Genomic DNA, 898,366 nt, shown 5'->3' on the forward strand with positions numbered 1-898,366 from the left:
ATACATGTATCTCCCCCTGTCTCTCTCTCTCTCCTATACATGTATCTCCCCCTGTCTCTCTCTCTCTATCCTATACATGTATCTCCCCCTGTCTCTCTCTCTCTCTATCCTATATATGTATCTCCCCCTGTCTCTCTCTATCCTATACAAGTATCTCCCCCTGTCTCTCTCTCTCTCTATCCTATACATGTATCTCCCCCTGTCTCTCTCTCTCCATCCTATACATGTATATCCCCGTCTCTCTCTCTATCCTATACATGTATCTCCCCCTGTCTCTCTCTATCCTATACAAGTATCTCCCCCTGTCTCTCTCTCTCTATCCTATACATGTATCTCCCCCTGTCTCTCTCTCTCCATCCTATACAAGTATCTCCCCCTGTCTCTCTCTCTATCCTATACATGTATCTCCCCGTCTCTCTCTCTATCCTATACATGTATCTCCCCCTCTCTCTATCCTATACATGTATCTCCCCCTGTCTCTCTCTCTCTCTATCCTATACATGTATCTCCCCCTGTTTCTCTCTCTCTCTATACTATACATGTATCTCCCCCTGTCTCTATCTCTATCCTATACATGTATCTCCCCCTGTCTCTCTCTCTCTATCCTATACATGTATATCCCCCCTCTCTCTCTATCCTATACATGTATCTCCCCCTGTCTCTCTCTATCCTATACATGTATCTCCCCCCCTCTCTCTCTATCCTATACATGTATCTCCCCCTGTCTCTCTCTATCCTATACATGTATCTCCCCCTGTCTCTCTCTCTCTATCCAATACATGTATCTCCCCTCTCTCTATCCTATACATGTATCCCCCCCTGTCTCTCTCTCTCTCTATCCTATACATGTATCTCCCCCTGTTTCTCTCTCTCTATCCTATACATGTATCTCCCCCTGTCTCTATCTCTATCCTATACATGTATCTCCCCCTGTCTCTCTCTCTATCCTATACATGTATCTCCCCCTGTCTCTATCTCTATCCTATACATGTATCTCCCCCTGTCTCTCTCTATCCTATTCATGTATCTCCCCCCCTCTCTCTCTATCCTATACATGTATCTCCCCCTGTCTCTCTCTATCCTATACATGTATCTCCCCCTGTCTCTGCTCTCTCTATCCTATACATGTATCTCCCCCTGTCTCCCCTCTCTCTATCCTATACATGTATCTCCCCCTGTCTCTCTCTCTCTCTATCCTATACATGTATCTCCCACTGTTTCTCTCTCTCTCTCTATCCTATACATGTATCTCCCACTGTCTCTTTCTCTATCCTATACATGTATCTCCCACTGTCTCTCCCTCTCTCTATCCTATACATGTATCTACCACTGTCTCTTTCTCTATCCTATACATGTATCTCCCCCTGTCTCCCCCTCTCTCTATCCTATACATGTATCTCCCCCTGTCTCTCTATCTATCCTATACATGTATCCCCCGTCTCTCTCTCTCTCTATCCTATACATGTATCTCCCCCTGTCTCTCTCTCTATCCTATACATGTATCTCCCCCTGTCTCCCCTCTCTCTATCCTATACATGTATCCCCCCCCTGTCTCCCCTCTCTCTATCCTATACATGTATCTCCCCCTGTCTCCCCTCTCTCTATCCTATACATGTATTTCCCCCCTGTCTCTCTCTCTCTCTATCCTATACATGTATCTCCCCCTGTCTCTCTCTCCCTCTCTCTATCCTATACATGTATCTCCCCCTGTCTCTCTCTCTATCCTATACATGTATCTCCCCCTGTCTCTCTCTCTCTCTATCCTATACATGTATCTCTCCCTGTCTCCCATCCCTCTATACTATACATGTATATCCCCCTGTCTCCACTCCCTCTATCCTATACATGTATCTCCCCCTGTCTCTATCCTATACATGTATCCCCCCTCTCTCTCTCCTATACATGTATCTACCCCTGTCTCTCTCTATCCTATACATGTATCTCCCCCTGTCTCTCTCTCTCTATCCTATACATGTATCTCCCTGCTCCCCTCTCTCTATCCTATACATGTATTTCCCCCCTGTCTCTCTCTCTCTCTATCCTATACATGTATCTCCCCCTGTCTCTCTCTCCCTCTCTCTATCCTATACATGTATCTCCCCCTGTCTCTCTCTCTATCCTATACATGTATCTCCCCCTGTCTCTCTCTCTCTCTATCCTATACATGTATCTCTCCCTGTCTCCCATCCCTCTATACTATACATGTATATCCCCCTGTCTCCACTCCCTCTATCCTATACATGTATCTCCCCCTGTCTCTATCCTATACATGTATCCCCCCTCTCTCTCTCCTATACATGTATCTACCCCTGTCTCTCTCTATCCTATACATGTATCTCCCCCTGTCTCTCTCTCTATCCTATACATGTATCTCCCTGCTCCCCACTCTCTATCCTATACATGTAACTCCCCCTGTCTCCCCTCTCTCTATCCTATACATGTATCTCCCCCTGTCTCCCCTCTCTCTATCCTATACATGTATTTCCCCCCTGTCTCTCTCTCTCTCTATCCTATACATGTATCTCCCCCTGTCTCTCTCTCCCTCTCTCTATCCTATACATGTATCTCCCCCTGTCTCTCTCTCTATCCTATACATGTATCTCCCCCTGTCTCTCTCTCTCTCTATCCTATACATGTATCTCTCCCTGTCTCCCATCCCTCTATACTATTCATGTATATCCCCCTGTCTCCACTCCCTCTATCCTATACATGTATCTCCCCCTGTCTCTATCCTATACATGTATCCCCCCTCTCTCTCTCCTATACATGTATCTCCCCCTGTCTCTCTCTCTCTATCCTATACATGTATCTCCCCCTGTCTCTCTCTCTCTATCCTATACATGTATCTCCCTGCTCCCCTCTCTCTATCCTATACATGTATTTCCCCCCTGTCTCTCTCTCTCTCTATCCTATACATGTATCTCCCCCTGTCTCTCTCTCCCTCTCTCTATCCTATACATGTATCTCCCCCTGTCTCTCTCTCTATCCTATACATGTATCTCCCCCTGTCTCTCTCTCTCTCTATCCTATACATGTATCTCTCCCTGTCTCCCATCCCTCTATACTATACATGTATATCCCCCTGTCTCCACTCCCTCTATCCTATACATGTATCTCCCCCTGTCTCTATCCTATACATGTATCCCCCCTCTCTCTCTCCTATACATGTATCTACCCCTGTCTCTCTCTATCCTATACATGTATCTCCCCCTGTCTCTCTCTCTATCCTATACATGTATCTCCCTGCTCCCCACTCTCTATCCTATACATGTAACTCCCCCTGTCTCCCCTCTCTCTATCCTATACATGTATCTCCCCCTGTCTCTCTCTCTCTATCCTATAAATGTATCTCCCCGTCTCTCCCTCTCTCTATCCTATACATGTATCTCCCCCTGTCTCTCTCTCTATCCTATACATGTATCTCCCCCTGTCTCTCTCTCTATCCTATACATGTATCTCCCCCTGTCTCTCTCTCTCTCTATCCTATACATGTATCTCCCCCTGTCTCTCTCTCTCTCTATCCTATAAATGTATCTCCCCGTCTCTCTCTTTATCCTATACATGTATCTCCCCCTGTCTCTCTCTCTATCCTATACATGTATCTCCCCCTGTCTCTCTATCCTATACATGTATCTCCCCCTGTCTCTCTCTATCCTATACATGTATCTCCCCCCTGTCTCTCTCTCTCTCTATCCTATACATGTATTCCCCCGTCTCTCTCTCTCTCTATCCTATACATGTATCTCCCCCTGTCTCCCCTCTCTCTATCCTATACATGTATCTCCCCCTGTATCCCCTCTCTCTATCCTATACATGTATCTCCCCCTGTATCCCCTCTCTCTATCCTATACATGTATCTCCCCCCTGTCTCTCTCTCTCTCCTATACATGTATCTCACCCTGTCTCTCTATCCTATACATATATCACCCCCTGTCTCTCTCTCTCTATCCTATACATGTATCTCCCCCTATCTCTCCCTCTCTCTATCCTATACATATATCTCCCCCTGTCTCTCTCTCTATCCTATACATGTATCTCCCCCTGTCTCTCAATACTATGCATGTATCTCCCCCTGTCTCTCTCTCTCTATCCTATACACGTATCTCTCCCTGTCTCCCATCCCTCTATCCTATAGATGTATCTCCCCCTGTCTCCCCTCCCTCTATCCTATACATGTATCTCCCCCTGTCTCTATCCTATACATGTATCCCCCCCCTCTCTCTCCTATACATGTATCCCCCCACTGTCTCTCTCTCTCTATCCTATACATGTATTTCCTGTCTCTCTGTCTATCCTATACATGTATCTCCCCCTGTCTCTCCCTCTCTCAATCCTATACATGTATCTCCCCCTGTCTCTCTCTCTCTATCCTATACACGTATCTCTCCCTGTCTCCCATCCCTCTATCCTATACATGTATCTCCCCCTGTCTCCCTTCCCTCTATCCTATACATGTATCTCCCCCTGTCTCTATCCTATACATGTATCCCCCCCCTCTCTCTCTCCTATACATGTATCTCCCCCTGTCTCTCTCTCTATCCTATACATGTATCCCCCCACTGTCTCTCTCTCTCTTTCCTATACATGTATCTCCTGTCTCTCTCTCTCTCTATCCTATACATGTATCTCCCCCTGTCTCTCCCTCTCTCTATCCTATACATGTATCTCCCCCTGTCTCTCTCCTATACATGTATCTCCCCCTGTCTCTCCCTTTCTCTATCCTATACATGTATCTCCCCCTTGCCTCTCTCCTATACACGTATCTCCCCCTGTCTCTCCCTCTCTCTATCCTATACATGTATTTCCCCCTCTCTATCCTATACATGTATCTCCTGTCTCTCTCTATCCTATACATGTATCTCCCCATGTCTCTCTCTCTATCATATACATGTATCTCCCCCTGTCTCTCTCTCTCTATCCTATACATGTATCTCCCCCTGTCTCCCCTCTCTCTATCCTATACATGTATCTCCCCCTGTCTCTCTCTATCCTATACATGGATCTCCTGTCTCTCTCTCTATCCTATACATGTATCTCCCCCTGTCTCTCTCTCTCTATCCTATACATGGATCTCCTGTCTCTCTCTCTATCCTATACATGTATCTCCCCCTGTCTCCCATCTCTCTATCCTATACATGTATCTCCCCCTGTCTCTCCCTCTCTCTATCCTATACATGGATTTCCTGTCTCTCTCTCTATCCTTTACATGTATCTCCTGTCTCTCTCTCTCTCTCTATCCTATACATGTATCTCCTGTCTCTCTCTCTCTATATATCCTATACATGTATCTCCTGTCTCTCTCTCTATCCTATACATGTATCTCCCCCTGTCTCTCCCTCTCTCTATCCTATACATGTATCTCCCCCCTGCCTCTCTCCTATACATGTATCTCCCCGTCTCTCCCTCCCTCTATCCTATACATCAGTGATGGCGAACCTTTTAGAGCCTGAGTGCCCAAACTTCAACCAAAAGCCACTTATTTATTGGAAAGTGCCAGCACAGCAATTTAAGCAGTAATTTATTTCTCCTTGTTCTTTGACAACTTTCAATTGTTTAGCCTCCTAAAGACACCAATGGAGTTGAAAGGAGGAGGGCAAATTCGCCTATTATTGTAGGAAGATTCTGCAGGAAGATTCTTTGAGTCCTGTCTGGTGAACTTCATGCTGGGTTGATGGCCTGGGTGCCCACAGAGAGCGCTCTGAGTGCCGCCTCTGGCACCAGTGCCATAGGTCCGCCACCACTGCTATACATGTATCTCCCCCTGTCTCTCCCTCTCTCTATCCTATACATGTATCTGCTGTCTCTCTCTATCCTATACATGTATCTCCCCCTGTCTCTATCTCTCTATCCTATACATGGATCTCCTGTCTCTCTCTCTATCCTATACATGTATCTCCCCGTCTCTCTCTCTATCCTATACATGTATCTCCCCCTGTCTCTCCCTCTCTCTCTCCTATACATGTATCTCCCCCCTGCCTCTCTCCTATACATGTATCTCCCCCTGTCTCTCCCTCTCTCTATCCTATACATGTATCTCCTGTCTCCCCTCTCTCTATCCTATACATGTATCTCCCCCTGTCTCTCCCTCTCTCTATCCTATACATGTATCTCCCCCTGTCTCCCCTCTCTCTATCCTATACATGTATCCCCCCTGTCTCTCCCTCTATCCTATACATGGATTTCCTGTCTCTCTCTCTATCCTATACATGTATCTCCTGTCTCTCTCTCTATATCCTATACATGTATCTCCTGTCTCTCTCTCTATCCTATACATGTATCTCCCCCTGTCTCTCTCTCTCTCCTATACATGTATCTCCCCCTGTCTCTCCCTCTCTCTCTCCTATACATGTATCTCCCCCCTGCCTCTCTCCTATACATGTATCTCCCCCTGTCTCTCCCTCTCTCTATCCTATACATGTATCTCCTGTCTCTCTCTCTCTATCCTATAGATGTATCTCCTGTCTCTCTCTATCCTATACATGTATCTCCTGTCCCTCTCTATCCTATACATGTATCTCCTGTCTCTCTCTCTATCCTATACATGTATCTCCTGTCTCTATCTCTATCCTATACATGTATCTCCTGTCTCTCTCTATCCTATACATGTATCTCCCCCTCTCTCTATCCTATACATGTATCTCCTGTCTCTCTCTCTATCCTATACATGTATCTCCCCCTGTCTCTCTCTCTATCCTATACATGTATCTCCCCCTGTCTCTCCCGCTCTCTATCCTATACATGTATCTCCCCCTGTCTCTCTATCCTATACATGTATCTTCCCCTGTCTCTCCCGCTCTCTATCCTATACATGTATCTTCCCCTGTCTCTCCCGCTCTCTATCCTATACATGTATCTCCCCCTGTCTCTCTCTCTATCCTATACATGTATCTCCCCCTGTGTCTCTCTCTCTCTCTCTATCCTATACATGTATCTCCCCCTGTCTCTCTCTCTATCCTATACATGTATCTCCCCCTGTCTCTCTCTCTATCCTATACATGTATCTCCCCCTGTCTCTCTCTATCCTATACATGTATCTCCCCCTGTCTCTCTCTCTCCTATACATGTATCTCCCCCTGTCTCTCTCTCTATCCTATACATGTATCTCCCCCTGTCTCTCCCGCTCTCTATTCTATACATGTATCTCCCCCTGTCTCTCCCGCTCTCTATCCTATACATGTACCTCCCCCTGTCTCTCTCTTTCTCTATCCTATACATGTATCTCCCCCTGTCTCTCCCGCTCTCTATCCTATACATGTATCTCCCCCTGTCTCTCCCGCTCTCTATCCTATACATGTATCTCCCCCTGTCTCTCTCTATATATCCTATACATGTATCTCCCCTCTCTGTCTCCCCTCACACAGTCTCCTGTCAGTAATAATGCCCTCTCTCTCCCGTGTGCACTGGCTGACAGGAGGGATGAGGGGAGATCCCGCCTCCCTGCTGCCCCCTAGCGGCGGCCTGCAGCCGGTGGCCCCGGAGCATGCTGGGAGTGTTGAGTCATGGGGGCTGTCAGCTCCCGGCTGGGGGAGACGGTGTGAAGAAGACAAGGGTACAAGCGCTGCCCTCCTCCCCTCAGACATGATCCGGGGCAGGCTGATAGCAGGGCAGAGGCTGGCATCTCATCCCGGGAGAGGTGAGTGGGGCGGGCGGGTGTGTGTGTCCTCCTCATCCTCCCTGCATGCTATCACATCATGGACATGACATGTAAATCCTATGTGCTGGCAGAGCTGTCATGTGCACGGAGCCTGCTGTGATTTATGTGCACGGATCATGTATTGTGTATGTGCAGATTATATACATCCTCTATCAGGGACAATCCCAAATATTGCAGCAGATTATTCTGCAGGCACTTGTCATCCATGTGCACATCATGTGTACTATGCATGATCCAGCCTCATCCATACATCCCATCACACAGTATATACATTGTATTTACTCATCACTCATACGTTTGTATCTACATCAGGATTAAAGTTTATGTGTGTTTTATGATTCTTGCTCCTATTACTCTTATTACTCCCTTGGTACTCCCACTGCTCATTCATATTTCCTTCTGTGTCTCCTCTGGACTGCATTTGGTTGCAAGATTTGACCATTTCTTATAGATTTTGGATTTTTTTGTCATTTTTTTTTGTAATATCCTGTTGGCTTTTGCCCTCTGAGTCTCAATTTACCCCTTACTGTACCCATGCTTCATGCCCAGGTATATATTTGTCTTCTCTTTTGAGATTTTTGAGTTGTTTTGCCTTTTTTGTGGTCTTCTATTGCATAGTAGATGTTTCCCAATTAGAATAGTGAATTTTGAGGTTTAGGGTTCATGTGCCACCTGTGACCTACCAACTCATCATGGCTGCCCATGGCATGCTGGGAGTCGTATTCTTCTTAAACCAAAGGTCCACATGTTGCAAACTACAGCACTATATAGTGACCGAATCCCTGTGACTAATAGGTGTAAATCTCCTGTGATATACATTGCTGTGCTCAGGTGAATGTGCCAGGGCTGCTGGATGGCATGGGAAGTGGCTGCTGATTTTGCTTCTGTGGTGATGTTAACCTCTTAGTAGATGACAGTACTAGACCAATGTGTGTGTGTGTGTGGCGTAGTGTCTGGTGTATCGGTACAAGCCCTGCCATAGTAGTGACTACATATTGGGAATTTCTGTATAAATATCATATGTATAACACTACATGTTTGCCTCCCAGTTTTTTAATTCATACTTTCTTGGTGGGTGATCCATTGACAGTGGATGTAATTTTTGTGCTGATGCTACTACAACTAGGTTTACAGTACTGTTTAGGCACTGCAGTGGGAAATGTCTGCAAGGTGGTACCATCGTGTAGTTCTAGTAAGGATGGATGTAGGTGGTAGCATTACGTAATTTTAGTAGGGATATATGTTTGTAGGTGGTACCAATTTGTGGTCCTAGTAAAGATGTGTGTATAAAGGTGGTACTATTGTGTAGTCCTAGTAATGATGTGTGTATATAAGTGGTACCATTGCGTAGTCCTAGTAAGGATGTATGTATGTAGGTGGTACCATTGTGTGGTCCTAGTAAGGATGTATGTATGCAGGTGGTACCATTGTGTGGTCCTAGTAAGGATGTATGTATGCAGGTGGTACCATTGTGTGGTCCTAGTAAGGATGTATGTATGTAGGTGGTACCATTGTGTAATCCTAGTATAGATGTATGTATGTAGGTGGTACCATTGTGTAATCCTAGTATAGATGTATGTATGTATGTAGGTGGTACCATTGTGTAATCCTAGTATAGATGTATGTATGTATGTAGGTGGTAGCATTGTGTGGTCCTAGTAAGAATGTATGTATGTAGGTGGTACCATTGTGTAATCCTAGTATAGATGTATGTATGTATGTAGGTGGTACCATTGTGTAATCCTAGTAAGAATGTATGTATGTAGGTGGTACCATTGTGTAATCCTAGTATAGATGTATGTATGTATGTAGGTGGTACCATTGTGTAATCCTAGTATAGATGTATGTATGTATGTAGGTGGTAGCATTGTGTGGTCCTAGTAAGAATGTATGTATGTAGGTGGTACCATTGTGTAATCCTAGTATAGATGTATGTATGTATGTAGGTGGTACCATTGTGTAATCCTAGTATAGATGTATGTATGTAGGTGGTACCATTGTGCAGACCTAGTAAGGATATATGTATGAAGGTGGCACCATTGGGCAGACCTAGTAAGGATGTACGTATGTAGGTGGTACCATTGTGTAGCCCTAGTAAGGATGTATGTATGTAGGTGGTACCATTGTGTGAACCTAGTAAGGATGTATGTATGTATGTAGGTGGTAGCATTGTGTAGTCCTAGAAAGGATGTATGTATGTAGGTGGTACCATTGTGTAGTCCTAGTATAGATGTATGTATGTAGGTGGTACCATTATGTAGTTCATTGTGTAGTCCTAGTAACAATGTATGTGGGGGGTATAATGTTGGAATTTAAAAGACATATCATTGTTTTGAGATTAGAATCAAGTTTGGCTTTTGAGGTGTGACCTACATCATAATATATGCGATAAGGGTGGGGCACAAAGGTAATTTCTATGATTGATGAAGTGTTTGGCTACCTCTGACAATGACATTGAATGGAGCGACATGATCCACCAGAGGAGTATTGGAGGGGTAATTTAACTTCTCCCATGGTGGTGCATCATGGATATTAAACTTGGGTTGTCCAAGTACCTGAAAGTGATTGATACTCATACAATCCTCTTCAGGCCCTGTGACAGCACTTCCCCGATCCCCCACCATACCCGGGGGTCATGTGATTGCTGGAACTTTAGAAGAGATGTGTCAGCACCAATGATGTCAGTTCATTGTCAGAGCACGGAGAAGTGATGGAACAGAAATAGAAGGGCTGTGATAGCTTTAGTACTATTCCATTTGGTATTTTATAGCAAGTATTATCCACCTAGTAAGATAGTTATTGCAGAAGATCTATCCTTAGGATTGGTTATCAGATGTCACATGACTACTCATCAGCTATTTCAAGGCACCATGTTCTTCAGATAAGTGCTCTTGTATTCCTATTATATACCTGGCACAGCATTCCAAATTTTATAGTGGCTGTTCTTGGTATTGCAGCTCTGTCTCATCCATTTGAATACAACTGATATACACCGTACATGTTACTCACGGACGTGACATGGGTGGGCCAAGAAGAGGACGTACTGCTTGCCCTGATACTGTTCTATATTGATACCTTAATTTAAAGGAGAGGGCATTAGCAGGGGTGGGTTAAGACTACCATGGGCCCTGGGCTGTATGAATATTAAAGTTCCTACAAGTCTGGAAATCACTTCCTACATCTGGTACTAGAATCAGCTTCTTGGGAAATGGAGGATGTGTCCCTTCTGCCTACTTTGAATCTTTGGGTTCAGGACCTTTAAAGGTCCTGAAATGACTCATGTGTACTTGTAACTAGAGAGCAGAAACAGATGTACTACTGCCTGCTTTCAATCTGCAGTTTCAGTACCTTTGGAGCTCCTAAAATGGCTCTTCTGTACATATGTGTTAAGTGTAGCAACAGAAGTATGAGGATTTCATGGGAGAAGGTCCTTTTCAGTACAAAATTTGGTGGGTGGTTTGGGTGGCCATGGGCCCTGGGCGGTGTTTTCTGATCCACTACTTGGTATTACTATCCTTGTCCTAGTGAACTTCTTTAAAGGTGATTTCTTAAAGAAATAGTAGTGATACTGCCACCTATGTAAAACCAAAGAGTGAAGCCATTGAATGTCCACCACGTGAGTTTAACATTTCTGGAAGTTTCTAAATTGTGTGGCTCACCACGGCTTCAGGCTTTCATATAAGACTCCACCTTGGAGCATTCATATGCCACATTTCTTTTTCTAGCATTTTGCATAAAATTAATTTTAATGGTGACGGCCGACGATTAAAGTAAATTAAAGCCCTTGCTTTAGGTCATTGACATCCAGCGATTAACGCTACAGGGTCTGCTGTTATTTGTATTGCAGGCGTGAAACTACCAGAGTGTATCATTCTAGTCCATTGGGAAACTGTCATCTGCTATTTTCTTCAAATTGAATGCAATTTGCCGACCTCAGCTGCTGCAGAACCTCTTAGGAACACTGTCAGTCAGAGGCGACAGACCATTGATGATGATGACTAAGTCATTAGGGGTTTTGTGGCATCAAAATGGCTTTGTTCTATATCATAAAACTGCAGAAGGCTCTGTCACCCCCCCCCCCCCCCCACGCCGAATGTAGAGAATTAGTGAAATTACATTTCTGTGGGTCACGTCAGCTTTTCCTGACTCATTCTCCATAATGCAGGGAATATTTCTTCCTAATCAGAGACACTTATCTCCCGGCTCTGCAAGAAATCACGTGGAGGTTTAAATAACATCGGGTGAGACGTGATGGTGCGTCGCTCAGCTTCGCTCACTTATGGGTGGTCGTATTCAAGAGGACAGGGATGGGGGTGCCATAAAATATATACATTGCTAAGTTAAAGGATTAGTCTTTTGTAGCCTATTTTCATGTGTCATTGATGCAGTTACCAAATCTAACGAGAATACGGATACCACTTATAGAAGGAGGATATAGATAATGGGATCATAGTGTATTATTTGTGAATAACCCTTCTTTGATGAATCATATTGCTAGAAAAATTAAGTTAAAGGTGTATTCTTAGCTTCTGTATTAAGTATTTATAACTAGCACCCATCTTGGGAACAGGGATCAGTTGAACCCCTTCCCGTAGCACGGCCAAACGGAGAGCTTTCCATGTAGCTCTCCATAGACATGAACGGAGAGTGGCTGCGCATGCGCCAAGCTGTAGGAAAGGGATCAGTGGATCCCAAGATTGTTGCAGATCTCACCACTGGGACACATCACAGAAGATGGGAATATTCCTTTAAAGAACATCTGATGGCAGACTTCATCTGCCAGGAACAGCTTTTAGAATGACCTAGAAGCCGCAATCTAGATGAAAAATAGAGTTTAATTTAGAGTTTAAATTAGGCTCAGGTGCTCAGGTTTACATCACCTGATTTCCTCTCGGATTCCGCCATCACTCCCGATCACTCACCGAGTCCCGTCTGTCCTGCCCAAGCCGGTGACGTCACAGATTCTCTGCAGTCTCAACCGGCGGGACATGGCGAGTGAAGGGGAGTGAAAATATTATAATTTGGTGGAAGCGCTCAGCCTAATTTGCATAATTTTGACCTCTGCTTTTCATCCAAATCACTGCTTTACAGGATATTGTAAATACTGTTGAAGATAGAGACAGAAGCAGAATGTGAGTAGGAATAGTCTACCGCGATGGTAGATGTCTCTTAATTTTTTGGAATTGCTTAGCTTTCCGCATTGATTACTAATGAAATGTGATCTACACAGTCACAACTATAAGCAAACCCATAGTAACTAATATCATAGTAAGTAAACAGACATACATTGCTTATAACTTTTACTAAGCACATGGAGTAAACATCCACATTGCAGATAAAGTAAGTGAACCTTTTTAAACCTTCTGCTGTGCTTTGTGCACCATATTTATAAAATGTTGGGGTCTCAATATTGGTCGTTTTCTGACACTCACACCTTTATCCCTCAATTTGGGAGTAGCTTGGTAATCCTGACACTTTTCTTGCGCTTCTAGGTTCCCAACACTTTTTTGTCGCACAATCTAACATCACAGCTTAAATTCGTTTGGCAAAAAAAACGGAGGTGGTTGAGGGGGTTGTCTTTTTCGGTAGCACAAGGATGCATTTGTTTTCCATTTCCTACCTTGGAAAACATATTTACATATTTCCCAGAATTCCTTAGTGGAGCATCAATGGCTATAAGTCTCCACGTGCCTAAAAGGCGGCCTTAATTGGCAAACTCTCCATAAGGAGAAGTATTATTTTCAGACACTAGTTAATAGCCAAACCAGTTCCCTCCACTGTACACAAGAGATGCAACAACATAGAAACAGCACTGTCTGTTCCTTCTGGAATAGATATATTGGTTTGGCTGAATCCCACATCATGGCATTAGGCTTCTTGTAAGCCATACTTGGTCTTGAAGGGGCAGCGTTTCAAGATAGCAAAAGGAGGCATTGTTTTCCATTTCCTACCTTGGAAAAACATATTTTCATATTTCCCAGAATTCCCAAGTGGAGCATCAATGACTATAACTCTCCACCTGCATATAAAGTGGCCTTAATTGACAACCTCTCCATAAGGAGAAGTATTACATACTGAACAGGGCTATGCATGCAAGGCATCCTAGAAATACTGAGGAACTGAGACCTGTTTAAAGGGAAGAAGAGTCCAATATTCCTCTTTAATGTTGTACTCATCTTATTTGTAGCTAAAGGAAACATTTGGTAGTGCTAAAGGGGGTCTACAAGTTATTAAATTCTTCCTGCATTGTGGATGATTACTGAGTAAGTCAATACAAGACAAGAGAAATGCAATTGTTTGTGTTATTATTATTTTACTTTCATTGTGTTTATTATTGTGACATAACAATTCGATCACATTACATAAGTAATCAATGCAGAAATCCCTTTAATTCCGTATTGGCGACTGTATGAACAGAGACTATTCTGGTGGGTCCACCGAACCTCTGTTACCTATTCACATTGTAATGTCTCTTCTAATGCTGAAAGCAGAGTCACAAATCTGGAATATTTAATTCCTATTCATATCACACCGATGATTTGACTTGCTATTATTGTCACAGTCAGACGTTCTCAGAAACATCTGCAGAAAGGAAAACAGATCTGTCAGTCAAAACCCGACGCATTTTGGCCGCCGCAGCTTGTGGTCTTCTGGGCATAAACAAATGATAAGGATCTATCTGCACCAGGATTCTCACAAGTCATCACACAATATAGCAATGACTGCTGCTCAGGAAAATAACGAGGATTCTTACTTCTTAGATATTTTGGACCTTCTGTGATCCCTTGTATTAATACATGGTGGGCTGTGGTAGATACTTGTGTATATGTATTCAGGTGTAGGTCTCTGTATTATTGCAGTAACCCTAAAACGTCTCTTATAAGACAGGGCAAATACTTTTAATTTCTCTCTATTTCTCACACTATGAGACACATTTTTCATATGCTAAATGTGCCAGCGTATGATGTGTTCCCCCCAAAATCCCTGCCGCACCCAATTTATCAGGAGGTTCCAGCACTATGTAAAGTGGGTACAGAAAGTATTCAGAACTCTTAAAATTTTTCACTATTTGTTTCATTGCAGCCAATTTTTTTGCTTGTTAATGTGCACTCTGCACCCCATCCTTCTGATCCTTCTTGAGATGGTTCTATTCTTTCAATGTCCAGCTGTGTGTAATTAAACTAAATGGACCTGACTAGGAAAGGAAAGCATCTTTCTATATAATGCCTCACAGCTCACAGTGCATGTCGAACACATGAGAATCAGGAGGTCTAAGGAACTGCCCGAGGAACTTGGAGACATAATTATGGCAAGGCACAGATCTGGCCAAGGTTACATAAGAATTTCTGCAGCACTCAAGGTTCCGAAGAGCACAGTGGCCTCCATAATCCTTAAATGAATGAAGTTTGCGTTTACCACAACTCTTCCTCGAAACCAGGTGGTGGCAGCATCATGGTAAGAGGGCAGGGACAGGACCATTTTTGCAACTGTAGGTAAAATGAATGGGGCCAAGTACAGAGATCTCCCATATGAAAACCTCTTCCAGAGCGATGCAGTTACTCCAGAACAACTCTGGGACCATTCCTGATTGGCCCAGCCAGAGCCCAGACCTGAACCCAATTGAGCATCTCTGGAGAGACTTGAAAATGGCTTCCACCAATGTTCACCATCCAACCTGAGGGAACTGGAGAGGATCTGCAAGGAAGAGGCAGAGGAAACCCAAATCCAGGGGTGAAAAACTTGTAGCATCTTCCCAAGAAGACTCCGGGCTGTACTAGCTCCAAAGCTGCTTCTACTCAACACTGAGCAAAGGGGCTGAATACTTATCACCATGTGAGATTTCAGTTTTTCTTGTTTAACAAATTAGCAAAAATATCTACATTTCAGTTTTATTTTTCTGTCAAGATGGGGCGCAGTGTGTACAATAATAAGCAAAAAAATAACTTTTTTTGATCTTGCCTATTGGCTGCAATGAAACAAAGAGTGAGTCTGAATACTTTCTGTCCCCACTGTAGTCTGAATGCAGTAGCATTTTTTCTTTCTGTTTCCTACACTGACCTTCACCTTGAAATCTCTATTAAATCAGTCATTTACTCGTATTTGTATAGGTTAGTACTTCCCTAGGGGCGGCATGGTGGCTTTGTGGTTATTATTACAGCCTTGCAGCGCTGGGGACCTGGGTTCAAGTCCCAGGGTCAACATCTGCAAAGAGTTTCTATGTTCTCTCCATTTTTAGTGGGTTTCCTCCAGGTCCTCTGGTTTCTTCCCACACTCCAAAACATACTTCTATGTTGATTAGATTGTGAACCCATTGTGGACATGGACCGGTTTTTGCAAGCTCTGTGTAATCTGTGTGCGCTATAAAGGAATAATTATTATGAAATAAAGGGATTCTTATTCTTTTTCTCTACACTTTCCTATATGACCCTGCTGATGGATCGGATTGAGAGAGCTATGGAGCAAATTCTTCTAATGTGTAGAATACAATATATCATCTAGTCTTCACAATCTTGACTGGGGGGTGACTGCTATGCAGCTGGTGAGCTCTGTGCATGCGCAGTAGCTTTTATTAATTTCTTGGGGATGTGCCGGCTATAAATACCCAACCCCTTTAAGACGCCTAATTTGGTGTGCTCAACTTCTGTGCAGACTTATGAGACTTTTAGACATTATAAATGGATTGGGACTAAAATGGTGCATTTTTGTGATCAGTAAATTTTTTTACTGTATGATATTGATGACGGGCGGATTGTTGCGTTGACAACTAGCATGATGGTTGATCAGTCTGCTGCCTTGAGCAAACGCTCTATATCCCGGCTCATCTGTAAATGACAATAAGGCAGCATTACTTCTTCTGAAAACGCCCTGCTGTGTTATAGAAATGAGAACAATGCCCGTATAGATGCTTATTTTTTTGTGTTATAAGCCAGTCTTGTCCATTACTGGTAGTTTTGGCCATTTTGGGGACATACCGCAGAGAAGGAGTTTATTTAGCAGCTGTTAGAGTTGCCTAAAAAGTCATATTTTTATTGTTATTTCATGAGTCATTATATATTTATTCAGCATTTAGCTAGCGGTAAAGATAATATGAATGCTGGCGTCTACAATATTCAAAATGTCAGAGCAATACAAAGACGTATGATCAGGTTGAGGATGTAAACGCGATAAAGGAAAGTATCAGAATAAGTGCTACTCTGTGGGAAACCACTAAGCGTCCGAGATTATTACTCATCTTTCCATAGAATGGATATCCATCATTATACATTATTAACGGGTTTCTTTGAGGATTCCTAGTGTTCCTAATATGGGATTGGTTGGCGTCTAGCAGTCGTTCAGATGAGTGGTGTAGCTTCTCCAAGGTCTACCAAGCACACCGCCATGCGTGGTTTAGTGGTTGTGCTTGATATTGCAGCTGGGCCAACTTCTCTTGAGCGGGACTGAGCTGCACACAGGTCATGTAACTGATGGAGGTGACATCATAGGCAATGGGGTGGCAGAACCGGCTGCTTGAAAAATGTGATTGTGGGGGCGGCCAATGTCAGACAGCCCTCATTTTTATATTTTTGACTTACTCTTAGGAAATCCGTCCAGGAATAACCCTTCAAATTGACTCTCTTTATGATCTGTCTCTGTAGGCTTTTTTTTACATTATGTCAATGGCCTCCATTTAAAGGAAATCTACCAAATGTTTTTATGCACTGTGAACCAAACATACCTTGAGAATGATGTAGCTACACTGATACAGAAACATTTCTTGTTTAATCCCTGATGCGAGTGGTTTTGCTGAAATAAACTATTATAAAATTATGATAATGAGGCTCTGTTGCTCCTGTGGCTGCCCCAGCGCATCTCCTCACCCTAATTATGCACTGCTCCAGCCATGTCCTGTCCCACATAAAATAAGAATACTTAATCACTGTGTTGTCCCTGACAGGCAGAAGTAATCAATCGCTGCACCACCCCCCTGCTGCTGTGAGTCATCCAGCTCGGGTTGATTAGTCCTGTCTGAACAGTTCAGAAATCTTACTGTAATGTGTTTATGTAGGTAGCCTGCATGCAACCCAGCTTTCCCTGAATTTTATAATTGTTTTTTGACCAAAGCCACTGGGTTCAGGGATTAAACAAGATATGTTTCTGCATCAGTGGATCTACTGCATTCTCAAGGTATGTTTGGTTCACAATGCATAGAAACAAATGTTAGATTTCTCTAATTCTCCTGACATGTATATATATACACGTTTAATGGAGGTCATACTAGATGTCATATAGCGATATACATCAACATCACAATAGGTGTTCATGGTAAATTCATGTACCAAACAGCATGAGCTTTCTCTCTGCAGACTGTGGAATGAAATTCACATCTGACCAGAAGGAAGACAACCCTTAGCTTCTTCTGATAATAGAAGGCTGTCTCTCTCCCAGAACTTCCCCCTCCCTCTGCCGGCTGTACTCTCACACAGTGGGAGATGGGAGTCGTCCAGCACAATATAAGAGCTTTTGAAGCTTCAGCACAGAGGGGCTCTGGTAACACCCCCAGAGCCCTTCTTGCTCAATGGCATTATTTTAAAAGTTCATTTTGGAAGGAAGGAGGCCATGGATAACAAATATAAGATTATTACCACAGTCACGGAGCCTGGATCTATGAGTAAGTGTCCTGATGGATTTTAATGGTAGATTTCCTATAATACCAGTATTCTTTAATATTATAATGTAGTTTTGCCCTTTTCTTCTTATGCTGTCACTGTGATCAATGTAATATTTAATAATAAGTGTATTTGAAGAAGAATATTCTGGTGCATTGGTTACCATGTATACAGGATACAGCTCGGACCTGAGTGTTGGATATGATCTATGGTAGGATTGCAGAATCGCTGGAGCGGAGAGCTGCTGTCATGTATTACTACTACAGTGAATATTCTCCTATGTGTTACACTTGTACCCACTGACTGTATGTGTGCTGCTGTCTCTTTTGTGTTATTTCTGGGATTTGCCTTGTTAGCTTTTTGCTCATGCAAATTGTATTGATTTGGTTAATGAACAGATGTTAGACCAGCGCGCCTCAATTGAAATCCTTTGTGCTGTATCAGTGTTGCAGGAAAGCAATTTTGGGGAAATGGTCTTTAATTTGACCTAAAAAATCACATCATGCAAAAATATATTTGGAATTTTCTTTCCTGTTGTAGAATTGCTGCCCTAAAAACAAATGTTGCATACAGTTATGGAGCAATTTTATGATAATAGTTAATCCTTTATTTATAGCGCACACAGATTCCCCAGCGCTGCACAGAGTTTGCCAAATCAGTCCCTGTCCCCAATGGGGCTCACAATCTAATCATCCTACCAGTATGTTTTGGAGTGTGGGAGGAAACCGGAGGACCCGGAGGAAACCCACGCAAACACAGAGAACATACAAATTCTTTGCAGATGTTGACCCTAGGACTTGAACCCAGGTCCCCAGCGCTGCAAGGCGGTAATGCTAACCACTAAGCAATGATATTGTAACCCAATAATGCTGGGATGTGTTGACTTACTATTACATCATTGTACATTGTAGGGTTATGTTTTCAGGGTCTTGTCCTTCAAGATAAAAATCTATTGCAAATGGCCCAGATAGCCCTATAAAAATAAAAAAGGCAATGTTGCACGGTCCGCCTCTGTTCTGTACTTTTTGATATACACAAGAGGTTAGTGAGGGCACTGCGTGTCATGGTATTACCACCAGGGACACTTACTCATAGGATTAAATCAAGGTTATGGTGGCACTTATCAATCTCTGTTGTGCCGAGTCTGAGTGCATCCACAGTAGGTCTCAACACCGAATGAGACCAGGGAAAATAGAGCAATCTTTTTAAATGGGTGTGGGCACAATCAAAAACGGTTTCAGATGTACAGAAGTTAAACGTTTTTTTAATTTATAATAGTTTCTAAAATATGACAGACATTGAGTAAAATTAAAATGAATAATGTAAACACATCTGCGTACAAATCATATAAAGATCTTAATATAGATATAGGAACTTAGTTCGACCTTAATTGTATGTGTATCTTGTTAACAGGATTCCTTTAGAGCTTTGTAAACAATTTTGTAAACAATTTTGTAAACAATTTTGTAAACAATTTCGTAAACAATTTCTATTCCTTCTGATAGCGGTTGATTCTCTAGATATAGTAATATTAGTAGTCCCGTACACAGTGGGGAGTCCTATGTCCCAATAGAAAGATTCATAAAGATGAAAAAATTCGTAGAGCTGAAAAATTCATGGGGATGAAAAAGTTCATAAAAAAGAAAATTGCATGCATTAAAAATAAAGATAAAAAATGAATAGTTAAAAACAAATTTGTTTAGGAGTAAATTGGTATCCAGGAGGTTTTTATGTTGCACAAAGTGTAGGGCCCTACACTTGTGTAGACTCTTACAGCTATTTGCCAAAAATATATAGGATGTTTAAAATCTAATCACTCACAGTTGGTTGATCGTATGCGTCTTTCTCTCTGTTCGAGCTGGAAGCGTTCACTATTGTGGAGGTTTTGGTAATCGTTTTTAATACAGGCAGTCCCCGGGTTACATACAAGATAGGGTCTGGAGGTTTGTTCTTAAGTTGAATTTGTATGTAAGTCGAAACTGTATATTTTATAATGGAAGTTCTAGACAATTTTTTTTCTTTTGCCCCAGTGACAATTGGAGTTTCAAAATTTTTGGTGTAATTGGACCAAGAATTATCAATAAAGCTTCATTACAGACACCTTACAGCTGATCAGTGCAGTCTGGGACTATAGTAACATCCAGAGAGCTTCACCAGAGGTCACAGTGGGCAGAGGGGTCCGTCTGTAACTATGGGTTGTCTGTAAGTCGGGTGTCCTTAAGTAGGGGACCGCCTGTATGTGATGGCGTCCTCCACGTGCAGCGGCATCTGTGTATGTCCTCCGGGAGCGCTTCCACGGGAAACAAGTTCGTACGTTTCACACTCCTCACTCTCCTCCTTTCACGGTGTGGATTCGATACAAATACAAGAAAACTTTCACCTACGAGTCGTGGGTGGGCTCGAGCCTATTGTCTGGAACGTTGCATATTCTCAAGTGCGACATCCTCCGCGGCATCTAACAGACACAGAATCCACACCGTGAAAGGAGGAGAGTGAGGAGTGTGAAACGTACGAACTTGTTTCCCGTGGAAGCGCTCCCGGAGGACATACACAGATGCCGCTGCACGTGGAGGACGCCATCACATATTAAAAACGATTACCAAAACCTCCACAATAGTGAACGCTTCCAGCTCGAACAGAGAGAAAGACGCATACGATCAACCAACTGTGAGTGATTAGATTTTAAACATCCTATATATTTTTGGCAAATAGCTGTAAGAGTCTACACAAGTGTAGGGCCCTACACTTTGTGCAACATAAAAACCTCCTGGATACCAATTTACTCCTAAACAAATTTGTTTTTAACTATTCATTTTTTATCTTTATTTTTAATGCATGCAATTTTCTTTTTTATGAACTTTTTCATCCCCATGAATTTTTCAGCTCTACGAATTTTTTCATCTTTATGAATCTTTCTATTGGGACATAGGACTCCCCACTGTGTACGGGACTACTAATATTACTATATCTAGAGAATCAACCGCTATCAGAAGGAATAGAAATTGTTTACGAAATTGTTTACAAAAGTGTTTACACAATGGTTAAAAAAATTGTTTACAAAACTGTTTACAAAGCTCTAAAGGAATCCTGTTAACAAGATACACATACAATTAAGGTCGAACTAAGTTCCTATATCTATATTAAGATCTTTATATGATTTGTACGCAGATGTGTTTACATTATTCATTTTAATTTTACTCAATGTCTGTCATATTTTAGAAACTATTATAAATTAAAAAAACGTTTAACTTCTGTACATCTGAAACCGTTTTTGATTGTGCCCACACCCATTTAAAAACACTTACTCATAGATCCAGGCACCGTGACTGTGGTCATCCCTCCTGCAGGATGTAAGGGGCGGGACATGAGAAAAGAGAGATTGTCCTGAAATCAACTTTTATAATTATGTTAATGAGCCTGTCGGGTTCTAAGGGGTGTTACTGGAGCTCCTTCACTCTGTAACTTCTGACTGTTACACTGTAATTTATAAGTTAGTTGGTTTAATCAAAATCATGTTTGATTTTGAAGGTGGATTTCCTTAAAAAAAATGTTCTAATTGAGATGGACATGAGCCCACAATTTCTTTGATAGGCGTCTCCTCCAAGGTACCAGAATCTACGCTGAAAAGTGGCCACCCTTCAATGCCTGCCTTAAAGAGGACCTGTCACCCAATTTATCGGCACTAGGAGCTGCTTACTAAAGTAAGCAGCTCCTAGTGCTTGATCAAACGCCGCAGTGTTAGAGTGACAGTGTTACCGGAAACCTCCGGTAACGCTATCAAACACTGCGGCGGGGTACAATGTAATTGTCGGACAGTTTGCAAAGCTGTCCGACGTATTCATGAGGGGGCGGGGTTGGGGAGTGGCTAGGGGCGGTCCGGGCTATGGAGCTAGCGGGGCGGTCCGGGGAAGAGGCAGCGCCTCACACCGCCCCCTCATGAATACATCGGGCAGCTTTGCAAGCTGTCCGATGAATACACTGTACCCCGCCGCAGTGTTTGATAGCGTTACCGGAGGTTTCCGGTAACGCTATCACTCTAACACTGCGGCGTTTGATCAAGCACTAGGAGCTGCTTACTTTAGTAAGCAGCTCCTAGTGCCGAAAATTTAGGTGACAGGTCCTCTTTAAGCAGCCCACTTTTTTTTTTGTTTATTTAGGTTAGGCACACAGCTTTCCCAAGCTCCTGGATTTTATAATTGTTTTTTGAGCAAAACAACTCGGTTCAGGGATTAAACAAGATATGTTTCTGCATCACTGTAGCTACAGAATCCTCAAGGTATGTTTAGTTCACAATGCATAAAAAGATGGTAGATTTCCTTTAAGCATCCATACAAGGTCCTTATAGCATATTAAAGGGGAGACGCCAGGGTTCAGGACATATAGGTGTTTGATGTGTGCCCCCCTCCAGCCTGTCAGCTGGAGGCAGAAAGCTGCAGAAAAGACTTTCACTTCGCAGAAATACATGCACCCTCTGCATCTGTAGCTGAACCTAGGAAAGGGGAATGGATATTGCAGCACATATTTACAACAGTTGGTAAAAGTTACTACTTATTTAAAAACTTTTATGGGAAAAATGACAAACTTATTTTTTCACTTTTGTAGTCAATAATTGGCAAAAATTTTCAACAATAAAGGATACCAACCCCAAAATGATAACACTGGAAAAAGCATCTCGTCCCGCAAAAAAAAAGTCACATCGCCCCAATAATGAATAAGCTAAAATTTTATAGCCTGCAAAAGGAGCCAATGAGAAAACTAGAATCCTGGCAGCTGCAGGGAGCGCCTTCCCTTCTGTGCCTCGCTGTGCCCCCATAAAATAAGTAACGGCTACATGTGGGGGGGTCTCTACTCGGGAGAAATTGCATAACAAATTGTAAGATGAGATTTCTCTTTTTATCTTTTGGAAATGTGTAAATTTTGGGGCTAAATGAACATATAACCGGCACAATTTGACCATTCCAAATTACACCTCCATTTTTACTTAATTACTATGAAGATCTCAAGGGCTTAACAATCTTCCTAAAAGCTGTTTCTGATAGTTTGATGGGTGCAGATTTGAAAATGGGTTGGTTATATAGGGGGTTTTAATGCTAAATATTTAAAATTTCATTCAAAACAGTATTTATCCCCCAAATAGTCAATTCTGAAAATATAGAAAACCATTGTCTATGTCCTAGGATACGGCCACCTCTGCTGGAGGGATTGCACAAATAAACAAACGGTTTTTGTATATAAAATGTCCGGAAGTACTGCAGGTCCCACAGCCGTCCTGTGGTAATGATCGCTGAATCCAGGTGGTCAGGCAGGACTCGATAGCGCATGTCTGGCCACTGCTGCCAGAGTGTGGGTGGTCGTATCCGAGGAAGCCATCTCGTTTCGAAGGTGTCTCAGGTCGGGATCCTCGATGTGCCCTAGAGCCCCTCGTCATGTCTTACCTCTCCTGATTCCCGTCTATCAGCTGTGCGCGCGGTTCTGTCTCCTAGGGCGCGCTCGCACACCGGTGTCTCCCAGCATTCCCTGCCGGATCATTGTGCTTATGCTTGTGAAAGTCTCCCAGCCATATTCCTGTGTGTTCCTGTTCCCGTGTTCCTGTGTTTTCCTGTGTCACTGTTTCCATCTGCCTGGACCTCCCTTTGGTGACCCTGGATTTGACTTGACCTTATATCTCTGCCGCCTGCCCTGACCCTGTGCTGCCACCGTGGGCTAGTCACACCTGTGGAATGACCTGGTGGCATCCCGTGTAGCAAGACCATCCAGCTTTACGACGGGCTCTGTTGAAGGCCAGGTGCCACTAAGATTCCGGTCCCAAGTGTCGGCTAGTACCACATCCCCTGGTGGTCCAGAGACTCCACAGATCCTGAATCCTGACATAAGGGACAACATGGCAACATTTATGAGAAATTATCTTCAAACAGGAACATTTTTTTTTAATAACATCCAAATGAAGAAATGTTTACGTATGGCAAATGAATTAAATTAAATGTAAATGCCCACATGGGAATACCCCTTTTAAGCATCTAAATGGCTGCGTCCTTAAGGAGTTAGATATCGAAGCACATAACAGAATGTCAAAAATTTACCTGGACATTCAGGCACCAATGGTCACGAAGAACCACGGCTGACTTTGATGGAATGTGTCCGTTTTATCTTTATTAACTTTTCGCCCATGTTTCAGTCCTCTTTTTCCTTTGTTGTATTTTGAGTTCATCTCCGTCACAATCCTAAATCTCTCTGGAATGATGTGATGTACAACCCCTCTCGTCTAATAAGCAACGCGCTAGAAGTGAATCCCCAAATACAACAGCACATCCTCCCTATAAATAGACTTAACAAAAGACTAGACCAGCCCTGAAAATCCAGTATCTTTATTTTGTTTTTGTACCTCTGATGGAGAGAGGAGCATTGAGCAGACAAGCTGGGAACATCATCACATCTGACAAGATGTATAGTAGAGGACAGGATTTGCTATGTGACGGGCCGTACCTGCCCGGTGACGGTTCTATCTGTTCTGCGGACCGGTGATTAAGATCATCGCAGGGTTGTATTGAGAGGGATTTGACTTTGTTCAACATCCAACCCCAAATGAGAGAATTTCGTATCTGCTTGGCAGACATGCGTTTTCCATTTCCCTTCGCCGGGCTCCTTATCACAAATAACCAGGTTGGTATCATTGTGATACAAAACACCGGTTGCCTAAAGGATTGAAAGTACTGCGCGTTCTCACATTACGTGTTATGTTGCTAATCCGTGGGTTTACCGCTGCCGACGTGCTGCAGGTTTAGCGTTGCCGACGTTATGTGAATTTATGGAAACTCTTTTAGGTCCCAAGAAGGTGCTTGAGCATTTTTAGTGTTTTTTTTTTTTTTGTGTCAATTTTAGTGGGACTAAAATTATGCAAATGAGCCTTACGGGCTCCAGGCTACATTAACATTTATGTAGCCCAGAGCCCCTCAAGCTCATTGGCATTATTTTTAAAGCCTTTTATTTTTTAAAACAAAAAAACAAGGGTATAAGGAACTAATAGAAGAGCGGATCCTGACAGAGGGGGCACACACCAGTATGTCAGTGTGCTTGGTTTACAATCCTTCATCCTGGTACTAGATGTCCTTTTAAAGAAGCTTTATGGCTCTGGAATGGGCAGTACAAGCGCATTACCAAGTACGCAAGTACCAAAGTCGGGTTACAGGATCCAAAATAATGTCTGTGTGCATAAATATAGATCTGCCTGAAAACCATTTTCTCTTTTTTTGTCTTCAGTTCAGAAACTTTTAATTCCTTTGGCAGAAAATGTTTTGCTCGGCAGCTGCAGCCACTTCTGAATCAGTGCAATCAGTAGGAGACTGTGAATTGGTGACTGATGGAAGTGACATTTCCATGTCATTCTACAAAATAAGCACTTAACCTAAGCAAAATCCACCGCTAATGTTCTCTGATGTTCTGGTTGGGAGAGAGCACAGTTTGTTGCTATTAATCCTACAGACCATGACACTTGGCATCAAACCCAACAGTTAAATCTTCCCCCCCACAGCATGGAAGCACAATTCCCGATACAAGTAGTTACATTAGGAATATTGGAAACAACTTAGAGGCCAAGTTCACACTTTCAGGTTTTTTAATACAGATTTAGAAGTCAGTAGCAGGAGTCCAGTAAAAAGAGTAGACATTCCATCTGTCCTTTATATGTTCTCTTCCTATATGGTCCACATTTGACTTTTAACTGGTTAAAGGGAATCCGTCACCAGGAGACCCCTTATATAGAACTCCCCCCCCCCCCCCCGTCCCCCGTAGAGTATTGGACATACACTGCTAAACATTTTTTGTATGAAAAATTGGTTTTACAGAACAAAAGATAACTTATACCTTATATACTCCAGTATAAGCCTAGTTTTTCAGCACAAAAAATGTGCTGAAAAACCCAAACTCGGCTTATACTCGAGTCAAAAAAATAAATAAATCAAAACTCGCCTTTCTGGTGGCACCCGTAGATCTTCTGTGCGATCCATCCGGTATTGTTGTGCTGCACAAAGGGGAAGGGGGGGGGGGCTATATACACTGGGGCAGGGGCTGGCAGGCTATATACACTGGGGCAGGGGCTGGCAGGCTATATACACTGGGGCAGGGGCTGGCAGGCTATATACACTGGGGCAGGGTCTGGCAGGCTATATACACTGGGGCAGGGGCTGGCAAGCTATATACACTGGGGCAGGGGCAGGCTGGCTACATACACTGGGGCAGGGGCAGGCTGGCTACATACACTGGGGCAGGGGCAGGCTGGCTACATACTGGAGAGGCTGTGACCAATGCATTTCCCACCCTCGGCTTATACTCAAGTCAAAAGGTTTTCACAGTTTTTTGTGGTAAAATTACGGGCCCCGGCTTATACTCGGGTCGGCTTATACTCGAGTATATACGGTATATTACCTTTTGAATTACATGTACTGTGTGACTGGTCTAGTCGCCCCCTTGGCGGGGCTGAAGAGGAGTAGTCCCCCCCCACCCTTGGGGGAAAACTGCGCGGTCAGCATGTCTCGTACTATGCGCACGGACATACACCACACTACGCTGCTGGCTCGGGTTGGCTACGAAGACAATGAGGCGCCGGGAGCTACGCAAACTACGTAGCTACCCAGAGTCGGCAGCGTAATGTGGCGCATGCGCCAACAAATGCAGGGACCTTGCGGCCAGCACCGCCTCATCTGCGCATGTCCGTGCGCATAGTACGAATTATGAAATAATTTGAAAATGCTAGCTTATTTTCTCCAATCTGCCATCTTCACACCAGTGGGGTGTGAAGGGGGGGCGTGGGAGTGGGCTGGCGTGTGAAAAGTCACCGAAAGCGTTTATTTCTAAGCCTGATGTGGAGATAGACGCTGTGCTCGACCCTGCCAGATAGATCAAGAGGCTTTTTTTTTTTTTAACAGAATTTGTTGCTCATTGCAGAAAATAAAATAATGATCATAATAGTTTTCTTGTGCGTTCTTGCGGTTTCTTGCATACTTATTTTTTTTTTTACATTGAAGTCTACAGTGAAAATCTGCATTTAAATTTTCGGGGTTGATGCAGATTTTGGCTTGGAATTAAATCAGATCAGGTGAAACAGAAGAGGTAAAAAAAAAAAAAAACCTGCATGCAAAAAATCTGCAAAAAAAAAAAACCCAACAAGACAAATCTGCATGAAATCTGCTGGAAAAACACACATAAAAACATGCCCATTGTATGCTGATCTACATAAAGATGAAGCTTTCATTAAATATATCATGCTGTGGGGCTTTGAAGTTTTGTGGATATCTTTCAGTGCTTTGTTTTCGACCTGTTGCAGTTTGTGTATTTTCTGCAGAATCGGCCCATTATGCGCTAATCTATGAATACGCTTATTCCATCTGCTTATCCTTCCACAGTTCTGTGAGTACAATACAATTGACATGCAGTATGAAGGGCAGATTGACACGACCATTGTTTCATGCCCATAACTGCGTGTAGTAAAGCTCCGCACTTAGTTTTAGCACTTAACACAATGTTACCCACAATTCCAGAGAATGACACATAATTGGTATAAATGTAATCTTTATTCTGTGTCACTTTGCATAAAACCCTTATGAATTCCTGGCTTTTTATTGTAAGTTTATTTACATCTACTAAGTGCTTTGTAGTAGCCAGGGAATGGAGTTGCAGAGTATTTTTGCTTTTATTCCCTTTTTTTTTTTTTTGCTTTCAAGAAATACGTTTTTAAAAAGGGAAGTTTCAGTGGGTAAAGAATGTTTGTGAAAAAAATTAGAACAATGCTGACTGATTCCCAGAAGCGTTGAAACTTGGATCCAAAATCCAGGATATCCAGAATATCGGATGGTTGGGAAGAATGAAATAAAAATGAACAGATACATTTCAAAGAATTTTAAACTTTTACAAAAAAAAAAATCTCCACCAAGTCCATATGTGGCCACTATTAAGAGAAAAACAATTAATACCAATGGTCCCTGTGCAGAGAGCACAAAAGATGGGTCTGATGCGTCTCATTGGACCCATTGCTAGGTAAGTACTAAACTCTGTTTTTAAAAAAAAGTTTTTTTTATAGCACCCTTGGAGGGACTTGGTAAAGTGAGATTTGGGACACTAAACCAGTGATTTTCAACCTGTGTGCCGCGGCACACTAGTGTGCCGCGACACAAGGTTGAGTGTGCCGCGGGGGAAAGTTGCCCGAACTAGGCTGCCCCGGTGTCGAGCTGCCGCCACGCCCCCGTATTTCTGCCCCATACTTACCTCCAAGTCCCACGTCGGCGATCCGCCCGTCTTCTGTAGCTCCTGTACCGCGCGGCCCATGTCACGTGACTGACGCGACCTGACGTCAGGTCGCGTAAGTCACGTGACCAGAGGCGCGCGGTGCAGGAGTTACAGAAGGTGAGCGGCTCGCCATTAGGAGTGAAGGAGACGTCAAGAAGACATCAAGGGTAAGTATATAGGGTTATTATTTGTATAAGGAAGGTAGCTAGGGTCTTTTTTTTTTATTAGTAAAGGTAGGCTGGGGCTTTTTATTTGTTAAGGGGGGCCTCTAGGGCCTTTTAATTAGTAAAGGGGGGGCTCTAGGGCCTTTTAATTAGTAAAGGGGGGCCTCTAGGGCCTTTTAATTAGTAAAGGGGGGCCTCTAGGGCCTTTTAATTAGTAAAGGGGGGCCTCTAGGACCTTTTAATTAGTAAAGGGGGGGCTCTAGGGTCTTTTAATTAGTAAAGGGGGGCTCTAGGGCCTTTTAAATAGTAAAGGGGGGGCTCTAGGGCCTATTAATTTGTAATGGGAGACCGCTAGGGCCTTTTTATTAGTAAAGGGAGGCTGCTAGGGGCTCTTGATTAGTAAAGGGAGGCCGCCAGGGGCTTTTTATTAGTAAAGGGAGGCATCTAGGGGCTTTTTATTAGTAAAGGGAGGCCGCCAGGGGCTTTTTATTAGTAAAGGGAGGCCGCCAGGGGCTTTTTATTAGTAAAGGGAGGCAGCTATGGCCTTTTTATTAGTAAAGGGAGGCAGCCAGGGGCTTTTTATTAGTAAAGGGAGGCCGCTTGGGTCCTTTTTATTAGTAAAGGGAGGCAGCCAGGGGCTTTTTATTAGTAAAGGGAGGCCGCTAGGGGCTTTTTATTTGTAAAGGGAGGCATCTAGGGGCTTTTTATTAGTAAAGGGAGGCAGCTAGGGCTTTTTTATTAGTAAAGGGAGGCATCTAGGGGCTTTTTATTAGTAAAGGGAGGCATCTAGGGGCTTTTTATTAGTAAAGGGAGGCAGCTAGGGGCTTTTTATTAGTAAAGGGAGGCAGCCAGGGGCTTTTTATTAGTAAAGGGAGGCAGCCAGGGGCTTTTTATTAGTAAAGGGAGGCAGCCAGGGGCTTTTTATTAGTAAAGGGAGGCAGCTAGGGCCTTTTTATTAGTAAAGGGAGGCAGCTAGGGCCTTTTTATTAGGCAGCTAGGGCCTTTTTATTAGTAAAGGGAGGCAGCTAGGGCCTTTTTATTAGTAAAGGGAGGCAGCTAGGGGCTTTTTATTAGTAAAGGGAGGCATCTAGGGCCTTTTTATTAGTAAAGGGAGGCATCTAGGGCCTTTTTATTAGTAAAGGGAGGCAGCTAGGGCCTTTTTATTAGTAAAGGGAGGCAGCTAGGGGCTTTTTATTAGTAAAGGGAGGCAGCTAGGGCCTTTTTATTAGTAAAGGGAGGCAGCTAGGGGCTTTTTATTAGTAAAGGGAGGCAACTAGGGCCTTTTTATTAGTAAAGGGAGGCCGCCAGGGGCTTTTTATTAGTAAAGGGAGGCCGCCAGGGGCTTTTTATTAGTAAAGGGAGGCCGCCAGGGGCTTTTTATTAGTAAAGGGAGGCCGCCAGGGGCTTTTTATTAGTAAAGGGAGGCAGCCAGGGGCTTTTTATTAGTAAAGGGAGGCAGCTAGGGCCTTTTTATTAGTAAAGGGAGGCCTTTTATGACTGTTTTAGTGTCATTTTGTGCTATTTTGGTTGGTGGTGTGCCCCAGGATTTTCTAAGTATAAAAAGTGTGCCGCGGCTCAAAAAAGGTTGAAAATCACTGCACTAAACCACCAGTCTATAAGAAGGGTGGATGGTTTAGTGTCTCAAATTGCCCTGACAGGTGCTCTTCAAAGGGGTTTGCCCATGAAAGAAAGTTTTTAAATTTCAATCCACTAGTGATGTTTACACAATAAAGGTCATTTTTATACTCCTTACTTTACAATTTTGCTCTTTTTATTCAGTTTTATTGCTGTTTTAGCTCCTATCACGCAGTGATGGTCAGTGTAATATTCCTGAGTGTGGGCGGGGACTCTCTAAGCAGACACTTCATGATCCCTCTATGCTATGAGATGCTGTGTTCTGACAATGAGCTTAGATTAGTTGGTTCAAGGTTTATCCACACTTTTACTTAGCTTCTGAAAATTGTACTTGTATCTGACACATAGAAAAAGAAAGATGAGACAGATCTGAGATCTGTTGAAAAGATGGATATAAAACACAATGACACTCTCAGCTCTGCTAAAAAACCTTTATCAATCAAACACATAGTTAGCTCTGCTATATGCCTCCCTCCCTCTCCCCTGGATAAATACCTTTTCTGGCTGTAGCTGGTAGTTCTAGTTTTTTCACACTGTTGCTTGCCTAAAGGAAGTGCCTGTTACTGACCTGGTCTCTTATTGGTCTCTTATTCCATCCTATGGACACTTATTCTTCATCCTGAGGATACTTTTCTCGTTAAGGGCCCAACTACCGGAATACCGAGCACATCGGTGTGCCACAATGGGTGGGGGCACTCAACATTTTTTTTGTAAGACCCAGTTCAAACCTCTGCTATGTCTTCAGTTACTTGCATCAGTTATTTTGAGCCAAAACCAGGACTGGTCGAACACTCAGAACAGGTACAAGTCTTTCCATTGTATCTTACTTCTGTATAGTTGCTAGAAAGACTTGCCACTGTTCTGTGTGCTTGACCACACTTGGTTTTGGCTCAGAATAACTGATGCAAATAACTGAAGACCTAGCAGAACTCGCCCTAATGTGGATTTTATTCTCTACCTTGATGCATTTAACCAAGTATTGTTGGGGGGGGGGGGATGTGCCATAAATGTCTACACAAATGGAGGTAACAAATATAACAACTCATAAATATGTTGGAAATGTCAATTTTCTCAGAGCCTGAACATTATTATTTGTAGGTAACTAATAAGCTCCCATTGCCTAGAATATTTTTTATATGTTTCATTAAAAGTAATTTCTCTAACTTGCCGGTCTTATATTTTATGCGTTTAGAGGTCGTAAGATCAAACATCTCGGCTGACGAAGTGGAACCATGCTGTTCTCCGTTTCGTCAAACTGTTCCTTTAGCTTGGCTAGTGTGGGAAGTTCTCATCTCATTGATACTCTGTGCTTTTCATTTACTTTTTGTACCACTGTTATCTGTAAAGATGTTTTTAGATCTTTTTTTTTCTCATCGTTGCCTTTTCAGTTTTCTTGGCGTTGATGGCGCAGCGTATAACCTTCAGACTTACAATGGAAACCCGGACAAATCCCTTTCAAAATGTATCTGGGTGAAGATCCTTATTAATCACCTTCTGCATAAATTGGATTTTAAGATACATATTTTGTTCATTATCTTCCTTTAAAATAGTTTGACCTAACCCATTAGTTAATCCTTGTTTAGAGGCCTAAATCAGGACCCTTGATGTAGAGAAAGTCCAAAGAGCACGTCTCCTTTCTCTTGCTCTTACATACTGCCCCATCTTCTTCACAAACTTGCATCTCATCTATGGAAAATCTGTTAAAATGGAACCAGTGTAATTCCTACTTTCTCCTCTGGGGATGCTGAAGAAGCTGATTTGAGGTTCATCAACAGATAACAGCTGATCACTGGCAGTACTAGCAGACTGATTAAAGGGCCAGTAGCATTTTAATTCTTCATTACAGTCTATGTCATCAGCATTTTCTGCTAACGGGAGCAAAATTTTAAATAACAACTAAATACATATAAGTTTATATTTTAAGAACCCATTTGTATATGAATTATGCTGATTCCTGGAATACCCCTTTAAGTCTCCTTAAAGGGCACCTACCACCACAAATCTACCTATAAAGGTAGATTGGGTGGTAGGTGGATCATTGGGACGTGAGGATAGCCCTTTTAAGGGCTAATCCTCACGTCCCTGCACTTTTTTGAGAACTTTAATTTGATATTTATTCAAATTTACTTATGTGGCTACCGGGGCGTGGAGTAGCCGCTTATGAGATTACACGAGGCGGCTACTCCACGCCCCGGTAGCCACTTTACCCCTCCTACTCACCCATCTTCGGCGCGCAGCTCCGCGTAGCTGCGCGCCCTCGTCCGGCGAGCCTGCCGTCTGCGCATGCGCAGAAGAGCAGGCCCGCGCCTGCGCGGTCATAACTCCGAAACAGGCGCGGGCCTGCTCTTCTGCGCATGCGCAGACGGCAGGCTCCCCGGACGAGGGCGCGCAGCTACGCGGAGCTGCGCGCCGAAGATGGGTGAGTAGGAGGGGTAAAGTGGCTACCGGGGCGTGGAGTAGCCGCCTCGTGTAATCTCATAAGCGGCTACTCCACGCCCCGGTAGCCACATAAGTAAATTTGAATAAATATCAAATTAAAGTTCTCAAAAAAGTGCAGGGACGTGAGGATTAGCCCTTAAAAGGGCTATCCTCACGTCCCAATGATCCACCTACCACCCAATCTACCTTTATAGGTAGATTTGTGGTGGTAGGTTCCCTTTAAGGCCACCCGAACCACCCACCAAGTATTATACTGAGAAAGACCTTCATCCTTGGAATCCGTGTATATCATTTCCGGCTCACTTATACACATGTACACAAGAGCCATTTAGGGACCTTTAAAGGTCCTCCAAAGGTTCTGAAACCACAGATTAAAAACAGGCAGAAGATACACATCCTCCATTCCCAAAGAATTCTAGTACCATATGTTGAAAGTAATTGCAGACTTGTAGGGGCTATAATATTCATACAGCCCAGGGCCCATGGCAGTCATAATCCGCCCCAGGCCATAGAGCTAAATGTGGGCCGTGATCTGGTTGCAAATTTGCGGAATTGGACTAATCCTGATTTTCGGGTCACTTTTGCAGTTCTGCGATGAGTGTAAGCATTCCCAGTACCCATTTACTTCCCTTCTGAGCATGAGCAAAAAAATGCATCCACATTCATCTCAACTTAAAAGGGTTTTCCCACGAAGGAAAGTTAGGCCCTATCCACAGTATAGGCCCTAACTTGCTGATCAGCGCTGAGACCCCCGCAGATCGCGAAAACAAGGTGTCCGATGGACCCCTCGTCGCTCCATCAGATTAATGGAGTAGACGGCCACGCATGACCGTTCTGCACCATTAATCTCTATGGAGCTGACGGAGATCGGTGAGCGGATAGGTCCTAACTTTCCTTCGTGGGAAAACCCCTTTAAAGCCTACATCTGAAATAGCACAGACGTTTATAAACCATTCCATAATATCCTCGAATTCTTGTGAAAAAAAATAATTTTGGGATTTAGTGCTTTGCTCTAATTGTAACAATTTATTTTATATTTTTGGAGTCGGTCTATTTCATTCCGACTCCATTATAATGGTCTCCCGACTCTACATCCCTGATTCCGACTCCTCAGCCCTGTGACACGTAAAGATATTTTAGAATATTTTGTAGTAACTCAGAGGCTCCTTTTTTTTAGTAGAGAATAGCTACTTGATTAATGAGTTAATCTTTTTGTTGTAATATTTTTATGTTGGTTTCGCCTTCTACACGAATAAGTGATCCCATTAATTTTCATTCTTGAATCCTGACCTTGCTGGTTTTATTTAATATTGCTTTTGTTTTTCCTACGTATCATAAGTCTTGTTTTGTTTCCTGCTCCTTAACTCCAATTTATTTGACTCTTAGATCGGGAGCTTTATATTTGAGCAGTGTTTACCCAGCAGACCGCGGGCTTAGCTGCGGTGTCCTGCGAATAAATCAAACCTGAGTTGCTGTTCAATGAATGTCTTTGTCAATACGATTTAGAAATAGTTTGTGTCTGTGCTGCTATTTCCCTTTTAAAGGTTTTGTTAATGTATTGTTATTCCCTAATCTGTTGCTTATGTTGATTTTTTATTTGACACCTGTTGATTTTGATCAGCACATTCATGTTATTCTATTAAAGGGGTTTTATAGAAATGACTCAAATTTTATAACTTCAGCACGGGAATAAGTTTCTGATCACTGTGAGTCTGACTGGCCGGACCCCCAATTATTAAGAAAATGGGAGTTTGCACTTTGTGAATGGAGTATTGGTGCGCATGCGCGGCCACTAATTCATTCAATTCTAAGTGACTGCAGTATCATAGGAAGATGTTGTAGTCATACATATGCATCACTGCTGAATTTATGTAGAACATATGCCAACCACTCTTTTTTGAGTTCCATGGGGTTCATGCAGCCCCCCTGTGATCTGGTGCATAGAGGATAATTTAATTTAATATGACAGTTAACAAAATTTCTACACTAAGTCTGAATACACCCTTACATGTCTGCAACGCACCAGAGAGTGGCAAGTATAGCTCTGAACATGTAGGTCTATACATAGTTTGGATTTTTTCAAGGCCATACAGGTCAACCAGAACACAATTGGGGTCTGTTGTCTTGGCAAGTCCAAATAGTAGAAAAAAATCCCACGTAAGAGTCAATCTAGTGACAATAGTGTCTTCTTCAATAATATGCCCTGTGTGCTGATTGTGGACAGTTATTGCAGTTAACAGTGCAAATAAAAGTGAACATGTGCAACATCTCCTCCTGAATGTGGACTATGGCCACGCAGTTGAATGGCGGTCCGGACAACCCTGTTCTGGAGATCGTTTCAGGTCATTGAGGTGGAATGGACACTTATCGACATGTTTGTCCTTATACTTTATAGATTTATTTCACCAATCCCCAAAACAGGGGGCCCCCCTGTGTTTTGGGGATTGGTGAAATAAATCTATAAAGTATAATGACGAACATGTCGATAAGTGTCGGTTCCACCTCAATGACCTGAAACGATCTCCAGAACAGGGTTGTCCGGTTGTGTGTTTTTTCCAGGACATTGTGGTTCATCCATTAGATGTGTTCAAGGAGTTGTGATTGTTTTTCATAGTATTTAAATGTTTAGGCTCAAGCAGAATCTCAAAGCAATGTCGAGAGCTTAACGCAATCAGTTATTTTTAATCATATTGAGAACAGTTAAAGCACTCACAAGTCTGGACATGAAATTGAACCCTTTAAATTCAGTCGTTTATTTTGTATGCATTCATAATATCTGCCATATGGAGGGGTTTTCCGAGTCAAAGATATTGAAGATCTGTCCTTAGGTTACATCATCAATATCAAGTCTTGTTAGATTAGACAATGAAAACGGAGAAAGAAACACAATTCAATTTTCATTTGAGTGGTTGCACCAAATCACTGCAGTTCTGCCCCCTTTCAATTTTATAACTTGCCACTACTGATTATCAACAGATGGTCCTGCTTGTTGGACCCACCATTTTCTTTTCAAAGGATGGTTCCTCAATACCTGTACCCCCCTGTAACTTTTAGATGACATTGAAATGAATTTACTTTTGAGTGTTCTTTTGGTTAACTTCAGTTTCTTTACTTTTTTGTTTCTAGGTCGCCATTTCTCGGAAGGTCTTCATAATGGAAAAAGAACAATGGAATCTCTAGGGAAACTCTAGAGTCTGAGATAGACAAATTTATCCTTATTTATTAGTGCTCATAATCTGTTTCTCCTGTTTTGGTACTACTATACAGCACAACTATGTATGGAAGTGCTCGTACAATCACTAATTTGGAAGGCAGCCCTTCCAGATCGCCTCGTTTGCCAAGATCACCTCGTTTGGGCCATAGACGAACAAGCAGCGGAGGAACAGGAGGAGGTAAAACCCTATCAATGGAAAATATCCAGTCCCTTAATGCAGCCTATGCAACATCTGGACCCATGTACTTGAGTGACCATGAAGGTGTCGCATCTACTACTTTTCCAAAAGGAACTATGACTCTCGGAAGGGCTACCAATAGAGCTGTCTATGGTGGAAGAGTCACAGCCATGGGAAGCAGCCCAAACATTGCCTCTGCTGGTCTTTCACACACCGATGTCCTGTCCTACACAGACCACGTAGGTTTGACCGGTTCTCATCATCACCATCACCATCATCACCAAGTTCCTTCTATGCTAAGACAGGTGAGAGACAACACCATGCTTGATCTTCAGGTTCAACTGAAGGACCTACAAAGGGAAAATGAGCTTTTACGAAAAGAGCTGGACATCAAGGATAGCAAACTCGGATCTTCCATGAACAGTATTAAAACCTTTTGGAGCCCAGAACTCAAGAAGGAAAGAGTCCTTCGAAAGGAGGAGGCTGCAAGGATGTCTGTTCTGAAGGAGCAAATGAGAGTATCTCACGAGGAAAATCAGGTACTTTAGTTGAACGCAGAGGTTGAAAAGTCAATATTAAAGGGGTTGTAATGGAAATACATTGATGGCCTCTCCATCCTGGTGTAAACATGGCTCTTGTTCACTTCTATAGTAACAGTGGGTGAAGTTACCCACTGCCCAAAGCAGGAACCCAACTGGTTCTGGCTCCGTGCCTTGCGTTTACACTGGGCCTAACAGACAAACGTATCCTAGGATAGGCCATTGACGTTAATTCCAGGTCAACCTCTTAGATTAACTCAGCAGATTTTCACATAGAGTGAAGACACGTTTATCTTTTTTATGCTAATGTCAGCACAGTGTAAAGGTGTTTGCTGTAAGTTGTGATACTTTTTAATTCATTTTACATAGAAAATAAATAGTTACAGCTCAGCTCTAACTTGAAGGAGCTGTTTGATGTTAAACTGCGTGAAATTAACTCCATGCATAATTATTATGGATACATCCACATTCCATAACAAAACCAGAAATAATACTTAGGAGGGGCTCTTAGTGGTAGCACAGAAGGACCTGTTTGTACTGTTTGCTTTGAGAATCCATATGATAAACTGAGGGGAGTATTTCACCCCTTTACCCCATACACCATATGGCTTTAAAGGTTCTAATTGTACATACCCCATTTATATAGATGTTACTTCAAAGGTTTATATCTTCTGAACTTTGGCACCCAGAAACGTAGTTCTGGTGTCATTTTAAAGCAGCTAATCTCCCTTTCTGCCACAGAAACCGAGAAATCCACTGTTAAAGTTGTAGTCAGGAGTGCAATTTTCATATCCAGCTCCCACAGAGACAGGATCCCCATAACTAAAACAGTCACGGACAAGGACTACGCAGGAGGCCTCTGACAGGGCCCGCATAACAGAAATGGGCGCAGACAAGTATTAGGTGGCAGGATACTAACAGGACCCCCCATAACAGAAACGGTCAGAGACAAGGGCTAGGCAGGAGGCCACTAACAGGACACCCATAACAGAAACGGTCAGAGGAAAAGGCTAGGCAGGACCCCCATGGAATGGTCAGAGACAAGGGCTAGGCAGCAGGATACTGACAGGACCCCCTAATAGAAACTGTCAGAGACGAGGGCTAGGCAGGAGGCCACATACAGGATACATACAAAGGCTAAAGCAATATCTGGGCCAGTATCTGTTCAGTGTGTCCCCAAATGAATTTTTTAGACCTTTTGGTGGAAAGTCTGAAGAATTATATTTTTACTATCTTGATTGACTGTCTGTAATTTTATTTATTTATTTTTTCTTTCTGTATCTCCTGCCTCATCATGTTTTAAGCATTTTTGTTTATGATAAAATATCGGCACAAATGAGAAATATTCCTTTATCCATATCTCAAATCAATCAGTTGCACCGACGCTGGTGTGTAATTCCCTTCCTGGAAATCAGGATAGAAAATAACAAAAGCATCTGTAACCTCCCAGTGTTACTTGCACCTTCTCGCTGTTCTTTTGCGGCATATGATGAATTAGGCACTTAGTCCTTAGCTTTGCTTCTTCTCTTCTTTGATGGGATATTTTTGGCACCAGGTTTATCAGGTTATGAAAAATAAATTAAATTGGAGCGCACACAATTTGGCACAACTATTTTTTTTTTTATGTTTTATTTTTTTGTAGCACATTAATTAGCTGCTTTAGTAATTCGTGATAATAAAGCATAAATCATTATACAGGGTAATATATCAATTCAAGGGAGTTATAATAATGTGAATATATTATTTTGCTATAAAGTTAAAATGGGTTATGATCATGCCATAAATTGCTTTTTGTATATTTGGGACGTGGTGAAGAGGAGGTTGTTAAATGATATACAATATTGTAATGTAATTTCAAGGAGATCAACCATGAAAATCCATCATGATAAACCAGAGACACTTACTCGTAGATCCAGGCACTGTGACTGTGGTTATCTTCTTATATTTGTTATCCATGGCCTCCTTCCTTCTAAAATCAAGCAAATGAGACAGAAAGGCTCTGTGGGACGTCACCAAAGCCCCTCTTTGCCTTAGATTCATTGGCTGTTACACTGTCTCCCCTCCTCTTTGCTCCCTCAGCACCCCCCCTGCCGGCTGTAATCTGTGCTCCTGCACAGTGTAACAGCCTGTGAAGCTAAAAATGTATCTACTGGTGGATAGGGGGTAGTAATTTGACAGGCGGGAGTCTGAATGCTAGGACTCACGAGAAAGGGATGCCATTCTCACTAATTGATGAAGCGGTAGATGGAGCCTCCTTCATTTAATTTCCAATGCTCCCATTGCAATGAATGTAGTGTCCGAATGCATGCTCGATGTTCTGCTTTATTCATTTAGTTAAAACGGGCACCTATTCTTGTGAAATACGGGTTTCCTTTCTTGTAACAATGAAATTTGGAACAAACCTTTTTACCAACAGAAGTTGAATTGACAAGTTCCAATAGCCTGTGCTATGCTGATTTTAAAAATGCCTTTGTCAGGAAATTTGAATAATTTCAGCACTTTATAAAACTTTATTTCGCTTTACCTGGCTCCCTGCCAGCAGCGTGTGGTGAGCCCCAGGGGAGGGGGCAGCTGCACCCTGTGTTTGTCTCCTCTCCTCCACCTCCATCCAGCTTCCTCCCCACTTTGTCATGTGCACTCAGCAGGTAAGTAGGGGGATGTGTGGAGCAGAGGAAGAATGCATGAGGAAACTGAGACATAGGGGCAGATTTACTTACCCGGTCCGGTCGCGATCCAGCAGCGCGGTCTCTGACGCTGATTCGGGTTCTGCCGGGATTCACTAAGGTCGTGCGCCCAATGTCCACTAGGTGTCGCTGCTGCGCTGAAGTCCGCTGAAGTTCACCTTCTCCGTCCCGGTGTATGTGAGTGGTATTCTTGCGACACAAATTTAAATTCCACGGGTTTTCCGAATCCGTCTGGTTTTCTGATGGCCACACCACCGTATTTCTGTCATGTGAAAGCCGGCGTCGATGCGCCACAATCCGATTGCGTGCGCCAAAATCCAGGGGGAATTTGGAGCAAATCGGAAAAATTCGGCATACCAGACGAAAATGCGTGATTCGGACCCTTTGTAAATGAGCCCCAGTGTCTAAATATACAAGATCTCTCCTGTTAGATGCACCAGAGCAAACAACCCCTGCTCCCACCCATCTGACTGTAGAGACCTGAAAATATTGTAGTAGTTTGCACAGGAAACATAGGGGGTGGAGGAAAAAATTACTTTACCAAAAATAGTGTAACAATACCTATTACAGGGGGCTACGGGTTGGAGAAGGTGGTGAAGGTCCTCCTTAAAGTAGACATTTCACCATCTCCACCACCTCCTACATTGCCCTTTTCTCTGCCATTCTCTGAGACACAACTTTATCTTCTTAATTACACAAATTTTTATGAAAGTTGTGTTTAGATCCTATGCAAGGGAAAGGTTTTTATGAAAAAAAAAAACAATGTGACTTGTTGAGCCTAGGATGTCATGGGGCAGAGGGATTTGGTGTAGATGGGGTTGTCATGACAAAGCAAGATGTGACACGAGGTTCCCATGTGTACGCCCCGTGCTAGGTTCACTGCAGCTGCTGCTAATAGACACTAAAGGCTACGTAGAGCAGTTATCGTGTAAAAACAGGAAAAAATAATCCATCATTTTTCAACATTCGTATGATAGAAGTCGATCACGTGAGCCAAAAATGTCCTCTAGTGCTTCATGGACGGTGAGTATGGACTTGATCGATAGAGAGGAGATGATTGATGTGATGATATAATGGATAATCTGATACAATGTTATAATATTTAGGAAAAGTACCATACGTCGCCATGTTAATCTGATCTTTAGCTACAACTTATTTCTAGCTGTCATTCCATGTGTCATTTCAAGGCTAATTACCATCAGATATCAATAGATCATATTTTACTATTCTCCATTTTTTGCTCTTTTTGTCTCTCTTTTCGACTTAGTATCTCTTAGCGTTTCTCTGATTTTCCCGGCTTGTCACAGGTCACCTGCAGAGCATCTCAGTCCACTGTCAGCATAGTTTACCCTTGTCTCTGACTGACGCTAATCTGTCAGTGACTCTTATGGGGTTGTGCGATAGCAAATGCTGCAAGCTTTATCATGTCCTGTAATACAAATAATATTAATAATAATTCTTTATTTATATAGCGCACACAGATTACGCAGCGCTGCACAAAGCATGACAAATTGGTCCCTGTCCTCATGGGACTCACAATCTAATCCACCTACCAGTATGTTTTGGAGTGTGGGAGGAAACCGGAGAACCCGGAGGAAACTCACACAAACACGGAGAGAACATACAAACTCTTTGCAGATGTTGACCTGGGTGGGACTAGAACCCAGGACTACAGCGCTGCAAGGCAGAAGTGCTAACAACTCCGCCACCGTGCTTCCCAAAGGCAGCGAGTCCATGTTTCATTATACAAGGTTTGTGCACGGAGCTCACTCTTTGGCCCTTTACCATTTGTTTTCATTCATTGTGAACTAAACATGCCTGTAATGACACTGATGCAGAAACATAAATTGTTTAATCCCTGATCCGAATCGTTTGGCTCAAAAAACAATCATAACATTCACGGCTTTGGAAAAGCTGGATTGCATTCAGCCTGCCACATTACACAGAGCTGCCTGAACTGTCCAGACAGGACTAATCAACCTGATGACTCATACACAGCAGCTGGGGGATGGTGCAGCGATGGACTACTTCTGCCTGTAAAGCACAACACAGCGATTACATCATTCTCTGGAGCAGTGCATCGTTAGAGTATGAGGAGAAGCACTGGAGCAGCCACTGGAACACCAGAGCCTCATTATCATAATTTTATAATAGTTTTTTCAGCGAAATCACTCAGTTCAGTTCACTCAGGGAGTAATGTTTTTGCATCAGTGTAGCTACAGCATTCTCAAGGTATGTTTGGTTCATAATACATAAAAACAAATGGTAGATTTTCTTTAAACCTGTTACCAGCTTGAACCCCACTAAATTACTAGACCCATAATGTAGGGTATTAAATTTCCTTTCTAGAATTCCCACTTTTATGTGAAATCTCCCCCAAATCATATTTAAAGACTTAAAGGGGGGGGGGGCGGGTTCACTTCAATACTATAATACTTAGAAACATGCTCCTGGTGTCATATTAAAGATGAGAATCTCATCTTTCTAGCTTGTGGCTCTGTGAACTGAGCTGAGCTGTGGGATTGGGCCCGTTATTATACTTGGTATTGACAGTATGCTCTGGTAATAATGACTTCCCCTTATTGCTTAGCTTCCTTCTTTTGTACTGCTTTTAGTACTCGTCTGTTATTCAGAAAATTGGAAGATAAAAAAAAAAAAAAATCTTATTCTGTAAGTAACTCTGCAGACTATGGATTTTATTTTTTACAAAATAGTTTTATCTTGTTTTATTATTATCATAACAGTTTTTATTTCTCAAATAGTTAAATGGGGTTTTAGCAGTTGGATCCTCACCAATTACATTGTCATCCCCTTTCCTGTACCTGAAAATTTTGGACAACTCCTTAAATGGGGAAGCTTGAGAATAGGCAAGACTGTGATGGCTAAACAATTGGATCTGTGGCAAGTACCGTACTTATTAAAAGTGGTCCAGGGAAGGACAAGTGCTGAACTGGTGACACACGTTCAGGGGTGCTCATGGGGGGGCTTAGTGATGTGAGCGAGGAGTGAAGGCTTACCTTTTGGACTGTAGCACAACTTCTGGAAATTTAAGTTCACTCTGTTGCACTCGAAGGCTTCTGTGCAGATAAATAAACCGGTTCTCGTCTCCGATTTTGGTTTTGCGCTCCTATCAACACATGTTCCAACCCCCTTGTGTGTCACTTTTTAATAGTTTTTGGACCTGATAGATTCTTTTTCTCAGAATTTAGTGCCAGATACTACAGGGTATCTTCAGAGGTTTGGCACAATCTTTGAGAACTGTTTTGGTGGCACAAGGGGAAGCCACAGTATATTGGGTTTTAACGTTACAGCTGGTTTATATACTGTACACAGGTTTGGAAATCGCATTTTACATAATGAAATCTCCTTATTTTGTGTAAGGAATATGCACGGCATTTTGCTGAATCTATTTAATCTGCTTTGTTACACTGTATTTGCTGCAGCCGGCGCTGTTATCTTCCTGAAAATTGCACTGGAGACAATGCTGTGGTACGGCAGAAAGATAATTTTAAATCTGCTTTATTATACTAAACGAGAGTCTTATCATGGCAATTATTTTTCTATAAGCCGCTAGCTGTGGCTCCAGAATATTACCATGCAAAACAGGACACGTTTTATTTCGGTTTTATCCTTGGGGTCGGTAGGGGTTGTTTTTGCTTTATCTCTTCCTGGTACATTATTATTATTATAAAAAAAACTAAATATGTGTTTGGCTTCTTTTTTTGTTTTGTTTGGTTTTAAGTATCTCTTCTTAAAGGGGTTTTACACTTATATACTTGCTGAAAGAACACTCAAAATGCATCCGTCTTGTAATGTGCACGCTCAGGCTGAGTCAGACGAACGTGGAAACGGACTTGTATGTTGGTCCCGCGGATAGCACACCTTGCACAGGGACGGGAGTCCTTGCGTTATGAAGAAATATGATGCAAGGACTTCTCGTCTGCCAGCTGAACTGCAGCACTGGTGATGTATTAACTGTTACATTGCCGGTGACGAAGTTCTGCCAAGACAGGGAGTCCTTGCCTCATATTTTTGTATAATGCAAGGATACCTGTCCTGTGCACGGTGTGGCAACTGTAGGATCAGGCCAACAAATAGGCCGCTTTCCACGGATTGCACACATGCATACGAGGGCCTTGAATCCTGAATCAAGATTCCAGGGACCCCTGAAGAAGCCAGGATTTGTGACGGTAAGAATGGGGCATTCATAGCCCTTTTCCCCTCCACTGTCGTTGGCACATGGTAATTATATACAGCGGGTATGCATATTATATTATATTATTATTATAGCATATACAGTATTATTATGTTTGTGCTTGGACCTGATTACATTTTAGAAGCTCTTGGTGGTCACGGTATTTGTGCAGCGACATGTGACCTATTGAAACGCGTGGCGATAGATTATTCTTTTTTTCTGGCCTACTGTTTGCATATATTATTGACTGTCTTATGCACATTTAGAATTTTGACATCTTATTGGCAGATCCATGTGGCGGCTATCTTTTAGCTGGGGGCTTCATACCTGCTTTTTCATATTGCTTTTTGTACAGATATTTGATTGACAGTGGTTGGGTAAGGGATATATAGGTGGACCTTTTGTGGGCATTATTAGGTGTCTAAGTCCTGCTTATGTTTGTTTTTTGGGGTATAATTTGCCTTTATCCCTTTTTAATAGTCTTTTAACCTTTTTGTCGGGTGTATATATTTTGTACACTATCGATTATGCTAGCATTTGTGATTATTTCAGGGCTGCTAGGCCACTTTTGTGGTATTGAAGTGCTGATAAATACCCCCCAAAGTGTTGCTACCTCCACCCATTTTGAACCTCAGTAATGAGGTACATATTTAATTTGGTCCCGAGCACAAAAAACATGTGATACACAGTGATCATTTTTATTTCTCACCCAAGACAGGTGCCACTCTTTGGCAGCCTTCAAACATAGTGAAACACAGTTCAATCGGTAACACGGAGTGGTAACCAGCACAACGGGGCACATTTACTAAGGCTTTACACCGATTTGCAGCGCATTTCTTTCAGACTGTGCCTGTTCTTTAATGTTAAAATGACTTGCACAGATATTTAAGTAGTGGGTGCGTTGTGATTGTGGCGCACACAATGCTTTTATTTTTTGCTTCCATTCGACACAAATTAGGGGACAGGCTGCCGGACGATCCGACTGATTTGGACTGAGCGCGGGATTTAACTTTCAAATTGTGTCACAAGCCCAAGCACTTAGATGCACCACTTGGTGGTGAACTCTGTCGGACCTGAGCGGGGAAGTGACACATGCAGGATATCGGGTGCAAGATCTTAGTGAATCGCAGCACGGTGCATTATAGTTGGACAATGCACTTTCTGTGAACTCTGGTGACCGGGTAAGTAAATGAGCCCCAATGTGTTTTTCATGTAAACAGTGTAAAATACGTGGGGCTCTTTACAAATCACATGCATTTTAGTTTCAACTCATATGCCATAAAGACAAGCCCTCCGCATTCCTACTGAACTACATCTCAAAACGTAATTCATCCAAAATCTGTAAACTCTGTCTAAAAAAAAAAAAAAAAGGAAAACAGTTAAACCCCAAACCCCCAATAACTTCTTATTTAAGTGAGAATGTAAATATTTGTCACTGGGGGGGGGGGGGAGTGCAGCATTGGATATCTTTACCCTATTGAATGGTTTGGTGGATACTTGACATAACTAAGTTCTTCTAGAAGAGATAATGAACATCTTTTGGAAACTCACAAAGTCTTTTCTGTACTAGAGTCCATCCGGATCCAGCCGCCTCTGCCCCTGGTGTACCCATCATTTAATATGTTTAATTACTCTCTACTTATTGACACATGAAGTGCCCTCCCGAGTAGTAAGTAAATGAGATAAGATCTAGAGTCTCGTGTCACGGAGGGAAAATCCCTTTATCAAGAAGACATTGTAATTGAAGACAGTTGCCAAGTTGGGGCCCTGAAGTATTGAGTAAAACACAAGAGTGTGATGAGTGTTAGACTTATCTTCCAAGGTTATTAGTTTTAAGTAAGTATGACAGGAACAAGGATGAGAGATAGTTACAAGTGAAGTTTTATAAAATCCCTCTAATGTGAAGTAATGGTGCATTCAGAGTATCGTGCAGTCACTTCTAGTCCAGGAAACCAAGGGAAGGGACATTTAAAAAATTACCGTATATACCTGTGTATAAGCCGAGTTTTTCAGCACAAAATATGTGCTGAAAAACGTCCCCTCAGCTTATACATGAGTCTATTACAAAACCTGCTTAAAAAAATAACCCACTTAAAAAATAAACTTATATACTCGCCCTCCGATGTCGGCGCGGCTCCCCAATGTCGGCGCGTCCCGTCTTCTTTCTTCCCCGCGGCTCTAATTCTTTCTTCTTTCTTCTGTCATGGACGCGCCCATGTTATCTTTCTGGCCGGCGCATCTATGACGTTAGCAGCGGCCGCATCATAGATGCGCCTGCTGGAGGAAAACATGGCCGCGTCCATGACAGAAGAAAGAATAAATTCAAAAGAAAGAAGATGAGCCGCGGGGAAGAAATTAGACGGGACGCGCCGACATCAGGGAACCACGCCTGCTGGGGGGGAGGGGCTGTATACTACTAGGGGCTGGCTGTATACTACTGGGGGCTGGCAGGCTGTATACTACTAGGGGCTGGCAGGCTGTATACTACATGGGGGCAGGCTGGCTGTATACTACATGGGGACTGGCAGGCTGTATACTACATGGGGGCTGGCAGGCTGTATACTACATGGGGGCTGGCAGGCTGTATACTACATGGGGACAGGCTGGCTGTATACTACATGGGGGCAGGTTGGCTGTATACTACATGGGGGCTGGCTGGCTGTATACTGGAAGGGGGCTGTGACAAATGCATTTCCCACCCTCGACTTATACTCGAGTCAATAGTTTTTCCCAGTTTTTGGTGGTAAAATTAGGGGTCTTAGCTTATACTCGGGTCGGCTTATACTCGAGTATATACGGTATTGCTAGATATTGAAGATTGCACCCCTAATACTTGATATTGATGACCCCTCTTGGAAATTTCCTAGAAATCCTGTTGTTGACCAATTTAAGGATACAATCTAATTAATACCTCAAATTCGTGTAAGATGGAAGAAAATTTTAGGTCACATTTGTAAATTAATGCAATTGTTCAGGAATCAAAATTAATTTTAAGAATTTGTTCTGATTGTGGGAACCATGACTAATTTCTGTCGCCGCAGGTTCCTGGGACTGGCTCAGCCTTTTAGAGTGCTTTGCACATTGTGTTGTGTCACTTTCTATGCAAGAGCCATGGGATTCTTGGAAAACCCCTTTAATTTATTACTTGGACTGAACACTGATTTAGTGTTCATACCGATGACTTCAATAACCATTGGTGGCTCCCCACTACAGCGTATTAATTCAAACCTAAGTAGGGTTCGACACTCCAAGATGTCCATTTTCCCAACTGCTGGATAAAAAAAATGGGAATGTCCTTAGACGGTACCTTAGAGGGTAGGCCTAATTCACATGAATGCATATTAAGGACAGCAAACACTGGACCCAATGATTGAAGCCCATGTCTTACCCATGTCTTACTGGGATGACCTACTAGTGTCGGCTCTAGGTTTCTGTAGGCCCCTGTACGACAGTCTCAGTAGGCCCCTTTGCAGTGAACTCACATGGCGGCATTAAAAATTCTGAAGCTTAAACAGTGTTCCCTAAATATTCCCTACTTTATCATCCCAAACAGCCCCATCATGGTTATTTTATATAAAGCCCCTCTCACCCCCAATGGATCCAGTATGTTGGACCCCCAGCAGCTCTGTGCCCCGTCACTTGCCCAGGTATGTCCAGTGCTGGCGCTCTGCTATAAACTGGGTTTGGAAAAGTACCATGAAATGAATGTCTAGCTTACAGTCCCTAAGATAAGAGTTGTTGTGCGTTGTTTCCTTAACAACCAGGCTGTCAAATATGAATCTATTGTTATGCTCAAACTTAGTTGACACCTTGCCGAAAACGGTGTTGGGGAAAGCGGGGAAGTAGCAGCAGGCAATCCATGCTGTCCCTAATGTTAGGCTGCTTTATTAGTCTGATATTACTAAGAATATATTCAGGTGAAAATTTTTTGTCGAACTAACAGCGGATGGTAACTAAGTGTATAATCTCATCATAGCAACAAAATGCAAATTACACACGACTAAGATTACTTAGAAAAGCAAGTCGAGTGAGTTGAGCGCGTGTGTAGGACTCTGAGACCTTTATAAAACCTCTATTATTTTTATGGCAACTCAGCGATAAAACTTCCTAGGGTGAAAGATGTTTGTGCTATGGAGACGGGAAGAAACTATAAGGGAAAAATCAATTCTCCTTGTGCCGTAACATATGGATGAATGAGCTTTTGCCCTGGAAGAATACTGGACTGTTCCTTTGAGGAGCACGATAGATAAATACATTATTGACAGATTCCCAGAATCATTTATTGTTTGCGGAGCATAAACCAGATGACATGATACTCTGGGGCGGCTAGTATTGGACTAGACTACAATCTACTTCCTTACTACATTGATGTAACGGATGTCCAACCTTCTAACTGCAGTGTATGAATATAATTAATAATTTGCCTAATAATTTCATTATTTGAAATGATCTTGTACAAGTAAATTGTTAATGTCCTTAAGTTCAGCATTGTGTAGTCAAATATTTTTCATTTGCCCGGTAGAGAAATCGGCAGACTTTCATCTATATGATATTAATATGTAAGGATAGATAACAGATCAAGGTGTACCATAAAAATAGCAAGAACATAAAACAACTGTATAATAATAACTGCAGATTTTGGTTTGCAGTATAATTCAAGGATTAAAGGAACTTTTTTTAAAAAAAAATTCTATCTAAAACCACCACCAATCACGGCCTTTTACTGTGACAGGTCTTGTCATTATTGTGACCAATCACTGGCTTTAATCTTGACTGGTCACGTCACCGCTGTGCCCAAACACTGGCTGTAACCCTGACCGTTCCTGTACCCACCAAACCCAATTACTGGCTCTAACATTGACCAGTCCTGTCAAGACTGCAACCAATCACTGGCTCTAATCGTAACCACTCTTGTCACCATTGCAACCTATCACTGGCTCTAGCCTTGACCGGTCCTTTCACCACTGCAACCAATCACTGGCTCTAACCTTAACCGGTTCTGTCACCACTGCAACCAATCACTGGCTCTAACCTAGACCGATCCTGTTACCACTGTAACCAATCACTGGCTCTAACCTTGACCGGTCCTGTTACCACTGCAACCAATCACTGGCTCTAACCTTGACCGGTCCTGTTACCACTGCAACCAATCACTGGCTCTAACCTTGACCGATCCTGTTACCACTGCAACCAATCACTGGCTCTAACCTTGACCGGTCCTGTTACCACTGCAATCAATCACTGACTTTATCCTAGACTTTATCCTAGACTGGTCCTGTTACCTCTGCACCCAATCACTGGCTCTAACCTTGACCGGTCCTGTTACCACTGCAATCAATCACTGACTTTATCCTAGACTGGTCCTGTTACCTCTGCACCCAATCACTGGCTCTAACCTTGACCGGTCCTGTTACCACTGCAACCAATCACTGACTTTATCCTAGACTGGTCCTGTTACCTCTGCACCCAATCACTGGCTCTAACCTTGACCGGTCCTGTTACCACTGCAACCAATCACTGGCTCTAACCTTGACCGATCCTGTTACCACTGCAACCAATCACTGGCTCTAACCTTGACCGATCCTGTTACCACTGCAATCAATCACTGACTTTATCCTAGACTTTATCCTAGACTGGTCCTGTTACCTCTGCACCCAATCACTGGCTCTAACCTTGACCGGTCCTGTTACCACTGCAATCAATCACTGACTTTATCCTAGACTGGTCCTGTTACCTCTGCACCCAATCACTGGCTCTAACCTTGACCGTTCCTGTCACCACTGAAACCAATCACTGGCTCTAACCTTGACCGTTCCTGTCACCACTGAAACCAATCACTGGCTCTTGCCTTGACCGGTCCTGTCACCACTGAAACCAATCACTGGCTCTTACCTTGACCTGTCCTGTCACCACTGCGCCCAATCACTGGTTCTGTGATTGGTTCTGACACAGGGGCTTGTCATGTCAATAGAAAGCCAATTAATAACTGTAACAAGGACACATAAATCAATACTTGTCCTCAGTAATTCCCCATTATAGGCAAATTATAATTGAAGATGTTTTTTTTTAAATTGTATGCCATTGGTTTGGTTGTTTACCCAAATGTTTTGACTTATAGATTCCCGATTAGCTTTAATAGGAGCTGAGTCTTAAGTACCTCCGAATGATTACTACACCAGGGATAGAGACATCTGGCTCCATCTACTGTATAGTAAACTGCCATTTTCTGTGGGGGCCCCACTCAGACCCCCACTATCAGGTATTGATAGGTGCGGCCTATCTAGGCGATTGTCCATAAATTGAAGGAAACCCCCTTTAAGGTAGCAGATGCATGACTTTTAATAAAGCAACCTTCAAAGTTTTATTTTTAGATTGTACAGAAAAATCGTCTCAAGTGACTAACCGTAACAATATAGTGTAATCATTTTCGTCACATGCAATGCGTTATAGATATGAAGTGAGCAACAGTGTGCGGCCATATGAAGGGCTGTCAGGCTGCCAAGAATCACAGATGTGAGATCTAGTCATGTGTATTGGGAGTTAGTTAAAATTATTGTTTTCCTATGTGTTCCCTTTCATTGTTGCTACCCCACCTCTTTGTTTAGTCTGTCAATCTGTCTGGGTCACAAAGAGTTAAAATAAATACCCCCTTCATAATAACACCCTGCAGTTTACACTGTCTAAATTTTAGCCAAGATTAGTAAATGTGGACCCATGTGTGTGTTTCCGTTATACACCTCTGGGAGCGCCATTCCTATTTTCATAAGAGACCCCTATGTCTGCTGTATTCTGTGGCTCTTCTTCACCCAGTCCTCAGTCTTCTTTCGGGTAGTTGTGTAATATTGAGGGAAGATACAACATTAGTGCCACCATCACAGAGAATACCCCTTAACACTTGTAATTTACAGAGACTTTGAAAGGGAGTTGACATTATGAAATCTCTATGGATGAGGTTATCTGTAGTAAAATAAAATGGGGGGGGGGGGGAATATTATAACTTTATGGAAACTCATATGTGCCGAGTGCACAGTGATGGGAAATATCGTATTGAACTGCCTCTTAGTATATCCGGTGTGCAGTACGTCAGTGGAGTGAAATCTCTGTCAGGTTGGACCTGGTGGACATATCAGCTGTAGTCAGCGTACACCCCCCTTCCTGCCCAGCTCTATGGATATTTTGGAGCTGTTTATACGCCTTGTCTGCCAGAAAACAGGCAGATAAGTCATGTTAAATTACCCACAGTGTATGTGGTAAGGGTACAGTGTATATTTTGAAAGTTCACAGGATGGTGTGACATTTAGGGGGAGCGCAGTGTGGTCAGTTGTATTGTTACAGGTATATATTATTTAGGAGCACAGTAGGTAGCATAGTTGTAATCCAGTTGACAGTGATTGTGGTAATTTGAGGGGTACAGTGTGGCACGGACGAGATATATGGGCAAATTGCTGCAAATACTCAATTAAATCTCTGGAAATCTCAAGTTGGAATGTGTGTGCTTTAGGACCCTGGAAGTAGTGGCCCAGAACCGGACAGCATGACAACAGAAAAATGAATGAGAAAGGATGTGGTTGGCTGTGCCTGTTGGTTATTGTAACGTGGCAGTGGGCAAAAACCATAATTGTTACTCCTTGTTGTGATTCAGCATTGCACGTTTTCAGTCCTTGGCATTCATACATGAAACCTTGGGATATTAACATGAGCTTATGAGAAGGGAATGCATTTCCTTGTCTTTGTGTGGGCTTCCGGTTCAGGAGTTGGGTGTAAATCTCCCGGCTGATGCTTTATTGCAAGTTGTTTAAGATGGTTGCAAAAATCGAATTCCTCTTTTTGAAGGTGTCAGATTATTTATTTATTTATTTATTTATTTATTTATTTATATACCTATCAGTAATGTTTGCGTAAAGCCGACAATATCGAAATTAATAATTTATTCTTTAAGAACTAGTCCGCATTGTAGTCTTGTTTTCTCATTTGCATGTCATCTAAGGTATATAGTATGTTAGAAGGGAAGTTATGTGTACATTGCATAATTAATTTACAAAGACACTTTGAAGATTCTAAAAATATAAGGATAAAAAGTAAAAATTTTAAATATGACAATAAGCCATACCTGTATTAAGGATTCACCAATGCTCTGTCATTGAAGCTGCCTGAATACAGGTACGTTGGGAAGATATATCAAGTGAAGTTACAGCAGTAAAGGGACAATGGAAGATAGAAAAGTAAAATTTGCTGACTACTTACGCTGTTTCAACTCCTGTGGTCAAAAGTTATTGAGAAATCACATAAAAGAGATCGGTGCATCGGTCACATGATCTCAGTCACTATCGGCATAGCCGTAACAAAGTTTATGGGCTTCACCACTAGAACTAAGAGCAGGGTTAGTTCATTCTAAAACATTAAAACCATAGTGAGAAAATATAGAAAGAAAAAAAAGGTAACCATTTAAAAGTAAAATTTAAATAAAAACATCTTGGAGAATTATGGTTGGTCCTGGTAGGTCTCAGTGGGTTGAGCACGGCATAACCATCAGTGGAATGGAAGAACTCGTGGATGCTTTGGCTGCTAAAATTTACCCCTAATGTGTAATAACGTGGCCACCTTGGATCAAGCTTCCATATTTTGGCCTTTGGTGGAGAGAGTCTTAGGATTTTGACTTTTGGTTACACACTTTGATGGATATGTGGGGATCATCTTTGACTGTTTCCCTTCCATTGTTTACAGACTAAGACAAATAGGAAGCTCCTTTCTTTGTTTATTTTCTGTAATACTAATACAGGCAGTCCCCGGGTTACGTACAAGATAGGGTCCGGAGGTTTGTTCTTAAGTTGAATTTGTATGTAAGTCAAAACTGTATATTTTATAATTGTAGCTCCAGACAAAAAAATATTTTGCCCCAGTGATAATTGGAATTTAAACATTTTTTGCTGTAATGGGACCAAGGATTATCAATAAATCTTCATTACAGACACCTTACAGCTGATCATTGCAGCCTGGGACTATAGTAGCATCCAGAAAGCTTCACCAAAGATCAGAGGGGGGTCTGTCTGTAACTATGGGTTGTCTGTAAGTCGGGTGCCCTTAAGCAGGGGACCGTCTGTAAAAATTTTACGTAACAGAAAATTTTATTGAGCAGAAATAAAAATGTTATGCCTCCATGAAGCTTGTAAAACAAATATATTTTTTCCCCCAAAATTAGTAGGAGGCCCCAATGTTAAGCAGGTTGCCACCACTCCTCTCCTTGGTCTTGGTCCTTAAATTGTGTGTTTAGACGCTGTTTCTGTTTTGCTTCTATAGCTTATTCCACAGGTCAACCGCAAAAACTTACATGATGTACAGGCTGTCCCCTACTTAAGGACACCCAAGTTACAGACAGACCCCTCTGCCCCCTGTGACCCCTGGTGTAGCTCTCTGAATGCTTTACTATGGTCCCAGGCTGCAATGATCAGCTGTAAGGTGTCTGTAATGAGGTTTTATTGATAATCCTTGGTCACATTAAAGCAAAAAATTTTGAAAATCCAATTTTCAGTGCATAACACATGGGACAGATTATCAGTACATTTTGAGTCTTTTTTATTTCATTCTGTTTGTCACCCCCTTTCCAAAACTGCTTCCTGTTTTTCATGTTTAATAGACCAATATGGCCTCTAAAGATGGCTTTCAGTGGGAGGACAGCTCATCATTGCTGTCCCGTGCTGCTTTCATAGGGATAATCCAGTTGCTGTAGGCTCATAAGGAGCGAGGGTAAAAAGGTCTCTAATGCTGGAGACTCTTGTCCTTGTGCCATCATCTGTGCCATCTGCTCTGAAATTCATGTGATCTGCATCCTAATCATGTCAGCAGATATACTGCTATATAAGGTTAATTGCCTATGAAGAGTGATAATACCTATATGATTTTTTACATAGACGTATGGAAATTTTTATTTAATTTCACTATAAGTTCATTATATATATAAACCTACATACTACAATCTCTGTATAGTGTATCGCTACTGTTAGGTGCAGAGCTGGATTGCAACCACCAGCAGATGGTTCAGAGTCACCAAAGGGACCACTCCAGATCAGTGGCAACCACCATTTACTGTAGCTCCAACAAATTGCAAAAACTATTTTACCACATAGTCCAGGGACAAAGGGTAAACGAGCAATGTGCATTGGGGTTGGTGTTCTACTTGGCTCTGTAAATATCTTGCAATGATTGTTATACTTACACATGTTGAAGGTTCAGAGTGCACAATCCTACAAAACATTTAACCTGACAACAGTTCGATGTACCGAATGACTATGCTGCGGTTCACAGTCTGTGGCTCACAAGATTCCCCACATAGAATGTATCTGTCTTGTATGGATTCTGCCGTCAAAGAATTCCTTGTTGGGAATTCTAAAACTTAACTGTATATAGTGCAAATCTCTAACACAATGGGGCACATTTACTTATCCAGTCCCTGCGTGATCCCCGATCTGGACTGTCCGACAAGGATGAACTCTGCTGCGATTCATGAAGATTGTGCGTCTCATTTCCTGCTTCGCTTCCCCGCTCAGGTCCGCCGGAGTTCACCTTCTTCTTCCCAGTGTGTGTAAGTGCTTGGCTTGCAACAGAAATTTAAATGTTAAATCCCGCACGTAGTCTGAATCCGTTGGATCGCCCGATGACCCGGCCCGGTCGCGTGAAAGCCGGCGCGATTGTGGCTCAATAATATTGTGTGCGACACAATCCCCGGCACGATCCCTGAAAAGTCAGGAAACCTGCCGAAAATGCGGCCGCGGGACCCTTAGTAAATAAGCCCCAATATCTATTATTGGTTTTATGTTACTTGTTCAGTGATAAGTTTCATCACTGACCTTAAACATGGGAGGCAGTAACATTACCAATGTGCCATAGACTCATCTGTTGTCTATGAGATGATTTTCTCTAACCAAAAACTTCTGTAGTCTTATAATTTATTACATCTTAATATTATAGTACATTCCATGAGTGGACCCGAATTTCACCTTTGGGTTCTGGGTCCGGGCATACCCCACGTGACTTGTACATATTGCCGAATTGACTGCTGAACAGCCAATTTGGCATAATAATACCCCTAGCAAGTAGCCATGGATCTGAAGAAGGAGGCAGAGCCTCTGAAATGCCTCCGTGTGCATTCATTTGTTCAGTGAACGCTATGGACTCGTCTGGATTATTCCAACCTTTGGTATGATGTTATAAAGGACTATTAAATGGGACCTTCGATTGGACTATCATGGCGATGTAAACATTTCTAATGCTCAAGCTGAAGTAAATGGCTTGCATTTTATTTCATGCTGCAGCATCACAGGCTGTTATACTGTGCAGGAGTACTCAGCTCTCCCACTGTGTGAGATTTCATCAGGCAGATGGAAGGGGGAAGTGGTGAAGGAGCTTTGTGGAGACACTGTAACAGCCTGTGAAGCTACTGCACAATGAAGGGGGCTCTGGTGAAACCCCCAGAGCCCTTCTGGCTCATTATCTTAATTTAAAAAGTAGATTTTTGAAAGAAGGAGACCTGAAATAACATATAGAAGAGGATTCCCCCTGTTCACTGTGCCTTGATCTATAATTAAATGCCCCTGACTTGTCATCTTTGATTTTTATTGCAGATTTTCTTTCAGTTTCAGTACAGTACATTTTCTAAATCTGCGCACAGTATCATGAATCTTCAGTTTCATTCCTTTTCAGTACTGCAGACATTTCTCATATTTGAAATGAGAACTATAAAGAAAGGCTGATACATTTATTCTTCCAACTTATAGAAGTAGAACTGTACATTATTATATATTACCGTTCCAGGAAAAAATTGTAGATTGCGACCTTGTAAAGTTCATTGTTAATGTTTTAAGCGTCCCCCCGGGGCACATATTAAACTGCAGCGCTGTAAATGCCGTGCGCAGAGTTATAATATCAGGGCACTCAATTGCGATGTCAAAAATATGAATCAAATATGCATCAACTGGAAAAATTCTGAGAATTATTTTCGAAAAAAACTAAAAATAAAGGTTTATAGCACATGAGGAAAAATGACATTTTGCACCTTATGTGTGCAGGCTGCAAATAATATAATTAGTGCTTGAAGGGTTTCTTTTTTGCAGGCTAAAATGAATTAATAATATATTAATATATTCATAGAATAGGCCCCCAGTATTAGGTTTGTGGGTGTCCAACAGCCAGCACCCACACAGATCAGCTGTTCTGATAACAACAATTTTCCCTGATGTGTATCATTTCTAAAAAGCCATACAATTTAGTTAGCGGCTGGTCAAATGCTTGCTAACCCCTTGCTGGTTGTCAGTGAATGGAAACAGAGGCTGGAAACCTATTCTGGTTAGATCTTGTACACAGTGATCATAACTCTCTACACATAGAGGCAATCAAAAAGTGTGATGATGTCCTGCATAGGTATTGCAGAGAATGACACATACCGGATACAGTTTGCATGTTGTCCTTTATGCACGGGGTTGGGGATAACAATCTGATTGGTGAAGATCCAACTGCATTGACCCCCATCGATCATGAGAATGGGACCCTAAACAATCTAAGAGAATGGTGGTCCTGTTACCAATAATGGGTGGATCACCAGGACTAGCCTTTGTCCTGCAGGTCTATTCAAAAGTGTGGAAGTATTGGAAATTGCCTAGCACAGCGCTCTGCTATCTCCAGCGCTCCCATTTACTGTCTATGTTAGTGCCAGAGATGTCACTGTGGGGTCTGTGCCATATCGACAATCCACTCCAATGACCAAGTGGTTGGCAATGCTGGAGCTATTTATCTAATGATAACCGGAGGTGACCCTACCGGAATGGACGAGGCAGCCTCCATGAGGTGAGCACAACACCTATATATTTTTGGATTATATCTTCCAAAAAACACATTTATTTGCACCAGGGGGCGCTTTTCTTTTTGCCTTTTCAGTACTTTTTTGAGTGCCAGAGTTTGCAGCCAAGCACTTCAATTCCTTCAATCCCATACTCCAGAATGGAGCACCAGAACGCATGCCCCTGAAGATGGGGGATAACATGCAAATGCAAACATGTTAAACGGCTTTTAATGTCTTGATGTGTGGGATACATGTCTGTGATCACTTCTTTTTAGCAATAGAAATACTGTATCTCAATGAAAGTCAATAAGAGATAAAAAAGAATTTTGCCGTGAACTGAATCCAAGAGAAACTCATCACAATCCTGGACCCCATTAATGTTTTTGCTGACAGTGACACATTGGGCCTCATTTTCTAAGGGTGGCAGAATGCACTTTTGTCAGACTGTTCACTTTTTTCAGGGATTGCAAGGCTTGGACAGGTATTTCTGCGCTGGGATTGTGTCGCACACAATCGTTTTTTTGCTGCAGCTGCGCTGACTTTTTTGCGGCACAAATTTGGGGGAGTGCTGTTGGGTTATCCGACTGATTCGGACTGAGCGCAGGATTCAACTTTCAAATTGTGCCGCAAGCCCCAGCGCTCAGATGCACCACTAAAAAGATGGTGAACTCCGTCGGACCTGAGCGGGGAAGCGACACATGCAGGATATCGGCCGCACGTTCTTCGTGAATCGCGGCACAGTGCATTATGGGCGGACAATGAACTTTCTGTGAACTCAAGCAGACGGGTAAGAAAATTAGCCCCTTAAGGTACAGACCATAGTTTCCAGAACAGACAGTGTCCATATTATGTTGCTTCTTAAAAAGTTTTTACAGATACGCAAAATTATGTTGAGTGGGCCATTGCTGTGGGTTAATAACAGAATCAAATTGCACTTTCCGGAAATAATTGATATGGTTTGTGTAAGGAAAAGTTATACACTTTTCCAATCTACTTCCTGTATCAAATCCTCACTGTTTTCAAGATCTCTGCTTGCTGTCCTTCTATGGCAAACTTCTGTTTACTTCCATTGAATAGAAACCTGACCATGGTCATGGGATATACTCTGTGATATATCGGCTTGCTCATCACAAGACCATGGAAAGATTTCAATCTATTGGAAGTAAAAATAGAAGCTTTCTATAGCATGACAGCAAGCAGAGATCTAGAAAACACAGAGGAATTGGTACAGAAAGTATATTTGAAAACTGTATAACTTTTCCTTACATAAACAATATCAATTATTTGCTGTAAGTAGACAACCCATTTAACTCCTGCTCTTGCAGCACTGCTTATGATGTACTACTCCACTGCCTATGTGTCTCCTGACATATCAGGAAACCCTAGGAGAGGTTGCTCAACCAATCTTCTACGTTTCTGGATACGTATATCTGTAAATGTAGTAATTTACTCTCTGCTGTAAATGAAACACAAAGCTTAGGGTGACATTTCCAGCAGCATTTACATTAGACTATAGATCAGTGATGGTGAACCTTTTAGAGACCGAGTGCCCAAACTACAACCAAAATCCACTTATTTACCGTGAGGTGAAGCCAACTTGGCATTTTAAGTAGTAACTTATGGCTACCAGTTCTTCCACATCTTAAAATCTTATCGGGCCCCCTGAAGCCACCAATGATGATCTCCAAAGGATGACCTCCAAAGGTATTGCAGTTCTGTCCACACCTTCTAACTTTACCCGCAGTTCCAAATAGACAATGAAGTGTCACTTTAAAATAGCGCTGAGAGCAGCATCTCTTAAGTTGCATGAGACAGCAGGAAGATTTGGTGGACTTGGTCCTGTTTGGTGAGCTCTGTCCTGGGGTATTGACCTGAGTGCCCACAGAAATGGCTCTGAGTGCCACCTCTGGCACCCGTGCCATAGGTTTGCCACCACCGCTATAGATGGACTGACTGCAGCATTTACATTTGACTTTGGATTGACTGAATGCATCAATTCCATTAGGCTATGGAGGGACTGACTGCAACATTTACATTAGGCTATGGATGGACTGACTGCAGATTTTACATAGACTATGGATGGACTGACTGCAGCATTTACATTAGGCTATGGATGGACTGACTGCAGCATTTACATTAGGCTATGGAGGGACTGACTGCAGCATTTACATTAGGCTATGGAGGGACTGACTGCAGCATTTACATTGGACTATGGATGGACTGACTGCAGCATTTACATTAGGCTATGGAGGGACTGACTGCAGCATTTACATTGGACTATGGATGGACTGACTGCAGCATTTATAATAGACTAGGATTGGACTAACAAATATTTAATTTTAAAAAATACAGTAAAGTTAAAAAAAACAAACATGTGACCTCTACGACTAGTGGAATATAAAATTCAGTTTGTATAGATTTACACTTCATTAGGTTGATTCCTATATGATCTGGAGACCTTTAAAATGAATTCAGAGGCAGAAGTGTCACATACTAGAGAATGAACCTCTATGCCTTATGATCATATTGATCATGAAGGTTCCCCTTAAGAGCATTACTATGGGAAATGACTGCAGAGGAACCTTGGATTACAAGAATTATTTGTTTCGGGAAATACAGATTGCTCTTATATCAAAGCACGTTTGCCATTAGAAAATCATTGAAACCCAGACAATCGGTTCCACAATGACCAAATACCTTGGATTACAAGCAAGTTTTCCCATAGGAAATCCACAACCCAAAAATATTTATAAAATATTTAGTTACTTGTAGTATAACATCAAGCCCCTTTATTTCTTCAGTGTTGTGAGCGAGGGAGGTGCAGTACAGGGGGGGGGGGGGGAGGTTGGAGCGGTGGTTTACTTAATGCTTGTATTATGGAATTTTGCTTGTAAACCAAGTTACAATTTCTGTAACATACAATGTTTATATTGTAAAACGCTTGCATACCAGGTTACTCGCAATCCAAGGTTGCATTGTACACGTATAGCAAAATAAAGCAAAATGTAGCATTGACGAAGACTAATATTATGTTAATCCAAAGTGACACATTTCTATTTGTGGAGATTTGTTCCGGTAATTATTTACTTTTACGGCCTGACAATGGCTGCCTGGCGGCTGGAGGAGATTTGTTGCTCTTTAATTAATGGCTCTAGGGCTCGGCAGATATTTCCAGTGATACAGAACGGTAATATGTCCTTTTCTGGGCTCGTCGGATCCTTTGTCGTCTATGAATTCTATCCTCTGCGTTAATGTGCAGTGTATGGAAAGGGGTTATGATTCCGGTTCCTGCATCGCTGATTAGCTAAGCTCCGACAGGACGCCATTGTATATATATGTGTAATGTATATTGATCGGAGACTTTATTGTTATAACAGAAATATTAATTTCACTGCAGAGTGCGCGGTGCAATACTGCTGGGAATAGTCGCTCTTAGTTTCACTATGATTGGCAATTGTTTATATGGATTGGATAGTATGTGGTACATACACAGAGGCGAGGGCGTGCGAGGATACAGTGTGTGGCAAAATGTCTAATAATAACGATGCTTTTACCCTGCTTTATCGACATGATAATTGTCAGTAGTCTGTTTCTGGGATGGGAAGGAATTAAACTGATATCATGAGATAATTGTTTATATTTTTCATACAATAATTATTTTTTGTCTAGTATTACAGTCTATTTTTGTCCATATTATAGTCTAGTATTAGCTCTAGTTGCCGTCGTTGCCCAGGATAGTAAATAACTGCTCTCCGCTAAAACGAAATAGAAAGGGTTAACAAAAAAATATTTTGCTCTGAAAAACCACCAACCAAAGACAGAAATTTGCTCTGCTCCTGTTGGCGGCGGTGCTATAGTGGTCATGTAGCCGGGCTGTTTCTCCTGGTGGGGGTGCTATAGTGATTGGGGTGATTAGAATGTGGCCCTGCAGTGGTTGTATGTGTATTCCACCATGTGTTCACATGTCAGCCCCTACCCAGGGTTATTCCAAAAATGTTTCCCAGGCCTGGGGGAGGAGTGTTTATGTACACGTTACCCTGCAGAGGGTTGCCGACTCTGTTTCTGACACCTATTGGTGCTAATAGCTCCCACTCCCCCACTAAATAGTCACTGTCTTCTTCTAATCCTGTAGAGCAAGAGAATGGGGTATAGAATTCAAGAAGTTCTTGTAGATATGAGACTGCAGCCCTGGATGTGACTGGAGTAACTGAGATGATATAATGTCAGATTGATACTCCAGAGCTGAAGTCTTCTGATATGATATAACAGTAGATGGATGATTGTAGCTTCGGATGCAACTGGAGTTTTAATCCATCAGGCCATACATTGTGCAGGGAAGAGGAAGATTTATGCTGTGACATAATCTATTGTCAGTAGTGATGTAATGATGGGTCAGAGTAATCTATATAGAGGTCATTGTACAGGGAGGGGGAGGAGATAAGCTGTGACATCATCTATTGTCAGTAGTGATGTAATGATGGGTCAGAGTAATCTATATAGAGGTCATTGTACAGGGAGGGGGAGGAGATAAGCTGTGACATCATCTATTGTCAGTAGTGATGTAATTATGGGTCAGTGTTATCTATATAGAGGTCATTGTATAGGGAGGAGGAGGAGATTAGCTGTGACATCATCTATTGTCAGTAGTGATGTAATGATGGGTCAGTGTTATCTATATAGAGGTCATTGTACAGGGAGGAGGAGATAAGCTGTTACATCATCTATTGTCAGTAGTGATGTAATGATGGGTCAGTGTTACCTATATATAGGTTATTGTACAGGAAGGGGGAGGAGATAAGCTGTGACATCATCTATTGTCAGTAGTGATGTAATGATGGGTCAGTGTTATCTATATTGAGGTCATTGTACAGGGAGGAGGGGATAAGCTGTGACATCATCTATTGTCAGTAGTGATGTAATGATGGGTCAGTGTTATCTATATAGAGGTCATTGTACAGGGAGGAGGGGATAAGCTGTGACATCATCTATTGTCAGTAGTGATGATGGTTTTTTATACAGGTGTAATGCTGACTGTGATGTAAATGAGGTGACTGCTACATAGAAACCTCTACACAAATAGCAGGTGTCGTTCTTACTATTAGGCCTAGTAGCCAGTGAGTGAGAATTGGAGGTTGAGGTACTTTTTGTCATTTCCTAAAAATCATCAAGAAAATCATGAAAACTAATTTAACATTAGTATTGGATTAAAATTAGGTGATTTTTGGTGACATGTTCCCTTTCAAGCAGAGGAAGTTCTCCCAGGATTCCTATGAGAAGCAGGGAGTCCTGATTGCTCTACCCACACAGAGTGATCGACAGCTGTCAATCATCCAGTATGAAGCTGGGGAATGAGGATTGTTACTAGGAGTCCTGTCAGGATTTACTATGATTTCTACACAAAGACTGTATTGTATAAATCTGTGTCATCCAGCTCAACATCTCTCCCTCAGTCCATATCCTGAGCACCTGTCAGGTTCACAGTAGGCACTTGTGCGCAGAGACTCGCATGCGCTGCAGTATATTCTCTATGTAGGAATGGAAATATTCTTCTCTAGAAGCAATGCTTGTAGTGCCTCCATACATGCCAGGCATGCTGTACTAATACACAAGAGAAAAGCCTGCCCGAGGCTTTTAGCCCTAGGAAATTGTTCTATATGGCTTGTAGTAATGTACTCCCAGGTTTTTTGTGTAATAATCCCACAGAAATTGTCTCTAAAATTACCAGAGCGTAAAAAATGTATTAAATTACAAAAATAGACTGCTAAAAGAGACAATTAGAATTCTTATAATAATTTTTTTTTAAGAATCTTTATTTAAAGGGAACCTGTCATCAGCAATTGGCCTAATAAACCACTCCCAGAATATTGTCAAACAGCGTAACACCTTCTAGTTTTTGTCTCTTTCATAGTCCGGTGTGGTGGCATCATCCAGAAAATCAACTTTGAAGTGAGGTATAAATTGGTTGTATAAAGTTAAGGAGGAGGAGATTTTAACAGTGCAGTCAAGGTGGGGAGCTCTTAATGTCTCCTCCTCTGTGATTGACATCATGCACTGGACTTCAGGAGATCTGGTTTGTGATGTTTCTGGATGTAGGACCATCAATTACAGTGAAGGGGACTTTCTTAAGAAGAGAGTTTGACTTTAGTATTAAAATCTCTGCCTCCTTGACTTTATACAACCAGTTTACAACTCACTTCAAAGCAGATTTTCTGGATGCTGCACACAGCTCACAAGGAAATCTAGCAGGGATATTTCCTATATTTGTTATCAATGCTCTACTTCCTTTTAGAATCAACTTTTAAAATCACGCTAATGAGCCAGAAGTGCTCTGGGAGGGGGATACCCCTCCCGACTTTGGGTTCTTAGGCTGTTACACTGTGTAGGAGTGCTTTCCTGACTCCCAGTGTGTGCTAAAACTCCCTGCTGCCTTGAGATTACAGAAGATAGAGGGAGGGGGCAAGTGCTGAGGGAACAGCGAGGGGAGTCACGGATCTAAGCCTGGCCTGGATCTAAGTGGCACTGGTGTATCGTGCTTTATTAGTTGGTAGATTTCCTTTAAAACTTATATTTTTTTATATTAGTCAGTGATGGTTTTGTGTTGGCACTTTTGGATTAGAGATTGTTGGATGGTGTAACACTGCAGAGGGTCCTCCGGAGTTCAGTGGAGATAAGGATCTTCTGACTTTGCCACAGTTCTTGTCATAACCATCATATGATTGGCTCTGAAGCTGGGAATTTTTATGAGTAATTGTGTAAAAGTTACTGTAATATCAAGACACTGGTTGTCTTTCCACCGCCCCCAGTCTGCCAGTATGTCCACGGAAAGGCCTTTCAAGGAAAACATCTTACGTGAGTGGCCATTTCTTTTATATTTCATGACAACCACATTTCTGTGGTCACACGAGTTACAGGCTGGTCCAACACAATCAAAGCTTTAGATGCATGTCCGACGAGGATGAAGTCCGGCGCGATTCACCAAGATAGTGCGCCCGATATCCTGCATGTGTCGCTTCCCCCGCTGAGGTCCGCCAGAGTTCACCTTCTTCTTCCCGGTGTATGTGAGTGCTTGCGACACAATTTGAATTTTAAATTCCGCACTTAGTCCGAACCAGTCGGGTTGTCCGCCGGCCACGGCCCCAATTTGTGTCGCATGAAATGAATAAATTACTTTGTTAATGCAGGTCATCCGAAATAACATGGTGGAAGGTTAAAACATCTTAAGTAGAGTGACGGAAAATTAACTATTCTACCAACTACCGATTTCTTAAGGCTAATAAACCTAGATCTATGAACCCTGGCTGAGCTAACCCTTGATTACTCATGTAGTATAAGCCTTGCTGTGGTCGAAGAAATGACTAGACTGACAAAAAATACATATACAAAACCACACACTGGTTGGATGCAGCCATTAAGACTAGAGTAGTCTTGGGTGGAGGCCTACCGGACATAACATTGCTTGAGGTCAAATCCATCCCTTTGCAGGCGGTTCTTCCAGTAAGTTCCTACTATTAAATGGGTAGAATGGTATTGTTTTGGGATTATTCATAATTGGTATAAATTACGTAAGCTTCTTAGTTTAGAAACAAAAAAATACCCAAGGCTGCATTCACATGGATGTGTTACCCGGCCATAACCCGGCTGAGCGCACATCAACGGATAGGAGTAAATAGGAGTAAAGATGAGCAGTGCTCTCCATACGAAATTGTGTTGCCTGTCCGTACACGGGGATAGAAAGAGCAGCTTTATCTTATCCACCTCTACGGAACGGGGCGGTGCCACACTTCAGTGGCTCCATAAAGCCGCCTTAGCCGTCTATGGGGACATTGCAAATTTGCATCTGGATATACGCCCCCCCCCCCCCCCCCCCCCATGACCGCTGTGTGAATGGGACTTAAGAAATAAACCATGATGGCTTTTGGGTTTGATTTTATTTAAAAACCTGATAATGATATCTCTGTCTTATCAGAACAACTACCTATATCTATATACATGGACACTGTTTGAGACTCGTTTTCCCACCTAGATACATAGGAATATAGTGTAGTGCCAAAAGTTTGATAAGAAATCAGCCTTAAACTTGGAAATCCTTTCTGAGAATTTGTCTGAAAGTCAAGCGTGTCCTGTTCCTCCCTGGTCTGCTGCCCTGTGGGACCGGCCAGACGTGGCGAGCCATGATTCAATAGTATCATTTTATCTGCTGGGCAGAGGAGGCTCGGAGGATCAGCTCTCCTGTTCTCTAATGCGCTGTGTGCGGCTTCACACTCCTTGTTAAAAATACACAGATGTGTGAATGAGATGGGGTTAGCAAGTACACACTTGTCTTGGCTTCTATATATTTTTTCTTTTCATGATTTAAAGGAAATCTACCATATACATACATCAATACATCAATACATCAAGTATGATAAACCAGGGGCACTTACTCATAGATCCAGGCACCGTAACTGCGGTAATCTTATAGTTATACATGTCCTCCTTCCTTCTAAAAAGAAAGGAAATCTACCACCAGGATGAAGGCTTGTAAACTAAGCACACTCACATGCAGGTGTGTGCCCTTTTTGGCAGGATCCACTCATCTTTTAGCTTCTTATGCCCTTGTTTTTACAAAAATAAAGGCAAAAATAAACAGATAATTATTTGCATAAGTTTTAAAGCTTTAATTTTTAAATACAAGGACATAAGAAGCTAAAATAAAAGCTGATCCTGCCAGAGGGGGCACACACCTGCATGTAAGTGTGCTTGGTTTACAAGTCTTCATCCTGGTGGTACATTTCTTCTAAGTTAAAATTGAGCATGCTCGTGCCGTTTTCCAAAAAGAGCGAGTGGCATTGGCAGGGCCACTTGCATCCGTCAAGCTTTATCATCATTTACTGTTGTATTTTTGGCATAAATCATGGCTGAAATCTTTGTTTATAGGTATATTTTAAGTACATGCACTGCAGGCTTTAATAATTACCCCCCTCCCCCCCCCCCCGCCCACCACTGACGGGGTTAGTTTCAAGTGACCAGAATGAAGACTGGTCACACTAATTTTGAACTGGCCAAAAAGCAGGACAGGCAGGTGCTGGTGATAGACATTATGGGGGAGATTTATCATAAGTCTCTCAGAGCAGAATAGTTCTAGTTGCCCATGGCAACCAATCAGACCTCAGCTTTCATTTTCCCACAGTTGTTTAAAGCTGAGCTCTGATTGGTTTCCATGGGCAACTAGACCAATTTTACCTCAGAAACTTAATGATTAATCTCCCCCTATCTGCTCTAATAGTACATGTTCCAGCACAACACCCCTATTTTGTTAGAGGTAGTCCAAAAGGCTACATCACCTTATGACATTAATACCATTCTACCTGCCTTACTTTGCTACATTGCGAATGTGGTAATGGGCTGAGTGTAGCCTGACATAATGGGACACAATTGCCCTGGGTTTTTGGCGCACGCGATCGGATTGTGGCGAATCGGCCCCCCTGCTTGCATGCGACACAAATCGGGGGGGGACGGGGGGGGGGGGACGTGCCATCGGACAACACGACTGATTCGGACAAACCGCAGAATTTAAAAACGAAATTGTGTTGCAAAATCAGCGCTCACATACACTGGGAAGAAGAAGGTGAACTCCGGCGGATCTCAGCGTGGAAGCAACACATGCAGGAAATTGGACGCATGACCTTAGTGAATTGCGGCAGCTCCGAATCCTCGTCGGACAATGCACAGCGGGGATCGCGACAGGACCGGGTAAGTAAATCTGCCCCAATATATAAATTTAATGTTACACTGGTCACTTTACAGGGTTGCAACAGGACTGATTTATTTGATTTACCGTATTTTTCACATATTCTTAGGACCCATCTTTAAGGGGATTAAAGGGGTTGTCCACTTTAAGCAAATAATAGGTATAGTTTGTGGAAGGAAAAGTTAAACATTTTTCAGCAATTCCTCGCCATTTTCTAGATCTCTGCTTGCTGTCCTTCTATAGAAAGCTTCTATGTTTACTTCCAGTGGACAGAAATCTGTCCATGGTCACACAGGTGCACGATTAAATAATATCACAGAGAGTAATAGGAGCTGTGTGATATAACAAGCCGTGCACCTGTGTGACCATGGACAGATTTCTATCTACTGGAAGTAAACATAAAAGCTTCCTATAGAATAATAGCAAATCTAGAAAACTGTCAGGAATTGAACAGAAAGTACCATATTTTTGGACTATAAGACGCACTTTTTAAGCAAGATAAAATCTTGCTAAAAAGTGCCTGCGTCTTATAGACCGGAGGTCAGGAGGATCCAGCACTGCCAGACCCTCCTGATCACTGTAAGGGAGATTGGGTGATGCCCTGATATAGAGCTGCACCCGATCTCCCAGAGAGGAGCATCCGTACTGCCCTCTCCCTCTGCCTACCGGTACAGGACCTGCGGTGATGTCAGAATCATGTGACTGATCACATGCTTCTTGCATCACCACATACTGCCGATATTAGGGACATGCTGCGCTGGGACAGGGTAAGAAGAAGGGGAAGGAAAATAGGGGAAGGGGGGAAGTGTGTGTGTGTGTGTGTGTGTGTGTGTGTGTGTGTGTGTGTGTGTGTGTGTGTGTGTGTGTGTGTGTGTGTGTGTGTGTGTGTGTGTGTGTGTGTGGGGGGGGGGTTCTGTGTGTATAGCTGTGCTGTGTGTGTAACTGCATGGATGATGCAGAGCTGTGTGTGTAACTGTATGGATGATGCAGACTGTGTGTGTAACTGTATGGATGATGCAGAGCTGTGTGTGTAACTGTATGGATGATGCAGAGCTGTGTGTGTAACTGTATGGATGATGCAGAGCTGTGTGTGTAACTGTATGGATGATGCAGAGCTGTGTGTGTAACTGTATGGATGATGCAGAGCTGTGTGTGTAACTGTTGGATGATGCAGAGCTCTGTGTATAACTGTATCAATAATGTAGATCTGTGTGTGCTGTGCTTGAGTGCAACCAACAGGGATATTTTAATTGGTGTAAAATATATTTTTCCTTTTTTGGAAGCCTAAATCTGGGGTGCGTCCTATAGTAGTCCGAAAAATACGGGTATATTGAAAAGTTGTATAACTTTTCCTTACACAAACCATATCAATTATTTGCTGAAAGTGGACAACCCCTTTAATATCAGATTTGTGGTTGGATGGGAGTATACTGTTTACATAATAGTTGTGATTTCTTTCACAGTCCACCGCCGCACACTGTATGGTGGCTTTGCTTGGTATTACACTTCCTTTTGAATTAAAAAAAAAAATTGGATAGAACACCCCTTTAAGTATAATCTACAATAATATTATTAGGTTTCTTTTTCTTTTCCCTGTGAAAACCTGTTACTTCTGTTTCCTTTTACGTTTATAGACCTTTACAACTTTTCAAGGTTGTGAGTAAGTTTAATTAGAAGGGATTGTATATTCCAGAACACTACCATTGAGGTTGGAATACGAGATGCTGATGTGAGAATGTGATAAGCAGGGCTTCTCGACATATCAGACAGAACGATCAAGAAAGATATATATTAAAAGCAGCATCACGGATGGCAGGAGACCTGAATTATAAAATGTATCCCAGAGGAGGCCAAGTGTCTCGGCCAAGCCGGGTAATGATAGTGAACATTACAATAATAGGACAGGACATAAATATGGCTGTGCTCATAATGTATGTAAAGCTTAGGTACAGGAAATCTGATTTATAATGGAGAAAGAAGTCGAGAGCGTTGGAGAACTGTGGTATACTTGGTGAGTTCCATAAGGATCTCTTTCTATCGATCATATGAGGGATCCATATTTGGCTTTTTTTATTTTTGTTATAAAACAGTCATATTTGGGTCATGGGTTAGCTGTTGTTTAAAGGGAACCTACCACCACAAATCTACCTATAAAGGTCGATCGGGTGGTAGGTGGATCAATGGGATGTGAGGAGAGCCCTTTTAAGGGTTAATCCTCACGTCCCCGCACTTTTTTAGTAACTTTTATTTGACTTTTATGCTAATTTTCTTATGCGGCTACTGGGGCGTGGAGTAGCCGCATCTGAGGTTACACGAGGCGGCTACTCCACGCCCCGGTAGCCACTTTACCCCTCCTCGTCCGACGATCCTGCAGTCTGCGCATGCGCAGAACAGCAGGCCCGCGCCTGCGCGGTCACTGCTCCGAAGCCGGGGCTGCACAGTAGTATTGCAGTATATGGCAGGAGCAATCAGACCATCTAGGGTTAATGTACCCTAGAGGGTCTAAGAAATAGTGGGGAAAAAAAGAAAAAAAAAGTTTAAAAAATGTAAAAAATAATAAAATATTAAAAGTTCAAATCACCCCCCTTTCCCTAGAACTGATATAAAATATAATAAATAGTAAAAATCACAGACACATTAGGTATCGCCGCGTCCCAAAATGCCCGATCTATCAAAATATAAAAACTGTTATTGACAGCGGTGACCTCCGGAACGGCAAATGGCGCCCAAATGTCCAAAACGCGACTTTTACACCTTTTAGATGACATAAAAAATGTAATAAAAAATTATCAAAATGTCGCACAGTCCTCAAAACGGTAGCAATGAGAACGTTGGCTCATTTCGCAAAAAATGACACCTCACACAGCTCCATGCGCCAAAGTATGAAAAAGTTATTCGTGTCAGAAGATGGCAAAAAAATGTTTTTCTTTTTTGTACACATTCGTTTAATTTTTGAAAATGTATTAAAACACAATAAAACCTGTATAAATTTGGTATCACCGCGATCGTACCGAACCAAAGAATAAAGTAGGTGTTATTTGGAGCGCAGAGTGAAAGTCGTAAAAACTGAGCCCACAAGAACATGACGCACATGCAGTTTTTTTCAATTTTTCCACATTTGGAATTTTTTTGCGGCTTCCCACTACATGGCATGGAATAATAAATAACATCATGGGAAAGTAAAATTTGGTACGCACAAAATAAGTCCTCACACAGCTCTGTACACGGAAAAATGAAAAAGTTATGGATTTTTGAAGATGGAGAGCGAGAAATCAGCGAAAATACCCTGCGTCCTTAAGGGGTTAAGTGTCCCATGTAAAACTCATAAAAATCCCTACAAAGCAATATATTGAAAATAATTCTTCTATTTGTGACTTATTCTGCTGTTTATAACCAATGTGTGTATATATATAGATATATAATCATCCTCTTGTGTCACATCTTCTCAATGGGCACTATAGTTATATGCCTATATATATTCCTACCAAAAATATGGGGCAGATGATTGTAATTGCAAGACCAGACTGCACAGAGCTTGTTTGTAGTCTGTAACCATGGACACATGTAGGCCTACATTGAAGCTGTATATACAAAATAATATGCACATAGTTGCTTCCTTAAATATTACTGATAGGAGCAAAAACATATTTGTTTATGGTAGTGTTAATTTCTTCTTCTCTCAATGGCAGGTGAATTTTCTTAGATTTTTCTATACAGGCAGTCCCCGGGTTACATACAAGATAGGGTCTGTAGGTTTGTTCTTAAGTTGAATTTGTATGTAAGTCGAAACTGTATATTTTATCATTGTAATCCCAGCCAGAACTTTTTTGGCCTCTGTGACAATTGGGTTTTAAAAATGTTGGCTTGTCATAAGAATCAATATTAACACTAAAGCTTCATTACAGACACCACTGATAACTGTTACAGCTGATCATTGTAGCCTAGGACTAAAGTACAATAAATTACCAATATCCAGAGGTCCGTTTGTAACTAGGGGTCGTCTGTAAGTCGAGTGTTCTTAAGTAGAGGACCGCCTGTATATACTTTGAGCTGTTGCTCTTCTGCCATAGTGTGCGCAGCCCCAGCCTCTTGCAGACAATGATGTCTTGTTGCTCCCTCAGTTTAATTACTGGTGGATGGGAACATCACATTTCACTTCCCGTTCTGTTATCGGCTTTTTGTGGTGTAATGGATGTCAAGTAAAGTCAGTGCTGTTATTTGGTCTATGTCTTTGAAGATATAACCGGACGGAATTGCTTAGGAGAGGATAAAACAGAAATGATATTACTTTTAACTTATTTTTTAATGGGAATGGCAAGGCAGATTAATAAGGTTGTGCACAGTGAGATATGATGGTTTTAATATGACTAATTAAGATTATGGGAGCGCTTGTTATAAGGATGGCGGGGGATAAATAGGATTTCTGTGCCCTATATCTGCATCGTGTACTGTAAGAAAGATACCCTACAGGTCCGTTGGGCTTCTCCGCTGAATGTTGTCTCTATAAAGTACTGTATTACCCCCCGAAAATAGTGTCCATAATAACACCTTTAAAGGGACTGTCAAATATAGGAAAAAAACATGGTTGCGTAATTTCACAGGTTGCGTCTGGTACTATGGGTCAGTTGCATTTAAGTGAATGGGATGAAAGGGTTTTTTTGAAAATTTGAAAAGCTTAGTGGGCTTAGCACCTCTACCGATGGACCAGCGATGTAAAGGCACTGGGACAGGAGATGGGTGGGCGCACCAGGCCACCGGAAGCTGTCAACAAATAAACAGGAGCACCGCTCCGATGGGCCCCCGGCACGAAACACTGGGAGCGCAGGAAGAGGTGAGCAAAAGTTTATTCATTTTAAAAGCCCTTCTCAGCACACTTGCTTAGATTTTCTAATTGTCAGACAACCCATTTTAAATACCAGAAAAGGGCTGTGGACACATGTGATGCTGTCGATATGAATCGAGAGGACTGATTATGGTGGCCATCTACCCATTCACAGCAGCCATGTCACCTTTCGAAGTAGGGTGCACTCCCTAGAGGTGGGACCACTTATGATTATAGGATTATAGGGTGGGTAATGAAATGCACAGCAGCCTCACCTCACTAATGAAATGCCCATTAGCCTCCACTCAATAATGAAATGCCCATTAGCCTCCCCTCACTAATGAAATCTCCAGCAGCCTCCGCTCACTAATGAAATCTCCAGCAGCCTCCGCTCACTAATGAAATGCTCAACAGCCTCCCCTCACTAATGAAATGCTCCTGCAGCCTCCCCTCACTACTGAAATGCTCAGCAGCCTCCCCACACTAAAGAAATGCTCAGCCGCCTCCCCCAAGTAATGTAATGCCCAGCATCCTCCCCTAACTAATTGAATCCCAACATCGTCCCCCCACTAATGAAATGCTCAGCAGCCTCCCCTCACTAATGAAATGCTAAGCATCCTCCCCTCACTAATGAAATGCTAAGCATCCTCCCCTCACTAATAATATACTAAGCATCCTCAACTCACTAATGAAATGCCCAGCATCCTGCCCCCACTAATGAATTGCCTTGCAGCATCCCCCCACAATAATTTACTGCCCTGCAACAATCGCCTCAAACTAATAAAAATATAAACTCAGTACATACCTCCAGCATTCCCTTCAGTTCATATTCCTTCTCCACTTCCTTTGTAACAGCATGGGTAAGATGGGCCCATGTGCTCTGCCTGCGCACGCACTGATGTCATAAGACAACAACACCTCAAGTACAACACAAGAGGGGCTTGTGCTGAAAACTCAGCTTATACACGAGTACATACAGTATGTTACCTTGTATACATCCTATGTATTCTTGCTGTTTCGCGCATAGGTTGTCACAAACCTTTTATAGAAATGAAAAGGAGAATTAACAGCAGGAAATATTTGTGGTAAAATTCTAAAAATGTAAAGGTCAGATTTCCATTTAGATCCAAAATCTGAGCTTTTATCTAACAGGGATCTTACACCAATAGCAATTTCTTCTGTGCCACCATCCATGCTGAGAGCCGGGCGTAATCTGCTATCATCATGTATTACGGTGAGGCCTGTGAATTCTTCATTTGAGCAAAATTTGCTGAAGACAGACTTGTCACAGCTGCCCTTTCTTATATATAAAGTTATTGCTGATCTACTTACTTTCCGGCCACAGATGCAGCGCTTATATAATACATAGGATGGACTTGAATAAGGGTTGTACTTATGGATATTATGTAAGAAAATTTCCAGAGCCTGAACAAAAATGGAGGGTGTACAAGAAAATTGATATATTTTTCACAAATAATCTTGCTGGATGAGTTTGTACTAAGCCACAGAATCGGCAATGCCGGTCTAGTACTGTGGCACAGCCATCCTTACCCCAGAAAAAGCAGGGGTATCGACAATGGCATTACTTGACTGCAGTACCTAGGGCCCACCTGTGAAATTGATTTTGTGGAGTCCACCCGAATTCTACATAGACATATTAGACTTCCTCATATATAATCCGGCACCTTGACTGTGATAATCTTCTCATCCATAGCTTTCTGCCTTCTAAAATCATCTGTTAAAATTATGCTAATGAGTTCGAAGAGCTCTGAGGGGTGTCGCAGGTTGTTTCACTGTCTCTCCCTCCCCCAGCACTTCCACCTCCCTCATATACAATCTCACACAATGATAGTGAGGGAATGCTCCTTTACAGTGTAAAAGCCTGTGAATCTGCAGCAGAGAGGGTAACACCCCCTGGGGCTGGGCTTTCGTAAGGGATCACCAATGCTGACACCCTTTAGAATTACTGATGACAATAACTGTGCAGCACATCTCCACACTGTGCCCCTTAAAATACCAGTCACTTACATAATAGTAATGCTAATGTGGTCCTTAATTATTATTTTTTATACATAATGCCCTCTCATAAATTATTATTATGCATATTGCCCTTTTAATCAATTGTTATATATAAATCGCCCCCAACCTTCATAAATTTTATCCAAATTAATTTATATTATAATGTATTATCCCTTCCATTTTTTTTTTTATTTACACATGAGGACCATTAAAGAGAACTTCTGCCTTTTCTAAGCATTTGGATTACAATATAATTGTGTTTTTAACTTACCTTACACCCTGACAAAATCTCCCATTTAGTTCCAGGGGTTGGGCTTTGGTTTGGATGCATTTTAAAAAAAACTCGTGAATTATCTGTGCTGCAAACTCTTCAGCTCTCAGCCCCCACCTTTGTGGTCCTGTACAGCTCCTCCCTTCTACACTGATATCAGCTCACCACTGCTGTGAGCACTGTTCCTGTGAAGAAGCACATAGGTGGGGGCAGAGAGCTGAGCAGGGAACAGCAAAGACAAGTCACACGTGGTTTTTTTAATATGCGTGCAAACCAAAGCCCAACCCCTGGGACTAAACAGAGGATTCTGTCAGGAAACCAGGTAAGTTATAACACACATTTATATTGTAATGCAGGTGTGATGGGCTTCTGTAACATGTGTTTAGTGAAAATTAGGTCCCTGGTGATAGGTTCCCTTTAAAATATAATTGATGTAACAGCTTTCGCTCTCAATGTTCCACATAACAGCATGTTCTGTAACAGTGAGAGCTGTCAATCAAGAACAAGGAGGCAGGGCAGTGCAATTAGTGTCATTGGACTCATCTGTTGATTTGCATGTAAGTTTAGGAACTGATTTTTTTAATATTGCAGCCATGGAAAGGAACCATTTAGGGATAAGGGAAATGATTTTTAATCAGAGTTTTCAATAAATTATTTATTTTAGGTGAATCAATTTGCATGGCAGGTTCTTTGTAACCATGTAAGAAAGGTCGACCATCGATAAATACAAAGTACTTACTGTATGTAAGAAAGCATACAATGTACTCAGAAATAGGTCAAGAAGTTTTAGGCTTTTGGCTTCATGCAATCCGCCGCGTGTGTTTTAGTCATATACTGGGGAAGGTGATCCCCCTGTTTGCGGCCTGTTTCAGTAGGCTGTAATTGGGCGTTGTTTACAATGTCCAAAGAGAGGCCACACCACAGGAATAGGAGCTGCTAGAATTCTCTCCGAGATTGCTGTACATCTCTGATGAAGGACTGCTTGATGTGTATGGCGGTACCCCAGATCTAGTGTAGAGGGTGTGAAAGAAAAGCTGCTGTATGAATGATTGTTTGACAACAGCTCGCTAAGGCTGTGTTCACATAATGTACCGTATCTAAAAAACAGAAGAGTAGGGATATTTCTTTGTAAATGACTCCACTGAGAGCAGAAGAAAGACCAGACCAAGGAGAAGTTAACCCAACGAGGGCTAAGATAGCCAACAAAAACCGTATATTTCTTCTCCCTTTTCCAGATATTGACTACACAAGAAATCTTCCAAGGAGCTAGACTATTTACATCCAGTAATGCAAAACCTATACAGACATATAGTGGGACATGTATTATCGTATCTGCGCCTAAAAAATGCTGGGATCTTTCGTTTTTTTGGGCGCAAGTGGGAGTGGCCTAACTTTTCCACATTATCCGTGTATTTTGTCATCATTTTTAGGCGCAATTTTGGCGCACAAAAGACCAGGAAAAATTAGATAGCAACATTAAGGCACAGTCCATGTAAAATTTTGGCGCACATCTCGTTGATGTCGGCATTTTTATGGCGCAATACTGATTATTTCTGTCTACCCATTATTTACTTACAGCCGTGCGGCACTTTAATACATCGGGTTGTGCTTTCTGGAGACTGATCTCCGATGCCGACAGTCGTGCTTGCTCCAGAATTAGTAAATCCCCTCCATAGACTCACAACTGAGGGTTTGCTACAGTAGCCACTTTAGGAAATTATCTGTAAACTGAGAAGCCTGGACTCTTGGAACAGAGCATTAAAGGGAACCTGTCAGTATACCTAATTGACCTAATAAACCACTACCAGTATGTTGCCAAGCAGATTAATACCTTCCAAATCGTGTTTCTTTCATGACCCTGTGTGGGGTGTGGCGTCCAGAAAATCAACTTTGAAGTGTGATGTAAATTGGTTGTATAAAGTCAAGGAGGCGGAGATTTTAAGACTGAAGTCAATCTCTCTCTCTTTCTCAGAAAGCTCTTTTCACTGTTTTTGGTGGTCCTGCATCCAGAGACATCACTAACCAGATCTCCAGAACTCCTGATGCATCATGTCAATCACAGAGGAGGAGGCGTTCAGAGCCCCCCATCTTGACTTTAGTGTTAAAATCTCTTCCTCCTTGACTTTAACCAACCAATTTACGTCAAAGTAGATTTTCTGGATGATGCCACCACACTGGACCATAAAAGAAACTAAAGGTGTTATGTTGTTTGTTAATTGCTGATGACAGGTTTCCTTTAAAATGTAGAGTTTTGTGAATTTCTTAGAAATGTGTTGAAATCTGCACCTGAGAAATATCATAGATTAAAAAAAACAAGCTGAGGCACGAATCTTCAGTGCATTTCTTTGTGTGCTAAAGATGGTGTCACCCTGGGACAATATTCTAGCACTGATACATTGTGGCAAGTCATGTCAGGAGAGAGAATCCTTGTCACTCTTGTTTTTATATTCACTGGTTACAATTGTAGCAAACGCTCAGCTTTTTGTGTTTGTCGCTATATGGTCGCACCCCCTGTAGGTTAATGCACACTTTAAGAAAGTGCTTTAGTAGTGAATAAACCCTTCAGTTTCCCCTACTGCTGAGTATGTCACGGCTGTATTGATGAATGTGCATATAATGAATATAAATGATGAAATATGGATGAGTCTTATATATAAACCAGGCTATTTAGCATTCCTTGACAAAGTGGTTTGGAGTTTGGGAAGCGGCTCGAATCTAGATAACAGCGGGATATTTTAAGAAGCCAGACAATGGGGGATACCTACTGACAGTGTCCTTAGGTGCTCGAATATTAGAATTTGGGAAAATGGTGTAACTTGTATCAAACTTATGAAAATGTTGCTACTTCTTGTGAATCAATATTGGCTTATTGGGCCTCATGTACCTTCTGTGATTCGTTTTTGGGCCTATGACAAAAAACTTGCCTCAAAACTTGCCATTGCCTAGTTATTTGCAGTGTTTTCAGAGTTATCGCCTGATGTTCAAGTTGCATACGCTTATCTGCTCTTGCCAGCTAGCTGTTTGTGACTTTTTGGGGCTTTTTTGTTGAAAAAGCGGCAAAATTCACTTAAAGGAAATCTACCATTTGATTTGATGAACCAAACATACCTTGAGAATGTTGTAGCTACTCTGATGCACAACTATATCTTATTTAATCACTAAGCTGAGTGGTTTTCCCTAAAAAAATAATTATAACATTATGATAATGAGGCTCTATCGCCTCTGTGCTTGGGCTCCTCGTTTTTCCTTTCACATTAGTTATGCACTACACCAGAGGATGATGTTATTATCACTGTTCTCCCTGACAGGCAGAATAATCAATTGCCGCTCCATCCCTCAGCTGATGTGTATGAGTGATCCAGCTCAGGTTGATTAGTCTTGTCTTGACTGTTTAATAAGCTTGTGTGTTATGTAAATCCAAGGTCCTGAATTTTAAACAAGATATGTTTCTGCATCAGTGTTGCTACAGCATTCTCAAGGTATGCTTGGGTTATAATGCCTGAAATCAAATAGTAGATTTTCTTTAACATCTTAGCAATTAAAGAAAAAAAAAGGCAGGAGCACAATGCCAAAAAACAAAGGTACATGTACTCTATTGTGTGTGAGTGCAATTCTTTTTTTTTTTTTTTTTTGCAGAATTTTTCAAATCAAATGTCAAATGACGGTTATTAAAGTTGTTGAATCTTACATGCGTATCTAGACCAACCATCTTATAGAAGAAGAGATAAAATCTGATTTGTTCACAGTGTGCTAATGCCAATTTATGTATAAATTAAGCAATGCCTCCCATGTCATACTTAGTATCCCATACAGTATAATGCCACCTGTAAAGTGTAAAACCTCCATAGTGGCCTCCTCATGGTAAAATGAGCAGCCCCCTCCACCGCCTGAAACCCCACAAATTGTATTCACAAAGTACTGTACATCCCTTAGCCTCCTTTACAATGTATTAGGCCCCCTTTTGGCCGTCACTGTGTTTAACGCTCCATTGTGATGCCCACTGGATCGCGACTGGACCGGGTAAGTAAATGTGCCCCTATAACTCTGCAGATGGGAGGTTTTTAATACTGTTTTAAAAAACTACTAAAGCCGCCTTAATAATCTGAGGATTGAATCCCTATATTTTTAGAATAGTGGTCCGTGAAAGACATTGGCTCACAGACCCATCTATAGACTGATTCTCTTACATAACAATAGTGACCAACCAGATCTCAGCTTTTATCTTTTAAACTGCTTTGAGAAAATAAAAGCAGTTCTGCTATTGGTTGCTATGGGCAGCAAGGCCCATATGAGGCCTGTTTTATGTTTTAAAGATAGCCAAGCAATTTTATTTTACCATACGGTTGCCCCTTGGTATTTTTGTGCTTTATGGGCTATAACTTAATACATTCCCCAGGATGTTACATTTATTTGTGGCCTATGCTTTTTTTTTATTCGTTTGCTTAATCACTGTCACACGAGTCCGTTTCCTCGAAGGCAGCAGTCATTTTTGTAACGAGAGAGCTTAATTTGGGCTGCCGAGCCATTTGGGTTTACGGTAATATCCTGTAGTGACCCAGACAGAATGGCTGATGTCAATTTAAATGCTCACCGCATGTCTGAGCAGATGGCATCCTCTCAGTGACCAGCCGAGCAATTTCCCCGGCCTCACAATGATGTCTTCATAATACCCAATAGTAAAAATTACAGACCAGTTATTATTGCATTGTACTCAGTATTAAATATTTTAACTGGCTCATCCTATTGACTTATTGAAAATCTTTATTACCAGTTTTTTCTTCCAGGGCTTTTTTTCCTACTTAATTAAGATGACATTATGATAAAGTGATAATAATATGGAAGCTTATTAAAGCTTATTAAAAGCGCTGCACACGTGAACATCACCTCACATCTCCCACCATCACATCTCCCACCATCACATCTCCCACCATCGCATCTCCCACCATCACATCTCCCACCATCACATCTCCCACCATCGCATCTCCCACCATCGCATCTCCCACAATCGCATCTCCCACCATCACATCTCCCACCATCACATCTCCCACCATCGCATCTCCCACCATCGCATCTCCCACCATCGCATCTCCCACCATCACGTCACCCACCATCACATCTCCCACCATCACATCTCCCACCATCACATCTCCCACCATCACGTCACCCACCATCACGTCACCCACCATCACATCTCCCACCATCACGTCACCCACCATCACATCTCCCACCATCACGTCTCCCACCATCACGTCTCCCACCATCACGTCACCCACCATCACGTCACCCACCATCCCATCTCCCACCATCACATCTCCCACCATCACATCTCCCACCATCACATCTCCCACCATCACATCTCCCACCATCACATCACCCACCATCACATCTCCCACCATCACATCACCCACCATCACATCACCCACCATCACATCACCCACCATCACATCACCCACCATCGCATCACCCACCATCACATCACCCACCATCACATCTCCCACCATCACATCTCCCACCATCACGTCTCCCACCATCACGTCTCCCACCATCACGTCTCCCACCATCACATCTCCCACCATCACGTCTCCCACCATCACGTCTCCCACCATCACGTCTCCCACCATCACATCACCCACCACAACATCGCCCATATCGGTTGTTGCAAGAGTTCTGCTAGATACCATCTCCATCATGTCTTGCAGTCTCTTCAGTATTCATTAAAGGGGTTTTCCCTCGAATTCAAGTCCGTGATGAGACCCCCACAGATCACAAAAACGAGGGGTCCGATGGGGTCCCATATACCTCAGTCGGACCCCTCTTCCCTCCATGAGAGCAATGGAGCAGACAGCCGCGCATGACCGTTCCACTCCACTCATCTATATGGAGCTGACGGAGATTGCCGAGCCCGGTGTTCGGCAATTTCCCTCAGCTCCATTGAGATGTGAGTAAAGGGTTATAAAGCGCTGTCACCGGATGATGTGACTACTTCAAACTGTTGTCTGTCAGACCCTAACTGATATGACTTTGATCACCCATCCTAAATAGTTGTGGTGGCAAACCTATGGCATAGTTGCCAGAGGTGACACTCAGCGTCCTCTCTATGGACACCCAGGCCATCGCCCCAGCACAGAGTTCATCAAACAGAACTTAAAGGGGGGCATTTATCATACACCTGCGCATGACAAAGTCACCGCCCTTTCACCGCCACTGGATGCATCATAGTAGAGGGTCCATCTTGGCATAGAATTAAGCAATTAATTGGCTAATTAATTGCTTAATTAGTCAATTAATAGTTTAGCTTGATTGGTCACTAATTGTGTCAAGTGCACAGGATCGGGGCTAACACACATCATGCTTGTTCACTCCGCCACCCACACTCCCCCTTCATGCCCCACCACGTCCCCTTGAAGCATTTGTTGGCGATTTGTCTAGCTATTGTGATTATTTCAGGGCTTCGATGCCAGTTTTCTGGTATAGAAGCTCGGGTAAATAACACTTGAAGAATCTTCCTGCAGACCCAGGCGATTTAAGAGATTCTGCTCTCAACCCTATTTCATACGACACATCCTTGGCTGCTTGGGACTACAGGAAGAATGTGAAGGTGTGGACAAGGCCGCATCATCTTTGGAGGTCCTCCTGCTGTCCCCTCAATTCTTCCTCTGCAGAGAGACCCTGGAAACAAAGCTATAATGATAGTCTGAATTTACCCTCCATCTTTACACTGTATTGGTGACCTCAGGAGGTCAATACGATTGAAAGTTGCGGAAGACCAGGGAGCAATAAGGTACTGCTGAAATTGCCATGTTGGCACTTTGCGATAAATTAGTGGTTATAGTAGTTTGACACTTGGGGGGAGATGTATACACTCCTGCATCGGCAAATCATAGTGGCCAGGCCCCCCCACGTCCGACCAGATACATCAAGAGGCTTAGAACAATGAAATATCAACTTTTGCACATGTGATTGCCAGAGCTCAGTGATTGACTGCCACCCTGCTGGAAGGGAGAACGCAAGATGGGAGGTATGCCAAGATTTTTTTTTTTTGATTCATTTTATTTTAAGCAAAGAATCCCTCATTCTGATGAGTAGGAAATAGATTATAAAATTATAAATGTAAACATTATATGCACTATCTATCTATCTATCTATCTATCTAAAATGGAAAAAGTTCAGGTCCGCACTGTAAAGTGACTCCTGAGAAGGAGGGGTGCAATGCCTCCAAGGATTTCAGCTTGATCCTGGTTTGTAGTCAACCAATGGAAAAGGCAGGCAGCACTCCAAGGTTCAAATCAAACGTGAGTGATTTTTATTGAAACGGGTAGCGACGTTTCGGTGTTGGACACCAGCTTGAAAAAGGTGTCCAACACCGAAACGTCGCTACCCATTTCAATAAAAATCTATCTATCTATCTAAAGTCCAAAGGCACTCAGAACCAGGCTTTAGGTCCTCCAGAGGTAGGTAATTGAAAATAGGCAGCACTCCAAGGTATTCAGTGAAAAAGCGGTGTTCTTTATTCCATGTTAGAGTACATTAAAGTACATAAGCAGCGACGTTTTGGCTCCAGGGAGCCTTTTTCAAGCTTCAAGCCTTTTTCTATCTATCTCTCATATCTATCTATCTATCTATCTATCTCATATCTATCTATCTATCATATATCTATCTATCTATCTCATATCTATCTCATATCTATCTATCTCTCATATCTATCTATCTCTCATATCTATCTATCTCTCATATCTATCTATCTCTCATATCTATCTATCTATCTATCTATCTATCTATCTATCTATCTATCTATCTATCTCTCATATCTATCATCTATCTCCTATCTATCTATCTAGCTATCTATACATATAATTCACTTTATATTTCTTCATCTATAAATCATCTTTCATAGTTATGTTCACTCATCAATCTCCCTATCATCTGTCTATCTTCTAGAAAATTCTCCTACAGTCCCATATTACAGGTACTTACCATACTACTGCTTGTAAACTACAAAGTGTTATTATGGTGCAGGACTAAAGGAGCCTCTTACTGACTGCGACTGTTCATAAAGGACATCACGGTGGCTTAGTGCAGCGCTGGGGACCTAAGTTCAAGTCCCAGGATCAACATCTGCAAAGAGTTTGTTTTCTGTGTGTTTTCGTGGGTTTCCTCTGGATCCTCCGGTTTCCTCCAACACTCCAAAACATACTGGTAGGTTGATTAGATTGTGAGCCCTATTGGGGACAGAGACCTATTTGGCAAGCTCTGTGCAGCGCTGGGGAATCTGTGTGCGCTTTATAAATAAAGGAGTTATTATTATTATAAAATAGTTTTATTTTGTGGCCCAATTTTGTCTAAAACAGGCCCTGAACATGGCTCATAAGTGTACTTGCACTTAGATTTCCCAACGGACTGTAGCTGGAGTGCTACAGTCTCTAACAACAATATGTGGTCAGACTAGCATAGACCTTTTTACTTTTATTTGGTGAGTCCCCTTAAGTTGACCTGATTTGCTTTCAGTCCTATTTTCACAAATCCCACGGGATCATCTGTTAAAATCACTGGGTGACTGTATAACACAAAAAAATAGTAAATCCTGAAGAGGGAAAGATGCACATTGTAACAGCTCTCTTTTTGTGGCCCTGAGCTAATATTGTGGATCAGACTATTTTGAAAAAGTGCACTGCCCTTTGCATTTACTCCACACCTTCAGGCCTTATGGGCAGGCGTGATAGGGGGCGTAGTGTTTAACACTATAAAAAAACTATTTTAAACTTTTAAAAAGTTTTGAACACTTAACTTGGCACAGTGTAATGTTAAAGGGGTTGGCAAACTAGGAATACAAACCTCTTAGCTGCTGGATGAAGGATTGTAAAACCAAGCACATTCACATACTGGTGTGGGGCCCCTCTGCTCTTCATTTAACTTCTTATGCCCTTGTTTTTTTTTTTTTAAATAAAGGCTTTAAAAATTATGCAAATGAGCCTCAGGGGCTCCAGGCTCAATTGACACCTATGTAGCCTGAAGCCCCTCAGGCTCATTTACTTAACTTTTAAAAACAAAAACATGAGTATAATAAACTAAAAGAAGATGAGGTCCTGCTTTCAGGAAGAAAACAATTTTTTTTAGCTCCTCTGCTCCAGTTTGATAACATTTTCTTATAAGGTTTCATATTGGTTCTGGTCTTTGGCCTCAGTGGTGACAGGCCTCTCTTCACTAATAATATGTCCAGCAATGACCTCCCCTCACTAATAACATATCCAGCAATGACCTCCCCTCACTAATAACATGTCCAGCAATGGCCTCCCCTCACTAATAACATGTCCAGCAGCGGCCTACCCTCACTAATAACATGTCCAGCAGCGGCCTTCTCTCACTAATAAGATGTCCAGTAGTGGCCTCCCCTCACTAATAACATGTCCAGCAGCGGCCTCCTCTCACTAATAAGATGTCCAGTAGTGGCCTCCCCTCACTAATAACATGTCCAGCAGTGGTCTCCCCTCACTAATAACATGACCATCAGCAGCCTCCCTTAACTAATAACATGTCCAGCAGTAGCCTCCCTTAACTAATAACATGTCCAGAAATGGCCTCCTCTCACTAATAACATGTCCAGCAGCGGCCTCTCTTTACTAATAACATGTCCAGCAGCAACCTCCCTTCACTAATAACATGTCCAGCAGCAGCCCCCCCTCACTAATAACATGTCCAGCAATGGCCTCCCCTCATTAAAAACATGTCCAGAAATGGCCTCCCCTCACTAATAACATGTACAGAAGTGGCCTCCCCTCACTAATAACATGTCCAGAAGCGGCCTCCCCTCTCTAATAACATGTCCAGAAGCGGCCTTCCCTCACTAATAACATGTCCAGCAATGGCCTCCCCTCACTAATAACATGTCCAGCAGCGGCCTCCCTTCACTAATAACATGTCCAGCAGCGGCCCCCCCTCACTAATAACATGCCCAGCAGCGGCCTCCCTTCACTAATAACATGTCCAGAAGCGGCCTCCCCTCACTAATAACATTTCCATCAATGGCCTCCCCTCACTAATAACATTTCCAGCAATGGCCTCCCCTCACTAATAACATTTCCAGCAATGGCCTCCCCTCACTAATAACATGTCCAGCAGCGGCTTCCCTTCACTAATAACATGTCCAGCAGCGGCCTCCCTTCACTAATAACATGTCCAGCAGCGGCCTCCCCTCACTAATGACATGTCCAGCAGCGGCCTCCCTTCATAATGACATGTCCAGCAGCGGCCTCCCTTCATAATGACATGTCCAGCAGCAGCCTCCCTTCATAATAACATGTCCAGAAATGGCCTCCCCTCACTAATAACATGTCCAGCTGTGGCCTCCCCTCACTAATAACATGTCCAGCAGCGGCCTCCCTTCACTAATAACATGTCCAGCAGCGGCCCCCCCTCACTAATAACATGCCCAGCAGCGGCCTCCCTTCACTAATAACATGTCCAGAAGCGGCCTCCCCTCACTAATAACATTTCCAGCAATGGCCTCCCCTCACTAATAACATTTCCAGCAATGGCCTCCCCTCACTAATAACATTTCCAGCAATGGCCTCCCCTCACTAATAACATGTCCAGCAGCGGCTTCCCTTCACTAATAACATGTCCAGCAGCGGCCTCCCTTCACTAATAACATGTCCAGCAGCGGCCTCCCCTCACTAATGACATGTTCAGCTGTGGCCTCCCCTCACTAATATGCAAGTGTCACCCCTCCTCCTCTCCTGCGCGCTGTAGCCTGGCGTGCATACGTTTGTGTGAATAAACTTTTAACCTGATGCCAGAATCAAGATCTAAGCATCTGAAATGACGCTCCGCTTTGGGTCTGTCAGCCTGGCAAAAGATTACTGTGTTCTTCTCATTGCACATGACTTTCGAGAAGATATTTTTATTGAGAAATGGGTGAGATTTCGCAAGAGGGAATTCTATAAAGGATATCTCATATCCCACCTGGGGGGCTGCTGGTTTAATGGGGTAAAATCTAGAAACACGTTCCCTTTAAACAGAAACAAAACATTGCAAGAAATTGTCAGGGTAGGGTGGCAGTGTTGTAGGGGAACAGAGAACAGTCAATTTTGTAGTCATTTTTAAGTTAATGTCTCCTATTTGTAAGTTAATGTCTCCTCCCAACAAGATATTTTCTATCTTCATAACGCAGCTGTCATTTTGCTCATTTGTGTCTTTCAAAATTATAGTCGTGGAAACATTTAATTTTTGCAACCTCAATGAAAACCTTTATGGTTTATTCAATTTTCTCTAATCAAAGATTTTTTTAAATAAATTTTATTTGCAGGTGTAAAAAGCTGCAGCTACAGCACTCATGAATTCTAGTTTGGGAGCATTTTAAATAATTACATGTAGGACTTTGGTGCCCTCTGGTGGATATTTTCGATTGATGCTTCTAATATAATGTTTACGGTAATATTAAGTGTATTACAATGAATTAATTTTTATCTATAATGATTATAGGAAGCGTTATACTATATGTGTTGTTTTTTGGGTGACTTATACCATACTGTACTATAGTAAGCCAGTCTATATACTTTGGGTGTACAGATGTCTTTGTCTGTGTTTCAGTTTATAGCACTGCAGTTTATAATTATACTTGTAGGCATGCTTTCATATCTGTCATATGGCACCAAAAGTGTGCTGTGACCCTTTCATAAAGGGGTTTCCAGGGGAAGGTGTCAACTTGTCCCTCCTGCAAATGAACAGTAATCTATGGAATCTACAATTACCTCTCCAGCACCACCCATACTGACTTTACTGTTGACATCAGCTTGGTAATTCACAATAAATACGGATCCGTGGAAAACAACTGAAATGTGAAAACACCCATTAAAGACAGTGGGGGTCATTTACTAAGGCGATTTTCCCTGAATTGCCCCGGGATTTTGGCGCACGTGATTGGATTGTAGCGCATCGGAAATCGGGGGGCGCGGCCGTACGGAAACCTGTCGGATTCGGAAAAACTGCCGCATTTAAAAAAAAAAAAAAAAAGCGCTTAACAGGCGCTTACCTGCACCCACGATAAGACGATGAACTCCAGTGCATTCCGATGAACTTCAGCGCATCAGCGACACCTGGTGGACGTCGGAGGAACTACCTTAGTGAATCCCGACCGGACCCGAATCCTCCGCAGAGAACGCGCTGCTGGATCGCGACTGGACCAGGTAAGTAAATCTGCCCCATTGGCTCAGTTAGATCTGCACACATTGAATATTCCGCGCAGGTTTTATGCACAGATTTTGGCACGGAAAACTTGCAGCATAATACAATAGCATTGAAGGAAATCTACCATTTCTTTTTATGCATTTTGAACCAAACATACCTTGAAAATGCTGTAGTGACACTAATGCAGAAACATATCTTGTTTAAATCCCTGAACTGAGTGGTTTTGCTCAAAAATGTATTATAAAATTCCGACTTTGGAAAAGTTGCAGAATGGCTGCCTTACATAAACACATTACCTCCATATACACAGGCCCTGCCTGAACTGTCCAGACAGAACTAATCGACCTGAGCTTTATGACTCATACACAGCAGCTGGGGGATGGTGCAGTGAGTGATTACTTCTGCCTGTCAGGGACAATGGTGCAGTGAGTGATTACTTCTGCCTGTCAGGGACAACACAGTGATGACATATTCTCAGTTTATGCTGGGCAGGACAAGGCTGGAGCAGTGCGTAATTAGGGTAAGAGGAGAAGCGCCAGAGCAGCCACAGGAGCGACAGAGCCTCATTATCATAATTTTATAGTTGTTTTTTCAGTAAAACCACTCAGTTCAGGGATTAAACAAGATATGTTTCTGCATCAGTGTAGCTACAGCATTCTCAACGGATTTTTGCTTCACAATGCATGAAAATAAAGTGTATGTGATTTCGAAAAAGCAACGAAGACAATGTTTTTTTTATTCGGTGCGAAAATTATTGCTCAGCGTGCAAAATGAAATAAGGATCATGCTACTTTGCTTGTGCGTCGTTGCAGATTTTTGCTTTTACATTAAAGTGAAAGTCTGCATCAAATCTGCATCAAATCCACATCAACATGTGGTTTCCATGCAAAATTCCTTCAACCTAATGGGGTAGGAAAAAAGAGGCATAAAAAGCATGTGGAGAACACTAAATCGACAAATCTACATGAAAATGGCACATAAAAGCCGATGCAACATGTGCAGATAACCTAAGGCATCTTTGGAAATCACTGGACATGAAAAACGGCTCTAAGACACGAGGGATGACCAAAGAGTCAGTAACTGGGGATTTAACAATGGAATAAAAATTATTTTATCACATGACTTTCTCGGAGCCAAATAAATAAAAATCCTGAACCTCCCCTTTAATTAAACTCTTGGTGCAGAATATACCGTATATAATCCCTAGTGTACAGCCCTCGCAGTAGTGCATGTCACAGAGATTGAAAGAATCCCGCTCTCTCTGCCCTTCCACACGGCACAACAAGCTGGATCGGTTACGCCTGGAGTGTCCCTTTAATTATAATACATTAGCAATGCTGTTGCTGTCCTTTAACTCTTCATTCCCTACTGTGCCCATCGTCCATGACTGCAGAATGCAAATGCATTTGTTGCCAACCGTTTAAGGAGGGAAGATGCTTAATCTGGTGGAAATCTTCACATACGCAAAGATAATGGAGATAATAGCAAATGGATCTCACTGTAGACAACACATTAAAGTGGATTGATAGTATGTAATATGTAGCTATCAGTGGCTATAAGAAATGTGCAAAATTCAGCTCCAAAGAGAGATCTTCTTAAAACATCTTAATTCTTTATTGAAAAAGTATAAAATCCATCATGAACATGCATCAGTGGCGGTGAAGAGGGGCGTAACTAGGAGAGACAGGGCCCCATTGCAGGCATTTAAATGGGGAGCCCCGCCTTCCCCCTTAAAAAAATGTACACATTTGTGTACATGCGAGTTTAAAATAACACACACATTTATACACTCATATATATACACTTTTGTATACTCATGTCCATACACACACACCATATACACACCAAATATATACACCATATAATACACATCACATATGCACACACATATAGACCATATACACGTATACAAACAATACCATATACAGGCATACAGCATATTCACTCTCAATACACAACCAATAACCCAGATGCCAGGGCCCCAGACACTGTGGGCCCCATAATGGCTGCTATGGCTGTTACCCATGTAGTTACGTACGAAAAAAGAGAGCTACAATCTAAAATGCTTTGAAACTGCTGAGATGTTTAATGCATTTATATTAGTTACGGCCAATAAATGTTGTTTCCCCATGAAACAAGTTAGGCACAATCCACAGGATAAGGCCTAACTTGCTGATCTGTGGGAGTCTCAGTGATGGGACCCCACAGATCACAAGAAGGGGGGTGGGGGTATCCGATGTACCCCTGTCAGACTCCTAGACTTCTCCAGTCAACTCAGGGGGCAACTGGGGTACTTCGGACCTTATCGGACCCCGTTCCCATGACCCTCATTGGACCCCCACAGTTCAGCAAGTTAGGTCCCATCCTGTTTTTTTTGCGATTAGTCTGTTGTAGAAGACTGGACCTATCAATATTTGAAAACATTTTGAAGCAAGTTGCTACACCCAGTTAGGATATTTTTTTTTTGCTAGTTTTTCACACACTCAAGATTTTTCTTTCTCGAATGTGAGATCATGAGAACAATTTTTTCTGGTGTAGATGAATTCTTCCAAAGGGAGGTTTTAAAGGAAATCAATGTCTCGGATCTATCTATTAAGGCAGATCCGGTGGCAGGTTCCTCTAATAAATGTCATTGGAGCCCTTTTTAGGGATAATCCTTCAGTGGCCGATAAGTTTGTAAATCATTTTATTGCCCTAATATGCAAATTAGTGAAAGATGCTACTGGGGCATGGAGTAGCCGGAGCTGAAGCTACACGGCGCTGCTACTCCACGCCCCAGTAGCCTCTTTTGGTCCTTCTACGTTATCTTCTGCGTGTGTTGGGTTCCCGAAGACAGAGCGACAGCACACGCACAGCTGCCGGCTCTGCATACATGCAGGGCGCAAAGGTGTATGCGCAGATATCAGGAGCTGAAAATTCCAGGGTAGGAGGATCACAAGAGGCTACTGTGGCGTGGAGTAGCCGCATCGTGTAACTTGAGCTCCCGTTACTCCACGCCCCAGTAGCCTCTTTCAGATTTACAAACTTATCGGCACTGAAAGATTAGCCCTTAAAAGGGCTCCAATTGCATTTATAAGAGGAACCTGCATAAGGAACCTTAAAGGGTAGGTTTCCTTTAAATAACGTGTTGAGGGTGACCTGAATGCGCCTGCAATATCGAATTGATGGTTGTTGGCCTGATATAGGGGGATACACTCCTCTTATTTGTGGCTGTAAGATAAATCCCTAAAACATTAATTTGGTGCTTTTATACATTAATCGCTGTAAATTCATTCCATTCAAATTATGAACTCCGCAAAATTATTGGATTCGTATTCTGTACCGTCCCCCCCCCCCACACACCAAAAAGAGGTTGTCAATATAACGGCCGTACCACCTGATGTGGGAAAGGTTCAGATTTTCTTTACAAAACAAAGAAAGCTCTTTCCATTTGGCCATATATAGATTGATCAATGAGGGGGAACATTTACACCCCCCCCCCCATTCATGCCCCACATTTTTGTTTATGTTTTAACAAATATTGCACAGCAATCAGAATAAACTCTACATTGTCTTCAGGCTTCCGCGCCCGTCTTCTTTCTTCTGCTGGGCGCCGCCATGTCTTTCCCCTGGGCGGCGCCTAGTATGACGTCAGCAGCGGAGCGTCATACTAGGCGCTGGCCGGGAGAGAGCAATGGTGGCGCCCAGCAGAAGAAAGAAGACGGACGTGGGGGCAGGCTCTATACCACTGGGGGCAAACTGTATACTACTGGGGGCAAACTGTATACCACTGGGGGCAAACTGTATACCACTGGGGGCAGGCTGTATACCACTGGGGGCAGGCTGTATACCACTGGGGGCAAACTGTATACCACTGGGGGCAGGCTGTATACTACTGGGGGCAAACTGTATACTACTGGGGGCAAACTGTATACTACTGGGGGCAAACTGTATACTACTGGGGGCAAACTGTATACTACTGGGGGCAAACTGTATACTACTGGGGGCAAACTGTATACTACTGGGGGCAGGCTGTATACTACTGGGGGCAAACTGTATACTACTGGGGGCAAACTGTATACTACTGGGGGCAGGCTGTATACTACTGGGGGCTGTGCTGTATACTACTGGGGGCTGTGCTGTATACCACTGGGGGCTGTGCTGTATACCACTGGGGGCAAACTGTATACCACTGGGGGAAAGCTGTATACCGCTGGGGGCAAACTGTATACCACTGGGGGCAGGCTGTATACTACTGGGGGCAAACTATACTACTGGGGGCAAACTGTATACCACTGGGGGCAGGCTGTATACTACTGGGGGCAAACTGTATACTACTGGGGGCAGGCTGTATACTACTGGGGACTGTGCTGTATACCACTGGGGGCAGGGTGTATACCACTGGGGGCACGCTGGGCTGGCTGTATACTATAGGGGGCTGGTTGGCTATATACTGGGGGGGGGGCTGTGGCCAATGCATTTCCCACCCTCAGCTTATACTCGAGTCAATAGTTTTTCCCAGTTTTGGTGGTAAAATTAGGGGTCTCGGCTTATACTCGGGTCGGCTTATACTCAAGTATATACGGTAATAGACAATGTAATATGATGTCATGGTTCAAGGAAGGGAATAAAACCTGCAACATCGCAAGATAACCAACAGACATTTGGATTCCAATTTTTAAGAAATTTCCCAAAACTGGGAGGAGACAACTAGAAGTCGTCCCGGTAACAATTGAAGGTAGTCAGGTGGAGATAGTTGACTCGTACAGGTAACTAGGAATTTAGATTGATAATAAATTGGATGGGCGGGTTAACTACAATCTTTTAATATATGCAGCAAACTGCTCTTAATGTTCTGTATCACAGCAGTAGCTAGTTGTATTTTCTATGGGATGGTGTGTTCTGTTGCCAGTCTGAAAATTGAAATAATCATAAAGCGCACAGGCCAGGTTATTGGTGTTGGTATGTAGAATATAATGCTATTTTTTGGATAGATTATTGGCAAAATCCTAAATACGCGCCATTGTTTACTCAATTCATTAAAGAGACAATGAATCCTACGGATATGCACGGCGTTCTCGGTTACCCGGGAACATGGAGATTCTCAGTTTGATACAAGCAAGTAGTTGTGATGGAGGATTACATTGCAGCGATGGGCACATTCTCCCTCATGAATATTTAATATCTGCCTGATAGTGACAGCACACAATTACACAGATGAGTTAAGAGCTTCTACATCAATCACCACACCCGTCTTATCAGATCTTCATTAGGGACACAAGAAAAAGTCTTTTACTCTCGTTGCAGACCCAAGACAATCGCTTTAAGTTTTGCCTAAATTCCAGGTTCATTTTTATATATATATAGTTTTTACCGTAAATTACTTGAATTTCCCCTTTCCCAGGGTCAATTGGACCCTGTTCCAGACAGATTCTGTAGAGTTGATCTCTATAGGTATTGGCTCTCCTTACAGAAATCTGTCTGGTACCAGTTCTGGTTCTCCAAGTGTAGATCTATCTGGTGTAAAGTTTCCTGGCAATGTTTTGCAGATGATATTTCCACCAAAATACTCTAGTGCAACCTATAGGTAGCTTGTCAACGTCCGGCCACTAAAAAGCCCAATATCCTCTAGTAATAAATTATTCCCATGCAGCGGCCTGGATGTTGTTGTGTTACAAACTTTAGAGGAAATCTACCATCAAAATCACTTACTCATAGATCCAGGCACCTGTTAAACAGGTATCTTCTTGAACGTGTTATTCATGCCCTCCTTCCTTTCAAAATCAATGTCCCTCCATGCTGCAGCTTCACAGGCTGTTATGCTGTGCAGGAGTACCTCCCCCCTCTCACTGTTGGCACAAATTTTCTGTGCTGCAGTGAGATTACATCAGGAAAGGGGAGTGCTGTGCAGGAGCAGAGGGATACTGAGAGACAGTCTAACAGCCTATAAAGCTCTGGGAACCGTCTCAGTAGCTTTTCAGGCTCTTCAGATGTTTGTTTATAAGGTAACACAACTTACAGCAAAGATTTCTATAATACACTGTGGAGATTGCTAAACCAAAAGAGGAAAATAGCTAAAGAAAAAGATTCAGTCAATCAAGTATAGATGGAGAGATAGGAGATGGCCAGAGATGGATAGATAGGCGTTGAACAGAGAGGGAGAGATAAGAGATGGCCAGAGAGGGAACAAAACAAGATGGCCAGAAATGGAGAGATACAAGATGCCCAGAGGTAGAGAGATACAAGATGGCCAGAGGGGGAGAGAGACGAGATGGCCAGAGATGGAGAGATACAAGATGCCCAGAGGTGGAGAGATAGGCGTTGACCAGAGAGCGAGAGATGGCCAAAGAGGAAGCGAAACAAGATAGCCAAGTAAGAGATACAAGATTGCCATAGAGGGAGAGATATGAGATGGCCAGAGACTGAGACATTCGAGATGGCCAGAGATGGAACGAAACAAGATGGCGAGATTTAGAGAGATGCAAGATGCCCAGAGATGGAGAAATACAAGATGCCCAGAGATGGAGAGATACAAGATGGCCAGAGATTGGGGGATATGAGAGGGATGGAAATAGAGGGATAAGAGAGGGATAGAGATGGAAAGATACAAGATGGCTTGAGATGGAGAGATGCAAGAGGGATAAAGATGAGATGGCTATAGATTGAGCAATATGGGAGGGCTAGAGATGAAGAGAGGTGCCAGGACTAGTTATGTAGAACTCTACTCCCTATAGCTATACCTCTAAATAGTAGTGTGTAGAGATCTGCCCATGTTTGTTATATTGTCTCGTCTGGTGGCAGGAATGTACAGGGAGGTAACGGTAGTGAAGAAGGCGTGCCACTGGTGGGGATGGGGATGCCTGTTACCGCCCATGAGGGGCTGCTTAATAGGGTGAAACCAGATATTTTGGGAAAAAACATCTCAAGACAACAGACTTCTTAGAAATGTAATCAGTTTTTCACAGATTTCTAATTTTTTATTATCTGAAATGTATTAAAATGGTTGTATGTATTTAGAGATGCCAATAATGACGGTGTGTGTCCACTAGTTACGGAATCCTAGAAATAAGATTTTTATTGTTCCAATTTTCCATTTTTCCAAGCTCTGTGTCACATCCTATTTAGTTGCTTGTCTCCTCATTTCAAATTTGCTGTCCAAAAACATTTACTAGACGTGTCTGCTTTGTACAGCTCCGCTCAGGATGTGGTGGGGGTGGATCTGACAATACTACTGTCCCTTTAGCTGTAATTCTTTTGCTCACATTTGATCTGCTTTTGTGTTGATTTTGCTTCATTTTTTTTTTATTTGCCATGCCTTTCAGCTTTTGGATTCCAGGAAAACAAAGGTTTGTCTATTCTTCCAAATGCTTCCACTGTTACATATGTCAGCCGTTTATATAGTAGCTTTCTTCTAGATGCAAATATATGTGTCTCTATAGATGTCACTAGAATTGTCTCTGCACGTATTGATAGACAGCAAGAAATCTTTACAGAATAATTGTGATTTTCGACCTGGAATAAAATGAATATTTTTTTAATGGAAGATTTCTTAAAGGGGCAATCGCGTAGTATTTTCATTACAATTTAATAAATTATAAGCAAACCTCACCTCCCAACTCCAATTAAGATGGTGGTACTAAAGCAGACAATACTTTTGTGTTTTATTTGTCACATTTCATTCTCAATCATCTTATGATCATCAGGTTGAATGTTTTTCATGCCTTTATCTAAAATACTGTTGCACACCCTGCATAGGACTGGCTTTGCTCAGTCTTACAGGATGAGGTGTCAAGTTCCCACCCCTGAGGTACTTAGTCATCTGAATAATGTTTAGAGAGGCCATGTACATGTCCAAGAGAGGCCTGGATGCCTTTCTAGAGAGCAAAAATTCGGGTTATGGGGATAAGAACATTTTTTCAATTCTTAAAAGTTGGACTTGATGGACATCTTTTTTTCTAGGCTTATGCACCAAAAGAAAGTCTAATACCTTGAGATAAACAGATGCTCAGATGATCAACAATACAAGTGGTATTTTTCATATGGAAGCTACCCCTACATACCATAAATCGGGCATTACATCAACACCATGAACAAAAACTATGCTAAAAGTTCAGTAGGTTAAAAAATATTTGTAAAAGCCACTAACTTAACTAAACTTTAGACAAATTGTTATAAGAAAATAGTGCAGATTTTAAATAAACCTTATAATATACCTTATTAAATAAATCTGTTCTTTTGTCCTTCATTTCCCCTTTCTTAATTCAGTAGTTTGTGTAACTCGGCTTTCTGTCCACTGATAGCTGAGAGATAAAGGAACCTTATAAAGTGTCATTACAGACAGTCCCTGGATAGTCTAATCTCCTTGAAGAGCTGAATTTTCAAAGGGGACATTCTCTAGGCATTGAAAGAGTTAATCATTAGCCTTCTTATCTACCTGTGGTGAATGGACTTCAGAAGCCTTTCATATACTGCTCACTGCAGGAGGAAGAGTAGAAGTAAGGCACAGAGAAGCTGCTTTACTTAAATGAAAAATGCCCTCAAAGTTTGATAAGATTGATAAACAAAGTGCATTTACCCAAATATTTAGGCAACATGACTAGGGTAATGTTTTTATATTTGTTATCCATGGCCTCCTTCCTTCTAAAATACATTTTTAAGAGCCAATATCCCTGAATGGGCTATAGGAATGAGAGGGGAGAACTTGGGTACAAAAATTAAAAATCTGTACTGGTGCAGGAATGGGAGGAGTTGTGAGAATGTTTGGCATAAATATATATTTTTAAAAATAAAAGGATTTACAGTAAATGCAAGAGTAGAAATGTTTTTTGAAAACAATGTATGGTATTTACTTGAGTATAATCCAAGGTACCTAATTTTAACACAAAAACATGGGAAAACCTATTGACTTGAGTACAAGCCTAGGATGGAAAATGCATTGGTCACAGCCTCCACCACAGTACATAGCCATCAAGTCCATTCCCTCTAGTATATAGCTAACCAGCCCCCTGTTCCCAGTAAATAGTCAGCATCCCCTGTTCCCAGTATACAGCCAGACAGCTCTTGCCCCCTAGTATATAGCCAACAGCCCCCTGTCACCAGTATATAGCCAGCCAGCCCTTGTCCCCACTATACAGTCAGCAGCGTTTGCCCCCAGTATATATCCAGAAGCCCCTATCCCCAGTATATAACCAGCAGCCCCCAGTATATAGCCAGCAGCCCCTGTCTGCTGAATATAACCAGAAGACTCTGCCCCCAGTATATAGCCTGTCAGCCCCAGTATATAGCCAGCAGCCCCTGCCCCATGTATATAGCCAGCAGCCGCCTGCCCCCAGTATATAGCCAGCAGCCGCCTGCCCCCAGTATATAGCCAGCAGCCGCCTGCCCCCAGTATATAGCCAGCAGCCGCCTGTCCCCAGTATATAGCCAGCAGCCGCCTGTCCCCAGTATATAGCCTGCCAGTCCATTGTCCCAGTGTATAGCCTGCCAGTCCCTTGTCCCAGTATATAGCCAGCCAGCACCCTCGCCCCAATATATAGCCAGCAGCCCCCTGGCTCAAGTATATAGCCTGCCAGCTCCCTGCCCAGGTATGCCCAGCCTATAAGAAAAAAACAAACCCTTTCCAATGCCCCACGTAGGTCCACTTCTTTCTTCGGCGATGCGCTGGCTCTGTGTCCCTTCGCAGTGCGTCACACGCACCATGACGTTGGCCGCTTGCTAACATCATAGTGTGTTGATGGCGCATAGGGACACGGAGCCAGAGCACTGCTGTTGAAAGAAGAAGACCTGCAGAGGTCGTCGGACAGGTGAGTACAGGGTTTGTTTTTTTATAGACTTGAGTATAAGCAGAGTTAGGTTTTTCAGCACAAAAAATGTTTTGTGCTGAAAAACTCGGCTTATACTCAAATATATACTGTAGGTCTTTTTATTGTAATTCTAAGAAACCCCCTTCATCAAGAGTCTTTCATAAAAAAAAATATCATTTTCATTTATTGCCTTGTTTTTTTTATTTTCTGCATGTTAAATGTCCTAATATTTCTTGTCCAAATCATCTCTGTGTTTTCTTTTCATGAAGTATGGAGTCAAGAAAATTGAGCACACATCACAGCCACCGAGCACCAAAAATGTAATTCATATTAATAGTGTGGCACCCGTTTTGGTCATGAGTAGTTGGCAGTATTTTTTATCGTGCTCAAATATAGTAATAGTTATATGGATGGATGTAGCTATAGGTTACGTAGAATGTTTAGTTTTTGTTGTTGTGCCTTTTTTCACTTCATTGATGACCCTTTTCACTGAACAATTGATTTGACCTTTCTATTTGCCTTCTAGCACTTGCAGTTGACCATCCAAGCCCTCCAAGATGAGCTACGGACTCAGAGGGACCTTAATCATCTTCTACAACAAGAAAGTGGGAACCGTGGGGCAGAACATTTCACAATCGAGCTCACGGAGGAGAACTTTAGAAGGCTTCAGGCGGAACATGACCGGCAGGCCAAAGAACTTTTCCTTCTCAGAAAAACTTTAGAAGAAATGGAATTGAGGATAGAAACACAAAAACAGACACTAAGTGCCCGTGATGAGTCCATCAAAAAGCTTCTTGAAATGCTTCAAAGTAAAGGGTTGCCTTCAAAGGGAATGGAAGAAGAAAATGAGAAAACAAGAAGAATGGTGGAGGCGGAATCTCAGCTGAACCATTTAGAAGTGCTTCTAGATCAAAAGGATAAAGAAAATATTCATCTCCGAGAGGTAAGGAAATGCTTATGCACTAATATCTTATATATTGGTGTTTGCCAGTTAGATGTTGATAGACATTAGGGCATAAAAACATCATTCTGGGTCCCACGCTCAACAACATCCTCTATGACAAACCACGGAAAGCTGATTGGATTAGTTTTTCACAATCTTTATGAAGCAGACAGGTATCAAAAAGTTCACTTCTTGAGGTTTTCAATAGAAATGTATTGTTTTCAGTTAACTTCAGTTAACAGTTGTCTGTACGTATATCACTGTTTCTACTATCTTTAATATGATCTATTTACAAAAAATCCTGGGTCTTATGTTGGTCAAATTTTGTCAGGGCATATGAACTTGTGGTTATGTCAGAGATGATGGACAATCTTGGTAACACTAGTAAAGAAAATGTGATTTTATAGTTTTTTGTAAGGGTGTTTTCTTTTGGAGGTGTCTTGTTTATGTGAATATGGAAACTATTGGCAATATAATCCATATAATCTAATCCAGTCAGTGATCTTCCATTGGGTGCTAAAAAAAAAAGACCTATGTAGCCGAAAACTGGAGTTCAAGGTGACCTTTCATTTCGTTGCTGCCTATAACTGGTGTCACTTCATTCACCCGAGCTGTAGTTTTTGACAAATGGGCAATCCCATAGTGGAGAAGGCTGACTAAGACCACCCACTTGACTGAAATGAAAGTAGAGAATCTTCTAAGCATATTGGTTGAAAAAACTAATGATTGCTAATATCTCAGGAACAGAGGGGGCTAACAAACTGCACTAGAATCAGTGGAGCGACCACTATTCAAGAACACGGGGGTGAAGATGGTTATTTTTATACAATGATAAGTTCCATATTCTTAAGAAACTGTTCATGAGTACCGATTTTTTTTTTCCTGGAAGAAAACTTGAACCCTCCACTAAGTGTGACTTGTGTTCGGAAATTCTGGGGAGAATCTGGAATCTTAAAGAATGGTCTACCGGCTGTTCATATGCCCCACTTTTTTGCATGAGGAAACCCTTTACTTTAATTTACAGGATTGATTATTTTTGAAGTATTCATTTATATATTTGTACAATTTTTTAAATATATATTTCTATGGTTCCATAAACAATCTATGAGCGGAAGCTGTTTAGGACTTTAGGTAACATATAACTGCTCAAGAAACACTTGTTCCTTTTTGCTGTGCAATTTGAGTGATGATCTGAAATATCGAAGTCGTTCGGAATTAAGGCCTGGAACGAAGAAAAAATGAACATTCTGTAAACTGAAACAGAAAACCAGGTTAACAATTTTTTCCACTTACAAAAATAGTAAATGACCGAGTTCTTTTTCTTTGTAGAAGTCGTTTTGTGCAGTTTCCAATGATAAATGAAATGAAATACCAATGATTTTGGCCTTGGTTCTTGCTCACGTGTAAACAGAGGTTTTTCGTTCCATATTTTCTCATTTTACATGTTTTTAAACGTGCGCTGTAATTAATATGTTTGTAAATCCAGTATGAAAGGTCATTCTTAAGCGCTCTCATGTAAAGTTATGTAAAAATGTTCTGCTATTCCACCCAAATATCCAAAGTCACTTATGAAGGTTGCTCTCCTCTTGGCCTACATAACGTTTCACTGCTTAGTGCAGCGGTTTGTGCTTCAATTTCAAATATATATTTTGGAGTTGATGGAATGTTTTTGGTTACTCAGTTTCTCTTACAGATTTCGCTAGGGTGATACTTTTTAACACACATTTACTGTCTTCAGCTTCACCTTAGCTTAAAGTCCGCTTGAAAAGAGGTCTTTTGGATTTCGCTAAATACCCCGTAGATACCCAGAAGAAAAAAATGATATATACTTACTGTACCCTTCTCTTGCTCCCCGTTCCCACAGTGTGACATTGAGAAACTCCATGCCATTTCAAAGGCCACTGATGACACAGCCTCGGGTAACAGCAATTGTCGGGGGCCGTAACCTGGAAATGGGGAACTAGAGAAAAGTGGATATGCAATTTTTTTCTTACCTTTGCCCTAACATTCTACATCCTTTCTCAGAAAGCCCTTTCTAGGATGCCCATTTCTCATTAAAAATTGCAATACAATACCACAACAAAATCACAACCACTTGATACCCACATAGAAAAGGATGGACACACAAAAACACCAACCTGATACATAGAGCATAATACAATCAATAAAACAGTACTGGAAATGTGCTATTTGGACATATATGGGCAGATTTACTTACCTGGTCCTGTAGCGATCCCCCGGTGTGTTGGCTGACGAGGATTCGGTTTTGCCGCAATTCACTAAGATCGTGCGCCCAAGTTCCTGCATCCGTCGCTTCTGTGCCGAGGTCCGCCGGAGTTCACCTTCTTCTTCCCGGTGCTTGTAAGTGCGTGTCTGTCGACGCAATTCTAAATGTGAAATACTGCGCATTGTCTGTATCTGTCGGGTTGTCCGACGGCGCGCCCCCCCCCCATTTCTGTCGCGTGCAAGCCGGCGCCGATGCCCCACAATCCGGGGGCAATTCGGCGTATAACGGAAATCGTCGGGAAACCCGACGAAAATTCGCTCTGTGGACCATTAGTAAATGAGCCCCATTTATCTTAGTTATGGCTGATGGAAGTTTCAGTTTTGCAACATAATTTCTTGAAGAGTACATGAAAAGTACTTATAAAGGCAGCAACTTTTGACGTGACATTTTTAAATAACTTGCTGAATCCCAGCAATCAAAATCCTTATAATTGAAAAGTTATTACCTAGCAATTTGCCGAAATGGGGAATATCTTTTTAAAGTAAACCTGTCAATCAAACTGACTCCACCCCCAAACTATATATAATCATATACTGCCATTTGAAATAATTGCCCCCATCTTAACTTTGTTCCTCTCTAAGTTGTATGCTGACAACCTGAGGCGAGTCCGATCAGCATATTCCCTGAAGTTGAGTCCGGCTTATTTAGGAGTCCCCCTGTGCAGCCACCGCACCTAGTCCTTTGAATGACAGCCCATATAATGACCCTACATGCAAAGCTGTGTGTGATATCTATAGTTCCTCCTGCTGAGAGGGACAGGAGATAACTGGCCACCCAACCCATCATCTCCATTCTACTCCTACTCACAGAACTTGTATGTAGCTTGTTAGAGGTGCAGAGATTCAGTGAAGATTCATCCAACCGTGAAGTCTAGAGGCTAGTTCAGCCATTATGCTGAGGGAAGATTACAGGAGGTGGCCCCTCTGTGTGGGGGAAGGGATCTAGTAGTGTAGATGGGGGAAGGAGGTTAAGTACTTTGTGTAGCTGCTGCCTTATGTGTGTCTCTCACAGACAGCAGCTAAAGCAAAATGACTACCAAGAATCCACAAGATAAAGGCTGGGATAGAATCCTTGGGATTTGCTTTAAAAGGTAAAAGGTGACAGGTTTCATTTGATTTGATGCATTATGAAGCAAACATACCTTGAGAATGCTGTAGCTACACTGATGCAGAATCATCTCTTGTTTAATCCCTGTGCTGAGTGGTTTTGCTGATAAAACAGATATAACATTATGATAATGAAGCTCTGCTCCTACTATGGCTCCTTCAGCATTTGCTTCTGCGCTTCTCCTAGCCTGTGAGTTTTTCTCTGCAGATGATGGAGATGATGATGCAATCACTTTTCTCTCTGCCAGACAGAATAATAATTTGCTGCACCATCCCTCAGCTGCTGTGTATGAGTGATGCAGCTCAGGTTGATTAGTCATGCTTGACCAACCACCATTTGTAATTCCAAGCTCCCTTGTGCAATGTGTTGGTCGAGGTAGCCATGCTGACCCAGCTTTCCCAAGGTCCTGAATGTTATAATAGTTTTTTCAGCAAAACCACTCAGCTCAGGGATTAACCAAAATATGATTCTGCATCAGTGTAACTACAGCATTTTCAAGGTATGTTTGCTTCATAATGCATCAAATCAAATGGTAGGTTTCCTTTAAGTCCTTTTAGTAATACTCACTTTGTATGCTTACGAGGGTATTTTACAAAGTGTGACAAACACAGCTGGACATTTGGAGTACAGTATTTTTCGGACTATATGGGGCATCGGGTTATAAGGCGCACCATCAATAAACGCCTACTAAAACGTCTAGGTTCATATATAAGGCTAACCTGATTATAAGGCGCACCTGATTGTAAGGATGAATGACCAGCAGGTGGCAGACCTGTGCACAGTTCAAGGCAGCTGTGGTCTGTAAGTACAGTTCATACATAAGGCGCACCGGATAATAAGGCGCACCTGATTGTAAGGATGAATGACCAGCAGGTGGCAGACCTGTGCTCAGTTCAAGGCAGCTGTGGTCTGTAATTACGGTTCATATATAAGGGGCACTGGACTATAGTCCGAAAAATACGGTATTAGCATAAGCTGCTCCTTCTTGCTTCTGGATATGTCTAAGAACTTCTGGCCTCTCGGATTTACAGCACATCTAATTTTGTCGCCGATATTTATGTTTTCTCAGAGGATGATCTTTTTTTTTTTTTTTTTACTTCCTACAACTTTTTAAAATAAACATATAAACATTAGCTCTTTCTGTATAATTGTGGGAGAAGTTAAGGGACTGCATAGTTTTTATCATGTGGAAATCTAGTACAGATGTTTGGTCATACAAAGTTTTTCTCTGACCACACATAGTTTGCCCAAAGAACCATCAAGTACTTTTATTATTTCTATCAAAGAGCCAGCCTTAGGCAACAACTGCTGAGTTTCCTCTTAAGATGAATTCAAAATTCTTGTAACTTTTCAAATTTTTTTCTTGTTCTTTTTTTTTTCTCTTAAGAAATTACACTGTGTAGGAGAAATTGTATTTTGATAGCCTTAGGAGTGGTGCAACCCAAGAGAAATGTGGGTGACCTATCCAGAGATGGTCAATAGCGCATAGAATATGGAATAATGGGGCTCATTTACTTACCTGGTCCATTCGCGCGTTGTCCGATGTGGATTCGGCTGGGATTCACTAAGGTCGTGTCCACTAGGTGTCGCTGCTGCGCTGAAGTCGGAGTTCACCTTCTTCGCCCCGGTGTATGTGAGTGCTATTCTTGCGACACAATTTTTTTTTATTCCGCATGTTTTTCCGAATCCGTCGGGTTTTCCGACGGCCACGCCCCCCATTTCTGTTGCGTGAAAGCCGGCGCCGATGTGCCACAATCCGATCACGTGTGCCAAAATCCTGGGGCAATTTGCCGCAAACCGGAAAAATTCGGGAAACCCGACGAAAATGCATGATTCGGACCCTTAGTAAATGAGCCCCAATATGTCTAGGAACAGTCTGGGTGAAATTTTTTTCAAGAATTTTCTTGTACGGTGTGCTGACGGAGTGGATCCACCTTCCCATGTTTATTGTAGGATTTGATAGCGGAGCCAGAACTAGGGAAACACTTTATCCTAATGTGAGGGAATCTGTAAGAAGCCCATATACATGTCTGATTGGTGATGTTTTTCTTGTGTTATATTCCTCTCTGTAGTATTTTTCCTGGCAGAGTAGATTTAATTAATTGCATTATTTGATACCAGATAAGGCCAAGCCAAATATTAATATGATTATTTTTAGTGTTCAGAATCATTCATTTTCTGCTTTCTAATATAAGCAGTTTGTGAGATCACTTTGATTTGCCGTGACCCTTTAAGTGTCATGTGACGATTGAAATATCATCTGGACTTCATATTACTGTTGCGGAGCGGGACTGGAATTTCTATTAACCCCTTGGTGACAAGACCTGGAACAAGACATATACATTAAAGAGACTGTGATGACATTGTTAATGTTTACGTATCACATATTGCCGTTATCCAAATTTCCAATATATATTCTGTATCAATTCCTCACAGTTTTCTAGATCAGTATATACATTGTTTTCTTCCTGTGGATAAAAAATGGTCCCTGGTCATGTGATGTCTCATAGGTGCACAGCTCGTTATATATCCCTGTTCATGTGATGTCACATAGCTGCATGGCTCGTTATATCCCTGGTCATGTGATGTCACATAGCTGCATGGCTCGTTATATCCCTGGTCATGTGATATCACACAGGTGCACGGCTCGTTATATCCCTGGTCATGTGATATCACACAGGTGCACGGCTTGTTATATCCCTGGTCATGTGATGTCACACAGGTGCACGGCTCGTTATATCCCTGGTCATGTGATGTCACACAGCTGCACGGCTCGTTATATCCCTGGTCATGTGATGTCACACAGGTGCACGGCTCGTTATATTCCTGGTTATATGATGTCACACAGCTGCACTGCTCCTTATATCCCTGGTCATGTGATGTCACACAGGTGCACGGCTCTTTATATCCCTGGTTATATGATGTCACACAGCTGCACGGCTCATTGTATCCCTGGTCATGCCATGTCACACAGGTGCACTGCTCGTTATATCCCTGGTTATATGATGTCACACAGCTGCACGGCTCCTTATATCCCTGGTCATGTGATGTCACAAAGGTGCACAGGTTGCTATATACTAAAGGTGGCTGGCTTATACTATAGGGTGATGGCTTTATGCTACAGGGTGATGGCTGTATACTAAAGGTGGCTGGCTAGCTCTATACCAAAGGGGGCTGGCTGTATACTACTGGTGGCTGACTGGCTGTATACTACTTGGGACTGGCTGGCTATATAGTAAAGGGGACTGGCGTTATGCTACTAGGGGCTTGCGGGCTATAAACTGGGAGCCTATGACCAATCCATTCGGCTTATACTCGAGTCAATAGGTTTACCCAGTTTTTGGTGGTAAAATTAGAGGCCTCGTCTTATACTCGGGTCGGCTTATACTCGAGTATATACGGTACTTAAATCAAAATGATTGTTCTGTCTAAGGACCAGTAATAGGCCCAGAGTGAACGCAGATTTATAGATACATATCTAGAAATGAGAAATGCTGCTGAATCTTTTCCCAAGAATTATAATATATCAACTCGATAGAATGTTTCAGGATAAAATAAGCAACCTAATCTCCATACCCCGCAAGTATCATAATTATCTAAGAAAATACTTATCTCAGCTTCATTGTGTGTTCTGCGGGTAATTGGCTACTTCATATTTACTTCACCTTTCAAAGAAATATTCAATTCCAGGTAATGACCGAAATATATAATGAAAGTAAAAGCAGTGGTCGCCTGAGAGGCTTTTTATGCTGCAATTATTGCATTACATGTAAGGCTTTAATCGATTTTATCCTGTAGTGGAACCTATTAATCCTCTTAGGAGAAGATTATTTACATATCTGACATTGGTAATTCACTGTTACAGAGCTGTTTGTTAGGGGCTTTTAGAGATGGAGCCATTGACAAATTTCCCTGTATAACCACTTTATTTGTAACTAGAATATTACTGCATTTTGGTTATACAACCCTGGATGTATTCCACCCTTTTTAAACATTTATTCACCACCCAAACAGAAATGGAGTCATCAGGGTCCTCACAGTTTAAAAACTATTCTCTTTCTTTATTAACGGGAACCTGTCAGGGCCATTTGGGACACTAAACCACCCACAGGTCCCAAATCTGCCTTTAGGTAGTCCCTCTGTGCTCTTTTACTTGCCATATATACTCGAGTATAAGCCGAGACCCCTAAGTTTAACACCAAAAGAAACGGAAAAACCTATTGACTCGAGTATAAGCCGAGGGTGGGAAATGCATTGTTCACAGCCTTCCCATTATGTAGCCAGCAAGCCCCCAGTAGTATATAGCCACCAGCCCCCAGTAATATATAGCCTTCCAGCCCCCTGTAGTATACAACCAGCCAGCTCCCTGTAGTATATAGCCACCACCCCCCAGTATTATATAGACTGCCATCCCCCTGTAGTATATATCCTGCCAGCCCCCTAGTATACGCCTATTTTCATGTGTTTTCATGGGGAGGGGCAGTGTTGGGTCCTGAACTTTTGGTCCACCAGATTTACTAGTTTACTGGTGAAGACTGCATCTTAACCTTAGTCAAGGTTTGACTTGGTCTAAACCAGTGAAACCTGGAGAACAGCTGAGGGCAGTGGACCACCTTTTGGATTTTCTAAGAAGCCAGAGTAATTCAGCGTGTGGTACACCAGTGCGGGACAATTAAGGCTGTCGTTTAAAACACCAGTCTTAATTATTACCCCCATTATGCAGTCTTCGAAGGAGCATGTTGTAGGAGCTTTGAAGATTGTACATGGGGCCCTATTTGTTGTAGAGCAGGAAGAGCTGAGCAGATTATTCATAGCCTCCAGAATTAAAAAATTACTGTATAGTTTACAAATTCAAGAGTTGGGGGGCGGGGTCCCAGAAAATTAAGCCCCCTTCTGATAGCCAGAACTCCAGTCAATAGAAGGGTGAAAAGAATAGAGTGACACACACAGATACTGCTGAAGGTATCTTATGCTATTGCTGGATTCTTAGCTACGCTGCTGCGTAATGTTCACCATGCTGTTGCTGTGTTTGAAGGTGTTCTGTGAAGAGACAGAAATTTGCTACGGTAATTATACATGTTGGTATACCTTATGCTCTGCTGTATGTAGTCTAGTTTTGTATTATGTTATATACAATATTTGTGTTTTTATCTTGTATGTAAAAGAATACAAATATAAAGTAAAAAAAAAAACTTAGCTGAATTCCACATCACCAGATGTTCAGATCTGCCACATATTTTTTATACTGGACATCTGCTTTAAGAAGGTCATTCCCCAAATTTTTTTTGAGGGGGTGTCTCAGAGTTTCACCGTACAGTGACTGTTCTAAAACATGTCCATAATTCTTCAGAAATTGGTGAACCCAGCTGTAATTTTGGCATTGCTTGGCTCTTAGCTGCACTAAGCTCCTGGTCGAGACTTTATGACTTGACCCGTGAATTCTCAGCACCTCCGTACCCTCATCTATCAAGGCAACAAGATTCCACATGCTGTCTGTCACTTTGCATCAGTGTAATGAGTGACATTGGAGTCTCTGCCTCCTCAGATCTGCCCTGCTCAACGTCAAACTTATCAGACTGTAATGTAATATGCGGACGCGGTAAACGTGTTTAGAAGACCCGGCACTTTCTTCCCTGCTCCCATATCCCATCATCTTAATTATGTTTTGACAAATGCTTTGCATATTTTCGTATCTTTTTTTCGTAGACCTCCAGAAGTACTTTTTAAAAACTTTTATTATTGTTTTTCTTATACTTTATCTCTCTGACACAGCAAGAAATATGTAAACTTTAATTCAATCTAGTGCATTAAGTTGGATGCAAACTTTGGCCAATAGTTGTTTCTCCAGATCCTCCCATACACTCTTATGCTTGGATGTAAAGGTATGTAAACTGCCACCAGACCCCTCTGCTGGTCGCTCATCTACCCAAGAACAGAAGAATGTAGTATTTCAACATGTGCAGAAATGGGATTGGGACGTTGGCTCGGAAATTCCCATAAATGGACCCCACCAATCCTTAGAATGGGGGTGGGGACTGTTCTTATTATTAAATAATGCGACATGATGAGCAAGTGTCCTGCTGCTGCATCAAATACTTATATACTCAGCGTATATATCTGAATCCCAATTCAATTGTGCGCCAGTATGATGAGCCCCCCAAACACTCAATCATATGCTCCTTGTGCCAGCCCTCCATGATTCCCACCCCAGTGGCCTGAGGGGGCAATGGAACACCAGAATTGACCCCAGAACACTGGTTTACACTGGTTTGTAAATGCCCCTTACTGCCTTTTGAGAGGATGGAGGGTCAAGGAAGGAGCAGCAGCACTCCATTGTGATCCAAAGACCGAGTGTCGAAACATTGCATGTATTTCTGGTGAACACATTGATCACATTCACTGAATCATCACAACAGAGTTTTGCTGCACCTTTTGTATCGTCCTGGACCCATGCAACTGCGATCTTTCTTCTGCGGGCACCCACCATTACTGGGTGGGCAGAGCTGCAGGCTGTATACTGGGTGGGTAAGGCTGCAGGCTTTATACTGGGGGGGGGGCTGCATCCTATATACTGGGGGGCAGGGGCTACAGCCTATATACTGGGGGGCAGGGGCTACAGCCTATATACTGGGGGGCAGGGGCTGCAGCCTATATACTGGGGGGCAGGGGCTGCAGCCTATATACTGGGGGGCAGGGGCTGCAGCCTATATACTGGGGGGCAGGTGCTGCAGCCTATATACTGGGGGGGCAGGGGCTGCAGCCAATATACTGGGGGGCAGGGGCTGCAGCCAATATGCTGGGGGGCAGGGGCTGCAGCCAATATACTGGGGGGCAGGGGCTGCAGCCAATATACTGGGGGGCAGGGGCTGCAGCCTATATGCTGGGGGGGGCAGGGGCTGCAGCCTATATACTGGGGGGGCAGGGGCTGCAGCCTATATACTGGGGGGCAGGGGCTGCAGCCTATATACTTGGGGGGAGGCAGGGTCTGCAAGCAATAAACTGGGGGGCAGGGTCTAGTGGCTATATACTGGGGGGGCAAGGGCTGCAGGCTATATACTACAGGTGCTGCAGGCTATATACTACAGGGGCTGGCAGGCTATATACTTCAGGGAGCTGGCTATATACTACAGGGGGCTTGCTGGCTATATACTGGGGGGGGGGGCTGTGACCAATGCATCTCCCACCCTTGACTTATACTCGAGTCAATAGGTTTTCCCAGGTTTTTTGTGTTAAAATTTGGGGTTTATACTCGGATCGGCTTATACTTGAATATATACGGTAAATATATGAATGAGAAAACAAGGTTAAATCCCCAGAGGCGACAGAACTGTGAATCTGTCTAATAGCTGAGCTCAGGCGCTGGTCACAGTAGGGACAGCAGAGAGATTCAAGAAGGGTCTAGATGCCTTTTTACACCTAAATAACTTTGACGGTTATGTTAAAATATAGAATTGTTTCCCCTAAATCCCTTCCTCATCCAATCCCTTCCCTTCCTTGGTTGAACTTGATGGACAAGTGTCTTTTGTCAACCGTATACATAACATATCTGGATATAAAGATGTCCAGGCAAGAGAAGAGGTAAGGAAGGTCTCCCCTTTTTAATACTTCTCTTCCATTATAAATATTAACAATTTTATGGCTCCGACAGATAAGGAAATATGTATCCCTGCAGATACTTATGTGGTTATTACTCATATAACCTCCAGATTCCTCTAGATCGCCTCTAACGTATTTATGTTGATGAGCAATAGTTTAATGGGGGAAGTCTCGGGGTGTGACACCTGCTGCGTACAGCACATTCTGATGAGAAGCGTCTGCTCACAGGTTGGGAATTTTGCTTCCGTTTCTAATTACTGGTTCATCTATTGTGTAGTCTTCCATGTAAATGACCACCATGTAAATGGAGAATCTCATCCATGTTGCTTTGTTCATGATATGAACTGGATAATGATTTTAAAAGGAGAATCTAATTTTATGGACATGTATAATTAGTTAATATCTGATTTAGAAGAAAGTGTCTACATTGTGACAATGAAGTCCCACGAAATGAGGGACCACTGTTCTCCAGATTGGGGAGGATCCCAGAGCAGGGACCGGTGCACATGCCATAAATGGGAATAAACCTTAAAGGGTTCAGCACCTAAAATTCAGCCTATTGATCTCAGCAGGATCCATAGCTCTTTCTAAGATGCTGGTTTTCCTCATCACGCTGGTGTAGAGAGTCTTGCATGCAAAGCACTCCCTGGGAAGGAGTATGCAAAAGAGAATGTGCCAAATAGAGGGGGTTCAGTTAGGTAGAAACCTTTTAGTTTTTCATGCTGAGAGTCTTCAATAATCTCCTGGGTATCCTCAGAAGACATGTAAGAAAAATCAGAGTAAGCAGGCAAGTTGTTTGTTTGGCTTTGCGACTTAAATAAGTACCGTAATTTTCAGACTATAAGGCACACCGGATTATAAGGCGCACCATCAATAAATGCCTGCTAAAACGTCTAGGTTCGTATATAAGGCGCATCAGATTATAAGGATGAATGACCAGCAGGTGGCAGACCTGTGCACAGTTCAAGGCAGCTGTTGTCTGGTTCTCCCAAACCTTCGATTTGGGAGAAAATCATAGGATTTTTTGTGCGCCAAAAATACAGTAGTCTGTATATCCTGAAGTATGGAAAGATTAATGACATCTGGCACCTCAATGCAGAAAATGGAGTCGGGAAAACTAGTGGTCGAGATGTGTTACTACAGCTTAGATTCTATTTACTGAACTGTAATTACCTGGACCAAACACAACATAAGGCATGGAGCTGTTCTTCTGGCTCCATTGTTTGTATGCAATAATAAGTGAATCGGTGGGAATTCCACATCTCGAACTCCCACTGATATTATATTGAAAGGATTGTCTGGAGGTTAAAAAACAGGGCTGCTTTATTCCAAGAACAGCTCCACGCCGGACCATCAGTAGTACACGGTATTGAAAATAAGTTCCATTCATCTCTATATAGCTAAGCTCATCCCTTGGTCAGATGTGGCACTGTGTTTGTAAGAAAGCAGCCATCTTTTTTAACCTTCGGACAACCCCTTTAATGACCCATCCAAAAGGTCATCGGTTGAGAAAGTGAGAAATCCTTCTAATAATCCCCCCATTAACTGTTTCTGTGACATATTTCTTTTATAACATACTCATGGGCACCAGTTTTCTGTCTGACTTTGCATTGAAAGAAATGAGCAAACTGCTTGCACATGTATTTATAAGGTGCCTGCGCCATTTTTGTGTTGCGGCTGCGCTGCGTCCGACAAGACAGAAAAAATGTGCACCTAAAGGAGCGAGTTAGTACGAATTTGCGCCACATTTATTACTAAATAAATTCATGAAGACCGGGCACCAGTTTTGATGTATCTGGCGCACCCTGCACACTCCACATAGTCCAGTTTACACTAGTTTTCATAAATGTGGGCCGTGGATTCAACATGAATGTAAGTTAAATCATTTTCCTTAACTTTTTATATTATTCCTGCAGATAAAAACTCTTAATATAACTTGTCAGAGTCGCAGTGGTCTTACATGAGATAATCTCTTCCCAGCACTAGATGGCGCTCTTGCATTCACATTCAAAAGTTTTTTGTAAAGTTTTCAAATTCCATTCCAAGTTTTACCAATTTATACATTTCACTTCACTGCGGGAGGAATTTTCGGCTCACACACACCTTTACCTCCCCCGTACATGGGCAGAGGGTGGAAGTAGAAGTGAAGAATTTTATGTCAAGTAGAAAATGTTCTTATTGTGTAACGGGGTCCAGTCTAACATCGGACTGGATTGTGATCAGACTTAATAACCTCAGGACCTGCTTTGCCGACTGTCAGTGGCTTTTAGTTTTTGGCTTCATTTAGGGAGATGTTTACTGGACTGATGCTTGTACGTGGAATTGGCAATCCTCCATTACCCTGCACATGTTGGGAAAACCTAGCTGTACACATTTACATTACATTGCAAGTCCATTGCCCTACTGTTGCTTGTCCAAGGTTGTGCCTTGTTCATATGCCATTATATGTTACTAGTCACTGATTTACATTGCTTTTTTTTACCTTGTGCTCAAGCTGCATTGTTACATCGTATCGACATGAAATACATACGGCAGGAGCTGTGGTCACATGACTCTATTGTGCAGGTCCTTCAAAGCTTTTGTGCTTTGCTGCTTGGATCATTTGGTGGTAGGTTGTAGTACTTTTTTTTTTCCACAAAAGTCGTGCCAAAAACCATGGCAGTCACACTCTCTATGGAAATTGGTGATTTAAAAATTTCCAACTTATCTCACATATACCCTGTAGCTTAGTTTTTGATGCTGCTCTATGTTACGTGCTGCAGTGAATATCCTCGTCCTTGACACCACTGCGTTCTATCAGTGACGGAGACCACCCCTTACAATTTGTATATTGCAAATTGCATATAATTTTGTTGAGTTTAGAAAACTCCCTTAAATCCTTGCACCAGTGATCCCTGCTGCTCTTGCAGCGATGAAACAAGGTTGATCAGACGATCACTGGTCGCAGTGAAGGAGGGTAACAACATATGCAGCATGTGAACAAGAGGCCAATGAATGACTGCAGCGATCCATTGAATGATAACCCTGATCATCATCTCTGTTGGACCTCCAAATAGTCCTGAAAGCTGGAACCAGGATTTTATAGGGACCTGTCAGCTGAAAGTTTCCTAATAGACCACTGCCAGCATGTTGTAAAATCAGCTTTATACCTTGCAGATTATTGAGAACCTGTCATCAGGGAGTTCATTTTCACTAAAGACAGGTTGCAGGAGCCCATTTTAACCTTGCACAATGACAAAATCCTCTCTTTAGTCCCAGGGATTGGTCTTTTGTTTGGATGCATTTCAAAAAAACACCACATACTTGTCTGTGCTGCAGACTCCTCAGCTCTCAGCCCCCAACTCCGTGCTCCTGTACAGCTCCTCCCTTCCCCACTGATGCCAGTTCACCAGGCTGTGATCTCTGTTAAGGAGCAGGAGGGAGGAGCTGTACAGGAGCACAAAGGTGGGGGCTGAAAGCGGAGTAGTGAGCACCACCGAGCAGAGGATTCTGTCAGGGTGCAAGGTAAGTTATAACATACAATTGTATTGTAATTTAAATGCTTGGAGAAAGCAGAAAGAGATATTTGCACTGCAGGTGTAATAGGCTTCTGTAACCAGTCTTTAGTGAAAATGAGGTCCCGGGTGACAGGTTCCCTTTAAGTTTTTTTGATGGCCCAGTGAAAATTATGAGCTTTAGATTAGCTGTATAACATCAAGGAGGCCAAGAGTTTAACACTGAAGTCTAGCTCTCCCTGCATAAGAATGCCCCTTTGCTGTAATTCATGCCCCCGCATCACTAACTGGCTCTCCTGAAGCGGTTAAGAGGTAGAAGGAGGTTGCAATAAAAACTACTCTTCAGAATCTAAAGGAGTGGGCCTGGGCATCAATTTCTCTAGAAGGATTGGGGTGGGTACCCAAGTTCAAATTGCACCCATGCACTTTAGAGGTGTCATTCTGAAATGGGGAGAGCTTGACTTCAACGCTGAGCTCTGCGACTTTATTCAACCAATTTACATCTCTCTTCAAAGTTGATTTTCTAGATGATGCCACCACACTAGACCATGGCAGAAACATGATCTGAACAGAGTTTATCTTCTTTACAACATACTGGTAGTGGTTTATTGAGTCAATTTCTGCTGACAGGTTCCCTTTAACGGTTAATGGTTATTATTTTATACCTTGCTTGTGCACTATTTTATTTAAATCCCAGAAACTCCTTGACCAGTTGACCCTTAACCAGAAAGCTGCGGGGGGCGTAGTACCCCTCTCCATACACACATGCTTATTTTTTGTCAGTCGGTTGTCCAGATTATATAACTAATGATCCTTGACCCAGGTGCATATTCCGGTTACATAGTAGTGTAGGGTTTTGGATGTGTTTCCTCATTGTGGATTCGGAGCAGGATTAAGTTACCACTTATGTCTCAAAAATCCTACATTTTTATTTGGCGTCTCTAATCAAAAAATATTTGTGGCTGAATTAATGGAATTTCTCGAAAAAAGGGGCCTATTGTGTTTTTTCTAAAAATATGCGGCGGCTGTATGATAAAGCGGCGCATGAATATCTTTTTGTGTCTCGAGCTGAGAATTATTAACCTTGTCAGAAGTCCTGTGGATGATTAATAGCAGGACATTAGCGGCGCAGGAATGAGCAGGTAACATGACATGAATATACATGGAATGTATGACGTAGCCTAGGTCCTTCTAGAAGAACCCAAAAGAGCCGTCAGGATGAGCCAAACTACAAACTGAACGCCGACGACTACGCCCAGTTTCCAAAACCGAAATATTTGGTTAAACCGTTCCATATCCACATTTGTTTGGCAGCTTTTGATGCTGGGGTATTTTACAGTGCGACTCTTTGTCCTGACTACAGGAAGGGCCTCTGGGCTTCTGTAATGTGCTAAAAAGATCTTGTCTACAGGCCTGCAAAGTAAATAGGACTCTGCTGTTCTGGCAGTAGTTTAGTCTATACTGAATAGAGTCGTGTTATTTTAGGGATTGATCTGGAAATACAACCTTTGTAACTCCGCGCCACCTGTATAGATGTATACCGGCGGCTCCGTAATTGCGAGCTGTGTCATTCCACATATCAAAAGTAGTCTAAATTTTTAAGGAATAGAGGCTGTACGTGAATATTTTCATCTTTCTGGTGTGGTTTATCCAATTCTCAGTCCTCTCTTATTTCTGTTAAATGGCCACCGGCTTCTTACCCTATTCTGTGCACGCTGTAGGGAAAACTGGAGTTTTGCAGGAGACCGCAATGACTACAAGACGTGCCAATTTTGTGAACAATTTAACAATGCTGGCAAATCTTTAGAGGGAACATGTCAGTTCCTTAGCGATTCCCACTTTGAAGCTTTAAAGTATACTTATGTAGAGTTGGGATATCCAAAAAAATGCAGCACTCCGGTAAGTATGAAGGTGATCTTTATTCACCCATGGCAATATAAGGTGCAACGTTTCAGCTCATCCATAGAGCCATTATCAAGCACATTATGTAGAGGTGAGTGCTGTGAGCTACATCGGACCCTTCTCTGGTGCTCTTGTGGTCTGGATAGTCCTTTAATGAAACTATGTTAGTGCACAAGGTCCAGTGTCTCTGGGTTCACCACACCTCCATGATGACACTGGGAGAAGTGGACCCAGGTAAGTTTAAAGAAGACCTGTCAGATCGAATTGGGATCCTAAACCAACTACATGTCCTTATGGACCTGTGGTTTATGGTCCCAAATCGACCTGTACGTGGGCAAAATTCTTAAAAATAAACTTTTATACTTGCCTAGATGTGAGTCCAATGTGCAACAAAGAAAGTGGGGACAAAGAAACTGATGTCACATGGTCCAAAGAGTCCATTCATTGGCTGAAATGGAAAAAAACTAGGTACTGCGGTGTTGTAGGAGTTGAAGCAGGGTAAGCACAGGCAGTCCTCTACTTAAGGACACCTGGCTTATAGATAACCCCTTGTTAAAGACGGACCCCTCTTCCCCCTGTGAACTTTGGTGAAGGTCTCTGGATGCTACTATAGTCCCAGACTGCGGTGATCAGCTGTAAGGTGTCTGTAATGATGTTTTATTGATAATCCTTGGTCCCATTAGAGCAAAACATTTTGAAACTCCAATTGTCCCAGGGGCAAAATTTTTTTTTATCTGGAACTACAATAATGAAATATACAGTTTGACTTGCATACAAATTCAACTTAAGAACAAACCTATGGAACCTATCTTGTACATAACCTGGGGACTGCCTATACAGTTTTTATGTCAAACCCTTGGCTCCTGCAAGCTTTTTCAGAATTCCTATAAAACCATTTTAAAAAGCGAACTCTGCCCATATACCCTCCAACATTTCTGGTATAAGTGGCAGAAATAAGACAAAAGTTGCAAATGTGACCCAGGAAAGTTCCAAATAATCCTGAATGCAAATGAATTCAGGATCCTTCCTTTCACTCCTATTACATTTTGGTAGTCTGAGACTGGCTCTTCTATTTGGGAGGAAGGGTCTGAGAGTTGATAGACGCAGATGTAATCCTGTAGATCACAGGAAGTGAGCGATACCGACATCCTGTCTACACGGGAGAGCACGCTTTGGACTGGTAGTTAGACTGCTGGTATTGCGATACTACTTTCCACATATATCAGATATATATATTTATATATATAATATATAATGTGATGAAGTTTTAGAGAATGTGAGTTGGTAAATCGCATCCAGTCGAGAATTGTGGAAGCAAACGTATGATCCGAGCTGACAAGTGGTGTTTACATTGCTGGATATGTTCACATCAACCCTAGGAGTGAACTTTCTCTATGTACCACAGCACCATAGTGTCATTTTCAGGGTCTGGGTGGGTGGACACGTCCTAAATGATCATAAATTGGTTTTGGTGCATTAGCTCCCACATCCGCAGTGAAAGATGGAAAAGCTGTTGAAAGACCCAGACCAGGGATGTCCTCGGTTATGGAGGTCCCAGCATGTACGAGCCTTTGTGCTATGACTTATCTACACAATTAATGTTTTCATCAGCAATGGGAACCTCCGATACATGACTAAACGTTCAATTTATTACAATAACTCTTCTATTCCCTGAAAATGTATAGTTATCCTGAAAAACTGAGTACCCAGCGCTGTGTATGCTACTACCTCCCTCATCCTCATAAAATGGAGACTAGCTGCCATGGTGTCTTCGATCGACCACACAAAGAAAAAACTCCTTATTCACTTCTTTAACTCATAGGAAATATAATATAGTAGTGATGACCAGTATTGATGTGAATAATCCATATGGGGTATGAAGAAAACTTATCACTAGCTGCTGCAGTCTCATTGCATGTGTTTGTCTTCTATCACTCAGTTCCTACTCACTCCTCCTTCCCCTCTCCATAAACTTATGTTCTTATTATCTGATACCTCTATGATCTATAGTTTGTGTTGGGAGCATACGATGAGTTCATGAAATACTTCACATTTAAAGGGAACCTAATTTTATCTCACTAAACGACTAGCACCCTCAGGTAGGGTATGAAATATCAATTCTGGATTTCCCTCTATTTTTAATATCACTGGTTTAACTATTAAAGGAAATCTACCATCAGGATCAAGGATTATAAACCAAATACACTTACATGCTTGTGTGTGCACCTTTATCAGGATATGCTCTTCTTTGAACTTCTTATGCCCTCAATTTTTAAGAAAAATATGCTTTAAAAGCTATGCAAATGAGCCTGAGGGGCTCCAGGCTCCATTAACTTTGATGGAGAGTGGAGCCCCACAGACTCATTTTGAAGCCTTTTTTCATAAAAACAAAGTCATAAAAAGCTAAAAGATGAGATGATCCTGACAAAGGGGGCACACACCAGCATGTAAGTGTACTTGGTTTATAATCAATTATCCTCATGGTAGATGTCCTTTAAAAATGTCCTTCAAAGCCATATGCAAATAAGCACAGAAGAGTCATAATTTGAGTCATTTGTAGAGACTGGAAGGGGAGCGTCATTTCAGATGTCCATATCTTCAGTTGGTACCTAGAAACATTTTTGTCGACAAATTGAAAATAAAAATGTCAAATCACAATGGGGCACATTTACTTACCCGTCCGGAGAAGTTAACAGAAAGTGCAGTGTCCGACGATCATGCACCGCGCCGTGATTCACTAAGATCGTGCGCCCGATATCCTGCATGTGTCACTTCACCACTGAGGTCCAACGGAGTTCACCTTCTTCTTCCTGGTGCATGTAAGTGCTTGATCTTGCGACAATTTTGAAAGTTAAATCCCGCGCTCAGTCGGAATCCGTCGAATCGTCCGACTGCACCCCCCCAATTTCTGTTGCATGAAAGCCGGTGCAGCTGCGCCAAAATCAGATTTGTGTGCAACACAATCCCATGTTAAATACCTGTCAAAGCCGTGCAATCCCCAAAAATGTCGGGGAAAACTGACGAAAGTGCGGCCGCGGACCCTTAGTAAATTAGCCCCAATGTTTTTCTGTGATCTACACAACAAGAGAACAGGCAGGTTAAAATGTAGTTAGAAATGCAAAATGTAGATCATTTCTTTAACTTCTGGTATATCTGTCTTTATAGCATGGCATTCCTGGTGTCATCTGAAAGAAGAGATTCTTATTTTTAATATGACACAAGACATGTTTATCTAGGTACTGACATACCCCTTGTCTCATCCTAAGCAAAATATGACTCTTCTCTGCTCATTTTCACATTACTTTGGAGGAGAATTTTATAGGGAATTGTATACATAAAATAGTGAATTGTAGAAAGTACATTTCACACCCTATCTAGTAGTTTAATGCGGTATAATCTGGGGTTAGGGTTATTAAGGGGAAGTAGGAGGAAATGAGGCATATAGCTGAAGAAAGTTATGTTTTTTTTCTTGGACACTGTTCTTTTTGTATTTTTTGTTCTTTTTGTATTTACTCAATCTATTGATTTATGCAAAGTTTTAAAAATAAAATTAGTGATCTTTTAGTTTTGTCCTGTAGTTTACCTGTAGTAAGAGCCTACAAACAAGTCAGTGTCTGCTTTTCTATATATAAGGTTTTTTTCCCCCCTTTTTCACTGTAAAGGTTGTGTCTCAGCCAAGTGGATTCCTGAAGGCTTGCACCTTGTGTCTGTAGCCGGCTCTCTTTCCGCAGGTGTCAAAGGGCGCTGCTTCTTCAGTCACAACATTTAATAAAACAACTATTATGAATCACGTTTTTACATTCCTGACCAAACAATGGTTTTATTTGTGCTCAATTTAAGGTCAGCAACTCTTAATAGGAAAAAGATCTGACAAGCCCCAAGGCTAAAGATTGGAAGCGTTTGACTAATACCCTAAATCCTGACAAAGATTAGTTACTCTGCATGTTTCGCTTAATGTTCCATTAAATAAACTGCACCTGATGTTGAAGACGTCTTTTTTAGCGTCTTGATGTACTTGGCTCTTTTCTTGGATTTCCTTTAGACCCGATGTGTCATGACTGAAGCTTCAGAAATGTCACTGTTCTCTCTAACAAGAGGAATTGCTGTTTTATCCTGACAGACAACATGTCCATTGCCGGGGGAACCTTTTGAGTTTCAATCAGTTGGATAGAAATATTTCATCTTTAAAGGGAACCTACACAATAAACCCCAAACAGTATCTTATACAAAATTGTGATTGTGTTTTCCATGGTTTTAGTGTGTCTCTTGTACATGGCAGCTTCGGCCCAAAAATGACTTTATTCTTCCTCTTTTTTTTTCGCAGATGTTCAGTCAAGGAGATGGGAGATCTCTTTGGACCAGTCAAGCTCCCCCGTCTTTCCATTGCCTCTCTGCTGGTACAAACGCTCCTGTGCACGTCCCTTGGCACTGTCCCCAGCTCCATGTCTTCTAGTTTGCGTGTTGTGTCTGTCACTTTGGCTCGGCTTGATCCACAGGTGCACTGTTAGCTTATCCGACGCTCGCCAGCAATGTGCACAGCTGTCTCGGTCTCACTCGCATCGGTACTGTGCACAGTACTGGCTGCACATGTGGTGCACCTGTGGAGTCGGCCGGGGACGAGCAGGCCTGCAATGAATTCATGTGCGCACTGCGCATGCGCAGGATTTTTTAACTGGATGGTATTGGCATGAAGCTAGGGGCAGTGCGGTTGAGGGGTTTACCAAGCAGAGCGTCCGCAATGAGGATCGGACTGGATCCAAAAGCTCTCCTGCCTTCTTATCTGGAACTTCAGAAAAAAAAGAGTATGAATCAAAGCTGCTTCGGCCCAAAAATCACAATTTACAGGAGCCACGTGCTGCAGGCATACACACTATGATGTCAGTCAGTTGATAACATCACTGTGTGTGCGACGCCGGCATCGCGCAGGGACCCAAAGACAGAGCCAGAGCGTCGGAAGACAGAAGAGGACTTGGGGGGCGTTTGAAAGGTAAGTACAGAGTGAATTTTTTAAACTCTGAGCGCAAGTCCCCTATTTACTTGGGGTCCCAGCAGTCGGAACCCTAGTGATTGGGAAAACCAGGAGCTTAAAGTTCCCCTTGCATTGCCTTCATATTTCCAAGATGGCAATTTCCCAAAGCCCCAAAGAAATGGAGTGCTGATCAAGCATGCTCTATTCCATATAGTAACTTTCAAACCCATGTGCCCGCGATCAATGGCAGTGGGACCACCCCTTCTAAAGAGGCTGAACTGCAAAACCATACATTGCCAGTGAAAAAGAAAGGGGGCGCTGATTCTTTTTCATAATAGACTTATTTCTTTTTTGCATTTTTTTAACCCTAATCCTGGCAATCCAAATTATTATACTTTAAAGTATTTTAGGCAACATGTGAAGTTTATCTTCGTCTTGATGTTATCTTTATCGGAACCTTTCAAAAATGAAAGGCTTACATGCAAAACTAACTCATAAATAGTGCCGGAGAGGGGAAAACAACATTTATGTAAACTATTGGAAAATAGATCTCCTTGATTATTTTTTCAACATCCCACTAACAGCTCCGACTTTTACAACCTGCAATTTTCTATCTCCGTTTAATGAAGGAATCTTTGTGGGGCTGTGTTGTCCTATGGGAATTGGGGTGTGAGCTCTGGGAGGAATCCGGTGGCTTGTGTGGTCAGCAGTGAAATATCTCGGTTTCAGAGGTCGTTTGGCAGATGCTCACCTGCTGTTAGTTCTGTGTGTAGGAAGCGACGCTGCCAACGTTCAATGTGCCAAGCGTGAGGTCTAAATGCGAGGCTGGCTCATTAGTGCTGGATGTGGCAGAAGTTGTCACGGTGGCCTGTCATAAAACAAAACTCTGCCATTATGAAGTCTTAATTCCACCCGAAATGAACCGTGACTCTAATCTGTTGTGCAGTGTTTACTAGAAAATATTATTTTGAGCTGTTGTTGTTGCTTCTTCCATCCTTTTATGTCGGGCCAGCCATTGTTGTTCTAGTCTTGCATGTAATTAATCATAATTTTAGCACAATGAGTGTAGCATGTTATGTTGTCTAATCCTCTTGTTAGCGGAGCCTTGCAGTTGTTTATTACACATGTTTGTATCCTTGGATTAATATCCTTTAATTGCCCAAGGGTGACATTGTACTTCAGTCCATTATTTGATTTTTGTGTAATTTAGACTACACTACTGTAGACTAAATCTGTGACCTATTTCAAGCAGCAGAATGTGTAATACTCCCATGGGAATGCAATAAAGAAGAAATTCCTATTGTTTACTATAATTTTTAGTCCTCCTCTGCACGACTGGTTGCGTTTTTGGATGCAGCCACTCTCATGACTCCCACACAGGCACATTATATTGAATGGGATCATCTTCATGGTCATTCTTTCCACATCCATGGGGATGGGCTGACTGCCCAGGCCACTAACGTAGGCAGGAGTTGGACCTGCTCTATCTTTCACGGGCAGCAGATCATTTTTGTGTCCGTGAAAAGAATCGGACACATTGGGGCACATTTACTAAGGGTCTGCCGCCGCGAATCCGTCGGGTTTTTCCCGAATATTTCCTCTTTGTGCTGTATTTCACGGGATTGTGGCGCACGCGATCGATTTTTGGCGCAATCGCGCCGACTTTCGCGTGACAGAAATCGGGGGCGTGGCCACCGGACAACCCGAAGGATTCGGAAAAACCGCAGAATTTAAAAAAGCCATTTGTGTCGCAAGATCAAGCACTCACATACACCAGAAAAAAGCAGGTGAACTCCAGCGGACCTCGGCGCAGCAGCGACACCTGGTGAATATCGGCGCACGGACCTTAGTGAATCCCGGCAGAACCCGAATCAGTGTTGGAGAACCCGCTGCTGGATCGCGACTGGACCGGGTAAGTAAATGTGCCCCATTGTCATTGGTGTGTGTGCGACACTCATTGATTGCAGCCAAGCTTCAAGCAACGGCCCAGAATTGTGCACTTACAGAAGACAATGGGGCAGATTTATCAAGTGTCTAAAAGTCAGAATATTTCCAATTGCCCATGGCAACCAATCACAGCTCCCCTTTAAAATATTAATGAGCACTGGTGAAATGAAAGCTGAGCTGTGATTGGTTGTCATGGGCAACTGGAAATATTCTGACTTTCAGACTGCTTGATAAATCTGCCCCAATGTGGCACATTTACTAACCCGTCCCATCGCGATCCCTGCTGTGCGTTGTCTGACGAGGATTATGGAGCTGCCACGATTCACTAAGATTGTGCGTCCAATTTCCTGCATCTGTCGCTTCCCCCACTGAGGTCCGCCAGAGTTCACCTTCTTCTTCCTGGTGCATGTGAGTGCTGATCTTGCGACACAATTTCGTTTTTTAAATTCCGTGGTTTGTCAGAAGCAGTTGGGTTTTCTGATGTCCACGCCCCCTGGTTTGTGTCGCATGCAAGGCAGCGCCAATGCGCCACAATCCGATTGCGTGCGCCAAAAACTTGGGGCAATTCAGGACAAAAATGTAAAAAGTCGGAAAACCTGATGGAAATGCGCTGTTCGGACCCTTAATAAATGTACCTCATTATTTGAGATTGGTAACGCTTAGTGATGATTCCAGTCCAACAGTCCACTTCCTGGTAACATCTGGATGCACGCGGATGCCCACTTATCCAATTGATACCAATAGCTGGCTCAGTAATTGGTAGCGTTTCTTACATGACAGCTACTCGGAGGGCACCAGGGACCTGGGAAGTTTTATAAAGGGAGAGGTGGGAAGCTGTGAGAGTTTTGCTCTTTTGACCTTGATGGGTAGGTTAAGTATACAAAAATCTTAGCTAGGATGTTGGTGGTATATGTTATATGAGGTAATCAAAATTGTCTCCTAGATATTATATGGGCTCCGCAGTCAATAGTCCCCAAATGCTTATCATATGGGCCAGAGAAAACAGTCCATACCTGCAGCCAAGGTCATCTGGACATTTATTTTTAGGCCAGTTGGTCACATAAGTATGGATGTTCCTAGAGACTCTAGTTGACCTTCAAAACTTTAACCCAACCAAGAGTGTCTAAAGACTGCTGGAGCTCCATGATGTAGGAACATGTCATCAGAAATTGGCCTAATACACCACTAGCCATATGTTGTCAAACAGCTTAGCATCTTCAGGATGATGTTTCTTTCATGGCCCAGTGTGGTGGCATCATCCAGAAAATCAACTTTGAAGTGAGATGTAAATTGAGTCAAGTATTCAGAGAGTTTAACACAGTAGTCAAGCTTTCTGTGGCTTAGAACTTCCCTCTTCAGTGTCCTGCATCCAGGGACATCACTATACAGATCTCCTAAAGTCCAGTACATGATGTCAATCACATAGGAGGTGGTGCAGAGGCAGGGAGAGCTTGACTTTAAAGGGAACCTGTGATCAGAAATTTTCCTAATAAACTCTTACCAGTATGTTGTCAAGAAGCTAAGCAGCTTCTAAATCATGTTTCTTTAATGACCCAGTGTGGTGGCATCACCCAGAAAATAAACTTTGAAGTGAGATATAAATTTGTTGTTTAAAGTCAAGAAGGTGGAGAGTTTAACACTGAAGTCAAGCTCTCCCTGCCTCTGAACACATCCTCCTCTGCTATTGACATCATGCGCCGGACTTGAGGATATCTGATCAATGATGCCCCGGGTTGCAGGACCATCAATTACTGTGAAGGGGGTGTTCTGAGACAGGTAAAGCTTGACTAGTGTAAAACTCTTCACCTCCTTGACTTAATAAAACCAGTTTACATCTCACCTAAAAGTTGATTTTGTGGATGATGCCACCAAACCAGGCCATGAAAGAAACATCATCTAGAAGTTGCTCAACTGCTTGACAATATACTGGTAGTGGTTTGTTAGGCTAATTTCTGATGACAGGCTCTCTTGTTGGTTTGCGGCAAGGAAATCTACCACCAGGATAGAGGATTGTAAACCAAGCACACTACATGCCGGTGTGCCCCCCTCTGTTTTTTTTTTTTATAAAGGCTGTAGAGATTATGCAAATGATGCCTGAGGTGCTCCGTACTCCCTAGCTGTTGATTTGGCCTTTTGAGCTTCCTTTTTGTTTAAATGAATATGTATAAATCAACATAAATATCAACCGGGCAGCTTATGCACCGGCAATGTTTCTGCTTTGATCAGTCCTTTCCCTATCTCTCTTGCCAGAGGTTTAGGCCACTGTGTAAATATGTTTTTTAAAAAAATATATTTTTATCCCGTTTCACTATCTATATACCATGTGTCAATAGTGGTAAGTGTTGACATGTGGCAGCTGTCAGCACATTTGTGTCAGATTGCCAAGGAAAAATATTTTCAATGGTTGGCAGCCTGACTCTATGTGTTTGCCAGTGCTCTATGTTTGCCCATGAAGTTCTCCCTTTGAGGTTTATAGCTGAAGTAAAAAGTAGATGTAAGGTAATAGCATCAATATTGTTATCTGTATTATACGTCTTCTAACCATTCCGATGTACCAATGTGTCCTCCCTCACCTTATCTCTTGGCTAGCCGTGATCTTGTATGAGGCTGCAATTCCGGCAGTTCTGTGGGTCAGTTCCATTCATGGCCCCTGCAGTTGCACATATTGAAGGTCTGGGACAGGTCAGTCTCCAATCTGGACCAGACAATTTGCCTCCCTCAGGAGGTTCGTTGCTCCCCCTGTTGCTGTCTAGTAGAAGAAAACCTTCAGAAAGGAGTGTCCCGGAGGCAAGAAAGGCCCTTGTTTTAAGTGACGGACACAAGTCAATGGGGAGCGCAACTAGGAAAACAGCTTTTCCAGGGTCCCTGGGAGCCGGAAATGGCAGAAAGCTCTTCACATTACAGGGAACTGAGAGTCCGTAAGATCAGCTTCACCACTCATTCACGGTACAGATCTAAAAGTCCTCTAAGACAATGTGACAACGGTAGCTTTTGTGAACCGGCAGGGATGCACTCAGAGTCCGTCTCTAATTCACCTAATTCGGATATTTTTTTTCTAACAGAAAATAATTTAATCTCTCTTTTAGCAGTTTATATCAGACAGAAAGAGAACCCGTAATACAGATGTTCTGAGTCTCCAACAGCTGAGACAAGGCGAATGGTGCCTCAAGAGAGAAGTATTCTAGATAGTGAGGTTGTGGGGCAGGGGTCAGGAACCTTTTTGGCTGAGAGAGCCATGAACGCCACACATTTTAATTTGTTATTCCGTAAGAGCCGTACAATATGCACATGCCCCACCCGTGCCCCTCTCCGTGGCAGTGCCTCTTTGCGAGCTCACTCAACTGTCCATGCGCCGGCAGTCGCAGATTTAGAGGGCCAGCACGCCGCTGATTGGTGCTACCCACTTCCCGGGTTCCTATAAAGACCCATCATTCGCTGCCGGATCTTAGTGCTTCATAGCTATAAGAAAGGTTTCCACAGTGTTTCCTCCGCTGCTAGCCCTGACCTCTTGCTCCGTCCCCGACCTCGCTTCATTGCCGCCTGCCTTGACTGTCTGCCTGTTTGTGACCACGAGACTGCTTAGTGATTCTGTACCTCGACCTTGGCTTCCACCGTGGACAAGTCGCGCCTGTGGAACGACCTGGTGGTACCACGCTGCACCAAGACCATCCTGCTTTACGACAGGCTCTGGTGAAGACTGGGTGCCACTTAAATTCCGCTTACATCATCGTCTGCGGTGGTCCAGGGGCATCACTACTCCAAATCCTGACACCCACCACATGCCTCCCAGTAGATAGGTAGTCACAGAACATGCCTCCCAGTAGATAGCTAGCCCCATCACATACCCCCAGTAGATAGGTATCCACAGCACATGCTCCCAAGTAAATTTGTAGCCACAACACATGCCCCCAAGTAAATAGGTAGCCACATCACATGCCCCCAAGTAGATAGGTAGCCACAGCACATGCCCCCAAGTAAATATGTAGCCACAGCACATGCCCCCCCAGTATATAGGTAGCCACTGCACACGCCCCCCAGTATATAGGTAGTCACTAGGTAATTAATATTCAATTGCCAGCGCTCCCTGCAGCCATCTCCTCATCGCTCCCACATTCTTCTCTTTGACCCAGGCTTTGACGATGGCGGCAATGGCACCTGGGTCGTACAAAGGATGTAGGCGGCGGTAACATCACTGCCTGTGTACAGTCAGCATTCTGCACTTAATGGCCTGGAATCTGGAAGGCTGATCTTAGTCAAGAAAGGCCTTTCTGAAAATGTTATCGCTACATTGCTGAAAAGTAGAAAGCCAGTTACCTCAAATATCTATTTTAGAGTGTGGAAGGCTCAATTTAGTCAGGAGCCAGATTTAGCCCCAGACCACCCAAATATGGCTAAGATCCTAGACTTTTTGCAAAGGAGATTAGAGAAAGGGTTGAAACCAGCCACTCTCTAGGTTTATGTTTCAGCCTGAGTGCGTTGTTTGAAATACCCCTGGCCTCCCATCCGTGGGTTCCGAGGTTTATTAGGGAAGCCTCTCATATTACTCCCGTTAAGAGATGTTTGATTCCTCCCTGGGACCTATCCTTAGTATTGAACTCAGGATATCTCAGTAAAATGGCTAACCCTTAAAACCGTGTTCTTAGTAGCTATCGGCTAGATGGGTTGGTGAGCACTATCCTGTAAGAGCCCCAACACCAAGTAATGGACAATAGGTTGGTCTTGGTGACCGATCCATCGTTCCCTCCTAAGGTTGCTTCCATGTTTCATAGAACTCCGGAAATTGTTTTGCCAACATTCTGTACAAATCCATTAGGGAGGGAGATTTTCACAAACCTGGCATGAAACAGGCAGGAGTCAAGTATATGGAGAGGACAGTTGAATGGATGAAGTCTAACAGCCTTTTTGTATTATTTAGAGGAAAGGAGAAGGGAAAGGAAGCTTTCCTAAATACAATTGCTAGATGGATTAAATTGGCCATCTCCACAGCTTACAAGCATGCAGATATCCCAGTTCCAGTAGAGTGGAGGGCTTACTCTACTAGGGCAGTGTCCTTGATCTATGCAAAGTTTAGAGAGGTCTCTGTCGCTCAGATCTATTAGGCCGCTACATGGTCATTCACACACACCTTTTTCAGGCATTACATGGTGGATGTGGCGGGTGCTCATGAACTATCCTTTGATCGAAGGGTCCTTTCTTCTGTAGTCCAACCCTAATAATTATCTATTTTATTCTCTCTATATTCTCTCTCTATTTTAACAATTAATTACTTACCGGTAATGTTGTTTCCAGGAACCACAACAGCACAGTGTATTACCCTCCCTCTTATTTCTGGTGACTTATTTTTATTCACCTCCCCTCACAGGGTGCAGCATATATAAAAAATTGGAATTGTATAATTCTTTTTGGTGGTGGTTCTCATAGACTGATTATCCATGAGTCCACAAAATCTAACCATATAAGTCTCATACAGTCTGTGGATCATGAGGCACGATCAGAAGGGGAAGATTTTAAAGGTCTCGGTTTCCTGTCCCGGGGGCAGGCCCCGCTCTCTCTGGTGGATGCTGTTGTGGTTCCAGGAAACAACATTACCAATAAATAATTACTGTTTTTCTAAAAATGTATTTTAAGGAGGATTTTGCTGTTAACTGTCAGAACATCACAAAATTATATATTCTACAAAAATAATCATTCTGTACTGTATATCTGGGAGACAGTGTGCTCTTCTTTTGAGAAGAAACAGACACAAAATATTTTGTTTTCGGGAGTAATATTTCAGCATAAAGTCCCTTTAATACAGTAAGGAAGAGATACTTGTTCCGGATTATAACATGATGTTTGGCTGCTTTGTGCATTTGGAGTCTAACTCCTCTCGGTACACTTGAATTCATATGGACTCGGGGACCTCAGCCCATCGGCGTAAATGTGGTTTTCTGCATCCATATATCAATGTATCTATCATTGAGTCTAACATGATTAATGGTGGCCAGATTTTTCACATATGGGGAAAACATTAGGAACATTGACTCTTTTTTTTTTTGGTGGGAATGCAGATGCCGAAACCTCAAAAACAAAACAGTTTGAAACAAAAAATTCTAAATCCTGTGTAAATTATAGCACTATATATGAGAAATAGATGTACTTGATGTTCTTATGACAAAACAATTAATATATGTACATAAAGACTTTACCATATAATTGATAATTATAGCTCTGGGAGGTATCTGGATAATCTGAGCCAAACCCCATCAACTAACAGCATTTTACACATTTATCTAATAGGTTGCCCAGGATTAAGCACTTTAAAAAAAAAATTATATATGTATATTTCTAAAAGCAACACAACGGCTATTTTTGGAGCTCTGCTGCCCATCAGACTCCTTAAAGTGGCTTTGGCCCATTAATAAATGTTCTTTCTGCCTGTGATTTATTTATTAATTTTTTTAAAGTCCCAAGAAAGTCTCAAAAATGTATAAATGTCCCAGCAAAAAGTAACTATGAGACTTTTTATGGGTCCCAAATTCATGGATCTGGCTTTGCACGCTGTTGCACTTGAAGTAGTTCTATGTTTACCCCAGATTAATGAAGTGGCGGAAATAGACCTGTGATACTTTTTAGCAGTGTAAAGACCCAAAAAACCTCAATGCCACTTTTTAAAAACGTTTTTACGTCAACAAAGCCCAGGAAAACCAATGATAAATAACTCCCATCATGTTTATGGATTGTGTCTAGTATTGTAACTCAGCTCCATTGAAGTAAATGAGGCAGAGGTTCAAAGCCACAGGCAACTTAGCTAAGTGTGACTCTACTTTAGAGAAGCCTTAGTGATTATATAAGTCTTAATTAAATGGTTCCACTCTTTTAGCCGTGTACTTGTTACTATAAATACTTTCCATATACCTGTTTTCTTTAGACCTGATGAAGCATCCAGGGCTTAAAAACCATTAAAAGATACAACCATAACAGAGGCCCTGGTAGCCGAGCTCAGACTTGGCCATTAATGTGTCTCAGCACAATGAGACTTGGTTTTTGTTTCCCCCCTTAATAATCCATTGCTACAATTGTAGAGGGGGGTCATGTACGTTTTCCCACAACTCAGTAGGAGAAGGACAAATCCCATGGCGCCCATTTTGCAGGGAAGGAGGGACTCTTTGTATCTTATATCACTATGATTCTTGGAGTCCCGTACCCCGTGATGTGGTCTTTTTTTGACATTCTCCCAGTCTGTAGACCAACCACAGTTGTCTACCACTGGCCGTAGTTCTTTAGTTTTTTTTATTTTACCCCTCCCTAAGGCAGTAATAAAAAAAAAAATCTGACGTGGAACAACCCCCACACTACTTTAATGTCTTTTGTTCCAGAGACTTTGCGGCTTTAGTCCATAGTGACCAGAGCCAGGCGGCTGCTGCTAAAGCAAATAAAATAATGGGATGTATCAAGAGAGGAATAGATTCTCATGATAAAGACATAGTTTTGCCCTTATACAAATCCCTGGTCAGACCACACATGGAATATTGTGTACAGTTTTAGGCACCAGTGTATAAAAAGGATATAGTAGAGCTGGAACGGGTGCAGAGGAGAGCAACCAGGATTATTAGGGGAATGGGGGAACTAGAATACACTGACAGATTACAAAATTTGGGATTATTCAGTTTAGAAAAAAGACGACTGAGGGGAGACCTCATTACAATGTACAAATACCTGAACGGACAGTACAAGGATCTCTCCAAAGATCTTTTTATACCTCGGCCTGTGACCAGGACAAGGGGGCATCCTCTATACCTAGAGGAGAGGCGATTTTACCATCAACATAGACAGGGGGCGTCCTCTGCACCTAGAGGAGAGGCGATTCTACCAGCGCCATAGACAGGGGGCATCATCTACACCTAGAGGAGAGGCGATTCTACCATCACCATAGACAGGGGACATCCTCTACACCTAGAGGAGAGGCAGTTCTACCATCACCATAGACAGGGGACATCCTCTACACCTAGAGGAGAGGCGATTCTACCATCACCATAGACAGAGGGCATCCTCTACACCTAGAGGAGAGGAGGTTCTACCATCACCATGGACAGGGGGCGTCCTCTACACCTAGAGGAGAGGCGATTCTACCATCACCATAGACAGGGGGCGTCCTCTACACCTAGAGGAGAGGCGATTCTACCATCACCATAGACAGGGGGCATCCTCTACACCTAGAGGAGAGGAGGTTCTACCATCACTATAGACAGGGGGCGTCCTCTACACCTAGAGGAGAGGCGATTCTACCATCACCATAGACAGGGGCATCCTCTACACCTAGAGGAGAGGAGGTTCTACCATCACTATAGACAGGGGGCGTCCTCTACACCTAGAGGAGAGGCGATTCTACCATCACTATAGACAGGGGGCGTCCTCTACACCTAGAGGAGAGGCGATTTTACCATCACCATAGACAAAGGTTCTTTACTGTAAGAGCAGTGAAACTGTGGAACTCTCTGCCGCAGGAGGTTGTTATGGCGGACTCTATGTACATGTTCAAGAGAGGCCTGGATGCCTTTCTGGAGAGAAAAAATATCACGGGTTATGGGGATAAAACATTTATTTAATTCTTAAAGGTTGGACTTGATGCCTTATATACTATGATACTATGATACTATGATAGCTCATATCTAATATTGCAACTACTCAATGAGCTGCAATACTCAACATGACCAGCAGACATGCGTGGCACTGTTTTTTTTTAGAAAAAAATTGCTTTACCATAATAATTTTTCATCCTTTGCCATTTCTCTAGAAAGCAGTTTCTTATATGTTAGATGTAATATACACTTGCCTACAGGATCTTGTTGAATCTTTGTGTATCTTTTACTTTTCGCACCTAAATGATTTTCTCTTAGCTACAGTATGTTACAACAGTGGAATAAAGTGGCTTCCTGCACCCTATGCCTCTACATTGTCTGGAGGTTTCTGTGGTTTTGCATCTGTTCTTTATAATGTTACTTCTAGCTGATTCCCAGTGGCGACTTCATGCTACTAAGTGTAAGAGCATGGACATAAATAAAGCCCTCCGGCCTTGTGTGCTTCTACCACTTAATATTGATGGGGCCTAGTTACATAACAATGTACGACCATCTTGTGGGAAAATAATTGTCAGACAATGTCTCAGTAATGTCCCAGCCATTACTGCTGACCTCATAAACACACATGTTGTGTAACGCGCAGTAAAGTCAGCATAGCCTGCAATATGCTAGCCAGCTGACAGATTACTGCCTCCTAATGAAAATGTGAGGCCATACTGGAACATGGGTCCATTTATCTATAGGACCTATGCAGGATTGGGACCATACCCTTAGGTTATGTACAGATGTGGTGGATTAGTCATGGATATTAAAAGTGGTATTTCCATCTGGACATTCACATTTCATTTAATTTTTTTGCCATACATTTACATTTAATTATTTGGATGTTATTAAAAAAAGTTACCAGCGTGAAGATGATTTACATAAATGTTTCCATGTTTTATTTTAGAAATGAGATGGCTGTCCTTGGATACGACCACCTAAACAACATGGCACCATTAGCCACACATGCACTTTTGAGGAGCATGACCATTTGGATTCAGTAATCATTACCACAGTGTGCAATCCCTCCAGAAGTGTTGGTCATATCCAAGGACAACAAGTTTCTAAGGGACCATATGACTACATCCAGTTAAATTATCACACAGGTACATGTTTTTAATAACATTCAATTGAAGCAATGTATGTATATGTCAGATGTATTAAATCAAATGTCAATACTCGGGCAAGAAAACCCTTTTAAGCTTCTTTGTGATAAGATGTATTCACCAGGCATAACGTAAAATCATTTACTTTCATAAAATTATTAACTGATATGTATGGATTTACCACAATAGGATATCATATCTCATGGACCCTTTTCATAATGGATATGATGACATGAAAAGAAATTGTTGTAATACTGAAGCTATGAACCCACACTGTCAATGAACTGATTTAAGTTTGGACAAGGGTGCGGAGGGTGCTATGTAACTATCCTCCAGGACTTTACCCTTTAACACTCTTGTAGGGATCTAGATACCCCCAAAGTCACAGAACAGGTTTGCTAGTGGTAGGACATGAAGATTTCTGCGCAGAAGGAACAGCCTTGTGAAGGTTTAACAGGGAGGTGTCCAAAATAGAGAAGATGGACAAACTTGACATTCCCCTTTGCTGAACTGTATAGAAATAGTATCCTTGTTACTCAGGCACCTAACCATGGGGGACGGTGCCTTTACTTATCATGGACCCTGTGTGTTTGGCAGCCTGAATTACAGGACAAGGACATTTAGACTTTAGAAAGCAGTCTGGATTCTCATTGCACATCCTGTTAGGACCCTCTTGCCATTGGCCAACGCAAGGAAAGTAGTATTACCATAGTTCATCCTTTTCATGCTTTGAACCTTCTACTAACCTTCTACTACTGGTTTTGTACTTACAACTATATCACCCTTTCTCGTAGGCACAGATTCTGCCATATTGCTGTAAATAGCAGAATATACAATTTGTGGAGTTATTTTGAATTGTCCTCTTAAAGCATCCACCGATCCACAAAGGATTTAAACATCCTATTTTTTTCATGTGATTCTGGGTCACATTGAGTGGCCTGACTCCCGGTGCCATCATAGTTCCCTGTACTTTGCTTGTACTGTAATGTAATATTTTATAGGACAATACATCAATTCCATTAAATATGCAGCATGTGCAGTCCACACCTAATGTGATGTGCCCTGGTTACAACCAAGATGCTGAAATATTGATGGAATCTTTTCCTCCGGCAGCAAGTCGTGTATTATGCTAAATGGACAATATATATATTCAGATATGTTTAAAAATGTTATTTTCTTTCTTAAGATAGAATTGTTTTTGTTTGTATGTTTGTAAAAGGAAACTTTTAGTTGTAGTCTAAATATAAGGCCCCGTATAGACGTAAACCTACTCTACCATTTTGTAACACTACAACTTATGGTAAAAGAGTGGTTCTAGTAGCCATAAAGTCACTTTGTGTTACACCTTGCTGCAACTTTCACCCTGAGGTGCTCTCCGTAGTGAGTTCCAGAGCTGCACCCATGTACTCTGAGTGAAAGCTGTAGCAAGCCTCTAATTGGTTATTGTGTTTTTTTTGCAAGGTTTATTGGAGGAGCGGTGGAGCCGCCTAATGCATTTTTTGTCCAGTAGGATAGAAAAAGACATCAAATGTTTAAACAAATATTGTTGTCTGCTTTCCTCTTGTCCACAAAAGTAAGATCATATTAAGTCTTTCGTTTCCAGAAAGTTTTTTCATTGATTCAAATTGGACTTTTGATTTGGCAATTTACGGTAGTCAAATAGTCATGATCTTTCAGGGGTTTTATACATGTGAAAGTTAGACTGAGGTCTTAAAGTTTTGCTGTAGAACATTGTCAACTCTGAAGTCCCAACGTCTTGAGATGTGACTAGCCGGTCTGATGCCGATGTTCCATCCACATGGTTATTTTCTTAGGGATTTCCCCATCACAGTTGCGGATCTCACTGATTACAGTGACATTTGGAGACTGGTAAGTGGATGGGGAGAAGCTGTTTATGTTACTTTAGCTTCCAGTCCCTCAGACAAGAGATCAGTGTCTGAGCTCGGACAATCAGAAATTCCACACATCATCGATGTGCTGAGAGCACGGAAATCCAATCTCGGGAGAGCCCTAAAGTATGTGCTGCTTCACCAGCTCAAACACAAGGTGGAGGACTCTGAGTCAGTAGCAGCTGGAACCAATAAGATGGACAGGAAAGTATTGGGTAGCAGGGGTGTACTTTGGGACACCTCTGGAGACCAATCCACTTAAATAGCCTGTAATCTTTGCTTTATATAAGGGCTTTTTCTATTTAAACTACAAGGTTTTTATTTTCAAGATACATCATTCTCATGGGGTTGGATAACCTTGCCTATCATTTGCATTAGTCATGTTTAAATGTCTACTTATCGGTTTCCCTAAAAGCCTTGGTGAAGTCATTGTTCACCTTTTTAGTGTCACTTCATTTGCCAGTGGTGTTCATAGAGGAGAGGGTCTTCATTACAGAACTTGTTAAGGTTATTACAGAACGGTCATTAGGGTTATGACATTTAGGACAAAAGGGTTGGTTCTCCGCTACACATCCTTTGTGTAACCGTGACATCCAACCAAACATTTTGTTAACATGTATGGGGATATGCTAATAGGTCCTAATTCAACTTATACTGCCAATGGGAGTACTCACAGGTTCCTAGCTGCCATTGTCCACATTGATGGGACTAACCAGATTTGGGCTACTGTTTTCAAGGGTTTCATTTTGTATTCCTGGTCTTATTTATTTATTAGTATTTTTTTGGCAAGGTGTATGCTTTCTCTTTGCTTTCATGCTATTAATTATATTACCAGTTTGCCATTGTGATCATAACCTATGCTTTTCTCCATCCAGTGACCACTACCTAGGCGATAGAAGAAGGTAGGACTTCCTAGTGAGGAGAACCTATTTCTACTAGACTGACTCTTCTAACGCATTGTAGCAACTAATCTAATCTTACAATTATGTTAACGTCATAACTTCCTACTATTAATTGTATTTGTACTTGTCTATAGGTATTAATTCAATAATACATTTTTCCATTTTGGTGCATTGAATACTAAATAAGAGCTTTTCTACTATAAAATAATAAACACCCGTCATTACAATATACATTATATGGAGGCACGGTGGCCCACCACATCTAACTTGCACACTAGAGTGAAAAAGTTATAGATATACAGTATATGTTGTAAAAATGGGGGAAAAAACAGCACAGCTATAGGAATGGTGGGTGCTATCCCAGGACGCGATCCAACAGGTCCACTTGTATTAAAACCAAAAAATAGGCAGCACTCCAAATTTAGGACAGTGAAAATGTGTAGGGCTATTCACCCATATATCAACGCTTCAGTGGTTTCGCTGGCACCAGTCCACAAATTCCTGGATCAAATCTTTGTACTCCCTGTCGTTCTCACCTGTAATGAGGCCTACTATAGAAGAGTCATCAGAGAACTTGTGGAGGTAGCAGCTAGTTGAATTGTACCCGAAGTCTGCTGTGTATAATGTGAAGAGGAAGGGAGCCAGAACTGTACCTTGAGGTCCACCTGTACTACTCATCACAGTATCTGACACACAGTCCTGGGCTTTCACATAGTATGGTCGGTTTGTGAGGTAGTTTAGGATCCAACTAGAGAGTTGGTGGTCCACTCCAGCCAGCTCCAGTTTGTCTCTTAGTAGCCCTGGCCGTATAGTATTGAAAGCACTAGAGAAATCACAGAACATTTTTTCTCACAGTGTTCCCCGGTTTTCCTAGTGAGAAAGAGTTTGATGTAGAAGGTGGATGATGGCGTCATCTACACCATTGCCTGGCTGATAAGCAAACTGTAGGGCGTCCATAGATGAGCTCAATAGAAGGCGAAGATGTGCGAGAACCAACCTCTCGGAGACCTTCATCACATGGGATGTTAATGCCACTGGTCTGTAGCTGTTGAGGTCCGATGGGTGAAGTGTTTTTGGAACTGATATCACACAAGATGTTTTCCACAGTTGTGGTACCCTTGAACATATGTGCAATGACACCACAAAGCTGATCACCACAGGTCTTGAGTAGTCTTGCACTGATACTATCTGGAAATGCAGCCTTGCCCACTTTGAGTCTTTTCAGTATATAAAGCACCGTGATCAATTGAGTGGTCACAACTCATTAGAACAAAAGATATATCATCGTTCCGAATACAGTATGGAAACATGGTTACATATAGCAAATCAGTATAAGTGATACAGTACAGCGTATAAAATGATGAACATTCAAATATTTGTGTGGTTATACAGTGTTAGGGTACATTCACACAGAAGTATGCCCTCCCAGCCGTAACCGGGGTAGCCATACACATGGCCGTAAAAATGGGTGCTCTATCTTTTCCCCGTGTATGGTGCGGATGTGCCACGTGTGTGGCACCGTACTGCTGCCGGGCCACCATTGCCGTCAAATTTGCAGTTAGATACACATCCTTCAGACGGCCTTGTAAATGAGGCCTAATATCCAGCAATCCTCGTTAGTACATAGTAGAAACACTTGTGTGTAAATTAACCCCTAGTAGGAAAGATAGGGCTCTGCCTGCAGTGCATAATTGGAACAAAGCTCTATCTGAGGTACATGGTATGAAGAGGGCTTTATGTGACGCCAAAGAAACACTTAAAGGAAACCTACAATCACAGATTTACCTAATTTATTGTACAGCTGCCCAAATTAGTTTTTTAGCTAATCCTCTAGTGCCCCCGAGGGATGCTCTGGGCTGCCTCTGGTGCTGGAACTAACATAAAGAACCGAGCCAGAACAGCTCCATCCTCTGTATAGTGGCTAAGCTTTGTTACTTCAGCTCCCTTCAGTTGGAGCTAAGCCTCATATACCCAGCGAAGAAAAGGGACTAGGGGCCCTCGGGCTCTCCCAGGCACTACTTTCAGCTTACCCCACATTACTATTTGTATAGTACACCTTTGCTTTATGCTAACACTATTGACCAAAGCTTTAAATATCTTGTTTCTGTTTTCTACATTATTCAAAGAAAAAATATGACATCAATAGGAGGACGGCGGCGGCGTGCTGTTATTATTAAGACGTAGCCTGCTACCTTGGCAATGGTGAACATTAATAATTGACGACGCTTCCAGCATTAATTCATGCATTGGCTGTAACACAAGACAGTGACTGCTGCAGACTCGAGTACCTGTAGACTCTTCTATACGCTTTAACAAATTAACTTCCAGCCTCGTTTTATTATATTTTTTTTTTTATACCTTCCATTTATTTTATGATCCTGATTAATAAAATGAAAGTATGAGTCGCCAGGCTTATTTCTATCGTGTTCCTCCGCAGGAGCTGCACAGACGGAATCAACTTCAGTCGGAATCGGCCAAGACCAAAGCTCTGCAGACCGTCATCGAGATGAAGGTAATTGTTGTCCTGGATACTGTGCTGTACTCGAGTTATCCCATCTTCTACACACGGCTGTATGCAAAGCCATCACATGTTTTTACGTTGCTTGTACTATGTGTAGTGGTCACATATCTATTGTGTATTCCATCATCTATCATCCCATAAAAGATTATATTCCCTGCCTTCCTATGTGACAAACATACAGTACATCATGTCATTACCTGCTTTTTATGTTCCCTAAATATCTAGTTCTGTGAACACTAATACACATATACTATATAGATACTATAGATACTACAAGTCTTTTTGTATTCCCAGCTATTTTGTGGGATTTAGATGACTTTTTATTGTACTCACTAACATTTTTGTTGCAATGCAACACCTTAAATTTATACTTTTATACAATTTTTATATTAATTTATGACCTGCCCTATCTACCCTATAATTTTAGAAGGTTGACTTGAAAATACGAGACAGGTCCTTGGGTGAAATTCCACATATTCTGCTGCGGAATCTTTATGGTAAATTGTTGTGTTGGCTGGGAAATTCTGCAGCATATATTTATACTGAAAAGATCAGTTAGAACAACAGGTTTCTAGGCTTAGTTTTGTTGTTGTCGTATTTTCTGTGCTACTACAAGTAATTAGATCCTGTAGGGACACAACCTAAAAAGTTGGGTGCCATGATGCAAGTTTGGATGTCCATGGAAGGGGAGGTGTCAACTATATCTTAAAGGAATGTTGCAATTGTTCCTAGAGAACCTGTTGGAAATTTCCATACACTGAACTGTAACTCAGATGATTTGGTTTGATGTAAACTTTTAACCATTGTCTTTATAAAGGGATAGGCCACTTATACTCACCCTGTTACTTTTTTAACACCCTAATAGGGTCAGCAATTTTATATTTACCCTGTTAAAGTTGTGACTGTACAGCCCCCTCTATATGCCGGAAGGCGGCTTCTTCTGCCCTTGTGTTTTATTTTTTTAAAATTTAAAAATAGGCTTTACAAATATTAGCCTCAGGGGCTCCGTGCTCCATAGCTGTTAACTAAGTTTTTTTTTTTTCCGTAAAAACAAGGGCATCAAAAGTTCGGAAGAGCACATCCTGCCAAAGGGAGCAGACATGTGCTTGGTTGATCCTGGTGGTAGATTTCCTTTAATAGGGACCCATATTACATTATATTAACCCTCATACTTGTTTTGATAAATTTTAGTATAAGTGGTCCACCCCTTTTTTAAGGGGGTGTTCCAAAATTGGAAATTTATGACATTTCCATATGTGGGACCTATCTCAGAATGTCTCGCGAACACTGGTCCCCCAACAATGGTCTAACAGCTTTATCTCTGGGGCTAAAGTTATTTTAGATGCTGCTGATACTATCCTCTCTTACCCATTACTATCAAGCATCAAGGTTCCCAATTTTTAAAGGTTGGTTTCTGGTGGATTGTCTGGTGAAGAAGTGATCACATATGCAAGGCTTTTTCAATTCACATTTGTGGGACTTCCGAGAATAGATTGATTAATGGAAAAAGAGAATACCTGCATGATCCGCTTGACAGTGACTTGGCCGTCTGGTAGTGGATATGTAGGACATTTACATGAGGGCTCATGTACACTGCTCTATTATTGGGTAGTTGGACACTTAGGGAGTTCTTTTGGGCTCCACAGTAGTATATATATATCAATATATCATTACATGCTATACCATGGAGCTATCTTCTAGAGAAGGAGAATAATCACATACTAGGTCCCCCTTACATGGACAAAAAAAAGAAACTAAGAAATCTGAGTACAGTGAGGTTTTAGGAACATCTGGGTTGTATAGCATCAGTCTAATATTTCAGGGTTTTTTTCAGATTTGCTTATTTATTTATTTTTTTTACACATAGTACATCCTCAATGTACAAGAGGTCCCCCCATCAGTTAGGCATCACTTCTATACTAGGACAGCTTTTGCAATATGCATTTGGCTCTCTGCAGACCCGTTAAATATATATGATTACACGTCTGTATGATTCTAGCTCGTTAGAGCGTAAAATCTCAATTTAACATGGGTCATAAAGCTGCTAGATTTCTTCACTTTTTTTAAGCAGCGCACACAGGATACAAAATAGGCATATTAATATAGTGATGACATGTATTTTCATCACTCGGGTGAGATTACTAAAGCACGAATGGCTTTTTTCAGAAACGGCGCCACTGTAGCCCACTGGTTGTGCCTGATATTGCAACTCAACCCAATACAAACTATTTATTCAGACTTTTATTGATTTCGAAAGCAGCCATCTTCTTTCACCACTTCAAGTACATATGAGAATTAGGCCTCGTACACACATCATTTTTCTACAGCTGCTAAATATGGGCCTCTTTTTGTGGTTTGTGTATTAACAGTATTTTACCTGATACCAAAAATGGTCCTTGTGTCAACATTACGTATGAGAATACACATAAAAAAAAAATTATGTCATTAGCTTGTCCCAACACATTGCATTGTCACATGATTGCGTTACCTGAGGCAAATGTGGATGGCACATGGCTGACACACTGTGCCATCTGTATTTTTCACAGCCCCATAGACTTCTGAGGGAGGGTAGAACCGTAAACATGGCCAAGAATAGGCCCTGCTCTGAGTTTTACCTCAGGGTACAAGGCTCGGGGCTGAGGAATCCTCAATTGTGTGTATGAGTCCATAGAAATACATGTAGTAATGAGCAAGCAGAAAAAACCATAACCACAACCATCACTTGAGGAAAAAATGTTTGTGTGCATGAGGGCATAAGCTCCATGAATAGGGCCATGTGCTTCACCATGTGAAGCACACGGCCGTGTGGAGTTGGGAAAGGGTACATGACTTAGTGTCATAGACCTCTATGGAGGCCGTAACCTGGTCGCTATTTGTGCGTTCAGATCACGGCACCCAATACGGTCGTGTGCTTAGAGCCTACACATGGGAAAACCATAATTAAAGGCAGAATATTAGCAATATAACATAATGGTCAGACATGGTATTATTATTAATACGGGCAACAAGGATTATATTGAAAAGTTTATAGGGTTAGGTGCACTTAACGCAATATAATTAGAAATTGTAGTATTAGTTTTTCTCTAATGTGCAGTACATCACTACACTATATCATATATCACTCTCTTTCTATTTAAGAAAGGGTTGACAATGACTATATTGGGGATATTTTCCCAGTTTTAGGCTACATTCACACGGATGTATGAAAACGGCCGTATACGTACCGTTTTTTTACGGGTTACATACGGCCACATTCATTTCAATGGACAATACGTCCAACCATTTATATTTCCGCTTTTGACACTGGAGTGTACGTACCGTATACTGGCCGTATAAAAATATAGAGCATGTCCTATTTTCTCCCGTATTTCAGTTCTGTATGCCCTAAAAGTCTATGGGCATGTATAAAATACGGGTTACATACTTGCTGCATATGGATGAAAAACGTCACATATATACGGGCTCATACGGCCCGTAAATACAGGACTGGAGAAATCATACGGTCGTGTGAATGTAGCCTTATTCCCTAATTTCGTACTTAAAGTAAATCCCAAGGTGGAAGTCCACTTTAGCAAATTACAGTCTGTGCGGAGAAATGTTTGCTGCTCTGCAGTTTTTACTTGGCAGCAGGGCATATTTCACGTCCCGTGTCCCCTCGTAATTAAATGGTGGAAGCCTCAAGTAAATCAGCTTTGTTTTTGGAGTGAACTTTACCTTTTAATTATGTGGAAATGCAGCCATTAAGGAAATGCATTCTGTGCACATGAAGGTCCAGGCAAATTATCCTTGAGATGCTTTTAGTGAGATGACACGGCACAGGGGGCATTTTAAAGGACAGCGGTCTAGTGAATCATAAGATAATGGGGTATAAAGGTGATGATTAAAAACTTTTTAATAAAATTCAAAATTGAAAAATATTAGAGCAATAAATACACAGATATATAAAAGTTGACGGGATTGTACTGTACTGTAGGATAATGAGCATGTAGGAAGAAGGTTAAAAAAGACTTTCATCTCTTTGCTTTTAATTTACTGGGGTCCCAAAATTCAGACTTATGCTGAATCTATGTGATATACTAATCATCTATAATAACCTTAGAAGATCCCTCCAAGGAACACTACTGACATCGACAGTAATTGTTCCAGAGTACCCTTTTTGGTTAAATGGGTTTTTTCGGTCAGGACAAGTTAGCCCTATCCACAGCATAGGGTCTAACTTGCTGATCAGTGGGGGTCTCACTCATACCACAAGAATGGGGTCTGTTCTACCCCAGTTGTACTCCAAAAGATAGAAGCAGCAGGACTGACATGGACGCTGCCGCTCCATTCATTGTCCATGGAACTGACGGAGATAGCCCAGGGTGGCAATTGGCTCCATCAGCGGCAGAGAGACGAATAAAGCAGCAGGGTGCATGTGCTGCTCTGTTCTTTGGGGGTGCAATGGACCCCCATTCTCATAATCAGGGGCTAACTTGGACAACCCTTTTAAATAACACTTCGTTGTAACATAATGTGAATATTTCCATATTTACTAACAATTTACATACACAACATGCAATACATATTATGTTAAGTATTGTCGATCCAGTAGATTTTTGCCATATTTCTAATTTCAGAGCTTAAATTTAATTTGAGAGACTTTATAAATACACCACTAACGTATAAAGCTATTTCAATTTCATGTCATGATCATTCCGCTGTCTTTTACCCCCAATCGCTGCTATCTCCCTTTCCATAACTACTGTAATTTAGCTTATGGTGTTCTTGAATTTGGGCCAATAGTCCGTCAGAGTTATGATTACGAGGTAGAACCAGTGACTTGAATGTGCTGTAACTGGAGAATCCAACTCAATATGAATCTGTGGTTTTACCTTACTCCTTGTAGAGATCTCCGTCTTTGTGCTTTGATCCAGATTTTATTTGGCAGGTAAGTTGAAAGGTTTGTGTGTGTTTGTTTTTTCTTATACTGCTCTGGTGTGTTTGATGAATCGTTTTCTCTCTAATTTACCTATTCAGTCTACCATCTGTATGAATAATAAGGAGAAAATAAACTTGTCCTGGTTGTCTACAGATGAAAGCATTATTTCTTCAGACACCACAAAGTCTTAGTTCTTCCTTAGACCATACCCAGGGCCATTTTAACACATTGGAGAGGGCCAGTGCAAAGGTTAAAATAGTGGACCCTCCAATTTACCCAAGGGTGTTCCAACAACTTTGTATAGATGAAAGCATTATTTCTTCAGACATCACATAGTCTTAGTTCTTCCTTAGACCATACCCACCACCATTTTAATACATTGGAGAGGGTCAGTGCAAAGATTACAATGGTGGGCCCTCCATTCTACCGAAGGGTGTTCCCACATCTTTGTTGGAAACAAAAAAAACGTGTCCCAGGTGTGCCAATTGTTTATCGTAGTTGGAAGTAGCCCACCACTGCACTAGGAGCTGCTTTTGATTTTGATATTTTGATATACAGATGCCTCTTATTTAGTATTGTACAAAACATAAAGTAGTGACCCACAATCCCTAGATTTTATGGAAAACCACATCATGCAAATGATACTAGACAGGATGGTATGAGAAAAACATGGGGACCAATGGGTAAAAATATAAGAAACTTTCTACCTCCTCTTACCAGCTCTCTGTTGGAGCATGGCACCGCCCATCACTGCCGATCTCTTGTGACACTTTTTGCAGCCGAACACGGGCCACAACTAGAAGCTGTAGAAGGCATGTTCTGTCAATGGGACGTCATGGCTGGGTCTCTGTATTGGTCGGTAGTGATGGGAGTAGCCACACACTAACACAGAAAGGTGAGTATAGGTAGTTTATATTTCCACCCTCTACCCCTCTCCCCCCCCCCAAAAAAAAAAAAACCTTTTAAGGGAAAGGAAATCAGACTTGTTGGAATGCAACCTACTCAATTCAATGTAAGTTGTCACCAGAGTTGTGTGGTAACAGCACACTTTGCCGACCTGAACGTGGCGTATTGGGATCCAAATGTTCAGCAGACAGCTACATGTGTACGACTGGAATTATAGGGGAGATAGGCAAGACCGAAGAGCCACTAGAGTGTCTCCCTAATACCTACATGAGTTGTGCATTTTTGCACTACACTGCCCTATTCCATGATGTATAGAGGTTAGACAAGACTAGCAGGGACCACCTATTGTCCAGACCTTTATGTCTTTAAGAGACAATCCCTTTAAACTTCCTTGTGCTGTGTAGACCTATATGTTCCTATTTATACCTCTACTTCTTCTTTTCAGCTAACCCAATGCCGTCTAACCAAAGACCTGTTTGCTGCATGTGGCACCATAATAACTTATATATTATTTGCTATTACTAATAATTGTTAAAAAGTTACAGGACTGCGTCCTCCTACAATTAGAGGCAAAATAAATTATTTTGCTACTAATAATTATTCCTTGGATTTGGGATCCTATTTTTTGGTGGGGATTACATATGGATCTTCTGCTTTGCACACTTAATGGGTGATTTGCCGCAGTGAATACATCATTGTGTTCAGTATCTGTTTCTAGTACCTCTCGGAGAAGAATTTCAAGGCCATGTTTTCTGCATGCAGCAAACAGCTCTGCCATTCAGCTCTTACTGGTATCTACCTTGTATTTTCCTGTACGGATGAATTAGATTTTCTTCTATTTATACAGCTGAATCTCTTGTTTGGTTGCTATGATTACTTTGATGTACTAATAGCTTACATTTTGAGTTTGTGGCATGTCTACTAAATGTCTCACCATAATTAACTGTGTACTAAAGCTTTCAGGAATTAGATCTTGCAAAGCAGTAATTGACATTAATAAAATACAATAATTAGATCTCAAAATCTTTCCAAAATTTTTATCCCATTGTTTTTCAAAGGGAGACAGTTGCAGAGCTTTCCACTTTAGGGGAAAACAATCAATTTGACCTATTTTACCCCTTAAGGGTATGTTCACACAAGGGTACATTTTCACCGGGAAATCCAGGTCAAATTAGGGGTGTAATTCACCGTTGGGCTTTCCAGCACGAAATTTGACTGACATGCCCTTGATTCCGAGCAGTGTCCACTCGGATTTCAAACCAAATATTGGGCTTGTCATTTCTTTTTGGCTGTTGGAAAGCTCAAAAGCAGAAAAAAAGACAAGGTGTAAGTGGTCTCCCATCAATGGGAGGGCGATTTTGCCGATAAAATCCATGGTAAGAACCTCTATCTGAACAAACCCTAAAGCTCAGTTCACACTAATGTTGCTTCTTTCCATTGTGCTGTATCCATCGAGGAACTGATCAATGAAAATAATGAAAGCGTAGCATGATGGACACCAAAGACCAAAAGATGTTTGGCTGTATGAAAATATATATTTTCCATATGCAATTTCATGAAGGAAGCACCTAAGAGAGCAGCCGACGCTAGTGTGAACTGAGTGCATTGGAATGTATATCCTTAGACTGTTGATGGACACATTTGGGTGGTAAGTGTCCTATAGGGAACAGTATATTCTACCAAAAAGGATACTGCATGGTAAAAAAATTGGATTCAACATTCGGTCAGAAGCATACCCCACTGTGGGAAAGAGAAATTGGTCTGAAGTGGTGGTGACTAGACAAAGCATTGCATGGCATGGATTGTGTGATATATACAATGGCCTGATATACTGACCAGGACTCACTGGCTCTTCACATATTGCTTGGATTAACCTATATTCCTACTAGCTGTTCTGTCCAAAATATTAACTGAGGTTTTTATTTATTTCATACAGGATACCAAAATAGCATCCCTTGAACGAAATATTAGAGATCTAGAAGATGAAATTCAAATCATAAAAACCAATGGTGTCCTCAACACAGAAGACCGAGAGGAAGAGATCAAACAGATGGAAGTCTATAAAAGTCATTCAAAGTTTATGAAGAGCAAAGTGAGTATATGAAGTGTAAAATGTGCTGTCTATAAATTGGCAAATTCAGTTGTGTACATCGGTACACCGAAATAGATATGCCTGAAAGGGCCCCAAAACAAGTTTAATGGGACCAACCTGGTCTGGGATTTTCTATGTCTTAGGCTTGGTACATACAATACTGCAGCAGAATGTCCACCTCACATCAGTTCCCCAATTGGGAGCATTCCTCCGCAAAAACTGTCCCAAGCGGCATATGGGGCAGGAAGTAAAAATTCTCCTTGCGGAGACTGCCTATTAAAGGCGCCATGTAGATGTGTGGAGTCTTATAGCCATAGATGCTAGGGGGTTTCTAGGAAAATATGCAAAATTTTCCAGGATGGGATAAGAAAAAAACACGCCTCTTTTAGCTACCTTGTAAAGCAGCTCCCTTGACATCAAGTACGTGGAAAGAAGACTGCTAGAAATGTGGAACCAGACAGCACAAGATGACTTAGATGACTTGGAGACAATTCTCACTACGCGTTTCGGACCGTAGCCTTCTTTAGGTGAATGATGTTTTTTTCCGAAGCCGAAATATGTAGTGTGAGTTATCTCCAAATAAAGTCTTCTTTCCAAGTCAAGTGCCGTGTAGATCCCCATTTCTTGCAGTTCCTCCAGTGTTTTGTAGAGCATTTATGTTATTGTTAACCCTCTTGTGAATATTGCAACCACTAACTGTGTGAGATGGCAACAAAAATATGCAGCACCATGCAACAGTAATGGAGAGCCAAAGAGCTCACCTTTCCTGCTCTACGGATTTGTTTTGGTTCTACTGAATCTTTCCGAGTAATTTTCGACAACTGATATATGAAAAGTGTTTCACATCTTATAGGTCCCTAATTTTCAGAAATGCTCCTTATTGAGGATTGTTGAGGAGTAGATGAGGGAACACTGTTTCCAATCTGAGAGTGAATTCTATTGATTTCTATTGCAATAGTGACATTAGTAATTCAGCAATTTCTTGGATGATGGTCCTTACGTCTGGTTACTGTAAGGTTCAAGCTTAATATTGATTACTGAGGGGGTTTTTTGTCGTCATTTTGCACTTTGGTCAGCAGCCTTCTTCTTCTGCTTTGTTAGAATTGCCGAATGATAAGGTAAGAAGTACATTTTATCTACCGTAATCTTTGGGCCAATTTTTAGCCTCTTGAATTTTTCTCCAGGTCTCAGTAATTCTTATACAATATTGTTGAGATATGATGAAGTGTGAGTGATGAGCATGTGGTGTTTGTATCATAGAAGTATGCGAGTCAATCATGATCCACGCTGACCTTCTTTATACTGACTTTATACTTTGAATAGAACATAGACAAAAGTTATTTATTGTGAGCCTCCTATACACACAGTTGTAAAACCTTGGATTGCCTATTATACACCTAAAGAACTAACGATTGGGCATCCAGAATTTGTGGATGGAGGGCAGTGCATTTCAGTACCCTCAAGTGAAATGTTAAAGAGGTATTTATTCAGAATTTTTATAGACTTTAAAGAGATTATACCGACTTTGCAAGTTATCACCTACCCACCGGATAGGGGTGAACAAGCTGATTGGTGAGGATCCAGCTGCCGGGACTCCCGACAATAGAGAGAACTGGACCTGGCTCCCGTACTAGCTAATGTGTGGAGCGGCAGGATAAGCATGCATCTTGTCCCAGGTTGTCCTCCAGCCATTACTGAGAACAGGACCCAGATTCTGCAGATTGCAGGGGTCCCCTTCTCGTGATTGGTGGTGTTACCAGTCGGACCCTCAATAATCAGCCTTTTATCTTGTGGATACGGGATAATGTGCAAAGTTGGAAGCAGACAGCTCCTTTCTAAGCCACTTCAGCTTAGCTCCCATTAGAATCAGTTGTAACCTGGCCTTACCACTACACATAGTATGGCGCTGTCTGCTTGCTGTTCTATTCTCTGTTGATGAACTACTGAGGACATCTGGGTTCTTGGTTGAGTACTAGTTGTTAGACCCCCACCAATCTGATATTAAATACCAAATTCTAGGGATATGTGTAGTATATTTTTAGTCCAGAAAACCCCTTTAAGGTTGAAATGAAGCAGCAACAACATGTTTAGAGAGTTGGTAGCCGACAGTAGTTATTCATCATAGCTGTTCTGATAACTCTATGTAGTTCTCACATCATTTTCCTCCCAAGTGTGGATGAAGGCCGACTCCAATGAAAATTTTTGGCTCTTACATTTAGTTACATTATGTCACCCTTTCACCCTCCCCCATCTTTTCACAGACTCTTAGGCCAAACACTTTGATTCTTTAATTGTAATGAAATGACTATAACAAATTGTTATCATTTTATAGATTGACCAGTTGAAGCTGGAGCTGTCAAAGAAGGAATCCGAACTTCTTGCCTTACAAACCAAGCTGGAGACTCTTGGCAATCAGAACTCAGACTGCAAGCAACACATTGAAGTACTTAAGGAATCTCTTACTGCCAAAGAACAGAGGGCTGCGATCCTTCAGACAGAGGTACGTTCATTCACTGACTACAGCGCTCTCATTAATCACGGCCTATATGGTGGATCCGCCATAACATATTCTGACAGATCAAGTAATTGTTTTTTTTTATTGGCCTCTACTATGAGAAAAATTCCGAAATGACTATTATGTTAAATAGAAGAACAATACAAGGTGGAACTTCAAGGAGTTACTGGCGCTTTTATATAACCGACTGTTTATTGCCCTAATTTACCAAATGTAGAAAGAATGTACATTGGATAAAGCAGATTTCGTCTTAAACAGGGCTATTAACTTGTACTAGAGGAACTGCAGCAAAAAATCTCCAACAACTGATCATATGGGTTTTTTGTACAATAAGTAAAAAGTTGAAAGCTATAGGGTGCAGCGTACTCCGCAATTCTAAAGCTAATAGCTGCAACATCGCCGGAAAACCGGCATAAAAGGGGTATTCCAAAATTTTAAAAAAATTTACCAATGTTTTTGGAATAACTTCTACTGATATCCTGAGTTCTCACCATTTGACTAGAGAACCACTCATGCATGTACGATGCATCATTCATCTATAATAATAATTCTTTATTTTTTATGTATGTAGCGCCTACAGATTGCGCAGCGCTGCACAAAGCTTGTCAAATTGGTCCCTGTCCCCATGGGGCTCACAATCTAAACAACCTAATAGTGTGTTTTGGTGTGTGGGAGGAAACCGGAGAGCCCGGAGGAAACCCACGCAAACACGGAGAGAACATACAAACTCTTTGCAGATGTTGACCTGGGTGGGATTCGAACCCAGGACCCCAGTGCTGCAGAAGTGCTACCCACTCGGCCACCGTGCCTCCCACTCTATGGGACTGCTGATAGGAAGTCTAGCTCTTGGCTGTCTCCGGCACTTGACCTTTCCCAGTGGATAACGAATATGTGTCAGACCACCCATTATCCACATCTTCTGTAGTCCAAGGTTCTTCATTCCTTAGCTATTTCTAAGTCTTAGGCTAGAGACACAAAATTGTGGTCGTTCTATAAATCATGTGTTGTGCGCTGGCCGGATTTCATGGACCGCCCACAGTGCTGAGGATGGGACTCTGAGCGTCATAGTGATAAATGGTACAAAGAGTCCCTGATTCCCTGTAGATAAGCAATGCTTAACACAGCACTGCTGTTCTGCAGGGAAGGAGGGACTCCTTGTATCATACACACAGTTCTCAGTGCTCTGTACGGCATGGTGCCTTATTCACGTACCGACCACATTTGTCTGAATGTGGAGTTTAGCCTACTTCTTGAACGCGCCTACACAAAATTTCTTTTATCTATCTACTCCCTTTGGGGACCATCTGGGACTGAAGAATTTATGAATACTATTATAGAATATTTAGTCAATTCTGGTGAGCCCCATAATAGTTTACCCAAAACATTTTTTAACCATTTTCCCACATAGCATTTGGTTTCTAGTGGAAAACCATTTTAGGCCCGAGACACATGTTACCAAATCAGCACATGCCACTGGTGGCAAACTCACAGCGATGTACAGTGCCGAGATTTATACTTAGGGTGGATTAAGACTTCCATGGGCCCTGGGCAGTATGAGTATTGCAGCCCTACAAATCTGGAATCACTGTCTACATCTGGTACTAGAATCAGATTCTTGGGGATTGGAGGATGTGTCCCTTCTGCTGCTTTCGATCTGTGTTGTCAAGACCTTTGGAGGATCTTCAAAGGTCTAGAAATGGTTCCTGTGTACATGTGTATTGAGAGCTAGTACAGGTGCATGAGGAGGTGAAGGTTATTCTCAGTATAAAATTTGGTGGCTGTTTTATGTTGCCAAGGGCCCCCCAGAAGGCTTGTGCCCCGGGCCACTGCCCCAACCGCCTCATATCACAATCCACTACTGGTTATACCACTCCAATTGAGGCTAGGTGCATAGATGGTTTCAGCAGGTTCCATGTATAACAGCAGAAAAAATAGCACAGCAGCCCGCGTCTTAAATCCCCGCTATTACTAACAAATGTAGAACAGAAGGTAGTTAAAGTCTATAGGGAACCGAAGAAGCTCGAAGCTGGCCCGACTGACTATTGCTAGTGGTGCAACTCCGAAATGTAATTTCCGAAAGTAATTTCTGAAGTTTGCATGAAAGTTCAAATTTTTAAAAATATAATATGCAGCACATGTTATTTAGTAGTAGAATGTCTATCTATATACATACTCATAGTACAAGTCCAGGGCTCCAGAATTCTGAACATATGAGGTGTCTGTGTGTGGGGACACTTTCAGGATGTTTGTTAGCAGCTCCCAGGCATTACTATGGTTATACACATTCTCCGCTGCCATTTGTAGCTCGCTTTTTTTTAAATTTTTATTAATGCTCCGTAAGTCCAAACCAAACACACTAACAGCTTTATGATTTATTAGTTTGCAGCTGTTCCAGCTCAATGAGCAAATAAGAAATAGTCCTTGCTATATTTATAATGAATTATTGACATTCACAAGGAAGCCTCAGATCGCTGCCATGAAAATGTGTTCCGCGAGTTCACCGGATGGAAACCACATCCTTTACCTGGATTACATTTAAGTTGAGGCACATTTGTGTATAATGCCATTATCGATGATAGGGAATTTACGTTGTATTTAGGCCGCAGCGACGTGTCGATTATCGCGGCAGAGTAAATGAACATTGATTGCTTTTCCACATTGTTAGATTATGATGAATGTAGAACCGTAAGATGGATATCCTGGGTGTAACATGTAATGTTACCTATAGCGGACTAGTAAAAGTGCGAGTATTTCATAGGGGATCTTTGTGATATGAAAAATTTAAAATGACATGACAAAGGCGTGCAAACATATTCATCCGGCCGGTATAGGGGTTATCATGGAAACCTAAACTTTACTGTAATATTAAGTGATTTTATTTCATAATTTAATAAAATGGCGCAGTTATGTCTAGTCGTACTAACAGATCTACAAAGCATCTGAACATGATGCAATGCAATGTTTTATTTTGGCATTTTTTGGTTTTGCCAGACAAGAGGCTGTAATGTTCATTGACTTTAAGGTGACAACAGATTTTACCCCATTGTACTACTACCCCATTATTTTGGGTATTACATGTCCTTTCTAGAATTCCCATTTATATCATCCATTTACCATTATAAAATGTCCTCCAAAGTCATGTGAAAATGGTCGAAGAACAGGGTGGGGGCTTAAATGCGGGTGCAGAGGGTGCAGTTGCAACCAGGCCTAGGAGGCCCACATGGAGTCACTTCCTACAGTATATGAGAAAATTAGAACTATGTGGCATCCCCTCACCCTCATAGACCGTAAGTTCTTGTGATCAGGGCCCTCACTCCTATTGATTCATTTAACTGTTATTACTCTGTAATGTAATATTTTATTTGTATATGTTCCCCATAATGTGGAGAGCGCTACGGAATTAGCTACGGATAGCGCTATAATATATATATATATATTATATATAAAGATTATTATCATAAACAATACATTATAATTGGGGGCATAACACACATTTTGCACTGAGGCTCGGCAGCTTCAAGTTATGTCACTGATCAGAGGAGTCATATTTTACTAGAGACAAGTCAGATTTAGAGGCTGAATTTGATATTAGGATATAGGTATCACTGTATAGTAATGTAAGGAGTGCTGTAGTTAGGATATAGGTATCACTGTATAGTAATGTAAGGAGTCCTATAGATAGGATATAGATATCACTGTATAGTAATGTGAGGAGTCCTGTAGTTAGGATATAGTAATGGCTGTATAGTAATGTAAGGAGTCCTATAGATAGGATATAGATATCACTGTATAGTAATGTGAGGAGTCCTGTAGTTAGAATATAGATATCACTGTATAGTAATGTGAGGAGTCCTGTAGTTAGGATATAGTAATGGCTGTATAGTAATGTGAGGAGTCCTGTAGTTAGGATATAGTGATTACTGTATAGTAATGTGAGGAGTCCTGTAGTTAGGATATAGTAATGGCTGTATAGTAATGTGAGGAGTCCTGTAGTTAGGATATAGGTATCACTGTATAGTAATGTGAGGAGTCCTGTAGTTAGGATATAGTTATGGCTGTATAGTAATGTGAGGAGTCCTATAGATAGGATATAGATATCACTGTATAGTAATGTGAGGAGTCCTGTAGTTAGGATATAGTTATGGCTGTATAGTAATGTGAGGAGTCCTATAGATAGGATATAGATATCACTGTATAGTAATGTGAGGAGTCCTGTAGTTAGGATATAGTTATGGCTGTATAGTAATGTGAGGAGTCCTGTAGTTAGGATATAGTTATGGCTGTATAGTAATGTGAGGTGTCCTGTAGTTAGGATATAGTGATTACTGTATAGTAATGTGAGGAGTCCTGTAGTTAGGATATAGATATCACTGTATAGTAATGTGAGGAGTCCTGTAGTTAGGATATAGTAATGGCTGTATAGTAATGTGAGGAGTCCTGTAGTTAGGATATAGGTATCACTGTATAGTAATGTGAGGAGTCCTGTAGTTAGGATATAGTTATGGCTGTATAGTAATGTGAGGAGTCCTATAGATAGGATATAGATATCACTGTATAGTAATGCGAGGAGTCCTGTAGTTAGGATATAGTTATGGCTGTATAGTAATGTGAGGAGTCCTATAGATAGGATATAGATATCACTGTATAGTAATGTGAGGAGTCCTGTAGTTAGGATATAGTTATGGCTGTATAGTAATGTGAGGAGTCCTGTAGTTAGGATATAGTTATGGCTGTATAGTAATGTGAGGTGTCCTGTAGTTAGGATATAGTGATTACTGTATAGTAATGTGAGGAGTCCTGTAGTTAGGATATAGATATCACTGTATAGTAATGTGAGGAGTCCTGTAGTTAGGATATAGTTATGGCTGTATAGTAATGTGAGGAGTCCTATAGATAGGATATAGTAATGGCTGTATAGTAATGTGAGGAGTCCTGTAGTTAGGATATAGTTATGGCTGTATAGTAATGGGAGGAGTCCTGTAGTTAGGATATAGTTATGGCTGTATAGTAATGTGAGGAGTCCTGTAGTTAGGATATAGTTATGGCTGTATAGTAATGTTGAGGAGTCCTGTAGTTAGGATATAGATATCACTGTATAGTAATGTTGAGGAGTCCTGTAGTTAGGATATAGTAATGGCTGTATAGTAATGTGAGGTGTCCTGTAGTTAGGATATAGTGATTACTGTATAGTAATGTGAGGAGTCCTGTAGTTAGGGTATAGTGATTACTGTATAGTAATGTGAGGAGTCCTTTAGTTAGCATATAGTAATGGCGGTATAGTAATGTGAGGAGTCCTGTAGTTAGGATATAGATATCACTGTATAGTAATGTGAGGAGTCCTGTAGTTAGGATATAGGTATCACTGTATAGTAATGTGAGGAGTCCTGTAGTTAGGATATAGTTATGGCTGTATAGTAATGTGAGGAGTCCTGTAGTTAGGATATAGTTATGGCTGTATAGTAATGTGAGGAGTCCTGTAGTTAGGATATAGGTATCACTGTATAGTAATGTGAGGAGTCCTGTAGTTAGGATATAGATATCACTGTATAGTAATGTGAGGAGTCCTGTAGTTAGGATATAGATATCACTGTATAGTAATGTGAGGAGTCCTGTAGTTAGTATATAGTTATGGCTGTATAGTAATGTGAGGAGTCCTGTAGTTAGGATATAGTTATGGCTGTGTAGTAATGTGAGGAGTCCTGTAGTTAGGATATAGTAATGGCTGTATAGTAATGTGAGGAGTCCTGTAGTTAGGATATAGTAATGGCTGTATAGTAATGTGAGGAGTCCTGTAGTTAGGATATAGTTATGGCTGTATAGTAATGTGAGGAGTCCTGTAGTTAGGATATAGTAATGGCTGTATAGTAATGTGAGGAGTCCTGTAGTTAGGATATAGTAATGGCTGTATAGTAATGGGAGGAGTCCTGTAGTTAGGATATAGTTATGGCTGTATAGTAATGGGAGGAGTCCTGTAGTTAGGATATAGTTATGGCTGTATAGTAATGTGAGGAGTCCTGTAGTTAGGATATAGTAATGGCTGTATAGTAATGTGAGGAGTCCTGTAGTTAGGATATAGTAACGGCGGTATATTAATGTGAGGAGTCCTGTAGTTAGGATATAGTTATGGCTGTGTAGTAATGTGAGGAGTCCTGTAGTTAGGATATAGGTATCACTGTATAGTAATGTGAGGAGTCCTGTAGTTAGGATATAGATATCACTGTATAGTAATGTGAGGAGTCCTGTAGTTAGGATATAGTTATGGCTGTGTAGTAATGTGAGGAGTCCTGTAGTTAGGATATAGGTATCACTGTATAGTAATGTGAGGAGTCCTGTAGTTAGGATATAGATATCACTGTATAGTAATGTGAGGAGTCCTGTAGTTAGGATATAGTTATTGCTGTATAGTAATGTGAGGAGTCCTGTAGTTAGGATATAGTTATGGCTGTATAGTAATGTGAGGAGTCCTGTAGTTAGGATATAGTTATGGCTGTATAGTAATGTGAGGAGTCCTGTAGTTAGGATATAGTAATGGCTGTATAGTAATGTGAGGAGTCCTGTAGTTAGGATATAGTAATGGCTGTATAGTAATGGGAGGAGTCCTGTAGTTAGGATATAGTTATGGCTGTATAGTAATGGGAGGAGTCCTGTAGTTAGGATATAGTTATGGCTGTATAGTAATGTGAGGAGTCCTGTAGTTAGGATATAGTAATGGCTGTATAGTAATGTGAGGAGTCCTGTAGTTAGGATATAGTAACGGCGGTATATTAATGTGAGGAGTCCTGTAGTTAGGATATAGTTATGGCTGTGTAGTAATGTGAGGAGTCCTGTAGTTAGGATATAGGTATCACTGTATAGTAATGTGAGGAGTCCTGTAGTTAGGATATAGATATCACTGTATAGTAATGTGAGGAGTCCTGTAGTTAGGATATAGTTATTGCTGTATAGTAATGTGAAGAGTCCTGGATAGAGAGTAGAAGCCCAGTGTACAGCTTTCTGCGTATAATTTTGCCTCCCGGGGACAATGTTAGAACCTACAATATAATAAAATCACCAATCTGTGTTCATTCTTTGTAAAATTTTCACTCAAAATAATATAAACTGTACACATGAATACACACATAATCCAGACAATTCAGGTTGACGTCATTTTTTCGATGGTTTTCCAGAGCTGTAACATTTCAGAAACAACATATTTTATTGGTGTGAAATCCTACGACTTGCACGGCTTTTAGCACTGTAGATATTTCTCATTCTTTGGCTCTAGTGTAATGGACCATCTCTATGTGAAACATGCCGAGTGTCTGAAGGTGACGCCCCCCCCCCCCCCTTATTCTACAGAGAGACGCAAAGTGCTAATGCTTTCAGCCTGTGAACTCCGAAAATGTTTTGCTTTATAAGCGTAGATTAATCAGCTTATTTCCATTACATTTGTTTGGCTGTGTTTGTTGCATTGCCGCTTTACTACTTATTAATTTATCTGTTTTTTTTTCTAGTTTGTAAACTTAAAGCAACTCTTCACCCTCAGACTATAATTTAAGCATCCATTACCTCTAGTAAAGGGGTTGTCTACCTTACATGACCAATATTGATTATGTTATACAAGTTAACAATTTACTTTTTACATCAATTCCTCCCAGTTTTCTAGATCTCTGCTTGCAACAGGAAGTTTCATTGTTTGCTTCCTGTGGATAAAGCTGGTCCATGGTCATGTGGTCCATGGACAAAGGTGTATGGCTCTTTATATATCTCTGGTCATGTGGTGTCACGCAGGTGCACGGCTCGTTATATCCCTGGTCACGTGATGTCACACAGGCGCATGCACATATTTATGGTCATGTTGTGTCACACAGGTGCATAGCTCGTTATATCCCTGGAGACGTGATGTCCCACAGGTGTATGACTCGTTATATCCCTGGCCATGTGATGTCACACAAGTGCACGGCTCTTTATATCCCTGGTCATGTGATCACGTGTGCACATCTGAATTGTTTCCATTGTGTTTTTTGGTTCTCTGGAGATATCAGTCGTGATCAGGGTTGTCTGTCAATGACGAATTGTCCTATTCTCTTTGAGGGATATATCCATATCTTATACTAAAGATAAATTTGGTACACATATTGGCATTCTCTTGGTAGTCTACATTGTCCCAAATTTCTCAATAAACTCCTTTCAGACCACTAATTTATTACATTTTTGAGAAAGAGTAACCCTACTTGTGCCTTATGAGCGCGTCCAGTCCACTCCCTTCGATCTCTTCACCTTCTCACGATACTCATTGAGAGAACCAACAAGACTTTCCTCTACATTCATTATTAAATGAGCTCATTCAAGAAGTAACCTACTACGATCACCCATTCATCCTCTTATTCTTCACCCATTGAGTTGTCTTGTCACAGTCTCCTGCCTTTACCCTTCACACACAAGTCATGACATTGTAGTATATCAATTTCACAGTCCTTTCATTGACCCTTTGCTTTCAACTTGTCTTTGTGTCCACCACGGTTCACATGGCCGCCTCACGTTTCTGTCAGTTCCTTCCTTCTCCTCTCAAAATTTTTTTACTATGTTCTTAAAAAATTAGCAAATGTTAACATAGCTTACATGCACCAGACATGTTCTATGAGCCAAGACATCTAAAAATATATGTAATACATGCCTATGCTCAATAATTTTGGTTGACCACAACTTGGTTGACTCCTTTAGGAAGACCTTGCAAGCATCCAGATGCACTAGAACAGACCCATCTCACTTGACTGATGTTAATGATTTCCTATACAGGCAGTTCCCGGGTTACATACAAGATAGGGTCTGGAGGTTTGTTCTTAAGTTGAATTTGTATGTAAGTCGAAACTGTATATTTTATAATGGAAGTTCTAGACAATTTTTTTTCTTTTGCCCCAGTGACAATTGGAGTTTCAAAATTTTTGGTGTAATTGGACCAAGAATTATCAATAAAGCTTCATTACAGACATCTTACAGCTGATCATTGCAGTCTGGGACTATAGTAAAGCATCCAGAGAGCTTCACCAGAGGTCACAGTGGGCAGAAGGGTCCGTCTGTAACTATGGGTTGTCTGTAAGTCGGGTGTCCTTAAGTAGGGGACCGCCTGTATATTGTCCACATACTTCTCAGTCTTGTGCACGCATAGTTTGTTCTCCTATTCTGGGCAGATGAACCCATTTTGTTCTGTGATCTTGAAGGTACCGATGGATTGTAACTTCTGAGACGTTCTTCAGGCATTACGTTTTTAAGCCTACAACAGAGTAAGTACCTGCTAAAGAATGGTAAAGAGCACCCTCTTTAAGGAATGCAAACCCAAACCCAGCAATGAGACAAATTATTTCTGCTCTTGCCAAAAGCCACTATACGACAAATTCCAAACAAACATTAGTTTTCAATGGTCAATAGCAGTTGCCTTTAGGTATTGCGTCTAGAACCACCCACATGCTTCTGTACATCCACATTTATCTTCCCTGTGATTTTCTCAGGATACCTGCTCTCACATGAATCAGAAAGATGACCATAAACCTGTTGAGAATTGGCTTGACCGTATCTCTAACCACCTACTGCCCTTGTCAGGGTTTTTCGATCTCTAACCACCTACTGCCCTTGTCAGGGTTTTTTCTCTTTAACTTGAAATCTTATCCTTCTGAATATTATTTGTTAAAGCTATTTGTTTCATCTTTTTATCCCACGGCTTCGATAAAATTACCATGGCCTCTTTTATGTCTGATGCCCGTTTGTGGAATTATTTTAAGAAATTATCACCTGTTATGTCAAGCTTTATTATCTTGCACCTCCGCAGTACGTATTAGATTCAGGTCTCAATCTGCAGATGTCCATTACTTATTCATGGTTATTAAAGAAGAACCCTCATGAAACTTTAACGGAATCCTATTGTGGACATTTGTTAACGGGATCAGTTGAACCGATAGACATCACATCATGGCTTCCAAAGTCTTGGATGTTTATATATTTTTCAAATATATTGTAATATATCCATATACCTAATTCTTTATCTATTCTTTATCTTGGTGCACTGGGAAATTATGACACTTTTGTTACTTTACAGAAGCACACAGTTTTCAATTCTTTATATTCTTTTTATCCACATTGTTGGAAATTTCAAGCTACTGTATTAAAGGGCATCTACCACCAGGATGAAAGACTCTATGTAAATAAGCCTTGGGGGCTCCATGCTCCATTAACTGAGCCCCTCTCAGGCTCAGTTGCATACAGTTCTTCATCCTGGTGGTAGATGCCCTTTAAGTTCTAGGTAACATTTTGAAATTTAAAGCGAACCTGCCAAACTTTATTTCACATTACCTAGCTCCCTGCCAGCAGCGTGCAGGGAGTGGGCAAGGGGGGTGGGTCTCTTATGCATTCTTCCTTTACTCCACACACCCCCTCCCTTCTCTGCCTGCTGAATGAACATGACAGGAAGTGGGGAGAGGTGAGGAAGCTGCATGAGGGTGGAGGAGAGGAAGAATGCATCGGAACTCACCATACACTGCTGACAGGGAGCCTCTTAATGTGAAATAAAGTTTTATAAAGTACTGAAATTATTTAGAATGCCGATAAAGGCATTTTTATAATCCGCATAGCATAGTCTAATGGACCCTGTCAGCATCTAAAAATGACATTCCTGGTGACAGGTTCACTTTTACATAAAGAACAAATAAAGATGCAATATTCACCGCACTGACTGACACATGAAGATTGCACAATGCTTTTTTAATATTGCTTGCACAGCTGTTACCTGTGGCCAGTACGTGGCACCTAGTATCATTCACTGATAGCAGGTGTACTTGGGACCATTCCATGTGAACTAAACTTTTATTTTATATATTACATTCTTAATATCACAATGTTCCTTCTCCATGAACTAAAAGCTTCTGCCAAGGAGTTAGACGTCTCAGTGTATCAGGTTTAGTACTGTACAGTAGATTTATCCTGTAACAGTTTTGGTGATGTGAAGGCTTAATACTTAGTGTTGTTACAGGAAATGCTGGAATAACATTATTAGGCAATTGGCGGCCATTGGACAGTTTATCCAGTTAAGTGCTTGATATCAAACTTGTTTGGGGATCGGAGGGATTCAGTTCTTTTGATAACTAAGACTAGTCCTTGTACTAAAAACATGTTTCGTGTGTGGTGCCAGGAAAGCCTCTGGAACTGCTGTGTGGCTCTTTATATAACTTTCTCAAAACCCCTAATATATCACATATCTGCTACGGGGAACAGTTTGCCTGCAGTAAAGGGAGTCTATGAGCTATAAAAAAATTCCCTTTTAAAGTAGTTATATTGGGGCTCATTTACTAAGGGTCCGCAGAGCGCATTTTCATCAGGTTTCCCGACGATTTCCGCTTTGTGCCGAATTGCCCCGGGACTTTGGCGGACTCAATAGGATTTTGGCGCATCGGCGCCGGCTTGTACGTGACAGAAATCAGGGGGGAAGCTGAAGATTTAAGATTTAGAATTGTGTCGCAAGACATACACTTACATGCACGGGGAAGAAGAAGGTGAACTCCAGCGGACCTCAGCACGGAAGCGACACATGCAGGAAATTGGACACACAACCTTAGTGAATCGCGGCAGACCCGAATCCTCGTCAGACAACGCACCGCAGGATCGCGACAGGACCAGGTAAGTAAATCTGCCCCATTGTGTTGTAGGGGTTGCACATAATTGACAGAGACTGCATCGAAGCATCTTTATGTCAGTCATTGACATGAGCTATCGTGTCATCGTAGGAGAGGTAATCAATATCAGGTCAATGGGGCTTAGCTCCGTGACCTTGGATGTACGCCCAATGAACCAAATGTATGTCTCCAATGTGTGTCATTGTATAGTGCACTCATTGGGGGGGGGGGGGTCATGGTTTTTTTCTCTGCTGAAGTCAAATGTCTTCAGCTAGGTGACATATGGAAATGCTTGCGCAACATAGGGGGAGTGCTTATATTAAAATACGGAGCTCCAAAAAAAGGCATATAACTGTTACATGAAGCCATTACATCCCATAACTCTATACAACATAGATAACACCGGGGAACACTAATTTTGGTGTATTTACATGTTCAGTTTTTCTGACGCAGTTTTTGAAGCCAAAAGCAAGTGTGGATCATAGTGGTAAGAACGTATTATTGAGAGATGCTATTACTCCTCTTTTCTGTTCACTCCACTCCTGGTTTGGACATCAAAAACTGCATGTGAAAAACTGAATGAGCCAGATTTACTTACCCAGTCTTGTCGCGATCCCCGCTGTGCGTTGTCCGACTAGAATTCGGGTCTGCCGCGATTCACTAAGGTTGTGCGTCCAATTTCCTTCACGTGTCGCAAATGTGCCCCAATGTGTACTGAATGCACCCTAAAGGTTTGAACTGTTTTTAAGTATGTTTAGGGCTCTGATTCTGGAAATGACGCCAGTTTCATCCCTCAGCTCCCCCAGACCAAAAGCCAAAGTTCATCAGATCTGGTTTCCCCTAAATAAGTATCCCATTTAGACATGCAGTGGTGTCTCTGTAGCTGATCAGGCGTTGGGTCAGTTAGGATAGCATATAGCGAGGAGATGAGTCCCGAGTTCGACGAGTTAAGCTTCATGGTACTTATTTCTTAATGGAAACAAACACCATCTCAAGAATTAAAGCTGCTAAAGAGAAATGGAAGGTATTTTCTTAAGAAGAAACTCAAAGATACCCAGAATCGGGCACCATAAAAAAACTATATTTATTTGTTCCCCTGTGTAATTTATGTGTCTCTCTGTAGAGAAAAGCAATGTAAATGAGATACTGTATGGATATAATACAAAACTAATGATCGCTAAGCAGATATGTTTTAGGTAAATTCTTGATATCTGTACCTCCAGATAGTTTAGAAAACCTAAGAGTTACAGTATCCTATAGAACTCCTTGGATCTCTATGACAAGACGAGGACCATACATCAACGTCCTTATATAAGCTACATGCAGTCATTTTGATGTTTGACAAATTGTCCGGTGGACAGACGAGATTGGCAGTGCAAGAACCAAAAATAGATCATCCCATCTTTGAGCTGTGCACAACATATTCAGCATTTATAATTTCCAGTCTTGTTCAGACTCAAATGGCAAAGTCTCCATGAGAAGAACTCTACCTTTCCGACCCCAGTCTTATTGTAAAGTCAGTTTTATTGTCACTTAAATTAACTTCCAGATATCAGACATTTTACTTGATGAATGACTCTATTAAACCCATTAGATAGTCGAACAGCGGGGGAGACTCTTACTTACATGACTCGGCGTCTATACATTTGTTATTAATGCAAGATGCCTGCTTTAGAAAACCTGGTAGGATTCAGAAGATGAAATACACAGTTGGGACGTGTTCGGCTCTTCTTTGTAAAATGTACATTCTGAAGTTTTTCGCAGCATGATTTTTCCGGTTCTTTATCCCTCGTCCGCGAAAAAAAGTTGAGATTGTTGCACACTGTGAAGAGGCTTTTGTATCTTTGAGTCCTTCTTGATGACAACATCTCCGCAAGGTTCTTGTATTTGACTTGTTTATTTGAGATCTACAAAATTAATAGGGCAGTCTAACTTTGAAAACTCAAATTATAAGGGGAAAAACTTGGCTGCAGCGATCACATAACCACACATGAAGCGACCAGCAAGGACTTCTCGCAAGTATTCCTAATTCTCCTCTTCCCCAATGCCTTAAACCCAACCAAAGCCTCATCCAAACGACCATGTGCTTAGGCCATGATCTAGCCACACAAGCTGCAGTTAACTCACGGCTCCATAGCCTTCTAAAAGGCGTATTGAGCACCATGCCTTATCGCATCGGGATTGTGTTGACCCACCGCAAATCATAGAGCAGGACCTATTCCTGTCTGGACTATGGCCTGTATGGAAATCGGTGGGCCGCAAGTAATAGCACATGGCCCATTGCTTGCAGGCGGGAAAATGCACACGTTCATGTACATGACGCCTGACCCTGATATGTAGGGCCATTTCGGGTACTGGAACAGAAAGTACAAATGAGGCGTGACCTTGTTGGCCACAAAAAACAAGGTTGCCGGCTGGCCTTGTTTTTGACACGTGTGCTGTAGACCCTGCTCCTGCTATTCCCTCGGAGAAGAAATCATTTGGTAACTTGGTGTCTCCATTCCCATTGTCTATAAGGTTTGTCTACGCATTGCGACACCCTATAGCCCCTGCTGATGTTGTAATAAATTTGAGGAACACACCTTATGACTGTGTGGCATACAACTTTACCGGCAGTATAATCAAATCCGTAAAGTTGTCAAGGAAAGCAAAAATCTGTACAAATGTCTGTTTTTATGTTCTGCTGAAATGTTCAGACTCATATGATTAGTTGGGGCGGAGGCACTTTTTAAGTGCACAAAAAAAAAAAAAAAAAAAAAGAGTTACTCATGTACTGGGCGGCCATGTTTCATTTATCTCCGAAGGATGGCAGCTGGAATCAAATTTGTTGATATTGGCAAGTTCTCAACCTTTACTTTGCTCTTTTTTTGATAAATCTCTCCCAATATATTCCATGTTCTTCCTATTTATAAGTAGAGGGTATATTTAGTGGCACTCTGAATTCCTGAATCGTTTGTAATTTATGTATGAGAATGAGTCATACGAGGTCAACAAATATCCTCGTGTCATAAAATATGAAAAAAATAATGTGCTTTTTTTGGTCAATGATTAGCAGACTGTAAGGGTGCTGGGTGATCTGTACTTGGGCGCTGCACATATATTTGCTATGGATTGGAGTATCTAGTACACTAGACGCTTGGAAATTGCCAGCTATTGTGGCTCGGAGCCTCTGTGTACACAATGCCCTAAAGCGTTTGCTTCACGATGATTAACTCAATAATTAACTTTTTATTTCTAAGAAAACTTAGCATTTTCCTGTTAAAACAATATACCCCTGAATTATTGGTGTGACCACATAAAGGAACAGCACACTGTTATGTGACAATTTTGGGATAAAGCATGCAGTGATATCACAGTACAGGGATAATACACACAGTGATGTCACAGCACAGGGATAATGCACACAGTGATGTCACAGTACAGGGATAATACACACAGTGATGTCACAGTACAGGGATAATACACACAGTGATGTCACAGTACAGGTATAATACACACAGTGATGTCACAGTACAGAAATAATACACACAGTGATGTCACAGTACATGAATAATACACACAGTGATGTCACAGTACAGAGATAATACCCACAGGGATGTTACAGGACAGGGATAATACACACAGTGATGTCACAGTACAGGGATAATACACACAGTAATGTCACAGTACAGGGATAATACAAACAGTGATGTCACAGTACAGGGATAATGCACACAGTGATGTCACAGTACAGGGATAATACACCCAGTGATGTCACAGTACAGGGATAATACACCCAGTGATGTCACAGCACATGGATAATACACATATGGATGTCACAGTACAAGGATAATACACACAGTGATGTCACAGTACAGGGATAATGCACACAGTGATGTCACAGTACAGGGATAATACACACAGTGATGTCACAGTACAGGGATAATACACACAGTGATGTCACAGTACAGGTATAATACACACAGTGATGTCACAGTACAGAAATAATACACACAGTGATGTCACAGTACATGAATAATACACACAGTGATGTCACAGTACAGAGATAATACCCACAGGGATGTTACAGGACAGGGATAATACACACAGTGATGTCACAGTACAGGGATAATACACACAGTAATGTCACAGTACAGGGATAATACAAACAGTGATGTCACAGTACAGGGATAATGCACACAGTGATGTCACAGTACAGGGATAATACACCCAGTGATGTCACAGTACAGGGATAATACACCCAGTGATGTCACAGCACATGGATAATACACATATGGATGTCACAGTACAAGGATAATACACACAGTGATGTCACAGTACAGGGATAATATACACAGTAATGTCACAGTACAGGGATAATACAAACAGTGATGTCACAGTACAGGGATAATGCACACAGTGATGTCACAGTACAGGGATAATACACCCAGTGATGTCACAGTACAGGGATAATACACCCAGTGATGTCACAGCACATGGATAATACACATATGGATGTCACAGTACAAGGATAATACACACAGTGATGTCACAGTACAGGGATAATATACACAGTGCTGTCACAGTACAGGGATAATATACACAGTGATGTCACAGTACAGGGATAATACACACAGTGATGTCACAGTACGGGGAAAATACACACAGTGATGTCACAATACAGGGATAACACAAACAGTGATGTCACAGTACAGGGATAATAGACACAGTGATGTCACAGTACAGGATAATACACACAGGGATGTCACAGTACAGGGATGATACACACAGTGATGTCACAGTACAGGGATAATAGACACAGTGATGTCACAGTACAGGGATAATACACACAGCGATGTCACAGTACAGGGATAATACACTCAGTGATGTCACAGTACAGGGATAATAGACACAGTGATGTCACAGTACAGGGATAATAGACACAGTGATGTCACAGTACAGGGATAATACAGACAGTGATGTCACAGTACAGGGATAATGCACACAGTGATGTCACAGTACAGAGATAATTCACACAGTGATGTCACAGTACAGAGATAATAGACACAGTGATGTCACAGTACAGAGCTAATAGGCACAGTGATGTCACAGTACAGAGATAATGGACACAGTGATGTCACAGTACAGGGATAATACAGACAGTGATGTCACAGTACAGGGATAATACACACAGTGATGTCACAGTACAGGGATAATACACACAGTGATGTCACAGTACAAGGATAATACACACAGTGATGTCACAGTACAGGGATAATACACTGGGATGTGGAATTGGGCTTGGATCTTATAACAGATACTCTTCTATCCTGGTAGTTATGTCCATGTAGATATACTGTATAGCTCTAGTCTCTCCTGGGTATTTTTGGGGTTGGAGTCCAAGATGCAGGACCACCTCCAGTAATGTTATGGCACATATTAGCAGGATAGTAAACAAAGAAATGTAATATTTCATCGAGGAACAAGTCTGGTAATATGAGTATATGGATCCTAGTGAAAACCTCTCCTTACACACAGACGATGATAGATCTGCTGTCTCTTTGCCTGCAGAATGTTACTGCCGGTTACATTGAATGTCTCTTATATGAAGTTTCATCACAAATGTTACATTTTGTGTTTTTTTTCATCTACTTTTAAACAAAACTTTAAAAAAATTAATGTTAAAGACCACCAGGTTCATCCGTCTGTCTGGGAATCCTTGAGTCAGTGTTACGTTAGGTGAATTACAGGGGGTCCGTCTCTCGTTACATGTTCTGTGCCCAAAACTTTTGATGGATCTCTTTTGGCTTTACTAGTACGGCCGCTTTCCAACACACAACAGTTTTATGTGGCACGGAGCTCGGGGATAAATCATTAGTTGAACAATAAAGCTATGTTAATTTGATTAAAAATCATATAGTTCCCGGTGATGTACAAGGATTTTGCATACGCTGCCAAAACATACAGACTCTCTGCGTCTGACTTGCAAAGTAAAAGTGAGTAGTGTTTCTCATATTTGCTGTTTTATGGAATTTTATACCATCAGAATGCATTAATAAATGTGAGCGCTTCTTTCACTTGTAATTTGTGAGCTTCATTCCACTTTTGGGAGTTTCTGCTGAGCTGTTTGGAAAATGTATAGATATTCTTACAAGATTTACAAGGGATACATTGTAATTATGAATACAAGCTCATGTGCGGGAAAAGATCTAGAATGTTCTTCGATCTTCTTAATTTATATAGCTGAAAGTGTTAAGGTAGGATTTAAGATTTCTTCTTTATAGGGTGTCAATTGTTGTGTTTCGAATCCGTTAAATGCATGTGTGCACGTCGTAAGGAATGATTCAGACTACTGCTGATTCAAGTCTCACTCATGCAATTGCCCGGGGCAAATAAGCACTGCGCAAGCTTTATTTGTTCTATCAGTCTATATAGAAAAATAGGAAAAAGTAGGAAAGGAGGAGCATATAAATCATAACAATTTCAGACATAGTTTTTTGATTGGAGAGATTCACTGCTGTCGCACGTTGACGTCACGTTCACATTCCTTAGCCTCAAAACTTTGAGGTGCGGTCTAAGATCTCGGCGCCATCTTGAGTTCATTGTTTCTATTACAGTATTTTTACAAAAATAAGCAAGTAGAAATGACAGGATTTGATCTATCACCTAGGTTTAACTTAACAACAGTATTACAATACTCATAGACTGTAAACACTATTTCTAATATGTGTAACATTCTGCTTTACATTGGACCCCGGAATACAGAGCAATACTTTTTGGAGGCTACATCTCTAAAAAGTGCATTACAGTAAGAAGGAGCGTGAAGTAAACTAATGTTGTAGTGATATGTGACCAAATTCTGTGCACCATCTTGCTTTTTAATAGTAATATTAAATGGGTTATAGATATTTTGTAAGGTCATCAATATCAGATCTTTAGGCTTCTGACATATATAATTTTGGAATAAATTCAACCTATCACCAGGAATGTCATTTTTAGGTGGTGACAGGTTCCATTAGCCTATGCAGATTTTAAAGATGCTTTTATTTGCATTCTGAATCATTTCAGTACTTTATAAAACTTTATTTCACATTACCTGGCTCCCTGCTAGCAGCATGGGGTGAGTGCAGGGGAATGGAGACAGCTGCAGAAGCCTGTCTTTCTGTGTCTAAGTCTCCTGTCCTGCACACTCATCCAGCGCCCTTTCCCCGTCCTACTTGTTGTTGTTCTTAAGAAATGCAGGGGATGCTGTGGAGGAATTGAAGAATGCATGAGTAGACTAAGATACAGGCACACAGCCTGTTGCAGCTGCCCCCCTTCCTCGGGACTCACCACACTCTGCTGAAGTGCTCTCTACTTGTCCACATAGAGAACACACGTTTGGTCAACCACATCAACCACATGGGAGATCCAAGGCTGTTTTTTTACATTTTTGCTGGTTTGCTTTGTAAATAGCAATAGTTCAGTTCCTTTCCATTGACTTCCAGCTTAGCGTTAAATATCACAATCACCTGAACCACTATTCTCTGGTAGTAAGAAATCAATACAATTTTGGATTTAACTTTAAAGCAGTAGTCTTACTTCATAGTAAATATAACTAGGAGATCCCTGCTTGATTGTTGGTGTCCAGAACCCTTGAGGACCCTCAAACTGAAAGGGACTAAGTTAAGCAATGCCTCTCCAGAACATCTTTACTGTATCCCGACCACCTGGTGTGCAGTAAAGTACAAACCAATTCCTTTCACTTGATCGGAGACGGGTTGCAGTTGCCTGCACAATGGGTGGCTAGGAGCACTGCTGTGCAGGGAACAAACTCAATGGCCTCGGTCCCTTCGTGAGTGTCTACAGAGGTCAGACTCCGACTGATCACAATTATCTATATAAAGTGGGATACCACTGAAAATGAAGTTGGTATTCAATTGAAATACCAGTGAACGAAGTATAAACTCAAAATGTACATGGAAATGCACTACAAATGATCAAAGGGTGTGAATCAATTGGTTACATTTCTTTTTTAAAGTGCACTGAAGACTGTTGTGGTTTTGTAGTGTTGTACTGTTGTGGACCAGCTCCCAAATGACTCCATAAGTAAAACCACCAACTAAAAGTAAACTTTTCAGACATAATTTTTCTGTTTTCCCAGTTCTGGTCATAACTACACAGAACACCTTGCAGGAAGAAGGTGTGGAAAGAAGAAAATGAGAGCATCGGCAGACATGGCCCTACCTTTGCTGCAAAACTAATTTGCATAATTATGAAAATTGGGTTTTCTTCAAAATGACTGGTCACTGGGAAACAGGAAAGTTGTGTCCAGAAAACTTATTAAGTGGGCTATACAATGCTGTTTTTTCTTGTGGGGTCATTCGGAAGCTGGTAGACTCCATTGATAGTAGTTGATCCTTAACTCAACTGGAAACACCCTCCCCCCCCCCCCCAAAAAAAAAAAAGTTGAATGTTATTGATGTGGAAAATAATTTCTGTAACAACAAAAATCTCTTTGCTATATATCGAGATTGTGCAGTGTGAATTTTACAGCATTGTACCCAAGATGGAGATGATTGCAGCAGCATAAATTTTAGATATTTTCATGATCCATTGGCCTTACGTGATCATTGTACAGTGCATTGCTGTGAACTTGTTGCTCTTCCTGGCAGGTTCCTGAATGATGAGCAGCGTTCCTGTCTGTTGTGAATCTGCCAGGAAGGAAGTAGACACATGATGACACATACCAACACCATAGCTGTGGTCTTATGTTCTAGTAACAGTCGACATTGAATGATCATAGCCTGAAGGGCGGTTAAGTCACTTAGTAATCGGAAGTGGCCTCCTACGTAGCGTGGGATTTTATGGAAATCAAAATACTTAGTAGTGAAGAAGTAATTGAGGTTTTATTCCAAACCCAAGACTTTATTACGGTAATATTGATTTATTTCATACTTAGAAATAATTTTGGTCCATGTGTGGATACGAAGAGTAGGTCAAGATGGTCCATGTAAGGATACCCAGAGAAGGTGGTTTATGTTCAGATACAACAGATTTAAAATGAGTGATTAAAAAATACTCAACTTACTAACCTATTCAGATCTGTTACTTGCTGTATGTTGTTACGACATGCACCATCTGAGGACAGGTCATCACTGGACAAATCCCTGGTCCCAACAATGACCTCTGTTCATAGAGAAACTCACGGAGTGGCCTCAGCAGTGACATGCCACTTGTGTGGAGGTCACCACTGAGGCCAGTGCTGTTCTTAAGTAGACCTTCTCAAAGTCAAAGAAGCTCTGTGTACTAGAGGAGTTGGCAGGTGAGCAGGTAGGTAAGTACTTTAGTCTTCTAAAGTTACACTAAGGCTACATTCACACGGACGTATGAAAACGGCCGTACCTGTACCGTACCGTACCGTTTTTTTGCGGATTACATACGGCCACATTAATTTCAATGGACAATACGTCTGACTATTTATATTGCCGTTGTTAACTCCGTTCCATACCGTACCATATATTAGCCGTATAAAAATATAGAGCATGTCCTATTTTCTCCCATATTTCAGTTCCGTATGCCCTAGAAGTCTACGGGGACGTATAAAATACGGGTTACATACGTGATGCATACGAATAAAAAACGTCACGTATGTACGGCCCGGGACTGGAGAAATCATATGGTCGTGTGAATGTAGCCTAAGGTTTTAAGTTTTGAACCAACATACATGTTTTGATCATCGTTTTGTGAAATTGGCCATTCACATTTTAGTCCAAAGGGTCTTTTTTCAAATGGACGTTTGGATCAGGAAACAAAGTGCATTTGTTGGCCTCATTTCACAGCCTGACCATGGCTCGGCTAAAGTGATCTCTAAGCATCAAAGATCTCCGTGACATGTTGAATTGTTGAATTTAATTTTATTGAACTACCATTGGGCTGAGGAGTGTGGCCCACACACTGACTTTGTCCTTACAGATTTCGTTTTGGCGTCTCTGGTCATTTTCCAAAACAGGTGCTATTGGTTTGCACACCAGATGTGTGATTTAATCTTTGTTAATCCTTTGGCTTTATTTTGTGTTCTTTACTGAGATCCAAAAGGACTGAAGCCATTAAAAAACTTCTGGGCATGTACACAGCGGATATGTTGTGGAGATGTTTTGTGAGACGCTTTAGAAAACTGATACACTGTTATTGTATTCTCTCGAAAATGTAGATAAATTAGACATGTTTATGCTGTTATACATCCCTGGTTTATTCATTGGGACACAACCTCCTCTGCCACTTTTGTAGGGGGTTTAGTTGTCATCATGCACAAGGGGCACACAATGACTTATACCCCTTCAATAGCCGTTGGCCCACTAATCATTTAGTAGGAAGCTATTCATCCTGACATGATCCTCATACAAATGAAAAATGCAATCAAGATAAAAATGTTTTGCATATCGGGAGAAGGGAAATAAGCCATTGCCATACATCTCTGGGGTTGGCTTTTCCCACTTAGGATATATAAGCAGTGTGATAAAATTTGGATTATGTTACTGGAGGGTCTACATAACTCCCAATAGTTCATCTCCAATGGCGCTTCTTCTAGGGGAATAATACCTTCATATATGGCTTTTGTTGGCCTCTATAAAAAGGTTGCCACTCAAACGTTAGAGTAGCCAATATTTTGGCAGGATGATCCATATACTTACTGCTCCTGTTTGAACATAGCCTTCAAAACATAGCAGCTAAAATGACTGTGGACTAGTCTGTTCTAATCTACAGTAACATGGTCTGATCACTACACAGGGAATAGCGCTGTCTTCCTCCAGTTCCATATTCCTCACCTCATCTATGATAAGTGTTGGACCCAACCAAACTGGTCATCGTATATATTTCTATCCCTGAAAATCAATTGTCAATGCTCACTCTTTGCCTTTCAATTTATTTTTTTTGTTCCATCTCTAATTAAATCCATCAATGTGTCTGAGAATATTTCACAATTCACCCGTCCCCTGTGATTCAATGATTACACATATTTTGCAGTGATTCAGTCACATGTTTGAGCCAACCGTGGGTAAAATTCAAGAAGAGTGTGAGAGTGTTTTTTTTTTTTCTCTTTTCCTGCAAAGAAATGTGGGATATTCCTGCATTCAACTGATTTAATTAGCCTGATTGCTTTTTATCAACTTCAGATGCCCTGCCTGGAAAAAAAAAATCCATGTTCAAAGTATTTGCCTCGCAGCAGAAGGCGAAACATGTTTTGTGTTACTTTGAAGATCGGCCCCGTTCTCGTGCCGGACAGACACTGCGTGGACGGATTGAGACCATATCCCATTACCCAGAGCTCAAGAAGATATTGTAAACCTTGCAAAAATTAATTAAGGGAATGTTTTCTAAACCAAATAATTTTGGGTTGGTACATTTCAGCTTCTGCCGCTTCAGAGTAAACAGCTGGAAAAAAAAAATTAGTTGGAGCTATGAAAAAAAAAAACATCATTAGGAAATTCTCTAAGGGATCAAACAGGTCTTTTATGCCATGGAGGGGCATTCAGGAATCAAAACCTAAGGGTGAGATGTTCCTGCTTCCAAGATTAGCGTACAAAGTCAATATTCCCCAAAGGATGTGAAATTGTAGCAAAACCAAGGAAAATAGAGTTGGAATTTTTCAGGCAGGCGGTGTATGTGCCCAGCGTAACCACAACGGTACTTGATTCAAAGGAATTAAAGAAATGTTTAGTGTGTTTAGACATTGGGCTATCCTGCAAGCGAAAGTTCATGAGAACGATCGCCAGGTCCTTAGCTGTTATGGTGGGCACATAGTGTACTTGTACAGTACTAGTAGCCATCTTTTATAATAACGGGTAGTATCTGCGCCTTTTGTCAAGGATTTCTAGGATAATCCTTTGTCAATACTGTTCTAGGAAATTTGCAAATTAGTTTTCTAGGACGGAACAAGGAAAACCATGCCTCTTTTGCTACCTTGTAAGGCAGCCTCCCTTACCATCAAGCATGACTTTCAGGAAGCCTAATAATATGATGTTGGATTAAAGCAAAGCCAGTATATCTATTGCAGAAGGAACAGATTCCAGACTGTAGACAGCACTGTTTCGACGTGGTTGCGTCTCTTCAGCACTGTTTCGACGTTGTTGCGTCCCTTCATTATAGCGTCAGGATTATTAGAGGCTTTTGACTAGGGTCGGGGAGTAGGAATTAGTAAGAGCCCTGTCCATATTCAAAATCCTATCATTTTTTGTTTGGATTCAATAATGTTATTAGGCTTCTTGGAAGCCATGCTTGATGGTAAGGGGGCTGCCTTACAAGGTAGCAAAAGAAGCATTGTTTTCCTTGTCCCATCCTGGAAAACATACTTCCCAGAAACTCCTAGTGGACCATCAATGGCTATAAGTCTCTACATGCGTGCTTCTGCCATGCGGCCTTAACTGTATTCTGTTGTTTTATAGGTTTAGATGAACAGTATATCCATAAAATTCACCTTTGAATGTGTATATAGATGTCTTCAACCTATTTGTTTTCATTTGAATCTGAATTTATTGAATCTTACAATTTTTCTGAAATAAACAAATATAACAGTACAACAAAGTATCAGGTACAAGAAAAGTACATAGAAAACAACCAATGTAGACATTACAGCATAGAAAAAAGATGGCACTTGCAAGTCCGCCAACGTAACAATGAGAATAGAAATCTCCAGATGTAGGCAGAGAGTATGGGAGTCCCAACATTGGAGTCCTAGAATCACAAAGGCCGAGGATTAGCAGCATCAACATAAGTTTGTAACTGAAAGGAAGGCCACATGTACCACTGTCAGGCTCCAGTACTTAAACCTATTTTTGTTGCCATTACTCAAGTACAGTGACGTCATTGTTACATGCATCAGATTCACTTTATCTTCACTCGAAGCGACGATGTCAGAAAAACTCATAGGTTTGTTCTCTCCAAATGCCAGTGGGTAACCATACCTGAGTAACACGTCTTTCCATACTGCTGTGTTGTTTGATATCTGTATTCAAACTCTACCCAGCTCCTCCCCAGTGCTGTAACTTCTAACCAGAAGCCTGCTACAACTATCACTCCGATGAGTGGTACTAGGGTGCTCACTGCACCAAGTCCAGCAACAATTTTGGAATATAAATGCATTTTTACAGTCCTGCAGAAGTTTACAATAAGAACAGAGCACGGCGTGATCCAATGATCAGTCAGAAGGTGTTTCTAAGAATACTTTAGCTGCTCAGTAGATAACTTGAGATTGATACCCTGCCCCAATATAGCAGAACCAAGAAGAAGCCAAGTCATGTACATCTGTTTTCAGGGCCTGCGCAGGCACTGGGCATACCTGGGCAAGTTCTAGGGCCCAGAGCTGCTGGGGGGGGCCTACATAAGGCTGTACATAAGGAATCCATCGGGATGAGTCAGCTATATCTAATGAATCCGTAGGGTGTGAGGGGGCTGTGTATAAAATAACTTTTTGGTATAATAAACTAAGGAATATTTTAGGGAACTGGAGACTGTTTTAGTTTCTGAATTTTTAATGCTGCCACATGAGTTCACTGCAAAGGGGCCTACTGAGCCTCTGTCGCCCAGGGGCCTAATGAAACCTGGAGCCGACCCTGTCTGTTCTCAATGGTTTGTTTACTATTCCAATTAAATAATCTATGGATAGGTTTGGTGCAGTTTCGATAAGAAAACGACTATGATTACTCGGTCATATACTCTATAAAGGCTCAGGTTGCCTATAATTATACATGTGGCCTTCTATTGTTGTTTTCCCAATCCCACTTGCACTTGAAACCAGATATCTACAACGCTTCACCCCTTAAAACAGAGACTCGTACCCATAGAAAATGAACTTTTTTTCTTCGTGAAACTCCACTTAAAGTGTGGCAATCTGCCTATAAACATGGTTTCCATTTAAAGGTCGTAAAAAAACGCGTGATCCGCCTCCCCAAATCTACTAGTACAAACGCAACCGCATCTCAGTGGTGTAATGGATATCCGCTGTCTCACGTCTTGTCTTGTGTTTCTGTCTAAACTCCCTTGAGGTATTTTTCCTTTTTGCCAACACATCTAAACCCCCTGGATACGTCTCCCTGCCTCATATGTTCTTCATGACTCCTTCTCTGTTCACTATCATTTGCAGACAGATTCCATGTTTAGAGTGGCGATTAAATAAGAGAGTCTGATATATTTGTTTTATCTGCCTTTAAAAGCTTTTAGTGCTTCTATAAATTGTATATTGCGGGTCTTTCATCAACCTCCATAGCCTGGTGCTCTTTGTGGTGATGTGACCCGTCACGAAAATCTAACATGTGTCTTCATGTCTAAGATGAACTGGATTAGTTATGTCTTATATGTAGATTTCGATAAGGCTGCTTCTCGAAGACGATATAAGGTTGGATAGGTTTTCATTGTCTTCCTCTGATGTTTGGTGAATTAATGGAGTCATTTTTGTGGACCCACGTGGTAGAGAGGTGGATGGGATACAAAGTCTTGTGATATATTCTGAAAACTTGAACCATTTGTCTGTAATCCACCATAACCATAGCTGACACAACCTATTATTCGGTGCATACTCTTTGGGAACATCATTCAACCATCTACACAACACTTTATTATCTATTAGCTTTCTGAATCACTTCCTATATGTCTGTCCTTCATTGTATTCAATTTGGAAAAGCAGTTAGGGGTGGACCGCGATCAGAAGTGGATTGTATAGGCGGTTTAGGCTGTATCCCGGGGTCCAAGCACATATACACATATACACAAGAGCCATTTCAGGACCTTTGAAGGTCCACATCCTACATTCCCCAAGAAGCTTGATGCTAGTACCATATGTAGCAAGTGACTTCAGACTTGTCGGGGCAATAATATTCATACAGCCCATTGGTGTGATTCTCTAAAGGACAATATCTATGAAAAAACTTTACATATCAAAACCATTTTACTGTTTTTTTCATGACATTTGAGACTTTAACGTGATAGGATAGATTTATTAATTATATATTTTTTTCATTATAAAATTTGCTAATACAGGCGGTCCCCTACTTAAGGGCACCCGACTTAGACGACCCCTATGCCCACTGTGATCTCTGGTGAAGCTCTCAGGATTAGTGATGAGCGAGTATACTCGTCCGAGCTTAATGCTCGGTCGAGTATTAGCATACTCGTACCGGCTCGTTGCTCGGACGAGTATTTGCCCTGCTCGATAACGAGCATTTAATTAAAAAAAAAAAAAGTAAAGAACAGTAAAAAAATACAATTAAAACATTTAATTTAATCATTTAATTGAAGAACACAGTGAAAGAACACTGTGCAGAATAGATTGCAGATGTTCGCGAACATCTGCGATCTGCTCCGGAGACACGCGTGCAGAACGGTGTTCTCCGCAATAGTATTCGAAGAACAATATGTGTAGAGAACAACTTGCAGATGTTGTCAAACAGATGTTCCGGAGACACGCTTGCACGGTGCAATAGTATTTGAAGAACAATATGTGTGAAGAACAACTTGCAGATGTTTGACAACATCTGCAAGTTGTTCTCTACACATATTGTTCTTCGAATACTATTGCGGAGAACACCGTGTCTCCGGAGCATATCGCAGATGTCCCGGACATACGCTTGCAGAACGGTGTTCTCCGCAATAGTATTTGAAGAACAATATGTGTGAAGAACAACTTGCAGATGTTTCCAAACATCTGCAAGTTGTTCTTCACACATATTGTTCTTCAAATACTATTGCAGAGAACATCGTTCTGCACGCGTGTCTCCGGAACAGATCGCAGATGTTCGCGAACATTTGCAATCTGTTCTGCAGTGTTCTTTCACTCTGTTCTTTTAGTGAAAACATCTGCACTGAACAGTGCTCGTTCAGTTTTTAATTTTACTAAAAAATGCTCGGGTCTCCCATTGATTTCAATGGGGCTCGTTACTCGAAACGAGCACTCGAGCATCAGGAAATGTTCGGCTCGAGTAATGAGTACCCGAGCATTTTAATGCTCGCTCATCTCTACTCAGGATGCTTTACTATGGTCCCAGACTGCAATAATCAGCCGGAAGCTTTATTGATAATCCTTGGTCCCATTACAGCAAAAAGATATTAAACCCCAATTGTCACTGGGGCAAAAAAAAAAATTGTATGGATCTGCAATTATAAAATATACAGTTTCGACTTACATACAAATTCAACATAAGAACCATTCTACGGAACCTATCTTGTACGTAACCCGGAGACTGCCTGTAATTGACTACAAATGTAACAAATAAGCTTTTTTTTATCATTTTTCTGTTAGTAGTAAAAAAAATATTTTTCCAAAATATCTTATAAATATATACAGAATTATCCATCATTATGGATAATTCTGTATATATTTATAAGATATTTTGGAAAAATATTTTCTTTACTACTAACAGAAAAATGATAAAAAAAAGCTTATTTGTTACATTTGTAGTCAATTACAGGCAGTCTCCGGGTGCACTTCAAACGCCTACATCTCCTGAACAGTTGCACCAATTCTGGTGTCATATTGAACAGAAGAGTCTCCCCTATTTTTTGGTCTGTATTTCAGGCCGTGTGGCATTATTTTCAATGGAAATATGAGGGGTCACCCCCTCCTCGGTCACCCCTTCTTCTTTTCCAGCGTGGCTCATGTATGCCAGTCCGGCTATGGCCAAGTGGACATACGTTTGTGCAAATGCAGCCTAAGGGAGAGTAATAGAATATTCTTCTCGGCACCTTTCACAAAAATAAATGTGCTAAATAAGAGTATCCATCTTTTATTTTGTACCCCTGATGCATCAGCAACCACAGTGCAGCACAATACGCCACCCCAGAAATTATAATACCACAATAAAGCAATAACCAAATAACCACCCCAGCAACCAAATACTGCATTGAGATCAGAGACTAATAGTGCAGACCTGAGAGCTGATAAAAAAAGTACTGGAGACCCCCAGAGCAGACAAATAATACTGGAGACCACATAGCAGACTTAAATATACCGTAGACCCCCAGAGCAGACAAGTACTAATACTGGAGACCCCCAGAGGAGACAAATAATACTGGAGACCCATAACAGATAATAACATTGGAAAACCTATAGCAGACTAACAATACTGCAGAACCCCAGAGCATAAAACCACTAGTTCTGGAGGCCCCCTTAGTAGATAATAATACTGGAGATTCCATAGCAGATACTAATACAAATACAGGAGACCCCATAGAAGACTAAAAATACTGGAGACCCCCAGAGCATAAAACTACTAATACTGGAGACACTCCGAGCCCCCATAGCAGATTGACAGTACTGGAGGAACTAGGAATGAATGCCTGCTAGAGTGACCAGGATAACAGGACTGTGGAGTCAGAGTTGATGACCATTTTGGTGGAGCTGGAGTAGGAGTCTGAAGTTTGGCTTACAGACTCCATAGCCCTATCACTACATTTACCTCCCTGGATGGAACGTCATATAGAAGTTAACATACATGGTACCACTATATTCAAATAATACTTTGGGACCACAGTTCTTGGGGATACTTGATGGGAACAACAGCTGGGTTGTCAATGATTAGGCATTCTCATACAGGAGAATCAGAAGAGGACATCATACAGGAGAATCAGAAGAAGACATCATATTGGAAAATTATATTGCATAGCTGTTACATAGTTTGTTTTTAAGTATAACTTAGCCCAGAGGTCGCACTAACATATTTCCAGAAGGGTAATAATACTCCTCTCACCATTTTTGAGGAGTATTTTTAGGCGAGGAGGAGTATGAAATTTTCAGTAATGCATATAAATAAATACTGCCTGCAATCATTCAATTATGCATGAATATGATTGCAGCCAGTGTTTTGTGTGCTTAAATAGCCAATTGAGACAAGTGTATTAATTTCACATCATGCATTAAATAATGGGGCAAAAGCTCTTTCCTTTTGTCTCCTTAAATTATTTCAACCTACCAGACCATGGCTGACACCCCAGCCCCTCATCCAGACCATGGCTGACACCCCAGCACCCCTGTCCAGACCTTGGCTGACACCCCAGATCCTCCCTCCTATCCAGACCTCATCTGACACCCCAGATACCCCATGTCTAGACCTCAGCAGACACCCCAGAAGCTCCTTGCAACTAGCTGTGACTGTGATTGGCCAGGGATGGCCATATCCTCCAAAAATCATTATGGTCTCAGAAACTGACTGAAAGTAGAAGGCCACTATCACCTAAAATGTAAGTCTGCTTTTACACATTGTATACATGATATATGCCCCTCCATGTATAACCCTGCCTGGGCATCAGGCTGCTGCAGGTGTTACACTGATGTGATTACTCACTATGGAGTCAGACCCCAGGTCCCTGGTTGATCTGTTGTCACCTTGTCCTCTGGTACAGCCCCAGCCTTTCATATCTGCCACAACTATCACACAGACATCGGCATGGGGGAGTGGGCGTGGCTTCCGGTAGCTCCGCCCACTGTGACCCGGCTACAGAGAAACAGCATCAGGTCAGGGAGGGGCTGTGTCCTGCTGCTGCACTGCTCGGGGTCACACACAGAACAGGTCACCTACACCTCCATAATAACTCCCCAATATTTCCACAGCAGCAGCTGTGCAGGGGCCGAGCTGTCAGGACGGCAGGACACAGCACAACTGCTGCTGCTCCGCTCCTTAGTCTCCCCAGTCACAGGGAAAAGTCAGTGCGTGTTTAGACGCATGGGGGGCTTTTCAAAGAGTAATACTGCATTTGGAAGCGTCTATGACGCTTGTGGAGGGGTTAATGCGATCTCTGACTTAGCCCAAACCCCAATAAGTAGTTACACGCATGTGACCCTGTTATGTAAATTCTTGGACCGCACGGTCTTCGAATGTCCTCAATAACCCTTTAAACCTTTTTTTTCTTGCTTTGACCAGATATATTACTAGGATGTGTTAGGAAAATGTGCCTGTTATTTGTGGGTGCGTGCCGGCCTTTTTATGGGTCTGAGTGTCAGGACAATGGCTTTTAGTCATTTTATTTGAATACCTATTAAGCTACGGGCACAACTGATCTCATATCACTCATGTAGTATATTTTCTGTCAGAAATATCAACACTCGTAAAATATACTAACTACTTCAATAGGAAACACATCCACACTTGCTGTTAAGAAAATCCTGGAAGCATTATGGCCCCGTTTTAAGCCAAATTACAGCATGTGCTGAGAGTGTGTTTACCAGACACCAGCCAAGACCGACCATTAACAATGATCATATGGAGGGGAACACTTCCTGCGGCTCGTGCTTCATCTCTTTCTGTAGTCTTGGATGTGATGATTTGCTCTATGAAATTTCTGGAAATATTTAAATCCTTCAAGCCAATACTATCACATATTTCTGATATATTTCAGACATGAACACACTACAAACCTTAGAAGGAAGGCTTAAAGCATATCCCATGACTCAATTCTTCTAATATGATAGCACGTCTCCGACCCCAACCGTCTACTCGTCAATTCCTTTAAATAAGTCCATTAGGTTCTATTTTTTTTATGAAATATCTATAAAGAAAGATAGAACCTCTACGACAAGGCTCCCACTTTGTTTTGTGAAGACGTTAAGGGTGCCAGGTATACACTAAATGTGTTCATAAGACCTGTTCTATCAGTTGGGGTCCAAAAGAGAATCCTTTTGAACTCCAGCAGAGTCACTGGTGGTAGACTTCCTTCAGTTACCACTTTGTTCCTTCTTTTAGTGCGTGGAACTGTGTTTCTTTTATCCAAGAACGCCACCAATTAGCCAAAAAAAGAACTTTTAAAAATGTGCTAATTAGAGGGGCTGTGGTTTACGTCACCTGAGCCTCAGGGCCTTGCTGTCTTTTTATTTCTTCACGCTCCAGTTCTTAGAAGCCCCCCTCGTTGTCACCCCCAAACCGGTAAGTGGAGGTAGTCTACCATTAGTGATGTTCATGGTAGATTTCTTTTAAATGTTGAGATACAGAAGGAAACACGGGATAAAATATGGTATTAGACTAAACCATTTTATTGAGATGGACACCTCTGAGACTTTAGGTGTTTGCCAGTGAAGTTTCCGTCCATATTTGGTAAGTTAGGTCTGAAGGGAGGTATCTGCTGCCCCAGTTCATACCTCCTCTGGGTAATAGAGGGTGTGGGGGAAGGGGCTGAACAAAATGTATCCCACCGTATTTTCATAGAATGTGATACATTACAGCCTTCTGTAGTAAGTATAGAACATGAATCATAATGATCTAACTAACTCATTATTGGGTTTTCTTATTCTTCCGTCTTTTTTGTCCCTTCATTCTCAATTGTCTTATCCCTTCTTTTGTACTCGACCATCTGGCTCCTTTTGCTGTATATTTGTATTTTTGTATTGAAGTTGGTTAGTACAATCCTCACTATGGATTGCTTATCCTGATCTAAGTTCTTTTGCTTCAAAAATTCATATAATAATAACAATACAAACAATAGAGGGGGTTCCTTATGCGTGAATTGATGTGATTTATTCAAAGTGGAGGGCTTATACAGCTTTAACAAGCAAAAATGTTATAGGGTGACCTAATATTCTTGTAATACTTAATTACACATTTGCCATTAGGTAACCTTTTAGATACCAGTTGATCACTAGTGGTCCAAGTAGTGCGATAACCTGGATTCAGTGGGGGCATTTACTATGCCTTCTCCGCCAGGCATGTAAATGCCCTAACCCTGCCAATTCTGAGGCGTCCTTCAGTCGGAAAACTAGTGGAGGTCTAGATCTCTGCCAGTTCAGACCTGGTCTAAAAAGGTCTGATATTGCGGAAAAGGCTTTGGGGTCTAGTAGAGAGCCGGGGCCTCTTAGTAGATCCGGGACGCCGGGGATAATATTAAGACTGGTGTTTTAAAACACCAGTCTTAATACATTTCCCACCAGTGTATTTTTTGGAGTTCATTTTTTAGGAAAAGGAATAATTGTTCATTGTATTTCCATGGTCCCCTAATACAATGCAAGGGCTGATGATCTATTATAGCTGCCTACTGCAGCGCTGTATACTTTACAGTAAAATTTCAGATTTCGTAGGTGTCAGACCTGGACGTACTATGTTTTGCAGAGTTGTTGGAGCAACTTACAGTGTTTTGGATTTGTTGTGGGCAACTGTTGGAGAAACTAACAGTTCGGTTATTGAAAGTAATAGAATCTGATTCCAAGTGGTAGGTCATCGATGCAGCTCGGCAACACGGTCTTTGGAAGGAAGGACCTACAATGACTGGATTTATTTCTTAATGCAGTTAAAAAAAAGTGAGATACAAAAGCCCGCAGTCCTGGCACCTCAACTTTTATTTCACGTTTTAATAATTTATCACTACCCCGTTGCTAAGGAGAATTTTTTCCTGGAATGTTCTGACTTCCTTGAGCAGTAAGTCAAAAATATTATGACAGCTATAATTTTATGGTGACCATAAAAGTTCCTGAGGTAAGTTTAGTGAGGTAATCTCAGTGTTGGAAGTTTTATTAACAAAAACTTTTAAGTATTAGCACATGAGTTACATTTCCCATGTGTTTTTAGAAATTTGCTGGATTTTAAACTACAGTAAATTGAGAATTTCAGAGTAGTCCACCTAAGCCTCTTACTTTTTAGCGGTTATAGTAGCCAACGTTGAAATATAAAAGACGGCTTTATAATATTGCTTTTCCAGTGGCCAGAGCCTTTTAACAGCAGATTTAGAAATTGTCACAAAGTCTGTGGATTGCACGCTTCAGCTCACGGTCATTCTGCAAATGGTTTCTTCCTAAGAATTATGGATGTTAAGGAATATCTTGGAAAACTCCAAAGAAAAATCATCTTTAGTGAATTAACTTTTATGCTGATTATGTGTAGTACAGGCGGTCCCCTACTTAAGGACACTCGACTTACAGATGGCCCCTAGTTACAGACAGACCCCTCTGCCCACTCTGACCTCTGGTGAAGCTCTCTGGATGTTACTATAGTCCGAGACAGCAATGATCAGCTGTAAGGAGTCTGTAATGAAACTTTATTGATAATCCTTGCTCCAATTACAGCAAAAAAATTTTAAACTCCAATTGTCACTAAGGCAAAAAAAAAAATTGTCTGGTACTACAATGATAAAATATACAGTTTCGACTTGCATACAAATTCAACTTAAGAACAAATCTATGGAACCAATCTTGTATGTAACCCGGGGATTTTCTTTACATCATCCTATTCTACTTAACATTACACCTCAATTCCCTATGTTCCTGGTTTTTGAAGTAGTTTAGTACAATCCTCACTAGGGTTTCCTTATCCTTGTTGTAAAATGTGATTTCGATTTTCTTTAATGTTTTGTGTCCTATTTGGATTATCAGGTTAATTTTAGAATATTTAGCCAATTGGAAATCCGATTTACGGTTAACACATATTACAGATAAATGTCATATCCGACAAATAATTTTAGGCTCCCATGTCGTCTCATGTAAGGGGGGGTGAAGAATCATGCATGTTCGATTTTATGTCTCAGTTGGGAGAGAATCGGCGGTAAAATGAATGTAGAGGTAGAAAAATCATGCAAACAGAGTTTACTGTACATCATAACATTTCGGCCATTTCGGCCTGTTATCTTGCAGTGTTCCCATGGAGATAGGTAAAACCAATTTTCTTATGTTGGGGTAAAAAAATCCTTACTAGCCCCAATCAGTCTATCAGAATAAATTCTGCATCTTGCACCAACGACCCATGGAATGGTATCCATTCCCTTTAATCTCCACCCTTGAGGCAAAATGTCCATCTACGGTTTTAGATTAATCTCGGGTGGGAAAAATGTAATTAATTTTGTATTGTCCGTTAAAAAAATTAGGCAATCCCACATCAGTTGCCCCCAGTAATGTGTATAAGATCTTCCCCATTTTTCATGGACCATCTATGTATTGCATGAATCTGTTAGTAAAGATAAATCTGTTCTTTGCTCCAGCGATTTTGGTCGAGCATCTCCTTCTTTTACAGCTGGACACCCTACGAGCTTATTTGAAGATGGGTATTCCTAACCAGATCAACCCTTTAATTTGCCAGAAAACAAGGATAAGTTGTACAGTAAAATCACATACATTTCTGACGTTGACAAATTGGCCAACTGGGACTCACACTAACAAGAGTATCTTGTAGCCTTCAACTATTATTTGTAAAATTTTAATGAGACCTTTTTTTTTTCCCGATGAAATCGAATTTCATCAAACCGGCTGCTTTCTCTCTCAGACAGAATTTGTTCTATAGCCGGTATCCTGCTATTTGTGAATAGCGGTAAGCTGCATTAAGAACACATTTCCTTCTTTTCCTAGAAGTCATGTGTGAAGTATCACATACTGTATCAAGTTAGGGAACTCGGTAACACAAGTCACTTTTGGAGCTGAGTATAAGCGGTTGGTTATGGCTTAGGGATTATTAAGATTAATCAAGATTTACAGTAAATTTGGCCATTTCTGTCACTTTTCACCAGCTGTCACTCTGGAATACTTCTTTTTCCGAGAGCGGAGGAAACGGATACTGTACAGTATGCAAATTAACCCCTTGTGGTTCCGGAGTAGTAAATACTTTGTGAAGGAAAACAGGCCGAGAGGAACGTTAAAAAAAAAACAATCCACGGGTCCTTGTTATAAACTAAAAGGGAGAGGGTACTTAGATCTAATTTTACTGTTTTCTGCAGTTGATTGCCAACTTTTATGACCAGCTGAGCTGCCAGATCTGGGGAAAGAGGCGCAGGCTTCCAAAATTATGTGGTGTTGAGTGAAAAGTCGGAGAGAGTGTTCTTGTGTACAAAGAAAGCACATATTTTATGAATGTACCTGAAGACGCGGTGTAAGCCAGCTCTCTGTACTTTCCTATTTTCTAGTGCCATATGCCATACTTTGAAATGTCTTCTACTTTCCCCTTCTTCTCCGTTAAAGAAAATTAATGAGCCATTTTAATATAAAATGTTTATACGGCCTCCAATCCAACAGCCTACATAGATTTCCGAAACGAGTCTACAGCTATGTTTTATGAATGCCGTTATAAATTTTGCTCCAACGTTTTTCATGCAAGCATGAGAAGAAGGGGAAAAATCTGCCCTGGAAGGTCAATATGGCATTCATGGTTTCCTCCATACCATAGAATTAGCTTCCATGGCGAGTTTATAAGGACCGCTAAAACAACAAGCATGTGAATTCTTCTCTGTATTCAAATACTGTGAAGTAATCGGAGCAGACGTCAGCCCGCCATCCAGTACGCTCCCAAAACCTTCTCCATGCTAGGCACAACCAGTATAAAACACCTGCCTTTTCACTTTTAATCCAAGCAAAACACTTCAATAAAAGCCAGCAAGTCTAATATATCAGCGCTCGTCCAGGGTGCAGTCTCCTTTTTTTGTGTTAATGAAACTTTATCCCCTGCCTTTAACTTTCTACTCCTGTGAAATCATAAGAAACCGAACTTGTAAATGTCTAATTAACGTTGCTTTAATAATGGGAACAATAAAGGCCCATTGTGTGCGGTAGCGTCGTTTGACTTGTCTATTCTAAATTTTTCTATTCTTTATATTTGTCCTAAAACTGCACAGGTTAAAGGTGCACTCCACCAATTTTGCTTCCATCTCTTCACTCCTTTCTCCATTGCAGTATATATAATAAAATTGCAGAGTGCAGTTCCACCTTCCATCTCTTCTTAAGAGATACTAACTTTATCATTGCTGCATATATGCCATCATACTTAAAGGAAATCTATAGTCAAAATCAAGAACGGATAAACCAGGGACACTTACTTATAGATCCAGGCACCACGACTGTGGGAATCTTTTTATATTTGTTATACATGGCCTCCTGCCTTCTAAAACCAGCTTTAAAAATAATGCTAATGAGCCTGAAAGGCTATGGGGCGGTTCCCCGAGCTGCAGATTCATAGGCCTCCCCCCTGCTCCCTCAACGCCTCCCTATCCCTCTTCCTCTGCAGTACAGGAAGATCCAGCACACAGAGGGAGAAGTGAAGTTTTCCTTGCATACTGTAACAGCCTGTGAAATCTGCAGAACAGAAGGGCTCTGGGAACTACTCTCGTAGCCTTTCAGGCTCAGTAGTATCTGTCCCTTTAGCTACTGCCTCCGTAGCCTTTGAGGCTCAAAAGCCTTTGTATCTATGAGAATTTTTCCTTGGTTTATCCATACTTGCTTTTGATGGTAGATTCTCTTTAAGCACATCACATGGGCAGCTAGAACAAGTATGTTTCTTCCTTCTAGGTTGAGTGTTATAGGCAGCAAGTGCTTTAGCTTTTGCTAAGGCTGCATGACCCTGCTCAAAGGCTGTTGATGTTGATCATGACTAATTTGCAGGCTCTGACCCGCCCAATTGTCTAGCGGGCCAATTTAACATGTATGTACATAAAGTCATCTTTCTCAGAAATGCTTTATTGCCATGGGACAAAAAGGACTGTTTCTAATTGTATTCATTGGTTCCGCAGAACTTTGTAGGAGTTTCCTTCTGCTGAATTACTGATCGCATTGATTTGTGACCCATTCTTTTTGGTTATTTAATAGAACCAAGTGTTCTTCCGTGATAGCATTGTAGCAATATTCACTACATTGTATGGTATAACTTGCCAAAATGTTAGCCACTCTGAAATGTGTCAATTGTTTTTTGTCTCAGGTTGACGCATTACGACTGAGACTAGAAGAAAAGGAATCATTTCTAAACAAGAAGACCAAGCAGCTTCAGGACCTCACAGAAGAGAAGGGCACTCTGGCTGGTGAGATCAGAGATATGAAGGATATGCTGGAAGTCAAAGAGAGAAAGATTAACGTCCTTCAGAAAAAGGTAATGGTGTTTATTGCAAATCAGTTATTTATTTTGCATTTATCGCATTTTAGGGCATTTTGCTTCAGTGTGATTAAAAATAAATAAAAATTCCTTGGTGATCACACAAACATATTGGCAACATACTATCAAGCACAGCATTGCTACATACATACATTCACACACTCACTCACTCACTCACAAATCCTTACTATATTCCCATTCACACACACAGCTTTGCAACATTAATTTGCTCACAGACAGCTCTACTACATTCACTCACACACACAGATTTTCTTGATAAAAATGGCATCTTATGGTTAAAAAAATAAAGTATAATCCAGTATTATACATTTTAATAATCTGGCACAGTTTTAGACTGTCTAGTCCAACTTTGCAAGTTTTAGATCCAGATGAAATCTACCCCGTTTTATGGCCATCAAAACGGTTGTGTGTTTCCCATATTCCAGCTGAATGTCACTGTAGTCCATTAAACAAAATGGTGGGCTGGCAAATGATGTCACTAGCTTGTCCCAACCCCAAACATTGTCCTTTGAACGGCTCCAAAGCCATTTTCTCTTTACTGGGAGTGTGGTTAGACTCTGCTGGTTCTTGCTGTGGATTGAGGCTCTTACTTTGGTATACAATCCTGTTGACAATCTGCTCCTGAACTCACTTTTTCAAAAACTTCTGGAAACCCCTTCCAGGTTATTCCTCCTACAAGTGTGGGTCTCCTGGGCAACTCCACTGAAAAATGGCACATATATAGTGGACAGCAGAATGCCAATGTATACATCCTGTATTTTTTAAAAGTCCCATAGACTTCTATGGAGACAATGGGGCAGATTTACTTACCCGGTCCTCTCGCGATCCCTGCTATGCATTGCCCGATGAGGGTCTGCTGCGATTCACTAAGATTATGCGTCCAATTTCCTGCATGTGTCGCTTCCCCGCTGAGATCCGCCGGAGTTCACGTTTTTCTTCCTGGTGCATGTAAGTGCTTGATCTTGCGACACAATTTCGTTCTTAAATTCCGCAGTTTGTCTGATGGCCCGCCCCCCCCCCCATTTCTGTCGCATGCAAACCGGCGCAGATGCAACACAATCTGATCGCGTGTGCCAAAAACCCGGGGCAATTCGGTGCACAAAAGAAAATACTCGGGAAACCCAACAGAATCGCGGTCCGAGGACCCTTAGTAAATGAGCCCCAATGTGCCGTAAAAATGTCAAAAAATGGGACATGTTCTATTCTTTACCTTGCAGTCTCAAGTCACTTTCATGATACTGTGAGAAATACGGCAATGATATAGTTTGCCATATTTCCCATTGTAGTCCATGGGGATGGTTTTGGGACGTATGAAAAAACTTTATGGTGCCCGTTTTAAGTGGACAAAAACGGTCCTGTGCATTAGGCCTCTTCCCAAACACTGTAAACACAAATGAGAAGGGATCAATCCTATTGACACGAGGAGAGGCAGCAGCTATTTGTCATTTTTCCCCTGATAAATTTGCAGTAGCTACAGAAGTGAGCAGAGTTTTAAAGAAAGACTTCTTAAGCAGAATAGTTAAATTTTTTTTGGCTGGTTCCGAAGAAAATAAAAGTCCAAAAAATGTGTTTAGTTTCATTACACAAATTACCTGGCAGGGCCACATACTTAGCGGCAGGAAGGGTCTACCTTGAGCCGATTGCACACTTTTAGACTTGACTCATCATAGAGAGTACAATAGACAATAACATTAATTCACTCCTTTTTCTATCCATGCTCCATCCATCATGGAACACAGAAGATAGGCGGATAATGACTTCCTATTCTAATATGAGTAATAATTGAAATACTCTCATTTAATTTCTGTATCTCGTTGCTTGTCGGAGCCGGCTCTGAATGTTTTGCCGTATTGATTTACAGCGTCGGGAATCTTTCCTTTCATGAACATAGAGAATAATAATTGCTGCTTTTGTTGTGCGCTCCAGCTGAGCCGTTTAATGGTTCATTACAGCTGAATGTGGTGATGCCATTTCTGAGGCGAAGCATATTCCCAATGTGTTTCATCTATAATACAACATCATAAAAATAGGCCCGGAGTGTAGGAGCCAACGAAACCATAGGACGGGCCCCCGCCAAACGTTGCTGCTTCAGCACATGTTTAATTATTACAAAAGTTTCCCAAAGAGGCAGTCTTGAAAGTTTTTGGTTGTTTAACCTTTGAAGAGTTGATCTTAGTTATTTTGGCTTGGAAATGGTTAGGAGATTAATTACAAGCAAATTGCTCCCCCTGTTTTTCCTTGTACCCATAAATCTTCACTCTTTTCATTGTTAAGAATGGATCTCAGATTTTTTTTGAAAGTAGATTTTATTTTTATCACTTTAGGAATGAAAATGTCTGTTTTATGTTTTTTTTTTTTTACTTCTTTTGACACATACTGTATATTACAGAAACCTTCTGAGGCCAAGCTTCTATATAAAACCAAGCAGTGTAGATGAGGGAATTATCTGTAGGAATTCGTCTTATGGAAATATCTTTCTTTCTGTTTTGTAACAGAAAGCAATTTGCTACCTAAGCTATAACGATTTATGATGGTTGTTGTCCATTGTGCATAAGTTATTCCCTTTATATAAATCCTAACTCTAAAGTGAAAAAGACATATAATTCTATATTGTGTAGTCGATCACTTGTCCTAAATGTGTGTAAAACATTAAGGAACCTTATTTAATTTCTGCAATTTTTTTTTACTAATTTTCATGCAGTTCACATCTGCTCTCATCAGACTCCTAATTTGAATTTCTCTTCTGTGTGACACAAGAGCTTACAATCTATGAGGATGAGGGGGTGACACAAGAGCTTACAGTCTATAAGGATGAGGAGGTGACACAATAGCTTACAGTCTATGAGGATGAGGGGTGACACAAGAGCTTACAGTCTATGAGGATGAGGGGGTGACACAAGAGCTTACAGTCTATGAGGATGAGAGGAGTGTCACAATAGCTTACAGTCTATGAGGATGAGGGGGTGATACAAGAGCTTACAGTCTATGAGAATGAAGGAATGACACAAGAGCTTACAGTCTATGAGGATGAAGGGCTTAAGCATAAGCACTTCCAGCCTATGATAATGAGGGTGTGACAGTCTATGAGGATGAGGGGGTGATACAAGAGCTTACAATCTATGAGGATGTGGGGGTCACAAGAGCTTACTGTCTATGAGGATGAGGGGTGACACAAGAGCTTGTATTCCATGAGGATGAGGGGGTGACACAAGAGCTTGCAGTCAATGAGGATGAGGGTGTGACACAAGAACTTACAGTCTATGAGGATGAGGGGGTGACACAAGAGCTTACAGTCTATGAGGATAAGGGTGTGACACAAGAGCTTACAGTCTATGAGGATGAGGGGGTGACACAAGAGCTTACAGTCTATGAGGATGAAAGGGGGAAGCATAAGCACTTACAGTCTATGAAAATGAGGGTGTGACACAAGAGCTTACAGTCTATGAGAATCAGGGGTTGACATAAGAGGTAAAAGAGCTTGTATAATGCTCCAGCCATTCTTTATAAGGGAACACTAAAAAATAATTAAATAAAAATTCTCCTTGAACCAGCCATCAGCCGCATCTTATCTACAAAGTCTACAGTGAAAGTGACTGCAGAGAAGCCTGGAGCTTGGTATATATCTAGATAGATATATAGATAAATAGATGTTGTTTTATCATCATCGTAGTCAGGATTAGTTATTGTAAGAGTAGTAAGACTATGGAGCTTACTGCCACAGATATTTTGTGAAAGTGGACAAGTTTCAGAGGGGCCTAAAAAATATTACATGTTATAAGAACTGGATACTTGAAATGGGACATTGATGCAGAGATTTGTTCCAGGAATTATTTCCCAATCATTGGCATGAGACCTTCTACATGCAAGGTTGACACTATAGGACTTGGTCTTGCATCTTTTTCAGAACTACTACCTACAAGCGAGTTTGATGTGTCCACTGGAACATCTGGCCCCAATACTGAGCAACCGGTACTGAGTTCAGTATATCAGTTAAGTTTAATTTGCTAACCATTCAGGCTGGACGTTCCAACAAGTACACAATGCGAGTTTCATGAAAGTTAGACGCATCAAAATAGTTTGTCGGCAATAGGCCTTAAACCTGATCTACCACCATGCAAAGATTTAGGTAGGGAAAGTTATATTTTTGAGATGGTGAAGGCCCAACTCTGCTATTCAGTTGGGGCGATGAACCCCCTGAACCTTTAATCACTAGGAGAATTAAAAATGATTTTTGTAGTAGTATCAGTACCTCTTTTGGATAAGGCCATTGTCCAAATGCACCAACAGCACGTATGATGGAATAGACCTCCAGAATTGTTTCCTTCTTCATGAAGGTCGTATCTTTTGGTATCCATGTGAAATGGAAACCAGGATTAAGGGATCAGCAAAAGTCTTGAACCAGGGAGAAAGGATTTGTTAGTTTTAGAGTTCAGGTGCTAAACACGAGCGTTCATGGGGCCCATAGGCATAACCCTCCTTTTTTAGTTTTTTTTTTTGTAGCAATGCATAAAACACCTGTTAACTGGAGATGACTCTTGTGAGATACTGCTATGTCTTGATCCAAGCTTTTAAAATGCCTCTTGAGTTGGATAAACTCCTTCGATTTACAAGAAATGCTACAGCCACAAATCAACATACAGAAAAAGGATACAGACTTTTTACTGTCCTTTTCCCCATGCTGAGAATTCCAACCTGTTCTTCTTTCTACGGGGACTGCAATAGAATAACTTTTACATCTGGAAAGGAAGGTGTAGGGCCAGACAAGACGAGTACTACGGACCATCCCTGATGATTTCCATATGGGTCGGGGTAGTGGGCCGGTAATGGGAGATGTCTTAGAGAAGAAGGAGATAAACAAAGAAGACAAATGTATTCGGTCATATCTGTACGGAATTCTTGGAATAGCTGACACATTTGTATGGACCAGATCTTATCCTTTACTACTGATGGGCCCATTAGACTTACATAATGGCACATTTAAACTGTAAAAGACCTCATTACAATTAGACTTATTTGGGGGTTTAAGATGTATTTCATTTGTTACCCTTTTTTTTTAACTTTGTAGCTAAGCTATCAGTTTTTGGACACCTTCTGACTGGATTACAGAGCATTAGATGTCTAAATTACATTAGGTGACTTTTTGGCCTTGATTTATCTGCAATTGCCAGGGTCTTAATCTCCTTCATTCCAGCTCTTCTGAGAATGAGATATTGGGTGCTGCAAACCTCAACCTCTCTTGACAAATCGAGACCTTGATGTGTTCAGACAAACTGCTCAGAAAGGCAAAGGCCCTTATAATACGAAACACATGTGAGTTAATGTTGGGTAACATCCTCGGTTAATGGAGCAGATTGTATTTTCTGTACATATCGATCTGTCTGACTTGGTTTTGCTATTCCATATCACCAAATATTTTTCCTCAAGTAGTTCCCATGACAAGTTGAGGTTTTACAGAGAAAGCCATATTGTTCAGACAAATCTGGACAGGATTACCTAATTATTACAACCCTTCTTGGTTATTTAGTTCAATTTACTGTGATTTTTATGTGGAAACAAGTATTCATTCTGCCACAATGTTACTTCCCTGGATATAGCTCCTTATTTATCTATATATCTATATCCGGGTGCCAGTTCATGACCTATATGTGGTCCATCCAATGAATGAAAAGAAAAAAAAACTTAGCAGCGCCCCGAGGATTACATTAAACAAAAGTTAAGGTGCTTTATACCATATGTCGATAGGCAACATTTTGGCTGGCAAACACATCAGCCTTTTCTTCACTGGGTATCAGAATTCAACTTCTATCTCTTTCTAGTATAGTTATTGTATTTAGCATGTAATATGCATGTTTTGGTATGATAATGACCCACAAAATACAGCAAACAAACTTCATGTAGTTGTATTCTTCAATTATACTGCTATATCCATTTTCTTATTGACATAAAAGTATTTGACTTTGTTTATAGTTCCTACGGAGACATATGTGTCTCCATGGTAACAGACTGCAAACAAACTTCATGTAACGAAATGAAAGTATAAAACATTCCACCAGCACATTCACAGAGCAGTGTGTACAATTCTTTTATTTCAATTTCCTTATAAGATCACATAAGGCCAACTAAATACTGAGAATTGTGGAGGAACATCTAAGATACCATATAAAGGCGGTCCCCTACTTAAGGACGTCTGACTTATAGACGACCCCTAGTTAGAGACGGACCCCTCTGCCCACTGTGATCTCTGGTGAAGCTCTCTGGATGTTACTATAGTCCCAGGCTGCAATGATCAGCTGTAAGGTGTCTGTAATGAAGCTTTATTGATAATCCTTGGTCCCATCACAGCAACAAAAATTTTAAACTCCAATTGGGTAAAAAAAATTTTGATCTAGATCTACACTTACAAAATATACAGTTTCAACTTTACACACAAATTCAACTTAAGAACAAACCTGTGCAACCTATCTTGTACGTGACCCAGGGACTGCCTGTATAATATACTAAATGTTCAGATGGCCATCTGACTGCTGGCCATATACATTTATATGTTTGTTATGAGGAGGTGTCAGGGACAGTGGACCACCGCGGGAAATGACACCTGGGCCCGGGATCTAAGTGGCACCCAGTCTTCACCAGAGCATGCCGCAAAGCGTGATGCCACCAGGTCGCTCCACAGGTACGACTAGCCCGTGGTGACAGCCAAGGTTGAAAGTACAGATGCAGGCTCGGAGTCAGGAACAGCCAGATAGTCAGGGCTGGTGGCAATGGAGCGAAGTCAGAGGTCAGGTCCGGGTTCACAACTGGAGATCAAAGCAGAACGGGAACAAGAACAATCGCGAGGAAAGCTTTCCTTAAGGCTGTGAGCTCAAGGGAATGTTGGGAACAGCCGGCTTAAATAGGAAACCCAGAAGTGCCAGCGGCAATCAGAGGCACGTTGGCCCTTTAAATCTTCGAGAGCCAGCGCGCGCCCTAGGTAGCGGGAATGCGCCTGCCGACCAGCCAGCCCGGAAGCAGGAGCGCGAAGAGGTAATTGAGGGATGGGGCACCGTGGATAAGGGCATGGGTGTCCCTGGATCGCAGGGACACCTGTGACGGGGAGAATAATATGCCATTGCTAGACACTTTTGGCAGAAGCTTATCTCCAAGGGGACGAAAGAAAAAAAATATTTTATATAACCTGTGGGAGAGCAGAACTGTTCAAGTTGCTCATTGCAACCAGTCAGAGCTTAGCTTTCACTTTATAAACTACTTTGGTAAAATAAAAGCTGATCATTGATTGGTTGCTTTGAGCAACTGAAACAATTTTTGCTTTTAGAGACATTTCTCCCCACTGCCCTTTGTTCTTTATAGTGTGCTGAAACGGTTTGGTCAAACTTTTTAATGCCCTCAGAAGCTTCAGACTACACAAGATTTGTTTGTAGTCTGTTACCATGGATGCAAATTGGAATTGTAGAAACAAAGCATTACATTTTTAAAGGAAACCTACCACTTCTGAAGGTAGGTATGAGATACAAACACCGGGCACCAGCTCAGGGTGAGCTGGTGCCGGTGCTTAGTCTCGTTAGTGTTAAAACCGCGGTATCGCGGTTTTAACACTTTTGAAACTTTCTAGCAGAAACTGCTTCGGCGCTTCGTGCACACGATCGTGCGCGCGCCTACATTGGAAACGCCGCAGGCGTTGCGCGCGCACGGTCGCGCGCAGCGCCGAAGCAGTTTCTGCTAGAAAGTTTCAAAAGTGTTAAAACCGCGATACCGCGGTTTTAACACTAACGAGACTAAGCACCGGCACCAGCTCACCCTGAGCTGGTGCCCGGTGTTTGTATCTCATACCTACCTTCAGAAGTGGTAGGTTTCCTTTAATTAAGATGCTGTACAAAGTGGGACACTTAAAAATAATGGAAAAGTTGACTCTCTTCATTTTGATCCTCTGTTTTATGAACAATATTGCAGGTGATATGAAAGTGATATTTTTTCTACACATCTGGTCAATTGTTAGTGCTGTGTTTATTTATTAAAGAACATACATTTTTATAACCCCCTAGCCCCTTGTGTACCATAAGTAGACAATGGTATTAAAAATTGCACATGGTTTTATATGCAGTTCCTGGAACTTCTAGTCATACACTTGTATATAGCTCCTATTCAGGTCAGTTGAATATAGATTAGACCTCCTGGTGGAGAAACCAGGACAAATAGCTGGGTGAGAATGATGGATCATTAGTGCATGCTAAGAAGGCAAAGCACCTGTTATTTTATGAATATTTTTGTATTGCTTTCCCACCTTTTCATCAGAAGGTACCCATCTAGATAAATGGTGGGCAACACATACATCATTCATAATGAGTTGGGAATACACAAAGACATCTCGTTAGACATCTCCATTAGTCTACTGAAAAAAAGTCAATGTGAACTACTGTTAGAGCTGGTTGATGAAACTACAGAATACCAAACATCCTCCAAAGAGTCAGTCAAACAGAGAAGTTCAAAGACGGTGTTCACACCAATCCGGAAAAACCGCCAGGCACAACCAGACCAATAATCAGCATAGATGACAAAGGCACTATTGTCTGTCCCGGGTGCATCTAGAACTCACTGGTGGTGCTCAGCTGACTGTAGTGTGCATATCAGTGCAAGGAAAAAGACAAAAGTTGTGGCACTCACCCAAAAATTCTTCCTTTATTCAGTGAAAATCATTGGACAGGGAGGTATTGCAAGGCATAACCTTCGGCGACGGAGCGTTTTGCGCACTCCTGCGCTTCATCTAGCCGTATCCTCCAAAGAGTTTAGGCATTATTGCTGTGAAAGTTGACATTTTGAATCAACTTTGTTCATCTTTGTCCAACTTTGTTCTTAAAAGGATTTTCGCATGAAAGAAAATTCTCACATCTCAATTCCCTGGTGATGTTAACACAATAAAGATCATTTTAACCCCTTACTTAACAATTTACTCAGTTTTATTGCTGTTTTAGTCCATAGCACTCTCTAGGGTGTTCAGTGTAAGATTTCAGGGTATGGGTTGGGCCTCTCTAAGCAGACACATTACTGTATTATCTATCTCTTTCTTTTGGGTGATAATGTGGTTACATTATCAGGGTACAGGGTATATACGCTTTCATCTGGCTTCTGACATTGTACTAACACACTGATACGTAGGGGGAGATTTATCATAATCTTTTAGAGCTGAACTTTTCTAGATGCTCATGGCAATCAATCAGTGCACAGCTTTCATTTTTTCCACAGCGGTTTTTAAAATTAAAGCTAATCTTTGATTGTTTTCCATGGGCAACTAGATAGTTTTACCTCGGAAACTGGATGATAAATCTCCCCCATACAAAGAGAAATGAGACAGATCAGAGATGCATGAGATGATTACACAGAGGCTGACAGACCATTACACTGTTACACTGTGAGCTCGGCTACATCTCACAGCCATGTGCCTGCCTCCTCCTTCCCCTGGATCACTTATCTCCTTGCAGCTTGTTGTTTGTGGCCTCTCTCTCTCCTCATGATCTCCTGGCAGGAAGTGTCTGTGTCTCAGTGTGAGCTCTGTGCAGGGGGCGTGGCTACTAATCTCACACAAAAATCCAAGATGGCTACTGGATCGTGTCTAGGGGAAAATGAAATTGTGTACACCAGGACTGATAGAGACAGGTTGGACTTATATCTGTGCAATGCTACATTTTTGTTAATAACAGTGAATTAGAGAATGTGTTATTTTGTTATCCTGATTACAAGAAACTTGTCTTTGTGGAAATACCCCTTTAAGAACCAAAGCATTTTGGGAAGGAAGATGAAATTCTTTACTGTCAGTCATCTCTCACCCAGGTGGCTGGCAGCTGCTAGATCTGGTTATGGTTCAGTACCTCTGTCTGCATACATTGTAACACACCTGTTCGCTTACGCATTTAAAATATCATCACTGACTCGTGTATAAAGATCTAACAAACACTTTCTAGTTTTGTTTGCACATTTATGAACATGGAAGTTATATTTACAGTCTGCCAATTTATAATCTGCCGTTGGAAAAATTATAAAATATTCTTGAAGATTTATTTTTATGCTTGTACTGTAGATGTCGGGTTTTCAACAGTCAAGATGATTAGAACTAATATCATTGTGTTTCTTTGTCATCGAAATTCTTTCATCCATGAAACTGGAAATTCATAGCACGTTAATCTCTTCAGATCAGAAATGTGTTAACTTGTTTTCCATACAAGATGTATGCATGAAGCATGAGCTGAGAAATTCAACAGAAATCCAGAGTTTTTCACATTTTCGGATGACCTCTTCCCAGATGTCTAGTTCCCCCACCACAGAGACATGAGTCCGTTTCTCAGAGATAGCAGCAGTGTTGGACTTGGGTACCTGGAATCCACTAGGGCTGGTGATTGGTCCCATAATAAAGGATGTTTGCATGTCGATGTAGGACGTATCATTAATAAGTTCTAATGATTATATAATACTTGTGAATCATCCCGTAAGACAATAGTCCTTACAACGTCTCAAATAGGCATCTTGCATAGACGTTACAATTTAGTACTCCAAAGACATTTTTAAATGGGTTAGTCTTTTGATGGACATTTGGGGTCCGGTAGTAAGTACTCCAGTAGGCCAATCCAACTCAGAGTCATAGTCAATGAGAAAACCAACAGGTAGCCTAACCATGAAATCTGCTGTCAGCTGTAGATCATAATGCACTGAACCAAAAATTGTCTCAGAAGAGGCAGTATAATTTTTTTGTTCATATATTTTTTGGCCGATCTGAAAAAATTGGCTACAATATGAAATATCCTAAAGACAGAAAACTAAAGCAGTGAGTAGGCACATTTTTTGCTCTTCCATGTGCACCTAAACTACCTTAGTAGTCCTTACTTTTTATTTGTCATTCAGTTGGAGCAGCACGGTGGCTCAATGGGTAGCACTACAGGTTTGTAGCGCTGGGGTCCTCGGTTCAAATCCCATCCAGGTAAACATCTGTAAAAGAGCTTGTATGTTCTCTCCGTGTTTGCAGGGGTTTTCTCCGGGTTCTCCGATTTCCTCCCATACTCCAATACATACTGGTAGGCTGAGTAGATTGTGAGCCTCATTGGGGACAGGGACTGATTTGGCAAACTCTGTGCAGCGCTGCGTAATCTGTGTGCGCTATATAAATAAGGGAATTATTATTAAAATTCTGTTAATCTTCAGTTCTGCTTGAGCTCTGACATAAGAATTGCCCAAGCTTGAATACATAAGAACTAAACATCATGGACCCAGATGTTTTATTTTTTATATTATAGTGTTTTTTTTATTTGGAAATGAATGCTTATTGCTTTCATGCCTAAACATGTAAAAAAAAAACTTAATAAACAAGTAGAAGCAGGATTCATATAATTTGAACATTTGTAGACTTATTAAAGTAAATCTAGCCTAGAAGTGTGAATAAGTAAAATAAGAAATCGTCTCAAATAGACGTTGTCATTCAGAATGCACCTTGAGTTCTACTTCCAGAAATACCCAGAAAACAGCTAAAAGCCAAATATTTAGACAAATGACTACCAATGCAGCTTTAAAGTATGAGTCTCAAAGAGATAACACCCGTCTGTATAATATGCCACTGGTTTCAGCAGTGTGATGCCACTTCATTCTCCATATTTAAACAACCAACTAAAAAACTGAAAATGTTTCACTTTGGGAAGAATTATTCAACAAGTTTGTGCTGAAAGGGATATAAGTGAAATGAAAGCTTGAAATTTTGTAAACGTCTTATATATAGGATATATTTTGTTGATGCACACCTTGCCAATGCTTTGGACATACTTCCATGAAGAGAATCACAGAGGAATATCGGTAAAAATAACTTGACAAAATAAGTGTATCCATCAGACGTGAAGAAAATAGCAAAGAGGTCTAGTCTATGTAGGACACATCAGACAGGAGCAGACACATATCGTATTTGGTTGGAAGAACGTTCAGGGATAAACCAGGACAACCTGGAGAAGATTGACAATGGTTTAATGTTTGGGCCGGATGAGGTGATAACATGTCTACCATTCTGTAGACTCAACTTTTCTACAGTAAAAAGTATAGTCATGGGAACAATGATACTTTAGTGTTAATTGCAAAACAGTGCCAGAGGAAGCCATGTCTCATGACTCCAATAGTCACTTCCTAATGGACCCAACAGGATTAGCGGATCTGTAATAGTAACAGAAGACTGACACAAGTACACAAATTATGACTTGCATAATTAGAATAACAGGCGGAAAAATCTCCATCAGAATATTATTTACAAAGAGATGATGATCTAACCAGGAGGAGAGTGACCGGAAGAGGCATCCAAGAAAGTAGGATAGCAGGTTAACTAAGACCCAGTAGAAGCACATGAACAGGGTCAGAAGTCAATGTATAGAATCTTAGTAGCCCCAACTCAGTATATACTGGTCAATTTTGTTTCAAATTTTAGAAGTCTGTTCAATGGAACCTGGAAGAAAAATCCATGGGCTCAATTATTTACAATGGAAAAAACACTAAAGGTATATTCACACTAAGGTTCTTTGCATTTTCTGCTCCAAAATCCAATTAAAAAATTGTCTACTTAAAGTCCAGTTGTGGTACTTTCTGAAAAAAGAAGTTTCTTTCCTTTTTACGACACATAAGACAGCTCTGAAACTGCAGTGGATGTCCACATATTGATAAATACAATGGGGCACATTTACTTACCCGGTCCAATCGTGATCCCGCGGGGCGTTGTCCGACGAGGATTCGGGTCTACCAGGATTCACTAAAGCCGAGCGCCCGATATCCAGCGCGTGTCGCTGCTGCGCCGATGTCCGCCGGAGTTCACCTTCTTCTTCCCAGTGCATGTAAGTGCTAATCTGGCGTCACAATTCTTTCTTAGAAATTCTGCGGTCTGTCCAAATCCGTCGGGTTGTCCGACGGCCATGCCCAACTCCCCCCCCCCCATTTCTGTTGCGGCACCGATGGGCCACAATCTGATTGCATGCGGCAAAACCTGGGGCAATTCAGCGCCAAACTGGCGCAAATCGGAAATATTCGGGCAAACCCGACGGAATCGCGGCCGCAGGACCCTTAGTAAATGTGCCCCAGTGAATACACAGGGGAACAGGGACCGCTGCAAAAAAATGTATGTTATATTTTACCATGTGTTCCTACCCAAAATTAAAGGGATTTTCCAGAAATTATTTTTGATGGTCTATCTTCAGCTCTAAAACATCTTCACAAAAATTTTAAATCTAAGGTGTTTAATCATCCATGGAATCATCCCATGGAATCTAGATAGGTGGTTTGGCAATCAGGATCATGGCCACTGATGGGCCCAAGATTCCCTACTCTAACTATTCATAGACTCCATATTTTTGGTAATGCATAGACAAAACGGATGACTTTCCAGACACCGATATTATACAGTCCTGATTAAGAATGTTGGTCCCGTCACTGATGTCAACGCCACGTTTCCTTTCATGGAACAACATTGCACTTCTTAGCCATTAATCCTTAGCTACTCATATGCTTTCCCTTACATAAAATCCACATTCGTCTTTAATGTAGCTGCAGGGCATACGTCTCTCTTCTTCTGCAATGATTTCATGGTGACCTTTACTGGGCTTCACAAGACAAGAACGCATTATTTGGTCTATGTTTGGACTTTCGTGTCTGTTTCTAAAGTAACTAATGTATCAAATGAATAAGTGCTTTGTCTCTTTATTATCAGTATTATATTACACCCTGTCAGGAACTGAGCTTTTCGTAAAGTAACATTTGGAGAATATCAGGTTTTACGTTTAATTCTAATATAAAACTACATGCGTTGGCCATATGTTAATCCATGGAAGCCAAGCAGAGAACAAAACAGGACAGCTAACAATATGTCACATCGGGCTGGCTCTGGCGCATGGTGTTTTTATCCTCATAAATGGAAGAGTCTAGCAGTAAATGAAACCATCGGCTCAAGGCGGTCTTCCCAGTTCCCGGAATCCAGACTTAAGATTGTCTTTTTTGTTATTGTGTCCCTTCATTTTATGTGGTTGTCCCGTTTCCTACTCAAGGACTGACATAGCTGTTTACTGACATTTCTTATTTGCTTGGTAGGTGGGCCAAAAATTAATGAAAAACACAAAATACTCGATTGTGTCCTTCTTCGTTCAATTTACGGAAACAATTTTTGTCTAAAAAACATTATCCATTTTGTTGGTAGGATGATCATTGTTTTTTTTTTAATATTTCATTTTATGGACCTCATTCTATGAACCACATTTTATGAACTTGTTCTAACTACAGGTTACATATATTTCTTTTGGTGTCTGTCTATAATTAAAAATGTGGAATTTTCATCTAGTAATGACAGTTATCAGAAAGATTAGATGATGAATCCTGGTGTAGTCAGTAGGGGTCCCACAGTCTTCCTTGCTGTCCAATTTGCACAGATGAATGTTGAACTTGAATGATTTGCAAGCTCCCTTATTCTAGTGGCTGGTACCCTATGGTCCACCACCACTATCCCTCTCTGGTCATGAAGTAGCTGTCTCCTGGTCTCTTAAAGGGCCTTTGAATATCAGTTGTCCCTGACTGTACACATAACACAAGTTCCATTGTACAAACTTTTTAAGGACTCTCCACTTTCACTTGTCACCTTGGCAACAATGCCTTTTTATCTTCTGTTCCATTTGGCACGCCTTTAGTTTGTATAGTTATCCACGTCTTCTTGTGTACTCACTGTCCTAACCTATGCTTGTCTAAACCCTTCTTTATTTATAAAATCTTCCTACCTCATCTCATACTTTATCCAACTACTTCTCCTCCTTGTTACCCTTGTACCATGAACTCGATGTCTACAGACCATCTATGTACCAGCTGTTGTTTAGAGACTCATAGAGGTTGTGACATTGGGATTCCATCTGGAGAAGTCCAGAGGGAGAAACTCACAATACTTTAGATTCCCTTGACTCTGCTCCATGCAAATGTGAAACCAGCCATGGGACGAGTTGAGCCTCTTGCCTCAGGCAGGACCACCTGCAGTACCAACAAGGGGGCAGCATCAGGGGCACAGTCACCTACTACAAAGCAGGACCGGACACTTAAAAATAATGTCTCTTCTCATCCGTTGTCCACATGGAGAATCCATTTACTCAAAAAATAACCTGATATATAACTACACAATGGGGAAGAGGGGGTTCCATTATGTAGTTCACATCTGGCAGCAGAGAGTTTAGTTTAACCCTTGACTCCATGATAACACATAGTTAATTTGTTGTTGCTTTTACCTCTGTATAGTCTGCTATTATAGAATTTTCGTTTTACTATATTGTGGTAGCTTGCGTCATCATTATTCAGATAATCTTCTTGGTGCACTAGTCATGTCACACATTGGGGCTCATTTACTTAGGGTCTGCGGAGAGCATTTTCGTCGGGTTTCCTGACGATTTCTGTTTTGCAGCGAATTGCGCATGCAACAGAAATCGGGGGAATGCCGTGGGGCAACCCGACAGATTCGGACAACATGCAGGATTTAACAGTTAGAAATGTGTTGCAAGACACGCACTTACAAGCACCGGGAAGAATCAGGTGAACTCCGGCAGACCTCGGCACAGAAGCGACGGATGCCCACTTCACCTCTAGTGAGAAAGATTTTTGTCAAACATTTTCAGAACAGAAAATGCCAAAAAGAAAAGGACAAGCAGCACATAGTGTGCATCGTTCTGTTTGTTTTCAAAGGGGGAATCATAATAATTTGGTAAAATCACTACTAGCTTTACAGTTACATATTAAGTGCATAGCATTTTATCTAGTGAGACATTTCAAATGTTGCCACACAAATTTTTGCAAATACATCCTGCCCTGGATGGACCACTTCTCAACACCATCTCGTGTGCCATTTTGTCAAAATTTTACATAGTTTCATGCAGATAAGCAACGAATGTTGTCTCATTTTGTGTTTCAAGTTTGTAATGTGCACAAAAACAATAATTGTGTAACATTTAAAAACAAAAAGCCGGTAGACTCTCTCTCCTTTAGCCAAAATACCATGCACACTAACACTCTAAGTGACAGTTCTAGTCAATGGGATCTTTTGGTCTTCTTTATTGTCAGACTTAAAATCCTTCTGCAACATTAGTATAAATGTAGCCTAACTCAATACATTTTTCTGACAATTCATTTTATGCAGCATAATTCTGCACTCTGGAAGCCCCTAATATTCTTTGGGAGAGCACTATTTAAAGGAAACCTACCACTTGAAGTGGCAGGTTTCAGATGGAAATACCGAGCACCAGCTCAGGGTGAGGTGGTGCCGGAGCTTATTTTTGTTAGTGTTTTAAACCGTAGTGTTTTGTTAGTGTTTTAAACTCCCTGCGCCGGCTATAAAGTTTAAAAAGTGTTTTAAACCGCGATACCGCGGTTTAAAACACTAACAAAAATAAGTTCCGGCACCAGCTCACCCTGAGCTGGTGCTCGGTATTTCCATCTGAAACCTGCCACTTCAAGTGGTAGGGTTCCTTTAAGTCTATAAAATTATATAAGCCACGCAAAGCTCATTCGGGATAAAAGTATATAAGTTAATAATCTTTGCAAAAAAGAAAACTGTGCAACTAGTAACACATTTTTCATAGTATTAGCATATCCGTAAATGCTTGACCCTTTCACAGGCCTTACAACATAACCAGCATGTAAGTTTTACCAGTTGAATGTCTAAGATGTCTTATATCTAAGTTTCAAGCAAATTATTAGTTGGTCGGATGTAAATCTATAGGGAGGGTTCCTTTTTTTCCTATTAGGGTCGGTCATTGATTTAAACTATAACTTATTTCCAATAAGTGGTGCTAAACGCACAGTTTTTTTGCCATTGTGGGATGCCACAGTGGGCTGTAATGACCCAGGTATATGAATCAAATATATGCAAGTACAACACAATTTTGGCATAATAGTCTATAGGCACATAAATACTGAATGATGCTAAAGTGGTAACTTATTATTATTATTATTTTTTAGAATGGATATACTTATTACAGTAGTTGGTAGTCAATGTGCGACCCTATAGATGTCCTGTAAATGATATTCATTATGGTGAGAGATATTTAGTAGATCGCTTGTCTTGTCACTCATTCTGAGTGACGTTGCTCCTGTGGTTGTTCTTTCCTTTATTATATTGTATGCAGCTCCGACAAATTGTGGGTGGTTTGTGGTTGTGCAAGATCTTCTCATGACTTGGCAGCAGAGGGAGCCTCATGTATATCAAGTGATGTCTAACTAGTAGGTTTTCCAGTCCTGGGAGACTGTAACATAAACATCTGTGGAGAAGTGTAATTCTTCAGAGCTATTCAAGCAATAAACCTAGATGGATTTAACCTTTCAGAAGGGTTAGCTGTTGTCTCTGAAAGCATCTCTGCAGATTTCTTTTCATTTTAAGAACAGTTTTTCTCTCCCCCCGCCTTTTCCTCCATGTTATGCATTGGTTCTGATGGAGCAATTTGCAGATTCTTGAGTTTTTAGCTTAAGGACAGATAATGGAAGCAATTTTCCTTTTGAGAACTTAGGTTTCTGTTGAATTAGAGCGTCTGTCTGCAGGTGCGATCTCTTTTAATCCTCTAAATTCTTAAGAAACATTCCTGAGACAGACGCCAGAATAGTGACAAGATTAGCACTTTTCGGAGTTGGCAGAAGCAATGTAAGGTGGAAAAGCTCCTTCAGAAGCGGAGGTTTAATTGCTCTATGCCAGCTTGGACAGATGACAAATCTGTTGACCAGACTTACTCTGGCCCAAGTCTTTGACACTGTTCCTTTGTTAAGGTGTCAAAATTCAAGGCTTTATTCACACTATCCTTACAGCCTCAAAAGTCAGGACATTGTGAGAGATTTATAGTATAACAGATCCATATAGACCTTAATGATCATCTCCAAGAATGTCCTTGGCATCATTTTTTGAAGGCAAGAATAACGTTACTGATCGTACTCTTTATACTAATGACAAAACGTGGGTTAAACGTGGCATCCAACTTATTGGTTGCCTTAATGAAGAATTGTAGTCAGAGTGTTTTTTTTATGGTTGGGTTTAGGCTAGGTTTGGCTTTGGGTTTCTTTCCTGGCTTCCAACAAGGGGTTGCACGGTTTCATTAATTTTTTGTTAATATTTATTTGCCCCAGATGGAGTTACAATAATAAAGAAGAAAGCCTAACCTCCATCCTTGCAGGGCTTCCCGTTACCACCAACTGTTGGTATACAGTTGTTCAGTAGTGACATTGGGGGTCATTTACTAAGGGCCCGATTTGCGGTTTCCTGACGTGTTACTCGAATATTTCCGAGTTGCGCCTATTTTCCCTGTATTGCCCCGGGTCTTTGGCGCACGTGATCGGATTTTGGCGCATCGGAGCTGGCATGCACGCGATGAAAATCGGTGGGCGTGGCCGAACGAAAACCCAACGGATTCAGAAAAACAGCCGCATTTAAAAAACCGAAAGTGTCGCGGAGCTTGCAGTTACCTTCATCCAGGATAGACCAGTGTATTTGAGTGCGTTCCAATGCTCTTCAGCGCAGCAGCTCCACCGGGTGGATGTCGGAGGAACTACCTTAATAAATCCCGGCCGGACCCGAATCCACCACAGAGAACGCGCCGCTGGATCGCGAACGGACCGGGTAAGTAAAACTGCCATCCTTGCGGGGCTTCCCTTTACCACCGACTGTTGATATACAGAGGTTCAGTAGTGACATTGCGTCTACAGTTGCGTCTAAATTCCATCCTTGTGGGGCTTCCCATTACCACCAACTGTTCATATACAGAGGTTCACTAGTTACGTTACGTCTACAGTGTACACCCACTGGAACCTAATACTGACAGCAACCAGAAGCCGTAGCACAAACGAGCAGTGGCATCACCACTGAGCCTCTACATATAAACAAAGACTAGACTGGACCAGAGAGATAGACGTAAGTACCTTATTACTTCTTTATTAATTTTATAACACTTGGGACCAAAGAACAAAACTTTACAAAAACCAAACAATAGAACATAAGTGGTGCAAGCATACATTAATGGAAGCCATTGAATTAATGGACAATTTAATTGGTTCTTTAGACATTAGACAATTTATTTTCACTTGAACACAAGTGTGAACTGGACCCAATTGACCAAGGCCTTTTTATACACCCCTCCATAATTTGCATACTTCTCTCTCAGCATCCATAGAGATTTCTGTAAAGATCTTATGGCACAACCACCAGGAGCTTGGTAGCTTGTTCAGAAAGTAAGTCAACCTCTCCCTGGATTATCCTATGTCATTTGTGAAAGGTGGAATCTGATGGGATAATGGTAATCCTGATGTATTGTGTCCTTTAAGCACTTCTTTGTAAAGGAGGTGTCGATTAGAAGAGAATGCTCTCTACGTTGAAGTGAACACAGGATGCAAGGCTGATCCTGTAACACAAGAGGATGGGAGTGGTGTCTGTATATTAAACAAGCGTTGAAAGTGTATCTTTGTAATATATGGAATAAACCCTGACAAAATACAGGAAACCTTCCCGAATAAAATAACCACTGCAGAAACCATATGGTAGATGTCACTCACCACTTTTGATAGTTAAACTATTAAATATTATTAAGTCCAGTAGAAATCAGACTCTTTGTTTCCATTCTTGTACAGAGAAGACAATGAATTACCATGGAAACGTTGTTTTTCCACGAAAACCTTGAATATTTTATGTATGATGACAAAGTCTTCTAGCTAAATGATGGTCTGGGCACACATTCACATATTTTCCTTCTCAATGTGTTAATTGTAAGGTAACTGGGTTTATAACATTTATTGCTGTGGACACCCAAAGTATGTAGACCGTGGGAAGTCATGATCTCAGTGCTATTTCTTAAGTAAAGTTTTCTTTTTTTTTTGTATACTAGAGTTTGCACTCTTTACATAGTTTGAGACATTGGCGCAAATTTACTTAACCGTCAGTTCATTAAAGTGCATTGTCCGACGATAATGTACTTTGCCGCGATTCACTAAGATCGTGGGCCCGATATCCTGCATCTGTCGCTTCCCCGCTCAGGTCTGTCGGAGTTCACGCTCTTCTTCCTGGTGCATGTAAGTGCTTGGGCTTGCAACACAATTTGAATTTTAAATCCTGCGCTCAGTCCGAAACAGTTGGATCATACGACAGCATGCCCCCTAATGTGTGCCACATGGAAGCCATCGCAGCTGCGCCAAAAACCGATGCGACACAATCCCAGTGCAGACCCCAGTTTAATTCTTGTCCAAGCCGTGAAATTCCCGAAAACAATGGAAAGCTCAATTAAAGTGCACTCCACAACACTGATGCCGCCGATCCGGAATGTCTGACGAGGATTCGGAGCTGCCCGATTCACTAAGATCGTGCGTCCAATTTCCTGCATGTGTCGCTTCCCCGCTCAGGTCCGCCGGAGTTCACCATCTTCCTCCCGATGCATGTGAGTGCTGATCTTGCGACACAATTTTGCGTCCGACGGACCCTTAGTAAATGTGCCCCCATGTGTGCTATTAACTATATTTAGTGTTGTGCCCAACTTTGAAAATTCCATTGATGATGATCTTAAGTTGTGATCCCAGTTGTGATGCAAGACTTACTTACCTGTAAATATAGATATGGCGTAGAAGAGGGGCGCCAGGGGTCATGAGGATAGTGGGTTGGTGTAAGGTTGTCAATTGAGAGCCAATCGATCATGACAACAGTGTCCTGTGTGTCCTTATCAAAAGGAAATAGACTCTAACATGAGTGTCACAGTCAAAACTCCTTTAAGGTGGATAGCTCTTGATACAGTTGAGTAAAGCAAGTAAGTTTGGTCCGACAAATTTGCTGCATGCGCTCTTGGGATTCACCGGACCGAACAGAGAACCACTGAACTGAACGGACATGCTGAGTTCTGTACAGTGATTCTACTTCCTGTCCGGTAAATTCTACAAGTGCATGTAGCGAATTTTTACTGTACATGCTAGCAACAGGCTTTACTCAACTGTTTCAAGAGCTGTCCACCTTAATAGAGTTTTGAATGTGACACTCATGTGTGGTCAGGGTGCTGAGTGGGTTTGTCTCATCAGGTTTGAGGGAACTTGTCCTTGAGAATCCATGTCATCTTCTCATGTTACAGAGGAACAACATGGAAGATCATTAAAAATTTCCACCAGGTTGTCTCAATGAAAAGTAGGTCTTCACAGGATTTCTGGTGTTCTCTAATCCAATCTAGCATTGAGCTTTCTGGCATTGTGAGTGCCGATCTATCTTATTTAGTGGATTCCTATGGTCTATTCTTCTTCTCAGCAGGTTTTTCTATTCTTTATTACAAGCTTGACCTCTGTTTTGTAGCGTTTCTTTGGAGCACAAACATTCAATTAAATAAAGTAGGAATAGTTGGCGTCCTTCCTACGTTGTAAAGCTTGCTAATACTTTTAAAGAAAGCAGGTATAATTCCATTTTAGTAATGAAACACATTGCTCGGACGGCTCTGAACTCTCAGCCTAAGCTTTTGTTCCAAAGCCTTGAAAGACAAGACTCAAGATGACTTTGATTTCATTGTATGAGCGGCAGCGGGGTCGGCAGCCTGGTTTGATTTCAATCTCATCCTCCTTTGTGTATTATGTATTTCATGTGTATGTTCATGTTGTACAGTAACCTAATTCTTTTCTGGTTAGTAATTCCTTGTTTTATCCACATTTAGTATCTGCTCCCTCCCCTGTGTTACACACATATCATGGTAAAATATCTGTCCATAGCTCAGTCACATTGGATCTTCTTACCACTCGTGTGTTTTGGCTTCATCATTCAGCAGAAACTTATTGCAATGCGTAAAAGGATTTTCTGTTACCTATTCTGATACTCTGAGCCCTATAATGTAAAGCGAAAGTGTAAGGGTTATGCTAAAAAGAAGACGTATAGGGCAAAACACTTGGTTATCCTCAGCAGTCCCATACAATTTGATGCAATGTTTGCTGAAGCTTCACAGGCTGTTAAACTGTGCAGGAGCACATCTCACTCTCTCCCCTGTTCCCTCAGCCCCCCCCCTCTGTGCTCTGCCTGCTGAATCTCATCACAGCAGGGAGTTTTAGTGCACAGTAGGAGGTAGAAGTGCTTACCTCATAAGAAACTACAGCATGGAGGGGTTCTGGATACACCCCACAGAGCCCTACTGCATAACTAGAATAATTCTAAAAGTTTACTTTAGAAGGAAGGAGGCCATGGGTAACAAATATAAGAATATTACCGGAGTCACAGTGCCTGGACAATGAGAAAGTGTCCCTTGATTTTGATTTCCTTTAAGTTAATGGGGTTCATTTACTAAGGGCCCGAATCGCGTTTTTCCATCGGGGTACCCAAATTTTACTGTTTTGCTCCGATTTTCCCTGAATTGGCCCGGGTTTTTGGCACACGTAATTGGATTGTGGCACATCGGCGCCGCCATGCGCGCGACAGAAATTGGGGGGTGTGGCCGTAAGAAAACCCGACGGATTCGGAAAAAAACGCAGTATTTTAAAAAAAAAAAAAAAAGTGCACCCACGCTTGCTTGGTGAACTTCAGTGAACTCCGACGGACTTCAGCGCAGCAGCGACACCTAGTGGACATCGGGCGCACTACCTTAGTGAATCGCCGGAAGACCCGAATCCTCCACAGAGAACGCGCCGCTGGATCGCGAATGGACCGGGTAAGTAAATCTGCCCCATTTTATTTTAACCTATTCTGCCCTTTTTGTGCAACATTTTATCCCACTGGACAACTCCTTTATTTATGTATGGTTGTTTCAAATTATAAACTGTTTGCATTGACAACGAAAAATTTGGTGAACCCATCCCTGTATCCCATGTTTAACAGGAAAAAAAATTAACTAAGTCAAAGGGAACCAGTCATCACGAACAGGCACTATAAACCTTGCTTACCTCCCCCTCCTAATTATGATTTTGTTGAAAAGTGCAGGGCGGGAGTCCCAGCTTAAATCCGCCTCCTCCCACTAGTAAAATTGTTTCCCAAACGTTTTCTGCCTTTGACTTTGTTGGCTCCGTCCATCGCTGCTTGGCTGCGAAGTTGGCCCAGCCCATCACATGAAATAGCGAACAGATCTACAGCTTCCCACAACGTGGTTACTGCTAAATTCACCACACAGACAGAGGGACAGCATTCTGGTAAGGACATGAAGGGGGCAGGGAGAGAACTTCCTGTCTGCTCAGGCTGAGATCTGATGACACACTGTGCTATCAGTCAAAAGGAGGCGTGGTTCACTGGCAGCTTGAAGGAAACATGACTCTTCTCTTCAGAATTGACTCATGTCTACTCATTTGCATGTTAGAAAAATGGCTGTAAGGTACAACGCTTCAGTGGCAGACAATTTTAAGTGATATGGGAAGGGCTTTTAACCCTTTACTAGCAGGTGTTATTGGTGTGAGGGGTAAAATTCTGGTGACAGGTCTTTTTTTAACAACCTCTTTGGTTTGCATTCAAATTATTTTTTCTTTTGTTCATTTGTTTTTTTTTAGATTTTATTACTTTTTTTTTCTAATTTTAATAACTTATCTTGGGTGATAGATTGAAAACCTTCAAGAACAGCTCAGAGACAAGGACAAGCAACTCGGGAACCTGAAAGATCGCGTGAAATCCCTTCAGACTGATTCCAGTAATACGGACACTGCACTTGCCACCTTGGAAGAAGCTCTGTCTGAAAAGGTAATTCCATATTAATATTGAATAATATTCCTAACATAACTTTACATCCCAGTGATGGAATCATTCCTGGTCCATGAATTCTGTGAAGTCCATATAAGAATTGCTGCTTCTTTTTACTCAACGTTTACTCAACTTTTCGGTTATTGGGTATCCCGTATGGTATAGAAGCAATTACATTTTAGAGCCTAAGTCACAATTAAAGTAAAATACAATTATTTCCAATTCTTTCCTTATTTTATTGTTTACCCGCCATTTCCAGCTATTTGTGTCACATGATCAATAGCTTTTCAAATTGAACAAGTTTTGACAATTTTATATCACACAAAAATAAGTTGTATGTGATTGTGTGGTGCTCCATTCTGTATCTAGTGGTCACAGCAGGTTACTGCAACTACAGACCTGGGCAGTATAATAGAAGACAGGGTTGTGTTTCCCGATTGGCTGTGTGTGTCATCTTCTTTTGCTGGGAATTGCAGCTTTGTGGCCCCATCTGATTGATGACCTGTCCTAAAATTCCATATCCACAGGATCGAGGATCAAAATATGATGGTTGGGGATCCTTGCTGTTGGACCGAATTTTTGGTACACAAGATTTTGGCTATGCTACATGCTGGTTTGGAAGTCCCATAGAAATCATAAAGGATAGAGCTCTGTCCTGTGCTCCAATGACTTTTATGGGACCTCCGACAAACAGGAAGGACCAAACCCGGAAGTTCAAAGTAGACTTGGGACTTGCGTTCTCCCATTGTGACAACTCTGAGGGCTCCAATATCCAGGGTCAGGAGATAATTATAGTTAGTGACACAGACCTCTAACTTAAGTTCCTTACTTATACAAATGTTGCTAATACTCCAGAACATTCCATAACAATGGACCATATGTCATAAGTTTGCCGGTTCCTGCTACCGAAATACCACAATTAAGCATGCAAAGAAAAAAAACTGTTTATTAAAAGGCCCGAAATACTGTCCAGTTTTCTGTTAAGGAAGGTTCATGAATGACACATGGTTTCTAAAACTCTAATAGATTATATGCAAAGTTACTTGTTTTATTGACAAAGTTTGACTTGTTGCATCTGGACAAATAAACAAAATAATTGAGAAAAGACCAACATGCCTATTTCTTATTAGATTGGGATTTATCACGTGTGCTAGTATACTCTCTTATATGGAGTTGAACTTTTTACATCTATTATCTTTGGTGTCAATGCAAAAAACACACTATAACACTGATATAATCTAGACACATATGAGTAACTTTGCCGTTCTTGCCAAAACTTGGCAAGACTTGAGTTACAGCCTGTCTGAAAGGAGTTTGCCCATATAAAAAAGTTCTAAAATTATATTCCTCTAGTGATGTTCACACAATAAAGATCATTTTTAATCCCCAACTTTGCAATTTGAGTAAGTTCTATTGCTTCTTTTGCGTATATCTGTGCTTGGATGGTCAGTGTAAGATTCAGCAATGTGGGCAGGCAGTGGTTGAGAATCCACTTCATGATCCCTCTTTGCTATGAGATGCTGTGTGCTGACAATGTGCTTAGATTATCAGGGTACAGGGTTTATCTACACTTTCATTTAGGTAAGATTCTACTAATATCTGACACATAGAAAAAGAGAGTTGAGACAGGTCATGAGATGGATATAAGACACAGTGACACACTCAAGTATGCTTCCTCACCCATAAAACACCCAGTCAGTACTGCTATGCCCCCCTTCCCTCAGATCAAGAGCTTATCTTGTCTGAAGAACTGCTTCTGTCTCCTTTGCTGTTGCCGGACAGGAAGTGCCTCTGTCTGTAGTGCTTTCTGCCTCCTGCCCCTCCCTCTACACTACAAGATAAGCCAGAGGATCTGCCCGAGCATAGTCAGGAGTTATGTGGTTGTTTCAAAATCTAAACACCAGGACTGATAGAGACAGGTTGGACTTCTGTGAAATGTATTTTTATTAGCACATTCTCTATTTCACTGTTATTATTTTGTTATCCTGAGTACATATAAGAATCTTGTCTTTGTGGGAATACCCTTATAAAGGATATCTCTACTACTAATCCATAACATAAATCATTATTAGTTGCTCAGTGGTGGTTTGGCAATGACTACCCCACTCATGAGCTGTCATTGATTTATCTGTGATCGGATGGACAATACACCATAGACAAAGCTGTGTGCTGTCGACTGTAGTGTATAACAGATGATTGGCAGGAGGAGTGTTGCTTGTCTCACCCCTACTGATTAACAACTAATTGTTATTAGTGGCTTAGTGGTCTGGAAATTCCATTTAAAGAGGCCAAACACATGAAAGGACTGTAGGGTAAATGTTCTGCCCCATTCGTTTTTAATGCGGCCTGGTATTGCCCGCCGATCGTGATGTCTGCAGTTTGGCAGGCGGGACTAGGCTGGACTGAACATGGAGGGTCGGCATACATTATCAGGGGTGGAGCCGAGAGGCACTCGGTAAAGTAGCCTGCATCGCCTCCGGCTCTTATTTTAAATAAGTCACAAAAAGTAAGGTGGTCCCCCAGACAAGTAAGGACGAGCAAGTAAGTTTGGGACAACTACCTTCAGAATATCTTTATGGTAGATGTCCTTTAAAGAAAACATCTATTTCTTGACTTGGTTGAGTGTATTTGTTTACTCGCTATCTGGACTAAAGTGCTTAGTAAAAAATAAAAAAAGCTGTGCAAGCCTCATATACAAAGCATTTGTAAGGTAAGAGGATGAGTGGAAACATTGTTGAGGAGTTTCTCTCTGTTAATGAAGAATTAGAACATTTTTCATATTTCCATGTGGGAAACCCCGAAGAATGTTTTTTGTCTTTCGACAACTGTCCAGTATATGTCTTGATTAGATCTGAGGGATCTACGTTCAGCATTGGCAGTATCTTCTATGAGCACTTAAAGCACAGCGATCAATCAAGTGCATGTTTTGTAAGTACCCATTATAATGTTTTATTACAACATTTTGGATTTGGGTCTGGTTCCCTGAAGGAGGAGTGCAAGACTGAACTGTTACATATAATGAACACCATTGGCTTTGATTGTTGAGGCTGATAATTCAGTTTTTTGGGGGATGATTTGTATAAAAATAAAATGTAAAGCCAAGAAAATGTTCTCTTATTGTTAGTGGTAACTTGGCCATTAGGAGCTCTCCCTGTTCCTGGAAACGTATTTTCGACCTAAGAAAAAGCAACGAGGAAGACAGCGAGCATTATCAATGCTAAATGGATGTATCCATGATATGTGCAACTGTTATGAGTTATTGTTACTATATATATTACTTCCACTATGTAGTATTAGTCGTGTGATACTTAGATCTTAGATGTACATTGCAGGAAAAAGGCCTAATGATGAATGGTTTGACAAGAACAGCCAGCCAGAGTGTCCTACTTAGGCTACATTTATGTACGTGATTGAACCAGTTTAGCAATTAGAGACTAGGGCCAATGTTGCAAAGTCATGGTAAAGTCCGTCAAATGGTTGTTTGAAAAACCTTTGCCAAATTTATAGTTTTGAGGTTGTTCTTCATGATACATTCCAAGTTTAACAGTCATTTGAGCTAATTTTTAATATTGAGTTGGGGGGGGGGGGGGGGTTGTTGTGAATATTTTTATACACATCTAATCTCCCTGTGTTTGTTTACACAAGTCTGAGGAGGATTAGTCCGCTCACTTTCATCACTTTTGTTCTCATAGCATACTACAGCCAGGAAGAGAGCAGAAAGGGTGAACAGTCACTGCTCAAAGCTGTGTTAAATATATAGGATAGAGAGAGCCACTTCTTCAGTCTCCTACTGGTAGACGGTAGATGGATCTGCCTTGTCAACAGGGGATTTTGCAGCCTGTTTCTTTAAAAGCTAAGCAGAATTTCTTAATGAAGTATTTTAGAAAAATGTTCACAACATTCCTCCCCAAACAAAATATTAAAAACCATCTCAAGTTATAGTAATTATTAAAAACCTATCACAGCCATGGACAAGTATGATATATGAGGGTGAATTTATCCGCCATTTCCGTAATGACCAATGACAATAAAATTTTTATAATTTACATCTTGTTTCCTTACAAGCTGACAATAGAACAAACATATGACATATAACTAGAGATGAGCGAGCACTAAAATGCTCGGGTGCTCGTTATTCGGTACGAACTTTTCCCGATGCTCGAGTGCTCGTACCGAATAACGAGCCCCATTAAAGTCAATGGGAGACCCGAGCATTTTTTCACTAACACAACACATTAAAAGAACAGTAAATAATAACACATTCCACATGTTTCCAGATGTTTTAATTGTAAGAATACATTAAAAAAACACTATTCTTCACTTTACAGGTGTTCGCGCGTGTCTCCCGCTAAGTTAGGAGATGTGCGCCGAACATCTGGATGTGAAGAATAGTGTTCTTTCAATGTGTTCTGCAATTAAATGGTCCTGTGTTCACTGTTTTAACTGTTTTTATTCTATTCTTCACTTTGCAGATGTTAGCACAAGTCTTCCGATAATGTCGGAGATGTGCGCGCACATCAACAATGTGAAGAATAGTGTTATTTGAATGTGTTCTGCACTTAAATGCTCTTGTTTTCACAGTTTGCACTATTTTTATTCTATTCTTCACTTTGCAGATGTTCGCGCATGTCTCCCGCTAAGTTTGGAGATACGCGCTAACATCAGCAATGTGAAGAATAGAATAAAAACAGTGAAAACACGAGCATTTAAGTGCACATTGCAGAACACATTCAAATAACACTATTCTTTACATTGCTGATGTTCGGCGCACATCTCCGAACTTAGCGGGAGACACGCGCGAACACCTGTAAAGTGAAGAATAGTGTTTTATTAATGTATTCTTACAATTACATCTGGAAACATGTGTTATGTGTTGAAGAACAGTGTAAACACTGTTCTTCTGTGTCTTTTATTAATTTAATGCTCGAACTCGAGCCGGCGAGATACTCGTCCGAGTAACGAGCCGGTCCGAGTATGCTAATACTCGACCGAGCAGTATACTCGGACGAGTATACTCGCTCATCTCTACATATAACCCCTTTACCCATACAGGCAATCCCCGGGTTATGCACGAGATAGGTTCTGTAAGTTTGTTTTTAAGTTGAATTTGTTTGTAAGTCGAAACTGTATATTTTATAATTGTCGCCCCAGCCAAAATTATTTTGCATGAAATCTTTTAGGAGAGAATTATTGAACGCTTAAAAGAACAAAGAGAGCGAGATGATAGAGAAAGACTGGAAGAGATCGAAAACTACAAGAAGGAGAACAAAGACCTTAAAGAAAAAGTGAACAGTTTGCAGGCGGAGCTGACAGAGAAAGAGGTGGGTCGCACTTGGCAGAGGGGGGTTATCAGTTATATAACAGTATGTCTGGTTTGCAAATGCCTCATTTTAGTAATAGATAAAGGTTTTTTTTAAAAAAAAGATTTTAAAAAAATTACTTATTGTTAAAATTATTGTTTTATCTGAAATGTATAAAAGTCTGTTTTTAAAGTTGACAGGATGATTGAGGTCCTGTTTTGCTTTATCCTTTTATGAAATGCATAACAATTGGAAGAAGCAAAGCAGAACGAGACGTGAAGACTATCTCATAACCTCAGATATGTTTTTCTCTTTGTGTGAAAATCTCTTTGTGATAGTATTTTTATCAAAATACATATTGTGAGCCTAGCCCATGGAAAGAATGTGAATCACTGCTATGAGAAGAGCGTTCACTTGGTGTCTAATCTTGTTTCCTTCTACTCTGCAGAGGGTAATTTGTCCCAAGTGCATTGGTATCTCTTTAGTGCCAAATGTCCAGGGGGCTCTGCCTTGGGTCAGGCTTATATATAACATTGCTTGACTGTGGGTGAAGGTCAGAAAAAGGTCTGCACTTATTATGTGAGCTCAATGCCAGGTTGTTCCTGCAACACGTACACTTTGCGGAGGCAAGTTCTAGTAGAAGGATTGTAGCTTTAAGACTTTACGTGAAACAATGGTCACCTTTTCACATTACAAACTCCATGGAAGAAATTCCTATATTTCCATTTGGGAATTGCATACTGGATCTCCCAATCAGCCAATAAGGTGACCAGGATTTACCTTATGAGTTATATCAGACCAGCGGTTTGGAACCAGACACAACTTGGGGGCATGGGATGCCCTCATCCAGTTAAAGTATATAGTTTTAACATATGTAACATTATATGATCAGGCTTCCACATAATAATAATGTAGGTCAGTGGTGTTGAACCTATGGCACGGGTGCCAGAGGTGGCACACAGAGCCCTCTCTATGGGCACCTGCATCATCACCCCAGCGCAGAGTTTGCCAGACAGGACACATACTTCTTGCCGTCTCAGGCAGCCGAGGACCCTGGAAGGAAGCTACAATGATGATCCAAACTTCTTCTCCTTCTTTCTACTGTATTGGTGTCCTCAGGTTCCTATACGATTTGAACCCGTGGCAGAGCAGGGAGTAATAAGTTACTGCTTAAATTGTCACATTGGCACTTTGCAAAAAATATGTGGGTTTTGGTTGTAGTTTGTGCACTCTGTGTCTAAAAGGTTTGCCATCATTGATGTAGGTCAGTAGGTTCCTTGGCACCAAAATAAAACTAAAGTTATCCAGTCTGGCTTTCCTTTTGGCACTGAACCAAAGATGGACATACAATTACGGTGAACTGACATATTCTCATATTTAAGTAGACTGAGTAGGAATACCAACACTATTTTATATACTATATAAGTACTGGGCTGTGCTAAGAAGAAAATTATTTTAGGTCTGAGGCCCTTTCATTCAGTAGAACAATTGGAGTGCCCAAATTTGACCCCCTCAATAATTTAATGGTATACGCTAAAGACCGGTCAACAATAATCTCATTCCTCTAAATTCTTCAAATTTTTCTCTGTAGACCAGTTTAATAGATTTGAAGGAGCATGCGTCTACATTGGCCTCATCGGGAATGAAGCGAGACTCCAAGTTGAAATCTCTTGAAATGGCCATCGAGCAGAAGAAGGAGGAATGTAGTAAGTTGGAAGCCCAGTTGAAAAAGGTACGTAGAGCATTGTTAGATGTAGTACGAGATGGCGTACAACCGGTCTGGAAATTCTCGGATAGTTCAATCAGGAACGACTGACTTTATCGTGCTCTGCAAAGCTGCAGCTGCATCAAAGCCTTCTTTGAACTCGGGGAAAACAACAGTCCTGTCAGTGGTGGTGATTGGAGCTTGGGAAATGTAAAACAATAGTCTATCACAGAAGTTGTATGTAAACCGCATGTTATTGGGCCAGAGAGGGCGATGACACTTATCTGAACCCAAACAGATTGTAATTACATATCAAAGACTTTGTGGTTTTTGTGATTGAATTTTGTCATCACGTTGCAAGGCTGAACGTTTGGATGATATTCATTTAGATGAATCGAAAAAAAAATTGGTGATTGAGGCAATTGTTTCTATAATGCTAACAAAGCTGTTGTGCGGAGCGGACAGATGCTTTCCACGGGGCCCGGAAGAAGAACAGGTACTGAGGATCCAGTTATATAGAAGGAGAGTTTGGGAGATGAGCAAAATTATTTACATTTTCATGATCTCTTGATGAGAATTCATCCAGCTTTAGGAACCATGTACATGATAGATATGTGTGCATGGACCTATTACAATCCGGGTGAGTCCACATTAGGTACCTGTATGCACTGTATGTAAAATATAAGAATAATTAGGGACCCTGCTATGGAACATTTATTGTACCATTTAATGGTTACATAACAGGTGGTGTAGAATAATGTGCATGAAGCTTAAAATGGGTTTTCCAATATTTTCAATGGGCCTAGCCATAAAGGTATAATATTCAGCAAAATTTCCATCCAGATTTGCGGGCCAATAATCTTGTATTAAAATACAATACAATTGGATAGGATTGAGGCAAATTACTGTACAGAGCAATCCCCAATTTGGAATCCTTTTTAAACGGGTTGTCTGAGACTGTATAAAAAAACAATGGTGGCCGTGAGGGGGCTTCTTAAAAAAATAAACATGTACTTACTGTACCTCCCGTTGCCATTGCTGCAGTTCGTGCCCCATGTAAAGACACAGGGGCATGGAAGCCGCTCTACACTTAGCTTCCAGCTGGCCGAGGTGGCCAGCCATGCCCACCCGTCCCTATTACAAGTATTGTATATGTGGGACAGGTGGACGTGACCGGTCTCCTCGGCCGCCTGAAAGTTGAACACAGCAGGCTTCTGTGCCCCTGTTTGTTAACTTAGGGAATTTACCAGAGCAATGGCATTGCAGGACGCCAGGAGGGCGCCAGGGGGTAACTACGTGTTTATTTTTTTTAAGCAGTCCCCTCCCATTGTTTTTCTATCCAGTCTCAGACAACTCCTTTTAAGTGAGTTACATTCAACTACGCCATAGCCACAATTCTGTTTGTTTGGATAAACAATTAAAGGGGAGTTTTGCAACCATAGTGATCATGACTAGCCTGCTCTAAGAAATATATTGAATAATTCCAAAAAAACTTCCTTAAACCAAGGCTTGGAAACTTTCCAGATGCCTTTCTCTGCCCCTGACTGGCATCGTGCTCACATTTTGAAACAGACAAACCTAGTTGAAAAGTCTCTTGAAAAAATATAGTAAGGCATAGTAAAGTATAGTAAAGGGATCTCCTGTTGGTGACCAAAAGGCAAAGAAAGAGTAATTCCTTTCCATCCTAAGAGGGAATGTTCCTAGTTGAACCTACTTGGAGTTACCACTTGCACTATGCATAAAAAGCCTTAAATCACCTCAATTCTAGTAATGATGTTCATTAATTACAAGGCTGTTTGCTTAGTTAGTCACCAGCTCTGCACATTTTTTTTTAACATATGGGGCAAACAGACCATATGAACTTGTAGCATCATTAATTTTCCCTGCCTATTTGTGGGTCAGTAAAATACAAAGTTCAATGTGAAGCACTTCCCTTCCCCATAGTACATAGCATTATCCTCCCACTTGATAAATAGCTATGAAAAAGCCCAGCAGAGGAAATTGAAGGTGAAAAGCTTCAGGGGTTCACACGTTAACATGAACGGTATATAAAAACACAAAACAGAAATGTTATTTTTTTTAATATAAAAAAAGTGCAAAAATAATTTAAAAACCGGTATAATTTTTTAACCAAAGTCAACTTAACTAATATTTAAGAGTACGGTATCAATATTAACTCATTATATTGCCCATCTAATTATTATTATTATTATTATTATTTATAATTTTATTATATAAAACACAAAAAATTGGAAACAGGTGTATAAAGGAATATCAGCCCGTGCTGGAGGGACAAATAAACATCCGAGGGACATGGGTGTTACCAGGGTAATATCTAGACATTAGCAGTTTTGCTAATACAGGCAGTTCCTAGGTTAAGTACAAGATAGGTGCTGTAAATTTATTCTTAAAGGGAACCTACCACCACGAATCTACCTATAAAGGTAGATCGGGTGGTAGGTGGATCAATAGGACGTGAGAATAGGCCTTTTAAGGGCTAATCCTCACGCCCCTGCACTGTTTCGATAACTTTTATTAGATTTATATGCAAATTTTCTTATGCGGCTACTGGGGCGTGGAGTAGCCGCATCTGAGGTTACACGAGGCGGCTACTCCACGCCCCGGTAGCCTCTTTTCTCCACCTACTAACAATCTTCGGCGCGCAGCTACGAGGAACCCTTGTCCGACGTTCTTGCCGTCTGCGATTGCGCAGAGCAGCAGGCCCGCGCCCGTAGCTGCACGCCGAAGATTGTGAGTAGGTACAGAAAAGAGGCTACCTGGGCGTGGAGTAGCCGCCCCGTGTAACCTCAGATGCGGCTACTCCACGCCCCAGTAGCCGCATAAGAAAATTTGCATATAAATCTAATAAAAGTTATCGAAACAGTGCGGGGACGTGAGGATTAGCCCTTAAAAGGGTTATCCTCACGTCCTATTAATCCACCTAACACCCGATCTACCTTAATAAGTAGATCTGTGGTGGTAGGTTCCCTTTAAGTTGAATTTGTATGTAAGTTGGAACTGTATATTTTATAATTGTAAGCCCAGACAAACTATTTTTTTTGCCTCTGTGACAATTGGATTTTAAAACTTTTTGGTTGTCATGAGAGCCAGGATTAACAATAAATCTTAATTTCAGACACCTTTCATAATTATTACAGCTGATCATTGTAGCTTGGGACTAAACTCCAGTAAATTACTTCCGTTTGTAAGTAGGGGTCCGCCTGTAAGTCGGGTGTTCTTAAGTCGGGGACCGCCTCTACTGACTTATGGCCAGGTACATATAGGGGTATATTTATCACAGTTTTGGCGTGTTTTTTTCTTTCATTTTTGAGACCTTTCATGGCCCTTGTGCTCATTTGCGACTATTTTTGCGCCTAAAACATTTCAAAATTCTGCAGTGTTCCCTCAGTTATCACCTTAATCCACATGGGAAAGTTTCGACTTTTTAAAAAGTTACATAAAAGTTGCAAATTTTGGCGCAAATCTATGGCTGCCCCTAATCAGGCGTAGAAATTGGCTGGAGACCATTTGCGACTTTTGGAGACTTTTTGTCGCAAATTCACTACAGACCAAACACCACATGTATCAATAAGGAAAAAAAACATGAAGATACATCTGACCAGCAGTAAAGCCAAGAAAAGTCTCAAAAAACTGAAAGAAGAAGCCAGACTTATGATACATGTGCCCCATAAAATTGCATAAAAAACAATCTCCATTTGAGTCACTTACTGCTATTTAGACATATTGGGCATCCCTGTGTATTAAGGTCATAAACCCAATATACATGCTGTCAATTAACGTCGGCACATACATACACATTAGTGTCAGTCATCTGGGAGGACGTGGGAAATTTCTATTCCAAGCAATAACTAACAAATTAATTAAGAACACTTAGGGGCACATTTACTTACCCGGTCCATTCGCGTTCCAGCGGCGGCTTCTCTGACGAGCGTTCGGGTCTTCCGGCAATTCATGAAGGTCCTGCGCCCGATGTCCACCAGGTGGCGCTGTTGCGCCAAAGTATGGCCCGTGGGACCAATTTTTTTTTTTTTAAATGCTACGGTTTTTCCGAATCCGTCGGGTTACCGTTCGACCAGGCCCCCCCGATTTCTGTCGCGTGCATGCCAGCGCCGATGCGCCACAATCCGATCGCGTGCGCCAAAATCCCGGGGCAATTCAGGGAAAATTGGCGCAAAACGGAAATATTCGGGTAGCAGGTCGGGAAAACGCGAATCGGGCCCTTAGTAAATGACCCCCTTAGTATGTAATATCACTACTGTGTATGTATGTGCCAACGTTAATTGCCAGCATGTATATTGGGTTTATGACCTTAAAGGAAACCTAGCACCACAGATCTTCCTATTAAGGTAGATCGGGTGGTAGGTGCCTCTATTGAATGTGAGGATAGTCCTTTTAATCCTCACGTCCCCTGTATCTTTTTAAAACTTTAATTGTGGTAATATGCAAATCTTCAAAAAAGAGGCTACTGGGGCGTGGAGTAGCCGGAGCTGAGGCTACACGGTGCGGCTACTCCATGCCCTAGTAGCCTCTTGCATTCCGTCTACTCTGACATCTTCAGTGCGCAGCTACAAGGAGTCCGCAAATCTCTGTTTTGCGCATGCGCAGTAGCTCCGGCTTCAGAGGCGAGACCGTGCAGCTGGCGACCTGTGTTCTGCGCATGCGCGGAACAAAGGTTCGCAGACGATTGCGCACAGCTACCAGGAGCTGCCTGCTGAAGATGTCAGGGTAGGAGGATCGAAGAAGCTACTGAGTTGTGGAGTAGCCGCGCCATGTAGCCTCAGCTCCGGCTACTCCACGACCCAGTAGTCTCTTTTCAAAATTTGCATATTACCACAGTTAAAGTTTTAAACTAGATACAGGGGATTTGAGGATTAGCCCTTAAAAGGACTATCCTCACGTACAATAGAGGCACCTACCACCCCATCTACCTTAATAGGAAGATTTGAGGTGCTAGGTTTCCTTTAATACACAGGAATGCGCAATATGTCCTAAATATAACTAAATAGCAGTAAGTCACTAAAATGACATTTTTATATGTACCTAGCCATAAGTCAGTATTAGTAAAACTACTAATGTCTGGATATTACCCTGGTTATACCCATGTCCCTTAGATGTTTGTTTTGTCCCTCCAGCACAGGCTGATATTCCTTTAAACGTCTGTTCCAAATTTTTATGTGTTTCAATAAAATTAGGAATTCTGGCTTTTTCTTTATAGGTTTGATTTCGATCTATGCCATTAATATAAAACAGTCCGACATAGAGGATTACTGAGATGTCATTTAATCTCCTCTAATATGCAGGTGTTCTACCATTGTTATTGATATTGCCCATCATGTAAATTAAAAAGGATTTGCATATTCACTGCTCTATAACATGCTGCCTGCATATAGGATACTATATACAATCTGCCCAGCTCCTCCTGCTCTATAACATGCTGCCTGCAAATAGGACACTGGGGCACATTTACTAAGGGTGCGAATTTTTTTTTTTTTGTCGGGTTCCCTGAAAATGACCGGTTTGCGCCAAATTGCCCCGGGATTTTGGCGCACGCGATCGGATTGTGGCGCATCGGCGCTGGCAGGCATGCGGTGGAAATCGGGGGCGTGGACGGATTCGGAAATACCGCGGTATTTAAAAAAAAAAAAATGTGTCGCTTGCTTACATGCACCAGGAATAGATTGGTGAACTCCGGCAAACCTCGGCGCAACAGCGACACCTGGTGGACATCGGGCGCAGGACCTTAGTGAATCACCAGAAGACCCGAATCCTCGACGGAGAACGTGACGCTGGAACGCAACAGGACCGGGTAAGCAAATGACTTACCCGTTCCATTCGCGATCCAGCGGCGCGTTCTCTGCGCTGGATTCGGGTCCGGCCGGGATTTATTAAGGAAGTTCCTCCGACGTCCACCAGGTGGCGCTGCTGCGCTGAAGTTCCCTGGAACACACTGGAATACACCGAGCCAGGCTGAGCGAAGGTAAGTGCAAGCTCCGCGACACATTTTTTAAAAAAAAATACGGCGGTTTTTCGTTCGGCCACGCCCCCCGATTTGCGTCGCGTGCATGCCCCGGGGCAATTCAGGGGAAATCAGCGCAAATAGGACATTTTTGGGTAACACGTCGGAATCGGGCCCTTAGTAAATGACCCCCAATGTTTTATCTAGTCAGCTTGTCCTGCTCTATAATATGCTGCCTGCAGATAGGACACTATGTACAATTTGCTCACCAAGACTCATTCCGAATTCTCATATGACCCAAACTTACAATGTCCTGAGGGCTGAAACTGAGGGCCTCTGCAGAGCTGAATATAGATTTTTTGTCTTTATATTTTTTTTAGGTATTAATAAAAATGTGTTACTTAATTTCTTGTTTTTTCAGCACTATACAGGTCGTTGTACCATCACCCACAGATGGGTGCTAATAATCTCTTACTTTCCAATGACTATAACATCTTTCCCTACCCAGCAGGCTTACTCCCTTGACCGTTCCTTTCCGTGACCTCAGAGATTGCTGAGATGCATTTTAGCTAAATGAATGACATGTTTTTAACAATGGGTCTTAATTAATCTTTTATTATTACAATCTTTGAACGTTTCTTGATAAATGGCTGTCTTCACTAAAAGCACTTGTGGTGATTCATTGCTGGAGTCCAGCACTTAATGTATCATCAGAAGTGGACAACCTTACTTGATTTCATGGGTTATTTAACTCGAGAAAAGGGAAAGTAACAGTAAACCGTACATTTCAGCTTCTAACCATTCTTTTGTAGCGGCCAAGGTAAACACGCGTGTGTCCCCCGTGACTCTCTCGCTCTCACCGTGGAATGTTGAGGAACTTGCATTGATACATATTTATGACAAGTTCTTCTCTGTAGATACACTCAGGTTGTCCTGTTAATTCTGTGTTCCTAAATCTTTCCTTCTTTTTTTTCCCTTTTGTGTGTGTGTCAATCCCGTCTCCCCTAACGTAGCAAGCTGAGCAGTTGTTCAATCAGATGTACAATCCTGTAAGTGGCTAATTTTTAAGAAACACGACACAGCATGCCTCCTCCATCGACATCGAGCTGCGCACCTCATGCCTCATAGCTTCGCTCCGGCTCTGCCTGAATCATATTTGTGTACCAGTGTTGGGGAACGACGCTCATATGGTAGCTTCTGTGTTTGGATAGCACCGCAACGTGCATGAAAGGTGGCGAATGGGTTAAGTTTCTTTTATACCGCCCGGGATCCTTCAGGCTTCTAACGTTGAGCAGTTTTACGCTAAGAATTTATGTATTATTAAATTACAATAATGACTTGTTAAGTCCAGATGGTTTTAGAGATGAAATCAATATGTAGATATTGTCGTTAAAATAATTACCTCGAAACTAACTCTCTTTCCATAAGTGTAATTGTGATCAAGCCTCCGCAATGTGGGATGTATTGCTCTACTGTACCGCAACACTGGGAAGATCAGCAACTTTACTGGCAGCAAATATGTGTAGTCTCAATGAGACTTACTGTAAATAATCCTCCGTAACTTGAAATATGCAACCGTTTTGTTTTTCCTTAAGGGGTATTCCCACCCTCCCACCATGGACGCATTTTCATGTCCAAGGAAGAATTGATCTTTGGGGTCCAATTACTACAGACTAGATGGAATAAAATAGGGGACCTTTATTCCAGTGTTCCCTATACAGTATTGGGAACCTAAGCAAACAGGTTTTTATCTATCTTACCAAAAAGTCAACCACTATTCCCTACACCACCTACTGGTCATAAACCATGGGGTCTAGTCATTAAATCTCTTATAACTAATTTCATTACCTAAACACCCAAAACTTTTTGTCGAAAAGAATAGCTCTGGAAGGAGCAACAAAATTCCATGGAGAGCTTTCACTTTTCTCTGTACCATAATGTCCAGAAACTAGTATGTGACATAGCTGCCATCTTCCGACCCTTCTCATTCAAGTAACTAAGGCATGTATAAAAATTTTCCAGAAGTTCTTATTCATTGTAGATCTTCTCAAGAGCACCAAGAGATGGTTGTAGATAGTCTGTCTGGCCACACCTCAAGTGATCAGTGCATTGTCCAGACCCCTCACCTTATACAGGAATGTACATTTGCTACCTCTTGTGTGAAATGAACTAACTTTTCCTGGAGTAGAGACCTTGATAACACATCTGTATGCCCGTTGGCATATTTAGTCAGCATTACCACAAGCTTTGCTTTGTTCTGTCAGCAGATGCCATCGGTTGTCTCACCAGGCCAAGTTCAGGTCAATGACTTGCATTGCACTCCTTGACTTTGCTCAGTCACTACTTTCCCGGTGCTGACGATAGTTTTCAATAATTAACATAAGCAGTTGCTTCACTTTAATCATTGTCTGAGTAACATGTGGTTTTTACAATAAAACCCCCAAGGACAGCTTTGCCAATTACACTCGCCCAAAATTACAGTCCTCGTTTTTTTTGGGCAGGCGATGCATGAATGTCCCTGTGTTGAAGTTTGCAACCTTTTTCTCATCACTGAGGCTCCAGTTTGACCCACTCATTGTTCTCATCTGCATTTTAGATTTATTAATACCAGTTCCTTTTTGTCTTTTAATCATAAAGAACGGAACCACACATCGTATCGGGGCATATTTTGTGGAAACTTGATTTTTGCAGAACCCAACTTATTCCAGCTGAAGAGCGGATACAAAGCAATGCGCAATACATTAAAAAATGGAAACAAGGATGTCGGAGATCAGATGTACATGGTGCGTCTCCACAAGGGAAATGGAATTTAATTTTGTTTTGCTTCACGGCTCAGCAAGTCTCCCCATTCAAAGTCTGTTTTCTGTAGATTGCTCTGCACAGCACGGCCCTAGGGGTTGTGTTGTGAGCCAGACCTCACTGTGAAACAGAGCAAGGAAAACTGGTTCCCATCCTTTATACGTGCAGGTACAAAACCATACAAGGTCCTGGTCTCCTGGAGTCAGCTGAAAATAGTTTTCTTTATGGTGCTTTAGTCGCACAATGTAGACCTGCTGGATGTTCATCCACTAATGGTTCTTAACAAGTGGGAGATCTCTTGTGAAGAATAGTTTGGACGTGAGATATTATGGGCATGGGGGTTTTCTAAATTCTAACTCTCAGCTTTCCACCAGTTCCCAAGTGATTGTGAAGGCATCACAATGCCAAAAAGTTATAGGAAACAATGTCGGTCTAATAATTAAAATTTTTGCCGTAACCGTAGGAACCTGCATAAAGGGCCACGGTGTTGCATCATCTCCTGTAAAAGTAATAATAATCTTTATATATTCTGCAGTGCTTTACAACTTATGGGGGGCATTTACGGATAAAATAAGACAATACAGAGTAAAAACATAGTCATATGGAACCAATAGGAGTGAGGGCCCCGCTTACAAGAGCTACATATATTTTTGTATTGAAGTGTATCTTAAGCTGAAGGATCCCGCACGGTATAATGTGCATGCATGTCTCTCTTATTTTAATGTACTGTAATGTTTTATTTTTAGTATGTGTGTGGAAGTGAGGATATGCTGTATATGTTGTGTTCTGGACTGTTTCACGTACTGTAAATTTGGGTTTTGATCGTAATTAAGAAAGGAAATTTGTGCTGGGAAATGTTGTAACAGTTGATATCAATTGACAGATATTTATAATCCGGTTGTTTTGTTAGGAGTGGGCTACCTAGAGGGCCTTAGGAGAATCGACAGTAAATATCTATTAGATCACTACTAGTTAATAACATTTGGAGTCTGAGTGTGACTTTGCGTGCACTCGTTTTATTCTTGAAGCCCATTCTATGTATGAAGGTTAATTTATACCCAAGGTTCTACCACTTACAGAACAGTTGGGTTTGATTGAACATTATTATGTTGCCCATAGTAAAGCATTTATTTAGCAGTACACCAACCAAAGGTCCTTTTTCCCTAAACTTGTTTATATAGGAATTTATGTAGTCCTCATTTTATTATAGTCCATATTAAAGACTTATCCATATAAAAGGTGGTTTTAAAAAATTGTGAAGAGGATCAGAAAGTGGCATATTTTATGATAAAGCGTAGCTCATTCTTTTGTAGATCCTCACGTAAAGTATACTTTTGAAGACACTTTAAGGCACAGCATTTGGGCAGGGTATTTTGGGGAACTAAGAGGCATCAGCTTGACCCTTATATATTTTTATTCTCTAAGTCTAAGTGGTTTCTCCTGGACTTTAAATGATTTGGTTCCTGGAGATCAGGCCCTACTTATCAAAGAATGATGTCCTAGCCTAACAGATCATAGCAATGAAGAATGCAGCTTGTCCCGTGGAAATTGACTCCTCATTAAGTTGTACCCACACTGATCAAGGGGGGTTGCTCAACCAAAATATTTGTTTTTAAAACTATTTAAATAGTGTACATAAAAGTAATACTATCCATCCCTCACCATACTGAAATTCAACAGTTTACTTTTGGTGTTTAAGAAGTTCCACACCGAGACATTGGAGAGCATTTACTATGCCTTGTCCAACAGTTTTCTGGATTTTTCCAAAAGTGGACAGGGAGTGCGACAGGTTCATGCCCAGACCCCGCATTTACTATAGTGTTCCAGATCTACTAAAAGACCGGAGCCTTAATATACCCGTCTTAAGAAAATTTCCCCCATTTTTCTTATCTCTATGTTTTTTGTTTTTATGCAAATAGTTCCATTACCCCTAGAGGCTAAATACAATAAAAACTGAAACATAAATTGCATATGATGAAGGGGCATTGTATATAAATACCAAATGTATGCTTATAATAAATTTTCTGTAAATTTTTGGTGCACCACATCTAGTACACATGAGTAACAACTGGAGATCACTGGGTCTCGTAAAGAAGTGAGGACCTGTTGACCCAGTGTCTTAAAGACTTCATCGCTCCCTTAGTCTTGTTTTAACTATGCAGCTGCTTTCCTATCACATCTCCGGCCATAACCAAGTCTCTCAATATGGATGAGAACTCCCAGGATTTGTTTGCAGTCTGAAACTGTTGAAATTTCTTGTTTTTATTTATTTAGCGCAGGAAGTTTAGTATCCAGTAAAATTAACATCCAGTTTGTACATCTGCCAGTTGCCTCACTCCTGTCTCGCAGAAGTCAGGACTATAAAAACTTATTTCCTTTAAGGATTTAGGTTGCCAAATAAATTCTAAAATGTTGATGTTTGCAGATTCCTCCTCATTTCAATATTAACTATGTGAAATTTGGACAACTAACAATTTACATTTGAAACGGAGAAATGATTGCCACCTGACAAATAGGAAGCAAAAATAAGTCAAATATTAATCCAAATAAAATACATTTCACATAAACGGATGCATATTTGAATGTTGAGGTCATACTAATGAGTAATATATATTATAACGAATATGTAAAGTCCATGTCCACCAACTTGTTTTTCTGTCCCAATGCATCTAAATTTAAAAATGAAGCAACTTTGCAACAAATGTTCAGAAAAATTGTTGTGCCTACAACTACTTACAGAACAAGTTTTCTCCATGGTAACAGACTACAAGCAAAATATTGGGGCTCATTTACTAAGGGTCCGAATCGTGCACTTTTGTCGGGTTTCCAAACGATTTCCGATTTGCCCTGAATTGCCCCGGGATTTTGGCGTATGCATCCGGATTTTGGCGCATAGGCGCCGGCTTTCACGCAACAGAAATCGGGGGGGGGGGGGCCTGGCCATAGGACAATCCAACGGATTCGGAAAAACCGCAGAATTGAAAAAATAATTTGTGTTGCAAGATCAGCACTCACATGCATCGGGAAGAAGCAGGTGAACTCCGGCGGACCTCAGGGCAGCAGTGACACCTATTGGATATCAGACGCACGGACCTTAGTGAATCCCGGCAGACACAAATCAGCGTCGGAGAATGTGCCGCTGGATCGCAACTGGACCGGGTAAGTAAATGTGCCCCATTGTGTAGTCATATCCTTTAGCCACATTTATTGCCATTAGTTCCCTGATTTTTGCTGTTGATTAAAAAAAGGAAAATAAAGAAAAGTAAGTTTAACTAAACTTTCAAAATACACAGAGTTTGTTTGTAGTCTGTTACCGTGGAGATTCATATAACTGAGCTGTGTACACAAAATATTAAAAACTGCAATTTTGTTTCAAATTGTTTCATTTTAGATGCATTATAAATAAAAATGCATTTACATTTTGATGCATTAAAAATAGTTTCAAAAGTAGGACTTTTGTCAAGTTGGTATGAATTTTTGTGTATCTGTTCCTTAGTCCTGCATGACTTGGGAGGTTAGAGCTACCATATGAATTGACAGAGGTTTCCTAATCCCATAAATCAAACAAGTTATGCAACAGGATGCAGAGGGATGTATTCCTGCAGGAAAGTCCAGTGACAATTACTGCCCAAGATGCCCTGGCAGCCATATTGGTTTTCCATCTTGTTACGCAATTCGCACAGAAGGACATATAACTCAGAATTGCTAAAAATACCAGGGATTGATAGCTGCTTTTTTTCCTTTTCTTTGTAGAAACTACACTGATAGTTTTCGAATAATTTCAAATTTACTCCACGCTCTTAACTAGGTGTTTCCTTTCCGTCTACTTTTCCATAATTTGTAATTTTCCTTCTATATAAATCCTGAATGCTGTTTAAAGACTGTTTTCCTTGAAAATATAGGATTAGATGCATTTTTTGACTTTTAACACTTATTACTCATTCAGAGTGTTTAAAGGAAAAGAGAGCGCTTCATGTGTAGGTCTTTCAATTAAATGGGTGTTAGCTAGGTGGTTGTGCTGACTGGCACAACTCATGATGAAAGCCACTCAAGTGTTGTTCACTGTCGGTATGGGTCGCTCCGTACCGGTAACCGAGGTCTCTTTGTTGCAAGGATAGGTTTCCCCTAGGATCTCCTCTAGGTGCTTGCTTCAGAGGCAACTGATAAAGTTTTATTATTATAAAAACTCAAAATCTTTATAAAGACTTCGAAACGCGTTTTGAGTCCGAAACTGACTCTTCCTCTTGTTCAAGCATTTTACAAACATTTTGTCAGGTCGCCATTTAAGCTGAAGTAGGCACAGTATAGGATTATTCTGTGTATATGGTGACCTGACAAAGTGTCTGCAGTACGCATAGACTGAGGAAGAGTCAGTTTCGAAAGAACAGAATATACATTTGCCTTAACAATTAGATTTTTCTTCAGCTTTTAGGGTGTGGAGATTAGTCTAAAATATATTACAAGGGTTATTTTCTTGTTAGGCAGCACTAGGGACAGATTGGGACTGTCATGGACAGTGTGAATATTATAGCCCCTACAAGTCTGGAATTCACTTCCTACATATGGTTCCAGGGTCGGCTCTAGGTTTCATTAGGGGCCTCGACAACAGAGCCAATGCAGTGAACTCACATGGCGGCATTAAAAATTCAGAAACTAAAATAGTCTCCTATTCCCTAAAATATTCCCTAGTTTATCATCCCAAACAGCCCCTCATGGTTATTTTGTATACGACCCCTCATGGTTACTTATATACAGCACTCCTCACCCCCTATGGATTTATTATATAAAGCCTTATGTGGGCCCCCCCACAGCAGCTCTGGGCCCTCGCACTTGCCTGGGTATTCTCATTGTTTGTGCCGGCCCTGTATGGTACTAGAATCAGCTTCTTGGGGAATGGAGGATGTGCCCCTTCTGCCTGCTAATGATCTGTCGTTTCAGGACCTTTTGAGGATCTGCAAAGGTCCTGAAATGGTTACTGTGTACATGTGTATTAAGAGCAGGAACAGATGTATGAGAATTTCATCGGTGAAGGCGCTTTACAGTATAAAATTTGATGGGTGGTTTGGGTGGCCATGGCCCCCCTAGAAGGCTTGGGCTTTAGGTCTAAACGGCCTATATTATAAACCACTACTAGGCAGGGCTGCTGCCGCTGAGTATTTGATCAGTCGCGTGACAATGGTTGTACGAAGTCCTGGCTGCAATGAGAGATCACCTCCTAGTCTCGTATTGCATTTACGGAATGCCTCATTATCTCTGTGCATCACATTATATAATAATGTACTCCTATCATTGTAATATAGTACAGACTAATGTCCTGGGATACAACATGGAGTGATGTTTCCTCTGTTTAAAATATTTTTTTTTCATTTTTATTGCAAAGAATTCCAATCTTCTGACTGCAGTTTTGGTATTTTTTATTTATTTTTTGGTTGCGTTGCTTTATTTTGCATTGCATGCACTTTACTGCCATATAGATTAGTCATTGCCTGCTCTCGCCTTGTTCTCCTTTTCTTTGCCTGCTCTTTATGAAGACACCCGTGGGGCGTAATGAGAAGCAGGGGGTATCTTTTCTTTGTGGTTATGTGAGTACACATCGGGCGAGGAATATTGTCATGCCTTGTAATGTATTAACTTTACATAATCATTGAGTCATGTCTGTTCTGGTGCATGGACTGTCTCTCTCATGCTATTGCCTGTTTTACCATGTTCTTTGTGCAGTGTTTGTTGTGGGTATTTTAAGTGTTGACGTCTTAACTTGATCATACGTCTTATTGAATAAGAGAAATTGTTTTGTCAAGACATACATATCAAATAAAAGTGCAATGCAACACAACACAAACCCCCATTAAGGCCAACATTACAGTAGCAACACATACAAGTTAGGGCATTTGCAATCTAAATATGAATATATATATAAAGAAAATTTGGTTTTTTAAACATAAATACTGGCGGTCCCCTACTTAAGGACACCCTACTTACAGACGACCCCTAGTTACAGACGGACCCCTCTGCCCACTGTGACCTCTGGTGAAGCTCTCTTGATGCCTTACTATAGTCCCCGGCTGCAGTGATCAGCTGTAAGGAGTCTGTAATGAAGCTTTATTGATCATCCTTGGTCCCATTACAGCAAAAAACTTTGAAATTCCAATTGTCACTGGGGCAAAAATTTTTTTGTCTCAAACTACAATTATAAAATATACAGTTTCGACTTACATACAAATGCAACTTAAGAACAAACCTATGGACCCTATCTTGTACGTAACCCGGGGACTGTCTGTATAGCAAAAAAGCTATATTTTTAGCCTCCGCTGTAAAATCTGGAGCAGAACATGTGCCAGTTATGTTACTGATCTTCTGGTTACTGTGCCAGTAACCAGATTCTCATGTGGCTGCTTCCTCTTCACTCCCTGAAGTTAGATTAGTAGCTTGGTAATATTTAGGATTATACTGGTTGCTTATTGGAAACTGACCACAGGATGTTGACAGACACACCTCCCAATAAGCTTATCTTAGCTATGTTATTGTGCTAATGCACTGCATTATGGGATATATAACTACACGACTAATAGTATCACAGCGTTTCCACTTATGCCCCACTCTACAGCATACACTGAAGGGTGACTGAAGTCCCATGAATTGCAGTGGAGGATAGGGCAGCTCTTTGTCTTCTTCTCTGTAGACTGCTATTGGACTTTCGACTTTGCATCAAAGGGCAGTTGAGAGGGATTTGGGGTCCACCATTATTCCCACGCCAATGGATCATAGCAGTCAAGCTCCTCAAATTGAAATATTTATCCCCAGTCACTTTTAGTTACTTTCTATAAGATACCACATAATCAGACATCACATATTAAGCACCACATTGAGATACTACATATTTGTTTTTTCTGTGATAATTTTCTACATGTATCCAAGACTTACACTCATTTTTTCCTTCAAGGCTCATGAAGCTGAAGAGGAGGCCAGGATGAACCCCGAGCTTGGCGATAGACTCAAACAACTGGATAAAGAAGTTTCCTACTACAGGGATGAGTGTGGCAAAGCCCAGGCTGAGGTGGACAGGCTCCTGCAGATCCTGAAAGAGGTTGAAAATGAGAAGAATGACAAGGACAAGCAGATAGCCGAGTTAGAAAGGTAATGTCTTTTTACTGCAGTTTTTTTTGTAATATGACTTCTTCATTTGTAACCGTCATTTATAAAAAACCTTTTGATATGTTGTAGGGCATGCGATTTAAAGCCCTTCTGCATTTGTATTCGTTACCTGAATCTTGTTCCTTGCTCCTCTATGCATCAGTCTCCCCCCTGCTATCATCACCTGTCAGTAATCCCTCAAATGGCTGTTGCAATGGTCTTTCCATATTCACTGTGTTGAAGACGGAATGAGAATTGACATGTTAGCCCCGCCCCCTCTCCTCTCTGCACTGCTCTGCTGACTCTCCTCATGGCTGCTCCTAGCACTCAGTTATGTGCTTTACCTAGTGTAATAATAAAACACCTATATTCTTATCTCTCCCTATAAACCCTTAGCTTTCCCTACATCAGATATAAGGAAATAATGGGAATTATTCTGAGGGACACCTGGAGCAGAATTATGTGTTTTGCTCATAATGACGTTTACCCTTTGAGGAGAATTGGAAGTCCCATTGTAGACTTTGCCTAATGTTGGCCATACACCATAGATAATAGTCATTCTAACTTTGGTTTAGTTAACAGCTACAGTTACTTTTCACCCTTCTTTCATGCTCAACTGAAAGTTCATATCTTCTCAATAAGGAGATCCACTCCCAGACACCCTTGTCATTGGCTTCCCTTAGAGGTCCAATAGTCCAAGCCTTTTTTTCCTGTTACTCTCATACATACAATTTAGCATAGTTGTCTGATCCTACCATGCAGCCAACATGAGTAAAATGTGAATGGCCAACAAAGGCCGATGTGTGAGACTTTTGCTTTGAGAAGGAAAGTAGAGAAGTCGCACACATCGTTGGCTCAGATAAGAGAGTCAAGCACAATACTGTCCACTCTTCAAAGAGTAGCAGGAGAATGTAAAAAACCCAAAAATGACATGTTAACCATCACAGTTATGTCTGCATTATATCTTATATCCATCTTCATTGGTCTATGGAGTGATTATGGATATTTTTGGAACCCTTTAGATTTGGGTTTTCTCCCTTATGTCATCCAAGTCAGATGAACTAATCATTTTTAATAACTGCAAGGCAGGTCAATAGGTAAGTTTCAGCCTGCAGTATGGAAACGTGAAAAAATAACACGCGAGCCTTAAAATAGTGAGTAATAAATACATTATTCATTGTATTATGATGTGACATGTCACCAGAGACCATGTAGAATCCATGTCTGGAAAATTACACATTACAACTTTCAGACAGGTCAAGTTGGAAGTGCGTCCTATAGCATCCCAGTCTATATGGAGTCACACACATGAGGTATAGATACAGCTGACGGCAGTCGTTCTGCTGCCAACTCAACAGATGACTTTTCTCTTAACTCTTCTTTCCCTTATTTTTATTTTATATTGCCATTTTTTTTCTTGCCCCTTTTGCACTTGACTTGTAAGGATCTCCCTTTGCAATAATAAGTTGAGGTCAAGGGGAAGTACATTACAAGCCTTGTCCCCATAGGTGTGAACGGTGTGAATTTAGCGCCTCGGTATATGATGTGTTAGCAGGGTAAACTTGGCTATCGGGTTCATTCTAATCTTCTGGTCCCTTCACATCTGCTGGGATACATTTTTTATGGCATCAACACAATTGAATGTGAGAATATCAAAGGCCACAAGAGACCATTCACACATAAAGTATTTTCAGATTTCAAAACTTATGGTTGTCACAAGGAAGGAATCTGAAACTATTATTTTTAGGTTGAAATCTTAAGCTTTCGCTCATGGCATTAAACTCTACAAGCGTCTGGATTATAGGTCATGGCTGCTTATGCTTATGGGTCCATAGACTCATACCGGTAGTAGAATATGGATATACACAGGACTGGGGTTTCTTGGGTCCAACAGATAAAATTATTCTGGGGGCCCACCCCTCATCTTCCACCTTCCCACCCCTCATCTTTTCTTATACCTTTAGCCTCCAAATTAAGTTGCCCTCTGTTGTTTCTTAAAGATCCAGTATTAGTTGGAAGCCTGGGCCCACAAGGGGAGGACAGTCCAACACTGGTAACATGGGTCTAAACATAAACTTTACAGCAGAATAGTGAATGTGTCCACCTTCTTGTAGTTCTTATTGAATTAGTAGATGGTCATGGTTAAAATTGAGGGTTCTAAATGTCTTCATTTGGGTGAAAAGTTGAAGGTAATTCCAAAAATAACTTTTCACCACCTCCTCCATTTCCAACTCTTTGCATCCAGTCTATTTTGGGGAGATTCATTAGTAGTGTCTGAAATCAGAAATGTTCTAGTTGTCTATGGCAGCCAATCAGAGCACAGATTTAATTTTCCCACAGCTGTTAATAAAATGAAAGCTGAGCTCTGATTGGTTTTCATGGGCAACTAGAAGAGTTCTACTCTTAGACAATTCCCCCTTTGAATCCAAAACAGTTGGGTTTTCTTCTCCATTCTCCATTGTATTGCTTCGATTGTCATCAGGATTCTCACCCTCTATGCCTATTAGTTCATTACGGTCAGGTGGGTGCTGACAGGCTTTTTCCGGGGACACCCTCTTGACTGTAGCCAAACTCATTATCCGAGCAAGTGGTGAAACTAATGGCATCATTAGGACTTAGGACTGGTGTAGTTGCTGATTTTATTTGTGCAGTTGGTGGAGGTGGTAAAGGGTCCTCGTAGAGCTCATTTACATGAACGTAATGAGGACAGATATGTGGCCGCACCATTTGCATATCAGTCCCCATTGACGCCTATGGTGCCCAGTCACTGTTCGTTGTCTCACCGCGCCGTAACCATGCACAGGGAGACATGTCCAAAATTTCGCCTAGTTACAATGCCGGGAGCTTACCTCTCTATGGAGAGGTAGCGGGTTGAGCAGCGCTCTCCATCATGCGGAACATAACCTGGACGAACACACGTTTTGTGAATGTACCCTTATAATAATTCAAAATGTTAATCAGATATTGTTGCAGATCTTTGTATCCTAATAATGTATCTCTGTTTATTTTATATGTGTGTTCTTTATAATGTGGATTTTTCAGCTATGGGTGAGTAGATCATCTGATGTGCCTCTTGGTTTCTATGCACGCCTGGGCTATGGCTATATAAATACATATTGAATGCTAGACGCATGGGGCTGTTTCGTTTTGCACCTGACAGCAGCTTTGAAAATTACTTTGTGCATTGTAAGGAAACATTTTACAAAATCCCTCGAAATTTTGGCCAAAATTTTGCTTCTCAAGTAAATAACTTATATTAATTTAGATTTGTTCCCATTCACGCAATACTCCAAGCTCTTACTGATGCTAATGCTCTTGTTCTATTATTATACTTATTATTGTATTGTGTTCAGACACCGCAGATAGTGGCGCCATATAAATACACTTATTAATATACACACACCCACTTATCCGGTACTTCCTTCAGGTTTCAGCACATGATACCTTCACCCATATTATTGCATTTCCGTATTTTCCTTATAATCTTATTACAGAAAATTCCCTTTTGTTGAGTATCTCTTGTCTTTACAATGATTTCCTGCAGTGTGTACATAGAGCTGATCCTCAAAAGCACAAAGGAATTGTATTATTCTTCACTTCTATTATCACATGCTTTGCGATTTTTTTTTTTACATTGCTTTAAAAAAATAAACTTTTATGGTGAATGCTTTCATTTTTATTATTTTTATAGACATGCATGCGATTGAAATGCCTAAAAATATAGAAAGCTACTAATGACTAGACCCCCTGTACAGGAATTAAAGGGTAAATACTGACCGGATTGCTGAGACAGGTCCCATTGGGGGAATCCAAAATAGTAGGTGACACTTTGGGTCCACAACTTGCTGCCTGTGTAAACTCAACCCAACAAACAGGTTATATTTAGAGTTTTAAGCAATTCTTATTTAAATGGAACCTGTTGTCAGCATTTTCTCTACTAAACAACACCCTCAGGTAGGGTTTAATATAGGCCTTTTTAGATTTCCTTCTTGTATGTTGAAAATACCCCATTTATGTCTCAGGCTGAGGCTGTATGGGGTAACATAACTTTAGACACCACAATCTTGCACTCTGTAACGTATGCGTTAATGTCACCTTTACATCGCATTTTGTAAACGCAAATATTAACAGTAATGAAATTAGGCAAATCACCTCTGTTGTAATAGGTTTCAAAATGCAACTTGTGACTGCACCCTTAGAAGTAACCAATAAATTAAAAAAAAAAAATGTAAATGCAAAAATTTATGAATTTGCAAAAAAACAGGTTACTATGCAAAAAGTTGGAAAAATAATAAAAAAAAGTGATACGTAAGTCGCACGAAACATCTGGACACTTAAGATACAGAAGGCCCTGCACAAAGTGCAGACGAAGGCGTACTTGAAAAACTACAGCAAAAGTTGCAGTGAAAAGTACAAAAGTCGCAAAAATGAGACAATTTGATTAGCAGAAATAAAGATACATGTCCCCCATAGAATGAGGCTTCTGGTTTGATTTTAAAAATGGGAATCTTTGCCTTCAAAAATGTTGTCTTGTCAGGACCCATATGGGCACTCTGTATATATTGCTAGAGATTCCTATCGGGTAACCAATACATATTACATTGATCGTAATTGGCCCCGTGATCTGCCTGCACAATATCACGGCCCCCATTGAGGTCTATGGTGCCTTGTTGCGGTGTGGGAAACACATAAGGGCACATTTAGTAAGGGTCCGAATGCCGCATTTTCGTCAGGTTTTGCAATTTTTTCCATTTGGGGTTAATTGCCCCGGGTTTTTGGTGCATGTGATCGGATTGTGTCACATTGGCGCCGGCTTGCATGAGGCACAAATTGGGGGGTGTGGACGTCGGACAAACCGCAGAATTTAAAAAGCAAATTGTGTCGCAAGATCAGCACTTCCATGCACCAGGAAGAAGAAGGTGAACTCCGGGGGACCTCAGCGGGGGAAGCGAAACGTGCAGGAAATTGGACGCATGATCTTAGTGAATCGCGGCAGACCTGAATCCTCTTCGGACAATGCACGGCGGGGATCGCAACGGGATGGGTAAGTAAATGTGCTCCATAGCGTCTTACCACACCGCGACCATGGCTCGGAAACAGGACCTGTCCTATATTTGCCTCTCACCTCCACTCCCTTCTCCACCTGGAACTTTGCTTTCTCCAGGGATCCACGGCGGGCGACCACACGGTTGTGTGAATAAGGCCTTATAGTACAGTAAAATTTGGTTAGGGTATTGTAAGCACTGCTTTGCCATACCTCTAGCTAATTGACTCCAACCCAGATCCTGTATTTAGTATTGCTGGCAGATATACCAGGTTTGTGTTTGTAGGATTATCACTAATTACTGTATTCCCCTCTACATACAACCCTGGATATATAAACTCATCTATCTTACGGCTGTGAGCTTACAAAGCGCACGTAATTATACCGTAAATATTTACCATTGTCTTTTCTTCATTATGATCATTGGCTTTATGCAGTCACAGTTCTTGAAGAATAGCTGCAGTCCATGTAATTTACTATATCCAGTCCTCTGCTGAGCATGATGGAGCATGTGGTGTATAAATGAATCCTACCTGGGAATAATTAATAGCCCCCTAACGTGTCGTGTGCAATCTGCCGTTACATTAGCTTTGATCTGCGGCTATTAAACAGGATACAAGTCCGCGCTATACAATCCTCCCATTTGTTTTTGTCTTGTTGTATTTAGATTCACATGAAAGTGGTGTTTATGTGCGGATTGCATTCTTGGTCTGATTAAACACCTCTCCTGACAGCAATCTGGAGGGGAGATGGATCATGTTATTTACTGCGTCTTTACACGGAAACCTGTAGACATGGCTGTTGTGTAAAACTTCCATTATAAGCCTTCCATAAACTTACTAGATCCTTCACATTTATCTTTTTTTTTATACTGTACAAATATTCACATATGAAGGTACCTTTGATGTCTTGTCAAAAAAAATAGGACGATTGTATAGGTTTCTGCACATATTCAGACAATCTAATTACACTAAATAACAGAAATTAGTTTAATTTGTTGCATATTTTTTATCCTTGAATTTTGGCTTTTTCCGAGAAGTTGCGATAGACTAAACTGTTCAAGATTTATGGATGTCTGTAGAAAATTCCCAGGTTAGATTTTCTAATCATAGATATTGGAAGTCTTAATTCTCTTAATTGTATTGGGTAATGGTTAATTGGATTTCGTGGTTGGGGTGAACACCATCATTGGTTGGAACGGTGGTGGCCATTCTGCCGTTTATAGAATCTGGATTCCCTGATATGCCAGTCACTGTGCATTTGGGTCCTTATGTGCCGTAAAACCAGCCCAATACAATATCAGAACATTCTGGTAAATTATTTGACCGTCTGTAATGGACAGCCATACCAGTGTGTGCAGCTAAAAAGGTTTCAAAGGCTCGGGGGGGAGGGGCTGGGGGGTCCACTGTCACTTTTCAGCAGACCCCTACTGTCTATTTGATTTTTTTTATAGCTCAAGCTAAGGAATTTCATGGCTGTCGTCGTATATGGTCATTATGATGAATACCCAACTTGGCCTACCAGTTTGGAATAGCAGAAGTGGAACTGGTTACTCTTCCTTAAAGGGGTTTTCCCATGAAGAAAATTTCGGCCCTATCCGGGCCTAACTTGCTGATCAGTGGGGGTCTCAGTACTAAGATCCCCACAGATCATGAAAACGTGATCAGCAGCACTTGGCAATCTCTGTCAGCTCCATAGAGATTAATGGAGCAGAATGTACGTGGGACCCCATCAGACCGCTCGTTTTTCTGATCCGTGGGGGCTCTCGGCACTGAGACCCCCACTGATCAGCAAACCACGGGATAGGGCCTAACTTTTCTTCGTGGGAAAACCCCTTTAAAACTCAATTTTATGTGTGTCAAGGATTTATGGGAAACTAAAAGGTAAAATTTGGATACAATTTTTAAATTTTCTCACTCTTTTGTCTAACAATAATAGTTCAGCAGACCCTCAAGACTTGGAGATTTGGGGGTTTTGCTGCAAATACCAATCAAATGGAGTAGACAAGCAATAATAGATATTATACGCGGCCTCTGGGAACCTGCATATTTGCTGACAAATCTTTTTCCTCGAACTTATATGGCATCTACCACCAGGAGGAAGGAGTGTATGCAAATGAGCATGAGGGGCTCCAGGCTCAATTAACACCTATGGGGCCTGGAGCCTCTCATTTAAGTCAACTTTTTAACCACAGTTACAATGATTGTAAGTTTTTTGTTTATTGTATCATTTGGGCTAAAACTCAAAACTTCTGTCTGAGAAGACCAGAAAGTGACTGATGATGGATAACTGGAGCGTGGCAAACCGATAGTTGTTTAGGTCATTGCTTTTGCCCATCCTTATACAATTTGGATTTCAAAATGTCCTTTGGCCAGGGTTGTGTGGCTTATTATTGAAATGGATTATTATAATACCTGATTTAGCGCGAAAAATACTAACTGTACACTAAATGTATGACTTCAGCCACATTGTTTTATATTGAAAGAAAAAAAACAGGTTTTACCCCACTAAACTACTATCCCCTCAGGCAGGATATGGAATGTCCTTTGTAGAATGGCCTTTTTAATGTGAAATCACACCAGTTTACCAATACAAATTCTCCCCCAAAGTCAGGCAAATATGACTCTGCTCTCCTCATTTGCACATGAGAAGTCAAATTTAGTGGTTGCAGGGGAAGTATAACTTCAGAAGCCCTTATTTTCTGTTCAATACTACATAGAAGCATGGTTTTTGTGTCATAGTAAATATAAGGATCCATTTTTTAAGATCACATCAGGTCTGTGGTTATATGAGCTACATAACCAGAGATACAGGGGCACATTTGCTTACCCGGTCCATTCGCGTTCCAGCGGCGGCTTCTCGGACGAGCGTTCGGGTCTTCCGGCGATTCATGAAGGTCCTGCGCCCGGTGTCGCTGCTGCGTCGAGGTCCGCCAAGTTGCGGACCAGTTCTTCCTGGTGCATGTGAGTATGGCCCGTGCGACCAATTTTTTGTTTTAAATGCGGCGAAATTCAAGCTGCAGATAAACATCAAGCTCCTGCCTATTTTTTAGCCGCCTCTATGTCCAGTACTGTAGCTCCCAGGATCTTAAAGTTGAGATTCTTATCTTTATTATGACACAGTAAGGTTGTTTCTAGGGATTATAGAAACTAAGATAGAGGCACTCCTCCTGCAACCACTAACCTTGCCAGAGGCTCTGCGCACATTGGTTGCAACTTTTCTAACCCAAACCATCAATTATAGCAATACAAGGTGAAGCATTAAACACTAAGGGGATTTCATGTTAATGACATTTGTTAACCAAAAAACTGAACATGCTATCATTTTAATCATGAAAATATTCATGATCATCTTTCCTTTTCAATCTTATCCACTGTTTTTTCCTTCCCCTGTTTCCCTTCTCCTTACAAGGGGGCTTCTTTACATGGTAGCAAAAGAGGGGCAATTTTTCTTATTGCATCCTGGAAAACTTAGTATTCAAATTTCCCTAAATCCCCAAGTGGAGCATCAATGGCTATAAGTCTCCACAGGCCTGCAAGGTGGCCTTAATTGGCAAAGTCTCTGTAAGGAGGACTCTTACTTCCTTTCCCTCCTCTCCACTAAGAGTGTTATATGGTTGATATAATAGCAGACCTGGTTTCCTGATTTCATCTGTGTGCTTTACTTCCAGGTTTGTTCTTGGACAGAAAGATAGAGAGGCCTTAAAAGTTGCCAACGGGCTGATAACTTAATATCTGCAAAGTTCAGCAAAAAACTTTGTGCCAGTAGCTTCATGGTATAGGGTTCTGTGGTTTAGCAGCTGAATGCAAATCTTACATCATCAAGCACGATGACAAGCGTTGGATGCAGAGCGTGGTATTGGGCACAATGCCACCATCAGACTGTGGAGCAGTGGAAACCCCTCCTGTGGAGTGACAAATATCTCTCTATCTGGCAGTCTAATAGAATAGTCTGACTTGTTGAGAAGGTTACCTTCCTGACAGTCCTATGCCAACTGTAAATTGGATAATACTACAGAGTTGTTTTCAGTGGTTGGCCTTGGTTCTGCATTTCTATTGAAGTGAGATCTCAAAGGGGTTGTCCACTGGCGGCAAATAGTTAATATTATTAGTGTAATAAAAAAATGATAGAATTTTCCAATATACTTTCCGTAAACTTTTCTGCCTTTCCCTGTTCTCACCATGCCTCCACCTGGATACACACACAGTTTCTTCTCTCTCACTGCTCTAAGCCACCCTTATGGCATCTCCGACTTTGTCTTTCTTCTCACAGTCCATCTTCACTGACAGAGAAAGCAACTGGGGAGGGGGTGAAGCAGGATTAATCATTACTCCCCTGCGACAGCTCCTCCTATTCAGCTGAGCTAAGACATGTAAACAAATTATCACAGAGGGTTTGTACACCGTACAAAAGTAAGGAGCAGGACTGCTGAATCACTTAATGAACATTCACCATCCACAAGGCAAGAAAAGCACATGATAAACCTATGTAAAAGTGTGGTCATCCCCTTTAAGATAAAAGATCTGTGCATGTCCATATTAATAACAGGCAAAAATCTTTGATAGACCAACTTCAACATCTAATGAAAATTATTAACCAAAAGAATGAAGATTGTTTTAGCTGCAAATGGAGGGAGCCGGCTTGTGCCAGCAGTGCTCGTCCAAAAAAGAAAAACCTATATCTGCGGCTTCATATTCAGTATAGTAAGATGATACCACGACACGTAGAGCAGACATTCCTATGTGTGCAGTGTAATATTCGGCTGTCTCCCCAGTAAACGCTATATGAAGTGATAAGATAATTCACTGAGAACCTTTACTGGTTATTCTTAACTTTGATAAACACCATTATCATTGCTATTTTTTAGGATTGCCCTATGAATAATTACCACCGCTGCCTGTCCATGAGGGACCTTTAAGATATGTTTCTCCGCTCTTCAAGGCCTTGCCTGATTAATAGAAGCAGGCAGGTCAGCATGATGTATCGCCCATTCTCACGTGCCTCCCACTCGTAGAGGCCACGTAACATGACAAATAGTGGCTCTTAATGAATTCTGTCTATTTATCTAGTGATAAGAGATGCTTTTTATGTTTCTGTGAAAAAGGAATATGTGGGCGTAGCCACTGGCTAATTTCCTTACTTCCAGGAAATTCTGAACTTCATTACGATTAAGGTGATATCACGGGACACTGTCCAGCTCTTTTTTGAGAATTTTGACATACGAAGAATCCTAGTTTCTGGAGTACTTATGTGATGTGTAGTTTAGTGTTATTTATCAACTCATTAACAAAAATAATAAAGAAATAAAAGTTCTTTAAAATGTTTTTCCAAATGTTCTACACTAGATACTCCACCAACAATGAGAAACAGGGGTGTATATTATTGAAAGAGAGAACACCCCAATTTTCCATATTTATGTAATGATGGGTCAGTGTTACCTATATAGAGGTCATTGTACAGGGAGGGGGAGGAGATAAGCTGTGACAGAATCTATTGTCAGTAGTGATGTAATGATGGGTCAGTGTTATCTATATAGAGGACATTGTACAGGGAGGGGGAGGAGATAAGCTGTGACATCATCTATTGTCAGTAGTGATGTAATGATGGGTCAGTGTTATCTTTATAGAGGTCATTGTACAGGGAGGAGGAGGGGATAAGCTGTGACATCATGTATTGTCAGTAGTGATGTAATGATGGGTCATTGTTATCTATATAGAGGTCATTGTACAGGGAGGGGGAGGGGGAGGAGATAAGCTGTGACATAATATATTATCAGTAGTGATGTAATGATGGGTCATTGTTATCTATATAGAGGTCATTGTACAGGGAGGGGGAGGGGGAGGAGATAAGCTGTGACATCATATATTGGCAGTAGTGATGTAATGATGGGTCAGTGTTATCTATATAGAGGTCATTGTACAGGGAGGAGGAGGAGATAAGCTGTGACATCATCTATTGTCAGTAGTGATGTAATAATAGGTCAGTGTGCACTGAGAGGAAGGAGAGAAGTTGTGGCATCATCTCATGTCAACAGTGATATACTATAATAATTCCTTTATTTGTAAAGTGCACACAGATTACGCAGTGTTCCACAGAGCTTGCCAAATCGGTCCCTGCCCCCAATGGCATCTTCAATGGTCCCCAAGATGAGTGGAGCAGCAGGACGAGAACATGGGATCTGAGGGAGATTGCTTAATAGAGCATTATGGAGAGGAATGAGGCAGCCGGGACATGCACAGCCGGCTTCTCCGCTCATCTCAGGGAGAAACAAGTGTCTGACTAGGGTACATGAGAGCCCTTCTTCTAATGATCTTTGAGGGTCCCATCACTGAGAACCCCAACCGATCAGCATGTTAGGCCCTATCCTATGAATAGGACCTAACTTGTTTCTTGGGAAAACACCTTTAACTACAGTGACATTGAAGCATTTATTTAAAATATACCCCAAAAAATTCCTAAAAATATTGAATCAATATTTTCCTGGTGACACATACACTTTAACGGTTTTGCTTTTTATTGCTTACACAATGACCCTTAGCGCCTTTCCGAAAAAATAATCTTATACCCAGGAGGAGGCATTAATCAATAGAGAGACAGTTTATGTAATGTGCTCAGCAGATGTTCGGTTTAAGTTGCCATTTTGCATCTTATTAAGTATGTAAAATGTTTACAACCCCAACCGTATCATATCATGCTCGGCCAATATTGATGACAATCATGTATTAGCCCGGAAAGATTGTCTCTGTGGAAAACGAGTTTCCTGTAATTTTTTCCAATATCCAAGTATTTTCCATTCGATACAATATATGTATGTAGACACAAAACATCACATCCATATGTGCTCTATGAACATCTCAAGATCTTGCACATTATTATGGACGTGGACCTCGCTTTGCTTACATTAAACTTTCCAGTCTTCTGGGAATGGTTTCTGCTAGAATATATAACTTGTCTGTAGGGGCTTCATGTCTATTTAGTTACAGTAGTTGTTCAGTTCCAAAAATGAGTGATAATCTCTGGACATCTGGCAGTCTACAGTGGAGAAATCATGGCAGTAGATGCTTTTCAGGAATTGCAGAAATAAATTTATATTTTTGTATGTGTATATATGTGAATATGGCCAATGTTTTGGTCGTTACAGACAATGATCACATATCGGGTCAAAATTTTGGTCAAAATTATCTTTCAGCCTGTCAATTTTACTATTAAGGTGGTTTCCAACATGATGATTCTTTTGGCCTACCATAGGCAAGGTCTTCAACATCAGGAAGCCTTGAAACCCTCACTGATCAGTTGTTTCTGGCTGTCTTCTGCACTGGAATCAACACAGAGAATGAGTTTAGAAGAACAACTTCATTCTTGGTCTAGAAACCAGCCTTGAAACTAGCTCTCCAGCTTTCCATCCAAATGATGGGGTGCTAAGTTGCAGTAACACCTATGAGCCACTATACAAAGATCAAAGCTGTTCTTCTGGTTGCACTGTGTTTAATCCAGAGAAAACAAGAATAATCTGATCAGTGTGGTCTTGCTGTGGTCCGAGATACCTCCTTGCCTTAGTAGACAATTACTTCTTGCATGACATTCAAGTAGCAGTGTAATATGACTTCGGAGACAAACCTTACTGGAAAGTGCCTTCAAGACTGAGAAGATGCCAAACTGTTGGCAGCACTGTCTCAAAGTTTTTGCTTCTCATCAATACAGTGTAGGGAAATGGTTTCGAAAGGCGAAGATGTGGGTCAGCCTGATACAGGATTTCATGCTAGAGGGCTGACAGTATCTAAGAGCATGGATGTCACATGAAAACCGTGTGACATTGATTTAGATGTCAATGTACAGGCCGTCCCTGGGTTACGTACAAGATAGGGTCCAGAGGTTTGTTCTTGAATTTGTATGTAAGTCGAAACTGTAAATTTTATAATTGTAGATCCCGACAAAAACAATTTTGGCCCCAGTGACAATTGGAGTTTAAACATTTTTTGCTGTAATGGGACCAAGGATGATCAATAAAGCTTCATTACAGACACCTTACAGCTGATCATTGCAGCCTGGGAGTATAGTAAAGCATCCAGAGAGCTTCATCAGAGGTCAGAGGGGTCTGTCTGTAACTATGGGTTGTCTGTATGTCGGGTGTCCTTAAGAAGGGGACCGCCTGTACTCTAAATGGGGCTTAACAGCATGTATATATGCAGCGCTTCACGCATAAAATCCATGGCAGAATCTTACATTGGAGAGTTTCGAAGGCGAGAAAAGGCCAATGTGAATATACCTAAAGAGGGCTGGGAACAGAGCAGTGGGCCATGATGGCTTCTAGTCAGTTCCTTTGCCTTCAAAATCCTTGGACCTTTCAAGTTTGAACTTTTAACCATGTAATACGTATAAGTCCATCTGCTTCACAGTAAGTCAACCTTCTTGTCAACCCTGAGATACATAAGTAAGTTTGTGAATAGGAATGAGGATACGTAGATCCAGTAGGACAGAATTCCGCTTAAACCCCCAATTGGGATGAGATGTTTCTGTTTCACTTCAGAAACACTGCACTTTTCCACTGAGCCAGATGGGAACCTGAGAAGCTTACTTTGGATCGGATTCGAGTGGTTTTCATATTTTATCATCGACACTAATATATACATTACCAGATGTTTGGCACAATGATTTTCCAATTCAGCACAGCCGGACTTGAAAGTGACTGTCGTTTAAGGGGTTTGGGGTATTTCCATAAAGAGATTACTTGGCTGTAGTGTAGTAAATGGGCTTATCATTTATGCTAATGATATCCCTTGATATTTAGCCTCAAGCATTAAATAATAAGTGGCAGGCTCCTTTCTACATCCATCAGCTGATGTATTCCCTCCTGAATATTTGTCATATTCTGTCCCACCTAAATCTCCTGCTTACACAAAGCTGGATGATGACCAGACACCGAATATTTTATATGCTGTATTGTGGAATATGTGTAAATCTCTTGAAAGGTAATATAGCATAGCAAAATCCAGCGTTGTAACAAGCGACGAGAGGTACCGGATCCCTCATGTAGCTCCTTGCCCAGATATCAAATGGTGTACCGGGTTTATTGGCCATGTGCTATTACAATCAATTACAGGAAAATCCAACACAACAGCCACATGAAATGGGTAAAGATTTTGTCAACATTTGTGTCAATTGATGTTATTTACTCTTAAAATGACTTTTATGACATAAACAGGATTTCCAGGATTCCCAGTAATGGCCTACCTACTAAATAGTAATCAGTAGGTGATTGTGGTGACCAAGTCATGGTCCCAGAACCTCATAAACAATTTGACACCAAGACTTAACTAAACACACAGAGCCAAAAGCAGTTGGCCCAGTGTCCTTGTACTGACCGGAAGTTGTAGCTCTCGTAATTCGGGAAAACTATCTCTAATTGAAACATTAGACCTCAGTAGTCTTCTACTGCCCTTTTATAATGATCTGTGTTGACTACTACAGGAATCTTTATATCTTCTGCTCATGGTTAGTAGTTTTTGTAGTTTTCCACTAGTGATTAATTGCTGTCTTTGCAGTTTATGAATTGTCTTCTTTGTCTCGTAATCTTGCCTATATTGTCTACTACTATTCACAGATACATTTCTGTGCAGTTGTTTACTGTAGACAGATAATACTTCATTGATTGAATAGTGGTCTATATTTTCTTCTATTGTTCTTGAATGGTTGTCTAAGAATTTTGGCTTATGTTGTCTTCTACTGCTCATAGATGTGGTTTTCATCTTTCTCTATTGCTTATGCTGGTTAGTCTATGTTGTGCAATTTTAAGGGTCAGCAGCGTGGCCCCCCCTCATCCTCTGGGCATAGTTCTTATTGCTTACCCTGTAACCACTATTGTGACCAGGGACTAAGTTTTCTGCTGTATAGTTTTTGGCTGTGGCTCATGACTCTTGTTTTCACCTTTTCATGAGTAGTGGTCTGTGTTCTCTACTAATGCTAATAGATATTCCTTTTAGGATGTCTACTGATACTTATAGATAATTGTTCATAAAACATGATAAGTGTTGCTTTCTGATGTTCATGAATATTGGTCTATGTTGGTGACTATGGTTCAGAGATGCGTGTCTATGTCATTGCCCTCAGTTCTTAAATAGTGTTCTACATTGTATTTTACTGTTCCTGGATGGTGATCTACATTGCCCAACATTCCTGGATGGGGGTCTACCTTTTCTTTTACTGTTCCTGGATACTGATCTACATTGGCTTCTACTTTCCATAGATGGGGATCTACGTTGTCTTCTACTGTTCATGGATTGTGGTCTAAGTTGTCCATGCCATTGCCCTCAGTTCTTAAATAGCGGTTTACATTGGCTTTTACTGTTACTGGATGGTGGTCTACATTGCCTGACGTTCCTGAATGGGGTCTACCTTTTCTTTTACTGTTCCTGGATGCTGATATACATTGGCTTCTACTTTCCATAGATGGGGATCTACGTTGTCTTCTACTGTTCATGGATTGTGGTCTAAGTTGTCCATGCCATTGCCCTCAGTTCTTAAATAGCGGTTTACATTGGCTTTTACTGTTACTGGATGGTGGTCTACATTGCCTGACGTTCCTGAATGGGGTCTACCTTTTCTTTTACTGTTCCTGGATGCTGATATACATTGCCTTCTACTGTTCATGGATTCTGATCTACATTGCCTTCTGCTGTTTATATATGGTGATCTACCTTGTTTTCTACTGTTAATGGATTGTGGTTTATGTTGTCTATGTTGTCCATGCCATTGCCTCAGTTCTTAAATAGTGGTCTACATTGTCTTCTACTGTTCCGGGATGTTGATCTACATTGCCTAGCGTTCCTGGATGGTGATCTACATTTTCTTCTACTGTTCCTGGATGCTGATCTACATTGCCTTCTACTGTTCATGGATTGTCGTCAATGGTGTCCATTACCTCTAAAGGATTGATGTGTTTGTCAGTGTTCTCAGTTCTCAGCCAGTGCTGTTTATTATCTAGTAATTCCTTGGTTGGTGGTCAACATTGTCTTCTCCTGATTATAGATATCAGTGTACATTGTCTAGTGTTCATAAATTCTTGTCTATGGCATATTTTACTGTGCATAAATGGTTATAGTTATCTTCTCCTGTTCATGGATGGTGAGCTACGCCTATTGCTGTCTCCGTAGAATATATCAATCTTTAATGTTTTCTAATGTTATGAGTAACAGTCTATGAGGTTTATAATAAAATAATAATGTTCTACTTATATTTGATTACAATTGATGTGGTTTGTCCTGAATCTTCCATCAAAAGAACATTAAGGCCTTAATTATTTTACCTCCTGGACCAGTGATGAGCCATACATATGAGCAGCTTGTGTGAAAGCTCAGATTTTTTTTACAATCTTTTTAGTCCATTGTAATTAGTTATTGTTATGTTCCACAAGGGTGTCTACCTGATCCCGGTGTCAGCTCTGATGACCTCTTACTTAACTGCCTGCTCTGTAATTCGGGAGGACAGCTCAGTGCTGTGGGTCTATGCAGTGGGTTGTGTGGGAGGTTAGACTTCACTAAGATGTGTGAGGTCTTTAGGAGTTTGACATGCAGCTAACAGCCATCTGCAGTTTTGTGAGTTGTCAGTTTGACAAAACCAAGAGCCTCTTGTTACTTATATGGAGATAATTTTTTAAGAAGCAGAAAATGAGATTGCTCTGGAGAGCTGTAGCCATGATCTCTGTAGGCCATGCCTCAATTTTCTTTCACACAGGCCAGGAGATTCAACCTCTGCCGGGCAAAGATCAAATACTTTAGTTAAAGGGAGACATAAATTATAGATTTATCTGTCTAAAATGGATCTTACCTAGCTCCTAATCTATTTTTTTGGAATACCTAGCTTCTGGCAAGTTTAAGTTTCAGTCAACCTCATCTAATATATTGCTTCTCATCCTTGCGAGAATGAAGAATTTCCCACCAAGGATAAAGGTCTTGGTTGAAAGTATTTTGGTAAATGAAGATAATACGTAATTTACACTATGCTAAAATGTTACGGGGACTACAAAGGGTAGAACACTTGCGGCTCTCAGGTCTGCCCCTAGTGCATGTACAGACACTTACAGGTCATACCCCCAGATCCCTTCCACTTCATTTACAAAAAAGTAAATTTTTAACCAAACTATAGAGCACAGATCCTAATAAAGTTATAGCTGTATTCATCTTGCAGAGAGCCAGTGATAGATTTCCGTTAAAGGCCCCGATAAGGAGACATTGGGGCACATTTACTTACCCGGTTCATTCACGTTCCAGCGGCGGCTTCTCTGACGAGCGTTCGGGTCTTCCGGCGATTCATGAAGGTCCTGCGCCCGATGTCCAGCATGTGCATGCCAGCGCCGATGCGCCACAATCCGATCGCGTGCGCCAAAATCCCGGGGCAATTCAGGGAAAATCGGTGCAAATCGGAAATATTCGGGTAACACGTCGGGAAAATGCGAATCGGGCCCTTAGTAAATGACCCTCATTATGTAGGACTATCACTTACTGGGCAGCAAAAAAAACCAAAAACATTTTAACTGTAAAAACTAACATTAATATTATACGTATACAATTATTATATGCATTATTTCATCAGCTTTCCTCTGTTTCTTGAAAGGCGCATTAACACATGGAAATGAAACACAGTGAACTGTTTTTGTAAGTTTGAATAGAAATATTACTAATTTTATTTATTTTGGGAAGAGATGACATATTTGGCATTAAAACGTTGAAAGCCTTATCTGGTGTCCTGTAGGTGCGAGTAATAGAACCGCCGAGGATATGGAAATCGCTCCGCTTGAACGGATTCCAAGAATATTCAGCCTGTCTTCAAAACTTCACTTGTACTTTTCACTTTATGGCCATATGCAGTTTACGTTTCAAGTCAATGCACAAAAGGCCATTTTCATTAAGACCTGATTGGTCATAAAAGGAAATTGGCAGCTGATATAAAATGTCTGTCGCTCGAGCTGTTTTTGCAAAGGGAATGGCTGGCAGGAATGCGTTTTACTAACTTGTCTTAAAAGTAGACGTTAAGTTGGACATTTCACGTCTCGATTTGAGTTCATGGACTACACTTTGACCATTTTTATTGTATTATTTTTTGGTATTATGGTTAGAATTTTTTGGTTTGTATCCATCTACATAATTTTTTACTTATGAGCCATTGGGAAACTTGTATTAATATCTTACTCTCTAAAGAGTGGTTATAAGTTATATGTAATATCCACAGCGAGAACATAATCAAGTTATATACCACATTTCCTTACACCAAATGAAAACATCAGACATCAAGGTCTTGTGCATGGCAGAACCAAAAGTCAAATATCATATACATGTCTCCATATGACACTTTCATTGTCTAATGCTCCTCCTTAATAGTTGTTGGCTTAAAGGAGTATTCTCGTCTGGGCACTCACATTCAGTTTCCCTAATCTGCCATATGTAAACATTTCTTCAATTAGATATTATTAAAAAAATGTTCCTATGTGAAGATAATTTCTCATAAATGTAGTGATATGGTCCCTTAGAAACGAGATGGCTTCCTCGGATACGGCCACCTCTGCTGGAGTGATTGCACAAAGAAACATATGTTTATTGTATATAAAATGTCCGGGAGTTACTACATGTCCCGCAGCCGTCCTGTGGTAATGATTGCTGAATCCTGGTGGTCCGGCAGGACTCTATAGCACATGTCTGGCCACCGCTGCCAGAGTGTGACGTGGTCGTATCCGAGGAAGCTATCTCGTTTCTAAGGAACAACATGACTACATTTATGAGAAATTATCTTCACACAGGAACATTTTATTAACATCCAACTGAAGAATTATTTTCGTAAGGCAAATGAATTTAATTAAATGTAAATGCCCAAATGGGGACACCTCTTTAAGTTTTTGCAGCTATTCTTCCCAACTCCCATTTATGCATGCATGTTTCCTTCAACAGAGAGTCCAAGCATGGGTCCATCTCTGATGATGCTCAATCTACTGTAACAACGATTCTCTCCTCTGTCATCTGCCAGGGAGAACCTGATCAACCAAAGAAAAAACTTCTGAGCCCTCTCCTTCCCGTTGACTGAAATTGATAATAACAGATCCATCATTTACAGTATGTGACTGCTAGGTCAATCACTGGCCTCAGTGGTCATGTGGCATTCATGTGTAAGCAACTGCTGAGATCAGTCATCGGCTGAATATAACTTTATGAGTAGCTCTCTTACTCTAATACTTGTTTCGTACAACATCATTTGCACCATATTTGACCTGTAAGGACATGGAGCACTCGGGGATTATATAGCTACAGCCAAATAGTGAGAATGATTAAAACATAACTTTTACTTTGTACTTATTACAAGACCAAATGACACTTCTGAGTTAAAGACCTAAATGTAGACAGATATATGAACAGCATATAGTGGAGACAGCAATGATCCTTCCCAGTTACGTTGTATGAACATGCCGAATTCCTATACTGAATGACCGTAGTGTGTTGTAAACATTAATACCTGGTAGGAAATTTGAATTGTCTTACCCAATATATGTCATTCAGAAAAAGCCAGATTCTGATGAGGTTGGTAGGAGTCATCATGAGTATTCACACTAGAAGTCCCTGGGGTACTCCTAACCCCAACAGAACCAATGAATTCTCCTCCTTAAAAGGGCAGCCCCGAGGAAATCACTCTACGTGTACTAATCTAGTAGTCCCTAGCAGCAGATGCTCTTTTTCCTGAGCTGGTAATTTGGGGTTTATAACACGATTAGTGAACATCTAAAATATAAGTCTGGCCTAGCAGATGGAATAATTGTAGCAGGCAGCATTGTTATAGAAAAAGAAAAAGACGTCTTTAGGTTTGTTCTTAAGTTGAAGTTGTATGTAAGTCGGAACAGGTATATTTTATAACTTTAGCCTTAGAAACAATTTTTTTTTTGTCCCTACGACAATTGGATTTTCTAAATTTTGTGGTGACATGGGAAGAATTGTTATCAATAAAGCCTTATTATAGACACCTCACAGCTGATCATTGTAGCCCAGGACTAATGTAACGTCCAGAGACCTTTCCCAGAAGTCACAGTGGGCAGAGTGGTCCGTCTGTAACTAGGGGTTGTCTGTAAGTAGGGGACCGCATGTACTCACCTCTCTCATGAAGATCCACTATGGTTCTTGCAAGAGCCAACTTCTAAGCCAAGTTTAAATGTGGCTAGGATTTGACATTAGGGCCACCATGGAGGTGACATCAACACTTTCATTCCGGCTGAAAGCTTTGGAGAGCGGAGGCACCATCACCGAAAGCGATTAATAGGTTAACATGTGTTTTGTTTTTTTTCCTATTTTTAAAAGGTTGCCTCCCCCTTTTAGATGTTTTTATGTTATAATAGCAGAAACCTCCTTATCCAAATTTTCCTTTCCGTACTCTATAGGTCTCTCCCAGGTTGAGACAAGTTCACATACTGATGAAATTGTAGAAGTAATGACTCCACCACTCGGAACTAGGTGGACATTTTTATAAGTTTTTCTGCCGGTTTAGTGAAATATCCACATTTCTTGTTTATTCAGCATAATCCGCCCATTCATCTTAGTTAAACAAGACCAGCATTGGGCAGAAAGTGTTTGAACTAAGAAATCCTTTATGATTTCGATATAAAAACTCAGCGCAGGTGCAGATGTTTAATAATAATAACCTATAGTAGTTTGCGGGTAGGAAGGAAGAAAATACCTCTCACTAGAAATCTATAGAAAGGTAATGCTGATAAAATTCAAGAGGATGTTTACTCAGTGCTCATTACAGCGCTACAATGGGAGAGGACAAAAAAAAGTCTTTCCAGGGAGAGGCCAGCGCTTTACAATGACCCCTGGAAGTATTCACATTGCTTTCAGCAGCACAGAAAGCAAACAAAGCACTGACGGGGGGAAAATTGCTAAACCTGGCCAAAAAAAGGCTTCTTGTGTTAAGTGCAACATGGGTTTCATTGGCAACTTGAAAGCTTATCGGCGGCTGTCAAAACGCTTGTCATGATAAAAAGTGACTAATCCTGGTTATTCCGTTTTTATGTAAGTCGAAACTGTATATTTTATAATTGTAGATCCCAAATTTTTTTTTTGCCCCAGTGACAATTGTAGTTTCAAATTTTTTTGCTGTAATGGGAGCAAGGATTATCAATAAAGCTTCATTACAGACACCGTACAGCTGATCATTGCAGTCTGGGACTATAGTAACATCCAGAGACCTTCACCAGAGGTCACAGCGGGCTGAGGGGTCTGTCTTAAACTAGGGGTCGTCTGTAAGTTGGTTGTTTTTAAGTAGGGGATCGCCCGTATTCTATTAGGATTTTTTACCTTTTGGAGACTGGTCAATAGGGACAAGATAGGTCATCAATATCTAAAGACTAGATAATCCCTTTAAAGAGGTTCTTTCATCACATGAACCAAGCCCAATTACTTGATTCTTCAATGGGTGTTGATTCATTGATTCAAGTAAACTTTTGTTTTTATCAAGTTCCACTGTTCCTCTCAATTGCACCCAATGGGAAGATTTACTTACCCGGTCCTGTCGCGATCCCATGGTGCGTTGTCCAACAAGGATTCGGGTCTGCTGCGATTCACTAATTGTGGTGCATGTGAGTGCTTGATCTTGCAACACATTTCCATTTTTAAATTCCGCAGTTTGTCTGAATCCGTCGGGTTGTCCGACGGCCACGCCCCCGATTTCTGTCGCATGCAAGCCGGCGCCAATGCGGCACAATCCGATCGCGTGCGCCAACAACCCGGGGCAATTCAGCACAAAATGGAATAATCGCGAAACCTGACGAATGTGCGGCGTTCGGACCCTTAGTAAATGGGCCCCAATATGGTTACTCTGAACTCCACTCACACATAGATGGATCAACAACCTAGAATTACCCAATTATTGGAACCCAATAATTAGAATATCACTGATTGCTTAGACGTGGCGGGAGCTATGGAAGAAACTCTAACTGTATTGAAAAGACACAGTTTGGATGATGAAAATAGTTGGATTTGGTGAAGGATTGTCTTTTCTTTTTATTATTTTCTACTACTTTTTCCTAATGTTTTCTGTGGAAATAGTCTAGAAAGCTTGAACATTCTCTTTCCTTATCTGACAGTATTTGGCTGCTGAACATGGTCATTTACACTGTCATTACATTTATCAGCCGTTATGTAATAATCCTCTTCACCACCCTTGCCTTATTCACGGCCAGCCACTAGGTTGTCCTGGGAAGATTCCTTTCCCGATCTCATTAGAGAATATTTTACTAATGACTGTATCTGTACGTGACAAGTGCTTCCTCCTATCTGCATTGCTTTTCAGATAATGTAAGAGGAAGGATAAGATACAGGAGATGTGATTGACAGACACTTATCTATTTCAGGAGATCCCATTGTTGAAGTGTTTCAGCTCATGCACGTCTTGTATGGCAATTCTGTACACGGTTTCTGTTCCGTCTTTTCTAACCTGCAGAATACTGCAGGTTAGAATCTTGTGTCATATTAGAATTTGTGATATTTGTACACTATTGTAGACTGTATTAACCCCCATAACCATTGAAGGCACCCAGTACTTTCACCCCCACAAATCCCCAAGACAGCATCCCAGTTCTTCCCCTTCCCCACTCCTATCCCTGCACTCTCCCTATAGTCTGCTGTCCTTAGTCTCATGTAGCAGGCTCTAGCAGGGCTCGTATGGGATCAGGGAACTGATGGGTCCCTTAATAACTGGGATTATTATCATAAATAATCTGATTAAGTGACATGATAGTTGTTGGTTGGATGTGATGTAGAATATTATTTATGTTGTCTTCCCATGTACCTGGCAAAGGTTTGAGATTTTATTTATTTAAGTTTATAAATATATTGTCTGTGCCATGGAGGCCACTTTACCTTTCACATCACCCCACCTACTTTTTGGAAAAGAGGCAATGGCAGTATAAATATTCCTACTGAATAATCTCAGTGACAGGCTTTTCGCTTCGTCTCCTAAAATCCCACGTGGACATTAAAGAATATGGCTCTACTTTGTTAAGATGGACAGACAGAACACTTTGGAGGACATTTATCATGCCTCTTAAGTCACTTCTATGGTATACAAGGTATGAGAAAGTTGCAAATTCTTGGCACACAGCAAGGAAATTGCCACTGTTCTCCCTCTCGCTGACCTCAAACCAATTTTTTTATTTATTTTTTTTAATTTTATTGAGTTTTCAAATAATAACAAAGATAATGACATAAGTTTACGACCCAATGGGCCACCATACATTTATAACAAATGAGCAACGATCAGAATACAGCGAGGATTTACAAGTCAAAGGTGTGATTGTTCATTTGTTTCAGTCCTAATAGGAACCCCTTCAGGTCAAACCAATTAGGTTATACTGGAGATGACAGACAGTGGTGGAGAATGTATTAAAGGAAATCTACCACTAGCTGGTCGACATATTAAACAACAAATACTCACCTATGCTCCTCTTGATGTGTCCTTCACTAAACTTGATGCGCCACGATCACCTAAAAGATAAACTTATAATTAGCAGCTCGGAGTACAGGGATGAGATGTCTGTGGCTCCGTGCTACTAATTATGCACGTCTCCTGCATGACATATCGTGGGGGCATATTTAGCACTGCCGGGATCAACATCAAGAGGAGCGTAGGTAAGTATTTGTAGTTTAATATGTCTACCACCTAGTGGTAGATTTCCTTTAAGAGTGACGCATCTTGTAACAGTCCTAAATCTGCCAGCACACAAACTGGAATTACTAAAATGTTTCTGCACCCAAATGAAATCTACGCAAGGTCCTGAGAATGTAGATTAATTGGCCAGTGGTAAAGATCTACTATGCTCCATCCTGCCCTTAGCTGGATTCCATCTGGCAACCATAAGTAGAGAGTTAAAGTAGAGGGGAAAAATACAGGGACTTGGAGCACTGTTAAGGAAGATATACCATGGGGCACATTTACTTAACCGGCCCTGTTGCGATCGCCGAGGTGCGTTGTCTGACGAGGATAAAGTCCGGCGCGATTCACTAAGATCGTGCGCCCAATATTCTGCATGTGTCGCTTCCCCACAGAGGTCTGCCGGAGTTCACCTTCTTCTTCCCGGTGTATGTGAGTGCATGTCTTGCGACATAATTTGAATTTTAAATCCTGCGCTTAGTCGAATCAGTCGTGTTGTCTTACGGCCACGCCGCCGGAATTGTATCGCATGAAAGTCGGTGCGATTGCGTCAAAATCCGATTGCGTGCGCCAAAAACCCCTGTTAAATTCGGCACTAATCGGAAATAGTCGTGAAACCCTACAGAAATGCGGTGTGCGGACCCTTAGTAAATATGCTCCCATGTGTCATATCGTTTGAAAGACCCTTATGCAAGATGTGCAGAAGTTGCATTATAACACTACATTAGAATCTTGATCAGACATTAATACTACAGGATATTGATTTGGAATCAATTCCAATTGGCCAATTCCACTGGCGGTTTGGTCGGGAGCCCAGAGCCCAACATTTGTATAGTCTCATGGCTACCCACCTAGCTTGACACTGTCCTGAAGAGATAATAGAGAAAAGGACCACCATACTATAAATCCTCATACTTGTATGGAGGTTTCAGGACCTTTGAAGGTTTGCTAAAGATTCTTATTCTGCAAACCATTAAAAAAATTTGAGTTGTTGGGGCATCCACTATTTTTGCGTAGCACATGGCGCAACCTGCCCCAGATTCTGTTGATTTCTGACCTGTCATTGAATTGTTGAAGTGCATCACCTACACCTCTTGAATAACAGTCCTTCAAATCCAGAGTGACTACGTCTGTCTGTCTTGACATCTTCCAGCTGCACTCCAGGTCCTATAGTTTATGCCCTTCCACAGTGTTAGGTTTTAATGAGGCCTAGTAAATGTAGTTTGGCAATATGACCTTGAATATAAATAAAACTAATGATTGCTTGATTCATGGGCAAAAGGCAATATTCCACATATTCGAGTATTTACGGTTAGTGCTGTTCCATCACAAAGTAGGAGGCCGTAGAGGGGAGTAACCATATGTTATAGGTACACTGGACGTATTCCATGTATTAGAGCCTAGTTAAGGGATAAGTTAATTACACACAGCATAACATAGCCGTCTAAAGCATCCTAAAAAAGCTCTCAGTGTTCCAGGGATGGCTCTCGGCCTTGTGTAAGTACATGAGTAAATAAAAGTGCGGAAAAGTAGTTTACACTGGCACCATGGTCGAAAATCTGCTATCCTATAAGGAATTGTGGGAAATACATAAAAGGGACCCTTCTGGCTTAAGTCAATGTAGCTGCTCCTTATGCAAGCAGCTGACACTGGATATAAATTGGAGCTTAGTATTATTACTGCAGCTACCGTGAAAACAGAGGAATGTGTGAATGACAGACATTTGCGTGGAGTTACTTTAGTAGAATATGTTAACTTTTGAGGAAAATGCTCAAAGACAAGATTATAGGAGTTAAATTGGGTCCTTGTAATCTCTTATCTATTCATAGATTTCCTGGAGGTAATAAACGGAACCTGTCACCAGATTTTACCCCGTTAAACTAAGACGTTACTACTATTCCCCACAAGTAGAGGTTTAAATCTCCTTTCTCGAATTTACTCTTTTATGTCAAATAAACATAAATGTCTCGTAGTTTAATGAGGTAGAGTTTAGAGATTACAAGGAGCTGAGTGGCTGCAGATTTAGTGGAGTAAAAGCTGGTGACTTTGGGGCAGATTTACTTACCCAGTCCTGTCGCGATCCCGCGGTGCGTTGTCCGACGAGGATTCGGGTCTGCCGCAATTCACTAAGCTTGTGCGCCCAAGTTCCTGCATCCGTCGCTTCTGCGCCAAGGTCCGTCGGAGTTCACCTGCTTCATCCTGGTGCATGTGAGTGCTTAATCTTGCGACACAATTCCGTTTTTAAATTCCGCGGTTTGTCCGAATCAGTCTGGTTGTCTGACGCTCACGATTTCTGTCGCATGCAAGCCGGCACTGATGCGCCACAATCCGATCGCGTGCGTCAAAAACCTGGGGCAATTCGTCTCAAAACTGAAATAATTGCGAAAGTGTGGAGTAAATGAGCCCCATAGTCTCTTTAAAATGTGATTAGGCGAAGATTTACCTACAAACCAACCCATGCTATTGCTTTGCATGGCTGGTGGGGTAATGCCCATTCTCCTGGACTTTTAGGTCCTAGAAATTATGCTGGGAATTATTTTATCAGTAGACCTGTAACTTAAAATTTCGAAAACGCTCTGCAAAATCTTTACCATATGCAGTTTTACCATTCTTCTCCAAAAATACGACCGGGTGTTATATTAATTTTTGTTCCTAAAGAGGCGCTAGGTCTTATTTATCAGGGGTAATTTTATTTTAACATGAACTAAAAGTTACATCTATTGGACAAAAATGTAATATTTTTATTAATGAGCATAAAAATCGGAATTCAATCAAGAAAGTCTTGTGACTCTACGTATTTCCATGTATAACAATCTACGGTACATTTTCCACTACCGGTATTTATAAACAAAGCAACATTTTTCATTTTTTACTTCTCTAACCTCCTTATAACTCTCCATTTTGACTCAATTTCTGTTACAATCATTAGCACCAATCTCTCATGTTTAGCAAAAGTACTTTCCTTACATGAGCCTTTCTCATCAGTACTTGATCAGGTAGCTGCTTGTAGCATTTTCAACGCAGCTGTCAGAGATTGTATCCCATGAATTCATCACCTGTGTCACAACCTATTGCAGTACCTAATGGATCTACTATCAGGGGGATAACTTGAGAGGGTGCGGTCACAACTGGGCCCGAGAGGCAAAGGGTGGAGGCACACGTGGTGTTTTGAACCCATTTTTAGTCTGTTTTTAGTCATGCATTTTCAGTCCGTTAAAAATGCATGCGTTTTTTTGAAAACGCATCCATTTTTGTCCAGTTTTCCCAATTATCTTAATTAAAAACGGACAAAAACTCATGCGTTTTTAACGGACTAAAAAAAATATAACTGAAAACAGACTAAAAATGGCTTCAAAACACCACGTGTGCCACCACCATTAGGGGGCCCATAAGACAAGACTAGTATAAACCATACATTATAGAAGGGGGCCTGGCACAGACTTTGCACCAGGGTCCATCAGCTTCAATTTACACCACTGTCTACTATTTCTTATGTATGGCAATGACTGCTGCTAGGTCTTATGTTCAGGGGAGACCTTATATTTCTAATGAAAGAAAGAAATTCCACTAGGTCTTATTTTTGGGAGTTTTTTTTATTTTGGGGGAAAAAGGGGATGTATCTTCTTGGTGTCCCAGTTTCTGTTCATTGTATGTCGTTGCACTATACATGATATAGTTGTTATATAAAAAGGCTATGCTTTCCTATACTGACCTTTTTAGCCTTCACCAGGTAGGTTGGCATATGACCTGGGTGTTTTCTTGGACACACATAAAACCTTACAAACCTAACCTTAGTTGACAAAGTGGAATTTTGTGTTCATAGGGCTGACAAGCCCTAACTAAAATTTTAATAACTACGGTATGTCAAATTTTTATTTTTTTTTTAACTGTATACAGGGCATATTCTGGGGTATAAACTTGCTGTTATTTTAATATAGTTGGGTATAGTTACGAGAGCTCCTATAAACTAATAAAGTCTCCCCCGTGCTTGTTCTGTGTAGCCTCACCGTTTCTTCTCCGTTTGCTAATTAATGTCACAATATCGTAGAACATTAAAAAAAAAAAATAATTTATGAATCTCAAGATGTGCCCTTTAGTCTCATGACGTCATCCAACAATGAAAAACAGATTGACTTTTGGGGATTAGGAGAAAGAAATCTGTTGTTCTAAGAATCAGAAACTGAAAAGTGGCAAATGGCGTGTTCCACTAATAGGGCCCTGTCTACTCCGAGGCGAATTTACACATGCGTGACAAATGTTCTCCGAAGCTTTCATCGCCACATGGAGAGCGAGAGAGCGTGCTATTCATGGTTGACACGGACACACGAGAGGTTCTCCCATACATGGGTTCCACATCCACAGGCAGTTAACATAGAAAGTGTTTATTTAGGGAACATGGCATTATATAATTAGAATACACTGAGTCTTAGTTGTGTTTGTGCCAGCACCCCCCCCCCCCCATTCCAACTAGAGTGGGGAAGGGAGGCTATATCCCGTTACCCTGACACTTGGGGTTGGGGACGTTGTGGTTATATCCTCCTTACAGACTGCAAAGTCCAAAGTTAGGCAAGCAAGTCTCTAGTTATCAACCAGTGTTTACACACAGTAGGACCTAATGGTACAGCTTAAAACTCTGTGCTGGAATCATGCCCTATTACAGTGGTGGCGAACCTATGGCACGGGTGCCAGAGGTGGCACTCTGAGCCCTTTCTGTGGGCACTCAGACAATCGCTCCAGGACAGAGTTCACCAAATAAAGCGACACTTCATTGACTGTTTGGAACTGGGGGAAAAGGGAAAAGGTGTTGACAGAACTGCAGTATCTTTAGAGATTCTCATTATGGACTCACCATTCTTCCTCTGCAGAGAGACCCTGGAAAGAAGCTACAACGAGAGTCTGAATTTGCTCTCCTTCTTTCAACTGTATTGGTGGCCTCAAGGGGCCGATACGATTGAAAGATGTGGAAGAACAGGTAGTAATAAGTTACTGCTTAAAATGCCATGTTGGCACTTCATGGTACTTCAAGTGGATTTTGGTTGTAGTTTTGGCACTCTGTCTCCAAAAGGTTTGCCATCACTCCCCTGTTACGTGAATAAATTGGGATCAGGGACAAACAATATAAATCCCTTCCCTTCAGTGGTGACATGATAAAGATGTGTTGGTTCCTCTGAAGGAAATAAAAATCTCAAACCCTGGCTAAACACTGTCGATCATTGCTAGAGGTAACATTATTTCGGTTCTTCCAATAATTAAGGTCTACTTAATGATGTCAACCACTGACTGTTAATATTGAAAACAATCATGGATGGACAGCTATCCACCTGTATAAGTGATCACATTTTGATCCTTAAAATAGCTCATCCAGAGGTTGGGCAAGTTTCTTTCTGGCAGGGTTAAACACTCCTAATAGCATTTCTGCGGAGTATTCTTAGTCGATTTGTGGTCTAGAGATTTCTCTCTACCCACACTCTTAGGTGCAACATCATGAAAAAACTGGCTTAAGTCACAAGACGGAAGAGTCAAAAAAAAGGATGAGTGCCATCCGTTTTTTTTCAGCATATGGCAGACGGCTGAATTCAAATCAGTACATTTTAACAGATGGGTCCCCGGGGCCTTACTTTTACGGACCACTTATCCATTCCTTTAAGTAGAAGAGCGTGTCCTAGTCTGAACTGTTTTTCACGGATCACTCAGACTGTGGTTGATGATAATCTGTGAAAAACAGATGCCAGATAGATGCAGATTGGATGAGAGAAACGGACGTTAACATCAGTTTGTCACGGTTGACAGTTCAAAATGGTTGGCAGATTCCAAACTTGCAGCGGAACTCACTTTCCTCTGCTCCGCTCATCTGGAGCAGATGCACTGGACTTTGTAAGGCCTCACAAAGCACATTGAGCCAATTGAGGCCAAAAACATGTCACTTGTCCCTTTTGCACAATGCACTGGCCTGATGCATTTGTAATGCAAAAGTGTTAACACAACCTAAGGTGTGTGTGGACACAGTGGAGATTTTAATTCAAATTGATATTGAAAAATAATAGATATTTGCGCTAAAGTTCATACATTACTTGAACATTATTTTCTACATTGGCCAAAAAATTCTGGTTTCTTGTGCACTTTGTACACATTAGAGGTAGCCGAAGTGTGTTTTCATACATAGCCCTACCTGACTATAAACTTCTGACACATCTGTCATTCATGTGATTAGTTACTGTAGTGTCCACAACTTTCCCTAGCTTTGTTTTCTTGTCTCTGGTACAGGCCCAGCTTCTTACATATCTGTCACTGATGTGACTACTTACTGTAGTGTTCAGTCAGCCTGTATCAAGTCACTTGCCTGATCTCATGAGGCCACACTTTACTTTAGGACAGCCCCAGCCTCTGAGATTTGCATGTGCAGTCCAGGGGAATTGGCAATTACAGGGGGCATGGCTTTTGGTAGCTCCATCTGCTGAGACCCGACAGAGCCTTGGAGAAGTCAAGGAGGAGCTGTGCCCCTGCACTACTCTGGCATACAGTGAACATGGAGAGCGGTCAGCAACACCACAACTCCTCAGTCTCCTGTTCGGTCACCAGTGCACATGTGCGAGGAGCCATATGCATTATGGTGCAAACAGTGGAGAACTAGGAGAGGTTGGGCCCCATGGCAGACTTCCGAATGGGCCCCCATCCCCACCCACCTCAGAAAATATGAATATTTGTATACTCACACATTCATACACTCTTACACACAATTATGCACTGATATATACATTTATACACTTACACAGATCTGTTGCAGTAGCTGCTGACCACATGGGGGAAGTACACAGCAGGAATTAGAGATGAGAGATCCCTAGTCCTGTCGTTTTGCTGTCCGCTTCCTCATCATTTCTTACCTGAGCTGTCATTTCATGCTGTGTACTGTGGAAGATGTGCACTGTTATATGCATATTATACTGTACAATGTGCAGCATAACATGTATATAATGGCATACATCCTCCATTCTTCAGTGTGTCAGGTCCGATGCCGGAGCCCCCTGACATTTCAGGGCCCATAGCCGCTTCTATGGCTGCTACCATTGTAGTTACGCCCCTGCCTGCAAGTACAGATAAAAGTGTGTGCGTTTTTAGATGCATCTGTCATTTTAGAAGAAGTAACACTGACTGTACAAGCATCCATGACACTTGTACATGGGTTAATGCGACATCTGAGCTTATTTTTATTATATCAATGGGAATCTGACCTGGTACCCTCAAAAATCAGCTGAGCAAGAAAATTTGTAGCTTAGCTCCCATTCAATGGATTCTCTAGTAACAAGGTGCGGTCACTACACTGGGAACGGTGCTGTCTTCTTCCTTTCCCATGGTATGTTTCCTGACTGCTGAAAGCATAGATATATTTTTATTTCAGTAAACCTATTTAAAACTGGGCAAACTCTGAAGAAGCAGTACTTTGTATTCCCAGTACTTTGTATTCCCAGCTTCTCCTCCTGTCCATTTCTGGTCATCATAGATGGTGCAAGTTAAAAAGTTTTACAAATCTTAGTCCTTTTATGTCTGATGCATGCAGTCTTCTGTTTAAAATTTAGGAAATATTTTAAATTCATTTATTTTAAACTCTATTTGAACATTTTTTGTTTTGTGCACATTTCACAAACCAAAAAACAGGAGATACAAAAAAACATCTAACAAATTCGAACTACCATGCATGTATAGTAGGTCAAAATCTATAGAAAGTCATAAGTGTCAAAGGTCCACTCACATAATACTGAGTGATTGATAAGGCTAGGGCTACACAGAACAATTTTATTGCTAGCTATTAATTTTACCCAGTGAGTGGCAGTTGCTGTTTTAAATTTCAGTTGCTTATGGGCGGGCCGAATGATGTGCCCTGCCCACCTGCTGTAACCAATGGTTGATCTCTGTTTCATTTAACAACCTGTAGCCATTGGCTACTGCTCTTGAAGCGGTAACTTGTCTTCATTGTTATCCTCCTTAACTAACTCTACTATTTTGTTTATCCTCTTTGCATTGAAAGGTAATCTAATAGCTCTGTACAAGTTTCCCTTGGCCACTAGGGGCAGTATTTTTCTACAGATATGCTTCTCTTAATGTGGAATAATCTTTCTCATACTATATAATGTTTATAGAATTTGTTAGGAGAAAATAAACCCTTGCATTGCATCAGGCAAATGTTGCCTTTAATGGAGTGAATATGCCCCAAACCTGTGGCATACTTTACTCGCTATGTATTTGTTCCATCTCTCTGTGTATGTACACACCAGCCGTGGTCTTGACAAAGGCCGGCAGCGGCAAGAGGTCCTCGGAGAAAAATAAATACAGATAAAAGGCAGAAGATTGGAGGAAAAACAGACCCCAGCAGCAGAAGACAAACACTCTAATCAAGTAAAATAAACAGACTTTCCTATTCCGTATTCTGCTGGAATTATCCGCCAGCCCAGTAGATAAATTAGACAGATGGGAGTTCTATGGACAGGGCTTTTAAATGCTCCTTTCTTCAAGTGTGCTATGATGATTGCATATTCTTTCATTTGACACATCACAAGAAATCGCTCAGTTCTGAGTCTTTTAAAAGGACTGCACAGCGATGATGTAATGTTGATGCAGCGCAGGCCCTTTGTCACACGAGCAGCGCGGGGAAGAATGCGACATATGTCACCTGCTTCTAACCTTTTTTCTTTTCAGCCCCAGAACCATATCACCACTCACAAAATATTTATTTTTATGAGCATTAAAATTAACTTTTTTATGAACAGGTAGCTTAAAAGTGAGATTTCATGCTCCAAAAAGTTTCACAATTTTCCTCATATTTTTGAATGGTATCTTGTATTTTCCTACTTTGGAGATCCTTGCCTTATCGAGATTGATAGTCTTGAGTTTTTGAAAGTATAGCTTTGAAATAAAGCTTTTTATTTAGGACATTTTTATTTTTTAAAGGAAAACTACCATCTTGGATCTACCTATTAAGGTAGAGCCGTTGGCAGGTTCAACTAATAAATCCCATGAGAGCCCTCATTAGGGCTAATCCTTGCGTGGCCTGTAACTTTATAAATCTTTTCTCACCTAATATGCAAATGCCTGAAAGAGGCTACGGAGAGCCGGCGGCTGCGTGTACTTTTAAGCATGCGCAATAGCTCTGGCTCTGGCTTTTACCAACAGTAAAACTGATGGTAGACTAGTCCTACTCCCAAACACTAGTAATAGAAGACAGCGCTCGGCACAATCCAAGTTCACTGATCGCAGTGCGTACCAATCATAGGACAATATTATGTCACTGTAGTGGACTCCGGTTATACAATCCTTATCGTTACACTGCCGGTGGTGCTCTGCTATGCAGACAACAAGTCCAATAGATAATCAAGTGCGACAAGAAGAAAAAGCGGCACTCACCATTGCTGTGAAAAGGTAGATTTCTTTATTTCGGGTGCAAAGTACAGGGAGGAGCGGGACCGTGGCGACGAGCCGTTTCGCGCCTACTGGCGCATCATCAAGCCAATGACGTCACTCACCCGCGCCGCGCCTCGCCTCTTTTATGCGCGGTCGCTGGTAAGTGTCGCCATAGAAACAGTATACAAATATCAAAGGACACACGTGAGAATATGGTGATTATAAAAACAACAGTAGCAAAGTTTAAAAACATAACAGAATCGTATACATGTATATTCATGTTAGTAAAAAGCAGGGAAAATCGTAATCATCATTAATAGGCAGCATATAGCGTTTTTATGTGTCCCAAATCAGACAGTGGTCTGAATCAATCCACCAGACGGGATAAATTTAAATTTAAAAAATCACATTAACATTATAGAGGCACATTTATAGGAACACACTGTAGTCATTTTTTTCATTTAATCCTAAGACGCCAGTGGCGTTATAGGCAATAATTTGCCTACTTTCCTCTCTCAACAGACTTTGATTCCTATCTCCTCCAGAGGGATTAGTTTTAACTTGTGTAATACCTGCGAATTTTAGAATTTCAGGGTTACCATCATGGTATTTTCTGACATGCTCTATAAGTCGAGGACACCCATTCCCTGTGGTAATCGATTTAAAGTGCTCTCTGAATCTGATATACAATCTACGTGTGGTCTTGCCAATATAAAACCGTTTACACAGGCAAAAAATGAGGTACACGATATATGTTGATTTGCATGTAATGAAAGCGTCAACCCTACGGGATATGCCTCCAAATTCTATGGATTTTAGTTGACTATTGTACGTACAAAATTTGCATGAGCCACATCTATGATTACCTTTTGGAATACTTTTTTCTAACCATGTCGGTTGTGTGGTGGAAAACCTACTTTTGACTAATGCTTGCTTAAGTGTGGGACAACGTCTGAATGCTACCACAGGATGTGCAGATGTAATATCTTGGAGTTGGGGGTCTTGGCTTAAGATGTTCCAATTTTTACGGATCGCTTGTCGTATAATACCTTCACATGGGCTATATTCAAAAGAAAAGGCAAACTTTTTATCATTTTCTTGACCATTCTTGCTTCTCCGTCCCCTCCCGCCAGACAACACGGCTTCCTGGGATAAGGTGGTGACTTTATGATATGCTTCCTGGAGCACTTCACTGGGGTACCCTCTTTCTAACAAACGTTTAGTTAAGTCTTCAGCCTGCTTAATGAATTGTATATCCGTATTATTAATTCTTCTGAGGCGAAGGGACTGACTGTATGGGAGGCTAGTTTTAGTATGAATAGGGTGGAAACTATTAAAGTGTAACATGGAGTTGGTGGCCGTGGTTTTTCTAAAGGCAGAAGTACATAGCTCCTCTCCTATCTCTTTAACTTTGACGTCTAAAAAGTCTAGTTCTTTTTCTCCGTATACAGCTTTGAATCGCATATTCATTTGATTGGTGGTATTGAGATATTCGACAAAATTAAAAAATTGGGTGCGGGTGCCTTCCCAAACTATAAAGATGTTGTCCACATATCGTAAAAATACCTTCGTGTTCGCGACAAATGGATTGTCCAGAGAGAAGACACAGCGGTTTTCGAAATATGCCAAAAATAAGCTGTCAAAGGTACAGGCGACAGGGGTACCCATCGCTGTGCCCGTTCTCTGGACAAACCATCTGTCATCGAACACGAAGGCATTATGGGACAAAACAAATTGTAAACTGGAACAAACAAAATCAATGTATTGTGGGCTTTTATGAGCATTTGTGAGTATATCGTGAATACATTGTACTCCTAATTCTTGGGGAATGCGGGTGTACAAGCTTTCAACGTCAATGGACGCCAGTGTATATGTGTTGCTCCAGTGTATGTCCCTGATGGCCTTCAAAAAGGAGTTAGTATCCTTTAGATAGGAAGGTATGTCTGCGAGCAAGGGGCGGAGAAGCCAGTCGAGATATTGGGACAGTGGCTCAGTTAATGAACCAATCCCAGCTATGATAGGTCGTCCTGGAGGAGCCAACATAGATTTGTGTACTTTAGGTAGAAAGTACCACGCCGGGTGTTTTGGGTGTTCTGGCAATAATTTCTTGGCCATGTGTTCTGGGAGAATCCCATTCTCAACATTCCTTCTAAGGAGAGTCTGGAGTCGTGCTTGGTATTTGACGGTGGGATTGTTTCCAAGAGGGGTGTATGTTTCTACGTCTTCCAAATGTCTGAGGGCTTCAGACTTATAATATTCTGTGGTCATGATAACCACATTTCCCCCCTTGTCTGCCTGTTTGATTACGATCCCCTTAAGGGATTTGAGCCATTGTAGGGCTTTATTCTCATTAGCAGTTAAATTCTTTTGTGCGGTGGGGTATATGAGGGCTTTGACATCCTCTTTTACACGTTGGCAAAATATATCAAGGGGGGAACCGGCAGACAAGGGGGGACAAAACGTGGATTTTACACCTTTTTTGAATGTTTCCACCTTCAAGGTGGTATCCTCTGTAATTCTAGGAGAGAGGGTAGCATCTTCGAAATCAAGGAGACATTCAATGAGGGGAATATCTAATTGTGCGGGTATCCCCGGGGGGGAAAACCCCAGGGGGCCCACTGTAGCTGGTATTTCACCTTCTTTTCTAATGGGGTCATAATTCCCCCGATCATGAAAAAATTTATGAAGGTTCAACTTCCGTACACCTTTTTGTAGGTCAATATCGAATTGAATTGGATCAAAAGTATTCGTCATTGCAAAATTTAAGCCTTTAGACAATAATGATAAACATGCATCAGACAGTGTTAGGTCAGTAAGGTTAATAACATTGTTAGTGCAATCATTAGATGTTGAACAAACAGCCACAGATGGATCAAAATTGGGGACGCAAATATTAGGTACGGTTAGGGTGGTTAGTACTTCTAACCGATGAGAGTCAATGTCAGTGTTGTTAGTATCATCATGGCAGTCCTGTCTCAGGGAGTTAATGGGGTTACATATAGGGAGATAAGCACTTATCTGTCTCGACGCCAGGAGACCTGTTTCCTTTTGCGGTTTTGGTACCATGTTCTTCTTCCTCCGTCTCCCCCTCCTTATACGTTTCCTAAAGGGGCCGCAGTTGGTGGAGTTACTGAAGTATTCATTACATCCATACGTAAGGAGATGTGGACGACATCTTTATAGTTTGGGAAGGCACTCGCACCCAATTTTTTAATTTTGTCGAATATCTCAATACCACCAATCAAATGAATATGCGATTCACAGCTGTATACGGAGAAAAAGAACTAGACTTTTTAGACGTCAAAGTTGAAGAGATAGGAGAGGAGCTATGTACTTCTGCCTTTAGAAAAACCACGGCCACCAACTCCATGTTACACTTTAATAGTTTCCACCCTATTCATACTAAAACTAGCCTCCCATACAGTCAGTTCCTTCAGTTCATTAAGCAGGCTGAAGACTTAACTAAACGTTTGTTAGAAAGAGGGTACCCCAGTGAAGTGCTCCAGGAAGCATATCATAAAGTCACCACCTTATCCCAGGAAGCCGTGTTGTCTGGCGGGAGGGGACGGAGAAGCAAGAATGGTCAAGAAAATGATAAAAAGTTCGCCTTTTCTTTTGAATATAGCCCATGTGAAGGTATTATACGACAAGCGATCCGTAAAAATTGGAACATCTTAAGCCAAGACCCCCAACTCCAAGATATTACATCTGCACATCCTGTGGTAGCATTCAGACGTTGTCCCACAATTAAGCAAGCATTAGTCAAAAGTAGGTTTTCCACCACACAACCGACTTGGTTAGAAAAAAGTATTCCAAAAGGTAATCATAGATGTGGCTCATGCAAATTTTGAACGTACAATAGTCAACTAAAATCCATAGAATTTGGAGGCATATCCCGGAGGGTTGACGCTTTCATTACATGCAAATCAACATATATCGTCTACCTCATTTTTTGCCTGTGTAAACGGTTTTATATTGGCAAGACCACACGTAGATTGTATATCAGATTCAGAGAGCACTTTAAATCGATTACCACAGGGAATGGGTGTCCTCGACTTATAGAGCATGTCAGAAAATACCATGATGGTAACCCTGAAATTCAAAAATTCGCAGGTATTACACAAGTTAAAACTAATCCCTCCGGAGGAGATAGGAATCAAAGTCTATTGAGAGAGGAAAGTAGGCAAATTATTGCCTATAACGCCACTGGCGTCTTAGGATTAAATGAAAAAAATGACTAAAGTGTGTTCCTATAAATGTCCCTCTATAATGTTAATGTGATTTTTTAAATTTAAATTTATCCCGTCTGGTGGATTGATTCAGACCACTGTCTGATTTGGGACACATAAAAACGCTATATACTGCCTATTAATGATGATTACGATTTTCCCTGCTTTTTACTAACATGAATATACATGTATACGATTCTGTTATGTTTTTAAACTTTGCTACTGTTGTTTTTATAATCACCATATTCTCACGTGTGTCCTTTGATATTTGTATACTGTTTCTATGGCGACACTTACCAGCGACCGCGCATAAAAGAGGCGCGGCGCGGGTGAGTGACGTCATTGGCTTGATGATGCGCCAGTTGGGCGCGAAACGGCTCGTCGCCACGGTCCCGCTCCTCCCTGTACTTTGCACCCGAAATAAAGAAATCTACCTTTTCACAGCAATGGTGAGTGCCGCTTTTTCTTCTTGTCGCACTAGACTAGTCCTACTAACCAGTTCCTGAGGAACTAATCTTCTCAGGACTTCTTTTATTATAGCGAGTTATAAAATTAATAAATATGAATCCAATTATGCTAATCAGTCTGGAGTGCATCAGAGCACCTTGTCTTATAATTTATTCATAATAACTCTACAAGTCCTGCCTGGTCCCTGACATCAGCTGGTATATACAGGTGGGACTAATAAGGAGTAACGGGGAAGTCAATAAATGATAAGACAGGGTGCTCCTAAGGCGCTCCGGTGACATAGGTGGGCTGCCCCAGACTGATTAGCATAATAACGGTGTATAGAGTTATAATTAATGAAGTCCTGAGAAGAATAGTTCCTCAGGAACTGGTTAGTAGGACTTGTCTACCATCAGTACAACTGATTTAGATTTCCTTTAAATCAGTACTTAAGCATATGATTGGAAGATCCTGGCATTTCTTTAGATCCACCTGCCAGTACAAAATTACCCACTCAGGAACAGCAGCACTTTGTATCAGTTGCTTCCCATTTTGAACCCCCTTTCTTCTACTGAAGTTGGACCTTAATATATGGAAAAGAGGTAATTTATATTTGAGTTCTGGGAAATCTGGCCCATTTGGTCACAATTCGTTCTGAAAATTTTTTCTAAAGTAACTTGTGTTATTGAAGAAAAAATATTTCATTCTTTTTATATTTTAAAATTTCAAATAGAATAATATATTCTTGAAGGCAAGATCTCCTTGTTGTGGTTATTGGGCATAGAAGTGGATCCTATAAAGGATTATACATTCTTCACTCTGGAACCCCCAAGGTTCTGGAGTGAATCACCAGGGTAATCTGACTCAGAGAAGTAGTGGCATAGTTTAGGATGAGGCAGAGGTAGTAAGATGAAGTAGACAGAAGGATAGGACATTGAGGGTAGCTTACAAGTCCAGGAATGTCCACAACATTTGCAAAGCCAATCTATTTGATCACTACAACGCCATGGCTCATATTGTTAATATCTAGGGGAAGATCATGGCAAGTATTTTTAGGAGGACCTCAAGAGCATTTGGCTCAGTTTGTTGTATGACTAGAACAAGTGCATAGCTATTTTTTTTTTTGTCTACAACAACTTCATGGCTCATCTATTTAGTATGTCCATACCAGCATTATGGCCGAACTTCTTAATATGTCTATAACGGCATCATACCTGTTGCTGGTGGTACAGCACGTCCAAACAATACCATGGTTTTCCTTGTTAGTATGTCCCCAACAAAAATATTTTTGGTCATTTTTAGTATTTTAAGGACAACGTCATACCTGGTCTTGCTATCACAGGATGTCCAAAACAACATGGCTGATTAGTCTGTATACAACCACATCATATCTGGTATTTGTAGTACAGTATGTCCACATCAATATCATGGCCCTTTGTGATAGTATAGTTACCAAAGAAGTTGCTTTCATCTTTGTTGCTTTCATTATGACCCGTCTTCAGAGCAAACAAAAAGGAGTCTCATGAAATAGACAAGTGGGTGGTACTGAGTTTTCTTATGAGAGCGAGATATTTCGGATCGCTATCGTAGTTCTACTAGTTATGCTTACGTCCTAGGACAATATGGAGACTCTCCAGATCCAATGATTTTCTGCTTCTATCACAAAACCCTCCCTATAAGGAGAGTAGGTCTGTAGCTGATGGAGACTGTGGCTCTATCGGGCTGCTTTTCTATTTAAAACCACATGTATATTTTCATTTCAATAGAATGTATACATTCGGCTTCCTCGTTCTTAAAGGTTTGGAAGAATGGCCATTTTCACCCACAGCTTGTATGTGAGGTTTGTGATGAGATAGGATATATAATGGCATACATTTAGGCCCGAAAATTTCTGTGTTTTGTATGAAACACTTTGCTTCGATGTGTTCGTACCTTATCAGAAGTGTAATTTCAGTGCATATTCTATAGAAGTTATGCCGAGTGTACAACTCTTCTCATCTCATCTTTAAAAAGCGTTAGTTTGAAAATTCTAGTTATCTTTGAGAAAAATATACATTCTGTGAGGCACAAAAACTATTTGTTACTTCTTTACACTTTGTCCTATGAGAGAATTGAGTACCAGTTTGTTGTGCCCTCTTCTTTTTACAATAATTGGGCAACCTTTGGCCCCCCAAAACAGACTTATAATACTGGACACCACCCAGAGCAGACTATAATACAGGAGATCCCCGGAGCAGACTATAATACTGGAGATCCCAAGTGTAGACTCATAATACTGGAAACCCATAGAGCAGACCTAAAATACCGCAGACACACATATACAATATGGGGAACCTCAGAGCAAACATATAATATGCGGAACCTCAGAGCAAACATATAATTCTGGAGGACCCAATGCAGACCTAAAATACATGAAGTCCCCCATAGCAGCCTGTAGTACTGAAGAGCAAACCTTTAATATTGGAGACCACCCAGAGCAGGCACATAATACTGGAAACCCCCAGATCAGGCCTATAATACTGGGGAACACCGGAGCACATGGGGACCCTCAGAGATGATGTATAATAGTGGAGACCCCCCAGAGAAAAGAAAAGCACCTGTCCAGGCTACTGTTCTTATTGGAGCAGGATGTGAGCCAAGTGGTGCCGAGAGTACAGAGGAGTTGACATGTACTCAGCGCTTGGGACCCCTCTTGCTATGGCCGCTGCAATGCCCAGGGTTCTCACACTGGCACATACAGCCAGTGTCAGATGCCAGAGCAGAGTATGAGATACCCAGAACAGTGAGCCCTTGTCTTACGTGCTCACCGCGGCCCAGACTCTTGCATCATCGAGGGCAGTACATATTGACTTCAGTGTGCACAGTGTGCAGGCCGCAGCCTGAGGTTCTGCAGGCTGTGTGTTGTGCAGCACTGATATAAAGGGAAGCAAGAACTTCTGTCTGCAGCCAGTGTTAGGTAGTAGCTCCGGAGAGCTGTATAGCCATATATAGTTGTATCTTGTTAGTAGTGACAGGACTATGAAAATGTAGATATAATACAGTACAATACTCGTAAGGGCCCTTGGCAGGTCTTCCAGCTTGCAGAGCTCTCTGCATTGTGTTGCTCCGCAGCCCCTCCTCTTTGGGTATGAGCTGTATTAGGATTTTGGTTGGATACTAACAGCAGTCACTCAGAGCAGAAGGGAGGGGCAATGGAAAAGTTCATTGCGTAGAGTAGGAAGCTCCTCAGGCTGAAAGACACAAGGCATGAACATGGAAACCTTTACATTTCCACCATTTTTGACATTACACAAAACTATCCACTTATTGAAACTGTTGAAAAATCCCATGCTTTTTATATTATAGACCACTTTGTAGTGGTGTAGTGTGCTTTAACACTTTGATTTCAAAACTCTATATATTTATATGTATTTTTTTGGATTAGTTATTCTCCTGAAATAAAGAACAATGAAATATAATTAACCTTTCGTAATAGATGCTAAATGCACACCAAGCTTCTCTCTGCCTCTTCCGCACCAGTCTACTACTGCACGTCAACGCTTCTCGGTGACAGAGAACAGGGGGACATATTATCTCGCTGGCTGCTTTGTTTAGCTTGCTGGCTGACGGTTAGCATGCTAATTGCATAATATGGGCATCCTCTCCAAAGTCAACAGGACAAGGGTCCGAGATTGCTAAAAGCTATTTAAAACGTTAATACCTAAGTGGCGACAAATTCTCTTTACTTTAATAAATGAGATTATGACTTCTGAACATTTACTGAAAGACAAGTTGTGATTATCCTGAAAGAGTTTCAGAAGGACATTTTTGGAACATTGATGCCAGTAAGACACTGAATTTATATTTTGTGTCGAAATTTTCCCCATAATACTATATCAGTGTCAGACATGGCCACCGAATTACCCGAAGGTCCTTTGGTGGGCCCAAGCTGTAACCTTTACTGGACGCCGTTGACACCATAAGAAAGCCTAATTTGGTGGCTAGTATGGTTTATTTCCTTGAGGATGAGAAAGGGTGAGTCCCAAGAGTAACTTAATCCGGTGGGCCCAAAGTCCTACATTGTACAAGATGAAAGCTTTGTAGGTTTTTGTTTAGCTATTTCTGGAGTCTCATTGAAGAGCTCCAGTTGAAGTTTGGAGTCTTACAGGAGGAGCTCCATGGGAAACGTATGCAAATTAGCTCTACTCTAAAATGAAGAAGGCTGCTGAGTAATTTCCAATCAAAGAACATTAAAAACGTGTTTAGAAATGTTATCCAATAGTAGCATCAATAGGATATATTATTGGCAATCCCCTGAGCGTGTTCTTGGGTCTCCACATCCTGAATCCAACTTCATATGCAAATAAACGCTCCACAATGGTTTCTCTTTATCAATGATATGCAAAATATGACAAATGTTTTAATCAAATATAATCACCCATGTGTAGTATTCTCTATAGTCCATCTACTCCAGTGTGAACTCCGGGGATGTGGCTTAGATCGCCATGAGGACAGCATCAAGCACATCATGTGATGTTTCGGGCGTGGCCCCTTCTTCAGACAGGAGCGTTTATTTGCATATAAAGTTAGAAATGTTGTTATCCACCCGTCTGTGGGGTTCTTGGCAGGGCAGAGTACTTGTTGGTTTGATAAGATGCCTTTGATACAGTTATTGAAGTTATTTTGATTGTTTACGAAGATATCCTGCTGAGGTACAGAATCTCATGAATAATGCCCCTTGGGAAATAAGTATGCAAATTAGCTCTCCAGCAGAAAAGGAGGAAATTGGACAATAAAAGTATTTGATATAATACTATTTTCATATAATGCACCTTTGAAGTTAGATTGTTGTACATGCTTAAGTGTACTTGAACTTTTTTGCCTTTAAATCTTAGGATCATGAAAGATCAGAACAAGAAATCTGCCAATCTGAAGCACAATCAACAAATGGAGAAGAAAAAGAACCCAGATGATCCCCGCCGGAGAGAAGATATTATGCCGGATAACTCTCAGCATCTACAGGTGCGTGCAGTCAAGCTGTTTTTCTATTGTTTCTGTTTCTATTGTTACGGGTCACATAGCTTCATTTGACTGCCGAACCTGATTTGTGTTCCCAGTATAATAGGCACAGGTCCTACTGACCTAGTCTAATGACCCAACATGATAAATCTACATGATGCTCTTAATATGAGTCATTAGACCCACAAACTGCCGGGACTTTAGGGTACACTTGCCCTTACTCAAATATAGAGATAAGACATGATTATCTGTCAGAAATAAGAATTAAGCTGAAGAAGGGTCTGCTTGGGACCATTGACCAATTAAATTTTAATTAAAGGGGTATTCCCTTCTTAGCCTTCACATTTGAAAAAGTATCTTTGTCAAAAGTATCATTTTTCCATAAATGTAGCCATGTTGTCCCTTAGGAAAAAGATAGGTGTCCTTGGATGCGACCACCCTTGCACCCTGGCAGCAGTGGAAAGGCATATGCTATTTACCCTGCCCTGCCAACTGGATTCAGTGCTCATTCCCACAGGACTGTTGTGGGACATGCAGTAACTCCCAGCCATTGCAAATGCAAGAACAATTTGTTTGTTTCTGCAATCACTCTAGCAGTGGTGGTCATATCCAAGAACAATAATCTAGTTTCTGAGGGGCAACGTGGCTACATTTGTGAGAAATTATCTTCACACATGTAAATTTTTTTAAATAACATCCAATTGAAGAAATGTATTTATATGGCAGATGAAATAAATTAAATGTGAATGGCCAGATGAGAAAACCCAATTAATGGCCCCCCATTGCTCTAGCTTCTGGTCCACGCTTCAGGGGAGGACATTTAGAAAATTGGTGACTAAGGGAGTAAACTCCAAAACCAACAATTGGCTGAGCTGCCGTTTCTGGTGGATCACACAGGAAATGGTCTTGAGTGGGAGTCGATGCAAATAAAAAGAAAAGAAGAAAGAGGCATCAGGCAAAGAAAAAATTGTTCAGAAAGGCTAAAAAATAATTTCAAAGTTATTTATCTGTCCAGTAAATTTATTTATGATTTATCTTTGAGGAGAATAAAAAAAATTCCTTTATTCTTGCTAGTAATATTCTAGAATTAATCCTAAAAAAAATTGACAACTTCTTCAGCTCATTGTCGTAAAAATGATAACATGCATTAAGAAGGATATGTTGTATTAATAGTTTTTTACCTTGTAGGGTTGACTCATAGCATTTTTGCAAGTTTTTCTGCTCATTTTTCAAAATCTGTATCCCCTGTACATAATATTTCACTGTTTGTGCAGTGGAGCATCGTAAGTTATGTCTACCAGTGATACACGCGCTGTTAAAGGATGAGAATACATCACTGTTTCATCCAGGCATGACTGTTCAGCCACATAAATACAACATGATGATGGTAGATTGCGTTTATCATGCTAAACCGGTTTATATTTTGATTTCATACCTGTCATCAATGTCATTTCATCTGGATTGGACTCCACTATCTGTTCATAAAATCCAGTTTATATTGAGCTGCTGTACTGCCTTATGATTTCTAATGCTTCGAAACATAACAAGACTCAAGTTCTTTGATATTGTGGTACATGGGAATTTAAGGTGGGTTCCTCGACAGGGACCCATAACCGTTTCAAGAATGGAGGCCCGTGAATCCAAATTCCGATGTGCCGCTCTCTCTATTCACTTTACGGGCATGTAGGACTGTTTTCGGAACTCCTAAAGAACAGAATGGAGAGAGATTGGCACCACTGCTCAACTACTTCTCCAGTCTGGCGTTGCCCTAATGTGGTGACCTTCTCATGAAGTAGAATAGGGATTGGGTAACCCAACCCCCCATTTCTCGATAACGTTGCAATACAACTAGCATTGGTTACGTTCCCGGTGGATGTTCCATAAAGGTCACATAAGGGAATAACCTGTAGCAATCTGTGGACTTTGGCACGTTGGTGCCAGTTGTCTACAGCCTATCTAGATGAACTAATCTAGCAAAGGGTTTTATCGTTATGGGAAAGTGGAGTCCACCACCAAGGAGTGCCAACGATAATACTACCTGTAATATGGGTTCTTATCCTTCAGCCTCCTAACATATTTCTGGTCCTTTTCACCTTTTTCCTTAACCGATGAAAATATAATTACACCCCTAGACTGACACATTGACAGCCCGGACAGTCCATCTAGATAAATAGAACATTCTCTTCTTCTGCTGTGATAAATGGTCGGGTTGTTATCTTGCTACCTTCAGACTAAGATTCCCAGCCGAGAAAAGTCATTTCATTGACATGATGTTATTCTCCATGGACTTCACAAGCCCCTCATTACTAGTCATCCTGTAATTGTTACCAGAGGAACTGAACGACAGACAGGTAGCAGTAGCCAAATATCATAATATTTGGACGTGATTGTGTTCCAGCTGTGGAGATACGGGGCCTTGTTATTCTAGATATACCTTTATCTTTATTTCATACATACGTCGGGGGTTTTCCTGTCATTTTTTAGACTAATGGCACACTGACAACCAATGTATAGACATCTCAAGATCACAAGGCATTAGAAATTCTTGGGTTTTTTTTTTTTTGTATATTATGTTCCTACTTCTATTCTGGAGATAATAAAATAGGAAATGTTTATGGGAGATGTCGGAGCTCATAAACAAAAAATACTTTATTAAACAAAATAGTAGAGGGGTTGTCATTTATAAAGAATTTGGAGAGCCTACTTCTAACTGTGGTTTGCATGAGAATCCACTGCAGAGAATACAACAAATCCAGCTCTAGGAACGCCCTCAATATTAAAAGTATATCTTTTTTATTGATCCCCATCCTATGTTTCAATGTAACATAGGATGGGGATTGAGTGCACACAATGAATAGTGTTGGGTTTTTATTGACATGCATGAAAATGCAACATAGGACGGGGTTATATAGGGGCGCATATGACGAATAGCGTTTGACAATTGGGTTGGAGTATTAACTTTTTTTTCAGTCAGGGTGCAAAATGCATAGTTGGAGGTTCATGTGATTTTATCTGTCCATGAACAAGCACCCTGCCAGGACCTTATGAAATGTCCTAACAGGGGGCTTGTTCGAGGACAGATAGAGGTCACATGACCCTCCATCTGCGGCCATGTCATGGACAGGAATGTCTGGCTGATGAGGTAAAAAACAGGAGGCTTCACTTTACATATCAAGAAAGCAGAACTATTTCTAGATGTATATTGGTAAATTACCTAATATCCTGCCCCCCACACTTACACACACATTCCAAAATAACATGAGGTAAAGTGACCAACTCCTTTAAAGACATAAGCAGTGTTACAATTCATATACTGCTTAATGACATATGGACGATGACCGGTGCTCATAGACCCAAAGGTTAAGTTTGGTCACTATTGCACCTATCATGGCCGCACATATTAATAACAGTTGGGCGCTTTGTTTTCTGGTGGAAATTTGGTATTGCACTGTATGTTTGTGTTTATTATTTTGTACATCCTATGGAGAACATTAGAAGATAACGACCAGGGCACCATCTAGCCTCAGGGCAGCCATGTATACTTGTAAGTGCATTTGGTTCTACAGAGTATTTTCCAGCCATTTATCATGTATTATATCCAGACAAGCGCACGCATTGAATTGAACCCATCTCCATTAGTGTCGGAAAATCATTTCAAGAGCTTAACTCTCATACACATACCTGTTTGATCAGTTAATGGACTCAAAGTTAGACACTATTTGACTTTTTTCTTTTTTTTTTTTTAGATCTTGAAAAATGGTGTTTTTGGGGCCTCTATTTGATTAATTTGTCAATGTTTTCTCTCCCTAACACTTTCATTAATTATAATAGTACGTTCTGACCTCTTGGTGTTTTACACGCTACAAGACCTTTCATACATTATGTGGAGACATTATTTGTTTAATGGAAAAATGTGGAACATGTTTGATTAGTGAGTTTACATTTGTTTAGTGAGGGCCAGGAATAGTTTTGTGAAGTTTGACAGGTCTGAATACTTGACTGTATAACCAGCAAACACTTGTCATTTACAGTATTTGCATATACAGTTCTTGTACATGATGTATAGTACATGCAGGTAAATGCTCAGGGTCAACATAGGTTTTGCATCATTCATCACATATGACTTAGCAATTATCGTTACTTGTCCCATTCCGTTCACAGCTTAACGTGCTTCCGCTATGTAGTAAAAGTCTATAGAGAAGTAAGGGGAATACTTGGACTTAATTTTTCAGAAAACCAGAACAAATATTTTCATCTAGGAAGTACTAGTTGATCCACATGCAATACTTCTGGAGTTGTGTTTCATTCTTTTTGCTGCTTTGGTGCCCCGTTACAGGCAGCTCCAGGGTTCCGAAGAAGATGGGTTCTGTAGGTTTGTTCCTAAGTGAAATTTGTATGTACGGTGAGTCAGAACAGTTACATTTTATAAGTGTAACTCCAAACAAAGTTATATAGGATTTTCTTAATATTGGGTTGTCGTGGGAAAAAAGGATTAACAATAAAACTTCACTTTAGACACCTTTTAGATGATCATTGCAGCCTAGGGATTACAGTTCGGTAAAAAAACAGTATCTAGAGAGCTTCAATAGAGGTCACATTGGGCAGAGAGGTCCATTTGTATCTTGGGGTCGTCTATAAATAAGGTGTTTTTAAGAAGGGCAAAGCTTATAAAGTCAAAAGGGTCTATGCAGGGTCCAGTATTTTACATTATTAAGGGCTTCTATTTTACAGATGGAAGTTCCATGCTAGTATGACCCTAGAATAATTAAAAAAAAAAGTTATAGATCAAAGTTTAAAAAGACGTTTTTACCATGCTCTATAGAAGTGTTGGCGAACCTATGGCACGGGTGGCAGAGGTGTCACTCAGAGAACTTTCTGTGGGCACCTTATCCATCACCCCAGCAGAGCTTCCAGACATGACTCAAAACCTTCTCCTGCCGTCCCTGGCCACAGAGGATGTGCTGTGATCAGTGCTATTTTGAAGCTACATATCCTTAGCTGCCTGGGACTAAAGGAGAAGCAAGGAGGTGCACACAAGGCAGTTCTTCATGTTCAGGGGACCCTGGAAGGAAGCTACAATGATAATCTGAATTTCTCCTCTTTCTTTCATCTGTATTAGTGTCCTTAGGACACTGATACAATTAAAAGCCGTGACAAAACAGGTAGAAACACATTAATGCTTAAATTGTCATGTTTGCACTTTGCATTTAAATAAGTGGGTTTGGTTGTAGTTTGGGCACTCGGTCTCTAAAAGATTCGCCATCACTGCTCTACAGTCTTGTGTATATATACATTGTTTAATTTTCTATGTTTATTTTTACATAAAGATTTATAATGTCCACAGTAGCCCTGACCCCAGTGGTGTTCAGAATCAATTTTTTTTTTTATATCAGATGCACCAAAGTGCAAATTTTTTGTATGAAGCCAATAAAGCCATTCACATGTTTTTGGAGGATGGAAGGTAACTGGATTATCCTTAGAACAGTAAAACAAACTGAAGAAGAACATAATACCATAATCCTCAGGGATAGTTGTCCAGGTTTTAGGTCCTGTTCGGTGAATTCTGAATCCACCGTGTTAGTGTGGCAAGAAATTGGGTCATTAGTGCATGGTGGCAAATGATTACAGTAGGCTGGTTGCGGATGACAAGTTCAGTCCGAAAGACTCTATCCATGCATCTTCGGCACAAAACCTTGTATCATTGGACTGAACTCAGCACGTCAGTTCAGTTCAGTCCAGTAGTACAAGCTTCGGTCTGGGAAATCCCTCCAGCAAATGGAGGGAGTTTCTCGAACTGAAATCGGTCATGGGCAACCAACCTTAAACTACCTAAAGCAGGTCGCTGTTTCTTTATAAATGTTGTAGTAATACTACCTGCAAATGAGCATGTTTTTTTGATACCATCACACACTTAAGTTAGAGCAAAGTCAGACAGAAATAGGACGCGCTCTGAGTTTTGCGACTTGGCCATTCAGCTCACACATGGGGCTGTGGAAACAATGGCCCTGTATGTGATCCCGTAGAAATGTGAGGGGATGGGTTCTCGATATTGTGTCCCCAAAAAAAAAACCAATGCTGGCGTGAATGGATCCTTTACAAATGATATCTTAACAAATGCAAACATCAACATTTTCTTATGGCTGAAATAGGAAATTAGTAGCTTTTCTTTTTGAGCCTGAAACCTAAGCTCGACAGCGGAAATTGGGGAGTTCAGGTTTGGCAATAAAACCAGCAAAATGCAGCTTTTCTGAAGTCACACATATTGTTTAGATGACACTGTTATTTCATTATCTTGGAAACAGGCCATGTCTTGACTCTGTTAATGACAAGGGTTTGTAACGCAGCCTCGCCAAGCTGAAGACAGGCTAATCTTGACCTAGGTGAGAAGACTTCTATGGCCATGTAATACTACCTGCATGTAATCCATCCTGTTTAGAGTTACTGCCTAACTAACCCAAGCATGATACAGCTGACATGGACATCACACCAGCAATAACCTGGTTTTGATTGGAACCGGTGATTAAAGGATAAAGCGTGTAGGACCTCAGAGCTGTATGGTTAAGTGATCGGAGAAATGACTGGCAGATTTAGGACATAGTTTCTACATAACACCTCCTAATAGTTTCTTCCATAGAATAAAAAAAAATATGTATTGTGTGGGAGAGAGAAACCACCCTGGATTGTGGTTGAAGGAAAACCACACACAGTGAAACTGGCTGTTATATGGATAATATATTATATTAGTGACAAGATATTGGCGCATTGTTTTGGCACAATGAAATATGGAATTTCAGCATTCTTTTACATACTCGGCCATAATTGCAACTTTGTAATTGTTCATGGTTCATCCACTCACATCAAAAATTGTAAAACGTATACTGTGCTTCATTTACGATGGCCGGCCACACACAATTGTTTAGGAGAAACCTTTACACAGTTTCTTCATTTTAGGAAACAGATGTGCATTTGCCATTTTGCAGCTGTGGGGTTGGGTTAAAAAGCAGAACAATACTTTATCGATTCCTTTATTTAGCGTTTTATGGTTGGTGACCCTTATTTTTTTCATAATGGTGTTATTATATGAGGTAATTTGCTTTTAGGTCAAGGCTTCTTGACTACCTTTGGTCACATGGCACTGGTGGTAAAATCTTTTACCTTCTGTCATTGAATGCTAATATTTCTCTTTGGAGGAAAATGAGGTGGTAATCACTACCGTACTTGGATTTATTTAGGTCATTGTAATTCAAGTTAACCCACTATTTTACAGCAACCAAAGCCATATGTGAAATGATGAAGCTTTTGCCTTTGTCCAGTATCCAAACAGTAATTCCACTGACTTTAGCCTCTGTAATGAGGTTGTTTGTCAGATTGAGTTATTTTATGTAGTTGGTAACTGGACACAGAAGTTGCAGTAGCTCTTGAGCTCAAAAGTTCTAGGGGACCCGACAGCCAGTCTACCATCTACTATAGACGGTACAAAAGCCAAAGTAGCACCTGAGTTCTAGAGCCTTTTGTTGACTTGTGCCATCACTTTGGCATATACTCTTACCCAATGACACATTGACCATTATTGTTATTTTATTATTTTAACTGCCTCTTTGCCTCGTTTACTGCTCTTTACTGTGCCAGATTTTCCTTGCACTGGCATAATGGGGCACATTTACTTACGAGTCCCTGGCGCGTTCCCCGATCCGGAATGTCCGCCTGAAATGCATTGTGCCACTATTCACTTAGATCTTGTGCCCGATTTCCTGCATGCGTCGCTTCCCCGATCAGGTCCGCCGGAGTTCACCTTCTTCTTCCCGGTTTATGTAAGTGCATTGCTGACACAATTTTAAAATTAAATCCTGCGCTCAGTCCGAATTGGTCGGATCGTCCAACGCCCCAACCCCCTGAGTTTCTGTCACATAAAAGTCGACGCGATTGCACCAAAATCCAATTGCGTGCAACACAATCCCCTTCTAAATAGCTGTGACAGCGGCGCCAATCCTGAAAATGTCCAAAATCCGACAAAAGTGCGTTCCCCGGGACCCTTGGTAAATAAGCCACAATCTGTCAAAGGAAGAATTTGGCATTTGGATATAAATCAAAACTAAAGACTGAGATCATTTTACCCAAGCTAATGTGTATTTGGGTCTTTAAGTTTCTCTAGAAAATGATCCGTAAATTAAGATGTCTTTCATATACCCACATAATCAGAGTTCTATCATTGGGGCATGCATTGATCTCTGATCAAAGGGAGTGGTCGTTGAGCATGGCCTGGGGATGGTACAAATCATACTTGTGATTTGGAGGAACCCCAATGACCACAGATTTATTTCCTATCCTGTTATTAGAAGTGGAAATTCCTTTAGTGGAGATTTAAGCTGGTGCTTCTAATAATCCACCCACAAAATGTATGGTATGATGTATGTTATGAGAGGACATCCAGAACAGTTGGGTTGATTGACTTGTTATACTGTGCGCGGAGGAACGACTCAGTCTGCTCATATGTTTTGTGTTATATAAATATAGGCTAAATCTAGAAGCAGTGTAATGTATTGATATCATCTGCTTGATGTTGTGATTGGAAGTAAGTAACATTATATCTGCTCTCCAGATTCCATACTGTATTACTATACTCAGACACACTGAGGATAAGCAGCCCTAATACAACTGCCAAAGTCTGCAAATACCAAGACTTATGTGCCTTCTTTTTCATAAATCCTTGCTTGTAAACTATACATATATCTCTGGTGGTTTGGGGGGGGGGGGTTTGGGGGGAATCTGGAAGAACCCCAGGAGCACAAAATGTAAGCAGAAAATGCGAGGACATGGTCAGCTCGTGCCATGGCACATTACACTTGGTTGTAAATTGAGGGAAAACAGTCTGTTTTTATTGGTTTTCTAAATTAAAAAAAAAAAAATTAAAAAGGATGTGAACAACATTATTTTTTAGATATAAGATACCTATTGGTTAATATGGAATAATAAGGTCTTATTAAGAAGCATTCCCGGGCTGCGTTATATAAAATCTGATCCGCTCTCACAATATTAAGTCGAGACCAATATTGTGTTCTGTAAACAGTCATACAAAGGTTTAACATGGTGAAATGGTGGTTCTGGAAATATATATATAGCTAATATAAAAAGTGGAAAATATAGAAATAGAGTAGGTCCATCAAAGTTAATGGGGTTGTCCATTTAAGTAAACTTAACAGGGTAAGTGTGACCCTGCCAAGACCCTCATATGCTCACTCCTCCTTTACTTACCCTGAAAAAGTCTCCCGGGAGCCGCAGGTCGCATGATCCCCGAGCAGCAGGACTCGGGACTTACTGTGACGCCCCATGTCCTGCTGCTTTCTATCAGATGTAGGGGCCAGGGAATCATTACTTGTCATAAGTCGTGTAGGGGAATGTATTTGTATTTGAGCAAATCCACACGCTAATCCAATCCCTAACATGAGTGGTTATTACGGTGGCGGTTTTCCTTTAGTGATTATGGCCCCCTCCATCTCCTGGAAGCCATAAGTCACAGGAAGTCTCAAGAAGTTCTAAATCCCGCTGCCTGGCACTCACATGACAAATCACAAAAAACTTTATGTGGCTAAGTACAATATGGGTGACCCTATAAGGGCCTATTACTTACCCTGTTAATGTTTTTATAAGTGGCCAACCCCTTTAACTGTTCTTGACCAATAAAACATTATTAAAGTAACCTACCACGTGAAATAGCAGGTGTAGTTGCAAAAGTGTTTAAACCGCTATACAGCGGTTTATGAAAATAACGAAAATAAGCTCCGGCACCAGCTCACCCTGGGCTGGTGCTCGGTATTTGCAGCTTACACCTACTATTTCACATGGTGGGTTTCCTTTAATTTTGAAATATTACGATATGAAACAACTTTATCACTTCTCTAAGAATCTTTTAATTACACCCCCTTATACTTTGCATCCTTCAATAGGTTGCACTTCACAGATTCTAGCACAGTTGGAATTTTTTCTCTAGCCCCCACTGTTCCCGAGCACTTATTGCTTTAGTTTTGGTAACTAATATGGCAATGGTTCTCCACCATCTAGTGGGTGGTCCTGATTTGAAACCTACAGCCTGGCCTTGCCCACTGGACAGTATAGTTCCCCGTCTTGAGATTGGGTTACAAAACACACCACTGATTATTTGCTCTATACCACACAGTTCCAAAAAAATCTGGAATTGGTTTTTGGCTTTTAAAGGATTCAATGCGGGGGGGGGGGGGGGGGGGCAATCATTTATGTACCTGCACCAGATTTATGGCACATTTACTGCAAAAAATTAATTAGTTAAGACTTTCAGACCATTTCTTGGCTCTTTTGACTTGTCTAAGAAAGGGGGTGTGGTCCCAAGAAAGGGGTTGTGATCTCTGGTAAAGTGGTGTCGTTGTCCAGAAGGAGATGTATCAATCTGTCTACATCAGAATATTGGGGTAATTTTCACTTAAAATGTTTTGTACCCTATATACTTACTTAGAGCTATAGACGATTTTAAGGCCCAATGCTCACGAACTTGTGATGGGTCAAGATTTGACTGCATAATTTGCGGACAGATCTTGTTCCCCATAGACACCTATGGCACCCGGTCATGGCAACCGCCACACATTGTCTCACCACACCATGATCGAGCACGGAAAAATATGGGACAAGTCCTATACTTTTCAATGTTACGGTGCCGTTCGCTTGCTGCTCTATGATAAGTGAATTGGTGAGCAGCACCGGGTGAGCCATAGGTACGTGTGCAGGGGGCCTTATGCTGTTTTTCTTCATGTCCAAAAATGGGCATGTCTTTTGTAATAGGGGGCGTAGCCCGGTACAACATACCTCTTGCACCAGAAAATTCAATATTGTGGTACAGCAAACTAAACCAATTGGAGCAGAGTATTACTGCACCAGAAGTGCATTTTGGGAGCCTGCAGGGTGCACCGGATTCATGAAGACTGTGCACCGGTGTTTATGAATCGGGTACACTCTGCTTGCTAATGAGGCAAACTGCACGTAGTGATGCTACCCTGCAACAGTCTTAAGACTTAAACATTCATATGTTTAACCCAATTACGGGGACAGGGATGTTTCAGTGAAGAGGCGAGGCAGCGGCCGTTTCCCAGGTCTTAGTATTTCTTTACGACCTCTGTAAGAGATACACCACTACTGTGAGACTTCACAACGTGCTATTGGATGAAACCTATCATGTATGGCACCTGACTGTACTACAGGATGACCCACTACACAATAGAACTGGTCTTCTCTGTTTTGTGGGTCTTTGGAGAGGAAATAAAATTGTGAGACTGTGGAATTTTGTGATGTGCCGGTGGCTACACGTGCCTTGTACGTTAGTTGTTTGGGATATTTTGATGAAGAGAATGAAGAGAACTCTTAAATGATGTTTAATAGTTTCGTGATTGTATGGAGTGCACTCATTAGACTTCAGAATCTTATTTAGATCCCTAAACAAGTTATAGGGGTCTCATAATGTAAGTTCCTGTATATACTGCACACACTGAACTTCCCTGAGAGACACGGAAATAAAACTGGAAATGGCTTTTATAGTCAAGACTTAAACTACCTCTCTGAGGGAGGGGAGATTTCCTTCTAAGATTTACGGATAGAAATTATTTGCTGAAAATGGAGTGGAGAGGGGCTCTGCATCCCTCAAATGGAACATTATTTGGGTCAGAATCCTATAATCCATAGTGTGTGAAAGAACCAACATGAGCATGTTTTTCTTGGTTAACGGGATTGTCCGGAAGTAGGGATTTTTACATATAGGGCCCTGGGTATAAAATAATGCTCCATGGAAAACTCCTTTAAGTAAAATTTCACATGTTTACAGCAGCTAACAATCAGTATCAGATCTAACCAGGAGGTGTCAGTCTTTACTGTCTTTGCTTTGGACTGAATGTATACAGACAATTACATCAAGGAAATGGGAGTCGTACAGTAGACCATAAAGGGACAATACAGGAGGTTTCTACACATATAACTTACACAGTTACACTGATCTATATTACTGCGTATTCTTGTACCCCTCTATGGCTACAGATGATTTTTCCCTTCTATGGCTTCTTAAACTACTTCTAAGAACATGATGATCTCTCAGCTGTACAGTGGTTCCAGTCCCATTCATAAATTACAATCATTGCTCAGTTATTCTGTCAATCATCTTCAGCATAGAATAAATAATCAAAAACCGATTAAAAAATTGCCTCCTCCTAGCCTAACTGTAACCGCCAACTTTGAATATATGTCCATGATACATAAGATATGCACCTAATATAATTATCCTGCACTGTATAAATGTGATACACAAGGCTTAAAAAGCCCAAACTTTGCTAAAGCTGAATTTATAGCCCCCTGCTGTACATTGGGCCAATTCCTTATGTACCCTTACAATGATAGGCAACAACGTATCCCGTTGTTTCCGCAAATAGTGGGAAATGTCATCTGGTTCGGCTACCCCCTTAAAAGCAGGAGGGCCAGTGATGGTCGGGAGCCAGTGAGAGGTTTCTGACGATATTCCGGGTGACTCCCAAGTGATATGAGAACAGAACAGTGGCATAGCACTACAGCCTTGCAGCGCTGGGGTCCCATCCAGATCAACATCTGCAAAGAGTTTGTATGTTCTCTCTGTGTTTGTGTGGGTTTCCTCCCACACACCAAAACATACTGGTAGGTAGATTAGATTGTGACCCCCATTGGAGCCCCAGGCAAGCTCTATGTAGCGCTGCGGAATCTGTGTGTGATATGTAAATAAAGGAATTATTATATTATTATCATTATATTAATAATAATATTATTATATGCTCTTATATGGAAATTTTTATCACTGGGGAGAGACCCAGATGATACACTCAGCAGAGGCCAGGGATGGATGCCATACAGTTGCATCCGCCCCCAGAGAATAATATGGCCTCGGTTGAGCATATACTGTACCTCCTACATTTTTAAATCTAGTGTTTTCTGCTGAATGCGATGTATACTGAGTGAATGAAGGCAAAAAGAAGGCCTCTGTCTGCCAGTATAAGTCTGTAGGCACATTTAATGTACACGTTGGGAGCCTTCCTGGCATACTCTCTAAACATATGCATATAATGTAATATGAACCCAATATAGTTTTTGTCTTTGTGTAACCCAACTCACAAACATTTAAAACCGTGAAAAAAATTCCTGAAAAAAACAAAGTGGAAGGGATCACATTTTCCTATAATGCTGTAGACGTTCTTCAAGGTACTTGATGATGTAGCAGGAAAACTAGAGTGGGACATTATAGGAACTTCTCGGCTACATCCCAGAAAATGCCTCCTTTGTCAGACTTCACACCTTCATGTAAATGTGCCCTCAGCCTGACTAAACGCCGGGGCCACACACTGTTGATGTTAATGCATTAAATTACTGGTGTGCTGTCAAATGTAATTACACGTGCTGAGAGTGAAGCACAGTGCTCGGCTGTCTCATCCCCAGTCCCTGGGATCCAGGGTTTGTGTTTCTCCATGCTCATTTCACCTTAAGTGGCTCAACTCCTTTAAATAAGTGTGTTGGATTAAATACTCCGTTACCCCAGTACCGTGGCACAGTGTACGGTGAGCACTAGGTTACTTATGTGTTACGACACGGAACAGTCTCAGGTCTGGCTACACTTTCATATAGTCTTTTAAGCTGTTGGTTGCCTTTCATCTCTATGTATGCAATGTATCACAATTTTAGCCTTCACCCCACCGCAGCGTATCGAAATACATTTTTTGTCATGTGTCCGTAAACTACCACAAGACGGTTAGTTGAAGTTTTTCATTGAAGCATAAACTGTTATGACATCTGAAGATGGTGCGTGTTCTCAGGTGATGGAAAAGCTCATGCTTTATCCTCTTCCATGATCATAATTGGTGTCCTAACATCATGGTTGGTTGGAGAGAAATTGCTTGGTTCTAGTAAAAGAAAGTTATGTATATGTCTCAGGGAGGTGAAATAAGAGCTTCAAAGGGTTATTCACACCTCCATTCCAGCGCCACCACCCCCACCATGGGCTATGATGCCCCTCCTCAGGTTTCACAGTTGATTACAGTAGGTGTAGCAAACAGCACATGGAGATGAGGGTCTAATCTTTACTTGAAGGAAATGAGTCCTTAGCTTTACAGGCAGTGAAGATTCTCCGGGCATGATGTCTTTTAAGTACTGATATCAGTCTTATCTCCTGTTGTCTTATCTACTGCAATATCAATGTTAGAAAATATTAGAAAATGTTTCACAGGGTGTGAATCATGATGGGGGGGGGGGGGTAATTTGAGGACAGTGTAAGGATGCCATTTTCTGTTAAAGTCATATTTTATTAAAGCTGTCACTTCTAGAACAGACCTCGATTCAACTTTCTAGATCTCGAAATTCCAACTTTAGAACTGATTCCAAAATTTCAGCCACATAAATAGGACTCCAGACCAAACCCTAAAGCACAGACCTAAGACCAGATTCCAGAATGTAGGCCACATACCAGATAAAAAAAATTAAGACCTCTTCCAAATTTAGTACTCTCCAGTGTCTATATAGAACAGGCTGATAGAGACAACATAAAAAGGTGGGTTCTTTCCTCCGGACATCTCATAGTGAGAAGTTAGAAACTGTAGATCAGTATGTCTGTGGAGGCTTTTCATAGTATTGAGGCTCAACTAGTTCCCTCAAGAGTTCTCCTTATGGAGAGGTTGCCAATTAAGGGCCCCTTATAGGCATGTGGAGACTTAAAGCCATAGATGCTCCAGTAGGGAATTCTGGGAAGTATGCAAATAAGTTTTCCAAAGTGTTAAATGGAAAACAATGCCTCCTTTTGCTACCTTAAAAGGCAGACCCCTTACTTTTTTGCCTACTAATTCCCTCTCCATATTGAATGACTGTGTGTTGGATGTAACTTCAGGAATTGAAAACTATAAGAAGTTAAGACACCAAGAGATCCAGAGTAGAGTGGCACCAGATGACCACCCTGGTCAAAGATTGTTTAACGTCACTCCAAAAGCCCGGCATAGTAATGTCCAAGTACTTTTTATGTTAAATTAGTTGTCTAGCTCCAAGAGGAAAGAAGGAAGGGCACATTTGCATGTCCATTGATTCAATTCCAAATCTATTAGGACTTGACATATTCTTTCTACCTATTTTCTGTACTTTCTGAAGTCCAATTAGGAGTGTACACGGTCAAAGAACAAACTTAGAATGGTCCCCATTGAAACTAGTTGAAGCCCAAAGTAGATAATCGTTTAAAATTAAAAAAAATTTTGGTAAATTTTGTAAGTAATATTTTCTTCTAATTTTTCCTTCATCTTTGACAATATAACTAGAAAATCAATGTCATTTCTAACTAGGATTGTGTCTATTCTGGGGCATGCTACATGACTGGCCAACATGCGGAGTGTAATTCTAATTTGTATGTGGTAAACTATCCCAGGAAATGTAACAGCTGCTGTCTGGTTTCAGGATCCAGGTTCCCGGGTAGTTCCACGTGTTGTTACTTTACCCATTGCTCACCACTTAAGAAGAGAGGCCAGATTGAATAGATGAATGATGCTTTGCACAAGGGCTTGACAGGCTCTGGCAAGATACAGGAAAATGCAGGCATTCATAGAAGCATTTAGCTTTACACTGTGGAAATCTTCAAAGACGAAGGAAAAAGAAAGAGTTAGTCAAGTAGTTATGTTTTTGAAGTTAGTTTTTGGGCAGTGCCAACTGGAGAATAATTCTGGTTGCTGTGATGTATGGGTCACGGAGGCACTTACCCTTTGTAATGCACCATTTTACAGCCGAAAATTCCCTGCCAACCAGATATAGCACATGTTCCACATGCTGAGTGGTGCTGTAAATCTATTATTACAGCCTAGTTTGCTGTCCATTTGCTTCAGTGTTTGTACTTAGTGCTACTTTTCTATCTCTAGGTAAGCATATTTTTTGGAAATACACAAAGTCAACATGCACAGAACGTGTGCTGTTCTCAGGGTACAAACACAACGGATCTGTGGTCCCTTATTTGTGACTTCTGTGTCATGGATATGTGAAGTCCTCTCACAAACAGTGGACCACTCGCACATGGATCCTTGGAAACCCCAGGAGCCCCTTGCATGGAGCCTAAGAAGGAGGAGGTCATATATTGACTTCTCTGAAGCTTTGCTGTGCAAGAAGTGGCAGCCCTGCTAAGAATCATTAACATTTATAGTAAACTGGCTTCCAAGTACATCCTGGCTTTTTATCCGTGTAAGTGAAGTTTCCAGGTAGTGTATTCCATTAAAAAAGGAACATTTTAACTTTTTAGTTAAAAAAAAAAGCAAAAAATTCTACCCCAAAAAAAGTAATTTATTGCACCAATCCATGAAATAGTTCTTCACACCTCCTCACCTGTACCATGATTAGACCCAACATACAGGCCACTCCATTCTCTGTCCTCCAATCATCCATCAGATAAGATCTTGACGACATGACAATAACTCTCTAGAATGCAATACAGAATTATTTAGCCGTAAGAAATTGGAAATTTCCCACAGCAGTGCACAGTATAGAGCCATGACTTGTAGGATCTCTCATCTTCCGATAGATTTTACGGTATGAACAAATATTGATTCCCAGGTAATTCTCTAGTATTATGCTTTGGTGGCTATTACTGTCTCCCTCCATAGTCATGTTTTTGTCCCTTAAATATAAATATACTTAATATATAATTATTAATTACAGTGGGTTTTTTATATTACATTATGTAGAGATATGGCAAGTCTTACTAAATATTCCATGGAATATGTGTTCTCCTTAAGGAGATTCACCTGATGAAGTCTTACCGGTAATGCAGTGTGGGAAAAAGTATGCAAATGAACTCTTCTTTATAATAACAAAAGGGCAGCTACTTATTGCTGGTGTTAAAGAAACACTTTTTTCCTTCCGAAGGCAAGTTTTTTCCAAAGATGGTCAGGAGGAGGCCTCTCCATTTCAAACATTTGGACGTAGCTGTTGTGCCCATATGAGCTCTTGATCGTATATTTGTCTGAAGGGGCTTCTTACACAACATACACAATCCATATTTTAAAGGAAGGAGTTAAATCTGACCATATTAGGTTTCCCTGGGCTCCATGGCAGGTTTTAGTAGGGTAGTAAAAAGGTCATTTGCGATCTCAGCTTGTATTCTTCATTGTATTCTTTCTCTTAACATGGGGGCAGTATTTTATGTATTTAATGACCTTGAAATGTTCCAGTACTTAACCAGGCCAGGCTTTCTGTCATGTATTGTTGAACTCACTCCATCACCATGATAAGTGCAGCCCCTTCTGTACTTGGTTGTTTGCATATATTATAACAAACAGGTGGGAGGCTGGTGAGGAAAATGCATGAGTAGCCTCTGGCACTATGAGGTCATGCTTCTGTTTCAGACAGTCTAGTCAAGTGAGTACAGTTTGACCTATGACAAAATCTACAACCTGCATATGAAATAAATCTCAGGCGCTCTAATATAATAGACCCATTCAGTCAATGGGCAATTGCTTCTAACCCTTTCTTCTTGGAAAAGTTTGATAGCATGGCGTGGTTCCTTATTAATGTTGTTATTCATGAGGTGCCTTCAAGACAACTTCGACTTGTGACGTAAGTTGTGTTTTTCTGGATTGTCCTACTTTGTGTTTGTGTGGTCAAGCTTGTCATTGGACCATTCATATTATTTTTGATTGTACTGTTGCCACAGATGTTCTTTTTTTTGTGTCGAAATGTTGCATATCTCGAAATGTTGGGGGTAATAAATAAATGCCAATATGACTGATCAATACCTTAACCTCGACAAAGGTTTAAGTTGAATAGATCAGTAAGACACTATTTGTATTTCAAGACAGTTCCCAAAAAGGACTAATGTTGTCTTATAAATTTGTTTGAAGACTCCGTAGAGGTGAGGATATTGTCCAAGCGAGCAATTAGAATCTTCTTCCCTACAAATTCAAATCACAACAATACACAAAAGACAATTGGGCAGATTTATCAAGCTGCCTAAGAGTAAGAATGTTCTTAGTTGCCCATGGCTAGCAATTAGAGCTCAGCTTTCTTTTTACCAGTGCTCATGAATATTTTAAAGGGGAGCTGTGATTGGCTGCCATGGGCAACTAAGAACATTCTTACTCCCTACTATTGGTTAAAATCTAAGGTCCACCATAGGTTATCTGCTTTGCAATTTCTACTTTATTTGTATTATTTTTTTTATGACAAAAATTAACATTACACATTCATAATTTTAGATATAGTCCAGGATCGGTAACACTACACCATTAGTCCTAAGTAGGAACATCTCTTCCTTCGGAGGTTCTTGGTGACATCATGTTTCCTTTTTGGGAAATGACTGGGTGGTTTTGGAATAAAGGAAAACATTAGCTGGTTTCTCGTCATATTTTCTCTCTAAATGTTTTCATGGCTGTCTCACCCGGGCCAACTTGTAATGTTTTACACTAACGTTGTTTCAGAGTCCAAGTGCCTCCAGGTTACTGGAGACAGTATTACAAAGTCCAGTGTTTGTGTAGGTGTCTGTCACTGATTACTGGAGACACAATCATAGGGTTTTGTTTCCTCGGCAAACGCAGTGGTGGACCATTCAAGGTTCACTAATGAGCAGGGGAGGAAAAAGAGAGAGGCTTGTGCGATTTGGGTTCTACGTATTCTACGAATGGGATAAAAGCTGATATTTAGACATGGAAATTGGTGGTCTTCCAGGCAATATGGGATCTGAAAGTGCTAAATCCTTTTATAAACAAACCTTGATTCAGTCTGGAATGTCTTGGCCTGATCTTAAAGGTGATATTATATAGGGACCTCAAGTCGTGGACTAGCCTTAGATATAATTATCTCCACATTCCAGCCATCAGCTTGCCTAAGGACTAAATAAGCTACGTTTATTTCCACTGTAAACTTATTAAAGTTAACCCTTTCCTTGCCTGGATCGCGGGGAACAAAAAGACTGGGGTCTTTAGCTCTGTTAAAAATAAAGTGGTTAAAAGTCTAAATAGGCGTGACCCTGTTCATAATTGTGTAAGTCTCATGGAATTCGTGAACCAATTGCGTGCATTCTACCATAAGCCGTGGTGGTCCCAGGCCGTGTACCTACAACGGCTGTTTATTTCCGCAGTATAAACAGCCATTTACTGTCACCCAGCTGAATACTCAGGTGCACCAGGCTCTAAAGCTCTTCAAATATTTTTAGTTTGAGGCGTATAATCCCTTGACGTAAGGTCTTTTTTAAGGTTGATCACCTTAGACATTGCTCATTATACAGGAGAACATATAATTGGATTTGATAGAGAACATTATGCCAGAGCAGCAGAGACCAAAGGCTTTACAGTTATTTGGGAATGTTGAGCCTTACATATATACGATATGAAATCAACTACCGGCACCTGATAACTTGTGGATCTCATTATTAACTTTTGAACCTTATTAAATATCCACCTGCTTACTATCGGGGGGTTGGAGGTCCATCAGCGTACCATAAAATCCACTGGTAAAAATATATTTGAGGGTTTCAATCCCATGACGTGAAGCAGAGCAGCAGTACAGTAACTGAAACTGATTGTCTGTAACAAACCTCCAATTATTGTGCCATTTATTGTGCTGGGGTCTTCTCACATTGTAATATGGACCAACACAACTGATGCCTCTTCATCCCAAAGTTATAGAATTACTGCTTTAAAAACATTCCAAAACTTAGGGTACAGTGAATCCCTGGAATCCAGGAATAGTGGCCATTATATGCCACAATATGCTTCAATGTGGCTATAGTAAGAATGGGGAAGTGGCATAAGTTTAGTAGTAGGGGATTTTAGTGTTTGCCCTATTACAGAATAAGAAATTATTGGCATGTGGAGCAAAATTACTGTGTACACTGTACAATGGGTACACTGGTCGCAGTTCGTGTGTACTGTCTTTCTGCCCCTCCCAGTGTTCATACGAAACCCTCTCCAACTAATCCTATATGGTGTGTTCTGGATACCTATCCCTATATCCTCCCCATCAATCCCTGGCAATAAAGTCATTACCTAAACATTAAGGATCTAGATTGCTAGTGTCCTGATCCCAGAATGCGGATAATATTCCATGTTCCCGTCCTTAGCTTATGCTACGCTTCTAAATCTTGTTTCTGTTCTGGTGGTTTTGGTGACAATCCCGGCTAGTCCTGACTACTTGTACTACCAATCTGTTTTTTGGTAATCATTTTACTCTGCTTGCTCTGACCTCGACCTGCTCCTGACAACTCTCTACCTGAACCTTAGCCCTTTGTGTCTTGACCTGTTTGGGTCTGCAAACACCTACAGTGGGACTAGAAAAAGTTCACACATCCATTATTTAGGGAGGTTTCGGGCAAGCTTCATGTACATCCATTCTGCCACAAACTATGAAATCAGCCTGTTCACTGCAATGACAACTCTACAGTGTTCATGATGTTGTGTCTGGGTTTGTATCTCAGAACTATTCATGTTACCGTGAAGGAATCCTCCAGCACCGCATTCTTTGGGTTAAAACTTTTTTTATGGAGCATCGTAAAATCCACTGTAAGGTCATAGACTGACGCGGTTCGAGCTATAAGCTCTTAACCATAGTCACAGAAAAATATGATTAAGATCTTGTTGCTTGAAACGCATCAGTATCTGACCCTAATGGGGATTTTACTGTGATCCAATAAAATATTCAAGTTTTTACTCAGTGTTGGAGGATTTCCTTCATTGCCCCTCGCCTCTCCGATGAGCCTCTTCGGCCGTTCCTTGGTTCGTATCTATCTGTACTTAATTCAATGAAAATGACCATGTGGTCAAGCGTGGCCCTGCTTTGGATACTCAGTCTCTTCAGGACTTTCCACTTAGTAATCATAGGCAATCAATCTTGTATCCTATAAAACACTCCTTTGGCACAAATGCAAGTCACACAGACTTTTCAGTGCATGTGAACTTTATTATATTTATGGCTATAGAATTTTTGTTCTTGCCTAAAGTTTAGACAAACTTTTTATTAAATAACGGAAGACACGTGTAAATCACAGGCCTGTAAATAAATACCATATATAAGCGCGCCGGTGTGGACAGGATGGTTTATATTTGGGTATTTGTGTTTATCTCAGGGTTTTATTCTTCCAGATTGCATAAAACACAGCCATATGAGGGATCGCCTCCCTATGAATATTCAGGATCGTAGCCAATAAAGTCAATGCTCTGTCCAGAAGGCATTGTTGTCTGAATTAACATAATGAGATCAATGGTTCTAAGATGGGAAAACATCAAAGAGCAGATCCGGCCCAGCAGGAAAACAGTCTTCTAAATAGAACTTGCTGCTTCCGATAAACCTCGTATCTAGGATGTTATGTGTTATGGCTTCTATCATCACTTTTTCTAAATAAGACTTGTCTAACAGGAGTCAGATTTGAGTTTTATATGGGATTACCATAAACGCTTACAGTATGGAATGTCTTTGTTCCTGTTTCCACCAATCTGGTATATATTTTATTCCACTCAATCTAGATTTAGACATCCATCAAAATCAAGCCTGATAAACCAGGGACACTTGCTCATAGATCCAGATGCTGTTATTGTCCAGGGCATACTTCCTTTTAAAATCACGTTTTAAAATGATGCTATCGAGTCTGAAGGGCTCTGGTGACATTACCAGAGCCCCTCTGTGCTGAAACTTCACATGCAGTCTCACCATTCCCCCTGAAACCTCAGCACTTTCCCCTCCATCTGCCTGATGAAATCTCACACAGTGGAAGGGATAAGTGTTCCTACACAGTGCAACCACCTGTGAAGCATGGAAGGGATTCTGGTACCCGCCCCATAGCCCTTCTGGCTCATTAGCGTAATTTTGAAAGTTGATTTTTAGAAGGAAGGAGGCCATGGATAACAAATATTAGAAGATTTCCACAGTCCTGGTGCCTGGATCTATGAGCAAGTGTCCCTGGTTTATCATGATGGATTTTGATGGTAGATTTCTGTTAAAGAATGTTACACCTCCACAACTATTTGGATGCATTTAAAATAAGAATTAATGTCTTCAACTCCTGCGCAAAGTATTATGTTTCCATGGTAGCAGACTGCAAACAAATCCTCTGTAGACTGACTCTTTTTTTCAAGATGCCATGACTCCATGGTGCCATGCCATGATGCCATGACCCCCTGCCTTGGTAGACAAAAATATATAAATGCGGTCCCCTACTTAAGAACACCCGACATACAGATGACCCCCTAGTTACAAACAGACCTCTGGATGTTGGTAATTTACTGTATTTTAGTCCAAGGCTACAACGATCATCTGTCTAAGAGCTATCACAGGTGTCTGCAATTAAGATTTTTTATAAATCCTGGTTCTTATGACAATCCAAAAGTTTTAAAATCCAATTATCACAGAGACCAAAATAATTATGACTGGGGATACAATTATAAAATATAGAGTTTTGAATTAAGAACAAACCTACAGCATGTGTATTACCTAGATGGAAATCATGGAATAACCTATATCCTATATTTACCTGTCTCTATAATATTCACATACCTGCTGTAGCCAATAACCGGCCTCAGGGCTCATGTGCCATTCATGTGGAAGTGATGTCTGAGCCTATTGACTGGGCAACCAGGGCATCCAACAATAGGGCTTCCTTCTACTATATATCTGGGCATCCTGGAGGATGTTGTTCTAGTTCATTCATGTCATGATACTTTCAGTTGTCATCTAATGAAAGGAGGCTTAAGCTGTGTATATGAAATGGGAGAATTAGATTGTCACCTTGATGAAGACGGGAGCCATGAGCGTGAACAGAAGGAAATGTTGGTGCTCTACAACTGGTGGGAAATCAGTGGAATAGATCCTGTCAATGGCTCGGATAAGCAATTGATCCATCAGATACAGGATGTTTTTTTTGCTTGTTTACACAAAGCAACTTACATTTTAGGTAGCTCTCTTCTGCAAAAGGAAGGGGACGTTTAACAATGGAAGACTCATCTATCATTCCTTATGTTCCTCTCTTGGGAATCTGTCCTATCTTCAATTTCCATTTCCCATACATTTAGGAAAGATATTGTCGCCACTCTATTTAACCCAAGTGAAGTAGTACTTAGGGGCCTTAGGCCTTACTCATTTAGATTTTCAATAATATTTTATTATTACGATCACATTGAAAGGTGACTATACTGTAGCCCAGTCTTTCAGATGTCTCACGGCTAGGGTTTTGGCAATAATATGGAGAATTTGCCCTCTCTCCCCAGGGCTGACCCAGTGGATGAAATAGTAGATGTGTTCCTGACTGTAGGCACGCCTTCTACAAAGATCAACATTGGTACGCACTTTAGTCACCTTTTATACGCAGTGCTATTGACATTAACCAGAGAGGCCGGCCTGACAGCGCAGCACGTTACACCACTTGCTCTGCTTTCTCTGTATGGTTTATCTAAGGAGACTCGGCAGAAAATTACACAGCCTAATTGTTTTCAGTCCGGAGAAAAATTTTCTTCCAGATACTTTCATGGCTGCTGTGTAGTTGGACCTTTGTGCCAAGATGTGGCACTATTGTTGCAAACCGTATGATAAAGCAGTGTCACTTTAATAGAATTATTATAGGACGAGAAACCTGACGTTCAGCTTGCCAGCCATGATGGGGTTGTGTAGGTATCTCTAGTTCACACAGGATTTGGCCATTGTAGATTGGAATAGTTGGGGCGTAATTTGAGGGTGTAGTTTAACCCATGGCCAGAAGCCATGCAGTGTCTAAATAGTGGGGCACATTTATTTACCTGTCCCGTCCGGTGAGGATTCGGATCTGCCGCGATTCACTGAGATCGTGCGTCCAATTTCCTGCATGTGTCGCTTCCCCGCTGAGGTACGCCGGAGTACACTATCTACTTCCCGGTGCGTGTAAGTGCATGGCTTGCAACACAATTTGAATGTTAAATCCCGCACTTAGTTAGTCGGGTTGTCCGACGGCCACACTCTCGATTTGTGTTGCATCAAAGTCACAGCGATTGCTCCAAAATCCGATCGTGTGCGCCAAAAACCCAGTTAAATGTGACGCAAAGCAGAAAAAGTTTGAAAACCCGACGAAAATGCGGTCTGCAGACCCTTAGAAAATGTTCCTCAGTATGTTTAACCAGTGTAATGATACCAGTATTATGCATGATACATGTCTGTTGTTGACGTGATTCGTCAATGATTAGCCACATCGTCATTTATATGGACTTATCCACAGCATTTCCACATGGAATTTGTATTTATATTCTTATGGATGGCGAAGTGGACAAAAAATAACAATACAGGAGGATTAAGCATAAAATACACACCATGACCCCAGTCTTAAAGGGGGTTTCCATGAACCATACTTTTGCTCAAGTACAGTGTAAGTGGCAAGTATCTGTTTAGAGTCCAACTTTTGACAAGGGAGACCCCAGGCCCCGTGTGCAAGTGGAGCAGTAATCCAAATGAGTACCTACTGTTTCATTCACACAGAAGGATTTGCATCCGCAATGTAGTGATTAATTGAACCCCTGGTATTCACTTATGCCTGTCTTCAAGTTGTTGTTTGGGTGGGTTGGGAGTAGGAAACCCCCTTTAAACTATGTTATACGTTACCTCATGGCTGGTGTATCTACGATACTGCCCATTTATGTTGCAGGATTTAAGCTCCGTTTCCCTTCACAGTGGGCTCCATACCTATCTGAGAGCTTTAACACTCTATCATTTACATGAACGGGACTTAATTGACCCAGCGTTCTGCTATAGAGGAAAAACGTTTGTGAATGTGATCATGTAGTACGCTGGCGTCTTCGTTTGTATTATTGTTGGGTTGGGTTGGGCTCCAGCCATTGGGCCCTCTTTAGGGAAGGATCCATCACTAGTGTTGGAATTCATAGTAGAAAGGTAGTATAACCCCTGTTATAGATTTGTGATACTCTGTATGCTTCACATATTTTTTTTTTATATTGTACTATAAAAATATATATTTTTCTTGTGTTTCTCTATACGCGGCCCAGTTCTTGTGGAGATTAGGAGAAGCTTTTACAAACACTAATGTTGTAATGGATAATGCCGTAGTCTTCGTACATTAGGGTAAAGCTGCAGAGTACAGTGTTACATTGTATACCTCTCCAAACCCTTCCAGCCACAAAAGAACTGTCACACCCTTTAAGCTTTTAGAAGAGGCCAAGTAGAGGACAGTGGAAATAAAGATTAAAGGCACCAGATGAGGGGAGGTTAAGCACAAAGACTGCTGACTTTTTCCAGGTCATACAGAGAATAATTGCCACTTACAGGATTTACACAAGTCTCTATGTTTCACGGGACTCGTGTAATACCCAACAACTGACTAATATCATTCACCGCACAGCAGTCTGCTCGTAGATATGACTGTTTCTACAAGTCTCATTTGCAGGGAAATTCACAGGAGCATGGTGGTCTTTGCGCTCTACCACTTCTTATAGTGACCAGAAGTATCAGTACGAGCCTTGGGGTCAGTATAAAGAAGTAAAAATTTATGGGATATTTAAGTTGCTTAGGCGTCTTTGATGTCTTTATGTCCCATCTCCCATCACTTCATTTCTGGGTTTTAGTGAATTTTGGAACATTTTTGCCTGAGCTTCATTAAGCTGTTAACTTTTTTGTACACTATATATTATTGACATATTCATGGATAGTTTATGATCAAATATTACATTAATGAATTAAGAGAATACCATGGTTCTCGACTCCGGATAGAGAAAAAGAGTTGCTCTTACCTTGGAGGACTCAACATACCCATGCATTTTAATAAAACCCGTGTAACACTTCATTTTGCCTGTAGGGGAGCTGTTAATAAATGAAACAATTGCTATTTATTATACTTCATCACCATCAGAGTTAATCACTGGGCTTCCAGCAGTGGAATGGACACTTTCTCATCAAGTTTTTGTCAAGATTCTCCTTTTAAAATTAGAAAACCCTGACATGTTATCAATGTAATCCAATAAAAAAAATAGATCTCTTTTTATGCAAAAAAAAAAAAAGGCGAACCTTTTAGAGAGCGAGTGCCCGAACCACAACAAAAACCCACTTATTTATTTCAAAGTGCCAACACAGCAATTTAAGCAATAACTTATTGCTTACTGCTTTGTCAATGCTTTCATCATATTGGCGTCTTGAGGACATCAATACAGTAGAAAGGAGAAATTCAGATTATTATTGTAGCCTCCCTCCCTTGTCCCCTGTACAAGAAGAATGCAGGACACATGGCAGGAGATCAAATTATTATCCAGCTCTGTCCACATCTTCTCACTCCTCCTGTAGTCCTAGCCAACCAAGGATGTGTTGCTTTAAAATAGTCCTCAATGTCCTGTGTAGCCTGGGACTGCAGGAGGAGGACATGTGTCCTGTCTTATGAACTCTATGCTGAGGACCTGGGTGCCCACAGAGAGGGCTCTGAGTGCCACCTCTGGCACCCATGCCATAGGTTCGCCACCACTGGTATAGACCATAAAGTTTTGTGACTTTATGAATTCCAACATGTTGGAGCTTTGTTGAATTTGTAACTTTTTGTGCCGTTGGGGAAATGAGTTGACTGTTGCACAATTCCTGTTTAGGTAAAGGTTTGTCCTTACCTATGACTGACCCTAAATCAGACTTTAAAAATCTGTTCCCGTAAGGTTTCTCAAAAGTGTCCAGGTTTTCGTTTCTCCAATTTTTTAGTCATGTCCACACACTTACCTACTGTTTACTTGCTTACTTTTTCGGGATAATTTGCTGTCATGAACATAAGTGACCTAAGTGAATATTTGTTCCAGCCCTTTGACTGGGAATCATGGGATGCACAATAGGAAGTCATTCCGAGCTGAGGTTGTTTGTCAAAAAGTTTCAGGAAGTTGTGGAAATCGGACACCTGAGGATATACGGAAAGAGGGCAAACTCCACACAAGAGTCCGTCAGTCCTGTCAGATCAAGTCGGATTGCTTTGACAGGAAGGATTGAGACTTGAAGGAGAGATTCAGAGTGTAGATATATTGTTGATGTACAGAAAAGATTCCAGCATAACAAGAAGCTTTCACAGGCAAATTTTTTAGGCTTATAATTTTTTAGTTTTTGCTGTATTTGACAATAGTAGTGATAAAAGAAGTAATAATGATGCTGTAATGCAATAAATGATTAGTAGATCAAATTGAATTTATTCTACATATAGGCCGTATACACATATGAACAATAGAATACATATCTAAAGATATGTACAACTTTATATAACTTTGCATCAAATTTGTCAACCAAATTTGTAACAACCAATCCCTATCTTTTACTGTAAAGAAGTAAAAGGAGTTATTTGTGTCGCCTAAAGTGTTCTAAAAAACTCCAAATGAATTAAAATTTAAAAAAAAAAACCTAATAAAAATGCTAAAAGCTTCTGTTAGCATGGGCTGCAGCAATCATGTGCTGACCATCAGTAAAGAAATACAGGGGGAATTCCTCGAGTCAGTAAACATTGCAAAAATATGAAATTTTTTAAATAAAAAAAGTAACAGTCTTTGTGCTGGGAGAGCTTTGCAGTATGCTTTTGTTGCATGTACTGTAAAGATAAAAAACAAAAAAAGAGAAGATGAGGGCATTTCGTGGTGGAAAAAGATTTAGGAAATGGTAGATTTACGAGATGGTAGATTACATTTACTTACCCTGGAGTTCACCAAAAGTGCATTGTCGGATGATAATGCACTGTGCCGCGATTCACTAAGATTGTGCGCCCGATATCCTGCATGTGTCGCTTCTCCGGTCAGGTCCGACAGAGTTCACCTTCTTTTTCCCAGTGCATGTAAGTGCTTGGGCTTGCAACACAATTTGAAAGTTAAATCCTGCGCTCAGTCGGATTGTCCGATGGCACGCCCCCAGGGCAGACTCTTGTTAAATACCTGTCTAAGCTGTGCAATGCCCGAAAAAGGCGAACAGTCTGACAAAAGTGACCAGACTGTTCAGCGCGACCCTTAGTAAATGAGCCCCAATGTTAACAAAACGTTTGGACGCTGGGTTGGAGTCTTCATCACATCAGTCACTTAAGGGACCAAGGCAAATGTGTGAGAAGATTCATTCTCCGACTAGTGAACAACGTTGCCTCGGCCTTGTAAGTGACTGACCTGATAAAGACGCCGATCCGTCAAAATTCTCTTGCTAATGAAACTTTATGATAATCTTCCATCTCGTACATCCATGACCTTTTTTCCTTCCTCGACCTACACGCAAACAGCAGATAGATATAACAGTGTTATGGTCAGGTTTATTTCTATGTGGTTCTGGATTCTGATGACCTTTCTTGACATAAGTTGCACATTTCTATGTTTTTTGTGTCACAATTTACTAAATGTTCAATTAAACAGAAATTAAAAATCTCTAAAATGTATGCATATATAAACTAAATTTAATGAAGACCTTAATGTATACTTGTTTTTCCCTCCAAAATATCACAAAACTACAAAATAAGCTGTATATATTTTACAACAGATGCTGCAGTTCCTGCTTTTCTTCTGGTCTTTGTGATGCTGTGGGAGATAACCGCTGCATCCAATCAGTGTAGATTTGTACCGTGTTAGCCTTCTTCACTCTTCTTCTGCATCCAATCAGTGGCAGTGACTGGCACCACAACATAGATCCAGGACCGAGCATGAGCTGCACTGCTTGATGCTTTCATTTCAACAATAAGTGCTTTTCGACCAAAATTAATAGAAAAAGAAGCATGTCCGATCATATCTTCCCATGTCGGAATTACTAAACAATCTTTTTGTCTCTAGCTACTTTTATAATACCTTATATTTTGATTGATTTATTAGCGTGTTTTATGAATCCAGTGCTCAGTGAATATCCCTGGTGGTGTTCCCAGCAATCTCCAAGGCTGCAGGTCATATCAATAAAAAATACTCCACATCTAATGGCTGGAAAGAGGCCAATCCAACCTGTCACTCTCCAGCTGCAGCTCTATTATTCCAGTGCCGTCTGCAGTCAAAATCATTGTGGATAATAAATTCTGTGGAGTATGTTTTACCCAATGCTCTTTCAATCCCGGGATTTACCAGGGAAATTCTTGCCATGGAGACATCAAATGTGCCAACGGAATCATTAAATTCTAACGAGCATTGTAAACATTGTAGAACCGGTAGAGCATGTGCGATCTCTTCTGATAGGACCTCCATGAAACCAGTAATGATGACCTAAACCGAAGATTGGTCATGAGTAACCCGATCTTGCACAAACTCCTTTGAAACATGTTTAGGATGGTCCTTTTTCTATCTTCTTCACCCATTCTGCATGTATGTGGTTAGGAGTTGGTTGAGAGTGGTAGTTAACCATTTATTATTTTAGTGGCTCTCTTTCGGAGCCACTTCACCTGTAATTTTATGTGACCACCCAACGCACATAAAACACATTTACAGTATTTTTCGTACAATAAGGCGCACCGTATTATAAGGCGCACCATCAATAAATGCCTGCTAGAACATCTAGGATCATATATAAGGCGCACCGGATTATAAGGCGCACCTGATTGTAAGGATGAATGACCAGCAGGTGGCAGACCTGTGCACAGTTCAAGGCAGCTGTTGTCTGTAAGTACAGTTCATATATAAGGCGCACTGGACTATAAGGCGCACCTTTGATTTCGAGAAAATCAATGGATTTTTCGTGCGCCTTATAGTCCGAAAAATACAGTATTATTATTGATTTATATAGAACACAGTTCACATATATATGGGCGGCACATCTAGGGAAAATAATTCCTTGGTTCCCTTGAAGAATAACAGTTGCATTCTAGGGGTCACACTAAGAAGACTCCTGTGATTTCTTGATTCTTCATTCTTGTCCTTTGGGAGGAGATAAGCCACTGCAAGACACCACCGCTGCTGCTCATCTCCCCAAACAAAAGCAACCTATATTAATAATCTAATAAAATATCCCTTATATTATCACTGTGGATGACGTTCTCATCTCCCCCACAGACACGGAATTACTAATACAGGGGAACTTAAGAACACCCGATTTACAGACGGACCCCTCTGCCCACTGTGACCTCTGGTGAAGCTCTTTGGATGTAGTCCCAGGCTGCAATGATCAGCTGTAAGGTGTCTGTAATATAGTTTTATTGATAATCCTTGCAAAAAATGTTGAAAATCCAATTGTCACTGGAGCTACAATTATAATATATACAGTTCCAACTTACATACAAATTCAACTTAAGTACAAATCCAAGGAACCTATCTTGTACGTAACCCGGGACTGCCTGTAGATCCTTTTAAAATCAGTGATTCCCTTGTAGATGGATTGGACCGAGGCTCTTTGTTCCCCTTACACTTAATATGAATAACCTAGCCATGACGGGGTGGCACTGGTGGACATGACCAACACTAACCCCTTAGCCAAAATCCAAGGAATATAACAGGACAAATAATACAAAGTTCCATCTGGCTTCCAGGTTTAATTCTGCAGTTGTACGATTTCATCTGGCTCCAAAAGGTGTCACTGTAAGGCAAGAATTATCTGTGAATCCTCCACATAATCCGTACAGATCCCAGAACAGCGAGACGTAGCGCAGGGAACAGAAAAGGGGACGTTTATCTGACAGACACAGAGTCCGGTTGTGCCCAATTACAGTAGATGGGAGAGAGTGGCTCCTTATCATTGACCTGGACTGTAATGCTTTCTATAAGCCTACAGTGCACATAGTATAGACTGTATTTCATTAGATGTAGTAGAGAGATAAGTCATCCTGTGATTCTATGCATAAGGAGCTTTTATATCACAGTGCTATAATGTACACCATGCCTCCTATTCATCTAGGTAACTTCTAGGAAGTAGAGGTGACTTCTGCAGATACTAGTGACAGCAGACTGCGGGTCTTGTTTTTTGTATGTTGTAAGGTGTTTTTTCTGATGTGAGGATATGCACACAAGAATCTCAATGTTTCCTTACAACAGAAGGGAAGCAGTGTATCCCACTGGATACTCATACAGATCACTCCTCCCATCCATGAAAGCAAGGAGAGGTTTGAACATTGGCAGGAGACAATAATTTGCTGCCGGTAAACTTTTATGTGTCACCCCAGTGATGTAAATGTAAAATTATGGACAGTTACGTCACACAGGAAACACATGCAGTGTACACTCAGCGGAGGCTGGGGATGGATGCCATACAGTGGAACCCTTCTGGTGTATTTTGCTTTTCCAAAAGGAAGCAGGATGATATAGAGCAGTCTGCCGTACACTTTCATCCAGTAATTTCTGCTGGACGCAACATCTACTGACCAGACAATGGCAAAAAGGATGTGTCTGCCCACTAGTACCATATTCTTCGGACTATAAGGTGCACCGGATTATAAGGCGCACCATCAATAAATGCCTGCTAAAACATCTGGGTTCATATATAAGGCGCACCTGATTATAAGGATGAATGACCAGCAGGTGGCAGACCTGTGCACAGTGCAAGGCAGCTGTTGTCTGTAAGTACGGTTCATATATAAGGCGCACTGGACTATAAGACACACCTTTCTGAGAAAATCAAAGGATTTTTTGTGCGCCTTATAGTCTGAAAAATACGGTATAAGTCTAAAGACACATTTAGTGTGCTAGCACTTAAGGTGTGCCAACAATGATATATGAATGTTGCCTTTCACTGTCCACAATCAGTGTTGCCGAGGTTACATTGTGTGCACTTTTTTAATAACGATCGTAACGGTGACATCTAATAGTAAATTTATTTATGATGCACTGCACGTAGGGGATAAACGGGACAAAAATAAAAAAGGTGATCTGCTATATTATAAGGAATACAATTCATTATGAGGCTGATGTTCTGAGATAACAAAGAGATGCAAAGTGACTTGCATAATACGAGGCCATTTTCCCATGATAAAATTGTTGTTACTTTTTTTTATGGTTCAATAATTTTAGTGAGTTATGTACATTGACAAAGGTGATCAATGGTGACTGTCATATCAAACATAACAACTCGAGGAACTTATGCAATTGGGTTGGTAACCGTAAGTGCATTATGATAGTGTTACTATCCATAGTGTTGTTATCCATCCGCCTTTTCAAAAGAATCGGCAAAAAGAGATGCACATTTATATGTGAATTAGCATATTCTAGTTTAGGGGGGTATCTCTGTGCACGGCATTAAACAAAAAGGTTACCACCTCTTTGGTTAATAAGAGCTAATTCACTTGCGATTTTATTGACCACATCTTTTGAACGGATGGCGGCATTTGAAAAAAACAAGATCAATTTGGGATATCGGCAATAAGATGAGACACAACAATTTAGAATTTTGTTGTACACTTTAAGTCCCCTGGGTCATATGCATGGGACATATGCATTTACAGAGCCACATCACAACACTGTGAATACGTTTTAGTATGTCATAGACGCTCCATTACTACCATATGTTGACTCTTTATTCTTTATATATAGATTATTATCCACTTTATTTTACCCTATGGTCTGTAGGTTACAATAATTTTGTAATTACAGTAGATGTACAGGCAGTCCCCGGGTTACGTACAAGATAGGTTCTGTAGGTTTGTTCTCAAGTTGAGTTTGTATGTAAGTTGAAACTGTATACTTTATTATTGTAACCCCAGTCAAACTTTTCTGGTCTCTGTGACAATTGGATTTTAAAAATGTTGTACTGTCATAAGAAACAGGATTAACAATAAAGTTTCATTACAGACACCTGTGATAACTGTTACAGCTGATCATTGTAGCCTAGGACTAAAGTACAGCAAATTACCAAAATCCAGAGGTCCGTTTGTAACTAGGGGTTGTATGTAAGTTGGGTGTTCTTAAGTAAGGGACCGCCTGTACATGTTGTGGGGTTATTATTGCTTATAACTACTTTCAGGCCATATGGAGATGTAGTACAGTACTGTGTATCACCCTGTACAGGGCGCATTGACCTGTGACCACTTACCACCTTATGGATGTCTTCTACCATACTTATTACATATCACACTGTGTGGCCAATTAGTTTGGGTGAAACTGTTCTACTGCACCACTGAAGGAGGGAGGAAGGGGACTAAAACAAAAACCTTCTTGTAACCAAGTACAGATTCTCCAAGTAAAAAAGTGTGGAAGGTGAGATAACGCTTTCTGGTCCCTTCTCGTAAAGAGCCACAGCTGAGCTCTCCGGCATGTTGCAGCTGGCTTATAAACCCATCTCTTTGTTGGCTGTTCAAATAAAATATTTCTGGATGTGTCTGTAAAGTTGTGAAAGGAAAACCTGCAGAAAAAAAGATCCATAATTTCAAGGGCTCTTATCTCCGTTTTTTTAAAATAATCATTGAGTCGTCCCATGATTCTGAAAGAAAACATAATGATCGAAAAACCTCATTTTCCTAAGTGTGTTTACTTAGCACTTACACGGAGCATTTTACAGGGATGTGGGTTCTACAACAAAGCATTTGTGAAAGGCTTTACACTCCAAAGACTTTTCCATTATGTTTTTTTTTTTCCTTTTTTTTTTTTTTTTACCATCCTACAGTTCAGAAATGACTTTGCCATTAAAAAGGTATTTTTAAAGTTCTAACCATCTGGCAAGATGCTCTATTCTAATGAGTCTTTTTTTTTTTTAGAAGATAAACCTGAAAATTAGGCATTTAGGAATTTTTGTGGATTACATCATCTTTGTATACTTACCTATGCGTGGAACACGTTTTGAGAAAATTTTGACTGTTTAAAGAGGACCTGTCACCCAAATTTTCGGCACTAGGAAAATTTACTAGTAAGCAGCTCCTAGTGCTGAAAATTTGGATGACCGGTCCTCTTTAACCAGGGGGTGCAGAAAGTAATGTTAAAGTTTGATATATCATGAAATAAGACCTCCTGCAGATGGCTATGAGCTTCAGTCGGACTTCAAACTGGGCAAAGCACATGGCCGGGTAGAGAAGAAGAAAGGGTTGAGAGCTCCTTACCCCTCTCCATAGGAAGCCGGAAATAGGACCTGCTCTAACTTTCGCGTTGCTGCCCGCTTCTGTCACCATGTGACCACCGTACTGTAATCGAGTGTAATAGACCTCTACGGGGGTCGTGATCTGGGCCCCAATAATTCTTACCTTGAATATTGTGGCTGACAAGTTGACAGATTTTGATCAGTCACCGCTAGATTTCAACCATGGCAGAACTGACTAAATACAGGTAGTTATGAAAGTCTTTATGATTCCATTTTGGATTTGTATCATTTTATGGATGTAGGCAAAAAAATAACCATGAAGGCAGTGTTGGGGGCACAGCTTCATGCAGGCTCAGATGCTGTACCCATCCCCATCCGATGATGCCAGTCCTATAAATGAACAATATAGTTGGGGACCCTGGTACAGATTTTTCATGTTGGCTCCTCTAAATATAGATATAGTCTGGGGCTGACAATACCCATAAGTTGATCTAGCCGACAAAAGATCTTCACGTCTTTGTTAGAAACCCAAGTTAAATTACAGATCAAGGCAATGTGTCTACAGTGTTGGAAAAATCTGTGACTCTTTATTTTAGTTGCTTGGTGAATTGTCTTCTGTAGCAACAAGTTGTAAAAGACAACTGTGAACAAAAAATACTTCCTCAAATCTCTCAATATAATTTTTGATGCCAAGGAGTATATTTTTTTTAGAAAGCCAGTGAGGAGATAAGTATGATGGAAGCTCCTACTATATCATAATGAGAACAAACTCAAAACTCTGTTTAGTTATATTAAAACTTGTGGTCACTGGTAAGAAATTAAAGATAATCCAAGTTTTTAGAGTCTAATAAAAATTAACAAATTAATGGAAATCTACTGTCTGGAACCTACTTTCTAAAGCAGCTCCGAACAGTGATTTCTCCCCCCCCCCTTCATGCAATGATCATTCCACAAAATTCTCTTTCATGCAGCCATTTCAAAAAAATATATATGCAAATGAACCCCAAGCGCGGGGGGGGGGGGGGGGTGGTTCAACAGAGCCCATCTCCAGTCATCGGCTGCACTTTCTGCAGGCATTGGCTGGCTGGTTGTAACTCCTGCACCTGTGCAGTAGCTCCTTTGTTCTTTGAACACAGTGGGGCACATTTACTAAGAGTCTGTGGACCGCATTTTTGTTGGGTTTCCCGACTTTTTCCGTTTTGCGCCGCGTTTAACTGGGGTTTTTGGAGCACGTGACCGGTTCCTGGCGCAAATTTTCATGCAGCACAAATTGGGGGGTGGGCCGTCGGACAACTTGATTGATTCGGACTAAGCGCAGGATTTAACATTCAAAGTTGTGTCGCAAGCCATGCACTTACATGCATCGGGAAGAAGAAGGTGAACTCCGGGGGAACTCAGCGGGGAAGCGACTGGAAATTGGACGCACGATCTTAGTGAATCGCGGCAGCCCTGAATCCTCGTCGGACAACACACCTCGGGGATTGCGACGGGACGGGTAAGTAAATGTGCCCCAGTATCTTTGAGGCAGTCAGAACAAGGGAACTACTGCTCAGGGGCTCTAATTAAAACGAGCCAGCCGGTAACGTAGGCTGCTGGAGGGGGTGTGTATTCATTGCTATAGGGAGTGGGTAATTTCAAGTGCTGCCGGCGCCTGGAGAGGCTCTGTTGAGCATAAAAAAATGTAATGGACGGATACTGAATGAGGGGTGCCTGAGATATCTCTGCCTGGAGCTGCTATAGTAAGTGGGTGGGTAAGGAGGTAGATTTCACTTGATACAAAACTTGTATTTGTTGATGACGTTCAAAAGCCTTCAAAACAAAAAAATGTATAAAAATATATATACTTAACCTAGCCCTCCTTAGCTTTTCTGGGCTCTTAATAATAGTGTCCTGAGGAATGGTCAAGAGCAGAGTCTTCTCCTTTGAAGGTAATTCAAGGCGATTCTGCACAGCTCCCTTAGGTATGCTCTGATGTAGCAGGTTAATTGGAAATCTCTTTGGTAATTGCCAAAAGGAAAATCTAATTACTTTTTCTTTCTTTAGATGGATGATCTCATGAACGCTCTTGAAAAGACAAGACAGGAGCTGGATTCCACCAAAGCTCGTCTCTCCTCAACTCAACAATCACTTGCTGAAAAGGAAGCACACCTGAACAATTTGATGATAGACCGCCGAAAACAACTCGAAGAGATCCTGGAGATGAAGTAAGGATATCATTTATTTCAGCTTTATTGTACAGTATTACCCAATTTGAAAAGCGAATGCGTACAGGTGCGCATAGGTCCATCAAATGGCCCTTGTATTTTTTATTTACAGTGGGTAGACCGCCGTTTCTACCACATTGTATGTAAGAGAAGGTAAAAAGTAGAGTAATATTTGTGGGTGGTCGCTATTGGCAATACTTTAATTACTCAAGACGAAACAAGCTATGTTGTTTTGTGTTTTTTGCAGCAAAATATGGCACCAGATGTTAGCCTTACGGGCAAATTGCCCAGAAAAGCAGCCCAAGCAATTACTTGGTGCCTCAGAGATCATGGGGCTCCCACACAATCTCTTCTTCCAGATTAGTTGGTAAAATAAATGAGATGCTGACCTCAATTCTCCCTTAAAGGGTTTGTCTACTATAAGCAAATAATTGATAGTGTTTGCTTAATAAAAAGTCATATACTTTCCCAATATACCTTCTGTATCAATTCCTCACAGTTTTGTAGATTTCTGCTTGCTGTCATTCTATAGGGAGCTTCATTGTTTACTTCTTTTTAATAAAAACTGGTCCCTGGTCATGTGATGTCACACAGGAGCACGGCTCGTTATATCCCTGGTCATGTGATGCAACACAGGTGGACAGCTCATTAAATCCCTGGTCATGTGATGTCACACAGGTGCACGGCTCGTTATATTCCTGGTCATGTGATGCAACACAGATGCACGGCTCTTTATATTCTTGGTCATGTGATGTTACACAGGTGCACAGCTCGTTATATCCCTGGTCATGTGATGTCACACAGGTGCTCGGATCGTTATATCCCTGGTCATGTGATGTCACACAGTTGCACGGCTCGTTATATCCCTGGTCATGTGATGTCACACAGGTGCACAGCTCATTATGTTCCTGGTAATGTGATGTCACACAGATGCATGGCTTATTCATCACATGACCGAGCCTGATTTTTTCCTTTTTTTATCCACAGGAAGTAAACAGTGAATTTTCCTATTGAATAACAACAAGTGGAGCTCTAGAAAACAGTGAGGAATTGATTGATAAAGAACATACCATCCATACTGGACTATAAGCCGAGTTTTTCAGCAAAAAAAGATGTGCTGAAAAACTCAAACTGGGATTATACTTGAATCAAGAAAAAGAAAAAAAGTTGAAACTCACCCCTCCAGCACCCCCCAGGTATTCTCTTCTTCCGATGGAAGAAGAGAAGATCTGCGGGGGGCGCTGGAAAGGTGAGTCAACCTATGATTATATATCCATACTGTTTGTGCTATAGGTCCAGAATGTTAGACAATGTCAGAACAGCACAATACATTTCAAGAAATCTCTTTAAGCAGCCTATATTTGTCCATCTTAAAGCTAATCCTGGAATACCCCTTTGACAGTTTGCTTTTAGGCTACATCTACAATTCCACAATTGTACAATTTGAGGGCTTTGCCGCCGATTTTGCTGTAAGTTTAGAGAAAAATTGACAACAGCGAGATGTTTTTATTATGTTTTCATCAACCTTTTACAACTCAATTCCTTCACTCCAGCACCCTCTTTAGTAGGACTTGGGACATGTTGGGGGTCATTTATTAAGGGCCCGATTCGCGTTTTCCCGACGTGTTACCCGAATATTTCCGTTTTGCGCCGCTTGTACTTAAATTGCCCCGGGATTTTGGCGCACGCGATCGGATTGTGGCGCATCGGCGCTGGCATGCGCGCGACGGAAATCGGGGGGCGTGGCCGAACGAAAACCCGACGTATTCGGAAAAACCGCCGCATTTAAAAACCGAAAATGTGTCGCATAAGGACCGCTTACCTTCACCTGGTCCAGCTCGGTGCATTCCGGCGCGATGAGTTTACTTTCAGCGCAGCAGCGCCACCTGGTGGACGGCGGAAGAACTACCTTATTAAATCCCGGCCGGACCCGAATCCAGAGCGGAGAAGCCGCCGCTGGAACGCGAATGGACCGGGTAAGTAAATTTGCCCCGTTGTGTTGTGTATTGTGTAGGGTTGTCATCTTCCTACCAGGAAGCATTCTTAGCAGTAAAATGTATATAGATCTTCCCGTAACATTCATTGTCTCGGCTTGCATGAGTCTTATCTGTAAAACATGTCCTTGAAAGGTAAGTGTTCCACACAGTGTATATGTCTACGGGAAAGTTTATATTTCAGTATATAGCCCTTTAAAAACAGACCCCTGAGGACATCTCTAGGCTTGAGTCTTAATCTAATAATTTCTGGTAAATCGGAATATATGGAGCTGCCGGACGTGTGGAGACATTGAATTTTTTTGGGATCGTAAAGAAATGGTTCGTCTGTTTTGAAGTGTCTGTCACTTTGTTTTTATCCGGTCGGCTCCTCTCCTGGGGATACCGGGGCCTGCTCTTTCTCTGGTGTCAGAGCTTCTCTGTCATGTAATATCTAATATTATCACCCTTCCTGACTGCACACATAGATATTGTCATGAAATGTTTATCACTGACATACGAAAGGACTGGGAACAGTAACATGCCATAAAAATGCACGTCAACAGGCCAGATATAGGGACTCGTATTTTTATAGACTTTCCTTTAAAAGTCCCCTGTGTGAACATTATCCAGCATAATCAGTTTATGAAAGGATATTAAAAAATAAATTCATTTCAAAAAAGTTTTTTTTTCAACTTCTTGCTATGGTGGACCCAAAACATCATATTTCATTGGGTAACATGTAATGCTTCACATATCCTGTGGTGTCACTGCAGGAGAAATCTGCACTTGTTTCTTAATTGCCTCATTGATAGCAGTGGCGCGTTCACAGTGTTCACGGAAAAACCGACTGAGACTATAGCAACAAACTCCTTCGGTTCCGATTTGGTCTACAGATTGGAACTGGCAGAGTCTGTGCACATATTCACTAAGAGGCCAGAGGTACATGATACACCTAGTGGTCAACCTGACCCACCAAAACCAATGGTATCTGCAAATAATCTCATGTGTTTGGGGGCCTCCTCTACTGGATCTTGAGCAGGGAAAAAGTGGGAAGGTGCAGGTTCTATTTTGTCATGTGTATCCTTCGTAGATTCTATCCCTGCTCCAGGTCTTCCAACACATGTGATATGTAAGCCGGGGGATTTTAAGACAGTGGCCACAAGTTATATAACTGGAGGGTTGACTGCTGGGTCAATGGGATTCAGTAGTTCTATTTTTGTAGAGTATTTTCCACTTGCCATAGTTGTTCGACCTTGGCAATTTCTCTTCCACCCACAAGTGGATTTGGTGAAAAAGCAAAGGAGGGTAAATTGTCTGCTCATTGCAAGCTTCGATTTATAGGATAACTAACAAGGATGGGGACTGGGATGGAACAGATATACTCAGGTAATGACCAGAACACTTAGAATCCTGTCCAGACACGTCTGATTCTTGATCCTAAAGTTTTTTTCCGACATTAACAAAAACTTTACTGGCGTTGTTGGGGGCTGTGAAAAAAAATAAACCTATACTTGCCTCCTTCGCATTCCCAGTGTCTTGGCCCGCTGCTGTGCGGTACGTTCCGACAACGCGGCCCACTTGGCTTGCCCACCCGTCTTTTGTCCAACCGCTGTATCAGACGCTGTAACAGGCACTGGGAGAGGAGACCGGTGGGCATTGGAACTATGTCCACCTTTTTGGATCATGATTTAGGACAGGACAAGATTAAGGAGGAGATGAATCTCTTGGTAAGGATTTCTAACTTTCAAAAAGTGGTTGCCCAACTATATTAAAACATGAAGTAGGGGTATACCCTTACTGATCCCCCGCAACATCTATTTTGATCGGTTTCATTCTCTTGATGGCCTTTGTATCTTGGCCTCCAACAGTGATGTTCCAACATTGGACATTTGACTTCTGAAACCAGTCACTGGTTTTAGCAATGACCGGTCAATATCACCACCGATCGGTTGCAGTGGTTAAGTTTCCCCTTAGTTTCCTCTGAAGGCCAGAATTTTTCATGTCTGGTATTTAGTAAGGAAGTTAACATTTAAGCTATGTACATACAGTATGCCATCAGAATGTGATGAATCAACTCTCGTCAAGGGTCTGTAATTTTTTCTTTTGGATTAGCTTGTGTTGGGGATATCTCTGTTAACATTGGAATAATCGGTAAAGTACTGGAGACCTTTCATTTTATGAAGCCCTCGAAGAAGAAAGTTGTGTTACCCATTGACCTTGGTGCTATTCCAAAATGTAAAGTGTCCACTGATGGGGGATTGGAGTAGAAGACTTCATGGGATGTGGTCAGTAAGTTATAGCCGGCTGGTTGTCTCTGTATGTACGAACGTCGGGGATGATTTCCAATGCTTATATAATGTTTGCATTTCCAGCCGGCGCTGAGGGGTTCTGCTTCATTCCGGCCTGACATCTGATCCAGCTGAATTTACTGGTGGCCATTAATTGTTAGTGTTCAGGGATCTTGTGGAATATCGAGAAACTGAATCATTGAAAAGACGTTTACAGAAGGATGAATAAAGATTTAATAGGAGGATTTCTCAGTTAGTTATCACTTCATTTTCCCACAGACGCCGTTTATATGTTAGTAATTGCTGTCTCTCTATTGTGGGGGGTTTGGACATGAAAGCTCTGCCAGCGGATAATCTTATAGGATGAAACAATTATATCTTCTTTATAACTAATAATAATAATATAATAACTTGTGGTCAGCCTTATTCAACACTGTACCACCACAGTACAGAAATTATACACACAGTGATGTCTCAGTACAGGGGTAATACACATAGTGATGTCACAGTACAGAGATAATACACACAGTGATGTCACAGTACAGGGATAATACACACAGTGATGTCCCAGTACAGGGGTAATACACACAGTGATGTCACAGTACAGGGATAATACACACAGTGATGTCTCAGTACAGGGATAATACACAAAGTGATGTCACAGTACAGGGATAATACGCACAGTGATGTCACAGTACAGGATAATGCACACAATGATGTCACAGTAGAGGGATAATACACACAGTGATGTCACAGTACAGAGATAATTCACACAGTGATGTCTCAGTACAGGGATAATACACACAGTGATGTCACAGTACAGGATAATACACACAGTGATGTCACAGTACAGGAATAATACACACAGTGATGTCTCAGTACAAGGATAATATACGCAATGATGTCACAGTACAGGGATAATTCACACAGTGATGTCACAGTACAAGGATAATATACACAGTGATGTCACAGTACAAGGATAATTCACACAGTGGTGTCACAGTACAGGATAATACACCCAGTGATGTCACAGTACAGGGATAATACACACAGTGATGTCACAGTACAGGGATAATACACACAGTGATGTCACAGTACAGGGATAATACACACAGTGATGTCACAGTACAGGGATAATACACACAGTGATGTCACAGTACAGGGATAATACACACAGTGATGTCACAGTACAGGGATAATACACACAGTGATGTCACAGTACAGAGATAATACACACAGTGATGTCACAGTACAGAGATAATACACACAGTGATGTCACAGTACAGGGATAATACACACAGGCCCACATTAACTAAGGGCCACACTGCTTGCACAGGTATTTTAGAAGTGTTCCCTCCACATTTGTGTCACACATGAACGTTATGTGGCGTGGCTGCACTAATTCTTCATGCAACACAAATTTCTTGCACTGAACGGGATGTTCCATTGCTCAGTTGGAGCGTGCACCACGTTTATTCATATAATATTCATACAGACCAGGGCCCATGGCAGTCTTAATCCACCCCTGCAAAAGACCCAAAATAATTCTATATTCTAAATGTCTGCTTTAAACGGGTATTTATGTGACAAAGGATTGGTGGATCACTTACCGATCAGGGGGTGCAATATAACGTAAATGAATAGAGCAGCAGGTTTCACGTGCGTCCATCTGCTCTATTCGTCTTATGGAGGTGATGTGGATAACTAAGCGCAGTGCTCTGTACTCTCACCACACGTGCACAGCCTACTATTCAATTCATTTTGGGTGGTAATGGATCCCTATTTTTGTGATCTGTGGAAGAACCCCTTAGATTTGTTGTGACTAGAATTCCCCTTTACTGCAGCAAAACATATCTGCTAGTTGTATTATTTCTTGTGGAGGATATTGGAGAGGGTAGTCCTACATGTTGGTTCTTTAGCAATTGTAATGTCGATTTCTGGTTATTATCTATAAGTGATAAGTCATTTGTTGGGTTAGAATGCGAAAATCTACAAATATCTTCTTCAACTTTTGTCTGTCCCACGCTCTGCGCGAGTTTATAGGAAATCTTCAGTCGTCAGTAACGGATCCAAGTGTCGAAATGAAAAGAAAAGAAAAAACTAGTAGGGTCCTATTCTTGGTCAGAAGACAAACAAAGCGGCAGGATGTCAATAGAAGAAGGACTTCCGTGGGAAGTAGTTAGAGATCTAATATCTTCTTCAGAGAGATGGGCGGCCGCTCCGGGCCTCTAGTAGTCAGCGTCCTGTTCTCCAAGCCCCAGCTCGCATTTTGACACTTACTTGCAAACACCATAAACATTACAAGGACATTAAACGTCGTCTTTGTTCTCCAGAGCAGAAGCTCCCAGCATCACAACTGGAGCAAAATGGCTGCCGCCTATAAATACACATCTCTGAGAAAAAGCAGAGAACAGCGTGAGGGCCTGTTTATCTGGCAAATTGTCCGAGAGGCTTAATGATATTGTGTTACCGTCACCTAAATTGTTGTTTACACCTCGGAGGAGACCATAAAGTTTTATGTTGTCTTTTTTTTTTTTTTTGTATAGATGCCATTTTGTAATCCCACCTGAGCAGAGGAATGTCCAGACTGACGAATTCCACAAATGGTGCTCATTTAATTTGTGTGAAAGTGCTGGGGGCACAATGTACATCCACCGCCTACATGTAGACACGAGCAGCCTCTGTGGCATTTATGGAGGCTGAGGGTGACTAGAAAACACATGTAGTACAGTAAATTGTTGTCTACATTATCCTGGGAAAACATGGACGTTATACAGTAAAGCTGACCATACATCAGGAGAGTAAGAAGACACCATGAACCTTAGATTGTTGGCCATTCCTGCAGAAATTGACACACATAGCCAATATTTATCTAATGTGTATGGGCATTAGTCATTACAGGATTTTTCTGAATGTCTTGTCACACAAATTTAGATGAATCACCTATCGACCTCCCCTGTGGTCTTTGGCCTAGTCTACGTTTCCATTGATGACATCTGTCATTCAACCAGATTGATTTGATTGATGTCTGCTTTCTGTTTGCATTTGTCACTTGTTTCTTCCATGAAAAGGTCTTGATATTGAAAGGAAATGGATGACGTTTGTTTTGTACTAGATTTAAAGTGTATGGCTTCTGGGTATATGTCCGAGCATCATCATGGAAGCGGTAAACCAATTATATCAATTCAATACAAAGGGTCAAGAAGTAAGGGTTTTCCTTACAGAGACTTTGCCAATTGAGGCCGCCTTGCAGGCATGACTTATAGCCATTGATGCTCCACTAGCTAATTCAAGGAAATATGCAAATCTTTGTTAAGGCAGTTCCCTTAATATAAAGCACGGCTATCAGGAAGCCTAATGACATAACGCTTTGCATCTTGCATCATAATTCAATATGAATGAATTTATTTAGAAATAGTTTTTCTTGTGAATGGATAGATTATTGAAATGACCATCCAATTTTTTTGGATTCATACATACTCATAGTACACTGCCAAATTTGTATCTATGGGCTCATACACATGGCTGTGGTTTCCGTGAGTCCGCCTCACATCAGTTCTCATCGACCATCGTGGTTTATGGCCAGGTGGCCGCGCCGCAAAGGCTAGGATATGTTCTAGCTTTTGCCGGATTTCCACCCAGCTCTTATTTAGTGGGGAAGGTTAATAAGCTCCCCCTCCCTTCTCCACCTGCTAGTGTGCTATGCTTGGGTTATGTCCCCGGTTTGCATGGGGCCTCATTTCTATGCCTGCCCTTGTTTGTGTCTTTTGTAGTTTTTCCTTCTGTCACCGACATTTGAGCAGACTTCATGTGCCGATGAAATACAAGCCTAAAAACAATGAACCGTGGATTTGTTGTTTGCGGCCCAAGCAACCACACTTTTGTATACAAGTAGAGTTAGACTTGCATCTAAAAATCCAAATATCAGCTCGGGGGGGGGGGGGGGGGGGGTTATCCAGGCTAGTAAAGCTTTGAAGGCATAAATACTTTTCTTATTCAGTTTGGAAAATGGGATAAAGTTGCAGGAAGGCATAAGAAAAGACAAAATCACCTGAAGTTTAACATTTTCTCTGGAGCCTTGAAAAAAAATATATACTGATTTTTGTTGGATTCAGGGGTGTAATCCAGAATTCTATGTATGATTGCACAGTACCTATGTTACAGTAAGTATTCCCTGTCCGATCCTGCAGTCTGTGTTCACCAGCTGGATAATTCCCTTGTCGGATGCAGCTGGTTCCCAAGAGTAATGGTGACACCGAGGGCACATCTGATCTACTGCAGACTTCCATGTTGGTAGATTCAGCCAACAAACCTATTATGATTCTGCCAGATGTTGCAGACCCTGACAAAATAAGAAAAAGTGAGTTTTTTTCCAGGACTTCTGCAGTAAAATGAAGGCACAGAGAATCATAATTTAGAGAGGGATGAAAGGAAGGAAGGAAGAGGCTGACTGCTGTAAAATTGCAATTACCGAAATCCATGATTTTCCTTCATTTTGTTACTGCACTTCACAAAATGTATGTTGTGTTATTCTAACATTAGTGCTGCATGTGCTACTTTAATAGATTCATATTTGTAGAGTGAAGTCAGTGTTTTTGTGACATCACTAGATACATAGTATAAAATAGGATCCTAGTTGAATCAAATATAATTTTAAGTGTCTATAAAAGGGCCCAACAGATTATATGCATTGGAAATAATTCACTGCCTCTTGGCAGTACCACGCGGGTATGGTTATTGCTGAGGGGGGAAAGGTTTTAACAAAATTAAACCTTAAAAACACTTAATAAATGAATATATTTCCACTATAAATCAGCTTTGGGTACTTTGTGCCTTTCTTGAGGCCCTTCACCATGCATTATTCAACAGATTAGCTTTTACAGGAGTGTCCCTTTAAGGCCAGTTTACTTACCCGGTGCCCTCGTGATCCCCGAGGTGCATTGTTCAACGAGGATGAAGTCTGCCACAATTCATCAAGGTCGTGCGCCCGAGATCCTGCATGTGTCGCTTCCCCGATCAGGTCCGCCAGAGTTCACCTTTTTCATCCCGGTGTATGTGAGAGCATGTCTTGTGACACAATTTGACTTGTTAAATCCAGCGCCATCTAACAACCTAACCCCCGATTTTTGTCGCGTGAAAGCCGGCACGATTGCGACACAAAACGATCGCGTGCGACACAATTCCCGACGCGATCCCTGAAAAGTCGGGAAACCTGACGAAAATTAAATAAGCCCCACTATGTCCTGCAATTCGCACTCTGGCCACCAGGCTTAATAATAGACACTTGTTGAACTCTGCAGAGGATTTCTCTGCAGCAGTCACCTCCTTTACATCACAGGCAAGGCAGATAGGATTAGAATAGAAGATAACACAGTCATTGATGTCAGAGGTTATCTACACCTCCCATCCACACCGAACATGCCTAAAAAATGCTCCATAGATCTCAAGGCTACAGGCCTTTGCTTCCATGAGTTGTTGTAAATTATATCACTAAAAGCTGTTACTAGAGCTCAGGCAAGATGGCATGGTTTTATGTTATCCGAGTCTAAGTTAAAATTGGCAACACATTCCCTTTAAGAAACTGTATGGTTTGGAGGGGGCATAGAATAGGATACCTTGAATGTTTTATATTCTAGTACTGTCTGGTATACACCAACGTATGTTGGGGCGTATATTGGGCCACACAATTTGCAACTGGTTATCCGTCCCCATAGATGCCCTATAGGGAGGGGAGGGACAAGCATTGCTAATCCCTCTGCCTCTCCAGCTGAATTCGTGCTATGGCCGGATACCGGCCTCGGTGCAGCACACGTTTCTGTGAAAGAAGCCTTATTTTATCCAGACTAAGCCGTAAAAAGACTTAGGTCTCAGTTTGGTCTCCTGCTTTATAGGGAGACACTGGTTTTATAAGTAGGAACAATTTTGTATTGGGGCCCAAGGGCTTTAAGTTATGTATTTTTAGGGTCCACCATCTTTGTCTTTGTCGTAAACTGAGAGTTGTGTAGACGTGGTCTTTGACTTTGTAAATGGTGTTATATAAAATCAGTTTCATATAAAATATACATTTTTTAGAATGTAATAGAATAATAACATTCAAGTTATTGCATAAATGAAGAATGAAGACAAAACCCAACATAGAACATACAATCCAAAAGATCCTAAAAAAAAAATCACAATTCTAAAAATACCTTTAGGTTATATGATTCTTGTTACATGTTCCCACAATATACATCCCCCAAACAGAAGTCTTTATCGCTTGACTCCTTTGCCCTGTGTGTGTGGTCTCTAATAAATGGGAACTAGCTGTTTGAATGCCTTTGGGTTTGCAGAACCCATTGGTTGTTGTAAATTCAGTGTGATTCAGCGACTGTAAAGCAGACAACTACTGTACTTCCAGGCAGCCAGAACTTCTTTCGAGCATCTGCCACCTTACTTAGGAAAAAGGTCTCTTCGTTCTTCATCAGAAATGTGAAAAATTAATCCAAGATATCATGAGGGACCTAGAAGACGCGGTGGCTTTTGGGGTTAAACAAGGGTCACATCATTTATACGACCTCTGAGGTAATCTGAGTTAAACCGGGAGCAGACATCTCTGGTCGTATATGGTATTTGTCTGTTTATAAATCAGAAAGACACCATTAACATTTGGGAAACACAACATTATTCTTTGGCGGGCTAGAAGCAGATCCCTGAACTAGGCTGTCGTACAGTATTTATAGGTGTGGGAGCCGCCATACGGGAAGGAGTGGAGGACTAGATACATACACATGGATGACTACGCCGATGATGTCCCATACTCCCGTCTGAGGTTACTGTCGGAGTTTCGAATGGAAACTTTGAACGTACATCTTAGACGGATTCTTTAGCACAGAGATACAGTTACCACCATTTCCCATAGGGTAAATTATATACCGTATAAGGATACACACTTCTACTGAATGCATCTGAAGAGCCTTGAAGTCAAAATGACTGATCACCTTTGAGCTCTCCGACCACGTTCACGTCAGTCATGTGAACAAGTTGACATTTTTATTATCAGGCCGTGTTCATAATGTTTTTGCAGTACCATAATTGGAAGGTACATATTGGGAAATACTCCTTACACCTTCCGACATATTGCGTTGTGTATAAATCGGTCGGATGGAAAGCCATGCTCCAGATTTATCACAGCTGCATGATAAAACTGCCTAGACCGACATTGCATCTCCAATAATCCAATAATTGTTTCAGCCTGAAAAAAATTTGCCCAAATTCTGTCACATTTGTGGCAATTTTGGTGTACTCTTTTTTTTTTTTTTTTCCTCTTCCTCTGAAGACGCAGCCATTTCCTTTAGGACACATCTCAGTGTCGATCTTGACGTAAAAAAGGTTTAAAAACTGCCTTAAACCTTTCATTTATAGTGGACAAGCCATTCTAGAATTTATTTTATTAATTTACATACATAAATTTTAGAAAGTTGTATGATTTCCTCTTGTCCTCTAGAATATGCCTTTTTGAAGTTTTATGGCAGTAAAAAGGTTTTTTTGGGAAATTCTCTGGTGACCTAAGGCTTTAAAGAGAACCCGTCATGCAAAATAACCCCCCTAAACTAAATATATTTTCATAAACTGCCATTAGAGAGCATTGCCTCTATCCCTTCATTGTCCCTCTACATGCCTGTAAACCTAAGCAATGAGGTCCTAAAGCTGTATGCAAATGACCTGTGAAATGTCCAATGAAGCATTAGCATATTCAAGCTGTCCACTCTATTCATGAGTGGGAGGCACAGCCACACCCCCAGTGCTTGACTGACAGCCTGTATAATGATGTGAGGCTGTATAATGATGTGCTTCCTGGTGCTGGTGGCCACGCCCCCTGCAGCCTGTGTGTGCATGTGTGTGTGTTTAGGAGAGATACAGCAGCTCCAGGCAGCCATGTTACAGCAGAACATGTCAGATTCATGTGTAGCTGATGTCTGTGTCTCTCACCTGTATATTAGGAGGAAGCAGCATGTCAGCAGATGCAGCACACACTAGCCATGCTTTACTATACATTACACACAGACATGAGCAGGGGGAGGAGAGGGGGGAGGAGAGGGGAGGGGGAACAGGGGTGACATCACTGCCTCTGACCATGTGACCAGCCTCATTTACATGATAAAAAATAGATGATTTTACAATGATTAATGTATGAAATAACTAGATAAAGGCTGGGATGGGATCCTTGTGAGCTGCTCCAACAGGTAGAGGTGACAGGACAAGTGACACAGACCTGATGACAGGTGTCCTTTAAGAGGTTTAATTTTACATCCTGTGGTGGTCTACGAGGGGGAATTCAGGTTGATCCTGGAGATCTTGTCCTCATGGGCCGCTAGGAAACCGGCCATAACAACATGGCTCTGAAACGTGTTGCTCCAAAACACTATCTAGTAATAAAAATCTTCACTTCTCTACACGACCGCCCTGAGACTGATTTTACTGAAGACTGCCGCCCAAAGGTGATCATTCATTTTGTCTTTGAGCCTCTCTCTCGGTCCATCACATTGTCATCTGAACTCGACAGAGAAGACAAATTAAGCTGCTATCGGGGAGAAGATCCTTCCAGAACATGATCTTGCATAGTTTTGTTTAGTCTCTCCCCGCGTTTTACTAATGCAATAACCACAAGTAATCTAAATAGCAGACCATGCAAGGAAATCCCAACTGTAATTTGGCTGCAGAACATTTGGGGATATCACTCGCTAACAAGAAACATCTACTTAAGCCTAATGTAACTATTACCTCATTAGAAGTGCAAAGTTAGCCCGCGCACAAGACTCGTTTTGCTGTAGGTACAACACAGTGTCCATAATTTATAAATACTTGGACGGGCTTCGACTTTTCTGCAAGTCCGATTTTTTTTTTTTTTTTTTTTTTACTTTTACGTTCATAAAAACATATTGAAAGCTTGTCACGATAAATATGATTTTTTAATTCTCCATCATCGTATATTGCTTTCCGTTTCGAGAGAGCGAAATAGAGAGCAAAAAGAGGGGAGGGCAGCTCCTGGAAAAGTCTTAAGACAAGCGGCCTCAGAGCCAGCCATATGAATCCACTTACATGTAAATTGCTTGTCTCTATGAATTAAGGTGAAGGTTGAGAAAGAGCTGAGTTTTTGTGTTTACCATAGGATTTTTGACAGTCTCTTTCCTCTTTCAAGTAAATTTGGCCCAAATCCACTAGCAGTGCCGTTTTAAGTAAACCCTTCTTTTGTTACATTAACAAGGTTATATCATCACTGGGGCACATTCCCAGCTGGCTGGTCTAAGGCCTAGTTATTTGGGCGATGGACGATAATTAAAAACTTCGGAGTTGGGTAGAGAAATAGACTGTTAAAGGTAAATATACTTATATTTACCCAGGATTACAGTTACTGAGTACCTTGTGGAGGAAAATGGAGAAGTGGAAAAAAAATTGTTTCCAAAAAGTTTGAGTTTTTGTATCTTGTGTGACTAATGGTCCATAAAGTGACCCTTCTTGAGTAGAAAGGTTTTTAAATGTTTTTATAGTAATGCTGACAACTTTTGACAAGCTCTAGGTGTGGGTGAGCATGCATGTGTTCTCAATGTGTGGAAAGGTGTAATACACTGGCACTCACCTCTGGCATAAACCTATATCATATATGGAAATTAATTTAGCCAATGCTTTCCATATCCAACTTCATCTGTTGGGGGATATTTGGCACCTAAGATAGGGGAGTGGGCCCACCAAAATCAATGGGTGAAGCCAACTGTTATATATATGAACAACATGGGGGATGTGTATCAGGGTTTGTATGCCAATTTTTCAATTTACACCACCTTTACATGATGTCTGCATGGAGCAGAGTTAAAGGGGGAGCATGGTTGGCGGTGGAGTGAGTTGTAGCCTGGGACCTTTTAAGCTAAACAGTCTCTAGCTAGTAGTGTAAATCTATCAAGGAAGGGCCAGGCATACATTTGTGCACCTGTACAACTGCCCCACCGAATACGCCGGAGCCTCCTGATGTATCGTAGGGGCATGGTGTCATAAGCCGGTTCACGAATCTCATAACTCATACAACATAACTGTGTCAAGTGCTGGCCACACAACTACAAGAATATCCTGGATTCCAGAGTTTGACGAGGAGAGTGATGGAACAGCATTTCATGATACATTTTGAAATTCTGCCAATCCGAATATTTTGTCTTATCCCAGATTTTGGAGGGAGCAAGAAATGCATTGTGGGGTTTTTTTTTTCTTTTCATAATTTAAAGACCCCTCTACTTAGTCACAGAATTCTCCCCCAGCACATATAGTTGATGCTTCACTTCACTTAATTTTTTTTTTTTTTTTTACACAATGGTAAGAATGTTTGTGAGCAAATGTATATCGTTCTCGGGACATATGGTCGTTTGTCAACCATTCTGAGAAAACAGGAAGCGTTTCAGTTTAACAAGATTATGTCAGCTTCCAAATATGAGGCCTAACTTAGAAACCTTACGAGTACACACGGGTTATAGCTCTAGCAAGACATAGATACGTTATGAGTGCTTCATAAGTCCAACCAAGATGAGTTATGCTGAGGCACAAATTCTAAAATTAAACAAGTATTTTAGGACCAACTTTATTATTGCACAAGGTTCCATCTGTTTCTCATTAGGGTTAGACGCACACGCTTCGGCTCTTCACTGTCTTACGGCTGGAGTGCTCAGCCAGAATCACTGGCAGATTTGTCAAAACAAAAATTCTCCTCGAAAACCATGCTGGCTCATTATGAACTGTGTGGGAGCCGTTCCATGCCTTGCACAAAACTCGTGACATCACACGCTGTTCTTATACATTAGTGCCTAGCGGGTGCTGTCACAGAAGTGTATTGATGGAGTCTTCTCTGTGCAATGAATCTTTTTGAACCTTTAGAGTGTCACACATGGGGGTTCGGAGATAGATGTTGAGTTTCTGCTCCTCGGACAGCACCAGCAGGTTTGATCGTCTCTAGATAGCGATAAATCCAAGTATACTGGATGGCCTGTTTTAAGTTTTACGAATGTTAAGAAATCTATTATTTATGGCAGATGCAAATTAGATGCTAATTTTTTGCCTGTGGCCCAGATGTGTTCCACCAAATAATTTATTATGGCTCGAAATTTCTGCAAAGGATCTATAATAAATTGCATCCTTATTTTGGTTTTATCCACATGTGTGCCAACAGCAGTGATATCATCAAAGACTTCATGATGTGGCTTTTATTATAATTGTCTAAAAAAAAGTTGTTCACTTAGAGCGTAAGGACACAATTTGGATGTTTGGGAAAACTAGGTAATAATTATTTGAGAAAATATAAACTTGTCTCAGCAGTCACTACTTACTACTATACTCTAGAGTCTTCACAGCTACTCCCAAAGGTTCTGCTCCTTTCCTGACAAGCAGGGCAGAGAGCTGTTTCTATTGGATGTTGTATGAGTCATATAGGATCACTATGGAGCAATATGGTTGTGGCATGAGTGAGTGAGCTCTGTAGGTGGTGTGTAAATCGCTATACTTTGGTTTGGGCGACTCCATTTGAGGTAAGATCAAGCTTTTAAAGGAAACCTACCATGAGGAATCTACTTTCAGAAGTAGATCTGATGGTAGCTTCCTCCTCCCTGACTCTGCTCTTATTTGATCTAATCTAATTTAATAATCCTGAAACCTAACTTGTTAAAAAACATAATTTTAGTAATATGTAAATTAACTGCAGAGGCTACTGGGGTGTGTACTAGCCTGGCCGGGCACTGGGAGCTAAGGCTCGTACACGCCCCAGTAGCCTCTGCAGGTAATTTACATATTAATAAAAGTTTTTAACAAGTTAGGTTCCAGGATTATTAAATTACAGATTAGGGCAGAGACAGGAGGAACCTACCATCAGATCTACTTCTGATAGTAGATTAGGGCAGACTTCTGAGAGTCATTCCATTATCAGTAGGCAGGATTACAATGTATGTAAGGTGAAAGCAGATCACACAGAATCCACCACTGCCGATAGGTATTGGGGGGCGCTCTACCCTTCGAATTAAAGGATCAAACATGCTGAGACCTTAGAGCCTTCCATTCCTTAAGTCTGAACACCTACATAGGCATTGATGGTCGGTCAGTCCTAATAAGATCAAGTTGAGCCCGAAATTACATTAATACCTATGACAACCTTGTACATGACTATTATCCAGGACTTGTCCATGTTTAACTTTTATAAACACAATTTTCCTTAAAGTCCTTGAAATGGTCATGGTCACGTTGTGTACTTGCAGTTAGATCGTAGATAGCTCTTTCTATACATGGTTATCTTCTGCCCTACTTTGCACTATAGAAAATATAGATAAAGCAATATGGGTCTGGAGCTGAATGGTCACAAATAGTGATTTAATGAGTTTGGCACTTCTGACTTTTGTTCGGCTATTGACTTTCCTATTTCCTTACAGATAACAGCCCTATTATTGTATAAGGTGTTGGGTTTGTCTTCAGAATACATTTTAAATGATTGGCAAACACCTTTACAGAGTAGTAAGTTACTCATATGAGGTGTATGTTTTCATATGGAGGTCTTTATTGTAATCGGTTCTTTAAAGTGTGGGCCTTGTGTTTGCACTGTGTCTGCTGTGTGTATGTGTTTCAGCTAAGATAAGCTGTATCTACGCTTTTCATTCCATGAGTATCTTTTCATTAAATAATAGACATTATAGACACTAATATTTAAAGTAAAGTGTGATTTTGTAATACATTTTGTAATTTGTTTTTTAAGTAAATTAATAATTTAGGTGAATACCAGAATATCTGTAGTATAAGCTGCTCAAAAAAATAAACAACATACCGGAACACTTAAACAACATACCGTATATACTCGAGTATAAGCCGACCCGTGTATAAGCCGAGACCCCTAATTTTACCACAAAAAATGGGAAAACCTATTGACTCGAGTATAAGCCGAGTCTACAGCCAGCTAGCCCCCTGTAGTATACAGCCTGCCCCCAAAAAGTATACAGCCTGCCCCAAAAAGTATACAGCCTGCCCCCAAAAAGTATACAGCCTGCCCCCAAAAAGTATACAGCCTGCCCCCAAAAAGTATACAGCCTGCCCCAAAAAGTATACAGCCTGCCCTCAGTATGCCTAGCGAATAATAAAAAAATAAACTTAATACTCACCCTCGACGATACTCACCTTTGGTGCTAAGTGGCGGCTCCCGGTCCTCGACGGCGGCTCCCGGTCCTCGACGGCGGCTCCCGGTCCTCGGCGGCGGCTCCCGGTCCTCGACGCGGCTCCCGGTCCTCGGCGGCGGCTCCTGGTACTCGGCGGCAGCTCCCGATCCTCTGCGGCGGCTTCTCTCTTCTATCTTCACATGCCGGCAGTCACGTCCATGCGACTTGCCGGCGGACGCACAGTGTGATGCGGCGGTGTCGCCGCTGATGACGTCTTCAGCAGCGACACCGCTACATCATATTGTGCGCCCGCCGGCAAGTAGCATAGACGCGACTGCCGGCACGTGAAGATAGAAGAGAGAAGGCGCCGCAGAGGATCGGGAGCCGCCGCCGAGGACCGGGAGCCGGAGGGTGAGTATTAATTTTTTTTTTTATTAACTCGTGTATTTTTTTTTAAAATTAACTTGTGTATAAGCCGAGATTAGGTTTTTCAGCACATTTTTTGTGCTGAAAAACTCGGCTTATACACGAGTATATACGGTAATATAACTCCAAGTGAATCAAACTTCTCTGAAATCAAACTTTAAGTCAATTTCACAGGTAACTTAAAGGGGTATTCCAGGAATCGGCATAATTTATATACAAATGGGTCCTTAAAATATAAGCTACTATGTAATTAGTTGTTATTTAAAATTTTGCTCCTGTTAGCAGAAAATTCTGATGACATAGACTGTAACGAAGAATTAAAATGCTACTGGCCCTTTAATCAGTCCATTAATTTACTCTGTGCGGTCCGTTTCAGAGCATACACAGGACAGAAGATGGCCGCTGGTCACATGTCCACATCACATGTCCTGCACCTGCCTTGGCAGGTCATGTGATCACCACTTTTTTGGCTGTAGTCGGTTGGTTGCAGTGCATCCAGTATGATCAGTGTTTTGGTGATAGCAGTTACACATCATTACTATGGTAACAGTGCAAGAAAACCTGTTGCATCATCACTGGGAGCAGAGCATAAGAGGTAGGAGGAGTTACTGAGAACTAAAGGATCTTGGGACTTGTAGTTTCCAGTGTCGGCCATTTTGGTGATAACTTTAGAGAGGCCATAAAATTTTGTGAATCATAAAATCAAACTATTTAAGCTCCATTTTGTGACTAATGACATTAAGTTTTGTTACAAAAGTCCATAATGCTGTAAATAAATTAATGTATCAGACATTCATATTCCCGGAATACCCCTTTAAGACACTCAATAAAGGAGGGGTTCTACAGTCGGGGATTACCGTATATTCCGGCGTATAAGACAACTTTTGAAGACAGAAAAATCTTCTGTCTTCTCTGGGGTCGTTTTATACGCCGGTAATCCCGACCGCCCGCCGTGCATGGAGAGGGCTCACGGCAAGTCTTTTGTTGTTTTCACAGCGATGGCTGCCGGCAGCCTCAAAAAGACATCGGGGCGCATACTCACCCTCCGTTGGCCCCGATGTCTGCGCGGCTCGTCTTCAGTCTTCCGCGCCGTCTTCTTTCTTCTGCTGGGCGCCGCCATGTTTTTCCCAACAGCGGCGCGGCATACTAGGCGCCTGCAGGGGAAGATCAATGGCGGCGCCCAGCAGAAGAAAGAAGCCGGCGCGGAACACTGAAGACGAGCCGCGTGGACATCGGGGGAGCAGCGCAGCACATCGGGGCCACCGGAGGGTGAGTATATAAGTTTTTTTTTTTTTTTAATGCTGGGCAGGCTGTATACTACTGGGGGCTGTGCTGTATACTACTGGGGGCTGTGCTGTATACTACTGGGGGCAGTGCTGTATACTACTGGGGGCTGTGCTGTATACTACTGGGGGCTGTGCTGTATACTACTGCGGGCTGTGCTGTATACTACTGGGGGCTGTGCTGTATACTACTGCGGGCTGTGCTGTATACTACTGGGGGCTGTGCTGTATACTACTGGGGGCTGTGCTGTATACTACTGCGGGCTGTGCTGTATACTACTGCGGGCTGTGCTGTATACTACTGGGGGCAGTGCTGTATACTACTGGGGGCAGTGCTGTATACTACTGGGGGCAGTGCTGTATACTACTGGGGGCTGTGCTGTATACTACTGGGGGCTGTGCTGTAATGGTAATGTTGTTGTTGTATGCCTTATGTTTATGAGCGACAGTTTTCCTGCTATATACCTGCATGTCATAAGAATTTAAATTAAAAAAAGGACCATGTTAAATTCAAATCTGTTTTTTTTTTAATTTTTACCGGTGTTTTGTATGCGTTGGAAAAGGGATAGTCTTATACGGCGAATATATCTTAAACTCTATATTTTAAACAGGAAAGTAGGGGGGTCGTCTTATACACCAGGTCGTCTTATACGCCGGAATATACGGTACGGACCACCATTAGCTTTCTGGCTGATGTTTTGGTCAATTTTGAATGTTGGTGGTGCTTTTACACTCGTGCTACCATAAGAAGGACTCTACAACCCACACAAGTGGCTCAGGTAGTGTAGATTATCCAGGATGGCGCATCAATGTGAGCTGTGGCAAGAAGGTTTGCTTTGTCTGTTTGGTAGTGTCCGGAGGCTGGTGGCACTACCAGGAGACGGGTCAGTACTCCAGGAGATGTGGAGGGGGGTAATTACATATATCATAGTTACTAATAGATCAACATAAAGAAATAAGGGGGTATTGCATTATCAGGTTGAATCGAAATAAACTCAGTAAAAACTGGACTATCCCTTTAAAAATGTCCTCTGGTGGAAACACAACTTTATATCCCTGCACCTTCCATCTGTATCTCGCACTCTTCTCTTCTTTCTGCTTAAATATAGCTTGCATTTTAAATTTAGAATTCTCCTCTGGTGTGCTATCAATCCCATGATGCGTTAACTTTGTATCACATGATGCAAAAGTCAAAGTCACATGATGAAAGTCAAATATTTCCGCTAGCCGGGTTTGCAAGTTGATCATTTTACTGCATATATTTGCCTATGCAGTCTGCGATAGAAGTATACAGTCAGGGGGCTGAGCTGTCAGAACTTTTGTAATTCTTAGTAACTGTGATACAAGTTGCCTCCTATGGAGAGTCTGTGGGGTACAGGCCAAAAAGCTTTCAAAATACAGACATTGGGGCACGTTTACTTACCCATTCCTGCGGAGTTTACAAAAGTGCATTGTCCGACGATAATGCACTCTGGCGCGATTCACTGAGATCGTGCACCCAATATCCTGCATGTGTCGCTCCCCCACTCAGGTTCAAAGGAGTTCACCTTATTTTTTCTGTGGTATGTAAGTTCATTGTCTTGCGACACAATTTGAAAGTTAAATCCTGCGCTCAGTCCGAATCAGTCGGATCGTCCGACGGCCCAACCCCGGATTTCATCTCTGTCGCATGAAAGCTAGCGCAGCTGCGCCACAATCCCAGTGCAAATCCGTGTCAAAGCTGCGCAAATCCCAAAAACTCTGAACAGTCAGACGAAAGTGCGATCCACGACCCTTAGTAAATAAGCTCTATTGTGGTAACCTGGGACACAGATATAAAGAAATAACAAGAGAGAGCAAGAAACATGGAAAATTAGAGTGCATGGGAATTTTTTGGCTGGACTGTCCCTTTAATTAATTCTGTGCATTCTTATAGAAATATTTGGGGTATAGCAGAGGGTGTGGTGGGGATCTGGCATGTCATGATGCTGGAGAGACCTATCTGAACATGTTATATACTTGTGTGGCATCACCGACGGAAAATTGTAATTCTGTTTTTATGAATTCTATCCCGTAATTTTTCTAATATCCCTTGAAATTTGGAGAAATATTTGGTAATAACGCTGAGCGCGCCCCATCTGCACTGAATCTCTGCACCAAGTTTCAATCTCTTCAATGTGTGAATTCCCTTCTTCGCGGTATATGGGTGTGTTTAATAAGATTCGGCCGGTTTCCCCAGAAGACATAATAATATAGACCATTCCCCTTATTTATGATTCTCTAGTAATACACAGCCGCTGCCAAGATCTGACTTGTCCTGCATCTTGCTTCCATAAAGGGGGAGATACTAAATTAGATCCGACTGCCAGTACCGCTGTCCTCTCCTGCTAAAATTCTCTCGTACGGAGCGATCCAACTGCTGTGCTCAGAGCGCCAGATTGGATGAAGTTTTGGGAATTAGCCATCATCCTCTGATTTACGCTAAATCGTTATTTACTCTTATTTTCTTTGTTTCGTCTGCTTTATGTTTCACTTTTTGTGCAGCCGCTGTTTGGCTTTGTCAGTAAAAGTAAATTTGCTGAAAATCTCTGCTGAAATTAAACAATTTACAAGCCCCCCCCCCCCCCAAAAAAAATAGGTATCATTGCATTTTGACCCTTTCAACACCAAGATTTCCAGAAGCCTGAATATCCAAATTTAACCTACTGTATTTTACTCCATAGTGAAGATCTATTCTTCAATTAATATATTTGATTGTAGATTTTCTTTTTTTATGTGTTTCGTTATCCTTTGGCTAAGACATATAAAGGGGTTGTCCACTGTCAGCAAATAATTGATGGTTTTTGTAATGAAAAGTTAATGAAAAGTTGTACAGTTTTCCAATTAACTTTCTGTATCAATTCATTACTTTTTTCTAGACCTCTGCTTGCTGTCATTCAACATGAAGGCTCATTGTTTACTTCCTGTGGATAAATAATGGTCCCTGGTCATGTGATGTCACACAGGTGCAAGCAGTAGAGGTATTTAATATATGCAGTTTGGGGGGTAGCCCATGGCCTAAGTTTTCTAGGGGACCCATGGCTATCCAAACTAACCACCAAATTTTATGTGAAGAAAGACCTTCACCCATGAAATCGTACATACTGCTCTAAATACACAGGTGAACAAGAGCCATTTCTGGACCTCTGAAAGTCCTCCCATGGTCCTGAACCTACAGATTGAAATCAGGCAGAATGGACACATCCTCTAGTCCCCAAGAAGCTGATTCTGCTACCATATGTAGGAAGTGATTCCAGACTTGTAGAAGCTATAATATTCATACAGCCCAGGGCCCATGGCGGTCTTGAGCCACCATTGGGTGCGTGGCTCGTTATTATACACAGCTCTGATTTAGGTAATTTATGTAATATAACAAGCCGTGCACCTGTGTGATATCACATGACCAGGGATGTATAACGAGCTGTGCACCTGTGTAACATCACATGACCAGTGATATATTACGAGCCGTGCACCTTTGTGATGTCACATGACCAGGGATATAACGAGCCGTGCACCTGTGTGTACTCACATAACCAGGTATATATGACAAGCTGTGCACCTGTGTGACATCACTACCAGGGAGTAGTTCTTATCCACAGGAAGTAAATATTGAAAGCAGCAGGGAATTGGCACAGAAACTATATTGGAACATTGTATAACATTTCATTGCACAACTAATATCAGCTATTTGCTGAAAGTAGACAACTCCTTACTTATTGGTGTATTCTCTTATACTTTGTTGCTCCGATGGGGTTGTGATCCGTTCAGTTTTACTTTTTAAATGTAAGAAGGGGTAAATTTGTAAAAAAAAAAGGGCCATTTGCAAGGAAAATTGAAGAAATAGAAAATAATGTTATAGTTACACTATATTAACACTCCGATTGTTCTTTACACTTGTGACAAACCTGTATATATGGTTTCCTCTGCCGCCGGTCACTGGCCTCAGCCTCCACATGCCAGTGATTGGCTACAGGGTGATGTGGTACATATGGGCAGCCTTACAACAATGGTTTCCATCACTTCTTTTGTTACTTTATTGCATTTTTATAGTATTGGGAAACTCGGAAAACTCCATTCATAAAGTGAACTGGAAATTATGCGTAAAAATATATTTATCATATTCATACAACATGAACGTTATGGTGCCCCAGTACAGTAGCCCCATTTTTAATTTTTTTTGGTATTTTGCTCCCTTCCTGTTGGTGATGTATGGTGGTGGTGATGTATGGTGGTGGTGATGATGCAGATCATATGTGGATCAAATGTAAGCAACAATGTACAGGGTCATAGACTTTTCATAGTATTATAGTATTGAAGGCTGGAGAAAGACACAAAAGTCCATCAAGTCCAACCTTTAAGAATTAAACAAATATTTTTCCCCGTAACGCGTGGTATGTTTGCTCTCCAGAAAGGCATCCAGGCCTCTCTTGAACATGTCCACCATAACGACCTCCTATGGCAGGGACAACCTTTTGCTAAAGCAGCAGGCATGCTCCATAGTTACTTCCTTCGTATTCCTCCTTGCTTGGACCCCCTTGTCTAAGAATTGATGGGGGTCCCACCATTGGGGCAGACATTAGTCACCGTTACATAAGGGGCGTGGTTAGAATAGTTTGGAGCTTTATTCTCCAGCTGTATACCGTCGGAGAACATATTGTTGCATTTTTGTCTTTGAGCCTTTGAAGTCCTCGTTTCTGAACCACTTTAAAAGAAAAGCCTCAATTCCTCTAATAGCTAAAACTGGGAGGATTGCAATGATGAATACAAATGGATCAATTGAATGCTTCCATCTCCAAATCACTTAACAATGTCATTATTCCAAAGATCTGGTCAAACTCAAAACATCTGTGTGGACGCGCGTCATCGGTTATTAATATATATTCTTTCCAATATCTGAAGACATTGGTTTATATTTCACCCTCTCCGTGGATCACTACAACCAGAACTGATTATTTAATCTGGTAATAACCATGAAAATAAAATGTAATGTTCGGTATTGGCCTGGAATTCCTATGCATCTCTTTTAAGACTATGTAGGATTATGTCACCTCTGTAGTACAGACGGCTGAAACGACGTCCATATTTTTAGATGTAAGTTATAATGACTTCTTCTTCATATACACAAATTCTAAGGCAGCTGCTGTTTGTTATGGTGACGTCACTTGAAACTCATGATATCACTGCGGCACCTGGCAGAACACAAAGGAATCATGTAGGAAACGCTCCAGCCAGGTGTGGTCTCCAGATGACAGACCGAGGGACTTCACCTTACTGCCTTATACATATACTACTATACTGTACGGCTCACCATCTATATATCATGTATAGCACTATATGGTATGTATATATATATATATATATATATATATATATATATATCTATCATGTATGTACTTCATACTCTGTAATACTCACTACCTGTACTGTACTATTCTGTATTACATCTGCTGCACTGCTCTCTACCTGTACTACATGTACTGTACTGCTCTCTACCTGTACTACATGTATTGTACTGCCCTCTACCTGTACTACATGTACTGCACTGCTCTCTACCTGTACTACATGTACTGTACTGCTCTCTACCTGTACTACATGTTTTGTACTGCCCTCTACCTGTACTATATGTACTGTACTGCCCTCTACCTGTACTATATGTACTGTACTGATCTCTACCTGTACTACATGTACTGTACTACTCTCTACCTGTACTACATGTACTGTACTACTCTCTACCTGTACTACATGTACTGTACTGATCTCTACCTGTACTACTTGTCCTGTACTACTCTCTACCTGTACTGCCTGTACTGTACTGATCTCTACCTGTACTACATGTACTGTACTGCCCTCTACCCGTTCTACATGTATCTGTACTGACCTCTTCCTGTACTACATGTACTGTACTGCACTCTACCTGTACTGCATGTTCTCTACTGCTCTCTACCTGTACTACATGTACTGTACTGATCTCTACCTGCATTACATGTACTGTACTGCTCTCTACCTGTACTACATGTCCTGTACTGACCTCTACCTGTACTGCATGTTCTGTACTGCCCTCCACCTGTACTACATGTACTGGACTGTTCTCTACCTGTACTACATGTACTGTACTGCTCTCTACCTGTACTACATGTACTGTACTGCTCTCTACCTGTACTACATGTCCTGTACTGACCTCTACCTGTACTGCATGTTCTGTACTGCCCTCCACCTGTACTACATGTACTGGACTGTTCTCTACCTGTACTACATGTACTGTACTGCTCTCTACCTGTACTACATGTACTGTACTGCTCTCTACCTGCACTACATGTACTGGACTGCCCCCTACCTGTACTACATTAACTGCACGCCCCCTACCTGCACTACATGTACTGTACTTTCCTCTACCTGTACTACATGTACTGTACTTTCCTCTACCTGTACTACATGTACTGTACTTTCCTCTACCTGTACTACATGTACTGTACTGCCCTCTACCTGTACTACATGAACTGTACTGCCCTCTACCTGTACTACATGTACTGTACTGCTCTCTACCTGTACTGCATGTACTGTACTACTCTGTACCTGTACTACATGTACTGTACTGCTCTCTACCTATACTACATGTCCTATACTGCTCTCCACCTGTACTACATGTCCTGTACTGCTCTCCACCTGCACTACATCTACTGTACTGCTCTCTACCTGTACTACATCTACTGTACTGCTCTCTACATGTACTGTACTGCTCTGTACCTGTACTACATGTACCATACTGCTCTCTACCTGTACTACATGTACTGTACTGCTCTCTACCTGTACTACATGTCCTGTACTGCTCTATACCTGCACTGCATGTACTGTACTGCTCTCTACCTGTACTACATGTACTGCCCTCTACCTGTACTACATGTACTGTTCGGCTCTCTACCTGTACTACATGTACTGTATTGCTCTCTACCTGTACTACATGCACTGTACTGCTCTCTACCTGTACTACATGTACTATACTGATCCCTACCTACACTACATGTACTGTACTGCTCCCTACCTGTACTACATGTACTGCATTGCTCTCTACCTGTACTACATGCACTGTACTGCGCTCTGCATGCTTTACATTTGTTGTACTCTTTTCATCCTTACTTTACCTTTAACTTTACTTTACACTTTGTCCAGACAAGTTTTCCAATAATTCTAAGATACTGGAAAAAAGTAATGGGCTCCTGTTTTTTTTTAATGTTTCCCTAATTCTGTGAACTCAATCAATTCAACAATTTTATGGTCTTGGAGACAACATGGCTATATAAATCCAACCAATCATTTCTCCCGCCTTCTCAATTTCTTATCATAGTATACTTTGTATATTTTACACTTCCCAGAAGTCCTCAGAACAGATTTTTGGTTTTTAGATGTACAAAAAAAGAAAATTGTTTGTGATTGAATTCATGACCCCATGAAAAAATCCCACAGCATCATCTGATCCTGACACTACTTTACTGCCAATTGCTTCACGGCCTCCGGTAGCTTAGAAGAAGCAGGACTCAAAGATGGCGGCTGCCCCTGAGGTTACTTTTACTGAAACAATTGTTGCTTGAGCACGTCCTTCTTGTTTTCTTTGGTCACGAGTTCTGTTTGAGCAGATAAAACAGCAAAATTCGGCACCCAAAGTAAGCACTTTGACTGGAAACAGACTAAAAAAAAATATTGCAAGGGCAGGGAAGGCCAACAGCTGAGGCTGTATTGACACGTCTGAACACAGATGTGAGCTGCCAGCAAATTCTCCTTCCTATAGTATATATGTTATCGTAGGGTGCATAGTTTTCAAAGATCACAGATAGAATATAAACTTTGGGCAAAACCTTTGCCAGCTGAGTTACAAGAAGCAGAGATGCCACCTCTTGTAGAGGTGAACACCAGGCAGGATGTGCAGAGTCATTGCCAGGCACAGCGTGAAAACAACTTCACCTTCCTGTATTTTTGTGTTATTCTCACTTTTTAATTGACCTTGATTTATACATTTTCTTTTAGTTTAGAATTTTCACACTCGCCGGCCTGATATACTGCAGACTTCTGCAGGCCAACTTTCCCCTAAAGCATGTAGTTATTAGATGTTGGCCATTCTAATCAATTACTCTCACAAGATTGGGCTAATTCTACCAAAGCCAATAGGGCAATATCTATTTGACATATTTATGCCCTAATAGGGCACTTGGAAAGGTTTATTTAAAGGAAATCTACCATTTGTTTTCATGAATTGAAAATGTTGTAGCTACACTGATGCAGAAACATATCTTGTTTAATCCCTGATGCGTGTGGTTTTGCTCAAAAGACAATGATAAAATTCAGGACCTGGGGAAAGCTGTGTTGCATGATGACTACTGTTCATGAACACATTACACAGAGCTTCCTGAACTATCCAGACAGCACTCATCAACCTGAGCTGGATGACTCATACACTGCAGCTGGGGGTGGTGCAGCGATTGATTACTTCTGCCTGTCAGGGACAACACAGTGATTACATCATTCTCTGGAGCTGTGCATAATTAGCGTAAGAGGAGAAGCCCCGGGGCAGCCACAGGAGCGCCAGAGCCTTATTATCATAATTTTATCATCGTTTTTTCATCAAAACCACTCAGTTCAAGAACCAATGGTGTTCTAGAAGACTTGACCCAACCAGATCCAGCTTTTTAAAAAAGTTTGACCAGATGTAGAATAAAAACCATTCTACTCCGAGTCTACACTTTTAGGTCAAACCTTTCCTGATATATAACATAAATGAAGTGGGGTACTTTTATATTATTGCGATCAGGGTTTCTGAGTTAAAAATCCATACAGGACTCCTTGGAGGGAAAGGAAGAGTCCTAAATATTCCTTCCATACATGGAAATAGACAACTTTATGTTTACATAATACTTGTCTATCACTCATATATGGATACTTGTCAATCACTGTGTGTGTGCGGGACAATCCAGATTCTCACTGCAATCACTGTGTTTGTAGGCGGGGCAATCAGGATGCCAATCATGCACAATCATGTGGGTGGGGCAATCCGCTTTCTCAATGGGTGTTCATGGCTCGCTGTGTCTGCTAGAAGACCTGTTAGGATTTACTCTAGGTTTTTTTTTTAGGTATTTAGATTTAATTTGCGGTAGAATGACATAGGAGACAAAATTTTGGTTTATAGTAAATCATATCTTTACTGTTGTGGAAGGAGTGGAACACACAAGATAATGGGGCACATTTACTTACAAAGTCACTCGCGTTCACTAAAACTGCATTCAACAGTTCACTATCTTTTCTGTTGTGCACCTTTAGCATAGGGTATGCACAATTTGAAAGTTAAATATGGCGCTCGGTCTGAACTAGTCGGACCATCCCATGGCACGCCCCCTAATTGAGTCGCATGGAGGCCACAAATGGGTTGTGTGGATCACAATGGCAGCGCAGACAAGTCTTAAATACCTGTACAATACCTGTACAAGGTATTTTAGCCGTGAAGAGTGCCGACAAAAGTGCAGCGCGTGACCCACAGTAAATGTGCCCCAATATACCCTAAATTATGGTGGAAACAATGAATGCTGTATTGCTGAGTGGGTAGCACTTCTGCCTTGCAGCGCTGGAGTCCTGAGTTCGAGTCCCACCCAGGTCAACATCTACAAAGAGTTTGTATGTTCTCTCCGTGTTTGTGTGGGTTTAATCCGGGTCCTCCGGTTTCCTCCCACACTTCAAAACATACTGGTAAATTGTTTAGATTGTGAGCCCCATTGGGGACAGGGACCGATTTGGCTAGCAGTGTGCAGCGCTGCGTAATCTGTGTGCGCTATATACATAAAGAATTATTATTATTACTTAAATAATATTAGTGGACCTTAACTTGAAGTTGGGTTTGGGGTTTGGGTGCGTCCCGTGCGATTCAGACATATTGCCGGATTGGAGGCCAATCCAGCAAATTGATGTCCCTAGCTACTAGCCATGGTTGTTATTGCCCACCAAAGAAACCACCATAGACCTTCCAGATAAAAGTTAGAATTACAGAAATATAGAAGAATATAAAGGTCTCTTAAGCTAGAGGTAAACAAGATTGCAAGGTTTGCCAGCTGCCTGTGGGAGCAGGTAATTACGGCCTTGCTGCTGGTAAGAACATGGATTTTCACTGAACTTTATACATTTAAACTGAAATAGACAAGGAGTGCTTCATAGTGATTATGGAAAAGTTGTATTTGGCATGGGTTACAGATGTACCAGCAGACTGTCAGTAATCTCCCGGCACATGAAAGATGAAAGAATCCAGGGTTATTTGTGTTTTGTATTAGTGGTAGGCCGGTGGTACACCACACCATTAAGATTTGAGCGTTCTTGTAAATTGTGTCTAAACAGAAAAACTCTCCTCACAGACCGGCCCTTAATTCCCTATGAAAACTCTTAGCCCACTCAAGGCTTAGCCCTGATGAGGTGAGCGTTTCCACCTCCCAGCCCACTCAGGGCCGCTTTGCACATCTGAATTTTAAACATGCTTCACCCGTACGCAGAATTTGGAAAATTATCTCCTCTTCCCATGTGGTTTCTTCTATTCATCCCAGCTGTGTTTGGATAATGTACATTTTTCAGACTTGATGAAGAGAGTCAGCACAAAATCTGTCCGAGGCTGATTGCCGGTTCTGTTTTGCTTCTCTGCGAGTTCCACAGCAAACATGTTCTGATTACGCCGTGCGACATCTCAGTGTTTTCGTTCTGTCTCTATTGCATTCTATTAACATAGTTGGGTGATTAGATCCTTCTGACATTACATGCATCGTTTTTTGGAAAAGATACTTAGATACTACATGTTCTAATGTACTTTCGAGGGCTGGTGGTTCCTCTAGGATTGCAGCTAAAGGTGGCCATATTTACAGAAGCTCCTCGCAAGGTATTCCTGCTTGGCTAGAAGCATGCATGTGTTCCATGGTGGTAGACATCCAGCAGCTGACTTCGCTTGAGAACAAAGGATCTGTATATTTGAATTCAGCATACCCGATCCCCTGCTATTTTCCAAAGGATCTTTTGATATACACCTAGTCAGTGTTACATAATTTGCTTGTTCTGCCAAAATTGGCCGATTCTGCTAATGTTGGTCTACTGTGTGTGGCCACCCTCACATCCAGTTTTATATTATTCTCGCTGTTCAAGAAGCTTTGCAGATCATCTGTAGCATGTGCCTTTTACACATATGTATCACGCTGGAGATTGTGTCGCACGCGATCGGATTTTGTCGCACGTGACACAAATCGGGGGGAGGGCCGTCGGACAACCCGCCAGATTTGGACTACTTGCAGGATTTATCATTTCAAATTGTGTCGCAAGACACGCACTTACAAGCATCGGGAAAAAGAAGGTGAACTCCGGCGGACCTCGGCGGGGAAGCAACGGATGCAGGAACTCAGGCGCACAAGCTACGTGAATCGCGCCGGACTTCATCTTTGTCGGACACTCCAGATCAGGGATCGCGACAGGACCAGGTAAGTAAATCTTCCCCACCAAATCAAATGGATTTTGTTTCCAAAATCAAATAACACCACAAAAAATGGGAAACAAAAACCAAAATGTAGAATGCATAAAATTTTAGATCAATTATAATAAATCCATTTAAAAAGACAACAGAAAAGTCCAGCAATGGCCAAAATAGCTAAATATACATTACAAATAAATCGCAGTAAGCCTTCATCGAGCTATGGAAGGTCTAGTCCTCAGGATTAGTCAATGTATTTGCTTACAAACAGGAATTGAAAATTACCCAGAGGAATAACAAGGAGACAAGGAGCACAGTTACAGGTATATACAGACCAAAGGTGGACACCACCCAATACTGAACTGCCTTAATAGAAAGGAAGCATCACTGTAGGGTCAGACTACACATATCTTATTTGTAGTCTGTTACCATGGAGACAGATGGGTCTACATGAATGCTGCAGGCTCAAAGACCATTTTCAATTTCAGATAAAGAACTATAATTTTTTCTTCAAACAGACTACTTCTGACATAGTGGGGCACATTTACTCACCTGGTCCTGTCGCGATCCCGTGGTGCGTTGTCCGGCGAGGATTCAGGTCTGCCGCGATTCACTAACCTCGTGCTCCCGAGTTCCTGCATCCGTCGCTTCTGCCCTGAGGTCCACCGGAGTTCACCTGCTTTTTCCCGGTGCATGTGATTGCTTGATCTTGGGACACAAATCCTTTTTTTAAATTCCGTCGGTTTGTCCGACAGCCCGCCCCCCGATTTCTGTTGCGTGCAAGCCAGTGCTGATGCGCCAAAATCCAATCGCGTACGACAAAATTTGTCGCAAATCGGAAATCGTCGGGAAAAATGCGTCCGACGGACCCTTAGTAAATGAGCCCCAGTGTCGTAGTGACTGTTATTTTCACATTAAGTCACTGCTTGTTCCTCAGTGCCACTACTAGTGTTACAGCCGTTTTTTTGTCAGTAGACGACGGAAAGTTGAAAGATGTGTTTTTCCCCTGTAATGTCAGACCGAGCACCTAGACCAAGTGAAGGTGTTTCCTCGCCTGTCTCCATTCTACGGCAAACATGTTAGCTGTCACTTGTTCCTGCAGATTATTTACGTTCAGCGCAGTGGTGGGAGCCTGCTCTGTGTCATGCCCCGCTCATATTTGAATAACCATTCACGACGAGCCTTTGCGATCTTGACAAATTAGGCTGGTTTCCTATGTCATTCATGGATTAAGGGTCTTTTAACAAGTGGTACAGTGTGCGCTGCTGTATGTTACTTGTTAGGGGTTAGTGTAGTTCCCTGTCTATCTCTGTGTTGTGGTTCCTTCACATCAAGCTGGAAGTTTCATGTCAGTTCTATAGCACTGTATGTTCGGGGATGCCGAATGTGTTATTCCAGGAATACAGGGCATGAAGGTCCTTGAGAAAGCTTGAGATAATGATTTCTTTTCTTTTTCAACTTTTGTGGACAAGTGTGTCTAGAAGAGATGTAGATTGTTTTAACCATTATGGTGACGATACATGTTGGTATTGACTATAACGATGTCTTACACCTTCCGGTGATTTGGAAACGCATAGGAATAGAATTTGAGGCTCATCCAACCTTGTGATGGAGAGAGGAGCATCCTTTCATACATGTCTGTCTCCTCAACATCACAAACCCCTAAATTCTTCGTATGTATGAAGAGACTGTTGATATAGGTTGTGCAATCCAATATGAAGACATGAGGGAAGGTAGTTTTAGGGGTTTGTGATGTTGAGGACCACTTCATCATAGTATCATAGTTTATACGGTTGAAAAAGGACACATGTCCCGCAAGTTCAGCCAAGGAAGGGAAGGGATTGGATGAGGAAAAGATTTATGGTAAAAATTTCAATTTAACATAACCATCAATATTATTTAGGTGTAAAAAGGCCCTTCTTGAAGCTCTCTGCTGTCCCTGCTGTGACCACCGCCTGAGGCAGGCTATTCCACAGATTGACAGTTCTCATATTAAAAAAGCCCCGGTGCCTCTGGTGATTAAACCTTGATTTCTCCAGACGGAAACATTGCCACCTCGTCTTTTGATTTGATTTAATCTGAAACAACTTACCACTATATATTTTATATGGACCATTCATATATTTAGCTGAATTAATCATGTCCCCTCGTAGTCTAGACTAAATAAATCTAGTTGTTTTAATCTTTCCTCATAACTAAGACCCTCTATACCCCTTATCATTTGTGTGGCTCTTCATTGTACCCTGTCCAGCTCCAGGACATTCTTTCTATGGACCAGGGCCCGGATCTGGACAGCATATTCCAGGTTTGGCCGAACCAATGCCTTGTACAGTGGTAATATTTAATGCTGTTGTACGTATGCTTTGGTTCCTTATCCATTTAAAGAGGGTCTTTATTGATAGAATAGATCATCAAGGCATCTTGAGGGTTGGTCATTTGTACAGTTCAGTGACATCTACCGGTAGGGTTACAGGGAAGAGCAGGTGGAAGGTCTGTATAAATAAAAATTGGAACAAATCTACTGATCCAAACGCTGACACTTTAAAATGTCCATTTTTTGGTTAGCGACTGGCCATCACCTGATACTGGGGACTTTATGTTATAAGATGATTTACAAACATCATATATTTTTAGATTTATTGATAATTTTCCCTACATTGAGATGCACAAGCCCATAATAGATGGAAGGTGGCCAATTAGCATCATTTTCTCTGGTGGGTACATGGTGACCCAGCCCCGCGCTGGCTGTCTTTAGACTTCCATTATTTGAGTGCATTTTCCTTACTTAACCTTGTGTTGAAGACTTTGCTCCTCTTCTCTTTTGTCCTTGCGGAAAGCATGCACAGGATCATAAATGTGCGCAAATAACAGAGTGACAAGGGAGGTCATCATTCTAAATATCTACTGACAGTAACCACTGTGCACAATACATTCACGCAGATAGAAGCAGCACTGGTCTGTGTCTTCATCTCCACAAGTAATTGGAGATGAGTGCTTGCACAATGGTAAGAGTTGGTTATTTATACAATGTACAGAATCTGAGCGGAAAATTGGAGATAGGCGGCCGTCTTGGGAATGGGTGTGCATGGCACCAGTTATTAGAAAAATTTCTCTAATCTTTACACAACTTATTGCTTGTGATAGGAGATGATGCCAAGGGAACTTTGCAAGTGTAGTGTCAACTGGTAATTGAATTCACACTATGGTCTTAGGGGGCCTATGATTTTAGAGAAGTGTTTTCAGTGTATTTACTGTATTTTATGAATATTTTAATATTTCAGCAAAATAGCTGCTGTCATTTTGGAAGACCTCAGATTTCGAGGAATGATGTTGCCATTTGGTTTCTCCAAATAAGAACTGGGTGATTACTTAAGGATTCTTTACATGTTACTCTAAGGAGTAAGGTCGGTTATATCTGTTGGTGATGGATGTTTGGCCAACATTTTTAGCCATTTTCTAAAGGAAAAAGATTGCAGGTGACCCATAACATGCCCAATCCTTGCCTCACAAGGTGGATAATTTATGGAGGTATAGGAGGAAATAGCTGCTGACTGAGAAAGCCTACTGTCCATCAATTATTGAAATCAAAGAGGCCCCTGCAACTCCTACACAATGCATAGATGGCTCAGACTTTTGGCTCCACCAGTAGCACATTAGATTGAGAGGTGTTCCAACATGAACCACCAAGAAGTGAATTTATGGATGCATACTAACACTTACAGTGACTTTCCTAGATATGTAGAATGTACAGGGGGTCTCTCACTTAAGGACATCCGACTTACAGAGGACCCCTAATTACAGACAGACCTCTCTGCCCCCTGTGACCTCTGGCGAAGCTCTCTGGATGCTTTACTTTAGTCCCAGGCTGCAATGGTCAGCTTTAAGGTGTTTGTAACAAAGTTTTACTGAGAAACCTAGAGAATCTTTCTTATAGGTAACCAGGGGATAGTCTGCAGTATGTTTTTAATGTATTTGCTAGGATTACCTTACTCTGTCCCTGATTTATTTATTTTTTTGTAGCTCTTGGCCTCCCCCTATATTATGGTAAAAGAGTAATTGCAAATCCCAATCTCCTATCACGCACATACTGTAGCCTCACCCACACTCCAGTGACTTGAAATTTCGTTCTTTCAGTAAATTGATCTCAATTCAGAATAAATTATCTTCAAATAAAACCTCTTTCTATAATACCGTATGACAAGTCAGCCTTGAAAATCCAGTAATACTCTTAAAAAAAAATGTATGGCGCTGTCTATAACCTGGACATTCCAGAACAACTCCTTTTGTGGAAAGGGTTCTAGTGTGTAAACCATTGGAGACTGCCATTCATCTGACTTGACTTGCCTACTTGAATGTTGAGTATAATTGGCAGAAAGTACTAAAGTTGACGTAGCCTTATGACTTACTTGTCACTGCTAACCTACCGGCAGTCTCTCGTGCGTCAGGGTTTTGTGTTTTCATTAAAATGCATGGAGAGGCGCCAGTTTTTTTTGTCTATGGGAAAGCGTTTAAGACTTCTATATAGTTTTGAATATATTATAGGTACTTTTCCCTTCTGATACCTACATACAGAGGGCTAAGGTGGGAGTTAGTGTGCAACACTATAAGAAGTCAGAACGAGAAATGTTAACCTTTTCACGCCTAGTTTTTTGTTCCGATTACATCATGTTCATCTGGGGGGTGCCCATGTGCAGCCCTGTACAGCTGCAGATATCTCCCTGTATGGACAGGCTCAGCCTGTGACAGTGCTGTTCACATTCAGAGGGTCAGTTTCCATTCATTCAAAGCTGCAGTTACTCAATTTGTCCACTTCATGCTCCATTCTCTGTGGATCTATGTAGGTGCTGGTTGTTGAACCACCACAACCTAAAAAATTTGAACTTATTATTAGGATAAGCCATCAATATTTTAATACAGAAAATCCCTTTAAGCTTCCCTGTTCATACCAACAGGGAAGTCATATTTGTTAACTTTTGTGCTTCCATTAGTTGTACATTTTTTACATCCGTATGACAAAATTAAATAATTATAATTCTTTATTTATATAGTGCACACAGATTACACTGTGCTACACAGAGTTTGCCAAACCGGTCCCTGTCCCTATGGGGCTCACAATCTAATCAACCTACCAGTATATTTTGGAGTGTGGGAGGAAACTGGAGAACCCGGAGGAAACCCACGCAAAGACGGAGAGAACATACAAACTCTTTGCAGATGTTGACCTGGATGGGACTTGAACCCAGGACCCCAGTGCTGCAGGGGTGTAGTTCTAACCACTGAGCCATTGTGCTGCCTTGTAAAATGAAGATAACTTCTTTCGCTGGGGCTATGTTTTATTGCAAATTGAGGAAATTTGGAGTAACAACTAACCTCAAACTAATTTACTTGATCACTTTTTGGCTTACGAACCCCAAAATTGAGGAGAACGAGCACTAACCACAGATGCATTGCTTCCAACTAGTTCCAAATTTTAATATTAAAGAGTAACTAAACCTTTGGAGTGATAAGAAACTTTTTTTTATTTCAGAAATGAATAGAGCAGTATCCTTTGTCATACACTACATTAAAGGAAATCTACCACCTGTATTTACGATTTTTAACCTATGCACACTTACATGTAACCATGTGGTTGCTAAAAACTGGGGCTTAACAGTTTTTTTTTTAAATATGCAAATTAGGCTCAGGGGCTACTGTATACCTCACAGTAGCCCTTTCTTTCTCCATCTTCCTCTAATTACTTTCTTCTCCTCCCTCTCCTTCTTCTGCCCGAGAGCCGGTGATGTAAGGGAAGGGAGGAGGAGGAATTAATTGCTGCAAGAGACATGCACAATTATAGGCAGACGGAGCAAGAAGGGGCTATTGTGAGGTTACACACTTGTTTCTGCTCTTTCTCCTATAGTGAGCAATGTATCTGAGAGCACTCAGAGCTCTGTCTACCCCAATCAGATAAGAAAACTAGATTCTTCCACACCTAGAGCATATCTACCTCTGAGATGATTGGACTATCCAGGGACTGTCTGTAAATAGTTAAGTCATTAGGGACATTATCAGGTTCCTATCTAATGAGCTGTCAATTGTGTAAAACAGAGCGGAGTTACAGAAACTGCTTAAATAAGTCAAGAAAAGCAGGGGAAAAAGAAGGACACAGAAACACATTTCTTTACAGTAAATCTATCACCAGGATCAAGGATAGTAAACCAAGCACACTTACATGCTTTCTGGCTTTATCTGCTCTTCTTTTAGTCCCTTATGCCCTTGTGTTTACAAAAAAAGCAGAAAAAATTATACAAATGAGGCTACAAGGGCCTGTGCTCTATTGTTAAGCCTTTTTTCTAAAAATGAAGGTATAAGAAGCTAATAAAAAAAGGCGGATCCTGCCAGAGGGGGCACACATCAGTATATAAGTGTGCTTGGTTTACAATCCTTCATCCTGGTGGTGGATGTCCTTTAATAAAGTATATTACAAAGGTTACTATTACCATCTGCACTATTCATTTACCAGATTTTGTTTAGTTAGCACTTTGAATTGTCACGATTAGTCGGAAGATGTCATAATTTCTCTATTGTCTTTGTAATTAGCGTGTTACATATTCTTGAGATTCAGCTGGGCGTTAGTATTGAGTCTCCTTTGCTCTCAGATATGTAGGACTACTGGTATCCAAGTATGAAGCCGCTGTGATATACTACAGTGTAAAAGAATCCAAAAGGACAGTGGTGATTTCTGTTTTTCGTGAATTCTCCCATTGCAAAGACCTAGATCTGCTTGTGGTTAAGACATACTTGGCACTCGCTACATGGAACTGGGGTCTCTGCCATGTCAAGAGAATCTTTCACTCAAACCAATGACCCATATTGCAGTGAACAAACACATACGTTTTTAATTGAGAGCTATAGTTCAATAAAGCACTTCCCAGCTCTAGTGAAAGCAAAATATGTGCTTGTTACTTATTTGGCCCCACAGCCAAAGTTTACTCACATAGACTTTCTTAAGTCATTGATCCTGTATACAGAAAAGCCTTATGTGTCTTAGTGCTGTAACCCTAGCATAATGAATACAAGAACACGGCCATGTTGTGGTATGGAAGTCATTCACACTGGTGAGGGTCCCAGATGTACTTTGGACCCAATAAATACAAGGATATATATAACAAACTTGCCCTAGACCAGTGATGGCAAACCTTTTAAAGACCAAAGTGCCCAAACTACAACATAGACCCGCTTATTTATTGCAAAGTGCCAACACAGAAATGTAATTTGTGATTTATACTCCTTTCTCTGTCACAGTTTTCATTGATACCAGCACCTGAGGACACCAATAAAGCAGAGAATAGTCCCAGGTAGAGCTGTCCCTTTAAAATAGCTCTGTGCACAGCAAGTCCTGGGCTGTCTGGGACTGCAAGAAGATACCTGGAGTCATCTCTGGTGATGGCCTGAGTGCCCACAGAAAGGGCTCTGAGTGCCACCTCTGGCACCAGTGCCATAGGTTAGCCATCACTGCCCTAGACCATAATATAACTTCAAACCACAGACCAAAGAATAATTTCAGACTCCAAAGGGAACTGTGACTCTATAGCAGTGTTGGCGAACCTATGGCACGGGTGCCAGAGGTGGCACTCCGAGCCCTTTCTGTGGGCCTCAGGCCATCACCACAGGACAGAGTTCACCAAACTGGACCAAATCCACCAAATCTTTCTGCAGACCCAGGCAACTTATGAGATGCTGCACTCAGCACTATTTTAAAGCAACACTCTATTGGCTATTTGGAACTGTGGGAAAAGTGAGGTGGTGTTGACAGAACCGCATTATATTTGGAGGTCATCCTGCTAGACCCACCATTCTTTCTCTACAGAGAGAAACTCTTTCTTTCAACTATATTGGTGGCCTTAGGAGGCCGATACAATTGAAAGATGTGGAAGAACACGTAGCAATAAGTTACTGCTTAAAATGCCACGTTGGCACTTCACAGTTAATAAGTGGATTTTGGTCGTAGTTTGGGCACTCGGTCTCTAAAAAGTTCGCCATCACTGCTCTATAGCCTCACCCAACCTCCGTTCACCTACCTACTACAATCAGATCTAACTTGACAAAGGTCAGGATGACTGAAACGGTGTAATCTTTTGATCTGCTATATTCACTTCTATGTATTTTTACACTATAGTGAAGGCTATACTGTGTAAAATCATCACTAAAAAATATAGAAAATAACACATATGTGTGTGCCATGTCTTCTGATTGGATGGAATTGGATTGAGAATCCTACACTGAGCACCACTATTTTTAGAGTGTGGGGTTCATTTTGCCCTACGTCTAAAATAAATGAAGACCCCCGACTAGACTTCAAAATTAGATCATATTCTAGAATTAAGACACCATAACAGAGCTCAGTCCAGATGGTCCACTTCCATATCTTAGATACAGAGGGTAGAGGAAAAAAGGAAAACAACACCGGACGGCGCCTCGGGTGATATCGTCAGGAATCAGTAAATAGATGCAATACTTAGGGGTGCTCACCTTAGTTCTTCTTGGTGTCAAGGCATATAATAATGAAAGATAAAGGTCCAAGTCCACATAGGGTAGATCCCCAGGTCCAGACTGGTTGCGTCCTTAGGCGTAGGTAAAGTGGTAGGGTAGGCAACTATATTAAGCAGCTCACACAACTCCAAACAACCCGGACTCCCAGAAGGGCCGGTAAAACAATGTAGAAGAAAAGCAAAAGAGGAGTACACGAGGAGCGCTTGTAGTGGCGGTACCCAAAAAAATCCACAGTCCCAATGCGGTAGAAATCTTAAAGATAGCAATCTTTTAATGCTTTTTGAGTTACAAATAGAATACAATTAAAATGTCCAATATAACGCGTTTCGGGTTAAAACCCTTTTTCAAATAACGGACCAAGCAGTAATATATGAATACAATACAATACAAGTGTCTTATAAATAGTGAAAACTTGCATGTAGGCAGGTGTATTACCTCTCCGCTTAAACGCGCTCATCCACAGCGTTTCGGGAGAGCCGCGAGTGCCGGAGGGGTCATGCGCATGCGCAGTGGCTCCAATGGTGTCACGGGCATGCGCAGAAGGCACATTTGCCGATGCCGGCAATTTAGAATGAATGGGTATAGATCCTAAGGGATATAGAGATAATATCTTAAGGCCGGCGTTATAAATTATCTAAGGCCAAAACAATACCGGCGCTGTTAGATGATCCCATAGGCACAACCACATAATGTGCCGTAACATTAATAAAATAGATGAAAATTAGAAAATTGGAAATATTAAAATTAGAATAAATATAAATATATAAATATATAAAAAAATAAAAAAATAAATAAATAGATAATAAATACAACAATTAATCTGTAAAGTATACAAAAGTACACAATGCAAAATACATAATACGTAGGGGCTTAAATAGATTAGAACACATTCTCCAAGCTTTCATTCAAACCCAAGGGAGCCAGACATTGTAGTTTGAAGATCCAAAACACTTCTCTTCTTTTTAAATGGGTAAACCTTTGGGGTGTTGACTGAGGGATGCATTGCATGACCCCTCCGGCACTCGCGGCTCTCCCGAAACGCTGTGGATGCGCGCGTTTAAGCAGAGAGGTAATACACCTGCCTACATGTAAGTTTTTACTATTTATAAGACAGTTGTATTGTATTGTATTCATATATTACTGCTTGGTCCGTTATTTGAAAAAGGGTTTTAACCCGAAACGCGTTATATTGGACATTTTAATTGTATTCTATTTGTAACTCAAAAAGCATTAAAAGATTGCTATCTTTAAGATTTCTACCGCATTGGGACTGTGGATTTTTTTGGGTACCGCCACTACAAGCGCTCCTCGTGTACTCCTCTTTTGCTTTTCTTCTACACTTCCATATCTTGTCTTGCCTCTACTGCATGTGGCCTATATTATTTCTGAGTTTTGTGACTAGAAATGAGCAAATCACCCAAGTTTCACTTTGCCGAAGCTTCGAAGGTTCAAATCAAGGTTGCTTCAGTTGTCCTGGAGATTGATATATAAGCCCTGTTAGTCCTCTAAGACCAGATTTTTTTATGAAAAAGTTCCTATCTTGTTTCCTATTTTTATTTACTCATATTTTTTTAATCTTTCCGTGCTTATCCCCCTTCTCCTATTAGCTCTGGTATGAAGGAAAGCGGTAACTCACCTCAATTTTTCGTCTAGAGCAAAGCAGAAAAGATCCAGCTTTTTAGTTGGGAAAATGGTAGATTTGTCACAAATCTTTTGACCAAAGAGTAGATTTAGTCATCTCTAGCTGTCATAAACAACAGCTTGACACTAGGACAAAGGGAGAAGGTAGGTGTTTTCAATGAGGTTGTCTAGGAGGTCTCTATTGTTACCAGTAGCTCACCTCAATTTTACGTCTGAAGCAAAGCAGAAAAGATCCAGCGTTTTAGTTGGAAAAATGGTAGATTTGTGCCAAATCTACCGACCAAAGAGTATATTTACTCATCTCTAGCTGTCACAAACAACAGCTTGACTATCGGAGGTCGTCTTGGAGGTCTCGATTCTTAGTGGTTCTTCGCTCTAGTCTCCAGCTCAGTCCCTCCTTTACCGGTGGCCTCTGCCCGGTGATGAGACCTCATTGTTTAAGACTAAAAGCCTTGATGCCTTAGCCTTTTCTTGGCTATAAAAGTTACTTCAGTATCGGGAGACTTCTCCATCTCCATTTTCGATGTTACAAATGAATGGATTTTTGGTTTCAAGGCCACACACTACATAAGCACCACAGATGTTCCATTTCTTTCGGTTTTTGTTTTATGTCTGTTTACTCCTTGTGTAAAAAATAAATATAGACCTGTGTTCCGTTTTATTTCGCATTTATAGCAAAGCACAAATGCCATTTCATCCTCCATAGAACATGAGAAGCCAAAACTACTCGACGAAATTATTACCAGACTTATGGAGACATTTTTGGTAAAGACACTAAGCCGCGTAAAGTAGTATTTACAGTGTAAAACACATGTGCGAAGTGTTTGCTTTATATTACTCCTCTTGATTACTAGTAAAAAGTTATTTTAAACTCGCTTTGAGAGGCAGAAATTGGCTGAAAAATGTGTTTGACAAATGTAAGATCCTTAGATCCAACAATGTTATTCAATTGATCTTCCTAAATTAAAATGGTTGCCAATATACAAGTCAAGAAACACCATACAACATTCAAGTTATAACCGATCCGGACAAAACAAACATCAGGATGAAGAATTAGTTCAACACATTCTGTTTTCAACAAAACTGACCCTCTAAATAAGCCCTTTAAATGGTTCCCAAAAACCTCGCCGTAGAAAATCATGTTATAATCGTCACTTTTCGGACAACTATTATTGGTGGATAAGGATTTGAGGCAAATGCAGTTTGCCTGTGTAGGGTGCAGGGGCTGCCAGATTCAGGATATCTGGCGCACATTCTTTATGAATCTGGTGCCCCCTGCTTAGCTCCGACAGATTGCACCACTTTTTTTTTGGTGCACCTTTAGCATGGGGCATGCAATACATTTCTGTTGGACTTTTCATGTTATATCTGGCGCACAGTCTGACCGGAACACCCCCTAATTTGTGTGCCTAAAATAGGTAATTTGGGTAATATATTTTAGGTAATATACTTACAGGTAGTCCCCGGGTTACATACAAGATAGGGTCTGGAGGTTTGTTCTTAACTTGAATTTGTATGTAAGTCGAAATTGTATATTTTATAATTGTAGATCCAGACAAAAAAAAATTGTGGCACCAGTGAAAATTGGAGTTTAAACATTTTTTGCTGTAATGGGACCAAGGATTATCAATAAAGCTTCATTACAGACACTTTACAGCTGATTATTGCAATCTGTGACTATAGTAAAGCATTCAGAGAGGTTCACCAGAGGTCAGAAGGGTCTGTCTGTAACTTAGGGTTTTCTGTAAGTCAGGTGTCCTTAAGTAGGGGACCGCCTGTATATTTTGTTATTAGGACTATGCTGTCTATAATAGCCTTTATACTTGCTTCGTTTTATTTATTTACATTTTTTACCGATCAGAAAGTATTTCTTTTTCACTCGGGTGATTGATTGTATTGGTTGGTGTTGATTAACAACAGTGCTTGCAATTCTTCTTATTTTTGCGCTAATGAAAAGTAAAATCCAGAACGAATATCTTTAATTATGTTTTATATTTACATGTTCTTCTGTATGATAATACATGTCTTTATTGGGTGCGCTAATGTGGTGTTCATGTATTGAATACACCGTGTTATATACCTTTGATGCCTAGCGATGCACTCATGCTGTATATCTATACTGCCTGAAACACTCTCTTAAAAATGGGTTTGCGGAACAGACGTATGCGGAGGAGAAGGGTAGTATTTGACAGATCCGAATACACTTCTTAAAGCATGCACATTAACAACCAAGTCTTTGGAGCGTGCACAGCTAAGTCTTTGTTTGACCTTACCTTCTTTTCACTTACAGTTAAATAGCCGGACGGTCGATAATACATACACAAGTGAGGAGTGTTTGATGGGGACCCCCACCACATGTATATAAAATAGCCACACAGACTCTAACCTACACTCTTTTCCCCTGATGTAGTCACTATGTGTGACGGTACGCGTGGGGCGGATATTTGTAGCCTCTGGCTGCTTTAAGTGTTTGGTCCCTTGTCTACTACTCTATCTACATACAGATTTATATACCGATATATACTAAAGTAAGCAGCTCCTAGTGCTACAAGCGTTATTGTAAACCTCCGATAACGCTAGCAGACACTGCCGCGATGTACACTATAAACGCTGGACCGCCCTCAAAGCGGTCCGGCGTATGCATAAGGGGGCGGCGTATTTATGAGGGGGTGGGATAAGGGGCGGTGACTGTCACATGACGCTCGGCAGCCACCGCCCACCTATGGAGTGGGCGGTCCGGGGAAGAGCCAGCACCTAGGACCGCCCCCTCATGAATATGCCGACCGCTTTGAGCGCGGTCCGGCGTTTCTAATTTACATCGTGGAAGTGTCTGCTAGCGTTATCGTTAGGTTAGCTTTAGGTTTCCGATAACACTAGCACTGTAACACTGCTGCATCTGTTGTAGCGCTAGGAGCTTTTTTTTTATTTTTCCTTCCCATTGAAATTTTTGTTGCTTGGTATTTTGTGGGTGACTGTTTGGCTTGAACTCTCACATATATGCACATTAGGGAGCTCCAGATGTAAGGGAAGCACCGTATTCAAGGTGGGGGGGCTTCTGTTATCAGTCTGTACTCTCCCGCCCTCATTGTGCATTACAAGACCCCCAGTTAGCGTTCGTTAAGTTCGGGGGCTAGGAAATGTTAATGAGAACACTAGAGCATTGGCTGGAGAGCGGCTGCTTTATATCTGTCAGCAGCCCCTCTCCAGCGTTTACTACCAGCTGCATTACCAACATGAGTGACAAGGAAATCCGCAAACAAAGATCTGTGTAGGTCACCATCATAAACGCAGCGCTGCTCGCTGTACCTGCCCAATGGATCTTTAAATAGAGTGTTTTGACCCGTGAACTGCAACCTGCACATGTGGGGTTATAACAAGGGGCCTTGTGAACGGCCCCTGCATATTATGATTCCAGGTGCATGAGGAGCGCATGTCGTGTATCGGGCTACGTCATGTTGTTGTGATTGTAAGCTACTAATTTCTTGTCCTGCCCGTGTAGCAATCCAAGTTCCCAGATATTTCCATGGGGTATTTTTCAACCGAATGGGAATAGCTGATTTGAGATTTGTAAAATGTGGATACTTAAAAAGGTTGTTCACTTTCAGCAAATAATTGATATAGTTAGTGTAGCCATTCCTTAGTGTTTTCTAGATCTCTACTTGGTGTCATTCATCCGGAAGCTCCATTGTTTACTTCCTGTGGATAACAGAAGGTCCATAGTCATATGGGGGCAGATTTATCAAGCTGTCTGAAAGTCAGAATATTTCCAGTTGCCCATGGCAACCAATCACAGCTCTCCTTTAAAATATTAAATAGCACTGGTGAAATGAAATCTGAGCTGTGATTGGTTGCCATGGGCAACTAGAAATATTCTGACTTTCAGACAGCGTGATAAATCTGCCCCATGGTGTCACACAGGTGCATGGCTCATTATATCCCTGGTCATGTGATGTCACACAGGTGCACTGCTTGTTATATATCTGGTCATGTGATGTCACACAGGTGCATGCCTCATTATATATACCTGGCCATGTGATGTCACACAGGTGCATGGCTCATTATATCCCTGGCCATGTGATGTCACACAGGTGCATGGCTCATTATATCCCTGGTCATGTGATGTCACCCAGGCGCATGGCTCATTATATGCCTGGTCATGTGGTGTCACACAGGTGCATGGCTCGTTATATATATGGCCATGTGATGTCGCACAGGTGCATGGCTCATTTTATATCCCTAGTTGTGTGACGTCACACAGGTGCACGGCTCGTTGTATACCTGGTCATGTAATGTCACACAGGTGTATGGCTCGTTATATATCGCTTGTCATGTGATGCCACACAAGTGCATGGCTTGTTATATCCCTGGTCATGTGATGCCACACAGGTGCACGGCTCATTATATATTCTTGGTCATATAATGTCACACAGGTGCACGGTTCGTTGTATCCCTGGTCATGTGATGTCACACAGGTGCATGGCTCATTATATATCCCTAGTTGTGTGACGTCACACAGGTGCACGGCTCGTTGTATACCTGGTCATGTAATGTCACACAGGTGTATGGCTCGTTATATATCCCTTGTCATGTGATTCCACACAGGTGCACAGCTCACAATATACCTGGTCATGTGATGTCACACAGGTGCACGGCTCATTATATATCCCTGGTCATGTGATGTCACTCAGGTGCAGGGCTCGTTATATCCTTGGTCATATAATGTCACACAGGTGCACGGTTCGTTATATCCCTGGTCATGTGATGTCACACAGGTGCATGGCTCATTATTTCATACAGTTTTGATTGCTCTCTGGAATATATAGAGAACTGTTTGATATAACGAACCTGTGTGTCCACAAAAAGTAAACCATGCAGATTCCTACATGAAATCTAGGAATCCCAGGATAAACCTGGGACTCGTGGATCCAGGCACTGTGTCTGTAATAATCTTATTATATTTATCATTCATGGCCTCCTTTCTTCTAATATAAACTTTTAAAATTATGCTAATGAACATGAGGAGTTACCCTAGCACAGTGATGTCGATCCTTTTTGAGACCGAGTGCCTAGACTCTAACCAAAACCCACGCATTTATCACAGAGTGCCAATATAAGCAGTAATTTATGTATTTATTTGTTGGACTGTTCTCCTAACCTACCTGCCTCCTAAGGACACTGATACAAATGAAAGCAGGAGGGCAAATCCGGACTATCACTTTAGCTTCTCCCCAGGGTCCCGCTGTACAGGAAGAGTTTTGTGGCCAGCAGGAGGACCTTCAAAGATATTCCGGTCCTCTCCACACCTTCACGCTCTTCCTTCAGTCCCAAGCTGCCAAGAGATTCTAGGTGCCTAGGTATCTATAGCTATGGCTCCTATTTTCCAGGATGTATCTCATGCATGCTTGGCCACTGAGGTGCCACCCTGTGACGATATATGAGATACTTCCCTTGCGATTAAAGGGTTAAAATAGCATGGAGATTAGTAAATCTTGACTTATGTGAAACTGCAGTTAGATTCTTTGAGTCCTGGTGAACTCTGAGCTGAGCTTGAGTGCCAACAGAGAGCACTCTGAGTGCCATCTCTGGCACCAGTGCCATAGGTTCGCCACCACTGCCCTAGCACATCTGTGATCTGGCTTTACAGACCGGTACACTGCCCCCCCCCCCTCCACTTCATCAGCCCTTGTGTAGTGCACTTTCTGCTAGAATATCAGTACTGAGGGGACAAGGGGGAACAAGTAAAGCCAGCTCACAGCGGGGCTAGTATAGTACCTCAGACTCTTTAGCATAATTTTAAAAGTTGATAGATTGATTTTGATGGTAGATTCCCTTTAAACAATCGTTTTATGAATCGGTAGAGTATCAATAGTTGGCTCTAGTCACATATTCAATATTAAATAGCTCTTTATCATTGTGGGCGGACAGAAGATAAGCGAGGGAGAGAAAGGGTGGAGCAGGTGCTAAAGGACTACAATCCTTCATCCGGCCTCTTTCCAGATCAAAGATTCAAATGATTGTTCAGCCATTATCCTTCCTCTTTTACAATGTATAAGTCCATATTTGGCCACTAGGGTTTTCCTGTAGATATAATTGTATTTGGCCTTTTTTATACACAAGAGTTTATTCATTGAAAGATACTCACAATGCATTAGAGCTAAAAATGTATGAATAAAAATATTTTAAATTAATACCACCCCCGGAAAACGTAGTCCACTATCCATACAAATAAAAAATTTCTAACCAAAGAAATTTGTGTCGAATCAACTATATATCGGGCAGCGCGTGTGACAACAACCCGGTTTTTTCCTTTCTATGTTCATGTGATTTCCCTATCCGGCACAAACCAGTACCGGATCACGGGAAGACGCAGCAGTCCCCAGCTACGGAAAATAAAGACAAGACTGAACCTCTGATATCTGCTTTAACGCATAAGACACAAGGTCTCCCAAGGTGAGCAGATATCACAGTCACAACATAACACTTTTAAGTACCATATTACACTAGGGGGCACCGCCTGTGTTTCCTTTTATCTTTCAGAGACAAATATAGAGACATTCAGAGACAGACAGAGAAAACCGGAATCACAGACAGCCAAGAGACAGACAGAGATAGTCAGATAGTCCAAGACAGACATTGATAGTCAGGGACAGACAGAGATAGTCAGAGACAGAGATAGTCAGAGACAGAGATAGTCAGAGACAGAGATAGTCAGAGACAGAGATAGTCAGAGACAGACACAGTGAGAGGCAGAAATGGTCACAGAGGCAGAAACGGTCACAGAGGCAGAAACGGTCACAGAGGCAGAAACGGTCACAGAGGCAGAAACGGTCACAGAGGCAGAAGCGGTCACAGAGGCAGAAGCGGTCACAGAGGCAGAAGCGGTCACAGAGGCAGAAGCGGTCACAGAGGCAGAAGCGGTCACAGAGGCAGAAGCGGTCACAGAGGCAGAAGCGGTCACAGAGACAGTCAGGGATAGAGAGACAGTCAGGGATAGAGAGACAGTCAGGGATAGAGAGACAGTCAGAGAGAGAGAGAGATAGATACATATAAAATATTTTTTGTTAACCCATTCTATTTTGTTGCAGCTAAGAGCAGTTATTTACTATACCGGGCAACGCCGGGAGCTACAGCTAATATATATATTTATATAACAAATATTTAAATAACAATTACTTATTTTCATACTTAACATTACGATAAGGACTCCAATGAATCACAATACAAATTCAGTGGCGTCTTGAAAAAGCCGGGCCATTTTACTGATTATTTTTGAGTTTCTTTTAAGAGAACTTTAGAAACCTGTTGTGCCCGGACTTCAGTGATAACAATGTGTCATTTATCGCCTCTAAAAATGTGCTGAAACCTGGTGAACTATACATTTTTAGCTCTGATTTTTGTAGGATCAAGAACTTGGCCCGCAGTCCGTGCAGCTGCTAAGCTGTCAAAAGAAGCTTTTCTAAAATACTGATGCCAACCAACTTGTATGAATGATCAGGCAAAGTCTTTATCCCGGGCTTCAGGACATAGATGAATGGACTCTTGTTCAGCCACTGACGATTAAATGGTGATGTACGGAATATCACTCACAAAAGGTCTCCATAAGGTGGCCTTCTGGGGTAGTCGGCTTAGTTCAAAAAGAGAGACTTTGTAAAGCACAGTAAATTGTTCTTCTTTTCATCTCCCCTCCTTCCCCCTTTCACAATAAGGAGATAGCTTCAAGTTGTGGAAAACTACAAAAGCAAATATTTCAGGTCTTGATGTCTGTGTATTGTCCGCGCTATTTCCAAACTGCAGGGGTGAATCTTTAATCAACTTATTAAGATCTGGGGCAACTTCCGTTTATTCAGAGTCGGATGAAAGAGGATTTTGTCCGCTCCGCTGATCATGAGATTAGAGGTGTCTTTGCTGAAAGAGAGATTGCAAACAGAGATAAACAAGTTAAAAAATAAGATATTTTACGAACGTTGACTTAAAGGCATGGGAGACAACCCCTTTAAGATGAGAATCGCTACAGGGATCAGCTGAGGTGGGTCCAATTGGTTTTTCATTTGTAAAAGGAATTACATTATTGAGATATGAACATGCTTTTTTTTTATTGTTTTATAAGTTTGATGTGGTATAATGCTCAAGTGTTTTTTTTTTGTACAATTTCCAAAAATTTTACAATACTTAACATGTATATACATGACCACCTCCATTATTCCCATGATGCATCTTTACTCTTCCCCAGAATAGTGATCCCCGACCCCTCACTCATGCTTGCAGTGAGTAAAGTGGGGACCTATTTCACAATCTGATGAAAACCCACTTCTAACACAGGCATTTCTTAAAGACATCTGCCATCTGATCAGTGAAACTGATGGTAGATGTCCTTTAATAATTGCTCTCTCCAACCCCAGCAATTCTGAATGTAGAACATAATTGTATCCAACTTTTTCTTATAATTCTAAGTTCTGTTTCTTTGTTGTTCCTTCCCAAAATGTATTAAGTAAACTGGGTGATACCATTTTATTTGTCAAATGGGGGGTTCTCATTCATATTCTGGCAGCACTGATTGGACATTGTCAAATTGTGTAAGGACACCCCCCCTAATGGCAACACCCAAATGGCAATTTACTCCTAAATTTCCTATGATGAAATGTAACAGTTGTTTTTTGTAATAATGGGAACTAAGTTATGTACTAAAACAATAATGATCAAAGAGTTTGTATGTTCTCTCCGTGTTTGTGTGGGTTTCCTCCGGGTCATCCGGTTTCCTCCCACACTCCAAAACATACTGGTAGGTTGATTAGATTGTGACCCCATTGGGGACAGGGACTGATTTGGAAAGCTCTGTGCTATGTTGCATAATCTGTGTATATAATAATAATAATCATTTTTATTATTATATAATTACAGTTTTCAAACGTTATGGGCAACCCCTTTAACCAGAGGTTTAGGCATGACCGCAGTGTGAACATTTTTAGTTTTATTGCCCCATGAATAATTGGTATTGTTCTTAATGTCATGGCATTGCATTCTAATAAGGCGTCCTAGAACAGTCAGACATGGGACGGTCTCGAGAAGGACAGAATGACGCACCTTGTATTATAACAGATCCGCAGCTGTACATCTAATGTAAGCCATCAGCAGTGTTATTGTATAATGTGACACTGGAAATGTAAAGGCATTGTGGGGAATCTTGCTAAAGTGAATCATAAAAATTAGAAGATACCAACATTCTCTTTGATCTTTTCCATATCCAAGGATGTAAAAATGAACAGAGGCTGATTTACCGTTCCCTGCCATTTAGGTCTTTGTTTTACTATACATTTTATGACTAGACACAAAAATGTCCGTCCATATAGTGCATTAAGTTAAATACATTTAATCTTTACAGGCATTCCAAACACTAAGCATCCCGCTCCGCCATAGACAGTGTGCGCCTCCTGCTCCGGCCGTGGTCATTTGAAGGGTTTATTACTCCTAAATGATGGCTGCTCTTTTCATCTAAGTGGTCATTGATATTCCCATGGATTTGAGCAGCTATATCTAAAGCACATAATAAATGTTGGCATTGGGTAACCCCACGAACAGGTCAAGCTATGGAAATCTTTTGGTGAACTTTGGTGAACCTTCATTTTTTTTTCTGTTATTCCGCGATGTGTTTCTATTACCCCGTGGGCCTCTTCCAGTAGATTCCATTTCTAATGAAATGTCTTGTGGTCGCTTCACTGTTATTAGGGTCTGAATTCACTTAATTAATCCATTAAGGGGTTTTCTGGGAATTATTATTCATGGGCTAAATGATCAGCTGTTCTACCCAGTGCAAACATAAGGCGCGGAGCTGTAAGTACTTGTCGTGGCCGGAAACCATCAATGATAATTCGTGGACAATCCCTGTGATAATTTGTATTTAGTTTGGGCCCTAAACGTTTGATCGGTAGGGATCTGACCCAATAATGATTAGCATAGGGATCTATTACCATAGTCAGTTCATTGCTTATGGAGTCATAGAGATGTGTCTGATTACCCTTGAACTACCCTAAAGTATGAAACACATAAAGAAGAAAGTCTTTGGATCACGTCATGGGCATTTCCTTAGACGATCAGTGTTGGTATCATTCCACACTTTGATGGCTTATCACAAAAGTTGTTTTTGCACCAAAATTGGTGATGGCATGTCTAAAAATTTTAGAAAACGGCTAAATATTTTATATAGTTTATATAGTTTCTGAAGAAGTTATACATCTGTCCTGGTTCCACGCCTTCCCGATCCCTTATTGTTCTCTATTTCAGAACAATGACATCTACTGATTGGCTGCAGCAGTCACATGTCCATGTTGAGAGAAAATAGGATGTGAAGTGCATCAGGGAGCATGGGAAGTGTTAAAGGATTTATGATGCCAACATCAAGCATTGTATACCAAGCACATCTACATGTAGGTGTGTGCCCTCTCTGGCAGAATCAACTCCACATTAAGCTTCTCATGGCCTTGTTTTTTTTTTTTTTTTTTAAAAAGGCTTTAGAAATTATGCAAATGACCCTGAGGGGCTCCAGGCTCAATTAACCACTCTGGAGCCCCTGAGGTTCAGTTGCATAATTTTTAAAGTCTTAAAAAAAACTAAACAAGGGCATAAGAAGCTCAAAGAAGAGTGGATCGTGCCAGAGGGGGCACACACCAGAATGTCAGTGTGCTTGGTTTACAATCCTCCATCCTAGTAAAACTGGAATGGTGAAGGATTGTAAGATGTTTATGACTAAGATGTTCTGGCTGACTTGTGTTTATATATATATATATATATATATATATATATATATATTTTTTTTTTTTTTTTTTTTTTTTTTGCTTGAATGTTGTTTTTGACTTGGGATTTGTGTGTCACCCACCATTCGTTAGGAGGAAGACCTTGCAACCATTGTAGCATTTTTTTCTTTCCACAGCTCTGGAGTTGCAGTAAATGCAGAGCACAACACAATACAAAGGGGATGTTGCGCATTACTAATACTTTCTCCCCTTCTGACTAATGATTGAGTTTGGTTGGAGTGTGATCACTAGGACTCCCCATTGATTTGTGCCATAAAATCCTGGGCTGGGGAATTCCCTGCCCAAAGCACAGTCTCCGACGCGTTGTGTATCTTTCCTTCATATTTTTATGTTGCACAGTTATGTCATTTTTGGAATTCTGCAGTTTCTCTGTTGCCCGAACATAAGAAGCACATTCCATTACATTTATAGGGGGTCTGGGTTTCATTACTGTACTGTTGTCTGTCTTTTCCTGCAACATATTGCACAGCGGGGAATTGAGGACTGTTTTTCAGTGAAGCGTTTTACAGAAACTCCGAATTTGATTGTATGAAGATCTCTTCTGCCCCCCTACTCTAATCACTACTTTCTGGCTATTATTTATTTTCCTAAAATCCTTTGTGAAAAACATAATTTTTATTATAATTATAGTTCCCTCAATACATTTAATTGTAGAAGAAAGGGACATTGCCAGGATGACTGTAGATCAGTTTCCCACTGGCTTTAGTGGTCGTCAAAGCATTTGGAAAGTAAGGTCTCCTTTTTTCAAAAACAGAGGTGCGCTCTGCTGGGGGGGATAAAAACTCTGCCAGTTCGGACCTGGCGGAAATTTCAGCTTTAGTCTCCCGCCCCAGCCCCATCACACCCAAAATTTCAGCTGTAATCTCCCTGCTCCACCCTCATGCCAATCATGCCCACTTTCGGTGATGGTGGAGTGTGGGTTAGAAAATTATCAAAAATATGCAAAAAGTGCGACTTTTTTCATGTCTTGTCTGCCAGAACGCCGGAGGCTCCATGCTGCACTCACGGCCTCCTCGGACCACCCCCTCATGAATATCACTATGTATGTTTCCTAGCTTATCGGTATGTTCTGATAAAGCTAGAAATTTAACACGGTTATAACTGGGGTAGGGCTAGGGAGCTGCTTACTTTAGTAAGTGCTGCTAGAGGGTTTATTTTTCTTGACAGGGTCCCTCTAAAGGGCTTCCTTTTACCAAGAATATTTGTTGTCCATCATTCTCTTCCAGAGACACCAATAACAGTCATAGGAACTTAGACTAAAAGTGTGGTCACTCTTCTGTATGACAAATCATAACTAAACCCATTGACCATTAGGTTTCCTTAAAGGGGTATTCCAGGAATCAGCATAATTCATATACAAGTGGGCACTCAAAATATAAGCTAATATGTAATTAGTTGTTATTAAAAATTTTGCTCCCCTTAGCAGAAAATGCTGATGACATAGACTGTAATGAAGAAATAAAATGTTACCGGCCCTTTAATCAGTCCGTAGATTTCCTCCGCGCGGTCCGTTGCAGAGCATACACAGGACAGAAGATGGCCTCTGGTCACATGTCCACATCACATGTCCTGCACCTGCCTGGGCAGGTCATGTGATCACCACTACGTTTGGCTGTAGTCGGTTGGTTGCAGTGCAGCCAGTATGGCCAGTGTTGTGGTGATGGCAGTTGCACATCATTACCATGGTAACAGAGCAAGAAAACCTATTACATCAGCACTGGGAGCAGAGCATAAGAGGTAGGAGGAGTTACTGAGAACTAAAGGATCATGGAACTTGTAGTTTACAGTGACGGCCATCTTAATGATAACTCCACTTACTTTAGAGAGGCCATACATTTTGTAAATCATAAAATCAAACTATTGAAGCTCCATTTTGTGACTAATGACATTGAGTATTGTTGTATTCATTTATTTATATCATCACGGGTTTTTGTGTCAGACGTTCATATTCCCGGAATACCCCTTTAAGGGTTTCTCTATTTTATTACTTTGCATATTGTCAGAACCACCAAAGCCCTGCTGGAAGAGAAGGCACCACTGATCTTACCTGGTCTTAAGTTGACAACCGATATTTCTTAAATTGAAAGGCTTGTTCTAGGCCTTGTGTAGTCAAAAAGATTCTAAATATTCCTGCATATCCCTACTCTTATTGACTACTTCCATTAGAACTTGTTTTCATGGATGGAGACATCTCTGTTCTCTCTCACCTGGTTGTGATCATCGACCTTATGAGTTCAAGTTTTATCCTCATGAAATAAGGTAGAAATCGTTAGAAATCGGCAAAGAGAGCAAACCATGAAATCCTTTATTGAGAAAAGCCATGAATAGTTCTGTGTGCTATATTAACTTTTTTTTTATGTATACAGACAGTCCCCTACTTAGGAACGACCCCTAGTTAAAGACATCTGGTAATTGGTAATTTACTGTACTTTAGCCCTAGACTACAACAAACATCTATAACAGTTATTAAAGGTGTCTTTAATAAAACTTTATTGTTAATCCTGGTTCCTATGACAATCCAACATTTTTAAAAATCCAATTGTCACGGAGACCAAAAAAAATTTGGCTGGTGCTAAAATTATAAAATACACGGTTCCGACTTACATACAAATTCAACTTGAGAACAAACCTACAGAACCAGTCTTGTACGTAACCCGGGGACTGCCTGTACTGTATTTATATGTATTTTTCATTAACACTTCTGGCTCCATGGAGCTTTGGCTGAAGCCCATACATATAAACAGAGCAGATTTTTTTTTTCCCTTTCTATCTTTTGTCATTGTTATTAATGTGAGAACAGAAATCATAAGTGAACTAGGTGAGGATGTCACAGTTTTATGATGATTAATGGCAGTCCGAGTGCAGTTACTCCCCAGACGGCCGCTCACATGTGTACATCTTGTGTAAACATGCATATGGAAGATATAATATATATGTCAAACAAAACAAAGCTAGTTATAAAGTAGAAGTAACCTTTAAATCTCTGCAGGAGTCAACATATAAACACGGTAAATCAGTGCAGTAAAGTTCCATAAACAAGACATATGTCATTATCGCCGTATAATACTACAAGCTTCACATATGTACAAGCCATTGGGATCCATCTAGAAATCATCAACGTTTGCCGATATTCAATCTGCGTCTCCCCAAATGTTCAAAATCTTCAAATCTCGAATTGTCAGTAGAAGTCGGTCAGTGTACAATAGGAGTTATAGAGGACATTTAGTAAGGTAATGTTTGTATAACAATCTTAAAGGGAATCTCTCAGGTCAATTTGGGACATGGGACCTCCCAAAAGTCCCAAATCTCCCTATATCAGAGCTGCCAATTTACTTCCTGCTGGTTGCTGCTCCCAGCATGTGAGAATTCATTCAGGGAAGCCGGTATACACCCCATCCTCAGTGGCGGACCTAAAACTCATGCACTATAAAGCTAAAACATGCTAAAACGAAGTAACTGTGCGGCACTACTCAATATATTTGCTAATAGCATTTGCTTTTCTGCTAACACAATAAATCCGGTTTTTCATGCAAGTCCAAATTCATACAGGAAAAAACAGGAAACCGTCACTCACCAATGTCTTCTTCTTTAGTCCATTTTTATTGATGAATACTTACAAAAACAAAATCATGATGACGATTGTGTATAGGGAGGGAAAGGTGCAGGGACTCATTAAAATGCAAGTTGCCCGACAGCTGTTTCGCGCACACGGCGCTTCATCTGGCTTAACTTTGTGTTTCTGCTGGTCAGCGGATCTGGAATGGTCAGCAGATCTACACATTGGTTAGCTTTATTTAAGGTAGATCTGGTGGTAAGTGCATCTAACGTAACCCTTTTTAGGGCTAATCCTTTACTCCCCTCTATCTTTTCTAATCTTTAATCAGGGTAATATGCACATTTTCTAAAGAGGCTACTGGGGCGTGGAGTAGCCGGAGCTGAGACTACACGGCGGGGATAGTCAACGCACCAGTAGCCTCTTTGATCTGCAAGGAACTGCACGCACTCGTCCCCGAAGCTGGAGTTCTGTGCATGCACAGTAGCTCCGGCTTTGGAGCTGAGATTGCGCTCCTTGTGGCTGCACTGAAGATGTCTGGGTAGGAGGAACAAAGAGGATACTGGGGCGTGGAGTAGCCGTACCGTGCAGCCTCAGCTCCGGCTACTCCACGCCCCACCAGCCTCTTTAGAAAATAAGCATATTACGCTGATTAAAGATTAGAAAAGATAGAGGGAAGTAAAGGATTAGCCCTAAAAAGGGCTATCCTTACATATGATAGATGCTCCTACGAGCAGATCTACCTTAATAGGTAGATCCGTAGTGGTAGGTGTCCTTTAAAGAGGACCTGTCACCTCAATTTTCGGCACCAGGAGCTGCTTACTAAAGTAAGCAGCTCCTAGTGCTTGAACAAACGCCACAGTATTACAGTGATAGCGTTACCAGAAACCTCCGGTAACGCTATCAAACACTGCGGCGGGGTATAGTGTAATCATCGGACAGCTCGCAAAGCTGTCTGATATATTTATGAGGGGCGGTCCGAGGCGCTACGTCTTCACCGGACCGCCCCGCTCGCTCCATAGGCCGGCAGTGACTGCCACGCGCTAGGCGGCAGTCACCTCCTCTAGCCACGCTCCAACCCCACCCCCTCATGAATATGTCGGACAGCTTTGCGAGCTGTCCGACAATTACACTGTACCTCGCCGCAGTGTTAGATAGCATTACCGGAGGTTTCCGGTAACGCTATCACTGTAACACTGAGGCGTTTGATCAAGCACTAGGAGCTGCTTACTTTAGTAACATCTCCTAGTGCCGATAAATTGGGTGACAGTCGGTAGCACATTTATTGTTTGGCGTTGTTGTTTACATTTTATTGAAACTTCTAAGGAGAATCGGTGCCTAAATTTTGATGGAGTCCCAAAGACATGAGCAGTAAATTATTAAGAACATAATGAGGAGATCTAAAGGGACTCTCCGGAGGGAGCTTTCCCCTTTATGTAATTGTCCTTCGAGTAACTGGGACTCGGTCAACAATTTGTGTTCCTCTGGAAGTTGGGCGGATGGCTCTTGCCTCTGAGGCTGTTCTCCTTGTCCATGTAGTATCAAGCAGCACATTAACACTTCGCCGAGCGTGGACTCGGTAATGCTAATCATATTTATTATATTACAGGATCTCGTGTAGCCCGTGGGCTTCAGACATTCCTCAACTGTTTTGACAAATGCAGGAACTCATTATTCCTGAAAAGGCATTTGTTATCCCAAATATTGTTTTAATGCAGTAAAATATAAAAGTAAACTGGATTGTGAAGGCGAAAGCATTTAGACCTGGCCGGGGGCCAACCACCTGCAAATAATGGGAGAGACGTCGCGTGATACAATACATTACAATGGGCATAGTCACAGAGGTATGGGAGCACTGCAGATAGGATATACAGGCGCTCCCCGACTTAAGGACACCCGACGAACCCTAGTTACAGACCACTAATGAAGCTCTCTGGATGTTACTGTAGTCCCGGGCTGTAATGATCAGCTGTAAGGTGTCTGTAATGAAGTTTAATTAATCATTCTTCTTCCAAGTACAGCCAAAAATTTGAAAATCCAATTTTCCTAGGGACAAAAATTAATGATTTCTACAGATACGATTATAAAATATACCTGTTCTGACTTGCATACAAATTTAACTTAAGTACAAACCTAAAGAATAGAAAACTGTCCATTATGTCTAGTCCTCGAAGTGATGAAGAGCTACAGATCCTCTTGTAAATAATAATCCTCTGCTCTGAACCTTCATTTTTATGCATAGTATCCCCAACATTAAGGGCTCGTTCAGACAGCCAGAATTGTGGCCGTGATCTGACCGCACCAATTGTGACCAGTTCATAATAAATAAGGATATATAGTACTTTAAGTAAGTGTTGCAACCATACCAAATATAGATGAAGCTTCTTGCACCATCCTGTAGAGTATGAAATGTCCTTTCTAGAATGTCCTCTTTTATGTGAGATCTATAAATAAAGCTCTCCTACAATGGCATGTGAAAATGTGCAGAGAATAGTCATATTTTGCTTGAGATGTGTCAAGTTTAGAGGCTGCAGGTGGAGCCTCAATCTTCAGAAGCCTCACTCTTCAGTTCTCTAGTAAATAGAAACATGATTTTGGTATTGTATTAAAGGGGTTATCCGGGTTTAAAAAAATTTTTATGGCCGGGCAGCTGAGGGCTATTTAAACACAATAAACATGTACTTACCTCCTCCGGTGCTGCCGATGTCCCGCGCCGCGGCCGGTCTTCTCTGTGTGCCGATTTCATTACAGGGGCGCACAGGAAGCTTCCGGCCAGCCGGATGCTCCCATGCGCACCATCTCCCAGCGCTTGCAACGCTGAGAGATAGGGACAGATGGGAGGAGCCGTCCACATCACGGACCGGAAACCTCCTGTGCGCGGCTTCCGTGCCCCTGTAAACAAACAGGGGCACGGATCGAAGGGACCGCGGCGCGGGACATCGGCGGCTCTGGGGGAGGTAAGTACAGGTTTATTATGTTTAACTAGCCCTCCCCAGCCCGGCCATAAAAAAATTTTTAAACCCGGATAACCCCTTTAAATATAAGAATCACATCCATCAGATGCTTCAGGCTTGTGGGTATCTGATGTACAGAATTCACTCTTTCTTTTTTTTTTTTACTTTTAGGTTCTGTAGTTATATCTTTAATATGACCTGGAAAGCATTTTTATTGGTACTAAAGAACCCAATATACGGATGTTTCCTCTGCAGCTTCTAAACTTGACTCATCTCATGTAAAATATGACTCTTCTCTGCTTATTTTCACATGACTTTTTAGAATTTTATATAGGTAAACATAACCTTCTGGAGAAGGCTTCTAGTTTAGTAGGGTAGAATCTGGTGACAGGTTCCCTTTAATTTTTTTAGAGAATTTTTTTTATGTTTTTATATTGCAGTGGGGTAACCTGAGGCTCCAGTACACAGCTGGGAGTATGAAAATAAACAGTACCAAGTAATTAGTGTTTTTTTTTTTGCTGTACTTTGGCCAGGAGTGGCTGGACATGACATCCCGTTATCTGTACTACTCTATGCTGTAGCCTAACGCTGCCAGACGGTACCTACTTGTTAAACTCCAATCAGAAATTGCAGACACATCGTCTGCCGGCATTGTCCATGTTATCTGGATGATACATATGTATTTGTTCTGATTCAGATGTTACAAACCAGACATGTTCTCTGATAATAAAATTCTTGCTGTATCCTTAAGCCTCCCCTGTCATATGAGTTATGGCGCAATTAAACCCACATCTGCATGTAACAATTTTATTAATTCCAATATCATCTTCTTACAAGCGGTTTGTAAATATTTAGGAAACACGATCCTTAACTTTCCAACGACTCAACATCTCCCGGAATGGGCGGCTATCTCCCAAACAATATTCGTTGCTCTCTATTACACTCATATGTTAAATATTCTCACACCACGGCTTAATTTCCCTGAAGAGACCGCCGCATTAGCCGGGAATAACCGCAGGACCCCGTCGATGCTTTATAACAGAGATTTTATACCTTGTCCATGAAAATCATGAAATCCTCATGTTTTTAATCTCTATTGTTCAACCGTGTGTTGTGAAATTATTATAAAGTCATTTGTAAATTACCATTCCTTCATTATTTTCTCCTCCTGTCAAGAAGTGATCTTTTTCTTAGTGTATGGAAGAGTTAATTTTTTAAAATAATTTTTTAAATTAAAAAAAATAATAATAATTTTGTTATACACCACGCTGTGCCATAATGGTGGATAACAAAGTACCAAAAATGATTAACAATGAATCTTTTGATGTAAAATCCTTGCCAAAGTCTTCCTCCGTCCACAGAGTACAAAGTAGGTGGCGTTCATCTTATTTTGTGTTTTGTTTGTGTGAACTGTGGCTTTGGTTGCTGCTTTGTTTGGGATTAATTGAGCCACAACCAGCTCCCTGCTGCTCAGCCCTTTCCAGGAAGGGTTACTGGAGTGTTGGATGGCCGGTTTACTCAGCTTCTGGGGGCGGCGTTCAGGAGCTCCTTTATATATCTGCCCAGTCCCATTACCCCTTGCTGGTTCTACAAGTTTCCTCATACCTTTTCCCTGCAGATTGTTATTTTGCTTTTCTGTGCATCCGACCTCTGCTACGTTTACTCAACCTCTCACTAGTTATTCAATTCTGTGGCTTAGCCGCCGACTTGGTTTTGAGACTGGCTTGTTTTTCTGTATTTGTTGTTTTTCCCTCTGTGTCCTAATGTAAACACTCCTCTGTCTTTGACTTCTTGTTACCTGTTTGCTCTACCATCAAGAAGCTGCCAGACGAAGTAAGCTGTCACCTTGCAAGGTCTCTCAGGGTCTGTTAGTATGGCTCCTGATAGCAGGTTTGCCCTTATCAGGGTGGATTATCTGCTTTAGGCAGTTTGTAACCTGTAGGGACACCACATGTGAGTTTGCAACCGCTTACCCAGTAAGCTCGTGCCAAGTCTGGTTGTGGTTGCGTTGTTTCGCTGGACAGGTAGACCTTAAATTTAAATAGCTCAGATATTGGATCTAAAGATGACATCATAGTGAGGTTGAAACAAAAAAATCTGGATAAAATTTGCCAATAGTATAGGCTAAAAAATTCTTAGCCTAGGCCTCTTCTGATGCTGTACTTACTACCTAGTAATCAACTTGTACAGGCAGTCCCCTAGTTACGTACAAGATAGGTTCTGTAGGTTTGTTCTTAAGTTGAATTTTTATGTAAGTCGGAACTGTATATTTTATAATTGTAACCCCAGCCAAAATTATTTTGGTCTCTGTGACAATTGGATTTTAAAAATGTTGGGTTCTCAAAAGAACCAGATTAAAAAATAAAACTTACCGTAATTGCAGACACCTTTGATAACTGTTACAGTTGACCATTGGAGCCATTGGCTAAAGTACAGTAAATTACCAACATCCAGAGGTCTGTTTGTAAGTAGGGGTTGTCTGTAAGTTGGGTGTTCTTAAGTCGGGGAACACCTGTATACCTACTATCTTGCTAAACGTAGCCTATAATTAAAAAAAAAAAAAGTTTGGATTTCAAGAATAATTAACTCCTCCACTGATGTTAGTGTAGATGTCTCCTAAAAGTGAAAATGTTACATAGCTGGAAGATTTGCATCAAGACAATAGTGGTGGAAGTTTAGGGATGTCACAAGACAGGATTGTATGATGACCAGCCATGAATTTTGAGCAAATGGTGAGAAATGTGAAATCGTTGAAGGCTAGATGGGAAGCCTAACTTCCATGGACTCCGGTGAAGGAAAATCTCTCTTGGTTATTAAGTTTTCAGCATACCAGTTTTCATTTTGAAGAAAATCAAAGCAACAGCGTTATTGATACATTCCTAAACGTAACCCTAGTTAAACTGGTGGGACTGACCATCATTTTGGTGGGACTGACCATCATGTGTGTAATGGTATCCAACTCTACCTCAATGGTAGATAAGTTCTTAGTTCTCACGTGAGATAAGTCACCACAAGGTGTCTGCAGGTTCATGTTTCTCTTTCTCCATTGAGAACACATTCAACTATTGCAGGTCTACCAAGTTTAGCTCTAGAAGTATCGGAGCCGAGAGGATTAGTTGTCATCATAAAGATGTAAGATAATTATTGCCATCATCAAGCTCCACCACCCGGCTTTAGAAACAAGTGTAATAAAATGGATTTCACCTCCGACACATATATCATCAATGCGTCCCCTTTTTCTTAATGGCTTTGACATGAGTTCATCCTTTAGATTGACCGTGTTCTCCCTTCGCCTCATGAATTTCCAATGTACTGCAAAACAAAGTTCCTCCAGTGACCTACTGACCTTCTGGTCAGCTCCGGGATTGCAAGCTGTCAGTAGAACACGTCTTTAGATACAATGGAGAATTGAAAGCTCTCTTGCCTCCTGACACACCGAGGCTATAAAACACGATCGCTTGCAATCTAGGGAATATAGCTAGAGAGGGGCTAATGTTTAATCCGAGCCAGCTGCATCCATACTCAGGTGTTTGCAGCAGGTGTGGACAGCAGCTCTCCTCACATCTGCAGAGTGATATATGATATTTGCAGGGGATATAGGATCAGATCTTGTTTGGAGTCCCGTACAACTGATATATGTCCACCCCAGGTAAATTGTCTTTGTTTTGCAAAGATCTCATCATCTTTGGATTTCCATATGTCAGCTTACACCATTCATCTTGTCTTTGATGTTTTTTATTTTTGGTCATTTTTTCTTTGTACATGGTTAATCATCGAGGTGAACCTCTTCACACACTATACACAATGTTTACCGAGAAAATTTAGAGTATGTACTTAGGAGATGAATAGATCCAGACTTGCATAATCCTGTGTCTTCTCTCGGGAAAACAGTCCTGCCGGTGAAGTCATTAAAGTCAGCCCTGCACATTATTGCCGGAGCTCAAAATTTGGTCCAGGAGGGAATTCTGCCTATCAGTTGCACATCTCCCAGATAAGACAGGTATTTATGGCTCTCATTCAGTGATGCCTGCTGGAGATAAGGGCACTCTGTTTCTAGGAGCCAAGGACACAGTGAAGCAGAATTGCCCAAGTCTCAGGGGTGGGGGTAGAGATATGCTGGCAAGTTCATTGTGAAGTCAAGTTACTGTACACGAAGACAAAAGGCTTTGTCATTGTTGGGTTAGTAGCTTATAGTAACAACTTGTGTCTTCAAAATATATGGTTAATTTGAATGCATTTATTTAGAATACAAGCTGGAACATATGTGATCGCTTAAGGTCTACTGCTACAGGACAGGACAACATTGTCACCTCTACAATCAACTCAAGTTAAGATTCCTTTAATAGCAAGTCTCATAATAATAACATTTTTCAGGGACACTTTCCCTTCACACCCAGACGACGGAGACCACAGTTCAACAAGTTTGCTTGTTTTGTTTAAAGGGAATCTGTCCGAGAGAACTTGACTTTAGTGTTAAACTCTCCGCCTGCTTGACTTTATACAACCAATTTACATGTCACTACAAAGTTGATTTTGTGGATGATGGAACCATCCAGGCCCATCAGAGGATCGTGATCTGGAAGGTGTAAAGCTTGACAACAAGGCCTGGAAGAGCATTTATTTATGTGCATGAGGCCTTACATAGGTTTCAGGCATAAATGGGCCCACATGAGTGGTCATACGGAATTTATCATTTTATTTGGGAACCATAAAACAACTCAATAAAGCCACATTTGCAAGCTCATTAAAGTATTACATTGCATGTAACGTCCGTGCCAAAACGTCCCTCTATCCGCAGTTGGCAGAATAGGTGGCGTTAATTTGTTTTTCTTGTTTTTTTTTTTTTTTTTTTTTTCTTGTTTGGATTTATTGAGCCACGTACCAACTTTTTGTCTTACCTTTAATAATAGGGGTTTAACATTCAATCCTATATAATCTTCCATATCTTTACTAATATAGACACCCAAATATTTAATTACTGACACCCTTTGAAGCTGACCAAGGGACTGCACCTCGTCCGGCATTGCATCCAGTGGAAGATAAGATGATTTGCTCCAGTTGATTTTAAAACCCGACAATATGCCGTGGTTTTCTATCGTATTGAAAATTATTTCGCCTACTGACCATTCTATTTGCCATATGTCTATATCCGAACTCCTGTCTCGGTTCCCCTTCACCCTCCAGTAGCTGCCAGACAAAGTGGGGCACATTTACTTCCTCTGGCGTTCACTGAAAGTGTATTGTCCGATGATAATGCACTGTGCCGCAATTCACTAAGATGCACTAAGGTGCATGGGTCGCTTCCCCGCTCAGGTCAAATAGAGTTCATCTTCTTCTTCCTGGTGCATGTAAGTGCATTGTTTTGCGACGCAATTTGAAAGTTAAATCCTTCGCTCAGTCCAAATCAGTCGGATTGTCCAATTTATGTTGCATGGAAAATCAAAATCCGATCGCGTGCGACACAATCCCAGCGAAGTCACCTATTAAATACCCGTCCAAGCCGCGCAAATCCTGAAAACGTTTGAAAGTCTGACGAAAGTGCGCGCAGACCCTTAGTAAAATGGCCCTAGTAAGTCTTCCCTGTCACCTTGTAGGGTCACTCAGGGACCGTTAGTTAAGTTCATGATAACAGATTTGCCCTTGTCAGGGCGGCTTATCTGCTGCGGGCCGGGCCATAGCCCACAGGGATGTCGCAGGGTGAGTTTGGCACCACTTACCCAGTGTGACAGCTAGCGCCAAGTCAGGTTATGGCTGCGCTGTTGCTGGACAAATTCATTACATGCCATTGATAAAAATGGGCACTAGCAGACTACAAAATTGCCAAATTATGTAGTATGTATGTACCATGACCCCACTAATAAGGAATCACCCAGAACCCTGCCACAGCATAGTTTACCAAGACATCAATCAGTGATGCCCAAATGTATATTTTCCTTGCAACTTTCGATTTTTTTAGAGCTTTGTATTCTTTTTTTTTCTATTGATATCTGGATATAACTGCACTTAAGCCCGATGAAAGAGACGTTAGCATATTTATCAGCGTGACATGGTATTTCCTATTATTTATTCTTTATTACAACCGCAAAAAAAAAAAAAGAAATGATGAATGAGATTTTTGTGGCCAAATCAAATACTCTGCATTTTTATTTGCTATGTTGGATTGTTTTTATTATTTTTTTTTTTTAGGCGGTTTCGACTGCTCTCCAATCTGTGCCCAAAGTCTACTTCTACCCTCTGCCGTCCAGAGCCTGACAGATGAATAGTTCCTATTATTTGGCACAATGGTTGACATTCTAGATTTTGCTCAAATTGGGCTGATGATCCCCATTAAGGGGTCAAGTTTCTGCTCCAGGTATCTTTGCAGGGAAGATGGATGATTTCGAGGCTTTCTTTTCCGTTGTAGTTAGACTCTCATGGCAGCGAGATCATCAGGCTCGGCACAAGATTAATTGTCTCTCTGTGGAATCTGACTTCAGACAAGAACGCCTCAGTATCTACTCCCTTAAAACCATTTCTGTTTGGGGATTTTCTTACATGGAAAGTTACAGTAGCTTTTAGAATCAAACGGGGTCCTGACCCTTTGGTACGGAACATCTCATCTCACCTGTGCAATGCTGAAATGCCTGTTCTCTGCCCAAGGGGTTAACTTTGTGCACAGACTTTCTGCAATAGTTTTCAAAGATCATAATCTCGAACCAATTTTATATGTTATTAATAGGAATCCAATAGGTTACACTACACATTGACCTGGGAAGCGTAATTGTACTGCAGCTTGTTTGAAGTATGATATACTGTATTTTGTATTGCATACCTGTACTGTGACATCACTGTGTGTATTATCCCTGTACTGTGACATCACTGTGTGTATTATCCCTGTACTGTGACATCACTGTGTGTATTATCCCTGTACTGTGACATCACTGTGTGTATTATCCCTGTACTGTGACATCACTGTGTGTATTATCTCTGTACTGTGACATCACTGTGTGTATTATCCCTGTGCTGTGACATCACTGTGTGTATTACCCCTGTATTGTGACATCACTGTGTGTATTATCCCTGTACTGTGACATCACTGTGTGTATTATCCCTGTACTGTGACATCACTGTGTGTATTATCCCTGTACTGTGACATCACTGTGTGTATTATCCCTGTACTGTGACATCACTGTGTGTATTACCCCTGTACTGTGACATCACTATGTGTATTATCCCTGTACTGTGACATCACTGTGTGTATTATCCCTGTACTGTGACATCACTGTGTGTATTATCCCTGTACTGGGACATCACTGTGTGTATTATCCCTGTACTGTGACATCACTGTGTGTATTATCCCTGTACTGTGACATCACTATGTGTATTATCCCTGTACTGTGACATCACTGTGTGTATTATCCCTGTACTGTGACATCACTGTGTGTATTATCCCTGTACTGTGACATCACTGTGTGTATTATCCCTGTACTGTGACATCACTGTGTGTATTATCCCTGTACTGTGACATCACTGTGTGTATTATCCCTGTACTGTGACATCACTGTGTGTATTATCCCTGTACTGTGACATCACTGTGTTTATTATCCCTGTACTGTGACATCACTGTGATCATTGTCTCTGTACTTTGACATCACTGTGTGCATACATATGCATATATACTACATGTATAAGTCTAAAAAAACCCCAGATATTGATGGTCAATGGAATCCCTTCGGTTTCCATGAGTTCAACAAGTGCACATAGACTTCCATGCAGGAGGCCCCTTCCATCATGTTTCTGTTATGGCTATAAAAGTAACACTGACTGCTATGGAAGCTTGAAGGAAGGGGCCTCTGTGCATGCAAGTCAGTGGGGACCAGTTGTTGCTTTGTTTGATGGGAGACCTCTCAGAGATGCAGGTAGCACCTGTGATGTCTTCAGGTTTAATTATATAGGAAGTGACAAAGAGGAAGAAGCCAAGAATAACAGAGCGATGTGATCATCATGATGAGCATTTATCTATTAGGAGCCTACTAGACATTTGCTCCTTTTTATAACCATTGTAGACCGGGGGAATCTGTGATAGTTGACTTATTACACCATAAAAATGAGTCTTTGTTAACGATTTTCCAATTCAATAAATGCCTGAAATCTAAACAGATACTAAAATATTTCCCAAATTCCAGTAAATCTGCCCGCTGTACGTAATTCCTTGAATCATCTCCGTTCCTTCAAACAGCCAAATTTATGGCTGTATGAACAATTGTAAATGTCTGCGGTCTCTTATTTGCTTGTTACAAAGTTCAGCAGCCAGAGGTAGTTTTTTAAGGGGACTTTAACTTAAACATTACTGAAGGCTTAGCCCTTTGTCCATGAGAGATTTATGCACTAAGTTCAAAGACTTGTTTCCCAATTTTCTTAATGTTTCAATGCATAGGTCGCTTCTTTTAGGTTGTGCTAAACTGAACAGTAACACTGAACATGTGGCAGATGTCGTTACTTTTTTGGTTGGAATCTGTGTGTATGTAGCCTTGGACAACCCCAATCAATTACTTGGTAAAACTGGAGCTGAAAAAGAATTGGGGGTATTGGTGGATGGTAAACTTAATTTTAGTGACCAGAGCCAGGCGGCTGCTGCTAAAGCAAATAAGATTATGGGATGTATCAAGAGAGGAATAGATTCTCATGATAAAGACATAGGGGCACATTTACTTACCCGTCCCGTCACAATCCCCGCCGTGCGTTGTCCGACGAGGATTGGGGTCTGCCGCGATAAACTAAGATCATGCGTCCAATTTCCTGCATGTGTCGCTTCCCCGCTCAGGTCTGCCAGAGTTCACCCTCTTCTTCCTGGTGCATGTGAGTGCTGATCTTGCGACACAATTTACTTTTTAAATTCCGCGGTTTGACCGAATCAGTCGGGTTGTCCGACGGCCATGCTCCCTGATTTGTGTCATATGCAAGCCGACGCTGATGCGCCACAATGCGATCGCGTGCGCCAAAAACTTGGGGTAATTCAGGGCAAAACGGAAAAAAAATCACGAAAATGCGGCGGATCACACATGGAATATTGTGTACAGTTTTGGGCACCAGTGTATAAAAAGGACATAGTAGAGCTGGAACGGGTGCAGAGGAGAGCAACCAGGATTATTAGGGGAATGGAGGGATTAGAATACAATGACATATTACAAAATTTGGGATTATTCAGTTTAGAAAAAAGACGACTGAGGGGAGACCTCATTACAATGTACAAATACCTGAACGGACAGTACAAGGATCTCTCCAAAGATCTTTTTATACCTAGGCATGTGACCAGGACAAGGGGGCATCCTCTACGCCTAGAGGAGAGGCGATTCTGCCATAGCCATAGACAGGGGGCATCCTCTACACCTAGAGGAGAGGCAGTTCTACCATCACCATAGACAGGGGACATCCTCTACACCTAGAGGAGAGGAGGTTCTACCATCACCATAGACAGGGGGCATCCTCTACACCTAGAGGAGAGGCGATTCTACCATAGCCATAGACAGGGGGCATCCTCTATACCTAGAGGAGAGGAGGTTCTATCATCACCATAGACAGGGGGCATCCTCTACACCTAGAGGAGAGGAGGTTCTACCATCACCATAGACCGGGGCATCCTCTACACCTAGAGGAGAGGCGATTTTACCATCAACATAGACAAAGGTTCTTTACTGTAAGAGCAGTGAGACTATGGAACTCTCTGCCGCAGGAGGTTGTTATGGCGGACTCTATGTACATGTTCAAGAGAGGCCTGGATGCCTTTCTGGAGAGAAAAAATATCACGGGTTATAGGAAAAAAACATTTATTTAATTCTTAAAGGTTGGGCTTGATGGACTTGCGTCTTTTTACAGCCTTATATACTATTGCTATACTGCCCCACTAGACTACTAGAAGATCCTCCGATGTATACGGGCTCCAACTGAACAATAGATTCTCAAGCTCCAGCAGAAGACAACCCAAACTGGAGGTGATCATGTTCTTTTTCCAAGGCGTTCATCGGGGCTGTCCCCCAGAACAATTTTTTATGGTTGACCCAAGGAACCCCAGTCTCTTGTCAACCAAAATAAGAACTACACCTCGTTATGGGTTATGTCTAGTATTCCAACTTCATTCAAGTGCAAACAAAACTTACAAATGAGGTTCTGCAGTAGCAGGAACATTGAACAACCCAAGCCCCCCCCCCCATGTCTGTCATAGTCCCACCAAATGGTCATGTTCACTGTTTTTCCTCTCTCTCATGACAATGTCTTCCCTGGTAGTTTTAATGATGTCTGAGAAGGTTTCTGACCTCCTTAACATTGTTTGCTGGTGAAGTGCTATTATATTCATTCTTTCCTGGCACAAATGTGAAGTCTCATTAGGACGTGCTATTCAAAGTTCTGTCAAATTTCCCTTGTTTTAGTCTATACTAACAGGGTTAGTCTGTGTACGAAGGTTTTCTTAACCCATTGAATGTTACAAAATACAGAAATGCATTAAATTTAATAAAGGAGCCTCTATGGACTCCCATTATTATGGTGCATTGCCTACATGAAGTAATTTCTACTTGTCTAAGAGGTCCCTTGGCAATGAGCTATTTATCGAGAGTGACTCTATGATTGGCTAATATCTCTGAAGAACCCTTACAGAGAGTGTTCAGTTTCCCTGCAGCGCCACCCCAGGGGGTAACTAAGCATTACACTGGGTTGCTTGTATAAAGGTGAATAGTACAAGTCCTCCAGGAGGAGAAAGAGTCTTTATAACTGAATCCCCCAGAATTTATTAAACTTTATATAAAAATAGGATTTCTAATTTAAACAATCCCTTTAACCTTGTACATGTATGGTGTTATAGTGTGAAGCCTATACAGGGCTTATGTGCCCTCTCCATACAGGGTGACAGCTCCACTTAACCTATGGTACCTCCATCTATGCAGAAGCTTTCCACTTTTAACTGAGCACTTTTAAAGAGGTTTGCCAAGTTTCTTATAAATCTTTATTAGTTGTTTTCTGACTTTTTAGGCTCAACAAACTCAACCCCATTTGTCAAAATCTCACTCCAATAATGGGGGTGCAATTACAAAGTAGAGGAACATCTAAGTACAGAGTGAAGGGTCCATCCAATTTGTCAGGTCTTAAAAATTGTCATATCTTGACATCTACATGATGTCCTGCAAAACTGACTTCAAAAAGGTCCATTCTGATACTTCCCCCCTTTGTAATTCACAGTAGGTCCTCCGTTATTTTACCTGATCTCAAGATGATCGTCTTAAAAATTCTGCTGGAACTTCAGCCGTGATCGTAGAAGAGGAATAAGCAACCTACAGAGAGTTAATGTAGTAACGTAGAGTCCACATTGTAATTTGAACAGGTTCCTGCTTGGTGAAGCTTCTCTTCCATGTTCCGTATTTAAACTTGGCTTCCAACTTGAGGAGTTTTTGTACAGTTTTCCAAGTTGTATATAACAAAGAAGTATAATTATCTGCTAATGCTCCGTTTTGCACACAGTGCAAATAACTGGAACATTTCATCAGTTGGATGTATTTTTTGCCAGAACCTCATTCCTTTGTAATTAAAGGAAATGTGTTTAGGTTGGAGGATCTATTTTAAACATAAAACTGTGAAGTAATTTATCAGGGTGTGCTTCGGGGAAAGGAGAAGGAATTCTGTATGATCCTTGTCTCATAACATGGGCCCATAATGTAACATGAGGCTTAATGTACGGCCCTTCATAACAATAGTAAAAACAGCTGTGGTACAAGGGATCAGACCAAGACTTTTTCCCTTTTACAAAATGTAGAGAAGGATTTACAAGTTTGCTTCTCTCTTTATCGTGTGTGTAGCCTTCATCGGTCTCACCAACAAAAAAGTTTATGATAAAAGAATAATTTTCCAATGACATCTAATATGGTCTCCTGGTCACTTCTTGATCCTCAGCCTTTCTGAAGGTACATTTACATTTGGAGACAAAAAGGGCTAAACCTACCGATCACAATTGGACCAACCAACTTGTTATGTTTATGTGGTCTGTTGACCCTACTTATGCTTATGTTGGGGCAAAGGTGTCAATCCATTGAATTTGGTGAAGTTGGAATTTTTATTTCTTTCCCCAAAGTTCCTGAACAGTGATACAGGCAGTCCCCCGGTTGCGTACAATATAGGTTCTGTAAGTTTGTTCTTAAGTTGAATTTGTATGGAAGTCGGAACTGTATATTTTATAATTGTAACCCCAGCCAAAATTTTTTTATCTTTGTGACAATTGGGTTTTAAAAATGTTGGGTTGTCATAAGAATCAGGATTAATAATAAAGCTTAACTGCAGACACCTCTGATAACTGTTACAGCTAACATTGTAGCCCAAGGCTAAAGTACAGTAAATTACCAATTACCAGAGGGCAGTTTGTAACTAGGGGTAGTGTGTAAGTCGGGTGTTCTTAAGTCGGGGACCACCTGTGTTGGCAATTATGTTCAATCTCTTACTGTCTAAACCTCTACCTAACCTAACTCTACGGGGTTGTGTATATACAATAAAATACTAGGCTCCCTAAGGCGCTCAGGTGACGTAGCCTGAGCACCCCAGGGTAAGCTGCATACTAGGGCATATATACCATCACTAAACTGATGTTAGATGTCCTTCAATCAGGGTCCCAGATAGTTGGTCCTTGTCTGGCTCCTGCTTGAACAAAGGATTGGACATTTTAGAATCCGGCATTCCTGATCTCTGTATCACAGACAGCAATGAGAGAGAGAGAGTTTGGAACAAGTACATTAGATGTAACATGGAGCTCTGGAGTCGAATACAACAAGGGTAACATATTGGTCAAAGAAAAAAGGAAGACATTTTCTACAGCACTCAAATTTTGTTTGAAATTTCATTAATTTTATTGATCACAAATGATCTTAATCTCAAGGTTCTTAATAATTCCTTTATTTATATAGCTCACACAGATTCCCAAATCAGGCCCTCTCCCCATGGGGCTCACAATCTAATCAAACTACCAGTATGTTTTGGAGTGTGGGAGGAAACCGGAGGACCCGGAGGAAACCCACGAAAACACAGAGAGAACATACAAACTCTTTGCAGATGTTGACCTGGATGGGACTTGCACCCCAGGAACCAAGCGCTGCAAGGCTGTAGTGCTAACCACTGAGCCACCGCCCACTATATCATGGTCAATTCAAAGTTGAGCTGAATCTACCATTTTTTTCTTTGTTTTTTTTTTTCTTTTTATATAACATATTTTTATGCTCTCCCTGTTTTTGGATTGGTTTGCTGTATATGTGTTCACATGGACCTAATTTAGGATTGTTGGGTGCTTCAGAAAAAGTGTTGACAGTATGTAAGCAATGAGGAAGATACACACACACACACACACACACACACAGACACATGCACACATAGGGAGTACCTATGCTCTGTACTGTGCCTTTCCCTTTAAGTAATGACTACATTCAGGCATAGCATTTCTGGAGCTCCTCCCTAAATAAGCAGCTGCATTTACCTAATGAATACCCAATTAAGAAGAAAATGTAGACAATTGACCACAAAAAAAGATTGTAAACTGGAGAGTGTAGGTGACAGGCCGGCCAGCTCTTAGTTCCACCACATCAAGTTTTCCAAACATGTGTCATACTTCATTTTTCACCCATAATGAAGACACGTGAAAGAAGTTGGCTGCTGAAATAAATGTTTTATATTATGTAATTTTTCAGCATATGGTCAGAGCAAAATGAGTGAAATTTCTTTTTTGTATATTCTTTCGGAAAATGTGTGGGAATGAAGAGGAGTCGGTATAGTCTAGCGTCACCTGTTTGGATCCTGGGGTATGTCATGAAAATCTCAAAATGAGGAATCTCAGTAGTGTTTGTGCCACCATATTATTTATCCAGGGAAAGATAGCCCTTCTTTTTATCCCTTGTGGGACTTGACGCCTTGAGCTGTGTCTTCTGTCTTTCTATCCTATTATAGAGAAGAGGAGCCATTTTCATTTTCTCATTTATCATAGAGAGAGAGATATTGGATTAAAGTTGGCTCAACCACCCAATTTCGATGGGAATGACTGAAGTTCTCATGCATATGGGCACCACCTGATGGCAGAGTCGAGGATCGGTCACTTCTATATGAACATCCTAATGCTTTTACCCTTGGAAAATAAGGGCCTCAGGGGTAACATATTCCCCTCTCCCTATTGAAAACCTTTGTATTTATATTTTGGGGTTAAAGGACGCCTGTCATGTGAAATAACAGCCCACAACAATCCAGCCTTCTGAAATCATCTCATAAGTGTATGCATTATGTTGATGTGTGTTGTATAACTATTATAACTTTAGCTCCAACCTGGGACCCATTGTATGCTAATTAGCTACAATGGCCCTGATCAATGGAGCTGCAGCGTTCCACCATAGTCATGAGGAGGCGCTCCAGGCCCCTCTCCTCCTCTACCCTCCCCTTTCTCTCGTCCATGCGTTGGATGATGGGAATTCCGGCTTCCGGTTAGAGTCTCTCTATATGGCGGCACATGGTTTATATATAGAGTCTGCTGTGACATAGCTCACAAACCACAGGGGGCGGCGCATGCGCAGCCATAGACAGAGGAGATAGCTGGATGCCGGCAACATTAACTACCCTGTTTCCCCTAAAATAAGACATCCCCCGAAAATAAGACCTAGTACAATTTTGTTCAGGCTAAGAAATATAAGCCCCCCCCCCCTGAAAAAATAAGACCTAGTGGCAGCCATTGCAGCAGCTCCCCCCACACCGTATATGAGTATTAGTAAATATTTTAGATGCTGCAGAAGGTTGTAACATGGGGAAGAATTCATGGAAGTAAATCACTGGCTGTTGTGCTGCAAATGTGATACCGGCAGCTACCAGGGTAAGAAGGGTCATTTATGGAAAGTGCTTTTACTAAACATGAGGGATTGGGGCCAATGATTCTAATAGAAATGGAGTCACATGAAATACAGCATGAAATTCAGAGTTTGGAGAGTCATAAGGATGTTAGAGAAGTAGATTTTTTTGTTCAACGATAAATGTAAATTCTTGTTCATGGGAAAATAAGACGTCCCCTGAAAATAAGACCTAGTGCCTCTTTAGGAGCAAAAATTAATATAAGACGCTGTCTTATTTTCGGGGGAACAGGGTAGGATAAAATGTCATAGTAGGGGAGGAGAGACACAGTAGAAGAGGGACCCATAGTAGATAATTAGCATACTATTGGGCCCGGGTTGGAGCTAAGGTTATGAAAGCTACAGAACACACATATAAACATAATGCATATGCGGAGGAGGCTGAGGAGATGTTTTTGGAGGGCCGCTATGTTGTGGGGTGTTATTTCATGTGACAGGTGTCCTTAAAGTTGAATAGATTTCAGTAAAATGAATTAACTCTCTTAGGTGATGGCACCAACCTGAGCCTGACCAGAACCCCTAAGAGTCATTATAGCATCTGCAAAGGCCACTGAGGAATTTATATCCCATAATAAAAAAGCAAAATCCATAAAACACTAAACATGTTCTATAAACATAGATTTATTGCATCATTTTCATATATTTGTAGAGTCTTAAAATCAAGGACTCTTAGATTGGGGGTTTACACTCAACAACCTTGCAGCTAGATTAGAAAAGATTTTATTCTAAATAAACCAAGTTCTATGGGACCTTTTTATTGAAGTAATCCTGGTGGTGGAGAAAGACCTTCTTAAAAGTAGTTTATCACTGTAGTAAGTAGCTCTCCTCCAAAAGGAGGCAAACTCTTGTACCCAATAACCCTGGCATTGTTACCTTCTTCTAGAGGAGAGCCATTTTTCATACATTGGCCCACATTTACTAAGGTGCTTGCGCCAGTTTGATGTCGGAGTTTATACGTTCTTTCGTGTGCAAACTGCTTGCACGTGTATTTAAGAAGTGTCCATGGCACATGTGTGCCGCACACAACCCTTTTGTGTCGTGGTTGCACTATAACCGACGCAACACAAATTTCATCACTGAAATGGGTGTTCCGGTGCACAGTCGGAGCGTGCGCCACATTTATCATGCAGTGTCGGACAGAAATGTGTTGCTCGCCCCATGTTAAATGGTGCACCAAAAAAAGTTGGTGCACTCTGTCGGGGCAGTGCAGAGGGTGCCAGATTCATGATGTACCGGCGCCACAAATCCTGAATCTGGTGCCCTCAGCACACTAAACAGGCAAACTGCATATAGTACAGACCGCACTGTTCTTAGTATGTGCCCCATAGATTTCACAAGCTCTGAATAAATAGAATGTAGAATTTAGTAAATTAAGTAACTTTTTAGTATATTTTAACAGCCAAAAGGACTTCTCTCTTTACATATAATTCTCTTTTTTCCTACCCCCAACTGGTGGTAAAATTTGCCTCTTTGTTGCCCAAAGTGAACTATAAATAATCACTTCCCTTCAACTTTTCCTATACTACTATCCCCCATCCTTGCTGACATATTTGCAATGGTTCTATTTATAGGCCCGCTTTGTAGCCCTGATGGTGCCCCCACCCCCATTCTGTAGGTTCTCCCATCTTTATCCTAAACCAACTCTACAAAATTTTAACAAACAGCAGGTTGTGGGCCCACTGTGCCACCTAACTGGTTTGGTTTTGGGATACTTTTTATGGCCAAGTAAACCTGCAGATTTTTACCTCTAGGCACTGTGGGGAGAGGTGCCTAATAGCTAGGACACAGAGATTGGCCAGATCACTTTTACTGTAGACTCGCTGGCCCATAAAACTTACCCAAGTGGAATGCCATCACCTTGGGTATGGGAGACACCAGACATGTGTTTTCTTCCATAAGCAGAGGATGGTAGAGGAGGAAGGGAATTGGTGGCCAATGTGGTTAGTAATTATCAAATTCCAAATGTCCCTAGAGGGAGGTGAAAAAGGTGGGCGATAAAGAGCTGAGTGAGAGAAAAGCTGCGGCTGCTGCTGATAACAGTAAGTTTGTTTTCTTACCCCAACTGTTTTATTCATATGCTGTTCTTCATCATGCTGTTACTTATCAGGATGAACTGCAAATAGATGGAAGAGGAGAATCCCATCTTCTTTATAAGAACAGTATATGGGAGACTTAAAAGTCAGTATCATCTCTCCAGAAAAATAAGTCAATCGGAGGAGGTCCCTGATTATCCAGGCAGTCCCCGGGTTATATACAAGATAGTTTTTTTAAGGTTTGTTTTTAAGATGGATTTGTATGTAAGTGGGAACTGTATATTTTATAATTGTTGCTCTAGACAATTGTTTTTTTTTCTATATCCCTGTGACAGTTGAATTTTCAACATTTTTTGCTGTAGTGGGAAAAAAAACTTTAATACAGACACACTACATCTGATCATTGCAGCCTGGAACTAAAGTAAAGTATCCAGAGAGCTTCACCACAGGTCGCAGTGGGCAGAGAGGCCCTGTCTGTAACTAGGGGTCGTCTGTAAGTCGGGTGTCCTTAAGTAGTGGACCGCCTATATCAGTGATGGCGAACCTATGGCACGGGTGCCAGAGGTGGCACTCTGAGCCCTTTTTGTGGGCACCCAGGTTGTTGCCCCAGGACAGAGTTTAGCAGACAGGACTGGAATCTTCCTACTGCTCTCAATGCTCTTTTAAGATGACACATCCTTGACTGATTAGAACTGCAGAAAGAGTGAGAAGGTGTGAACAGGGCCAGATTTTCTTTTGTAGGCCACATGATTCTTCCAGTACAGAGAGACCTGGAGAGAAGCTATAATGATGCCTGAATTTGCCCTCCTGCTTTCAACTATCTTGATGTACTCAGGGGGCCAATACGATTGATTGTTGTGGAAGAACAGGGAGCAATAAGTTACTGTTTAAATTGTCAAGTTGGCACTTGATGGTAAATAAGTGGGTTTTCGTTTTAGTTTGGGCACCCAGCCTTTAAAAGGTTCGCCATCACTGGCCTATATAGTGATGTATCATGATCTGAACGCTCAGAAGCATCATGACTGCGGTTAATAATTACAAGTGCATTAAGGCCGCAGGTTCTAGTACTCGGCTTATGGGATGATTCCCTGATCATCGCTCTCACAACAGAACTTCTAGCTGAGAACAATTAAGACATAGGATGATATGACATACATTTATCTTTTAAAGGGCAGCTCCCTGCATTTGGCAAGGAATAAATCTCTTCTTTCAACGCGCTGAACCCTCAGACAATGTCAGCTCATACGATGGTATAAATTGTCTGTCAGTGACCGCCATGACATCACCTCGTTTATTAACATTCTTTCATATTAGCAGATCAAAGCGCGGCTCACCTTATTTACACAAAAACACGCCAAATGATTTTTGACTGAATGCACTTGTCATTGCTCCCAGACATCAATCACTGCAATGTTCTGCCTCAGCTTGTACATCCTCCAACTTTGTTGTAAACTTCCTCAACCTTTCTTTACCGAATGATCCTCAAAAACCACAGATCTGTCACTCGCTATTGATATTAACTATATGGATACACTTTGGAATCGCCTAAATAAGACCAGCTCCAAATTTTTGAAGAGAGCCTTTGCTGATGGAGTGAAAGTTCAGGTCCAAGCGAGTTGGACTTAGCCCTAGTTCAAAAAAATTCTGATATGAGTTTTCATACCTGCTATACTCATTTAATGGGCCTTAAAAGCATGTGAACCCCCCCAATCCTAGTTTCAGCAGGACTTTCTCAGAAGGATGAAAAAAGAGGCATCAGCCACTGCTTCACAATGAAAACAATGATAAGCATAATAATACCTCGTAAATATGCCTTAAAGGATTTTGCCAGAAAAGCTGGAAAACTAATTTGGCTAATAAGTGCCCTCAATGGTGCCAGGAATGCCGGGGCACCTGGATACAGCAATGCGGAAGAATTAGAACTATCCGTTATGTTGGAAATCTATCTTGGGGTTTATATGGTTTTCATTGATTCATGGAAGACCCCTTCAAGATTTTCTCCAAAAATCCTTTTTCAACCCTCAAGGAAAGCTACCTACACTGTTAAGCCACCGGTAAAAAGGAGATATGTCCATTATACCGACTGGTCATGGTCTCTTGGTCAAACCTCCACCCAGCTAAAAATTGGAGGTAGGTCTCATCAACAAAGATTTTAACTCTGTTGAGTTCCTATCGAGTTTCCAATTCGAGTCATTGCCCCCACAAAGGTGTCAACTTTCCTAAGGATAGATATAAAATAATCCTGGTCATTGACAAGCCAAGAGATATCCACATATATGTGATGGATCCTCCAGAGTGGCTGCTTTCCCTTACAGCCAATAGATAAGAGTCTTGATTGGAGGGTTCTCTCTTGGTTTATCAAACACAATGGGGCACATTTACTTACCCGGTCCAGTCGTGATCCAGCGCCGCATTCTCAGGTTTGCCGGGATTCACTAAGGTCTGTGCGCCCGATATACACCAGGTGTCGCTGCTGCGCAGAGGTCCACCGGAGTTCACCTTCTTCGTCCCGGTGCATTTAAGTGCTGATCTTGCGACACAAATTCTTTTTTAAATTCCGCGTGAAAGCCGGTGCCGATGTGCCAAAATCCGATCACGTGCGCCAAAATCCCGGGGCAATTCGGCGCAAACCGGAAATCGTCAGGAAACCCAACAAAAGTGCGGCGTTCGGACCCTTAGTAAATGAGCCCCAAAATATTTTATATACAGAAGAAAATGTAAAAATTGGTAATTTTTGTCTTGTTTTTTTCCTAAGTCTTTCAAGTAATGTGTACAATAACTAGAAAGATAAAAAGTTAAGCATCTCACATCTGCCACAAGGACCATGAAATGAAGCTTACCGAGTTCATTATTTACTTGGTGTTTACCCTGTGGTTAAGTATGTAGATAGAAACATATTTCTAAATTAGATGTCTGTACATCAAGGTGACATCTGCTTGTCCTGGTTTACGAGCCCTTTGGCTTCCATGTAAACGCAGTTTTATTACTTTAGGGATTTAAATAAACCAGATGCTACAATTTGCTGAGATTTTCAAAGATCTGGTGTCTTCTACATACCAAATAGTCCATTGTGACCTTGTGAATGTAATTAACTAGATCATAACAGTAAAATTCTGAATTTGTATGGTGATATTTGGAAATTTCAAATGTGTAGGGCTTGAAGACCACTTAGTACTGGGATTAAGGTGAAGCCAACCCACGCTCAGAGATTCTTGTAACTAGTCACTTGTTCTTACCAAGGCGACCAATCAAGACTCTTGTGCCAGAGATATCTGGTAATTTGGCTCTAAAACCTCTTTTACTCTCCCCTTAAACTTTGGTCTTGATCCTGACCGTATTCTTTGACCTCTAACTGGTAGTTCTTATTAGTGACCGGTCAGAGACAATTCTGGTGGCGGCCTATGTCCCCTGAGATCAAAAGGATCAAAGTGTTGAAGTCCAACAGCTCAAGCCACCTTATCCCAACAGCATCAAGAGTCTTAATAACGTCCAATACATAAAATGCTCCGCCCTACCATAAATTTGTTTTTATTTTATTAGATGAAAACATTGTCCATTTCACAGCTGTCGTAAAAATACAGGGCCCCTAATGGTCACCATAAATATGGGAGACTGGTAGCAAGTGTTTAGCTTGTATGCTGCACCTCAATCTGCCGAATAAAGTAGTACAGGTGGTCCCGGACTTAAGGACACCCGACTTACAGATGACCTCTAGTTACAGACTGACCTCTCTGCCCCCTGTGACCTCAAGTGAAGATCTCTGGATGCTTTTCTTTAGTCCCAGGCTGCAGTGATCAGCTGTAAGGTGTCTGTAATGAAGCTTGTCACAGGGACAAAAAAAACATTTTTTTGTCTGGAGCTACAATTATAAAATATGCCTGTTCCGACTTCCATACAAATTTAACTTAAGAACAAACCTAAAAAACTTTGTATGTAACCCGGGGGCTGCCTATATACAGTGTTTTTTTGTAATGAACCATCGATGGATCTGGTAGGTCCTCGTAAGTGGAAAATACTCTCTGGCCCAGCACTTCCCTTTGGTTCAGAGAATGGACCCTTAACCCCTTAGCGCTCTGCGCCGTAGCTGTACTGCGCTGAGTCCCGCGAATAGCGCTCAGCACAGTACAGCTACTGCGCAGAGACGATGCCGGTTCAGCGCTGTATAGCAGCCGAACCGGCATCGTTAGCCGCGGGATTTCAACGGTAATCTACCGTTGACATCCCCGGCTATCACCCGCGGTCGGAGTGGGCTCCGATCGCGGGTGTTTAACCCGTTAAATGCCGCGGTCAACGCGACCGCGGCATTTAACATGCCTTCTGGGGGTCTTTACCCCACGATCGGCCCCCCCGCACCGTTTTCGGGGGGGCTGATCGCTGTTTTGGCACCTCTGGGGTCCGATCGGGACCCCAGAGAAGCCTGGAGGGTTTACCTTTAAGATGGCGTCTGTGACGTCATCTTAAAGGCAAAGTGTCAGCCTATGCATCTGCATAGGCTGGCACTGATAATACCCTGCAATACATTAGTATTGCAGAGTATTATCAAGAACAAGCAATCAGATGATTGCTTGTTCATATCCCATGGTGGATCATGTAAAAAAAAGTAAAAAAAAATGTTTTTCAATAAAAAATTACTTTATAAATCACTAAAAATGCCCATAAGCCCCAAAACATATAAAGAGACATATAACGCTCAAAAAAGTCTAAATCATAACACAAACCCCACATATATAGTATCACCGCGTCCGTAACAATCCATAGAATAAAACTAAATAACTATTGAACCCATATGATGAACGCCGTAAAAAAAAAACGTTAAAAACCCGCCAAAAATTATGATTTTTACCTATTATATCCCACTAAAAATGCAATAAAAAGTGATCAACAAAACATATGTACTCCAGAATGATATTGTTGCAAAGAACAACATGTCCCGCAAAAAACAAGCCATCGACCAGCTCTGTAGCCAAAAACGTAACAATGTTATGCCACTTGGAAGACAGCGATGCAAAAATGATAGATTTTTCCCCACATTAGGGTTTTATTTGGCAAATTTAGTAAAACATAAGAAAAAATATTCATGTCTGGTATCCCCGTAATCGTATCGACCCATAGAATAAAGATAACAGGATTATTAGGATATACGGTGAACACGAAAAAAAAAAAAAAGTAAAAAATCCAGTACAGAATTGATGCTTTTCTACTCATGACCTCAAAAAAAGTTCGAAAATTTTCAACAATAGGTGATACCAACCCCAAAATGGCAACACTGGAAAAAGCATCTCGTCCCGCAAAAAAAATGCCGTCACATGGCCCAAATAACGGAAAAGCGAAAATTTTATAGCCTTCAAAAGGGGGCAACCAGAAAACTAAAATCCTGGCAGCTGCAGGGTGCTTCTTCCCTTCTGCGCCTTGCTGTGCCCCCATAACACAAGTAACGGCCACGTGTGGGGAGTTGCTGCACTCAGGAGAAATTGTAGAACAAATTTTATGGTGAGTTTTCTCTTTTTATCTTTTGGAAATGTGTAAATTTTAGGGCTAAATGAACGTATAACCGACAAAATTTGACCATTCTAAATTTCACCGCCATTTTGATTCAATTACTATGAAGATCTCAAGGGGTTAACAATCTTTGTAAATGCTGTTTCTGATAGTTTGAGGGGTGCAGATTTGAAAATGGGTTGGTTATATAGGGGGTTTTGTTGCTAAATATGTAAAATTTGATTTCAAACAGTATTTATCCCCAAAATAGTCAATTCCGAAAATACGGAAAATCGCTATTCGATTTGTAGGCCGCGTGACGTCAAAATAAATTATCCAAACATTTCAAAAATTATGAAAATGTAAAGTAGACAAATGGGAAATGTTATTCTGCAAGTTATTTAGGTGGTAAATCTATCTGCCTGAAAACGCGGTGATTTTGAATTTCGAAAATGGCAAATTTTTCTAAAAATTCATCATTTTTTCCCTTTTTTTGTAAATAAACGCAAAACTTATCAGCCAAAATTTACCACTAAAATGAAGTACAACATGTGGGGAAAAAACAATCTCAGAATCGCTTTGATAAGTAACAGCGTTCAAAAGTTATTACCACAGAAAGAGACACTGGTCAAATTTCAAAAAAAAGTTGCGAGCCTTAACCTGCAAACAGGCTGCGTCCTTAAGGGGTTAAATGTTAGAAATTCCAGCAATATGGGGTGAAAGTGTTTTTCTTTCTTTGTATTGTATTTCTTTCCGCTCCAGCACAGCATCGAACACTTAAAACTTAAAGGGGACACTTGTCATAAAAATATTTAAATGGCATCTACCACCAGGATGAAAGACTGTATACAAATGAGCATATAATTAACAAATGGAGTCTGGAGCCCCTCAGGCTCATTTGCATACAGTCCTTCATCCTGGTGGTAGATTCCCTTTAAATGTTTTTATATAAGTGTCCCCTTTAAGTTTTATAATATTATCTGTGCTGTGCGGGAGCGGAAAGAAATACAATACAAAGTTTCAACTCTTTGCCTCGTTCAAAACCATTTACAATCCCATTCAGTTTTACGGCGCATGAATTCCCAACGTTAGCCCCTCCTGGCACTTTTCACTAATGGATTTACCATTAGCTCTGCATTGAAAGTGAAAAGTATCATTACCAAGGTTTATATACAGGTTAAGCAAAGACTACGTCTCTTATTCTTTTATAGTCTCTAATTCTGGTGTTCTACCTATTGGCAGATTGTGGAAATTAGGGATTTCCCAGCAGAGCTCTGGTGCTCTTTAGTGATCCTTGGAGCGGCCTGATAACAGGCTGAGTAATAGCTGAGACGCTGTACCGTGGATTGAGGCAAACATGATCTGATGCAATGGGTAAATGCACTTTTGGCATGGACATTTAATAAGAGCACTGAAAATATAGAATTAGCTTCATTAACGTAAAAAAAAAATTCTCAGATGGGAAATAATTGTAATGGGGTTGATGGTCATAAAATGTAAAAATATGACGCACCGTGCAAACGTGAAACACGTTGCAAACCTTAAAAGTAAATTTTTTTTTTTTTGAGAAACTGCCTTCAAAAATTTGTAGTACAGGCAGTCCCGGGTTACGTACAAGATAGGGACTGTAGGTTTGTACTTAAGTTGAATTTGTATGTAAGTCGGATCTGGTAAGTTTTTTAAATGTACTGTAACTCCAGGAACTCCAGTCTGTATACCGGCTGTGTCCCACTGACAGAATGCAGCTTTTCCCACAGCCGGGTTTTCACGGGTAACTAAGGATGCATTAGCTGGTGAGTTTGCATCCTTAGTTACCCCGTCTTCTTTGATGTTCTATCTTTGATGTTCTATAGCCACCCTAATTTCACTGTGGTCCCGTTATATCAGCGGCATGTAAAGTGCTTCCGTACACCTAAAGTACAAGCCGCTGGTATCGTGCGACAGCGTCCTTAGTTACCTACCCCTCCGCTTGTATCACTAAGATCGCGGTCGCGTTATACCAGTGGCTTGTTCTTTATGCGCACTGAACACTTTACAAGCCGCTGGTATAACGCGACCGCAAGCTTAGTAATACAAGCGGAGGGGTAGGTAACTAAGGACGTCCATAGTTACCTCCCTTTACGCTTTTATCACTAAGGAGGCGGTGTTTGTCGCGTACTAGCGGCACACAGAAGAGCAGCACAAGTCTGGCATGGAATCTGGCATTTCTACAGAGCTACTGCGATCCAAGGAACAGGTCAACCGTAGATACAAACGGGTCCTGTTCGTATCTAGGGGTCATTCGTAACTCGAATTGTCGTAAGTCGGGGACTGCCTGTATATCTAATTAGAGATAAAAATGCCTCCTCCTTGATCATCCGGATCTTGATCATCCGGATCTTCTCTAGCTTCCATTTTCTTAAATTATATTTACTCTAAAGTTTCCAAATTATATTATAATTCTAGTTTATGGAGAGGGGAGGGGACTATGTTTACTATACACGCAGGTGTGACCGTTTCATTCAAATCAGAGAGACAGGAGGCACATTGCCAGGATCGGTGACCCGCCCATTAACAGGATCATTGGAACTTGACCATAGTGTAGAAGAAAGAATGAATTAGGTTAAGAGTGGGACGGTGCAAATGTGAGGCAAATCATTCAGAGCATCATAGCAGAAGTTTGGACCACTTTCTAGCTAAGTCGGATATTTTGGTAAAGTTCAAGCACATAGTACCTTCCAACTTCCATATTGGCAGTTGCCTTCATCACAGGCTGTAGTGACATCTTTATGTTAGGTGAGATAGTAGTGGCTAAGACCTTAACCTTTTATTTTCTTCCCTTTTGTCATCGTGATGCATTAGTTTTGCCATTGGGAAAGAGCCCTTACACTGGGTGATCAATTTATGTAATAAATATTAGCTAAGTCATAAAGTTATCCAAAGAGTTATCCTATATTTTACTAAAGGAATATTCCTCTGAGATGTGTTTCTATTTGGCTTTCCATTCTCCTCAGGCAAAAAAAAACTTCTTATAATTTCAGTAAAATGGAGAATGTACCAAAAATGTAATTTATGAGTGCAGCACATTTGTTGACATGAAGCAATAACATGGAGCGGAGGCCCATTAGCGCGCTTTCATTGTGTAAACTCCTTCTCCTAATTTATTTGTATTATCCTTGTAATGTGGCTTTTCACCAAGTCGTCATACATCGTAAACCGCTCCATTAAATTCCCATATTATTGTTTAATGTGTTATAGTTGTAAATTCTTTTTTTTTTTTTTTAAATCTGTGATTAATAATCTTTTGTTTGTACTTTAAGGCATAATGGCTTGTGTCGTATTATAGCCTCCAGCAATCATTGGTCCTTATATAGGAACAACGGCGGATGGATAAGTTCTGATTTTCAAGAATTGTGGGCTTCACAGATTCGCCACTTTTGGATTTGAGATTGTAAAAGTTCACTAAAGGCTGTCAAGGTCCTCATATACACCTCCCATTTTCATTGGGTTCGGAGGACCTTTAAATTTGTATGGGGCCTCCTGTCATATGTCTCCAGTCTCATATGTATTTGGTGTCAAAGTAATTTTGTCAGACTGGTTAACCATCTAAAGTGTAATGGGCATGCCCTGACTTTCTACTGATGGCAGATGTGGGGGAAAAGATAGGGAAGTTGTCTGATCTTTTTGTTTACAAAGAAGAAACTTCAAGTTTTTCTAGTGATGACTTATTCTTTGTTCCTCTCTTGGCCTTGTTCTACTCACCTCCCCTCTGCTTGGAATATAAGCTTTAGCAGGCTTCTGTTTTAATACTACAACAGTCAAGCAGAGTACACAACGTACTGCTAAGTCCAGCTACAATCCTGGAGTATAATTACATTTTTCACAGCCCTGCTGCTCCTACCAACAACACACATTTTCACACTGGCATTGTTTTTTAGTGTCGTTCAGTGATTTTCACGGACGCCTAACTGAGCGGATCACGGATCTCAATAGAAGTCTGTGGGTCCACAAAAAAATGTTAAACCTTCATTTTTCTTTTTTTTTTCTCTTTTTTTTTTGCGGACTTGGAGACAAAACACAATGGACATACAATACACACGCTAATGTGAATCTACCTTTATGGTTACACAGATCTCCAGTGTCTAAAAGGTTCCCTTTCCAGTTTTAGATATTTACAAGTCCTTCCTGCAAAAATATTAGCGTTTAGTTTATTGGTGGCTTTACTGAATATTACTTAGTAGGAATAAGGGAAAAGAAAAGGGGCTTTTTGTTGAAAAATAAATCAAAATCTGATTCATTAACATACACCTCACATCCACATGTGATCAAAGCGAGCGGATACCTTCAGCGGCTGAACTGCAGCCAGTATACTGCTTACACGTGTTTCTGGACCTGGCACGACGCCGTTGCCAATTAGTCACCTCCAAATACCAGTTTTCACTTACTGTACACATGAGGAGAAGTTGAGACTAAAACGTTAGTCTATCTCTACACTGCCAACTGCAACTATCTAATTAAAATAGGACTAAAAAAGTTTTGAATTCTAATGAATTTTGAAAAATGTGTCCCCCTTTATCTCCGGGCACTTTATACCAGTCATATACCTAGTATTATACTCTTTTCGAGAGCTGTCAGCACTTTTTCCTTTGTAAAATATAAGACGTGGAAGGCTTGCATTTGTCTTTTCGGGTGTTTGCATTGAGGTCGTGAAACAAAATACAGCAGATTAGGAAATATTGTATAGAGAATTCTAGAAAACAAAGACGACGCATTTAGTACGTAAGCTGGTAAATCGGTTAAAGGGCAGTTAATGCCTAAGAGATCTGGGCAGTATTGTGGGTAAGACTTCCAAATTGGGTGTGCGACCCTGTGCTGTGGATTTGCTGACAGACGTGAATGTGTGGCCATGCAAACGAGCCGTCTCTGGAAGTAGAAGTAGGTTTCCAGACTTCGCTCAGTGTAAGGTGAGAGTTTTGCAAATTTCCTTAGCACTCGAGACGTGGGCTATGTTTTTCCTTCTTGTTTTCATCGTCTGCAACATACAAATCTTTAAACCCAAAGGCAAACAAATAAACTGGGCCAGATGGAATGGTGGTGGTGGTGGGGTTCTTAATCCGAACACTGGAGTATGTATTCAAGAGGTCAATGCTGAACAAATGCACTTGCTGGAAATATCGGTATCGTTACTTGATTATTTTTGTTCAAAAACATCAGATGTTTTGAGAAACAAGTCGCACCCCTGTTGAGAGTATTGAGTAGATGGGGACATACAATGCTATAAGTGAAGGCTGTGCATTAAATTGTCCAAACATATTAGATTAGTGCCATCCAATCCCACTGATTTAAAGGACACTGGCCAACCATCAAGTGCTGCAACTTTTTGAACTTTCTAGATTATTATATAGTTGATTATATAACCATGATGTATTGTATTACTAGTGCCTTCTCAGACATGAGCCGGAGAAGACAACATACCTTCAAAACCAGCTAAGAATCGAATAATCTCAGTGGTACCTAAGTAGACAAACAATTGTTTATGGTAGTTCTGGTTGGACTATTGTTAAACAGGTCATCAATTATTGTTGGTCTCCCCACCACTGATCTATGTCTTGTAAACAATTACAAAACTAGAGTCCATTTACAAGACATCCTTCAGTAGGAGTCTACATGGAGTTTGGCCCAACTATGACTAAGCTGAAAGTTCTTAATGTCCACCATCTGTCCTTTAAAGGAATGTGTAGCAGACAAATAGATGAAACATCTGAGTTACCAGACAATATACATTTTCTCTCATCGCTACCTGCTGGCTTCCGGCATTTTCATGCTTCCAGTGTTTTCCATGTACTTGTCTGTCATGTTGTATGTCTTCTCCAAAGTTCATTTGTGGAGCACTAATGTATTTAGTAAGTTTTAATGTACATTTATAAGATGATCGCTCAAAATAATCGGGTAAAGGAATGCCACCTGACACCCTTCTTTCCATTACTCATCGATGAACTTGACATTAACTTTGCCCTCTTGTAGAAGGGTCTAAATTAGATTATACTATTCCAAAACCTTACGAATTAATAGAAAAAAAATAGCTTCATGTTTGTTTGGAGCAGGGATCGAGTCTAAAGAATTTGGGGCTATAAAGAAAGAAAAAACTTGGCAGCTCTGTAGAAGTTCAGATGGACTTACTGATGAAAAATGACCAAGAGAAAAACCACGCCAGCTGGCACGCCTTCCGATTTTTATAACAAATAGGACCCATCCTTTAAAGCGTATGGGATGAAAATACAACTAATCTCCTTACAAATAACCGTACATAGAAATCAATTTATTTGCATAATATTTACATGGACTATTTCATAGTTCTATTCATGGTTATGTAACATAAAATTCTAATTATGTAGCTTTAGACCTTGATTAGTAAACTGTTATTTTTTGCCCGACTTGTGATAGTTAGAAAATGGAATTCCCCTTCATCCGTGTAAAAGAATGGATACATTGGATGAGATCTTATGAAATAGACCATGAAAAGAGGTATTTGAATAGGAATAAACTTAGTAGAGTATGAAATATAATACTGTGGGATTTTTGTTTGTTTTTTTGTTGTTTTTTTGCTGTCAGAATGGGAAAGGGGGGGGTGAATTATGGAATCTAAGTTTTTTATGTATAATTGTGTAAATATCGTTGGACTTTGTATTATTTCTGTTTGTGATAATAATGTTGTTCTTATGGGGACAAAGGGGGAAAAAATGCACTGACTTGCAGTTTGAGGATGCTTGGAATTTATTGACTGATTTCAATAAAGTCTATTTAAAAAAAAACCTTAAAACTAGACATACAAGACCAATACTAACCTTCATTCTGAGTTTATGCCACATATATCAGCTTTATCCTAGATTTATAACATCACATCATCCCAGCACTTGATTTGTATCGGCCTTATACTAGATGTATATGGTACTCAAAATGTTGTAGCTTACTTACTTTTTGCGGTGGCACTTCTACCTTGCAGCGCTGGAGTCGCGGGTTCAAGTCCCATCCAGGTCAACATCTGCAAAGAGTTTGTATGTTCTCTGTGTTTGTGTCGGTTTCCTCCGGGTCCTCTGGTTTCCTCCCACACTCACACAGGTTGTTTAGATTGTGAGCCCCAGGGGGACAGGGACTGATTTGGCAAGCTCTGTGCAGTGCTGCGTAATCTGTAGGCGCTATATAAATAAAGAATTATTATTATTATAAATTTTACAATTTTATTTTTAAATAAATATTATATACTGTAACATGTATTATATTAAATTACAATAGTTTAATGGTAGTAGTTACAATAGTTTCCTTCATACTACAAAATATTGGTGTTATGTAAAATTTGTACAACAATTATATTTTTCTTTCCGCTAACTTCATAATTTATCAGATTTGTCCTACATTTTTGATGTTTGATAAGTTATATACTAGATTTATAGATTTATATTAGAATCACACACCTGGCCTCCGCAGGTTCCAATCCGCTTCTTTTATGAAATATCAGACAAAATAGCGTTGGCAAACAATAAAAAATGTATAAAGGTAGTTTTTTTTACTAGATTTGCCTATATGTTGATATTGTGGTAAATTTACAGCCTGTATCAGTCTTTTTTGATTTTTTAAATGGCAGCTTCATACTGTATACCGATCATACTGATACATGTATATCAGTATTATACAGGCAGTCCCCGGGTTACGTACTAGATAGGTTCTAGAGGTTTGTTCTTAAGTTGAATTTGTATTAAGTCGGAACTGTATATTTTATAATTGTAACTCCAGACGTTTTGTTTTTTTTTGGTCTTTGTGACAATTGGATTTTAAAAATGTTGGATTGTCATCAGAACCAGGATTACCAATAAAGCTTCGTTACAGACACCTGTGATAACTGTTATAGATGTTTATTGTAGCCCAAGGCTTAAGTACAGTAAATTGCCTCCGGACCCACGCTTTTGCTCTCACCTCTCCGTGATCCCACGCTGGTTCCGACGATGGCCGATAATTGGCGCTGGCCCGCTGCCAATTCTGATAAATTCCCTGTCCCTTCCTGTGTTCCCTGCCGGATCTTTGTGCCTTGTGCCTTAGAGAAAACTTTGTCTCATGTCCTGCGCTGTTATTGTGATTTCCCATTGTGACGCTGGTTCTGTTCCTGACTACGCTCCTCTGCTGCCTGCCTTGACATATTGCTACGCCACCGACTCTGATTCTGTGCTGCGTGTCTACGATTCTGCATAACATCTCTGTACTTCTCCTTGGCTGCCACCACGGACAAAGTCGCTATTGAACGACCTGGTGGTACCACGCTGCAACAAGTCCAACCCGCTTTGCGCCAGGCTCTGGTGAAAACCAGATACCACTTAGATTCTAGTCCCAGGTGTCGGCTTACGTCATGGTCCGCGGTGGTCCAGTGGGTCCACTACCCCTGCAGCCTGACACCAACATCCAGAGGTCCTTTTGTAACTAAGGGTCGTCTGTAAGTCGGGTTTTCTTTAGTAGGGGATTGCCTGTACTAGATTGATACTACATACAGTATCTTCTGTATACTAGATGTGTATTGTTATTTAGCTTTTTACAAATGTGAACCTTTTGTAGCTTTATACTACATTTGTACTGCAGTAGGTATTACATTTTTTAATAGATTTATGCTACAAATAAGCTTTATACCGATTATATATACCTATTACTAATAGCGTTTTACTATATTTGTACTAGATACTATACTTATACTAGATTCTTGGAGGATTTATAAATCTAAATATGTTTTGAAGTGTAAACTCCACTTAAAAATGTGAAATAACCGATCATCTTCTGACTTTATTTTTGTTGCTTCCTGCACACCTTGGTTTTCATCTCCTTGTTCATTCTCTGTATGATCATCATATAACCAAGACAACATTTTACCCACACAAAAGTAGATAATAAAGGTTTATATTCACTGACCACAAGCAGAGTTGTTTTAGAGACTAAGACCTAGAGAGTATTGGAAAATGTGTACAAGATTTAATCTTATTGTGTGTAATCTTTATTTGCTGATACGTAATATCCCTTTAAGAGGCTATAGGAAGCAGAGCTATCCATTTGCTGCAAGGTACACAATCCCCTGGTGTAATGTCACTTTTGTTAACTAAAGCAGATGTAACAATTGTAGCCATTCTGTGTGCCCTGTCCTGACAAATGTCTGTTTATGTTGTGACTTAGCATTTTCCCTGTATTCATTAGCGGTGAGTCGATAAATCTTACTCAAACATGGAGCAAATCCTTATGTTTAAAATGGGTTTACCACATTATATGTGTTGTGCAACAATAGTATGTGATCTATAGTAGGGGGAGGAGACCTTGGAGTTGTGGAGATCTACTGAAAGAATATGGAAGGTTCTTCCATCAGTTTCGCACTGTAGCTACTGATTGGCCGACGGTGCTTCCTGTGGTGCAAGAGCCAAACAGGAAGTGGAGTGTGTCGGGTACTAGGAGCTGTGCTAACTAACTCGTACAAAGTCTTCTTCTTAGGGAAGTTTTGAAGATTATTGTATGATCATGATAGATGCATTAGAACAAGGCATATCTACGGGCTATATCATAGTGCAGAGAAAAGTCTCTACTGTCAATAAAATTATGATACAAATGTCCATCAAGTCCATCCGGTAGTCTTACATCATTACTTCAAAGCATATAGCACTATATTTTGATATTCATATATTTTGTTGCAAAACTTTAGCAACACATTTGGTATCTTTAATATAGGATCCTTAGAGTGTAATTTAACAAAGTTGCAGGATGGCGCAAGTCACTTTACTATGTTTTCCATTACTATTTAGCAGCATTTCTCACAATCCAGTAGAAAGACTTAGATTTCCTAATGGAATAGTAGTGTGGTGGTTGTTTGGCTTGTGCTAATTTGAGATATGTCATGGTGCGCTAGTGAAGTCTAGGTGGTCCCGGAATGATGGAGACAAGACATAGTGTCATAAAGCAGCAGGAGCTCCAAGTTAACTCCCCTATAAAGATGTGATTGCTCATCTGCTTTAGTACTGTGGGACCCTTTTTTGGATGTACTCCGTGTGCTCATCCTTTTGGATATTGGACATATTCACTGAGTGCTTATATTTTCCTGGAAAGCTGCTCAGCTGATTATGGGATTTATCTCTTCTAATAAATCTTACCATGCAAGGAACAGTTTTATTGATTTTTTTAAATGTTTAGTGGGTGGAGATGATAATGAAATGGAATTCAAATTAATGGGGGCCAATGGCCAATACTCGACTGTAACGCGTACGGCTAAAGATAGGGCCATGATTCACTGTGTATTCTGTATTTCATACTTTTCACGATAACCACGTAGAAACTTAAAAGTGTCCATCATTCGCGTAATTGAAAACAGATCTTACAATTTCTGCAGCTGCAAAATTACTCTAGAAAGTCATAAAAACACAATCTGAAGGCCAAGATATCAACCTGTTGTCTTCCCAACCCCTTCATTCCGTGAGGTCTCTGTATTGTTTGCCTTGGTCTTTCATCTTCACCCAATGGGATCCAGGGCGGCCATGTTTATCATACTTCATTTTGATCTTTGACCTTTGTTTTTCTTGGATTTTTCTTAGAGTAGGATTGTAAATGTCTCAGCTGGTCTGCTCCCCCCACCCGACAGTAAAAAAAAAATGATATCTTGATCGGCTTTTCCTGTCCGGTATTCATGTTGCTTAGTATGAGAATCTACAGCACATGTTCCCTGAGATTTGGCAGTTCAAGATTACATCACTTTATCGACTTGTTATTGTAACACTTGATCTGAATTCGCTTTCGGGGTTACAGTAGTTAAAGTATGCACTAGCACTGGTAGAGGGCCCTGTAAAACTAGTCTAACTTGTGAAAAAACTATGTGCCCCCCACACCCATTGCCTACTTGCTAAAGTAAATGCTAGAATTAAAAAAAAAACGACTAAATCTGCATGCAGCCCACACAACACAATATAATTTCCTACCTACCTACAAGCTACTATCTTAGATCTTCTTGGCTTAAAGGGAGTCTAAAGGGAGTCTATAAAAAGTTTACAGACCTTCCTATTTTTTTTGCAGTTTGTCAAAATAAGTTGTTTGATATTCTAGAATGGAGAAAATTCTTACATACTTACAAGTCTCAAGTGGACCAACCGTAACATTCACTTGTCCTACCTGTAAGTAACTCATTGGGGCTCATTTACTTACCCTGTCCTGTCGCGATCCTGCGGCGCGTTATCTGATGTGGATTCGGGTTCTGCCGGGATTCACTAAGGTCGTGCGCCCAATATCCAGTAGCTGTCGCTGCTCGCCGAGGTCCGCCGGAGTTCACCTGCTTCTTCACATTGCATGTAAGTGCTTGATCTTGCAACACATTTTGTTTTTTAAATTCTGCGGTTTTTCCGAATCCGTCAGGATTTCTGTCGCGTGCGCCAAAATCCCAGTGGAATTCAGCGCAAAACGGAAAAATACTGGAAACCCGACGAAAGTGCGGCCGCTGAGCCCTTAGGAAATGAGCCCCATTGTTGTACTCATTTGGTACCCATAATAGAAAATTGACAACAAGGCCTTGTGGGTCACTAGAATTTTGATTGGACAGGGACAGACGGTGTAGGGCACACCCCTAACTGGTAGCAACAAGTTCTAGGAGGAACAAAAGTGGAACAGAATTATTATATTGTGTGGAAAACAATTATCTACTACATGAAATACATCAGGAAAAAAGGCCGTTCCTCTTTAAGAAAAAAAAAAAACCTGGACCAAAAAAAAAATATTTTTTTGCTGAAAGTCATTAGATTACAAATGTTGCTGGTGTGCTGAGTCTACATTGACCTGAGGACCAATATCAGTCTCCAGATGTTGCTTCTCTGACCTCCAGTGCAAGCCCTTAATGACTTTCGTCTTCCATCCTTCTCTTTTCTCATCAGACAATAACCACCCCTCCATCATCACCATCCGAGAGGTTTATTGAGATGCTATCAGATGGACTTTTTAAATGGTTCCACTGAATAGCCTTACATCATTATGTGGATGACCTGTGAACTGTCTCGTAATTGACAGCTGACCTCCAGCTGCTGAATATCACATATTGCTGACATTTCCCTCCAGAAATAGAAACATTCTTGAAGAACCTCACTTGTCCTGAGGACTTGGCTGTGGTGTTCTATTGCCGGTCACTAACATAGAGCTGCCAAAAAGTGAAAGTTTTTTTAAATTATTTTTTTCTATGGAAAGATTCTATATATAAATGAATTTTATAGAATGTTTTAGGATTCTATAATTTATTTTATATTTAACATTTATGCATTATTTACCGATCAGTGGAAAATATCCTAACAATTGTCACGACCGGAATGTTTTACACAATTTTCTGAGTAACCTATTGTGTGTACTAGTGAAATGGCACCCATTTATACCTGAGCTATGTCAAGGACCGATGTATCCTGCGTTGCCTTTTCTTCCACCAGCCAAAAATTTTGATGCCAAAATTTGGTGAGCAAGACAGAAAGACAAAAGTTTTATGTCTTCGGAAGATGTTGGGCCAATATTGATCCTTCGTTACTTACGCACAATAAATTAGTCTGAGAACTTGTGTGTGTTTTAAAAGAAGGAGGGCAGACACCACTTGTTGTGTTTTGTCTCCACTCTTAAAATTCAGCATACCAAATAGTAGTCTCATAGAAATTCTCTTTCAGAGAACGGGGAGCCGGAAGCAGTACAGTACAACTTACTCCTCTGGGTTCTCTCCTGCTCCTGGGGCCGCTTTGCTCTGTTGCCGAAGCATATACAAAGTTAGGACACTGAATGGTAGAGGCAGGAGAGGACCCAGGAGTGGTGGCATGTACTCACCACTATTCGGCCTCCTGGATCAATATTCACTTCAACAGTTGTGGAAGCAATTATTGGACTGTGACTGTTTGCAGGGAGCGGGCCACAACTCAAGGCGGGGGGGGGGATGTAATTCGTCAGCCACAGGTTGTGTATTCTCTTCTAGGCTTTTAGTTGAAATGAATGTGTCCTGCACTTTGTGTACATGCTCAGTAGCGAAGCTCCTCTGCTACAGATCAAATGAATATGGCATTGCGAATAAATGCCTGAATTTATCTCAGCGCTGCTAGAGTGACCAGGAAATCAGGGCTATGGATTCGGAGTCGCAGGCTATAGCGCAGCCCTACATAAGACAGGACCAGGTGTAGAACTGACCACTGGCGCAGCTTCCCGCCAGCAGATCGGGAGGGGTGCGAAGCTCCATCACATAATAAATTCCCCCCATTGGGGTTATATTTTTGATTTATTATATTCTTTAAGAGCATAAGTATCTGCTGAAGTTAGGTTGTGTTTACAGATTGTATTTTTCCTAATATAAAATGTAATTACATTTTTTAAATACTAGACGTCCTCATTACTGTCCTTAAAACATTTCCAATTTTCATCTTCACACGACAATCGGCTGAATGTGTTGATGTTTACAAATTGCATTGTCAACTGTAAACTTTATTAATGTCTTGATGGCTGCCAAATAGCGATTCTTGCCCAGGATATTGACATATATAAGTTGTACCCTCCTTTGCCGAAATCTGAGGGTTCAATACCTGTGCTCCCGGTTGGATTAAGTTTACATTGTGCAAAATGGAAAAAAGCTGTTTGTGAAATCACGTCGCTCTGGAACTTGCAGTTTCCTTTTTAGCATCCCCATTTTATTTATTTAGATTGGGCCCAGTTTCAAGAGATTGAAATTGGAAACAGAGAAAGTGACTGTGAATACCATTTGTCTGTGTATATGCGCACATTCAATTTACCAAAAATGTTGCTCGCTATGAGAAAGAGATATTTTTCACATTGTTAAAACATTTTAGGAGGTCACTAGGGGGTCACGTCACCATTAGGGAGTATTTGTTTGGCAGGCTGTGTAACATGGCTAACAATGCCTCCCAAGATCCCTCATTCTGAAGGATCTACATTGTGAGCTGCAGATACTTAGGACTTAAGTGGAATCCAGAGACAGTACTTCAAGAAGTATCCGAGTCACATCGGTATTTCAGAGGAAGAAAATTGCACTTAGGTTTATCTGATGAAATAATTATTCACTTTTTTGGCTCTACTTTGGAAAATGTATGGCCCTGTGCAGAACTTTTAGGCAGGTAAAATTCAGCAGAGAACGAATGCTTTCAAAAATAGAAATGTGAAGAGTAAATGTTTTATTATTTAACTAAATGCAAAAAGCTTCTTATTCCCTCTTTTGTTTGTTTTTTTAAAGGCTCTAAGAATTATGCAAATGATTGGTTTACAATCCTGGAAGTAGATTTCCTTTAATGAATAAAAGAGAAACCTAATCAACATTTTGGGCCACATTTATCAAAAGTAGTGCAAACTGTGCTGTGAACAGTTTGCAAGTTAAGTGCACAGAGAGCACCAGATTACTCAAAAGTGGTGCAGTTCTTCATGAATCTGGAGCACCCTGCACTGCTCCGGAAGTGCGCAGTAACCTTTTTTGGGTGCACCTTTAACATAGAACATACGCAACAATTCTGCGGAGTCACTGTATTCAATGTGATGTGCTGTGCGACTCGGCATCGGAACGCCTCTTTAGGTGCAGAATTTTATGGCGCGTTGGGAATAGTGCAGCCACAACACAAAACCTGTGAAAATACTTCATAAATACATGTGCAAGCTGCAAATACACTTGCAAACTGTCTTTGAGGGAACTCAACAGGGAGGTTGTTCCAAACATCCTGAAAAACTAACCATAGATCTTGTGGATTTAGGCCTGCTTAAATCCTTTTGCCTCTTAGTGTAATCCCTGATAGTCTGGATGATGTTCTATGATGTTCTATATCATCACCCTTAGGCTATTTTCACACTTCAATTTTACCCTCTGTGATAAAAATGTTGGGTGTGTTCCTACAATGAAGGGCAAAGGCGTATTCCACTTTTTGCACCCTGAAAGCAGGAGGAGTAGTAAACAACAGCATATACGTCGCTCATCAGGAGGGAGGATGATGGAAAGATGTGCAGGGTGTGACATGCACAGGTCATATGGAGATACCGCCTGCCAGTATATGTCTATGTATATATGACAGGTAGCCTTACCCCTCACTTTTTCATTGTTTATTTGGCAGATGATTATTCTCTATGGCATTGACAATTATCCATGCAGTATGTATGGATGTAAAATACCTTTGCCAGAGATTTTTCCTTAAGCATGTGAGCATGCTCTGAAAGTGGTTGTCTAGGTTTTGACTTGTGAGCTGACCACAGCAATTTTTGCTTGATATTCCAGCTTAGCCACATTCATTTAAAGGAAATTTAACACATGGATGCAGTATTTTACACCAAGCACACTTACACACAGATCAGTGTGTCCTGAAAGGTGATCTGTTATCTTCAAATGGCCTAGTTTTGGAGAAATCGACTTTTAGTTTTATGCAAATGAGCCACAGGGGCTCTGTCTACATCACTTCTTGCTCAGTCTTCTAATTATGCATGCCAATGTTCAGCGTTATTGCCCGCCTCCTCCCACCCATACCTTACCAGAGAGCCAAACATGTCAGCCAGGCCAATAGAGGCTCTTGTAACATAGACAGGAACCCCTGAGGCACATTTGCATTACTCTAATAGGTTATTTTCTTAAAAACTAGACTATTACAACATAAATGAAGAATGGATCTTGTTTCAGGGAACACACACCAGCCTGTAAGTGTGCTTGGTGTACAGTACTGCATCCATGTGGTAGTTTTCCTTTAAATGTGGATAAACTGGAACTTGGTGGAGAAATATCAACCGATCAACAACCGACAGATGTTGTGCCTCCACCAATGGAAATAGAACGTTCCTCTGTTGTCCATTTTAAAGAAATTTTTCATTGACTGCTCAAATAATTTACACCTAGGAGAGATGTCCTGCTGGTTGATGTAGAGTTCAGATGAGACATCCTTGTCTTCTCTTGGTGCTCCATCCTTTGTGTTGGTGTTTACATTTTCATAGACATTGCTACTTTATTTCCTTTTTCCCCCCCGATCAGAGAGCCGTGCCTCTTAGTGTCTTTTAGAAGAGTATATTGACTGAATGAGGTTTTTAAAAGCTTAACAAAACGATGATGGAGGACGTCTTATGGAAAGAGAAAACCTTCTGTGTGAAGGCCATTTGTTCTCTGGAGACATTCTGTGTTTAGTAATTTGTTATTGAGACTCCGGCTGAGAGCGGGTATCACTCCGTCATACACAACTCTTACTTGTGTTCTGCGTGCATCTGTGTTGTATAATTCCATTTTTTTGTTTCTTGTGACTCGGACAACAGGAATATTTAACCTTGGACCTTCTTAAAATTTTACAAAGGCTCGTCGTGTATCCCAACTGCTGCACAATGAAAGGAAAAATGGAATATAACCACAGAAAATTAGACAACACTATTAAGACATTTAACAAAATACCCTCCAAAGTTAAAGGAGTAAAACCAAGAAAACCTTTTTCAGAATAAATGAACTGTGACTTGAGGAGTCAAAGACAGGGAACCTCAGCACTTGAAAAAGTAGTCTCCAAAACCTTGAGTTTGACTACTGCAACTGTAGGTCCTCCCACTTTTACATGGAGTCAGATAGGCATACTACAGCTCCATCCTAGTCTTTGGAGCTGATGAGGATAATGATTATAATAATTATAATAATAATAATAATAATAATAATAATAATTCTTTATATATATATAGCAGAAACAGAACTTGCCAAACCAGTCCCTGTCCCCATGGGGCTCATAATCTAATCAACCTACCAGTATGATTTGAAGTGTGGAAGGAAACCGGAGGACCTGGAGGACACCCACGCAAACACGGAGAGAACATACCAACTCTTTGCAGATGTTGACCTGGATGGGACTTGAACCCAGGACCCCAGCACTGCAAGGCTGTCGTGCTAACCACTAAGCCACCATGCTGCCCTATAGCAGAATGCTGTACTATCTCTATCAGTCCCCATAGACTTTGAATGAATCAGAAGTGTAATTGTGTTAACACTGCTCCATCTAAATGGGTGCTGTTTAACCCCATAGATCATGTGTAATTGATGAAGAAAAGGTGAGGCCCAATCCTTTTTGAGATATTATGGGAAATATTTGAAAGTTGATTTTTATTTTGGAATACCTCATTTTAGAAAGTTCTCCAACCAAAAGCTTATTGGGTTTCCTACTGTTGAGACCAAACAATCAGATATCATCCATGGGTAGAAGTGGAAGCATAGTTCTCTTTTGTGACTGCATAACCAAGGATTTGACGTTACATTGAAGTCAGGGATCTCAGACTTTTCCCATGTGGACCCAAATAGGGCCACCCATATAGGAAAACATTTATCAGGGCTTATACACCAGGCATACAAACCCAGAAATAATCGCAATTATTATCTCCATCTAAATGGCACTTCCATGGCAAGTGGGCGAGGAGGTGCATGAAAGGGGGCGCAACTGGCATTTTTTTGCATAGATCTCATCAGTAAAATCCATTATTGAGGCCATTATTTGGTATGACCATGGCAACCATTTCCAAGTCATAGGACCAAGTTTACGTTTACATGCATCTTCCTCTTTCACATCCAGTCACACCTGACACTTCTTGGCTCCCGTTTCATAAAAGACTAACAGGGGATTTTATTCTTGTGCATGGCATCACCAGGTTAAATAAATAGCGGGAGATGACATAAGTGTTCAGGAGCAATTCTCCCTGCTTAATGGTCCAGACAGATTTATTTAGACAAGCGAACATAGGTGGCCAATGTCTCCTCAGCATCTGTTGTGCTTTTTTTTTTCCTTAAGTTGATCCATCATTGCTAGAAAGTGCAAAGAAAAGAAAATCCATCTGATACAATGTTAAAATCCAGGACCACCTTGTGCAAATGTGGACTGCTGTTTGTAAAAGAAGGTGGGGGAGTAGATGCCGACCTGAAGGTCACACATTGTCTAAAATGCCACCACAAAATTGTGAATCGGTAGTGTAGGAAACTAGGCAAGGGAGGAAAATATTATATTCCTTGACTTTTGTTGTCCTCAAAAAAGTCATGAAGTCTTTCGGTTAGTTGGTTCCACCAAACATCTTCCGCATTGATGTCAGCTTAAAACTCTGCCTCAGATATTGGATTACACTGCTGTAGTATAAGTTGCTATGAAAATATGTCTGAGAAATGGATGGATTGGTCTTTATCTGCTGTCGAGGATACTGAAGTAACACATGTATCTCCCCTGCCCTCGCTCATCTCTTCCCTCTACATCAAAACAGATAAACAGCATTGCTAACATACTTCCATTAACAAGATCTCTCCTCGAAATTCTGTGCCGTCACCTCCCACTAAACCTAACGTAGCATTTTCAAGGTCACGTTGGGAAAGAAAACACTAATTAACACAAAAAGTTGATGTTGCTGGTTTTGATGAGGAAGAAGCCGTGGGCTGGGTAGTCCCGAGTCGTAATAAGGTGGACAGTATTTGGATTGGCTTCATGCTTGGACATTGTTATCATCCTCTGCACGTTGTCCTCGGTGGTTCGCTCTATCGCAAGTTCTCTCCTCCAACATTCTGTGTTTGCGTGTAGATGTTCTGCAGCTGGCGGAGCAGATATTTATGATGAAAAATCACCACTTTTTCCTCCGTGTAGTTAGGAAAGACAGACTCTGTGAATAAAATTGCAATGTTTATAGAACCCCCTTTTAAAGTGACTGCTTTAAGTGACAGTTCAATTATGCATCGGAGGTTTATGAGAGAGGTTAACGGCACAGGCTCTGCAGAAAGGCATTTATCTAACATACCATCCCGCTCGCTCTCCTCCTCTCCTATGAAGTGTTCCCTGTTCTATATTAACAGATGAGGAAATGACACGGTATAATATCCTACTACAGGCTAATGCCATTGTAATGTACTATTGATTCATTATATACAACAATCCTAATGCATACTTAGGATTAAGCAAATTCCCCATTACATGTTTTGGCTACAGTCGTGTATACCGTGAATGGATGTTTAGTAGATTACTTTATATATAGTATATTCTGTTCAGTGATAAGAAGCGTTTTGTGGCTCAAATAAAACATTAAAGCATAAAAAAAAAAAATCACCATGGCTACTATGAACCACCGGAACGCCCCCTAATTTGTGTCATATGGTGGCTAGTGCAACTGTGCCACAAAACGGTTGTGTGGGACACATTTGTGGTGCAGACACTTCTTAAATATCTGTGCAAGCAGTTTCCACCTAAAACAAGGTGCAAAGTCTGCCAGAAAACTGTCGCAAAGCCCTTCGTAAATGTGCCCCATTGTAGAAATCAGTGCTGTATGTTTGAGGTATAACACTGTTTTGTAATTTTGATTTTCCAGAATCTCTCATCTCTTCAGTGTCGGCAAGTTTGCTGTTGTCTCAAAGCGGCTGGGAGGACCCTTCACTCCTCTGACTCACTGTTCCCCCTCCCCACTGCATAGAATTCTATGTAATCTGAAACCCCAGAAAGCTTCTGTCTTATTGCTAGCAAGACAGAATTCAATGGAAATTGAGAGTGGAAATGATATTAGTAGGCAGGATTGTACATATTAGTAGAAGGATGATAAGCATAAATCATAATTGTAAGTGAATATGAAAACTTAGTATTATATCTTATCAGAGCAAAGTTTGCTGAAGTTACATACTTTTTAAACTGAGCATCCACTGGACACCAATACACTGTGGGTGGTGCAAGAAGCAAGTGGACTCCTTGCTCCTTGCTATTATTATTTGAAAATAATAATAATAATAATTCCTTTATTTATATAGCGCACACAGATTACGCAGCGCTGCACAGAGTTTGCCAAATCGGTTCCTGTCCCCAATGGGGCTCACAATCAAATGAACCTACCAGTATGTTTTCCAGTGTGGGAGGAAACTGGAGGACCCAGAGGAAACCCACGCAAACAAAGAGAGAACATACAAACTCTTTGCAGATGTTGACCTTGATGGGACCTGAATCCAAGGCCTAGAGGTGCAAGGCTGTAGTGCTTACCGCTGAGCCACCATGCTGTCCAATATTGGGTATGAGCTGTATTTTAAAGGAACCAACAGCCACCCCATTGCCTGTGGTCACAGAAATGCCAATCTTATTTTCTAGTGTGACCCTGCTAAAAAGAGTTTTTCAGGATGGGTGCGAAGAAAAAAATCTTATATTCCCTGCTCTAACTCACAGTTTCCAGAGACTTTTCCAGAGGCTTTGAGCAGCCGGAACTTCTGAGGGAATCACATAATTTACTTCGACCAGCGACCACTTCAGACGGGGCAAGGGAATTTATATCCAGTGGTCTGGAAAGTCCACTCATTGGCCAATAAAAGGAAATACCGGAGGGTTTTGGGAACTGTGAGCTGAAGCAGGGTGAGTATGCCCCCATCCCCCTGCCCCTCAAAGGGATTTTCCCTGAGGAGCAAGTTAGGCTCTATTCACAGGAAGTGCCTAACTTGCTGACTGGTGATATTCTCAGTGAGAACGAGGGTCCGATGTACCCTAGTCGCACCCCGAGATGACCGGAGTAGCCCGTCCTTCATTGGCGAGTTGCACCATTCTTCCCAATGGAGCTGACGGAGATTGCCGAGTACGGTGTTCGGCAATCTATGTCAGCTCCATAGAGATGAACGGAGCAGACTGCAAATGTGTGATCGGCTGTTCCGGTCATCTCAGGATGCGTCAGGAACACATCGGACCCCATCAGAGCCCTGTTCACGTGATCTGTGGCGGGTCCAATCACTTTGTCATCACGAACAATACCAAATTCCAAATTTGGTAAACCTGGTGTCCCCTTACTATAGGGAACTACTAGTAGTGTTGTTGTCTCTTTACACATTTTTTTGGTAATACAGAGTCTTCTCCCAGCCAGATATGTACGGATGTGTACCTGTGCTGGCAGTAGAAGTAACTTTTTGGACCAGAGCTGCTTCTTCCAGACTGTGTTTGCTACAAGCAGATATTCCGTTGAGCTGTCCACCATGGCAGCTGTACTAACATTATAATTATTATTATTTTTTTTTTATTTGCTTGCCAGCCAAAGCTTTATGTTCAACACAGCAAATTGAGGAGGCTTAGAGAAAATCCATTCTACAGTCATATAATTAAGAAGAAGGTCTTTCTAAATTGCCTGCATAATATTCCTGAAATGTCTATACTGCAGTGGAACATCTCGATAGCGATATTATAATTTAAATGCCTTTGTGGTTGCGTCTGCTTCGAGAATCTCAACTTTCAAAATATATTTGTACAAATTTGTAGAATGGAAAGACGGGAAGTTAACTAAATAATAAAAAAAAAAGATTATGAACATAATGTTACCACGCAGACTTGTAACATACCGTGCCACATGCTTGGCACTAGGACCAAGTGCTGACAGCTCCCCCTGAGATGAACTGTCAGCTGCAAATACTGTGTAAGAATAAAAAATGTATAACAAAATTAATGAAAAATAAACATATAAAACCTTAAATACTTAAAAATTAAACACGAACACACATTGTGGCAGTTTATCATGCCTATTGTGTTACACACCAGCCTCGATCTGTACGATGCATTAAGATCAAGTAACTTGAAGCTGCTGGACCCCAACTGTAATGTATTGTGTATAGCACTACTCCTCATGGGTCCCAGGACCCATATATGATTGAATTCTCTACGCCCCCTCAAGTTATGCCCTGCCCTATTTCAGGGGCACCTCCAATTCTTTAGCTAAGTTTTAGACCATTTTCTGTTGCAGACTATTTTTGGGCAAGCATTTCTCAGTCCTTCACAGTTATTGGTAGAACGGCTTGTCTCGTGTATAACAGGCATGTAGAAAAATTCCCAACTATTTATACCAGAAAAGTGATGTAGGGGGCTTCTTCGCAGCTATAGTTAGCACTTACAATTCGTCAGATACCATAGACCAGGGTTGTCAAACTCGATAACTACGGGACACATTAGCTCAATGGTTAGCTCAAGGGCAAAGATTAAAAAAGGACATTCTCTTCTCAACCACGTAAGGAACCCCTTTTCCTCTACAGTGTGGCAGTAATGTTCTCCTCTTAACTATTCTCCAAATCTACTTACCCCACACCTTACACCCAACCTACCTCCACCACAATTGGCTGTAACAGTTGGAGCTTGGATGGGAACAGCTGACTTGTAAGGAGCTTGTGTCAAGTTTATGTTCTAGGGCCATTGCTGGAGCAGGAGTTCCATTGAAGATCCTGTCATGTCCTTGCGCCCACACATAAAAGCTGCATCTGGTTTTTACGTACAGCAGATCTTGTTGACCACATGTGAGCTTTAGACAACATAGGTAGTATAAATGGTGCATAAAACAACGGTTACTAGACTCAATCTGCCATGAGATTGCGAAGGGGGGAGCGGTGATGGAGTAGGTGGGCAAGGTATCAGTGTTTTGCTGTAGCATGTAACATCCAGAGACCCTGGAACTCTGAAGGTCTCTTGTAATGCCCCCCAAGGCACTTGTGTTTCTACTGATAGATTAACTTATATTAATTAGTTCTTTAACTTAGACAACTGTAACATTTTTTTGCACAGATCAATAGCTCTTGAGATGTAAAACAACTTTGCCTATTATATTTTTTACCTATATCTTGCAGTTTCTTTGCTATAGCCCTCAGATTATCTCAATGCTGAAGGAACTCCATCCTCTGCCTGTACTGACAAGACCTATAAATCTGTCTTAAAAACAAATCTACGGTCTCATAAGAGGGGAGGGGCTGCTGCTCCCTGCTCACAGAGGAGGTCATGTGACAGAGCTCTCTCTGTCTCTGTAGCAGAGCTGAATGTGTACTGGACTGTGGATAGAGATGTCTCCTTCACAGAACAGTGAGGTACAAGATCTTCCATCAAATGCAGTGATTCTACAGAACTTTCTCTGTATTTCTCTTCCTCTCATGCTGCAGCCCTTGCCCCACCTTGTACTCGGCACAATAAGCTTGGTGCAGATAAGCTATTAACTTTTAGTGCTCAGACAGCACAGATTATAAACGTCATGTAACTAGTTTATTTATGATTTCTTCCGCTTATTACATGTCTCCTGCTCCTCCATGTGATGGAAGCTGCCAGGCTGGTCACCATACACATCATGTATGTGCACTGTGCAGTGTTCAGTGGATTTACTTGTGGGAAACTATATTAATTTAATGATAAATTACTTTGAGAGAGAAAATAAGGCATCATGGGATCTATGGGCAGATTGAATTGGACTCAACTTCTGGACAAGTACAGAAAGATGGTAGTCTCCATCCACTTCAATTTTTGTCAAACACTTTCACAACAGAAAATGTCATAACTTCTGAAAGAAAAGGGCGAGAAGCATCATTTTGTTTGTTTTTAAAGGGGTGGATCACATATGAGAATTTGGTAAAATTATAACTTTACGGTTATTGACTTACAAGATAGCTTCCTTTAGGTGACCTTAGAGGGACAATATTCCTATTTCTGAAGAAAAGCAAATTTGCAGGCCTCTTCCCAAGACTGTGGGCAGTCTCTCCTGATTTTTCAAGTACAAATAGCACTCCCAAAAGTCCATTCATCTTGTATTAATCTGTTCCTGTTTTGTCTCCTTCATTAGTGCAATATAAGTAGTTGAAATTTAAAGCAATGCTACAAAATAGTCTGCAGGTCTTAAAAGAATTGCTGAGATCTTTCCAAACGTCCTTTATAATACAACTTAGATTTCAGGAATTCACCATCCTTTTTATATTGTCCTACAGATGGCGAATGGAATGTGAGAGGCCGTTTTATACATCTTACAATACGTAATTATCGTGTACGCAGGAAACATATCCATTCTTGCACCTTACCTTAAGTTACACTGCTCCCATCCTACTCATTTTTCATAAACTACAATAAATAGTCTGAAAGGTATTAAACCTTATAAAGATAAATTTCTTATAAAAAAACGTGAACTTGTCCAACATACATAATAGAGATATTTTACTATCTGCAGACCGGGGGAATGTTTATAAGTTAAAAATGGAAAGTAAAGCAGCACATTCCTGCCCGGTGCTGTAGATGTTTTCAATTTAGACTCAATTCTACGACTTTCCATTTATTCAATGGATACATTAGAGTTTGCTCAGAGTTTGGGAGAAATTGTAGCCGAGTGTTTATATAGCAGATTAGCTGGCCAAAATGAAAGGCAATCTTCTAACAGAGCAGCGGATTAGTATTTCTAAATATTAATGCAGAGATATTTTCAGAAATGTATTGCCGTAATAAATGGTTGAAAAATTTATTTTCATTGACTGCATTTATTAAACAAGGGTAAGAGATTAGCCTCTCCCCGACGAAGATGAAGACGTGTTAATGAACCTTTTGCTGAGCCGCTGCATATGGCACTGGATTAAATAAAGATGTAACTTTCGGTGACAGGTAGAAATTTTTATGGAGCGCCTTTTTAAAAAAAAAATATATATTTTTCGGGGAAACGTGCCTATTGAAGATATTGTTATGATTGTTATTATTATGAAAATGCCTCCTAGTCAAATGATTTTACCCATAGGTACAGTTGGCCTGCTTCTCCTATTGGCTGTTTCTTCCACTTCACAAGCCAATGAAGTCACAATGACTGATCACATGGCCAGTTTGTGGTTCAATCCCGTTCAAGTGAATGAGACTGAACTAGAATTCCACAAGCTATACTCTGTACAGTGATGTGCTTGATAGGTTGTCCAGAGGGTGTGGTCTCTTAAAACATCTGACAATATGATTGTCAGGCCCCTATCAATCTGATAAATAAAATAAAAATTTAGATAATCACATAAACATGCAATCAGACAGCTGTGAGAGGAAGACAACGAGGGGGAACAGAAGACTTCTCTCATTGGAAAGCATATGAGCATTTGAAAGCCTTACATACCTTCAATAGGAATCCTTATATGTTCAAGGCATGTCCATTATGGGTCACATTTACTTACCTGAAGTGCATTGTCTGACAATAATGCACTCTGCCGCGATTCACTAAGATCGTGCGCCCAATGTCCTGCATGTGTTGCTTCCCCGCTCAGGTCCGCCGGAGTTCACCTTCTTCTTCCCGGTGCATGTAAGTGCATTATCTTTCGACACAATTTGAATCTTAAATCTCGTGCTCAGTCCGAATCAGTCAGATCGTCCCACACCCCGATTTCTGTTGCATGAAAGCTAGCGCAGCTGTGCCACAATCCGATCGCGTGCGACACAAATCCAGCGCAAACCCATGTTAAATACCAGTCACAGCTGCGCAAATCCCGAAACCAGTGAACAGTCCATCGAAAGTGCGATTCGCGACACTTAGTAAATAAGCCCCTATATGTTTAAGACATGTCAGAAAGATGGGAAACCCGTCTCTGGGGATGCACTCAACTCCAGAATTGATTTTATGGGTCAGCACATGCACTGCCGCCTTAATATTAATAGATTATAGTAAACACTACTCTGAACATAAATTGGCATCCTTAGGTTCCTGTGAGTTTCTTTAGAGATGGAAACTTATACGGAATGAGAGTTCATCAATGTCAGACTGACCAACCAGACTCCCAAAGGATCCTCTGAAGGGCCAATAATAGATCATAAAAGTCTAGCACTAGACAGACCAACGTGTAGGCTACTAGGATCTTTTCCTGAGACTAGATTAACGATGTACCATCAGAATAATTTATTTGGTGGGCCCAAAGAACCCCAGAAATCGGGGGTGTGCCGCCGGACAACCCGACGGATTCAGGCAAGCCGCGGAATTTAAAAATGAAATTGTGTCGCAAGATCAAGCACTCGCATGCACCAGGATCTCAGCGCAGAAGCGACACCCGAATCCTCGTCGGACAACGCACCGTGGGATCGCAACAGGACCGGGTAAGTAAATCTTCCCCATTGACTTGTATTAAACTTTGGAGAAATAGAGCATCATAAAATTATATTTTGCCAAAAGAACTGATTGAGACTAAAAAGGATACATGAGTGTTGGGAAGTTCTCTAAACTTGCTGTGCTTTGGCTTGTTCCTTTTTCATAAGAACTGATCCATTTCCAGATGATTACGTTGATGAGAGCTAATCTATCTCTTTACACAATCTGCCTCCTGCAGACAGAACTCCTCTAAGAACTAAGAATATGAAGAGCTAGGTGTATGATGGACAATCTGTCATGTTCTTCTGGACATGGAGGAAGGGTTAGATTGACATACTTAATTTGTGTTTGGCCTTACTCCAGTGTAAATCTCTTCACTCCCACAAGTGATGACATCTTGTTCTTGAAACCCATGCTAGAAAATCAAATGAATCATTGCTACTTATACACGGCTTTGCTTGAGCACTCTGGAGAATACTCATACAAAGTTGTTCCATGGGTAATCGAAAACGAATTGTTTTATTTCCTATGGAAGCTGGTCATGTATCGGGGTCAACATCACCATACTGTCACCATCTCTCTGAGGAGAACAACTCAAAGTCCACAAGGGGCCCACTGAAGCTTCATTTACTGCTTGATCTGCATGTGTATTTACATATAAGTCCCACGCATAGGGATGTCTGCTTGTTGTACACTATCATATGTAGTTTTCATTGACGAGAGCAGTTCTCAAGCCCAATTCCCAACTGAGTCCCTCTGCAGCTTAACATTTAACATATGGTAGCAGAGGAGAGAACAGTAATGCAGTAAATTCCAACCTATGATTATAGTTTATGCTATGCGTCGTGCTTGTTTTCATATAAGGAATATTTTGTAGTCCCTCTTCATTGGCGCCATGGGTAATGATCTTGCCCTATGGCCCAGAAGGCATCGGCACCTTGACCTTGAACGTAGCGTGTTTGGTCCAGAAACATTTTGGAAAGCAATTACACTGGACTGGTCTATCTAAATTTTTTGATTTAGGAGAGTTATTTATACACTATATAACAATTTTATTTTAGCACTCTTCACCTTTGCAATATTTGGGGATTATATAGGACATGAGATCCAATAAGAGTTACAGTTAAAGGCCCCTTTAATGGCAAAGTTCATATCTGTGTTGGATACTTCTTTGCAGAGTCCATCTAAAATTAAATGCAAAAAGTCGTGTATGCAGGACTTTATCTTTAGGCAAAATTTTGGGCACCGTAATGGATACCAAACATACCCCATTATGGGCAAATATGATCCCATTGGGGGTCATTTACTAAGGGCCCGAATCGCTATTTGTCGTTGCGTTATCCGAAAATTACTGTTTTGCGACGAATTGCCCCGGGTTTTTGGCGCACGTGATCGGATTGTGGCGCATCGGTGCCGGCATACACGTGACGGAAATCGGGGGCGTGGCCGTCGGAAAAACTGCCGTATTTTGAAAAAAAATGTGTCGCTTGACACTTGCTTACCTGCACCCAGCAACGGATGGTGAACAACAGCGAACTCCGATGGACTTCAGCGCAGCAGCGACAGCTGGTGGACATCGGGCGCACTACCTTAGTGAATCGCTGGAAGACCCGAATCCTCAACGGAGAACGCGCCGCTGGATCGCGAATGGACTGGTTACGTAAATCTGCCCCATTGGGGCAGATTTACTTACCCGGCCCATTCGCGATCCAGCGGCGCGTTCTCTGCGCTGCATCCGGCCGGGATTTATTAAGGTAGTTCCTCCGACGTCCACCAGATGGCGCTGCTGCGCTGAAAAACATCGGAACACGCTGGAGTTCACCGAGCCAGGCTGAGTGAAGGTAAGTGCAAGCTCTGCGACAGATTATTTTTTTTAAATGTGGCGGTTTTTCCGAATCCATTGGGTTTTCGTTTGGCCACGCCCCCCGATTTCCGTCGCGTGCATGCCAGCGCCGATGCGCCACAATCCGTTCGCGTGCGCCAAAATCCTGGGGCAATTCAGGGGAAATCAGCGCAAATCGGAAATATTCGGGTAACACGTCGGGGAAACGTGAATCGGCCCCTTAGTAAATGACCCCCAATGTGTCAATTATTAAATGGATCGATTTATAGCATTAATTATTTTTCTATAGCTACAATACTGGAAGAATTAATGATAATAGGAACTTACAGTAGTATGCAGACATACAATAAAAATCTAGTTGCAGGTGTGAACTACGCTCATGTGACTAAGGCCATAGATTAATTTCCCAGGAAACTGTGCTACAATTACTGAAGTAAACTTGTTGTCTAGAACACAGCACGGAGGGTATGCTCTATGTTTATGTCATATCCATTATATGGACTTACAGAATTATAGATTGAGTTTGTACATTAAAATAACAACTATAATAAATGATGGTTCATGTGCATTCGGAGAGAAATTCGAGTGTTTATTTTAAATTAATCCTCGTCCTTTAATTTTCGAGTAGCCCAGACAGGCTGTTTTTTTTGGTTCTCCAAAGTACTAACCTTAAATATTTACATTTCATCCGATAGAAACTTTTTATCATTGTCATGCGCTCTTTTTGGAATGTTTACAATTATAGATGGGAGTGTTTGAAAAGCTATAAGAAAGGCATTTTGCACAAGATGTATATTTTTCAATGTCATGATATCTGTTATTAGGCATTTCGGCCCCACTTCAAAAACTGCCGTTGGTGCTTGTGTTCTATACTTTTGGCCAAATTATATAAAATACTAATTTATAATAACAGTATTTTATTATACATATATTTATGTTATTTTCATAATGACTTTCCTTATGAAATAATTATTTCAGTCCAGTCCAGTCTGCACTAACTTCTTCCTGCAGCTCAATAGGGAGCTTTGCTGTTAAGACTGGTGCACAATGAAATGTCTTTGATGTTAGAAGATGGTAGAATAAATAAGATAGCAGCTCTTTTATGATGGAGACATACTAACACTTTATACACAGAGTAGTCTCTGTATGCAGCTCAATTTATTGTAGCTTACCGTAAATACTTGAGTATAAGCCGACCCGAGTATAAGCTGAGACCCCTAATTTTACCACCAAAACTGGGAAAAATTATTGACTCGAGTAAATGCCTTGGTCAGCGCCCCCCCCAGTAGTATATAGCCAGTCAGCTCCCAGTAGTATATAGCTAGCCAGCCCCCATGTAGTATACAGCCAGCCAGCCCCAAGTAGTATACAGCCACCCCCTAGTAGTATACAGCCAGCCAGACCCCAAGTAGTATACAGCCAGCCTCTAGTAGTATACTGCCAGCCAGTCCCCATGTAGTATACAGCTAGCCCCATGTAGTATACAGCCAGCCCCCCTAGTAGTATACAGTCAGCCCCCATGTAGTATACAGCCAGCCCCTAGTAGTATACAGCCAGCCCCCAGTGGTATACAGCCAGCCAGCCCCCAGTAGCATGTAGCCAGCCAGCCCCTAGTAGTATACAGCCAGCCCCCATGTAGTATACAGACAGCCCCCATGTAGTATACAGACAGCCCCCATGTAGTATACAGACAGCCAGCCCCCATGCAGTATAGAGCCTGCCCCCCCCCCCAGCACTTAAAATAAATTAACTTAAATATACTCAGCCCCCGATGCTCAGCTCGGCTCACCTTCTTTCTTCTGTCTTCTTTAACTGCCGGCATTGATGCGGCCATGTTTTTTTCCAGCAAGCGCATACTATGACGTGGCCACTGCTGACGTCATAGTATGCGCCGACCGGAAGATAACATGGCGCGTCCATGCCGGTAGTTAGAGAAAATAGAAGAAAGAAGAGGAGCCACGGGGACATCGGGGAGCCGCGTGGAGCATCGAGACGCTGGAGGGTGAGTATGGTGTATAAGTCGAGGTGACGTTTTTCAGCATATTTTTTGTGCTGAAAAACTCGGCTTATACACGAGTATATACGGTATATAAAATAAACAAATTCTTCATATACACAGGGACCATCATCTAACTTTTACCATATGGTTGCACTTGAATGCAAGCTTATCTGCAATATGTAGTTTCAGCCACTACACTTAGAATAGGGCTACCTTGCTTTGTGGGAACTAAATGTTGGCCCCTCAGTTTTAGCCTGGCTGGACCCAAATTTTTACACCCTGTTTGGGTCCTGCTCCAATCATGAGCATTAAGAGCTGGGAAGGCTTTGAGCCAAAGCCGCACCTTTTCCTGAACTTCTAATGAAGTTCGGGGTTGGGTCCACTCATCACTAGTCATCAAGGTCATTAAAGGGAACCTTTCACCACAAACCTTGTTTTCACTAAAGACAGGTTGCATTACACATATGCCTTTCTACTTTCTCTAAGCATTTGCATTACAATATACTTCTGTGTTATAGCTTACCTGGCTTCTGGACAGAGTCCTCTGTGTAGTCCCAAGGGTTTCCATGCATTTCAAAAAACACGTGACTTGTCTGTGCAGCTCTCTCCTCAAATTTAGCCTCCTTCACAGGATCAGAGCTCACAGCCTGGCCAGCTGACATAAGTGGGGGAGGGAGGAGCTGTACAGGAGCACAAAGGTGAGGGCTGAGAGCTAAGGAGTGAGCAGCACAGACATGCATATCAAAGCCAACCCCTGAGACTAAACAGAGGATTTTGTCAGGAAGCCAATTAACTTAAAAAACACAATTACATTGTAATGCAAATGCTTAGAGAAAGCAGAAAAGCATATTTGCAATGCAGGTGTGAGGGGATTCTGCAACTTGTCTTTAGTGAAAATGAGGTCCTTGGTGACAGGTTTTCATTAAGCCAAACCATTTTTTATTGCTCTTTTAAATTACAGGCCTAGTGGAATATTTTGCCCAAATGTACAGTATGTAATTGCTAATTTGCATTCTCCAAAATGGTTTCTGCACTAATTAATGTAACTTTCACAATCTCCCTCAAGGGGGAACACCTGGTAGAACCAGGAATTTTTGGCAACCTGGAGTCCCATCCTCTGTTGGTGTAAATCCGGTGAAAGTTCTGATCAGAAGAAAATGGACTTATATGGTGCCATAAGTGGGCCAAATATTTAGCTTCTACATTTCTGGAATGAACTATGTCCTCCCTCGGAAAACAGATTTCCATCTTTCTTTAGCTGAAGCATTTCCTACTAGCATCTGAAGAAGGGGTCATCCTCCCCAGAAATGTGTAATATAAATAAATCCTGATGTCTGTAACCTACTGCTTTGAACATGTTTCCTTATGGCACTGGAAAAGTCCCCATTTCTACTTGGCCAGCAATGTGCGATTCATTTCATGACCTTTCATCTTAGGTGAACTGACTTAAAGGGGAATTGAAATTTTACCAACTTTCTGGAGTGTGTTCCCTTTGTAAGTATATTTATAAAGTTGGAGCAGGGTGTAATTATCAATAGGAATTTCATTACACAATATAATTCCTTTGATCCTGACAAAAAGCATAATTATGTGTTGTATTTTCTTCCAGAAGGAGATGTTGCTTGTGCAGGTTGTAATTAACCAACACGGTGAGACACCCACGCACATAATGACAATTAACACCACATTATTGGCCCAGAAAACTTCTCAGTGTTCTGTTCTTCTTTTTACTTTAATGTCAGAAAACCGGCATTTCCTACCCAGGATATGTGTCCTTTGGGTCATTTGTGGATCTGGTATCTGGGGGGATGAGTAATCATGGTATAACTACCAATGCCAAAGCAAGGTGTTGATTTCTATCATTTTTGGCATAGCTTTAAAGGGAACCTATCACCCGGAAGTCATTTTTACATGATGACAGGTTTTAATAGCCTCTGGCATGTTGGTTTCAAAAATGTCTTTGTGGGGCATCTGCATAATTCCAGTGCTTTTTAAATGTTTCTTTAACATTACCTGGCTCCCTGCCAGCAGTGTTTGGTGAGTCCTGGGGGAAGGGAAGTAAAAATAGCAAAAGTAATCTTTTTTCTATGCCTGCTTCCTCCTCCGCTTACATCAGCTCACCTCTGCAAGCAATTCTCTTTTAAACTGCCTCCTCCCCTCGGGACTCATCACACCGCTGGCAGGGAGCCAGGTTATGTTAAAGAAACAATTAAAAATCAGCGGATCAACAGGAGCGCTTTCCCCATCCCACTGTGTGACATTGCAGCAGACAGAGGTTTATCCTCCTTCATTTTGATGGTATATTTCCTTTAAACTTAATCCGGAACCCAAGAACATCCGTTTGGGGTGCCCCTGCATTCTGGGTACTTAATAAATTGTATAAGTTGCCTATCTACTTGCACATTCCTAAAAACTATAAATGAATAGTTCACAGTCCAGCTGCTACTAACAATACACACAAAGGTGTGGTTACAGAGCTCTCCATGGACAATGCCTTAAACTGTCTGCAGCTTTGTGTGGTCACAACTGCCGGTAGACTCCCTTTAAGTGTGTAGTGAAGAAAATACTCAAGATCTGGAGAAAGCAATTATAGAAACGTGACGGAAATAGGCTACAGGTGGATACAGGAAAAGTTTTGTGACTCTTATAATCACAATGACCTAATGATTGGACTTTTCCTCTTACAGGCAGCAGGCCTTATTGGCTGCCATCAGTGAGAAAGATGCCAACATCGCCTTGCTGGAACTATCTGCCTCAAAAAAGAAGAAAACCCAAGAAGAAGTGATCGCTCTGAAGAGAGAGAAGGACAGGCTCGTGCACCAGCTCAAACAGCAGGTATGTTCCAAGTCTATGTCCTACCATTGGGTCAAGCGATCTGTTATAAGATGTACTTCAACCTATGGGGTCTTAAAGAGATAAGAAGAGAGAATTAAGTGTGACCACTACACATTTCTGTCCCATTTTTGGGTGGTCTACACGCTGCTTTGCCTTGAAAATATGTAATACATCTTGGGTGTATCTATTTCCACATCTACCTTCCATTTCTACTGCTTGGCCTACCCCTGTAAACCATATTCCCTGGTTGGAAGACTGACATTTCACTGAAGACAACACAGTGACTCAAGTCCAGCTACAATCCTAGTATATAGTTTAATTTTTCACAGTCCTGCTTCTACTAAAACCACACACAAAGTCATGGTTACACAGGTCTCTAGGGCTGACACCTAACACCGGTGCCAGTAGTTGGCCAAGTGGTTGTCATCTCCAGCTGTGTGTACGTACAGCACCAGGATAAAGCTGTGTGACCATCTTGGAGTACACACTATTTTATATAAGTTATCGACTTATTTTATTTTATGAATTTTCCGTGCTCCGTTCTCCATGCACTGGGGATCCATATACTGTTATATACACCTACCGGGGTCACACGGGGTCCGGCTATCTATTGGGAGAGAAGAATATATTCGTGCCGACGTTTGCATCAGACATGTAATTACATTGCTGCAGGAGCCTATTAAGAACTTTCCATTACTTCTTTACAAGAAATTCAACCTCAATGGCGTTAACCCTTGGGATCATTGTATTCTGTTGTACAATTAGAATTTCATATATACATATAATATATATATATATATATATATATATATATATATATATATATATATATATATGTTCTCTCTCTCTATTTCTCTTTTAACCATCAAATTATGGAAATAACTATCTCTTCAGGTCATATATATTTCTCATATGTATCTATCTCACATCTATCTATCTATCTATCTATCTATCTATCTATCTATCTATCTATCTATCTCATATCTATATATCTAATATCTATGTATCTATATTCCATCTATCATCTATCTATTAATCTCTTTGTTTATCTATTGTATAAGAGTCATTTGTTGTCTCCATTCCATATCTATCTATCTATCTATCTATCTATCTATCTATCTATCTATATCATATCTATCTATCTATCTATATATCTAATATCTATGTATCTATATTCCATCTATCATCTATCTATTAATCTCTTTGTTTATCTATTGTATAAGAGTCATTTGTTGTCTCCATTCCATATCTATCTATCTATCTATCTATCTATCTATCTATCTATCTATCTATCTATATCATATCTATCTATCTATCTATCTATCTAATATCTATGTATCTATATTCCATCTATCATCTATCTATTAATCTCTTTGTTTATCTATTGTATAAGAGTCATTTGTTGTCTCCATCCCATTGAGCTGTAAGTTTGTTCGGATAATCTACATGAGGAGGGAGAAATACTGAGACAGAGGAGGAGAAAGTTCTCCCACGTGTCTCCATCCTTACACATCCCCCTGCTGACTATAAGGCCAGTGGTCTCACTGTTACTAGGAGTGAGGACATGTTTTGTATCTGTGCTTTACTTTACACATATGATAAAAGTTATTATAATAAAATACAAAAAAAACCCTAAGTGAGTAGGTTTCAAGCTCACAAAGTTAGAGATCGTGGATGGGGAGACGACCATTCCCGGTCTTGTGGGCACAACGGTCGGATGATATTGGTGACATAGTCATGGGCACCGGGAAGATTGGATGACATCAGTCTAGTACACATGTCCGGGGAGGGGGAATGTTTACTGACTTCCCAGCACTTGGTCTTCAGAGCAGATGTTCCCACCACCACAGTTAAAAGACCGGGAATTCACGCCTAACTGTTGCAGCTTTCTTTACAGGTCTATATAGATAGAAAAGAACAACAAAGCAAGAACCTTCCCAACATATGTGATGTTGACTTCATCACAGACGTTACGGCCAAGTACCTGGTTCACTGCCATGACGCTAACAAAGTCCAATCGCCTCAGGTCAGTCAGCTGTAGACGTATCTAGAGCCTAGAAAGCTCCTGAGTAGACCACCTTAGGCTTCTCATTCCCTTGCAGCTACAGGTTTAAAGGGGTATTCCCACGAAGACAAGATTCTTATATGTAGTCAGGATAACAAAAGCACACATTCTCTAATTCACTGTTATTAACAAAAATACAACATTTCACTGATATAATTCCACCCTGTCTCTATCAGTCCCGGTGTATACAACTTGGTTGCCCCGGGATTTGACCGTAAACCTTCTGATTGTTATTGTCGGGCAGGGCAGATTCTTCTCCTGCCTGTAGAATGCAGTGTGATCTCTGCCCCTCCCCCCTCCATTACAAGACAAGCTCACACATAGACACACACAGACTAGTGATGCAAAGTGTGGCTCTTCTTAGTAAACCGGATCATTAGGCAATGCTAAGAAAAACTAATTTTATTGACTAAAAAGTACATATCCATACATATTATATATGGTCAGGGCAAACAATGTATACAATTCAGGTATTACAGGTGGTACACAACAATCCAAGCAGTACACGTAAAGGCATGAAAGAATACACATTGCTGTCCAGACCAGGACTCTCTAAAAGATTGCATAGTTGTCTTATTCAAAACACATAATAAAACAATTAAACAAACAATGTGACTTGAGTGCGGTATGAACGGCTCCCTTTTAATTATATAATAGGGAGCCTAAGGCCAGTCAGTCACCCCACTCCACACCACTTTTAACCCGATTTTATCGGGTTAAAGGGAGAGTGGTGGGCCAAGACCATCTGTTCTATAGGGATGCTTGGTATATTGAAATGCCATATTTTTAGGCAGGAAAGCCCTTTAGGATCTCAAGGAGAGGCACATGCATTCCAATCCTGCGTACCCCAGCCTTGTAGTCCCCCCATCCTGTAGTGCTCTCAGTATGCTAGTGATACAGGTCCCTCCAGCTGCACATGAGGTGACATCGCCTGACACCCTGCTATACTACAGCCTTGTGTCTCCTCTATCTTCTTGCATTTACTTATCTCCACCAGCAGATGTCTCTGGTTTGATAGTTTTCCTGTGAAATTGTACAAATTCAAAATTATGTCAGTTACATTATGATTTGCTGAATTAGCCAAAAATCTCCATATTCAGTAGAAATCCAAGTTACGTTGCTTTTTTTTTTTTTTTGCATTTGCTTAAAGGGGTATTCCAGGAATAAGCATAATTCAAATAGAAATCGGTCATTAAAATATAAGCTAATGTGTAATTAGCTGTTATATAAAATTTTGCTCCCCTTAGCAGAAAATGCTGGTGACATACACTATGATGGAGAATTAAAATGATACTGGCCCTTTAATTAGTCCGTTAATTTCCTCCGCACGGTCCGTTGCAGAGCATACACAGGACAGAAGATGGCCGCTGGTCACATGTCCGCATCACATGTCCTGGACCTGCCTGGACAGGTCATGTGATCACCACTATGTTTGGCTGTAGTCGGTTGGTTGCAGTGCATCCAGTATGGCCAGTGTTGTGGTGATGGCAGTTACACATCATTACTATGGTAACAGAGCAAGAAAACCTGTTAGATCATCACTGGGAGCAGAGCATAAGTAGGAGGAGTTACTGAGAACTAAAGGATCATGGAACTTTCCAGTTTCCAGTGGCGGCCATCTTAGTGATAACTCCACCTACTTTAAAGAGGCCATACATTTTGTAAATCATAAAATCAAACTATTTAAGCTCCGTTTTGTGACTAATGAAATTGAGTTTTGTTACAGTCATTTATTTATATCATCATGGGTTTTTGAGTCCGACGTTCATATTCCCGGAATACCCCTTTAAATTTATTCTGGATTATATTTTACATTTTATGATTCTTTTAGAGATAAGGTTGACAACATTTTTTCAGGTTAAAATTAGGGATGAGTGTACCTGATTTGCAATGTTCGGGTCTGTTCTTAACATTCAGGGTCCCCCCAGCCAACGGGTAACACCCCCTATTGGTGCAGAGTGCTTCAGGAAAGACACTGTCATTTTTTCCTAGGAACGGTGTCACCTCCTTGTCGGTGGCATTTATAGGGTTTCACCTGTGATCGTTGCCAGCGCTGATCGTAGATGTAACAGGTTGGGGGGGAGGATTCCAGTTCGGGTATCGGAACCGAGCTATCAGTTTTGGGTTCGTCCGGACTCGGGTGGCAGTGGTGTAAGGAAATGTATAGATGTAGCAGATCTGATTTCATCATTGATCTGTTTCTTTAGCCTAGCAAAATTACTCACTATTTTGCAATTGCTAAGTGGATCTCCATGCAATGCCTTTGACACACTCTAAAGGGCTACTCAACCTGTCATTAGTCAGCTCCCATAAAACTGAGTGAACATATATTTTTGGGTAAAAAAAACATCTTTTTTAGAAAATGGGGCAGATTTATCAAGTGTCTGAAAGTCAGAATATTTCCAGTTGCCCATGGCAACCAATCACAGCTCCCCTTTAAAATATTCATGAACACTGGTAAAATGAAAGCTGAGCTGTGATTGGTTGCCGTGGGCAAATGGAAATATTCTGACTTTCAGACACTTGATAAATCTGCCCCAATGTATTCAAACATTGGATATAAGAAATTCAATTTAACCAGTAGACTATACAGATAAGTAGTTGACAGTGTATTGACTGCTGGTGGCTTTACATTGAACTGGTTGTTGGACCCCCCTCAATTTCATATTGACGTCATATCAATATTATGCAAAAAACAACTCTTATCTTTTTGCATGGCCAACATGAAAGGAGCTTTCCTGGAAGCCCGGGGAGGGTGACAAAATAAAATAATGGAAGTTTACTTACTCTAATCCAGCTTACCTGGTTCTGCACGTCATCGTTCTTCCGATCCCACAACAGATCCCGGGACATCACTTGTGATAAGAGGAAGTAAGGCCACTGATTTGCTGAAGCGGGTCACATGACCCCCAGCACTTTCAGATGTCCCTTTGTTGTCAAAAAACAGAAGGCTTCTGCTACATAGAGAAGGGTAAATACACTTTCTTTTTTTCCGTGTCCCTCCTTATGCCTTTAAAGGAAATTTACCATATGATTTGATGCAGTATGAACCAAACATATCTTGAGAATGCTTTAGCTACACTGATGCAGAAACATATCTTGTTTAATCCCTGAATTGCTAAAATTTTTTTATAAAATTATGATAATGAGGCTCTGTCACTCCTGTGACTGCCTCGGCATTTCTCCTCTTACCCTAATTATGCACTGCTCCAGCCTTATCCTGCTCAGCATTAGCCAAGAATACTTTGTCACTGTGTTGTCCCTGACAGACAGAAATAATCAATTGCTGCACCAACTCCCAGCTGCTGTGTATGAGTCATCCAGTTCAGGTTGATTAGTCCTGTCTGGACAGTTCAGGAAGCTCCATGTGTAATGTGTTTATGTTGGCACCCAGCTTTCCCAATGTCCTGAATTTTATAACAGTTTTTTCAGCAAAAGCACTCGGTTCAGGGATTAAGCAAGATATGTTTCTGCATCAGTGTAGCTACAGCATTCTCAAGGTAAGTTTGGTTCACAATGTATACACACAAATGGTAGATTTCCTTTAGGGTGAAGCCACACATTCAGTTTTTCAGATGCAGTTTTTAAAGCCAAAAGCAGGTGTGGATCATAATGGGTGATGATTGTCATTATGCTGCTCCTCCTATATTTTCACTACACTCATGGTTTGGACATCAAAAACTACATTGGAAAAATTGAGCGTGTGACTGCACCCTCAAGGTGCCCAAACACTAGACTAGTTGATAAAAAATGATAATTTCAGCCAAAGTGAATGTAGATCAATTTCATAAAATTCAGTAACAAATGAGAGGACACCATAATAATCTGTAAATAAGACGGCCATGTTAAAGGGAACCTGTCCTCAGGAAGGTCTTTTTTTACATGATGACAGGTTCCAATAAACTCTGGCCTGTTGATTTAAAAAAATGCCAGAGGCTATTGGAACCTGTCATCATGTAAAAACAATCTTCCTGATGACAGGTTTCCTTATACAAAAAATACAGGGAACAATTCTGATTTCTTGCATATCCACCAAAAAATGTTCTCCAAATACTTCCAAAAGGGATTTTTTTAATCACATGGTGGCACCGGATATGTATGACCAGTTCGATCACATGAAATGGCCTATTTGGACTAATATGTGGGAAGTGATCATTTATCAGACAATTGTATGTTCATGGAACAGTTGGAACAGGAGTCAATGAGTACGATTACTGTTTTCCAATTGGAAAAGGTAGAGCTTCCGATCACGGAAAGTTGTTGGAATCCCAACTTTTATGGCACATGTTCCGGTAGCCCGCCCTGTGACTTCCTCTTACTAGCAGAACTAAAGTGTAACACTACCATCACCATCGGTGGGTTATCATGTCATCCACCGCAGGTCACATTGGTCACATGTCAGGCCGCCTCACGTTCATCCTAGCGGTGAGACCTCATCAAGACAAATCCATCATCTACAAGACAGTGAGAAGAAATACACAGAACTGTAAGTTGAATGGAAGAATCCACCTGCAATAGTTTAACTGGAATATTTGATTTGGCAGGATGGCGTCCTCGGGTTTCGCAGTCTCTGCGAGTATCGGGTGGTCAGTAATGTTTTTCTCTAATTCATATAAATCTTTCCTGTCGCTCTTTGCACTTCTCCATAGAATAACACAATTAATGAGACATCACTTAACCTTTCCCCCCCTCCCCCCGCGCGCGATCGCATAACGCACGTGAGAGCCTTGTCGTCCAATGCGAGGCCTCTCTGTAGAACATGTGAGGATATGATCACATCTCATGTGTTAATAGCGCAGAATAGTATGTCTGCCGCACCTGAAAAAATATACAGGATAAATGGCTCCAGCCTATGATTAATGCATCGCCTTCAGAAAATGAAGCACTTGAAGGAATTTGTACAGCAGCATTCATGTTGAGACATGTAGGAAACGGTCTCGTTGAAGAAAACCTCTATGCAGATTAATAATTCCGAATCCACAGACAAAGAAAGCATTGTTATGTATTGTGTCTGATGTATAGATAATCCCAGGGGGGTCACACTCAGGGTCACAAATTCCTAATTGTACGTTCACATTGGTTGGCTTACAAGACCAGGGGGGTATTTTTTTTTCTCTTAATTTTGCTTAATGGATTTAAAGGGGAACACTACCAAAATTATTAATTTGTAAATGTGAGGCTGAAATAAGAAAAGGCTTTTGAGGGTCACACACCTAGGTGTGCAAAAGTGTTTGGAGGTTTTCAGAAATGGGGATATGTAAGACCCTAATGGGGCCACACATATTATATTCACCCAATAGACAGACATGAGATAAGCATCTTCACCCGGGCATTCAACCAAGGGGTATTAAAGGAGCAATACATCCTTTGTCCACAAAAGTCCACCTGCAGGGGGACCCTGGGCAAATGCCCAGTTTTCCGCCCCCTAACGCTGGACCTGGACGTGCATCCTTTTGGCTCCTGGAGGTTGAAGGAGGCAATGCAGTCATTACAGTCTGCGCCCTCCTCCATCATTACTACTCCCATATCAGGAGAGGACCCCCTCCACTGGTAGCCAGCAGAACATCAAAGGAAGTCTCCAGTCCAGCTGCCTGAGGGGTACAGCTCCCGGCGGTGAACGGGAAACTTTATAAGGGTAAGTATAATATTGGTGATCCTATTAGGGTCTGTTAAAGTTTCCGGTAAGTGGCCAACCCCTTTAATGTTAGAATCTTGATTGACAAGGATCTACCCCCTGGAAGCACCTCTTGTCCTTATGGCTATACGTAATGCGTTGGGAGGTCCCTATCAAGGTGTGTTTTCTCAACAGAGAAGCTTAGGTAAGAGAACAAAGAGAATCTTGGGAAATAGATTAACCACATCTTGAAAGGATAGGAATTAATGTTGTAACACCAGGGGGTTCACTAGGGCATGGATCCTTCTATTCCAACTCTCGTGAGACCAGGATTGAGAGGGCTTCCTGCTGCTCTACTCAATAGCTTTGAGACCAGTGGATGTAGGCAATTAAGGCGCTTGGTTGTTTCCACGGGCCCTAAACTAAATGCATTGCCTTGTAGGTGAGGTCCTCTGCGACAAAAGTTTGCTTTTCATAAGAGTGGTAAAACTGGCCAAGAGAGGGTGCACTTGACCTTGTGGCCATGCCCCTGGTTCACTGAAATGCTCATTTGACAAAATGCAAAGAAAAGAAAAAACTGCTTATAATTCTAGACACTTCATCTTCAAGATTATATGTGTTTAGTCCAAAAGTTGTGTCATTATTTTGTGAAACTAGGGACTTTTCACAAAATGTGGTTTTAAGGAGGGCAGTCATTAGCCAGACAACCTGAAGTCAATCCTTCAAGACCAAAGTTTAAAGCCTTTTTCGTTTGATGAACTTCTAAGCAAAGAACTTGACCCTGTCAGCAGCCTTTGCATGTGTCGTCTTGCTGAACTGCTCTGTACATCATAGTAGATGCCCTCTGGCTCTCTCCAGCCACCTACACTCACAATCCTTACTCACTGTCCTTATGGATTCCATACAACCGATTCTTGTTTAAGAGCGAGTTTCTAGTAGACCCGTGCATATTAGTAGCTGGTGATTCCTATGCACAACAGATCTGTCAAGCACATTTGCTTTCAATGCAAATAATAATTGGCTAAAGAACTCATTTTGCTAGATGGTTGAAGTTCTATTTGAAGATTGAAGATGAAAAACTTTCTTCTAAAAATTCACTACTCCTACAAGAAAGGTGCGGTGATCCAGCTCCTTACTGGTGGGTCAATAGCTTTTGATAAAATCATTTTGGAGTATGTTTATTAAATCAATGGTTATAATTTCGAGGTCCAGGGGGTTGAACAAACATAATGGACCTCTTTAAGAAGAACACCTAAAATGGCATTAAAAACTTGTGTTCTATCAGTGGTGATGTTCACAACCAAGCTAGTGTGCCATACATTTGGAAGATCCACAAATCTGTCTGATTAAATAATTGTATTGACAGAATAAAAATTATTTATTTATTTATTTTTTGACACTTTAGAAAAAAATTTTGACCACCTTTAGAATTTTTTTTGTACCCTTAAGGGCATTATTTCTTCTGCAATTATTTGTTTATAACAATGGGGAACAACTATTGAGCAGATCAATATTGTCATAACTGGACAAACCATGTACATTTTGTGTTAGTATGCTTACACAAACTTTTACAACCTCCAAATTATATATTTTATGATGTTTTTAAGTGACTCCACATTTAAAATGCTGTTACGGTTTATTTTCCAGACCACTCACAATCTCTGGTATAATTCCTTATACATAATATAATGTGTTATAATGACTCATAATTAATAATTACACAATGATGAAGTCTGGTGCCTATTATGATACAAATCCATCTTCCAATGACGTCAGACCTACCGGCCTGTAGTCATATGCCTTTCATTTTTTGGTTATTCATGTTTAAGCAGGCCTCTGGGATCGGTATTAGCCGGCTATACTCTACAGATGGTCATGACTCAAAGTTATGGTAAAGTGCAGGCTACACATATGAGTTACACAGTGATAAATGTGTGCTGTTATACAGTTACATTAACACTTTGCTTCTGTTAATGTACCGTATTCCCATTGACTAATGAAGAGGGTGTGATGTTTTTGTTGGTTCATTGTATGGCAATTAACGCGGTCGGCCTATAATTTATTCCTTGCTCTTGTTTTTTCACATTATAATTGTTCTCTACATACATCATATAAAGCAATTAGTTCATGTGTTTTCAATTGACTCGATGCTTTGGAAAAAAATTCTCGAAAGAACTTGACATTCGGCTATGGCTTTGTTTCCTCAATGGGAATAACAACACACATTACATGGCTTTCTATATTAGCACTACACCATGTGTGCCGTTACAGAGCCCAACCATGTGTGCTGTGTGACCTCAGTGATGAGATGTATATGTATACTGTACCGTGCGGCTCTTATATCCCTACGGTCTACTGACCCGTTCATGTGCTGAGCTCATGTTCACAATTATAATTGTGAATAAAAGAATTAGGCAATGCAGGGGCAATAAATACTTTGGTGGCGGCGTCAAAATTTCATAACGAGTAGTTTTATGAAGACATTCCCTGTTTATGTGACCTACAACAGCATGTGGAAGTAATAGGGGGTCATTTATCTTAGGTTTTTCTTTTTTTTCTTAGCAACTTTCTGGACGTATTTGCATATTCACACCAAAATTTATGACTTTTCCACTTGCCTAGCAAAGCTAGTGGCACCTGAATTTTTCTGTGTTGTGCCTAAGGTGGGGAATGAAAAATAAAAATGCAAAGAACAAAAATGGCTTGGTCGTTATTGGGTTAAGTATGGTTCATTTACAAGGATGTAACTTAAGGAAATGCACAGTGTTGCACCTTGACAAATGGTCTTTGGAGCCCCCTTAAGGTGCCTATAAAGTGATCAGCACCATAAAAAAAATCCATGAGGCATTGCTCCAAAAAAAAAACGGGTAGCTTGTATATCTAACTCTTACGATTACCCACCTGAATAGCTTTGTATAGGACAAAGGTCGTAGTCTGAAATGTATGTTGGAAAATTTAGGGATTAATCTCTCTTTTGGCCATCTTTAAAGATGAATGTCCGTTAAAATAGGAATGGTCACGCACAACATGTCATGCTAATTTTTTGGTCCCTAAGACTTAAGACACTCACCACCAACCTGCACTATAGGCAACCCCTTCTTCAAAACACGAAATGTGTATTGGAGTTAATACACACTCTCAGACCAGACCAAACGACAGACACCTTGCCCTTCATTAAAGGGTTTTTCCACTCTCAGCAAATAATTACAATTGTTTGTGTAATGAAAAGTTAGATAATTTTCCAATATACTTTTTGTATCAGTTCCTTGCTTGTTGTCATTCTATTGGAAGTTTCATTGTTTACTTCCTGTGGCGAAATAACTGTTGCTGGTCATGTGATGTCACACAGGTACACAGCTCTTTATATCCCTGGTCATGTGATGTCACACAGGTGCATGGCTCTTTATATCCCTGGTCATGTGATGTCACACAGGTGCACAGCTCATTATATCACATCTGTGTGATTAGAAGCCTTGCGCCTGTGTGACGTCACATGACCAGGAACAAGTTTATATCCACAGGAAGTGAACAATGAGTCTTCCCATAGAATGAAAGCCAACGGAGATCTAGAATATAACTTGGAGGAGACTTGTGTTGTCTTGGTTTTGTATTCATTAGATGGTCAGACAACAGTATTGCCACCTAGAGATGGCTTCAAAAGATTTTTTTTTTCTCGAGGAGAGATCATTTATTAATTTGGATTTTTATGCTTCATAGAACCTACAGAAGATGTAGGTGGGACACTTTTACACTACTCCAGTTTTATTTCCTTCTTGGGCAAAAAATGTAGTGTGAAGTAACCGAATGTTGGATTTAAAAATATGTTATTGGTGAAGGTCACTCTAGGGTATCCAGACAAGTAGAGTTATGTGGCCTTATGTCCCGAATGCTTTTACTAGTTAATCACCTACTAAATTTTCAGGTTTTTTTGCCAACTCTTCTCCGCCATATAATTATGGAGACAAGAGGTCTCATTCCATTAACTGCACTGCTATAATTAATAGCTAACCTTTCTAATTGTGGTCAGCCATGACCAAAGACAACACATTAACCTTCTAATCCCTGTCAATTTTATCCTGATGTCTTGTCACCTGTTTCCATTTGGTTCCCTGAGTGTCTACTTTAAGACTGATTGACCCTAAAATACACACCTCTCCTTTGCCCCTTAACCCTGTAATTTGCTATTACATTAATGATGACAATTTACGGAATGACACGTCTACAGACACACATAGAGCAGAAGAGGGGGTCGTCTTCTCTAGGTATCATTGTCACCTACTGATAAAGACACAGACTAATTGGCCCCATTGGTGGAATGTCGGGATCAAAGCAGCAATAAAATCATAAAAAGGTACAAAGAAAACATCAACAAGGAGGTTGTGTACCAACTATACAATTTTAGATATAAAATTGAAAGTTAAAGAAAGGAAGATGTATATGGATAGATAGTTAATTTGATATGAGATACATAGATGATATATATGAAAATATACATATAGAGCAGAAGAGGGGTCTTCTTCGTTAGGTATCATTGTCACCTACTGACGAAGACACAGATTGACTCCATTGGTTGAACATTGGGATCAAAGCAACAAAATAAAAAAATTACAATTAAAAAAACTCATAATAAAACATGAATAAGGAGACGGTCTACCGGCTATACTAGTTTACATAAGAAATTGAAAGGTTAAGAGTGGAAGATTTATAGAAGATATATATGGATATAGAGATAGATATGAGATAGATTGATGATATATATGTAAAGACACATATAGAGCAGAAGTGGGGGTCTTTTTCTTTAGGTATCATTGTCACCCACTGATAAAGACACGGATATCGACCCCCCCGGTTGAATGTTGGGATCAAAGCAACAAAGCTATAAAAAAAATTCGTATTGAGATTAAAGAAAACATGAATAAGGAAGAGACGTAACAGCTATTCAATTTTATACAAGAAAGGAAGGTAGATAGAAGATATATATATGTATAGATAGAGGATATATATGTAGACAGAGCAGAAGAAAGGGTCTTCTTCTTTAGCTGTCACCTACTGATAAAGACACGGATATTGACTCTTCGGCTCCATCGATTGAAAGTCAGGATCAAAGCAACATCAGAAAAACACACAAAATCATATAAAGGTATAAGAAAACACGAATAAGACACATAAGAAATTGAAAGGTTAAGGAAGGAAGACAGATAAAATATAGATAGATATATGTATAGAGCAGAAAACAGGGGCTTTTTTAGGTATCATTAATAAAGACAAAGATATTGACTTTTTGGCTTCATCGCAGGATCAAAGAAACAACAGAAAACGACAAAAAAATCATATAAAGGTAAAGGAAAACATGAATAAGGGGGCGGCGTACCGGCTATACAATTTTACATAATACAGGCAGCTTGTCTCGCTTTAAGGATTAAGGATCCTATAACTTCCGACCTTGTCTGTTTTCACAATAATTATTTTCTTTAACTGTCCCATATAATAAGATATTTCCTGAAGTTGTAGAAGAAAATAGAGGAAAAACAAAACCATCGCCACAGCGATTAAAAAAAAAAAAATCCTTGAAAAGGCTTGTGCTGGGATGCCCAAGGGAAATGTTGTTCTAAGCTTTAATTACATTTTTCAGCCCATTTCTTTGTGTGAATGATCCCACGTAGCACTGTATAATTACGCCGCTTGGCGTGCTGAGCATGGGGACGAATGGTTTTTGCATGACTAGCCTATATGTTACTGTCTGTAGTATTGTGTTATTATTGCAAGTTGTTTCCTGCGTCTTGGAGACAGACCATTATCTCACACGACTTGAAAGCTTCACACGCGGTGACCACAAAAGGAAAGAGCGTTCTCATCAAGATGTCTTGTCTGTCCTAGTGGAGAGCAGAACGGGGGGGACTTGGAGAAGATATATCTGATTGGAGATTGGTATGGCTGATAGGGCTCTATGCCGTGCGGGATGTAACCTTTAACCTCTATATTATTGGAATAAAGAGTATATGTCCGAAGTATGCAGCTGGGGGGGGGGGGGTATTCTTCACCTTAGCCAACGGATTCCTAGTGTATGTATCCTTGTTTCATACCGAATAAGTTGTATATGGCTGATATTGAGATGGGATATATTAATATTTGGTAGGAGAGATAGTTTATAGAAAGTAAGAGAGAAGATAAGGCAAATAGGTATGAAATAGATGGATAAATAGATAGATAGTGACAGATATGCAATAACGGTGGCACATCTCCGTGTTACATCTGTAGATAGGAAATAGACAATTGAAAGATTAAAGGGGTATTCTCATCTGGGCACTCACATTCACTTTCACTAATCTTCCATATATAAACATTTCTTCAATTGGATGTTATTAAAAAAAATGTTCCTGTGTAAAGATAATTTATCATAATTGTAGTGATTCTGTCCCCTAGAAACCAGATAGCTTCCTCGGATACGACCACGTCACACTCCGGCAACGGTGGCCAGACTTGCGCTATAGAGTCCTGCCGGACCTCCTGGATTCAGCGATCATTACCACAGGACGGCTGTGGGACATGCAGTTACTCACGGACATTTCATATACAAAACCTTTTTGTTTATTTGTGCAATCTCTCCAGCAGACGTGGCCGTATCCGAGGAAGCTATCTCGTTTCTAAGGGACAAAATGACTAAATTTATGAGAAATTATCTTCACACAGGAACATTTTTTTTAATAACATCTAATTGAAGAAATGTTTATATATGGCAGATTTATAAAACTGAATGTGAATGCCCAGACGAGAATACCCCTTTAAGAAAGAAAAATATATATATATATATATATATTGATAAATGAGATGGGTAGATCGATAGGAGAGGGAGTCCACAGCAGCACAATGTCCAGAGGACCCCTACAGGGGAGGGGGGGGGGGGGGTTGCAGAGGCCTCAGAGTTCGAGGTGAGAACCCATGTATGCATAAAATCCAAAAATGAAGCAGCACTCCAGATCCAAGTAGGTAAAAGGGAAGGAGAATTTATTCCAAAACTGGCTTTGGAATAAATTCTCCTTCCCTTTTACCTACTTGGATCTGGAGTGCTGCTTCATTTTTGGATTCTATAGAGATAGACCGACCGATAGACCGACAGATAGATAGATAGATATGAGATAGATAGATAGAGAGATGGATAAGATCCATAGATAGAAAAAAATGTGTGTATGTATATATATATATAGACATAAAGATAATAGATAGATAGATAATAGATAGATATATATTAGACAGATAGATAATAGATATATACATTAGACAGATAGATAATAGATGGATATTAGACAGACACATAGATGCTACATAGAAATAGAATGATTGTGTTTTTAATCTGGTTCTTTCTTGTGGTTGAACCATGCAGTTATTGTTGAGATAGTTTATTCTTCTCGTTCTGCAGGGGTTCCTCTGTTATGAGGACAACACTTGCGATCCTATAAAAGATTTCCAAGGCTTATGATCTCCTGATATTAAATACAAATGCAGATAATACAGAACATGCCATGTTACTGCTGCCAGTGCAGATTGTTGGGAACTCGCATGCGAGACGTGAAGATGCTTTATTGTAGACTTCTGGCATGTTCACGTTGTTGTGACTTAGCTGACATCTTTCATGTGCGTTCAGATCGATGTGGATTTTATTTACATCAAGAAAATTCTTGTTTTTTTAGGAGCATGAATAAATATTACTCAAGAGCAAGAAACAGATGTAGTGTACGGTGTAGGAAGGTCCACACCCTGGGTCAGAACAGTCAGCTATTGTCTGGCAGCTATTCCCCTTCTGGACTATGTTCTTGGTTGTCCTCAGGACTGGATCCACCTTAACTGGGGTGCCCAATGGCCCATGCACATTAGAGAATTTTCCATTAAGCCCCTCTCTTTAATGTTCTTTCTCTCCATAATGTAGACCAAGTCTTATTCTATTTCCCCCCATTTGGGAAATATGTCAGATCAGTCTCCTAAATACCAAAAATGCAAGTCTACCAAAAAAATGAAGACTATAAGGTCTTTTACATGCTCCCTTTTCATTTTCTTACAAGGGCATTGGCAATGACTATGAGAAAGAGGCTGTTTCGAGGTCAGGCAATGATCATTATGTGGGGAGAGTCTAATTTTGGAAAAAAAGGTGCCTACAAGTAAAAGCTGGTCACACGCGCTGATTTAAATGGGACCTTTTCTGTGTAGATTTCTGCCAATTTGTCACTGCCATATCATCTCAGGGGTAAAACTTGGACAAACTTGTTGATTAAGGTGGTACATATTGACATCTTTTGCATGAGGTTTTAATAACTCTTCATTGACAGTCTACTGGTACCTTCTATATCAGCAGGTTTCCCCGAGATTTGACACCTATCATCTGCATGAGGTTCTGCTATCTCTCCACCAAAAAATAAGCATGGACGTACTTGACGCTGATTTCCACAATAACAATTCTTTATAAGGTTAGGGTCAGGGAGTAAGAGTTCTCCTTATGGAGACTTTGCCAAATAAGGCCGCCTTGCAGTCATGTCGAGACTTGCAGCCATTGATGCTCCACTTGGGATTCATAGGAAATATGCAAATAAGTTCTCCAGAAAGGAAAACCACACCTCTTTTTCTACCTTGTAATGCTGCCCCTTACCACCAAGCATGACTTCCATTAAGCCAAACCAGTATATCAATTCAAGAAGTAAGATTCCCAGCTCTAGACAGCACTTTCAACATGGTTGTGTCTCTTCAGTACAGTGTAGCGAACTGGTTTAGCTGAGTGAGAGGCTTTTGACTGTACTGAGGAGACACAGGGTACGTATACTTTAATTTCTTTTGTTCCACAACCCTCACAGGTTTTCCCAGAATACCTGGAAATCCTTTAAAATGGCTCCCATAGACATCCCATATATTTCTGAAGTGTGTGGGTTTTACTCTAAAGTGGCCACACCTTAGATCGCTCCCAACTAATAGTTTAGTTGGCTGTAAGTTAGTGTTCTATGTTGCCTCGACTGAGCATTCATATGTTCTGCATAGGGAGAGAGGAGTATGTCATTAGCAAACTACTCTGGTGGGGCATTATCTTCCCCATAGAAATAAAATAGTTGTGGAAACCTTATCCTTCTGTCCTACAAAATCAGAGGAAAGTTGGTAGAACCCCATGTACATTAGGGGTTTGGATTATCAGGTGGGCTGGGGAGGGATTTTTTTTAAAATAAAATAAAGCTTTACTCACCTCCTCCAGTGCTCCTGGTGTCCTGCGTCACACTTTGTTGGAGCTGTGCCCCTGTTCACTGGGGCATGGCAGCTCCGTCCAACTGCTTCTGGGCGCCTAGAATTTGCAGGAGCGTAGCTGTAGTGCCCGTTTGTTTCCCTGACGGACTGTGGCGTGGGACACCAGGAGAGCTGAAGGAGTGTCACGTGTGCTCCCGTGACCCATATCGCAGGTCACCAGTGCACTTCTCTGCCCACGCTACTCACCCGTCCTTGTTCCTGCCCCGTCTCCCCGGGCGTGCGCGCCACCTTCAGAAGATTTAAAGAGCCAGCGCACTGTTAATAGCCGCTGGCCACTTCCCAGAATCCTTTGTATTCGAGCCTCTCCCTGCACACCCTGCCGGATCTTCGTGCCTAGTGCCGTTGAAAAGGCTTGTTCCCTGATGTCCTGTGTTCTTAGTGTGATTTCCAGTTGTGACCCGGGTTCCGTATTTGACTTTGATCCTGTTCTACCGTGTCTACCGTGACCTGTTGCTTCATCCCCGACTCTGTTTCCGTGCTGCCTGTCCTTACCACCTGCCTCTCCCCTACTGCGCTTCTGCTTAATGTCTGTGTACCTCACCTTGGTTGCCACTGCGGACACTGTGGAACGACCTGGTGGTACCACGCCGCAGCAAGTCCAACCTGCTTTGCACTTTGAAGTGTGACAAGGAGGTGAGTAGAGCTTTATTTAAAAAAAATAATTAGCTTCTGCTTATTTTTTCTTATAGTCGGGCAACCCCTTTAAATCAACTCAGAAGTGAAACCAACATTGTGTTAGGCACTTTCTATGCTTTGCGGTCTGTTTCTTACAGATTTGTGATCTTTGAGAAAATTCAGATTTTACATTTATCCAAGTTAGCTTCTTGGTGCACCAAGGAAGCGACCATAGTGTTCCTATTTTACTTATTTCTATGCTCCCTATTCAACTATTCTACACCTACCATGGTGCCTCCACACAATTATTGACATTCCTGCTGCTCCGAGATTCGAAGTTGCATAAAGAGAACAACAGATTTTATATGTAAAATAGTTTGGAAACAGGAAAGTTTTGTCTAGAAAGCAAAGGAAATTCTCCTGCACATTGTCGCTTTCAACTACGGGAGACTTTGTGGCGTTTTAATCCCTTTAAATATTCTTATATAAAGTAAAACATTTTTGCAAAAAAAACAACAAAAAAACATCCAATCAGAAGGCGCTGTTGGGAAGTCTGTAGAGGTGGTAAAGGCGGGAGGACAAGGCTTATTTTGTCTCTATCTCTTGGCAAGTTAGCCCATTGTTTTTGCTTATTTAAACTGCGTTCACGAATGCTTTAGTCTTAACATCATCCAGATGACTGATCAAAGCGCGGGGCCTTAATTCCACGTTGCTAAACTATTTTCAAAAAGACAGTTTAAATATTGGAATTTTACAGCTACAGATTGCTGCTAAGCTGCTCACCCTATTACCAGTCAATCAAGGGTTTTTATTTCACTTTACTTGATCCACACTAAACCTCCAGAATATTAGGGTTATATTAATACCTGACGGTCTCCACCAATGTCGCTGGAGAAGGCGGAAAAGTATCTACCCTTTTTATGTTTCAGTTTAAAAGTTTTCAAAGTAGACAATTTTATGCAAATTTTTTTCAAAATCTTGTCTTTTTTAGAAACTCTGTAGGCAAAGAGGAAGATCAATCAAAGAAGTTATATGGTCGTAGCAAGTAAAGCTTAAAGGGGTGTTCCAGGGTTGTTTTTTTTTCATGGAAACAAGTCATGTGACTGAAGGACGTGACATCACAGGCCTTGGAAGCAATAGTATCATTCACAGGAGTTTCGTGACCTTGTCAAACAGCTGATCGGTGGGGGTGCTAGGTGAAGGACCACTGTTTTTCTAATCTATTATGTTATGAGATAAGGAAAAAACCTGGAATATCCATCTAACCACGTTAAATGGGTTTTATTATTAAGAGCCAAGGTTCTCTGAAAGCCATTAATACAGACACTTGAAATATAAGTTGTTCCTGTAGTTACAGCTTCTAGGTGCTATAGAGAAATATGCAATTTCTTTTTGCTACCTTGTGAGGCAGCCCCCTTGACATCAAGCATGACTTTCAGGAAGCCTAATGACATGATGTGGGATAAAAGTCCAACCAGTATATCTATTCAAAACCGGTTCCATTTAGAATAGATTTACCGGTTTGGCTTTAATCATGTCATTAGGCTTCCTGAAAGACATGCTTGATGTTAAGGGGGCTGCCTTACAAGGTAGCCAAAAGAGGCAATGTTTTCCTTATTCCATCCTGGAAAACGTATTTGCATATTTCCCAGAATCCCCCAGGGGGCTTTAAGTTGGCATTAATTGGCAATGTCTCCATAAGGATAGTTCTTACTTCCCGACCCTAAGTGCTACAGAGACATGGAACCTTCTTGTTGCAGCTTTAGGTGGCCCTGAGCAGCTGATTATTATGGAGTGTTGGCTTTCTGCCAATCCACTATTGATGGGCTATGCTGAGGATAGGCTATCAATAGAAATTCCTTGACCACCCTTTTAAAAGTCTATAAGCCAATGAATACCCACTTGCGATATGTACCAGTAAAATTGACATACACATTAGACTAATATTCAAAGAGCCAGACAACTTTGGCAGGACTGGCCCACCATGTGTATTAGGTGTCATTAACTTTTTGATAAACTTTCAAAAACTATAAGAAACTCTGTAATATATCTGACGAGAGCAGATTGGATCTTTCTAATATGCTTTTCACTCTGAAATCTCTGTTGAATTCTGCCTTGTTAGCAGGAAGGACAGAAGCTCAGCGTTATGCCAGATTACATTGAATCTCAATGAATGGGGGGGGAGGCAGTGAGTCACAGCAGCTAGGTCTCCACCCACTATTTGAAAGTGGAAGAGCTGCTAGAAACAGACGAGTCTCATTATAATCAGATATTTTGGCCCCCTTATGTAGACATGCTAGGCTACGGATTCCTTCATAGTATGTTAAGTGATTGAACGCTTTGAGATCACATTTTTATAGAATTTTTTTATCGTTTTGCTCATTTGGCGATGTGAGGAGTTATGAAAGCAGCTGCCTTTCTCTTGCCTCTTGCCACACATTAATGTATCATGGCCCGCAGGGCTAAACTCGGCTTTCATTTGGAAGTATAAATCAGGGAGACCCGTGTAATGAGAAGGTTTATATGGATAACCCACATTTTGTTTTGCATCACTTACGTCTTTGGAATTTTAATTCCAATTCACTAATAAAAAAAACAATCTAAAGATGTTTAATATCCATATGAAGGATTTCCAGATGGGCCATGTTTGAAGGGTTCAGGAGCTGAAATCTTTGGATTAGAAAAATATTCAGGCTGTAACACTTGAAGCGCCTCACATTTACCAAGACTCCATTGCTGAACTCTGCGGTGCCCGGAGGGTGGGATGATGGTATTACTCCACCACCAGGAGTTCAGGTCCATGTTCTGTTAATTTCCACTAATGTCTTTCATGAGTAATTGATTTGACTTGATCCTATCTACATTCTTCATGGACAATGAAGTTCTGATTTACCTTTACTTTTACCTTTTATACTACAGCCAGATAGATGGATACATAGAGTTATAGAAATGTTACCGCATTCACAATCTCTCCTGACCTCTTTTGGTAGTGGTTTATCTCCCTCTAGAACAAACAAATGAGGCACCCTAAATTTCATCTGCCTTGTCATTCCGCCATCACATTATAAACTAACATTAAAAACACTACTAGGTGGACCCTACTAACAAACTGCTGCTGTCCCCTGTTGCCGGTGCCATTCCAGTCTCAACCTACCGGTACTTTTAATTAAAGGGAACCAGTCATCAGGAGCCCTTTTTCTGGCTCCTCCATATCTTCTCCCTCTGTCGTTTTCATTCTCAGGACGTCATACATGTCTGCCCCACTCCTCTCTGGCCACGCCCATGGGTCCAGGGACACTGCTCTGCATACAGAAAGATAAACTTTCATCTACCTTATCTCTTTTTTTTGGAAAAAGACAGTTTTACTAGAAAAAAAGCTCTTTGGCAATGTGAACACTCTACTCGATGGGGACACAGGGGAGCCAGAAAAAGGGCTCTCTTTAATTGAGTGTGTCTCGGCTGAGAAGACACGGTTGACTGTCGGCCAGCCACCTCGTGGGATATTCTTAAGGCTATCAATCAAAACTTTCTAAGGTACAACCTTATTACACTTGTGTACCTGTCTCGCTTTATTTTTCCCTTTAACTGAGGAAATTGGCCAACTGGAGTCCTATGAGTCATTAAAGGGAACCAATCACCTCCTTCCTCCCCCAAACACCACAAAGATTGCCTTGTCTTTGAGTGTTAAAAATGTATCTTTATAGCCGGCAAATGCTGCAGCATGTTTCCAAAATGTACCTTTATTCATCCTCCATGAGAGGCAGTCAAGAAGGTGGGGGAGCTCAGCCATCCAGTCAAACTGGCCCGCCTCCTGACGGCTGTTTCCACTGCCCACCCCCTCTCCTGTGTGTTATTTAGACTGCCCACCCTTCCTCATATCTTTGATGTCGTTCAGCAGCCATGCAGTGTGCCTATGATCTCTGCGCCGGCCCTATGTATGCCCGGGAGATTTCACAGCACATACTAGAGCAGTGCAGAAGTGACTTTCAGCTAGCCGGCTGTGCTACTTCATGTGTATACATGTTGCTGAAGAGAATCGGACAAGCTAGCAGAATTTGTGAATTAACTTCAGCAAGGCTGAAACCGTACACAGGAGTCTGGGTGGGCGATGAAAACGACCACCAGGAGGCGGGCCAGCTTGACTGGATGATCAAGTTCCACCACTTCTGACTGCATCTTTTTGCCCTGTGTAGAATCTGCTCAGCTCCTCCTGCTCTATAAAATGCTGCATGCTGATAGGACCCTGTGTAAAATCTACCCAGTTTCTCTTGCTCTATAACATGCTGCCTGCAGATATATCCCTATGTAGAATCTGCTTAGCTTCTCCTACATCCTGCCAACTGATAGGACCCTGTGTAAAATATACTCAGTTCCTCCTGCTCTATAACATGCTGCCTGCTGATAGGACACTCTGGGGCACATGTATCAAACTTTTGGCATGCCTTTTTCTTTCATTTTTGAGACTTTTCATGGCACATATGCTCATTTGCAACTTTTTCTGTGCCGAAAACAATCTCCATTCAAAGTTCGCCATTGTGTCGTTTTCTGCGATGTTCTCCGTAATCCAGATGTGAAACTTTTTTTAAAAGTCACAAAAAAAAGCCACAAATCTAGTCTAATCTACATTTTCCATATCACATTCACTTTAATTCTACGATAATATGCTGTAGAATTTCTCCTCGAAAATTGGTGTGGACACACATCCCATATATGCGAGTCCCTTCTTCAATTGATGGGTTTTCTTCAATTTTTCTCTCGATTAATTTCTAATGTCTGCAAATGTATCAGACGTAGAATCGTGATCTAGTCTCTACACAAATGGGATATACAGATCTTGTACTTGGTAGAAATTGTTAAGCGGGTAAGGGAGACACAAGTATGAAGTTTGAGAAGGTACAAGGTTAATAGATTCAATAAGAAGGCAATCGTCTCGTAACCTTGGTTTCTATGGATAGTCTTCCAGCAAGGAGCAATTCATACATCATGTCTGAATCCTGTGGAACAGTTTCCTGTGTGACGACCTCCTCTTTGATGTAAATGGAAATGAGGATCGCCTGCGATGGGCTTCTGGGTTCTACATCTGGATGTGACTTAGGTTGTGGAGATCTGTACAGGTGTCTGACATAGAACCTTCTGCTGTTACAGCAATGGAGCCTCGGAGGTGCTGATATTGAGTATAGACATATGGTAGATACTGGGAAACAAATCCTAGTATTTTTTTATGATTGATAGTTGGTTTAGTTGTTAGACAAGTAAAGCAGGTAATGGAAATTCAGAATCCTCTGTTCTATCAATTCTTAGAGCTAAAGAAAATTTTCACTAAAAACAAATCTATACGCACAGTATATGTGGTTACCTGGAATTGCAAAGTTTGTGGTTGGTTTCCTGAAGCATAATGGTTTTCACCACAACATCATGGGCATGGGTAGCTTATAAATGCCATTTTAGGGGTCGGGAAGGATTTTTTCTCCAAATTTGGGGGAATTGGCATCAGCCTTGAAGGATTTGTTTTGCCTTTCTCTAGGTAATCACTCTATGACTTGAAGCTTGGACTTGATGGACCATGATATATAAGCAACTTATGAAATAGCAACGGGGCCCACTTAAAGTTTTGCCCAAGGGGCTGTCACCCTGCATGGTCTTTGCACCCTTAACAGATAAGATACTATGAAATTTAACCAATGCATTAGAACCCTCCCTTGCACATTACAGAACTTGACTGAGAAGGGTATACAAGGAGGTATGTCCTGACCAGAATGGTAGGAGATACAGAAACAGACAAGTAGGTTCTTCGGTTTACTTATCTCCTGTATAAGTGAATGTGAGTTACTCAAACAGTGTAGCACAGAAAGGTATTCTCAATGTTGGACTAGGTACCCAGCACCCGCCTTGGACCTAGCACTTGCCTTGTTATGGTCTTGGGAGCTCTGTCAGTAACAGTCCACCTTAGCTCTGTGAGTGGGGCATACATGACCACACAGTAGCCACAGCAAGACGATTGGGGCACCAGGGCCCGATGAGGAATGATACTGGTTGGCTGGACTTTTCTTATAGATATGGTCACAGCCATCCAATACAGTATATTAATATATTCATTTTATGAATTCATATGCTGTTCAGATGCAGGGTCTGAGGGTCCAACTAGTTTAGGGGTCCACTGGTGGATCCACCTCTTCACCTGTCAGCCAGACCGGGCCTGGCTATGCTATCTCTATAACGCCTTTAAAGTATTATCTTACCCAGAATTGCCTGAGATTGGAACATTATTTTTAAGGACCTTCTGTTAAGGTCTTGGTGCCAGATTCCACAAGACACTTTCAGAGGTTTTATAAAATATATGCCTTTGGAGATCTTGTGGAGTCTTAAAGGAAATCTGCTATCAAAACCAGGCAAGATTAACCAGGAACACTTACTCATAGATCCAGGCACCATGACTGTGGTAAGGTTTTGTATTTGTTATCCATGGCATCCTTTCTTATAAAATCAACTTTTAAAATTATGTGAATGAGCCTGAAGGGCTCACAAGGGGTGACCAGAGACCCTCCATGATGCAGTTACACAGTCTCACCCTGCCACCTCAGCACCCATCTACCTCTGCCTGATGTAATCTAATTGCAGCAGAGGAAGTTATTGAGCACACAGTGTCACGAGGAAGTGCTCCTTGCACACTGTGAATCTGTAGCAAGGAGGGGCTCTTGTAACACCCCCAGGAACACATCAGGCTCATTAGCATAATTTTAGAAGGAAGGAGGTTCTGGATAACAAATGTAAGAAGATTACCACAGTCACAGAACCAGGATCTATGAGTAAGTGTCCCTGGTTTCTCATGATGGATTTTGATGGTAGATTTCCTTAAAGCAAGTGACGTTAATCCTATAACTGATCAACCTATATAAAATATATTCATCTGGGTTGCGGCTCTAGATTCTTCACTCTCCATCCCTTCTGTCATTGTTCAACTCTTAAAAAGAACTCTTCCATGAAATAAATGACTAAGAGTAATGCTTGGAATTTGTTCCAGAGCTTTCGTAGAAAGGGTCTTTTATATCTTAATCAAGTGAACTGCAAAGTCAGAAAATGTAACATCCAATTCATCATTGGGTCGTGACAAGTCAAATTAAGCGACTCTAATCCGTGGAAAATCAAGTCTTGACCTCTTGCATATGGAATCTGATTTATGTCATCCATCCACCTGTGTTCACCTTATGTTTTTCCATGAATGTTGAAGGACACCAGCCCAGTCCACATAGACAGTTCCTGACAGGGAGGTAGTGAGCATTTGGTCTCTTTCTTTTTAAAAATGTTTCTAATAATAGCATTATCATGTCCTTGGGTGAGTATTGAGTTCTCGTTCCTCGTAGCTCTCCCATCCTTATATTTCCCATTATTGCCTTAATAGTAATGGAAAGCTTAAAGGAAATCTACCATTTGATTTGATGCATTATGAAGCAAACATACCTTGAGAATGCTGTAGCTACACTGATGCAGAAACATATCTTGTTTAATCCCTGAGCTGAGTGGTTTTGCTGAAAAAACAATTAGAAAATTATGATAATGAACCTCTGTCGCTCCTGTGGCTGCTCAGGCACTTCTCCTCTTGCACTGCTCCAGAGAATGATGTAATCACTGTGTTGTCCCTGCCAGGTAGAAGTAATCAATCGCTGCAGCATTCCCCAGCTGCTGTGTATGAGTCATCCAGCTCAGGTTGATTAGTACTGTCTCGACAGTTCAGAAAGCTCAGTCTAATGTGTTTATGTAGGCAGCCTGCATGCAAACCAGCTTTCCCAAGGTCCTAAATGTTATAATTGTTTTTTGGGCAAAACCACTCAGTTCAGGGATTAAACAAGATATGTTTCTGCATCAGTGTAGCTACAGCATTCTCAAGGTATGTTTGGTTCACAATGCATAAAAACAGAGGTCCTAGCAAAGGTGCTAGTAAAATGGGGGCTTTCTTTCAGGCTTGTTATGCACAGAAGAAGAATCCTAACAACTTTTTGACTATGTTTTGTTTGGTTCTTTTTCAGACTCAAAACAGGATGAAGCTAATAGCAGACAACTATGAAGATGACCATCACCACCATCATCATCACCACCATCACCACCATCATCGTTCTCCTGGAAGAATGCTTTCTAGCCATAGACCCACTCCAGATCAGGTTAGATGCCCACAATTTGATATCTTCACTCACATAAAGTGGATTTTTACCTATTCCAGTTTTATCGGGAATTTTGGATATTTATGGGGAAGTGACGAAATAATTTTCTTGTATACTGTCAATCCATATGTGTTTTTCTTACTATACTTCTTCAGATTCTGGTGATAAGCACTTGGCATATATTCATAGATTCTAAAGCTATTATTCATTCCAGATTCGTTGTAGCTTCTGAAGACTAGAAGATGAGAAGGTCTTCAGCTATGGCCTGAATAGGGTTAAGCATTTTGAACAATTGGTTGTAGGGTCTGAGGAAGATTTATTTAAACCAGAAGGTGCCAAATAGTGGTCTGCATCATCTAACGCTGCCAATGCATGCAGTGATCATATGCAAGGGTGGGCAGCAGTTTTAGAACTCTGTCGACGCCCAGCTTTTTGTTGGCACTACCTATTCACGAAGGTGCCAACATTGCCAAGCTGCCAGAGCAGCCATGTGGTTTTACTGAACATACATAAGCCAGCGTGATTGATAACAGAAGGGAAGTTGGTGTTTATATTTCTTTTGGGAAGTTACATTATAGGTGCCTGACAATGACGGGAAACTAGAGTGATTAAAGGGGATGTCTGGGGAAATAAAAAGCCCAAATTAAAATTAATAAAACTCACTGCACTTTGAATTTCTTCCCCGTCGCCTCTACTCCTGAGCCCATCTTGAAACTTTAGTTTCCAAATGAATTTCATGTGTAATGTATATAATGTAAAGCTTCTTCCCGTATGTGTTGTGATATCGCGACGGTTGTCTATCTAGGCTCGTGCTCTTCTATGTCTCTGCAGCCATGACGGAGATGGAGATTAGCTAAAAGTAGAACATTTGGACCATCCGAAAGGTACATAATGTTAAATGTACCGGGTGGAAGTAGCTGTAAGTTATTTGTTCCCTTCTGGTTCTCGGTGACATGTGGTCGGGTGCTCCAAACTGATGTACATCATCTGGACAGTCATGGGTACAAATGGGAATACTGCCTTCTAGTCCATCCACAAGATCAGTCAAAGAGTGTAATTACTAGTCACACAACACAGTTGAGCAATAGAAGGGGTGGGAAACCCAGAAACATGACCATTTGTAAGACTACCTTAGCCATAATTGTCTTTGTGTACCTTTATAATTTTTAAAGGAAACCAGTCAGAAGCAATTGGCCAAATTAACCATGACCAGTATGTTATCAAGCTTCTCAATACTTTCTAGATCATGGCCATACTAGATCATGCCCATGTGAAGTGGCATTGTCTAGAAAATCACCTTTTAAGCGAGATGTAAATTGGGTGCATGAAGTCAGGGAGATGGAGCACTCAGCACTGAAGTCAAGCTCTCCTTGCCTTAGATCAGCCCGTTCTGTGCTTGACATTTTACCACCGACTTCAAGAGAACCGTTTACATGTATGAAAGGGCATCAGTCACAGTGGAAGAAGTGTTACAAGGCTACGAGGGGTGACTTCAGTGTTAAACTCTATGACTGTATGACTTTATACGACCAACTTACATCTCACTTCAAAGTAGATTTCCTGGAAAATGCCACCACGCAGGTCCAAAAAAAGATGATGATCTGGAAGGCGTTGAGCTACTTCACAACAAACCTTACAATTTATAAGGTTCCCTTTAAAAAAATTGGAGGAAGGCCAGTACTAAAACTAGTCAATCCCCCCAACAACAACCCTCTAGGAAACAACTAACTTCATTGCTATAACCTTGGACAACCCCTTCAAGAGATGGGTCCACGCATGTGGCTGAGGGGTGGTGTACCCCACTGCTCTCTGTATGGAGCTTGTGCATAACACATTGCGATGTATGACTCCTGGTTTAAGGTTTCTCTAATGACTTTTCCCAATGTTTTTGATAAAGCTTTAGTCTTCGTACATCTACCTCTAATATATTCCATTGTTTTGCCTTTAGGCTCCCGAAAAAAATAGACATTGGAAATGCGAATATATTGTCAAAACATTAGGATTTCTCAAATTGAAAACTTGTGACTGGGTGATGGTTGTTATTAATGAAAGATTCCATTTTTGCTTGCCTTTAGGTCCTCATTAAGCCCAAGACATTTAGCGCTTTAAAAGTAACAGACCCGGTTCGTGTCAAATGTATTGCGAGTGGACTTTTGCCAAAAATGTGTTTTATTAAAATAAAAGTTATTTTGGCAGAGGAATGATGACATTTAAACAATTTAATAATTTACTGTAAATGGAGCCTTGATTCCCACTTACAAAAAATAGAAATGTCTTTGAGAGAGATCCCATACCGCTCCGCAGCTCTTGATTCCTTATGCTCTTTAAATCTCTGCAGTATTTCAAAAATATCTCCGGGGAGTGTAGTTACAAAGGAAAAATGTGTATGTATTAAAGATGTGCCCATGTACTTATATACAAAACCCTGACCTAAAGTACAGGTTATTTTATATTCAAAGCACTACTAGCCATATACCTGTTAGCAAAGACTTGTGGGAAATTGGAAGAGCGGAACTTAAAGGGATTGTTCACTTTCAGAAAATAACTGATACTGTGCAATGAAAAGTTGCACAATTGTTCAATATTCTAATTTTCTCTCGCAATTCCTGCTTGCTTGTCATTCAACAGGAAGCTTCATTGTTCACTTCCTGTGGATAAACAACGTCCCCTGGTCATGCGATGTCACACAGGTGCACGGGTCGTAATATATCCCTGATCATGTGATGTCACACAGGTGCACGACTCGTTATAACCCTGATCATGTGATGTCACACAGGTGCGCAGCTCTTTATATCCCTGGTGATGTGATGTCACACAGGTGCACGACTCGTTATATCCCTGAACATGTGATGTCACACAGGTGCACAGCTCGTTACATCTCTAGTCATGTGATGTCACACAAGTGCACGGCTCATTAGAGTCGCAGCACAGTAATCAGAGCTGTGTGATATAATGAGCCGGGTCACATGACCCAGGAAGTATATTGGAAAATTGTGTAACTTTTTATTATGCAAACAGTAACATTTATTTACAGGAACTGGACAACCTTTTTAATGCCAACATCCTGTCCAAAGTTAAAATGTAACCTTACATAATCTCCAATGTATAGTAAACATATCTGATGCCTTCCTTTTAAAACAATACCTCAATTTCTCCATTCTGGAGTCCTGAATGCATGTCACATTGGCTACCACAACACTCCCCCTTGGATAGATGGCATAAAGGGTCTTTGATGATGCCATGCCTGAGAAACACATGAGGTTGATCGCATGTTTATCAATGGTCCACTAAGAACTGTTGTTCATGCAGGGAAGAATGGAATAGACTTTCAGAGCACACCGTGATTTTGCAGTCATTTTTCAGCAGACAGGACCCTAGAATGACCAGGGGTTAAAGGGTGAAAACCGTCTACGGTCATTTACCGTAGATCATTTTTTTGGGATTAGCCCTATGCCAAGATGGCCAAACTATGGCCATTGTCTTAATTTTGTCACTTCCAAGTATTCCTAATACCATAAAATAACATGGCATTCCGTATGTTAGAATTGATGTGGTCCCCAAGAGACACATAACCACAATTTCACAAAAAGGTCAAATGTCGAGATCAACTCGATTGACTGTCCAAGCTCGGTGACGGTAAATAAAATTGGACAACACAGTAAGCAGAAAAAAGGGAGCTGTCAAAAATATTCTCTAAAAATCCAAGTGAATTTGTAAGAACACAACTGTGTAAACCAGATGGTCTCACTTTCGACAGAAGAAAGGACGGTGAAGTACTTTGAGTTTGGTTTTGATCACAATGGTCCATTGAGATTGGGTATTAAGAGGTTGACATCTCCATGAACATATTGCGATGGCCGGTGATGCATTCCCTCTCCATGGATCTTACCAGGGTCCACATGGCAGATGTTGGAAATAAATTTCAGATCTTCCACTTGTTGTAAAGAAGCAATTGATCATCTAAGTCTTTTATACATACTGTGTTACTAATCTTAGAAGTATGCACCCAAGCCAGGAACACATGTGCAGGAAATCAACTGTTCGAAAATCGCAAATGTCTGTCACAAGTTTTTCTTATACAGAAGAGAATTATACATAATTTAATAACTAATAATACAAATATCAAAAAACACCAACTTAATAGTAAGAGGTTTTGCCTAATTCAATTAAATCTCAGCAGATCCCTTGAAATAGGTTTTGCACAAAGCAAAAAAATGTACCCCCTATCAACAGGAAAAGGGGTAGTTGTAGATTAGGGGCACTTGAAACCACTAGGCCCCACCAAATACTGGAATAAGAGGGCTCTTGAAACTAGTAAGCCCCCACCAAATCCTAGAATATGGGGCCTTTAAACAACTAGGCCCCAACCAAATACTGGAATAGGGGGCCCTTGTAACCAGTGGGCCCTGACCAAAACCTAGAATATGGGGCCTTAAAACCCCACCAAATACTGGAATAAGGGGGCTCTTGAAACCAATAGGCCCTCACCAAATTCTAGAATATGTGGCTTTTAAACCACCAGGCCCCAACCAAATACTGGAAGGAGGGGCCCTTGATACCAGTAGGCCCCCACCAAATCCTAAAATACAGGGCCCTTAAAACCACTAAGCCACCAGCAAATTCTGGCATAGGGGACCATTGAACACGCCTGAGTGGAGCAGGGGTCACCTGCTGCTTTGTTTATTTTCATGGGACTTCAGAAGATATTCTAAAATTATCTTTGTCAGCTCTATAGAAATGGAAGGAGCAGCACTGCACCAGAACTATCATCTTTCCATTCAGATGGTGACTAAAAGGGGGGTTCCACAGGTCGGACCTCCAATGACCAGGCACTTGCCCCATATTCTTGATGGTGGATCTGATTGGATAGTCTTTGTGTATTGGCACCTCTGAAATTTGTTGAGAGCGTGTCAACTGTTGTAAGTAACCTCTTAGATGCTGCATTTGCTATTGGCCATGGCATGAAAGAGGTTAGATGCTTGGAATCTGAGCTTTGAGGCACTTCAATTGGATATCACCTATCATCTGTTGCTCATGACTCCTGAACATCAGGTGAGGGCCCCAGCTCAGAAGCTAAACTGGACTCCTCAGCAAGGGATTACGACACCCTGATGTTCATGTATGGCATATTGTACATCAGGGTGTGGGAATGGGTTAAAATGTACTAGTCATTGCAGATCATTCCATGGATGTAGAAATCAAAAAGTTACGTCTGATGATAACGGAGGAGCCAAAAACAAAACAAAAAATCCTTTTACAGGGCAAAATCCGTAACAGGTTTAGGCTTGTGGACAAGACAACCAACCATTCATTCATTGGATACACTGGCACCTCACGTCTTCAGATGAGGAACCTCATCCTAATAAATCCATCTGCAGAATTCTGGATTTAGCTTGTACTATATTTAGTCCTCTCCGCTGCACCTTCCTCAGCGCCTCTTTGCTGATGCAGGTTGGTCACAGACATAACAGACCTCATTAGGAATGACAGATATATTTGCCTGTGTGCTAGGAAGCAATTATCCGCCTGTTAAGATTGCGTTTTATTGTCGTGCGGTTTTATTGTGTATAAATGTCCGAGCTGAACCTTCTGACTCAGGGGTTTTAATGCGATCGCGGTCACATCATCAGGGCGAGAAACCCATGTAGGAAAACAGTAAAACGCATCTGACTGCTGCATGTAAAAATAAACCCCGGTAACGAAGAAAGGAGACGGAATGTGTCAGAGCTTTGCCAAAACCCACTGAAATCTATTAATACGGTGCTACTCACCCAGAGTCATAATCACAAAATGTGTAAGCTGCAATTCTCCTTATAAAGAGGTGTTAGAAGCTGCTGCAGAAACCAGACCCAGAAAATCATCTAAGGTGATCTGAAAAGTCTTCTTGTTAGAGGCCACCGCTCCCCAGGTCACGTGTCATGATAGAAGACCGGAGGAGTCAGGAGGTTTTCCAGGAGTGAGAGGAAAGAGGGTTCAAATGTGTGCAGATTTCTATATATATATAATTACACTACTCCGCATAGGTTTTAGCTGTTTGTGATAGAAATGCCACAAAGTAAGAATTTTATCATCATTAAAAAGTGTTATCTTTATATAAAAGTTTATCAGTTCACAAAAAAGCAAAGTAAAAGAACAAAAGACAAATCTAAGTCATGTGAATATTTAGGTGGGACCACCCAACAACAGTTCTTCTAGGTAGACTCACAAACAGTTTATGAAGGAATTCGACAGGGAGGTTGTTCCAGACATCTTGTAGAACTAAGCACATATATAGATAAAGATGGCTGAAATCCTACTGTAACTTCACAAAAAGCTTTCTAGTTAGAGGCCACCGCTCCCCAGGTCACGTGTCAAGATATAAGGCCGGAGGTGTCATACGCTATCTATATAATTATACTACTCCATATAGGTTTTAGCCAATTTGTGATAGAAATGCCACAAAGTAAGAATTTTAACACCATTAAAAAGTGTTAATAGTTTATCAGTTCACAAAAAGCGAAGTAAAAGAACAAAAGACAAATCTAAGTCATGCGAATATTTAGGTGGGACCACCCAAAAACAGTTCTTCTAGATAGACTCACAAACAGTTTATGAAGGAATTCGACAGGGAGGTTGTTCCAGACATCTTGTAGAACTAAGCACTTATATAGATATAGATGGCTGAAATCCTACTGTAACTTCACAAAATGTTGATTGAAGCAGCATTTCAGAGAAAAAGTGATTACAGGCGGTCCCCTACTTAAGGACACCCGACTTACAGACAACCCATAGTTACAGACGGACCCCTCTGCCCACTGTGACCTCTGGTGAAGCTCTCTGGATGCTTTACTATAGTTCCAGACTGTAATGATCAGCTGTAAGGTGTCTGTAATGAAGCTTTATTGATAATTCTTGGTCCAATTACACCAAAAATTTTGAAACTCCAATTGTCACTGGGGCAAAAGAAAAAAAATTGTCTAGAGCTTCCATTATAAAATATACAGTTTCGACTTACATACAAATTCAACTTAAGAACAAACCTCCAGACCCTATCTTGTATGTAACCCGGGGACTGCCTGTATTCTATTCCAAATGTATAACCAGGAATATTTTACATTCTTCATAAAGTTATTCTTAACAGACATTATTTGGGGGACTTATCATGTGCCGGCGTGTCGCCCTTCCCACAGTGTCGGCTATGTGTAGAGGTTCTGGACTCCTGATATATCTACTGTCTAGTTATTCTGGACAATTGTACACTAGGTCCTGTCTGCCGTAGAATTGTGCTATAACTGCTGCCTCCAAGGACTTGGCTTGGAGGTGGCGTAATGGGCAACATAGTCCCAATTCCTGGACTTGCGGCATATAACTGGCATGCAAGCTGTGATAAATCCTCCCATGGTCATTGAGGACCATATCATGACTCCTTACTTTTTAATGAGAATTTGTACATGCTACTGCAGAATATAGTTAGAACTAGAGATGAGTGGACCCAAAGTTTCCGTCCGGGTTCACGGTTCAGTATGCCCTACACGACCCAGACATATTTCCAGATTAGCTTCAGAACAGCCAATCTAGAAAATTAATGCCCCAAGCAGCAAGCCACAACTATGATTGGCTAGGGATGTCCACAGTAGTTGGGGGCGTCAATTTGCTGGATTGGCTGTTTGTCAGCCAATCTGGCAATATGTCTGGGTCTAATGGGGCCTACCCGAACCCTGAACCTGAACAAAAAACTTTGGGTCTGCTCATCTCTATTTCTACCACATCTATTATGATTTCTATTTTTTTTTTTACTTACACCTTCCTAAAACTGACCAATTTGGCAGGCTTTGTGCAGCGCTGCGTAACTTGCGTAATTATTATTATTAATAATAATAATATCTGTGGCACAGTACTGATATTTTTTGGGATATGATATACATACAGGCAGTTGCAGAGTTAAGTACAAGATAGGTTTCGTAGGTTTGTTCTTAAGTTGAATTTGTATGTAAGCCGAAACTTTATATTTTATTATTGTGGATCCAGACAATTTTTTTTTTTTTGTCCCAGTGACCAAGGATTATCAATAAAGCTTCATTACAGACACCTTACAGCTGATCATTGCAGCCTGGGACCATAGTAACATCCAGAGAGCTTCACCAGAGGTCACAGTGGGCAGAGGGGTCGTCTGTAAGTCGGTTGTCCTTAAGTAGGGGATCGCCTGAACATATGATATTTATCACTAAATCCACGACAGATTTATTCTACTCCTGAAGGATCTGGGGTACACCACTAAATCTACTCCATCGATTTTCTAGAAAAACTGGGAAACCCCTTCACCTCTGATATTTTTTCTTGCAGCCAGTTAGTAAGAAGATATGGATGACCTGTGTGGTTCCATTTTTCCATATGTAACCCCAAATCACATCGAGTTGTAATCAGTAGAGTTGTTTCTAGCTGAGGCTCGTAGCCAGTTGGCCTCATGCCACTACCCTTCCATTTTTCTGATATTCCTGGCCCTAAAGATGAAATAATTCCTAAGACCGTGAACTATTGACAGCAGTCTTCCCGTAGCAGCGGCGTCCGAGACAATTAAAGGCTCTCCGCTATTTGATGTGCAGGCAGCGCTCGCTTTGTAGATGTCACAACATTTACACATCTTTTTCTATTCACATATTTTCTCTATTGCATCAAAGAAAACACAATATTTTCATTGCCGTAGCGCTGTACGTGCGAGATTCTCTTGTCAAAGTTTAGAACAACTGTATTCAACCTTTGTTCAATCTGTTTTTTATTAAGAAATCCCAGAGCTTGAAATATTTGCAGATTTCAACCGAGATAACTCTACGTTTTTTTTTAACCTTTGATCTAACTTATCCCGATCTGTCTATCAAACGGTGACATCTCAGAAGACAGCGAGAGCTGCGCAGGAAATGCGCTGTAAAGGGGGACTAGGTTTCTAAACTTTCCTAGGTTTTTACTTGGTGATATAAGATTAGAGGTCCTTAGGTTTACATGTCCGGGGAGCCCTATTCCAAATACAACCCCGTATCAAACCGCGTATCACAATCGATTGCCTTAGGTATGATTTTTTGCAACACCAGAGTTTTAGCTGACGTGTAGTACCAGGCACGGCCTGCATAAGAAGATGGCGCAGTTTAAAAATCACATGATCTAGAAAGTACAGGATCCAAGAGAATAAATTGTCATCAGGAAGACGGCCATTTTGTTTTTTCTATACCTCCTTATTTTCTGCAACCATCAATATGAAGAACATAAATTTGTTTTGTCAGCTTGACAATGGAAATCTCCCAGAATTACCAGCTTTTCCATTGTTGCACAGACTTTGTTTTCGTGCTTTGGCTCCAGGAAATGTATGCTCCTTTTTAAGATCTTCTTGGATTGATCTGAAGAAGAGGCCTAACTCATTCGCTGTGTGGGATCTTTTCACTGAACACAGGAAAGTCCCTCCCCTCTGCTCTGAGTATGGTTTCTGGTTAGGTATGGTTAGATATTACAGGAGAGGAGAGTTGGAATACCAAGAAAATTTCGAGGACACTCCCCCCAGTCAGGGACGGTTTTAGATAAAGTGGGGCCCAGGACCAAACTAAAAGTTGGGCCCAAAAGTAAACTATTTTATGAACAGTCACAGTCAGTAAGAGGCTCTCTTTGCCCTGCACAATAATAACACTGTGTAGTTACAGACAGTAGTATGGTAAGTATCTGTAATATGGGACTGTAGTAGAATTTTGTAGGAGAACGACAGATGATAGGGAAATATGAGAGATAGAAGATAGATTCATAGATGGAGAGATAATGGATAGAAGATAGATAGATAAATATTCAGACAAAAAGCTAGATATATAGATGGTTAGATGGACAGGTATATAGATAGATAGGAAATAGATAAATTATAGGAGATAGATAACTATACAGATAGATGATAAGCATCTGCAGCTGGGCATTCAACCAAGCGGTATTAAAAAGTTCACATGCTGGGGTCACCTTTAGGGCAAGGGGCCCTGGCCAAATGCCCAGTTTGCTTCCCCCCTAATGCTGGCCCTGCCCCCAGTGCTCCAATTCTAGTTACAATTTTGGAATATAAAAGCATTTTTCACAGTCTTGATGTTACTAACATCACACAAAAAGATATTATTACACTAAACTCAACAATAGGTGAAAGCCACTTAGCCGATCACTGGCTGAGGCAGGTCCCACTAACAACCTCCCCTAGTGTTTCCTATGGTGGAAAGCAAGTGTGGTGGGGAGATATCAATACGGTTTTATTATGTCACCAGACTGGTACAGAATCAACTTGTCTTTCAAGCTGGTGGGTGACCTTGAATAATAATAAATATCTATAGCTCCATCGCAGCGTTGTACAGATCATGGTGTATATATACAAACACAGACATCATAGAGTAATAACAATAGCAATCAGAGCTTGCAATCTATGATCCCAGGGAAAATATAGAAAGTCCGAAAATATAGGTTTTTTAAACTTTATTCCACTCGATATTGAGTTCCAGAACTCCCCCCGCCGTGACCCTCCCCACAGCGTCAATGAGTACAGTCTTGTTCACAGACATCCTATAAATGATCGCTGTCTGCCACACAACGACGCGGAGGGGAAGGGGTTAAGGCCGGTTTTAAAGGTTGGCTTTGTAAACCTTTAATTACTTTTGAAGTGCTTCTTTTTATCTATTTTATAAGCGTATTTACAGGACTCCTCTTCCCACAGTACGCGGCTTCCCCCGACGCATTGATGTACAGTCGCGGGACACTTTATGGATTTGCCGAGAGTGTGGAATGTGTAATAATTTAATCCCACAAATAGATCCACATTCACACATTCTCGGGGCTAGCAGATACATGTTTATTGAACTGTCACTAGCCACACAGAATATGGGCAGATCAGAAGATCCTACCATTCCCAGTACTACTTAACCCTAGTTAAGACGCTAATTTAATGCATACGTGCACGTACATGAAAGACCTTCAGCCTGAGCCCTGTCAGGTACTGTCTATCCACAACGCGCAGAATACCCCATGCGGCTTAACTCGTCACATTTCTACTGTTATACTATCAAAAAAGAATTTGGAGGCATCATCTCTCAGAGCCAAGAATTTCACCGTCAGGTCGTTTAAAGTTATGGCCATACCGCGGCAGGAGAGGCTTTCAGTGGGGGGGTGGGATTTATGAGAACTTTTTATGAATCCTAATGGGTCAGGATAAGGCTTCACTTATTTCCCCATTTTCTTCTTTTATTTTAGAGTATTTTGAGCTGAAAGTTATTGAAACCATCTAGGGAATGCCAGGATTGTGAGTTCCCTGCTGCCAGTCGGTGGATTAATTTCGAGGATTTTTTCCCATGGTTGGTACTATCTAGTTCAACATGTCTGATGCTTCAGGCATAGATTTGACTTCTAAACCGCACCAACCAAGGCTTTAGCTAATCTCTCACCCCAAATCCTGTGCTGCTCTTCAGAGTGGTTTTCACAAGGGGAGGGTAGTTTTTCCACTCTGGAAATAAAATGCCTCGAACAAGGACTGGTTGTGGAAAATGTAAGACACCGTGCCCAAAATATGTATGTAATGTTCAGCTATTCCTTACTTTGAGTTTTGAAGCGTGTGACCTTCTGTTTGGGTTATCAAAATCAGGGGTTTCCAAACATTTTGAAGGCGGGACAATTTTGAGAAGAAATTTTGTTTTATGATCCCCCTGCTACAATATTTTCTCATTAAAATAATGCCAAACTGTTCCTTGCTAATATTATTTATCCTAAATGTGCCTCTTTCCTTCCACATTCTGCTCTTCTGCTGCATTCTGCCTCCCCTCCCCCTGTATTCTGCCTCCCCTCCTCCTGTATTCTGCCTCCCCTCCTCCTGTATTCTGCCTCCCCTCCCCCTGTATTCTGCCTACACTTCCCCTGTATTCTGCCTCCTCTCCCCCTGTATTCTGCCTCTCCTCCTCCTGTATTCTGCCTCTCCTCCTCCTGTATTCTGCCTCTTCTCCTCCTGTATTCTGCCTCTCCTCCCCCTGTATTCTGCCTACACTCCCCCTGCACTCTGCCTCCCCTCCCCCTGCACTCTGCCTCCCCTCCCCATGCATTCTGCCTCCCCTCACCCTGCATTCTGCCTCCCCTCCCCCCTGTATTCTGCCTCCCCTCCCCCTGCATTCTGCCTCCCCTCACCCTGCATTCTGCCTCCCCTCCCCCTGTATTCTGCCTCCCCTCACCCTGTATTCTGCCTCTCCTCCCCTTGCATTCTGCCTCTCCTCCCCCTTTATTCTGCCTACAATCCCCTTGCATTCTGCTTCCCCGCCCCCTGTATTCTGCCTCTCCTCCCCCTGCATTCTGCCTCTCCTCTTTGAATTCTGCCTCCCCCTCCTTGAATTCTGCCTCCACTCCCCTTGAATTCTGCCTCCCCTCCCCTTGAATTTTGCCTCCCCCTCCTTGAATTCTGCCCCCCCCCTTGAATTCTGCCTCCCCTCCCCTTGAATTCTGCCTCCCCTTCCCCTGCATTCTGCCTCCCCTCCTGTATTCTGCCTCTCCTTCCTCTGCATTCTGCCTCTCCTCTCCCTGCATTCTGCCTCTCCCCCCTGCTGCATTCTGCCTCTTCTTCCTGCATTCTTCCTCTCCTTCCTCTGCATTCTGCCTCTCCTCTTCCTGCATTCTTCCTCTCCTTCCCCTGCATTCTGCCTCTCCTCTTCCTGCATTCTGCCTCTCCTCTTCCTGTATTCTGCCTCCCCTCTTCCTGTATTCTCCCTCCCCTCCCCCTGTATTCTGCCTACACTCCCCCTGCATTCTGCCTCCTCTCCCCCTGCATTCTGCCTCTCCTCCTCCTGTATTCTGCCTCTCCTCCTCCTGTATTCTGCCTCACCTCCCCCTGTATTCTGCCTCCTCTCCCCCTGCATTCTGCCTCCTCTCCCCCTGCATTCTGCCTCTCCTCCTCCTGTATTCTGCCTCTCCTCCTCCTGTATTCTGCCTCTCCTCCCCCTGTATTCTGCCTACACTCCCCCTGCACTCTGCCTCCCCTCCCCCTGCATTCTGCCTCCCCTCACCCTGCATTCTGCCTCCCCTCCCCCTGTATTCTGCCTCCCCTCACCCTGCATTCTGCCTCCCCTCCCCCTGTATTCTGCCTCTCCTCCCCTTGCATTCTGCCTCTCCTCCCCCTTTATTCTGCCTACACTCCCCTTGCATTCTGCCTCCCCTCACCCCTCACCCTGCATTCTGCCTCTCCTCTCCCTTTATTCTGCCTACACTCCCCTTGCATTCTGCTTCCCCGCCCCCTGTATTCTGCCTCTCCTCCCCATGCATCTGCCTACCCCTCTTTTAATTCTGCCTCCCCCTCCTTGAATTCTGCCTCCCCCTCCTTGAATTCTGCCTCCTCTCCCCTTGAATTCTGCCTCCCCTCCCCTTGAATTCTGCCTCCCCTTCCCCTGCATTCTGCCTCCCCTCCTGTATTCTGCCTCTCCTCTTCCTGCATTCTGCCTCTCCTCTCCCTGCATTCTGCCTCTTCTTCCTGCATTCTTCCTCTTCTTCCTGCATTCTTCCTCTCCTTCCTCTGCATTCTGCCTCTCCTCTTCCTGCATTCTGCCTCTCCTCTTCCTGCATTCTTCCTCTCCTCTTCCTGCATTCTTCCTCTCCTTCCCCTGCATTCTGCCTCTCCTCTTCCTGCATTCTGCCTCTCCTCTTCCTGCATTCTGCCTCTCCTCCTCCTGTATTCTGCCTCTCCTCCACTTGCATTCTCCCTCTCCTCTTCCTGCTTTTGGCCTCTCCTCCTACTGCATTCTGCCTCTCCTGTTCCTGCATTCTGCCTCTCCTCTTCCTGCATTCTGCCTCTCCTCTTCCTGCATTCTGCCTCTCCTCCTCCTGTATTCTGCCTCTCCTGTTCCTGCATTCTGCCTCTCCTCTTCCTGCATTCTGCCTCTCCTCTTCCTGCATTCTGCCTCTCCTCCTCCTGTATTCTGCCTCTCCTCTTCCTGCATTCTGCCTCTCCTCCTCCTGTATTCTGCCTCTCCTCTTCCTGCATTCTTCCTCTCCTTCCCCTGTATCCTGCCTCTCCTCTTCCTGCATTCTTCCTCTCCTTCCCCTGCATTCTGCCTCTCCTCCTCCTGTATTCTGCCTCTCCTCTTCCTGCATTCTTCCTCTCCTCCTCCTGTATTCTGCCTCTCCTCTTCCTGCATTCTGCCTCCTCTCCCCCTGCATTCTGCCTCTCCTCCTCCTGCATTCTGCCTCTCCTCCTCCTGCATTCTGCCTCTCCTCCTCCTGTATTCTGCCTCTCCTCCTCCTGTATTCTGCCTCTCCTCTTCCTGCATTCTGCCTCCTATTCCCCTCCATTCTGCGTCTCCCCCTTCTGTCTTCTGCCTCTCCTCACTTTCAATCTGCCTCTCTTCCTCAAACAACAAAAAATTGACTATATTAAATGCAAAACACCTGAAAGGACATTGTCACCAGAATTAACCCCATCAAACCACCACTCACCTCAGGTAGGGTATGACATGTTCTTTCTCTCTTTTATGTGAAATCCCACCCATTTAGCTATACAAAATCTTCCAAGCTATGAGAAGATGACCAGAGAAGAGTCAAATTTTATTTGAGACCAGTCACTTTAGAGGGGGAGTCACTATAAACCCACTATCTAGGGCAGGATCAGCCCACCAATGTATTTGTTAGGGGGTCTTGTGAGGACTGATCCCTTGGCCTGCCACCAATGCTCCCCATTGAAGGTACATGCATGCTTAACCAAACCAAGCATGTGGATAGAAATGATAAGGGAAATAGCTGTGGGCTAATAGAGCATCCGAACAACAGCCATAGCAAGCTACGGGGGAGATCGGTTACTGTATAGATTCTAAATAGAAGCCACTATTATGACTTGTTGTTAGGGGTTGAGTTTGGAATATCTTGTATAATGAACACTAATCATCATTGTGATCCATTGAGCAGATTCGCTTTCCCAGCATTTCTTCAGTGGTTGGTTAACACACAGACAGCTCCGGGTCCATAATTAAATCCAGCAGTGAATAATTCCGGCTACAAAACGGGAGTCGAGAAATGTTACATCCATAAAAAGTATTTTCCTTTTGGAATACGGTACCGTAATTTGATTTGTAAATGATTTTTTATAAGGAGACTTGTTGTAGTGTGTGAATTATTCCTCATCTATAATGTACAGGCCACATCTTTAGGCCAAAACAATATTAAGTGTAACCTTCCACTTACACTTGTCCTTAGTTACATAGTTTATAGAATTAAAAAAAGACACATGTCTATCGAGATCAACCAAGGAAGGTAAGGGATTGGATGAGGAAGACAGCTCTATATTCTAACATATCTCTCAATGTTATTCATATGTGAAAAGGCATCTCAGCTCTCTGCTGTTCCTGCTCTGCTCAGCTCCTGAGGCAGGCTATCCCACAGATTCACAGTTCTCACAGTACAGGAGCCCTGTCGCCTCTGGTGTCTTTTGATTTGATTTAATCTGGAACAACTTACCATATTACCATATTTTTTGTATGGACCATTCATATATTTATATAAATTAATCATGTCCCCTCGTAGTCGTCTCTTTTCCGGACTAAATAAATCTAGTTGTTTTTATCTTTCCTCATAACTGAGACCCTCCATACCCAGTATCATTTTTGTGGCTCTACGTTGAACCCTCTCCAGCTCCAGGGCATCCTTTTTATGGACCGGTGCCCAGAACTGGACAGCATATTCCAGGTGAGGCCGAACCAATGCCTTGTACAGTGTAATATTACATCCCGATCACGAGAGTCCAGACCACTTTTGATACGTGACAAGATCCTACTGGCTTTAGAGGCAGCTGATTGACATTTGTTCTGTTATTTAATTTATGATCTACTAGTACTCCCAGGTCCTTCTCCACAAGGGACTCTCCCAGATTTACTCATCCAAGGACATATTTTGCCTTTGAATTATTAGCCCCCAGGTGCATAACCTTACATTTATCCACATTGAACCTCATTTGCCAAGCGGATGACCAAACACTCAGTTTGTCCAAGTCCCCCTGCAGCCTATGAACATCCTCCATAGACTGTATTACACTACACAGCTTGTACTACTACTCCCATCCTCCATAGACTGTATTACACTACACAGCTAGGTGCTATTAATTCCTACCTCTATATGCTTAATAAATATATTAAATAGTAGTGGGCCGAGTACAGAACCCTGCCTCTCAGAGGAATGGTCATAACTGGTGACCATTCCAAGTAGGAATCATTGACCACAACTCTCTGGATATGATCCTTCAACCAGTTTTCAATCCAATGGCAAATGATTTCTGCCAAACCAATAGCCCTTATATAACCAATCAGTCGTCTATGCAGGATGGTGTCAAATGCCTTTGCAAAGTCCAAGAACACAATATCCACAGCAGCTCCTCCATCCAGGCACCTGCTCACCTCTTCATAGAAGCAGATCAGGTTAGTCTGACAACTTTTATCCTTAGTAAACCCATGCTGGCTGTCACTTATACTATGTGATGTCACATAATCCAGTTTGTAGCCTTTTAGTAATCCTTCCAATATTTTCCTCACAATGGAAGTTCTTCAATAAACTTAGTGGGAAGGTTGTTCTAAACGTCTTGGAGAACCAACCATTTCTCATTTCCATCTGCCCTTCTAAATAATACCAGAAAGACTGGATGATGAGGAGATTAGGACTTTGTATGGGCCATACCATTATTCCCAGGAGTGTTTGTTCTTCTTCACAAAGTTATTTCTTCGTAAAGACATTGGCTGGATGTTATGAGGTCAATATTCAACTGTTATACTTCAGATGTGTCGCATATTGTCGCCCATTTTTTTATTGACGCTAAAGGGGCGGCCATGCTGTGCCAGGTATGGCCTATGATCAGGATTGGGGAGGTTTCAGGAAACCCTGTTTAGAGGTAATGATCCAGATGTTTCTCCTCAATTGGTTCTTATTCTCAACCTGTATCGGCAACGATAATACCACCATAAGAAATGACATATATGAAGAAGTGACCGATATTCTCAGCAGAATTAAGCATCGGTGGCTCTTTTGCTGCACTTTTCTGCGTGTCTTCTGATGAGAGGGCCCTTTTTATGGCGCCATAGACCGGTGTAGCTGAGTAGTTGCTGAGATAGGTCAAGGATCGGCTGCTCAGTTACATTTGATGATATATCCTGAGCCAGCAAGAGGAAAATTAAATTAGAATGGTTTAGAGGAAAATACTTTGTATGTCTTTTCTGTTTCATTTGTAAATTCAGATAATCCCGTCCTGTCAACACGAGCGCTCGGAAGGGAAGAGCAGTGGGTAGCGTGCAGAGCACTATGTATTTTTCACTTTTTTAGCTATTGTTGAAATCACAGACAGAATATACTTTAACCTTATGTGTACAAGATGCCTGACCTTAGGGGATTAGTGTGCAATGCAGGGCAGACAGCAGACAAATTAATGGGGTTGTCTGTTTAAATAGGGGGTTCACTGCTCAAGACCATGTGGGGTGACCGGTAAGCAAATATTGGAGAGGATAGTACTAGTAACTACTTTGGAAGAAATTGGTGGTTGTTAGTGCAAGGGCCAGTTTTAAACAAATTGGGGCTTAAAGTGGGGCCCCAAAATAAAACTATTTTATGTTCAGTCACAATCAGTAAGAGGCTCCTGTAGCTTTACACAATAATAACACTTTTTAGTTACAGACAGTAGTATGGTAACACAATGTGTAATATGTGTAATAACCTTTCCCAGCAATTTGTCATTTTCAAGGCACTTCCATTAACATTGTTATGCAAATTAGCTTCTCAGTTCCTTGGGGGCGGGGCTGTGACCACCAACACACTCATTTTCTGTAAAGCCAACCAGCACTTACCTTGTCCTAGCTGATTGATATTGTCCATATAAAAAGAAGACAAAGAAAGAAGAATGTTCATTATCTGAGGCAGAGCTCCTCCCCTCATTTACATAAAATGGTGTTTTCGCTAAAACAACAGATCGCTTGAAAAAAAGGGAAGCTCATAATGTGCCCTATACAAAGCTATTATACTTGTGGGGTGAATAATATTTTAAAGATTCTGCCTACTCCCAATAGGAAGAATGTTTATAATATTGTAGACACAGAGCTTTTTTTTTAAGTTTCTGTGATTTTTACAATATTCGGAACTATGAACTATGGATACACCCACTTAGCTAAAGGAACTCAATATTGTTGTAAAAGATTCGCACAGTCTAAGGCCGGATGCACATGATTGTGTTGGTCAGATCCCATGGACTGCACACCTTGCGCAGGATGGAACTCCTTGCATCATGTTGCAATATGAGACAAGGACTCCCTGTCTACTGGCCAAACTTTAGTCCTGACACTGTAATAGTTCTTACAGTAGCGGCGCTGCAGTCCCGTTGGCAGATGGAGGAGTCCTGTAGGGTACGCCTGACTAGATAAGGAAGGTGCCCTGGGACTGGAGGCTGGAGTTTTCACCCTTAGATAGTTAAGGTATAGGGGCTTCTGGCACTTTATCGAAAAAGGGGGGCAGGCTTAGGTGTGGGCTACCATCCCTCCCCTCATGGCTACCTCACTATGTTTGCCTCCTATGTTACATGGAGTTTTATAAGCCCGGTCTTCACTCTCACCTACTTGTCTCATATTTATGGATGATGCAAGGACTCCCATCCTTTGCAATGTGTGATCGGGCCAACATAAGTGCCCGAGTCCATGGGCTTCACACTGTCTTTACACTTTAGATAACATTCATCACCCTGATTTCTTCTGGATCAGCCCATGATCTAATGTGGTTCTATCAGGTCAAAAGAGGTCCCCCCACCTTAGTTTATGCGCCTCTCCCCATGTTTAGACCTACTTACATATTTATGTTAGTATGTTACGCTTCAGATATAATCATATGCACCCACTTCCGTACAGCTATTCTTGAAATTCCCTTTTTGATTGACACAACACTTTGGCCGGTGCCATCAAAAAGTCCAATAGTTTCGTCCTCGACTACTTAGATCAGCGCGATTCTAAATAAACATATGTTTCGAATACAATTTTTTTTTTTTCCTTCCGAGTTGATTTACTGATATTCCCATGTCTTGGCCTTCAGTTCTTGCCTCGTTATCCCCGGCTTAGTAAATATTGGATGACTAAGGGTGGGCAGAGAAATGTTCCAAAAATAAAATGCAAAACAGAATTTGGACTCGGAGCGGAGAAGTATCATCCACTGATTATCAAGGAATGTTTTTTTTTTTTCCTCCGTGTTATTTTAAAGGTCTCACTTGTGGGATAGGCGAGCAGTGAGAAAGTGTTACATTTATTTTAACCTCTTGAACTTTTCTTTCCTCCAGAAGACACCCACTGCGGAACAGGCCACAGGACTTAGTCAGGCAAAAACTGGATTAGCTTTTGAGAAAAAGACGGAATATATATTGGCTCGCAACGAGTCTTAGGAATGGGATGTTGTTCTAAGCGATATTAGAGAAATTCACGTTGTCCAATATTTCAGATTCGTTCCCTGCGGCTTTGTGGGACTATTTCTAAACTTGATGTGAAAGTCGGGCTGTGAATAGATATGTTCTTTATAAGCGGCTGCGATGGTTACACGGGTGGGAGCAGGATTTTACCGATAATTAGGGGGGCACATGTTTTTGGAGGACGGAAATATTGCATACATCAACCGTTTATGAGGGAATGTCCATGCTGTGAACGGCATCTTCAGTAAATTATAGGCCTCACTGCTTATGGTTTTTACTGTACTCTTCTATGCAGTTGTATACACCTACCATGGACTATGTAGTATACAGGACTATGGAAACATCATATAATGCATAAAACTTATGACTAATGTCTCTCCTGTCCATATACTGTGTATGGTATTGCACCTCAGACACATTCACTGTATCCAGTTTTCTACCTCTAGTGGCAGGTAACGTTGAGAAGGCCTCACATGGCTGGTTGGAGAAGGGGAGAGGGGTGAACGTTCCTCATCCCTTCCCTCTCCACCTGAGCAGCCATGCTGCCAATCGTCCCGTAGATAGGACCTGCACCATATTTTGCGGCCCATGTTGGTCACGGTTCCCACCACACCATGACCAAGCGCCATAGAAGTTAATGGCGGTCGTGAGCATTTGTGTCCAGATTATGGCCACAATCACGGTTGTGTGAAAAAAAGCAGTGTTGGCCACCCTCCCTCAAGGGCCCCATTGCAATTGGGTACCCCCACCAGTATAGTTCTGTAGGTATGGCCCATATTGCAGTTAACACCACAAGTACAATGGACAGAGCATGTTGCAAAGCCTATTTTCATTCTGCAACAGTTGCTGCACACTATCACACTATCTGACAGCTCAAACTGGCATTCTGGGTTTACTCTATTGATGGCCTAATCATAGGAAAGGTCATCAATATAGTCGATGCCCCCTGCCAACTTATTGACACTGATTACTTATACTAAGATTGGATCAGTGTCGTACTGTGGTATGATGTACCTTCCAAAGGGGTGATCTTGGCCCACTTTCCATCCAGAATATCCCCATGTAGGATGCATCATTATTAGGATCTAATAATCCATAATATTTGGGAATCATCTTTTTAATAAAAAATGGTAAATGGGTTTGTCTTTTGGACCCTTTCTAAATTGTTAGAGCCTGGGCCCTTCTGAGGATTCTCTGGTGTTCTAGGGGGCCAATCCGATCCTGGATTGGCTATAAATAATAAGAACTTGGAAAAACCATTACCTTTTTTTCGTTTGAACATAAACATAAGTAAAACAAACAGCATAGACCATGTGATGTCGTACCAATAGTCCAAATTGAACCATGGATAAAATAACATGGTTTCATACAGTGTAAAAAATGGTATTAGTCCCAGTGTAGCCAGAACTTTTGGTGGCCTTTGTCAGGTACAGGTGGCTTCCATCCAGCACGCTCATAAATCTGATGCATTCTTACATTTATGTATATTATGTAAGTTTGTGTTATGATCAGTTATTTACAGATTTTCCCTCATTATTTTGCTATTGGCATCTAACTAACCGTACAGTGACTGCACCATGTGAGAGACCCGGTGATCAGAACCAGGCAGCGCTGGGAACGTGCATAGGATTTGCACATGTGAGACTCCATCCTCTTCGCTGCTGGACTGTCAGAATATTCCACTTCAGTAGGAAGCCTGCTGACATCCTTCCCCAACATCTGTTTTTTAATAATCATTGACATGAGGGAGCTGTAGTGTGGAGCAGCAGCGGTACTGGCGGCAGATCGACACTCACTCCAGTTTCTGTCTCTTCCAATCATAATTAATAAGAGCACAGTGTAGTTAGTGGTCGGGCTTCGTGCAGCGCCAGTCTCCTAACACGCTATGCTGTGCGGTATCATAGACAGCGGTAGGTCGGATAGGACGACACTTTCTATACTGTGTAGATGTTTTCACTATATTTTTGAGTAATAGGTTGTAGTATATTTTCCTAAAGCCAATATCGTCCTCAATACTGGAGACTCAAGGGCCTGAATTGCTCTTTTTCGTCGGGTTTCCCGAAAATTACCGTTTTGCGGCAAATTGCCCCGGGTTTTTGGCGTAGGCGATCAGATTGTGGTGCATCGGCGTCGGCATGCATGCGATGGGAATCGGGGGCGTGGCCGTCGGAAAACCTGACGGATTCGGAAAAAACGCTGTATTTTTTTAAAAAAATGTGTCGCTTGACGCGCGCCTACATGCACCCAGGATAGGTTGTGAACTCTGGCGGACCTCAGCGCAGCAGCGACACCTGGTGGACATCGGGCACACTACCTTAGTGAATCGCCGGAAGACCTGAATCCTCGACGGAGAACGCGCCGCTGGATCGCGACAGGACCTGGTAAGTAAATCTGCCCCAATATCTTTTCTAATCAGTGGTGCGTCTATTGTAAAGATAGGGAATGTCACTGGGTAGTGGCTCTACCTGGACGGTCTTTATTTTGTTCTGTTAACTGACATCACAGTAGGATTTGGCTTAAAAAAGAAAATAGGACGTGAAGTTGTCTATTTCCCGCATCGTACCATTCTTCCGGTCTTCAGTTTTGACTGGTGAGCTGGCAGTGCTGGGAACACAGGGCCAGATTTTGCTAAATCCGCGGCATATCGTGACAACCTGTGGTTCAAGGTGGCCTCTAATTGGCAAAAGTAGGTCCTGTAACCTCTGCACTTCCAGTAATGATGTTATACTGATCAACACCAGAACAACGTTGGAATCGGGAGCCAAAGAAGGGCAAGTTCACTTTTTATTTATAACCGACCCCCACAGGGTTTCCCATGTTAACTTATTAGATGGAAATGAGACTCAACTTCCAATTTGGAGGGTAGGCCGACTATCTAATCTGTCTTCCGACTCTCCACCAGTTGTTGGGGGAGACAATGATCGGGCAAGTTTTAACTGCCTGATCCTTTTAGAGATGAGCTGCCACCAAAGATGGACACTTCTTTCTTATTTTCATTACACATTCTCTCTTGAGTTGTTCATACATGTGTATTAGTAAATTGGAGGAGATTATCTTGGGTGTATGAGGGATTCAGGCCGGTATTTTTTTTTTTCAGTGGACACATTAGATACTGTTGCTTTTATGTATAGGGAAACTACCTCCTTATTGTGGCTGGTATTTTTGAGTCCCACTCCATGTTGATGGTATTTTTATGCCCCATATACTGCTTCAGGTTACACCTTTGGCCACTAAATATAGGAAATCGGTCATTGGGTTGCTTTGGTGTGAAGGATAGAAGGGGGAGAAGTTGATGTGCAGCTCAACGACCCCCTCCAACACTCCATTAGAAGCGTTTTATCTCCTCTCTGGGTCCCATGGTAAATCCATTAAATAGAGCTGTGACTGGACCTTTGTGAGGCCTCAGTGCTAGAAGTCTCACTTCAGTCTTATGCCACGTAGAGCATTAGAAATATTCTACACAAAATATATTGTAGTGTTTTACAAATCTTGTATTTACCGCCTGTATTATTTCCCAGAACTGCAACCCCTTCGCATTTTGTTGGTTGCAATTGGTAACAGTCTAAAACATGACTATCAGACGTTCTGCCTACAATTTAGGGTGGTCGGTCATATACATTAGATTAATGTTGTACAAGTTTATCAATTTTGGTGGGAGCAGATGCTGAAATCTCCCCTGATGTTAATGTTGGGGTGTATTCAACTTTACCCCAATAACAGGGATAGAAGGTTGGACATGTTGATATGCAACATGGCCGATCCTGTTGGTTTTAAGAGATAGATAAGCCGATGCCTTGTAATTCCCGTTTTATGCGTGGCTGAAACAAGTAAGCGTGTGTATGAGGGAGGGGAAGAATGGGGAATTCAACTGACATCTATATGAAGTTTAATTTCTAGCTTTATTTTTTTATTGGTGCAGTTAAAACTCATGATCCTTCTCCTCGAGAGTTACTTGTCTTCCATGTACAAAGACAAAGAGGCATTGTTGAGCCTCATACATAATAGATCGAACCCAAGTCAAAGGGTTCAACCAATTTTCTTTCTTTCTATATTAGATTAATTTATACTAAACCCAATGTAAATAAGGCTATTCCCAGAAGGAAAATTTGGGAGAGCAAAGAATGCTGGGAGATTTCAGCTCTGAAGCCTCCTGAATAGTTAATGCAGGTCTACAAACTCTGAATCTGTACAGGATAAGTCATATAGTCACAAAATGACTCAACGTTTTAAAAAGAATATGTGTATATATAGATTCTGGGATGTGCAGCAATATACCGTATCACAACTGTGAATCAATTTGTGGTGTAATGTCTAGGTTTTTTTCTGCTTCGTTGATAAAAAATATTCTGCAATGTTCTCCTTCCATTCGTTTCCCGCCACCCACACATGTCGTGGTGTATATGTCTGTACTGTATGTAACATAGCAGAGTTTTTACGAGCTACTATGGGGCGGTATAACTTCTCTTTACCGATAACAAACTCCGCTCTGTAACTTCTGTAAATGCTAATTACTAATGATTACATTGTCTTTAACCCGTTGCCATTAGAAAGGGGTTTTATGCATTCCACTTCTTTAATAGGAGTTTTCTTATGTGTTTTTACCACCGTGAGACTTTGACACCACTAAATTTCTTGCCCTTCAGAATAGTCGGCACATCTGTATTCTCCATCAGATGGGCCCCAGCTTAAACACTCCACTGGGATCAAGGCAGGGCATTGCTCATTAAACATAAGCTGGAATGGAGAATGAAGGTTAAGTGTTTGTCAATGAGATCTTTATTACAAGGCTGCCCCTTTTCTTCACAAAACAATCTTCCCCTTGCCCTGCAGCAGATATACAACAAAGGAGACCTTTGCCTATAATGTGCACGTTTGGGCTACTTTTTCGGTTCTCAGGCAGGTGTTTTTTTCTACGTTGGATCCAAGTCTTCCCGTTGATGTCAAATAAACATCTTTGAAGCCGAGACTGAAGTTTCAAAACACAATCAATCTTTGCGAAAGAAGGGGAACTAAAGAAAATGTAGTGTTTGTGTTGGGTATGGGTCGGGAATGCCTTGTTTAGTTACTAACCTTTGTAGCACAATGGCTTTTTGTTTGTTTGTAATGTATCTTTCTTCTCTGCATTCCTATGCTAACACCTTGCTGGATCTTCACATGAATCATCCAGGACGACGAGGAGGGGATATGGGCATAACATGCTCCAGCAAACCAAAGTTCCAGTTTTATTTTGTTGGGTAAGGAAAAATTTTGACTTATTTGTCGTACTTGTGTTTAAGTCATGTCACACGCACCGTTGGAGAGTCACTTGAAGCATGTACCTTGGCTTGTTATTCCACAATATGGAGTTGAAGATATTACATATGCCGACATATGGTGCTTTACAGTATGGTGGTCATTTCTCTCTGGGGGAAACCTATTGAACGCTTCTCCAATTGCAGCAGGAAGCACTTGGCCGGAATTATAGAATGTTCAGGGCTGAAGACCAAAGACGTTTGTTTAATGAGCTGATTTTTAAAAAATTGTTTTAGGAATTTTATATTATGTTATGGTGAAACTTACCTTATAGTGGTATTCCCACAAAACAAGTTAAGGCCTAACTTGCTGATCGGTGGAAGTCTCAGTGATGGAATCCCCACTGATCATAACGATGTACCCCAGTTGGACCCCTCTTCGTTCCTCGAAATGAACAGAACATCTGGTCGCAAATGGTCTGACTGCCCTGTTTATCTCTATGGAGCTGACGGACATTACTAAGTCTCCATCAGCTCAGTAGAGATGAACTGGGCAATCCAACCATGCGCGGCCGGCTGCTCCATTCACCTCTGGGAGTGATGAGAGGTCCAACTGGGGTACATTGGACCCCAATTAGACCCCAATCAATTGATCTGTGGGGGGTACCATCACTAAGACCCCCACCGATAGGCCCTGTGGATAGGACCTAACTTATTTTGTAGGAAACCCCATTTAATACTAAGCATAAGTTTCACTACTGAACATTAACAGCAAATTGTACATTACCTGCACAAGCATTTACGTGACTATCCTCCATCAGTAGTCTCCCATTCTCATCTTTAGATGTCACCATTGGAGGCTTTCAGAGTCTTTGGTCCCTTCGGCCAAGTAAACATCGGCCTTATATTAAAATTTATAATGAGGTCCAATTGATCATGAGCAGATTTAGCAGATGAGCAGATTTCAGAGGATGAAAATACTAGGTTTATTTTGTACATTGTGATACTACTGTACAGGGATAATGGAAGTAGTCACAATAATAGGATAATAAGCACTGGAAAGTCTCAGTACAAGGATAATGCACACAGTGATGTCACAGTACAGGGATAATACACACAGTGATGTCACAGTACAGAGATAATACACACAGTGATGTCACAGCACAGGGATAATAGACACAGTGATGTCACAGTACAGGGATAATACACATAGTGATGTCACAGTACAGGGATAATACACACAGTGATGTCACAGTACAGGGATAATGCACACAGTGATGTCACAGTACAGGGATAATGCACACAGTGATGTCACAGTACAGGGATAATACACATAGTGATGTCACAGTACAGGGATAATACACACAGTGATGTCACAGTACAGGGATAATGCACACAGTGATGTCACAGTACAGAGATAATACACACAGTGATGTCACAGTACAGGGATAATACACACAGTGATGTCACAGTACAGGGATAATACACACAGTGATGTCACAGTACAGGGATAATATACACAGTGATGTCACAGTACAGGGATAATACACAGAGTGATGTCACAGTGCAGGGATAATACACAGAGTGATGTCACAGTACAGGGATAATACACACAGTGATGTCACAGTACAGAGATAATACATACAGTGATGTCACAGTACAGGGATAATACACACAGTGATGTCACAGTACAGGGATAATACACACTGTGATGTCACAGTACAGGGATAATACACACAGTGATGTCACAGTACAGGGATAATACACACAGTGATGTCACAGTACAGAGATAATACACACAGTGATGTCACAGTACAGAGATAATACACACAGTGATGTCACAGTACAGGGATAGTACACACAGTGATGTCACAGTACAGAGATAATACATACAGTGATGTCACAGTACAGGGATAATACACACAGTGATGTCACAGTACAGGGATAATACACACAGTGATGTGACAGTACAGGGATAATACACACAGTGATGTCACAGTACAGGGATAATACACACAGTGGTGTCACAGTACAGAGATAATACACACAGTGATGTCACAGTACAGGGATAATGCACATCATCACAATGTTGGGCAGATTAAACATGCATGGAACGAATAAGAAATGAACGTATTATGATGGCACATATTGGTGTCATGAAGACATAATGGCACTTACTTACCCGGTCCTGTCACGATCCCGCGATGCGTTGTCCGACGAGGATTCGGGTCCGGCGCGATTCACGTAGCTTGTGAGTCCGAGTTCCTGCATCTGTCGCTTCTGCGCCGAGGTCCGCCGGAGTTCACCTGCTTCTTCCCGGTGCTTGTAAGTGCGTGTCTTGTGACACATTTCTAATTGTTAAATCCCATGCGTTGTCTGAATCCGACAACCCCCCCCCCCCCCCATTTCTGTCACGTGCAAGCCGGTGCCGATGCGTCAAAATCTGATCGCGTGCGCCAAAATCCCGGGGCAATTCAGCGCAAAACGGAAATCGACGGGAACCGCGACAAAAATGCGTCCGACGAACCCTTAGTAAATGAGCCCCATGGAATCACAACAAAGCACAAGCACACGCTGAGGATACGTATATGACTCCACTACACAGTGTCTGCGACCTTAGACTTATCTCCCATGTTTCTTATAGTTGTGACCTGTTCCAATTTTCAGGTAGTCTGATCAGAGACTATGATGTTGATGGTATAAGGGTCAGAGAAGGACCAAGTGTCCGCCATGTATTAAAGCACCAGAGCTCTATACTTCTGGGATAGGACCCACAATATTATCCACTTGTGTTCTTTAGATGTAGGAATGTAAATTGTCTGCTGGTTTCAGGTTAAAGTGGACCTCTTACCTTATCTCTAGGTTCAAGCATTTAAACAACTAGTTAACAACTTGTTTACTAGGGAGACCACTTTTCTCTGCTTGGATCCTGTTCCATCCATCTTATTTGTCTGTAGAGCTAATGGGGTTTAGTACTGAGGCGGTGGAGACACAGGGTGGACTTTACATACCAGTTGGAGTCATTAGCCTGGTGCCTGCCCCACCAAGCCATCAAAGAGACAACTCCGACAGGGGATGCTTTACTTTCTCCCATTTGGTTAATTGAAAATTTTCTAGATACTATAGATATAAACCCTGCACCAGTTGACAGGTCCACTTTTCAAAGATGTCACTCAGTGTTTTCCCAATGTTCTGTAGACCAAAGTAGAGACAAGAGTCGGAGTCCTGAACATCTGTTGAAAGTCTTCCCTTCCTTTCATGTTGTTTGCAGTGAGCTATAGGTAAACTTTACTCAAGAGAACAATCTCATACAAATTGTGGTTTAATGGCCTCGTTTTACAACCTAGTCTCCCTCACAGTCATCTGTTAGATTTTTCAGCTCCTCTCTGAGGGTTGTAGTCATTTATCTGTGTTTGCTTGTTTTTCCCTTAAATATTTCCTCATAGGTAAACACCATGTTCAATGTATAGAAAACTGCATCATGAGACCATACATATACAGTACATGTACATATAGAAATCTTCTGAAATTTTAGTCATCTGGTGTCAATCATAAATTGGCATAAAAGGCATTTTTTATATATGTTTTTAACATGGGAACCTTCAAAAGGCGGATCTGTCGAAAGGATGAATAGTAGGGTTTGACTGAAGGCCATGGAGGGAGGGGAACATAGCTAAAATATAGGGATGCATCAAAACCTTCCACTGGATTCTGCTATATTTTGCAGACAGTAGTTGAAGAACATGTCATGGATGTAAAACAAGAGCTAAAAGTGGTCGTACACATTAATCTACTGTTGATTAAAACAGATAATTTTAACCAAATGGAAAGGAGAAATTAGACCACGATGTTCGAATAATCTTTCAAGTTTACTGATTACCTGACGGATGTCAACCTTTAGGAATAGGCCTGGTTTTCATCCAGTAGTCACTAGTCCATGAGCAATGGTACTTGGTATATGAGAAAAATGGTTCGCCCATCACCCGATGTCATTGAACACATGTGGCCAATATGGACTAAATTGCTTATGATGGTGGATGCTCAAAGAGTGGTCACCAGATGATCACTTGATCATCCGTCGTGCAACCTCTAATACGTTTGACCAATTGAACTGAGTAAAAGAACACCATCACCATGGCAATGTGTGTTTTCTGTCCTGATTTGCTGTTGATGACCACAACTGTTGTCTAAATTACAAGGTTTGATAGTATGGTCATTGATACAGGAAGTCATTAGTATAAGGAGACGTAGTGGTAAGGCGTTTAAGAAAAAAAGCAGAACAATGACTTACTTTCTAGAGGTCACTCTGGGTTTACTTTGCTCTGCCGGTTACATGAGCTGTTAATAGGAAGTCATCGCTTCCAGTGTGAATAGAATGGAAGTCCAAAGAACCTCACGCGGAACCGTTGGACAATGAGCTCAAAAAGGATGTGTTAGCCAAGACCTAAAAGGGAATGTCTTACATCTTGACTGCCTTTTAGTTTGGCTCCAATATGCTAGTCCCTGGATGGAAAGATGTGGACATCGCCCTGGGGCTCAGCATATAAACATGTGCTTATCATATGCCACGGCTGTAGACTCTCTCTGCTGCGTTGGCATTAAACGCGTTTTACAAACCATGAAAAATCATCAAGGAGCATTCTTTTTTGAAGCGTAGCAGGTGTGGAGATGACATGGAAGGCACATTTGTTTTTCTAAAGGAGAGAAGAAATAATCTTTGTGCTGGAGATTTGCCAATAAGTCAAAATATGAGTGGAGAAGCTAGCTCCTCAACCTTCAGCCCTTGTCATTGCTTGGCTGGGATAGAAACTAGGTCAACACATTGCTTGAAGGCCAAAGCTACTTCACCATGTGTGACTGACCTGTAGGCATAAATTCTTATAGTTTGTACCTTCAACTCAAAATTGGGATGATTGGCAAACATATATCCGTTATTTGTGGCCATTAAAGGAAACCTACCACTTGAAGTGGCAGGTTTCAGATGCAAATACCAAGCACCAGCTCAGGGTGAGCTGGTGCCGGAGCTTATTTTTGTTAGTGTTTTAAACCGCGGTATCGGTTTCAAGTGGTAGGTTTCCTTTAAGGTGGCCAAATTATATAAATCTTGGCAGTACGAGATAATTTTGGTGGGATCAGTGTGTTTAGGCCTCCAGCATCCAACAAATAGTCATTAACTAGGCAATTATCTAAACACTATGAAACAACTCTGCTTTTTCTGCTGTAGTCTATACGGCAAAGCTGAAACGTGACCTACTGCACCTAGCACCAATCACCTTATTAAAACTTCTTATAATACAAGCTAGGATAATACAAGCTTTTTTTTCTTAACAATTTGAAATGTTTTCTGATGATACGTTCCTTTTAACAGAGAAGAGGACTCAGCATTTACTTGGAAATTTCGCATGTGGGTAGGGAAGGTGATATTGGTTTCAGCTGTTTGTTTGTAAAATTTACCACTAAAATCTGAGAGCATTTTTGAGTTTACAATTCTGAATGTTCATACACGTTTTATTGTACATTTGTTCCATACAATTTTCAAACATTTCTGTGTTTAAAACCTGATCTTATTCTTTCCATATGTCTAGCGGTACACTTGACATATTGAATGTAGCACTTTTATGAAGAAACCAGCCCCATTGTGGGGCAATTTGTACATTGGTGGAGCTCTTCATGCTCTGTAAATAGAGATTATATGGACTTGGAAAGAAATCTGTAAGTTATGAGGCTCAGATATGTATTTAAAGGAACATGAAGCTGATATGTGTCAGACTGATTTTACTGTATTTTCTGTAATTTTTTCAATAGACCGTATAGTTCAGAACAGTTCATAGGGAAAACAAGTACGGTATGTACTACGGTGAAAACTCTAGTGTGATTGATGTGAAAGGGGTATTCCTATCTTAGCATTTGTGATCGTATTCAAGCATATGAGATAAATGTCTGATAAATGGGGTTCTTGCCTCTGGGACCTACGTTATCTCAAGTGAATTGGAGAGGGTGGCTTAGGAGCGTATTTTTCTATTAACTTGGATGAAAACATCTCCCTGCTTGACGACCCCCCTACATGACGACCCCCACCTCGGTGATGTTCCCTGCTCTGCCTAATGTAAGGGATAGGTTGAAGGGAAAGCCAAAGTCAAGGTCAGCAAGACATGTCAAACAAGAGTGTCCGTCAGAAACAAAATCATAGTCGATGAGTAGACAGAGGAAAAAAAGCCAAAGTCACAACCAGATTTCAGCACAGTATAAAATCTTTAGGTGAGGTAGGATCAGAAAACAAAGCAGAAGGTAGACAACTCAGATCCAGGTCAGGCAGAATAAACACACAGGTTGGTAAACCAAATCACTGGCAGGGAATTCCAGTCCCAAATATGCTTTAATAAGGTTTAATAAGCTGAGCATAACACTCAAGATTTTAACCCTTGCCTGTGAAGCAAAGCGCCACACACAGGAGACCTGCAGTAATACTGCAAGGGAAATGTATGGATGGTTAGCTTCAACTTTCTTTGTCATTATCATCTGTCTGTAGGGCCTTCAAGAGCCAAACATTTGAAGAGTGGTTGATTGCATGCTATACCATGTACATAGGATTCTTCAAGGAGAATTCTTCTTATTGTGGCTTCTTCTGACTTCCATGTGGACTGGCTTTGGCTCGTCAAGATTAATGCTGCAGAAATAATTTGCTTAGTTGCACCCATTTTGGCAAAAAATAGGTTTTATCTGCCGAACCATATGACCACTTAACCATCTATATTGCAGAATCACTCTACATTTATCTAGGTGAAGTTCATGGCCACGTCTCAGCCACTCAGTACTAGTATGTGTGGCCATCCATTCGAGCTGTATACAGACGATGCGGATGTTGGTGAAAAATCTGTAGCGTAAATAACGGTGACAATTAAGTTAAAGGGAACCTGTCACCAGGAGACCCCGATTTTAGCCCTCCACACTTCCCCATAGAGCATTGCATGTACACTGCTAAACATCTTTTGTCGCAAGAATCGGCTTTACAGAGAAAAAGATAACTTATATTTTACCTTTGAAAGACCTGTGCAGTGTGACTACTCCAGTCGCCAAATGGGCGGGGTTGAAGAGGAGTATATTCCCCCCCCCCCTCGGGAAACGTCTCCTCAGTGTCTCATTTTCAAACCAATATTACCGCCCCTCATCCGCCCTTCGTCTGTATTTGAACGCCCCCTGGCTCGGCCCTACTGTTGACGTCATCTACTCACGTCCCGCCTGCTTGCCGCAACTCTCGCTGACCGCGTCTGGCATTCTCGCGCCTGCGCGGTCAGCATCGCTTGTGCTGTGCGCATCTGCGCATGCGCCACACTACGCTGACAACTCGCCCTAGGTTGTGTGCGTAGATGAATGTGGGGACCTTGCGGCCGGCACTGCTTCATCTGCGCATGTCTGTGCGCACAGCACAAGCGATGCTGACCGCACAGGCGCGAGAATGCCAGATGCGGTCAGCGAGAGTTGCGGCAAGCAGGAGGGAAGTGAGTAGGTGACGTCAACAGTAGGGCCGAGCCAGGGGGCGTTCAAATGAAGACAAAGGGCGGATGAGGGGCGGTAATATTGATTTGAGAATGAGACACTGAGGAGACGTTTCCCGAGGGTGGGGGGGGAATATACTCCTCTTCAACCCCGCCCATTTGGCGACTGGAGTAGTCACACTGCACAGGTCTTTCAAAGGTAAAATATAAGTTATCTTTTTCTCTGTGAAGCCGATTCTTGCGACAAAAGATGTTTAGCAGTGTACATGCAATGCTCTATGGGGAAGTGTGGAGGGCTAAAATCGGGGTCTCCTTGTGACAGGTTCCCTTTAATGAAATTTAGTATGGATTGTAAAGCTGCAGTCTGGATTTCACCTATTACATTTAGAGAACAAAATCTACATGTAGCTTTGGTGGATAGGAATTTATTGACGTTCGATTTATTGATTGAGGTTCCGTAGTTCTGTAGGCACCACTAATCTATGGTTAGATCATTAATAGTTTGCACCAATTTAAAAACTTGTTTTAATGATCCATAGACCCGTTTTTCAGACGAAGGGCTAAAGAGTCTCCGGTTGGCCTACCTCTGGCTGGTCTGTGTTGACACAATAACAGAAATAAAATTGACAAATAATTATGACTTTCCCTAATCTCATCCACCCCAGCTTCAGAGTCAATGATGTGCAGAAGGAGTAGATCATTGCACAGAGTAATGGGGCACACGTAAAGTCATCATGATATGCAGTAGATGTTTGAGGCTACAATGAAAATGTCTAGACGGGAACTGGCCACCGCATAGACAACACACAGCGTAGTCAGATATCCATTTGTCTGCAGATAATGTCATAATTACCAGCAGAATAGAAGAACACAGAGATAATTAAAGTGCAAATTTGTAGATTGTTTACATCCCATGGATTACACCGATCCTCCCCCGACAGAGACTTTTCTATATCAATGGCTTTAACTGAATGCACTAGTGGTAAATGCTGGCGTCCAAGACTGGAAAGTCTAGAATTGGTTTTGATTTGGACCTTTGTCATCCATTATCTTCACGGAGTCCGATGACTTCAGTGTGTGGGTGATAGACACAACACTTTCATCTGCCATCTCTGCTCTGATCATCCTATCTGCCTTCCTGATGTGGTTAGATTACCTTGTGTTGTAGTAGATCTTTGAAACTGACCACATGACGAAACTTGTTGCCTGCAGTCAGACGTATCTCACAGAGTTAATTGCCGCTCGGATTTAACCACTTCACTGCCACCTCACAACCTCCTGTAAAGTTCTGTTGCTTTATGATTATTTCAAAGTCTTACAACTTTCTCAAGATTTATGAGAGACTCGTCTTGTCCCCCGGAGAAGATTTAGAAATTGCACACTGCTAATGTTCTCCTAAGTAACACATGATGAAGGGGCATAGCTATAGGTGCCTCAAGTGGCACAAAGGTCTCATTTACTTCATTAGACACTATTTGGGGCTGGGTTTACATTTTTGATTTTTTAAGGAAGTTTTGGAAGCTAAATCCAGACGTAGATTAAATATAAAAATATATATTTCCTTCATAGGTTTAATCGCTAGATGAATCACACCTAGATGTGGCTTTAAAATCTATATATAAACCTGAATTTGTAAATTGGGCACTACAGGTCACTTTGATCCCATGTAGTTTAAAGCTTTGTGGATAGGGAATAAGGTAATTCGTGCAAAAATAAAAACATTTTAGGCTGAAAAAACCTGAAGAATTTAACTTTAATGATATTACAGATAACCCATAATTATGTTGGCTTATCGCCTTATATTTTGCTTTAATCACCCCCAGAAATTCAACTCTGTGCATTTTTTTTTAAAAGTGTTACCCTATTGATCTTGGTGCAGTTGGACTTTTGTTTGTAGCCGATAAGTTTGTAGCCAACAGTGGTCTTAGTTTGGGCACCCAGTAGACAAATAAGGCTCTCTCTTCTGTTTGGTGGGTGGGCTAGGATTGATACTGCCCACCTGACGGTAGAGAGCCTATCTAGCCTCGGAATCAGTGGAGCAGCTTATATTATACACCAGAGTTGGCATTGATGGTGAAAAGGAGCCAAGAAGTCAACAGAATTATTGGTGTAAACCACTGAATTGAGTAGGAATGTATATCTGTTCCAAAGAAACAGAATACTGCATAAAGTTGGAGTCTCCATTACAGAACCACATGCACAATGTAAAACCATTGGTTTATAAATACCTAGCTGTAGTAGAGGTCTGTTATGAAAGCTCTGACTTATCAAATGTATAAAATACATCACCTGAACTGCGCATTCTCTGCTACCCAAATGATCATCTATAACAGGACAAAAAAAACACATTGTGCTAGTTTTGTATCGCCTATTGTGCCGTAGAATGCATTGGGGTTAGCATCCCCTCGATCCATCATCTCCGGAGGACCTGTGAGAACTACTCCTAGAAAGAATGTGTATGAAATGCCAAAAGTTCATGACTATATTTAGACTTTCAATACTGAATAAGAAAGATGTGGATGGAGAGAGACATTTTTCAACCCAAGCTTCAACTTGCTTCTAAATCAATCAAAGCAGTGGACAGCCACCAACTAAACCAAGCAATCTTGTAATAAGCAATCTGAAAAGGATCTCCATGTATATCTATGTGTCCAAAATATCAACCATCTCAGCTACTCAACTTTGAGAATTTAATGGATCTCTAAAATCAGCCACAATGAGTATATTGCACTATATAAAATCAACCATATTGACCACTCATGTTGCCTTGGCCATATTGTCTTTGAAGATCCACTATATTGACCATCGGTCTTGCTTTAGCCATATTGTCTCTGATAAAATGGCCAATATGATTGAAATAAAATCTTAAACTAATTTTTCTCAATCCACCTTGAAGAAAAATGTGTTTCTTCTGTGTTTTTCCTGAGTTTAATCGTTGCATGCCTAAAAACTTCTTTTCTATAGAATACAAGTTGGGGGGGTTTGTAACTCTACAAGAGTTTTTTTGGTAAAGTGATAAAGGTCAACTAGATTATGGTGCAAACCATGTGTGATAAATTGCTTTACTTATAACCAATAGCAGCTGTAAGAATGGTAACAATGGTGTGAAACCCCCTATTGATTGGGTAGGGTATGAATGAACACAAAGCTTGAGTTGAAGGACTCTTTCACAGCAGTGTTCTAGACAAAGATTTGAGATGTCCATAGAGATTTCTCATTTGTTTGACAATGAGAAAGAGCCAATAACCATATAAGAAAACTATTTATATTTCCAGAACGTCTTGGCTTTTCTGAGAAGCCATTTAAAAAATTCTGTAGATATTCATCATACCAATTATATAAGTCTATTTAGACCATATGACAAACACCATAATTGCCTAATTCTCAATCTTTATAGCTCTTCTTTCCAGCTCAGTAGCCCTGGACAATCGATGAACTCTTAAGGTAGTACAAATTAGAGAAAACCTCTCAAACTCAATGATTTTCAGAGATTAGACTGATTTTGTTATATTTGTAAGGGCAAAAGAAGTGTGGAATGTGAATCGGGCTTGTAGGATTTCAATGTTCCGGATCCTACGTTCTCACAGAGGTGTTGAGGTGAGAATGTATAGTATAAGAAATTAGGAGAAATAATTGTTTGGTCAGCAGTTGCTGTTTTTCACGTATATGGTCAACCAGTCAGAGATGTAACTTGGAGCTGCCTACCCCCAATGTAAAATTTTCACCAGGCCCCTTATTACCAGTTTCCTCATATAAAACAGAGACGTCTCCTGAGCCCAGTTGTTAATGCTCCTTCTTACATTATGACCCTGACCATACTCAATATCAACCCAATAAACTTGTTGAGGCTTTAAGAGAAAGCTTAGACATATCTAGAGGTTCACACTTTTTAAACTCAATTTCCAAAGTTTTCTAACTCAAGAACTTGGTCTCATTGGTCCACACATCCAGGTGGTGAATGATTGGAAAATGCGGTTCTCATCACTTCTATGGGAGCCAAAGAACAGCCAATCAGACAGCTAAGGCATAAAAGACATAGGGGAACACTATTGTGAACCTAGCCAGATTCTTAAAAATGTATTAAATGTATTTTATTGGTTTACAAAATTGGCATTCCAGGTCTAAGATGCCCTAGTGATAATGCAAGTTGATCTATGATAAGACTAAATTCTGATCTACACTATGTATCCCATATCCACAAGATATGTCATGAAAAGAGGATAGATGAGGGTCCTACTCCTGGGAGCCACCTATCTCAGGAGGGCTGCTGGGCTGAGGGGTGAATGTGTCATGTATACACAGCCATTCTCCATTCAACTCTTAGAGTGACGAAAATAGTCAAGACTTATACTTCAACACTCCCATTGAGTTGAGTGGAGAGTGGACGCGCATGCGCTCCAGGCTCTTTGCTCAGAAGGGCAGTGGGAAGAAGGTCAACAAACTCCTGTTCCTGAGATAGGTCTAAGCCCCAGAGGTAGGAGCCACAGCTATCATCTATCTATGACAAATCCTGTCCCGACCCCTGATATTTCTTAGATTCTTGTGCAGCTTAAGTTGTCTGGGATAAATTTTCTGCATTTTGAGCATATTTCCCTGACATTTAAGATAAAATTTCTTCTGTTGTCTGTCTGCCACCTTGACCATCAGAGGAATAATTACAAGGTTAGTAGAGAGACGGGTGCGTGACGACAGATGCGTAAATGGTTAAAAGAAAAATAATTGTACACAGAGCAGGTGTTGAAATGAACTGAGAATCACCCGTTTTGTTGGTCTTATTTTTGTCACTGGTGGAGCACCTTTTCTTTTGACGCCATTGTTTACAGAATGCATTGCCGTGTCAGCCAGAAGATCACATCCACTGTTAAACTCTTTCTCAGCTTTCAGCTTTGTGAAGTAGTGAAAAGTGCCCCAGTCCCGTACCCTTGACATGGTGTCACAACTGTCAATCACAGGAATGTGCACGTAAGAGGTCTGGGCCTCCGTGTCCTCGGGCAAAGCCCTTGTTTGCATTTCCTTTACAAAGAACATCTCCTTGTTATTACACCTGCCAGTGTTCAGAGCCTCGACCTCTCACCTATCCGACCATCTTTGTATACCCCTGGCAATTAAAACAGAGAGGCCCAGCAGTTAGCATAAAAATTGCCCAAATCAGTAGATAATTGGGAGCTATTTATAGGCAGGTTTTCCTTTATTTTTGAACAATATATTTGTATTGAAAAGGGCTCAGTCCTTTTAGAAAAAAACTTCTTCTGGTGTAATATAGACTATAAATCTAAGATGAAAATCCATCATGATAAACCAGGGACACCTAAACTGTGACTGTGGTAATCTTCCTATATTTATTATTCATGGCCTCCTTTCTAAAATCAACTTTTACAATTATGCTAATTGGCCATAAGGGCTCTGGGGGCGTTACCATAGCTCCTTCGTGCTGTAACTTCACAGTTTGTAAAACAGTGCAGGAGCAATTCCTCCCTTCGCACTGTGTGAGATTACATTGGGAAGAAAGAGGGGGAAGTGCTGATAGGGCAGAGGGGGGGAGGAGCCCCCAGAGCCTTTCACCCTCATTAGCATAATTCGAAAGTTGTTTTTTGAAGGAATAAGTCTATGTCTAACAAATAAAAGAAGGTTACCACTGTCACTGTGTGTGGATCTATGAAAAAGTGCCCTTGGGTTCATCCTGCTTGATTTTGCTAATAATTTTACTTTAAAGTATTTTGCCTGAATTTTGGATTCATGCCCCCCCCCACCACCTTTTGGATTTACATGTATCAATCTCGAAAATACCCTACTTTATAAGGTTTCCTCATATACCTTTCTTATTTCCCAGTTATTTGTGATTTCAGAGACAATTCCACTTTTAACTTTGAAGCGAATGAGAACCTTGGTGCACAGGAGGCGGGGCCATACCATTCTGAACAGGTCCTTTTGCTGCCTGTGTTTGCGACCTGTCCATCCTATAGACGTTTATGGGAACATAAAAGCAATAGATAGCACATCAGAGTTCAGAAAAGCAGAAGTGTCTAATCTTTCCAACTGTGAATCACAAAATTTCAGGAAAAAAAGGGTTAGCCTTGATGTATTTTTACACACCCCATATGTCACAACCAAAAGTCTCATTCATGGATCCATTACCCCCGGCCCCACCGACAGTACATACCCGCTCTACAGGGCACAGCAGGCCAAGGTATATGGAATAGCTGACAGCAGAACAGCTGTCTGAGGTTTTTGGGAGATGATTTGACCACTGCACAGAGAATGGCGCTGTTTGGCCCCTTTTCCAAGATCTGTTTATCTGTAACTTAGAAGACCATTCTATGGGGGTGTTGGACCTCCACCAATCTGATATGGAGGACCAGTTTTCTGGATATGTTGGTAAAATTTTTTGCTCTTTAAGGTTGAATAAATAACATCTATATGGTAGACTCCATAGATTTTTTGCATTAAACCACATATGAAAATGCGGGAGTTTTTTAGGTCAAACTTTGTAATGGAAGCCCAGATGGACCTCATTGGTGCCATCACTTAAGACTATGTAGAAGGGTAGCACAAAATGTGACCACAGCCCGATAGGAATTCTCAGTAAATCAGATTTGTTAATTCAGATTGATCTGGAGATTCTGTAGTTTGTCTTGGCCAAGTGCAGGGATAGTCAGATTTTCCCCCACATGCCATTCATCCCAGTAACTGCAGCACATTCTAGTTTTCGGCACCCTGGGCCTGGTAAAACGATGCTCGATACGGGTTTCAGCTGCCAAGGAAAGTGTCACAAGCAATAAATAAATAGGTCAGCTGGACGACTTTAAGATATATTTACTCCAGATGTTCCCCTCAGATGTGGGGCTTGTAAGGATCGCGTATTTCCCTACATGGATGGAGGATTTTGGATGTTCGCGTCTTTTGTCTGAACGTTGAGTGACAGGCGAGTATGTTGCAGCGCCCCGGCTTACACTACATCACATTCTCTCCCTGGCCTCTTGATCTGTAGGGAAAACCCTGGAGTTATCTTTAAGTTTTAACTACATCAGCACCGAGCAATAAAAAGGGTCTTTTTTGGGGTCATTTGTAGGGTGATGTCACAAGGGCTTTGGGATGACATCTAGTAAACCCCTGCAATATGGCGCAGGCAATGCTCTCCGGGACTACGGAAAGATGAAATGTCTTCTGGATAGGCCGTGAGATGTGAGACCCCCAGGACCCCTACTGATCAGCAAAATAAGGGAATATTTTGGCAACTTTATTTTATACACAAGGACAGTACATATAGAAGTGTTTTTAGTAATGCTTGGTAGCATTTTTTTGAGTGGAATGAGCTGTGGTACCGGTTGGAGCTACGGCCTGGGTTGCGACCCCCATCGATCCCACTTTGAAATCTTCTTACAGAAAAGCTCTGTCTCTTTGGAAGATCCGGCTTATCTGTGTATTTCTCAGGTAGCCCATTGATTTCAGTTACAATCCTGTAATGCTTCATTTTTCCCTGCGGGGGCACAGGGGGAAGACTGCACATTTGAAGGGGTTGTCCAAAACCCTATTATAAATAGATATGTAAAACTGCTAAAAAAGATAAACACCATGTTTCCGTTCTGTGCCCCTGTTTGTTTAGAGGGGCGGGAAGCTGTGCCATGAACAGCTTCCAGCCGGCCGAGGTGGTCAGCCATGTCCTCCCGTCCCCATATCTCAGCGAGTGATACAGCGCAGCTTCCGTGCCTCTGTGTACTGCGGAGGTAAATACAAGTTTATTTTTTTAAGCAGCCACGTATCTATTTTTCATAGGGTCTCTGACAACCGCTTTAAAGGGGTTGGCCACTTTACCTCATGTTTTTGTAATGTCAGTGTAAGTGTAGGGGGGTGGGCAGGATATGAGGCAATTTACCAATATACATGTATTAATAGTTCAGCTCTGCTTTCCTGAAGAGTGCACACCCGGTATCCTGGTATGGTAATGACTTTCTAGTATTGTTTTAGAGCCGTTCATGTTAGCAAGCTAAGGCTTGTATATAGCTGTATTTTTTGCATAACTAATAAAATGTATTTAATATTTACAATTGTTTGTGAGCATAGTACCAATTTGTATTTTTTGATACTTACATTTTGGGGCACAGGATTTTGCAGTGGCATTTGGATTTGGTGCCCATATCCTTAGCTCCCCCATCTGTTGGATTTGCTCTGCTTTCCTGATGTATAAAGTGAAGCCTCCTGTCTGTTACCTCATCAGCCGGACATTCCTGACCATAACATGGCCGCAGATATAGGGTCATGTCATCTCATCTGTCCATGAACAATGGCCCTGGATAAATACAAGATAAAAATTAGACACAAATATATAAATATATAGATAAGAAACAATATAAAGATCAAATGTAGGATAAAGTTGGATAGTTATTAGGTAGATATGAGCTCCTTAGTCAGATATTGGATATAGATGTGGTGTATAGATGATAGATAGATGTATATAATACATGGTATAATGTGATGCCTATATACAATTGCTGCTCCCCCTGCCCCAGCATGCTTTGCGTCCCGCAGTATGTAGTGAATGTGCCGTCGCACAAGTGGTGATTTTGAATAAAAGAATAATTTGTATTTGTCAGCCGCGGCCCATTAGAGTCTACCCGCGTGTGAGTAATATTGTGGTGCAGCCCTCCGAGCCCTCCCCTACGTGATCAGCTTTTTCTTGCCCCTTTATTTAACTTGATTTATTTGACACAATGACAGATTATCCGCAGCCATGTAGAGTTTTCTCTCTTTTTGTCAGATCTTGTTTTCATGCAGACCATAAGAAGCGGGATGGAAGGGCCATTGTCATAGCGGAGCTTCATGTGGTCTTGGGAGTGGGTGGGTCTAGGGGAGAAATTTTAGAACCTTTAATATCTATATATAGTGGAATAGAATGTAATTATAGATATACAATAGATCTGAGAGGGAGATTGTAGATACATTGTTAGATGGATAGATACGATAGATAGATAGATAGATAGATAGATAGATTGATACTTTAGATAGATTGATACTATAGATAGATTGATACTATAGATAGATTGATACTATAGATTGATACTATAGATAGATATATAGATACGATAGATAGATAGATAGATACTATAGATAGATAGATTGATACTATAGCTACTATAGATAGATACTATAGATAGATATATAGATACTATAGATAGATAGATTGATACTATAGATACTATAGATAGATACTATAGATACTATAGATAGATACTATAGATAGATATATAGATACTATAGATAGATACTATAGATACTATAGATAGATACTATAGATAGATATATAGATACGATAGATAGATAGGTAGATACTATAGATAGATACTATAGATAGATAGATTGATACTATAGATACTATAGATAGATACTATAGATAGATATATAGATACTATAGATAGATAGATTGATACTATAGATACTATAGATAGATACTATAGATACTATAGATAGATACTATAGATAGATATATAGATACTATAGATAGATACTATAGATACTATAGATAGATACTATAGATAGATATATAGATACGATAGATAGATAGGTAGATACTATAGATAGATACTATAGATAGATATATAGATACTATAGATAGATATATAGATACTATAGATAGATAGATAGATAGATACTATAGATAGATGTGAGACAAAAAGATATACAAAGTGTGTATTGAGCAGCTGAAACATTGCTGCATGAGTGAATAAATGTATTGCTGCTTTCAACCCAAATTTTGGAGGGCTGCTTATTTTTGCTTTTGTATTAAAGAGAAGCTCTGGATTGATCCCTGAAATAGTTCTGCTGTTTTACTTTGCTTTACTTAGATTTCATATAGATGCAAAGTATAATATATTATAATATAGGCGAATTGGGCAGTAGCCCGGGGCCCAAGCCTTTTGGGGGGGGCCCATGCACACCCAAACCACCCACCAAACTTTATACTGAGAAGGACGTTCACCCATGAAATCCTCATACATCTCTCCCTGCTATCAATACACATGTACACAAGAGCCATTTCAGAACCTCTGAAGGTCCTCCAAAGGTCCTAAAACCGCAGATTTAAAGAAGCAGAAGGGACACATCCTTCATTCCTCAAGAATCTGATTTCAAGTCTTGTAGGGGCCAAAATATTCATACAACCCAGGACCCATGGCAGTCTTCATCCATCCATCCATGGATAGATGGATATGAGACCGATGGACATTACATAGATAGATAAACAACTGAAAAAAGACCTCATAATAGTTAATGGGTGCAGATCCACAGATAGATATGAATTAGAGGGAAGGATGGATTAATACAACAAAAATAGAAGCAGCAGAACAGCAAGGAAGGGGTCAGGGTGCTACACTCAAGAAGCAATTCAGTTGGCAAGGAATAGGCGGAGCACCCCAAGAGTTATGGTGAAAATAGTGATTCCTTCATTCACCCAAAGCAGATACATGACTATTCTCACCATGGCTCTTGGGGTGCTGCCTACTTCTTTGCCTTCAAGATGCATATAGGTAGACCCAGGCACCGTGCCTGTGGTAATTTTCTTATATTGGTTATCCATGGCCTCCTTCCTTCTAATATCAGCTTTTAGAATTATGCTAAGGGAGGATTGAACCTGCATAGTGTAAAAGTCTGTGAAGTTGCAGCACAGAGGGGCTTCGGTAACACCCCCAGAGCACCTGAGGCTCATTAGCATAATTTTAAAAGTAGATTTTTGGAAGTAAGGAGGCCATGGATAACTAGTATAAGAAGATTACCACAGTCCCAGGGCCTGGATCTATGAGTAAGTGTCCCTGGTTTATCATGATGGATCTTGATAGATCTTGGTTTTTATTCCTCTTTATATCAAACTTATATTGTCTAATGATGCCTTATCCAGGTCTTATATCATTTGTAGCAATAGTCAAAGTTACATGTAGATATTAAAAATTATACATTTTTACCTCTCATACATATATACATATATAGATTTTATATTGTTCCTGTCTCCCCCTGTATCATGTGTAGCTGTCGGCCCCTCCTCAGTCTGTCCTCCGTTCTGTGTTGCTAGGACAATTCTATTTTACGGTTTTGTAGGTTAGTAAATAGGAATTTTAATGTCCTTCCCCGAGAAGATCCCGTCAATTGCCTCTTTGAGATAGTGGAGTCCTATGTAATTTTCAGGATGACCTGTCTTGACACGGGGTCAACGCAATTACAGCTTTTTAAAGAAGTGAACTTTGCTTCTCCAAAATAACTTTATTGGTTTATATTCTCTCCGACAACTCGCTTTATGTTCTGTGAGTGAATCGGTTATGGGCTTCACTTCTCAAATCCCTGTGATCAGCCAGCGGATAGTGACTGTGCCGTGTCCTAATCGTAGAAGTCAATAAAGCCGCCACAATCTGCTGACCTTCAGGCTTCACGATTGCCATTGACTGCTGTGACGCGAGTGTCACAAAGATATAAGGGGCGCTGTTTATCACCCTTTACAGCCCCCTTAAGATATGATATAAAAATTACAAATATTGTGATTGTAAAACTTAATGTTTTTTGGGGTGGGTGGGGGAGGGTTCACAATGGTACTTATCAAGTGGTAAATTTTTAGGCAGTATCATACATAGAAGAGAAGATAAAATTGCTACCTTTTATGGTACCAGACGTCTCGTTGATGACTTTTCGGGCAGTTCCCCATTTCCTTGTTTCCCTACAGTTCCTCAGATGTCTGTCTTAACAGTTTCCCTACCCCTACAAATCAACCAGGGCTGGATCCCTTTTCTACAAGGGCCCCATAGTCGTCTACCTATATTGCCTGAAGGATATCTGTATATAAACTATATACAGTACACATATCCTAAGCAATCTTCTACGCCTCCCAACATCTTTAAGCACACACCAGTGATGGATACAATAGCACCTATCACCTAGAAGGATCTATGGTACAAAAGCATGGTGGTGGTTATATGGGCTTGTGTGCCAGTTTTCTGGCATTCAAGCCTTGAAATGTGCACAATTCATGGAATTGCACCTATTTCTGCTCTTATGCCACCTTTATGCCAAGTGGGTGTAAAGGGGTTGTGCCCAATGGTGGATTTGGCCTGTGCAGGGCATTCCTGCCACATGCCTGACCAGGCTATAGTGCAATTCTACACTAGGCCAAACCAAGTGTAAAACTGCCCGGCCTCGCAACCCCCACTGGATATATCAGGAATCCGGTGCCTGCTGATAGGTCCGGCAGGTGCTCGGGGGTGGGGTTCACATCATACTCTGGCATACCATGCACCAGTGTATGATACATCTCCCCATTACCGTATATACTCGAGTATAAGCCAACCCAAGTATAAGCCGAGGCCCCTAATTTTACCACAAAAACCTGGGGAAAACTATTGACTCGAGTATAAGCAGGGGGTGGGAAATGTATTGGTCACAGCCTCCCCAGTATATAGCATGCCGGACCCTGCCCCATAGTATATAGCCAGCACCTGCCCCCCAGTATATAGCCTGCCAGCCCATATCCCCCAGTATATAGCCAGCCCCCTGCCCCAGTATATAGCCAGCAGCGGGTGAAGCCAGAAAGGTGAGTTTTGATATATATTTTTTACTCGAGTATAAGCCGAGTTTGGGTTTTCGGCACATTTTTTGTGCTGAAAAACTAGGCTTATACTCAAGTATATATGGTATATTAATGTATACCTCTACATTAAATAGCATAGGATATTGCCAAGCAGTGGCCTTTGATGATATATTCTTATTTCTAGTAGTCCATAGGAGTTTTCCAACGTAAAGATATTGATGATCTAATCCCTATCCATGGAACAGGTCATTAAATTTGGGTCAGTAGTGGCCGATACCGGGCACCCACACCGATCAGATGTTCTTAGTAGCCTCTGACACCAGAATGTACAGAGAACAGAACCAGAAGCACAGATTTGGGTCACAGCTTTCATATGAGTTATTTGGTGGAAACAACATTTAAAAAAAACCTTAAGGCAGATCTATTGCCTTTTATTTTTGTTTTAGCAAAATTCTTGTATCCCCCACAATATGACAATTCTGGAGCATATTTTTCAATACATTTATAAATGGGTATTAACTTTTATCAAGGGGTGTATCCCCACGTAGTGGAGAATGAGTGTGCAGGGACACCCCCGATGAATAACGCCTAGTTGTCAGAGTTTTTATAACTATCTTGGAGGAATAATTGAGGAAATTGCAAAGCTTTGTTATAGTTGTCCAGAATTTTATTGGGAATACATTTGGGCTTATTTACTAAGGGTCCACGGCCGCACTTTTGCCGGATTCTCCGTCATTTTTGGGGATTGCGTGGCTGTGACAGGTATTTAGGAGGGGATTGTATCGCATGCGATCGGATTTTGGAGCAGCTGCGCCGGCTTTCTTGCGACAGAAATCAGGGGGCGTGCCGTTGGACGATGCGACTGATTTAAGATTCAATTTGTGCCACAAGATAATGGAATAACATACACCAGGAAGAAGAAGGTGAACTCCGGCGGTCTTGAGCGGGGAAGCGACACATGCAGGATCTTGGGCGCACAATCTTAGTGAATCGCGCCACAGTGCATGATCGTCGGAACATGCACTTTCTGTGGACCAGGTAAGTAAATGTGCCCCATTGACTTTTTTTTGACAATTTTTTTTTCTTTCATATCCTTTTACTGTGTTGTCATTATGAGAGGGGTCATCTGTTCTGACAAGTTGTGACAGAACCACGAGTATTTTTGAGCTTAGGCTTTTGTCATACCCTCCGGTGTGTTCAGGTCAGGTGTTACAGTAACTCTGTGAGTGCTGGATCCAGTGCATGGACTGGCCAGAATTTTTTTGGTGCAATACGCCTAAGACCGTCCAACAATAACGTGTGATGTTACTGATACACCAATATTGTCATTACACAAATGCTGACTCATCAACTACAAAGTCAGTCCTCAAATTAGTCACTGCCCCACCGTGAGTCATTTGTTACTCACTTTGTAGAATTTTTGGAATACCAGTCTCGGCTGTAATGCGGTTTTCCGTTAACAACTTACAACAAAACAACACGTGGTTTTGTTACACCGTGATAACTCATCACAAGCTGTTACTCAGGCTTGACGGACACGGCGTGAGTCAGGGAGAGAGAGAGAGACTGCTGACGACCTAGACTGGAAATGATGGAATCCGCATGATAGGCGGTTATCTAATATGTTTATACATGTATGTTGGAAGTTTAAATCTTTGTTATAGGAAATCAATGTTTTTGTGGGTTTTTTTTTTAGTTAAGTCTGATACCTGAATATATACTCTATCATCATATTGGCCTATGCTCACATTGCACCCTTAATTCCAATTTTCCTCAATCAACAAAGATATTGCGGCACATTTATCATATACTGGCTCCCCGTTACCCTGATAATTCCTGGTGGGGAGCTGTGATCTGACCTGGCATAGAATCGCACCCTAGTCTGCACCAGAAGGGACCCAGACTATAGGCAGCGTGTCGGTGCGGGGCAGGAATGCCCGGTGCTGGTCCACTCCTTCATTGAACATGTCCCTCTTTACATCCGTCCACGCCCTCTTGGCTTGGTGGTGGAGTAACGGGGAAATAGGTGCATTTTTTGTCTGTGTGTCAAATTTCAGGGCTGGAACACCAGAATTTCAGGGCTGGAACACCAGATTTTAGGCGTAAAAGCCCTGATAAATGTGGCCCATTGTCTAAATGATTTGAGCATCTTCTGTATAGGACAGGTCAACTCTATAGAAGAGGTTCTCCACTTGGCTCTCACTCTACCTGTCTTAGTCCCAGTCCACAAAGGATATAGGGGTTAACCAATGTACATAAGCACAGAGATATTCAGATATATAGAAATATACCCCCAGTGATACAGTACAACAGAAACATTTTTTAGGCAATTAACAGGTTGCAAGCAGTGGGATACCCATCATCCATCCCCATACAGTATGATGATTCCAACATGTAAATGATACTCTTGCTATTTGAATTGGCTGTTTTAAACGGGCATGTAACCCCCCAATTTTCCCAGCTTAAAATGGGTAGTGCTCAGAAATCTCAAAATGACAAGGTAGCCAATGAGTAACAGTCTATGTAAGTATACATCCACATAGGAGGATTCCACATTTGATTTTATATATGGAATAGAATGCTGCCGGAGAACTGCCGAAAAAGGGATATTTTTTTCATCAGTAAGAAAAAGAACTTGATCTGAATGGCCAATGTGCAGTACCTAGTATCCCCTGAGGTGGAACTATAGGGAGTGTAATTGAGCAGTCATTCTTTACAACCTCATCCATAAGCCTCAGCTGACCAATAAGGTGTCTCATCCCTATAGGAAAACCTCATCCATAAGCCTCAGCTGACCAATAAGGTGTCTCATCCCTATAGGAAGAGACCATAGCTATTAACAGTGCATTATAGTTGGGGGTCCTGGTACGGAATTAATATCGGAATTCACCAGTTTTAAGTTCCGCCTATGACTACTATTGATCACTAATACTCCTAGAAGTTAGAGACCTTAAGAAAAAGTATAAGGTATGTATAGAAAGACATTTAAAATGAGTAACATCTCAAAACAGAAGGCATTCAAAAGTCTGAATTGATTGGAACTTTTAAAAACAATTTTTGTACAACGTTTTTTTATACTGAATGCTAAAAACAAAAATTAAAAGGAGAGGTCACTTGACCTCCAATCCATCCAGTAACCTGCACATGCCTCCCTGTTTGTGTCCACTGTACCTTTCCTTACCGATTTCTTTGCTTTCATATGTCACAACCAGGAGCAGATTAAGACTGTGATGGGCCCTTGGTTGTATGAATATTATGGAATATTCAAGTCTGGAATCAGTTCCTACATATGGTCCTAGAACCAGCTTCTTGGGGAATGGTGGATGTGTCCTTTCTGCCTGCTTTGTATCTGAGGTTTCAGGACCATTGGAGGACCTTCAAAGATCCTGAAATGGCTCTTGTGTACATGTTTATCGAAAGCAGGAACTAGGATTTTATGTCTGTACTTGAGTATTACATTTGGTGGGTGGTTTGGGTGGCCATGGCCCCCTAGAAGGTTTGGGTCCCAGGTTACAGCCTAAACTGCTTATATTATAATCCACTACTGGTCACAACTCTTAATATGGATTCGTGTATGGGTTAGGTTTGACTTTTTTAGGACAACATGAATATTGTACCTTATTTACTTCTGTACCCGAGATGTGAAAAGATTTTTCTCTAAGTTACCGACCTTAAGAACAAGAAGTAACTGTGTTACGTTCCATAATAACATTTTGTGCTTCAGGATTTGTTTACTAATTAGATTTTTTTGGCATTTTGCTTACAAGATAAGTCATGTCGAGAAATCTGATTGAAGTATAAGAATTCGTACCTTTGCTCGGTATTTCCCTCTCTGTTTTAATTAGGGTGGCATACACTTTACATCAAAGTATAAGTACCGTTTGTTGAATAATTTCACTGGAGATCAAAATCCAAATTCTTGGCCGGACTCCATACCCTGCGCCTATAACTATTGGTTGAAAAGAAAAAAAAAACTAAGACTTTCTCGAGTAGATTTTCATCTTATCTGGAGTCACGCATTCCTTCTATCCATACCTCTCTGTCTACGACAGGAACTGGAAACAAAAAAATGTAAAAACTTTACAGTGAAGGTCAAAACTCAATTGTTTTATGATCTCGGTAATATAAAAGTCATTTTTTTTTTCACTTTCCCATCAAGAAAAATTTTCCTTTGTACATTAAAATGACATTTGCAATTAGGTTTTTAAGTGCGCGGGGCAGGAACAGCTGTGACTGGTTAAGATGGTGGATACATCGGATTATTTACCCTGACTGGCTGTTTATTGTTTAAGGACATGATTAGCCATTGTGAATAATGCATGTAAAATGCTGTGACATGCCGCATAGACGGTGAAATATGACCTGCATGCGCTAACTGGTTTTGCTGCTATTTCTTCAAATTCGTCCATCCGAAAATCCAAAAAGTGTTGTTTATGAAAGATTTTGAATTGTGGGAATGTAACACGTGTTCTTGAACCGGAGGAACGCATATGGACAAGTGAAGGAAAGGGATCCGGATCGAAAAAAAAATATTTTATCTGTAGGATTCTTAAAGGGATCTTAGAGTTGTCTTGCCAGCATGGAGAGTGAGGAGGTGGTGGTGCATGCACTGGAGGTTCTGCTTACGGAAGCTAATTTTATCATGAAAAGTGAATGGAGAAAGACACACACACGTGGCCAGCTACCTGCTCATTGGAGCCACAAGCTCGGGAACAGGTAACCTTGTTTTTGGGATGCAGGTTTGAACCTATTCCTTTGGATATTCCACATATGTCCCATATGAGAATATATTTAAACTAGCCCTGGCCCAATATATTCAGCGTGAACCTCAAGTAGACAATGTTGGACTTTGATCTATGATCATGGAGCACTCTCAGATTGTTGATTAAAGATAAACACTAGAGATGAGAGGACCCCAACTTTAGGCTTGACGTCCTCCATTTGGCAGCTCCACCTATCCTGGAGATGTTGCCTGATGGGCTGCAGATGAGCCAGTCAGAGAGCTTTATGCCCCTAGCAACTAGACATGGCCGTGGTTGGGCAGGTATACATCTGGCAGACACACCTGCCCAATCACAGCCATGCCTCGCTGCTAGGGGCGTAAAGCTGCCTCATTGGATGCCCTGCAGCCCATCAAGCACTGTCCAAGTTAGCTGCCAATCGGAGGACATTAAACCTAAAGTTAAAGGGGTTGTTCACTTTTAAGGGCATTTTCCATTGGGATGAGCCTGAGGAGCTCCAGGCTCCATAGGTGTTAATGAAGCCCCTCAGGCTTATTAGCATACAATCTTTCATCCTGGTTGTAGATGTCCTTTAATAATGATAATAATTAAAAATAGCACATTTCACCAAGTAACTGATATTGCTTGTGTAATGAAAAGTTATACTAATTTGAATATACTTTATCAATTCTTAAAACTTTTTCTAGGTCTCTGCTTGCTGTCTTCTTGCAGTCAAGCAACAGGAAACTTCTTTCTTTACCTTCTGTTGATGTGATGTCACACAGGTGTATGGCTTGTTAGTATCAAACTGCTCTGACTACTCTCTCTGATATAACGAGCTGTGCACCTGTGTGACATCACATGACCAAGGATATAACGAGCCGTGCACCTGTGTGACATCACATGACCAAGGATATAACGAGCCGTGCACCTGTGTGACATCACATGACCAAGGATATAACGAGCCGTGCACCTGTGTGACATCACATGACCAGGGATATAACGAGCCGTGCACCTGTGTGACATCACTTGACCAGGGATATAATGAGCCGTGCACCTGTGTGACATCACATGACCAAGGACCGGTGTTTATCTACAGGAAGTAAAGATTGAAGTTTCCTGTTACATGACAGCAAGAAGAGATCTAGCAAAACTGTCAAGAATTGATAGAGAAAGTATATTGGAAATTTGTATAACTTTTCATTACACAAACCATATCAATTATTTGGTGGAATGAGCTTAAAGTGAACAACCCCTTTAAGGTCCGCTCATCTCTTGTCAGCACCTGCAATTGCCAGCAAGTGAGGTCATTGTCGAAGGGCTTACAGATGGGAACTTTACCTTAAATTACCTTTTAAAGGGAATCTGTTCCCATGGCCACTAAGTCTTATAATAGGTTGGTGTTTCCTCTTCTGGAGGACGTTTCTTTGCAGCAAGCACCTCATTATCATTCTAAGCTTGATTATAGGTATCATCTATATATAAATATCATAGGCATCACCACTGACAAAAGATGATGGTCAGAGCTCAGCAACTCCCCCTCCCTGCACAATGACCTCTGTACAGGACACAGAGCATGCCCTCAACACTCTCTCATAGAGATCAATGAAGCTCTCCAGACCCCACAATCATGAGGTATCACCCTGCTTACAAAAGCAGCATTGCTTGGCACTTTTTAAGCTTTCCAGACATACCGTTCCAATTCCTGAAATCGGTCAAATGAAATTTTGAACTTAATGCAAATTAACTTCTCTGTGGACCAGGGATGAGGCCTCTTCTTTTGGTGTACCTTTTTGTCTTCTTTCTGCCCATATATACTCAATTATATGCTGAGATTTACCGCATTTCATGTGCCCAAAAAGCCCCACTCCGCTTATACTCGGGTAAATAAAAAAATGATCTTAATACTCGCCCTCCTACGCTGTCCTCCGGCGTCCCCTTCTTCTCGCAGCACGTCTTTGGGTTCCCGGCTGGGCCGTCAGGTGCACGTCTATGCGATCTGCAGGCACAAACTATGACGCGGAAGTGTCGCCACCTGCTGATGAACACCTATTGCGGGGAGAAGGTGGGCACTCTGCTGGATGTTAAATCTATGGGAGCACTCTGCTGAATGTTATATCTACGGGGGCACTCTGCTGAATGTTATATCTACAGGGGCACTCTGCTGGATGCTAAATCTACAGAGGCACTCAGCTGGACGTAAAAACATCCATGGGGGCACTCTGTCGGATGTTAAATCTACAGGGGCACTCTGCTGGACGTAAAAACATCTATGGGGGCACTCTGCTGGATGTTTAATCTAGGGGGCACTCTGCTGGATGTGAGATATATGAGAGCACTCTGCTGAATATTTAATATATGGGGGCCCTCTGCTGTAAGTAACATCTATGGAGGCGCTCTGCTGAACATTTAATTCATTGGAGGGGCTGCTGGGAACATTTTATTGTTGAGGGGAGACTGCTGCATTTCCTACCCTAGGTTTATACTTGAGTCAATGCTTTTTCCCAGTTTTTTTGTGGTAAAATTAGGTACCTCGGCTTATACTAGAGTATATACAGTTTGTGTGTGTAAAGGGTTGATGCTTGTGCCTTTGGGAATCATGGAAAGACGAAAACTATAGCGCCAACAAGAAAGCCCATGCCTCATATGCACCAAAAAGCTAATGTTTGTCAAAAAATCAAAACTGATATTTCTGTAAAATTTTGCTGGGAAACAGGTGAGGTATCTATGGAAAGCTTATGCAGTTCCCTACGCAAAGCTGTTTTTTACTTGTATGGTGGTTTTGGAGCCGGTGAACCCCTTTTAAAATGGTGAACTTCATAGAACACAAATACTGAAGATTCTCTTAAAGATCTAGTGGTTGTTTAAAAAATGTACAGCGATTCCAGGCATAAAACAGGTCTTTTTCTTAATTTTTATTATTTTTAACATGTGCAGTGTTTTAGCTGATACCGAAGGAAATCTGAGAGATTTAACGAAGCTGAATGAGCCAGTCTTCAGGTTGTGCAGCAAATTGTGGGGCCGGTTTAGCTTTACAGTATAAGTGAAAACCTTCCTGACAGGACCTCATATGAATGGATTATCCTGCCATTCTAGACATTTTTATCGCACTGATTCATTCGTGCAGAAGAATGTTCGCTTTTACATATTTTAAAAAATGATTCCAAATGGCCTGTCCAGATTACATCTCGCCTGCGAATTTCAGCGGAGATTCTGTTACAGCCGAGACTGACAATGTTTAATTGGTAACATGTAGTAAGTAACGCGACAGAATAAAAAAACGTACAAACTGCTCCTAATAAATTAGGAAAATGAATGTGAGTGTGGATAATGTATAGCAATGTACATATGTGTATACATTAACTCGGTGACCATTACCTGATATCCTGAGGCGCTGCAAATAAAGGAACCGTTTGTACCCTTTATTTAGAGAAAATGTAAAAAAAAAAATAACAAAAATAGAGAAAAAATTAAAAAATAGTGGGTTTTGTTTTTTAGTAGAAGAGACTATCCTACAGCCACTATTTATAACACAGTTGTGCATTATATATGACAATAATATTATACCGTAGTAATTCTATTTTATTTTTCGACAAAAAATATATTTATTAGTTTGTTTGTTTTTTAAATTACATCTTACTACAGGTAACATTGTGTTTTTTGTTTTTTTTTTTGGGGGGGGGGGTTAAAGAGATAAAACTGATCTAGGCATAATGTTATCAGGGGGAGTTTACATCCACAATCCACTGCCTTTGCTGTTCTGATGCTGCTTGGTCTGCACTGGCCTCTGCAATAATCCCACAGCCAGGAGTGTAAAAAAAAATACTTACCCTATTCCAGCTCTCCATCGTGCACTCACAGGACCTGCATTGGCCAACAAATGACCATAAAATCAGAGGACATCACAACCACCGAAGTCACTTCCTGTCTCGGGGGAAGGAGGACCATGGGAAGTCACTTCCTGACCAGGGGGTGGGACCATGGGAAGTCACTTCCTGACCATGGAGTGGGGTGGGACCAGGGGAAGTCTCTTTCCAACCCTGGAGGATGGGTGGGGGGCAGGGGAAGTCACTTCCTGACCAAGGGGGTTGTGGAACCAAGGGAAAGGGACATCACTTGCTGACCAGGGGAGGTTGCTTCCTTTGTTGTATGCAGTTTTGAGAAGGCCGCTCATTGTGCCAAAATAGGTCCTATAACCCCCTGAAACTTCTGGTTTGGTGTAGGGCTAGTAACCAGAAGTTCTGGAGCGTACCAGGTAAGTATTTTTTTCGCTACCTCTGCTCGGGACCCTACAAGGTTTTTCTTTTACAATTGGATAACCACTTTAACCGTAGTCCTGGCAAGAGGGCCACCCGTTTAACAATGACATCAGCTCTCTTGGGACTTTTGTATGGCTGTAGGTAATAAGAAATCATTCAAAGTAGTTGCCGTCGTAGCCAGTTTTTTATATGTTTAAAAAAAAAACTACAAATAGCTACTCCCTACTAATGGCTTTTGGCTTTGGCTAATAGAAGGGATCCACAGTAGGGAACGTAACTTGAGGACTTTGTTACATGTGACCTCTTTGAAAATAAAACATCCAAAATGCAACATTTTCATCTTGCCAGGTGCACGGATTGCTTATGCTCGCCTTATTGTGTGTTATTGTGTGTTGTTATGATCTATGAATCACGATAATTCATCCATCCTGTTTTCTGGCGCTTCCAGTCTGGTACATACACAGTTCTCTTGGGTTTATTTAGCACAGAATTCTGCACATTAATCTAAGATATTTGCACAATCTGAAATAAGAACTTGCGAAATATGTTATTCTATAGAACTCCGGTGTCCCGGTTCACCTTTTAGGTCTCTTAATCACATTTTAATCACTTTATCTACATCTTATCTATGTCAAGTGCAGGGTGGGAGGGGACCAGGGAATTTTTTATTTTGCAGAATAGGGAATTTTCCCATGGTGTTCTATGAATCTTTACCACCCATTACAAATACATTATAACATCTTGAACTTCCAACTTATCTCCTGATGTTGTGTTCTAAATGTCCACTTTGACACGACATAGCATAGAATCTGTGCCTTACCGTGACAGAAGAGGATTATGGGAAAGTGAACCCAGACTTAGAGGGAAGCAAGTGAAGAACATGGAGGTTGTACATCGCCTCAAGGTCTTTTCTACACTACTGACCTTTTGTAATGACTGAGTGAGTCTGTCTATGCAGTATTCTATCACATCGATTTGTAAAACAAGCTGTAAGTCAAGTCCCAACTTGCCACTGAATTTGGCCAAAGTGTAACCGACATGCTCAGTGGTAAATGGTCTGATACTTAATCAGGGCACAGTCCATACAAATAGATACTACCCATCTTGTGGAGCCTTTATAAGTACATCATATCTACTCGAGGTTTGAGGAAAATTGGTGGAGGTCCTCCACCAATGCAATTGTCTCTAAGATCATCTAAAGGTCTTATGTGCATAGGTGCCTTCTAGATAGAAGATGAGCTTGTTGCCTTCCTCTGCAACAAATTATACTCTTAACTCCTTGGTCTTGCTTCTGGAAGAATCTGGCAAGCACTTAAACACATTTAGGATTTTCTTGTTGGTGTGGACTCATTGGTAGTTGCCCCATTTGTCTTCTATAAAGTTTTTCCATATTTCAACAGTTTCGTGTTTTTTTTTCTAACAGGAGGATCATATAGTAGATGTTGACCTAGCTTCTTTAAAAACCATGCAACAAGGTTCAACTAAATTTGAAAGACTCCCTTAGTGAACAATTGTTATCATTAGTAACTCGAAGCCTTATATTTTTAATGGTTGGACTAGATAGTTTCATATTGCCTGTTTTAGAAACCCCCTCAGATTTCAGGTCCTTCTAATTGAATTAAAAAAAAATGTGGTGGAACATACACCACCATAGGGTAGGTTATGGACCTACAAGTGCAAGTGTGGAGTATGTCATAACTTGACCTTGAGGAAATGGGAACAAAATTGTGGCTCAGTAAGGAGCTCTCCAGGTCATGACCTCCTCTCCTATTCCTAAGATTAAGAACATTACAGTAGCCAGGGGGAGATCTGAAAGTGAATGTCCTCCCAGATTTTATCATCTCATCTGGCTTCAGGTTACTTGTAGTCTTTGGAGATTAGAAAGAAAATGATATTTTATGTATGTGGACTCAATGACCGCAGCTTTCTCCGAGGATTGATTTACGGGTAAGACAAATTAAATATATGGTTACCACAGCATTGTTCTAAATAACAACACTCCCTTCCTATGTCCCTCAGCACACACAGCCCTTTCCAGAAGGAATTGCCGAGGCCTAGTGAAGTCATGGAAGGCCGCGGTATAAGGATTTCTGCAATGACATCACCGGGAAAAGTTCCAGTTATAAGATCTCTTCCATGGACATTTTATTGCTGGGATTGTTCACAAGTTACAACAATGTTATTGCAGGAATTAGTCCGAGGATTTGTTTAATTACGTTATATAGATGTGAACTATGGGGCCTTTTCGGATACCACTGCTGAGCTCTGTTCATTTTTCCGAGCTCATGTAATGGTTAAACTTGCTTTTTCGACCATAGTTGGCTCCATGTTCTCGTACCAATGATCAAAGCGATTTATGGAAGTGTCATTACAAAGTGTTGCGGCATTCCCTATGTTATCATTAGCTATAATCAGCCCACTTGTTCCCCACAATGGGAGCGATGCCGTAGGCCTGTTGCTAGAAGCGGTCACGCCACATTTAAAGTGACTGTTTGCGGCAAACAACCGTAGACCTTCCATTGTGTCTCGTCTTAATCTAACGAAGTTGTCATTGTAAGACGTGTAGGTTTGGTGACAGCCTTGAGAAGGGCTTCGGTCAAGCTTACCAAAAGTAAAGTGAAACTTTGTATTGTGCGAACCGAGTCATTGCACCACGGCCGGGGGAATGTTATCTTTACGCAATATATGCAAATGAAAAGATCACGGCTCATTTCCATCACGTCTGTGGGTTGTGCTGTTTGTTTTCAGTCGGCCATGTATTATCTTGCTCTTATGTAGTGTATGTCAGAAGGGGAAGACGAGAAGTCTTTCATTGTCTAAGGCCACATTGTTGACCTACCGACAGCACCCCAGGCAGTGAAATTGTCTTTAAAGTGATCATTTACTTTTGTCTTTTCATGTTCATAGTTTTCTTTTTGACTACTTTTATAAATGGTTTAAGGTGAAAATTTATATGTCCATATTCAGCAGATTTTGAGTTCTGTGGCTGGAGGCAGCCATTTTTGGAACTAGATCACAAAGTGGCTGAAGTGTGAGGTGGACGCAACTGACAGGCCACCGATTTGCAGACCTGAGTAAATAAACAAGTTCCGGTATAATATAAAGGGGAAGTCTGAGAATTTTCAAAATGTAGAAGCAATAATATTACCATCGTATATACCTCCTAATGTCCCTTTCTTTCCAGTGATGACGGCCCCTGGGACTTTCAATCGGAGGTGGTAACAAATCCATCAATGACATGATCAGTCAGCTGATCACATGCTCTGATATTTTTTGGAAATGTGAATCTCAAATTCCCCATAATCACTTACTGATGATGTCACATCTACTGTTCGTGCTGTTAGACTGAAAAGGCGCAGAATTTTTTCAGTCAGCAGTCTGAACAGCGCTCTATTTGCTGAATTGCTGGCTTATCTATGCTCTGGACCAGCAACGGTTTTGGCTATCACGCCTTCACAGCCTTGCCTCTCTCATCTGGAACACTTGGATTTTAATTCTATGTGCGCCATCTACCTATGCTGGTCAAACAATTTGTCTCGCTAGCTCCCTGTCAGTGTTGCTTGCTGTTCTTCTGTACTTCTGGTTTTTCTATATTGACTTTTGTCCTTGACTATTCTCCTGTGTAATTGATTTTGTACTTTTTTTGCTTTCTTGTTGTGACATAAATTGTTGACCTTCCCTTGTGTTATTTATTTGTCTTGTTTCATGTCTATACTTTGGTGCAAAGAGGGAACGACACCCAGTTACTGGCCATTGCCTAGGGTGTACCCAGTAAGCAGGCGGGGCCTGTTTGGGGGGGATCACTGTCCGTGTGAATATCCTGCCCCTTTACAGTTGACATATAAAAATGAAAGGATTAGGATGTGTTCATGGAAAACCCTTAAAGGACTAAATATCAGCAGCACCAAAGATACTGATAAGAGTGAGATGCACTGAGAGGATAGAAAAAAAATTGAATACTACCCGATTAAGGCAAATAAATTCCACTCCGAATACAATTTTTCTTTCTTCTTTTTCTTCTCTGTATAGTGACATCACTGTGTGTATTATCCCTGTACTGTGACATCACTGTGTGTATTATCCCTGTACTGTGATATCACTGTGTGTATTATCCCTGTACTGTGACCTCACTGTGTGTATTATCCCTGTACTGTGACATCACTGTGTGTATTATCCCTGTACTGTGACATCGCTGTGTGTATTATCCCTGTACTGTGACATCACTATGTGTATTATCTCTGTACTGTGATATCACTGTGTATATTATCCCTGTACTGTGACATCACTATGTGTATTATCCCTGTACTGTGACGTCACTGTGTGTATTATCCCTGTACTGTGACATCACTGTGTGTATTATCCCTGTACTGTGACATCACTGTGTGTATTATCCCTGTACTGTGACATCGCTGTGTGTATTATCCCTGTACTGTGACATTACTGTGTGTATTATCCCTGTACTGTGACAACACTGTGTGTATTATCCCTGTACTGTGACATCACTGTGTGTATTATCTCTGTACTGTGACATCACTGTGTGTATTATCCCTGTACTGTGACATCGCTGTGTGTATTATCCCTGTACTGTGACATCACTGTGTGTACTATCCCTGTACTGTGACATCGCTGTATGTATTATGCATGTGCTGTGACACTACTGTGTGTATTATCCCTGTACTGTGACGTCACTGTGTGTATTATCCCTGTACTGTGACATCACTGTGTGTATTATCCCTGTACTGTGACATCACTGTGTGTATTATCCCTGTACTGTGACATCACTGTGTGTATTATCCCTGTACTGTGACATTACTGTGTGTATTATCCCTGTACTGTGACATCACTGTGTGTATTATCCCTGTACTGTGACATCACTGTGTGTATTATCCTGTACTGTGACATCACTGTGTGTATTATCTCTGTACTGTGACATCACTGTGTGTATTATCCCTGTACTGTGACATCACTGTGTGTATTATCCCTGTACTGTGACATCACTGTGTGTACTATCCCTGTACTGTGACATCGCTGTATGTATTATGCATGTGCTGTGACACTACTGTGTGTATTATCCCTGTACTGTGACATCACTGTGTGTATTATCCCTGTACTGTGACATCACTATGTGTATTATCCCTGTACTGTGACATCACTGTGTGTATTATCCCTGTACTGTGACATTACTGTGTGTATTATCCCTGTACTGTGACATCACTGTGTGTATTATCCCTGTACTGTGACATCACTATGTGTATTATCCCTGTACTGTGACATCACTGTGTGTATTATCCCTGTACTGTGACATCACTGTGTGTATTATCCCTGTACTGTGATATCACTGTGTGCATTATCCCTGTACTGTGACATCACTGTATGTATTATGCATGTGCTGTGACATTACTGTGTGTATTATCCCTGTACTGTGACATCACTGTGTGTATTATCCCTGTACTGTGACATCACTATGTGTTTTATCCCTGTACTGTGACATCACTGTGTGTATTATCCTTGTACTGTGACATCACTGTGTGTATTATCCCTGTACTGTGACATCACTGTGTGTATTATCCCTGTACTGTGACATCACTGTGTGTATTATCCCTGTACTGTGACGTCACTGTGTGTATTATCCCTGTACTGTGACGTCACTGTGTGTATTATCTCTGTACTGTGACGTTACTGTGTGTATTATCCCTGTACTGTGACATCACTATGTGTATTATCCCTGTACTGTGACATCACTGTGTGTATTATCCTTGTACTGTGACATCACTGTGTGTATTATCCCTGTACTGTGACATCACTGTGTGTATTATCCTGTACTGTGACATCACTGTGTGTATTGTTCCTGTTCTCTGACATCACTGTATGTATTATGCCATGTGCTGTGACATTACTGTGTGCATTATCTCTGTGCTATAACATCGCTGTGTATTATTCCTAAGCTTTTTAGCATCACCTTGTGGGATCTCATTGCATATTTCACTAACCTGCTCCATGATTACATGTTTCAGTGCCTTATCGTGTTATTAATCCAGGATGATATCTACATTACCCACAATCCAGTTCATAACTCTGTCAAACAAACATAAGAATGATCTGCCAAAATTTTAGAACGCCCATTAAAAACTGGCTGTATATTTATATTTACGGATTTTCCAAAAATGACAAATTTTGTGACCATTTTTGTAAAAACATTGTTAAAGCACATTTTTTAAATTCCACCTTGAACTGGTAGGAGGACTGGACTTTCAGCATTGTGTCTATCTATCTTCAGCTTTGTCTTCGTCTATGATATAGTGGATCATAAATGTGTGTTTATAGCAGAGCAGTGACACTGGACATTCCTGCGCTTCCCAAAAACCAAACATTCATGTGCAAACAAGTGATTTATGGTTTGGATACTCTTGTAGTCCTAGATAACCACAGGAGATCACCTTGAGAGTCATGTTTACACTCCCAGAACACAGAGGCTTGGAGCTAAGTTATGTGGTCGGGGCTGGTGGATACCGGGGCTGCTGCTTATGGTGTAAACTGTGGCTTATTCATGGATGGATCATCCACATAAATTACCCTTCAACTTTTGTGGATTTTAAAAGGGAAACTGAAAGGTTCTACTAGGTCCAGATATATCTAGGATTATGAGTTTTACTAAAAATTGCGTGCACCAAAATCCCGGGGCAATTCAGGGGAAATCGACGCAAATCGGAAATATTCGGGTAACACGTCGGGAAAACGTGAATCGGGCCCTTAGTAAATGACCCCCACTAACTAACAGACCTCCCTTCTTTTAGCAAAAAATAGTTAACCTCACATCCCCATAAAATCAACTTTGTTATCTTTCCTGGCATACAGCCAAGTCCGGCGGCTCCTCCCCATGTCTCATGTCTCCTTCTTACCATTCAGCACTTCATGCCATGTGACCAGTGTGATGTCATCTAAGGTCTAACATGTGCAAAATGTACCCCATGTAGAGTCTATGATGCTTGTACAGGCGTTAATGTGACCTATGAAGATCCAGTATCCCTAGTTTGAACAGAGTGGTCAAGCATACGCACTGGCGCTCTATTCAAAGTGGTAAGCCCACCAAGAAACTGAAACTTATCACCGACCAAACATTACATTAGATAACTATTGAAGGGTATCTATCAGCAGTTTTGACATTACAAAGCTGCAGACAGTGTTATGTATTGACGACAGACGACCTGTGTAACAATACGTGTTTATGTTAGTAGCAGCAGGACTGTGAAAAATGGATTTTCAAGAATTTTAGCTGGACTTGGAGCATTGGGGGAATCTCCTCACACTGTCATGTTCTTTGATTTCTTCATTCACATTGATCCTCAGACCCTCCCCTCTTTTGTAATACCTAGCAACTTCTCTTATTCAGAGGAAAGGGAAGGGGCTGTGCTTAGTGAAGAAATGTAATAGTGGAGTCCAGCTACAATCTTGGAATGTAAATGCATTTTTCACAGTCCTGCTGCTGCTAACAGTATACACATGGGTTTGATTACACACTCTGACATTAGTATGTACTCTATATGCTATTCTAGGGATGTGTATGGGTAAATTATGGCTGTATTTTTGCCACTTGCCATTGGGCGGATTTGGGTCACCTCCATATTTATTAAATAGTAGCCGATCCTGTAGAAGTCGTTGGGTTTGGCTGAGATTAGTCCGGTGTGTATTCCAGATTTATTCCTCGTGGCCATGTGGCTTAGCTCAGTGATTAAGATGCGTTTGCATGAAGTTATATGCATTTATACACATTTATTTATGACATTTTTCATCCATATATTTACATACTTGTAGCCCATTCATTCCGCGCACCTGATAGCTCAGACGTTTGATTGCCGCCTGTGAAACATCAAGGTCAATTTTAGAGCAACAAGAATGCGGGGAAAAGGAAGAGAGGGGAATTAATGTCTCTCAAGAATCCAACCCTAAAATCAAAATGGATAAACTTGTCTCCAGCCTGAATGTATCCTCTGTGTGTCTCGTAGCATTTGTTACACATAACAGCAGTCAGATGTCAGCGCCCATCACGCAGGAAGTTCTCTGAATACGGCTTTATTCCTCCTCGGCTTTGTCTCTGCTGTCAACCTTGCACTTCAGTTCAAAAACTGCACCCCCAGGCAATGGAGGAAGAACAATCCCGAAAATGTTGTAGATACATCTCTCCTGCCTATCATGGTAGGTAGGTCGAGAGAGAGACCCAAATCATGCCTTATAGTGTTTTATAAAAAATGTCATCTTAAGAGCACTGAGGGTTTCGCCGGATGTATCAGAGCTGAACGTGGCGGATACAGCAGAACTTTACCATAAGGCAATGTGACAATCATAGTATCATAGTTTATACGGTTGAAAAAAGAAACATGTCCATCAAGTTCAACCAAGAAAGGGAAGGGATTGGATTAGGAGGAGATTTATGGGAAACAATTCTATATAACATGACCGTCAATGTTATTTAGGTGTTAAACGGCATCTAGAACCTTCTTTGAAGCTCTCTGCTAAAAGAAGGGGTGTGGCTTAGACTACCAGAGCACATAACTACAATATGCAGGGAGGAGTCTGAGACACTCACCTATGTGGTTCCAACCCACCTATGATTGACATCATGTGCCAGGCTTCAGGAGATCCGGTCAATGATGTTCTTGAATGCAGGACCATCAATTACAGTGAAGGGTAGCGTTCTAAGGCAGGGAGAGCTTGACTTCAGTGTTAAAATCTCTGCCTTCTTGACTTCATAAAACTAAGTAACATCTCACTTCAAAGTTGATTTTCTGGATGAAGCTGCTCAGCTGTTTAACAACATACTGGTGGTGGTTTATTAGGCCAATTTCTGATGACAGGTTCCCTTAAAGAAGGTTCTGGAGATTCTTGGGAATGATTCAGGGGGACTTTTTCTTCCAAATTTCCAACTATTTGGATGTCCTTATCTGAGCGGAGCTCCAAAATGTTCTCTACAATTCTACTTCCTTTCCCAAATATTCAAGATAATCACCTTCACTTGTCCTTCATTTCGCTCACTGGCACAAATCCGCAGATCCGCAAAATATGAATAGGCCACCGTTCAGACCGGCACAAATGCGGTTTGGTTCCTCCTATTGATCCCACCGTTCAACACTGGAAGAAACACGCACACAAATGGTGTAGAATGTCTTGCAAATGGTAATTTAATAAAAGTAAGATCTACTCACAAACAAAATGCGCATATAGCATAGAAAGGACACCAGCCTCACACGGCCGCCCGACCCTGGGTTTCGCGAGACAAATTCTGTTAAATTCTATAGTATCAAAATTAACAATTTGAGTAAGACCCTATGCCTTTAAGAGCTTGGCTTCCTCCATTGCCCCCCCCCCCCTCAATTTTTTTTCCTGTTTATATAATTGAACATTATTAGAAATGTCAGGTCACATTTTTGACCTTGTGGCTAAAAAGAGGCATTGGTCAAAAAGGAAGAGAGGTCTCCACGCCATCTCCAGCTGACTCCAATTTCACTAACCACTTACAGCTGAGTATTAGTCTATAGTATATAACAATTAAACCCTTTCAAGAAAAAACATACAAAAACTCAAACACGCTGATCCTGTGGCAGAATTAAGGGGCAGATGTCCAGAAAATGACCATTTGATGAACGTTTCATAAATGCTTTTCATATTGATTAAGTTTTAGTGTCCTATCTGCAACAATGTAATGGAACAGAAGGAGTTGATCAGATTGTACATAGTGTCCTATCTGCAGGCAGCATGTTATAGAGCAGGAGGAGCTTAGAAGACTATACATAGTGTCCGATCTGCAGGCAGCATGTTATAGAGCAGGAGGAGCTTAGAAGACTATACATAGTGTCCTATCTGCAGGCAGCATGTTATAGAGCAGGATGAGCTTAGAAGACTATACATAGTGTCCTATCTGCAGGCAGCATGTTATAGAACAGAAGGAGCTGAGCAGATTGTACATAGTGTCCTATCTACAGGCAGCATGTTATACAACAGGAGGAGCTTAGAAGACTGTACATAGTCTCCTATCTGCTGGCAGAATGTTATAGAGCAGGAGGAGCTGAGCAGATTGTATATAGTGTCCTATCTGCTGGCAGAATGTTATAGAGCAGGAGGAGCTGAGCAGATTGTACATAGTGATCTATCTACAAGCTGCATGTTATAGAGCAGGAGGAGCTGAGCAGATTGTTCATAGTGTCCTATCAGCAGGCAGCATGTTATACAGCAGGAGAAGCTGAGCAGATTGTACATAGTGTTCTATGTACAGGAAGCATATTATAGAGCAGGAAGAGCTGTACAACTCAGCCATTTAAATACATCTGAACAGATCACCCGGCAGCTTTTTCTCGATCAGTCTGTCAGATACAGTCAGTCTGCCTTTTATAGAGAAAATTTGAGAACTTAGTAAAAGGAAAAGTATCAAATTCTTAAATTACTTTTTAATCAGGAAGGTATTTGTTCCCTGGTGTTTTTGGAGGCTAAATGTAAATGGCAGATTTGGCTAAATTACATCTTCTATTTTCTTTGTTATGTCTTAATCAGAAGAATCTGGGTCATTTTTCTTACTCATTTTTACACAGTTTGAAGTCTCTCTGTATGAATGTGCTATGGCCTATAAATCACGATAACTTTTGTTTCCTTCCGAATTAATAATTACAAACTTCGTTTGTGAGAATTAGAAATCTGGGTCCTAAATTAATGCCCCAAGTAAAGGGATTAGAGCAGTAAATATCAGGGGTTGTTGCCCCAAACAGAGGAGATGACTCTGAGGTGAAGACCTGATCTATACAGAACATGTGAATGGCCAGTTTTAATTGGATTCCTTCAAGGGTTGTTCCTCGAAGCTATATTATCCCTTACCAACAAGATCATTGATCACCGGCGGTCCAGCTAAAGGATCAACAGTAATGTGAAGAACAATGGACTGAATGCTCCAGTGTGATTGGAGAACCTGTATGCGTGGCCTGTGGTCTATAGAAATGTCATAGTCTCATAGAAAGGTATTACCGTTCACAAATAACTGCTATGTCTTACATATTTGAATATGTAGGATTCTATTTTCAGCTAAAATGATCACAAAGTTTCCAAAAAAATTTGCATACATTAATAGTAGTAAAATATATAAAAAATGAGCACAAAGAATCTCTGTAATACTCCTGGTCACAACTTAATTCTCTGCTCAGTTTCTTCTTGCTAGCAAGATGGATAGAAGTTCACTGAGGTGTCCGATTTTAATAGAGGTTCAATGAATGGGGACAGGGGAGGATTGAATCACAACAGCTAGGTCACCACCGAGCAGCTCTGAGGGTAATAGAGATAGAAGTCACAGTAGGACCACAATCTGGGGTAGGCCTCACACTTGAGGACAATTTGCATAGATCAAAAGTAGAATGAGCACAAGAATCTCTCTAATACATCTGGTCACAAGAGAGTACATTCGCTACTTAATTTTTTGCTCAAGATAGATGTTCACGGAGTTGTCCGATTACACAAAATTCTATGGAGTAAAAGGAGGGGTGAGTAACCAGAGCAGCTTTGAGGGTCATAGAGATAGAAATAAGGACAGTATAACACTGTATGACAACAATATGGTGTATGTCTCATGGAGACACACCGGACTGCTGAAGAATACAAAGTTTGCCGTAGGATCAGTGTATAAAGGTCTTAGTTTTTGCCCATCACAAAAGCATACAAATTGATAAAATTCCTCATTTTGGGTCAAAGTGAAAATGGTTACCTTTCTGATGCCCTTTGGCTTAGATGCCCCAGGAGTAAGTGATAACAATCTACAGGCAGAGATGAGTGATATGTAGACACTATATAATTAATGGTGAAAATACATTAGGAATGTAAAACAATATAAAATCTTAAAAAGCTGATCAGAACATTTAGTTTTATTACTAGGGTATAACAGTAGGTTGATTTTAATGTAGGTTGTAATTTTATGTCATCTTATGATGTTTCACGTCAACTTTGTCCCGGCCGTGGAAAGGGTTAAGCGCACACCCAGCGCACATATAGGTTGCAAGGCAGAGAATACTTTACACATTAGCTGTCATTTTTGAACTTGTGTTATCTTTTTAAAAGCTGAAATCTGTCAAAGTCAGTGAAATTTCTTTAATGAACTTAAGGGCACATCTTCAAAGGAAGTTGCAATTGATCCTGTAGAAAGGGCCGTAGCCTTTGAACTGAGAAGAAGTTGATCCTAGATTAGTTAGATCTTTCATTTTACTCCGCCTTGTAATCTAGCCAGGAAGATTTAAGCTTTGAGGACGGCATTGACAAGCTTGATTTAAAATTGATATATTGTTACATGTATAAGCCATTGAGATAGGTTCCTCGGGCGGGTGGTGCCCCGGTCCCTCTGCATATCTGGCATTACTTCCCTCAGAGTTTTTGGATTTTTGCATGTGTTGAACTCTTTAGGCCTCCCGGGGGATCAATGTCCCGTTTTGACTATGTTTTTATTTTTCTCGCATGTTTCACCAACCCGCTTAGTCCATCTCAACATTTCAACACCTAGAGAAGAGAACAGTGTGAGCTAAAGGTACCCAGGGTCTGAAACATATAACATTTCACGAAGGCACAAAGAAAAACAGAAATTTGTGGAAAAAGGTGGTGTGAAGTATAAAGTACACATCATATCATCGAGCTGATGGGACCAGACTTTCTTCTTGTTCTGGAGTTTAGACGTATCTTTATGTTCTGTTATTCTTTGCATAAATTCATCAGTATTCCGAGGCCGGCCCCGATTCCCCCGGAGACAAACAAGAATTTCCTTATTTTCTTTCTTTTACAGGAAAACAATTGGGATTCTCCAGTTGTTGCCCCCTTAATCACTGTGGTTAATACTTTTAGCATTGGGTAATACGAAGTTCATTCCAGAACGTGGGTACTAAGTATGGTGTTGGCCGTTGAACCTCGAATATCTTGGCCAACTGATGAAGTAGAGTGTTGACATTTTTATTTCTAATCTCAGTCCCAAGAGGGGAAAACAAGAGAAATATTTTGCTTATTTTTATGACTCCTGTTGCCTGTTTTTTCTTCTACACTCTGACCTGATTATTATTATTATTTTTTTGCCGTATCATCATACTTAAGAGTTGAGCTTTATTTTTTGCGTAAATTAATAACACATTTTTAATCCGATACAGCATACAGAATTGTAGTTATATGTGTTTTTGAATACAAGGATTTTTTTTGAATGTCAGAACAATTCATTTTAATTTAGTTTTTTTTTTGGGGGGGGGGGGGCTTTTATGCTTTTTTATGGCATTGCATACTAAATTACATACAGACATAGAGCAGAGAGCTAAGAAAGCAGAGTATCTTGTTAAACCAGTGGGAGGTATCCTCGTCCCCTGACCTTATTTTACCATCCTGTGGAATTTAGGGTAATTAGCTCCTCCAGTCCCTTTTGGCCAGTTTATGGGCACTTTGTGCACAGTGGCTAAATGTAGAGAGTCATATTAAAAATTCCAACTGATTTTGCCAGGGGTTATGTGTTGGTGTGTTTCATGTTAAGCCATAGGAAAACTCACAAAAGGGAAATCAACTCATTGTCATAATAATATGTTTTTTTTTTTTAATTTTAACATATTTTTTTAGTTGTTAATAGCACAGAGTAATTCTAACAGTAAAGGGGTCACGGTAAAGGGGTCTAAAATTTTGACTGATCGTTACATTAGAAGGTCAATATCATATGGGTTCTGGCATGATACATGGTACCTCTACCAATCAGGTGATCTTGAACTCTGCTTCATTCCTAGTGGTCAGACTTGGTTACTACAGACCGGCTACTATTTACTTGAATTGGATCTGTGCTAAATGGATAGACTGCCCCCTAATTTTGCTAAATGTATTCCCACAAAACTACATATCAAACTAATCAACTATTCCTGCTCTATTTGATGGTCCCACCCATAGAATTGGGCATCAGATGAAAGAAATGCAGATGTATGGCCACCAAAGTATAGACCTATGTATGGCATAGACAAGCCATATCCACCAGAACAAAACTTGTCCTTTCCATTCCCATAAACAAAGATCGCAAGTGGAAATGATAAGGCTTTCTTTTATGTGATAATGCTTTAAAAAACAGACGGCTTCACGCAGCTAGCCTTAGGTGCAGGTATATCATTTAGTTCAATTGATTTCTACTTGACAGATCCTCACACTGGACAACCTCATTGCACACACATTCCAAAGTCTTTTGAAGGAATTAGGAACATTTGGGATCAACGTTTTTAGCCGTATCTGGTATCCGCACTGAAGCCTTCAATGTTTAATCGGTAACAGTGCGTGCCTATATGTGGTCAGTCTTTGAAATTTTAGCTCCAATCTACTGCCGTAAATAAGTTTATTGGATGGAATATCTGCTAACTTACCGTATTTTTGTTATGATCGGTATCCAAAAACTAAGAGTAAAATACATGGCAAGTATTTTGTTATTTTGATTTGGGAAAAACATTTACAGAACACTCAAATATTACAGAAAATTTCAAATATGCATAACCTATGTGAACGGAAACTTACCTGATCTACTTCCCGATCCTGCCTTGATACGCAGGAAATGGTTGAAAATGTCAAGTCATTCATTGGCCATATTTGTGACCCCCTTAAGCCATTGATTTGGCTGAGCCTGCACTAACTTTTAATGGGTGTGGAGATGATACAATAAATAGAAACCATTGGGGGACTGGTAAGTGTGCAAGTAGGAACGGCCAACGGTGAGTACGGTAATGCTTATAGGATTTCAATTGCTTTACTTACCTTATATACTCGAGTATAAGCCTAGTTTTTCAACACAAAATTTGTGCTCAAAACCCCTAATTCGGCTTATACTCGAGTCAACTAAAAAAATAAAGTCAAAACTCACCTTTCTGACATCACCTGTAGGTCCTCTTCTGTCTGGGACAGTCTGAGACAGAAGAGGACCTATGGAGGACGTCGGAAAGATGAGTACAGTGGGGTTTTTTTTCCTACTAGAGGGGCTGGGCAGGCTGTATGCTACAGGGGCTGGCAGACTATATACTGGGAGGCTGTAACCACTGCATTTCCCACCCTCGGCTTATACTCGAGTCAAAAGTTTTCCCCAGTTTTTTGTGTTGAAATTAGGGGTTTCGGCTTATACACGGATTGGCTTATACTCGAGTATATACGTTTATGCCATAATTATTGCAATGGTGAAATCAAGTTTTAGATTATACCTAATCACTATTAAAGAAGTTTTTGAGGATTAGGAAAAAAAGGGTTCTTTTCCACAAAAAGCAGAACTACTTTTGTCCAACGATGGTCTGGTATGGCATTATGTTCTTGGATACGTAAATGATGTCCAAGTGAATTGCAATGGATTGACACAAACTTTGAGAAGTTACCACTTACTTTAACATTTAATCCACCCCCTCTGTTACTGATGTTGGCATCATATATGCTGGTTCAAACCGGAAAAAGGGTTGAAACAGGTATGTTACTTGCCTAAATGTGGAAGCAATCCCGGCCTGGGAGATCCGTCCGCTTTCTGAACTACCCTTTTTGGGGAACAAAAATAAATCCAGACTAATTTGTAATTCTGGCTGTCCTATTTAAAATAATTTTCAAATTTTAACAATTTTAAGAGGATTGAGAGTACAGCATCTTTGTAGGTTCATATATTTATAATAGTGGATATCCAGGAACTATTTTATATACTATATTCCGTACGTCCGATTTTTTTTTTCCTTCTAACTTGAGGCAACAACTATATCACGGTTTTTTGGCTCTGTTACTAATTTGTGAAACATTCCCGAGGCCAGCTCAAGGATCTCCTTTGGTGAAATAATATGTTACTTATTAAGTGCATCCTAAGAGGCCCAGGAGAATCACAAGCTAAGGAAGCAAGGGGAAACATGAATGAATTTCTATCCTCCAGTCAGATACCTGATATTGATGACCAGGATGTATATAAAAACTAATGCAGGGAGGAAGTAGAATTAGGCAAATGGGTAACCAATTAGCCGTCTCTTTACGCATACCGGACCAATATCACATAGTGCGAGCCTCCAAATGGATATTAGAAAATAATATCAAATGGTGTTAGGTACATGTCAGTCTATTATTGTGTCTTTAAAAATAATTTAGCTGCAACAGAATATCATATCCCGACTTTTATAGTAAGAGTGGGGAAGCAAGGGAAACGGAGCTTAAGTTCTTAATGTTTAGATTCCAGCTTTAGGAAATCTTTAAATGGATTTTCTTGTAATTTCAAATTACTCCCTTTCACAAGATAGTTGGTAAGTTTCAGATTGGTAAGGATCTATTGGCCGAAACCTTGGCCGATCACAAAATTGAAGTTTTTTTCTACTGCTTGATGTCTGACGTATTCTAAAGATTTATTTTTAATTAACTGTGTTTACTAAGAAAAAGATAGAACTGGTTATTAAAGGAAATCTACCACTTTACAAAAGTAAAAAACACGTACTCACCTACTCTGCTCATCATCTTGATCCCTGGTCTTATAAAAGCAGCCTGGAGTCTGAGGATGAGATGTCCAGTGCTCCAGTTCACCTTCTGTGTGACATCACACTTCCTCTCCAGCGCAGGAGACATGGCAGGCAAGAGGTGTGAATAATAAGCACAGCCTGGAGCACTAGACATCTCTTCCTGGCGCTCCAGGCTGCTTTTTATAAGTCTTTTTTTCTAGCTAATCTTGCCGTATCTAGCCCTGCCACAGGCGAGGCTAGATCCCTAGTGTTATAAAAGCAGCCTGGAGTGCGAGGATGAGATGTCCAGTGCTCCAGGCTGCTAATTATTCACACCTCCTGTGTGACATCACACTCCCTCTCCTGCACAGGAGGCATGGCATGCCAAGAGGTGTGAATAATAAGCACAGCCTGGGGCATCAGACATCTCTTCCTCACGCTCCAGGCTGCTTTTTATAACTCTTTTTTCTAGGTAATCCTGGCGTGTCTAGCACTGCCACTGGTCGGGTACTGGCTCAGATACAGATTTTAGTTCAGACTGCGGTTTAGGGTACTGGCTCAGACTGGATACAGGTTCAGAGACAGGATCCAGCTTAGACTGGATTTTAGACAGAAACAGAAAGTAGTTCTACAGGTAACAGGAGAAAGTATAACCAGCACTGAGTGAACTGAGGATAGACTGATTTGGCAAGCACTGCGGAATTATTATGATTAGCTCTTTATCCAGTTCCTGGACACCGCCAAAGCAGCTGACTGGCTATCCCCTGCATCATTCCACCTACAGCTGAGTCAGAGCTCTAGAATGAAACCACCCAACTTTCCAGGGAACACATACTGCAAGGCTGCTGTCAATCAGCCTCCAACAAGGCAGCCCTGGGTGTGGCTCACAGGATAATAATTTAGCAGCCAGAGTCTATTTATAGGATTCTGACACCATTATTCAGGTGGTCTTCAGTTTGTCTGCATGGACGGAAGTGGTCTCACTTGTCTCTTATGACCAAGGAATAGCCTGAAATGGAACCAGAAGTAGTACACTTTTTATTTTTTGGTTACACTGCCCTGAACGAACAGATTTATCATCCAGCATCACATAAATGTGTTTAAATTGTGATATGTTTGCTAAGTCCTTCTGCAAAAGACGGGTTTTAAGTTTTTAATTGCCTTTTAAAAAGGTTTTTGATGTGTTTTTTTTTTTTTACTTTTTGCCAAAAAACCTCTAGTAAAGAAATGTATTAGTAGCCATCAGATTTAGGATGAAGGGTAATATATTTTAATTTAAGGAAAGTATTTTCTTTGTTAAGAATAACTAGATTTGTTTAAGAAATCCAACAATGTTTACCAAAAGTTGACTTTAATGATAATGGCCTCGTAAAGGGCCCTGGATGTATTTTTATACCGCGCTGGTCCCATGAGATGCTGAAGGGGGTTGGGGGGAGGTATATCGCTGTGAGTGATATGAATAAGCAGCAGCCACTGTGTACAGCAAACATTCCTGACTAATGATTTCAACAATCCACTAGTTCCACTTTTAATTGTATAATCTGTGCAGATGTTGAAATCAGATTGTGCTTCACCATCAATTTAAAGGCTCATTGTTCTGGCTCAGTGTGCAAAACTTTCAAAGGTCATTGATCCGAGCCACTAACATGCCTCCTATAGAGTCAAATGTTGGCCTGTGAATTACATAATTGCTTTTAATTGCATAATTACAGTCTTTAAATGTGTGGGGGTAAAGGTTACTGTTACATTTTGAAGCCACGGGACGTTACGTGACACTGAGCAATAGGCTCACCTAGGGCTTCCTTAAGGTTGTACATTTCTGTCTTGCTCTGTCCTTGACCCCAGGAATTAGGAGATTGCTGGGAATTCCGTCTCTACCTTGGCTTAAGTGGTTACAATATAATTTGTCTGTCTTTAGTTAATGTATTCGTAACGAAGATGGTTGAAATACAAAAATATCTTATGTAGGTAGCAAGGTACTAATATTCATCGGTGAATGTACGGTAAGTTATTATCTTCTATAGGAAGCAGGAAAACCTAGTGCTTTCCAGATATGTGTATTTGAACTGGTCAATTGGTCAATTTTAATATTTGTATTGCTTTATTCTTTTAGTTCTCTGTGTTGTTCCATTCCAACAAGACTCCTTAATCAGTAAATTGATAACTGGGTGTCACCAGTTGGGGGCTATAACCCTACACTATCCTTGACTAGTATAGACAATATAAGTCTTTATGGACACATGCAATTGACAAGTATAATGGCTACACCTTTTTGTCAGAATAATAGGAACGGCACATGACTTGTCCATGGCTAAAGGGTTCCATATGCAGAAAGCAATTTCCGAGGGGGTTGATGGGGCATGGGCACTTTTTACAGGCTGGTGTAGAGAGTGCAAATAAAAAGATTCATTGAGCCAGGAGCAACAGCCCTTCTTGAATGAGTAGGACAGAAAGTTGAAGAACATCTTTACCTTGTAGTAAGGAAGGTCATCAGTAGGTTTTCCAAAAGTATAAATGGAAGGCCCTGAATATTGAGGATAGTTAGCTGACGTCTCCACTTTTGTTTGCCCAGATGATCCCGTCTCTGCCGGAGTCACATCGTCATGACAAGATCTCATGCTGTACATTGATCATCTATCCAACCTTTGCCTAGAGTGAGAACCCCAGAACTTTGATCTATAATGGGCCAATTAGGGAAAGAGGAACAGGGGAAGGAGATGGAAGACATCTGATGAAAACAAGGAACAACATTTAACACCAGAGCAGGTAATTGGGTGGTAAGTTACCTTACCGGACCTAACTGTATGTAAAAATCTTTTCTGCTGGTTCAAAGGATATGGTCTTCTCTAAATCCAAGTTGGTTGACAGGTCGATAATGCCTTAGCAGATTTTTACTATATCTAAGGAAGTCAAAGTCAGTCCATACAGTTTTGGACTAAGAATGCTCACTTTTCAGATCAACAAAATGTGAAATCCACACAATCCGAAAGACTGTTTAGATGATTTTTGGTCAGTTTCGAGCTTAATGCATTTGTTTATTTTACTACATTAGTCTTGCATGCTAGAGTTTTAAACTTTTTGATGCTGGATGGGTTTCCCAGTAAACTTTTTGGTTAGGCACCCAATGTCTGCTGCAGAAAAATTATATATGTGACTGGCATGACGGCTCAGTCCCATAAACATTGGGTGCCTAACCAAAAAGTTATGTGCTGATGAATGGGAGGTACAGATAAATTTCCATTGATATCCCTGGACAGCTTCTCTAATCGAATCCATTTCTACTTGGCCAATATACTTTGGGTTAGTGCTGCCCTGCTTTCCGAATTTAGATTTGATGACATTAGTCAATATATCTAGAAGGATTTGATAAGCCAGTTTTTTAAAGGAACTTGAACAGTGATGACACTACAGATCTTGAGAACCTTTTTGAATACTAAACAAATTTCCTTTTTCCGAATGAAGGAACGGAACCTCAAATATGGAGCAAATTTAGCATCTCAAGAAAAGTAAAACTTGTACTTATGTGGAACACTCAGAATTTGACCTTTCCCACTATGTAGGGATTATAGGATGGACTTCTTGAAGGCACTTGCTCCAGTTCTCAGTATCTTGCAGCCGAAACTCTCAAGTAGTATTTCCTTTCAAGGAATGGTTCAATGGAATTTCTAATGAGTTGGTTGCTTTTTGATGGAGCCCTTTAGACCTCTGTTCATTTACAATATTATTGGATAGAGACATTTTACTCAGCAATGAACAATGCTGGCATTAGACACAGTGAACCCACTCATGTATAGGCTGAATGTTCAGCGCCAAAAACATCATCTACACATTGCACCAGAGGAAGCTCCCAGTGTTATTGGCACGGTTGCTTTAAACATCATTTAACATTGTGGTTTCACACCTAGAAGCAAATGAAATTCCCTTTGAGCTGCATCATCTTTGCTTCCAGTGTGTTTCCTACAATGTATGCGCAGGCAGGCAGATATATATTTAGCAGTTCCTGCCCTGTTGCCATTTAGAGCCAAATATGTATTGTCTATAATTTTTTTTGCCTCTCTTACTGGAACACCCTTGTCCCAAGGAAGAAGAAGCCAATGCCTGTACACCATTTTCAAGCAAAACAGGTTATTGGGACTCTCAAGTGCACCTTCTGGCTCAGTGTGTACATGTTCCCATTATGAGCAAGCCTCTGCTGAAAATCTCTAGCAGGGGCTTACCTAGAAGAATTGGACCATACCATTAGACAATCTAGAGATGGGCTTCCAGGACATGTCCAGTAAATACTATACTCTGTGTAATACCTTATTTCCCCTGTGGCGGTGCTGTAGAAATATTGAACACTTCCTGCCAGTTTCTCTATCAGATCAAAGCTGATTGTCATGTATAAACATGTATGATTTATCTTTTAGGGTGTTCATCCAAAAGAAATCCTATGAATATCTGTATAGCCTTTTTGCATCCAGGTGTTATATGAAATACAGTATTTATATTTTATGTATCTTAGTCCATAGGAAAAAGTAGGTGTGCATTTATAGCTACACCTGGGCCTCACTGATTGTCCCCTTATTTGCATAAAAATGTGCTGTCTACAAAGTATAATTTGCTAATTATGCATATTTTTGGAAGACATCCAGTAACCTGAAGATATCTTGGCACATCTTGTGTCCCTTCAACTATTTTAGTATTATAAATTCTACCCATTGATCTTATACAGATTTTTTTATTTCCTTTTTTTATTTTAGCAGTTGGTTTTACATAATCTATTGTGTCATACCCACACACTTCTATATAATACTTTGTAATTTTTGGCATCATATACTTCACACCTAAAAAAGTTATTTTGTGAAATGTTGAGTTGCTCTCATAATTCTTCTGGTTGCTGTTGGAAACAGTTAACCGACTTGTCGACCGTGATGCTGACCAGCATTAATGCTACTGTATTTGCTTTTCTATATTCTATCAGTGCACATTGTTTACTGTAAAAGGGGACTTTTTGTGAATTGCAAATTGAGCCTTGGTCAAATTCTACCTGTATGAACTATGTAACTAAAGCTAGGAAAGAATGATGTCCCATAGACAGGACAACAAAGAGGCAGTGTATATGCACATTTGCTTAAAAATTGTGTTTCTGTGTAGTAATGTGACACTTCCAAACAGAAAAGGGTGGAGCTTGAAATATCGTGTAATTTGGGATTCACACTACTTGTCTTCACCATTTTATGAATGTATCATTTCAGTTGTATCCTTCACTATTGTAATTAAGTTTTAGTTACTACCCATTGCATGAGCACTTTCTTGTATATACTAGGTTTGAAGTCCTTGGTCACCTAGGACGCTCTCCCATTGTCATGCATATGATCGCGAGACTTGGGGTTCCCGATGGCCCGGGCGGCATCGTGATTTCGCGAGTCCAGGATCCCATGACATGTGCGGAGCCACCAGTGAGCACATGTGTGTTGCATTTACTCATCCCTCCTCCAATACGTGATTGGTTGCCCCTGGTATAAATTAGCATGGCTTGTAACATTTGGCACTCCCCCAGAAGAAGCCGGGGTCTCTGCTCCTACCTGTGGTTTGTACCTACTACCCTCCCTTGCTTTTCCTGAGCATTGTTTACTTTACCACTACCCAGGCCATATATACTGTATTGTCTCATGTGGATGCACTGGTATTGATTCAATGTCTGCATGTACATAGGGATTTATCAGCATCTTTGATTAAGGTAGAGAGCTTGGCTTTTTTCTGTTTGTTGTTCCTGTATTGTCTACCAATCGTTCCCATGCATGTCTATAGGGGACATAAGTTTTACATTTTTATATGTGTATAATAAAGGTTATTGCAGTATACTCAGTACATTGTATTCCTTTTTTGGTGCATGCTTTTTGCATGTGGGGGTGAAGTGGGTGTGCCCGATTTTCACTCACCCCTCCTGCCTTTTGGTGTACTAGTAAAACTTGCCCAACGTCCCAGCGTAACGGCCCTGACAAATATTTTTCTTATACACTCCTGGCCACTTTAATTTAATTTTCTTGTGGGGCTTTGGGGGAGAATAACAAGGATTATTGTCACATACCTTCTTAAGGAATTCTCCAGTGTTGTCCAGATCCTTCTGTGCAATTCGGTAGCCTCTTCTCCATTTTCTCTCTTCTCCTTCCTGCCGTCTCTGCTGGCCGGCTCCCTTTTAATGGAGGAACATGTGTCATTCCCCCTGTCCTCTGTGCGCTCCCGCAACGCAGCCTGTTTTATGCTGTCAGTGTTTGCAGCTGAGTCTATGCTCAGTGAGTGGAGGCAGAGCTATGAAACACTGCGCATGTGCAGAGCTACGACACAGAGGAGATGGCGTTGGCTGATCCCAACGGCACAGGCACCACTGTGGAAGTCCGGGAACGCAAGTGGGAGAAAAAAATGAAGAGACTGGGTGATTTGTCGCCCAGGACTGGTGCTAGGGGAGGAGGATAACTTTATTCAAATCAAATGGACACAATTATAATTAACATCAAGGTGGCCAACCTGTTTAAGGCTACCGTGGCCCAAAGGCTACTTCGCCATATAAGAGACCAAATATTAAATGGTACACTGTAAAGAGGTACAGGCCCTAAAAGAGATTTTGCTTTGTGACCCAAGAGTTTCAACGTACTCCTCTGCCCTCCAGTTTCGTGTCAACCTTTAGGTGGTATTGCCATGCTTGAGATGATTCTGTACAAAACGGCTGACACTTGAGAAGAAGACAACTTTAGGATCTACCAGAAAATGTCGATAAACAGGAGAGATTATGTTCAGAGCCGCTGCCATAAATACCTAGAATAGCAGACTAGTTATAAAGGCTTGATTCTGTCCAGCAGACATCTGGGATTTTATCATTCCCTTCAGATAAGGCGGTTCTGTTTTCAAGTATTTAATATCGCCACTTGTTCACCCGCCAGTTTTCTCCGGTACATTTTGCAATCAAGTTACCCTAGATTTTCAGGGAGACACCTGTGCAGCAGGTTGCGTGTCTGCAAAAATGGGATTTTCGTATCTGTTGCTGTCATCATCTGATATTTTAGTAGAACAAAGTTTGGCAAAAGTTTTACAAAAACTGCGGCCATGTTGTCTCATTACGAAAAATGATGACAAATTAGTCTAGCAGATTTATTCCCATTCCAGTTCCTATGGATTGGAATGTGTTGCACTTTGAGAGTCCATTACAAATTTCACTCGCGATGGTGAGGCAGCAGATTCTAGACATAGTTTTGATGTGTTTTTTAGCCACAAAGTGTAGATGAAGAAAGATGGGGGGGGGGGGGGGTTCTGGGACAACAAGGTGCACAGATGTTCTGATACAAATCACTGCTGGCTGCCGATGTGCATTGGATCAGGTCTCCGTTTTCATGGTCCATTGAACCTAGACGGAAAAACTATTAAGACTAAGACTGGAGAGCTATGCTAAGCTGTTTGAGTGGATGCCATAGTGTATAGAAATACATTAGGCTGTATTCGTCACGTTTCCCCTCTTCCAGATGCTTCATATGTGCAGTCTGACAATAAACAAATGGGGTAGATTAGAATTAATCAGAAGAAACAATGGTCGCATTTGATTGTCCTGTCATTGGCTGAAAGGAAACCATTTACAACAATCATAGCTTCATAGCAATAATATTTCGTTTGGCCACCAATATCTTCGTCTTTGTAAATCAAATTTTTCTGTAATTCTGATTTTGGAATGGGCTGCCACAACGTTCAGAGAATGTCGATCCATATAGCTACAAGTGGAATGTAGGGTATGCCAATGTCCTAGTTGTCCGAGGCCCTTTTCCAGGAGAAGAAAATAGTCCACTTTTCATGATACTTCTGGAAGTGACTTATCTACTGGGAAACAAAGATTTAAGGATGATACAATCTAATCTGTCCACTAACCATGGATGTTGGAGTGGCTTTGATGGTGCCCTGAGAAGTATGTATTTAGCTCATTTAGTTGGATATACAACTGCTCAGGTTAGAAGCTAGCCGTTATATCAAAGTTTACCGAAAATCATTGATCTAATATGCTCTGTCCCCAGTTAGCAGATATTTCGGAATGGGATAGTCGGAATTTACCATGTTTTGTGTTTGGGAAAGTTAAGCTTTCATTATTGATGTCTGCGAGAGCGTTACTTCCAACTTTAAACACATGCCAATGGTGCATGTCTATGGAGGTTTAAGTAGAGATTTCCGCCATTTGTCCAACAACTTTGTCGCGGTTTCTCACAAGCCCAAACTACCATAAACTTCTGATATGTGGCCACCATGAACGTTATAAACAAGGAATACGTCCCATCCCAGGACCAACACTGTGAATGTTGGAAACATTATTTGGAAATTGGAATTCGTTGGGACTCGACAAATTACCGGTAGTCGTCACTTTTTTTCTCTTTGCCTTTTTTTTTGTTCTCCAGGCCCTGAGGAAATAACAATAATCAAATCATTCATTTTCGAGTCCCACGACCTGAGGGTTCTGTAAGATTCATAGCGTTCAGTAAAATAAAATGATTCAAAAAGTCACAGGAAATTACCGCAATTGGGCCCATAATATAAGTGAGCTATTTTTTAAAATGAGTCTCTTTGAAGAAAAACATTGTGACTGATATTTTTCTAGTCTCTTTATAAATGGGGTTAATTGAGCATGTGTTATCAATTAACATCTTCTTGATTTATGGACTGGAGATACTGTATGGGCTACTTGAGAATAGTATTTTGCCTTTAATACTGTATTTTTAGACCGTACACTGAGTGCATTTAAAAATATAAAAGACCACCTACCCTTACCCACAATGCCCCCATTTATATCTGCTAAAATGGAAAATAATTACGAGGCTTTATGCGGTACTGAAAAAACATTGTTGGCGTTTTATATGTTTTTTTCTTTATGTGTGTCCTCTGTGCCCCTCACTACCGAACCCTTGTATGGCACATGTGTGCGGTTCTCTCCTGTAAAGTCTATGGTAGTGACAGAAACAGGAAAACAAGTGCAGACACTTCTCTGTTCAGACGGGAGCAGCCATTGGCAGCAGCACCATCTGTTAGCTATTTATAGCATATCATTTTATATTGGTTATACCTTGCACCCTTAGACCATACTCTAAGCATAACATGATATATTCCTTTTATCCGGGGCATTCCTTCGATGAGGATGACCAGCACTTCAAACTTATTTCTATCTGAGGATATAACTTGGTACTCGCAACTGGGGCCCCAATCATGAAAATTAGATCCTGCGGGTCCATTCACTCTAGATAGGACTATAGAGTACAGTACAGTCCTATCTCCAGCAATCCTATTGTAAATGACTTGAGTAGCAATGTTCAGCCTTGACCTGCAATGACATTCAACTGGAGAATGGTAATGTACTCATACCAACAAAGTCAGCAGGACCGGATGATTATCTTATGTGTATGGGGATGCGGTAACTCCCTAGACCAGTGGTGGCAACCCTATGGCAGTCAGGGTGCCATAGGTGTCATTCAGAGCCCTCTCTGTGGGCACTCAGGCCATAACCCAGCACTGAGTTCACCATAAAGAACTGCTGCAGTCCTAGGCCGGCCAGGATGTGCCATGTTCAGCACTATTTTAAAGTGCCTAAAACTGTAGGAGGAGCGAGGAGAGGTGGGCAGAGCTGAATGATTCTTCCTAATCAGTGGACCCTGGAGAGAAGTTACACTGATAATCTGAATTTCTCCTTTCTACAAAATTGTTGTACTCAGGTCATTGATATGATTGAAACCTGTGACAGAGCAGGGAGCAATATGTGGGTTTTGGTCATAGTTTGGGAACTCAGTCTCTAAAAGGTTCACCATCACTGCCCTAGACAGATCTCTAGAGAGATTGGGCATGTTCCATTACAACATGCCTGATCATATGTTTATACAAGTGCTAAGCTACCTCTAAGCTAAGTAGAGGCGTACTTCCCTCGACCCAGTTAGGACATGCAGAAAAATAATTTACATTTTCAAGTATTTTTTTTCTGCAACCTTTTGGGATGCTGGGTCAGGGGTATGAAAAGTAAAAAAATGTAAATGTCCTTAACCTTCTCTGGCTCCCTGTTCCTGTGTTGTGACTTCTGGACAGTTACTCCGAGAAGGATGGGACTGTCACAAGACTGTTTTATATGCCCACTGGGAAATATGCAAGGAAAACATTGCCTCGTGGGTACTTTGTAAGGCATGCTTAACATCAAGCATGACTTTTAGGAAGCCTAATGACATGATTAAAGCCAATCTAGTTCATGTATTCCAGAAGGAACAGATTCCCAACTCTAGACAGCGCTGTTTTGTGTCTTTATCAGTAGAGTGCAGGGAACTGTTTTAGCAGGGTGAGAGGTTTTTGACTAGGGCCAGGAAGCAAGAGCTCTTCTTACGGATGCTTTGCCAATGAAGGACGCCTTGCAGGCGTATGGAGACTTGCATCCATTGACGTCCCGTTGGCAAAGTCTCCGTAAGGAGATCTCTTACTTCCCGACCTTACATGACCACTGACACTTCTAGTGCCAAGCCGAGTGTTAACTACACCTCACAGGTATAGCTAAAAAGCATAAAACCCCTTTAAGCTATTGGGTCACCAGTTTTTGGGCAGGTTTAGGCATGAAGAAGGACATTACAAATAGCTCTAAAGCTGTCAAAGATCCATCATTTAAAAATATGAAAAATTAGAAAAATTGTTCTGTAGATTGTAACAGGAGAGCGTTGATTTGACTATTATACTTGTAGATGGTGCGCAACACCGTGCAGCTCCTAAAGGACAAAAGATTAGTTGTTGTTGATTTAACATTTGAGACGAGAGGTTTGCTTTTACACCGTGTAAATTAAAGTATGTGTTCCTGCTTAATCTGTCACTTTGCAATCCTCCCGGAAGGAAGAGGGATGACAGTTTCGGATTTTTTTCCACTGAGCTGCTGAACGCAGTTGCAAATACCTTCTCCTCGGCACAGATGTACGTGATGTCTTTATTATCCCACAAAGACCCTTCACAGTGACAAGGAGATTTCACTTGAGCACATCTTGTGAAACAATTTTAGAATTTTGCACGGAGCTTTTATGTTGAAATAGACAAGTACTACCATGACGATGGAACAAAAACTCAAGAGCTAGAAGCGGAATGTGCTGCAGATGACAGTAATGCCTCAAAGTGACGGTCCACCCCTTATCAATATGCAATTTTACAGATACATCTTTACATGAATGAGAGCTTTCTTTATCTTTTGCTGAGCTCAAAAACTCCTGGATGGATTTCGAGATAATTTTTTCATTTAGCATCTTTGTATCCATCTTGGACGGATGGTTGGTTAATATTAGATCAGCGGGTGTCTAATACGCCAGCAGGTGATGGAAGAAGAAGTTTGCTACTTCACGGACTACCAACTACAGAACTGTTCTTTGTGTAGTGGCTGTGTTTGGAATTGCACCTTTAACAGGACTCTAACTCTAACTACTAAACAGGACTCTAACTCTAACTACTAAACAGGACTTATGGCTGTGACTTCACAGGACTCTATAGTGGAAGCAGTATTCACTGGAGTGTTGCAGCTGGCTCCAACAGCTGATCAGTGTAGTGCCTTTGATGGTTGTAAACTATTTAAAAGGACATCTACCACCAGGATGAAGGATTGTAAACCAAGCACACTGACATACTGGTGTGTGCCAGGGCCTCCAGGCTCCATTAACACCTATAGAACCCAAAGCCCCTCAGGCTCATTTGCATAATTTTAAAAGCCCCTTTTTTAATAAAAACCAGGACATAAGAAGCTAATAGATGAACGCATCCTGACGGAGAGGGGACGCACCAGTATGTCAGTGTTCTTGGTTTACAATCTTTTATCCTGGTAGTAGATGTCCTTTAAAGATAGGTGATAAAAAATATTTCTGGAATTACCCTTTGAATGTATAAGTACTGGATTCCTTCAACCTCCACTACTCCACTAGGATAAGCTTATTAGATTGTTGCATACTCTTTTATTATTCATTTATAGGGGTGTCAAACTGGTGGGATACTCATGTCGCCCTTATGATTGGAGCAACAGTTCTACATATGTTATAAGGCTCCATTACGGCTATATGGGACTACGTTTTGGCAGCTATTATTTGAGCTTTGTACAACTCTATCATGCCAGTCAGTCATCCATAGATGGCCATCACTACATGGGACTATACAGTACATTTATAGGACTGTCAACCATTGCATGAGGTTGAGGGAAGATTTCAGATGCTGCCTACAGATCATAAAGTGGTCAATCGGGCTGGATAGATTACTCAAGAATCCTCTAACTGGAGACACAAAATAGATCCTAAGGTCCAGAAGAAGAGAACCCCATTTCAAGTTGATGTGCAAACCAGTCGGTTGCCACTATTGTCTCTTCCATATAGATTCCCAAATTCCTGGAAAACCTCTTTATAATTTTCCATTCTTCATCCCCGTGATATCATATTTTAGGGGCACTGAATTCCCCCATGTACATCAGATAGTTGGCGAGTAAAGGTCTCTCGCACGTACGAACGCCAATAATGAACTCTCTGAGCCATAGCCAATGAAGTTCACAATCGTCTGGACGTTCATCTACAAGTATAAAAAAAAATCTAAATTTCTGCGTTCACTTGTCATGAAAATAAATGGTTTCTTTTGTTATGATAACTTGTTGGAGACACTGTAGAAACACTGGGGCTTTATTCTGCAGAGACGCGGCCGGGGTGATGTTTTGACTGATTTTATCTGGTTGATTGGTCGGTCTTGTACATAATCCTAAACATTAATTCCTCATGAATGGATAGGCATCTCGATTGAACTGCCAATGCCTAAACAGCCCCAAGAAATCCACATAGCTACATGTTTCAGCAAACAGCTTGATTGTGGGAATTACAGGGAGGTAGCGGCTGACGTAACAGTATAGTCCGGGTATAATTGAGGAAAGTATGCGTCAGGCTAATTTATGTAATGCCCTTAGTGCCTTATTCTGAGACCTACTGAGTGGTTTAGTGGGGGTATGGATAGTGTTCTGTGTAATCACGACATGGCTTGTGGCTGTACGTTTAGTGTTTTCGGTCTACTGCATGACATATGTTTTTTGTAAATTGAGTGTGTCATCAGCATACACTAATATAAATCCAAGCCATGGATTCTGTTCATAGGTAACTTGAGGTGAATGAAAAAATTTCACCCAACTAATACTTTTACGTTGAGGAAATACCATAGAATTACTGTAAGGATGATTGCTCAAAAAGTTGAGCATAGGTTGCCCATTCATGAACTCAATGGGGCACATTTACTTACCCGGTCCTGATGCTATCCCCGAACCAGACTGTCCGAAGAGGATGAAGTCCGGGGCGATTCACCAAGATCGTGCGCCCGATATCCTGCATGTGTCGCTTCCCCGCTGAAGTTAACCATCTATTTCCTGGTGTATTTGAGTGCATGTCTTGCGACGCAATTTGAATGTTAAATCCCGCGCTTAGTCTGAATCAGTCGGGTTGTCCGACGGCCACGCCACCCGATTTGTGTCGCATGAAAGTCGCCGCGATTGCGCCAAAGTTAGATCGCGTGCGCCAAAAACCCCAGTTAAATGCGGCGCAAATCAGAAATAGTCGGGAAACCCAACGGAAATGCGGTGTGCGGACCCTTAGTAAATGTGCCCCAAAATTTCTATAATTTTTAACTACAAATACCAATGGTCATGAGTTTTTCGAGCTACAAAATGGAAAGTATTTTCAAAAATTACTCACTTTTTAAGGTCCGCACCTGCAGTGTAGTTGTATGGTTGATACACTAAGGACTGAGATGTGTTTTCCTATTGAGTATAACAGATGATCGACAAGGGGGTATTTAACAATCCACCATAGAATATGGATGGCCTATAAGCAGAATAGGTGCCTGGAAGACCCCTTTAAGAAAGACACACAAGCGATGTTGCAAATCATATGATCTTTGTAACAGTAATATGACCTGCGAAAAGTTCCAAAACAAGGAGAGGTTTCCACACGGTGCTGTGATGGGTTCTACAACAAGACTTTTCTAGTAATTCATGGTATCCATTGACAGATGTCTCAAATTAGTTGGACCAATTTTTCTTATCAGTGGCGAGTATCCAAATTCAGGAACCCCCAATGGGCCAATCTTCTTGGCTTTGACTAACGAAGGTAATGAAGCACATTAAATCAACTATGAAACTTCATACTATTGGTTGTAAACTTGTAAGATCTAAATCGGCAGTTCATGAGGACCACCGTCAATGATTCTGTTGTCTCACCCTCTCTATGAGCTACGTAGGACAGTTACATGATCCCATTTACTTTCATTATATTCTGGGCCATACTATAGTGATTGAGTCAAGCAGCTGTTGAACTTTATTGGCTCTGTTGTGAATGTGGCCCTGAGTTGGGTCTGTCTCAGTCATTTGGAACCCCTTATTACATACCAACACTTGTTTGTTATGTCTACAATGTACTGTGGAGAACCCCTTTAACGTGAATTATAATTATGCTTTGACCATCTGTATTAGCCGGGAGCAAGTTGGCTCCTACACACAGACCATACAATTTTCATTCTCAAGGGTCCCATGTGTCCACACCGCCAATTTCACGTTATATATTCTGTAAGTGATGATAAATGTTAAGATCGATCTCGTAAACAGCGACAATGTCATCTCTATGCACACAATACAGGATGTTGTCAACACTTTCATTAGATCTGAGGAATGTCCAGCTTTCATCAACATCGGGCTGTCGGCCGCAGCCCAGATGCTAAATACTCCACCCCAGGGAAATATCTAACTGTCACCTGCTCTTAAATTAGGAATTATTTGTGCAGCCAATTTTTTTTTTTGGAATGGAATTTGTATTTTAGCCCCCCTCCCCCCCACCCTCCTCACAAAAGAACTTTGATGTAAAATTGAATTTCATGTAAAATAATCTCACTTCCCCATAAAGTTTTCTGAAATGTTCTTATGTATTATAAATATGTCCTAAGATTCTTATTTTAGCCAAACTTTGTAAACTCCATCAGAGGAAAATTTGGGATTTTTGCAGACGATTAAAGCTGGATAAAGAAACAGTGGGCCGAGACTGAGGTTGAAATGTATATTTGGATACAAAGATGGTTGAGGGATATAGAACAGGAAGTTGTTGTTAATGGAACTTTTTCAACTTTGAGTAAAGTTCTAATATATCATCCTTCTGACACTCAATAACATCACTGGCTGAGAACTGGCGCGCGCCCTATGCATAGCTCACAGGCTGTCGCAACGTTTAAAGAGCGAGGAGACCCACGGTAAGAGGAAAAGTGATTTCACATGAAATATCTCATTAATAAAAATGAAATATAGTAAAATTGTGTAGAAATCTAAGTGCTGTAGGTAGATATCCATCTCAATATCCTTCCCTCCCATGCTCTTTGCAGATAGGAAATATAGATAAGCTCTGACATCATCTATTGTCAGTAGTGATGTAATGATGGGTCAGCGTTATCTATATAGAGGTCATTGTACAGGGCAGGGGAGGAGATAAGCTGTGACATCATCTATTGTCAGTTGTGATGTAATGATGGATCAGTGTTATCTATACAGAGGTCATTGTACAGGGAGGGGGAGGAGATAAGCTGTGACATGATCTATTGTCAGTAGTGATGTAATGATGGGTCAGTGTTATCTATACAGAGGTCATTGTACAGGGAGGGGGAGGAGATAAGCTATGACATCATCTATTGTCAGTAGTGATGTAATGATGGGTCAGTGTTATCTATATAGAGGTCATTGTGCAGAGAGGGGGAGGAGATACGCTGTGACATCATCTATTGTCAGTAGTGATGTAATGATGGGTCAGTGTTATCTATATACAGGTCATTGTACAGAGAGGGGGAGGAGATAAGCTGTGACATCATCTATTGTCTGTAGTGGTGTAATGATGGGTCAGTGTTATCTATATAGAGGCCATTGTACAGGGAGAGGGAGAAGATAAGCTGTGACATCATCTATTGTCAGTAGTGATGTAATGATGGGTCAGTGTTATCTATATAGAGGTCATTGTACAGGAAAGGGGAGGAGATAAGCTGTGACATCATCTATTGTCAGTTGTGATGTAATGATGGATCAGTGTTATCTATATAGAGGCCATTGTACAGGGAGAGGGAGAAGATAAGCTGTGACATCATCTATTGTCAGTAGTGATGTAATGATGGGTCAGTGTTATCTATATAGAGGTCATTGTACAGGGAAGGGGAAGGGGATAAGCTGTGACATCATCTATTGTCAGTAGTGATGTAATGATGGGTCAGTGTACAGGGAGGGGGAGGAGATAAGCTGTGACATCATCTATTGTCAGTAGTGATGTAATGATGGGTCAGTGTTATCTATATAGAGGTCACTGTACAGGGAGAGGGAGAAGATAAGCTGTGGCATCATCAATTATCATCTTATAGCGTCCTCTTCTCCCCAATCCTGGCGCTGGTGTTTTTCAAGCTTGAAACGGCGCAATTGCTAAAAAAAAAGAGTTAGTAAAAGCAGACCGGAGCGGGGACGTGTTATCTGGTGCTCCAGGCTCTTAATTATTTACCCTCATCTCATAACTGGATGGCAATTGATCAGACACCTACTCCATGAAAGGATGATCAGTTTTGATCAATGCAAACAACACTTTGGTGAAAAGACCAAGTCTGAAAAATGTAGAAATTCAAAAATAAATGTAAATATAAATATATATATTGTCCCATTATTTTTATTGTAACACTTAGCATTGAGAGTGAAAATGTCAACAAAAATGTGACTAAATATGATTTTACTTCACATTCGGATGAGGTTGTTAAAATATACTAAAGTTTCACTTGGCTAATTTTACAATCTCTTTGAATCATGACCTAGAAATAAGAGTGAGACTAGGGCTTCACGGTATGATGCAGAATATCAAAATTTCATCTGTCTCAAGGAAGATTAAGCTCTGAACTAAATAAGCAGTGAATCACTGGAACTCTGATGCGCTGCCAGTCACAAAGCCACCTAAATCCTACCCCATTTGTCTCAATCTCAAGAAAAACATTTCTGATCCGTTCCTGAGTCCTTATCATGAAACTCCACTTGCTTCGTCCTATTAGCATAAAGATGGACGATCTAAGCCCAGTATTATATTCTCGGTGGGAGTTAAGACCATTTTAGTCTGTAAATGAGAATGTTACATTAGAACAGGATTGGGTTTATTAGAAGAATTTATTACGATGTCTAAACTTTTCGGAAAAAGCCATGAACAATAGTACGGTTAAAGAAGACTCAACTCCAATCTATCTACATCATTATCTCTGCCACTTTATAAGGTTTTTAGATATATATTTCCCTTTGTCCATCAATCTATCACTTCATAGAAAATTCAGTTTGACTTTTCAGTATATTTATGCAATTTAAGATATTTAAGATTCTCGTTGCTCCTTGGGCAGTGCCCTAACTCCTTGTGCATCTGCATTCTTCTTTCTGTGATGTCTTGCTACAAAGATTGCCAACAATTGTGGTGTAAAGGGAAGTTTTAATAAGCACAGAATGAGGAAATCGGGTCAGCAGGAGACACGGCCCCACCTCTAGTGCACTAAGAAGCTTATTTGAATAAAAATAAAATCTGATTTTTTTCTAAAGTGGGAAATCACAAAGGGAAAGAAAGGTCTATCTGAAAAGCTTGAAAAACGCACTATGAAAAGATGTTTTTACCAGTAAGGTGAGTCCTCAGATATACAGAAGAATGAATGTAATTGTATTAAAGTATTAAATCCATTAAAAAACACAATGGGGCAAATTTACTTACCCGTCCTGTAGACGCAGCCGATTCGTGCGTCCAATTTCCTGCATGTGTCGCTTCCCCGCTGAGGTCTGCCGGAGTTCACCTTCTACTTCCCGGTGCATGTGAGTGCTGATCTTGCGACACAATTTGAATTTTAAATTCTGCGGTTTGTCTGAATCAGTCGGGTTGTCCGACGGCCACGACCCCCGATTTGCGTCGCATGAAAGGCGGTTCCAATGCGCCACAATCCGATCGCGTGCGCTGAAAACCAAGGGCAATTCAGAGCAAAATGGAAACATTCGGGAAACCCGACGGACCCTTAGTAAATGTGCCCAAATGTATCTCTTGATCTTTCTATTCATTCTCTCAGACATAACTGCCTCTACATAGAGAAGGCTCCTCTACCGATCCACCTCTATGAAGAGTGTCAAGACTTATTTATAAAGAGTAACTCTTGCTTTGGTGGACTTCCATTCTTTACATCTGGTTGACCGTCATTCTGCTTGCTGTCATTCTATAGGAAGCTTCATTCTTTACTTCCTTTGATAAACACTGGTCCCTGGTCATGTGATGTCACACAGGTGCACGGCTCTTTATATCCCTGGTCAGGTGATGTCACACAGGTGCACGGCTCGTTATATTCTTGTTCATGTGATGTCATACAGGTGCACCGCTTTTTAAATCCCTGGTCATGTGATGTCACGTGGTTGCACAGCTCATTATGTCCATGATTACTCCATGTGATATAACAAGCCATGCACCTGTGTGACATTACATGACCAGGTCTGGTGTTTATTCCCAGGAAGTAAACAATGAAGCTTCCTGTAGAATGCCAGCAAGCAGAGATCTAGAAAACCGTTAGGAATTGGTACAAAAAGTATATTTTTAAATTTGTGTTACTTTTCAAATAATATAAATTATTTGCTGAAAGTGGACAACCCCTTTAACAATTGTTTATTACTTCTTGTTTTAAGGCTATTTAAACAAAAAACGCTGAAATCTCAGTCCCTTAGTCCTTGTCATAATGTTCAAAAACACTACAATGTTGATGTACTCAATGTTTCTCATGGCCAACATGTACTCTGGATTCACCTAAACAGAAAAAAAAATTTTACATAATAAAAATATTCATATCCTAATCCTAAGGATTGGATTTTTGAGGGTCTAACACCCATAACCCCCAAAGACCACCTGTTCTCAGCAGATGATAAACAGAGAATGCAACAGCAAGTAGACAGCTCCTTTCTTTGTGTAGTGGCTGAACCGAGTCACTGCAGTAACCTGGTTTGACCACTACAAGAGCTGTCTGCTTCCTCTTTCACACTCATTAGGTTCCATGTATCGTAAATCTAGCTTTGTCAGATATATCTGATATATATATATAAGTCGCCGAAATTATCCCAAATCTTCTATCGGTTATATGCTTATTTCTACGCCTGGTCATGGACAGCCATAGATATGCGTCAAAATGTGTGACTTTTTTTCAAAAAGTGACAACTTTCACATCAGGATTTAGGTGATAACTCAGGGGAACACTGCAGAAAACTAGACCATGGCGAACCCTTGAAGGGAGACTGGTTAGAACTACAGCCTTGCAGCGCTGGGGACCTGGGTTCAAGTCCCAGGGTCAACATCTGCAAAGAGTTTGTATGTTCTCTCCGTGTTTGTGTGGGTTTCCTCCGGTTTCCTCCCACACTCCAAAATCATACTGGTAGTTTGATTAGATTGTGAGCCGCATTGGGGACAGGGACAAGCTCTGTGCAGTGCTGCATAATCTGTGTGCGCTATAGAAATAAAGGAATTGTTATTATTATTATTAGACTTTTCTAGGCGCAATAAAAGTCTCAAATAAGCACACGCCCCATGAAAAGTCTCATATATTAAAGATAAAGCCAAGCCGCAAGTTTGATACATGGGCCCCACTGTTTATTAGATGCTAAAAGTAGCTGATCTGTGGGGGTGCCAGGTGTTGGACCCCATAAAAAATCTTCTGAATGTAAGAACATTTTGGGTGGAGTTGCACTTTAATATTTACATTACATAGCTAGAAAATGGATCATACAATAGATATTGGTACTAGATATTGGGACAATAGATATCTAAGCATCGGTCAATTAGAGGCACCAGTCTATGTCATGTTGGAGCACACATCGTTTGGGTGATGTTTTTGTATTTGAGCATAGCCTTCTCACCTTTACAGGAGAGCCATGTGAATCTGTTCTAAATTTGGAAATAATATATGGAAACCAGATTGTCCTTTGTGACGTCACACTCATTTCAATAGCACAATGGCCGCCTTCTGTTTCACTGATGTTTGTGCTCCAGGTATCATGTTCCAGAAATATGCGCTCGGCTTCTCCCAGACGTTGGAAAACACCTGGGCAGATTTTTTTTTTCCAGTCTTTTTTTTTTTTAACCTTTATCACAATCCAGTTTTCAATTTAAAGCTACTGGCAGACCCCGGCGTCGATTTCTGCCATATGGATATAGAGTGCAATTTGTGCGATGTTTATTTCAAGGGTTAATAGAGCAGAAAAGACAACATTTCATTTGGCTGAAATAAAGCAATTAGACAAGTTGCAAATCTTCTGGGATTCCTCCTGTGTCCATGCCAGTCTTATTATTGTAAGGGGTGGGTTGTGGGTGTTCACTTACTTATTACCAAAGAAAAGGCTGCATTCATTCTGCTAGTCATGCTTTCCAAGCGACGTTGGCTTAATAAATGAGCCTTCCTTTGGCACTCAGATAAGGTACAGTATGGGGAACTCTCACAAGATTTACCAGCCTCCAAAAAGTCTCTTATTATTGGAACTTCCATGCACATTAAAAGGTCCTTGGCTGCATGTGATTGGTGATATATGTGGGTGACGGCAATGAATTCATCCTGCCATTGGAAGCATCTAGACTCCCGCGGTGTTCTGGTTATATTTAGGTTCGCCTAGGAAGAGATTTGAAATTGGATCCTTATAAGACTTGGATACCTCTAGAGTCTTAGTCATGGGTAGTTCCTGATATTTAATTATTAGGCGCTCAGTGTTGGCTTACGCTGTGTACTTATGACTCACATCCACAAGGCAGAGCAAGGTGTACAGAGTGTGTATGGTGGTATGGTGGGGTTAATGGTTTGTAGTTATTATGTTATCGACATAGAGGCTCTTTTTGTGCTGCCTTTGAATAATAATCTTAAAGGACATCTACTATGAGGATGAAGGACTGTAAATCAAGCACACTGACACACTGGTGTGTGCTTCCTCTAGAAGGATCAGCTGTTCTATAAGCATCCTATGGCCTTGTGTTTAAGAAAAAAAGGCTTTCAAAATTATGCAATTGAGCCTAAGGGGCTCCAGGCTCCATTAACACCTATGGAACTTGAAGCCCCTCAGACTAATTTGCATAATTTTGAAAGCATTTTTTGGTAGAAACCAGGATATAAAAAGCTAAAAGAAGATCAGATCCTGCCAGTATGTTAGTGTGCTTGGTTTACAATCCTTGATCCTGGTGGCAGATATCCTTAAAAGGGAACCTGTCATCAGCAAGTGGTATATTGTCAAAGAGCTAACCACTCTCTAGTTTTTGTTTCTTTCATGGTGCAGTGTGAAGGCATCAACCTGAAAATCAACTTTGAAGTGAGATGTAAATTGAATGTATAAAGTCAAGCAGGCGGAGAAAACCTGAAAACCTCCTCCTCTGTGATTGACATCATGCTTTAGACTTCAGGAGATCTATTTAGTTATGTCGCTGGAAGCAGGACCATCAATTTACAGTGAAGGAGGCTTTCTGAGGAAGAGAGAGCTTGACTTCAGTGTTAAAATCTCCATCTTCTTGACTTTATACAACCAGTTTACTTCTCATTTCAAAGTAAATTTTATGGTTGATGCCGCCACACTGCGTCATAAAAGAAACATCTGGAAGGTGTTAAGGTGCTAAGCAACATACTGGTAGTGGCTTATTGGGTCAACTGCTGCTAACAGGTTCCCATTTTTTTTTTGTGGTTTGGCCTTCCCGCATCCAATAAGGATTGGATAGTTGCATTTGGAGGGAGTCTACCAATAATTTAAAGGGAGTCTACCAAGGTAGTCTTCCCAAATCACCCCACAAGTAAAAACTGTATCATGTAGTGGGCCGTTTAAAGTTTCTAGTTTATATTTCCTGTTTCCAGGGATCTGCCATTTGAAAGAAAACAGTCTTTATATTTATGAAAATAATACTAATCATCAAGTACAGGCACAATAAATCTTACTTATCCCCCCACTGTGCCTTAGTTGAAAGGTGCAGCACAGGCACCCCAACTTAAATCAGCATGCTCCCACCAGTATAATTATTCCACAGACTTTTTCTCCCTTTGTTTATGTTGGCTACTGGCTCATGGCTTCATTCTTCACCATTTGGCCCTGCCCATCCCGGGGCATATGAAATGGTGACATGATCTGCAGTTTCCCATTAATACACCATGCAGTGAGAGAGACAGAATTCTGGTAATGACAGGAAGTGGACAGGGAGAGGACATCCTGTCTGCTCAGGCTGAGATTTGTAGAGAAACTGAGCTGTCAGTCAAAAGAAGGAGGTGGGTTCACTGGCAATCTGGAGAAATCATGACTCTTCTCTTCAGATGTTGACTCATGACTCATTTGCATTTCAGAATAACGGCTTTAATTAAGGTACAGTGTCTTAATAGCAGATAATGTTGGGTTATTCTGGGAGGACTTTTAACCCTTTACCAGTAATTATTCTTGGTGTTAGGGGTAAATTTCTGGTGACAGGTCTTCTTTAAGACAACTGCATTCAGTAAGCACAATGTAATGCTCATTTTTCCCTGTGGTGGCGCTGTAGGGAAACTGGATGATTTCTACAGGTTTCCCGCTGATCACTTGAGGTCTCAGCAGGAGGACACATCGTGATCCACTTATTGTCAAGAGACCTTTCGAACAAGCGAGGATTTTGTAGAACAATAACCTCTATCTAGTTTAGTCATAGTCACTTCAACTGGAAGTTATCCCCGAAAAACTGCACTTATTTTCTCAGGTCGCCCGGTTGACATACCTAAATAAAATTTAAAACATTTGAAAGAAATAGCAAAGAGAAAAAAGAAACTAAAACTGCACAGGCATCAAATAAACTAAGAACAATGGCGTTAATAGGTTCAACCCGTCTCCGACACTTGGTAAACAGAAATCTCCAACCTCTAGGCCGAGCAGCAGTTTCTGCCGTAATTAGGTAAAGTCCAGCTGTTTGTGATTTGGAGGCAATACATGTATTTGTAGGAGCAATAAAATTCTAAGAGGTTAACCATTAGTTCCAATGAGTTCCTCGGTCGGGCTTGTCAATGAGGTGAATTCCTCGTTTTACAGCAAAACTTTTATACGGAGGAATGTTGAATGGCAAAGCAGCAGTCAGCATGGAACAGATCAGATGGGACCGTCTGCTTTGAAATCCACAATAAATGCCGCTTCTAGGGGCCGGGGCTGGTTTATATTCTGGAAAGCGAAAACGACAGATTGACTGTTCCACTGAGCTCCTCGCTGGTAAACACTACTTCTGCAGGTAATTAAAGTCTTTGGTTCCAGCAAGGAGAATCAACAGCCACGAGCAGGGGAATTCTCCGAGATATTTCACGTTGGGTTTTAAGCTGTGATTTAGAAAGGAAATTAAATAAAGCTCAATTTCTTTTCCAGCCCCTTCGCGCTCTCATTGCCGAAGAAGTATTGTCATTTCTATCATTAACGGGGAGTTATTGGACCGTAGTTGACGTGGAGCACAGCTGTTGACCTTGTGTTATCCACAAGCTCCGAGTCCTCTGCTTTCCTTGGAATAATTTGCTGCGTATGGGCCGTGAAACCTCTGCGGCAGCTCAGCCTCTTCCTTCTGAAAAGAGCCCCCGGGCAACGCTCACATAGTAAACGCTTTATTCCTGCCAATTGCTGCCATTTCTTTCTTTCTCCTCTAATTTTTAGTTCCAAGTTCCGAATCATATATTATTATTTTTTTGTCCTCTTTGGCCAACCAGACGATTGTGTAAAAGTCAGCCCTGTGCCATCCAGATATTAAATTAGCCATTTCAGCTTAGTGAGGAATGTGCCGAGATGGGAGACTTCTCTGGTGACTGGAAAATGTTACAGCGTATGTGTATATACAGTGCATAAAGCATGGCAGGCCTTAACCTTTTCACTATAGGATCTGCTCCTATCCACCAAGGAGTTTTTAAAATATCCTTTTAAACCACCGAGATAATAAACAAAGCGTCAGGAGAGGGGAAGATTGAAGGGATTCTGCTGGAAAGTCTTGTCGGCAATGTGGACAGTAACATAGCCGCAGTGTTATGTCTTATGCTCTGTTCTTTATCACAACACGATGGAGTTTACTATGACTACGTTACTCCTTCTTCACGTCACTTTGCGTTTGTGTGGTCGGATACCTTGTGTGGAATATTTAGGTCTTCTCTTGTCCTGGGATGGTGTATAGGGGACTTTGATCATCGCTGATCATTGCGGCCCAGTTTTATGGTTTTGCCTTTGAATGTTTAGCCCTCGGCTAACGTATGGACTTTTCAGGAAGTGTATAAGTGCACCATACGGCCATGTCAGGTATTTTTAGCCTCCCTCATCGGGTGATTTATGGTTTTTTCCCAATTACTATTTCTGGGAAGAAGATTCATTATCTATTTGATTGAAGGGTTGTACTAGGCTAAGAAATACATGGATGATTTTATTTCCTACTTTAAAGGGAACCTGACAACAGAATATGGCCTAATAAACTACTACCAGTATGTTGTCAAGCAGCTGAACAGCTTTGAGATTATGTTTCTTTCATGGCCCAGCTTGGTGGCTTCATCCTGAAAATCAATTTTAAAGTGAGATATTAATTGGTTGTATTAAGTCAAGGAGGTGGAGATTATAACACTGAAGTCAAGCTCTTCTCACCTCTGAACTCTTCCTCCCATGTGATTGACATAATGCGCTGGACTTGAGTAGATCTGGTGAATGATATCCTTGGACGAACGACCATCAATTACGGTGAATTCTGGGCAGGAGAGCTTGACTTCAGTGTTAAACTCTTCCCCTCCTTGACTTCATAAAACTTATTAACATCTCAATTAAGAGTTGATTTTCTGGATGATGCCACCACATCAGGCCATGAAAGCAACATGATCTAGAAGCTGCTCAGCTGCTTGACAACATACTGGAAGGAGTTTATTAGGCCAATTTAGGATGACAGGTTCTTTTTAAGGTAAAATGGACTGAACTGCAGTATCAGACACCACCTATGGCTAGGAGTGGTACTGTTTCCAGGGAGAAGGAAGACATGTATTTCCTATTATGGTATAACAACTCTTACTCCGGATAAGCTACATATTCACCCTCCTTAAAGGGAGCCCACCAGCATGGTTTACCATACAAAGCTGCAGCCAGTGTATTGTCTCTAGAGATCTCTGTAACTATACTTTCATGTGTTTCTGTCATTTTTAGCAGCATGTGTGCGAAAAAAGTCCAGCCGCTAAAAGTCCAGAATTCATTTCCTAATTATGGTACTAGAATCAGCTTCTTAGGGAATGGAGGATGTGTCCCTTCTGCCTGCTTTCTATCTGTGGTTTCAGGACCTTATAAGGTCCAAAAATGGTTCTCGTGTTCTTGTGTATTGAGAGCAGGAACAGATGTACGAGGATTTTATGAGTGAAGGTCCTTCTCAGTATAACATTTGGTGGTTTTGGTTCTCATGGGCCCCCCAGAAATCTTGGGCCGCGGGCTACTGTAGAAACCGCCTATATTATAATCCACTGCTGAGTACTGTAAGGGGAACCTTTGGGTTCCTTAAAGCCCCAGGTCCGGAGTGTGACCATATTCTATATACAGGCAATGGATACATTGATATCAGCATTTTATCTACTCTGTAAGTTGCAGCTTTGAGTGATCAGGCGTTTATATCACACTGCAAGGAACCTGATCTCTCCCCAATTTCAAGGATATTTTTACAAGACATGTTGAACTGCTCAGCGCTGCCTCCTTGTATTGGTGTGCGCTGAATGACATTATGGCGGCTAGTATATAACAGCTGTGTATGTTCCAGGGCCCCACACCAAGCACGGGGAACCAGTGCTTCCTCCTGGTGTAATACACGTCTGCCTTCCAAGGCTGAGTACACTGGCAGCCATACATCTCACGTCTTCCCTTACACAAATATATTGCTTTCAGATCAGCACAGATTAAGCAAATTGCAAAAATCAAACAAACAAATTCTCTCATCTTTAAACTTGAGTCAGACAAATAATATCAAGAAATGTTACTGTTCTTGCAAAGATGGATTGTTCTCTTCATCTTCTGCCTTGGCTTTCGTTACCACTCCGGAAATTTAGACCATATTCCTGTTCTTGGGCTAAAAGCGAGACTTGCTAAACGTTATAGTAGACTTATTGTCAGGCTTCGTCAGGCTTCTGGGGTAGTGAACCCCCTGGACCACCGTGGACGATGACACAAGCTGACTCCGGGGACCGGGGTCTAAGTGGCACCTGGTTTTCACCAGAGCCTGCCGCAAAGCAGGTTGGACTTGCCATGGCGAGGTGCCCCCAGGTCGTGAAAGCCAAGTTAGAGGTACAAAGTCAGCAGGCAGTCTCGTGGTCGGGGACAGGCAGTAGGTCAATACAGGCGACAACGGTTCAAGGTCAGGGACGGAGCAGGAGGTCAGGGCTGGCAACGAAGGAGCGGAACCGGGAACAGGTCCGGGGTCACACAGGAGGAAGCTTTATCTGAGGCATATAGCGCAAAGATCCGGCAGGGAATGCTGGGAGAAGCCGGCTTTTAAGGAATCCCAGGAAGTGTGCGCGGGCCCTTTAAATTTGGGGGGGTGGTGGGAGCGTGGAGAGGTAAGTGTGCCTAGACAGGGGTGCCGCCACAGAGAGGGACATGGGTGCGTCTGCGACCCGAGACGTGGGTCACAGGAGCATCCATGACACTTATATACAGTAAGACCTGCTGACTGGCACATCCCAGGGGTCAGGAGCGGCACAAGAGGGTGCCCATAACCACTGAGCCAGGCAGAAGCCACAGCCTGGGCCTTTCTATGCTATGAATAGAAGGCCAGAAGTACAGAACATACTGTTTATGTATCGATGGTGGGGAATCAGTTGTGTTGATCCAACAAATCCGGATGTGATGATGGTAAATTAAAACCTGTGGGTTTTTTAGCCCTTAGGACAGAAAAGTAGTCACTACTTTCGGGTTATGCCTTTTAGGGTCTGTAAAAAGCTAGCTATTTTCACCTTTAAATGTTTTTAATGTAATATCTGCATACTTAACATCACATATTAACACCCCTTTCTTTGCCTCCTGGATAACTCTCTAAAAATTACAAGTAAATGCCCCGTTTTATGTAAATTGGGATAAACCTTACATATTTTAAAGGGAAAAGGATAAATGCTACCTAGAAATTTTTTGATTGTCAAGGAACACCCCTTTAAATGTAAATTAGGATAAGCCCTGCCCCTTTCATGTTTACAAATTGTCAGGAAACGACCCTTTAAATGCTGATCCAGATAGCCCTGCCCCTTCTTTTCGTAAATGATGATAAGCCCTGCCTTTCCAACTAGATTCTTCCTGCAAACTGTGAGTAACCGGATAAATCTTGTCCCTTTTATGTGTAAAAATGTTCTCAAATAGTTAGAGAACTGGGAAAACCCAAGTGTTAATCCCTTAATGATGTTTACAAAATGCAGATAATTTTTTGCAATTTTAGCCAATTTTACTCAGTTTTATTGCTGTTTTAGCTCCTATCACTCAGTAATGGTCAGTGTAAGATTCCAGAGTGTGAGCGGGGACTCTCTAAGCAGACACTTCATGATCCCTCTAGTGCTATGAGGTGCTGTTGGCTGACAATGTGCTTATATTATCAGGGTGCAGGTTTATCTACACTTTTATTCCGTTTCTGAACATTCTTTTATCCGACACATAGAAAAAGAGAGATCAGAGTCATAAGATGGATATAAGACACGATGTGGCCCATTTACTAAGGGACGCACTGCTCACTATAGTCAGATTTTGCACCTGTTACAGGGATTACACTGCTTGGACAGGTATTTAACAGGTGTCTGCACTGGGATTGTTTCGCACACAATAGTTTTTTGGCACAGCTGCGCTGCCTCCCATACGACACAAATCGGGGGGGGGGGGGCAGACCGCCGGACGATCCAACAGATTCAGACTGAGTGCAGGATTTAACTTTCAAATTCTGTCGCAAACCAATGCACTAACATGCAACACTTAAAAGATGGTTAAAACTGTCTGACCTGAGCGGGGAAGCAACACATGCAGGATATTGGGTGCATTATCATTGGACAATGCACTTTCGGTGAACTCCAGCGGCCAGGTAAATAAATGTGACCCAATCATATGCAACATCGACCACCGGGGCCGAGCCTTTTCTTGGGGCCTGGAGGCAGCCGGGGCCCAGAATACGGGAGTGGCTGGCGGTTGCGGCCTAGGCACGCTAGTGTCACGGTGCTTGGTACAGCTTGGCAGGTTTACAGCAGGTGGTGTGTGCAAGAAATATGGAGGGAGAGGCTGATGTACTGGTTCTCCCTGAGGCAACCCCTTAGTGTCTGTAGTATGTGTCCCTGGATGAACTCACCTAATCAATAGAACACACAGTCAGCACTGCTATGCCCCCCTTCCCTTATATCCAGAGCTTATCTTGTCTGTAGAGCTGCTGCTGTACAGGAAGTGACTGTGTCTGTAGTGCTCTCTGGTCGTATCCAGGGACAACCAAAATGTAAACACCATGATAGAGACAGGTTGGAATTATATCTGTGAAATGCATTTTTAACAAAAAAATTTATTTTTTGTTAATAACAGTGAAATAGAGAATGTGTTATTTTGTTATCCTGAGTACATATAAGAAACTTGTCTTTGTGGGAATACCCCTTTAATACAATATCAAACTTGTGTCTATAGGTGAAACAAAAACCAGAGATATGAACTCTTAAAGTTACAGTCGTAAATTGAGATCTGTAGCTTAAAATCACATTATTTACCCTAATTTTAATAGTGTAAATCTTCTGTTTTACCTAGAAACACAAACCTTATATTTATTCTCTAATTCTTATAATAGAACATCAGAATTGTGTTTCTTGGTGATACAGTTCAGGGGATTTGCCCGTTTAAAATGTGATTTACACTGTCACTATGTGTATCTATGCGCACGGGGCATGTGCATATAGGACATATATAGTAATACGGCAGGGAGGTTGATCTAGAATGTTCCTGCAAAATTGTCAATGAACATCCCTTTTAAGTTGATTTGGGAAATTTTCCTACCTGGAAACTTTGGGCAACATGGCGGCTCAGTGGTTAGCATTACAGCCTTGCAGCGCTGGGGTCCTATGTTCAAGTCCCATCCAGGTCAACATCTGCAAAGTGTTTGTATGTTCTCTCTGTGTTTGCGTGGGTTTCCTCCGGGTCCTCCGGATTCCTCCCACACTCCAAAACATACTGGTAGGTTGATTAGATTGTGAGCCCCATTGGGGACAGGGACTGATCTGACAAACTCCGGGCAGCGCTGCACAATCTGTGCTATATAAAGTGGAACGCCCCTTTTATGTAAATTAAGTTTACAAAAAAATTTTAAGGGCGGTCTATAAGTTATCGAGACGAGTGTCAAATATACATACAAAGCAGTGTCAGCCTGTTGCTATGACTGGCGTTCCATATCTATAGGCTCTAATTTCTATTGACTTTCACATTATGCATCTCCAACCCCGAAAATCATTTAAAGCGCGTCTGGAGAAATAGGAGAAGCCGTGTTTTCTTACTTATTGTCATGCGGGATGTCCCCGGGGAGGCACGTGCGCTGACTGACACCTCTGCACATTATAACATCTCCGGCCAGGACGGTTAGAGATTGTTCCTGCACACATTACACCCCTGGCTCCTGACATCATTACACGATACACGTTGACGGAACAATACACTTCATTTTATTATTGTTGGATCAATATTTTTCCAGATTTTTTTTACATTTTAAAAGCTAGAAAAATGTCTTGGCCGGCATCTTTAATGACAACTCAAGTGTTCGTGTTGAAATAAACTGTTAATTTTTTTCCCGACTCGATGGAGGGAGGGAAGGAGGATGTATTAACACACAATCAGCTCTGCTACATGTACTGGATTTTAATTGATGCTTCATATTTCTAGTTTAAAGATTTCTACTTGAAAAACGCAGCAGCAGCGCCACTCTTGGTGATGGTATGTACTGGTATTGCAGCTCAGCTGTGTAGAAATTAATGTAGCTAAGCTGCAATACCACACACTACCCATAGTCAGTGGTGGCACTGTTTATAGGCAAAAATGCAGACATATTTTTCTGGCCTTGAAAGCCCCTTTACATTATGCATATATGTTCCGTTACTTATATAACACCAACATATTCTGTGGCGTTGTACAGAGATGCTCATTGGTCCCTGCCTCTACTAGGTCCTACCACTTCAACTGGGATATTTTCCGAAATTTTGTAAACCAAGAAAAGAAGACTATAGGGTGTGCCAATAGACCAAATACAAAACCAGGTAATTTAAATGTAGAGAAAGTAAGATGGACCCTAGGAAGAATGATGGAGGGAGGCAAATAATAGAGTGATAAATGTCCATAGAGAGACTCCCCGCTTTCTAGGGAATTATCACCACTGCTGGAGAAGGGGGTCAAACGGTCTATATCTCTGATCCTATTGCTTCTAGGCTCCATAAAACTAAATGTAGGGCCCCACCCCAGCAGTCTCTAAACTTGATTCATCTGAGGCAAATATGACTCTTTTTTTTTGCCAATTGTCACATGACTTTCGATGAGATTTTTACAGGTAAACAGGTGAAATTTCACATAAAAGAGGTAATTCTACAAAAGGACATTTAATCCCCTACCTGAGAGGCTAGTAATTTAATGGCGTAACATTTGGTGACAGGCTCCGTTTAAGGAAAATCATGATAAATAAGGCTGTTACACTGTGTAGGAGCACTTCCCCCTTTCCCACTTTGTGCTGAAACTTCCTGTGCAGCAATGAGATTACATCAGGCAGAGGGATAAGGAGGTGTTGAGGGAGCAGAGAGGGGCGGGGAGGGGAGACAGTGTAACAGCCCATGAATCTGCATCACAGAGAGGTGTAAAGTAAATTTTAGAAGGAAGGATAACACATCTAAGAAGATTTCCACAGTCCCGGTGCCTGGATCTATGAGTAAGTGTCCCTGGTTTATTTATCATGATGGATTTTGATGGTAGAGGAGTCTTTATAGTACCGTCCTCTCCAAATTGTCTTCTAAACCAGACACTCCATTTTAACCCAAATTTATACAGACCATCGCCTGTGCCTGTGGGTGATCATCTTTCATTTCGGTTCTATCCTGTGGCCAGTCCTCTCTCTCTCTATAACAGGGCGACTACTGTGCGGCGGGTCCTTTGTTCTGCCCGCCGCCTGGAATGTTTTCTAATTATCCCGAGCAAGCTAAAACACCTTGCAGCGCCCACTCATATTTCCCACCCCGTTGTCAGGCCTTGGCTCCTTACAAAAAACAAGCAGATCATTTAACAGGTAGAAAGAAGCAGCGTGACAGTGTGCCAGGTGTGTCTAATGCCTCGCTGCCCGGGCCTGGCCGCCTTCCCTCACCACACAGGGCACCGCGCCAAGGTACAGGACCAAGCCAAATATGGAGGGTTACATTGTGTGTGGGAATGCTCTGCGCGTCCGTTCCAGGTGGCGAGCCTTTTATAATGAAGTAAAATGATTTAATGTTCCCTCAGATCTACAATGCCCAACCGGATACACATTATCGGATTGAGACGCACGCCCTAGGTGTTGGCTAATTGCTTTCAGTAGACATCCAGTATACATAACACAAGATACACCCTCGCCCCTGCCATAATAGAGACAGTCGAGATAATGACATCTAAAATTACAGCCTTGGCTTTTGAAATAGTATGGCTGGTTATGTGTCTGTGCTAAGAAAATAATCAAAAAGGAAGTAAAATTAAGAAAAAAATAATAATATATATATATAATATAAGAAACAGAATATTTGATGGCAATGTAAAACTTGGTAGATCTCATCTGTATCTACGGTAGTATCAGTCATCAAAAATAAATGGTGATTTTTTTTTTTTTTTTTTTTAGATGCTGGGTTGTATTCTAGAGTTTCAAAAAGTTTGCGAATTTTATAAAAAAAAAAAATATCTTGTTCGATATTGAGACAAGTGGTAGGAGATGAGCATGAAAATGTTTTATCAATTTTTTTTTTTCCTCCATAACAAAGTGCACAGAGGTTGGCATGCTCCTCCAGGTTGGTGGTTGTCCATGTGGCGACTGTCCGATCGGCTTAGGGTGTGTTCACACAGGATTGAAACTCATTTGCTTCCTGTTCATTTCAACGGAAAGAAGACTTCCACAATTTTTCCCAGAGGCAGAAAAGCTTGAAAAAAAATCCCTCTCTTGCATGGTTTCAGCAATGGAATCACCAATGAAACTGTGGCAGGTGTCTACACACAGATGAGGTTTGAGATTTATCCACATTTAGTTCCACAGCAAAAACCACCAACACCAAGATTTTTTGGGATTGGATTTCGAGGACTCCTCCAAATTTTATCCATAAAATGCTGTGTGATCTAGTCTCATTTCCAGTCCTTCCTGTCCTGCCCAATACATCTCGTCCCTACTAGCAACAGAGACCTTGCTTTTATATAAAATGTATAATAGAGGAATATTTATTGCTTGATACTACAGTCATCCCTGCTTTTTTATCATACATCAAAAAAATCTACCATCAAAATGAATCAGGATAACCCAGGGGCACTTACACATAGATCCGGGCGCTGTGACTGTAATAATCTTCTTATATTTGTTATCTATGGCCTCCTTCCTTCTAAAATCAACATTTATTATTATGCTAATTAAAGATTCTTTTTGGGGTGTTTCCAGAGCCCCTCGGTACTATGTTATCTGACACAGTGGGTGGGGTAAGTGCTCCTGTACGCTGTATCAGCCTGTGAAGCTACAGCACAGAGGGGCTCAGGAAACGACACCCTCTGTTTCATTAGCATAATTTTAAAAAGTGATTTTTAGAAGGAAGGAGTTGCAGTGCCTGGATCTATGAATAAGAGTCCCTGGGTTATCAGGTTGGTATATTTGCCTTGAAATTCTACATTTTTAATGTTGCAATCAAATGCAAAAATATTGTGAAAAATACACAATTTTAAAATATGAAAAAAAGCCCTTATCATTTATCCTAAATTATCCTGCACCCATCTTTTACTGTTTACTCCTCCATTATCTTCTCTTTTATGTCATATAATTGTGCATCATGTGTAAAACCTGCAGCATAATTCACATTTTTAGTAGAACGATGCCGGGATATTCCGAATTCTGTGCTGTGTCACCCCGGCCCTTTCATGTTGCTCACCTGCTACCAGCATCTCGCTGCCACACAGTCCCTAAAGGTCCATCTTATCACAGGAGACATTGTTTTGTCTGGCCTGGGTCTGTGTTGTTAGAGCATTAGGATGTGTTATTTTCTCTGTGCATCTAGATTAGACCTCTGAATAGTTAGAATTGTTCTGTTTCATTACACAGGGCTCTTTAAAGAAGAGGATTATCGCTGCAGTTGTGTTATCTCCTGTAAACTATAGGCAAATATATTATCCCCAGGGTCAGGGATGCCGGATGTTACCGCCATGTGCCACTAACGCAGCAATTCTAGCTCTTCCATATTCTGTACTATTCATTGTATCAGTGTTATTGTATAATATTTATTATTTCTTTATACTCTGGATTATTACTTGTTAGTTATTATGAAATATAATCTGATAGATAGATAAATATGAGATAGATAGATAGATAGATAGATAGAAAGATAGATGGATGGCTGTACGCACGGACGGACGGACGGACGGATAGATAGATGGATGGATGGATGGATGGATGGACGGATAGATGGACAGATAGACAGACAGACAGATAGATAGATAGATAGATGGATGGACGGATAGATGGATGGATGGACGGATAGATAGATGGATGGATGAACGGATAGATAGATGGACGGATAGATAGATGGATGGATGGACGGATAGATAGATGGATGGATGAACGGATAGATAGATGGACGGATAGATAGATGGATGGATGGACGGATAGATAGACGGATGGACTGATAGATAGATGGATGGATGAACGGATAGATAGATGGACGGATAGATAGATGGATGGATGGACGGATAGATAGATGGATGGATGGACGGATAGATAGATGGATAGATAGATAGATAGATGGATAGATAGATAGATAGATAGATAGATAGATAGATAGATAGATAGGAAAAAATAGGCAGCACTCCAAAACATCCGGTATCCGGTGTATCAAGTGGGTTCTGTTTATTCCATGTTTTTAAGATACAGAACCCATTTGATACACCTTATACCGGATGTTTTGGAGTGCTGCCTATTTTCTCCTACTCTACCACTGAAGGAAATGAGGCCTGGTCTTATTGTACCTGCACCCACCGTCACCCTTTTGTGTGCTGCTTACATTTTCCTTAAGTAGATAGATAGATGAGATAGATAGATAATAATTCTTTATTTATATAGCGCACACAGATTCCACAGCGCTGCACAGAACTTGCCAAATCAATCCCTGTCCCCAATGGAGCTCACAATCTAATCACCCTACCAGTATGTTTTTTGAGTGTGGGAGGAAACCACAGGACCCGGAGGAAACCCACGCAAACACATAGATAGATAGATTAATGAATAGATAGATAGATGGATAGATAGATAAATGAATAGATAGATAGATGGATAGGCAGATCGATAGATAGATGGATAGGTAGATGGATAGATAGATGGGTAGATAGGTAGATAGATGGATGGATGGATAGATGGATGGATAGATAGATATGAGATAGATAGATAGATAGATAGACAGATAGATAGATAGATAGATATCAGATAACACTCCTTCAAGGAAACTATCAGTTCTCCTCTTGAATTCCTACTTCATAGAGGGGGGAGAGAAGATCCATTCTGCTGGGGAAGATGAGACCACAATGACCATAGCACCACAATATGTCACTGCTTGCCAAAGGCTGAGAGACATGTGATACCATGGGCTACTATAACCACTCACACCCCTGCACCCCAGGCCCCGCTATAATTCATCACCCCATGTCCCCCATCCCTCACCCCCTCTCCCACAAAACTCTATTCTCTTAATGCTTTGGCAATGCTAATTTGTATTTGGTCTGCCCCCTTCACACCCCTCCATGCCCACTTGGTGTGGAGGGGGCATAATGGGGGGAATAGGCGTACACGCCCTGATAAATGTGGCCCATAGAAAGCTATAATATAGATAGATCATTTATCTCATATCGGTCAATCTAATCTTTGTCTATTCATATCCATCTATTTTCTATGTGTCTATCTCATAGTTTAGTTTTTGAGAATATTTTTGCAATAATTGAATTTTAGTAATAAGGAATTTTAGGAGATCAAAATATTTTTGGATGTCATTTTGCATGTAGTAAATCTTTTATTTTAACCGTGATGGATAAGAATAAGATATATAGATACATTTGAGATAGATAGACAGGTAGAAAAAAGGAGGTTATTTTTATAAAACCTCACAAATGTAAAGTTTCGGCTGAAATCAGCCTCCTTCAATGCTTTGCTTTTTTATAGATAGATATGAGATAGACAGTGGATGGATAGATAGCTAGATAGATGATAACAGGGGCAAAACTACAGCAGTAGCAGCCATAGCAGCTGCTGTGGGGCCAGCAATGTCAGGTGGCCCCAGAATTCGACCTGACACACTAAAGAATGGAGGATGTGCACCATTTTATACGTATTATGCTACACATTGTACTCCATAATATGTATATAACACTGCACATCTCCACAGTATACAGCATGAATTAGCAGCTCAGATAAGAAATGTTGGGGGAGAGGTAGGGGAGAGCAGAAAAACAGGACCCCTGCTGTGTACTTTTCCCCATGTGGTCAGCAGCTACTGGGACAAATCTGTGTAAGTGTATAAATGTATATATCAGTGCATAAATGTGTGTAAGAGTAAATAAATGTGTGAGTAGACAAATATATATATATATATATATATATATATATATATATATATATATATATATATATATATATTTTCTGTGGGGTTAGGGGGGTCCCATTCAGAAGTCTGCTAGGGGCTCAGTCTCTCCTAGTTATGCCCCTGGGCGATAGATAGATGATAGATATGAGATGGTAGATGGATAGATATGAGATAGATGGAAATATATGATTGATAGATAGATAAAAAGATAGATAGATTATCATGATAGATAGATACAGTAGAAGGATAGATATATATGATATAAATATATAATACAATAGATAGATATGAGATAGATAAATAGATAGATGATAGATATGAGATAGATAGATAGATATGGGATAGATGGATATATATGATAGAAATATATGATACAAAAGATAGATAGATATGAGATAGATAGGAGATAGATAGATAGGAGATAGATAGAGTTAGATAGATATGAGAGAGATAGATAGATATGAGATAGATAGATAGATATGAGATAGATAGATAGATATGAGATAGATAGATAGATATGAGATAGATAGATAGATAGATAGATATGAGATAGATAGATATGAGATAGATAGATAGATATGAGATAGATAGATATGAGATAGATAGATAGATATGAGATAGATAGATAGATAGATAGATAGGAGATAGATAGATAGATAGATAGGAGATAGATAGATATGAGGTAGATAGATAGATACATAGATAGATAGATAGATAGATAGATATGAGGTAGATAGATAGATACATAGATAGATATGAGATAGGCAGATATGAGAGATCGATATATATGATAAATATATGATACAATAGATAGATATGAGATAGATAGATAGATATGAGATAGATAGATAGATAGATAGATATGAGATAGATAGATATGAGATAGATAGATAGATATGAGATAGATAGATAGATAGATAGATAGATATGAGATAGATAGATAGATAGATAGATAGATAGGAGATAGATAGATAGATAGATAGATAGGAGATAGATAGATATGAGGTAGATAGATAGATACATAGATAGATAGATAGATAGATAGATATGAGGTAGATAGATAGATACATAGATAGATATGAGATAGGCAGATATGAGAGATCGATATATATGATAAATATATGATACAATAGATAGATATGAGATAGATAGATAGATAGATACATAGATACATAGGAGATAGATAGATATGAGATAGATAGATAGATATGAGATAGATAGATAGATAGATATGAGATAGATAGATAGATAGATAGATATGAGATAGATAGATAGATAGATACATAGGAGATAGATAGATAGAGATAGATAGATAGATAGATAGATACATAGGAGATAGATAGATATGAGATAGATAGATAGATAGATACATAGGAGATAGATAGATAGATAGATAGATACTATAGATAGATAGATAGATAGATAGATAGATACATAGGAGATAGATAGATATGAGATAGATAGATAGATAGATACATAGGAGATAGATAGATAGATAGATAGATAGGAGATAGATAGATAGATAGATAGATAGAGATAGATTAGATACATGTTCATGACTCTCAGTCTGTGGTGGAGTCATACACAGGCTGAGTATAGAGTTTCAGGTTCAGTAACTCCGGGATAACATGACTCAGTCATGTGGATGATTTGCTATCGTGAAGTGGTTTCTTTGAGCCGTCCTCCCTGTCAGCAGCGAGATATGTCTGACATAAGTGATGTACATTTGCTGCTATCCATGTGGCTAATTAAATTATTATCATGTGGCTACAGAACTTCACATCTAGCCTTTGAAGACAACCTAAAACTTGTCTTCAAAGACATCCTTAGCATATCCTGAGTTTCTTCTTCTGTCTCTGTGATGAAAACGTCACATATTATCTCTAGTCTTCTGCCCAATCTTGGACCGCACAGAGATTTCTATGGGATGAATCTACATTACTGGAAGGATCATTTGTTTATTTTTTGTCCCAAATATAATGGTTACATTATTATATAAAGGGGTGGTTCATGTTCATGTACTCTATGAGGAAATACCTCTCCATGAGGAAAAGTCCATTCATTAAAAACATAGTCTAGTTGTCTTCTTCTATAGAAACAAAAAATGTAAATCATACGTAAAGATCCAACGGGGACCAAAAGAAGGGTCAACCTGTGTTGGGTAATTTGTGTCCCATTGATATGTTTAATTATGGAAGCTTTAATGGAACGCAGGAATCAAATACAATTTGTCCTCCTAAAATACCCAACAGACACTTCCTGTCCAGCAACAGCTCTCCAGACAAGATAAGTTCTGGATCCGAGGGGAGGGGGGCATAGCAGTGTGTGTTTTATAGGTGAGGTTGCAGAGTGTGTAATTGTGTCTTATATCCATGTTTCATCCGTCTCATCTCTATTTTTTGTCATATACTAATAGAATATTCAGAAGCTAAATGAAAGTGTAGCTACCCTGTACCCCGATAATCTAAGCACATTGTCAGCATACAGCATCTCATAGCACAGAGGAATCGTGATGGAATTTTACACTGACCATCATTGAGTGATAGGAGCTAAAGCAGCAATAAAAAGTAAAATTGTTAAAAAAAAGAATCTTTATTGTGTACATATCACTAGGGGATTCCTTCATGGGCCGATCCCTTTAATAGAGGCTTTTCTAGGTAGGGAATTTCATACCTTACCTAGTGAACTAGTAGTTTAGTGGGGTAAAAGCTATTTATGAAAAGTTACACAATAATAAATTGCTACATTTGGTGCATCTTTAGGTCTAACACTTCAGCCCTGAGATGTTACTCCAGTTTCTGCTCCAGCCCCCTAGTGGAGTGACATTAAAGGACACCTGTCATCAGGTCTCTGTCACTAGTCCTGTCACCTCTACCTGTTGGAGCAGCTCACAAGGATCCCATCCCCACCTTTATCTAGTCAATTCATACATTAATCATTATAAAATCATCTATTCTTTATTATGTAAATGAGGCTGGTCACATGGTCAGAGGTAGTGATGTCACCCCTTTTACCCCTCCCCTCTCCTCCCCCTGCTCATGTCTGTGTGTGATGTATAGTAAAGCATTGCTGGTGTGTGTGCTGCATCTGCTGACATGCTGCATCCTCCTAATATACAGGTGAGAGACACAGACATCATCTACACAAGTACCTGACATGTTCTGCTGTAACATGGCTGCCTGGAGCTGTTGTATCTCTCCTATCCACACACACAGGCTACAGGGGGCGTGGCCACCAGCAAGCACATGGAGCAGCCATTACATGGAGCAGCTGTCAGTCATGCACTGGGGGTGTGGCTGTGCCTCCCACTCATGAATAAGCTGGACAGCTTGAATGTGCTAATGACTCATTGGACATTTCACAGGTCATTTGCATACAGCTTTAGGACCTCATTGCTTAGGTTTACAGGCATGTAGAGGGACAATGAAGGGATAGAGGCAATGCTTTCTAATGGCAGTTTATGAATATATATTTAGTTTAGGGGGGTTATTTTGCCTGACGGGTTCTCTTTAAGGCAGTTTTTGTTACTTTTTAATCAATCCCAATTATAAGTCTGTAGTAAACAAGCTTGATGGGCAGAGCACCCACTTTCTGAAAGTTTTAAAAACTTTTTTCAAGAAACCAAACTTGTGTTCTTATATCTATTCCCTTCAAATTTGGGATTTTTACACTTGAATATAGTTTTGCTCTTGAAAGTGGTTGTATCAGTCCAGATTTCCTTGTCCACATCTTTTCATACACTGTATCCATTGTGCCTAGAATGCTTTGTTCCTCTGCCACTGCCCTCTGCAAGGATCTTCATGTAACATATGCATCTACTTATCAGAACATTTGCCACGCCATATAATTTCCTTAACATCCATAACTTCCACTAGCTGAGAACATCTGAAATTCTGTACATATCTCATCCCAGTGTGCGATATATAATCTGTAATTTGTGGTTCTGCTACCACGGTGTGCTCTGCCATCTCCATTATATGTGAAAGTTGTGCAACACAATTAGAGCCACAAGATGGCAAGTCATTGCTCTGGCTCGTCTACATCTCACACATGGACCTCACCATGGTGTAAGAAACACATTCGATCACTCAACACGTGTACAACAAAATAGGGTTTAAAATATGTTGGAATAATTACTGCCATTAAAAGCTCATTTTTTACTAATCCAGAGCCAAATGGATTTACCATGAGCCCTACTATACTGCTGTTATAGTTAGAATCCCATTGGTTGCAGATTTTTGTGCAGGTTTAAAGGGGTTGGCCACTTTTCAATAAATCTCTTCCAATAGATATGTCTCTCCATGTCTATGTACCTGTGTCTTTGCCTCCTTTGAAAGCTTCAGCTTTTACCTGTTGTGCCCTCTACATACATACACAACTTCATCTCTTTCTCACTGTTCTAGGCCATCCTTATGGCGTCTCACACTGTGTCTTCTCACAGTCCATCTATACTGACAGAGACAGGAAGAGGGGAGGGGAATGAAGCAGGATGAGTCATAACTCTACTGCTACAGCTCCCCCTAAAGAGCAGAGCCCAGACATATAAACAAAGAATCACAGAGTGCCTGCACACAGCACAAAAGTAAGTATAAGGAGTGTTGAATCACTTGATGTACATTTAGGGATTGTCCACAAGGCAGAAAGGTACATGAGCAACTTATGTAAGAGTGGCCAACCCCTTTAATGTGAACAATAAAAAGTCATTTACTGCCCTATATTGTGCTAAACTTTGCTGAAGGGGGCTTTCCAGTATTAATGGAAAACATTGTGGGGGCTTGGGTGCCAAAAAGAAATGAAGTGTGCTTTCTGCTCCTGTTTTGCTTCATTATTTGGGGTATTTGTGGTCTTTGGCTCCTCTGCCTGGCCTAAAGTGCCTATGGGGGGTCATTCCTGTTGGCCAATCATTGGCCTCCTCTTGGAAGTGGACTTTAAATTTTGTTATATCACAAGTGACCTCCTGTGGTACATTGATGCCATGTGTCCCCCGTCATTTGTGGCTGGTATAGGTGACTAAGAGTGGACGAACCAGGAACCTTTCCATTATATTGCAACATAATAACATCGTTAGTGGGTTAAAACCTAAACCTGGCCGTAAACTTTGAGATAGCTATTCCCCACCACCCCATAAAGTACATGCCTGTATCATGCGCTTATGTTGTGAAAGGAGTGGGGGAAGAAAATAGCTGACACGTGTGTAATGATTTATATCACTTCAGAAATCCATCAGTCCCAATCTTATCGCAGATGTCCTTTGGAGACATGGCCCCTCCTTCCACTAAAAGGTAGCAGGACATGTAACTTCACAGGAAGTCGTGAATCCTGCTGCCTGTGGGTCACGTGACCTGCTGCTCCCAGCGGCTGTACACAAACTTTAACACGGTAAGTAGTTGTACCTACCCTGGTAAAGCTTAGTGTTAGTGGAAAACCCCTCTAATTGTCATGCAGATGATGGCTCAGCCAACAGCTATTCTTTTCTAACTTCTTAAACACATAAATATTCAGTTTCTTTTATCATTTTGTGGGAAGAACTTAAAGATCAAGGTGGTCATTCAACTCGAAAGCCTCTTTAACTCAACAGATAATTGGGAGACCGACTACATCACGTGGGGAGGGGCCTATAGTTCACGTTTGAAACTCTAGTACCATTGTAATTTGGGGCAGCACGGTGACTGATTGGGTAGCACTTCTGCCTTGCAGCGCTGGGGTCCTGGGTTCAAGTACACCCAGGTCAACATCTGCAAAGAGTTTGTATGTTCTCTCCGTGTTTGCATGGGTTTCCTCCGAGTCCTCCAGTTTCCTCCCACACTCCGAAACATACTGGTAGGTTGTTTAGATTGTGAGCCCCATTGTGGACAGGGACCTATTTGGCAAGCTCTGTGCAGCGCTGCATAATCTGTGTGCGCTATATAAATAAATGAATTATTATTATTAATTTGTGATATTTATGCTGTTACATTGTTGTGATGAAAGTAGTTTTATGTCTTTCTACTTGTAAGTGTATCCAGTCTTAGATGCTTCCTAAATCCCCATCGGACCAACACATTATAATACATGAAGGCTTCTACTAGTAATTATCTTAACCCCCGTCTTTCATTACAATAGACTCCTCTCATGGTCATCACATCAGTAACACTCACGTCACCCCAGTTGTAGGACTGAATTACTAACTACTCTGTTGTGTGTTGCGTCACCTACACTGATCTCAGCAGTCGAGGCTGACAAGATCTCGATTGCGTTCTGCTCTGTCTACATCCCAAATCCCCGCTGGGAGAGGGGCTCGGCCCATGGACTGCTGTAAGGCAGCATTCACAGGAAACCTGATGCTCATAGTATTGGCGATCTGGTTGTTGAGTGATTGCAGCCCTAGCCTTTTCCAGTAACACGTCATATTTCTTTGCACTGCCCCTGGAGGATGTTGTGAATGGAGGGAGGCCTTAAACCTTTTGATGAAAGCCATTGAACTGCCTTGTCGTGTTCTGTTTTCTGTTGGCTGAGTATTACTTGATCACAGTGTCTTCAATCCAGGAGAATCAGAAGTTAATCCTTGGGATCTGGATGCATTTTAACATATTTGGGAACTGGATTCATTGATTTGGCCTGATTTCTCACCTTGTTTGGGTCGACTATATCCTTGGTCAATCTTATTCTAGCTGTGCCTTTACTCTCTGTTTAACCATATTGAAGGGAACCCGTCAGCTCTCTTTACCAAAACTTAAAGATGCCGATCGTCATTGCAAAATTTACACAAACCCGCAAACTAAATGGAATGGTTAATAAAACTGGTCTCTTCTGATGATACTTTCTTTATCCCCTAACATTCCTGGACCTAGGTGAAAGTGTGCCCCACAGTATCCCCTTTAGTTATGGCTCTGCTGCTGACAGGTCTTGTCTTAGAACAACATATTGGGGCAGATTTACCAGTCCATGCACGATCCCCGAGGAGAATGCACAGCTCCTGCAATTCACTACGAGCGTGCGCCCGATATCCAGCTTCTGTCATTTCCCCGCTCAGGTCCGCTGGAGTTCACCTTCTTCTTCCTGGTGCATGTAAGTGCTTGTCTTGCGGGACAATTTAAATGTTAAATCCCAAGCTCAGTTTCAATCCGTCAGATCGTCCGACGGCCCACCCACCCAATTGCATGCGACACAATCGCTGGTGCGATCCCCGAAAAGTTAGGAAACCCGACGAAAATGCGGCCACGGGACCCTTAGTAAATAAGCCCCATTGTGCCATTGTAATTCCTCCTAGAGATGCACCAAAAATTTGACAACCAGTCATTGATTTGACAAAGGTGGTGTATGGGTAAGGGTACATTGCCTCAACAAGCAGAAGAGTTATTACAAGTCTTGTATTGTAGTCATACATTTCCAAGAGGAAAAACAGAGGAAGGGACCAATGCAGTGCTGACTGATCTTCTTTTAAGTAAGCCAAACGCTTCTTCATCTCATCAGGGAATTTTTTTTTTTTTTGGAAGGACCCCCACAAGTCATCATGATGCACGTATAGCTAAACATTGTAGGGGGCGGCTACTGCAGCAATCAGACATAGGACAGTAAGAAGGGGTAATACCGAGAATATTTATTTTTTATATTTATCAGTTTTTATTTTAATAAGTGACAAAAAAGTTCAATGTAAAGTAGAGATTGGATCCGGGAGGTTTTTTTTTTTTTTTAAATTTTGTGCATGTTATACATTTAGTGTATCTTTAAATTTTGCTATTTTATATTCACTGTAGATTGATATTTGTAATGTTGTTAGACCTCCATAGAAAAGCATTGCATGGCCTCTGCAGGTGCTTATATAAAACCCATCAAAAACTATTTTTTTCTTTAATATTTGTGGGATGAAGACGGATCATAAAGCTTAAGATTGTTCGTTTTAGACATGTGGAAACTCATTGACCATCTAAACATGGCTGCAGAGCTGTGTATATAAAGGCTTGTGTATAAACATTAATATTACTGGGTGTATTCAGTGAGTATTTACAGAATTTACAGTATTTACATGCAGATGGCAAGAAGAAATATGCAGAAAGTGCAATCCCCTGCGGCGATCACGGTGCCAGCCAAAAACACCACGGTATCATGTTTATTTGTGATTGGTGTAGTAACCTGGCCAAGTGTCTCATGTATATAAGTTTATATTATAGAATACCAATACACAAACAAAATACATACACATGTGTAAGCCATGCTAGTAACGGGTTGGACCCGCTTTTGCCTTCAGAACTGCCTCACTTCTTTGTGGCATAGATTCAACAAGGTGCTAGAAGCTCCTCAGAGATTTTGGTCCATATTGACACGATGGCATCACACAGTTGCCGCAGATTTGTCGGCTGCACATCCATGATGAGAATCTCCCGTTCCACCACATCCCAAAGATGCTCTATTGGATTGAGATCTGGTGACTGTGGAGGCCATTTGAGTCCAGTGACCTCATTGTCATGTTCAAGAAACCAGTCTGAGATGATTCCAGCTTTATGACATGGTGCATTATCCTGCTGAAAGTAGCCATCAGATGTTGGGTACATTGTGGTCATAAAGGGGTGGATATGGTCAGCAACAATACTCAGGTAGGCTGTGGCGTTGCAATGATGCTCAATTGGTACCAAGGGGCCCAAAGAGTGCCAAGAAAATATTCCCCACACCATGACACCACCACCAGCCTGAACCGTTGATACAAGGCAGGATGGATCCATGCTTTCATGTTGTTGACGCCAAATTCTGACCCTACTATCCGTATGTCGCAGCAGAAATCGAGACTCATCAGACCAGGCAACGTTTTTCCAATCTTCTACTGTCCAATTTCGATGAGCTTGTGCAAATTGTAGCCTCAGTTTCCTGTTCTTAGCTGAAAGGAGTGGCACCCGGTGTGGTCTTCTGCTGCTGTAGCCCATCTGCCTCAAAGTTCGACGTACTGTGCGTTCAGAGATGCTCTTCTGTCTACCTTGGTTGTAACAGGTGGCGATTTGAGTCACTATTGCCTTTCTATCAGCTCGAACCAATCTGCCCATTCTCCTCTGGCATTTCCGCCCACAGAACTGCCGCTCACTGGATGTTTTTTCTTTTTCGGACCATTCTCTGTAAACCCTAGAGATGGTTGTGCGTGAAAATCCCAGTAGATCAGCAGTTTCTGAAATACTCAGACCAGCCCTTCTGGCACCAACAACCATGCCACGTTCAAAGGCACTCAAATCACCTTTCTTCCCCATACTGATGCTCGGTTTGAACTGCAGGAGATTGTCTTGACCATGTCTACATGCCTAAATGCACTGAGTTGCCACCATGTGATTGGCTGATTAGAAATTAAGTGTTAACGAGCAGTTGGACAGGTGTACCTAATAAAGTGTCCGGTGAGTGTATATATATATAGTAAATGAAATAACTGTCGCGTATAGAGGTAAAAGGAAGTTAAAGGGTTATTTCTTCTGAAAGCCATTGTATGTATTGTTTATTTTTGACAACCATTTTATCAGCCTACGTTCAAACTGCTTCCTTCTTGTGCATAAAGTTTACGCTCAGTGGAGGCCCTAATAGCAGATACTTTGCATCCATCCTCACTCCCTGAGTGTACATTGTGGGAGGTCCCTACTGATGTAACAATCCATATCAAGACAGTTGCGTCACCAAGGATTCACGCCAATTCCTGGCTGCTGATGTTAAAGGGGTAATCCACTTTCTGTGTGTCCTACAGACGATGCTGCTCAGAGAATGACCGGCCAGGCTGCTGGATGTTGGTGATAAACCAATGTATTTGATTATATGCCACTTCACATGTGAATTACATAGGCTGAAGTTGCGGAAATCAGCAGGACCAGATGGTCTAAATGCTCAAGTTTTTGGTGGGTGCTTTTCAGATGGGATTGGTTGTTGCTAGAATATTCAGGATGAGCATAGATACCTAGGCTTTGGAAAGCATCGACTATTGTTCCAATTGGTAAAACAAATGCTCCAAAAGAACTTCGTTACTAATGATGGTGTTTGAGTGTTTGATCCTGCAGTACCTGCCTACAATCGCTTAGCAATCTAGATTGGGCGTGGAAGATGCTCTCATACACCCAGTTCACAGAGTGTACTCCCATACGGATGAGGCAAGGTCATCTGTGAGATTAATGTTCTTTGATTTTAGCAGCGCCTGGCCTGCTGTACGATAAACTGCGATGTATGTCAGTGGAGATTCTGCTGAACCACTGGATCTTGGATTATTTAAGGGCTAAACCTTAAAAAGTGCGCCTGGGTAGCATATGGTCAGATGACATTGTGAGCAACCTTGGAGCACCGCAAGGGGCGGTTCTTGCTCTATCTTATGTTCACAATGGGGCACATTTACTTACCCGGTCCCTGCGCGATCCCTGATACGGACTGTCTGACGAGGATGAACTCTGGCGCGATTCATGAAGATCGTGCGTCCGATTTCCTGCCTGTGCCGCTTCCCTGCTCAGGTCCGCCGGGGTTCATCTTCTTCTTCCTGGTGCATGTAAGTGCTTGGTATTGTGATCCAATTTAAAAGTTAAATCCCGCGGTTTGTCCTAATCCGACGCCAAACAACCGCCCCCCTCCCCCCCCCCCCCCCCGGATTTGTGCCGCATGCAAAATCGGATCACATGCACCAAAAACCCCTTTTAAATCCCTGTCCCTGCGGCGCAATACAGAAATGGACAGGATGTCCGACGAAAGTGCGGTCCACGGGGCCCTTAGTAAATAAGCCCCAATATATTCAGATTTAATCTTTTGCCTGTATGCTAAAAACTATTTTAGCCAGATGGGTCTCTGTCCCCTTGGGGCTCACAATCTAATCATCCTACCAGTAGGTTTTGGAAGGAAACCGGAGGACCCGGAGGAAACCCACACAAACAAGGAGAGAACAAACAAACTCTTTGCAGATGTTGACCCTGGGACTTGAACCCAGGTCCACAGCGCTGCAAGGCTGTAATGCCAACCACTAAGCCACCATGCTGCCCCATCCTTACTAATGATTCTCACCCTATGCATGTGCTGTTAAGTGGTCAGAAAAGTACTTTTAAACGTTTTCTACAATTTAAAAGTGAGACTAACAGATTTAGAAATTCTATTGGATCGTCAGCTTTGCGATTAGCCAACTCCGAAGATGGTGTCTCCTAAGTCAAAGATTATTGTTGTGTGTTTTTTCCTTTCTGTTGTTTCCATGTATTTTTGATCTATGTATGTATCAATTGTATTGCTATGTATTGTATGTTTTATGTCTGCTTTAGTGACGTAATTCCCCCTATGGGGACAATAAAGTTTCTTTATTCTATTCGTACTGGTTGGCTAAAGGATTTGACACTAATAGAGACCACCATAGTTTGCAAAACATGACAAGATATGGATGTCTAAAAAGATGGTGGACATAACAACCAGTGACGGCGCATCTTTCATTTTTCATGAAGGGTATAGAAAATGATAGCTGTGCTGTGATTGGTTGCTATGGGCCAACCATATGATTCTGCTCTAAGACAAATTGATTTCCCTCAGGCTGAATTTACATGACCTTATGAAAATATAGGGGGAGATTTATCAGAAGTGTAGGAGAGTAGAACTATTCTAGTTTCCCATAGCAACCAATCAGAGCTCAGATTTAATTTCCCTACAGCTGTTTATAAAATGAAAGCTGTATCTGATTGGTTTCAATGGGAAACTAGAACAGTTTTACCTCAGACATTTCTGATAAATCTCCTCCATAGTCTTAGATATTTGTGCAAGAAACACACGTTTTTATGGAATCATCGTGTTTGTGTTTTATCCTGTGGTCTCCAAATAGATCTCCACAACATGATTTAAAGTAGTTGCTACTACAATTTTTCTATATATTATATGGAAACGGGTTGTGTAAATTGTGGCACAATGATGTGTGTGTCTGAATAAGGCCTTATAAAAACAGGGATCTCTAAAGTCCCGGAAAACATTGTTGCTCATAGCAGCCAATGACAGTGAAGCATTCATTTTTCGAATGCAAGACATCAAGTAAAAGCTGTGCTAGGATTGGTTGCTCTGACCAACAAAGTTCTTCTACATGATGGTAGTAGTAGTTCCTGGACTACTCATGTGGCCTCCATAAAACATACAGAACATATGGGTCCTCTCAGGAGAAAATAACCACAAGGGGTTTTTGTCTGTAAACATTTGTATTTGGGAGACGTAGAAGGGGAGAATGGCGGCGATTTCAGTCACATGCTATCAATTTAGCTCCTGGCAGCTAAGTAGAAACATAAAATGTCCGTTTGTAATTAGTGTTCAGGACAATAAAAGATAGCAGGAAGAGGAAGCACCTCAGGGCTTTCCAGAGATTGTAATTCTCTCTGGCTTATTCCCCTCCATGTAATGGTGGCTCCCCTGTAAATACTCCGTGCCACCTGAGGGAACACAACAAAGCCGTATACTCTGACTAGATGTATCTATGAAATCTATAGAAGCTGAGAGAAAGTGGCACAGATTTATCATCAGGCGGGTATCTGTGAGCTGTAGTGATGTATTATGGGGCCTTAGAGTAATATCTGTGCTATCATTTTGGCACTTGAGGTGTTGGTATTGGATTTGCGAATTTATGACTAAAAAGACGCAAAGAAAAGTCGCAAACCAGTTCCAAAGTTTTTCCTGCACCACTATGGAAGTGGATTTCTGCTTAAATATGCAACTTTTTGAAAAGTTTTACTTCATAGACTTGTCTACCGCCTGATAAATCCGGAGGCTGCGTCTGAAGTGAAAAGTTGGCTCGCTTTCCTAATCCGCAAATCAGCAGATGCAATAATTTTGAGATGTTAAGGCGCCCCCCGTGCGTATTGCACAGAGATTTTCAGTGGTGAATGTAGATGCTTAAAACAATACAGGCAGTCCCCAGGTTAAGTACAAGATAGGGTCCATAGGTTTGTTCTTAAGTTGAATTTGTATGTAAGTCGAAACTGTATACTTTATCATTGTAGTTCTAGACAAATTTTTTTTTTTTGCCCCTGTGACAATTGGAGTTTAAAATTTTTTGGCTGTAATGGAGCCAAGGATTGTCAATAAAACTTCATTACAAACACTTTACAGCTGATCATTGCAATCTAGGACTATAGTAACATCCAGAGAGCTTCACCACAGGTCACAGTGGGCAGAGGGGTCCGTCTTTAACTAGGGGCCATCTGTAAGTCGGGTATCCTTAAGTAGGGGACTGCCTGTAATCAAATCCCATCCCATGCACACACTGGAAATTCACAGCGTGCCCCAGTGCAGAGGTTGAGCTCCGTCTCCCAGTGTTGTGACATTAAAGCATCAGAAACCAACCGAATTGCCAGCTGAGGTAACAATGGGGGAACATTGGCAGCCATTCCCCTACGCGTGCAGATAGCCTTAGGGTCAGGAAACTGACGTAACTGCAATGTTACATCCCCCCAGTGTGTCCAGATGGGAGAAAATTGCTTATTTGAAAAAAAAAAACGTTTCACATCATCAAGTGTTGATCAGAAGAGGTTGAATAATTGACAGTAAGATAGAGTTTTTGTCATTTCCCCCTAGGTAATGGCTGCCACACTAATTTGCTTTTCTCGTAGGGTATCTAGTAGGTGTCTCTATACTTGGGCAGGGCCGGTTTTAAACAAATTAGGGCCTTATGCAAAACTTAAAGTGGGGGCCCCAAAATAAAACTATTTTATGAACAGTCACAGTCAGTAAGGGCTCCTGTAGCCCTGCAGAATAATAACACTGTGTAGTTTACAAGCAGTAGTATGGTAAGGCAATGTGTAATATGGGGCTGTATGAAAATGTTATAGGAGATAGACAGATGATAGATTTATGATAGAAGATAAATATGAAAGATTATATAGATATACAGATGCATACATTTAGGTAGATTATATATAGATAGCTAGAGAGATGATAGAAGATAGATAGATATAGATACAGGCGGTCCCCTACTTAAGGACACCCGACTTACAGACAACCCATAGTTACAGACAGACCCCTCTGACCTCTGGTGAAGCTTCTGAATGCTTTACTATAGTCCCAGATTGCAATGACCAGCTGTAAGGTGTCTGTAATGAAGCTTTATTGATAATCCTTGGTCCCATTACAGCAAAAAATGTTTAAACTCCAATTGTCACTGGGGCCAATTTTTTTTTTATCTTGATCTACAATTATAAAATATACAGTTTCGACTTACATACAAATTCAACTTAAGAACAAACCTCCAGACCCTATCTTGTACGTAACCCGGGGACTGCCTGTATTAGAGATTAAAAGATACATTAGAAGAGAGGCAGAAGATAGATAGATAGATAGATAGACAAAAAAATAGATAAATGGTTAGACAAATACAGGCAGTCCCCGGGTTACATACAACATAGGGTCAAAATAGATAAATAGTTAGAAAGACAGATCTATAGAGAGGACATTATAGGAGATAGACTAGACAGATAGGTGATAGATATATAGAGAGGAGTTTAAACCAAGGGGAATTAAAAGAGCAATACATCCCCTGCCCACAAAAGTCCACATGCAGGGGGCCCCTTTAGGATAGGGAGCCCTGGGCAAATGCCCAGTTTGCCGCCCCCCCCCCCTAACATCGTCCCTGCTTGGGGGGCATATAAAAGTTTAGCATGGCTGCAAAGACTAAGCATAACCACAACACAGAACAATACTATGGCCGTGTGCATAAGCTCTTAAACTTTTTGCATCTTCCATTAGTTTATATACGGTAGGTTAGGATATACACTCACCGGCCACTTTATTAGGTACACCTGTCCAACTGCTCGTTAACACTTAATTTCTAATCAGCCAATCACATGGCGGCAACTCAGTGCATTTAGGCATGTAGACATGGTCAAGACAATCTCCTGCAGTTCAAACCGAGCATCAGTATGGGGAAGAAAGGTGATTTGAGTGCCTTTGAACGTGGCATGGTTGTTGGTGCCAGAAGGGCTGGTCTGAGTATTTCAGAAACTGCTGATCTACTGGGATTTTCACGCACAACCATCTCTAGGGTTTACAGAGAATGGTCCGAAAAAGAAAAAACATCCAATGAGCGGCAGTTCTGAGAGCGGAAATGCCTTGTTGATGTCAGAGGTCAAAGGAGAATGGGCAGACTGGTTCGAGCTGATAGAAAGGCAACAGTGACTCAAATCGCCACCTGTTACAACCAAGGTAGGCAGAAGAGCATCTCTGAACGCACAGTACGTCGAAGTTTGAGGCAGATGGGCTACAGCAGCAGAAGACCACACCAGGTGCCACTCCTTTCAGCTAAGAACAGGAAACTGAGGCTACAATTTGCACAAGCTCATCGAAATTGGATAGTAGAAGATTGGAAAAACGTTGCCTGGTCTGATGAGTCTCGATTTCTGCTGCGACATTCGGATGATAGGGTCAGAATTTGGCATCAACAACATGAAAGCATGGATCCATCCTGCCTTGTATCAACGGTTCAGGCTGGTGGTGGTGGTGTCATGTTGTGGGGAATATTTTCTTGGCACACTTTGGGCCCCTTGGTACCAATTGAGCATCGTTGCAACGCCACAGCCTACCTGAGTATTGTTGCTGACCATGTCCATCCCTTTATGAGCACAATGTACCCAACATCTGATGGCTACTTTCAGCAGGATAATGCGCCATGTCATAAAGCTGGAATCATCTCAGACTGGTTTCTTGAACATGACAATGAGTTCACTGTACTCAAATGGCCTCCACAGTCACCAGATCTCAATCCAATAGAGCATCTTTGGGATGTGGTGGAACGGGAGATTCGCATCATGGATGTGCAGCTGACAAATCTGCGGCAACTGTGTGATGCCATCATGTCAATATGGACCAAAATCTCTGAGGAATGCTTCCAGCACCTTGTTGAATCTACGCCACGAAGAATTGAGGCAGTTCTTAAGGCAAAAGGGGGTCCAACCCGTTACTAGCATGGTGTACCTAATAAAGTGGCCGATGAGTGTATATGGTAATCTTACTTTGCCTAAAAATTATTTGATACAACCTATTATATTGAATCACAAATGTAAAAAAAAAATGAGGTGTGAATTTTTATCTTTTTTGCTCATTTTTATCTATATCAAATTTTAAAAGAAATGAAAGCACAATCTATGGCGCAGAAAAAAATGAATACAGGAGGTCAACTACTTAAAGACACCCAACTTACAGAAGACCCATAGTTAAAGACGAACCCCTCTGCCCCCTATGACCTCTGGTGAAGCTCTCTGGATGTTACTATTGTCCCAGTCTACAATGATCAGCTGTAAGGTGTCTCTAATGAAGCTTTATTCATAATCTTTGGTCCAATTACAGCAAAAAATTTTGAAACTCCAATTCTCACTGGGGGAAATTTTTTTTTGTCGGGATCTACAATAATAAAATATACAGTTTCGACTTACATACAAATTCAACTTAAGACCAAACCTATGGTCCCTATCTTGTATTTAACCCGGGGACTGCCTGTAAATCATATTATATATTTTTTAAAATTCACATGGACACTAAGCACCACAGTTGCCGGTCACAAAAAGGTTGTCCAAGACGGTTGAGAACAACCGTTGGCTTCAGCTATGATGGGTACAAGTGGTGACTTCTCTGCTACAGCCATGTACACACTTCTCATTTCTAGGCAACACATAAGGTTGTAAAACCTTTTGGTGACCACACTCATAATTCACATGGGGTAAGCCAAGAGATTTGGTTGGGACCAAGTAACCGTTTAATGTGCCAAGATGTGATGTTCACCCAATGGGAGATGTATCTCGGGAAAGGATGATCGGGCATTTGGATTTCAATGTGTTTGATCCTTTTGTTCTCAATGGAGATTGTCTTCTTTCAGAGTTATCTGGTAATAGCCTCAATAGGCAAATATATGCATTAAAATGATGGCTCAATCCATAATTCACTTTCCTGCATTGTTTTGAGAGCCAATCCTGGTGTACAAACTTTACAGAGATAACCTATAATGGAAGGATCTGCGCCTGTTCTAGATGTTCAACCTCACCTCATGTAAAAAAAAACTGATGAAATAACTGAGGTGTAGACGGGTCCTAAACTGCACATTATCCACTGATTACATACCACACTTGTCTCGGAGCATTAAGTTTAATGATTTGTTTAATTGACACCATTGTTTTATGGGTGTAACATTGTAATGACTAATCCAAAATTAAGAACATGGTAAGGAAATACCTGGAAATAAAGGATGGCATATAACCAGTCTACTCCTATTCTGCATATATAGTATGGTCACAGCAAAGAACTACAACTCTTAGGCTACATTCACACGGACGTATAAAAACGGCCGTATACGTACCGTTTTTTTACGGGTTACATACGGCCACATTCATTTCAATGGACAATACGTTCAACCATTTATATTGCCGTTTTTGACACTGGAGTGTACGTACCGTATACTGGCTGTATAAAAATATAGAGCATGTCCTATTTTCTCCCGTATTTCAGTTCTGTATGCCCTTAAAGTCTATGGGCATGTATAAAATATGGGTTAAATACGTGCTGCATACGGATGAAAAACGTCACGTATATACGGGCTCATACGGCCCGTAAATACAGGACTGGAGAAATCATACGGTCGTGTGAATGTAGCCTTTACTCTGAATACAGGCAGTCCCCGGGTTATGTACAAGATTGGTTCTTAAGTTGAATTGGTATGTAAGTTGGAACTGTATACTTTATAACTGTAACCCCAGCCAAAATGTTTTTGATTTTTAAAAATGTTGGATTGTCATACGAACCAGGATTAACAATGAAGCTTATTTGCAGACACCTTGATAACTGTTACAGCTGATCATTGTAGTCTAGGGCTAAAGTACAGTAAATTACCAAAATCCAGAGGTCTGTTTGTAATTAGGGGTCATATGTAAGTCATATATGGGCACAGCACACTTTTACTACTCTTAGCATGTATATATGGGCACTGCACAATACTACTACTTTTATCCTGTATATAAGGGCACTGCACAGTATTACTGCACTTATCGTGTCTATAAAAGCAAAGTACAGTACCACTACCCTTATCCTATGTATATGGACACTCCACTACTATTTTTCTGTATATATGGGCACAGCACACTTTTACTACTCTTATCCTGTATATATGGGCACAGCACACTTTTACTACTCTTATCCTATATATATGGGCACTGCACAGTACTACTGCTCTTATCCTGTCTATATAGGCACTGTAGAGTACCACTACTCTTATCCTGTATATATGTGCACTGCACAGTACTACTGCTCTTATCCTGTCTATATAGGCACTGTAGAGTACCACTGCTCTTATCCTGTATATATGTGCACTGCACAGTACTACTGCTCTTATCCTGTCTATATAGGCACTGTAGAGTACCACTGCTCTTATCCTGTATATATGGGCACTGCACAGTACTACTGCTCTTATCCTGTCTATATAGGCACTGTAGAGTACCACTGCTCTTATCCTGTATATATGGGCACTGCACGGTACTACTGCTCTTATCCTGTCTATATAGGCACTGTAGAGTACCACTACTCTTATCCTGTATATATGTGCACTGCACAGTACTACTTCTCTTATGCTGTAACTACAGGCTCTGTATAGTACTACAATTTTTATTCTGTATATATTTAGGTACTTCACAATACTCCTATCCTCTATATTTGAGGATAGAAGAAGCTGCTTGCAATGTTGGCCATGATGCAGTTGGTTTTGAAGAAAAGACTTTCATTGAGCTGGAAGTCGGAATATGAACTGCAAGATCAGACTACACACAAGTCAGTTAATGTAGTCTGTAATCATGGAAACGCATAAATCTGCATGGGTGCTATAGTCACAAAACAAGAAATGTGGGGGGGGTTTCGTGAAAATTATTTTCAAAGTTGACTTGTGTGTTGTTCAAATGCTTTGGATCAACATATTTAAGAACATTTTAAGCAATGGACAGCAGTTAGCCAATATAATAAGAATGGGTCAGTTTCGCTGGCCGGTTTTGCACTTGTGTGGCCAGCATATGTATTTCAGATTCCACAAGATCATTGTCTGTGAACAACAGACAGACACAGTTTTGCACCCTTGGGCTATATTACCAGCAGAATCCCGCAGAGCGGAGAATAACAGAGCTATAACACATTCCAAGCAGTCTTTATAATGCTACCACTGGATATGAATTATTTTTTTTTTATATAGGTCTGGGTTTTGTACCCTTGCAGAAGAATGTCTGCAAATTACAGAGGCTGAGAGAATAGAAGTCTGTCCGTGATGCCTACTTATACTACTTAACGAGAGTGACATTTTTGTGAGCCTTAAAAAATTTACGGGGGAAAAAAATGTCAATTTTGAAATCCTAAAAATTGATAAATGGTCTAATCTATAGGATCATATACATAAACTAAATAATTAATGTAACAGACACTTTATGAATACTAGCCCGCTCTTGATGCCCGTTCTTATGGTAAGTTCTCAGTAGAGGCTACTCTTTACTCCACAAAGCCAGCATCAATGTTCCATTCAAGATCTTACTTGTAAACAATGAAATGTTTTTGCTTTTCTGGACGGCTGTTTTCCCATGCTGCCCCCCAGTCTTTTCATCACCCCTCATCATGTCCCTCATCAGCCCGGATTAATTGTGCGCTCAGAGAGTGGAGCTCCGTCATCGTGGCAGGAACGCTGGAATTCCTCCTTATTTGTGCCTTCTTCCTTAGTCTTATCAGCTTCATCTAATCAGGTTGCTTCTGCGGCCCTAAGACTGTGACCCATGAGGATATTGAGCAGTTTGTTAGCCATTAATTCTTCCACCGAGTTGTTTAACAAGCACTTAGTTCTGTTTTGTTCCTTCACACAAAATGTGTTGTTTTCATTGAGACTATTTGACTGACACTTGTGTTCTACTTAGAAGCTCTCTCGGATTGTAAGCGCATAGGGGACTATTATTCGTGAACACGAGGAGCGCATACCTTCTAACTGCCCCTCATTGGACATAAGTACTTGAGTTGTGAGCTTACTTTATGGTTTTATGTTGTGCTACTTACTGACTCCTTAACTATATACAGTGGGGGTCATTTATTAAGGGCCCGATTCGCGTTTTCCCGACGTGTTACCCGAATATTTCCGTTTTGCGCCGCTTGTACTTAAATTGCCCCGGGATTTTGGCGCACGCGATCGGATTGTGGCGCATCGGCGCTGGCATGCGCGCGACGGAAATCGGGGGGCGTGGCCGAACGAAAACCCGACGTATTCGGAAAAACCGCCGCATTTAAAAACCGAAAATGTGTCGCATAAGGACCGCTTACCTTCACCTGGTCCAGCTCGGTGCATTCCGGCGCGATGAGTTTGTTTTCAGCGCAGCAGCGCCACCTGGTGGACGGCGGAAGAACTACCTTATTAAATCCCGGCCGGACCCGAATCCAGAGCGGAGAAGCCGCCGCTGGAACGCGAATGGACCGGGTAAGTAAATTTGCCCCAGTATGTTGTTTTGATGAGCCATTAATAGTTATCGTAATTGGCTGAGCCTGCATGTTAACAAAATTGGTTCGAGATACATTTTCCAATCTCTGGTTGGGACCTATTATGGTGTTGGACCATAACTTGTGGTCAAGGTAACTTGTTGATCACTAGATGTCCAACTGATGGCACCCCCACCTATCACAAGAATGGGGGGCTCATCTTCAATTGCATGAATGTAGATGCAGGTCACACGCACTTTGTGGCTATGTTTGACTTTAAGGAGAAATAGTTGAGTGGAGAGCTCTATTTTTGTGATAGGTTGGGGTCTTATTTGGGAGACGTCCACTGCTCAGCATATCCACTAATCTTATATGTATCCTGGTCATGTAATGATCACATGAAGCACCATTCATTATTTTAGTGGTCATGTTCATCAGAGATTTTTTTGGTAACGAGCCCTGCATCAGTGTAAACCTAATTTTACACATTCTGTTATTAATTGCTCCGTTACACTCTTTTAAAACAGAGGGTGTAACTGAAGCCCAGATCCAGGTGTGAACTGAGCCATAGCTGGCCTGGTCCTCATATATGGGCAGGTTTTTCAAATTAGGTTGGAAAAGTTTTTGGAATACCTAAGAAGTAAACGGATAGTGAGGATATGTTATCAGATTTGTTCTCTGGATTTTGCTAAAGTGGACAATGCTCATCCGCGCTCTTCGGAAGAAGTCTGTTGCATGTCAGTTTATTGGCAAAAATCAGCAGTAAAATATTCAGGTTTTGCTACAAATTCTGTGTAGAAGAACTTGAACTTTGTAATTACCTTCTTATTTGGACAGACCTTCCAAAGGATTTTTGGAACGTTTTGACACTTTTGCACTAGTCTATGCACTTGCTGTCTCATCTTATTGTTGTTCTTTGTAAGTTCTAATAATGATCATAATCATAATGATCTTCTGTCCTGTTCTCGCTTTAGTTTTGGGAACTTTCCATGTACAAACCCTCACGATAACGTGGCTAACATATGTGTTGCGCATTCTTTACCATACAAGGTGGTCTCCAACAACGATACCATGGGGTAATCGGTTTGCAAAGTACTTTAGTCCAAAGATGGGCTCTATTTGTTTGACGAATAGTATATTTTGGGAGTCTATTAAATATTTTGTAGCACAATTTACAAGTATTCTACTACAGAATGTGTAGGTGCCACATAAATACAGAATCTTCCACCCCACCCTTTCCCTTCCCTATGCTGGAAGCCCAGCCAGATCATTGCTAGTGCACATTTCAGTGTTCTTTGTACCAGTCTGCACCATATCAATTGACACCCACTTCTGCGCTCGTACGCCACCACTATGTGACTGTATGTTGGAAGTCGGTTATTTGAGATGCTCTGTCAGATGCTAATGTGGTTTACTCCACAATGCTTTCACAGCTTTCTGCTGGCTGCGGAGACTTATCTGTCATTTATTTCTACCAGAATTCCCATGTAGAAGTTCCCAAAGCAAGCCAAAACTTTTTTTTTTTTCCCTCCTCAAATGAACATTCACACTGCAAGGACCCAAATTAGCATTACAAGATGCAGAAGTTTGGTTTACCTTGTGATCTCCATCAGGTTTTTTTCAAAAATTTGGAGGACTACCAAGTGGTCTATATTTATTCAGCTCCTTTTGCCTTCATCGGTTCACTGATCTTTCATCAGAGTGATGAACTGTTTCCTTTCCCAGTGTACTCTGAAAAGGCACCAGTGTTATGCCTAATTAATCCTTAGGCCCTACGCTTTTAATATCCAGGAACTGAACAGAACTGTTGACTGCTGACAGCATTCCTGCTGCAGAGCTGCCTCCGTACTGATATTGCCGGTCTCGTTTCCCTTACATACACCAGGCTACACGGAGAGCTGTCATAGTACGAATGTTCTAAAAAAAAGAACATAGAAATTTTTTTTTAAAAAAGCATGTTTTCTCATTTCTGCTATTTTCCCCATTAATATATTTTTTTTAGATTTTCTTATCAATGTGAAGGTCGTATTAAATTTTTACAAAAAAAATGCTAAAAATAGCTTTCTTCAAGTGCAGGCAGCTCCTGGGTTATGTACAAGATTGGATCTATAGGTTGAATTTTGTAAGTGTAAGGCCCCTTCCACACTTGCCTTGCATATCACGTCAGAGTTTGATCAGGGTGCGATCAGGGTTTGGTCAGTGAAAAATGCACATTTTTCATCAGAGTGCAATCAGTTTTCAGTCAGAGTTTGTTCAGTGTCTCAGTTTTTCACGCGCGTTTTCAATGCAATTTCAATGCGTTTTTCACGCGCAGAAAATGCGCGTGAAAGGACTCAGGACTGAGCTCTATCTTTTCTATGGCAATTGATGCGTGAAAAACGCATTGCACTTGCAAGTGTCTCAGAGTGCGATGCGTTTTTGATGCATCTCCATAGACTTGTATGGTGCGTTTTTCACGCGCGTGACTTGCAAAAGCAGAGCATGTCGAGATTTAAATGTGCGTTAAAGAAACGCGCGTCTGTGCGTGAAAAACAATGCAAGTCTGAAAAGACCCATTGATTGCAATGGGTCAGAGTGCAATGCAAGTTCTGCACGTCAAAATCACGCGCAGAAAACGTGCGTGAAAAACGCAAGTGTGAAAGGGGCCTTAGACGAAATTTTGTCCCTGTGAGAATAGCATTTTTTGGGTTATCATGGGAACAAGGGATTAACAATAAAACATCATTGCAGACACCTTTCGTAACTCTTATATTGACCATCACAGTCCAAGGCCAAAGTTCAGTAAATTTCCAGCATCCAGAGAGCTTCAGCAGAGGTCACACTGTTTGTAACTAGGGGTTGTGTATTAGTCGGTTGTTCTTAAGTCGGGGACCACGTGTATAGTAATTTTATGGCCAAGGCTTATTGTCTTAAAGGCTCCAAAAAACACACTAAAAACTGGGCAAGACTCACATGGCATTTTCTGGATTCGACTTTGAGGTGGTTGTCTTCTGCAAAGCAATAGTCTCATGCAAAAGGGTTTACTCACTTGTGGCCACCCATCATGGTTTCAGTAGTGATTATGTCCCTGCTCCCATTGAAATGCGTAGACAAACAAGTTGTTGGAGGTGCTCAACTTTTTTTACAAGAAAAACACAACAATCTCGTGGCAGAGAATAGAAGTGGTGTCACGCACCCTAAACGTCAGACTTTATCATCATCTTAAATCAAAGCAACGGAGAAGGGAGGTCCCTCCAGGGTGACGCCCATTTCTATTCGTGATTAATTGTGGTTTTCCAACTTATCTGCACAAATGTTGACCCATAGGTTCTGTAGGTTTGTTCTTAAGTTGAATTTGTAAGTAAGTTGGAACTGGTATATTTTGTAAGTTTTTACGCCAGCCAAATAATGTTTTGGTTCCTGCAACATTTGGGTTTTAAAAATATTTGGGTTTTCGAGGGAATACGGATTAAAAATAAAGTTTCATTCCTGCCACCCTTTTTCAGTTTATCATTGCAACCTGGGGCTAAAGGATAGTAACTTACCAGCATCTAGAGAGCTTCACCAGAAGTCACGGTGGGGAGAGAGAACTGTGGGGAGAGAGGCACCGGGGAGAGGAGGAGGGGGTGAGTGCCACTCACCCCCGCTCCTCGCTATAGAGGAGCATGGCGCACAGCACCGTATGCCGAGAACAGATAGTACATGTCCTATCTTTTTATGGGGTGCGGAACGGTACGGTGCTGCACTTGCGCTTCACTGTACCGCTCCCGTAGGGTGCCATGCGCCCATTACCATCTATGGGCGACGTGTTTAGGCCGTATATGCATCGCCCATATATACATCCCCCAAACGGCAGTGTGAATGCAGCCTCAGCCGGATGATCTTATTTCGGGGAGTGCCTGTATTTATTGAACATTCTGCTCTATACTTTGGCATAACTAGGAGAGGAAGAGCCCCATAGCAGACTTCTGAATAAGAACCTACTTACCCTGTAAAAAATATACAGACAATATATACACACCATATATACACACATACTACATAATATACACAAACATACAGCATATAGATATCACATATGCATATTCATTTACAGCTCATACACATCACAAATACACACATATAGCATATTCACATCCAATACCCCAGATTTTGGGCCCCCTCACACGCCGGGCCCCATAGCAGCTGCTATGGCTGCTACCCCTGTAGTTTTGCCCCTGTTTATATAGCATGGAGTCCATTGGAATCTGTTGGTCTCTGATCCAGATTAATGTAGATCACTTTGTATGATAATATCATAGTGCCGCTACCTTGTCTTACCATATTTGGATTTTTTCGGAGCCTTATGGCTTTTGTTAAGTAGAACTTTTGTGTCCCACCAATGTTAACATTCCAACAACTTAAAAAAGAATTTGCCAATAAGAAAACATTTTTTTAATGACTTTTTTACCTGCCTTTCCTCCCTTTTGTAAAGCAAATACGGAGGGATTTTCTCCTTTTGGTTTTGCACTCCCAAGTTTAGGAAGTTTTAATGATTTCCTTCAGGGGTCCCTTTTTAAGTTCAAATGAGAGACCACTACAACAATTAATTTGTCCCAGCTCCACTTCATATTTCCATTTAGTTTTTTTCGGGAACAAACTGTTACTAATTATCCAGGATTCTGTCATAAAACCTATAAGACGTTCCAGCTGGGCTAGATCAACTTTTTACACCATTTTGAACAATGGAATGGCTTTGTTGCCGTGGTTTACATTAAATGAGACCTCTATTCTTCTTCTCTTAAAATTTTTACAGTAGTTCTTGACTCCGGCTTTGAAAGGTGGAGATCCGAGGTTTTAATAAGGTGGAAAATGTTCTTGATTGAAGAGAGCGAATGAACTCCATATTGTCTACATCATCGCTTTGTTAGTTTAGAAAGGTTTTTTCGGGATCAGTCATTGCAATTGATGAGGACTATGTTCATTAAGACACTTTTTTTTTTTTTTTTTTTCAAGCAATTACATAATTTGGGTACAGGAGAAATTTAAGTGAAAGAGCCAGTGAAATTTTCCACCTAAATTACACATCCCGTGACTCATTACATCCTGTGTCTGCAAATTGTTATTGGAGTCTGTTGTATTATAAGGAACGCTAGGGAAACATTGTTACTTATGAAACCCTACAAATGGGACCCTTTAAATTGTTGCTTATAAGGGACAGAACGGGCATTGTTTTGAGATAATAGATGTATACATTGATGCAACCTTTGGGTCAAGCTGGACCCTGAAATAGCTTAAAGCTGCCTTTATCCCTATAAATACTCTGTTAACCCCTTTCTTTGTTTGGAAAGTGAAAAAGTGGGTGAAATATAGTGATAAAACACATATATTAAAATTAAAAAGTGTGATCTTGTGTTTCAAGCAAGTGTTGCTTGTGTCATGTTCACACCATGAAATTTTAACATGGATTTCATCTTATATCCTGCACCCAAATCTGTGGGATTTCCACTATCCCATTGACACGTATGGGAAAATTTCTATCCGGATGTGGCCTATTACCTATTTGACTTGAAAAATGTGGGAATAAGGCTCCCTGCACATGCACATTGTTTTTGCTCATTTGCTACTTATTGATTCAGTGGATAGCACACTGATAAATTAATTTCTATGGGCTCTCACACACAGCAGTGGTTTACAACGCCCCATGTGTAAGCCTACTGCTGAGCCATAAAGCTCAGCGCTGGTTCTGTAAATAACGAATCGTAGTAGAATAAGCCAAGCAAATAAAATGATTGTACTGTACTCCTGAATACACTGGACTCATGACTAATTACTGTAATCACAGCGCTTCTATTAAGCAAACATCTGAAAAATGAGGTTAAATCTATGGCCTTTGTACTGATAAAAAATTAAGCATATAACACCAAGGAATTAAAATATAACTTGAAGGAAATCTACCATAAAAATCCATCATGATAAACCAGGGACACTTACTCATAGATCATAGATTATATTTGTCATCCGTGGCTTTATTTCTTCTAAAATCAACTTTTAAAATTGTAACAGAGCTCCTTCATGCTGAAGATTCACAGGCTGTTACAATGGGCAGAAGATGATTAACCAAATCTCCCTGCTCTCTCTCTCTCTCCTCCCTCTGCCTGTGTAATCTAGCAGCAGCAAGAAGTACAGGGGTAGGGCAGACCTGCTCTGCTCATTCTAACAACCTATGAAGCTACAGCACTGAGGGGCTCTGGAAACACCCCCAGAGCCCTTCTTGGCTTTACCCACCAAAAAAGTCTCAACTGCAACAATAAAAGTCTCAAAAATGAATACTTTAAACCTGACAAGGTGATAAACCCCCCCCCTTTCATGTGTCCTATTAAATACTTGTTTTTCAATGTCATGGAAAGACTTTTCCACTTCCTTACCATATCGCTACCCTGCACTCTCAGTAGATACTCCACTAAATAAAAATTCTTTATTGCTTTATTCTATGGGAAACAGTCAACCAAACATGTAAAAATATGTCTTTGTACAACTCTAAAAATATATGTACACAGTTGAGATATGGGACAACAATAGAGTTTCTATTAGACCAGATCCACATGACCTATAGCTAATGACCAGAGTTGTGCTCTGCTGTAAGTGCCATTGTGCCCGGTAATGTATATGGTGGCGCCTTGTTTTCATACTCCTGACTTGTGTTTTCTCAGATGCAGAACATTATGTAATTAGTTTTTGGGTCTCCTACTTCCCTTTAAGAGATGTTTCCCATTCAAATTAAAGGTCTCTTCTATTACCCAAACAGTAATTGTGCCGAGCTCTCGAAGCCTCCGTCAGCTTGATTTAATTGTTAAACATTAATTTGCTTAGAAAATGCTTCAAAGACCACGGGCTGGAGGATGGCTGAAGGGAGAAAATATTAATAGGTGCTTAGAAGTGAAAACAGTCGTTTGTTCTCTTTGTAGCCTTGGGTCTGGTTGGTCTTGTGGAAAATTAATAGATTTTTAATTTTAAGAAAAGGAGCTTCATTCCTTGAAAAAGATGTACAAAACGTCTTTATAATTTTAATATAATTTCCTACTAATTAAAAAATAATATATATAAAAGTTAAATCCAATTAAACTGACTTCACTATGTCTTGGATTTGTCTTTGGATGGAAGGTTCCATCCATACTGGTGGGGGGATTCTTAGCTAGAAGAGAGCGGTAGGTGGCCAATAAAAAGAAGATATACACACAAATGAACCCACCATGGGAACATAATAGTATTACAGCAGATTAGGTTGAATAAAGACTCCACAATTCTTCAACGTTGATCCAGAAGAAGGCAGACGATTGATGTTAGTTGGTTTATAGTGGGGCACAAATTCCAACTCAAAATACACTCACCGGCCACTTTATTAGGTTACACCATGCTAGTAACGGGTTGGACCCCCTTTTGCCTTCAGAACTGCCTCAATTCTTCGTGGCATAGATTCAACAAGGTGCTGGAAGCATTCCTCAGAGATTTTGGTCCATATTGACATGATGCCATCACACAGTTGCCGCAGATTTGTCGGCTGCACATCCATGATGCGAATCTCCAGTTCCACCACATCCCAAAGATGCTCTATTGGATTGAGATCTGGTGACTGTGGAGGCCATTTGAGTCCAGTGACCTCATTGTCATGTGCAAGAAACCAGTCTGAGATGATTCCAGCTTTATAACATGGCGCATTATCCTGCTGAAAGTAGCCATCAGATGTTACAGGGTACATTGTGCTCATAAAGGGATGGACATGGTCAGCAACAATACTCAGGTAGGCTGTGGCGTTGTACCAAGGGGCCCAAAGCGTGCCAAGAAAATATTCCCCACACCATGACACCACCACCACCAGCCTGAACCGCTGATACAAGGCAGGATGGATCCATGCTTTCATGTTGTTGACGCCAAATTCTGACCCTACCATCCGAATGTCGCAGCAGAAATCGAGACTCATCAGACCAGGCAACGTTTTTCCAATCTTCTACTGTCCAATTTCGATGAGTTCCCACAGAACTGCCGATCACTGGATGTTTTTTCTTTTTCGGACGATTCTCTGTAAACCCTAGAGATGGTTGTGCGTGAAAATCCCAGTAGATCAGCAGTTTCTGAAATACTCAGACCAGCCCTTCTGGCACCAACCACCATGCCACGTTCAATGGCACTCAAATCACCTTTCTTCCCCATACTGATGCTCGGTTTGAACTGCAGGAGATTGTCTTGACCATGTCTACATGTCTAAATGCACTGAGTTGCCGCCATGTGATTGGCTAATTAGAAATTAAGTGTTAACAAGCAGTTGGACAGGTGTACCTAATAAAGTGTCCGGTGAGTGTATATTCTTCTGAGAATAAATCTCTGGATCAACTTCCCATCCAAAGAATCTAACTCCCATGACACATTATCAACATTTGTAGAAAGACCCAAAGACCCCTGTTGAATTAACTAGGATACTCAGCCTAGTAGCTGAGTAGAGTTGAGAAGTAGCTGAGTCTTGGGCTTGCCAAGGTCAATATTGTCCTTACTAGAGATTAGCCTACCCGATCTTTAGGTTTGACATCCTCTGTTCAGCAGCTCCGCATAACTCAGATATGTTGCCAATCAGGCAGATTTATGCCCCTAGCAATTAGGCATGGCTGTGATTGGCCTGGTGTGTCCACCACGTGTCCACCTGGCCAGTCACAGCTCTACAGCCCACCTATCCACATGTCTGGGTTATGCAGAGCTGCCCAATGGAGGACACTGAACCTAAAGTTATCTCTAGTCCTAACTCTCCACAATTATATCAGTTTCCTACCAGTCATTATTAGATATTAGATATTGCTTTCTGCGCTTGTTTACAATCCGTCTAGTAACATGCTCAGCGCTCATCTTTCATTGTCTGTTGTTTTTACCCTAATGATAAGTAAACGGGTAGAGGAGGTGACAGCCAGTTTATTTACATGGTTGGCGTGTAGGACAGCTGTTCACAGAAATTTAGAAGTGTCATTAGGCTAGCCAAAGGGTATGAACCACTGAAAAACTTCTCTGAAGGGAGTTGGTATACCCAACCACTTAGCCAGAAGGTTCCTCAAGGTTTAGATACCATAAGTCTCACCTTGCCTAAGTATGGCTATCATGCCAGTGTCCACCAAACCAAAGTTGTGTTTGTAACTTCATCTTTAAAAAAGGACCAGACTTTCGTAAAGGTGGATAACCTGGTGGCCACACGCAACCACTTCTGGAGGGGATATCTAGAAAGACACTGCACCCTGGATAGTTCTGTGTGACAACATCAGGGGATATTTATAACACGTCCATCCAAACTGTTCGGCTCGAAGTGTTGATTTTCCTAAACAATTTGTGTAAATGTTCTCAGTGTAGTCCTACTCCAAGTAAGTTCAGACACCCCAGAGTTCCTACTCCTGTGACATTTCTGCATCTCCGGCATCTTAAATACTCACCTGCTTCAACTTCTACTGACATCCTCTATAGAAGAAAAACAGAGCTCCGACAAATCGGATTTTTACTGGTCTGATACATATTTGCCTCCTGGATAGTCATATAAATACATCATCTAAGGCTGAGTTCACATCTGTGTTGTGAATTCTGTTTTTGTGTTCCGTCGGAAGAGCAGATAGATGGTATTAAAGGAGTGATGGATCTGTGTCTGGTGAACTCCATGGAATTATAATGGAGTCCATCAGGTTTCATCTGTCATTTATGATGGAAAATGCTGTAGTGGCTTTTCAATACAGCTTCTAACGCGGCCTTACATAGGGTACAAGAAAGGTTAGAAGAATGTAATAGGGATAAATACTTTACAAGGTAAAAGTATACAGTATGGAAACGTCAAAAGTGGTCAAAAAGATAAAAGTCCTCAAAATCCAATGAAGAAAGAGCAACGTGGGAGCTGTTCACACTTCAAGACCTAATTCAATCTGCACATAATTTAGCCTTCAAGGCGATTGCCATAGATACTTGAGTAAACTTGCTGGGATGTACACACTGAGCCATAACTGCCCATCAATCACACACATTGTTAAGGTAAAGCTAGCAGGATATCCCCTCATACCGGCTCCGCATATTTTTATACCCGGCACATGGCGTGGTGTCAGTCTGAGAATGTCAGGTACTAATCTGTGAAATTTCTCCGGAGCACTGAAGGGTTTTCTAAATTAGCTTAGTGTGCGCCCCCTTCATGGAGCAGTGCTCAGACTTGGCACAAAAGGTTATGACATCATGTGTTGATTTCCATAGACTGCAGGTAAACCCACTACAGTGTCATGATGTTTGCTTATAGGGCTGCAGCGTTAACATCGTGAATGAGCCAAAAGTTCAATGACTGGATTCAAAGGTCACTTGTTGTACGGTAAAGGAAATCCTCAAGCCAAATCCATCATGATAAACCAGGGTCACTTACTCATAGATCCAGGCACCGTGACTGTGATAATCTTCTTATATATGTTATCCATGGCCTCCTTCCTTCTAAAATCAACTGTTATAATTATGCTAATAAACCGGAAGCGCGTTAAACCTATGTGCATGGTGATAACGGGACGAGCATCTGAGGGATATTTCTTCATTCTATGTAAATGTCCACCCGAAAGGCTTGGAGAGACGTGTTGAGTGTGTTTTAAGGTTTGAAGATGTAAATGTCCATGACTTAACTTCTACTGACAAACTTCTGTTTCCCATAAAACATTACTTGGGAAGGAAGCCTTGGGGAGAATGTACACGGTCCGTAGATTTTCTTCATGGAATTGGTGCAGAAAATGTGCTGCTGTTTATAGTGGCTTTGGAATCGTTGTGATTTCCATGTACCTTTTGCTGAATCTACATAGAGATCAGTACCTACTCATGAAATCCTCTTGTGGTCCAGGATCCCTCTGTTTCACCTCTCTTGAGAGAGATATAGTCCAGTATAGTCAATGGGGTTCATCGGAACCACCCATATTATGAGGCATCTCTTCCTCTCTGTAAGTTTCTACTTTTCTGCTCCTTTATAGAATCCCACATGACATGTGAATACGGCCATATCAGACACATACAATGGGGACATTAGTATTTATTGGGCCCCCACCAAAGTTATGTCTTGGGCCTTTTTTGCAAAGCTTCACTCAGATATGCAGAGAAAGGAGTCCACTGCTCCATGTTATGTTCTAGCTTTAAATTGTCATCTTTAGGAATATTGATGAGCAGACCCGATTACATTTTAAAATTCTGTTCAGGACACGGACCCCAACCAGTAACACTTGTGCTGTCACCAAGTGTGGGTGTTAATTTTTTAAAAGTCGCCAGCAGCATTTCAGCTACTGTGACACACACCGCCATTTTGGGGATGGTTGTCGCTCCCCTTAAAGGAAATCTATGAAGAATTGTAAACCAATTACACTTATATGCTGGCAGGATCTGCTCTTCTTTTTAGCTTTTTATGCCCTTGTTTTTACAAAAAAAAAGGCTTTTAAAATTATGTAAATGAGTCTGAAGGGCTCCTTGCTCGAAATCTATGAATTGAACCTGGAGCCCCTCAAGCTCATTTGCATAATTGTAAAGCCTTTTTATCTCATAAACAGAAGGGCATAAAAATCTAAAAGATGAGTAAGTGTTCTTGGTTTACAGTCCTTGATCCTGGTGGTCGATTCCTTTAACGCCATTGGGGAGCTAAGAGTTAAAGTGTTAATGCCTAACCTGGTCCTGCACCCCAATTTCTTATGAAGTTTGGGGTCAGGTCCATGGGAACCAAACCCGCAAAGTTCAGTACGAACCCGAACTTTGCTGTTTTGGTCTGCTCAAAACTTCTGAGGAAGTCAGTGTGGGGTCCCACGATCGCTAGTGTTCACATGGCAATGGCCTTGGTTGCATTATGGGTAAATCGGACCCCAGGCACATGTGCTTTTACACATACACACACCGTAAATGTGTGGTAGTAAAGTAAGTGCAGAGTCCTAATAGCTAGGCTCTGATGTCATGGCTCTTAATACTATGAACGCTATTATTCATACCTCGTTTATGATATTTAATGTCCTCAGATACCTATAAATTTCTCTCTTTATATATTTAACTCCAAATACTATACTTCCAGATCCTTAAATTTCCATTTCTAAATATGAGGTGATAAGTATGTATCCCCAGCAGCCCTCATAGCTCACAGCATCAAGTAACAGGTAGTCAGATCCCGGAAGGGGTTAAATGCATTTGGAAAACAATCATCAAGGATATTATTAATGGACAGGAAAGGAACTATTTGTCAGTCTGTGTTGCCTGCCAAAAGCCATCAAAAGTTTACTCAACGGATTTTGAAAGTAGCCATTGTCTGTCGTCTTGCGTTCTCGAATGCAGAACCGCATAGTATAATTAGATAAAGCAGCTGAGTTATTGGGTGTAATTAGTAACAAACCTGAGATCATTTGTAATGGGGCCATTTAATGATGCATTGGTGCTGGAGAGGTGCTTGGATTTCAAGGACATGTCCATTAACACCTATATTACTAAAAATAACAGTAATATAACAACAATGATACTAATAAAGTCATAATATAATAGTTGTAATGTCTAAAAACAATATAATATTTGTAATATAGTAATAATAATACTAATATAAAGTCATAATATAATAGTAGTAACATCTAAAAACATTGGGGCTTATTTACTAAGGGTCCGCAGCCGCACTTTCGGCGGTTTTTCCGACATTTTCAGGATTTGCGTCACTGGGACAGTTATTTAAGTGGGGATTGTGTCGCACGCGATCGGATTGTGGCGCGACTGCGTTGCCTTTCATGCATCAGAAATCGGGGAGTCGGCCGTCGGATTCTGACCAAGCGCAGGTTTTAAAAAACAAATTGTGTCGGAATTCAATGCACTAATATGCACCAGGAAGAAGAAGGTGAACTCTGTCGGACCTGAGCGGGGAAGCGACACATGCAGGATATTGGGCGCACGATCTTAGTGAATCGCGGCACAGTGCATTATCGTCGGACAATGCACTTTCGGGGAACTCCACGGACCTGGTAAGTAAATGTGCCCCATTGTGATAATAATTATAATATAGTAATAGTAATACTAATATAAAACCAAAATATAATAGTAGGGAAAAGGCACAAAATACCGGCACTTCAAGAAGGATGTCACAAAGTGCGATAACGAAGTGTTTCCTTTATTGTTTTAAAACGCCATAACACGAGGACTGATAGGTTGACGCGTTTCGACGGAGACCGTCTTAATCAGGTTATGATTAAGGTTATGATTAAGACGGTCTCCATCGAAACGCGTCAACCTATCAGTCCTCGTGTTATGGCGTTTTAAAACAATAAAGGAAACGCTTCGTTATCGCACCTTGTGACGTCCTTCTTGAAGTGCCGGTATTTTGTGCCTTTTCCCTGGATTTGCTACATGGCTATGGACTAGTTATCCGAGCACCAGAGGATCCTCACGGAGTGTGGACAACCAGGACGGTCTAATGGTTGGGTGAGCCGGCTTATTTTTCTACTTTCCTCTACATGGTAGCGAAAGTGTTACATTTTTTCTAAAATATAATAGTAGTTACATCTAAACACATAATAATAATAATAATAATAATAATAATAATAATTATAATATAGAAATAATAATATAAATTCATAACATAATACTAGTAACATCTAAAAACATGGTGATAATCAGAATATAGCAAATAATAATGTTAATATCAAGTCAAAATATAATAGGAACGTATATAAAACAAAGTATTATAAAAAAAAAATACTACTTCTAATATAAATACTATAGTAGTTATTAACAATGAAATAAAAACAATAGATTTGATAATATAACAATGGGATGATTTTGAAAACATAGTGATAATAATTTAACGATGACTGTAATGAATCATAATATAACAATAATATTGTCATATATGCTACTGAATAATAAAATGTAAAATGGTCAAATAAATGATAGAATAAAATAGGCAAAGTATTAATGATGGTAAAAACAATAAAATTACTTTTAGACATAGTAGTACTAATTTTGACGGTTTAAAATGACAATAATTTTGATGTAGTCTGACCCGTCGATAGGGGATATGGTCCCAATACTGTTTCACATATACACTGGGTAATTTGCAAAAAAAAATCTTTGCGCTTTTATTGACCTTTTGGTGTTTTACGCTGAATCTAAGTAATTAATTAGAGATATTCAGCTACAGGAACCAAACAAGTCTCCCTCACATCCACAAGTGATGGGCAGAGGGATGATAATATAGACCCCCATCTGGCAACAATTAACTATCAGCAGCCCAGTGAATACACAGACTACAAAGTGTTTATTGTGTGACACTCCACTACCGATCCGGGCGCAGGGAAACTTCACACAATGACAAGGACTTTGGTGAAATGTGGCCCTGAACTATGATGGGAATTTTCTAATGGTAAGTGGAAATTTTTTGTACAGTATCGGCATAACCCGAATAAATTCCCACCTCCCATTACTGTACTGGGGACCCCAATGTGTCTGTCCTGGGACACTGGAGAACTATGAGCTGAGCACATTCATGTATAGTTTACTGGAAGACTCAGTATGATTTGTCATTTATTCACATAAATCTCTGCTCATTCTGGGCTTATGAGTTTGATCATACAGGGGAGGACGTCAGTCACTGAATAGGACCAGAATACACAAAAAATCATTTATCAATGTACTCAGCTCCTCCTGCTCTATAACATTCCACATGTAGATATAACGCTATGTACTATCTGTTTAGTTTCTCCAGCTCTATAACATTCTGCCCAGGGGCGTAACTACAGCAGTAGCAGCCATAGAAGCGGCTATGAGGCCCACAGTGTCAGGGGGCCCCAGTATCCGACCTGACTCGCTAAAGTATAGGGGATGTACATCGTTATATACATATTATGCTGCACATTGTACATAACAATGGAGCACATTTACTAAGGACTTTGCGCCGCACTTCTGATGGACTTTGCACATTCTTCTAGGCGAAAATGGCTTGCTTAGGTATTTAAGAAGTGTCTGCGCCACTATTGTGTCGCACAGGAATTTTTTTGTGGCACATCAGCGCTGGCTTTCACGCGACACAAACTAGGGGGTGCTCCGGCAAGTCGGACCGTGCGCCAGATTTAACATGCAGATTGTGTCGCACGTCCTATGTTAAAGGTGCACCACAAAAAAAGTTGGTGAACTCTCTTGGGCCAGTGCAGGGAAGCGACACATTCATGATTTCTGGCGCTTGTTGTTAATGAATCTGGCGCACCGAGTATTATACAGCTCAGATAAGAAATGTCAGGGGAGATGGAGGGGGCAGCAGAACGACAGGACTAGGGATCTGTTATCCTTCTGTGTACTTCCCCCATGTGGTCATCAGCTACTGGGACAGATCTGTGTAAGTGTATAAATGTATATATCAGTAAGAGTGTAAAAATGTGTGAGTACAAAAATATGTATATTTTCTGAGGGAGTAGGGGGAGCCCCATTCAAGTCTGCTATGGGGCCCTGTCTCTCCTAGTTATGCCTCTGATGATTCCTGTGTAAAATCGGCTCAGCCCCTCCTGCTCTATAACATGCTGCCTGCAGATAGGACACTATGTAAATCTGCTTGGCCACTCCTGCTGTGTAACATACTGCCTGCAGATAGGACACTATGTAAATCTGCTCGGCTGCTCCTGCTGTGTAACATGCTGCCTGCAGATAGGACACTATGTAAATCTGCTCGGCCACTCCTGCTGTGTAACATGCTGCCTGCAGCTAGGACATTATGTAAATCTGCTCAGCGGCTCCTGCTGTGTAACATGCTGCCTGCAGATAAAACATTTTGTACAGTCTGCTCAGCTCCTCCTGCTCTATAAGATGCTGCCTGCAGATAACACCTTTTGTACAATTTGCTCAGCCTCTCCTGCTGTGTAACATGCTGCCTGTAGATAGGGTACTATTTAGAATCTATTCAGCTCCTCCTGCTCCATAGCATTTCCTTTTTTTGTAATCACAGACGGACACGGACCCGATAACAATACAATGTATTAATTGTATTAAAATCTGATTTGTTTCTGATCCGTATGTATTTACACATCACTGCTGCAGCCAATCACTGGCCTCAGCTGCCTCATACTGTACACCATTGAGGCTAGTGATGATCATGATGGGAAATACAGCAGAGGTAGTAACCACTCCATAAGGAAGAGTCCAAAGCTGTATTGGCCGTGAAAAGGGAGACGTCTACGTAGATGACCATAAATCATTGACCATTGAAGATCTATTCTATCACAATTGAGATCCAGTTGAATACTGACATTATGGTTATGATGACGATTTTAACATTCACTTTTCACAATCCAAAATCCACAGGAACTTTTTTGGTTATTCAATTAACACTGCCCCCGATTTATTCAAATAAACCACTTGGGACAAGGGGAGGACGTCTAACAACTTTCAATGACACTTCACATCAAGAGGCTCCACTAGATCCAGTTGTGTCTATGACCACTATCCCCCATCCGATGATTGGCCGCTGTGCGGTTTTGCAGCGTACCGTATCAGGTGATGGAATTTCGGCTTGTAGCCCGGGCCAGTGACTATTGCATATTAACATGGTGCAGGGTTAAGGACTTGCACAATGTCTACTTTGTAGTCTGTGTATCACATCAAGTTTGTACATGTTTAATAGCTACCAGATGTAGGCTGTGTTATCATGGCAGGCTTCACTCAGTACAGGACATTTCCAGAGATTTATATTCGTAGTTTTGGGTGCTGTCACCATATCGGCTGCATTGGAGGTAGTGTGACTTTTTGGGAATGTTTAGCCAGATAAACCGATTTATGAAAAAAAAGACACCAGAAATCTCAATGGGGGTGGAGATTGTCAACTTTTTTGTGTTTTTTTTTTAATATGAGAAATCGGTTTATCCAGCTAAATTTTCCCAAAGAGCCACACTACCACCAATATAGACAATATGGTGACAGCACCAAATTTATCAAATATTGTGAGAGGTTAGATACTTCAAGGGTTTGTCCACTAATATAACTTTACGTAAATCGAAGGACATCTACCACCAGGATGAAGGATTGTAAACCAGTACACTGACATACTGGTGTGTGCCTCCTATGGCAGGATCTGCTCTTCTTTTAGCTTCTTATGCCCTGGTTTTAACAAAAACGGCTCTTATATGCAAATTAGCCTGAGGGGCTCTGTTTTCCGTAGATGTTAATGGAGCCTCGATCCCCTCAGGCTCATTTGCATAATTCTTAAAGCCTTTTTTTTCTTAAAAAGAAGGGTATAAGAAGCTTAAAGAAGAGCAGATCCTGCCAGAGGGACATACACCAGTATGTCAGTGTGTTTGGTTTACAATCCTTCATCCTGGTGGTAGTTGTCCTTTATAAATATTGGTGGTCCAGTTTCCTGGATGGAAGTACGTCTATTAGGGGTGAGCACACCCGTTCAGATTCAGCTCATGTATCAAAGCCTAACACTCACCTCCCACAAATAACACCTGTGATTGGTGCTGGTACTGATTTAACAATTGCCAGCACCGATCCCTGGTGTTACCAATGGGGAGGGGCTTAGTGAGCACCAACTTGAAATTAACTTCTGCATTTGGGGATCCGAATCCGCAATGTTTGGTGCGGACCCGTACACGATCATCACTAATGTCTATGCTGTACCATATTTACTATATTTTTAGTATATAAATTTACTTTTTGACATAAAAACATTTACTGTAGTCAAGTTCTGTGAATTAGAAGGATATGTCTCATTGGTACATGGCTATGGCTTCCCAACATATCAGAATATATGGAGGTCTCAGTCCTGACTTGTGGGACAATACATTAAACAATTATTTTACCACTTTGCTAATTCAGAAATAATTTGGGTTATTAATCAAATATACAAAATAATACAAAATAAACTCCATCTGATTAACCCCCGTGAAAAAGCTCTTCTGAAATCTGCAAAAGGGCAAGGCCTTGATGAATGGGAAGTCGTTTCTCTAGGCAAGCTGTAGACGATGATGAATGATCTAGGAGCCTCTTATAGGATTCCTGCCATATTAGGTTAAAGAGAAATGGTTGGTTTATGCGTTTTCATGCAAATGTCTAGTTAGCACAGAACTCTCAACATAAGGACCTGATGATGAGTGGAAGTGAAAATGTTAACCAGAGGATCTTTGAAGGAGCCCACACACATTGGAGTAAAGGTTTTACCATTGATGACCTACACTTAGATTGGGTCACTAGTATTTAATAGATGGGGGGTCCAGCTCCCAGCACTACCACCAATAATCTATTTACACTCATACCATACAGCACTATGTAGTTTAAGTGTCGGTAAGGAAGGGGTGAGGGGTTCTATGAGCTGACGCCTGCCTCGATTTGATATCTCATAAGTTGACCTTTGCTTTTAGTTGATATTGCTGATCTATTTTAATGATGGGTCAACAGCAGTAAAGTCATGGTCAACCCCTTTGGCCAAAAAACATATTGGCCAAACTGCCTGTAAAACTCATCTAGGTTTCCTCAATGAGAACCATTGACTTGACCCCACAAGAGATCTCATTGGAGCCAAATGGTGTCTGGTGGTGGCTTATTGTACATCATCTATAAAGGTAAATGTGCATTCTCAGCTGAGCTAAATGTCCATCTCTATCAGGGTCACGAGAGATGGCTATCCATTGTTAATTACTTCCACAAGGTAGAAAGACAAAGACATATGGGTCCAGAATCCCACAACTATGGCTTATTGTTCACAGTACTGATGTAGTATTAGGAAGTAGAAGAGCATTTGGAGACCATCAAGCCCCAGATGTCATGTCCACCTCTGCATTTCCTCTTCTTATGACCATTCGTAAGGTCTTAAGGGTGATTTTTGTTACATGGTCATCTGCACAAGTCATGTATGTTCTAAATATGTTGAGTAACCAGTTTCTCCTTGAAACATAATTCCTGTTGTCATCATATGTGTGATTGCTTTTGGTGCTTGGTTCACTTTTATTTTGTCATTGATTCCTTACTTTTACATGGTGGCATCTGTAGGGTTGAATTCTTTGTATTTTTGAAATCTATATTGCTCGAATCTTGAATATGTTGGTGCACAGGGGGGGGGTCTTGGCTCTATTCCTATCAGTGTTATAACATTGTTGCATTTATCATATTTAGGATACCAATACAGACAGTCCCCACGTTACATACAAGATAGGGTCTATAGGTTTGTACTTAAGTTGAATTTGTATGCAAGTCGAAATTGTATATTTTATAATTGTAGATCCAGACATTTTTTTTGCCCCTGTGACAATTGGAGTTTCAAATTTTTTTGCTGTAGTTGGACCAAGGATTATCAATAAACCTTCATTACAGACACCTTACAGCTGATCATTGCAGTCTGGGACTATAGTAAGGCATCAAGAGAGCTTCACCAGAGGTCACAGTGGGCAGAGGGGTCCGTCTTTATCTACGGACTGTCTGTAAGTCGGGTGTTCTTAAATAGGGGACCGCCTGTAATTCACCATAGATTTTAAAGACTTACAATAAAGTCCTGTCTCGCATGTAATGCTATTCTTCCCATTGAAATAATGGCTGCCCCCAGTCCAGTTTCAATGGAATTTGCAGCGGATGCTTTGAATGTGGCGTGTGACGCAAATGTGAGCAGATTCTGAATAATTGTTCTATGTTGAAACTTTTTTGGCCCCTGCTTTATAAAGTCCATTGTCCATCCCGCAATGGCCATGGCCATAGAAGTCTATCTTCCAGCACAGTCTGACCTACTTCCTTTTCCACTTTATTAGTTACTTCCACCTTCGACCTATCAGATCAATCAGCTGTGATTAAACTATTTTCTTTTTTCCTTATCTGCTTCCTGGGGAATCAAAACCAAAGTGAAAATGTCCTTCACCAGGAGAACGGCCGCTGACTATTACACAGCGACCTTTATACAATAGCTCTCACATTGCTGCTGCTCATGTGCGGAAAACTTACATCCTTAATGGACCACTTTCTTATCAAATCACTGATACCATCTCGGCATGTTGGATAATATTTGTGGATTTGGAATAGCATTGTTATATGGGTAGACATAGAAAAGACTTCGTTTGAAACGTCTTTCAGTGGTCAGAGACATAGCAAGGCTTCCCTTAACCTAGGGGAAGGGTTGAGGATCCTATCAATGTTAGTGGTATGTTAGCATTCATCATGGCATCCAACACTTGGGGCATCTACTTTGGTATGGCTCACAATAAGACTAGGGGTACATGGATGAAATGCCATGGACAAAATGTAGATCCCAATGTAACTATGGGACCACAGGACTTCAATGTTTCCAAGTATTTGCGTTTCAACTTTTTTTCAACTTTGCTTAGGAAGCAGGGAAGTAATCTGGGAATCATAGTAGGGCAGTGATTGTATTGTGAATCACAGATGACTTTGGAGCCTTGTATTTTGTGAAACTTAGGCTTCAATGAATACATCTGGGCAGGAATGTTGGTGTTTCTACTATGACATAACCTGGGTCCGCCAGCACCTACAGGACACTAAAAGGGGCTGTCAAAGCTTTTTCACCTTCCCATTCCTGTGCAGATCCTCCTGTAATTGCGTCAAAGCTCCAGTGATTCTTTTATAAAGCTGTGCTAGTCAATGCTGGACCATTCAGGACTGGGGATCAGTCCATAGCTTCAATGGCTTCATCTTGCAGGAACTCCCGACACACTCCGGCCACATGACGTCTAGTATTGTCCTCTATTCGAAGGAACCCAGGGCCAACCACACCAGCTTATCATCTCACAGGGATCTCATCTAAGGATCTCATCTTGGTACCTAATGGCAGTCAGGATACCTCTGGCGATCACATGGAAGGCTGCGCAGCCCTCCAAAGAAATGCCACCCCGCACCATTACTGACCTACTGCCTAAATGGTCATGCTGAAGGATGTTGCAAGCAGCAGACTCATGCACATCTCCAGACTCATGCACATTTGTGGCTGCCGGAGGTCACTCTGCAGGGCTTTCTCCATGCACAAAGGCTGAGAAAAGTGGTCCTGCTGCTGGGCTATTGCTCTCCTACTGCCCCCTCCACATCTCCTGTTGTCCTGACCTGTCTCCTGGAAGCGCCTCCAGCCAAGCAGACTCAGCAACTTTCTTGCACCAGATCACATTGATGTGCAATCCTAAATGTGCTGTGCAACTTGTGTGGGTTGTAGAGTCCGTCTCATGGTAGCACGAGTGTGAAACCACGAAAACATCATCCAGAAAGCATTGGCACTGAGAATTGGTCTGTGGTCTCCACCTGCAGAACCACTCCTTTATTGAGTGTGTCTTGCTAATTGCCTGTGAAATTGATTGTCAATCAGCGTGGCTTCCTAAGTGGACAATCTGATTTCACAGAAGTTTGATTTGTTTGGATATTTATAAATAAGTGTTCTTTTCATTTGTTTGAGTAATGTATAAGTATTGATCCAAGAGAATTAGGGATACTACATGCGGCATTTGCGCTCAGGGATACTCAAAACCGGGCTATGAAATGAAGTTGCCGTGATCCAAAGAACAGGCATATAGTAAAAAAGTTTCTACTGTTTTTATGACAATAAAAATGCATATTAACATGTAAAAATTGGCTGGAGACGGTCACCAGAGTTATTTACCATAAGACTATGGGTTTAAAACTCTGTGCTTAATAAAAGGAGCCGCGTTTCGGTTCGAAACCAGACCTGTCCTGACGTGGAAACGTTTTATGGTTAATTTATTTTTGATTCTAGCTATAATCTATAATCGAGCTATAAACCTTTTGAAATAAGACCTGCTGCCTTTCTAGATATTTTTACTTGAAGTTGACCTGTGATTTGGGCCAGTGAACCATCCACAGGTCCATAAACATCTGCAATTTAATGTCCTATATTACCCTATGTCATCTCTGTCTGATGCTGTAAGAGAAAAAAAAATCAAACACCTATATTTAGAGAAAATTGTGACCTATATCCGGTGCTCCCAGCGCCAATGGATTTCTTCATTGAAGCCAGCATAGATGGAAAGTTTACAATCAGTATTAAAAATCCTGTGAAAATCTCAAGTCAATTTGTACAAGTTCCAGGATATGAAAATGTCAGCCACGCCCGGAAGCGTCATCATTTGGTGCACTCATCTCCCTTACGGTAATTGTAGACATAAGCAGTAGATCTAGGCGGCAGGTTGGGCAGTAAATGATGTGCAGGATTGACTCTACAGATGTTTCTCAGCAGATAAAGGAAGAAAGGAAATCATTCATTACTGGATTCAAAGAGGCTTCAAGCACAGAGCGGAATTTCAGTCCATGGAAATGTTTATCTGGTTTGTCTTAAAAGAGATTATGTTTGGTGGCTGCAGGTGGAAGAGATGGTTTGAGTTTATTCACTTAATAATCGTCTTTGATGTAAGTCTGCAAGCAAAATGTGGAAACTTACAAATTTCTACTGGCTGTAAACATGTGATAGACGACAGCTGAAGGATCTCCCCCTGGTTCACCATAAATATGTCCATGCTTGTCGGCTGAGCAGACTTGAAGCTGGTATGGTGGTAGACGGGGTAAATGGATACCTCTGGATATGCTTATTTTAGAAACGCAATGGGGCAGAGTTACTTACACGGTCCCGTCGCGATCCCGTGGTGCGGTGTCCGACGAGGATTCGGGTCCGGCGCGATTCACTAAGATTGTGCGTCCGAGTTTCTGCACGTGTCACTTCTGCTCCGAGGTCTGCCGGAATTCACCTGCTTCTTCCTGGTGCATGTGAGTGCTGATCTTGCGACGCATTTCCTTTTTTAAATTCCGTGGGTTGTCCGACGGCCACACCCACCGATTTGTGTTGCATGCAAGCCAGCGCCACAATCCAATCGCGTGTGCAAAAAATTTGCGTGTGCATTTCAGGGCAAAAGACAAATATTCGGGAAACCCGATAAAAGTGCGGCGTTCGGACCCTTAGTAAATGAGCCCCAATCTGTCTGATCCTTAAAAGAGATTTCCCATGTTCACCGAAAAAAACCTCTGGGAAAGAGCAATATTTAAAAATATATAATATAATCACCGTGTACCATCCAACGGAGTATGAAAAGCTTGTGCCGCTGGAGCTACTGATGGGGGCCATTGCATTTGCTCAAGTGGTTGTTCTCCATTTGTAGCTGAAATCATAACAGTAATGTGATCACAGCCTTAGCAAACAGTAGACATTAACTTATGATGGATTCATGAAAATACCAATTTTTAGTTGTCATTAAGTTTCTGCCTATTCTGCCTATCCTGGTCCACAAAGGGTCAATAGCCAGCGAGCCGCCGGCCGTTCATAGTCACTGGAGTTAAGTTGCTGTTGTTACAAGTTTAATTCTTTGCAGCTTAGTCCCCCTGCTGTTTTAGTTTCTTGAAACCAAAGCTCATATATTGCTGCAGTTTCCGCTAATTCATGTCATGTCACCAGGGTCCCAGCAGGGGTTCCTTCTACAGAACATACACCGCATAAGCCTGACCAAACAAAACCTTAACAAAGCTACAAAGTCTACAAAGAGGAAGCGCTGTGTGCTCTGGAGATCAGCGTGACCATAGGGGGGATAGCTGAGCAGTACATGGACATCCTAAGAAGTCCTGATCACTCCTGATTGATGGAGGTCTTGACATTGGACACTGTTCATCAGAATGTAGTTGGGAAAAAGTCTTATAGGGGTGATAAGAAGGCAACACCTTTAAGATAACTATAGATAATTAGGGTAAGAGTAGGGTAACATCTCTGTTAGGCATTATGTTTTTTGTGTTTACGCTTGAAATGGAACAGAAGGACAGCTGTAATTGGAGGATGGCTCTGTTACGTGTCAGATGGAGCCCACTAGATCCCATATACCATATTAAGGCCCCTCTGACTTTCATCATGGTGCTTGTCCTTTGTCCATGGCTTTGGACGGAATCTGTGATGCAGATATGATAGTGTTTCTTAAAGAGAAATTTTAATAGGGTTAAAGGGGTTGGCCAATTAACCTAATGTTTTTTGTAATGTGTGTGTAAGTGTGGGGGGCAGGATATTAGTTAATTTACCAATATACATCTATTAAAAGTTATGTACTGCTTTATTGATATGAATACCAACATAAGTTGCTGGCAGGGTGATTGTTCATGGACAGATAGAGATCATATATCCCGCCAGTGGAAGGTGGTTTCAATTTACATATCAAGAAAGTGGTGCAGGATTATTAATAGATGTATATTGGTAAATTACCTCATATCCTGCCCCCCAACACTTACACACATTACATAAATCATGAGGTAAAGTGGCCAACCCCTTTTTTTTATTAGTGGCTTCATTGGTGTTTTATCTCCTCTCTTCTGGTTCTCAGATTTGTTATGTGAGCAACAGTCTCCCATTCTTATAGACACAGCATTTCACTTATGGACAGGACGTAAGGTCTTGAATTCCCTCCCGGTGTCAGTGACTTCCTGTCGTAACAAGAGGCATCTCACATGCATCACATCACACAGCCGCGGACCAAATGGGCAGCATGAAAATGACCTTCAATACAATTTACTTTATGTATGTAACATCCCCCACCGAGGCCTAGCCTTTTCTTAGAGGCCTAGAGGCAGCCGGAGCCCAGAATACCGGAGTGGCTGGCGATTGTTGGCCTAGGGCATGCTGATATCACGGTGCTTGGTATGGGGACCTACAGCCTAGCATGTCTCCAGCAGGTGGTGTGTGCAAGAAATATGGACAAAAGACAGATGCCGAGGAAAGTGTGGCTTCCTCCTTGGGCATCTGGAGGATGCCCAAGGAGGAAGCCACACTTTCCTCGGCATCTGTCTTTTGTTCACTTGAGAAAAGGGTAGAATGCCCCGAAACGCGTTGTGTTTTAAAGACCTTGAAAATTTTTAGTATACTCACCTCTGCGTGTGCCATCCTTTTGGACCCCAACAATAGACCACTTTCACCACATCCTATAGAGTTTGGCAACTCCATTTAGGAGATTATCCTCTGGAGGCAGCACCAGACAAAAATTATCACCACAAAGCCTACAATAGCCTATCTGCAGCACAACCTAAAACGGTGAGCACAATCTACAGCTTTATGTCCATCTGTTACCCCCTAAGATGTCACACTATTAGCGCTTTCTCCCTGTCCTTTCTTGCCACTTTTTATACCCCAAGAAATATGGAGGGAGAGGCTGATGTACTGGTTCTCCCTGGGGCACCCCTGAGTGTCTGTAGGATGAATCCCTGGGTGATGGATGGGGAAGCCCATGGTGGTAAGCAGCCTGTATCCAGGGATTAGACGGAGGCAGCGTTGTGCAAATCAACTTACAGTTCTTTATTCAGCAGCAGGCAACGGCCAAATAATTAACAGCATATTCGCAAGCTGGAAGAGTCATGGAGAGCTGGTCCACAGGAATGTAACACGCAGCCTGGTAGTAGATTCAGGCTGGGCTTATAGAGATGGAGCTGAGTCCGGGTGATGGATCTCGGCTCTTTGCTTAAGTCTCCGGACATGCCCTGGGTGCTGGGCTCTGGCCTCAGGCACTTGTGGTTCCTGGTCTTAGGACACTTGCTGTGGCAGTACTGACATATGCTGCTCAATCTGACTGGACTTGACTCCAAGATGGAGACTCTTACTCTCCTGCTCAGACAGACAGAACATGTTCTCCTGCCCAACAGAGTTTTATATACTCCCTTGGTCAGGTGGTAGCACTCCACCAATCACCTTTAAGCTTGCTTTACAAGAACATCATTGGACATTAACATCTCACAGTGTTAAAAAAAAATGATTTCCCTTTAACAGTCTGTCTGGAAATATCTTAAACGTTCAGGTAATATTTCAAACAGCTGAGGGAACTATATCGATGATACCAAACAGATAAGTATGTGCCAAGCCTTCTAATAATGAGAAATAACAGAAAACTTGCTGGGTCACCTTGAACTTTAGGTTGTACTAAATATCTTGCCTGTCACATCTCTCTATCCAAAATTGAAGTTGAAGGCCAAGTGTACACGTAGCATATTTGCTGTCAATTTCCCATGTAGAATCGTGCATCGAAACTTTCCGATAACTGAAAAGACTACTTGGAGTCTAAGAGTCATCGTTTTCAATGTAGACGTGTAAAATCTTCTATGAAATGTAAGACATGTTGCTTAGATTCCTTTCAGATTTGCAGTGAAATCTGCCACTAAATGTACCACAAACCTTAGGCCACGTGGGTGTCCTTGCCTAGGTCCAGCAGATGTAGGGGGGATTTATGAAGGTTTGTACTGGCATATAAGCCTTAATATAGTGCAGTGGCTTAACTAGGAGAGACATGTCCCCATAGTGGACTTCTGATTGGAGTCCCACTTACCCTGTAAAAGCTACATATACAATATATACACACCATAGGATAGACATATACATACACTTCCATATACACCCATGTATCATCTACACAGACATACGGCATATACACATCACATATGCATACACATTAAGAGCTCATACACATCACAAATACACACATATAACATATTTACACCCGATACCCCAGATACTGGGGCCCCCTGACACTATGGGCCCCATAGCAGCTGCTATAGCTACTACCCCTATAGTTACGCGCCTGATATAGTGGCATAACCTGACCTTGCACTACTTCCAGGACTAATGTGTATGGACACTCCACTCCAGCACACTAGCAAAAACTTGCGCCAGTTCCTGGTGTAGGTTATAGCGCGATTCTACACCAGTCACCAGTACTTTATAACCCTCCTCTGTCAGCGTAACCTCCACCAGTCCCCGGTTGAAATTCCTTAGGCGCAAACAGACCAGTGCCTTGTAATAATTCTGCTACTACTTGTGTCAGATGATTAAGGCTCCATCATAATATTTTTCAGCCTTTCACCTAGACAACTCTAAACTTTGGATCGATTTAGCGCTGCAGCATTTGATGGCGCTATATAAATAAAGAATATTATTATCGATCTTGTATTGTCCAAAAAAAGGATAAGTACATTATAATTTTTTAATATTTATAAATAAATCGGACAACTGCGAAATCGTAAATGTAAATTGCACGTGAGGACGTGTAGTGGCAACTGGCAGCCTAACAGTTAAACAGCTCGAAATGTGGGCTGCCGTCTTTCCTGCCCACACTTGCAGTGGCCTTAGGCAGGGAGTGAGAGAGAGAAAGAGCATCCCAGGTGGCAGACATACAAACCATGTTATTAAGCAGAGATCGCAAAACCTTGATCTTCAAAAACGCGGCCTAATTAGTCCCCAGCTCGAGAATAAATGGCATTCCACCTCGAGACGAGAGAGACTCCTGAGAAATTCATTACCTAATATTTACTATCAACAAAGTTCTTGCCATTCTTCTCCAAGTCACGTCCATTGGGGTGTGTGGTCGTGAAAATGTGTGTAATGCGCTTCTTTATTTTGCTGTAAAATCATTTGTTCTGCCAATTATTATTGTTATTACTATGTGTATTAGGCTTTAGCTGGGGGAAGTTACTTTCTTTCAAGTATCTACGATCTGGTTCTTGGTGTTTGAGTAGCGTTACAATATTGTAAGTATAATGGAACGAATCTCAGCACTCTGAGAGATTTGTGAGTATTTGTATAAAGAAAGATAAGGTGAATATTGCTGATTTGCCCCTTCTACTAAATACAGGCGGTCCCCTACTTAAGGACACCCGACTTACAGACAACCCATAGTTACAGACGGACCCCTCTGGCCCCTGTGAACTGTGGTGAAGCTCTCTGGATGTTACTATAGTCCCAGACTGCAATGATCAGCTGTAAGGTGTCTGTAATGAAGCTTTATTGATCATCCTTGGTCCCACTACAGCAAAAAATTTTGAAACTCCAATTGTCATTGGGACAAAAGAAAAAATATACAGTTTCGACTTACATACAAATTCAACTTAAGAACAAACCTTCGGACCCTATCTTATATGTAACCCGGGGACTGCCTGTACCTTAAATTCCCGATGCAGATAATTTTTTCTCATACATTTGCCTTTCTTTTGTTATTTCTATGCAAATATTTTTTTTAAAATTTACAACTTCCTTACCATTCCTTACCAATGTTACCATTCCTCTTTTTAAAGGGGTGTGTACTGACATAGTACGTGGTCCGTAGTTTGCGGTCCACGTGTCACATGCGGTTTGCTCATGCAATGATGGCAGTAGAAACATGAGCAGGAGTAAGGCCTACTCTATAGTATGTGACCCGGGCAGTGGCTTTTCGCAAGTGAATGCGGAAAACATAGAAAAGTATCAGTGGATAGTTTGCATAAAAAAATTTATGGGGGGGGGATTCATCATTGGAATTTTTGTCTATTTTAGCGTTATTTTGAGGTTCAAATGCTGTTTTGCGACTTTCCATTGTGCCAAATGAACACAGCAAAGTGCAAAGTCACTATATAATAGTACGGATATTTCAGACCATGACAAAGGACGAAATTTAAAATGTTCGAAACACGTAGGTCCATCTGTGTGTTTTATTTTTTAATTTCATTTAAGCCTACTACTTTTGTCTGTATGTCATATTTTTTTCTATTTTTAACTGAGTCAAAAATTAAAGAAAATGGATTTTTAGCGATGAATACAAGTGCTGGATTTCTACTTTTTTCACTATATAATAGTGAAATATATTGCTTGCACCAAATTAATTATTTGCTTTGACTATTTTCACAATACTGAACTAATTTCATGATTCGCGATTTGGCGCAAATTGTCATTTAGGCGCATGTTTTGACGGCCCCTGGAGTAGAAATAGGACGAAATCCACTAGAAAATTAAACAAGACCAATTCCTAGTTAGAGGGACATGTGCGCCAAAAAAAGAGAATATTTTGCAACAAATGTTAACAAAAAAGGCAAACTAAAAACAAATACAACAACATACAATCACTAGATGAACACATATAAAAGAAAAATGGAATTTAACATAGACAACCATGTCAAAGACAAAATGTAATGATGAATTCCCCCCCTATGTTCGTGTGCATGAGGTCTTAGAGTTTGTAAGGAGGACACATGTTTAAGTGGAAGCACCCAGTTATCAATTTATTCATATATTTCTGGTAAGAATAACAACTGGGGACGACGATGAGTTTCAAAAACATTTTTACATTTTATACAATACGGCAAAATAGTTATCTAATAAATCAGATTTGTCGGGAAAGCTGACAGGACCTCTAAAAACTGGTAAAGAATGAGACAGGACTTCATAAAACTGGTAAAGAATGTGTAGTTCAGTTATGAACAATGTGTAATAGGAAACTCCAGAAAACATAGCAGATCATCCTTTTAATAAGAATGCTCACAGAAATCGTATGATTGAGTAGAATAGATTCCGGCTTGGTGGAGTATAGACCTCGGAGGTCATTCCCATACAAAGGATAAGACAGTTTTGTTCCTAATAAAATTTGGTTGGTAAAATCATGATGACTGTTTAGTCAGCACATGGAACAGAAGGATTCTCGATGAATGTATCTTTGGGTCACAAATGGAAACAAATCTATTGTTATACTTCATTTTTTTCATGGGGTCAGCATCTCATCCGTCGTGCTTATTTATCCATAGTATAATGCAATCTTTTTACCACTTTATTATTGACGATTGAGGGCCTAATTTGGGACCGTGTGTGACCAATTATGTAATGTGCATGAAGCCACCCAACACCCCCCTTCCAAACCTCCAGTAGCAGATGCTGATATGATAGGGATCAGGTACTGCCTAACCTTCTATTATTCGGAAAAAGCCACTGCAAGAGTTTGCCATTAAAGGGGTTTTCCTACGAACAGAAGTTAGGCCCTACCCACGGTAAAGGTAACTTGCTGATCAGTGGGGGGTCTCAGTGCTGAGACCCCCACAGATCACGAAAACGAGGAGTCCGACGTGGCACTCGACAATTTCCATCAGCCCCATAGAGTTTAATGGAGCAAAACCGTCATGTGCTCCATCAGTCTGACGGAGCAACCGTTTTCGCGATCTGTGGGGGTCTCAGCACTGAGACCCCCACTCATCAGCAAGTTAGGTCATATACCTAACCAGAACAATGATCGTGGGAAAAACCCTTTAATTACGAGACAAGTCGATCACCTATTTTGGATGAATCAGGAAAAATACCTGAATATTGGGTCAGGATAAAGTAGGAAAAGAATTTAGTAGGAATTTTAAGTAGTGAACATAAAATCCTGAGATACATATTAGTCTAAAGTTGAAAGATTTAAAAACTGAATTGATTGAAGCTTTGCTGGTCCACTAAAGATTTTTAGATGAAAGAATATTACGGCAATCTTCCGAGAAACTTTTTGTTCTTTACCCAGTATCATAGAACCAGTACAGCCCGTAGGATTGTCTGTAATAGCCAATATAGACGATGGGACATGGCTGCTTCACTGCCATGAACAATTACCAGAACAATGATCGTTCAATGGCCGTTCCACCATCAACCTACTGCTGTCTAATGTGTATGGTCCCCTTAAGCAAGGTGCAGGAGGAAGTATAAACCTTGTAAGCAATTTACCTGAAGGCGCTTTCTCTGATGTCAGTAATTAGCTTGGGAGATTAATTGCTGCTTGTTTTCCTATGTACATTTAGACACATGAATAATTATTTATGAGGCGTAAAATACATGAAAAGATAAGAACCCAGAACCCCTATGTGTATAGGTGGCGGGAAAAGAGTCTGAAAAAACTCATAGATTCTTTATTAAATAAATATTAACTGTTCTTGTAAAGAAAAAAAATGACTCTTACAAGTTTGCACTAAGGACCTTCATCTAAGGGTCCTTGTGCCTAAGTCAGTCAATGCTCATTGTCTACATTGCACCTGTTTATATTGTACAGTGTAAATACCATGTTTGTTCATATGGTCTATTATTGGAGGAAGTCCAGCATCTGCTTACATGGGAAAGTGTATTCCCGATCAACGATTATTTTTAATGGGGTACAGTCAGCTGGAAAAGACGGTCCTTTTACATGAGATAGGGGTTCCCATGAATGTTCATTCAGCCAATAATCATAGTTTTAGTTCGTTGAAGGAGTTTTTCCAGCATCATATTCGTGACCGGATCACCTCGAGAGCGGTGGTCCAGGATACCTATTTTCATTGATCCTTAAGACTTGACGGGAGAGTGGGCACATATGCAAAGCAAACTCTAGTCATCCATCCACAGCAATGGGGTCAGCAGACCTTCATTGTGGTGATAGGTGCGGGTCCCAGAGGTGGGCATGTATGCTGTGGATATCTCAAAACTCCAATACATGAGAATACCCCCATTAAGGTCATTGTTTTATGTTCAACCTGCCACTCCATTAACAAAGGGGAATAGAACTCCCCGTATTGTTGGGGGTTCCAATGGTCACAATGTTACAGAATAGGGCACAAAAATGTATCAGGGGACAACCCTTTCAAAGTAGTGATCCTCAACTACATTACTATGAGGGAAGTCTGAAAACTGTTATAAACCTGCATTTACAGTGTGTTCTGCCATATCATGATATATGTGTCACCATTTGTCTTACGAAATAACAAAAAGTTTGAAGCATAGACTCATATTTATAAACTTGTGTTATTGCTATAGGCTAAAATAAAAAAGGAAATTAATAAATACAAATATGCAGGTAGACCAATCAGAAATTGATTTATGATCTATTTAAAACCTCTATAAAAGGAATTATTTTTTTTGGGGGGGGGGGAGGGGGGGCTGGCATCAGTAAAAAAAATGAAATACTATTTATAGAAGAAACTTTACCAGTAACCACATTTCCATTACACTTACATTACAGAAAATAGAGCAGCTTATGGTATTTCTATTTTTGGGTTGTAAGATTCTGGTGCTGAAGCTAAAAAGAAAGGTAGGGAAGTAGCCGGATGAGTTTATAGAGCCCTGAATATACTGAATGTATACAGTCATATAATGGTCTAAATATCAGAGGTCAAATAAAAATCGTATTTAGTTGAGAGTAAAAGATGTATTCAAATATTATATTAGAAAAATAATATTAGACTAAAAATATTTTTAAAAAACTACTTGGTATCTTGTCCTATAAATGTAACTGGGATCTTGTAACGCCTCCCGACGCAGCGTGAGGTTGGTCATGTTATAATCCAGCATGCCTCTTTCCCCATCGTCTTCACTTCGGGGAGAGTTGGGACACATAAAGACATAAGATAATTGCCCAAAATCGGCAAATTCATCCCTCTACCAGAGGGAAAACCTCTCTAAAATGACATCATGCACCCAGCATAGAAGGACGACATGGAGGCATGGAAGGAGGTTTATTTAACCCACATCGCCTCAAATGCATATTTCTGCTTCCACAAAAAATTGGAATCTTTGGATGGTCAATTTAGCAATAGCCTCAACGCCCTCATCACGACAGCACCACCAGAGAGAGGGTCCACCCCCAAGGGCAAAATTTTGACCCCACCGTCCATCGGAATCGGTTCCCCAGCTAGTCATGGCCTCTCCATGTATCGCTTACCTGAGTCCAGGGATGCACTCTGGTTGAAGGCCAGATGCTGTTTTTGGCAGACAGAGTGGGGGACCTTTTAAGCACTAGTCTTCTTCTTATGACAGACAGCACTCTGCTGTCTTCCGTCACGGCCGGCTATTGGTGGCCACTTTCTCTGCCCAAATTTCCTATGGCAATGTACACTCCCCTCTATGCTACCATACCGATATTTTTACCAATATTATGTACACATTTGCAAGATAGACAAAGGAGGCAACCCATTATCTAATAATCATGGTGTCCTTTAATTCTGCATACCAACCACAAATCACCGTCCACCCTGGTCCTTCCTTATATCCACTATCTGTGTTACAAATACTACCTTCTTTATGCCAATGTAGCCAATTCTCAACTAGAGGAGAATCCTGTAGAGACTGTTATCACTTACTTTCTAGCAAAGCAAATGGGACCCACCATAGCCCCATTATGACTGTATGGTCTGCCCCCTACTACATATGCTCTTTACATCAAAGTCCATCCTATATATAATACCCTCTGGATATTTCCATAATTGTATTCTATGTATATATGTTCTATATAAGAGACATAGTATTGCTCAGCGGATACATGATATATCCACTTCTTGGTGGGGAAAGCCTCTGTATCTTACGTATTACATGTTCTGCCTGGCTACCCCTGACCTCAGTTGCTCTTCATGTAAAATTGGCTTCCGATCAACAATGCATCGTCTCATTGACACAGACCCCCTGCCACCCCAATCTTCCATGGCTCTTGTGACTATGTAGACTGGGATAGTGAAGGGTAGAGCGACACCTTTTAATTAGAGATCTAGTGTTACCAGTAAGGACCCTAATCAAGATTATATTACTGTAATATGCTGTGATACAATCTTGTCACTTCACAACCAGCTATCTAAAGATGAGTCACATTTTCTCTGTTGCCAGTGTTTAATTTGAAGAGTCACCATGTCCCCGAGATATTTTGAACAAACATGATATGTGAGACTATGTTCTTCATCAGGAGCCGCTATGGCATATTATCTTAGAGCTGAATAAAAATTACAGGGAAGCAAAAAACAAAAAATATTACCGTATATATATATTGTGTCTACTCAAAATCATAATAAATAGGAGTCTCATTAAAAATACATAAAAAGATAAAACTTGGTATATTCAAAAAAGAAAGTCTGGATTTGATCTCCCATATCCGGAATCAAATACAATATCATTTACTTTGGGTCCAATGACAAAGGGATCTGAAGGTTTTAACTTTCCCCCTTTATCCATTTCTCGATGCCACCAATTGAGATCAATGTCTTCATGTGGAATCTGCCAATTCATATCACTATTCCATGGACAAGATGTAGGCTGTGTGGAGCTGTATATCTAGAAATCTCAATATAATCCATGCAATATTGGGGTCAGGAAGTAAAATTCTCCTAACAGAAACTTTGACAATTAAGGCGGCCATGCAGGCGTGTAGAGACTTACAGCTATTGATGCTCCACTGGGGGATTCTGGAAAATATACAGGATAGAACAAGGAAAACATTGGGGCTTATTTACTTAAGGTCTGCCGATCGCATTTCCGTCAGACTGTTCATGGTTTTGCCGCTGGGACAGGGATTTAGCAGGGGATTGTGTCGCACGCGATCGGATTTTGGCGCAGCAGCGCCGGCTTTCATGCAACAGAAATCGGGTGCGGGCCATCAGGCGATCCAACTGAGTCTAAACTAAATTAAGAAAATACATTTTAGATATTTAGATGGACAATCTTTAGACAGGTTTTTTTAATAAATTTGATTATCACTTATAGTTTTTTCATTGTAATACAGTTGGGTTTTGGATTATAATTCATAGACATTGATTGTACTTGGCTTAGTTTTCCAAATCACGGTGAAGACTCTTGGTCATATTCGGAGAACATCACTATGGTTGGGACCAGGTCACACAGCATGGAGTCCCCAGAGGTCCTTCCACCACATTGTTAGAGACATTGAACTCCGGAGCCTTTGGCCTCCTTTCCTTTTAACTTTCAACAAAATCAATGATGTGGTGTATCACAGCCTTGTAGTCAATTATCAAAAACGGCTTGTGTATGTCTATTCTTTTAACTTTTACCTATAAAAGGAAAGGAATTTAGGGAGCATCTGAAATCATTATAGACGCAGCAGACTAGGTGGTTTGTCTGATCTCCCTGCTCTCTGTTAGGAAGAGGATAATGTTGCAACTGCAGATATGTTGTAATTGGCCAGGAAGAGCCCCGGGCATTGAGCCGTCACAGGCGTACACATCACAAAGACATCCACATACCTGCAGTAAGAGATGTAAGGGGGCTGTCGCTCCCCACTTATCAGAACAACCTGTCAGCTTTTTGTGTAATCTGCTGGCTGGAAGTGATTTTTTTTTTCATTTTCAAAGAATGATTGGACAAGTTTCTTGTCTGTAGTTCTTAGACGTCTCTATTATGAGTGAACGATGTTCTGATCGTGGCCGTAACACTGAATACTCTACAATTTTACACGTATATATATACTCGTTGCTCACTTCATAAAGATCTAAGAATAAAAATATTTAGAAAAATGGTTCATTTTAACTTTTTATCTAGTCATTTGCATATGTGTAATTATGTGGCAAAGTGTCTTTGAACATTTTTGATTTAAAGGGACATTTCAGACAATACATTTAGGTTCTGTTGTAATTAATGCAATGCCTGACAGTGTGGAGAATGACACAGGGATTTAAAAAAAACGAGAAACCCTCTATCTGGTACCGCCTCTTCAATATCTGCACAAAGCACATCTAGAAAGTTCTCCCTAGACCTCAATGAGAGGGAGCCAGACCCTTGCTGCCTATGGCCATTTCGCTAAATGCTTTTACTAGAGCTCAGCCAAGATGGCCGCCCCCCATAATCACTGACCGAAAATAGAAGTGAAAAAATGTACATCCACAAAATAAATGAAATAGAAAATAAGTATTTTTATTGAATGAACATAACTTAGAAGACAAAAAAAATCTACAATCATCAAAAGAAAAACGAGTTAGCAACAAAAGCGATATGTTTTGATTCACGAAAATTGCTAACACATTCCCTTTAAACTGCCATTGTTTAAGAGAAAATGATAAATATACGTATCTGTAAGTAATAAAAACATGTTTTTTCTGCTTCCCTTCCAGTTAAGACACAGCAAGATTCAGCAGAGAACTGGAAACCGTCCCAAATTGATCAATGTGGATCCTCGTCTTGTTGATGGAACGCTGCAGTACACGGCATCTGTGACTAATATGTGGCTGTTGTATGGTACAGATATGCTCAGCGTGAAGCAGTGTGTATTGTGTGCGTAACACATGGACTGAACCCACAGGAAGTTCCAGACAATTAGAGAGTAATTCATATTGGCAATACTTCTACAATATTGTCACTCGAACAAGTTCTGCCTGTAATCTAAACTGCCATTTATGAAGTGCTCGAAGACCACAACGGTGGAAAAAGAAGTGCTGTCAAAAGATGATGTCATAAGAAAATCAACTGTGCGTCCTTCTTCCACAGATAAAAATCCTCTCCTCTATCCTCTCAGATCGACTGATAACGACGGCTCCAGATTGCCAAGATCAAATGCAGGTTTTCTAAGTTATGCAAAAAAAAAAATGGCCCAAGTTGTTGGTTGTATCTGATTTCCCCAAGCCTTAAAACAGATGGCCGATCCCTGCCAAGGTTTCCTAACGAAGTTCCCAATGTGCTCTGGGCCAGGTTGGACAATCAAATCAATATATAGGCAATACTAACCCCTTGCTGCCAGTTGGTCGTCAAACGATCTTTCGGCAGCAATGGAGTTAAACAGAAAACGTAATAAAACTCAAAAATAAAAAGTGGCATGTTTCTCTGACAATGCATGGGATATCTGAGCTAAAGAAACGCTTAAAACATAGATCAAGGTTGGCGGTCACCGGTGGGTGTGGTTGAGAAAGCAAAAACTTTTCTCTGCCCAAGGAAGAAGGTAGAATTCGGAGGGTATGACTTGATGAGGTGTCGCTCTTGAAGACTTTATCACGGTGATGTTTTAAGAAGTAATATGCATTACATTGGAATTTTTTTCGGTTGGAAGAAAAAAATTTCAAAAAGAATCAAACTTTTGTTTTTATTTGTGTTTTGCATGTTAAATTTAACTCGTAAAATGGGACCCAAAACTCTTTACATGCAAAACAGATTTCCTTAATGTATATGTGTCAGGCGTGTGTGTGTTTTTTAAGATACGTATGTCATTTAGATAAGAATAACCTGATTTTGAAGTCTAGGTCAAAACTCTTCTTGTTGTGTCGGCCAAACTATGTTGAGATTGATTAATTAATAAATTTTTAGCTAAATGTGTGAGGCCATTGGGTTGAATTGGTAGGTTACCACTATGATCATGTATGGTTGGAGTTACGTTAAAGGGGTTTTCTGCCCTCAACATGTATGGCATATTAATTTGAGGTAGCATTAATGTGTGATAGATGTGGGTCTGATAACTGGAGCACCCACCAATGTCGGGAATAGGTGCACTTAGCCCCTTTTTTGGTTATTAACTGGACAATGACCAACTAATCTTGAAAAGTGACAAAATTGGGTGACCAATTCAATATTCCTCTAGTAAGATATTAAAATATGATCAATCTGGAATCCATTTTTTAACTGCACGGATGTCATTGCCTCCATTTTGTAACTGATCCCTACTTATCGTAATGGATGCCATTGACCCGTAAACAAAAGTTGATCAGAGCCTTAGATATGAAATTCCTTTGAGATGTTTTGTCTGAACTACGACCATCCTTTCCAAAAACCAATGGAAAATTTTTGGAAATGATCATAGTTCCATCTGTGATTTGTATAAATTCCATATATATGAAAGTTAATGGAGTCAAAGAATTAAAAGTCTTAAGAGTTTTCGGTTTTAAGTTGAACAATCTTATCCATTGTTTTGGTGGTTTGCATGGTATTGTATATGAAGAAATTTCTTGTACAGAAAAAAATATATATATAACTATAAGAAAGGGTTGCCTTACGTCCAGTCGTTCTGTCTGTACATACAGTGAAGGGACTTTGCAATGACTGTTGTCTCGGCATGAGATGTCTATATCATTATATCATCTGTAGATGTTATTTAGGTGAAGAATGTTGCTCATCAAATTCAGAAGTGAACCATGGTGCAGAGCCTAAAAATTTCTATTATTCCAGGGCTGAAGGTTAGCAGTGTGGTGTGTCTGGAGCAAGACCTCCACCTCGTCATTAGGTTTATCAACCCTACAATGGCATATGTGTAGGGCTTGTCTTCTTGAGGAAATCCCTTTAGTTCCATGGAGCTCTATCAAATGGTTTAAAAACAAGTTATATTAGTATAATACAGACAAAAATATTATGGAAAGAAGGACCCACCCATGAGGACTCATTGTGCAGGAATGGGAAAGAATAGATAAGCGATTGAAGATAGAAGTTGCCCATACAATAGTGTATTGTTGGCAGAATTATGGTAGGCCGTAAGCCTATCTGAAGAGGTTTGACTAGAGGATATCACAGAAGAAAGTGTTTTGAGTACTGGAGAAGATTCAGGAAAGTATGTATAGAAAAACATACAAGTGCTTTGTGGTTTCCTGGATTTCTTAAAGAGAACCTGCAAGGACACTTTGGGACACTTACCCAACCACAGGTCCTTATCGAACCACTGTTGAGTGTTCCAAATCATCCTATATCATCTTATTCCATGGCTACTTTTTTTTAAAAAAAACAAACACTTACATATATCTCTTGATGTCCAGGCACCTTCACATTGATTCAATGAAGTTGAGAGGTGCAGAATAATTTTTTTTATTTTTAAGACAGAGATGATTTAGGGCAATTTGGGACACTAAACCACAGGTATGTAGGGGACTGTGGGTGGTTTGTTTTCCATAATCTCTGTTAGAGGTTCCTTTTAAGAAGAACTTTATGGTAGGAAGGTGAATTATTCAGGGGCTGCCGGCAGCCTGATCCATCTCTTCTCTAATATTGGCCATTATTGTGAGGGTCGAAGGCTTGCATACATATTAGATGGTCAACTGGACTTGTTAAACTAAAAAGTTCTGAAAATTCACATTGAATGTGTAAGGCAAGCTCCTGTGATATCATTTATCCAAATATATGGTATTTCTGGTTGGTGATTTGGTGATACTTGCCGATGCAATACATCAATTGTTGCAAAAAGATCTGCAGAACTAGAGATGGTTGACCTTCTTAAGCCAACAGACCTTAAAATGTCACCAATTCAGTATTTATTCAGTATGAGATGAGCTATCGAAGAACCTCATACTTCAACAATCTATCGGCATTGATTCCCCAAAAGATCTTACTAGTCGGCCGATTATTACTCTTGCCTGATCAAACAAAACCGGGCATGTTAAATTGACCCCAACAGTGTCTTAATTCTCCGGCTTTACTAGAAACACATATTCTCTCGGCAACCTGAGCATGCATCTAAGGAGGTGGTTTGGAAATGCAGTCCTTTCAATATGTACTTTTAGTGGCAAGAACGATATTTGAGGCCAGACAAAAACTTCTCATTTGGTGGGTCCGAATCTGGTTGGTTATCCTCACCTATAAAGATTATTACATATATCTCAATCTATAGACTTTTCTGCACGTCCTTGGCCACCATAAACCAGATCTGTGACAAAAAAAAGTATCTTCTTACTCATGATGAGTGTAAAAACATGAATATTTTATCTTTTTTCAGTGAATTTTTAGTATTGTATGGAGTAAAATATATCTAATATAAAGGTTGATCCTGGATTCGATATAAATTGTAACATCCACCACACAGGATTTCATCTGGTCCACAGGGTTTTCTACATGCTTTCTATGCACACCTGACTTCAGGAAATCTGATAAGTACAGAGCTCGCAGCACTCAGGTATCTGAAAAATTTTGTCAAGGTGTGGAAATTTTACAAGTATCTATGTAAATCTTATTGGTCTGGTGGATCAATGTGTATTTTAGATATAATCAAAGTAACTATTCCTTAAAAAAACAAATAATATCACTTTTATAGACCTCACCGTTTACTCTGATTACAGACCAATGGGGAATGGGAGCCTGGAAGAGGCGGTTATGCGAAACGCGTTTGTCACTAGAGTCTATCAAGATTCCACGAACCTTTTCTGCCTTCAGTCCGGTAGAAATTCTGTTTGGAGCTAAAGAATAACTAGTTAATACAGTATTAACGGCTTTTTTCTGAGTAGGGGGGGGCAAAAGAAAATATACTTACCTTGCTCAGGTTCCCGGGTTTCCACATCACTCCAATACTTTCAGTCTGTGGCCGCTGTGTCCTGCCGGGAATTATAGGGGGTCGCAGGGCCTGCTTTGGCCAATTAAAGACCATGAGACATCACTTCCTCTGACCATGCGATGTCACTTCCTGTGCCAAAGTCTGAGGAGGAAAAAATTGGAAGTTCCGGAGTAACACAGGAATCGGGAGCTGAAGCAACATAGTTACCCTTTCTTTTTTCCACTCCCCCAGGATTCATGGAAAACTGCCTTATGTCAAAGCCTGAAATGTACAAAGCTTAGGTTTAGTCTTTTTGTTCCAAAAAATCCAAAATACCCCAAAGGGCCCTATCATTCACGAAGAGGTCCTGGTGGGCTTTCCCAAAAAAAAACTAAAATCTCCATATCATCTAAAAAAACCCTATCTAAAGAGACAGTATTATTTCATTCCAGAACCTCCCATTACTTGGAATTTTTTACATGATATATATATATAAAGTAATCTATAAATAATCATTCCTATGTGAAGAATATAACGAATAAGGTATATAAGAGAAGCTAACGATGTGTTTGTCCTTTCTGTGTGTGTCCTACGGCAAAGGTATCAAATTATATGACTTTATTATATTGTATGACAAGCGTTGCACTTTCATTCAGACAACAATGACGTCGACCAATTTGTTGTCCCTGGGGTCAGGGGCCGATTTAACCCCTTTCATCCAGGTTCTTACAGAAATACTAAAATACTTGAAATAGATGAGATGCTTGACCTACTCTAGGTAAGTCACCGAGATGACCATGTACAAGTCGATGAATTACTGTCTATGTATGTGCCAATTTTCACTAATGTAAAATTTTTGGGGCATTTTTTTTGTTTCTTTTTCTGACAACCAATGGTGCAAGACTGTAACGAGTTCGCCATTCAGCCGTCCCATCCCAGAGCGTCGTCTTTATTTTCCGAGATGCTGAATGATCTTCTGTAATATAGTTGCTAAATCTTGGGGCTTCTAATAAACACTGTGAACTAGGTATATATATTGAGATTTTTTTTTCCTTTTTTTTTTTTAATTTTCTGGTTTGCCAGCTTTTACATTCGTGGTTTGGTTTCTGGGCTTTTATGATTGGACTGGAACTGTTATAATTGTAAATGTGATCACTTTGGCGCAGAACGGAACAGATTTTATGTAATAAAAAATAAACAAGAAAAATCTGTGTTTATTCATTAAAAAAATAATAATAAAAAAAAATGTAAACGTTCTAAGCCTGTACAAAAAAAAATAAAAATTGGAAATTCCGATTTTTCTGATTTTCTTTCCCATGTGGGGTGATGTTTGGATGTTTTCCTGATGCACCGTGCGTACTTTTCCCCTCCCCCCTTATCCTACGTTTGATAGTGCTTCTCGTTTTATCTTTTCAAGTGGCATGTTCTGGATCGTAATATTGACATGTGAATATGGAAATTGATATGAAAACCTTAAGAAATCTACAACGGGCACGAAAAAATGACTGTAATTTCTTGTTTAGTGCGTGTAGTTATGGATAGGGACCATTCCATCCATTTGCGTGTAAAAGATAACCTTGTGTCAGCCTGTTTCTACTATATTTATTCAATAAATGTTGATTTCTTATGGAGACTTCCTGTGTCTGCTGTTATTTCACTCAGATACCCTAACACAATGAATCACCATAATAACCATACACCATAATCACCATACACTAGTGCTACGAGCAAAAACATATGATGTTCCCTACAACCCACCTGCCGCACTGGATTTATCAAGAGCGGGTGGCTGTGTGCTGCGCCAACAAGGCGTGCATAGATCACAGGCGTGATGGCCCACGATGGTTATGTGCCACATTATGCTGTCCACTCCCACTTGGCATGGAAGCGCATAAGGGGCAAATAGGTGCAACTAGTGGCCGTGCGTACAAACCCTGATAAATCTGGCCCATTCTGCAGGTAGCACATTATAGAGCAGGAGGAGCTGAGCAGGTTGTACATTGTGTACCATATGCAGGCAGCATGTTATACAGCAGGAGGAGCTGAGCAGATTGTACGTAGTGTCCTATCTGCAGGCAGCATGTTATAGAGCAGAAGGAGCTGGGCAGACTGCACATAGTGTCCTATCTGCAGGCAGCATGTTATAGAGCAGGAGGAGCTGCGCAGATTGTACATAGTGTCCTATCTGCAAGCAGCATGTTATACAGCAGGAGGAGCTGAGCAGATTGTACGTAGTGTCCTATCTGCAGGCTGCATGTTATAGAGCAGAAGGAGCTGGGCAGACTGCACATAGTGTCCTATCTGCAGGCAGCATGTTATAGAGCAGGAGGAGCTGCGCAGATTGTACATAGTGTCCTATCTGCAAGCAGCATGTTATACAGCAGGAGGAGCTGAGCAGATTGTACGTAGTGTCCTATCTGCAGGCTGCATGTTATAGAGCAGTAGGAGCTGAGCAGATTGTACATAGTGTCCTATCTGCAGGCAGCATGTTATAGAGCAGGAGGAGCTGAGCAGATTGTACAGTGTCCTATCTGCAAGCAGCATGTTATACAGCAGGAGGAGCTGAGCAGATTGTACATAGTGTCCTATCTGCAAGCATCATGTTACAGAGCAGAAGGAGCTGAGCAGATTGTACATACTATCCTATAAAACAGATGAATATTAAGTTTTTACCATAAAATTTCCAGTTTTACCATATCAATTATTAATTCATATTCTGGATTAAGGAGTCTATTAGGCAGTCTTACTTAAAGGAAATCTACCATCACAATAATGCAAGGATATACCAGGGACACTTACTCATAGATCCAGGCACCGTGACTGCGGTAATCTTCTTATATTTATTATCCGTGGCCTCCTTCCTTCTCAAATCTACTTTTAAAATTATGCTAATGATCCTGAAGGGCTACCCTAGCCCCTCTGTGATCTGGCTTTACAAACTGTTTAGACCTTCCACCTGCACCCTGAGCAGGATGTACTTTCTGCACAAGTGATGAAGAAGCAGCGGTGACGGTGAGTCTATAAAGCAAGATCACAGAGGAGATAGGATAGCCCCTCAGGCTCATTAGCATTATTATAAAAGTTGATTTTAGAAGGAAGGAGGCCATGTATAACAAATATAAGAAGATACCACAGTCTATGAGTAAGTGTCCCTGGTTCATCATGATGGATTCTGATGGCAGATGATAGGCAAGCTGTATCACTCTTTACCCAGAGATAGCTGTCAATCACTAAGTAGGAACGCCTTCTGGACTCTTAAGTACATAATGAGCAGAGATTTTAAAAATTAATTGATCAATCTGTACGGTTTCTCATGTTAAACTCCTGCACTTTAAAAGTAGTTGGTTCCCTCTGAATGGGTCTTCCAAAAACTGTTCCAGGGAATGAAAGGATCAAGTATGTTGTGTATTATCCTTTGTTGTCTCTGCAGTCAGAAGCTTTGTCTAGTGAGAAGCACTTGCACACTTGGCTGCACAGAGCACTTCTGTGTATGGGGAGGGTAGGGCTCAATTTGATCCTGTTTTTGCCCCCATTAGCCGCTCAATGGTGTCCCTCTAATAATAATTTCGGTAATTGCAATGGTAAAGCACGAAGCCAATTAAAGCCTCAGCAATCAGAACATAACTTTAATAAATGACACTTAGCTGTAGGTGTCCCTTCCACCGAGTCGCCTGATACTCTATTGTTAACATTCCTGTCTAGATTGCTGCCGTATCGTTACAAATTAGAACCTATTTGTCACATTCTTGACATCCTTTAGCTTTGGATTGCTCTGTCAAGTGCTTGACAACAACATGCGGGGTTGGTTCTAGAATTATCGGTATTTCTCTGTAGGACTGCGTTCACACGTGGCGTTAAAGTTGCGCTTTGAAACTCAATACAACGGCTGAGGAGAGCAGATTTGCCTAATGACATTGCTGTTAACATTTGCATTTACAATGTTAACTCATGTTTTAATGACTTGTTTGCATTTGTAAAGGCAATGTTAACATAATGTCAACACAATGTAAACACTTGCTTTAACATGGCATTAATATTGCTTTTGTAAATGCCAATGTTAACAGCAATGTAATTAGGAGAATCTCCTCTCCGCAGCTCTCATATTGTGTTTCAGAACTAAATTCAAAAGCCATGTGTGAACGCAGCCTAAGAAATATATATTTCGAGCTGTTTTCTGTTACACTGACCATACACTTTAAATTGCTGTTGATGGACACTGCTCCACGCTGACTTAGCTGAGTGTGCATGTGTTGATAATGATGAAAAGGGAGTAGGTTATTCCAGGCATCTCTGACAGCAATATTTGCTTGAAAACAAGGAATCTAGAACAAGCAATAAGCCTGATCATTATATACCCTACATTTTCCTTAGGACTTATTCAGACAGGCGTTTTTGACACCCGCCTGCTATCCGCTTTTTATGTGTGGATGGAATACTGACCCATTGATTTCTATAGGTCTGTTCACATGCCTGTTCTTTTCATGGACTGTGTGAAAAAAATTTGCAGCATGCACTATTTTTTTTCTCACATGCGGACCACGGAAGTCAATGCATCCGAGAAAAAAAAAAAAAAACGGATTACATCCGGATGTATGTTGCTAAGAAACCAACTTAACAGGGCATGTTCTTTCTAGCGCAAAATCAGGCAGAACCCTGGTGCGAAAGCTTTAATACATGCGGCCCAATGTGTCATATATGAGGAAGGCAGATTTTAGGGATCCACACGTCATTGCAATCCAAACAATTTCTGAGTGAAAAGATTCCTGCTGTGTCTTCGCTCTCATGATTTATTTAGGGTAGAAATGAGGCTTGACCGGGCAGTAATGAGAGGATAATTGTAGAAGAATATTCTGGACACGTCAGAGTGGCCAGCGTCAGTGTTCTGCGCTTAGTCAATGATCTTTTTTGACTTCTTAATGGGCCAGAGAAATAAATGTGCTTCAAAAACAACTTCATGTTGACTCAGAAGAGAGAAAAATAATGAGAAAAGGTGTAAAAGACGAATAGACGTGTTGAGACTTTTCCACTGGTCAATACAGATTTGGGATTTTTGATGCCTTTGCTGCCAAAAGTGATCCTCCTCAATGGATACAGTCCCAAAAGGGAACGTTTTATGTTACAAAAGGAGGAGCTAAACAGATTGCATATAGCATAATTTCATGTAGCATATTATAGAGCAGGAGCTGCTGTGCTGATTGCATATAATGTCTGTAGGCAGCATGTTATGTAGCAGGAGGAGATGAGCAGATTGTACATAATGGGGCACATTCACTTACGCGGCCGCTGGAGCTCACCGAAAGTGCATTGTCCGACCATAATGCGCTGTGCCCCATTGCGTGCCCAATATCCTGCATGTGTCGGTTCCCCGCTCAGGTCCAACATAGTCTAAGGGTACATTCACACGCGGTATGCCCGCCGTGCGGGCATACTGCCATGTGCTGGAGAGGAGGAGGAGGTGACCCCTCCTCCCTCCATAGAGAATAGCGGCACACGGCCGCACACTTGCCGAAAGATAGAGCATGCTCTATCGTTTTGCGGTGTGCAGCCCGGATCGGTATCCCGGCCGTGCCGCTATTGCTGTCTATGGGGATGTAAATGCGGCTGCAAATTTGCCATGCAGATTGTACGTAGTGTCCTATCTGCAGGCAGCATGTTATAGAGCCGGAGGAGCTGAGCAGATTGTACGTAGTGTCCTATCTGCAGGCAGCATGTTATAGAGCCGGAGGAGCTGAGCAGATTGTACGTAGTGTCCTATCTGCAGGCAGCATGTTATAGAGCAGGAGGCGCTGAGCAGATTGTACATAGTGTCCTATCTGCAGGCAGCATGTTATAGAGCAGGAGGAGCTGAGCAGATTGTACATAGTGTTCTATCTGCAGGCAGCATGTTGTAGAACAGGCGGAGCTGAGCAGATTGTCCGTAGTGTCCTATCTGCAGGCAGCATGTTATAGAGCCGGAGGAGCTGAGCAGATTGTACGCAGTGTCCTATCTGCAGGCAGCATGTTATAGAGCAGGAGGAGCGGAGCAGATTGTACATAGTGTTCTATCTGCAGGCAGCATGTTATAGAGCAGGAGGAGCTGAGTAGTATGTTCACACTGTTCTATCTGCAGTCAGCATGTTATAGAGCAGGAGGAGCTGAGTAGTATGTTCACACTGTTCTATCTGCAGTCAGCATGTTATAGAGCAGGAGGAGCTGAGCAGATTGTACACAGTGTCCTATCTGCAGACAGCATGTTATAGAGCAGAAGGAGCTGAGCGGGTTGTACATAGAATATCCGATCTGCAGGCAGCACATGAGATACATATATTTGCCACAATTATCTTTTTTAGCATTACTTTCTAATTTAGGGAATAAAGATTACAATACACAATTTAGAAAGGAGTAAAAAAAAAAAAGGAGGCTGTATTCTTCACAAAGAGACGTCCGTATATGATAAATGGATGTTATCGCTTTGAGATCGTTGTCGCCGGAGCTCAGTATAAGCCTCATTCTTTACGTGTTCATCTCCTCGGATTGTGCAGCATAAATACAGTAGTGACTCCTGCTGCAGCGATCAGGCATGGCACATATTCTGCTGCTCTGGAACAAGAGAAGATCATTCTCTCCTTACTCTCAGGTCCGGGAACCAGCGCATAGAAAATCATGACAAAATCAAAGAACTTTCATTCTGCAAAAATCAGAGCAGGAAATGTAAAGCAAGAATAGGGTTCATGTGATACTAATGATAAGGCTTTCTGAGATAAGACATTTAACATTAAATAAAGAATAAGTTGCAATTCCAGACACATCCTACGGACAAGGGTGGCGCTGTTTCAGGTTAAAGCAAACCCTTGGCCATGGATAAATCTAAACTCTCTTCTTCCTGAGGCAAGCTGTAGAAGTAATATATCGGGTTATTATTTTTTGTTAGCTTGTTCCCCATGCGGTGTCCCACACGAATGCTGGCAGAGGGTGTCAAGAGAGATTATTTTGAAGTATCAAGTCCTGCTTTATAGCAGGTGATTGCGCCCTTGATCCTGTCCCTCTGGCTGCTGCAGGTTATGCTGCCTGAGGCAAAAGGCTCAACACACCTCATGGATGGCGCACCCCTGCCCTTGGCCAAGCATGGATACATTATCATTTCAGAGATAGTTTTATACCACTGGTGTATTGCTCTGATGGCCACCGACCTCTCCAAGAACAAAAGGAATAGGCAGTCGAATTTCAAAATGGCTTCTCTTCACCGACATGTGCCTACAGGAGAAGTTGGGAACTATTTACACCAGTAATATAGTTGTCTGGTGCTGCTGAAATCTGACTTATATGAACCTAATCTGTATGGCCAAAACACTGCGTAATGATACAGCCCCCAAATACTTGTATCTATAGTAAAACTATACACGGTCTACGTTTTTGAGTAGACCACCTCAGATCCACAACAGATTTTTCAATTATGCCTTTGTATATTAATCAACAGCAGAAGTTTGAAATGTGTGGACCTTCCGTCCTATAATGGATTCTCGTATTGTCCTCATGTTGTGCTTTTAAGGTGGCCATAGAAACTAGACTTGGCCAAACATCCTGATTTTGTGAGTACCGGCCAACCATCTAATGTGTAAACTTCTCTATGGAATCGTATTTTGAGACCTCCACTTCAGAACTTCACCAGATTTCTCCATTGTGAATATCAGACTTGGCACTGAGTCCTCAACCTGTGGAGCATCCCACAAGTGATGTCTTTAGCTACTTCTTATACTGTCCTCTTGTTGTGTCTTGAAGGTGGCCATACACAGTAAACGAACTTTGGTGTACCACCAGATGGGCCAACCATGTAGGAGATAGTTTTGTGATGAGGTGTGATTCTAAGGATCCTTGACTCCAGCCTAAGACCAGGTTTCAGTTCACTCTTGGGTGGTCATCTAAAAGTGGTTCCTCTCCAAGTAATTTATATGCAACTTCCCTGAAGGTGCGGAGGGGTTAAGACTAAGCGCCAATGACTCAGTTTTGATGGTATCTAAAACAAGACCTGCCGTTTAATGGAGCTTCTTCCATTTCATTGATGTATCGCAATTTCCCATCCAAATTAAAGTGAAGTGCTTCATGACTCAACAACCCAAGTGCTCACCATAACTCGCTGTGTATGTTTGATATCCACACATAATTGTCTGAGGGCCGCATGTGATGACAGCAGAATTCCTGTCTTCATAGTTTGTGCTTTTATGAGAAATTCACTCCCCCCTATAAAATCACATGTAAAAAATGGCATTCACAGAATGTTTCCGATGGGTTTGACCCATTGAGAGATGTTACTGTAATGGGCAGATGTTACAGTGTAGCAAATAGGATTTTTTTTTAAAATTCCCCCTCTGTAAAATGTGGTTAAAAACAAAGTCCTTATAACTATTAGTCACTTAGCTTTTCACTAAAAGTTGATGGGATATGCAATGGTCCAGAAATGTGAGGTTTGACTGTGAATGATGCTGGCAATTCAGGTTCTAATTGAAGAGATCTGGACTTTGTATACATTCTTACATGCAATGCTCTATGGGAAAAATATGCAAATTACATCTATTCTTAAAGGAAAAAAATAGATCCTCTGTAGGTGGTTATCCCTCAAATGGGTTAAAGGGGCATTCCATAGTCACAAGATAGGGGACAACAATCGGATCAGTTGGTGATCAACTGTTGTGACCCCACTGATTAAAAGAATGTGGGTCCTATTTTCACTAAATGAGGGGGCGGCAGGTCATGCAAGGTTCCTGCTACTCCATTTAATACTATGGAGCTCCATCATTCCAGAATGGAATCCTGTTCTTATGAACTTTGTGTGATTGGTGGGGGTTCCACCTGGCTTACCTTCAATGATCAGATTGATATTCGATCCGATCAGTTGGGGATCAACTGCTGTGACAAGAATGCGGGTCCGTTCTCACTAAATGATGGAGCAGCAGGTCGGGCATGCTTCCTGCTACTCCCTTCATTGCTATAGAGCTCCATCAAAAAGTGAACGCTTTATGTGATTGATGGAGGTTCCAGCAGTTGGACCTTTAAGGATCAGATGAAACTTGGTACAACACCTTTAAATCAATGTCTGATCCATAAAGTAATCCTATCCTATCAGTATACTGATGAAGAGAAAGAACTGTGTGTATAAATGGGTGACCAATCTCTTTCTGCTCCTATCTCAAGGCTCTTGTATGGGTCGGACACTGACTTACAGGATCTATTAATAGGTGGCACTGGGAATATGAATGCACAAAGTATATTCACATGTAGCCTTCTCCTGATTTTCCTCTTATGGCAGATATTGTGGGAGCTAAGGATCGGGCAGGTTGGAATTTAGCTGCTCAATCTTTGTGCTCTGGTAGATAAGCGGCCACCTAATGTGCATCGGGACCTTCACAGAAAATCATAGAGACCTAAAAGTCACCTAGGAGTCCTCCATACACATGAGATAGTTTGCGGGTCAGTTGGGGCCATAATCCTTTAGTATAGACAAGGTACCATGGGCATAAAACAACCCTGGTGCTGGGGTGGTTCAATTATTCCAACGCTGATGCCACATTTTTGGATGCTGTATGCGCCACAGTTTTTATCTGCCTTGAGACTACCAATGTTTCCCAAACTTTCTTCTCCCCTACAGAGGAGGATCAGCTGGACCTTTAAAAGATGACCACCTCCCCTCTAACAATACCCCATTGTCCCTTCCTGAAAGATCTGGTAACCTATTACTAATTCTCTTAAGATGTCCTACATAGAGTATGTAAAATCTCAGAGATGCTCAATGTTTGCCAAGAGCTGCTCTTTATCTTAGTTATGAAAAGTCTTGGATGTGCAGACATCATAGCCCCAACTGTAAATACATTAAAAGAAGCAATATGTGTGCACTGGGCACCGGAGTAATATTAATAGGAATCAGCTCTGGAACAAAGACTGGAGGCTACAGGCACTTCCATTGTTTTCTTCTACGCTAATAAGTCTTTATTAACTCCTTCGAGTCGGGGTACCACCACACTCCTAGCAATTGCTTAAGGAGTGTAACATTTCCTTATGTAGGTGCAGCTATACAACACCTACGTATGACCAATACCAATTCAGAAGACCACTAGGTCAAAGGTCCAATGTAAAATTATACATAAAGAATATAGGCTACACGTCTCGGCAATTAAAGGGGTTTGTACCAAGATTGATTGTGTATAAGGGATAACAATAAGATCGGCACTGAGAATAAGGCTCCCGTTTTCACTAATTGATGGAGCTTGAAGTAGAGCCCCTTGCTTCCACTCCGATTGGGCATCGGAATACTTGTCACAATACTATGAGACTGTCAAAAATTGTCAAGCTCAGCTCTCAGTTATCTCCAACACTCTCATTCACTCCCACAATACCTAAGTCTTGTTCTTGGAAATTACCGACACCCCAAATATTGAATAAGGAGGCACATGCTCGACTTGATGCTCCATATGTTAGTAAGAATGTGACCCCTGACCTTGTGATCACTGCGGATCCAGCAATCGCATCCCCAACATTGAGATTTTTATCCCCTATCCTGTGGAAGTAATACAATTTTTATATTTGATGACTGGTTATAACCATTCGCTAAATGTCTGTTGAATCCAATGATTTCAGGTTCACTCAACCATCTTATTTCTATTGCCACAGGATAGTGCAATCTCTGTCAACTCCATAGAGATTGCAGACACGGGCAGCCGTTTGCTCCATTCACCTCGGGGAGCGACATGGGGTCTGACTGATGTACCTCGGCCCCCATCAGACCCCCCGTTCTTGTGATCTGTGGGGGTTTCATCAATGAGACCCCCACCGATCAGCAAGTTATGTCCTATCCCGTGGATAGGGCCCAATTTGTTTGGTGGAAAAAACCCCTTTAACGTAACCAATCATCTACTTAATCCTCTACTCTACATGGTCACCAAAGTGTATGGAAGGCACAAGGAATAGCTGTGACATCAATGTTGCTCCATTCAGGTCTATTGGGTTTTATTCTCATGGTTTAATCAATCCAATAGACTATGAATTGGGCGCATGCTCGACCACAGCTCCATAAACTCCTTCATACGGACTTACCCCAATTCTAGCGATCAGTCAGATTCCCTCACAAACAGATGTTTATCCTTATCCAACCAGTAGGAGAAACCCCTTTAAATACCAATAATTCTTTATTTATATAGCGCCATCATATTTCGCAGCGCTGTACAGATCATGTGGGACATATACAAATGAAATAAGATGAAGCAATAGGAACGAGGGTCACAAGAGCTTACAATCTGTGAGAAGCAAATCCTATAGGGAGGTCTTTCCCCAGAACTATGTGCAGAAAAAGTAGTTACCATTTTCAGCTGGAAATTACAGGGGCTCCGCGCCAAGGAGGTAGATGTGATCTGGACGTCTTGGCTTTGAACGCCCGTGTAAGCTGTAATTTTCACTTCCAATCAAACTCCACAGATCTCACAATTTGCTTTCTAGTTTCCTTGTAAGAAAAGCAGAAATAAAACTGTAGGACTGTCCAAAATAGGCACAAAATCTGCCAGATGTCCTGCCGCACCCCTGCTATAACCTCTACCTGTCCCCCCTTCCCATAGACTCTCTGTGTCACCAGATTTTCCCCATAATGGGCTTATGCGGGATTCGATATGAAGGCGCATTAGTCCCTTTGTGATTGTATGGATGAGGTTGCACAGATGTGATTGCATTCATGAGACAATGGCCAGGGGGGCATTATGGTGCCAGGCGGCGGCAGCACCTGTGCTGTATGTCATTGGAAGCCTGGATAATAAGATCATGTCATGGGTTTTTCTCGCATTATATTCGTCATGTGTATAACCACAGCATCCTCATTGTCTCGTTATGTCCTGAGATCATGAATCACTGATGGATCCTTATATGGAGTGAACAATGTCTACACACACTGAACCCATTATCATTTTTGGGCGGTCATCAATGGGTGGGTCAGTCCTTCATCATCACATCTTGTTCCAACCTGCTCCGGGATAGAGCGTTAAAGGGTTTCCTTGTAATGATAAATAAATGAATTGTGTTTCAATTCATTTAGTTTTGTAAGATTTCTGCTTGCTGTTAGTGAATGGAATCATTGGCGCATGTTTATTTATGGTTTTGCGCCTGTTTATAGTCTGGATAGACTGTATACAAGAGGCAATTGGGTGCAGTTTTTAAAACACTTTTCCAGCACTTCTAGTTACCCAAAACCTTTTTGGTATAATTTTTGGGGCATAATGAGGCCAACAAGTCAACAAGTATCAACTTCTGATCCCCCGTTTCTGACTTTCGTCATCTTCTTACAGTGCAGCAAATACATTAAGGCTGCCAAAAAACAGACCTAGCGCCATTTATTAATAAATCCCCCCCCCATTGCGCCTACTCTACATATATTACAGTACAACAGAGGCCTGATCATAACAGATAAAAGGAATGGATGTGTTTCTTTACTGACAGCAAATGGCAAGATGTTGAATTTAAACTTAAAGGGAACCTGTCAGCAGACATTGACCTAATAAACCGCTACCAGTAGGTTGCCAAGCAGCTGAACACCTTCCGGATCATGTTTCTTATAGGACCCGGTGTGTTGGTATCATTCAGAAAATCAACTTTGAAGCGAGATGTTAAATGGTTATATGAAGTCAAGAAGGCAGAGAATTTAACACTGAAGTCAAGCTCTCTCTCTCCCTCCTAACACCCCATTCACTGTAATTGACGGCCCTGCATCCAGAGACATCACTAACCAGATCTCCTGAAATCAGTGGAGGATTTCCATCACAACATAGGAGGTGGAGAGATCTTGATACTTTGCCTCCACTTTATACAATTTTGCATCTCGCTTCAAAAATGGTCTTCTGGATGATGCCATTACACTGGGTAAACTGGTATTGGTTTATTAGGCTAATTTCTGATGACAGGTTCCCTTTAAACTATACCAAAAGTGACAGATCTTGGTACAGAATTAACAATACCACACCCAAAGTTGTTTCCTCTAAGTACACATAAGCACCCCTATCAACATCATTGGGGGTTTCAAGAGAAAACAAATCTAGGTGCCCCCAGGTCCCAAGAATTCCCTATATTCTGTATGAGGCTCTTCAAGGGAGCTGTGGGCCACAGACATAACATCCCTTTAAGCAGTTTCTGGTAGTAAGATTGTGCTGCAGAAATTGCCAATGCAGAATTACGATTTCCTGGAACGTAACTATTGCCTATGGCCGCTCTATGATTGCGCTCAAATTTGGAAGAGAAAGCGAATTCTGCAGCCATAGAATACAATTACAGCCTCTCTCCAAATCTGTCAAGTCAGGGGGGATCAGGGTTGACCCCAATATTGCTGTATCTGATGTCACATACTTCAGCTGTGACATGGGAGATGAGAAGGGCAAGGAAAGAGATTGCAACAAATAGGTTCTCACCTACCCCTGATGTGGACAATCTGGTGGAATTCCAGCTGCTGGGACCCCCACTAATCACAACAGTGGGGGTCTCGTTTTTACTAATTGTTGGAGAGACAGGTCTTGCATGTGCCCTACTACTGAAGCATTGGAAATTGCCAAACCCAACGCTTGGGTATCTCGCAATGAACACGAGTGATGTGGATGCTAGGGCGCTGTGCTCAGCAACCACTCTCAAACTAGTGAATGGACCTGAAGGAGCTATGCTGGACCTGTCGCTCCACCCATTAGGAAGAACAAAACCCCCATTGTCCACATTGCTGGGGATCCCCAGCCTAGTGATGGTGGGGTCCCAGCAGTCAGACCCCCACCAATCAGATTATCCCCTATTCTATGGATAGGGGATAACAATAAAAAATGGTACAAACCCTTTAGAGAAATGGTGATTAGACTATCTGGCACCTCCGCTAATTGGTTCAACAACTAACACAGAACAGCTCCCTTCTATGTGTAGTGGCCGTACCAAGTAACTGCATCCCAGGTCCCATTCATTTGATGGGGGCTTCACCATTCGCTCACTTCCCAGAAATTACCTTTGCAACATTGCGCTAAATTAGTATCCGTATTCCTTAGTCCTGCACATCTATATAGTGGTGAGCTGTGACATCATCACTAAAGCCATAATAACTCCTCATTCTTATCCTCGCAGTATTACGTCTCATTTCCTGCACACGATTATTAGCTGGAGATAACCCACACAGGTACAGAGGGGGGTCACTGGGGCATCTATTGTCTCCTCTGCCCCCTCTGATCACACAATGGGCCCCAGCTATCTGCACAGATTATAAGTGATTGGGGAACAGTGGGACATTATTTCAGGGGTTTTTTCCTACTAAAAATCCCTTTAACTTAGTTTAGATAATAGGACAATGCCAAGATGAAGCTTACCCGCGCCCCTGCCCGAGCCAGGAGGGGGCCGGATTGGATTCCCAGTAAATAATAATGACAGGGCTCTTTAATTCCACAGGAAAATAAAATTCCAGCTTGGAAATCTTGTATCGGAAGTCTTGGAAGATTCTTACCTGCTGCTCTTATTCCCACATGTTGTAATTACCCGGAGCCTCTGCCCAGTTCTTCCAGGATAAGTGTCTGCAGTCACATCAGAGCTGACACTCGCTGCCTGCCGCCTGCCTGGTAAGTGCTCCGCTGCCTCCATCTATAGGGATACACTGTATCATCTCTATCAGGGAAGGGCTCTTCCATAGGACGCTCGTCCCATTACCCCTTTAGGGCATGCTGGGCGTAGTAGTTCTCCAACAGATTTTATATATTGGGGTTAAAGCCCAACATTTCTTTCTGCACCAAAACCTGCGAGTTCGATTTCAGCCTTAAACAGACTACAAGTCCCATAGAATCCATCTATTCCAGTTTGTTCATATTGCGCCTCTCCTGTAATTCTACTGCAGATTGGATTTAAAAGCAGGGTATGCATGTACTTGTAGTTCTATAAGAGACTGGATTTAGAAGCAGGGTGTGCATGTACTTGTAGTTTTATAAATAATTAGATTTAGAAGCAGGGTATGCAAGTACTTGTAGTTCTATATGAGATTGTATTTAGAAGCAGGGTGTGCACATACTTGTAGTTATATAAGAGATTGGATTTATACGCAGGGTATGCAAGTACTTGAAGTTCTATAAGAGATTGGATTTAGAAACAGGGTATGCATGTACTTGTAATTCTATGAAATTGGATTTAGAAGCAGGGTATGCATGTACTTGTAGTTCTATAAGAGATTGGATTTATATGAAGGGTATGCAAGTACTTGTAGTTCTATAAGAGATTGGATTTATATGAAGGGTATGCAAGTACTTGTAGTTCTATAAGAGATTGGATTTATATGAAGGGTATGCATGTACTTGTAGTTCTATAAGAGATTGTATTGAGGAGCAGGGTATGCAAGTACTTGTAGTTCTATAAGAGATTGTATTTAGAAGCAGGGTATGCATGTACTTGTAGTTCTTCTATGACATATACAGATAGATTTTTAGACTTTTTGGCTATTTTGTGCCTGTTTCTATCCCTCTCTGTAGGTCTGGAGTGCAGTTTGTGTGTGACACATTGGGGGACATTATATGACATTATGGCTTTGAGCAGCTGTGTCGCCGGCCCCTGGGATTACACACTACAGGGGCAATACAAGGCTTTATTTCAGGTGATTGGAGCTGTAGTTCACTCATTGACAGATCTGTGCTATTTTCTGCTAATTCTAGTGATTTCAACAATGACCCTTAACACCTAACAGCAAGCGGCTTCCTAAAGGGGCCAATTCAGGTACCGGGGGCCATAAAAACCTGCGCGGGGGCTACTAATGCTGCTTTATATCTGCCATTCAGTGACACACCTGCAGGCTAGCCATGGCCGCCATAAATAGTTCCTCTATGTGAACCTCATTGGGAATAGTGCGGAGGGGGAGGGGGGGATCAGATCTGTGGAAGAGGAGAATATATACGTATATATATATATATATATATATATATATATATATACGTAATGGTAATTTACAGAGAGTCTCTCCCCTTTTCCTCTTCTGACATTCCTGTATAATATTATCTTTTCTTATAACTCTTCCTCTGTTATTCCTCTGGGAAATGTGTGAATAAATTGACATCTGGGTGTCACCGTTCTCTTTGTCTTGTCCCTAACACGACGTGATGCCGGCAGTGATGCTACGACCACATCAGACACTTTTGGGTGAAATTGTCTAGTAATTGGTGCATTTCCAAGAGGAATAACAGAGTAACATTATTTCCCTATTGTCTACGGATCCTATTTAATGAATGCGGAATAATTTAGAGGGACTGTAGAGGGAAGCGCTACCCAAATAGAGGTAGTGGGCAACTTATACAGCAATGCATGTTGGGAAGTGAGGGAGACTATCCCTCCTGGCAGCAGATCTGATTACATTCTAGTGATAGACAATAGACCCCATAGAGCCGGGAGCTGGTAGCACATAGGGTTATGTACAGAACAGGCCGTGTCATGAGCAAACACCGGCTCTGTGCTATCAGTGCCCTTTCTGGCGGCGGATCCCACAATGGCGGCAGGGACTGGGCTGGTGTTTGCACTGTGGGACTGCATGCCACACATTGATAGGGGAGCAGATTTCCTCCGCACTGTTTGACTTTCTCACTGGGCTTTGATAATGCCACGTTTAAAGAATAAAGGTGTATAATGCTCGGGGGGGGGGGGGGGGGGCGGACCACCTTCCTGTAGGCAAGGCTTCAATGCCAGGGTGGTGGTAGACTGGCGAAGGTGGCAGCAAGTTAATCATTGCCCTCTAGATGTAATGTACTAGTAATGTGTGTGTGTCGATGCAGCAGAGCTGAGTTTGTCAGCAGTGATTCCTGTACAGAATCCGTGGATATTTAGATCGATAGGACTCCTGGTCTTCAACATCCCGGATGAGCGTTAAAGAGCAAGTCTAGAAATCCTTCATCTGTATGTATTAGGAATCAAGCTCCATGCACGTGAACCTTGTTTTTGTTAGAGTGATATCCCTTTTTTTTTTTTTTTGGGGGGGGGGGGGGGGGGCACATTGACACTATTCATTTCTATGGACCGTTGGACATGGATGTATTTGGTACGGATCCGTGTGAAGGCTGAAGAAGACTCATGGTAGATCCTATTCCTCACCAGTGTCTTTTCATAGAATTCTAAGGAAACGTGAAAAGTACGGATGTCACAAATAGGGAACACAATTGTCTGGTGACCCTGGTGACAGAATTTGCCAGTATTCTGTTTGTGGATCCAAAAAAAAACATGGATGACACACGGGTTGTTTTTAGGAACAGAAACGGATTACACACTGATGACACGGACCACAAAGACGGACCACGTATCTGTGAACACGTATGCAAGTAGACTAGAGGGAATGATGTGGAGGAGCTGAGTATATTTATAGATTCTATTCTATATATGTAATCAAATCTGTACTTACCATCCCACTATATGATATGGAATAATGTGAGAGTGGCAGTAATGTAGCAGAGCTGAGTGTGTCCCTTCCCATCCCACTAAATAATATAGAACAATGTGAGAGTGACAGTAATGTAGCAGAGCTGAGTGTGTCACTTCCCATCCCACTATATGATATGGAATAATGTGAGAGTGGCAGTAATGTAGCAGAGCTGAGTGTGTCACTTCCCATCCCACCATATGATATAGAATAATGTGAGAGTGACAGTAATGTAGCAGAGCTGAGTGTGTCACTTCCCATCCCACTATATGATATGGAATAATGTGAGAGTGGCAGTAATGTAGCAGAGCTGAGTGTGTCACTTCCCATCCCACTAAATAATATAGAATAATGTGAGAGTGACAGTAATGTAGCAGAGCTGAGTGTGTCACTTCCCATCCCACTATATGATATAGAATAATGTGAGAGTGACAGTAATGTAGCAGAGCTGAGTGTGTCACTTCCCATCCCACCATAGGATATAGAATAATGTGAGAGTGACAGTAATGTAGCAGAGCTGAGTGTGTCACTTCCCATCCCACTATATGATATAGGATAATGTGAGAGTGACATTAATGTAGCAGTGCTGAGTGTGTCCCTTCCCATCCCACTAAATAATATAGAATAATGTGAGAGTGGCAGTAATGTAGCAGAGCTAAGTGTGTCCCTTCCCAACCGACTATAGGATATAGAATAATGTGAGAGTGACAGTAATGTAGCAGAGCTGAGTGTGTCACTTCCCATCCCACCATAGGATATAGAATAATGTGAGAGTGACAGTAATGTAGCAGAGCTGAGTGTGTCACTTCCCATCCTACCATATGATATAGAACAATGTGAGAGTGACAGTAATGTAGCAGAGCTGAGTGTATCACTTCCCATCCTACTATAGGATATAGAATAATGTGAGAATGAGTTCAGAACACATTTTATGCACTTCCCCCCTTAGAAACAGAAATGCAGCAGAGTTGACTGTGTCACTATCCCTCTAGATGATATAATATAACGTAAAAACCAATTGAGAACATGTGGAGAATGCAATGCAGCAGGCTGAGTTTGTCACATATCTTCACACTACATAATGTAAAGCAGTAAGGGAGGCGGAATACAGTAACACAGCAGGGTTTAGTTTGTCACTTAACATTACAACAATCCTATACAAAAAACAACTTTTAAGTATTTCCTTGTGATATTTTCTGCACTTTTTTCCTTAGAAACAGAAATGCAGCAGAGCTGAGTGTGTCACTTACCACCCCAGTATATAATAAGTAGTATACAGCAGAGCTGAGTGTGTCACTTACCACCCCAGTATATAATAAGTAGTAGTAGGATAATTCACAACACGGGGATACAGCAGAGCTGAGTTTGTCACTTACCACCCCAGTATATAATAAGTAGTATACAGCAAAGCTGAGTGTGTCACTTACCACCCCAGTATATAATAAGTAGTAGTAGGATAATTCACAACACGGGGATACAGCAGAGCTGAGTGTGTCACCTACCACCGCAGTATATGATAAGTAGTATACAGCAGAGCTGAGTGTGTCACCTACCATCGCAGTATATGATAAGTAGTATACAGCAGAGCTGAGTGTGTCACTTACCACCCCAGTATATAATAAGTAGTATACAGCAGAGCTGAGTGTGTCACTTACCACCCCAGTATATAATAAGTAGTAGTAGGATAATTCACAACACGGGGATACAGCAGAGCTGAGTGTGTCACCTACCACCGCAGTATATGATAAGTAGTATACAGCAGAGCTGAGTGTGTCACCTACCATCGCAGTATATGATAAGTAGTATACAGCAGAGCTGAGTGTGTCACCTACCACCCCAGTATATGATAAGTAGTATACAGCAGAGCTGAGTGTGTCACTTACCACCCCAGTATATAATAAGTAGTAGTAGGATAATTCACAACACGGGGATACAGCAGAGCTGAGTGTGTCACCTACCACCGCAGTATATAATAAGTAGTATACAGCAGAGCTGAGTGTGTCACTTACCACCCCAGTATATGATAAGTAGTATACAGCAGAGCTGAGTGTGTCACTTACCACCCCAGTATATGATAAGTAGTATACAGCAGAGCTGAGTGTGTCACCTACCACCGCAGTATATGATAAGTAGTATACAGCAGAGCTGAGTGTGTCACCTACCATCGCAGTATATGATAAGTAGTATACAGCAGAGCTGAGTGTGTCACCTACCACCCCAGTATATGATAAGTAGTATACAGCAGAGCTGAGTGTGTCACTTACCACCCCAGTATATAATAAGTAGTAGTAGGATAATTCACAACACGGGGATACAGCAGAGCTGAGTGTGTCACCTACCACCGCAGTATATGATAAGTAGTATACAGCAGAGCTGAGTGTGTCACTTACCACCCCAGTATATGATAAGTAGTATACAGCAGTGCTGAGTGTGTCACTTACCACCCCAGTATATGATAAGTAGTATATAGCAGAGCTGAGTGTGTCACTTACCACCCCAGTATATGATAAGTAGTATATAGCAGAGCTGAGTGTGTCACTTACCACCCCAGTATATGATAAGTAGTATACAGCAGAGCTGAGTGTGTCACTTACCACCCCAGTATATGATAAGTAGTATACAGCAGAGCTGAGTGTGTCACCTACCACCTCAGTATATGATAAGTAGCAGTAGGATAATTCACAACATGGAAATGCAGCAGAGCTGAGTGTGTCACCTACCATCGCAGTATATGATAAGTAGTATACAGCAGAGCTGAGTGTGTCACCTACCACCTCAGTATATGATAAGTAGCAGTAGGATAATTCACAACATGGAAATGCAGCAGAGCTGAGTGTGTCACTTACCACTACAACAATCCCATACATAGTCAGCCCTGCTACATCTCTATATTCTTCTGACACTTCCAACTACAACATTTTACTCTTTCCTTGTGTGATTTTCTGCACTTTTCTCCTTTATATCCCATTTCTCTTCTGACACATTTGTGAATTCGGGGCAACATTGTAACAAACTTTTTGTCACAAGAACCTTACATGACTTTTCTAAACTCTTACCTGACACATGGCAGCAAAAAACAACAGCAAAAAAACAAGACTAAATCTTACAAAATGACGTGATGGGTTGAGGGTGACGTCACGGGTGTAAGTAATTCAGTTGAGCAAGGGTTAATCCTGCCGAGTGCTTTATCCTCTCCATGTCTGCATGGAGTGAGTGCACTTCATGAATATTCTATGAGGAACATGCCCCCCTGTGGCTGCGCTGCAGACCCCTCACTCCTGGCGCAATGTACATCGCCATAGGCCGGCGGCAGTGCGCATGCGCGGCCTTGAAGTTTTCCCAGCTCTGGCTGCTGAACTTTCTTCAGTGAGAGCTGCAGACAGGAGAGAGCTGGATGCGCACACACTCAGCTCTGCTGCACACACAGGGATTGCACTTTATTAAAGGGGAGCTCCATCTGCTGCTGATCAGGACCCACAGACCCCTCTCTATGCTGAGTGCTTTGGATTCTTGCACATCCTTCACTGCCATGACCCCAAATCTGCACCCTTTGATGAGATTAGGGGCACCCTCACCCACATTTAGTATCTGATCCAGGCTGCTGGGTGAATGTGGGGTTCAGGAGCTGCTTATACATACTCTTCACACACTTCTGAGGGATCTGCTGGAAGCCTTTAGGTCAAGTTTGGGACTTACAATAAGGAATATTCCGTCCATCTTGGCTCAGGATCTCCAGGAAAGTGGCAAGGAGCCCCCCCAAGTCCTGAAACAAAGAGGATCTACTATTGGGGGTATAGCTCACAGGGGGGCTTCTGCAACCTGCACCCAGGAGGAACCTTTTGGAGCTTCACTCATCGGGGATTACACCCAAATCCGATCCCTTTGGGCTTTTATTCATAGGGGCTCAATTTCAGTTTTTTTTGGATTTAATCTCCCTTGGATTATAACATTGTCGTTCTAGTGTGGACCATGATGAAGGTGAGTCACTGAGAAGACCATGACTTTCATGGCTTGACATAGTTTTACCTATTTTGTACCATATGAATGTTGTCTAGATATTGTGCACCACTCTGTGCCAAGGTTATTGTAGGTTCTTCAAACATTTTTTATCAAAATTTTTCGCATCTAACTTCTCAGATTAGTTGCAACAGTCAAGAAGGTCCTTCTAGGGTCCTTCACCATCTTGACATTCAATGAAACAGAGTCATGACTAAATCCAACATGTTGTCAGCTCCAAAAGTCCTCCTCAACCATACACCCTAGTTATGATATTGGTGAGAAGGTGATCACTTATGGTCAGTAGTATGGACCTTTTTTTAGACAATTTTGTCGCTACAAGTTCAAGCAGGGACCCTGAGAAAGTTTATTTTGGAGTCTTCTGTGCAAATGTTCCTCCTGAACACATGGAAGTTTGGAGACAAGTAGGTCCCACTTTACACCTAGACTCTAAGCCAGGATCTCCTCCCTCCCAGACAGGCTCCTCCGAGCAGACAATAGCACCCAGCCTGGTTTATTGCACGTGTTCCTAAAACTCACAACATGGTTCAATATGTTGGAATGAGGGGGGATGTTGCACATTTGTGACTCCTGGTAAGAACATTTGTGCCTTTTGGAATTCCAGATAGATCCTTGCTGTTAGTGAATAGAACTCACAACTAGGAGGCAGACCTAGTGGAGGACCTGTGAACTTGAAGGCTCCTAGCCAGTGCAGGTGGTCAAGACTATGACTCCAACATTATTAGCATATCTATAGGTAAACTCTGAGCAACTCACTAACTATGCTGCCCCCTATTGGCACTAGTTGCAACTGTTACTTTTTTGTACTTTTGTAGAAGAATTTTTGGGTTTTGCACAGGATTAGTAGAAGTCTCTAAAAACTGAATAATTTAGTAATCTTGGATATTAGGGACTGCATTATCAATGGGATACAATGCAAATTATTATTATTATTTTTTTTTGATACAAGGTCTGGAATGATATGTCTTCACCTTGTACATCGCCTGGGGTCTAGTTGAACTTGTAAATGATTTTCAATTGATACCTAATCTGCTCCTTGCACAAACAATTAGGAGATTTGTCACTTGCAATGTGATTATTCCTCCAGGATCTGGTCAACATCTCATTCAGTGGACAAGGCAGGGAAACAATGCTTTACATAGGAGTATAATGCTAATATGAATATGGGTCTATTCACACTTGTCCAGAATTTTAAATTGACAAAAAAAAGAGTCAAAATTGTGTCTATCCTTTTAATTCTTTCACATCTGATTTTGGCTTCAAAATCCGCAACAGGAACTTTGAATGTGTGAATGCAACTTTATAATGATGCAATTTTTTTGTGTTCAAGTGTCAGCGATACAAATTGAAAGCTACCAGGGTGCAATGTATCATCAGCCCTGGTACTAGATGCCCCCTACATTTAATCCCAATTTGCTCGCCCACCTAAAGTCACAAAATGTCCAGACCAGTTTCTTGTAATCATAAATTTCCTGTATGTTACTTTGACAAGTGCCCCAACCCCCTTCTTTCCTTTCCCATCCCCCTTTCCACCACCACAAAAAGCAGAAATTAATTGCACCTTTCTCCTCTATGAAGATTTCACAGTGCAGGGAGAGCGCCGCCTTGTGGCCAAGGGCTCAAAAATGTCATCTAGTAAATTATTCACTTACTAAACCGATCAATGGGCTTTAGGGGGGACTGGATTATAATATAAATATGTTCAATAAATGTGTAATATATTAGTAATATTCGTAAATTGCTGCTTTTATTTTCTAATGTCATTGTCAGATTATTGGAATCCCCATTATCTTCCTTGCTCTGTCATGTCTAAAATATCAGGTTAATCAGGTCGGAACGATTTCTTGCGATTTGTAGCTCTGATTTACACATTATAATTATAATCTAAGAAATCCAAGGATTATAAATCGAAGTCCATGGAAACTTTTAAGGAAAACGTCAGGACTTGCGTATAGGGAATAGATTCTTTGTGGCTGTAGAGGAATTAATGTAATCCTTGGAATAATGTAACTTTTATAATTAATCCAAATATTATGTTTTCTGTAAATATGTCATGAGATGTTAATATTTAGGTACAATCTAAGGGGTTCTATATAATCTTATAGCCACCAATCATAGTTTTAGGAAGTTTTGGATAGGTTTATTTGCAGTTTTTGTTACTTAAAATTGCAAAAATCATTGTGAAAATTTGTATAGAAAATTATCTGCAAGGGTTGGATTTAAAAGTGCTGGGGGACATCTGTCCTTGTATTTCTCCTTTTTGTTCGAGGGATATAAAATAAAATCGTGATAATGTCATAACTATCCATCGTATATATCACTTTAGTAAACAGCATCAATGTTTAAATTATTATATAGAATGTAGTATATTATAAGATGTTATGATATCCCACGGCATTGCTAGGGGGCTATTATATCATGGACATAATTTACTATAATGGAATGATATGATTACACTGCTATTACATATAATATCACAGTAACATACAATATAATATACTGTGTACATAATATTGATCATTCTAGGTGCTCTTGTGTAGTATAATATACTGTCATGGCAATACAGTCTTGTCTATTAAAATATCTTATTGTTTAAATTTGGTTCCTATGGTATAATAAAATGTGGACATATTATAATTGACTAATAAAACCTACTGCAATAATAATCTACAGCAAAAATAATTTAGTATAATGAAACAATGTTATAATTGGATACACAACCACTTAACACAGAAGTTCCCTAGAATATATTGAAGAACTAATATAATGGAACCTGTAATAAGTGACTAAATACAATGTTTCAAACTGTCTAATATGAAACGCACAACATTCAACAAAAAAATGCCACAATGTATTCGTTTGGCATAATCCAATGTTGTGAAGCTATTGATGTGTATAATATATACCACTAATATATATAAAGGTGTCCTAGTGATAGAATACATTATAGCCATGTACAAGATATTCCATAATATAAAATGGCATGAACTATATCTTATGTTGCTTCCTCTTCCTAATAATGATATGAAGAGGGGAGGGGGGGGGGGGGTGTAATTGACACCATGTGAGTAGTGCTGACCCCCACAACACCCAGGGCTGAGGATGAGGGTGTTGTATGGCAGAGCTGGTAGTAAGGGAGCAGACAAGATGTGTGAGAGCCCAGGAGAGGAGCTGTATCTCCTCATAGGTCTCCTCTGCTGTCACATCTTGGAGAAGTAAAACCAGATGAGGTAGGACATGGGCTGCACTTATAATAGAGGATGGGACAACTTTGGTTATTGGGGAAGAGGGTGGGGTGTCTTAAAAAAAGAGACAGTGAAGAAGATTAAGAAGATTAGCATCAAGGCATAGGTAAACTACTTTGTATCTATCTGTCCTATCTCATACATTATCTTTCTTTTTTGGTATCTATCTATCTAGATATTTCTTATCTATACTATCTATATATCTCATACAGTATCTATCTATCCATCCATCTGTCATACTGTGAGAACTCCATGGATGTAGGTAACTTTCTCAGGCACTTGCAGCCTGGCCCCTGTACTAGGTGCATGTGCTGAGCATGTACAGTATGAGTGAGAGCTGCAGGGACTGTAGCAGATGTGTGGCTGGTGCTGGCAGCTGGGGGATTGCTTAATCCAAATGTTATTTGTTAGGGCTACCCTGTCTCAGGGTTTGGACATCCTTTTGTAAATCTATTAGCACATATAAATGATAGAGAGAGCAGGCACAGACACTGGAGATCCTCGCACACAGGGACTGGTGCAGAGCTGTGGCCACTGTGTAGGTGTGAAGATGTGTCTCCATGCTCTGCCTCATTACATACTGACTTCTTATAGATTTTTCTCTTTAATCTACATTTTTCATAAATAATTTATACTAAAAATGAAATATTTGTTCTCTTGTTCTCTATGCACAATTTCTTCTATTTTAGTATATTTTTCTGTTACATGATCCTCATTCATATTTTCAGTAGATGTGATCTCTCCCAGATCCATAACATTGGACATCACTTGTAAATATTATATACTGCTATTATATTGCTCTTCTTCTCTTGCAGCAGTCCTTGGGCTCCTTACTGAAGGCAGGAGGTTTCAGGGTACCCGGGGGAGCCATGATCTCCAGTTCTCTGCTGATCCTCCTCCTGGCATTGTCCTGTATCTCTCAGGTGGTGGATGCCAGCTCCTGGTGGTGAGCACACTTCTATTACTCTGTCAGGACACTGGCATATTTATATACTATTAATAACTTATATGATCTTATTATGTAGTATTTGAATCGTGCGATCAGATTGTATTTGTGGTTGTACCATCACCCCTAAAACAAGATGTCAAGTATTTTTTTTATTTGCTTTTTGTTTCGTTCATACAATTTATTACCTATCGGCTGTAGACCCCATGAACGATCACATAGGGTCAGTATCTATAATGAGAAGATTGTTTTTCTGATTAATAAATAATGATCCAAAATACTGAACCACCTGGAAGTGGCCTAATACAACCCTACAGTAGTAGTTTAACATTTTTGTTCATGTCTAAAATAGTATTCATTGCTCAGAGTGCTGCATCTTACACTAGATTGTATAAACGATCAGATCGTTCCTGTGTGTATAAGGGTTGCAGGGCGATTCCCTAAAGTGATACATTGTATCTTGTATGTTGTATATATTCTGCACTCATACACTGCACCAATTGCACGTTACACATCATGCTGTAGAATTGAACTAGATTGTATCAACGATCGGATCGTATGTGCGATAATAAACGACACCAATGCTGTGTTTGTACAGGTCTCTGGCCATGAACCCCGTGCAGCTCCCAGAGGTGTACATTATCGGGGCACAGCCTCTGTGCAGCCAGTTATCGGGGCTCTCCCAGGGGCAGAAGAAGATGTGCCAGCTCTACCAGGACCACATGCAGTACATTGGTGAAGGGGCAAAGACTGGTATCAAGGAATGTCAGTACCAGTTCAGACACAGGAGATGGAACTGCAGCACAGTGGATAACACTTCAGTGTTTGGCAGAGTCATGCAAATAGGTAAGAACATCAGCAAGGAATTTCATGTATTTCATGTATCTATTTATTGTTTTATTTTAATAATATTTTGACTTGTGTGGAACTTTCTATTTATACATTCTGTGGCTTCTTGGTGTAAATCTATGGATATAATAGCGCAGTGAGAATTATAGGAATGTAATTTGATATTGGCTTGTCTATCCATCTCCTATCTATTGATCTAAACCCCAGATAGCAGGCAGCACTCCATTGTCCAGTTTAAGAAAAAGCAGGTGAACTCTTTATTTCATGCAGTGCAACTTTATAGTGTATTGGACACCTTCTTTAAGTCATATCTATCTATCTATCTAATTACTTGAAAACTGAAATGGGAATTTAATGGAACAAACACTATCTATCTATCCATCCATCCATCCATCCAATTCCACAAAAGCTGCTATAGAAGTTATTGGAACTAACCCTTATAATGTATTATTTGTACTCTGTCCTATCTCATTCAACCTTCAATGAAATGAAAACTACTATTTTCAACAAACTTTCTATCTATAATCTTTCTCCTTGATCTCCTATCTATCTATCTATCTATCTCATTCCCTATTGTGCACAGTGTAGCTTTTGACTTCTGATTATTAGTCTCACTTACTTGTCCCCTTTTTAGATGATGAAACAATGTAACAAGAATCTACATAGTATCTGTGGTTCCTGCCCCAGTCTAATGCCTTCTTATGGGAATTACTATATTATCCTCTCTTCACACCTCCTGATTTCTGCAGGGATAGTGAGATGTGCTGCTACATGACCCCCCTCCATCATGTCTTCTCTCCCCTCTGTCCCATCTTGTTTACATGTGGTTTTAAGCCCTTTTTGTACATCTTTACACTTGGGTTGATCTTAAAGGAGCCTCCCTGTAGGTTATGACAGTCTCAATCCCGGGGGATTTTGTGGTGTTGAACGCTGCAGACTATTCCTCTATATTTCACATCTCTCTAATATTCCGGCATTAAAGCTATTTCTTAAACAAGAAGTAATTTATAAGGGCAATTAGCCACTTAAAGTAACTGCTGCGCTAAGAGGGCTTAATAGGTATTTGGAGGCGGCGTCCCAGACTGGGATAGAGAAGAGACTATTCATCCACTGCAAGAAACTGGACTCTCAGACTATATTTAAGTTTTTCATAAAGGGGGGTGAAGCCGGTTGTATGATTTTTTTATTTCTGGGAAATTAGCTGAAATGTAAAATTGCAGGGCTTTAAAGATGATCTGCATTACAGAATTAATGTGCTTTTGTAGGCACTTTGCTGCGTTTTTTGGTAATTCCATCTATCACTATGTCTCCACATGTCTCGTACAATTATCAAAGATTGTACATTGTATATTTTCCCTATCCAAAGTGCGTGCATGTGCGGAGAAATAATCCGGTGTATTCATTGTCAGAAGGCCACATCTGGGGCCTACAAGGCTGCGCGCGTTTCGTAATCTAATATTTCACTCATTTGGAATATGTCTCTATGTGGCGGAATGAAACTTTTATTATGTGCATTTGTCTTGGATGTAAAATGGTTTCACGGTGTAAATTTGACCAATTTTTGTTATATAGAAAATATTGTAATTGAGTGAAATATGAGAAAACTGATATTGATCAGCTCCATCATTGTGGTTACCGTAAACAAAAAGAATAAAATGGTAATAAAAAAATTAATCTGTTACAAGGAATGAAACTATGGTATAAAACGAAACAAAAAAAAAAAAACACTAATAACTGAATAATAAAATCAGGCTTAAAAAAAAAAAAAAAAAAAGACGTCATTGCCAATACATTTTAAATGGTGTCCTATATTGTATACATATTTGTATTTTCTATGATATGCACCTTGTTCTATAAGATCTATAATACTTGTTCTATTTGATCTGTCATGGTTTAGTTTTCAGCCCCTAAAAGGCAATAGGTTAAAACTCAAAAATCCACATCCTCTGTTTTCTTAGTTCACACATCACATTTGTTCCATTTCCTTTGCTATTATTTTTATTGCAGTAAAAAAAAAAAAAAAAAACAACCAAAAAAAAACCTTTTGCGTCTGTGCTAAAGACGCAAAACCCTGAGCTCATTAGAACAAAAAACAAAAATTGTGGATGAAAAATGGCTAAAATATCAAATATAACCAGAATTTGAATAACAATTTTAAAAGGGCAAAAAACTTGTATTACGTTTTTTTTTTTTTGAGAACTACTTTATTGAAAACAGGAGAAAAAACTTGCCCAAAATAACAAAATTAACTGTACTTTTAGCAAAATTTACCTCTATACCACAAAGAACTGAAATAACCAAGTGCTGAAAACGAGTGATAAAATACTTAAACATAAACAGTGTAAAATATACATATTAATATTGGAAATTAAATCGTATAAAATCGGAACAGCACAAAATTAAAGGGCTAGAAATGGACACCCATCCACACTGGACAAAGAAAAAATGTTTTTTTTTTTTTCTCTCTGTAATTTTAGTTTTAATTCATAAATTATAATATAAGTACAGTAATTTTTTTTTTTCACTTCTGCGTTACATTCATACAGTCAGATCCCCTATAAGCCACCACTTTAAATCTTCAAAATTGTAAGACGAATTACGCGGCACTCGCCCCTCTCTCCCATAAATTCTATGGGGTCAGATTAGTTAAAGCGGTTTATGTTCGTTGCAGAATCCCCCGACTTTCTCCTTGGATTTCAGATGGCCCATGGCATTTCTATAGGACTGCGGACAATATGGCATTCATATAGACAGAACACTCACGTTACACAAAGCGAACAGAACTTGTTTCTTAATTTAATCCAAACCTTCTGCAGGCTTTGGGGTTAAATTCTCCATTTCAAGGCTTTTAGAGGCCATTTAGAGATAAACACTGAGATGATTTTTAATTCAATGTAAGAATGAGATGGCACAAAGTTTGATAGGAAGGAACAGAAAAAAGAGAAGATATCAGGTTTTGGGATCTTGTGTTTTTATTTCTGCCTGACATTTATTTTGGAGAGTCGCTTAAGTGCAGTTATTGTAACCCTCCGCACATGTAACTTCTCAAATCATCTTGTTTTCATTTAATGGGAACTAGTGTGGGAAGAAAACCTTGGTAAAAAAAAAAAAAACAAAATCACTTCCACCCCTGAACCCTCTCCACTTCTGATTAACAGATAAATTGGCTAAACTATTCCAACCTGCAGTTAAAAAAAGGTGCCTATTAGGGGGCGTAATCCGAGACTACCCTGATGTTTATGAAAATGGCAGCGCTTAGATCTTAAATTGGTTACAATTTTTTGGGGGGGAGTTTTAAAAACTTTAGGACTTGGTCCTTAGTGAAAAAAATGTAGAGAAAAGTAAATGTATACCGTATACTGGCAAAAATGAGAGCAATTGCCCAGATACCCATCAGCCCTCAAACATAGAGCACACCAACATCTATTAAGGCGATAAGGTCAACTCTTGTTATAGGTAGGGCAGCCGCTGCTTTGTATGTGAGCCATATCTGCTATTGCTCCTGTATTTTTACCTCTATGGTTGATGTGAATCTTTGTGCCTACTGGGCAGTTCAGCATAAAAAAGAAAAGGAGCGCAGCAGAAGGTCCACCCCTCGTGTGCTGAGAAGCTAATGTGCCTAAAATAAAAACCTAAAAAGTTCCCTATACAATGTTTGTGTTTTTACTTGTGGGGTCACTTAGGAACGGAGAAGCTTCCTTTTTAAAGGGGTTGTACAAAGTTTGATTCATAAGAAACTGATCGGTTGAGCTTTGACTGCTTGGACCCCTACAAATCATGGGGGATGCTGTTCTCAATAATGGAATGTTAGCGGCAGGTCAAGTGTACATCCTGCCAATCCATTCAACACTATGGGAGTGCCGGAAGTTGTGGTGCACAGTGTTCCAGTATCTCCAGCTCTATCATGGCTAGAAAGTCGTAGAGTGATGGCCCCGAACTCCGTTTCCGAAACTCTGTTCTACTGAATGGAGCAGTAGGATGTAAGTTTGACCCGCTGCTTTAAACCGTTAATGAGAATGGATTCCCCATTTTCATGATCGATAGTGATTCATTCTCATGATCAGTGAGGGTCCCAGGAATCGGACCCAAACTGATGAGATTGTTATTAACCGTAGATTTGTCAGGCCATTCCTTGGGTAGTATGGGTTTGCCTGGTACTGATGTCCCCTCTGACGAGCAAAGGAATATGGGCTGTACAGTGTTTTTGGGGAAAAAATGATTCTCTATGGGGCAGCTTATCCATATTCTCTGCGTTATTTACCTTCTTTATAATATGTATCCTGTCTGTATGTAGTATGTATATGTGCATTGTAACAATAAATCTTATACTAGGCTATGGTATTGTAGAGCTTCTCATACTCATTTGGTGAATTTCTTGTATTATTTTGCAGGCAGCAGAGAGACGGCCTTCACCTATGCGATCAGCGCTGCTGGAGTGGTGAACGCAGTGAGCAGAGCGTGCAGAGAGGGGGAGCTCTCCATCTGTGGGTGCAGCAGGGCAGTCCGGCCTAAGGATCTACCCCGGGATTGGCTATGGGGTGGCTGCGGGGATAATCTAGACTATGGCTACAGATTTTCTAAGGAATTTGTGGATGCGAGGGAACGGGAAAAAATCTTCCAGAAAGGAAGTTACGAAAACGCCAGGGTCTTGATGAACTTGCACAACAATGAAGCTGGACGGAAGGTAAGGAGAGTTAATAATGCAAGTAACATAATGCCTGTTGGTATAATAGTGTTTCACCATTTGCAGGGTCTTATTATCCCATCTAAATGTAGTGAAAGTGCGTCTTGGATAAACGTAATAAAAAAACTAAAATTTTAAGTTAATTTAAGGTATTCTACCCCTGTAGGCTGCCATCGTGCTGGTACAAGTCATAGTTCATTAAGATTTATTTCACATAGACGCGTTGAACTATTCTTGGGATGATTGATCGAGGCCTGAACCCTTACGATCAGTAGATTTTGTTGTCTAGTAAACATCTAGGCGTCCCTTTTAATATTAGTTCAAGCACATTCAGTTGCCTGTATGTCATATTGTACTATATCCAGGTATTTTTATCACTTTGGGCAACTATTGTGTTTTCCTAGAAACCCCCTTTAATGAGAGAGTCTTAAATGGCATTTTAGTGACCAAAGGGTTAAATTGGAGCCATAAATAAAGCACCACCTCCTGTGGGATCTTACAGTAGCAGTGTTATGCCCCTAGGCAACGTGGTTTAGTTCGATCCCCTCTTGGGTGTAACCTTTGGCAGAGCCTTCAGATGTGGTCATTCTGGTCACTCGCTGTTCAGGCTTCAGTGCCTTCGAGGAGGACAAGGCCAAGAAATTTCAGGGCTGTTCCCTGTCCTTCTCCTTGAGGAAATCTGCTATATCTGATGCCCCCATAATCTGCGTCGTATGTACCGAATAACCAGTTCTCTATTTTCACAAGATCATAGAAATACAAGATAACCCTGGTACCTCTCACTGCTGAGGGTCTGCTGAAATCTATGTCTACTAGTTAGTGCTCTCACTAAGGATTGACTTTTATGATACATAGTGACGACCCGTCACCTAGGTCCCATCGGGTCGGGAGATATTAAAGGGGTTGGTTTTATTACAGTCTAACAGTGTCATATGAGGATGGATCCTGTTGGTCAGGTATGAGAGACTCCAATCCTGAAACCTCTTATTTTGTGACCTCCATGTATTATACATAGTAACATGGCACACCTACAGAGGCAGGTCACAGATCCCCCATGTGACCTTTTAGTTCTAGACTGACTCCTTTTATACAGCAGGGCTTGTATGTAGACCCCTTCAATCTTTATAGGACAATTTATTCATTTAGGAATATGTATTAATTTTAAGGTGCACTTCAAGATTCAGATACCAGGAGGTCTTCTCAATGTCCATATAATGGTACCAGTGCATGTGCAGTGCATGTATGACCAAACATTGGGGTCATCTTACACTGTAACTTCCTCAATTGTCCCAGACAAAAATAATTCTGCCTGCTTTCAATCTGCAGTTTCAGGACCTTTGAAGGACCCTTTATGGTCCTGATATTGCTCTTGTGTATTGAGATATGGAACAGATGTTTGAGGATCTCATGGGTAAAAGTCCTTCTCGGTATAAAATTTGGTGGGTGGTTTTGATGAAAATTTGGTGGGTGGTTTTGATGGCCTTGGCCCCAGTCTACTGCCCAAACCACTATTATTATTATCCACCACTGGTAGTCTGAGATGGGGTTGTCAGGTATATTTGTTAAGCTACTGGGCATTGTATGGGTTGGGTCCCTCTTCTGGTATCTAATAATTGGTGAGCACGTAATGATGGTCTATCTAGAGATATACAGGCAGTCCCCGGTTTACATACAAGATAGGGACTGTAGGTTTGTTCTTAAGTTGAATTTGTATGTAAGTCGAAACTGTATATTTTATCATTGTAGTTCCCGACAATTTTTTTTTTTTGCCCCAGTGACAATTGGAGTTTCAAATTTTTTTGCTGTAATAGGACCAAGAATTATCAATAAAGCTTCATTGCAGACAATTTTAAGCTGATTATTGCAATCTGGGACTATTTTAAAGCATCCAGAGAGCTTCATCAGAGGTCACAGTGGGCAGAGGGGTCCGTCTGTAACTATGGGTTGTCTGTAAGTCGGGTGTCCTTAAGTAGGGGACCGCCTGTACCTACTTTTATAATGTAATATAATTGCTCTCCATTTTTGTTCTGTTTTCCCCACAATGAGCTTCAGTCATGTTGAGCAAAATGGTGAATCGGGGCTCAGCTGCCTTTCTTCCAAAAGTTGTGATCTTCTTGCTGTGGACAGTTAAAAACAAGTATTTTGACTCCCTAAATTTATACAAGTTCTAAAATCTTTCACTGTATTGGTGGGTTCTTTGGGTCAGCTTTGCTACCAAGTCCTTGTTGTGACTGTGAAACCTATGGCTCCGCAAGCTACGCTCTTGTTTTTTTTTACATAGAGCTTAAAGTTAATTGTAACTTGGGTAGATGATTGTTATGACCTACAGGTGCACATTCGACACATGGCGGGTGAACCTGATTATTTCAGTGGGATAGATTAACAATCCAGTGGGTTTTGAGATGTCTTTTCTTTCTTCTTGAAGGCAGATGTTAAAGAAAGGATAGGTGGGCCTGCTGGGTTTTGGTTCTCAAGGGACATAATTGGCCACTAGAGGGTTCTGGCAATAGATAATTTCTTTCTAATTTTTTAGCACACATGCACGCTTGGCAAAGCAAATGGCCATCTGTATAGGGGAAAGAAGGTTGCCCACAACTATATAAAGTGTGTGGATAACTAGATCTGGTCAGCGTTGCCCTCTAGGCAGGGCCGATTTTAGCCTTTTTGCTGCCTGAGGCGAAAATACAAATAGCGCCCCCCCCCCCCCAACGCTGTATACACAGGCCTATTTAAATGTTTATTTCCACACTCTTTGTATATAGACAATCACTCACACAAATACCCATATGTATCAATTGTTTACCTCCTGAGAGCAGTATTTTAAATAAAATTTTTGAACAAATAGTTATAACACAAAAATGACTTAATAAATAACATTCGCCATATGTCTGCTTTGCGTTGGCAACATTTTTAAAAATTCTTTTGTATCTTTAGGATGGTAGAAGTTTAGTAGATATTTTTTTTTAAATTTCCAAATTCATTTTATTAAGGGCAATTTCAAGTGATTTCAATGGACCTAAACAACAGATACAAACACATAAATTACACCATTTAAGAAACTACACCTTCAATTATTCAAAATGTCTTTAAGGAGCTTTATTAACCCTTTAGGTTTTCTTCAAAGTTAAATAAAAATGTAGAGGAGGGCACAGATGGGAGAGGTATGCAGCTGGGCAGTGAAGGGGTTAATTGTGTGTGGTGTGCAGGTGATTTATGGTGTGGAGGGTCTGTGAAGGAAAATGAGGAGATAGGATACTGCTAAGGTGAGCTCCGCCAGGGAATGCTACTTTCTTCTGGGATTTGTCTGGCTGTACTAAATGACCAGTCACAGCAATCGCTGCATATTGTCAGAGTGACAGAAGTCATGAGGTTCCACAATGTCATGGTGTCTTTATGCACTGCTGCCCATAACATTGGGGAACGTCATGGTGGCTTGAGGGGTTAATTGTCTGCTAGCTAAAAGGATCCTAACTAAATAGTGTATGACCTGTGCAGGGGGGAGCAGAGAGCAGCCAGCAGGAACTTCTGCTGGGTGATAGATCAGGTCACGAGCTGCCTCCTAAATCATCCAGGCTGCCATTCTGCCGCCTCTGATGTCCGCCGCCTGAAACAAGATTTTCATCCTGCCTCATGGCAGATGCGGCCCTGCCTCTAGGGATGTTCTCGGGCCCTTTCCTTGACAATGTGGAAGTTGTTGAGTTTTACAAAAAACAGGATGCAGGTTTGACACCTTTGTCCTTGGGTCCAATAGAAGTCACAATCTTTGTCTTCTCGGATAAGAAAAAGAGATCCTTACTCATCTTGGTCAATGATCAACCCAGTCGAACCAAGTCTTTGGGGTCTATGATGGCTAAAAAATTCAATCCGAACTTTTAGTTTGTTGGAATCCTGACTGGACGACTGGGAGTGCCAGGAAGTGGTGGATTGTGACAATGTTGGTTCGTTATTATTTGGAGGTTCTTTTCATTTTAATACTATACTGAAGGGATTTTCTTTATAACCTATTTGTCGGGAGACCAAAGTCTAGACATAAGCATTTTGACTTTTATGAAGGGCTAAATTATAGGTTATCCCCATTCTCCAACACATGGCTAATCCTCTATTTGATGATAAACAGTGGCCTCCATAAAGTTTAATAATTCATCTTTATAGGAGCAGTAAAGCATCATCATAGTTGGAGAAACCAGACGAGCTACAAGTTTTTAGTCATAACTTGTAAGCTTGTGTTGAATATCTGCACTGCTGAAGCTTATGTTATGAAGAAGGGTTCTCATTAAAGACCCTAACTACTCACAAAAGTTACTAAGCAAAATGTAGGCCTAATGTATGTCTGGCATAACTGATCTAAAATTGTTTGCATATATGAAAGGGGCTGGACACTTATTTTAAAGTTAATAAACTTTAACAAGATCGATATAAGACCAAAAAAGGGTCACCCATATTATAACCTGTTTTAAGTTTGCTGCATACCGCAAGTCAAGTGACCCCTAGGCAGCAGGACTTCCTGTGACATCCTGTTTCCTGGTGCCTTCTGGTGGATGGAGGAGGCAGTGCGGCTTTTACAATCATGCCCCCTCTGTCTTAACCAATCCCATATCAGTGGGTGCACAAATCTAATAGGGTAGGTATAATATGGGTGATCCCTATAATTGGACTGTTAAACAAGTTGGCCACTTTTACTAAACTTTATCAATTGTTTAAAACAAAAGGGTGTGTATTTCTGGGGAAGGGGTGTGGCTTTAGGTGTAGCCAATGGAATGATTCTGTATGGGTAATAATAGGTTGTAAAGGTGTTAATTACAATAATGCAACAGATTTATCATCCAGCATCAACCACTGTGATAAATCTGGTGCATTTTAATGATGACAAGTAATCGATCTTAAAATGCCCATTTCAAAATGGCGACCTTTCCACTCCTTTAGCCCTCATGCACATGAACATTGTTTTTGGCTGTTGTTAGAATGGATAACACATGTCTCCATGTGTAAGCCCGTACACATGACTGTGGTTTCCATGGCCTCCGCTGTCTACCCAAGAAGCAAATTATAGAACCTGTCCTATGCCTGGTTGTGTAGCCGGCTCAGGCAGTCTTTTTCTATTGTCATTATAACTTTTTAAAAGTTTTTAATTTTAAAAGTTAGTTTTAGAAAGAAGGAGGCCATGAATAACAAATATAAGAAGATTACCACAGTCATGGTGTCCAAATCATTGCCTGAACCCATTGTCCATGGGTCTTTTATTCGTGGCTTGATATTGCACGCAGTCATACGCTGGTAGCATTAGACTGTATTGCTAAATTTTGGTCCAAGGCATTTACATAGTAATAGGCTACTGTAATTAATATCTGCAGACTGTTATCACCACTGTAAGAAATTGTTTGTGGTTGTTCATTGCATAATTGCAGGTTTTTTTAAAACGAGGAACAAAAGACCAAACGTTGACAAACCAAGACTGTCTGAATAAATCACAAAAAAACTGTAGCCAGTCCTGTGCGCCGTGTCTACATGTCAAACACCAAATCGCACCACCTCACCTCACTCCTGAAGTATAATCTACCTATATTCACTACTTGTCTACTTGACAAGGGTCGACTTGACCGAAACGTTGATAATTCTTGATCTGTAAAATATGATTGACATGCGGTGATTTTTGTCTTGGTGAAGGCCTATTGTTATACTATGTTTGGATAAATCACAAGAAAGCTGAAGCAATTTCAGTGTTTGCCGTGTTTCCATACCTTATCAAGCTGGATTGAGACTCATACATGCGCACCACTCATGATTTTTGAGTGTGTGGTACCTCCGTTTCTATCTACTTTCTGACATGTAGACATCACAGAGTAGGTTACGTGCTCTCTGACGCTCTCCATGTACCAGAACTGGGAGCAGTTTGACTGAGAAATGAACAATTAAAATATTCTATGTGTGTGCCGGATGGCCGACCGTGTCCTCCCTCTTTAATGCTATATAAGGCGGTAGCCTACTGCAGCAGGACCAAGCCCTCTCTCTTCCATAGAGTAAAAAAATATTTAAGGGGTATTCTGGAATTATTTGGTCATCTATTCCTAGGTTAGTTGATCAATATCGGAATGGTTCACATTTCGGTGAGTGTCTTTTCTTTTCTTGCTTGCAGGTCCATTTCATTTAAGGGAATGAGACGGAGCTGCAATTACAGGTTTGGGCACTATACAGTGTACGGCGCTGTGCTTGTAACATTCAGACAAGCAGTCTTCACAACACCTGACTGTCGGGGCTCTAGGGGTTGAACCCACACTTGTGATTTAGGCTAGACTTTGGTGTTTTATTTAACACTAGTGATTTTTCACTGAACTCCTTTTGGCCTATCAATCTGTAGGCAAATTAGAACCTGTTCTGCTCAGTGGCAACATTGGATCAATGGGAAAAACTGATGCCAGGAAGAGAAAACCAATCTGTATGTGTCCACAAGCCAAAATGGGTTCAGTGAAAAAAAAAACGCTAATGTGAAAGAAAAAAAACGCTAATGTGAAACCACTTCCATCAATTATATTTGGGTAAAAAAAAAATGCCCCATAAATAAACCAGGCAAAAAAAAAAAAATTACTAAAAAGCAGCTTCTGCTCGTTTATTTAGGAGGAACGTGCCCTATACATTCTCAACTTGTTAGGAAAGACAAACCGTCTGGCCTTGTCCACCACTAAACTTCCTGACTGATCTTTATGTATGAACTTCTATACGGTAAAATCTGCTAATTATGCCGATTGGGTGGGGAAAGTGGATCATGAGCTAGACCTTCATATATAGTGTCTGCTGGTATTCTCCCATATAGAAGAATCTCGAATAACAGACCAAACACATGTTTGAAACAAATCTAGAATGGTTTATCTTCATTGCGTCCATAGTGAGACTGATGAAGGCAGCATTTGTTGTAGTCTATAGATTTGTGACACTACCTGCTATCGTTTTAACGGCAGAAATACCAAAAGGTCATTTTTCCGGCAGTTCACAATGTTCTTAAGCCAATTTCAAAAACTGAAGCGGAATGATGGATTATACTAACAGTATTGTTATTTAATGGACATCTTAAATTTTATTTTGGGGTGATTATACAAATTTTTATAAGATCGGAATGTGTTAAAATAAAAATGATCAATCACTAGTTTCTTAACCATACGTGTAGTCCTTACCGCTGAGGTTGTGATTGGTCAGAGCATGGTCGTGTCATATGATCATGGTGGTCAAGTAAACTGGCAGGGGCTACCAGATCAGAGACACCGGGGCTGTGGAAGATATACTAGTTAGATAATTTTGGGCTTTAACATTTAAGTCTTTGTTAAGTACAAAAGGGTTTCCCGCAAATTTTTAGAGTATCAAAACTTATAGTCCTCCCTTTCGACAGCCGTCCGTTTCCTGTTCCGGTCTTGTATGATGTCATGTTCATTGTTCAGGTTGTGCCAGTTGTTTGCTGCTTCAGTGGTCACATAGTTTAAACATGATGTAACTACTTTCTGGTGTTTCAGGATGAGCCAATAAGTTTAGGGACCATTGACCCACACTGAAATATTTTTAGCCCTTTAACGATAGACAACTCATACTCAACATTCTATATGTCTATGTCAAGGATGCTAATTCTCGTTAAGTTTAAGGCATTTTAAAGGGTAAGGCACTGACTGGTGGTTTCCTAACTGGGTCCCCAAATGGAAATATGGTACTTACTGTGAACCTATTATACAACTGTTTCTAGACGGTGTGGTGATAAATCAATGATCCAAGAAAAAAATCATTTAGCTCATAGCAGACTGACCCAGCATAGATGAATAGAAACAAATACAGTCAAGAATTTTTTTGTAAAAATAGTTAGGATAACCCTGTCGCTATTCCCAGTATGAATTCCACTGCTAAATTTATGGACTAAGTAGTCGGCGTGTCATGTCTCGTCTATTTGTATGCTTCCCCGAAGTCACACTAACATTTGTGTCTCTCTTTACAGGCAGTAGGTGCTTTAGCGGATGTGGCCTGCAAATGCCATGGAGTCTCCGGTTCCTGCAGTCTTAAGACTTGTTGGCTACAGTTGGCGGACTTCCGGAAAGTTGGCGACCTATTGAAAGAGAAATATGACAGCGCCACGGCCATGAAAATCACTAATCGAGGCAAATTGGTTCAAGTCAACAACAAGTTCAACGCTCCATCTCTGAGCGAACTGGTTTACATTGATCCGAGTCCGGATTATTGCGTCCGCAATGAAAGCACTGGATCTTTAGGAACCCAGGGAAGGCTGTGCAATAAGACATCGGAGGGCATGGACGGCTGTGAGCTTATGTGCTGTGGTAGGGGTTATGACCAGTTCAAAACCGTACAGACTGAGAGATGTCACTGCAAGTTTCACTGGTGCTGTTACGTCAAATGCAAAAAATGTACCGAGATCGTCGATCAGTTTGTATGCAAGTAAGGGGCAAAGCAAATGACTATGGACAATATTGAATATCCGCTTTAATTTATAGAGGTCACTTAGGAGTTGCAAGCCGACGAGCAACTGGATCTATTTTTCTTCATATCACACAGCCTCTCCTTGCAAAAAAAAAAAAACAAGTAATAAAGAATGAACTGAAAATATTTATTTACACAATAAAGACTTTTTTTCTAAAAAAAAAAGAAAGTATATAATTAGATAAAACTAAGACTGAAGCGCTTGGGATTTAGAACATGTATAGTAGGTTTATATGGATGAGAGGGGGTGCAGACGGATGAAGACGAGCTGTGTTTTTTTTTTTTTTTTAAATAAAAAAAAAAGTTGTGTTTTAAAGGTTTCTGGAGAATTCGCTCCAAAAAGTTTCACCGTTCGGCAGTTAGATTCAGAGAGAATATTTTTTTTTTGTTTTATTTCCTCTGATATTTTATCTTCATATTAGGAACTACTATTTGTTGTGTGATACCTCTGGAGATGTTGGGATTGCACTTTGTATTCTGCATAAATTCTTTTATATGTTAAGTTTGAAGCTATTCATACACATTGCTATCGGACATCGTACCCGTTTTAATTCAGGCATTTTTGTAATTCATATTGATGTATTCATCCTACACATTATACTTTCATCGTTCTGAAAATATACTTGTTGAAAAAAAAAAAATTAGTGGATATTATCGACCATTTGTTCTGCAATTTCACCGTCCTTAGGCTTTTTTTATTTTTGAAATATTTTTTCCTGGTCATCGAAAAAAAAAAAAAAAGAAAATTCCTAACTTTTCCATATTTAGCCATCTTCCAGTACTCCATTTTAATTTTGCTTTAAAAAGTTTTAAAAGGTTTTTGAGAAAAAGTCCTATGTTTTACATCTATTCATTCTATACACTCAATTTTTTACATACAATATGGTTACATTTATGGGAAATTTGTGGTCTGCTGTTTTCGATTTCAAAGCTTTTGTGACTATATGTATATATAACCCTAAATATTGCCAGTAATTAAATGTATGTATTTATTTACACATTTACCTAGGCAACGTTTCCTTTTTATTTCAAATTGATAGTTTTTGGTAATTTTTTTTTATGCCCTTTTTTTTTTTTTTTTTTTTTTTTTTAATGAATACATTTTACAGAATCTAAACACTTTGGTGTCAGGTTTCAGAGGGGTTCATTCAAAAATAGTTTTAAGCACATATGGATAATGGGGATGGGAAAAATTAATTAAGGGTAAATTTTTTTTAGAAATAAAAGCACTTGCAAGCAATTTTTTTCTTTTTTTTTTTTTTTTTGGAAGGGCATCTTTAAAACCTTGCCCCTTTATAAGCATAAAATTAACAAATTCCCCTTCATGAAATATTTAAAAAGTTAGATTTTTAAAAAAATATTTTTTGCAAAAGCAGCAGCATATTTTCTCTATAGTCAACTGTCCATTATATTTCCATGTTGTGTAAAAAAAAAAAGCAACAATTTTCAATTCCCTCCACTAACCTCTAATATTTTTTTTAAATTTTTTTTAACTGTTCAAAATGTCTTAATTTATTACCCATACTTGCCATAGTATCTGTAAGAAACTACAAAGCCTAAAATTTCACTGAGCACTAACAAAACAATGGTTTGGATTTTATTATGCAAAATCATATTTTTATATATATTTTGACTGCAAGATTTTTTTTTTCTTGAATTTTTTTTTTTAAGAGCAAACTTTACCAGTCCAGACTATTCATTTTGAGTTATTTAATGTAAAATATTTACTTGTCCTTGAGAAATGTAAATTCTATGTTCTATTTTCCTGTATATTGTACATGTAATGTACATATTTTGCAGCCCTATATGATTTGTATATTTCTCTGGTTTAAAAAAAAAAAAAAAAAAAAAAGCAACAAAAAGGAACATGGCGATCGACACCGTGAGAGCCAAGAATATAAAATAAAAAACCAAAATAAAAAAAATTTGATACTTTTATTTGAAAGTGGTTTGATTTTAAGTGTTTACTACAGAAAGTGTACTTTGTCTATTACATAAAAATCTACATTATCCGTTTTTTTTTTTTTTTTTTTTTTTGTTTTTTCTACTCCTGAAGTGAGGCTGACATTGTGGCTCCTAGAAAGGTCAAGGAACCAATATTATTTCAGATGTACATAATTAAAATGTTTGTATATGACGTTTTCATACATGTTGGGAGTTCAAATTTCTGAAAGCGTTGGATGTGCCGAAGTGTTTTTTGGCTTAGAATAATCAATTAGTTTTCAGAATTGAAAAAATTTTCTATTTGATAACATTTTTAAAGGTTTCGATCTACTGTTTTTGAGGGCTGCAATCTATAAAACTGATAAAGAAAATTCTGTCCACCCTGCTGTTTCTATTCCTTTTTGTCTTCTGTGTTTCCATATACAATTGCAACTACAAGATGTTGCCTTTGGGAATGTGCCCAGAAAATACTAACAAATGGATCTGGTTGGGCCGACGCTTTAGAGGAAGACTATAATTATGGTCAATGATGCCTTTGTTGAATAGAATGTATACTCCGGTTTTGATTTTTACTATTTTTGTCTCTAGCTTTTCCTTTTTTGCATTTTGATTAAGGTTTAGTAGTTTTAATTTCTGTTTAATTTTTTAAGTAATTTTTTAAACTAAATTACAGGCGGTCCCCTACTTAAGGACACCCGACTTACAGACAACCCATAGTTACAGACGGACCCCTCTGCCCCCTGTGATCTCTGTTGTAGCTCTCTGAATGCTTTACTATAGTCCCAGACTGCAATCATCAGCTGTAAGATGTCTGTAATGAAGCTTTATTGATAATTCTTGGTCCAATTACACCAAAAATATTGAAACTCCAATTGTCACTGGGGCAAAAGAAAAAAAATTGTCTAAAACTTCCATTATAAAATATACAGTTTCGACTTACATACAAATTCAACTTAAGAACAAACCTCCAGACCCTATCTTGTATGTAACCCGGGGACTGCCTGTATTGGGGAGTAGTGTAAAAAAAAATTTCTGATATATATTACACTTTCCAGTGCTTTCTGGGTTGAAACCATTAATTACAATGCCATAAGCTGTATTGTAACCGAATGGTACATTTTAATTTTAAGACCTCATTGAGCCTAAATACCGTATATACTCAAGTATAAGCCGAGGCCCCTAATTTTACCACAAAACCTGGTAAAACCTATATTTTTTTTACTTGAGTATAAGCCGAATTTGGGTTTTCAGCACATTTTTTTTGTGCTGAAAAACTAGGCTTATACTCGAGTATATATGGCAATTATTTAATATAGAACACCGGAGTCGGTGTCCAGTTATCATAAAGCAAATAATTAATTTATCCCTAAAAGTGCTTGTGAATAAAATAAAAAAAAAAAACAAACTATATTCATATATTCCATAACTTTTATTAAGGAAGGAGTAATATTTCTTTATTAGGTTGAGTTTCCCTTTTGACTGTCCCGATCACTTGTATCTTTTAGCTCATAACAGTTTAAAGGAAATCTACCACCAGGATGAAGGATTGTATACCAAGTACACTGACATACTGGTGTGTGCCCCTCCGGCAGAATCTGCTCTTCTTTTAGCTTCTTATGCCCTGGTTTTTAAGAGAAAAAAAGGCTTTAAAAATTATGCAAATGAGGGGCTCAAGGCTCTATTTACACCTATGGTGTTTTTTTTTTTGTAAACACCAGGACATGAAAAGCTAAAAGAAGAGCAGGTCTTTCCAGAGGGGGCACACACCAGTATGTCGGTGTATTTGGGTTACAATCCTTGTATCCTGGAGGTAGATGTCCTTTAAAATGATTCCAGAATTAATTGGTCTAATATTGATAGTCTGTTGTAAATGCTTTTGCAAAACGACATAGGTCTTGGCAATAAAGAAACAAATCTTCCGCGACCCTGAATGCCAAGACCTATATCGTTTTGCAAAAGCATTTACAACAAAGAAACAAATCTTCCGCGACCCTGAATGACCAGATGATCCACTTCTTGCTGTGCACAAACTTTTATTGTTCAAGGCTGTGGAGACATCTATAGGTTATGCAGGGAAAGTGTGAGATATATAGGGTTACACCTATGGGATTTGCGACCTTTATCAAAAATTGGCTCATATCTTACCTCTCTTTACCTACCTGATAAGTTTGTGGGGCATAGTTGGTTTTTCTGTTTGACTTGCTCTTTGTCTGGATGTTGGAGCCACCCCACCAGGCAGGATGAAGCTCTGGGACGTCTATTTGTTTACATAGGTGAAGGTTTCACCTATGAGACCCACGTCTATCAATTATACACTTCATTACCTATGGTTGTGCCAAAAGTTTTTGAAATTTTATTACTTTGTTAAAAGTATGTATTTTAATTAAGCTTTAGAGCATGCTTAGAAGGGCAGTACCAAGACTTGCCCTCAATTTATACAAAGGCCCAAAACCATGTGTTCTCCAATATCCCGACACATGCCCCTCCATTCTCTTCTACGGGAGCGTCAGAAAGTGAGGAACACAGCACTCGTGTATCTCCAGGATTCATTTAGACAGTGAATGGTAGTGCAATTTCCGGCACAATGAGTCTTTAATGGAGCGGCATTTCCTATATCGCTAGGGATCTGTTCTTTTCTACAAAGCTTTCAATTTATTTTTGGGGGTAACTCTAGTCAAAATCTATGGTATGCAATTGGCAGGAGCAGTATGATAAAACCTGTTATTCTTCTATATCACAATTTGTGCCTTTTTGAACTCTTTTATTGGTTGTGTATACAATTTAACAAATACATAAATGAAAAGGAGAAAACAAGAAAATCAAGCAGAAAATCAAGACCTGAAAATGTTGGCCAATAAAAATTTGGAGGGGGAGTATGATTTCCAATGGCCAGACTCCTTGCTATAAATTGGCTTAGATTTGAAGGACATGTACCTACCTCGAGAAGAATTTGCTGATCTTGATGACTCTTCTTCGACTCTTTATCCAATAGGTATATGGCAGTATACAGGCATAGGTCATAGGAGCACATTTTCTTACTCGGTCCTGTCGCGATCCACAAGTTGCGTTGTACAACGAGGATGAAGTCCGGCGCGATTCACTAAGATCGTGCTTCTGATATCCTGCATGTGTTGCTTCCCCGCTGAGGTCCGCCAGAGTTCACTTTCTTCTTCCCGGTGCATGTGAGTGCTGATCTTGCGACACAATTAGAATTTTAAATCCCGCAGTTAGTCTGAATCAGTCGGGTTGTCCGACAGCCACGCCCCCTGATTTGCGAAATCCGATCAGGTGGCCAAAAACCCCTGTTAAATGCGGTGCAAATCGGAAATAGTCGGGAAACCCGACGGAAATGTGGTGTGGGGACCCTTAGTAAATGTGCCCCATAGTGTTCCTTTCAGTACACACGTATACTATATGTAATCTAGTATTCCCCCAGGAACTATTCCCTAAATTATTAAAGAAAAGGGCCAACAGCATTTATTCTTTGTAGAAGATGTAGAGATGACTTTTAGCGGTCCTCAAAATGGCACTTTTGAGACATCTGTAAGGTTAAACAATATGCCTGGTTTTTCTCAGGAATGGCGCCAGGATGCCAGTACGGACATAGCCTGTAGTGGTCGGCTCCCTGAGTTTTCCCTGGAAAATCGAGGAAGGAATAAAGTAGACTAAGGAGAACGGTCAGTAATTTTCATCGGTGATTGGATGCCAAAACCAAAAGTTGAACCTGTACAGAGAAAAGGCATATAATGTAATGATCTATATTTGTCACATGTTTTGGACCATTCCTGGTTTTGCCTTACAAATACTGATGAAGAATACTGATAAAATCCTGACTGTGTGCAGTTACTGCAAAGGTCCGAGATATATCTGTCACAGTGGGGGGGACATCATGCGCTGCCGGGTGATATATGCCTGTCAATGAGCATATTACATATTCATTCTATATTTTATCCCTTTTGACATTGGATAAGTCTCCATTCACATGAACCTATGAGGGACGTCTATACACCCGCAAGTTTCCGACAGAGTGCACCAACTTTATATTGGTTCACTTTTAACATAGGCCGTGTGCACACTTCTGTCTGACTTTGCATGCTAAATGTGTCGCAAGGTGCAACTGTGCATCGGAACGCCCCCTTCAGTGCAGAAATTTGTGCACTGCTGTGTGAGATCTCTTCACTGATCGCCAGCGCCTCTCATCTGCTCTATGCTCTATAAGCTTCTGGTTACATATAGCAGCAGATGGGAGGGGCTGTGGAAAATATCTGAATCCAGATATTAAGGAACACAGCAGTGTTAGGATACACTCCCAATGCTTCAAGTCCAGCTACAATCCTGGAATACAAAATAATTTTTTGAAGTCCTTCTGTTATTAACAACACATATAAAGATCTCCAGGGACAACACCGAACACTGTCGACAGCTTTGTATGATACAAACAACTGGTGGAGTAAGCTAAAGGTGATAACATGTTGCTCTATTCACTTAGCAAGTTAAGGGCTGTTTCACATGAGCCTGTGCAGCCCGTGTAAACATGACATATGCTGGTACGAAACCACGTGCTGCACACAGAGCTGAGGACGGGAGTCCCTGCATTATATAGAAATGTAACGCACAGCTGCTGGAACTGTAATAGTTTGTATAATTCCAGCACGGCTGTTCGGCCGGCACAGGGAATGTCCTTGCATTATGTTTCTATATAATGCAGGGACTCCTGTGATCTGTGTATAGCATGCAACATTCCCCACCGTGGCCTAGCCTTTTCTTGGGGCCCAGAATACCGTAGTGGCTGGTTGTTGCGGCCTAGCCATGCTGATGTCACGGTGCTTGGTATGGGGACCGGAGGGCTGACCTACAGCCTGGCAGGTCTCCAGCAGGTGGTGTGTGCAAGAAATATGGTGTGTGCAAGACACCCTGGGGCAACCCCTGAGGTGTCTGTATGATGAATCCCTGGGTGATGGATGAAGTCTGTGGTGGTAACAGCCATATCCAGGGATCAGACGGAGGCAACGTTGTGAAAATCAACTTACAGTTCTTGATTGAACAGCAGGCAACGTTCCAAATGCGAAACAGCAGGTTCTTAAGCTAAAAGAGTCATGGAGAGCCGGTCCACAGGGAGGTTACACACAGCCTAAGACCAGGTGGTGTAGCTGTACTTCTGTGCTTAAGTCTCTGGACTTGCCCTGTGTGCTAGGCAGTTTCTGGAATTAGGACAGCGGCTGTGGCAGACCGACCATGACATCTGGTTCTGTCTGCAGACTCTAGCAAGAGACTGACTCTAAGATGGAGTCTCTCACTCTGTCCATGTGCTTCGCCCAGCAGGCGTTTATATACTGCCCTGGTCAGGTGGTAGCACCTCTCCAATCACCTTCCAGCTTGCATTACAGAAACATCATTGGACAATAACATATCACAATGTTAACTGTTGCCTTACCAGGCAGTAGCTACAAGCCGCAATTACTACGTTTCCCACGTTACAGCTTCTGGCATGGAGAGGGACACTATCGCAACACCTACCTAACCCTTTGCATCTGCAGGGGTGTTGCACACACATTTATATGTATGTTGTGGCTTCAATCACAGCCTGTAGGACTGCCAGAGACAGACAGTGACCTGGCCCTTTGACAGCTCATCCTAGAGCTGCCCCTCCAATCATCCAGTATAGTTTTCATTAACACAGAGACCCCTGCGATTGGTCATTACTAGAGATGAGCGAACACTAAAATGCTCGGGTACTCGTTATTCGAGACGAACTTTTCCCGATGCTCGAGTGCTCGTCTCGAATAACGAACCCCATTGAAGTCAATGGGAGACTCGAGCATTTTTCAAGGGGACCAAGGCTCTGCACAGGGAAGCTTGGCCAAACACCTGGGAACCTCAGAAAAGGATGGAAACACCACGGAAATGGACAGGAAACAGCAGGGGCAGCATGCATGGATGCCTCTGAGGCTGCTTAATCGCACCATTATGCCGAAATTATGGGCAACAGCATGGCCATGACAGAGTGACAGAATGAAGCTAGATAGCATGTAAAACATCCAATAATTGACCCTGACACTATAGGGGACGGCATGCAGAGGCAGAGGCAGCGGCAGCAGGCTAGAGAGTGGCATGGCGACATACCCTAATTGGACTCAGGCTTCAAACCAATGGGTGTCAGAGAGGAACCAAAGGAGGTGAGCAAGAAGCGCTCAAATAATATCGGTACATGATAAAAGTTTGCCAGTATATTTTGTGGATTACACAGCAGGGTGGCGACAAAGTTAACATGGAAGCCATGAAAACAACCCAAAATTCTGCCTGACACAGCTCGTTTGATAAGGGGACCATGTATGCTTACAGTTCATGCCAGTCGCTGCACTGGCTGCCAGTCTCCTTTCGAATACAGTTTAAAATAATAATAACCCTCATCCATAAAGCTCTGTATAATGCTGCACCCCCCTACCTCTCCTCTCTTATCTCAGTCTATCGCCCAACCCGTGCTCTTAGATCCGCCAGTGATCTTAGATTAACCTCTACCCTAGTGCGGACCTCCCACTCGCGTCTCCAAGACTTCTCTAGAGCTGCACCAATTCTATGGAATGCTCTGCCCTGGACTATCAGACTAATACCTAACCTCCAAAGTTTCAAACGTGCTCTTAAAACCCATTTCTTTAGGCAAGCCTATAACACTCATTAACTGCATGAAGTTTTAACTCTTCTACTAACCCGTCCTGTGTCGTCCTCCCATCTGTTATCCAGCAACCAACAGGCACCAGACTTCTCTGCAGTCCCATTCACCCTGGACCTGGTATATAAGATGACGGCTGAGTGGTTCAAGCGACAGCAATTCCATTTATTATATTTTGTTCTATTCCCTAAGAAGAATGGCTTGACCGTTAAATATTCTTTTACCTCGTGTTACCCCATCATCTTCATAAACCGTAAGCTCTGGCGAGCAGGGACCTCACTCCTGTTGTTCCATACAAATGTTGTGCTCTGTTACAATACATTTGTATTTGTTTCCTACGATTTGTAAAGCGCTACGGAATATGATGGCGCTATATAAATAAAGATTATTATTATTATTATTATGGAGGCAGTGAACTAGTAGTAGATTAAAGGTGCTGCAACTATGTTAGTTGGATCTTGGGATGGAGCTGGCGCTCTGCAGCCAGGCGAGCTTTTGCCAATCCAAGCCCCTGTCTCTAGGCTACTCCCCAAACAGCACTTCTAAGAACCTTTTGTATAAGATCAAGTGTAGTAGCGTTCTTATAAGTTTAGGATATGGCGGGTGAGGGGAATGTAAACAGATGCGCAAGAAGCGCTGAAATAATATCCCTAAATGGTAAAAGTTTGCAAGTATATTTTGTGGATTACACAGCAGGGTGGCGACAAAGTTAACAACTTTGATGTGGAATGCCCTGTAATAGCTCTTGGGCGGTGTGCCTTTTATCGCCTAGGCTCAGCAGTTTCAGCACCGCCTGCTGTCGCTTAGCGACGGCACTGCTGCTGTGCCTAGAGCTACCGACTGATGGCGCCATGCCCACGGATGGTAATTCGGAGGAGGAGGAGGTGGAGGAGGGGTGGGAGGAGGTATAGTAGGCCTTTGAGACCTGGACCGAGGTAGGCCCCGCAATTCTCTGCGTCGGCAGTATATGACCAGCCCCAGGGTCAGACTCGGTCCCAGCCTGCACCAAGTTAAGTGTAGTAGCGTTCTTATAAGTTTGGGATATGGCGGGTGAGGGGAATGTAAACAGATGCGCAAGAAGCGCATGATGCGCATGGAGCTGGCGCTCCGCTGCCAGGCGAGCTTTCGCCAATTCAAGCCCCTGTCTCTAGGCTACTCCCCAAACAGCACTTCTAAGAACCTTTTGTATAAGATCAAGTGTAGTAGCGTTCTTATAAGTTTAGGATATGCCGGGTGAGGGGAATGTAAACAGATGCGCAAGAAGCGCATGATGCGCATGGAGCTGGCGCTCCGCTGCCAGGCGAGCTTTCGCCAATTCAAGCCCCTGTCTCTAGGCTACTCCCCAAACAGCACTTCTAAGAACCTTTTGTATAAGATCAAGTGTAGTAGCGTTCTTATAAGTTTAGGATATGGCGGGTGAGGGGAATGTAAACAGATGCGCAAGAAGCGCTGAAATAATATCCCTAAATGGTAAAAGTTTGCCAGTATATTTTGTGGATAACACAGCAGGGTGGCGACAAAGTTAACAACTTTGATGTGGAATCCATGAAAACAACCCAAATTTCTGCCTGACACACCTCGTTTGATAAAGGGACGATGTATGGAGGCAGCTATATGGACGACTTTTGGAGGTAGCAATGGAGACAACGTGTGGAGGCTGCTATGGAGACAATTTAATTTGGATAGTGCCTGTATGTGGCAGTCCCAAACATTTTTCAAACCAGAGGAGCAGGTAGGTGGCCCTCCAGTAAAATGGAATAGATTGAGTGCCTGTATGTGGCAGTCCCAAAAATGTTTCAAACCAGAGGAGCAGGTAGGTGGCCCTGCAGTAAAATGGAATAGATTGAGTGCCTGTATGTGGCAGTCCCAAAAATTTTTCAAACCAGAGGAGCAGGTAGGTGGCCCTCCAGTAAAATGGAATAGATTGAGTGCCTGTATGTGGCAGTCCCAAAAATGTTTCAAACCAGAGGAGCAGGTAGGTGGCCCTGCAGTAAAATGGAATAGATTGAGTGCCTGTATGTGGCAGTCCCAAAAATTTTTCAAACCAGAGGAGCAGGTAGGTGGCCCTCCAGTAAAATGGAATAGATTGAGTGCCTGTATGTGGCAGTCCCAAAAATGTTTCAAACCAGAGGAGCAGGTAGGTGGCCCTGCAGTAAAATGGAATAGATTGAGTGCCTGTATGTGGCACTCACAAAAATTGTTTCAAACAGAGGACCGGGTAGGTGGCCCTCCAGAAAAATTAAATGCATGAAGTACTATAGCAAGAGCCAGTGGGCCCTGTCAAAAAATAGCCATTTTCCTCTGCTTTACTGTACAAAGAGGAGGAGAAGGAGGAAAATGAGGAGGAGGAGGAGGAGTGGATCAATTATTCAGGTTGAGCTTCCTTCACCTGGTGGAGATTGGAAATTCTGAGAAATCCAGCCTTTATTCATTTTAATAAGCGTCAGCCTGTCAGCGCTGTCAGTCGACAGGCGTGTACGCTTATCGGTGATGATGCCACCAGCTGCACTGAAAACCCGCTCGGACAAGACGCTAGCGGCAGGGCAGGCAAGAACCTCCAAGGCGTACAGCGCCAGTTCGTGCCACATGTCCAGCTTTGAAACCCAGTAGTTGTAGGGAGCTGTGTGATCATTTAGGACGATGGTATGGTCAGCTACGTACTCCCTCACCATCTTTCTGTAAAGATCAGCCCTACTCTGCCGAGACTGGGGACAGGTGACAGTGTCTTGCTGGGGTGACATAAAGCTGGCAAAAGCCTTGTAAAGCGTACCCTTGCCAGTGCTGGACAAGCTGCCTGCTCGCCTACTCTCCCTCGCTACTTGTCCCGCAGAACTACGCACTCTGCCGCTAGCGCTGTCAGAAGGGAAATACTGTTTCAGCTTGTGCACCAGGGCCTGCTGGTATTCATGCATTCTCACACTCCTTTCCTCTGCAGGGATGAGAGTGGAAAGATTTTGCTTGTACCGTGGGTCCAGGAGAGTGAACACCCAGTAATCGGTGCTGGAATAAATTCTTTGAACGCGAGGGTCACGGGATAGGCAGCCTAGCATGAAATCTGCCATATGCGCCAGAGTACCAACGCGTAAGAATTCACTCCCCTCACTGGCCTGACTGTCCATTTCCTCCTCCTCCAACTCCTCCAACTCCTCTTCTTCTGCCCATACACGCTGAACAGTAAAGGACTCAACAATGGTCCCCTCTTGTGTCTCACCAACATTCTCCTCCTCTTCCTCCTCATCCTCCTCCACCTCCACCTCCTCCGATATGCGCTGAGAAACAGACCTGAGGGTGCTTTGGCTATCAACAAGGGAATATTCTTCCCCTGTCTCTTGTGACGAGCGCAAAGCTTCCGACTTCATGCTGACCAGAGAGTTTTTCAACAGGCCAAGCAGCGGGATGGTGAGGCTGATGATGGCGGCATCGCCACTGACCATCTGTGTTGACTCCTCAAAGTTACTCAGCACCTGACAGATATCAGACATCCACGTCCACTCCTCATTGTAGACTTGAGGAAGCTGACTGACCTGACTACCAGTTCTGGTGGAAGTTGACATCTGGCAGTCTACAATCGCTCGGCGCTGCTGGTAAACTCTGGATAACATGGTCAGTGTTGAATTCCACCTCGTGGGCACGTCGCACAACAGTCGGTGAGCGGGCAGTTGGAGGCGGCGCTGCGCTGCCCTGAGAGTGGCAGCATCTGGGCTGGACTTCCTGAAATGCGCACAGATGCGGCGCACCTTCGTGAGCAAATCAGACAGATTGGGGTATGTCTTGAGGAAACGCTGAACTATCAGATTTAACACATGGGCCAGGCATGGCACATGTGTCAGTCTGCCGAGTTGCAGAGCCGCCACCAGGTTACGGCCGTTGTCACACACAACCATTCCCGGCTTGAGGTTCAGCGGTGCCAGCCACAGATCAGTCTGCGCCGTGATGCCCTGTAATAGCTCTTGGGTGGTGTGCCTTTTGTCGCCTAGGCTCAGCAGTTTGAGCACCGCCTGCTGTCGCTTAGCGACGGCACTGCTGCTGTGCCTAGAGCTACCGACTGATGGCGCCGTGCCCACGGATGGTAGTTCGGAGGAGGAGGTGGAGGAGGGGTGGGAGGAGGAGGAGGCATAGTAGGCCTGAAACACCTGGACCGAGGTAGGCCCCGCAATCCTCGGCGTCGGCAGTATATGAGCAGCCCCAGTGTCAGACTCGGTCCCAGCCTCCACCAAGTTAACCCAATGTGCCGTCAGCGATATATAGTGGCCCTGCCCGGCAGCACTCGTCCACGTGTCCGTGGTCAGGTGGACCTTGTCAGAAACGGCGTTGGTCAGGGCACGGATGATGTTGTCTGACACGTGCTGGTGCAGGGCTGGGACGGCACATCGGGAAAAGTAGTGGCGGCTGGGGACCGAATACCGAGGGGCGGCCGCCGCCATGAGGTTGCGAAAGGCCTCGGTCTCTACTAGCCTATAGGGCAGCATCTCCAGGCTAAGCAATCTGGAGATGTGCACATTAAGGGCTTGGGCGTGCGGGTGGGTTGCACTATATTTGCGTTTCCGCTCCAGCGTCTGGGGTATGGAGAGCTGAACGCTGGTGGATGCTGTGGAGGATCGTGGAGGCGACGATGGGGTTTTTGTGGCAGGGTCCTGGGCAGGGGGCTGACTAGCAGCTGACACAGGGGAAGGAGCAGTGGTGTGCACGGCCGGAGGTGAACGGGCTTGTTGCCACTGAGTGGGGTGTTTAGCATTCATATGCCTGCGCATACTGGTGGTAGTTAAGCTAGTAGTGGTGGAACCCCTGCTGAGCCTGGTTTGGCAAATGTTGCACACCACAGTCCGTCGGTCATCCGGTGTTTCCTTAAAGAACCTCCAGACTTCTGAAGATCTAGCCCTCGCCGCAGGAGCCCTCGCCACGGGAGCTTCACTAGTTGACACATTTGGCGCTGATGCACCAGCTCTGGCCCTGCCTCTCCGTCTGGCCCCACCACTGCCTCTTCCAACCTGTTCTGGTCGAGGACTCTCCTCCGTCTCAGAAGCACTGTGTTCACCCGGCCTCTCAACCCAGCTTGGGTCTGTCACCTCATCATCCTCCGATCCCTCAGTCTGCTCCCCCCTCTTACTTCCTGCCCTGACAACAACTTCCCCACTGTCTGACAACCGTGTCTCCTCATCGTCGGACACCTCTTTACACACTTCCACTACGTCAAGAAGGTCATCATCACCCACAGACTGTGACTGTTGGAAAACCTGGGCATCGGAAAATTGCTCAGCAGCAACCGGACAAGTGGTTTGTGACTGTGGGAAGGGTCCAGAAAACAGTTCCTCAGAGTATGCCGGTTCAAATGCCAAATTTTCCTGGGAGGGGGCAGACTGGGGGGGAGGAGGCTGAGGTGCAGGAGCTGGAGGAGTGGCGATTTCGGTGACATGGGTGGACTGCGTGGAAGACTGACTGGTGGTGGACAAATTGCTCGAAGCATTGTCAGCAATCCACGACATCACCTGTTCGCACTGTTCTGGCCTCAACAGTGCTCTACCACGAGTCCCAGTAACTTCAGACATGAACCTAGGGAGTGTAGCTCTGCGGCGTTCCCCTGCTCCCTCATCAGCAGGTGGTGTCTCACCCCGCCCAGGACCACGGCCTCTGACCCCTGCAGTAGTTGGACGCCCACGTCCCCGCCCTCGTCCTCTACCCCTAGCCCTCGGGTTAAACATTTTTAAAATGAGAGTTATAACTTTATTTTTTTTTTTACTTTTTTTTGTTTTTTTTTGTGTTTTTTTTTTTTTTTGTGTTTTTTGTTTTTTTTTGAGTTTTTAAAACCAAACAATGCTATCCTATTGCTATGGCTATTTTCTAGCCAAGTATCAAAGCACACTACTATGCCAGATGAGATGACACTGAGTTAGTGCCTAATTGAAATCCAACCCCTACTAAATTTTCCCACTTCGGTCTTTGCTATGGATATGTGCGTCACTAAGCGCAGAACACAGCGGTCGCAAGTCTCACTACAAATTGCTCAGAATTGGCTAGTACATGCACTGCAGAAAGTACAGCCACCAGCAGATCAACCAGAAATCAAATATATAGAACGCTACTGTATGCGTAAGTAAGCTCTTTGTATTCTCCTATGGCTATTTTCTAGCCAAGTATCAAAGCACACTACTATGCCAGATGAGATGACACTGAGTTAGTGCCTAATTGAAATCCAACCCCTACTAAATTTTCCCACTTCGGTCTTTGCTATGGATATGTGCGTCACTAAGCGCAGAACACAGCGGTCGCAAGTCTCACTACAAATTGCTCAGAATTGGCTAGTACATGCACTGCAGAAAGTACAGCCACCAGCAGATCAACCAGAAATCAAATATATAGAACGCTACTGTATGCGTAAGTAAGCTCTTTGTATTCTCCTATGGCTATTTTCTAGCCAAGTATCAAAGCACACTACTATGCCAGATGAGATGACACTGAGTTAGTGCCTAATTGAAATCCAACCCCTACTAAATTTTCCCACTTCGGTCTTTGCTATGGATATGTGTGCCACTAAGAGCTAAACACAACGGTAGCAAGTCCCCCTGCTAATTCCTCACAAAATGGTACTAGATGCAAATTAAAATAAAAAAAGTAGAACGTTATTGTAGCCCTAAGAAGGGCTGTTGGGTTCTTTGAGAATCACTCCTGCCTAACAGTAAGCTAATAGAACACCCTAACGCTTTAACTGACCAGCAGCAGCTCTCTCCCTAGCGGCATCCAGACACAGAATGATCCGAGCAGCGCGGGCAGCGGCTAGTCTATCCCAGGGTCACCTGATCTGGCCAGCCAACCACTGCTATCGACGTGTAAGGGTACCACGTCATGCTGGGTGGAGTGCAGAGTCTCCTGGCTTGTGATTGGCTCTGTTTCTGGCCGCCAAAAAGCAAAACGGCGGGAGCTGCCATTTTCTCGAGCGGGCGAAGTATTCGTCCGAGCAACGAGCAGTTTCGAGTACCCTAATGCTCGACCGAGCATCAAGCTCGGACGAGCATGTTCGCTCATCTCTAGTCATTACCAATCAGCTTATCCCCTATCCTGTTGATAGAACACAACCCTATAACTTGGATCAATAGGGCAGTCTTCATGAGACAACCAGCTTGTAAGGCAATGCCAACCATAGCAACCAACTTTTTATTGTGTCAATGTGTTAAAAAAGGGAGCAACTTCTACATTTCCTAAAAGTCCTTCTGCCCAAATCCAAACCCTCTGTGGTCGTACCATCCACCCATCTATTGGTCCAACACCTTTATTGTTTTCAGCTTGTACATCTGTGTAGGAGCTGTAGACACCGGGCTGAGAAGTGAAATAAAACAGGAAAATTCTAACAAACTTTGGATATGATGAGTTTCTGGCAGAGAGAAACGTGTTGCAACAGCAATTACTTGTTCTGTAATGAAAGATTAGACAAGAATAGCCAAGTTTCACCTCCTCCATGAGAAATGGAGGAAAGATAATGGATATATGGAGTGTCAGGACATCCGTGGCAAATATGCCTAATGTCTCCATCAGCAGTGTCTGCCATATGATCCAATGATAGCAATAATTTCTGTATAGTGTCCCCATGTCAAACATTCTAGAATATAGCAATCTGGCACATCATCTGTTTTCTTTCATGGATGCTACCACTAGGGGGCGCTCACTTGTAAATGACTAAATTGGACATTGGACTCTATTATCATTTAGGGGCAGAATGAATATGGCTGAGGATGTGACGTGACTGCTGATCACATAATTGGGAGGGGTATTTTGCACCTTTGCACTGCAGCTAGAAACCTAAAGCCTTTGAATTAGAGTGAAGCTAGCCTCTGTGCTGCATGAGGCGAACTATAGAAAGACGCCAACCCCATACGGTGAAAGAGTTCTATACTGTGCTTAGTGGTAATATTCAACTGGGGTAGCCACCGATCACAAGATTGGTAGAGAAGCCGGTCACCCATGCCCCCTCCTGATAGTGCTCCATTTTTCTGTTGTCTATCTTTATAAGATAGACAACAGGGGTGGAGTAAGACTGCCATGGGCCCTGGGCTGTATGAATATTATGGCCCCTGGAATCACTTCCTACATCTGGTACTAGAATCAGTTTGTCGGGGAATGAAGGATGGGTCCCTTCTGCCTGCCTTCAATTTGTGGTATCAGGAACTGCCTCAGGCTGCAAAATGGATTGAATCGTCAGCGGGTAGTTTTGTTGCTGCCCCCCCCCCCTCATCCAGCAGGGAGCACCACCCGAGGTCACTTTCTCAAGTCGCCTTGTGAGAGGTGCGCCCCTGAGAGTGGCAGAACATCTTTATAGTGGGTGGCACGGCGGGTAGCACTTCTGCCTTGCAGCGTTGGGGTCCTGAGTTCAAGTTCCCCTCAGGTCAACATCTGCAAAGAGTTTGTATGTTCTCTCCGTGTTTGCGTGGGTTTCCTCTGGGTCCTCCCGTTTCCTCCCACACTCCAAAACATACTTTTAGGTTGATTAGATTGTGAGCCCCATGGGGACAGGGACCGATTTGTCAAGCTCTGTGCAGCGCTGCGTAAGCTGTGTGCGCTATATAAATAAATTGATCCTTAATTCAGGTACTTGTAAAGAGAGAAGCCAATATATGGATCCTGCAGTCATCTGCATGAGACCTCAATCTGAGTTTTGTAGGGGTATATCCTCTTTCAAATTCTAACAAGTACAGCAATAAACCGGCCTCGAGTTCCTCTCTGGGTCAGTGATAAAATACAATTTATTTCACATATTCTATATTTTCTGATTCACTAGACAGCTGTCAAATCTGACTTATCAGAGACCCTCGCCCTTGTTCAGGTCACACCTACACATGTTCTGGTGGGAAATAATAAAGTAAGATGCAAGGTTTTATGTATCGGGTCAGCGAGAGTCAATGTATTTTCCCAGCAGTGAGCAGCCAAATGTGAGAAGATCTTTCTCCAACTGATTACTTGTCATACTTATTTTACATCGCTGAGACATGATACAGATAGAGACATCAACATTGGGAAGAGACAAAGAGAACGGCAAATGAACCCAAACTATGTCCCACAATAAGCACCAGATCCTAATAGTGTATGTATCCAGATTCAAGGGGATTTCTAGGATTTCACGTTCACTTGTTTCTTGTTTGTTTTTGGATAGACCATAAATTTGTTATCGGTGGGGGTATACCTCCTGGCCTGGAGTGACACCACCCCTTAAAATATCTCCGGGCTGGTTGATACAGTGTGTCTGGCTTTGTTTGGTATGTACCATGGCCATGGCACATTAAAGGGTGTAACTATCTCCCCACTTCCCCACAAGTAAAGACAACATTATATAGGGCACTTACATACTTTTCATACATATGGTTCCTATTGCTCAGTGATGTTCTTTTAAAGAAAATTTGATTTTTAACATTTATGCAAATCTGTTTCTCGGTGCACCAGGGATGGGCCTGTTTATTCTGGTACCCCTGTTTTTGCTTCTTTTTATGCTGTCGAGCATCAACCTGAAGCACCCCCTTGCACAATGACTGCAATCCCTTGCAGAAAGCGGTCATAACAAGAAGAAAACAGGCACAGACCCATCTCGGGTTTGCCAAAAAAGCTAATTTGCATAAGTATAAAAACTGAATTGAACCCTTTAAAGAGGACCTGTCACCCAGAAATTCGGCACTAGGTGCTGCTTAGTAAAGTAAGAAGCTCCTGGTGCTAAAACAAACGCAGCTGTGTTACAATGATAGCGTTATCGGAAACGCTATTTGTGCAATAGAAACGCACAAATATTGTTGTCCTCTTTTGTCTATTTGGAACCACCAGTGATACATCGCTCGGTCACATTGTATTTGAATTCATTGGACCGGTATGTCAAACGGATGAAATCACAGTGGCATCTTAGTGAAATTCTGCCTATAATATCAAACAATGGGGGTCATTTATTAAGGGCCCGATTCGCGTTTTCCCGACATGTTACCCGGATATTGCCGATTTGCCCAGATTTTCCCTGTATTGCCCTGGGATTTTGACGCACATGATCGGATTGTGGCGCATCGGCGCTGGCATGCACGCGACGGAAATCGGGGGGCGTGGCCGAACGAAAACCCGACGGATACGGAAAAACCGCCGCATTTAAAACAAAAAATGTGTTGCGGAGCTTGCACTTGACTTCACTAGGAATAGGCCGGTGAACTTGAGCGCGTTCCGATGCTCTTCAGCGCAGAGAACGCGCCGCTGGATCGTGAATGGACCGGGTAATTAAATCTGCCCCAATATGTCACCACAACATGACTTAAATCCCAATGGGGTACAACTGTCCTTCCATTTGTGCCTATAAATGAAACAAGACCCTTTTTACATTACTTTGCCCTTGTGACATGTGTGTTTTGTACCAACAATGAAGATTATCACAATTTATATAAAGTGGCTCTATAATAAGTGCATCCCACCCTCATAAGATACGAGTTATATTTCCTATTAATCTATAAATGATCCTTCTAGTGTTAATTGCATCCCATACTATATCTAACCCCCTTTACTTTTATCGATGTCCCATAAACCTAGTAACTAATATTAATATTAATCTATGTCATGTCCACCCTAACCTATCTAGTGGTAACCTCTCCTATAGGCATGTGACTATGCGTACTAAGTGTTATCCATCTTTCAAAAAACATTTTAATTAATATAGAGCTGTCAGTCAGAATTATGGGGTGTTCACTGCCAGCCTGAGAGAGAAGAGTCACAGACACCAGAGATGAGTCAGAAAAGCTAATTTGGATATCAGAAAAACATCTGTAATTAAAGTACAGTCTCACACTGGCTGCTAATTTTAGGTGGTATGGGGAGGACTTGTAACCCTTTATCACCCGCCATTGTTACTCAGGGTGGTCCAATTCTGGTGACAGGTCCTCTTTAAGTACAGACTGATTTTTTGACATTGCTGCGATGGAGATGAACCATTTAGGGATAAGGCCAATGTTTTTGTAATCATAGTTTTTACTGGAGTATTTATTTTTGGGTGGGTTAATTTAAATGGCAGGTTCTGGTCGGTCCGGACCAAATTTTTCGGCTCAGTGACTGCCACTGTAACCTTGAAGCACTGAAAAGCCTGGGTTCAAATCAACCCCTGGTCAACGTGTGCATATTCTCCTGTGTTAGTTATAGGTGGTGACAATCTCTGCACAATGCTGCAGAATATGTTGGCGCTACATAAGCAACAGGAAATATATCTGTATATAGAGGGAGCATTAGTCAAGCAGTAAAATAAATCAAACAATGCTCTTAGCGGCTTTGCCAAGAAGGTGATCTGCAGGCTGTCAGCCTTAGCTTCTGACTGTGGAAGAGACGTTCCCTTGTTTCCAATGACATTCCCAGATCCCAGCGGTCTGATGTAAAGTGCTGGGGAGAACATACTCACTTCCATTCTCCAAACATTCATACCTTCCCTTGTCTGTTCTCTGTCCAGTTCCGTCCCGCTAAAAAAAACCACATCTGGAGCACAGATCATTCCTCCGAAGATGACCTGTAAGATGGAAGAAAACACAGCAAGTATTCGGTGGAATAATGAGGTGGAAATAATTGTGATGTTATCAATGTTATCACTGAAGGGAAAGAATTTGGAAGAACTTGGTGATTGCAAAAGAAAAAAAATTGTAGATTAGTCAGATTGTACAAAAAGAAATCAAAATTAGGGGTGCTGCTTTAGAAGTAGCTGTTGTGTCCGGGTCTTGGTGGCCGATGATGTCAACTTGGATTGGGGATCTTTGTTTGGTTTTTCAATACAGAAAGATCCGGCTTCTCATTACTCCTTACTGTTTTGGATCACATAGTACCTACTTAGTCTGTAGAAGTATTAATAAAAGTAGCCAGTACCTCATACTTTTTTGCAGTGAAAAGTGGTTGGAGACAAATAATGGCAACTTGGTACCATATAGTGCAAAATGGGTTAAAAGTATCTGGTATCAAGTACTTTATGATATTTTTTACAGTGTATAATGCAACATCTAAAACCATCTAAAGGTGATCTGGTATCATGTTTTATAAAATTGGCTTAGGTGACACAAAGGTGGAGCCCTTATTATAAAATTTACTGTGCGGCACATGCAGAGGTATATACTCGAGTATAAGACAAGTTTTTCAGCACAAAAAATGTGCAGAAAAACCCAAACCATGGGTCAATAAAGTCAATACTCACCTTTCCGACACTCCCGGCAGGTCTCCACTTTAATCCTTATGGGTTATATGTCATCATATTTTGTGTGCTGGTGAAGAAGAGAAGATCTGAGGGGGCGTCGGAGAGGTGAGTATTGACTTTTTTTATGAACTGGGCAAACTGGGGCTGGCTCTCATATTTGGGAAGGCCTGGCTATATTGGGGCAATAAATGTGATGCAGTCGGTAATAAATGTAGAGCAGTCAGTAATAAATGTGATGCAGTCAGTAATAAATGTGGAGCAGTCAGTAATAAATGTAGAGCAGTCAGTAATAAATGTGATTCAGTCAGTAATAAATGTGGAGCAGTCAGTAATAAATGTGATGCAGTCAGTGATAAATGTGGAGCAGTCAGTGATAAATGTGGTGCAGTCAGTAATAAATGTGAAGCAGCCAGTAATAAATGTGATGCAGTCAGTGATAATGGTGGTGCAGTCAGTAATAATGGTGATGCTGTCAGTAATAAATGTGATGCAGTCAGTAATAAATGTGGTGCAGTCAATAATAAATGTGGTGCAGTCAATAATAAATGTGGTGCAGTCAATAATAAATGTGGTGCGGTCAGTAATGAATGTGATGCAGTCAATAATGAATGTGATGCAGTCAGTAATAAATGTGGAGCAGTCAGTGATAAATGTGATGCAGTCAGTCATAAATGTGATGCAGTCAGTAATAAATGTGACGCAGTCAGTAATAAATGTGATGCAGTCAGTAATAAATGTGGAGCAATCAGTAATAAATGTGATGCAGTCGGTAATAATGGTGATGCAGTCAGTAATAATGGTGATGCAGTCAGTAATAAATGTGAAGCAGTCAGTAATAAATGTGGAGCAGTTAGTAATAAATGTGGTGCAGTCAGTAAAAATGGTGATGCAGTCAGTAATAATGGTGATGCAGTCAGTAATAAATGTGATGCAGTCAGTAATAAATGTGATGCAGTCACTTATAAATGTGATGCAGTCAGTAATAAATGTGGAGCAGTCAGTAATAAATGTGGTGCAGTCAGTAATAAATGTGATGCAGTCAGTAATAAATGTGGTGCAGTCAGTAATAAATGTGGTGCAGTCAATAATAAATGTGGTGCGGTCAGTAATAAATGTGGAGCAGTCAGTAATAAATGTGATGCAGTCAGTAATAAATGTGGTGCAGTCAGTAATAAATGTGGTGCAGTCAATAATAAATGTGGTGCAGTCAGTAATAAATGTGATGCAGTCAGTAATGAATGTGGTGCAGTCAATGATAAATGTGCAGCAGTCAGTAATAAATGCGACACAGTCAGTGATAAATGTGATGCAGTCAGAAATAAATGCAGTCAGTAATAATGGTGATACAGTGAGTTATAATGGTGATGCAGTCAGTAATAAATGTGGAGAAGTCAGTTATAATGTGATGCAGTCAGTAATAAATGTGGAGCAGTCAGTAATAAATGTGGTGCAGTCAGTAATAAATGTGAAGCAGTCAGTAAAAATGGCGATGCAGTCAGTAATAATGGTGATGCAGTCAGTAATAAATGTGATGCAGTCAGTAATAATGGTGATGCAGTCAGTAATAAATGTGATGCAGTCAGTAATAAATGTGGAGCAGTCAGTAATAAATGTGGTGCAGTCAGTAATAATTGTGGTGCAGTCAGTAATAGATGCGGTGCAGTCAGTAATAAATGTGGTGCAGTCAGTGATAAATGTGCAGCAGTCAGTAATAAATGCGACACAGTCAGTGATAAATGTGATGCAGTCAGAAATAAATGTGACGCAGTCAGTAATAAATGTGGTGTAGTAAGTAATAAATGTGGTGCAGTCAGTAATAAATGTGGTGTAGTAAGTAATAAATGTGGTGCAGTCAGTAATAAATGTGGTGTAGTAAGTAATAAATGGGGTGCAGTCAGTAATAAATGTGATGCAGTCAGAAATAAATGTGACGCAGTCAGTGATAAATGTGGTGTAGTCAGTAATAAATGTGGTGCAGTCAGTAATAAATGGGGTGCAGTCAGTAATAAATGTGATGCAGTCAGTAATAATGGTGATGCAGTCGGTAATAAATGTGGAGCAGTCAGTTATAATGTGATGCAGTCAGTAATAAATGTGAAGCAGTCAGTAATAATGGTGATGCAGTCAGTAATAAATGTGATGCAGTCAGTAATAAATGTGGTGCAGTCAGTAATAAATGTGAAGCAGTCAGTAATAAATGTGATGCAGTCAGTAATAAATGTGAAGCAGTCAGTAATAAATGTGGTGCAGTCAGTAATAATGGTGATGCAGTCAGTAATAAATGTGATGCAGTCAGTAATAATGGTGATGCAGTCAGTAATAAATGTGAAGCAGTCAGTAATAAATGTGGTGCAGTCAGTAATAAATGTGAAGCAGTCAGTAATAAATGTGGTGCAGTCAGTAATAATGGTGATGCAGTCAGTAATAAATGTGATGCAGTCAGTAATAATGGTGATGCAGTCAGTAATAAATGTGAAGCAGTCAGTTATAATGGTGATGCAGTCAGTAATAAATGTGATGCAGTCAGTGATAAATGTGATGCAGTCAGTAAAAAATGTGACGCAGTCAGTAATAAATGTGGTGCAGTCAGTAATAAATGTGACGCAGTCAGTGATAAATGTGATGCAGTCAGTAATAAATGTGGAGCGGTCAGTAATAAATGTGGAGGGGTCAGTAATAAATGTGGAGCAGTCAGTAATAAATGTGGAGCAGTCAGTAATAAGAACTTCTACCATTACTTATAACAGAATAACATGAGCAGCAACCAGCATTATGATTACAGCTTTTTATACAGGAGACGGGTATAAGGAAACCTCCTGCAGAGCTCCATCTACTGCTGCTCTCTGTTATTCCCCTCCATTATAAAAAAAGATAATAGAAACCCATGTAACACTGAGGACATATGGTTGGAGGGGGCCCAGCCAAAAATTTGCTATGGGGCCCACTCATTCCTAGTTACACCACTGGTCCCAACTATATGTACTGGTCATATATAGTATTTCCTTTGGCCTATGTGCACACTTTGTACCCCCCAAGTCCTTCATGTTAGGTCTGCTTATTAGTTTACGGGGGCGGGTACGGGTAATGTCCATAGTGTTAACATGGAAATACGTCTCTTATCTTCTATTTCTAGATGTAGCAGAAACAGTTGGGTGTTTCAACAATATTCAATGTTACATGTCTCAGCTGCTGCAGAATCACTTTGAGTTATTCAAATTATATTAAATGATCTGTGTGCCAACATATTCTGCAAGTTATATGTATTTAGAAAAACTGAAAATCACAAAATTTCACTTCTTATAGATGTTTATTGTATCATGGACCCATCTCCTGCAGATGTTATAGCGCCAGGATGTTCTGCAGCGCTGCACAGGGATGACCATCATATTTTTTGCCCTATAGGGCGCACCGGACTATAAGGCACATTAGTCCGATGCACCTTATATATGTAATAATTCCATATATAAGGCGCATCGGACTATAAGGCGCGGGGTCCGGGGGCGTGGCGGAGACCCGACGGGACGCGGCGACGGGACGCGACGCCGAGACGCGACGAGGAACGCGGGGAAGGTGAGCGGGGAAGGTGAGGGGGAGGTGGAGGAGGGCAGCGGACCATACTTACATAGGTCCCCGCTACCAGAGACAGCAGATCTCCAGCGGGAACTGCAGACCACGCGGCAGAAGTTGTTCGTGCCGCGTGGTCTGCAGTTCCTGCTGGAGATCTGTTGTCTCCGGTCTCCGGTAGCGGGGACCTATGTAAGTATGGTCCGCTGCCCAGCGCCATACATAGGGCGCACCGGACTATAAGGCGCACTTTGGATTTCCACGGAAATCCAAGGCTTTTAAGTGCGCCTTATAGTCCGGAAAATACGGTATGTTGGGGGAGAATTTGGAGGAAAGTCAATTAATCTATCAATACATTTTTGGGGTGTGGGAGGAAACCAGAGAACCCGGAGGAAACCCACGCAGACACGGGGAGAACATACAAACTCCATACAGACGACTGGTGATTGGTTAGATGGTGAATACAGGACACCAGTGCTGCAAGGCAACAGTGCTAGTCACTGAGCCACCGCGCTGCCCTACAATAGCCATTGGTGAGATCTGCTTCTCCATCGATGAGCCAGCAGGCAGCGTGACACATCTCGTGTATTAATATGTCTCGAAGTCGATCTGAAGATAGAGATGGAGATACTTACAATCAGGAGGAAAGAGACCAGGACAAAGCTCAGGAGATGTCTACAATGTACATGATATGAGACCTACCTGCAGAATCGCAGATTTTATCTGATATGTCGATGACGGCATAGGGAACCCCGTTCTTCTTCCCAAATCCCGTGCGGCCAGCTTGTCTCCTCAGCCTTTTATTCCAGCTGATCTCCATGTCTGCAGGAAGCTACAGAGGAAGGAAGGAGAGAACATGAGAAATGTCTGATTGTGCGAATGATGGGGCTGTATACTATATATACTACAGCTAGTAACCCTTCAGTCACTACACACACATTGCCCTGTACATGGCTGTAACCATTGAGTACCTGATTGTCAAAGACGCTCTGGTTAAAGAACCTGTAGAGACGTCTTGTCAGCTCCTGTTTGTTCTGATGGAAATTGGTGACATATTTGCAGGTGGGAGAAGACAGATCCTTCAGGAAACCGTTATTGGTGGGACGCTCCGATCTCCCGTTACTGTAATAGAGGATCACAGATTAATAATGGAAATACTGTAAGAACATACAACATGTACACACCTGACAGCTTACTGATGATGTAGAAATAACACTGCCACCTAGTGACCAGATAACATGAAGCAGATCATATATAGAAATACACTACCTTGCTGTCTCCTCCTGCACAAAGCTGGACCATGGGGAATTAGGCTCTGGAGAATATAATAAATATCATCATTTACTTCTATGTAATTCACTAAAGTCTAATATTTTATTATACTGGAAGAAGCTTCCGATCACTGTAGAAGCTTTATGAGATACCTGAGTCTATATAAAGCAGGTGAGGCCCAGAGCTGCCATCATCATCCTCAAGGCTCCTCAGAGACCTTGGAAACAGCGGATGAGACTGGAATAAAGAAACATAAACCTCAGAATGATGGAAAGAAGTGATATAAGAGTATAACACATAATGTACCGTCCCCTGATCACACCCAGAGCCATAGACTGGAGAGAAGTCAGCGCTCACCTGATGGAGGGTCTCATCACCGCTGATGTCCTCTGTGTCACACACAGAGATCTCACAACACTTTTCAAGTGACCAGAAACTATGAAGGAAAATAGTAAACATTTTTTTAGTTTTAAATGCAAAAATTAAAAAAAAAATTAAAAACTCTAATACCGTATATACTCGAGTATAAGCCGACCCAAGTATAAGCCGAAACCCCTAATTTTACCACAAAATACTGGGAAAACCTATTGACTCGAGTATAAGCCGAGGGTGGGAAATGCATTGGTCACAGCCTCCCCAGTACATAGCCAGCCAGCCCCTGCCCCAGTGTATATAGCCAGCCAGCCCCTGCCCCAGTGTATATAGCCTGCCAGCCCCTGCCCCAGTGTATATAGCCTGCCAGCCCCTGCCCCAGTGTATATAGCCTGCCAGCCCCTGCCCCAGGGTATATAGCCTGCCAGACCCTGCCCCAGTGTATATAGCCTGCCAGCCCCTGCCCCAGTGTATATAGCCAGCCAGCCCCTGCCCCAGTGTATATAGCCTGCCAGCCCCTGCCCCAGTGTATATAGCCTGCCAGCCCCTGCCCCAGTGTATATAGCCTGCCAGCCCCTGCCCCAGGGTATATAGCCTGCCAGACCCTGCCCCAGTGTATATAGCCTGCCAGACCCTGCCCCAGTGTATATAGCCTGCCAGTCCCTGCCCCAGTGTATATAGCCTGCCAGTCCCTGCCCCAGTGTATATTGCTTGCCAGCCCCTGCCCCAGTGTAAATAGCCAGCCAGCCAGCCCCTGCCCTAGTGTATATAGCCTGCCGCCGCTGTCGGAAAGATCGCACAGAAGATATACAGGGGTCGCCGGAAAGGTGAATTTAGATATACTTATTTTTTTGACTCGAGTATAAGCCGAGTTTGGGTTTTTCAGCATATTTTTTGTGCTGAAAAACTAGGCTTATACTCGAGTATATAAGGTAATTGTTATAGGATAAATCTGGAATATATCTGGTGTAGTATATGGTATACATTGAAATGTGACTGGCCCTGGATGACACCAGGGGACCCTTTATGGGCATAACCGAGACTTAAATAAAACTTCTGGCACAGCTAAGCAGCTTGTACATAAGTGTATACATGGGCATTTATTGGTGCTAATACTATTTTACATTTACTCCTGAGAGTTCAATATTTTATGGCTTTATGGATATAGTTTATATAACATTTATGGGATGAATTTGTTATAGAGAACATATTACAGAAGTCGCGGCTTACCTGGTCTTTGACGCCGTCATCAGATTCGATGATAAATTGACGCTTTTGCTTATATTTAGACATTTTGCTCAACAGAATCAACACAAAGGGGCAGATTTACTTACCCGGTCCATTCGCAATCCAGTGGCGCGTTCTCTGCGGTGGATTCGGGTCCGGCCGGGATTCACTAAGGTAGTTACTCTGACGTCCACCAGGTGGCGCTGCTGCGTGTGCCCCGAGGCCTGCCCAAATGCACTGAAGTTCACCGGCTTATTCCTGGTGAAGGTAAGTGCGAGTCCCGCAACACTTCTTTTTTTTTTCCGAATCCGTCGGGTTTTTGTTCGGTCACGCCCCCCAATTTCCGTCGCGTGCATGCCAGCGCTGATGCGCCACAATGGTAAACATTGTTCCCTACAAAATTTCAAAAATACAGTGGTACATTTATGGTGGATGTTGACCATATATACTGTAGCATCCATAAAAAAATTCTGGATTCATGATGGTTTTCATATAAGATATTACTAAATTTACAGAGATTACTAAAATTTTGGACACGTAGGCCCACATTTACTTAAAACAGAGGGCACTAGATTTCGGATTTCTGGCGCCAGTTATTCATGAATCTGGCGCCCCTTGCATAGCTCCGACAGAGTGTACCACTTTTTTTGGAGCACCTCTAACATGGTGCGTGGGACCCATTTCTGTTGGACTTTGCATGATAAATGTGGCGCACGGTCCGACTGAGCACCAGAACGCTCATTTCAGTGATGAAAATTTGTATCGTGTGAAAAATAGTGCAGCTGCGCCACAAAACGGTCACATGCAAAATAAATGTGGCGTAGGCACTTCTTAAATACCTGTGCAAACAGTTTGTACTAAAAAGAACGTGCAAAGTCCAACTGGCGCACGGCCCTTAGTAAATGTGGGCCGCAATTTCTCATTCCATAGTCAACTGTGAACAAAGCTGAGAGGTCATTTGGACCGATGACTAAGCCCTCTTCACAAGTTGATGAACACAGTGCTAGGATATCTCTTAAAACCAATTAAAACCAATTGAGACTGGAGCCCCTGAGGCTCATTTGTATGATTTTGAAATCCTCTTTTTGTAAAATCCAGGGAATAAGAAGCTAAAAGAAGATTGTATCCTGCCAGAGAAGGCACACACCGGTATGTCAGTGTGCTTGGCTTACAATACTTGATGCCCAAGAAGAAATTGGGTGTCATTTCCAGAATCAGGGCCCCAAACATACCTAAAAAAAGTTCCAACTTTTAAGGCACCAAAATGAGTGCCCCAGTGTTATGAAGTAGTGTGAATGGAACCCCTGTTATAGAGTTCACGGGGTTCCAATTGATCAGTCCCTCATGGTTCACATTGTTATCCTACCGCCTGTTGATAACGATAAATCATGTTTAATAATTTTACATTTCCCCAAAAGTCTATGGAGTATTAGAAAAGCAAAATCTGCAGACATAATTATCACCCCCCAATTTTCATGGTTACGTATACATGGCGTAGATCCGCCCTCTAGTGTTAATATTTGTCTTGTTGGGTCCTGGACATTTAGCTACATACCTGGTTCTATAGCAAGGGGGCGCTATAGAGAAATTAGAAGACGTTGCGAAATCGAATAGATTGTATCCAGATGAAAACAGTGAATTGTGCAATGGTGACTCTCCGATGGAGGTGGAATATTTTGAGAATAGACTCTTTTGCACTGCAAACTGTTTCTTTTTTGGTTAGCATCTCCCTGGGGCATCATGTTTCTGGCATACTCGCTGTGTGTATTATTATTCAGAAGAAAAATGCAGCTAATTTTTTTCTCATACGCTGCAGTGATACTTAGATGATGTGAAACATTCTTGTCTGTCTCGGATAAATTGGCTTTCTACCTTATGTCCTATCATGCAAAGGTCATACGATTATAGGGCGTCTAGGCTTGAATATTTTTGGCTCCCAAATCTTATAGTATCTTACCACAATTACGGAAAAGCTGTATATTGGTTCCTTCAATACTTTAGACAAACAGTCTTCATTCCAAGCACAACTGAGCCCGACTATACCGTTTCTCGAACACCGGATTTGATTTCAATAAAATGGAGGTAGCGGCTTTTTAAGTCTCAGCCAAAATGTTGTAGGTCATCACCTAGATCAGTGATGGCGAACCTATGGCACTGGTGCCAGAGGTGGCACTCTGAGCCCTTTCTGTGGGCACCCAGGCCATCACCAGAGATGACTCCCGGTATCTTCCTGCAGTCCCAGACAGCCCAGGACTTGCTGTGCACAGAGCTATTTTAAAGTGACAGCTGTACCTGGGACTATTTTCTGCTATATTGGTGCCTCAGGTGCCGGTATAAATGAAAGCTGTGACAGACAAGGAAGTATAACTCACAAATTAAATTTCTGTGTTGGCACTTTGCGATAAATAAGCGGGTCTTTGTTGTAGTTTGGGCACTCAGTCTCTAAAAGGTTCGCCATCACTGACCTAGATGGTATTTTATTGTGCAGTTGTTTTATTGATTTTTTTCATTCTTTATGCATGTTTTTTAGTGGCTAAAGGAGAACTCCACTTTTTAAAATGGTTTACTAGTTCACTAAAATAAACCAAATAGTTCCACACGTGTCCAACACCATAGCAAAAGTCATCTCTGCCTGGTGCAATGCCGCCCCATGCCATGTGCTGCAGGGGCCTAGCCGTACCTACTTCCTGTTGTCTTCTGATACACAGGAAGTGCTCTCAGATACGGGCTCAGCCAGTCACTGGACAGATCTAAGACACACATTACGGGGCAAATTTGGTATTCTGGAATCCTAATCAATATTATGTCTAGGGCCTGCTAAAACATAGGTACCTTCTGAATGGCAGAAAAGAAGCCTGTTTGGTTATGTAACGTGAGCCCTCCGTTCTACGGGATCCCAAGATTTGCTTTATTGGTTTATCTGCCCTTCATGGACCTGGGCAAAGTCTGAACCAGAAGGACTTGTACTTGGATAGAGTTAGATATAGCTTCATATTGGGGCACATTTACTAAGGGTACAAATCGCGTTTTTCCGGCGGGTTTTCTGAATTTTACAGTTTTGTGACAAATTGCCCTGGGTTTTTGGCGCATGTGATCGGATTGTGTTGCATCGGAGCCGGGTTTCACGGAGCGAAAAACTGGAGGCGTGGCCGTCGGAAAACCCAATGGATTCAGAAAAATCACGCTATTTAAAAAAGAAAAAGTGTCGCTTGACACACACTTACATGCACCCAGGATAGAATGGTGAACTCCGGCGGACCTCAGCGCCGCAGCAACACTTGTTGGACATCGGGCGCACGACCTTAGTGAGTCGCTGGAAATCCTGAATCCTTGTTGGAGAACACGCCGCTGGATCGTGACAGGACCGGGTAAGTAAATGTGCCCCATTATGTTTATAGACAGACATTGTCCTATAACCCACAGTGAGTTAGGCCCTGGATCTGACTCACTCTCCACCCTTGTGCTCATCCATTGTGGGTGGTGTCAAAGTGGCACAATAGCCTGGCATTACAGAAGAACACTATTCTTTGGTGGACTTTAGTTTAGTATGGGTCATCTGAGGCTCCTGCCCACAACTTCTGCACCACTAGAAGTGTCGCTCCTTCATGGAGTTGGAAATCTGCAAAGAGCTTTCATGTTCTCTCCATATTTGCGTGGGTTTCCTCCGAGTCCTCCAGTTTCCTCCCAAACTCCAAAACATACTGGTAGGTTGATGGCAAGCTCTGTGTTGCGCTGCATAATCTGTATGTGCTATAGGAATATAGGAATTTATTATTATTATTCTGTTCGAGAAATGAGACCATGTACAAATGGTATTAGAAGAGGTTAATAGCGCTGATACTTTTACACGTATTTTACAACTGTTTATCTTCCTACAACTGTTTTAGGGGTCTGAATCTTCAGTACAGAAGAAATCAGCAGAAAAATTACATTTCATTTCCCGTTGGCTGAAAAACTAGTCGTCCCCAGAAGAATAAAGGATGTGACCCCTGTTTGTATTAGTGCAAAAATAATTACATCTACTACTGGCAGAAGCCACAAATAGCGAATAAAGCTTGTGAATAAATCAATACCAGGAACCCAATGAGCACGAGCAACCTACAGCACGAGCCGCACTCGGATTGCAATCTTATAAGAATAACCACAGGAAAGAAGAGAAGGAATAAGACCAGTGACAGACACAAATACATTTCTTCTCAGATGGATTGTTTCACCTAATCCCAGAACAGATTTACTTCAAACTCAGTCTGAACAGACAGATCACAGACAGATGCACAGTGCGATAAGTCATAGGAGTGTTTCTTTGTATGTTCTCAGAGACAAAACACAAAATGGCTGGGTCCCAATGCAAAACCTGTGTCAAGAACCCAAATGGGTGTTACTTATGGGGTCCCTTTTCATAAACCATAATATATCGAATTTTAAATATTGGAAAATTTTAGAGAACACTTCTCTTATTTGCAAGAAGACAAGATTCTTAAATGTACTCAGGATAACAAAATAGCACATTCTCTAATTCACTGTTATGAACAAAAATACAGATGTAATTCCGACCTGTCACTATCAGTCTTAGTGTAAACAATTTCAGTTGCCCCAGGGTACAACTGTAAATCTTCTGATTTTGGTCAGGTACAGCTCATTCTTCTCATGAATAGCTTCTTCTGTCTGCACGCTGCAGTGTGAACTTGGCCCCTCCTCTTGCATTACAAGACGAGCTCATACACACACAATTCCTGCCGACAAGCATCATCCTGTAGATACTTGCTCTACAAGCTCCAGGCAAGATAATATCTTTATCCAGGGAGGGAGACATGCTTTCTGTGTTATAGCTCAGATTTACCAGAGCTGAAGTGTGTCATTGTGTGTTGTATGCATCTCATTGATCTCTCATTTCTGATCTTTCTCATCTCTCTTTCGATGTATAAAATCCGGCTTCTCAGCATGTGTTTCGCACCCCATGAGAAAGCGTGGGCGAAACGTGCGTTGGGGAGTCTGTGGTGCGATCTCACTGCACGAAAAATGGGTAAGACACTGGTCTTTGATATAAAGGTCTACTGCTAATGTGTATACTGGTTACTATACATTGTGATGAATTATTGAATCGATACTATCGTGCAGGTATGCTCAATGATAGCTGATAGATATACCCCTTATTGTGCTTAAGTGACTAAGCCCAGTCGGACTTGTTTATTGGGTTCTCTTACTTGCATCAATTGTACACAATGGGGCAGATTTATCAAGCTGTCTGAAAGTCAGAATATTTCTAGTTGCCCATGGCAACCAATCAAAGCTCCCCTTTAAAATATTCATGAGCACTGGTAAAATGAAAGCTGAGCTGTGATTGGTTGCCATGGGCAACTAGAAATATTCTGACTTTCAGACAGCTTGATAAATCTGCCCCAATGTATCTTTTTAAATATATATAATAAAGCTTGTATTCTTGTATATTAAGAACGGCTGTTTTCTTGTGGTAGTGTATCAGATACTAGTAGAATGTTCAGAAGCTAAAAAAAGTGTAGATAAATCCTGTACCCTGATCTAAGCACATTGTCAGCACACAGAACTAGAGGAATTATGAAGTGTCTGCTTACACTGTTACACTGATCATCACTGAGTGATAGAAGCTAAAACAGCAATAAAACTGAGTAAAACTGTACAGTAAGGTGTTAAAAAATTAGCTTTATTGTCTAAACATCACTAGGGAATTAACATTTGAGAACTGTCTTTCATGGGTAAACCCCTTTAAAGGGACTGACCAGTATTAGAGATAAACAAAGCTACTCTCCACCAAAATCACTATCACACAGCCCTAACGGATATGTTCTATCATGTTAATGATCTAGTAAGATCCCTATAAACCATCCCATCTGCATTTCTAATTTGTCTTATCAGCTACAAGTGTCTCTAGCAAGCGTAGCATTGTAGATTATACAGTGGCTCTGTTTAGTACTGCAGCCTAGGCTGAATCACGTCAACTAGAGAAAGTGGGTAGGATGCCTCCAATGGCGTAACTAGAAGCTGATGGGCCCCAGTGCAAAGTCTGTGCCGGGCCCCGACTATAATGTATGGTTTATAGTAATAGTCTTCTCATATGGGAAAGTGACACCATAAGGGCCCCCTAAACCTCTTGGGCGCAGGTGCGATCGCAACCTCTGTACCCCCTATAGTTATGCAGCTTGATGCCTCATACTGATGCCAATGCAGTGAAGTAAAGCAATACTTCTTTGCCCTGTCATTGAGAGTGGACCTATTCATTAGGGGCCACGCCGAATAAGTTTGCTTGGGCCACCCCAAAAAAAATCACAAATTTTGTGTGGAAGAAGAAGAGTTGTTGGAGACAGACGACTTATCTCTACCCAGACAGAGGGCACAACACTTTGTTGTTCTCTGTTTAGAAATGAATCTTACCTCAGGACAAAACCTAGCCAACAAGAACGAGAGAATAATGGATGGGACTTTCTCTCTCTTGGCTTCTTTTCTCCTCAACTTCAAAGACTGTTTCGTTTTCCGAGGAGCGTTACCTAACAATCCATCTTGTGAATGGGCAATAGGCTGAATCATCGGCTTTTGTGTATGAATTATTGGTCTACGGAACGCGCGATACATAACTCCCATGATCTGGTCTTTTTCATAAACTATATAAGATCATTCATAAACCAATGCAGAGCTTTGTGTTTGTAGAAAGTCTGCACCTTGACGTTAGGATTCATGAAACTTTTTAGAAATTGAGTGTAAAAGTCCATGTCTCTCATTTATCAGGGAACTAAAATGAAATAGTCTAGAATTTTATTGTCCAGTAGTTTGAACGGGCTTAAAGGGCACCTACCACCACGATTCTACCTATAAAGGTAGATCGGGTGGTAGGTGGATGAATGGGACGTGAGGATAGCCCTTTTTTGGGATAATCCTCACGTCCCGGCTATCTTTAAGAAAACTTTTATTGGGGATATGTACATTTTTTTAAGCGGCTACTGGGGCGGGGAGTAGCCGGACATGAGGCTACATGTCATGGCTACTCCACGCCCCAGTAGCCACTTTTATCCGCCTACCATTGCTCTTCGTAGCTGCGCGCCCTCATCCGTATACCCGGTGTTCTGCACATGCACAGAACCCAGGCCTGTGGGTGCGCAGCCACAGCTCCAGGGCCGGAGCTACTGCGTATGCGCAGATGCTGGGTACTCAGACGAGGGCGCGCAGCTACGAAGAGCAATGGTAGGCGGAGAAAAGAGGCCACTGGGGCGTGGAGTAGCCGCGACCTGTAGCCTCATGTCCGGCTACCCCACGCCCCAGTAGCCGCTTAAAGAATTTACATATCCCCCGATTAAAGTTTTCTTAAAGATAGCCGGGACGTGAGGATTAGCCCAAAAAAGGGCTATCCTCACGTCCCATTCATCCACCTACCACCGGATCTACCTTTATAGGTAGAATCGTGGTGGTAGGTTCCCTTTAATACTGAAATAAAAGGGCTGTATAGTGGGCCTGCATTATTACAGGGAACCTATCACCAGCTTTTTCACTATTGCAGCTAGTGACAGGTTCCCATAGCAGTCTTCAAACTGAAGGGCACCCTTTTTCTGACAAAAAAATCTGCTGATCCCCATAAAAATGAGTCAGATGAGGAATATACAACTGTCGCTCCTGTTTACTCCTTCACTCCAGCAACATCATCTGCCTCCCTGCGCATGACATGCAGAAAAAACCCATCCAGCTGGTTGGATGACGTTGCTGCATGGGACAGGAGGGACAGCTTGACTCGGCAGAATTGTATATGCCCCGTCTGACTCGCTGCTCATTCTGGCTGTATGCAAGGTAAGTTTAGGAACTTTTTTTTCTGGGGATCTCCGGGACAGATTTTTTCAACCAGAAAACAGGTGCCCTTTAGTTTAAAGGCAGCTATGGGAACCTGTCACCAGCTGCAATAGGGAAAAAGCTGGTGACAGGTTCCTTTTAAACATCACTAATTGTTCGCCACTTCCTTGCTCATCGACTATCACCACTCATTGTTTCTGCTGCAATCAACTTAGGTGGGATTACAAGAAAATGGAGACCACAGGGGACCACAGTAATGAAGTAACATACATGCTGCTTGTGTCCTCCTGAGCAACAGAGCAAAACAGATCACTTAAAGACACAGTGATATTATACAGACAGTGGTATGAACTTGTTAGCAGCAGGTCTATACTTCCGGTGGGTTATTCGAGTGGCTGCCTTAAATCACTCACTTTCTAAAGAGCTCTTTTGCCGCCCCCCTTCAGGGCTCCGCATCTGCCGCCAGAGGCGGGTGATGTCATCCTGATTAATGTGGCCCAATTGATCAATATAAAACATATGAACTTTGTTTGCTGGGGATTGTATAGTCTTACAGTCTGTTTGTAGTTTTAATGTAGTGATGGTAATTGTAGTTGTGAGGAGCCACAGCTTGAGCTGCGCCGATCTGCAGGTGTGTGCAAGTTTGTAAAAATAGAGATACTGTAAGTATTTACATTGGAATCAGTAACTAAAAGAGGGATTCTCTTGTCAGAAATAATAAATCCAGGTGAACTATATTTTGCAATTTAAGAAAAATAATTGTTAGATTGTGAGATACTGAGTTATTTGCTTGTCTGCAGGGCTGAAGTCCTACAGAACCTTACAACTCAATCATCAATTATTTATGGGACGTGACTGGTTCTGCAGACTAAACATGGAACATTCACACCTACAGAAAAAAACTTTCTTTGCCAGAACATTTTATCCCCTTCATTTCCAATGAAAAACTAAATGTCAAAACACATGTTCCTTAAAGGGATTGTCTAATAAGAAGAACCCCATGGGTGGGCTTGTTGTAGGAGGTCCTGTTTTGAGTACTGAACTATCATGTTTAGTTTAAAATGACCTTAGGTCATGTGACAAAGAGCTCCTCTTAAAGGGAACCTAACACCACGATTCTACCTATAAAGGTAGATCGGGTGGTAGGTGGATGTAAGGGACGTGAGGATAGCCCTTTTTAGAGCTAATCCTCATGTCCCCGCTAACTTTTGGGAAACTTTATTCCACTAATATGTAAATTCTGTTATGCGGCTACTCCACGCCCCAGTAGCCACATTACTCCTCCTACCCGGTTGTGTGCGGCACTCCCTTGTCCGACATATAGGTAGAATCGTGGTGGTAGGTTCCCTTTAAGCAGAGAGTCCTTTAAGGGCCCTCTTTCAAAGGCCCCTTGCCTCATAAGAAAGTGCTTCCGGTGCATTTCATTGAGCAGTTCCTTAATTTCTTTGATTATGGCTCCAGCAGAGGGATTTTGGAGGCTAAAGCATCTGCTCCTGGTGTATACAAGACTGTGTAACTAGATAGAGGCCATTCCAACACATCTACCTCAGGGATCACAGATGATATGAGCCAATGGGGCACATTTATTTACCCGGTCCCTGCGTGATCCCCGAGGTGCGTTGTCCGATTAGGATGAAGTCTGCCGCGACTCAACAAGATTGTGCGGCCGATATCCTGCATGTGTCGCTTCCCCGCTGAGGTCCGCCGGAGTTCACCATCTTCTTCCCGGTGTATGTGAGTACATGTCTTGCGACACAATCTGAATTTTAAATCCCGTGCTTAGTCCGAATCAGTCGGGTTGTCCGACGGCCATGCCCTCTGATTTGTGTCGCATGAATGTCTGCGCGATTGTGCCAAAATCCGATCGTGTGCGCCAAAAACCCCTGTTAAATGCGGCGCAAAATGGAAATAGTCAGGAAACCCGACGGAAATGCGGTCTGCGGACCCTTAGTAAATGTGCCCCAATATCTCATGTAACAATATTAGCTGTATAATTTGATCATACTACCTGCCCCCCCCCAAAACATTTAGTAAAAAAATCATTTGACCCCCCAAAATGATGCCAATAACAACTGTATCTCCCACAGCAAAATATAAGCCCTCTTACAGTAAATAATGAATATAAAAATACAGGACGCAACAAGACATAAAAACACAAAAAATGTTTTCATTGTGCAAAAGTAAAAATGTCATTGATTTGATATCACTGCAATTGTAGTGACCACCATGTCATTTATCATGAAGTGTACCCCATATGTGCCCCAAAACGGTTCCATTTAACAAGCCCTCATGCAGCCATATTAAGAAAAAAATTGTAAAAAGTATCTTAATCACATTAAAATACTGTTGCCATTTTGGGGAGGATGGTTGTTGCCTTATGACGTCATGAGGAGTCAAGACCCTTCCAAAAATTGTAATGCACCGATCACAGGTGTTACTGGTTGGGGTCAGGACCCCAAATTTAAAAGGGTCTGCTTATCACTAATTTCTATGAATGCAGAGATGGAAAAGGGTCTTGGTGGAGAGCAGGGGGTAATATCCAAATGGGGGGAAGGGAAGTGGGTGCGAAGCCTATTATAATGACTTGGTTATCTCCTGCTTTTACCCCCCTATGTTATGTCCCTTACCAACAGCCATATTGGAAAAAGTCCTAAAGCCCTTCAGGCTCTTTAGCATAATTTTGAAAGTTGAATTTAGAAGGAAGGAGGCCATAGATAACAAATATAAGATGATTACCACAGTCATGGTGCCTGGATCTATAAGAAATTGCCCCTGGTTCATCATGATGGATTTTGATGGTAGATTATTTTAGGTGGTTTTCTGGGCTAAAATTATATCAGATAAATGGGAGTCCAACCCATCACGCCCCTGCAACATTCAAACTGCAAGCAGAGCAAAAGCTGTGTAGTGGCTGAACCAGGTCACTGCAGCTTAGCTCCTATTCAAAAGAATGGGAATTTACCTGCAGTAACCTGGTCTGACCACCACACATAGAATGGAGCTGTCTGCTTCTCGTTCCATTATCTGTGTATCTGTGGGGGTGCTGGTGTTAGGACCTCGTCTGATCTGTCATTAGGGACCTATTCTGTGGACATGTTATCAATATCTGTAGCTCAGGATATCCCTTCTGGTATTTCACTTCATCAATTTTTGGGGGGAGATTTATCAGAAGTGTCTGAGAGCATAACTGTTCTAGTTGCCCATGCCAACCAATCATGGCTCAGTTTTCATTTTCTCGCAGTTGTTTATATAATGAAAGCTGAGCTCTGATTGGTTTCCATGGGCAACTAGAACATTTCTGCTCTCAGACACTTCTGAGAAATCTCCCCTAATGTGTCTACGATGAAATGATCATTCTTTGTGCCGTTTCGTTTATTCCTTTGAGGAATTTTCTATGCCACTGGCCATGACTAGGTATAACGACCTGTGGCTGAGTTGGGTTAGATGCCATGGCATTAGACATTTCTTTCTACCCATATGTATTTTATGTAGCTTTTATGCACAATGAACTGTGGATGACGGTTTTGCTCGGTTTTGTGCCCGTTTTGTCGCTGGCTGCTCCCCAGTTGCTGCCATATATGAAAGTCCTTATTATTTTTTCATCATCATCATCAAACATTTCCATTCTCCTTGAGGCTTGTACCTGCTCCATTCACAGGAACATGTCCCTGGCAGAGGAGCAGATTTTGCTCTTTAGCTGCTTGACGTTTAATCCATGTATTATCCGATGTTCTTAAGGTGCATGAGGCTAGAATCTAATCCTGTCATGACGCTGTGTCATTTATGCCGTCTCCATTGCAACATTTTCAAGTGCTTGGTCCAGTTACAACGTGACGCACTATGTATCTTGGCCAAGAAGTTCCAAGTGGTTCTTACTTTTCTTACTTGTGGTACGCCCAAAACTTGTTCCAGTGTTGAAAGCATCCAGACATTGGAAAGTATACAAACTCTACTGCCTTTCATTGTAAGATGTCTAATCTTCCATGCGTGTTTCCACAGAGCCATAAATACCTCTTCATTGTTGTATCCCCGATCTAATGCCAGGAGAAAATGAAGTCCCTTAGTCGGAAACCATTGCGTATGTTATTCCTGAATATACTGATCAACCAGAACATTACGGTCCATGTGACATTCAATATGGCACCTCATACTCAGTGGGGTAGATAATACCAGGCCAGGAAGGTGTCAGAACCCACAGTAGGACTGGTTGTCCATGTGGATCCCAAGGTCTAAAGTGTCAACAGTGAATATTTAAGAATCAAAACTTGACCATGGAGAAATGTGTTGGGGTGGGATGTAAAAAATACAGGCATCAGTGGTACAATCCAAAGGCGTGGGTCCAGGAGCCTTAGGGTGAGGGTGTAACAGAAAATGGGTCTTCATGAGTGCCCAGAAAATAGGGGCAATCTAAATGCTACAGGAAAGGGAAAATAAATGAGGGAAGGCTACAATAAGGAGGTTGTCAGAGCCCACAGTAGCTTCTTGTGTACAGGACTGGTTGCCCATGTTGAACCTAAAGTCAAAAATGTATACAGTCAATAGTCAAGAATCGATACTCGACCATGGAGATGTTGGGTTGTGATTAGAGATGAGCGAGCACTAAAATGCTCGAGTACTCGTTACTCAGGTCGAACTTTTCCCGATGCACGAGTGCTCGTATCGAATAACGAACCCCATTAAAGTCAATAGGAGACTCGAGCATTTTTCACTGCAGATGTTTCCATACATCTGCAATGTGTTCTTCACACATATTGTTCTTCACATACTATTGTGAAGAACACCGTTCGGCACGCGTGCCTTGGGTAAGTTAGCAGATGTACGGAACATCTGGAATGTGTTCTTCACTGTGTTCTTCACTTAAATGATTCTGTGTTCACTGGGTTCACTGTTTCCATTGTATTCTTCACTGTTCTTCACTGTGTTTCGTTAAGTAAATGCTCGATCTCGAGCCGGCGAGATACTCGTTCGAGCAACGAGCTGTTTCGAGTACCCTAATACTCAAGCAAGCATCAAGCTCGGACGAGTATACTCGCTCATCTCTAGTTGTGATATAAAATCATGCAGATGACTGGGAGTCAATGGTACAATCCAAAGGGTGCGGGTGCAACAGAGAAGATGTCTAAGTGCTACAGGAAAGGGAAAATAAATGGGGAAAGGCCATAGAATTCGAGGAAATAGACAAAAGAGGGCATTATAAAGAGGCGCTATAGAGGGTGTCATTATACAGTTTTAGGAACACAGTATAGGGCATCATACTATGTGGGTGCCACTAGGGGGGGCAGAATGTAGGCCAATAAGTGGATAATTATACCTGAGGGTAGTGCTAGGGACAGGCCTTACAAAAAGGACATTTTTGTACCTCTACCCTCCCAACAGTCCCTGTTAAAAAGTTATTTCAAGCAGCTGGTTCGGGGATACTTCAGTATGGGACAGGAGTTCTTAGAGGAGGAAGGGATTCATATAATCTCAAACGGATAAAAATGACTATAATAGGTTGAGTCTTGGTCCGGAGCTGTGTTTAGTTTGTGAAACTTAACCACCATATGGTCCATATTTGGTTAAATTAGTCTTCAAAACTGTGGTAACCTTCTTATATATGTTATCCATGGCCTCCTTTCTTCAAAAATCAACTTTTACAATTATGCCAATGAGCCGAAAGGGCTACCCTAGCCACTCTGTGATCTGGCTCTGCATACAGTTACACCGTCTCACCCTCCCCCATGCTTCCTCAGCACTTGTGCAATGAGTGCTTCCTGCTATAATGTCAGTGGTGAGGGAGTAGGGGGATGAGTGTAACAGTCTGTAGAGCCAAATCACAGAAGGACTGAATCTGACTCATTAGCATAATGGTAAAGTTGATTTTAGAAGGAAGGAGGCCATGGATAACATATATAAGAAAATTACCAAGGTATGGGGGCCTGGATCTATGAGTAAATGTGTTTAGTGTATCATGATGGATTTTGATGGTAATTTCCTTTAAGGGTTTTTTGGGGTCTCCAGGAAAACCCCATTAAGGGTTGGAAGCAGAGGTCGCACTAACATTTTTCCAGAAGGGTAAAAATACTCCTCTCACCATTTTTGAGGAGTATTTTTACCCGAGGAGGAGTATGAAAATTTCGGTAATACACATAGCACACTCACACAACACACACACTCACAACTCACAGCACACACTCCCCACTCACAGCACACACTCACGGCACACAACACAACACTGCACACACTCCCCACTCACAGCAGAGCACACACTCACACTGCACACACCACAACTCCGCACACAACACACTCTGCACACACTCACAGCACTGCACACACTACACTCACAACACACACTCACACTGCACAGCACACACTACACTCACCCGGCACTGCTCTTAGGCCCTGTCGATCACAAACGCAGGCAGCTGCGGGCAGGTAGAGATGGAGCAGGACAGGGAGCAGCAGCTTCGTGGCCCACATGCAGTGGCGTAACTAGAAGAGGCTGGGCCCCATGACAAACTTCTGCATGGGGCCCAGCCTCTTCTAGTTACGCCACTGCATGTGGGCCACGAAGATGCTGCTCCCCGTCCTGCTCCATCTCTACCTGCCCGCAGCTGCCTGCGTTTGTGATCGACGGGGCCTAAGAGCAGTGCCAGGTGAGTGTAGTGTGTGCTGTGCAGTGTGAGTGTGTGTTGTGAGTGTAGTGTGTGCAGTGCTGTGACGTGTGCGCCGTGACAGCGGGCACACGGGACAGGAGGAGGGGGTGAGCGATGCTTACCCCCTCATACATACAGCATGTACACACATACAGTATATACAGACACGCTGCATACACAAAACAAATACACATACGTACAGCATAAACACACACAGCATATTCATACACTCACAGTGCCCACACACCCGCCATACACTCACACAGCATATTCATACACTCACAGTGCACACACACCATACACTCACACAGCATATTCATACACTCACAGTGCACACACACCCGCACACGCCGTACACTCACACAGCATATTCATACACGCACAGTGCACACACACCATACACTCACACAGCATATTCATACACTCACAGTGCACACACACCATACACTCACACAGCATATTCATACACTCACAGTGCACACACACCCGCCATACACTCACACAGCATATTCATACACTCACAGTGCACACACACCATACACTCACACAGCATATTCATACACGCACAGTGCACACACACCGTACACTCACAGTGCAACTGCACATACCATGCACAAACAGCCCATACTCTCACACAGCACATACACTCACAGGGTGCACACACACCATATACACAACACAGCACACACACACACCACAGCACACATACAGACACAACACAGCACACATACAGACACAACACAGCACATGCACAACACATACACACAGCACATACATAGAGGGACTTACAGTCGGCTGTCTGTCGCATTCGGGCGCAGGAGCCGGGAAGCAGAGAAGCCGAGTGGAGCGGAGGAGCCAAGCAGCGGACGAGGGGGGAGGGGGTCAGGGGATAGCGGAGAGCTGGGGAAAGAGCGGCATTGGTGACAGCCCCACCCCCCCTTCTGATGGGCCCGGTCTCAATGGCGACCGCGGACGGTACGCCACTGCCCACATGTCTCCCCTGGGGTGGGTGCTCTCACTCCGGCCCGCCCCCAGTCACGTGTCCCGCTGAACGGCCCGGCGCGCGCTGCGATCGCGCTACTGACATTTACCTCTTTTGCAGCGCGCGCCGGGCCGTTCTGCCTGCGCGCTACAGGGAATAATTGCCAAGCGTAACTTTACGCATGGCAATTATTTTGGGGGGTAATGGCGCCTCATCACGCGTCTATGACGCGTGGTGAGGCGTTAATGCGACCTCTGGTTGGAAGGACACAAAAAATTAGACTAAGGGGACGATTTATGAAGCACTGGCACTCCATTTTGGGCCACTTTAGATATATTTAAAGGCTGTGATCTTTTGACCTCTTCGTGTATACTGTAATGTGCGCTATCGTGTACTTTCTGGTGTAGAATTGTGCTAAAGCTTGCGCTTTGTACATGCTATTGGTAGAGCGCAAGTGCCGGGGAGCGTCCGCCCCATGCTGGCCCACTCTGCAGTCTCGTATCATTACCATGTTGGAGGAAATTCCCAGGTCTCTGCCAGCAATTCCGACTATTTCACCATATTCTTAAACCCGGAAAACCCTTTTAATCTGTCACTGTGACAAAATCTGTGTAAAGTCTTATCATGTAAACTTAGCTTTTGTGTTGGGGCCAGTCAAGAAACAAGGAGGCTAGGATGGGCAATGCAATGGGGCTCATGTACTAAGGGTCCGAATCGTGCATTTCCGTCGGGTTTCCCGATTTTTTCAGTTTTGTGCCGAATTCCGCTGGGATTTTGGCGCACGCGATCGGATTTTGTCGCAATCGCGCTGGCTTTCACGTGACAGAAATCGGGGGTGTGGCAGTCAGACAACCCGATGGATTTGGAAAAAACGCAGAATTTAAAAAGCGATTTGTGTTGCAAGATCAAGCAATTACATGCACCAGGAAGAAGCAGGTGAACTCCGGTGGACCTCGGGTAAGTAAATGAGCCCCATTATGTTGCTACCATACTTACAGGGGCGTAATTACAGTGGTAGCAACCATAGCAGCTGCTATGGGGCCCACAGTGTCAGGTATCCCCAACTTCCAACCTGACACCAAAGAATGGAGGATTTGCACCATTATATACATATGGGGCTTATTTACTAAGGGTCCCAAGGCCGCATTTATGTCGGGTTTCCCGACTTTTTGGGCATCGCACCAGGGATTGTGTCGTACGTGATCGGATTTTGGAACATCCGTGCTCGCTTTCCGACGGATTGGACTAAGCACGGGATTTAACATTTAAATTTGTGTCACATCCAATGCACTTACGTACACCGGGAGGAAGATGGTGAACCCTGGCTACACATTGTACAGCATAATAAGTATGTAACATATATGTGTTGTACTGTATATATGCTGTATCTGTGATGTGTATATGCTGTATGTGTATATACAGTATGGGGCATATTTATCAGGACTGGCGTGGCGCAGAGGCCCTGAAATAATCGCAAATGTAAGCTTATTGCTAGCACTTGTGATTATTTGCCCTCGGCTGACCGAGCGGAGGGCACGGCCGTCCGGGAGTGGGCCGGCATGGGGCGTTACTGTCCCCTCGCAAGCCCACTCGCTGAATAAACTCTCCACAGCCTCCTGCCCTGATACATGAAGAGGTTTCCGGCTCTTGATGTTTGCCGCTGTGAATATGCATGAGCACCCGTGTATGATAAATATTCCCCTATGTGTGTATATATGCTGTACCTTTGTACATGGCACTGTACGTGTATATATGTTTTGTATGTGTGCACATTAGTGCATAAATGTGAGATTGTAACTTGCATGTGTGAGTATACGAATATGTACATTTTTTAAGTACATAAGTTCCTAGTTTCTAGTACTTAGATCCAAGTCAGTTCAAGGACCACATTTTTTTTCTCCATAGACATGAAACATTGGACTTCCTGTGTCCTTGGCCATTGGCCCTCGGCAGACGAATGTTTTTGCATGCACTGGGAATAATGTTTTACCCAGCTGACACATCACAAAGGCTTCATATTAAATTCCAATAAGGTAAATCCTCTTCTTTTATTAACCGTCCCTGGAAGTCTCTGTTGTTTTCCTGTCGTAGGCGAGGGCGGGAGCGTTCCAGTGTAACTAGGTAGCCAAGGGCCGAGGCGAATTTATGATATCATTTCATTAATATATTTTCACCTTCTTAATTACCATCTCCCAAGTCAATGAGAGCAGAAGTAATGAAGTGCACAGGAAAGGCTCCATGTGAGCTCTGACTATATTATACACTGTAGCAGGACTAACACTTCAAGGCTTACGATTTCCTCCGAGCTCGGAATGAAGCGTCTTGTCCAGCGAGAGAGGAAAAAGTCTCTTCCCTTTGGTTTCTTGCCAGAACTGTCACATTTATATATATTGACCTGCCATGTAAAATATATTAACACAGATAAGAAAACATATGCAACTTATTAGATGCTACTAGGTGTCCTCATTTATCAGCAGCTTTAATGAGTCGGAACTGTCAAATAACACTACAACGTCTGCACAATTCGCTTTTCCTTCAGTTCTTCTCTGTATTTTTTCCCCTCCAGTACAAAATGTGACGGCTCACATTCCCGTGGCTTTCCGGTCTTATAAAGAAGAACTTTTTCCTTTGTTTGAAAAGATTCCAGAGACGTTTCTTCTTGATTAAATTTTGTATATACAGGCAGTCCCCTACTTAAGGACACTCGATTTACAGATGACCCCCTAGTTACAGACAGACCCCTCTGCCCACTGTGACCTCTGGTGATCAGCAGTAAGGTGTAATAAAGTTTTATTGATAATTCTTGGTCCATTAACAGCGAAACATTTTGAAAATCCAATTGTCACAGGGACAAAAAACATTTTGTTTGGATCTACAGTTATAAAATATAACAGTTCCAACTTACATAAAAATTCAACTTAAGTACAAACCTAAAGAACCTATCCTCCACGTAAGCCGGGGACTGTCTGTACAGTACAGGCAGTCCCCGAGTTATGTACAAGATAGGTTCTGTAGGTTGTTCTTAAGTTGAATTTGTATGTAAGACGGAACTGTATATTTTATTATTGTAACCCCAGCTAAAAAAATGTTTTGGTCTCTGTGACAAATTTATTTTAAAAATGTTGGGTTGTCATGAGAAACAGGATTAACACTAAAGCTTAATAACAGACACCTGTGATAACTGTTACAGCTGATCATTGTAGCCTAGGACTAAAGTACAGTAAATTACCCACATCCAGAGGTCCGTTTGTAACTAGGGGTTGTCTGTAAGTTGGATGTTCTTAAGTAGGGGACCGCCTGTACTAGATACAACTTTATGTATCAGCGGAGTAGCTATAAAGGAGGTGGCCCATCCAACCCTGATCCATAAGGTGGGCAAATGACTCCTTAGTGATTAATAATATATTTGACCCATTGGATGTTGGGGTCCAGGTTATACATTTTACATCAGGGCCTAGAAGCTTCTGGTTATGTCTCTGCCCTTGATGATAGCATGGCCTCTTTCGCTGGTCCTACACTTTGCCAGACAGGTTTTCCTAATTCCTTTTACATGTCCACGTTTTAGTCCATCTTAATGTGTTCTCATATGGGGCTAAGGATTGGCTATTCAATTTCAGCATACCCAAGCCTTCCCTAACATGGGGGAAAGTTGGGTGCCCACCATAGAAATGTTAATACATGTACAATATTGAAAGGTCGTTAATATCAAATTATTAAAGCTCCGACACCCAACAATCCCACAGATCAGCTTTTGTCAGAATGAAACAGGAAGTGGACACTGCCGTTCTCTGTGTAGTGGTGGAGCCAAGTCACTACAGCTTAGTGCCCAGGGAAATGAATGTAGCTCACATGCAGTAACCTGGTCTGACAACTACAAAGAGAATAGCACTGTCTACTCCCTCTTCCCTTCTCTGTTTGTCAGCTTCTGAAAACAGCAGTCTGATAAGTATTCTAGGTGTTGTAACCCATAATTCTAATATTTAAGGACTTCTATGGATAGGTTACCAATAGTTGTTGTCAAAAGGTCCTGACTTTTAAAGGTCCCACCACAATTTTTGGGTTCAGCTGATATTAATCTCTTTCTCTTGTCAACATCTCATATATACTAAAGCTGGCCCGTGGCCACATGTAGGAGATATCCATTGCCTAAACCCTCATTGGGTGCGTGATTCCCGACTCACAGACATGCTTGGCTTAGGAGTGCATGTCTATGTTATTGGAGAAGAGGGAATAAGCCACTGCCGAACACCTCTATTAGGTTTTGACTCTCGTGGGAAAGCAAGATCTTGCTTTTCAAACCTAAATTTCTTAAGCAAACCATGTTCTTAGAAGTAGTCTAACCTTTGATAAGAGTTTGAAGATTATTATATATATGGTCAGTTTTGTGGCATGTACGTGTGACATGAGAATTAATTTTTTTTTACCGCACCTAAAAACGGAGTACAAATTTTTCTAAATATTGAATATTTTGGTAAAATGATGACATTGAGAAATACAACTGACTCCACAAAAAACAAGCCCTTCTACCAGGACCAAGCATAAAAGCAAAGTAAAAATTCCAATGCTCCGCAGGCCAAAATAGGTTGTGTATCATCCAAATACATTTTTTTTGTAGGCTTCTTGGGGGGACTACCGGTATTTTATCTAACACAGAGCAGTGAGACTGTGGAACTCTCTGCCACAAGATGTTATAATGGCTGATAATTTGAACATGTTCAAGAGAGGCCTGTATAATATAACATCGTATGGGAATAAAACTTTTTGTTAGTAGTTTCTGTTGATCCAGGGGGTTATTCTAACCAACATATTAGTGGTCGGGAAGGAATTTTTCCTTGCTTTGTTCCAATTGGTATCAGCCTTGCATTGTTTTTGCCTTTTTCTGGATCAACACATTGGGGGTCATTTACTAAGGGCCCAATTCGCGTTTTCCCGACGTGTTACCCGAATAATTCCGATTTGCGCCTATTTTCCCAGTATTGCCCCGGAATTTTGGCGTACGCGGTCGGATTGTGACGCATCGGCACCGGCATGCACGCGACGGAAATCGGGGGCCTGGCCGAGCGAAAACCCGACGGATTCGGAAACACCGCCGCATTTAAAACAATAAAAGTGTCGCTTGGGACGTGCTTACCTTCACTTTGTCCGGCCCGGTGAACTCAAGTGCGTTCAGATGCTTTTCAGCGCAGCAGCGCCACCTGGTGCACGTCGGAGGAACTACCTTAGTGAATCCCGGCCGGACCCGAATCTACCACAGAGAACGCGCCGCTGGATCGCAAATGGACCGGGTAAGTAAATCTGCCCCAATGTAATGTATAGGTTGGACTTGATGGACTGATGTCTTTTTCCATCCTTTTTTACTATGATACTATAACACAACATATTACCTTACACTTGTGCCTAAATTTAACTTTTTCTTGCAAGGAAACCAAAAGCTGACCGAAGAAATGAAAATGAAGAAAATCTGTCGAGAGATGCCGGGGCTCTATAACGCTCCAGCGCTTATTATATGCAGGTAGTCCATCATGACAAAATAACAGCTCGTATTGTTTTTACAATTTTTTGTGGTTGTGGTTTTGGACAAGACCATAAAACACTCTCGAATGGTCACAATTTGGTCGCCGCTGCAGCAGTAGAGGAGACGTTCATGTGATTAGTCTGGGATTAGTGAGACTTACGGTGGTTTGAAGGAGTGGAGAATGATTTAGGATACCTTAAAAAGTGGATGGATGACTTCAAATACTCGGGTGAAATTTGGTATTTTGAAATAGTGTCGAGCTACACAGAAGCAATTTAAAATGATGAAATGGATTTAAGAAACGCTAATAGATATCACAGATTCATTCATGTTTGGTGACCACAAGTGGACTGAGCTGTAAGCCTGTGCCAACAGAACTTTCCAAAATTTTTTTTTAGAACAAGTGTATTTCCTGTTTAAAAAAAAAAAAAAAGTCACAAATAAGTTGCTTTGTTATAAAAATGTAAGTAGTTTTAACAAGTATTTAATTATAAGAAGTATTTATAAAAGAATTGTAAGTTTATAGAATTAAAAAAACATAATCAGGCTATGATTAATACTTACCTTTTATGCTCCCTACAGGGCGAATACAGCTATACGGAGCTGTGCTTCTGTAGTTTGGTTAAAAACTTAACTTTAATTTTTATGTAAATCAAGTTCAAGGCCTTTGGGGGGTGTCACCAGAGCCCCTCCGATCTCTGGGGCTCTGGTTCTTACACACAATGAGGAACACTTCTCCCCCTGCCCCCTGCTCCCTCTGCACTAGCCCCACCTCCCCAGTAGACATACTCTGTGCTGCCACGAGATTACAGCAGGCAGAGGAAGGGGGAGAGTGCAGAGGAAGCAGGAAGGAGGAGGAAAAGTGCTCTGGGCATGTAAGAAACCATTATGTATGATTTGGTGTTAGGTAATAATAATAATTCTTTATTTATATAGCGCCTACAGATTGCGCAGCGCTCCAAAAAGCATGTCAAATTGTTCCCTGTCCCCATGGGGCTCACAATCTAAACAACCTAACAGTATGTTTTGGAGTGTGGGAGGAAACCAGAGGACCCGGAGGAAACCCACGCAAACACGGAGAGAACATACAAACTCTTTGCAGATGTTGACCTGGGTGGGATTCGAACCCAGGACCTCAGCAAGGCACAAGTGCTACCCACTCAGCCACCGTGCCCGCCCATAGGTATATTTATTGGCTGGAGTCCTGCATTATTATTTATTATCTAGTGTGAGGTCTGTATTAATTGTTTTGCTTGTGTTATTATTCGTTGTCTATCTTGGGGTCAGTATTATTATTAGTTGGCTATTGTCAGGTCTGTATTAATTGTTTGGTCTGGGGTCTGTATGAATTGACTGCTGTGGGGTCTGTATTGTTGTTTGGCCTGGAGTCTGTTTTATTCTTTATTGTGTGATCTGCAATCTGTATTATGAATTGTTTAGGTTGAAGGCTGCATTGGTTATAAGCCGACTGTAGTGTTTTTTGGTGTTTAGTGCTTTACTGTGGCACATATGGGGGGAGATTTAGTGCTGTAGTATGGGAGTTTGGGTATATTAGTATAACTCCTTGTAGTTGAATGGTTTGAAAATGCGGCTCTCATGCTAATAACAGTTGTATTCCTCTGCTTTACATAAAGGGGGTTGTTCGGGTTTAATCTAAAACATACAACTGGTAACGGGCTGGGGTAAGAAAAGAAAAAAGAGCTTATACTTATATCATGAGGTCCCATTGTCCTGCGTCATCTTCAGAAAGATTTTTTACAGAGACAGGGCATGCCGACCCGACCACTGCCGCGCCCCGGACAAAGCGTTAGATTGAATGCTTTAGCTGGCCATTGGAAATTGTCTTGAGGATTGAAGCGCCTGCCTTATTAAACAAACAGAAGAACGGCACTGACGGGCGATGGTGCAGGACAAATTTAGGATAATCTCTTTTTTCTTTTCTTACACCCCTTGCAATTCTATGTTTTAGATTAAACCCGGACAACCCCTTTAAACTTTAATGATAGCCGACAAATACATTTGGAGCTTGTATTCAATGCTGTGAAGGTTCTTTCGTTAATAATAGTTTTATCCGGAACTATTTGTATTGTTCCCAATATTCTGTCATCATCTTAGGTTCTATTATAAATATTAAAATGTATTGCTCACAAATTAGCTTCCATATGTTTCACTCCTGTTATCTGATCGAAACTGAAGCAAAGGATTATTCCGAAAAATTACCAAGGAAGCCAAAGCAAAGTATTTTGTCTTCATCTGTTCTGGGGGATTAACATTACATGATTATAATTCTTAATTTAATTTGAGCAGTATTCTCCATAATATCCAGAAGTTCATTGCAAATTTATTAAATTTATTACAGGACATATGGAAGATTTTTTTTCCTACATAAAAAGTCTATGGAGGAGATTTATCAGGCGTGTCTGAGCAGAGCTGTTCCAGTTGCCCATGACAACCAATCAGAGCTCAGCTTTTACTTTCCCACAGCAGTTTATAAAATTAAAGCTGAGCTCTGATTGGTTTCAATGGGCAACTAGAACAGTTTTACCTCAGACACTTTTGATAAATCTCTCCCCGTGACTAATCTATATACAGGCGGTCCCCTACTTAAGAATACTCGACTTACAGACGACCCCTATTTACAAACGGACCTCTAGTAATTGGTAATTTACTGTACTTTAGTCCCAGGCTACAATGATCAGCTGTAACAGTTATTACAGGTGTCTGTAATGAAGCTTTATTGTTAATCCTGGTTTTTAAAGTCCAATTGTCAAAGAGACCAAAAAAAGTTTCACTGGGGTTACAATTATAAAGTATACAGTTCCGACTTACATACAAATTCAACTTAAGAACAAACCAAAAGACCCTATCCTGTATGTAACCCGGGGACTGCCTGTACTGTATTCTCCTGTACATTTTATATGACAATAGAAATACAAATCTGGAAGCATTATTACTTTAACGATTTGTCATTAACTTTACAATGAAATGTGGCATATTGTCCATAGTGTCCTATCTACACACAGCATGTTATAGAGCAAGAGGAGCTGAGCAGATAGTTCATAGCTCCTCCTCAGGGGCGTAACTAGGAGACGGTGGCTCTTATAGCAGGCTTCTGAATGGGGGCCCTTATTCCCCCTCCAAAATTATACAGATTTGTTTACTCACACATCTATACACTCTGACGCACATACACACATTTGTACTCTCATACTAACACATTTATGCACAAATATAGAAAGTTAGGCTACATTCACACTGCCGTTGCCCACCATACCGTAGCGGGCAACGGCAGTGCACGGGGAGAGGAGGAGGAGAGCGCAACTCACCCCCGCCCCTCTCCATAGGAAGTTATGGCGCACGGCGCTGTACTACGGAGAAAGATAGGACATATCCTATCTTTTTCCGGGGTACGGAGCAGTACGGTCCCGCACTGTGCGGCCATTGCCGTCTATGGGGGACGTATATCGGCCGTATATACGTCCCCCATACGGCAGTGTGAATGTAGCCTTATACAGTACTACCCCAGTAAGGAAGTAGAGATGACACCATTATGATTCTTAGTTCTGTTTTACTTCTGTCCCCTCTCCCACCATTTGTCATCTGTGCTGCCAGCTCTGCTGTGTAATGTGGAAGATGTGCAGTGTTACATACATGTTGTGGTGTACAATGTGCAGCATTATATATATATATATATATATATATATATATATATATATATATATATATATATATATAAGCAGATTTCTGCATGGGGACCCCCCTTCCCCATTCTTCCCCGTTCTTACGGCCATAGATAGAGCACCCTCTATCTCTTTTGCTCAAAACAGTGAGTACTCGTTGTGCTCACCGTACCGAGCCCTGGCGTATAGAAGCTTATGGGGGAAGTATATCCGGCAGCAAATCTGCGGCCAGATATACGTCCCCCATATGTTCTTGGGAAGGTACCCCTATACAGACATGTTTATACAATTCCACACATTTATACACTGATATATACACACCTTTATATACACACATAAAGTTCTACTCTCGTATACTCACACCCTTATACATACAAGCATTCACTTATACACACACATTTATGCACTCATATACATTTATACACTAATACACAGAGTATATACAAACTCATACAGTATACACATTATATACATATAATACATTTACAATACACACACATATATATATATATATATATATATATATATATATACATATATACATACATACACACACATACAGTATACACTGACCATATATACACATACATGCAGGATAAAAACACCATATACACACATGCTGCTTATACATACAGAATATACACACATACAGCAAATACACACACATTCAGTATATACAGCATACATACTTACCACATACAAAAACACACATCATATATATGTATGTATATATATATATATATATATATATATATATGTGCACATATATATGCTAATATAAATATATGCATGTTAAAATACAGTATTTGCTTCAATGCATTTATACACAGTATATACACTCACCGGCCACTTTATTAGGTACACCTGCTCGTTAACACTTAATTTCTAATCGGCCAATCACATGGCGGCATTTAGGCATGTAGTCATGGTCAAGACAATCTCCTGCAGTTCAAACCGAGCATCAGTATGGGGAAGAAAGGTGATTTGAGTGCCTTTGAACGTGGCATGGTTGTTGGTGCCAGAAGGGCTGGTCTGAGTATTTCAGAAACTGCTGATCTACTGGGATTTTCACGCACAACCATCTCTAGGGTTTACAGAGAATGGTCCGAAAAAGAAAAAACATCCAGTGAGCGGCAGTTCTGTGGGCGGAAATTGTTGATGCCAGAGGTCAGAGGAGAATGGGCAGACTGGTTCGAGCTTATAGAAAGGCAACAGTGACTCAAATCGCCACCCGTTACAACCAAGGTAGGCAGAAGAGCATCTCTGAACGCACAGTACGTCGAACTTTGAGGCAGATGGGCTACAGCAGCAGAAGACCACACCGGGTGCCACTCCTTTCAGCTAAGAACAGGAAACTGAGGCTACAATTTGCACAAGTTCATCGAAATTGGACAGTAGAAGATTGGAAAAACGTTGCCTGGTCTGATGAGTCTCGATTTCTGCTGCGACATTCGGATGGTAGGGTCAGAATTTGGCGTCAACAACATGAAAGCCTGGATCCATCCTGCCTTGTATCAATGGTTCAGGCTGGTGGTGGTGGTGTCATGGTGTGGGGAATATTTTCTTGGCACTCTTTGGGCCCCTTGGTACCAATTGAGCATCGTTGCAACGCCACAGCCTACCTGAGTATTGTTGCTGACCATGTCCATCCCTTTATGACCACAATGTACCCTGTAACATCTGATGGCTTCTTTCAGCAGGATAATGCGCCATGTCATAAAGCTGGAATCATCTCAGACTGGTTTCTTGAACATGACAATGAGTTCACTGTACTCAAATGGCCTCCACAGTCACCAGATCTCAATCCAATAGAGCATCTTTGGGATGTGGTGGAACGGGAGATTCGCATCATGGATGTGCAGCCGACAAATCTGCGGCAACTATGTGATGCCATCATGTCAATATGGACCAAAATCTCTGAGGAATGCTTCCAGCACCTTGTTGTATCTATGCCACGAAGAATTGAGGCAGTTCTGAAGGCAAAAGGGGGTCAAACCCGTTACTAGCATGGTGTACCTAATAAAGTGGCCGGTGAGTGTATATATATGCACATTCTCCATTCTTCAGTGTGTCTGGTCAGATGCCGGGCCCCCCTGACACTACGGGCCCCATAGCAGGTGCTATGGCTGCTACCCCAGTAGTTACGCCCCTTCTTCTCCTACTCTATAACAGATAGGAGCACGTTACACGTAGTGCATGTTTTAGAGGCAGAGGAGCTTACCAGATTGGTAATAATGTTCAGCAAATTGTGCACAGTGTCCTATCTGCAAAGTGTATTCTGTATAGGGGCATGTAATAGGGCAGGGGGAGCCAAGCTGATTAAACATAGTGTCCTATCAGCAGGAAGCATGTTATTGGACAGAAATAGCTTTGTATGTAGCTTTAGATTGTATGTAGTGTCCTATCTGCAGGCAGCATGTTATAGAGCACAAGGAGCTGAGCAGATTGTACATAGAGGGGCGTATTTCCTAAGGGTCCGTGGATCGCATTTGCATCAGACTGTTCATGTTTTTCGGGATTTGCGCTACTGGGACAGGTATTTAGCAGGGGATTGTGTCACACACGATCGGATTTTGGCGCAGCAGCGCCGGCTTTCATGCGAGAGAAATCTGGGGGCGGGTCGTCGGACGATCCAATTGATTTGGACTGAGCACGGGATTTAAGATTAGAATTGTATCACAACCAATGCACAAACATGCTCGAGGAAGAAGAAGGTGAACACTATCGGACCTGAGCGGGGAAGCAACACATGCAGGATATCGGGCGCACAATCTTAGTGAATCACAGCAGAGTACATTGTCGTTGGACAATGCTCTTTCAGGAACTCCGAGGGACCGAGTAAATAAATGTGCCCAGTGTCTTACCTGCATGCAGCATGTTATAGAGCAGGAGGAGCTGATCAGATTGTACATTGTGTCCCATCTGCAGGCAGCATATTATACAGCAGGAGGAGCTGAGCAGATTGTACATAGTGTCCTATGTGCAGGCAGCATGTTATAGAGCAGGTGGAGCTGATCAGATTGTACATAGTGTCCCATCTGCAGGCAGCATATTATACAGCAGGAGGAGCTGATCAGATTGTACATAGTGTCCCATCTGCAGACAGCATATTATACAGCAGGAGGAGCTGAGCAGATTGTGCATAGTGTCCTATCTGCAGGCAGCATATTATAGAGCAGGGGGAGCTTAGCAGATTGCTGGCTGTACAGAACTTAAATTGACTTTCATCCCTAGTCCTTTCTTAGCCATTTGTGGGACTATTTGGCGACTTGACAATTTCACGGCAGTTAGGATTATTCCCTCATTCGCTGTGACCATTCCAATTGTGCCGGCTCAGCATGTAAATAAACCACAGCGAATTTCCAAACTTGTATTTATTCTTCCAAGTTTTACATTTCCGCCAATAAATGGAAGAAATTCACGGGCAGACGTTTCCTCTTCTACACTTGATGAATTATATATTTACTTTTCAGTTCAGGCTAAGGATATAACAATAGTATATAAATCCCTCTTTTCTTACAACCCCCCTCCCTGCGGCTGTTGAAAGCTCTGTCTTCCCAAAAATCCCATAAATGCTAAATAACAATACAAAAAAACCCCTTAAGTATTTAGTAATGTGCATTTTATCTCTAAAAAGGGTCCTGTGTCAGCACATAAATCCGAACACCGGAGTCCAGTAGTGAAAAGAGGTGAGGCCAATAGATTTTTGTATCCAAAACTTTCCCCGGCAAAGAATTTTTGGCAACCCTGTGTGTTGCAGTTTTTGAATAATATATTGCGAAAACATTCAGATAGGGGAGATTATTACTGGCCTTGTTCCCTAGCCTGGTATTGCTCACTTTAAATAAGTTTTGGCAGTGACAGAGACTTTCGGCTGCTTAGTATACAGTTCGGAAAAAAGAAGGAAGGAGCGAGACATTCAAGTTCAATGCTAAAGACGTGATTTGATTTCAGGCCGTGATTACGGAGCTTTATCTGGGGGTCCTCCGCTTGTTTTTCCTGGGGTTGAAGAGTGCAATCAGCAATGAGCTGTTTCTGCTTGTGGCCACAGAACTTTATACTTACCCTGAATTCTCAGGGAAATGTGATACCTGTCCATAGTGCGCTAAGAGATTTCTATAGTATTTTGCTTCGGGTAATCATAATTAACAGGATTTATAAGCTGGAACTGGAAATAATTGCGCTTCCTCCTCCTCCTCCTGAGAAGTTTCTTGCTAGAGAATAATGTTGCCATGTAAATACTTGTGAAAATCAGGCTACAATTCCTGCACCTCATCAAATGCAGCCTTAAAGGGATTTACCCTTCCCAGTACTGTGTAATTCAGACCCCCCACCCATATTGAAAATATAGGGAGTGTATACTTAGTAAGAAGCCACCATTCAGTTTCCTTTCCTGAGGAAAGGATAATTTAGGATAATAATATAATAATAATAATATTTATTTATATAGCGCCATCAAATTCCGTAGCGCTTTACAAAATAGCAGCCCCTTCCACCATCAGTGGGATGTTTTATAATTGTGAAACATCTTTCTCACTGTAGAATGAGTTGTTTCGAAATGGATTTATAAACCTTCAGAGATTGAGCAGCGATTTCCTCACCTAGATCATTTCCTTGCTCCTCAAAAATGATCCAAACCAGCAAAATGCCTCAACTTCTGCTTTTGTAGAAGTGGTCTCACTTGCTGCTGATCAAGTAATACTTGATATTTGATTAACAGCATCTTCTAAATTACATTGCAAATTGCTTATTGTTTTTGAAAAAAATAATGATATATTGCAATCAGCGAATTATTTTATACATTACTGTAGATAAATAGCTAAATTTAAGATACTGGGGCAGATTTACTTACCCGGTCCAGTCGCGATCCAGCAGCGCCTTCTCCGACGCTGATTTGGGTTCTGCCTAAGGTCGTGTACCCGATGTCCACTAGGTGTCGCTGCTGCGCTGAAGTCCGCCGGAGTTCACCTTCTCCGTCTCGGTGTATGTGAGTGCTATTCTTGTGACACAAATTTTTTTTAAAACTCCGCGGTTTTTCCAAATCTGTCCGGTTTTTCGACGGCCACATCCCCCAATTTCTGTCACGTGAAAGCCGGCGCCGATGCGGCACAATCCGATCACATGCGCCAAAATCCAGGGGCAATTCGTCGCAAATTGGAAAAATTCAGGAGACTTGACAAAAATGTGCGGCTCGGACCGTTAGTAAATGAGCCCCATTTTGCCTGTTCACATGCATAGGAACAATACTATAGCCCTCACTCCTCACTCCAATAAAAGGTGTTTTCTCACCTTTGGACCACTTGCTCAGATTATCATAGATAATAACATTTTTATTATGTTCCTGGTAAAAGTGGAAGGAGTGGATTGTGTAAAGTTCCATGCTAAATATTGTTGTATCAGCCCGAAGTTTGTGTAATAACACCACAAAGCACTAAAAAAGCTCTCCCCTAAGTGCCTTCACATAATAGGAGCCTATAAGGATGTGGGAAAAGCATGCAAACTGGGAAATGCATCTAAGAGCAACCTAATATAGCCATACTTCTGTCTCTGACCTGGGAGGTGTCCCCCAATACTCTCATGGTTATTTTGAATAACATATACATTCATCTGCTATATATATATATTTATATGCATGCATATATGCACCTGTATCAAGATTGTTTCCCATAAATGTAGTCACACGGTCCCATTGAAATGCACGACAGTTGTCCTTGGATACGACCACTGCTGAGTCAATGCACAAAGAAACAAATTATTGGTGTATATGAAGTGTCTGGGGTTGTCCCACAGCCGTCCTGTGGTAATGAACACAGAATGCAGGTGATCAGGTGTCAATAATGCATATCTGCCCACCACTTGAAGAGAACATTTCTAAGGTACAACATGGCTATGTTTATGGGAAATTATCCTCACACAGGTACATTTTTTTAAAAAAACATTCAATTGAAGAGATGTATATTTATGGCAGATGAATTAAATGTAATGTAAAGGTGATGTATTATGTACCCCTTTAATATATAAAAAAAAACTCCTCTTTCTCCACTTGCTTGGTTCAGATCATTTTCCTTCCTTTCTTTCTAATGTGGTTTTTGATCCAAAGTTTCAGCTGACTTCATTTAAATAGCAGAATAGGCTGAAGCTCAATTAGGTGTCATATTACATAGAAGCTCTATGGGGAGGGGAGTCACAGTAGCTAGGTCGCCACCCATAGAGCACACAGTGAACTGCACATTCACAGACAGAGACTGTAGTGAAAATGAAAATGAAGATTACAAGTCATATAATGACCAGAATCATTGTAACTTGACACACCGGACCACTGAAATCTAAAAACAAAGGGGCTCATTTACTAAGGGTCGCGGAACATACTTTTGTTGGACTGTTTTTTTTTTCGGGATTTGCATGGCTTTGACAGATATTTGACAGGGGTCTGCGCTTGGATTGTGTCGCACACGATCGTTTTTTGGCACAGCTGCCCTGACTTCCATGTAAAACAAATGGCAGGGAGGGCTGTCGGATGATCCGACTGATTCGGACTGAGCACGTATTTCACTTTCCAATGCACTTACATGCACCAGGAAGAAGAAGGTGAACTCTGTTGGACCTGAGCGGGGAAGCGACACACGCAGGATATCCAGTGCATGATCTTAATGAATCACGGCACAGTTCATTATCATCGGACAATGCACTTTCAGTGAACTCCGTCGGATGGGTAAGTAAATTTGCCCCAAAATGTTTAAAAGGGGAGGTACCCTACTTTTCGATTATTCCCATTTTCTTGCATTCGCTATGTAATAAATAGTTTTTCTCTCATTGGTATTCACATGATGTTGTCTTGCCTGGGCGACATGCAAACAAATTAACATTTCCAGATGTATAAGAGCTTCGGGACCTAAACACAAGGCCTTGTTTTCCCTCTAAGTAGTTTACTCTGGAATCCCTCGGACAGGATGAAACAACAGTCTGAGCCTGTAAAGATCAATGGCTGATAACTGTGAATAATGGCATCTGATAACACAACCTGCTTCTCTTGCCAAAATCTACAACCCATAATAAAAAACAAGTTTGACCACGTCTTGAGGTGAACCACCCAGGTTACTGTTATTTGTAATGGAGATGTAGCAGCAGATCTGACGTGCTGAAGAAAGTTCTCTCTTTTTTTTTTTTTTTGTGGAAAAAACTCATTTAGAATAAAATGTTGATACATTCCATCAAGGCGTTGGGAGAGAAAATTCTTGAGACAATTCAGTCAGAAATTCTTGGCCTTTATACTGACATCTCCCATATGGCATCTCCATCTATTAGATTATTCTTTAGCAGAAAAATATAAAATGTATGAACTTTTAAAAACACTTAAGGCTCAGTTTAACTCATATCTATCTATCTACTATATTTCTATATCAATCGTTTTATCTTTCATCAAATCTATCCATCTGTTAATTTATCTTTCTAGTAAAAAAAAAAAAAAAAAGAAGTCCTCGGACAGCATCTAATGCCGAAATGGAGTCAATTTATTGGAGCCAAATCATTGCACCGATAGACATCTGGCTCCAAGACATCTATGTGGTCAGTAGATTTCACTACTTTTTATAAAAAGATTCATACGATATATATATATATATATATACACTCACCGGCCACTTTATTAGGTACACCATGCTAGTAACCGGTTGGACCCCCTTTTGCCTTCAGAACTGCCTCAATTCTTCGTGGCATAGATTCAACAAGGTGCTGGAAGCATTCCTCAGAGATTTTGGTCCATATTGACATGATGGCATCACACAGTTGCCGGAGATTTGTCGGCTGCACATCCATGATGCAAATCTCCCGTTCCACCACATCCCAAAGATGCTCTATTGGATTGAGATCTGGTGACTGTGGAGGCCATTTGAGTCCAGTGACCTCATTGTCATGTTCAAGAAACCAGTCTGAGATGATTCCAGCTTTATGACATGGCGCATTATCCTGCTGAAAGTAGCCATCAGATGTTACAGGGTACATTGTGGTCATAAAGGGATGGACATGGTCAGCAACAATACTCAGGTAGGCTGTGGCGTTGCAACGATGCTCAATTGGTACCAAGGGGCCCAAAGAGTGCCAAGAAAATATTCCCCACACCATGACACCACCACCAGCAGCCTGACCCGCTGATACAAGGCAGGATGGATCCATGCTTTCATGTTGTTGACGCCAAATTCTGACCCTACCATCCAAATGTCACAGCAGAAATCGAGACTCATCAGACCAGGCAACGTTTTTCCAATCTTCTACTGTCCAATTTCGATGAGCTTGTGCAAATTGTAGCCTCAGTTTCCTGTTCTTAGCTGAAAGGAGTGGCACCCGGTGTGGTCCATCTGCCTCAAAGTGCGACGTACTGTGCGTTCAGAGATGCTCTTCTGCCTACCTTGGTTGTAATGGGTGGCGATTTGAGTCACTGTTGCCTTTCTATCAGCTCGAACCAGTCTGCCCATTCTCCTCTGACCTCTGGCATCAACAAGGCATTTCTGCCCACAGAACTGCCGCTCACTGGATGTTTTTTCTTTTTCGGACCATTCTCTGTAAACCCTAAAGATGGTTGTGCGTGAAAATCCCAGTAGATCAGCAGTTTCTGAAATACTCAGACCAGCCCTTCTGGTACCAGCAACCATGCCACGTTCAAAGGCCTCAAATCACCTTTCTTCCCCATACTGATGCTCGGTTTGAACTGCAGGAGATTGTCTTGACCATGTCTACATGCCTAAATGCACTGAGTTGCCGCCATGTGATTGGCTGATTAGAAATTAAGTGTTAACGAGCAGTTGGACAGGTGTACCTAATAAAGTGGCCAGTGAGTGTATATTATCACATGGGAATCGGGAGATGCCACCATTGGAACCCCCACTGATCGGCAAGTTATCGCATGGATAGGGGAGAACTTGTGGTGACTAGACAGCCCATAATTTTGTCTCCTCCTTTCATGATCTTTTAAGGATTTATCACGCCTTGTACGCCTGAAATCATACTAGCACTTCCTGGTGCAGGGCGACTACTTTGCCCTCTAAGGGGAGGGGGTGGTGTTGAGTCCTGAATTGGGCCGGTGCGGGAAAGGCTAGGGTGCATTTCTAAGCCAGGTCAGAATTGACGTAGAAGTGCACCACTGATGCTGCCTGCTGGGATTTATATTTAATATATTGTCATTAAAGATTGTCACATATAACAGAATAATAAGACATAGAAATAGCGTACATGGACATATATATAAACAGAGGTCTCCCAGGGCCCCAGAGTAAAAGTATTAAGAATACTCTCCTGGATGAAGGACTCAGCTAGCCAGTGGTTACAGGAGAGAACGACGCAGGTTGAGACAGTCGCGGTGTAGGATAAGTCCATTGCTGAGTATCTAAGTGTCATAAAGACACTCATATCGAAAATACAGCCAATGTTTTAACTATGATAAAAATTTCTTTATTTATATAGCGCACACAGATTATGAAGCACTACACAGAGCTTGCCAAATCGGTCCTAGTGATAACTGTAAAATTCCCACTAAGGTAAGTGGGAGATCTGCTAATGCATATTATATGTCATCTTGGCCTTAGCAGCATAAGATGCCGAGTGGGAAACCTATGTATGATTCAGCATGTGTTCAATAATTGGGCTTATTTACTAAGGGTCCCGTGGACGCATTTTCGTGGGGTTTTCTGACTTTTCGGGGATTGCACCAGGGATTGTGTCACACAAGATCCGATTTTGGCACATAAGTGCCGGATTTCATGTGACAGAAATCGCGGGGCTGGGCCGCCAGACGATCTGACGGATTCGGAAAAACCATACGATTTAACTTTGAATTCGTGTCGGAAGATCAAGCACTTATATGCACCGGGAAGAAGAAGGTGAACTCCGGCGGACCAAATCGGGTGCATGCACGTAGTGAGTCGCGGCAGCTGTGCATTGGAGTCGGGGAATGCACCTCGGGGATCGCGCAGGGACTGGTAAGTAAATCTGCCCCAATGGGGGTCATTTACTAAGGGCCCGATTCACGTTTTTCCGACGTGTTACCCGAATATTTCCGATTTGCGCCGATTTTCCCTGTATTGCCCCGGGATTTTGGCGCACACGATCGGATTGTGGCGCATCGGCGCCGGCATGCACGCGACGGAAATCGGGGGGCGTGGCCGAACGATTCGGATTCGGAAAAACCGCCGCATTTAAAAAAAGAAATGTGTCGCTTGGGACGCGCTTACCTTCACTTGGTCTGGGTCGGTGAACTCCATTACGTTCAGATGCTTTTCAGCGCAGCAGCGCCAACTGGTGGACGGCGGAGGAATTAACTTGATGAATCCCGTCCGGACCCGAATCCAGCGCAGAGAACGCGCCGCTGGATCGCGAACGGACTGGGTAAGTAAATCTGCCCCAATGTGTCCAATATATTATTTTAAAAATGTAAAGAAAACTCACTATAAGAAGACTACCCCCTCATGTAGACCAGATGTAGGCAAATTTTGAGCCCCATAATTCTGTGTATTATGTACACCACTAGTCATCTTATTTCAGAAGTCAACCACTTAGAAGACCACTTTTCTTCTCAAAGAAGATTCCCTGTTCTTGTCGGCTAGTTGTAGTTATGGGGAGACAGCTGGGAAGTTTGTCTTGAAAAGTGGAGAGGATGGGATGGAATTACCTTGTTCAACTTTTGTAGATGAGAAGGGAGTGGTGGTCTTCATGTGAGGTCCATCACTGCCAATAGATTAGTCTCTCCAGAGACAAAAGTTTATTCCATTCACAACAAACATGGATGGGATCTACGTTTGGTGGGACACCTCTTTTCGATGACTTCGTAAAGCACCTTTTTTCTTACAGGCTACAATTTTTTGGACAATTTCCTACAAAAGATCCTCTTCCTACATCTTCTTTACATCTGTAATGTATCTATAACTGATGGCAAAGAGGAAACTCTCACCCACCTTCCGAGTCCTTAAATAGGACAGCGAGCAAATTACCTTTGGCAAGATTTATCCAGAACCTTCATTTAGATGATGAAAAACATTCTATAAATATAACATTCATTTTCATTCATAATTACAGCATCCCCAAAGTATTAAGGCCTCTCGGTAACCACAAGCCAGCAGCCACATCAGGGTCGGCCTCATTATCACAGCAGAGCTCCTCCACTAGCAGCTTGTGAAAAGTTCTCATAGAGGAAACACAAGCTGAGTCTACATGTTATTATACGCTGACTTCTGACTATTTTTAACAGCAAGAAGATTAACCACAATTATTAAGGAAAAGCTTGAGTTACTGTATCACTGGTGTCAGATGGCTGCATCGTGATGCCGCTGCTCCCCATATTTCTGAAGTGGATTATTATTATCTTATAGAAATATAAAGTTTAATGTGGCCGATTTTATCCAGGGAAAATAATTTTGGTATCTGCCAGACATGATCCAAAATCCATAGGGGGTCCCTAAATAAACTCTATAGAAATTCCTACATCAACAACCAGATGAATAATGTCTTCAACCATGTAATGTAAAGCATATATTGGGGCACATTTACTAAAGATCTGAATTGCCTTTTTACAGCTGGGTTTTCCGAATTTTACCATTTTGCGCCAAATTGTCCCGGTTTTTTGGCGCACGCGATCGGATTGTGTCGCACTGGCTTGCGAAAAATGTGGGGCGTGGCCGTCGGTAAAACCTGACGGATTCGGAAAAATTGTGCTATTTAAAAAAAAAAAAAGTGTCGCTTGACATACACTTACATGCACCCGGAATAGGATGGTGAACTCCGGCGGACCTCTGCGTGGCAGCGACACCTGGTGGACATCGGGCGCACGACCTTAGTGAATTGCCAGAACACCCGAATGTGCCCCATTGTATGCATGTCGCAATTGTTTAGAGGACATGTACCACCAGGATGAAGGATTGTAAACCAAGCACACTGACATACTGGTGTGTGTCCTCTCTGGCACGATCTGATCTTCTTTAAGCTTCTTATAACCTTGTTTTTAAGGGAAAAAAGCTTTAAAAATTATGCAAATTATTCCTGAGGGGTTCCAGGTTCCAGTAACACTTTCAGGGCATAAAAAGATAAAATAAGAGGGAATCCTGCCAGAGGAGACACACACCAGTATGTCAGTGTGCTTGGTTTACAATCCTTCATACTATTGGTAGATGTCCTTTAAGAATAATTCTGGATTTTTTTTCAGTATATCTTGGGTCATAACAAAACATGTATTAGCCTGAGGAACTCTTCTTTTTGGTGGCTGTTGGGTTACCGGTCATGGATATTAATGCCACCATGTACGTAGTAAATATAATATTTTATATTTCTGTTCTTTGATTAGTAAAAATGGTTAATATTAGCTCTGACATTTGCTCTTTTCTAATAGGTCTACTCTACTTTTAGCCAATACTAGATTAAAAAACATGTTATTGACTTGAAAGATCAGGGAATACCCTGGACATATAATCATGAGTCTGGTGTATTCATGGGGAGTACTCTCTTTGCATCTCTTTCTTTTGTCCTCCACTCTCCTTATAGTCATTAATGATAAGCTGCTGTGTTTTTATAGTGTATAAACACATATTACAGTAGGGGGCTGGGGGAGGGGAGAGTTTATTGGCGAATAGTACTTGTCAATACACTAGACTCATAAGTCCAGTGTATTCCTTGATTGCTATTATAAGCTAAGCCATATTTTTTTTTCATTTCTCAATGAATCTTTATTAATATCACATGGCCTCTCATAGGCCGTTTTATAGGACCTCTTAGTTTTATTGAGGAGGATCTTGATAGCCGAGGAGTATCAGTCCCATAAAATGATGAACAGTGTTCACGTTTAGTCTGCCAGTGTTCACACCAGCAGATAGATGATATTTTGGGTCAGCCCCTACATAAACTTGAAGTACTTACAAATAAGAAACACTTTTCATGCCAGGTACTTTACTAGCACTCCTTAGATCTCTGACTGCTGTCATTTTCTGATGGCGCATTTGTTTGTGTTGCCTGGAAAACGTCTTTACTTAGTTATTGTTTTCTCCTTTAAATGTAATGTATGGTTGTGCAAGTTTTTATATGAGATGTTGTGGGTGGAAAATTTACTTTCTGAAGAGTACCTAAAGGATTTCCCACAATCAAGGGCAACTATGCACTCATACTTATGTAGCATATACAGCATAAACATATATACACACAATGTACTCACTGTCAACCATTCTTCTTATCCCATGGGGGTGGCAGAGGCCACAGGTCTGACCCAGTAGCTGCAGACCACATGGCGGAAGCAGAGGGCTGGAAGTAAAGATGAGAGATTCCTATTTGTGCCGTCCCATTGTCCCCTCGACAACGTTTTTTATTTGTGCTTGGCATGGCCCCCTGACACTGCTGGCCCTGTAGCTGCACATATACTTTGACTCTCAACTGGAATGTGATGAGCATTAAGATAGTTGGGTCATCAGTGGTTGGAACGTAAGTTATTGAAGGCAAAACCATTTGTATGAGACTTCAATTCCCTTCATTAACCATAAATCCTTAATTTCCATCTTTATCGTAAATGATTTGTGTCAAGATTGATATCCCCTCCCGTCTAGATGATAGGGGATGAATATAGGAAGATTAATGGTCTTAAATCTTGGGTAATCTGCAGAACGGAGGACTGCAAGTCCCCTGACCCTCTCCACACCAGTGGGACTTCTGGTTTTCCCCAAACCTGTGAGATGATCTTGATGTGCCATCAAAAAGTCAATGGAGTCAGGACAGAGTTGCTTTTCATCTAAAATTACACTTTTATATGATTCACACCCTACATAGTCCCAAAGTGTAGATGTTTATCACTTTATTCATTGCCGCAGACCTGGAAAATTACTTCAAAGCCAAAATTAAAATCTATCAAGAAATAATCTTCCTTGGGAAACTCCCCCTTGTCCTTTTCATCATGACAGAACTACAGAAGAAACCTCCCACCACCATTCTTCCTCTAGCCCCAACACCTGTACCAATAACCCTATTACTTCACACCTTGTCCAATTCCTCTCCGAGCAGTAATTTCTCATCTTCTCATATACATCTCCTTTCTTCAGGCATCTTTCCTTCCCTTCGTTCCATTTTGATCTGAGCTTCATCTTTAAACTTCTGAAACCTATTCTGCTACCTCTCTGCCAACCTTTTTCTTGACCTCCTGAAATCTGGTTTCTGCAATCTACAGAAGATTGTCTAAACAGCTCAATCAAATGGTGACTCTTCCCTATGGATTCTTCTCGATCTCTAAAGCACCAGCTTGCACGCAACAGAAATGGGGGGTGGGGGGACGTCAGACAACCCAACGGATTCGGACAAACCGCAGAATTTAAAAAAGGAACAAGCACTCACATGCACTGGGAAGAAGCAGGTGAAATCCGGTGGACCTCTGCGCAGCAGCGACACATGCAGGAACTCGGACGCACGCCGGACCCCAATCCTCGTCGGACAACGCACCACGGGATCGCGAAGGGACCGGGTAAGTAAATCTGCCCCTGTAGATCACCATATGATGCTCTCTTGTGGTCTGAAGCATGCAGTGATCTTAGTTCCTTCTTACCTCGTTGCTGTTGGGGTTCCTTAAGGTTCATTACTAGGTCCTCCCTTTGGATAGACGGATGACAATCTTTACAAAGTGTTACGGTGTATACTGGTACTATATAAGCAACTGGAAGTGAAGAAATATCTCACATTATTAATTTTTCTTGCAGGTGAAGCAGCAACATTGGGAGAGTGAAATCTGCAGCCAGTGATTAGTCTTGTCTCAACTCAATGACTCAACCACTGAAATTTTACAGCTGATTTCCCTCATCATTACAAATGACTAGAAACTGTAATACTCGGCTCTGTATGAAAGCCGACTGTTTATCCTATGTAACATATACAAGGGCAGGTGGCCAGATTTCCTGGAACTAGAATACCACCTCTCTGTTTACATCATCCGGCTACAGCAGATAAATAGTATGGCCAAATACCAATACCCTACGCTTGAGGTTTAAGTTATACTTAGCTTTATTTACAGTCACATAGCTCACCCTGATTTGTATTGTGTTCAATATTGAGGTGTGCTTCTCTTTAAAGACGATTTTGATAAAGCTTTGGGAGATTGGACACTAGAAATCCAGCTCTCCGATCCTTAGCTTTCCAGCCGTGTGGAGCCAACGTGGAGACAGACAGTGCTCGCGACATTGTCCATCTTGGCAAATCCAGATTCAGCAGGTGTGGCCTGCCTCAAATTTGGCAATTCAATATAAACGTGGTTTGCGTGGGAGCAATACCAAGCCTAGCCACTATACATTGTAAGGTGCTGAGCAGTGAAGAGGCAGGAGATCTTCTCTAAACACTTCTTACAGCGGATCTATTGGGGCCTCCTTGGGCATGGGTGACATATCCTAAGCCATCATCAATATTCTATCCTGGGAAACCCCTTTAGGAAACTTTCCAATTTTCCTTAACTTTGTTGCACATTTTGCCTGTTGTCATTCATGTGACCTGCCTTTTGACACAGTGCCAGCTCTCTGCCATGTCATCCAGGCGCTATTGATCTGGGTAGCGTGCAAACACCTCGTAAAGCTTCATGAATTATGTCTGATGTGATTGACTTGAGGAATTCAGTGTGAATTGGGGTGGGGAGCAAGAATCTGAATCTGTATGACACAAACGACAGTTTAGTAGGATTTGTCTACCTTTGACTATATTCTGGATTTGTGTGGTAGTCCAATCTTATCCACCCACCCAAAAAAAAAAAAAAACAACCAAACAAGGAATTTAGTGGATTTTATTTTTTACGCTTAACTATAACTCTATAACTATAACCATATAACTATAAGCTTTTTTATGCATAATTTTACAAATTCTACAATTTTTTATTATTCAAATCATCACCTTCTGTAAGAAGTGAGTTTGCCGTCAGTGAATGAGAACATTTTTGGTAACATTCAGAACCAATAAACCTGTATATTGCAAGCTTTTTGAGTAGAATATTAGACTGCAGTGGCCCGATGCTAAATCAGTACCAAGACCCCAACTATTGTCTATTATACTAATCTCCTCAAGTGGAGAAATGATGCTCTGCACCCTCAGCCAACCTACAACTTAAAGGTCAGAGGGTTCTATGTAGCTTTGTAACCATCTGTGCATTTGCATCAGAATTTCTCTGCCTATAAACTATTATTCTCTATGCCCCCTCTAGTTTTTAATATGGAACCCTATACGGCAACTACTAAAGACTATTACCACTGGAGCCTCCACCTACCTCCATTCTTGTACACAATGCCCTCTTTCTGCCCCATCTATTACAGTTACCGTACCTCACTTCTATAGTAGCATCTGTGCCGTCATTGTTAAAGATTGAGTCCTCTTTACCCTACTGCTGTATACCACACCTCTTGTGCCCCACTTCTAAACACAATGACCCCTTGAGCGCCCACTCAGTTTATAGCACACTATCAGTCACGTGGCTGGCTAATAGGGAGGTTAAACCCTTCAAGACCAAGTTTGTTTGTATTGTTGCATTTCCATTTTAGACTCTACTCCTTCCACAAGGTGTGTCTTTTTGATTTTTTGCTAAAACAAAGCTATATGTTGTCTGCAAGACATATTGGTGGATATATCAAAGCTTTTTGGCCTGAAAAAAGACGTAGAAGCTGTGATGTTGTCCCGATTTCCAGGACAGAGTTGGGAATTGCGTCTCCTCCTCCCTCTACACCGGTTGGTTGGGGCGGGGGTGCAGTGGGTTGGTGTCAGGCATTCCTGCCCCATGCAGTACCTGTAGCATATGCCAATTTAAGCACAGGATAGGGCGCAATTGTATGCCAGGTCTGGCCTGGCATAGAAGTTTCCACGCCTCTGCAGTGCATTGCTGCTGCCCGCTGGGAATTTATTTGGAGACCTGAGCCTCCTGTTAATACCCGTGCATCACCATTTTCTGACACCTGTAACCTTTTTATACTTCAGTGTATGGAGCTGGGTAAGGTGTTATGGTTAGCAGGATGGGATGTTGTTTTCGCTAATACCATTTGGAAAACTGTACGACCTTTTGATCACTTTTTATTCAAATTCTTATAGATGCAAATTGGCGAAAAACTGGTTATTCAGACATTTTCCATTGCTGGGTTCATTGTTGTTAATTTTATTTAGTAGGACATTTTGGAACGTGCCAATACCCAACATGTTTATGATTTTACTTATTTATTTTTCTTTGTTTTCCATGGGAAAGGTGGTGGTGGTGTGGGGGGGGGGGTGATTTGAATTTTTATGATTTTTGTTTACTATTATTTTAGGCCCCCTAGGGTACTTGAACCCTAGGGGATCTGATCACTTGTACAGTATACTGCAATAGAAATGTATACTGTCCAGTCCCTATTTGAAAGCATGCCACAAATGAGAAGATCCCTTTAAAAGAAATGGAAGACTCAATAACGTATTCTTTGTTACATTTCTGTATTTAGACTTTCCGAGTCAAAACTGTATGAATTCTAATGAATGTAATGAATCTAATGTAACATAATGAAAGACAGATGGAATGAAAAGTGTAATCTAAACACACAAGAAATAATTTGCGCTTTTTCACCAACATAAAGTTTCTACTTCAGTTTTTATTAGAGATACTATAACTTGCAGATTAGTTACAAAATTCATGACCTTTGAGTGGTGGTATATTATTTCGTAGTTGATAGGCCACCCTCACATAACAGTTGGCTAACCCCTTACACATCAAAGTTACTGCTTGGCTACCAGCCCCAGACCATGACAGGCTGGCACCATGCCCAAAACCTGACAACCTGGCTGTAGGCCCGACAGACAAAGCTGACAGATTTTTCTATAAAGGTCGCAATGAATAAGGTTTAGCAAGTTATGCAGCACTTTAAGTGACTTACCTAGTAAGTGTTTAGATTAGGCCACATTTATCAGGGCTTGCAATCCGGCGTACAAGCCCTTAAAATAGGCGCAATTCCTAACCCATCTCCACACCAGGTGGGCATGGAGGGGGACATGGCTGGCAGATAAGTGGGACTTTCAGTGGCAGGTGACACTACCCATGAAGCAATGTAAGAAAATCGCTTTGGGCGGCACACCCTGCTGGATGACGGGGTAGTGCAACATATTAGGGGCTAGCACTCCCCCCCCCTGCACTTGCATTTTTGCCATGAAGCACACTAAAAATATGATGAAACCTGTGCAGTACATACACTGCGTTTCCCTGCAGGACCTGTGATGATGTCATGATCACATGCCCTTCAGAGAAAAGCAGTGTACAGGCATCAGCCATCAGACCAAAACCCCAAAATCGAGGGTCTTGACCCGGGGATTTTCCACTCTCCAAATTCAACGCCATTGAACGACAAGGACCATAAAATTGCTGTGGGTATGTGGGTAGGCCACAGCATTTATTTTTTTTAGAAAAACCTTAGTTAATTAAATAACAAAACATTTTAAACTATAAAAACTGTTGAAAACAAGAAAAAACAATTCTTCAGAGAAAAAATCTTCACCCTAAATGGCGGTTGCTGGACTGCAGACGTCATGTGGGGACCTTCCTTTTGCCTACGGGCATGTGAATATCCGCTAATGCTGTGACATCTGAAAAGACAGAGAAAACTGCCAGGAACCAGAATGATGAGAAAAATACCTGAAAAGAAATATATCCTGAGGGCAGGGTGGGTGGGTGACTTCTTGCCGCTTGGTCCAGAGGCAGAAGGAAAGAGGACCCCCGCACGTGCCCCAAAAGCTTTTAACACCACGGGGCGGGTTCTGCAAGCCGGCCCCCCACTTCCTTTAGTTACCGCCCCAAAAGAGGGGCCAATCACCTCCTTCTGCATCATTTGAAAACTTAAATAAATCCCCCTACAGTCCCCCTGTTGTTCCATTCACTGTCTATGGTGATGAGCTGACCTTAGTGGGGGAAGGAGGAGCTGTACAGGAGCACATAGGTGGGGGCTGAGAGCTGAGGAGTCTGCAGCACAGACAAGTCACATGTTGTTTTTTGAAAGGCCTCTAAACCAAATCCAGGTAACTTCAAAATCATAATTATGTTGTGTGATATAATGAGCCGTGCACCTGTGTGACATCACATGACCAGGGACCAGCATTTATCCACAGGAAGTAAACAATGAAGCTTTCTATAGAATGACAGCAAGAAGAGATCTAGAAAACCATGAGGCGAAACCACGAAAAGTATATTGGTAAATTGTATAACGTGTGTTACTTTACTTTATACAAATGAAAAAATGTATTTGTTGAAATGGCTTCCGCTCTGCCTGATGATGACATTTCATCAACCATTACACATTGGGGCTTATTTAATAAGGGTCCGCGGCTGCACTTTCGGCGGTTTTTCTGACGTTTTCAGGATTTGCGCCCCTGGGGATTGTGTCACACATGGTGGGATTGTGGCACGGTTGCGCCGGCTTTCATGCGACAGAAATCAGGGGAGGGGGCGTGCCGTCGGACGATCCGACTGATTCAGACTGAGCGCAGGATTTAACTTTCAACTCGTGTCACAAGCCCGAGGACTTACATACACCAGAAAGAAGAAGGCGAACTCTGTCAGACCTGAGCGTGGAAGCAACACATACAGGATATCGGGCGCACAGTGCATTCCGGTCGGAAAATGCACTTTCGGGGAACGCGTCAGGACAGGTAAATAAATGTGCCCCATTGTATTACATGCCACTGTACCGATTGCCGCAAAGATTACATTTTCTCACTTACCCCAAACATGCCATTATTTCCCTTTTATTCTTAGATCTTAACTATCAGCCGGGCAGGACCAGCCCGGACCGCCGATCTGACATTAGAGAGCCTATTTAGCAGTATTTCAGTATCTTAGATGTTAAATAATCACTCTGCTATCATATGAGAGATCCTGGGCTGGAGAAGACTTCCTGGCTCCTCCCACCTGACAATAGTGAAATATAGACATTAATGGGAATAAGTTGGCACCATGAGGAAAGTTCCAACAAAATAAGATTCTGTGTAACGGTTCCTATTAAAGCATTCAGTTGGAGCGGATGGTTTTGGTAAAATCCGTGGCCGCCTAAGATCTACCCAGAATTCCCCCAGAGCAGGGGGCAGCAGTAGAGCCTGAACAAGCAGGTCGCTGTTCATGTAGTAACAATGTAGAACATGTTTTGTGAACAAAGTATCTCTATGTATCAAACCTTTTGTATGATCTTATAGATGTTATTATACAAGCCCAGATCTATGGGCCGGACGCCAACATATATTTGCTATGGAGCTGAAAGCACAACAATGTTGTTGCTGTGATACATAACATCTTCCGTTCATCCATTCATCGGATTGTAGACTCTCCCGGAAAGCAAAAAATACGGAATATCACCTCCATTGTGTGACATTGTTAGCGGAGCTGCTTGTGTTTGTTGACTTATTTTTTTCTTCAGTTGTACAAAAAAATGTTGTCTGATCCAAAAACACAATCCAATTCCACCAGGGAACGCCCATTTATTTATCCACTAATATCCCCTTTAATTCTGCTTCCTTCTAATCCTATTTTGTACCTATTGCTCACCCGTCTCCTGCACAATAGGATTATGATAAACTGTCAGAAGACATTGTTATACCGACGGATAAATCGGCCAGGAATGCTTGTGCTTTTAAAGCGTATTTATCAACATAGTCATGAAATGATGAGAGCTCAATGACCGCAGGGCTTTATTTTGAAGAATGAATTGTTCTCCAAATTCCACAATAATCCTGGAAGATTAAACTTCAGAAACCAAAAAGTATCAACATTAAATTTCTGAAATATTATCTGAAAAAGTCTCCTGTGATCATTGGGACAGAAGCAAAACATGCTGAAAAATCTAAGTATTCATATGATAGATGGATGAATAGATGATAGATACATAGATATGAGAGATATATAGATAGATAGATAGATAGATAGATAGATAGAGCGACGTATCTAGGAGAGCTTGGGTCCCATAGCAGATTTCTGTATGGAGCCCCCCATCCTCATAAAACATATATTTCGCAAGTATTGCAAATGGGCATAGCTAGAGACAAGCCCTTGGTGTTTCTGTGACTTCTTATGGTGTTGAGCCTTGCTTCAAATATAGAGGAGTAACCCTCAGGTTGCTATTGGAAGAGAGTTCCAATTCTGGGAATTATGTATAGTATGTTGTGAATGCCACAACAAGATTATTGCATGAGAGTGACGAGACCCTACAAAACCATCTTCAAGGAGAAACCTTGCCACCGCCACCTCCTTCCAGGTCTTCGTCACCCTTTCAGTCAGTCAGCCTAAGGCTACTTTCACACGGATGTGTGATATGCTCGGGACAGGACCTGGGCGTACAACATTTTCAGCTGGAGAGGTGGAGAGCTGGGCGATGCTCACCACTTCCCCCTGGTGCCCGACCGTACATAGATAGAGCATGCTCTTTTTTCCAGTGATGGTATAGTATGGTGAGTGATCTATAGGGATGCATAGCCGGACGCGTCCAGATATATGTTGCCAGAACCTCCATGTCAAAGGGGCCTTAGACTTGTACCTCCATGGTGTAGAGTCAGTTTCTACTGGATTTACTCAGTAAGGTTCTGGCTTTACATCACTGCCTCATTTTGTCTGTGTCCTTGTGTCCCTAGATCAGGCCAGAACATTCATAGTATCACAGTATCATAGTTTATATGGGTGAAAAAAGACACATGTCCATCAAGGAACCGAGGAAGGGATTGGATGAAAATTGAGGGCCCTCTCAACCCCATCAGGCCAGAGACACTACCCCAGAGAGCAACTACTACCACCCCTTATCATTGGCAACCAGATGTTATAGGAGAAGGTCCCAGCTACCACCAGGACATAACACAGAGCTGGACACAGAGGAAAATTAAAGGGGACCTGTCACCACAAACCCCATTTTTCACCATGCACATGTCCTAAAAGCCCATAACATGACAATTGCATAGTTGTTTAGTCATGTTTGTGAGTAGTATCATTTCGCTGTAATCATATAGTCCCGGGGGCAGAAATTCTTAATCAAACGGACATCTGCTCCTGGATCTTTTCCCCAGCCAATATGCTCCAGTCCCTTCCTCTGACATCACTGAACGAGGCAGCTAGGAACTGGGGGAAGGATGTCTGCTTTCTAGCTGCCGCCCATAAGTGACATCATAAGGGAGGGAATTGAGTGTGTGGGCTGGGGAAAAGATCCAGGAGCAGACATCTGTTTGATTTTGAATTCCTGCTCTTGGGACTAAGCGTTGGACCATGGCAGGGAGCCAGGTAAAATGCACTATATGATTATAGCGATCCTATACTACACACAAACATGACAAAGTCATGCTATTGTCATGTTATGGGCTTCTTGAACATGTTTGTGGTGACAAATTGAGATTGTGGTTCCCTTTAAAGCCACCATCCTCCCATCCTTGATTCATCCTCTTGGTTGATATGTATGCCACTACACCCTGGTCAGAGAGCCTATTAGGTGTCTTTTCCCATATGAGGAGACCAGCACAATATGGCGCACATTTACTTACCCGGTCCTGTCGCAAACCACGCTGTGCGTTGTCCGACGCGAGTCACAAAGATTGTGCGCCCGATATCCTGCATGTGTCACTTCCCCGCTCAGGGCCGACGGAGTTCACCTTCTTCTTCCTGGTGCATGTAAGTGCATTGTCTTTCGTCACGATTTTAAAGTTAAATCCCGTGCTCAGCCCGAATCCGTCGGATTGATTGTGAACAAAAAAGATGTCTCTGTCCAAAGAAGGACTCAAACAGTGGCACTTTCCCCATTCAGAACATTGTTGGGTTGAACCCAACATGCACATGTAAGGGTGGGTCAGCGGACAGCCATGTTAAGTTTATAGCCAAATTTCAGACCAGGAAATGTGTCGCTATATAACCAGGTATTTTGGATATTTGGGTGCCTAAGAATATGACTGATAACCCCGTTTCAGCTGCAAGAAGTGGCTGTAGACAATACTGTTTAAGGACTTCATTTTATCATTCATAAATTATCTCCATTCCCCGAGGAAGTTTTTATAGAAAACTCAGAAGTTTATAGATGTGTCGAGTTCTTGAGAAGTGTCCCAAACCCAGGAGTATAATAATGTCCGACAAGTTCTTTATGGCGGCAGCTTACTGCATTATCCAGCAATGTGAGATTGTGCTCCATCCATGTGTCTTACTAAGATCCCACTCCCTTCTCCGACCTACTTCTGGAGCTCCCTCCCTGCCAGTTGGCCGCGCTCCCGTTCTTCTCAGGCTTTGCCATTGGAGGTGAGAAGACGTAAGAGACGACCAACTATGTCAACCATTCTCACATCTGTTTAATCCACTTGTTGCATTTGGAAGTTACTTGTGGAGAAATGAATACCCTGACATTCAGCATTAACACAAACTGCTGAAAGGAAAAAGGAGACGTTCTGTATTTCGGAGGCACATTAGACGCTTCATTATTGTAGGTGTGTGCCCAGCGCCCTCTAGAAGGTAGCATGCCACTGACCTTATATAACAATCACATGAAGAATCGGGCTCAAACATGCCGGAAGAGAAGATCTATGTAATTGCCTTGGTAATGATTGCACCGGGGATGTGGAAATAATTCAGGGTAATTGTTTTATGGGTTTTTTGCCATTGTGGACACAATTGGAAGGGATAATTGATGAAATTAGGCTTTCATCATATCCTAGATCCCCACCCTTAGAGGTATTTTTGACAAACAATGGGTTAAGCAATTTTGAGGGATGACTCTAGAATACTGTGCTTAACTTCTGTAGCTCTGTTCCAGTGTACGGTACTGTGCAAAACTTTTAGGCTGGGGCAAAAATGCTGCAAAATCGGAAGGTTTTCACATAGTGAATTGTTAATTTATCGTTACCAATTAAACACAAGTGGATGAACAAAGGAGAAATCTAAGGCCTCTTTTACATTGGCGTTGGTTTTCATGTGCGTGGTTCAGTGATTTCCACGGATGTCTCACAAAGCCATTGATTTCTATGGGTGTTTTCACATTGGTTTGTCCCTGATCCGTGGAAAAAATGATAAGATATGTCTGATTTTTTTGTTGAAGGGGTTTCCATTCCCAAGCATGCTCCTACACATTATCAGCCAGAAACTAGGTAACCTGCACAGTGTGTGACCCTTGTATCTTATGAATTCATAGGGTGTCAGGGGGGCTTATATGAAATAACCATGAGTAGACTGTTTGGTATAGTAAACTAGGGAACAGGAGACTGTTTGAGTTTCTGAATTTTTAATGCTGCTATATGAGTTCCCTGCAAAGGGGCACACGGAGGCTGTGTCACCCAGGGGCCTGTTGTAACCTAGAGCCGACCCTGCACTCACAAGTCCTAAACTCAACATCATTAAGACAGAAGGATAGGAGCAAGACTGGATCAACAGAAGATCTGGGCGGCACGGTGACTGAGTGGTTATCACTACAGCCTTGCAGTGCTGCGGTCCTGGGTTCAAATCCCACCCAGGTCAACATCTGCAAAGAGTTTGTATGTTCTCTACGTGTTTGCGTGGGTTTCCTCCGGGTACTCTGGTTTCCTCCCACACTCCAAAACATACTGTTAGGTTGTTTAGATTGTGAGCCCCATGGGGACAGGGAACAATTTGACATGCTTTGTGCAGCGCTGCGTAATCTGTGTGTGCTATATAAATAAAGAATTATTATTATTATAAAGATCTGTGCTTACTTTCCCAAAATTGTCTGGGACTACCTACCTGCTGAGCTTATTTTCCAAAACTGTATGTAGAAGAATTGATGTTGTTTCGAAGGTAAATGGTGACCACATCACATACTAAATTCTATTAGATTCAACTTCTGTTATAAAAGAAAATATTTAAACTTCATTACTATTAAATAATTCCTACTTTTTGCACTCCTCTAAACTTTTACACAGCATTGCATGAGGCTCGGTAGATCTGCTTTGTATTCTAGTATATCAGCAAAACTTGCCTTAAAAATTGATATTCCATCCCTTAACAGACCATCAGTGTCTGCCCTGCTGCGGGGGACACATCGGGGTTAGTAAGATACATAAGGAGCGGAGCTTTCGTCACTTGCCTAGCAGCAGATTTGAAGTGACAAGGTGAGGGCTGTGTATCCCCTGCCTGAATTTATTCATCTTTCCATTTATTTCCATATTTGCTCTCGTCTCTCTGACATGATGACTTGGGGTAATTTTATGTAAACTTACATCCTATGCGGTTTTCGGAACATTCGGCCATTGACAAGCCTGCAATTAATGGGGGATTAGCATACATTTCACATGCAGGAATCACTTTCAATTTGGATTGTGAGACAGGAAAATAAAGACAAACTATTTGCTTTGGCCTTTGAGAAGTTTCTCTTTGTTTTTCTTTTTCTTAGACACATTTTGTGAATTAACCTTAAATATTTTTTACCTTTTTGGAAAATAGAAAAAGAACCTGTCTTTGTCAAAAGTGGGTGTTTTGGAAGGTTCAGAGGTGGCAGGGATTCATGGAAAAAGTTAAGCAAGCAAGAAGAAACGTGAGTGGTGTGATGCTACGCTTGTGTTTCTGGCTCCCAGGGTGCATGTGGGCTGTCATGTCTACGTCCCCGCTGTAGTAAAGGAATGCATTGCCCCTCTGGAATAAGTTATTTAAGCACTAAGGGCACAGAAAGTAAAGAAAACATGTGGAAATATGTGGGCTCTACCATGAATGTTTAAAGGACATCAACCACCAGGATGAAGGATTGTAAACCAAGCACACTGACACACTGGTGTGAGCGCCCTCTGACAGGATCTGCTCTTCTTATGCCCTTCTTTTTAAACATTATGCAAATTACCCTGAGGGGCTTCAGGTGACACTGATTGATACAGGCTAATTTGCATAATCTTTAAAACCTTTTAATTATAAAAACAATGCCCTAAGAAGCTTAAAGAAGAGCAGATTCTACCAGATGGGGCACACACCAGTATGTCAGTATGCTTGGTTTACAATCCTACCTCCTGGTGGTTAATGTCTTTTAAGGAAACTGTGCTGTGGGGGCATAAATTACACTTATCAAGATAGATAGGAGATTAATATCACAGTAGATAGATACATATGACAGATGTGAGATAGACAGATATAGATAGAGAAATACATAGATAATGATATGCGATATAGTAGAGAGATACATAGATAATGATATGAGATACAGTAGAGAGATACATAGATAATGATATGACATACAGTAGAGGGATACATAGATAATTACATGAGATACAGGAGAGAGATACATAGATAATTACATGAGATACAGTAGAGAGATACATAGATAATGATATAAGATACAGTAGAGAGATACATAGATAATTACATGACATACAGTAGAGGGATACATAGATAATTACATGAGATACAGTAGAGAGATACATAGATAATGACATGAGATACAGTAGAGAGATACATAGATAATGATATGCGATACAGTAGAGAGATACATAGATAATGATATGAGATACAGTAGAGAGATACATAGATAATGATATAAGATACAGTAGAGAGATACATAGATAATTACATGACATACAGTAGAGAGATACATAGATAATTACATGAGATACAGGAGAGAGATACATAGATAATGATATGCGATATAGTAGAGAGATACATAGATAATGATATGCGATACAGTAGAGAGATACATAGATAATGATATAAGATACAGTAGAGGGATACATAGATAATGATATAAGATACAGTAGAGAGATACATAGATAATTACATGACATACAGTAGAGGGATACATAGATAATTACATGAGATACAGTAGAGAGATACATAGATAATGATATGACATACAGTAGAGAGATACATAGATAATGATATGAGATACAGTAGAGAGATACATAGATAATGACATGAGATACAGTAGAGAGATACATAGATAATGACATGAGATACAGTAGAGAGATACATAGATAATGATATGAGATACAGTAGAGAGATACATAGGTAATGATATGAGATACAGTAGAGAGATACATAGATAATGATATCAGATACAGTAGAGAGATACATAGATAATTACATGAGATACAGTAGAGAGATACATAGATAATTACATGAGATACAGTAGAGAGATACATAGATAATTACATGAGATACAGTAGAGAGATACATAGATAATTACATGACATACAGTAGAGAGATACATAGATAATGATATGCGATACAGTAGAGAGATACATAGGTAATGATATGAGATACAGTAGAGAGATACATAGATAATGATATCAGATACAGTAGAGAGATACATAGATAATTACATGAGATACAGTAGAGAGATACATAGATAATTACATGAGATACAGTAGAGAGATACATAGATAATGATATCAGATACAGTAGAGAGATACATAGATAATTACATGAGGTACAGTAGAGAGATACATAGATAATTACATGACATACAGTAGAGAGATACATAGATAATGATATCAGATACAGTAGAGAGATACATAGATAATGATATCATATACAGTAGAGAGATACATAGATCATGATATGAGATACAGTAGAGAGATACATAGATAATGATATGAGATACAGTAGAGAGATACATAGATAATTACATGAGATAGACAGACACAGATACTGTAGATAGGTAATAAGACAAGATACAGTAGACAGATATATAGATCATGTCAAGGACACTAAAGGAAATATGTTACTATGTGCAATGTTTCAATCAAGTCACAGGATTTTCTCAAACCACAGAAATCCTCTAATTGGGGTTTGTACACACAGCGTTACTTTGGATTTCCTTACACGGATCGATAGAAAATAGATATAAATATATAGATTATATGGATAAATTGAAAAGGAGATAGAGATAGACAGGCAGAGAGACATAGATACTAGAGATACAGACAGACACAGGAGTAATAAATAGATGACTGGATATGAGAATAATACATGGATACATTTTCTATTGTTATAATGTATCTCATTGGGATATTACCATCACAAGAGCCGCACAAGTGTAAAACGCACTTCTGCCGTGTGACTTATGTCCTCAGGTTTGCAGGGAATAGACTATAAATAGAGAAGACTTTCCCATTACTGTGATCATAGAGGAAATCATCTGGCGGAGATTTTCCTCAATTGTTGCTCTCTACAACATATTATGTCATTCTCCGGACAGAAGAAACTTAATGGCCACCAGGAAATCCCTGGAGAGTTTTCTGTGTAATTTACTCTGTTCATTATTCATTACAGTCTAATCCATAGATAGATACAGTATGTTACCCGCAGCCCTTCTCCTTTGAAATCTCCTTTTAGAAATCTCCCTGTAATAATGTGGAAATGTTTGTTTACTGCCTCTTGAAAGCATCAAGCGCCATTTACTTTAATCGTGTCTGTTTACCTCGTGTTTGTGTGATGGTCTTTCAATTTTCTACAAAGACATTTCTATATCTGGAAATAAATCAGGTGGAACCTTTCAGCATTTGATCATAGACAGATGTAAACACCAGCCCTAACCTTCCTAAATTCATTACAGATACCTCTGTGATCTCCTACAGGACTCCGATCCTTCCATTCTAGAGATTTTCTATAGATTATGGATGTATATGGTATAAGATATTCGTAGTTGAAGCTTATGGGTTCCCGGAGCCAGTTCTGCCTTATCCTACAGCTGGACTCCAAATATGCTTTCTTGGGGTTGAAGGAAAACCCCTTTTGGGGGGCATTTATTTTTGGCTTTGTGAAATTTTTTGTTGGCCGCCTTTTTGTTTTGTTGCTGCGCCATGAGAGCAATACTTATTGTTTGGCAGCGCCACAATTTAACTTCTGTTCCAAAACTTATTCTGACACTGTTTCCTGACACTTTTTTTGGTGCAATCTTTGGGTGCAAAGTTAGACCAATAAAAAGCAAGTCTACCAACTTCAAAACCCCTTCATGAATGTGGTTTGTGATGCTCATTTGTTCTTCTTACGGGCAGCATGTTATAGAGCAGGAGGATCTGAGCAGATTGTACATAAAGTCCTTTATGCAGGCCACATGTTATAGAGCAGGAGGAGCTGAGCATATGTGTACATAGTGTCCTATCTGCAGGCAGCATGTTATAGAGCAGGAGGAGCTGAGCATATGTGTACATAGTGTCCTATCTGCAGGCAGCATGTTATAGAGCAGGAGGAGCTGAGCATATGTGTACATAGTGTCCTATCTGCAGGCAGCATGTTATAGAGCAGGAGGAGCTGAGCATATGTGTACATAGTGTCCTATATACAGGCAGCACGTTATAGAGCAGGAGGAGCTGAGCAGATGTGTACATAGTGTCCTATCTGCAGGCAGCATGTTATAGAGCAGGAGGAGCTGAGCATATGTGTACATAGTGTCCTATCTGCAGGCAGCATGTTATAGAGCAGGAGGAGCTGAGCATATGTGTACATAGTGTCCTATATACAGGCAGCACATTATAGAGCAGGAGGAGCTGAGCATATGTGTACATAGGGGGTCATTTACTAAGGGCCCGATTCGCATTTTCCTGACGTTTACCCGAATATTTCCGATTTGCGCCGATTTTCCCTGTATTGCCCCGGGATTTTGGCGCACGCGATTGGATTGTGGCGCATCGGCGCCAGCATGCACGCGACGGAAATCGGGGGGCGTGGCCGAACGAAAACCTGACGGATTCGGAAAAAAACGCAGCATTTAAAACAATAAAAGTGTCGCTTGGGACACGCTTACCTTCACTTGGTCCGGCTCGGTGAACTTGAGTGCGTTCTGATGCTTTTCAGCGCAGCAGCGCCACCTGGTGGACGGCGGAGGAACTACCTTGATGAATCCCGGCCGGACCCGAATCCACCGCAGAGAACGCGCCGCTGGATCGCGAATGGACCTGGTAAGTAAATCTGCCCCATAGTGTCCTATCTGCAGGCCGCATGTTATAGAGCAGGAGGAGCTGAGCAGATGTGTACATAGTGTCCTATATTCGAGCAGCATGTTATAGAGCAGGAGGAGCTGAGCAGATAGATGTGTACATAGTGTCCTATATACTGGCAGTGTGTTATAGAGCAGGAGGAACTGAGAAGATAGAACAGGAATGTGGTTTATGATGTACATTTGTTCTTCTTATGGGCAGTATGTTATAGAGCAGGATGAGCTAAACAGATAGGACATGGCTGTGTCTTACAAGCAGGCCGCATGTTATAGAGCAGGAACAGATTGTACATAAAGTCCTTTATTCAGGCAGTGTGTTATTGAGCAGAAGGGGCTGAGCAGATGTGTACATAGTGTCCTATTTGCAGGCAGCATGTTATAGAGCAGGAGTTGCTGAGCAGATAGGACAGGAATGTGGTTTTTGATACTCATTTCATTTGTTCTTCTTATGGTGCGCCAAACCCATTAAGGCCATACGCCACAATATAACAACGCAGTGCAAATTGTCGATAAAATGGGGCACCAGAAAACAACACCTAGCGCCAAAAATAATGAATCCCCCCCCCCCTGTCCCATTGCAGTACTATACCCCTCAGGTCAGGTGTAAAATTACCTTTTTTTTTTTAGAATTCCCTCTTTTATGGGAAACCTACCATTTGTGTATGAAAAAATTTCCAGATGAGTCAAGCTCAGAGGCTTCTTGGGTAGGGTCACTTTATGCACCTCTATCTTGGGTTCTATGGTACTTAGTACTTAGAATGATTGAAACCCCATCCCCAGCACCCGCCGGATCCATCAGGATGCTCTGGCATCCTGATAATTATCTGTTAGTGTGGGTGTTAGTGTGGGTGCCATTGCTCTGGCATCCTGATAATTATCTGTTAGTTTGGGTGCCATTGCCAGGCACATTGTACTCTCGGCTCAGTTCTCCGCCAGGTACTGCTAAAACTGTCTCAAGCAATAGCGAGTACACAGGCCTACTCCACAGCTCGGCTCTGCCTCCTCCCCACCCAATCAGCGAAGGGGGCAGGATAAGAACAATTCACGATTTTGCAACGGAAAATCAGGTTTTCAGGTATACAAGCCAGGGTTGGCTCCAGGTTTCAGTAGACCTCTGGGTGACAGAGCCTCAGTGTGCCCTTTTGTAATGAACTCATGTGGCGGCATTAAAAATTCAGGATCTAAAACAGTCACCTGTTCTCAAAAATATTCCCATATTTTGTATACAGCCCCCTCACCCCTATGTATTCCTTATGTAAAGCCTTCTGAGGGCCCCCCCCCAGCAGCTCTGGGCCCCAGCACATGCCTGTGTATGCCTAGTGCTGGTACCGGCCCTGGTACAAGGCGTGATAAATCCCCCATGATGTCATATTAAAGATACGGTATATTACAGAACCACAGGTAAAATATGACTCTTCTCTGCTCATTTTCACAAGACTTTGGAAATCGATAAATGGGTGAAATTTCACATAATATAGGGAATTCTAGAAAGGACATTTCATACCCTACAGAGTGGGCTGGTGGTTTAATGGAACTTGTCAGGACAATTTGAGAATCTAAACCAACAACAGCACCATATGCACCTGTGTTTTAATGTCCCAAATCACCCTGACAGGTTTCCGTTAAGTATACAGAGAACAAACTCACTGCTCTTGGTCACAGTATTAGGGTTTATTTTGGCTCTGAGCCTCTGACAGCAAACACTTATCAGATTCTGCAATTTTTGTTTCAGAATCCTTACAAAAGAAAGTAAATTTCTCAATTATTTCTAATGAATGACCCATCAGTAGTGACATAGGAAAGGCAGGCTTCTCCCCGGAGAATTATCCGCTGGTTTTCCCATGTGAATCCTTCTGGTAGGTAAAATAACAGAAAGAAGTGGGAAAATGCAAAATGATCGCCTCATCTAATGAATCAGGAACGGAAAATTTACCAGGGCCACAAACAGTGGCGTAACTAGAAGCTGAGGGGCCCCAGTGCAAAGTCTGTGCCAGGCCCCGACTATAATGTATGGTGTGTAGAAATAGTCTCCTCATATGGGAAATTGACACCTTATGGGCCCCTAAGCCTCCTGGGCCCGGTTGCGACCGCACCCTCCTTACCCCCTCAAGTTACGCCGCTGGCTACAAACCACCACAGAGCACACCAGGAATTGTGATTATTCCCCCCATATGCCACCTCCTGGCATGGGCACCAGCTATAGCCTGCACCCATGAACACATCATATCAGGAGACCGGAGCCTCCTCATGTACCCGGTGCTATGGAGTCATTGTCTGCTGGGGCATAATTCCCCTCAATGGGGGAGATGTGTGAGAAGTCTCTTAGAGCAGAACTGTTCTAGTACCAATCAGAGCTCAGCTTTCATTTTCCCACAGCTGTTTATAAAATTAAAGCTGAGCTGTGATTGGTTTCCAAAGGCAACTAGAACAGTTTTACCTCAGACACTTCTGATAAATCCTGTCAATGACTCCATAGTCACATGTTTACTGCTCAGCCTATTTTATTACAGTTGTTTTGTGTCTAATAATTAATATAAGAGGAAATATCTCACTTATCTGCAGGCAGCATGTTATAGAGCAGAAGGGGCTGAGCAGATTGTACATAGTGCCCTATACGCAGGCCGCATGTTATAGAGCAGGAGGAGCTGAGCAGATTGTACATAGTGTCCTATCTGCAGGCAGCATGTTATAGAGCAGGAGGAGCTGAGCAGATTGTACATAGTGTCTTATTTGCAGGCAGCATGTTATAGAGCAGAAGGGGCTGAGCAGATTGTACATAGTGCCCTATACGCAGGCCGCATGTTATAGAGCAGGAGGAGCTGAGCAGATTGTACATAGTGTCCTATCTGCAGGCAGCATGTTATAGAGCAGGAGGAGCTGAGCAGATTGTACATAGTGTCCTATCTGCAGGCAGCATGTTATAGAGCAGGAGGAGCTGAGCATATTCTACATAGTGTCCTATCTGCAGGCAGCATGTTATAGAGCAGGAGGAGATGAGAAGATTGTACATAGTGTCCTATCTGCAGGCAGCATGTTATAGAGCAGGAGGAGATGAGTAGATTGTACATAGAGTCCTATCTGCAGGCAGCATGTTATAGAGCAGGAGGAGATGAGTAGATTGTACATAGAGTCCTATCTGCAGGCAGCATGTTATAGAGCAGGAGGAGATGAGTAGATTGTACATAGTGTCCTATCTGCAGGCAGCATGTTATAGAGCAGGAGAAGATGAGTAGATTGTACATAGAGTCCTATGACTCTCTCATTGTAAATCAAATATATAATTTTTTAAAATCTGAATGGGTGTTATAGTTGAATGTTAACTACAACGATGTCTTCTGATTTGTAGACTTCTTGAAATGTTTTTTAGAACAATCCTTCCCAGACTGAAGTGACCCCTTCTTAGCGGAGCAGGCCAGACATATACATACTGAGGAAGTCAGACCGGCCTTCTGCACCCTGACAGACTCTAGGTAAATCACAGAGCAGACACATTCACATTGTCCACTATTTTGGATGAAATGTAAATTTTCTAAGAAAAAAATAGGAACTCCATTCCACACGCCTGAGGCATGGACATTTTACCCGCAGGTTAAGTAAATATATGGTTTATGCATGTCGTGCAAATTAATTCCTCCATAAATAAATTCCATATGGTCATTGGTTCCTCTGGTATAACTGGGCCCATTATAAATCTCTATTTTGGCTACAATTTGTTCTACATATCTGGTCATCTGCTGAATTTCATTAGAAATTTCTATAGTCTTGAGTATTTCACCGCAGATGTTCTTCTATCCAGCATCATTTGTGCCGAAAACACATCTCAAACATCAATCCATCTCTTCTTTTTAGATTCCTGTATTTTTGTTGGTTTTGTTAAACTTTACATTATCAACGTTTTTGATTTCCTTTGAATTTTTTTTTTGCATCGAGTCAAAAACATGAGATCAAAAACATAGAAACAGAACACAATGTCCTAAGTCATAAAGCATAAAACATCACCGCGTGGCAAAGGTTAATACACATATATCAGGAAGACACAAATTTGGATGGAAAACTATTAGAACTAAATTGAGGAGGAGGAACCATTTCTCTCTGTGCGAAGACAGAAATTTTAGGGGGGCGATGGGGTAAATCATATCCTCGCATCCCCACGGTCAGACAAGGCCAAGGTCATGACAGCAAAACAAACAACAGATGCTTTGTAAAAGGACACTTTTCTCAATGGTCGGACCCCACTGATCAGGCATTTATGAATAAAACATGGTTATATTTTAAAGGATTTTCATTAATATTTTTCCCTTTTTCAGAGCAGAAGTCATTAATGTAAGATTACTGGGAGCTCCAATGCTGAGAATTCACAACATCTTGATAGGGTCCATGTCACCTCTTCCTTCTCACTGGATGGGAATCTTTGAATTGACCATTGGTCAGACAATGGTCTTATATCATAAGCAGATTGACCTGGGATTCAAGATAGTGGGGAGCCGAGCCCCAATGCCCAAGAAAGAGACACAGGGCAGAGATGCAAGAGGAAAAGAAGAGGCGCCGCTATCGTGTGATATCGTTTGGCACAATGGTAAAGATATAAGGCAGGACTCTCACCTTGATTCAGATGATATAAGCGTGTAGCAGTATGGATGAACGCAGCTGCCAATCCCGAGTACCCACGTTCACTGAAGGACCAGGATCCCGGAACGATGTGAAGATATGATAATACCCAAAAGAATGGTTGGGATGGCGCAGAGGTCCGATTTGATAAAGGAATCCACTTTATTGATGCAACATAGGATGCGACACGTTTCAGCCCCGGACCGGGGCTTTCATCAGGCCTTAATGGGGCACATTTGCTTACCTGTTGCTGCGCGATCCCAGATCCGGTATGTCCATCTTCCTCCCGGTGTATGTAAGTGCATGGCTTGTGACACAGATTTAAATGTTAAATCCAAGGCTTAGTCGGACTGTCCGACGGCCTGCCCCCGATTTGTGTCGTGTGAAAGCCGGCACGATTACAACACAATCCGATCGCATGCGACACAATCCCCAGCGCGATCCCTGAAAAGTCGGGAAACCCCAATGTAAATAAGCCCCAATATCTACAGAGTTGACAAAAAAAGTTCAGTATCGGCGGAAGTAGGTGAGGAGTAGAGATGAGTGGACTTGTAATCGAACTTGAACTGAAAATACGGGTCTGCTCATCTCTAGTGAGGAGGAATGGGAACTGTGAGTCACTTTCTTTGTATCTAGGTGATTCATGTCTTTACAGGAAAGCTCCTTTATTGATGTTTGTTGAAGCACCAATTCACAGTAATATTCCTGTGGAGACAGAGAGTATCTAATACTGGTCACCAAATGTAAGCTTGAATGAGCCACATCCACTGTTGGGATATGAAAAAGTGGATCAGGATCCTCAGCATACCACTTTTTCCTTCAAAGTATTGGTTAACTGTGTAAGATGATGGTCACAACCATCTTAAAGGGGGATTCCCAAGAAGGCAATACTCTTAAATATACTCAGGATAACAAAAGAACACATTCTCTAATTCACTGTTATTAACAAAAATACAACATTTCACAGATATAATTCCAATCTGTCTCTATCAGTCCTGGTGTACGCAATTTTGGTTGCCATGGGATCTGACTGTTAATCTTCTGACTTTAGGGTCGGGCAGGACAGATTTTTCTCATGCATAGATTCTCTTGTCTCACACTGCAGTGTCTCTGCACTAGCCCTCCCCTTGCATTCCAAGATGATTTCATACGCACACTCTCACACTTCCTGCCAGCAAACAGCAGTGTGAGGAGAGTAAAATCTACAAACTACAAGCAAGATGAAATCTTTATACCAGGGATAGGAGATAAAGCAGAGCTGACTGTGTGTGTGTGATACAGCTGAGTTAGCAGGGCTGACAGTGTTTGTTATAGCTTAGATGTAGCAAAGCTGGAGAGTGTCATTGTGTGTTATATCCATCTCATCATTTCTCATTTCTGATCTGTCTCATCTCTCTTTTTCTCTGTATCAGCGAATGTACAGAAGCTATGTAAAAGTGTAGATAAAACTGGACCCTAATAATGTAACCAGATTTTCAGCACACATCTCATAGCATAGAGGGATCATGACGTGTCTGCTTAGTAAGTCCCCGTCCACACTCTGGAATTTTACACCATCACTGAGTAATAGGAGCTAAAACAGCAATAAAACTGAGTAAAATTGTAAATTAAGGAGGTACAAATAATGTTTATTGTGTAAACATCACTAAGACGTTAAACTGTAAGAATTTTTTCATGGACATACCCCTTAAATGCCAATCCAGCCCTGATGTATCGGAGAGCATGGATCACCCCATCACCAATTCCAATGAGAGACTAGCAAGAAAGTCTGATCCCTAGATGTTCCAGACAAAGATGGCGGTGACTCTATGAAGATATTAGAGTTGGTGCTGTAAGGAAAGACTACCCTGTTGTGAGACAGAGTTAGAGGGAAAGTCCTCAATCTGCCGTGGATTGTGGGGAAATACAGTCCTCCCTGTGATACGCGGTGATGCTCCGGCCACTATCATCAAAGACAAAAAGGGAGACATTGGGGCACATTTACTTACCCGGTCCAGTCGCGATCCAGCGGCGGGTTCTCCGGCACTGATTCGGGTTCTGCCAGGATTCACTAAGGTCCATGCACCGATATTCACCAGGTGTCGCTGCTGCGCCGAGGTCCGCCGGAGTTCACCTGTTTTTTTCTGGTGTATGTGAGTGCTTGATCTTGCGACACAAATGGGTTTTTAAATTCCGCGGTTTTTCCGAATCCTTCGGGTTGGCCGGTGGCCACGGCCCCGATTTCTGTCGCGTGAAACTAGGCACGATTGCGCCAAAAATCGATCACGTGCGCCACAGTCCCGTGAAATACAGCGCAAAGCGGAAATATTCGGGAAAAACCAGACGGATTCGCGTAAATGTGCCCCATTGAATTAAAATGGAAGTGGTGAGGACCATTGTAAGTATGGTCAAATAAGTAGTGTGGACATTACCAGGCAAAGGGTAGAGTAGGACCAAGAAGCTGTGGCACTACAGTACCAAAGATTGGTGATTTCTATGATTAATCTAGTGGTTGCAAATATGATGCAGATGTTTTGGAGGAGAGACAATGTGATGACAGGTCAAGTGAGGCTTCCCGACGGCAGATACTGATGGAGATACACCATACCAAATAGGGAGGGCAGAGGTAACCACTACCATGTAACGCTGGTAATGGCCTTTCTTGCCATCGAACAGGTTTGATTGTTCACTGCAATTCAGTTGATACAACTTCATACTATTATGTATGTGCACGTTCAGTGTGTGATAAACAGATTACATTGTGCGCTTCACTGGGCATAATACATATCTTCCACAAACTGAGTGTAAAGGATTGGGGGGGTTAATTTGATGATAATGCTTTGCAGGAAGTATGTGGAATGTACTTATTTGGGTATTTCACCTTATTTGACGGGGTAAAGGAATAACATTTAAATTTACAGTGTTCTTTCAAAACCTATGGGATGTAAATATTGTAAATAATCTTTTACTAAGCGAGGCCTTATCTGTTCTCCCTATCACCAACACCTCATAGCTTTGTCAGTGTTCTCCTGATTCATTCCCTTGGATAGGGATTGCTGGTAAATCACTGAAGTACTGGGCGATACGCTTGAATGAATCTTGGTATGGGACCAACTTCTGAGCGTTCATTTAGAATTTGCATGCGGCTACAATCAGGCCGGAGTTCTGCGGAATGATGATGATGAGGAGAAGGTTTTTTTTATTGCAATCAAATGCTTGGATTGAATGATATCAGAATAAATCAAGAGAATAAAACGTTATCTGGAGCAATGTGTTTTGCAGACACAATCGATTGAGGCATTAGGGTAAATAGGGGCTCACCTCGTTGGATTGGGAGGTAAAACCAACCCAAACTAAGGTCCATCTATTGTAAATGATCGCTGGCCAATAGTTACTCCTTCCAGAATGGCCCGGCAGAGAACCAGAGGATCACTCCGGAAGGACCAGACTCTCCCTCAAAGGTCCACGAAAAGTCTAACCCATGGAAAAGAGACTTTCTTGGAATCACTTGCATTTTTTTCATGGAGTTACTCACAAATATGATAAATTCGAGCTGATTATTAATAACACATCAAATGCAGACATGCACAGGTCCGTTTAGATGGAGGGTGAGCCATTAGATTTTTCACTGGTAATGGGCCTAATGTATACCTGTGCAACACTGTGAGCCTATGGAGTAAGTCTCGGCTCTATCCCCCTACGACTTATCTCCAAAAGATTTCCCATTGAAATTCATCCATCATCCAGACATGTGAATATTGGCGGGTTCAGACATGTTTTCTCTGATGTATACGGGGGCATTTATTGAGACCTATTGGGGGTAATTTACTAAGGGCACGATTCACGTTTTCCCGACGTGTTACCCGAATATTTCCGATTTGCGCCGATTTTTCCTAAATTGCCCCGGGATTTTGGCGCACGCGATCGGATTGTGGCGCATTGGCGCCGGCATGCACGTGACGGAAATCGGGGGGCATGGCGGAACGAAAACCCGACGGATTCGGAAAAACCACTGCATTTAAAAAAAAAAAAGGGTCGCTGGACACGCGCTTACCAAAACCGGCAATGGATCGTGAACTCCGGCGGACCTCGGCGGACTTCAGCGCAGCAGCGACACCTGGTGGACGTCGGAGGAACTGCCCTAGTGAATCGCCGGAAGACCCGAATCCACCGCAGAGAACGGCCCGCTGGATCGCGAATGGCCCGGGTAAGTAAATCTGCCCCAATGATTTCACAATCTGCTACCTAACCCTTCAAATTAAAAACCCCTGCAAGGGTCAGGAGCGGTTGGCCACCAAACTGAGATACTTCTGCACTCAGATCTGCTCAGGTTCAAAGCCCACATTTAAGATGAGGGGGGGGGGGGTCTTGACCACAATTCTGAATTGCCCGTTCTAGATCTTTCATCTGTGCCTGACTACACAAGAGTTCTTTCTGTCCTGACCTCAGATTCCTGTTGACCATTCTTTGCCTAGAGTTCTTATACACGTTGGATTGACATTGGTAGCCTATTTACAATGCGGTTAATTTCCCAAGAACTGGTTAAAGGGTAAAAACTGATGGAGCTTTTGAATTGCTTTGTGACTCCAATCCTGTATTCTTATTCTGTTCTATTTCCTTGATGATCCCATCAAGATTCTGGCCACCATTCTGATCTTCCTGCTTGCCACTTGACTACAAAGAGCTCAGTTTGCCATGACCTAGGCTTCCACTTGACCATTCTCTGGCTTATTCTTGCCTAATGACCTAGGCTTCACCTTGACCATTCTCTGCCTAAATCTCTCATGCATTGCGTGGACTTGACCCGCCTGAGTTGGGTGCCAACTATATTAGCACTAATTGCCCCTTAACAGTGAATTCCATATCCATAAGCATGGGTCAAAGAGTGAAAACCAATGGAGCACTTAGATGCACCCTGAAAACAAAGCCAAACTAATTAGATGGTCCTCAAAGGTGCCTAATTTGTTATGTTATAACCCTGGGACTCTAATCCTGCTGTGACCCCCAACTGGTTCCGAGCTGCCTGACCCAACTTTTAGTCTCTTGGCCACGTAAGATCTCTGTGTGCTCTGACCTCAGCTTTCCGAGGACTAATCTTGCATGTGTTTCTCTTGAACTATCTGGGTTGACTGTCAATATGGCACTGGTTAAAGTGTAAAAACCGAAATGGCAATTGGACACACTCAGAACGGTAAACTGAATAGGTGTCCAAAGCCCATTGAATACAATACATTTTATGATTAGAACCCCCCCCCCCCTCAATTTATCGGTAGCATTATATCTGTAAATATATATACGGAGATATTGGGGCAGATTTACTTACCCAGTCCCGTCGCCATCATTCGGGTCCGGCACGATTCACTAAGTTCGTGCGTCCGAGTTCCTGCATGTGTAGCTGCTGCGCCGAGGTCCGCCGGAGTTCGCCTGCTTCTACCTGGTGCATGTGAGTGTTTGATCTTTTTTAAATTCCGTGGTTTGTCTGAATCCGTTGGGTTGCCCAACAGCACGCCCCCCTCTATTTCTGTAGTGTGCAAGCCGGCGCAGATGCGCCAAAATCCGATCGCGTGCACCAAAATCCCGGGCAATTCAGGGCAAATCGGAAATATTCGGGAAACCCGATAAAAGTGCGGCGTTCGGACCCTTAGTAAGTGAGTCCCAATGGGTAATGCACACCAATTGGAGCAATGAATATATCAGTATTGATAGCTTTTTACCAAAGAGCTTACAATCGACAACACTGTATTTTCCACTAAACTCTATCAGTCAGCATCTTTTTCATTTCAACAGCAGTAGTTATATTTCAGCCACAAGTTGCCAACCCTATTTTGCAGGATAACATGATTTACGTGACCGCAGATGTATGCAAACAACTATATATTTGACTGGAAAACCTTTCCGAGAGCTGTTCCCACAAAAATCCCTGGAACATGTTCTGGAAGTAATACACCATATCTATTGGACAAACATTATCCAGATATCTGCAGATACCCCGAGAGAGGGACCGTACCGTAATACACTTGGAATTCATTTGTCATTTACCGGTTGTAAATCCTTTGTCATTTACTCAGTTTTTTATATACATTTCATGGGAATATCAGGCCGTGGTGCACTATGGATGTTAATATTAATTAGGATAAAACTGTAGAACCGACTCCGTGTAAAATTTCCTGTAGGTCTGAGGAGCACGGTACATGTTTGACAGCTACAAACAGGACGCCGTTGTTTATAGTCTATAAGAATACGGTAATAGTGCACGTGAAATGAGTCGTGACGGACACACATCCTGGCCAATAATGGCTTTCACCTCCCAGCTTCATTGTTCTGTTCTGTTTTATCTGTCATTTTATTGTCGGGAAATGGAAGACATGGAGAACAAAGTGTTTATTCTGCAGCATATGAACATGCAACTACATTGCTTCCATGTGTAGCGCGTCAATAGTTTTTTGGGTTTCCGACAATAAACATATGTTCGGCTAATATCCTGTTCTCTGAGCCATTTTGTTACATAGTATCATTAATATAAGATGAGTGACAAATATCATATATAGCATGAGTACCTGACATGGTCATAGATGGCAAGTATCTCCAATACCAATGAGTGTCGGAGGTGGTTGGGAGTTGTAGTTAAGAGCAGCTGGTTGGAAAGGACTAATATACTATCTTGTTGATATACTGCACAGGAATATCGCGATTATGTATATATACACTGTCTTGCTAAGCTTACAATGGAATTTCCCATAGTCGTCTGAGATATATTGAAGTCCATTTCATAGGAAGACATTTCGCCTACTGCTAAGTTTATGTACAATGGACTGAAGCCAGTGTGTCCTAAGGAAACCCAGACAGCAAGGAGAAAACACAGAAACTCCTTGCAGATGGTATCCCAAGGACATCTGTGCCATCTTAAGGAAATGCCAATTTTTATTATAATTCAATGGTCTTTTTAGGGGTTTTGTACCAGTTACACTTTGATGACTTGTGCATAAGAATATTTTCAGTTACCAGGGCCGGCTGCCATACAGAGAATGGAGCCCGACTAAAAGACTGATAATGGGTGCACCTATCTAATGGTACAAGTGTCTTGTTCATAAATATTACATAAAACGTTAGTGATCATGACCATGGTCAGTAGGGTGTCGGCTCCCACCAATCCTGAGATATACAGGGAAGCTGAGATGATCCAGGGTATCTTCCACTACAAAGATTATCCTTAAAAGATTTGTCAGAGTATTTAAAAACATATATAGTTGGCTTTTAGGGGGGCTGTAAAAAAAAAACCTCATACTTACGGCAATTTTGTTGTCTTGCGCACGTTCCGCTCCAACAACTTCCATCCATCTGGCACACCCATCCACCCTCTTTCTCTGGGCCTGATACAGTGGGGCACATGTATTATCGCATCTGCGCCAAAAAAATGCTGGGATTTTAATGTTTATTTTGCGCAGAACTGTTGCGGATCATTTATAATGAGTTTGCGCCAGAAAGAACAGATGTTTCCGACTATCCGACACCTCTGGCTTTTTTTTGCGCAAGTGGGCGTGGCCTAATGTTTCCCCATTATTCTCCACATTTATGTGTATTTTGTCAGCATTTTTTTAGGCGCAATTTTTGGTGCACGATAGACCAGGAAAAAATTGGTCAGATAGCAAAATTAAGGCGCAGTCCATGTAAGATTTTGGCGCACATCTCATTGATGTCGGCATTTTTATGGAGCCCCAATGATCAGTTCCGCCTACCCATAACAGCCATGCCCCACTTAAATACATCGGGCTGAGCTTTGCAGAGACTGATCTCCGATGCCGACAGACGTGCTTGCGCCACAATTAGTAAATCCCCCCCCAATGTTTGTTTCAATGGGGGGTTTTTTTGGGCGCTTTGCAATTTTTGCGCCTCTTTGGGACTTTTTGAAATGTGCACTGGACATTAGTTTATTGTCAGTAAGACACATTTATCTTCTATTCCAGATGTGTTAAATGTCCACATGGCATTTATCTTTTCAAATTGTCTAAAATTTGCAACATTTTTTGGCATTAAAACTCCAGAAGAAACCATACTTAGAGAAAGCTTAGATTGGGGTTTTTTTACAGCCCCCCCCCCTCACACATCCCCTTTAAATTGTTCTGCACAAATCAATAGTAAGACACAAAAAAAATTAGAACTATGAGTGTTTCTTATTCCCTTTACTGTGGCTCATATTATCCTCCTTTTTATTCTGCTTTTCACTCTGCTGAATTTTGTCTTGCTACAAACAAGACAGGCAGGAACTCCGTGAGGTGTTTACATAAAAGTCTATGCAGAGGGGAGGGGCAGCAGTGAGTCACAGCAGCTAGGTCTATAGCCAAAGTTTATTGGAAATGACCCATTAATAATATTTTTCCTCTATAAAAGGAACATTTCTACCACATTATATAGGAAAATTGGATGATATGACCCATTGTCAGCCTGGAAAGCCTACGTCCCACAGGTAAAATTTTTCATGGGGAACACCTCTGTCGTCTACATGAAAATTTCTAAAACATAGCGGACCCATAGCTTGCCTTCTAGCCTTTGCCTTGGACTGTTATGATCTTTTATGAAATGGTGAATGTCTGTATGAAATACTGTGTGGGTTCTGTACAATACATGAAGGGCCTGGGGGCCCATCAAGCTATGGGACCTACCGGTGGCTTTACCTGTTCACCATTTGCCCATTCCGAGTCTGATATAACCAATTTTTATTGGCTTTTATCTGCCATACAAGAAACCGATTGAATTCATTTGAATTTGAATTCATTCATTGATTGTTCACACAAAGATGATCAAGTCATATGATACATTGGTTATTTTATTGGATCGCTTGAAAAAATAAATCACTTAAAAAAATAAAATTTGATTTTAGTGTTTTAAACCCCGAGAAATACAGTATTTTCAACATGGTAAGACAAAATCTGATAACAGTCCTGTAAGTGACAGATATTAAACAATCTGACCACTGGATGTCACCAGCCACTGCAGGAACACACAGATCAATGGCTGAGATTTATCAGAGCAGATTTATTTATTATTTATAATCAGAAATTATTTTTATTAAATCCAAATAAAATGATCTACATTCATTCTATGTAAGGTGAAGAAGTACAGTATCATTGGAATGTTTTACACTATTGAGCCATAACAAGATAAATAATTTTGATTGATTAAAAAAAATCATTGTAGATGAGTGATATGGGGCCAAGTTTATCGGGGATTTCTACGATTCGATACAGAATACTGGGGCACGGAGTAGCCTCTACACTTCGATACAGGATACTGGGGCAGGGAGTAGTCTGTACACTTAGATACAGGATACTGGGGCACGGAGTAGTCTGTACACTTCGATACAGGATACTGGGGCACGGAGTAGCCTGTACACTTCGATACAGGATACTGGGGCACGGAGTAGCCTGTACACTTCGAGGCAGGATACTGGGGCACAGAGTAGCCTGTACACTTCGAGGCAGGATACTGGGGCACGGAGTAGCCTGTACACTTCGATACAGGATACTGGGGCACGGAGTAGCCTGTACACTTCGAGGCAGGATACTGGGGCACGGAGTAGCCTGTACACTTCGAGGCAGGATACTGGGGCACGGAGTAGCCTGTACACTTCGAGGCAGGATACTGGGGCACGGAGTAGCCTGTACACTTCGAGGCAGGATACTGGGGCACGGAGTAGCCTGTACACTTTGATACAGGATACTGGGGCACGGAGTAGCCTGTAAACTTCGATGCAGGATACTGGGGAGCGGAGTAGCCTGTACACTTCGATGCAGGATATTGGGGCACGGAGTAGCCTGTATGCTTCGCTACAGGACACTGGGGAGCGGAGTAGCCTGTACACTTCGATACAGGATACTGGGGCACGGAGTAGTCTGTACACTTCGATACAGGATACTGGGGCACGGAGTAGTCTGTACACTTCGATACAGGATACTGGGGCACGGAGTAGTCTGTACACTTCGATACAGGATACTGGGGCACGGAGTAGTCTGTACACTTCGATACAGGATACTGGGGCACGGAGTAGTCTGTACACTTCGATACAGGATACCGGGGAGCGGAGTAGTCTGTACACTTCGATGCAGGATACCGGGGCACGGAGTAGTCTGTACACTTCGATACAGGATACTGGGGCACGGAGTAGCCTGTACACTTCGATACAGGATACTGGGGAGCGGAGTAGCCTGTACACTTCGATGCAGGATACTGGGGCACTGAGTAGCCTGTACACTTCGATACAGGATACTGGGGCACGGAGTACTCTGTACACTTCGAAGCAGGATACTGGGGCACTGAGTAGCCTGTACACTTCGATACAGGATACTGGGGCACGGAGTAGCCTGTACACTTCGATACAGGATACTGGGGCACGGAGTAGCCTGTACACTTTGAGGCAGGATACTGGGGCACGGAGTAGCCTGTACACTTCGAGGCAGGATACTAGGGCACGGAGTAGCCTGTACACTTCGATACAGGGAACTGGGGCACGGAGTAGCCTGTACACTTCGAGGCAGGATACTGGGGCACGGAGTAGCCTGTACACTTCGAGGCAGGATACTGGGGCACGGAGTAGCCTGTACACTTCGATACAGGATACTGGGGCACGGAGTAGCCTGTACACTTCGATGCAGGATACTGGGGAGCGGAGTAGCCTGTACATTTCGATGCAGGATACTGGGGCACGGAGTAGCCTGTATGCTTCGCTACAGGACACTGGGGAGCAGAGTAGCCTGTACACTTCGATACAGGATACTGGGGCACGGAGTAGCCTGTACACTTCGATACAGGATACTGGGGCACGGAGTAGTCTGTACACTTCGATACAGGATACTGGGGCACGGAGTAGTCTGTACACTTCGAGGCAGGATACTGGGGAGCGGAGTAGTCTGTACACTTCGATGCAGGATACCGGGGCACGGAGTAGTCTGTACACTTCGATACAGGATACTGGGGCACCGAGTAGCCTGTACACTTCGATACAGGATACTGGGGAGCGGAGTAGCCTGTACACTTCGATGCAGGATACTGGGGCACTGAGTAGCCTGTACACTTCGATACAGGATACTGGGGCACGGAGTAGCCTGTACACTTCGAGGCAGGATACTGGGGCACGGAGTAGCCTGTACACTTCGAGGCAGGATACTGGGGCACGGAGTAGCCTGTACACTTCGATACAGGATACTGGGGCACGGAGTAGCCTGTACACTTCGAGGCAGGATACTGGGGCACGGAGTAGCCTGTACACTTCGAGGCAGGATACTGGGGCACGGAGTAGCCTGTACACTTCGAGGCAGGATACTGGGGCACGGAGTAGCCTGTACACTTCGAGGCAGGATACTGGGGCACGGAGTAGCCTGTACACTTTGATACAGGATACTGGGGCACGGAGTAGCCTGTACACTTCGATGCAGGATACTGGGGAGCGGAGTAGCCTGTACACTTCGATGCAGGATATTGGGGCACGGAGTTTCCTGTATGCTTCGCTACAGGACACTGGGGAGCGGAGTAGCCTGTACACTTCGATACAGGATACTGGGGCACGGAGTAGTCTGTACACTTCGATACAGGATACTGGGGCACGGAGTAGTCTGTACACTTCGATACAGGATACTGGGGTACGGAGTAGTCTGTACACTTCGATACAGGATACCGGGGAGCGGAGTAGTCTGTACACTTCGATGCAGGATACCGGGGCACGGAGTAGTCTGTACACTTCGATACAGGATACTGGGGCACGGAGTAGCCTGTACACTTCGATACAGGATACTGGGGAGCGGAGTAGCCTGTACACTTCGATGCAGGATACTGGGGCACTGAGTAGCCTGTACACTTCGATACAGGATACTGGGGCACGGAGTACTCTGTACACTTCGAAGCAGGATACTGGGGCACTGAGTAGCCTGTACACTTCGATACAGGATACTGGGGCACGGAGTAGCCTGCACACTTCGATACAGGATAATGGGGCACGGAGTAGCCTGTACACTTCGAGGCAGGATACTGGGGCACGGAGTAGCCTGTACACTTCGAGGCAGGATACTGGGGCACGGAGTAGCCTGTACACTTCGATACAGGATACTGGGGCACGGAGTAGCCTGTACACTTCGATACAGGATACTGGGGCACGGAGTAGCCTGTACACTTCGATACAGGATACTGGGGCACGGAGTAGCCTGTACACTTCGAGGCAGGATACTGGGGCACGGAGTAGCCTGTACACTTCGAGGCAGGATACTGGGGCACGGAGTAGCCTGTACACTTCGATACAGGATACTGGGGCACGGAGTAGCCTGTACACTTCGATGCAGGATACTGGGGAGCGGAGTAGCCTGTACATTTTGATGCAGGATACTGGGGCACGGAGTAGCCTGTATGCTTCGCTACAGGACACTGGGGAGCGGAGTAGCCTGTACACTTCGATACAGGATACTGGGGCACGGAGTAGTCTGTACACTTCGATACAGGATACTGGGGCACGGAGTAGTCTGTACACTTCGATGCAGGATACTGGGGCACGGAGTAGTCTGTACACTTCGATACAGGATACTGGGGCACGGAGTAGCCTGTATACTTCGATGCAGGATACTGGGGCACGGAGTAGCCTGTACACTTCGATGCAGGATACTGGGGAGCAGAGTAGCCTGTACACTTCGATGCAGGATACTGGGGCACGGAGTAGCCTGTACACTTCGATACAGGATACTGGGGCACGGAGTAGCCTGTACACTTCGATACAGGATACTGGGGCACGGAGTAGCCTGTACACTTCGATGCAGGATACTGGGGAGCGGAGTAGCCTGTACACTTCGATGCAGGATACTGGGGCACGGAGTAGCCTGTACACTTCGATACAGGATACTGGGGAGCGGAGTAGTCTGTACACTTCGATGCAGGATACTGGGGAGCGGAGTAGTCTGTACACTTCGATGCAGGATACTGGGGCACGGAGTAGCCTGTACACTTCGATACAGGATACTGGGGCACGGAGTACTCTGTACACTTCGATGCAGGATACTGGGGCACGGAGTAGCCTGTACACTTCAAGGCAGGATACTACTGGGGCACGGAGTAGCCTGTACACTTCGATATAGGATACTGGGGCATGGAGTAGTCTGTACACTTCGATACAGGATACTGGGGCAGGAAGTAGCCTGTACACTTCGATACAGGACACTGGGGAGCGGAGTAGCCTGTACACTTCGAGGCAGGATACTGGGGCACGGAGTAGCCTGTACACTTCGATACAGGACACTGGGGAGCGGAGTAGCCTGTACACTTCGATACAGGATACTGGGGAGCGGAGTAGCCTGTACACTTCGATACAGGATACTGGGGCACGGAGTAGCCTGTATACTTCGATGCAGGATACTGGGGCACGGAGTAGCCTGTACACTTCGATGCAGGATACTGGGGAGACGAGTAGCCTGTACACTTCGATGCAGGATACTGGGGCACGGAGTAGCCTGTACACTTCGATACAGGATACTGGGGCACGGAGTAGTCTGTACACTTCGAGGCAGGATACTGGGGCACGGAGTAGCCTGTACACTTCGATACAGGATACTGGGGAGCGGAGTAGCCTGTACACTTCGATGCAGGATACTGGGGCACTAAGTAGCCTGTACACTTCGATACAGGATACTGGGGCACGGAGTACTCTGTACACTTCGATGCAGGATACTGGGGCACGGAGTAGCCTGTACACTTCGAGGCAGGATGCTACTGGGGCACGGAGTAGCCTGTACACTTCGATACAGGATACTGGGGCACGGAGTACTCTGTACACTTCGATACAGGATACTGGGGCACGGAGTAGCCTGTACACTTCGAGGCAGGATACTGGGGCATGAAGTAGCCTGTACACTTCGATACAGGACACTGGGGAGCGAAGTAGCCTGTACACTTCGATACAGGATACTGGGGCACGGAGTAGTCTGTACACTTCGATACAGGATACTGGGGCATGGAGTAGCCTGTACACTTCGATGCAGGATACTGGGGCACGGAGTAGCCTCTACACTTCGAGGCAGGATACTGGGGCACGGAGTAGCCTGTACACTTCAAGGCAGGATACTACTGGGGCACGGAGTAGCCTGTACACTTCGATATAGGATACTGGGGCATGGAGTAGTCTGTACACTTCGATACAGGATACTGGGGCACGAAGTAGCCTGTACACTTCGATACAGGACACTGGGGAGCGGAGTAGCCTGTACACTTCGAGGCAGGATACTGGGGCACGGAGTAGCCTGTACACTTCGATACAGGACACTGGGGAGCGGAGTAGCCTGTACACTTCGATACAGGATACTGGGGAGCGGAGTAGCCTGTACACTTCGATACAGGATACTGGGGCACGGAGTAGTCTGTACACTTCGATACAGGACACTGGGGAGCAGAGTAGCCTGTACACTTCGAGGCAGGATACTGGGGCACGGAGTAGCCTGTACACTTCGATACAGGACACTGGGGAGCGGAGTAGCCTGTACACTTCGATACAGGATACTGGGGCACGGAGTAGTCTGTACACTTCGATACAGGATACTGGGGCATGGAGTAGCCTGTACACTTCGATGCAGGATACTGGGGCACGGAGTAGCCTGTACACTTCGAGGCAGGATACTGGGGCATGGAGTAGCCTGTACACTTCGAGGCAGGATACTACTGGGGCACGGAGTAGCCTGTACACTTCGATACAGGATACTGGGGCAGGGAGTACTCTGTACACTTCGATACAGGATACTGGGGCACGGAGTAGCCTGTACACTTCGAGGCAGGATACTGGGGCATGAAGTAGCCTGTACACTTCGATACAGGACACTGGGGAGCGAAGTAGCCTGTACACTTCGATACAGGATACTGGGGCACGGAGTAGTCTGTACACTTCGATACAGGATACTGGGGCATGGAGTAGCCTGTACACTTCGATGCAGGATACTGGGGCACGGAGTAGCCTCTACACTTCGAGGCAGGATACTGGGGCATGGAGTAGCCTGTACACTTCGAGGCAGGATACTGGGGCACGGAGTAGCCTGTACACTTCGATGCAGGATACTGGGGCATGGAGTAGCCTGTACACTTCGATACAGGATACTGGGGCACGGAGTAGCCTGTACACTTCGATGCAGGATACTGGGGAGCAGAGTAGCCTGTACACTTCGATGCAGGATACTGGGGCACGGAGTAGCCTGTACACTTCGATACAGGATACTGGGGCACGGAGTAGTCTGTACACTTCGATACAGGATACTGGGGCACGGAGTAGTCTGTACACTTCGATACAGGATACTGGGGCACGGAGTACTCTGTACACTTCGATGCAGGATACCGGGGCACGGAGTAGTCTGTACACTTCGATGCAGGATACTGGGGCACGGAGTAGTCTGTACACTTCGATACAGGATACTGGGGAGCGGAGTAGTCTGTACACTTCGATGCAGGATACTGGGGAGCGGAGTAGTCTGTACACTTCGATGCAGGATACTGGGGCACGGAGTAGCCTGTACACTTCGATACAGGATACTGGGGCACGGAGTACTCTGTACACTTCGATGCAGGATACTGGGGCACGGAGTAGCCTGTACACTTCAAGGCAGGATACTACTGGGGCACGGAGTAGCCTGTACACTTCGATATAGGATACTGGGGCATGGAGTAGTCTGTACACTTCGATACAGGATACTGGGGCACGAAGTAGCCTGTACACTTCGATACAGGACACTGGGGAGCGGAGTAGCCTGTACACTTCGAGGCAGGATACTGGGGCACGGAGTAGCCTGTACACTTCGATACAGGACACTGGGGAGCGGAGTAGCCTGTACACTTCGATACAGGATACTGGGGAGCGGAGTAGCCTGTACACTTCGATACAGGATACTGGGGCACGGAGTAGTCTGTACACTTCGATACAGGACACTGGGGAGCGGAGTAGCCTGTACACTTCGAGGCAGGATACTGGGGCACGGAGTAGCCTGTACACTTCGATACAGGACACTGGGGAGCGGAGTAGCCTGTACACTTCGATACAGGATACTGGGGCACGGAGTAGTCTGTACACTTCGATACAGGATACTGGGGCATGGAGTAGCCTGTACACTTCGATGCAGGATACTGGGGCACGGAGTAGCCTGTACACTTCGAGGCAGGATACTGGGGCACGGAGTAGCCTGTACACTTCGAGGCAGGATACTGGGGCACGGAGTAGCCTGTACACTTCGAGGCAGGATACTGGGGCATGGAGTAGCCTGTACACTACGATGCAGGATACTGGGGCACGGAGTAGCCTGTACACTTCGATACAGGATACTGGGGCACGGAGTAGCCTGTACACTTCGAGGCAGGATACTGGGGCACGGAGTAGCCTGTACACTTCAAGGCAGGATACTGGGGCACGGAGTAGCCTGTACACTTCAAGGCAGGATACTGGGGCACGGAGTAGTCTGTACACTTCGATGCAGGATACCGGGGCACGGAGTAGTCTGTACACTTCGATGCAGGATACTGGGGCACGGAGTAGCCTGTACACTTCGATGCAGGATACTGGGGCATGGAGTAGCCTGTACACTTCGATACAGGATACTGGGGCACGGAGTAGCCTGTACACTTCGATGCAGGATACTGGGGAGCAGAGTAGCCTGTACACTTCGATGCAGGATACTGGGGCACGGAGTAGCCTGTACACTTCGATACAGGATACTGGGGCACGGAGTAGTCTGTACACTTCGATACGGGATACTGGGGCACGGAGTAGTCTGTACACTTCGATACAGGATACTGGGGCACGGAGTAGTCTGTACACTTCGATACAGGATACTGGGGCACGGAGTAGTCTGTACACTTCGATGCAGGATACTGGGGCACGGAGTAGTCTGTACACTTCGATACAGGATACTGGGGAGCGGAGTAGTCTGTACACTTCGATGCAGGATACTGGGGAGCGGAGTAGTCTGTACACTTCGATGCAGGATACTGGGGCACGGAGTAGCCTGTACACTTCGATACAGGATACTGGGGCACGGAGTACTCTGTACACTTCGATGCAGGATACTGGGGCACGGAGTAGCCTGTACACTTCAAGGCAGGATACTACTGGGGCACGGAGTAGCCTGTACACTTCGATATAGGATACTGGGGCATGGAGTAGTCTGTACACTTCGATACAGGATACTGGGGCACGAAGTAGCCTGTACACTTCGATACAGGACACTGGGGAGCGGAGTAGCCTGTACACTTCGAGGCAGGATACTGGGGCACGGAGTAGCCTGTACACTTCGATACAGGACACTGGGGAGCGGAGTAGCCTGTACACTTCGATACAGGATACTGGGGAGCGGAGTAGCCTGTACACTTCGATACAGGATACTGGGGCACGGAGTAGTCTGTACACTTCGATACAGGACACTGGGGAGCGGAGTAGCCTGTACACTTCGAGGCAGGATACTGGGGCACGGAGTAGCCTGTACACTTCGATACAGGACACTGGGGAGCGGAGTAGCCTGTACACTTCGATACAGGATACTGGGGCACGGAGTAGTCTGTACACTTCGATACAGGATACTGGGGCATGGAGTAGCCTGTACACTTCGATGCAGGATACTGGGGCACGGAGTAGCCTGTACACTTCGAGGCAGGATACTGGGGCACGGAGTAGCCTGTACACTTCGAGGCAGGATACTGGGGCACGGAGTAGCCTGTACACTTCGAGGCAGGATACTGGGGCATGGAGTAGCCTGTACACTACGATGCAGGATACTGGGGCACGGAGTAGCCTGTACACTTCGATACAGGATACTGGGGCACGGAGTAGCCTGTACACTTCGAGGCAGGATACTGGGGCACGGAGTAGCCTGTACACTTCAAGGCAGGATACTGGGGCACGGAGTAGCCTGTACACTTCAAGGCAGGATACTGGGGCACGGAGTAGCCTGTACACTTCGATGCAGGATACTGGGGCACGGAGTAGCCTGTACACTTCGATGCAGGATACTGGGGCACGGAGTAGTCTGTACACTTCAATGCAGGATACTGGGGCACGGAGTAGCCTGTACACTTCAAGGCAGGATACTGGGGCACGGAGTAGCCTGTACACTTCAAGGCAGGATACTGGGGCATGGAGTAGCCTGTACACTTCAAGGCAGGATACTGGGGCACGGAGTAGCCTGTACACTTCGATGCAGGATACTGGGGCACGGAGTAGCCTGTACACTTCGATGCAGGATACTGGGGCACGGAGTAGCCTGTACACTTCGATGCAGGATACTGGGGCACGGAGTAGCCTGTACACTTCAATGCATCATACTGGGGCACGGAGTAGCATGTACACTTCAAGGCAGGATAATGGGGCACGGAGTAGCCTGTACACTTCGATACAGGATACTGGAGCGCGGAGTAGCCATGGCGGGGCTACTCCACATCCCAGTAACCTTCAACATGAATTTACATTATTATAAACATTTAAATTCTAAGGGGTTTTGCTTTGTTAAATGATTTAAAGGAAACCTACCACTTCTGAAGGTAGGTATGAGATGCAAACACCGGGCACCAGCTCAGGGTGAGCTGGTGCCGGTGCTTAGTCTCGTTAGTGTTAAAACCGCGGTATCGCGGTTTTAACACTTTTTAAACTTTATAGTAGAAACTGCTTCGGCGCTGCGCGGGACCGTGCGCGCGCAACGCCTGCGGCATTTCCAATGTAGGCGCGCACGCAGCGCCGAAGCAGTTTCTGCTAGAAAGTTTAAAAAGTGTTAAAACCGCGATACCGCGGTTTTAACACTAACTAGACTAAGCACCGGCACCAGCTCACCCTGAGCTGGTGCCCGGTGTTTGCATCTCATACCTACCTTCAGAAGTGGTAGGTTTCCTTTAAAAAAATGATAGGTATAAATAGTAGAAGGCCATGGATAGAAGTGGATTTGTTTTTCTTGAACAATCAGTGTCAATTTCCAAACTCAATTTGGAAAATAAAAAATGGACAAGCGCTGATATTGTGCAGTATTTCTTATATTTAACTTTAGGTGAGATAATGTAGAGTTACACTCACCTTTTTCAGTTGTGTACTACCACTTTTATGCATTTTTGTGTGGCCTTAGTCCATGGAGCAGCCTCGGATCACCCACCGAGGCACAATGGGTATATAGAGGAAAAAACGGGGTTAGGAGTCAAAGTATATTCTATTTGGGGAAATCAATACAGGGAATTTATTAAGACTGCTTACTGATGATATCCGGCAGCGTTGCACAAGTGTAACGCACATTGCGCACCCGGTTAAGTTTTAACCAGGTCCGGCTACAGGCTGCACCTGAACCAGGCATAGGGCCCATTCCACGGCCCGACACCATCCCCCTCCTTACCAGTGTAGGGGGAGGAAGAGGCTAAACTACTAAATCACGGCTTGTAGGCTGGCATTCATTTTTTTTTTAAGCGATATGACCTAAGAAATTAAAACTAAAAATTTTCTTCCAGACTTAAACAAATGGGTAATTCAAACCGTGGCCTTCCCTATAAAGCAGATCCTTAATGCCTGTGTGTTCACAGTTTATATCACACCTTGCTCCAGTTCAGCAAAAGTTCAGCCTCCACATTCAGCTACCAAAAAAAAAGCCCCTGAAACAGTTATCTTGAACACTATTTTATGTTCTAGATTCTACATATTTTAGTGTTTGATTTAAAATGGAATGAACGTTTGGAGACAAATGTAAGGCGTCGGTGCCAGAACCCTGAATATTTTTATTACCCTCTCATAAATATGAAATACTGCATTATAATAAAGGATATTTCAGGAAGTATTTCTGCTGTACAGACGAGTCGTGAGCTACCACAAGCTGAAGTACGGCATAAAAAAGCCCCAAAACCTTAACACAATGACACTTATAATAACCGACTTCTGTTATATTCTACTGCTTCATGTAAAATGGGTTTAGTCTTTAGGATGGGTAATACTTGCGGAGGAAATTTCAATCATCTTCTACATCTGCTTATAATATAGAACTAATATTTTTGGATGACCGTGCACTTTTATTGTAGATTTCTATAATGTATTCAGTGTAAAGCTGATCTATCATTATACTAAGCTACTCCATGTTTAAATGTGGATTCACAACTTTGACATTTATGGCATATTTAAAGGTTACAGTAATCCCTTAATACCTGGATACCTGGGTCCTACCACTGGGAGATACGTCTATCTTCAGTACGGGGTCCCCTAATCCTGTTCTGCTGGGTGATTCAGCTTCTGAGCACCACATCGAGGCAAAGAGTTAATAGATGGTTTCACATTTTTAGGTGTCAGGGTTCTTCTATTCTCTGGTGGCCCAAAGTCATCCCACCATGCCGGATGAGACCAGTGTATCTCCATTCTGGATATAGGGGCAAGTCTTACTGTTAAACAGGTTTTCCACTGGGGAGAAAAAAAAGGATATTTACCCAGCTTGCGGGTCACTTTGGTACTTCTAGTTTTCGGGTCTTTGCTCTGAAGTTCCTGGGGTTCATTGGACCAACTTTGGCCATTGAGGGCTTCTTTGGACCAACAAAGGAAATAACTTTCCGGCAAATGGAAGAGGTCTGAGGAGACAACTCATTGTTTTCTTTTTTTCCCAACCAGGTCATGTCCCCCTGTGGATTTCAAGATTCTAGGACCACAAAAAAGTTGTGGAGTATCATGTCAATACAAGAGACTTCTATGGTCCACTGTATTCAGTAGGGGAGGACTTACATTGCTTCCTCCTGCTTGCCTCACCAGTTATTGACGGCAGATTTAAAGAACATGTCCTGAATCCATGATATATAGGGGCCCAAATCTGGAAGATACATTCAGGGTCAAGGCAGCTATCAAACTACAAGAAGAGCATCAAAAAGAGGTAAGATTAAGGTTGCAAATTAAGGTTACTATGAGCATCCTGAACACATCACAACCGACCGCCGTTCTGAGTAAGGACTGTAATAGGCTTCTGTTAAGATATTACAGCCAAGAGGAGGGGTTGACGAAAAGTTTTGATGCAGAGATCATAGAACACAGAATTGTGACATTCCACCAAAGATCCAAGTCCAGTTATATCTTGGAAAATACAATGGGGCAGATTTACTTACCCGGTCCTGTCGCGATCCCGCGGTGCGTTGTCCGACGAGGATTCGGGTCTGCCGTGATTCACTAAGATTGTGTGCCCGAGTTCCTGCATCCGTCGCTTCTGCGCCGAGGTCTGCCGGAGTTCACCTGCTTCTTCCTGGTGCTTGTAAGAGCGTTTCTTGGAACACATTTCTAAATGTTAAATCCTGCGTGTTGTCCGAATCCGTCGGGTTGTTCGACGGCCTGCCCCCTGATTTCTGTCGCGTGCAAGATGTCGCCGATGCAGCAAAATTCGATCGCATGCGCCAAAATCCCGGGGGAATTCACCGTAAACCGGAAATTATCGGGAAACCCAACGGAAATGCGCTCCATGGACCGTTAGTAAATGAGCCCCAATGTGTCCACACAAAAAGGTATGATTAAACAGTTCTCCATGGACAATACTGTCTACAGCTTTGTATGGTCAAAGCTGTTGGTAGACTCCCTTAAAAGTTTGTAAAGTTACATCTGGACCTTGTTTTTGGAAAAGGAGTGGAGAATTTTGGTGAAAATGCAAAGCACCACAGGAGGAAGGGTGATGCTGCTGGGCTGCATTATAGCCACAAGACGTTGAGTTTACCATGAACTCCTCTGTATACCATGGTAGTTTAGAATCAAATAAAAAACAACCTACCCAACAGGTACAACTGGAATAAAATTGGGTCAAGTCAGAGGACTATTCTGCCCTATTCAAAATGAAAAGACGATACAAGAGATTCATTTTGATGACTTTCTTTGGTAAATTTAATATTACTCAGTTGACTTGTACTTGACTTGCATTGTGAAGCTTAGCACAGCCTCTTTTCTAACATCTGGGAGGTATATACCACATCAATGATAAATAAATAATACCGTATAATACATACAGTACAAGGATAAATACAAACTGTACCTGAATGTATCAACATCTTCAATCGTATGTTGACTTGAGTAAACTTCACATTCATTATAAATTCATGCTTTCTGCCCTGGAGGGCAATGTGATCGGCTACAGCTGCCACCTGCGATTGTGTGGATTGCACAATATGTACTACATGTCTAACATTTTTCAAAGAAAATAGAATATCCATCATCCTTTACAACTTGCCATCAAAAAATGCAGGCAACACATTGGCATATATGGTATGAACAACCGGCAATTCTAAAGAACCAAAACAATCCCACCAATTGTGGGAACGGTGACTCTGTGGTTAAAAGGCATCTACCACCAGGATCAGGGATTGTAAAGCAAGCACACTGGTGTGTGCCCCCTCTGGTAGGATCTGCTCTTCTTTCAGCTTTGTATGCCAAATAAACGCAACCGCCGACTTAAAAGTCGCTGGCTGCAGCGAGTGCGCCAGCGCGGGGAGAGTAACGGCCCGCACTGGCCCACTCCCGGCCGCCCGTGCCCTCCCCTCATGCCCCTTCACGCCCCACTGCTGTGAAGGTGCCGGAGAGGGCTAAATAATCGCAAGTGCTAGCAATAGGCTAGAAATCTGGTGGGGGGGTTTTTTGAGCAGTTTTGCTCTATGATTTATCGATGGGCAATTTTCCCTTAGATTAATTGGGTGATTTTGCACAATTTTACACAATTTTTGGCACAACACTGTAGTGTTTTTGCCCTTTTTGTGCGACTTTTTAGGTACAAATTTGCCAGCAGGCTCAGCTCAAAGATGAATTTAGCACAAAGCAGGAAAATCGTTTCAGGAATTCTCAAAAGAAGCCACAAAAAATAGCAAAATGCAAAAAAAAAACGCAAAAAGGGAAGAAGGAAAAAAAAACACACTTAACAGATACATATGCCCCAGTGTATAGTGGTGGTGGAGGGTGACTGCAGATTCCACTCACATTCATATCAATGATATGTAAAAGTCACAGACGAGGTCAATGATTACTTGTCATGGTTAGAACAGCTGCACGAGAGCTGCAGGAGAGGATTGTTATTTTATTTTAGTTTTTATAAAGGGAACAGGAGCCCTTTATCTGGCTCCCCTATGTCCTCATAGGGAGTGGCCAGTGAGCAGTGGTTTCCTCCCCATCCTCGGGAATCCGCTTCAGTATGCACCTCCCATGTCCCCCATATCTCCTCCCTATGTTCACTATTCTCTGTGGGGAGCCAGAAAAAGGGCTCCTGATGACAGGTTCTCTTTGAAACAACTTGGACCACCCCTTTTACACCATCAGTCCTCATACAGACTTACTGGCAATGTTATCTCTCCCTGAGAGAGAAGTAATCTCCTTATGAATCCGAGGACTGGTCTAGAGTCTGCGTCGGGCAGCGCGGTGTGGACTCCCCTCTATGAGGGCTCACGTGTAGACTAATGTCTTACCCTCACAGTCACAGCTTTTCTCTAGGATTTGGAAAAAATCTCTTAAATAGGGTTTTATAGGTTTTTAAGAAGAAGGTTATTTTGTGTTAATAAGAGGCATATATTAGGCTTTAGATAATGACTTTATGAAACTCTTTGGATTTCAGCTAAATAAACAGCCTTTATATTCACAGGTGTATAGTACTCGGGGCGTTCTGCATGTCGGCCCGGCAGCTCAGCACAAGCTATAGCATCATACCGATTTGGTGTAGAAATGATTGGAAACAGGTGCTGGGTTTTCGGGTGAAGATACACAGGAAAAAGGGGCAGACAGTGTATTTAAGTAGCTCTAAAAGCTATTTTATTTAATAAAATGGAGGGTTTTGTGTCAGAATGAGATATTGAACATAAAGGATTCGCCAGATAAACAGAGTTAGAGGCTTAAAGGATTGGATTGGATTCATAGATTCGCCATTTTCCATGGGGGTCCTTTTGGATGCAAGAGGAGGTTCCCAGTGCCACAATCTTTTCATACAATTACTTATATTGTGGTGACCCCCACCCATAAAATTATTTTTCTTTCTACTTTATAACTGTAAATTTGCTGCTGTAATGAATTCTAGTCTTGGTGATCCACCAGTAGTCAGCAGTCACAGTGATGCCCCAGTAGTCACAGGAATGCCACTACTACTCACAGTGCCTACCCCTTGTAGCCAGCAGTCATAGTGTTGCCCCCAGTAGCCAGCAGTCCCGGTGATGCCCCCAGTAGTCAGCAGTCACAGTGATACCTCTAGTAGCCACAGGAATGCCACCTTTAGTCACAGTACCTGCCCCCAGTAGTCAACAGTCACAGTGATGCCCTAGTAGCCACAGGAATGCCACCTCTTGTCACAGTACCTGCCCCCAGTAGCCAGCAGTCACAGCGATCAAAATTAGAGAACACATTCAGATACCTGCAAATTATTAGTATTAATCTAGCACCTGGCACTAATTTCCTTAATTATCTGACCAACCTCTTGTACATGGCACCCTAAATTTCCAGTTTTCACTGTGTTAGGCCTCATGCACAAGACCACTATGGGGGCCATGATCAGGTTGCCAAATTTGTGAGGTCTATGGCACTCTTGAGTCACGGTGCAGTGAGCACCCAGGCCCACGTTTAATAATAACAGTGCAGTCTATATGTCACGGGTGGTCCCACGGCCCATGCCTCGGGCTCACCCGTGCCGTTTGTCCCCCGCCAGCGCGCCGCAAGCGCCACTCACGCGTCCCGGCTCCTGGCGCATCGGCTGCTGCTGCTCCATCCCTCCCGGCTGTGTACGCGCGTCCCCGACATCTAGTGCGCGCCCGTTGCAAATTCTGTAAGTTTAACCCTGCCCCTTCCTGTTACCCTTGCCGGATCTTCGTGCCTTGCGCCTTAGAGAAAGCTGTGTCTATGCCTTGTGCTGTTTGTGTGTATTCCTGTTGTGACCCTGGTTCCGTTTCTGACTTCGCTCCTTTGCCGCCTGCCCTGACCTGTTGCTACGACTCTGACTCCGATCCTGTGCTGCCAGTCCTGACCTCCTGCCTGTCCCCGACTACGAGATTGCCTGCCGTTTCCGTACCTCGACCTTGGCTGCCACTGCGGACAAGTCACACCTGTGGAACGACCTGGTGGTACCATGCCGCAGCAAGTCCAACCCGCTTTGCGGCGGGCTCTGGTGAAAACCGGGTACCACTTAGACTCCGGTCCCGGGTAGTGGCTTGTGCTATCGTCCGCAGTGGGCCAGAGGATCCACAACCTCTAGCCTGACACTATACTATGTGCAGTTGCCTGTGTATAGTGCAGGGGGCACCAGATTCAGGATTTCGGGTGCATGTTCTTCATGAATCTGGCGTCCCCTGCACTGCCCCGTCAGAGAGCACCAACCTTCTTTTTTGGATCGCCTTTAACATGTTGCATGCAACACACTTCTGTCTGACTTTGTATGATAAATGTGGCGAATTTGTGTCATATGAAGAATAATTGACAAATGTGGAGCGGAAACTTCTTAAATACATGTGCAAGCAGTTTGCATTGAAAAGAATGTGCAAAGTCCGACAAAAATGTGGCGCACGGCTCTTAGTAAATTTGCCCCACGGTGTTTTACCGCACCACGTCCAAGCCGCGAATAATAAAATATGTGACATGTCCTATAATTTGTAATTTCATGGTGGTGGCCACTCGACTTTTTATGGAGAGGAATGCTCCCCCCTCCTTTCCCCTGGACCCAGCCCCATGCTCGCCTAGATAAAGGTCCAGGCAAGCAAACATTTGTGTGCAATGGGCTTTAGCAAAATTGGCATGCAATTCCAAAGTTACCGAAACACTCTGGCAGCAGGTTGTTCAGATGAAGTCCCAAGGGGTTACCCTATCAGTCATAGGTGGTTTCTAAAATATTGCATTTTCACAATTTTCATAATCGCCCTCAAACAAATGACAAATGCAAGAGAGGACAGGATAATGCAGAAAATCTCCATGTGTAATCATTTCAACAATGCAGCTGGAATTGCCGCCAGTTCAGTAATAAAAAGGTAAGGATCTGGCGCATCATGCAGTGTCTCAACGTTTAAGAGCATTTGGACTGAAAGCCCACTCTACTATGACCAAACCTTTCATTAGAAAAAAAAATCAAAAGGATAGACTCACCTTTGCTGAGGGGCATGTTGTATGGGCAGGGATGGTTTTAGTGGAACCCTGGGCAGAACTAAAAGTGGGGCCCCAAAAAACAAGTATTTAATGAACATTTAGTAAGTTTGTTCTCTTTTAGCCCTGCACGATAATAACCCTTACAAACAGTAGTATGTTAAGGCAATCTGTAATATGGAAATTTTATAGGAGACTAGCTCTAGATCCCATTGTTGCCTGGAATAGTAAATAACTGCTCTTAGCCATCACAAAATAGAATTGGTTAACAAAAAATATTATATATCTATCTATGCATCTTTCTATCTCTCCCTGTCTGTCTCACTGTCCCACACTCACTCTCTCTCTGCCTGTCTGTCTTTCACTCACTTACTCTTCCTGTCCTTCCTTGTGTCTCCCTTTCATCCTCATAGACTGTAAGCTCTTGTGTCACCCCTCATCCTCATAGACTGCAAGCTCTTGTGTCACCCCCTCATCCTCATAGACTGTAAGCTCTTGTGTCACTCCCTCATCCTCATAGACTGTAAGCTCTTGTGTCACCCCCTCATCCTCATAGACTGTAAGCTCTTGTGTCACTCCCTCATCCTCATAGACTGTAAGCTCTTGTGTCACCCCTGATCCTCATAGACTGTAATCTCTTGTGTCACCCCCTCATCCTCATAGTCTGTAAGCTCTTGTGTCACCCCTGATCCTCATAGACTGCAAGCTCTTGTGTCATCCCCTGATCCTCATAGACTGTAAGCTCTTGTGTCACCCCCTCATCCTCATAGACTGTAAGCTCTTGTGTCACCCCCTCATCCTCATAGACTGTAAGCTCTTGTGTCACCCCTCATCCTCATAGACTGTAAGCTCTTGTGTCACCCCCTCATCCTCATAGACTGTAAGCTCTTGTGTCACCCCTCATCCTCATAGACTGTAAGCTCTTGTGTCACCCCTCATCCTCATAGACTGTAAGCTCTTGTGTCACCCCCTCATCCTCATAGACTGTAAGCTCTTGTGTCACTCCCTCATCCTCATAGACTGTAAGCTCTTGTGTCACCCCTGATCCTCATAGACTGCAAGCTCTTGTGTCATCCCCTGATCCTCATAGACTGTAAGCTCTTGTGTTACCCCCTCATCCTCATAGACTGTAAGCTCTTGTGTCACCCCCTCATCCTCATAGACTGTAAGCTCTTGTGTCACCCCCTCATCCTCATAGACTGTAAGCTCTTGTGTCACACCCTCATCCTCATAGACTGCAAGCTCTTGTGTCACCTCCTTATCCTCATAGACTGTAAGCTCTTGTGTCACACCCTCATCCTCATAGACTGTAAGCTCTTGTGTCACCCCCTCATCCTCATAGACTGTAAGCTCTTGTGTCACCCCTCATCCTCATAGACTGCAAGCTCTTGTGTCACCCCCTCATCCTCATAGACTGTAAGCTCTTGTGTCACTCCCTCATCCTCATAGACTGTAAGCTCTTGTGTCACCCCTGATCCTCATAGACTGCAAGCTCTTGTGTCACCCCTGATCCTCATAGACTGTAAGCTCTTGTGTCACCCCCTCATCCTCATAGACTGTAAGCTCTTGTGTCACACCCTCATCCTCATAGACTGCAAGCTCTTGTGTCACCTCCTTATCCTCATAGACTGTAAGCTCTTGTGTCACACCCTCATCCTCATAGACTGTAAGCTCTTGTGTCACCCCCTCATCCTCATAGACTGTAAGCTCTTGTGTCACCCCTCATCCTCATAGACTGCAAGCTCTTGTGTCACCCCCTCATCCTCATAGACTGTAAGCTCTTGTGTCACTCCCTCATCCTCATAGACTGTAAGCTCTTGTGTCACCCCTGATCCTCATAGACTGCAAGCTCTTGTGTCACCCCTGATCCTCATAGACTGTAAGCTCTTGTGTCACCCCCTCATCCTCATAGACTGTAAGCTCTTGTGTCACCCCCTCATCCTCAGACTGTAAGCTCTTGTGTCACCCCCTCATCCTCATAGACTGTAAGCTTGTGTGTCACCCTCTCATCCTCAGACTGTAAGCTCTTGTGTCACTCCATCATCCTCATAGACTGTAAGCTCTTGTGTCGTCCTCTCATCCTCATAGACTGTAAGCTCTTGTGTCACCCCCTCATTGTCATAGACTGTTAGCTCTTGTGTCACCCCTCATCCTCATAGACTGTAAGCTCTTGAGTCACCCCCTCATCTTCAGACAGTAAGGTCGTGTCACCCCCTCATCCTCATAGACTGTAAGCTCTTGTGTCACCCCCTCATCCTCATAGACTGTAAGCTCTTGTGTCACCCCCTCATCCTCATAGACTGTAAGCTCTTGTGTCACCCCTCATCCTCATAGACTGTAAGCTCTTGTGTCACCCCCTCATCCTCATAGACTGTAAGCTCTTGTGTCACCCCTCATCCTCATAGACTGTAAGCTCTTGTGTCACCCCTCATCCTCATAGACTGTAAGCTCTTGTGTCACCCCCTCATCCTCATAGACTGTAAGCTCTTGTGTCACTCCCTCATCCTCATAGACTGTAAGCTCTTGTGTCACCCCTGATCCTCATAGACTGCAAGCTCTTGTGTCATCCCCTGATCCTCATAGACTGTAAGCTCTTGTGTTACCCCCTCATCCTCATAGACTGTAAGCTCTTGTGTCACCCCCTCATCCTCATAGACTGTAAGCTCTTGTGTCACCCCCTCATCCTCATAGACTGTAAGCTCTTGTGTCACACCCTCATCCTCATAGACTGCAAGCTCTTGTGTCACCTCCTTATCCTCATAGACTGTAAGCTCTTGTGTCACACCCTCATCCTCATAGACTGTAAGCTCTTGTGTCACCCCCTCATCCTCATAGACTGTAAGCTCTTGTGTCACCCCTCATCCTCATAGACTGCAAGCTCTTGTGTCACCCCCTCATCCTCATAGACTGTAAGCTCTTGTGTCACTCCCTCATCCTCATAGACTGTAAGCTCTTGTGTCACCCCTGATCCTCATAGACTGCAAGCTCTTGTGTCACCCCTGATCCTCATAGACTGTAAGCTCTTGTGTCACCCCCTCATCCTCATAGACTGTAAGCTCTTGTGTCACACCCTCATCCTCATAGACTGCAAGCTCTTGTGTCACCTCCTTATCCTCATAGACTGTAAGCTCTTGTGTCACACCCTCATCCTCATAGACTGTAAGCTCTTGTGTCACCCCCTCATCCTCATAGACTGTAAGCTCTTGTGTCACCCCTCATCCTCATAGACTGCAAGCTCTTGTGTCACCCCCTCATCCTCATAGACTGTAAGCTCTTGTGTCACTCCCTCATCCTCATAGACTGTAAGCTCTTGTGTCACCCCTGATCCTCATAGACTGCAAGCTCTTGTGTCACCCCTGATCCTCATAGACTGTAAGCTCTTGTGTCACCCCCTCATCCTCATAGACTGTAAGCTCTTGTGTCACCCCCTCATCCTCATAGATTGTAAGCTCTTGTGTCACCCCTCATCCTCATAGACTGTAAGCTCTTGTGTCACCCCCTCATCCTCATAGACTGTAAGCTCTTGTGTCATCCCCCTCATCCTCATAGACCAGTGGTTCTCAACCTTTCTAATGCTGTGACCCCGCAATACAGTTCCTCATGCTGTGGTGACCCCGAACCATGCAACTTGCAGTAAAAACACAGTAAAATTGCGGCTCCGATGGCTTTAGGCGACCCCCGGTTTTGGTTGTTTGACCCCCGCTGGGGTCCCGACGCTCAGGTTGAGAACCACTGTCATAGACTGTAAGCTCTTGTGTCACCCCCCTCATCCTCATAGACTGTAAGCTCTTGTGTCACCCCCTCATCCTCATAGACTTCTGACTGTAACTTCTGTTGGACTTTGAATATTCTTTTAGTTGTAAACAGGTTGCACAGGTATTTAAGAATAGACTGCACCGCTATTATGTCGCACGCAACTCGTTTGTGGCGCAGCTACGCTGTCTTCCATGCTACACAAACTAGGGGGCGTACCCCCCCCCCATCCAGGCATCATTTCATTTTGACCCTAAAAATGTGTTTGTCTTGTAGTGACTGACTCTTCTCCTCAGTTCCCCCCATACAGTGATATCATAACAGCTGGAGCAGATGGGAACGCATCTTCCCAATCACATCTCAATGGCTTCATTTCAGAGATCAGAAATACAATGTTTACATTGGCCGCTCCTCGCTCTTATTAAAATTGGAGTTTTCTTCAAAAGCTTAAACTAGTGATATTTTCCATTCTTATAAACAATACAGTAATTTCAGAATTAATCAATAAAGTCATTGGGGCTAATTTACTAAGGGTCCGCGGACCGCATTTTTGTTGGTTTCCGGATTGCGCCGCATTTAAAAGGTTTGGCGCACGCAATCGGATTGTGTCGCATCGCGCCGGCTTGCACGCGACACAAATGTGTGGGAGTGTGCCGTCGGACAAGCCGACTGATTCGGACAAACCGCGGAATTGAAAAACTAAATTGTATTGCAAGATCAGCACTCACATGCACCGGGAAGAAGAAGGTGAACTCCGGCAGACCTCAGCGGGGGAAGTGACACATGCAGGAAATTGGACGCACGATCTTAGTGAATCGCGGCAGCTCCGAATCCTCGTCGGACAACGCACAGTGGGGACAGATGGGACGGGTAAGTAAATGTGCCCCAATGACTTAAACGGGGGAGAGGGGGGGGGGGGCAGTAGCGTAATTCTGTTTGCGTATTTTATTACTTCCCACACTGCTGCTGCTCCGTTACCGATACTCCCGATTTATACTGCAATCTACTTCCAGGGCGTCTCCTGACAACACAGAAAATGGAGAGGTCGCTTAGCCACTCATCAACTGATAGGGGCACATTTACTTACCCGGTCCGCGGAATTCACGAAACTGGATTGTCTGACGATAATGCACTGTGCTGCGATTCACTAAGATTGTGCGCCCGATATCCTGCATGTGTCGCTTCCCCGCTCAGGTCCGCCAGAGTTCACCTTCTTCTTCCTGGTACATATAAGCGCAAATCCCGAAAATCGTGAACAGTCCGACAAAAATGTGACCCTTAGTAAATAAGCCCCATTGTACTTGTGGGTCTAGTTTGGGGTTTGATATTGATATGAAAAGCTATAGGGGTCATTTAACTCTTTTATTTCTCTTATATTTGTGACTATATTTTTGGCACATTTGCATCTTTGCGACTTTTCCACCCGCCTAGAAAAGTTAGACGAGAAATAATTTTTCACTGTTGCTCCTGATATAGATTTAAAATCCAGATATGGGAGTATCAAAATGGCGCAATTTTGGCGCAAATCCTGGTCAAAAAGTCGTAAATAAACTCCAGTCCTGATTGTGTGCAGGAAATACTTTAGAAGAGGTTGCAGAACAGTTCCAGTTCCTGTGGATAGGACCTAGGGTGGGAAAACCCCTTTATAGTTCAGGCGGCTCGCTGCTCCCATGTGTTTTCTGCCTCCCCGTGTAAATAATGTTCCTTTTTCCTTGTCTTCTCATAAAATTTGATTAGTCTTCACTCTTCCCAGCCATCTCTGGAACCAATTGCTTACATAGGAGTTCCCTTTCTTTGATATAAGCCTCCATTGTAACATTTAACTCTAAACAGACCCCGCGCTGCTTCATGGCGAATACTAATGGCCGCCCGAGCGTTTATCCCTTTATTTTGTTTATTCCTGCAACATAAACAAAACACAATGGAATTTGCATTTGTTTGCTTTGCGTTCAGAGATTAGGGTTTTAGAGGTTTTGTTTTTTTTTGTTTTTTTTCGGAGGGTGAAGGATGTTTGTTGTCAATTCTGTTCTCAATCAATGGTTTACGAAGTACGGGCATGTCTGCAAGTAGAAGAAGAAGCCCGGTGCTCATATGGGCAATCATTAATAACATAATGTATGATGAATGGGCTTCCTTAAAGGCAAATCCTAGGGCACGCAGCTGCACAGCAGAATTCGGCTCCCTATATGGAATTTGGATCTGCCCAATGACCTGCAATTAAATAACAGTACTGTATTCAGAGGGGCTCAGTTTATATTTCACAGTAAAATTTCAAGAAAAAAAAAAGAGTCTGTGCATTAATGTTACAGGCTCCGCGTTTTGTGTGCAGTGAATGTTTGTGTAACCGGGCACAAGGTATATGCTGGAAAGCAGGCGATTGCTGAAAGGGAACTATCAGCAACATGTAATTCTTTAACATGACCTGTGAGACAAAGTATCAGTGAAACTGAGCCTCGCTCTTATATGAGTGATGAGAATGGGGCTCATGGAGGATGGTTGTAAAGCTGCACAAACTTTTTTGGAATTGAATCCAACAGATTACTTGCAACATGAACTGGATCATGGAAAGCAAAGGCCTTAAGCAGGGGCATAACTATGGTGGTAGCAGCGATAGCATCTGCTATGGGGCCCACAGTGACAGGAGGCCCCAACATCTGGGATATGTATTTGGTATGTATATGCTGTATGTGTGTGTATATGTGATGTTGTATATGCCCTACATGTGTGCATATGTAATGCATGGGCATATATGGTACTGTATGTATGTATATAGGTGTGTATATACTATGTGTGGCTGTAGCTCACATGTGTGTACAAATATGTATATTATTTTTCATTTAAAGGTCTGCTTTGTGCCCCTGGGTCCTAGTTACGCCCCTGACCTCAGGCTGGGTGACACATGCATATGGTCCAACATTAAAACCTACTTAGACAAGGCACCACATCCACTGCAATAGTGACAAGGAGCGATCAATTATTAGAAAAAGATACTTCCAAGCAGATCCATTGCTGATAACTTTGCATTGGACTTAGCAGGAGGCCTTAACAGTAACTTATATTCTTCTCAGCCCTGGGAGATCATATCTATACATGGCTTAAAGGGAACTCATCACCTCTTTTCCTCCTTAAATGAAATATACCAATTAATTTAGTTTAAAAAACCAGCCCTCTGCTACCTCCGCCCTCCTACTACCATCTGCTTCTCATAGTATCATAGTATATAAGGCTGGAAAAAGACACAAGTCCATCAAGTCCAACCTTTAATAATTAAATAAATGTTTTATCCCCATAACCCGTGATATTTTTTCTCTCCAGAAAGGCATCCAGGCCTCTCTTGAACATGTACATAGAGTCCGCCATAACAACCTCCTGCGGCAGAGAGTTCCATAGTCTCACTGCTCTTACAGTAAAGAACCTTTATCTATGGTGATGGTAGAATCGCCTCTCCTCTAGGTGTAGAGGATGCCCCCTGTCTATGGTGATGGTAGAACTGCCTCTCCTCTAGGTGTAGAGGATGCCCCTGTCTATGGTGATGGTAGAATCGCCTCTCCTCTAGGTGTAGAGGATGCCCCCTGTCTATGGTGATGGTAGAATCACCTCTCCTCTAGGTGTAGAGGACGCCCCCTGTCTATGGTGATGGTAGAACCTCCTCTCCTCTAGGTGTAGAGGATGCCCCCTGTCTATGGTGATGGTAGAATCGCCTCTCCTCTAGGTGTAGAGGATGTCCCCTGTCTATGGTGATGGTAGAACCTCCTCTCCTCTAGGTGTAGAGGATGCCCCCTGTCTATGGTGATGGTAGAATCGCCTCTCCTCTAGGTGTAGAGGATGTCCCCTGTCTATGGTGATGGTAGAACCTCCTCTCCTCTAGGTGTAGAGGATGCCCCCTGTCTATGGTGATGGTAGAACCGCCTCTCCTCTAGGTGTAGAGGATGCCCCCTGTCTATGGTGATGGTAGAACCTCCTCTCCTCTAGGTGTAGAGGATGCCCCTTGTCTATGGTGATGGTAGAACCTCCTCTCCTCTAGGTGTAGAGGACGCCCCCTGTCTATGGTGATGGTAGAACCTCCTCTCCTCTAGGTGTAGAGGATGCCCCCTGTCTATGGTCATGGTAGAATCGCCTCTCCTCTAGGTGTAGAGGATGCCCCCTGTCTATGGTGATGATAGAATCGCCTCTCCTCTAGGTGTAGAGGATGTCCCCTGTCTATGGATATGGTAGAAGCACCTCTCCTCTAGGTGTAGAGGATGCCCCTGTCTATGGTGATGGTAGAATGGCCTCTCCTCTAGGTGTAGAGGATGTCCCCTGTCTATGGTGATGGTAGAACTGCCTCTCCTCTAGGTGAAGGGGATGCCCCCTTTCTATGGTGATGGTAGTACCGCCTCTCCTCTAGGTATAGAGGATGACCCTGTCTATGGTGATGGTAGAATCGCCTCTCCTCTAGGTATAGAGGATGACCCTGTCTATGGTGATGGTAGAACTGCCTCTCCTCTAGGTGTAGGGGATGCCCCCTGTCTATGGTGATGGTAGTACCGCCACTCCTCTAGGCGTAGAGGATGCCCCCTGTCTATGGTGATGGTAGGGACTCCTCTCCTCTAGATGTATAGGATGCCCCCTGTCTATGGTGATGATAGAACTGCCTCTCCTCTAGGTGTAGAGGATACCCCTGTTTATGGTGATGGTAGAACTGCCTCTCCTCTAGGTGTAGGGGATGCCCCCTGTCTATGGTGATGGTAGTACCGCCTCTCCTCTAGGTATAGAGGATGACCCTATCTATGGTGATGGTAGAATCGCCTCTCCTCTACGTATAGAGGATGACCCTGTCTATGGTGATGGTAGAACTGCCTCTCCTCTAGGTGTAGAGGATGCCCCCTGTCTATGGTGATGGTAGAACCACCTCTCCTCTAGGTGTAGAGGATGCCCCCTGTCTATGGTGATGGTAGAACCACCTCTCATCTAGGTGTAGAGGATGCCCCCTGTCTATGGTGATGGTAGTACCGCCTCTCCTCTAGGCGTAGAGGATGCCCCCTGTCTATGGTGATGGTAGAGACTCCTCTCCTCTAGGTGTAGAGGATGCCCCCTGTCTATGGTGATGATAGAACTGCCTCTCCTCTAGGTGTAGAGGATACCCCTGTCTATGGTGATGGTAGAACTGCCTCTCCTCTAGGTGTAGGGGATGCCCCCTGTCTATGGTGATGGTAGTACCGCCTCTCCTCTAGGTGTAGAGGATGCCCCCTGTCTATGGTAGAACCTCCTCTCCTCTAGGTGTAGAGGATGCCCCCTCTATATAGGGTGATGATAGAACTGCCTCTCCCCTAGGTGTAGAGGATGTCCCCTGTCTATGGTGATGGTAGAGACTTCTCTCCCCTAGGTGTAGAGGATGCCCCCTGTCTATGGTGATGGTAGAACCTCCTCTCCTCTAGGTGTAGAGGATGCCCCCTCTATATAGGGTGATGGTAGAACCACCTCTCCTCTAGGTGTAGAGGATGCCCCCTGTCTATGGTGATGGTAGAACCTCCTCTCCTCTAGGTGTAGAGGATGCCCCCTCTACTTAGGGTGATGTTAGAACTGCCTCTCCCCTAGGTGTAGAGGATGCCCCCTGTCTATGGTGATGGTAGAATCGCCTCTCCTCTAGGTGTAGAGGATGCCCCCTGTCTATGGTGATGGTAGAGACTTCTCTCCCCTAGGTGTAGAGGATGCCCCCTGTCTATGGAGATGGTAGAACCTCCTCTCCTCTAGGTGTAGAGGATGCCCCTTGTCTATGGTGATGGTAGAATCGCCTCTTCTCTAGGTGTAGAGGATGTCCTCTGTCTATGGTGATGGTAGAACTGCCTCTTCTTTAGGTGTAGAGGATGTCCTCTGTCTATGGTGATGGTAGAACTGCCTCTCCTCTAGGTGTAGGGGATGTCCCCTGTCTATGGTGATGGTAGAACCGCCTCTACTCTAGGTGTAGAGGATGCCCTCTGTCTATGGTGATGGTAGAACTGCCTCTTCTTTAGGTGTAGAGGATGCCCCCTGTCTATGGTGATGGTAGAACCTCCTCTGCTCTAGGTGTAGAGGATGCCCCCTGTCTATGGTGATGGTAGAACTGCCTCTCCTCTAGGTGTAGAGGATGCCCCCTGTCTATAGTGATGGTGGAACCTCCTCTCCTCTAGGTGTAGAGGATGCCCTCTGTCTATGGTGATGGTAGAACTGCCTCTCCTCTAGGTGTAGAGGATGCCCCCTGTCTATGGTGATGGTAGAACCTCCTCTGCTCTAGGTGTAGAGGATGCCCCCTGTCTATGGTGATGGTAGAACTGCCTCTCCTCTAGGTGTAGAGGATGCCCCCTGTCTATAGTGATGGTGGAACCTCCTCTCCTCTAGGTGTAGAGGATGCCCTCTGTCTATGGTGATGGTAGAACTGCCTCTTCTTTAGGTGTAGAGGATGTCCCCTGTCTATGGTGATGGTAGAACTGCCTCTTCTTTAGGTGTAGAGGATGCCCCCTGTCTATAGTGATGGTGGAACCTCCTCTCCTCTAGGTGTAGAGGATGCCCTCTGTCTATGGTGATGGTAGAACTGCCTCTTCTTTAGGTGTAGAGGATTCCCCCTGTCTATGGTGAAGGTAGAACTGCCTCTCCTCTAGGCGTAGAGGATGCCCCCTTGTCCTGGTCACAGGCCAAGGGATAAAAAGATCTTTGGAGAGATCCTTGTACTGTCCGTTCAGGTATTTGTACATTGTAATGAGGTCTCCTCTCAGTCGTCTTTTTTCTAAACTGAATAATCCCAAATTTTGTAATCTGTCAGTGTATTCTAATCCCCCCATTCCCCTAATAATCCTGGTTGCTCTCCTCTGCACCTGTTCCAGATCTACTATATCCTTTTTATACACTGGTGCCCAAAACTGTCCACAATATTCCATGTGTGGTCTGACCAGGGATTTGTATAAGGGCAAAACTATGGGGGTCATTTACTAAGGGCCCGATTCGCGGTTTCCCGACGTGTTACCCGAATATTTCCGATTTGCGACGATTGTACCTGAATTGCCCCAGGATTTTGGCGCACGCGATCGGATTGTGGCGCATCGGCGCTGGCATGCGCACGACAGAAAACGGGGGGCGTGGCCGAACGAAAATCCGACGTATTCGGAAAAACCGCTGCATTTAAGAACGGAAAATGTGTCGCTCGGGACGCGCTTACCTGCACTTAGCCGGCCTCGGTGAATTCCGGCGCGTTCAGATGCTTTTCAGCGCAGCAGCGTCACCTGGTGGACGGCGGAGGAACTACCTTATTAAATCCCGGCCGGACCCGAATCCAGCGCAGAGAACGTGCCGCTGGATCGCGAATGGACTGGGTAAGTAAATCTGCCCCACTGTCTTTATCATGAGATTCTATTTCTCTCTTGTTACATCCCATAATTTTATTTGCTTTAGCAGCAGCCGTCTGGCTCTGTTCACTAAAATTAAGTTTACCATCCACCAATACCCCCAAGTACTTTTCATCTCCAGTTTTACCAAGTAATTGACTATTTAGAACATAATTATACTTTTTGTTTCCATGGCCCAGGTGCATAACTTTACATTTATCTACATTAAACCTCATCAACCATTTCTCTGCCCATTTCTCTGCCCATTCCTCAAGCTTCCACAAATCCCTCTGTAATGCTAAACTATCGACCTCAGTATTTATTACTTTACACAGCTTAGTATCGTCTGCAAATATTCAAACTTGACTGTGTAAACCCACTAGAAGGTCATTAATTAAAATATTAAAAAGAAGTGGCCCCAATACTGACCTCTGTGGCACTCCACTGGTAACGTCAACCCAATCTGAGAATGTGCCATTAATGACGACCCTCTGTTTTCTATCACTAAGCCAATTACTTACCCAAATACACAGATTTTCTCCTGTTCCCAGCAGTCTCATTTTATATAACAACCTTTTATGTGGCACTGTGTCAAATGCCTTTGAAAAGTCCAGATATACAACATCCAGAGTGTCCCCCAGATCCAGTCTTGAACTTACCTCCTTGTAGAAACCAATCAGATTAGTCTGACAGGACCGATCTCTCATAAACCCATGCTGACGCTGGGTTATAAGGTTGTGCACAGTGAGATACTCCAGGATAGCATCTCTAACAAACCCCTCAAATATTTTCCCCACCACAGCAGTTAGACTCACGGGTCTGTAGTTTCCAGGATCACTTTTTGATCCTTTTTTGTATATTGGTACCACATTTGCTATGCGCCAGTCCTGTGGAAAATAACCAGTCCTCAGTGAATCTTCAAATATTAAAAATAACGGTCTGTCTATCACCGTACATAATTCATGCAGAACCCGGGGGTGTATGCCATCTGGCCCCGGTGATTTATCTATCTTAGTGGTTGCGAGGCGGCGCCGTACCTCTTCCTGGGTTAAACTGTTGACATTCCAAAAAGAATTTACATTATTCCTCATTGTGTCTTCCACCAAGGGATTTTCCTGGGTAAAGACAGTTGAGAAGGCGACATTCAGTAGATTGGCCCTTTCCTCATCTCCTTCCACCATGACCCCCATGTTATTTCTAAGGGGACCCACACTCTCTGTTTTTAGTTTCTTATCATTTATATACTTGAAAAATAATTTGGGATTATTTTTGCTCTCAGTAGCTTTGACCTGGCTGATGTCTATGGGAGGGGAGGGCTGTGCCCATATATACAGGATAAGAGTAGTAGTACTGTGCTGTGCTCATATATACAGGATAGGAGTAGTAGTACTGTGCTGTGCTCATATATACAGGATAAGAGTAGTAGTACAGTGCTGTGCCCATATATACAGGATAGGAGTAGTAGTACTATGCCGTGCACATATATACAGGATAGGAGTAGTAGTTCTATGCTGTGCACATATATACAGGATAGGAGGAGTAGTACTGTGCTGTGCCCATATATACAGGATAGGAGTAGTAGTACTGTGCTGTGCCCATATATACAGGATAGGAGTAGTAGTACTATGCTGTGCACATATATACAGGATAGGAGTAGTAGTACAGTGCTGTGCCCATATATACAGGATAGGAGTAGTAGTACTATGCTGTGCACATATATACAGGATAGGAGTAGTAGTTCTATGCTGTGCACATATATACAGGATAGGAGTAGTAGTACTGTGCTGTGCCCATATATACAGGATAGGAGTAGTAGTACTGTGCTGTGCCCATATATACAGGATAGGAGTAGTAGTACTGTCCTGTACCTATATATACATATTAACAATAAAGGAGTAGTAGTACTGTGCTGTGCCCAAGGCGGCAGGATAAAAGCAGCCATACTGTGCAGTGTATATATATACCCAATAAGAGAAGTAGTAATTTACTGTGTGCATATATTAGATTTACAATACAGAGGAGTATTGGGCTGAAGACATTAGTCCTTATTATCCATAAATATTATCTCAGTATCAAACTTAGCAAGTGGTTTTGATAGCTATGGGACCCCTTGGAGCCTTGAGGCCCAGGTGGCTGCCCAAGACCCCCATAATATTATATACTGGTTTCTATTGAAGTCACTCATTGGACGATCCTATTAGTTTAGTAATTGATTGTTTGTATTAAAAACCCTGAACCATTTGCTTGTTACTGCTCATAAATCCTGGTCCATGATTTTGAGTGTACGATGTGAGTTGTCACGTTACATGATGGTTTGCGCCACCTCACATGACTTACTCGCTTAGTGTTCAGCACATCACGTCGTAGCTGAGTTCATCGAAATGATGATTTAAGCGATTCTTCTGTTGCTGTGTTTTCTCTTCATTGGACTGGAAATATTTAAGATGTTCTAACTAGAATAGACAACATGTGATAAAATCTGACCAAACTGGCAGAGACGACCATGGAATTCCTGGTATATGTACACAAAATCGTAATCTCATAATTTATTGGCGTTGTCTAAATTCTTTGGCAGCAATAATCTGGAGATGGGAGAAATTTATGATTATATTACTTTATAATAGTAAATCCCAATATAGATGAAGATTATGGTGCAATATGTACTGCTCTTCCATGATTTTATTTTGACTATTTAAAGGGAAACTTTAAGATTTAGTTTAGGGACCTGGGTTCCTTTAAGGGGTATTCTGGGAATATGAACATCTAATACAAAAGCCCATGATGCTATAAATAAATGAATGCAACAAAACTCTAAAGTATGTGAAGTTATCACCAAGATGGGCCACCACTGGAAACTACAAGTCCCATGATCGTTTACTGGATGCACTGCAACCAACCGACTACAGCCAGTTGTCGTCCTGGTAAGTCAATGTACATGTAGGTAGAACTACAAAATATACAGTAACTTTTTTTTGCAATCTAATATCTTTATATTGCTTTATAGAGATCAAAGGCCAAGATTAAAGACCAGAAGTTAAACTATAGATAATGTATCTGCAGGCAGCATGTTATAGAGCAAGAGGAGCAGAGCAGATTGTACATAATTCCAAAAAGTATCCAAAAACTCTATTTTTTTCTATTTTTTCTTGTTTAGTGATACTCTAAACTACCCAAAAGCACAGCTTTCAGAAATTATCGGCAGGTGGGAAATGTTTGTTGAGTAGCCCCAATTATTTCTAGATTGTACATAATGGGGCAGATTTACTTACCCGGTCCATTCGCGATCCAGCGGCGCGTTCTCTGCGGTGGATTCGGGTCTTCCGGCGATTCACTAAGGCAGTTCCTCCGACGTCCACCAGGTGTCGCTGCTGCGCTGAAGAGCATCAGAACGCACTGGAGTTCACGATCCTATTCCGGGTGAAGGTAAGCGCGTGTCCCGCGACACTTTTTTATTTTTAAATGCGGCGGTTTCTCCGAATCCGTTGGGTTATTGTTCGGTCACGCCCCCCGATTTCCGTTGCATGCATGCCCGACGCCGATGCGCCACAATCCGATCGCGTGCCCCAAAATCCCGGGGCAATACAGGGAAAATCGCCACAAATCGGATTATAAGTAGTGTCCTGTCTGCAGACAGCATGTTATAGAGCATGATGATCTGAACAGATTGTACATAGTGTGGTGTTTTCAGTCATCATTTTATAGAGTAGAAGTTCTTGGCCTTTTAATTGAAAGTTTAATTACTAGTTTTTTCTTTCTAGCTTTGGACAGTTCCATCCTCTCATATGCATTGCACAATTATTACTATTACTGTGCAGATAATAATTCATCCTATCCTTTGCAGGGACTTGCATGAGATCTGCACATTTTGCAGAGTCATCTGTGTACAACCTATAATCTATAAATAATTGCTGTCTAGGGTTTAGATTGGAGCCGTTTTTCCCTTTAAACGTAAAAAAAACCCCTAAGAACTATTTCTGATGGAATAAATACACAAGACATCTAGCGCTGTCTCTTTGTGCATGTCTATGAGGCCATACACATATACATATACTTATACATACACATACATACACATATACATATACTTATACTTATACATACACATACATACACATATACATATACTTATACATACACATACATACACATATACATATACTTATACATACACATACATACACATATACATATACTTATACATACACATACATATACATATACTTATACATACACATACATACACATATACATATACTTATACATACACATACATATACATATATACATATACTTATACATACACATACATATACATATATACATATACATACACACATATACATATACATACATATACATATTCAATAACGAAAAACAGCAGCACTCCAAAATTGTGAGAACCAAGTTTGTTTCTCACAATTTTGGAGTGCTGCCGTTTCTCTTTATTGAATATCCATTGGACTCTGACTGGTGAGAGTTAAGGATAGCACCCATTACCATCATTTACTGGGACTGTGCTGCTGATTTTCTATTTTTATACATATTCATATATACATACACATACATATACATATATACATACACATACATACACATACATATACATACATATACATATATACATATACATACATACATATACATATACATATATACATACACATACATATACATACACATACATATACATACAGATACATACATATATACATATACAGGGCAGCCACCGGAGTGGAATATGCAGATGTACCTGGGCTGTAAATCTCTCCGGCACACCTGTGGCTTTGATGATTTAAAAATGCAAATAATAAATCAATACCAACAACGTCAGGGATGTAAGGAATCCCCCCGGGCCACACTTGTGTTGTAATGTCTCCAGCATGCCAACTCCAGAACACTTAGGAGACACTTCAAAAAGATCTAATCATGTTTCTTTTTTTTTTCGAAGGCTCTAAGTGATTTAGTGTGATTAAACCAGCAGCCGGTACAATGTAACAAAATGAAATAACATCTTTATCTTTCGGAAGGTTTGAAACAAGTTGTTCCAATCATTCTAATGGGGAAATCACTTCAAAGCGCATGAAGAATCCTGCAGTCTACTATCTCTGATGGATAGAGCCCGGGTGTAGCTTCCATTTTTAAAAAGAAATCATCTTGTAAAATAACACATTACAGTATTTTGCAATTGCCCTTTTATCAGGGTCGGACCAGGTTTCAGTAGGCCCCTGGGTGACAGAGCCTCTGTAGGCCCCTTTGCCGTGAGCTCACATGGCGGCATTAAAAATTCAAGTCTCCTGTTGCTTAACATATTCCTAAGTTTATCATCCCAAACAGACCCCTTTTATCAAAAGCCACTTCACCCCCTATGGATTTATGAGATACAGCCCCCCTCAGCCCCATGAATTCCTTATGTACAGCCTTATGTGCCCCCCCAGCAGTTTTGGGCCCTGGCTCTTTCCCCAATATGGGCAGTGCTGGTGCCAGCCCAGACTTTTTCTCAACCCTTTAAGGACCAGGCCATTATAGTTTTTTTTGTGTTTTTTAATTTTCCATTTATAGAGCTGTAGGAGGGCTTCATAGTGATGGCATGTATTATTCCATGCCGATTAAGGGTAAGCTACAAATAAATTCCAAATGTATTTATGTTGATAGATCAGGTCTTTTTGGATGGGCAATACTTAACATGTTTATGTTTTTATTTTATTTTTTATATCAGTTCTATGTAAAGGGGGTATTTGAATTTTTTGGTTTTTAAAATTTTAAATTTTTCACACTTTTTTGACTACTTTTTAGATCCCCAAGGGTACTTGGACCCTAGGGGGTCTAATCGCTCCTACCATATGCTGCAATGTGGAGAATTTGCAATGGATCTACAACAGTGTGCATGCCAAATGTCATAAAATCTCATACAGACACCATCTAAGATGGCTTTCTGGCAACAGGTAAACGGTGCCAACCTGTAAACCTTCTTCATACATCTCTAATGGCTTAGTGAAGTACATGGTGTCATTGTATCAATATCTCGTGAATTAGAGCTGCTTGAGAAAAATAGAATCAGCAGCTCAGAAATACCCAGAATCAGGTGATAAACTCCAGGCCTCAATTTGTTCCTCAATGTGATCACTAAGGGTCTAAATCAGTGGTTCTCAACCTTTCTAATGCTGTGACCCCGCAATACAGTTCCTCATGCTGTGGTGACCCCAAACCATGCAACTCGCAGTAAACACACAGTAAAATTTCGGCTCCAATGGCTTTCGGCGACCCCCGGTTTTGGTCGTTCGACCCCCGCTGGGGTCCCGACCCACAGGTTGAGAACCACTGGTCTAAATGGTTAGACCCCAATTGGTCACAATTGTTAGAGACAGTGGAATGATTCAGCTGAATCTTAGCTTCTACTTACATAAGTGGATAAAATTGGTTTGGCGTTTTATCTTGAGACCAAAGCAAAAATTTAGAATGGTACTCAACCTGGTCATAGTTAGTTTAGCAGTAGTTACCATATGGGGAGCTCAGACAAAAGAAGAGTTTCTGTACTTATATTTTAGTAAAAAAATATATGATTTTGAAGCTGGAGCTAAAGAAAAGGGGGACATGTTGGATGGAGGTCAGGTCTCGGTTGGGGGTCGGATTGTAGATACAATATTTGACAGCTCCACAATGTACGATAAGTTGGTCAGTACAGATGAGAGACTTCCTTGTAATCTGTTTCCATCTTTCTGGCATCTGCTCCTTATCTCTAGTAGCATGTGTTAGCTATATCACCAGGTCTCCATCACCACAGATTGTATGAATGGAAAACATATGTTGTCTGTGACTTTTAGTATTACTCTATGTATGTGGTATCATCAATAACTTATGGAGCAAATTTTCTGTAGGGATTATGATTAGTAGCCAGAGAGTAGACACCACCAATATGTTCCAATTCATTTATTCAGTAACTACACAATACCCCAATGGGTTTCCAAAGAATTGGTACTACCAACAGAGAGCTACTATGAGGGGACCATGCCCTACTCTGTGTTTAGTTAATTGTCTGGTTAATGGCTTTGGACACCATTCTTCGTATGGAAAAAAACAAGTCTCTATCTGACCACCTTCTCCATTCAGTTCTATGGGACTTCTTCAGATGACTGCACCCTCATACTTGAAGACACAATGCCACCTTCTCCAATTCTGATATCAGCCATGGCTTTTCTGGATGCAGTCACTGCTCTTTTTCTCACCAAGGCCTGAGGTAGTGGTTGGCAAGCAATGGGCGTCCGGGCCTGACAACCCCTTTAAAAAAAACCAACCTCTAGTGCTTTGTCATTTGTTTGAGGTTCCCATGCCTTGTGTTCGATTCCTGGTTGACCCTGATCTTGACCTCAAACTTTTACCTTGATGTTGATTCTAACTTCCCTTTGAATTCATCTGGTCCCTATTGTTCTACTTAGGGCTATGATCCTTGTCTCCATTTCTGGCTTAACTCCAATCCTTGTCCTGTTCCAACTTGTCCACTCACCAGTGATAATCCTTGGCTCTGTTCCTGATGAGACTACTGTGACCCAGACTACTACCCTTTAAGGTAAAGGGATGTGGTTAGAAGATGATATAGCCTATAGGTGTAGGTGTTAACAACATATCGGGCACATTTACTTACCCGGTCCTGTCGCGATCCCCGATCCATAATGTCCAACGAGGATGAAGTCCGGCGCTATTCACCAAGAACGTGCCCCCGACATCCTGCATGTGTTGCTGGAGTTCACCTTCTTCTTCCCGATGTATGTGAGTGCATGTCTTGCGACACAATTTGACATGTTAAATCCCGCGCGTTGTCCGAATCCCGACGGCCTGCGTTGCGTGAAAGCCGGCGCCGATGCAAAAATCCAATCACGTGCGACAAAAAGCCCTTCTAAATGTGGCGCACATCGGAAATTGTCGGATATTCCGATGATAGTGCGGTCCGTGGACCCTTAGTAAATGAGCCCCATCATTAAGATTATTTGGTCATTCATTGGACCTATAACTCGGACAGCGGTCTCCTTTTTGTGTAGTCATGGTCCTGAACAGAGATATGGGACTGGATAAAACCTTAAATAGAGTCTGAAAACAGTAAGCAATCTAATGTACAACTGAGTGGAGGTACTGTATGTATCCTATGAGTCAGAGACGTTTCACAATATTACCTTAGATAAAAGAAAAGTCACCCACATCAGTGCTGCGCGGGGTACTTGTTGGTTAGGTGAATGTAAGTTTTGAAAAGTTCAGTTTTTGCTCGAGGAGGCGGCAATCCATAATCACCATCATTCTCGTCAGCATGCCCTGGCCCTTGCACACCATCCTGCATCTAGCCATCAGTTCCTGGGTCCTAAGGCTCATCAATTCCTGATATTTAAAGAACATCATCAACCATCAGTTTAGTGATGGTAGATGTGAGTGCGCTAGTAAGAAGTTTCTCAGGACTTCTTTTATTATAACTGTATATCCCGCGATCGTGGAATTATAGAGTTATAAAAGTTAAGCAAATTAGACTGGGACGCTCAGGCTACGTCACCCGAGCACCTCAGGGACCCTCGTATTTTAATGTATGCATACACCCTGTAGTGCTACGGAGGATGTGCATATATTAAAATACTAGGCTCCTTGAGGTGCTCAGGTGATTTGCCAAACTTTTATAGCTCTATATTTCCACAGCATACAGAGTTATATTAAAAACGAAAACGTTGTTCCTCAAGAACTTCCTACTAGGACACACCTACCATCACAAAATTGATCGTAGATGCCCTTTATAGGGCCTGTGTCTACATATCTAATGTGTCTCCCGTCAACCAGTGCACAACTTTGCTGATAAAAGTCCTCCTCCCCAGGTTTGAGTTGTCCCATCGCCATGGCTCTACAGATCCTAGTGCATACTGCTTTTGACCAAAGTCCTGTCTCCCCCGGCTCAGTTTCCTGATTTCAGTTTCTGCTCCATGTATTCTGATATGTTAAAGACCCAACTTGATCTTACTCTGATCCATATCCACCTGCCCTGACCTCTGACTAGTTTTCTAGACAGTATCTATTTGCTGCCTGTCCTGACCTTTGGCTTGTCACTTCAATTCTGCAGGATTGCTCTCTGCTCTAACTGTTGGACTGTTGAACTAAGTTGACCTAACCTCTTAGCTCTAGCCATTAGAGGACCACCAATAGAGGTAAAAGGGTGAATACCGGAGAAGACCAGGGATGATGCCCTCCATGTTGGATAGCACTGTGGGTCCACAATGATGTGTGTTATAGTTACACATACATTTCTTTGAGATAATACATTGCTTGGAGTGGAAGAGACTACAATCTGAGGGATATCTCAGCAGTATACACTGTAATGTCTCCATGTAGTAGCAGCAGGCAGAGATGAATTCCATCAGAAACTTCTTTTATTATAACATGTGCAGTCAGACATCCATCATTTCTTCTCCTAGCTCCCAGCAAACCACACCCCTTAACTTCCTGTCACATGTTCTCATTTCTAAAAGAGACATGTATGCTTGCTGTATGTTACATCACCCCCCTTTTTTTAAATGAATAATAATCAAAAAAATGAAACAACATAAATTAAAACTGCTAACGGAAAAAAACAACTGAATCTTGAATGTTGCAATTTAACAGTCATTAATGGTCCATTTCTAGATAAGCAGAATATAAACCCCAAATTACACCTCCTCAATAAGTCTAGATGGGGCTCTTCTTTCTCTCACTGGATAGCGTCTTGGTTGTTGAAGAACACTGTTACCTGAAGAGCTGGCTATGTCCTGTTGAGAACTGTCACTCTCAGTAACTTCTATGTGGGTCTGAGAGGCTTCACCAGCATCATTTTCTGGTAATCCATTTTCTGGTAATCTATTTTCTGGTAATCTATTTTCTGGTAACACTTTGAAGTGTGAGGCATTCCGGGTAATAGAATGTCCATCTCGCTCAGCTGTGATCATACTTCCTTTCTGGGCTGTTACATGGTATTCTGCTGGGTCATACATTGGACAGGTCTTGTTGTTCTGTTTGTGACGTACAACCACTTTGTCACCCCTCTTTATAAAAGATGGCTGAGCATGACGTCTCTTGTCTGCATACTGTTGCATTTTCTGCTTGTTGTTAAAATCTGCGGGTCTCACAGTAGAATCATCAGGAATGACGTGGCTGGTAACATCAGGAATACGGATACGAGGGGTTCTGTTGAATAGTAGGTGGGCAGGAGCAGCATTAGTAGTTGAATGAGGTGTACTCCTATAGTTGCGTAGAAATCTGTAGAGCGCCTGTTTCAGTGGTATGTGCTCCAAGTAAGAGGCTTTAACTCTCTTCCCTAAAGTGCGCATGAATCTTTCCACAATTCCATTTGCTTGTGGCCAGCACGGTGTTATCTTTCTGTGTGTGAACCCCAGATATTCAGAGAACTGTACAAATGTATGGCCATTAAATGGAGGTCCATTATCTGTTTTGACTACTCTGGGAATACCATATGCAGAGAAAATGTTGTCCAACTCTGGAATTACACTGTTTGCTGAAGTCGAAGAAATAAATGCAATTGCAGGGTATCTTGAATATTCATCAATTGCTACCAGAATGTATTGCCCATTAGGCAGTGGGCCATAGATATCAACTGCTATTTCTTCCCAGACAGCTGTAGGTAACGGAGACATTTGTAAGGGCTCAGGTTTTGATGAATGAGTCACCAGCTGACATGTGGAGCAATGCTTTATCATGTCTTCTACCAGCTGATCCATGTTTGGGAACCACACTTTTTCACGTAGAAGTTTCTTTGTGCCAACTATTCCCAGGTGTCCTTCATGAGCAATCTGTATTACGGAGCGACGCAATGTTTTGGGAACAACCAGTTTGGTGCCTCTAAGAATAAGGTGCGCCTCTGTGACTGACAGTTCTGCTCTCACACATGAGAAGGATTTGAGCTCCTTGAGACTTATTTCAGGGTCTGGAAATTTTGCTCTCTGAATCTCATACCATTTGCCATTCTGAATAATGTGTATCAGGGCACAGAGTGTCTTGTCATGTGCGGTTGCTGTCACAAACTGATCAGCTGAAAGGGCCTTAGGAATTGTATGAGCAGTAACAAAATTGATATATTCTTCAGTTGACCACTGAGTAGTTTGATCCACTTCTGTAGGATGCCTTGAAATGTAGTCGGCTGGATTGCTGTATTTGCCAGGTTTGTGAATAATTTTGTAATTATATCCTTGAAGTCGTAGACCCCATCGTTCAATTCTAGCTGGCATCTTGGCTCTTGGGTTTCCAAAGATAGTTAGGAGAGCCTGGTGGTCTGTGACAATGGTAAAAGGAGCTCCATACAGAAACAGATGAAAATGCTCACATCCCCAGACAACAGCTAAACTCTCTTTTTCAGGCTGAGAGTATTTTCTTTCTGTATTTGTTAACCCTTTACTCGCATATGAAATTATACTTGGATCTGAACTGTTGGGTTTGTATTGTGCTAGAATAGCTCCCAGTCCCACTGGACTCGCATCCACAATCAGTTCAGTGCGTAAAGCTGGATCAAAATAGCACATTGTTGTAGTTGAACACAGTTCATTTTTAATAGTCTCAAACGAGGTTTGACATTCTGGAGACCACTTGAATTCACAACCTTGTTTGGTGAGGTCCCTTAGTGGCGCGCTAATTGTTGAGAAATTTTGAATGTATCTAGCACAGTAGCTGGACATCCCAAGGAAGGAACGAACTTCACTGACATTCTCAGGAACAGAGGCCATTTTTATTGCCTCTACCTTTTTAGGATCAGGCTGTATTCCTGCAGCAGAAAAAATATGACCATAAAACTCTAGAGAAGTTTTGTTAAATTCACATTTCTCTTTGTTTAATGTGAGTCCATGAGCTAATAAGCACTCAAAAACAGCATGCAATGCACGATTGTGTTCCTTCTGGGTTTTTCCAAATACCATTATGTCATCACTATAATTGAAAGCATTGGGAATGTGCTGGATTACACCTCGAATGGCATCTTGGAAAATTTCTGCTGCAGCACAGACGCCAAAGGTTAAGCGCTTGTACCTTCTTAGGCCCAAATGTGTAGAAAATGTTGTCAAATATCTTGACTCTGGGCTCAGTTCCAGCTGATGGTAGCCTTTATTGAGGTCTAATTTTGAAAAAATAGCTGCTCCATTTAGTAGATGAATGATGTCATTCATTGTTGGAGAGATATGTCTTTCTCTCTGAATAGCAACATTTGGAAGGCGCATATCAACACAAATTCTTACCTTGTCAGAATCCTTTGGTTTTGGAACCACCACAATTGGAGAAACCCATGGGGTAGGACCAGTGACTGTTTCAACAATATCCTGATCCTCTAAGGATTGAAGCTCTTCTTCCACCTTTTTTCTTAGGTGAAAAGGAATGCGTCTATGAGCTTGTGCAACTGGACGGACACTTTCATCCACATGAAGGTGCACTTGAAAATCTTTCAATTTTCCCAATCCACTAAATAGGGAAGAGAATTCATTAAGCATAGTTTGAATTTCCTTGTCAGCTGCATCAGTTATTGTGTGAATGATCTGAATGAGACCAAGATTCATACCTGTATGGTAGCTAAGAAGACAACCTCCAGAGCCTTGTAGGATGTAGAAGCTTGTTTTCTGTATTTTGTCTTTGTAATTGATTTCAGCATCAAATGTTCCCACAGTAGGTAGCGGAATCTGAGATCCATATGGGAAGATTTTTGTGTTAACAGTCCTGAGCACTGGTTTTGTCTTCATCTGTTCATATGTATTGTTGTCTATGATGTTCACAGATGCTCCAGTATCAATTGTAAATGTAATATCAGTACTGAAAACAGTGATAATTACACTCGGAGACTGCAGTGGTTTGGGTGCAGAGGTAATAAAGACATAGTCATTGGTTGTGGTGGATGTCTCCTCTTCATCCTGGTGTAATACTTGTATATTGGCCTGTTTTGCTGGATTTGGAGGGGGCTTGGCAAGTGCTGATTTGCATACATATGCATAATGGTTCTCTTTACCACATTTGCTGCATGTTTGCCCTAATGCTGGACATTTATTTATGTGAGGAAAGTCTTTTCCACATCTGTAACATTTCTTTTGTTTCTGAGTTCTGTTGTCTGCTGTATCTGGGAGACGTCGCCTTTTTCCATTGTAGTGGCCTGATGATCTGCTATTTCTATGGCACGGGCCATTTTGAGAAAATCATGTAGAGAGTAGTCTTGCTGCAGGGCTTTGCGTCTTATTGTAGAAGATGTGCAAGAAACAATTACTTGTGTTAAAATTTCATCATCATTATCAGCAAAAGCACAGCCTTGTGCTAATTCCCTTAACCGTGTCACATAGGCATCCATGGATTCTTCTGGAAGCTGCTTGGCAATCCTAAACTTGTATCTCTCATATCTGATGTTTTGTTTAGGGTTGAAGTAATCTGTTAGAGCTTTGCAGCAGCTGCTGTAGGTGTCAGTGTCTGCAGCAGGCAGTGTGCAGTATATGTCATACACTTCTGAGCCTGCATGGTGCAACAGTAAAGCTCTTTTCCTTTTATCATCTTTGATGTCTATGGCTTCCAGAAAGTTCTCAAATCTGCTTATCCATTTTCTCCAGTTGTGAGCTAGGTTGTTGGTATCAGTAGTATCAAATTTGGGGAACACATGTAGCTGATAGCCATCTGCCATCTTAGCTCTGCTCAGTAGAGTAGTGCAGGAGGTAGCTGTGCTGTAGTGTCAGGGAGGCAGATCTTCTATCTGTGTCTGTAGGTGTTTATCTCACACACCTTGGCATTGAGCACATGTAGAATGCAGTCAGTACTCACTGCAGCAGGACACCCATCCCATCCTCGTCGCCAGTTGTAATGTCTCCATGTAGTAGCAGCAGGCAGAGATGAATTCCATCAGAAACTTCTTTTATTATAACATGTGCAGTCAGACATCCATAATTTCTTCTCCTAGCTCCCAGCAAACCACACCCCTTAACTTCCTGTCACATGTTCTCATTTCTAAAAGAGACATGTATGCTTGCTGTATGTTACATACACTAGCACTCAAAAGTTTGGGGTCACTTAGAAATTTCTTTATTTTTGAAAGAAAAGTAAATTTTCTTTCAATGAACCTTATATAAAAGGAAATCCAAAAAAAACTAGAAATATTCACTTACTCTCCTCTTCACCTTGATCCCAGCACTATCCACTGCTAAGCTTGACACGCAGGGATCACCTAGAAAACAAACTTATAATTAGCAGCTCAGAGTGCTGGGATAAGATGTCCAGAGCTCCGGGCTGCCTATCATACATGCCCCCGCACCTCCCTCTCGTATGCTGGGAGCATGGGAAAAAGTGGTGACGTCACCGGAGGGGTGTGAATTCATGTCCCTCGTGTGACATCACCTCCCTCGCCCTGCATGGGAGAGGGAGGTGCGGGGGCGTGTATCATTAGCAGCCCGGAACACCGGACATCTTATCCCTGCACTCCATGCTGCTAATTATGAGTTTCTTTTCCAAGTGTAGAAGAATAGTGTACAAGGAAAAGAGATTCCATATCCAGCCGTGTCCAAGGCAACTCCAGCTTTATTAAGGCATAATGTTAAAATACAAGTGCGTTATTGGCCAATGCGTTTCAAACGGTAAGCCCGTTCTTAATCATGGCATGCTGGAAGATTAGTGGTGGACAGCGCCAGGATCAAGAAGAAGAGCTGTGGAGATGAGTATTTCTATTTTTTTGTGTTATATAAGTGTCACTTATTTTTAAGAACTGACAAGTTTTGCGCCAATGAATAATTAAGTCAAATCCAGAAATCATAAACAGACTGCATTGTACATATATAATGTAAAGGCCTCTCGTTGTACAGTCTGTACATTGTATACACTGCAGCTTTAAGAAAGGATTGGAGTTATAGATGTACAAACTAGCTCTGTCTTGATTTCACTGTTTACCGATCATATTTTGGCTCTGGTTCCTCTACCGGAAGGAGCCCGGCATGAAATTAACTTGCATTTCTGAGACAAGTATTTTGGCTCACATAACTTTATTTTTTTAACTCTAGAAAACTGATTTTATTAGATTAAACCGGACGGTTTTTGGCAGTTTTTGAACATTGAAAAAGAACTGGAGAGAGCATAGAGAGCTGATGTACGCAGCGCAGAGGGGCCTCCTTCACCGCTTACTTGTAGATTGTCTTGTCTTGACTGCATAGTGCGGCCTATGAGATCTTCAGAAGCTTTTGCCTTGGTGTAGTTACAAAGCTGCTGCAAAATGTTAAATGCCCCTGTTTCCATGAAAATAACCCCCCCTCCCGAAAAAATAGGACAATTTTGGGCAAATAAGTGCAAGCATACAAATATGAGGGCTCCCCTGAAAATAAGACCTAACGACAGTGATTGCTACACCTGCCCCCACACTGATACATTAGTAGATGTAGATTAGTATATCTATCCCCTATCCACAGTCATCCCATAGTAATCTATAGAGCGGAGGACTAAGATCCGTCATGTGCTCTTTTGATTTCAATGGGTTTTTCACTATGGATGACTGTTCAGTGACCGGTGCACAGACAACACTTTATCAGAGCAGACACTGAACAAGCAGCGAGATCTCGCCTATAATTCCTGCAGATAAGTATATGCAGTTATATAGGAGTCACTGCAGAATGAATTATATATGTACTAAATAGCTAAAAAGTGAGTGCTGCACTGATGTACACAGGGTTATTTATCACACACCGGAGTTCGTGTACCGGCATAGTATAGACAGTACAGTACACATATACAATACAAACACTGTGCATCTAAGACCAAGAAATGGACGTGTCGCTCACTGGGAGCCGTGAATATTCTTTATTTCTTGAAAAAGTAGGAGGTACAGACACTAAACAGTGGCAGGCGAGTGGCCTTTCTACAGCTCTGTGATTACAGTACACATACAGTACACACATACAATATACAATAGACACACATACAGTACAGACATACAATATACACACATACAGTACACACATACAATATACACAAATACAATACACACATACAATATACACACATACAATATACACACATACAGTACACACATACGTACTGTATGTGTGTACTGTATGTGTGTATATTGTATGTGTGTATATTGTATGTGTGTACTGTATGTGTGTATATTGTATGTCTGTACTGTATGTCTGTCTATTGTATGTGTGTATATTGTATGTGTGTACTGTATGTGTGTATATTGTATGTGTGTATATTGTATGTGTGTACTGTATGTGTGTATATTGTATGTGTGTACTGTATGTGTGTATAATGTATGTGTGTACACACATACAATATACACACATACAGTACACACATACAATATACACACATACAGTGCACACATACAGTACACACATATAATAAACACACATTACACATATATAATAAACACACATACAATATACACACATATACACATGCATACATATAGCACACCCATACAGTATATGTACCTGGATACAGTAGAAACACACATATACATGCAGTACCTACAAATACAAGCAAGCAGCTTCAGTGGTGCAAGGCCAAATACTATTGAATGTGTGACATTTATTCAGTGACTTATCTTCTAGCCTTTTCTATACAATTTGTATCACTTACTCCCACCTTAAATGTAGAATGAATTCTGTCCCCTTCGTTTTAAAGGCGGTTCCCAACTTAAGGACACTCGACTTACAGACGACCCTAAGTTACAGACGGACGCCTCTGCCCACTGTGACCTCTGGTGAAGTCTCTGGATGTTACTATAGTCCCAGACTGCAATGATCAGCTGTAAGGTGTCTGTAATGAAGCTTTATTGATAATCCTTGGTCCCATTACAGCAAAAAATGTTGAAATTCCAATTGTCACTGGGCCCAAAATTTTTATAAAATACACAGTTTCAACTTGCATACAAATTCAACTTAAGAACAAATCTATGGACCCTATCTTGTATGTAACCGGGGGACTACCTGGAATATGTTTTTGCTTCAATGGTCTACAACGCGCACAGTCACTTCTCTGTGTTTTTGCCTGATCCTAAATTCCATACGATGCGCCATTGATTGGTTTCTGGATACAGAATATACTGATCATAGGCGTGTATATAAAATACTGATCTGTCTGCAGCTCATTATCTGCCATGGTATCTCAGGTCCTGGATGTCTGAAGGTCACTGCGAGGGGCATAGATTTCTCTATTTCCTTTTCATTTGATGCCCAGATATTCGATGTACTTCACCAATTGCTTCAGATTTCGTTCCCATACGGGATGATTTATGGATTCTGGCAGGAAACAATGTGCTGTTGTATTTCAACTTGTATAAATAATGTGCAATAGTGCCGAATTATCCCTGAGCAGAGTGGAAGGTCGTGTGAATTTATGTAAAAACTGATCAATTACAATGTATGTTTACCGGGTAGATACCAGAAAAATATTAATGTCTATAACATAAGGCTTCTGTAAAGAACAAGAGTTTAAAGGGAACCTGTCAGGCACATCTAGCCCCCCAAACCAAAGGTCCTACCCCATTTTCTGTAGTGAATTGCTCTGTATGATGATATTGAAATGAGTCAGCGGCTCCTGTGAATTATAAAATGAACCCCCTCACTCTGCAGTGAGATCCTGTGAATGGAGTCAGCAGGGTGTGTCTGAGCTGTCCGGAGTCAGGCTGCAGCTCCCCCTTCCTCCTCCGCCCTCTGGTAAACCCCACCCCCTACCCTGCACACACCTCCTGCTAAGCGGTCGGAGGAGGAAGGGGGAGCTGCAGCCTGACTCAGGACAGCTCAGACACACCCTGCTGACTCCATTCACAGGATCACACTGCAGATTGGGGGGGTCATTTTATAATTCACAGGAACCACTGACTCATTTCAATATCATCATACAGAGCAACTCACTACAGAAAATAGGTAAGACCTGTGGTTTAGGGGCTAGATGTGCCTGATAGGTTCTCTATAAGGATGGAATGGCAAAATAGCTGAAAAGAGGCAGTCATGCACAATAGAAGTGCAGTGTTGTATTCTGGCAGACAGGGTCCACAAGGAGCAAGTGAACAATTCTCCTCTTGGAAGGGGGCAGAAATGATTTTTTAAGGGTTTGTATGCATGTATGACAATACAGCACCTTTAAAGGGCACATGTTAAGGACATGAGTAGATTGTACATAGTGTCCTATCTGCAGGCAGCATGTTATAGAGCAGGAGAAGCTGAGCAGATTGTACATAGTGTCCTATCTGCAGGCAGCATTTTATAGAGCAGGAGAAGCTGAGCAGATTGGACATTGTGTACTATCTATTGGCAGCATGTTATAGAGCAGGAGGATCTGATCAGCTTGTACAGAGTATCCTATCTTCATGCAGCATGTTATAGAGCAGGAGGAGCTGAGCAGATTGTACATAGTGTCCTATCTGCAGACAGCATTTTATAGAGCAGGAGAAGCTGAGCAGATTGGACATTGTGTACTATCTATTGGCAGCATGTTATAGAGCAGGAGGATCTGATGAGATTGTACAGAGTATCCTATCTTCATGCAGCTTGTTACAGAGCAGGAGGAGCTGAGCAGATTGTATATAATGTCCTATCTGCAGGTAGCATGTTATAGGGCAGCAAAAGATGAGCAAATTTTACATAGTGTCCTATCTGCAGGCAGCATGTTATAGAGCAGGAACAGCTGAGAAGATTGTACATAGTGTCCAATCTGCAGGCAGCATGTTATAGAGCAGGAGGAGATGAGCAGGTTATACATAGTGCCCTATTTGCAAGCAGAAGGTTACAGACTACGATTTTCTGGGAGGATTGCAGTGTGTTGCACTTTACTTTATAATGTCCTTCATGCTGCTCTTACTTTTCATTACACTGAAGGAGCAGGATCTCCTCCTCTCCGCGCATGTATGATGCATTAGTTTATTACTAGAGATGAGCGAACATGCTCGTCCGAGCTTGATGCTCGGTCGAGCATTAGGGTACTCGAAACTGCTCGTTACTCGGACGAATACTTCGCCCGCTCGAGAAAATGGCAGCTCCCGCCGTTTTGCTTTTTGGCGGCCAGAAACAGAGCCAATCACAAGCCAGGAGACTCTGCACTCCACCCAGCATGACGTGGTACCCTTACACGTCGATAGCAGTGGTTGGCTGGCCAGATCAGGTGACCCTGGGATAGACTAGCCGCTGGCCGCGCTGCTCGGATCATTCTGTCTCTGGATGCCGCTAGGGAGAGAGCTGCTGCTGCTCAGGGAAAGCGTTAGGGTGTTCTATTAGCTTACTGTTAGGCAGGAGTGATTCTCAAAGAACCCAACAGCCCTTCTTAGGGCTACAATAACGTTCTACTTTTTTTATTTTAATTTGCATCTTTTACCATTTTGTGAGGAATTAGCAGGGGGACTTGCTACCGTTGTGTTTAGCTCTTAGTGGCACACATATCCATAGCAAAGACCGAAGTGGGAAAATTCAGTAGGGGTTGGATTTCTATTAGGCAATAACTCAGTGTCATCTCATCTGGCATAGTACTGTGCTTCCTTTGATACTTGGCTAGAAAATAGCCATAGGAGAATACAAACAGCTTCTTGAAGCCTACAGTAGCGTTCTATATATTTGATTTCTGGTTGATCTGCTGGTGGCTGTAGTTTCTGCAGTGCATGTACTTGCCAATTCTGAGCAATTTGTAGTGAGACTTGCGACCGCTGTGTTCTGCGCTTAGTGGCGCACATATCCATAGCAAAGGCTGAAGTGGCAAAATTAAGTAGGGGTTGGATTTCTATTAGGCAATAACTCAGTGTCATCTCATCTGGCATAGTACTGTGCTTCCTTTGATACTTGGCTAGAAAATAGCCATAGGAGAATACAAACAGCTTCTTGAAGCCTACAGTAGCGTTCTATATATTTGATTTCTGGTTGATCTGCTGGTGGCTGTAGTTTCTGCAGTGCATGTACTTGCCAATTCTGAGCAATTTGTAGTGAGACTTGCGACCGCTGTGTTCTGCGCTTAGTGGCGCACATATCCATAGCAAAGGCCGAAGTGGCAAAATTCAGTAGGGGTTGGATTTCTATTAGGCAATAACTCAGTGTCATCTCATCTGGCATAGTACTGTGCTTCCTTTGATACTTGGCTAGAAAATAGCCATAGGAGAATACAAACAGCTTCTTGAAGCCTACAGTAGCGTTCTATATATTTGATTTCTGGTTGATCTGCTGGTGGCTGTAGTTTCTGCAGTGCATGTACTTGCCAATTCTGAGCAATTTGTAGTGGGACTTGCGACCGCTGTGTTCTGCGCTTAGTGGCGCACATATCCATAGCAAAGGCTGAAGTGGCAAAATTCAGTAGGGGTTGGATTTCTATTAGGCAATAACTCAGTGTCATCTCATCTGGCATAGTACTGTGCTTCCTTTGATACTTGGCTAGAAAATAGCCATAGGAGAATACAAACAGCTTCTTGAAGCCTACAGTAGCGTTCTATATATTTGATTTCTGGTTGATCTGCTGGTGGCTGTAGTTTCTGCAGTGCATGTACTTGCCAATTCTGAGCAATTTGTAGTGAGACTTGCGACCGCTGTGTTCTGCGCTTAGTGGCGCACATATCCATAGCAAAGGCTGAAGTGGCAAAATTAAGTAGGGGTTGGATTTCTATTAGGCAATAACTCAGTGTCATCTCATCTGGCATAGTACTGTGCTTCCTTTGATACTTGGCTAGAAAATAGCCATAGGAGAATACAAACAGCTTCTTGAAGCCTACAGTAGCGTTCTATATATTTGATTTCTGGTTGATCTGCTGGTGGCTGTAGTTTCTGCAGTGCATGTACTTGCCAATTCTGAGCAATTTGTAGTGAGACTTGCGACCGCTGTGTTCTGCGCTTAGTGGCGCACATATCCATAGCAAAGGCCGAAGTGGCAAAATTCAGTAGGGGTTGGATTTCTATTAGGCAATAACTCAGTGTCATCTCATCTGGCATAGTACTGTGCTTCCTTTGATACTTGGCTAGAAAATAGCCATAGGAGAATACAAACAGCTTCTTGAAGCCTACAGTAGCGTTCTATATATTTGATTTCTGGTTGATCTGCTGGTGGCTGTAGTTTCTGCAGTGCATGTACTTGCCAATTCTGAGCAATTTGTAGTGGGACTTGCGACCGCTGTGTTCTGCGCTTAGTGGCGCACATATCCATAGCAAAGGCTGAAGTGGCAAAATTCAGTAGGGGTTGGATTTCTATTAGGCAATAACTCAGTGTCATCTCATCTGGCATAGTACTGTGCTTCCTTTGATACTTGGCTAGAAAATAGCCATAGGAGAATACAAACAGCTTCTTGAAGCCTACAGTAGCGTTCTATATATTTGATTTCTGGTTGATCTGCTGGTGGCTGTAGTTTCTGCAGTGCATGTACTTGCCAATTCTGAGCAATTTGTAGTGAGACTTGCGACCGCTGTGTTCTGCGCTTAGTGGCGCACATATCCATAGCAAAGGCTGAAGTGGCAAAATTAAGTAGGGGTTGGATTTCTATTAGGCAATAACTCAGTGTCATCTCATCTGGCATAGTACTGTGCTTCCTTTGATACTTGGCTAGAAAATAGCCATAGGAGAATACAAACAGCTTCTTGAAGCCTACAGTAGCGTTCTATATATTTGATTTCTGGTTGATCTGCTGGTGGCTGTAGTTTCTGCAGTGCATGTACTTGCCAATTCTGAGCAATTTGTAGTGAGACTTGCGACCGCTGTGTTCTGCGCTTAGTGGCGCACATATCCATAGCAAAGGCCGAAGTGGCAAAATTCAGTAGGGGTTGGATTTCTATTAGGCAATAACTCAGTGTCATCTCATCTGGCATAGTACTGTGCTTCCTTTGATACTTGGCTAGAAAATAGCCATAGGAGAATACAAACAGCTTCTTGAAGCCTACAGTAGCGTTCTATATATTTGATTTCTGGTTGATCTGCTGGTGGCTGTAGTTTCTGCAGTGCATGTACTTGCCAATTCTGAGCAATTTGTAGTGGGACTTGCGACCGCTGTGTTCTGCGCTTAGTGGCGCACATATCCATAGCAAAGGCCGAAGTGGCAAAATTCAGTAGGGGTTGGATTTCTATTAGGCAATAACTCAGTGTCATCTCATCTGGCATAGTACTGTGCTTCCTTTGATACTTGGCTAGAAAATAGCCATAGGAGAATACAAACAGCTTCTTGATCTTGAAGCCTACAGTAGCGTTCTATATATTTGATTTCTGGTTGATCTGCTGGTGGCTGTAGTTTCTGCAGTGCATGTACTTGCCAATTCTGAGCAATTTGTAGTGGGACTTGCGACCGCTGTGTTCTGCGCTTAGTGGCGCACATATCCATAGCAAAGGCCGAAGTGGCAAAATTCAGTAGGGGTTGGATTTCTATTAGGCAATAACTCAGTGTCATCTCATCTGGCATAGTACTGTGCTTCCTTTGATACTTGGCTAGAAAATAGCCATAGCAATAGGATAGCATTGTTTGGTTTTAAAAACTCAAAAAAAAACAAAAAACACAAAAAAAAAAAAAAAACACAAAAAAAAAAAGTAAAAAAAAAAATAAAGTTATAACTCTCATTTTAAAAATGTTTAACCCGAGGGCTAGGGGTAGAGGACGAGGGCGGGGACGTGGGCGTCCAACTACTGCAGGGGTCAGAGGCCGTGGTCCTGGGCGGGGTGAGACACCACCTGCTGATGAGGGAGCAGGGGAACGCCGCAGAGCTACACTCCCTAGGTTCATGTCTGAAGTTACTGGGACTCGTGGTAGAGCACTGTTGAGGCCAGAACAGTGCGAACAGGTGATGTCGTGGATTGCTGACAATGCTTCGAGCAATTTGTCCACCACCAGTCAGTCTTCCACGCAGTCCACCCATGTCACCGAAATCGCCACTCCTCCAGCTCCTGCACCTCAGCCTCCTCCCCCCCAGTCTGCCCCCTCCCAGGAAAATTTGGCATTTGAACCGGCATACTCTGAGGAACTGTTTTCTGGACCCTTCCCACAGTCACAAACCACTTGTCCAGTTGCTGCTGAGCAATTTTCCGATGCCCAGGTTTTCCACCAGTCACAGTCTGTGGGTGATGATGACCTTCTTGACGTAGTGGAAGTGTGTAAAGAGGTGTCCGACGATGAGGAGACACGGTTGTCAGACAGTGGGGAAGTTGTTGTCAGGGCAGGAAGTCCGAGGGGGGAGCAGACTGAGGGATCGGAGGATGATGAGGTGACAGACCCAAGCTGGGTTGAGAGGCCGGGTGAACACAGTGCTTCTGAGACGGAGGAGAGTCCTCGACCTGAACAGGTTGGAAGAGGCAGTGGTGGGGCCAGACGGAGAGGCAGGGCCAGAGCTGGTGCATCAGCGCCACTGTCAACTAGTGAAGCTCCCGTGGTGAGGGCTCTTGCGGCGAGGGCTAGATCTTCAGAAGTGTGGAGGTTCTTTAAGGAAACACCGGATGACCGACGGACTGTGGTGTGCAACATTTGCCAAACCAGGCTCAGCAGGGGTTCCACCACTACTAGCTTAACTACCACCAGTATGCGCAGGCATATGAATGCTAAGCACCCCACTCAGTGGCAACAAGCCCGTTCACCTCCGGCCGTGCACACCACTGCTCCTTCCCCTGTGTCAGCTGCTAGTCAGCCCCCTGCCCAGGACCCTGCCACAAAAACCCCATCGTCGCCTCCACGATCCTCCACAGCATCCACCAGCGTTCAGCTCTCCATACCCCAGACGCTGGAGCGGAAACGCAAATATAGTGCAACCCACCCGCACGCCCAAGCCCTTAATGTGCACATCTCCAGATTGCTTAGCCTGGAGATGCTGCCCTATAGGCTAGTAGAGACCGAGGCCTTTCGCAACCTCATGGCGGCGGCCGCCCCTCGGTATTCGGTCCCCAGCCGCCACTACTTTTCCCGATGTGCCGTCCCAGCCCTGCACCAGCACGTGTCAGACAACATCATCCGTGCCCTGACCAACGCCGTTTCTGACAAGGTCCACCTGACCACGGACACGTGGACGAGTGCTGCCGGGCAGGGCCACTATATATCGCTGACGGCACATTGGGTTAACTTGGTGGAGGCTGGGACCGAGTCTGACCCTGGGGCTGCTCATATACTGCCGACGCCGAGGATTGCGGGGCCTACCTCGGTCCAGGTGTTTCAGGCCTACTATGCCTCCTCCTCCTCCCACCCCTCCTCCACCTCCTCCTCCGAACTACCATCCGTGGGCACGGCGCCATCAGTCGGTAGCTCTAGGCACAGCAGCAGTGCCGTCGCTAAGCGACAGCAGGCGGTGCTCAAACTGCTGAGCCTAGGCGACAAAAGGCACACCGCCCAAGAGCTATTACAGGGCATCACGGCGCAGACTGATCTGTGGCTGGCACCGCTGAACCTCAAGCCGGGAATGGTTGTGTGTGACAACGGCCGTAACCTGGTGGCGGCTCTGCAACTCGGCAGACTGACACATGTGCCATGCCTGGCCCATGTGTTAAATCTGATAGTGCAGCGTTTCCTCAAGACATACCCCAATCTGTCTGATTTGCTCACGAAGGTGCGCCGCATCTGTGCGCATTTCAGGAAGTCCAGCCCAGATGCTGCCACTCTCAGGGCAGCGCAGCGCCGCCTCCAACTGCCCGCTCACCGACTGTTGTGCGACGTGCCCACGAGGTGGAATTCAACACTGACCATGTTATCCAGAGTTTACCAGCAGCGCAGAGCGATTGTAGACTGCCAGATGTCAACTTCCACCAGAACTGGTAGTCAGGTCAGTCAGCTTCCTCAAGTCTACAATGAGGAGTGGACGTGGATGTCTGATATCTGTCAGGTGCTGAGTAACTTTGAGGAGTCAACACAGATGGTCAGTGGCGATGCCGCCATCATCAGCCTCACCATCCCGCTGCTTGGCCTGTTGAAAAACTCTCTGGTCAGCATGAAGTCGGAAGCTTTGCGCTCGTCACAAGAGACGGGGGAAGAATATTCCCTTGTTGATAGCCAAAGCACCCTGAGGTCTGTTTCTCAGCGCATATCGGAGGAGGTGGAGGTGGAGGAGGATGAGGAGGAAGAGGAGGAGAATGTTGGCGAGACACAAGAGGGGACCATTGTTGAGTCCTTCACTGTTCAGCGTGTATGGGCAGAAGAAGAGGAGTTGGAGGAGTTGGAGGAGGAGGAAATGGACAGTCAGGCCAGTGAGGGGAGTGAATTCTTACGCGTTGGTACTCTGGCGCATATGGCAGATTTCATGCTAGGCTGCCTATCCCGTGACCCTCGCGTTCAAAGAATTTATTCCAGCACCGATTACTGGGTGTTCACTCTCCTGGACCCACGGTACAAGCAAAATCTTCCCACTCTCATCCCTGGAGAGGAAAGGAGTGTGAGAATGCATGAATACCAGCAGGCCCTGGTGCACAAGCTGAAACAGTATTTCCCTTCTGACAGCGCTAGCGGCAGAGTGCGTAGTTCTGCGGGACAAGTAGCGAGGGAGAGTAGGCGAGCAGGCAGCTTGTCCAGCACTGGCAAGGGTACGCTTTACAAGGCTTTTGCCAGCTTTATGTCACCCCAGCAAGACACTGTCACCTGTCCCCAGTCTCGGCAGAGTAGGGCTGATCTTTACAGAAAGATGGTGAGGGAGTACGTAGCTGACCATACCATCGTCCTAAATGATCACACAGCTCCCTACAACTACTGGGTTTCAAAGCTGGACATGTGGCACGAACTGGCGCTCTACGCCTTGGAGGTTCTTGCCTGCCCTGCCGCTAGCGTCTTGTCCGAGCGGGTTTTCAGTGCAGCTGGTGGCATCATCACCGATAAGCGTACACGCCTGTCGACTGACAGCGCTGACAGGCTGACGCTTATCAAGATGAATAAAGCATGGATTTCTCCTAATTTCCAATCTCCAGCAGGTGAAGGAAGCTCAACCTGAATAATTTATCCACTCCTCCTCCTCCTCCTCATTTTCCTCCTTCTCCTGCTCTTTGTACAGTAAAGCAGAGGAAACTGGCTATTTTTTGACAGGGCCCACTGGCTCTACCTATAGTACTTTATGCATTTAATTTTTCTGGAGGGCCACCTACCCGGTCCTCTGTTTGAAACAATTTTTGTGAGTGCCACATACAGGCACTCAATCTATTCCATTTTTCTGGAGGGCCACCTACCCGGTCTTCTGTTTTAAAAAATTTTTGGGACTGCCACATACAGGCACTCAATCTATTCCATTTTACTGCAGGGCCACCTACCTGCTCCTCTGGTTTGAACAATTTTTGGGACTGCCACATACAGGCACTCAATCTATTCCATTTTACTGCAGGGCCACCTACCTGCTCCTCTGGTTTGAACAATTTTTGGGACTGCCACATACAGGCACTCAATCTATTCCATTTTACTGGAGGGCCACCTACCTGCTCCTCTGGTTTGAAACATTTTTGGGACTGCCACATACAGGCACTCAATCTATTCCATTTTACTGCAGGGCCACCTACCTGCTCCTCTGGTTTGAACAATTTTTGGGACTGCCACATACAGGCACTCAATCTATTCCATTTTACTGGAGGGCCACCTACCTGCTCCTCTGGTTTGAAACATTTTTGGGACTGCCACATACAGGCACTCAATCTATTCCATTTTACTGCAGGGCCACCTACCTGCTCCTCTGGTTTGAACAATTTTTGGGACTGCCACATACAGGCACTCAATCTATTCCATTTTACTGCAGGGCCACCTACCTGCTCCTCTGGTTTGAACAATTTTTGGGACTGCCACATACAGGCACTCAATCTATTCCATTTTACTGCAGGGCCACCTACCTGCTCCTCTGGTTTGAACAATTTTTGGGACTGCCACATACAGGCACTCAATCTATTCCATTTTACTGCAGGGCCACCTACCTGCTCCTCTGGTTTGAACAATTTTTGGGACTGCCACATACAGGCACTCAATCTATTCCATTTTACTGGAGGGCCACCTACCTGCTCCTCTGGTTTGAAACATTTTTGGGACTGCCACATACAGGCACTCAATCTATTCCATTTTACTGCAGGGCCACCTACCTGCTCCTCTGGTTTGAACAATTTTTGGGACTGCCACATACAGGCACTCAATCTATTCCATTTTACTGGAGGGCCACCTACCTGCTCCTCTGGTTTGAAACATTTTTGGGACTGCCACATACAGGCACTCAATCTATTCCATTTTACTGCAGGGCCACCTACCTGCTCCTCTGGTTTGAACAATTTTTGGGACTGCCACATACAGGCACTCAATCTATTCCATTTTACTGCAGGGCCACCTACCTGCTCCTCTGGTTTGAACAATTTTTGGGACTGCCACATACAGGCACTCAATCTATTCCATTTTACTGCAGGGCCACCTACCTGCTCCTCTGGTTTGAACAATTTTTGGGACTGCCACATACAGGCACTCAATCTATTCCATTTTACTGGAGGGCCACCTACCTGCTCCTCTGGTTTTAAACATTTTTGGGACTGCCACATACAGGCACTCAATCTATCCCATTTTACTGGAGGGCCACCTACCTGCTCCTCTGGTTTGAAAAATGTTTGGGACTGCCACATACAGGCACTATCCAAATTAAATTGTCTCCATAGCAGCCTCCACACGTTGTCTCCATTGCTACCTCCAAAAGTCGTCCATATAGCTGCCTCCATACATCGTCCCTTTATCAAACGAGGTGTGTCAGGCAGAAATTTGGGTTGTTTTCATGGATTCCACATCAAAGTTGTTAACTTTGTCGCCACCCTGCTGTGTAATCCCCAAAATATACTGGCAAACTTTTACCATTTAGGGATATTATTTCAGCGCTTCTTGCGCATCTGTTTACATTCCCCTCACCCGGCATATCCTAAACTTATAAGAACGCTACTACACTTGATCTTATACAAAAGGTTCTTAGAAGTGCTGTTTGGGGAGTAGCCTAGAGACAGGGGCTTGGATTGGCGAAAGCTCGCCTGGCAGCGGAGCGCCAGCTCCATGCCAAGATCCAACTAACATAGTTTTAACTGCAGCACCTTTAATCTACTACTAGTTCACTGCCTCCATACATCGTCCCCTTATCAAACGAGCTGTGTCAGGCAGAATTTTGGGTTGTTTTCATGGCTTCCATGTTAACTTTGTCGCCACCCTGCTGTGTAATCCACAAAATATACTGGCAAACTTTTATCATGTACCGATATTATTTGAGCGCTTCTTGCTCACCTCCTTTGGTTCCTCTCTGCCACCCATTGGTTTGAAGCCTGAGTCCATTTAGGGTATGTCGCCATGACACTCTCTAGCCTGCTGCCGCTGCCTCTGCATGCCGTCCCCTATAGTGTCAGGGTCAATTATTGGATGTTTTAGATGCTATCTAGCTTCATTCTGTCACTCTGTCATGGCCATGCTGTTGCCCATAATTTTGGCATAATGGTGCGATTATGCAGCCTCAGAGGCATCCATGCATGCTGCCCCTGCTGTTTCCTGTCCATTTCCGTGGTGTTTCCATCCTTTTCTGAGGTTCCCAGGTGTTTGGCCAAGCTTCCCTGTGCAGAGCCTTGGTCCCCTTGAAAAATGCTCGAGTCTCCCATTGACTTCAATGGGGTTCGTTATTCGAGACGAGCACTCGAGCATCGGGAAAAGTTCGTCTCGAATAACGAGTACCCGAGCATTTTAGTGTTCGCTCATCTCTATTTATTACCCTATTGCTATATAACAGATGGAGAGACTGGTGATACATGTAGCATGCATCATACAATGGCTAGTAATTCCTTGTAAATACACAATGGCTTATTCTGAGAAGTCACCTGAGACAACAGTTCCACTCTAAGCCAAAAAATGTATTCGACAGTAACAGCACAGTGACCTTACACATCCAGTCCTCCCAGTTTATTATTTATGTTTTGGTAAATTTATTCTGATTTTGAAATTTCTTCACAATAATATTACAACAGCTGTTTACCAGAACTGCCGATTCTTAAGGTTTGCTGCAGAGTTTATACGAGACTATTCCGACCCCTCACTGAGGGTCATTGTTCTTGTTGGCAGATTACTTAGCCTTGCTTTATTTTTTTTTTAAGTGTGTTGATTTTTTTTTTTCTACCGGAATACAGTAAGTTCACTCATTATCACTACAGATGTCCAAACAAGAACAACGCGATGATGGCAGTAGCGGGAACGCGGGGCTGACTCGTACAGGCAATATTCATAAATCTACCTTGGCTTAAGTTCATCATTATATCCTGACCGGTCCCTTCGGAGTTCCCGGGTTTGTGAAAACAGTTAAATCATTACATACTATCTCTATATATCCACGTTCAGCTGCAAAAAAAAAGGAAAGATTGTTTAAGGAAAAGGACAAGATGTTCTAGAAAAGGCAGACAGTATATATCTCATAGAGCCTCGACTATTCATATCCTTAGCTCTTGGGCTGTCCTGCTTATCCTATAATTTATTATCTATGGTCTGGGGTGGAAGAATATGAAAGACAATGATATCTACAGTTGGGAAGTAAAGTTTTAGTTCCATTTTGTTGGCCAAACACCATATCCGATGGCTGTAATGTGACCACATTTTAGCATTTTATGGACTGTCTGTGGCTCTCCTAAACCAGAGTTAGATCAACATATTCTACTTAATAAAGAAGAAATATGGCACGTTGACGTTTGAAAAGTAATTTGTGTGAGGCTTCACAATGACTACCCTGGGTTGGGTACCAGTTGGCCACCAGATATGACCAATCTGGTAGAAGTGAGAAGAACAGGGATCCTGAAACGCCAACATGTCACCAACATGGGTTATGGGTGATGTGTTACAGGTGATGTGTTTAGACATTGTATCATCCTCTTCATCGATATGTGTGTGTCTTCCCTGACGGTTTCACATCACCACAAAAGGATCCCTATTTTTCTACCTTCTACTACTGTACTTGCAAGCGCGGAGGCGTATAGCCGTTGGGCTAATGACTGCACAAAGGGTGTCTAGTTAGCGGGGTTATAATTACAGTATTAGGCCCTCTTTGACTGAGGTGGTTTTCCTTTCCTTTCTGTCTCCCTGCGTATGCCATGGTGGTGGGGGCTACGTGACTAGGGGCGGGGCTTGTATCGTGGGTGGTACAGGAAGTGAGCATAGCTTAAATAGGGGCTGCAGACGTCACTCACCCTCTTTCTGGATCGTGTTTCCCACCCGCCCTCCCTTGTTTAAGGTATTTTCGGCGTTACAATTGTCACAGCTGGCGGTTAGTTGGGTTATTTGGCCTACATGCCCATTGGCTGGCCGGCATACAGGTGGGAGGGGTTTGTTGCACTTTATATTTGTGTTCATTTAAATTTGTTTATCTGTTCAAACTATGTTTTAAAAAATAATACAAAAATATTATAAAAAAAAATTGAAATGTTTATACAATGGTTTAACCTATATAAAGCTGTGGCCGACCCTCATGTCAACCCACATAGGTTTAACTTGAATACAAGTCTCCGTGTGTTTTTTAACGGCGAACATTGGTTCAGGGTTAAAGGGGCCCGTACTCCCAGTGGTTTTAGGCTTAACTTTATTTGGGCAGTCATGACATCATCGTAGTAGACCTTATTTTCGTTTTGCAGATCTAGAGATCCAGTTCCTTTCGCTCTACTGAACACCCTAAAATACTAGTGTTGGCCACTCATGGCCAGTCTATTATTGAAAAGACCAAGTTGACTACAATATAGTGGTCAATTCATCTTTATTAGGCTGTGTCTGTCTTCCTTTACAGTTACACGGCATAACTCCAAGACACCTATTTGTCTCCCTTCCACCACATGAGATTATCATTTGGATCTGTGGAGACCTAATTTTGGTTTAGTAGAACCGGAAAACATCCAGTTCCTGGTGTTGTATTGAAGACACTAAAGAGTTGGCATTCCATTACATTATTTCAGAGAATTGCTTGGGACACTTATGGAGACATACGTGGGATAGACTTGAGATAGCCTTAGGCAGTTTCTCTTGGCTACAACATAAACATAGATGCTGGGTTCCCTTTTAATGGGAGACCAGGACAAGCCAATGACTATAACCCTGGAAGTAAAGGAATTCTGCACAATGAAATGCCACATTCCAATTGTCTTGTTTACTAGGCAGAAGGTCCCAATAAACATCTTAAAAAGAAGTTTCAAAATTAGGATTTTGACAATCTGCCCCATGAATTGGCTAAAAAAAAATTCCATCCAGACTCCAAATATGGCAGGAAATAAATCCCTGGACTCTTTACATCATCATACAGTTGATCAAATGGGATAGTGAGAGTTGGGTCAGCGCTAAAGATCCTGAGGTTTGGGCATCAATATCCTAATAATGAAAACACCTTCAAGTTTATGTCTAAGCCATCCAACCTGTAGCTTTTAAACTCTAGACTAGTCTACTACTCCAAGCATTTCCATGACAAACAGATGAGTTGTAGGATCTCAGCAGCTGGAGAAACACACGTAGAAGACCACTAGTCCTGGTCATCAGCACAACCTTCAAAAACTAGAGAACATTAGTGCAAATCCTTGAGAACACATGTGAATCCTGATATTCTACCATACAATTCCTACTCCATGCCTGACATCGCTTTCTGAAGTTTTCACTGTTGTATATACAGTATATTTCTTTTTGTGGTTCCCGAAACATCCTTGTACAATTTACTTTCACAGCCAAGAAAAACTTATTGAGAATCCTGTCAACTACAGTTCACTGGAGACATGTTTGTTCCAAGTTGCTACCGTTTTGGCTTCTGTTTCGCAAAAGGGTCATCAATGCTATCATGAGTTGTATTTTGAGAACTCTTATTTCGTAAGCCCTTCGCTTTGGGTGGGATGAATACGTAGTATGTTTGTATTTTAGGGTTTCAGAGATGACTTTCCTGGATAACAACTACATGAAATAGTCTTCGATTGTGCACACTTGACCTGGTGTCATTGAAGGGTTTTTCTAGGTTTTAACTATTAATGATCCCATCAAGAATTTTGAGAATACAAAATACACAATATATGTACACATATACAGCCATTTATGCCCCAGTTTGAAAGCAAAGTTTAGTAACAGAACTGGTAACTGGGTAACTGGGTCCAATCGCGGGTGTTCATCTCGGGCAAAATTGACAGCGGCATTTAAATGACTGCCATCGCCCGCATGGGAGGATTGTTGCTTCTGATGACATTTCTCAGCAGCATTTAAAGAGAGTTATGGCCGCGGTTGGCGCCACCACAAATTGCAGGCGTTAACAGTGTGAGGTTGAGCCAAATCCAGACCACGACTTAACTTATATTTGGAATTGTGTGAGAGGACCAGACCTGTACAATGGGCTTCATCAGAGAAACATATTGCACCATGAGTAACTACTTCAAGACTGGACCTACCGGATATATGAATTTATCCAATATTGAAATTTGTTTTTTTGAATTTTTCAAATCTTCCGGTCTATAAGGAACATAGCGCCATAAGCGCCATATTTAATATACCATAATGGATAGATAGTTGCATATACTACATTGTGAAAATGTTTAAAGTTCTGTTAAAATTGATGCACCATTCCGTTGATGTTGAACAGGTTGGCCTCCCTGTTCAAGAAGAAGACGGTGGACGATTTGTTTGTCTAAGGAAGTGATTCACTTGTGATGCCGTAACTTCTGGTGACGTCACCACACGAAGAACTGCCGGAACCTAGTGTAGAGGTATAGCCACCGGCCGGGGCTTTCCTCCACAGGTCCCAAACAACGCGGACACCAGTGAACGATTGGAAACCTAGCAAGGATATTCAGAACATCGGAACACTGTTTTATTGAAGAAATATCGCAAAATTGATAAATAACCGCAGGAACCAGGTAACCACCATACCAATATTAAGTCTTACTGTAGAGCAACATATTTATGTTATCCCATTTAATAGCAAAATATGGTAAAACAACTACAGTATTGATAAAGTGTATACATCTATTTTGCGCTTCTCCAGCACTTCATAGATATTTTGCATATATGTCCATAATTGGCGCAGGTATCTGAAATCCTTTTGTTTTTATGTTTTTGTGGCTTTTTCCTGCTGTGAAAACCACTTGGTAGTTTGGGTGCAGGCCACCTTGCTAAAGATACCAGCGACATTTTCATTTAAAGTTTCTAACCTAGTGCGCCAATCCAAAAAGTATATATGGATCCATAAGCATTATGGAGTCCAGTAGGAGAGAGCAGATGTCATATGATGTGAACAGAAGTCATGCTAGACTTAAAGGGATATTCCCATTTAGGAAATTGCTGGTATTTCCATAGGAATAAATGGAATATTGCACTAAATGGGCAATGGATCCTAGACACATTTCTGGCCATTGCCTTACCATGTCTTGTTTCAGTGAATGGGAAGGTTACCATGAATGTGTAACTCTCTCCATTCACATCTACAAGAGTTTTAGGAATAGCTGAGCCTCCCTGGTATTCACACAAGTCCTATTGAAGGGAACACAGAGAGCTATGCATGGACAGCAACCCATCCAAATAAAGATAGAGGTCACACAGAGGTAGGTCCCCACCTCTATGTCATATCCTGTGGCTAAATATCCCTCCCAGACTGCAAAAAAAAAATTAAATAAAAAACATAATAATAATTCTTTATTTATATAGAGCACACAGATTATACATCGCTGCACAAAGTTTGCTAAATCAGTCCCTGTCCCCAATGGGGCTCACAATTTAATCAACCTACCAGTATGTTTTTGGAATGTGGGAGGAAACCAGAGGACCCAGATAAAACCCACACAAACATGGAGAGAACATACAAACTCTTTGCAGATGTTGACTCTGAGACTTGAACCCAGGTCCCCAGCGCTGCAAGGCTATAATGCTAACCACCAAGCCACCGTGCTGCCTAATTAAATATAGCAACACAATAAAAAAAATTATAATAATATAATAAATTATAAAAATAACAAACATAAAAATACAAACAATAATAACAATAATAACAATAAATATAATAATAATCATACTACAGTTCTTCCTAGTGTAATTCTTAAATCCCATAGCCAAATCCCAGCTGTTTTGATTAACGCTGCCCAATAATGTGGCAATTAATGCCATATGTTGTGGTATTTTCTCAGTCATGTGAATACCCATCCACTGGGAACTGTTCAGAAAACTACCAACCAATTTCATTAAGACCAAAGGAACAGACCTCAAGTCATAACGTCTATTGGATATTTGAATTGGCAAACAAGAGGTGAAAGGATCCATGTGTCAATACAGTGAACTTCTCTTTCCGACATTTAGCGTTCTCTTAAATTAGGCCACAAAGACCAGAAATATAATTTAACTTTCAACTAAGTTTTCTGCCAAAAGAAATGTTTTGGTCTTTCTTCTCCAAAAGCTCCAAACTATGGACTGGAAAACCTAATTATTAACTGTGTTGTTTTGCAGATTATGCACTGCACAAATTATATAGTACTCATTGTAATGTATCAGAACAAATTCACGGACAAATCAGGATAACAGATGTGGGAACCTCAGCCAAACCCAAGTCGGTGAAATTCTGTCATCTGGATCCGTAGATAGACCCAAGCATGGTGTGCATCCGCCAAAGACATAGAGCCCAGAGAAAAAGAAGCTATATTAATGCCCCCCCCCATGCAAAATATCCTTAAAGGGGTTGACCACTTTACTTAATTTTTTTGTAATGTCTGGGGGGAAGGGTATTAGGTCATATTCCAATATACATCCAGTAAACTGCTTTCTAGAAATGTAAAGCAAAGCCCCTGGTTTAGAGATATCTTTTATGTCATCAACCAGACATTTCTGGAGGGTCATGTGATCCTAACTGTCCATGACCAATCTACCTTCCAGGACCTTATGATAGTTTTCCTGAATACAAGATTAAGGTCCTGGAAGGCTGATAGAGCACTGACAGTTAGAGATCACTTGACCCTCCACCTTCCAGTTATTTGTGGACATGAATGGCTGCCGATGAAGTAAAAGACATTTCTGAAGCATGGGCAGGGGCTTTACTCAGTATCTGAACTTATTGCACTCTTAAACCTTAAAGGAGTGTTGAGTGTCGAACCCTCCAGGTTCCCGGGTCATTCTGGCATTTCCATTTTTGGGGGGCGGCATGAAGTCCCATGGGGTAAAATAACCCACTTCATCCAATGAGTGATCTCTTTATACAAGGGGACAACAAAGGAAGGGAAATCTCCTGAAAACTGAAGTGGAATTCAGTGGTCCGAGGTGGCACTCATTGAATGAAGGGGGTTGTGTACTGAAACGATGCAGGAACTGGAGCTGGAGCAGGTTATGCATGTGTTGGTATTTTTCCGGCCTGGCTTTTTCATAGTTTTAAGTGATATTCCATATTTCACTTATAGCACAACAACATGGTATGGCAATATCTGTTCAATATCAGGTAGAGCTGGGAAGCAGGTGGGTCAGGCCAGGAATGAGAGAGGACATGGGCTGGTCCATAACCGGAACCTCTACTTTCTACTCTACACTCCAGCAGAATGTTGGGTCAAGTTAACTGACTATATCACAAAGATAATCTGTACAGACAGTTGTTTGGGCCGCCAAGCATTATAGAGTATGTACATGGTATAACTGGGTGGGCACTGGACAGAATTCAGAAGATCATCTGCTGTGCAAGGGATGGGACCACAAAGTGAAATCCTTAAAAAGTTTCAAAAGTTTCTATTAAAGTTGTAAATTTTTTTCAAAATTAAATTCCACCCTTGCCGCCTCACAACATTTTCCAACGTAAAGAGTTATGACCAGATTTCCACAAAATCATACAGTAACTGGTTCCAAAAAGTTCTGACCAAGAATATTTTTAGTTCATTCAGATCAAGAAGTTTTGAGGGCTTCGCATGTTTTTCTAGATAAGAAACCATAAGTTGGATGAAATGAATGGAATAAGTAGAGTATTATTTGGCAAACCATGTCTTGGAGTAGGTCTTTTAATATTGAATTTCATTGATGTCTGTAGGTAACATTGATGGCGTGGGAGACACGGTGTGGTCAAAGGAATCTCGCGTTTGGGAGAACAACGATGCCAGGTTGCTAGAAGATCGTTCTGGAAATGACTTTATACTTTCTTTCATTTCACTTGCCAGAAGCCTCTCTAGTCAACGAAATGCGTCATCATGGTTGACCCACAGGATTGGCAAGTTCTAGAACTAGAGTGTTGATGTCTTTGAAGCTTTAAAGATTGCCGAAAGAGACAAATCGCATATCTAAAAACCCCAAGCCAACTGGCCATTATTACCGGGCCGGTTTTTATTATACTTTGCAGTCCCATGCAATGGATCTTAGATGTTACATAACAGCGGGAGGAGGTCTCAGTCGAAGAAATGTTCCTTCATAGTGTCCAACCCATTTATAAAAAGAAAAGGCATTAATTAGATTACCGCAAGACCTTTCGCGTTCCTACAAGAACAAACCTTATTTCCTCAGCTATTTCTCATTACTATATTCCCTCTGCCCACAGCAGCACCACATCTCATGGCTTTGTCATTTGACACGTAGTATTAGCAGCCGTTACATAGTCCTTTTGTTGACTGAGGTTGGAAGTAGAACATGGCAGTAAAGAAAAAAAACAGCTGGCATCAAAAGTAGCAATAAGCAAGTTTTTCTGGCTTTGTTTGACCCAATTATGCTTCCAATGCAGATTTGTTAAGTTCCCACAGTTTTAAGTTTCCTTGAAATATCAAGAAAAGCAACAATTTTGCGGTATTCAGATGTAAGGTAATAAGCAAATGATTCTTCTTTTAGACGGTGCCACATTTCATGTTTGTGCATTGTGATACATAAATATTGACTGCATGGATTTTTTTCATATATCTTGTGTTCATTTACTACAACAAATGTAAGTGAAATCTATATATTGGTAAATAAAAAGAGATTTTTCTTTGGCACTCCTATGGGAGCCCGGGAGGTCCCATGAAGTGAATGGGGAACATTCACATATGTAAGGAGCAAGTGATTGTTCTTGTGAACCTCTTGTGTTCTATTGGGTCTCATCCCCCTCATCCTCATAGACTGTAAGCTCTTGTGTCTCCCCTCATCCTCATAGACTGTAAGCTCTTGTGTCACCCCCTTCTCCTCATAGACTGTAAGCTCTTGAGTCACCCCCTCATCCTCATAGACTGTAAGCTCTTGTGTCACCCCCTCATCCTCATAGACTGTAAGCTCTTGTGTCACCCCTCATCCTCATAGACTGTAAGCTCTTGTGTCCCCCCTCATCCTCATAGACTGTAAGCTCTTGTGTCGCCCCCTTCATCCTCATAGACTCTAAGCTCTTGTATCACCCCTCATCCTCATAGACTGTAAGCACTTGTGTCACCCCCTCATCCTCATAGACTGTAAGCGCTTGTGTCACCCCCTCATCCTCATAGACTGTAAGCTCGTGTGTCACCCCCTCATCCTCATAGACTGTAAGCTCTTGTGTCACCCGTTCATCCTCATAGACTGTAAGCTCTTGTGTCACCCCCTCATCCTCATAGACTGTAAGCTCTTCTGTCACTCCCTCATCCTTATAGACTGTAAGCTCTTGTGTCACCCCTCATCCTCATAGAGTGTAAGCTCTTGTGTCATCCCCTCATCCTCATAGACTGTAAGCTCTTGTGTCTCCCCTCATCCTCATAGACTGTAAGCTCTTGTGTCACCCCCTCATCCTCACAGACTGTAAGCTCTTGTGTCACCCCCTCATCCTCATAGACTGTAAGCTCTTGTCTCATCCCCTCATCCTCATAGACTGTAAGCTCTTGTCTCATCCCCTCATCCTCATAGACTGTAAGCTCTTGTGTCATCCCCTTCTCCTCATAGACTGTAAGCTCTTGTGTCACCCCCTCATCCTCATAGACTGTAAGCTCTTGTGTCACCCCCTCATCCTCATAGACTGTAAGCTCTTGTGTCACCCGCTCATCCTCATAGACTGTAAGCGCCTGTATCACCCCCTCATCCTCATAGACTGTAAGCTCTTCTGTCACCCCCTCATCCTCATAGACTGTAAGCTCTTGTGTCTCCCCTCATCCTCATAGACTGTAAGCTCTTGTGTCTCCCCTCATCCTCATAGACGGTAAGCTCTTGTGTCACCCCCTCATCCTCATAGACTGTAAGCTCTTGTGTCACCCCCTCATCCTCATAGACTGTAAGCTCTTGTGTCTCCCCTCATCCTCATATACTGTAAGCTCTTGTGTCACCCCCTCATCCTCATAGACTGTAAGCTCTTGTGTCACCCCCTCATCCTCATACACTGTAAGCTCTTGTGTCATCCCTAATCCTCATAGTCTGTAAGATCTTGTGTCATCCCTAATCCTCATAGTCTGTAAACTCTTGTGTCACCCCCTCATCCTCATAGACAGTAAGCTCTTGTGTCACCCCCTCATCCTTATAGATTGTAAGCTCTTGTGTCACCCCCTCATCCTCATAGACTGTAAGCTCTTCTGTCAACCCCTCATCCTCATAGACTGTAAGCTATTGTGTCACCCCATCATCCTCATAGACTGTAAGCTCTTGTGAGCAGGGCCCTTACTCCTATTGTTCTATATAACTCTTTGTACTGTGTAATATAATGTTATATTTGTATATGTCCCCTATGATTTGTAAAGTGCTAGGTAAAATGATATATAGATAAATATAGAAATATAGATATATATAGATAAAGATTATTATTAAATTTATTATTCATATAGGTGTGGTAAAGCATCTAGTCTTGGGCTGACCTCGTTAATGTTTTAGTAGAAGTTTTCATGGCTGGGTATGAGGTACATGTATTTCCAGATGCCCTAGGCTGACTGCTGTTCCCCTTAGTTTTGGCTCTTCCCAGGTCTCCTCTAGAGTTTTTGGTTACTGGGTTTGCAAAAACAATGGGGCAGATGGCGATTCAGTGGAGTCTCCCGAATATTTCCATTTTGCGCTGAATTGCCCAGGGCTTTTGGCGCACACGATCGGATTGTGGCGCATCAGCGCCGGCTTGCATGTGACTGAAATCGAGGGGCGGGCCGTGGGACAACCCGACCGATTCGGCCACACAGGGGAATTTAAAAACGAAATTGATCTCCGGCGGATCTGAGCGGGGAAGCGACACCTGCAGTAAATTGGACGCACGACCTTAATGAATCACGGCAGCTCCGAATCCTCGTCGGACAACGCACCGCGGGCTCGCGACAGGACTGGGAAGTAAATGTGCCCTTATAAGTTTGGATACTTAGCAAAGACCAACATGATCAGAAATAAAGGGGGTGCTGCTCTCAGTAGTGGAGCCCTCTTAAGAGCCCTACTGAGAGCCTGAATCATTCAATATGATGTATGAAAATTTCTTTAAAATGATAGAAATTGTTAAAATAATGTAATTTCAACCAGTAATGTCAGAAGATGACAGCGAGAGAAAAACTAGACTTTCCTTTACCCTGGCCAAGCCTCCTAATAAAAACCTTTCCTTTCATGACAACTTGTTTGCTCCGCAATGCGTGGCTAACCCATATAAAGTTGTCATCCAAAGACTTCTTCACGACTCACATATAACACATGAGCATTAATAATATAGACGTCTTCCATGCTCCATATTCTGCGGTACACATGAAGCAAACCAGTGTGTTACCTCAGCTCCAACCAAGTGCAGAGAAGTGGTTATTACTGGCAGCGTCCATGGACCTCCCCCCCGCTGGCAGCCTACGTGGACCTCCTATTTAGATGGGATTCAGCATACAGACACGTTAAATAAGTAACTAGAAAAAAAAACTATTATTATAATAATACGCCATGGAGCACAAAGATGTTTCTCAATTGCTGCCTCAGGTCTTGTTGATCCCCAAACTAATTACAGTCTTTTGGTTAATTGAAAGCTCAAGATACTGCAGCTTCATAAACTTCACCGACCACTTTAAGTCTCTACCAAAATTTTGGCAAACCAATAAGAACACCAACATAGATTTCAAAACCAGTAGTCACTTCAATCATGACTCTTTATTATTCTTAAACTCACCATGTATGGTGCAATATGTGGATCTGAACATCTGGATTTGGTCCAGATGTGGATTTGGTCAACATCTATTCCTACCGACCTATAATTCATGCTCATTATTCTTACCCGAGCATGCACTGTTGACAATGAGAAGAAAACCTTTTACTTGTCGCCAAAGAATGAAAATTTGGGCAGGTGGAAACAAAACTCACTGATCTCTCACTATTTAGTAAAGGAAAGACTCATCTCAAAGGACATCAAAGGCTCCAAGACTTTGGTGGGACTGCACCCTCTAGAGCCCAACCTTACATTTTCTATAAGCTTTATTTGGATTGGTTTTTTAATTACTGGTCGTGATGTAGATTTTCTTGCAATACTTGTGGCAGCTAAAACAAAAGTGGACTCACAAGAAGATAATATGCGCGAGGTGGACAATCAAAGGTCAGGAGAAGGGACTGGCAGAGGTGCACCAGCCACAAGGTAAGTTAAGCATCTTGCCTCAGGCAGCACCACCTGCAGCAAAATGGGGGTGCAGTCATCTTGTATGAAGCAGAGCATGATTCTTAAAAATAGTGGGGCACATTTACTTACCTGGTCTAGTCGCGATCCCGCAGCACGTTGTCCGACAAGGATTCGGGTCTGCCGGGATTCACTAAGGTCATGCGCCCAATATCCAGCAGGTGTCGCAGCTGCGCCGAGGTCCGCCGGAGTTCCCCTGCTTCTTCCCGGTGCATGTGAGTGCGTGTCTTGTGACACAAATCCCAATCTGTCGGGTTGTCTGTTGGCTGTACCCCCTGATTTCGCCACAATCCATTCACGTGCACCAAAAACCCGGGCCAATTCGTCGCAAAACGAAAATATTCGGGAAACCTGACGAAAGTGCGGCATTCAGACCCTTGGTAAATGAGCCCCAGTGTCTCTTCATATCTGATCTCAGCATTTTACTATTGATAGAGTGGAGGGGACACCATTCTATAACCTGCCTCAGATGCCAGAAAATTTTGGTTCACCTATGTGGACAGGTCCACTTTTGATAAACTATTCCTAATAACTGCCTGTTTTGCTATCTCGAGAGCTTGAAGTACATCATGTTAACTGTATGACTTAACCCTTGTACATCTCTCAATGGTGGATTATTTGGGAATTGACTATGAACAAACAGAAGGCCAACCTTAGGCTACATTCACATTAATGTGTCAGCGCCTGGGAGCGGAGAAGGGGATGAGCGTCGATCACCCACTAGCCTCTCCATAGAGAAACATGGGGCACTGCACCGTATTTTGGGAAAAAATAGGACATGTCCTATCTTTTCCCGGGGTACGGTATGGTATTGTGCCGCACTTGTGCGGCACCGCTCCGCTCCCGTAGGGCGCTGTGCGCCCATTGCCGTCTATGGGGGGCGTATATCTGACATATATATGCCGGCCATATATATACTTCCCTCTTACGGCAGTGTGAATGCAGCCTTAGAATTCCTTCATTAATTAAGGAGGTTTTAAGACTCTAAAAGTTGCTTCATTCATTTTCTCCCTCTCTGCTCCATTTCTGCTATAGTTCACTACTGGCCCTTGTTTCCAATTCTAGTATTCTAGTATTTACTATCTTACATGGCCAGTCCAGCGAGGGATTATGGTCCCATTTATCTGATGAAACTATACATCACTGGCCTCAACAGTTAGACATGGTGGGAAAAGGAAAAACGAGTAAATCATTTTACATTTTTTTAATCTTTCATACCATCATCTCATTTTTTGAGCTGTACTTGATACCACACATTATGAATTTCCAAATCTTTATGAGTCAGTTATGAAACTGGAGTTTAGGTCTAGGAGGGGCTATACCCCTGGCAGACCTCCTACTTACCTGACACCCCTGCTCACTCATAATCTATTCCAAATGAATGTTAAAAAGTTGGAATGAAACCATTTTAGGACAGGAAACAAACAGTAATAAAGTCCAAGAAGTGGGAGAGAAACCAGTGTTCATGTCATTTGTAATTGTCCAACGTGAACTTTTGACCAAATGATTTGACCCTCAGGAGGAGTTGGTGGTGGATGACTGGAGAATACAGAATACACAGATTAATATTTACTTCCCATCCTGATCCAATTGAAAAACATTCTGCATCCAATTTTACAGTAAGAAGCACAGAACACTCAACATTTCAGGACAAGTATCATTTTTTTCCGGTAGCTCCAAAAGTAACTGCACAAATCGTCTCTGGTTTCCATTTATTCTGTTATCATCAAAGTCACATTTTCTTCTTTTCTTCCTTTCGTGTTTGATCCTTGCTATGCGCCGTGCACTTTGTTTGCCAACTTAATAGTACTAATCTGAACCTGGAAGAAATCCTTGCTTTATTCCATCATCCAAGTATCTTATATCCACAATAAAACATAATGGTCCCCAGCTAATCGTTCTGGTACTTCTGGGCAGCCTTCAGCTTGAAAAGATTCCATTTACCATGTCTTTCCTGACCGGCCGCCAGGGTCGAAAGCACCAAACAGTTTCTGAAGTTTTTCTAAGAGAAAATCTTGCAAGCTGTAACTTTCCAAGGCTCCACATGATTTGTAAATGAACCTCATACTGAGACATTCAATCCAATTATGAGAATTTCTATAGAGGATCTATAGTGTTTCCTAAAGTGGGATCCGCTGCAAATGGTAAATATTTAAATATAGTATACTTTTTTGGAATCAATTTAATGTTGTTTTGTAGTGTTTGGAGTGTTGTTTCTAAACAGTATTTTAAAATATTTTGTTTTATGTAAAATCAACTGGATAAATACACATTAGATATACAATGCAGATGGGTTTCCCTCCACAATTGTTGTGGGCATTAATTCTATACCCCAATCATTCCTCTCACAAAAAGAAAAAAATTGCTCAAGTCCAGTGACCACTTCATTAAGAGCAGCCATGAGATTGGGGTCAACTTCTCAACACTGCTTTGGGTTCAAAAACAAATTTCTCGACAGCTTTGTACCGCCCTAAAACCTACGTTTGCCACCCTACTCATCCTGTCCATTCTCTCGATGACCTTAGACTATATTCTGTATAATAAACAATGACCTCTATATAGATAACACTGACCCATCATTACATCACTACTGACAATATATGTTGTCACAGCTCATCTCCTCCTCCTCCCTGTACAATGACCTCTATATAGATAACACTGACCCATCATTACATCCCTACTGACAGTAGATGATGTCACAGCGTATCCTCCCTCCCTGTACAATGCCTCTATATAGATAACACTGACCCATCATTACATCACCACTGACAATAGATGATGTCACAGCTTATCTCCTCCCCCTCCCTGTACAATGACCTCTATATAGATAACACTGACCCATCATTACATCACTACCTACAATAGTTGATGTCACAGCGTATCCCCCCTCCCTGTACAATGCCTCTATATAGATAACACTGACCCATCATTACATCACTACTGACAATAGATGATGTCACAGCTTATCCCCTCCTCCCTGTACAATGTCCTCTATATAGATAACACTGACCCATCATTACATCACTACTAACAATAGATGTCACAGCTTATCTCCTCCCCCTCCCTGTACAATGACCTCTATATAGATAACACTGACCCATCATTACATCACTACTGACAATAGATAATGTCAAAGCTTATCTCCTCCCCCTCCCTGTACAATTACCTCTATATAGATAACACTGACCCATCATTACATCACTACTGACAATAGATGATGTCACAGCTTATCTCCTCCTCCTCCCTGTACAATGACCTCTTCATAGATAACACTGACCCATCATTACATCACTACTGAGAATAGATGATGTCACAGCTTATCTCTTTCTCCTCCCTGTAAAATGACCTCTATATAGATAACACTGACCCATCATTACATCACTACCAACAATAGATGGTGTCACAGCATATCTTCTCCTCCTCCCTGTACAATTACCTATATATATATCACTGACCCATCATTACATGACTACTGACAATAGATGATGTCATAGCCTATATCCTCCCCCTCCCTGTACAATGACCTCTATATAGATTACACTGACCCATCATTACATCACTACTGACAATAGATGATGTCACAGCTTATCTCCTCCTCCCTGTACAATGTCCTCTATATAGATAACATTGACCCATCATTACATCACTACTGACAATAGATGATGTCACAGCTTATCTCCTCCTCCCTGTACAATGTCCTCTATATAGATAACATTGACCCATCATTACATCACTACTGACAATAGATGATGTCACAGCTTATCTCCTCCTCCTCCCTGTACAATGACCTCTATATATATAACACTGACCCATCATTACATCACTACTGACAATAGATGATGTCACAGCTTATCTCCTCCTCCTCTCTGTACAATGAACTCTATATAGATAACACTGACCCATCATTACATCACTACTGACAATAGATGATGTCAAAGCGTATCCCCCCTCCCTGTACAATGCCTCTATATAGATAACACTGACCCATCATTACATCACTACCAACAATAGATGATGTCACAGCATATCTCCTCCTCCTCCCTGTACAATTACCTATATATATATATCACTGACCCATCATTACATCACTACTGACAATAGATGATGTCACAGCTTATCTTCTCCTCCTCCTTGTACAATGAACTCTATATAGATAACATTGACCCATCATTGCATCACTACTGACAATAGATGATGTCACCGCTTATCTTCTCCTCCTCCCTGTACAATGAACTCTATATAGATAACACTGACCCATCATTACATCACTAGTGACAATAGATGATGTCACAGCTTATATCCTCCCCTCCCTGTACAATTACCTATATATAGATATCACTGACCCATCATTATATCTCTACTGACAATAGATGATGTCACAGCCTATATCCTCCCCCTCCCTGTACAATTACCTCTATATAGATAACAGTGACCCATCATTACATCACTACTGACAATAGATGATGTCAGAGCTTATCTCCTCCCCCTCTCTGTACAATGACCTGTATATAGATAACACTGACCCATCATTACATCACTACTGACAATAGGTGACATCACAGCTTATCTCCTCCTCCATGTACAATGACCTCTAAATAGATAACACTGACCCATCATTACATCACTACTGACAATAGATGATGTCACAGCTTATCTCCTCCCCCTCCCTGTACAATGACCTCTATATAGATAACACTGACCCATCATTACATCACTACTGATAATAGATGTCACAGCTTCTCCTCCCTCTACCTGTACAATGTCCTCTATATAGATAACACTGATCCATCATTACATCACTACTGACAATAGATGATGTCACAGCTTATCTCCTCCCCCTCCCCGTACAATGACCTCTATATAGATAACACTGACCCATCATTACATCACAACTGACAATAGATGATGTCACAGCTTATCTCCTCCCCTCCTTGTACAATGTCCTCTATATAGATAACACTGACCCATCATAACATCACTACTAACAATAGATGTCACAGCTTATCTCCTCCCCCTTCCTGTACAATGACCTCTATATAGATAACACTGACCCATCATTACATCACTACTGACAATAGGTGATGTCACAGCTTATCCCTTCCCCATCCCTGGACAATGACCTCTACATAGGTAACACTGACCCATCATTACATCACTACTGACAATAGATGATGTCACAGCTTATCTCCCCCCCTCCCTGTACAATGACCTCTATATAGATAACACTGATCCATCATTACATCACTACTGACAATAGATGATGTCACAGCTTATCTCCTCCCCCTCCCCGTACAATGTCCTCTATATAGCTAACACTGACCCATCCTTACATCACAACTGACAATAGATGATGTCACAGCTTATCTCCTCCCCTCCCTGTACAATGTCCTCTATATAGATAACACTGACCCATCATTACATCACTACTAACAATAGATATCACAGCTTATCTCCTCCCCCTCCCTGTACAATGACCTCTATATAGATAACACTGACCCATCATTACATCACTACTAACAATAGATGATATCACAGCTCATCTCCTCCTCCTCCCTATATAATGACCTCTATATAGGTAACACTGACCCATCATTACATCACTAGTGACAATAGATGATGTCACAGGTTATATCCTCCCCCTCCCTGTACAATTACCTATATATAGATATCACTGACCCATCATTACATCACTACTGACAATAGATGATGTCACAGCTTATCTCCTCCTCCTCCCTGTACAATGACCTCTATATAGATAACAGTGACCCATCATTACATCACTACTGACAATAGATGATGTCACAGCTTATCTCCTCCTCCTCCCTGTACAATGACCTCTATATAGATAACAGTGACCCATCATTACATCACTACTGACAATAGATGATGTCACAGCTTATCTCCTCCCCCTCCCTGTACAATGACCTCTCTATAGATAACACTGACCCATCATTACATCACTACTGACAATAGATGATGTCACAGCTTCTCCTCCCCCTACCTGTACAATGTCCTCTATATAGATAACACTGACCAATCATTACATCACTACTGACAATAGATGATGTCACAGCTTATCTCCTCCCCTCCCTGTACAATGTCCTCTACATAGATAATACTGACCCATCATTACATCACTACTGACAATAGGTGACGTCACAGCTTATCTCTTCCCCCTCCCTGGACAATGACCTCTATATAGATAACACTGACCCATCATTACATCACTACTGACAATAGATGATGTCACAGCTTATCTCCCCGCCCTCCCTGTACAATGACCTCTATATAGATAACACTGACCCATCATTACATCACTACTGACAATAGATGATGTCACAGCATATCTTCTCCTCCTCCCTGTACAATGTCCTCTATATAGATAACACTGACTCATCATTACATCACTACTGACAATAGATGATGTCACAGCATATCTTCTCCTCCTCCCTGTACAATGCCTCTATATAGATAACACTGACCCATCATTACATCACTACTAACAATAGATGTCACAGCTTATCTTCTCCCTCTCCCTGTACAATGTCCTCTATATAGATAACACTGACCCATCATTACATCACTACTGACAATAGATGATGTAACAGCTCATATCCTCCTTCCTGTACAATGACCTCTATATAGATAACACTGACCCATCATTACATCACTACTGACAATAGATGATGTCACAGCTTATCTCCTCCTCCCTGTACAATGACCTCTATATAGATAACACTGACCCATCATTACATCATTACTGACAGTAGATGATGTAACAGCTTATATCCTCCTCCCTGTACAATGTCCTCTATATAGATAACACTGACCCATCATTACATCACTACTGACAATAGATGATGTCACAGCTTACCTCCTCCCCCTCCCTGTACAATGACCTCTATATAGATAACACTGACCCATCATTACATCACTACTGACAATAGTTGATATCACAGTTTATACTCTCCCCCACAGAAGTGCAGCTTATAATACAATAATAGTTTTTCAGTCACTTGTGTTGCTGTGTGATGTGGGCTGTGTGATAGTTTTCATTTTATAGGAGGAAATGTAAGTCGTCAGTGAATTTGGATTATTTTGTCTGTGATCTCGCTCTCAATAAACCACTTTTCACGTTGTCCTTAAACTACTCGCTTCATTATGGTCAAGTTTTGTTCCGAACATCCGCTGTGTACACCAGTAAGGTTGATGGTTTCGTAAATGGACCAATTCTGTGTGCATTTGGCTTTTTTTATTTGTTTTGTATAAACCAATATACTGAAGTTGGACACTTATCTGCTTCAATTATCTGCTTCATCCAAACCACAGAAAGTAACTGAAGGATTGAGTTGTGCTCAGGACTTTGTTGTGGTTTCCTCTCGCTAGTGAATACATTCGCTTAATATCCATGTGTTTAACAAAGCGTTTTAGGATGGAGACGAAGCGTAAGATCAACAGTCTGCTCTAGGTATCTCAAAATCTACATGTATCCAAAAAGACTATCATAAAAACTTGTTATACGTGTAGTGCATGGTATCGCTATATCTATGAAAGAGACAAAGGATTATGTTTATCTATTAATAAAATTTTAACTGAAAAAGCAAAAGATATAAATTACGCTAAAGTGTGACCACATTTTCCCCTCTTTTTGACACTTTCACACAGTTTTTGAAGGAACACAGCAGGGAGGTTGTTCCAAACATCTGGACAAACTCACCACAGATTTAAGCTTTCTCAAACCCAGTGGCTCAAACCCCAGTGGGCCCTGATGCAAACTTTCAATCAGGGTCCCCATTTACCTATAATCCCTCTGCCTCCACTGTCCTGCAATACTCATATATGGTTCACCCACATGTACTCACAGCATATTCCTACACCTTATGCGCAGTGTCCAGCAGCAGACTCTCTTATTATCATACTGTCTAACAACTCCCCTCATTGATAAGATGTCCAGCAGCATCCACAATTTTCAGCATTTTTTAACATTTAGTTTTTTACAATTTTTTTACATTTCTTTTACACTATTTCTAGATTCTTTCAGGGTCTTGAACCTGAGGGAGTCTGATCACTTAAAAAATATACTACAATACTACTTTATTGAAATATATTGTAAAATTACTGAATCCAGCTATGACAACCATAGTACTCTTGGTTAGGGTCCTGGCTGTCATAGAAATCGGCCACGTCATGGGGGGGGGGGGGCACTGGCAGAGCAAAGATGGTGGCGCCCATGCAGTGCTGTCACTTAATCACCGCCATCACGTTTGATGCCGGCAATTAAGAGGTTAATGTCAACACCTGCTGTGTATGGAGCTAGTTCAGGTACGTCACATGTCATTAAGGTGTTAAATGTTCCAGATTGAACAAATTTTTACTGCAAAAAACTAGTCTTAAATTAACATAGAAGCAGTATAAGATTGTATAAGATTGACCGAAACTATTTTAATACACAACAAATGTATACGAGCATTCCTGAGCATTCAGTGCTGTTAGTTTTAGTAATAAATTTGCTATTTTTTGTCAAGTCAGATGTGGCAGCTTTATGGTCCATTTCAGGACCACCCACTTGACAGTAGGAACATTGGGAACCAAAACTAAAAGCATTGATCGCTCATGAACATTTGTCAGAATAGGGTTTCTTTGTCCCCCCAGATAAAATTATTAGGTATGCCTATGTTTCATTATCCTCCAAAACACAGACACTATGGGGCAGATTTACTTACCCGGTCCATTCGCGATCCAGCGGCGCGTTCTCTGCGCTGGATTCGGGTCTGGACAGGATTTATTAAGGCAGTTCCCCCGCAGTCCACCAGGTGGCGCTGCTGCGCTGAAAAGCATCGGAACGCGCTGGAGTTCACCGAGTCGGGCTGAGTGAAGGTAAGTGCAAGCTCCGCGACAGATTTTTTTTTTAAATGCGGCGGTTTTTCCGAATCCGTCGGGTTTTCGTTCGGCCACGCCCCCGATTTCCGTCGCGTGCATGCCAGCGCCGATGCGCCACAATCCGATCGCGTGCGCTAAAATCCCGGGGCAATTCAGGGGAAAACGGCGCAAATGGGAAATATTCGGGTAACACGTCGGAAAAACGCGAATCGGGCCCTTAGTAAATGACCCCCTATCTGTCTCCAAATTGGGTTGTGTTTGCCTGCATCTATTGGGTTCATTAGTAGTCAAAGTTCCAAATATGGACGGCACCCAAACTGCTTCTTACCTCGTACTCGTGGATATTAGCAATGTATCCAAATGAAAGAAATGGTCCCGGCACTTGGAGGTGGCTTTTAACTTTTTTTTAATTGTAGGTACAATCTGTCATAAAGTATAGCATCCATTTAATATTACGGATGCATTTCGGCTCTCCTGAGCCCTTCTCGGAGAGACGAAATGAGTCCGGAATATTAACTCCGCGCCGAGGTCCGCCAGAGTTCACCTTCTTCTTCCCGGTGCTTGTAAGTGCGTGTCTTGCAACAGAATTCAAAATGTTAAATCCCGCGCGTAGTCTGAATCTGTCGGGTTGTCCAACGGCCCGCCCCCCGATTTGTGTCACGTGCAAGCTGGCACCGATGCGTCAAAATCCAATCACGTGCGCCAAAATGCCCTGTTAAATGCGGCGCAAAATGGAAATCGTCGGGAAACCCGGGGAGAAAATGCGCTCCGCAGACCCTTGGTAAATAAGCCCCATTGTATCTGCAATAAAAAAAAGTAAGAAGCTACCTCGAAGTGCCAGGACCATGGCTTTCATTTGGTTCAGTATTGGGTTACAACGTGGGCTCACTGGAGGATCCTCTGGTGTCATGTGGGTCAGTCATACCCCGTCATGGATGGTAGAGCATAAAAATTTCAAATGCACCAAAATCTGTGAAATATTTCCTATTATAGTATATGACTGGGTTCATGGCCGGCGCCAGCACCCGGCTTACCCGGGCAAGTGCCGGGGCCCCAGAGGACCCAGAGGGGCCCACGGCACACACTGACAACATAAGAAAACTCAATTACATCTGCATACTTTGCCGATGTAATTGAGGAAAGCGCCGCACTCACAGTGCCGGAGCGGGTGATAAGGGGGCGGCACCGCAAGCGGGCATACACAGATCACAATTGCATCGGCGCGGCCGATGTATTTCTGCTGCGTCTAATACTGTCCAGGACGCTGCCGATGACTTCATGCCGCCAGCGTCCCTGCTGCACGATAGATGCTGCTCTCACACAGGAAGATGTAGCAGATGAAGAAGATGCGAGCAGCCCTTGAGGTAAGTTAGCGTTTATCATTTTTTTTTAATGTGTATTTAATTAATTAATGGAGCCTGGGGGGGAGGGGGATGTATTAATTAATAGAGCCTGGGGGTTATATTAATTAATAGAGCCTGGGGGTTATATTAATTAATGGAGCCTGGGGGGGGGGGGGTATATTAATTAATAGAGCCTGGGGGTTATATTAATTAATGGAGCCTGGGGGGGGGGGGTATATTAATTAATAGAGCCTGGGGGGTATGTTAATTAATGGAGCCTGGGGGGGGTATATTAATTAATAGAGCCTGGGGGGGTATATTAATTAATAGAGCCTGGGGGTTATATTAATTAATGGAGCCTGGGGGGGGTATATTAATTAATAGAGCCTGGGGGGGTATATTAATTAATAGAGCCTGGGGGGTATGTTAATTAATGGAGCCTGGGGGGGTATATTAATTAATAGAGCCTGGGGGGGGGGTATATTAATTAATAGAGCCTGGGGTTTTATTAATTAATGGAGCCTGGGGGGAAGTATATTAATTAATAGAGCCTGGGGGTTTGGGGGGGAATTAATTAATGGAGCCTGGGGGATATATTAATTAATAGAGTTTGGGGGGTATATTAATTAATAGAGCCTAGGGGGGTATATTAATGAATAGAGCCTGGGGGGTATTTTAATTAATGGAGCCCAGGGGGCTGGGGTGTATATTATTTGATGGAGCCTGGGGGGTGTATATTAGTTAATGGAGCCCGGGTGGGTGTATATTAATTAATAGAGCCTGGGGGGTATATTAATTGATGGAGCCTGGGGGGCTGTATAATAATATTGGTTTCCTAAGGTCTGCGTTTTTAATGCCGCCACATGAGCTACAGGGCCCAGTGAGGCACTCTCGCCCAGGGGCCCAGTGAAACCTGGAGCCGGCCCTGACTGGGTTTGTTGGAGTCCATTTCAAATACATCGGGAACCTCTTTTGTACCACCTGCACAACTAGCCCTCCAGAGTTGCGCTCCTCCAAACCATTAACATGGCATCGCCAATAATAAACTTGGCTATAAATGAAGAGTCTTGTTCTCTTTTGCACTATTCAAACCATGTATGAAGTATTTATAAAACTCATGAGCACTGCATCCTACAAGAAACCATGTCAGCGCTACCGCTTCCCGGAGACACAACAGCTCTTTGTTGCACTCGAATAATTTATTAGACTCAGTTTCATCCTGGAAATATTCTTGATTCTTATAGATGATAATAGCTCATGAGAAATTAATTACTAAGAACAGAACTACTACTGAGTTATTTTTCCTCCGAAGAGATTGTATTTCATCTTGCGGAGTAGAAAACAAATATACAAAACAAAGTCCAGACTTGCAGCCTCCGTTCCTTAAAGACTCCTTGACATTTGGACGGAGTTACAATACTCCTTGGCTTGGTACAACGGCTACTGTGCTTACTTCCCCATGCAACTAAATGGTTCTACAGATTTCCTCTTTAGGCCTTTGTTTTTTAATCCTTGTTTGTGTAAATTGACAGTTTTCAAAGCTCATTCATAATCCCAGAATTTGGGAACTATCCTTGAATCTGCGCTGATGTCATAGGATCTAACCACAGTGGCCACAAATGGCAAAAAAAAGGCAATTCAAAGAAACCTGCGGTTCAGGCGTGGAAAAATGAAGGCTGGACTGAAAAAGAAAACACTGTGCACAGCTTGATTGAATCAATTAGACTTAGGCCTCATGCATATGGCAGAGTCATGTGAACAGAGCCTGCAAAATGGTGCACAGGGTCCCTATGTTTTCGTGCTATGGATCTGTAGACCCTCATGGTATCTCTGAATGGGGCCTACATTTTTCATTATAATGAACAATATATTTTGCTCCAAAAAACAACTGGGCATGATGTGGATGGAAAGCCACAAAACTGACTAAGTGAGTCCAATGAGTTCTTGCATATTCAGTGGTTATTACATTGCCTTGCCTCCTGAATGACAGGTCTCACTGCTAGGGCATGCTGTTATGTGGAACATTTAAAGAGCTCTGTTACATCATTGGGCACTTAAAGTAATGTGGTCAGTGAGATGCCATCTAAGGTTCTGTCACATTTGCAATGTCTACCCTTATGTATGTATCTGATCACATGAAATCACAGCATGCCTCCATGGACTGTTAATCCTTCCCATCCTCCATGGAGGCATGGTGTGATTTCATGTGAACTGATACATACAAGGGATAGAAATTGTAGATGTAACAGGATTGTAAATGACACGACCCTGTTCACATGACATCAAGTGCTTAATACTTAGAAGAGGCATGGGGAGGAGTAAATGGAAGGAGCTGGCTGAGCCGGACACTCCCCATCTGATGCCAGGGAATATAACATAAAGTTGATTTATGTGGATGTAAGGGAAACTATTTTTAACTAAAAGAAGGGCGTCAGTTAGTTTCAGTTAGTTAATAGGGCTCTATGGGAATGTGTCATTAGCTATATTTGTGAAAATGTGGTGACAGGTTCCCTTTAAACATCAACATGCCCAAAACTATGTTTTAAAGGAAGTATGCTACCTCAAGTAATGTGTGCAGGTTACTTATTGGGGCACATTTACTTACCCGGTCCATTCGCGTTCCAGCGGCGACTTCTCTGACGAGCGTTCGGGTCTTCCGGCGATTCATGAAGGTCCTGCGCCCGATGTCCACCAGATGGCGCTGCTGCGCCGAAGTCCGCCGAGGTGCCCCAGAGTTCATGTGAGTATGGCCCGTGCGACCAATTTTTTTTTTTAAATGCGGCAGTTTTTCCGAATCTGTCGGGTTACCGTTCGGCCACGCCCCCGATTTCCGTCGCGTGCATGCCGACGCCAATGGGACACAATCCGATCGCGTGCGCCAAAATCCCGGGGCAATTCAGGGAAAATCGGTGCAAATCGGAAATATTCGGGTAACACGTTGGGAAACCGCGAATCGGGCCCTTAGTAAATGACCCCCATTGTGTTATCTTCTCATTGTGTTCCTGGTACTGGAAACTTACTGGAGCAATAAACGTTGTTGAAATGATCATATCAGCCTACTATTAAAAAAATAAATAAATAAAATATATTATTTAAAAAATGAACACAAACTATCTGTACATTTGCATATGTTATAAGATTCCATGCCTGAATGTAGAGATGTGATGGATACATGTATGGTATGTTGAAAACTGAGATGCCTCATTATAACGGTTTCTTCGCTGTATACATCACTATGAGCTTTTTTTTTCATTTTTGACGTCTTTTGGCTCACCTGAACATTAACAGTCTAGGGAAATAAAAACCAAAAACAAGAGAAAAATTATCAAAAATCTTTGGTTAATTTCCTGGCTAAGACTTAGGACTAGAGATGAGCGAGCACTAAAATGCTCGGGTACTCGTTATTCGAGACGAACTTTTCCCGATGCTCGAGTGCTCGTCTCGAATAACGAACCCCATTGAAGTCAATGGGAGACTCGAGCATTTTTCAAGGGGACCAAGGCTCTGCACAGGGAAGCTTGGCCAAACACCTGGGAACCTCAGAAAAGGATGGAAACACCACGGAAATGGACAGGAAACAGCAGGGGCAGCATGCATGGATGCCTCTGAGGCTGCTTAATCGCACCATTATTCAAAAATTATGGGCAACAGCCTGGCCATGACAGAGTGACCGAATGAGGCTAGATAGCATCTAAAACATCCAATAATTGACCCTGACACTATAGGGGACGGCATGCAGAGGCAGCGGCAGCAGGCTAGAGAGTGGCATGGCGACATACCCTAATTGGACTCAGGCTTCAAACCAATGGGTGTCAGAGAGGAACCAAAGGAGGTGAGCAAGAAGCGCTCAAATAATATCGGTACATGATAAAAGTTTGCCAGTATATTTTGTGGATTACACAGCAGGGTGGCGACAAAGTTAACATGGAAGCCATGAAAACAACCCAAAATTCTGCCTGACACAGCTCGTTTGATAAGGGGACCATGTATGCTTACAGTTCATGCCAGTCGCTGCACAGGCTGCCAGTCTCCTTTCGAATACAGTTTAAAATAATAATAACCCTCATCCATAAAGCTCTGTATAATGCTGCACCCCCCTACCTCTCCTCTCTTATCTCAGTCTATCGCCCAACCCGTGCTCTTAGATCCGCCAGTGATCTTAGATTAACCTCTACCCTAGTGCGGACCTCCCACTCGCGTCTCCAAGACTTCTCTAGAGCTGCACCAATTCTATGGAATGCTCTGCCCCGGACTATCAGACTAATACCTAACCTCCAAAGTTTCAAACGTGCTCTTAAAACCCATTTCTTTAGGCAAGCCTATAACACTCATTAACTGCATGAAGTTTTAACTCTTCTACTAACCCGTCCTGTGTCGTCCTCCCATCTGTTATCCAGCAACCAACAGGCACCAGACTTCTCTGCAGTCCCATTCACCCTGGACCTGGTATATAAGATGACGGCTGAGTGGTTCAAGCGACAGCAATTCCATTTATTATATTTTTTTCTATTCCCTAAGAAGAATGGCTTGACCATTAAATATTCTTTTACCTCGTGTTACCCCATCATCTTCATAAACCGTAAGCTCTGGCGAGCAGGGACCTCACTCCTGTTGTTCCATACAAATGTTGTGCTCTGTTACATTACATTTGTATTTGTTTCCTATGATTTGTAAAGCGCTACAGAATATGATGACGCTATATAAATAAAGATTATTATTATTATTATTATGGAGGCAGTGAACTAGTAGTAGATTAAAGGTGCTGCAACTATGTTAGTTGGATCTTGGGATGGAGCTGGCGCTCTGCAGCCAGGCGAGCTTTTGCCAATCCAAGCCCCTGTCTCTAGGCTACTCCCCAAACAGCACTTCTAAGAACCTTTTGTATAAGAACAAGTGTAGTAGCGTTCTTATAAGTTTAGGATATGGCGGGTGAGGGGAATGTAAACAGATGCGCAAGAAGCGCTGAAATAATATCCCTAAATGGTAAAAGTTTGCAAGTATATTTTGTGGATTACACAGCAGGGTGGCGACAAAGTTAACAACTTTGATGTGGAATGCCCTGTAATAGCTCTTGGGCGGTGTGCCTTTTATCGCCTAGGCTCAGCAGTTTCAGCACCGCCTGCTGTCGCTTAGCGACGGCACTGCTGCTGTGCCTAGAGCTACCGACTGATGGCGCCATGCCCACGGATGGTAATTCGGAGGAGGAGGAGGTGGAGGAGGGGTGGGAGGAGGTATAGTAGGCCTTTGAGACCTGGACCGAGGTAGGCCCCGCAATTCTCTGCGTCGGCAGTATATGACCAGCCCCAGGGTCAGACTCGGTCCCAGCCTGCACCAAGTTAAGTGTAGTAGCGTTCTTATAAGTTTGGGATATGGCGGGTGAGGGGAATGTAAACAGATGCGCAAGAAGCGCATGATGCGCATGGAGCTGGCGTTCCGCTGCCAGGCGAGCTTTCGCCAATCCAAGCCCCTGTCTCTAGGCTACTCCCCAAACAGCACTTCTAAGAACCTTTTGTATAAGATCAAGTGTAGTAGCGTTCTTATAAGTTTAGGATATGCCGGGTGAGGGGAATGTAAACAGATGCGCAAGAAGCGCTGAAATAATATCCCTAAATGGTAAAAGTTTGCCAGTATATTTTGTGGATAACACAGCAGGGTGGCGACAAAGTTAACAACTTTGATGTGGAATCCATGAAAACAACCCAAATTTCTGCCTGACACACCTCGTTTGATAAAGGGACGATGTATGGAGGCAGCTATATGGACGACTTTTGGAGGTAGCAATGGAGACAACGTGTGGAGGCTGCTATGGAGACAATTTAATTTGGATAGTGCCTGTATGTGGCAGTCCCAAACATTTTTCAAACCAGAGGAGCAGGTAGGTGGCCCTCCAGTAAAATGGAATAGATTGAGTGCCTGTATGTGGCAGTCCCAAAAATGTTTCAAACCAGAGGAGCAGGTAGGTGGCCCTGCAGTAAAATGGAATAGATTGAGTGCCTGTATGTGGCAGTCCCAAAAATTTTTCAAACCAGAGGAGCAGGTAGGTGGCCCTCCAGTAAAATGGAATAGATTGAGTGCCTGTATGTGGCAGTCCCAAACATTTTTCAAACCAGAGGAGCAGGTAGGTGGCCCTCCAGTAAAATGGAATAGATTGAGTGCCTGTATGTGGCAGTCCCAAAAATGTTTCAAACCAGAGGAGCAGGTAGGTGGCCCTGCAGTAAAATGGAATAGATTGAGTGCCTGTATGTGGCAGTCCCAAAAATTTTTCAAACCAGAGGAGCAGGTAGGTGGCCCTCCAGTAAAATGGAATAGATTGAGTGCCTGTATGTGGCAGTCCCAAAAATGTTTCAAACCAGAGGAGCAGGTAGGTGGCCCTGCAGTAAAATGGAATAGATTGAGTGCCTGTATGTGGCAGTCCCAAACATTTTTCAAACCAGAGGAGCAGGTAGGTGGCCCTCCAGTAAAATGGAATAGATTGAGTGCCTGTATGTGGCAGTCCCAAAAATGTTTCAAACCAGAGGAGCAGGTAGGTGGCCCTGCAGTAAAATGGAATAGATTGAGTGCCTGTATGTGGCAGTCCCAAACATTTTTCAAACCAGAGGAGCAGGTAGGTGGCCCTCCAGTAAAATGGAATAGATTGAGTGCCTGTATGTGGCAGTCCCAAAAATGTTTCAAACCAGAGGAGCAGGTAGGTGGCCCTGCAGTAAAATGGAATAGATTGAGTGCCTGTATGTGGCAGTCCCAAACATTTTTCAAACCAGAGGAGCAGGTAGGTGGCCCTCCAGTAAAATGGAATAGATTGAGTGCCTGTATGTGGCAGTCCCAAACATTTTTCAAACCAGAGGAGCAGGTAGGTGGCCCTCCAGTAAAATGGAATAGATTGAGTGCCTGTATGTGGCAGTCCCAAAAATTTTTTAAAACAGAGGACCGGGTAGGTGGCCCTCCAGAAAAATTGAATAGATTGAGTGCCTGTATGTGGCACTCACAAAAATTGTTTCAAACAGAGGACCGGGTAGGTGGCCCTCCAGAAAAATTAAATGCATGAAGTACTATAGCAAGAGCCAGTGGGCCCTGTCAAAAAATAGCCATTTTCCTCTGCTTTACTGTACAAAGATATTGGAGTGTTTGTTTGTAGTTCAACCAGATGGCGCACTCAGAGTGTAGTAAACAATTAGGTTTATTAGGAATCTTAAAACACAACGCGTTTCGGGGTTACAGTACCCCTTTGTCAAGTGTACAAAGACTGTAGAGGACGGACAGTGGTAGAGGGGGAAAGGGGAAGGAAGAGGGGGAGTGAACGTTAAAGTTGATGATTGGTTAGCAGCAGAAGTAACAAAACACAGTATTGGTAATTCATTGAACCCAATTGGTTAGCACAGAAGTACAAAACACATTATTGATGGTAGTCCCTTGAACCCGGAGTGTCGGAGCATGCACATTACATTACAGTTCTGTGTCGCACGCCTCTTGGCTGACATCTTGTTGGTGTGTTAGCGCTACGGCGCACGCGCCCGTTAATTTGTGGCGCGAGCCTCTCCCCATTCCATACATTTAAATACCCCCACACCACACCATGTTCCCTTATGCTGAGGATGAATTGGACAACATCACCAGCACTGGTAAGCAATTTACAAGCATCCATTTCAACTAAACAACCACATATTCATTCATTCATTACTGACCAATTTTTAATGTGTCGCTCAACTGACCAATCCACTGAACATATATCAACAGATATTTATACTCCCTTTGTATAATTTCTATGCATTATAGCACTTTCCCACTCTGTTTTGATTATATCATATTGATATCATTTTTTAATTGTAATTGATAATGCTTTATTATCCAATTGGGCTCAATGAATTATCAATTATATTACCCTATTTTTATTATACCATATTAATTGTAATTTATAATGTTTATTAATGTTTTTTATTCAATGTTTTTTATTCAATTTATTTTAATCCAATTGGGCTCAATCGGGTTCAAGGGACTACCATCAATAATGTGTTTTGTACTTCTGTGCTAACCAATCATCAACTTTAACGTTCACTCCCCCTCTTCCTTCCCCTTTCCCCCTCTACCACTGTCCGTCCTCTACAGTCTTTGTACACTTGACAAAGGGGTACTGTAACCCCGAAACGCGTTGTGTTTTAAGATTCCTAATAAACCTAATTGTTTACTACACTCTGAGTGCGCCATCTGGTTGAACTACAAACAAACACTCCAATATCCCAAATAATCCCTGAGTGATACGGCCATACCACACAGGAGATCTTCTACCGGGAGGCAGCACCAGACTATTTGTCATCTAAACCTACTCCTCATAGCGTTGTGCCTATCCTAGCACAACCCCACACGGTGAGCACAATATTTCACCCTAACCTTCATCTTCACAATCAAAAAGGTGTGACACTATTAGCGCTTTCTTCCCCTGTCCTCTCTTGCCATATTCTGTCACATTACTGTACAAAGAGGAGGAGAAGGAGGAAAATGAGGAGGAGGAGGAGTGGATCAATTATTCAGGTTGAGCTTCCTTCACCTGGTGGAGATTGGAAATTCTGAGAAATCCAGCCTTTATTCATTTTAATAAGCGTCAGCCTGTCAGCGCTGTCAGTCGACAGGCGTGTACGCTTATCGGTGATGATGCCACCAGCTGCACTGAAAACCCGCTCGGACAAGACGCTAGCGGCAGGGCAGGCAAGAACCTCCAAGGCGTACAGCGCCAGTTCGTGCCACATGTCCAGCTTTGAAACCCAGTAGTTGTAGGGAGCTGTGTGATCATTTAGGACGATGGTATGGTCAGCTACGTACTCCCTCACCATCTTTCTGTAAAGATCAGCCCTACTCTGCCGAGACTGGGGACAGGTGACAGTGTCTTGCTGGGGTGACATAAAGCTGGCAAAAGCCTTGTAAAGCGTACCCTTGCCAGTGCTGGACAAGCTGCCTGCTCGCCTACTCTCCCTCGCTACTTGTCCCGCAGAACTACGCACTCTGCCGCTAGCGCTGTCAGAAGGGAAATACTGTTTCAGCTTGTGCACCAGGGCCTGCTGGTATTCATGCATTCTCACACTCCTTTCCTCTGCAGGGATGAGAGTGGAAAGATTTTGCTTGTACCGTGGGTCCAGGAGAGTGAACAGCCAGTAATCGGTGCTGGAATAAATTCTTTGAACGCGAGGGTCACGGGATAGGCAGCCTAGCATGAAATCTGCCATATGCGCCAGAGTACCAACGCGTAAGAATTCACTCCCCTCACTGGCCTGACTGTCCATTTCCTCCTCCTCCAACTCCTCCAACTCCTCTTCTTCTGCCCATACACGCTGAACAGTGAAGGACTCAACAATGGTCCCCTCTTGTGTCTCGCCAACATTCTCCTCCTCTTCCTCCTCATCCTCCTCCACCTCCACCTCCTCCGATATGCGCTGAGAAACAGACCTAAGGGTGCTTTGGCTATCAACAAGGGAATCTTCTTCCCCCGTCTCTTGTGACGAGCGCAAAGCTTCCGACTTCATGCTGATCAGAGAGTTTTTCAACAGGCCAAGCAGCGGGATGGTGAGGCTGATGATGGCGGCATCGCCACTGACCATCTGTGTTGACTCCTCAAAGTTACTCAGCACCTGACAGATATCAGACATCCACGTCCACTCCTCATTGTAGACTTGAGGAAGCTGACTGACCTGACTACCAGTTCTGGTGGAAGTTGACATCTGGCAGTCTACAATCGCTCTGCGCTGCTGGTAAACTCTGTATAACATGGTCAGTGTTGAATTCCACCTCGTGGGCACGTCGCACAACAGTCGGTGAGCGGGCAGTTGGAGGCGGCGCTGCGCTGCCCTGAGAGTGGCAGCATCTGGGCTGGACTTCCTGAAATGCGCACAGATGCGGCGCACCTTCGTGAGCAAATCAGACAGATTGGGGTATGTCTTGAGGAAACGCTGAACTATCAGATTTAACACATGGGCCAGGCATGGCACATGTGTCAGTCTGCCGAGTTGCAGAGCCGCCACCAGGTTACGGCCGTTGTCACACACAACCATTCCCGGCTTGAGGTTCAGCGGTGCCAGCCACAGATCAGTCTGCGCCGTGATGCCCTGTAACAGCTCTTGGGCGGTGTGCCTTTTGTCGCCTAGGCTCAGCAGTTTGAGCACCGCCTGCTGTCGCTTAGCGACGGCACTGCTGCTGTGCCTAGAGCTACCGACTGATGGCGCCGTGCCCACGGATGGTAGTTCGGAGGAGGAGGTGGAGGAGGGGTGGGAGGAGGAGGAGGCATAGTAGGCCTGAAACACCTGGACCGAGGTAGGCCCCGCAATCCTCGGCGTCGGCAGTATATGAGCAGCCCCAGGGTCAGACTCGGTCCCAGCCTCCACCAAGTTAACCCAATGTGCCGTCAGCGATATATAGTGGCCCTGCCCGGCAGCACTCGTCCACGTGTCCGTGGTCAGGTGGACCTTGTCAGAAACGGCGTTGGTCAGGGCACGGATGATGTTGTCTGGCACGTGCTGGTGCAGGGCTGGGACGGCACATCGGGAAAAGTAGTGGCGGCTGGGGACCGAATACCGAGGGGCGGCCGCCGCCATGAGGTTGCGAAAGGCCTCGGTCTCTACTAGCCTATAGGGCAGCATCTCCAGGCTAAGCAATCTGGAGATGTGCACATTAAGGGCTTGGGCGTGCGGGTGGGTTGCACTATATTTGCGTTTCCGCTCCAGCGTCTGGGGTATGGAGAGCTGAACACTGGTGGATGCTGTGGAGGATCGTGGAGGCGACGATGGGGTTTTTGTGGCAGGGTCCTGGGCAGGGGGCTGACTATCAGCTGACACAGGGGAAGGAGCAGTGGTGTGCACGGCCGGAGGTGAACGGGCTTGTTGCCACTGAGTGGGGTGTTTAGCATTCATATGCCTGCGCATACTGGTGGTAGTTAAGCTAGTAGTGGTGGAACCCCTGCTGAGCCTGGTTTGGCAAATGTTGCACACCACAGTCCGTCGGTCATCCGGTGTTTCCTTAAAGAACCTCCAGACTTCTGAAGATCTAGCCCTCGCCGCAAGAGCCCTCGCCACGGGAGCTTCACTAGTTGACACATTTGGCGCTGATGCACCAGCTCTGGCCCTGCCTCTCCGTCTGGCCCCACCACTGCCTCTTCCAACCTGTTCTGGTCGAGGACTCTCCTCCGTCTCAGAAGCACTGTGTTCACCCGGCCTCTCAACCCAGCTTGGGTCTGTCACCTCATCATCCTCCGATCCCTCAGTCTGCTCCCCCCTCGGACTTCCTGCCCTGACAACAACTTCCCCACTGTCTGACAACCGTGTCTCCTCATCGTCGGACACCTCTTTACACACTTCCACTACGTCAAGAAGGTCATCATCCCCCACAGACTGTGACTGGTGGAAAACCTGGGCATCGGAAAATTGCTCAGCAGCAACCGGACAAGTGGTTTGTGACTGTGGGAAGGGTCCAGAAAACAGTTCCTCAGAGTATGCCGGTTCAAATGCCAAATTTTCCTGGGAGGGGGCAGACTGGGGGGGAGGAGGCTGAGGTGCAGGAGCTGGAGGAGTGGCGATTTCGGTGACATGGGTGGACTGCGTGGAAGACTGACTGGTGGTGGACAAATTGCTCGAAGCATTGTCAGCAATCCACGACATGACCTGTTCGCACTGTTCTGGCCTCAACAGTGCTCTACCACGAGTCCCAGTAACTTCAGACATGAACCTAGGGAGTGTAGCTCTGCGGCGTTCCCCTGCTCCCTCATCAGCAGGTGGTGTCTCACCCTGCCCAGGACCACGGCCTCTGACCCCTGCAGTAGTTGGACGCCCACGTCCCCGCCCTCGTCCTCTACCCCTAGCCCTCGGGTTAAACATTTTTAAAATGAGAGTTATAACTTTATTTTTTTTTTAACTTTTTTTTGTTTTTTTTTGTGTTTTTTGTTTTTTTTTGAGTTTTTAAAACCAAACAATGCTATCCTATTGCTATGGCTATTTTCTAGCCAAGTATCAAAGCACACTACTATGCCAGATGAGATGACACTGAGTTAGTGCCTAATTGAAATCCAACCCCTACTAAATTTTCCCACTTCGGTCTTTGCTATGGATATGTGCGTCACTAAGCGCAGAACACAGCGGTCGCAAGTCTCACTACAAATTGCTCAGAATTGGCTAGTACATGCACTGCAGAAAGTACAGCCACCAGCAGATCAACCAGAAATCAAATATATAGAACGCTACTGTAGGCGTAAGTAAGCTGTTTGTATTCTCCTATGGCTATTTTCTAGCCAAGTATCAAAGCACACTACTATGCCAGATGAGATGACACTGAGTTAGTGCCTAATTGAAATCCAACCCCTACTAAATTTTCCCACTTCGGTCTTTGCTATGGATATGTGCGTCACTAAGCGCAGAACACAGCGGTCGCAAGTCTCACTACAAATTGCTCAGAATTGGCTAGTACATGCACTGCAGAAAGTACAGCCACCAGCAGATCAACCAGAAATCAAATATATAGAACGCTACTGTAGGCGTAAGTAAGCTGTTTGTATTCTCCTATGGCTATTTTCTAGCCAAGTATCAAAGCACACTAATATGCCAGATGAGATGACACTGAGTTAGTGCCTAATTGAAATCCAACCCCTACTAAATTTTCCCACTTCGGTCTTTGCTATGGATATGTGTGCCACTAAGAGCTAAACACAACGGTAGCAAGTCCCCCTGCTAATTCCTCACAAAATGGTACTAGATGCAAATTAAAATAAAAAAAGTAGAACGTTATTGTAGCCCTAAGAAGGGCTGTTGGGTTCTTTGAGAATCACTCCTGCCTAACAGTAAGCTAATAGAACACCCTAACGCTTTCCCTGACCAGCAGCAGCTCTCTCCCTAGCGGAATCCAGACACAGAATGATCCGAGCAGCGCGGGCAGCGGCTAGTCTATCCCAGGGTCACCTGATCTGGCCAGCCAACCACTGCTATCGACGTGTAAGGGTACCACGTCATGCTGGGTGGAGTGCAGAGTCTCCTGGCTTGTGATTGGCTCTGTTTCTGGCCGCCAAAAAGCAAAACGGCGGGAGCTGCCATTTTCTCGAGCGGGCGAAGTATTCGTCCGAGCAACGAGCAGTTTCGAGTACCCTAATGCTCGACCGAGCATCAAGCTCGGACGAGCATGTTCGCTCATCTCTACTTAGGACTAGAGATGAGCGAGCACTAAAATGCTCGGGTGCTCGTTATTCGAGACGAACTTTTCCAGATGCTCGAGTGCTCGTCTCGAATAACGAGCCCCATTGAAGTCAATGGGAGACTCGAGCATTTTTCAAAGGGACCATGGTTCGGGAATAAAATGTGTTATTTAATTGAAAAAGAATGTCTTCTGATAAGTTAGCAGATGTATGCAAACATCTGCAATCTATTCTTCACTGTTCCGCGCGTATATTATCTCCCGACAAGTTATCAGATGTGAAGAACAGTGAAGAATAGAATAAAAACAGTGAACACAGGATCATTTAAGTGAAAAACACAGTGAAGAACACAGTGAAGAATAGATTACAGATGTTCGGCACATCTGCTTACTTGTCGGGAGAGGAGATACGCTGTCCCGGGATCCGCTCCTCTTCTTCCACTGAAGTCTCCCCGATGTCTCCCTGCTGCCCGATGTCTCCCTGGTGCCCGATGTCTGCCTGCTGCCCGATGTCCCCTGGTGCCCGATGTCTCCCTGCTGCGCGCGATGTCTCCCTGCTGCGCGCGATGTCTCCCTGCTGCGCGCAATGTCTCCCTGCTGCGCCCGATGTGTCTCTGCTGCGCCAGATGTGTCTCTGCTGCGCCAGATGTGTCTCTGCTGCGCCAGATGTCTCCCTGCTGTGCGATGTCTCCCTGCTGCCGTTCCGCGTGTATCTTCCGACAAGTAAGCAGATGTGTAGAACATCTGTAATCTATTCTTCACTGTGTTCTTCACTTAAATGATCCTGTGTTCACTGTTTTTATTCTATTCTTCATTGTTCTTCACTGTGTTTGTTTAATTAAATGCTCGATCTCGAGCAGGGGAAATACTCGTCCGAGCAACGAGCCGTTTCAAGTACCTTAATACTCGAACGAGCATCAAGCTCGGACGAGTATACTCGCTCATCTCTACTTAGGACCTTGCGGCACAATCTGCACACAAGTACTCAATTATCACCCTGCAAATCGACTTCGACTGATGCCAAGAACCCGGAGCTTACGCACTTAAGTATTTATTTCATCTTTAGAAGAAAAGACAAATCTATGAAGTTGTGACTAGCACCAGCATGGATATCATCCGTCTTACGGCATGTCTTGTTGGAAATGTTTTCTGACGTGATCTACCTTATATCATGTCTCGGAATATGTAATTCACTCCATATTTTTTGTCTTCCTTCTAGAACAACCTATAGTCGAGGTTTCCCCTCCTGCCAAAAGTCTTTGATGATTTGTTAATTTTTTTTTATACAAATTCAAAAACCTCAGAAACATAAAAATTCAGATTGAGATTAATTTTGGCAGGAATCTTAAAACCGTTGTGTCCACTTTTATTGCACCAGTGAATTTCAGTCCAGTTTTTGTTGCTTTTTTTGAGGTCTTGGGGTATTAGCGGAGGCGTTGACGTGCCTGGACATATTCTGGAAAATGTCCTTAATTAAAACAAAATTGAAACCAATAATTTGTGCTTCTTTATGAAGTGCCCCGAGACTGAAGACAGAAATGCATAAAGCGGAGTTGATAAGTAGATTTGTTCTAAGAATGAACAATAGGTGGTTCTTATAGATCAGTAGATGTGTGAAATAATTGCAGTGGAAATAGTCGATAGAAGTTTATGTAGAATATATGAAATCTAGATGGCTCAAAGAAACAAAAAACTTCTTTCTAGATGAAGCAAGTCTGAAAATATACAGGTTTTGTAATTATCAATAAAATTTGACAATGCTACTAATTACTTCCTACAACCTATTGTTAGGAATTATTAATAAATATTTCTCATATATAATATACATAGGTATTAGTTGTCATCAAATACATTGTATTATAACGATATATTTCATAATTTATCATCATGTTTTTAATTATTATGTTAATACAATAATTAAATCACCATAGTAAGAAAATATTTTGGAATGTGTTTATAAAACATATACAATTTTTTTTTTATTCCATAGGCTCTTTTAATCATTTTTGTTTGCTTCCTTTGTTCTTCACAGCTATAGGCCTCATGCACACAACCGTATGGATTTAGCAATCGACCCGTATGGAACCCATATGCCCACCATAAACTTGCTGCACCTGCATGACCTGGTCTCCTGCAAAAACGGTCCGGAAGACATCATGGGGCATAATTTCTTACACGTCCATGCACGTTCCCCAATCTGGAATGTCCGACTGGAATGCACTGTTCCGCGATTCACTTAGATTGTGTGCCCGATTTCCTGCATGTGTCGCTTCCCTGATCAGGTCTGCCGGAGTTCCCCATCTTCCTTCAGGTGTATGTAAGTGCTTGGTCTTGCGACACATTTTTTAAGTTAAATCCCTCAGTTAGTCCGAATCCATTGGATCGTCCGATTGCCCGCCCCCCGATTTGCGTCGCATGAAAGCCGGTGCGATTGCTCCAAAATTGCCGTTTTTTTTCCAAATCAAAAAAATGTAAATATACATTGCAGTCTGACATGGTTGTTCATAGTGCGGTTAGAAATACGGTCACCAGTTACATAGCCTTATTTCCTATAAGAGTCAATGGAGCCGTTTTTTAGACACGAAGAAAAATTTGTGGTGGCCGTTTTCATGTCTAAAAAAAATTGTGTTCATGAGGTCTTATTGTTAAAGAGAACCTGTAAGGCCAATTTGGAAAACCATTTATAGGTCTTTGTGGCCTACACTTACCCAGGTGCGAGTCCATTGAGGTCCATTGGACTCACATCTAAAATTCTTGGAGCCAATGCCCCGCTTTATTGTGCATGTGCTGTAACTTCGGAGCTTGCGCAGTGGGTGTACTATTCAGGTGCTATGACTTGTTGACTGAGGTGAGTACAAATGTTTTTTTTTTAATGCAGCTATGGATGGGAATCCTATAGGGCTATTTGGGACACTAATCCAACTGTCCAAGGACCTGTGGATGGTTAAGTGTCCCAAATCGACTTGACAGGCTCTCTTTAAGTGTTCAATCTGTGGCAAAGTCTGGCAGAAAAAAAAAGTTAATTTTGGAGAAAAAGTTTTCTTGCATCGAGTGTTTGAGTTTATAAAGTTTTTTTCTGTAATACCAGGGTAAAATAGATTTTAGAAGCCCAGGGCATTGGTAAAACTCCAATTCTGTTGAACGTCATAGCCAGAAACACATGTTTAAGCTGAGTATATTTCCAGGATTGAAACTGATTTAATTTGGGGTATCAACTTTGCAGAGGTAAACATTCCTTTCACATTGCTATTTGGAATAATAACCGGAGAAGACATGGAAGCCAAGTGGACAGGAAGATGCCAATATGAGATACTTGGTCCATTTCCTTTTCTTGATCAAATACAATTGTCATTTTATACCGGTTTTCATCCAAGTTGAAGAAAACTATCAACTGCTTTGGGAAAACCGACTTCACCTTCATCCAGATCTAGACGGTGGTGCTCCCATTGACAAAAGAGTTTCCTTCTCCATATTTTACAGTGAATTCATTAACATATGTTGCAGCTGCCATGTGATATTAATGTTATGGGCACCAGTAGACATGTCTTTACTAAAAACAAACAAAATGCGCGTTTTCTGCGCTTGCTTTTGACGTGCAGAACTTGCATTGCACTCTGACCCATTGTAATCAATGGGTCTTTTCAGACTTGCATTTTTTTTCACGCACACACGCGTGGTTTTTTTTAACACGCGTTTAAGTATCGACATGCTCTACTTTTGCAAGTCACGCGCGTGAAAAACGCACCATACAAGTCTCTGGAGACGCGTCAAAAATGCATCGCACTCTGAGACACTTGCAAGTGCAATGCGTTTTTCACGCATCAATTGCCATAGAAAAGATAGAGCTCAGCCCTGAGTCCTTTTCAAGCGCATTATATGCGCATGAAAAACGTATTGAAATTGCATTGAAATTGCATTGAAAACGCGCATGAAAAACTGAGACACTGAACAAACTCTGACTGAAAACTGATTGCACTCTAATGTGCAAAATGTGCGTTTTTCACTGACCAAACCCTGATCGCACCCTGATCAAACTCTGACGTGATCTGTAACGCAAGTGTGGAAGGGGCCTTAGATTCCTTATAAGACTAAGATAAAACTATAAAAACATATATGTTTGCTGTATAATACTTTGCAATTCAAAACATTTGGCTGGACCTTACCGATACAATCATATTGAAGTGCTGGAATTTTGAAATGAAAAGTAGCTAATTTGGCACCCAAAGCAGAGGGTATAACAACAGCAATAGCAGCCATAGCAGCTGCTATGGGGCCCACAGTGTCAGGGGGCCAAGCAACCAACCTGACACACTAAAGGATGAGGGATGTGCACACACATATATATATATATATACTCTATTGGGGCACATTTACTCACACGGTCCTGCACGTTCCCTGATCGGGAGTGTCCGACGAGAATGAACTCTGATGCGATTCACGTAGATCGTGCGCCCGATTTCCTGCATGTGTCTCTTCCCTGTTTAGGTCTGCCAGAGTTCACCGTCTTCTTCCCGGTGTATGTATGTGCTTGATCTTGAGACACAATTTAAAGTTAAATCCCACGGTTTGTCGGAATCAGTCTGATCATCTGACGGCCCGCCCCCCGATGTCTGCGTGATACCAAAAGTCGGAAAACCCAACGGAAATGCGGCCGCGGGACCCTTAGTAAATAAGCCCCATTATGCTGCACATCTTACAGCATAAAATGTATATACAGTGCACATCATCCATAATACACAGCCTGACTAGGGATTCCTTCCATCTACTTTCCCCCTGTGGTCAGCAGCTACTGGGACAGATCTGTGTATAAATGTATGAATAGTGTATAAATTTATCAGTGCATAAATGTATGTACAAACAAGTATATTTTCTGAGAATTAGGGGGGGGGGGTGCAATCAGAAGTCTGCTATGAGACCCTGCCTCTCTTAGTCACACCCCTGACCCCACGTGCACCCACCTGCTACTGGCAGGACACAATGGATACGTGTGGTGGCCTTTGTTTTTGCATTTTAAAGTGGTTGAATGGAGGATTAAAATGATGCAATAACTTCCAGACCTGGTCCTGGATGGTGCATAGTATTGCAGCTAAGCTCCGTACATTGCAGCTGAGCTTTAATACCGGCCAAAACCAACAGGTGTGGCAATGTTTTTGGAAGAAAGACGCCATGTTTTCCAACCTCCAAACAAGCCCTCTAATTTGATGATGAAGTTAAACAAAGCACACATATTCGACATCATTATACATGAGGGAGTCATGTGATATATTTGGTGTTATTAAATAACATTTATGATATTGGTTTACAAATAAAAGCAAAATAAGGCCTAACTTGCTGATCACTGGGGGGTCTCAGTGCTAAGACCCTCACAGATCGCGAAATACGAGGTGTCTGCCAGATCCCTCGCCGCTCCATCAGACTAATGGAGCAGATGGCTGAGCATGACTGTTCTGCTCCATTAGTCTTTATGGAGCTGATGGAAATTGCAGATGGACCCCTCGTTTTCGCGATATGTGGGGGTCTCAGCACTGATTAGCAAGTTAGGCCCTATCCCGTGGATAGGACTTAACATCAGTTTGTGGGAAAACCCCTTTAAGGGAAGCCACAGTATGGTCAAAACGGTTCAACTGACCACCCATAGACTGGGCACAGGAATCAAACTAGAAATACATGGCAGACAGGAGCAGGGTACGCTACCTACGGATTTTGCAACCCCTGCCTTAGCTACCAAGTGGTTTTAAATTAATTCTGTAAATCCCCTTTAACACATATTGTTCCTATTTGGGTACCATATGACAGCCGAAGGACTGACATATAAAAAAAAAAATAATAATAACTAAAAAAATAAATAAATATGAAGATTTCTTTGCATTCAGGACACAGTTTTCTCAGGAAAGACATGTTGTTTACCTACCAGGTCATCAGTTTAACTTTACATGTGACCCCCGAGCTGAAAAAGTCCCTTTAAGAGCAAAAACATAAGAATTCAATATTTGGTCATTTCAGGTTGGTTCCCTTAATTACACCAAATATATATTTTTTCTATTATCATGGGTTGACTAAGCTTCCAATGCTATCATTAGTGTCACATATCACGGCAGCGCATGCTATTATCCTATGCCATAAAGTTTCCATAGGATCCCGCTAAGAAGCCATTTTGTTTCTCGGTTTGTTTGAAGATGAACCTCTCCGATGCAAGTGGCTCAGAATTTGTTGACATGTCTGAGGTCAACGTTAATGCGCAAGAGAAAATTCTTTGACTCTAAACTGCAATGATTGAATTTCACGTCTACCAATCAGTCCTAAAACGGTAGAATCCCACGTTACGCGGTAATCAAGAAAACCATTAGCAGTAAATATAATGCTACATTCTCCGTATTATGGAAAATATGAAAATCTCATTTTGCAGTGATAGAACATCAGCACCCCCCACCCTAGAAACCTCAAATCATTATTATGGGAAGGGTTCTAGGAGCACTGGAGAGGAAGCCCAGCTAAAGTGCATTCTTGAACCATGAAATTCATTTAACATATGGCAACTATTATGAGTTGTAAGCTGCCCATCTTACAAGATTTTTTAACAGAGAGGAATTTAGCAGCCTTATATTTAACATAGTTCATAATAACAAACCACAGTCTCTTAAGGAAAAACAAAGAGCCAAAACATAGGATTTACAAGTTGGGGAGAATGGGGGCATAGAAAAGATTGTAGCTCCTAATGATTGCACTTCTGGATATATATCCTGTTTTATACTTTTTTATAGGGCATAGGCTTCCTGTGTTTCTATACCAGGGATACTTTATATAGCATGCACGTGTAATACTATACAGTAAACTCCTGAATTTAGAAAATGGTGCAGCATTTTTTATCTTCAGCTACCAGGTAAACAGTGGTGGACATGGAAAAGTTCAAATTATGCCCCCTTATCATGATGGTGGCTTTGTTCCCACTCTAAGCCTCCTTGACCCTTAAGACCCTTTCTCCTTTACCTTGTTGCTAATCATATAGTTTGTCTATGTAAGGAGATATACACAGGCAGGGGATGCGAAGGATACAGTTGCAACTGGGCCCAACACCACAAAATTCTGCACCTAAAGAGGTGTTCCGGTGCCGATTCAGATCTTGAGCCACATTTATTATAGCAACTCGACAGAATTGTTTCACATGGTCGATGATAAAGATTCACCCAAAAAAGTTGGTGCACACTTCCGGAGCAGTGCAGGGGGCACCAGATTACTGAAGACCATGCACCAGTATTCAATAATATGGCACACTCTGCATATTAGAGAGGCAAACTGCTCATATTGCTCTACTCCTGACAAATTTGGGCCACTGCCCTAAATATTTGAAAGCCGGTGACGCACCCTTTTAGTATATCTGTTCTGTTTTCAGGAAGTGCACACAGCTGCACCTATTTTTGTTTGGAGCACATTGCTTCATGCTGCAGAATTGTGGGGCCACTCAGTAATAAATGGCCCAGATTTATTATTCAAACTGCACCTGTTTCACATACATACATGTGCAAACCGCTTGAATATGTATTTATGAAGTGTTTCCGCCAGTTTTGTGTTGGAGCTGCACTGTGTCCACCGCAACACAATACTGTGCACCTAACCGGGCGTTCAGGTGCATATTCATACCGTGCACCACATTTATCTGGGGAAGTCTGACAAACTTATGGCATACAATTGTTGAACTGGGTGACCCAAAAAAACCCAAAACCTGTGCACTCAGTTTATGCACTTTGGGCGTGCGCCAGATTCATGAAGACCGTGCGTGCACTCTGCCTCGCTATTAATAAATCTAAGTCAATGAGGGGGATTTACTAATTCTGGCACAAGGACGACTGTCGGCATCAGTCTCTGGAAAGCACAGTCCGATGTTTTAAAGTGGCCCACGGCTGTTAAAAATTAATGGGTAGACAAAACGAATCAGTCGTGCGCCAGAAAAATTCCAACAGTATTGAAGTGTGCGCCCAAATCTTACTTATACTGCGCCTTAATTTTGCTCTCTGACCAATTTTTTCCTGGTCTATAGTGCGCCTAAATTTGCGCCTAAAAATGCTGACAAAATATACATAAATGTGGCGGATACTGTGGAAAAGATAGGCCACGGCCACTTGCGCCAAAAAAACACGGAGGTGTCGGGATAGTCGGAAACATCTGTTCTTTCAGGCGCAAACTCATTATAAATGATCTGCAACAATTCTGCACCCAAAAAAACTTAAAATCTCAGCATTTTTTGGGCGCAGATACGATAATACATGTCCCCCAATGTGTCGAAAGCGCAGACTAAGCACTAACACGCTACTTTAGGTGCACAGCTTTTTAAAGTGTTGGACAAAGTGCAACCACAAAACAAAAGTGGCGGAAACACTTCATGAATGTGTAAGCTCCAAAAACATTCTTTTTAGTGCACACATATACAAAAAACTGGCACAGACACAATAATATATCTGGTCCAATGGGTCTTCACAGATCCGTGGAATAGTCACCAGCTCGAGAATCTTCATGGACGCCTCCAGTATTTCTAACGTGACAATAGTATGTACCCCACATTATTATTACATTCAATATTGATTTGAAAACGAAACATAGGAACCCTTGACATTACTAGTTGTAAAGATTCAATTCCAGATCTCTTGAGCTGGGCCACGAGTGCCCTTAACAAACCTAGAGAACAATACCTTTGCCGTCTCCTCAACTCCCAAATCACCTATTTCAATTGCTTTTATTCACCGCTATAGTCTTCTATGACATTGTTTAATATATTTTATTTTAACTAATGACTGGGCTTCTGTAAAATATAATTTTTAACTTACAGTATTTCTGTTTAAGATTTATAAATTGAAATTGATTTTCTTTTGCCCATTTATTACCGAAGACTCAAATTACGAATAGGCTATTGTTGAATTAACTTGTCTTGAGCATTAGGCGTTGACTTTGATATTGTATTTAATATTTTCTTAGTTATTGGGGCACGTTTACTAAGGGTCCGTCGGACGCATTTCTGTCGGGTTTCCCGAATTTTTCCGATTTGCGCTGAATTGTCCTGTGTTTTTGACGCACGCGAACGGATTGTGACGCTTCAGCCCCGGCTTTCAAGCGACAAATCGGGGGGCGTGGACTACCCGTCTGATTCGGACAAACTGAAGAATTTAAAAATCAAATTGTGTCGCAAGATCAGCACTTACATACACCGGGAAGAAGAAGGTGAACTCTGTCGGACCTGAGCGGGGAGTGACACATGCAGGATCTCTGGCGCACAATCTTGTTGAATCGCGGCAGACTTCATCCTCGTCGGACAACGGACCTCGGGGATATCGCAGGGACCAGGTAAGTAAATGTGCCCCATAGAATCTCCTATAAGAACCTTTATAGGGTACTCACAAAATAACGGTGTATTCAACTGTATCGGCAGTGGTCCCAGTTATCATGACAATGTGGGAAGCGTACATGCAGGAAATTGGAGGCACGATCTTAGTGCATCGCGGCAGCTCCGAATCCTCATCGGACATTCCGGATCGGCGGCGTCAACGGGACGGGGAAGTAAATGTGCCCCATTGTCTTTGTTTTTGATTAAATGACAAAATTCAAACCCCCAAAAATTAACTGATAAAATCGACTAAAATGCTAAGAAATTATTAAACTGAAAATATTAAGTCAGAGAGATGTTATCATTGAAAACATAGTAACCAAGGAGAGAATGATTACCAGGCAGTACCTGTATGGTCCAGTTTATTCATCCAACCTGGTACTAGTCATTCTCAGTTAATGTTGTCCCTGACTTATGGCATAAAGCTAATTAAACACCCCGTGGTCTTTCCAATGTGGTTAAAACCACAAGGAAGTTAAAACACACTTCAATGAACACTGGAGGGTCATCAAACAAGCTCTGGAAACCAACACATTGTAAAATACTTGGACTTTGCATAGTCTGTCCAAGATTGATGGCACGAGGACTAGCTGGCTCCATTCAGTGTGAGAACGACTACTTTAATAGGATATTAAACTGTCCGTTTTCTTGGAAAATAGCACTTTACAATTTCCTATAACGTTTTTAATGGCACTCTAAAATTTGGATAAACTCACTCGGAGGCATGGGAGCAGTTAAGATTTTCATTAGGGCCCATATTTCTGGACAAATCACATGGAGATTCTGTTTTTATTTGGAATATTATTATTGGGTCGTTACATTGGATTACACATTAGGGTGTATGTAGAAGTTTTCTCAGCTGACCATACACTATGGAAGTAAAAGTAACAAAGCATAAAACACAGAGAATAGAAGAGTGATCATAAGCCAAGAAGAGTCATTCCCGCTCCTACTAACTTTGAGAACAAAAGTTAGTACAGGCAGTCCCTGGGTTACCTACAAGATAGGCTCCTTGGGTTTGTACTTAAGTTGAATTTGTATGTAAGTCACAACTGTATATTTTATAATTGTTACTCCAGAAAAAGTATTTTTTTTATACCCAATGACAATTTTTGGCTGTCATAGGTACAAGGATTTTCAATAAAACTGTATATAGACAACTTACAGCTGGGGCTAAAGTAAAGCATCCAGAGAGCTTCACCAGAGGTCACAGTGGGCAGAGTCTATAAGTCAGGTGTCCTTAAGTAGTGGACTGCCTGTATATAGTTTTTCTTTAATTATTAAGTAAATAGTTTTTATATTCACATCATACAATGAAGTCTTTAATATTTATATTTGGTCACACATCATTGTCCATTTGTGGTCTACATCAGTTGGAGCTGTACAATCTTATGTTGTAACATACTTGAATCATTTATATGTTCATATTCGTATCAAATGTTGCATCCAATATGGAAAGAAGGATATGGTTTTGTGTGAATACAGTCTTATACTTACCTGTGTGACGTGATCCCCCAGGTGTGTTTGCACACGCCTCCTCCCTTCCTCTGCTCGAGCGGGGATATGCTCAAAACACGTAGGCTTTAGTCCGACCACTGTACAATGTTTCTTAAAGAATGAAGAATAAAGTTTGATACCTTTTTAAGAGGATGTGCTGCGATTTCCCTTGGTTTCATCTTAAGTCTGTGATGAGCACACCTGTAGTCCAAACAGGTTCACCTGTGCACCCCTATGTGCGCTGAAAGACACGTTCATTCCAAGCCACAAACCAGTAACTAAAATCTGGAATCTAAACACATGGAAAGGTGAGCTGCAAGAACTTTCTTTCTTTTATCAGATTGCAGATTCACATCTAGTGTGTCTTTTTGTATATATTGTACATATACGACTGGTTTTTTTTTTTCAAAAGAAAATTCTGCTTAAGAGCAGAAAATTTTAATGTTAATGACAGATCCATTACTTAATTCACCCTATTACTTTTGTTGATCCCAATGACTTATAATGGTTCAATCCAGTTCTCATTGTGGTGTTTGTCATTTACCTCTGTATCTACAAAGAGAATCCTAACAAAGTTGTCCAGCCTGAGGCCTCATACACATTGCCGTATGTTGTTCTAGGCCTTACCTGGAAGTAGTACATGGCGGGTAGAAAAGGTGGAGCACTTCTCACAGCGGCCACAGCGTAATAAGGGCAAAATATAGGACATGTCTTAGATGCCCAGCTCAGTTACAGTGCGGTGAAACACTATTGGGCTTATTTACTAAGGGTCCTGAGGCCGCATTTTCGTCGGGTTGTGTCGCGTACGATCGTTTTATGTCGCAATCGCTCCGGCTTTCACACAAATCGGTGGTGGGGTGGGAGGTGTTTGGGCAGATGGACGATCCGACGGATTCGGACTACGCGTGGGATTCATTAAAATTTATTATAATTAAAATTATGTTGCAAGACATACACTCACATACACCAGGAAGAAGAAGGTGAACGCCGGCGGACCTCAGCCGGGAAGCGACACATGCAGGATATCGGGTGCGCAATCTTGTTGTGTCGCGGCAGACTTCATCTGCGCCGGAAAACGCACCTCCGGGATTTCGCAGGGACCGGGTAAGTAAATGTTCCCTTATGAGTCACATTTACTAAGGGCTTTCGACAGTTTTCTGGTTGACTTTATACATTATTTCTAGTGCAAACTGCTTGCAAAGGTATTTAAGAAATGCCTGCACCACAAAAGGGGGTTTCCGGCACTCAGTCGGACAATGCGCCAGATTTAACATGCAAGTCCAACAGAAGTGTGTCATATGCCCCATGTTAAAAATAGACCATAAAAAAGTGGTGCACTCTGTCGGCCCAGTTCAGGGTGCGCCGCCTGCATTATACACAGGCATGCCACACTTAGTGCAGTTTGAACCATTCTTAGTAAATCTGCCCCTGTGTGCTCACCGCACCATGACTGGGTCCGTAGACCTCTATGGGGGCCATGACACAGCTCTAAATTGTACAGTTGAGTGCATGGGGCCTTAGGATTTCACATATTGGGTTCCCTGCGGCTCCTTTCATGTGAGGGAAGAATACAGAGTCACTGCAGAGTCATATAGGGTGGATAAGTAATATATATATTATGGCAGAAGTCATTGCATATACAGTGGGATGATCTCGGAGCTCTGTTACCTATTACAGATTATATACAAAGTTTTCCTATGGGGAAACAAAATAAAAGCAGGGCTGCAATTATGTTTTATTGGTGTTACAAATCTAACTTGTACAATATTGCAATAATGAAACAAATATTGTAAAAGCCCTAACACAGTCCTTTCATCTGACGGCAAAAGTCATATAACTGTCTCTTTTAATCATCGATGGTAGTAAATTCCACTGCTCTTCTAACCAGAGCTACTGCTGTATGATTGCTTCACTGCCCTCACTAGTATCTGAATATTACATTACAAACCATCCAGGTTTCCACCATTGCCAATGGTTTTTATATCCTGGATCACAGCTTCATTTACAGACGACACCTTCATTGCCTCCTTTGGACTGGAAATGTCTACAGATTTGTGTCGGGAGATGACTAGGTTTTCCAGACAACATTGTTTCATGATATTATGTCACCCAGTCATTCTATATTTGTCCATGTGATTTATGCAGATAAAGATCTTTGAAAGCTGTAAATAAATGACCTTCAAAGAGTCATGGGGGCGGAGATAATTCCTGGATGATCCCTTTTGGCATATGTGATGTCCCATCAGCCAGGTACACCCCCACAAGTCTGCATGGCAGCTGCTGGAGGTTACTTATAATGATGTTCTTGTCCAGTGGATTAATGAAGCCTAGAGGCTTGAGCCTAGAGTGTTTCTACATCTTTCACTATAAGCTCCAGGTACATAGCAATACGTTTACTTACCTTATAATTGCGAATCCTTCCTCCATCTCAGAGGTGACACTACATTGACTTGCCACAGGCTACTACAGGCCCCAGCCATAATCTGTAGTAGGTGGGCGCTATGGACCTGACATTACCACTGACCCTCTGTATACAACAGATGCCAGTGTTAGGCACCATGCTGTACTAGAGGCAAGGCGAGAGGAAAGTATTATTTACAATAACCTGCTGACAATCCCTTATCCTTTCATCAGAAATTGACCTAATAAACCACTACCATATGTTATCAAGCAGCTGAACAGCTTCTAGGTAATGTTTCTTTAAACTTGTTGACATCATCCACAAAATCAAACACTGAAGTCAAGCTCTCCCTGCCTCTGAACATCTCCTCCCATGTAGTTTATATCATTCTCCGGGCTTCAGTAGATCTGATCAATGATGTCACTGGTGGACACAGGACCATCAATTACAGTGAAGGGTGGCGTTCTAAGCCAGGGAAAGCTTGACTTCAGTGTTAAACTCTCCGCCTCCTTGACTTCATATAACCAATATACATCTCACTTCAAAGTTGATTTTCTGGATGATGCCACCACACCAGACCATGAAAGAAACATGACCTAGAAGCTACTTAGCTGCTTGACAAGATAGTGGTAGTGGTTTATAAGGCCAATTTCTGATGACAGGTTTCCTTTATGTATCTTGTAATCTCTCAGAATCATGGGCTTTTAAGTGATTATAATAATAGAAATATGTTGCCTCTATTAGTGATGACTGGACAATGTTCAGGTCTGTGCTGTACAATATCGGTTTTGGTCCCCCGGACCTGAATCGGGACTACAGTCTGAAGTATGGTGTTTTTGCCTTCCATTTAACTTTGTGATCGGTGATGTGTGATGCCAAATTGTGCATGTGCCACCGGCCTCCAGTTATTTAAATGCGTTAACACCCGTGATAAGAGTGTGTGTGTTTTAACGGTGGGACTTTGACACCAGAACCCAGACCCAAACAAAACCTCCACAATTCTGCTCATCCTTGGCCTCTGTTCCATTTTTGTCATAAAGTAGAAATTACTTGTTCTTGCTGATGCCAGTATTTTCTCTTCCCTTCTTGCACCCAGTCCCTGAAGCATAGAAATTTGTTTTCGACCCAGAAATGGGAGAGTGGTTTTACAGATAAGAGATGTGGCCTAAGGTTCACCAAAATTTGAAATGCTTTGTTGTGGCATAAGCTGGATGTAACAATTTGATGTTAAACAAATGGACTGTGACAAATAGATGTTGTTTAGGTCTAGATATTTCTTTAATGTTTACATTTCTAAAGTTTCATTTCCTGAATAATGTTCCCAAATCCTTGGCAAGAAAGCCACGCCTACTTTTCTCTTACACTTAATAGCTACAATAAAAAGCATTGACAGTAAATTCAGAAATATGTCAGACTAAATGGACCACATTTGCCTGCATGTATGTAAACGTATCTTACATCTATCTATTTATCTAAAATAGAAAAAACACAACAGCACAAAGTCCAAGATGCCCCTTTAAGGGGGTTGCAAAGGCCTCAGAGTTCGGGTAGGAACGCACGTACATAAAAAATCCAAAAATGAAGCAGCACTCCAAAATCCAAAGAGGTAAAAGTAAAGTAGAGTTTATTCCGAAACTGGCCAGTTTCGAAATAAACTACTTCACTTTTACCTGTTTGGATTTGGAGTGTTGCTTCATTTTTGGATTTATATACATTTATGTATCTATGGATCTGTCTATTAGCAGAACTTTCCTGGCTCTGATGTCACAGTATCAGAGTTCTATATACAATTCTATAGAATGTGATATCACACAAGTCACAATGTCACAATACACAGAACCTATAAAATCGCTGGTTCCGATCACATCCGCTGAGGGTTATAGAAGTTTAGGAGAGAGCATTTTGTGTTGATTTAATTGAGCAAAATGTCTAAATATAAGCGAAAGCGTCAATTTATCATCGAATCTGACGACAGCGGCACCGAAGACCAGGTAAGTGGTAACTTCTGTAATATATTTACTATAGCACATCAATATCATACATGTCATATAAAATCGTATTACATCAATATAGTCAAAAGAAGATTCTAGATACAAGCAGTAACCTAAGTATTAACCAATTCATACCAGTTCAATCATTCCCCAATATCAGGGGCAACCTGGAGCAGGCCAAATAAAATATAACTGTCCTGGCCATACATTATTACACGACCTGCAGGCGTATACGAGTCTCCATGCTGTATTACCCACCCCAATATACAGGCCAATCAGCCATAATTTGGGTTAGTTTTTATAATTTGGGTTAAGCTCTAGTGATGTCCATCTATAGGTCCAGGTAATCCCACTACTATCCTCTGTCTCACGGGCCAGTCACTTGTCACTTTATATTATATACTACACCAGCCACATTCTAGTTGTGAGTGATTGGATTATTTATTTTACTAAAAAATGATGCTAAAAATGTTCCTATTTTCCTCCATAGTTTCTGGTCACTAAAAAGTGTCGTGAGATCTCTGTGTGTGACGCAGAGGAGATCAGCGGTGATGAGACCCTCCATCAGGTGAGCGCTGACTTCTCTCCAGTCTATGGCTCTGGGTGTGATCAGGGGACAGTACATTATGTGTTATACTCTTATATCACTTCTTTCCATCATTCTGAGGTTTATGTTTCTTTATTCCAGTCTCATCCGCTGTTTCCAAGGTCTCTGAGGAGCCTTGAAGATGATGATGGCAGCTCTGGGCCTCACCTGCTTTATATAGACTCAGGTATCTCATAAAGCTTCTACAGTGATCAGAAGCTTCTTCCAGTATAATAAAATATTAGACTTTAGTGAATTACATAGAAGTAAATGATGATATTTCTTATATTCTCCAGAGCCTAATTCCCCATGGTCCAGCTTTGTGCAGGAGGAGACAGCAAGGTAGTGTATTTCTATATATGATCTGCTTCATGTTATCTGGTCACTAGGTGGCAGTGTTATTTCTACACTATCAGTAAGCTGTCAGGTGTGTACATGTTGTATGTTCTTACAGTATTCCCATTATTGATCTGTGATCCTCTATTACAGTAACGGGAGATCGGAGCGTCCCACCAATAACGGTTTCCTGAAGGATCTGTCTTCTCCCACCTCCAAATATGTCACCAATTTCCATCAGAACAAACAGGAGCTGACAAGACGTCTCTACAGGTTCTTTAACCAGAGCGTCTTTGACAATCAGGTACTCAATGGTTACAGCCATGTACAGGGCAATGTGTGTGTAGTGACTGAAGGGTTACTAGCTGTAGTATATATAGTATACAGCCCCATCATTCATACAATCAGACATTTCTCATGTTCTCTCCTTCCTTCCTCTGTAGCTTCCTGCAGACATGGAGATCAGCTGGAATAAAAGGCTGAGGAGACAAGCTGGCCGCACGGGATTTGGGAAGAAGAACGGGGTTCCCTATGCCGTCATCCACATATCTGATAAAATCTGCGATTCTGCAGGTCGGTCTCATATCATGTACATTGTAGACATCTCCTGAGCTTTGTCCTGGTCTCTTTCCTCCTGATTGTAAGTATCTCCATCTCTATCTTCAGATCGACTTCGAGACACATTAATACACGAGATGTGTCACGCTGCCTGCTGGCTCATCGATGGAGAAGCAGATCTCACCCATGGCTTGCTATGGGACTATCACTGTGCCATGGCCGAACTGGCCCACCCTGACATGCCACCCATCACTCAGTTCCACACCTATGAGACCCACTACAAGGTGGTCTACCAGTGCTCAGGGTGCCAATCCAGGTAACATACAGCTTTCTGTGGGGTCAGCCTAGAGCTTAGTACATGAACCATGGACAGACTGGGGCCTGGTGAGAGTAGATGTACTTGTATCTTGCTCTGTTATTTGACTATGGATGATGTGTGAGTTACCACCACTGCTTGCTGTATTGACACAAGCATCTGAAGTCTGACATTAAGGGGGTCAATCATTGGTTTTGTATATTTGATATTTTTAGCTTTGTCTATAATCTACCATTTCTCTCCCACCATAGAGTTGGACGCTGGACGGCTTCTCTCAACACCGAGAAATATCAGTGTCGCATCTGTCACAGCAAGATGGTTCTTCTCGACCAGACCTGAGAGGATCCATCAGTGACCAGTCTGCTCCATCATCAGGCCCAGCCAAGACCACAGCGCAGCCAAGAAGTCACCCAGAAGACCAGTGGAAAGTGTCATCTCCACCAAGACGTCTTCTCCTATTGTAGGGCAGCGCGGTGGCTCAGTGACTAGCACTGTTGCCTTGCAGCACTGGTGTCCTGTATTCACCATCTGAACAATCACCAGTTGTCTGCATGGAGTTTGTATGTTCTCCCCGTGTCTGCGTGGGTTTCCTCCGGGTACTCCGGTTTCCTCCCACATCCCAAAAATATACTGTTAGGTGAATTAGTTTCCCTCCAAATTGTCCCCCAATTTGAACGATGGTCATCCCTGTACAGCGCTGCAGAACATCCTGGCGCTATAACATCAACAGGAGATGGGTCCATCATACAATAAAGATCTTTAAAAATGTATACTTTTGCCAGGTTGTATAATTACATTTACAGATAATTTACCATATATTATTTGCCCACAGACTAGAAAAATGAACCCACAGCCAGAACATACCCCAAATCTCTACTGTCTCTACTGGGAAGCTGGAAAACAATTCCAAATGTGGTGAAATTGACAAAAAAAAAGCGCACCATTTTATTGTGGGCACTATTTTTACGCCTTTCACCATGTGCCTCAAATGATAGTTCTTTGGTCCAGCATAATAACAGAGATACTAAATGTATGTACCATATTTTTCGGACTATAAGAAACACTTTTTAGCAAGGGCCGAGGTCATGTGGAGCTGATAGGGGATTTAATGAATATGATGTATATTGAGCTAAGGGTGTAGAACAGTGGTGGTGGCCTTATGGCAAGGGTGCCAGAGGTGGCACTCAGAGCCCTCTCCGTGGGAACCAAAACCATCAGACGGCACAGACAGGAATGTACAGTGTGGCAGAGTCGTCTATGTGAATTTAGTGGAGCTGTTTGTGTAAAGGTAGCAGAGCTGTAGGGATATGCTTATGTTTGTTTCCAATCTAGGGAATGGTGGGTGATCTGAATTTTTTATTTTTTTATAATTTTTTTTTTTTTACTAGATCTGATCGCTCATTCTGCACATATAGTAGTCTGCAATATGTCAATATCTGTATATTATCCATATCAGTCCGGCATTAACAGAGAGTCCCATCAGTCATGGCAATGGGTGGCATCCTTCCATGGGTGGCATCCTTCATAGGGGAAGACGATCCGGCCCAAGATGGCACAACACATTTAAATAGTTGGTTGTGGGTATTTGCTGCATAATGCCCCGCAATTTATGGGGCTCAGTCTGTGAGCCCTCTCTATACTCCCTTAACAAATCCATGGGTCTTTAAGGGGTTAAATTTAAACCTTGTTTTGTGATAACTCATAGAACAAACTGTGAAAACGTGAATAGTGACTTCAGGATCAGACCACACACAGATTAGTTTGTAGTGTGTAACTAGGGCAGCAAACAGGTCTGCATAGATGCTGTATACAGAAAATAGTGGTTGTCCTCTGAGCCCACTACTGTACGTGTTTGCAATCGACCCATTCCTTAGGAGGGTTGATCAGGGGGCGTTGGTGGGAGTCGGGATGGGTCGGGCAGCACCGGAAGCCACTCTTAGAGTGGTAGCGTATGCCGATGATGTCCCCATTTTCGTATCTTCGGGAGGGGAGGCGCAATGGGTGATGTCGGAGGTTAACCGCTACTCAGAGGCTTCTGGGTCCAAGATCAACCGGGATAAGTGTGAGAGTCTCTGGCTGGGAGAGGGAGGTCCAGGCTTTGATCTCCCGGACACTCTTCCAGGGCCCCAGGACTCTGCCAAAGTTCTCGGTATCGAATTTGGCCAGGGGGATTACCCCATGCAAAACTGGGATGGCAGGCTTAAGAGGGTGGATCAGTGGAAGGGTTGGTCTTTGACCCTCAGAGAAAGGGTTAATCTGATCAAAACCTTCCTGCTCCCGCTGCTGATATATCTGGGCAGTGTGTGCATCTTGCCGGAACCCATCTGGACTCGGGTGTACAGTCTGTTCTTCCAGCTGTTATGGGGGAATAGGCTGAACCTAATCAACAGGGCGGTTATTTGTGGGTGTGGTTTGTCTTTGTTTATTGGTTTGGTTTAGGATGTGGTGATCGGTTGGGTGGGGGTTGTGGTATTTAGTGTTTATTCATTTCGGTGTATTTTAAGTTATTGGGGGTAATTTACTAAGGGCCCGAATCTGTCTTTTTTGTCAGGTTTCCCGGGCGCACGCGATCGGATTGTGGCGCATCGGTGCTGGCATGCATGCGATGGAAATTGGGGGCGTAGCTGCCGGAAAACCCGACGGATTCGGAAAAACCGCGGTATTTTAAAAAAAAATGTGCAGCTTGACATGCGCTTACCTGCACTCAGGAGAGGATGATGAACTCCGGCGAACTCCAGCGGACTTCAGCGCAGCAGCGACACCTAGTGGACATCGGGTGCACTAGCTTAGTGAATTGCCGGAAGACCCGAATCCTCTACGGAGAACGCAACGCAGGATCGCGACAGGATCGGGTAAGTAAATGTGCCCCATTGTTTTTGCTAGGTGTGAATGGGGCTGGACCAGCAGGTAAGTTAATGTATATATTTTGTATATATTGTATATTATGTTTGGTTTGTGTTATGTTTTTTACTTTTATATAAAATAAAAGATCTACAGAAAATAGTGGAAGCGTAAAGCTTTGGCTGCAGAGGTGGACACCGCTTCTCTCTCCGATGTGCAGATGAGCATGAAGTGCAGTCTCCGGGACACGTGTAACACTTGTCATATTGTATATTTTCTGTTCTCTAATATTTTGACTTTTTTTTTTCCTAACTTAATGAAATTACTAAAGCAAGCCTAATAAACTTTATGAGAAACTTCTCAAAACATCCCTAATAAGATTTGTCTGCGTGTCCCTGTTATTTGCTCTTCTTGATGTGGTAGGAATATGCAGCATCTGCTAATCCACCAGGGGCACATTTTCCATTTTGGCATCTTCAGGAAGTTTGCAATTATTTTTATTTGAATCTAAAGCCAAGATGTAAAAAGTTGCAGTTTAGAAAGCGGCCATCTGTTTCCCCATAAAAAGCGAGCCTTGGCAGAAGATGATGGATAAGTCTGTGCGCTGCGATTTCTTACCTCTCCAGGAGTCCGGGAACATCCTACTGGGATACACATTGCCACTAGATGTAGCGAGGCTGACACCATGGACTTACACATCAGACGCCAGGACCTGATAGAATATTCTGTCCTGTGATTGGAAGCCTGAACATTGACAAGTAGACGTATAGGGGGAGGTTTATCATAAGTCTCTTAGAGCAAAACTGTTCTAGTTGCCCATGGCAACCACAGCTGTTTGTAAAATGAAATCTGAGCTCTGATTGGTTTCCATGGGCAACTAGAAACTTGATGATAAATCTCCCCTATAGTATCTATCACACATACTCCCGGAATATCTTACCTATTCACCGTGGAGTCGGCAGAAAAATATTTGGAATAAAAAATAGTAATAGTAATAAGACCCATTTCTATACCAAAATATAATAAAACAATGATAAGATATGAAATACAAAGATATAAGATAAATGGTTATAAATATATAGATAAATAATAATAATATTAATAATAATAATCTTTTTTACCGTATTTTTCGGACTATAAGGCGCACCATTAACAAATGTCTGCTAAAATGTCTATATGAGGCGCACCGGATTATAAGGCGCACCTGATTATAAGGATGAATGACCAGCAGGTGGCAGACCTGTGCACAGTTCAAGGCAGCTGTTGTCTGTAAGTATGGTTCATATATAAGGCGCACCGGATTATAAGGATGAATGACCAGCAGGTGGCAGACCTGTGCACAGTACAAGGCAGCTGTTGTCTGTAAGTATGGTTCATATATAAGGCGCACCGGATTAAAAGGCGCACCTTTCATTTCAGAAAAAGTCAAAGGATTTTTTGTGCGCCTTATAGTCCGAAAAATACGGTATATAGTGCCATCAAATTCCATAGTGCTTTACAGATTCTGGTGAACATACAAATAAGATTAAAACATTACAGAGTACGGAACAATAGGAGTGAGGGTCCTAATCACAAGAGCTTACAGTCTATGAGATGATAGATAATAGATTTGAGACAGACAGATAGATAGAAAAGCAAATCCAAGAGCAGCACTTGCAAAAATAGCTGGATATACTTAACCCCTTGAGGACGCAGGGTTTTTTCGCTCATTTTTCACTTTCTACCTTCAAAAATCCATAACTTTTTCATTCTACCATTTACAGAGCTGTGTGAGGGCTTATTTGCTGCATAACTAATTTTACTTCTCCGAATTTATTATTCCATGCCGTGTATTGGGAAGCCCAAAAAAGATTCCAAATGTGGTAAAATTGGCAAAAAAGCTCATTTGCGCCACTTTCTTGTGGGCTCAGTTTTTACGACTTTCACTGTGCGCTCCAAATAATACTTCTGCTTTATTCTTTGGTTCGGTTTGATCACGGTGATACTACATTTATATAGTTTTATTGTGTTTTAATACATTTGCAAATATTAAACAAATGTGTACGGAAAAAAAAAAGTGTTTCGCTATCTTCTGACCCTAATAACTTTTTCATACTATACATTTTTTTGCGAAGTGAGCTGATGTTTTCATTGCTACCATTTTGAGGACTGTGCAACTTTTTGATCACTTTTATCTCTTTTTACGCCATGTAAAATGGTGTAAAAGTAGTGTTTCGTACATGTGGGCGCTATTCTCTGTTATGGGGGTCACCACCGGCAATAAGCGTTTTTATATTTTGATAGATTGGGCATTTTGAGATACCGTATTTTCCGGGCCATTAGGTGCACCGGAATATAAGGCGCATCAGTCTGATGTGCCTTATATATGGAATTATTCCATATATAAGGCGCATCGGACTATAAGGCGCAGGGTGGCCGGGGGCGTGGCGGAGTTCCGAGGGCGTGGCAGAGCGTGGCAGAGCGGAGACAGAGCGACTGGAGAGGTGAGCGGGGATGGGGGTCCTTTCAGGGGGGAGGATGGCAGCGGACCATACTTACATGGGTCCCCGCTAACGGAGACAGCAGATCTCCTGCGGGAACTGCAGACCGACGCGGCAGAAGTTGTTCGTGCCGTGTGGTCTGCAGTTCCCGCTGGAGATCTGCTGTCTCCGGTCTCCGGTAGCGGGGACCTATGTATGTAGGGTCCGCTGCCCTGCGCCATACATAGGGCGCACCGGACTATAAGGCGCACTTTGGATTTCTAAGGAAATCCTAGGCTTTTATGTGCGCCTTATAGTCCGGAAAATACGGTACTTTACATGTTTATGATTTTTACTGTTTGTTACATTTTACATCAGTTCTAGGGAAAGGGGGGTGATTTGATTTATTTTTAAACTTTTTTTTTTAACTTTTTTTTTAGACCCTAACGAAACAGCAGAAACTGCAGAAACCAGACAGACCAGAAGCTGTCATGGCAACCATTCAGACCCACCCCCCCTGATGTCGTATGGGGGGGGGGGGGTGCCACGATAGCAACAAAGATGGCAGCGCCCACGGTGGCTCTGCCAACTGCATCGGAAGGGTTAATACCTTCGATCGGTGATAGCGTGAGCTCTTGGGCCATCTTCATATAGCCTCCACAATTCTGCGCCAACATAAAGAGGTTGCAAGCTAAAAGAGTATGGCGATCCTCCGTGTAAGTAGATTTAAAGGGAACCTACCACCACGATTCTACCTATAAAGCTGCGTGGCCTCGTGCATGCGCAGTAGCTCCGTCTTCGGAGCAGTGGCCGCACAGCCCAGAACGCCAGCTTCCCGGACAAGGGCACGCAGCTACGAGGAGCTGCTTGCCAAAGATGTCAAGGTAGGAGGAGAATAGAGGCTACTGGGACGTGGAGTAGCCATGACGTGTAGCCTCAGCTCTGGCTACTTCACGCCCCAGTAGCCACTTAAGAAAATTAACATATTAAAGTTTTAAAAAGATAGCGGGGACGTGAGGATTAGCTCTAAAAAGGGCTATCCTCACGTCCCATACATCCACCTACCACCCGTTCTACCTTTTTAGGTAAAATCGTGGTGGTAGGTTCCCTTTAAAGAATTCCACAGCACTCCATATGGTGAATGAACAGTGGATTTATTCCAAACACGTCACAACGTTTCAGCTTCTACATGAAGCCTTTGTCAAGATGGATAGAGACAGATAAATAGATAGATGGATAGACAGACTGGACAAACTTTTCTAATATTAGGAAAATTACAATATTTATCACACTTATACACTAGATTTACAAGGACTTTTCAACACCTGCATTAACTCCTTATCTTTGTATCACTCAATAGGTGTCACTCCATGGATTTGGTCACACCTGGAATAATATTTCTAGATCTCACCATTCCCAAGTAAATAATGAAATTATTTTCTGATCTAAACTGTCAGATGGGCGGAGCCAAGCTATACACAGTAGCCTGGGACCACCTGTTTGACAGTAGAAATCCTAATTGGCACATTTGCTTGGTACTGATACCCCTTGAAGCTATGCTGACTAGGTTCTCTTCTGTCAAGTGGGTGGTCCTGGGGTAGAGCAGTTGGACTGGCACAGCCTAACTGACAATAATGATATTGATCGCTCAGGAACTGTGGCGGCTAGTGAAAATTTTTTAATTAGGAAAGATTCAGAGGTACAATGCCTATTAAGAGATCCAAAGAGATTGGGTTCCAGAAAGGTTCTACTTAAGCTGAAGCACAAAGAATCTTCTAATATGTCTGGGCCACATAGACAACTCAAAGGTTCTCTTGGGTCAAATGGGTGGATCTGGGGTGGAGCAGTTGGCTTGGCAACACCCAACTGAAAATAATGACATTGATCACCCCGCAACGGTGGCGGCTAGTGAGAAAATTCTAATTACGACAGAATCAGTGGTACAATGCCTATTAATGGATGCAAAGAGATTGGGTTCCAGAAAGGTTCAAAGCCGAAGCACAAAGAATCTTCTAATGCATCTGGGCCACAAAGACAACTCAAAGACTTATCTGATGCCTCAGTAGTACAGCTCCCATCGTATTCTGCAGCTATGACCTGCTATAATGAGTAGACTGGTCGGCAGGGGGTGACATATCGTTAGTAATTTACCGCGTCCTATGTAAATGTAAGGTGGTGGAGAATAGCAATCGCACCGCTCAAGCAGATCCCATTTCACAAAATGTTATTTTACCCCTTCCTAGCGGTTACTCGCAGGTATGGTCTATAACATCCTCTCCGTGCGACGCGGCCCTCACTACTTTCTTTGGCGCACTATGGTGTTTTGATAAAGGAGATGGATGGACGCAGATGGATATCGATTACAGAAAGCCCCGTAGGGTTATCCATTTCTCCTCATTCACATTCATAAGACGCCATTGTACACTTGAGTGCTGAAATTGTGCGAGAGAAAGGCGTATGGGGCAAGAAGGTTCCTGCATTCCTTCATGCCTGAAGCTTTACGAACATGGTCTAATCATTCATCTGAACTCCCAAATCTAAATAGGATCACAGCTCAGAGACTTGTTAGGACGACCATTATTATTTCACATGTTCCCTGTCTGAACTGTTGGCACATTGAGCTTTTTTTATGCTTTTAACTGAGAAAAATTAAGCTCAAACCACACAATTCGCTCTATGAGATTTAGTGATTAAGAGAAGCAGAAAGATAGTGAATCTCATCCATGGTCCCTAGAATTGCAGCTATGACTATGAATGAATGGGACTGAGTGAAAACAGCTGCATAGCCGTATCTGCGAGAGTGGCAAATATGGCGACTGCGGATCACAGAATATAATTTGCGTACTATAGAAAAATAGAAAAAAAATGCAGTGTTTTCCATTGTCTACTCTTATCCGGGAGGATTTATCTCTTTTCCATTTTTTTGACGTTATTTAGAGTATAGTTTATTACAGGTATTTTGTTCCTGCGGCATCTTTTTTGTTCATAATACAATTTTCCCCAGCATGCCTTTTCGTCTTCACACCTACGTTGTCACAGCTTTGTCACAAATGATTAAACGACGGGAAAAAAATTTCAAACACCTCAAAGTGCACAGAAAACAGGATGGGAGAAATTTACTAATTTGGGTGCAGGGTGGCACAGGAACCGTGCTATAATTTTCAGTGGGGTGTAAGTTTGTGGCACAAGGGATTAATGATTTGGCGCATGAACAAAAAGGTGGGTTAATTGTGCACCAAGAAAAGTGCCAAAAAGTGGAAAAAATGGAAGTGTCAGAAAAGTGTCAGATTTACAAGTGGTGCCACAATTTTCGGCCCAAAAATAGAACAAGTCGTCAGTCTGAAAAGCACCAATATTGTGGCGCCAACACATAATAAAAAGGCGCAACAAGGGAAAAAAATTATGTCAGTTTTCCGTTTGAAAGTGAATAATTAATGCCCCCTGAGACATCAAGTCGCCCAAACTGCTACCATTACTTGGACATCTAGGAGTCCATGGATGCAGCTTCAGTGGTGTTTCTCCAGAGCACTGTGGCCGCCACCAGCCTGGACTGCGTTTGCCCTACAAATTGCAAAAAGAACCTGAGTTGTAGTTAACAAAGCAGCCATGGTCACAGCATAGCATCTGGAAGACAAGGATAAATGGCACGCAAATGGGGAGATGTAGTGTGCCACAGATTTGGGGTCCTGTCACAAATGAGATGCAGAAATACCATTAATCAACTGTAAACACTCTTTGACATAGTGCGCAGACTACCCATCCTTTGTCCAAATTTGGAAGACCGAGGTCAACTTCTCGTGCCTAGCTTTGCCCATGTGGGAAAACAGAACCTTGTTGTCATCACTGTGTACTAACGAGATGCAAAGACATTGAAACAACGCTGTCTACAGTTGGGAATCTGTTCTATCTAGAATAGATACACTGGTTTGGCATTCATTAGGCTTCCTGAAAGTCATGCTTGATGTTATTGCGGCTGTCTTACAAGGTAGCCAGGAGGCAATGGGGGGGGGGGGGGGATGGGGGGTGTTCCCAAATGAAAAATTAACTCTATGCAACATTAAAAAACTCAAGTAAGTACTTCATCATTTTCTATAGGATGTCATTTGAGTGGGATTATTGTTAATCTTAATTTGCAGATCTAAAAATGTTATCGGACTCCATTTCCTCTACAATATAATAAAAAAGGCGCTTTTCTTTATTTTACATAAAAAATATCTTCAACTTTTAGTCTATGAACTTACAATAAAATGTAGTCTGGACATTGTACATGCAGTTACTTTTTTGTGCAGAAAATTAAGCTGGGACTGTTCTGTCGCACCTTTTCCAAATCCAGCTTCCTTATTGGTTGCAAATCAGATCTATGTTGTAGGGTAAAATGTCCAACAAATAAGGGACAAATGAATCAGCTGTGCGCCCACACAAAACATATTCACCTAAGTGAGTAAACGTCAAAGATAAATTACAATGCAGAACTGTCTATTAGTACCCCAGTTACAGAACTGTCCAGCAGTGCCCCCCTTTACAGAACTGTCCAGAAGTACCCCCTTTACAGAACTGTCCAAAAGTGCCCCCCTTTACAGAACTGTCCAGAAGTGCCCCCCTTTACAGAACTGTCCAGAAGTCCCCCCCTTTCCAGAGCTCTCCAGCAGTGCCCCCCTTTACAGAACTGTCCATTAGTGCCCCAGGTACAAAACTGTCCAGCAGTGCCCCCCTTTACAGAACTGTCCAGCAGTGCCCCCCTTTACAGAACTGTCCAGCAGTTCCCCCCCTTACAGAACTGTCCATTAGTGCCCCAGTTACAGAACTGTCCAGCAGTGCCCCCCTTTACAGAACTGTCCAGAAGTTCCCCCCTTTACAGAACTGAACAGCAGTGCCCCCCTTTACAGAACTGTCCATTAGTGCCCCAGTTACAGAACTGTCCAGCAGCGCCTCCCTTTACAGAAGTGTCCATCAGTGCCCCCTTTACAGAAGTGTCCAGCAATTCCCCCCTTTACAGAACTGTCCAGCAGTGCCCTACTTTACAGAACTAGCCAGCAGGGCCCGCCCTTTACAGAAATGACCAGAAGTGCCCCCCTTTACAGAACTGTCCAGCAGTGCCCCCATTTACAAAACTGTCCAGCAATGCCTCCCTTTACAGCAGTTCCCCCCTTAAAGAACTGTCCATTAGTGCCCCAGTTACAGAACTGTCCAGCAGTGCCTCCCTTTACAGAAGTGTCCAGCAGTGCCCCCTTTACAGAAGTGTCCAGCAGTGCCCCCCTTTACAGAACTGTCCAGCAGTGCCTCCCTTTACAGAACTGTCCAGCAGTGCCCCCCCTTTACGGAACTTTCCAGCAGTACCTCCCTTTACAGAACTGTCCAGCAGTGCCCTCCTTTACAAAACAACTGTCCAGCAGTGCCTCCCTTTACAGAACTGTCCAGCAGTGCCTCCCTTTTCAGAACTGTCCAGCAGTGCCCCTCTTTACAGAACTTTCCAGCAGTGACCCCCTTTACAGAACTGTTCAGCAGTGCCCCCCTTTACAGAACTGTCCAGCAGTGCCCTCCTTTACAGAACTGTCCAGCAGTGCCCTCCTTTACAGAACTGTGCAGCAGTGCCTCCCTTTCTATTTTCTTCAACTTTTAGTCTATGAATAGAGATGAGCGAGCACTAAAATGCTCGGGTTCTCGTTATTCGAGACGAACTTTTCCCGATGCTCGAGTGCTCGTCTCGAATAACGAGCCCCATTGAAGTCAATGGGAGACTCGAGCATTTTTCAAGGGGACTAAGGCTCTGCACAGGGAAGCTTGGCCAAACACCTGGGAACCTCAGAAAAGGATGGAAACACCACGGAAATGGACAGGAAACAGCAGGGGCAGCATGCATGGATGCCTCTGAGGCTGCATCATCGCACCATTATGCCAAAATTATGGGCAACAGCATGGCCATGACAGAGTGACAGAATGAAGCTAGATAGCATCTAAAACATGCAATAATTGACCCTGACACTATAGGGGACGGCATGCAGAGGCAGCAGCAGCAGGCTAGAGAGTGGCATGGCGACATACCCTAAATGGACTCAGGCTTCAAACCAATGGGTGGCAGAGAGGTGAGCAAGAAGCGCTCAAATAATATCGGTACATGATAAAAGTTTGCCAGTATATTTTGTGGATTACACAGCAGGGTGGCGACAAAGTTAACATGGAAGCCATGAAAACAACCCAAAATTCTGCCTGACACAGCTCGTTTGATAAGGGGACCATGTATGGAGGCAGTGAACTAGTAGTAGATTAAAGGTGCTGCAGTTAAAACTATGTTAGTTGGATCTTGGCATGGAGCTGGCGCTCCGCTGCCAGGCGAGCTTTCGCCAATCCAAGCCCCTGTCTCTAGGCTACTCCCCAAACAGCACTTCTAAGAACCTTTTGTATAAGATCAAGTGTAGTAGCGTTCTTATAAGTTTAGGATATGGCGGGTGAGGGGAATGTAAACAGATGCGCAAGAAGCGCTGAAATAATATCGGTAAATGATAAAAGTTTGCCAGTATTTTTTGTGGATTACACAGCAGGGTGGCGACAAAGTTAACAAGTTTGTTGTGGAAGCCATGAAAACAACCCAAAATTCTGCCTGACACAGCTCGTTTGATAAGGGGACCATGTATGCTTACAGTTCATGCCAGTCGCTGCACTGGCTGCCAGTCTCCTTTCGAATACAGTTTAAAATAATAACCCTCATCCATAAAGCTCTGTATAATGCTGCACCCCCCTACCTCTCCTCTCTTATCTCAGTCTATCGCCCAACCCGTGCTCTTAGATCCGCCAGTGATCTTAGATTAACCTCTACCCTAGTGCGGACCTCCCACTCGCGTCTCCAAGACTTCTCTAGAGCTGCACCAATTCTATGGAATGCTCTGCCCCGGACTATCAGACTAATACCTAACCTCCAAAGTTTCAAACGTGCTCTTAAAACCCATTTCTTTAGGCAAGCCTATAACACTCATTAACTGCATGAAGTTTTAACTCTTCTACTAACCCGTCCTGTGTCGTCCTCCCATCTGTTATCCAGCAACCAACAGGCACCAGACTTCTCTGCAGTCCCATTCACCCTGGACCTGGTATATAAGATGACGGCTGAGTGGTTCAAGCGACAGCAATTCCATTTATTATATTTTGTTCTATTCCCTAAGAAGAATGGCTTGACCATTAAATATTCTTTTACCTCGTGTTACCCCATCATCTTCATAAACCGTAAGCTCTGGCGAGCAGGGACCTCACTCCTGTTGTTCCATACAAATGTCGTGCTCTGTTACATCACATTTGTATTTGTTTCCTATGATTTGTAAAGCGCTACAGAATATGATGGCGCTATATAAATAAAGATTATTATTATTATTATTATGGAGGCAGTGAACTAGTAGTAGATTAAAGGTGCTGCAGTTAAAACTATGTTAGTTGGATCTTGGGATGGAGCTGGCGCTCCGCAGCCAGGCGAGCTTTCGCCAATCCAAGCCCCTGTCTCTAGGCTACTCCCCAAACAGCCCTTCTAAGAACCTTTTGTATAAGATCAAGTGTAGTAGCGTTCTTATAAGTTTGGGATATGGCGGGTGAGGGGAATGTAAACAGATACGCAAGAAGCGCTGAAATAATATCGGTAAATGATAAATGTTTGCCAGTATATTTTGTGGATTACACAGCAGGGTGGCGACAAAGTTAACAAGTTTGATGTGGAATGCCCTGTAATAGCTCTTGGGCGGTGTGCCTTTTATCGCCTAGGCTCAGCAGTTTGAGCACCGCCTGCTGTCGCTTAGCGACGGCACTACTGCTGTGCCTAGAGCTACCGACTGATGGCGCCATGGCCACGGATGGTAATTCGGAGGAGGAGGAGGTGGAGGAGGGGTGGGAGGAGGAGGAGGTATAGTAGGCCTTTGAGACCTGGACCGAGGTAGGCCCCGCAATCCTCGGCGTCGGCAGTATATGACCAGCCCCAGGGTCAGACTCGGTCCCAGCCTGCACCAAGTTAAGTGTAGTAGCGTTCTTATAAGTTTGGGATATGGCGGGTGAGGGGAATGTAAACAGATGCGCAAGAAGCGCTGAAATAATATCGGTTAATCATAAAAGTTTGCCAGTATATTTTGTGGATAACACAGCAGGGTGGCGACAAAGTTAACAAGTTTGATGTGGAAGCCATGAAAACAACCCAAAATTCTGCCTGACACAGCTCGTTTGATAAGGGGACCATGTATGGAGGCAGTGAACTAGTAGTAGATTAAAGGTGCTGCAGTTAAAACTATGTTAGTTGAATCTTGGCATGGAGCTGGCGCTCCGCTGCCAGGCGAGCTTTCGCCAATCCAAGCCCCTGTCTCTAGGCTACTCCCCAAACAGCACTTCTAAGAACCTTTTGTATAAGATCAAGTGTAGTAGCGTTCTTATAAGTTTGGGATATGGCGGGTGAGGGGAATGTAAACAGATGCGCAAGAAGCGCTGAAATAATATCGGTTAATCATAAAAGTTTGCCAGTATATTTTGTGGATAACACAGCAGGGTGGCGACAAAGTTAACAACTTTGATGTGGAATCCATGAAAACAACCCAAATTTCTGCCTGACACACCTCGTTTGATAAGGGGACGATGTATGGAGGCAGCTATATGGACGACTTTTGGAGGTAGCAATGGAGATAACGGGGCAGATTTACTTACCCGATCCAGCGGCGCGTTCTCTGCACTGGATTCGGGTCCGGCCGGGATTCATCAAAGAAGTTCCTCCGCCGTCCACCAGGTGGCGCTGCTGCGCTGAAGTCCGCTGGAATGCCTCGAAATACACCGGCCTATCCAGGATGAAGGTGAGTGAAATTTTCGCGACACAATTTTTTTTTTAAATGCGGCGGTTTTTCCGAATACGTCGGGTTTTCGTGCGGCCACGCCCCCCGATTTCTGTCGCGCGCATGCCGGCGCCGATGCGTCACAATTCGATCGCGTGCGCCAAAAACCAGGGGCAATTCAGGTACAATCGGCGCAAATCGGAAATATTCGGGTAACACGTCGGGAAAACGCGAATCGGGCCCTTATTAAATGACCCCCAACGTGTGGAGGCTGCTATGGAGACAATTTAATTTGGATAGTGCCTGTATGTGGCAGTCCAAAAAAGTTTTCAAACCAGAGGAGCAGGTAGGTGGCCCTCCAGAAAAATGGAATAGATTGAGTGCCTGTATGTGGCAGTCCAAAAAAGTTTTCAAACCAGAGGAGCAGGTAGGTGGCCCTCCAGAAAAATGGAATAGATTGAGTGCCTGTATGTGGCAGTCCAAAAAAGTTTTCAAACCAGAGGAGCAGGTAGGTGGCCCTCCAGAAAAATGGAATTGATTGAGTGCCTGTATGTGGCAGTCCAAAAAAGTTTTCAAACCAGAGGAGCAGGTAGGTGGCCCTCCAGAAAAATGGAATAGATTGAGTGCCTGTATGTGGCAGTCCAAAAAAGTTTTCAAACCAGAGGAGCAGGTAGGTGGCCCTCCAGAAAAATTGAATAGATTGAGTGCCTGTATGTGGCACTCCCAAAAATTGTTTAAAACAGAGGACCGGGTAGGTGGCCCTCCAGAAAAATTAAATGCATAAAGTACTATAGCTAGAGCCAGTGGGCCCTGTCAAAAAATAGCCAGTTTCCTCTGCTTTACTGTACAAAGAGGAGGAGAAGGAGGAAAATGAGGAGGAGGAGTGCATAAATTATTCAGGTTGAGCTTCCTTCACCTGGTGGAGATTGGAAATTATGAGAAATCCAGGCTTTATTCATCTTAATAAGCGTCAGCCTGTCAGCGCTGTCAGTCGACAGGCGTGTACGCTTATCGGTGATGATGCCACCAGCTGCACTGAAAACCCGCTCGGACAAGACGCTAGCGGCAGGGCAGGCAAGAACCTCCAAGGCGTACAGCGCCAGTTCGTGCCACATGTCCAGCTTTGAAACCCAGTAGTTGTAGGGAGCTGTGTGATCATTTAGGACGATGGTATGGTCAGCTACGTACTCCCTCACCATCTTTCTGTAAAGATCAGCCCTACTCTGCCGAGACTGGGGACAGGTGACAGTGTCTTGCTGGGGTGACATAAAGCTGGCAAAAGCCTTGTAAAGCGTACCCTTGCCAGTGCTGGACAAGCTGCCTGCTCGCCTACTCTCCCTTGCTACTTGTCCCGCAGAACTACGCACTCTGCCGCTAGCGCTGTCAGAAGGGAAATACTGTTTCAGCTTGTGCACCAGGGCCTGCTGGTATTCATGCATTCTCACACACCTTTCCTCTCCAGGGATGAGAGTGGAAAGATTTTGCTTGTACCGTGGGTCCAGGAGAGTGAATACCCAGTAATCGGAGCTGGAATAAATTCTTTGAACGCGAGGGTCACGCGAGGGTCATGAAATCTGCCATATGCGCCAGAGTCCCAACGCGCAAGAATTCACTCCCCTCACTGGCCTGACTGCCCATTTCCTCCTCCTCCAACTCCTCCAACTCCTCTTCTTCTGCCCATACACGCTGAACAGTGAAGGTCTGAGCAATTCTCCCCTCTTGTGTCTCGCCAACATTCTCCTCCTCTTCCTCCTCATCCTCCTCCACCTCCTCCGATATGCGCTGAGAAACAGACCTGAGGGTGCTTTGGCTATCAACAAGGGAATCTTCTTCCCCCGTCTCTTGTGACGAGCGCAAAGCTTCCGACTTCATGCTGATCAGAGAGTTTTTCAACAGGCCAAGCAGCGGGATGGTGAGGCTGATGATGGCGGCATCGCCACTGACCATCTGTGTTGACTCCTCAAAGTTACTCAGCACCTGACAGATATCAGACATCCACGTCCACTCCTCATTGTAGACTTGAGGAAGCTGACTGACCTGACTACCAGTTCTGGTGGAAGTTGACATCTGGCAGTCTACAATCGCTCTGCGCTGCTGGTAAACTCTGGATAACATGGTTAATGTTGAATTCCACCTCGTGGGCACGTCGCACAACAGTCGGTGAGCGGGCAGTTGGAGGCGGCGCTGCGCTGCCCTGAGAGTGGCAGCATCTGTGCTGGACTTCCTGAAATGCGCACAAATGCGGCGCACCTTCGTGAGCAAATCTGACAGATTGGGGTATGTCTTGAGGAAACGCTGAACTATCAGATTTAACACATGGGCCAGGCATGGCACATGTGTCAGTCTGCCGAGTTGCAGAGCCGCCACCAGGTTACGGCCGTTGTCACACACAACCATGCCTGGCTTCAGGTTCAGCGGTGCCAGCCACAGATCAGTCTGCTCCATGATGCCCTGTAATAGTTCTTGGGCGGTGTGCCTTTTATCGCCTAGGCTCAGCAGTTTGAGCACCGCCTGCTGTCGCTTAGCAACGGCACTGCTGCTGTGCCTAGAGCTAGCGACTGTTGGCGCCATGCCCACGGATGGTAGTTCGGAGGAGGAGGTGGAGGAGGGGTGGGAGGAGGAGGAGGCATAGTAGGCCTTTGAGACCTGGACCGAGGTAGGCCCCGCAATCCTCGGCGTCGGCAGTATATGACCAGCCCCAGGGTCAGACTCGGTCCCAGCCTCCACCAAGTTAACCCAATGTGCCGTCAGCGATATATAGTGGCCCTGCCCGGCAGCACTCGTCCACGTGTCCGTGGTCAGGTGGACCTTGTCAGAAACGGCGTTGGTCAGGGAACGGATGATGTTGTCTGACACGTGCTGGTGCAGGGCTGGGACGGCACATCGGGAAAAGTAGTGGCGGCTGGGGACCGAATACCGAGGGGCGGCCGCCGCCATGAGGTTGCAAAAGGCCTCGGTCTCTACTAGCCTATAGGGCAGCATCTCCAGGCTAAGCAATCTGGAGATGTGGACATTAAGGGCTTGGGCGTGCGGGTGGGTTGCACTATATTTTCTTTTCCACTCCAGCGTCTGGGGTATGGAGAGCTGAACGCTGGTGGATGCTGTGGAGGATCGTGGAGGCGACGATGGGGTTTTTGTGCCAGGGTCCTGGGCAGGGGGCTGACTATCAGCTGACACAGGGGAAGGAGCAGTGGTGTGCACGGCCGGAGGTGAACGGGCTTGGTGCCACTGATTCGGGTGTTTAGCATTCATATGCCTGCGCATACTGGTGGTAGTTAAGCTAGTAGTGGTGGAACCCCTGCTGATCCTGGTTTGGCAAAGGTTGCACACCACAGTCCGTCGGTCATCCGGTGTTTCCTTAAAGAACCTCCAGACTTCTGAAAATCTAGCCCTCGCCGCGGGAGCCCTCGCCACGGGAGCTTCACTACGTGACACATTTGGCGCTGATGCACCTGCTCTGGCCCTGCCTCTCCGTCTGGCCCCACCACTGCCTCTTCCAACCTGTTCTGCTATAGGACTCCCCTCCGTCTCAGAAGCACTTTGTTCACCCGGCCTCTCAACCCAGCTTGGGTCTGTCACCTCATCATCCTCCGATCCCTCAGTCTGCTCCCCCCTCGGACTTCCTGCCCTGACAACAACTTCACCACTGTCTGACAACTGTGTCTCCTCATCGTCCGACACCTCTTTACAAACTTCTTCCACTACGTCAAGAAGGTCATCATCACCCACAGACTGCGACTGGTGGAAAACCTGGGCATCGGAAAATTGCTCAGCAGCAACCGGACAAGTGGTTTGTGACTGTGGGAAGGGTCCAGAAAACAGTTCCTCAGAGTATGGCGGTTCAAATGCCAAATTTTCCTGGGAGGGGGCAGACTGGGGGGGAGGAGGCTGAGGTGCAGGAGCTGGAGGAGTGGCGATTTCGGTGACATGGGTGGACTGCGTGGAAGACTGACTGGTGGACAAATTGCTCGAAGCATTGTCGGCAATCCACGACATCACCTGTTCGCACTGTTCTGGCCTCAACAGTGCTCTACCACGAGTCCCAGTAACTTCAGACATGATGAACCTAGGGAGTGTAGCTCTGCGGTGTTCCCCTGCTCCCTCATCAGCAGGTGGTGTCTCACCCCACCCAGGACCACGGCCTCTGACACCTGCAGTAGATGGACGCCCACGTCCCCGTCCCCGCCCTCGTACTCGTCCTCTACCCCTAGCCCTCGGGTTAAACATTTTGAAAATGAAAGTTATATAACTTTAATTTTTTTTTTAACTTTTTTTTGTGTTTTTTTGTGTTTTTTAGTTTTTTTTTTGTGTTTTTTAGTTTTTAAAACCAAACAATGCTATCCTATTGCTATGGCTATTTTCTAGCCAAGTATGAAAGCACACTGATGAGATGACGCTGAGTTATGAAAAAATAAAAGGAAAATAAAAAGGAAATGGCAGACTGTGCCTAATTGAAATCCAACCCCTAATAAATTTTCCCACTTCGGTCTTTGCGATGGATATGTGCGTCACTAAGCGCTAAACACAGCGGTCGCAAGTCTCACTCCAAATTCCTCACAATTGGCTAGTATATGCACTGCAGCAAGGACAGCCACCAGCAGATCAACCAGAAATAAAATATATATAACGCTATTGTAGGCGTAAGTAAGCCGTTTGGATTCTCCTTTGGCTATTTTCTAGCCAAGTATGAAAGCACACTGATGAGATGACGCTGAGTTATGAAAAAATAAAAGGAAAATAAAAAGGAAATGGCAGACTGTGCCTAATTGAAATCCAACCCCTAATAAATTTTCCCACTTCGGTCTTTGCGATGGATATGTGCGTCACTAAGCGCTAAACACAGCGGTCGCAAGTCTCACTCCAAATTCCTCACAATTGGCTAGTGTATGCACTGCAGCAAGGACAGCCACCAGCAGATCAACCAGAAATAAAATATATATAACGCTATTGTAGGCGTGAGTAAGCCGTTTGGATTCTCCTTTGGCTATTTTCTAGCCAAGTATGAAAGCACACTGATGAGATGACGCTGAGTTATGAAAAAATAAAAGGAAAATAAAAAGGAAATGGCAGACTGTGCCTAATTGAAATCCAACCCCTAATAAATTTTCCCACTTTGGTGTTTGAGGTGGATATGTGTGTCACTAAGAGCTAAACACAACGGTAGCAAGTCCCCCTGCAAATTCCTCACAATATGGTACTAGCTGCACTACTAGTGCCAGCAAGCCCAGCCACAAGCAAACAAAAAAAAAAAAAAGTATAACGTTATTGTAGCCCTAAGAAGGGCTGTTGGGTTCTTGTTGAATCACTCCTGCCTAACAGTAATCTACTAGCACCCTAACGCTGTCCCTTACCAGCAGCAGCTCTCTCCCTAGCGGCATCCAGACACAGAATGATCCGAGCAGCGCGGGCAGCGGCTAGTCTATCCCAGGGTCACCTGATCTGGCCAGCCAACCACTGCTATCGACGTGTAAGGGTACCACGTCATGCTGGGTGGAGTGCAGAGTCTCCTGGCTTGTGATTGGCTCTGTTTCTGGCCGCCAAAAAGCAAAACGGCGGGAGCTGCCATTTTCTCGAGCGGGCGAAGTATTCGTCCGAGCAACGAGCAGTTTCGAGTACGCTAATGCTCGAACGAGCATCAAGCTCGGACGAGTATGTTCGCTCATCTCTATCTATGAACTTACAATAAAACAGAAAAATTAAGCTTGGACTGTTCTGTCGCACCTTTTCCAAATCCAGCTTCCTTATTGGTTGCAAATCAGATCTATGTTGTAGGGTAAAATGTCCAACAAATAAGGGACAAATGAAACAGCTGTGCGCCCACACAAAACATATTCACCTAAGTGAGTAAACGTCAAAGATAAATTATAATGCAGAACTGTCTATTAGTACCCCAGTTACAGAACTGTCCAGCAGTGCCTCCCTTTACAGAACTGTCCAGAAGTGCCCCCCTTTACAGAACTGTCCAGAAGTCCCCCCCTTTCCAGAACTGTCCAGCAGTGCCCCCCTTTACAGAATTGTCCATTAGTGCCCCAGGTACAGAACTGTCCAGCAGTGCCCCCCTTTACAGAACTGTCCAGCAGTGCCCCCCTTTACAGAACTGTCCAGCAGTTCCCCCCCTTACAGAACTGTCCATTAGTGCCCCAGTTACAGAACTGTCCAGCAGTGCCCCCCTTTACAGAACTGTACAGAAGCGCCCCCCTTTACAGAACTGTCCAGAAGTGCCCCCTTTACAGAACTGAACAGCAGTGCCCCCCTTTACAGAACTGTCCATTAGTGCCCCAGTTACAGAACTGTCCAGCAGCGCCTCCCTTTACAGAAGTGTCCAGCAGTGCCCCCTTTACAGAAGTGTCCTGCAATGCCCCCCTTTACAGAACTGTCCAGCAGTTCCCCCCCTTACAGAACTGTCCATTAGTGCCCCAGTTACAGAACTGTCCAGCAGTGCCTCCCTTTACAGAACTGTCCAGCAGTGCCCCCTTTACAGAAGTGTCCAGCAGTGCCCCCCTTTACAGAACTGTCCAGCAGTGCCTCCCTTTACAGAACTGTCCAGCAGTGCCCCCCCTTTACGGAACTGTCCAGCAGTACCTCCCTTTACAGAACTGTCCAGCAGTGCCCTCCTTTACAGAACTGTCCAGCAGTGCCCTCCTTTACAGAACTGTCCAGCAGTGCCTCCCTTTACAGAACTGTCCAGCAGTGCCCCTCTTTACAGAACTTTCCAGCAGTACCCCACTTTACAGAACTGTTCAGCAGTGCCCCCCTTTACAGAACTGTCCAGCAGTGCCCTCCTTTACAGAACTGTCCAGCAGTGCCCTCCTTTACAGAACTGTCCAGCAGTGTCCTCCTTTACAGAACTGTGCAGCAGTGCCTCCCTTTCTAATTTCTTCAACTTTTAGTCTATGAACTTACAATAAAATGTAGTCTGGACATTGTACATGCAGTTACTTTTTTGTGCAGAAAATTAAGCTGGGACTGTTCTGTCGCACCTTTTCCAAATCCAGCTTCCTTATTGGTTGCAAATCAGATCTATGTTGTAGGGTAAAATGTCCAACAAATAAGGGACAAATGAATCAGCTGTGCGCCCACACAAAACATATTCACCTAAGTGAGTAAACGTCAAAGATAAATTACAATGCAGAACTGTCTATTAGTACCCCAGTTACAGAACTGTCCAGCAGTGCCCCCCTTTACAGAACTGTCCAGAAGTACCCCCTTTACAGAACTGTCCAGAAGTGCCCCCCTTTACAGAACTGTCCAGAAGCCCCCCCCCTTCCAGAACTGTCCAGCAGTGCCCCCCTTTACAGAACTGTCCATTAGTGCCCTAGGTACAGAACTGTCCAGCAGTGCCCCCCTTTACAGAACTGTCCAGCAGTGCCCCCCTTTACAGAACTGTCCAGCAGTTCCCCCCCTTACAGAACTGTCCATTAGTGCCCCAGTTACAGAACTGTCATGCAGTGCCCCCCTTTACAGAACTGTACAGAAGCGCCCCCCTTTACAGAACGGTCCAGAAGTGCCCCCTTTACAGAACTGAACAGCAGTGCCCCCCTTTACAGAACTGTCCATTAGTGCCCCAGTTACAGAACTGTCCAGCAGCGCCTCCCTTTACAGAAGTGTCCAGCAGTGCCCCCTTTACAGAAGTGTCCTGCAATGCCCCCCTTTACAGAACTGTCCAGCAGTGCCCCCCTTTACAGAACTAGCCAGCAGGGCCCGCCCTTTACAGAAATGACCATAAGTGCCCCCCCTTTACAGAACTGTCCAGCAGTGCCCCCATTTACAAAACTGTCCAGCAATGCCTCCCTTTACAGAACTTTCCAGCAGTGCCCCCCTTTACAGAACTGTCCAGCAGTGCCCCCCTTTACAGAACTGTCCAGCAGTTCCCCCCCTTACAGAACTGTCCATTAGTGCCCCAGTTACAGAACTGTCCAGCAGTGCCTCCCTTTACAGAACTGTCCAGCAGTGCCCCCTTTACAGAAGTGTCCAGCAGTGCCCCCCTTTACAGAACTGTCCAGCAGTGCCTCCCTTTACAGAACTGTCCAGCAGTGCCCCCCCTTTACGGAACTGTCCAGCAGTACCTCCCTTTACAGAACTGTCCAGCAGTGCCCTCCTTTACAGAACTGTCCAGCAGTGTCCTCCTTTACAGAACTGTGCAGCAGTGCCTCCCTTTCTAATTTCTTCAACTTTTAGTCTATGAACTTACAATAAAATGTAGTCTGGACATTGTACATGCAGTTACTTTTTTGTGCAGAAAATTAAGCTGGGACTGTTCTGTCACACCTTTTCCAAATCCAGCTTCCTTATTGGTTGCAAATCAGATCTATGTTGTAGGGTAAAATGTCCAACAAATAAGGGACAAATGAATCAGCTGTGCGCCCACACAAAACATATTCACCTAAGTGAGTAAACGTCAAAGATAAATTACAATGCAGAACTGTCTATTAGTACCCCAGTTACAGAACTGTCCAGCAGTGCCCCCCTTTACAGAACTGTCCAGAAGTACCCCCTTTACAGAACTGTCCAGAAGTGCCCCCCTTTACAGAACTGTCCAGAAGCCCCCCCCCTTTCCAGAACTGTCCAGCAGTGCCCCCCTTTACAGAACTGTCCATTAGTGCCCTAGGTACAGAACTGTCCAGCAGTGCCCCCCTTTACAGAACTGTCCAGCAGTGCCCCCCTTTACAGAACTGTCCAGCAGTTCCCCCCCTTACAGAACTGTCCATTAGTGCCCCAGTTACAGAACTGTCCAGCAGTGCCCCCCTTTACAGAACTGTACAGAAGCGCCCCCCTTTACAGAACGGTCCAGAAGTGCCCCCTTTACAGAACTGAACAGCAGTGCCCCCCTTTACAGAACTGTCCATTAGTGCCCCAGTTACAGAACTGTCCAGCAGCGCCTCCCTTTACAGAAGTGTCCAGCAGTGCCCCCTTTACAGAAGTGTCCAGCAATGCCCCCCTTTACAGAACTGTCCAGCAGTGCCCTACTTTACAGAACTAGCCAGCAGGGCCCGCCCTTTACAGAAATGACCAGAAGTGCCCCCATTTACAAAACTGTCCAGCAGTGCCCCCATTTACAAAACTGTCCAGCAATGCCTCCCTTTACAGAACTTTCCAGCAGTGCCCCCCTTTACAGAACTGTCCAGCAGTGCCCCCCTTTACAGAACTGTCCAGCAGTTCCCCCCCTTACAGAACTGTCCATTAGTGCCCCAGTTACAGAACTGTCCAGCAGTGCCTCCCTTTACAGAAGTGTCCAGCAGTGACCCCCTTTACAGAAGTGTCCAGCAGTGCCCCCCTTTACAGAACTGTCCAGCAGTGCCTCCCTTTACAGAACTGTCCAGCAGTGCCCCCCCTTTACAGAACTGTCCAGCAGTACCTCCCTTTACAGAACTGTCCAGCAGTGCCCTCCTTTACAGAACTGTCCAGCAGTGCCCTCCTTTACAGAACTGTCCAGCAGTGCCTCCCTTTACAGAACTGTCCAGCAGTGCCTCCCTTTTCAGAATTGTCCAGTAGTGCCCCTCTTTACAGAACTTTCCAGCAGTGCCCCCCTTTACAGAACTGTTCAGCAGTGCCCCCCTTTACAGAACTGTCCAGCAGTGCCCTCCTTTACAGAACTGTCCAGCAGTGCCCTCCTTTACAGAACTGTGCAGCAGTGCCTCCCTTTACAGAACTGTCCAGCAGTTCCCTCCTTTACAGAAACGGCAAGGAGTGCCCTCCTTTACAGAAACGGCAAGGAGTGCCCCTTTCATGATAAAATAATAAATTTAGTACTCAACTCCAGCACCAGCGTCCTCTCCTCCCCCGGCTTGTCTCCTCTGCTCAGCTATGGCTCTCCAGCAGTGCAGGCAGAGGCACGTCCATGCACTCTTCCCGCACACACACACACACTGCAATGCGGCATGCCGCCACCCGATGATGTCACGACGTGTGTGTGCATGCGGGCAAAGAGCATGGACGTGGTCTAAACAGGTCCGGCCTGGCGGATAATGACCCTGAATCTACAAAGAGGTCGAAGCCTCTTAGTAGTTATGGGTGCTGGAGCGCCGCCGGAGGGGATTTTAAGACTGGTGGTTTAAATGTCTGTCTTAATAAATCCCCCCCAATGTTTTTCAATATACTTCTGCTTTTCATTAGAAAATAACACAATGAGCCGCTCTATTGCTACACATTTGCCTAAATTTCAGGAAATAATAAGAAATAACTCAAAACTTAAATAATAAGTTAAAACTTAAGGGTCGGGAACCCATTAACAGATGTACATCAATACATTATGATCAGAAAGAACGCTGTCTACACCAGTTTAAGGATGTTTTCATGGGGAACAACATGGAAGACCAAGAATATTAAGAACATTGGGTATTAGGTGATTAAAGCCACAAATGTGGCAAGAAGACATGTTCACCGCAGGAGCAAAAGACTGTCTGCCTAATTCTATGTATCCCACACATGTTGTAGGAAGAAAAATGTTTTTATTGTTTAAGCGATGTGTGTGTCTTCTCCGTAAATTCTTCTTCCAATACCACAGGAGACACGAAATCTGTGTTAATGTAAAAGTTTGTACCCAGTGCTTCGAGGAACATTACACCAGGGAATTCTTAGTCAATTGGTTAATTACGATGTTTTATGGTGATGAGAGTACAATCTCCTTCATTACAATCTGTAATATATTTTCTGTGCTCTCTCAGAAGGCTTCCCGCGGAGACTGAGACAATCGAGTCTTCCCCTAGTAATGAAACAAGTGTTCGGAATGAATTGAATTAAGTCCAGACACTTATCCTTGTGTTACTAGTTAATGGGTTAGAAACAAATTTCAAAATGTTTTATAGGAGCCAAAAAAAATATATATATTGGGGCTCATTTACTAAGGGCTCTGCGGCCGCACTTTCGTCAGGTTTCCTGACTTTTTCCGTTTTGACCGCAATCCGCTGGGATTTTGGCACACGCGATTGGATTGATGCGCACTCGACAGATTCGAAAAAACGGTGGAATTTAAAAAATGAATTGTGTCGCAAAATCAAGCACTTACATGCACTGGGGAGAAGATGGTGGACCTCAGCGCAACAGAGACACCTGTAGGAAGTTGGACACATGAGCTTAGTCAATCGCCGGACCCGAATACTCATCGGAGAACGCACCGCTGGATCGCGACAGGACCGGGTAAGTAAATGAGCCCCATTGTATTTTATGATAGGGTGGCAAGACAGGCTATCCCCCATAGAAATATATTATTTAGGGGGTGATCTGCTATTCAATACCGGAATGTTATCTCTAACAATCCTTTTACACCGAGTCCTGTAACCATAACAAAAGGGCCGCCACTATGTCTATAGGGAAGATGATTTTACCTTTGTCGTAGACAGGATTCTTTACTGTAAGGGCAGGGAGACTGAAGGATGTAGTAATGGGTGATTACGTGTACAGCTTCAAGTGGGGCCTTGTTGTCTTTCTTGAAAGTAAAAATATAATGTTATGGCAACAAGATGTTCTGAATGGAATGTGGGTCAGTTGATTTGTTCGGCAAAAGCTATGATATTTGGTGTCGGGAAGGATTTTTTTTAATATCTACGATATTAATTGATGTTTTTGTTCATAATGAATTATTTAAGAAACATAAAACATTAAAAAACATAAGAGAGGCAGAAAATGTGATGAAATTAAAGATAACCAGAGCTCACCTCTTCTTTCCTCTGACTACTCACAACTGGTGGACCTCCTCTCAAACAGTCTTTGCTGGTCGCTGTAATCCCTGCAGACAATCTGACCAGTGACACACATAGCACATGGCAGCTGTGAGCACTGATTGGATGATGTGGTCACATGGGCGTAACTACAGGGGTAGCAGCCATAGCAGCTGCTATGGGGCCCTGGCGTCTGGGGTTTTGGCTGTCTATATACTGCATGTTGTATTGTATGTATGTGTGCATGTGCTGTATGCATACCTCCCAACCGTCCCGCTTTCGGCGGGACTGTCACGCTTTTTAACCCCAGTCCCGCCGCCCCGGGAGGATAAGGGAATGTCACGCTATTCCCCGCATTGTCCCGGGCCAGGAGACTGAGTCCCGTCTCCTGGTCCCGGGACCAGGGTCCGACTTGCCTGGCTGAGAGTAACCGCGGTTACCGCGGACGCGGTGACCGCGGTAACCGCGAGGGGGGGGGCGGGGGGTTCGGGTGGGCAGGGCACACCTGCTGGCTGCAGCACACACTACCTCTGGGGATCATCACAGCAGTGAATGTGGTCAAGGACCTTCGATGAGGTCATGACCATGTGACGCCTATGTGGGAGGAGCTACTGAAGACCCCGGTAGAGGTTGCTGCCATGCATGCCGAGGTATGTATGAGAAGTTATACAGAAGCAGTGCAAGGAGGTGAGACAGGTATATAATGTGGGGGTGGGGGGCAGTGTGACAGGTATATAATGTGTGGGGGGGCAGTGTGACAGGTATATAATGTGTGGGGGGGGCAGTGTGACAGGTATATAATGTGGGGGGGGGCAGTGTGACAGGTATATAATGTGTGGGGGGGCAGTGTGACAGGTATATAATGTGTGGGGGGGCAGTGTGACAGGTATATAATGTGTGGGGGGGCAGTGTGACAGGTATATAATGTGTGGGGGGGCAGTGTGACAGGTATATAATGTGTGGGGGGCAGTGTGACAGGTATATAATGTGTGGGGGGGCAGTGTGACAGGTATATAATGTGTGGGGGGGCAGTGTGACAGGTATATAATGTGTGGGGGGGCAGTGTGACAGGTATATAATGTGTGGGGGGGCAGTGTGACAGGTATATAATGTGTGGGGGGGCAGTGTGACAGGTATGTAATGTGTGGGGGGGCAGTGTGACAGGTATATAATGTGTGGGGGGGGCAGTGTGACAGGTATATAATGTGTGGGGGGGCAGTGTGACAGGTATATAATGTGTGGGGGGGGCAGTGTGACAGGTATATAATGTGTGGGGGGGCAGTGTGACAGGTATATAATGTGTATATATGTGATCTAGTGAAAGGGGGTTGCTTTAAAATTTTTCTTTTTTTTCAATTTTTTAAAAAAAATGTTACCATTATTTTAGACTCTCTAATATAATATACTGGAATACTAGTGTATAGCAATATTACTGCTGATCTCTAATAGCCTCTCATCTGCTATTAGAGATCATTACACATGGCAGGCCTACTAGTCTCAATGGGACTTTAGGCTACCATGACAGCCGATCACCAAGAGGAGGAGTTTGGGAAATCAGGAGGCTGCTGGAGGAGGAGGCTGGGGACAGGAGGAGGAGGAGGCTGGGGACAGGAGGAGGAGGAGGCTGGGGGACAGGAGGAGGCTGGAGCAGGCTGGGGAGCAGAAGGAGGAGGCTGGAGGACAGCAGGAAGATAGAGGATGGAGGGGCTGGGGGACAGGAGGATGCTCGAGGCGGCTGGGGGACAGGAGGAGGCTGGAGGACAGGAGGAGTATGCTGGAGGAGGAGGCTGGAGGACAGGAGGAGTATGCTGGAGGAGGAGGCTGGGGGACAGGAGTATGCTGGAGGAGGAGGCTGGGGGACAGGAGGAGGAGGCTGGGGGACAGGAGGAGGAGGCTGGGAAATCAGGAGCAGGCTGGAGCAGAAGGAGGAGGCTGGAGCAGAAGGAGGAGGCTGGAGGACAGCAGGAAGATAGAGGATGGAGGGGCTGGGGGACAGGAGGAGGATGCTGGAGCAGGCTGGGGAACAGGAGGAGACTGGGGGACACGTGGAGGAGGCTGGAGGACAGGGGGGCTACAGGAGGAGGCTGGAGGACAGGGGGGCTACAGGAGGAGGCTGGAGGGCAGAGGGGCTACAGGAGGAGGCTGGAGGACAGGGGGGCTACAGGAGGAGGCAGGGGGGCTACAGGAGGAGGCTGGAGGACAGGAGGAGGCTGGAGGACAGGAGGAGGCGACAGGAGGAGGCTAGAGGACAGGAGGAGGCGACAGGAGGAGGCTGGAGGACAGGAGGAGGCTACAAGAGGAGGCTGGAGGACAAGGGGATACAGGAGGAGGCTGGAGGACAAGGGGATACAGGAGGAGGCTGGAGGACAAGGGGATACAGGAGGAGGCTGGAGGACAAGGGGATACAGGAGGAGGCTGGAGGACAGGGGGATACAGGAGGAGGCTAGAGGACAGGGGGATACAGGAGGAGGCTGGAGGACAGGGGGATACAGGAGGAGGCTGGAGGACAGGAGGAGGCTACAAGAGGAGGCTGGAGGACAAGGGGATACAGGAGGAGGCTGGAGGACAAGGGGATACAGGAGGAGGCTGGAGGACAAGGGGATACAGGAGGAGGCTGGAGGACAAGGGGATACAGGAGGAGGCTGGAGGACAGGGGGATACAGGAGGAGGCTAGAGGACAGGGGGATACAGGAGGAGGCTGGAGGACAGGGGGATACAGGAGGAGGCTGGAGGACAGGGGGATACAGGAGGAGGCTGGAGGACAGGAGGCTACAGGAGGAGGACAGGGGGCTGGAGGCTACAGGAGGAGACTGGAGGACAGTCTATATGTTTTACATGTTACAGAGTTGCATTAGGGGATATTATATTGGTCCACGGGAAGGGGGGCAAATTAAGGGGCGTTGTAGCATTTGGGGACCATCAAGTTCGATATTATACTATGCTTGAGGGTTGGACAATGGGCGTGGCTTAGAAAAAGGGGGAGGAGCTTTGTGTCCCTCTTTCTCTTCTCCAAAAGTTGGGAGGTATGTGTATGTATATGTGATGTATATATGCTCTATATGTGTGTGCATAGGTGATGTGTATATGCTGTATTTCTGTGTATATGATGCTTTTATATGCTGTTGTATGTATGTATATATGGTGTGTATATATTGGGGGTCATTTACTAAGGGCCCGATTCGCGTTTTCCCGATGTGTTTCCCTGTATTGCCCCGGCATCACACGCGATCGGATTGTGGCGCATCAGCGCTGGCATGCACGCAATGGAAATCGGGGGGTGTGGCCGAACGAAAACCCGACGGATTCGGAAAAACCACTGCATTTTTTTAAAAAAAGTGTCGCGGGACTCGCGCTTACCTTCACCAGGTATAGGCCCGTGCATTCCGCCGGACCTCGGGGAACTTCAGCGCAGCAGCGACATCTGGTGGACGGCGGAGGATCTACCTTAGTAAATCGAATCCGAATCCAACGCACAGAACGCGCCGCTGGATTGCGAATGGACCGGGTAAGTAAATTTGCCCCACTGTGTTTGATTATAACTCACATGTCTGAGTAAACAAATATACATATTTTTTAAGGGGTAAGGAAGACCCCATTCAGAAATCTGCTATTGGGCCCTGTCTCTCCTAGCTGTGCCTCTGGTTGTGAATTTTATTCACACTAAAAAGATTGAAAGTTACTGGATATACCTGGAATACCAAAATATGTGATTTCTTTTGGGTTTCAAACTGTGCTCGAAGGGATATTCTCATCTGGTCATTCACTTTCAATTGAATGCATCTGCCATACGTATACTTTACTTTAATGGTTAAATAGCAGAGGTAGACGAGACAAAACAGAACAGCTGTCAAAGGGTAATATTGTGCAGTTTAGGATGTGGAATGTGATTTGTTAACGCTCACCTGGTAGGGTTGTGCTCAGCATGAGACACAACTCTAGTTTTGGTGTGTAGGATGAGGGTCTAAGGTGCAGCCAATGGGGCAGATTTATCAAGCTGTCTGAAAGTCAGAATATTCTTAGTTGCCCATGATAACCAATCACAGCTCCCTTTTAAAATATTCATAAGCGCTGGTAAAATGAAAGCTGAGCTGTGATTGGTTGCCATGGGCAACTAGAAATATTCTGACTTTCAGACAGCTTGATAAATCTGTCCCAATGGGGGTCATTTACTAAGGGCCCGATTCGCGTTTTCCCGACGTGTTACCCGAATATTTCCGATTTGCGCCGATTTTCCCTGAATTTTGGCGCACGTGATGGGATTGTGGCGCATCGGCGCTGGCATGCATGCGACAGAAATCGGGGGGCGTGGCCGATCAAAAACTTGACGGATTCGGAAAAATCGCCGCATTTAAAAATAAAATCTGTCGCAGAGCTTGCACTTACCTTCACTCAGCCCAGCTCGGTGAACTCCAGCGCGTTCCGATGCTTTTCAGCGCAGCAGCGCCACCTGGTGGACGGCGGAGGAACTACCTTAATGAATCCCGGCCGGACCCGAATCCAGCGCAGAGAACGCGCCGCTGGATCGCGAATTGACCGGGTAAGTAAATCTGCCCCAATGTCTTTATGTTCTGAAAACTCCGGATGCTATGCTCTCAGGGTCAGGTGATAACAGGGTCTCTGCTTGTTTTTGGACTTCTATGCAGTGAGAGGAGATTATCTTCTGCCTGACAAAGCAAAACGTTTCACAAAGTGTGACCAAGCTCAGAACCAGTGTCCCGCTTATTCCTCCTGCGTGTTTGCACTGAGTTCTGACAAAGCAGCGACTGGCAACTACTGTAGATGTGAAGATGATTTTTTGAACCTCAAGGAGAAGCTGACCTTCACTGACCTGGGTGGAGAGTGTCTTGAAAAATCAAGGAAACCCTGTCCCATGTGCCTGTCGACCATCTTTCATCACTAAGTTAAATGCAAATGGACTCTATTCCTCTATAAAATTTTGATTCACTTGAAAAAGGGGACGTCCATTCCCTGAAACGCTTTGTGATGACCTGGTCTTTTTTAATAATAAAACTTTTGGAGAAAAATCGGTTTTGATGTGCACTTCCCATCCTTGACCCTCTGAACTAATTACTTTAATGGTTGTTATTTTAAATTTACCTGTGTGAAGTTAATTTCCCATAAATGTATCCATATTGGGTTTTTTTAGAAATTAAATAGCTGTCCTTGGATACAATCTCTCCCCTCCCCCAAAGAGGTTGGCCACACAAACGGTACTGAGTCCTGACTGACCACCTGGATTCAGAGTTCAAGTGTTCATTACCACAAGGAAAGTTCTAGAGTTCAGAAGAAGAGAACAGTTAGTCTGACAGGAGTCTGTCAGAGAGTTCTCAGTACCGTGCAGTCAGCACACCAGACCAGATCAGACCAGTTGGTCAGAGTGCAGCCAGAGATGAGCTCACTGCTTGAGCAGCTTTAGTCAGTGAGAGCAAAGGGATATCATCCTACCTTTAAGGGTGATATCTGAAGCAACCCAGGACAAGCTGAAGCATCCTTCCAGGACACAGCTACCTCCCAGCCTGCCCTTTGCATCCAGGCTGAGGATCCCTCCTGTGGCTCCCTCCAACTGCAGCCTCAGCATTCTACCATTTGTCAAGGCGCGTTGCTACTGTTCCTGTCGGTTCCAATAAAGAACTGTAAGTTATTTTTGTTCAACCTCTGCCTCCGTCTGGTCCCTGCTACTACGGCTGTCACCATCACAGGCACCCTATCCACCACACATGGACTCATACTTCAGACCTCAAAGGGATGCCCCAGTGAGAACCCCTATAACAGTCTCTCCCTCATAATTTCTTGCCAACACCACCCTGCTGGAGACCTGCCAGGCTGTAGGACAGCCCTCCGGTCCCCATACCAAGCACCATGACACTAGCGTGCATAGGCCGCAACCGCCAGCCACTCAGGTATTCCGGGACCCGGTTTTCTCCAGGCCCCAAGAAAAGGTTAGGCCCCGGTGGGTGATGTTGCATGTGGCTCTGCATAGATAGCCTATGCAGAGTGGCTGTGTATAGTGGCTCTCCCTTCAGCTTTGGAGCAGCTATATCTCTGGCTTCGGAGACAAGGCCAAGTAAGTGAAGAAGGCGCATGCTGAAGATGCGCTGGTAGGTGGATTCGGCAGAAATGGAGTAGCTTTTGCTCCTGTTCCAGGGAAAGGATACTCAATGCCGCAGTAGCCTCTGCATAAATAAAAGATAAGGTTTTTGTGTGCAGATAGCAACAAATTACCACTAGATCTACCTTATTAGGTAGATCCCTGATGGTAGGTTTACTTTAAGAATCTAACTCTATGACTGTTAAATAGCTCCTTACATAAGGTTTTAATACCCACCAAAATGGTACAAAAATTCCAAAAGATGTAAAATATGGTCCACTGAGCACCTACATCTACACCATCAGCATATATTAGGGCTCAGATCCTGTGGTCACTGCTATAGAGCTCACACAGAGGACTTCCAATGTAGCAAAGGCTTAGTCATGGAGAGGTGGTCATCCAGAACTCCAGTCCAAATAGAAATCTCATTTTCTTCCTTTAATACGTTCTTTCATGTGATGTATTCTTCTTGGTGATAGTTGGTAACCAGTGTTTGGATCGTAGCCCTTACCAATATTTGAACTTTTCAGAAGTATTTGTAGGACGCTGGACCCAGTGTTTGTATCATCAATGCAGATAATTGGACTGGAGGGCACCAATGTTATTTTCAGACTTAACCGGTACTGAATACTGACATGAAAGACTTGCTTCCAGGAAAGGAGACCACAAAGCAAATACATATCCACCATTTATAGACACCACCGTCCTTTTTCTGTAAAAAGAGCCTTTTAATGTATTTGTATCCAGGAATCGTAAAAATGATGAGAATTATTAAGGCTGTAAAATCTAAAAAACGCAACTTTGGAGGTGACTTCTACATCAATAAAATTTTCAGTATCAAGCAGACAAGTAAATACTAGATGTCGACTTAACTACTGGAAATAGACCTTGTAACCAGTTTATGGGAGCATCATCAGTCACTTCCTTAGAACATGTTCTGTCAAGAAAACTCTCTGTGAGTAACTTAACCGTTTATTATCACTGTCTTGTCTCCTATCATGGAGGGATCCAGCTCTACAGTATGTAGGGGGGTAATGTGAAGGAACTCAGTCATGGAAGAAAACACCATACAACTTTGTTTCATTCATTTTATTAATTGCCTTCTAAATAACAATTACTTGTTCCTCAAGAACTTCTATAACCAAGTTTTTTTTGCTTCTAAAAGTTAAGCCAACATTTAGGACTTAGGCCAACAAAAGTCCACCTTTATAGTTGAAGAATGTGGAGAACCTCCCTAAGCTAGAAAAAAAATTGTTTTGAAAAAATGTACATCAAATGTCTTCTTTTGGGGTTGAACTCTTGAATTCTAAGATGTTAATTCTTGTTCTATTAATCTATTTACCTCCTCCACTGACACCACGTAATACATGGACCTCGCTGCTACATCACACGTCAGCCAAAAGGCTGTGGCACTAGTCGCAGTGCGGAGATGATGGACCAAAAAAAGAAACACTCTGGGGCACATTTACTAAGGGTCCACACACCACATTTCCGTCGGATTTCCCGACTATTGCCGAATTCGGACTATGTATGGAAACATCTGCAATGTTTTCTTCACACATATTGTTCTTGACATACTATTGTGAAGAACACCGTTCTGCACGTGTGTCTTCGGATAAGTTAGCAGATGTACGGAAACATCTGCAATGTGTTCTTCAGTGTTCTTACAATGTGTTCTTTCAGTGAAAAATGCTCGAGTCTCCCATTGACTTCAATGGGGTTCGTTATTCGATACGAGCACTCGAGCATCGGGAAAAGTTCGACTCGAGTAACGAGCACTCAAGCATTTTAGTGCTCGCTCATCTCTACTCGTCGGACAATGCACCTCGGGGATCGCGACGGGACCGGGTAAGTAAATCTGCCCCTATGTGAAGTAGTGATAATAATGGGGGAGGACCTGATTGGTATCTAAATACATAAAGAAACATAGTGCCCATCACTAAGCACCCCTCCCGGGAACCAAAATATGTTTGAGTGCAGAAAACCCAAAAATAGCACATGGACCGTGAGGGTTATAGTGTACAGTAGATAAACATCACATAAAAAGATTGCATAACTAAGATATAAATCTACAACCAACTGTTTTTCTTAATCAAACTGTTCTTCCAAAAATGATCACTAATTCCGACGTCCAATTTTAATTTCCTGAGTAAGTTATATGGAGCCCTTTAATTCCAATACAATTCTTCCACAGGTTGCGATTGTAAGTTTCGATTTTTATTTTCAAAGTATCAAATTGTGAGTACTAAATGCATTCACCTCCATCTGCAAGGACTTATCACAGACAATTAGATTAACTCTGAATCTACGATCTCCTAAAAATCATCTGTTAATAAATAGAAAAGACGATGGAGATCATTGCAGGACACATGGATATTTCTATGGCTTTGTCCAGTTTTCTCACTTCTCTTACTGTGGAGTACAACATTCTTTGAAGATGAAGTAGTGGTTTCATTAAGATAGAAATCTTTTGGATTGTATGCAAATTTGTGTTTTTTTAAAGTTCCCATTTTGTGAGTTTGTTGCCTATTTTGGTACTAGAAACTAAAGGAAGTGGGGGCTTGGACCATGTTACTGAACCATCACCATTTATTTCTGTTTCGTAATTAACTGTTCCTTTGAGATTTTTGGAGCTCTTTGAACTGAATTCCGAAAGCTATAAAAAGGGAGGTGTTAATATCCTGCAGTCTTTTACTTATTCCTGCAGACAGGACAGTTCTGGAAAGATCTTCAGACACTCCAACCTTCATACTTTATTATTTATACCTATTATTTTGTGCTGTGAAACTCAGCATCAGTAGTTTTTTTTGCAATAGAGCCAATTATTTACTGAAGATATCGAAATTCCCAGAGAACATGTTTTAGACATCATCGTAGACGTAGAACTGTTTGTATAAAATATGGAATCAAAAAATGTAATAAAGGAAATGAAGAGTAACAAAAATGTAATAAAGAAATTGGCAGCAAACACTACAAGACAACCAAAGCCGTTCCTCGTGCATCATTAGTCATGTGTCAAAGATTCATGAACCGGGGGAATCTAAAGAGCGTGGAAATCCAAGACGGAGAAGAGTTCCATCGAGTAATAGATTTTGACATGAAACAGAAAACTTGATGGATGCAGTTAAACTATTGTAGCCTCGTAATGCAGATAAGCAACAGAGGGTTAGCATTATAGATCATTCAGAGAAGACCATAGTAACAGTGTAAGGATTGTCGTATGAACACATTAAATTTACATTTCTGAATGGAATTTCTTAATCATTTTAAATAAGGTTTCTGGAGATTTAAAGGGAGTCGACCACCTCCACTAAACATTATAATTTTCTGGCAGCATGTTGTAGAGAAATGCACTGTGATTTCCCGCAAACCTTCACTATTTCTGTTCCTATGCAATTTCCAAGAAATTCTCAGTTTTATCTGTATGCTAATGAGGCAGCTTGTGCACCAAGGTCACATCCTCAGCACACACACAGCACAACTATTCACTTAAATCGCATCCCTACTATATTTCTTAAAAGACAAATCTTCAGGTTATCTGATAGAGAGAGTTATAGTCCAGCAGATAAATCAGTAGCACCCTTGCTACAAGTTCTAAAGATCAAACACATGGTGCATCAAATGGCTCATTAGCATAGGGATTAAAATGGGAATTTCTCAGATGTTGCAAAATGGAGAGAAAAATAAATATATTCTTTAAATCGAAGCACATTTCACACTTCACACTAACAACATATTAAAATGCCTGTATCCAATAAAATGCACTCCGGTAAGTATTATGGCGATCTTTATTCACCCATGGCAAAATAAGGAGCAACGTTTCAGCTCATCCATAGAGCCATTATCAAGCTCTATGGATGAGCTGAAACGTTCCACCCTATTTTGCCATGGGTAAATAAAAATCACCTTTATACTTATCGGAGTGCTGCCTCATTGCATTTTTTTGGATATCTGACCTTACAAACTGGTGGATCGGGTTTGTTGGAGGCGTGCACCCACCACTGGACTTGATCCATTATACTCGCTGTGCTGCTCCACAATCGGATTGTTTAAAATGCCTGTAGAGGTTGTAGACAAAAGAAATGGAAAATTCGTTCCATTCAACTCTATAAGGCTGCAAACGATAGCCTGTCCCACTGAGGTGAACAGATTGACAGCAGACATGGATAGAGGCTTAGGAAATTCTTTTGAAGGTAATCCCCGCAATTGGAACCCCCATCATTCCTTGACTTATCCCCTACATTGTGAATAGTTGATAAGTTTGCTTTGTGACACAACCCCTTTAAAATAAGTGTCTGTCCTTGAGCGCCATTTTCTATTTAAAGCTAAAAAAAAGTCCATATAAGGACAGTGTTATCACTGGTGGAAACACCCCGAATATCAACAGTAGTCAGTGATGTATGGGCCTTCTCCCACTTTCACTGGGAAAGGAAGGAACAGGACTTGGACAGTGGGATATGCCCACCTTTACAGGGGTACGTTGGGAATCCTCTTGATGTATCCTTCCAACAGGGAGCAATAATTGTTTACCCCACAAGTATTAATAATTATATACAAGTGATAATACTACAATGAGGTTGAAGGATTTCCAAGCTTGTTGCCAACCCTACACTATGACAACCAACCAACCATCCATCAATGCCCTTCTGAATACACCTTGATAACATCTTATGAATGGTAATATGTACTCATCTTGAGTCATGTTGGGTCTGTTTATCACAGACATGGCTTGATAATTGTAAGAAATGCCTATCTAGATCCTGTTGGGACCTTTTAGCCTTGTGGACCCTTCAATTTCCTAAATTAATCGTGATAAGACAAGGTGTCTTGCCGTTATTGAATTAACTGTAAGTTGAACCGAAGATAAATAAGTTCTCGGAGGCATTCAAGGTCACAGTAACGCAATGTAGCCAGCAATATCTGTTTGGTGGCTCCCCTTTCTTTTTCAGCATTGCTTTGTGGAGTTGAATAAGTTATCTCCAAAATTAATAGATGATGTAGAACGTAAGAAGGGAATCAACAACACAAGAATTCTACGACATGTGCACTTCTTCCGTTCCCTCTGTTGTTGTGTTTATGTTGGATCACCCCCTGCCCTTAAAACGAGTTTCCTTTAATCCTTACAATTAACAATTCATAACTGATAAACTACTGGTGATGGCTGCAAGACTAAAAAACAGGACTCCGTCCAGTAACTTGGGGTCAACGCAAAATATGGAGTCATTTGGATACAATTTTCTTTTTACCACATTAAAAAGAAATTCACCTTTGATAGATAGGATGTTCTAGAACAACAGAAGTTTCTGTGATTTATTCCACTGTTCACAGACCTTTGATTTCAACCATGTTTATACATAGACATTGCTTGTTTTCTTATCAAAACAGATGTAATGGTAGAAGATGGATCATTGGTCAACGTTCTATACAGTTACTTGGACAACTTTGTCTTTTGGAAACTGTATCCCAATTTTTCAGACACCATTCCAGAACATAACAGAGCTTGCCAATAAATATATGCGCTCATTCGCATGTAATGCTGGGGTCCTCTCTAGGAACTTTATATCAACGATGCAGTTTTTGGATTGTCCACAAAGAACCATATGTATAATAATCAGTGGTCATTTTCCTGGATCTCTTAGTGACTGTGGTTTCATGTGTATCATGCCTCTCGTGAGCCCAAGTACATCCATCCATAAGCCATAGAGAGTCATTTGTAATAGAAATGTGTCTCTTACAGTCAATCACAAGAGTTTTTATAGCTGAAATGGTACATTTTAATCCTGAAAAAAAAATACAAAAAAAAATTAGAAATAAGACGTGAAGCATTCATGGTAAAAATGGTGGAGTAAATTTTTAGCAGTGTTTGAAGGTTCACAAATTTACAATTGTGTAAAATGGCGCACATTTCACCAAGTGGTACATGGGTGTCCCTGGGCCCAAGATACACCTGTGCCAACATTTTGAATACTAATGTCTCATGGAACCAAGAAGACTTCATGTGCTGCAAAATGCCACCTGCTAGAAGTCCACCCAGTCCATGGCTCCTGATACTTCTCTGCCTGACGCTCTGGGCCAACCTCCCTAGACCTCCCTTGGTAAGCTTCCACCTTAAATGGGACTAACAAAAAAGATAGCATCCTCACAATAGTGATGTCCCTTGAAGAATCCCACTACTGGGCCCGTCAGTGAAGGAGTTTGCCAATGACCTCAGGTATTAGTCTAGACATCAAATGCATAATGAACGTGACATCACCATAGATGATCCTTCCAGGAAAGGGACCAAGGACACCTCCTGGGAGAATAATTACAGGGGGTCCCCTACTTCAGGACACCTGACTTACAGACGACCCACAGTTAAAGATGGACTCCTCTGCCCACTGTGACCTCTGGTGAAGCTCTTTGGATGTTACTATAGTCCCAGACTGCAATGATCAGCTGTAAAGTGTCTGTAATTAAGTTTTATTGATAATCCTTGGTCCAATTACAGCAAAAAATTTCGAAACACCAATTGTCACTGGGGCAAAAAATTTTTTTGTCGGGATCTACCATTATAAAATTCTCAGTTCTGACTTACATACATATTCAACTTAAGAACAAACCTAAGGACCCTATCTTGTATGTAACCCGGGGACTGCCTGTATATCTTTTCATTCCATTTTTACCTTCAGTTCTACCGGTAGTAGGATTTCTTTTTGCAGAAGACCCCTTTAACCATCACGCAAAGTCCTCCAGAACCAGAGAAACTTGTAGCCATCGCTGTGCTCCTAATAAATGAATGTCCTGTATACCCTCTTATTACAATGTAATAGATGCAGGTGGTCACCATAATGATGGAGCTGTAATTATGACGTAGGTGGCAGATGATTTTCTCCTGTGCTGTTTCAGGGATGTAAAGGTTAAACATTGAATAAAACGTCGCTCAGTCTTTCCGCTGAGCGGGAAACCTGGATGTTATTTTTTCCTTATGAGATCATTTTAGAATTGCTAAACTTAGGTAATGTCCCGAGTAAGGTTATCATTACCATCATTAATCATTGGGGAGGGGATTTATTATAAAGTCATTTTTTTTGTAATCTTTAAGATCATCAAGATAAGTTCTACAGATGTAGCAGGGCGGATTTGGTCGATGTAGCAAGCTGTCTCTGTGTGTTGTAATCCCATGATGCTTCCACTCCAAAATTTCTGATCAAACTTGTATATTTGTATTGTTTGGTGTTTTTTATAAAGCTACACATCATATTTATACATTAAGGGTTGTCTTTTGAGTAGACTCTCGCCTTCAGAGGCTCCTCCATAAAGTTTTATGTAAGTTTTTCTGATGAGGCTTTTAGTTATTGTATGTTTTTCAATCTGTCTTAGGAAGGTTTTCCAGCCTCCAATAGTTACTGAACCAGCAGTGCATGATCCGTATCAATGCCGGATACTCACCAAAAACTGACAAGTCAACAGTTATCTTCTACAGATTCTCATGCGGGTTCATAATGATTGGATCCAGCGCCCTCTTCTCTGTGTTCAGCACCATCAAATAGCTGTGCATCACACGGAATGTTTCCGGATGTTGTTGAAACTTCCTGCGTTGACAAGTAAAGATAAGGGAACCTGTTCACCTGAAAGTTCTTTTTGGGTTCAGTTCTGGGTACGGAACTTGATTTCTGATCCCCACTGGTTACATCGACAATCAGTGCTGTCACTGATCGTGAGTGTTACCCTCTAAAAGTGGCACAATTTTTCGGAGGATGCTTTTTGTGACACCTGGAAGTGATGATCCTGGAGCAAACGATGACACTTAGCTGATGACTCGCACACGCCGCCGGAATTTAAATGTAACCCATTGCTTTGCCAACGGCATTTAAAGAGTTAACACCCGCATCTGAACATTGCGTTTCGGATCCTTTCATCACTATTACAAATATTGGAAGCAATAAAGATTTTCTAAATACCATCGAGGCAATTGATTTCTCAGACAATCCTTCTCTGATACGCTATATGATGACTTTCAAGACAAAGGTGATGTTCTGGGCATAGTTTGAAAAAATGGTCTCCTTCCCCATTAATTGCTGGGATAGTCAAATATGTAATTTTCCATTTTATTTCTGAAATAAAAGAGTCTCCATGTAGTATTGACTATGGAGTTCCTATTGGGAGAAGTTGGCAACATAACTAAATGAGCTGTTGGCACATCTGATTAGTTTCGCATTAACTTCCTTTCCAATATGATGAAAAGCAATAAGTTTACTGACAACGACTCCAAGACGAGTTCAAACCAACAACATCATCACATTATTGAATTACACAAATATCAAACTGATAAATTATAAAAAAGTAGATAATGTCCGAGAAAGTCTAAAAAATTTAAAAATGGAGGGATTTTCCCGGAATTCTGAAGGACAGTTTGAATTTGGCCAATAAGTGGTCATCTCAGACGAGGTCAGAAGACATGATGTCCCTTGGTACTAGGAAGCCATTCTTTAGCCGAAGTGGGTCCTGTGATCCTCCTGGAACTTAGGCTGGGTGCAGGACTGAAAACCAGAAGTTTCAGAGAGGTGCAGGAATCCGTAACCAGAGTAGGGTATACATGAGTTTTATTTTCTTACCCCCTTGGCTTTTTTTTTTCTTACCCCCTGGGCTTTTTTTCTTACCCCACTGGATTTTTTTCTTTTACCCCCGCCTTTTACATCTACATTTGTGCAAATAGCAATAATATAGTTCCTTCATCTATCTCCATTTTTACATAACCTGTTTATCTCCCCCTCCCGATCCTCCTGTCAGTGTGAATGAGAAGTGATACAGATTACTAGGAGGTCAGCATGACAATCTCGCTGTATTCTTCTGCGCTAAGCACAATTAAGTGAAGGCGGTGAGTAAGGTTACAATCAGGCTGCGCTCCAAGTATGACATGTGTACAATCATCTATGGCTGATTGGGACCTTAAATGACTCGAGGGAATGCAATGGAAACTCTACAGTGTTATAGGGCTGATTGTAGTAGTAGTAAGGGTGCCGTGCAATTATACATACAGTGTGTGGGACAAATACATGAAATATATAAATGATATATGAGAAAAATCTAATAATGAGATAATATATATGTATGAAGTAGTAGGATATGTATGTATCCCGTAGTAATCCAGAATGTGGAAAGTCTAGCTGCATGGTACCCAGTACAGCAACTTGCATCACAGTGTACAAAAAAACATACAATGTGAAACTGATATTCGGGGTTTAGTGTCTGAAGTCCCCATTATTAGAGGACTGTCTGAGGCCGCTATAAATAAAACCCCCTCAAACCTTTATACTTACCTCAAGATGAGTTCGATAAGGCACATCAGACTCATCTCTAGTGCTCCTCACACCGGTGTAGTGAATCAATAAATCCGGAGCGGTACAACCCGAACCAGCACATGCTCAGTGAAGCCGGGGTGGACTTCTACGGCTTCATTGTGTGACTTCACATGCCCTAAAAGCTCCAAAACAAGGTAAGTATACAAGTTTGTTTCTTTTATGATGACATCACATTAATTATGATGCATCTGATGTCTAGACAAATACCTTAGGGCATTGGCAAAGTCCTTCATTGACAGGAGGGAGAAACAAATGAGTGATTTGGGTGATTAAAAAACCCGTCCATAAGTTGGTTTATTGTCCTAAATCCCATTGACAAGTTCCCTTTAAGTTAGGAACTCAAATAATTTATATTAATGACTTATACTGCATTGGCCACCTTTAAGTTTTGTGGTGGTTACAATCCGTGGCTGTCCGCCCTTCAGCAGAGGAAGGGGATGAATTGTATGGGCCTGGCAGGAGCTCGTGTTTTCCTTCATCCTCCTGGCATTCAGTCGCGTTCTTCTTACAGAGCTCAGGTCTTCTTGTATCACATAAGGAGATCTCTTGGCAGCTACAACCATAGAACGTTGCTGGTTAACCTGACACTTATGATTTTTTAATGGAAAACAGGAT

At 42.0% G+C, this 898,366-nt stretch overlaps 3 protein-coding genes across 21 annotated transcripts; all 3 read left to right on the forward strand.

The window, feature by feature from the left end:
* Positions 1–7,442: 7,442 nt before the first annotated feature.
* Positions 7,443–614,314, forward strand: ERC2 (ELKS/RAB6-interacting/CAST family member 2). 16 transcript variants are annotated; one of them, XM_072128520.1, is made up of 23 exons: positions 7,443–7,633; positions 35,943–36,747; positions 92,785–92,808; positions 95,535–95,585; positions 95,792–96,208; positions 134,448–134,522; positions 139,417–139,458; positions 142,292–142,447; positions 144,780–144,947; positions 182,203–182,370; positions 205,925–206,062; positions 211,243–211,383; positions 212,954–213,094; positions 220,058–220,093; positions 227,375–227,425; positions 228,784–228,977; positions 271,640–271,766; positions 307,710–307,870; positions 420,717–420,864; positions 422,762–422,890; positions 446,462–446,593; positions 471,184–471,250; positions 608,582–614,314. In XM_072128520.1, the coding sequence occupies exons 2-22, from the start codon at positions 36,091–36,093 to the stop codon at positions 471,208–471,210; spliced, it is 3,183 nt and encodes a 1,060-aa protein (XP_071984621.1). In that variant the 5' UTR covers positions 7,443–7,633; positions 35,943–36,090; the 3' UTR covers positions 471,211–471,250; positions 608,582–614,314. The 16 variants fall into 16 exon arrangements, with proteins under 16 accessions (XP_071984621.1, XP_071984615.1, XP_071984614.1 ...); XM_072128514.1 differs by lacking the exon at positions 471,184–471,250 and adding an exon at positions 519,318–519,522; XM_072128513.1 differs by lacking the exon at positions 471,184–471,250 and adding an exon at positions 519,318–519,511.
* An 18,633-nt stretch (positions 614,315–632,947) lies between these two features.
* Positions 632,948–653,299, forward strand: WNT5A (Wnt family member 5A). 4 transcript variants are annotated; one of them, XM_072127137.1, is made up of 5 exons: positions 632,948–634,066; positions 638,169–638,296; positions 638,895–639,142; positions 643,537–643,829; positions 651,799–653,299. In XM_072127137.1, the coding sequence occupies exons 1-5, from the start codon at positions 634,058–634,060 to the stop codon at positions 652,255–652,257; spliced, it is 1,137 nt and encodes a 378-aa protein (XP_071983238.1). In that variant the 5' UTR covers positions 632,948–634,057; the 3' UTR covers positions 652,258–653,299. The 4 variants fall into 4 exon arrangements, with proteins under 4 accessions (XP_071983238.1, XP_071983237.1, XP_071983239.1 ...); XM_072127136.1 differs by having other exon boundaries at positions 632,949–634,066; positions 638,166–638,296; XM_072127138.1 differs by lacking the exon at positions 632,948–634,066 and adding an exon at positions 637,272–637,335 and having other exon boundaries at positions 638,166–638,296.
* A 201,376-nt stretch (positions 653,300–854,675) lies between these two features.
* On the forward strand, positions 854,676–857,326 carry LOC140104152 (germ cell nuclear acidic protein-like). The gene is made up of 8 exons (XM_072127544.1): positions 854,676–854,780; positions 855,271–855,348; positions 855,469–855,553; positions 855,663–855,708; positions 855,856–856,006; positions 856,146–856,275; positions 856,369–856,576; positions 856,828–857,326. Exons 1-8 carry the CDS (start codon positions 854,715–854,717, stop codon positions 856,913–856,915), a joined length of 852 nt encoding a protein of 283 aa, XP_071983645.1. The 5' UTR covers positions 854,676–854,714; the 3' UTR covers positions 856,916–857,326.
* Positions 857,327–898,366: the final 41,040 nt, after the last annotated feature.

This window comes from Engystomops pustulosus, chromosome 10, assembly GCF_040894005.1.
Source record: "Engystomops pustulosus chromosome 10, aEngPut4.maternal, whole genome shotgun sequence".
In the NCBI taxonomy this organism is placed as follows: Eukaryota; Metazoa; Chordata; class Amphibia; order Anura; family Leptodactylidae; genus Engystomops; species Engystomops pustulosus.

Coding starts and splice junctions, on each gene's coding strand:
- WNT5A (XM_072127135.1), top strand. CDS start 637,817: ATGATAGAGAGAGCAGGCACAGACACTGGAGATCCTCGCACACAGGGA. Junction 637,889..638,165: donor TGCAGAGCTGTGGCCACTGT/GTAGGTGTGAAG, acceptor CTTCTCTTGCAG/CAGTCCTTGGGCTCCTTACT. Junction 638,297..638,894: donor GTGGATGCCAGCTCCTGGTG/GTGAGCACACTT, acceptor GTGTTTGTACAG/GTCTCTGGCCATGAACCCCG.
- LOC140104152 (XM_072127544.1), top strand. CDS start 854,715: ATGTCTAAATATAAGCGAAAGCGTCAATTTATCATCGAATCTGACGAC. Junction 855,554..855,662: donor CCTGCTTTATATAGACTCAG/GTATCTCATAAA, acceptor TATATTCTCCAG/AGCCTAATTCCCCATGGTCC. Junction 856,007..856,145: donor AGAGCGTCTTTGACAATCAG/GTACTCAATGGT, acceptor CTTCCTCTGTAG/CTTCCTGCAGACATGGAGAT.
- ERC2 (XM_072128514.1), top strand. CDS start 36,091: ATGTATGGAAGTGCTCGTACAATCACTAATTTGGAAGGCAGCCCTTCC. Junction 206,063..211,242: donor AAGAAGCTCTGTCTGAAAAG/GTAATTCCATAT, acceptor GAAATCTTTTAG/GAGAGAATTATTGAACGCTT. Junction 211,384..212,953: donor CGGAGCTGACAGAGAAAGAG/GTGGGTCGCACT, acceptor TTTTCTCTGTAG/ACCAGTTTAATAGATTTGAA.